The sequence below is a fragment of the Geotrypetes seraphini genome, chromosome 6 (assembly GCF_902459505.1).
Source record: "Geotrypetes seraphini chromosome 6, aGeoSer1.1, whole genome shotgun sequence".
NCBI lineage: Eukaryota > Metazoa > Chordata > Amphibia > Gymnophiona > Dermophiidae > Geotrypetes > Geotrypetes seraphini.
The window spans coordinates 98,997,261-100,040,705 of NC_047089.1; the positions used below are offsets into that span (position 1 = coordinate 98,997,261).

At 44.6% G+C, this 1,043,445-nt stretch overlaps 1 protein-coding gene and 1 pseudogene across 7 annotated transcripts; one reads left to right on the plus strand and one right to left on the minus strand.

Moving 5' to 3' along the window:
• Positions 1–19,714: 19,714 nt before the first annotated feature.
• Positions 19,715–966,369, minus strand: RBM26 (RNA binding motif protein 26). 7 transcript variants are annotated; one of them, XM_033948165.1, is made up of 29 exons: positions 965,748–966,365; positions 924,189–924,307; positions 875,053–875,189; positions 827,216–827,304; positions 792,194–792,411; positions 737,675–737,935; positions 686,281–686,520; positions 662,228–662,368; positions 628,064–628,204; positions 589,460–589,571; positions 535,949–536,108; positions 531,682–531,846; positions 495,766–495,894; positions 495,329–495,364; positions 494,905–494,976; positions 436,496–436,624; positions 428,995–429,069; positions 410,638–410,805; positions 376,369–376,473; positions 264,264–264,473; positions 231,004–231,090; positions 192,103–192,213; positions 167,798–168,898; positions 125,612–125,708; positions 124,608–124,690; positions 90,150–90,259; positions 55,361–55,429; positions 25,053–25,151; positions 19,715–22,328 (listed from the first exon to the last, which is right to left on the minus strand). In XM_033948165.1, exons 1-23 carry the CDS (start codon positions 965,804–965,806, stop codon positions 168,809–168,811), a joined length of 3,054 nt encoding a protein of 1,017 aa, XP_033804056.1. In that variant the 5' UTR covers positions 965,807–966,365; the 3' UTR covers positions 19,715–22,328; positions 25,053–25,151; positions 55,361–55,429; positions 90,150–90,259; positions 124,608–124,690; positions 125,612–125,708; positions 167,798–168,808. The 7 variants fall into 7 exon arrangements, with proteins under 7 accessions (XP_033804056.1, XP_033804055.1, XP_033804060.1 ...); XM_033948164.1 differs by having other exon boundaries at positions 19,715–25,151; XM_033948169.1 differs by lacking the exon at positions 410,638–410,805 and having other exon boundaries at positions 19,715–25,151; positions 965,748–966,369.
• LOC117362902 lies at positions 55,562–56,548 on the plus strand (annotated as a pseudogene).
• Positions 966,370–1,043,445: the final 77,076 nt, after the last annotated feature.

Here is a 1,043,445-nt window from a genome sequence, read left to right on the forward strand (position 1 = left end):
AGAATGAAAGAGAGACACACAGAAAGACAGTGGGCAGGGAGAGAGACAGAAAGACAGACGGGGGCCAGGGAGAGAGACAGAAAGACAGATAGGGGGCCAGGGAGAGAGACAGACAGAAAGACAGACAGGGGGCCAGGGAGAGAGATAGAAAGACAGGGAACCAGGGAGAGAGACAGACAGGGAACCAGGGAGAGAGACATACAGGGGGCCATGGAGAGAGACAGACAGGGGGCCATGGAGAGAGACAGACAGGGGGCCATGGAGAGAGACAGACAGGGGGCCATGGAGAGAGACAGACAGAAAGACAGACATATGGCTGGCCAGGGAGACAGACAGACAGTGGACCAGGGAGAGACAGACATAAAGAAAGACAGACAGACAGTGGGCAGGGAGACAGCCAGAAAGACAGACAGCAGAAGGAAGAGAGAAAGAAAGATAGACAGCGGGAGGGAGAGAGACAGAAAGAAAGAGACAGGGGCAGGGAGACAGAAAGAAAGACAGACATATATTCTAGCACCCGTTAATGTAATGGGCTTAAACACTAGTATGTTATAATTCAATTAAAAACTGAATAAGAATTAAAAAACAAGTACTATAACCAACCTGGTATGTTTTATTTGAATGTGGCCACAAATGTACAGAATTAGACCTGCTTTAAAAGCATCTAAGAAGACACCCAGACTGTCTTTTGAACCACTATTGTTCTGGTTGTGTTGGAGAACTACAGCATAGCATTTCTGTGACCCACTGCAGAGTGCAAGATTGGTTGGCTGGCTGTGTGCCCTCTCTTTCACCTGAGCCAAAAGTACCCTGCTGCTCTGCTTGACCCATATCTCACAAACCTTACAGACCCTAGCCATCCCACATTCCTACCCTTTCTACCCGACACCTGTGTCCCTACCTGACCCCTCCCTTCCATTCCCCTTACTCAACTTGCTCTCTGTTGATGTGCTCTCTGTCTGTCCCATGTGCCAGGAGATGCTGATTGTCTTACCTGTATGTGTGAGGAGATGGGCTGACTGCTATTGCTAATTGTGTATGAGTGCCTGGGGGTCATCTGTCTAGGAGAGGGAAGCACACCGTTTGGTAGGCGGTGGGAGATAGTGGGCTGCACCTGTGGTGGTGGGTCATGGATGCTATAAATGCATTGATGGTGGCTGAAATTCTGCTGCAGGAGGAAGAGAGATCAGGGAGGGCCCCACAGGAGATACCATATGAGAATCTTCAAGACTTGCTCCTGCTTCCTAGACCTCACAGACCAGCAATGTTTAGATAGATACCCCTATTTCAGGCACTCATATGCAGGAATAATCCCATACCCATCCACCTCAAAGTCACTGTTTCCCTGCCATTCCTAGGCACCAGAAGCTTCCAGTCTGTCCTAGCAGCCAATGCAGGACTCACCCAGCCTGCCATCTCAAAGTGCCTCACCCAGTTATTACAAGCCTTCCTCACTCACACCCATGACTTACAAGCCTTCCTCACTCACACCCACGACTTCCCCACCATATCTCAGGCCCTAAAAAGCACAATAGGTCAGTTCTGCAAAGCTGAATAAAATCCAGTAAAAATGCCCACTGCGCACTGGCAGAGCTCTGTTGAGGTACATGTGATGCATCAAAATAGTCCCCAGAATTGGAACGTAGGCATACTGTGCCAGACTCCAGAATGGCCACTGGGTGAGATTTTCTTCAGAAGGCACAGACCCAGGCTGGCTCCCCAGCCCAAGAGGACAGAAAAGAGGCAAAGACTGAAGCTCCCACCCCCTCCCCGGCATGCTACAGCATGTAATTGCTGATCTCGCACTGATCCAGTGCAATCAAAGTCCACATACAATAGATTAGGAGCTGAGGAGTTCATCCCAATTGATTTAGAGTCAAATTGAGGGGGGGGGGGGGGTTTGAGGCAGAAATCAAAGTTAGAAAAAAAGATCATTTTAAAAATCCAAGATGGCCACAGTAATGAATTGGTGCCAAAAATGACAAAAATTTGGGGTCTGGGGGGCCTGAACCCTACCCACAGAAACTGTGAAAAATGAAATTTAAATTGATCCACAAGACATCTCCAAAGTTCCCATAGGAAACAATGGAAGTGCTCAGTCTCTGTAGTATCTTTGTCTGTCACTGTTTTTAAAGCAGCTGATTGGAGAAAAAGGACTTTCTGTCTCAGAAACAGCTCCAAATGCATAGGAATGAAAATCTTTGGACTGCCAGCTGGCCAGAGACCAACTACAACCTCCACCCCCAGGGATCCTCTGCCATGCAGTCGGGGCGGGAAGGGCAGCCTGCGTTTTGAAACCTGGGTGGGTTTCTGTCCAGATACACACAGCCTGCACAGAAACCTGTGACAAGAGTCACCGGCCAGCAGACTTCCTCAGGAAAGGACCACGTGAACTTGAAGAGGGTGGCACACAGCAGGCTAGCTTCACAGATCCACCAGAGTTTCTCTGTGAAGCATCAGTTTGGCTCTGCAGGACTGCATCCTTTTCTCCGACAGGAGACCACAGGAGGGGGGGCTCTCAAGGTACTGAAGTCACCCAAAAAACAACTTTAAATGAAAAAATAAGAAACAGAAGTAAAACAGCAGCAAAAGACTTCTGCTTAGACTTTTTGCAGAAACTAAGGTTGTTTGCTGACTCTCAGCATGTGGGGGGGGGGGGGGGGAATGAGCATGTGTTCAAAAAAGATGTGGATTTCTGCAACACCCGGACTGTGGGTTGGGATTGAACACCTAGCGTATGGAATCCAGAAAGGATGTAAAAGAATGGGAAAAATGATGTGCTGTGATGGTGTCCATCAAATACAGATTATATATATATATATATATATTAATTTTAAAGATGGCGGCCAGTTAAGTCATCAACTGTGCCATCTCCCTTCCTCATTTTTATTTTGAATTTATTTTCAAGTTTTCCTTTTGTTTTTGATCTGATTTGAATTTTTGATCCTAAAAATGTATTTATCTAATTCTTTTCTCATACCCCTCATACGACCATTGGTTCTATGGGCTAACGGCCTTAATGGCCTTGACGGCAGGGGACATTCTTACTACCTTTTTGCAACAGGACTGGAGGTTTTTTTGCAGTATATTCGGATGGTTGTTCCTCTTCCTTCATCTGTTGGTGAAGAGTGAGGTGACGGAGGTCAGCGGTGGGGAGATCGATGTTTGGCCCGCTGAGATGATTCACGTTGGAGGTGCTGGCAAGGATCGGAAGGCGCCTGTGGCTGATGCGTTGAGGATGGGGGTTGCGGATGCCCAGCCGATGCAGCGTGCAGCTGGTGGGCCAGCCCTTTCAGAGGTGGCTCACTGCTGGGTCCTCCTTCTCTACTCGGCCTGTTGCCTGCCTCTGTGGACTTCTTCTTCAGTCACGGGCTGCTTGCCTTCGGCTGCTTCGAGTCTTTTGCTTTTGTGATTATTCTCCAAGCACCTTAGCACAGATTGTGTTCCCTATCTGGGACAGATAGGGAGCTTTTGAGTGCCATACTTCCTCATAGTTTACACAATTTTAATGTTAACAATTCTCTTTGTATTCTTTTGTGCACCGCCATGAACCGAAAGGCATATAAATAAATAATTATATTACAAGAACATAAGAATTGCCACTACTGGGTCAGACCCGTGGTCCATCATGCCCAGCAGTTCACTCCCAAGGCTGCCCTTAAGTGAAAGACCTGTGTCCTAATTGAGTCTGGCCTTATCTGCATATGTTCTGGTTCAGTAGGAAGTTGTCTAACTTTGTCTTAAATCCCTGGAAGGTGTTTTCCCCTGTAACAGCCTCCGGAAGAGCGTTTCAAATTTCTACCACTCTCTGGGTGAAAAAGAACTTCCTTACGTTTGTATGGAATCTGTCCCCTTTTAACTTTAGAGAGTGTCCTCTCATTCTCTCTACCTACTAAGTCTATTCCCTTCATTATCTTGAATGTTTCAGTCATGCCCCCTCTCAGTCTCCTCTTTTCAAGTGAGAAGAAGCTCAGTTTCTCTAGTCTCTCACTGTACGGCAACCCCTCCAGCCCCTTAACCATTTTAGTCGCTCTTCTCTGGACTCTTCTTCATATAAGGCGACCAGTGCTGGATGCAGTATTCCAGGTGGGGGCATACCATGGCCCGGTACAGCGGCATGATAACCTTCTCCGTTCCTCTTCTTAATCATTTCCAGCATTCTTTTTGCCGCCACCGCGTATTGCGGACGGCTTCATTGACTTGTCTACCAGTACTCCCAAGTCTCTTTCCTTGGGGGTTTCTCTGAGTACTGCACCAGACATCCTGTATTCGTGTATAAGATTTTTCCTACCGACATGCATAACTTTATACTTATCCACGTTAAACCTCATTTGCCATATCGCGGTCCATTTCTTGAGCATGTTTGTTATATAAACACATGCTGATTAATGAGGGCACAGAGCACATGCATTATACTTCTTTCTCAAATATAAGGAGTGTTTATTTTCCTATTCATAGCTTCTTCATGATTTATTTTGTCCTGTGCCTTCTCAGTGATGTGAAAGAGATAGGGAAGTATCACATTTTACCTCTTTTGCAATGATGAGATTCTGTGCAATGATCCCAATGTGGTAAAAGTCAACTGGGAAGAAGCTACTTGCAGGGGTAGGGCACGTGGGGAGGCTCATTTAATTAGGGCCTCCTCATATCAGGAGGTTATTGGTCTTACACCGACTTTGATAGTAGAGGGCACTGGGTGACACTCACCTATGGAGGGTACTCCAGATGTGTATCCAGGCTCTTGTTTGGCTAGGTGCCTCTGGTCCTGGAAACAGAGCTCCATGAAGCATTCCATCTCTGCCTTGGTGTAGTTGGGCTCTCTCCTTTCCCCATCACCCCCTCTCACTCACTTTCTGTCACTCACTGAGACACTCTGGGGAGCACTCACTCTCACAATCACACCCTTTCTTACTACATCACTATCACACACACAGGCTCTCTCACATTCAATTTTTTTTTTACACGCTACCACCACTCCTCACACCACTAGAAACTCCTAACACCCACAAAGATCGTGATTCTACTTGCAGAGCTATATATACAGGCAAAGCATATTTGTGAAGCTAGCAGTGACATCAACACATCCAGTAGGATGACCAATGGAACACCTATGATAGATGCCCAGTACGTCATATAATGGATATCTTTCTATGTATATACGTAAAAGCAAAGAGGGTCATATAATCGATAGATTTTGACATTTAGGTTTGTTTGTTCAGCGATTTTCTGGATGTACAGATGCTCCATAATCGATCGCCACATTTCTTATAGACATACTATTGTTTATGGTTGCACGATGTTGGACATCCAGCGTTGTACGTTCCATTTTGGACACTAACAGGAGTTTGATTATGCCCCTCCCTGTTTACAGGGGTGAGAGAAAGAAACAGCTCGAACCAACAAACTCCTGAAATAAACAATAAAAGGGTTAATAATTTTTGTGATAAACGGGGAGCCCTCAGTGCACTAGGTACACATTTTATCACACATGGGTGAGCCCAGGGATGTAACAAAGATAACACCCTTGTGGATGTATGTATGTGACAGCTGGCGCATTAGGGTTTTTGTCCCCATTGTGAGCTGTGCGACTGAGGGTTCCCCGTTTATCACAAAAATGATTAACCCTTTTATTAGTTATTTCAGAAGTTTGTTGGTTCGAGCTGTCTCTTTCTCTCACCCGTTTCAGGGTTAGGGAAGATTTCCTTTTTCCCATTGTTTGGGCCTCTTCCCATCTTTTTGGTTTATTTTCAGATACCTCCATGTTTACACACATCCTAAATAATTCTAGCAAATAATATACACTGTTCAAGATTGCATAAACAGGCAACCACCTCCACAAATCAAACAAACAGTGGAGATGTACCAGGACAGGTATGCTGATTGATTTCAAACCTCTGCTTCATTTATTCAATGACTTGACATGTACATGTTTCAGCTCAAATGGCCTGTATCAGGAGTCTTTTGAATGAAGATCACACTTTGTAGTTTGACAATTAACACATCAGCCTGATAAACTTTGTGTAATATAAATCACTCTTGTCAAGTGTCCAAATATAACACGCTCGCAAAACTTAGTATATTATATTTATATCATCCTAAATAGGTTAACCATTTCAACCAACTGTATTTACATGTATCCTAATTAGCTCCAGCAATAGTATTATACTTGCCTTATTTACTCTTATTCTAGTTACACTCATCCTAATTTACGAGGGTCATTTCATTCGCGTAGTTTTTCAATGACGACATTCAATATGTGCGGGCGAGCATTGTTATGACGAATGAGTGGCCCAGCCAAGAGCAACTGAGGTCAGGTTTTGTGCATTTTTCTAAACATTTTTTACAAAAAATCACAATAATACACTGCTGTGACACTTCTTCCACATGGAACTTTGTGATGATGCCTTCATGATCATAAGCAAAAATCATCATTTGTTTGACTTTTAATTGAGCTAGTCAAAATTTTTTGGTCGTGGGGAAGATGGAGCTCTCCACTCGTTGGACTGTGATTTCAGCTTCGCAAATATGGCTGGAATGTGTTATCTCATGCTCCCTACAGTCCAGACATGAGTCCACCAAAGTAGAAACAACCTATGCATGGACATCGTTTTGTATCTCTGGAAGAGCTTTCTTCCACTATTACCCGAGCCATTCGTTAACTGAACAAAAACGGTGTCTTGGATGGAATAATGAAACTTTCTGGATGTTGGGACTTGGTCACTGCAAAGCAGGGAGACTATATTGAAGGATTGTAAAGAAATACTTGAAAAACAAAAACATGTAAATTAAAAAAAATAGTGTGCATTATTTATGAAATGACCTTCATATTATAGTTCCATATACTATCTTCATCATTGTTGTTAGGTGCTATCGACTCATGCTCAAGTCCTAGTGACTTGATGAATTGCGGATCTAAAAGGAAATCAGTTTTGGGCTAGTCTGGGAAGGTCCTCCAGCATTATCCCCATAGTTGCTTTCAATGTGTCCAGCCATCTGATTGCAGGTCACCCTCTTCACCTGGTTCCTTCGATCTTCCCAAACATGATGTCCTTCTCCAGTGATCTCTCTTCTGATGGTGTGACCAAAATAAGACTTCAAGTGTGCTTCAAGTGACAGAGCCAGTTTGATCTCTTCCAGAATCAATTTGTTAGTTCTTCTGGCAGTCCACAGCATGTAATCTATTCACTAAGAAAACACGACCACATCACCGAGGCATACCTTGACTCACACTAGCTCCCAATTCAAGCAAGAATACTATTTAAATTCTACTGTCTATTTAAATCCATAAATGGTGACAGCCCAGCCTACTTGAACAACCGCCTAATCCAAACTACCACAACCAGACACAGGAGAACCCAGACACCATTCACATACCCTCCAATCAGAGACATCAAACGGAAAAAACTGTATGATGGCCATCTAGCCACACAGCCAGCAAAACTAGACCACCAACTCTCTAATCTACTAATCGCGACCCCAGACTACAAAACTTTCAGAAAAGAAATAAAAACCATGCTATTCAAGAAATCCATGAAGACTAACTAACACCAAATGAAACATTTCAATCCTCTGAAGCAACCCGCTCTACTCTGGAACACCTCTGGACATATCCAGAAATCCTCTTCTGTAATCCACCTTGAACCGCAAGGTAATGGCAGAATAAAAATCACTAATGTAATGTAATGTCTAAAATCTTTCTCCGGTTGAAGTAGTTTGAAGAAATAAAAAAAAACCCCCGAAAATAATGGAAGGTAAACCAATAAGTACAAAAGCAAAAACCTCCCAAAACCCAAGAATAGTAACTGGACAAGGGAGAGAGACAAAAGCAGGAGTGGCTAAACTACACACAGCAATCTATCAATGATACCTATGATATAAGTATATATACGGGAGAGCCCTCAGTCACACAGCCACCCACTAGAAACCCAGTGGTATAGGCTGTCACTTGGCTTACACCCAGAAGAGTGTTAACTGTGAAACATCCCTGGGCTTTACTCCGTATTTTTTACAATAAAGTGCACCCAACAGTGCTAAGTGTGAAAAAAAATATAAATAAATCAAAAAAACACACTTTACCATCCACTACAATTGTCTCTGCCCCTTGTCCAGGGGGCCAAACGTCCAAGTCCAGCAGAGCAACAAAACCAACAGGAAGTACTTAGCTTCTCCGTGGAAACAAACAGCCAGCGAAGATATTTTTCGTCCAACGGGACTCCGTTTCGGGGGTGCACACCCCCTTCTTCAGGAATGGCTGGGCTGCGCTGTGACCATCCAAATCAACCGGCACAGCATAGATTGGACGAAAAATATCTTCGCTGGCTGTTTGTTTCCACGGAGAAGCTAAGTACTTCCTGTTGGTTTTGTTGCTCTGCTGGACTTGGACGTTTGGCCCCCTGGACAAGGGGCAGAGACAATTGTAGTGGATGGTAAAGTGTGTTTTTTTGATTTATTTATATCTTTTTTCACACTTAGCACTGTTGGGTGCACTTTATTGTAAAAAATACGGAGTAAAGCCCGGGGATGTTTCACAGTTAACACTCTTCTGGGTGTAAGCCAAGTGACAGCCTATACCACTGGGTTTCTAGTAGGTGGCTGTGTGACTGAGGGCTCTCCCGTATATATATACTTATATCATAGATATCATTGATAGGTTGCTGGGTGTAGTTTAGCCGCTCCTGCTTTTGTCTCTCTCCCTTGTCCAGTTACTATTCTTGGGGTTTGGGAGGTTTTTGCTTTTGTAAAATCTTTCTCCAGCACCAAAGCTCAAATGAGTCAATCTTCTTTCCGTAGGGTCCAGTTTTCGCATCTGTAACTGACCACTGAGAAAATGAGTAGGTGGACAAGTCCAATCTTCGTTTGGAGTGCAACCTCCTTGCCTTTGAATACTTTGTCATGAGCTTTCGTTGAAGAGCGATCTAGTGCTATTCTGCAGAGTATTCCCCCCTTCTAGTTGCTTGTTTATAAAAAAGCCCAAGAGACTGAAATTCTTTACAACTTCTATTCTATTGCCTTCAAGCTCAAAATCTTCATCATTTTACGTGTTCATGATCTTCGTCTTGTTTATGTTCAGTTCTAATCCCATGTTAAGACTTTTCTCAGTAGATACAGCATGTCTTCTTTGCTGCTGTTTGTGAGTGTTGTATCATCTGCATAGCACAGGTTGTTTATATTTCAGGCACCAACTTTGAAACTAACATTCTCTTCTTCCAAATTTGCTTTTCTGAAGATGGTTTCACCATACAGGTTGAACAGGTGACATGATGCATCTTTCCCTGGCACCATATTTTATAGAAAACCGATCAGAGTTGCCATATTCAGTTCTCACTGCAGCTTCTTGATTTTCATATAGACTATCAGCTGAGTTATGTGTTTGGGTATTCCCATTTGCACTAGAGTTCTCCATAGTTCATTGTGATCCACACAGTCAAAACTTTGCTGTAGTCAATGAAGCAATGGTATAAGGGTTTTTGGTAGTCTTTGCTCTTCTCCTATTTCCATCTAACATTGGTAATGTCTCTTGTTCCTCGACCTTTTCTGAAACCATGTTCTTGCTCAATGTATGATTGAACCTTCATTGCATTATTTTCAGCAATATTTTGCTGGTGTGTGGAATTAATGCAATTGTTCTGTAGTTGTTACAGTCCTTGGCATCACCTTTCTTCGATATAGGTATGAACAATGATCTTCTCCAATTAGTTGGCCATATTTTTTCCTTCCAAATCTGTTGACACAGTTGAGTGTGGGCCATGATAGCACCTTCTGAGCCTTTTATTAATTAAATTGGAATACCACTGATACCAGGTGACTTGTTTTTCGATAAAGCTTTAATCACTGCTAAGACTTCTTTTAAAATATCTGGTTCTTCTTCAGCTTCAGTTTCCAGTTCAATTAACCCAATGTTATCCTCATTGCCTTGTTTGTATAAATTTTCTGTTTATTTTTCCCATCTCTTTTTGATGCTTTTTGGATCATTCAACATCATTTCACTGGAGTCTTTAAGCATCTCCAGTCGAGGTTGGAATTTCTGCTACAATCTCTTAATCTCCTGGAAAAACTAATCATTTTTTTCCATTTACTTGTTCTGGTTCAATTTTCTGACAAATATCCTTGAGATACCGTTCTTTATCTTGCCAAACTTGACGTTGAAACACTTGGTTCATTTGTGATACTTTTTCTCTTTCACCAGATAGTTTTGCTTGTCAAGATCATTCCATTCCCCAATCTTTTCTTCTTTTGTGCTTTGGAATATTTTCAATGTCATATTTTGGGAGGTCTCTAATTATCTTCTTTTTTTGAATCTTCACCATGATCTTGCATGTCAAAAGCTCATGGTCACTTCTACAATCAGCTCCTGGTTTAGTTCTTGTAGTCAAAACTGCATATTTCCATCTCTGTCCTATGAAGTTGTAGTCAATTTGATTTTGATACATGCCATTTAGAAAGATCCATGTGTACTGGTGATAATTGTGGTGTTGGAAATATGTATTCATGATTGAGTTGGTGTGTTTTGCAAAACTGTATTAAGTTATCACCAGCTTCATTTCTTTTTCCTATGCCATGCTTTCTAATCACTGCATCTTCAGATGTACTTCCTACTTTTGCACTGAAGTCTCCCCTAATGATCAGTAGATCTTGTTTCAGCGTTTGATCTATTACATTTTGAAGTTGTTCAAAGAACAATTCTACATCCTCATCTTTTGCGTCTGTTGTCGGAGCATATACTTGGATCAAGGTGACATTGATCGGCTTTCCCTGCAGATGGATTGACATGACTATCACTGATAACACTGTACTTTAGTACCGTCTTTGAACGCTTATTATTGAAGATGAATGCCATGCAATTTTTCCTGTGTGTTTCATGATCAGAGTAGCAGATCCAATGCTCATTTGATTGAAAATGGCTCTGTCCATTTCAGCTCAATGAGCCCTATTAAATTGATTTTTTTCCATTTGATGTTTAACAATTTCCAGTTTTCCTTGATTCATGCTTTCTGTAAAAATCTACTGTGTGTCTACATAGCTTGTCCTCTTATTGTGTTGCAAGCCTGCTATTTTTCCTCTTTGTTGCTTCCTCTCTCTCAGTTCAAAGTTTCAAACTGAAGTAGTTTGAGAATAGGATAGTCTTTATCCCTTTCTTGAATTTTCCAGTGTCCTTTTCTAGCTTTTCCTTCAAGTCATTCCACCATGTTGGGGCCACTACAGAGAACATTCTTGCCCTTGTGCTTTTATATTTGATGTCTTTGAAGGAGGGCATTTGTAGTAGAGACTCTTGAATGCAGGGTACCTGGTGGTGTATGGTTATGTAGCCTGGCTGCAAGATATTGCAGTTCTGAGTCTCACAGGTTATAAGGGTCCCATAGGTTGGAAGCCATCCGGGGATAGGGAAACACTCTCTGTAGCCAAATTTAACTTGCCTTAAGCTACCACTGGGAAAAAAAAGAGATTATGTACTTACCCTGGTAAACTCTTTTCCAGTAAATAGGTAATGCTTTTTAGAAAGTAGGTTAAGGGGAAATAACCCTGTCTGGAATGTCTCACCTATTGCACTGGAAAATAAATTATGTATTCACCCTGGTTAAGCTCTTTTCCATTAGATAGGTAAGACATTCTAGATAGATGGGCAGTGTCCCTATGGCCGCGAGCCATCTGCTGAAGGAATCTCCAGATTTTTTCTCTATCCTCTGCTGTACTGTGCTCTCTAGCTCCACCTACAGTTAGTACCCAAGCAATAAGAGCCACCAAATCAACGTGAAGTAAAGACACCCATGGCAATCAAGTTCAGCAACAACCGTTCTGCTCAGGAATGAAGATTAGAACATTAACTACAAACAGCCAACAAAGGTCACAAAGAAGCTCAGAAACTACCCCCGTAGAAAAAGTAAAATTTATACAGTATTCTTCCAGCTCCCAAGGGCTGACAGGGATTCAAGAAACAACTTGGAGAAGCATAAACAGACTGAGACAGTAAACAGGCGCAGGAAGGATGGGCAGGAGTCTAGAATGTATCACCTATCTACTGGAAAAGAGCTTACCAGGGTAAGTACATAATCTCATTTTCCAGTGCAATAGGTGAAACATTATTTACAGATGGGACGTACAAAAGCAGTCCCCCAAAAGCTAGGATGGGCATATTGCACCGGCTCGTAAGACTGATGACTGAAAGGCAAAGTCCTGTCTTGTTGCCACATCCACTCTATAAAACTTGGCAAACGTATGTAGAAAGGACCACATTGCCACCTTACAAATCTCCTCAGAGGAGACAGCTCTAGCTTTGGACCAAGAAAGCACACTCCTGGTAGAATGCACCTTGACGGAAACAGAAAACTATTTCCCAGAAAGAATATAGGCTGACAAAATGGCCCTACAGATCCATCTGGAAATCGTGGCCTTGGAAGTGGGAGCACCCTACTTAACACAATGAGTCAGAACAAACAGATGGTCAGAGAGACGAAATTCATTAGTTACCTCCAGCTAGCGAAGAAACACTCTGTGCACATCTAGTTTCTTCAAAAGGCGATCTTGCGTTTTGGAACCAATAGGCTGAAAAGCAGGCAAATACACTGATGAACATAGAAAGCTAAAACCACTTTTGGCAGGAAGGAGGGAATTGTAAACAAGGAAATCCCAGTATCTGAGATGCGGAGCTACGTTCCCTTCAAGAGTCTGGAGTTCCGAGACCCGTGGCGCTAAGGTAACAGTGGCCAGAAACATGGTTTTGATTGTCAAGTCCAAGAGGGAAGCATCCTAAACGGAGCCTTGGTAAGGCTAGACAGCACCAGGTTGAGGTCCTAGGGAGGGAATGGCTGCTTGAAAGGCAGTCTGATGCAAAGAGCCCCTTTCATAAATCTGGCGACATCAGGATGAGACGCCAAAAAGGAACAACAATCCCAGGCTCAAAAACAAGAAAGCCCAGCTAACTAGACTTAAAGAGATGGTACAGTGAGATCTTTATCAAGTCCAGCTTGCAGAAAGGTAAGAATCACTGAGATTGGAGCAGAATAATGGTCCACCTGGTCCTGAGCGCACCAATGTTGAAAAGCCTTCCACTTTTTAGTGTAAGCAGAAACTGTGGATGACAGAATAGCCATTGTGTTATAAGGCTGCGTGCTCAATTGCCATGCCATAAGAGCAAAGTGACTCGGGTCCTCCATGCATACCAGACCCTGCATAAGCAGGTCTGGATGGGCGCTCAGCTGAAGGCCACAACCCTTGTGAAGATGCGTCAGATCTGTGCACCCTGGAATGCGAGGCCAATCTAGAGCCATCAGAATGACTTGGCCTGGATGGACCATGATCTGCCGAACGATCCAACCTATCATAGACCAGGGAGGAAAGACATACAGGAGAATCTCCTGAGGCCACGGCTGCACTAGAGCATCGAGACCATGCTTCCGGGCTCAGATCTGTGACTGAAGAAACAATTCGTTTTCTTGTTCTTCACCATGGCCATGGGTTTGGCTCCAGCGCTGCACTATGGTTCAGAAGGCTGCTGTGGACAGGGCTCACTCATCTGGATATGGAGTCTATCTGCTGAGAAAGTCGGCTTGAGTATTGTCGATTCCCACCACATGTGCTGCTGATAGCACATGGAGGTGACGTTCTGTCCACAGAAACAGAAGGCGTGCTTCCTGAGGTAGGTGGGTGCTCTTGGTTCCGCCCTGGCAATTGATATAGGCTACTGCCGTCACATTGTTGGAGAAGACCCTGACTGCTTGGCCCTCCAGAGTCTTCTGCAAGCATCAGAGCCAGCCGAATGGCTCTTAGCTCCAACTGGTTGATTGACCATTTCCACTGAGAGGGTGTCCAATACCCCTGGATGGAATGATTGGAGTGGGCTCCCCAGCCCTGAAGGCTGACATCTGTCATCACCACGATCCAGGAGGCAATCCGCAGTGAGACGCATCTGCAGAGCGACTGCGGGAGAAGCCACCAATTCATGCTGTCTCAAGCCTTCAGAGTCCAGGGAAAACAGGACTGTAAAGTATCTCTGTGCGGAGCCTAGTGAAAGAGCATGACATGCTGGAGAGGACGCAGGTGCACCTTCTCCTATGACACTACATCTATAATGGCCGTCATAGACCCGAGGACCTGAAAATAGGCCCATGCAAAAGGAGCTGGCAACTTCAGAAGGGAAGAAATCTTGGCACACAGTTTAAGTCTGTGCACCTCTGGAAGACAGATATGGCCCACAGCCATGTCAAAAAGAACTTCCAGATATTCCAGCGACTGCGTGGGTGTCCAATTGCTTTTTCTGTAGTTCACGATCCAGCTGTGGTCCTCCAGCACCTGGCTCACATGATCCACTGTGCGCTGACCCTTGGCTGAGGGAGCCCTGATCAGCCAGTCGTCCAAGTAAGGGTGAACCTGAAGACCCATTTTTCGCAGTTAAGATGCTACGAACACCATCACCTTGGTGAAGGTACGAGAAGCTGTTGTCAGCCCAAAGGGCAGGGCAGAGCCAAGAACTGATAATGCTGTTCTAGGACATGAAACCGCAAGAATTTGTGGTGGGCTGGAAAAATCAGAATGTGCAAGTAGGCTTCTATGAGATACAGAGAGGCAAGGAACTCTTTCGGGGCCACCACTGCAATGACCGATCGCATTGTCTCTGTGAGAGCCGCATTCAAGTGCTGAAGTTCCAGAATAGGCCTCCAATCTTTGGAGCCTTTCTTTGACACGATAAAGTATATAGAGTATCTGCCTGAGCCTGAGTTCGGGTGGCACCAGCTCTATAGCTTGAATATCCAGCAAGCGTTGAACAGTGGCTTGAATCTTGAGTGCCATGGGAGAGTCCACAAACCAGTCTGTCAGAGGTTGGGCACATTCCACAGCTTGTAAACTGATCAAATAATGTCCAAGACCCACTGGCCAGATGAAATACAAACACAGGCAGGCAGGAATGCTGAGTCTGCCCCCTATCTGAAGAGGGGCATTTCTCAGCCTGGCATCAATGTGCCTTTTTGGCAGTGGGTGCAGGATAGGAGGAGGAAGGCCGGGGCTGTCTGTAGCCAGCATACCTGGGCCGGGGCCCTGGGAAAATCTCTGCAACGTGGCATTCACATACGATTGGGATCGCCTAGAGCAGGGGTAGGCAATTCTGGTCCTCGAGAGCTGGAGCCAGGTCAGGTTTTCAGGATATCCACGATAAATATGTATAAGATAGATTTGCATCTCAAGGAGGCAGTGCATGCAAATCCATCTCATACATATTCATTGTGGATATCCTGAAAACCTGACCTGGCTCCAGCTCTCGAGGACCGGAATTGCCTACCCCTGGCCTAAAGCTATGAAAATTAGAATGACCAGAACCTCTAGAAGTTCTGGGTCTGCTGTCCTGCAAGGTCTTAGGATGATGGTCCACTACAGAATTCATGAGGTCAAGGCCCTTGCTAAACAATAATTGCCCCTTAAAGGGAAGTCTAGCCAAAGTAGAATCACCAGCCCATTGTCTGATCCAGAGTATCCTGCGGGTAGAAATGGAGAACGCTGACACTTTTGCCAAAACCTGCACAAGGTCATACAATATTCAAGCAAAATAATCTGACCCAGCCAAAAGAAGTTGAGGGGGATCCACAGTCTCTCTCTCCAGTGTGTGCAGTTGACAGGCGCGTGTGACAAAGGACACCACTGAAGCAGCCTTTATGCCTAAAGCAGCTGCATCAAAAAGTCTCTGGAGGATCACATCCACACAACGGACTGCATATTTTTAAGCACCACACCACCTTCACTGGGTAGAGAGGTGTGTTTAGTCACCTGCACAACCAAAGAATCCACCATAGGCTGACCCAGAAGCTGTTGGCACTCCTGTGTCAGAGGATAAAAGCAAGACATGACCTCTGACTATCTTAAGAGCACCTTCCAGAGAATCAAATTGCTCTGAAATCAGAATGCTCATATCAGGGTGCCAGGGAAAAATGGAAGACTGCGAGCACATATCACAAATCTAGGAAGTGTTGGAAGAAGCCGGCTGAGTGAAAAAATTCAATTCCTGCAAAGACTGCAACAAGATCCGGCAAAGCCGCAAACTTAAATAAATGCAGAACTGTGGGATCTTCCCCAGGTGATGCATGTCGGTAACAAAAATCTTATACACGAATACAGGATGTCCGGTGCAGTACTCGGAGAGACCCCCCAGGAAAGAGACTTGGGAGTACTGGTTGACAAGTCGATGAAGCCGTCTGCGCAATGTGTTGCGGCGGCGATGAAAAGGGCGAACAGGATGCTAGGAATGATTAAGAAGGGGGATCATGAACAGATCGGAGAAGGTTATCATGCCGCTGTACCGGGCCATGGTACGCCCCTACCTGGAATACTGCGTCTAGCACTGGTCGTTGTACTTGAGGAAGGACACAGTACTCCTCAAAAGGGTCCAGAGAAGAGCGACTAAAATGGTTAAGGGGCTGGAGGAGTTGTCGTACAGTGAGAGATTAGAGAAACTGGGCCTCTTCTCCTTTGAAAGGAGGAGACAGAGGGGACATGATCGAAACATTCAAGATTATGAATGGAATAGACTTAGTAGATAAAGACAGGTTGTTCACCCTCTCCAAGGTAGGGAGAACGAGAGGGCACTCTCTAAAGTTAAAAGGGGATAGACTCCGTACAAATGTAAGGAAGTTCTTCTTCATCCAGAAAGTGGTGGAAAACTGGAACATTCTTCCAGAGGCTGTTATAGGGGAAAACACCCTCCAGGGATTCAAGACGAAGTTAGACAAGTTCCTGCTGAGCCAGAACATACGCATGTAAGGCTAGACTCAGGGCACTGGTTTCTGACCTAAGGGCAGCCGCGGGAGTGGACTGCTGGGCACGATGGACCACTGGTCTGACCCAGCAGCGGCAATTCTTATGTTCTTAACCCCAGAGGGATCTGCAGATCCAGCACAGTCCCTGATCTCCCATCCTGGAAAGTGCTATGCCTGTAAATAAGTGGTCAGCAAGTTGGTCATCATTATCAGGATCCCTCAGATCAAGATCAGGCAATGCAAAAAAACACGGCTGACTGAGAGGATGTATCCATCGAAGCTACGCCACTAACAGGGGCAACTGAGATGGAGAGGGGCAGAACAGGGGAAGAATGCTGGATTTGAAACTCATTACACAAATGTTTCATAAATTTAGAGAAAGCCTCCGGCTCCTGGAGTGTCGAGTTACCCTTTGATGACTTAACTTTGCGCTTCACGCAGCCAGGCGCACTGAATTAGAAGCTATGCTAACCCATGAAAAAAAGAAGGCCGCCCTACCAGGCTAGCTGAGTGTTTGATCACTTGCTTCGACAGAGGAGAGGCTAAGCTGGAAGCTGCCGCCTCTCTCAGATGTGTGCTCTTGAGGCGCTAAATTTGCGCAATCTTTGCAAGAATTCACATCAGGAGAACCCAAGGACTCCATCCCAATTAGTTTTGAGACAAAAATTGCAGTTTTGGAAAAGCAGGGAGTTTTTGAAAAAAAGATAGCTAAAAATCCAAGATGGCCACTCATTTGACATCCGCGCCCAAATTGCGATATTTTTAATACTTACCAAAGTCAAAAAACAGCGATGTTAGGATTTTTCAGGTAGGAGAACATAGGGGGATATGCAGAAACCTTGAAAACCCCACCTTTCAGACCTCCCCCGATTCACCTCACAGGCTGCGACAGCCTCACTGTGACCTGTCTGTGGAACTATGCTGCAGCCTGCCTCAGCTCTCTTAAAGTAGCTGGATCAAAGAATCACTGTCTCATGGTGGGAATGCTTCTGCAATGCTGATCTTTGGGCTGTCAGTCAGACCCTATGCCTGACTGCACCTCCACCCCTGCAGACTGACAGATGCACACCGGAACAAGCAGAGGTGAGAAGACACAGCCTGCGAGACACCACCGAGTCTCCTAAGGGCGCCTAACAGCCTGTGTTTGACCCCTGCTTAATAGTAGGTGAGACAACTTCAGAGACAGACCTGAGTTCCAAAGAAAATGATGCAGGCTGGCTAACAGCCACTGGGATTGGCCTGTCAGCTACAGGTTGAAGTCTGTGTATTTTCAATATAGGCAAAGCTGAAGAAACGCTCCAAGCACAAGAATCCCCAAAAAAGGACTAAAAACACTGAATAAAATAATAAAGAATGGAGAGCAGAAAAACACACTCCTGCTGGCAAGAATACAGAAGGAAAAAACTGTAGGTGTAGCTAGAGAGCACAGTACAGCAGAGGCATAGAGAAAAAAATCCAGAGTGGATTCCTTCTGCAGATGGCACGTAGTCATGGGGACACTACCTATCTGTCTAGAATGTCTCACCTATTGCACTGGAAAGGCAAGTTTAAAATAAAAATTAAGGTGAAAGAAGGCACAGTGGTTTTCTTGAAAAAAAGAAAAGAAAGTATAATAAAATAAATATATATGGAGGACCAGAAATTAAACAATCTGGCTTCTTTGGCTGAAATTCAATGAAAGTAGTATAAAATGTACAATGGCAGTCTGATTTTTCTGTACTTGTGCTAGATCAGAATATATTTTAGTATGTAGCATTTATTTGCATTTTCTATGATGCTAATTTGTTAGTATTGTTTGCTTAAAGTTTTAATTATTTAGATTATTTCCTGTTCTTGTGCTTATTTCTAATGATGATTTTAATCTATACATCTGTGTTTAGTTAATTTTTATAGGTATTATTACATTTTCTCTCTATTCATATAGACATTTTGGGTTCCTTTTATCAAACTGTGATAGAGCTTTTTTACTGTGGACTGAGGTAAATGCTCTGACACTCAAAGAAACTGAATGTCAGAGCATTTATTTTGCTAGCCCGCAGTAAAAAGCTCTACCATGGTTTGATAAAAGCTGGCATTTATGCTGTTCTTCAATATACTGCATTAGAGGCCCCTTTCATGGTAACGAGTCCTATGCAGCAAATGCAATGCAGTGTAGCCAATGCATTTGCCACACCGGGACTTGCTACCATGGCTTTGTAAAAAGGGCCCTAAATTTCTACTGCTTATTCTCCATTAAAGTCTTATTTACTTATATGCCTATTAAGGGTATGCAATCCAAAATTTTTCATTTTGTTTAGTTCTCCATGTTGTTCAAGAGAAATATCATGTTGGGATTTTTTTTTCCCATTTTGGAGGCAATCTCAGAATCAGTGTACACACAAGTGCAAAGAGTGCACACAATACTTCCCAGTAGCATTTGCATGCATTAGGAAACAGTGCACACACTTAATAAAGAGTGTGTATTATTTCCCACTATCAAGAAATAATGCACATATGTCTCCTGAGAGAGGCAAAATAATCAAAATTTAAGGGTTTCCCCCTCTTATTTCAAAGTAAAAACATAAATCAAATGTGCATCCCTAATGCCTAATAGTTTTCTTCACAATAGCATTGACTGTTTTTGCACAGTAGATACATCAGGTTCACTGGACTATAGTTTTCTTGGATGAATCCCAGATCCCTTTTTAAGAACTGGCATTACATTGATTACCCTTCAGTTCAAAGCTACAGTGGCAGATTTTAATGGTTGGTTACAGATTTCTGCTACTAATGGAAGCAGGACTGCAATTTCATATTTGAGTACCTTTAAAACTCTGGTTAAATACCATCAGGTCTGGTGAATTCCTACTACTTTGTCATTCTGCTCTACAATGTCTTCCAGATTAACAATGATTTGCTTCAGTTTCTCTGAATAGCCTAGAAAGAATGGTTCTGTTTTGGGTATCTCTGCAAAACAAGGGAGACTTTACAAGAAATAACTTTAAAAAAACATTTTATTGGCAGTTTGGAAATATCAAGTCATAACAATGTATATAAAACAACATCATGATCTGACTGGTTATCCACATTGGTATCACTTTAAAAAAAAAAAAAAAGTTGTTACTTAGCTATAGAGAACAGCTGATTTTCTTTATTTTGTATAGCCTACCTTGGATAATTTTAATGCAAAATGTATTTTTAAAATAATGCAGTTCTAAGGTAAAACAACAGTCATATCTTGGAGGGATTTTAGTACTGTTGTTGGTAACCTTAACCCCCACTCGCTAATAAAGTACCCATGTCTGAGAAACTTCCTAACCCCCTACTTGTCTTGTTTGTCTGTTTGATCAGACTGTAAGCTCTACTAAGCATGGACTGTCTCTTGAATGTTTTAATGTACAGTACTGCATATGTCTAGCAGCGCTATAGAAATGATAAAATACTTAGTAGTAGTAACATGAAAACTGTTATTCTTGAACAGTCTTTTGTCTAGATTCATCAGATGAAATTTTTGCTGAGATATATCACTTAACATAACTCATTTGGCACTGGCCAGTTCACTGCTGGTCAGAAAGAAGCTTGAACTGCTTTCTGTAAATTAAGTCTGTTTATAAAATATTTTTGAAAATTGACTACATATAAAATTCTTTACTTATGAGCAGTTTACCAGTGAACATTTTTAAAAACTGTAAGACATCTTTATTAATCTATATGGAATAAGTATTGATGATAGTCTATATAGATAGGTTATTTTTTAAAGTTTAATTTACTTTGGTTTATTTTGTTGACATTACTACCTCATTAAGGCCTTATTTACTAAAGAGTGGTAAGATTTTGCAGTTAACATATATTACTAGCCAACAAATAATAACTGCAGAAAACTCTATATTAACTGTTTGGGACATTCCCTGCAGTTTCCCATGGAATTAACATAGAGAAAAAATTTTTATGCCCATTAAAGAGTCAATGCTATAACTTGGCATTTTAAGATGGTGCTGAGCACCAATTTTATAATGGCACTTAAGTGCACCTATGTTGTTATAAAATACTAGCATACACCCACATTGGCTTGCTAAATGTTAGGCAAGGATATGCATGAGCATGCCTAAATGCACCAAGCACGGCACATAACCTAGTATGTTCTATATGTTGTGTGTTAGATGAAGACCTACCAATGACCAGCCCACGTGTGTGCCCTCCTTGCAGTTATGTGCGCCTTTTTAAAACAGCACTTAGTGTATTTGAACATGTGTCAGTTAATGCTGCACTTATGTAGGACACGGATAAATGTTAACACTTAGTTACAGAATTGACCTTTAAGTGCATGTAGATATTGCATGTAGTTACAGCAATTCAGATGGTTTTAACTATGCTTTATTATCTGCTGCATTAATAGTAACTACCTTCAAGTTAACGGAGGTACATTACCCTTTCATTCTTCACCATGCTCTGTTACCTGTTAATGCAGCATATAACATGCATCAACTGCTAGTGTGGCACTAACATTAACTGATAACGCATGCTTAATGCTTTGGTAACAGCCAAGGTAGTTTAGTAAACTCCTTAGCTTTTGTGTATGGCCTTATCCTGATAAGTAGTGGAGGAGTAGCTTAGTGGTTAGAGAACATAACAACCACCTTACTGGGTCAGCTCAATGGTCCATCAAGCCCAGTAGCCTATTCTCACAGTGGCCAATCCAGGTCTCTAGTACCTGGCCAAAACCCAAGGAATAGCAACATTCCCCGCTACCGATCCTGGGCAAGCAGTGACTTCCCCCATATCTTTCTTAATAACAGACTATAGTGAAGTAGCCTGAAAACCTAGGAGGGGTTTGATTCCGACTGCAGCTCCTTGTGACTCTAGGCAAGTCACTTAACCCTTCATTGCTCCAATTGCAAAATAAGCATCTGTATATGTAAACTGCCTGGACTGTAACTACAGAAGTGGTATATCAAGTTCCATCCCCTTTAAGTACAATTTTTACCTTGGTTACCTAATGGTCCAAGTAATTACTTAGAGACTTATTTCTTCTTATGTGTTTTGAAAAGATTTTATTATTAGGTTTTGCCTCTCTGGCAAGATTTTTCTCAAATTATTCTTTGGTCTGTCTTATCAATGTTTTGCATCTAATTTGCCAGTGCTCATGGTCTTTCCTATTTTCTTAAGACCATTTTTTAAAGGGTGTCCTTAGGGACCAGAGCAAGAAGGAGGTAGAAACAAATGCAGAGTTGTGAGCTCCAATGGCTCATGTTCTTTTGCTTGTAGTGGCTTGGGTCCTGCCTTTCATGGTTAAATAAGTGGATGCTCCAAATGTATCTCACAGCAGTCAGATCTTCAGAGGTAGATGGTCAGCAGCATAGGGATGCTTTTGTGTACCCTCCAGCTAAAGTGGGAATCCCAGTTGGATTGCCTTACATCAGAGAGTTTGTGTCACATGAGAAAGTTGAATTCTCATTCAGCCTGGGGCATTGCAAGAAGGCAAAGAGACAGAATTGAGGTGGAAGCTGAGGAGTCTGAATCCATGATAGTGACAAAAGGCATCTTAGAAGAATTTCTGGTGGTAGGGACTTGTCGGCTGTGGTGTCTCTTCCCCTTCTTGATGGAAGCAAACTGTTGGATGCAAATGAAGGTGTGGTAAGTGGGTTTGTCCCAATATTAACATCTTAAGCTGAAGAAAGAAGTGTGAGCATTAACATAGGGTTTAGTGTAGCTTCAGGTATAACTTTGGAGTCTAGTGATGTGGTCTTAGTAGAGGTAGGAAAGGATACAGTGCAGATGGAAAAGCCCCTATGAGGTTGAACAAATTTATTGGGAATTTTAATTTGTTGAAGACCCAATGGCATTCACAAGAGACACTTGGAATTGATGAAGAATGGTATGAACAAATAAAGTAAGAGTTACCATGAGAGCTTGTAATTCATCTCTTATCAAGGACAAGAGTGTTGTTCACTATAAGATGGCGAACTTGGAGAAACAAAAGCAGTAAATGAACCATTGGTCTCCTCTAATATCTAATCTAATATTCGGTTTATATACTAGGTCATCTCCCACTGGAGCTCGACTCGGTTCACATACGATTAAGACTAGAGTACATAGCAAAAAACATAGGAGAAAGACAAGCTATAATTAAAAAACTAGAGTACCGTACATAGTAAAAGAACATAAAAAAATAACTATAATATTATCATTTCATTGAGACTATAGTTAAAGCATTTAAAAATTGCAAGAACAACAAAGTTTTCAAGGATTTACGAAATAATTGATGCTGGCCAAAGAGCCTAATGGAGTCAAGAAGTTCATTCCAGATCTCTACAAACTTGAAAACAAAAGATCGACTGAGCTTCCCAGCAGATTTAATTCCCTTAAAGGAAGGGAAGGCTAACATATCTTTGTGTATTTCTCAAATGGCAAAGTCTAAAAGTATTCCAACATAAGGGGACAAAAGGATAAAATACCTCCTATGGATATGTGAAAAAAGTTTTTGATGAATTTACATGTCCCAAGGAGGTTGTTCCACCATTATCCTGTGCGTATTACATCAAATCTAGATGAACAGTAAATAAGGAGGTCTAAGAGCTCAGCAGTTGATAGTTTGGACCTAAACTATGTTTTTAGAAAGTTTTGAGTTCTTTATATTTCTCAAGCTACTTCAATTATTAAGGACTGGATCTTAAGATTGTATTTTCATTAGAAAAATGATTTTCTTTTTCAATCAACTGTTTCTCTTAGGTCAGATAGGTGAGATTGAAGGCCTTTTGGCCAAGCATCCACATGTGTTGGCTCTGCAGGCTATTTTTAGACTCAAAATAGTTGCAATCTTTTATTGATGCCAGCATTTCAGCTCCAACCATGCCTGATGCAACACCTTCCACATATCTGATGTTAGTGCTTTGGTATTAGTACCTTTCATTTTTTGGCTTTTCTTTGAAAATTTCCTGAGTTTTCAGAGATCACTTGCTCTTTTGAACTTCGCTGTAAATGTACAGTCTCTTCATCTGCTAACCGCATAGAACTTCCATGGTAATGCGGTATACAAGAATAAAGTTATTATTATTATCCTCGTTTCTCTGCTCCTTTATTGAGGTTAAGTGAACTATTTATGTGTTTTCTTTTCTTGTAGAATGATTTAATGATATAATTATGAAGCAGTTTGTCAACCTTTCTTGAAATGTAGTATTTAAATTATATAAATATAAATGAAAAGAAATGCCATTTTAATTGTAATAGCCTCCTTCAGAAAATCACTTAGCCAAGCTAGTAGTCACTTCGTATTATTTCCAACTTTTTATTTTCTGAACAGGTAGAATACATTTAATTTGGGCATTCAAGAGGTATTTTAAACAATCGCCACAACTGCTTTTTTTTTTAGTTGCCTTCTACTTTGTTTTATTATTGGTTCCTTTTAAAAGTTAAATGCTATTCTATTATTAGTTTCACTACCCTTCCTTATAATTACTAATGCAAAGCAGATCCATCTTGTTATCCCTTGCAGGAGGTCTTGTATTCCACTGTGAACTAGATCTCAAGTAGCTCATCTTCTCACTGGCTCTAGGATCACTGTTAGTAGTCATTTATGGCATCTAGAAATGATACTCATTTCAATGCCCTGAGAAAGTCACCCAGTCAATTTTTTGGTAATAGACATCTCCCATTATTATTAAGTTTCTAATTTTAGTAGCATGTCTAATCTCTGTTAGCATTTCAGTCTGTTTCATCATTCTGGTTTGATGAATTGTAGTACACTTATTTCTTTACATATCAAATTTCTATCCTTAGATTCCAGAATGCAATGCTTCCCATAGAACTATTATCCTACTTGACCTTAATATGTACAAGGCATACAATATTCTGTATCCTCATAACAACTATATTTTGTTTGTTCACTAAGCTTAGCTAGAACACCAGATACTTTGGGGGGGGGGAGGTGTCAAAGAAACTCACAGAAAAGTATAGGACTGGGTTGAGAACTGTTGTCCAATGAAACAATTTGTAATAAGGCAAGTCAGGAACAACACTTCTAATTATGAACTGGAGATGTAAGAATAGTTTGCTGGGAAATTAAGGGGTCCTTTTATCAAGCTGCGGTAGGGGTTTAACACACGTAATACCGTGCGTTAAACTGCCTGCTGCGCTAGCCGCTAACGCCTGCATTGAGAAGGCGTTAGTTTTTTAGCCAGCCGCGGGGGTTAGCGCAGTTAGCGCTTGATGAAATGTCCGACGCGCTAACCCCACTAGCGCGGCTTGATAAAAGGACCCCTAAATATAGTTGGTGATATGCTATTTCTATTTCAACATTTATATGGTAAGTTTTGTAAGGTCACCCCTCAACAATACCTCATGAAGAACCAATCAAATGCAGTGTTTACAGTTATTTTTAACTGCAGAGCAACATTTTGATCAGCAATGTGTCCTTAATTGAAAATATTCGCCCACCTGAAAAGGCAAAAAAGATAAATCAAGAGTGAAATTAATTTTAAAAGAAAAAAAATTCAAAATTCAAAACATAATACATTATTTTGAAATCAAGTAGTGAGAGCATTTCATTTTTTAAAAACATAGATATATAAGGAATCATTAAATAGTGGCTAAACACGTGTCATCTAACATACAGCTCATGGATGACAAAGCATGCTAATGATTTTATCGTGCCCTGTTAGCAAATGACCCCCATAATGCTTAAATCAAGAATTTAATTTTAAATAAATGAAAACACTAACCAACTAGGGATAGACATTTAATGGTAAGCACAAAATTGTGACTCCTGTACTAGTCCATTTGGATATGTGGAAATAAAGGTCAACTACCAAGCTGCAGGTGATTTTTTATTTAATTGGACTAATTTATATCTTTGACAAAGATAAATCTGAAAGCTTGTAAAAAAAATACATGCATTTAGTCCAATAAAATGTTATCACCTGCAACTTGGCTGTTGACCTTTATTTCCACATTTAATGGTGAAAGATTGTGTAAGATAAGAAATAACAGACATAAACAGATGAAGATAATACAACAGGACATAGGCAGCAGAGCACTTTTTTGTTGGGGGAGAGGCAAAAGCTCCGCCCCAGACCCTGCCCCCATAATAGTATTAATTGTAATACAATTTTTCCATTCATTTTTATATATACACACACAATATAATCTTATTAACACCACATAATGGTTAACCACAAAATTAAACTACACAAAGTACAATGTATGCATCTCAACATTCATTCCTACCAGAATACCTGGCCTTGGTCACACATGCAGAACATAGATAACCCCTATGTAAATACAGGACCACAAACTAAAAGTACTAATATACACAAACAAAACCATAAGATGTGATACTCCGCATGCAGTACAACCCCAGAGAAAAAGAAACAAATGCATTTCTTCCTAAACAGTGCAAAATATAGACAGCAGATGTAAATTCTCAAAACTGACATATTTCTATCACTAAATTGAATTGAAAATAAAATAATTTCCCCTACCTTTGTTGTCTGGTGATTCTATTTTTCTAACCATCTTTTTCTAGTCTCTGGCTGCACTTCCTTTTGTCTGTGCTGTTAATAGTGTATCCAGGGACTTCTTATCCATTTGCTGTTTTCGCTCCTTCTTTCTACCCTACATCCATCTTTAAAATTCTACTTTCTTCCATTTTTCTGCTTTTAAAAATCTATCTACTTTTCCATGTCTTCCTTCCCATTCCCATCTATCCATGGGTACTATCTCCTCCCTCTTTCTTCTCCCCAATTTACATCTATCCATAAGAAGTATTTCTTATCTCTTCCCTACCACACACATTGCTGTGCACCATCTCCTCCCTCTCTCTCCTGTGGTCAGACATCTCTGTCTTCCCCCTTCCTAAGGTCTGGCATCTTTCTCCTCTCTTTCCCATAGCCTGGAATCTCTCTCCTTTCCCATGGCCTGGCATCTTTCTCCTTCCTTCCTTCTTCCCGTGGTCTAACATATCTCTCCTTCTCTTCTCTTTTTTCTGTAGTCTGGCATCTCTCTCCTCTCCTCTCCTTCCTGCAGTCTGGCATCTCTCTCCTCTCCTTCCTGCAGTATGGCATATCTTTCTCCCTCCTTCCCTTCTGTGGTCTGGCAACTCTCTCTCCTAAACAATCAAAAACAGGATGAAGAGATCTAGATTTATGTTCAGTCATTCGAGTACTTAAAACAATCAATAGATTTTCCTATATAGATCTTAGAACAAGGACACTGAATAATATAAATGATGAAGGTGGTTTTATAATTTGTGAAATTACGTAAAAAATACTCCTTGCCATCTACTGGATTTTTGAAAGATTTAATTTGTAAACTAAGTTCACAAATGCTGCATGACATACATCAGTAATGTCCTGTTGGCACTGCTTGTCTTAGAAACATAGAAACATAGAAGATGACGGCAGAAAAGGGCCACAGCCCATCAAGTCTGCCCACTCCAACAACCCTACCCCCTACCTCATCATATGTTCTTCCAATGAAGAAGGGCTAAGAATCTCCTTTAAATTTCTTTGGTGGGAAAATGCTATCCTTAGACTGCTGTCTTTAAAAACAATAGACCAATATTTTCTAATGATGTTTGCTATCTCTGTGGCTTGGGCGCAATATTTTACAATACGTTTGAACCATGCCATCTGCTGATCTTTTACCTGGAGAGAATAAAAAATCCTGATTGTAATATTTGGCTCTTCTTTATGCTTTCTTAACAACAGTAGTTGGATAACCCCCGAGAAATGATTTTTTTCTCCATAATCTTTGCTTGTCATTTGAAAGAAGTCAATGAAGAACAACATTCAAAAACTGAGAGAATGGCAAGCTGTTTTTTAACCTAGTTGGATGACACGTTTTGTATGCCAATAGGGTACTTATGTCTGTAGGTTTCATAAAAACTGCAGTAGTGAATACAGATCTTTGTTGCTTGATACATAAATCTAGAAAACTTAATTCCTCAGCTGAGTAACTTAAAGTGAATTTTAAATGTTCATCACATGAGTTAATCTATTGGCTAAAGCAGTGGTCCTCAACCCTGTCTTGGAGGACTACCAGGCCAATCGGATTTTCAGGCTAACCCTAATGAATATGCATGAGAGAGTTTTGCATATAATGTAAGTAACAGGCATGCAAATATGCTCCATGCATATTCATTAGGGCTATCCAGGAAACCCAATTGGCCTGGTGGTCCTCCAGGAGAGGTTTGGGGACCACTGGGCTAAAGGACAACAGTTCTTCCATAAAACAAAAATATAATCTAATCTTTTCCACATATAGATTCTATCATGGAAGGGAGAGTGATTCAACAATTCTCTCTCAAACTTGCCCATGTATAAATTTGCTATTGAGGGGGCGAAGGCAGCCCCCATTGCCACTCCTGCAACTTGAAGATAGTATTGATGATAGTAAAGATAAAATTTTCTTTTAATGCTAAGCAACTCAGTTGCATCAAAAAATCTGTGGGTATCAACATGGGCGTCGCTTTGGCCTCCAAAGTGTCCTCAATAACTTGTAAAGCTATGTCCCAAGGGATTGAGGTATATAAAGATGTTATATCAAAACTTGACAAAATGAAAAGAAACTCTTCCTGAGAGATCTCATTAAAAAGTTAATTAAATATGCAGAGTCTCGTACATAAGATGGAAGCTTTAAAACTTCTTATTGTAGAAAAACATCAACAAAATAAGACAAAGGTTCAAGCAAAGAATTGCGTGAAGACATAACTGGGCTTCCAGGTGGTTTAGTGAATAGTGGGCAAAGTATGTAGTACAGGAGTTGTTGGACCATTTCTGTTTAAAAATCTATTGTGATAATATGTAAAAAATCCTGCATCTAATCCCAACCTCGTGAGTCGTTGAATCTTGGCTTGTAATCTTTTGGTGGAATCCAAAAGTATTTTCTGATAAACAGAAGTGTCCATCAATTGACAAATAATTTCTTCTTCATATGATGTTGTGTCCTGTATCACAATTGTCACTGCTTTGTCTGCCTTCTTGATGATCACAGATGTATCTTCTCTCAACATCTTTAATGCTGCATGATGGTTCTTTGTCAAATTTGAAAATCCTCTTGAAGCTTGCTCAGCAAGAAACGTGATGTCTTTCACCACACATTAAAAATATTCAGGGCTGTGTCTAGAAGATCTGGTGGAACCCAAGAAAAATGGGGTCTAAGTATAGTTCTATCCAAAACATAGCCATCATTAATTGAAAAATGAAGCTTCAATTGTAATGAACGCAAAAACCTTCTCAAAATCGATCATGAATTGAAATAAATCAAAATTAGTTTAAGGAACAAAAGATAATTTCAAAGATAAAAGTTGAAAATCAGCTTCAGAAAGATTTCTTCTAGACAAATTGAACACCATAGATTCTGAAAGGTTATCAGAATTTTTATATGTTACCATTGACTTGGTTGATTTGAGACCTTACTATACAAAGTAGGGTAAATATAGTCAATTACTGATATTCAATTCATTAAAATGCTATACCAAGAATACCATAACATAAAATTAATTAAATATTTAATTTATTGATTTCTTTAATTCAACGATGAAAACAAAAACAAAAACTGTGGATACAGATGTTCTGGAGATAATTTATTAAACACTGACATATAAAACCATGAAAATTGAATTAAAAAAGTACAATGAAAAAGATACAGTGATAAAAATCCATCCGGATCCTTATTGTGCTGCATTTCTTTAATTAAATTCATATCCTAAAAACTAACAAAATTTATAATCCTGTTCATCTCTATTAAATTTCTTTATTTTGTTCTTTTTCACCGATTCCTTAAACTTATTGATATTTTCCAAAAGTGTCTTATGTTGTGGATTCATATTCTTCAATGGGACATTGATTTTTAATTGAGATAATTCATCATCACATTCTGTTCTATGGGACAATTATGTACAAAAAGTTATGACAAAGGTAAAAAGACTTACTGCTCTTCAAGCTACGTGGCTATGGACACTGTCACTTTGTTTCGTTTTTGCTTTTTTCCCTATTTTATTTTTTCATTCAGTTTCCATCTGCTTCTTTTTATTTATTTTTCATCTGTTTCTTTTATTTTTTCATTGTTTCCATCTCTATTGCTGATAGTCTTTTTATTTTTTGCCACTAGCCTCCATGTTTTGACATCACCCTGTCCTCTCTGCATATCATCTTCCTTCACCCTACTTTTTCACTTATTAGCACTTGTTACCAGCGTGCTTTTTTCATTACAATGCTGTTCATTCACACACAGCCACGTAGCATGAAGAGAGGTAAGTCTTTATTTTTTACCTGTCATAGCTTTTTTGTAACATACATTCCTTTATAGAAAAGTAATCATAATCTGTGCTTTTTTAGCCATTGTTCTTTTAAACCGTGTTTTTGATCGCCAGTCACTCGTCATTTTAAAGGTATTTATTTTTTTACGTTCTTTTTTAATGCTCTCAGTATTTTTCTTTAAGTACTCTCAGCCTCCCTACAGCATTTTATCTTCTATATAGTGCTATCTGCCACCTTTTCTTAGATTTTATACAGCGCTTAAATCATGTTGTTCTCTCTTGAAATTTGAATGCATTCTTGGCTTTCTGTGGTCACTTTTTGTTGGATTACCCCTTTTTTCCTAACCCTCTGATTTTTTGCCTTCCAGTATTTATTTCCTTGGAAGTTTAAATGATCAAGTGCTATCTACTGGGTATGTTTTTTTGAAATACAGCTTTCAGTGCTTCAATACTTATTATTTGTATGTTTATATTGTTTTGTGATGTCCTTTTCATTATGTTTTAAACTTGTTTGAACAAAAGATTAGGTTCTTACCTTTGCTATCTTCTTTCTTGTAAATCCACTTTATTCTGAAACCAGTGGGTTTCATGCATCTCTGACCGCCAGGCATTGTAGAAAGCTTCAAATGATTGGAGCCATAACCTCTCCCCTGGTAGAATGAGCTTCTCTCCTGTTTTTACATAAGCTGCAAAAACTGTCGCTCAAATCCATCTCGAAATGGTAGCCCCAAAGGTAGGCTAGCCCCTGTGGTTAGGACCTACCAGACAAATAGGTGGTCTGAGACCCGAAACTCGTTGGTTATCTCCAAAGCACGCTCCAAAAACTTGCACTCATCCAGGGACCGCAGAACTCAGTCCCGGGCCTGAACTGGAAGGAATAAATGCTAGAAGGTGAACTGCCTGATTCATATATAAAACAGAAACCACTTTCGGAGGAAGGAAGAAACCATACTAAAGAGCACTCCGGTAGCAGCAAAACACAATAAGGATCCCAGCAAAAAGGAGCTGAAAGCTCCAAAACTGTCCAAGCTGACATGACAGTCAAGAGGAGTACCGGTTTGAGAGAGAGAGATCCATCACAGACGCCTGTTCCAGAGGCTCACAAGGTGGGCAATCCAGGGAGCGGAGACCAGATGCAGATTGCATGCCAGCCAGGGAGGCGCAAAGGAGGCCTCAGACAAACTGAGTCCCATAGAAAATCATCAGTGCACTTTATTTTTACAGCACAGCTTTTCTGTTGGTTTCGAGTATCAAATTGGCTTGTGGACTTTTGTAAGAATATATGAATCCCATACCATAGAATCAAGAGTTTTTTATATTTGAATTTTTTATCTATTAGATTATTTAAATAATAAAAAATTAATACAAGTGAGATTTTAGAATTATAGGAAGTAATATATTAATAAAAATAAATTTATCTTGGTGGGGCTCAAGCCAGTGATGTTATAAGGAGTATGAGAAAAGATGGTTTCTTTCTCTTGAAGAAATCCCAGAATGGGAAGATTTACTCTATAATCTGAGGCTTGTCCCTGCATATAAAAATTTAAACCTGTACTCTTTAATTGTTTAATGATTTTAGTTTACAGTCGTTTTTGAGTCTTAATGGTTCTCAATATATGTATATTTTTCCATAGAAAATGGATCACATCCAGAGAACCGCAAAAGATCTTCTCAAGACAATAGGGACCAGGCATTTGATACCTGCAATCTGACTCTTTAGGGAAGCCACTGCAAGGCCCTTTTCCAGGCCATCCTGCCAAGAATCCAGCACCCAAAGAACCGAGGGAGAATAATAATCTTCCTGATAGCTAGTGTCCCAAAACCTGGTAGCACCGCCAAACTTCAGCGTAGGACGCCACATTGGCCTTCCATGTGCTGAGAAGCAGCACAACTATCAATAGAACAGCCACGGGCTGACAAGGTTGCACCCTCAAAAGACCAGACGCAAACCCAAAGAGGCCCGGATCCTGCAAAGAGATTGTCCCCTGAGAGAAGGGCCGAGGTTAACAGGACAAATCCAGCCCCGCACCAAGTCGGCATACCATGGGTGTCTTGGCCAATTGGGAACCACAAAGGTCCCGGTTCCCGAGCGCTCTGATATGCGACACATCAGACACCCTAACATAGGCCATGGAGGGAAGGCGTAAAGAAGACCCTCCTGTGGCCAGGACTGCGCCAGAGCATTCAGGCCATCATTATCAGCCACGCCGCAGTCACTATGCACTCTAACACCCTCCTAGAGAGAGACACTGTCTAGGGTCTAGTGTTCTACAACTGAGAAAGACTGCCCGAATGCTGCACACTCCTGCCATGTGCACAGCAGACAGCGCAACCCGGAATCGTTCCATCCAGCGAAAAAGCAACTGGGACTCCCTACGCAAGGAGGGAACTTTCATGCCTCCGTGCTAGCTGATGTAAATCTCCACCCTGGCAAAGTCTGAGGACACTTGGACAGCTCAATGATGGAGACAGGCCTAGAAAGGCAAAAGAGGCAGCCAAATGCCCTCAGTTCCTGGCTAATCAGATCATACTTTCACCAACACCACTTTGCCTTAGTTGTACAACTGATGATACTACCACATCACCAACACCACTTTGCCTTAGTTGTACAACTGATGATACTACCACAATTGGACTACTGCAACTCCATCTACATGGGAATCAACACCACTCTGATTCACAAAATGCAACTCATCCAAAACATCGCTGTCAGACTAATCTTCAACCTGAGAAAATATGACTCGATTACAGACTTCATCCATCAGGCAACTGCACTGGCTACCTATCCAATCACGAATAACCTTCAAAGCTGCATGCATCATTCACCGTATACTTTACGGAAACTCCGCGGCTCCTCTCATCCAATTCTTCTCCAAAGGCATGGTCTACTTTCTGCAGACCATTCAACAGAATACTTCTAAATCTCCCTTCCACAAAAAAATCTGCAATACAAACGTGTTTTCTACTCCATGCTTACCTTTCCAGGCGTAAAAACTTGGAATGACCTTACTGAAATGACCAGGATGGAACCTAACTTCACCATATTCTGGAAGAAACTGAAAACTCATCTATTTGATACTTAAATCACCTGTATCCTCTCCTCCCCCTCCACCCCTCTCCCTACCCACTCCTCCTCTCCTCTTCTCCCACCCCTCCTCCCCTTTCTCCTTCCTCACCCCCCCTTTACCTAGGTATAAGCGACGCAAAAATAAAAGATTAGATTCGATTTGTCAACCCCTTGCATCCCGAGGGCAATCACCGGCCCCGTACTGGAGCAGACCTACTGACTGCTCCCTAGTTGGAGAGACTAGCATCCTTTGACAGAGTCCCCTATTCTGAATCCAGAGCATAAGGCCCCTGGCTAGTGCCATGGGACACAAAAACCACGTCATGCTGCTGCATACCGTCGCCGCCCAACGTTATGGAATCCATTGGGACAACTGAGCCTGCTGCAAGGGACGTAGTCCAGCTCCGACCTATGGAACTCCAATGATTGTCTCCACCACAAGCCTTGGAAATGTTGCTAGACCATTGCGGTCTGATTGGCCAGGAGACTCTGATGAGTGTCTGAATCTTCTCTTGATGCGAAATGGGAGGAACACTTTGTTCTATCCCATGAGAAGGGAACCCCCCAGGTACACCAAATCCTGCAGCGGCAGTTCTTATGTTCTTATGTAGTTCCAGTGACTCCACCGAAGGTTGATCACCCAGTCCAGACGCTTCAGCAAGTGGACCACCTGCAAAACTGCCTGGATTTCCCTCGGCCAGATAGGGATCTCTGAACAACGAATTGTCCAGAAACGTATGGACCAGGACACCCAAACAGCGAAGATGCGCTGCCACTATCACCGTCACCTTAGTGAAGGTCCTGGGCACTATCAACAATCCGAAGATAAGAACTGCAAACTGAAAGAGTTGCTCCAGTACGTGAAATCGCAAAACTTCCTATGCACTGGAAAAATGGGGATAAATAGATACACCTCAATAAGATCCAGGGAGGTCTGCAACTCCCCCGGCGTTAGTGAATCAATGATGGAACGCATCATCTCTATGTGTCAGTGGGGCACCTTCAGTGCCGCATCAACCGTTTTGAGATCCAGGCTCAGTCTCCAAATTCAGAGACTTATATTGGGATGATGAAGCATATTGAGTTTCTCCCTGAGCCCAAGTCACCCTCTGACATGGGCTCAAGGGCCGCAAGATCCAAATGTCTTTGGATGGCGTCTTACACCCAAAGCACCACCTCAGGGCGGTCTGCAGGGGAAACTAGAAAGTACAAGGAAAGGGGATGTGAAAACTCCAAAGTGAGCCCGTCACGCAACACCTCCAAGAACCAGAGGTCTGATGTGACAGTCTCTCATTTTGCCAAGAAAGCAGACAGCTGCTCCCCCCCCCTCAATGCGTGGAAGAGAGCCAAAGGCCAGGCACCAGAACTGTTTTTTTTTTTTGGGGGGGGGGGGCTGCTGGACATCCATTTGAGGACTGCTGACAGCTAGAACCCCTGAAACGGGGTCTGAGGAATGTAGGGCACCTCTGCCCTGAGGAGGGAAGACCATCATACTGGTAAGGACATCCAAATGGACTAAAACCAGAAGGTCCCGAAGCCTTGGTGGGATGTGTCCTGCTCCCGAGCAAAGCCAATGACTTGTGGTCTTGTACACTTGCTAGATCATCCAAAACTTGGCTGAATTGATGCCATCCCTAAAGGGGAAATACGTTCAGGGTGGTTTCAAAGGAGGAATCCCCAGACCACTGCCTCAAAATTGCGCTATGTCCATCATGGCAATTTGTGTGTGTCATCTGTAAGGGAATTGAGACTTAATTATTCACGTGTGACTATGTTTTCCTGCAATATGAAATATGGGCATTAAGGCATCTGTTTTGGTGTAAGCGCTGGTCTCTTATTTTGTTAGTGTTTTTACATGTATCTTATGTATTTTTATTATGTATGTTTACATTGTGAGCCGCTTTGGGAAAAGCGGGTTATAAATAAAATAAAACAAATCAAACTGCCTGATCCACGGCATCTTCTGTGCAGGCATTGAAGAAGCGCCCGGCTTGGTGAAAACTTTCAGAATGTCAGATAAGGCATCAGCCATCCAATCCATCCCGGAGTTGAGAAATTCCAAATCACGCAGCACCTCAGTGACAGGGCATGGTGAAATGTGGAGAGGCATGCCCGTCCAATGAAGGACGAGGCTGGCATCGCTTCAACCCCAGCTGCAGCCGAATCAATAAAGGCGCAGAAGGATGAAATCCATACACCTGTCCTGAACATCTTTCAGGACCACTTCTCCATCAGGAGGAAAAGAAGTGCACATGGTGGCCTGAGTCACAGCTACAGCCACCTTCGGAGAAGCAAAGTGCTAAGTAAAACTGCTTGCCATGGGGCAAATCCTTGCCATGGCCCAACACAAAACAAGGGACCCTCCGGGTTACCCCAAATCTCTGACAGGATATAACCATCGGGGTTATCAAGGGAAGGAGGCAGTAGCGGCCTCTAGATCACTCATGAGACCATTCCTGCTGGACCGGCTGCACCTGCTGCAGTGATCATTCCTGCAGCATTTCTGTGATAAGGTCCTGCAGACGAGCAGGCTTTAGGAATCTGCGTGCTGTGGGATCATCAGCCAGGTCCCGAGACCCATACGGAGCCTGATCACAGAGCTCCACCAAATATTCTACATCAGCAGCTGCTGCCGAACCACCCTATGAAAGCAGAGAGATCAGGAGAACGTCCAACACCATTTGCGCTTCACAGTTCCTGCTGGGAAACCAAGCAAAAGATTCGTCCAAGTAGTGGCAACGTCCCCATTGACGGCTAAAATGTTAGTGGGATGATCACAGGCATGGACTACTTTACAAATATGCCTGAAAGAGCCTACGCACAATTCCCAGGCAAAAGCTGCTCTGTGCTCCTCAGACTTAAGAATACTTGGAGGACTTATAAAGTTTTTCTCTGAAAATGTGCTTGTGTTACGCCAAAATGCTGCCAGCACTCACCCGAGCCTCCAAACGCAATTTTCATGGAAATTGGGGCAGAAGACTCAATGAGGGTCTCCCCTGAGGTGAAAGGCACTGTTTCCGTGCAAATTTAGCCCTCCTCATGGGCCACAGTGCATGAGGAACGTGCAAAACCAACAGCCATTCATCACAAACGAGGCATGAAATCAATACATTCAAACCTGGGAAGGCCATCTGTTAAGTTTGGAGCAAAAATGAAGCTCCTAACTATAAATAATATTGATTTATTCAAATCTGGAAAATCTAAGATGGCTGCCGGCTGCCAATTTTGCAATAAAATCGCCTAGGTAAGGAACAGGAATCACATAAAATGGCGATTTTAGAGGTGTATGTGTGTGTATTGGGGGGTAGGGCATGCAGGGAAACCACCCCAAAAAACCTTTTTAAGACCCCACCCAAATTGCTAAAACAGACTGTCACACTGTTTACTCACTGTTCCATATTGCTGAAGGGAGAAATGCAGGCAATGCTGGAGAAATTTTCACAAAATATCAAATACCCAAAGGGGAATATCACAACAATAGAAATCAAAAAATCCCCAAATACAAATCGAGAAAAGTGGGTAGCACTGCAAAAGGACTACACTACCCTACAAATGAGGGAAATAATGATATACTATAAAAATATATATAGCCTCAGTGCAATAATTAAAGCTACGGTGCTCTGGTATACCAGTGTTCCAGGCTTAACAAATTGAAGCCGGGCTAGATTTCAAGCCCCACTGTGCACCATCATAGGCATACATACGTGCACAAATCATAATAATAGTGTAATATACAAATCAATTAATTAAATTTCATTTAGAAAGCGTGAGAATGCAGTGCTATTAACGTTTCAAGATTAGGGCTCAAACCAGCGAGGTACATAGGACTTATCTGCGGTGACTGCCTGGAAAGTTCATGTCCAGCATTCTTCAAGAGTTCTCTCAATTTCCAAACGAGACATCAATAAAATAGCCAAGTTATTAGCTCTCCCTATCCTCAGCCTGAGAGCAAAAAGGAGAGGCTAAGCCAGATGCTCCCGCCTCTCTTGCACAAGTGATGCAGAACGTGGTGTAAGGATGTTCCTGAGGCATACAATTTGCGCATTCTTGGCATGGATTATTGGAAAAGAGGCCAAGGACTCCCATCCCAATAAGTTCTGAGGCAAAACTTTCATATTTGGAGCTGCAGGAAGCTTTGGAAAAAACGGATAGCTAAAATTCAAGATGGTCGTATATCAGGGTTTTAGCACCAAAAAACGAAAACCAATGAAATTAAAAGCAAAAACTGGCAAAATTAGGATTTTTGGGGAGGGGGACATAGGGGAACAAGCACACACTGAATGAGTCTGGGACTGGTTTTCCTGAGTTTTAAATTAAGTTTTCTCTTTAATAAAATGCTGAATTATGTTTAGTTGCAGACCTAACTTATTTCATGTTCTAGCTTGCCTACACTGGGTGTTTTAGCTGGGCGTTTTAGCTTATGGTTATCTCAGCATACACAATATTGTATTCCGCCCTCCTGGACATGTAACAGAAAGACTGCAGGGCTTAGATAAGTGACCTGCTAGTGTGAGCTTAGGACAAATGATTGTTAAGAAAAGTAACACGCGAGAAGTTCTTTCTAGAATTCAGTTGTATAGCCAGAAAAGTGTATAAAAATCTCTGTATCTTCCTGGTTTTGGGACATCTGAAGTTGCCAGCTTGGGGGCTCAGTGGTCCGCAAATGCTTAATAAAATATACCTGTTGCTTTCTTCAAGTCTCTAAGTTTTGTGGCTGACCAAAGTGACCTTTCAACACCACTGAAAATTGCAAGTTCTGACACCCCCTTATTCACCTCACAGGTTGTTAACAGCCTTACAAACTGTGTGACCTGTGCTGGGAATGTGCTGCAGCCTGCCTCAGCTCTGAATAGTAGCTGGAAATGGAGAAGAAATCACTGCCTCATCCAGAATGACACTGCTGAGCCTCCTATTGATGCCTGACAACCTGAGCTCAAACCCCAAGCTCCAAAAATGCTTCTACAGGCTGGCTAACAGGTACTACAAGGGATTGGCCTGCTAGCTGCAGACCACTGTCTGCTTCTTATCCACGCTGGTAGAGCTGGACCTATAAAGCTCCAAGCACTAAAAAAACTAAAAGAAAATAAAGAAAAAAGCATGCAGAACAGAAACACTTGCATGTAGAAGGGAAAAACTGTAGAAGGCAGTAGAGCTCTCTGTGAAGTAGGAGGGTTAGAGAAAAAATTCAGAGTGGATTCCTTCTACAGATGCTCGCTGCCTGGGGGCGATAACCTGCTTGTCCACAATGAAATACCTATTGCATTGGAAACTGAATTTCATAAAGAAGTGCACAACTTAAAGTGTTGTTTATAGTACTTCTTAAAATTGGTTCATTTAAATATATGTGTCTTTTCCAATTAAGAACCATGTAATTACTTTACCTTAAACAATAAGGATAATTAATAACTATATGATAGTTTTTAAATTATCTAATTTGGGTGGTTGTGCCTCTCCTTTTTTCTTACATAGTAAATTGTAAAAGATAGCATTTAAAGATCACCACAATAAGATCATTGTAAAGTTAACAAACGAGGACATTAAAATGTAATAAATAATATTAAATATATGTGTGACAAGAGAAAGATATCAGAAATACCTTTCATCCACTTATAGCTGGGTTTGGTACAATTAGTCTAATGACAGTTCGTCTAATGGACAATTGGTCTAAAAACTAAATTATCAAGATAAAGATGTAGTCATACATTTGTCGCGTGGCAGATCACTTTTTTAAAGTCAATAATGAGAATACACCATATGCTTTAATCTAATCAAGGCATTAACCTTGGAATCCACTTGGTGCTGTAATACAATAGGTGAAAATTTAGCTGAATGCGATAGCGGTGTAAAGTCACAAAGATGCCGTGAAGATTATAGTTTGTCCATTTATGCACAGAGCGCCTCCTATACTATTCTGGATTTTTTACATGGCATTGCCCACAATTTGTGCTTTTAGAACAACAATGAAACTTTTGTGCCTTCCAATTTTCTCATATTAATTTTCTTCACTCATATATGAATAATAATAATAATCATAATAACTTTATTTTTGTATACCGCAATTACCATAGCAAGTTTCTTTCATAAAGTTGTGTGCCAGTCTTTAATTTCTGTATGTTGCTATAGTTTTTCTTACAAAATACACTGTTTTTTACATCATTATCCTGTCTCCTCTTTTGTTTAGGCCATTTAACCAATCTTTTATACCAACTGACCCATCAGCTATTATATATTTTTGTCTAATTGTCCAACCCCTGAAACATTTTTCTTAAATGAAGCCCACAAAGTTGGGTGCAAATAGCAAGAAAGTTTCCCTTGGAAGTTTTAGACAGTGTTAAGTATTTTTATGGACCAGCTACAATAAACAGATAGATGGTCTTACTTCATTAACATATGAGCATTGTATATCAGTTACTTACTTGTAACAGGTGTTATCAGAGGACAGCAGGCAAATATTCTCAAATGTGGGTGACATTATCCATGGAGCCCAATATGGACAGTGCAAAAAGTGTACTGTTACTTTAAAACTCTTTAGTCTCGAGATTGTCCATACTGTGCATGCACAGATGCTTTCTCCCCTGACATCATAAGAACATAAGAAACGCCCTCACCGGATCAGACCTAGGTCCATCTAGTCCGGTGATCCGCACATGTGGTGGCCCATTTAGGTACTCCTTTTTGGAGACCCGAATTTCCCGTATCCCTCAATATGATTTGCAAGAAGGTATGCATCCAACTTGCGCTTGAAACCCAGAACAGTAGTCTCCGCCACAACCTCCTCCGGAAGAGCATTCCAAGCGCCCAGCACTCGTTGTGCGAAACAGAACTTCCCGACACTTGTCCTGAATCTGCTGCCACTCAGTTTCAGGCTATGACCTCTTGTCCGTTTCACATCCGAAAATGTTAGTAATGCTGCTTCCTGGTCTATTTTATCAAATCCTTTTAATATTTTAAAAGTCTCAATCAAATCCCCTCTCAGTCTTCTCTTCTCGAGGGTGAACAGCCCCAGCTTTCGGAGTCGTTCTTTGTAGCACAAATTTTCCATACCTTTGACTAGTTTCGTGGCTCGCCTCTGCACCCTCTCCAGCAGTTATATCCTTCTTAAGGTATGGAGACCAGTGTTGTACACAGTATTCCAAATGCGGTCTGACCATTGCTCTGTAAAGTGGCATTATGACTTCTCCCGATCTACTCGTGATCCCCTTCTTAATCATGCCTAACATCCTGTTTGCTTTCTTCGCCGCCGCTGCGCATTGAGCCGAAGGCTTTAGGGTTCTGTCAATCAGTACCCCCAAATCCCTTTCCTGTTCGCATTTAGCTAATGTCACCCCAACATCCTATACTCATGTTCTTTGTTTTTCCTTCCTAGATGCATCACCTTGCATTTGTCTATGTTAAAATTCATCTGCCACTTTGTCGCCCACATTTCCAGCTGGTTCAGATCCTTCTGAAGATCCTCGCAGTCACTTAGAGAGCCAACCACCCGACATAGTTTTGTATCATCTGCAAACTTTATTATATCGCATGTTGTTTCCTCTTCTAGGTCATTTATGAAAATGTTGAACAAGATAGGCCCGAGAACCGAGCCCTGGGGTACGCCGCTAGTTACTCTCTCCCATTCCGAGAATTTCCCATTTATGTTAACCCTCTGCATTCTGTTCTCTAGCCATTTACCGATCCATCTGTGGACTTCACCTCCTATTCCATGGTTTAATAGTTTTCTCATAAGCCTTGCATGAGGGACCTTGTCAAATGCTTTCTGGAAGTCCAAGTAAATTATGTCCACTGGATTACCACTATCAATTTGTTTGTTCACCTTCTCAAAGAATTGAAGTAGATTTGTCAAACATGACTTCCCTTTCCTGAAGCCGTGTTGACTAGCCCTAATTAGGTTGTGCTCTTCCAAGTGTTGTACAATGTTGTCTTTAATTAGTGCTTCAATTATTTTCCCAGGAACCGATGTGAGGCTCACAGGTCTGTAGTTTCCTGGTTCACCTCTTGATCCTTTTTTGTAAATTGGAATGACATTTGCTATCCTCCAGTCGTCTGGTATTTGCCCGGTTCTAATTGACATGCTAGCTACGGTTTGTAATAGTTTGCCAATTTCTACCTTAAGTTCCTTTAATACTCTCGGGTGAATTCCATCCGGTCCAGGAGATTTGTCACTTTTCAGTTTGTCAATCTGAAAGTATATCATATCCAACTCCACATTTACTGTTGCGAGGCTTTTCTCTATGCCTCCCGTGAATATCTTCCCTGTGTCTGGCATTGTTGAAGTGTCCTCATTTGTGAAGACAGAGGCAAAGAATGAATTTAACCTATCGGCAACTTGTTTGTCTTCTTTAATTGACCCTTTCCTTCCTTGATCGTCGAGAGGGCCCACTGCCTCTCTTGCTGGTCTCTTTCCTTTTATATACCTAAAAAAGGGCTTGAAGTTTTTGGCCTCTTGCGCTATCTTTTCTTCATAGACTTTTTTGGCTTCTCTTATCACTTTATGACACTTTTTCTGGTCGATTTTGTGACAGTTCCAGGCCTCTATCGTTTTTTCTCGTTTCCATTTTTTAAACGAGTTCCTCTTTTCCCTCACTGCATCCTTCACCTCTTTGGATAACCAAGCTGGTTCTCCTTTGTTCTTTTTTCGCTTTCCTTTGGATATCTTCGGTATGTGAAGATTCTGTGCTTCTGTGATAGTGTTTTTTAGTAGAGACCATGCTTGATCAATTGTTTGGATTTCTGTTTTGCCCTTCTTGAGCCGTTTTCTAACCATGGTTCTCATGCTTTCATAATTCCCTTTTTTGAAGTTAAAGGTCGTGACTTTAGTCTTGAATGGTTTCCCCTTTCCGATGCCAATGGTAAAATTGATCATATTGTGATCACTTGTCCCTAGTGGGGCCGTAACCTCTACATCTGCTGTCCTTCCAGTAATGCCATTTATGACCAAGTCCAGGATTGCTTTTCCTCTTGTCGGTTCTCCCACCATTTGTTCAAGGAAGCAATCTCCCATCGTTTCTAGGAATTTTATTTCCCTGCCGCAAATTGACGTTCCCAATTTCCAGTTTATCCCCGGAAAGTTGAAGTCCCCCATGATCGTTACATTTCCTGATTTACATCTCCGATTAATTTCCTCCATCATTTCTTTGTCTGTTTCCTCAGTCTGTCCCGGGGGTCGATAATAGAGGCCTATTTGTATGTCTGCTTCTTCTTGTCCAGGAATCTTCTTCCAGAGAGACTCTAGTTTATCATTTGCTTCCTTCTCTCCTTCCCTAATAGATTCTATGTCCTCATGTACATACAGGGCAATACCTCCCCCTTTTTGACCAATTCTATCTCTTCTGAATAGTTTATATCCTTGCTATGCTGTGTCCCATTCATTATCTTCATTCCACCATGTTTCTGTTATTCCTATGATATCTAGTTGTTTTCTGTTTACTAGTTCTTCCAGTTCACCCATTTTGTTTCCTAAGCTTCTGGCATTCGTGTACATACATTTAAGTTCTGTTCTTGCTAATTTCTTGGATTTAGTGGTCTTCACATCCTTTTTTGTATCCATTTGATCCTTTTCATTGCCTCTTGTAGTATCATCGTGTTCTTGCCCTATATTTGCACGGATGCTTGAAGTTTCCTCCTCAGAATATCCTGGTGTCCGGGCCATCGACGGTTTGTCGACTGTCGGCTCTCCCCCGATCATTAGTTTAAAGCCTTCTCAATGGACTTCTTCATATTTTCAGCCAGTACTCTCGCTCCCTGTTTGGTGAGGTGTAGGCCGTCCTTTCTATAGTACCTGTTTCTTCCCCAGCTCGTGGAACCATCACTGCAGAAAATAAGCTATGAAGCAAACTAAGGGAAGAGGGAGGGTTGTGAGAATGTCTGCCTGCTGTCCTTGGATAACACCTGTTATAGGTAAATATTTGTACTTTATCCTAGGACAAGTAGGCAGTACATTTTCACATGTGGGACTCTCTAGCTTAACCCAAAGGGTGGAGGAAGTTAGCATCTAATTAGAGAATAAATTTTGCAAAACTGCTTGGCTGAATTGACTGTCTCATCTGGAATGATTTTCTAAATAGTAGTATGATCTGATGTGAAGATATGAACGAGGACCAAGTGGCGGCTTTACAGATGTCAGCAATGGGAGTGTATTGAAGATAAGCTACTGAAGTCACTATTGCTCTGACTTTATGTACTGTGACGCAACCTTCCAGTGTCAGCCTAACCTGAGCATAGCAAAATGTAACACTCTGAGCAAAATGATACACTCTGAGCCATGTAGAGATTGTTCTCTTGGTGATAGGAAGTTCAAATCTGTTTGGATCGAATGAGAGGAAGAGTGGAAGTTCTCTGAGGTTTGGTTCGATCCAGTTAATAAGCAGTTCAATATGTGAAGAGCAGCTTCACCCGGGTGGGAATGTGGCCTTGGAAAGAAGATCAGGGAGAATCATAGACTGGTTCAAATGAAATTCTGAGACAACTGGGAGGAATTTGGGATGAGTGTGAAGAACCACCCTATCGTGGTAGAATGTTGCATATGGTGGTCTGAGACTAGAGCTTGGAGTTCACTGACTTGGTGTACGGAAGTGATGGAGATTAAAAATACTATTTTCTAAGTGAGATGTTTGAGAGATGAAGATACAAGCGGCTCAAAGGGTGGCTTCATCTGCATTGAAAGTATAATACTAAGGTCCCAAGCAACTGAAGGAGGTTTGATTGGTGGTTTGGCATGAAATGGCCCCTTCATGATCTAGACATCTATGGATGTAGAGATAGGGGCTTCTTATCCAGTGTCATATGAAATGCACTAATAGCAATAAGATAAATTCTGACTGAAGTGGTTTTAAGACCAGAGTTGGACTATCGGACTTTTGAACTGGTAGCAGTGTAATTTTTTGAAGAGCTCCTACGAATGGGCGTCCCAACTTGTGCAGCTAAGTACTTGGCTTTTTCTGTGTATTTTTTGTGTGTTTGTGTGGTGTTTTTTGTATTACCACGTTTCTGAACACTGGTTTGTGATGGAGCACTGTGATATTTAAATGCTCTACATACAGATGCAGCACGGGTTTTTCACAAGGTTTGAGTTTTTTCCCATGACTGCCACTGGCTGTAAGAGCCGATGATTGAAGCTTTTCAGCTTGTTAGCTGATAATTGCAGGACTTTGGCTTTGTATGCCTTGCCTTTGTTTCTGAGGCTCATTTTCAACAAGTTCTGTGATTATTTCCAGGAGCTCTAGACAACGCAGTGTTTAAAGGTTTGTGTATGTTACTATTAGTATTATTTTTGACAAAGTATACCTTGAAGGAATTTGTCATAAGTATTTTCTAACAGATGTGCTGTGCTTGCTCTTCAGGTGTGTGTTGTGGAGTTTGTGGGGGTTCCGTGGGAATCACCTCTTGGTCAAACAGAATCAGTGCACTCCCCCTCAGGTCTCAATTTGCCTATCTTCCTCCTCTCACCCCTCGGTCTCTCTCCTCTCTGCTGCAATTCTACAAACTTTGTAGTTGCCAGTAGAGAATGACACGGGGAGCGATCCCCGCAGCGAACCGCTGCGTGGCTGCGGTTTGGCTGCGGGTTATGGTGACCTCATTAGCAAATCGCCGCAGACGCGGGGACAAATCCTTTCACCGCCCGCAAAAACGGTGAATAGATTTGTCCCCGCAGGCCAATGTCCCCCCTTCTAGGAACCGCTATTTACCTGTGTTTCACCGTGTTCGTGACCGGGTGTTAGATGTCTCCGCCATGTTGTCTGTCTCCTCCAACTTTCGATCCAACTCGCACGTTGCCGCATTTACTCTCGATCCAACTTGCATTTGTCAGATCAACCCTTCCTGCCAATAGAACCCGCCCCCCCCCCCCGACGATCGCCGGCAGGAAGGTGCTCAGCCCTTCATGCCGACAGAACCAGCCCTCCCCAACGATCGCGGCAGGAGGGTACCCATCCCCTCCTGCCTACCCCAACAGCCCCCCCGACGATCGCAGCAGGAGGATATCCAACCCCTCCTGCCAGCTCCCCAACAGCCCCCCTATAATCACTGGTAGGAGGGTGCCCAACCCCTCCTGCCGGCCCCCCCAACGGCCCCCTATATCGCCAATAGGAGGGTGCCCAACCCCTCCTGCCGGACCCTCCCCCAACAAACCCCGCCATCCCGAAACATCACCCTTAGTCTTACTTTCCAAGTTGGACCGGACGGCTCCTCGCTCGTCTGGCCAGCAGGCCTGCCTCCGTCCAAATGAGGCGGGCCCGCCCCTCCCCTCCCCTGCCTAACCCACAGGATCCTAGGGCCTGATTGGCCCAAGCACCTAAGGCCCCTCCTATAGCGGGAGTGGCTTTAGGTGCCTAGACCAATCAGGCCCTAGGATCCTGTGGGTTGGGCAGGGTAGGGGCGGGCCCGCCTCATTTGGACGGAGGCAAGCCTGCTGGCCATACGTGTGAGGAGCCGTCCGGTCCAACTTGGAAAGTAAGACTAAGGGGGTTCCGGGGTGGGAGGGTTCGTTGGGGGGGGGTCCAGCAGGAGGGGTTGGGTACCCTTCTGCTGCGATTGTCGGGAGGGCTGTTGGGGGGGGTCTACAGGAATACACAGTCTAGTACCCGAACTCGCAATCTGGGCAACTGCAACTGGGCAACCTGATCCCGAAATCTGAGCAACTGCCTGCTGCCGTCGCGTATTCTGGGACTCCTGCCTTCGTGTATCTGCCGGATACGCGAAGGCAGAAGTCCCGGCATACGCGACGGCAGCAGGCAGTTGCAAATCAGCTGACGCTGGCGCAATCTTGCACACTGGGAAAGAAGAGAATCTCCGGCATCAGCTGACTAGCAACCCCCCATCGTATGGGACACCTGCCTTCGCATATCTGCCGGATACACGAAGACAGGAGTCCCAGCAAAAGATGCAGCTGCAGGAAGTTGCTAGTCAGCTGACGCTGATGCCGGAGCTTCTCTTCCTGCCCAGTGTACACCAGGTACTGCTGGACAAGGGGAGGAGGGGAAGAAGGAAGGGAGAAAGGATACTGTTGGACAGGAGGGAAGGGGTACTGCTGGACAATGGGAACAGGGAAGGGAGAAGGGGTACTGCTGGACAAGGGGGAAGTAGAAGGAAGGGAGAAGAGGTATTGCTGAACCTGGCAGAAAAGGAGGGAAAGGAAAGGTGCTACACACTGGAGGGGAAGGTGAGATGGTGCATGGGGAGAGAGCATGTTGGGTTGTGGGGTGCGAAGGAGGGATACCACAGAGGGAAGAGGCAAGGACAGAGAGAGAAAGTGTGCAGGAGGCAGAAAGTGTTGGACTCATGGAGAGGGCAAGATGGATGGGGAGGACAGAAAGGAGGGAAGGAGAAATGTTACACTGGGGAAGGGGGAGAGCGCAGAGAGTGAAAAGTTGGACTCATGGAGGGAGAGAGAGAGATGCTTGGTTGAGGGAAGGAGGATCAGAGGAGAAGCATACAGGAGGGGTTGGGTGCCCTCCTGTCGTGATCGCTGGGGGGAGGGGAGACTTGCAGCCGTAGCCGCGGTCACTATGCTAATCACGGCAGGGAGATCTTTGCCGCGATTAGGTACAGCGGCCGCGTCTACTTACCATGTAGGCTAACATTGTAAGCATTAAAAGTACATGTCGTGTTTGTTTTTGTATAGTTATTAACTAATATTTAACTAAGTTTTAAAGTTTTAAAGAATGTTTCCTTTATATGTAAATAAAGAAAAGTATATAAAATCGTACCCGTTTGAGGCTTTTATGTATGCAGCGGTGACGGTGACGGGGCGGTGAATGGGGTTGCAGTGGCGGTGACGGGGCGGTGAATGGGGTGGCAGTGGCGGTGACGGGAATGGCGGTGACGGGGCGGTGCAGAGGATGGTGAGACGGGGATGGGGCGGTGACGGGGACCAATTTTTTCACCGTGTCATTCTCTAGTTGCCAGTAACAAAATAAGTCTTCCTCTGATTAACCCCAGAGGTCCTTCTTTATGATGTGACTTTCTTATGATGTGTGAGAGGAGTAGGGAAATGGGAAAGCCTCTGGAAAGCCAGAGAAAGGCCTGGTCTAATAGCTGCCGGCAACCACAAAGTTTCTAGAATCATGGTAGAGAGGAGAGATAGGCTTGAGGGGCGAGAGGAGGAAGGTAGAAAAAGATATTTGACCTGCAGGAGGGAACGGGGTTGGGGAGGATGAAAGACAGTACCACAGAGGAAAATGAGTGAAATGTTGCATATGAAGGGAAGAGGGGAGACATGCTACACATAAAGCAAAAGGAAGAGAAGACAGGAGACAGGCTGAACATAAAGGGAAGGGAACCAGGGAGACATGATACACATGATGGGATGGGAAGAGAAGAAACAGGCTCCACATAAAGGGAAGCAGGGAGACAGGCTACACATGATGGGACAGGAAGAGGAGAGACAGGCTGTACATGAAGAGAGAGGGGAAAAAAGATACATTTGAGAAAGAGGCAGAGAAACTGAAAGCTGAACATGAAAGATTAGTGCCAAACAGACATAGGGCAGGAGGTGAGAAAAGAAACGGCAAATAGAAAAAGTCCCTGGAAACAGAGTTAAGAGCACAGTCAGAGGAAAGCAGAACCAAAGCCTGGGAACAAGATGATTATAATAATAAAATCACTAGATTATATAGGTAGGAAAAATAATTTTATTTTCAATTTAGTGACTGAATTATGTCGGTGTTGCGAATTTACATTTGAAAGGCATTTGGGATGTGAGTGAAAGAAAGAAAGAAGTGTGTGTGTGAGAGAGAGAAAGAAGTGTATGTGTGAGAGAGAGAAGGGCAAGTGGGATATGATGTATTATGTTTAATTGAAACATGGCTTACTGAAGGGGAAGAAGCTTATCTTTCTTACACCTGTCATCCAGGATTCTCCTTTCTCTATAACCATCGCCACCTAAAGCGTGGAGGAGAGTTAGCAATAATTTTTCATGATTCTATAGCAATAGGCACTGAACACTCCCCAGCAAACTCTTCAATTGAATTCCTACAATTCACCTTACAGATTAGACCAAAAGTAGACACACTTCTTCTTTATTTGCCCCACCAATCAATTGTGAAAATCTTACTCAACTACAATCATTTCTTTTTGATTTTGGTTCCTCTACTACAAATCCCTTGATACTTGGTGATTTTAATATCCATTTTGACGATCTTAGCAATATTTACACTAAATAAATTATTTCTCACATTAACCAGCTTGATTTATGTCCACTATTAACAGTTCCAACGCATCAAGCAGGACATACAATTAATATGGCTTTAATTTCTTCTTCTACAACTGGTAATTATCTGACAGGTCCCTGCTTGCTAGTCCCCTGGTCAGATCATTATTTAGTCTCTATTACCTATATAACTTCATTTATTAAAATTCATGCAACACATCAGACCATTAAGTATAGAGATTTTAATAACCTATCTTCAGATTCGATTACCTCAGTTTTTAAATTAAACCTTTCAGACTTAAAGACCAGTTCTTTGGACGATTTCTTATCCCAATGGAATGTATCTACAAAGCTTTTATTAGATGAACTAGCGCCGACTCAAATTAGATCCATCTCAGCACGAAAACATTCGAATCCCTGGTTTACGGCAGAACTTGTTCTTACCAAAAAACAATTTCGGTCTTTAGAACGTAGGTGGAGAAAGGATAAGACCAAGATCAATCTTGAAAAATTTAAAGAACACTCAAGACTGTATAAAGCAAAAATAAATCAGGCAAAAATGAAATACTATTCAAGCCAAACTTTGAAAGCTAAAAACGCCTCTGCACTTTACTCTATATTAAAATCGGTTACCTCTACAACCAAAAAAAAAAATCAAATAGCCAATACCCTGCCCACTGCCAAGGAACTTGCAACTTATTTTACAGACAAGGTTACATCAGGAAAAATCTTACCACGAATCAGCATTCATTACTAGATCAAGACCAAATTGAGCCAGGGTCATTATCCTCAAAATGCTCACAATTTAACCTACCTAATCTTATGGAGATTGAATCCCTTATTAAGACCATTAATACTAAGGGGTTCCCAAGCAGAATCAATTCCCCCTTTCATTCTTAAACGTTATTTTGCAATTTTTGGTCCTTTCATCCTTGCCTTAATTAATGAGAATCTTCAGCAAAGCATTATGCCCAAAGCGTGGAAGGAAACAGTTATTTGTCCCATTATCAAGGATCAAAAAACTAGTTCTGAAGAAAAATCCAATTACAGACCAATCGCAAATATCCCCTTCTTGGCAAAGCTGACTGAGAAGGTGGTATTTAATCAAATATCAGAGTTCATAGAAAAAACTAACATTTTACATCCTAATCAAACAGGCTTTAGACAGCATCACTCTACAGAACATTCATTGATTGGCATGTCTACCTCCATACTTTACTTTCTGGATCATCATAAATCTGTTCTCCTGATTTCTATTGATCTTTCATCTGCTTTTGACACAATTGACCACAACCTTCTTATAGACAGACTGCAGTCTATTGGCATTACAGATCAGGGTCTCTTTTGGTTTAAATCTTACTTTGAAAATCGCTCTTCAATTGTGTCCTTCAACAATACACAACTTCCGAAAGTTTTTCGGCAATGCATGGTATTCCACAAGGGTCCATTCTTTCACCACTTTTGTTTAATATTTTTCTTGCATCCTTGATGACTCTCTGCCAATCCATTGGCTTTAATGTATTTGCTTAAGCAGATGATATTCAGCTTTTACATCCGCTTGATCCCAATAACCCTCTTGAAACAACAGCAATCAATAAGAAACTCGAACAGATTCACCAGTGGCTTGATGCTAACAGATTAGCTCTTAATGTTAAATCAAATGTTATGTTCTTTCCCTAGAAAGATAGCTCTAAACTCATTTTTCCAATCTCTATTAAGGGTACCACTTTACAGTCGATAAGTAGCATTAAGATCTTAGGGGTTATCTTTGATGATAAATTAACCTATCATGATCAAATTAATAACATTGTTAAATCAACTTTTTACAGGCTTCGTCAAATCCGTTCAGTTTCAAAATTTCTATGTCCAAAGTCTCTTAACATATTAATTCATTCCTTAGTTATTTCAAAAATTGATTATTGTAATGCCCTATTCAAAGGAATAGCCCAAAATGAAATCAGACGTCTACAGATCATCCAAAATGCTTCAATTAAATTTATAAATTTATAAATTCTTCTTAAGAAAGCGCACAGGCTCCCAGTCGCACACCGTATAATGTATAAAATAAGTCTGCTTACTTTCAAATCTTTGCTATACAAAACTCCGGTTTTTATTCATAAATTACTGATCCCCTATACCTCAACTAGATTACTGAGGTCTAATGATCAACATTTACTCACTTAAAATTATTAACACATGGCGGCAAGTCATCTTTTCTGTTACAGTCCCTCAAACATGGAATTCCCTCCCTATTTATTTAAGGTAAGAACTCAATTTGGATAAATTTAAGAGCAAATTAAAAAGCTTTCTTTTTAAGGATGCATTTGATAATTAGAAAGCTTGACTAGGAGTTTCATTCCAATTCCATTCTATAACTTCCCTGAAGTACATTGCTCTCTCCCTTCCTATTGTTTTTTTCCCATAACTGTCTTATCTACTATCAACAATTTGTATTTCTTTACCCATTCTTTCCTCTTGTTTTAATATGTCTGTAAGGTTAGTCTTTGATATGTTTTGCAAGGTTTAGTTCTTTCTTTGTTTTGTTGCTCCCTAAAATTTTTGTAATTTTATTGATGTGTACATTGCTTAGAATTTTAATAAGCGATCAATCAAATTTATAATAAAACTTGAAACTTAAAACTTGATTGTGTGTGCGAGAGAGATGGGCATGTGAGATGTGTGTGTGAGAGAGAAAGAAGAGCACATAGAATGTGTGTATGTAAGAGAGAAAGGCAGAGCGGCTGAGGACAAGTGGATTGGTCACTATTTGGAACTTTTGTAGAGGATTTCCTTTTCTCCTGTTATTATAAATAGGCCCCATCTAGTTGACTTTTTTTTCATTTTTACTCAGTTTATAAGAATAACACACCACCTGTCAAGGGGCCAGTTTATATGAGATTGAAGTATAACAGATCATGCCAAGTGTGTCTTGGTTCCGTCTGGTATGACAGTTTACAACCTCACCAGACCTAATATCAACCGGTCACGTCAACAAAATATCTGCACAAGACCTGGCAGACTATTTCCTCAACAAAATCAAATCAGTCCAAGCAGAAGTCGCAAAGTCCACCATCTCAAACAATCACCACCTTAGCACCGCCGAGCACCACACAGACCCTATTGTAGCAGATCAAATCTGGACCGCCTTCACTGAACTTACCAACCACAATACCAAAACACTTGTATCAAAACTCTCTACGCGCAATAGTCCTCTTGACAATTGCTCCACTTACCTACTGTCGGCAATTCCCCCCCCCTCCAAATCATAGCCTGGCTCATTAACCTCCTAAATAGCTCTCTGTACTAAGGCAAATTATCCAAGGAAATGGGCAAAATTGCTCTCACATCCATACCAAAAACTTTAACAGCAGACCTTTCTAAAACTTCAAACTAACGGCCCATCGCTGGCATTCCTATTCTAACAAAAATCCTTGAAACCCAGGTAAGCAAACAACTAGCCTCTCATATTGAGCTACATATTGAACCTTCACCCATCCCAATATGGATTCAGAAAGCAACACAGCACAGAACTCCTTATCACCACCCTAATCACCAAAGTAAAACAACTACTAAGCATCGGCCATCAAACAATACTACTCCAGTTTGATATTTCCCCTGCCTTTGACTCAGCAGAACATCATTTGCTCATAATCAAACTATCTGAAATCGGAATTACAGGAGCTGTGTTAGACTGGTTTACAGACTTTCTACAAAATAGAGAGTACACGGTTAAAAAGGAAAGAGTATTCTCCAACCCCTGGAAAGCATTCTGCAGAGTTCCGCAAGGCTCCCCATTATCCCCCATCCTTTTCAACCTTTTCATGAGCTCACTTGGAAACATTAAATTAGAAGACAAAACCTTACTATCCTACACAGACGACATTCTTCTCCTCATCCCTATTACAAACCAACCAAACATAGATGAGAAAATTTCAAACAACATTGAAAAATTCCAAACCTGGGTAACCACAAACAAATTTAAACTAAATGCCACCAAAACCAAAGCCATCTGTTTACACACCACTTAGCGGAATGCCCCGACAAGCATTAATCTTCAATCCGGTACCACACTCACAGTAGAGAAATCCTCAAAAGTACTTGGCATCATTATGGATGACACAATGGATCCTCAAATCTCCAGCCTCTGGAAAAAGACCATCTTCACTATGCGCCAACTAAGACTTATTAAGCCATACTTCCACCAACATCATTTTGCTCTGATTGTCCAGCTGATGGTGCTACCCTAGCTGGACTATTGCAACTCAGCATACTTGGGGATCAACTACAAACTACAGCTCATTCAGAACACAGCTGTCAGACTTATCTTCAACCTAAAGAAATATGATTCGATCTCAGTCTACCTCAAACAATTACACTGGCTACCAATTTCATCGCGAATATTCTTCAAAACATCATGCATCCTGCACCACATAATCCACAGAAACTCAGCCACTCCTCTCACCCAACTATTCTCAACGGCCTGATCTACCTCCAGGAGACTCAAACAGAACACAGTTGAATCTTTCTTCCACGAAAAATCTCCATCTCCATGCTTACATTCATAGGAGTAAAAACATGGAATAACCTGCCAGAAATTATCCCGAGAGAGGTGGTGGAGAGTAAAACTGCGACTGAGTTCAAAGAAGCGTGGGATGAACACAGAGGATTTAGAATCAGAAAATAATATAAACAATTGAACTAAGGCCAGTACTGGGCAGACTTGCACAGTCTGCGTCTTTATATGGCCATTTGGTGGAAAATGGGCTGGAGTGGCCATTTGGTTTGTGTCTGTATATGGCCATTTGGTGGAGGATGGGCTGGGGAGGGCTTCAATGGCCGGGAGGGTTTAGATGGGATGGAGTAGGTTTTAACGGAGATTTCGGCAGTAGGAACCCAAGCACAGTACCAAGTAGAGCTTTGGATTCTTGCCCAGAAATAGCTAAGAAGAAAAAATTAAAAAAATTAAAATTGAATCAGGTTGGGCAGACTGGATGGACCATTTGGGTCTTTATCTGCCATCATCTACTATGTTACTATGTTAAGTTACTATGTTTAAATGATTAGAAAAGAAACTAAACATGCAACATTCCGGAAAAAATTGAAAACTTTCCTCTATGACAGCTGAACCTACTTGACTTCTCAGAAATGAATCTTTCCACCTCTTTCGCTAGATGAGCTCCTAGACCGGGGGTCGGCAACCTGCGGCTCCAGAGCCGCATGCAGCTCTTTTCCACCTTTGCTGCGGCTCCGGTAGTGTGTCACGCAGGCATGCAGTTACAAGTCCGGCGTCGCGGCGGGAAATAGCCATGCTGAGCAGTGAGCTCAGCACATACACAGATGAAAGCCTTGCTTGCTGATTGGTCCGGCGGCCCCGCCCCGCCGTGCCGCCGGACCAATCAGCAAGCAAGGCTTTCATCTGTGTAGTGCTGAGCTCACTGCTCAGCATGGCTATTTCCCGCCGCGACGCCGGACTTGTAAGGTGCACGCCTGAAAAAGAAATCATCCTGGCCGGGGTCGGGGTCATGCTCCGGAGATCTACAGCCTTCCTATCTCCCTCTCCCTTCTACCTGCTTCCGGCCACATCCCCTGCTCCGCGGCTCTCTTCGGCAACTCAGCAGCAGCGATCGACACAAGCTTCTGACGTCGGGGCCTACCCTCTGCGAGTCCCGCTTGTTTCAACTTCCTTTTTCCACAAAGGCGGGACTCATAGAGGGAAGGCCTCGATGTCGGCAGCTTGTCTTGATCACTGCTGCTGACAAGTTGCTGAAGAGAGCCGCGGAGCAGGGGGGTGTTGCCAGGTGCAGGTAGAAGGGAGAGGGCCAGATGCAGGACTCGTGGGTGAGGGAGGGGAAGAGAGAAAGAAAGAGAGAGGGGAGGGAAACAAAAGGAAATATTTCATACTGGGCTGGGCCGGAGTGGAGGGAGGGTGGAAAGATTCTAGCTACAGGGTGCAGTAACAAAGGAAAAGGGGGGAAAGCTGAAAATGGAGATAGTGACACAAAGAAGAGAAAGGGTAAGCAGGACCTACTGAATAAGGATAGAGATACAGAGGGGACATGAAGAGGAGGTGAAATAGAGACATAGAAGTAATGCTGAAAAAGTGGGGGGGGGGATAAAGACATTGAAAGGGCAAATGGTGAACATGGGGTAAAGACAAGGACAGAGACAAATGAAGATTCTGAAAAAGTGGTGAGATAGGGATATAGTGAGATGGACACAAAGAAGGGTGATGCTGGAAAATAGGTGGAATGGTAATTCTGACAGACACAGAAGGGAAATGCTGGATCAAGGAGAGATGGGGCTCAGGCTGGATGGAATGAGGAGAAATGCCTTGTTGGCCCGGAACTTCCTCTCCTACGTCAGAATTGACGTCAGGGAGCGGAATGCTGGTCAGCGCAACACTTCTGCAGGGAAAGCTTGGGACGGTGGTGGCTTGGGGGCTGTTCCCCGATTGCGGTGGCAGCAAACCGAGTGGCTTGGGGGACGGCACGGAAACAGAAAGAAGGGGGAACAGGGAGACAGAAAGAAAAAGTTGGGGGAGAGAATGAGGTCTGGAGGAGAGGAAACATACAGGAGGCTGAAAGAAAGGAAGAAAGATTGAATGCACAGTCAGAAGAAGAAAGTGCAACCAGAGACTCATGAAATCACCAAATAGCAAAGGTAGGAAAAATGATTTTATTTTCAATTTAGTGATCCTGTATATAGCATTAAGATAAGAAACAATATATGCAGTGTTAGATTTGTTTTATAATGGTTTTGCGGCTCCAAGTTTTTTTTTTCTTTTCGAAAACGGGTCCAAGTGGCTCTTTATGTCTTAAAGGTTGCAGACCCCTGTCCTAGACAAATATGATTTTCTTGCCCCCCTCTTACTCTTCCCCCCTTTCAAGGCCCTTTCTAGTCCCTCCTCCTGATTCCCTTTCAACCCCTCTCTGAATGTTGCCTAGAGCCTGAATAGGTATGTGCGACACACAAATAGAAGATTAGATTAGATCTATATTTGTTTGCCCTACCCTGATTCACTCCTTCTGTTCATCTCATCATATATGATCAAATTATTTTGACCACATCATCCCACTGTTGTCTACAATTAGGTAAATTTGCATGTTTTAAGATCTTCAGTACTGGCTTCATAATTTCACATATTACTAAAGTTAGATTGACAAATGTTTACTTACCAGCCTTTACGTTTTCACTTTTGTGGAGCACAAATTCATCTACTCTTCTCTAGTCACAGAATACTTGTCCTGTTTCCAAAGAAAAATTTAATACAGTTTAGAGAGATGCCGTCATTTCATTAATTTATTCAGTATTCTGAATATATTCTATCAGGAACCATATATATAATATTTTACGGACACATTGTGTAGGGCCATCAGATGTGCTTTATGGAGCAGCCCAAAAACTTAGAGACAGCCTGCTGCATGGTAGTTACCACCTTTCAGAAAATTTTAGGAGGATATATCAGAACCTGCGATCCTATCAACTTCTTATCAACAATAGACTCTTGGACCTGATTCTTGTCCAGGTCTAACAAAATACCTTTTGGTCTCCTTTAAAAGCAAACTCATTGACTATAAAACCAAATCGGTGTGTGAGGTCTCCGAGTTGAAAATACATTGCCATGAATCTAAGTTCCTGTACATCTAGGAGGCCATATATGGTCGATGGGCATGTGATACGGATATTTGCATTCCAGGAGATAATAGCATTCCTTAGTTTGATTGCTTGTCTTTTCTGGCTTTGGAAATTTTATTTTAGAGTTGTTATGGCACTGAAATGCAACTTCCTTGTCTGTCTGCCCAGGGTAAAGTAACACCTTACTGCTCATTATCCATATGTGCCCAAAATCATACTTACATCGGTTGACCCTAAGGTCTCTAATCAAAAGTCTTCTTTTGAATATTAAGATGGGGAATATGATTTTAAGTTTGACCCCTGAAGATCCTGATTTCTTGAGACAGATGGGATTATTCCTAGTAACTCTTTGGCTACATTTGCTTACATTAGAGCTCTCCAAGAACGTGCTCCCCTGCTCATCATGTGAAGTATCTGTGTAGGCCTAATCTTCACTTTGTGTGCCTTAGTGATATGTGTGTCTTGCTCTGAGAATATCTGGAGTATTCACCGGGTGAATGGTCACCTGCTAATGGAATGTGACCAAGATGATAGCAGTAGAGAGGAGAGCGATGAAGAGGCGTCTTTTAGACTCGGTCTTTGCAAATGACCTTCTGAGTTTGTATAAATCCACCTCTGCCTATAACTATGGGACGTAGCCGAATTGGCAGAGAGGTGTTGAACGCAGGGATCAGACTTTGCAGGAACTATGGTTGAATAGTGCTTCAGATGCATTCATTCCGAGATGAATTGGCCCTTAGTGCTGCTCAGGGGCTTCATCTAGCATAAAGAATCCAATTTTTTTTTTTTGGTTTTGGATTCATATTAATTTCATTTTGTTTTTCATTGAAATTCATTGGCAATGAAAAAATGTATTTCTTTATGTTGGATTAATTAATAGTTTTTACATGATTAGAAAGAAATGGATATTAGTTTTGGAAATCTATTAAGTAACATATATATATTTTTATTATTCACTCAAGTAATATATTTCATTAATTAATTTTAAGGTTATTTATACGTGGTTGGTTAATGGATTATACATGATTAGAAAGAAGTTGATATTTATGATAATCTATAAATTAACATATTGTTTTCTTATTATTCACTCAAATAATATATTTTATTATTAATGTCAATATTATTTATTTATTGATTGCTCAAGTAATGTAGCTCATTATTATTATCTTTGGTATTTGAACAATTAGGTTTGTTTTGTTTGGGGAATTTGGTTATTAAGGTCTTTGATATATATTTAAAGATCTTGATTATATTAATAAGATATTTATATAACATGATTAATTAATGTATTATAAAATTGATTTATAATTGTGGTCTGTTGGGGATTTATCTTGATTCATCTGAACTTATATGTGTGGTTCCAAGTTATTTATGTCATTATTTAGGGAGGGGAAGGGTGGGTTGGGTATTAGTAAAGGCTATAATGATAATTGGGGGAGGTGTATTACTCAAGATGAATTGATATGGAAAATGGCGTATAATCATACTTTAATTTTTTATTTATTCTTTGAAATTGAGAAGAGATTTTTAATAATTATTATGTATAATGGAGATTAAAATTTTTTCACTTAACGTTAATGGCCTCAATCATCCAGTAAAAAGGAAAAAAATGCTTACATTCTTGAAAAAACAGAAGGCTGATATATATTTTATCCAAGAGACGCATCTATCAGACATAGAATCAAAGAAACTCGAAGGGGATTGGGTAAAGCACTGTTTTTTTGCCCCTGCAGTTAGGAAAAAAGCGGGAGTTGCCATTTTAATAAATAATAATTGTTCAGCTTCTTTTCAAATGATAGATTTTTTTCCTTTAGGAAGATGGATTAAGGTGGAAATGAGAATGGGAAATAATACCTTGACTTTATTTAATGTATATGCCCCTAATTCGAATCAAAATGATTATTTCAAGAATTTACAACAATTATTACTCCCACTGGCTGCTTCTAATTTAGTGGTAGCTGGAGATTTTAATGCTGTAATGGATCCTATTTTGGATAAAAAACCAAGCAAGAATTTAAAATCATTAGGGCTAGAGAATTTGGTGCAATCTTGTGATTTGAAAGATATATGGCGAATACTTCATTTTAATGATCAGGAATTTTCTTTTTTTTCACAAGTTCATAAGTCTTTTTCAAGAATTGATTATGTTTTGGTTTCAAATTCATAGGTACAGCAGGTGACACAAGCTTCCATTGATCCAATTATTTTGTCGGTTCATGGAGGGGTCTGGATTAAATGTAGGTTGGATAAACAGGAAATAAATAGATCAATTTGGAGATTTGATAATACATTGGTTGCGGATTCAGCTTTTCTTGAAGAGTTTAAGGTAAAGGTATCTGAGTTTTTCCAAATAAATACTTCAGATGATATTAGTACCGAAATATTATAGGATGCTTTCAAAACCACTATGAGAGGTCATATTATTTCCTATTTGGCACATATTAAAAAACAACTTGTTAAACAATTTACTGATTTGGAAAAAAAATTAAATATTTGGAATCTAAATTAGTCGATAAATGGCAGCAAGATACTTTACAAGCTCTTTTAAAGGTAAAAGGGAAATATAATGAGATTTCTTCAAGATTGGCAAGGAAAGATTTGTTTTCCCAGCAAACTTTGTATTATGGAAGTTCTAATAAGGTGAGACTACTTGCAAATTATCTTAAAGCAAAAAAAAAAAAAGAAGAGTAAAAATAATAGCAATAAAAGATGAAAAAGGAAATACACACACTCAGATTAGTAATATTTTAAGTCAATTTCTTGATTTTTATAAAGATTTGTATTCTTCCAAGTCTTATGATGATAAAGTTCAAAATGGTGTGGAATTTTTAAATTTATTAGAGGGTCCAAAACTTCCTGATCATATAAAAAGAAGTTTAGATGAGCCTATATCATTAAAAGAATTAGAAACAGCATTGAAGTCTCTTAGAGTTGGATCCGCTCCAGGTGGGGATGGTTTTACAATGGAATTTTATAAAACATTTCAAAATTCTTTACTACCCCATTTATTAAATTTATATCAGTTTCAACTAAATAAGGGTTGTATTACAGGTACTATGGCAGAATCTTTGACTATTGTCTTGCCAAAGCCAAATAAAGATCCCACTTTGGTCTCAAATTATAGGCCGATATCTTTAATTAATGTGGATGGAAAATTATTAGCTAAAACTTTGGCATTGAGATTGGCTAAGGCTCTCCCTTTCATTGCGAACAGACATTCTTCTAGTAACACTAGATTGGCTTTTCACACATTAAATTTAACTAAAACCATGAATGAACCGGCTTTTGCCATATCTTTAAATGCGGAAAAAGCATTTGATAGAGTGGAATAGAAGTTCATGTATCAGGCATTGGAGTGGTTTGGTATGGGTTCAGGATTTATTCAAATGATTCAAACTTTGTATAGCTCCCCTTTGGCAATATTATATATTAATAATAATTTATCGGATTGTTTTCAATTGCACAGAGGAGTTAGACAGGGTTGTCCACTATCTCCTTTGCTTTTTGATATAGTTTTAGAATCCTTGTTGTTAGCTATTCAACAGGCAAAGGAGATACAGGGTATTCCTCGTAATGATTGGGAGTACAAGTTTTCTGCTTATGCAGATGATATTTTACTATATTTGAGAAATCCAGGTTCCTCCATTCCTTGCCTGTTAGAATTGATAGAAATGTTTGGTAAATTTTCAGGTTACAAAATAAATTGGAATAAATCTGAAATTCTTCCATTCAATGTTCATTGTTTAAGAAGTATGTTTGATTCATTTTCTTTTGTTTGGAAGGAAGATGGATTAAAATATTTAGGAATTTGGATTAAAAATACAGTAGATGATACGGTAAAAGAGAATGAAAAACTTTTGTTAGAAAAGGTTACAGAATTATGTGAACATTGGAATCCATTACATTTATCTTGGTGGGGGAGAGTCCAAACTGTTAAAATGATGATATTGCCTGTGGTTTGTTATCAAATGGGTATGATACCAGTATTTTTTTAGGGGTCTTTCTATAAAAAATTAAATTTGATTATTATCAAATTTATTTGGCTTGGTAAAACTCCTAGAATTGCTTTAGTATCTTTGCAAAAGCCAATTAAGGAGGGTGGGGCGAATTTTCCAAATTTTTATAGGTACCATCAGGCCTATATTTTACGTCAAGGTATGTATTGGGTCCTCCCAGAGCTCATTGAGTACACTCCTGATTGGTTATATTTGGAATGGCGACTCATGTTTCCTCTACATCTTTCTCATGTTCTCAGTATCAAGATGCCCAGATTATACAAAGAAAATAGAATTTTAATGGATACTTGGAAAACCTTACGATTTGTTAGTAACTTAACAGCTATTCCTATTAATAACTCAACTAATCAAACCATATGGCTAAACTCCAAGATTCAAATTGGCGGATTCAAGGTCGTCTGGAAGCATTGGATAATTGCAGGAATTTGAAGTTTAAATGATGTCATCTCTAATGGTAAACTGCTTGATTTTACACATTGCAACATAAATTTGGGCTTCATAAATCACGTTTTCGTTGGTTGCAATTGAAGCAGGCCATTCAGGCAGGGTTCCCTGAATGGAAAACTCTTAATACTCAGTTCAGTATGGAATTTTTATGTTTTCAGGCGGACTTTCTGGATCACCAGGCCGCGCAGTAGTATAAAACTATTAGTGATCTGGTTAAAAAAAAAACCCAAAAAAATGGTCTTAGGGATATTTGGAGTATTGAGATTAAGCATCAGATTTCAGCATTTCAATGGCCACAAATTTGGTCTTGGAGAATGAAATGTACAATGTCAGCGTCTATGAGACAAACTTGTTTTTTTTTGTTACATAGAGCTTTTTGGACCCCAGTTAGATTACAAAAATTAAATAGTTCCTTGTCTAATAGATGCTGGCATTGTAATATGGATGTAGGGACTTTGGATCATCTTTTGTTTTATTGTCCCCATATCTTAACCTTTTGGAACTCAATATGGGATCAAATAAATTGTTTATTGGAAAACCAAGTAGCATTATCTAATCTAATCTAATCCTTAGGTTTGTATACCGCATCATCTCCACGTTCGTAGAGCTCGACGCGGTTTACAGTAGGAGAAATAGGAAGGAACTACAACAGAGGGTTAGAGGAAGAAGTGTGAAGAAAATTTAGAGGACTTGGGGGATGCCAAGATATAAGAGTTTCCTTGATTCCTAAGTTGGAGGGAGACTTACCGTATTTTCACGCAAATAACGCGCACCCGTATAAAACGCGCACACGGGTATAGCGCGCAGAAATCACGATGATATGTACAAAAACTTTGGTATACCGCGCTCACGGGTATACCGCGCATGCTGCCCGACGCTCCTTTCGCCCGCCCTGACTTTCCGACTCTCCGTTCACCCCCCCTGACTTCCGTGCACTGTCCCCCCTTGAAGGTCTGTCCCCATCCTGAAAGCCTGATGCCCCCCCCCCGACGTCCGATACATCCCTCCCCCCGAAGGACCGCCGACTCCCCAACAATATCGGGCCAGGAGGGAGCCCAAATCCTCCTGGCCACGGCGACCCCCTAACCCCACCCCGCACTACATTACGGGCAGGAGGGATCCCAGGCCCTCCTGCCCTCGACGCAAACCCCCCTCCCCCCCAACGACCGCCCCCCCCAAGAACCTCCGACCGCTCCCCCAGCCGACCCGCGACCCCCCTGGCGACCCCCACGACCCCCCCACCCCCCTTCCCCGTACCTTTGGTAGTTGGCCGGACAGACGGGAGCCAAACCCGCCTGTCCGGCAGGCAGCCAACGAAGGAATGAGGCCGGATTGGCCCATCCATCCTAAAGCTCCGCCTACTGGTGGGGCCTAAGGCGCGTGGGCCAATCAGAATAGGCCCTGGAGCCTTAGGTCCCACCTGGGGGCGCGGCCTGAGGCACATGGTCGGGTTGGGCCCATGTGCCTCAGGCCGCGCCCCCAGGTGGGACCTAAGGCTCCAGGGCCTATTCTGATTGGCCCACGCGCCTTAGGCCCCACCAGTAGGCGGAGATTTAGGATGGATGGGCCAATCCGGCCTCATTCCTTCGTTGGCTGCCTGCCGGACAGGCGGGTTTGGCTCCCGTCTGTCCGGCCAACTACCAAAGGTATGGGGAAGGGGGGTGGGGGGGTCGTGGGGGTCGCCAGGGGGATCGCGGGTCGGCTGGGGGGCGGTCGGAGGTTCTTGGGGGGGGGCGGTCGTTGGGGGGGAGGGGGGTTTGCGTCGAGGGCAGGGGGGCCTGGGATCCCTCCTGCCCGTAATGTAGTGCGGGGTGGGGTTAGGGGGTCGCCGTGGCCAGGAGGGTTTGGGCTCCCTTCTGGCCCGATATTGTCGGGAAGTCGGCGGTCCTTCGGGGTGGGGGTGCGAGTGGTCCTGCCGGGGGGGGGGGATGTATCGGACGTCGGGGAGTCGGCCGGGCAAGAGGGCTTGGGCTCCCTCTTGCTCCGATCGTGGATGCGGGTGCGGGTGGGAGCGCGTGCGAGCGGTCGTTCGGGGTGGGGGTGCGAGTGGTCCTGCCGGGGGGGGGGATGTATCGGACGTCGGGGAGTCGGCCGGGCAAGAGGGCTTGGGCTCCCTCTTGCTCCGATCGTGGATGCGGGTGCGGGTGGGAGCGCGTGCGAGCGGTCGTTCGGGGTGGGGGTGCGAGTGGTCCTGCCGGGGGGGGGGGGGGATGTATCGGACGTCGGGGAGTCGGCCGGGCAAGAGGGCTTGGGCTCCCTCTTGCTCCGATCGTGGGTGCGGGTGGGAGCGCGTGCGAGCGGTCGTTCGGGGTGGGGGTGCGAGCGGTCCTGCTGGGGGGGGTGAATCGGGCGTCGGGCGGGGTGGGAACTATGTTTTAAAACTTTTGTATACCGCGCTCACGCATATAACGCGCGAGGGGTATGCGCGGTAGGTAAAAACGCGTATAACGCGCGCGTTATATGCGTGAAAATACGGTACATTTTTTGAGAAAAGCCAGGTTTTCAGATGTTTGCAGAAAACTTGGAGAGAGCTCAAGTTCCGAAGAGGGGAGGTAAGGTTGTTCCAGAGCTCAGTGATTTTGAAGTGGAGGGAGGTCCCTAGCTTTCCTGTGTGGGAAATGCCTTTTAGCGAGGGGAAGGATAGTTTTAATTTGTGGGAGGATCTGGTGGTATTAGGGTTTGAGGAATTCCAAGAAAGAGGGATAAAGGGAGGGAGGATACCATATAGGATTTTGAAAGTTAAGCAGGCACATTTATAGTGGACCCTGGCGATTATCGGAAGCCAGTGGAGCTTGGCCAGGAGTGGGGAGACATGGTCAAATTTACTTTTAGCGAAGATGAGCTTGGCCGCGGCATTCTGAATCCGTTGGAGTCTGTGGAGGTTTTTCTTAGTTAGGCTTAAGTAGATAGAGTTGCAATAGTCCAATCTGGAGAGGATGATGGATTGGACAAGGAGGGTAAAATGTTTTTGATGGAAGCAGGATCTAACTTTCCTCAGCATGTGAAGGCTGAAAAAGCATTTTTTTTACCAAGGATTGGAGGTGGTCATTGAAGGACAATGTGGAATCAATTATTTTATGATACTGTGATATTTGGAATGTCTATGAGAAAAAAGAGTCAGATATCATTGTGTAATAATAAACTTAATGATCATGACTGGAGTTGCCATCCAACATATTACTAATAACTGGAAAGACCATAGTAGGCTTAATTTTAATTTCTGGTGGAACTCGTTATGTCACATATATAGAATGGAAAGATCATTGGCGATACAGGATGGAAAATATAAAAATTTTATTAAAATATGGGAGCCATTAACATATTTTTGTCATGATTAAATGCCATTTTTCTATTAATTATATATCACTTAATGTTGGGTGGGGGGAGGGTTTCAAGTGTAGGGTTTATGATCTTATAATGAACTAGCTGATGCCCCGGCGGTGCACGGGTATTTAATTATAGCAATAACACTGTAAATGGATTCAAATAAAGATACTTTATAGTGGTGAATGAAATTATTGTTTTACAGCTTAATAAAAAGTACAATATTCAAATTATAAGGTGAAATATTTGACAAAATGAATACAATACAACTAATGCAAAACGTGATTATAAACAACATTTTTAGTTTCACCTCCATGAGCAAGAACATATAAATTGTTGGGTGAACCCACCCTTGAGCAAGCAACATAGAGTTGTGGGCCGAGAGACCCCCAGAACATATCACCCCAGGTAGTGAGGGATCTGCATACCAAGTTTCGTTCAAATCGGTCAAGCCGTTTTTGAATTACTGTGAGAAAGGCAGCTTTTTACATTTTTTCCATTGACATGAATGGGTGATATCTGATTTTCTATTTGTAGCCCCGCCCACGTGTGCAGGTGGGCCGTGAGACCCCCAGAACATATCAGCCCAGGTAGTGAGGGACCTGCATACAAAGTTTTGTTCAAATCGGTCAAGCCGTTTTTGAATTACAGTGAGAATGGCAGCTTTTTACATTTTTTCCATTGACATGAATGGGTGAAATCTGATTTTATGTTTGTAGCTCCGCCCACGTGTGCAGGTGGGTCGCGAGACCCCCAGAACATATCATCCCAGGTAGTGAGGGATCTGCATACCAAGTTTCGTTCAAATCGGTCAAGCCGTTTTTGCGTGATCGCGGCACATACACACACACATACATACCTCCGATTTTATATATATAGATAAGGAGCTTTGAGGGAGGGTAGGGGGAGGGTTATATTTCTATTTATAGGATATAATGATAAGTTGTTCAAGTGGTCAAATTAATAGTGTTTATTATGAATTTCTGTACACTTGATGAAAGTTTAAAAATCAATAAAGAATTAAAAAAAAAAAAAAAAAGGAACCATATATATAGAAAAAAAGACCAACTGGTCCAATCAAGCCTACCAACTTCATTCAGCCACAGAGCATGACCAATTTGTAAGACTTTATTTTGTCAGCCGTTTCCACTGTATTGAACAACGTTCTGAGAAGCTAAGTCTGCTAGATCAGGCTTGTCCAACCCATGGCCCGAGGGTCAGAATTTGGCTTGCAACCCCATTTTCTTGCACCGCAGAAGTACCCTGAAACCCTGTGATTGGATCAGTTTCCCCACCGCGCTGATCTAACCAGGAGCTTGAGCTGAGCAGTTGAGGCTGTTCCTGCAGTATCAAGTCTCATGAGACTTGATATCACGAGACTAACTTCAACTTCTGGTGCAGCACAGCTCAGCCTCGTGGTTAAACCAGTTGTGGCAGAGAAGCAAGGATCCCCATTGGAGAATTTCACTGCTGGCAGGGAAACACAGAACCTAAGAAATTCATCTTCCAACGCCAGGGAGGCAGCAATTGGCAGTCAGGTGAGGAGAAGAGAGACAGGATGTAAGCAGGGCAGGGGGTACATATAACAAAGAGAATGGGGGAAGGATAGGGGAGAGAAAATCAGTCTAACACTGGCAAAATGGCAAATGGGGAAACAGAAGTGTATAAAATTTATATACTGATTGTAGGCAAAAAAAAAAAGCTGAGGATGGTGGGAGGGTCATAGGAACTGAAGAAAGCAAGGAGTTTCATTTTGAAACTGCCAATGACATTACTGAGATAGTAGGGAACAGTGGTACAGCCATGGGGGGGGGAGGGGAGCTGGACCTCCCACCTGGGGCACAAGACCCCTCCTAACCTGCACAGCTCTATTTAAATGGATGGTAAGGATGCCAAAGCTTCACCAGCCAAATTATTCATTGCCAAGCCACACTCCTCCTCCTGGCATTGATGCAGTAACCTATAAGTCAGTGGGAGCCTGCAGTCACTGACGAAAGAACTGAACATGCTTGTGTAAGTGGAATCACCCTGCCAATTTCCAGGTTACAACAACAGAGCCAGGAGGAACAGATGGAGTTAGCAGGGAATTTCTTTGGCTGGTAGCAAAAATACTAATTGTAATGCACGAAGGGGGAAGGAATATGTTACTGTCCTCCAGTCCACTCCTGGACCCTCCCCCCAAAAAGAAAATCAGAGGGCTGGCTATACCTTTGCTGGGCAACCTATAGGAGCTAGATGCACAAAAAATGGTCATTAAGACCATGTGGATTGCTGTGGGCTGATTTCTAAATGGTGATTGATGTTCAAACAGCTTCCCATGCAAATTAGTTTTGCGGAGGACAGCCATAATCCCTATTGCTCGTTTAAAAACCAGCTCTCACACATGCGCAGAGCCTATTTGGGGAAGCTTGAACAGCTGAGTGGCAGGTGAAGCCCCAAAGCAGCCTCCTGCAATTCAGCTGTTTGGGGCTTCTTTCTTTTTAATGGCACAGATGTTTTGCATGTGTTACACATGCACAATATCTGTCCCATTTAAAAAAAAAAAAAAAAGGTTGAGCGCCCCCACTCCCTGGAACTAAAATAGAGGTAGGAGGGATACTTCTCCCCCCCAGGTACTGTAATAAAAATCAGCAGGAGGAATGCCCACTCCCACCTGCTACAGGATGCTCCTGGCCCGCTGAACCAACCCCCACACCACCCCATACCTCTACGTGAAGACGACAGCACAAGGGATGCCCAGTCCCCTTTTGCTCGCAGGCCCGCCACTCCAAAATGGTGGGCCTTCCCCTTCCTGGTGCATCCTGGGATGCATAGGGAGGAACCTAAGGCCCTGATTGGCTCAGATGCCTAAGGCCCCTCCCTGTCATTTTTTTCAGGTCTGTATTAGTGGTCTGCTTAAGGCTTTGCAATGTTAGGCCATAAATCTAATGGCTCATTTTAATATTAATGACCTCATTTTAGTAGTAATGAGGTCGCTTGCATGCCAGAGTTAGAGAATTTAAGAACGCATGGAAAATCACATGGTGAGCCATTTTGAACATCATGTCAGCAAATTTGGTCAGTTGCTAAACCAGCCAAACTGGTTTAGTGACCCATCAGTACACATTTGGAGCTTTTAGTGCATCTGGACCTAGGTTAAAATTCCCCAGTCCCAATCGAACCTTACTGGTCTTCAGACCTGGTAGTGGTAAATGGTGCAAGGGAAGCGAGAGAAAGATAGAATAATGCTGCAGACCAGGGGCAGAGAACGGGCACCCAATTAGAAAATATTAAATGGTCAGACAGCAAAGGTAGAACATTTTTTTTAATTATTATTAACTGAGGATGAAGAAATGTGGTAGCAGTGTTAATGTACTTTAAAAGTTAATACATATAAATAAAAGAAACAATGGACTAAGGGCTACTTTAACAAAGGACAAAGTGGTGAATATGCGTGCTGAATATGAAGAAGCCTATGAAAATTGAATTGGCTTCTTTGAAATGCACCACTGAATGGTAATGCTGCTTTGAAAAAGCAATTTTTATGACTAGGTTTTGGAGGTCTGGACAGTAAAGTGTAGTTCTAATCATGCCTGTTCCAACTTGAAGGTGGTTTTGACCTCCGAAATCTAGTTAAAAAAGTAAAAAGTTAGTTTAATTAAAAGGTATCACTTTAATCTTGAGTGCATGTGCACACGTTTTGGCCCTCTGAATGTTACAAAATATAAAATGTGGCCCCCAATAGCAAAAGGGAGTACAAGCCTGAGCTAGATTCTCGTTTTAGTTCATACCCAGTCTCCCTTTTGTCTTCAAATTCATACCATATCCCAAACAACTACCAAAATCAGTATAATAGGTACTTGAACATCCAGCTTCTTAGGTCACCTGTTCTTATAGCACCTTAAATACTTCCTTCACTTGACATGGATTTGTGAGCATTTTACAATTATATTGCTGTTTTCTGTTTTTAAGACACTGCTTTTGTCACGTATTGCATTAAACTGTCTCATTCATCAGCAGGAATAAATTTACCAAATTTCAAGTTTTATCAATTAACTTTTCAAATTTCATAAAATAAATACTGGTACCTAAGTGATCCTAGCATCATTTCTCCTACATAGTTACACTTTGAAAAGTAACTGATGGTCAACATTCCTTTGCATCTTTTATCTTCTATGGATAGATTTAAATACAACAATGGATCTTGTATTTTGAAAGCAACTTCTTGTACCATCAACACCATAATGCATCATCTACATCACAAATGAATGGATATTAAAGATATTTCTCTATGGTATAATTCTAATTTTAACTGTAAAGTGCCATGTAAATTCAGAAAAGATTGGAGTAAATTAAACGTGATCTTTTTCTCAACTGTATGACATCAACAAAAACTGCTATTTCCATTTCAAGTTATCAGGGACAAATATGAATTACATCCTTCACAAATATCAACACGGTCTCTGTTAACTCAATTTTGGACTAATATCCATATTTCCTCTGGGGATTCTACATATCCACATATTACCTCCATTTGTGTTTCTTTATTACAATTAACAAAATCAGCGTTTATTATGTATAAAATCCTTCAGGCTTCTAAAAAGCGGTCTGGGATTGATCATTATTGGAATACGCAGTTGGACGTGCAATTAACCTCTTCAGATTGGAAAAATTTTGGACTAAATCCATTCACCCTCTACCTGCAGCTTTAATACAATCTTCTAACTTTATTTTCCATAATGCTTATTGGACTCCTTCTAAACTTGGAAAACTTTCACAGAAAACACCTGATAAATGCTGGACTTGCAAGAAGTCACATATGATCTTCTTTTGTACTAACTTAACCTACAGTAATACTGGTCTCAAATCTGGGATACTATCTCTAATGTATTTACTATATCTGTTTATAAATTTATTACAATACTATTACAATAACTAATATTGTTATAGGTCACACCTATTCTAGATTATTTGATTTTATGATAGCTTTAGCCTTACATATTATTGGTTTTTATTGGAAAAATAATTTAAGTTTTCAAGTTTTAAGTTTTATTAAAATTTGATAAAACGCTAGTCATGCATTTTAAGCGTTTAACAGTTTAAAAATTAAAATGGGGAAAAATTAACAAACTTATTAATAACAGGACAATATTTACATGGAAACAACATGATAGTAGGGAGAAATACAATTTTAAAAGAAAAGAGAACAATTAAGCTTAAAAACAAGAGGGAAAAGAGAGGGATCATATCAGTGTTGAATATAAATAAAGCAGAATTTGACACGGAAGGACCATAAGATCATTTAGCAATCTTAAGTGTCTTTAAATAAGAAGCTTTTAAGACAGCTCTTAAATTTATCTAGATTTTTCTCGGATCTTAAATATGGTGGTAACGAATTCCATATTGTAGGGGCTATTGTGGCGAATGAAGTTGCCCTATGTGTACTAACGATTTTTAAGGATGGGACATAAAGAAGGTGCTGAGAGGCAGATCGTAAAGTTCTTGGAGGATCATGAGGAATAAGGAATTTATGAATAAAAGAAGGTTCCTTGGAGTCCATAGTTTTAAAGGAGATTAAGGCAATTTTATAAGTAATGCGATGGTGGATTGGTAACCAGTGTGCACTTTTTAGCAAAGGAGTGACATAGTCAAATTTTTTCTTGTTAGTAATAATTTTTATGGTCGTGTTTTGTATTAATTGTAAGCGTTGAATGTATAATCTGAGTTTTGTATCAATTAGTAATGCAGCCACTCATTATGTTTGTTGATGTTTTCTTTTGTATATGTATTGAAAATTTTATAAATAAATGTTAAAAGCAACTTCAGTAAAATGAAACAAAAAAAAAATCTTAAAGATTTATGTCTTCTGCTTGTCTTAGTTGTAGAATGAATTTGTTTAAAACCGCCCTCCTCCAAAAAAAGAGGTAAACACAGAAACACACAAATCCACCTATATAGCAAAGAAAACAAGAACAAGGAGATGACAATGAAATGCCCAAATGATCATAATTTGGGAGGTATAAACTGAGACTCTGAGGCCCTAATGGCAAACAACATTTGGATACAGTGGCTGGGAAATGTTTTGTACCTTTACCATAGTAACATAATAGATGACGGCAGATAAAGACCCGGATGGTCCATCCAGTCTGCCCAACCTGATTCAATTTAAATTTTTTTAAAAAAATTTTTTCTTAGCTATTTCTGGGCAAGAATCCAAAGCTTTACCCAGTACTGTGCTTGGGTTCCAACTGCTGAAATCTTTGATAAGACTTACTCCAGCCCATCTACACCCTCCCAGCCATTGAAGCCCTCCCCTGCCCATCCTCCACCAAACGGCCATACATAGACACAGACCATGCAAGTCTGCCCAGTAACTGGCCTAGTTCAATATTTAATATTATTTTCTGATTATAAATCTTCTGTGTTCATCCCACGCTTCTTTGAACTCAGTCACAGTTTTACTCTCCACCACCTCTCTCGGGAGCGCATTCCAGGCATCCACTACCCTCTCCATAAAGTAGAATTTCCTATCATTGCGCCTGAATCTACCACCCCTCAACCTCAAATTATGTCCTCTGGTTTTACCATTTTCCTTTCTCTGGAAAAGATTTTATTCTACGTTAATACCCTTCAAGTATTTGAACGTCTGAATCATATCTCCCCTGTCTCTCCTTTCCTCTAGGGGATACATATTCAGGGCTTCCAGTCTCTCCTCATACGTCTTCTGGCGCAAGCCTCCTATCATTTTCATCGCCCTCCTCTGGACCGCCTCAAGTCTTCTTACGTCTTTCGCCAGATACGGTCTCCAAAACTGAACACAATACTCCAAGTGGGGCCTCACCAATGACCTGTACAGGGGCATCAACACCTTCTTCCTTCTACTGACTACGCCTCTCTTTATACAGCCCAGCATCCTTCTGGCAGCAGCCACTGCCTTGTCACACTGTTTTTTCGCCTTTACATCTTCGGACACTATAACCCCAAGGTCCCTCTCCCCGTCCGTGCATATCAGCTTCTCTCCTCCCAACATATACGGTTCCTTCCTATTATTAATCCCCAAATGCATTACTCTGCATTTCTTTGCATTGAATTTTAGTTGCCAGGCATTAGACCATTTCTCTAACTTTTGCAGATCCTTTTTCATATTTTCCACTCCCTCTTCGGTGTCTACTCTGTTACAAATCTTGGTATCATCTTCAAAAAGGCACACTTTTCCTTCTAACCCTTCAGCAATGTTACTCACAAACATATTGAACAGGATTGGCCCCAGCACCAAACCCTGAGGGACTCCACTAGTCACCTTTCCTTCCTTCGAGCGACTTCCATTAACCACCACCCTCTGGCATCTGTCCGACAGCCAGTTTCTGACCCAGTTCACCACTTTGGGTCCTAACTTCAGCCCTTCAAGTTTGTTCAACAGCCTCCTATGAGGAACTGTATCAAAGGCTTTGCTGAAATCCAAGTAAATTACATCTAGCATATGTCCTCGATCCAGCTCTCTGGTCACCCAATCAAAAAATTCAATCAGGTTCGTTTGGCACGATTTACCTTTTGTAAAGCCATGCTGCCTCGGATCCTGTAACCCATTAGATTCAAGGAAGTGCACTATCCTTTCTTTCAGCAACACTTCCATTATTTTTCCAACAACTGAAGTGAGGCTCACCGGCCTGTAGTTTCCTGCTTCATCCCTGTGACCAATTTTATGAATAGGGACCACATCCGCTCTCATCCAATCCCCAGGAATCACTCCCATCTCCAGAGATTTGTTGAACAAGTCTTTAATAGGACTCGCCAGAACCTCTCTGAGCTCCCTTAGTATCCTGGGATGGATCCCGTCTGGTCCCATCGCTTTGTCCACCTTCAGTTTTTCAAGTTGCTCATAAACACCCTCCTCCGTGAACGGCGCAGAATCTACTCCATTTTCTCGTGTAACTTTGCCAGACAATCTCGGTCCTTCTCCAGGATTTTCTTCTGTGAACACAGAACAGAAGTATTTGTTTAGCACATTTGCTTTCTCCTCATCACTCTCCACATATTTGTTCCCAGCATCTTTTAGCCTAGCAATTCCATTTTTTATCCTCCTCCTTTCACTAATAAGAACATAAGAAGTTGCCTCCACTGGGTCAGACCGAGGTCCATCTCGCCCAGCGGTCCGCTCCCGCGGCGGCCCATCAGGTCTGCGACCTGTGAAGTGGTTTCTGACCACTTCTGTAACCTACCTCAAGTTATATCTGTACCCCTCTATCCCCTTATCCTCTAGGAACCTATCCAAACCCTCCTTGAACCCCTGTACAGAGTTCTGGCCTATCACATTCTCCGGAAGCGCGTTCCATGTGTCCACCACCCTCTGGGTAAAAAAGAACTTCCTAGCATTTGTTCCAAACCTGTCCCCTTTCAATTTCGCCGAGTGACCCCTAGTGCTGAAAAAATTTTTATCTCCCTTTTTTACATTTTTAGCCATTTGTTCTTCCGCCTGTGCCTTCGCCAAACGTATCTCTCTCTTGGCTTCTTTCAGTTTCACCCTGTAGTCCTTTCTGCTCTCCTCTTCTTGGGTTTTTTTATATTTCATGAACGCCAACTCTTTTGCCTTTATTTTCTCAGCCACTAGGTTGGAGAACCATATCGGCTTCCTTTTTCTCTTGTTTTTATTGATTTTCTTCACATAAAGGTCCATAGCCATTTTTATCGCTCCTTTCAGCTTAGACCACTGTCTTTCCACTTCTCTTATGTCCTCCCATCCTAACAGCTCTTTCTTCAGGTACCTTCCCATTGCATTAAAGTCCGTACGTTTGAAATCTAGGACTTTAAGTATCGTGCGGCCGCTCTCCACTTTAGCCGTTATATCAAACTAAACCGTTTGATGATCGCTACTTCCCAGGTGAGCACCCACTCGATTATATACCCACTCGATTATATACTCCATTCAAGAAGGACACAATATGTAAAGAGAAGCATTTTAAATTGAAATGCAGGAAATACAAGAAAAAGGATGCACTGTGGGTTATCCTAAAGAAAGAAAATGGGTCTTTGTTGTCTAATTTATAGACCTCCAACACAATTAGAACAGTTGGCTAAAGATTTAGTCGAAGATACTCATAACAAGATGAAGGTGTTTCTAGTTGGCAGGGAAATGCATTAAAGCCTGGATTCTCAAACTGGCGCTATTGTCAGCGGTCACAGATCACATATCAATCACGTGACAGTACCGGTTACAGAATCGCATCTCCAGCAAAGGTAGGCAACTGGGTTTTCCAGGCCTCCAGCAAAGTTAGACCAGGGTTTTCCAGGCCTCCAGCAAATATAGGCCAGGGTTTTCCAGGCTTACATTTCCAGCACCTACCTTTGATATGAATCGCACCTCCATAGGTGCTTTAGACCGCCTAATGCCACTTCCAGCATTAGCCATACCTGCAGTGATGTTAGGTGGCCTACAGTACCTAAAGAGATTCTGGCACTGATATAAGCACGGATAGATGCCTTGAAACGCAGTTAAAAACATTGTTTAAACATAATTTTTTACTGAGCTTGAGTACTTACCAGTACCTAAAAAAACAGTGCCGTTTAGAGAATCCAGGCCTAAGCCTATCAGCATACCTTACAAATTTAGGGTCCTTTTACTAAGCTGCGGTAAGCACTAATGTATGCTTATTGCAGTTTAAAATGCACTGCTGTAGGGTATGCTCAGGAATCCCACAGTGGGGTTTTTTCATGTGCTACCCATGCACTGAAATATACTGTAAAATTTATTTATTAGCATAAGGGGCAGAAAGTAGGAACAGCTATTCTAATCAGTTAGCACATGGGCAATGCTGCGCACTGATTAGAGCAGGATTAGCATGTGAGGCCTTATTGCCTGTAAAACAGTGTCGATAGTGCTCATTTGCAAATGAATTAGCATGTGGCTTTAGCATGCAGGAAAGCCTCTCACTGAGGATAGCATAGACCATTTTTTTATACTGCATTTTAATTATCACACATTACAATTTTTTTTCACCTAAAGTTAATATGTGAAACAAACCAAAAAGTACATACAAAAATCAGGCAAAGATCAAATGAATCAACAATTTTTGCCCTTCACACATCTTTACTTGTTGAAGATTTTAACTTGTCATACAGTATATTTCCCTGAAGGATCCTCAAATATCAGAGGACAGAAATCCTAGACTTTCCTTCAACATGTGCTCCTTAGTTAACAGAACCCACATGCTATACTTAGTACTTTTAAACTTAGCTCAAACTACATATATTGAAAATAGCTTCCAACAAAACCTAAAACAGGGGAGAAAATATTCTATTTGAGGTGCCAGAAGTGGTAGACTATACCTGCCCAGGACTGCAGCACTCACCTAACAGCCCGAGTCAGAGCGTCGGGAGCACATCTTTGCAGGCACTTGCGGGGATAGATGCCCTGACGTCACGCGGGTCCTTTCCTTGCCAGTGAAAGGGACGACGCGACTGCACTCCCCTGGAGAAAATATTCTATTTGAGGTGCCAGAAGTGGTGGACTATACCTGCCCAGGACTGCAGCACTCACCTAACAGCCCGTCAGAGCGTCGGGAGCACATCTTTGCAGGCACTTGCGGGGATAGCTGCCCTGACGTCACGCGGGTCCTTTCCTTGCCAGTGCAAGGGACGCTGCGACTGCGGCGCGCGGCCGCAGGGCGTGGCCAAAGGGGCGTGCCCTAAGGGGCCAGCCCCTTGGGAGCCCCTTGGAGACTCTGGGAGACAAGGGAAGCAGCATTAACTGTATGTATTTTTGAATTACTATGGGGAAAAGAAAGGGGAAACCAAAAGTATCAACACCTAATTTGCCTGGTCCCATAGAGAGACACCTTGTTTCAACCAGTGCCCTGGGCCAAAGTCAGGGAGCTGACTCGCTATCAGGGGCGTCTCTTAGTCCCCCTGGAAGAACTCCACCGCCTCCACCAAATGTTCCAGTAGGTTTGGATCCTAATTCAGGTTCCAGTTCTCAACCTGTTGGAGTACCTGTGCAACAGGTGTTGTCCTCATTAATTTATGGGGCCATACCTAAAGCCTTATCATTTCAAGATGAGGCTTTATTTGCAAGAGACTCCCAGGTAGAGCCACAGGAGGTTACGCTTAAAGATTTATGGGAAATAAATACTAGAATGGAGGGGTTATTAAAGTCAGTGGTGACTCAGGATGTAAAATTTTCACAGGAGGTGATTGATAAGTTGGAAAATGTTGATTCTAATTTGAAAATTATGGAAAAATGTATTAGAACAACTGAGTCTCATGTGGTTACATTGCAAGCAGTGACCTCAACAACAGTTAAAGATTCTCATATTACTCATATGAAATTTGAGAAAATGGAAAACATTCAAAGGGCAAAAAATCTACGGTTAGTTAATTTCCCAAGAACTCAATTATTATCCCCAGAAATATTGGTTCGGAAATACTTTAAGGAAACATTGGGTTTAACTGACGCAGAGAATTTGCCCATAACTAATTTATATTATATTCCTCAGAGAAAGAAAATTTCCACAGAATTGGGTGTAGATCAATTGGAACAAATTGATTTTGATTTAACTGGTTTCCTGGAGGATTCTCAAGATAGAATTCAAACTAATCTACCCTATTGATAATATGTGCAAAAGAAATAGATAAATCTTTAATAATGAAAGCTTATTTTCGGAATAAGCAAGTGAAATTTTGTGGAGATAAGGTACTGATTTTTCCAGATGTGGCCCAAGCCACGCAATTGAGAAGAAAAGCTTTTTTAGCTTTGAAATCAAGAGTGTTGGCTTTGGGAGCCACTTTTTATTTAAAATTTCCCTGTAAATGCTTAATTAAATTTAAAGATATTGAATATGTATATTGGGACTTGATTCAGTTGGAACAATTTTTACAACTTAATGAAGTTAGTTAGACATCACGTGAATTAATATTTGGAGTTTAAAGTAAGGATGCACCATTAATGTTTGGTCTTTGATCAAGGATTATATTGATATTGATTGATTTGTTTAGATTATTAGGATATTCTCTCCCAATTATGTAGACTTGAGGAGTTAGTGAGATGTTTTATGTTAGTAGTAGCTATGATTTATTTGTGATCTTCCTTTCTTTATTATTATCTGTATAAATGATAATGATGAAAAACTTGATAAATAAATAAAAAAAAACACAAAAAAAACACCCTAAAACAGGAACATATTTTCATTCTGGACTTTGCTGTTTATAGCACAGCTTTAGCACAAAGTGCTAATGCTTAAACTGTCAAAGTGGTACTTTATTGGCCTGTAAAGGTCATAAAAGCTCTTCTTTTTAAGAAATATCATTTTGAATACACATGTGCTCTTGAAAACAGCAGGTTAATGGTCTCCCTCAAAGCTCACATCTATTATCACTGCTGTTTAAAATGCCTAAAACAAATTTATGAAAGTTCATTTATGCAGATGGTATCTGGTGTGTCTTCCAGGTGCATTTTTACTCAAAACTGATAAGAAACTATGGTAAACTATTACAGCATATGAAGTTTAGCACATCTAAAACAATCTTAAGTGCATTCCATTGTTGTAACACAAGCATGAAGTAAAAAGTTGATATTTTTTCTCAGTAAAGAGCTTTTAAAACATGAGTTAGTCACAATATGTTTTGTTGTGGTACTGGAAAGAGCTTTGACTTGCTACAACCATCTAAAAAAAGTCAGGATTCAAAATAATCTTCTTACAAAAGCTAGCTGGATGTTTTAGGGGAGCAAGGACTTACACTACAAACATTTGTGACTGTACCTTTTTCCCCTCATAATCCATGTATTACACTCCATTCTGGAGTTATTAATTAATTATGAAAAAAGGTAAAAAGCTGAACACAACCGTGCATATTATGTTGGTTATTACTGCTACCTGTGCTTAGCAATATAAAGGGCAATTCTATAAGCTAAGGGGCTCATAATTGAAATGGAAATACGTCTAAAAACCAGCCTAAATCGGGTTGTACAAGTGCTGATAATCGAACCGGGTTTTAGCCGTATTTTAAAATGGCCTAGTCTGAGATCCAAGATGGCGACGGGATAGGTAGCCTGTGCGTTTGCTCCCGATAACCTCCCACAAGCGGTTTATATTTCTGCAGGCAATTTATAATTACCTATTTTTGAGATGCCCAAGAGAAGAGGGAGAAGTGCCGCTGCGGCCTCGCAGCGCTCCGAGAATTCGACGGCGGGCAACATCGAGGAGCTTATCCGGCACATGCAGGAGACGTCAACTCGTTCAGGGCTCCCCCCGCTGGAGACGCTGCAGGAGAACGGCATGCAGCAGGTCTCCTTGGGGCTTGAAACCACCTTCAGCCCTGAAATGCGAGCTCCTCCCCCGCATCCCCGAACAGCCAGTTCCCCGAGGGAGGGGGAGCCTCCGGGAGTTCGAGAGCTCCTTCCTTCAGAGGCAGTGGAGAACAGTCCGGGGGACGGAGATTCGGGTTCCCAGTTTTCTTCTGGGAACCTGAGTATGGAGTTGGAGGCCTCGACATCTGCGGGAGAGGGAATGATCCAGACTGAACAGTTGGTGGAAGACTTGCCAGTGGGTGAGCACAAGAATTTACATTCACATTTACATTTTCAATTTCCTCAGTTAAACAAACCCCAGGAAGTAACTTTGGATGCCCTGTGGGACTTGGTTGCCACTATACCTAAAACTCTAGCGTCTCAGTTAAATCAAGTAGAAGAACGGTTTAATATGTATGATAAGAGTATTTCAGAACTACAGAAAACTTCCACTGATAATAAATTGCAATTAGAAAATCAACAACAGAATATAAACTCTTATAAAGCAGTGCAGGAGGCACTAATTAAAGATAACATAAGTTTAAGAAGAAAACTTGAATCAATTGAAAATTCCTCAAGATCAAATAATCTTAGATTAATCAATTTTCCAAAGATTACAACGGTAACTCCTAGGGAAATGATTATTCGTTATCTAACAGAAATTTTGGAAGTTCCTGAATCTTCGATACCACCTTTCACTCAGGTTTATTATCTTCCTGTTAAAGATATTAAAGAAGAGAAAAATTTACAAGAAGTAAATCAAGAGCCTTTGAATGTGACGGCTTTATTAGAATCCTCTGACAGGGAAGTACCCACTCCGGCAACTTTACTTATTTCAGTGGCTCTTACAATGGATAAAACATGGTTACTGAAGCTATATTTCAAAAATAAACATAAAGAGTTTCTAGGACTGAGAATTCAAATGTTTCCTGACCTGGCCAGAGACACACAGAGGCGGAGAAAAGAATTTTTGATATTGAGACCAGCAATTACTACTCTGGGGGCCACCTTTTTTCTTCGATATCCTTGTAAATGTATAGTGCATTATAAGTTGCATAAATTTGTTTTCTTTGAACCCTCACAACTGACAACATTCCTATCACTGTCAAGGCTGGAGAAAGCGCAAGATGAACAAAATGATAAATGACTTCCTCGCACAGATTTACCTATAACTGTTTTTTCTTATCATTGATGATTGCTTAAACTCCGTTTTTACTTAATCTTGGATTTCAAATGATGAGGACTTGAGTGAGATTTAAGATAAAAACTTTTTTTTTTTCCTTTTATATACCATATATTAAGTTTGAACTATTTTCTTTTTTTATTTCTTGAATTTTGCTTTCTGTACAAGTATATACTTGATTGTTATATTTGAAAAATTCACAAATAAATAAAAAAAAAAAAATGGCCTAGGCCTTCACAGTGCTGCTGAACGACCAGAGCTAAAAGGGGAGTGACAGGAGGAGTATTGAGGGTGGGAATTGGGGGGACATGGGCCGTCCTAGATTTAATCATAATGCATGTATAACAGAAAGTTTTACAACACTGCCTAAACGGAACCTGGATGTTGCGACTTAGGCCATCTAAAATCAGGTCTAAGTCACAAGAAGGTATCCAAAATGACCAGATAAGCACTGCAGACACAAAGTACAGATCCCCCCATACTGCTCCAGTCATCATTGACACCCCCCCAATAAAAATCATAATAACAACTTTACATATCTGCCTCCAGAACATCAGCACCTGGCAGCCTGGCATAGGAAAGCCTAGTAGAGGTGCACAGAGATGGCTTAAGTGGTCTTGGGGGTGGGTTAGTGAACCATGGAGAGGAGGACCCAGGCCCATAAGCCATTCTAATCACTGAATTCATGGTGAAAAATGTGCACCCCCAAAACCATTTTGTACTGCCATATAAGTGGCTCCTGCAGCCATAAGGGCTATTGGGGTGGTAGATAGGTGGGTTTAGTAGATTCTGGGGGTGTTTTGGGGGGCTCATCATGACCTATAAGGGAGCTTTAACGAGATGTTTATGTGGGACCCTTTTTGTTAAGTTCACAGCAGTGCCCTGTAAGGTACCCCACTACTCTGGTGTCATGTCTGGGTGTCCAGTCCATCACTTTTCTGGCCCCTCCCGCATCCAAAAGATATTTTTCTAGGAGTTTGTGATTTGGACAAATTTTTGGACGAAAATGGGGTATAATGGTCTGGACGATCAGACGGCAGGACGTACAGTTGAACGATTAAAAAAAAAAAAAAAAAAAAATGTTGGACGTATTTTTCGAAAAAGGACCTTTTCGCCGTGTCCGACTTTCGACTTAGGTACAAAACAGACTTAGACGTTTCTTTTGATTATGCCCCTCTAGATGTTTACAATTGCATGGCCCTCTGCATGTAAATAGAATCCAAGCAGTTTCACACATAAATGTATACTTATGCAAAGGTGTCAGCAGCATGCTTAAACACTATTCTGTAATGGTGCTTATAAGTGGCTTAGTACATAAATGCAAGTAGGGCATGTACAAGGGTGGGGCTCCCACTTAATACTGTTCAGTTAAATATAGTGAGGACAAATCTACAATAAGTGGATTTCTTGCTAGACCTCAAACACCCAAGGCACTACTTCTAATTCTATTTGTGCCCTTACTGGGGTGGTGTTTCATTATTGGTCTTAGCAAATAGCATGTGCAATAAATATTTTTGTTAATTTTCAACAGGCTCTGCATAAATTATAGAGTGTATACAGTGCTGTAAAAGTGCTCTATAGTGCTGCAAAGGAAAGGCACTTATCTTTGCGCCCGACGGCTATGCCTCCTTAGTTACAAGCACCAACATTTTTAGTTACCAAACCTTCTCTTTGAGCTGAAACCACTATTATTCATAGCACTGCACTCGCCTCTATCGCCTGTCAGCATGTCAACCAGAAATTTTTTTGTAAAACAACCTCTTTAACTCTTTTGTAATCCGCCTTGAACTGCAAGGTAATGGCGGAATAGAAATCCCTAAAGTACGTAATGAAATGTAATCCTCCAGACTTTTGAAGAGAAACTTTTAGTGGACTAATTGAGGAAACAAGAAATAGCTGCATGGTCTGAAATAGAGATGTCGTGTATTTTTGCAGAAGATAGAAAATTTAATATGTCTTTGGATCCCAAAAAGTAGGCAATTCTGGAGTAGGTATTGTGAGTAGAAGAGTAGGTATTGTGAGTATTAGATTCCATCAAGGTAGTAAGAGCAGTTTAGCTGGACAACATGTTGATGTTCTGTTTATATATGGATCATATGGAAAGTTGAAATCACCTGCAACAATTATGTGATCAGAGAACGTATGTGGACTAATAGTATGCAAGTTATGAAAGAAGGTAAGGTCATCCGATTTAGGAGCGTATATGTTGATTAAAGTAAGTTGTTTTCCTTCTATTTTGCCTTTAACATAAGACCATTTTTCTTTTGGGTCAAATTTATGGAACATGAACTGAAAATTAAATGACTTTCTAATCAAAGTAATGACACCATTCTTTTTCCCATCAGCAGGCATGACAAAATAACGTTGTATCCAACCTCCAATCTTTGAACTTCTTCAATATTGAGGTGTGATTCTTGAATGAGACAAATATCTAAATTAAAATGTTTAAATAAAACATAATTTTCTTCCATTTTATAGGATTTATTATGCTCTTAACATTAAGAGAAACCAAACTTAATTTTGTCATTTGTAAAGATTGGTAAAGGTATGGCATTCAGCCTTATCATAGAAGTGTAATATGTTAGTATAATGGAGCATCACAAGCAACAGATCATAAAGATAGAGTAGAGGAATTCATGCTTACAAAACTAAAATCAGTATAATGATGAACCAGAAATGGGATAAGCTTTTTGCATCTCACTAGCCCAGTGCTATAATAATAATAACAATAACAGTTTATATACCGCATGACCGTGAAGTTCTATGCGGTTTAAAATGATTAGAAATGTTACAGATTGAGTGAATAAACAAAGTTACAGATGGAATGAATAAACAAAGTACAGACTTAGCGATTGGTGGTTCTTGCAGTCGTTTGTTAAGGACTAAGATTGAATAGGTTGGTTTCCTAAGTATTTCAGGAATAGATGTGTTTTCAGACGTTTCCTGAATTCTCCATAGGTAGTAGGCACAAGCAATTGTTCAAGGTCTTTACCCCATAATGCTGCTTGATGTGCAAGAAGATGTTGATGACTTTTAAATTTACAACCTCTAACCGGTGGAGAAACGAAGTTCAGGTGTGAGCTTTGCTTGTGTCTGTTGGTTGTGAAAGAGAAAAGGTCTGTTATGTATTTAGGGGCTAAGCCATAGAGTACCTTGAAGCAAAAACAACCAAACTTGAATTTTACACGTGCTTCCATCGGTAGCCAGTGTAAAAGTTGATAGGAAGGTGTCACATGATCAAACTTCTTCAGTCCCACAAAGTAGTCTAACCGCTGTATTTTGAACTAGTTGCAATCTCCGCATGTACTTCGGGGGAGTGCCAAGTAGGCGATGTTACAATAATCGAGTTGTACTAGAATTCGAAATGATGAGGCATCGAAGTAAGCTCTGATGGACTGAAGTTTCCAGAAAGTGTGAAAGATTTTTCTGATCAAGGAGTCTACCTGGTCTTTCATGGTCAGGTTCTGGTCCAGTATTACACCCAATATCTTCATAGTGGGTTGAATGGGATAACTAAGGTTACTGATGCACATTAGTGCTTTAGTGTCGAGTGGGTATGGCGCTGCTATGAAAAATTTTGTTTTCTCCGAGTTTAGTTTTAATCTGAATTCGGTCATCCATTGCTCCATCCGATTTAATATTTCTGTTGCTTTGGGGGTGACTTCTGAGACAGAGTTGGTGAATGGAATAATTATCGTGAAGTCGTCAGCGTAGCTAAATAGTTTTATCCCCAGCTGGGATAGTTGTGCACCCAATGAGGACATGTAAACATTGAAGAGCAAAGGGTATAGTGGTGATCCTTGTGGCACGCCAGATGGATTGCTCCATGTATCTGAGAGATCGTGATTAAAACGGACTTGGTATGTAAGTGATAGAAGGAAACCTCGAAACCAGTTCAGTACTTCTCCTCTGATTCCAATTGCGTTTAGGCATTGTAACAGTTTTCCATGGTCCACCAAGTCAAAGGTGGAACTCATGTCAAATTGCATGATTAGGGCGTTGAGGCCCTTACTGAACAAGTAGCGCAAATTGTCCAGAATGGCCGCAATTACTGTTTCAGTGCTAAATAGAGGCCTAAAACCAGATTGAGTTTCGTACAGGAAAGAGAATTGGTCAAGATATTCCATTAGTTGGGTGTGTACCAATCCTTCTATGATTAGTTGGGTGTGTACCAATCCTTCTATAGAGAAGAAATGTAAAAGTCGTCTTATAAAAATTTAAAAAATGAAAAAATAACTATCAGATCATCTCACCAACATTATCATCCAAGAATTTTTGCAAATCAGTTGGATTTTCAAAGTTTTTTTGTGGTGTTACGATATGTAACCCACATCCTGACAGGGATAGAGTAGCCATATTGAGTGCCAATGTTTTTTTTAATCGAGACCGCATGGATAGGAAAATTTTCCTTTTGTGAGCGATGGTTTTCGACAAATCTGGAATAAATAGTATTTTCTTACCTTCAACAAGTATTGATGGTTTCAGTTTAGCTGTTTATAGAATTTGCAGAACCTGTGGATATCTCATAATTTTCAAGACAATTGGTCTAACAAATTGTAAATTATTACAAGGCCCAGTTGGCACTCTATGCGCTCTTTCAATTTTCAAAGGTGGATCGAATTAGATGCTCAAAATATTTGGTATGAATGTTTGTAAGAAAGAGATGGCATCATTATCTTCAATGTCCTCAGGCATGTCAATAATTCTGATATTATTGCATCTCATTCTATTAGAGATATCTTCAAGGTCGCGTTGTAATGTATCCACTTTATTTAATTGGTGCTACATGTTCATGTGCTGAGTATCATATGCCGAATCTCATTCTTCTAGAAGCTCTATTGTAATAATTGAGATGCCATGTTTCCAGTTTCAGTTTCGATATCTGCAATGGCTGATACATTTTTCTGCATTAGCTCCCTTAGGGCTTGTAAATCATCGGCGATTGAAACCATGTGGTCTGTATTTGCAGGCCTTCTCTGGCATCAGTGATTCGTGGTTGGAGAACTTAGACACAGTGTGAATTGTAAATGTATTATCGGCTTTAGAAGATTTCAAAGACATTCTTGAGGTAGTAACTAAGATAAGATGACCTGTTATAAAGACAGTAAGAAGCTGAATAATACTTTTATTAGTAAGGCTGGTGGAGGAGACCATCAAGTCAAGTGGCCATCTTGTAACTGGTCACGTGATGCCCCCCTCATTTCCTTTTCTTATCTCCAGTTTATTCCATTGCCATTTCATTTCCCTCTTTATAAACTATTAGAAGACACAACTAAATTATTGATTTTGGATTTCCATCCTTTCAAAGCTTAGCTTGTTTATTTTGGGGAAAAATGTAAAAAGATATACCCAGCTAAAAATGAATTTTAGTAATATAAATCTTATTTGTTCAAATCTTTTCCTAGCCCTTTTACCTGACTAAATTTGTATGGGCAAAACTGCTGCCCTGCCAAAAAAATGAATCAGGGTAAGAAGGGGACCAAGTCAAGGTATCCTTTTAGGCCAGGCTTCAAAATTTTGGTATTCAGCACTAATGGCTTAATTTTGGCAGCTACCTCTCAGTTTCCATGTTCTTCTAGCTCTCCATCACCAAATTTAAATATATCCTTCCCTAGTCATGATCTTTCTCTCTTGAAACTCAAAAATTAAGAACCCCACCCCCCCTAGCTCCAGTGCCCATGATCTCATACCCAGCTACCTTCCCTCCCTCTCCATTTCACCTATCATCAAAACTTCTGTCCACTCTTGATGCATATTCCACCCCACCCTGGAGCTCTTAAAAGGCATTCTCATCAAGAATGGTAAAACTCTCTTCCCTCCTGCTAGTTTCATGTCACCAGCTGCTATGAAAGCCAGCACCAGCTACTTTTAGGTGTAGAGGCTAGGATGGAGGCATGATGGTTTGATAAGGGAGGACTTGAAAATTTTTGATTCAAATTCTCTTTATTAAAATAAATCAACAAATCACCACAGTGCAAGTTTCCTTATTCCACTTTACGATCAAATACCGTTCCCAGCTAGAGTATAAAGAAAATGTATGTAACCCCTTACAAAATCTATCTTCGATGACATTGAAATCTGGACTCTTATAACTCCATGTCATCAAATACAAAATTTTGGGCTCTATACTCCAAAAAGATCCCCCCCCCCCTCACCTTTACCCTTTCTCATCTACTATATTTTGTATAAGACAGACTTTCTGGTGGAGATCTTCTGTGAGGAGGTGGAGGACGAGAATCTGATGGTATACATAAGATTCCTCTGCAGATAAATCAAAATAGTCAGAATCTGAATGTTGAGATAAGTCTAAATTGTAGGTTTCAATGTCAGGTCTCAGATTGACAGTATTGAGGTGTCAGGATGGATGCTTAGGCAAACCTCAAGGAGAGCAATAGCATCAAGGTGATCTTGAAGGAGAGCATCTACGAGAATGCCTCAAAGAGTGTAATGAAGAAATATGCTCTTTGGAGGATAAAGTGTCTCCTCTCATATGTGATTTTTGACACTTGGGAGTCCGACAGTGGCCCTTCAATGCAAGGGTAGGCTGATATTTGGACCAGGCTGAGGCTGGATGCACTGAAGTAGGTGTAGAGGCTAGGATGGAGGCATGATGGTTTGCATTGAGTGCGACTGTAGCATCCCAGCCAGCTCCTTCTGCAATAGCTCTCTGAGCAGATCTTGCAGAATTGGCACCGGTACCAATGATATCAAGGGTACAGGAGGTGTAGGTTGCGTCGGGTGTTGGTGAACTCGATATCGAAGCAAGCCTCAGAGTTGACAGCAACTGCAGGGCTGGAGATCTAGTTGTAGGACGTCAATGATTTGAATGCGTTGATGTAGAAGAAGTTTGCAACAATGCTTAAGTCTGCCTGGAAGGGCCTGAGATGTTTGTGCTTCTTAGACTTTCCACAAGGTTCCCCCGAGGGAGGCAACATCGACAATGTAGTGGTTGAATGGGTCACCAATGCCACCAGTGTCAGAGCTGGATGTTGAGCGTTAGCGTCTCCAGCCGTTGTCGATGCATATGAAGTTGACCTGAAAAGTTTCTCATATTACAACTTCCTGGCTTTAAGTTACCTCTTCTGCAGTTGAGCACAGAGATTAAAAGAAATGTCTAAGGGATCAGGACATAGGCACTGGACATGCCAAAGGGCAGAGCTGAAACCAATAATGATTTTCCAGAACATGAAATCTGAGAAACTTCCTGTGGTCTAGGAATATGTAAGTAGGTCTCTCAGATCCAAAAAGGCTAGGAACTTCCGTCTCCAGCAAAAGAACGGAATCATCAGAACCTATCTTTGGTATGATAAAGTATATGGATTATCTGCCTGAGCCCGAGAGCTCAGATAGCACCAGCTCTATGGCCTGAATAATTAGTAACCCTCTCACAGTGACTTGAACCCTTTCCGGATGCCCTGCAGGAGAGTCCACAAACCAATCCATTAGAGGCTGGGCAAATTCCAACTTGTAGCTGAACCAAATGATGTCCAAAACCCAGTGATCAGACAAAACACTCCTGGCTCTCATTGAGAAGGAAAAAACTGCAGGTACAGTTGAGCTCCCAATGAAGGAGGGACACAGAAAAAATCCGGAGTGGATTCCTTCTGCATATGGCTCGCTGCTATGGGGAGATAACCCGTTTGTCTAGAACAGGGGTGTGAAATGTCGGTCCTCGAGGGCCGCAATCCAGCCGGGTTTTCAAGATTTCCCCAATGAATATGCATGAGATCTATTTGCATGCACTGCTTTCATTGTACGCTAATAGATCTCATGCATATTCATTGGGGTAATTCTGAAAACCCAAATGAATTGCGGCCCTCGAGGACCGACGTTTGACACCTCTGGTCTAGAATGACTGAAAGATTAGTTTCTTTTTTTTTAATTCTTTATTTATAAGTTTCAACTTTGATAATCTTTACAAATCAAAAAAGAAAAAATACAATGTAAAATGAAACTAGAACTCCAAATTATTTAAGAAGTATCACCTTATTACACAATATATCTCGGGGAGGTAGCTGAAGATAAACTGAAATAAACATAGGAAATATATCAAGAAGAACTAAAATGGGGACCTGAGTGCACATGAACCAATCTTTACTGAGCTATTGAAAACAGCAAAACTCATATAGAAGGTACTAATTGCTCTCTATCTGAAATTTGATTACCAAGAGAAGTTTGCATATTCGAAATAGCATCCCAAATCGATTCCATTGTGAAGACCCTGGGTGTCTGTAAGGGAACAATCCCCAGAGTTCCCTGCAACTCCCAAAGCATCTGAGCCTGCTTCAGATGTAAGGAAATCTAGATGAGTTTGCTGTAGTCTTCTCGCCGCCGACTGCTCAGATGTTAGTTGCTCCTCCTGCCCTCTCTCAGAGCTGGTCCTCCTACTTCGAGAGGCCAGCAAGAGGGTACCCCAGGCCGGGGCATCCAAAAACGACTCCCCCAATGCACCAGGACAGCTAGGCAGACTTCACTCTTCGGAGGACAGAGTAACACCCTCGAAGGAAGGGTCACACGCCTCAGTTTGCGCATTCTCTCCAGCCAGGGGAAACCTCCGATTGTAGCATCCTTGTGCCGCGGTCAACAAAGGCATCCATCGGGCCCGTTGGCAGAACAGATTTGTCCGGGAAAACCTAAACTTTGGACTTTCTTTTTACCATCCGGCAAGGAAAAATTTTCCATCAACAGCACGGTGGCGTCTCCGCTGAAGCCTCAGGCCGCCATTTTGGGTAAGCTCCTCTCCCCTTCTGAAAGGTTAGTTTCTTATCTTTGCTGATCTTCTTTCTTGTAAATCCACACTTTATTCCGGGACCAATGGGGCTAACTCCGTCTACCCGCCAGGACTTTGTAGAAAGCCTCATATTCTAGAGACTTAAGCTCCACCCTTCTCACCTCAGCACTGTCCACTCAGGAATCAGTCATAAAGGACAAAACAAGAGAGAGACAGGCCCAACAAATAAGTCTAATATGCTCATGTGAAGAAATGCAAAATAGCAACAATTAAACATAATTGAACTAGGCCAGTAAACAAACTGGAACAATAAAAAACAGTGCTATAAGGAGACACAGCCTCCACTATCAGAAGGGGTCGTCCTTACTAGGGATTCCCAAAACTGAGTGCTAAACCCATTCTGATGGCACTCTTATAAAGACTGGTTAAAAAACAGAAATCCAGCTTACCAGTACTGGGAAAGGCAGACAACTGGCGAATCAGCAAAGCATAGGTCAGGTTCCCGGAATAAAGTGTGGCTTTACAAGAAAGAAGATTAGCAAAGGTAAGAACTTAATCTTTCGTTTATGTACAATCCCACTTTATTCCGGGACCAGTGGAACGTAACAGAGCAGTCCCTAAAATTCAGGGTGAGACTGATGAGCTTGCTGCCAAAATGGAAGCACCAAAAGCAGAATCCTGCTTGGCTGCCACATTGATCTTGTAAAACTTGGTGAACGTATGCAAGGAAGACCAGGTAGTGGCCCTGTAAATCTCATCCAGATAAACAGCTAACGACTCTGCCCAAGTGGATGAAACCCCTCTGGTCGAATGAGCCCATACCCCGAAGGGGAACTTCTTTCCAGCTACCACATAGGCCACGAAAGTGGCCCTGCGAATCTACCTGGAAATGTTAACCTTAGAAGCTTACTTCCCTCTGTGGGCAGGACCTGACAAAACAAACAGGTGGTCAGAGAGGCAAAACTCATTGGGGACCTCCAGATAACGCAATAAACTGCTGCACACATCCAAGGACCAAGTTGTGTCTGGAACAACTGCGGGCACAGCCGATGTACTCCCTGGTACCTCCGCAGGAAGGCAAGAAGACAGACCCTGGTCCCTGTGACCAGTATAGAGGCCGGTGGAAGGAAAACAGGCAGAGACTTCTTAACTAAGTATGCCTGATAAAGCATATTCACAAATTTTGGGGGAAAACCATCCTCTGCACCTCAGATTTGGAATGCTGGGAAGATTTGGAATGCTGGGAAGATTTATGAGATTTATTGCTGGAGCTGTGCTTGCATTTCACTGAAACATTGCCAGTGCACTCCCCAGGGACCCCTGATGCCAATTTCACGGGAGTCGGGGCAGAAGGCGCTTGAAGATCTTCCCCATGGGTCAAAGGCACTGCATTTGAGCAAACCTCACCCCCCTTGCGGGCTGCAGCGCACATGGAACAAGGCTGCACATTCAACAGCCATCCACTGCAAATGAGGCATGACTACATCCCATCCTTCCCTGGAGAGGTCATCTATGTGGTTTTCTTTCAAAAATGAAGCTGTCAATTATGAAAAATAACTTTAAAATCAAATCTGGAAAAATCCAAGATGGCCACTGAGGGTCTGTTTTGATTAGCCCGGAAAAACCACAGAGAACCCTCAAAAACAGAGATTTTAGGGGTGGGGGCCTTAGGGCATGCAGGGAAACCACCTAAAACCCCCTTTTTAAAGAACTCCCCCAAATCTCTTATTCAAGCTGTTAGCTTGGTCTCATAGAAACATGTGCTGAAAGCAACACTGCAGCTGGTACTCACTGTGAAATGTGCTGAATGAGAGAAATGGCAGGCAGAGCTGAAACAGCTCACAAGGACATCCTGTGCCACAAGGAACTTGGAGAACTGGATTTCAAGTCTTCTGACTGCTCCCCCAGCCTGATCACAAATGTCTGGTGGAGGAATGCAGTCTGGCTCCGATCCTGGTCGCGCCTCCACTAAATTGCTCAGCTGGCGCTCCACCCAACTAGCAGACAAACCTGGGGGTGAACAAGCTCTCAAGGGAATGGTCCCTGAGCCCCGATCTGATGTGCAGGCTGTCCAGGGGGACTTACTGCCAGGCAGGGAACCCCCCCAGAAGCAGATGTTCTTCAACTGTCTGCGATCTCCCGCAGTCAAGGATGTCTCCGCAGGGAACTTCCACAGCACTAGGGCAAAAACTGTGAACGAAAAATACTGACATATCACAAAAGTAAACATGAGCAGAAAAGATAAGCTCTTACAGTCTGGCTTATGGGAAGAAGGACTGGTGAGCATGCTCAGTGATGAGGCATGAGAGGGAGGGGGTAAAAGCCTCTGAAATTTTGAGGCTTCCTACAGATCCAGGCAGATGGAAGGAAATAACCCACTGGTCCTGGAACAAAGTAGGAATGTAGAAGAACAAACGTATTATAGCTTGGAGATTCTGATAGCATCTTAACAAAGGATTTTGTTTTACCCTCTGGTGCAATCTTAAAAATAGAGGACCACACTAAAGTCCTCGGGATTATTTTTAGATTTCAACTTGTCCTTTGAAAAACAAATTAATATGTTAACAAAATCTTTTTCTTTAAGAGTACATAGCAGAGTGCTGCAGGGATCTGTACTAGGACCGGTGCTATTTAACTTATTTATAAATGATCTGGAAATTGGAATAATGAGTGAGGTAATTAAATTTGCAGATAACACTAAACTGTTAAAAGTTGTTAAAACGCATGCAGATTGTGAAAAATTGTAGGCAGACCTTAAGAAACTAGTTTCTCTGAGAATCTCATTAGAATCTTGGCAAGAGCAGAAGCCAGAAGGCCTTCAGCATGAGCAAGGCCCAGCAGAGATCACCGGCAGGCTCTTTCGGCACCGGCACATTCTGGGGGTTGGTGCTGCGTCCCGGTGCCCGATCGCTGGAGTGTCTAGGTGGACTGGCGGGGGTGATGCCGTTCTCGGGGGTGAGCAAAGCTGGTTCACAGGGGTGGGGGTGGAAGCACACCAGTGGCCTTGGGGGTGGGGGGTCTTTTGGGGATGTGGTGGGGTGGAAGTGAGCCAGTGGTCTCGGGGGTGGGGGTGTCTTTTGGGGATGTGGAACGAATCGCTTGCGTGTCCATTCATTCCTATGGGCAAAGTTGCTTTAATACACAAGCACTTTGGTTTACGAACATGTTTCTGGAACGAATTATGCTTGCAAACCAAGGTTCCAATGTATTTCAGTGTATATAAATTGAAAACATAATCCATAGGTCCCAAAGCCTAAAGGAACACAAACTTTTATGGTAACTTTTCAAGTACATGTTAAATGCTCAATGTTCTTGCAATTTCCAGAACTCCAATTAATTTATACAGCTCTCCAGTCTTATAGATGGTTACCTGTGATTTTTCATGTGTGTCAAAACACCTTCATTCTTGTCTCTATTTGTCTTGCATTCTTCAGAGAACCAATCTTCTATACAGCCTTTTCAAATGCAGACTTCCAACAGCTGTAAACAAAAACATAAAATATCATTTTTGCAAAAGAAGCTATAATATTATCAATTTATTTTTGACTTAAGTGCTTTGAAAAGGTAATATGGCACCAAATGACAATTAAAAAATTTTTTTTGCTGCTTTCATAGAAAGAGCAAATAGGTAAAGAAGTCTTTTATGCATAACATCTCGTCATTTAAACTATACTCTTACTATACAAGAATCTTTATTAGGAGGACTTTTAGTTAGTTCAAAATACGCCAACAGTTGTGGATAATGTCACTAAGGGCTCCTTTTACTAAGGTGTGCTAGCGGTTTTAGTGTGCGCTAAACGCTAACGCCTCCATAGAGCTTGCGTTAGTATTTTTCGCTTAGTGCGTGGTTTGCACGCGCTAAAAACGCTAGCGCACCTTAGTAAAAGGAGCCCTAAGTGGTAAGCAGAGATAATACACATACATATATATCTACAAACATGCGATAATGTGGCTAGAAAACAAAAAAACTTCCATCATTTCTAGATGCAGTTAATATATTAATAAAGTGAGGCAACTGATAAACACAGATGGTACGCTTTCTACAAGGAGTGTTACTGGTACTTCAATGAGCAGGATATGATCAGGCACACAAGTCGGTGATATCTTTCACAAGCCGGTGATATCTTTCACAAAACATCTCTCCAAGCCACCAGGTCTATGTATATGTTCTGAGCATGTAGTCTCCTTAGTTTTGTTTTTCTGCTTTGACAAAGTGTTTTTTTATTAGTTTTTTTATGTTTTCTATTGTTTCTTCTAATTAAAAAAAATTGAACATATTGAAGACCAAGTTGGAGGTTCTGGCCATGCTCTCAAAATGGCACATATTTAACATACACGTCAGAAGCTTTATCTGTATGGGCACAGACAATATATGGGTTGAGTATAAGTTTCAAGTTTATTTAAAATTTCTTATACCGCCTAATCAAGCCTTCTAGGCAGTGTACAAAAAATGCCAAAACAATGCACCGATTAAAATACAATATGAACAAAGACAAACCAAAAGAAATGACAATTTATAAAGACATTGATGAATCGGAACAAAAGTGAAGAAGGGTTGGAACTACAATTGATAGAAAGAAAGAGAACATTCAAGGGAAAGAACAAAAGGAGGGGGAATTAAAGGTTGAAACTAAAGAATGATGCCATGAGCTCAAAAATATTACTTTGACTGACTCTGGAATCATTATGAGATGGAGAAGAGGTTACTGTTTGTGCAGAAAGAAGAGCAAATAACATTTTCTGAATAAAGATTGTCTGAGTCTGCACATTCCAGTAGATATTCTGTTGCCTCTCTACCTCCCTGTGCACGCCCCAAAAGATCAGCTGCAAAGAATTAGCACCACATATCATCTATGTCAGCCTGAGACTCAGTCTTCTACATGGTCACAAAAGGCTGTGTTTAAGAAAGCTTTGAAGATACCTTATAAATTATGGGAAAAGAGCTGTCACCTCAGTGCAGGTGGCCTTCAGGAAGCAGCTTCCATACACAAACAAGTGTATGGCTCTTCTACACTCTCTGAACTACTTAAAAAACCTCAGCAAGACTGCAGAACTGACTCTTTAATACTGCTGCAGAAACTATGGTTGACTCCCATTACAGAACCAACACAAACGACCTCTTGTTCACTAGTCTTAGCACAGACCTCCAAGATTAACATTTCCTGTGAACTGGTCTTCAATCTAGCCTCTGGTGTCTATTCTAGTACAAATCAAAATAGTAAATTAGTCTTCTCCATTTGTTTCACTACCTTTACAGCAAAGCAGCCTCAATTGTTATTATAACAGATATTTAAGGATCTTGCCAAGGGTTAAAGTAAGGATCTTCTGACTTTCCAGTATCAAAAAACTGTTACAATGAAGGCCTCTCAATGCACAACTACTATCCTGGTTCAAAGTGAAATTAATTCCTTACAAGATACTGAACTATATGAAGACATGCTCTATCCTCCTCTTAAATGCAACTGGATATCTCTCACAGTGACCTGGAAGATTACCCAGATCCCATTTCATGAGTCTTCTCTGGAAGAAAAGCATTCTACAGGGAATCCTTCTCACCCATCTTCCGTTTAAAATGAATATCACCAAAAGCATTTTTCCTTCCCAAATTCATTCAGAGCATGTCCAGAGGAGTTCTTTTCTCTTTGCAACAGGGTGCAGGACCTAAATGAGCTATTTTTAGACCTTTAAAGTTCACAAAGATACTAAAGGCCACAATGGCCAGCTGTGTATGTGACCCAACTTGTTATGATTTAGCCTGATTCTAAAAAGTTGGACTTTATATATATAGTACAACCAACTCTCAGATTTGTCCAAGTTCAGTAGTCTCAAAATTCTGTAGTGGTTGAACTGGATTAGAACATAAGAACTGCCATCATCGGATCAGACCTTGGGTCCATCAAGTCCGGTGATCCGCTCACGCGGAGGCCCAGCCAGGTGTAACCTGGCAAAAAACTTAGTCACCTGTAACCCTCTATGCGCCTCCGAGGAGATGTGCATCTAACTTGCCCTTAAATCCTAGAACGGTGGGTTCCGCAGCAATCTCCACCGGGAGAGCGTTCCAGGTGTCCACCACTCGCTGTGTGAAGCAGAACTTCCGGCATTTGTCCAGGGCTTGTCCCCCCTCAGCTTCAGTCCATGACTTCTTCTCCTAGTCACATTTGACATCGTAAATAACTTTTTGTCTTGGTCTATCTTGTCGATTCCTTTTATTATTTTAAAAGTCTCAATCATATCCCCTTGCAGTCTCCTCTTCTCAAGGGAGAACAGTCCCAGTTTTCTAAGCCGTTCTTCGTAGTTCAAGTTCTCCATACCTTTTACCAGCTTCGTTGCTCGCCTCTGCACCCTCTCGAGTAGTTTTATATCCTTCTTTAGATAGGGAGACCAGTGTTGGATACAGTATTCCAAGTGTGGTCTGACTATAGCTCTATAAAGCGGCATTATGACACACTCCGATCTACTCATGATTCCCTTCTTTATCATGCCCAACATTTTATTTGCTTTCTTTGCTGCCGCCGCACATTGAGCTGACGGCTTCAGGGTCCTATCTATCAGTACCCCCAGGTCTTTTTCTCGTTCACTCTTACTCAGAGTTGCACCTGACATGCTGTACTCATGCTCCTTATTCTTTTTGCCCAAATGCATTACTTTGCACTAGAGAGTTGCGCGGGGACAGAAATCCCACCCGTCCCCGCCAAAGTCCCACCCGTCCCCACCCGTCCCCGTGAGGATCCCACCCATCCCCACCCGTCCCCGTGAGGAATCCCTCCGTCCCCACCCGTCCCCGCGAGGAATCCCCTCCGTCCCCACCCGTCCCCGCGAGGAATCCCCTCCGTCCCCGCCCGTCCCTATAAACTTCAGAAATAGTTATTTCATTTAATTATGCTACTGAATTAAAGGCTCTGGTAGAAACCCATTTACAAATAAGCAAAAAGACTTTATTAATTTGAAAATATTAATTGGGAAGAATACATACTTTGCAAACGGGTTCCTACCAGAGCCTCTAATGTTTATAAATTTTTATCAACACAACTAATATACTATTTTATCCTGAAGCAAAATAAAAAAAAAGAAATATAATTCTTTTCCTACCTTTGTTGCCTGGTTTCTGCTTTCCTCATGTTCTCATTCAATTCCTTCCATCCACTGTCTCTCTTCCTTCTGCATCTTCCATTTGCTCTGTTACTGTGCCTCTCCCTTTCTTCCCCCTTCCAAATTGGTCTGGCACCCATCTTCTTCTCTCTGCTCCCCCCATAGTCTGGCATCTGTCTTCTTCCCTGCCAACGTCTTCTCCCTACTCTCTCTTCCCCATTTCCTTTCAGCGTCCTTCTCCCCCCATCTTCCCCATGTCCTGTCAGCGTCCTTCTCCCCCCTCTGTCTTCCCCATGTCCTTTCAGCGTCCTTCTCCCTCTCTGTCTTCCCCATGGCCTTTCAGCGTCCTTCTCCACCCCCCCGTCTTCCCCATGTCCTTTCAGCGTCCTTCTCCACCCCTTTGTCTTCCCCATGTGCTTTCAGCATCCTTCTCCCCCCTTTGTCTTCCACAAGTGCTTTCAGAGTCCTTCCCCCCCCCCGCGCCCTTCCCATGGCCTTTCAGCCCTCACCACCTTTTGACATTTCTTCTGATCATTTTTGTGGCTGTTCCAGGCTTCGGTAGTTCGTTCGCGTTTCCATTTTTTAAAGGAGTTCTTCTTTTCTCTTACACAAAATCGGTAATACTAAAAACAATAGCAGCAACCTCTTCAGACTGGTCAACGATCTTTACAACGATCTTGCACAAACTTACAAGAAGAATCCACCTTAACCGCCAACACACTTGCCGACTTCTTCAACACCAAGATCCAAAAATTAAGAACATTACTACCCGCCAGTCCCAACCCCCTCGAGCTCTTCCCCATCCTCACAGACTTGAATTCATCATACCCAGATCCAGGAGCCAAAGCCGACCTCAGCTGGAAACAATTCGCATTAACCGACTGGCAAACCTTCAATACTTACTACAACAAGTATACACACTCCTATTGCCACCTGGACACATGCCCCCCAAATATCATGAAAACTGCCCCTCTCCCACTTTAAAGCAAAAATGATGACATGGGTTAATCACCTACTATCCACAGGAAACTTCCCGTCTGAGCAAGGTCATATAATGATCACCCCAATTCTAAAAAACACGAAAGAACCACCTAACTCCCCATCTAACTATAGACCGGTCGCCAGCATCCCCCTATTTACCAAAATAGTGGAAGGGATGGTAAAGGCGGAACTTTCCGAATACCTCGAAAAATTCAACATTCTATGTGACAACCAAGCAGGCTTTCGCGCGGACCATAGCACTGAAACCGTCATAGCCTCCCTTCTCGACCACCTCCACACGCTCTTCAGTCAAGGCTCAAGTGCCCTGATCATACAACTCGACCTGAGCAGTGCTTTTGACCTGGTCGACCACACCATTCTCCTTGAATGCCTAGCTCACATTGGCATCTCAGACCAGGTCCTTAACTGGTTTCAGGGTTTCCTACAAAACAGATCATACAAGGTATTCATGAATAACTCTTTCTCTTACTGCTGGGACAACACCTGTGGGGTCCCGCAGGGCTCCCCCCTTTCCCCCATCCTATTCAACGTATACCTAGCCTCCCTAGGTAAACTCTTACACAACCTAAATCTCAAATTCTTTATTTATGCAGACGATATCACAATAGCCATCCCACTAACCAACTATTCACAAGAACTACTTGAACACACTTCAAACATTCTCAACCAGATAGAACTCTGGATGCTTTCATTCAGACTGAAATTAAACCCCGACAAATCAAAATTCTTCCTAGCCTCCCCCAAAGATAAAATCAAGGAAACCACAATTCAACTAAAAGGAAAGACCTTCCCCCTCGATCCGACCATAAAAATTCTGGGAGTCACGCTGGACAAAAACCTATCCCTAGAAAACCATACCGACATCATCGCTAGAAAAAGCTTCTCGGCACTCTGGAAACTTCGCACCATAAAAAAATACTTCAATGACACTGCATTCCGCCTACTCGTACAATCCTCCATCCTCAGCATTCTCGACTACTGCAACATCATCTTCCTTAACGCTACAAAGAAAACTACCAGGAGATTAAAAATAGTCCAAAATACCGCAGTGCACCTCATTTTTGGCCTAAAGAAATGGGAACATGTCACTCCATTCTATCACCAACTGCACTGGCTGCCATTAGAATCTAGAGTTCTCTTTAAATTTGCATGCTTTTGTTACAAATCGGTTAACGGTTCTTCCCCAAGTTACATAAATACCCACTTCAACCTTTACTGCAACAACAGGACAGCACGCAGAATTCAACTGTTCGCCTTCCCCTCGCCAAAACACTGCCTTCTCAGAAGATCCCTCGAAAGAACTTTCGCCTTCCAAGCAGCCAAGTTGAACCCATGGCTAGCCCAGATGATACTCGAGGCCCCCACTTACCTTGCCTTCAGAAAACTACTAAAAACTTACCTATTCAACAAACACGACTCCTATTTAATCCCTTCACCTCACATAACCCCGGCCCCACCCCCAACCCCTTCCTCCCACACCTGATTCCCCCTTGACCCTCTCTCTACTTCCCTTGTCTAGTTCGATCTAAGCCGCAATTTTCAGTTAAACTGTTGTACATCTTCCTTTCATTGCAGACTACTGTAAATTGTCGTAACTTCATTGCTGACTGTTGTAAATTGAAAATTGTTGTAATCTACTGTAAATCTGCTAGTAATTTGTTTGTAAATCTGCTTGTAACATGTTGTAAATAAGCTTGTCAATGCAGATCATTTGTTAATTGTTGTAAACCGCCTAGAACTCGATGGGTATGGCGGTATATAAGAATAAAGTTATTATTATTATTATTATTACAGCATCCTTCACCTCTTTAGTAAGCCATGCCGGTTCTCCCTTGCTTTTATTTTTCCGTCCTTTGGATATCTGCGGAATGTAGAGATTTTGTGCTTCCGTGATAGTATTTTTCAGTAGGGACCATGCCTGATCCATCAATTTAATTGCGTTCGTCCTTTTTCTGAGCTGTTTTTTTTTTTACCATGGCTCTCATATTATCGTATCTTCCTTTTTTAAAGTTGAGGGTTGTGGTTAAGGTTTTGATACGTTTCCCCTTCCCGATGTCGAGTTTAAAGTTGATCAGGTTGTAATCGCTCGTTCCTAGTGGGACCTTGACTTCTACTTCCTTAGTCTGACAAGTAATGCCATTTAGGACCAAGTCCAGGGTGGCATTCCCTCTCGTCGGCTCTGCCACCATTTGATCTAGGAAGCAGTCCCCTATCATTTCCAGGAACTTTATTTCTTTGCCGCAGTTTGAGGTTCCCAGGTTCCAGTCTATCCCTGGAAAGTTAAAGTCTCCCATGATCATTACATTGCTTGTCTTACATCCCTGTTTGATTTCCTCTATCATTTCCGAGTCTGTCTCCTCCGACTATCCTGGGGGTCGATAATAAAGGCCAATTTTTCTGTCTGTTCCATTGTGTCTAGGAATCTTAATCCAGAGGGACTCCAACTTATCATTTCCCTCTGTCTTCATCTCTCTAACAGATTCTATTGCTTCTTGAACATATAGGACAATACCTCCTCCTTTATGCCCGGTTCTGTCCCTTCTGTATAGCTTGTATCCCTGCAGTACTGTATCCCACTCGTTTTCGACATGCCACCATGTTTCTGTTATGCCAATGATTTCTAGTTCGTCGCATCTTGCTATTGTATCTAACTCTCCCATTTTGTTTCTCAAACTCATAGCATTCGTGTACATACATTTAAGTTCTCTTTGTGAACCATTCCTGGGATTTTCGAGCTTTGCAGCCCCTGCTGTGTATTTCGTGGTATTTGTCTGTGCTCCTACGTTGTCTTCGTGCTCTTCTCCCCCTAAGTCTGAGTAGTTGTCCGTAGTTCCTTCTTTGGGGGATTTCGTCGCCCAGGCCATCGACCGGTGGTCGACTGTCGGCTTTCCCCTGACCTTTAATTTAAAGTCTTCTCAATGGCCCTCTTCATGTTACCTGCCAATACTCTTGCTCCTTCTTTGGTGAGGTGTAATCCGTCCTTTCTGTAATAACTACTTCTTCCCCAAAACACTGTCCAGTTGCGCACGAAGTCTAATAAGCCACCTGGGAAATACTCCAGATTGCTAGAACAATTGATAGCTATTTTCTCGGTGAAACAAACTCTTTTTATAGTCAGAGAATAGTGTCTTTGATGCATCTTTTACAGTTTCAGCTTCTGCCATTGCTGCTAAATGACTACCATGGCTACACATTTCAGGACTGTGTGAAGATGTGTATTGTAAACTGGCAGATGCATCCCCACCTCTCGCAAACCCCTTTTATTCTTATTCCCCACTCCCAAGGGATGTAGATACAAAAAAAATCCTTGATAGGACACTAGCCTTTCAGGCAGGCATCTAGAACAACACCCTTGGCGCCCTTCTTCTGATTTGACAAGGTTTTATGATCCTTCGGAACCCTTCCTCCCTCCCTACAATCCCGACGCGCACCCCCGCCTACCTGCGCACCCCCGTGTAATCTCAATGCTGTAATCTCCATGCTCTGTTCACTTATATCGATACCTGCGGTATCCACACTGTATTTCTACTTTACTGTATACCGTCTTGAACTGAAAAGGTATGTCAGGATATAAATAAAGCTATTATTATTATTATCATTTTTTTAGTGACAAAGTTAAAGATCTACATCATCCTCTAGAGCAGGGGTGTCAAACTCAGTGTTCTTCCTAAAAATTTTTTCCAGCCGGGTGGCATGAAAAAGTTGCTGGGTGGGGCGGGATGGGGAAATTTGATGGTGGGGAAAATTAAATGTGCACTATTTTTATTATTTTCCAATGCTCAATATGACTTCCTTTTTTAAGGGTTGACACTTAGGCAGTGTTCCAGTAGCATTTAAACCAACCTTGTAAAAAAGTAATGCAGATCCTCTTATTCCAAATAACTTCTGGCCAGTATCAAACTACTGTACTTGAGAAAGTGGCATTCAGCCAACTTCAAACTCATGTTGAATCAGTTAATGCGTTGCATCACCGGTAATCTGTTTTTTGTTTAAGACATAGCACAGTGTCAGTAGTTCCTGCCTTACGGCTCCTTATACAAAGCTGCAATAGCAATTCTGCCACAACAAATGCACTGAAGCCCATAGGAACTGAATGGACTTTGGTGCATTTGCCATTGGAGAACAGCTACTGTGGCTTTGTAAAAGGGGTCTTTACTGCATGAACTCCATAGTCACCTAGACTAGTGTTTCTCAACTACTTTCAAGTCAAGTAGTCCCTAAGTCTAACAAATACCAACCAAATACCCCGGCCCAAGCTCTGCCCCTTACCCCACCCCCATTTATAATAGTACTAATTGTAATTCAATTTCTTCCATTCATTTTTCATGTACACACAATATAATCTTATTAATCCACAATGGTAACCACAAAATTTAAAAAACACAAAGCACACTGTATGTAGGGAAAATGATAATTATCATTTATATTTGTTTTATTTTTCAAAGAGGTCAAGGCAGATGACTAAAATATGCAATGTCACCTCAGTAACAACTATAGAAAAATAGACAAATATAGTACAAAATATAGACAGCAGATATATATTCTCAAAACTCACACATTTTGATCACTAAATTGAAAATAAAATCATTTTTCCTACCTTTGTTGTCTGTTGATTTCATGAGTCTCTGGTTGTACTTCCTTCTGATTGTGCATCCAATATTTCTTTCTTTCTGCTTCCTGCATGCTTCCTCTCCTCCGGACCTCAATCCCTTACCCAACCAACATCTCTCTGTGTCCATGAGTCCAACTTTCCTTCCTCTCTCCTTCACCTCTATTGGCAACATATCTCCCTTTCTCTCCCTCCTCTGTTATGATCGTGGATCTCTCTGTTCTTCCTCAGGGTCTCCCCCACCCCCATCTCTTCTGTTTGCACCTCCCATAATCCAGCATCTGCCTCATGTCATAGAATGATGGCAAATAAAGACCAAATAGCCCATCCAATCTGCCCTTTGGTCCAGGCTTCTGTCTCTCTGTTGCTTACAAACACCCCCCATCCCCAGCATTTGTTCTTTCTTCCAGGACTTTCTCTGTCTCTCTCTCCATCCTTCCTCCCTCCCTCCTTGGTCCAGAATCATTCTACCTCTTTGTAGTCTCTTTCTCTCTTCCCTCTATACACCCCCAAGTTCACCATCTGCCCCCCTCTCTTCGGCCTCCCCTTTGTTTCAGGTTTCTCCCTCTATCTTCCATCTGCTAACATTTCGAGACCTCCCACCTTTGTTTCAGGTCTTTCTATATCTCTCACTCTCACTGTCTTCCACCTCCCCAGGACCTGGCATATGCATATCTCTCTCCTCGGTTCAGGGTGTTTCCCCTCTCTGCAGTCTCTTTCTCTCCCTTTATACCCCTTTAGTCCAGCATCTGCCCTGCCTTTCCCCTCCCTTTTGGGGTAAGTCTACTTTCCTGCCCCTCCTCAAGGTCCTTTTCTATCTCTCTTTCCTCCTCCTCTCCCCTACCCCCCCCATTTCCAGATCCAGTGTCTCTGAAAAGTTTTTTTAAAAGTTACAGACGAATTCATACGCCATTTCCTCTGTAATATCAACCATAAACCACCCTCCAAACTTGCTCACATTCTTCTTTTTGAAGCTCTCCGAGTGTGGAAACATAACCAATTGTACCACAAAACCACCTTATACTGAGCAACAGACGCTCCTCTGAGCTCTTAACTCCTGCACCGTAGTGTCCAACTTCTTTTCGATTTGAGTCAGGGTTGCCAGATGGCAAACAAATTTACAGCCAAACTTATGGCCAAAAGTAGCCCAACTTGTGTCAGAGTAGCCCAAACAATTGCCGCTGAAAACACCTCTAATTTATCAAACAAATACATCATACAAATACAGACTGTTTATTTATACACTGCACATATCCCAAACAGGCTATAATGATGTACAACAGACCAAAACTCAAATACAAAACACAGGCTATTCTTTTGTTTTTATGCAATTCAAAAAGACATGGGATATACACACAGCATCCCCCATTTGGGAAAAGAATAAAGTATAGTATACTTCCAATCAAAGCAAAACATAACTCACCCTCCCCCCCCCCCCAAAAAAAAAAGGAGCTCATGGGGTGGGAGGAAAGAGGTTATCTGCACAGAGTGAGAGGATAACTTACATGGATTGGCAGATTCAACTCTAGAGAACTTTACAAAACCCACCAAACCGCTGGGGCTGTCCCACAGAATTAAATAAAAGTGTGTGTGTATGGGGGGGGGGGCGGCGGGGACTGACAGTTTCACGCCATAGCTCCTCTTCCTCCTCAATTACCTTCCCCAATTATCTTCCATTCAACCCATCTACATACAAAATAATAAAAAGGTGTGTGTGTGTGGGGGGGGGGGTGAACAGAATTAAATAAAATAAATGCAGGATCCGACTTAGAAGTCAGCTGCCCATCAGTCTGCACTTCATCTTCAGCTCATCTCTCTCCCTTATACCTTCCTATTTTTAGCTTCCCTATGCGGCAAATTTCAACTTTTTTTTTTTTATATAAAACTGGTGGGAGATGGGAAAAAAGACTCTACGAGAAAAATCCCTCCTGGCGAGGCAGTCAGTAACAGTGGGATCTGAATCGCCGGCACATTCTCTCATTACACGAAGGCTGTCACCGCTCAGGGAAGGGAACACAGACTGTACAGTTGGCGGCAGCACGCACACACATACAGTACACACCGCCTCTCACACTGATGAAAGCTACTGGTAAAAAAAAACATAACCCACCGGTTCACCTCCAAACCTCCTCCCTCACTCTCCAGGCTGTCCGCCCCAGGACCTCTTGGGTTGTAAATGAACTGTTTCCAGTTTGCGAGAGTCTGTCCAAAGGTTTTGCTCTCCTCTTTGGCCATGGCGAGCTTGCTAGTGTTGGCGCTCTTCACTTACCGACGGCGGCACGGTTCTTTTTGAAAGTCGAAGCTTCCGCTGCGGTGCCAGAATTTTCATTGGCTCAGCTAGGGCACATTGGACCAATCGCAAACTACCTTTAGTTAGATTGTGAGCCTTCGGGACAGTAAGGGAATTTTCCAAGTACCTTTCTTATTTCTAATCTTAATGTATATTTTCTGTAAACCGCTTAGAACCTAACGGATGTAGCGGTATATAAGAAATAAATTACATTACATTACATTACCTCAGAGTTCTAAGGTTGTTTGTAATTGGCTTATTGTACTGCAGCTGAACCAATGAAAAACCCTCCCTCAGCAATAGGAGGTCCAGAACCAGTCAAAAAGTAGCCCAAAAAACCAGAGAGATTTGTGAGCTCCTGTAATGAGAACCGCTGTAGCCAATACTGTCCCATCAATTAGATTTTGAAGGGTTTCACTATTTAACAAGTGCGGTCCCAGACTGTGTCTGAAATTCACAGCCGGGCACTCACTTAAATTAGCCAGGCGAAGTGTCTGGCTAAAAGTTGCTAGGGAGAACATTGCAAACTCAATCACATTAAGGGGCCGAAATCTAAAACACAGGCTAAGTCACGGGCCAGACCCCATCCCCATAATAGTACTAATTGTAACACCATTTTTTCCATTCATTTTTCATATATACACACACAATATAATCTTATTAACAACACGTAACGGTTAATCACAAAATTAAACAAGCACACTGTATGCTTCTCAACATTCATTCCTACCAGAACACAGAACAAAAACTAAAAGTACTAATATATACAAATGAAACCCTAAGATTCAAGACTCTGCATGCAGTACAACCCCCAGAGAAAAAGAAACAAATGTAAAGGGAGAATGTGGCGCAGTGGTTAAAGCTACAGTCTCAGCACCCCGAGGTTGTGGGTTCAAATCCACGCTGCTCCTTGTGACCCTGGGCAAGTCACTTAATCCCCCCCATTGGCCCAGGTACATTAGATATATTGTGAGCCCACCATGACAGGGAAAACTGCTTGAGTACCTGAATAAAGCATATAAACAGGCTTGGACAGGCAAGCAGGAGGCAGGAAAAGAGAAGGAGAGAAAAGCAGAAAGAGTGAAGAGCAGAGAACAGGAGAGTGGAAGAAGGAGCAACAGAAGGCAGGAGAGAGAAAGCAATGTTACTTACCGTAACAGTTGTTATCCAGGGACAGCAGGCAGCTATTCTCACTAGGGGGTGATGTCATCAGACAGAGCCCCGGTACGGACGTCTCACAAGCACGTGTTGCTTGTAGAAACTTAAAGTTTCTAGATGCCCGCACCGCGCATGCGCCGGTGCCTTCCTGCCCGGAGATCCGGGCGTGTCTCCTCAGTTCAGGTAGCTAGCCTGAGAAGCCAACCCAGGGGAGGTGGGTGGGACGTGAGAATAGCTGCCTGCTGTCCCTGGATAACAACTGTTACGGTAAGTAACATTGCTTTATCCCAGGACAAGCAGGCAGGTATTCTCACTAGTGGGTGACCTCCAAGCTAACCTCAGTGGGATGGAGGGGGAGTTGGCGACTTAAGAGAATAAATTTTTCAATACTGTTTGGCCAAACTGTCCATCCCGTCTGGAGAGAGTATCCAGACAATAATGTGAGGTGAATGTGTGAACCGAGGACCAGGTGGCAGCCTTACAAATTTCCTCGATTGGTGTTGATCTGAGGAATGCTACTGAGGCTGCCATTGCTCTGACCTTATGGGCTGTGACCTTACAAGGAAGTGATAATCCAGCCTGGGCATAGCAGAAAGAGATACAAGCCGCCATCCAATTAGAGATGGTGCGCTTTGATACGGGTCTTCCCAACTTGTTAGGATCGAAGGAGACAAAAAGTTGAGGAGTGGTTCTGTGTGGCTTGGTGCGATCCAGGTAGAAAGCCAAGGCACGTTTACAGTCTAGAGTGTGAAGGGCCGATTCTCCGTGGTGAGAATGGGGCTTAGGGAAGAATACTGGAAGTACAATGGATTGGTTGAGATGAAATTCGGAGACCACCTTAGGCAGGAATTTCGGGTGAGTGCGTAGGACCACCTTGTCATGATGGAATACTGTGAATGGTGGATCCGCCATCAATGCCTGGAGTTCGCTGACTCTGCGAGCGGACGTAAGGGCTACAAGAAAAAGCACTTTCCAGGTGAGGTACTTAAGAGGGGCCCTGTTGAGTGGTTCAAACGGGGGCTTCATGAGACGGGAAAGGACTACATTGAGGTCCCAAACTACTGGGGGTGGTTTGAGAGGAGGGTTAACATGGAAGAGTCCTTTCATAAATCTGGCGACCACCGGATGGGCCGAGAGGGGTTTCCTTTGTAGGGGCTGGTGGAACGCCGCAATAGCGCTCAGGTGGACTCGTATGGAAGTGGACTTGAGCCCAGATTGAGATAGGTGTAGGAGATAGTCCAGCACGGAGGATAAGGAAGCTCGCTGAGGTTCCTTTGACTTAGAAACACACCATGAGGAGAATCTGGTCCATTTCTGGGAGTAGCATTGTCGAGTGGCGGGCTTCCTGGAAGCTTCCAAGACCTCCCTCACTTCTTGTGAGAATTGGTGAGGGGTTACGTTGAGAGGAACCAAGCTGTCAGGTGGAGAGACTGCAGGTTGGGATGAAGTAGTGATCCTTGATGTTGAGTAAGCAGTGAAGGAAACACTGGAAGTGGTACTGGTTCCCTGCTGCTGAGTTGAAGTAGGAGGGAGAACCAAGGTTGTCTGGGCCACCGAGGAGCTATTAGAATCATGGTGGCCCGTTCGAGTTTCAGCTTGACCAGAGTCTTCTGGATCAGCGGGAATGGTGGGAACGCATATAGAAATCGTTTCCCCCAGTTCAGTAGAAAAGCATCTGCCTCGAGGCGATGAGGAGTGTAGATCCTGGAGCAAAACTGAGGCAGTTTGGAGTTGTGGGGAGCCGCAAAGAGGTCTATCTGAGGTGTCCCCCATTGCGTGAAGATTTGGTGAAGGGGGCTGGAATGGAGAGTCCATTCGTGCGGTTGTAGCAGACGGCTTAGTTTGTCTGCTAAGACGTTGTTCTCCCCCTGGATGTATACTGCTCTGAGTAGGGCGTTGTGGCGCACCGCCCAGTCCCAGGCTCGTAGAGCTTCCTGGCAAAGGAGGGCCGAGCCCGTGCCTCCTTGCTTGTTGATATAATACATGGCGGCCTGATTGTCTGTGCGAATGAGGATTACCATGTCGTGGAGTAGATGTTGGAAAGCTTGGAGCGCATTGAAGATGGCTCTGAGTTCCAGTAGATTGATTTGGTGTAGTCTTTCCGCACTGGTCCAGAATCCTTGGGTGCGGAGACCATCCAGGTGGGCCCCCCATGCATAATTCGACGAATCGGTTGTGAGAACTTTCTGATGGGGGGGAGAGTGCATCAGCAAACCTCTGGATAGATTCGAAGAGGTCATCCACCAAAGTAGAGACTGCCGAAGAGCAGGTGTGACTGAGATGTGTTTGGATAGTGGATCGGACGTCTGATTCCACTGTGATGCCAGGGTCCACTGGGGGATCCTGAGGTGGAGTCTGGCAAAGGGTGTCACGTGTACTGTGGAGGCCATATGGCCCAGGAGCACCATCAGTTGTCTCGCCGGTAGAGTTTGGCGAGTAGACACCGCCTGGCAGAGGTGAAGAAGGGACTCCATGCGTTGCAGGGGCAGGAATGCTCGGAGTCGGGTGGTGTCCAGGACCGCTCCGATGAAGGGGAGGGACTGGGTGGGTTGTAGATGAGACTTGGAAAAGTTGATCTCGAAGCCCAAATTTTGGAGGAAGTAGGTTGTAGCCAAGGCCGCCGAAGTGACCTCTGGGGCTGACGGGGCCTTGATGAGCCAGTCGTCGAGGTATGGGAACACCTGTAGACTCCTGTCCCGGAGTGCTGCGGCCACTACCACCAGGCACTTTGTGAAGACTCTGGGGGACGAAGATAGGCCGAATGGTAGCACTCGATACTGTAGGTGCAGATTTCCCACCCGAAATCTGAGGAACTTTCGGGAGGCCGGGTGAATGGGGATGTGAGTGTAGGCCTCCTTGAGATCCAGGGAGCATAACCAGTCGTTCTGCTCGAGGAGGGGGTATAGAGAAGCCAAGGTCAGCATGCGAAACTTCTCTTTGACCAGAAACTTGTTGAGGGCCCGAAGGTCTAAAATGGGTCGCAGGTCGCCCGTTTTCTTCGGGACGAGGAAGTACCGGGAGTAAAACCCTCGGTTCAATTGGTCTGACGGGACCGGCTCGACAGCCCGAAGCTGAAGTAAGGTTTGGACTTCCTGAAGAAGAAGGGCGGTCTGCGTCGAGCTTGAAGGATACTCTCTTGGAGGATGGTCCGGGGGGACCCGGTGGAATTGAAGAGAGTATCCTTCTCTTATGATGGTGAGGACCCATAGGTCCGTGGTTATGGCCTCCCATCGATGGTAAAAAAGATGGAGGCGGCCCCCTATGGGAGAGGCCGAGGTTATGCTCCCGGGAGGGGCGTCAAAAGGGCTGGGGAGCCTTAGGTGCAGCCGGTGGCTGAGGTTTTTGCTGAGACTTCTGGGGAGGTTGTCTCTTCGCAGGCTGTCTCGCAGCAGGCGTTTGTCTGGGCATGTAACGCCGCTGGTAAATCAGGGGTGGCCTGGAAGGTCGAGACTGTTGAGGTTTGGGTTTGGGCCGCAGGATGGATTGAAAAGATTTTTCATGATCCGACAGCTTCTTGGTAACAGTTTCGATAGACTCATCGAACAGGTCAGCTCCAGCACATGGTACGTTGGCGAGTCTGTCCTGGAGGTTGGGATCCATATCGATTGTACGGAGCCATGCCAGGCGACGCATAGCTACCGCGCTTGCGGCGGCGCGTGCCGAGAGTTCGAATGCATCGAAGGAGGATTGCATCAGCTGGAGGCGTAATTGGGAGAGGGAGGCTACCACTTCCTCGAACTCGAATCGAGCTTGGTTGTCTATGAACGGAGTGAACTTGCGGAGCACCGGCAAGAAGAACTCCAGATAGGAAGAGAAAAAGAAATTGTAGTTTAGCACCCGTGACGCCATCATGGAGTTTTGGTAAAATTTTCTACCAAATTTGTCCATCGTTCTCCCCTCTCGGCCCGGCGGTACAGAGGCGTAGACCTGGGAGGGATGAGAGCGTTTAAGGGAGGACTCGACCAGTAGGGATTGGTGGGAGAGTTGAGGGCCCTCAAACCCTTTATGGTGCACGATGCGGTATCGAGCATCGAGTTTGCTGGGGATCGCCGGTATGGAATACGGTGTTTCGAAGCACTGCATGAAGGTCTGGTCCAGTAATTTGTGCAAGGGGAGCCGAAGCGACTCCGTTGGAGGGTTAGGTAAATGCATGGTGTCCAGATACTCTTTGGAGTATCGGGAGCCCGTGTCAAGGGTCACATCCAGATCATCCGCCATTTGTCGGAGGAATGATGAGAAGGACAATTGTTCCGCCAGCGTCGGTCTGTGGGACGGGCTGGAGGAGGAGGAGGCCTCCAGGTCCATGGACATCGGGGAGTGGCAAGGAGAATCGGGCACCGATGTCTCCTCGTACTCCGGGCCCCCCGGAGGGGACACCTCTGATGAGGAGTATCCCCTACGTTGCAGTTTTTTCTGCGGTGACACCTCCGAATGGCGTGAGGAGTGCCAGGATGAGTGTCTCGATCGGTGCCCGTCTCGGTGGCGGGACAGGGATCGGGATCGTCTGTGCATCGCATGGTCTCCCGAGGCCCCCAAGTGGATAGGGCTGGAAGCGGTGGATCGCAACTGGGTTTGCGATGCGGGTTCTTGCGATGCTACCCAAGTCTGGTAAGGAGTACGGAAGAACTCTTCCTGACTATGCCCAGGGCTTCGAGTATCGATCGGAGGTCTGGTCCCATGTTGGCACGGAGGCGTAATGGGTTCTAATGGCGGCATATCGGTAAGCGAGGCTTGCCGCGTGGGCATCGCCGCCCTCCCCCGTTCGTCCTCGTCGGTTGTCGAGGTCGAACGGTGTGGGGGAGGGGGAGGGGGCGGACTGCCCCTTTGGACTGGTACCGGGAGGTCACCCTGTATGGCAGCGATGAGCCCGGGTCCGATGGTCTGCATGAGCTCAACGAATTGAGCTTCCAGCACGGACCGTAGCGAAGCCGATAAGGAGGGATCCGCACCGAAAGGGGGTCCTCCTGCACGGACATCGCGCTCCTTCGAGGCCGAGTGCTTCTGCTTAGTAGCTTTCGGCACTTTGATGACCACTGGTGGCACTGTGGAAGGAAGAGGTACCTGAACCGAGGAGACCGGGGCAGGCACCGACGTCGAGCTCGTGGATGGTGTCGGGGTGAGCGATGCCGGTTTCACCGCACTCGATGCAGGAGGGGTCGATACCGGTTTCGCCCGAACCGGGGAGGTATCAGATGAAGTGGAGGCTGAGGGATCCTTAGCTGCGTCCATCTTGAACATCGATTCCCACAATAGGCAACGCCGCTTGAATGAGCGTGCCGTAAGGGTAGAGCAAGGCCTGCACGATTTCGGGATGTGGTCAGGGCCCAAACACTGCAAACAGCGCCAGTGAGGGTCCGTGAGTGAAATCGCGCGTTGGCACTTGCTGCACTTTTTAAACCCGGTGATTGGCCGGGACATAGGCCGGAAAATCTCCGCCGCGAGGTCGAAGCCAGTGGGCCTGAGCCACGTGGCCGGCCCGTTCGACCCGCCGGAGGAAATAATCTTCTTTTTTTTTTTTTTTTTTTTTTACTGAAAAAGAAAAGTACTGTTAACTGTAATTAAAAGAAAGCGAAAACGCGGACAAGGAAGGCAAATTTAACTGAATTCAGCTAGCGCATGATGAAGTTGAACTTCTCAGCTCCGCGGAAAAGAAAGAACTGAGGAGACACGCCCGGATCTCCGGGCAGGAAGGCACCGGCGCATGCGCGGTGCGGGCATCTAGAAACTTTAAGTTTCTACAAGCAACACGTGCTTGTGAGACGTCCGTACCGGGGCTCTGTCTGATGACATCACCCCCTAGTGAGAATACCTGCCTGCTTGTCCTGGGATAAAGGGGCATTAGTGAGCCACATCGACAGGATCATCGACAGTGTGGAAGAAGATATGGCGGTGATCCATGTGAGGACGAATGTGAGCAACAGGAACTACAACAGGGAAGTACTGAAGGACCAGTTCCGAATGCTAGGAAGGAAGCTGAAGACCAGAACACAGAGGATAGCATTCTCGGAGATCCTGCCGGTACCCAGGGCCGACGAGAAAAGGCAGATGGCGTTGCAAGCAGTCAACACATGGATGCGCTGCTGGTGTGAGGAAGAAGGATTACACTTCATGTGCAACTGGACGACGTTCTGGGGGAAGAGCAAGCTATTCAGGAAGGACAGACTCCACCTCAGCAGAGACGGAATGAGGCTACTTGCAAGCAATATCAAGAGAGAAGTTGAGAAGTTTTTAAACTAGGAAGAAGGGGAAAGCCGACAGTCGACCGAAAGAGAGAGTCGATGGTTCGGGAACTGGTATACCTGGAGGATACCGTGCAGGAACATAAGAGGGGAAGACTCACCACATCACAGGCAAGACAGATCGAAAGGGACACAAGAGGGAAGGAAATGCAAGAAAGGAACAGGCCGCAAAATCACGAACTACACGAACGCAAAGGAGCCTAAGGATAAGATGGGTGAATTAGAATCTATGGTACAAAAGATAATGTGGATGTCAGCATAGCTATTGCTAGCATTCAGCATTTTCAGTTGGCATAACTAATGTCAGCGAAGGCCTATGGGAAATTATATCAATCTGACTCTGGCATGTGAATGCAGATAGACCCTAAGGGCAGGGAGACTGTTTTAAGTAGCCCTGATTAAATCATGATTAGCCAAAAGGTGTTAATGTGTAAATGTCTGATTAAGAGGGTGCTTAGGACAATGGGTCCAGGTGCACAGATAACTAAAGTTAATCAGAAACTATTGTCAGAGACATACTGGAAATACATATATGACTACAGCCTATTTTTCTCCTGTTTACGAAGGAGGGGGGAGATTTAACTTCTATTGAAGCTCAATAGATTCTGGTTTTTAGAATAAGTTTCCAAACCATAAAAGCCCCCTCGCAGCATCACCCCCCTCTCTTGGCTCTTGAACTCTGGTCCTCTCTTGTTTCTCTTGAGCTCTCTTTCTCTGTCTATCTCTCTGTCTATCCTTCTCTTTATCTATGGAACCCGAAGCTTAGACCATCACCCCATCCTCCTTTCTCTCTCTTTCTCTCTCTGGCTCTCCCTAGAACTTCAGACTCTCTGTCTCATTGCCTCTGAACTCTGTAAGGCAGGGAAACTGCTTTGCTCTCTCCTTAATTGTAATGCTTATAAATATTGCTTTCCTGTAAGCCTATTTCTATAATATATTCTTTATGCAATCATTCTGGCTGTGTTTCTTATTTGAGTCTACTTCCTGGTGAATCTTCAGTGAGGGAACTGAACCTGGGACCTGGCGTGTGCAAGGGCGCCTCTAATATAACCCCTCCAACCATACATTGTGGGAGCCCGACTAACAATCCTTACAGTGGACATCATTGGCATTACGGAAACATGGTGGACTGAGGAAAACGTCTGTAACACTGTGCTACCGGGATACAAACTATACCGAAGAGACAGAGTAGCTCAAAAAGGTGGGGGCATTGCCATATACGTCAAAGATGGAATTGAATCTACTGGAGAGAATACGCCACAATAGACAGATAAGTTAGAATCTCTATGGGTCAAAATTATGGGAACAAATGGACTGGAAATGAAGATCGGCATTTACTACCGACCCCCAGGGCAGTCTGAAGTAATTGATGGAGAAATGACGGACTGCAAGGGAGGCAATGCAGTTATCATGGGTGACTTCAACTATCCGGGGATAGACTGGAACCTAGGCATCACCGGCTGCGCTAGGGAGACCAAGTTCCTGGATGCTGTAGGCGATTGCTTCCTGGAACAACTTATCAAGGAAAATACAAGAGGAAATGCAATTCTGGACTTAATTCTAAATGGACTGCGAGGACCAGGACAAGGTGCAGAAGTAGAAGGGACGCTGGAAAACAGTGATAACAACATGATCCGCTTCGACCTGGATGTAGGGGCGAAACATCGGTTCAGAACGACGGCCATGGCATTGAACTTATGAAAAGGGAATTACGAAGGGATGAGACACATGGTGGAGAAGAAGATTAAGAAGAGGATAAGCACTGTAAAAACGCTAGAACAAACTTGGTCCCTTTTTAAGGACACAGTCACCGAGGCGCAAAATCTATATATATCGCGTATCAACAACGGATCCAAAGAACAAGGAACCTGCGTGGCTCACTGTAGAGGTGAAGGAAGCTATCAGAGACAAGAAAACTTTGCTTAAGGAATGGAAAAGGTCAAGAACGGACAAAAACTGGAATATGCACAAACCTCATAAACGCAGGTGCCATAAGGTGGTAAAAGGAGACTACAAGGAAAAAATAGCCAAGGAGGCGAAAAACTTCAAGCTGTTCTTTCAATATATTAAGGGGAAACAACTCGTGAAGGAAGTGGTGGAACCACTGGATGACCATGGAATAAAGGGAGTACTAAAGGAGGACAAAGCACTGAACACATTTTTTTGTATCTGTATTTACCGAAGAGGATATACACAGCATACTGGAACCCATCAGGCTATATGCTGGAAACGAAGACGGGAAACTGATAGGGTTGACGGTCAGTCTAGAAGAGGTATGCAGGCAGATCGATAGGCTTAAGAGCGGTAAATCCCCGGGACCGGATGGCATCCATCCGAGGGTCATCAAGGAACTGAAAGGGACTAAAACTGAACTGCTTCAACTAATAGCCAATCTGTCGATCAAATCGGGAAAGATTCCAGAAGATTGGAAGGTGGCGAATGTTACGCTGATCTTTAAAAAAAGTTTGAGGGGAGATGCAGGAACTACAGACTGGTGAGTCTGACCTCAGTACCGGGAAAGATGGTAGAGGCGCTGATAAAGGACCGCATCATTGATCACCTTGACGGACACGGTCTGATGAGGACCAGCCAGCACGGTTTCAGCAAAGGCAGATCTTGTTTGACGAACTTGCAGCACTTCTTTGAGGAAGTAACAGGAAGATAGACAAGGGCAACCTGGTCGACATTGGATTTTCAGAAGGCGTTTGACAAGGTTCCACACGAATGACTATTTCAGAAAATTGTGAGCCATGGAATCGAGGGTGAAATATAATCATGTGGATTAAAAACTGGCTGGAGCATAGGAAACAGAGAGTGGAGGTAAATGGACAATAATTTGACTTGAGTGGGGTGCCGCAGGGTTGGTGCTTGGACCCGTGCTCTTCAACATCTTTGTAAACGATCTGGACATTGGTACGACGAGTGAGGTGATTAAATTTGCGGACGATACAAAGTTATTCAGAGTAGTGAAGACACAGGGGGATTGCAAAGATCTGCAACGTGACATAATCAAGCTCGAGAAATGGGATCAACATGGCAAATGAGGTTCAACGTGGATAAGTGTAAAGTGATGCATGTCGGTATCAAAAATCTCATACACGAATACAGGATGTCTGAGGCACCAGGAAGCCAGAAGAATGAGCTTTTAAATTATTTTCATTTGCATTGTGCAGTGCCTAAGAAGAACAAAAGCGTGCTGTAAAATAGTGTTCAGACTTCAAAAACAAAACATCACTACAATATAATGTCATTCAGAAAAACATATTAAAAACTTTGCTTAAATATGGCTGGAAGGCAGGTACCTGAATCCTTTGACACACACACCCTGAGAAACAGCATCAAAATGAGGCTACAAAAAGGGCAGCCAGGCTGAGATCATTAACCATGAGGAGTAGACCCGCCTTCCTTACCGTTGTTGATCAGAATGATATGTTGACATCCACTTAGAGTTTGAATACCCCCCCACCCTGACAAGAAAGTAACAAACCAGAGCAGAACCAGCAAAAAGATGACAATGAAAATCAATGATGTGAAAATTACAAAAACGCACACAACTCCGCTTCTTTATTCAAGCCTTCAAAGACTGTAGACAGCAGATCCACCGCTGTTCAATCCCCCTATAGTATTCTGGTCAGATCCCCTCCACAGGGCAATGTTACTGTATCAATTATCAAAAATTTCAAGTCTGATAATTGATGACAGATCCCCCTCCAGTGCTGAACCAGAAGAGCTTCTGTTACTCCCTTACAAATTCTGCTTAGATGTTTGTGTATGTGGGCTCTGATAGGTCTAGTTGTGCAGCCCACATACATCTTTTTGCAGAGGCAAACAACAAGACGGCTGCTACAGTTAAACAATAAGTCGACTCCCGTAGGCCATAGGTGACACCTCTATGGGTAAACACTTGAAATGTTATTGCATGGGCACACACTGTACGACCACTGTGTCTATGCCCCACTTGGGATTCCATAGTTTTGTAATGAGGAACGTACTGGGATCTTGTCACTTGTTCACGAAGGTTGCATTGGTGAGCCATATTCAAGCAAAGTTTTTTATATGTTTTCTGAATGACATTGTATTGTAGTGATGTTTTGTTTTAGAAGTCTGAACACTATTTTACAGCATGTTTTTGTTCTTCTTAGGCACTGCACAATGCAAATGAAAATAATTTAAAAAGCTCATTCTTCCAGCTTCCTGATGTAGTCATAGCAAAATACAGACTGTGTTGGAGCCGTGAATTAATCTCTCAGATAAGTGGTCTACTTTAAAACCTTTGTAGAACCATATGATAGCCTTAACAGTGGAAGCAAGTTTTTGCTTTATTCGAATGTGATATAATTAAAATCAAAGCACTCTCTCAGCGACATCGTATCGCTGTTGTGGTGCCTTGCTGAAGAGCTTATGAGTACATTTAAAACGTAAAGAGCTATAAAGTGAATATGTTGATACTATCTTTGGAAATTAGCCCAGCATTTAAGAGAGGGGTGTTTTGTTATACAACCATCTTTAGCATTAACTTTTAACATTCAACTTTTTTCCATTTTTCTGCTTTCTTCTCAAACTCTATCTACTTTTCCATGTGTATTATTCTCCTCCCTCTCTCTTCTACCCTATTCCCATCTATCCACAAGCATTTCTTTTGATCTCTTCCCTGCTGCACCCATTGCTGTGCACCATCTCCTCCTTCTGTCTCCTCTTCCCCTTCATCCCTATCCCTCTCCCATGGTCAGACATCTCTGTCTTCCCCCATCATATGGTCTGGCATCCTTCTCCTCTCCTTCCAATAGCATGGAATCTCTCTCCTCATCCATGGTCTGTCATCTCTCTCAGAAGAAATCAAAAACAAAGTGGAGAAATGATATTCCTGAGATGTACTTTATTAATATTAAAATAATATTAAAACTTGGTAAACCACATAAAAACCTCTAGGACGCAGTCCGCTGAAAAGCTTTGGACCCAACATGGTCCAAGTTTCGACAGAATGTCTTCTTCAGGGGTCCCTATGAAGTTCTATGGTAAATACATGGATGAAAATGCCAGTCGGAAATAAACTGATCCGTAAAAGCTGTGTGCAGGATATGGGCTCAAAAAGCTTTTCTCTTGGCTTTTTGAGCTCATGTCCTGCACACATCTTTCACTTGGCATTTTGAGCCCATGTCCTGCACATAGCTTTTATGGATCAGTTTATTTCCGACTGGCATTTTTATCCACGTATCTTTGCCATAGGACTTCACAGGGACCCCTGAAGAAGACATTCTATCGAAACACGGACCGTGTTGGGTCCAGGGTCCAAAGTTTTTCAGCGGACTGCATCCTAGAAGGTTTTATGTGGTTTGCCAAGTATTAATATTATTTTAATATTAAGAACATAAGAAGCGCCATCTCCGGAACAGACCCTAGATCCATCAAGTCCGGCGATCCGCACACGCGGTGGCCCCACCAGGTGTACCCTGGCATAGTTTTAGTCCCCATATCGCTCTAAGCTTCTCATAAAGAGAAGTGCATCTAGCTTACCCTTACCCATGTCACTTCATGCCACTCATAAGGAGATGTACATCTAACTTACCCTTAAATCCTACAACGGTGGATTCCGCAATTACCTCTTCTGGGAGAGCATTCCAGGTGTCCACCACTCGTTGCGTGAAGCAGAACTTCCTGATATTTGTCCTGAACTTGTCCCCCCTTAGCTTCAGTCCATGTCCTCTTGTCCGTGCCACATTGGACATTGTAAATAATGTTTTTTCCTGCTCTATTTTGTCGATTCCTTTCAATATTTTGAAAGTCTCGATCATATCCCCTCGCAGTCTCCTTTTCTCAAGGGAGAACAATCCCAGTCTCTTAAGTCTTTCCTCGTCTCTGCACCCTCTCTAGCAGTTTTATATCCTTCTTTAGGTATGGAGACCAATGCTGAACGCAGTATTCCAAGTGCGGTCTGACCATCGCTCTATAAAGCGGCAGTATAACTTTCTCCGATCTACTCGTGATTCCCTTCTTTATCATGCCTAGCATTCTATTTGCGTTCTTCGCTGCCACCGCGCATTACGCCGACGGCTTCAGTGTCCTATCGATTAATACTCCCAGGTCAGTTTTTCCCAGAGTTGCATCTGACATACTATACTTGTGTTCCTTATTTTTTCTGCCTAAGTGCATCACTTTGCATTTTTCCACATTAAACTTCATCTGCCATTTATCTGCCCAATTCTCCAATCGGCTCAAGTCACTCTGGCCCAGCATAGCTTTGTGTCATCTGCAAACTTGATGATCTCACTGGATGTTCCATGCTCTAGGTCATTGATGAAAATATTAAATAAGATGGGCCCAAGTACCGAGCCCTGGGGCACACTGCTAGTCACATTTTCCCAGTCCGAGAACTTCCCATTTATGCCCACTCTCTGTCTTCTGATCTCCAGCCATTTGCCTATCCTTCTTAGTATATCTCCTTCTATTCCATAGCCCTGCAGTTTCCTGAGGAGTCTTACATGTGGAATTTTGTCGAACGACTTCTGAAAATCCAAGTATATAATATCCACTGGTTCTCCATTATCAATTTGTCTGTTCACTGTCTCAAAAAATTGAAGTAGGTTCGTCAAACATGACTTCCCTTTCCTGAACCCATGTTGGCTGGCTTTCATTAGGCCGTGTGTGTCTAGGTGCCGGGTTATGCTATCCTTGATCAGCGCCTCAACCATCTTCTCAGGGACCGACGTGAGACTCACAGGTCTATAGGAAAGGTTTCACGAAATCTACCACATTGACCAAGGTTCTCAAGTTCAAGGACACAAATTTCCAGGACATGGGAGACTTCGTTCACCAGGCGCTACAAACCCAAGCAGATACCGACAGCGTGGAAGAAATGTGGTCAACTTTGAAAACCACCATACAGGAAGCAACAAACCGCTATGTTAAATCAGTAAGCAAACGAAGTAGGAACAACAAGCCACAGTGGTTCTCTATGGAGATCTCAGACCTCATCAAAGAGAAGAAAAAAGCATTCATCTCTTACAAACAATCAGGGACACAGGACTCCAGAGTAGATTATCTGACCAAATCAAGAGCCGTCAAAGCGGCAGTTAGAGAGGCCAAATTCCGCATGGAGGAGTCTCTAGCAAAGAATATCCAGAAGGGAGATAAATCCTTCTTCAGGTATATTAGTGACAGGAAAAAGAACTCAGGCGGGATAGTACGACTCAGAAAACCAGACGGAGACCATGTGGAGACGGACTCGGAAAAGGCCCAACTGTTAAATGAATACTTCTGTTCAGTCTTCACCTGCGAGGTGCCGGGAATCGGCCCTCAACCACATACAAGGATTAAATCAGTAGACCCGTTTAGTAATTTCAAATTTACACCCAGCAGCGTCTACTGCGAGCTGTCAAAAATCAAGGTCAACAAGGCAATGGGGCCTGACAACCTACACCCTAGGGTACTCAGGGAGTTGGGAGATGTCTTGGCGGAACCACTATCCGCGCTCTTTAATCTCTCCCTTAGTACAGGTAACGTCCCGATGGACTGGAAGACGGCTAACGTCATTCCACTACACAAGAAAGGCTCCAGGGTGGATATGGCAAACTACAGACCAGTGAGTCTCACTTCAATAGTGAGCAAACTAATGGAAACCCTAATCAAACACCAAATGGATAGGATCATGGACGAGGAGAATCTGCGGGATCCCCGCCAACATGGATTTACTAAGGGGAGATCGTGCCAATCCAACCTGATCGGCTTCTTTGACTGGGTGACGAGGAAGCTGGATGTTGGTGAGTCCCTGGACATCGTCTATCTGGATTTCAGCAAAGCATTTGATAGCGTGCCACACCGCAGGTTGCTGAACAAGATGAGTTCTTTAGGTTTGGGCGACACTTTAACAAAATGGGTTGGGAACTGGCTTGGAGGTAGGCTTCAGAGGGTGATGGTGAATGGCACTCCCTCCGAGATGTCGGAGGTGATAAGTGGAGTGCCACAGGGCTCCGTCCTAGGCCCGATCTTGTTCAACATCTATATAAGAGATCTGACAGAAGGGCTTCGAGGTAAAATAACATTGTTTGCCGATGATGCCAAACTGTGCAATGTAGTGAGCAAAAGCACAACAGACAAAAAAGCAATGACAGACGATATGGTGCATGACTTACTTCTGCTGGAGCACTGGTCTAGGTCCTGGCAACTCAGTTTCAATGCCAAAAAATGCAAAGTCATGCACCTGGGAAGCCAGAATCCATGCAAGATCTACACCCTAAATGGCGAGATCCTGACAAGAACTGTAGCAGAAAGAGACTTGGGAGTGATTGTCAGGGAAGACATGAAGTCGGCAAACCAAGTGGAGCAAGCTTCATCCAAAGCAAGGCAAATCATAGGTTGCATACGCAGGAGTTTCATCAGCCGTAAACCTGAAGTCATTATGCCACTATATAGATTCATGGTGAGACCGCACCTGGAGTACTGTGTGCAATTCTGGAGGCCGCATTACCGCAAGGATGTGCTGAGACTGGAGTCGGTCCAGAGAATGGCCACCAGGATGGTCTCGGGACTCAGGGAGCTCCCGTACGAGGAGCGGTTGGGGAATTTGCAGCTCTACTCACTCGAGGAGCGTCGAGAGAGGGGAGACATGATCGAGACATTCAAATATCTCACGGGCCGCATCAAGGTGGAAGAAGACATCTTCTTCTTCAAGGGTCCCGCAGCAACAAGGGGGCATTCGTGGAAAATCAGGGGCGGGAAACTGCACAGTGACACCAGGAAGTTCTTCTTCACTGAAAGGGTGGTTGATCGCTGGAATAGTCTTCCACTTCGGGTTATTGAGGCCACCAGTGTGGCGGATTTTAAGGCCAGATGGGATAGACATGTGGGATCTATCCGCAAAGATAGATAGTGAGGATCACTGGGGTGGGCAGACTTGATGGGCCTTGGCCCTTATCTGCCGTCTATTTCTATGTTTCTATGATCTGGCGGTAGATCTGGTCCAAGTCCACTTCTACTGTGGTAAGGCTGTCCTCTGTTACTCCTTTGAACACTTTCTCTGCTTCTGGAATTGTTGCAGTGTCTTTCTTTGAAAAGACAGATGCAAAGAATGAATTTAGTCTGTCTGCGATTTGTTTGTCTTCCTTGATGTACCCTTTCCCTTCCCTGGTTGTCCAGCGGTCCCATTGCCTCTTTTGCGGGTTTTCTCCCTTTCATGAACCTGAAGAAGGGCTTGAAGTTTTTGGCCTCCTGCGCTATTTTCTCCTCATAGTCCTTTTTGGCATCCCTCACTGCCCTGTGACATTTCTTATGATCAGCCTTATGTTTGTTCCAAGTTTCGTTGTTTTTGTGCGTTTCCATGCTTTGAAGGAGTCCTTCTTTTCTTTTATGGCTTCCTTCACCTCTTTAGTAAGCCACGCCGGCTCTCTTTTGCCCTTGGTTTTCTTTGCTTTGGACATCCGCGGAATGTAGAGGCTTTGTGCTTCCGTGATAGTATTTTTCATAAGGGACCATGCCTGTTCTATCATTTTGACTTTGCCTATTCTTTTCTTGATCCGCTGTTCCACCATGGCTCTCATGCTATCATATCTTCCCCTTTTGAAGTTTAAAGTTGTGGTTGAGGTTTTGGTACTTTTCCCCTTCCCGACATCGAGTTTGAAGTTGATCATGTTGTGATCGCTCGTCCCCAGCGGGGACCGTGACTTCTACTTCCTTTGCCAGCCCCGTAATGCCGTTTAGGACCAAGTCTAAGGTGACGTTTCCTCTTGTTGGCTCTCCCACCAATTGTTCCAGGAAGCAGTCCCCTAGCACTTCCAGGAACATTGCCTCCTTGCCACAATTTGAAATTCCAAGGTTCCAGTCTATTCCTGAAAAATTGAAATCCCCCAAGATAATGACATTACCTGTCTTACATTCGTGTTAATTTCCTCTTTCATTTCCAAGTCTGTTTCTTCCACTTGTCCTGGTGGTCGGTAGTAAAGGCCAATCTTTGTGTCAGCACCGTTGTGTCTGAGAATCTTTATCCAGAGGGATTCCAGCTTCTCTTTCTCTTCTATCAGTCTCTCTCACAGATTCTATTTCTTCACGAACATATAGGGCAATACCTCCACCTTTCTGCCCCACTCTATCTCTTCTGTACAGTTTGTATCCCTGAAGTACTGTATCCCATTTGTTTTCGTCATTCCACCAGGTTTCTGTTATGCCAATGATTTCCAGTTCATCGTTCTTTGCTATTGCTTCTAATTCTCCCACTTTGTTTCTCCATATTGTTTATTGTTTCTTCTAGGATTTGTCTGTGGAGATCACTGGGTTACTTCTCTTGTTTTCTGTCATCTATCTCTCCTTCCCTCCCTCTTCCCGCGGTCTAACATCTCTCTCCTCTCTGTGGTCTGGCATCTCTCTCCCCTCCTTCCCTTCCATTCCGTGGTCTGGCATCTCTCTCCCCTCCTTCCCTTCCATTCCGTGGTCTGGCATCTCTCTCTTTCCCATTCCAGTGGTCTGATATCTCTCTCTCCCCCCCCCCATGCATCTCTATCTCACTTCTCTCCCACCACCATGTCCAATAATTCTCTCTCCTTCCCTCTGACAACAATTTTCCTCTTTCTTCATCTCCTCATGTGCACCATCTCTCTTTCCCTCTCTCAGATATTCAATTCTCCCCTTCTATTCCCTCCCTCACCTCAGCATCTCTTTCCCTCACTCTCTCCATTTTTCCATTCTATGGCTCATGCTCTCCTCTCTCCTTCCCTTCATTCTATGTCCCAAGTTCATGCCCCCTCCCTCCTTCCTTTCTTCTATCATTTGTCTGAAGTTTGTGCTCCCTCTTTCTCGAGTCCCAATATGCCCCTCTCTCTCCCTCCATTCTGTGCCTCAACTAGGTGCCTCCCTCCGGCGGGTGCTTACCTTCTGGCCGGCTCCCTCCTCACTGCTGCATTCGTTTCTGTGCACAAAGCCGCGGGTGATGGCTCCCAAGCGCGTCCTGCTTTTGAACTAGAAGCCTTCTCTCTGATGTTGCAATGTCAGAGGGAAGGCTTCGGATGAGGCACGGGACATGTGAGAAGCTACCACCCATGGCTTTGTGCACAAACGACTGCAGAAGTGAGGAGGAGGGAGCTGGCCAGAAGGTAAAACACCTGGAGGCGGTAATGAGGAATACGCTGCATCACACCGCACCGCGGACTGCATAAAACAGCCAGGCGGTCTGGATTCAGTCAGGCGGGCTAGATTCAGCCCTTGGGCCTTGTGTTTGACACCTGTGCTCTATACAAATGAATTCAACGTACTATCTATGGACTTTCTACTACAGAAAGAAGAGTTTCATACCCTTTTCGAGACAACTGCAGCAAGTCCTCTCTCAGTTCTTTCCTAGATCTTGCAAAGAGCAGACAATTGAAGCACACTATAACTGCACAATTAAAGCAGCCCTTTTCTTTTTGACTGTCCTCTCCGATTACACAAATGTAATAGGCAAGGTTTATAATATTCTTTTAGGATAGTTAGAAAGTTTTACTTCGCATATATATATATATCCTAAGGCATTCCACTAATAGACCTCAGCGGTGCTATTGTGTGTACAAGGTTTAAACACACAGATTCTTAGCACCAAAATCGTCATTGGTCTGAAGATTTTATATATATTTTTAAATTCTTAAATTTTTTCACTAAATATTTCTATGAATATACTCCAAATTTCTAAATACTCATCTTTTTTAGTAGCACAGCTTAGGAGATCTTGGCCGACATAGATCTATGTTTCATCTCATATAGGCTGTCTCAAGGCATTTCCCCTTTAGGGTATAAACAAATAGTTAAGTTTAAAAACATTTAGAAAGATCCATAAACATAACAGTATACCCATATGTACATCTATATCTTTCACTCTAAAAGGAGCGACATGTTATGCTATTACTTAGAGAAAAACATTAAAAAGCATTACAAAGTTCACCTTAGTAATATCGGTCCCGCTTGCAATTACTTATGCAAAGAAACATGGCCGCAGTGTTTTTTTATCAGGAGTACGTAATGATGCCATCTTAGCATCTCCAATATGACAGGCAGAGGAAATACTAGTGTGGAGAGGCATTTAAATCAATGTCATCCACTCAATTTCTGCGTTCAGCCCTCTTGGTTTAACAGTATTAAGTATAAAGATCCATTTCTGCTCTTTAAAGTTCAAACACTCCTCATAGTTACCACCCTCACACACAGTACTTATCTGATCAAGAATTCGCCATTTAATATCAGAAATTTTGTGTTTAGCATCACGCCAATGTTGGACAAGAGGAACTTCTAAATTACCTGTATTGTACCTGTATTGATGTGAGATTTATGTTCTGTAAGTCTATTGGATATTTTTCTACTCGTTCTGCCTACATATATAAGTTTGCACGGGCACTGTATTATATATATAACCTGACTACTAATACAGGATGTATCTACAACTGATTTAAATATTCTCCTAGTAGTTGGATCCATCCAGGAAGGACATGTCATAATTTGTTGGCACCACTGGCATTGGCAACAAGGGTCACGCCTAAAAGTCATATTTTCGTCTGAATATTTAATCTCAAATCTATGAGTAGATAGTATGTCTTCTATCGTCCTTCCTCTTTTATAGGATACCATTGGATAGTTCTCAAAACAAGAGATCAGTTGAAGGATCGGCCAGTGGTTCTTTATACTTGCAAACAGACGAATACTCAAAGCTGTAAAGGGAAGAACACAAATCACACATTCCTCATGCACATGAGGAATGAGTGATTTGTGTTCTTCCCTTTACAGCTTTGAATAGTTGTCTGTCTTATGTTCTCGCGCTTCCCTGTCTAACATCTTATAACATCTTATGTTTATAAGTATAAAGAACCACTGGCCGATCCTTCAACTGAGCGCCTATTTTGAGAACTATCCAATGGAATCCTATACAAGAGGAAGGACGATAGAAGAGATACTATCTACTCATAGATTTGAGATTAAATATTCAGATGAAAATACGACTTTTAGGCATGACCCTTGTTGCCAATGCCAGTGGTGCCAACAAACTGACTGGTCCTTCCTGGATGGATCCAACTACTAAGAGAATATTTAAATCAGTTGCAGACACATCCTGTACTAGTAGTCAGGTTATATATATAATACAGGTTATATATATAATACAATGCCCGTGCAAACCTATATATGTAGGCAGAACGAGTAGAAAAATATCCACTAGACTTACAGAACATAAATCTTGCATCAATACAGGTACAATACAGGTAATTTAGAATATGGTGAAACCGCAAATAAAATGGCCTGTTTTTGAAGGAGAGGCAAACACGGCGAAGAAAGTGCTGGGAATCGGCGATCTTCTCTGTAAATGCTTGGAATCAGCGATTTCTCTATGCAAGCTGACATAATTGGGGGGGGGGGGGGAGGAGCCAGCAAACTAATAACCGTGAATAATTGAAACCGTGAATGCTGAAACCACGAATATGGAGGGAGAAGTGTACTCTTATATTTATGGATCTTTCTAAATGGTTTTAAACTAAACTATTTGTTTATACCCTATAGGGGAAATGCCTTGAGACAGCCTTTATGAAGCAAAACACAGGTCTATATTGGCCAAGATCCCCTAAGCTACGCTACTAAAAAAGATGAGTATTTAAATACTGAAGAAATTTTGAGTATATTCATAGAAATATATATTTTGTGAAAAAATAAAAAAATATATACCGTATTTTTCAGTCCATAAGACACACTTTTTTCACCTCCAAAAAGGGGGTGCGTCTTATGGAGCAAAGATGAGCCCCCCCCCCAGTATCTTTTTTAAACACCACCTGCCTGACTTTTTAACACCCCCCCGCCGGCCCTTCCTTTTAAAACACCCACACCCAGCCTTCTTTTTAACACCTTCCCCCCGCAGTACCTTTTTAAGCACCCCTTAAACCTGGTGATCCAGTGGTATATGGGCCAGCAGGAGCGTATTGTCTGCGCTGCTGCTTGGGCCCACCCCGCTTTCAGAATGACTGCATCAATTCTCGTGGGACTCCCTCCTGTCTCAGCCTACCACCAGAGGTGAGGGGGAGGTAGGTTACAGGTCAGGGAAGGGGGGATATGGTGCAGAGCCTAGCAGGGAAGGGGGGAGGGGGACTGGGTGCAGAGCCTAACAGGGAAGGGGGAGACTGGGTGCAGAGCCTAGCAGGGAAGGGGGACAGGATGCAGAGCCTGGCAGGGCAGGGGGACAGGATGCAGAGCCTGGCAGGGCGGGGTGACAGGATGCAGAGCCTGGCAGAGAGAGTGGGGTTGTGTGCAGAGCCTGGCAGGGAGTGATGGAGGCTGGGTGCACAATTTGGTTCAGAATGCTTTTTTCTTTTCCTCCTCTAAATCTGGGGTGCGTCTTATGGAGCGAAAAATACGGCATATAAAATCTTCAGACCAATGACGATTTTGGTGCTAACAATCTTGGTGTTTAAACCTTGTACACACAGTAGCACCGCTGAGGTCTATTAGTAGAATGCCTTAGGATATATATATATTATATATATATCCTAATATATATGTGTGTGTGTGTGTGTGTGTGTGTGAAGTAAAACTCTCTGATTACAGCCAGTTCTCCTATAAAACATTTTATTCTACCCTACATGCAAGGGATTGGATGTAATTCTTTCACGAATGGCAGAAGATCACAACCATTTCCCAAGAGCTCACTCTTGTCAAATCTGGTTACCATTCCAGGTGTATTTCATTTTTGCTAGAAAAACACATAACCAATGTTTCCTCTAAGTTGAGAGGGAGTCCTCCAAATGTATTGCCACCAGTGGAGGGAAATGCTTCAATATTGGGTTTTAAATCGTTAGGGACATGCAGGTTCCTTTCGAGTCCTGCAGAGCTTGCTTATTACTCACAATTAAAAAAGTGATAATGAAACAGCAGCCCCCACTGGCAGGACTGCAGAAGGAGGACTCCCACTCAGGTTAAAGAAAACAGTGCTAATAACTCAGTCTAAAAACCTACCTGCATTGTAAAAAGTTACATTTCTCTTATAAGCTAATACAACACAATATTTTCCAGTCCAGGAAAGAAATCATAAGTTCTAGTCTAAGTATATCCTCATTCCCAAGAGTACTGCCTATTGGGACCTCAATGTGTTCATATAAAAGGAAAAAAATCTAAAATGAATAATATACTTCCCTCCACCATCCCTTATTCAACCAAGGGGATAGTATTTGCTGGATCTCAATGATGCCTATACATACATACCAATTCACCTGAAATGCTGGAAAAATATTCCTTCAAATAATCAAAAATGCAGCAATAAAAATTATATCAAATGCCAAAAAATACAATCACGTTATACCGCTCTTAAAGAAAGCACATAGGATTGCCTATAAGTTAAGTCTGCTAGTACATAAAACAATTAACGTAAAAACACCTGAATTCATTTATAATCTATTAATACCATATACCTATTGCATGCACTTCAATCTACCAATCAGCATTTATTAGCCATACCTTCCTTAACAATTATCGGTATAAGACGGTTGGAAATCTTCTCTGTCACAGGCCCTCAGTTGTGGAATGCTCTGCCACTCGAACTAGGAGAAGAAAAAATACTCAACCATTTCAAAGGGAAACTGAAAAGTCACCTTTTCAAAAATGCCTTCTAGATATAACTTTGGAATTTACCCATCAATCTTTGTTACCCCCCCTTTGTTCTTACCATGAATGTTTTCTTTTAACGATTGTAGTTCTTCCCTGCCTACTCTAATGTTCCTGTACGTTTGGTAAATCCAAAATTATGTTTATGTATTTTAACATTGTTCAGTTTTCATTTCTGTATTTTGCCTAGAAACCTTGGAATAGGCGATTATATCAAATTTTAATAAAACTTGAAACTTTTGTAATCCAAACATTACCAATATGAAGTACTTCCCTTTCAGCTTCTCCTCAGGCCCCAGGGTTTTCATCAAATATCTAGTTAGTTTGTCTACAAACTAACTAGATAGTCTTCTAAGACTACCTTCACAAGTAAGGGAATTTAATCCATCTTTCTTAAAAGACATCCTTCTCTCTCTCTCAGAAATGTTATAATTAATTTCCTCCAAAGCCTAGACTTTCACATCAGCCTTAAGATGTTAACAAGTCAGCTTGCTAAGAAGAGCTCATTCATATGTGCCTTTCTGAATGCGTATAAAAAAACCTTTTGTGACACAAAAGAATTTTGAAGCTCATGCACTGTGTCCAAAGGGTTCAATGTTCTCAAACAATTACAGATACAACCTATCTGCAGCAGGTGCAAGACATATCTGCTCTAGTTCATCTAATGCACTTTTGGTTGCCTCAAATTGTACAGGCCAAAATGGGACTTCAAATTCTAACACATCAACATACTTGTATCTACCTGCTATAGTTTTTGCCTGCCTCCTTTGCGTCAGATCATGTTAGTGGTAGATATCTGAACTCAGCCTTATCAAAGGTGTCCTTTTAGCACTACCAGAACACTTGTGTATACTCACAACAAATGTTTCCAGCATCAGTTGGGGCACCCATCTTGTCTCTCGACTCACAATGAAAGCCTGATCAAAAGCTGACACATTGCTCCACATCAGCTACCTGAAAATCATGGAAACTTTCTTATTCCCTCTGGGTGTTTGCCCACCTTCTTCTGAATCAGTTGGCATTAATTCAAATGAAATCAAATCACAATAGTTTATATCAACTAACAAGGAAATGTGGGTTCCCTTTGACTGTGGCTTGAAACAACATAAATTTGGTTCAACACATAAATTTGAGAGCGTTACGCCTCTTTATCTGAAGTAGCATTGATTGCCAGTGGAGGCATGAATTTGCTTCAAATCATGTTGTCTAATATTTAAAATTGGTCTAGGGATGGTACCACCATATATGGTAGCCTTAGTTACATTTTTGCATACTAAGGGCTCCTTTTACAAAGGCGCGTTAGGGCCTTAATGAGTGGAATAGCGCGCGCTAGCTGCTACCTCCTCCTCTTGAGCAGGCGGTAGTTTTTTGGGTAGCATGCGCTAATCCAATGCGTGCACTAAAAACACTAGCACACCTTTGTAAAAGGAGCCCCAAATATAAAACTCAAATTAAGTTCAGATTACACAGATCAACACATCATTTTCATCAGAATTAATGTTAGATGGGTTTTGTAGTATTTGTCATGCTGATTTCAAATTTGTGTTTAGTTTTTCATTAGAACGTCACATTTTTGTAATGAGGCTAATTATATATAATTATAAACGTTAATTGGGTGATTTATCATGCGTTTATAGGATAAACATATAAGCAGGGTTAACGACAGTTGTCTTTGTTGTTTTATGCTACCGACAGTGATTAATATCAGTCTTTATCCTTGTACTAATCATCCAGATTGTTTATGTTATGTCTGTGGTTCATTCACGATGAAAGCACAATGTCGCCCAATTACCGTAGATCTGAAGAAAGTATACAAATTATACTTTGGCTGTCCACTGGGTGACCAGGATAAGTCTTGGGCTCTAAATATCATCTGTACCAGTTGTTCCAAAGGACTTCATGACTGGCTCAATCGATGAAAGGCAGTGATATCATTTGCAATCCCAATGATATGCAGGGAACCACGAGACCATATTAAAGATTGCTACTTTTGTCTTGTGAACACAAGTGGATTCTCCTAGCTCAGTTCAAGACACAGAATCGGCAAACTAATGCAAGCAAAGGATGTAAAACCAAATTGTATTTTTTGATAATTTTTCTTTGTACTTATCTTTGGCGTTGCATTTCTTGCCAAATGAGAAACAGAATCAGGCCATTGCTTTGTATGACTGGCCTCTCTTCATTCATCCGACGTGGCCTGCGTTTCGCGGGGCAAAATAGCTTTGAACTGAGCTAGGATGTTTTAAATAATAGAGTTCTTACCCTATGAAGAGATGAATTAAAGTTTGGCTAGATTTTTCATAATCAATTGATAGAATGAATTAAATAAAATAAAATAATTTTAGTGAGAGTGAGGGTGGGTTTTTGCCAAAGAGGTGAACAGGAGCAAGTAGATTGTTTCCACAAGATAACCCCCTTTTTTTCGGAGGAAAAAAGCTCCAAATTCTGAGGCTTATAATCCGATTAAAAAAGTTTTTCTTAGTTGTAGTTTCAGTTCTACAGTTACTCTGTGGTTTCCTATATATTAACTATTTAGGTATTTTGAGAACTATATATATTTTAATTCCTGTGTTGTTATATGATGCAGCAGCTGGTCACAATCCAGAATTATCTGATCCTGATGATGTGAATGATGAAGATTCAGAACCAGAGATCTTTACACAAGCTGAGCTTAATGATCTTATTCGTGATCTAAATCTTTCAAAAGAAAAAGCAGAACTTCTTGCTTCAAAGGCTTAAGCAAAAACACTTGCTTGCAAAAGATGCTAATATAACTCATTACAGAATAAAGAATCATAACTTAATAACATTCTTCACTGTAAATGACTCATTGTGCTTTTGTCATGACATCAACGGGCTCAACAGTTTGTCACAAGTGCATTGTCCAAATGAATGGCATCTCTTCATTGATTCTTCACAGAGAAGTTCTTTGAAGGCAGTGTTACTGCACAACGGAAATTCCAAACCAAGTATACCAATTGCCCATTCTGTTCATCTAAAGGAGTCTTGTGAAAATAAGAATTTACTTGAAGCAATCAATTATAAAACATACCAGTGGAACATCTGTGGTGATCTGAAGGTCATTGGCATGCTAATGGGAATGCAAGGAGGATTCACTAAATACTGCTGTTTCCTGTGCTTGTGGGATAAACATGTCGGGCAAATGAGGGATACCTATAACCCAGAGATAAGCAGTGTGAAATTTATGCCATTGGTGGATCCTCATAAAATATTTCTTCCACCTCGTCATATCAAGCTGGAGTTGATGAAGAACCTGATAAAGGCCGTGGGTAAAGCAAACTCACCAGGTTTTCAAGATCTTGTTAAGAAATTTCAAAAAAATCAGTATTGCAAAACTGAAAGAAGGGATACTTATAGGCCCACAGATCAAGTCTGTTATGCAGGATGAAGATTTTAAGCAATCACTCTCAGTAGCTGAGCTTGAATCTTGGGAGGAATTCAAGTGGTAAGTGGAAAACTTTCTGGGCAACCATAAGTCTCCTTCATACAAGAAAGGAGTTCAGAATCTCTTTGACTCATATCAGAAACTTATCTGTTGAATGTCATTAAAAATACATTTTTTGCACTCACATCTTGACTTTTTTTCCGGAAAATCTTGGTATGGTGAAGAGCAAGGAGAATATTTTCACCAGGACATTCAGTTAATTGAGCGTCGCTACCAAGGTTTCTGGAGAGTATGATGGCCGACTACTGCTGGATGTTGTGCTGTGACATTTCAGACACAACTCACAAAAAGAAATCATACTCTAAGTATTTTTGAAGAAATATTGGTTGCTAAGTGACACAGTCCAGTATAATTATGCTATGCTGTGTGCTTATTTGACTTTGGACTGAAGATACTGCAACATTTCTTTAAGTTGATGCTACAATGCTTAAAACCATATATGCTAAAACACTATAAACTAACATAAGTCATAACTTTAAAAGTTTACATGACTGAAAAAAAACTAATAATAGATCTGAAATCAGTGTGAAAAACCGATTTACAAAAACGTGCTGTGTTGTCAGATAATTATGAAAAAAAAAAAAAAATTGTTGCCTTGTGTTACAGGTCTCAAGTTGTAGAGGTGTGAATACCTTGCAGATCTTTAATAAACATTTCTCATATCAAGTAGTAAAAATTTGGAATGGTCTACCTTTTTCTATAATCTCCTTTGATGAGCTATGCATTATTTTGAGTCTATTGAAATGATTTTATTTAGAAAATATGTACTTGGAAATAACATTTAATGAATTGAATATATAATATGGTTTGTTAATCATAGAATTGTTTCTGGAATATAAGAACTTGTTAATGCAATATAATAAAAGTCTATATAATACAGTATATACAGCTCAAAATAATATTTTCTATGTTGTCAGGTAAAATGAATAAATAAATTATGGACATAAAAAACGTGGAGAAAAAAGGCCTCAATTTAATATTATGGGAGTAAAAATAGGATAGCGGAGCATTTGAGTTGCATTAGAACTAAAAAGGAAGAGGCACCGCTAGAAAAGCACTAGTATGAACAACATCATCAAGTGGGGGATTTAAAATTTGTGGGAGGAAATGTGACCCGCAAATTAGTGAATTGTGAACAAAGATTTATTTTTTTATGGAATACAGTATCCCCGATGGGGCTGAATAAAGAAGTGGAATGGCCCTTGCTCTAATAAAAGTCTAGTCCAATCAATTTGAAGTATGTAATGGACAACGCGTCATCTAACGACAGCAGCTGGTGTGCTGTGCAGTATAAGGTTTGCGGCGTCAGTTGGGAGCTTCGCCGTTTGTGGGATCTGTGTTTTGCACCTACCCAGTGTGGAGCTGATTATCATATTTATAATGAATGTGAGTAATTGCAATGTTTCAAATGAATTTTTACATTAGGATGAAATTTTTAAGAAATACTTTTGTTGACACAATATTCCTTGCCATTCTTCCTCCTGAAGATGCAACTGGAGAAAACCATACTGTGTTAAGGAAGATTGCATTATATAGTATACTGAACTTTGAAGATTGCTTCAATGGGTAGAAAATGAATAAATTATATGGAGCAGTTTTTGGTTTTCGATGGATGACTTTGTATTTGAATATTAGAACACAATTGGGGAGCACGCTTAGTTCTTGGAGTATCTTGAATATCGAGAGCAACAGACTAAGTGGGTTATCAGATATTGAAGATAAGTAACCATCCATTTCATCTATATTTGCTTGCTTTTTTTTTTTTAATTATAAAAACATCGGATTTTTGGTAGGCAAGAGGGGTGCTATGATGTTTTAAAGCCTATGCTGTTGAAATCTGTGGATCCTATATTTCAAGTTGTTTGGCTTTCACTGAGCACTTTTAAAACCTTTTTGTTAATTTTGATGTGATATATTTAATTATTAATCCTCTATAGTGAAAAATATAGAAAAAAGACATCAGTCAAAAATGCTAACGAGCCCTTGATATAAAAGGATGTAACTTTCAACTAAAATTGGTAAAAACAACAACAACAACAAAACAAATAAACTTTACATTAATACATTTATAATTTCCAAAATGTTCAAAGTTCAAGTAAAATTCTATTTGAATAGAATTCTATTGGATAGAATTAAGTTTTTAAATATCGGTCTTTCTATCATATTCTATTTTTGCTGATGCTTTGTAGGGATTGCTCCTTGAAACAGCAAGTTGGCAAAACATGATCTTATGTCAGAGCACCGAACAGCTTTGAGATTAACATAAGTGCTTGTCTTAAGATGCTAATTAATAAATACAGTACACTTCCCAAAATTCGTGGGGGTTATGTTTGCGGAGTGACTGCGAATGTTGAAAAACCGCAAATATCGGAAGAATACTGTAATCGGCACTCTTCCTCCTCTTGTCACTGTAGTCATACTCCCCCAAGCTCTCGTGCACGCCAGCCCCTTATGAGTCCCCAGGCAAATGCTGAAAATACCGCGAATGACTGAGGAGGCACCAGGGAAGGGTCTGTCATTAAGATGTCCCGGCCCTCACTGCAGTCAAACTCCCTGAGCTCACGCGCGCCAGCCCCTTACGAGTTCCCAAGTGAATGCTGAAGCGAGGGAAGACCGCAGATTGGGAAAGTGAAGGCTGGCTGTGCGGAACTGGTAAGAGAGCTTTTCCATTGGTCAGTCATTCGCGGTATTTTCTGACCGGAAGAGGCGGTCAGAAAATACAGCAAATGACTGAGTCCGCGAACAACAAATTTGCAGGGGTATACTATAGTAAAAATCGTTTGATTTGGTAGGAGGTGGAAATGCTGACCGATGAGGAGGCTAGCTACTTATGATCCGAACTTGAATGAAATATGATTGTTTGGATGTAATCACTGAGGTCTGTTCTCCCGGTATATAAATTTTTAAATAAATAAATACATAAATAAAAAAACTGCAAGGATTAAAAGAAGATATCTGAGGGACAACTGATTACTACTATTATAAAACTTACAATCCTGTTAAAAAGTGGAGTTTTTTTTATATGGACCACTGCTTATACTTGCACAGTCTATTGGGTTCACAATATTTGTCTATGTGTATGATATTACACCGAGCAATATTCAACTTCTTCGTCCAATTGATATTACAAGAACCCAAGAGATACAAGATATTAACCAAAAACTCAATATGATTTCCTTGTGGCTATATACTAATCATCTCTCATTGAACCCACAAAAATCTAAAGCTTTATTATTCACAAAGGATGATCAATCACTTCCATCCCCACTGATACTTTTGAAAGTTCCCATCCAACTCTCAACAACACTAAAAATTTTTCGCGTCACCTTCGATTCAAAGTTAACTTTTCAAAAACAAATTTTGATAGAATTACAACGTAGTTACTATAAACTTTGTTTTATCCGCTCAATATCTCATCTCTTACTCTCCTCCACACACCAGAGGAGTGTGTGGCGCAGTGGTTGGATCTACAGCCTCAGCACTCTGGGGTTGTGGGTTCAAACCCCGCGCTGCTCCTTGTGACCCTGGGCAAGTCACTTAGTCCTCCATAGCCCCAGGTACGTTAGATAGATTGTGAGCCCACCGGGACAGATAGGGAAAATGCTTGAGTACCTGATTGTTAAACCGCTTAGATAACCTTGATAGGCGGTATATAAAAACCTAATAAACTTGAAACTTGAAACTATTAATATACGTTAATTCTCTAGTAATCAGTACATTGGATTACTGCAATTCATTATACTACGGAGCCAGGCAAAAAGATCTGTATCGTGTTTAACTTGCTCAAAATACTTCAATAAGTTTAATAACAGGAAAAAAGGAATTAGACTATGCCACCCCGCAATTAAAATCGGCACGCTGGCTACCAATAAAACATCATTTGACACAAACTTATACTCTTGGTTTTCAAAACAAGTTACAACCAGTCACCACCATATTTGGATAACTATCTAATACCTTATTCATCAATACATATACTTCATTCTTTACAGCAAAACCTCCTAGTGATTCCATCGATTATGCAAATTGTATAGTCATCCACTAGAGATCATTCCTTCGCAGTCATTGGTCCTCATCTCTGGAACGCTCTTCCAAATCACATTCGAATAGAACACAATCTTGAACTTTTTAAAACATTATTGAAAACTTTCCTGTTTATAGATGCATTTGACCAATGATCTGCAAAATGAAATAAGGAGCCTAATGGAGACCAGTCAGAAATAAGGAGCACAAAATCCATTTTTAACTTTTTAATTCTTTATTTTCTTGCCTTTATTGTAGTTCTACCTTTATTTATATTATTTTAACTATTAGTTCCTATATGTAAACTGCATAGATGTTCTTCCATTGTGGTATGTCAAATTTGGAAACTAGTCACTTAATCCTCCATTGCCCTAGGTAGATTGTGAGCACCCTAAGGACAGAAAAAGCACGTTCATATAATATACTAAATTCTCTCTAATAATTGCTCATGCCCCAGTTTCAGGGCTGGAAAACCCCTTAAGTCTTGCCTCTCAATTTTGATTCCCCCAATAATTGCCTACTCTCGGTATTTGCAGTAAAATGGCACTTCTCTCCTCAATCCTGCAATGAACAGAGCTCTCTTTCCTGTTCTCAAAATAATGGCACTGAGCCGGTGAGGAGCCTTGAGTATGTGTAGAGTCTCAAAAGCTTTGAGTGCACACAAATGCTCAAGGCCCTGCACCGGCATAGCACCATAATCTTGAAAAAAGATGAGAGTATCATAGAGGGTGTAGGAAAGAAATGGTTTTCCTGTATGCAGTTAGCATAGAAGGTTTCTTGATCTGTGCAGCTGTACAAGAAAACACACTGTTTGGGTGAGAGACTCAGGCCTCAGACTTTATTTTTGTTTATTTCTGGGCCTAAGGGGAGGGCAGTAATTGGGATTTGCACTGCACTCCTTCCTGCCCCACCTGACCAGAACAGTTACAGGTGCATGATGCATGTGCGGGCACCTAAGTTCCTGATTCTCTGACTGCTCCTCCCAAATCTCACATTCAGCTGGCATCATAGGAGAATCTGACTGAGCACTCCTTCCTGCCTTTCTGTGAAATCAGTGAGCTTTTTGTTTGCAATATTACATAGTAACATAGTAGATGACGGCAGATAAAGACCCGAATGGTCCATGCAGTCTGCCCAACCTGATTCAATTTAATTTTTTTTCTTCTTAGCTATTTCTGGGCAAGAATCCAAAGCTTTATCCGGTACTGTGCTTGGGTTCCAACTGCCGAAATCTCTGTTAAGACTTACTCCAGCCCATCTACACCCTCCCAGCCATTGAAGCCCTCCCCAGCCCATCCTCCACCAAACGGCCATACACAGACCATGCAAGTCTGCCCAGTACTGGCCTAGTTCAATATTTAATATTATTTTCTGATTCTAAATCTTCTGTGTTCATCCCATGCTTCTTTGAACTCAGTCACAGTTTTACTCTCCAACACCTCTCTCGGGAGCGCATTCCAGGCATCCACTACTCTCTCCGTAAAGTAGAATTTCCTAACATTGCCCCTGAATCTACCACTCCTCAACCTCAAATTATGTCCTCTGGTTTTACCATTTTCCTTTCTCTGGAAAAGATTTTGTTCTACGTTAATACCCTTCATGTATTTGAACGTCTGAATCATATCTCCCCTGTTTCTCCTATCCTCTAGGGTATACATATTCAAGGCTTCCAGTCTCTCCTCATACTGGAAGCCCTGACTATGTATACCCTAGAGGAAAGGAGAACATAAGAACATAAGAAGTTGCCTCCACTGAGTCAGACCAGAGGTCCATCTCGCCCAGCGGTCCGCTCCCGCGGTGGCCCACCAGGTCCGTGACCTGTGAAGTGGTTTTTGTCCACTTTTATAACCTACCTCTAGTTCTATCTGTACCCTTCAATCCCCCTATCCTCTAGGAACCTATCCAAACCTTCCTTGAACCCCTGTAAAGTGCTCTGGCCTATCACCTCCTCCGGAAGCGTGTTCCATGTGTCCACCACCCTTTGGGTAAAAAAGAACTTCCTAGCATTTGTTCTAAACCTGTCCCCTTTCAATTTTACCGAGTGACCCCTAGTGGTTGTGGGTCCCCACAGTTTGAAGAATCTGTCCTTATTCACTTTCTCTATGCTCTTTAGGATTTTGAAGGTTTCTATCATGTCCCCTCTAAATCTCCTCTTTTCCAGGGAGAACAGCCCCAGCATTTTTAAACTGTCAGCGTATGCAAAATTTTCCATACCTCTTATCAGTTTAGTCGCTCTTCTCTGGACTCCCTCGAGTACTGCCATGTCCTTCTTGAGGTACGGCGACCAGTACTGGACACAGTACTCCAGGTGCGGGCGCACCATTGTGCGATACAGCGGCATGATGACTTCCTTCGTCCTAGTTGTGATACCCTTTTTGATGATGCCCAGCATTCTGTTTGCTTTCTTTGAGGCTGTCGCACACTGCGCCGATGGTTTCAATGTTGTGTCCACCATCACCCCCAGGTCTCTTTCAAGGTTGCTCACCCCTAGCAATATTCCCCCCATTTTGTAGCTGAACATCGGGTTCTTTTTCCCTACATGCATGACCTTGCATTTCTCTATGTTAAAACTCATTTGCCACTTTTTTGCCCATTTCTCCAGTCTCGTTAGGTCCCTTTGCAGGTCTTCACAGTCTTCCGTGCTTCTAACCCTGCTGCAGAGTTTGGTGTCATCAGCAAATTTGATAACCTCACATTTCATCCCCGTCTCCAGGTCGTCAATAAATATATTGAACAGGAGAGGTCCCAGCACCGACCCCTGTGGAACTCCGCTGGTGACTCATTGCCAGTCTGAGTATTGGCCCTTTACTCCAACCCTCTGTTTCCTGCCTGCCAACCAGTGTTTGATCCATCGGTAGATATCCCCTTGCACCCCGTGGTTCCACAGCTTTTTAAGTAGCCGTTCATGAGGTACCTTGTCAAAGGCTTTTTGGTAGTCAAGGTAGATGATGTCTATGGATTTCCCCTTATCCATCTGGCTGTTTATTCCCTCAAAGAAGTACAGCAAGTTCGTGAGGCACGACCTTCCCTTGCAGAAGCCATGCTGGCTCGCCTTCAGTTGTCCATTGTTTTCTATGTGTTCGCAGATTGTGTCCTTAACCAGTGCTTCCATCATCTTTCCCGGAACCGAGGTCAAGCTCACAGGCCTGTAGTTTCCTGGGTCACCCCTTGATCCCTTCTTAAAGATGGGCGTGACATTTGCTATTTTCCAGTCCTCTGGGATCTCCCCAGTTTTTAAGGAGAGGTTACATATTTGGCAAAGTGTTTCTGCTATTTCGTTTCTCAGTTCTTTTAGTACCCTTGGGTGGATGCCGTCCAGGCCCGGTGATTTGTCACTCTTCAGTCTGTCTATCTGTTTGAAGACATCCTCTTTGCTTACCTCTAGTTGTACCAGCCTTTCATCATGGTCTCCGGTTATAATTTCCTCGGGTTCTGGGATATTGGTTGTGTCCTCCCTGGTGAAGACTGATGAGAAGAATTTGTTTAACCTGTCAGCTATCTCTTTTTCCTCCTTTATCACTCCTTTCCTGTCTCCGTCGTCCAGTGGTCCCACTTCCTCTCTGGCTGGTTGTTTCCCTTTCACATACCTGAAGAAGGGTTTGAAGTTTCTTGCTTCTCCTGCCAGTCTTTCCTCATATTCTCTCTTCGCTTTCTTGACCTCTCGATGGCATTCTTTCTGGCGTCTTTTGTGCTCTTTCTGGTTTTCCTTTGTTGGTTCCTTTTTCCATTTTCTGAAGGATGATTTCTTGTCACTTATCGCCTTTTTAACTGCATTTGTTATCCACGCTGGGTTTCTAGCTCGATTTTTTTTGCACCCTTTCCTAAACCTTGGGACGTACAGGTCTTGTGCCTCGAGCACTGTGCCTTTAAGCAGTGTCCAGGCTTCCTCTACGGTCTTCATCTTCCCTGAGCTTTTGCTGAGCTTTTTTCCCACCATTTTCCTCATGTCCTCGTAGTTTCCTTATCTGAAGTTGAGTGCTGTCGTTGTGGTTCTTTTCACCTTTGATGTTCCTATGTTCAATTTGTACTGGATCATGTTGTGGTCGCTGTTTCCTAGTGGTGCTAGTACCACCACTTCCTTTGCGGGTCCCTCAAGCCCGTTGAGGATTAGGTCCAGAGTGGCATCCCCTCGCGTTGGTTCCGTGACCAGCTGTTCCATGAAACAGTCTCTCATCGCCTCTAGGAATTTAGTTTCTCTCGTGCAGTTTGAGTGTTCAATGTTCCAGTCTATTCCCGGGTAGTTGAAATCCCCCATAACCACCACCTTTCCACTTTTGCACACCTGCCTCAGTTCGGCCTCCAGGTCCAGGTCGTTTGCTTCTGACTGTCCTGGTGGGTGATAGTACAGTCCCAATTTGATGTCAGCTCCTTCCCCTCCTGTTAGCTTAACCCATAGTGACTCCAGACTGTCCGCCCTTACTGTTGTTTCTGTCCTGGATGAAGGAATGGAGTCCTTTATATACAGCGCTATTCCTCCTCCCTTCTTGTGTGCCCTATCCCTCCTGTAGAGTTTGTACCCTGGCAGGGCCACATCCCAATTGTTGTCCTCAGACCACCATGTCTCTGTGATTCCTATTATGTCTAGGTCATTTGTACTGGCTATAATTTCTAGCTCCCCCATTTTAGTCCTTAGGCTCCTAGCATTTGTGTATAGGCAATTTAAGTCCCGGTTTGTTACCTTTTCTTTTGGATCTCCTCATGAATTGTTGCTCCTGCCGATCTCCTCACGGGCTGCCAGTCCCCGAGCCTCATTTTGTTCACCCTCCTCCTGTAGTGTATCTATCCCTTCCTCTGCCGGATTCTTTGTTCTTGGGTAGCTCTCTGGTTCCGACTGTTTCCTCCTTTTCCTGCTCTTTAGCTCTATTTGCTTCTCGGGTCCCTGTAATGCATCCTTGGGTTTATGTCCAAAAAGTGTCCATTTAGTCTCTAGTCCTCTATCGCCATTTCCTGGTTCAGTATCCTTGTGTGATACTGTGGTCCGATGTGTCGAGGTCAGATCGACTATCGGCTTTCCCCTTGTTATCAGTTTAAAGTCATGTCTATGCAGGTCTGGATGTTGCGTGCCAGCATCCTCATCCCAGCCGTGCTCAAGTGCAGTCCGTCTCTCCTGTAGAGCTTGTTTTTCCCCAGGAAGGTTGTCCAGTTCCGTACAAAGAGGAAACCCTCCTCATCACACCATCGCATCAGCCATCCGTTTGTTGCTTGCAGCTCGATCTGCCTCCTCGCATTTGCCCTCGGTACCGGCAGGATCTCTGAGAAGGCTATCTTTCTTGTCCTCAGCTTCAGTTTCCTTCCCAGGGATCTTAAACTGCTCAGTCAATGTAGTCATGTTGAAATTCCTTCTGCTGACGTCATTTGTTCCGACGTGGATATCACTGCTGCCTCCTCTGTCTCAGCTCCCTCCATGATTCTCTCGATTCTGTAGGAGATGTCCTTTGTCCTTGCCCCTGGGAGACATGTCACTAGGCGATCTGCTCTGCCTCCTGCTATGTGACTGTCCACCTCTCTCAGGATTGAGTCTCCCACTACGATAGCAGATTTCCCTTTTCTCAGCTCCCTCCTGGGTCTCAGGTCTGTGTCGGTGATTTGATCCTCCAATCCTTCCTCCTCCTGTTTGGTTCTTCCGCAAGGTCGTTCTCCTCCGTCTCCTGGTGGGTCCTGTCCTCCATCTGTTGGTTCCCTTCTGAAGAGCGGGTGATCCTGTGTCTCTACCATCCTGCAGGCCTCCTCGATGAATCTCTCGAGCTCTCTGACCTGTTCGTTGATGTGGCTTTCTCTGGTGGTGTCCTCAGTTGGTTCAAATTCCCTCGGTTCCTCTATGGAGCGGAGTCCCTCTAGCTCCTGTACTTTGATCTGAAATCTCCCGACCTCCTTCTTTAGGCTAGCCAGTTCCTGACATCGACTGCATATGTAAGCCTGCCTCCCGGAAGAGAGGTAGTCATACATGTGACATTCAATGCAGTATACTGGAAAGCTTCGCTGGGCTCCTGCTGCCTCCATTTTTCCTTCCTCGTGCCTAAAGTTCCTTGGTGCGTTGGAGTATGCCCGGCGTGTAGCTAGGTGGAGAAGTAGAGAGAGAAAAAAAGAATGAGAAGAAAAGAAAAGGGGAGATATGATTCAGACGTTCAAATACTTGAAGGGTATTAACGTAGAACAAAATCTTTTCCAGAGAAAGGAAAATGGTAAAACCAGAGGACATAATTTTTTGTGTACCTTTTTGACTTGGAGACTCATGGGAACTGAGGGTAAAATAAGAATAGGTGGAATTATGGAAAATTGTGCATTTGTTTTCCCCTGGAGACTGAAGTACTTCCAATAGTAGCCCACTCTAGAGTTCACAAAAAGCAGTTACTTACAGTAACAGGTGTTATCCTGGGACAGAAGGCAGATATTATTACATGTGGGTGACATCATCCAAGGAGCCCCGGTAACGACAGTGGAAAGTGTAGTATCACTTTAAGCTTTAACCTGCCCATACCGCACATGCGCGAGTGCCTTCCTGCCTGACGCCAGCTCACGAGGTCGTCAGTTCTAAGCCAAAGCGAAGAAGCCAATTAGGGGAGGTGGGTGGGTTGTGATAATATCTGTCTGCTGTCTCAGGATAACACCAGTTACGGTAAGTAATTATGCTTTATCCTTAGACAAGTAGGCAGCATAATCTCACATGTGGGACTCCCTAGTTCTAGTAAAGGGATGGAGGGAGAGTTGGGTTCCAAGAACTCAGAAAAATTCAAGTTGCCTTGCAAAAACCATGACCTATCAAAATTATCATGAACAGAAAAAAATTTGACCATATAACCCCTCTCCTTAAAAAAAGTTCACTGGCTACCCATAAGAATTTCTTATAAAATACTATTATTAACTTTCAAAATATTAACAGTTAAAGCCCCAACATTTTTAGAAAGGTATCTTAACCCATACATTCCAACTAGAAGCTTGAGATCAGAGGATAAAAATTTGCTAGTGGTCCCGTCGCTAAGAATTATAAATACAAGACAAGAAACTATCTTTTCAGTCACAGCTTCTAAAATACGGAAAGCGTTACCAGCCTATATTAAAGAAGAAAAATCATTTAATGTTAAAATGCTGGTTATATAAGGATGCCTTTGAGACCTGATTTATGCATGACAATTCTTTGTTTCTTCTTTTTTTCTTTTTAAGGAAAAAAAAGAATCTTTTATCCTCCCATTGTTTAAACCTTTATGAGATTTCTTCATACATATTTCTATCAGTCTTACCCTCCCATTTGTTTTGACCTTTTATGTCCTCTTTCCTATACTTATTGTAGTTCTTCCCGTATCCCTTATGTGCAAGTTTGTAATGTCTTTGTCTCCGTTGTATTTTAAATAATATGGACCCCTGCTTTTAATTGTAAATCGCTCTGAAACTATAATATTATGATTGAATCAAAATTTTAATAAAGCTTGAAACTTGAAAACTTGATCTGAGAGCACAGAGGCAAGGGAAGGAATCTAATGGAAAAAATGAATAGAGGAACTACTTTCTCTACCCAGAGGGAAAAGGAGAATTCTGAGAAAGCTCATACATATGAAGCCTGAGAATAATAAACGACCTCCTAGAGTCAGTTGAATCTAAATATAGATGATGGAGATGCCAAAAAGATTCAAAAACTAAATAAGTGAGGACAACTGGCTAATTCACCTATATGGAGCAGCCGACCCAATGAACAGTTGATAACAAATGAAAAGAAAAAGGAATGTCGTAATCAAACAAAAGCATGATTTTCTTGAAAAAAATTACTTTAGAGGATAAAACATAGGAACTATCCTAGAAAAGCTGATACAATGGAGCATAAAATTAATATGACATTCCGGCTTACTGTGTAGAAAACAACCTCTTGATAAAAAGGATTATTCTGTTACATCTCATGAAGGCTGAAAAAGTAATGAAATACGCCTTAAAACGAGAAAATCAGTCACGGGGAAGTATATTATCAAAACAATATGGTAGCAAGTATGAAATCCCCTCCAAGTTAACAAGGAAAGTGTGAACTGATTTGTTTAATATGTAAAAACCAAAAGTTGGTTTAGTGTTTTTGATGGTTGGGTTTTATTTTTTTTAAGTCTCCTCAAGAAGCGCTTAGTAAGAATAGAAACACTACTAAAGATGGAATTTGAACCCAAGAAAGCATGTTTACAAGGAAAGTAGTTGAACTTTTAAAAACTACTGTCCCCTGGTAATATCTTGGTAATAACTTGGGAATCAAAACAAATAAAATTTTACCCAAGTAAAATAAGGAACAGAGAAATGAGCCATGATAGATGTGGCTCCTAGCATAACATGAGTACCTAAGAAGGTAACAGGAAAACCAAAGTAATAAACCCATGTAACTGAACTCCTGTACCCTCTTAATATAGAAGAGGAAACATGGGAAACCTGAGCTTAGCCATGTATTACCGCCCTAAATTCAAAGAAATTACTCCTGAGCCAGTGGCATCAACTGAAGGTAAGGAGATATTGTACAGTTGAGAGTTACCCAACTAAATTAAAAGAGACAATGTGCCTAAGAGTTAAGGTGCTGAACATAATTTTCTTAGGAAGCCATAGAGATACTTCTAGAACAGTGGTCGCCAACATCAAAAAACACAAGAGGAAATGGAAACCAGAAGAAACCTCAATGTTGCACAGAGAAGTACGCAATGAAGAAGAAACAAAATGAAGAGAACTCAAATTGCTAGAAAAGAAGCGTAATACCAGAGATCCAGCAAGAAACCAACTCAAGACTCAGAATAAAGTCTTTTATGTGGATTTTAAAACTGGAATCCAGAGAAAACGTATGAGAAAAATTTCCCACACTGAAACCCATTGAAGGAACTATGAATAGGAAGAAATGCACACCATGATATTTCCTACCAAAATTTACTGTAGAAGCATAATGGCAGAAAGAATCAAATAGACCAATCACTCTGCTCCTCCATAGCAGCCCTTAACTCTTCCTCTCTAATTAAAAACAAGAAGTACAACAATTCTGCAAGATCATTTAAAAAAATGGTTGTAGCAGATCATCACTTTTTTTTTTTTTTGTAAAGGCCTCCATGTCACTTAAAATGAGTCCAATGGTGAATCATGATTACAGGCTTTCAGTACCACTTGAATGTTCTCATGAGAAATCTATAAAATTGCAAAACAGGAATGAGTCTTACAAAGACGTGATTGTATTAAGTTAGCAGAAACGAATATACTAATGATAAGAGGCAAAAAGGAGGTGACCTAAAAATAGTTTTGAGGTCACATGGTTAGAAGTGTAGGAAGAACAGTAGAAGTGTAACAGGAAGAACAGTAATGCACTGAATAAAGATCAATATAAAGCAAAGGACCTGTGATAAAGGTACGGCTTGATTTCAGTACTAGAACAATCCTCAATGGTATTATATAATGCTATAAAAACTTACATACGTTAAATCGTACCCGAACATATCCATTTTCTCTGTCCAGAGATTGAAAATGAAACTGAAAGACATGAATGTGAGCTGTGTAGATAGAATGCAGAGCAAGAACAGCTCTAGAATTAAAATTTTATCTATTAAGAATTTGGATAGTGCGCATTGATGTTTGAACATATAACCCTCTAACTTTAGACCGTGTTCTGAAATCTTTGGTACAGAGACTTTGTTTGAGATAAACTGGAGTAAATGAAAAAACATGCTAAAAAGGATGTAGTGGCCTTTACCTCCCCTACAGCCACTCCCAAACCTCCGAGTTCCTTTAGAATAGAAAAGGAGATAAAATAAAGGGTGTTGTGGATAATTTCCATTAAACAATAGGAGAAACACATGTAGGGAAAGAAACTTCAAAGTAATTATATGAGTCTCCTGGACAGTACTGTATAAACGTTGATGGTAAAGTGGAAGGCGTGTTTCAGGAAAAACCTGGTTGATCCTGCTTAAAAGATGAAGCAGAGAACCACTCTATTTCAATGGTTAATATAAAGCAGTTACTTACCGTAACAGTAGGCAGATATTCTCTACATGTGGGTGACGTCATCCACGGAGCCCTGTAGCAGACAGCCTTGCAAGCAGACTTGCTTGTAGAACTTTCAAAGAGTTCGCGAGTGCTGCAAGGTGCATGTGTGAGTGCCTTCCTGCCGAACGTAGGGCGTGCGTCTCCTGTGAGGTATCTCAGTTCAGATAGCTAGCTAAGAAGGTGGGTTGTGAGAATATCTGCCTGCAGTCCCTGGATAACAACTGTTACGTTAAGTAACTGTGCTTAATCCCAGGACAAGCAGGCAGCATATTCTCAACATGTGGATGACCTCCAAGCTAACCAGAATGGGATAGTGGGAGTTTGCAATTTAGAAGCATAAATGTTGTAAAACTGACTGGCCAAAATGGCTGTCCCGTCTGGAGAAAGTATCCAGACAATAATGAGAGGTGAAATGTATGAACCGAGGATCAAGTGGCAGCCTTGCAGATTTCTTCAATAGGAGTTGATCTGAGGAAAGCTACAGACACTGCCATAGTTTGAACTTTATGGCCTGTGACTCGACCCTGCAGAGGGAGACCAGCCTGAGTATAGCAAAAAGAGATGCAAGCAGCCATCCAGTTGGAGATGGTTCACTTGGAAACAGGATGCCTCAACTTATTTGGATCGAATGAGATGAAAAGTTGAGGAGCAGTTCTGTGAGGTTGAGTGCATTGCAAGTAGAAAGCTAAAGTACGTTTACAGTCCAGAGTATGAAGCGCTATTTCTCCAGAATGAGAACATAAGAATTGCTGCTGCTGGGTCAGACTAGTGGTCCATCACACCCAGCAGTCCGCTCATGCGGCAGCCCCCAGGTCAAAGACCAGTGTCCTAACCGAGACCAGCCCTACCTGCATTCATTCTGGTTCAGCAAGAACTTGTCCAACCTTGTCTTGAATCCCTGGAGGGTGTTTTCCCTTATAACAGACTTCGGAAGAGCATTCCAGTTCTCTACCACTCTCTTACGTTTGTTTGGAATCTATTCCCTTTTAACTTCAGAGAGTGCCCTCTCATTCTCTCTACCTTGGAGAGGGTGAACAACCTGTCTTTATCTATTAAGTCTATTCCCTTCATTATCTTGAATGTTTCGATCATGTCCCCTCTCAGTCTCCTCTTTTCAAGGAAAAATAGGCCCAGCTTCTCTAATCTCTCACTGTATGGCAACTCCTCCAATCCCTTAACCATTTTAGTCGCTCTTCTCTGGACCCTTTCGAGTAGAACCGTGTCCTTCTTCATGTACAGCAACCAGTGCTGGACACAGTATTCCAGGTGAGGGAGTACCATAGCCCAGTACAGCGGCATGATAACCTTCTCGGATCTGTTCATAATCCCCTTCTTAAATAATTCCTAGCATTCTGTTTGCCCTTTTCGTGGCTTCATCGACTTGTCGACCAGTACTCCCAAGTCTCTTTCCTGGGGGGTTCTCAAAGTACCGCCCCAGACATCTTGCATTCGTGTATGGGATTTTTGATACCGACAAGCATTACCTTACACTTATTCACGTTGAACCTCATTTGCCATGTCACTGCCCTTTCTCGAGCGTGGTTATGTCGTGTTGCAGATCTTCACAATCCCTCTGCGTCTTCACTACTCTGAATAACTTCGTATCGTCCGCAAATTTGATCACCTCACTCGTTGTACCCATTTCCATATCGTTTATGAATATGTTGAAGAGCACGGGTCCAAGCAACGAGCCTGCGGCACCCCACTGGTGACGTTCTTCCAGTCTGAGTATTGTCCCTTTACCCCCACTCTCTGTTTCCTATCTGCTAGCTAGTTTTTAATCCACGTGATTATTTCACCCTCAATTCCATGGCTCGCAATTTTTCCAAAGTAGTCATTCATGCGGAACCTTGTTGAACATCTTCTGAAAATCCAGATATACAATGTCGACCCCTTGTCTATCTGCCTGTTTACTCCCTCGAAGAAGTGCAGCAAGTTCGTCAAGCAAGATCGTCCTTTACTGAAGCCGTGCTGACTGGTCCTCATCAGATTGTGTCCATCAAGGTGATCAGTGATGCGGTCTTTAATCAGCGCCTCTACCATCTTTCCCGGTACCGAGGTCAGACTCGCCGGTCTGTAGTTTCCCGGATCTCCCCTCGAACCTTTTTTGAAGATCAGCGTAACATTCGCCACCTTCAAGTCTTCCGGAATCTTTCCTGATTTGATCGACAGATTGGCTATTAGTTGAAGCAGTTCAGCTATAGTCCCTTTCAGTTCCTTAATGACCCTCGGATGGATGCCATCCGGTCCCATGGGATTTGTCGCTCTTAAGCATATCATTCTGCCTGCATACTTCTTCTAGACTGACTGTCAACCTTGCAGTTTCCCATCTTTGCCTCCAGCATATAGCCTGTCGGGTTCCGGTATGTTGTGTATATCCTCTTTGGTAAATACAAATGCAAAAAATGTGTTCAGTTTATCGGCGATGGCTTTGGAACTAACACTGGAAGGACAATGGATTGATTGAGATGAAATTCCAAAACCACTTTAGGTAAGAATTTTGGATGAGTATGGAGGACCACCTTGTCATGATGAAAAACTGTGAAAGGTGGGTTTGCCACTAGAGCTTGGAGCTCACTGACTCGTCTAGAAGAGGTGAGTGCAATAAGAAAAACTACTTTCCAAGTGAGATATTTAAGATGAGCCGAATCTATTAGTTTGAATAGAGGCTTCATCAAGTGAGTAAGAACAAGATTGAGATCCCAAACCACTGGAGGCGGTTTGAGAGATGGGTTGACATTGAAAAGTCATTTCATAAATCTGGAAACCATAGGATGAGCAGAGAGAGGTTTCCCTTCAATAGGCTGATGAAAAGCAGCAATGGCATATGAGGTGGACTCTTAATAGATGTGGATTTGAGTCCAGAGTGAGATAAGTGTAGCAGGTAATCCAAAATTGAAGACAAGGAGGTAGATTGCGGCTCCTGGTGATGAGTAGTACACCAAGTAGAAAATCTAGTCCATTTCTGCGTGTAACACTGACTAGTGGACGGCTTCCTGGAAACCTCTAGAACAGGGGTGTCCAACCTTTTGGCTTCCCTGGGCCGCATTGGCTGAAAAAAATGTTTCTGGGGCTGCGCAAATGCTGCAGCAAAGACACAGGAGGGAGCCGGCAAGACAGTAAACACCCGGGGGCAGTAGAAGAAAACACTGCATCGCCCTCGACTGGGGCCGCACAAAATACTTCACTGGGCTGCAGGTTGGACAACCCTGCTCTAGAATGTCCTGTACAGAATGAGAGAACTGTAGAATTGCAGTTAGGTTGAGAGGAACCAAGCTGTTAGGTGTAAAGACTGCAGGTTAGGTAGATTGTGAGACCATCGGGACAGACAGGGAAAAATGCTTGAGTACCTGAATAAATGAATGTAAACCGTTCTGAGCTCCCTTGGGAGAAAGGTATAGAAAACTGAATAAGTAAGTATAGGCTCCTGCTGCTGATTTGAAATAGAAGGGAGAATCAAGGTTGTCTGGGCTACCGAGGAGCTATCAGAATCATGGTGGCATGCTCCTTCGAGTTTGACAAGAGTCTTGCGAATCAGAGGGAATGGAGGAAACACATAGAAAAACTGATTCGTCCATACCAGAAGGAAAGCATCTGAATACTGAAAGGATTCGACAAAATGGAGCAGGGAAAGCAGTTATTTACAATGTCCAATGTGACACAGACCAGAGGACATAGACTGAAGCTGAAGGGTGACAGTTCCAGAACGAATATCAGGAAGTTCTGTTTCACGCAGCGAGTGGTGGACACCTGGAATGCTCTACCAGAGGAAGTAATTGCAGAATCCACCGTTCTAGGATTTAAGGGTAAACTAGATGCACATCTCCTTAAGAGTGGCATAGTGATACGGGTAAGGGTAAATTAGATGCACATCTCCCTTGAGAAGCATACAGTGATATGGGGACTAAAACTATGTCAGGGTACACCTGGTGGGGCTCCGCGTGTGCAGATCACCGGACTTGATGGACCCAGGGACTGATCCGGAGATGGCAATTCTTATGTTTTTATGTTCTTATCTGCCTCGAGGAGATGAGGAGAGTATATCCTGGAACAGAACTGAGGCAGTTTGCTGTTGTGGGGAGATGCAAAGAGATCTATCTGAGATGCAAAGAGATCTATCTTGACTTCCAAAAAGCCTTCGACAAGGTGCCACACAAGAGACTGCTTAAAAAGATATGGAACCACGGGGTACAAGGGGAGGTCCACCGATGGATCAAAATCTGGCTGGCAAACAGGAAACAGAGGGTTGGCGTAAAGGGCCACTACTCTGACTGGAAAGAGGTCACGAGCGGAGTTCCGCAGGGGTCAGTGCTGGGACCGCTCCTGTTCAATATCTACATAAACGACCTAGAGGCGGGAACCAAGTGTGAGGTCATTAAATTTGCAGATGACACCAAACTATACAGCAGGGCTCAAACCAGGGAAGACCGCGAAGATCTTCAAAAGGATCTAACACAGCTGGAAAAGTGGGCCGAAAAATGGCAGATGAGCTTCAACGTGGGGAAATGCAAGGTCATGCACGTGGGGAAAAAGAACCCGATGTTCACATACAAAATGGGGGGAACACCACTAGGGGTCAGCAACCTGGAGAGAGACCTGGGAGTGATGGTAGATGCAACACTGAAGGCATCGGCGCAATGCGCCACGGCCTCAAGGAAAGCAAACAGAATGTTGGGTATCATTAAGAAGGGTATTACAACCAGGACGAAAGAAGTCATCATGCCGCTGTATCGTGCAATGGTGCGGCCGCATCTGGAGTACTGCGTCCAGTACTGGTCACCGTACCTCAAGAAAGACATGGCGGTACTTGAGGGAGTACAAAGAAGAGCAACTAGACTGATAAAGGGAATGGAAAATCTCCCATATACCAAAAGATTGAAGCAGTTGGGACTTTTCTCCCTGGAGAAGCGAAGACTTAGAGGAGACATGATAGAAACCTTCAAGATCCTGAAGGGCATAGAAAAAGTAGACAGGGGCAGATTTTTCAAATTAAGGGGCGCCACAAGTACAAGGGGGCACTCGGAGAAATTGAAAGGGGACAGGTTTAGAACAAACATAAGTACATAAGTACATAAGTACATAAGTAGTCGCCTCCGCCGGGGCAGACCAGAGGTCCATCCAGCCCAGCGGTCCGCTCACGCGGCGGCCCATCAGGCATATTGCCTGGTCAGCGGTCCCTGACTAATTTTATTGCCTACCTCTACAGTTATCTCTAAACCTTCCACTGCTCTTATCTGTACCCCTCAATCCCTTTGTCTTCCAGGAACCTATCCAGGTCTTCCTTGAAACCCTGTACTGTGCTATTTCCTATCACGGCCTCCGGAAGGGTGTTCCATGTGTCCACCACCCTCTGTGTGAAAAAGTACTTCCTTGCGTTTGTTTTAAACCTGTCCCCCTTCAATTTCATCGAGTGACCCCTTGTTCTTGTGGTTTCTTTCAAATTGAAAAATCTGTCTTTGTCAACCTTTTCGATGCCCCTCAGGATCTTGAAGGTCTCTATCATATCTCCTCTGAGTCTCCGCTTTTCCAGGGAGAACAACCCCAGCTTCTTCAGTCTGTCAGTGTATGTAAGGTTTTCCATACCCTTAATCAGTTTAGTTGCTCTTCTCTGGACTCCCTCAAGCATTGCCATGTCCTTTTTGAGGTACGGTGACCAGTACTGTACACAGTATTCCAGATGCGGGCGCACCATAGCCCGGTACAGTGGCAGGATGACTTCCTTCGTTCTGGTCGAGATACCCTTCTTAATGATACCTAACATTTGGTTTGCTTTCCTCGAGGCTGTGGCGCATTGTGCCGACGCCTTCAATGTCGTGTCTACCATCACTCCCAAGTCTCTTTCCAGATTACTGACCCCTAGCATTGATCCCCCCATTTTGTAAGTGAACATCGGGTTCCTTCTCCCTATATGCATGACCTTGCATTTCCCAACATTGAAGCTCATTTGCCACTTTTTCGCCCATTCTTCCAATGTCGTAAGATCCCTTTGGAGATTCTCGCAGTCAACCGTGGTTTCAACCTTGCTGAATAGTTTGGTGTCATCTGCAAATTTGATGACCTCGCATTTTGTTCCCTCCTCCAGGTCGTCAATGAATATGTTAAACAGGAGCGGTCCCAGCACCGATCCTTGAGGAACCCCGCTCGTGACCCCTTGCCAGTCCGAGTAATGGCCCTTTACACCAACCCTCTGCTTCCTGTCTGCCAGCCAGTTTTTGATCCATCGGTGGACCTCCCCGTGCACCCCATGGTTCCATAGCTTCCTGAGCAACCGCTCATGTGGTACCTTATCGAAGGCTTTTTGGAAGTCTAGGTAAATTATGTCTATGGGTTCTCCTTTGTCCACCTGGTTGTTTACCCCCTCAAAGAAGTACAACAAGTTTGTGAGGCACGACCTACCCTTGCAGAACCCATGCTGGCTCGACCTTAGCTGTCCATTTTTTTCGATATGGTCACAGATGCTGTCCTTAATCAGTGCCTCCATCATCTTTCCCGGGACCGATGTGAGGCTTACCGGCCTATAGTTTCCCGGGTCGCCCCTCGAACCCTTCTTGAAGATGGGCGTGACATTAGCTATTTTCCAGTCCTCCGGGATCTCTCCAGTTTTTAGGGATAGGTTGCATATTTGCTGAAGTGTCTCTGCTATTTCATTTCTTAATTCCTTGAGCACCCTTGGGTGAATGCTATCTGGACCTGGCGACTTGTCGCTCTTTAGCTTGTCTATCTGCCTGAGGACATCCTCCTGGCTCACCTCTAATTTGACCAGCTTGTTATCTTGATCTCCATTTTCTATTTCCTCTGGTTCCGGAATGTTGGATGTGTCCTCCCTCGTGAAGACCGACGTAAAGAAGTCATTTAACTTGTCAGCTATTTCTTTTTCCTCCCTCACTACTCCCTTTCTATCCCCATCATCCAAGGGCCCCACTTCCTCCCTCGCTGGTTGCTTCCCCTTTACGTACCTGAAGAATGATTTGAAATTTTTTGCCTCTCCCGCTAGTCTCTCTTCATATTCCCTCTTTGCTCTCCTAACCACTCGGTGGCACTCCTTCTGGCTTTCCTTGTGTTCCTTTTGGTTGGCCTGCGTTTGATCCTGTTTCCATTTTTTGAACGATGCTTTCTTGTTACTGATCGCCTTTTTTACAGCTGCCGTTATCCATGCTGGGTTCTTTATTCGATTTTTCTTGCACTCTTTTCTGAACCTGGGGACGTACAGGTTCTGTGCTTCGTGCACCGTACGCTTGAGCAGGGTCCAGGCGCTTTCTACGGACTCTACCTTCCTTGTGCTGCCGTTGAGTTTCTTCCCCACCATTTTCCTCATTGCATCATAATTCCCTTTTCTGAAGTTGAGCGCTGTTGTTGTGGTTCTTTTCACCCTGGATGATCCCAGTTCTAGTCTGCACTGGATCATGTTGTGATCGCTGTTTCCCAGTGGGTCTAATACCGCTACTTCCTTTGCAGGTCCCCCCAGTCCACTGAAGATTAGATCAAGAGTAGCTTCTCCTCGTGTAGGTTCCATGACCAGCTGTTCCAGGAAGCAGTCCCTCGTGGCTTCCAGGAATTTGGTCTCTCTCTCGCAACTTGAGTGCCCGATACTCCAGTCTATCCCAGGGTAGTTGAAGTCTCCCATCACCACCACACTTCCATTTTTGCATACCTGCCGCAGTTCCGTCTCCAGGTCCCGGTCGATTTCTTCCGATTGGCCAGGCGGACGATAGTATAGACCCAATTTGATGTCTGCTCCAGATCCTCCTGGTAGCTTAACCCATATTGATTCCAAGCCTTCCGACCTTACTGCTGTTTCCATTTTGGTTGAGGGTATGGAGTCTTTTATGTATAGCGCTATTCCTCCACCCTTCTTGTGTGTCCTGTCTCTCCTGTAAAGTTTGTACCCTGGTATGACCACATCCCATTTATTATCCTCAGCCCACCACGTTTCTGTGATTCCAATTATGTCCAGGGCTTTTTGACTGGCTATAATTTCCAGCTCTCCCATTTTGGCCCTGAGGCTCCTCGCATTTGTGTAGAGGCAATATAGGTCCTGATTTGTCGCCCGCCCTGCTATTTTCTTTGCATGGCTCGGCGCTCCCACCTGGCTTGCCTTTACTCGGTCATCCACCTCCCGTGGCGTGTCCGTTTTGCCCCCATCCAGTATCTCCTTTTTTGGATGGTCCTCTTGCTCCCATTGTTCTCTTTCAACCATGCCTGTTAGGCTCGTTTGTGCACTGGGCCCCTGCATTGCATCTGTGGGCCTTTTTTCTGAAGATTTCCACTCAGCCCTTTTGTTTAAAAGTTCCCTCCCAGTCCCTTTGTCCAAAAAGTCCCTCTCAGCCCCTTTGTCCAAGAGTTCCCACTCGGGAACGCTAGGAAGTTCTTTTTCACTCAGAGGGTGGTGGATACATGGAACGCGCTTCCAGAGGCTGTTGTAGACAAGAAAACATTAAATGGTTTCAAAGAAGGTTTGGATAGATTCCTAGAAGAAAAAGGGATTGAGGGGTATAGATAGGTATAGACCATTGCTCAGGCAATGGGCCTGATGGGCCGCCGCGGGAGCGGACTGCTGAGCAGGATGGACCTAGGGTCTGCCTCAGCGGAGGCAACTTCTTATGTTCTTATGTTCTTAGGAGTTCCCCACTGAGCAAAAATGTGATGGAGAGGCGAGGAATTGAATGTCCATTCGTGAGGTTGTAAAAGACGACTCAATTTGTCCGCCAGAAAGTTTTGCCACCCTTGGATGTAGACAGCTCACAGGAAGATGTTTTGAAGGATTGCCCAATTCCAGAGCTTTAGATCTTCCTGACAAAGAGGGAGAGATCCCGTTCCTCCCTGCTTGTTGACATAGTACATGGCGATTTGGTTGTATGTTCGAATGAGGATTACCTGGTCGTGAAGAAGGTGCTGAAAAGCTTTGAGAGCAATGAAGATCGCTGAGTTCCAACAGATTGATGTGACACTGACGATCTGTGCTGGACCAGTGGCCTTGAGTACGGAGACCATCGAGATGAGCTCCCCAAACGTAGGTTGAGGAATCTGTCATGAGAACCTTCTGATGAGGGTGTGTGTGAAACATTAAACCTCTGGAAAGATTAGAAGAGAGCATCCACCAGTGGAGAGACTGTCTCAATGAAGGAGTCATTGTATTATGTTGAGAGAATGGGTCGGAAGCTTGCTGCCACTGAGATGCCAGGGTCCACTGAGGAATTCTGAGGTAAAGTCTGGCAAAAGGAGTCACGTGAACTGTAGAGGCCATGTGACCGAGGAGAACCATCATTTGTCTTGCCGAGAGTGACATGGGGGAAGACACTCTTTGACAAAGGTGAATGAGAGTGTCCTGACGTGATTGAGGCAGGAATGCCCTGCGCTGAACAGTGTCCAGTCTGGCTCCATTAAACTGTAGAGTTTGGGAGGGTTGTAACTGGGATTTTGGAAAATTAATTTTGAACCCAAGACTTTGGAGAAACACTATAGTCTGTTGGATCGTTACAATAACCTCCTGTTGAGACGATGCTTTGATGAGCCAATCGTCCAGATATGGAAAGACTTGAAGACCCTACGTCCGTAGGGCTGCAGCCACCACCACCAGGCACTTCGTGAAGACTCTGGGAAATGAGGCAAGGCTGAAAGGAAGGACCCGGTACTGAAGAAGTAGATTCCCCACCCAAAATCTTAGGTATCTGCGAGAGGCTGGATGAATTTGAATATGAGTATAAGCCTCTTTGAGATCTAGAGAGCATAAACAATCACCTTGATCCATCAGGGGATTCAGAGTTGGAAGAGAGAACATCCAAGACTTTTGTTTGACAAGAAATTTGTTGAGAGCTCTGAGGTCCAGGATAGGTCGCAAATCCCCCATCTTCTTTGTGACTAGAAAATAACAGGAATAAAAGCCCGTGTCCCGCTGGGTCATGGGGACCTCCTCAACAGCTCGAAGGCGAAGAGCCTGAGCCTCCTGAAGAAGGAGAAGTTGCGACATGTTGGAAGGAAACTCTCTTGGAGGGAGATCTGGTGGAATTTGAAGAAATTGAAGTGAGTAACCCTCTCGGATGATGGTGAGAAGGTCTGATGTAATCTTCTCCCACTGTTGGTAAAAGTGATGGAGCTGACCTCCTATGGAGAGGAGAGAAGTCTGATGGATGAAGGTGGACGTTAAGCTCAGACGTAGATTGTCAGAAAGACTGGACAGGCTTAGCTGCAGCAGGAGTCTGGGTTTTTTGCTGACGCTGCTGCTGTGGTTGTTTCCTAGGCGGAAGCCTGGAGAAAGCTGGAGTAGATTTCTGTGGTTATCAATGCAGAGGTGGCCTATAAGGCTTAGAAGCTGAAGGTTTAGCCGTAGGTCAAATCAAAGAGGCAAATAACTGCTCATGCTCTGAGAGACACTTAGTGGCAGCCTCAATGGAGCTAGACGATCCTGCAAATTAGGATCCATGTCCACAATGCATAGCCAAGCCAGACGTAGCATTTCCACAGCAAAAGCAGTGACCCGAGATGACATTTCAAATGCATCATAAGTGGCTTGAAGCATGAAGAAACGTATTTGTGAGAGGGTCTGCTGAAGTTGTTGAAATGCAGGCAACTGGTGCTCAGACAGATCAGGAAAGAAGTAGGGTATGGTCTTAATGCAGTACTTCAGGTAAGAGGTGAACATGAAGTTGTAATTGAAGATCCTGTTTGCCATCATGGAATTTTGATATACACGGCATCCAAATTTATTCACTGTGCGTCCCTCTCTGCCTGGAGGGATGGCAGCATAAACCTTGGTGGGATTAGATTTTTTAAGAGATGATTCCACCACTTGAGGACAAGACCTTTAGAGGCACAGCAGACAAAGCCTTCGAGGATGATGGCGACTTGCTCGAGTTCGAGGACTTGGATGACGAGGCTGCCACGGGGGTCTAGGCCAAGGTCTTTTCTGCAGAAGCCTCCACAGGACCAAAGAGCTCCAGGATCTTGGCACAATGCCTACAGAGATTTCGTTTTTTAAGAGTAGCACAGTGAGGGCAGGACTAAGGACAATGTTCAGGCCTCAAGCACTTGATATACCAATGGTGGGGGTCGGTGAGAGAAATCGCCCGATTACACTGGCTACACTTCTTAACCCGGTAAGAGGCCAGGACATAGAAAAAAATACGGCTGCAATGGAATGAGGGCCAGCGGCAGGGCATGAGTCCAAGCCCCGCCGGACGAGAACCGACAGAAGAAAAAATAAAAGGTATTTAAGAGACGCGCCGCACAGTGACTAGAGTAAGAAACAAAGAAAGAAAGCTGCAGTGCGAGAAGGCAACTCAAAAATTGGCAGAGCTGAGAAACAGGTGCTTCTTGGCTCCACGGAAAACTGAGGTACTTCACAAGAGATGCACGACCTACGTTCGGAGGGAAGGCACTCGCGCATGTGCGGTGCAGCACTTGCAAACTCTTTGAAAGTTCTATAAGCAAGTCTGCTTGCGAGGCTGTCCACTACGGGGCTCTGTGGATGATGTCACCCACATGTTGAGAATATGCTGCCTGCTTGTCCTGGGATAATGTCCATTGAAAGTGCATAAACACAAAAGTAAACAGCGCTCTTTTTTTTTTTAAACATGGTAAGGGAACTAAGGCTCTAAACCCATGTTAGATTCTCCCCCTAGTGTTGAAATGTTCAGACAACAGGAAAAAAAACACCTTATAGGCTCTACATCCCTGGTGGATTTCTGAAGTAGTATAGAAAGGCAGATGCAATGTGGATCAATGCCTCGATAGAAAACTGGATTTGGTACCTTGTAGCCCCAAAATGCTATGCTTAGGCAGGACTGGTACTGAACAAAGCAGTCTCTAGAAGCAGATCAAAAAGACTGAGTTGATTTCTGAGATGTAGATGAAGCTTCACAGCATCCCGATGATAAACCATCGATGTCAATGTAGAATCTCGATGTAAAGAAAGGTGTTGATGCTTTGAAGATGATCAAAGTTGTATGGGAAAGACCACCGTCAAAGGGAACAAAACTTCAATGTCTTCTGGACCCAGAATGATGCTCCAAGACTAGTAACGATCCCATCTGTGAAAAACATCAAATTCCCTTCTTATGCGAGTCTGCGAGGCAGAGTCCATAGGAAATTAAAGTCCAGAGACTGTTGGAAATTAAAAAACTAGAGATGGAATGATGCCATGCAGAGCCTTGATGTGAAGAACATCGGTGTTTTACCCCGTTTCCCCGAAAATAAAACCTACCCTGAAAATAAGCCCTAGTTAAGATTGACCCCTGAAGGCAGCCCGACACTCCTGACTCCATCCCTGACACTAGTGCTGCCCGATTTGCCAATTATCTTCCACCCCAGTTCTTCCTCTCCTCTCCCCCATGTGCAGCATCTTTCCTCGCCTCTCAACCATCCCCTTATGCAGCAGCATTTGAAGCCTTCAAAAGCAGCAGCAGCGCTCTGAACAGTCTGCTTCACCGCCTTCCTTGACGGGGCCTTCCCTCTGCTGTGTCACTGATGACATCATCAGTGACATGGCAGAGGGAAGGCCCCGGCGGGGAAGGCAGTAAAGCAGCCAGTTCAGAGCGCTGCTGCTGTTTTTGGAGGCATCAAGAGCTGCTGCATAAGAGGATGGTTGAGAGGCGAGGAAAGATGCTGCACATGGGGGGTGGGGGGGAAGAGAGAGATGATTGTTGTACATGACAAAATATAAGACATTCCCTGAAAATAAGCCCTAGTGCATTTTTTTGGAACACAAATTAATATAAGACCCTGTCTTATTTTCGGGGAAACACGGGTACTGGTGTTCCAATGAACAGAATCAATGATGGCGTCAATACCTTACGTGTTCAGTACCACTCCAATGAAACCAACATTCCCTCAAACTGCAGTTGATGTGATGCTCTGTCAAGAGTAAGGAGGTCATAGTCAATGTAACCGATGCAAAGCAGTGGATAAAATCATCGATCCTGGAACAAATATCCCGCCCCGAATCTGAGCTGAGCGGGAATCAATGGTGCCGAAGGGGGTGAAATTGGAAGACTTCACAGAGGATGCATGACCAGTAAGCAACACAATCTACACAGAAGGATGACACCAGCATTGATGAGAAGTTATTCTTTGTACAAAAACCCTACTCTTCAAAAAACACATAAAACGTATATAACAAAAACAGATCCTCCCAAGCATCACCTACGTTACAATCTACTTCTTAGCAAATCAAAAATGTTCAAACCACTCCTTAAGTATCTCCTAATATCTTGACAATTCTCATGGAATCCATTTTACGCATTCTATATCATCTTGACAATTCTCATGGAATCCACTTTATGTATTCTGTATCATCTTGACAATCGTATGTAATCCGCCTTGAACCGCAAGGTAAAGGCGGAATAGAAATCACTAATGTAATGTAATGTAATAACCCTGGATCTAGGAGAGGTACCCTTGGTTACAGACCGATGTTCTAAAGATGACATCGACGATGACTTGAAGAACGTCGATACTAAGTAGAGTGATGTCTGAGGATAGACTCTGAAGCAGTTCCTAGCACCTTATGAAAACTATGCTCAGGCTACTAGCAACGATGAGGTTGCTGACACGGAAGTAGAGATTAGTCTACAGAAAAAGTAAACCTCCTACAATCTCAAAGCATGCACCGATTCCTGACTGAGTGGGTATCAAAGGTAGCACAGGGTGGAGTTCTACAGATATAGAACAGCATCAAATCTTAAATCAGCATCAATTCCCATCAATGATAAGGAAGCACCATGACCACACAATATTAATGGTATTAAAAGTCCCACAGGCGTTGAAGCGCGAGTGCCTGAAAAGGCGATGCACTTCAGAATGACAACCTTTATCACCCCAAAGGCCATGCATCAAGAGGACTCGAAGCTCAATAAAAGGACTCTGTCCATAAGAACATAAGAACATAAGAACATAAGCAATGCCTCTGCTGGGTCAGACCTGAGGTCCATCATGCCCAGCAGTCCGCTCACGCGGCGGCCCAACAGGTCCAGGACCTGTGCAGTAATCCTCTATTTATACCCCTCTATCCCCTTTTCCAGCAGGAAATTGTCCAATCCTTTCTTAAACCCCTGTACTGTACTCTGCCCTATTACGCCCTCTGGCAGCGCATTCCAGGTGTCCACCACTCGTTGGGTAAAGAAGAACTTCCTAGCATTCGTTTTAAATCTGTCCCCTTTCAACTTTTCCAAGTGTCCTCTTGTTCTTTTATTTTTCGAAAGTTTGAAGAATCTGTCCTTCTCTACTCTCTCTATGCCCTTCATGATCTTATAAGTCTCTATCATATCCCCTCTAAGTCTCCTCTTCTCCAGGGAAAAGAGACCCAGTTTCTCCAATCTCTCAGCGTATGAGAGGTTTTCCATCCCTTTTATCAAGCGTGTCGCTCTCCTCTGAACCCTCTCGAGTAACGCCATATCCTTCCTAAGGTATGGAGACCAATATTGGACGCAGTATTCCAGATGCGGGCGCACCATCGCCCGATACAATGGCAGGATAACTTCTTTTGTCCTTGTTGTAATACCCTTCTTGATTATGCCTAGCATTCTATTTGCTTTCTTAGCGGCTGTTGCGCACTGTGCCGTCGGCTTCATTGTCATGTTCACCATTACCCCCAAGTCCCTTTCTTGGTTGCTCTCATTCAATAATATCCCTCCCATCGTATAGTTGTACCTCGGGTTTCTGTTTCCAACATGCAATACTTTACATTTCTCAACGTTGAACTTCATCTGCCATCTCGCCGCCCATTCCCCCAATTTGTTCAAGTCCCTTTGCAATTCTTCGCATTCCTCTTTAGTCCCAGCTCCACTAAATAGTTTTGTATCGTCCGCAAATTTTATTATCTCACACTTCGTGCCTGTTTCTAGATCATTTATGAATATATTAAATAGCAGCGGCCCTAGCACTGAGCCCTGCGGAACACCACTCGTGGCACTGTTCCCTCTAAGCTGAGCAGGTGTCCTCCAGCTGCATTGCTACCACTAGGGGGTGGAATATTTTCAGTCGCTAAGGACAGGTATGTTCCCTGGAGTCCTGCAGAACTTGCCTGTCCCTCACAATTGAAAAATGTGACAGTAAAACAGCACCCTCTATTGGTGAGACTGTGGGTGGAGGACTCCTGCTCAGCTTAGAGGGAACACTGAGCCATCCAGTCCGAGTAGTGGCCCTTCACCCCTACCCTCTGTTTCCTACCCGCCAACCAGTTTCTGATCCATCTATGTACGTCTCCGTCCACTCCATGGTTCTTCAGTTTCCGGAGTAGACGTTCGTGAGGCACCTTGTCAAAGGCTTTTTGGAAATCAAGGTATATGATGTCTATGGGGTCTCCTCTGTCCATCCGTTTGTTAATTCCTTCGAAGAAGTGCAATAAGTTCGTTAGGCACGATCTCCCCCTGCAGAAACCATGTTGTTTTCAAAAGTTCGTTTCTTTCCAGATGTTCATCGATGTGTTCTTTAATCAGTGCTTCCGTCAGTTTCCCCGGAACCGAGGTCAAACTCACTGGTCTGTAGTTTCCCGGGTCACCTCTTGATCCCTTTTTAAAGATGGGCGTGACATTGGCTATCTTCCAATCCTCCGGGATCATGCCTGTTTTCAAGGATAGGTTGCAAATTTGCTGCAGTAGTTCCGCTATCTCTTCCTTTAATTCCTTCAGAACCCTGGGATGGATTCCGTCCGGACCCGGGGATTTGTCAGTTTTAAGTTTTTCTATCTGCCTGTGTACATCATCAAGGCTCACTTCCATGGATGTTAATTTTTCTGCTTGATTTCCATTGAAGATTTGTTCAGGTTCCGGTATGTTGGTTGTGTCTTCGTTTGTAAATACAGACGAGAAGAACATGTTGAGTCTTTCTGCGACTTCTTTCTCCTCCTTCACCGCTCCCTTCCTGTCTCCTTCGTCCAGCGGTCCTACCTCCTCCCTAGCTGGCTGTTTCCCTTTAACATATCTGAAGAACGGTTTGAAATTTCGTGCCTCCCTGGCTAGCCTCTCTTCATACTCTCTTTTGGCTTTTCGAACCATACGGTGACATTCTTTTTGATACTTCCTGTGCTCCTTCTGGTTCCCTTCAGTTTTGTCCTTTTTCCATTCCCTGAATGAATTTTTCTTATTGCCTATCGCTTCCTTCACTATTTTAGTCATCCATACTGGGTCTTTTGTTCGACCCTTTTTGCACCCCTTTCTGAATCTGGGGATGTGCAGATTTTGTGCCTCGCTCACTGTGTCTTTGAAAAAAGACCAGGCATGTTCTACTGTTTGCCATTTTTTGGAAGTGTTCCTAAGTTTCTTCCTTACCATTTCCCTCATTGCTTCATAGTTTCCTTTCCTGAAGTTGAAAGATGTCGCTATGGTTCTCTTTCCGTTCGGTATGCCTACTTCAACCTTGAACTTGATCATATTATGATCACTGTTTCCCAACGGTCCCACTACTTCCACTTCCTTTGCAGGTCCCCTTAGTCCATTTAGGATTAAATCCAGAGTGGCATTTCCTCTCGTCGGTTCTCTAACAAGCTGCTCCATGAAGCAATCTTGTATAGCCTCCAGGAATTCTGTCTCCCTAGCGCATCTTGAGCTTCCAAGACTCCAGTCTATCCCAGGATAGTTGAAGTCTCCCATAACAACTGTGTAACCACTTTTGCATTCTCGCTTCATCTCGGCATCCATTTCTTTATCGCTATCTCCGGTTTGCCCGGGTGGACGATAGTATAGGCCCATCTTTATTTCATGCCCTTTCCTACCCGGTATTTTAACCCATAGCGATTCCAGTTTGTTGATCATCTCTGCTGTGTCCATTCTTGTCGATTGTATGCTTTCTTTTACGTATAGGGCTATTCCTCCTCCTTTCTGACCTGACCTATCCCGGCGATAGAGCTTGTACCCCGGCAGTGCTGTATCCCATTTGTTTTCCTCATTCCACCACGTTTCAGAGATTCCAATGATGTCTATGTCCTCTGCATTGGCCATGGCTTCTAGCTCCCCCATTTTGTTTCTTAAACTCCTTGCATTAGTATATATGCAGTTTAGATCCTGGCATTTTGTCGTCTTCATTTCTTTTCCCTGTGCTTCAGTCTTTGGTGTCTTCTCTTTTGCTACAATCTTTCTAACCTCCTCTTCTGGGTTAGTTGACTTCTGTAATTTGTCTCTTGTTTCTTCCCTGCCTTTTTTCCCCTCAGTATCTTCATGGGATACCTTCTTCCGAATCATCGACGCTAGGTCGACTGTCGGCTTTCCCCTTTCTCTTAGTTTAAAGCCTGTTCTATTCCTCTCTTGACGTTGTTTGCTAGAAGTCTTGTTCCCGCCACGCTCAGGTGCAGTCCATCTCTTCTGTAGAGCTTGCTCTTTCCCCAGAACGTTGTCCAGTTCCTCACGAAGTGGAACCCTTCTTCCTCACACCATCTCCTCATCCATGCATTTATTGATTGTAGTTCTTCCTGCCTTTTCACATCTGCCCTTGGTACCGGTAGGATCTCTGAGAATGCTATCTTCTGGGTCCTCATCTTCAGTTTCCTTCCTAGAATCTTGAACTGTTCTATCAGCGTGCCTCTTCTGTAGTCTCTCCTGCTGACATCATTCGTCCCGATGTGGATCATTACTGCGGTCTCTTCCGTCTCCGCTCCTTCCAGGACCTTCCCAATTTTGTCCACGATGTCCTTGGTTCTCGCTCCTGGGAGGCAGGTCACCAGTCGATCCTCTCTTCCTCCTGCTATGTGGCTGTCCACATGCCTCAATATCGAGTCTCCCACCAGGATCGCTGACTTTCCCTTCTTCAATTTTCTTATCGGTCTCAGGTCAATGTCCTCGGTGTGCAGCTGGATCGAACAAGGAAATTCGATGCTAATATGCCACTGATGGAAGCATTGATGTCCTCTGATAACAGCCGGTCTCAGTTACTGAAAGTCCGACTCCAGATCTATATGTGGAAATAAACAAGAAAAGAAAACTTTGACATTAATCAATATTGTTTTCCTTCTTCTAATCTATAGCCCCAGAGCCAAATATAGTCAGAGAGGGCAAGCTGGGTTGGCAACTCAACGGAAAAACAAAGATATGTCTTCTTCACTCCGCAGAAAACAAAAAACTGATGACCTCGCGAGCAAGCATCAGGCGGGAAGGCACTCACGCATGCACGGTGTGGGCAGTCTAAAGCTTGTTAAAGCTTAAAGTGATACTACACTTTTCACTGTCCGTACCGGGGCTCCATGGATGATATCACCTACATGTCAGAATATGCTACTTGCTTGTCTAAGAATAAACCATATTTTCTAATAGCAGCCAGACATTTATTAGAGACAATACGGTATGTAACCCACTTTGGCCGTAACATAGAAAGGCAGTATATCACATACCGCTTTATAACAATAATAAATCCACAACCTTTCACCACTTTAAATTTTTGTATTGAAGGGATTATGTTGAAGTTTGAACAAGTATGGTTTTGAAGATTATGGAATTTATTTTGAAATTATAAATGTATTATTGTGGAGGTTTTAACAAAAATCTATGATAGACAAAAGCTACAGCTATATACATTAAGGACTCTTTAGCAATTTCAACTGAGATTTTTTTCTATCTTTTACTTTAAAATGCACAAGCACCAAAAGAAAGCCCTTTAGATCCTAGACACGGGTTCTCAGTTACTATCTTATATGAACAGAAACTATCTGAAAATCAAAACAGCTGCTCATCTCCTCCAACTCCAAAAGATTTGGTGTTCTGGTAGTCAAGGAGATCCTATTTGTTTGTCTGGCTCCCTAAAATCCATTTGTTATAAACAGTCTGGTATTCCTAACCTGTGGTCAAGCCTCATCAAATCAGAGCCAAGGTTGCTACCAAAGAACTCTAAGCCTGCTTCATCAGATGAAGTACCTTCATCAGAACCGCACATTCAATTAAGCCATACTGACTAACCTGTCTTTCTGATATGAGCAACTCAAATTATCAGCTGTTGAAAAGACTTCTTCTGGACAATGAACAAATAATCTATAAAATGGAGTGGCCCCAAGTTTGGGAGTCACCTGCCTGTGTTCCAGATTATATCCTGCTTGTTAACAGCAAACAATATTGCAATTTCTATAGACAGTATGATTAATTTGGCACACAACCTTGTCCACCTCATCAAAATTGTCAATACTCTCATTTGTTGAGACCGTGGAGTAACAGTGACATTGGTAGGCTTAATGTGAATGTTTGTAAAATGCTATAAAGGCTTCTTCTTTAGATTCGCCATGTTGTATGTGTTCTAATTGTAAATTGCTTAGAACCTTTATAGGAACCTTTATAGGCACAGAGCAATCCACAAATTTCAGATTAGATTATTATGGTGTATATATTTTACAAGTTTTATAGCCCGTTACATTAACGGGTGCTAGAATATATATGTGTGTGTGTGTGTGGTTTTATTTCTTTTTCTCTCTTTAGCCGGGTGCTAGAATAGATGTGTGTGTTAGAGAATGACACGGTGACAAAATTCATCACCGTTCCCGTCCCCGCGGATAACCGTGGGAAACCATCTTCATGTCATTCTTTAAGGAAAGAGGGAAGAATCAGAGTATGAATGGCCACAACCACTGACCCACAAGCTTTGCTTTGAAGAATGCTGGTGTAGAAGGACTGAGGTTGAAATAAACATTAGAAAATGACAAGGGATTATTTCCTGCGGTTATCCGCGGGGGACGGGAACGGTGATGAATTTTGTCACCGTGTCATTCTCTAGTGTGTGTCTTTCTTTCTTTCTCTTTCTCCTTGGCCGCTTTCTGTCTCTCTCTTTACTCGGCTGTCCACCATCACCCCTTGCCTGTTCCACCTGTCCAGCAGTAGGCCTTCTCCCTTCCTTTTACCTCCCCCTGTCCAGCAGCACTCCTTACTTTCTCCCCCTGACCCTCTTACCTGCTCCCCCTGTCCTTCTTCCCTGCTCCCCCTGTCCAGCAGCAATTCTTCCCTGCTCCTCTGTTCCTCTTCCCTGCTCCCCCTGTCCAGCAGCACTCCTTACTTTATCCCCCTGACCCTCTTACCTGCTCCCCCTGTCCAGCAGCACTCCTTACTTTCTCCCCCTGTCCTTCTTCCCTGCTCCCCCTGTCCAGCAACAATTCTTCCCTGCTCCCCAGTCCCTCTTACCTGCTCCCTCTGTCCAGCATGCGGCTCCTCTTCTTTAAAACAGCCTACCGGCTGTAAGGAACCTCGCAGGCCGCTCTGAGGCACGGTGACTTTTCGTGTGCAGCACTCTCCACACACTGCTTCGGGGCCGTGTACTGCCCTGATTTACTCTGGCACGTCCCTGATGACATCATCAGAGACGCGGCAGAGCAAATCAGGGCAGTAGAAGGGCCCGAAGCAGCGTGTGGAGAGTGCTGCACACGCTGCTTGAATCGCTTCCCTTCCCGCCCCTTGAGGTGCGCCACAGCTCCTCTCGATCCCCGCCAGCGTCGGAAGCCTTCTCCAACGCTGGTGCGGCTCGTGAGAGGAGCCGACAGGAGAGCAGGATGTCCAGCGCTGGGGTCCAGTGTTTCCGCTGTGGAGGCGATCGTTGGCTGGCTGCGGTCTCGCACTTGCGACACGTATATGGTGACTTAGTATGCGCGCATGCGCATTAAGCTGGCACAGCGCGACAGAACAGGGATCAGGGAACACGCTTTGCAAGTGCGCATGCGCGGGCTACCATTTTATTATTATAGATAATCCACCTAGGTTTAGGTGAGCTATAAATATGTAACATAAATACAGTAAATGTCAAGATCTAGAACTACTGGACAGGGCTGAGGAGAATGCTATATGCAGGAAGGGCTACTAAACTAAACTAAACCTTAGGTTTGTATACCGCATCTTCTCCACGGTCGTAGAGCTCGGCACGGTTTACAGGACTAAGATAAAATGGAACTCCAAAGGATAGTTGTGGGTTGAGAGTAACAGAGAAAAAGGGGGGGTTTGGGTAACAGACAGGGGGGAGGTGTTACATTTTTGAGAAAAGCCAAGTTTTCAGATGTTTTCGGAAAAGTTGTAAGGAGCTCGAATTTCGGAGAGGGGATGTAAGGTTGTTCCAGAGCTCGGTGATTCTAAAGGGGAGGGATGTTCCTAGTTTTCCAGCATGGGATATACCTTTTGTCGAAGGGAAGGACAGTTTTAATTTTTGGGAGGATCTGGTGGAATTAGGATTAAAGGAATTCCAAGATAGTGGAATAACGGGAGGAATAATGCCATGAAGGATCTTGAAAGTTAGGCAGGCACATTTGAAGTGGACCCTGGAGATTATTGGAAGCCAGTGAAGCTTGGACAGAAGTGGTGAGACATGATCAAATTTACTTTTTGCGAAAATAAGCTTAGCCGCAGCATTCTGAATCCACTGGAGTCTGAGGAGGCTTTTCTTAGTTAGGCTTAAGTAAATAGAGCTGCAATAGTCTAATCTGGAGAGGATGATGGATTGTACAAGGACGGCAAAGTGTTTTTGATGGAAACAGGATCTCACTTTCCTCAGCATATGAAGGCTAAAGAAGCATTTTTTTTACCAGGTAGTGGAGGTAGTCATTGAAGGATAGTGAGGAATCCACGATGATGCCCAGAACTTTGCTTGAGAACTCAAGCTGTAGTGAGGGGTCGGAGGACAGTGGAATGGAGGTGGGTAAATGGTCTAATATTGGATCGAGCCAAAGTAGTTTTGTTTTGGACTTGTTTAATTTCATTTGAACAGTGAGGGCCCAGGTTTGGAGGTTCGAAATACATGAGGATATGTTCTCAGAGAGGTTAGTGAGGTTAGAGTCGGTCTCGAGGAGGACAAGGATGTCATCAGCATAAGTGTAAAGTGTTTCAAGGGGGGATAGGTGGAGGAGTTTTAGAGAGGACATATAGATATTGAAAAGAATAGGAGATAGAGGTGAACCTTGTGGGACTCCACATGTCGGTTTCCAAGGGGAGGATGAGGTGCCGTTCATGTAAACGGTGTAAGAATGGGAACGTAAGAATTTTAAGAACCAGTCTAGAACTGTGGAGTTGATGCCTATCTTGGAGAGTTGGAAAACTAGAATATCGTGATGGACAACGTCAAAAGCCGCAGAAAGGTCAAATTGTAGAAGAACAGCAAACTTATTACGAGAATGAAGTTGTTGAACCTTAGAGATTAGTGAGGCCAATAGGGATTCGGTGCTGAAATTGGGTCTGAATCCATATTGGTAAGGAAGGAGAATAGAGAATCTTTCTAAATAGGATGAGAGTTGGGAAGATTTGATAGACTCTAGCATCTTGGTTAGGAGAGGGATATTTGCTATTGGACGATAGCTGGAAGGAGTGGAGGGGTCAAGATCAGATTTTTTCAGTAGTGGGGTCAAAGCAATGTGTCCCATTTCAGAAGAGAATAGGCCCGAAAAAGAGCAGAGTTTATAAGTTTGGTGAGAGATGTGATGGCCTGTGTGGGAATTTTCTCAAATATGTAGGAGGGGAATGGATCCAAGGTACAGTTGCAAGTTTTTAATTTGAGGCAGAGTTTAGAGACCTGCGATTCGGATACGAGCTCAAAGGCAGTCCAAGATCTGTCAGCTGGGATGGGGTTGGAGATAGGTAGTGTAGGGATGGAATCGGTGGGTGCCAGGGCTACACATGCAAAAGACAGACCCAGATTCACTAAAGATAGCGATTCAATCGCTGTTGGCCGATTCCTGGCCGATTTTGAAACAGCGATTGATTCACTATCTTTTTTGCATGCAGATGATTTACACGGAGGTGCAAATCATTTGCATGCAAACTCCCAACTCAATCGCACAGTGAGCGATTGAGTCGGAGAAAGGCCCTGACAGTAGTAATAGGAGAAGCAGCCTCCTGTCACTGCTGTCAGGGCTTGCTTCTGCCAGGGGTTTTTTTTCCCATTTTTTTTTTTTTAAATGGAAGAGATATTTTGCATGTATTACATACACAAAATATCTTGCCCCTCCCAAACAAAAGACTCCACTCTTGCCCAACCCCTCAAAAATGACAGGAGGGATGCCCAATCCATCTTGCCATCAGGACCCCCCCCCCCCAACTTACCCGACACTGTCCTTCCCACCCGTGCGACTATGGCAGGAGGAATGCCAACTCCCTACTGCCATCAGGAATTCCCCCCCCCGAACTTACCTGACGCTGCCACCCCCCTGCACGAATATATAGCAGGAGGGATGCCAACTCCCTCCTGCCATTGGAACCCCCCGCCATCGACCCGTGCCTACTCCCCTCTCTTTAAAAGTCTACATCTCAAGTGATGGGAGTAGGAACTGCAAAGTCCTTCTGCTCCTCCGCCCATCGTGATGCGAGCCTTAGGCCCTGCCCCGGTGCATCATGTGATGCACAGGGAAGGGCCTAAGGTCCTGATGGGCTCAGGAGCCTTGGACTCCTCCCTTGGGAGGGACCTGAGGCACTTGAGCCAATCAGAGTCTTAGGCCCCTCCTTGTATATCAAATGATGCACTAGGGCGGGACCTAAGGCCCGCATTCGCTTCGCGGTGGGCGAAGGAACAAGGGGACTTTACGGTTCCTCCTGCTCCCGTCGCTGGAGATGTAGAGGTATGGGGGAGGTGGTGGGTACGGGTCGATGGTGGTGGTGGGGGTTTCGACAGCACGAGGGAGTTGGCATCCCTCCTGTCATATTCGTGCAGGAGGGGGGGCAGCGTCGGGTAAGTTCGGGAGGAGGCATCCCGATGGCAAGAGGAAGTTAGCATCCCTCCTGCCATATTTGCGTGGCCGAGGAAGGCAGCGTTAGGTGGACCAGCTGGTGGCGGGAGGGAGTGGGCATCCCTCCTGCCACTTCTGGGTCACTGGGGGGGCGCATTTGTCAGGGGGGTGGGGTGGTGTTTTTGACAGTTCTGCTTGCCTTTTATTAATTTTGTTTTAAATGGGGCACATATTTTGCGTGTATAACACACGTAAAATATCTGTGCCATGGAAAAAAATGAATAAAAGACAGGCAGACCTGTCAAAAAACTGGCAGACCTGTCAGTAACACAGTTACCGTAGTAAATAGGGCTATAGGAAATTATTTAATTTATTTTTCATTGTTTAAAATTCATCACAAAGGTACTTTTTGAAGTTTATTTCATCTTTTATAATCAAATTCACCATTCTGTATCTATATCATTTATACAGAAATCTTTAGTTAATCATAAAAACCCTCAGCAAATAAACTAGGAGGAAGGTATATTATACAATGTAAACAAGATTTCAGTTCATAGGACCTCCCATAACATACGTTGTCCCAGGTCGTATTCTGTTCAGTTTCAAATAATCATTTATACCAAAACCTCCTTCCCTTCCCTTAATTAGTTGACTACTGTCTTTATTTGATTTTTGTTATATTACATTATAAAATTTTGTTTCTATAATAATAAATTGATGGAGCTCCTTCCCAATTGATGAGTCTAATGTAATGTCATCAGTTCATTACTATAGTATTTATCAGTCGATTATATATCTATATGTCAAGTAAAAAAATCTTGAATGTATATCAGCAACACTTATCTTTTGACAGCAAACTGCTGATCCAACATTGGTTTATTAGATCGTAACACCGTTACCGATAGGTCTGCAGCAGTCGGGTTTTAAGATAGTAAAACCCGATTCAAAACAGCCAAGCAATTATTAGTGAATCAGTCGCTTGGCTATTTTGCATGGGGTTATACTGATTTGCATGGGTTGCACTGGGTTGGATCGGATGGATAGGAGATTGATCGGGCAGCAGTTTGGTGAATCGGGTCGGTACAGGATCGGAAGGTTTAGTGAATCTAGTCCATAGTTCTGAGCTCTGGAACAGTTGTTTCAGATAGGTGCTAAATGATTACACCACCCACTTGTGCGCCTGATAAATCCAGCCCTCTATGGATAAACAACTTTGCCTTCCCTCCAACCTCAAGAAAACAAATTTCACTGTAATGTGTCCTCAGAATATGCCTTCTCTTGACCATATAAATTTCTGAATTTTAATAGTGCAGTTGGGGTTAGATTTCATTTTCTATATAAATGAGTTTATTAACTTAATGGATAGAACATGCCATTTAAAAGAAAATCTCTCTCAATTTTGTTTATTTTGGGATACTAGAGAAGCCCCATGACTGGACCTGGAATGAGATCCTTGAGCTAGTTATGAGTCTGTAGGGACATCGTACTTTTTCTTGTAAATTCTACTCTTATATCCAAGCTCTCTCTGGTTATGCTTCTTTGCCCCTCAAATTGTGGAGTACTGGGCATCTTATTGCTATTCTTTTTTCTTTAGGGAGTTTGTGATTAATACTTATTTATATTGTTTCCCTTTTTCTCTAGAACAGTGGTTCTTAAATCTGTCCTGGGAGTCTCCCAGCCAGCTGGGTTTTCAAGATATCCCTAATGAATATGCATGAGGTATATAACAGAGAAAACCCAACTTGCTGGGGGTCCTCTAGGACAGGTTTAATAACTACTGCTCTAGAAAGATTTTCTTTGCTGAATTATAATAAAAAAACAAACTTGACAGTAGCATACATGCTTAGCAATGGTTTAACATAGGTTTTTCCAAAAACTTCTCTTGTATGATTACTGAAAAATGTAGTTGCCTAAAAATAACAGCAAACTTGATTTTTTTTTTTTTTTTACAATAGAAAAGAAGATTATACTTACCATGGTTTGAGATATTGCACAATAAATTCACCCATATAACAGGAAAGGTCTTCAATGCCCATTTTCCTCTATAGAGCCAATGTACAAGAAGATAAAAGAACTTCTTTATAAAAGATTTAGTAATTTCAACTAACAAATATAGGTATATTATATACAAAGAAATTAAAAACATTTACTAATACTAAAAAATATTCTCTACATAAGATTTTATAATAGTATAAAACAATCATTAATGTTTCAAGATATTTACGTAAGGACAGTGATACAGCTCTTTTTGTGAACATGAGAGATGGTCATCTGGAATGGTCCTTGCATTTTTTTCTTTTTCTTTTTTTTTCTTTTCTTTTGTTTTCTTTATAAAGAAACTTTTTTTGTTACTGGGATTTTCATTTTTTTTTCTGACCATTCCATTTCTTTATTTTTTTTTTTAACATCTTAAAGTCATGAGGACTTATATGCAATTCAGTTTTACATTGTATCATTAAAATCTATATGTAAAATACATACACAAATCGAATGAAAGGCTAATACATAGTAAAGCCTAAGCATAATGCTATGCATTATAATATATATTTACAGAACTTTGTTTTGGAAATTGCTTAGGACTATATTATCTATGTATGTCTGGAAACATTCAGAAATATTGCAAATGCAAACTCTTATTCCAAATTATGGAATAAAACAAAATTCCAGTCTTTGTTAGAATAATTCTGGTCACTTGCATGTGATCGGTTCATTAAATTATACAGGGAGATAAAGACTTATTTTAACAGCAAGAAGTATGTAATAAAATCATTGCAAATGTGTCTATCATGATGCCTTTAGCAATCATTTACTCAAAATGTGGCACGAGAAGACTTTCCACAGTCTTCATTCCATTCTGAACTCCAATCTTCAATCAGATTTCTTCCACACAGTCTTAATATAATATATGCAAAAGTACATTAGGCAATGCTAATGCAAGATTGGTGGAGTTCTAGCATTTGGAGATCTTTGATCATTGAAAAGAAGTCATCTTCTCCAAGAGCGTGATTCATTTTCCTCTTCTTCTTCATCATCATCTTGCAGCAATGAATCATCCACCAGGGATTCCTCCTGTAACTAATATAAAAATATTTTTTTTATTATTTCTATATAAATCAGAGAAATGATACAGAAAGCAAATATACAAGTCACTTTATAGAACTGTAACAGATTCAGGGGTTTCCCTCAAAATGGGTTCAATTATATCATTGGGAGCTAGAAGTGAACATGTCCCAGAGTGCTCCAAGTTCTACAGCTCTCTGGGAGCCTGATGTAATTCTGCTGTCAGATGGGCAGCACTCAGCCAAGATGAGGGATAAATAGCATAGCAGATGTTAATGAGAGAGATGCTTGAGAGAGATAGGAAGCGTCCCTAGCTATAAGCTGATAGAAACCTTGGGAAGTACTAACTGTCAAGGAGTGGTGATCCAGGAAGAGAGTTCCCATTAAGAGAGAGACTGTCCAGAGGAGATGGTTACTGGTTAGATTATTGGTGACTTGGCTAAGGTAAGCCAAACCCCAGAGATGAATAATACTGACAGTATTTTGGATAAGAAAGCATTTATGTTGTAGTTCCTGAACCTATGAGGAAACAAGCTCAGAACATGAAAATAATAAAAAGTTTGTTTATATGTAGCTGTGTCTGAGTGCTGATCGCTCCTGGCAATCCAAGCCACCCTGCTAAATCAGATCAGCCTGCTACATATGGTGTTTGTACCTGGTTCCTACTGTGGACTTCTTGCTGTGGAGGAGAGTTGCAATCATGGCTGAAGAATAGCCACTGTTAACTAAGGCCATGCATTCAATAGCCAGGCCGTAAGACCAAAGAGGTCTAGATCCTGCAGCGCAATCGTGCCCTGCCTGAGGAGACAAGGATGACATGGAAGCTGAAGCCCCTGTTCTCACTGTAGCTGAACCATGTCAAAATACCACACATGCTGGACGCGACAAGGACCACCGTGTGAGTCACTATCCTTCTCAATATACACCTGATAATGGGCCACGGAAGGAAGACATACAGTAGACCTTCCCTTGGCCAAGGTTAAACCATAGTGTCCAGGCCTTCATTGCTGATCTTGACTGATGAGTCCAATCCACTTTCTTGTTGGCTGCCGATGCCATGAGATAAAATGTGGGGAAATCCCAAAGTTCCATTATGCAGTCGAATGCCCTTTGGGACAGGGACCACTCCCCAGGGGTCGAGTCCGATGACAGATAATCTGCCTGGACATTGTCCACTCCAGCCGTGTGCACTGCTGACAGCACCATAAAGTGCGTCTCTGCCCACCAGAAGAGAAGCTGGGACTCCATGCTCAGGGAGGCAACTCCTGGAACCGCCCCTGGTGATTGACATAATGGATACTGCTGTGGGCTCCAGCTTGAGATCATAGCATCCTGCAGCGGGCACAAATGGGCTCTGGCCCAATGAACCAAATCAATCATTACCACCATGGTCCCCCAGAACCTGGAAATACTGCCAGGCCGTCAGAATCGGGGAGGCCAGGAGGTCCCTGACAATCTGTCGGCCTTTCTCCTGACAAGATACAGGCCAGAACACCTGTGAACCCATGTGAAAGTGAACCCCCAAGTATTCCAGATCTTGCATCGGCTCGAGGTGACTCTTCCTGAAGTTGATCACCTAGCCAAGGCGCTGAAGCACCCGAATGACTTGGTGAACTGCCTGAAGCCCCTAGGACTCCGATAGGGCTCTAATCAACCAGTTGTCCGGATATGGGTGGACCAAAACTCCCAGGGTGCGCAAATGGGCTGCCACCACCCACATCACCTTGGTGAAGGTTCTGAGCATTATCACTAACTTGAAGGGTAGCACAGAAAAATGGTAATGCTGTTGTAGAACATGGAACCGCATGTACTTCATGTGGTCCGGAAATATGGGAATATGAAAATATGCCTCCATCAGAACCAAGGAGGCCAGGAATTCCCCAAGAGCCAAGGCAATCACCGAATGCACAGTCTCCATTCAGAAGCAAGGCACTCTCAGAGCTGCATTGACTGCCTTGAGATCTAGGATCGGACTCCAATCGTCTGAGCCTCTCTTTAGAACAATGAAGTATATCAAGTATCTGCCAGAGGCCAGGTCTTGCTCCAGACTGGGCTCTATGGCTGCAATGTCCTGCAATCTGCCGACCATAGCCTCCAGTCAAGCCACTTTCTCTGGCCTTCCAGTGGGGGAATCCAGAAAATAATCCGCCAAGGGACAATGAAATTCTAGCCAGTAGCCATCCTGGAGGACCTCCAGGACCCAATAGTATGAGGTGATGGTCTGCCATTCCTCCAGGAAAGTCAAGAGCTGCCCCCCCCCCAATCCAAGTGAGAGTGGGCACAGGCCTGGCATCAGAATTGCTTTTTTGCATGCGTTGCCGGATGGCTCCACATGGATGGCTGGCGCCGAGAACCTCCGAACCATAGTCTGGTAGACTGGAACACTGGCCAGAGGAGACTTTCCCCCCTCCCCCGAGTACTGACGGGAATGCCTGAAGGCACGAAAAGAAGGCTGCCCTGAATCCCTCGAGGTTTGAGGCCTGTTGACAGGCAAAGACATGGACTTGTGGTTCTGCACACAAAGCCTAGTTCTAGAGATCTGCAAGGGCCACTACATATCCCGCAGTAGTTGTTCCCGCATGTGTAAGCAGAGGCATTGTCAGGGTACCGGGGTCAACCACAGGCATGGCCGGTGTATTGACCGGACCACCGGGGGGGGGGGAGAGGGGGGGCGGCAAAGAGAGAAGGCCTATGCCCTGGGAAGGAAAGGGTCTCCCACAGCTGGAGAGGATGCTTGCAGAAGGGTGCATTAATTTCTTAGCCAAATAAGCCTGGTACATTATATTAATAAATTCAGGGGAAAACCCCAAATCTTTTGCAGACCCTTTTCAGAAGTGAGATTTTTCTGCCAAATCGTACTTGCCAATCGTGCTGCCAAATCGTGCACTCCATGGGGGCCCCCATCACCATTTTTTCAGGCATATGAGCAGAAACAGGGTAAGACTCCAGCAGAAGTCGAGGGTACCTGGGCCAATCAAATTTTACCTCCCTCCTGCGCTGTAGCACACATGGAACATGGCTGTGCGCCTGACAGCCATCCACCACAAATGGGAAATGAATCCAACGAATCCTGCCCTGGGGAGTCCATCTGAGTGGTTTCTTGCAAAAACGAAACTTGCAGAGGCTAAAAATAACTTTTAAATCAGACCAGAAAAACCCAGGATGGCCACCACTGGTGCTATTTTTAACATAAAATCACCTGGCAAAAGCACAGGAACCCTCCAAAACAGCAATTATGTGATTTTAGGAGTGGAGAGGGCTAGGGCACACTGAGAAACCACCCAAAATCCTTTTTTTACACTCCCCACCCAATCGCTGATTCAAGCTTATAGCCTGTTATTCTGGAAATGCTGCCACAGAAGCTGAATCTGCTTACAGAGAAATCCTCTGCCTTAAGAAGCAGGCAAGCTGGACTGCAACCTTCTGACTGCCCCTCCGGCCCTACATCCATGGCCAGGAACCTCTGCCATACTTGGACATGCTGCACGCACACCTGGTGGAGGAACACAGTCTGGCCCTGATCTCTAAGGACAAACCTGGGGTGAGCAAGCTCCCAAGGGAACAATCCATGAGTCCTGATCTGAATTTCAGGCTGCCAGAGTGTGCACTGCCAGACAGCCAACTCTCTGGAAGCAAACTTTTCAAAAAGTCTGTGATCTCCTGCAGCCAAATGGCCAATCAGGGACTTCCTTTAGAGAGTGCCCTCTTGTTCTCCCTACCTTGGAGAGGGTGAACAATCTGTCTTTATCTGCTAAGTCTATTCCCTTCAGTATTTTGAATGTTTCGATCATGTCCCCTCTCAGTCTCCTCTTTTCAAGGGCGAAGAGGCACAGTTTCTCCAATCTAATCTAATCTAATCTAAACCTTAGGTTTGTATACCGCATCATCTCTACATTCGTAAAGCTCGACACGGTTAACAAGAGTTAGGGTAGAAAGGAATTCCAGTGGAGGGAAGAGGCAAAATGAAGAGAAAATTTAGAGGACTAGAATAACCAGAGAGGGAGGAGGAGTTACATTTTTGAGAATAACCAGATTTTCAGATGTTTACGAAAGAATTGGAGGGAGCTCAGATTCCTAAGAGGGGAGGTAAGGTTGTTCCAGAGCTGAGTGATTCTGAAAGGGAGGGAAGAACCTAGTTTTCCTACAAGTGAAACACCTTTTAGAGAGGGAAAGGAAAGTTTCAGTTTTTGGGTGGATCTGGCAGAATTGGGGTTAGAGGAGTTCCAAGAAAGAGGAATGAAGGGAGGGAGGATACCGTGTAGGATCTTGAAAGTGAGGCAGGCACATTTGAAGTGGACTCTGGAGATAATCGGAAGCCAGTGGAGCTTGGATAAAAGCGGTGAGACGTGGTCGAATTTGCTTTTTGCGAAGATAAGCTTAGCAGCGGTATTCTGAATCCGCTGGAGTCTTTGAAGGTTTTTCTTTGTTAGGCTAAGGTAGATAGAGTTGCAGTAGTCCAGTCTGGAAAGGATGGTGGATTGGACAAGGACGGCAAAGTGTTTTTGATGGAAACAGGATCTCACTTTTCTCAGCATGTGAAGGCTGAAGAAACATTTTTTTATTAGGGAGTTGAGGTGGTCGTTGAAGGAAAGTGTAGAGTCAATGATGACTCCCAGAACTTTACTAGAATATTCAAGATGCAGAGTGGGGCCAGAGGACAGTGGGATGGAGGTGGGCAGTTGGTCCAATTTTGGGCCGAGCCAGAGAAGTTTTGTTTTAGATTCGTTCAGTTTCATCTGCACAGTGTGGGCCCAGGATTGAAGGTTCAAAATACATGAGGATATGTTCGCCGAGAGGTTGATGAGGTTCTGGTCGGTCTCGAGGAGGACAAAGATGTCATCTGCGTAAGTGTAGAGTGTTTCAAGGGGGGAGAGATGGAGGAGTTTAAGGGAGGACATATAAATGTTGAAGAGGATAGGAGAGAGAGGTGAGCCTTGCGGGACTCCACAGATCGGGTTCCAGGGGGAGGAAGAAGTGCCCTTCATGTTGACTATGTAGGAGCGGGAGCGTAAGAACTTCGAGAACCATTCAAGGACTGTGGAGGTTATGCCTATCTCGGTGAGTTGGTAAATTAGAATATCATGATGGACGACATCAAAAGCTGCAGAGAGGTCGAATTGAAGAAGGATGGCGAATTTGTTGCGAGAATGGAGATATTGAACTTTTAAGATTAAGGAGGTCAGAAGGGATTCGGTGCTGAAATTGTGACGGAAGCCGTATTGGTAGGGTTGAAGAATGGTGAATTTCTCAAGGTAGGAAGATAGTTGAGTGGATATGGTGGACTCTAGCATCTTGGTAAGAAGGGGAATGTTAGCTATTGGACGGTAGCTGGATGGTGTAGAGGGGTCAAGCTCAGGTTTTTTCAGTAGTGGGGTTAGGGAAATATGGCCCATTTCTGGGGAGAAGAGACCCGAATGGAGGGCGAAGTTTATGAGAATGGTAAGAGATGAGATGGCCTGAGGGGGAGTGTTCTCGTAGAGGTAGGAGGGGAAAGGATCCAAGGTACAGTTGCAGGATTTCAATTTGAGGCAGAGATTATAGACCAGGGATTCGGAAACAAGTTCGAAGGAAGACCAGGATCTGTCTGCTGGGATAGGATAGGAGTCTGTTGGGATACGGTTGGGGTCAAATGGAATCAGAGATTTGTAGGAGATTGCAGGTGGGAAGGAGCGCCTCAAGGTGGAGACCTTATTGTTGAAGAACTTTGCTAGAGAATCAGCTGAGGGGGAGGAAGGAAGTATGGAGTCATTTTTGGAGGTTAAGGAACGCCAGATGTTAAATAATGTGCTACTCTGACTGTTGGATTTGGAGATTTTGTCACCGTAGAAGTTTTTCCTTGCTTTTTTTAGAACAGTATTATAGATTTTAATGTTGACCCTCCAGGAGAGTCTGTCTGTAGGGGATTTAGATTTTTTCCATTTTCGTTCCAGAGCACGGCATTTCTGTTTCAGTTCTCTGTGGTATGGGAGGTACCAAGGGGCCTTACGGGAGTAGGAAATGGTTTTAGTGGAGAGAGGGGCGAGGGAATGGAAGGTGGACTCGGAGAGGGCGACCAAGTTTTGCCAGTTAGATTCTGGTTCTGCAGGTTTAGAGATGGGGGAAAATTTGTCGAGAAAATTGATCCAGAACAGATTGCTCACTGTACGGCAACTCCTCCAGCCCCTTAAGCATTTTAGTTGCTCTTCTCTGGACCCTTTCGAGTAGAACCATGTCCTTCTTCATGTATGGTGACCAGTGCTGGATGCAGTACTCCAGGTGAGGGCGCAACATGGCCCAGTACAGTGGCATGATAACCTTCTCCGATCTGTTCATGATCCCCTTCTTTATCATTCCTAGCATTTTGTTCGCCCTTTTCGCCGCTGCAAGGGAGGCAACCAGTTATTATAGGTGACTTAAACTATCCGGGGATAGACTGGAACCTAGTCACCTCCAGCTGCGCTAGGGAGACCAAGTTCCTGGATGCTGCAGGTGATTGCTTCCTGGAACAATTTGTCAAGGAACATATGAGAGGAAATGCAATTCTGAACTTAATTCTAAATGGACTGCGAGGACTAGCACAAGGTGTAGAAGTAGAAGGGACGCTGGGAAATAGTGAACACAACATGATCCGCTTTGACCTGGCCACAGGGGCGAAACTTCGGTCCAGTATTTTTTTTGTTTAAAATACTGTGTTTTAGGTGGTATAGAGCCTGTATTTCCGACTTACTAGTTTTTAGCCATTGTGTCTGCAGATTAGGTGGCGAAGGGAGGGGCTCTGATTTACTTCTAAGGTTAACTGCATTATCTTTGGGACAGTGCTGTGAACAAGGCTGCCCTGTGAACTTCAATAAGCTAAGATGCTCTGCATTTCATATTCTGCTCTTTTCACTGGTTTTCAACATTATATCTGCTTAATTTCTCTTCTCCTCCCTGTTTCTTACTTAAAAAAAGACAACAAAAAAGCACAAAAAAATGATCCCTTCTCTTTCCTCTGTTAAATCTTATTTCCTCTTCCTCTTCATAGGAATAAGGGTAAGACTTTATTAACTTTAATTAAATCCTGGTGCCTGTGGCAAAGGGTGACTAAAGTAAGGAAAATTCTGTTATAAATCTTGTGTTTTACGGTAGCCACTGATTTGTTATAGAACCTGTATTTTTGTTTAAAATACTGTGTTTTAGGTGGTATAGAGCCTGTATTTCTGACTTACTAGTTTTTAGCCATTGTGTCTGCTGATTAGGTGGAGAAGGGAGGGGCTCTGATTTACTTCTAAGGTTAACTGCATTATCTTTGGGACAGTGCTGTGAACAAGGCTACCCTGTGAACCTCAATAAGCTAAGTTGCTCTGCATTTCATATTCTGCTCTTTTCACTGGTTTTCAGCATTATATCTGCTTAATTTCTCTTCTCCTTCCTGTTTCTTACTTAAAAAAAACCAAAAAAACACGCAAAAAAATAAACCCTTGTCTTTCCTTTGTTAAATGGTATTTCCTCTTTCCCTTTCCCTTCATAGGAATAAGGGGTAAGACTTATAGCCCCCCAAATCCCAGGGAACCCTTTTCATATATAGAGACCCAAATAATCAGGACTACTCAAATCAAGTCACTTCACAACCAATCAAGATGACCTTTATTCTTTGCAATCACTGTGGTGCTTTAATTCCAAGACATACTATTTGGAGGCTTAAGGCTTGCCCCATCTGTCTTCAACTTGCTAGTATTAAGAAGGATCTCTGCAAACTTAAACAGGAATTGAATAAAATTAAAGCAGCTTTCATCACTCCATAAAATCATACCAACTTACCACCTCTACCTCAAAGAATAAACAGCCCAGGAATAAATGGGTCACAGTACGCTCAGGAAGACTGCGAAATGTAACACAGAAACATCCACCTTCACAAATATTACCTCTACAGAATTCCTTCGCTCCACTAGTGCACTGCGATACTCAAGAAAACAAAAGGGAGGTGGGACTGGAACCAATGAAGATAACTCAAGAGAACAAGCATATCCTAAGTACAAATAAAAAAGCCAAAAATAGAAAACTATTACTGTTGGGGGAATCCATTATCAGAGGCATTAACCTTGGAACACAAGGCGAGGAGACCAAAATAGTGAAATGTCTTCCAGGATCCTCAGCTACCAAGAGTTCCAGGCAAATACTGAATATAATTAAGGAAGAAACTAAGGATTTTAATAATGATATTGTTATCCATCTGGGAACAAATGACCTGGCCAACAACTCCACATTTGCAGAACAGAAAGCATTTCGGTAGCATGGTGAAGGAGTGAAACATTTTGTAAAGACTTTAGATTTTTCTGAAAAACTGCCTGCATATGGAAAGGGAGAGCAAAGAGTGAAAAACACAGAGGACATTAATAAATGGCTCAAAGCCTGGTGTCATCAAGAAGGCTTCAGGTACATAGGAGGATGGGGAAACACATGGAAGGACAAGAAGCTATATTGCACTGATGGGCTACATAATACTACAGCAGGAAAAAGAAACCTTGCAGAGAAATTTAGACAATATTTTTCTAGGTATTTAAACTAGAAGGTGGGGGTGGTGTATGTACGAAGGACAATTATAGAGACAACCCCCGGCAAAAGAAAAGATGTGATAGTAGTAAAGACTGCAACATAAGCAATATCAGCAACTCATTTCTTCGTATTGCAACGGAAAGTGAAACGAAACAAAAATCCATACGAAAAAGGAGATTATCGCTGAAAAATAGCTGGAAAGCAATGACCACAAATGCTCGCAGTCTAAGCAACAAAGCTCATGATCTGCAAGCCCTGATGTTAGAGGCAGATCTAGATATTGTCGCTATCACAGAGACATGGTTCAGTGAATCACATGGATGGGATGCAAACATACCGGGATATAATCTTTTTACGAAGGACAGAGATGGTCAAAAAGGTGGTGGAGTAGCTCTCTATGTAAAGATCAATATCCAAGCGACCAAAATGCAAGGGACCTGGGGAGAGGAAGAAGCGATATGAATTCCTCTGAAAAGAGAAGATGGAACTTCTATCTACATGGGTGTAGTCTACAGACCTCTGACTCAATCGCAGCAAATTGATAAGGATCTGATGGTGGATATGCAAAGGTTTGGAAGGAAAGAGGAGGTTCTGCTGTTGGGAGATTTCAACCTGACGGATGCGGACTGGAATGCTCCATCTGAGGAATCGGAAAGAAGTAGGGAGATTGTGGATGCCTTTCAAGAGGCTCTGCTCAGACAAATGGTGATGGAACCCATAAGGGAAAAAGCAATATTGGATCTGGTCCTCATAAATGGAGAGAGTATCTCTAATGTTCGAGTGGGTGCTCACCTGGGAAGTAGCGATCATCAAACGGTTTGGTTTGATATAACGACTAAAATGGAGAGCGGCCGCACGATACTTAAAGTCCTAGATTTCAAATGTACGGACTTTAATGCAATGGGAGAGTACCTGAAGAAAGAGCTGTTAGGATGGGAGGACATAAGAGAAGTGGAAAGACAGTGGCCTATGCTGAAAGGAGCGATAAAAATGGCTACGGACCTTTATGTGAAGAAAATCAATAAAAACAAGAGAAAAAGGAAGCCGATATGGTTCTCCAACCTAGTGGCTGAGAAAATAAAGGCAAAAGAGTTGGCGTTCGTGAAATATAAAAAACCCAGGAAGAGGAGAGCAGAAAGGACTACAGGGTGAAACTGAAAGAAGCCAAGAGAGAGATACTTCTGGCGAAAGCACAGGCGGAAGAACAAATGGCTAAAAATGTAAAAAAGGGAAACAAAATTTTTTTCAGATATATTAGTGAAAGGAGGAAGATGAAAAATGGAATTGCTAGGCTAAAAGATGCTGGGAACCAATATGTGGAAAGTGATGAGGAGAAAGCAAATGTGCAAAACAAATACTTTTGTTCTGTGTTCACAGAAGAAAATCCTGGAGAAGGACCGAGATTGTCTAGCAAAGTTACATGAGAAAATGGATTAGAACCTGCGCCGTTCACGGAGGAGGGTGTTTATGAGCAACTTGAAAAACTGAAGGTGGACAAAGCGATGGGACCAGACGGGATCCATCCCAGGATACTAAGGGAGCTCAGAGAGATTCTGGCGAATCCTATTAAAGACTTGTTCAACAAATCTCAGGAGAAGGGAGTGATTCCTGGGGATTGGAGGAGAGCGGATGTGGTCCCTATTCATAAAAGTGGTCACAGGGATGAAGCAGGAAACTACAGGCCGGTGAGCCTCACTTCAATTGTTAGTAAAATAATGGAAGTTTTGCTGAAATAAAGGATAGTGTACTTCCTTGAATCTAAAGGGTTACAGGATCCGAGGCAACATGGCTTTACAAAAGGTAAATCGTGCCAAACGAACCTGATTGAATTTTTTGATTGGGTGACCAGAGAGCTGGATTGAGGACATATGCTAGATGTAATTTACTTGGATTTCAGCAAAGCCTTTGATACAGTTCCTCATAGGAGGCTGTTGAACAAACTTGAAGGGCTGAAGTTAGGACCCAAAGTGGTGAACTGGGTCAGAAACTGGCTGTCAGACAGATGCCAGAGGGTGGTGGTTAATGTAAGTCGCTCAAAGGAAGGAAAGGTGAGTAGTGGAGGCCCTCAGGGTTCGGTGCTGGGGCCAATCCTGTTCAATATGTTTGTGAGTGACATTGCTGAAGGGTTAAAAGGAAAAGTGTGCCTTTTTGCAGATGATACCAAGATTTGTAACAGAGTAGACACCGAAGAGGGAGTGGAAAATAAGAAAAAGGATCTGCAAAAGTTAGAGGAATGGTCTATTGCCTGGCAACTAAAATTCAATGCAAAGAAATGCAGAGTAATGCATTTGGGGATTAATAATAGGAAGGAACCGTATATGCTGGGAGGAGAGAAGCTGATATGCATGGATGGGGAGAAGGACCTTGGGGTGATAGTGTCCGAAGATCTAAAGGCGAAAGTGTGACAAGGCAGTGGCTGCTGCCAGAAGCATGCTGGGCTGTATAAAGAGAGGCGTAGTCAGTAGAAGGTGTTGATGCCCCTGTACAGGTCATTGGTAAGGCCCCACTTGGAGTATTGTGTTCAGTTTTGGAGACCGTATCTGGCGAAGGACGTAAGAAGACTTGAGGCGGTCCAGAGGAGGGCGACGAAAATGATAGGAGGCTTGCGCCAGAAGACGTATGAGGAGAGACTGGAAGCCCTGAATATGTATACCCTAGAGGAAAGGAGAGACAGGGGAGATATGATTCAGACGTTCAAATACTTGAAGGGTATTAACGTAGAACAAAATCTTTTCCAGAGAAAGGAAAATGGTAAAACCAGAGGACATAATGTGAGGTTGAGGAGTGGTAGATTCAGGGGCAATGTTAGGAAATTCTACTTTACGGAGAGGGTAGTGGATGCCTGGAATGCGCTCCCGAGAGAGGTGGTGGAGAGTAAAACTGTGACTGAGTTCAAAGAAGCGTGGGATGAACACAGAGGATTTAGAATCAGAAAATAATATTAAATATTGAACTAAGGCCAGTACTGGGCAGACTTGCACGGTCTGTGTCTGTATATGGCCGTTTGGTGGAGGATGGGCTGGGGAGGGCTTCAATGGCTGGGAGGGTGTAGATGGGCTGGAGTAGGTCTTAACAGAGATTTCGGCAGTTGGAACCCAAGTACAGTACAGGGTAAAGCTTTGGATTCTTGCCCAGAAATAGCTAAGAAGAAAAAATTAAAAAATTAAATTTGAATCAGGTTGGGCAGACTAGATGGACCATTCGGGGTTTTATCTGCCGTCATCTACTATGTTACTATGTTACTATGAATGACAGCCACACCACTAAACTTCCGAAAAGGGAAGTAGTTCATGGTGGGGAAGAAGATTAAGAAGAGGATAAGCACTGTAAAAACGCTAGAGTAAGCTTGGTCCCTTTTTAAGGACACAGTCACCGAGGCGCAAAATCTATATATACCGCGTATCAACAAGGGATCCAAGAGGAAAAAGAACAAGGAACCGGCGTGGCTCACTATAGAGGTGAAGGAAGCGATCAGAGACAAGAAAACTTCATTTAAGGAATGGAAAAGGTGAAGAACAGACGAAAACTGGAATAAGCAAAAACAGCATCAACGCAGGTTCCATAAGGCGGTAAAAGGAGCCAAAAGAGACTACGAGGAAAAAATAGCTAATGAGGAGAAAGACTTCAAGCCGTTCTTTCGATATATTAAGGGGAAATGACCCGCGAAGAAAGCGGTGGGACCACTGGATGACCATGGAATAAAGGCAGTGCTAAAAGGAGGACAAAGCAATCACCGACAAACTGAACACATTTTTTACGTCTGTATTTATCGAAGAGGATATACACAGCATACCGGAACCCATCAGGCTATATGCTGGAAACGAAGACGGGAAACTGACAAGGTTGGCGGTCAGTCCAGAAGAGGTATGCAGGCAGATCGATAGGCTTAAGAGCTATACACTTCTCCCTTGTTATTCGCGGGGGATAGGGGCAGAGTCGGACCGCGAATGGTGAAAAACCACGAATATCCGGCTCTGACCCACCCACACCTACCTTCCGCCTTCTCCTGGCATCCCGGCCTTACCTGGTGGTCTAGCTGATTTTTGGGGCAGGAGCGATTTTCCTACGCTCCTGCCCCGTGCAGATAGCCATTGAGAAATGTCTGTGAGGAGTTCCTGTAGACTCTCGAGATCGTTCCTGCCCCGAAAACCAGCTAGACCACCAGGTAAGGCCAGGATGCCAGGGGGAAGACAAAATTATGGAGGGTTTCCCTCCTCCTCACCCCCCCAAAAAAAATTGCGATTATGTGAAGTCGTGAGTAGGGAAACCACGAATGTGGAGGGGGAAATGTAAATCACAGGGATCGGATGGCATCCATCCGAGGGTCATCAACTGAAAGGGACTATAGCTGAACTACTTCAACTAATAGCCAATCTGTCAATCAAATCAGGAAAGATTCCGGAAGACTGAAAGGTGGCAAATGTTACGCTGATCTTCAAAAAAGGTTCAAGGAGGATCCGGGAAACTACAGACCTTGGTACCAGGAAAGATGGTAGAGGCGCTGATAAAGGACCGAATCATTGATCACCTTGACGGACATGGTCTGATGAGGACCAGCCAGCACAGTTTCAGCAAAGGCAGATCTTGTTTGACGAACTTGCTGCACTTCTTCAAGGGAGTAAACAGGCAGATAGACAAGGGCGACTTGGTCGATATTGTATAGGAAACAGAGTGGGGGTAAATGGGCAATACTCAGACTGGAAGAGCGTCACCTGTGGGGTGCCGCAGGGCTCGGTGCTTGGACCCGTGTTCTTCAACATCTTTATAAATGATCTGGACATTGGTATGATGAGTGACGTGATTAAATTTGCAGATGACACAAAGTTATTCAGAGTAGTGAAGACACAGGGGGATTGCAAAGATCTGCAACATGACATAATCAAGCTGGAGAAATGGACATCGACATGGCAAATGAGGTTCAAAGTGGATAAGTGTAAAGTTATGCATGTTGGTAACAAAAATCTAATACACGAATACAGGATGTCCGGGGAGGTAATTGGAGAGACCTCCCAAGAAAGAGATTTGGGAGTTCTGATCGACAAGCCGATGAAGCCGTCCGTGTAATGTGTGGCGACGGCGAAAAGGGCGAACAGAATGCTAGGAATGATTAAGAAGGGGATCACGAACAGATCAGAGAAGGTTATCATGCCACTGTACCAGGCCATGGTACGCCCTCACCTGGAGTACTGTGTCCAGCACTGGTTGCCATACATAAAGAAGGACACGGTACTTCTCGAAAGGGTCCAAAGAAGAGCGACTAAAATGGCTAAGGTGCTAGAGGAGTTGCCGCACAGTGAAAGATTATAGAAACTGGGCCTTTTCTCCCTCGAACAGAGGAGATTGAGAGGGGATATGATTGAAACATTCAAGGTACTGAAGGGAATAGACTTAGTAGATAAGGACAGGTTGTTCACCCTCTCCAAGGTAGGGAGAACGAGAAGGCAATCTCTAAAATTGAAAGGGGATAGATTCCATACGAACGTAAGGAAGTTCTTCTTCACCCAGAGAATGGTAGAAAACTGGAACGGTCTTCTGGAATCTGTCATAGGGAAAAACACCCTCCAGGGATTCTAGACAAAGTTAGACAAGTTCCTGCTGAACCAGAACATATGCAGGTTGGGCTAGTCTCAGTTAGTGTGCTGGTCTTTGACCAGAGAACCGCCACGTGAGCGGATTGCTGGGCACAATGGACCACTGGTCAGACCCAGCAGCGGCAATTCTTATGTTCTTATGTACATAATGACTATCACGTTATTCATCTCATTAAAATAACTGGCTCATACAAAAGTATGTTACCTCTCTTCCAGTAGAAATTGCTTGACCCTCTGGAAGGAAAAATTGCTCATCAAGATAGTAATACCAAGAACATAAGAATAACCTTACTGGGTCAGACGAATGTTCTATCTAGCCCTCACGACAGTCAATCCAGGTCACTAGTAACTGGCAAAAACCCAAATAGTAGGAACATTCCATACTACCGATCCAGGGTAAGCAGTGGCTTCTCCCATGTCTATCTCATTAACAGACTATAGACTTTTCCTACAGGAAATTGGCCAAACCTTTCTTAAAACCAGCTACGTTAACCACTCTTACCACAACTTCTGGCAATGTATTCCAACGTCTGTCTATTTTCTGAGTGAGAAAATATTTCCTCCTATTGGTTTTAAAAGAATTTCCCTGTAATTTCATCAAGTGTCCCCATGTCTTTGTAATTTTTGACAGAGTAAAAAATAAATTCACTTGTACCCATTCTACAACACTCAGAATTTTGCAGACTTCAATCATATCTCCCCTCAGCCGTCTTTTTTCCAAGCCCTAACCTTTTTAGTTCCACTTTATCTTTTTTGAACTAAGGCGACCAGAACTGAATGCAATATTCCAGGTGATGTCACACCATGGATCAATACAGAGGAATAACTTTCTTAGTCTTGTTAACTAAACAATGGTATTTCTGGATTTTCTACTTAGGCTCCCTTTTAGAGAGTTGCGCGGTGACAGAAATCCCACCCGTCCCCGCCAAAGTCCCACCTGTCCCCACCCGTCCCCGCGAGGAATCCCTCCGTCCCCACCCGTCCCCGCGAGGAATCCCCTCCGTCCCCGCCCATCCTCGCGAGGAATCCCCTACGTTCCTGCCCGTCCCTATAAACTACAGAAATAGTTATTTCATTTAATTATGCTACTGAATTAAAAGCTCTCGTAGAAACCCATTTAAAAATAAGCAAAAAGACTTTATTAATTTGGAAATATTAATTGGGAAGAATACATATTTTGTAAATGGGTTTCTACCAGAGCCTCTAATGTTTATAAATTTTTATCAACACAACTAATATACTACTTTAACCTGAAGCAAAAAAAAAAAAAAAATAAGAATTTTTTTCCTACCTTTGTTGCCTGGTTTCTGCTTTCCTCATGTTCCCATTCAATTCCTTCCATCCACTGTCTCTCTTCTCTCTGCGTCTTCCATTTGCTCTGTTACTATGCCTCTTCCTTTCTTCCCCCTCCCAAATTGGTCTGGCACCCATCTTCTTCCCTCCGCTCCACCCATAGTCTGGCATCTCTGTCTTCTTCCCTGCCAGCGTCTTCTCCCCACTCTCTCTTCCCCATTTCCTTTCAGCGTCCTTCTCCCCCCCATCTTCCCCATGTCCTGTCAGCATCCTTCTCCCCCCTCTGCCTTCCACATGTGCTTTCAGTGTCCTTCTCCCCATCTTCCCGATGTCCTTTCAGCGTCCTTCTCCCCCCCGTCTTCCCCATGTCCTTTCAGCGTCCTTCTCTCCCCTCTGTCTTCCCCATGTCCTTTCAGCGTCATTCTCCCGTCTTCCCCGTCCTTTCAGCGTCCTTCTCCCACCCCCGTCTTCCCCATGTGCTTTCAGCATCCTTCTCCACCCCTTTGTCTTCCCCATGTGCTTTCAGCGTCCTTCTCCCCCCTCTGTCTTCAGCATCTTTCTCACCCCCTCCCGTCTTCTCCATGTCCTTTCAACATCCTTCTCCATCCCTTTGTCTTCCCCAGTGCTTTCAGTGGCCTTCTCCCCCCTCAGTTTTACCCATTTCCCTTAAGCGTCTTTTCTTCTCCACTCCACTTTTCCTCCCTTTCTCCCTCCCTGCCCCTTACCTTTGTGGCGCTTCCCCACCGGACTGACAACAGAACAAGCACGGTTGGACAAACCTCCCTGCCCTGGGCCGCGAATCTAAATTACCTTCTTACAGCAGCTGGAGTATTGAAGCTGCTGTAAGAAGGTAATGTAGATTCATGGCTACAGGGCAGAGAGGTTTGTCGGCCGGGCCTGTTGTCGGTCGGTCGGGGAAAGCGCCACAAAGGTAAGGGGACCTGACCGGCTGTGCACACTCCCCCCCATGGCTGCAACCGGGGCGGACCGCCCCCTCCTTTTGGTACGCCATTGCCTTCTCCCTACCTGCCCTGCCGCACTCAGCCGATCAGAAGTCTTCCCAATGTCAGCGCTGACGTCGGAGAAAGGGAGGGCTTTGCTTAAGCCCTCCCTCCGACGTCAACGCTGACATCAGGAAGACTTCCGTTCGGCTGTGTGCTGCGGCAGGGCAGGTAAGGAGAAGGAGACTAGCCTCGCGGCTCGAGTGCCATCCAACCCCGCAGGATCCCCGCGACCTTAGGGGGCGTCCCCACGGGATCCCCTTGACCCAAAGGGGGAACCCGCTGGATCCCCGTGGGTCCCGCGGGATTCCCGTCGTCCCCGTTCCCATGCAGCTCTCTACTCCCTTTTACAAAGGTGATCATTGTGATGGGCTGTAGTAATTGTTCCAAAGCCCAGAGGGATTCAATTGGCATAAGGGCATTTGCTGCACCATTGTAAAAAGCACAGTTACTTACCGTAACAGGTGTTATCCAGGGACAGCAGGCATATATTCTCACATGTGGGTGACGTCATCTACGGAGCCCCAGCGCGGACAGCTTTTCAAGCAAACTTGATTGAAGTTTCAAGTTTGCTACACTGCACCACGCATGTGCATGCCTTCTTGTCCACTAGAGGGCGCATCCCCACCTCGTGGTCCTCAGTTCCATAACCAGCAAAGAAGCCATCCCCGGGGAGGAGGGCGGGTTGTGAGAATATATGCCTGCTGTCCCTGGATAACACCTGTTACGGTAAGTAACTGTGCTTTATCCCAGGACAAGCAGGCATGATATTCTCACATGTGGGTGACCTCCAAGCCAACCAAAAAGGGCAGGTGGGAGGATGGCAATTTAGGAAAACAGGTTACGTAACACCGACTGGCCAAACCGGCCGTCGCTTCTGGACAAAGTGTCCAGACAGTAGTGGGAGGTGAACGTATGAACCGAAGACCAAGTGACAGCTTTACATATGTCCTCCACAGGAGTAGACCGGAGGAAAGCAACAGAAGCTGCCATAGCCCGGACCTTATGCCCCGTGACTCGACCATGAAGCGTGAGACCAGCCTGAGCGTAGCAAAAAGAAATACAAGCAGCCAACCAGTTGGACAAGGTGCGCTTGGAAACAGGATGTCCCAACCGATTAGGATCAAAGGACAAAAACAATTGAGGAACCTTCCGATGAGACTTGGTACGTTGGAGATAAAAGGCCAACGCCCTCTTACAGTCAAGCGTGTGAAGCGCCGCCTCACCAGGATGAGAGTGGGGCTTCGGGAAGAACACCGGAAGAACAATGGACTGATTGAGGTGGAAATCAGACACAACCTTAGGTAAAAATTTCGGATGGGTGCGAAGAACCACCTTGTCATGATGAAACACAGTAAAAGGTGGATCCGCAACCAAAGCCTGCAGCTCACTAATCCGACGAGCGGACGTGAGCGCAAGCAAAAAGACCACCTTCCAAGTGAGAAACTTAAGAAGAGATTTGTCGATAGGCTCAAAAGGAGGCTTCATCAGTTGAGCTAAGACCACATTAAGATCCCAAACTACAGGAGGAGGTTTCAGAGGAGGGTGAACATTCACGAGACCCCTCATGAAACGAGTTACCAGAGGATGAAGAGAAAGAGACCGACCCTCGAGATGCCGATGGAACGCCGCAATGGCACTGAGATGCACCCGAATGGAAGTCGTCTTCAGTCCAGACTTAGACAGATGCAACAAATATTCCAGCACCGAAGAGACTGGAACTGAACTCGGGTCCAGATGGTTCGAGGAACACCAGGATGAAAATCTGGTCCACTTCTGGGAATAACAAAGCCTAGTCGAGACCTTGCGCGAGGCTTCCAAAATCTCCCTCACCGACTGAGAAACCAGAACCGAAGTCAAGGGGAAAGGAACCAAGCGGTCAGATGTAAAGACTGAAGATTGGGATGTAACAGCGAACCCCGACTCTGAGACAGCAGAGAGGGAAAAACAGGCAGAAGTAGAGGTTCCCTGACACTGAGTTGAAGGAGCAGGAAGAACCAGTGCTTTCTGGGCCAACGAGGCGCAATGAGAATCATAGTGGCTCTGGTCGATTTGAGATGTACCAACGTTCTCAAGATCAGAGGAAAAGGAGGGAACGCATAAAGGAACCTCCCCCCCAGTCGAGAAGGAAGGCATCGGCTTCGAGACGGTCCCGGGAGTACATCCGAGAACAATAGAGGGGCAGTTTGTGAGTCTCCAGGAGGCAAACAGATCCACCTGAGGAGTCCCCCAGCGGTCGAAGACCTCGCGTAGAACCCGGGAGTTCAGCGACCACTCGTGCGGCTGAAGAAGACGACTGAGTTTGTCTGCCAGACAGTTCCTCTCTCCCTGAATGTAAACTGCACGCAGGAAGATGTTCTGGGAGACCGCCCATTCCCAAAGGCGCAGGGCTTCCCGGCACAGGGACCAAGAGCCCGTTCCGCCCTGTTTGTTCACATAATACATTGCCACCTGGTTGTCCGTCCGCACGAGGACTACCTGATCGTGTAGCAAGTGGCAGAACGCTCGAGCCGCCAGAAAAATGGCCCGAAGCTCCAACACATTGATGTGACAAAGACGGTCCTCTGCCGACCATAGACCCTGAGTCCGCAGACTGTCGAGATGAGCCCCCCACGCATACTCCGAGGAGTCCGTGGTCAGGACCTTGCGATACGGAGGAACGAGAAAGAGCAAACCCCCGGAAAAATTGGAAGAGTTGGTCCACCAACGGAGCGAGCGTCTCAAAGAAGGAGTCACCGTTATTGGACAAGAGACTGGGTCGCGATCCTGACGCCACTGCGAGGCCAAGGTCCACTGAGGAAGCCTCAGAAGCAAGCGGGCGAACGGAGTAACGTGGACCGTCGATGCCATGTGGCCCAGAAGAACCATCATGCGCTGAGCCGATACTACAGGCATCAGCGAAACCTGGCGACTCAACCGAAGCAGGGCCTCCAACCGAGGGGGGGGGGGGAGGAACGAACGGAGGCGAACCGTGTCCAGCACGGCTCCGATAAAATGAAGGGATTGAGTAGGGCACAACTGAGACTTCGGAAAGTTCACTTCGAACCCCAGACATTGAAGGAAGATGATAGTCTGTCGGGTCGCTGAGATAACTCCCTCCCTGGTCGATGCCTTGATCAGCCAATCGTCCAGGTAGGGAAAGACCTGTAGCCCCCGAGATCGCAGGGCTGCAGCGACTACCACCATACACTTCGTGAAGACTCGAGGGGACGAAGCCAGTCCGAAGGGAAGGACCCGATATTGAAGGTGCAACTCCCCCAACTGAAACCGTAAGAATTTGCGGAAGGCGGGATGCACCGGAACATGAGTATATGCTTCCTTTAAGTCCAGGGAGCACATCCAATCCCCTTCCTCCAAAAGAGGATACAACACCGGAAGCGACAACATACGGAACTTCTCCCGGACCAGGAACTTGTTGAGCTTCCGGAGGTCCAAAATGGGGCGTAAGTCCCCGGTCTTCTTTGGGACCAGAAAGTAACGGGAGTAAAACCCCCGCCCCCGTTGGTCGGGGGGTACAGGTTCCACCGCCCGAAGGCTCAACAAGGCCCTCGCTTCCGCGAGAAGAAGAGGAAGTTGGGCTTGACTGAATGGGTAAGCCCCCGGCGGATGCTCCGGCGGCGTGGCTGAGAAATTGAGCGAGTAGCCCTCGGAGATAATCCGGAGCACCCAAGCATCTGATGTGATCCCGATCCAGGCCGCATAAAAGGCTCGGAGCCGACCCCCGATAGGAAGGGGGTTCGGCGAGAGTGCAGAGGGGGCCCGCCCCCATCCGCACATCATGTCAAAAAGACGGCGCCGGCTTGGACGCCCCCTGCGCCTGGGGATTTTGTTGGCCTCCCCTACCCTGTTGCGGCGGGTGCCAGGGCGGAGGTCTAGAGAAGGCCGGCGTGGACTTCTGCGGGTATCGCCTCGGGGGAGGCCGGAATGGCTTCTGCGGCGGGGCCCGAGGTTTAGGACGGACCAAGGAGGCAAGGGAGCGCTCCTGTTCCGACAGACGTTTGGTCGCCGCCTCCAGGGACTCATCAAATAATTCAGAGCCAACGCAGGGTAGATTGGCCAGACGTTCCTGCAAGTTCGGGTCCATGCCCAGGGTACGTAGCCATGCCAGGCGGCGCATTGCCACTGCAAAGGCGGATACCCTGGAGGCCAGTTCAAATGCGTCGTAAACAGCGTGAAACAGGTACAGACGCAGCTGAGATAAGTTGGACATGAACGTGGCAAAACCCTCCTTGTGGGAATCCGGCATGACCCCTTGATAACGAGGCAAGTCTTTGACCATGCTTCGAAGATAAGAGGAAAACGTAAAGGCATAATTGAGGACTCTGGTAGCCATCAATGAATTGAAATAGAGGCGATGACCAAACTTGTCCAGGGTCCGCCCTTCCCGTCCGGGCGGGACCGCCGCCGAGACCTTAGAGGGCTGCGACTTCTTCAGCGCCGACTCAACGAGCAAGGACTGGTGAGACAGTTGTACTTTCTCGAAGCCCTTACATGGGATGGTCCGGTACTTGGACTCCATCTTAGAAGGCACCACTGTGACTGTAAGAGGGGAGTCCAAATTTCTCAGGAAGGTCTGGTGGAGGACCTTATTGAGAGGCAGACGAGGAGTTTCTCTCGGGGGAGTGGGCAAGTCTTGTTCCTCCAAAAACTCCTTCGTGTACTGGGACCCAGCAAGCAAGTCCAGGTCCAAAGCACGTGCCATATCCTGCACGAATTTTGAGAAGGAAGAGGGCCTGGCCGGCGGGGAAGGAGTTCGCGAAGTCCGTGCCGCCAAGAAAGAGGGGGAAGCCTCGCGGGAATACCGAGGCTCCCTACCAGACCCCGATCCCCAGGAGGCCGTACCGAGCGACCTCGAAGGGGTCGGGGACCGCCTATGCCCCGAGGAGCCCTTGGGGGAAGTCCCCGGGGTATGAGGAACCGAGGCACGTCCCCTCCGTCTCGGCGAGGAGTCTCTCGAACCCCTCCCCACGGGGGACCGGAAAAGCCTCGGATTGTCGAGGCGGAGCTCCGAGACACGCAAGGTCCCACCCCCGGTCGGTGAGGAGTGACCGCGTCTCCGAGGAGAACCCCGAGAACGCTTGGGCTTCCTCGGCCGACGCCTCGCCCGAGGCCGACCCGAGGGCGAGGAGCCCCTGGAGGACCTCGAGGAAGAGGACGTGGAAGAGATCCTCCTAACCCGACGCACCTTGTCCCGAGGCCTGACACTTCTCTCAGGCTGGTCAACCGAGGTCGAGGGCAAGGTCGGGATCGAGGTCAGCAGACCCCCGGGGGCCGAAGCCGAGGGCACCGAGATCGAGGCCGCCGACGCCGGGGCAGTCGAGGCCGGAGCAGTCGAGGCCGAAGCCTGCTGCAGGTGCGCGAGGGCCCCGGACAGCTCCGAGGCAATCAGCGCTCGGAGCAAGTCCTGGAAGACCGGAACCCCCATCATGGCTGGCAGGTCCCAGGCCGAGGGGTGCTCCCTGGAGGGCGACCTCGGTCTCGAGTATTCCCTCGGGGCACTAGACTTCACCACTCGGGGCGGGGCCGACGACCCACCCGCAGTCGAGGAGCCTGAGGATGGCTTCTTCGCCGACCCTGGAGTCGAGGATGGAAGGGAGGACTTACCCGAAGCAGGCTTGGTCGAGGCAGCAGGCTTGGAGGAAGTCGAGGGTCGCGGTGAGGTCGAGGGACCGGAGGCCGAGGTCGAGGCCGGGGCCGAAGCCGAGGCCGACGTCGAGGCCTTCCCCGCCGCGGGGTCCGCAGAGAAGAGCTCCGCCATCCGGGCACGGCGTCGGCGGAGCGCTCTAGTCTGAAAAGTTGAGCACCTATCACAGGACTCCGTAGGATGCTCAGGACCCAAACAAATCAAGCACCACCGGTGAGGATCGGTAATCGAAAGCAACCGATCACACCGGGTGCACTTCTTAAAGCCCGTCAAGGGACGGGACATGAAAGCCAAAAAGACCGGGAACGAACGAAGTCCCGCGGCCGCGGCACCCGGGAGCCCCCGGAGCTGAACCGAAGAAAAATAAAATTTTTTTTTTTTTTTGACGACAAACGACCAACTAAAAAAGAAAACAATAAGAAAAGCACAGCGACCGAGCGAAAAGACTCAGACGCGGTGTCAGAAGGCCAAAAAACACAAGCACAATTTCCACAGGGCTTCTGGCTCCGTGGAAAAAACTGAACTGAGGACCACGAGGTGGGGATGCGCCCTCTAGTGGACAAGAAGGCATGCACATGCGTGGTGCAGTGTAGCAAACTTGAAACTTCAATCAAGTTTGCTTGAAAAGCTGTCCGCGCTGGGGCTCCGTAGATGACGTCACCCACATGTGAGAATATCATGCCTGCTTGTCCTGGGATAATGAAGGTTATTTAAGTTATACTTAAAATGGCATGAGTGGCAAATAGCTCTTATTTTAATTTTTAAAAAAATCATTCATATTTTTCATAATAAACATCAAATTTTTCATATACATGCATCACACCTTATCACATTATTATCACTTTCTTATTAAGTACCTATCGTAAGTACTAAGAATATAAATTTATTTTGCTGTTGTCTTACGCTTGAATGGCAGCTGTCCGAGTGGTACCATAAAACAAGTTTGCCCAACATTTCAGTCACAGAAAGATGACTAAACATTGGTCAATCAAAATTGGACGTGGTACAACCAGGACAGATGCAAGAACCATATGATTACAACTACTCTTTTTGACACATTCTGAAATGTATTTAGCCTCTGTATTTATTGTTTAACAGACAATAGTTACACATGAGAAAATTTTACTCTTATACCAAATGATGATTATTAATGCTCACTTAAAAAAATAAACTTACTTCCTCATCATCTTGTTCAACCTCTTCTGTTTCAACAGATATATTAGCTACTGGTTTATTCCATGCCAGTTTTAAATCCTGTCCTTTGAACCGAGCTCCATGAATAGCGGCCTGAAAAAGATCCATATCCAAATTACTTTTTTTTTTAAAAAAAAAATGGGATTATTTTCAGTAAAAAAGTAATAAAATATAACATAATCTTATCTACACTGAATGCCAGGTATCAAACTGTAAAACTGTTCTTGATGGAAAATGAAATTAGTACACATATTTCCAAGTTATTTATTATGTTATACTGCCCATCTGAGAGGTTTACAAGAGCTAAATCAAAAACATAAATACTTACCTACAGCAGATGTTCTCTATTAACATCAAGACAAATCTTTAAATATAGGGACATCACTAACAGAGCTCAGTACAGGGAGCAGTACCTTGACAACCTTTTCAGAAGCCTTTCGGTAGGCTCACTGTGCATGCACACCTATTCCTGCTTGCCCCTGTGGTACAGGACCTCTTCAGTCTATTACAAGCTAGAGCAAGATTTCTTAACAGTTTTTGGTTCCTGCACCCCTTTAGCAGATCAATGAAACCTTTGTATCCCTTTTCTAAACCACTAGTGATTATTGACAGATATATATGTCACTGTTAGTTGCTAACAGTGGTAACTGCTACTTACAAGTTGCTAAAATTACAGCAGTACAGTTATACAACCAAAAACTGTCGTAATTATCTGCCTTCACTCTTTCTAGATAGTTTCAATCAATTGCCTCAGATAACAAGACCTTTTTCCACATCTCATCTGACCTCATCCTGCACTCCTTGGAAGTGCAAGCATCACTGGTTAAGAATTCCTGAGCTAGAAAAATGCATCTCTTTGGAAAGTATGCGTATGTGTGTCTGTAGGATTTAAGTTCTGTTGTTCTCGAAGAACACGTTCTACATATCTCTCTGAGGACAATGAGACTCCATAGCTACAGGCTACTATCAACAGAAAAAGGAGAAAACTTCACACAACTGGTACCAGAAGACCACAGACACCAATACTTTTGGTAGCAATAGGCGGTATAGAAAGATTAGGTTCTTACCTCGATAATCTTCTTTCTTGTAGGTGGGTTTAGCAGTCCTGAATGCTAGGGTTAAGAATCTGAACCTGCAAGTTGCTTGCAGAATGATATCACTCATCTTTCAACTCCCCCTTTCCCAGTAGCTTGCTCCTACCCTCTCAGTTTGTACAAAAGCAGTCAAGAACCACTGTAATGTAAAACATCACTGAAAGGAGGGCAACAGGGAAAACTCTCCAACACTATACTTCTGTACCGCTCTGAAACAAGTATAACATTATCAAAATTATGTAACGGCACTAAAATTAATGGAGCTCACAGCTACTTGCATGTCCTGCTAAGAAGCAAAAAACTCAGACTTAATATCCCCCCTTTTTTTTTTTTTTTAGCTAAGAGAGAGAAATTCTTCACAGTCAGACATAGACTGAAATTGAGACCAAAGGCAGGCAAAGCCCCCTCATAGGACGGGGCTTCAGGACTACTAGACACATGTACAAGATTATTGAAGTAAGAACCTAATTTTTCTTTCTGGTGCAATGTGTCTAGTAGTCCTGAATGATAGGGACATACCAAAGCAGATCCCTGAGTCTAGGGCAGGACAAATGAGTTTGCCTTTAATACTCATGACCCAAACGTCTGCTCTATGGAACCTGGTAAAGGTATGAAGAGTAGACCATATTGCTGCTACATAAATCTCTATAAGGGAACACAAAAATTGCCATACAGGGATAGACCGAAGGTCTATCAAGCCCAGTATCCTGTTTCCAACAGTGGCCAACCCAGGTCCCAATTACCTAGCTAGATCCTAAGTAATAGAACAGATTTTATGCTGCTTATCCTAGGAATAACCAGTGGATTTCCCTAAGACAGTTCAATAATAGCCTATGGACTTCAGAATGTATAGCTGAAATAGAACTTGAATCTGGGAGACTGCACAAGCCTCTGCCTATGAGGCAGCCACCCCTCTGATGGAGTGTGCCTTCAAAATAATCGGCGGCTGCTTATCATACCTCACATATGCAGAGGAAATGAATACTTACAGTTTTGAGCAATTCCCAGACAGAGGCAAAATGTAGTGTTCCCTTCCAGTTACTTCCCAAAGCAATCGAGCAGCACTGGAACAGAATACAAAGGAGGGGAACGGGAAATGTCCCCGCATACATTACACAATTCTGTTCTGCTCTGTAACTTAGAAACAAGAATTAGAACAATGAACAGGAATTTTTTTTTTTTTCTAAATAACCTTAGAGAACCAACCTGTTGTGTTCAACAAGCATTAACAATAAGGAAGCCAGAGGCTGAAAAATGCATGTACATATACAAGAGTCAGATTTTTGTATGTAGAAAAATGACAGGAGAAGCTCCAGGCCTGGAATCTAGAAGCATCTCAGGAAGAAAAGCAGACAAAACTGTATTTACTGAGGGTGGGTCATATGGATCCAGAGAGGATTAATAAAAATAAGATTAAGAACAGCTTTACTGTCAGACCAATGGTCCATCAAGCCCAGTAGCCCGTTCTCACGGTGGTCAATCCAGGTCACTAGTACCTGGCCAAAACCCAAGGAGTAGCAACATTCCATGCTACCGATCCAGGGCAAGCAGTGGCTTCCCCCATGTCTTTCTCAATAACAGATTATGGACTTTTCCTCCAGGAAATTGTCCAAACCTTTCTTAAAACCAACTACGCTATCTGCTCTTACCACAACCTCTGGAAATACACTCAAGAGCTTAACTATTCTCCGAGTGAAAAAAAATTTCCTCCTATTCGTTTTAAAAGTATTTCCCTGTAACTTCATCGAGTGTCCCCCTAGTCTCTGTAACTTTTGATGGAGTGAAAAATCAATCCATATGTACCCGTTCTACTCCACTCAGGATTTTGTACACTTCAATCAAATCTCCCCTCAGCCGTCTTTTTTCCAAGCTGAAGAGTCCTAACCGTTTTAGTCTTTCCTCATACGAGATGAGGTCCATCCCCTTTATCATCTTGGTTGCTCTTCTTTGAACATTTTCTAGCGCCACTATATCTTTCTTGAGATAAGGAGACCAGAACTGAACGCAGTACTCCAGATGAGGTCGCACCATGGAGCCATACAAGGAAATTATAAAATTCTTAGTCATGTAAACTATCCCTTTTTAAATAATTCCTGGCACCATGTTTGCTTTTTTGGCCACCGCCACACATTGGGCGGAAGGTTTCATCGTTTGTCTACGATGACACCCAGATCCTTTTCTTGGGAGCTAATCGCCAAGGTGGACCCTAGCATCCGGTAATTGTGATTCAGGTTATTCTTTCCAATGTGCATCACTTTGCATTTGTCCATGTTAAATTTCATCTGCCACTTGGACACCCAGTCTTCCAATTTCCTAAGGTCTGCCTTTTAAACTAGGAAGAAGGGGAAAGCCGACAGTCGACCAAGAGAGAGAGTCGATGATTCGGGAACGGGTATACCCAGAGGATACTGTGCAGGAAGATAGTGGGGAAGACTCACCGGATCTCAGGCAAGACAGATCTAAAGAGACACAAGGGGAAAGGAAATGCAATAAAGGAACAGGCCACAAACTCAAGTGTTAAGGAGCCTAAGAAACAAGATCGGTAAATTAGAAGCTGTGGCACAAAATGATAACATTGACATCATCGGCATCACGGAAACATGGTGGACCGAAGAAAACGTCTGGGACACTGTGTTACCGGGATACAAACTATACCGCAGAGACAGAGTGGGTCAAAAAGGTGGGGGTGTTGCCCTATATGTCAAAGAAGGAATCAAATCTATTGGAGAGAACACACCTGAAATGACGAGTAAGTTGGAGTCTCTATGGTCAAAATTCCGGGAGCCAATGGATTGGAAATGAAGATCGGCATTTACTATCGACCCCCAGGGCAGTCCGAAGAAATTGATGGAGAAATGATAGATGAGATCAAACGCAACTGCAGGAGAGGCAACACAGTTATCATGGGGGATTTCAACTATCCGGGAATAGACTGGAACCTAGGTACCTCCGGCTGTGGTAGGGATACCAAGTTCCTGGATGCTGTAGGCGATTGTTTCCTGGAACAACTTGTCAAGGAAAATACAAGAGGAAATGCAATTCTGGACTTGATTCTAAATGGACTATGAGGACAGGCGCAAGATGTAGAAATAGAGGGGATGCTGGGAACCAGTGATCACAATATGATCCGCTTCAACATGGATGCAGGGACAAGACATCGATTCAGAACAACGGCCACAGCACTTAACTTCCGAAAAGGGAATTACGAAGGGATGAGACTCATGGTGGGGAAGAAGATCAAGAAGAGGATAAGCACTGTTAAAACACTAGAGCAGGCATGGTCCCTTTTTAAAGGCACAATCACCGAGGCACAAAATCAATATATACTGCGTATCAATAAGGGATCCAAGAGGAAAAGGAACAAAGAACTGGCGTGGCTCACTGTTGTGGTGAAGGAAGCGATCAGAGAAAAGAAGACTTCATTTAATGAATGGAAAAGGTCAAAAACGGACGAAAACTGGAAAAAGCACAAACAGCATCAACGCAGGTGCCATAAAGCAGTAAAGGGGCCAAAAAAGACTACGAGGCAAAAATAGCCAAGGAGGCAAAAAACTTCAAGCCATTCTTTCGATATATTAAGGGGAAACGACCCGTAAAGGAAGCGATGGGACCGTTGGATGATGATGGAATAAACGGAGTGCTAAAGGAGGACAAAGCAATCGCCGATAAACTGAACACATTTTTTGCTTCTGTGTTTACCAAAGAGGATATACACAACATACCGGAACCCAACAGACTATATTGCTGGAGCTGAAGACGGGAAACTGACAAGGTTGACGGTTAGTCTAGAACAGGGGTGTCCAATGTCAGTCCTCGAGGGCCGCAATCCAGTCGGGTTTTCAGGATTTCCCCAATGAATATGCATGAGATCTATTTGCATGCACTGCTTTCAAAGCATATTCATTGGGGAAATCCTGAAAACCCGACTGGATTGCGGCCCTCGAGGACCGACATTGGACACCCCTGGTCTAGAAGAAGTATGCAGGCAGATTGATAGGCTTAAGAGCGACAAATCCCCGGGACCGGATGGCATCCATCCGAGGGTCATTAAGGAACTGAAAGGGACAATAGCTGAACTACTTCAACTAATAGCCAATCTGTCGATCAAATCGGGAAAGATTCCGGAAGACTGGAAGGTGGCAAATGTTACGCCAATCTTCAAAAAAGGTTCAAGGGGAGATCCGGGAAACTACAGACCGCTGAGTCTGACCTCGGTACCGGGAAAGATGGTAGAGGCGCTGATAAAAGACCGCATCATTGATCACCTGGACGGACACAAACTGATGAGGACCAGTCAGCATGGCTTCAGCAAAGGACAATCTTGCTTGACGAATCTGCTGCACTTCTTCGAGGGAGTCAACAGGCAGATAGACAAGGGTGACCCGGTCGACATTATATATCTGGATTTTCAGAAGGCGTTCGACAAAGATCCGCATGAACGACTTCTTCGGAAAATTGAGAGCCATGGAATAGAGGGTGAACTACTCACGTGGATTAGAAACTGGCTAATGGATAGGAAACAGAGAGTGGGGGTAAATGGACAATACTCGGACTGAAAGAATGTCACCAGTGGAGTGCCGCTGGGCTCGGTGCTTGGACCCGTGCTCTTCAACATATTCATAAATGATCTGGAAACAGATACGATGAGTGAGGTGATTAAATTTGTGGACGATACGAAGTTATTCAGAGTAGTGAAGACGCAGGGGGACTGTGAAGATCTGCAACACGACATAACCATGCTCTAGAAATGGGCAACAACATGGCAAATGAGATTCAACGTGGATAAGTGTAAAGTAATGCATGTTGGTATCAAAAAATCCCATGAATGAATACAGGATGTCGGGGCGGTACTTGGGGAGACTCCCCAGGAAAGGGACTTGGGAGTACTGGTCGACAAGTCGATGAAGCCGTCTGCACAATGTGCGGCGGCGGCGAAAAGGGCGAACAGAATTCTAGGAATGATTAAGAAGGGAATCACGAACAGATCGGAGAAGGTTATCATGCCGCTGTACGGTGCCATGGTACGCCCTCACCTGGAATACTGCGTCCAGCACTGGTCGCCGTACATGAAGAAGGACATGGCACTACTTGAAAGGATCCAGAGAAGAGTAACTAAAATGGTTAAGGGGTTGGAGGAGCTGCTGTACAGTGAGAGATTAGAGAAGCTGGTCCTATTCTCCCTTGAAAAGAGGAGATTGAGAGGGGACATGATCGAAACATTCAAGATATTGAAGGGATTAGATTCAGTAGATAAAGACAGGTTGTTCACCCTCTCCAAGGTAGAGAGGACGAGAGGGCACTCTCTAAAGTTAAAAGGGGATAGATTCCGTACAAACATAAGGAAGTTCTTCTTCACCCAGAGAGTGGTGGAGAGCTGGAATGTTCTTCCAGAGTCTGTTATAAGGGAAAACACCCTCCAGGGATTCAAGACAAGGTTGGACAAGTTCTTGCTGAACCAGAACGAATGCAGGTAGGGCTGGTCTCGGTTAGGGCACAGGTCTTTGACCTGGGGGCCGCCGCGTGAGCGGACTGCTGGGTGCGATGGACAACTGGTCTGACCCAGCAGCGGCAATTCTTATGTTCTTAATTTCCAGATTATTTATAAACTAGTATTTTAGCCCGATACATTATCGGGTGCTAGAATATATATCTGTGTGTCTTTATTTCTGTCTCTCTCCCTCCCTATGTCTGTCTTTCTCCCTGGCCCCCTTTGTCTGTCTGTCTTTCTGTGTCTCTCTCTGTCCCTGTGTCTTTCTTCTTTTCTTTCTATCTATCTGTCTCCTATGCAGCAGCATTTCTCTCCCACCACTTCCCTGTGCAGCAGCCACAGCAGCATTCCCTCCCCCTCCATTTCCCTCTCCCCACACCACTTTCCTGTGCAGCAGCAGCAGCGTTTCCCTACCCCCCCTTTCTCTTCCCTCGGTCTGGCCAGCTCTCTTAGTCCCTTACCGCACCCCCTTCCTTTCCCGCGGTCCCGACAAACCTTCTGATTCCAGCAGCGCCTGCAGCACTCTACACACTGCTGCTTCGGGGCCTTCTACTGCCCAGCAAATCAGGGCAGTAGAAGGCCCCGAAGCAGCGTGTGTAGAGTGCTGCAGACGCTGCTTGAATCGAAAGGTTTCAGGACCCGCAGCCCTTGCCGGACCCAAAGCGAGCTCTGGGGTTTTTTGGGGTTTTTACGCGGTCCCAGCCGGAGCAAGAGGAGAAGCCTGTGAGGCAGGAATTAAAGTCCGTTGGAGGAGGGGAGGAGGGAGGAGAGCAGCTCCTCTCCCTTCCAGCTCCGGTCCGGCCCCTGCTGACATCGCCCTGACCAGTTCACACTCCGAAGCCACGGGAGACGCTGCGCTGTATGGCCTCTTCTTTCTGCTACTGCAAGCGTGGGTTCTGGGGAAGGACGGCAGTGGCAGCAGCAAACTTACAGGAAGGGAGGGAGTACTATATACTGCAACTTACAGCCTTCTCATAAGATCTTCAGATGTGCTTTTTACAGATTTTGTGCTTCTTGGCTTTATCCTATAGACGGCAAGAGCCACCGCGGCTGACAGGCTCCGTGCCGCCACGTGCATGCGCACTCCTACCTGCAGGTCCCTACAGTGCACGGAAAATAGGAGCACGCAGGTGGGAGTGCGCATGCGTGCTTAGGGCTTTATTATATTAGATAAGTAAAATACCAGTCCCAGTACAGACCTCTGTGGCACTCCATTGTTTTGCTCCTTTCCATTGAGAAAATTGACAATTTAACATCTAACCCCCCCCCCCCAATTTTCTATCCGATAACCAATTCCTAATCCACAACTGAACTTTGCCACCTATCCCATGAATCTTTAAATATTCTCAGGAGCCTCTCATGAGGAACTTTATCAAAAGCTTTCTGAAAATCTAGATATACTACATCAGGGGTGTCCAACCCTCGGCCCTCATGCGGCCCAGTGAGGTATTTCGTGCAGCCCCGCTCAAGGGTGATTCAGTGTTTTCCTCTGCCGCCTCCGGGTGTTTACATTCTTGCCAGGTTCCTCCTCCTTCTCAAGTCCTAACACGTCCTTCTCCCTCCCATCTGTGCCGCAAAGCCACGGGCAGAGGCTCCTACATGCCTCCTGGGCCAGGAGATTTGTCAGTTTTTAGCATATCTATCTTTTTGAGTACGTCTTCGAGGCTTACCTCCAAGCACGATAATTTTTCCTCTTGGTCCCCCTTAAAGAATTTTTCCAGTTCCGGCACATTGGATGTGACCTCTTTCGTGAAGACTGACGAGAAGAACGTGATTAATCTGTCCACCACCTCCTTTTCCCTTCCTGTCACCCCTCATTCAGGGGTCCCACCTCCTCCCTTGCCAGTTGTTTCCCTTTCACATATTGAAAGAATGGTTTAAAATTCCGTGCCTTCTTTGCAAGTCTCTCTTCATACTCTCTCTTTGCTATTCTAACCACGCGGTGACATTCTTTTTGATGTTTCCTGTGCTCTTTCCAATTTTCCACGGTTTTATCCTTTTTCCACGTACTGAAGGATTTTTTCTTATCTCCTATCACCTTCTTAACTTTATTGGTTAGCCATGCTGGGTCTTTTGCTCGATTCTTTCTGCACCCTTTTCTAAATCTGGGTATATACCGGTTTTGTGCTTCGCTCAACGTGTCCCTAAATAAGGTCCAGGCTTGGTCCATCGTCCGTGCCTTTCTGGAACTTTTCTTGAGTTTTGTTTTTACCATTTGTCTCATGGCATCATAGTTCCCTTTCCTGAAGTTGAACGTTGTTGCAATGGTTCTCTTCCCCTTTGGCATACTTATTTCCACTTTGAATTGGATCGTGTTGTGATCACTGTTCCCTAATGGTCCCACTACTTCCACTTCTTGGACAGGTACTCTAAGCCCGTTTAGGATTAAATCCAGAATAGCTGTCCCTCTCGTTGGTTCCTTGACAAGCTGTTCCAAGTAGCAGTCCTGTACAGCCTCTAGGAACTCCGATTCCTTTGAACATTTTGAAACTCCATGGCTCCAGTCTATCCCTGGATAGTTGAAATCTCCCATAACTATGGTGCTAGCGTTTCTACTTTCTCGCCTCAACTCGGCTCTCAGTTCTTCACAAAGTGGAAACTCTCTTCTTCGCACCATCTCCTCAACCATGTGTTTATTGCTTGTAGCTCTGTCTGCCTCTTCACGTCTTCCCTTGGTACTGGCAGAATCTCGGAGAATGCTATCTTCTGTGTCCTCAGCTTCAGTTTCCTTCCTAGGATCTTGAACTGTTCAGTTAGTGTAGTCCTGCTGTAATTTCTCCTGTTGACATCATTTGTTCCAAAGTGGATTATCACTGCTGTCTCTTCTGTTTCTGTTCCTTCCAGGATCCTTTCGATTCTGTCGGTGATGTCCTTCGTTCTTGCTCTTGGGAGGCAGGTCACTAGCCGATCTTCTCTCCCTCCTGCTACGTAACTGTCCACTTCTCTCAGGATTGAGTCTCCCACTATGACTGTAGATTTCCCCTTCCTCAGCTTCCTCATTGGTCTCAAGTCTGTATCCTCGGTGTGGTTCAATACTTCTCTTTCAGGGTACCGGCGAGTCATCCCCTCCTCTGCTTGCTCGATTCTTCCATGAGGTCCTTCATCCTTGGTGTCTGTTGGTCCCTGTCTTCCATCTTGTGTGGGCGTAGCTTCCTCGCTCCAGCGCTGCTGATGGTCCTGTTCTTCCACCTTCCTGTAGGTCTCCTCGATGAATCTCTCGAGCTCCTTTACTTGCTCCTCGATGTGGCTCTCTTTTGTGGGGTCTTCAGCTGTCTTGAACGGTTCTTCCGAGATGTGGACTCCCTCCAGCTCCTGAACCCTGCACTGTAGTCAACCGACTTCCTTCTTCAGGCTTTCCAGTTCCTGACACCGACTGCTTACGTACGCCTGCCTTCCCGAGGGGAGGTAGTCGTACATATGACACTCCATGCAGTACACTGGGAAGCTCCTCCGGGTTCCTGCTGCTTCCATTACTCTTTCTTTTCAGTTCACTAGGTGCTCTCTCCTCTTTCTTCTGCATGTGTGCATGCGCTCTCTCCTGTGCTTGGCTCTTTCTTGCCTACTTCATCTGCCGCTTTTTGCTAGTGGGTCAGTTGTCCCCTCTTGGGCCTTTTTCTTGTCCCTGGAACCTGCTGCTTCTTTATCCTTCCCTGTCTTGTGTGCTCTCTTGTGTGTGTGCTCTCCTTATGCGTGTGCTTGCTTGTTCCTTACCTTCCTGCTGTTCTTTGGTGTTCTGGAGTCCTTGGCTGTCTTTACTCGGCCCTTCTCAAAGGTGCTCTCGCTAAGGGGAGCGCCTTCGCCGCACGCCAAACGGATGCGCGCCATTGGCTCTCCCCTTTTTAAGGGAGAGTCTGGGCGCTGACGCCGCTGGTGACACGGTGCGGGTGGGCGGAGCTTACTCTTGCCGCTGCCCGCTGCCGCTAACCCCTTCACCTCCTCTGCCTACCTCTTCTCCTTCTGGTTACCTCTCCTGCTTCCTCCTCTTCAGCCGCTGCTGCTCCAACTTCCCACACGGCTGCTATAGCGTTCGTGCCGCGGTTCCCTCCTTTTAAGGGGGAGTCCGGGCGCTGATGCCGCTGGTGACACGCTGCCCACTGCTACTAACCCCTTCGCCTCCTCTGCCTACCTCTTCTCCTTCTGGCTACCTCTCCTGCTTCCTCTTCTTCAACCGCTGCTGCTCCAACTTCCCACGCGGCTGCTGATGTACTTGGCCTCACTGAAACTGTCAGGTAGATTTCTTGCTAGGAAAGCTACGATGAAGCTGACACCAGCCAGAAATTCCAGATAACCCAGAACACAGTGTAACAGGAAGAAAAAAAATATATAAATTTAAAGCAGAGAAACTGGTGAGGAAGTGCTGAGATCTGCTCAGGGGATGGGCCCATGCACAAAGCCTGTGAGCTGCAGACATGAGGGACAGAGAGTCTGCAGCAGGAAGCTTTGCACAAGGTAGCAACTCGATCATTAAGAGTCCCTGAACTGTTATTGTGAGATACAGGGGAGTAAAGAGATTAAGGCAGCACCAGCAATTGGTGAGGCTGCTGAGTGGAAGTTTCTAGGTTAGAGTTATTATTTTTTGGGCCGCAAAAACCCGGACAGTTGGCCCCACCCTGTTCTACCTCCAGTCCCGCCCTATTGTGCCCCAGCCCCACCCAGTTCTACCTTTGGCTCCTCCACATTCTGCCCCACCCCTTCCCTGTTCAGCCTGCAACCCCACCCCCACAAACCTCTCTTCTTCCCCTATAAGCTCCAGCCACATCTGGAGCATGCGCAGATGTGTGTGATGTTATCCGTGCATTCTCAGATGCCCTCCATATGTGGTTGGAGTTCATTAGGGAGTTCCAAAACCTGTTTGCCTGGTAACCCTATTCTAGGTCTGCTCTGCAGTTTGTCTGTGTGTGGAAGGAATGGCTATTTTTGAAATAATATTTCCTACAGTAATATTTCCCCTGACTGAACGATCCTCCATGTGTGCTGCTGACAACTGATTCAGCATCCCCGCTCTGATCAGGCTCACCATAGCTGTAAGAGAAGTGAATGGGAGAACCAGGAGCACGCATCCCTGCTCATTAGAGTGGGGATGCAGAAGCCGGTGGCTGCTCCCACTGTCAACGGTGCACATGGAGGATCAATCAGTCAGGGTACGTATTACTGCTTTTTTGGGTTCCTTTTCACAGTGTCCCTTTAACAAAGGTTTATTATTAGATATGTACATTACATTACATTACATTACTGGCTTATATTCCGCCTGTACCTTTCAGTTCTAAGCGGATTACATCAGAACGATAACTGGACATTTCCAGGAAGAGAAATACAAATTACAATTAAGGCGTAAGGTCTAAAGCAATTTTGATGAGTAGATTCTAAGAGGGGGAGAGAGGGGAAAAGGAAGGGATTAGGACGTTTGGGTGAATTTCTTGAATAGTAGGGTCTTGATTTCTTTGCGGAAAGCCTTGAGGTCAGTTGATGCTGTCAGTAGGTTGGTGATGGAGGGGTCCAATTTAGCTGCATGTGTTGCAAGTAAGTTGTCATACATCTTTTTGCGTTTAGTTCCTTTAAAAGGGGGGAAGGAGAAAGGGGATTGGGTTCTCCTCTGTCTGGTTGAGAGATTCCTGTTTAGACGGTTGTTTAGGTGGGTGGGTGCTGTTCCGTTTAAGGTTTTGAATAACATACAGTATAGTTTGAATTGAATGCGGGCTTGTATTGGAAGCCAGTGTGAGTCTAGGAAGGCGTTGGTGATGTGGTCAAATTTTCCAAGGGAATAGATCATTCTGAGGGCAGTGTTCTGCACGGTCTGTAGTTGTTTTATTAGGTAGGTAGGACAAGAAAGGTAGAGGATATTGCAGTAATCCAATAGACTTAGGACTAGGTATTGAACTATGAGTCTGAATTGTTCTTTTTCAAAGAATTTTCTGATTTTGCGGAGGTTGCGCATGGTGAAGAAAGCTTTTTGTGTGATTTTGTTGATTTGCACCTGAAGAGTGCAACCTCTGTCTACTGTTACTCCAAGGAGTTTGAGAGTGGGTTGTAGGGGATATTTGGTGGTTTTTATTTCTAGCTCAGTTAAAGAAGAGGTTATGTCCTTTTCAAGCAGTAGAAATTTAGTTTTATCTGGGTTGAGCTTCAGTTTATGTTCTGTCATCCATTTTTCCACTGCTTCTAGAGTTTTTTCCAGGGTGCCTGATTTGGTGGGGTCTTGTGTGTCAAAGGGGAGGAATATGGTGATATCGTCTGCATAGCTGAATGAAGTTACTTTGAGTTTGTCTAACAGGGTACCGAGGGAGGAAATGTAAAGATTGAAGAGCATGGGTGACAGTGGGGAACCTTGGGGTACTCCGCAGGGGTTGGTCCAAGGCTCTGATATAAGATCCTTTGTTTTTACTCTGTATGTTCTTGTTTTAAGGAATCCTTGAAACCAGTTATATACTTCGCCTGAGATCCCTATTGCTTCTAACATCTTCTATATTAGTGATTGCAAATTTGGGACCTGCTAAACCTTTTTATTTGCTCATCAGCTAGAGTTTGTGGGGCCCCAAAAAAATTTTTGTGGCCAATATGGCCCAAGGAAGCCAAAAGATTGGACACCCCTGCACTACATCAACTGGACCTTTATCCACGTTTGTTCACACTTTCAAAGAAGTCAAGCAAATTGGTGAGTCAAGATCTCCCTCGGCTGAACCCATGGTGACTCCATCTCATTAAATCATGTTTGTCTGCGTGTTCCATGATTTTATATTTTATAATTGTTTCCACCATTTTGCTCGGCACCAGTGGCATACCAAGGGGGTGGGGGCAGGCCGCCCCGGGTGCACGCTCCAAGGGGGTGCATAGCCGGCCGGGTCATGAACCTCCCGCGCTGCTCTAAACGGCACCTCAGTGCAGCTGCTATACTTATTCCAGAAAATTCAACAGGGTCTATTACTCCTCCATCCCTATTTACGTTTGTCTTCTGTGGTCAGGCTCCCAGCGCTTCAGCTGTGAACACAGAACAGAAATATTTGTTAAGCAATTCGGCCTTTTCTTTATCAGCTTCTACATATTCCTCCCCTTCACCTTTGAGTTTCACAATGCCACTTTTGCACTTCTTCCTATCACTAATTTATCTAAAAAATGTCTTGTCTCACCGTTTTACCATGTCAGCTATTATTTCTTCCATTTGCATCTTTGCTTTCCTGGCTACATTGTAAGGTTTTGCCCCCCAAATGTAAGGTTTGGAGGGGTAATGTTGAAGCGGCTTTACAATCTGCCAGGTCCCGGGTTCGATACCCTCGTTGAAGATTCAGTAGGCAGTAAAATTAATAACAAAGACAGCTAAGAGTGTTTGCACAAAGAATATATATTGTGCAGAAATAGGCTTACTATTACAGAAAGGCAATCTTTAGAAAGATACATAAGCTTTACTAGGTTAAGAAATGGACAGACAGAAATAGATATAAGCTTTACAAATACAGAGTTGATTCAGAGACTGCTTCTGTGCTCTTGTGAATGAGAGAGAAAAGACAGCTTCCTGAATAGGTGCTGTGAGGACAAAGAAAGGGTGAGAGGTAGAGAAGGAGGATGATGTTCCAGAGAAAGAGGGGGTGTTGCATAGAGGAGGCTTTTATAGGTAGAAACTATTGTATTTCCCAGTATCTTTCTGTTTATAATTTATAAAGTGTTTGAAACAATGGTTAGTTTAATTGATAAGGAAGATGTGATACTTGTAGGCATGGTAGATGGGATTAGTCTCTGGCTTCTTTGTCCCATTCAAGTAGCATATCTTCTTGATAAACAATCCAGTCTGGCTGGATGCTTAATGTATGTGAATTCTGTGCAGGAGCATTTAGGGTCTATCGGCATCAACATTCCAGAGTCAGATCGATATAATGTCCCATAGGCCTCTGCTGACATTGGTTAGGCCAACCGAAAATGTTGATTGCTTGCAATGCTAGGCTGACATAAATGATCAGCCTATCTTAACTTTTCCAGATATTTTTGCCTATCTTCCTCTTTCTGTAATCTTTTGTAGTTTATGAAAGCTAACCTCTTATTCATTACCTTCTCAGCTATTACTTTTGAGAACCAAAGTGGCCTTCTTTTCCTTTTACTTTACTTGCCTCATAAAAAGGTTTGTTGCCCTTACAATCGCTTCTTTAGGTTTTGCCCACCACAGTTCCACTCCTTCCAGACGTTCCCACCCAAACAACAATTCCTTGACATAAACCCCCCTCTGAACAAAGTTATTTTTTTTTTAAGTCTAGAACCTTTGCTTTTGAATGAACCCTCTCTATACCCACTTATACTGCTCAAGATGCCCCTCTTTATAAGCAAGGTCTCGGGCAGCTCCTTCCACAGAGGTTTGTAGAGCAACTACTTGTTCTACTCTGTATACTTTTTCATATTTATTTATCATTTTAATACATCCTAAATACAAGATGTTTAAAGGAAATACAGAAAATATAATACTCTCTTAGTCATAATACAAACTAAGAACTGAAATTTAAACATCCATAATCAACTAATACAGTCCACAACCTGAGAGGCGGAGACAAGATGAAAATAAAAGCCCCCTCGGGAAAGGGGGAATATACAAAAGAAAATAAAGATATTAAGAAATAGAGCAGCAAGTTCTTATCCTATCCAAAATAGTAATGACGCATAATTAACCTGTATCATTCGGGCTGTGTAGAGATTCCTTTACCTTTAAGGAAAAAACCTAATTGGGCAGGTTCAAAGAAAATATATTTACTCCCCTGATAGGAGATAAAGCATTTACAAGGAAATCGCAACTGAAAACTTGCCCCCAAAGCAATCACCTTTGATCTATATAACAGAAATTCTTTCCTCCTAGATTGCGTCCACCTTGAAACATCAGGAAATATATATACCCTTTCCCCCAAATAGGTAATCTGCTTTAAATTGAAATATAATTTCAGCAACATCTCTTTATCTTGAAGAAATATCGAGACCAATAAAGTTGCTCTTCCCTGAATTTCAATATCTGAAGACTGCAGAATAGCGGAAACATCGGTAATTGAGCATTTTCCTCTGCTAAAGCTTTTTCTTTCTGCATTTGTTTTAAATAATAAATTCTTTGTATCGTGGGAAGGCTTGCTTCTGGTACTTTTAAAACATTCAACATAAAGTTCTTAAACAGTTCTTGAGGTGACATAAACTTGGCAACCGGAAAATTAAGAATCCTCAAATTCAAATTCTTCTGCTGGTTTTCCAGGTTTTCGATCTTTCTCAAAATCATCATTTTATCTGTTGTTTGTTTGGTAATTAAATTCTTAGTCTCTGTTGTTACATTTTCTAAATTTTTTTAAGTCCACTTGGTGTTGCTGGGTAATAGACTCTAAGGAGCTTATCCTGGAAGTAGAATTCTGAGTTATAATAACAAAGTTAGAACATACCAGGTGAAGATTCTCAATCGCAGACCAAATAGAGTCCAGGGTAACAGCCTGTGGTTTCACCAACGGTCCAAGGAGGGAGATACCAGCCGACTTTGGTACGGCTCCTGCTCCAGGAATGGAATTCTGGGCTCCTGCAACCTCCCCACCGCTGGCTACCGACGGCTCCTCTCCCCCAGAACGCTGCTTTTCCGACGTCGAGGTCAGCGCGTCTGTTGTGTGTTTCACTTCCGGGTTCGCTTCGGAGAGAGAGCAAGCCTCCCCCCACACACCGGGGGAGCCCTCTAGCCAAGTCTGCTGCTGCGAAGATTCTCTGGGAATGGGAGGGGTGTGCGGTCCTCATGGGCTCAGCGAGAGAGACATCTCGCTGCCCAAGCTGTGGAGTTCCCGCTCCCCAGCAACGGAGACGCCCGATATGGAAGGAGGGACTGTAAATGCTGTTATTACAGTCTGCCTCGGCATCGAGAAGCCCGAGGTAGGTAGAGGGAAAACCCTCGTTTTCCCTCTTCGTTTAGGCATAGAAATAGCGTTTTAAGAGTGAAATGAAGGAAATTTTCTCCTAGAAGAGGGAAGTGCTCCTCTCAGCGTCCTGCTCCAAACGCCATCTTGCCCCTCTCTACTCTGTATACTTTTTCCAGATTTTACAAAGTAGATGTGGCTGCTCATGAGGACACCACTTTTGGGTCCTTTGTCTTGTGAGCAGGCTCTTCTGTCCCTCCCTAGATGTCAGCCATTGCTTTGGTACGTCACCATACATATGGACCCTTAGTGGATGGAACAGAATGAAAGATTAGGTTCTTACCTGCGTAATTGACAAGTTAAAAAGTGATAAGTTGCCTGGACCAGATGGTATGCATCCCAAGGTACTAAAAGAACTCAAACATGAAATTGCTGACCTGCTGTTAGTGATCTGTAACCTGTTAATTGGAGGGCGACCAATGTTATGCCAATACAGTCAAACCTCAGTTTGCGTGAAACCCGGTTTGCGAGTGTTTTGCAAGACGAGCAAAACATTCTCGCAAAACTTGTCTCGCAAACCGTGTGTTGACTTGATTTGCGATCACCCCCCACCCAAGAACCGGAACCGCCCCCCAACACTCGTGCGAACCGGCACCCCCTGCCCAAACAACTTGAAACTTACCCCCCGTCTGACACCGGCACGCAGCCGGTGCCGCTTGAAGAACTTCCTGCCTCTGCCGGGCCTTGAGCATGCATCTGCGCATCTTTTTTTCATGTCCTTTGCTTGACTAATCTGACATCATCAATATGGCCCTAGATGGCAGAAAGCCACTAAAAAAAAATACTAGGAACCCCTGCCTAAACAAAAGCTCCTGTGGCTCAGTGGTTAAAGGCACTTCTTCCATCTTCGACAGGCCATGGGTTCAAATCCCCACAACCCACCTAGTATCTTAAAAGTTTCATTTTGGTCTCATAAGAGAGAATGGATTGTGGACTGTGTCATTTACATTTGCACTATGCCCTTTCCAGAAGGAAATTTATTTTTACCAAGATGTGTTTTGCTTGAGTAATACATCACTAAATATCTTTTTCTATTAGCAGCAAATAGGAGTCCTCTTTAGCCCCAAAAAATAGGTTAGTATGCAATATATATATAAATATTTTTTCATGTGCTTTGTTTAAATAATGGAATATTTTGACCTTAATATCAGCCTGGAGTCCTCTTTAGTCCAAATATAGAAGCTCCATTCATCTATATATGGACACCTCCAGAACTGAAGCCCAAAAGACCTAGTTTTAGAACTGACATGTGGCTTAATGGCTGAGTGTGTGATGCAGTGGTTAGAGCTACAGCCTTAGCACCCTGTTATTGGTTCAAATCCCTCACTGCTCGCTGTAACAGAAGAGAAATTTAAAAAAGGATTAAAAGATAAATAAAAAAAAATAGTGGTGCCAGTATTTTACTGCATACAAATTTAATGAATAACAGCATAAAATTGCCATTCTAATGATGTCATAATACTATAACGTGATAACATTATAGACGTTCTGAAGAAGTCTATATGATGCCTAAAAGGCGATTCTGTAAAGGACGTCTAACTATTTAGAAGCGTCTAGATTTGCTGAGCGCGATTCTTCATAGTATATCTTTGCATTATAGAATTGCGTTCAGCATTTTCAGACATCCTTTACAGAATTTGACCCAGAGTGATTTTCAAAATCTTACTACTCACGTTTAAAGTTAGGCAAAGTAAATTAGTTGGGGAGAGGGGGGGTTGGGTTGGGAGGGAGGGGAATCAGGACTTATTCTTTATCTACCTACTTATGGTATACCAGTTCTCTTGCAAATGTTAGACTACAGGCCTTGTTCATGGCATTTTTCTGAGCTCCTCTTTGTGCTCTTTGCATTGTTTTTGGCGTGTACTTGTTTGATGCTGTTTTTGTTTGGAACTGAATAAAGTTGATTTATAATAAAGAAGTTTTATCCTAATTTGACACACATACATTTTACAGGCTAGATTTGCCATACTTACAGTGCAAGATTTTACAATACATGTTTTCTTTGACACATACTGGTTCTGGTACCAATATACATTTCTTTGTAGGCCATTGGTCACGGGCAAGGGGTTAGGTGAATGGGTATGTTTTTATTGCTTTTCTAAAGTTGAGGAGTCCTTTGAGGGATCTGATCTGCAGGGGCAGTTGATTCCATTGGCTCAGTATAAAGTGGGAGTAGGATCTTCATTTGGTAGTTTGCAGTTGAATGGCACAATCAGGAGGTGTTTTGAGGTGTATTTCATCCTGGGAGCGGAGGGACTGGTTTGGCTTGTAAGGAGGAAGCCATCACATAGCCCAGTGCCATGTCATGCAAGGATTTGAACGTTAGCATCAGGCCCTTGAAGACACAACGTTTGGCTACGGGCAACCAGTGAGCCGACGCTAGGTCCTGGGAGACGGTTACATAAGAACATAAGTAGTGCCTCTGCTTGGTCAGACCGGAGGTCCATCATGCCCAGCAGTCCGCTCAAGCAGCGGCCATCAGGTCCAGGCCCTGTGTAATAGCCCTCTATCTATACCCTTCTATCCCCTTTTCCTTCAGAAAATTGTCCAATCCCTTCTTGAACTCCAATACCATACCTTGTCCTATCACTCCCTCTGGAAGCGCGTTCCAGGTGTCCACCACCCGTTGGGTGAAGAAGAACTTCCTAGTATTGGTTCTGAATCTGTCCCCTTTCAATTTTTCCAAATGCCCTCTCGTTCTTGTAGTTGCGGGCACGAAGGTTTTTTAGAAGCCTGATTGCTGCATTTTGAACACGCTGAAGACATTGTACATTCTTCACCATGAGACTGTTGAATAGCATATTGCAGTAATCCATGTGGGAGAGTATTAAGGCATACAGTAATTGGGCAAAGTCAGACTCTGAAAAGTGGTTATTTTTCGGAGTTGTCGCAGGTAGTAAAATGAGGAAGATACCACCTGAGAGATATGGTTGGAAAGTGACAGGTTGCAGTCAAGGTGTACTCCTAGGCTGCACACTTGGTCTTTTGAAGTTATAGTAATCAACCTCAGTGCAGTGAGGGATGTTCTTTGCTGATCCAAAGGAGTTCTGTCTTGGAGGCTTTTAGTTGTAATTTGTTGATGGACATCCAGTTTTTGATTTCTGTAAGGCAGTTTAGAAGTTTCGTAATCTGGGTGTCTCGGGCTTCTCCTAGCGGTAGGGTACAGTAGGATGTCATCCGCGAAAGAGTAAATCTATGTTTGATATTTGTGGTCTATGTCTAGGACAGGTTTAATGTTAAGCTGCATGAATAGTTGCTATATACACGCGCAATTATTAGTCGCTTGAACTAGGACTCCCTATAAGCCCTCCTAAAGATCCGCCTAGCAACCAAGTATAATTGTTAGATACACATACCTTCCATCTGTTAACCACATGAATAACTGTTAGCCACATTCTTAACTATCAGAGACTGTTAATTGCATGTACAACTGTTAATCACATGTACAACTGTTAACTGCATGAACAACTATTAGTCGCATATATAACTATTAGGCACAAAGTAACTGTTAAGCGCATATATAATTGTTAGATGCATGTACAACAAGTTAGTTGCATATGTTAGTCGAATGTATTAGTAGCATCTGATCAACCACAAGAGTCAACTGCAAGTGACACATTAATCAGTCGCAGGAATATCTATTAGAAACATGCCCAATTATTAGTCGCTACTACCTGGACCTCCTAAGAACTAATCCCACCTGGATCAGCCAGCCAGGTCTCCTTGAGCACCTTCCTCTCCCGGGTCACAAAAAAAAAAAAAAAAAAAATTCTAGGGAAACAAAACCTTCCCCTGCCTCAGGACTTCAGGAATACTCAATCTACCTCCCAATCATGAATCTCCTACTAATCCTACTGATCTACCTAATAAGCGGTAACATCAAAGACGTTCACTCTCTCTACCCTCAATTACAATCCATCCACCATCTTGTTCTATCCGTCCCCTACATCACCAATCTGCAAGAAGACACTACAAATCATATTAATGTAATCTCATATAAAAAAAGACACCACCATACCCTTAAAAAAAGAACAAGGGAAATAAAAACCATAAAAACCACTAACTCAACAGTAAATGCTGCAACCACCTCCATCCCATGTGCATATCTTAATACCAGATCTGTTAGAAACAAGGCATTCCTCATAAATGACTGGATCACCAGCAAACAAATAGCCTGCCTCTTTCTAACTGAAACTTGGTTACTATCTGAAGATGATCCTATTATATCTGATCTTCTACCAAACAATTTCAAAATCCTTACATTAAACCACACAGGAAAAAAAAGGAGGAGGATTAGCCATAATCCTTAAAGAAGGATTCGAGTTCGAACTTCTAGATTCTAAAATGACCGACAACCTAGAAATCCTAGCCTGTAAAATCAATAATACCCAGCTAGAAGAATCCTTATTCAGCATACTATTCTACATCCCGCCTAAAAGCTGGCCCAAAGCCAAAGAAGACCTCTGCGAATTCGTCCTGCACAATTCTATCAGCCCCAACTACAACATCATCACAGGGGACATAAATTTATACCTAGACGAAGAGAACAACACAGACGCAATAGAGCTTAAAAACTTCCTAACTCTACTCAACTACAACATCCCCGTACCCACACAAACTCACGAAAAAGGCCATCATTTAGACCTAGTTGCCATGTCCACAAAGGAAAACCTTGACCCAATCATCTCTCTGACTGAAGGCACCTGGCATCACGACATCTGGTCCGACCACTTCACCTATTATTTTAAGCTGATCTGGTCACACCGAAAATCTAAAACACGTCTGATGATAAAAAAAAGAACATCAAACAAGAGGTTATATTAATCCAGAAGAATACTGGTCAGAATACAAACCGCATACAGTAATAGAGGAAGGAATAGACTTCTGGGACCATTGGAATACAACCAGTACTTCCATCCTAGATAAAATCGCCCCCATACATAAAAGCAAAAGCAACGCAAACAAATACAACAAATGGTTCGACACCGAACTATTAAAAACGAAACAAACAGCTAGGCGACTAGAAAGGATTTGGAATAAAACAGGAGAACTGACAGACCGCAACAAATGGAGAGCCTACATAAAAACCTACAAACAACTGATAAAAGACAAACGCAAAGCATTCTACTCCACCAAAATTAACTTATCATGCAAAGGTTCACAAGGAATCAATACAAAAGAGTTATTCAACATAGTCACAAACCTATTTGACACCACCCGCTACACCACACCTGAGCACAACACGAAGTTACCCACCGCGAAGGACCTAGCTCTATATTTTAATTCCAAAATTAAAAACCTAAAAAATAACTGTATAAGCAATAACGATGTAACAATCATCCCCAGCAACTACCAAATAGCTAACTCACATGACAATGAAATACCTATAGACATGATCTGGAGTTCCTTTCTAGATCCAGAATGGAATACCTACACCAAACTTTACAACAAATACTTTAAATCTCACTGCATCCTAGATACGTGCCCTCCGGAGATTATGAAAGCGGCACCACCAGAATTCAAAATATCACTATTACACTACCTAACCCACAACCTAAAAAATGGGACTTTCCTCACTAACAACGGCCACATAATAATAACCCCATCCCAAAAAATAGAAAAGAATCCTCAGCGCTAATAACAAACTACAGACCAATAGCATCTATCCCATTCATTGTAAAAATCATGGAAGGACTAGTACACACCCAACTAATGGACTACCTTAATCAATTCTCTCTCCTGCATGAAACTCAATCCGGCTTTAGAACTCTATTCAGTACGGAGACAGTAATCGCTGCCATCCTAGACTATCTGCGCCTATTAATTAGTAAGGGCCTCAATGCCCTGATCATGCAATTCGACATGAGCTCTGCATTTGACTTGGTAGACCATGAGAAAATGATGCAATGCTTAGACGCCATAGGTATCAGAGCTGAGGTACTAAACTGGTTTCGTGGCTTCCTCACATCCCGTTCTTACCAGGTACGCTTTAACAACGAACATTCCACCACCTGGAGCAACTCATCCGGAGTGCCACTAGGGTCACCGCTTTCCCCACTGCTTTTCAATATCTACATGTCCTCATTAGGTGTGAAACTAACCCAACTAGGAATAAAACTATTCAGCTACGCAGATGACTTTACGATCATCATCCCATTCGCCAACTCCATCTCGGAAACCATTCCCAAGGCATCCGATGCCATAAATGAGATGGAGAGAAAACCAAAAAAACTCTGTGGAGTGACGATGTTCCTAAATGGACTTTATTTGAAAGTATCAAAGTTCCAAAGGTACACTAAAATCATCCACATAAAATAATTCCATCCACATAAAAGTAAATCATCCACATAAGAGCCTTAAAGGACCTAGTCCGCTAGGGATACAGGACCCAAATGCAAGCAGTGTCTCACTCCCGGTTCACCACACAATTGTTTCCCACGCACATACCTTTATAGGACCCCCTGGGACCCCTGAAGAAGACTTTTTGTCGAAAGCGGACCGTGTTGGGTCCTGTATCCCTAGCGGACTAGGTCCTTTAAGGCTCTTATGTGGATGATTTACTTTTATGTGGATGGAATTATTTTATGTGGATGATTTTAGTGTACCTTTGGAACTTTGATACTTTCAAATAAAGTTCATTTAGGAACATCGTCACTCCACAGAGTTTTTTTGGTTTTCTCTGGATTTTTTTCTTTGTGGATATTTTGGGGTCAATTCCTTTTGTTTATAAATGAGATGGAACAATGGATGACAGATTTCAAGCTCAAGCTCAACCCAGAAAAAACAAAATTCTTGGTTGCCTCCCCTCACCCGCTTGACAATAAAACCCCATTATGCATCAATAAACTCAACTACCCTATTCAGCCCACCATGAAAATACTAGGTGATATTCTAGACCAATGCCTAACAATGAAGGAACAAGTGGATTCCCTATTCAGAAAAGGTTTCCTTACTCTCTGGAAACTCAGAACCATTAAATCATACTTCGATAAGTCAACATTCAGAATCCTAGTGCAATCCCTCATACTGAGTCAGCTTGACTACTGCAACATCGCCTATCTAGCAATCTCACAAAAGAATATGAGACGTCTCCAAATAATGCAAAATGCTGCGGTCAGACTTATCTTTGGGCTGAAGAAATTCGACCATGTGACACCCTACTATCGGCAGCTGCACTGGCTACCAACGGAAGCCCGAGTAAGGTTTAAATTTGCCTGCCTCTGCTTCAAAGTACTATACGGCCTGACCCCCAAGTACATAACGGACCTTTTCGCATTTTCTAATAACAGACTCAAGAGAAACACACACCCAAAACTCATTTCCCCTCCAGTTAGAGGCTGCGAAATGAAAAAACACCACAAACACCTTCTCTCTCACCAAGCAGTCCTATGGGGCAAAGACCTAGACCAATTGCTTTCGCCCACTACATACGGGGAATTCAGGAAATGCCTAAAAACATACCTGTTCCAGAAATACCTAAACAATTGACCCGCTCTCCCTCTCCCTCCCCTCTCCCTATTCCACCTGAACTTACAGCACTGTTATAAATATAATCTGTTATCTTCATCTTATCGTAACTTTACGTTGCTATTTATCCCCAATAGGTCCTGTCGGACATTATCTACTAAAATGTACATATTACATTTTCGCTCAGCAAATTGTATTTCTATACTATTGCCTCCTGAGGTCTCTGATCTCTGTATTTCTTCTGAATATCTACTTATTGTATTTCGCTGAATGTCCAGCACTCTTGATTGTAAATCGGCTAGAAGTCGCAGGATTGTGGCGGTATAGTAGAATAAAGTTATTATTATTATTATTATTATTAATGTAGAGATTGAATAATAGGGGGGATAGCAGAGCCCCCTGCGGAACACCGTATTTGATTGGTTTCAGTTTCGATAGTGTGTCGTTGAGCAGAATGCTTTGGTATCTGTTATTCAGAAAAGAGGAAAATCATTAACATAGTAACATAGTAGATGATGGCAGATAAAGACCCGAATGATCCATGCAGTCTGCCCAACCTGATTCAAATTAAATTTTTAAATTTTTTCTTCTTAGCTCTATCCGGTACTGAGATTGGGTTCCTACTGCCGAAATCTCCATTAAAACCTACTTCAGCCCATCTACACCCTCCCAGCCATTGAAGCCCTCCCCAGCCCATCCTCCACCAAATGGCCATATACAGACACATACCGTGAAAGTCTGCCCAGTGCTGGCCTTAGTTCAATTTTTAATATTATTTTCTGATTCTAGATCCTCTGTGTTCATCCCACGCTTCTTTGAACTCAGTCACAGTTTTACTCTCCACCACCTCTCTCAGGAGCGCATTCCAGGCATCCACCACCCTCTCCGTAAAGTAGAATTTCCTAACATTGCTTTTGAATCTACCACCCCTCAACCTCAAAATATGTCCTCTGGTTTTACCATTTTCCTTTATCTGGAAAAGATTATGTTCTATGTTAATACTCTTCAAGTATTTGAACGTCTGAATCATATCTCCCCTGTCTCTCCTTTCCTCTAGGGTATACATATTCAGGGCTTCCAGTTTCTCCTCATACGTCTTCTGGCGCAAGCCTCCTATCATTTTCGTCGCCCTCCTCTGGACCGCTTCAAGTCTTCTTACATCCTTCGCCAGATACGGTCTCCAAAACTGAAAACAATACTCCAAGTGGAGCCTTACCAATGACCTGTACAGGGGCATCAACACCTTCTTCCTTCTACTGGCTAAGCCTCTCTTTATCCAGCCCAGCATCCTTCTGGTAGCAGCCACTGCCTTGTTTTTTCGCCTTTAGATCTTGGGACACTATCACCTCAAGGTCCCTCTCCCCGTCCGTGCAAATCAGCTTCTCTCCTCCTAGCATATACGGTTCCTTCCGATTATTAATCCCCAAATACATTACTCTGCATTTCTTTGCCTTGAATTTTAGTTGCCAGGCATTAGACCATTCCTCTAACTTTTGCAGATCCTTTTTCATATTTTCCACTCCCTCTTTGGTGTCTACTCTGTTATAAATCTTGGTATCATCTGCAAAAAGGCACACTTTTCCTTCTAACCCTTCAGCAATGTCACTCACAAACATATTGAACAGGAGGAGAAGAAGAGGAGAAGGGGAGCCAAAAGTCACAGCCAGTTTCTAACCCACAGCCAGTTTCTAAGCCAAAAGTCACAGCCAGTTTCTAACCCAGTTCACCACTTTGGGTCCTAACTTCAGCCCTTCAAGTTTGTTCAACAGCCTCCTATGAGGAACTGTATCAAAGGCTTTGCTGAAATCTAAGTAAATTACATCTAGCATATGTCCTCGATCCAGCTCTCTGGTCACCCAATCAAAAAATTCAATCAGGTTCGTTTGGCACGATTTACCTTTTGTAAAGCCATGTTGCCATGGATCCTGTAACCCATTAGATTCAAGGAAGTACACTATCCTTTCTTTCAGCAATACTTCTATTATTTTTCCAACAACTGAAGTTTCCTGCCTCATCCTTGTGACCACTTTTATGAATAGGGACCACATCTGCTCTCCTCCAATCCCCAGGAATCACTCCCGTCTCCAGAGATTTGTTGAACAAGTCTTTAATAGGACTCGCCAGAACCTCTCTGAGCTCCCTTAGTATCCTGGGATGGATCCCGTCTGGTCCCTTCGCTTTGTCCACCTTCAGTTTTTCAAGCTGCTCATAAACACTCTCCTCCGTGAATGGCGCAGAATCTACTCCATTTTCTCTGCCAGACAATCTCGATCCTTCTCCAGGATTTTCTTCTGTGAACACAGAACAGAAGTATTTGTTTAGCACATTTGCTTTTTCCTCACTCTCCACATATCGGTTCCCAGCATCTTTTAGTTTAGCAATTCCATTTTTCATCTTCCTCCTTTCACTAATATATCTTAAAAAAATTTTCTCTCCCTTTTTTACATTTTTAGCCATTTGTTCTTCCGCCCGTGCTTTCGCCAGACGTATCCCTCTCTTGGCTTCTTTCAGTTTCACCCTGTAGTCCTTTCTGCACTCCTCGTCTTGGGTTTGCTTATATTTCACGATTGCCAACTCTTTCGCCTTTATTTTCTCCGCTACTAGTTGGAAAATCTATCGGCTTCCTTTTTCTCTTGTTTTTATTGATTTTCTTCACATAAAGGTCCATAACCATTTTTATTGCTCCTTTCAGCTTAGACCACTGTCTTTCCACTTCTCTTATGTCCTCCCATCCTAACAGCTCTTTCTTCAGGTACTCTCCCATTGCATTAAAGTCCGTACATTTGAAATCTAGGGCTTTAAGTAACGTGCGGCCGCTCTCCACTTTAGCCGTTATATCAAACCAAACCGTTTGATGATCGCTACTTTCCAGGTGAGCACCCACTCGAACATTAGAGATACTTTCTCCATTGTCTCGGATGCCAATTTCAGAGAGCTGCTCAATGAGGAGAGGATGGTTAATAGTGTTAAATGCCGAGCTGATATCCAGCACCAGAACATCATTACCCTTGTCCATGAGTTTCCAGCAGTTGTCGATGATATCGAGAAGGATGGTTTCAGCACTGTGAAATTTCCTGACTCCAGACTGGAAGGCGGACAGGGCGTCCTTGTTTGTCGATGAATGAGTGTAATTGGTTTAACACTGCTTTTTCCAGGATCTTGGAGACGAAGGGTAGGTTGGAGAAAGGTCTAAAGTTGCTGGGCACGTTAGGGTCAAGCGTGGGTTTTTTCAAGATTGGTCTAATGACCGTTGACTTCATTTGCGGGCACTACGCCTGTTGTAGAGAGGTGTTGATGAAAGGAAGAATGTAGTCTACAAAGGAGTCTTTCACCGCCTCTAGGAGGTGTGGTGGACAATGGTCAAGGTAGGAACAGGAAGAGTGAATTGTGTCAAGTATTTTGGTGATGTCATCATGGAAGACAGTTTTGAAGCTAGTTAGGTTCCCAGTGTATCTCAGAATTCAAGTCAAGTGCATTTGTATTGCATTTTAGATCTTATTTGGCATTTTCATCACTTTGGTTTCTTTAGACTGGAATGTGCATAGATCTCATCTTGCCAGAAGTTCTCAAAAATTAAAACTTACATTTCCCTCTCTCAGTGGTAAAAATAGAACCTTCAAGAGATTTAGTCATTCTTTTGCATTTAAATTAACCAAATTCTGGAATTCTTTACCGCTTACATTAAGAAGTTTAGGTTCTTTTGCTTCATTCCGGAAAGCTCCGATAACCTTTTTGTTTGCTAAACATTTTGGAAACTAACTATTCTAGTCTACTTTTCTTGTCAAGTTTATGTATTATGTATTACATTACTGTTAACCGAGTCGAGCTCCTTTTGGTTGATGACCCGGTCTATAAAACTAAGTTTTAGTTTAGTTTAGTTACGAGGGGACCATGTTTGTAGCGTGGCGGAGTCAAGGTGAGACAATATTTTGTCTACTTTGTCAGCAAAGTAGTCAGAGATCATTTCGCTGTTGAGTTCAGTATTAAAGTACTAATTGTCTCCTTGTGATGTATCTTTTTTGTTAGTTTGAAAAGGTTTTTTGATCTATTGGAGGTCTAATAGTTGTTCAGAGTAGTATTTCTTTTTAGCCTCTAGGGTGGCTTTTTTATATTCTTCACGCAGTTCCTACCATTTAGACTCTCACTGTTAAGTCTGGATTTGTACCATCTCCTTTCTGCTTTCCTTAATTCTCTTTTCTTAATTCTTAAGTCATCAGTAAACCAGGAGGAGGAATATTTGTGGGGGTAGTGTTTGGTCTCTTTGACTGGGGCTAGCCCTTCGTATAGTATTATTACCTCAGTGTGCCAGTCCAGGGCAGCTTTGTCAACATATTGAGAATGTGGTTTTGTTTTTCCCACTAGGTTAGAAAGGGTAAGAAAGGCCTGTGGAGAGATTCTCTACGTTGACTGTGTCGTTGTTGTATATCATTACATTACATTAGTGATTTCTATTCCGCCATTACCTTGCGGTTCAAGGCGGATTACATCCAAACTAAAAACAAGAATTACATTTCAACTTTGAAGTAAACGATGAGATAAAATTTTAAGGGATAATTATGGGTATTAGATAATGTTTGATAATTAGAAAAAAATTAGAGTACTAAGGGCTTATAGAGTGTTGGATGTTGGGTTAGGATTGTTGTGCTAGATAGGTTTAACGTGTTTTTTGAAGAGCATGGTTTTAATTTATTTCTTATGTTGAGGTTGCTTCCTGGTTGATGGTTGCTTCGATGTGTAAGTGTGGTTGAATGTGATCAAATGGTGATCAGACCAGGGTACTAGTTGATGGTACAGGCTGTGGTTTGTTTGGTGAGCAAAGTGTCTTTTTGAATAAAGATGAGGCCCATAGAGTTAGTCAGTGAGGGGATCATTTCTTCGAAGTCTAGATCCGACAGTGAAGTGATGAAGTCTGCTGGGGCTCCAGTCTCGTGTAGTAGCTTGTGAAGTTGAAGTTTTCAAGTATGACGATTTGGTTGTAAGTGATGACCAGTTTGCTAATGATTAATAGTAGGTCATCTAAGATGGTCACTGGTGCTCTGTTTATCAAGGCTGGCTCCCCAGGTTCACCCGAAGAGTTGCCCTGAAAATCTGCAGTCTGGCACAGCGGAATCTGTATCCTTTCCCAGAAAGAGGATCCCCAAGAGTAGGGTCTCAGGGCACCAAAGTTTCAGAAAAGCAAACTTAAGGCAGAAAAGAAAAAGAAAACTAAGCAGAGCAGATCAGAACACCTCTGCACAGTTCGCTTGCAGAAAAAAAACTGGAAGGGGACACTGTGCTCCGCCTCTATGTGGGAGATGTTCAAAACTAAGTATTCACAGGAATGGATTGATCACCATATGTATGGACTCCAGTGTGAATGCAACAGAATTACCATTTTAAACCACCTGGAGATCAAGGCCTTGGATGCAAACCTGTCTCTTTTACCATGTTCTGAAATTTGAAACTCATTGGTAATTTCAAGGTAGTAAAGAAGCACTCTCCTGATGTCTAACAAATGCAATATTTTGTCCTTTTCCTTTGACCCCCATAGGCTGAAAGGTGGGCAAACTGACTTCCTGACTGACATGACAAGCAGACTAATTTTAATAGAAAGGAGAGAACTGTGTGTAAGGAAAGCCCTGCTTCCATAATCTTCAGAAATGGCTCCCTGCAAGAGAGAGCTTGTAACTCAAGAGACTTATCTCACTCACGCAATCAGCAGCAAAACACCGTTTTGACCATCAGATATGAGGGAAGCCTCCTGTAAGGGATCATACTGAGTCCTGCTGAAAGCTTATAAAATGGTAGTAAGGTTCCAGTATGGGAATGGTAGACACACTGGAAGGTACAACCTGAAAGCCCCTTGAAAGAATCTTGCCACATCTGGGTGAGAGGCCAGAGCACTCTCTCCCTGAGCTCAAAAGCACGAAAGTCCTGTTATCTGCACTTTGAGCAATCCGATTGACAGGCCCTTCTCAAGTCCCTCTTGCAAAAATTCTAGGACTACCAAGATTGGGGCTTGTAAGGGTTCCGCATCAATCTTAGCACATCACTGTTGGAAAGTCTTCCAGGCCTTGGTATAGACTGCCAAAGTTAAGGGTCTCTTGGCTTTAAGTAGAGTGGAAATGAACATCCTTCCTTACTAGGGTTGCCCATTCAAGAACCATGCCAGAGGACCAAAGAGTTGTGGATTCTCTATGGGGACCGGACACTGTGTCAGGAGATAACATAACATAGCATAAATCTTTATTTATATACAATGAATGCCTTTTTGGTTCAAGGCGGTTTACATAAAAAATGGCTGAGAAGAGTCAGCAAGCTACATTAAAGGAGAAGAAAATTGAGAGACTGAAGGATCGCAGAGAGGGAATTAAGAGGACCTAACCGAGAAGGGAGGTTAATAAATAAGTAAGGGAGTTCATAGAGTAGCAACATGGAGTCGGATCAATGGAGTCAGCAGAGTTTTTCTGGGGATTTAAGGTGTGTCGTTGATTTTGGAGAAGATGTGCATTTTGAGGAGCTTTCTGAAGTACCAAGTTTCCAAGTTTATTATTTCTTTGATATATTAGTTGTTGTTCTTTTTATATATACCGCCTATCGAGATTATCTAAGCGGTTTTACAATCAGGTACTCAAGAATTTTCCGTATCTGTCCTGGTGGGCTCATAAGCTATCTAACGTACCTGAGGCTAAGGAGGGCTGAGTGACTTGCCCAGGGTCACAGAAATAAAAATAGCAATCACATGACAATTAAATAAATGTGGAAGATGGAAGGGGATGGATAGAACATTAGGAGATAAGTCACTTCAAAAGAAGCATTTGGTGTTGAAAAACCTGAATTACCATATTTTTTGCTCCATAAGATACACCTGACCATAAGATGCACCCTAGATTTAGAGGAGGAAAACAAGAAAAAAACATTCTGAACCAAATTCTCCCTGCCAGGCTCTGCACCCAACTTCACACTCCTTGCCAGTCTCTGCACCCTGTCTCCCCTCCATGCCAGGCTCTGTACCCTGTCCCCCCTCCATGCCAGGCTCTATACTCTGTACCCCTTCTGGTGGTCCAGTGGTGGGCAGGGACAGATCAGGCAGGGACAGGGCACAGGGCAGGCAGGCCTGGTGGCAGGCAGGCAGACCTAGTGGCCTAGTAACAGGCAGGCAGGCCTAGTTGCCTAGTGACAGGCAGGGAGGCATAGTGGTAGCCATTCACAGAGCAGTGCAGGCAAGGCAGGCACATGAAAATCTGGCGTCTACCTTTTGTGCCACTCTGATTCTGCTGCAGCTAGTTCAAGAGTCAGCCGGATGGAAGGGCAGGACCACCGGAGGAACTAAAATAAGAAAACGGGGTGGGGGGAGGGGTTTGGGGATTCTCTCCATAAGATACACCCTTATTTTCACTCACTTTTTTGGGGGGTGGGGGGAAGTGTATCTTATGGAGCGAAAAATATGGTAGATATTCCAGCGGGAAGAGAAGGGCTCCAAGATTTTGTAAGCGTCCTTGAATAGAAAAGTTTTGAGTTTTGTCATGAATAATGTAAGGGGAAGATTGTTCCAGTGTGAGGGCGCCATAACGGAGAATTTGGACTTTTTAGTGGTGGTGTAAAAAATTTCTCGAATGCAAGGGACACCTAGTGAATCTTGATAATTTGAGCATAGAGTACGGGTTGCAGCGTAGGGGATTAAATATTTGTCTATAAAGGCTGGTATATGGTGTTATTTGATTTTATAGGTGAGAAGTAGAATTGTGAATGTGATGCAGTGTGGGATTGGAATCCAGTGAGCATCACGTAGAAGGGGAGTGACATGGTCAAATTTTTTTGTGTGGTATATAAGTTTAATGGCTGTGTTTTGTAAGATTTGTAGGATATGGATGTTCTGATCATTTGGTTCCATTTAGGATCAATGGAGGTGGCTTAGTAGGGTAAGAGTCTGTTGATGAATCTCTTGTGGATGTATCCCTTGATTGAGGGGAAGGTGAAGAATGACAGAGGTCGAGTGGATCATCCGGGTCTGGTGAATATGAATTGATCCGCTTGAACCTTTAATCTGAGCCTTTGTCTCTCTGTAGGTGAATTAGGTCCACATACCACGATCTGCAGAGCCAATCAGGCGCCACTAGGACAATCAGCCCTGGATAATATGCAATCCTGCAAATGACTCGACCTAGCAGGGGCCACGTAGAAAACATGTACAAGAGCCCCTTCACCGGTTACGGCTGGACCAACATGTTCAACTCTGTGCTTCCAGGCTTATATATTTGGCTATAAAAGCGATCCACCTTTGTGTTTGCCGCTGAGGCCATGAGGTCTATCAGTGGGCACTCCCACCACAGAATAATGAGCATCTGCCGACTGAGATAGTCAACCTGAACATTATCCACTCTCGCAATGTGTGCAGCTAAGAGAGCCTGCACATGAGTTTCTATCAACTGAAAGAGGAGCAGAGCTCTAAATGTAACAAAGCGCTCCTGGTGCCTCTTTGTCGGTTGATGTAGGCTACCGCTTATTGCATTGTCTGAGAATAGTTTCAAGTTTATTTTAATTTTGATATACATGTCTGAGTACATGTCTGAGCAATATACAATAAAAAAACAAAGGTAGAACATAACAAAAAGGAATACAAATAAAGAGGAGATTGAGAAGGATAAAGTGAGGCAAAATGAAAAATAGAAGAAAGAGGGGAGGAACTACAATGTCATGATAGGAAAGAAAACAAAGGGAAATAACATGAACCACTTTTGTTAAGTTGGGGACCAATGACCCTAAACTGGGTGCTTGTTGCAATGACCCCACATAAATGTAATGGCTGGCATTGGTCGTTAATATCTCCAGGAAAATATACGGAATGGCATGCCCTTTGAGAGGGAAGTGAGACCTGGGGTGTCAGATATGACCAGTTTAAGCAAGAACGCTTCCACGGTCTGTCAGTTCTTCATACATCCCCAATCATCATAATGTAATGCTTTTTATAGAAAAATTTTTTTAAAATGATTTTTTCTTTATCATAGTTATCAGTGCTTCTATCTAAAGTTTTAAAGAACTTATCTTTAAAAGGCTGTGTCTTCAATTCATAATAGGTAATGAAGGAACATATTCCAGCGTTCCATGCAATTCAATACTCCCCTCTGCCAACGCGTTTCGCAGAGCTTTATCAAGGCTAGGGGCACTGCATAATTGAAAGTATCCTAAATGTATTGACAAGCGGCAACTGTAAAAACTGTAAAAACCGCTTGTCATTACATTTATGATACTTTCAATTATGCAGTGCCCCTAGCCTTGATAAAGCTCTGCGAAACGCGTTGGCAGAGGGGAGTATTGAATTGCATGGAACGCTGGACTATGTTCCTTCATTACCTATTATGAATTGAAGACACAGCCTTTTAAAGATAAGTTCTTTAAAACTTTAGATAGAAGCACTGATAACTATGATAAAGAAAAAATCATTAAAAAAAATTTTTTCTATAAAAAGCATTACATTATGATGATTGGGGATGTATGAAGAACTGACAGACCGTGGAAGCGTTCTTGCTTAAACTGGTCATATCTGACACCCCAGGTCTCACTCACCATAAGTGTATTTTGGTTTGTTCACTTTTTGCTTCATACTATACCTTTGAGAGGGAAGCCATCTACAGCCACCACTGCAAGCTGCTCCCTGCATCCAGTGTCCATGGAAGTGGTTGCTGGAGCAAGCGTCTGAAGAGACCAGTGGGATAGGAGAGATTCTTGAAGGGGTCTCTATGTCAGATCTCGCAATATACAACCCACAGATTCAAGAATGATGTGCCTACTGCACTAGAAATTTTTTTGCGGTCTCCAGAATTATAAACAATATTTTAAATGAGCTGTCACCAGAGTATTATACAGGGGCATCATTACCTCCTTTTTCCTATAGGCCATTTCTTTTCCTATGCACTCAAGCATGCTTCTAGCTTTTGCCATCACCTTTTCTACCCGTTTGGTCACCTTAAGATCATCACATACTATCACACCCAAGTCCCGCTCCTCTTTTGTGCACAAAAATTCTTCACTCTCTAAACTGCACCACTCCCTTGGGTTCTTGCACATTTATGACCTTGTGGAAGCATGAAAACAGAATTCAAAATTTATTTTTTTAGACAACCTCAAATATCCTTCATGAGGAGAAAAACAAAGATACTATGTAATTATGCAAGAAATTTCTTAGGAAATAATGCTTAAAGATATCTAAATCTTAACCACTGCGCTAGAAGCTTTCATAATAAAAGTGATGTTTAGGAACAGTAACAACTCATTTCACAATAAGCAGCCCATAATATATTAGTTATTGTATCACAAATCAATTTTATCAAACATCTAACGGAAAAAAAACATGCTTCAATATTACACTTTAGGCATACGAATTATAATGCCTTCCCTCCCCTAACTTCGCACACATCTACCATCCATATGAAAAGATTCAAACATACAAAAAATAAAAATAATCTGTCCTGATTATAACTTGGTTCTTTGGTAAAATTATTCACTTTTTCTAAAAGCTTGATAATTGAAATACCTAACTATGAAATGGGATATCCATACCTTTTTAAGCATTAGATGTAACAAAGTGGTGGGTTAGGAAATATGCTCAAATTAAAGTAACATGAACTAGAATAAATCAGTGTTAGCAACATACCGAAATAACCATCACGGTCACATAAGATTTATAACACAATCTTACAGTACAGCATAATGTGAAATGTAGAAACAATTACATGTTCAATGACATCTGAACATGAATTGTGTGATATTAAAGTCTCCAGGTATAAATTTTAAATCTGTACATATAAATTTATGATAAATTTAAGAGATTCTTCACTTATTAAAATGCAGCTCAGGAATTTTTAGTACACAGTCTCATCACAACATTACCCAGTTCCAATTTTTAGATGTATATATACGTGACATTTACGTTCAGAAACCATTTGTATCTTAATATATTACACTACTTCATAAAAATGTAACATTTTACAGCAAGGGAATCCTCTTCCTTCCAGGCTAACAATGTACAAAGCTATAAAAATGAATTTTATTTTACCTGGAAAAGAATAAAATTAACTCCATTTCTTCAAAACAAACACAGAAGAAAGCTCATACAGTATAATGATACCTAAAATAGTAATTAAACATCTATACTCATTTATTAATAAATGTTTAATATATCAAATTTGAATATTTTTTTTTTTAGTTTCATGACTTGTCTTATCTACTCTCTCTTCTACTTATCAGAAACTTCCTCCTGTCATCCACCACAGGTTGCATTCTGGATGGCTGAAATGTAATTATACCGGGCTATACACTCCTCCCTCAATATTCATGGGGGTTAAGGGCAGAGCCGGCGCGCGAATATTGAAAATTTGCAAATAACTTTTGGGCCAACTCTGACCCACTCCCGCCTTCCCCCCAGCATCCTGGACCTTACCTGGTGGTCTAGCAGTCTTTCGGGGCAGGAGCGATCATCCTACGCTCCTGACCATACAGATCACTCATCTCAAATGGCTGCCGTGAGCTCCCGTAGTCTCTCGGGAACTACGACTACAACGGGACTCAAGGCAGCTATTTTGTATGAGTAATCTGCATGAGGAAGGAGCATAGGAAGATTGCTCCTGCCCTGAAAGACCGCTAGACCATCAGGTAAGGTCCGGGGAGGTCCAAGAGGCAGGAAGGGGTGGTTCCAGTTTTAGGAAATCACGAGTACTCAAAATTGTGAGTCCTAAAACCGCGAATCGGGAGGGAGAAGTGTAATCTGTTCAGAAAAGACAGGGTAGGAAGAAAAGGAGGAGGAGGAGTGCTATATGTTAAAGAACATATTAAAGCCACACAATTGCAGGATCTGCAGGGCAAGGAAGAGGCACTGTGGATCAATTTGGAAAGAGGGATTGGTGAATATATTTACATTGGTGTGATATACAGGCCTCCTTCACAGATGGAAGAAGTAGATAGAGATTTAATAGTAGACATTCAGAATATATCTAAAAAAGGGGAAGACTTACTAATAAGTGATTTTAACATGCCAGATGTTGATTGGGGTATCCCTATTGCAGGGTCTTCTAGAAGTAGGGAGATTCTGAATTCTCTACAAGGAGAACTGTTCCAGCAGTTGGTAATGGAACCCACCCGGGATGGGGGGTCATACTGGACATAGTGCTTACAAATGGTGAAAGTGTTTCTGATGTTACAGTGGGTGATCATCTGACATCCAATGATCAATGTATGGTATGGTTTAATATAAAGATGGGTACAGAGAGGACTCATTCAAAAGCAAAGGTTCTAGACTTTAAAAAACTAACTTTGTTCAGAGGGGGGAACTAACTTTGTTGTATGGGTGGGAACGTCTGGAAGGAGTGGAAATGCGGTGGGCAAAACTGAAAGGAGTGATTGTATGAGGTAAATAAAAGTAAGAGGTAAATAAAAGTAAGAGGAAAAGAAGGCCACTTTGGTTCTCAAAAGTAGTGGCTGAGAAGGAATAAGAGGTTAGTTTTCTTAAACTACAAAAGATCACAGAAAGAGGAAGACAGGCAAAAATATCTGGAAAAGTAAGAGAGGCTTGTCTTGTAGTAAGGAAAGCAAAGATGCAAATGGAATAAAAAAATAGCTGACACGGTAAAACGGGGAGACAAGACATTTTTTTAGATATATTAGTGATAGGAAGAAGTGCAAAAGTGGCATTGTGAAACTCAAAGGTGAAGGGGAAGAATATGTAGAAGCTGCTTAACAGATATGTCTGTTCTGTGCTCACAGCTGAAGCGCTGGAAGCTGGACCGTAGAAGACAAACATGAATAGGGATGGAGGAGTAATAGACCCTGATCGATTTTCAGAGGGTTGTGTTCATGAGGAGGTAGCTAAAATAAAGGTAGACAAAGCAATAGGACCAGAAGGTGTACATCCTAGGGTGCTGAAGGAACTTAGGGAAGTTCTGATAGCTCCGCTGACTGACCTTTTCAACGAGTCTCTAGAGTCAGGAGTAGTACCGGACGACTGGCAAAGGGCAGATGTGGTCCCTCGCCACAAAATAAAGAAGAAGTTGGAAATTACAGGCCGGTAAGTCTGACTTTTGTGGTAAGCAAAGTAATGGAAATGCTTTTAAAACAGAGAATGGCCAAGTTTCTGGAATCCTGTGGATTACAGGACCAGAGGCAACATGGATTTACTAGAAGTAGGTCTTGTCAGACAAATCTGATCAATTTCTTTGACTGGGTGACCAGAGAATTAGATAGAGGATGTGCGCTAGATATGGTGTATTTGAAGTTTAGCAAAGCCTATTACAGTGTCCCACACAGACGTCTAATAAATAAACTGAGTGCCCTCGGAATGGGTCCCAAAGTGACGGGCTGGGTCAAGTACTGGTTGAGTGGAAGGCAATAGAGGTTAGTGATCAATGGAGATCACTCTGAGGAAAGGGATATTACTAGTGGTGTGCCTCAAAGTTCTGTTCTTGGGCCTGTTCTTTTTAACATTTTTATAAACAATATTGCAGAAGGGTTGTCAGGTAAGATTTGCCTCTTTGTGAATGATACCAAAATCTGCAATAGCGTAGACATGCCGGATGGTGTGAATAACATGAAGAAAGACCTGGTAAAGCTTGAAGAATGGTCTGAAATTTGGCAGCTAAAATTTAATGCTAAGAAATGCAAGGACATGCATTTGAGCTGCAAAAACCCGAGGGAACAGTACAATTAGGAAGTGAAGAGCTTATGTGCATGACAGAAGAGCTTGACTTGGGTGTGATTGTATGTGATGATCTTAAGGTGGCCAAACAGGTTGAAAAGGTGACAGCAAAAGCTAGAAGGATGCTAGGTTGCATAAGGAGAGGTATGGCTAGTAGGAAAAAGGAGATATTGATGCCCCTGTATAAGACTTTGGTGAGACCTCATTTAGTATATTGTGTACAATTCTGGAGGCCGCACCTTCAAAAAGACATAAAAATGATGGAGTTGGTCCAGAGGAAGGCTACTAAAATGGTATGTGGTCCTCATCATAAGGCATATGGGGACAGTTTTAAAGATCTCAATCTGTATACTTTGGAGGAAAGGCAGGAGAGGGGAGATATGATAGAGATGTTTAAATACCTAAGTAATGTAAATGCGCATGAGTTGAGTCTCTGTAATTTGAAAGGAAACTTTGCAATGAGAGGGCATAGGATGAAGTTAAGAGGTGATGAGCTCTGGAGTAATCTAAGGAAATACTTTTTTACAAAAAGGGTGGTAGATGCATGGAACCGTCTCCCAGAAGAGGTGGTGGAGACAGAGACTGTGTCTGAATTCAAAAGGGCCTGGGATAGGCATGTGGGATCTCTCGGAGAGAGAAAGAGATAATGGTTACTGCAGATGGGCAGACTAGATGGGCATTTGGCCTTTATCTGTCATCATGTTTCTATGGATTCTAAGATGAGATCAACTTTAAGGAACTTATTCAATAGCAGCAAACTTAGGTACAGAAATGCTGTACCAAGAATCCTGGATATTTTGCTTTTAACCTTTCTTTAAAAATGAATACAACAGATAAGATAAAGCATTTTTTAAAAGACACAGATAATAAAATTGAGATCATAAGACCAGTTTTGTTTAAATTATTTGGGGGTTTTAAAAATTCCTTTACTGTTGTATTCTAACACTACTTAAGCTAATGGAAACACATTGATATGAAATCTAAATAGTTTATAGTTTATTGACATTTGTTATACTGCCTTTGCTAACTTGCAATTCAATGCAATTTACAATACTAATATTACAAAATTAAATCAGAGCAGAAAAGAACTACATAACTTGATAGAAGCATCCATACCACGGTCATTCTCTATAAAAGGAAGAAAACAGGGATGGGGAAATGGAAAACAGCCACATAACAAGGATTTTAACATATTTTATGCTTTAAACTTTGTTTTCTTTAAAATTATGTTAACTAAGTATAAACTAAGTATAAACTTACAGCTTCAGCTTCTGCTCTGGTCTTGAAGGTAATCACTGCATGAAGAGAAGAGTCATCAATCTGGCAATCTTCAATTTCACCAAATTGCTTTATTATGAAAAATAAAAATTATTATTTACTACATATGAACAGTTCTTCATTAAAACACTAATATTCTAAACTGAAGGATATAGATGAAATTCACCAACTTAATCATCTGATAAATGTGGATCAATTATTCTAACATACCCCTTTTTTGCCTTAAACAGATACGAGGCCTACTGAAATTTGGTTTTGGTTATGGCGCTGAAACCAGCCCCAAATCCTTTTTCTGTCCAGTTTTGGTCAAAAGGTTATTTTAATATTTGGCTATGTTTTCAGATTTGGATCTCTGGTGGTCTAGTGGTGTAGTTGGGCAAGAATGATCTCAAAGTTTCTCTTGTACATTCCGGCTCTGCTCTCAAAATGGATGCATTGACTGGGTCACGTTCATGCCTTGACTACACTGATAGGCCACCAGGGATTATAAGGCAGTCTAGAGGTTGGGGGCCACTCTGGGTTCTTTTTTTGTTTTTGGTATTGTACTTCCAAATAATGCAGTTATGATTTCACACAATAATTTATATGGCAAATAAAGTGCTTCAAATAAATGCTTTTCATGCAAAGTTTTAGCAAGAATTTAATCTGCAAATTTGGGATGATAAATTCCTTGGGAATTAGCCTCTCTGTGTCGTTATAAAGTCAGCAGTCCATTCCAAGTGTGGCACAAAGTACTGTGGGTTTAGTTTCAGTTTTCATTGGCTGCAGTCCATGTGTGTTGAGGCTATTTTGTTTGGAAGTAAAATATGGTCTTTCAATATTTAAATTATATTCTAGCATGGATACCATGGGGCTCATAATACAAAAAAAATTTCAATAAGTGGCCTAAATCGGTACTTGGACGATCAAAAAGACAGATCGTCCAAGTACCGATAATCAAAGCTGATTTTAGATGTATCTAAAACCAGCTTAGGTCTTTACCCTGCCTCTGAACGCCTAGAGCGAAAAGGGGCTGTTTTGGAGGAGGGGAAAGGATGGGAGGTGGGCAGGAGGCAGGCCGACCTCGACTTAATCGTCTGGCAGCCTTAACCAAAAAGGTTTGACAGGTTGCCAGGTCAAAACAGGTATAAATTCTGAATAAAGGCCGCAGAGCTGATCGCACTCAGGCAACCTGTCCCCCCTCCTTCCCGCAACGGTAATGATCGCGGCAGAAGAGATGCCTAATCTCTCCTACCGCGTTCTCCCACCCCTGAACCTTGCGATTACCGGCAGGAGGGAGCCCAAGCCCTCCTGCCAGAAAACCTCCCCAAAATCCCCGAACAGCTAACTGTCAGGAGGTAGCCCAAGTACTCCTGCTGGCACCACCCCCAAACAAAACCCCGATTGCAGCAGGAGGGATCCCAAGCCCTCCTGCCGACACCTCCCCCCCCATACCCACGTTCACCAGCAGGAGGGAGCCCAAGCCCTCCTGCCGGAACACAAATGCCCCCCTTCAACTCCCAAATGCGCTTCCCGGACTCCCCCACTAACCTTAACAGATGGCCGGCAGGCAGACCCGCTGTCTTTCAAATGGCCGGCCTGCCTCTTCCCGGTGCATTGTGGAATGCACTGGGGAGGGACCTAAGGCCTGATTAGATCAGGCGTCTAAGCCCCACCCATAGAAGGGGCCTTAGGCAACTGGGCCAATTGCCTAAGGCCCCTCCTATGGGCGAGGCCTTAGGTGCGTGGGCTAATCAGGCCTTAGACCCCTCCCCGGTGCACCCCACAATGCACTGAGAAGGGGTAGGCCAGCCATTTGGAAGATGGCAGGCCTGCCGGACAGACGGAGGATCCGTCCGTCCAGCCATCTGTTAAGGTTAGTGGGGATGGGGGTGCGGGGTGGTCGGGGGCGCATTCGAGGATTCGGGGAGAGGAGGTGTTTGTGTTCCAGCAGGAGGGCTTGGGCTCCCTCCTGCTGGTGAACACAGGTTCGCGAGGGAAGGCTGGCCGGCAGGAGGGCTTGGGATCCCTCCTGCCATGATCAAAGTAGTTCGGGGGGGGAGGGGGGGGGAAGGAGAGGCTTGGGATCCCTCCTGCTGCGACCAGTGTAGTTTGGGGGGTGTTGGAAGGAGGGCTTGGGATCCCTCCTGCCACGATCACTGTTATTCGGGGGTGTATTGGCAGGAGAGCTTGGGCTCCATCCTGCCAATCAGCTCTTCGTTGGAGGGATACCGGCAGGAGGGCTTGGGTTCCCTCCTGCCGGTCAGCTGTTTGGGGAAGTTTTAAGGCAGAAGGGAGCCTGCCGGTAATCATGAGGTTTGGGGGGGGGGGGGGTGGAAATCACAGTAGGACAGATTAGGCATCTCTCCTGCCGCAATCATGGGGGGGTGGACGGTTACAGGATTCTGTAACCGGCGTTATTTATGACACACACCGGTTACATAATCCTGCTTTTAGTCGAAGGACTGGCCCCTCCTTCGCCTAAAAGGTCTGGTTTGGAACATTTGCGACCTGGATGACTTTTTGGTCAGGAATTTGCGAATGAAAATTTTTGGCACAGTTTGGCTCCTTACTGCTCCTGGTAGGTAAGTCAACTGAGGGTACAACTTTACCAGCAGACATGTACCATGAGGTACTTCCAAGATTTGCAATATGAGCTTTTACAGTCAAGTGAAGCTGAAGATTTGACCATCCAAAAAATATGGCTTTATGCATTTATGCAAATTTTCACAGTTTTTCAGATGCATATGGTATTATAAAGTCATGATGAACCTTAAAGCCAGATGTTCATACAGCCACTGTGCTGTGATAGTTGCAAGTCAGAACATGTTCAGAAAAGCTGCATGTATCAGACATACTACTACAGATATACGTACATAAGTACATAAGTAGACGCCTCCGCCGGGGCAGACCAGAGGTCCATCCAGCCCAGCGGTCCGCTCACGTGGCGGCCCATCAGGCATATTGCCTGGTCAACAGTCCCTGACTAATTTTATGCCTACCTCTACACTTATCTCTAAACCTTCCACTGCTCTTATCTGTACCCCTCAATCCCTTTGTCTTCCAGGAACCTATCCAGGTCATCCTTGAAACCCTGTACTGTGCTATTTCTTATCACGGCCTCCGGAAGGGTGTTCCATGTGTCCACCACCCTCTGTGTGAAAAAGAACTTCCTTGCGTTTGTTTTAAACCTGTCCCCCTTCAATTTCATCGAGTGACCCCTTGTTCTTGTGGTTTCTTTCAAATTGAAAAATCTGTCTTTGTCAACCTTTTCGATGCCCCTCAGGATCTTGAAGGTCTCTATCATATCTCCTCTGAGTCTCCGCTTTTCCAGGGAGAACAGTCCCAGCTTCTTCAGTCTGTCAGTGTATGTAAGGTTTTCCATACCCTTAATCAGTTTAGTTGCTCTTCTCTGGACTCCCTCAAGCATTGCCATGTCCTTTTTGAGGTACGGTGACCAGTACTGTACACAGTATTCCAGATGCGGGCGCACCATAGCCCGGTACAGTGGCAGGATGACTTCCTTCGTTCTGGTCGAGATACCCTTCTTAATGATACCTAACATTTGGTTTGCTTTCCTCGAGGCTGTGGCGCATTGTGCCGACGCCTTCAATGTCGTGTCTACCATCACTCCCAAGTCTCTTTCCAGATTACTGACCCCTAGCATTGCTCCCCCCATTTTGTAAGTGAACATCGGGTTCCTTCTCCCTATATGCATGACCTTGCATTTCCCTACATTGAAGCTCATTTGCCACTTTTTCGCCCATTCTTCCAATGTCGTAAGATCCCTTTGGAGATTCTCGCAGTCAACCGTGGTTTCAACCTTGCTGAATAGTTTGGTGTCATCTGCGAATTTGATGACCTCGCATTTTGTTCCCGCCTCCAGGTCGTCAATGAATATGTTAAACAGGAGCGGTCCCAGCACCGATCCTTGAGGAACCCCGCTCGTGACCCCTTGCCAGTCCGAGTAATGGCCCTTTACACCAACCCTCTGCTTCCTGTCTGCCAGCCAGTTTTTGATCCATCGGTGGACCTCCCCGTGCACCCCATGATTCCATAGCTTCCTGAGCAACCGCTCATGTGGTACCTTATCGAAGGCTTTCTGGAAGTCTAGGTAAATTATGTCTATGGGTTCACCTTTGTCCACCTGGTTATTTACCCCCTCAAAGAAGTACAACAAGTTTGTGAGGCACGACCTACCCTTGCAGAACCCATGCTGGCTCGACCTTAGCTGTCCATTTTTTTCGATATGGTCACAGATGCTGTCCTTAATCAGTGCCTCCATCATCTTTCCCGGGACCGATGTGAGGCTTACCGGCCTATAGTTTCCCGGGTCGCCCCTCGAACCCTTCTTGAAGATGGGCGTAACATTAGCTATTTTCCAGTCCTCCGGGATCTCTCCAGTTTTTAGGGATAGGTTGCATATTTGCTGAAGTGTCTCTGCTATTTCATTCCTTAATTCCTTGAGCACCCTTGGGTGAATGCCGTCTGGACCTGGCGACTTGTCGCTCTTTAGCTTGTCTATCTGCCTGAGGACATCCTCCTGGCTCACCTCTAATTGGACCAGCTTGCTATCTTGATCTCCATTTTCTATTTCCTCTGGTTCCGGAATGTTGGATGTGTCCTCCCTCGTGAAGACCGACGTAAAGAAGTCATTTAACTTGTCAGCTATTTCTTTTTCCTCTCTCACTACTCCCTTTCTATCCCCATCATCCAAGGGCCCCACTTCCTCCCTCGCTGGTTGCTTTCCCTTTACGTACCTGAAGAATGATTTGAAATTTTTTGCCTCTCCCGCTAGTCTCTCTTCATATTCCCTCTTTGCTCTCCTAACCACTCGGTGGCACTCCTTCTGGCTTTCCTTGTGTTCCTTTTGGTTGGCCTGCGTTTGGTCCTGTTTCCATTTTTTGAACGATGCTTTCTTGTTACTGATCGCCTTTTTTACAGCTGCCGTTATCCATGCTGGGTTCTTTATTCGATTTTTCTTGCACTCTTTTCTGAACCTGGGGACGTACAGGTTCTGTGCTTCGTGCACCGTACGCTTGAGCAGGGTCCAGGCGCTTTCTACGGACTCTATCTTCCTTGTGCTGCCGTTGAGTTTCTTCCCCACCATTTTCCTCATTGCATCAAAATTCCCTTTTCTGAAGTTGAGCGCTGTTGTTGTGGTTCTTTTCACCCTGGATGATCCCAGTTCTATTCTGCACTGGATCATGTTGTGATCGCTGTTCCCCAGTGGGTCTAATACCGCTACTTCCTTTGCAGGTCCCCCCAGTCCACTGAAGATTAGATCAAGAGTAGCTTCTCCTCGTGTAGGTTCCGTGACCAGCTGTTCCAGGAAGCAGTCCCTCGTGGCTTCCAGGAATTTGGTCTCTCTCTCGCAACTTGAGTGCCCGATACTCCAGTCTATCCCAGGGTAGTTGAAGTCCCCCATCACCACCACACTTCCATTCTTGCATACCTGCCGCAGTTCCGTCTCCAGGTCCCGGTCGATTTCTTCCGATTGGCCAGGCGGACGATAGTATAGACCCAATTTGATGTCTGCTCCAGATCCTCCTGGTAGCTTAACCCATATTGATTCCAAGCCTTCCGACCTTACTGCTGTTTCCATTTTGGTTGAGGGTATGGAGTCTTTTATGTATAGCGCTATTCCTCCACCCTTCTTGTGTGTCCTGTCTCTCCTGTAAAGTTTGTACCCTGGTATGACCACATCCCATTTATTGTCATCAGCCCACCACGTTTCTGTGATTCCAATTATGTCCAGGGCTTTTTGACTGGCTATAATTTCCAGCTCTCCCATTTTGGCCCTGAGGCTCCTCGCATTTGTGTAGAGGCAATATAGGTCCTGATTTGTCGCCCGCCCTGCTGTTTTCTTTCCATGGCTCGGCGCTCCCACCTGGCTTGCCTTTACTCGGTCATCCACCTCCCGTGGCGTGTCCGTTTTGCCCCCATCCAGTATCTCCTTTTTTGGATGGTCCTCTTGCTCCCATTGTTCTCTTTCAACCATGCCTGTTAGATTCGTTTGGGCACTGGGCCCCTGCATTGCATCTGTGGGCCTTTTTTCTGAAGATTTCCACTCAGCCCTTTTGTCTAAAAGTTCCCTCCCAGTCCCTTTGTCCAAAAAGTCCCTCTCAGCCCCTTTGTCCAAGAGTTCCCACTCGGTCCCTTTGCCCAAAAGTGTCCCCTCAGTCCCTTTATCCAAGAAGCCTCTCATAGTCCCTTTGCCCAAGAATTTTCTCTCAGTCCCTTTGTCCAAAAGATCCCACTCAGTCCCAAGCTCTCTTTTGCAATGTCCTTGCTCAGTATCATTTTTTGATACCAATGTCCGGTGTGTCGAGGCCAGATCGACTTCCGGCTTTCCCCTTCTCCTCAGTTTAAAGCTAGGTCTATGGCGTTTTGGATGTTTCTTGCCAGCTGCCTCGTCCCAGCTGTGCTCAGGTGCAGTCCATCTCTCCTGCAGTCCATCTCTCCTGCATTTGAGCTTGCATGCAGTAAGTAGTTTGTGCAAGCCAATACATGTTTTGCCTGTCATCTTGCAAAAGTGCACAGTAAGTACAATGAGCACAGTAAGCACAGTTCAAGACAAGTACTTGTGGCTGGCAAAGCTTGGTTATGAGTTTTCAGATCAATATAGTTCCATTGCACATTCACAATAAAGTGCCAATGACCCTTCAACATAACATAACATGTTTACGCAAGCAAGTAATGCTTATCTTTAAACCATCAATTCTCACCAAAGAAAGGTCAGGTGCAAGATGAAACAGGATAGCTTCTATAGGGTCATTCCATGTCAAGTGATCAGATTCTTGGAAAGTGCCCTGCATGACCATCACGGATTTTGATGAAACTTCATATGCAGAGTCCACCATGTCTCAAACGAACTTTGGTAAAGTTTTAGTTTCGCCTGTGGAATATTTGTGGAGATATAGCCATTTGTTTGACCCCATACCACAATGAAATACAGTACGACAATGACATTCTGACAACTTTGAGACACAATATCTCCCGAGCTGTGTTTCCAAAAAAACTGAAACTTAGCTACCCTGCACAACTTTTTGAGCTCTGTTCATTGCTACCAATAACAATTTTTGCCGAGCACTGATTGAATGCCTGAATTACAGTAAACTTGGCCGAAAAAATTAGTGCTCCAAAAAAAGTCAAAGTTTGACATTACTTAGCTCCCACAATAATTGAGTAATAAATGCGAAATTTGGCGCATAATGTCTCAGTACAACGTTGTTTTCAAAAGTACAATTTCAACCTCCAAGCTCTTTCCATTAGTTTACAAATTAAGTGTAAAGTTGCTAATTTGTGTAAAAAGGCCAAAAATAGGGTATTTTCAGCCTGCTTTTACAGAAAAATACATTTTAGAAACTCTTTCAAATTTTACTTTACGGAGAGGGTGGTAGATGCCTGGAATGCGCTCCCGAGAGAGGTGGTGGAGAGTAAAACTGAGTTCAAAGAAGCGTGGGATGAACACAGAGGATCTAGAATCGGAAAATAATATTAAAAATTGAACTAAGGCCAGTACTGGGCAGACTTGCACGGTCTGTGTCTGTATATGGCCAATTAGTGGAGGAGGAGCTGGGGAGGGCTTCAATGGCTGGGAGGGTGTAGATGGGCTGGAGTAGGTTTTAACGGATATTTCGGCAGTAGGAACCCAAGCACAGTACCGGGTAGAGCTTTGGATTCTTGTCCAGAAATAGCTAAGAAGAAAAAATTGAAATTGAAATCAGGTTGGGCAGACTGGATGGACCATTCAGGTCTTTATCTGCCATCATCTACTATGTTACTATGGAAAGGGAGGGAGGGAGATGCACGGTTGGCAGGAGAGAGGGGGCTGCCGGACCGCACGCTCGTTCACCGAGTGTGCTCACTCCTTTAACTGTGGAGACAAGACCAATCACCGCTCCACAGGGGGGTGAATGGCCTTGTCCCCACACTCGCGGTGACCTTTTTTTGTTACAGTTTCAGCGGGTTACCTGTGGCTAGTCACGGGTAACAACCACCGTGTCATTCTCTAATTTGAATCTGAAAAACAGTGAAAATTTGTATAAATGCATTAAGTCATATTTTTTGGTCATATCTTCAGCTTCACTTGACTGTAAAAGCTCATATTGCAAATCTTTGAAGTTCCTCATGGTACATGTCTGCTGGTAAAGTTGTACCCTCAGCTGAATTACCTACCAGTAGCAGTATGGAGCCAAACTGCCAAAAATTTTCATTTCAGAATTTTTTTGTCTACTTTGCTGACCTATAGAAATGGAAGCACATTCGCAAAAGATTTCAAACTTGGCACAGAAACTTTCCCCAAGATGTTGTAAAAAAACTGCAAAATTTAAGACTTCTAGGTATTTTCCTACTGCCGCAGTACTTAAGCAAAGTTGGCGTTTTAGGTCACACGAAGTATGGGAGTGGATTGATTGCTTTTGTTCAACCACCCCTAGCTCCTAACCAAATTGAGATAGATCTAAAAATTTTTGCATTCTTTCATTTGAGACCTAGACAACACCTGAACAGGGTAACTTACCAAACCCTGCCCTTAGTTGCCCGGGAATAATGATAATTGCACAAATCTTTTCCAATCGGTTATTTTTTATTAGCTTTAACATGATCAACTTTCACACCCCTGTAAAATTTGGTTGGATTTCAAAGGGGTCGAGAGTGGGCGGTTTTCAGTATTGGTCCACTTGACATAGAATGACCCAATTATTAATTTTTCACTATTCAACAGCAAGTTTCCAACTGATTGCAATATGTTATTTTTAAAAAACAACAAACTAAATGGTACAACTAAATTAGCTTACTAGTTTTTAAACCAAGGAAATCTGTTAACTAGTTTAGTTTTTTGGGGCATTCATAGAAAAATAATGAATACTTGATAGAAGCAGTACAAAAATTAGCACAAATACCTAGGGCTCCTTTTACAAAGGCGCGCTACAGGTTTGCTACAGGTTTTAGCATGCGCTAAAATGCCGCATGCACTAGCTGCTACTGCCTCCTTTTAAGCAGGAGGTAATTTTTCAGCTAGTGTGCACTAATCCTGTGCGTACGCTAAAAATGCTAGCACACCTTTTAAAAGGAGCCCCTAGTTTCTTAAAATGTCAGTTTTTTTAAATTTCCTGGCTTTGTTCCTTCCACTCTTTTTTTTATTAGGTTGGATTCTGCATTTCTGTGTGTGCAAATCAAATATCTGTTATAATAAAACAATTAGTTTTGTTTTGTTTGCTCATAATAAAACTATTACCATATTTTTCGCTCCATAAGACACACTTTTTCCACCCCCAAAAAAGGGGTGGAACATAAGAATTACCACTGCTGGGTCAGACCAATGGTCTATCGTGCCCAGCAGTCCGCTCACGCAGCGGACCTTAGGTCAAAGACCAGTGCCCTGACACAAGCCTTACCTGCGTACGTTCTGGTTCAGTAGGAACTTGTCTAACTTTGTCTTGAATCCCTGGAGGGTGTTTTCCCCTATAACTGCCTCCGGAAAAGCATTCCAGTTTTCTACCACTCTCTGGGTGAAGAATCTATCCCCTTTTAACTTTAGAGGGTGCCCTCTCGTTCTTTCTACCTTGGAGAGGGTGAACAACCTATTTTTATGTATTAAGTCTATTCCCTTCATTATCTTGAATGTTTCGATCATGTCCCCTTTCAGTCTCCTCTTTTCAAGGGAGAATAGGCCCAGTTTCTCTAATCTCTCACTGTACAGCAACTCCTCCAACCCCTTAACCATTTTAGTCGCTCTTCTCTGGATCCTTTCAAGTAGTACTGTGTACTCCTTCATGTATGACAACCAGTGTTAGACGCAGTATTCCAGATGGGGGCGAACCATGTCCCAGTACAGCGGCATGATAACCTTCTCAGATCTGTTCATGATCCCCTTCTTAATCATTCCTAGCATTCTGTTTGCCCTTTTAGCAGCCACCGCGCATTGCGCCGACGGCTTCATTGATTTGTCGACCAGTACTCCCAAGTTTTTTTTCTGGGGGGGCTCTCTGAGTACCGCACCGGACATCCTGTATTCATGTATAAGATTTTTGTTACTGATATGCATCACCTTACACTTATTCACGTTAAACCTCATTTGCTAAGTCGCAGCCGATTTCTCAAGTGTGTTTATGTCACGGTGCAGGTCTTCGCAATCCTTCTGAGTCTTCACTACTCGGAATAACTTCGTATCATCTGCATATTTAATCACCTCGCTCATCGTACCATTTTCCAGGCCATTTATAAATATGAAGAGCACAGGTCCATGCACCGAATCCTGCGGCACTCCACTTGTGATGCTTTTCCAGTCCGAGTATTGTCCATTTACCCCCACTCTCTGTTTCCTATCTGCCAACCAGTTTTTAATCCACATGCGTCTTAAGGAGCAAATGTAAAAATCCCCAAAACAAAACCCGTATCTCTTTTTGGCATCCCGGCGGTCCAGCGCGCTTTCCACGCTCCTGCCTTGGTTCCCCTGCTCTCTTCTGGCAGCATCAACTGCACATGAGGCAGGCACGTACTTTTTGCATGCCTGCTTGGTCCCGCACTCCGAATGGCTGCCTGTCAGTTCTTGCGGGACGAGAACTAACAGGCAGCCATTTGGAGTGGAATGCGGGACCAAGCAGGCACACAAAAACCGTGTGCCTGTCTCGTGCACCGCTGTGCCACTGCCGGAAGAGAGCAGGAGAACCAAGGCAGGAGCACGGAAAGTGCACTGGACTGCAAAAAAAGGTACTGGTGTGTGTGTGTGTGGCTGGCTGGCTTGGGACTGGCTGGCGGGGTTGACTGGGGGCTGGCTGGCTGGCTTGGGGGTGGGTTGGCTGGCTGCCTTGGCACTGGCTGGGGGCTGGCTGGCTGCCACCAGCTGTGCCTACCATTAGACGTGCCCACCACTAGACATGCCCTGTTCCAGCCTACTACTAGACCACTAGAGGGAGGATAGGGTACAGAGCACATGATTTGGTTCAGAATTTTTTTTCTTGGTTTTTCCTCCTCTACAGGTGGGTGTGTCTTATGGTCAGGTGCATCTTATGGTGCGAAAAATATGGTAGGCCACAGCAGTAGCATCCATCCTTGTCGTCCTGGAAATTATTTTTGACTGCCTACTCTACCAACACCATCCATCAAATGAACTGATAATTTAAATATGCCCATCAACGAATACAAATTAAAACTGAGTTCTTCTTAGTACTGACACTGGTTGCTGTATCTATCAATTTTAAGGACTTCCCTTTGATTAAACATGCATACACAAATATATACCAAAAGACTAAAATGCCTGCAAGAGGTACATAAAGATCCTATCATCAATATCTGGGACAGGTGGTGGCCTTCACAAGGAATATTGACCAGACGATCCTGAATGTTGGGATCCATATCAATGGTGCGAAGCCAGGCAAGGTGGTGCATCACTACCGAGAAAGCAGTGACCCGCGAGGAAAGTTCAAAGGCATCATAAGATGACTGAATAAGGTGTAACCTGAGTTGTGCCAAAGTAGCAATGACTTGCTGGAACTCTAAAAGCCTGTGTTGACCAAGGTCTTTAGAAAAACCAGGGAGTATATCAATAAAATACTTGAAATAAGTAGTAAAGATAAAATTATAATTTAAAACCCTGGAGGCCATCATCGAATTTTGATAAAGACGACGGTCAAACTTGTCCATGGTCCTGCCCTCTCTACCAGGAGGTATGGTAGCATAGACCCTGGAAGGATGACTCCTCTTTAAGGGAGATTCCACAAGAAGGGACTGATGAAATAGTTGTGAGTTCTTAAAGCCCTTGCAATGTACAGTTCTATACCTAGATTCCAACTTGCCTGGAACAGCAAGGATAGCATAAGGAGTCTCCAGGTTTTGTTTGAAAGTTTGAGAAAGAAGCCTGTTAAGAGGAAGTTTGAGAGACTCCACAGGAGGCTGAGGCAAACTCATTTCCTCTAAATACTCCTTAGAGTACTTAGAACCAGAGTCCAATTTAAAATCCAAGCCTCAGCTATTTGACGGAGGAAGGAGGAAAAGGACAATTGATCTATAAGAGGATGGCCTCGAGAGGAACTTGATGACCTCGAGTGGAAAACAAAGGTGAGGCCTCTCTGGAGTATTGATATTCCAGCGAATAAGCAGAATCGGACGAAGCACTGGGAGAAATGGAGCCCTCAGGTTCTGCTATTGGTGTCTTGGATCGAGGAGTTGGAGGACTCTAAGAGCTTGAAGGCCTGGCCGAGGAAGGATTCTCTCTGGAGGAGGTCCTTCACCTCGATGAGGGCCTCGACCGACGATGAGAGTGCTGCCTGGAAGCAGGTCTTGTGCGAGGTTGAGGAGACTTTGTCCTATGCCTCGAAACGGGCAATGCCTTTTGTGAGGAAATAGGGCTGGAAGCTATAGATCGAAGTCCCATAGACTCTGTGGTCTGGATCGAGATATCTCGAAGCACTCCCAAAGACTCGGCTCCTTGTATGGAGTGTGAGGACTCCAGACGAGACATTCACAAAAACTTTGCTCATTGCATAGAGTGTGTAGATTGAGCTTGAGGCACAGGCAAGGAATCGACCTCTTGTGAGACTGCTGAGTGTCCAGGCTGGACTGTAGGAAGCAGTTGAGGCAGGACTATATTTGGTCAGTAACTGAACAAATTCCCGCTCTAAAATGGTCTGGATAGTAGCTTGCAATTGTGGATCCGAGTTTGAAACTGGACCACTTGCTGAGGCTAAAGGCTCTGAGAATGAAGAGAAAGAATGCTTCGACTTGTAGGAATGATGTTCAGGTAGCTTGAGGACCACAACTGGAACTGTCTGCTGAGGTATCTGACCTTAGGGAAGCTCAGGAGAAGATTTGGTAGATTTACTCGAGGTCGAGGACGTTCCAAACGAGGAAGGTCTGATGAGAGTCGAGGTCGAAGTCGTGGAGGCAGGAGTACATCCCATAGCAGACCTGACCGAATTAAAGGTCGAGGTGGTAGCAGGGGTTTCCATACCGAAAATCTTCTCCACTTAACTCGACGACATTTGAGGGTTCGAGGTTGAAGGGTAGCACAGCGAACGTAAGAATCCGAGCAATGGTCAGGCCCCACACACTAAAGGCACCAGCGATGTGGGTCAGTGAGGGAGATCGCACGCTGGCATGGGCTACACTTCTTGAAGCCCATGACCGGCTGGGACATAGAAGGAAAGATAATCGCCGCAAAGTCGAAGCCTGCAGGCTGAGGGCGTGCGACAGGACCCACCAGTCACTCGACCAAAAAATTAAACTTTTTTTTTTTTTTTAACAATGACCGAAAGAAAAACAGAGTGACACGGTTAAAAGAAAATAAAACATGAGCTGCAGTGAGAGAAGGTACGAAGCAAACTAAGTTCAGCGCAGAGCGTCAAAGATGGACTTCTTGGCTCCGCGGAAAACTGAGAAGATGTGCCCTGTGCTGGGCAGGAAGGCACTCACGCATGTGCGGTGCGGCAGACTCGAAACTTCTGAGTTTCTTCAAACAAGTCTGCTTACGAGGCTGTTCGCATCTAGGCTCCGTGGATGACATCATCCACATGTGAGAATAGGCTGCCTGCTTGTCCTCAGATAATTTATATTTATCCAATTTTAACATCAAGGATGTTTCAACTTTAAAAGAAAACCAACTTGCATAATTTTTCAACACACCTTAAAATAAAACTAGAGTAGACAAGAAACCTAACCAAAAAATGATGAACAAACTGCAACATTAATAAAACACCTCTCATAAGGTTGTAGATCAAATTAAACATCAGAGTCCATGCCCAACCGAGTCATCACCAGAGAAGGGGAACCTATTCAAAATATGGAATTATTTCACAAAAAAATATCACTTCAAAAGCAAAAGAGATTGCCATTGGACTGCCAACAATGCAAATCATGGAACTATCAAAATTACATAGATAACCCTTCATAGAAACACTTTTTTTTTAAAATCACAGTTAAAAGCAGGAATATACTAACCAGGTAGTTCACTAAGGGCCTGATTCTATAAATGTAGCCTAGGTTATACGCCACTAGGCACCGTAATCATAAACACTTAGCAATGCCTAACTAAATTCTGCGTGCAACCCAAATTGACCAAGCTTAACTGGCATGGCAACTGACCACACCACTGATCTTTAATTTTTTAACATTTTTAGAAATCAATTAAAAGTTGAGTGTGGAATTCCACACGGTGCCTAGTAACGTCTAAGTCGAGGCACTCTCCGATGCCTACCTGAAAAGTAGACATGGTTAGAGGCAGAAAATAGGTATAGTAAACAGGTGACCTTAGGCGTGTAAAACCTGGTCTGATATACTGGTGCCTTCCACTAGGATGCCTAAGTCCACTTAGGCGCTGCTAAGCGTGATTTTATAAAGGACGCCAATGTTGATCGACAACTATTCGGACTGGTGCCTAAAACTTAGATACTGTATAGAAAACTAGGCCCTAATTGCTTAAAAAACAAAAGATAATCAAATGAACAGTGACAAAACTACAATGACCATATCACCATGAAAAGAATAGAGCAAAGTTGCTCATCTGTAGTGGGTATGCTCCAATACAGGTAACAATTGTCAAATACAGATCCTCAACGCAAATAATGTTATAATATGTTAAGCACATGAGCAAAAGAGTTTGTGAATAATTAACTACTATATTACAACTAATTTTATAATGGTGTAAGTGAACCCTCAGTGTATAGTCGTAAGCTAAGTGAGCCCAGTAGCTGAAACGGTTACAGCGTCTACTGCTTTCTAAATGCTTAGACTTTGCCAGGGATTATATCAGCCCAATGACACATACCATCATAAGCGTACACTTTGGGGCAAATTCTGTAAAGGACATCTGAAAGTTTGACATCGTGTAGACGTATAGTGGGGAAATGCTGAGTGCAATTCTATAATGCATAGACATACTATAAAGAGCATCGCTCAGCCAGTCTAGATGCATCTAAATAGTTAGAAGTCCTTAACAGAATCGCCTTTTAGGCGTCACATAGATGTCTTCTTAATGTCTATAACGTTATTGCATTTTAGTGTTATGATGTCATTAGAATGGCAATTTTATGCTGTTTTTTATTAATATTGTATGCTATGAAATAGTGGCACCACTATTATTGCATTTTAGTGTTATGATGTCATTAGAATGGCAATTTTATGCTGTTTTTTATTAATATTGTATGCAGTGAAATAGTGGCACCACTATTATATTTTATTTATTTATCTTGTAATCATTTTTTTTTCTCTTCTGTTACAGCAAGCAGTGGGGGATTTGAACCAACGTCATCAGGGTGCTAAGGCTGTAGCTCTAACCACTGCAATACACACTCAGCCATTAAACCATGTATCAATTTTAAAACTAGGTTTTTGCGCTTTAGTAGGGCGCAAGTTTGGTGGACGCACCTTAGGCGTTCAAGAGGCGTCTGAATATATTTATTAATTATTAAAATTTCTATACTATTTTATTCCAAAACGGTTTACAATAAAATTACATACATAAAATATTGAAACAGATCAGAACAGATAAAAGCAAAAACATAAAGATTCAAGCCTTACAAATAGGTCAAATGCTCAAAGAAATGCATCAAAAAATGATTGCGTTTTCAGCAGTTTCCTGAATAAACTCCTATCACCACATTTCCAAATTTGGCCAACAAGGTCATTTCACGGTTTTATTCTTGCACATGAAAAGGTCATAGCATTCGTTTCCACATACTTGGGACTAGCCTTTGTTTTCAACCGTGCTGAATTTTCAGAACGCAATGATCTTGATGGTTGGTAACCAAGCAAACTCTTCAAAAAAATTCAGGAATTGTGCTATATAGAAATTGATGACATAGCATAATTGCTTTATATTGGATTCTAAACACAACTGGTAGCCAATGCAGTTGTCGGAGATATGGGGTAATATGCTCATATCTTGGTGCTCCGGTTATCAATCTGGCTGTGGCGTTCTGGATCACCTGCAATGCCCTGCACCTTATTTTAGTAATTCCCAGGTACAGGTCATTACAGTAGTCCAGCTGCGACAAAATCATTGCTTGTACAACAGCATGAAATTGGAATAAGTGAGGTGATTAAATTTGCTGATGACACTAAACTGTTTAAAGTTGTTAAAATGCATGCAGATTGTAAAGAATTGCAGGCACATCTTAGGAAATTGGAAGACTGGGCATCCAAATGGCAGATGAAATTTAATGTGGACAAATGCATAGTGATGCACATTGGGAAAAATAACCTGAATCACAGTTACTGGATGCTAGGGTCCACCTTGGGGATTAGCGCCCAAGAAAAGGATCTGGGTATCATCGTAGACAATATGATGAAACCTTCCGTCCAATGTGCAGTGGCGGCGGCCAAAAAGGATGCTAGGAATTATTTAAAAAAGGGATGGTTAACAAGACTAAGAATGTTATAATGCCCCTGTATCGCTCCATGGTGCGGCCTCATCTGGAGTATTGCGTTCAATTCTGGTCTCCTTATCTCAAGCAAGATCTAAGGATCCTTTTACTAAGCTGTGTTAGCATTTTTAGCGCATGTAGCATTTTAGCGCGCGCTAAACCCCCGCTATGAGGCTAGAACTAACGCCAGCTCAATGCTGGCGTTAAGGTATAGTGTGGGCGGCAATTTAGCGCATGCTATTCCGTGCGTTAAAGCCCTAACGCGGCTTAGTAAAAGGAGCCCATAGTGACACTAGAAAAGGTAAGGTTCAAAGAACGACCAAGATGATAAAGGGGATGGACTAAAATGATTAGGGCTCTTCAGCTTGGAAGAGAGACGGCTGAGGGGAGATATGATTGAAGTCTACAAAATCCTGAGTGGAGTAGAACGAGTCCAAGTGGATTGATTTTTCACTCCGTCAAAAATTACAAAGACTATGGTGGTATAGAGCCTATATTTCTGGTCACTTCACAACCAATCAAGATGACCTTTATTCTATGCAATCACTGTGGTGCTTTAATTCCAAGACATACTATTTGGAGGCTTAAGGCTTGCCCCATCTGTCTTCAACTTGCCAGTATTAAGGAGGAGCTCTGCAAACTTAAACAGGAATTGAATACAATTAAAGCAGCTTCCATCACTCCACAAAATCATACCAACTTACCACCTCTACCTCAAAGAATAAAACAGCCCAGGAATAAATGGGTCACAGTAGGCTCAGGAAGACTGCGACATATAACACAGAAACATCCACCTTCACTAATATTACCTCTACAGAATTCCTTCGCTCCACTAGTGCACTGCGATACTCAGGAAAACAGAAGGGAGGTGGGACTTGAACCAATGAAGGAAACTCAAGAGAACAAGAGCACCCTAAGTACAAATAAAAAAGCCAAAAACAGAAAACTATTACTGTTGGGGGATTCCATCATCAGAGGCATTAACCTTGGAACACAGGGCGAGGAGACCAAAATAGTGAAATGTCTTCCAGGATCCTCAGCTACCAGGAGTTCCAGGCAAATACTGACTATAATTAAGGAAGAAACTAAGAATTTTAACACTGATGTTGTTTTCCATCTGGGAACAAATGACCTGGCCAACAACTCCACACTTGCAGCACAGAAAGCTTTTCGGGAGCTTGGTGAGGGCGTGAAACCTTTTGTAAAGACTTTAGCTTTTTCTGAAATACTGCCTGCATATGGAAAAGGAGAGCAAAGAGTGAAAAACACAGAGGACTTTAATAGATGGCTCAGAGCCTGGTGTCATCAAGAAGGCTTCAGGTACATTTCCGGAACTTGGAGGCGAGGAGGATGGCAGTTTGAGTGCAGAGCTCCTCTCCCTGGACAATCTGCCTGCTTTTAAATATCAGCAGCAGTGGGAGATCAATTGCTTTTACACCTAAGCAGCAACGGGACCAACCCACCAAAAACCCACAGTCTCAATCCTGCAAAAATATGAGCTCCACCCTCCCTGCAGTCCGCTAGGAAAATCAACTGCTTTTACACCTAAGCAGCAGCAGGACCAGCCACCACTACCAAGAGCCCTTTGCCCCGATCCAGCCAGGCATGTGAGCTCCTCCCTCTGCAGTCCATTGGAGAGATCAATCTACCTACTTTTAAATATCAGCAACAGTGGGAAATCAACTGCTTTTACACCTCAGCAGCAGCGGAACTATCCGCAACTACTAAGAGCCCACAGACCCGATCCAGCCAAGAGTGTGAGCTCCACCTCCCCCTGCAGTCCACTAGGAAGATCAACTGTTTTTTACACCTAAGCAGCAACAGGACCAGCCACCACTACCGAGAGCCCTTTGCCCTGATCCAGCCAGACAAGTAAGCTCTTCCCCCAGCATTCCGTTGGAAAAATCAATATGCTTGCTTTTAAATATCATCAGAAGTAAGAGATCAACTGCTTTTACACCTAGGCAGCACTAAGACCAGCCGCCACTATCGAGAGCTTTTGTCCCAATCCAGCCAGACGTGTATGCTCTTCACCATACAATTTGTTGGAGAGATCAATCTGCCTGCTTTTAAATATCAGCAGCATTGGGAAAACAACTGCTTTTACACCTAAGCAGCAGCGGGTCCATCCGCAACCACCAAGAACCCACAGACCCGAACCTGCCAGGAATGTGAGATCCGCCCCCCCTACAATCCGATAAGAAGATCAACTGTTTTTACACCTAAGCAGCAATAGGACCAGCCGCCACTACCGGGAACCCTTTGCCACGATCCAGCCAGACATATAAGATCTTCCCCCAGCATTCCATTGGATAGATCAATCTACCTGCTTTTAAATATCAGCAGCAGTGGGAGAACAACTGCTTTTACACCTAAGCAGCATTGGGACCAACCGCAACTACCAAGAGCCCATAGACCAGATCATGACAGGAGTGTGAGCTCCACACCTCCTGCAGTCCGCTAGGAAGATCAACTGCTTTAACACCTAAGTAGCAGCAAGACCAGCTGCCTATAATAGGAGCCCTTGCCCTGATCCAGCCAGGCATGTGAGCTCCTCCCCCTATATCCCGTTTAAGAGATCAATCTACCTGCTTTAAATATCAGCAGCAGTAGAAAAACAACTGCTTTTACATACAAGCAGCAGCGAGACCTACCGCAACCACCAAGAACCCACAGACCCGATCCTGCCAGGAGTGTGAACTCCTCCCCCTGCAGTCCATTAGAGAGATCAATCTGCCTGCTTTTAAATATCAGCAGCAGTGGAGATCAACTGCTATTACACCTAAGCAGCAACGAGACCAGCCACAACCACTGAGAGCACACAGACCCGATACTACCAAGAGTGTTAACTATTCCCCCCCTGCAATCCGCTAAGAAGATCGACTGTCGGCTCCGGGCGGCTTTCCCGCAGAGGAGAGAATCCTGCATTCACCGTGGGCCTCATCTGGGGCAGCCTCCTTGGAGCGGCTGGGGCACGGGCAGTGTGTCTGGGAGGGAATGCATGGATGGGAGAACATCTCAGGGGAGGAGACATAGGCATCCTGGGACTGTCGGCCAAGTCTCTTCCCTGAAGAAGCCCTTTCTGGAAACGTCAATCGCTCCTCCTAAACTTACTTGCTCCACTTCATCACTTCATCATGCTTCTATTCTTTTCTCTCCTCTCTTCTACCTTCCAAAGTATTTAGATCAATGCTGTCTTGTTAAAATGTTTATTTTATTTTTATTTTTCCTCTAACTCTACTTTTCACTTCTCTATTACCCTCCAGGTACTTTAGTTAGATTGTGAGCCTTCGGGACAGTAAGGGAATTTTTCAAGTACCTTTCTTATTTCTAATCTTAATGTATATTTTCTGTAAACCGCTTAGAACCTAACGGATGTAGCGGTATATAAGAAATAAATTACATTACAATTACATTACATTACATAGGAGGATGGGGAAATACATGGAAGGACAAGAAGCTATATTGCACTGATGGGCTACATATTACTACAGCAGGAAAAAGAAACCTTGCAGAGAAATTTAGACAATATTTTTCTAGGCATTTAAACTAGAAGGTGGGGGTGGTGTATGTACGAAGGACAATTATAGAGACCACCCCCGGCAAAAGAAAAGATGTGATAGTAGTAAAGGCTGCAACATAAGCAATATCAGCAACTCATTTCTTAGTATTGCAACGGAAAGTGAAACGACACAAAAATCCATACGAAAAAGGAGATTATCGCTGAAAAATAGCTGGAAAGCGATGACCACAAATGCTCGCAGTCTAAGCAACAAAGTTCATGATCTGCAAGCCCTGATATTAGAGGCAGATCTAGATATTGTTGCTATCACAGAGACATGGTTCAGTGAATCACATGGATGGGATGCAAACATACCAGGATATAATCTTTTTAGGAAGGACAGAGATGGTCATAAAGGTGGAGGAGTAGCTCTCTATGTAAAGATCAATATCCAAGCGACCGAAATGCAAGGGACCTGGGGAGAGGAAGAAGCGATATGGATTGCTCTGAAAAGAGAAGATGGAACTTCTATCTACGTGGGTGTAGTCTACAGACCTCCGACTCAATCGCAGCAAATTGATAAGGATCTGATTGTGGATATCCAAAAGTTTGGAAGGAAAGAGGAGGTTCTGCTGTTGGGAGATTTCAACCTGCCGGATGCGGACTGGAATGTTCCGTCTGCGGAATCGGAAAGAAGTAGGGAGATTGTGGATGCCTTTCAAGAGGCTCTGCTCAGACAAATGGTGAAGGAACCCACAAGGGAAAAAGCGATATTGGATCTGGTCCTCACAAATGGAGAGAGTATCTCTAATGTTCGAGTGGGTGCTCACCTGGGTAGTAGCGATCATCAAACGGTTTGGTTTGATATAACGGCTAAAGTGGAGAGCGGCCGCACGATACTTAAAGTCCTAGATTTCAAACGTACGGACTTTAATGTAATGGGAAAGTACCTGAAGAAAGAGCTGTTAGGATGGGAGGACATAAGAGAAGTGGAAAGACAGTGGTCTAAGCTGAAAGGAGCGATAAAAATGGCTACGGACCTTTATGTGAAGAAAATCAATAAAAACAAGAGAAAAAGGAAGCCGATATGGTTCTCCAACCTAGTGGCTGAGAAAATAAAGGCGAAAGAGTTGGCGTTCATGAAATATAAAAAAACCCAAGAAGAGGAGAGCAGAAAGGACTACAGGGTGAAACTGAAAGAAGCCAAGAGAGAGATACGTTTGGCGAAGGCACAGACGGAAGAACAAATGGCTAAAAATGTAAAACAGGGAGATAAAAAATGGAATTGCTAGGCTGAAAGATGCTGGGAACAAATATGTGGAGAGTGATGAGGAGAAAGCAAATGTGCTAAACAAATACTTCTGTTCTGTGTTCACAGAAGAAAATCCTGGAGAAGGACCGAGATTGTCTGGCAAAGTTACACGAGAAAATGGAGTAGATTCTGCGCCGTTCACGGAGGAGGGTGTTTATGAGCAACTTGAAAAACTGAAGGTGGACAAAGCGATGGGACCAGACGGGATCCATCCCAGGATACTAAGGGAGCTCAGAGAGGTTCTGGCGAGTCCTATTAAAGACTTGTTCAACAAATCTCTGGAGACGGGAGTGATTCCTGGGGATTGGAGGAGAGCGGATGTGGTCCCTATTCATAAAAGTGGTCACAGGGATGAAGCAGGAAACTACAGGCCGGTGAGCCTCACTTCAGTTGTTGGAAAAATAATGGAAGTGTTGCTGAAAGAAAGGATAGTGTATTTCCTTGAATCTAATGGGTTACAGGATCCGAGGCAACATGGCTTTACAAAAGGTAAATCGTGCCAAACGAACCTGATTGAATTTTTTGATTGGGTGACCAGAGAGCTGGATCGAGGACATATGCTAGATGTAATTTACTTGGATTTCAGCAAAGCCTTTGATACAGTTCCTCATAAGAGGCTGTTGAACAAACTTGAAGGGCTGAAGTTAGGACCCAAAGTGGTGAACTGGGTCAGAAACTGGCTGTCGGACAGACGCCAGAGGGTGGTGGTTAATGGAAGTCGCTCGAAGGAAGGAAAGGTGACTAGTGGAGTCCCTCAGGGTTCGGTGCTGGGGCCAATCCTGTTCAATATGTATGTAAGTGACATTGCTGAAGGGTTAGAAGGAAAAGTGTGCCTTTTTGCAGATAATACCAAGATTTGTAACAGAGTAGACACCGAAGAGGGAGTGGAAAATATGAAAAAGGATCTGCAAAAGTTAGAGGAATGGTCTAATGCCTGGCAACTAAAATTCAATGCAAAGAAATGCAGAGTAATGCATTTGGGGATTAATAATCGGAAGGAACCGTATATGCTGGGAGGAGAGAAGCTGATATGCACGGACGGGGAGAGGGACCTTGGGGTGATAGTGTCCGAAGATCTAAAGGCGAAAAAACAGTGTGACAAGGCAGTGGCTGCTGCCAGAAGGATTCTGGGCTGTATAAAGAGAGGCGTAGTCAGTAGAAGGAAGAAGGTGTTGATGCCCCTGTACAGGTCATTGGTGAGGCCCCACTTGGAGTATTGTGTTCAGTTTTGGAGACCGTATCTGGCGAAAGACGTAAGAAGACTTGAGGCGGTCCAGAGGAGGGCGTCAAAAATGATAGGAGGCTTGCGCCAGAAGACGTATGAGGAGAGACTGGAAGCCCTGAATATGTATACCCTAGAGGAAAGGAGAGACAGGGGAGATATGATTCAGACGTTCAAATACTTAAAGGGTATTAACGTAGAACAAAATCTTTTCCAGAGAAAGGAAAATGGTAAAACCAGAGGACATAATTTGAGGTTGAGGGGTGGTACATTCAGGGGCAATGTTAGGAAATTCTACTTTAAGGAGAGGGTGGTGGATGCCTGGAATGCGCTCCCGAGAGAGGTGGTGGAGAGTAAAACTGTGACTGAGTTCAAAGAAGTGTGGGATGAACACAGAAGATTTAGAATCAGAAAATAATATTAAAGATTGAACTAGGCCAGTTACTGGGCAGACTTGTACGGTCTGTGTCTGTGCATGGCCGTTTGGAGGAGGATGGGCAGGGGAGGACTTCAATGGTTGGGAGGGTGTAGATAGGCTGGAGTAAGTCTTAACAGAGATTTCGGCAGTTGGAACCCAAGCACAGTACCGGGTAAAGCTTTGGATTCTCGCCCAGAAATAGCTAAGAAGAAAAAAAAAATAATAATAATTTAAATTGAATCAGGTTGGGCAGACTGGATGGACCATTCGGGTCTTTATCTGCCGTCATCTACTATGTTACTATGTTACTATAAGTTACTATGACTAGGGTACACTCGAAGTTACAGGGAAATAATTTTAAAACCAATAGGAGGAAATTTTTTTTGCACTCAGAGAATAGTTAAGCTCTGGAATGCGTTGCCAGAGGATGTGGTAAGAGTGGATAGCGTAGCTGGTTTTAAGAAAGATTTGGACAAATTCCTGGAGGAAAAGTCCATAGTCTGTTATTAAGATTTGGGGGAAGCCTCTGCTTGCCTCGGATCGATAGCATGGAATATTGCTACTCCTTGGGTTTTGGACAGGTACTAGTGACCTGGATTGGCCACCATGAGAACGGGCTACTGGGCTTGATGGACCATTGGTCTGACCCAGTAAGGCTATTCTTATGTTCATTGGTTTTAAATGATACAATAAATGTATCTGTACAAAGCATACTTGCACTGTCTTTAACACTTAATTCATTGTAAGTCTGGGTCCAATTTTACTCGTAGGACTGTCATTGACTCCCTTACCGGTAATACCTCATCCATCACTTTCAATGTTTTTAGCCAATTGAATGGCCAATAGGTTTTTGGTCAATAGGTGAATGGAGCTTTTATTTTGGGGCTATGGACTCCAGGTTGATATTAAGGTCAAAATATGTTTAATAATGTAATGTATTATAAATAATGCATTATTAAACATATTTTGACCTTAATATCAACCTGAAGTCATCTTTAGCCCAAAAAATAAAGCCCTGTTCATCAATTTGTGGACGGCTCTGGCACACCTGAACCCTAAGTCACGTCCACCTAACTCGTGTCTACCCAGCACACACTCAAAAGTAGACCTGGTTTTGCAATGCTTACATTTTAGACGTAAGGTAAATGTGTTAGTGCATTCACCATATTTCGATGTTAATGTATGCCATTACTATGGAAACTTCCTTGACCGTTGACCCAGGCATAGTTTGCTTGCGTTGAAAAACAAAATCAACTTTTTCAGGGGGGCTGAAACATGCTCTAATATAGTTAGTTTGAAAATGTTTCCAGAATATTCTTTTTTGTAAAAGCTGGCTATAAATACCCAATTTTTGACATTTTTTGAAAAAACACAAACTTTAAATTGAAATTATAAAGAAAAAGATTAGGTTATAAGTTGAAATTTGTATATTTGAGAACACTCATGTCACAAAATAACTGACAGAAAACAGAAAAGGGGAGTCCAAAAGTATAACAAAATACAATGACACCCAAAAAGGGGAAACTGCCTCCAGAACTGGAATAAAAATGTATTCTATTGCATAAAATGTAAACAAGACATATGACCCAACACTGACTGTTTTGGCTCTTGCCTGCCTCAGGAGACTTTGCTTCCTTTAAAATAATGAATTCAAACTGTAGTAAAGAATTGTAGTAAGAAATCCAATACAGTGTGTGTGCTCCTCACTCCAACGTTACACTCTCATAAAAATGGCGCTCTTTTATGAGAGTGTAACGGAGTGAGGAGCACAATTTGGATTCATTATTTTAAAGGACGCAAAGACCCCTGAGGCAGGCAAGAGCCAAAACACTGTCAGTGTTGGGTCATACGTCTTGTTTACTTTTTTTTTGCAATAAAATACATTTTTATTCCAGTTTTGGAGGCAGTTTCACAAAATAACTGACAATTTTACAGGGATAGCTTCATTATTACAGGAGCCACAGAAAGCTAAACTTTGAAATTTTTTTGCAGTCTATTTTTTCGACGCACTTTGAGGCTTTTTATCTACGTCAGTTTCAAAAAATAAAAATCCTCTTTAGTTCCATTGAATAGATCGAAAAAAGTTGTATAAGATTGCCAAGTTTCAATGGCCAAGGAAATATTTTGACTCATATTTGCAAAAATTGTGTAGGGATACTGTACATGGTCGTGGTATGGGATCAAAGAGCTATATCTCTACAAGTATTCCACTGGCAGATCTTAAACTTTACCAGAGTTTGTTTGGGTCATGTAAGATTCAGCCTACAAAGTTTCATCAAAATTCATGATAGTGAGGTAGGGCATTTTTTCTAAAATTAGACCACTTGACACGGAATGATCTTTAAGGATGTTATGAATGGGTACTGTTACTGCTTACTTAGGAGGGGGACTCATCCTCAAAAACAGCCAACATCCCAACTCTGAGATTGTCCTCGATCTACAAATCTCCCTCAAAAAACCTATATAAGGAGTTCTTCTGCAGGAGACTTCCTCCTTTCCTGTATGAGAAAGGTCTGAATGGAAGCTAAGGGATCTCTCCTCTGAGAAGTCCTTTAGCTTAATCTCAGATTCTCAGAAGCGATCCAACTTAGACTTTGCAAAATATTCTTCATGGGAAATTTGAGTCTGTGTCTACTGGATGGACGGCTACACTCTGAACAAGAACACCAGCATATGGCTCCTCCTACAATGTGCTGGAAAGAAGCACCGCATCATTCAGTGCCAACTCTGATGTCAACAAATGTTCAACAAGATGAGCCGTGTTGTACCAATCCAGGATGCTTCTTGAGGGCAAGTATCAGTAAAGGTAGAGCTGGTACCAGCATGGAGACTGTGAAGATGCTGGAGCTGAATCAGAGGCAGCGTCCCGGGCTTCAGGGAATCTGGTGCAGTAACACCACTTCTACAGAGGGGTAGAGGACCTCTTGTAACAGACACTTCTTGGAGACCAACGTTGGTGCTTTAGAGCTCTTGGCATTGTGCTTCGAGGAGGACCAATGTTGGTGCTTCTACATCTTCACTCGGAGCCCATAACAACAAAGAAGATTCTATATGAGTCTGTGGTGTCGGATTGGTGTCCGACATCGAAGCAAAGGAAGACCTCCTTGATGTGTCTCCCATCTAGAAGGCATGGGGACAGATGTCCTCGATGCCAATATCAAAGGATAGATTTCTGCATACTGAAAAGCCTCTCACACGGCCTACTTTTTTGGGTTCTCTTCTGCATTTGAGTACAAAGAGAACATTTAGCGGACTTATGAAAGAATGGCAAAATCAACTTGCTCCAGCAATAGAAGACATATCTTTTCAGCTCCTCAAAGTAAGTGAAACTGCAAGTCCTACATAACTTGGGCAGGCAGGAAGGCAATCGCATATGTACAGTGGGAGTTTACCGATGGCTTCTAGAAGTTGCAGAATGCTGGGCAATGTCAACACTGCGGCTCTGTCAAGGATATCAGCCACATGTGAGTATACCATGTCCTCAGAGAATACTGTAGTTGCCCTCTTTTTTCTGAGTCTTTTATAAACTCAAATTATATGAATTGCCGTAGGATTGGACTACTATGAAGTTAACATCCATGCTATTGGATGGAAGGTCTTTCCTTGGTTCTAGTCAATCAGTGCAGGAAATTCTTCACTCAGTCAGAGATTCTATCTAGAGTAACTGCAGGTGAGGAGTCCATATTTGATGAAGCCAGTGTGAGGCAAATGGTATCATCAAGGAGGATCTATCCTGCAACTTTTTTTGAAGTAGAATTGGGGGATAGACATAAAGCAGCACAATAATGCCGAAAGCATCAACTGCCAATTTGTACCAGTTTGGCCTCCTAGATCAGAGTAATGGAAATTTGTTGTTGTTCTTCTATGTAAGAAGATCTATTACTGGTGTGCCCTATGTCTGAGCAATGTCCTCTAACACCTTCCAGGCTTAAGGACCATCAGTTGAGTTTTCCACAATCACACACTGCTTTCTTGGAAGGAATGACGCCAAAGGGTTGTCCAACAGAAATCCAATTCTAGATTTTCATTCTCCTTTCATAGAATATAATAACTTATCCATCCTTGTTTATTTACACAAAGCATGGCCAAATGATTGACTTCAGTCAAGAATCTGTTCCTCAGGAAAGACCTGATAAAGGCTCAGTGCTAAAAATCACGTTTAGTCCCAGGAAACAGATTTGGTATGAACTCTCCTTCTTTGACCATGCCTCTTAAGAGTGAATTATTAATGTCAATTCCTCATGTTCTTTTTGGGTTCATCCATAATCAATACGAACTGAACAGCTGTGCAGCATAAGCTGATAAGAGAGGATATACCATCTGATCCTACTAGAATCTCAGCACTACTTGAAATAGGTGCATGTAGAGGTACACATATAGTATAGTATGACTTAAAATGTGGCTGCACTAAGACCAAGCAACGTCAATGCATTAAGGCTCAAGCAAACTCTTCTTGCAGGACACAATAAAATGTCATAAGCAGCTGACTCAGATAGTTACCTTGACTGCTGCATTTGGCTGCCAAAACTGACAAATCTCCGGGACTGGACAGAATATTGAAAGAATTAAAGGAGGAAATAGCGGAACTACTACAGCAGGTTTGTAATCTATCCCTGAAAACAGGCATGATCCCAGAGGATTGGAAGATAGCTAATGTTACGCCCATCTTTAAAAAAGGATCGAGAGGTGACCCGGGGAACTACAGACCGGTAAGTTTGACTTCGGTTCCGGGGAAGATGGAGGAACAGCTGATAAAAGACAGCATCGATGAGCATCTAGAAAGAAATAAACTAATGTTAACAAGCCAACATGGCTTCTGCAAGGGAAGATCGTGCCTAACAAACTTATTGCACTTCTTCAAAGGAATTAACAAAAGGATGGACAAAGGGGACCCCATAGATATCAGTGTTCTCAGAAATTTTTTCCAGCCGGGTGGCACAGGATGGGGAAATTTGGTGCTATGCAAATTACCCCTCCCTGCTCACAGGGAAGGAGTAGGGCAGGGGTGTCCAAACTTTTAGCTTCCCTGGGCCGCATTAGACGAAAAAAAATTTTCTGGGGCCGCACACTAGCTGATGAGCAAAAAAAAAATGGCCGAGCAGGTCCCAAATTTGCAATCACTAATATAGAAGATGTACGTATCTAATAATAAACCTTCATTTAAAGGGACACTGTGGAGAGGAACCCCAAAAAAGCAGTAATACGTACCCTGACTGAGTGATCCCTCCACGTACACCGCTGACAGTGGGAACAGCCACAGGATTCCGCATCCCCACTCTGATGAGCAGGGATGCACACTCGTGGTTTTCCCAATCACTTCTATTACAGCTACGGTGAGCCTCTTCAGAGGTGAGCCTCATCAGAGCGGGGATCCTGCATCAGCTGTCATTGACGCACGTGGAGGATCGTTCAGTCAGGGTAAATATTTCTGCTTTTTGAGCCTCTCACTTTGAGCTTGGGCTCCCTCAAAATGAACATCTCCCCTGCTGTAGCTAGTAGTGATCCTCAAGCATCACCAATTGACGGCCACTTCCTCCCCCTCCAACTTCCCAAGTTCTGCAGCTGCCCCTGCCCCCCCCCCACACACCTTAGCTTTCATGCATGCTTGAAAGCAGTGGCAGCTTGAGGATATTGCCATTGGCTGCAAAGCTTGGAGATTTTGGGTTGTCAGACTTGAGGAAGATGTCTTCAGGTGGCAGGGCTTGGGGATCCCCAATAGCTCTACTATTTGTAAATTGCACTCAGGCGGGGAGAAACTTTGGTGCCCATCCACTAATTTTGGGCTCCAGTCCCTCCCCTAAATCAGCTGTATATGACTACACCACTGAATACAAAAATAATTGTAATGCACATATCCCAAAGCTAACATATTCCAGTTAATAGATTCAAAATAAAACAATTTTTTCTACCTTGTTGTCTGGATGTTTTGTTTTTCCATCATCTTGGTCCCAGTTTCTCTTTCTCCTTTTTCTCTATCTTCAACTAATTCTCTTTCCAGTGTCTGCTGTCCATTTTTTTCCCCTCTTCTGTCGTTCCATTTTCTTCCAACGTATTGATTTTTTCCCTTTCAGCTTTCTTAACTTTTTCTTTTCTGCCTCTGTCCACTCAAATCTTGCCTTCTTTCTCACCCTTCATCTTTTTAAATGTTCACCTACCTCTCAATTCTCCCTAGCTCTCCCATATCTCATCTCACTCCTTTCCCAGCCTCCTATTCCCTTCTAACTACTCCCCATTACCACATTTATACCACTCACTGCTCTCTCTCATCTTGTCTCCATTTTAACCTCATCCACATGGCTTACCACTTTCAGAATCCCATCTCTCTCTCCGCTGGTCAGGGTATAACTCCATGTCCCTTTCTTTCCATCCCCTTTCTTATCCCAGATCTCATCCCTCTTGCCCTCCCATGGGTCCATCTCTCCTCCTCTATCCCCATGGTCTAACATTTTGCTCCCTCTCTTTTCTGTTTTTCTTCTTCCCTCCCCCTTTGATGCTGAACGATGAGATGGAGGGAATAAAAGAGAGATGCTGCATCTCTCTGCCTTCCATCCACAGGCCTAAAATTTCTTCCTACCTCCCTTCCATCCCTAGATCCAACTTCACTCTTTTCTCTTCCCAACTGTCCCCCACCCCATCTTTCCCCATGGGTGGCATGATAAAGTAGTCGGGTGGGGTGGGGCGGGACAGGGAAATTTGGTGGTTAGAATAGGGTCATTAAATCCAGTGGCGTACCTAGTATATATGACAGTCAGTACTGATCATTTTTTATCAACCCCCTCCTCTATATAAAAAAGTTATTTTTAGTAATAATCCATGAGTCACACAACAAGGGTGCACCTAGGAAAAGGCAGCATCTTAAACACTGCAGTGATCACTAGAACACCAACACACGCATTGTAAAACTAAACAAGCCAGATCTGCACAGTGAATTAATCCTGTACAGTCGATGCTAACAAAAAACCATGTCCTTTTCATACACACAGAACAGATACACCCTTGCCCAATATGGAATAATCAAACTAAAAATAGAAATATGTAGACAAAAGTTAAACTAAACCGCCAAGAAACCAGACTCTGCAACACCACAGAAACAGTGACACATGTCCCCTAATACTGTTCAAAATATAAAGACAGTTGATGTAAATTTGAAAAAACTGATACATAACAATCACTACTTTACAAATGAACAAAAGAAGTAAAACAAATAACGAGAAATAAGAAAATACTATTTTATTGGACTAATCCATTTTTCAATTAGCTTTCAGAGGCCAAATCTTTCTTCAAGACAGTACAGTATACTGCTACTATGGTATCCTGTCCTGACCTGAGGAAAGGGGGTTTAGTCCCCATAAAAACTTTTATCAATAGTAAAGCAACAAAAAAAAATTTCTACCTTTGTCATTTCTGCTTCATCTTCCCTTCACTCTCTTCTTTCTATACAGCCTTTATCACTTCCATGCAACATTTGCCCTCTCTCTTTTCCCCTTCCACCCATCCTCTGCCCTCTCTCTACCCATCCCTTCCATCTACTGTCCACCCTCTCTCTCTTCCATACGGCATGTTCCCTCTTTTTATGTCCTTCAATAAACTGTATATCCTGTGCCTTTTCTCCTTTGTACATGATTCATTTCAGCTTCACCCGGTCTTCATTTTTCTGTCTCCACCCCCTCCTCTATGCTCTGGCATCTCTATCTCATTCCCTTCCCAACCCCCATGCCTTCTCTCTTTGCTCTGGCAGCTCCTTTCCTTCCTTTCCCTGTGGTCTGGCATTTGTCTCCTTAGTTTCCCTTCCCTCCCCCCATGCCCTGACATCTCTCTCCTTTCCTTCCATCCTTCCCCCTGGTTTAGCATTTGTCTCTTCCCCCCCCCCTTTATATGCCCTAACATCTCTCCCTCCCCCCTCCATGGTCTGGTATCTCCTTTCCTTTCCCTCCCATGGCCTTGGAATCTCTCTTTCCTCCCCTCTCCCTTCCCTGGTCTTCCTTCTCCATCCCTCCCTCCTTCCCTCTTTCCCCCCCCCCAACTGGGTGCAGCAGCAGCAGCATTTCTTTTCCCCCCTCCACTTGGCCACACTGCAGCATTTCCCCCCCCCCCCCCCCCGCAGCGTAGCATTCACAATTCGCTTCAGGCTAAGGCAGGGAAGTGAGAAGGGAAGCTTACAACTAGCTGCTCTTGCTTGCTTCGGGCCTTCCTCGCTGCCGGATCCTGCCTTCGCAGAAACAGTAGGCAGGACCCGGCAGCGAGCAAGGCCCGAAGCAAGTAAAAACAGCAAGTTGTAAGCTTCCCTCCTCACTTCGCTATCTCCCGCCGTAGGCTCATGCCCTCGGGGCTCTGCACACTATGCCGGCTTAGCAGTGTGCCCATGCGAAAATGGCAACCCACCGAGGCCAGAAACTCCACGGCTCTATGTTCCTCATACCAGGCGGAGTTGTTCAGGAAATTCAGACTGCCACGCGCCTTTCCCCCACACAAAAGCTCCCCGATGGCGCACACATGCTGCAAACTCTCACGCAGCCCGCGCACATTCTGCACCAGTTGCTCAAGTGGCTCACGTAAGCCTATCTGTCCGCTGGGGTCTCCGATGCGTGCGGTGGCCCGCCGATGAGCGCAATGGTGTGGTGGCCTGCGAGCTGAAAGTGCCCACGTATAAGGAGTCAGCTGTGGAATTGGAGTCAACTGTATTAAAAAGTCAGGCTGAGGCAGGAGTCAAACATTGAACTTCTGACGACTCTTCAGGCTGTGCCGATTCAGCCCGGGGAATCCCCAAACCGGTGAGAGGGTGATTATTTTTGGGGGTTTTTTTTTTAAATGTTTGAGTAGCAGCAGCAGTAGCTGCAGGATTTCCGACTGAGATGACAGCCGGGCAGTCATCTAAATTAGCCGGGCAGAGCGCCCGGCTATAAGGCTCTAGGGAGAACACTGGACATCGTATACTTAGATTTCCAAAAAGCCTTTGACAAGGTATCCCATGAACACCTACTTCAGAAACTGAAGAACCATGGGGTGGAAGGAGACGTACAAAGATGGATCAAGAATTGGTTGGCAGGTAGGAAGCAAAGGGTAGGAGTGAAGGGCCACTACTTGGACTGGCGGAGGGTCACAAGTGGTGTTCCGCAGGGGTCGGTACTTGGACCACTGCTGTTCAATGTATTTATAAATGATCTAGAAACAGGGACGAAGTGCAAGTAATAAAATTCACAGACGACACCAAACTATTTAGTGGGGCTAGGACTAAAGAGGACTGCAAAGATCTTCAAAGGGACATGAACAAACTAGGAGAGTGGGCGACGAGATGGCAGATGAAGTTCAATGTAGAGAAATGTAAAGTCTTGCATGTAGGAAACAGAAACCCGAAGTACAACTATACGATAGGAGGGCTGTTATTGGGTGAGAGTACCCAAGAAAGGGACTTGGGGGTAATAGTGGACAAGACAATGAAGCCTTGTCGGCACAGTGCGCAGCGGCCGCTAAGAAGGTGAATAGAATGCTAGGTATTATCAAGAAAGGTATTACAACCAGAACGAAAGAAGTTATATCCTGCCATTGTATCGGGTGATGGTATGCCCACACCTGGAATACTGCGTCCAATATTGGTCGCCGTACCTTAAGAAGGATATGGCGATACTCGAGAGGGTTCAGAAGAGAGCAACACGTTTTATTAAAGGTATGGAAAATCTGTCATACGCTGAAAGATTGAAGAAACTGGGGCTCTTTTCCCTGGAGAAGCAGAGACTTAGAGGGGACATGATAGAGACTTATAAGATCATGAAGGGCATAGAGAAAGTAGAGAGGGACAGATTCTTCACACTTTTGCAAACTTCAACAACGAGAGGCCATTCGGAAAAATTAAGAGGGGACAGATTTAGAACCAGTGCTAGGAAGTTCTTCTTCACCCAAAGGGTGGTGGACACCTGGAATGCGTTCCCAGAGGGCGTGATAGGACAGAGTACTGTATTGGGGTTCAAGAAGGGATTAGACAATTTCCTGAAGGAAAAGGGGATAAAAGAGTATGGATAGAGGATTACTATACAGGCCTTGGACCTGATGGGCCGCCGCGTGAGCGGACTGCTGGGCATAATGGACCTCTAGTCTGACCCAGCAGAGGCACTACTTATATTCTTAATGCTATGTACAGCAGATTTTTATAATAGCATTTAATGGCCTGCTGCCACAGGTGTTCAAGTCAATCTATATGTTCCCATTCAGTGACTAAGTAAAACATGTTTATAAGGTTATTAGGAGGTACTCTTCAATCGCAGAATAATGCTTTCTAAAATTTTGTTCTCTTTAGTTTTTTTTTTCTATTGTCTTTTCATCATTATGATTGTTATAGTGTTGAAATTTGTAAAACTGTATTTTTATATTGTGCATTAACCAAACATTAACTAAAATAGTCACTGTACTATTTTCAAGGCAAGTCTAAGAGCATATTTTCTTTCACTTACTACAAAATGAGGTAGAAGATCTTCTCGATCACTTTCCATGAATGAAGAGATCTCTAATGCTCTTGGTCGGTGATCTACCACTGCGTGAACAGGGACTCCTCTTCCTCGACCACCTAGACCTCTTCCCCTGCTCCTACCACGCAGCACACCCCGTCCTCTTGCATGACTTCCTCTCCCTCGACCAGGTGAAAGAATACCTCGTTTAGCAGCCTAAAATGACATAGAAAAAAAAAGCATGAAAGTGAAGTTTGTTATAGATGTCTCATATCTCACACTCCTTTACGCACAACCAACTTTGAGGATTTATTAGAAGGGGTATGCATCCCCCACCCGTATTTTTCTTTATTTTTCCTTAATTTCATTTTAGATACATAAAATAAATATGGAAACATAAGACTAATTTATATGTATAAAAATTTACAAGCATAAATGAAACAAAATGAATGTACATCTCTACTTATTAGATCAGTATAAAATATTTGTAAAATAAATAAATTGTATATCCTAAACTTTGTATCATTTTTTTATATGATGACAGGGGTCTCCACAAACAAATTCCATTTGAACTCTAGAAGACAATTTTGGAAAATATTCAGGTTTTGTTTATTTTCAAAGCAGATATATAGCTGCAAAAAATTATTTAACATAGCCATAAAAATCTGTTTTCAGCAAATGGAAAAACCACCACAGATGCTCCAATAACACTGTCTAATGTGCCCAGGCATGCCCCTTTTTGATCAACTCTACTTGAACCATCAAACTTGAAATAATGCTAGAAAAAAATAGAAGTTATTCTGACATGGTTTTTTATTTGGACATTTATCCCACTGTAACAATGAAGCCCAGAGCAGCTTACAATGAACACAGATAAAAATTACAGACCAATATAAAACAGAAATGGAGATTTCCAATTTAGTGTACAATCGACATGGCCGCTTAGATTAGAGCTCCCGCATAACTCCTTGATTTATGCGTATCTTGCTCATAAAACTGCACATCAGCAACTCTTATTCAGTTTTAACAGGCATCCCAATGACATCAGGGAAAGAGAAGAAGATTGTCACCGTATTCATTCCCACCAGTCAGAGGCATGAAATGGCCAAAGCAGGATCTACCTACGCCTCTTAAGATGGCTTCCCTTTGAGAAATCTTGGATGTGCTGGTACCCATAATGATTGAACTACCACAAATTAAACATATGATTCAAGGTAATTCATAGCAAGTTTGCAAACTTAAAGAAGAATTCATGCAATTAAATACCAAAGTACAAGTGTTTGGCGAGCAGCAGAAGCAACTGGAAAATAAAGTATTGACTTTAGAATCTAAAACGCAGAAACACGGTATTCAACTTAAGGACTTCAACTGTATGAAATAAGAACTTGAAGAAGCTAACAACCGTAGCAGAAAGAGCAATTTATGAATATGGGGATTCATAAGAGTCTGGAAGGATCGGACCCCGTTGCTTTAGATCAGTAGTCTCAAACTCGCAGCCTGGGGGCCAAATGCGGCCTGCCAGGTACTATTTTGTTTATCATAATCACAAAAGTAAAATAAAACAGTTTCTTGATCATATGTCTCTTTAGCTATAAATTGCAATATTATTATTAAGACTTAGCCAAAGGAAAAATGTATAAATTATAAAGAGTTTTACCTCATGCAAAATTGTCATTTCTTTAATAAGACATTAACTTTTTTTTTCTGAGGCCCTCCAAGTACAGTACCTACAAATCCAAACTGTGGCCTTGCAAAAGGTTTGAGTTTAAGACCATTGCTTTAGATGATAAATGGCTGCTTAATCTTCTGGGCCTACAGTTCAAGTAACCCTTTGAGGTGGAGAGGGTGCACCGTGTGCTGGGTAGATGCCCTGACTCTTAGAAGCCCCGAAGGCCTTGTCTTCACTTATGTAGCAAAGATTGAAGATCATACTGCCTGATTTCACACCAGCTATGGCCCAATGACATAAACAACTTTTATTTTTCAAAGCACATTTAAAATCGCTTGGTGCACAATACAGTTTATTCGACCCCACCACACTCAGATTGACTTATGTGAATCAAACACACTGCTTTGATGGCCTGGAGCATCTACATAGATTTCTGGAGGATATTGGACATTCAATTTCTTGAACTGAGGTTCATAACAGATTACATGTATATTATGACCATGTACATAGTATTCTGTATTGCTGTTTTGTCATTACACTCTTTTGTAGCATTCTGGCATATATATTTGGTTACCAGTTTGTTGATAGCATTACACTTTATATTTTATTTGGAGCTGGTAAATCCTGTATAAAGCGGGCACTACATGGGAGTGGTCCTATGTGGTGAGCTAGTTCGGATGTGTGTGTGGCAGACAGAGGGGGGTGGGAGTTAGAGAATGACACGGGGACAAATTTGTTCCTGTCCCCGCAAGAACTCAGTTTCCTTGTCCCATTCCTGTGAGTTTTGTTGCTGTCCCTGTCCTTGCCCCATTCCTGTAAGCTCTGCCTTAACCTTGTAAGCCTTGAATACTTATGATTTTAAAGTGTTTGAGGATTGTGCAGATGAAAACGGAATTTGCAAGAATTGGGCAGGGACAGGAAAAGAACTCATCAGGATGGGATGAGACAATGAGTTCCTACGGGGACGTGGAAAAAATTTGTCCCCATGTCGTTCTCTAGTGGGAGTGAATGAGAAAGTGGAGCATATGTATGTGATGCTACTAGAAGCTATGCTTAATATAATACTGGATATAATGGCTAGGAATGTTTCCGACTGTTCTTCCATATGTAATGATGAGTACAGGACATTTGAAAGTGTTTTTATTTAATGTGAATGATATAAACCATCCCTTACTTATGTATCTTAAAAAGGAAAGAGCAGATATATACCTTCTTCAACAAATGCATTTAAATGAGTCTGCTAAATAGACGATGCAATGAGTGAGGGATTGTTTTTTCTCCCAAGCACTTGGCAAAAAATGTGTTGTAGTTATTTTAGTACATGAATCCTCTGTTCTACAAATTATAGACCATAAAGCTGTGTAGGTGAGTGCTTTCAAACACAGTAGTTGGCAGTAGGAAAATTGCTATATTTAATATTTATGCTCCTGGAGCAGCTGAGGACTTTTTTCAAACTCTTACAACCAATGTTGCTGAAATTGGGCTATCAGAAGTCTTAGTGATGAGAGATTACAACTAAATTCTTGACCCCTTTCTGTATTGTAAACCATGCAGTCCCCTCTAGACTATGAGTCAAAGATGCTTACAATTTTAAAGAATCACTGGGTCTAATTAACCCATGGAGACAGTTGCACCCTAAGTAGTTGGATTTTACTTTTGCATCCCAAGTTCATCATTCTTTTTGCATATAAGACTACGCTTTAATTTCTAAATCTTTAGTATACTTTCTTATAGATGCTTACATTGCGCCATTATCATTTCTGATCATACAGGAGTCTCCTTTACATTCCAAGGACTTTTACTTAGAACACCATCTTCTCTGTGGAGACTTACTGCCTCTTTTACAAAACCGCACTAGCGGCTGTTGCGCAACAGCCCCGAAGCCTTTTACATCTCTATGGGCTTTGAGGCTGTTAGCGCAAAGCAGCTGCTAGCGCAGCTTTGTAAAAGAGGCCGTTAATGGTTTCCTGATTGACCCAGATTTTCTACTTCTGATTAAAAAGGCTACTACTGAATATTTTTATTTCATTGAAAATGTACTTCCTGATACGCAGATGATATGGGATGCTTTCAAAGTTACTACATAGGGAGGAGGGGTAATTAGTTATGAAGCCCAAAAAAGTGCTCAAAAGAAAGCATAATAAGAACAATTGGAAGCAGATGTAGCCACTCTGGATGCTTTTTTAAAGAAAAAACTGAATATCATCTTACAACAATTAATTTAAAAATGTTTTGAATATAATACTATTCTAAGTATGGAGGCCAGAACACAAATATGCTTTTATGGATCTTCTAAACATTTTGCAGGGAACTGGGTTAGGAAAATTCTTGCATTTTACCTAAAGGGGGGAAGGAAACGGGAGACTATCCATTCTATCAAAGATAAAAAGGGAGTGATTTTTTTTACAAAATTAGATCATATATCAGCCATGACCTCATTTTCAGCATCTATTCTAATCTAGATCAGCAAATAGCACAACCTCTTGATTCTCTTACCAGGATTCAAGAAATTAAGCAAGCTATATTATTGTTTAAACTGAATAAGACCACAGGGATGGAGAATTCTTTAGAACTTTGCAGGAAAATTTATCTCCCAGATTATTATTTTACTACTACTGTATTTAGAAAGGGTTTGATGAACGGTACAATTACAGAATCACTCACTGCTGTCCTTCCTAAACCTGGCAGAGATCCCCTTGAAGAAACAAATTACAGACCCATTTCTTTAATTAACTTAGATGCAAAAATATACACTCATTGACTCCTGGAACCTCCCTTCTACTCTTAGTCACCTGGATCAGACTGGCTTCCTCCATAATAGATTCTCTTCTAACAATATGAGATTTTTATTTAATGACTCAAGCCAGGAATCTTGATCAACCTTTTTGATATCCTTAGATGTAGAGGTGTTCAATTGAGTGGAATGGCACTTTTTCAGGCAATGCGCTGGTTTGGCTTTAGGGAGACCTTTATTAATATGGTTCAGCTGCTATATTCAAACCCAACTGCTCATTTATATGTTAATAATAAACTCTCTAAACCATATGAGCTATACAGGGGCACAAGGCACTGCCTACTATCCCCTTTATTATTTAACATAGCACCGAGACCCCTGCTTTGTCCCATCGGACAGTCCCAGTCTATACATGGTATATCTGTGAATAGATTTGAGTATAAATTGCATGCGTATGTTGACAATGTCCTTCTACAGTATATTTGCAGCAGCAGAATGAAACTTTACCAGTACTTTCACATATTATAGAAACATTATGTAAATTCTCTGATTATAAAATTAACCGGACTAAATCCAAGCTTATGCCACTTAACATTCACTGCACTAAGGCTTCTGTCTGGGATTTTCTATTTTAATGGAATACTCAAGGTATAAAATACCTTGAAATAATGTTGCTACCTGATTTGGAAAACAAAAAAGGATTATAGATAAAGTTCAGAGTCTGTACACAATGGTCTCTGCTGTGCCTTAGCTGGTGGGGGAGCTTGGAGACTATAAAGATGGTTATTGTACCTTTCATAATGTATAATTTATGCATGATACCTATTTTTTCATCGCAGTTTTATAAGAACATTGAACATTTCCTGAAGTCCTTTCTATGGCAACAGAAAAGACTGAGGATTGTGCTTTGGGATTCTGGAAAAGTTAATTTTCCTCACTTTCTACATTACCATTATGCATTTATACTTTGTCAAGGTATTCTTTGGAAATATGCATCCTCTTCATGAGAGAAAGCATCATGGTTTAAGCCTGGAAGAAACACTTGTATCACCTATGCAACTTCAATATTTAATTAGTAATACTTTACCTAAAAAACTTATGGATAGAGCAGAGCTACTTACCTGTAACAGGTGTTATCCAGGGACAGCAGATAGATATTCTCACAGATGGGTGACATCATACATGGAGCCCCTGTATGGACAGTGCAAAAGCGTACTGTCACTTTAACTTCTTTAAAAGTCTCAAGACCACCCGTACTGTGTATGCGCGAGTGCCTTCCTGCCCGTACCGTGTATGCGCGAGTGCATTCCTGCAGGACCATCAATTCAGTAAAAAAAAAAAAAAAAAAAGCTAAGAATCCAACTAGTGGAGGAGGGAGGGTTGTGATAATATCTGCCTGTTACAGGTAACTAACTCTGCTTTATCCCAGGACAAGCAGGCAGCATATACTCACAGATGGAACTCCTAAGCTACTTCAAAAGGGATGGAGGGAATTTGGCACTTAAACAGAGAATAAATTTTGTAGAACTGCTTGGTTGAATTGATTATCACGTCTGGAGTGAGTCTCCAGACAGTAATGGGATGTGAAAGTATGTATTGAGGACCAGGTGGCTGCTTTACTAATAGGAGTGGAACAGAGAAAAGCAACTGAGGTTGCCATTGCTCTGACTTTGTGTGCTGTGACATGACCTTCCAATAGTAGCTTAGCCCGAGCATAACAGAAGGAGATACATTCTGCCAACCATGTAGAAATTGTTCTTTTGGTAACTAGAGTTCCCAACCTGTTAGGATCAAATGAGCGGGATAGCTGAGTAGATGCTCTATGAGTCTTCGTTCAATCTAGTAATAAGCTAAAGCATGTTTACAGTAGAGAATAACATGGTAACTGTTACCCATGGCTAGCCACAGGTAGCCAGATGTAACCCGCAGAACAGGGAGGAAAAAAACTGGTTGCCGCTGGTACAGGGACAAGGCCATTCACCGCTCAGTGGAATGGTGAATAGCCTTGCTTCCCTTCCCACCCCTCCTGGTCAGCAGCCCTTCTTGTGATCACGACGCTCACTCCTTCCCGATTGCTGGCAGCAAAAAAAAAAAAACATTTGGGCATCTCTTCCCCTCTTCAAGCCATCTACCTCCCTTCCCCTCACCTTCACAGGTGCTTTTCAGAGTTTTGCCTTTCTGAGGTGGCCGGACATGGTAACCGCACTCACAAGTCCAGCATAATTGCCCCAAAGTTTCTCCTTTGATGAGATCCACCCAGGCAGAAACAGGAAGGTGCATCAGAAAAGAAGTTTTGGGGCAGTTGCACGGGACTTGTGAGAGCATTGCCACATCTGGACACCTCGGAAAGAGAAAACTCTGAAAAGCACCAGCAAAGGTGAGGGGAAGGGAGGGAGATGGCCTGATGAGAGGAACAGGTTGAGTGGCACTGAAGGGAAGTGGAGGGGTGGAAGAGAGGAAGTGAGGAGCAGAGAAAGGGGTGCAGATGCTGAAGGGAAGTGGAGAAAAAGGGAGGAGCACACGCTGTATGGAAGTGGGGAGGGGAGAAAAAGGGGAACAGAAGCTGAAGAGAAGTGGGGAGGAGTGAGAGAGGGGAGTAGATGCTGGATGGAAGGGGGGATTGAGAGAAGGAAACAGACACTAAAGGGAAGTGGGGAGGAGAAAGAGGGGAGCAGACACTGAAAATGGATAGAGAGGGAGCAGATACTAGGAGGAAGTGGTGAAATAAAAAGGGAGGCAGATGCTGGATGGGAGGTTAAGCCTATTTTGTCTAGGCAGGTGCCGAGGGATGCAATGTAGAGATTGAAGAGTGTTGGGGATAATAGCGATCCTTGGGGTACGCCACAGGGGTTGGACAATGGTGCTGAGAGAGCAGGTCTAAAGCCTGTGACCATTTATTTTTAAATTAAACTTTATTGATTTTCAAATCTAGAACAGTGCTTTCAAATTATACATACGATTATCATCAGAGATAGCACTTACAATCAAAAATTAATACAAAATAATTATCCCCCCCCCTCCCTCCCTAGTTTAAGAACAAAAAGAAATGCAAAAGAAATGCTTTAAATTATACATGGAATTAAAATCTCAGACAACACTTGTTAAGTATATAACCCCCCCTCCCATCCAATCTAAAAAGGAAAAAATGTATAATTCAACTAATCGGAATGAACAAAATTTGTCAATGGATCCCATGTTAATTTCAACTGCTTATTATGACACGATGTTTCTGAATTAATTTTCTCATATTTATAGTATAAACATAAAAATTTCCACGAAAAGGTAAAATGGAGTCTGTCGCAATTTTTCTAGTTTTTAGTGACCATTTGCATGGCTATCCCAACCATAATCATAAAGAGCCTACTCCTATGCTTATCTAATGAAGGTTTGGTCTGTAATGATGTCCCACATATTACCATTTCATAGGTTAATGGAATCGAGGATTACAGTATCAAATTGATTTGCTCCCATATAGATCTCCAAAAAGTTGAGTATCAAAGGACAATAGAATAATAAATATAGAAACATAGAAGATGATGGCAGAAAAGGGCCACGGCCCAACAAGTCTGCCCACTCTAATGACCCACCCCCTAAATTCTTCCCTGAAGTGATCCCACATGCTTATCCCATTTTCTCTTAAAAGTCCAGCGTGCTGCTGGCCTGAATTACCTGCAGTGGAAGACTATTCCAATGATCAACCAACCTTTCGGTGAAGAAGTACTTCCTGGTGTCACTATGAAATCTCCCACCCCTGAGTTTCAACGGATGTCCTCTTGTCGCCGTAGGTTCTTTAAGAAAAAAGATATCCTCTTCTACCTCAATACGGCCCGTGACATATTTGAACATTTCAATCATGTCTCTTCTCTCTCTACGCTCCTCGAGTGAGTATAGCTGCAACTTACCCAGCCTTTCCTCATACGGGAGATCCTTGAGTCCTGAGACCACCCAGGTGGCCATTCGCTGAACCGACTCCATTCTCTACACATCTTTTAGATAATGCGGGTCTCCAGAATTGTACACAATATTCCAGATGAGGTCTCACCATGGATCTGTACAACGGCATAATAACTTCGGTCTTCCGGCTGACGAAGCTTCTTCGGATATAACCCATCATTTGTCTAGCCTTGGATGAAGCTTTCTCCCTTGATTGGCAGACTTTATGTCTTCGCTAATGATTACTCCCAAGTCCCGTTCTGCTGTAGTTCTTGCTAAGGTCTCACCATTTAGGGTGTAAGTTCTGCATGGATTTCTGTTGCCAAGGTGCATGACCTTACACTTTTTGGCTTTAAAACTTAGTTGCCAAAATGAGGACCAATGTTCCAGTAAGAGTAGGTCCTGCGTCATGCAGTCGGGCACTGTGCTTTTGCCTACTATGTTGCATAGTTTGGCGTCATCGGCGAATAATTTAATTTTCCCTCGAAGTCCTTGAGCCAGGTCCCTTACGAAGATATTAAATAGGATCGGACCCAAGACCGAACCCTGCAGCATTCTACTGATCACTTCTGACGTTTCGGAGAGAGTACCGTTCACCACCACCCTCTGAAGTCTAAGACTGAGCCAGTCTTTTACCCATGCAGTTAACATTTCTCTAATCCCATCAAACTCATCTTGCTCAATAACCTGTGGTGTGGGACACTATCAAAAGCCTTACTGAAGTCCAAGTACACGACGTCCAGGGACTCCCCCATATTCAGCTTTTTCGTTACCCAGTCAAAGAAGCTGATCAGATTGGATTGGCAGGATCTTCCCTTTGTAAATCCATGTTGATGGGGGGTCTCGTAGATTCTCGTCATTCAGGATCGTATCTAATTTGTGTTTGATTAGTGTTTCCATAATTTTGCATACTATTGATGTGAGACTCACCGGTCTGTAGTTTTCAGCCTCCCTCCTGCATCCCTTTTTGTGGAGTGGAATGACGTTAGCTGTTTTCCAGTCCAATAGGACTCTTCTTGTACTCGGGGAAAGATTGAAGAGCGCAGATAACGGTTCCGCTAGGACATAACTCAACTCTCTAAGCACCTTAGGATGTAGTTTGTCAGGTCCCATGGCTTTGTTCACTTTGAGCCTTGAAAGTTCGTAGTAGACGTTGCTGGACGTAAACTCAAAATCTCGAAACGGGTCTTCCGAGCTTTCCCTTGTCTGCAGCTGTGGACCGGATCCCGGCGCCTCGCAGGTAAAGACTGAACAGAAGTATTTATTTAGTAGTTTGGCTTTATCAAAGTCCGATTCTACATAGTTCCCGTCTGGTTTCTTAAATGATCCAGCTTCCCTACGTCAAGATGACAGTGCCAGCATCTATTAAACTTGGAACAGTCCAACTTTTGTAAACGAACAGGGGTCCAAAAACTTCTATGTAACAAATAAAACCATGTTTGTCTCATAGATGTTGACGCTGTATATCTCATTCTCCAAGTCCAAATCCGTGGCCACTGAGTAGCAGAAATCTGCTGCTTAATTACCTTAAAAATTTTATATCATCACTTATTCTATTCTTCCAAATTTTGAATATAATTCTTGTTTTTAGTTTGAATGTAATCCGCTTTGAACCGCAAGGTAATGGCGGAATAGAAATCACTAATGTAATGTAATGCTCCAAATGTCTCAAGCTTGTTTTTGGTTTTTTATTCATATAGTCAGATATTAATTTATACCACTTGACTGCCTGATACCCTAGCAAATCAGTCTGGAAACATAGGCCCAGCAAGCTATACTGAGTTTTTAAATTTCGCCATTCAGGGAACCCTTTCTGAATGGCCTGCTTCAACTGCAACCACTTATAATATGCTTGAGACTTTAAAATATCAAATGATTGCTGCAGTTGTGAAAAAGCAAGCATTTTCCCATTTAAAAACACATACCTGCCTGCAGTCACTGCTTCCATAGGATCTTAGATTCGCCAATTTGAATCATGGAGTTTAACCATAAGGATTGACACATGGATTCTTTTACTGGTATAGAAGTTAAATTATCAATATATTTTAAGGTTTTCCAGGTGGTAAAAAGAATACTATTGTCCTTGTAAATACGGCGTAATTTGATACTCAAAATATGGCTTAACCGTAATGGGAACATAAGTTGCCATTCTAAAATCAGCCAGTCCGGACGATGTTCCAAGACTTCAGGAAGGATCCAATACATACCCTACCATAAAATGAAAGCTTGATGGTATCTATAGAAATTTGGGAAATTTACCCCCCCCCCCCACCCAATTGTGGTTTTTGCAAGGATACTAAAGCAATTCTAGCAGTTTTACCCAGCCAAATACATTTTGTGAGAATTCCATTCAGATTTTTATAAAGGGACCCTTGAAAATAAACAGGCAACATACTCATTTGGTAACAAACTACAGGTAAAAACATCACTTTGACAGTTTGGACTCTCCCCCACCAAGAAAGATGTAATGGGTTCCAATGCTCACACATTTCTTTTTATCATGATGCCTAAATATTTTATACCCTCTTCCTTCCAAAGGAATGTATTAAATATGCCTTTTACACAATACACATTTAACGGAAGAACCTTCGATTCGCTCCAATTTATTTTGTAACCAGAAAATTTGCCAAATCTATCAATCAATTCCAGTAAACGTGGAATGGTAGATTCAGGATTCTTCAAATGAAGCAAGATATCATCTGCATAAGCAGAGATCTTATATTCCCGACCTGCATAAGGAAACCCCTGTATCTCCTTTGCCTGTTGTATAGTCAATAACAAGGGTTCCAAAACAATATCAAAAAGCAAAGGAAATAAGGGACATCCTTGTCTAACTCCCCTCTCCAGACGAAAATGCTCTGAAAAAGTATTATTAATATATAATTTGGCAGAAGGGGAACTATACAAGGTTTGAATCATTTGTATGAATCCAGATCCTATACCAAACCAATCCATTGCTTGGTACATGAAAGTCTATTCTACTCGATCAATTCTAAACTGATGTTTCCAGTGCTGGTTTAGAATGCTATTGTGGATTTAAATTGGCATTGCTTGACACGGGATCTGGAAGCTTACCTAAAGTGTCTCTCAGTGGAGGATTCCGAGGATTGCCATGGTAACTCAGGAGTAATGGAAGATTTGCCATATATGGAATTTGGTTCCATAAGAAAGAATACCACAGAATTGCAGAACTCATGAAAATTTAACTCATCAAAAGCAGCTCAGAGCATAACATGGGACTGGAACAGGGGCTTCTCCATTGAGCTTGAAGCCTCACATACGGCAGAGAATAGGCTGTCTGAAAATGATAATATGAATGGTACAAGGAACTTTGATGAACTTTTTCAGCCTGCACCATTATAAAGTATTGTGGCTTCTTTGCTGCAAGACAGAACAGAGATTCAAAGTCTGTTGCAAAAGCTGCAAGCACCACAGGAGTCTATGTCCAAACTAAATCAGAGCACAGCAGTGCCTAACAACTGCACAGTTTCAGTCTTTAATAGGACTCTTGTAACTGTTGCAACACCAGCACAGAAATAAAGACAATATCCCAGCCGCAATTGTATATCAGCAGCAACTGCAGCACACTAACAAAGGCGCAACTGCAAGAAACACTACTACACCTTATTCAGAAGTACGACAATTTCCTAAATATCATTTATGATGCTTAACGCCTGTGACCCTTTAGAAGCAAGGGACCACTGAGGAATCCTGAGGTGAAGTCTGGCAAAACGAGTCACGTGAACTGTAGAGGTCATGTGACCTAGGAGAACCATCATGTGCCTCGCTAAAAGTGAAGTGAGGGTGAACACTTGGTGACAAAGTTATATGAGTGCATCCTGACGCTTTGAGTTGCACAGTGTCTAGAAGAGATCCAATGAACTGCAGAGTTTGAGAGGGCTGTAGCTGAGATTTGGGGAAGTTGATTTTGAATGCCAAACTTTAGAGGAACCAAACAGTCTGTCGGGTCGCTACAGTAATCCCCTGAAACATTGGATCTTTGATGTGCCAGTCGTCCAGATATGGGAAAACTGAAGACCTTGACTTCGCAAAGCTGCTGCTACCACTATCAGGCATTTGGTAAAAACTCTGGGAGACGAGGCCAGACCTGTATTGTAATGATGAGTTCCCACCCAAAATCTGAGGAACTTGCGAGAGGCTTGGTGAATGGGAATGTGAGTGTAAGCCTCTGAGATCCAGAGAGCATAACCAATCATTGTGATTCAGAAGGGGATTCAAAGACGCTAGAGACAGCATCCAAAATTTTTCTTTGATGAGAAATTTGTTGAGAGCTCTGATTTCCAATATTGGTTGAAGACCTCCCGTATTCTTCAAGAAAAGGAAGTAACGGGAATAAAATCCCGTTTTCTAATTTTCCAGAGGAACTCTCTCAATGGCATTAAGAGTGAGCAGAGCTTGTATTTCTTGGAGAAGAAGAGAGGTCTGCAACAAATTGGAAGGAAACTCTCTTGGTGGGTGATATGATGGAATCTGCAGGAAATGAAGAGAATACCCTTCCCTTATGATTTTTAGCACCCAGAGATCAGAAGTATTGAGTTCCCATCAGTGGTAAAAATGATGCAGGCGACCTCCGATGGGAAGAGAAGACAGAGACAGAGGGATTGACATTATGCTCTTGCTGAGATGGTCAAAAAGGCTGTGTGGGTTTAGATGCAGCTGGTGTCTGAGACTTCTGCTGACGTTGTTGAGGCAGCTTTTTCTGTGGTGGCCTGGAATGGAGCAGGCTTAGGAGGATATTGCCTCTGATACGATGAAGAGGGTTTAAACCCTTGGGAAGCAAAAGGCTTGGCCTTGGGTCTGAGTAACGTGGCAAAAGATTTTTCATGCTCAGATAATCTCTTAGTAGCAGCCTCAATGGACTCTCCAAAAAGCTCATCTCCAAGACACATTCCGTGTCTTGGAGATGAGCTTTTTGGAGAGTCCATTGAGGCTGCCAATCTGTCTTGGCGATTAGGATCCATTTGCAACCACACCAGTAGTCACAGGGCCACTGAAAATGCTGTGACTCATGAGGTCATTTCAAAAGGCATCACACGCCGCTTGTACCATGAATACTTGAAGGTTTGTGAGAGAGTACGATGCATATGTTTAAATTCTGAGACACGATGAGAGGGTAAATATTTGAAGAAAGATGGCATGATTTTAATGCAATACTTCAAATATGAAGACAAAGTTGTAATTCAAAATTCAAATTATCATTGAATTTTGATATAATCTGCACCCAAATTTGTTCATGCTTCTATCTTCACAATCAAGGGGAACCGTAAGCATACACTTTGGAAGGATTAGCCTTCTTTAAAGAAGATTCCACCACTAACGATTGGTGAGAGAGTTGGGGTTTCTCAAACCCTTTACAGTGAACCATTCTATATCGTGATTCCATTTTGCCAGGAACTGCTGTAACCGAGTATGTAGTATCCAGATTTTTTCAAAAAGTATGCTTAAGAATGCCATTCATGGGCAAATTAAGTGACTCCTTAGGAGGATGTGTAAGTTCTAACTCCTCCAGGTACTCCTTAGTATACGTGGAGTCGGATTCCAGGGCAATGTTAAGGTCCTTACTCATTTGGTGCAGGAACTGGGTGAAAGAGAGTGGTTTAGATGTTGGAGAAGTGGAACAAGGTGAACCTTCCACTGGAGAGCCTTCTGCTATCGAGTAAGAAGGTGAGGCCTCATAAGCATATTGAAAATGAATGTCTGAATCCTCAAGCATGTCTGAAGAAGAATAGCATCCCTTCAAGCGTTGTGGCATGGAAGGGATGGGTGATGCATAACGTTTTCTTTTGGCTGAACGTGCAGGAGAAAGATGTTTGGATTTAGACATCCATTTTCCTGTGGAAGATGGAGATGAGTGCTTCGAGAAACTGGACCCCTGTCTCAAAGCCCGCCCCTGTTCTGAGGACTGATGCTTCGATCAAGGAGTCTCATGCCTTGATGAGTGTTTAAGAGTAGAGGATCTGTGCCTCGAAGATCAATGGAGATGCGAGGATGATCTCTGCCTCGATGTTGATTGATGTTTCTCCAATACAGGTGAAGACTGATGCTTCAATGAAGAGTGTTGCTTCGACACTCGATGCCTCGGTATAGTAGATCGCTGCCTTGATTGATGTGAAACGTGGCTTGAGGATGAAGATCGACGTCGAAGTTGCATCGGTGTCCTGGTCTCTGTCATCCAGACTGGACTGGAAATGGAGGAGTCGACGTGGGTTGAAGCTTAGCGAACATGTTGACAAACTCCCGACGAAAGAGAGCATCTCTAACGTCATGCACTGATACCGATAGTGTAAGTGACGGTATCACTGGTGCTGCAGTACACTCCGGGGAGGAGGACATTGATGATGATGATGCTCCTCGAGACTTAGAGGCTAGCCGCATTAAGGGTCTCTGAGTGACTGGCACAAATTGGTTTGATGCCTGAATGGTCTGAGACTTTGTCTGGGAAGCTGAAGGCTTCTTGGCTAGCTTAGCTGACTGAGTTGGTGATATTAACTTGGGCCTCGGGACATCGGAAGATGTCGATGTCTTGCCCGAAGACGATAGCTTGGTCAATGATGCAGGTTTTGTCGATGCTGATGACTTAACCAGAATTCGATCCATAGTTCCAAAGATTTTACTTTGCTGGATTTTCCAGTTTTTTATAGACCTCTTTTGTAAAGTGGCGCAGCGCACAGCACTCCACATAGTGCGAAGAAATTAGATTAATGATATTTATTATACAGTCCATTTCCCTTTGGGTTCATCTTATTTTCTTAAAGTTCAAAAGTATTAATGGGTTCTATTTATGTTTGTGGTCTTAATTATTTATTATTTTTCATATCAATGGTATTTAATTATGTTTATATTTCTAGTTTAACATACATGATTATCACACAATTCATTTGTCATTGATTTCAAAAGTTAAGCGTCAACTTTTTTAAATCTAATTTCATTTGTATCAATTTTATTTGTGTATTAGGATTTTAACATTTTTGGGATCATATGTGAAATATTCATGTACTGACATCATTATACAGTCTTTTTGTCTTATTTTCCTATAGTTGAATAGTATTAATTGGTACTATTTATGTCTGTGGTTTTACTTATTTATCGTTTTACATATTAATAGTATTTAACTATGCTCATATCTTTAGTTTATCAAAGATGTTTATCAAACTATTTACTTGGCATTGGTTTCAAAAGTTAATGTTTCTTTTATTTAATCCTATCTCAAATTATCGCCCTATCGCTAATATTCCATTTTTAGCCAAACTCACAGAAAGATTAGTTTTCGATCAATTATCAGATTTTGTTGAATCAACTAACGTCCTAGATCCAAACCAGACAGGTTTTAGAAAAATCACAATACAGAGTACTCACTGATTGGTCTGACTACAAATATACTTTACCACCTAGACCAGGGGTGTCCAACCTTTTGGTTTCACTGGGCCAAATTGGCCGAAAAAAATGTTTCTGGAGCCGCCCAAACGTGCAAACGCTGCAGTAAGACACAGGAGGGAGACGGCAAGATGATAAACACCCTGGGACAGCAAAGGAAAACACTGCATCACCCTCGACCGGGGCCACACAAAATACTTCACTGGGCCGTATGCGGCCCTTGGGCCGCAGGTTGGACACCCCTGACCTAGACCATCATAACTCCATAATTATCTTCTCCTTGGATTTATCAGCAGCATCTGATACCATCGATCATGCCCTACTTCTCGATAGATTAAAATCCATAGGCGTTTGTGATCAAATACTAGAATGGTTCACCTCTTTCTTGTCTAATCAATTATCCATAGTTAGTTTTAATAACTCGACTTCTAAGCCTTTCATTCTCAATTATGGCATTCCCCAAGGATCCATTTTATCCCCATTATTGTTCAATATTTTTCTATCACCCTTACTAAGTCTATGTCAATCAATAGGCTTTACGACTTACACATATGCTGATGACATTCAACTTTTACATCCCTTAAATCCAGAAAATATCGAGGAAATAATTGAGATCAACAAAAAACTAGAGATAATCAAAGACTGGCTTAATTCCAACATGCTAGCTTTAAATATACAAAAAACAAAAGCTTTACTTTTCCCGTGGAAACAGGGAATAATCTTGAGTATTCCCTTCACCATTAACAACATTCAGCTGGATTTAGTAACATCTTTAAAAATACTTGGTATCATTATTGATGATAAATTCTCCTTTCACGAACACATAAGTAATACCGTTAAATTTTGCTTCTATAGACTACGTATGATTCGCTCAATTTTTAAGTTTCTTGAGCCTAAATCATTAAATATCTTAATACACTCCCTTATTATCGCTAAACTTGATTACTGTAATTCATTACTAATAAACATTGCCCAAAAAGAAAAGAAATGTCTTCAAATAATTCAAAATACAGCCGTTAAACTTATTCATAACGGTAAAAATATGATCACGTTACTTCTCTTTTAATTAACTCACACTGGCTTCTAATCAATCACCGTATCACCTTTAAAATATTACTCTTAGTATTTAAAACTCTTCCACCAACGAACCGCAATTTATTAATAGAATGCTTATTCCTTACAATACACCATGTTTGCTCCATTCTACAGCTCAAAAGCTCTTAATAGTCCCTTCTTTGAAAGTGATCGGAACCAGACGCCATGATATGTTTTCAGTGATGGCCCCCCAACTCTGGAACACTTTACCTCAATATATAAGAGAGGAAAAGGACCTTAGTCATTTTAAAAATAACTTAAAAAGCTTTCTTTTTAAAGATGCTTTTAATCTTTAATTCATATTTAAACAGTGAAGTAGTGGCCCCCGAAATATACACTTTGCCCTCCCTTGTGTTCTTTCCATTCATGGTTCTCTTTTCTTCTTCAAAGCAATAATTTTGTAACTTTATCCCTTCACCCATGTGTATCAATTTTGTCTGTAAGTTTGTCGGTCTAGCCCATTATATGCAAATTTTAAATAGTATGTCCAAATTTATATTTATTTTATTGTAATTCGCTTAGTAAATTTCAAATAAGCGATTCATCAAATTATAATAAAACTTGAAACTTGAAAACTTGGCATTCTAATGATTTGGGATTATATGTGCAATATTTATGTACTGACTTTATTCTTTCTATATTCATATATTTGCATGTAGTTTTCAATTCATCTTGTTCATTTTATATTTTGCTTATAAAAGTATTAATTTATTTCACATGTGTTTTTAATGTTTATATGTCATTTTATTATACTTTAAGTTTCTTTTAGTCCCCTGAGGAAGGCAACATAGTCGCCAAAACTTGGATCCTAGTCGGTACCAAGGACTTGTATTTAGACTTTGGACTAATTTTCAATAAAGTATATGTAATTGTTTTATTTCGAGGCCTGTTGTCTTCTCTTCTTGTTCTTTACCAAAGTCTTATACAGGAGCATCAATCCATCATTTTACCTACTGGCCATACTTCTCCCTATGCACCCTAGCATCCTTCTAGCTTTCGCAGTTACATTTTCATCTGTTTGGCCACCTTAAGATCATCACACCCAAGTCCCGCTCTTCTGTCGTACGCATAAGTTCTTCATCCCCTAAACCAGGGCTGCCCAAGTCCAGTCCTTGAGATCTACTGGCAGGCCAGGTTTTCAGGATATCCACAATGAACATGCATGAGAGAGATTTGCAAACCAAGAAGACAGTGCAGGCAAATCTCTCTCATGCATATTGATTGTGGATATCCTGAAAACCTGGCCTGCCAGTAGATCTCGAGGACCGGACTTGGGCAGCCCTGCCCTAAACTGTACCGTTTACATGAGACCAATGAGCCTGCCACCAGGACCAAAGATCCAAATGTGGAATCCCTCTTGGTCACCACATCTATTCTGTAAAACTTTGTGAATGTATGTAGAGAAGACCTAGAGGTGGCTCTACAAATCTCCTCAGGGGAAACAACTGAAGATTTCCTCCACAAGGAAGCAACTCCTTGTGTGGAGTGGGCTTTCACTGAGATAGGAGGCTGATTTCGAGCTACGATATAGGCAGAAGAAATGGCCATACGAATCCACCTGGAAATCGAAGTGTTCGATGCTGGCTGACCCTTTTGAGCCGTCCAACCAGGACAAATAGATGATTTGACACACAAAACTCATTTGTGACTTCCAAATAACTCAGTAAACGTCTGCACACATCCAGAGGTTTCAACACTTTGTCCTCTTTACTCAAACTTGAGGGAGCGTAGGCTGTCAAATGCACCTCCTGATTAATATAGAAGCTAGAAACCACTTTGGCAAGAAAGAGGGGATAATGCATAAGGTCACCCTAGAGTCCATAATTCTAAGAAAGAGATCTCTACAGGACAAAGCCTGAAGTTTAGACACCCTCCAGGCAGCGGTAATGGTCACCAAATATACTGTCTTTATGGAAAGATCCATCAAAGAAGTTTGGCCCAGTGGTTCATAGGGTGGACTTGCATGTGCCCTGAGAAACAGGTTAAGATTCCAAGTCGGAAACAGCTATCTCAGCAGAGAGCAGAGCCATAATGTGCCTTTTAAAAATCTAACCACATCCAGATGAGCCGCAAGAGAGTGCCCATGGGACAAGAAAAAACAGCTATTTGAACTCTGAGAGCAAACTGCTAGGCCCTTTTCCAGGCCCTTTTGGAGAAAGGAGAGCACCATCAGAATTGACACAGAATCCAGGTCCTCACCCATACAAGTACACTAGGATTCGAAACACTTCCAGGTCTTTATGTAATGGTCGATATCTTTTTACTCTGCAAAATGGTAGTAACTACACCATCCAAGTAGTCATAAGACCAAAGCATTCTGGATGCTGCAGGGCTATTGGGCCCTGCGAGAGCAGATGGGAAGTCAGAGACCCTGATCCAGCTGTAGATGTACCAGATCTGCATACCACTGGTGCCTCAGCCAATCTGACACCTCCAGAATCACCCTTCCTTAGTGAGCCATGATTCTGCACAGCAGACAGCTTATCATGAGCAACAGAGGGAAGGGATAGAGAAGCTGTGCCTTGGGTCATGGTATTCAGACCATCATTCCTGGTTCATGTATTCAGCTGAAAAACCAAGCCACTTTCTTGTTGGAAGCCAACGCCATCAGGATGAACATTGTACGTCCCCCATCTCTTCACTATACAAGTGAAGGCCTTCTGGGAAAGTGACCACTCCCTGGGATCCAGGGTTTGGCGGCTGAGAAAATCTGCTTGTATGTTGTCCACTTCTGCCACGTGCACTGCTGAAAGCACTAGGGGTGCACTCCTTGTATTCCCCCTTGGTGATTGACATAGGCCGCTGCCATGGCACTGTCCGAGAAAATTCGAACCACCTTGGTTCTGTAGTGCACTCTTGAATTTCAGGAGAGCCAGATGAATCGTCTTAAGTTCCAATCGGTTGATTGACCATTTCCTATGGGAAGGAGACCAGTTTCCCTGGACTGGATGTCCTTCACAATGTGCCCCCCCCAGCCGTAAAGGCTGGTGTCTGTCATCAAGATGAACCATGTTGAGATTCGGGAGAAAAGTCTTCTGGAGAGAGAGAGGATTCAATCACAAGGCTGTGACAAACCCCCACTGTCCAGGGAGCCCTTGATGCAGGGGATACCTCTGTTGACACCAACGGGAAAAGAGCACCTCTTGGAACGGTCAAATATGGGCCCTTGCCCAAGGGACTACATCTATGGTCACAACTATCGACCCCAGCATCTGCAAATAATGCCAGATTGTCAGAGTGGGCATGCTCAGAAGAGCTCAGATCTGTTGGTGAAGCTTCTCCTTGCGTGCCTTCAGAAAAAATGTTTTGTTCACACACATGGAGAAATGCATTCCCAAGTACTCCAACTCTTGCGTTAGAATGAGGTGACTCTTTTGAAAATTAATCACTCAGCCCAGTCTCTGCAAGCAACTGGACAACCTGGCAAACTGCTTGGTGTCCCTCTCAGTTTGGGCACTGATGAGCCAATCGTTCAGATACGGATGGACTTGAATGCCTAGACTGCGCAGGTGCATTGTGACTATCACCATCACCTTGGTGAAGGTCTAAGGTGCTGTAGCCAGCCGAAAGGGCAAGGCTGTGAACATAACAAAATCCCATTTATATACCACAAAACTTTACAGTTCTATGCGGTTTAAGAGGTAAAGACAACTGAATAGTCACACTGAAGTATAGAAATCAGTCTTTCAAAAATCTTACAAACAAGTAAGCTTTCAATAGTTTCCTAAAATGTAAATTGGAAGTACAGCCAGCCAATAATCAATGAAATTCTGTATCCCTGCTAGTGGCTTGAAATGACAGCACACGATGAAAAAATATTTTAAATGCACAACCCCTTACAGTTGGAAAGGCAAACAATGCAGGGGTACACAGCAAGCTTCTAGAAATGGAAGTGCTGTTCCAATATGTGGAACCTCAAATAGCCATTTAAAAATATTTTTTGTTTCATCCTGTTATGAGCTTACCGCACCTAAGGAAGCAAATAAACAAAACTCTTCATTTCAAGCAAGACTATTTCTATGCTCTCCTAAGAAAGCTTTGACCAGTGCAGACTAGATTACTCCAGATATTTCAGGTCAAGCTCACAGGTCGATGTGCTGAAGTCTGATGACCACACTAAAATCTCATACACTCATGTTCAGCATTGAAATCTCCAATCCAGAAATTGCCACCTATGGATCAGAAATGTGGTTGGGTTTCAGTCATGAGGCAATATCTGTTTCAGCAGCCGTGGCCCCTATTTTTTTTATCAGCCGATGGTATCTTCATTCTTTCTTCACTGCACTTCACTCCAGCTGGGCAGGAAGCAGAGCATGGGAAGAGTCTCTTAAAGTGGGCAAAAGATAGGGTACAATTACAAGATTCAAAATAGAATTAAAATACATACAAGCTTTTCTAAAAGTTGCATCCAGTAAAACACATAGTTCTGTCAAAAGGCCTATCACTGTCTTGTCATTGCACATACTTAGCAATATTTCCAGTAATACACATAAAACAGTACTTCATAAGTGCTAAAGATTAAAACTCTAAATCAGCAACAATAATAATAACTTTATTCTTCTAAAACCGCCATAGTCAAAAGACTTCTAGGCGGTTCACATTTGAAGAAGGCTGGACAATCAGCGAATTACAGGATGCAAGAAGTGAGGGTTACATAATAAATAGGTAGAGGACAGCAAATTACATCGAAAGTCCATAGTTGCAAGAAAAACAAAACAAACTGTAAAGCTTTAAGGTCTAGTCTAATAAATTTTACTCTGCCATTGTAGGCCGGTGATCTGGTGGCAACAGTCAATCAGTCCTTTTGTGGTAGCCAATGAAGAGCAAGTTCTAGTGAGGTATGCTGATCCATGTTATGCCCCAATACTCAGCTATGGACATTCTTTGCCAGGTTTCATGCCTGAGTGCCTTCCTGCCCGACGCAAGCTCGCGAGGTCATTAGTTTTATGCCCAAGCCAACTAGGAGAGGTGGGTGGATTATGAGAATATCTGCCTACTGTCCTAGGTAACACCCGTTATGGTAAGTAACTGTGTTTTATCCTTAGATATTCTCACATGTAGGATTCCCTAGCTCCAATAAAAGGGATGGAGGAAGAGTTGGGTTCCAAGAACCCAGAAAAATCCAAGTTGACTTGTAAAAAACTGAGATCAAATGTCTGATGTGAGATCACGGAGACAAGGGAAGGAACCTAATGGACAAAATGAAGAAAGGAACTCCTTGTTTTATGAGAGGTAAACGGAGAATTCAGAGAAACCCCAGAAGCATGGTCTAGCATTCTGAAATGGTCTTGGCCTGAGGAACCTCCAGAATATTGGCAATATCGCCTGGAAGTATGAAAGATACCACATCCTTATCCCCTAGAGAACCGAGGCCTGCTGTCTGGTAAGGATTTCGGTTTTCAGCCCTATACACTGGCCATAAGGTTATCCAGACCTTTACCAAAAAGTTAACTGCCCCTTAAATGGCAGCTTACTTAGGATCATCTTGGAAGAATAATCACCTGACCATTGTCTAATCCATATTCTGCGTGTGGAAACAGAGTAAGCTCACAACAAGAAATAGAGCTTGCTCACAACTCTGAAAATATCATACAGGGTATCAGTCACATAATCCACTCCAGTAATCAAAATGGTAGATTCTTGTCCACAATAGTGTCCAGATCGTGTTACAACTTAGTAACAGGCTCTAGCGACAAAGGACATTGCCATGGCCACTTTCAAACCAGAGGCTATGGAGTCAAAAAACTGTTTGAGTACAAACTCTATTCTGCGCTCTTGGGTGTCCAACACCACACCGTCTTCACTGGGAAGTGATGGGCACTTGGTAACTTGCACCATCAAAGAATCCACCGCTGAGGGAACAAAAAGTTGGTTAAATATAGCAGCCATTGGAGAGAGCTTAGTCATGGCCTTTGCCACCAGCAGGGGACCTTCCAGCACTTCCCAGTGATTCATAAGCATCTTTGTGATGTCTAGATTCTCTGAAAAGCACAATGAACAGCACAAACGGCCTCCAGGTGATGGTGATTAATGTATATTTTATTGAGAAAGACCTGATTCGGGCAATGTTTCGGCGTATCCACCTGAGTCGGGGGGGGGTTTGTTTTAAAAATGTAATGACACATATCGTACATATAATGACAGATACCATACATATAAAACATGCAAAATAATTGTTCACCCTCTCCAAGGTAGGGAGAACGAGACGGCACTCTCTTAAGTTGAAAGGGGATAGATTCCGTACAAACGTAAGGAAGTTCTTCACCCAGAGAGTGGTAGAAAACTGGAGCGCTCTTCTGGAGTCTGTTATAGGGGAAAACACCCTCCAGGGATTCAAGACAAAGTTGGACAAGTTCCTTCTAAAATGGAATGTACACAAGTGAGACTGGACTCATTTAGAGCATTGGTCTTTGACCTGGGAGCTGATGCGTGAGCGGACTGCTGGGCACGATGGACCACTGGTCTGACCCAGCAGCAGCAATTCTTATGTTCTTATGTAAATTAAATTATTATAAACCATGCATGAAACACAAACATATCAGGACAAAAGATACTATAAAAATAAATATAAATACTGTAAAAAGTCCTATGGGAGATGGGTGTGTTTCCATTTGAAGTGATGAATACTATTTATATATGTGAATGACTGATGTAAGCATTGACACCAATGGAATTATCACCAAAAGTGAAGCTGGACACCATACATAAACATGAGAAATCTCACCTATATTTCAACATTATACTTTTTTTTTTTTCCATGTTTTATATGTATGGTATCTCTCATGATTCATCTGTATTCTGATTTTATAGTTATATTTTTAAAACAGACATCTGACGAAAGCGGATGGGCTGAAACATTGCCCGTGTTGGGTCTTTCCCAATAAAATATAGGTTGATCACCATCACCTGGAGGCCCTTTGTGCTGTTTCCTCTGCTCTTTTGTTTTGTGTTCTGTCTCCCTCTTCATTTTGTTTTCTAGATTCTCTGGAAAACAGAAGGATTGCGGTTTAGAGCTGCTCATAAGGGAGCACTGTGCTTCAGATGCCTGAGGAGTCTCCAACTCCTGGAGAGATTCCAAAATCAACCTTATTAGCGCTGACAGCTTGAATAGTCTGCGGACAGTGGGGTCCTCCCCAAGATCTGGAGTGTCCCCCTGATCTGAGTCCTGAAGCCCTTTGGCTGCAGCATCATTACCCATTGTAGAAGTTCCTGTCAGGGAAAGCAATGGCATAAAAATGGAATCCTAATCATCCGAGTCATTCGTAGGTAGACTGACTGCATGTGGCACTTTTGCTGAGAATTTACGCTCTTGTGGGGGTGAATCCCCGGCACTAAAAGGGCTGTAATACCAGATGGATTCATGGGGCCCTTGTTAATCAGATAGGTCTGAAACACCATATTAATAAATTTGGGGGAACCCATGAGGACCCTGTGGTCCCAGCTTAGAACCTTTGCAGGATTTTGCAGATGAATTGCAGTTGTGCTTTCGCTAGGGATGCGCATGCGCTGCCCCCTGGCTCAAATTTGGACTTTTGTGACTTCCCTCAGGTAGACTGGAACTTAGGAAACCCTTCCCCAAGAAAACATGGATGACTAAAGTAGAGGCTCCCCACCCCTCACGTGCCACATGGCACTTGGAGCACAAATGCTCCTCAGATTTCCATCCACCGTAAATAGAGCATAAATCCAAATTATCCTGCCCTGAGGTGTCCATCCCACCTGTTTTTTTTAGCACAAACAAGGCATTTTGAGGAAGAAATAAGTTTTTTATTTTAAATTGGGAAATCTAAGATGGCCGCCCTGTGAGCAATTTTAGAGCCAAAATCAGCAGGGAAGTCACACCAAAAAAAAAAGGCAATTTTAGGATTTTTCAGGTTAGGGGGAGGGGACCTAGGACTAACCTGAAACAACTCAAAACGTGATTTTGGAGACCCCCTAAATTGATCATTCAAGCTGTCAGCCTGTTACTGTGTGTGTTGGGAGCTGCAAGAAAGAAGCTGAAACAATTTACAGGGAGATCCTCTGTCTTAACAAGCATGGAAATTGGACTGTCTCTTCTGAATGCCTCTCGGGCCCGATGTCCATGCATGCAAGTTTCACGTTTTTATTGGTATTTAATGGATCGCTTATTTAATTTACTAAGCGATGTACAATTTAATAAATCAAAACAGACAAACAGGGAGTGCTGACGAACAAAATAACCTCAAAGTTATTGGGTAAAACTTATGTGAGTCGTGAGGAAAGGGGGGAAAAGTTACAATTCTGTGACAGAGAAGAAGAAAAACAGTGATGGGAGGATGCAAACTGGGAGGGGGAGGGGAGGAATGCAGTGGGCCCCAACCCTGGATAAACTACCACGGAGCCTGCACTCAATCCTACTAGCGGACAAACCTGGGGCGAGCTATGCCCCCAAGAGAATGGTCCCTGAGCTCCCGATCTGTGAATGCAAGCTGTCCAAGAGGTGCACTGCAAAGCAGTCCAACTCCCTGGAAGCAGACTCTCTGCCTCAGAGTCTGCGGTTTCCCAAAACCAGAGCTGTCTCAAGGAGATTCTCTGCAGCATGAAAATAATTCATGCAAATTAGCAGAAAAAGAACTGAATTTAACGTAAAATAAACAAAGCAGATTAAGACAAGCTCCTACTGCCTCACTTGTAGGAAGACAATTGAGGAACTGGAAGGCAATTCAGAGGTAAGAGAGAAGGAGCAAATGCAAATGAAGCTTCCTACAACAGTTCTCATGAGAAGGGATTGACTACCCGAGGGTTCAAGATAAGAGTGAGGTTGTGCAAGAAATTGTGAGGTAATTCTGAAATTGGCTCCTTTAAACATTTGCTATGACAATGTACACATGTCAAATCATACTGGATCTCCATATGGGATACCATATGTTCCATATTAATTAACAAAATACCATTTTAATCTAAAATGGAACTCTAAACATTTATTTATCCATCACATACAAATAAATATAATATATTGTTGAGATATACTCGTTCACCTTCTGCTTTTCCTACTCCTAACCAACAGAAAAACAGAAGGGTATCATACATCCTCTATCCCAACCTTATCAGAATCCTACAGGCTCCCTCTACCTACCAGAAAACTATACTCTCACAGAAACTTGATAGATTGCTCCTCATTCAACCATATCAGCATACCTACCAGCTGGGGAAAAAGACCACCCCCAAAACCAAGAACATCAGACCAAAACTATCATCCACAAACCAAAAAAAAATCTCCTCCAGCCAAACTGCACACCCTCTCCTCAAACATTCAACACCACATTATCCTGTGCATATATGAACATCAGATCAATAAGCACAAAAGCAGACCTTATTAAGGACTGGATAGTTAAAAAACAACTAAGCTGCTTATTCCTATCCGAAACCTGGCTAACCTCGGACTCCGATCCCACCATCACAGAATTCTGCCCAATGGGTTACAAAATAGAATTGGTCTGCAGAGAAAAAAAACGTGGCGGAGGTCTAGCCATCATACTCAAAAACAACATCAATATAAAGACCCTAGACAAACATTCCACCCCCCACCTAGACCTCCTAGCCTGTCAACTATCTGACAAATCTCTCATAGGAACACTAACATGCATCCTTTGTTACTCAACACCAGGAAAATGGAATGATAACAAACAAGCTCTCGAAGAATTTATCTACCAGAATTCCCTAACATCACCTCATAACCTACTCCTAGGAGACATAAACCTCCATCTAGAAGATCACACCTCTAAACAAGTAACAAATTTACTCTCATACCTCAAAGCACTGAACTACCAGATCCTCAACCCCCAACCCACACACGAAAAAGGCCACCAACTAGATGTCGCTGCTTACATGACCCAACACCCTCACAAACCTGAAATCCATATCTCAAATGGGGCCTGGCACCCCTCCCTCTGGTCAGATCACTACAAATACACCTTTAAAATCAACTGGCCTCAACACAATAACAAGCTACCTCCACCCAAAACTTCCTTCAAAGCACACCAAAAAATCGAAGCCTCCACATTCTGGGACAAAGCAGACCCCGTTATCACCAATATAGCCCCCAACGAATTCATACCCCAATGGCGAGCCATAAGCGAAACCATCCTGAATGAGCTAGCCCCAGAAAAATCAAAATTCAAAATCTGCAGACCATCAGATAAATGGTTCGACTCCGAACTTCACCAATCAAAAAAAGCTCTGCAGACAACTAGAAAGAGAATGGAAAAAAAATAAGAGCTTAGAACACACCAAAACAGCATGGAGAAACCAAATTAACCAATACAAGACCAAACTCAAGGAAAAACGGAAAGCCTATTACTCCAAATTGATAGGCACAAAAACCCCAACCACAAAAAAGCTATTCAATCTAGTAAAGAACCTCACTGACAACAAACCTTACCTAGCTACTCAAGGAACCTACCCACCGACAGCCATCCAACTAGCAGACCATTTCAAAAACAAGATCACCAATATCAGAACCGCATTCATCAATACACACACCCATCTCGAAAAGATAACAACAACCCCCTCAACAGGTGAAGCCATCGTAGCAGACAGAAGCTGGTCCAACTTCCCAATCCTACTTTGGTCGGATATAAACAGACTCTACAATAAATACAGCCATGCTTCCAGCGACCTAAATAATTGCCCCACCTACCTGTTATCAAACGCTTCCACCACTTTCAAAGCCAACTTTATGCTATGGATTCAAACCACATTGACAGAAGGCCAATTCCCTCAGGACCTAGGTGAGATCTTAATCACCCCAATCATGAAAGATCACAAAGGCCCAATAGATAGCCCCTCCAACTACAGACCTATCGCTTCTATACCGATATACGTTAAAATAATAGAAGGCCTAGTTGCACAATACCTCACCAACTATCTGGAAAAACACAACCTTCTTCACCCCTCACAATCAGGATTTCGAACCAACCACAGCACAGAAACATTACTTGTCTCACTACTAGATACAGCCCGGCAACACATCAGTAAAGGAAAAAAGATGATGTTAATTCAACTTGACCTCTCTGCAGCATTTGACCTAGTTGACCACTCCTTATTACTACAGATACTTGACGCCATAGGGATCTCAGGCAAGGTCCACAATTGGTTTCAAGGATTCCTCAAATCAAGAACCTATAGGGTAAAATCCAATGATATCAAATCAGAACCATGGTCCAATCCCTGCGGAGTTCCACAAGGATCACCTCTCTCACCTATGCTCTTCAACCTCTTTATTTCCTCCCTAGGAGCCACTTTAGACAACCTAAATGTCACATCCTTCAGTTACGCAGACAATATCACCATACTCCTCCCCTTCGACCCATCAGAGACCACCACCACAATAAAGCTAGAAACAACCCTAGATACAGTGGAAAAATGGATGATGGACCACAAACTGAAACTAAACTCAGAAAAAACAAAATTCCTTTTGCTCGAAAAAGCCAAAACTCCTACCATCACAGAACTGAAAATCAAAAATACCAAATACCCAATACAACCCAAACTCAAACTCCTAGGAGTAACGATAGACAGATGCTGCACAATGCAATCCCAAATCAACAAGACAACCCAGAAAGCTTTCCTAACTATGAGAAATCTACGTAAAGTCAGAAATTGTTTCAATCCAGCACAATTCAGACTAATTACCCAATCCCTAGTCTTAGGTTTACTGGACTATTGCAACTCCCTCTATCTACCTTGTCCTGCCATGATGATAAAACAACTTCAGACCATACAAAACACCGCCCTCAGACTGATCTACTCCCTGGAATTCAATTCAAATTCTACTGCCTATTATTCAAAGCGTTAAATGGCTCTTCCCCCTCCTACCTAAACAACCGCTTAAACCAGATCTTCACCTCAAGACACAGAAGAACCCCGAACCCTTTTGCCTTCCCCCCACTCAAAGGCACACAGCGCAAAAAAATGTTTGACAACCTTCTGGCAACACAAGCAGCAAAACTCGACCATTCCATCTCTAACCTGCTGATGACAACGGGCGACCTCAAAACATTCCGAAGAGAAATCAAAACCCTGCTTTTCAAAAAAATCATCCAAATATCTTAACCCCTCTTCACCTACCTCCAGATAATTCTCCCCTATAAAATCATCCCCAAATCACCTACCAAGTAAACAGATCCCAGAAATGTATTGTAATCTTACCTACTCCAAATGTAATCTATTTGTTTATATCACACAGTTCTGCACTGTCAATTTGCTATCCAACTTGTAAATCCCCTCGGAATCTTTCCAGCTATATCTCCTCTGTTGTTAAAAAAAAAAAAAAAAATAAGTGTATCTTCACTGGAAAATGTCCAGTCAAATCTTTTGTAATCCGTCTTGAACTGCAAGGTATAAGCGGAATAGAAATCCATAATGTAATGTAATGTAATGTAATATACCTCATTATAAGTTTCACAATGGAATCCTTGCTATTGTTTGCTTGTTCTTTTTATCAATTCAACATATTTTTCAGAATCTGCATCATATATTGAAAGCTAAACACTACTGTATTGAACTATATAAACAAAGATTTTTAAAAAGCTATAACAATTTAGGTGTGTACTATCAAATATCTGAGGGACATCTTTTTCTGCACAAAAACCATATTCTTTCCTCAACAAAAGCGAAGAAAGCAAACTTTAACCACAGATGCTATCCATTTAGAATCCATATCAATGCCCAGGGACCAAACATGATCCTTACCCCTTATTTTTACTCCCTGCAAATGACTTGGTTGTTCCAATTGTATCAAGGGCTTCTGTAGCTAGAAAACTTCTTTTCTGTCCACATTTTTAGGCAACTTATTAACATTCAGCAATTATTTCATATCTCATAAGGAAGCATTCAGTTTAGAGAACTGCAAGAAAAATATGAAACCTCACTGGTATATACAAATTATCCCAAAGTATAATAATAAAGCTATAGGAAAAGCCCTCAGACCTTTGCCATGGCACTTATCACTGTGCATACAACCCTTTTCTTATATCACCTAATATTGTTCTGTCCTGATTTAGCTTCCTGTCATGGCTAAATAGTGCAGATAGTTAAACCTTAGTATTCCCAACGCCCACGCAGGCAAGTCCTTATTTTTTGAAATATATTTTATCGAGCCAATAAAGTAGATTTACTCACAATCGGTGAATCTCCTAGATGTTGCAGCTGGAGAAGATGTAGATTTGAAGAATGAAGGGAGGGCGGAGATGAGTTTTAAGTTAGGCAGAAAGGTGCTCCAAATGCTGAGCGATTCTTGCATGTGGCTGGGTAGCTTAAGGTGAAAACACTGGTGTTTTGCTGGGGATGCAGTCATGTGCTTAAGATGGAGCCATACGTGTAACTGGGGTTGAGACAAAAGAATCCCAGGTAGTACCCAGACAGCAGGGGAGGGAGACCAATAGGGACAGAGCTTGGCAACAGGTAACAGAGCGAGGTTGTACCTTTGCAGACCCATCAGAGTAAGGGTTGTAAAATTGGCCAGGATGTACTTCAATAAGACAAAGACCCAAGCTTAGATGAGAGGAAAAGGGAGGGGGGTCTGAGGAAAAAGACCACTAGAAACAAAAGCTTGTACAGTAAACATGGGTGGCTGCAGTACGTAAGAAACTACATTACACATAATGCCTTTCTCACACTTACTGCAGCATAACGTCCCATGGAGAGAGGGAATATTTTAAACACATTTTAAACTAGTACAGAGACAGAACAAATATCACCCTCTATATTTCTAACTAAACCCAACTGCGGTACTTAAAAGTACAGGTTTCTGATCTATCTGATAGAGTACAAATAGTCTTAGGTTGCATGTTTTGCTAATGTCACATGAGGAACCCATTTTCCAACCAGAGCCCTCCGTAAAACACACATTACATATCTTTTACATATCCAATGTAGAAATAATCATTAATTCATACATCTGCATCACTCAAAGCCTTCTTCTTTATCCAGAAGAAACTATAATAGAGCATCTGTAACCCATAGGGCATCTTACATAACCTCACTCATCCCTCTGCTTACCCATAAAATTTGTGTATATACCCATAAAAGTGTGTGTGTGTGTGTGTGTGTGTGTGTATATATATATATATATATTTTTTTTTTTTCATAAATTGTCTCTTCAGGTACTTTAGTTAGATTGTGAGCCTTTGGGACAGTTAGGGAATTTCCAAGTACCTATCTTATTTATTTTTATTTATTGTATCTTTTAATGCATTCATTTTTGTAAACCGCTTAGAAACCTCACGGTTATTAGCGGTATATAAGAATTAAATTAAATTTTATATATATATATATATATATATATACATACATACACACACACACAATCACTACTACTATATAATAAAATTCAATACCGGCACCCCTCCTTCCAAATCCCAGCAGCAAACTCTCTGATAACAAATATGTCTCTGTACAAATGTCTTTATTATTATTACTTCTCTCAACTAATTACATCATAAGCACAGTACACACATAGATAGATGGACATGCAATTATTTCCATTTGAAAGTTCACAAATGCTAAAGCATTTCACATTTGCATCAATTGCCTACTGATCAAAACAGATGGAGGACCAGAAATTTTATAGACCATCCAAACACAATAAACAACCTTATTACAAATCCATTAACAAATCAAACAACCTGCAGCTCAAAAAGCACCATTAGAATTTTGTACTTGATTTTTCCATTTGTTCATTTCAATTTTTCAGCTCCTTAAAAACCAATATGGAAGAAAAGGATTAATGAAATGGAACATCTTTGCTGAGGTACATGCCAAAGACATCAATAAGGTGATTTTGGAGTTGCATGTTACAATGTGACCTCTCAACCCATCTCACTAGTTGGATAAAATCTATAAAGGGAAGAATTATTCATTTCTTCATATATTTGATGTAATGCTCATTACTAACTGGATTAATGCCAGACATCTTGAAGCTGAAAGTATGCATCCAATATTTAAAAATCCAAAACTAGATTTACACCTTTCCCATATTGTCCAATTCCGAGCTTACCTTTTCTAGCAAAATTAACTGCATATATTAAGACACAGGATTACATCAACTCCCATGAGCTATTAGATGCCCAAAGGAATGGATTCTATAGATACCATGGGTTTGAAAAACTAAAGACTTCAATATCCAATTCCCTGATAAAGAGTACTAAGAATAAAAGGGGTTTATCCTCATTCTTATGTATGTAGCTGTGACATTTGACTGTTAACCACTCGCTGTTTGTTAGGTTGAAATCAGTTGGGATATCTGCAATGCAGTGGTTTGCCTCATATTTAACAAACAGCAAGGAAAAGTGGAACATATCTATCTAGTTGGCATGTTTTGACACAAGGAAAGTTATAAGATCTGTCCTATCAGCAATGTTGCTTAATCTCTACCTAGGCCCATTAAGTTGTCATTTTAGAAGGACTATTAGTATTTGAGATACAGTATGCATAAGTATGGCAAACAGAGAGGATAAGGAAAGATTAAGTTTTTATTTAAATAATCTTCTTTCTAGTAGACAGAAACTCCATTCCTGAACATGTGGGTAGTCAACCCCTTCTTGTAAGAACTCTTGTAGGGAGCTTCATTAGTATTCTTTTGCTCTGCCTCCCATCCATTGAGGCTGTCCTCCAATTTCTCAATTCATATCAATGTAGATGGTCAGCCCTGGAGAGGAAATAGAATAGGGAGGGATATGGGTGACTCATATCATTAAACATATACAGACATGTCAAAACTCTGGTCCCCAGACAATTACAAATTTGCACTTAAGCTGGCCCGCTGGCAGGCATTTTTTTTCCCCAATCAGATACCACTCCTGCATCAGCTGTAGGTTCATGTGGCTTCCTGGCCGTACATTAAAGCAGCCTGCAGAGGATCGCTGGTCAGCTGTAACGATCCTAGCAGGCTGTCGTCGCCTCTGCAGCATGTTCCCTCTGCTGCGGTCCCGTACATCAGAGGAGGGGTGGGACCGCGGCAGAGAGAACGTGCTGCAGAGGCTATGACAGCCTGCTAAGATTATTACAGCCAACCAGCGATCCTCTGCAGGCTGCTTTAATGTGAGACCAGGAATCCGGGATGGAGGGAGGGAAGGAACAGAGGGCCAAAAGGAAAGATGACAGACCTCTAGGGGAGGGAAGGGAAACGGAAGGGAAGAAGAAAGGAGACCCTGGCAAGCGAGTTATCAGAAGACTACCAGAGCTTGGGACCACAACATGATATTAATAATGACCAGACCACAAAAGGTAGAAAAAATAATTTTATTTTCTGTTTTGTGATTATAATATGTCAGATTTGAAATGTGTATCCTGCCAGATCTGGTGTTACAGCAGGCATAAACTAGGACCTAAAAGAGAGAGGAAAAGTCCTTTTTATTTATTTTGTTTACATCACAGAGCCAGGTGGGGTTGGAGATGTTGTAAAACTATACTTCTACTAAGACTAAGGGGTCCTTTTATTAAGGTGCGCATTTAGGCCCTGATTCTCCAAAAGTGCGTCCCGATTTTAGGCAGCTGTAGACGTCCTGCAGCTGTCTAATCAGCCAATCGGGATGCACGTTTTTTTAAAAAAAATGCTCCCCAGGCAGGCCGCCCGGGAGAGGCGTCCTATTCATAATCGGCCTATACTAAACGCCGATTCTGTAACCGGCATCTTTAGAGAATCGGGTTAAATTAGACGCGGCCGCTATAGTTATGGCAGCAAGGGATCTCCCTGCTGCAATATGTATAGCGGCCGCGGTTGTTGCGGCCGCCTGTCCCATCACCGACAGGAGAATGCCTAACTCCTCCTGTCGGAACCCCGAGCCCCCTCACCCCCAAACTCATAATCGTCAACAGGAGGATGCCCAACTCCTCCTGTCGGAACCCCAGACCCCCCTCCCCCCCAAACTCGTAATCGCCGACAGGAGGATGCCCAACTCCTCCTGTCGGAACCCCGGAACCCCCTCCCCCCCCCAAACTCGTAATCGCCGACAGGAGAATGCCCAACTCCTCCTGTCGGAACCCCCTCCCCCCCAAACTCGTAATCACCGACAGGACGTCTACAGCTGCCTAAAATCGGGACGCACTTTTGGAGAATCAGGGCCTTAGCGCGCGCTAAATCAGTTAACGTACATTAATAAAAGGACCCCTAAGTATCTTAATAAAAAATTCAGCCCGTGACTTAGCCTATGTTTTAGATTTTGCCCCTTATGTGATTGAGTTTGACACCCCTGATATACAGTAACAGATAAACAAACTGAACCATTTGCAATACATAACAAGGTGAAAACAAACAAGGCATCAACTTCAGCATAACCTGCACTAAGTGCAGAAGATTTTATAGATACCCCCCTAACTTCTTCAACGTCATCTATTGTTGTCAAGGCTGGACAAAGGAAAGAAACAAGATATCCGGATTCCACAGCACCTCTGAGGCAGTAAGTAGGCAAATGAACATCATACAGGGTGGACTTCAGGAATGGAGTGTCTGTCTACTAGAAATAAGAACCTAATCTTTCCTTCTAGAGCACAGGTGTCAAAGTCGGTCCTCGAGGGCCAGAATCCAGTCGGGTTTTCAGGATTTCCCCAATGAATCTGCATGAGATCTATTTGCATGCACTGCTTTCAATGCATATTCATTGGGGAAATCCAGAAAACCCGACTGGATTCCGGCCCTCGAGGAGGGACTTTGACACCCCTGTTCTAGAGTGACAGACATTCCATTCCTGAATGTGTGGGAGATATCAAAGCAGTCTACTGAGTTTAGGGTAGGACAGATGAGACTGTGGACAGAACTGAATGCAGTCCACCAAGTCCACCCTGTAAAATTTTGTGAACGTATGGAGAGAAGGCCAAGAGGAAGCTCTACAGATTTCTTCTGCGGACATTGCCGAAGATTCCTCCCATGAGGAAGCTACGTTTCTGGTAGAGAGTACATTTATGATATAGGCAGACATGTTTCATTACCAATACAGACTGAAAAAATGGCCATACAGATCCATCTCATAATGATCATTTTCGAGGCTGGTAATGGGCAACTCCAGCCAATATGAACAGATGATCTGACAATCGAAATTTGTTCGCAACCTCTAGATACCGCAGCAAGAGTCTGCGTACATCTAACAATTTCAATACCTGATCACTCTTTCTCTATCCCAAAGGAATGAAGGCAGGTAAGCAGACAATGGGGAAGCTGGAAACCACTATTGGTAAGAAAGATGGGACTGTGAGTAGGACCATGCCAAAATCCAAAATTCTGAGAAATGGATCTCTGCAGGACAAATTCTGAAGTTCCGACACTTGCCGAGTGGAGGTAATCGCTACCAAAAACACCATCTTGATGGTGAGGTCCATCAGGGAAGCTTGCTAAAGAGGTTAGCCAGCACTTGAAGGATAAAACTAAGATTTCACATTGGAAAAGGCTGCCACACTGGAAGATGGAAGCGTAACGCGCCCTTTAAAAACCTGGCCACATCTGAATGTGCGGTTATGTGATCTTATGAATCCTAGGCTCAAAACAGGAGAGTTCTGCAATCTGAACTTTCAGGGATCCAATGCAAAGCCTTTTTCAGACCTTTCTGAAGGAAGGCAAGTACCACAGAGATCTGTGCTGAGCTTGGGTCTTCACTCCTCTAAGAGCACCAAGTTTGGAAGCATTTCCAGGCATTTGCATATGCTGCTATAGTCGCCTTCTTCCTACATCTTGGAAGAGTGGAGACCACTCCATCCAAATTGCCTTTCTGCGCTAGCACTGTGTGCTCAAGAGCCATGCCGTAAGACGAATGCGTTCTGGATCCTGAAGGGCAATTGGACCCTGTGTGAGCAGCCAGGAATGACAAGGAAGTTTGAGACTTTGATCCCTTTGACAAAGGTTGCATCAAGGCTCGTTTCTTCGACTGAAGATCCAAACCACCTTCTTGTTGGCTGTCGATGCCATCAGATCAAATGTTGGGTGCCACCACTGATTCACAATGCTGGTGAAGGCTTCCTGAGACAGTGACCACTCTCCAGGATCCAGGGTCTTCTGGCTGAGGAAATCCGCTTGCAAATTGTCCACTCCTGCCACATGCACTGACAAGCGTGCCCATTGAAGTAGCATCTGGGATTCCAAGCGTAAAGCAGCGCTTTTGCTGCTCCCCTTATGATTGGCTTAGGCTACCACTGTTGCTTTGCTCTGCGATGCACTTATGAATTCCTGAAGCACTAGGTAGATGGCTCGAAGTTCCAAGTGGTTAATCAACCACTTCTTTTGGGAAGGAGACCAATGTCCCTGAACTAGACACCCCTCACAATATGCCTCCCAGTCAAATAGGCTGCCATCAGAGTCACCCATGAATTGGTGTGAAGGGGAGCTCCTCTCGTGAGAGACTGGTGTTTCAACCCACAGGCTAGACTGTGACAAGCTTCTGCTGTCCAAGGCAGCAGCTGGTGAAGCGCATCCCTCTGCAAGCACCATTGGGAGAGGACCACATCCTGGAGTGGACACAAGTGTTCCCTTGTCCAAGAGACTGCATCCATGGTCGCAACCACTGATCCCATTACCTGCAAATAATGCCAGGCTGTCGGAGAAGACTCACACCAAAACTCCTATATCTGATGCCGAAGCTTCTCTCTGTGGCTTTCCAGGAGGAACACAGGTTTTCCCTTGTGTTGAATCAGACTCCTAAATATTCTAATACCTGCATTGGCTCCAGGTGGCTTTTCCAAAAGTTGACGACTATGGCAGGATCAGAATCCCCCCCCCCCTCAAGCAGGGTAAGGCCCAGACTCCCACCACATGCACACTGTCCAGCTCTCCAAAGAGTGCCGATGGAGTTATTCAGGATTTTCAACATAAATAGTCTCTTACCCTTTCTAGTTCCAAAAACTAAAAACTGTTTAATCTTCCATCACATTATCTTCACAAAAGGGAAAAAGAAAAGCTTGTACAAAATATAATCCTTCACCTTTCATATGGTCAATCCCTTTACTCAGTCTAGGGCACAAACTTATTATACTAAAAGTTCAGGATTGTATTTCTCAGCAAACCAAAAATGTGGCAAACAGTTCTATACCAAAGGCTGCCATTTTGCCTCAGTTCTTGCAGCCATCCACAACAGGAACCTTGGTCCATTCCTATTTTGCCAGCAAGCAGGGCTAAGCAGCCCTCCTGCTCTCATGTTTCTTTTCCAGTGCTTTACAGCAATAGCAGAGCACTGGTCACATACTTCTTCACCATAATTTGGCTTGAACCTCTGAACAATCTTCACAATACTGCCCTGACTCTAGCTAGGGCCAGTATGTAGGGAACTCTAGCCTTCCTTATACAGAACATATAATCTTGTACCAGTGAGTTCCCAAATGTTTAGCAACTCAGGAAAAAGACAAGCTTCGGGCTCTAAAGCAGTTTTAGTTTTATCCCAGCCCTTAAACATGACACCAAACTCCAGCTGTGCCAGGATTCACATTCACCATTTCCCAAAGCATTACACACTCCTGTCCAAACATTCTTTCAAACCCAATTTCAATTCCTTAATTAACAGAATCATTTTATCTAACCCACAAATAGTTAGGTTTCTTGTTTAATCAATTCAATCAATCATGTCTTCATCAGGCACACCTTGCTCTTGTTTCAAAACTGCACTCCATATCAAAGTGTGGGAGATTTTATAGATACCCTCTAAATTCTTTAATGTAGTAGTCTTGTCAAGGATGGACAACAGAAAGAAACAAGATGTCCAAATTGCCAGGCCTTATTGAGGCAGTAAACAGGCAAATTAACAGCTACATGGCGGGCTTCAGGAATAGTATCTGTCTATCAAAAAAAGAGATTATGTTTCTACTACTACTAATTATTTATATAGCGCTACCAGATGCACGCAGTGCTGCACAGAGTCACAAAGAAGAAGAAAACAATCCCTGCTCGAAAGAGATTACAATCTAAACAGCTAAGACAAACAGGATGTCATGGATACAGTTAAGAGGAACGCTTAATCAGCTGGCTGGGTTGGAGAGCAGAGGAGTAGGGTTAAGGATTGAAGGCTATATCAAAAAGTGGGTTTTCAGTCTGCTTTTAAACAAAGGAAGGGACTTGACGGACAAACTTGGGTAATTTATTCCAGGGAAGCTAGATAAAAGGAACAAAGTCTGGAATTGGGAATGGAGGAAAGGGTAAAGCTAAGAGCAGCTTATCTTAGGAATGGAGTTATCTGGGAGGTGTATAAGGAAAGAGAAGTGAGGAGAGATTCTGTTCTAGAATGTTGCCTGAGTAAGACCTGGGCTTCAGTGTGTCTCTCTTATATTTTATTTAGTTTTATTTAGTTGGTTTCTGCTTTATTTTGTCCCTTTCATCTACTTTATTCATAGTTTTACAGGGTTCTGCACTTTTTTCTTTTAATTTTCATTCGGGCGAGTCAGAAAATATCTTGGATAGGAGGAGTTTGACAGTTATAGAATCACTGCATAACATGTCTACTAACCTAAAGGCTTGGAACAGTTCATTTTCAGCAGAGGCCCTTCCTACTTGCATGTGGTGACTGGAGATCGCTGAGGGGAGATCGTTGCTGGAGGCAGGACCAGTGGAGGCATGGTTGATCGCTGCTGGTGGTTGCCTAGGATAGGGCGGTGTCTGCTCTCTCATTGGGGAGGGGCTGGTGGTGTCTCCGGATCCGTGGAGTGGGACCATGCTGTGGACTCCTCCTCCCGGTTGTCCGATGGAGTCAGAGTGCTGTATTCTTTGCCCATTAGCATCCGCCGCCCACTGAAAGCAGTGCAGCCCAGCGCTGGATTGTTCTATCTCTGTGCATCTTCTGCCTGGAAGCAATGAGTCAGGGCTGCAGCAGCTGGAAAGCCCGAGCTGATATCTGTCCCATCTGGACTTTTGCCATTGGGATTATTTAAAATATGCTGAAGCAACAGAGCTGCTTCAGGAAATTGGACTTCTGCCTGACTTATTTGATTTTGGTTTTCAATTTTTTTCTTCCAGTTTATGAATTTTAAATTTTATTCCTATTCTTTTTATTAACTGAATTCTATTGTTTAACAGTTCCTCCTTTCTGTTCTTTTTTACATATTACTTTAATTCATTTAGATATTATTTACATAGATGATGCTCCTATCTGTACATAAGAACATAAGAAATGCCTCCACTGGGTCAGACCAGAGGTCCATCGTGCCCAGCAGTCCGCCCACGCGGTGGCCCAACAGGTCTAGGACCTGTGCAGTAGCCCTCTATCTATACCCCTCTATCCCTTTTTCCAGTAGGAAATTGTCCAATCCTTTCTTGAACCCCTGCACCGTACTCTGCCCTATTACGCCCTCTGGAAACGCATTCCAGATGTCCACAACACGCTGGGTAAAGAAAAACTTCCTAGCATTCGTTTTGAATCTGTCCCCTTTCAGCTTTTCCGAATGCCCTCTTGTTCTTTTATGTTCTGAAAGTTTGAAGAATCTGTCCCTCTCTACTCTCTCTATGCCCTTCATTATCTTGTAGGTTTCTATCATGTCCCCTCTAAGTCTCCACTTTTCCAGGGAGAAGAGCCCCAGTCTCTCTAATCTTTCAGTATATGAAAGGTCTTCCATTCCTTTAATCATTCGTGTCGCTCTCCTCTGAACCCTCTCAAGTATTGCCATATCCTTCTTAAGATACGGTGACCAATACTGGACACAGTACTCCAGGTGCGGGCGCACCATTGCCCGATACAACGGCAGGATGACTTCTTTTGTTCTGGTTGTAATACCCTTCTTGATAATACCCAACATTCTGTTTGCCTTCTTTGAGGCTGCTGCGCATTGTGCCGTTGACTTCATTGTTGTGTCCACCAGTACGCCTAAGTCCCTTTCAAGGCTACTTCCCTCTAATACTAATCCCCTCATTTGGTAGCTGAACATCCGGTTCTTTTTCCCTATATGCATGACCTTGCATTTCTCTACATTGAAGTTCATCTGCCATTTATTCGCCCACTCCTCCAGTTTGTTTAGGTCCCTTTGTAGTTCCTCACACTCTTCGGCAGTTGTAACCCTGCTACAGAGTTTGGTGTCATCCGCATATTTTATAACTTCACATTTCGTCCCCGTTTCCAGGTCATTAATAAATACATTGAAAAGCTGTGGTCCGAGTACTGACCCCTGCGGAACTCCGCTCATGACCCTCATCCAGCCCGAGTAGTGACCTTTCACTCCAACCCTCTGCCTTCTGCCTGCCAACCAGTGTTTGACCCATCTGTGTACGTCCCCTTCCACCCCGTGATTCCACAGCTTCCTAAGTAGCCGCTCATGGGGTACCTTGTCAAAGGCCTTTTGGAAGTCGAGGTAAATGATGTCTACGGGTTCGCCTTGGTCCAAAGTTAGGAATTTCTATGAAATATTCTACATACTTCTCTCCTCTCCACTCCTTCCTGCCCTCCATAGTTCTCCCTACCCTCTTCTAACCCTTCCTCTGTAATGTCACCTAGAGCTTGTATAGGTATATGTGCGACGCACAAATGGAAGAAATAAAATAAGAGATATTGAGGGGCAGCAGAATGAACACACTTGTAGGTCAGCAATAAGATCTTGAACTGAATACGGTGACAGATAGGGAGCAAGTGAAGTGACTTAAGGAGAGGGATGACATGAGCATAGCAAGGTTGGTAGAAGATGAGTCGTGCAGCAGAATTTTCCACAGATTGCAAGAGGGAGAGGCGACACTGCAGGATACCAGTTAGAAGTAGATTGCAGTAATCTAAGTGTGAGGTTACGACAGCATGGACAAGGGTCTGGGTAGTGTGCTCAGAGAGGAAAGGGTAAATTTTGATGATATTAAAGAGACAGAAGTGGCAGGTCTTAGCAGCTTGTTGGATGTGTGTAGAAAATGAGAGGTCAGAATCGAAGACCGCTCCAAGGTTGCGAGATTGATAATATCTTTTCCAGTAGAAAGGCAAAACATTCAAGACAAGTGGGTTATTTTCCAATAGCCACGTGACATATGCAGAAGGAATCCACTCCAGATTTTTTATGTAACCCAACTGTACTTCACTGGGAGCTGTAGAATCAAATCTCCCCGCTCCCGCCTTTCCTCCAAAGTATACAGATTGAGATCTTTAAGTCTGTTCCCAAACGCCTTTATCATGAAGACTACACAGCCTTTTAGAACCGACTCCATCCTTTTTATATCTTTTTGAAGGTGCGGCCTCCAGAATTGTACTCAATATTCTAAATGAGGTCTCACCAAAAGTCTTATACCTCCTTTTTCCTACTGGCCATACCTCTACCTATGCAATCTAGCATAGGTTTCGCCGTCACCTTTTCAACCTGTTTGGCCACCTTAAGATCATCACATACTATCACACTTAATTCCTGCTCTTCTGTCGTACACATAAGTTCTTCACCCCCTAAACTGTACCATTCCCTCTGGTTTCTGCAGCACAAATGCATGACCTTGCATTTCTTAGAATTAAATTTTTGCTGCCAAATTTCAGATCATTCTTCAAGCTTCAGCAGGTCTTTCTTCATGTTATTCACACCATCCGGCGTGTCTATCTATTGCAAATTTTGGTATCATCCGCAAAGAGGCAAATCTTACCTGACAACCCTTCAGCAATATCATTTTTAAAAATGTTACAAAGAACAGGCTCAAGAACAGAACTTTGAGACACACCACTGGTAACATCCCTTTCCTCAGAGCGATCTCCATTGATCACTACCCTCTGTCACCTTCCACTCAACCATTTCCTGACCCAGCCTGTCACTTTGGGACCCATCCCGAGGGCACTCAGTTTATTTATTAGATGTATGTGTGGAACATTGTTAAAGGATTTGCTAAAATCTAAATACACCACATCTAGCGCGCATCCTCTATCCAATTCTCTGGTCATCCAGTCATAGAAATTGATCAGATTTGTCTGACAAGATCTACCTCTAGTGAATACATGTTGCCTCCAGTCCTGTAATCCATAGGATTCAAGAAACTTGACTATTCTCTATTTTAAAAGTGCTTCCATTAATTTGCTTACCACAGAAGTCAGACTTACCGGCCTCTAATTCCCTACTTCTCCCTTACTTCCACTTTTGTGGAGAGGGACCCCATCTGTCCTTCTCCAGTCCTCCGGTACTACTCCTGATTCTAGAGACTCATTGAAAAGGTCAGTCAGCAGGGCTACCAGAACTTCCCTAAGTTCCTTCAGCACCCTCGGATGTACATCATCCGGCCCCATCATTTTGTCTACCTTTATTTTAGCCAGCTCCTCACGAACACAACCCTCTGAAAATCGATCGGGGTCTATTACTACTCCATCCTTATTCACGTTTGTCTTCTGCGGTCCCGCTCCCGGCGCTTCAGCCGTGAACACAGTACAGAAATATTTATTAAGCAATTAGGTCTTTTCTTTATCAGCTTCAACATATTCTTCCCCTTCGAGTTTCACAATGCCACTTTTGCACTTCTTCCTATCACTAATATATCTAAAAAATGTCTTGTCTCCCTGTTTTACCACATCAGCTATTTTTTTCTTCCATTTGCATTTTTGCTTTTCTGACTACAAGACCAGCCTCTCTTAATTTTTCCAGATATTTTTGCCTGTCTTCCTCTTTCTGCTATCTTTTGTAGTTTCTGAAAGCTAACCTCTTATTCCTTACTTTCTCAGCTGCTACTTTCAAGAACCAAAGCGGCCTTCTTTTCCCTCTTACTTTTACTGACTTGTCTCACAAAAAGGTTTGTCGCCCTTACAATTGCTCTTTTCAGTTTTGCCCACTGTATTTCCACTCCTTCCCGATGTTCCCATCCAGACAATAATTCCTTGAAGTAAACCACCATCCAAACATAGTTAGTTTTTTTAAGTCTGGAACCTTTGCTTTTGAATGAGTCCTCTCTATATCCATCTTAATATTAAACCGTACCATGTAGTGATCACTGGATGGCAGATGATCACCCACTGTAACATCAGAAACATTTTCCCCGTTTGTAAGCACTAAGTCCAGTATGGCCCCATTCCGCGTGGGTTTCATTACCAACTGCTGGAACAGTTCTCCTTATAGAGAATCCAGGATCTCCCTACTTCTAGAAGACCCTGCAATAGGGATACCGCAATCAACATCCAGCATGTTAAAATCACCTATTAGCAAGACTTCCCCTTTTTTAGATATATTCTGAATGTCTACTATTAAATCTCTATCTACTTCTTCCGTATTTGAAGGAGGCCAGTATATATTCACCATTCCCTCTTTCCAAATTGATCCACAGTGCCTCTTCCTTGCCCTGCAGATCCTGCAATTGTGTGACTTTAATATGATCTTTAACATATAACGCTACTCCCCCTCCTTTCCTTCCTACCCTGGTCTTTCCTGAACAGATTATAGCCTGGTATAACTATCCAGTCATGCTCTCTGTGAACCAGGTCTCTGTGATCTTCTTCTTCTTCCATCACAGCTTCTAGATCCAGAATCTTGTTTCCCATCCATCAGAGGTTAGGTAAATTCCAATTTGTAGCTTGACCAAATAATGTCCAGAACCCACTGGTCGGACAAAATGTGCTCCCAGGCCAGAAGTCTACCCCCTATTGGAAGAGGGGCATCCCTCAGCCTGGCGTCATTAAGCCTTCTTTGCAGAGGGCGCAGACCGGGAGGCGGAGGGATGGGTGTGCCAGGGTCCCGAGAACTGCTGCATGTAGACCTGGGAAAATCTTTGAGACGTGGCACTAGAATATGGGTGGGAACGCCTGGAGCCACAAAAATTAGAGTGCTCTGAACTTCTAGAAGATTGGGGTCTCAGGCAGGGTGCTAGGGCGACAATGCACCACCGAATTCATGAGATTGTCCTTTGCCAAACAATAATTGCCCTTTAAAGGGAAGCATAGCCAGAGTAGCTTTGGAGGTGGACTTACCAGCCCATTGATGAATCCAGAGCATTCCGTGAGCAGAAATCAAATTTGCTGAGACTTTACCCAGGACCCGCATAAGAGTTGAAATTTTATATTCAAACTGGATTTGAAGATTTCTGATGTTTATTGACCATTTTTAAGAGGGTTGTTTTTTTAACAACTGAATTATATATGTTTAACATTTTATGCTTGTTATTATGGAAACCGTATAGGTAATATACGGTATAAAAAATTTTAAATAAAATATAAAGGCATCAGCAACATAATCCCCCCTCCACCAACTACAAGCAATTGAGGAGGGGGCTCCACAGCCTCATTCTTCAAGGTGTGTAGACGAGCCAGACAAGTGTGTGTAACAAAGGACACTGCCGAAGCAGCCCTTATGCCTAAAGCCACTGCCTCAAAGAGCCTCCTGAGGATCACATCCATCTGGCAGTCCTGCATGTCCCTAAGCACCACACCACCCTCACTAGGAAGGGAGGTGCACTTAGTCACCTGTGCTATCAAAGAGTCCACCTTAGGCTGACCAAGAAGCTACTGGCTTCCTGCGCCATAGGATAGAGATGAGACATGGCATTCACAACCTTAAGAGCACCCTCTGGAGAGTCCCCCTGCTCCAAGATCAGAATGCTCATATCAGAATGTCAGGGACAGGAGGAAGACTGTGAGCAGCACACACCACATAGCCACGAAGAGGAAGTGGACGGAGCCAGCTGAGTGACTAAATTCAACTCCTGCATAAACTCCAAAATGAGGTCTGGAAAAGCCTCAGACTTAAATAAACGCAGAACCGTGAGATCGTCCCCTGGTTCTAAAGCTTCCAAGGGATTCGAAGATCCAGCATACAATCCCGGACCTCCAGGCATGGGAAGTACAGCGTCTGAAAACAAGGGGTCAGCAAGCTGGTCATCATCATAAGTATCCCCCAGGTCAAGGTCAGCCTGCCCATGAACAGCAGCTGTCTGTGATGAGGTCATGCCTAAAGAAGCAATCTGGCAAAGGACAAATCCGAGGTGGAGCGGGAATGTGCAGGCGAAGAACAGCTGCTCTGAAATGCATTCCACAGATAATTCATGAAATCTGTGAAGGCCTCCCTGGGGCACAGAGTCACCCCTTGATGACTTTACCTTCTGTTTTTTGGGCTTTAGAAGGTCCACGTCCTTTCACATGGAACGTTCAGCCCTGCCGAGCCTTAAAAAGAGATCAGGCTGCTCCAACAGAGCTAGCCGTGCGTTTTGTCATCTGCTTTGTCAGGGGAGGCTAGGATTTGTGCTGCCACCTCTCCCAGCTGCACTATGCGGCACATGGCATTCGGACGTTCCTGAGGCACTAAATTTGTGCAATCCTGGCAAGAATTCACAAGAGGAGAGCCCAAGGACTCCATCCCAACATGTTTTAAAGCAAAATTTGCAAACTTAGAAGAGCAAGGAGCTTTAAAAAAAAAATAATCGCTTAAAATCTAAGGTGGCCAACGCTAAGAAATTCACGTCAAAATCACAATTTTTTTCATATATAGCAAGCCACAAAAATTGCAATTTTAGCATTTTTCAGGTGGCGGAACACAGGGGTACATGCAGAAACCTTCAAAACTGCCAAATTCAGATACACAATCCTAACCCCACCCCTGCACCTCACAGGCTGTGACAGCCTTAATCACTGTGACCTGTGCTGAAAATGTGCTACAGCCTGCCTCATCCCTCTTAAAGTAGCTGGAATCAGATGTTGGTAATGCTCAGGAAAGGGCGGAGGTGGAAAAATGCAGCTGTCAGCTTGCGAAATATCACTGAGTCTGCTAGGTATGCCTAACAGCCTGCACTTGAACCCCTGTTCGGCAGTAGAAAGGAAAAAGCAGGCATGGCCCCAAGCTCCTAAGAAACCAATGCAGGCTGGCTAACAGGTACTACCAGGGATCGACTTATCAGCTGAACACCAGACTGCATGTTCTCAATGCAGGCAGAGCTGAAGAATTGTTCCAAGCACAACAGAAACAGGCATGCAGGCATGCATGCATAAAGGAAAAATTGCAAGTAGTGCTAGAGCTCCCAAAGAAGAGGAGGAGAATCAAAGAAAAAAAATCCACAGTGGATTCCTTCAGCATATGGCACGCAGCCATTGGAAGATAAGTCAATGGTCTAGAAAGTCATCCTTATCTAATCTAGTCTTCAGTTTATATACCGGGTCATCTCCCGTCGGAGCTCAACTCGGTTTACAAGTGGTCAAAGAACAGAATACACACAGGCCATGGCACATATGCCAAATGGCTGCGAATCCGGCAGCCATCCACCGCAAAGATGGCATGAATCTGTGCCATCCTGTCCTAAGGAGGCCATTTGTGAAGTTTGGAGTGCAAACGAAGCTCCTAAGTCCAAAAAAACGTTTTAAAGAAAATCCAAGATGGCCACCGCCTAAAACAGCCCAGGAAAAAAATCACAATTTTTTGATTTTACAGGTGGTGGGGGGGGAGGGGCCAGGGTACAATTACTTACCATAACAGGTGCTATCCAGGGTAAGCAGGCAGATATTCTCAGTCATGGGTGATGTCACCGACGGAGCCCCAGTATGGACCACTTCACAAGTGCATCGCCACTTTAAATCTTTAGAAAATTCGCTACAGCCTGCACCGAGCATATGCGAGTGCCTTCCCACCCAATGTAAGCACGCAGTCCCTCAGTTAAGATAAGCCAGCTAAGAAGCCAACCCCGGGAGGTCGGTGGGTTGTGAGAATATCTGCCTGCTGTCCATGGATAATAACTGTTACAGTAAGTAACTGCTTTATTCCAGGACAAGCAGGCAGCATATTATCACACATGAGTGACCTCCAAGCTAATCAGAATGGGATGGTGGAAGTGTTGGCCTTCAAGAAAATAAGTTTTGTAATACTGACTGGCCGAAGTGCCCACCCCATCTGGAGAAAGACTCCAGACAATAATGTGAAGTGATGTATGAAGTGAGGACCAAGTAGCAGCTTTCCTCAATATTTATTTTATTTATTTCAATTTTTATCCCGTTCTCCTAGTAGCTCAGAACAGCTTACAAGCAAGCATTCACAGTGGAGTATATTTGGACAGGTCAAAGATTATACAGTAGTTCAAGTATAGGGATTATACAGCAAATTAAGTACAGGTTAAGAATGGACTATACAGCAGTTTAAGTACAGGTTAAGAAAGGACTATACAGTAATTTAAGTAGGGGTTCAGGAATAGGGGGAGTTTAAGGGTGGATTGCAGTTGTCATTTTAGTTGAAGAGGAGGGTCTTTACCGATTTCCAGAAGGTCATCAATGAGTTCTATGATCTGAGTTGCGGGGGGGGGGGGGGGGGGGGGAGTTGGTTCCAGAGTTGGGGGATGAAGTGGCTATAGGAGCGTTTGAGAGCGGTTTCTGACAGGAGAGACCTTCCTGGGGGGATGAAAAGGCATTTCTCCATTTCCAAGCGGAAGGGGCAGGTGGGGATGTACAGGGTTAGTTTGGACTCTATGTGGGCTGGAGTGGAGGCGTAAATTCTTTGGTGTGCTATTACCAGGGCCTTGAATGTGCAGTGTTGGTTAATTAGAAGCCAGTGCTCTTTGCGGAGGGCTGGGGAAATGGAGTCATGGTAGTTGAGGCTGTGCAAGAGGCAGATTGCTGCATTTTGTACCCGCTGGAGGCGCTTGAGATCTTTTTTGGCTACTCCATTAAATAGGGAGTTGCAGTAATCCATCCTGGAGAGGACATAGGCGTAGAGGAGTTGGGCCAGGTAAGGTGTGGAGATGTAGGGTTTGATCCTTCTCAGTTGGCGGAGGTAGTAGAAGGAGGTGGAGACTATTTGAGAAATGTGGGTAGACAGGGACAGGTGGCCATCTAATGTTACTCCTAGGCTGCGTATCTGATCTGCTGCTGTTAATAAGGTGGAGTCCCATGATAGTGTTGGGCATGTGAATTTGGTGCTTTTTTTCCTGATCCATAAAAGTTCTGTCTTGGAGGCGCTCAGCTGTAGTTTGTTGTTAGTTATCCAGGTTTTCATTTCGGAGAGGCAGTGTTGGAGGATGGCGATTTGGGATGATCGATTTTCGCCTAGTGGAAGGAGCAGTTGGATGTCATCGGCGTAGGAGTGGATTTTAATGTTGTATTTCTGGGCTATATCAATGACAGGTCTGATGTAGAAATTAAATAGGAGGGGGGATAGAAGGGCGCCTTGGGGAACACCGTATTTGATAGGCTTAGAGTTAGATTTGTGCGGCCCTAGTAGGACAGTTTGGGTTCTTTGGTGAAGGAAGGAGGTGAACCACTAGAGGGCAGAGTCCTTGATTCCAAGGTCATAGAGTCTTGATAGGAGGAGGTAGTGGTCAACCATATCAAAAGCAGTGCTGAGGTCAAGTAGGACTAGTAGGCCAAGTATCGACCAGCTGTCATCAATGATATCCAGGAGTACCGACTCTGTGCTGTGGTCTGTTAAGAAGCCAGATTGTGCAGGGGACAGGGTAGCTTGTTCTTCAATGAAAGGGTGTAATCGGCGGACCACTATTCATTCTAGGAGTTTGGAGACAAATGGGAGGTTGGAGACTGGGCAGTAGTTGCCGGGTTCGTTAGGGTCGAGGGTGGGTTTGATAATAGCTGACTTCCAGCTGAGAGGTACTGCGCCCATGGAGAGGGAAGAGTTAATGATGGGGGATGATAGATTCTGCTATGGCGTCTTCTGTGGATAGTAGGAGGCTGGATGGAAAGGGGTCGAGGATGGTGCTGGAGGGCTTGAGTTCTCTCAGGGTTTTGAGAACCTCAACTTGGGTGGCCAGATGAAGTTGGGTGAAAGTGGTAGAGGATGGAGTATTTGGGTTAGGTTGGGGGTGTGCTGATGGGGGGTTGGTGCTGCTGGTGGTGTCAAGATTATTGCGAATGGTTTGTACCTTGGACTGGAAGAAGTCTCAGAAAGTCTCACTATCATGTTCTGTTGGGTTGTTGTGGCTTGTTCCTTGGGCGTTGGTGAAGAGTTGGTTTGTGAGGGCAAACAGTTTTTTGGATCTAGCTGGGACTATCTGTAGGATAGTAGGTTTTCTTTGCTTCTAGGATGGCAGCTTTGTAGGTAACCGATGTATTTTCCCAGTGAGCTTTGGTTTCTAAATTTGGATGTTTGATTCAGTTTCTTTCTGCTTTCATCAGTGATCTTTTTATGGATCTGAGGTCACTGGTATACCAGGGAGTAGATGTTTTGCTATGGTTATTCGTGTTGTTTTTGTCTGAGCGAGGCTGTTATAGAGGGATTGGATGTTAGAGTGCCAAGTGGAGGCTGCTAGGTCGATGGAATGGTGATGTTGGGAGCCGGTTTTGTTTAGATTGCAAATGCCTACGGCCATGACTGAAGGGTTGACTGAATTAGGGAGTTGACGTTGGGTGGGTGAAAGGGATAGGGTCTTTCCGTGGGGCTAGGGTAGTTTCATATGGGAGTTGGAATTCAATGAGGTGGTGGTCTGACCATGGGACAGGTGTTAAGGTGCAGATTGTTTGTTGAGGCCCTGCAGTCGGGTCTCTTAGGGTGAAGATTAAGTCTAAGATGTTGCCTGCTGAGTGAGTAGGGGAGGTTACAGCTTAGTGGAATCCTAGGTCGGAGAGGAAGTTGTCGCTCTGTCCTGAGGTGTTGGGGTAGTCTGGGAAGTTGAAGTCTCCCAGGATGGTCACGTGTTTGTGGGAGATGGATAATTCGGTGATGAATTCGAGGAGGGACTCTAAGGCTTCTGCTAGGGAGTTGGGGGCTCTGTAAAGTAGTATGAGGGTGATTTCACAAATATTAGCATTCGTACTACCAAGCATTTCCTTCCTCGGAAACTGTGATAGGCACAGAGTTTACATTTAAGCAATTATCAGCACTTCCCATTCATTAAATCGAAAGGAAATTCAAATAGTTTTTCTTCCTTTGCTTACCCCCAGGCAGGACTGGGATACATTTGTTCTCTCTGTTGCATACCTTTGGTGAAGACACTTAGAGCTTTCCCACAGACAGGAGACTTCTTTGATTTCTAACTACAGAGAAAGTCTACACAGCTACTTCCAGCTTTGGCTGCAAACAGGAGGCAGGAAACCAAAGCCGTAGGCAGCTTGTCATTTGAACACATCATCTACTTTCCCTTTCTCAGAGTGTGCTGCTCCTGCAAGACTGCAGGATTGGAGGACTCGGGCTCAGCTGACTGACAAGAGACAATTAATCAGGAATCGGAGAAATGGGCTGGCAACCTTCTGCTCAGCTTGCAGGTTTTTGTGCCTGCATCGATGTCCCTGCTATACAAGGTACTGGAAAGCAGTGTGAAAAAAAGTTACAGCATGGTCTTTGTATTTTTGGAATTTCATTATAAGAACATAAGAAGTTGCCTCCGTTGGGGCAGACCAGAGGTCCATCCTGCCCAGCGGTCTGCTCCCGCGGCGGCCCATCAGGCCCACTGCCTGAACAGTGGTCTCTGACTAATTTTATAATTTACCTCTAATCCTGTCCCTATAACCTTACCTCTACTCCTATCTGTACCCCTCAATCCCTTTGTCCTCTAGGTACCTATCCAGACCTTCTTTGAAGCCCTGTAGCGTACTTCTGCCTATCACATCCTCCGGCAGCGCGTTCCATGTATCCACCACCCTCTGGGTGAAAAAGAATTTCCTGGCGTTTGTTCTAAACCTTTCCCCTTTCAATTTCTCCGAGTGCCCCCTTGTACTTGTGGTTCCCCTTAGTTTGAAAAATCTGTCCCTGTCCACTTTTTCTATGCCCTTCATGATCTTGAAGGTTTCTATCATGTCTCCCCTGAGTCATCGCATTTCCAGGGAGAAAAGCCCCAGCTTTTTCAGTCTGTCAGTATATGAGAGGTCCCCCATACCCTTTATTAGCTTAGTTGCTCTTCTCTGGACTCTCTCAAGTACCTCCATGTCTTTCTTGAGGTACGGCGACCAGTACTGGACACAGTACTCCAGGTGCGGGCACACCATCGCACGATACAGTGGCAGGATGACTTCCTTCGTCCTGGTTGTGATACCTTTCTTAATGATACCCAACATTTTGTTCGCTTTCCTTGAGGCTGTGGCGCACTGCGCCGACGCCTTCAATGTTGTGTCTACCATCACTCCCAGGTCTCTTTCAAGGTTGCTCACCCCTAACGGTGATCCCCCATCTTGTAAGCGAACATCGGGTTCTTTTTCCCAATATGCATGACCTTGCATTTTCCTATGTTGAAGCTCATTTGCCACTTTTTGGCCCACTCTTCCAGCGTTGTCAGATCTTTATGGAGGTCTTCGCAGTCCTCCATGGTTACGACCCTGCTGTATAGTTTAGTGTCATCCGCAAATTTAATAACCTCACATTTTGTTCCCGCCTCCGGGTCGTTAATAAATATATCGAACAGGAGCAGTCCCAGCACCGACCCCTGTGGACTCCGCTCGTGACCCTTTGCCAATCTGAGTAATGGCCCTTTACTCCAACCCTCTGTTTCCTGTCCACCAGCCAGTTTTTGATCCATCGGTGGACCTTCCCTTGCACCCCGTGGTTCCATAGCTTCCTTAGCAGTCTTTCGTGTGGTACCTTGTTAAAGGCTTTTTGGAAGTCGAGATAAATGATGTCTATGGATTCCCCTCTATCCACCTGGCTGTTCATCCCCTCAAAGAAGTATAATAAGTTTGTGAGGCATGACCTGCCCTTGCAGAAGCCATGTTGGCTCGACTTTAGCTGCCCATTTTTTTCGATGTGTTCCCAAATGCTGTCTTTAATCAGCGTTTCCATCATCTTTCCCAGGACCGAGGTCAAGCTCAAGGGCCTGTAGTTTCCTGGGTCTCCCCTTGAGCCTTTCTTGAAGATGGGCATGACATTTGCTATTTTCCAGTCCTCTGGGATCTCTCCAGTTTTTAGGGATAGGTTGCATATTTGTCTAAGTGGCTCAGCTATTTAGTTCCTTGAGTACCCTTGGGTGAATGCCGTCCGGACCTGGCGATTTGTCGCACTTTAGCCTGTCTATCTGCCTGAGGACATCCATCTTGCTCACCTCTAGTTGGACCAGATTTTCATCCTGATCTCCTTTTCCGATCTCCTCGGGTTCCGGAATGTTGGTTGTGTCCTCCATTGTGAAAACTAACGTAAAGAACTCGTTTAACCTGTCCGCTATCTCCTTTTCCTCTTTTACCACTCCCTTTCTGTCTCCATCATCCAAGGGTCCTACTTCCTCCCTAGCTGGTTGCTTCCCCTTGACATAGCTGAAGAATGATTTGAAGTTTGTTGCTTCCCCTGCCAGTCTTTCTTCATATTCTCTTTTTGCTTTCCTAACCACTCGGTGACACTTCTTTTGGTGTCTTTTATGCTCCTTTTGGTTGTCTTCTGTCCGGTCCTTTTTCCATTTTTTGAATAATGCCTTCTTATCGCTTATTGCCTTTTTCACTGCATTTGTTATCCACACTGGGTTTTTTGTTCTATTTTTCTTGCACCCTTTCCTGAGCTTGGGGACGCACAGGTTCTGTGCTTCGTGCACCGTGCCCTTGAGTAGGGTCCAGGCCTTTTCTACGGACTCTATCTTCCTTGCGGTATCAATGAGTTTCTTTTCCACCATTTTCCTCATGGCATCATAATTCCCTTTTTTGAAGTTGAGTGCTGTCGTTGTGGTTCTTTTCACCTTTGATGGTCCAATTTCTAGCCTGTACTGGATCGTGTTGTGATCGCTGTTTCCTAGTGAGGCTAGTACCGCCACCTCCTTAGCGGGTCCCCCTAGTCCATTGAAAATTAGGTCAAGAGTGACATCTCCCCGTGTTGGTTCCGTGACCAGCTGTTCCATGAAACAGTCCCTCGTGACTTCCATGAATTTGGTCTCCCTCGTACAGTTTGAGTGCCCGATACTCCAGTCTATTCCCGGGTAGTTGAAGTCCCCCATCACCACCATGCTTCCGTTTTTGCATAAATGCCTCAGTTCGGCCTCCAGGTCCTGGTCGATTTCTTCCGATTGTCCGATATGTCTGTTGATTCCAAGTCATCCTGGTTGAAGGTATGGAATCTTTTATATATAGCACTATTCCTCCACGCTTTTTGTGTGACCTATCTCTCCTGTAGAGTTTGAACCCTGGTAAGGCCACATCCCATTTATTGTCTTCAGTCCACCACGTTTCTGTGACTCCGATTATGTCTAGGCCCTTTTTGCAGGCTAATACTTCCAGCTCTCCCATTTTAGCCCCTAGCGTTAGTGTACAAGCAATGTAAGTCCCGGTTGTTCGCCTTTCTTGCTGGTTTTCCTCGTGGTTTGGCACTCCTGGCGTCCCCCTCGTAAGTTGCTAGTCCCCAAGCCTCGTCTTGGTCATCCTCCTCCTGTGGTGTATCTGTTTCCTCCTCAGCCTGTTTCCCCATTTTTGATTGTCCCTCTGGGATCCGTTGTTCTCTTTTAGTCCTGCTTACCAAAGACATTTATGCCCTAGACTCTTGCGATCTATCCTTAGGTCCTTTTTCAAAAAATTCCAACTCAGTCCTGAGCCCACTTTTACAGTACCCTTGTTCAATGTCCTTGGCCCTGGTCCTCTGCATTGCGTCCTTAGGTCCTTTTCCCAAAAATTCCCACTCAGCCCCAATCCCTTTTTTACAATGTCCTTGCTCAATGTCCCTGGCCCTAGGCCCCTGTATTGCTTCCTTAGGTCCTTTTTCCAAAAATTCCCACTCAGAACCATGCCCTCTTTTACAATGTCCATGCCCTCTTGTACAATGTCCTTGCTCAGTATCCTTTTTTGATACATTTGTCCGATGTGTCAGATTGACTGTTGGCTTTCCCCCCTTCCTTAGTTTAAAGCCAAGTCTATGATGCTCTGGACGTTGCTTGCCAGCATCCTCGTCCCAGTCGTGCTCAGGTGCAGCCCGTCTGTCCTGTAGAGTTTATTCTTTTCCAAGAAAGTTGTCCAGTTCCGAACAAAAAGGAAACCCTCCTCCTCGCACCATCTCCTGAGCCAGCCATTTATTGCTTGTAGTTCACTCTGCCTCCATGTGTCCGCTCTCGGTACTGGCAGGATCTCCGAGAAGGCTATCTTGCATGCCCTCAGTTTCAGTTTCCTCCCCAAGATCCTGAACTGATCAGTTAGTGCAGTCCTGTTGTAGTCCCTCCTGCTGATGTCATTGGTTCCAACATGGATTACTACAGCTGTCTCCTCTGTCTCAGCCCCTTCCAGGATCCTTCGTTCTTGCCCCAGGGAGACATGTCACTAGTTGGTCCTCTCTCCCTCCGGCTATGTGACTGTCCACTCCTCTCAGGATTGAGTCTCCTACTACGATGGCAGATCTCCCCTTCCTCAACTGTCTCTCCGGTCTCAGGTCTGTGTCAGTGGTGCAGTCACCTAGTCCTTCTTCCGGGTTCTGTTGGGTCTCCTCCTCATCTGCCTGCCCAGTTTCCCCGCCAGGCTCTACTTCCATGGTGTCTGGTGGATTTTGTCGTCCGACTGTTAATTCTCTCCTGATGAGCTGGTTGTCCTGTGCCTCCACCATCCTGCAAGCCTCCTCGATGAACTTCTCGAGCTCTCTGACTTGTTCCGTGATGTGGTCCTCTCTGGTGGTGTCTTCATTTTCCCAGCACTGCTCCTCTATGGTGCACAGTCCCTCCAGTTCCTGTACTCAAATCTGCAGTCTCCCGACCTCCTTCTTCAGGCTATCCAGTTCCTGACATCGACTGCATATGTATGCCCGCCTCCCGGAGGGGAGGTAGTCATACATATGATATTCGATGCAGTAAACTGGGTAGCTCCGCTGGGTTCCTGTAGCCTCCATTTCTTTCTCCTTGCTCCTATGGTCCCTCGGTGGTTGAGAGTGGTTGAGAGCTAGCTGAAAGAGTAGAGAGAGAGAGAGAGAAGAAAGAGTAGCTGAAAGAGAAGAGAGAGAAGAATGAGAAGAGAAGGAAAGTACTTTTTTTTTTTATACGGTTAAAGTTAGGTTTTTTTTTAGAAATTAGGTTTGCTGCTGGGCTGCCTGGGCTCCTTTTCAAGGCTCCTTCGCAAAGGCGCTCTCGCTAAGGCGAGCGCCTTTGCCGCTCGCCTTCGCCGTGCGCCGAACGGCTGGGCGCCATTGGCTACCTTTCTCTTAAAGGGGAGCCCGGGCCGATGCGACCTGTGACGCGTGGGGGTGGGCGGAGCTAGCTCTTGCCGCGACCCCGATCTGCCTGCCTGCTGTTTAGTCCTCCTCCCCTCTACTTTTTCGGCTTCCTCCCTCTCCTCTGGATCTAAAAGAGAAAAAAAGAAGAAAACCTGCAAGAGAGAAACGCCGCCGCAGTCCGCCTCGTGCCCCGGCTCCCTTTCTCTTAAAGGGGAGCCCGGGCCGATGCGACCTGTGACGCGTGGGGGTGGGCGGAGCTAGCTCTCGCCATGACCTCGATCCGCCTGCCTGCTGTTTAGTCCTCCTCCCCTCTACTTTTTCGGCTTCCTCCCTCTCCTCTGGATCTAAAAGAGAAAAAAAGAAGAAAACCTGCAAGAGAGAAACACCGCCGCAGTCCGCCTCGTGCCCCGGCTCCCTTTCTCTTAAAGGGGAGCCTGGGCGGAGTCCTATTATATATTATAGTAACTCTAATGTGGAAGCTAAGGACTATCAAAAAATACTTTGACACAACATCCTTTAGATTACTGGTGCAATCGCTGATCCTATCCACCCTAGATTACTGCAACATCGCCTACCTGGGCATCCCCCCAAAAAAGTACAAAAATTAAGATTAGTGCAAAATACTGCAGTTCGCTTGATCTTCGGACTGAAGAAAAAAAGACCACATCAGCCCCTATTATAAAAAATTACACTGGTTACCAATGGAGGCGCGAATACTGTTCAAATTTGTATGCATCTGTTACAAACAAGTCTGGGGCCTAGCACCTTCCTACTTGCAAGCACACTTCACTTTACACAACCAGAAACAAAAGCATCTTTGCATACCCAAAGACCACAGACTGCAAATACAAATCCTTCCTAGACAGAACCTTCATGTTCCAAGCAAACAAACAGTAATCCTGGCTGGGAAACCACATAAATAAAGCCGGACAGACCTACAACACATTCCGAAAATCAATTAAAACCGCTCTATTTGACAAATTCCTTGCCTAATTAGATGACCTCTCTCAGATATTCTTTCCCCTTACACCCCCAATGTATTATGTAACTTCTTTCTCTCTTGTATTCCTTCACTATGCTTCCCTAATTATTATGTAACTTCTTCCTCTCACACTGTGTAATTCGCTGATTGTCCAGCCTTCTTTCTATGTAAACCGCCTAGAAGTCAATCTGACTATGGCGGTATAGAAAAATAAAGTTATTATTATTATTATTATTTTGTGTTTGTGGCCTATGGTGAAGGCTAGAGCCTCTAGGGTGGGAATGTTGATAGAGCTTATCAGTTTTGGTGTAGTGGTGGTCTTGATGATGGTGGTCACTTCACCTCCTTTCCCAGAGGTGCGTGAGCAGGTTAGTGCCTGGTAGCCTGGAGGACATAATTCGCCTAGTGCAATCCCATCTTTGTCTTGGAGCCAGGTTTCAGTGATCATGAGGGCGTCCCAAGTGTTGTCACAGATGAGGTCATGGAGGAGGATGGTCTTGTTGTTAACTGATCTTGCATTGATGAGTGCAAATTTGAGAGTATTGATGGTGGGGGCTGGTGGGGAGGGTAGGATGAGGTTGGCAACATTTCTGGTACTGTTGTTTTTGAGGTGGTAGGCGAGATCACCCTGTCTGCCTTGGCCTGTGATGATGGAGATAGTGAGGTATAGTGTTGTGAGGAGGGTTAGGGATGTAGTGGGAAGGGGTGGCCTGGAATGTTGGAGGCATGTTATGTGTGGTAGTGGTGCGGGAGGATAGAGATGGTGTTGAGGCTTGTCTAGCAGTGCAGTAGCCTTGCGGAAGACGTCCTTGAGAAGGCAGCGCTACAAGGTCACTTGGGGGGGTGGAGTTGGTCTCCCACGTCTACCCTGCTGAAAGGAGTTGGGTTTTTGGGGTTTTTGTTTTTTTTCAAAGATGAGGCGGCTCAGCAAGGGCTGTTTGGGGCGGTATTGGTCTCCCATGCCTAGCCAACTCCTTCCCTTGCAGCAGCTGGAGCCGAGTGAAGAGTTGGGGCAGCTCCCGATAGCATTGGAGCTGCCCTGCCGAAGAGGTTGTTTTTTTGAAGACGAACAGGTCAGCAAGGGCTGTTGGGGGCGGAGATGGTCTCCAACGCCGAGCCAACTCCTTCCCTTGCGGCGGCTGGAATAGATCTGAGGAAAGCAACAGAAGCTGCCATAGTTCGGACTTTGTGAACTGCGACATGACTCTCCTGTTGCAGACCAGTCTGAGCATAGCAGAACGATATACAGGCAGCTACCCAGTTAGAAATTGTTCTCTTGGAAACGGGATGCCCCCAGATTGTTAGGATCAAAGGAGATGAAGAGAAGTACAGTGTAACAGGCTAAAGCATGTTTACAGTCCAGAATGTGTAACGCTGTTTCTCCTGCATGAGAATGAGGCTTAGGGAAAAAAACTGGAAGAACAATCGACTGACTGAGATGAAATTCTGTCACAACTTTTAGAAGAAACCGGATGGGTGCCCAGAACCACTTTATCATAGTGAAAAACTGTGAAGGGTGGGTCTGCCACCAACGCTTGTAATTCACTGACTCTTTTGACAGAAGTGAGTGAAATAAGAAAAACAACTTTCCAGGTGAGAAACTTGAGATAAGCATTGGCCATTGGAGGCTTCATTAATCTGGAAAGAACCACATTAAGGTACCAAACAACAGGAGGAGGTTTGAAAGGGTTTCACATTGAAAAGTCTTTTCATGAACCTGGAAACCAGAGGATGAGCCGTTAAGAGGCTTTCCCTCAACTGACAGGTGAAAAGCTGAGATGGACTCTAATAGATGTAGATTTGAGTCCAGAGTCAGACAGATGAAGAAGGTAATCCAACAGCAGATTACTGACAAGGAAGTTGGAGCATGATGATGAAGGAGACACCAGGAGGAAAACCTAGTCCATTTTTGTTAATAACATTGTTGAGTGGCTGGTTTCCTGGATGCATCAATAATATTGCGGACCGGCTGAGAGAAATGTAGTTCAGATGGATTCAGCCCGAAAGAAACCACGCTGTCAGGTGTAGCGGATTGCAGGATGGGATGCAGAAGAGATCCTTGATGCTGAATAAGCAGAGTAGAAAAAATCTGAAGAGGTATTGGCTCCCTAGAGCTGAGTTGAAGTAGAAGAGAGAACCAATGCTGCCTGGGCCATTGAGAAGCTATGAGGAATCATGGTGGCTGACTCTCGTTTGAGTTTGAACAGAGTCTTTAATATGAGAGGAATGGGCGGAAATGCATAAAGAAACATGTTCGTCCAATCCAGAAGAAAGGCATCTGCTTCCAGACGGTGAGGTGAGTATAGTCTGGAGTAGAGAATGACACAGGGGAAAAATTTGTCCTTGTCACCACCCCATTCCCGCGACCACTGTCCCTGCCCCATCCCCGCAACCACTGTCCCCGCCCCCGAAGCATCCATACAAGTCTCAGAATTGCAATATTTAGCTTATGCCTTCCTTATACATCAAAGTTCTGGCTGCTGAACTGGAGAAAGAGATGTTCAGCTGGCAGGGCTTTGTTTATAAATTTTTATCAACACAACTAATATACTACTTTATCCTAAAGCAAGAAATAAATAAATAAATAGAAATTTTGTTTTCTATTTTTGTTATCTGGTTACTGCTTTCCTCATCTTCTCATTCAATCCCTTCCATCCGCTGTCTGTCTTCTCTCTGCATCTTCCAATTGCTCTGTTACTGTGCTTCTTCCTTCACCCCCCCCCCCCAATTGGTCTGGCACCCATCTTCTTCCCTTCCAGCGTCTTCTTCCCACTTTCTGTTCCCCATTTCCCTCCAGCGTCTTCTCCCCACTCTCTGTTCCCCATTTCCCTTCAGTGTCTTCTCCCCATTCTCTGTTCCACATTTCCCTTCAGCGTCTTCTCCCCATCTGTCTTCCCCATTTCCCTTCAGCGTCTTCTCCCTACTCTGTCTTCCCCAATTTTCTTCAGTGCTTTCTCCTTACTCTGATCTTCCACCTTTCCCTTCAGCGTCTGTTCAACCCCACCCCCCTTCAGCACCCCTCAGTGGTTAGAGCATCTCCCTCCCTCCCCCTTATCTTCGCGGCACGTTAGTGTAATTTGTGTAGGCCGCCGGAACCTACCTGAAGTTGCGTGCGTCTGCTTCTCCTCTGACACAACTTCCGATTGCATCAGAGAAGAAACTTCCACCCACAGACGCACACAACTTCAGGCAGGCTCCGAAGGCATGCACAAATTACACTAACACGCTGCAAAGGTAAGGGGGGGGGGGAGAGGGAGATAGATACGGCCGGTAGGTAGGTGACCACGTGCGTTCCCTCCCTTAACTGCGGAGACAAGACCATTCACCACTCCATTCTCCCCATACCCACAGTGAGCACTTTTTCCCTCTACCGTTTCGGTGGGTAACAGCCACCATGTCATTCTCTAGTGTGGAGCAAAACTGGGGCAACTTGTGATTGTGGGGAGTCACAAATAAGTCTACTTGTGGAGTGGCCCACTGAACAAAGATGGGACGGAGAGCTGCAGAGCTGATAGTCAATTCGTGAGGTTGAAGAATTCTGCAGAGGTTGTCTGCTAGGGAATTTTTCTCCCCTTGAATGTAGACAGCCTTTAAGAAAATGTTGCGAGCTGTCACCCAAAGCCAAATTTTCTGGGCTTCCTGACATAACAGAAGAGAGTCTTTACCCTCCTTGCTTGTTTATGAAGTACATTGCTACTTGATTGTCCATGCGAAGGAGGAGGCCTTAAGGGCTCAGTAGATGTTGTAAAGCTTTGAGAGCATAATACATCGCTCTGAGCTCAAGTAAATTGATGTGAAAGTTGCGCTCTCTGGCGGACCAATGACCTTGAGTTTGAAGGATGTCCAGATACGCTCCCCCAGGCATAAGGAGATGTGTCCATCATTATTACTTTGTGATAAGGGGGCAAGTGAAAAAGGAGACCTCTGGATAGCTTGGAGGAGGTCATCCACCAATGTAGCGACTGCTGAAGAGATGTCACAGAAATATGTTGTGAGAGACAATCCATCACTTGAGACCACTGAGAAGCAAGGGTCCACTGAGGAATAAGAAGATGCAGTCTTGCTAGTGGTGTCACATGCACTGTGGAAGCCATGTGGCCTAAAAGCACCATCATGAGCCTTACAGAGATAGTTTTGATTTTAAACATCTGTTGACAGAGACAAAGGAGAGCATTCAGGCGATCTGGAGGAAGAAATGCCCTCATTTGAGCAGTGTCCAGTATTGCCCCAATGAACTGAAGACGTTGAGTCGGATGGAGGTTCGATTTGGGGAAATTGATTTTGAAATCTAAGGCCTGAAGGAAGGATATGATGTGAGACACTGCTAGAGATACCTAGAGGTGAAGAAGCTCTGATCAACCAGTCATCCAGGAAAGGGAATACCTGAAGACCTTGAGATCGGAGAGCTGAAGCCATTACAATCAAGCACTTCGTGAAGACCCTTGTAGAAGATGCCAGGCCAAACGGAAGGACCTTGTACTGGTACTGGAGCTGATTCACTTGAAAGTAAAGGTATTTGCAGGAAGCCAGGTGAATTGGTATATAAATAGAGGCTTCCTTGAGATCAAGAGAGCATAGCCAGTCGTTCCGATCCAGAAGTAGATAAAGAAGGGCGAGGGAGAGCATTCAAAATTTCTCCTCGACTAGAAATTTGTTGAGATCTCCAAGATCCAGAATGGGTTGCAGTCCTCCCGTCTTCTTTGAGATTAAAAAATAATGGGAGTAGAATCCCTGATGTTGCTGGAAGAGAAGCATTTCTTCAATGGCATTCAGGAGAAGACGGGAATGAACCTCCTGAAGGAGAGAGGACTGTGCAGGGTCTGAAACAGACTCTCTTGGAGAATAATCCAGTGGCAGAGTGTGAAAATGAAGTGTAACCCTGATGAATGATGGAGAGAACCCAGAGATCTCTGGTGATGAGCTCCCAATGACTGATATAAAGTTGAGGGCGCTCCCCTATCAGCTGAGGTAAAGGTTGAAGAAAGGGAACTGTGGCTATGCTTCTGAGGAACACGTCAAAAAGGCTGCGTAGATTTTTGTTGAGCAGCTGGCTGTTTAGGCTGTTGATGTGGTTGCTGCTTTTGCTTCCTAGGTTGTGGATGAGCAGGAGGAGTAGCCTTAGCAGTGAATCTGTGTTGGTAAGAAGGAAGCTTGAAAGGACAAGAAGCCTGGGGCATTTTCTTGGGTTTGACCAAAGTGTCCCAACGGGTCTCATGAGCTGAGAGCTTCTGGGTGGTAGTGTCCATGGATGGTGCAACAAATTCATCTCCTAGACACGGAGTGTTGGCTATCTGATCCTGGTGGTTGACATCCAGTTTGGAGACACAAAGCCACGCCAGACGCCTCATAGCCACCAACAAGGCTGCAGCCCACAAGGTGAGCTCAAACGTGTCCTAGGTAGTTCGAACAATACACTTGTGTAGTTGGAAAACTGTAGAAATGAGATTTTGCAAAGACTGGGTCTTGCGTGCTAGAATGTATTTCTGATAAGCTGAAAACTGTTTGATCAGATATTTCAAGTAGAAGGAAAAGTGAAAATTATAATTTCCAGATCGGTTTGCTAACATTGCATTTTGGTAAAGCCGTTTACTGAACTTCTCCATAGCTCTACCTTCTCTGTCAGATAGACTGACGTATACAAACTAGCTCCTGAAGACTTCTTCAAGGTGGATTCCACTACCAGCGACTCATGTAGAAACTGGTGTTTATCAAACCAGGAACTGGAACCACTCTGTATAAAGACTACAACTTTTTTGGAGCCACTGGAATGGAGAGAGGAGTCTCTAAATTTTTGTAGAAAGTCTCCCTCAAGATGACTTGGAGCGGCAGCTTCAACATTTCTTTAGGAGGTTGATCGTAATCTAAAGCCTCCAAGAACTGCTTAGAATGCTAAGAGTCTGCCTCCAAAGGGATGGAAAGTTCTTCTGACATCTGACGGAGAAATTTTGAGAAGGAAGATCGTTCCGAAATGAAGACGGCTCCCTGAGGAGAACGATGAGGTGAATCTAAAGCAGAAGAATCATCATCATCAGTGGAGAGTGGTTCCTGGTCAGAGTCTCCAAACAAGTCTGAATCCTGGATGGAATGAGGACGATGCCTGAGACTCGGTGTCGAAGCCTCGAGATGTTTTGTCTTACGAAAGGACTTCCTTGACCTTGTCAGAGTAACCTCTTTGGACATTTAAGTTGAGTACGACTCCCATGTCGATGGTCTCCACACCGGTGGAGTATCCATTAAAGGTGTGGTCGGTGTCGAGAGCTGCTCAGACTGGCCCCGCATCAGGAGAGTCGGTGTCCACAGAGGCATAAGATGCATCACTGCCAACAGTTGGAAATGCTCACCCAGTTCCTCCTGAAGCAAATTGCCAATCTTTTGCTTAAGGGAGAGCACCGGTATCATTGCCTTTCTGCCGGTACCACTGGTGCTGTGTTTCAATCCGGTGAGGATGATGCCGATGTCGAGGCACTCACCAAGATCGAGACCGGGCGCTTAAGGGACTTTTTCAGGGTCGATCTGATTTGGCTTGATGCCATTTTGACCTGAGTCCCAGAGGAGGTAGGGGAAAGCTTCTTAGCCGGCTTACCTACAGAGACAGTATGGTGCAACACTGGCGGCAGCTCAGATATTTCTGCCGATGCCAGTGTCGGCATGGTTGGTGTTGGCGTGATCGGAAGCGATGTTGACTCCCCCTCCATGGCGATACTGAAAAGTTTGTGCTGTTGTAGAAGGCGATTCTTTAGAGTCCTTTTCTGAAGAGAAGAGCAGTGCATGCAGGTTTCAGGGCGGTAATAAGGCCCCAAACACTGGAGACACCAGTGATGTGGGTCAATCACCGAGATGGGCTGAGCACAGCGACTGCACTTTTTAAAACCCGTTAGAGGGCATGACATCTACGGGAACACTGCGTTGGCGAAATCAAAGCCAGTGGCCAAGGCTGTCGAAAAGGCACTGCCAACTCAAAACACTATTTTTTTTTTGACAATCGCAAAAGAAACGACAAATAAAGGAAAAACAAGTGGAAGAATAACCTGAATCACTGTTACCAGATGTTAGGGGGGATTAGTGCCCAAGAAAAGGATGTGGGTATCATTGTAGACAATACAGTGAAATCCTCTGCCCAATGTGCAGCGGCAGCCAAAAAAGCAAATAGGATGCTAGGAATTTTTAAAAAAAGGAATGGTTAACAAGATTGAGATTGTTATAATGACCCTGTATCGCTCCATGTTGCGACCTCATCTGGAGTATTGCATTCAATTCTGGTCTCCTTATCTCAAGAACGATATAGTAGCATTAGAAAAGGTTCAAACAAGAGCAACCAAGATGGTAAAGGGCATGGAACTCCTCTCGTACGAGGAAAGATAAAAACTGTTAGGGCTCTTCAGCCTGGAAAAGAGACAGCTGAGGGGAGATATGATTGAAGTCTACAAAATCTTGAGTGGAGTAGAACGGGTACGAGTGGATCAATTTTTCACACCGTCAAAAATTACAAAGACTAGGGGACACTCGAAGTTACAGGGAAATACTTTTAAACCCAATTGAAGGAAAAAAAATTTTCACTCAGAGAACAGTTAAGCTCTGGAACGCATTGCCAGAAGATGTGGTAAGAGCGGGTAGTGTAGCTGGTTTTAAGAAAGGTTTGAACAAGTTCCTGGAGGAAAAGTCCATAGTGTGTTATTGAGAAAGACACGGGGGAAGTCACTGATTGCCCTGTATCGGTAGCATGGAATATTGCTACTCCTTGGGTTTTGGCCAGGTACTAGTGACCTGGATTAGCCACCATGAAAACGAGCTACTGGGCTTGATGGACCATTGGTCTGACCCAGTAAGGCTATTCTTATGTTTTTAAGTGACTAGAAGTCACAGAGCACAAGAGCAGGAAGGCAAGGAAATAAGTTTCAATGGCCGTTGAAAAACGCCATCTTCTTAGCTCCACGGAAACTAAGAATCTGAGGGACTGTGAGCCTACGTCAGGCGGGAAGGAACTCGCGCAAGAGCAATGTGGGCTATCGCAAACTTTATAAAGACTTAAAGTGGCGATGCACTTTTGAAGTGGTCCATACCAGGGCTCCATCAGTGACGTCACCCATGTGTGAGAATATGCTGCCTGCTTATCCTGGGATAAACCCGATTCCAAGACCTCCCTAAATCGCCAAACTCGTGGGCACACAGACACCACAGAGACATGTACTGCAATAGAAATCAATGGCAAGCCAGCTAAACACAGAGCAATGAGATCAGTATCTCAGGAGCTGAGAAACTGGATTTCAGGTCTTCTGACCGCCTCACCTTCCCAGTCACCCCAGATAGTGACTACCAGGACCTCTCAGGAAATTTAGGGAAGATACACAGTCCGGTTACGATCCCAGCGTACCTCCACGAAACCAAACAGCCTTCGCTCTATGCCTTAGTGGACGAACCCAGGGAGAGAGGGCTCCCAATCTTGGAGGCTCGATCTGATCCGCAGGTTGTCTAGAGGGCTTACTGTAGTTTTGCTAACAGAGAACTCCCCAGAAGCAGACAATATTAGAGCAAAAGTCTGCAATCTCCTGCCAAAGGATATCCTCACAGGAAAAATCCACAGCAATAGGTGAAGACCTGCGCCAAAGAACAAATTGAAGTGACTAGAAAGTGAAAATAAATCATGAGCAGAAGAGACAAGACCCCTGCAGCAAAGCTGCAGGAACTACTGGAATTCCAGGGGTGAGTCCTGGGATTTGACAATAGAGGGAGGGGCTAGGGGCTGGAATTGGATTGCGAGTCCCTGCAGCTCAAGGCTGAAAGAGATAAATAACCCTATGGTGAAGCTTCCAGAGGTTATTGTACAAGAAAGTGGCATTGTGAAACTCAAAAGGTGAAGGGGAGGAATATGTTGAAGCTGATAAAGAAAAGGCTGAATTGCTTAACAAATATTTCTGTTCTGTGTTCACGGCTGAAGCGCCAGGAGTGGGACCACAGAAGACAAACATGAATAGGGATGCAGGAGTAAGAGACTGATCGATTTTCAGAGGGTTGTGTTTCTGAGGAGCTAGCTGAAATAAAGGTAGACAAAGCGATGGGGCCGGATGGTGTACATCCGAGGGTTATGAAGGAACTTAGGGAAGTTCTGGTAGCTCCACTGACTGACCTTTTCAATGAGTCTCTAGATCCGGGAGTGGTACTAGTAACATAGTAGATGAAGGCAGATAAAGACCCAAATGATCCATCCAGTCTGCCCAACCTGATTCAATTTAAATTTTTTAATTTTTTTTCTTAGCTATTTCTGGGCAAGAATCCAAAGCTTTATCCTGTACTGTGCTTGGGTTCCAACTGCCGAAATCTCTGTTAAGACTTACTTCATCCCATCTACACCCTCCAAGCCATTGAAGCCCACCCCAGCCCATCCTCCACCAAACGGCCAAATACAGACACAGACCATGCAAGTCTGCCCAGTACTGGCCTTAGTTCAATATTTAATATTATTTTCTGATTCTAAATCCTCAGTGTTCATCCCACGCTTCTTTGAACTCAGTCACAGTTTTACTCTCCACCACCTCTCTCGGGAGCACATTCCAGGCATCCACTACACTCTCCATAAAGTAGAATTTCCTAACATTGCCCCTGAATCTACTACCCCTGAACCTCAAATTATGTCCTCTGATTTTATCATTTTCCTTTCTCTGGAAAAGATTTTGTTCTACGTTAATACCCTTCAAGTATTTGAACGTCTGAATCATATCTCCCCTGTCTCTCCTTTCCTCTAGGGTATACATATTCAGGGCTTCCAGTCTCTCCTCATACGTCTTCTGGCGCAAGCCTCCTATCATTTTCGTCGCCCTCCTCTGGACCGCCTCAAGTCTTCTTACGTCCTTCGCCAGATACGGTCTCCAAAACTGAACACAATACTCCAAGTGGGGCCTTACCAATGACCTGTACAGGGGCATCAACACCTTCTTCCTTCTACTGACTACACCTCTCTTTATACAGCCCAGCATCCTTCTGGCAGCAGCCACTGCCTTGTCACACTGTTTTTTCGCCTTTAGATCTTCGGACACTATCACCCCAAGGTCCCTCTCCCCGTCCGTGCATATCAGATTCTCTCCTCCCAGCATATACGGTTCCTTCCTATTATTAATCCCCAAATGCATTACTCTGCATTTCTTTGCATTGAATTTTAGTTGCCAGGCATTAGCCCATTCCTCTAACTTTTGCAGATCCTTTTTCATATTTTCCACTCCCTCTTCGGTGTCTACTCTGTTACAAATCTTGGTATCATCTGCAACTAAAAGACTGGAGAAAGGTGGATGTGGGACCTCTCCACAAAAGTGGAAGTAAGGTAGAAGTAGGGAATTACGGGCCGTTAAGTCTGACTTCTGTGGTAAGCAAATTAATGGAAATGCTTTTAAAACAGAGAATGGTCAAATTTTTGGAATCCTGTGGATTACAGGATCGGAGGCAGCATGGATTCAATAGAGGTAGGTCTTGTCAGACAAATCTGATCAATTTCTTTGACTGGGTGATCAGAGAATTGGATAGAGGATATGCACTAGATGTAGTGCATTTAGATTTTAGCAAAGCCTTTGACAGTGTTCCACACAGAAGTCTAATAAATAAACTGAGTGCCCTTGGTAAGGGTCAAGAACTGGTTGAGTGTAAGGTGACGAAGGCTAATGATCAATGGAGATTGCTCTGAAGAAAGGGATGTTACCAGTGGTGTGCCTCAAGGTTCTGTTCTAGGGCCTGTTCTTTTTAACATTTTTATAAATGATATTGTCGGATAAGATTTGCCTCTTTGCAGATGATACCAAAATCTGCAATAGATTAGACACGCCGGATGGTGTGAATAACATGAAGAAAGACCTGGTGAAGCTTGAAGAATGGTCTGAAATTTGGCAGCTAAAATTTAATGCTAAGAAATGCAAGGTCATGCATTTGGGCTGCAAAAACCAGAGGGAATGGTAAAGTTTAGGGGTTGTAGAACTTATGTGCATGATGGAAGAGCGGGACTTGGGTATGACTGTATGCGATGATCTTAAGGTGGCCAAACAGGTTGAAAAGGTGATGGCTGAAAGCTAAAAGGATGCTAAGTTGCAAAGGGAGAAGTATGGCTAGTAGGAAAAAGGAGGTATTGATGCCTCTGTATAAGACTTTGGTGAGACCTCATTTAGAATATTGTGTACCATTCTGGAGGCCACACCTTCAAAAAGATATAAAAAGGATGGAGTCTTTCCATAGGAAGGCTACTAAAATGGTATGTGGCATATGGGGACAGACTTAAAGATCTCAATCTGTATGTACTTTGGAGGAAAGGCGGGAGAGGGGAGATATGATAGACGTTTAAACACCTACGTAATGTAAATGTGCATGAGTTGAGTCTCTTTCATTTAAAATTAAATTCTACAATGAGAGGGCATAGGATGAAGTTAAGAGGTGGTAAGCTCCGGATTAATCTAAGGAAATACTTTTTTACAGAAAGGGTGGTAGATGCATGGAACAGTCTCCCAGAAGAGATGGTGGAGACAAAGACTGTGTCTAAATTCAAGAGATCCTGGGATAGGTATGTGTGATCTCTGAAAGAGAGAAATAGATAATGGTTACTGTGGATGAGCAGACTAGATAGGCTATTTGGCCTTATCTGTCATCATGTTTCTATGTTATTGGACTAACTTAATGTAGTTTATGATTAGCTTTAAAACTTGGCTATCTGGTAAGTACCTTAAGTATTAGAAAGTGTACTGCTTTGTTTTATACTAATCACTGGATTGTATAATTTGCTTGTGTAATTTTTATAGATTTATTTCTTACTGTAAACTATTTTGAGTCCCATGGTAATGGTAAATTAAACATATCACAATTTCAAAGAGAGACTGAGATCCTTCTGAGAATGGAACTGCTAAAACAAGATAAAAAGAACAGATATAGCATATTATAGTTTTTTTTCCTTAAACTGGATACTTGAAATTCGTATGACCCTGAGGACCTTGGATGCCTTGTTGATATTCAGTGTGGATTCCTGAGGTTAGAATTATAGTGGAAGGAACCATGTGAACAGTGTTATGAAACCACAGAACTTTGGTTTTGTCCGTGTTTAGTTTGAGTTTGTTGGATGCGGCTCAAGTCTATATTTTGTCTATTCCATTTGATATTTTTAGCATTGTATCATAAGGAGTCATGATTAATTGGATGAGTAGAAGAATTTCATCTGCATATGAGAATATGCATTCATTATTGTTGAATTTGATATGGCCTAGTGAGCTCATGAAACGGTTATAGAGGATCGGGGATAATGATGATCCTTGCAGTATGTCATAGAACACTTGCCAGTTTTTTTGAAAACGCTTCATCTTTGAAAACAAGGTATTGCCTGTTTTGTAGGAAGTATTTGAACCAGTTCAGCACGGTTCCTACAATGCCTATTTTGTTGAGTTTGGCTTGTAATAGTTGGTGATCGACCAAATCAAAGGCGGAGGACATGTCAAATTGGAGGAGAATCGCCTAGCGGCCAATACTCAAGTATTGCTTGATTTTGATTGTTTAGGTCAATAAAAAGACCTCTGTGCTATGATCTGAGCGGAATCTAAATTGAGTGAGATGGAGCCAAACACTGCAATTATGACTTGACACTTGTTACACATTTTGGTGCTAAGGACCTGTGTCTGTGTTGCAAATTTGTCATTTCAACTAGAGAATGACACAGTGGCTGTTACCCGCGGCTAACCACAGCGAGGGGAAAGGGTGGTGGGGAGAAGGCGCTGGAAGGGAAATGGGGAAGACAAGAGTGGGCAGAAGACGCTGGAAGGGAAATGGGGAAGACAAGAGTGGGGAGAAGACAGAGATGCCAGACTATGGGGGGAGTGGAGGGAAGAAGATGGGTGCCAGACCAATTGGGGGGAGGGGGAGGGGAGAGGCACAGTAACAAAGCAAATGGACAGCCAGTGGATGGAAGGAACTGAATGAGAAGATGAGGAAAGCAGAAACCAGACAACAAAGGTAGAAAAAAAATTTATATTTATTTCCTTTTTTGCTTTAGGATAAAGTAGTATATTAGTTGTGTTGATAAAAATTTATAAACAAAGCCCTGCCAGCTGAACATCTCTTTCTCTAGTTTAGCAGCCAGAACTTTGATTTATAAGGAAGGAATAAGCTAAATACTGCAGTACTGAGGCTCGTATGGATGCTGCAGGGACGGGGCAGTGAAGGGGATGGTGGTCCGGTGATGGGGCAGTGATGGGGACAGAATTTTTCCCTGTGTCATTCTCTAATTTTAGCATATATCAGGGCACTTTTGAAAGAGCTGCTGGTTTGGCATAGATGTACCATCACTTAATCTTTCAACATCTTGGCACTATTGTTTGATGCTGCCCGAGTTTGGTGGCCCCTGTTGCTTTTGGTTATGGACCACTGATCTTTGCTGTGGCATTTTTGGCTCATTGGTTCAAAGCCCTAGGGTCTTTTTAGACTTTAAACTTTGCTTCCACTTGCTTGGGCCATCCCATATATCAGTGGTCTCAAATGTGCAGCCTCCCAAAGTCCTCCAGTGTAGCCCTCAAACAGTTAGCTGAAATACTCTTCAAATCCACTAAATGTTATTAATTTCAATCTAGCCTACTTGATATAGTAACTGCAAATAATCTCTTAAGTGTGGTTACTTGGGTGTCCCATTTATTGAATTTGCTACTGATGGAATCCAAAATAAAGTGAGTTTTTAAAACATATCCTTGAAGTATTGTAGAATTAATGGAAGATTAGGCTGTTAACTGGATAATCTTTCTGTTAATACACACAGGAGTCTGTACTTGAGGAGAACATCCTCTGGTCGCGAACTGTTGCAGAAGAATGTCAATCACATCTTTCAGCTCCTTCTCTTTTACCAATTTATGGAAAGAGCAGAGTTGTAAAGTTAAGATCCTCTTTGACTTTCTTGTACTTCATTATGCAAACTTGATCCAAAATAAGTTTTCAAAGCTTCTACAACTACTAATCTCTCTTGGAAGGCATACTATACTCATTTGAATTTACATAAATTTTATGCACAACGGTGGTGTTATATCAATAAACTGATAATAGTTCATGCTGTGACCCAAAAATATTTACAAGGCAATACGAGAAGTAAGAGTACCCAGTTAATAAACAAACTAGCCTTTCATTTTAAAATTGGGTATTCTTCCTTTCTTTTTCCCTAGTCTTGCCAACTAGAACAGTTTTATTCTAAGCATCTATATTTACATGCTGGAGCATTTAGGCTTTTCTTTAAACAGTCCTTTAATATATTAATATTAGGCATGACAAAAGACCAGTATGAAAACAATTTTGGAGGCAAAGGATAAATTTTAGTTTAGCATATCAACAAAATTGGTTGACATTTAAAATCTTCATGGAGATCTATACTGTAATTAGTGAAAAACAAATCAAACAGCACTAAATCTATATCAATCTATTGAGACAGTGATCATCTCAAAGATGCAATTGACATTCAGGCATTTTGTGATTGTCTCATCCTAATCAGTGCAGCTCCTGCCAGTTGACCATAAATAAAACTTTTACAATAAGCTGGGATCTTCCCCTCTTCTTGGGACCTAAAGATCTATGACATTGTTTTTATTTTAATTTTTCAAGCTTGTGTGACAATTTTAGCAAAACCTTTTCTTTTTCAGAGAAATCTACTTACTTTACACTTAATTTGATACCTCAATCACACGTCTATGACAGCGGAAAGTATCCACATAAATACGAGTCAAATATTAACATATTTTCTAGGAGTGTGGTAATTATCTCATAAAGGACTTCATTCAATAAAAATTTCTTTCATGAATACAGAATGGAAAAACCTTGAAAAGGCCAAGAGTTTCTTTGTATATGACCATAGCACCACCTCTAGGGAAAAAAAGGGAATGCACAGCTTCCTTCAAAGCCTTAAATTACTTTAAATGTTATACTAACATTAACAGGCACATCAAAGAGAATCCCTCTGTTCTTTTCATTGGTAATATCTAAGCCCTCATAAGATATCAGTTTTTCAGCAAACAATAATGAAATCCTGTAAACCATCTTGTATACAGTATTTTGCCTTTAAAGCTCCCGGGCAAACATGCAACAAAATTATTATTACATGTTAACAATAATATTGTCCCCTAAATTCTTTAAAGAATGAAATAATATTTGTTATAATGGTGTTTATTTTAAACTTTTTAGAGACAAGATATCCATAACCTTCAGGATTGTATAAACCATCTGATTTTTTAAATAAACTTTGAAAACCGTAAGCTGGACCTTGTGGTTCAGGCGGGTTATTCCACGTCAAGTGATCAAGGGCTCCCTGCATGACCATCACGGATTTTGATAAAACTTTATGCACAAAGTCCCACATGTATCAAACGAACTTTGGTAAAGTTTTAGTTTCGCCTGTGGAATATTCGTGGAGATATAGCCATTTGTTTGATCCCATACTGCAATGACATACAGTACGACAGTGACATTCTGACAACTTTGAGACACAATATCTCACGAGCTATGTTTCCAAAAAAACTGAAACTTAGCTACCCTGCACAACTTTTGGAGCTCTATTCAGTGCTACCAATAATAATTTTTGTCGAGCACTGAGTGAATGGCTGAATTACAGTAAACTTGGCCGAAAAAATTAGTGCTCCAAAAAAAGTCAAAGTTTGACATTACTTAGCTCCCACAATAATTGAGTAATAAATGCGAAATTTGGCGCATGTCTCAGTACAACGTTGTTTTCAAAAGTACAATTTCAACCTCCAAGCTCTTTCCATTAATTTACAAATTAAGTGTAAAGTTGCTAATTTGTGTACAAAGGCCAAAAATAGGGTATTTTCAGCCTGCTTTTACAGAAAAATGCCTTTCAGAAACTCTTTCAAATCAGTCTCATTAGAAAGAAAATGTAATGTCAAACTTTGACTTTTTTGGAGCACTAATTTTTTCGGCCAAGTTTACTGTAATTCAGGCATTCAATCAGTGCTCAGCAAAAATTGTTATTGGTAGCAATGAACAGAGCTCAAAAAGTTGTGCAGGGTAGCTAAGTTTCAGTTTTTTTGGAAACACAGCTCGGGAGATATTGTGTCTCAAAGTTGTCAGAATGTCATTGTCGTACTGTATTTCATTGTGGTATGGGGTCAAACAAATGGCTATATCTCCACAAATATTCCACAGGCGAAACTAAAACTTTACCAAAGTTCGTTTGAGACATGGTGGACTCTGCATATGAAGTTTCATCAAAATCCGTGATGGTCATGCAGGGCACTTTCCAAGAATCTGATCACTTGACATGGAATGACCCAGGCTGTAATGCTTGGTGTTACAGGCAAGAGATCCAGGTTCAGACAAGAGAATGACAGAGGGGGTAAATTTTTCCCTGTCCCTGCGGGAATTCATTTTCCCGTCCCATCCCCGCAAGTTCTTTTCCTGTCCCTGCCCCATTCCTGCAAGCACTGTCCTCATCTGCACAAGCCTAAAACACTTTAAAATCATAAGTGTTCAAGGCTTGTGCAGTTAAGACAGAGCTTACAGGAATGGGACAGGGACAGCGACAAAACTCACAGGTATGGGGAAACTGAATTCCTGCGGGGACGGGAAAAATATGTCCCAGTGCCATTCTCTATTCAGACCACTGTCTTAGTAGAGTTGGTCGGGTCTTGGCATAACTCAGAAGTAATATATCTGACCAAAAGAAGGGAAAGCTACTGTTAGTGGCAGCAACTACTCATCTAGCAATGGAAATGAAAGTATGTACCCCGAAAACAGTGTGCAGTCAGTATTGTGGTTAGAAATTGAGGTGGTACCTTAAGGGCTTAACCTTCCTAAAAAAGAAAGAGGAAACAGAAACTGCTAAATTTAATAGAAGGGAAAGGGAGAGGAAAGACAAAAATCCCATCACAACATTTATCTTTCATGTAGTTTGTCACAGCAAAACACACTATTCAATAATGAAAAAACTGCAGAGATATTCTCTCCCATCATAATGCCTATGTGACTGAAGCACATGTACAAAATTTGTGTTTTCCTTTAACTGTTCAATTTAAAGGGGATTACAGGTATACAGGTTTTTTCATGGACAGTGGGATCAATCAGATATCAGATATATGAATGGTTCGAGATCCATCACTGAAGTGTATGGCACCAGGATAGAACAGCTCTCCCAGAGCTCAGAACTAGTGTATAGTTTTGAGTACATGTCGCCCTTGGATCAAGGACAGCAGTATCCTCAGTCATTTTCACAGTTCAAGATGGAATGCAACTCTTTGGAAGGTTAAGACAAGTTGTGTGCCTGATTAAATCAAGTTATATAACAAACACTCTAAATCATACTGTATCCTGGACTCATGTCCCCCAGAAATTATGAAAGCAGCTTCATTAGACTTTAAACTATCTCTATTGAATTATCTAACCAATAACCTAAACAATGGAAAATTCCTCACTAATAATGGTCATATTATAATAACCCCAATCCGAAAAAATCATAAAGAATCGTCAACATCAGTAACCAACTATAGACCGGTAGCATCTATTCCACTTATGGTAAAAATCATGGAAGGATTGGTACACACCCAACTGATGGAATATCTCGACCAATTCTCTCTTCTGCACGAAACTGAATCTGGTTTTAGGCCTCTGTTTAGCACTGAAACAGTAATTGCAGCTATCCTGGACAATTTGCGTTACTTGTTTAGTAAGGGCCTCAACGCCCTAATCATGCAAATTGACATGAGCTCTGACTTGGTGGACCTTGGAAAACTGTTATAATGCCTAGATGCAATTGGAATCAGAGGAAAGGTACTGAATTGGTTTTAAGGTTTCCTTATATCATGCACCTACCAAGTCTGTTTTAATCATGATCTCTCTGACATATGGAGCAATCTATCGGGCGTGCCACAGGGATCACCATTATCCCCTTTGTTCTTCAATGTTTACATGTCCTCATTAGGTGCGCAATTGTCCCAGCTGGGGATAAAACTATTTAGCTACGCTGACGACTTCACGATAATTATCCCATTCACTAACTCTGTCTCAGAAGTCACCCCCAAAGCAACAGAAGTACTAAATCGGATGGAGCAATGGATGACTGAATTCAGACTAAAACTAAACTCAGAGAAAACAAAATTTTTCATAGCATCGCCACACCCACTTGACACTAAAGCATCAATGTGCATCAACAACCTTAGTTATCCCATTCAACCCACTATGAAGGTATTGGGAGTAACACTGGACCAGAGCCTGACCATGAAAGACCAGGTAGACTCCTTGATTAGAAAAATCTTTCTCACCCTCTGGAAGCTTCGGTCCATCAGAGTTTACTTTGACGTCTCATCATTTCGAATTCTGGTACAATCCCTTATATTGAGTCAACTCGATTATTGTAACATCGCCTACTTGGCACTCCCCCAGAAGAATATGCGGCGATTGCAACTGATACAAAATGCAGTGGTTAGACTACTTTGTGGACTGAAAAAGTTTGATCATGTAACACCTTCCTATCGACTTCTACACTGGCTGCCGATGGAGGCACATGTGAAATTCAAGTTTGGTTGTTTTTGCTTCAAGGTACTTTATGGCTTAGCCCCTAAATATATAACAGACCTTTTCTCTTTCACAACCAACAGACATAGGCGAAGCTCACACCCAAACTTTGTTTCTCCACTGGTTAGAGGTTGTAAACTTAAAAGTCATCACCAACATCTTTTCTCACATCAAGCAGCACTATGGGGTAAAGATCTAGAACAATTACTCATGCCTACTACTTATAGGGAATTCAGGAAACGCCTAAAAACACATCTGTTTCTGAAATACTTAGGAAACCAACCTATACAATCTTAGTCATCAACAAACGATCTCAAGAACTGTTAATCACTAAGTCTGTACCTTGTTTATTCCACTCAATCTGTAACATCTTTAATCGTTGTAAACCGCATAGAACTTCACGGTCCCGCAGTATATAAATTGTTATTATTATTAAATATGCCATTCTATAATGGAAATCAGATGTACACTTTTCTTCATAGCAACGGTTCTCAACCTTTTTTCAGTAGGCACACACCTAATGGACAATGCTCGAATATTTATTTATTTAATCTGTTTTCAATCCCGTTCTCCCCAACGATACGTGATATACTTCATACATGACCCACACAGACCTTTAGTCTGATGCAGTGTGGTAATTCTTAGAAATTAAGGGCTCCTTTTACTAAGGTACGCTAGCGTGATTAGCGCACGCTAACCACACACTAAACAAAAAATACTAACGCAAGCTCTATGGAGGCATTAGCATTTAATGCGTGCTGTATTCTAGCGCATGCTAAAACCGCTAGCGCACCTTAGTAAAAGGAGCCCTAAATGTAAATATGCCCTCCATCCACAACAACAGATATATATGATAAGTAGCACATTTTCTCCACAGAAGCTATCATATTAAAAAAATTATATATTTATTTATTTTTCTGATTCTCATGCTATCTTGAGTAACAGCAATATAAATCTCTCCACTATTGAATTTGCACCGTTTCAATACCTTTTGGGCTCATACGCAGTATATAAATACTACTACTATAACCAGGCATAGTGTGAAATACAAAACTTGAAAAACCCTAACATACATATATCAAACCTACTATACAATAAAACAACTAAAGAGGAAAGGAAATAATATATGAACTATCTATCAACAAAACTCTCCCAATGTCATCAAAAAGTAAGCTAGAAAGGACCTATTAATTTACCTACATTCATTATGCTCATCATAATGCAGACAGAACTAAAAAGAAACTTAAAACAATAAAATGAAGGAAAAAGCCTCAGCGTATCACCTCCATCAATAAATTTTAGCAAAATTTATGGGCATTAACTTCATAGGCATAAAAATTCCAAACAAATAATTCACATTTAGCTCTCCACAATACAGAAATTACAGGGCAAAAAAATCATTAGGAACAAAAACGTAACTTTTCTTTTTTAACCGACGACTCAGTCCCACAGACAGTAACCAGCATTTTGCTGAACTGCTGCTTCAGGGATTACAGGGACCAATCTTAATCACTGTATTCATTGAACAAGAAAAAGATAAACCACCACCTTCCTAATAATTTTCACTTTTGAATAAGCCCTCTCCACACCCATCTTAATATTAAGCCACAACAATATAGACAAAATACTCCACAAAAAAAGTCAACAAAGACAATACAAAAAAATGTCGAACAGATATATGGAATCGTTCAAAATTAAGAACATAAGAATTGCCGCTGCTGGGTCAGACTAGTGGTCCATCGTGCCCAGCAGTCCGCTCCCGCGGCAGCCCCTAGGTCAAACACCAGTGCCCTAAGTGAGATCAGCCCTACCTGCGTACATTCTGGTTCAGCAGGAACTTGTCTAACTTTGTCTTCAATCCCTGGAGGGTGATTTCCCCTATAACAGCCTACAGAAGAGCGTTCCAGTTTTCCACCACTCTCTGGGTGAAGAAGAATTTCCTTATGTTTGTACAGAATATATCCCCTTTTAACTTCAAAGAGTGCCCTCTCATTCTCCCTACCTTGGAGAGGGTGAACAACCTGTCTTTATCTACTAAGTCTATTCCCTTCAGTATCTTGAATGTTTCGATCATGTTCCCTCTCAGTCTCCTCTTTTCAAGGGAGAAGAGGCCCAGTTTCTCTAATCTCTCGCTGTACGGCAACTTCTCCAGCCCCTTAACCATTTTAGTTGCTCTTCTCTGGACCCTTTCGAGTAGTACCGTGTCCTTCTTCATGTACGGTGACCAGTGCTGGACGCAGTATTCCAGGTGAGGGCGTACCATGGCCCGGTACAACGACATGATAACCTTTTCCGATCTATTCGTGATCCCCTTCTTAATTTTATTTATTTATTCTCTATACCGTTCTCCCAGGGGAGCTCAGAACGGTTTACATGCATTTATTCAGGTACTCAAGCAGTTTTCCCTCTCTGTCCCGGCGGGCTCACAATCTATCTAACGTACCTGGGGTAATGGGGGTATTAAGTGACTTGCCCTTGGTCACAAGGAGCAGCATGGGTTTGAACCCACAACCTCAGGGTGCTGAGGCTATAGCTTTAACCATTGTGCCACACTCTCCCATTCCTAGCATCCCATTCTCCCTTTTCACCGCTGCCGCACATTGCGCGAATGGCTTCATCGACCTGTCGACCAGCACTCCCAAGTCTCTTTCCTGGGGATCTCTCCAAGTAACGCCCCGGACATCCTGTATTCGTGTATAAGATTTTTGTTACCAACATGCATTACCTTACACTTATCAACGTTGAACCTAATTTGCCAATATGTACAAATATATTGACTGATTCAATATCGCTGAACTGCTTAGTTGTTACCATACAGATACTCATATATGAGTAGTGGAGAGACCTCAGCAATTTTCAGCCCAAACTCATTATAGAGCCAATCTACTCCATTGGACTTCTTATAATCATCGGTCAAAACTCCTCAACCATGAATAAATATGTGCTTGTATATCTATTTTTAATCATTAATTTATCCAAAAAACTGGAAACTTAGCTGTGAAAAGTGGGTTCAATCTCTAATTCCGGATCGCAATGGGACCCGTTTCGTACGGCTTCTTCAGGAGATTGAAAAATAATTTTTTTCTCTAGCCATGTTCTGCTTTTTGCATGCATAAACGTGCTCAATACATTCATCCATTTATCGGACACCAGCCTTCCTAGAATACTGCATCATTATTGAAAGAAGTATTCCAGGAAGGCTGGTGAAGCGGATGAATATATTGAGAACGTTTATGCACGCAAAAAGCAGAACGTGGCTAGAGAAATAATTATTTTCCAATCTCCTGAAGAAGCCATGCAAAACGGGTCCCGTTGAGAATCGGAATTAGATTAAGAACATAATATAACATAAGAACATAAGCAGTGCCTCTGCCGGGTCAGACCAGAGGTCCATCCTGCCCAGCAGTCCGCCCCCGCAGCGGCCCAACAGGTCATGACCTGCCTTAATCACCAGAAGGGGTCCCCTTGCCCCCTAGGTTTCTCATCGAAGTCCTATCTTCCCATCAATGTCCTAACCCTCCGGCCTTGCACCTGCACGACCTGGTAAGCTGTCTATACTTATGCAACACCCCAGCACCTCCCTCAGTATCCCACGATCCCATTTTCCCTCAGGAATCTGCCCAATCCCTGTTTGAATCCCTGTACTGTACTCTGCCGGATCACTTCCTCCGGGAGCGCATTCCATTTGTCCACGACCCTTTGGGTGAAGAAAAACTTCCTTGCATTTGATTTGAACCTATCTCCCTTCAGTTTCTCTGAGTGCCCCCCTCGTACCTGTCGTCCCTTTTAGTCTGAAGAACCTGTCCCTGTCCACCCTCTCTATGCCCCTAAGTATTCTGAAGGTCTCTATCATATCCCCCCTGAGCCTCCTCTTTTCCAGAGAGAAGAGCCCCAGTTTATCCAGCCTCTCAGCATATGGGCAGTTTTCCAGCCCTCTTACCAGTTTCGTTGCCCTCCTTTGGACTCTCTCAAGAACTGCCATGTCCTTCTTGAGGTGCGGCGACCAATATTGAACGCAGTATTCCAGATGTGGGCGCACCATCGCTCGATACAGCGGCATGATGACTTCCCGCGTCCTGGTTGATATGCCCCTCTTGATGATGCCCAGCATCCTGTTGGCTTTCTTCGAGGCTGCTGCACACTGTGAGGATGGTTTCATGGATGGATCCACTAGCACACCCAAGTCTCTCTCAAGTCCGGTGTCTTCCAGCAATCTCCCCCCCATTTTATACTCGAACAACGGGTTCTTTTTCCCTATGTGCATGACCTTGCATTTATCTACGTTAAAGCGCATTTGCCATTTGTTTGCCCAGTCCTCCAGCTTATCGAGGTCCCTTTGCAGTTCCTCACACTCCTCCCTGGTCCTAACTCTGGCGCAGAGCTTGGTATCGTCTGCAAATTTTATAACCTCACACTTTGCCTCCGTTTCCAGGTCATTGATAAATATGTTGAAGAGTAGTGGCCCCAGCACCGATCCCTGCGGCACACCGCTCGTGACTCCCCGCCAGTCAGAATATTGGCCCTTTACTCCGACCCTCTGTAGTCTACCTGACAGCCAGTGCTTGATCCATCTGTGTACATCCCCGCCCACCCCGTGGTTCCACAGCTTCCTAAGCAGCCTTTCATGTGGCACCTTGTCAAAGGCCTTTTGAAAATCGAGGTAAATGATGTCTATGGGTTCTCCTTTGTCCACCTGACTGCTTATTCCCTCAAAGAAGTACAGAAGGTTTGTCAGGCACGACCTTCCCTTACAGAATCCGTGCTGGCTTGTCCGCAGTAGGCCATTTTTCTCAATGTGCTCGCAAATGCTGTCCTTGATCATTGCTTCCACCATCTTCCCTATAACTGAAGTCAGGCTCACCGGCCTGTAGTTCCCGGGGTCACCTCTCGATCCCTTCTTAAAGATAGGTGTGACATTCGCCAGTTTCCAGTCCTCTGGTACCTCTCCAGTTTTCAAGGATAGGTTGCAAACATGCTGGATTGCGCCCGCTATTTCCTGACTTAGTTCCTTTAGAACCCTTGGGTGGATCACGTCCGGTCCCGGTGATTTGCCGCTTTTCAGTCTGTCAATCTGCTTGAGGACATCCTCCCGACTTACCTCTATATGCCCCAATCTTTTGGCCTGCTCCCCACTCATGAGCTCCTCTGAGTCCGGTATATTGGACGTGTCCTCGCTCGTGAAGACCGACGAGAAGAACGTGTTCAACCTCTCAGGTACCTCTTTATTCTCCTTAATCATTCCCTTCCTATCCCCATCGTCCAATGGCCCCACCTCCTCTCTCACTGGTTGCTTCCCCTTTACGTAACTGAAGAATGCCTTGAAGTTTTTCGCCTCCCTGGCCAGCCCCTCCTCGTATTTCCCTTTTGCTTTTCTAATCTCTCGGTGGCATTCCTTTTGGCATTTCCTGTGCTCCTGGTGATTTTCCTCCGTTGGATCCCTTTTCCATTTCCGGAAGGACACTTTCTTGTCACTGATTACCTTCTTTACTTCATGTGTCATCCAAACCGGGTCTTTTGACCGCTTGTTCTTGCGGCCTTTCCTGAAACTGGGGATGTACAGTTTTTGCGCTTCCTGCAGTGTGTCCCTGAGAAGGGTCCAGGCGCTCCCTACAGTCTCCATCCTAAAGCCGTTCCTGAGCTTCCTCCCCACCCTTTTCCTCATAGCAACATAGTTCCCTTTCCTGAAGTTGAGCGCAGTCGTTGCGGTCCTCCCCACTATGGGTGACCCCCTTTCTAATGTGAATCTGATCACGTTGTGATCACTGTTGCCTAGTGTTCCTCCCACTTCTACCCCTCTTGCAGGCCCCCCTAATCCGTTAAGGATGAGGTCAAGAGTAGCATCCCCTCGCGTCGGTTCCTTGACTAGTTGCTCCATGAAGCAGTCCCTCACAGCTTCTACGAATCCTGCTTCCCTCGTGGAGTTGGAGTGTCCCGTACTCCAGTCTATCCCCGGGTAGTTGAAGTCACCCATCACTGTTACACTTCCAGTCCTGCATTCCTGTCTCAGTTCTGCTTCCAAGTCTTGTCCTATTGTTTCTGATGCACCAGGCGGGCGATAATACAGCCCCAGCTTTATGTCTGCACTCTTCTTTCCCGGCAATTTGACCCATAGCGATTCTAGCTCCTCTGCCTTTGTTGCCGTATCGATCCCAATCGAGTAAATATAGTCCTTTATATACAGCGCTATGCCTCCCCCCTTCTTGTGGGTCCTGTCCCTCCTGTAGAGCTTGTACCCTGGCAGCGCCACATCCCATTGATTTTCCTCTGTCCACCAGGTTTCTGTAATTCCTATTATATCCAGGTCCTCCCCCTTGGCCATGACTTCCAGTTCACCCATCTTAGCCATGAGGCTTCTTGCATTTGCGTATAAGCACTGTAGATCCCGGTGTTTGTCCTCCACCTCTGCCTTTACCTGGGCCGCCTTCCCTTGGGTCTCGGGCCGTTTTCCCGCTCCCGGTGCCTCTGCTGTGCCCTCCGCCTTTACCCTCGCAACTCTCTTCCTCCCCATGTCCCCTCCACCCCACCTCCCCGCTTTTCCCCGGGGAGTACCAGCCTCCTCCTGTGCTATCGTCCCCTGGGCCTTGGTTTGTTCCCCCTTGCCTTGTGTCTCCCCTTTGCCCTGTGGCTCCACCTTATTGCCTTCTGTTTGCACCCTGGTGCCATCTTGTCCTCCTGAATCCCCTGTTTTCCCATTCCCCTTAGACTTCTCCCAGCAAGTTGCTGTTACCTGGTGTTTCCCTCGCTGTCTGATCGCGAGTTCCATCGGACCCCCGTCCTCCTCCCTGCAGTCAGCCCATTCAGCATCTTTTCTTGATACTGCTGTCCGAAGCGTCATCAGGTCAGCTGTCGGCTTTCCCCCTCTCTGTAGTTTAAAGCCCTCTCGATCTCCTTCTTTACGTTGGCTGCTAGTATTCTTGTTCCCGCTGTGCTCAGGTGCAGGCCATCCCGCCTGTAGAGCTTGCTCTTTCCCCAGAAGGACGACCAGTTCCTCACAAAGTGGAAGCCCTCCTCCTTGCACCACCTCCTCAGCCACGCATTCACCTCCTGAAGCTCGGCCTGCCTCCTTGCATCTGCCCTCGGGACCGGCAGGATCTCCGAGAATGCTATCCTCTGTGACCTCCGTTTCAGCTTCCTTCCCAGGACCCTGAACTGGTCTGTTAGCGCAGGCATGCTGAAATTCCTCCGGCTCACATCATTTGTTCCGACGTGGACAATTACTGCTGTCTCCTCCGTTTCTGCTCCGTCCAAGATCCTCTCGATTCTGTCGGCAATGTCCTTTGTCCTGGCCCCAGGGAGACATGTCACCAGCCGGTCCTCTCGACCTCCGGCTACGTGACTGTCCACCTCCCTCAGGATCGAGTCTCCCACAACAATTGCAGTCTTTCCCTTCCTTAAGAGCCTCCTCTGCCTCAGGTCCGTGTCCATGGTGAATCTGGGCGCTCCTCCCTCGGGGTCCTTGGCCTCCTCTGCCCTCCTGGCATCTCCACTGGCCTCTCCACTAGGTCCATTCTCCGGTGGGTCCTGGCTCTCGTCTGATGACACCTGTCTGAGTTGCTGCTGGTTCTGCTCCTCGACCCTCCTGTAGCTCTCCTCGATGAATCTCTCAAGGTCCCTCACCTGATCTTCAATGGAGCTGTTTCTGTCTGGATCCTCAGACGCCTGGCATGGCTCCTCTGAAGCGTGCAGCCCCTCCAGGTCCTGAACCCTGGCCTGCAATCTCGCGACCTCATACTTCAGGCCTTCCAGCTCCCGGCATCGACCGCATATGTACTCCCGCCTTCCCGAGGGGAGGTAGTCGTACATATGGCACCCCATGCAGTATACTGGAAAGCTCTGGTGTATTCCGGCTGCCTCCATTTCCATCTTATCCGCTCCGCTCTCCGGTCTCCCTCAGCTCTCTGCTCTGCTCCTTTGGTCCGTCTATTTGCTCTCCGCTCTCTCGTCTGCCTGTTCTGCTCTCTCCTCTCTGCTCTCTCCTCTGGCTCTCACCACTCTGGTCTCCTCTGATCTGTTGGTGTCCTCACTCCCTCGCTCTCCCTCCGCCTGCTGCTGCTGTGTCCTCTCTCCCTCTGCCTGGTGCTGCTGTGTCCCCTCTCCCACTCTCACTCTCCGCCTGCTGCTGCTGTGTCCTCTCTCCCTCTGCCTGCTGCTGCTGTGTCCCCTCTCCCACTCTCACTCTCCACCTGCTGCTGCTGTGTCCTCTCTCCCTCTGCCTGCTGCTGCTGTGACCTCTCACCCACACTCACTCTCTGCCTCTGGTTGTGTGTTCACCTCACACCCACACTCACTCTCTGCCTCTGGTTTGTGTGCTGACCTTGGTGTAGTGCCCTGGCCCTTCGCAAAGGCGCGCCGAACGGCCGCGCGCCGTTGGCTCCGCCCCTTTTAAGGCGGAGCTCCGAGGTCCGACATCGGAGGGGTGGGCGGAGCTACCTCTCGCCGCTACCCCTCGCTCTGCACTCTCCCTGTGCCCTCCTGGCTCTCCTCCTCTCCTAACCCCTGCCTTCCAAGTCTCTCTCTTGCCTCTCTCCCTCTGTGGCTGCTTGCAGGCAAGCTGGACTGTTTGGCGTTGGCTCCGCCCCTTTTAAGGCAGAGCTCCGAGGTCCGACGTCGGAGGGGTGGGCGGAGCTACCTCTCGCCGCTACCCCTCGCTCTGCACTCTCCCTGTGCCCTCCTGGCTCTCCTCCTCTCCTAACCCCTGCCTTCCAAGTCTCTCTCTTGCCTCTCTCCCTCTGCTTTCCACAGTTAAGTTTCCAGTTTCTTGTTTTTTGGATAAATTAATGATTAAAAATAGATATATAAGCAGATATTTTATATTTATTCATGGAGGTGGTGGTTTGACCAATGATTATAAGAAGTCCTATGGAGTAGATTAGCTCTATGAGTTTGTGCTAAAAATTGCTGAGGTCTCTCCACTCCTCATATATGAGTATCTGCATGTAACAACTAAGCAGTTCTGTGATATTGAATCAGTCAATATATTTGTACATATTGAATGAATGAATATAATTTTGAACGATTCCATATATCTGCTCCGCATTTGTTGTATTGTCTTCATTAATATTAACTACCAGTTTGCAACTACCACAAAACAGGAATGGATAGAAACCTCAAAATGGTGAATAACAAATGCACAAAAAAAGGTTTCCACACACAACTATAATTAACTAAACAAGAGGAAAAGACCTCAGATGCCTGCACCACGTGGAATATGAATTCACTAAGTGGTCAAAAGCAGGACAGGATCTGAATCATTGGTCAAAAACCTCTTGTGACTGATTGAAAAAACTATTTGAATCTCATGCGTTATGTACTTAAACACTTTTAACAACAATCAGTTTCTTAAATGCACTTATCTTAACTGTTGATAAGAGTCCGACGGGACCCGTTTCGCCAAGATTTTGGCTTCGTCTGAGGTGGGAGGGTTGTGAGACTATTTGCCTACTGACCTCGGATAACACCTGTTACAGGTTAACTGTGCTTTATCCTAGGAAATGCAGGCAGCATATTCTAACAGGCAGGACTCCCTAACTTTGAGGATCAAGGTTGGAGGGAAGTTGGCATTTATCGTAAGTGTAGTATAAATTTTATATTACTGCTTAGCTGAACAGACTATCTTGTCTAGAAAGATTTTCCAAACAGTAATGGGATGAGAAGGTATGAACCGAGGACAAGGCGGCTGCATTACATATACCTTCAATAGGAGTAAAATGAAGGTGAAGTATGGAAGTGACCATTGTTCTAACCTTATCTGCAGTAATACAAGCCTCAAGCTTCAGCCCAGCCCAAGCATAGCAAAAGTCCACCAGACAAATTGAAATGGTTCTCTTGGTGACGGACACTCCAAGTCTATTAGGATCGAATGACAGGAAGAGCCGATTAAAAGTCCTGAGAGGCTTAGTGTGATTTAAGCAAAAAGCTAGAGCACATTTGTAGTCCAATGTGTGGAGCGCCGTCTCTCCAGGATGAGAATGTAGACCTAGAATGAAGACAGAAGAACTATAACTTGGCACAGATGAAATTCCAATATGACATTTGCGAGGAATTTTGGAAGTGTGTGAAGAACAACTATGCCATGATAGAACATTGTTTAAGTTGGGTCTGACACAAGTACTTAAGAACATAAGCAGTGCCTCTGCTGGGTCAGACCAGAGGTCCATCGTGCCCAGCAGTCTGCTCACGCAGCGGCCCATCAGATCCAGGACCTGTATAGTAACCCTCTATCTATACCCTGCTATACCCTTTTCCTTCAGAAAATTGTCCAATCTCTTCTTGAACTTCAATACTGTACCCTGTCCTATCATGCCCTCTGTAAGCGCATTCCAGGTGTTCACCACCCATTGGGTGAAGAAGAACTTCCTGGCATTGGTTCTGAAACTGATCCCTTTTAATTTTTCTGAATGCCCTCTCGTTTCTGTAGTTTTCGAAAGTTTAAAGAATCTGTCCCTCTCCACTTTCTCTATGCCCTTCATGATCTTGTAAGTCTCTATCATATCCCTTCTAAGTCTCCGCTTCTCCAGGGAAAAGAGCCCCAGTTTCTCCAATCTTTCAGCGTATGAAAAGTTTTCCATACCTTTTATCAAACGTGTCGCTCTCTTCTGAACCCTCTCGAGTATCGCATTTAGGTACGGCGACCAATATTGGCTGCAGTACTCCAGATGCGGGCACACTATCGCCCGATACAACAGCAGGATAGCTTCTTTCGTTCTGGTTGCAATACCCTTCTTGATTATACCTAGCATTCTATTTGCTTTCTTAGCGGTCGCTGCACACTGTGCTGACGGCTTCATTGTCTTGTCCACTATTACCCCCAAGTCCCTTTCTTGGGTACTCTCACTCAATAACAGCCCTCCCATCGTATAGCTGTACCTCGGGTTTCTGTTTCCTACGTGCAAGACTTTACATTTCTCTACATTAAACTTCATCTGCCATTTCGTTGCACACTCCCCTAGTTTGTTCAAGTCCCTTTGTAAATCTTTGCAGTCTTCTTTAGTCCAAGCCCCATTAAATAGTTTGGTGTCATCTGCGAATTTTATTACTTCGCAATTCGTCCCTGTTTCTAGATCATTTATAAATACATTGAATAGCACCAACCCCTGCGGAACACCACTCGTGACCCTCCTCCAGTCCGAGTTTATTCCTTTCTAGATGCTCCTCGATGCTATCTTTTATCAGCGTTTCCGCCATTTTCCCCGGAACCGAGGTCAGACTTACCGGTCTGTAGTTCCCCGGGTCACCTCTTGATCCCTTTTTAAAGATGGGCGTAACATTGGCTATCTTCCAATCGTCCTGGATCACGCCTGTTTTCAGGGATAGATTACAGATTTGCTGTAGTAGTTTAGCTATTTCCTCCTTTAGTTCTTTCAGTACCCTAGGGTGGATTCCATCCGGGCCCAGTGATTTGTCAGATTTTAATTTTTCTATCTGCCTGTGTACGTCTAAGGCTTACTTCCATGGATGTTAATTTTTTTGCTTGGTCTCCTTTGAAGATTTGTTCAGGTTCCGGTATGTTGGATGGTCCTCTTTTGTAAATACTGACGAAAAGAACATGTTTAGTCTTTCCGCCATTTCTTTCTCCTCCTTCACCACTCCCTTCCTATCTCCATCATCCAGCAGTCCCACCTCCTCCCTAGCCGGCTGCTTCCCTTTAACATATCTGAAGAACGGTTTGAAATTTCGTGCTTTCCTGACTAGCCTCTCTTCATATTCTCTTTTTGTTTTTCTAACCACGAGGTGACATTCTTTTTGATACTTCCTGTGTTCTTTCCAGTTCTCCTCGGTTTTGCCCTTTTTCCATTTCTTGAATGAATTCTTCTTATCACCTATCGCTTTCTTCACTTCTTTAGTTATCCACGCCGAGTCTTTTGTTTGGCTCTTTTTGCACCCTTTTCTGAATCTGGGGATATACAGATTTTGCGCCTCGCTCACCGTGTCCTTGAATAAAGACCAGGCTTGCTCTACAGTCTGCCATTTCTTTGAGCTGTTTCTAAGTTTCTTCCTTACCATTACCCTCATCGCTTCGTAGTTTCCTTTCTTGAAGTTAAAAGTTGTCACTGTGGTTCTCTTTCCCTTCGGTATTCCTACTTCAACTTTGAACTTGATCATATTGTGATCGCTGTTTGCCAATGGTCCCACTACTTCCACTTCCTTTACAGGTCCCTCTTAGCCCAAGCTGATCCATGAAGCAATCCTGTACAGCCTCCAGGAATCCGGTCTCCCTATAGAATTTCCATGACTCCAGTCTATCCCGGGATAGTTGAAGTCTCCCATAATAATCGTGTTACCGCTTTTGCATTCTCGTTTCATCTCGGCTTCCATTTCTTCATCGGTAGCTTCGGTTTGCCCAGGTGGACGATAGTACAGGCCCATCTTTATCTCGGACCCTTTCCTTCCCGGTATTTTAACCCATAGCGATTCCAATTTGTTGGTCGTCACTGCTGTGTCAACTATGGTCAAGTGTATGCTTTCTTTTATGTATAGAGCTATTCCTCCTCCTTTCTGACCTGGCCTATCCTCGCGATAGAGGTTGTAACCCGGCAGTGCTATGTCCCATTTGTTTTCTTCATTCTACCATGTTTCGGAGATCCCATTGATGTCTAGGTTCTCAGTTTTGGCCATGACTTCTAATTCTCCCATTTTGTTCCTTAGGCTCCTTGCATTAGTATATATGCAATTTAAGTCCTGGTATTTTTTTGTCTTTGTTTCCTTTCCCTGTGCTTTGATCTTTATTTTCTTCTCCTGTGCTACAATCCTCTTATCCTCCTTTTCTGGATCAGTCAACTCCTGTGTTTTGCCCGTTGTTTCTTCCCAGCATTTTTCGCACTTAGTATCTTCACGGGATACCTTCTTCCGAATCGTCAACACTTGGTCGACTGTCGGCTTTCCCCTTCTTCTTAGTTTAAAGCCTGTTCTATTCCTCTCCTGACGTTGTTTGCTAGAAGTCTAGTTTCCGGCGCGCTCAGGTGCAGTCCATCTCTCCTGAAGAGCTTGCTCTTGCCCCAAAACGTTGTCCAGTTCCTCACGAAGTAGAACCCCTCTTCCTCACACCATCTCCTCATCCATGCATTTATTGATTGTAGTTCCGTCTGCCTCTTCACATCTGCCCTCGATACTGGTAGAATCTCTGAAAATGCTATCTTCTGAGTCCTTATCTTCAACTTCCTTCCCTTGAAGCTCACTGACTTGGTGTGCAGATGTGATGCAGAATAGAAATAGACAAAAAAAAGTGGGACGATCAAGATGTTCCTGTAGGGGTCTTTATTGTCAGTAACATAAAAACATTCAGCAACTCAACACTGCAAGCATTTTAGTACTCAGGGTACCTTCCTCAGGAGTCTTGAAATTTGTTGTTTAAGAACCAAATACTTGTGTTTTAAAGGATCAAACTTGGTGAAGCCCCCTCCAAAAATGAGCCAGAGAATTTCATAGGAGGGGTAATGTTTTTTTCAAAATGTACCTTAAAACATAAATGTTTGATTCTTAAACAACAAATTTCAAGACTCCTGAGGAAGGGACACTGAGTACTGGGATGTAGTTATACTATTCAGGAAAGACAGGGTCGGAGGAGGCATTGTGGATCAATTTGGAAAGAGGGACTAGTAAATATATTTAAACTGGTGTGATATACAGGCCTCCTTCACAAACGGAAGAAGTGGACAGAGATTTAACAGAAGACATTCAGAATATATGGCAGGGGAATACAAGCAACTGGAAAGAAATGGACATAGGGGTACCGCAGGGATCAACCATATCACCCATGCCATCTTCATCCAACCGCTGGGAAATTTCATCAGAAAACTGGGGTGGGATTGCTACATCTACGTGGACAACATCCAACTGATCATTCCGCTAAAGAAGCAAAACGTGAAAACTAAACAAATGGATGGCTCCAAACAAATGGACTAGTAGCTAACAAGGAGAAAACAGAACTATTATTAATTAACAAATGGGAGGAAATAGCCCAAGATGCCAATTAACAATGAATGGCAATACCATAAAATCTTCCATGGATGGCGTGAAAAACCTAGGGGTATGGTTGAATCCAAGCCTAGACATGACAATACAAATCAAACACATCGTGAAAAATGCATATAGCAAACTCTACTGGGTCAGAGGACTTAAACCCTACCTTAACCGCCAAGCAATGTCCAATGTAATAGTAACCCTGGTACACTAAATTTTTGACTACTGCAATGCAATCCTACTGGGCGTCCCAAAATACAAGATTAAACAGATTGAAATGGTACAAAATGCAGCACCAAGATTTCTGCTGGGAAAATCAAGGCACATGAATGCCACTCTGCTACTGAAAGAACTACAGTAGCTCCTGATTGAAAGCAGGGGGAAATTCAAGATCCTTCTGCTGATGCACAAAATCATTAATTTCTCTGAACTACAATATCTAGCAGCCAGACTGCATAGGTACACACCACCACGAGCACTACACGAGCCAAAATCACCTGCTGGAAATTCCCTCCTTTAGAGACATCAAATACAAAAGCGTCAGGAAAAGAATGTTCCAAGGTGATAGAATGCCCTACCAAAGGAACTAAATCTAGAAAAAAATACCAGAAAGTTTAAGAAAGGGATAAAGACCATCCTCTTCATAGACTACTTAGCCAATAAAATGACATTGAGGAGACAGTTGGCTAGTCCCCCCTCCCCCAATCAGGAACTCAATAGGAAGAACATGTAAGGATAAATAAACTAAGGGTTAAAGCCCAGAAAACTAGACTCTGAGGAATATAATAACACAATTCAGATACATGTATATAGACTATATTTAGTTGAATAGGCCAAACTCCTTAGGAGGTGTGTAAATATAGTGTACTTAGCTGCAATAGTAAACCTAATATTAGATGTGTAGGACAATTGATTTGGTATAAATATATGTAAATAAGTAGGATGATCGATGTGCAGATAACATAAGTAGGATAATTGATTACGCCATGATGATTCCAGTCTTAACTCTGTATTGTAATACTGCTACAGAAGCCCCTGTAACTCTGTATAGAGCTCATGTATGGTAACATTTCGCAGAAGCTCTTTGTAACTCTGTATTGTAACACCTCTACAGAAGCTCATGTATTGTAACACCTTTTACAGAAGCTCATGCAAACCACTCTGAATTGACTCCCCAGTCATTAGTAGCGGTATAGAAGCTCACAATAAACAATATCTAAAAAAGGGGAATTTTTACTAATAGGTAATTTTAACATGCCGGATATGGATTGGGGTATCCCTGTTGCACATTTTTCTAGAAGTAGGGAGATCCTGAATCCTCTACACAGAAAACTGTTCTAACAGTTGGCAATGAAATAGGGCCATACTGGACTTAGTGATTACAAATAGGGAAAGTGTTTCTGATGTTACAGTGGGTGATCATTTAGCATCCAGTGATCACTGGATGGTACGGTTTAATATTAAGATGGGCATGGGCTCATTCAAAAGTAAAGATACTAGACTTTGTTCAGATGGGGGATTACTTCAAGGAATTGTTGTCTGGATGGGAACATCTGGAAGAATAGAAATGCAGTAGGCAAAACTAAAAGGAGTTATTGTAAAGGTGACAAATCTTTTTGTGAGGCAAGTAAGTAAAACTAAGAGGAAAAGAAGGCCGCTTTAGTTCTCAAAAGTAGTAGCTGAGAAGATAAGAAATAAAAGGTTAGCTTTCATAAACTACAAAAGATCGCAGAAAGAGAAAGACAGGCAAAAAAATCTGGAAAAGTTAAGAGAGGCTGGTCGTGTAGTCAGGAAAGCAAAGTTACAAATGGGAGAAAAAATAGCTGACACGGTACTATGGGGAGACAAGACATTTTTTAGAAATATTAGTGACAGAAAGAAGTGCAAAACTGGCATTGTGAGACACTTTTCAACTTGTCAATTTGGCTTAGTACATCTTCCAGATTCACCGAGATTTCTTTTAGTTCCTCTGCCTCATCACCCTTGAAAACCATTTCCGGTTCAGGTAGATCTCTTATATCTTCCATAAAGACCAAAGCAAAGAATTCATTTAGTCTCTCCACTACCCTAAGCACCGCTTTTGCTCCTTGATCATCCAATGGTCCCACGGATTTCCTCACAGCTTTTCTGCTTCTGATGTACTTTTAAAAATTGTTATGAATTTTACCTCTTTTGCAAGTTTCTCTTGATATTCCTTATCAATGCTTTGCATCTAACTTACCAGTGCTTATGTCTCTTATTTTCTTCATTCGGATCCTTTTTCCATTCTTTAAAGGATGTTTTTTTTTGGCTCTAATAGCCTCTTTCACTTCACCATTTAACCACGCCAGCTCTACTTTCCTCTTCTTTCCACTTTTGCTGATACTTGGAATTCATCTGGTCTGGGCTTCCACGATGGTATCTTTAAATAACATCCACACCTGGTTTACAGTACTAACCTTTGCAATTGATCCTTTTAGCTTCTTTTTAACCATTTTCCCCATTTTATCATAGTCGTCTTTCAAAAATTAAATACCTCTACAGTAGATTTTTTATTTTACGACTTCACTCCTGGTATCATAGAAACATAGAAACATAGAAATAGACGGCAGATAAGGGCCCACGGCCCATCTAGTCTGCCCACCTTAATGTCCCTCTCCTACCTTTGCCCTGTGAATAGATCCCATGTGCCGATCCCATTTGGCCTTAAAATCAGGCACGCTGCTGGCCTCAATCACCTGTAGTGGAAGACTATTCCAGCGATCAACCACTCTTTCAGTGAAAAAGAATTTCCTGGTGTCACCTAGTAGTTTCCCGCCCCTGATTTTCAACGGATGACCTCTTGTTGTCGTGGGACCCTTGAAAAAGAAGATATCTTCCTCCGCCTCGATGCGGCCCGTAAGATACTTGAACGTCTCGATCATGTCCCCCCTCTCTCTGCGCTCCTCGAGCGAGTATAGCTGTAATTTGTCAAGCCGTTTTTCGTATGGTAGATCCTTGAGTCCCGAGACCATCCGGGTGGCCATTCTTTGCACCGACTCCAGTCTCAACACATCCTTGCGATAATGCGGCCTCCAGAATTGCACACAGTATTCCAGGTGGGGCCTCACCATGGATCTATACAATGGCATAATGACTTCCGCCTTACGACTGACGAAACCCCTTCGTATGCAGCCCATGATTTGTCTTGCCTTGGACGAAGCCTGCTCCACTTGATTGGTAGACTTCATGTCCTCACTGACGATTACCCCCAAGTCTCGTTCTGCTACCGTTTTTGCTAGGATCTCGCCATTAAGGGTATAAGACTTGCATGGATTCTGGCTGCCCAGGTGCATAACTTTGCATTTTTTGGCATTGAAGTTGAGTTGCCATGTCCTAGACCATCGCTCCAGTAGGAGTAGGTCGTGCATCATGTTGTCGGGCACTGAATCTTCGTCTGTTGTGCATTTGCCCACTACATTACTCAGTTTGGCGTCATCGGCGAATAATGTTATTTTACCTCGAAGCCCTTCTGCCAAGTCTCTTATAAAGATGTTGAATAGGATTGGGCCCAAGACTGAGCCCTGTGGTACTCCACTAATCACCTCCGTCATTTCGGAGGGGGTGCCGTTCACCACCACCCTTTGGAGCCTACCTCCAAGCCAGCTCCCAACCCATTTCGTCAATGTGTTACCTAATCCTATAGAACTCATCTTGCTCAGTAACCTGCGGTGTGGTACGCTATCGAATGCTTTGCTAAAGTCCAGGTACACGATGTCCAGGGACTCCCCTATATCCAGCTTCCCCGTTACCCAGTCAAAGAAGCTGATCAGGTTGGATTGGCAGGATCTCCCCTTAGTAAATCCATGTTGTCGGGGATCCCGTAGATTCTCCTCATCCAGGATCTTATCTAATTGGTGTTTGATTAGAGTTTCCATTAGTTTGCTCACTATCGATGTTAGACTCACTGGTCTGTAGTTTGCTGTCTCCATCTTTGAGCCTTTCTTGTGGAGTGGAATGACGTTAGCCGTCCTCCAGTCCAACGGGACGCTGCCTGTACTAAGGGAGAGGTTGAAGAGCGCGGACAGTGGCTCCGCCAAGACATCACTCAGCTCCCTAAGCACCCTGGGGTGCAGGTTGTCCGGCCCCATTGCTTTGTTAACCTTGAGCTTTGAAAGCTCACCGTAGACACTGCTGGGCGTAAACTCAAAGTTACTAAACGGGTCAACTGAGCCAACCCTTGTCTGTAGCTGAGGGCCGAGCCCTGGCGCTTCTCGGGTGAAGACTGAGCAGAAGTATTCATTTAATAGTTGGGCTTTTTCCGAATCCTTTTCCACATAGTCTCCGTCTGGTTTCCTAAGACGTACAATCCCGCCTGAGTTTTTTCTTCTATCACTGATATACCTGAAGAAGGATTAATCTCCCTTCTGGATGTTCTTTGCTAGAGACTCCTCCATGAGGAATTTAGCCTCCCTGACTGCTGTTTTGACGGCTTTTGATTTGGCCAGGTAGTCTGCTCTAGAGTCCTGCTTCCCTGATTGTTTGTAAGAGATGAATGCTTTTTTCTTCTCCTTGATCAGGTCTGAGATCTCCACAGTAAACCACTGTGGCTTATTGTTCCTTCGCCGTTTACTTACTGATTTTACATAGCGGTTTGTTGCTTCTTGTATGGTTGCTTTCAAAGTCAACCACATGTCTTCCACGTTATCGGTTTCTTCTTGGCTTTGTAGCGCCTGGTGAACGAAGTCTCCCATTTCTTTGAAATTTGTGTCCTTGAATTTGAGGACTTTGGTTAGTGTAGTAGATTTAGTGAAACCTTTCCTGATATTGAACCATACCATGTTGTGGTCACTGGAGGCCAATGTGTCGCCCACCGAGACCTCTGTGACACTTTCTCCATTGGTAAGTATCAGGTCCAGTATTGCCTGATCCCTTGTCGGTTCCAACACCAGTTGCCTGAGGCTTGCTCCTTTCATAGAGTTTAATAGCCTCCTGCTGCTGCCGGAAGCAGAGGTAAGTGTAACCCAATCCACATCAGGCATGTTGAAGTCACCTAGCAATACTGTGTCCCCACGCAAGGTGATATTTTCTATATCTTCGATTATTTCCATATCCAGGTCATCCTGTTGTCTTGGGGGTCTGTAAATTACGCCAAGATACAAGCATTTGTCCTTCCCTCTGGCCAAATTAACCCAAAGGGATTCCCCAGTATACTGGACATCAGGTCAAATTTGATCACATTATGATCATTATTTCCCAGCAGAGCCAACACAGTTAACTTCTGTACTATACCTTGCAATTCCACTAAGGACCAAATCTAAAATAGATCCCCCTCTTGTCAGTTCCCGGACCAGATGATCCAAGAAGCAGTCATTTATAATGTATAGGAATTTTACCTCCCTAGCACTCCCCGATGTAACATTTAACCAGTCAATGTTGGAGTAATTGAAATCATTTACACACACTTACGTACCCTCTCCTTTATTTTTTAGGAATTGAAATCACCCATAATTATTCTGTTGCCCAATTCTCTAGCTGTCCTAATCTCTGAAAACATTTCTTCATCTGTCTGCTCATTTTGTCCCAGGGCATGGTAGTATAAACCTACCTTTATATTCTTTCTCTTCACACATGGAATTTCAATCCATATGAATTTCACACTGCTATCTATGTCATGCAGAATGTTTATTTGATTTGATTCAATTCCCTCTTTAACAAAGAGTGGAATCCCACCCCCCATCCAATTTGATTCACTCTATCCAGGTAATATAGTGTCTCATTAATTGTTCTCCTTCCACGAGGACTCTAAGATGACTATTATATCTACCTCATAATTAAGTGCTATATAAGCCAACTTTCTTTATTTTTTTTTAGGCTTCTACCTTAGCTAATCTTATTACTTGTAAATCCACACTTTATTCCGTGTCCAGTGGGTTATTTCTGTCTACATGCTAGGACTTTGTAGGAATCCTCAAACTTCAGAGACTTAAATCCATTCTACTCTTACCTCATCACTGCCCCTATTAGCATTACCGTATTTTCGCGGATATAACGCGCACCCGTGTAAAACGCGCACACGGGTATAGCGCGCAGAAACCACACTTGTATGTACGGAAACTTTTGTATACAGCGCTCATGGGTATACCGCGCATGCTGCCCGACTCTCCTCTGGCCACCCCGACTCTCCTTTCGCCCTCCCCAACTCTCCTCTGGTTGCCCCGACTCACCGTTCACCCGCCCTGACTTTCCGTGCGCTGTCCCGACCCGGAGTTTTCTCAGCAGAATTTCCCAGACCACCTCTTCCTCTCAACACATTGACACGCTAGTGGGTTTATTTTAGCTTTTTCACTCCCTTCGGTCTGCCTGTCCCCCTTGAAGTCCTGTCCCCCCTTGAAGTCCTGTCCCCCCTTGAAGGTCTGCCTGTCCCCCTTGAAGGTCTGCCTGTCCCCCTTGAAGTCCTGTCCCCCCTTGAAGGTCTGCCTGTCCCCCTTGAAGGTCTGCCTGTCCCCCTTGAAGGTCTGCCTGTCCCCCCTTGAAGTCCTGTCCCCCCTTGAAGGTCTGTCCCCATCCTGAAAGCCTGATGCCCCCCCTCGACGTCCGATTCTTCTCCCCCCTCGGCAGGACCACTCGCACCCCCACCCCGAAGGACCGCCGACTCCCCGACAATATCGGGCCAGGAGGGAGCCCAAATCCTCCTGGCCACGGCGACCCCCTAACCCCACCCCGCACTACATTATGGGCAGGAGGGATCCCAGGCCCTCCTGCCCTCGACGCAAACCCCCCTCCCCCCCAACGACCGCCCCCCCAAGAACCTCCGACCGCCCCCCCAGCCGACCCGCGATCCCCCTGGCGACCCCCACGACCCCCCCACCCCCCTTCCCCGTACCTTTGGTAGTTGGCCGGACAGACGGGAGCCAAACCCACCTGTCCGGCAGGCAGCCAACGAAGGAATGAGGCCGGATTGGCCCATCCATCCTAAAGCTCCGCCTACTGGTGGGGCCTAAGGCGCGTGGGCCAATCAGAATAGGCCCTGGAGCCTTAGGTCCCACCTGGGGGCGTGGCCTGAGGCACATGGTCGGGTTGGGCCCATGTGCCTCAGGCCGCGCCCCCAGGTGGGACCTAAGGCTCCAGGGCCTATTCTGATTGGCCCACGCGCCTTAGGCCCCACCAGTAGGCGGAGCTTTAGGATGGATGGGCCAATCCGGCCTCATTCCTTCGTTGGCTGCCTGCCGGACAGGCGGGTTTGGCTCCCGTCTGTCCGGCCAACTACCAAAGGTACGGGGAAGGGGGGTGGGGGGGTCGGGGGGGTCGCTAGGGGGATCGCGGGTCGGCTGGGGGGGCGGTCGGAGGTTCTTGGGGGGGGCGGTCGTTGGGGGGAGGGGGGTTTGCGTCGAGGGCAGGAGGGCCTAGGATCCCTCCTGCCCGTAATGTAGTGCGAGGTGGGGGTAGGGGGTCGCCGTGGCCAGGAGGGTTTGGGCTCCCTCCTGGCCCGATATTGTCGGGGAGTCGGCGGTCCTTCGGGGTGGGGGTGCGAGCGGTGGGGGTGCGAGCGTCCTTCCGGATGATGAATCGGGTGTCGGGCGGGGTGTGAAATATGTTAAAAAAAATTTGTATACCGCGCTCAGGCATATAACGCGCGAAGGGTATGCGCGGTACGTAAAAACGCATATAACGCGCGCGTTATATCCGCGAAAATACGGTAGTTAGTTTTAAAGCAGCCAGGAACATCTGTAGAGGATAAAAGAAAGAGAGAGGGAAATGGGGAAACTCCTGGGCAAGTAAATCAATTCTGCTCATATCAACAAATGCAAAACAGCAACAATAAAAAGCGAGAGAACAGGTCAGGAAACATTAAAAGCTGAACGACAAACAGTGCTATAGGGAGACACAACTTGCAATGTCAGAAGGGGGCACCTAAACCTGGGACCCCCTCCAAAACTAGATGCAAAACCTATTCTGATGCACTTTAATAAACAGAAATCAGCTTACCAGACAATCGGTGAATCAGCAAGGTATGAGGCAGGTTCCTGGAATAAAGTGTGGTGTTACAAGAAAGAAGATTAGCAAAGGTAAGAATCTAATCTTTCATTCTTGTACAATTCCACTTTATTCTGGGACCAGTGGGACATAACAGAGGAGACCTGAAAAATCAGGGTGGGACTGATGAGCCCACTGCCAAAACAAAGGCACCAAAAACAGAATCCTGCTTGGCCGCCACATCGTTCCTGTAAAACTTGGTGAGCATATGCAAAGAGGACAAAGTAACGGCCCTGCATATCTCATCCAGAGAATCAGCCGATGAGTCTGCCCAAGAGGACAAAACACCTCTGGTAGAATGAGCCTTTATCGTGAGGGTGGGGGCTTCTTTCTGGCCGTCACGTAAACTATGGAAATGGCCATAAGGATCCACCTGGAAATGGTAGCCTTGAACCTGGCCTACCCTTGTGGGCAGGACCTGCCAGAACAAACAGATGGCCAGAGAGGCGAAACTCGTTGGTGATCTAAAGATACCACAACAAGATTCTGCACATGTCCAAGGACTGCAAAATCTGGTCCTGCTCCATCGAGCCAAAGGAAGCAAAAGCAGGAAGTCGGACTTTCTGATTCACATGGAAAGTGGAAACCACTTTCGGAACAAAAGAAGAAACAATGTGCAGCATCACAACAGAATCCGTAAAACAAAGAAAAGCCTGAAGCGCTGAAACCCTACGAGTTGAGGTAATAGCCACTAGGAAGACCTTCTTGATCATGAGATTCTTAACGGTCACCTGCTTCAGAGGCTCATATGGCAGATATGCCAGAGAGTGAAGAACCAGGTTGAAATTCCAAGTCGGACATGGAAGGTTCAACTGAGACATAAGTTGCCGACAGTTTCATAGGAAATGGGCCACATCCAGATGAGCCGCCAATGAGCCCCTCAGAGGAGTATGGCCCATCACAAAAGACCAGCAATCTGCACCTGGAGTGAAGCTACTGCTAGTCCCTTTTTCAGGTCATCCTGCAGAAACTCCAGGACATGGGGAATCAATAGAACAGACTGGTCCACTTGTCTCAGGGCGCAGCAGGCCTAGTAACACTTCCAAGCCTTTAAATGGGCTGCCACTATGGATTTCCGTTTACTGTGAAGCAACGTGGCAATCATAGCCGAAGAATAGCCCCGGCTAGGCAAGGCTGCGAGCTCAAGAGCTATGCTGTAAGAACATAGTGGTCTGTATCCTGCATCAAAATCGGACCCTTTGTGAGAAGGCGGAAATGACAAAGTAACCAGAGCCCCCAATCCTGCTGGAGCTGAACCATGTCGGCATATCGTCTCGTCCAATTAGATGTGGCCAGAATCACCAGATCTTTGTGGGCCGGTATCTGTCAACAGATGCCCTATCATGGGCCAGAGAGGAAAGATATATAGGATTCCTTCCTGTGGACAGAGCTGAACCAAAGTGTCGAGGCCTTCGCTGCCGGCTTCACAACAGTGACTGAAGAACATCTGCTTTCTTCTTGGTCGTAGTTGCCATGAGATTGAATGTGGGACAGCCCCCACTGATCTACTACGCAATCGAATGATCTTTGAGACAGAGCCTGACAATTGAGAAAATCTGCTTCAACGTTTTTCACTCCTGCCACTTGCGCCGCTGACAGCATTACAAGGTGCCTCTCTGCCCACCAGAAGAGAAGCTGAGTCACCATGCTCAGGGAAAGAATCCTCATGCCCCCCTGCTGATTGACATATGTCACTGCCATGGCATTGTCCGAAAGTACACGGACTGCTCGATGGACGGAGACAATCCTCAAAGTTCCAGGTGATTGATCGACCACTTGCGCTCTGAGAGAGTTCACTGGCCCTGAACAGAGATGGTCATATACACCGCTCCGCAGCCTTTGAGTCTCGCATCCATAGACAGAACCACCCAATACAAGATCTGAAGGGGAAGGCCCCTGGATAGCGAAAGGGGTCGCAATTGCCATTCAAAACTGTTCTGCGCCACAGTCATCCAGGGCAGGCGTGCATGTAATGGGTCCCACTGGGGATTCCAGAGCAAAAGCAGAGCATCCTACAGAGGACGCAGACGTGCTCTTGCCCAAGGGATCACATCGATTGTTGCCACCATGGTCCCCAGAACCAGGAGGTACTGCCATGGCACTGGGACTGGAGTGGCCAGATGGCCCCTGATAACCCGTCATAGCTTCTCCTGATGGGACACAGGCAGGAACACTCTGTTCTGTCCTGTGAAAATTGAACTCCCAGGTATTCCAAATCCTGCGTCAGCTTGAGGTGACTCTTCCTGAAGTTGATTACCCAGTCCAGGTGCTGCAACAACCTGATGAACAGCCTGATGCTCCTCGGACTATGAAGGAGCTCTCATCAACCAGTTGTCCAGATATAAGTTTCAAGTTTATTAAAATTTGATATCCCGCTTATCAAATTTATATGCAGCGTACAAATGTAAAATGATTAAAATGTAGGGTAACATACAAAACTCATTAACAGGGTGCGTAGATGGTCCACCACTATCACTTTGGTGAAGGTCCTGGTACTCTGGTGCGAGTTCTATGGCCACAATGCCGAATAATCTGTGGATTGTGGCCTGTATCCGAGCTGCCTTCTCAGGACAGCCTGTTTGGGAATTCAGAAAATATTCAGTCAGAGGACAGAGAAACTCCAGTTTGTAGCTATCCCTGAGAACCTCCAAGAACCAGCGGTCAAAAGTAATGGCCTTCCATGCCGCCAGATAGGCCAACAACCTCCCCCTGATGCGCGGGGGAGGAGACACCAGCCTGGCGTCAGAACTATTTCCTTGCAGAAGCCGCCGGACAACTCCTCTTTGACAGCTGACATTGAGACCCACCAATCTGCGGTCTGGCAGACAGGGCCAGATTAATGGGTAGGTCCAGTAGACATATGCCTAGGGCTTGAAGTTGTCAGGGAGGCACACTGAAGAAACAGAGTACTCAGGTTTTTGGGGGGTTTTCGGCAATGCAGGCCCCCCAGGAAAGATCATCAGTGCTGGGTCTGGGCTCCCCCAGGAGATCGAAAACACCAGGCCTCCCCCCCCTACGGGAGATCATCAACGCCAGGCCCAGCATCAATGGCAACGCGTCCGGAATAAGTGATGTCAGAGGAGGGTGGACCTGTAGACAGAGGGAGTTGCTGCAAGGTCCAACGATGACTGTTCAGGGAAGAAGTGACGTTGGACAGGGTGAACCAGCAGTCATCGTGGGACCTTGCAGCAACTCCCTGTGTCTGCTGGTCCACCTCCTCTGTCACTTACTTCCTGAGCAGAGACGGAAGCTGAAGTCATCGCAGGACCTTGCTTTACGGCATTGGTTTGGAGGGAAAGAAAGGGGCCAGGGTGGTATAGAAGGGTGGTGGAGGGAGATAAAGGGGGCAGATGCTGATGGAAGTGGAGGGGGAGGGAAATGGGAGAGAGACATAAGGCGGAAGGATACTGGAAAAATTGAGTAAGAGGGAAAGAAAGGAGGCAGATGCTGATGGAAGTGGGGGGAAGGGAGAGGAAAGAGTGAAATGCCAGACCATGGATGTGTGGAAGAGGGAAGGAAAGGAGAGGAGAGTGATGCCAGAGCACTGGAGGAGAGAAGGGAAGATGGATGCCACACCAATGGGGGGGGAGAAAGAAATGGAAGGGAGAGGCAGACAATTTCTGGAAGAGGCATAGAAAGAGAGCAGATGCCATATGGAAGAGGCAGAGGGCAGATAGTGGATGGAAGGAAGAGAATAATAAGATGAGGAAAGCAGAAACCCACACAACAAAAGTAGAAAAAAATTTATATTTGTTTTATTTATTTATTTTTGCTTTAGGATAAAGTATTATTGCAGCTGTGTTGATAATTGTTTATTAATAGAAAATGGAAATAAGGTGATCCTGTTTATTGAACTAATTTTAATACATTTTTTACTAATTCAGAGACCATAACTCCTTTCCTCAGGTCAGGACAGGGATACTGTAACAGTAGTATAGTTTACTGACAAAAAGAAAGAGATTTTAACCTCTGAAAGCTAAGTGAAAAATGTATTTGTCCAATAAAATGACGGGCACTAAATTTTCTTGCTCCATGCCTCCTACCCATATGCAAAATATAAATTGGTAAACTTCCCAAAGCCATGCCAGCTGAAGATCTCTTCCTCTAGGAAGGAAGGGGAGATTTGTTCAGAGATGTTTGGAGGTTGCATAGAAGAAAAACTGTACACTGGCACTGGTATGGTAATTACATTACATTAGTGATTTTTATTCCATTACCTTGCGGTTCAAGGCGGATTACAGAAGAGGATTTCTGGACATATCCAGAGGTGTTACAGAGTAGATCGGGTTGCTTTAGAGGATTGAAATGTTTCATTCGGTGTTAGTTAGTCTTCATAGATTTCTTGAATAACAAGGTTTTTATTTCTTTTTTGAAAGTTTTGTAGTCTGGGGTCGTGATTAGTAGATTGGAGAGTTGGTGGTCTAGTTTTGCTGCCTGTGTGGCTAGAAAGCCATCGTACAGTTTTTTCCGTTTCATAAGAACATAAGAATTGCCACTGCTGAGTCAGACCAGTGGTCCATCATGCCCAGCAGTCCGCTCACGCGGCGGCCCTTTGGTCTAAAATCAGCACCCTAACTGAGACTAGCCCTACCAGCGCATGTTCTTGTTCAGTAGAAACTTGTCTAACTTCGGGTATGTGAATGGTGTCTGGGTTCTCTGTGTCTGGTTGTGGTAGTTTGGATTAGGCGGTTGTTCAAGTAGGCTGGGCTGTCACCATTTATGGATTTAAATAGTGGTCAGTAGAATTTAAATAGTGTTCTTGCTTGAATTGGGAGCCAGTGTAAGTCAAGGTATGCCTCGGTGATGTGGTCATGTTTTCTTAGTGAATAGATTAGTCTCAGGGCTGTTTTGTATTGTTTGTAGTTGTTTTATCATTGCTGCGGGGCAGGGGAGACAGAAGATGTTGCAGTAGTCAAGGAGACCAAGGACTAGGGACTGGACCATGAGCTGGAATTGTTTTCTGTCAAATAATTTTTAAACTTGCCTTAGGTTTCTCATGACCTCAAATGATTTCTGTATTGTTTTGTTGATTTGTGGTTGCATGATGCAGCATCTGTCTATCGTCATTCCCAGAAGTTTTAGAGTGGGTTAAATGGGGTATGTGATTCAGTTTATTACTAGGTTTGTTATGGTTGGGGTTTTAATTTTTTCGAGAAGTATGAATTTAATTTTGGCTGGGTTCAGTTTTAGTTTGTGGTCTCTTTCATCCATGTTGCCACTGTCTCTAGAGTTGTGTAGTATGTCTGTCATGGTGGGCGTTGGTTGATCAAAAGGAAGGAGAATGGTGATGTCGTCTGCATAGCTATAGAAGGTTAAGCCTATTTTGTCTAGGCAGCAGCCGAGGGATGCAATGTAGAGATTGAAGAGTGTTGGGGATAATGGCGATCCTTGGGTACGTCACAGGGGTTGGACCATGGTTCTGATTTTTCATTGTTTGTCTTTACTTTGTAGGTCCTGGATTGTAGGAATCCTTAAAACCATGTGTGTACTTTGCCTGTGATTCCTATTGTATGTAGTATTTGTAGCAGGATGTCGTGGTCTACCAGGTCAAATGCTGCAGTGAGATCTAGTTGTATAATCAGCATTTTCTTGCCTTTGTTGAGGTGTTGTCTAGTTATGTCCAGAAGAGAGCCTAGTAGTGTCTCAGTGCTGAAGTTGGTTCTGAATCCAGACTGTGTAGGATGGAGCAAGTTGTGGTAGCTGGTGAGGAGTTTAGCTATGAGGCCTTCCATTAACTTGACATATAGTGGAATTGAGGCTATGTAGTTGGATGGTTGATCTGTTGCTCCTTTCAGGTCTTTTAAGATCGGGGTGACAATGATTTCGGAGAGGTCTTGGGGGAAAAGGCCATCTGTGAGCATGGTTTGTATCCATTGTATGAGGAGAGTGCGGAATTTTAGGATGGAGGTTTTTAATAGATATGGAGGACATTGGTTGAGGTTGTAAGCTGCGTGGCTGTATTTTTTATAGAGTTTGTTAAGGTCGGACCATTGTACTGTGGAGAAGTGGGACCAGGTTCTATCTGCTGCAGCTGAATCTTTTTCTGTGGGGGCATTATGATCTCTTCTAAGTGGGTTGGGGTTCCTGCAAAGTTTGTCCTGGCAGTTGTAATTTTGTTTTTAAAGTATTCAGCTAAAAGGGTGGCGTGAAGGGGGAGGGTTGTCGTTTTTGGCTTGGTAGGGTTTTGTGTCTGTGAGTTCTTTTAGTAACTGGAATAGTTTTTTGTGTCCATGGCTTCTATGCCTATTTGGTTTGTGTAGTATGTCTTTCTTTTTTCTTTTAGTTTTAGTTTGTATTGTTGGTTTAGTTTTTCCATGCTGCTCTTGTGTGCTCTTGGTTACTTTTTCTCCATTTTATTTCTAGTCATCTGCATTGTCTTTTGAGTAGGAGTAGTTCGTTGTCGAACCATTTGTCTGATCGTCTGCTGATTCTGGTTTTTGTTTGTATTGGGGCTAGCTCGACTAGGGTAGTTGCACCATTGTGATATGAAGTCTTTGAGGTCACATTCTTGAACTGTAGCGTCTGTTTTGTTCCAGAATTTGGAGGGGTCGATATATCTATGTGATTTGTAGGTTAAGCTTTGGGATTTTAGTTTGGTTTTGCCTTAGGCCCAGTTAATATTGAAGGTGTATGTGTAATGGTCTGAACAGATGGATCTGGACCATTTTCCATTTCAGGTTTTAATCTCTGGTAGAATGGGTTGTTGGGTCATGAAGGCTGCAATATCAAGCAGGCGACCTTTCTCGTGTGTGGTTTGTGGGTCTAAGATCTTGCAGGTTAAGACTTTGAGGTAAGATAGTAGGTTTTCTACGTGCTTAGAGGTTTGGTCTTCAAGATGGAGGTTTAAATTTCCTAGGATTAGGTTGTAAGTTGCCGTTAGTGAGTTTCGGTATATAAAATCTTTGAATTCTGGTCTTGCTGTGTTCCAATTCCCTGGTGTTATATAGCAGAGCATGCAGGTTATGGATCCTTTTAGTGTGGTGCATGAAAGTTGGCAGGCTAGTAGATCTATGTATGGGGTGGACGTTTTGTCTATAATGTTTAAGTTTAGGGAGTTTTTGAGTAAGATGGCTAGACCTCCTCCTCTTTTTTTTTCCCCTGCAGACCACTGTTATTTTGTATCCCTTCGGGCAAACTTCCATTATCCTGGGGTCTCGGTCTGAGGTTAGCCAGGTTTCAGTGAGGAAGAGGCTTATATACTGCACCTTCTCTGTAACAGTAGAGCTCAGCACGGTTTACATGAAATTAGAAAGGAAAACAGATACAATATGGATTTGAAATAGTATGGAGAGGAGCGGAATGTACAACTTTGAAAATAGCCAAGTTTTCAGATGTTTTCAAAATGGTTGGAAAGAGCCCAGATCGCATAGTTGAATAGGAAAATTATTTCACAGCTCAGTAATTTTGAAAAGTAGAGACTTCCCTAATTTGCCAATGTAGGTAACGCCTTTCAACGTAGGAAAGGACAATTTAAATTTTTGAGTAGATCTGGTAATGTCACATGTTACAGAATTCCAAGATAGGGGAATTAAAGGAGGAAGGATGCCATGTAAGATCTTAAATGTTAAGCAGGTACATTTAAAATAAACTCTGGAAGGGGGCGTGAGAATCACTACAAAGCGGTGTGAAGAACTGACGATTGCAGGCGCTTTCTATTGAACACTTTACCTTTTGCTACCGTCTTGATGCTGATAAGGTCCGTACCTTTGCCGGCCTTTTCTTTAACACCCATCCAGCAAAACGTCGACTGCTTCTTCACGGCTCTGCCGACGGCTACTCAAGTTCCCGGAGGAAGTGACCCGGCTTTGGGGGAAGGCAGTGGAGAGCCTTTTCCCCTTTCAGGGATCGAAAAATCTTTATCCCCTCCGGGTCCATCTACCCCCGTGTGTCCAGCTTCTGCCGGGGCTCAGATGCGGGAGATCTTCAATCCCGGAAGGGAATTAACGGGGCTTCCTGGCGAGGGCACTGAGCCAGTAATCGCAGGATAGCTGAAGAAATTAACACCAGTACCAACAGAGAGAGAGGGAACTAATCTTTCTCCCACAGAGGCATCTTTAGGTGACATTTGGTTGCTCCTACAACGGCTGGAGTCTGCTATGGCCAAAACCACTGAGGAGGTAAGACATTAACTCTAAGATTGATACTCTTATTAAAACTATTGACTCAGTTAAAATGGATTTTTCAAACCAAACCGATGCAGGATGATATACAGCAGCTGCAATTGTTTATAATAGCAACAATCAAAGATAATTCCTCTATACATAAAAAATTAGAACAAATTGAAAATTATAATAGGAGATTAAATCTTCGCATTTTGAACTTCCCAATTTTACCTGGAATTCCGCCTATAGATCTTGTACTTGTGTGCCTAGGAGCCCTCGACGAATTAATCCTGCCCTGCTTGCAGATGAAGAGTACCGTTGTACCGTGGAAGAGTGCAAGTACGGACGAGAGCACCTGAATGGACAAAACCCTGAAAGGGGATCTAGTCACAGTTAGCAAATTGGGCCTGTGATCCTGCATACTAGCCATAAGGTCATCCAGACCCTGGCTGAACAGCAGCTGTCCCTTAAAGGGTAATTGGCTCAAGGTCGAATCGCTAGACCACTGCCGGATCCAGAGCATTCTGCGAGCTGAAATAGAATAGGCGGAAATCTTAGCAAAGACATTCAATATGTCATTCAAGGCATCATCCTTATAATCAACTCACAAGATAATAAAATCCAAGTCACAAAGCACCACAGTGTTCGTATCATGGCATAACTTGGAATGGCATGCCCGCCAAGAAAGTAGAGGCCAACACCGTCTTAACACCAGCGGACGCCAAATCAAACAGACGCTTAAGAACAAAATCCACATATCAGTCCTGAACATCCTTCAGGACCACTCACCCGTCATTGTGGAGAGAAATGCACTTGGTGACCTGCGGGGAAGCAAAGCGCTTGCTAAAGGCATCCACCATGGGTTAAAGCCTTGCCATGGCATGAGCACATTTCAAGGGACCCTCAGGAGTCTCCCAGATGTCCGTATGAATCTGTACAAGGTCCGGATGATCAGGAAAAAAAGTGGATGGTAGCCTCTGGTCACTCATGAGGGAATATTCTGCAGTGACAGGCTGCTCAGACTGCAGCTTTAATTTCTGAAGAGAATCAGAGATCAAATCCACAAGATGTGCATGCTTGAAAAATCTGTGCACAGTGGGATCCTCTCTCAAATCAGGGGCTCCGCACTGATCCAGATCCTGGAGATACACCAGATCTGCCATCTCTGTTGCTGCAAAAGTGCCACCCTACGAAAGCAGAGGCAAGAAACACGTATCTGCCAGAACTGTGGGCACTACTGGCTTACCAGTTGGCACCCCGGAGGGGAGGCAAGAGAAAAGAACCTGGTTCACAGGAGCAAGGGTCCCTGTGACTGGCACGGAGGACAACTAAAAGGAGACAGATAATTTTTAGCCAACTATGCTTGATACAGCATATTAACAAAATCTGGGGAAACCCCATCCTCTGAGGTGGGAGCCGATCTCTGCGTACCAGATTTGGACTATTAGGAGGCTTTATAAGCTTTATCTCTAGAGAGGCCCTTGCACTTTGCCGTAGAATCGCCTGCACACTCCCCAACGGCCCCCCCCCCCCCCACACACACACACTATTTTCTCAACAGTGGGAACAGAAGGCGCTAGAAGATCACCTTGACGGACACAATCTGATGAGGACCAGCCAGCACAGTTTCAGCAAAGGAAGATCTTGCTTGACAAACATGCTGCACTTCTTCGAGGGAGTAAACAGGCGGATAGACAAGGGTGGCCCAGTCGACATTGTATATCTGGATTTTCAGGTGTTCGACAAGGATCGACATGAACAACTACCTCGGAAAATTGCGAGTCAAGGAATCAAGGGTGAAATACTCACGTGGATTAAAAACTGGCTGGCGGATAGGAAACAGAGAGTGGGAGTAAATGGACAATACTCGGACTGGAAGAGCATCACCAGTGAGGTACCGCAGGGCTCGGTGCTCTTCAACATCTTTATAAACGATCTGGAAATTGGTACGAATGAGGTGATTAAATTTGCAGACGATATGAAGTTATTCAGAGTAGTGAAGACAAAGGGGGGTTGCGAGAATCTGCAACAGGACATAACCACGCTTGAGAAATGGGCAGCGACATGGCAAATGAAGTTCAACATGGATAAGTGTAAGGTGATGCATGTCGGCAACAAAAATATCATACACGAATACAGGATGTCCGGGGTGGTACTTAGAAAGACCCCCCCAAGAAAAAGACTTGGGAGTACTTGTCAACAAGTCGAAGAAGCCATCCGCGCAATGCACAGTGGTGGCGAAAAGGGCGAACAAAATGCTAGGAATGATTAAGAAGGAGATCATGAACAGATCAGAGAAGGTTATCATGCCATTGTACCAGGCCATGGTGCGCCCTCACCTGAAATACTGCACCCAGCACTGATTGCCGTACATGAAGAGGACTCAAATGGGTCCAGAGAAGAGCGACTAAAATGGTTAAGGGGCTGAAGGAGTTTCCGTACAATGAGAGATTAGAGAAACTGGGCCTCTTCTCCCTTGAAAAGAGGAGAAGGAGAGGGGACATGATTGAAACATTCAAGATACTGAAGGGAATAGACAGGTTGTTCACCCTCTCCAGGGTAGGGAGAATGAGAGGGCACTCTCTAATTTTGAAGAGGGATAGATTCTGTACAAACGTAAGGAAGTTCTTCTTGACCCAGAGAGTGGTGGAAAATTGGAATGCTCTTCTGGAGTCTGTTGTAGGAGAAAACACCCTCCAGGGATTCAAGACAAAGTTAGACAAGTTCCTGCTGAACTGGAAAGTACATAGGTGAGGCTTGACTCATTTAGAGCACTGGTCTTTGACCTAAGGGCTGCAGCATGAGCGAACTGCTGGGCATGATGGACCACTGGTCTGATCCAGCAGCGGAAATTCTTATGTTCTTAAGACCCTCCTTGAAGGTCTAAGACATCAAATCTGGGCAAGCTTCGCAGGGGGCCACAGTGCACATGGAACACAACGGACACAGTGCACATGGAACACGACGGCACATCTGACAGACATCTGGGAGGCCTTCTTTGTGGTTTTCTTTCAAAAAATGAAGCTGGCAATTGCAAAAAATACCTAAATTCAAATGGGAAAAATCCAAGATGGCCACTGTGGCTACCGATTTTAACTAAAGATAACCGGGAAAACCACAAGAACCCTCAAAAATCGTTGATTTTAAGATTTTAGGTGTTGGGGATAGGGTAGGTTAGTGTACGCAGTGATCCCACCTAAAAAACCCTTTTAAAGGCCTCCCAAAATAGCTGATTGTACTCACAGAAACATGCTGACATGAAAACAGCGCAGACAAATCTGAATTATCCCACAGCGAGATCCTCTGCCTCAAATTGCTGAAAAGCTGGACTTTGAATCTTCTGACTGCCCAACCGGCCTGACGTCCATGGCCAGGTACCTACGCCACCCTCAGACACACTGCGCAGCACACTTGATGGAGGAACACAGTCTGGCTCTGATCCCGAGCGCATCTCCATGGAACTACACACCCTGCGCTCGACCCACTAGCGGACAAACCTGGAGTGAGCATGCTCCCAAGGGAATTGTCCCTGAGCCCAAATCTGATGTACAGGCTGTCCAGAAGACTTACTAACAAGCAGGGACCCTTCAGAAGCAGTCTTTTCCCAAAGGTCTGCCATCTCCTGCAGTTGGAGCTGTCCCAGCAGGGAACCTCTGTAGCACGAGGGTGAAACTGTGAACGCAAAGACTGAAAATACACTAAATAAAAAAAGACAAGCTCTTACAATCTTGCTTGTAGGAAGGAAAACTGATGCACACAGGGACAGTGATGAGGTAAGAGAGGAAGGAATTTAAGTCTTGAAGTTTGAGGCTTCCTACAAAGTGGACGGAAATAATCCATTGTTTCCAGAATAACACACCTATTGCACTAAAAATAGGATTATAGAGGTGGGGGACCTCATAGGGAGCCCCAGATACCTTTAAAACTGCACTTTGAAAACTTCCCTGATGTCTCCCATGGTAGACCATCAAAAGCTCGGACAATGGCGCACTGACAATACTGGGTCAACATTTGAGCGCAGGAGAAATGTGCGCTGCCACTTCTGCCACTTTGAGGCCTTTCGTTTTCTGCTGTGAGGGGGGTTGGGGTTGAGGGGGAAACCCCCGACTACAGTTAGAATTGCTTGCGTACCTGTTGGGAGGGGGAACCCCCCCAGTACAGTGAAAATTCCCGTTCTCCTTCCCGTTTTTGGTCTTCGGGAGTTTTCAGTGTAGTGGGTAGGGGTTCCTCCACACACACTTCCAACTTAACGGGAGCACGAGCACTTCTAAGTGTACTGGGGATTCCCCCAATACCTCCCCCTTAGAGCGCAAAAGGGAAGGCCTCAAAGCGGCGATGCACAATTGGCCAGCATGCACATATTGGCAAGGGATTGTCGGCACGCCATTGTCCTCTGCGTTTTTTACGTGTCATTGTCTCCAATATACAGTAATACAGTGTACTCACAGAACAGGAAAGTTGCTGCCTGCATCAGCTCTCATTGCAACTGAAATATGGAGAAGATTTCTACCTCTCAGAAGCCTGAAGTTCTGGGGGCTTATCTCTTTGGGCTGCCTTTTACAAAGACCTCATGAGTTTGGAACCCTCAACCCCATTAGCTTCTTACCGGGCTCCCTTACTAGCTTAACCCGCAATCCTTACTAGCTCCTTAGCATCTTCTTTGGAGGGGGGAGGAGTTTGCAGCCAGCACTTGTGGCAGTCCTTTGGACCAACATAGGGTCACGCAGCCTGCACTCAACTGCCTGAAAAATTTCAGGGCAAGCAATGCTTCCAGGGGAACCCTCCCCAATTTGTCCCAGTTATTGCAGGCCAGCCAGGCAGGTGTCCTAAAAGGATTGTCCCCCCCTTTCACCCTCTGAGCCAGAGACTGTATCTTCTCCAAGGCCGAACTGAGATCTTGGGAACCTCTGTAGCAGCAGGAAGCCTCAAAATTGGATTAAAAACCCCAAAAGAATAAAACAAATGCAGAGTATAAAGAAGACACCTTTTCAACTTGCTTGCAGAAGGAAAAACTGAGGAGATAGTGATTAAAAAGATGACGAGTTGAAAAATATAAATGATGCCTCCTGCAATCCTCGTAAGTAAATGGAAAGTACCCACTAGTCAAGATTCCTCCTGTCCCTCTTGCACTGAAAAAATATATTATTTCAAAATTTAAAATGGATCAAAGAGGAATCTAATGCTTGATAATAATGCAGTTTGTTGAAAGTCTATCTTTGAAAACAACTACATTCTGATGGTCCACAAAAAAATAGTTATAAGAACATAAGAATAGCCTTACTGGGTCAGACCAAAGACCAGTATCCAATTCTTACGGTGGCCAATCTAGGTCCCAAGTACCTGGCCAAAACTCAAAAAGTAGCAATATTCCATCCTATTGATCCACGGCAAACAGTGGCTTTCCCCATGTCTCTCTCAATAACAGACTATGGATTTTTCCTCCAGAAAATTGTTTAACCCCTTCTTAAAACCAGCTATGCTATCTACTTTTACACAACCTCTGGCAATGTGTTCCAGAGCTTAACTATTCTCTGAGTGAAAAAATTTCCTCCTATTAGTTTTAAAAGAATTTCCATGTAACTTCATCGAGTGTCCCCTAGTCACTGTAATTTTTGAAGGAGTGAAAAATCGATCCACTTGTACCCGTTCTACTACACTCAGGATTTTGTAGACTTCAATCATATCTCCCCTCAGTCATCTCTTTTCCAAGCTGAAGAGCACTAACCATTTTAGACTTTCTTCATACGAGAGCAGTTCCATGCCTTTTACCATCTTGGTCGCTCTTGTTTGAACCTGTTCTAGCGCCACTATATCTTTCTTGAGATAAGGATACCAGAATTGAGCACAATAGTCCAGATGATGTCGCACCATGGAGCGATACAGGGGCATTATAACATTCTTTGTCTTGTTAACCATCCTTTTTTAATAATTCCTAGCATTCTATTTGTTTTTTTTTGGCTGCCGCCACACATTGGGCTGAAGATTTCATTATTTGTCTACGATGACATCCAGATCCTATTCTTGGGCACTAATCCCAAAGGTGGACCCTAGCATCCGGTAACTGTGATTCAGGTTATTTTTCCCAATGTTCATCACTTTGCATTTGTTCACATTAAACTTCATTTGTCATTTGGACGCTCAGTCTTCCAATTTCCTAAGGTCTGCCTGCAATTTTTCACAATCCGCAATGCGTTTTAACAACTTTGAACAGTTTAGAATCATCTGCAAATTTAATCACTCGTTCCAATTTCCAGATCATTTATAAATAAGTTAAATAGCAGTGGTCCCAGTACAGACTCCTGCGGCACTCCACTGTTTAATCTCCTCCATTCAGAAAAATGACCATTTACCCCTACCCTGTTTTCTATCCGAAAACCTATTCCTAATCCACAACTGAACTTTGCCTCCTATCTCATGACTCTTTAATTTTCTCAGGAGCCTCTCGTGAGGAACTTTATCAAAATTTTCTGAAAATCTAGATACACTATATCAACCAGCTCACCTTTATCTACAAGTTTATTCACACCTTCAAAGAAGTCAAGCAAATTTGTGAGGCAAGATCTTTTTTGGCTGAACCCATGCTGACTCTGTCTCATTAAATCATGTTTGTCTACGTGTTCCACAATTTTATTTTTTATAATCGTTTCTACCATTTTGCCCGGCACTGAAGTGAGGTTTACCGGTCTGTAAATCATGTGAATATCAAAAGACAGTACATACTGCAGGTGCAGCACACCTACCATAAATTTGAGATACATCCAAATGACAGACACTCTCTTTATGAAGCTATAGTCCTCCTTAAGATCCAGTGAACACAGCCAGTTAAGAGTGAAGAAAAGATACTCAAGAAATTAACTTTTATTGATGAATTTAAGTTTCAGGTGGCCCAAGAAGATCCCAAATCCTCATTTCCAGTGAGCAGTTTTGAGCTCTTTTTATTGATAGCATTCCATGCTTTAATTTCTTTACCTTAGTAGCATCGCTTCTAATGAAAAGATTACATCTTCAGAGAAAAAAATATATTCTAATATCTCTGGAGGGGTTAAATCAGCACATTAACAGTAAGTGAGGAGGTCAGAATCAGTGACGATCCCTTATTATATCCATTACTCTTTTGATATTATCTCTGAAGAAACTGTCCTTGCCTTTCTTGTGTATCTTTGCTAAAGTCTGAAGCTTCAGAAACTTTTGATGTTTTGAAATGGTGTTAAAAAGTCTTCCCAATGAGATGTTTCTCACACATTTATCTTTTTCCATAAAATGTGAAATTAATTTTGTCTTACATATCAAGGATGGAGAATGATCATCAAAACTGCTAATTTAGATAATACCTGGGGAGGGCAGTGCTGAACCTTGGCATCAACTAAGACACATTGGTTAATGAGTTCCCAATACTTGAAGCTTGACAATAATAGTGTATTGAGCATGTATGAGAGACAGAGAGGGAGAAATCGGACCAGGGAAGAATGTAAGAGGATGGAGAAAAAGATTGCCCAAAAAGTAGAGCAAAAGACAGGGTGATGAAAAGCACAAAGGCTGGTGTTAAAGGAGGGAGAAAGAATAGAGGTTTGCAGTGTATCCTTGCTAAGGATGATGAGCGTGAACGAGCAAAAATGTGACTGCTAGGAATGATAAGATTACACAACCTGAAAATATTTAATGTACTGTATACAGTATATTGGAATTTACCTAAAAATGAGTCTAAAATGTAATTTTGCAATGTGAAAAATATGCACATAATTTTTAGTACGCTCTCAAAAATACCTACATAATTAGCTTGAAAACAAACACCTAAACATACCCTTGCAAAGTCCTTTTTATTCAGAAGTACTAAATATAACGTATATGGTACAAAAGAAGAGCATCCTACTTACTTCAAGCTGTAACTCTGTGTACTTTCGTCTGAGTTCAGCAACATCTTCACCAGCTTGAATCTTCTTATATAAATCTAATTCAGTATCTAGTAATTCTTTCTGCATCTAAGATGTAATCAAAGAAAATTAAACAACAGGGACTTCAATTTTTTAACAGATAAAATATAGAATACTACTTCTAAGTGTTTAACATTCTATTGTTTTAACACAAATTAGCTGATCATGAATACAAAGTGAACGCCCCCTCCAGAAATAAATGAGTACTATTTCTATAATGGATCTAGATTTTAGAATTATTACTCACCTTTTCCAGATTCAAGCTTAAAGTATATTACAATCAGGTACATAAGTTATTTCCCTATTAATGTAGGCTAACAATCTAGGTTTAACATACTGCATTATTTCACACTCAGCTCCAAATATTCTTTCAGTCCCATGGTCCGATCACAATTTTATTTCTATTAATTTTTACTTTACAGAACCTTTTACCCCAACTACTCACTTTGAATTCAAAACAGTTTCATTCAGGGACTTTTCCAAACTAGAGAATTCCGATATTACACCATACTTCAGCCCATCCATAAACATTCAAAAATTTAACACTATTGAAGAACAACTTCAATATTGGAACTTGACTTTAGAATCCATTGTAAATTCCAAAGTACCAATAATCACCAAAAGAATATCCACACGAAAATCTATAAACCCCTGGTATTCTAAAGAATTATCTCAAATAAAAACACAACTTCGTGCCTCAGAAAGGAAATGGCACTCTTCTAAAACTTCTATTAACCTTCAAAGATTTAAAGATAATGCTATTTATTATAAAGACAAAATTATCCAGGCAAAAAAATCTTATTACAATAATAAGATTCAAAAATCAAGAAACACCTCGGTCCTATTTAACATTTTAAAATCTTTTAACCCAGATAAAAAAAAGAATACATCAAATCAAAAACCAACTCTAACAGCTCAAGATCTAGCTGATTATTTTTGCAATAAGATCGCAAAGATTAGACAAAATTTCAAAAATAATAATAATACAACAATTTCACCTGTACTAGAAAATCCAATCACAAATATTTCCATACCAATAGCCAAATGTACAAACCTCAGATTACCAACCTTGGAGGACCTAGAAAGACATCTTAAGTCAATTAATTTAAAAGGATCTTCTTTGGAACTTTTTCCGCCGTGCTACTTAAAGAAATTCTTTCATTATGTCGGCCCTTTTATTCTATCCCTTATTCAAAATAGTTTTTCTTCTGTCACTGTTCCTATTTCATGGAAAACCTCAATCATTACACCAATTATAAAAAATATGAAAACTAGCCAAGGCGACTTATCCAATTACCGTCCTATTTCTAATCTACCATTCCTAATGAAACTCTCTGAAAAACTCGTCTTTGAACAACTTACAGATTTCATCGAATCCACGAATGCTCTACATCCTAACCAAACTGGTTTCCGAAAAAATCACAGCACGGAACATTCTATGATTGGACTTGTAACAAATATTCATTACTATCTCGACAACCACAAATCTGTAGCTCTTTTCTCTTTAGATCTATCAGCGGCATTCGATACAATTGATCACGAACTCCTTCTTAACCGTATGCATTCACTAGGTATAGAAGGTCAAATTCTTGATTGGTTGACTTCATTCCTATCCGACCGTACCTCTAGAGTAAAATTTAACGAAGCTTTTTCTGCAAACTTCACTTTATCATATGGAGTACCACAAGGGTCAATTCTATCCCCTCTTTTATTTAATATTTTTTTATCCCCTCTTATTACTATTGCACAGTCACTGGGTTTTACAGCTTTCTCTTATGCAGACGACATTCAACTCATGCACCCCCTTAACCCAGAAAATGCTGAAGAAATAAAAATCATCAACGACAAATTAGAACTAATAAAAAACTGGCTAAACAATAATAAGCTATCTTTGAATACTCACAAAACAAAAACAATGCTTTTCACTTGGAAAGGAAACATAACCTTAAAAACTCCATTCATATTAAACGACTCTCCACTTGAATCTGTACCCCAAATGAAAATTCTCGGAGTAATAATTGACACGGATCTCTCATTTCATTATCATATCAGCGAAACGGTTAAATCTTGTTTTTTTAGACTACGGCTCCTGCGTTCAATTTCCACCTTTTTAGACCCTAAATCTATCAACATTCTGGTTCATTCGCTAATTATCTCAAAATTAGATTACTGTAATTCTCTCTTAATAAACATAACACAGAAAGAAAGAAGACGATTACAAATTATCCAAAACACCGCAATTAAATTAATTCACAAAGCAAAAAAATATGACCATGTGACCCCTTTATTTATCAAATCTCACTGGCTTCCAATCTCTCATCGAATCACTTTTAAAACCTTATTCCTAGTTTATAAAACATTAATCACAAATGAACCCCAATTTATATCAAAAATGATTGTCTCATATAACCCTTCTAGATCTCTAAGATCATCCTCATCTAATCAGCTTTCAGTCCCTTCATTAAGAATAATCGGCACTAGACGTAATGATATGTTCTCAGTGGTGGCCCCCTCATTGTGGAACTCCCTCCCAAATTTTATTAAAAACGAAAAAGATCTTATCTCTTTTAAAAGATTGTTAAAAACTTATTTATTTCAAGATGCATTTGCATTTGATTTATGGTATGACCTATCTTAGATTTTTATTTCTCTCTAATATTTTCTCTCCTCATCCCATTTATACCTATTGTATGTTCCATTTTATGTAAATTCTAACAGACAATGCAATTGTAACTTTCCCCTTCCTTCCTACCTATTCATGTTTGTCCAAATTGTTTTGTCAATTGTATAACTTATATAAACTATATGTATTACCACAATCTGTTGGTTTTTAAATTGTACATCGCTTAGATATTTTTATAAGCGATACATCAAATGTAAATAAACTTGAAACTTGAAAGATGAAGTGACTAGCGTAAGATTACAGAGAGTATATGTAAATAGTGAGAGGCAGGATCTGAACCCATGTCTTTTTTTTTACCACTAAGCTACATAAAAACGTAAGAATTGCCGCTGCTGGGTCAGACCAGTGGTCCATCGTGCCGTGCCCAGAAGTCCGTTCAAGCGGTGGCCCCTAGGTGAAAGACCAGTGCTCTAAATGAGTCCAGCCTCACCTGCGTACTTTCCAATTGAGCAGAAACTTGTCCAGCTTTGTCTTGAATCCCTTGAGGGTGTTTTCCCCTACGACAGACTCTGGGAAAGTGTTCCAGTTTTCTACCACTCTCTGGGTGAAGAAGAACTTCCTTATGTTTGTACGGAATTTATCCCCTTTCAATTTTAGAGAGTGCCCTCTCATTCTCCCTACCTTGGAGAGGGTGAACAACCTGTCTATATCTACTATGTCTATTCCCTTCAGTATCTTGAATGTTTCGATCAAATCCCCTCTCAATCTTCTCTTTTCGAGAGAGAAGCCCAGTTTCTCTAATCTTTCATTGTACGGCAACTCCTCCAGCCCCTTAACCATTTTAGTCGCTCTTCTCTGGACCCTTTCGAGTAGTACCGTGTCCTTCTTCATGTGCGGTGACCAGTGCTGGAAGCAGTACTCCAGGTGATGGTGTACAATGGCCCTGTACAGCGGCATGATAACCTTCTACGATCTGTTCATGATCCCCTTCTTAATCATTCCTAGCATTCTGTTTGCCCTTTTAAACCACCGCCGCACATTGCGCGGATGGCTGCATCGACTTGTCGATTGGAACTGCCAAATCTCATTCCCAGGAGGTCTCTCCAAGCACCGCCCCGGACATCCTGTATTCATGCATGAGATTTTTGTTACCGACATGCATCACTTTACACTTATCCACGTTGAAGCTCATCTGCCATGTCCATGCCCATTCCTCGAGCCTGATTATGTCACATTGCAGATCTTCGCAATGCCCCTATGTCTTCACTACTCTGAATAACTTTGTATCGTCTGCAAATTTAATCATCTCACTCGTCGTACCAATGTCCAGATCGTTTATAAAGATGTTGAAGAGCACGGGTCCAAGCACCGAGCCCTGCGGCACCCCACTGGTGATGCTCTTCAAGTCCGAGTATTGTCCATTTACCCCCCCCCCCCACTCTCTTGTTTCCTATGCCAGTTTTTAATCCACGTGAATATTTCACCCTTGATTCCATGGCTCGCAATTTTCTGAATTAGTCGTTCATGCAGAACCTTAACAAATACCTTTTGAAAATCCAGATATACAATGTCAACTGGGTCGCCCTTGTCTATCTGCCTGTTTATTCCCTCGAAGAAGTTTAGCAAGTTTGTCAAACAAGTTCTGCCTTTGCTGAAACCGTGCTGGCTGGTCCTTATCAGCCCGTATCTGTCAAGGTGATCAATGATGCGGTCCTTTATGAGCGCCTCTACCATCTTTCCCGGTACCAAGATCAGACTCACCGGTCTGTAGTTTCCCGGGTCACCCCTCGAACCTTTTTTGAAGATCGGCGTAACATTCACCTCCTTCCAGTCCTCTGGAATCTTTCTCGATTTGATCGACAGGTTGGCTACTAGTTGAAGCAGTTCTGCTATAGTCCCTTTCAGTTCCCTGATGACCCTCGGATGGATGCCATCCGGTCCCGGGGATTTATCGCTCTTAAGCCTATCTATCTGCATACCTCTTCTAGACTGACCGTCAATCCTGTCAGTATCCCGTCTTCGTTTCCAGCATATAGCCTGATGGGTTCCGGTATGTTGTGCATATCCTCTTCGGTAAATACAGATGCAAAAAATGTGTTCAGTTTGTCGGCGATTGCTTTGTCCTCCTTTAGCACTCCCTTTATTCCATGGTCATCCAACGGTCCCACCGCTTCCCTGGCGAGTCGTTTCCCTTTAATATATCGAAAGAACAGCTTGAAGTTTTTTGCCTCATTGGCTATTTTTTCCTCGTAGTCTCTTTTGGCCCCTTTTACCGCCTTATGGCACTTGCATTGATGTTGTTTGTGCTTATTCCAGTTTTCATCCGTTCTTGACCTTTTCCAATCCTTAAACAAAGTTTTCTTGTCTCTGATTGCTTCCTTCACCTCAATAGTGAGCCACACCAGTTCCTTGGTTTTTTTTCTTCTTAGATCATTCGTTGATATGCGATATATATAGATTTTGTGCCTCGGTGACGGTGTCATTAAAAAGGGACCAAGCTTGCTCTTGCGTTTTTATAGTGTTTATCCTCTTCTTAATCTTCTTCTCCACCATGAGTCATCCCTTCATAATTCCCTTTTCGGAAGTTCAGTGCCGTGGCCGTTGTTCAGGACCGTTGTTTCACCCCTGCGTCCAGGTTGAAGCGGATCATGTTGGGATCGCCGTTTCCCAGCGTCCCTTCTACTTATACACCTTGTGCCGGTCCTCACAGTCCATTTAGAATAAGTCCAGAATTGCATTTCCTCTTGTATTTTCCTTGACTAGTTGTTCCAGGAAGCAGTCGCCTACAGCATCCAGGAACTTGGCCTCCCTAGCGCAGCCGGAGGTGCCTAGGTTCCAGTCTATCCCCGGATAGTTGAAGTCCCCCATGATAACTGCGTTGCCTCCTTTGCAGTTGCGTTTAATCTCGTATGTCATTTCTCTATCAATTACTTTGGATTGCCCTGGGGGTCGGTAGAAGATGCCGATCTTAGTTTCCAGTCCATTTGTTCCCAGAATTTTGATCCATAGGAACTCTAACTTATCTGTCAGTTGTGGCGTGTTTTCTCCAGTAGATTCAAGTCCCTCTTTGACGTATATAGCAATGCCCCCACCTTTTTCAGCCATTCTGTCTGTGCGGTATACTTTGTATTCTGGTAGCAGTGTCACAGATGTTTTCCTCAGTCCACCATGTTTCCATGAGGCCGATGATGTCAACGTTATCTTTTTGTGCCACAGCTTCTAAACCACCTATCTTATTCCTAAGGCTCCTTGCGTTCGTGTACATACACTTGAGTTTGCGGCCTGTTCTTTTCTTGCATTTCCTTCCCTCTTGTGTCCCTTTTGGTCTGTATTGCCTGTGATCCGTTGAGTCTTCCCCTCTATCTTCCTGCACGGTATCCGGGTATACCGGTTCCCGAACCATCGACTCTCTCGGTCGACTGTCGACTTTCCCCTTCTTCCTAGTTTCAAAATTTCTCAACTTTTCTCTTGATGTTGCTTGCAAATAGCCTCGTTCCGTCTCTACTGAGGTGGAGTCTGTCATTCTTGAATAGCTTGTTAGTCCCCCAGAACGTCGTCCAGTTGTGCACGAAGTGGAATCCTTCTTCCTCACACTACCGCCGCATCCACACGTTGACTGCTTGCAGCTCCATCTGCTTCTTCTCGTTGGCCCTGGGTACCGGCAGGATCTCTGAGAATGCTATCCTCTGCATTCTGGTTTTCAGCTTCCTTCCTAGCACCCGGAACTGGTTCTTCAATACTTCTCTTTTGTAGTTCCTGTTGTTCACGTTGTTCGTCTCCACATGGATCACCACCGCCGTATCTTCTTCTTCCACACTGTCGATGATCCTGTTGATGCAGCTCACTATGTCTTCTACCTTGGCTCCCAGTATACAGGTCATCAGCCAATCCAGTCTTCCTCCCACTATGTGGCTGTCGACTTGTCTGATGATGGAGTCCCCCACGACGATTGCTGTCCTCTCTATCTTCTCTTGATTCTCCAGCCGCAGGGCCGTGGTCCCTGGAGTACATCCTCCTCCCCTTACTATTATTCAAACAGCAACCTAAATAGCCAAAAATACAACTTCCATTAGACAAGGTTCTTATCAGTGATTTAAAACTAACTAAACATTAGGTTCTTACATTTGCTAATCTTTTTTCTTGTAAATCTATAATCTATTCCTGGATAAGTAGGTTATGCATCCCATGTCACAAGACTGCTTGTAGGAAGCCTCATTTATATAATTTTTTCAGCCCCTTCCCTATTACCTCAGGACTGCCCTCAAGTTTCCAGTTTGTGCAAAAGCAGTCAGTCACGCCTTTAGAGGACATAGTCAAAAGTGAGGGGTACAGGAGGTGGAGCTTACCCAAAATGACGGTCTGAGGTATCTACGGAGACGTCGTCGTCCTTGTGGTGAAGGTTTCCTTATGTGATATGGTGAAGAGGAAGTCAAAAATACGGGTGTTTCCAGTTGAGGCAGCGGCACCATTTGGCCCAATGGATGTCTTCCTTGATTGCGGCTCACAAATCCCACAACCAGAGATTGCCATGGCTGGAGAGAGCGTGCAAGCTGAGACGCGGGACTTCTCCTTCGAGGCTGCCACCTTATTTCCGGATGAGCGGAGTTCGCCTAGCTGCACCATTGCGATGGAGGAGTCGGTTCCCGACGTGCCGGCTCAGGATGCCCTCTTGCTGTCCTCTCTGAGTGGGAGGACTGACTCTGGAAGGGGGAAGGAGGAGTTTTCAAGATCTCAGCAAGTGGTGATGAGATCACAGCAAGCTCAAGCAGCTTCTTCAAGCACTTTGGAGGCTACAGGTACTCTGGGAGCCCAAGAAGTCTCTTTGATAACTGAGGTGGTTACTGGTACTGTGAGAACTGCAGGGAATTTTGGAACTGAGATTGTTCCCTTACAAAGGCCCAAGGTAATTACTATGGAATCCATATGGGAGGCCATATCAAATATGCAAACTTCACTGGGGAACCAAATTCAACATTTATCCCCACGCTGTAGTACTGTTCTCTCAGAAAATTTGGAACTTAAAAAACTTTAAATTCGGCAGATCAGGCAGAGGAGCCATCTTGCAGCCGTTGCTGCTTGAGGACAGCCCTCGCGACCCCGGACCAACCCGACGGGACATCTCGTCGCAGCGGCTGCCTGCCCTGCTTTAGCCAGCCGCGCCGACGCTGCTCTTGCTGCTGGGCCGGGCGTGCGAGCTTGCTCCGCCCCCAGCCCCTGCCGGGAAACTTTAAATTCGGCGGATCATGCAGAGGAGCCATCTTGCAGCCGTTGCTGCTTGAGGACAGCCCTCGCGACCCCGGACCAACCCGACGGGACATCTCGTCACAGCGGCTGCCTGCCCTGCTTTAGCCAGCCACGCCGACGCTGCTCTTGCTGCTGGGCCGGGCGTGCGAGCTTGCTCCACCCCCCAGCCCCTGCCGGGAAACTTTAAATTCGGCGGATCAGGCAGAGGAGCCATCTTGCAGCCGTTGCTGCTTGAGGACAGCCCTCGCGACCCCGGACCAACCCGAAGGGACATCTCATCGTAGAGGCTGCCTGCCCTGCTTTAGCCAGCCACGCCGACGCTGCTCTTGCTGCTGGGCCGGGCGTGCGAGCTTGCTCCGCCCCCCAGCCCCTGCCGGAAAACTTTAAATTCGATGGCTCAACGACGCAGCCGTTCGGCGCACCGGCTAAGGCGCACGGCAAAGGCGCGTGCGCCTTAGCTCGCGCCTTTGCGAAGCGGCTGAGTGAAGCACAAACAATCCAACTTATAATTCAACCGCAAGAACTGATTCTTTAAGACTTCACAACAAACGAGGAAACCTCCTACAGACAACAAATTAACCGCCTCAATCTAGACCAACATCATTAAGAGGTGTGGCTTGACTACCGCGGGGACCACAAACATGAAATAACTACTCCTCTTCACCCGCACTCGAAACTGATTAAAAAGTGCTTATTTTTGGAAAAAAAAAACAAAAACTTCGCGATTTCGCCAGAATATAACTTCATGAGTCCCTATGTCGCCTTCAAAATCGGCAAAAAACGAAACTGTTCCACCTGCGTCGATCGGAGGGAAGAAGCTGAAATCTGATCTGAACACGCCAGAGAAAATGGCGCCGAAGAACGATGAGGCTTCATTAGACCTGCTCCTGAAAGAAATAAGATCAAATCGGAGCATAATTCAGGAGCAGGTTGATGAAATCAAACTTTTAAGGGGTGAGATTGAGGCAATTAATTCCCAATTTGTGGATGTCTGACATCGTTTGGACGCCCTAGAGGAAAAAACATCTGTCATATCTTCACTACAAGAAACGGTAACTAAACATGACAAACTTATCACTACTTTACAAAGAAGCTTTGAAGACCTTTCTAATCGCAGCAGAAGATCCAATTTAAGGATCATTGGACTGCCTGAATCATCGGAAGGATCTGATATGGTATCCTTTCTTTCTACTTTCTTGCCTGCTACCCTGGGACTTGTCTTTTCACCTCCTCTAGAAATAGAGCGTGCTCACCGTGTGCCGTCTCACCTTTCTTCATATGCCTCCTCTCCCAGGCCCATAGTGGCTAAACTGCTCAGATTTCAGCAAGCGCTCCAAATTCTAACAGCGGCTAAATCTAAATCTCAAATGCTACACCAAGGCAGGAAGTTTTTCATTGTTCCAGATCTAGCTAAAACTACAGCATTAAAGAGAAAAGCATTTCTCTCCCACCGACAGGAACTTAAAAACATCAGAGCCAAATATGGTCTTATGTACCCAGCCAGGATGAAAGTAACTTACAATAATTGCACTACATCATACACTGATCCCGAGGAACTGGCTGCATTCCTGGATTCTTTGAAAATGCACTGACACGCTAAATTCTTGATATCTTGGTTTGCCTTTGTGTTTTCTTGTTATAACCTGTATGAATGTATATTTCATTGTTTTTAGTGAATAAGCACACCACTATTAAATTTCTTAAATTGAATGAGTGTGGAATTAAATAAGTTATTCCATATGAATTGTTTCTCCGTGCTCACAGGAGCACCCTTAAACTGTATTATCTTATACATAATAGTAAGGTCTCTCTATTTTCTGACATCGCAATATGCTGTCACTAATAATATACTTGCTCTTATTCTTATGCTTTCTTTCTTTCTTTCTCTTCCTTCTGGCAGTAGTGTCTACCTGATATCCTGGTTTTACTATTTGCTATTTCCTTATAAAGGTGATGCTTACTATGTCTTACCATCGTATACAATAGACTATGGCTGATTTACATATTATTTCTTTTAATGTGAATGGTTTGAACCATCCTATTAAAAGGAAGAAGATAGCTAATTATATATCAAATAAACATCCCGATGTGATCTATTTACAGGAAACCCATCTCCCACCTGCTGCCGCTTCTAAATTTGATTTGAAGGGATATTCCACTCATTTGTATTCCCCTGCGACTCAGAGGAAGAAAAATGGGATATCAATACTTTTCAATGATAAACTATCCCCTATTATTCACTTTGTTAAAACAGACTCCGATGGAAGGTGGTGTCTGGTACATGCTGCGTTGCACTCTGTGGATTTTATGTTCCTTAACATTTACGCTCCTGTTTTAGATCATCCGGATTTTTTCAAGGATCTTCAGCTGACATTAGTTGAATATGACGCTTGTTCTCTAATATTGGGCGGAGATTTTAATCAAATTCAAGATATCTATATAGATCGATCATCCTCTTGCAGACCCTCTTGCAGACCTTTTGCAGCTCTGCATGCTTTAAAAGAATCCTTTTCTCTTGAAGATCCATGGCGTTTACTGTATCCCAAAGGTAGAGAATATTCACACTTTTCACCACCACATAATACCTACTCGAGAATTGATTTCTTCCTTCTCTCCTCCTCTCTTATTCAAGACGTGACAAATACTTTCATACGCCCAATAACTCTTACAGACCATGCAGCTATTTCATTACATTTATCCATTTCTGCCCCATGTAAAGAATCTCCCTCTTGGCGACTTAACAATACTTTGCTTTGAGATGAGGCAATAGTGGAAAAAATCAAATCTTTTACTATGGAATTTTTTGAAATTAACACCAAAGATCCAGAAATTTGTCCTTCTATTGTTTGGGAAGCTTACAAAGCTTCTCTCAGAGGTGAACTGATCAAACTTGCTTCCTGGAAAAAAAAACAATCCATCCAAAAAGAAAAAGAACTGGAAACCTGTATTAAAAATTTAGAACTACAACATATGTCCACCCATTTACAAGATCCATCCATGTTCCAACGTATTCAAAACTTAAAATATGAATACAATACTCTAATCTCATGTACGGCCCGACGTGACATTTTCATTTCCAACTCTGGTCATTACATGGGAGATAATCTTATGGGTCGCCCTTTGGCTAGATATCTCAAAACTAAATCAAAACGCTTGCACATCTCAGCTGTTCAAGATTCATCAGGACAATTAGTTAGAACCAGATCTCTGATTTCTTCCCAATTTGAAAAGTTTTACACTACCCTATATCAATCTGAGTTTTCAGCCTCTGAAACGGATTTAGATTTGTTTCTATCCTCATTAGCTCATCCGACTATATCAGAATCTATTAAAGCAAAACTGGATGCTCCTATAACTACATCTGAGATTGAAAATGCTATAACCTCTCTACCCAATGGAAAAGCTCCGGGCCCTGATGGCTTTACTAATGAGTTTTTCAAATGCTTTCGAACCCTATTGACTCCTCAACTCCTTACATATTATGATTTCCTTCACTCCACTCCGGACAAGCAATTTAATTTCGCTGAGGCCACGATTGTAGTTATTCCCAAGCCAGACAAAGATGCTACTCTGGTTAAAAATTTTCGTCCTATCTCTCTTCTTAATTTGGACTACAAAATTATGGCTAAATTACTTGCACTAAGACTCACCACAGTGATCCCATCTCTTGTACATGGAGATCAAACGGGATTCATCAAATATAGATATATAGGGGATAATCTTTGTTTATTTCACCATATCAATGCTCACGCTAAATCAATGTCGGATCCTGTGATTGGTCTAGCCATTGATGCCGAGAAGGCCTTTGACCGAGTGGAATGGCCTTTCTTATTCCGAGTACTGAAATGGTACAACTTTGGTTCTTTCTTTACAGACTGGATAGAAACATTATACAGACAACCCACGGCTCGTATCCGGATTAACAACTCTCTCTCTAATAGATTTTCCCTCCATAGAGGTACCCGTCAAGGCTGTCCCCTTTCACCACTATTATTTGATTTAGCATTGGAACCTCTATTGGTAGCTATCCGACAATGTTCCCTAATTAAAAGGTATTCCCTCGTCCAGTCGAGAGATTAAACTAGCAGCTTACGCTGACGATGTTCTTCTCTTTCTCAAGGATCCTCTTGTCTCTTTACCTCATTTTATCCACATCGTCTCTCAATACTCTCAAATATCTGGATATTCTGTTAATTGGGAGAAATCGGAGATCTTTCCACTAAATGATCACATTTCCTTCTCAGATCTAGTTCATTTTCCTTTTCCATGGTCACAGGGAGCTGTAAAATATTTGGGGATTTTAATACATAAAAACCCATTACTTGTTCAGGATCTCAATATATCTAAAATCAAAAACTTGGTTTCAAGTACTACATCTCGTTGGTCCCCGCTTTATCTGTCCTGGTGTGGTAGAATAGCCTCCATTAAAATGACCTTAGCCCCACAAATTAATTATATTCTATCCATGCTTCCCCTTCTCTGCCATAAACCGCTCTTCCATTGGCTTAATATGAAAATTTCTGAATTTATTTGGAACAAGAAAAAACCTCGTATCGCTCTTGCCAAGCTGAAGGCCTCTAAAATTAAAGGTGGCTTAAATTTACCTGATTTTTATTATTATTACATCGCATCCTTAGCCAAATACGGAGCTCACTGGATTGTTGACACTTATCCACAAGATAAACCAGCATGGTTTGAAATGGAATGCTTTTTATGTGCACCACTACACATTTCTTGCTTCCTTACAGTGTCGATACCTAGACACTTGAGAAAGTATTCTTTGCTGAGTGCAACGCAACATGCTTTTCAACTATTAGACGCAGCGGTTGAGATCTCTGTTGCTGAAGGCCCACTCATGTCCCTTTGGAATAATTCTAAAATTCAAAATAAGGGTAGATCCCTTTCATGGAAGAAGTGGCAGCGGGCGGGTGTGTGGTTTGTTCATCAATTGATTTCCTCTACTTCATTTATCCCATTTGATACTTTTTGTTCTGTAAACTCACTCTCATCCTCTGTATATCCTCAATAGCTTATGCTTACTGGAATATTATCTAATGTGCAAATGCGCCCTGACTTTATGACCTCTCAACAAACTATTCGTCACTGGTCTACTTTGGCTTTACTGAAAGGTAAGGCGATATCTCTTTTTTATAGTATCTTAAGAGATCATACCTTCACCTTCACACCTCAATCCATGAACCATTGGGGCTCTATTCTAAAGACCACGCTTTCTGAAATAGATTGGGAACTCTTCTGGTCATCTACAAATCGTCCTCTATTATCCTCAAGAGTTTCGCAATCGATGTTCTTTGTTATGTGGAATGCAGTATGGACTCCATTTCGAATGTGGAAAGCGAAACTGAAACAAGATCCTACCTGTTGGAACTGTTTGAAAGAGCCTGGAACTCTTGATCACATGCTTCTTCACTGCACTATGGTTCATTCCTTTTGGATTCGTATCTGGGACACCATAAAATCTATTACCAAATGTTCAGAAGCTATTTCCATAGATATTATAATCCTTCGTTCTCAACACCCTTGTTTTGCATTATCTAACTGTCCTCCTAAACTTATTGACACCATGTTTGTGACAGCTCTTATGCACATTTTGAAAAATTGGAAGTCACCCGCACTATTAGACTACACCTTCTGGTGGAACTCCTTGAGCATGTACCACAAATTTGAATCATATGCATATGAAAAGAATATGATATCCTGTTATTCTACAAATTTGATGCAAAATAAATCACCTTGGTCATTCTTAGATTCATATGTTCATTCTGCCTTGTAGACACTTTTGCCTCTCTCTCTTTTTCTCTCTCTCTTTCTTCATCTCTCTTTTTTCTTTTTACTTCATCCTCTTTGCTTCTCTATCCTCTCTATTTCTTTTCTTAGCAGTTTCAAATACTCTGAATTCTTCTTACTAATCTATTATATGCAAATGACTGCAATTATGATTTCTTTTGTTCTAAATCACTATTTCTTATTCAATTTTTATGTATTTGAACTGCTTTCTGTATATTACTTATAATATTCAATAAAATTATTGAACTCAAAAAAAAAAATAAAGTATCAAGTCTGGAGAATAAAACTTGTGACATTGAGACCAAAATAAAAACATTGGAAGTACAAGCTCTGACTTGGGTCAAGGACAGTGCTAGTTTGCACTTTAAACAGGAAATGTTAGAAAACTCTGTTAGGAAATGTAATCTCCGGATTATTAATTTTCCGAAAGTTCAACCTATAACTGCCCTAGCTATGTTTAAAAGATATTTGTCTGAAATTATGAAGGTACCAGAAACCTCGTAACTACCTCTCTCAAAAATATATTACCTGCCAACGAGAGCTAAATCTCAAATTCCAAATCCAAACCAGCAGAATTTATTTGCGGATAGTTTGAATTTGACACAATTTCTTGAGAGGTCCGATACTGAGATTCAGGTCCCTGTTACATTAATAGTACAGTTTGCAATTGATTCAGATAGGGATTGGATGCTTAAGATGTTTTTTAAGCATAAAGATGTTCCATTTTTTGACTAATATAATAAGAATGTACCCTGATGTATCGCGTTCGACCCAGAGAAGAAGAAAGCAGTTTCTTATATTGAGACCTCAGGCTGTACAGTTAGGGGCAACCTTTGTCCTAAGATATCCCATGACATTTGGAGGTAATAGATATGTGTTTTATGATCCACAGCAGTTATCTAAGTTTATTTCTGATAGAGAGACTTCATGAGCTTCTCTGTTCTCAAGCTAGCTCAAAAAGAATTGTTTATGAGCAGTCAGATCACCTCTTTAGTTTGCCTGATACTTAGTTTCTTGGTTGCCTTATTTCAGTTTTTTCTTCAGTTTCGTCTCCAAAATTGTGGACTAACAATACATTGCTATCCTTTAAGCAATTTGGAATGTTACTTTAATTTAAGTTTACATAGTATGTTTTCCTTTATTGACTTGTAATTATTGTCAATTGTTAAAATTATTGTTGTTATGTGTTTTATATGATAATGGAATATTTGGGAAGGAGGGTTGGGGTAGGGGAGGGGATAAAAATTTATGAAATGTGTTAATGATTGTTTATAAGTGATGTATTTATTGTTTATGTGAATAAATATATTTTAATACTTAATGTAATCTTGAAAATGAATAAAGAATTTAAAAATAAAATTGTTAAAATTATAAATAAAGTTTTAAAAAAAAGTGAGGGCTACAGAGAAACTCACAAACAAATAAGTCTAATCTGGTCATAACATAAAATATCATAACATATATAAATCAACAGAAACAAGTTATTAAACAATATAAACCTGAAATAAACTGTGCTATAAGGAGAGACAGCCTTCACAACAGAGGGGGGTGCTACAGCTAGGGACCCCTACAACAAAGTACATAAAATATTTGAATGGTACTCTTAGATAGGCTGATCAATAAACCATGTCCAGTTCACCAGTATTTATTAAGGCAGACAATCGGCGAATCAGGAACTCCCAGGGTGGGTTCCAGGAATAGATTGCAAATTTATAAAAAGGAAGCTTAACAAAGGTAATAATCTAAGCTTTCGTTCTTGTACAATTCTGCTCTATTCTTGGACAAGTGGGACATAACAGAGCAGTCCCATAGAGTGGAACTGATGAGCCTGCTGCCAAAATGGAAGAACCAAAAGCAGCATCTTGCTTGGCCACCACATCGATCCTGTAAAACTTGGTTAAAGTATGCAAAGAGGACCAGGTAGCAGCTCTGCAAATCTCAAAGAGATCGCCGATGACGCTGCCCAAGAAAAGGAAATGCCTCTAGTAGAATGAGCCTGCACAGAAAGAGAGGGCTTTTTACCGGCTGTGAGGTAAGCAGATAAAATAGCCATATGGAATCATCTTAAAATGGTGGCTTTCAAAGTTGGCCTGCTCTTACAGGCAGAACCTACCAGTACGAACAGGTGGTCGGAAACCCGAAACTCCTTCGCGACCTCGAAGTATAACAACAAAAGCCTGTGCACATCCAGAGGGAACAAAGGCATGAAGTCAGACTTGCTGGTTGATGTAGAAGCTCGAGACTACCTTTGGAAGAAAGGAAGGAACAGTGCGCATTAACATGCTGGAATCTGGAATCATAAGAAAGGATCATGGCAGGATAAAGCCTGAAGCACGGAAACCCTGCAGGCTGAAGTAATGGCCACTAAGAAAACTGCCTTGCCAGTGAGATCCATTAAGGATGCCCACTCCTAGGCGAGTGATCGCAGAACAAGATTGGGATTCCATGTCAAACAGGGTAGTCGAAGCAGGGGCTGAAGTCTCCACGTGCCCCACAGAAACCAGACATCGTCTGGATGAGTGGCCAAAGAGCTTCTCAGAGGCTTAGGACCCAAACAAGAGAGACCAGAGATCTGAACTTTCAGGGAGCTGACAGCCAGCCCTTTTTCTAGACCATCTAGAACAGTGATGGCTATCCTTTTTGAGCCCGAGTGCCCAAACTGCCGCACAAAACCAAAGAATTTCCTCAAAGTGCCAGCACATCAATTAAACCTTAATAACAAGATTTTAGTATCTAAAAACTCTTTATTACATTACATTACATTAGTGATTTTTATTCCGCTTGTACCTTGCGGTTCAAAGCGGATTACATAAGAAGAGAACTGGACATTTCCAGGATGGTACATGACAATAGAGAATACAGTTTGAGGATTGAGACTTAATGACAGAATGATAGTAAAGACTTAATAACATCGGAAGATGTTTTGGACGGCAGTGTTTTGGTTTCTTGAGGGAAGGGGTGAGGGAGGTTATGTAGATTGTATATATTTTTTGAACAGCAGTGTTTTGATTTCTTTACGGAATGTCTTGAGGTCTGATGTTGTGGTTAACAATTTGGTGATGGAAGGTTCGAGTTTTGCAGCATGTGTTGCCAGGAGGCTATCATAAAGCTTTTTGCGGTGAGTACCCTTGAGTGGTGGGTATGTGAATGATGTCAGTGTTCTTCTTGTTCTGGTTGGAAGGTTACGGTTTAGGCGGTCATTTAGGTAGGTGGGTGCAGTACCGTTAATTACTTTGAAGAGTAGACAGTATAGTTTGAATTGAATTCTGGCTCGAATCGGTAGCCAGTGTGAGTCTAGGTAGGCATTGGTGATGTGGTCAAATTTTCCGAGTGAGTAAATTAGTCTAAGGGCTGTGTTCTGAACGGTTTGAAGTTTTTTGATCATGTTTGTGGGGCATGGGAGATAAAGGATATTGCAGTAGTCCACGAGACCTAGTACCAGGGATTGTACAATTATCCTGTAGTGTTCTTTGTCAAAGAATTTCCTTATTTTTCTTAAGTTGCGCATTGTGAAGAATGCTTTTTGGGTAGTTTTGTTGATCTGGGTCTGCATAGTGCAGCATCTGTCTATCAGCACTCCCAAGATTCTGAGTGAGGTCTGGATTGGGTATTTGGTTGCTTTAATTTCTAGGTCTGTTATGGATGGGTTTTTGTCCGTTTCTAGCATTAGGAATTTGGTTTTGTCCGAGTTTAGTTTCAGTTTGTGGTTTGTCATCCATTTTTCTACTTCATCCAGAATTATTTCCAGGTGTCCTGTTGAGGTGTGATCTTGGATTTCAAAAGGGAGGATAATAGTTATGTCATCTGCGTAGCTGAATGATGTTACATTTAGGTTGTCTAGAGTGGTGCCGAGGGAGGAGATGAAGAGATTGAATAGAATGGGCGATAGTGGTGACCCCTGCCTGAACTATGTAACATCATTTTTAAAGGTTGGAATCTTTGTATTGTCAGAGAATCAATTTGATTCACAATCCTTTGGTTTTCATTTCAATTTATTGGCAATTTATAATGTTTTAATGATTTCATTCATGGGCCGAATACACACATACTTTTCTCTGTCACCGCACTCTTTGACCAAAAGATTTGTAAGCCTGCAACCACGTCAAGGTAGACTCTTTCAGCAGCTCCCCTCCCTCCCCCTTACCTTTGTGGCCAAGTCAAAATGATCTACCAACAATAAGATTTAAAAAACACAAAGCACGCTGTACGCAGAGAAAATGTTAATTATCATTTATATTCCGCGGGTTTTCAAAGAGGTCAAGGCAGATGACTTTATGCAATGTCACCTCAGTAACAACTATACAAAAATAGACAAATATTCCCCCTCCCTTTTTACTAAACCGCGATAGCGGTTTTTAGCGCAGGGACCTGCGCTGAATGCCCCTGCTCTTGAAGCTCATAGGCTCCCTGCGCTAAAAAACGCTATTGCGGTTTAGTAAAAGGGGGCCATAGTGCAAAATATAGACAGCATATATAAATTCTCAAAACGGAAACATTTTGATCACTAAATTGAAAATAAAATCATTTTCCTACCTTTGGTAATTTCATCAGTCTCTGGTTGCACTTTATTCTTCTGACTGTGCATCCAATATTTCTTCCCTTTTTTCAGCCTCCTGTATACTTTCTCTCCTCCAGACCTCATTCCCTCCCCAAACTTTTTCTTTGTTTCACCCTGCCCCTTCTTTCTTTTTCTCTCTCTCCATACCCCCTTTCATTCTGTATATCTGTCTTTCTCTCTCTCTCCGTGCCCCATTTTTCTTTGTTTCACCCAGCCCTCTTTCTTTTTTTTTTTTTTTGGCTCCCTGTCCCCCCCTTTCTTTCTTTCTCCTTGCCCTCCCCTATGCCACCACCATTGGGAAAATGCTGCCACCGCCACTGGGGAAAAGGCTGCCACTGCCGCTATCGGGAACAGGCCGGCGCCGAGTTCGCCCTGCTTCTCTTCCCCTCGGGGCCGACCAACTCTCGCCACTCGACGTCAATTCTAACATCGGAGAGGACGTTCTGGGCCAGCCAGGCAGCGATTGGCTGGCCCAGAACGTCCTCTCCGACATCAGAATTGACGCGGGTGGCGAGAGTTGGTCGGCCCCACAGGGAAAAGCAGGGAGAACTTGGCACCGGCCTGTTCCCAATGGCGGCGGTGGCACTCAAGTGGTTAAAGAGACGCAGTTTGCCAGCCTAGGGAGAACACTGGAGGGTGGCCAGCTGTGCACCCCCTTGGGGCGTAAAACAGGGGCAGACCGCCCCCACTCCCACCTTGGTATGCCACTGTCTGTACCTCACTCCCTCCCTATGACCAAAAATTATTTCTTCTATTCCCCGTGTACACAACCATCTCTTTCCCTCCCTTCCTCTCTCCCAAGTCCTTGCCTTCTGTGTCCAAAAACACATTCCCTCCCCCACCTCAGCATCTCTTTCCCTCCCTTCCTCTCTCCCAAGTCCATGCCTTGTGTCCAAAAACACATTCCCTCCCCCACCTCAGCATCTATTTCCCTCCCTTCCTCTCTCCCAAGTCCATGCCTTGTATCCAAAAACCCATTCCCTCCCCCACCTCAGCATCTATTTCCCTCCCTTCCTCTCTCCCAAGTCCATGCCTTCTGTGTCCAAAAACCCATTCCCTCCCCCACCTCAGCATCTCTTTCCCTCCCTTCCTCTCTCCCAAGTCCATGCCTTCTGTGTGCAAAAACCAATTCCCTCCCCCACCTCAGCATATCTTTCCCTCCTTTCCTCTCTCCCAAGTTCATGCTTTCTGTGTCCAAAAACCCATTCCATCCCCCACCTCAGCATCTCTTTCCCTCCCTTCCTCTCTCCCAAGTTCATGCTTTCTGTGTCCAAAAACCCATTCCATCCCCCACCTCAGCATCTCTTTCCCTCCCTTCCTCTCTCCCAAGTTCATGCCTTCTGTGTCCAAAAACCCATTCCCTCCCCCACCTCAGCATCTCTTTCCCTCCCTTCCTCTCTCCCAAGTCCATGCCTTCTGTGTGCAAAAACCCATTCCCTCCCCCACCTCAGCATCTCTTTCCCTCCTTTCCTCTCTCCCAAGTTCATGCTTTCTGTGTCCAAAAACCCATTCCCTCCCCCACCTCAGCATCTCTTTCCCTCCCTTCCTTTCTCCCAAGTTCATGTCTTGTGTCCAAAACGCACTCCCTCCCCCTTTTGTCTCCCAGCCCATCTTATCAACTTTCTCAGCAAAATGTAGCTCGAGCCGCGTAGGCTTGTCTTCTATTTCCTGCCTGTCCCGCCGCGCACACATAGCCGATCGGAAATCTTCCCCGACGTCAGCGCTGCAAAAACCCATTCCCTCCCCCACCTCAGCATCTCTTTCCCTCTTTTCCTCTCTCCCAAGTTCATGCTTTCTGTGTCCAAAAACCCATTCCATCCTCCACCTCAGCATCTCTTTCCCTCCCTTCCTCTCTCCCAAGTCCATGCCTTCTGTGTCCAAAAACCCATTCCCTCCCCCACCTCAGCATCTCTTTCCCTCCCTTCCTTTCTCCCAAGTTCATGTCTTGTGTCCAAAACGCACTCCCTCCCCCTTTTGTCTCCCAGCCCATCTTATCAACTTTCTCAGCAAAATGTAGCTCGAGCCGCGTAGGCTTGTCTTCTATTTCCTGCCTGTCCCGCCGCGCACACATAGCCGATCGGAAATCTTCCCCGACGTCAGCGCTGACGTCGGGGAAGATTTCCGATCGGCTGTGTGAGCGGCAGGGCAGTCGGAGTAGAAGACGAGCCTCGCGGCTCGAGTTATATTTAACCCCGCGGGTCCCCCATCGTCCCCGTTCAGCTCTCTCTCCTGTGCACCCCCTGGTAGTACTGCCCTGATGGCGGCCCTGCGCGTGCCAGCTGCAAGGCCTTCGCGTGCCACAGGTTCGCCATCGCTGATCTAGAAGGACCACAAGTATCCAAGGTACTGATGGCACCGACGGATCCTTGTACTTCTGGATGCACCATGCTTAAAAACATGTCCAAGTCTTCACATAGGTCGCCACAGTTGACTTCTTTTTGCTGCACAAAAGCATAGCTATCACGCCTTAAGAATAACCTCTGCAGCTCAATAGCCAGACCATAAGCCCAAAGCGGTACGGATCCTGGAGCGCAATCGAACCCTGCTTAAAAAGACAAGGATGGCAGAGAAGCCAGAGCCCTTGATCCAGCTGCAGCCGAACAAGGTTGGCATACCATGGTCACCTTGGTCAGTAAGGCGCCATGAGAACCACCCAACCTCTGTGCACCATAATCCATCTCAACAGATGGCCTATCATCGACCATGGAGAGAAGATATAAAGATGACCCTCCATCGGCAAGGGCTGTACCAGCACATCCAGGTCTTCGCTTCCTGGCTCGTGATGGCGGCTGAACAATCAAACCACCTTCTTGTTGACTGCCGAAGCCATGAGGTTGAACAAACCTACTATTTCACTATGCACCTGAATTCTCTCTAGGACAGGGACCAATCTCCAGGATCCAGTCTTGACGATTGAGATAATCCGCCTGGATATTGTCCACCCCTGCTACATGCTCTGCTGAAATCACTACGAGATGATTTTCTGCCCATCAAAAGAGAAGCATAGCAACATAATAGATGAAGGCATATAAAAACCCGAATGGTCCATCCAGTCTGTCCAATCTGATTCAATTTAAATTTTTTTTCTTCTTCATAGCTATTTCTGGGCAAGAATCCAAAGCTCTGCCCAGTACGGTGCTTAGGTTCCAACTACTGAAGTCCAGCAAAGCTCACTTCAGCCCATGTATACCATCCCAGCTATTGAAGCCCTCCTCATCTCATCCTTCACCAAACGGCCATATACAGACACAGACCGTGCAAGTCTGCCCAGTACTGGCCTTAGTTCATCAATATTTACTATTATTTTCTGATTCTAGATCCTCTGTGTTCATCCCACGCTTTTTTGAATTCTGTCACCGTTTTCCTCTCCACCACCTCTCTCGGGAGAGTATTCCAGGCATCCACCACCCACCACCCTCTCCGTAAAGAAGAATTTCCTTACATTGCTTTTGAGTCTACCACCTCTCAACCTCAAATTATGTCCTCTGGTTTTTATCATTTTCCTTTCTATGGAAAATATTTTGTTCTACATTAATACCTTTCAAGTACTTGAACATCTGAATCATATCTCCCCCCCTGTCCCTCCTTTCCTCTAGGGTATACACTCCTCATATGTCTTTTGAAGCAAACCTCCTATCATTTTCATCGCCCTCCTCTTCCTATGTCCTACGGTCTCCAAAACTGAACACAATACTCCAACTGGGGCCTCACCAACAGGGGCATCAACACCTTCATTCTTCTACTGGTTACGCCTCTTTATACAGCCCAGCATCCCTCTGGCAGCAGCCACTGCTTTGTCACACTGTTTCTTCACCTTTAGATCTTCAGACACTATCACCCCAGGGTCCCTCTCCCCATCCATGCTTATCAGCCTCTCACCTCCCAGAACATACGGTTCCTTCCGATTATTAATCCCCAAATGCATTACTCTGCATTTCTTTGCATTGAATTTTAGTTGCCAGATATTAGACTATTCCACTAACTTTTGCAGATCCTTTTTCATGTTTTCCACTCCCTCCTCGGTGTCTACTCTGTTACAAATCTTGGTATCATCCGCAAAAAGACAAACCTTTCCTTCTATTTGCAAAAAGGGGAACCTTTCCTTCTATCCCTTCAGCAATGTCCTTGCGCAATGTCCTTGGTGTGCCCCTGGTGATTGACATAAGCCACAGCTTATGTAGCTGTCTAAGAAGACCTGCACCATCTGATTTCGGAGAGGATGCTTGAGTGTAGAAGAGCCAGTCAAATCACCTGAAGCTTCAGGCAATTGATTGACCATTTTCTCTCGGAGGGGGACCACCATCTTGAATAAAGAGAACTCTAACCGAACAGGCTGGCATTTGTCATCAGCATCACCAATTCGGAGATCCAGAGGGGAAGACCCCGGGATAAAGATGGAGGATGCAACCACTAGGCTAGATTTCTCAGAGCCTCCGCTGTCCAAGAGAGCCAGGCATGCAACAGATCTTGCTGTGGATTCCAACGTTAAAAAAGCACGTCCTGAAGACGGCAGATGGGTCCTTGCCCAAGGGACTACATCTTTGATTGCAACTATGGATCCCAAAACCTGCCAGGCTGTCATAATCAAAGTCTCAAGAAAGACCCGTATCAGATGGAGCAGCTTCTTCTGGCGCGAAACGGACAGAAACACCTTGTTCTGTCCTGTGGAGAAGCGAACACCCAGGTATTCCAAGTCCTGCATTGGTTCTAGGTCGCTCATTCAAAAGTTGATCACCAAGCCCAGGAGTTGAAGCAGCTGAACAACCTGTTGAACCGCCTGACACCCCTCAGACTCTAACTGAGCTGTGATGAGCCAATCGTCCGGGTATGGGTGGATCTGAATTCCGAGTTTTCGCAGATGTGCTGCCACTACCACTATCACCTTGGTGAAGGTCCTGAGTGCTGTTGCCAACTTGAAGGGCAAGGCTGCAAACTGGAACTGCTGCTGCAGAACATGAAACCTCAGATATTTCCTGTGCTGTGGAAATGATGGGGATATGATGATAGGCCTCCGTCAAGTCCAGAGAAGTTAGAAATTCCCCCGGAGCCACCAAGGCGATCACTGATAGCATTGTTTCCATCCTGAAACAGGGTACTTTGTGGGCCGAATTGACCGCTTTGTGTTTCAGAATCGGTCTGCAGTCCTGTGAGCCTCTCTTTGGGATAATGAAGTATATCGAGCATCTACCTGAGCCCGAGTTGTGTTCTGGAATGGGTTCTATAGCAGCAATACCCAGCAACCTATGGACTGTTGCATCCACCTGTACTGCCTTTTCTGGTCTCTCAGTCAGGAAGTCCAGAAATAGCTCTGATAGGGGATGATAAAACTCAAGTTTGTAGCCATCCTGAAGAATATCCAAGACCCAGTGGTTGAAGGTGATGGCCAACCATTCTTCCAGAAAGGACACCCTCCGATCTTCGGAGGAACAGTCGGGGGGCTGGTGTCAGAGCTGTTTCTTAGGGGTAGAAGCCAAGTGGCTCCTCAACAACTCTGGGTGCAAGGAACCACCAAACTGCTGTTTGGCTGACTGAATAGATCACTGCCCTGAGAGGCCTCCATAGTACTGATGAAATTGTCTGAAGGGATTAATACTAGAATGCCCTGGACCTCGAGAGGACCAGGAACTACTGTCTGGCAAGGACTTGGGGTTACGGTCTTGCACACTAGCCATGAGGTCATCTAGACCTTTTCTGAACAGCAACTGACCTCTGAAAGGTAATTTACTCAGTGTTGCCTTAGATGATGAGTCATTGGATGATTGCCGGATCCACAACATCCTACACACTGAAATGGAGTACACCAACAGCTTGCACACCACTTGGAAGAGATAATTCAAAGCATCTGCCACATAATCCACACCTAAAATTAAAATGGGAAGATTTTGAATCACTACAGTGTCAGGATCATGGAATGGTTTGGAATTTATTTATTTATTTAGCTTTCTATCCTGTCCTCCCAGAAGCTCAGAATGGGTTACAATAAAACATTCATAATTAGAGAATGACACAGGGAAAAAATCTGTCCCCGTCACTGCACCGTCCCCGGCCCACCATCCTCTGCACCGACCCGTCACCGCCGTTCCCTTCACCGCCCCGTCACCGTCACCCCTTTCACTGCCCCGTCACCGCCACTGCCATCCAATTCACCGCCCCGTCACCGTCCCCGCAGCATCCATATAAGCCTCAGTACTGCAAAACACCATGAAGACAGAAGAGAATCCTGCCACCACTACTACTACTACTGCACTGAGAATCTGTTTCAGTGCCTCTGCCCTGTAGTAAAAACAGAACATAAAATAAATCAATTGACTTGTCCTCCCTTGCAATGACGTGTCCCCCATGTTCACCTATAGCTCGAATCAGATCATTTGTGCACACTAAAAATGCAGGTGGATTTGGAACGTGAGCGCAGGCAGGCAGCGATACAAAAACAGCAGATACCCGACCAATTGCAGTGTTCCGCCATCTCCCTCCATCCATCTATCTCACCTTAGATGTAGAGTATGCCGGCTTTCTTTTTCGCCCAGCTGCATGTGCGGGTGCTCATTTGTTCAATATTCACCTCTGATGCAACCGGAAACAGGAAGTTGTAAGAAAGGAGAAGATTGATCAACTTGAGCAGCCGCGCAAGCGCGGCTTTTTGAACGCGTGCGGCTGGGCGAAAAAGAAAGCCGGCATACTCTACAACAGTATTTTTCAACCTTTTTACACCCGTGAACCGGCAGAAATAAAAGAATTATTTTGTGGACCGGCAAACTACTAGGACTAAAATTTTAAAACCCTGTTTCCGCCCCATCTCCGCAAGCTCGGTCACCTCAGTAACTATAGAAAAATAGACAAATATAGTGCAAAATATAGTCAGCAGATATAACTTCTCAAAACTGACACATTTTGATCACTAAATTGAAAATAAAATCATTTTTCCTACCTTTGCTGTCTGGTGATTGATTTCATGAGTCTCTGGTTGCGTTTCCTTCTGTTTGTGTATCCTTTCTTTCATTTCTTTCTGCACTCAGGCCCAAGAATTGTCCCTTTCTATTCCCTCCCTCTTTCCTTCCTATGTCCTTAGTGTCCCCAGTGCCTCCTTCCCATGTCCTTAGTGCCCCTTCCTGTCTTTAGTGCCCCCAGTGCCTCCTCCCCATGTCTTTAGTGCCCCAGTGCTTTCTTCCCATGTCCTTAGTGCCCCTTCCTGTCTTTAGTGCCCCCAGTGCCTCCTTCCCATGTTCTTAGTGCCCCTTCCTGTCTTTAGTGCCCCCAGTGCCTCCTTCCCATGTTCTTAGTGCCCCTTCCTGTCTTTAGTGCCCCCAGTGCCTCCTCCCCATGTCTTTAGTGCCCCAGTGCCTCCTTCCATCAAAGAGAAGAAAAAAGCATTCATCTCTTACAAACAGTCAGGGACACAGGACTCTAGAGTACAATATCTGGCCAAGTCAAGAGCCGTCAAAGCAGCAGTTAGGGAGGCCAAATTCCGCATGGAGGAGTCTCTAGCAAAGAACATCCAGAAAGGGGATAAATCTTTCTTCAGATATATCAGTGACAGAAATAAGAACTCGGGCGGGATAGTACGTCTCAGAAAACCAGATGGAGACTATGTGGAGACGGACTCGGATAAAGCCCAACTGTTAAATAAATACTTCTGCTCAGTCTTCACCCGCGAAACGCCGGGAATCGGCCCTCAGCTACAAACAAGGGTTAAATCAGTTGACTCATTTAGTAATTTCAAGTTTACACCCAGCAGCGTCTACTGCGAGCTGTCAAAAATCAAGGTCAACAAGGCAATGGGGCCTGACAACCTACACCCTAGGGTGCTCAGGGAGTTGGGTGATGTCTTGGCGGAACCGCTATCCGCGCTCTTCAATCTCTCCCTTAGTACAGGTAACGTCCCGATGGACTGGAAGACGGCTAACGTCATTCCACTCCACAAGAAAGGCTCCAGGATGGAGATGGCAAATTACAGACCAGTGAACCTCACATCAATAGTGAGCAAACTAATGGAAACTCTAATCAAACGCCAATTGGATAGGATCATGAACGAGGAGAATCTACAGGATCCCCGCCAACATGGATTTACTAAAGGGAGATCCTGCCAATCCAACCTGATCAGCTTCTTTGACTGGGTGACGAGGAAGCTGGATGCTGGCGAGTCCCTGGACATCGTCTACCTGGATTTCAGCAAAGCATTTGACAGCGTACCTCACCGTAGGTTGCTGAGCAAGATGAGTTCTTTAGGATTGGGTGACACATTGACCAAATGGGTTGGAAACTGGCTTGGAGGTAGGCTTCAGAGGGTAGTGGTGAATGGCACCCCCTCCGAAATGTCAGAGGTGATAAGTGGAGTGCCACAGGGCTCCGTCCTGGGCCCGATCTTGTTCAACATCTATATAAGAGACTTGACAGAAGGGCTCCGAGGTAAAATAACATTATTCGCCAATGATGCCAAACTAAGCAATGTAGTGAGCAAAAGCACAACAGACAAAAATTCAATGGCAGACGATATGATGCATGACCTACTTCTACTGGAGCGCTGGTCTAGGTCCTGGCAACTCAGTTTCAATGCCAAAAAATGCAAAGTCATGCATCTGGGGAGCCGAAATCCATGCAAGGTTTACACCCTAAATGGCGATATCCTGACAAGAACTGAAGCAGAAAGAGACTTAGGGGTGATTGTCAGGGAAGACATGAAATCTGCAAACCAAGTGGAGCAAGCTTCATCCAAAGCAAGGCAAATCATAGGTTGCATACGCAGGAGTTTCGTCAGCCGTAAACCGGAAGTCATTATGCCACTGTATAGATCCATGGTGAGACCGCACCTGGAGTACTGTGTGCAATTCTGGAGGCCGCATTACCGCAAGGATGTGCTGAGATTGGAATCGGTCCAGAGAATGGCCACCAGGATGGTCTCGGGACTCAAGGAGCTCCCATACGAGGAGCGGTTAGGGAAGTTGCAGCTCTACTCACTTGAGGAACGTAGAGAGAGGGGAGATATGATCGAGACATTCAAGTATCTCACGGGACGCATCAAGGTGGAGGAAGATATCTTCTTTTTCAAGGGTCCCGCGGCAACAAGGGGGCATCCGTGGAAAATCAGAGGCGGGAAACTGCACAGTGACACTAGGAAGTTCTTCTTCACTGAAAGGGTGGTTGATCGCTGGAATAGTCTTCCACTCCAGGTTATTGAGGCCTGCAGCGTGCCAGATTTTAAGGCCAGATGGGATAGACATGTGGGATCTATCCGCAAAAATAAATAAGGTGGGTCATTAGAGTGGGCAGATTTGATGGGCCGTGGCCCTTATCTGCCGTCTATTTCTATGTTTCTCATGTCCTTAGTGCCCCTTCCTGTCTTTTGTGCCCCCAGTGCCTCCTTCCCATGTCTTTAGTGCCCCTAGTGCCTCCTTCCTATGTCCCTCTCACTGCCTTCTACACTTTGTCCCACCCCCACCCCCGAATCCTGCCTGCCTACCTTTCTCCCTCCCTAGCCAAAGCCAGCCTGCTGCCTCCCTGCCGCTCAAAAAAAAAAAAAAAAAAGCCTCCTTCCTTTTCCCCTGCTCTTACCGCCATGCTCATGCTGCAGCTACTAAAGCCGACAGGAAGTCTTTCCGACTCAATTCTGAAGTCGGAGAGGACGTTCTGGGCCAGCCAGGTAGCGATTGGCTGGCCCAGAACGTCCTCTCCGACGTCAGAATTGACGTTGGAAAGACTTCCTGTTGGCTTTAGTAGCTGTAGTATGAGCATGGCAGTAAGAGCAGGGGAAAAGGAAGGAGGCTTTCTTTTTTTTTTTTGCGCGGACCGGAAGAAATTTAACCGGCGGTAAGGAGGAGGGAGGGAGATGGCGGGGACCGCGCGATCCTTGATTGCCTCACTGCGGGGACAAGTCCATTCACCGCTCCACGGGGCGGTGAATGGCCTTGTCCCCATCCCGCAGAGGCCAATATTTTTTCTTCCCCGTTTCGGCAGGCTATCCGCGGCTAAACGCGGCTAGCCGCGGGTAACCCGCCACCGCATCATTCTCTATTCATAATGTAAGATAAGGACACGAGTTGTTACAAATAGACAATACAAGGGGAGTCTGACTGCTTTCTGCATTTTAGCAGAAGAAGAAGGTCTTCACTGTCTTTCGCAATAACAGACAATGGACTTTTCCTCCAGGAAATTGTTCAAATCTTTCTTTAAACCAGCTACACTATCCGCTCTTACCACAACCTCTGGTAATGCGTTCCAGAGCTTAACTATTCTCTGAGTGAAAAAATATTTCCACCTATTGGTTTTAAAAGTATTTCCCTGTAACTTTAGGTAGGGTAGGAATGGCTATGGGGGGAAGGAGGAATTTAATGAGATGGTGGTCTGACCATGGGACCAGTGTGGTGGTACAGGTCAGTCCCTGGGGCTCTGTGGTTGGGTCTCTGTGTAGGAAAACTAAGTCTAGGTTGTTGCCTCCCGAGTGTGTAGGGGTGGAGACAGCTTGATGGAATCCTAAGTCTGTTAAGGATGATAAGAAGTGTAGGGGTGTTTCCTTGTTTACACCTGAAGGTTAGGCCTCTCTGACATCATAAAGCCTGAACCATTGTCTGTAAGAAATCATTCCAGCCTGAACCATCTTTTGCAAGAGGAGAAAAGAAGGAATCATCTTTGCTGCCTGCCAGGTGCATTTTGGACTTGTTTACAAGAACTCTGTGTTTCTCCAGTCAAGGACATCTGCCCGGCTCAGCTCCTGAGAAAGTTGTAGGAGGAATTAGCTTCCATGATCGGTATGTGTCTCTCTTATCTACTGAGGCACATCTCTGAAGGCTGGTACACGAAGATACAGAATTGCCACTAATTGGTGAGACTGTTAATTGGGATTGTTTCTGGATTGGCCCTGAGAGGTCATCTGACTAGAACCAGATAGAAGGTGAGGACTTATAATTAGTCGGTGCTAGGTTGCGAAGAAGCTCGAATCTTAGCGCTGTGCTCACTACACGCATACTTTCTATAATAATTAAGACCTGAAAAGTACCTCTTGTGATTAGCTCTCTTTCAGGGAGTGAAGTAACAGGACTTTTATCCAAACCTGGTTTTCATATCACTTAAGGAACTATTGCTGAAAGACTTTACAGCTCACTGCAGTAAATTACGGACTCTTACTGACCAGAAGGAATTCTACCACGTGCTATGCCAAGGGATGAAGCAGGAAACTACAGGCCGGTGAGCCTCACTTCAATTGTTGGAAAAATAATGGAAGTGTTGCTGAAAGAAAGGATAGTGTACTTCCTTGGAATCTAATGGGTTACAGGATCCGAGGCAACATTCATTTTCTCCGTTACTGCACCTCAGCTATGGAACGCCCTTCCAATTTATTTAAGGGAAGAGCAGAATCTTGAGAAATTCAAAAGTAACTTAAAAACATTTCTCTTTAAAGACGATTTTGATAATTAACGAAACTCACCGTAGCTCAGATTATTTTATTGTACTATAGTATACTGTTTTTTTTTTTGTTACTCATTTTGTATTTTCCCTTTTTTGTTCTACTTTTCTATAATGATTTTGTATTTCATCTCCCCCCCTTCCTTGTGTATATAAGTTTGTAATGGTAATTTTTTAATTTTGTATGTTATTATGTATTGTTCTGTCATGTATTGTTTCCCAGAAATTGTAATTTTAATTTGTTCATCGCTTTGAAATATGATTAAGCGATTAATCAAAACAATTATTAAACTTGAAACTTGGCTTTACAAAAGGTAAATCGTGCCAAACGAACCTGATTGAATTTTTTGATTGGGTGACGAGAGAGCTGGATCGAGGACATATGCTAGATGTAATTTACTTAGATTTCAGCAAAGCCTTTGATACAGTTCCTCATAGGAGGCTGTTGAACAAATTTGAAGGGCTGAAGTTAGGACCCAAAGTGGTGAACTGGGTTAGAAACTGGCTGTCGGACAGATGCCAGAGGGTGGTGATTAATGGAAGTCGCTCGGAGGAAGGAAAGGTGAGTAGTGGAGTCCCTCAGGGCTCGGTGCTGGGGCCAATCCTGTTCAATATGTTTGTGAGTGACATTGCTGAAGGGTTAGAAGGAAAAGTGTGCCTTTTTGCAGATGATACCAAGATTTGTAACAGAGTAGACACCGAAGAGGGAGTGGAAAATATGAAAAAGGATCTGCAAAAGTTAGAGGAATGGTCTAATGCCTGGCAACTAAAATTCAATGCAAAGAAATGCAGAGTAATGCATTTGGGGATTAATAATCGGAAGGAACCGTATATGCTAGGAGGAGAGAAGCTGATATGCACGGATGGGGAGAGGGACCTTGAGGTGATAATGTCCGAAGATCTAAAGGCGAAAAAACAGTGTGAAAAGGGAGTGGCTGCTGCCAGAAGGATGCTGGGCTGTATAAAGAGAGGCGTAGCCAGTAGAAGGAAGAAGATGTTGATGCCCCTGTACAGGTCATTGGTAAGGCCCCACTTGGAGTATTGTGTTCAGTTTTAGAGACCATATCTGGCGAAGGACGTAAGAAGACTTGAAGCGGTCCAGAGGAGGGCGACGAAAATGATAGGAGGCTTGCGCCAGAAGACGTATGAGGAGAGACTGGAAGCCCTGAATATATATATCCTAGAGGAAAGGAGAGACAGGGGAGATATGATTCAGACGTTCAAATACTTGAAGGGTATTAACGTAGAACATAATCTTTTCCAGAGAAAGGAAAATGGTAAAACCATAGGACATAATTTGAGGTTGAGGGGTAGTAGATTCAAAGGCAATGTTAGGAAATTCTACTTTACGGAGGGTAGTGGATGCTAGCTGATGTGGGGGGAGAGAATGTTACCTAGTGGAGCTATTGTTGGGGCTGTGTGGCAGTAGTGACTGAATGGCTTGGTCCCTTCAGTCCACATGAAGGGCCCTTTGGCATGGCCCTTCGGAGGGGCCTGCCTGATTCCTGCTCTTTAAACAAGAGCTCCGGTGATGTCAGGGGTGGGCAAGGCCTCTCTCCAGAAAGCGGCAGGACGGCAGGAAATCTCGATGGCTGCTAGGCTCCCTCTGCAATGGCAATGAGCAGGGCTCCTTTTGCAATGGAGGTGAGCTGGGCTTCTTTGGAGGTCCGGCGAATTAGGAAAGGCCTGCCTGGGTCCTGCTCTTTAAACAAGAGCTCGAGTGACGTCGAGGGTGGGCAGGGTCTCTCTACAGTGATGCGGCAAGGAGTCCTGATGGCTGCAGGGATCCCTCTGCAATGGCAGTGAGCTGGGCTCCTTCAGTGGTCCGGCAGATGAGAAGAGAGGCCTGCCTGGATTAGAATGACAATCTCTGGCCACAAATAAAGTAGCCGCTGCTTTGACTGCAGGGTCAAAGTGTCATTTGAGGACAAAATCAACCTTACAGTCCTGTGTGTCTTTCAGCACAAACTCCGCCCCCCTAATTAGGGAAAGAAGTCTAGGAATCCATTTTTGAGGACACAAAACGCTGATTAAAAGCATCCACAATAGGGTAGAACTTAGACATGGCTGTAGCAAATCTCAGAGGACCCTCCTGCGCCTCCCAGAGATCCGTGAACATCTTGACAATATCAGGAAAGGATGAAGACTGCAGCTTCATGCTACTCATAACAGACCATTCTGGTACAGCTGCCTGCTCAATCTCCAATTTCAACTCCTGGAGGAATTCAGAAATTAGACCGTCCAAAGCCGAGGGCTTGAAGAATCTCCGCTCCATGGAGTCCTCACCCAGAACCAGAACCTTTCCTGGATCCAGATCTTGGAGATACACAAGCAATGTGACATCCCCCGCAGTGGTAGCACCAGCCTGAGTAAATAATGGTATCGTCAAGTCATCTTGGTCAAGTTTCAATTTTCTTTATTTTTTATATACCATTTATCATACAGGTATCTAAACGGTTTACAATAATATGCTGGCGAAACATCCCTGGACAGCTTGGGGAGACTGGACTTAAGACCTGTGACTTCAGGGGGTGCATCCTTAGCCAACATGGATGCCAGAGGAAGTGCAGAGGGTGCCTTTTCTTGGCTAAATAAGAGGACCCCCCAAAATCAGCAAACTCTGTGACTCACAGACACCACAAAGACATGTGCTGCAATGCATTTCAATGGCAGCCAGCAATACACAGTGCAAGCATAGGGAGTTCATTACCTCCATGGAACCACAGCAACCTGCACTCTACCCCTTTGCGAACGAACCAAGAGAGAGATGGCTCCCAAACCTGGAGACCCGTTTCAATCTGCAGCCTGTCCAGAGGGTTTACTGCAGTTTCAGGCTTACAGAGCACCCTCCGGAGGCAGACAAAATTTAAAATGTCTGCGATCTCCCAAAGGATCACTTGCACAGAGTTGATCCGCAGCACGTGGGCAAACCCGTGAAAAAAAATCAAAAAAGGACTAGGAAGTGAAAACAAATCACGAGCAGAATTAACTGAGATGAAACCAAGCAGTGAAGCTGCAGGAACTAACTGAGCAAGACAGGAAGCTCCCAGGCAGGTAGCCCAAAGGGGAGGGATATCTTTTAGTTGCCCTGCAGCTGAAGCTAGTAGAGATACAAGATCCCATCTGTTCAGCTTCCAGAGAGATTGTACAAGAATAAGCCTGATATAGCATGTTAATAAATTCCAGGGAAAACCACTTGTCCAGGGCAGCAGGTGCCTCCTTGGACCTCTTTTTAGAACTTTTGGAGGATTTTTGTGTCTTAAGACACTAAATTCCAGGGACCAATTTCAACTTCTTAGGCTGGGTCGAGGGAACCTGGGCTGACTAAATCTTGCCCCCCTACTTTGCCACAGAACACGACTGCTCATTAGTCATCCACCGCAAACAGGGCATGAATCCGTAGTATCCTTCCCTGAGGAGTCCATCTGAGTTGTTTTCTTTCAAAAATGAAGCTTGTAGAGGCAAAAAATATCTTTAAATTTAAATCAGGAAAATCCAAGATGGCGCCACTGCAATTTTAGGATTTTAGGGGTGGGGCAGACTAGGACTAATTTAGAACCCCTCCCCCCAAAAAATTGCTGTAACAGGCTGTCAAGCCCTATACTCATTGTGTCATGCTGTGCTGAAAGCTGAAGTAAGAGAAGCTGAAATAGCTTACGGCAGTGGTCTCAAACTTGCGGCCTGGGGGCCACATGCAGCCCGCCAGGTACTATTTTGAGGCCCTTGGTATGTTTATCATAATCACAAAAGTAAAATAAAACAGTTTCTTGATCATATGTCTCTTTAGCTATAAATGACAATATTATTATTAAGATTTGGCCAAAAGGAAAGATTTATAAACTATGAAGAGTTTTACCTCATGCAAAATTGTCATTTCTTTAATGAGACATTAACTATTTTTTCTGAGGCCCTCCAAGTACCTACAAATCCAAAATTTGGCCCTGCAAAGGGTTTGAGTTTGAGACCACTGGCTTACGGGGAGATTCTCTGCCTTGCAAACTGGACTGCTGGTCTTCTGACTGCCTCCTCATTGGACCAAGTCAAATGGCCAGGGATCTCTGCCACCCAAGGAACACAACACACACACGACTTGGAGGAGGAACGCAGTCGGCTCCAATCCCGGGAACACCTCCACAGAGCCATGCAGACTGCGCTCAAACCCACTAGCAAATGAACTGGGATGAGCTAGCTCCAAAGAAACCATCCCTGAGCCCTGATCTGAAGTGTAGGCTATCCAACCCCCTAGAAGCAGACTTTATTCACAAAGTTTGCAATCTACTGCAGCCAGAGCTGTCCCCACTGGGAACCTCTGCAGCATAAAAATGCAAATCGAATAAAAATACTGATTTTATGGGAAAATTAAACATGAGCAGAAAAGACTAGCTTCTACTGTCTCATTTGTAGGAAAGCAACTGGAAGCCTGAAGGCAGTCCTGAAGTAAGAGGGGAGGGGCTGAAAAAGTTATATAAATGAGGCTTCCTACAAGCAGTGTTGCAACATGGGATGCATAATCCACTTGCCAGGAATAGAGCGTGATTGTATAAGAAATGAATTTATTTCATAAAAGAAGAAATTAATGATATACCTGAGCTTTAGTTTTCAAGCTTTTAGACAGACCACCACCTGAAGAAATTGCTTTCAATTCATCCTTTAATTTAGTAATGCTGTTAGCCAACGTTTCCAAAGTCTTCATGATGTCAGCTTTGTCTTCAGATTTAATTGATTTGTTTTTCTCCAACTTGGATATAAGGATCTAAATATGACAAAAGTTGATTTTTTTTAAAGTGTAAAAATGGGTGAACAAGCATGCATGCAACTTTAAGGAAGACGTTAAAAACTGTACAACAAATGTTACAATTGTGTAGAGAAATGCCCTTGGTCATCGTGTATGTTTCATTGAATCCCAAAGTAAAGAGAAGCTGCCATAATCTCTACAGTGTCTCTCAAACTATTTTAGCTCTGGCACACTAAACGAAGCAAATGTTTTTTGTGGCACACCAAATGGAGCAAATGTTTTTCGCAACATATTAGAATTAAAATTATAATATTGTAAAACCAACTAAAATTAAATTTGAGAGTTCTTTAAAGTTCTTTAAGTTATGTATAAGTAATTGTAACAACGGTGAAACTAAAGTAGATAGAATTGCTAATCAATGCAATGGATGTGCTTGTTTTTGAGTGGAAATTGACTCAAAACAGAGCTCGATAGTCGACAAGAAAACACGCATTTTGTCATCCACCATCTGCAGTTGTTCTCTTTATTTCATTTTAATTTGTCAGAGTTGAAAATCCAAGTTCACAAAGTTAAGAAAATCCAAACGGTAACAAAGCCTTGATTGCTTTGTTGCTCAAGTTAGGATAACTGCTGCATTAAAAAAAAAAAAAAATTACTTGTCTGGGCAGTTGTATCCTTACACGCACAGATGCTCATAACATTGAGACTCTTGCATACGCGGCATACATGTCATCTATTCCAGTGTATTTATGAAGGAAATTTTTAAAAATAGAGTAAAATTCCAGAATCTCTTTGGGGCACACCACTGTGCTGTGGCACACAATTTGAGAGACATTGGTGTATGGTATAAACAAACACAACTTGGAAATATTCAGCAGTTGCAATATTTTTTTTAATAATGGATATAACGGTACAAAAAAAGAAAAAGAAAACATGTACATTTAACATGGATATCCAGATAATCAGTAATGTTGAATACATTAATAAGAGTGTTACCATCACCAGCTATGTCTATAATGCCAGTATTCAGCCACTATAGGCAAAGCTATACTATTTACATTTATAACAGCTTTTTTCCTAAATCTTTCCCATATCGGTATAGATAGGCATTCTGTACTAGTTCCACACCAGCAATCCTATAGTGCAGGGGTGTCCACACTTTTTTGGCTTGTGAGCTACTTTTAAAATGACCAAATCAAAATGATCTACCAACAATAAAATTTAAAAAAACACAAAGCACACTGTACGCAGAGAAAATGTTAATCATCATTTATATTTGGGGTTTTTTTTTTTTTGAATAGGTCAAGTTAGATGACTAAATTATGCAAAGTCACCTCAGTAACTTAAGAACATAAGCAGTGCTCTGCTGGGTCAGACCAGGGGTCCATCCTGCCCAGCACTCCGCTCACGAAGCGGCCCATCAGGTCCAGGACTGTATAGTGATCTCTATCTATACCCTTCTATCCCTTTTTTCTTCAGGAATTCATCCAATCCCTTCTTGAACCCTGATACCGTACCCTGTCCTATCACACCCTCTGGAAGCGCATTCCAGGTATCCACCACCCTTTGGGTGAAGAAGAACTACCTAGCATTGGTTCTGAATCTGTCCCCTCTTAATTTTTCCGTATGCCCTCTCATTCTTGTAGTTTCTGAAAGTTTGAAGAATCTGTCCCTCTCCACTTTCTCTATGTCCTTCAACATGTTATTCCATGCTGTTTAGTATAATAATGTTTGCATTGTATTGACATTACCCCCTCCGCTTTTACTAAACTGCAACAGCGGTTTTTAGCACAGGGAGCAGCACTGAATGCTCCACGCTGCTCCCAATGCTCATAGGCTCCCTGCGCTAAAAACTGCTATCACGGTTTAGTATAAGGGGGCCCTAGTGTAAAATATAGACAGAAGATATAAATTTGGACACATTTTGATCACTAAATTTAAAATAAAATCATCATTTTTCCTACCTTTGCTGTCTGGTGATTTCATGAGTCTCTGGTTGCACTTCCTTCTTCTAACTGTAAATCCAAGATTTCTTTCTTTCTGCCTCCTGCATGCTTCCTCTCCTCCAGACCTCATTCCATTCCCCAACCAACATCTCTCTCTGTCCCTCCATGAGTCCAACTTTTTCTTCCTCTCTCCTTGTCCCCCTCCTCTTTCTTTCTCTCCCTACTCCCCTTTCTTTCTTTCTGTCTGTCTTTCTCTCTCCCGGCCCCCCCCCCCCAAAAAAAAAGGGACCACCGCCGATTTGTCCCTGCTTCCCCTACACCAGGCCAGGTGTGTATAAGCGCTGGGCCCACAGCCTTCCCCCCCCCCTCCCCAGACGTCAATTCTGACGTCAGAGAGGAAGTTCCGGGCCAGCCACGGAAGAATTGTTAATTAGGTCTTGAAAACAGATTTTATCAGCATAACTGACCTCCTGTGTGTTTGTGTACTGCCCAGGTAGTGTGTTGAAATCATAATTTTATCAGCCTAACTTCCCTCCTGTCCTTTTAGCAGTCTAACTTCCCTCCTGTGTGTTTGTGAATTGTGTTTTGTGTATTTCCTCCTGTGTGTTTTGTGTGAAGTGCCCAACCTCATAGTTTTATCAGCCTAACTTTCCTCCTGTGTGTCTGTGAACTGTGTGTTTTGTGTGAAGTGCCCAATCTCATGCTTTTATCAGCTAAACTTTCCTCCTGTCTTTATCCTCAGGTTGAGTGTTCAAATCTTTGTGTTCTAAGCCATTCAGCTTCAACAGGTCAAAGTCAGCGGCAGCCACTGCTACAGGCTGTCTGCCTCTTCTTGCCCGGCAGAAACAGGAAATTTTAACAGTGGTAAAGACTTCCGGTTTACCGGCAGGTAGCCTTTAGCAATGGCTGCCTCTGACCCTGACCCATTTTAGATGGCTGGAGAAAGTGAAAAGAGGGAGGTGCAGGGACAGTAGGGCCCAGCCTGCTTCCCTGAAGTTCTCTGCTGCTGGGCAGGCAAGGGTTGGGTTCCCAGGCCCACCCATTGCTATCCCTTTGTCTCCCCTTCCTCTGCTCTGCCTGCCATCCCTCCTTCCGATCCTGCCATCCATCTCTCCCCTCACCTGTCACCCATGTCTCCCACCTATAACACCCCCCCCTGTGGTGCAATCCCAATGGCGAGCCCTACTCTTTCCTGACCCTGCTGCTGCTAGAATGCTGCCGGTCTGAAGAATTTCAAAATGGCTGTTGAGACGTCATAAGGCAGCCATTTTGAACATCTTCAAACCAGCGGTGTTCTAGCAGCAGCAGGGTCAGGAAAGAGTTGGGCTCTTTTCTGCTCCATAATAAGCCACTAGACCACCAGGAATGATAAGGTATAGCATGGGGGGGGTGGAGGATTAGCGTTGAAAGAGAATGCCTTGGGTACACATTACAACAGCTGTGTTCTACCTAGGGCCTTTTAGCCAAGCGGTCCGCCCGGGTAATTTAGATGACCGCCCAGCTATCATTCGCTCCTGAATTCTGCTGCTGCCGCCACTACTCAACATTTTAAAAAAAACGGCTTGGAGAACTTATGCTCCAGGGTTCTAACGTGTACGCGCCGGCTTCCCTTCTCTTCCCACTGAAACCGGAAGTTATATCTGGTGGGGGGAAGAGAAGGGAAGCCGGCACGCACATGTTAGAGCCCCGAAGCATGCGTTCGAGGGCTAAGACGGGAGACAGGTCAGTGAAGCTTACCATTTGCTCTTCTTGCTGCCGGGTCCGGTCTACTTTCTGTTTCCGCGAAGGCAGGACCTGGCAGCATTTCTCCCAATAGATCGATCTTGGGCCGATCAGTATTTCTCTCCCCGACGTCAATTCTGCCGTTGGAGAGCAAGTTCTGGCCAGCGGAACTTCCTCTCCGACGGCAGAATTGACGTCGGGGAGAGGAATGCTGGTCGGCCTAAAGCAGGGAGTGTTTGGGGCGGCGGCTTCAGGGCCTGTTATCCGATGGCAGTGGCAGTGGCTTGGGGGAGGGCAGGGAGGGAGAAAGAAAGAAAGAGGGCAGGCAGGGAGACAGAAGGAAAGAAGAGAAACAGAAAAAAAGAAAGGGGGCATGAAGAGAGAAAGAAAGAGAGGGCAGGGAGAGAGGAAGAAAATGTTGGGGGGGAATGAGGTCAGGAGGAGAGGAAGCATACAGGCTGAAAGAAGAGGAGAAAGATTGGATGCACAGTCAGAAGAAGAAAAGTGCACCCAGACTCATGAAATCACCAGACAAGGTAGGAAAAATTATTTTATTTTAAATTTAGTGATCAAAATGTGTCTGAATTTATATCTGCTGTCTATATTTTACACTATGGTCCCCTTTTACTAAACCGCAATAGAGGTTTTTTGCGCAGGGAGCCTATGAGCATCGAGAGCAGGGCTGGGCATTTAGCGCAGCTCCCTGCGCTAAAAACTGCTATCGTGGTTTAGTAAAAAGAGAGGGGGGGAATTTGTCTATTTTTGTATGGTTGTTAGTGAGGTGACAGTGCATAGAATCATCTGCTTTGATCTCTTTGAAAAAACCCTGGTAAAAGAATGATAATTAACATTTTCTCTGGGTACAGTGTGCTTTGTGGGTTTTTTTAAATTTTATTGCTGGTAGATCATTTTGACTTGGTCTTTTAAAAGTAGCTCGCAAGAACAAAAAGCGAGGGCACCCCTGCTCTAGAACATCGCTCCTTAGTTTTATCAAGTGGTGCAGTGAGGGGCCAGCACTTTACATCTTATCTCCTCATGTACAGCACGGTTCTTTATTCTAAGCAGCTCTGGCACTAACAGTACTATGGGTGCCTTATGCTACTTTCACTACCACTTGCAGTCAGGTTTGGCATGTTATCATGGTTTTGGTTTTTTATTTAGTTTTTCATCAGTATTTTCATTTATTTATTAAAGCAGCATTTTTTAACAGCCCGATGCCCCTCCCCTATCAGTGTGCATTCAATCCACTGCCGCCACTTTTTTGGCACCTCTTTCCACAGATCAAATATCATAGCCCCTCTGTCGCGTGTTCACACTTATTCTGCTTATGAGTTTATCTCATCAGTGCAGACACCTTTTCGGTAAGTCCATTTTACTCTCCCTTTTTTACTTTCCCAAGTGCTGTGGTTTTATTCCTTGGTTTTAATAGAAGCTCATTTGAACAATAATTTAGATCTTTCCCAGGTTTCACTTTTCATGTACCCGGTCGGCTTGTCTTTGAGCTACTATCGGCTTATGTTTTCAAGATACACTCTGTATTATCATTTGTTCATTTCCCATACGTTTACTTTTGCCCTGTTTAGGTCTATATAGTCTAGGCATACTGTTTGTAACCAGCCATCATTTTAAGTATGTATATGCCCTATTTTAGGGGAGGGGGCGTTAAATTATTTTAGCATGTTATTTCATTAATTCTGAGTTGGGTGTTACAATATGTTGTTCTTGGTTTTTAGTTTACACATTATTTAATCTTTTCTATGACATGTTCACATCGCAATTTTACTCAAAAGTATAAATAGGTATCCATATTCAAGTTTCATCACAGTGCTTTGGTTTTGGATCCAGTATTTGTCACTTCCGTCCACCAGGTCTGGCTATCTGTTACCGTCTCATATTTTAAAGACTCACTTGTTATAATTAGCGGTGATCCAAACTTCTCTTCATAATGGACATGTCTGATTTTAGCATTTGGATTTTAGTACTATGTGTTTGGTCTTTTCTGGTTTCCTTTCTATAGTCTGCTTTTCGTCTGGAGTCTTTTGAGTTTAGAATTACATTTTATGACATATTTTTGTGGTTATAATTGTATGACATGTCTAAATCGGTCAAGTTATCCATTCTTTTTATTATTTTGTCCCCTCATACAGTGGGAGACCGCCCCGGGTGCCAGCCCTAGGGGGAACACAGCCGGCTGGATCCAGAACCTTCCAAGCTGCTCTAAATGGCACCTGCACCTCATCATGGCTGCTGCACTTATTCCGAAGCAGAGTCGGCAGCCGCACTAAAGTGCAGGAAGGTCCCGCGATGACTGCATTTGCCGCCTCTTCCTCCAGAAGACGTAAGTGACGGCGGAAGGGGTGGACCAGCAGCTACAGTCATTGCGGAACCTTGCTGCAACTCCCTGCGTCTGCTAGCCCACCCCCTTCAACGTCACTTACATCTTCCAGAGGCAGAGACAACAGAAGCAGTCATCATGGGACCTTGCTGGTTTGGAGGGAGAGAGGAGCATAAAAGGGTGGTGGAGGGAGAAAAAGGAGGTCAGGGTGGTATGGAAGGGTGGTGGAGGGAGAGAAAGGGGGCAGATGCTGATGGAATTGGTGTGCAGGGAAAGGAGAGAGAGACATAAGGGGGAAGGATACTGGATGGAATTGGGTTGGAGGGAAAGAAAGGGGGCAGATGCTGATGGAAGTGGGGGGAAGGGAGAGGAGAGAGTGAAATGCCAGACCATGGGGGTGTGGGAGAGGGAATGGAAGAAGAGGAGAGAGATACCAGACCATTGGAGGAGGGAAGGGAAGAAGATGGATGCCAGAATAATAGGGGTGAAGGGAGAGATGGAAGGGGAATACAAGGAGAGAAGATGCCATATAGAAGGGGCAGAGAGAGGGTAGAAAGTGGATGAAAGGAAGAGAGTGACAAGACTATGAGGAAAGCAGAAACCAGAGAAGACAATGTAGAAAAAAATTCTATTTATTTATTTTTTTGCTTTAGGGGAGATGCATTGCTCTTTCTGTGGTGTTGCATTGTATGCAGAGTCCAGCTTCTTGGTGCTTCAATTTAACCTTTGTCTACGTTTTTCTATTTTATCCCCCCTTTTACAAAACTGTAGAGCGTTTTTTTAGCACTGGCCATGGTGTAATTGCTCAGAATTCTATGAGAATCTGAACTGTTACCACCATGGCTAAAAACCACATTACAGTTTTGTAAAAGGGAGAGGGGTTAGTTTGTGATTACATATTTCATACTAGGCGAAAGTGTTTTCTGTGTTCAAAAGACATGGTTTTCAGTTAGGATTGACTGTGTAGGATTGATCTGTACTAGTCTGGTTTATTTAGTTTTACAATGGGTGTACCTATGTACTGCTCACTGCAATATGTAAGATGCTGCCTTTTCCTAGGTACACTCTTGTGTGATGTGTGGATTGTTACTAAATATCAAACAGATGGGGGTGTCAAAAAATGATGGACCTCGGGTGTCACATATGCTAGGTACGTCACTGCCTTCATAGTTTATATCTAATCCACAAGTCTGCTTTCAGGACCTACAGGGTATGTATCCCTCTGATTCATGACAATTTCACTTCTCATGTTATCTTATCCATTCTTTTTATTATACAACTGCCCAGATAAGCATCATTCTTTGACGTGACTGGACCTTGAAAAGCAACAGCATCAGTGTTCTCCCCAGAAATTTTTTCCAGCCATGAAAAACATTTCCTGCATTTAGTGTGCCGGAGTTAAAAAAGTTTAAGAGAAGCTTCTCTATACCATTTGAAAGAGGGCAAATATCTAATTATTCACTTCTAGAATTGGATACTTCTTAAATTTAATAAAAAATATTATGGAACAAGTGTCAAACCTTAAGAAAGGCAGTCATACTGAGCATTGGAAAATAACTAATAATAATTAACTAATGCAAATAGTACACATTTAGGGCTCCTTTTACTAAGCTGCAATAGCGGTTTTACCGCACGCTTAGCTCGCGCAGAATTGCCGCACGTGCTAGACGCTAACGTCAGCATTGAGCTGGCGTTAGTTCTAGCCGTGTAGCGCAGCAATTCTGCACGCGCTAAAAATGCTATTGCAGCTTAGTAAAAGGAGCCCTTAATTTTCCCCACCATCAAATTTCCCCGTCCCGCCTCACCCGGCTACTTTTTCATGCCATCCAGCTGGAAAAAATTTCTGGGAAGAACACTGCAACAGTATTAATGTGGCAGCAGCTCCCATTCCCACGGCACTATCATGGAACCGTTACCACGGTAATACTGGGCAAAATGGCAACGGGCTCCTGTTACTGTAAGAATTACCATGATAACCATGGAATTTCTATGGTACTGGTCACCGTGTCATTCTCTACACAGTAGAACCCACAAAATAATAATAAGAACCAAAGAAGCAGCCGCGTGGCAGGAGAGGGCGGCAGCGGACTTGGACCAGGAAGAGGAGAGGTAGCCAGGAGAGGAAGAGGGCAACGGCGAGGAACGGGCAGCGGCAAGAGTTAACTCCGCCCACCCGCGTCACCAGCCACGTCACCACCCGAGTCATCGCCCGGACTCCCCCTTAAGAGAAGGGGGGCCACAGCGTGAAGAAGAACCAAAGAAGCAGCCGCGTGGCAGGAGAGGGCAGCGGCAGCAGACTTGGACCAGGAAGAAGAGCGGTAGCCGGGAGAGGAAGAGGGCAGTGGCGAGGAACGGGCAGCGGCGAGAATTAGCTTCGCCCATCCACGTCACCAGCCGCGTCACCACCCGAGTCAGCACCCGGACTCCCCCTTAAGAGAAGGGGGGGTCGCGGCGCGAAGAAGAACCAAAAATGCAGCCGCATGGCAGGAGAGGGCAGCGGCAGCGGACTTGGACCAGGAAGAGGAGAGGTAGCCGGGAGAGGAAGAGGGCAGCGGCGAGGAACAGGCAGCGGCGAGAGTTAGCTCCGCCCACCCGCGTCACCACCCTAGTCAGCGCCCGGTCTCCCGCTTAAGAGGGGGGGGCCAACGGCCCACGGCCGTTCGGCGTGCGACGAAAACCAGCGGCAAAGGCGCTCGCCTTAGCAAGAGCGCCTTTGCGAAGGGCCTTGAGAAGGGTCGAGCAAAGACAGCCAAGGACTCCAGAACACCAGGTAAGGAAGAAGCGAGCACGCATGTAAGGAGCGCGCACACACAAGAAGAAAACACACAATAAGACACACACAAGACAGGAAAGGATAAAGAAGCAGCAGGCTCCGGGGACAAGAAAGAGGCCCAAGGGAGGATAACAGACCCACCAAGACAAAAAGCGGCAGAAGAAGTAGACAGGAAAGAGCCAAGCACAGGAGAGAGCACAGCGCCCGCCCACATAAGGACATAAGACAAGGGGGAGAGCATCTAGTGGACTGCGAAGAAAGAGAAATGGAAGCAGCAGGAACCCGGAGGAGCTTCCCAGTGTACTGCACGGAGTGTCATATGTATGACTACCTTCCCTCGGGAAGGCAGGCATACATATGCAGTCGGTGTCAGGAACTGGAAAGCCTGAAGAAGGAAGTTGGTCGACTACAGTGCAAGGTTCAAGAGCTGGAGGGGCTCCACATCTCGGAAGCACCATTCAAGACAACTGAAGACCCCGCAAGAGAAAGCCACATCGAGGAGCAAGTAAGGGAGCTCGAAAGGTTCATCGAGGAGGCCTACAGGTAGGTAGAAGAGCAGGATCATCAGCAGCACTGGAGCGAGGAAGCTACGTCTACACGAGATGGAGGACAGGGGCCAACAAATGGAAGACAGGAACCAACAGATGCCAAAGATGAAGGACCACATGGAAGATTCGAGCAACCAGAGAGGGCGAAGACTGTCGGGAGAGAAATCCTGAACCACACCGAGGATACAGACTTGAAACCAGTGAGGAAGCTGAAGAAGGGGAAATCTGCAGTCGTCGTGGGAGACTCAATCCTGAGAGAAATGGACAGTCACGTAGCAGGAGGGAGAGAAGATCGGCTAGTGACCTGTCTCCCAGGAGCAAGAACGAAGGACATCACCGACAGAATCGAGAGGATCCTGGATGGCGCAGAAACAGAAGAGACAGCAGTGATAATCCACGTGGGAACAAATGATGTCAACAGGAGAAATTACAGCAGGACTACGCTAACTGAACAGTTCAAGAGCCTAGGAAGGAAACTGAAGCTGAGGACACAGAAGATAGCATTCTCAGAGATTCTGCCAGTACCGAGGGCAGACGTGAAGAGGCAGACCGAGCTACAAGCAATAAACGCATGGTTGAGGAGATGGTGCGAAGAAGAAGGAATCCTTTTTGTGAGGAACTGGACAACTTTTGGGGGGAAGAACAAGCTCTTCAGGAGGGGCGGACTACACCTGAGCAAGGCAGAAACGAGGCTGCTAGCAAACAACGTCAAGAGAGGAATTGAACAGGCTTTAAACTGAGAAGAAGGGGAAAGCCGACAGTCGACCTGACGTCGACGGTTCGGACAAGAGTATCCAAAGAAGATACTGAACGGGAAAAATGCTGGGAACAAGCAAGAGACGAACAACAGAAACTGTTGACCAACAAGAGGGGTAAACAGATAAAATTAGAGGAACAGGAGAGATCGGGAAATCAGGTTGCAGACGAAAAAGATGCACCAAAAAATGAGGAAGAAAGGAACAGAAATCAGGGACTGGCATCCCAAATAGGGGATGGCAAGAGGAGCAAAACACATGTAAAACCAGCAGAGAAAAGAAAAGACCGGGACTTAAATTGCTTGTACGCAAATGCAAGGAGCCTAAAGTCCAAAATGGGAGAATTAGAAGTCATAGCCAAAAAAGAAGACCTAGACATCATTGGAATCATGGAAACATGGTGGAACGAGGATAACCAATGGGACGTAGTACTGCCAGGGTACAAACTCTATAGAAGAGACAGGACACACAAGAAGGGTGGAGGAATAGCACTATACATAAAAGACACCATTCTCTCGTCCGGAGTGGATATAGAACCAAAGGCGAAAGGATTGGAGTCATTATGGGTTAAATTACCGGGAAAAAATAGCCTTGACATAAGATTGGGTCTATACTATCGTCCACCTGGACAAACAACAAAGATCTGGCAGCAGAATTGAGGTGGAAAGGCAACAACAGGAACGTGACAGTAATGGGAGATTTTAACTACCCCGGGATAAACTGGAATACTGGAAACTCGAACTGTGCGAGGGAAACAGAATTCTTAGAGGCTGTGAGGGACTGCTTTATGGATCAGCTTGTCAAGGAACCAACAAGAGGAAATGCCACTCTTGACCTAATCCTCAACGGAATAGGGGGACCTGCAAAAGAAGTGGAAGTAGTAGGAACACTAGGAAACAGCGATCACAACATGATCCAGTACAAATTAGGAGTAGGTACAGCAAAAAGGAAGAGAACCACAGTGACAACGTTCAACTTTAAGAAAGGGAACTATGATGCTATGAGAGCAATGGTAAGGAAAAAACTCAGAAACTGCTCAAGGAAAACAGAAACTGTAGAGCAAGCCTGGTCTCTATTCAAGGGCACAGTGAAAGAAGCACAACATATGTACATCCCCAGATTTAGAAAAGGGTGCAAAAAAAACCTAACAAAAGACCCCGCATAGATAAACAATGAGGTGAAGAAAGCGATAGGAGACAAGAAAAAATCATTCCGGAAATGGAAAAAGGACCAAACTGGGGAAAACTGGAAGGAACACAGGAAACGCCAAAGAGAATGTCATCAAGTGGTTAGGAGAGCGAAAAGAGAATACGAAGAGAGGCTGGGCAGGGAGGCAAAAAACTTCAAATCATTCTTCAGATATGTTAAAGGGAAGCAATCGGCGAGGGAGGAAGTAGGACCGTTGGATGATGGAGACAGAAAGGGAGTGATAAAGGAGGAAAAAGAGGTAGCCGACAGGTTAAACAAATTATTCTCGTCAGTCTTTACAAGCGAAGACACATCCAGTGTACCAGAACGTGATCTTCCATGGTGATCAAGAAGAAAAACTGTCAACAATAGAGGTGAGCCATGAGGTTGTCCTCCAACAGATAGATTGAAAAGCGACAAATCACCAGGCCCGGACGGAATCCACCCTAGGGTACTAAAAGAACTAAGAAATGAGATAGCGGGAATACTCCGAGTTTGCAACCTATCCTTGAAAACTGGAGAGATCCTGGAGGACTGGAAGATAGCAAATGTTACACCTATCTTTAAAAAGGGGTCAAGAGGAGACCCGGGAAACTATAGGCCGGTAAATTTGACATCGGTTCCAGGCAAGATGGTAGAAGCACTGATAAAGGACAGCATCTGTGAGCACATCGAAAAAAATGGGCTGATGAAAGCGAGCCAACATGGCTTCTGCAAGGGAAGATCATGCCAAACAAACTTACTGCACTTCTTTGGGGGGGTAAACAGCCAGTTGGACAAAGGGGAACCCGTAGACATCATTTACCTCGACTTCCAAAAGGCCTTTGACAAGGTACCCCATGAGCGGCTACTTAGGAAGCTGTGGAACCACGGGGTGGAAGGGGACGTACACAGATGTGTCAAACACTGGTTGGCAGGCAGAAGACAGAGGGTTGGAGTGAAGGGTCACTACTCGGGCTGGAGGAAGGTCACGAGCGGAGTTCCGCAGGGGTCTGTACTCGGACCGCTGCTGTTCAATGTATTTATTAATGACCTGGAAACGGGGACGAAATGTGAAGTTATAAAATTTGCGGATGACACTAAACTCTGTAGAAGGGTTAGAACTATGGAAGAGTGTGAGGACCTACAAAGGGACCTAAACAAACTGGAAGAGTGGGCGAATAAATGGCAGATGAACTTCAATGTAGGGAAATGCAAGGTCATGCATATAGGGAAAAAGAACCCGATGTTCAGCTACCAAATGGGGGGATTAGTATTAGAGGGAAGTAACCTTGAAAGAGATTTGGGTGTACTGGTGGACACAACAATGAAGTCAACGGCACAATGCGCAGCAGCCGCGAAGAAGGCAAATAGAATGTTGGGTATTATTAAGAAGGGTATTACGACCAGAACAAAAGAAGTCATCCTGCCGTTGTATCGGGCAATGGTGCGCCCACACCTGGAGTACTGTGTTCAGTATTGGTCACCGTACCTTAAGAAGGATATGGCAATACTTGAGAGGGTCCAGAGGAGAGCGACACGAATTATTAAGGGCATGGAAAACCTTTCATACACTGAAAGATTGGAGAGACTGGGGCTCTTCTCCCTGGAAAAGCGGAGACCCAGAGGAGACATGATAGAGACCTACAAGATCATGAAGGGCATAGAGAAAGTAATAATAATAATAATAATAACAGTTTATGTACCGCAATACCATTAAGTTCTATGCGGTTTACAGAAGATTAGTGGGGTACAAGTTGAGTTGATAGATTCTTCAAACTTTCAAAACATATAAGAACAAGAGGGCATTCGGAAAAATTGAAAGGGGACAGATTTAAAACAAATGCTAGGAAGTTTTTCTTTACCCAGCGTGTGGTGGACACCTGGAATGCATTTCCAGAGGACGTAATAGGACAGACGGTACTGGAGTTCAAGAAAGGATTGGTTAATTTCCTGCTGGAAAAAGGGATAGAGGGGTATAGATAGGGGGCTACTGCGCAGGTCCTGGACCTGTTGGGCCGCCGCGTGAGCGGACTGCTGGGCACGATGGACCTCGGGTCTGACCCAGTGGAGGCATTGTTTATGTTCTTATGTAACTTTATTCTTCTATTCTGCCATAGTCGTGAGACTTCTAGGCGGTTTAAATTGAAGACAGCTGGACAGTCAGCGAGATACAATATGCAGAGATAAGAGAAATACAGCATGCAGAAACTTAAAAAGGCAGCAAAATACAATATACAGATTGTTAACAGATATTAGAAATATCAGACATGTTTGCAATATTAGAAATGGATTTAGTGTTTTGTGTAGATACTTTTTAGGTGATATTTCTGTCGAATAAGGCAGTTTTTATGGCTTTTCTAAAGGTGTCATAGGTCAGTCTTGCTCCATTAATGTACTTGTCTAGCCAGTGTTGTTTGTTTGCTTGGTACATAAAAGTTCTATCCAGAAAGGATTTGTATTTGCAGCCAGTAATGCTTGGGTATGCAAATAGATTGCTATTTCTGGTTTGTGTTGTAGGGCTGTATAGTACGAAGTGAGGTAGCAGGTAGGTAGGAGCTAGTTCCCAGACCAGCCTGAAACATATGCAAGAGAACTTGAATATTATTCGCGCCTCCATTGGCAGCCAGTGAAGTAGTCTGTAGTAGGGGCTGACATGGTCGCTTTTTTACAGTCCAAATATCAAGCAGACCGCTGTGTTTTCAACAATTCTAAGTTTCCTCAAAGTTTTTTTGGGTATACCCATATAAACGATATTACAATAGTCCAGTGTAGAAAGCACTAGCGATTGCACTAGTAGTCTAAATGATAATGGGTCAAAGTATTTTTTGATGGTCTTTAACTTCCATAATGTCAGGAAACACTTTTTTACCACTATGTTCGTGTGTTCAACCATTGTCAAATGTGTGTCTAATGTGACTCCCAATATTTTTATTGTTTTAGTAATTGGGTAGTCGCGATCTTTTACACGTAACGTTGTTTTGGTAATTTTGTCTGTTGGGCTTGCAAGGAAGACTTTTGTTTTTTCTGTGTTTAGTTTCAGTTTGAAGTTTATTGTCCACTGTTCTATTTTGGTCATAATCTGAGAAATGTATTCCGAGGTCTCGTTTGTTATGCTGTTCATTGGGATTAAAATGGAAATGTCATCTGCATATATGTAGTAGTTTAGGTTTAGCTTTTTCAGGAAGTATTCTAAGCATGATATGTAGATGTTGAATAGGGTGGGTGATAGTGGTGAACCTTGTGGTACACCCGAGGGGTTTTTCCAGGTGTTTGAGTATGTCCCACCGATAAACACCCGATAAGATCTCTTTGTTACGAAACCCTGTATCCAGTTACTTACTCTTCCCGTAATTCCTATTCCATCTAGGCAGCGTAGCATTATTTTGTGATCAACAAGATCAAAAGCGCTGCTGAAGTCTAGTTGTAAGATCAGAGCACTTGTACCTTAGCTGAATAAGCTTTATAGGTGATTAAGGATCGAGGCTAGGACTGTCTCCGTGCTATAACCCTTTCTGAATCCTGATTGGTGTTCATTGAGTATGTTAAATTTGTCTAGATAGTCCACTAACTCTAAGTTGACCAGTCCTTCGAGCAGCTTGGTGAATAAGGGGATGCTTGCTATCGGTCTGTAGTTGGTTTTCAGGGTTAGTGAGTTTTTTTGGTCTTTTGGGATGGGTGTGATTAGTATATGTCCCATTTCCTCGTGGAATGTTCCTTCAATGAGAATGGTTATTATCCAGTTAAACAAATCCTTTTTAAAATCTAGTGTAGCTGCTTTCAAGATTTTGGAAGGACAAACGTCCAGTAGGCAGTTTGATTTAGTATATTTATTGAATAGGGTTAGAAAATGGTGCCAGGTTGGAGGTTCAAAATGGTTCCAGAGCATGTCTACTCTGGTTTCTTTTTCGTGGGGTTCAAATTGGAAGTCGAAGTTGGGTGTGGGTGATGGTATGGTCGCTCTTACGTCTACGATTTTATTGTTGAAAAAGGTGGCAAGGGTTTCTGTCGAGGGCATACATTCATTATCCTGTGGCATGATTTGGGTGTTGTCTGTTAATCTGTTTACCAATTTGAACAGTTCTTTGCTATTTGTTTTGGGTGTCCCTATTTTTTGTACGTAGTGTATTGTTCGCTTTTCTCTAATCAGATTTTTGTAGTTTTTCATCTTTTGTTTCTAGTGTATTTTGTCTTCTTCTTTGTTTGTTTTTTGCCAGGTTCTTTCTAGTTTTCTCAGTTCCTGTTTTAGAGTTAGTAATTCAGAGTCGTACCATTCATTTAGTTCCCTTTCTTTTTTTCTGTATGTTTGGAATGGTGCTATTTGGTCTAAACACTTCTTTGCTAAACTTTGCCCATTTGTTTGGGAAGTTTTGTATTTCCTCTGTTTTGGGTTGTAATTTGTAGTGGGTCCAGAATTCTATTGGGTTTAAAGTTCCTCTTCTGGTAATTGTGGTTGGTTTTGGGTTTTTTCTTCTATATTTTTGTTGGGGTGATTTTTTTTGCCAATAAAGATCAAAATTACAAATGTAGTGATCTGACCAGATGCATTTTTTCCAGACCCCTATGCTATGTTGGATCTTTGGGTCAGGGGTTTCTTTTTGCGAAAAGGTAACTATGTCTAGTTGGTGGCCTTTTTCTTGTGTTTTCTCTGGTTTTGGTATTGAGAAACCGAGAGTTGTTAAGAAAGTGTTAATTTGGTTTATCCACTTGCTCTAGGTGAACGTTCATGTCGCTCAGTAGTAGGTTATATGTTCCTTATAGGGTGTTAATGGTGAGGTATTCGAAGAACTCTTCTCTAGTACTAGACCATTTTTGGGGGGGATGTAAAATAGTGTCACGGTTAATGCCCCTTCCAGCTGGGTGTTGGTAACCTTACAAGTTAATATTTCCAGGTCTTTTGTGGTTTTTGAGACTATTTTGCTATAGACAAAGGATTCTTTTAAAATTATCGTTATACCACCCCCTTTTTTCCAGTTTCTAGAAAGTGGTATTATTTTGTAACCCTGGGGTAGCATTTCTTTCATAATCGGATCTGTGTCTGAAACCATGTTTCAGTCAGGAATAGGAGATCGGGGTTCGTTTGCGCCAGCCAATCGTGCAGTATTTGAGCTTTGTTTCTTACTGAACGGGTGTTTAGGTAATATCCCTTGAAATTACCAAATTTAGTTGGGGTGGGTGTACTAGATCATTCTAATTTTTTCAATTTTCTTTCCTTGATCTTGCTACTATGGTGTTTTAAAGAGTTGCGAGCTCTGTTTACCACGGGTATTTGTAGTGGGCTTAGCTTTGAAAATTCATATAGAAATTGATGTGGGCCAGTTGGTTTACTCGTCTTAGTTGGCCTGTGCCAGGAAAAGTGAATAGGGATTGGTTTGGGGTTTTTTTCGTCGTTACATCAGCTTCTATAACATTTTAAATACACAATCCCCAGTAACAGTAGGAATTTGTTTTAAAGTTGCCTTTTTTTTTTTCTTTCTGTGAGCATGCAATATTATAATATCAGTTGCAACATTATCATATCAGTTGTAACAGTTTTAATAGTGGGTGCAATGTAATAATGGGTGCAATATAATAATATCAGTTGAAGTGGTTATAATAGGTTGTTATACTTATCAAAGTATTTGGAGTCAATCGGGATTGTCTCTTCTCAGATCTTCGCTTCACAAAGGCGCTCACAAAGGCGCACGCGCCTTTGCTGTGCGCCTTCGCCGGTGCACCAAACGGCGGTACGCTGTTGCTGAGTTTCATTTTAAGGAGAAAGCCCCCGCTGGTTTCGGGGGGAGGAGCGGACTGGCTCTCGCTCCCCGCTGGATCGGGCTCCCACCTCCCCTCGGCTTGCCTGCTCACCGGTTCTCTGTGCAGTAATGGCGGTGCGCCATTGGTGAGTTTCAATTTAAGGAGAAAGCCCCCAATGGTTTCGGGGGAGGGGCGGAATAATTCTCACTCCCTGCTGGATCAGGCTCCCACCTCCCCTTGGCCTGCCTGCTCACTGGTTCTCTGTACAGGAACGGAGGTGCGCCGTTGGTGAGTTTCAATTTAAGGAGAAAGCCCCTGCTGGTTTCGGGGGAGGGGCGGACTGGCTCTCGCTCCCTACTGGATTGGGCTCCCACCTCCCCTCGGCCTGCCTGCTTGCCAGCTCTCTGTGCAGGAAAAGATACTAGAGCTTTACTGAAAAAGCAAAGCTTTTTTATTTTCATCAATGTGGACTCCATTGATTGACTTCATCTAGAGGTAAACATAACATAAGAATTGCCACTGCTGGGTCAGACCAGTGGTCCATCGTGCCCAGCAGTCCGCTCACGCGGTGGCCCTCTGGTCAAAGACCAGTGCCCTGAGACTAGCCCTACCTGCGTACATTCTGGATCAGCAGGAACTTGTCGAGCTTGGTCTTGAATCCCTGGAGGGTGTTCTCCCCTATGACAGACTCCAGAAGAGCGTTCCAATTTTCTACCACTTTCTGGGTGAAGAAGAACTTCCTTACATTAGTATGGAATCTATCCTATTTCAATTTTAGAGAGTGCCCTCTCGTTCTCCCTACCTTGGAGAGAGTGAACAACCTGTCTTTTTCTACCAAGTCTATTCCCTTCAGTACCTTGAATGTTTCAATCATGTCCCCTCTCAATCCCCTGCTTGTTCTCTGAGAAAAGCTGTTAATCCATGCCAATTGTTACAGATTAGCCCATTATTCAGCTCATTTTAGTTGGATTGAAACTTTCAGTGATGTTATGCTAAGCATGCATTATCCAACTTGTTTAATTTTGTTTTTGCTTGCTTTATTTTTGCTTTTCTCAATTTCAGACATCTAGGTAACCTGACTTCTGGAATATTTTACGACCTGTGGTTATTACATTAAGATGGAGTAACATACTGTCAAGCTCTGGTTATTCATGATTTTCAATACAGTATTTTCCAGATAGTGATTTACTGTTAGAATTTTGAAATCTTTTTTACTCTATTTCACCTTTTGTGTTTCAATGTGCTTTTCTAATATTTCCTGCTTCTTTTTTCTCACATCTTGCTGCAGTCTTAGGGCTTCCTGTAGGGAGAAAAAAATGGATTAAAAATGGATTTAAGATGACTTTTATAGCTTAATAGAATTATTACATAAAGCTAATGCATTAAGCAATTAAAAGGGATAAATTTACAAGTTAAACTTGAGATTTGAGGGTTAAATAAAAAGTAATGCCTTTACAACTTTTGTTTAAACTAAAAATACTGTAATAAATAAATAAATAAAAAGAACAAAAATAATGCTTGAAACTTACTCCCTCTTTAACAAAATTGCAAGAGCAGTTTCAAGCGCGGGGAGCCGCGCTGAATGGCCCGCACTGCTCCAGACGCTCATAGGAACCCAGTCCACTAGACCACCAGGCTTTGGAGTAAGAGGGGGAGCTTTGCAGTGGTAGAACAGGGACTATCACTGGGGGGCTCGGGCTGGGAGAATCGGTGGGAGGGTAGAATCAGGGGGGTGTTACTTACGTAAGGAAGCCCCTGATCTCCCTGCTTCCAATTGGTGCTGTTCAACTGTGGCAGTACATAATAAGAAAATAAGGAAATAACCGCTAAGACAACAAAAAAGATAAGTACAGTTTTCACTGCCACATGAATTAATTTAAAAATATAAGGCTTTGATAGCAGTTCTGGTTCTGGGCTTACAGTTTTGGGAATTGCGTGAAACACACCATCTTAATGATTTTGAAATATTGAAATATGAAGTCATGAAAAAATAGCTTTTTTAAGAAAATAAGGAAAAGTGATAAATTAAATAAAAGTTTTTATTATTAATAAAGAAATAATTTTGAATAATATATTAGGTAGTAGGGGGAAATAGAGCCTGTGATGTGAGAAGAGCAAGTGAACGTTTGTTCACAGAACAACCCTTAGGTGGTGAATTAGCTTTAAAGTCTGAAGCTCTGTCCCCAGGAGGAATTCTTCAATTCACTTTTCTGTTATGTTAAATCCACATGGGTTTCTTGGATGCTAGTATTGGAACAAGATGGAGCCATAACGTAACAGGGTCCTGAAAATAAGCTAAAAGTGACACTAATATATTTGTAGCTTGAAGTTAGGAGAAATCATGTGATTATAACCATGTGGTTGCAGCCTACAGGAATGTATTGTTTAATAAATGAGAAAGTTTCTGGAAGACATATTTGCAATAGAAGAGAACATGTCAGGTCAGCGTGACCTCAGTAAGCATGTTGTCTACTTTCTTCTATTACTGACAGAGGTGAGACAATAGCATGTGATGAGTTAAGTCAATGTTGCTAAGGAAAGCACTACCGAAGTAAAATTAACAGAACATAAGAACATAAGAAATGCCTCTGCTGGGTCAGACCCTAGGTCCATCGTTCCCAGCAGTCCGCTCACGCGGTGTCCCAGCAGGTCCAGGACCTGTGCAGTAATCTATCTATACCCCTCTATCCTCTTTTCCAGTAGGAATTTGTCTAATCCTTTCTTGAACCCCAGTACCGTACTCTGCCCAATCACGTCCTCTGGAAGCGCATTCCAGGTGTCCACCACACGTTGGGTAAAAAAGAACTTCCTAGTATTTGTTTTGAATCTGTCTCCTATCAACTTTTCCGAGTGCCCTCTTGTTCTTTTATTATTCGAAAGTTTGAAGAATCTGTCCCTCTCTACTCTCTCTATGTCCTTCATGATCTTATAAGTCTCTCCAATCTCTCAGCATATGACAGGTTTTCCATCCCTTTTATCAGACGCGTCGCTCTCCTCTGAACTCTTTCGACTAACGCCATATCCTTCTTAAGATACGGCGACCAATATTGGACGCAGTACTCCAAATGCGGGCGCACCATTGCCCGATACAACGGCAGGATAACCTCTTTCGTTCTGGCTGTAATACCCTTTTTGATTATACCAAGCATTCTATTCGCTCTCTTAGCGGCCGCTGCACACTGTGCCGTCGGCTTCATTGTCATGTCCACCAATACCCCCAAGTCCCTTTCCTGGGTACTCTTATTCAATAATATCCCTCCCATTGTATAGTTGTACCTCGAGTTTCTGCTCCCCACATGTAATACCTTACATTTCTCAATGTTGAACTTCATCTGCCATCTCGTCACCCAATCTTCTAGTTTGTTCAAGTCCCTTTGCAATTCTTCACATTCCTCTGTAGTCCGAGCTCCATTAAATAGTTTAGTGTCGTCCGCAAATTTTATTATCTCGCACTTCGTCCCTGTTTCTAGACCATTTATGAAGATATTAAATAGTAGCGGCCCGAGCACCGAGCCCTGCGGGACACCACTCGTGACCCTCCTCCAGTCGGAGTAGTGGCCCTTCACTCCTACCCTTTGTTTTCTACCCTCCAACCAGTTTCTGATCCATCTATGTATGTCTCCTTCCACCCCATGGTTCTTTAGTTTCCGGAGTAGGCGTTCATGGGGCACCTTGTCAAAGGCTTTTTGGAAATCTAGATATATGATGTCAATGGGGTCTCCTTTGTCCATCTGTTTGTTAATCCCTTCAAAGAAGTGCAATAAGTTTGTTTGGCACGATCGTCCCTTGCAGAAACCATGCTGGCTGGCTATCAGAAGTTCGTGCTTTTCAAAATGTTGATCAATGCTTTCTTTTATCAGTGCTTCTGCCATTTTCCCAGAAACTGAAGTCAGGCTCACTGGCCTGTAGTTTCCCGGATCACCTCTTGATCCCTTTTTAAAGATGGGCGTAACGTTGGCTATATTCCAATCCTCCGGGATCTCGCCTGTTTTCAGGGATAAGTTGCAAATTTGCTGCAGTAGTTCCGCTATCTCCTCCTTTAATTTCTTCAGAACCCTTGGATGTATGCCATCTGGACCCGGGGATTTGTCAGTTTTTAGTTTTTCTATCTGCCTGCGAACGTCCTCAATGCTCACTTCTATGAATGTTAATTTTTCTGCTTGACTTCCGTTGAAGAATTGCTCAGAAAACCATGTGACTTGCATAAAACCAACAGAATATTGTTGAAGTTTAAAGTTTGTAAATAGATTGTAATTGGACAATGTACCAACTACATATGTTTAATAATTAATTAATTCCTGTCATTATTTCCAATAAAATGGCTAGTCGCCTATATTTGAGAAGCCTTTCTGACGTCCCATTATTTTGGAGGATGCAGAAACGCTTCTCAAAGCTTTGACTATTAGCTACACTTGAGTGTGGAATCATTTGATCTCCTCTGAGATAGAATTAAGAACTGAGGAATATATGGAAGATTTGTGGGGGCATGTATGTAGCCTGTCCACATAGGTAGGTAGACCAAAAAAAAAACCTCTCTATTGCCCTCCATGCAGCATCTTTCCCTTCATCCCCCTCCATTATCTATGTCCAACATTTCTCCCTCTCTCTTCTCCACTCATGTCTCCCTCCCCTCCACCATATGCAGGATTTCTCCCTCTCACCGCTTTCTACATATTTTGTATCCCTCACTTCCTCTCCTCCACCCTATCTCCAACAATTCTTTCTCTTTCCTCTGTTCTCTTTACTCCCCATGTGCAGCAGCTTTCATCCCTCCTATTACCCAGTGCAGCTTTTCATCCATCCATCCCATCCACCTGTGCAGCAACTTTCCTACCTCCTATACCCCTGTGCAGCAAACACCCAACCCATCGACTCCCCCTTCCCCCAGAGCAGCAGCGGTGATAGTGGCTGGCGGGAAAAGGCAGTGCTCCAAACAGGCAGCTTCTGACCTGACCTGTTAGGGCTTCCTTCTACTGCATCATCAGTGATGCAGAAAAGGGAAGCCCTAGCAGAGCAGACCAGAAGTGCCTGTTTGGAGAGCTGCCTTTTCCTGCCAGCCACCATCACTGCTGCTGCTGCTTTAAGAGACCCAGAGGAAAGTCAGGATTCATTGAATCGGTGACTCTGATTTTCCTACAAAGCAAATCGATTCACCAAAGTGAATCGGTGAATCAATTCAAATAAGTGAATCAGGCAGCACTACTTGGGACCTGGGTTGGCTGTTGGAAATAGAATACTAGGCTTGATGGACTTTCAGTCTGTCCAGTAAAAATCAAAAGGTGCGATTTCTAAACTTTTGTTCCCCCTACACACAAAACGGGGAGAAAAAACTACTATATTTTTCACTCTATATGACGCACCGGACCATAACACACACACACCTGTAGAGAAGGAAAACCCAGGAAAAAAAAATTTACGCTGCCCTGCCCTGTAACCCCTCTGGTGGTCTAGTGGTAGGCCGGGACAGGGTCTTATAGAGCAAAAAAAAAAAAAAATCGGTAAGCAGTGTAGGCACCCCTCCCCCTCATAGACAGCAGAGGAACTCCCGCCCCCCTCCCCGTAGGCCGCACAGGTAACCCCCATAAGCAGCACAGGCACAACCCCCCCCCATGGGCAGCACAAGCACAACACCCCCCATAGGCAGCACAGGCACAAACCCCCCTGGTATCTTTCTTTTAAGTCCCCTTTCCGTGCTCCTGTCTCCCTCGCTGGAGGACTCTTCTTCGGTTCGAGGCTGGGCACAGTGGCGCAGAAGGCAGGCGCATGCTTTTCGCGTTCCTGCCTGGTCCAGCACCGCTCCCCGATTGGCTACAGTCAATTCTACGGGGGGGGGGGGGTATTCACTCCATAAGATGCACCCTTATTTCCATCCCTTTTTGGGGGGTGGAAAAAGTGTGTCTTATGGAGCAAAAAACACGGTAAGTCAAACAGGCTCAGAAACAGGTGTTAACCATGAAGACTAACATCTCTAATTATATAAAGTAGTTTTTATTAAACCAGAATGCAAATACATAAGATACAGAAATCAAAATTTTGTTAAGCCACAATACAACTCCAATCCCCTAACCCCCCAAACCTCCCTCCCGGGCAGCAGCAGCGGTAGCAAACAGTCCCAAATAAGAACACTGTCAAAATAGGAGCAGTAAACAAATCATACATCCCAAAGTTGTCGTTGGACATAAGAAGTAAAGGTCAAACTAAAAGAATACCAGCATTGACGGAATAACCGACCTTTTTTAGCAGTCAGGTCCACAATGGCCTTTCGTTCCAGTAACATTTGCTGCAACATTAATGCTCTCCACTGCTGAATAGAAGGTGGTTGAGGTGAGAGCCACTGTAAAAGAATACATTTCCTGCCCATTAGCACAGTTTTCCTAATGAAGATCGCACAACCTGGTCGAGGTGGATGAAAACGGATCTGTAGAGTGAAAAGAAAACTGGGATGCATCCTCCAAGAACAACCCCAAAGCCGAGCCACCGTAGACACCAATCGTAACCAGAAGGCAGACACCAAGGGGCAAGTCCAAAACATGTGTCCAAAAGATGCCATAGGCTGCGCACATTTTCCACAGCAATGTCCCGTACTGATCCCCATTACCTGAGCTCTCTTGGGTGGATAAAAGGCTCGCAGCAAGAACTTGTAATTTCGCTCCTTCTCCACTTAGGATAGTGTAGCTGCATTCCCCAGGCGAATGCCCCTACGGATCATATCATCAGAGATAGGCACCTGAAGATCAGCCGACCATTTCTGGGCTAGGGTAATAAAGTCCAGGTCACCAGAAAGCTCCTGTAGGAACTTATGATAAAATTTCAACGGTATAGGTTCTTGTGCTGTAAGACAAAGAGCTTCCTGTAAACTGTTTTGAACATCCTCTCTCAATGTCACGGAAGTCAAGGTCTGCAAATAATGCTGAAGTTGTCGGTAAGCAAACCAATCCACAGGGGAGAGATGGAACTGTGTCTGTAGTTCAGCAAAAGAGGCAGGAAGACCCGTATGAAGGATCACTTGAGACACATAGTGAAGACCCACAGAGGTCCAACGCCGGAAGACTGCTGACTCCAAGCCAGGTAAGAAATCTCCGTTACCAGCAATGGGGAGATAAGGTGTTCCACAGGGGGAAATCTTCAACATCTTGCACAACAGTTTCCAAGCCTTACGCATTACAGGTAAGAAGGGGTGTGATTGTAACAGTGGCAAGTCCGGCAAGTGGCGAGCATGTAAGAGGTAGCTAAAATGGTAAGGCCTAAAAGAAAAACATTCAATCTCAGGCAATGAAAAACATGCAGTATTACAAAACCAGTCATGGATATGCCGTAATTGACATGCAAGGTTAAATCTAGATACACTCAGAAGACCCAACCCCCCCTGAGCTTTTGGTAACATCAACTTAGATAACGCTATCCAAGCCTGTTTCCCCTGCCACAGGTATGCAGAAAGATGGGAGTTGTGTTGTGATAAGTGTGTGTGTGTTAACATAATAGGCAACATTTGCAATACATAGAGCCATTTTGGTAATATCATCATATTATAGAGAGCAATTCGGCCAGAAAGGGACAGGGGAAATTTCCGCCAATTGTGAAGGGTGGTCGCTGTACGACGGAGTAAGGGCGAAACATTAGCAAAGTAAAGCCTATCCAAATTCTGAGGGATAACCACCCCTAAATACGTCAATTGTGAAGGGGCCCACTGTAAAGAAAACTCTCCCTGTCAGGACTGATGCACCTCAGGCGAAGTTGGCATTGCCAAGGACTTCTGCTTATTAAGAACTAAACCTGAGTAAAGATGAAATTCATCCAGGAATTCCAAAGCTCGAGGTAACGAACGTTGGGGATTACCCAAAGTAAGCAGAAGATCGTCTGCAAATGCCAACACCCGCAGCTGAGAAGAACCCTCTGGCAGCTTTATGCCTAAAATTTAATAGCTTCATGATGACCACCCGCAGGCGCTTTTCCAGACCAGGGTGGGGGCCCAGGCGGTGTGCCCGTTCAATGCGTAGGGGCCCCATGGAAGGAGGAAGCGATAACTCCTCCCGCAGCCATCGCTCCAGCACCTCTAATAAGCAGCGGTCTGATATCGTCTCTGGAATGCCCAGCAAGCGCGGGTTCGAGCGTCTGGAGCGATTTTCCAAGTCATCCAGCTTTTCAGCCTGTGCCCGAACCTGCGCCTGCAACGTGCTAAGATCAGCACCCCGAGCTGTGGTGGTATCCTCCAATGTGGAGACCCGCTGTTCCAATTCGGTCATGCGAGCCGCCGCAGCCGCCAGCAGGGTCTCAATATTCGATATTTGCGCCGTTAGCGATTCTAATTTAGGCCCCAGTACCTGAGCAAGCGCCTCCTTTATGTCACTCAGCGCGGTCTCTGTAAGGTGCGAGCTCGCCGCCATCTTGTTCTCACTAGGCCGCACTCGCTCCCGATCTTTACGCGCTGATTTCGCCTGCATGTGCTCCCGTGATCGTGTAATGTATCTGTCCATGCAAGTAGAAAGACCCGATAGACGGCAGATCCACGAGAGAGGGGGGAAAAACGTCGGTAATTGCCAAAAGTATGCAGGGTAGCCCCGGAGCAAGCGAAGAGACGTCCTCACGCACTCATGACATCACGTGACCTCCCTCCTAACATCTCTAATTAAATCAACTGTTCATTCTTTATGAGTAAGAGAGAACATCTATTCTGTTGATGTAAAAATGAACACAAGAAAATAGCTAATATAAGTTTAGCAGTTTACCTGCTTTTTTTTCTGAGCCTCACTGGTATCCAACAGAGAAGCTGATACCATAGGTAAAGATTTCTGTAATGCCTTTAAAGCAGCAGGGTTGTACACTGTTTTTGTCAGTCCAGTAGAAGTGGATAACACCTATAAGAATGAAACCAGAAACAAGTTTGTTTTTCTGAGAACTTAAGACTTGATACCAAGCTAATAAGGAGCCAGATTTTATAAAGGTTTTCCTGCTAATACAACTTTAACAATATACAGTGGAACCTCAGTTTACGAGCAAACCGGTTTGCAAGTGTTTTGCAAGACGAGCAAAACACTCCCGCAAACCTTAACTCGCAAAACGAGCACTGTCCCGCTAAACGAGCACCCCCCTCCTCCGCTCGAACCAGTATCGCACCCCCGCCCATGAACGCTCCCCCCTCCGCGAGAACCGCATTGCACCCCTGTGCTGGAAGCAGCATCTGCCTACCCGCCCACCCAAACAAGCTCCTTACCCCATCTGCTGTGTGTCGGGGCCATTTAAGGAAAGATCACACCTATTGCCTGGGCTGGGCCTTGAGCATATGCAGATGTTCAAGGCCCAGCCCAACCAAAAGGCGGGATCTTTCCTTAAATGGCACCGGCATGCAGCAGATGGGGGTAAGGAGCTTATTTGGGTGGGTGGGCGGATGCCGCATCCAGTACGGGGGTGTGATGCGGTTCTCGCTGGGAGGGGCATTCAAGGGCGGGGGGTGCGATGCCGGTTTGAGCGGGGAGGGGGGTGATGGAGCAGCGCCAGTAGCCTGGGGGGGGGGGGAAGGAGGAGGTGGAACGAATCAAAGAGAGTTTCCCTTACTTCCTTATGGGGAAACTCGCTTTGATATATGAACAATTTGGTTTAAGCATGCTTCTAGAACGAATTATGCTCATAAACCAAGGTTCCACTATATGTATATTCATATAAAAATCTAAGAATTATGGCATCAAAATCAAAACGTAACTTTAGTGCTGTTGGAATTCTGCCTTGTTGTGTGCACAGGAACAACTGTATGCAATATTATCTAATAATAAATAAGAATTGGCTAAGCGATCCTTATCCCTGAAAAATTATATGAAAAATTAACAAAATATAATATAAGAAAATAACTAAGCAAATGGTCACTTATATAAATTGTCAGTATAAGTAATAAATAAGAAATAATGACACTAAAGGACATCAGTATGAGCCTTAAATGGATAACATTTTTTTTCTTCTCCTTTTAGCACTTTTTCACTTTAGCACTTCTGGTCACTTTACAAGGACTCAATGATGTATGAGACGATTCTCATTAGGACTGAGGTTCTGGTGCTAGTCACCTATGAGAAATAGCCTGAGCCTATACACCGTATGTTATCCATTTAAGGCTCATACTGATGTCCTTTAGTGTCATGTGTCATTATTTCTTATTTATTACTTATACTGACAATTTATATAAGTGACCATTTGCTTAGTTATTTTCTTATATTATATTTTGTTAGTTTTTCATATAATTTTTCAGGGATAAGGATCGCTTAGCCAATTCTTATTTATTATTGTATTGGACAGTATTGGCTATTCTAGTCTTTCTGGGTTGCAAATTCTTTTTGCTGTTTTGCAATATTATCTAAACAGGTCACTGAAGCAGAATAATTGCTTCGGAAAAGGAAGTATGCAAAAGAAAAACATTTTAAAACTACAATTGTAGAAAGGTAAAATGTGTTGAATTAAACTAATCAAACAAAGGAAACCTTGAAACGAGGGGGCACAAGATGAAAATTAAAGGGGACAGAATAAGGAGTCACTTAAAGACTGCTAGGGAGGTAAAACTGCTAGATGTAATAAATGACTGCTTCCTGGAGAAACTGGTCCATGAATCAAAAAGAGGGGTACCTACAGTATTTTAGACTGAGTCCTTAGTGTAATGCAGGGCATAGTATGAGAGGTAACTACTATGATGGCTGTTTTGGAGTAAGATCATACAGAAATCTTCATAAGAGCGACTACGATAAAATGAGGAAAATGGTTAAAAAGAAGCTAAAACGATCAGCAGCCAAAAGGCATGGACTTTATTTTTTTTTAAAACAACACATTGTGGAACTCCAGACCAGATGTATGCCACATATTAACAAAGGTGGAAAGAAGAGAAAACAACAGCCTGCACAGTTAAAAGGGGAAGTGAAAGAGTCTATTAGAGCCAAAAGACTCTGAATAGAAAAAAGGATCCAAATGAAGAAAATAAGAATCAACATAAGCACTGGCAGGTTAGATGCAAAGCACTGATAAAGAAGATTATAAAAGAATATGAAGAGAAACTTACCAAAGAGGCAAAAACTCATAACACCTTTTCAGGTATATCAGAAGCAGAAAGCCTGTGAAGGAATTTTTGGGGTCGCTGGATGATAATGAACAAAAGGGGCATTGAGGGAGGATGAGGCAATAGCGGAGAGACTGATTGAATTCTTTGTATCAATCTTTATGAAGGAATGTGTAAATGGTCTATCTGAACCATAAATGGTTTTCAAGGGCAATGTTGTGGAGAAACTGAAAAAAAATTTAGGGAACCTGGAACTGAGCCAAATCGGCATGTTAAAGAGGGTGAAATACTCACATGGATTAAAAACTGGCTGGCGGATAGGAAACAGAGAGTGGGGGTGGGGGAGGGTAAATGGACAATACTTGGACTGGAAAAGTGTCACCAGTGGAGTGCCACAGGGTTCGGTGCTTGGACCCGTGCTCTTCAACATATTTATAAACAATCTGGAAATTGGTACGACGAGTGAGGTGATTAAATTTGCAGACGATACTAAATTATTCAGAGTAATGAAGACACAGGAGGATTGCGAAGATCTGCAACTTGACATAAACACGCTCGAGAAATGGGCCGCAACATGGCAAATGAGGTTCAATGTGGATAAGTATAAGGTGATGCATGTCGTTAACAAAAATCTTATACATGAATACAGGATGTCCAGGGCGGTACCTGGAGAGACCCCCCAAGAAAGAGACTTGGGAGTACTGGATGACAAGTCGATGAAGCCGTCCGCGCAATGTGCAGCAGCAGCGAAAAGGGCGAACAGAATGCTAGGAATGATAAAAAAGGGGATCACGAACAGATCGAAGAAGGTTATCATGCCGCTGTACCGGGCCATGGTGCGCCCTCACCTGGAGTATTGCATCCAGCACTGGTCATGAAGAAAGAAACGGTACTACTCGAAAGGTTCCAGAGAAGAGCGACTAAAATGGTTAAGGGGCTGGAGGAGTTGCTGTACAGTGAGAGATTAGAGAAACTGGGCCTCTTCTCCCTTGAAAAGAGGAGACTGAGAGAGGACATGATGGAAACATTCAAGATAATGAAGAGAATACACTTAATAGATAAAGATAGGTTGTTCACCCTCTCCAAACGTATGGAAGTTCTTCACCCACAGAGTGAAGGAAAATGGGAACGCTCTTCCGGAGGCTGTTATAGGGGAAAACACCCTCCAGGGATTCAAGACAAAGTTAGATAAGTTCCTGCTGAACCGGAATGTACACAGGTAGAGCTGGTCTCAGATAGGGCACTGGTCTTTGACCTAGGAGCCGCTGCAGGAGCGGACTGCTGGGCATGATGGACTACTGGTCTAACCCAGCAGCAGCATTTCTTATATTCTTATAAATCACCTGGACCACATGGTGTACATCTCAGGGTACTGAAAGAACTTAAACATGAATTTGCTGATCTACCGTTAGTAATCTGTAACCTATCGCTAAAATTATCCATAGCACCTGAAAACTGGAAGGTGACTAATGTTATGCTAATGTTTACAAAGTGTTCCAGAGGTAATCCAAGAAATTACAGACCGGTAAGCCTGTCTTCAGTGCCAAGCAAAATAGTATAAATTATTATAAAAAATAAAATTTCAGAACATTTAGAAAATGGGACAGAGACAGCAAGATTTCAGCCAAAGGAAGTCTTGTTTCACCAATTTGCTGCAAGTCTTTGAAGGTATGAATAAACTTGTGTATAAAGGAGAACCAGTTGACATAGTATATTCTAGAATGTTGACTGAGTGTCTCTCTCTTATATTTTTAAGTTTTTAGTTATATTTTATTTTCTTTGTTGGTTTCCAGTTTTATTTTGTTCCTTTCATATACCTTATTCATAGTTTTACAGGGTTCTGCACTTTTTTCTTTTAATTTTCACTCGGGCGAGTCTGAAAACATCTTGGAAAGGAGTTTGACAGTTATAGAAGTCGCAGCATAACTGTCTACAAACCTAAAGGCCTAGAATGGTGCATTTTCAGCAGAGGCCCTTCCTGCGTCCTTCCTTCCTTCTCCCCCGATTCAGTAGGGGATAACGGTGAGCACAAGTAGACGCCGGGGCCGCACCGAAACCAGCGGCAGGCAGCAGAAGCAGTGCGGGGACTTAAGAGCACAGCTCCGCCCCTCCCCCGATCCAGCAGGGGATAACGATGAGCATAAGGAGCCGCACCGAAAAGAGCGGCAGGCAGCAGAAGCAGTGGCGGGGACTTAAGAGCACAGCTCTGCCCCTCCCCCGATCCAGCAGGGGCTAACGGTTAAGCACGAGAAGAAGCTGGGGCCGCACCGAAACTAGCGGCAGACAGCAGACTCAGCAGCAGGGACTTAATGAGCACAGCTCCTCCCCTCCCCCGATCCATCAGGGGATAACGGTGAGCACAAGGAGACGCCGGGGCCACACAGAAACCAGCGGCAGGCAGCAGAAGCAGTGGCAGAGACTTAAGAGCACAGCTCCGCCCCTCCCTCGATCCAGCAGGATTCTAAACCATACTAGATATCGGATCTGAGAATGGTGGCAGTTAACCGTTTAATGCAGCTGATGCACCGAGATGATAGTGGCGGTTGTCTGGCTGTTGCAGAGGTCATCTGATCCAAATGACATGCCTGCATTTTAGCATTGCATTGACTCTGATCCAAATGACTAGCCTGCATTTTGGCACTCATTACTACTTCCTAGGAAACCTCATGGCTGAAATATTGTGTGTTGGCTAGGCTGCATACGTCAGGGCTTAAGGAGCATACCAGCTTTCGCTCCTTGGCATATCATCTTTATGAACTTCTAACATCAGATCCTATTGTCTGACTGGAATTTACTTTATTTCATTTATTTTTATTTATTATTTTCTCAGGTACTTTAGCTAGATTGTGAGCCTTCGGGACAGCTAGGGAAATCCAAAGTACCATTTTTATTTATTTTATTTTAATGTATCTTTAATCTATCTTCATTGTAAACCGCTTTGAACCTCACGGTATAGCGGTATATAAGAAATAAAATCAATCAATCAAATCATATCTAGAATTTCAGAGACTCCTGAGAAAATTAAGGAATCATGGGATAGAAGGCAACGTCCTGTTGTGGATTAGGAATTGGTTATTGGACAGAAAAGAGAGGGCAGGTTTAATGAACATTTTTTCTCAACGGAGGAGGGTGAATAGTGGAATAAGAACATAAGAATAGCCTTATTGGGTCAGATCAATGGTCCATCAAGCCCAGTAGCCCGTTCTCACGGTGGCCAATTCAGGTCACTAGTACTTGGCCAAAACCCAGAGTAGCAATATTCCATGCTACTGACGCAGGGCAAGTAGTGGCTTCCCCCGTGTCTTTCTCAATAACTAACTATGGACTTTTCCTCCAGGAAATTATCCAAACCTTTCTTAAAACCAACTATACTTACCACAACCTCTGGCAATGCGTTCCACAGGTATCTATATTGGGACCAAAGCTATTTAACCGCTTAGTTATAGGCGGTTAAGAAATTTTAGAAATAAATAAATACATATAAATAATCTGGAAATTGGAACAAGTGAGGTGATTAAGTCTGCAGATGAAATAAAACTGTTCAAAGCTGTTACAACACATGCAGACTGTGAAAATCTGCAGGAAGACCTTAGGAAATTGGAAGACTGGGCAAACGCAGAGTGATGCACATTGGGAAGAATAATCCAAATCATAGTTACCAGATGCTAGGGTCCATCTTAGGGCTCAGTACCCATAAAAATATCCAAGTGTTATCATAGACAATGCATAGAAACCTTCTACCCAATGTGTGGCAGCAGCCAAAAAAAACCAAATTAGGAATTATTAGAAAAAGAATGGTAAATAAGAATATAGTCAAACCTCGGTTTACAAGTGCACCAGTTTGCGAGTGTTTTGCAAGACGAGCAAAACGTTTGCAAAATCGGCACCTCGGAAAGCGAGTTTGACTCGATTTACGAGAGCCACCCTCGCGATCCGGCATCCCCCCGCTCGCGTTGTCCCTCCCCACGATCCTACATCCCCTCCCCCCCCCCCGAGCACCGAAACAACATCCCTTACCCCGATTGGGCACCGGCACCAGCACCAACGCACAGGACATGCCAGTGCCGGTGCCCGAAGATCCTCCCTCTTCTGTGCTGGGCTGTACTGGGCCTTGAGCATTTGCGCATGCTCAAGGCCTTCTTCTGATCTCGCTCTCTCAGATTCCAAATTTCAGAGAGAGTGAGACCAGAAGGCCTTGAGCATGTGCAAATGCTCAAGGCTCAGTCCAGCCCAGCACAGGCAAGAAGAAGGATCTCTGATGCATCACCCAGCCCAGCACAGAAGGGGGAGGATCTTTGGGCACCGGCATGTCCTGTGCATTGGTGCTGGTGCCCAATCGCGATAAGGGATGCCAGTTCACAGGGGGGGGGATGTCAGATCGCAGGGGTATGGAGCAGCGCCAGTGGCCTCAAGGGGGGGAATGGAGCAGCGCCGGTAGCCTTGGGTGGGGGGGGGGAGGAGGAGGTGGAACTAATCAAAGCGAGTTTCCCCGAGAAATTTGGTTTACGAGCATACTTCTGGAACAAATTATGCTCGTAAACCAAGGTTCCACTGTATTATAATGCTTCTGTACCATTTCACGATGAGGCCTCACCTTCAGCATTGTATCCAATTCTTGTCACCACATCCCAAAAAAGATATAGCAGAATTTGAAAAAGTTCATAGAATAGCAACCAAATATTCTAACTTTCTTCTTAGGTTTATGTTGTCTTTAACTAATATTTCAGAAATTTGTTTAAATACTTTCATTTCTTGCTGAAGATTCATAACAGATTTATTTTTAGAGTCGTCAGTTTTAGCCCTCAAGATCTTAATATTTTTCTGCTGGAGAACTTTTCCTGTAATAATAATCTTAGGTTGATTAATTTCCCCAGGGTTATGGTAGTAATGCCTAGGGATATGGTGAAACGCTATATGAAAGAAATATTGGAAATTCCTGATGAAACACTATTACCTTTGACTCAAGTCTATCATTTGACTTCTAAAGGAGATGGAGTTACACAAGAAAATGATGAACAGCCACTCAATATATCTACAATATTGGAACTTTCTGAAAGGGAAATGGCAACAGCTGCTAAGCTTCTTCTCTCTGTAGCCCTTACACCAGATAAAAACTGGTTGCTTAGGCTTTTCTTTAGAAACAAACAAAAGGAATTCCTTGGGTTTAAAATCTTATTGTTTCCAAATAAAGCACGTGATACACAAAAGCGTAGGAGAGAATTTTTGCTTTTAAAACCAGGAGTTATTGCTCTGGGAGGTGACATTTTTTCTTCTTCATCCTTGCAAATGCGTGATACATTATTTTGAGAAAATATGTTTTCTTTGAACCTTGCCAACTGACAACCTTCCTGTCAATATCACGCCTTGAAGGGGGGAAAATATGAGTGCCATTTACGATTTTGGATTATCCATGTTTAGTTAATCAGTCCTTTGTTTTCTTTTTGATTTAGGCTTCTTATTAGGATAAATTCGCTAATGCTACACCTTGGATCTTTATTTGAGGACTTGAGCTGAATTTAAGTAAAGTTTTTCATTATTGTGAATTATATTTTACCTTAATTTACCTATATTAACCTTTTCTATTTCTAAGGTGTTATCCTGATTTGATTACTTGTTTTATCTTTAGCTTTCTGTACAAGTGGATACTTGATATGTATTTGAAAAATGATAAATAAATTAATAATAAAAAGATAATAACAACCAAGAATGATAAAGGGGATGGAACTCCTCTCACATGAGGTAAGACTCATGTTAGGGTTCATCAGCAAAGAGACAGCTGAGAGAAGATATGATTAAAGTCTACAAAATCCTGAGTAGTATAAAACAGGTACAAGTGAATCAATTTTTTACTCCATGGGGACACTCAAAGTTACAGGGAAATATTTTTTCACTCATAGATTAGTTAAGCTCTGAAACTCGTTGCCAGAGGATGTGGCATAGCTGGGTTTAAGAAAGATTTGTGCAAGTTTCTAAAGGAAACGTCCATAGTCTGCTATTGCTACTATTTGGGTTTTTTGCCAGCTACTTGTGGCCTGAATTGGTTACTGTGGGAACAGAATACTGGCCTACATGGACCATTGGTCTGACCTAGTATGACTATTCTTATGTTCTTATGTAAATAAACACTTTTTCACAGAAAGGGTGGTGAATTCATGGAACAGCCTTCCCTGTGGAGGTGGTCGGGATGAAAACTGTATCTGATTTCAAGAAAGCATGGACAAGTACATAGGATCTCTAAGGGAGAAGAATGAATAGCAGATGGCACAGATGGGCAAACTGGATAGGCCACATGGCCTTTATCTGTCTTCATTTTTCTGCATCTCTGTAAACATTATATTACATTACATTAGTGATTTTATTCTGGGAAAATGAATGCAACCCAAAGAGTCACTGACCCCAATTATTACATGGTGGCACTGATACATCCTCAGAGTAAATGAAATTACCTTGTTATAACACACACAAAATACTGAAATTTTTACAGTCCAAGGCAGCTTGCCTCCCTAGCTCTTTGTGATGGTACACAGTAGTGCTGCCCGATTCACGATTTGAATCGATTCACCGATTCAAATCAGGTGAATCAATTTGAATTGGTTCGTTTTTGTAAAAAAACCGGACTCACCAATTCAGCCCCGATTAAAGTTCATTCTTTTTTCAGTCGAGGGTGCTGAGAATCGACAGGGAGGGCTGAGAATCGGCAGGTGGGGCTGAGAATCGGCAGGTGGGGCTGAGAATTGGTAGGTGGGGCTGAGAATCGGCTAGGGGGCTGGTGAGTCTTGGGGCTGGGGATGGAAGCTGAAATCGGCAGGGGGGTTGGGGATGGAAGCTGAGAATCTGCAGGGGGGACTGGTGAGTCTTGGGGCTGGAGATGGAAGCTGGGAATTGGCAGGGGGAATGGTGAGTCTTGGGGGCTGGGGATGGAAGCTGAGAATCAGCACAGGGGCTGGTGAGTCTTGGGGGCTGAGGATGGAAGCTGAAATCGGCAGGGGGCTGGGGTTGGAAGCTGAGAATCAGCAGCGGGCGCTGGTGAGTCTTGGGGGCTGGGGATGGAAGCTGAAATCGGCAGGGAGGCTGGGGATGGAAGCTGAGAATCAGCAGGGGGCTGGTGAGTCTTGGGGCTGGGGATGGAAGCTGAGAATCTGCAGGGGGGGCTGGTGAGTCTTGGGGCTGGAGATGGAAGCTGGGAATTGGCAGGAGGAATGGTGAGTCTTGGGGGCTGGGGATGGAAGCTGAGAATCAGCACGGGGGCTGGTGAGTCTTGGGGGCTGGGGATGAAAGCTGGGAATCGGCAGGGGGGATGGTGAATCTTGGAGGCTGGGGATGGAAGCTGAGAATCATTTCTGTAGGTTATCAGAAATTTGCTTAATTATCTACTCACACAGAAAAGCAGTAAAAGTCAATAAGTTCTCTGAGTGGGAACAATCTGTTTGATCTTGCACTCATGTGATTGACCAATTGTATAGCACTGTTTAATTTATCACATTGATTAATTTGAGCACACCTGAGGTGTGCAGGCAGAGGGTGATTAACATGTGCCTTCTTGTGTAAAGCGCTGGAAAATTCTCCCCCCTCGCTTACCTCTCACGCTGAGAACACCCTGAGATGTTGAATTGTTGATGAGCCAGTCGTCCAAGTATGGGAATACCTGGAGACCTTGGCTGCGCAGAGCTGCTGCCACTACTACCTGGCACTAGATGAAAAGTCTGGAAGATAATCTAGGCCAAAAAGCAGCACTCTGTACTGAAAATGATGATTTCCCACCCAAAATCTGAGGAGCTCGTAAGAGGCTGGACGAATAGAAATGTGTAAGCTTCTTTGAGATCAAGAGAGCATAACCAATCAATTTGATCCAGAAAAGGATACAATGATGCTAAAGACAGCATTCGAAATTAATCTCTGACAAGAAATTTGTTGAGAGTTCAGAGATCCAGGATAGGTCGCAGATCCCCCGTTTTCTTCAGACAAGGAAGTAACGGGAGTAAAACCCTGTGCTCTGCCTTAAGAGGGAAACATCTTTGGGAAAATGGAGGAGGTGTATAACCCTTAGCTGTGGAAGGCTTCAGTTTTGATCTGACGATGGAGACCAATGACTTCTTATGCTCAGACAAGTGCTATGTAATTGCCTCAATAAAGTCATCAAACAACTCATTGCCTTGGCATGGGATGTTGGCCAGTCGATTTTGTAGATTCAGGTCCATATCTACAGTATGGAGCCAGGCGAGACGGCGCATCGCCACCGAGAAAGCAGTGGCCCAGGACATCTCAAAAGCATCATATGCAGCCTGGACCATATGTATACGAAATTGTCCCAGAGTGGAATGCATAAGCTGGAACTCTGTCAGGTGATGCTCTGGAAGGTACTTGAAAAAAGTGAGCATAGCAATGACCCAATATTTGAGATATGATGTAAAGACAAAGTTGTAATTTAAAATTCTATTTGTCATCGTAGAATTTTGATACAGGCATCGACCAAATTTATCCATGGCCCTTCCCTCTCAGCCAGGTGGGACTGTGACATAGACATTGGCCAGATTGGTTGTTTTCAAGGAAGACCCAATATGAAGAGATTTATGGGATAGTTGAGACTTTTCAAATTCCTTACAGTGAATCATTTGATATCGAGATTCCAGTTTTGCTGGCAGAGCAGGAACGGAATATGGTATAGCAAGATTTCTTTTGAAAGTTTGAGTGAGAATGCCATTCATGGGTAATTTTAATGAATCTTTAGGATAAGGTATACCCAGTTTTTCCAAATATTCCTTAGAGTAATGTTGAATCAGACTGCAAAGTGATGTTAAGATGTTTACTCATTTGGCATAAAAATTGAGTAAAGGACACCGAAGCAGAAGAGGGGAGATCCTGTTGAGTCAAAGGCAACCGGGAACCCGTCAAAGTACCTATCATGGCAGAGAAAGAGGGTGAAGCCTCTGTGGAATATTGATACCTGAGATCTGAATCCATAGGCAAAAAAGAACCAGCCGATGATGAAAAATCGCAGGAGTAGGCCTGAACTGACGAGAATGGTTCTGCTGTAGATTTCCTCGAGAAGGAAGGTAGCTGCCTTGAGGATTGTCTATGCCTCGAGAAACAAGGTCTATCATGAGAAGAGGACCTGGGCCTCGATATATACCTTGACAGATGGTGTGGAGATGAACTGTGCCTCGGAAAATGAGGTAGTTATCTCGAATCCAGTCTTGATGAGGAATGTCGAGGAGTCCTTATGCATAGAGGTAGGGCTGGAAGTTGGAGATCGAAGTTGAGACACTGATAAGGACTTGGCTCCTTGTGCTGATGTATCTTGAGACACTGATAAGGACTTGGCTCCTTGTGCTGATGTATCTCGAGACACTCGCAAAGACTCAACTCCTTGCATAGAGTGTGTAGATTGATCTCGAAGCACTCTGAAGGACTCGACTCCTTGTATAGAGTGTATTGTCTTTTCTGGAGGCACTCTCAAGGACTCGACTCCTTCTATAAGAACATAAGAACATAAGCAGTGCCTCCGCCGGGTCAGACCATAGGTCCATCTAGCCCAGCAGTCCGCTCCCGCGGCGGCCCAAACAGGTCATGACCTGTCTAAATCATCAGAAGGGGCCCCCATGCCACCTTGGTTTCCTGATGAGTCCTATCTTCCCATCGAAGTCCTAGCCCTCCGGTCTTGCACATGCACGACCTGGTTGGGTTTCTATACTTTCTCAGTATCCCACGATCCCTTTATCCCCCAGGAATCTGTCCAGTCTCTATAGTGTGTGTTGTTTCTTCTTGAGGCACTCTCAAGGACTCGACTCTTTGTATTACTGCTGAATGCTCAGGCAGGACACAGGGTCAAGGCAGGAGTTAATTTGGCAAGCATGCTATCAAACTCCTGATGTAGTATAACTTCCAACATACTCTGCAAAGCCAACACCGAGACCACTAGAGCTGGCACAATTAGTGTGGCTATGGACTCCGAGGAAGACAACCTCCAGGAAGAGTGTTGCCTCGATTTCGAGACACATGTCCTGAAGATCCTCAGACCCACCGGTTCTAGAGGTGACATGTCCGTAGGGGTTGGCTTAGCAATAGTACCTGATGGAGACACCAAGGATAATGGCGCCCCAGGGGAAGAGTTAGCTGAGCCCCCCAAAGACTTCCCCATTCAGGAAGGTTTGATCAAGGTCGAGGTTGAAGATTTTGACCCCGGAGAAAACTTTGCTAGAGTCGAGGACAAAGAATGGGATTCAAGGCCTTAGACAAAGGCTGATCCATTACCTTGAAGATTATTTGAATCTGGACTCGACGACGTCAAGTGTAGCACAGCGGGTGCCCAACTCCAAACATGATAAGGCTAATACTTCGTGTACCCTGTGACCAGCCGGGACATGGAATGAAACACGGCCGCGGCAAAGTCAAAGCCCGCAGGCTGAAACCGCGAGTAGGCCCCGCCGTGATACCAAGAAAATAATAATAATAATAACTTTATTTTTCTATACCGCCTTAGTCAGTCTACTTCTAAGCGGTTCACATCAAGAGAAGGCTGGACATTCAGCGAATTACAAATGCATGAGGGGAATGTTACAGGAGAAAAGGGTTGTAGGAGAGGGAAAGTAAGAGGGGGGTAGGAATTGCCTGACCCAATGCCCAATGCCTGATACAATAGGACGACCAGGCGGAGCTGTTAAACTCTTATGGATTTTTGGAACAAAATATATGACAGGTATAGTTGGATGATCATGCCTTAAAAATGAAATTCTGTCTGTGATGACATCACTCTCCAATGCTTGTAATAGAACATGGTAAATGATTTCAGAGATTTCCACAGTAGGATCACTGAGCAAAGGTGTATAAAATTGCGTGTCCTCTAGTTGATGCCTGGCTTCAGTGACATATGCAACAGTGTCCATAACCACTATGCCCCCGCCCTTATCGGCGGAACATATCACAATACTGGTATCCTTTGATAATTCATGAACAGCCTGTATCAATTGAGTGGATATGTTGCGTTTAATGCGCCCAGGAGTAGCTTCCAGTCTCTCAATATCCTGTTCTATGAGAGTTTGAAAAACCTGCAAATGTGGATCCAAATTGCCAGGAGGATTCCATGTGGAAGGTCTATACAAACCCGATGGGGCTTGTATGTCCCCACCATGATTATGAAAAAATAAAGTCAGGTTACATTTTCTCACCAGCTTGTATATACTAATCCGAGTGTCTAAAGGGTTATAACTTGCAAAAGGCACAAAAGACAACCCCTTGGATAATATAGTTAAAATAAGAAAACAAAACAAAAAAATTTTTTTAAAGAAAATGAAACGTGCAATAAACACAGCAACCCTGAAAGAAAAAAACATGAGCTGCGGTGAGAGAAGGCATGAGTAGAACTAAGACTAGCGCAGTGTCAAAATGAGGACTTCTCGGCTTCATGGAAAACTGAGAACTGAGGAGACACATGCCCTACGTTGGGCGGGAGGGCAGTCGCAAACTTTCTAAAAGTTTTACAAGCAAGTTTGCTTGCGAGGATATCCGCATCTGGGCTCCTTGCATGATGTCACCCACATGTGAGAATATGCTGCCTGCTTGTCCTGGGATAACTATGGGGAGGAGGCTATGGAAAATAATCTGTATGAATGTGAGGAAATTTGATGGGGGAGAAGTAACAGGAGAAGGAAATGGAAAGTATCTGAAAGAGGAAAAGGAAATAGTAAAAAACAACAACAGAGGAGCAATAAATAGGAGGAGACAGGTGAAAAGAACCCTGTTTGGAGAGAGGAAGTAGGAAGGGGTGGAAGTTAAGAGCTAAAAAAGCAAAAAGACGAGAGGCTTCAGGAAAGGGAAATCATGTTTGACAAATTTACTACAATTCTTTGAGAAAGTAAACAAACAGATAGATAATGGAGAACCAGTGGATATAATTTACTTGGACTTTCAGAAAGCGTTTGACAAAGTCCCTCATGCAAGACTTATGAAGAAATTACTAAGCCATGGAATAGGAGGGGAAGTACACAGATGGATTGGCAAATGGCTTGAAAACAAAAGGCAAAGGGTTAGCATAAATGGGAATTTCTCGGACTGGGAGAAAGTGACTAGCGGCGTCCCCCAGGGCTCGGTTCTTGGGCCTATCTTGTTCAATATTTTTATAAACGACCTGGAAGAGGAGATAACATGCAATATAATAAAGTTTGCAGATGATACAAAACTATGTCGGGCGGTTGGCTCTCTAGGGGACTGCGAGGACCTCCAGAAAGATCTGAACCAGCTGGAAACGTGGGCAATAAAGTGGCAAATGAACTTTAATGTAAACAAATGCAAGGTGATGCATTTAGGGAAGAAAAACAAGGAACATGAGTACAGGATGTTGGGGGTGAAGTTAGCAAAATGCGAACAGGAAAGGGACTTGGTGGTACTGATTGACAGTACCCTAAAACCTTCGGCACAATGTGCGGCGGCGGCGAAGAAAGCGAGCAGGATGTTGGGCATAATTAAAAAGGGGAATACGAGTAGATCAGAAAATGTCATAATGCCACTTTATAGAACAACTAGCTGATGCCCCGGCGTTGCACGGGTATTTAATTATAGCAATAACACTGTAAATGGATTTAAATAAAGATACTTTATAGTGGTGAATGAAATAATTTTGTTACAGCTTTATAAAAAGTAAAATATTCAAAGTATAATGTGAAATATTTGACAAAATGAATACAATTCAACTAACACAAAAATTGATTATAAACAACATTTTTAGTTTCACCTCCAGGAGCAAGAACATATACATTCTTGGGTGAACCCACCCTTCCCACGTGTGCAGGTGGGCCGCGAGATCCCCAGAACATATCACCCCAGGTAGTGAGGGATCTGCATACCAAGTTTCGTTCAAATCGGTCCCACAGCTTCTTACATTTTTTCCATTGACTTTCATGGGTGAAATCTGATTTTCTGTTTGTAGCTCCGCCCACGTGTACAGGTGGGCCGCAAGACCCCCAGAACATATCACCCCAGGTAGTGAGGGATCTGCATACCAAGTTTCGTTCAAATCGGTCACACAGCTTTGTACATTTTTTCCAATGACTTGAATGGGTGAAATCTGATTTTCTGTTTGTAGCTCCGCCCACATGTGCAGGTGGGCCGCAAAACCCCCAGAACATATCACCCCAGGTAGTGAGGGATCTGCATACCAAATTTCGTTCAAATCGGTCCCACAGCTTCTTACATTTTTTCCATTGACTTGAATGGGCGAAATCTGATTTTCTGATTGTAGCTCCGCCCACGTGTGCAGGTGGGTCGCGAGACCCCCAGAACATATCACTCCCGGTAGTGAGGGATCTGCATACCAATTTTCGTTCAAATCGGTCCCACAGCTTTTTACATTTTTTCCATTGGCTTGAATGGGTGAAATCTGATTTTCTGTTTGTAGCTCCGCCCACGTGTGCAGGAGGGCCGCGAGACCCCCAGAACATATCACCCCAGGTAGTGAGGGATCTGTATACCAAGTTTCGTTCAAATCGGTCAAGCCGTTTGTGAATTACTGTGAGAATGGCAGCTTTTTACATTTTTTCCATTGACATGAAGGGGTGAAATCTGATTTTCTGTTTGTAGCTCCGCCCACGTGTGCAGGTGGGCCACGAGACCCCCAGAACATATCACCCCAGGTAGTGAGGGATCTGCATACCAAGTTTCGTCCAAATTGGTCACAGTGAGAATCGCAGCTTTTTACATTTTTTCCATTGACATGAATGGGTGAAATCTGATGTTCTGTTTGTAGCTCCGCCCATGTGTGCAGGTGGGCCGCGAGACCCCCAGAACATATCACCCCAGGTAGTTGGAATTACTGTGAGAATGGCAGTTTTTTACATTTTTTCCATTGACATGAATGGGTGAAATCTGATTTTCTGTTTGTAGCTCCGCCCATGTGTGCAGGTGGGCCGCGAGACACCCAGAACATATCACCCCAGATAGTGAGGGATCAGCATACCAAGTTTAGTTCAAATCGGTCCCACAGCTTTTTACATTTTTCCCATTGACTTGAATGGGTGAAATCTGAAGTTATGTTTGTAGCTCCGCCCACGTGTGCAGTTGGGCCACGAGACCCCCAGAACATATCATCCCGGGTAGTGAGGGATACGCATACCAAGTTTCGTTCAAATCGGGCAAGCCAGTTTTGCGGAGGCAGTTTTTACATTTTTTCCATTGACATGAATGGGTGAAATCTGATTTTCTGTTTATAGCTCCGCCCAGGTGTGCAGGTTGGCCGCGATACCCCCAGAACATATCACCCCAGGTAGTGAGGGATCTGCATACCAAGTTTAGTTCAAATCGGGCAAGCCGTTTTTGCGTTGGCAGCTGTTTTACATTTTTTCCATTGACATGAATGGGTGAAATCTGATTTTATGTTTGTAGCTCCGCCCACATGTGCAGGTGGGCTGTGAGACCCCCAGAACATATCACCCCAGGTAGTGAGGGATCCGCATACCAAGTTTCGTTCAAATCGGGCAAGCCGGTTTTGCGGAGGCAGTTTTTACATTTTTTCCATTGACATGAATGGGTGAAATCTGATTTTCTGTTTGTAGCTCCGCCCAGGTGTGCAGGTTGGCCGCGATACCCCCAGAACATATCACCCCAGGTAGTGAGGGATCTGCATACCAAGTTTCGTTCAAATCGAGCAAGCCGTTTTTGCGTTGGCAGCTGTTTTACATTTTTTCCATTGACATGAATGGGTGAAATCAGATTTTATGTTTGTAGCTCCGCCCACATGTGCAGGTGGGCCGTGAGACCCCCAGAACATATCACCCCAGGTAGTGAGGGATCGGCATACCAAGTTTCGTTCAAATCGGGCAAGCCGTTTTTGCGTTGGCAGCTCTTTACATTTTTTCCATTGACATGAATGGGAGAAATCCGATTATCTGTTTGTAGCTCCGCCCACGTGTGCAGGTGGGCCGCGAGACCCCCAGAACATATCATCCCGGGTAGTGAGGGATCTGCATACCAAGTTTCGTTCAAATCGGTCAAGCCGTTTTTGCATGATCGCGGCACATACATACATACATCCGATTTTATATATATAGATGGTCAGACCGCACTTGGAGTACTGTGTCCAATACTGGTCTCCATACCTTATAAAGGATATAACTCTGCTGGAGAGAGTGCAGAGGCGAGCCACGAAACTTATCAAAGGAATGGAACATTTGACCTACAAAGATAGACTCAGGAGGCTGGGACTGTTTACCCTTGAGAAGAGAAGACTGAGAGGGGATTTGATAGAGACCTTTAAAATATTAAAAGGATTTGATAAAATAGACCAGGAGGCACCATTGCTGAAATATTCAGAGGTGACACGGACAAGAGGTCATAGCCTGAAACTGAGTGGCAGCAGGTTTCGGACAAACGTCAGGAAATTCTGTTTCACACAGCGTGTGGTGGGTGCTTGGAATGCGCTCCCGGAGGAGGTTGTGGAGGAGACTACTGTACTGGGATTCAAGAGAAAGTTGGATACACACCTTCTTGCATATCATATTGAGGGATACGGTAAATCCGGGTCTCCAAAAAGGAGTACCTAAATGGGCCACCGTGTGTGCAGATCACCGGACAGGATGGACCTCGGTCTGATCCGGTGAGGGCGTTTCTTATGTTCTTAGGAGGATAATGATGCACCATTCAATTTTTTACCACCTATTTTGTTAAATTCTTGGATCTTCCTATGTGTATTCATTCATTAACCAAATTCCAAGAGATTTTGGGGACTGCAGTACTCAGTACCTTTCTTTTAAAACAAAACAAAATAAAAAAGAAACGGTACTGTTTGGATTTAAGTTTTTATGTATGAATGAAATGTTTTTAGAATGAAAAAATGAGGTCATTTGTCACCCTATTCTTGATTACACAGGTCATAGGACACAGTCTTGAAAAACACGACTATCCTTATCAAAAAGCAAAGCAGTAGACCTGGAAAACTATATACTTGCCTTTCAATAAATATAAATGGTAGAGTAGAGGCAGGGAAAGAGATAGGTCAATGTTTAATCCTCTATAAATTCAAAAGTTCCAGTGGGGCAGTTGACCAACATAGCAGCGACTCCTTGAACTCCCAACAGAATCTCTCCCACTTTCTGTCTATGTTATAAGAAGATGCTATTTAGTTTATTTATTTCTTTATATTTCTATCCCACTCTCCCGGGAGCTCAGAATGGGTTGCAATTGACATTCACAGTAAAGCTACAGGACAAAAAAATTATAGGCATTCGAAGAAGAGACAGATGAGGGGATGTACAGAGAGAAGGGGAGAGGAAGCAAGGGAAGGGAGGAGGGAAGAGGAGGGCAGAGATAGGAGAGCGGTAGGGGAACAAGACGTTAGAGGAAGGGACGAAAGGAAAAGGAGAGGCAGGAGAGTAGAGAGGGACAGATTCTTCAAACTTTCGAAAAATAAAAGAACAAGAGGGCATTCGGAAAAGTTGAAAGGGGACAAATTCAAAACGAATGCTAAGAAGTTCTTCTTTACCCAACATGTGGTGGACATCTGGAAAGCGCTCCCAGAGGGCGTAATAGGGCAGAGTACGGTACTGGGGTTAAAGAAAGGATTGGACAATTTCCTGCTGGAAAAGGGGATAGAGGGGTATAGATAGAGGATTACTGCACAGGTCCTGGACCTGTTGGGCCGCCACGTGAGCAGACTGCTGGGCACGATGGACCTCAGGTCTGATCCAGCGGAGGCATTGCTTATGTTCTTATGAGAGAGGAGAAAGAAAGGGGAACCAGGAGGAGGTAGTCCATTAGCACTGTTCAATTAAAGAGCTAGGTCTTCAGTGTTTTCTGAAAGGTCATCAGCAAGTCTTGTGATCTTATCTGGGCAATTGGTTCCAAAGACAGGGGATGAAGTGGCTGTATGAGCGTTTATGAGCTGTTTCCATTTGGAGTGATCTTCCTGGAGGGATGTATAGTCATTTCTCTGCTTGAGAACGGAGTGGGTGGGCGGGCTGGAGTGTATTGAGGGAGTTTGTTTGATGTAGGCAGGGGTGATCAGGTGGAATCTCTTGTAGGCCATAACAAGGGCTTTGAATACACAGCGTTTGTTAACTGGACGCCAGTGTTCTGCACAAAGGGCTAGGGAGATGGGGTTGTGGTAATCCATGTTGTGTAGGAGGCGGATCGTAGAGTTCTGGACTCGCTAGAGGCGCTTGAGTTCTTTTGACGGTGATTCCCTTGAAGATGGAGTTACAATAGTCCATTCTGAAGAGTACACAGGCGTAGAGGAGTTGGGCTAGGTCAGGTTTAGTGATATATGGTTTGATCCTTTTTAGCCGACGCAGATAGTAGAAGGAGATAGAAACATAGAAGATGACGGCAGAAAAGGGCTATAGCCCATCAAGTCTGCCCATCAAGTCTGTGAGAGGGACAGGTGGCCATCCAGTACCACCCCAAGGCTGCGCACTTAGACTTTTGCTGACAAGAGTGTGGAATCCCAAGATAGCATTGGGCAGGTGAAATTAGTGTTCTTCTCTCTGATCCATAGAAGTTCAGTTTTGGCAGCATTCATCTGGAGTTTGTTGTCTGTCATCCAATTCTTCATGTCGGTGATGCAGTGTTGAAGGTTGGTGAGTTGGGTAGATCAGTCTTTACCTAGCGGGAGGAGAAGCTGAATGTCGTCCACATAGGAGTGGGTTTTAATGTTGTATTTCCTTCCCCCTCACTGTGCTTCAAATCTTTAATAACTGCTGGAGAAGCACTGTGGATGTCCCCCAATCAGTGCCTGAAGTGGTGACTGGAGATTTAGTGAGGTTTAGCATGGTTCTTTTGGCGTTGTGCAGAAGAGTTATCAGCTCTGATCCTGGTGTCACGCAAAATGCCACTATCCAACAATAAATTGCTCCCCAATAATAAAGTGCTCAGCTGCAAAGAGGAGGCAGAGTGCTTCAAGCAAGTTAAACCCCTGAGGACAGATGTGAGGACCTGATTGTGCGGCAGTGGAAGCAGCTAAGCCAACTCCCTGAGACGCATTCTTCTTTCCTCTTCTTTCAAAATAGCAGTTGGGTGTACTGAGGATTGCAGGTACATTTGGGGAGAAATCCTTTTTTTGGTACCATGGTGTAATTCAGCCTCGTAGAGGTTGCAGGGCTGTTTTATTTTGCTTTTCCCAATGACAGTTGTGTGTGTGTGTGTGTCTGTTTCTACTCTTTTTAATGATTGGGTACTCCTAAATAGCTTTCTTTTTTTTTTCTATAGTGGGGGATCACAATCCTTAACCACTTGACACCAATAATCCCAGATGGAGGAAATGACTTTTAGCAGCATGGTAACATTAAAATATTCAAACCTACAGAAAGGCCAGTAAGTCACTTTGGAAAGATAAAGACAAGTCTAAAACGTCTTGATTCCATACCAATGTTGGCAAAAAATACAGCAGATGCTTCAATTGCAGTGGAACAGGCTACTGATTACAAATTACAACAATTTTTTGAAATACTTGAAAGTTATGAGCTCGGAACTAGATGAGTGCCAAAGGCAAACAAGTTAAAGGATGATCAACACATATACCAGGAAACTCAGGCCAAGACGGCAAAACAACTGCAGGCCTTAGAGCAAAAAATGGACAACCTTGAAAACAGATCAAAGAGGAACAATTTGAGACTGGTGGCATTGCCAGAATCAATAGGTGAGGAGGAATTACAGTTTTCTTTAAAGTATGGATTCCACTCTCACTTCAACTTGGCCAACAGCATAGTCTCTTCAAACTGAAAAAGCACACAGTTGGGCTAAGAAACTGGAGGGCTCCTGACCAAGAATAGTGATTTTTAAAATTCACAATTTTGCACATACCATACATACACAAATATAAGACAATCTTCATATAAGTCGAGGTACCCTTCCCCCCCCCCCCAAAAAAAAAAAAAAAAAAAAAAAAAAAAGGGTGACTCAAGGATAAGCCGGGGAGGAGCCCCCCTCACTCCCTGCCTTTCCAGGCTCTCCACCCTTTCCCACTCCCTCCCTGCCCTCCACCCTGTCCACTCTCCCTGCCCTGCCAGGCTCTCCACCTGTCTCCCTTCCCTCCCTGCCAATCTTTGCACACTGTCCCACCTCCCTACCCTGTACCCTGTTCACCCTCTCTCCCGATGTCTTGCAGGCCTCCACCAAGCCTGTCGTTTGACCTTTTAGTCCACTGGTAGGCTGGGATAGGAGGGATCCTTCTCATCTCCTGTCCTGGTCGACTCTGACAATGTTTTTATCTCCCTCCCTTCCTGTGTACCTTTTGAATCCCTGATGGTCCAGCGGAGTACCAGGCAGGAGCGAGCTTTCTGTGCTCCTGTCCCATGCTGAGCATCTCCCTGAATGGCTGCCTCTTGAGTTCTCATGGCCCAGCGGTGTACCAGCCACAAGCAAACTTTTTGCACTTCTGCCCAGCCCTGAGCCGCTCCCTGAATGGCTGCCACCAGTTCTTACAAGTCCTGTGAGAACTGGTGGAAGCCATTCAGCGAGCGGCTCAGATCTGGGCAGGAATGCAAAAAGCACACTTCTGCCCAGTACATCGCTGGACCGCAAGAAGTTGCAGCTGCCATTTAGAGGGGGCATGGGGCAGGAGTGTGGAAAACTTGCTCCTGCCTGGTACACTAGGACTACCAGGGATTCAAAATGGTACGTGGGGGAGGTAGGAGGGAGGTAAAAAAAATTGTCAGTCGGTCAGGACAGGAGGGATCCCTCCCGTCTCGGTCCAGCAGGTAATATGGCAGGCCCGGCAAAGGCCTGCAACAAGTCTGGGAGGGGGGCAGGTGGGTGCTGAACCATATATAAGACGAGACCCCCATTTTTGAGTCATCTTATATTTGAGTAGATACGGTAAACAAGTCATTTTGTAAGCAGGGAAAAAATGGAATATAATAACCATAAGTTCTGTTTTCAAGATTACTCATCATCAGTGTCAGCAAAAAAGGAAAGAATTTAGCCCCAGCTATAGTGCTCTCTTTAACAATAAAGTGAAATTTGCTCTGTTATATCCAGCGAAAATGAAGATCTCTTATGCAGGCAAACACTGCTTTTTGAACAGTTATCAGAAGTGCAAGGCTTCTTGAAACAACTTTGAAGAGTCCAACAAAACACCTGATAGCCAGACATCTTTTTTATTAGTGTCTTGGCATTTGAGATTGCTCCTTTTCTTGTGTCATCACTTGTGATACCTATGCACAATTCTTAGTAACGTGATTTCCCCCCCCCCCCCTTTTTTTGTTTTTGGCAGGTGGAGGAGATGGGAGTTCATGGAAGTCACAAGGACTGTGTTCTAAAGGTGGCTGCCATAGAGCCTAGTACTTGAAGGTAGTGCCACGTAGATGGAGCTGGCTTGGCCATCATATCTGTTATCTGAGTGCAAAGCTTCTCTCTGCATGCCTCTGGAAGATAGACCCAGCCTTCAGCCATGTAGAATAGTACTCCCAGGTATTCCAGGGATTGGGACAGAACCAGTTGGCACTCTAGAAAATTTACTATTCAGCACAGGCTCTTTAAGACCTGGATCATTTGAACCACTGCTTGTTCCCTTTCCAATAACGACAGAGCTCTGATCAGCCAGACGTTCAAATATACCGTAGACTCTCAGTTAACCAGCACCCATGGGGATTTAATGTAGTTTCTGGTTGCTTGAGAATTAATATTAAAAAACAGCCTAATTAATACTATACCACATACTATACCAAACCATAAACCAGGGGTCTCAAAGTCCCTCCTTGAGGGATGAATCCAGTTGGGTTTTCAGGATTTCCCCTATGAATATGCAGGAGATCTATGCGCATGCGCTGCTTTCAATGCATATTCATTGATGAAATCCTGAAAACCAGACTGGATTGCGACCCTCAAGGAGGGACTTTGAGATCCCTGCCATAAACTGTCAGGAGATGATTTAGAGAGCCTGTTCCAGCAATTTGAGAGTTTGAAGAAAGATGGAGCACATCATGTGAGATAAATGAATTAAGTTTTCATTCTCTGGAGCAGAGCTCATGTGAACTGCTGCAGTAGCAGTTTCACAGATCCCACCCTATTTTTACACCTTTGTGGCTATCATACTTTCAAATTTATTACTGTGGACTCCAAATGAAAAAGATAAACTTAATATATACTGAAGAAGAATAGAGTGATTGATTTTCTATTTTTGTTATGTGAAGTTTTTTCACAGACCTATGATGACATGGGTTCCAAAGGATGCCTTGTATGTCCAAGAGCCAAAATATTGAGATCTTTTTTTCTCCACTTTACCTTTATTATTTATTATTGTTTTCAGTTTTGATTGATTGATTGGTGGTCCCATCAATACTTAACACAGGACATCTCTTCATTTTGGGTATAGTGGTACGTCTGTGTCTATAAAGGTTTGGTGTTATACCATAAACTGTTGCAGACAAACTACTGGACATGTGGTAGGCAAAGCGTCGGTGTGGCATATTTCTATGATTTTTTTTGCTGGTTGCATGAGTTCCATTTAACAGTCTAATGTAGATGCACTTGCAACCCTGCCCTGCACAGATAAAGGAACAATATAAACTATCAAAGTATTCAGATGATATTTTGATGATAATTTGGTGTTTGTTGCTCAAGATAGAATTTCTGCTCTGTTATAAACCTATTTCAGGATACAAATCAATGTTTCAAATCAGCACTTTTGCCTATGAACAAGAATACACAGAGATATTCTTGCCATATATCCATTTCATTGGTGGAAAGGTATATTAATGTATCAGAGAATTTGGTTTAAGAGAACAGAGAAAACAATGATCAGAAGCATGGAATGTCTTCTCTAAAGATATCATAATCTCCACTGTACTTAAGTGGGGCAGGCTAGAAGCCATTAAAATATCCCATTCACAAGTTTATCATCAAACATTAATTCCTTTTAAGGTTTGGTACTCTCCAATTTCAAGAACTAACCAGGGATAGTAAACTTATTTGATTGGTGCTAGAAAAATTAATGATGACTCCCCTTTTGATACAATTAGCATCTAGGATGCACGTTCCTCAAAACTTTGAGGAGGAGCTGGTATTATGGGCTATTTCATAAACTTTTTAAGTACTAAAACTAATGATCGATGACCCAGACAACTATTCTAGTAAGATATCATTTTGGAACAACCTCAGAATTAAAATTATTAGTTCAGTAGATTGGGAGAACTGGCCAAAGGTATGGTATTTAGAAGATGTGGCAACTTTTTATAAAGGGAAAATAATTCCATTTTAAGATCTGAAAGATCAATTTGGACTCCCAGTGAAATTCTGGCTTAAATGAGTATAATTAAAATCTAGCATCATGGTAAGTCAAGTCAACGGAGTAATACCACATGAGAATGGGGAACGGAAAATACGTTCATTTTCATGTGAGAAGCCAAAAGCATCCTCCAATTACTATATTGAAGAGGTGGGTACTAAAGGCAGGCAAAGAAACAAGATTAGTAAAGGTAAGAACCTAATCTTTTGTTTTTGTACAATCCCTCTTTATTCCGGGACCAAAAAACATCAGGGTGGTACCGATGAGCTCTTTGCCAACACCGAGGCACTGAAAGCAGCATCCTACTTGGCCGCCACATCAATCCGGTAAAACTTGGTAAAGGTGTGCAAGGAAGACCATGTAGAAACCCTGCTGATCTCCTCCGACGAAACCGCCAAAGACTGCTCAAGAAGAGAATAACCTTCTGGTAGAATGAGCCCAAACACCGAGTGTGGGCTTTTTCCCTGCTGCTACATAGGCAGCAGAGATGGCTGCATGGATCCATCTGGAAATGGTAGCTTTAGAGGCAGGCCTACCCTTACGGGCTTGGACCTGCGAGGACAAACAAATGGTCCGAGAGGCAAAACTCGTTGGTGACCTCCAAATACCGCAGCAAAAGCCGGCGTACATCCAGGGACCACAGAACCCAGTCATGGGCCTTGGAACCTGAAGGAACGAACACCGGAAGTCGCACTTCCCGATTCACATGGAAGACAGAAACCACTTTAGGAAGAAAAGAAGGAACCGTCTGAAAAAGAACCGCGAAAGCTGTGATACACAAGAAAGGATCCCGGCAAAAAAGAGCTTGAAGCTCCCAAACTCTTCGGATAGACATAACTGCTACCAGGAATACCGTTTTACTTGACAGATCCATCAAGGAAGCCTGCTCAAGTGGTTCATAGGGCGGATGAGCCAGGGAGTGGAGAACCAGATTAAGATTCCACATCAGACAAGGGAGGTGCAAGGGAGGCCTCAGCCAAACCTCTCCCCTCAGGAAATGGACCATGTCCGGATGAGTCGCTAAAGAACCTCTGAGCACAACAGGTCTCAAACAGGACAGACCTGCAATCTGAACCCTTGAGTGAAGCCACGGCAAAGTCCTTTTTCAGGCCATCCTGCAGAAATTCCAGTACCCGAGGAAGTGAAGGAGAAGAGGGATCCTCTGACGACTGGAACACCAAGCCTGGTAACACCTTCAAGCTTTTGCATAGGCCGCCACTATGGACTTCCTTTTGTTATGTAGTAACATAGCAATCACTGCAGTCGAATAGCTCCAGGCTGTCAAGGCCGCATGCTCAAGAGCCATGCCGTAAGACCAAAGCAGTCTGGATCCTGCAGAGCAATCAGCCCCTGTGTAAGAAGACGAGGGTTACAGGGCAAACGGAGTCCCCGACCCTGCTGGAGCAGAACTAGATCGGCATACCACGGCCTTCTCGACTTATCAGGGGTCACCAAGATCACCAGCCCCCCCATGCTCTGCTATGTGACATAATTACAAGAACATCCATTGGCCAAGACTATACCAAAGCATCCAGGCAAGTGCTACTGGCCTTGCGCTGACAACTGTAAAATCGATCAGCCTTCCTGTTCGTCACGGTCACTATAAAGTTGAACACTGGCCGCCCCCAACGGCGCACTATGCACTCTAATGCTCTCCAGGAAAGAACACGCCCCGGGATCCAGGGACAGCGCTACCAGGTGCCTTTCCATCCAGCAAAATAGCAACTGAGTCTCCACACTCAGTGAGGGGCTCCTCATGCCCCCTTGTTGGTTGATGTAAACTACTGCCGTGGCATTGTCCGAGAAAACCCGGGCAGCTCGCTGATGGAGACACCCCTGGAAATGCAGTAGAGCTAGATGGATCACCCTTAGCTCCAGGCAACTGATCGACAACTTGTGCTCTGAGGGCACCCACCAGCCCTGTACCAGGGCAGTCATACAGACTGCTCCCCAGCCGGAGAGACTCGCGACTGTGGACAGAATCACCCAGTCTGAAATCAGGAGCGGCAGAGCCCTGGACAGCATCAGGGGACTCAACCACCACTGCATGCTGCTGCGCGCCACCATCGTCCAGGGCAGAGAAACATGGGTCCCATTGCGGATTTTAGTGGAACAACGCCTCCTACAGAGGATGTAGTTGGGCCCTGGCCCAAGTGAATCATTGCAACCATGGGCCTCAGACCCAGAATGGCCAACAGGTCTCTGATGATCTTTTGAATCTTCTCTTGACAGGATACTTGCGAGGAAGAAGGATTCCACTTCGTGAGGAACTGGACGACGTTCTGGGGCAAGAGCAAGCTCTACAGGAGAGATGGATTGTACCTGTGCACGGAGGAAACTAGACTTCTAGCAAACAACGTCAAGAGAGGAATAGAACAGGCTTTAAACTAAGAAGAAGGGGAAAGCCGACAGTCGACCAAGCGTCGATGATTCGGAAGAAGGTATCCCGTGAAGATACTGAGGGGAAAAAAGGCTGGGAAGAAACAAGGGACAAATTACAGGAGTCGACTAACCAAGAAGAGGAGGTTAGAAAGATTGTAGCGAAAGAGAAGAATCTAAAGACCAAAGCACAGGGAAAGGAAATAAAGGCAGCAAAATTCCAGGAGCTAAATTGCATATATACTAATGCAAGGAGCCTAAGAAACAAAATGGGGGAATTAGAAGCCATGATCATTGCGGAGGACATAGACATCATTGGAATCTCTGAAACATGGTGGAATGAGGAAAGCAAATGGGATACAGCACTGCCGGGGTACAAGCTCTATCGCCAGGACAGGTCAGGACAGAAAGGCAGTGGAATAGCACTATACATAAAAGAAAGCATACAATCGACAAGAAAAGACACAGCAGAGACGGCCAACAAGCTAGAATCGCTATGGGTGAAAATACCAGGAAGGAAAGGGCCTGAAATAAAGATAGGCCTATACTATCGTCCACCCGGACAAACCGGAGATATCGATGAAGAAATGGAAGTCGAGATGAAGTGAGAATGCAAAGGCGGTAACACGGTTATTATGGGAGACTTCAACTACCCTGGGATAGACTGGAGTCTTGGAAGCTCAAGATGCGATAGGGACACAGAATTTCTGGAGGCTGTACAAGATTGCTTCATGGAACAGCTTGTTAGAGAACCAACAAGAGGAAATGCCACTCTGGATCTAATCCTAAATGGGCTAAGGGGACCTGCAAAGGAAGTGGAAGTAGTGGGACCGTTGGGAAACAGCGATCATAATATGATCAAGTTCAAGGTGGAAGTAGGAATACTGAAAGGAAAGAGAACCATAGCGACAACTTTTAACTTCAGGAAGGGAAACTACGAAGCAATGAGGGGAATGGTAAAGAAGAAACTTAGGAGCACTTCCCAAAAATGGCAGACGGTAGAACATGCCTGGTCCTTTTTCAAGGACACGGTGAGAGAGGCACAAAATCTGTATATCCCCAGATTCAGAAAAGGGTGCAACAAGAGTCGAATAAAAGACCCGGCGTGGATAACTAAAATAGTGAAGGAAGCGATAGGCAATAAGAAAAATTCATTCAGAAAATGGAAAAGGGACAAAACTGAGGGAAACTGGAAAGAGCACAGGAGTATCAAAAAGAATGTCACCGTGTGGTTCGAAAAGCCAAAAGAGAGTATGAAGAGAGACTAGCCAGGGAAGCACGAAATTTCAAACCGTTCTTTAGATATGTTAAAGGGAAACAGCCGGCTAGGGAGGAGGTGGGACCGCTGGACAACGGAGACAGGAAGGGAGCGGTGAAGGAAGAGAAAGAGGTCGCAGAAAGACTTAACACGTTCTTTTCGTCTGTATTTACAAGCGAAGACACAACCAAAATACCGGAACCTGAACAAATCTTCAATGGCAATCAAGCACAAAAGTTAGCATCCATAGAAGTGAGCCTTGATGATGTGCGCAGACAGATAGAAAAACAAAAAACTGACAAAACCCCGGGTCCGGATGGAATCCATCCAAGGGTGCTGAAAGAACTAAAAGAGGAAATAGCGGAACTACTACAGCAAATTTGCAACCTATCTCTGAAAACAGGTATGATCCCGGAGGATTGGAAGATAGCCAACGTTACGCCCATCTTTAAAAAGGGATCAAGAGGTGACCTGGGAAACTACAGACCGGTGAGTCTGACCTCTGTTCCGGGAAAATGGCGGAAGCACTGATAAAAGAAAAAAAAAAATCGATGAACATTTTGAAAAACACGAACTTCTGATAACCAGCCAACATGGTTTCTGCAGGGGGAGATCGTGCCTGACCAACTTATTGCACTTCTTCGAGGGAATTAACAAACAGATGGACAGAGGAGACCCCATAGACATCATATACCTAGATTTCCAGAAAGCCTTTGACAAGGTGCCTCATGAACGTCTACTCCGGAAACTGAAGAACCATGGGGTGGATGGAGACGTGCATAGATGGATCAGAAACTGGTTAGTGGGTAGGAAACAGAGGGTAGGGGTGAAGGGCTACTACTCAGACTGGAGGAAAGTCACGAGTGGTGTTCCACAGGGTTCGGTGCTCGGGCCGCTGCTATTTAATATTTTCATAAATAATCTAGAAGCAGGAACGAAGAGTGAGATAATAAAATTTGTGGACGACACCAAACTATTTAGTGGAGCTCGGACAAAGGAGGACTGCGAAAAATTGCAAAGGGACTTGGACAAATTAGGGGAATGGGCAGAGAGATGGCAGATGAAGTTCAATGTTGAGAAGTGTAAAGTATTACATGTGGGAATCAGAAACCTGAGGTACAGCTATACGATGGGAAGGATGTTATTGAATGAGAGTACCCAAGAAAGGGACTTGGGGGTAATGGTGGACATGAAAATGAAGCCGACAGCACAGTGTGCAGCGGCCGCTAAGAGAGCGAATAGAATGCTAGGTATAATCAAGAAGGGTATTACAACAAGAACGAAAGAAGTTATCCTGCCGCTGTAACGGGCAATGGTGCGTCCGCATCTTGAGTACTGCGTCCAGTATTGGTCACCATACCTTAAGAAGGATATGGCGTTACTCGAGAGAGTTCAGAGGAGAGTGACACGACTGATTAAGGGGACGGAAAGCCTTTCATACGCTGAGAGATTGGAGAAACTGGGTCTCTTTTCCCTGGAGAAGAGAAGACTTAGAGGGGATATGATAGAGACTTACAAGATCATGAAGGGCATAGAGAGAGTAGAGAAGGACAGATTCTTCAAACTTTCAGAAAATAAAAAAACAAGAGGGCATTCGGAAAAGTTGAAAGGAGACAGATTCAAAACAAATGCTAGGAAGTTCTTCTTTACCCAACATGTGGTGGACACCTGGAATGCACTTCCAGAGGATGTTATAGGGCAGCGTACGGTACTGGGGTTTAAGAAAGGATTGGACAATTTCCTGCTGGAAAAGGGGATAGAGGGGTATAGATAGAGAATTACTGCACAGGTCCTGGACCTGGTGGGCCGCCGCGTGAGCGGACTGCTGGGCGCGATGGACCTCAGGTCTGACCCAGCGGAGGCATTTCTTATGTTCTTATGTTCTTAACACCTTGTTCTGAGCCGTGTGAAAATGGACCCCCAAGTACTCCAAATCCTGGGTAGGATCCAAGTGGCTCTTTTTGCAGGTTGATCATCCAGACCAAACGCTTGAACAAATGAACCACATGCTGCACCACCTGGGTCCTCTCCAACAGGGAGGGAGCTCTGATCAGCCAATCATCCAGATACGGATGGACCAGGACACCCTGGGAGCGCAGATGGGCTACTACCATTATTCTTGGTAAAGGTCCTGGATGCCGTCACCAGGCTGAATGGAAGAGCCACAAATTGAAAATGTTGAACCGAAGGAACTTCCTGTGCCCCAGAAAAATGTGGATATGAAAATACACCTCTGTTAGTTCAAGAGAGGTCAGAAATTCCCCCGACGCCACTGAAGCAATGATGGAACACACAGTTGCCATGTGGAAGCGGGGCACCTTCAGTACCAAATTGACTGCCTTGAGGTACAGAATTGGTCTCCAATATTCAGAGCCTTTCTTTGGAACGATGAAGTATATCAAGTATCTTCCAGAGCCCAAGTCAGACTCAATGGCCGTAATATCCAGCAGCCTGCGGATCCTGGCCTGCACCCTGAGCGCCTTCTCAGGGTGCCCCACTGGGGAATCCAGAAAGAATTCTGACAGAGGTTGGAAAAACTCCAATTTGAGTCTGTTATGGAGGACCCAGCAGTCCGAAGTTACTGTCTCCCATTCCTCAAGAAAGGCTGACTGCTGCCCTCCGATGCAGGAGAGAGGGGTAAGAGGCTTGGCATCAGAACTGTTTCTTCGAGGGAGCTGCCAGCCATCTATTTGAGGACTGCTGAAGACCAGATCCCCCAAATCGCTGACTGGAGGATGATGAGTACCTCTGACCTAAGGCCGGAGAACTAGAGTACTGGCACGGGCATCAAAAGGGATGAAAATTAGGACACCCCAAACTCCTGGCAGGGCGAGACCTGTTCCCTGGCAAAGCTTTGGGTTTACGGTCCTCAACACTTGCCATAAGGACATTGAGACCTTGGCCGAACAGAAGCTGTCCCTTAAAGGGCAACTTACTCAGAGTGGCCTTAGAGGAGGAGTCTCCGGACCACTGTTCTCTACTAGTTAAAAGGCTAACAAAAAGCACATTCAAAGAGATAAGTTTTTGAAAAGAGTTTGAAAGCAATAATATGATGATTCCAGACGTAAACTAGATGTTAAAGAGTTCCATAAGGCTGGAGCTATTGAAAATAATTCTGAATTTCTAGTTCTCTCCCATTTTGTTTTTGAGGGGTTTGGGATGACTAATCTATTGTCCCGTAAAGATCGACGAACCCTTGATAGGGAATATGGAATAATTAACGATGCCACATAATCAGGAATAACTGTGTGTAAGGTTTTATACATCAAAGTTAGCTTAGTGAATTGTATCTGCGAATGGACCGGTAACCAATGTATCTGTTTCCGTGCATTGTTAAGCAGTCTGCCGTATTTTGTAATGTCTGAAGACATTTCAATTGCATTACAGTAATCTAATTTTGAGTTTATAAACGCATAAAAAAGATTTAATACTGATTCCTTATCAACAAGATTACGAATCGTTTTAAGTCTCCATAGGGCATAAAAGCTAGATTTAACAATAGCTGATATTTGCGAGACAAACAATAACTGGGAATCAATAATTATTCAAAGATAATGAAGCGACTTTACCTGAATCTGTGTATTCCAAAATGTAGGGACCAATGATGGAATTGATTTTTTACCTGTTATCCAACAAGTAGTAGTTTTTTCAGAATTAAGGACCACATAATGACCTGATAGCCACAATGATATCTTTGAAAGGCAGTTTTGCAAACAAGAAAGATCCAAAGAGGTTGATGAAGTGTAGAAACCCAACAATATATCGTCAGCATAAGAAAAAATATCTGACATTACAAGATTGAATAAATACTAACGGACTAAGAAATACTTTAAACAAGAGGTGAGAGTACTGATCCTTGTGGGACACACTTCAATGTATCAGTAGATGATCAATCTTCAGCTTGCTCTACGTAAAATGAATGATTTGATAGAAATGATGTAAACCAGTCTAATACTGTATCTGAAACAACCAAATTTTTAAGTTGATTCAAAAACAATGACTGATCAATTTGATCAAATACTGAAGAGAGGTCTAATGAAACAAGCAATGCTATTTGACCTGAGTCAAGGTGACTGTGTAGCTCACTAAACAATGCTGTCACTATTGTTTCCGTATCATGCCCTATTCTAAAACCTGATTGCCTAGAATGAAGAGCATTAACAGACTCAACATGATTTTGCAGTTGATCAAAAACTATTTTTTCCAAACGTTTTGCAAGAAAAGGTAAATTTGAGACTGGCCGAAAATTATTTAAACAGGAAGGATCTGCTTTCAGCTTCTTTAAACAAGGTTTAACAACAGCTTCTTTCAGTCCTGAAGGAACAATACCAGATTGTAAACTCTGAGATATAATCAAATGGATAATAGGTAACAGTGCCAACTTTGGTAACTTCAACCATTGTGAAGAAATTGGATCCAGAGAACTTGCAGTAGCATGAATGTTATTTAGAATCTTCCTAACTGACTCCATAGAAGAAATGTTAAAAGAGGACCATGTTGATCCTAATGTCTGATTTGTTAAATGCATAGAAGAATCTAAAGAATCAGCAGGGTATGAAAAGTTTTGAGACTTCCTACAAAGTCCTGGCGGGTGGACAGAAATAACTCATTGGCCAGGGAAAAAGTGGAATTGTACTAGAAGCTCCAATTCTGCTGAATCCTAACAGAGTTGGTCTTTTTTTTTTTTTTTTTTTTTCTTCTTCTTTCAAAATAACTACGTACAATTCAAGAAATTCTTGAAACAGCAAAATAAGTAGTTTCTAGTAATAAGGTGAAAAAATCTCCACGAAACTAGATGAAAAAATTAATCATAAACTATTTATTATACAGGTTCCCAAATATAGGAGGAGCAAGACATCAAACAAACAAGTAAATTTCACTTCCATGGCATCTAGCTTCTATCCCCCTTCTTTCTCTCAGTAACCAGCACTTTCTTCCTTCCTCACCTTTCAACACCTCTCCCCTAACACACACAGGGTGTCCAGCATTTCTCTCCTTCCCTTTCAAGCATAATTTGAAGTGTCTTCTTTTAAAGATGTTTATTTGGTACATGTACATTCTTAGGCATTCGCAAAGGCCAATCCCCAGCACACTGAAATACAGTTCTCATTTCACTTTGTAATGTAATGTAATGTAATTTATTTCTTATATACCGCTACATCCGTTAGGTTCTAAGCGGTTTGAAGAAAATATACATTAAGATTATAAATGAGAAGTAAGAAGGTACTTAAAAAATTCCCTTACTGTCCCGAAGGCTTTGTGTGGAATAAGATATACTGAAGCTTAGGAAACAGTTAAAAATAATTTTATTTGTTAAGAAATTTGGTAATGAAGGTTGAGGTAACTTTTTTGGCTGACTGATTATTATCTACTCAATTTGTTTTACAGGATTAGAGCCTATTGTACAGTTTTGGTTCAGTGTTGTTATTATGAAGTATGTGATTAAGTATGTGTTTGACGCAATTGATTTCTAAAGCTCACCTCTCACCTAAGATATTTAGATACAGTCATGTGAAAAAATTAGGACACCCCATGAAATATTAAGATATGTTCACATATAGATGTCAAATCTTTTTCTGGAAAAGAAAGTGATGTAATTGCAGGTAAACAACAAAGATTTCCTTGATTTACTCATGAAACAAAAGATTCACAAAAATGTGTATTCTAAAAGAATAAATTAGGATACCCCCAAATATCCTCCCACTTAAAGTGTATCAAATCAGGTGTATATGATTAGAATATCGTTACTCAGCATTTTGAAGGATGTTTGCCCCACTTAAACCTCATTTAGTCTGGTGTGCTCATGACTGCTGAAGTGAGAGTGAACACCAAAAGAGCTGTCTGAGGCCTTCAGAAAGAAGATTGTAGCAGCTTATAAGTTTGGTAAGAGATTAAAAAAAGATCTCAAAAGAATCTGACATTAACCGTTCCACGTTCCAGAAAATAGTGTACAAGTGGAGGACTTTCTAAACAAATGCCAACATGCACAGGTCTGGCTGTCCAAGAAAGTTGACCCCCAGAGCAGACCGTAAGATGCTAAAAAAAAGTCTCCATAAACCCTAAAATGTCATCATGGGACCTACAGCAGGCTCTTGCTACTGTTGATGTGAAAGTGCATGCCTCTACAATCAGAAATAGACTACACAAATTTAACTTTCATGGGAGGTGTGCACGGAGGAAACCATTGCCAGAGAGAATGTAGACCAGGAGTGCCCAATATGTCGATCGCGATCGACCGGTAGATCGGGAAGGCAACGTGAGTCGATCATGGAACCCATCCCGTGATAGACTCGTGTTGCTGTCCCGATCAGCCTACCTCTCCCCGACGTCAAATACGATGACGCCGGGCATCCACTTTAGTCTGTTTTTTGTAATTTCGGTATGGGGGGGGAGGGGCGGTGGTGGCGGCAGCAGCCTGAAAAATAAATCATCCTGGTTAGGGTCGGTGTCATGCTCCAGAGCTTCTACCTCTTCCAGCAGCCTTCCTATCTGGCCCTCTCCCTTCTACCTGCATCCAGCCACACCCCCTGCTCCACGGCTCTCTTCGGCAACTCGTCAGCAGCAGCGATCGACACAAGCTTCTGACGTCGGGGCCTACTCTCTGCAAGTACTGCTTGTTTCAACTTCCTTTTTCCACAAAGGCGGGACTCGCAGAGGGAAGGCCTCGATGTCGGCAGCCTGTCTTGATCACCATTGCTGATGAGTTGCTGAAGAGGGCCACAGGGCAGTGTGTGTGGCTGTATGCAGGTGGAAGGGAGAGGGCCAGATGCAGGACTCGTGGGTGAGGGAGGAGAAGAGAGAGAGAAAGAGAGGGGAGGGAAAGAAAAGGAAATATTTCATATTGGGCTGGGCTGGAGTGGAAGGAGGGTAGAAAGATTCTGGCTACAGGGTGCAGTAACAAAGGAAAAAGGGGGAAGCTGAAAATGGAGATAGTGACTCAAAGAAGAGAAAGGGTAAGCAGGACCTACTGAATAAGAATAGAGATACAGAGGGGACATGAAGAGGAGGTGAAATAGAGACATAGAAGTAATGCTGAAAAAGGGGTGGGAGATAAAGACATTGAAAAGGCAAATGGTGAACATGGGGTAAAGACAAGGACAGAGACAAATGAAGATTCTGAAAAAGTGGTGAGATAGGGATATAGGTGAGATGGACACAAAGAAGGATGATGCTGGAAAATAGGTGGAATGGTAATTCTGACAGACACAGAAGGGAAATGCTGGATCAAGGAGAGATGGGGCTCAGGCTGGATGGAATGGGGAGAACTGCCTGGTTGGCCCGGAACTTCCTCTCCTACGTCAGAATTGACGTCGGGGAGTGGAATGCTGGTCAGCACGACGCTTCTGCAGGGAGAGCTTGGGACTGTTCTCCAATGGTGGCAGCGGCAAACCGAGTGGCTTGGGGGAGGGGAGGGAAGAAAGAAAGAAAGAAAGGGGCAGGCAGGGAGACAGAAAGAAGGGAGGACAGGGAGACAGAAAGAAAGAGAGGCAAGGAGACAGAAAGAAAAAGTTGGAGGGAGAGAATGAGGTCTGGAGGAGAGGAAACATACAGGAGGATGAAAGAAGGGAAGAAAGATTGGATGCAGTCAGAAGAAGAAAGAGCAACCAGAGACTCATGAAATCACCAAACAACAAAGGTAGGAAAAATGATTTTATTTTCAATTTAGTGATCAAAATGTGTCCGTTTTGAGAATTTATATCTGCTGTCTATATTTTGCACTATGGCTCCCTTTTACTAAACCGCAATAGCATTTTTTAGCATAGGGAGCCTATGAGCATTGAGAGCAGCGCGGGGCATTCAGCGCAACTCCCTGTGCTAAAAACTGCTATCACGGTTTAGTAAAAAGGGAAGGGGTATATTTGTCTATTTTTGTATGGTTGTTACTGAGGTGACATTGCAAAGAGTCATCTGCCTTGACCTCTTTGAAAAAAAACCCAGAATATGAATGATAATTAACATTTTCTCTGCTTTTCAGTGTGCTTTGTGGTTTTTTTAAAATTTAATTGTTGGTAGATCATTTTGACTTTGTCATTTTAAAAGTGGCTCGCAAGCCCAAAAAGTGTGGGCACCCCTGATGTAGACAACAACAGGACTTCTAGAATAGTGTTCAATGGAGAAATGAGTCTAAAATGTGGACACCAGAAAAGAGGACATGTTTGGCATACACCAAATACAGCATTCCAGGAAAAGAACCTCATACTAACTGTGAAGCATGGAGGTGGAAGTGTCATGGTTTGGGGAGGTTTTGCTGCAGCTGGACCTGGCCACCTCACCATCATAGAATCCACCATGAATTCTACCATGTATCAGAAGGCACTTGAGGAACATGTGAGACCATCTGTAAGAAAATTAAAGCTGAAGCAGAATTGGATCCTGCAACACGTCAATGACCCAAAACATACGCACACAATTGGGATGGGGGGTTGGGGTGGGAGGGGTGGTAGGAGGGGATTGGGGGGTTATGTTCTGCTTTGGACTGTTTTGTCTCGTACTGAAGAATCCCAGTATGACTTTTGGCGGGGTGGGAGGATGCGATTGTCTGGGTTGTTGATTGCCTTGTTCATGGTTCTGTATCTTTTTGTATTTTCTCAATAAACTTTTTTTAGGGAAAAAAAAAACCATACCAGTAAATCCACCAACGACTGGCTGAAAACTAAGAAATGGAGAGTCCTGGAGTGGTCGAGTCAAAGCCCTGGATCTTAATCCCATTGAGATGCTGTGGGGTGATTTGAAATGGGCTGTACATGCAAGAAACCCCTCAAACATCTCACAGCTGAAAGAATTCTGCATTGAGGAGTGGGCCACACTTTCCGCAGACCGATGTCAGAGACTGGTAGATGGCTACAAGAAGCATCTCATTTCAATTATTTCAGCTATTAGGGTGTTGGGTGTCCTAATTTATTCCTCAGTTAAAATACACATTTTTGTGGATATTTTTTGTTTCATGAGTAAATCAAGGAAAAGTTTTGTTGTTTACCTGCAATTACATCACTTTCTTTTCCAGAGATAAATTAAAAAAATAAAAAGATTTGACATCGATATGTGAACATTTCTTAAGAAAGAACTGAATATTTCATGGGGTGTCCTAATTTTTTCACATAACTGTAAAAGAGTATAACTAAAATAAAGAAGAACAAGTTAACTTAATAGGGTGGGTTTTTTCCCCCAAAATAAGATCAAGAATCTAGAGTCTTTAAGAAAATCAGAGTAAAAAAGTCAGAAAAACAAGATGTGTTTCTGATTATAAAAGATTATTAATCTGACACTTCGAGCCTTACCTTGGCGTCATCCTGGACCGAAGCCTGACGTTTGAAGATCACACTAATGCTCAAGTCAAAAAATGCTTTCTCACTCTATGGAAACTTCATAACATTAAGCAATACTTCGATTTCTTTTCCTTTCGACTGCTGGTTCAATCCCTGATCTTAAGTACCTTAGACTACTGCAATATTATATACTTGGGATCTCTCAAAAAAAAAAATCAAATGACTGAGTCTTCCAAAATTCTGCAGTCCATCTCATTTATGGCCTTAAGAAATCAGACCATGTAAGCCCATATTACAAAAACTACATTGGCTGCCTGTGGAAGCAAGGGTCATTTTTAAGTTTGCTTGCCTTTGCTTCAAAACCATGACAGGTTCATCCCCAACCTATCTGTCTCACCAATTCGAATTCCCAGGCACAACTAATACACGCAGAACCTACTTGTTCACTTTTCCATACCTAAAGGGCTGTACCTACAAGAGATATCTTGATAGAACACTATCATTTCAAGCAGGCAAATGGAACAAATGTTTAACCAACTTCATCTCAAACGCACTTTCGTACCACATGTTTAGAAAGTCAATAAAAACCTATCTCTTTGACAAATTTCTCTGACCCCACTTCAACCTGATGTACTTCCAGATAAACCTGACTAAACTTAACATGCCAATGTAAATTTGAAAGTTCTCTGTAATGTCGCTGTCTGTATACAGTCTCTTCCGTTGTAAACCGCTTAGAACTGTTTATGGTATGGCGGTATATAAAAATAAAGTTATTATTATTACCTAAACCTAAATCGGTTCTTTACTAATATTTTAGAAGTTCTACTCCTTTTCACCCCACCTATAAAAAGGCATGGGAAATGGATTTGGGGTATATTTTTATGGATAAGGAGTGGTCCCAGATATGCATTGAAGTTGGTAAGGCCTCCTCCTATGTTCTTATTCAGAAAAATGCATACAAAGTGTTCACTAGGTGGTACTTTACACCTGCACACTTGCACAAGACGTATCCTGGGGCCTCTGATACCTGTTAGCGTTGTGGGAGGAAGACTGGTACATTTTTGCATATTTGGTAGGAATGTACATTATTGAAACCCTTTTGAAAATGGTGTGTGTGTGTAGGGGGGGTATCTCAGTTGTTGCAGATTCTTCTTTTACTCCACAGGGTTGTTTGTTGGGACTTTATAATGTGTGTCCACATACTTGTCAGACTAAGCTACTTTGATGGGGATTGGCAGCGGCTAAATGCCTGATTGCTAATCATTGGCGACAGGCAGAATCGCCTTCCTTACTGGACTGGAAACTGAAGATTCAGGCTGTGAGTTCCATGGAACTTTCAACAGCGAAGAGTCATGGCTATTATGTTTCTCACACCTGGACTTGGTCTCTGATTATGGATAAAGTGAATTCGCTGAATTACGTTTACCTGGGGGGGGGAGTGATGGGAGAGTTGAGAAGGTAGGGTGGCTTCCTGAAAAAACAACAGGGGGCTACTCGTAGGAGTGGTATTGTTATGTAAGGTTTTGGGGTAAGCTGTTGTGGGCTGTTGGGGCTTGGATACCAGGGCACCGGCGGTGCTCAATGCTTTTTGATTTGCATTGTTTAGACCAGTGGTTCCCAAACCTGTCCTGGAGGATCCCTAACCAGTCAGGTTTTCAAGATATCCCTAATGAATATGCATGAGAGAGATTTGCATACCTGTCACTTCCATTATATGCAAATCTCTCTCATGCATATTCATTAGGGATATCTTGAAAACCTGACTGGCTGGGGGTCCCCCAGGACAGGTTTGGGAACCACTGGTTTAGACTGTTATTGTTTTGTAACTTCCTTGTGTATTTTATGTTGTACTGATATCTCTTTCTTTTTGCACTGTTATGTACTTTTCTAAAACTTTAATAAAATATTTAAAATACAAATACAAGATTATTAATCTGTACATTCCAAAAAGTAATAATATGGACATCAAACTGAATTGCCAGGAATCCTAAATTCAAGGCAAATAACAGTCACACTATTAAAGCATAGTTCCAGTGACCTGAAGATAAGCAATAAGCAATGAATACAGTGCATAGTGAAGAACATCTTAGCTTTCAAGGAGGGAGTATCAAAATTTTTGCTGATTTACTAAACTACATAGCAAATAAGAAAAAATGTTTTTTAATCTCAAACTCAAATTCTAAGAGAGAAATTGGTAAAATATAGATAAAGATGTCCTTTTGCACTGATATTTAATTATAATGGAAATCTTTATTATAGGCTGAAAGCTAATGTATGCATCTAAGACAATTAACAGTGGGTGCAAGCAGAAACAATTATCATTCATGAGCGCTGCAGAACAGAAAATTAAATTTTTAGATCATCATGAATGGAAGAGAGACATCATAAAGGGAGAGAGAGTGTGTCTGCAAACCAAATACTGTGCACAATATTTTACAAGTGCATGGTCACAAAGAGCTGGTAAGAATCTATGCCAGAGACAGGCATAGCTTTCTGAAACACCTTTTCCCCAAATACTTCAATGTTTGTTGTCTCTCTCCCTGGAGGCACCAAACAGCAATCCATTTCTGTAGTATAAAAATTCCTTAAAGGCTGTGTCCATAGAGTTGAGGAGGGAACTTCCACTGAAATGATCAGAAACATTATAGAACCCAATATCAACCATGTGTGTATGTGAGGAAAGTTCACTGGAAATTAACCAACAATTGATCCTAGATTGTGAGGCATGCACAGGGCAAATGGGTGTAATGCAAACTGTGTCTTTGAACTTCTGGCCCTTTTGAAAATGGATTGGACCACCATGGGATGCTGAAAAAGCTGTTTATGGAATCCAGTCTTTTGATCTAAGTATGAGTTAACCTTTTTGTTAAGAGGTATTACAGATGTGGTGATTCACATGCTCACCTGAACATCCTTGAGGATTCTATGGACAGGAACTATTACTGTTTTCTTGGAGGAAGGGGCAGGGAGGGTGTTCAAGGAATTGGATGACAATTTTCTGCCTTGAGTTCCTCCTCTGCCTCTAACTTAAAAACAACAGACTTAGCCAATAACTTTTTTAAATCAACAAGTGTTTCTCAGATGACAATTTATCCTCTCAAGTGCTGGCGATTGGTCTGATAAGCCTTTTGAGGCCTTCTCTTCAAAAAAATCAAAATTTCAGGAACACTTAGTCTGACCCTGAAAAATGCTCCATTGGAAAAATCTAGGTATCAGAAGAACATCAGTATATCAGTAATTTCCAATGTTTCCATTGAGCTACCTCCCTCGATTCACTGGAAGGTCTTGGTGTCAATCTCTCTCTTGCAGGCAAGCATATGAGTCTCAAAAAACAGTTGGATCATTCCTTGCATCAATGCAGTCAACAAAGCCACACCATTTTGTCAACCAAAGAAGAATTCCATCCACTCATCAAATCTCATGAGTTACTGCTCAAAAGCTACCACCAACAAAGGTATGGGAAGTAGCCCAGTAAATCTGACTTGCATATGCTTGATCTAGGTTCTGTGAAAGTTGTTACACCATTTCCCATGTCAGGGGCACTTCAAGGATACCAGTGACCTCACTGATGGTTAACATCAAAGATAAATGTTGCACTTTCGATAGTGATGCATCTCCTGCATCTGATGCAGTTCTGGAACCCATGGAGACTGATACTTCTGATGCTATCAAAGTGAAAAGATGTAGACTGAGGTGGTCCTGCCTAACAGTGGCCAGCAAAATGATGCAGATATGCAGTGAGATGGCTCCAAAAGTTTATTGTGCATGCTACCATGCAATGAGGACTTCTACTCTGTTTGCTTTGGGAGAGATATGTTTAAAAGATAAATACAATACCACAAAAATACTGCTTTAGAGTTATATAGAAATTCTTACTTTAAAAGATTAGTAAAGCACTCTCCAATCTTTCTGCAGCCGTGACCCAAATCCATGCAGTTGCAGAAAGCTGAACAATTCACCCAGGCTGCGACACCAATTGCAAGTTTTGGTTGGGGATGCAACCCACAGTTTGGGAAGTTATCCTTTATAACTTATAAATTAATACAGCATGTGAAGAAAATCAACACAGCTATTATCCATGATAAACAGAGATTATGTACTTACCCTAGTAAGCTCTCTTCTAGTAGATAGGTGAGACATTCTAGACCAGGGGGTCTCAAAGTCCCTCCTTGAGGACCGCAATCCAGTCGGGTTTTCAGGATTTCCCCAATGAATATGCATGAGATCTATGTGCATGCACTTCTTTTAATGCATATTCATTGGAGAAATCCTGGATTGCAGCCCTCAAGGAGATCCCTGTAGACAGATAGGTAGTGTCCCCATGACTGCATACCTTCTGCAGAAGGAATCCACTCCAAATTTTTCCTTTTGTCTCTGCTGTACTTCCCAGGGCTTTTTGCTCCACCTGCAGTTAGTACTCAAGCACTGAGAGCCACCAAATAAATGTTAAGTTGAGATACCTGTAGTAACAGACTCAGAAACAACTATTCTGCTCAAAAACTAAAATCAAACAGTAATGTTATATGCCAACAAAGGCCTCAAAGGAATTCAGAAGCTACTCCCATATAAAATGGAAACCTATATAAAGTATATTTCTCAGCTTCAAAGGGCTGATAGGCATCCAAGAATCAGCTTGGAGAAGCATAAACAGATTAAGAGTAGGCAGGAGCATGAAGGACAGGACAGGAATCTAGAATGTCTCACCAATCTATTGGAAAAGAGATTACCAGGGTAAGTACATAATCTCTTTTTCCAGTGCAATAGGTGAGACATTCTATACCAGTGTATTGCAAACTGTGTGCCTTCTGAGATTTTAAGTGTGCCACGGCAATGTAAGAGAGGTTCCGGCACCTGTGTCAGTTGACTTGATCCTACTACCGCGTATGTCGGGACTGACTTTTATGGTAACGTATCTGCTGGGACTCCTGCCTTCCTCATCTTTTCTACGCACCCCTGGACCAGCAGTGGCAGCTCTGTGTGCTTTTAACTTTGCCACACTGCTGCCACTAGCAGTAGTTTAGCTGTGTTTCATCAGGCAGCTTTGGGGCCTTTGCTAGGCCGACCCGCATCGTATCATTGAAGCAGCCTGGCCTAGCAAAGGCCCCGAGGCTGCCTGATGAAACCGCGGCTAGCAGCAACTGTGTGGTGAAGTTAATATTACACAGTGAGCTGCCACTAGGCAAGAGAGAGTAGAGTTCCCAAGTTTTATTAAAAGTTTGATTAATCGCCTAAACAAAGTTTCAAGGCGATGAATTTAAAAAAAAAAACAAAAACCAACCAATAGGTTTAGTTTTTGCTATTTACCAAGGACAACACTTACAGACTTACAGAACAGAGACAAGAGACTTACTGATATAATGGGTATAAAGGGGAAGAACTACAATATAAAAAATAGGAAAGAACGTAAATGGGAAAACCAAAAGGAAGGGGAGCAAATAGTGTCCAAAATTCTGCTAAAAAAAGAATTAAAAATTACTAGTCCTATGACGTCCTGAAAAGGACACTCAAGCATTAAATGCATACCTGAATAAAAAAGTTTTTAATTTAGATTTGACCGATCCAATGATGGTTCTTCTCTTAGATCCAGGGGAGCGGCATTCCAAAAGGACGAAGCAGTTACTGGGAAGATAGATGTGTGAAATGTATATTGTGGCCGGGTGTGGCCGATTGGACGTGTCCAGGGGCCAATACCCTAAGCCACACAGACCTCGGCCGAGCGAAAGCAAGGTATAGGTAGCTGGGAAGAACTGCATTAAAGTTCAAAAATAGTGCAAAACCCCTGGGTGCCACAAAATAAATCTTTATTTCACACCAGACTTGGTGCATTTAACTCAAGTTAGTAGCAATTCATAAATGAGTTCCAAAAATACAAGCAAACAATAGACCTTGCACAAAATACAAACAAAAACAATCCATTTGTTTCCTTTATTTGGTTTGTTGCCATCCACTGGCTTTTATTTCAGCCTTTTAATGGCCTTCTCTGAGGCTTGCAGGCCTGCCACACTGGGCTAGGTAGGCCCTTCCCAGCCCAGCCACTGTTTTCTACCTGGCCTGTTCAAACAGATTCTGCTATGACTTCTTGTTAGTCCTTTCACTGGGGAAAAATCCACCAAAATCCCCTGTAGATTTTGGTGTACAAAATATCCAAACCAAGATCCCACTAGATTTTGAATAAAGAGTTCCCCAATGTCCTGTGGCCAGCAGTGCTTTAGTGCTTTAAGTAACCTATTTTCAAGCACTGCCCCAAACAGCATAACAGAAAAACAAAATTCAGTCCTTCTTGGATTTAGGCTGTGCAGTTTTTCCCTGCAAGTTCCATGCTACAAGTGGGGAAAAAAAACTCTCAGCCAGAGGCTTTAAATAATACAGCCTGGCTTATATGGAATCATTCACCAACAATTTTCTCTTGATAAACTCCAAACTTTTCCTACTGTGCCTCAGCCCCACTCCATTAATTCAGGGTCAGTAGCGTATGAAAAATCCTCATTCATTTCTTCCATACTCTGAGCTTCATTAATTTCAATATCATTTTCATTTATGAATGAGTCCTCAACAAATCCTCCCAATCCTGAGGTCTTACCTGCCCCTCTGGAGTATAAGGCTCTGGTGCACTTCTGTTTCCTGGCAGAGAAGGTCTGGTTCCTTTCTCTCTCCCCGTTGGGTTCCTCCTGTGTGGCTCAGTCTGTGGCTGCCTGCAACTAGGAACCCCACCCTTTTCTCTCTAAATGGCTAACTGCCTGTGATGGAGTGCAGGTGTGCCCTTAGTTCTGGCTAATTCTGAGCTCAGGTGCTTGTTGAGCTGGCTCAAACTAGTTCTGAATTTGCTAGGCACTGGAGCGGTTCCAGTCCTGGCTTTAGGAATTCTCTGCCCTTGGCCTGATGGGATTTGAAGTCCTGTTGCTTTTCACTTGATGCTTAGAAAAAGGTAAACAGGCATGAGGAGTCCCTACCTCCTTCTGTGCACTGTTTTGCAAAGGCATTTTCTTTCTTGGCAGTGCCCTAGGAGGAATTTTAGGTTTATCTACTGTTTTCTCCTAGGACAATTCCATACTTGGCTCATCAGTTCTGGGACACTGCAAGGATTCCTTTGCCTTCACAGGGGGTTCCCTGTGACAATATATATGGTTAAGAGAGGGAACTGATAAAAGGTGAGTTGAAGATGAACATAGGGCTCGTCAAGGATTGTAGGGGATCAGAAGTCTATTTATGAATTTGGGACAGTTAGTGGTACACATTTTGAATGTCAAAAGAAGAATTTTATATATTATCCTGTGTCCGATTGGTAACCAGTGTGCCTTTTTCAATAATGGGGTAACATGATCATATTTTTTTGAGTTGGTGATGATTATTGAAGTGCTTTGAATGATTTGGAGGTGACGGTATTGCTGGACAGGGAAGGGGAGAAGGAGTACTGCTGAACATGGGGAGCAGGGAAGGGAGAACTGGTACTGCTGGACAGAGGGGAGGAGGGAGGGGAGAAGGGGTACAAGGAAGTGAGAAGAGGTGCTGCTGGACCTGGCAGAAAGGAAAGGTGCTACACAGTGAAGGGGAGGGTGAGATGGTGCATGGGGAGAGAGCATGTTGGGTTGGGAGGTGGGAAGGAGGGAAGCCACTCGAGGGAAGAGGCAAGGAGAGAGAGAGAGAAAGTGTGCAGGAGGGAGAAAGTGTTGGACTCATGGAGAGGGAGAGATGGATGAGGACAGAAAGGAGGGAAGGAGAAATCTTACTCTCTGGGGACAGGGGAGAGGGCAGAGAGTGAAAGGTTGGACTCATGGAGGGAGAGAGTTAAAGATGTTGGTTGGGGGAGGGAAGGAAGACCAGAGGAGAAGCATGCAGGAGGAAGAGAGAAAAAAAATGTTGGACTGGTGGAAAGGAGGGAGAAATATTGGACTGGGAGGGGGGCCAGAAAGGAGGAAGGAAAAGAGAAATGTTACACGGGGGGTGGGGGGGGAGGGAAGAGAGATGACTAAAGGAAAGGAAAAAATATCAGACCAGGGAATGGAAGGGAAGGAGAGGAGTCTGGTAGCACTATAGAAATAATAATAATAGTAGTAGTAGAGAGAGATGCCAGATTATTGGAAGAAGAGGAGAGAGATGTCAGACAACTGGGGTGGAAGGAGAGAGATGTCAGACCACTGGGTGGAAAGGAGAAAAATGTCAGACTACTGGGGGGAAGGAGAGCGATATCGGATCCACTAGGGTGAAAAAAGGGAAGGAAGGATATGTCAGACTATGGAAATAGGGAGGGATGTACAAAAGCAGTCCCTAAACAGCTAGGGAGGGCTTGCTGTACTGCCCTGTAAGACCGAGGACCCAAAGGCAGAGTCCTGTCTCATAGCCACAGCCACTCTGTAAAACTTGGTAAATGTGTGTAGGGAAGACCATGTTGCCGTCCTGCAAATTTACTTAGTGGAGACAGCTATAGCTTTGACCCATGAAGAACCACACTCCTGGTAGAATGTGCATTGACGGAAACAGGAGTCTGTTTCCCAGAAAGAATATATGTAGGCTGACAAAATGGCCCTACAAATCCATCTGGAAATTGTGGGCTTGAAGCCGGAAGTGGCCTGCTTAACTGAATGGGTCAGCACAAAGAGATGGTTGGAGAGACAAAACTCATTAGTGACCTCCAGAGAATGTAGCAGCACTCTGTGTACATCCAGTTTCTTCAGTAGGCAATCCTGTATCTGGAAACCAATAGGCTGAAAGGCAGACTTCTTGATTAACAAGGAAAGTCTAAACCACCTTCAGGAGGAAGGAAGCAACTGTCCGTAGAGAAACCCCAGTCTCTGAGATACGAAATAATGGATCTCTGCAAGAAAGAGCCTGTAGTTCCGACACACGCTGTGCCAAAGTAATGGCAACAAAAAAATGGTCTTAAGCATCAAGTACAAGAGGGAAACATCTTGAAAGAGCTCAAAGGGAACCTTGGTAAGGCTAGACAGCACCAGATTAAGGTCACAGGAAAGGAACGGTTGCTTAACTGGCGCTCTTACATGAAGAGGCCCCTTCAGAAACCTAGTGATATCAAGATTAGATGTCAACAAGGACCGATGATCTCGGGATCTAAAACAAGAGAGTCCAGTTACCTGAACCTGAAGAGATGCCACAGTGAGGCCCTTGTCCAGGCCAGCCTGAAGAAAGATGACAATCACCAATATCGGAACCAAGGAAGGGTCCATCTGGTCCTGAGCGCACCAATGTTGGAAGGTCTTCCATGCCATGCTTTAGGGTAAGGAGAAACAGTGGACAACTTTTTAGACTTTAGAAGAGTATCAATAACCACAGCAGAATATCCTTTATGATCTAATGCTGCGCGTTCAAGAGCCTTACCGTAATAGCACAGAGACCCAGGTCGCCCATGCAAACCAGACCCCACGTAAGCAGGTCAAGGTGGGCACTCAGCCAAATATTTTGACCCTTCCACAAACGCTTCAGATCTGCAAACCATGGTATGTGAGGCCAATCTGGAGCAACCAGAATGATGTGATCTGGATGGACCGCGATCCGACAAATGACCTAGCTTATCATTAGCCAAGGAGGAAAGACATAAAGGAGAATCTCCCGAGTCCATGGCTGCACTAGAGAGTCAAGCCCCATGATTCCAGGCTCAGATCTTCGATAGAAGCAGAAATCTACTTTCTCGTTTCTTGCCATGGCCATGAGGTTGAAGTGGGGCCGAATCCAGCGCTGCACTATGGCTCGGAACGCCGCTCCAGACAGGGCCCATTAACCTAGATCAAGAGCCTCACTGCTGAAGAAGTCTGCTAGAAACACTGTCGACTCCCACTATATGCACTATCGTTAGTGCTTGGATGTAACGTTCCACCCCAAAAAATATAAGAATAGCCTTACTGGGTCAAATCAATGGTCCATCATGCCCAGTAGCCCATTCTCACAATGGCCAATACCCAAAGAGCAGCAACATTGCATGCTACTGATTCAGGGCAAGCAGTGGCTTTCCCCATATCTTTCTTAATAACAGACTATGGGCTTTTCCTCCAGGAAATTGTCCAAAACTTTCAAAAACCCAGATACGCTATCAGCTCTTACCACAGCTTACTATTCTCTGAGTGAAAAAATATTTCCTCCTATTGGTTTTAAAAATATTTCCCTGTAACTTTATTCAGTGTCCCCTAGTCTTTGTAATTTTTGATGCAGTGAAAAATTGATCCACTTGTACCTGTTCTATTCCAATCAGGATTTTGTAGACTTCAATCATATCTCCCCTCATCCGTCTCTTTTCCAAGCTGAAGAGACCTAACCTTTTTAGTCTTTCCTCATATGAGAGGAGTTCCACCCAGTTATCATCTTGGTCGCTCTTCTTTGAATCTTTTCTAGCGCCACTATATCTTTCTTGATAAGGAGACCAGAATTGAATGCTATACTCCAGGTGAGGTCACACCAAGGAGCGATACAAAGGCATTATAACAGTCTTGTTAACCATCCCTAGCATCTTGTTTGCTTTTTTAGCCACCATGGAACATTAAGAACATAAGAACATAAGCATTGCCTCTGCCGGGTCAGACCAGGGGTCCATCGCGCCCGGCAGTCCGCTCCCGCGGCGGCCCTCCAGGTCCATGACCTGAAAATGTTCCCTACCTAACCTAAAAAGTCCATACCCTATTTGCTCAGTGTCCTGTGAGGTAAACCTCTATCTGTACCCCGTTATTCCCTTCGCTTCCAGGAAGTCATCAGTCCCTTTTTGAACCCCAGAATTGTACTCTGGCTTATCACCTCTCCGGGAAGCGCGTTCCAGGTGTCTACCACCCGTTGAGTGAAGAAGAACTTTCTTGCATTCGTTTTGAATCTGTCTCCTCTCAGTTTTTCTGAGTGACCTCTTGGGAGGAAGGTTTCATTGCATCGTCTACAATGACACCCAGATCCTTTTCTTGGGCGCTAACCCCCAAGGTAACTCTGATTTGGGTTATTCTTCCCAATGTGTATCACTCTGTATTTGTCCACATTAAATTTCATCTGCCAATTTCCTAGGGTTGCCTGCAATTTTTCACAATCTGCATGAGTTTAAACAACTTTGAACAGTTTAGTGGAATCTGCAAATTTAATCACTTACTCATCGTTCCAAATTCCAGATCATTTATAAATAAGTTACCAATCCCTTCAGCAGTCTACTGTTTACTCTCCTAGAGAAAAATGACCATTTAAACCTACCCTCTCTTTTCTATCCAATAATCAATTCCTAATCCACAACTAAACTTTGGCACCTATCCCATGACTTTAATTTTCTCAGGAGTATCTCATGAGGAACTTTGTCAAAAGTGTTCTGCAAATCTAAATACACTACATCAATTGCCTCACCTTTATCCACAAATTTATTCATACCTTCAAACAAGTCAAGTAAATTGGTGAGGCACGATCTCCCTCAGCTGAGCCCATGCTGACTATCTCATTAAATCATGTTCTTCCACGTATTCCACACTTTTATTTTTTGTAATCTTTCCACCATTTTGCCCAGTACTGAAGTCAGGCTTACCGGTCTGTAATTTCACGTATCTCCCCTGCAACTCATTTTAAAAATCTGCGTAACATTGGCCACCCTCCAATCTTCAGGTACTAAAGACAATTTTAGTGACAGGTTACAGATCACTAACAGCAGGTCAGCAATTTCATGTTTGAGTTCCTTTGGTACCCTGGGACATATACCATCCGGTCCAGGTGATTTATCACTTTTTAACTTGTCGATTTAGTACATCTTCCAGATTCACCGAAATTTCTTTCAGTTCCTCCGATTCACCCCCCTTAAAACTATTTCCAGTTCAGGTAGATCTTTTATATCTTATTCCGTAAAGACTGAAGCACAGAATTCATCCAGTCTTTCCGCTATAGCTTTATCCTCCTAGCGCACCTTTTACTCCTTGATCATCCAAAGGTCCCATGGATTCCCTCACAAGTTTTCTGCTTCTGATGTACCTAAAAAAATTGTTATGAGTTTTTGCCTCTTTTGCAAGTTTCTCTTCATGTTCTTTCTTAGATTTCTTTATCAGTGCTTTGCAACTAACTTGCCAGTGCTCGCGTCTCTTATTTTCTTCATTTGGATCCTTTTTCCATTCTTTAAAGGATGCTTTTTTTTGGCTCTAATAACCTCTTTCACTTCACCTTTTAAACAAAGCGGCTCTCATTTCTTCTTCTTTCTACCTTTGCTGATATGTGGAATACATCTGGTCTGGGCTTCCATGATGGTTTTTTAAACAACATCCATGCTGGGTTTACAGTCCTAACCTTTGCAACTGATCCTTTTAGCATCCTTTTAACCATTTTCCACAGACAGGTGCTCTTAGTCCCTCCCTGGCAATCGACATAGGCTACTGCCGCCAAATTTTAATAAGAACATAAGAATTGCCTATACTGGGTCAGACCAGTGGTCCATCGCGCCCAGCAGATCGCTCACGCGATTGCCCCCAGGTCAAAGACCAGTGCACTAAAATGAGTCCAGCCTCACCTGTGTACGTCCTAGCTTAGCAGGAACTTGTCCAGCTTAGTCTTAAAACCCTGGAGGGTGTTTTCCCCTACAACAGACTCTGGAAGAGCGATCCAGCTCTCCACCACTCTCTGGGTGAAGAAGAACATCCTTACATTTCTACGGAATCTATCTCCTTTCAACTTTAGAGAGTGCCCTCTCACTCTCCGTACCTTGGAGAGTGTGAACAGTCTGTCTTTATCTACTAAGTCTATTCCCTTCAGTATTTTGAATGTTTTGATCATGCCTCCTCTCAGTCTCCTCTTTTCAAGGGAGAAGAGGCCCGGTTTCTCCAACCTCTCACTGTACGGCAACTCCTCCAGCCCCTTGACCATTTTAGTTGCTCTTCTCTAGACCCTTTCGAGTAGTACTGTGTCTTTCTTCATGTATGGCAACCAGTGCTGGACGCAGTACTCCAGGTGAGGGCGCACCATGGCCCAGTACAGCGGCATGATAACCTTCTTCGAACTGTTCGTGATCCCCATTCTTTATCATTCCTAGCATTCTGTTCGCCTTTTTTGTCGCCGCAGCACATTGTGCAGACAGCTTCATCGACTTGTCGATCAGAACTCCCAACTCTCTTTCCTGGGAGGTCTCTGCAAGTACCGCACCAGATATCCTGTATTCGTGCATGAGATTTTTGTTACCGACAAACATCACTTTGCACTTATCCACATTGAACCTCATTTGCCATGTCACTGCCCATTTCTCAAGCTTGATTATGTCACTTAGTAGATCTTCACAATTCCCCTGTCTCTTCACTACTCTGAATAACTTCGTACCGTCAGCAAACTTAATCACCTCATTTGTCGTATCAATGTCCAGATGGTTTTAAAGATGTTGAAGAGCACGGGTCCAAGCACCGAGCCCTGTGGCACCCTGCTGGCGACACTCTTCCAGTCTGAGTATTGTCCATTTACCCCCACTATCTGCTTCCTATGCTCCAGCAAGTTTTTAATCCACGTGAGTTTTTCACCCTCGATTCCATGGCTTGCAATTTTCCAAATTAGTCATTCATGTGGAACCTTGACGAACGCCTTCTGAAAATCCAGATATACAATGTCGACCTTGTTGCCCTTGTCTATCTGCCTGTTTACTCCCTCAAAGAAGTGCAGCAAGTTCGTCAGCAAGATCTGCCTTTGCTGAAACCATGCTGGCTAGTCCTCATTAAACCATGTCCGCTAAGGTGATCAATGATGCGGTCCTTTATCAGCATCTCTACCATCTTTCCCGGTACCGAGGTCAGACTCACCGGTCTGTAGTTTCCCAGATCTCCCCTCGAACCTTTTTTGAAGATCGGCGTAACATTCGCCAACTTCCAGTCTTCCAGAATCTTTCCCAATTTGATCAACAGATTGGCAATTAGTTGAAGCAGTTTAGCTATAGTCCCTTTCAGTTTCAGAGAAGACCCTCCAGAGTCTTCTGCAATTGCCTCAGAGGTAGTCGAATGGTTCTCAGCTCTAACCGGTTGATTGACCATTTCCTCTGAGAGGACGTCCAACATCCCTGAACAGGACAAAGATTGCAGGGAATTATTGTGGAATATATTGCAACATAGACATTTTGAATTATAGCAAGACTATAATGAAAACAGATGCATTTTTAGCACATTCTTAAATTGAAGATAGATTCAAAGAGTGATTGTCTTTGATGCATTGGTCCTCAATTAAACAGCACTGTGGACTTTTGTTACTTATGGGTGAAATTGGTCAGAAGATTTAGCTTGGTCCGCACAAAGGACCCTTTGGCATGGCCCGCTGACAGTGGAGGCCCACCTGACATGCAGCCTTTTAAGCATTGCTTAATCATGCCCAGGAGGTAGTAGGTGGGACCTCAGTTTAGCTGAGAATTCTCAGGTGGAGAGAGGAGGGACAATCAGCTGACTCCCTTCATCCTCTCTCTGCTAGAATCAGAATGACCGGTGGTTTCTGTTCAAACAGAGTTCACAAAGGCCTGCTCAATCTTCGGAACCTTTTCTTTGGCACAATAAAGTACAGTATTTAAGCCCAAGTGTTTGGGCGGCACCGGCTCTGTAGCTTGAATATCCAGCAAGTGCTGAACGGTGGCTTGAAACTTGAGCTCTTTACAAAAATCCACAAACCAATCCACAACACCAGGCAAATTCCAGCTTATAGCATGATCAAATAATGTTCGAAACCCACTGGTTGGAAGAAATGTGAATCCAGGCGGGAAAAAATACTGAGAGTCTGCCCCCTATATGTAGGGGAGCATCCCTCAGTCTGGCGTCATTGTGCCTTTTTGGCAGAGGGTACAAAATGGGAAGTGGAAGACTAGGATCACCGGTATTGTAGGGGTGTTTCCTTATTCACACCTGAAGGTTAGGCCTCTCTGACATCACCAAGCCTGATCCAATGTCTGCAAGAAATCATTCCAGCCTGAACCTAGCAAGAAGAGAAAGAAGAATACATCTTTGCTGTTTCTGCCTGATGCATTCTGGGTATGTACCAGAATTGTATTCTAGTCAAGGACATCCATCTATGCCTTCATGCTTAGCCTGTGTGAATCTTGGAGGAGGAGTTGCTCCTGTGTTTCTTATCTAACGAAGGCGCCTCTGTCTCCCAGATTGTACGAGACTCTATACAGAAAGGCTATTCATCTAAGTTCTGTTTCTGGATTGGTCCGGAGAGGTCATCGGACGAGATCCAAGTGAAAAGGTGCTAATTATAATTTAGTCTGTGTTAGGATGTGGGTGAACTCGCATCTTATCATAGGTGTTCTCCATGCACTTCTTTTATAATAATTAAGACCTGAGAAGTTACCTCTTGTGATTAGCTCTCTTCCAGGAAGTGAAGGAACAGGACTTTTATCCAGACCTTGTTTTCATATCACATACAGGAAAACTTTGCTGCAAACATAAGTTACAGCTTCTCCAGTGGCTGACAAACTCTTGTTCCCCGGTACCAAAAGAATTCTTATCTTCAGTGCTGAGTAGAAGACGTCTTCCCTTTCACCTGATATTGTGCCAAGGCCTAATTGGATGGTGAGAATACGGAATTCTATTATCTTATCAGTTGGGGTTAGATAAATGAATCCTATTGTGGTTCGGGATAAGGAGAAGTGAAGCTACTCTTGGTAATAACCTGTAATAGTTGCTGCTAATCAGGAATTATTATTATAAGGAATTATTTAGAGTGTAAGAATTAGTTTTACTTATTTATCTAGCAAGTGTGTTCTGATAATTGTGTACTAAATTTCATATATGTAATCGGATATTTTGTGAATATTTAGTTATTGCTGCTGGCTTTTGAATTATATTTTTCTATTTTTATAAATAAAAGTATTTCTCATTAGCCTGGTCTGGTGTAAGTAGGCAAAGATAGCTGAACCTGGATGAGACCTTTATGTGAAGAAAATCAATAAAAACAAGAGAAAAAGGAAGCCGATATGGTTCTCCAACCTAGTGGCTGAGAAAATAAAGGCAAAAGAGTTGGTGTTCATGAAATATAAAAAAACCCAAGAAGAGGAGAGCAGAAAGGACTACAGGGTGAAACTGAAAGAAGCCAAGAGAGATACGTTTGGCGAAGGCACAGGCGGAAGAACAAATAGCTAAAAATGTAAAAAAGGGAGATAAAAAATTTTTCAGATATATTAGTGAAAGGAGGAAGATAAAAAATGGAATTGCTAGGCTAAAAGATGCTGGGAACCAATATGTGGAAAGTGATGAGGAGAAAGCAAATGTGCTAAACAAAAATTTCTGTTCTGTGTTCACAGAAGAAAATCCTGGAGAAGGACTGAGATTGTCTGGCAAAGTTACACGAGAAAATGGAGTAGATTCTGCGCCGTTCACGGAGGAGGGTGTTTATGAGCAACTTGAAAAACTGAAGGTGGACAAAGCGATGGGACCAGACAGGATCCATCCCAGGATACTAAGGGAGCTCAGAGAGGTTCTGGCAAGTCCTATTAAAGACTTGTTCAACAAATCTCTGGAGACGGGAGTGATTCCTGGGGATTGGAGGAGAGTGGATGTGGTCCCTATTCATAAAAGTGGTCACAGGGATGAAGCAGGAAACTACAGGCCGGTGAGCCTCACTTCAGTTGTTGAAAAAATAATGGAAGTGTTGCTGAAAGAAAGGATAGTGTAATTCCTTGAATCTAATGGGTTACAGGATCCGAGGCAACATGGCTTGGTAAATCGTGCCAAACGAACCTGATTGAATTTTTTGATTGGGTGACCAGAGAGCTGGATCGAGGACATATGCTAGATGTAATTTACTTGGATTTCAGCAAAGCCTTTGATACAGTTCCTCATAGGAGGCTGTTGAACAAACTTGAAGGGCTGAAGTTAGGACCCAAAGTGGTGAACTGGGTCAGAAACTGGCTGTCGGACAGACGCCAGAGGGTGGTGGTTAATGGAAGTCGCTCGAAGGAAGGAAAGGTGACTAGTGGAGTCCCTCAGGGTTCGGTGCTGGGACCAATCCTGTTCAATATGTTTGTGAGTGACATTGCTGAAGGGTTAGAAGGAAAAGTGTGCCTTTTTGCAGATGATACCAAGATTTGTAACAGAGTAGACACCGAAGAGGGAGTGGAAAATATGAAAAAGGATCTGCAAAAGTTAGAGGAATGGTCTAATGCCTGGCAACTAAAATTCAATGCAAAGAAATGCAGAGTAATGCATTTGGGGATTAATAATAGGAAGGAACCGTATATGCTGGGAGGAGAGAAGCCGATATGCACGGACGGGGAGAGGGACCTTGGGGTTATAGTGTCTGAAGATCTAAAGGCGAAAAAACAGTGTGACAAGGCAGTGGCTGCTGCCAGAAGGATGCTGGGCTGTATAAAGAGAGGCGTAGTCAGTAAAAGGAAGGTGTTGATGTCCCTGTACAGGTCATTGGTAAGGCCTCACTTGGAGTATTGTGCTCAGTTTTGGAGACCGTATCTGGCGAAAGACGTAAGAAGACTTGAGGGGGTCCAGAGGAGGGCGACGAAAATGATAGGAGGCTTGCACCAGAAGACGTATGAGGAGAGACTGGAAGCCCTGAATATGTATACCCTAAAGGAAAGGAGAGACAGGGGAGATATGATTCAGACGTTCAAATACTTGAAGGGTATTAATGTAGAACAAAATCTTTTCCAGAAAAAGGAAAATGGTAAAACCAGAGGACATAATTTGAGGTTGAGGGATGGTAGATTCAGGGGCAATGTTAGGAAATTCTACTTTACGGAGAGGGTAGTGGATGCCTGGAATGCGCTCCCGAGAGAGGTGGTGGAGAGTAAAACTGTGACTGAGTTCAAAGAAGCGTGGGATGAACACAGAATATTTAGAATCAGAAAATAATATTAAATATTGAACTAGGCCAGTACTGGGCAGACTTGCACGGTCTGTGTATGGCCGTTTGGTGGAGGATGGGCTAGGGAGGGCTTCAATGGCTGGGAGGGTGTAGATGGGCTGGAGTAAGTCTTAACAGAGATTTTGGCAATTGGAACCCAAGCACAGTACCGGATAAAGCTTTGGATTCTTGCCCAGAAATAGCTAAGAAGAAAAAAAATTTAAATTAAATCAGGTTGGGCAGACTGGATGGACCATTTAGGTCTTTATCTGCCGTCATCTACTATGTATGTTACTATGAGATATTATGGTCTTCCCTAGAAACTAACAGGCACGTATTTATTTATGTAACTGATTAGTGGACCATAAATCTTTCTACAGTTGGCAGCATACTGTTATCGGGTGCCCTGAGGAAAATCTTTGTGACATGGTACTTGCAGATGGGCGGGATCACCAGGAGCCACAAAAATTAGAGTAACCAGAACCTCTAGCGGTCCTGTGCCTACTATCAGGCAGAGTCTTAGGGCAACAGTCCACAACAGAAGCCATAAAGTTGTTCAGGCCTTTGCCAAACATTAACTGCCCCTTAAAGTAGCCTTGGAAGTAGAATCACCAGCCCATTGTCTGATCCAGAGCATTCTGTGAGCAGAGATGGAGTACGCTGACAATTTTACCAAAACTCACATAAGGTCATACAATACATTAGCAATACAATCTGTCCCAGCCAAAAGAAGTTGAGGAGGAAGATCTACAGCCTTATTCTCCAGGGTGCACAATTGAGAGAAACAGGTGCATGTGACAAAGGATGTCATCAAAGCAGCTTTGATGCCTAAAGCAGTTGTGTCAAAGAGATTCCAGAGGACCACATCCACATGGTAGTCATGCATATCTTTTAGCACCATACCTTCACTGGATAGAGATGTGCATTTAGTTGCCTGCACAACCAAAGAATCTAGCCTGGGCTGACCCAGAAGCTGCCGATACTCCTATGCCAGAGGATACAAGATTAACATGATTCTGGCTATTTTAAGAGCCCCTTCTGGTGAATCAAACTGCTCTGGGACCAGAACGCTCATATTCGGGTACCAGGGAAAGGTAGCAGACTGCGAGCGCACACCACAAAGCCAGCCAGGGGGAAGACGTGGACGAAGCTGGCTGAATGACTAAATTCAACTCCTGCAAAGATTGAAAAATAAAATCCGGCAAAGCCAGAGACTTGAATAAACGCAGAACCATGGGATCATCCCCAGGTTCCAAAAGCCTCAGATCCGGCACACAGTCACTGATTTCCAATCCCAGGAAGTGCTGCGCCTATAAATAAGAGGTCAGCAAGCTGGTCATCCTCATCAGGATCCCCCAGATCAGAATCAGGCATCACAAGAACAGTGGCTGGTTGAGCTGAGGATGTGTCCAAAGGAGCAACTCCACTGACAGATGCCTCAGAAGCGGATTGGAACTGCAAGGGGGAGAACGCTGACTTTGAAACTTGTCCCACAAATATTTCATAAAGTCCAAGAAAGTGTCTGGCTCCTGGGGCGTAGAGTCACTTTTTGACGACTTAACTTTGCATCTCTTAGGTTGCAGAGGGTCTGTAGCCAAACACATGGAACTAGCAGCCATGCCAAGCCCCAAATGTAAAGAAGGCCACTCCACAGGGCTAGCCGAGCATTTAGTCGCCTGCTTCAGCAGGGGAGAGACTAAGCTTGATGCATGAACACTCTGAAAACGCTAAAATTGTGCAATCCTGGCAAGAATCCACTTGAGGAATATCCAAGGACTCCAGCCCAACAAATTTTGAGGCAAAAATTTCAAATTTGGAGAAGCAGGGAGCTTTTGAAAAAATAAATAGCTAAAAAATCCAAGATGGTCGCCATCAAGAAATTCATGCCAAAACTGCAATATTTTTTATACTTACCAAAGTTGAAAACCAGCAATTTTAGGATTTTTCAGGTGGAGGAACACAGGGGGATATGCAGAAATCTTGAAAACCCCACTTTTCAAACCTCCCCACGATTCATCTCACAGGCTGAAACAGCCTGTACTCACTGTGACCTGTTTGTGGATCTGTGCTGCAGCCTGCCTTAGCTCACCAACAGTAGCCGGATGAGAGAATCACTGCCTCAAGCTGGGAATGCCTCTGCAAAGTTGATCTTTGGGCTGCCAGTCAGACCCTAAGCCTGACTGCACCTCCATTCTTGCGGACCAACGGATGCGGATCAGGGCAGGCGGAGGAGAGAAAACACAGCCAGAACCCTACGAGACATCGCCGAGTCTCCTAAGAGAGCCCAAAAGCCTGTACTCGATTCCTGTTTAACAGCAGGCGACACTACTTTAGAGATGGCCCTGTCTGGAAAGGAAACTATGCAGGCTGTGTGTTCTCAAAGCAGTCAGAGCTGAAAAAATGCTCCGAGCACCAGAAACCCCAAAAAAGGGATGAAAAATACACTGAATAAAATAATGAATTGTGGAGAGCAGAACAAACACTCCTGCAGGCACATGTGCAGAAAGGAAGAACTGCAGGTGGAGCTAAGGAACCTAGTGAAGTATAGCAAAGGCAAAAGGAAAAATCCAGAGTGGATTCCTTCTGCAGATGGCATACGGCCATGGGGATACTATCCATCTGTCTAGAATGTCTCACTTATTGCACTAGAAAATTAGTTTCTGTCTCTTATTGTATTTCATGCTCCCAGAGTTTTAAGTACCATATCTCACCATCTGAAGCATTTAAGAGCAACACAGGAGCCAAATAGATGCTGAGACTACATAATTTCATAGTGAAACACACAAACAACCAGATCATGTGGGAATATTTTTGTTTGAAATAGTATCTAAGCAGGGTCAACTGCATGTTGTATAGATAAGATGATTATTTCAGTGTATTTAGAAAAGAGGATGAAAATAATACTTGAAAAATAATTAAAATGTCTAACAGATATTTGAATAGCAATACAAATGTAGATGACAGATTAAAGAGATTGCATTAATTTTAAAAGATAAAATTATTGACCCTGACACATTTAAAATAAAAGTACCAAATTTTTAATGAATAAATTATAACATATCAGTTTTGAAAGGAATTTAAGCCTGCATGCTTATATCTGAGTGTCAACCATTTGGACATGATTCTAAGATGTAATAAGCTGATATGTAAGGTAAAAAAAATAAAACAATGTAAGCAGCAAAAAGACAGCAAAAATTGAAGATAAATTTAAATGATGCAATTTTTCTTACTTTTTCAGTTGTTGCAGTAGCAGGTTTAGACACAAAACCCAATCTTTCCTTCACAGATAGTTTAGTTACACTCTAAAAATAAGTCATATAAGAAATAAATGGTTCTCCAACTTGATGCAGAACTGTATGATGAAGAAAAATTCAAGCTTTCATACATGCATGTTCTGTACATAACTCAGAAGTTAAAACACAATTATATTGAACTGCATACATGTTCACATTGCCTCAGGTAATACTTAGTTTACCAGCTGAGGTATAAATTATGATAATCACAGAAAGGAGCTGTGACAAAGAGTACAAGACTTCAGGCTATAAGGTATATCCCACTTATTGTCAAAACAAAAGCTAGGCTGGAACATATTTCTTTGCAGTGCTAATATATTTTTTCCAAAACTCTAAAGATATACTGTACATACTTTCTTACCACAAAGGCAGAATGTGGCTCCAGTCTATTTTTCATCTAATACAATAGAATTTGAGAGATTCAAACTGTTAGATTTCAGAGGGACAAATCTATAAGGCTGAAATGTTTTATACATTAACATTATTGCATGCCTTAATAGTAGTCATAAGTTTTATAGGACAAATATATGTCATTAAATCTTAGTTCTCCCAGGTGAGTCCATCCCTTGTTTTACAGTAAAACCACAGCTATTTAGGATCTAATGATTAGGTCAACAACATTTATGAGAATAATTCTAATTTACACTTATATTATCAAGTACATATGATTTTGATGCTAGACTGACATCCCAAAAACTGATCCATTAATAAAATTTGTTTCAAACTTCCATCTTCTAAATTACTTTTGCAAAACAAACGAGACATAAAACTCTATAATTATAAATGTAATATAAATACCTGAGCAACCTCTGAATTGGAATTATGAGTCCCTGTAGGGTCAATATTAGATGAAGGTACTGGCCCTAATCGCTCCTTCACAGATTGCTTCACCACAGCTAATGTAGGTTGCGCAGTAGGCTGTGAAATCTTGAATAAAATAAAATAAAATGGCTTACTACTACTAGTACTACTTTTTATAGTTTCTGTATCATTACATTAGTGATTTCTAGGTGGATTACATAAGAATTGTTATGATAATAAGAAGAACATTGTTAGGATATTAAAAAGTATTTAATAGTTTGAACATTTTCTAATTTGCTGAGGAGTAGTTGGTAATTACTGGAGGAGTTCGGAATATGTTTGGTTGTGTTATATTGGTTTTATGTATTTTTTGAACAGTAGGGTTTTTGTTTCTTTTTTGAAGGTTTTGTAGTCAGTGGTCAAAGTGAGCAGATTGGTGAGTTGTCGGTCCAGTTTCGCTGCTCTGGTGGCCCGTAGGTTATCATACATTTTTCTTTGTTTCACCTTTTTGGTTGGCGGGTGTATGAATATTGTGTGGGTTCTCCTGTGTCTGTTTGAGGTAGATTGAGTTAGGTCAACTGTTCCAGTAGGTAGGGCTGTCTCCGTTTATAGCTTTGAAAAGAAGGCAGTGGAATTTGAAGTGTATTCTGGTTTGTATTGGGAGCCAATGTGAGTCGTGGTATGCTTCTGTGATGTGGTCATATATCACTGCTAGACAACAAGTAGCACTGTACATAAACATATACGAGACAGAGCTTGAAATCTATTCAAAACTAATAGGAGAAATAAGTGATTACAGAGTTACATTTATTATGGAAATGATTAAAACATGATATTCAACAAGTGAATAAGGGGTCAAGAGTTAAAAGCAGCCTTAAAAAGTTGGATTTTAGACTGGATTTGAATAGAGCCAGACAAGAAAGCAAAGTTATTTATATATAGAAGATGTTTTCCAAGAACAGCAGGACATATGTTTTCACATGTGGATGATGTCATCAAGTGAGTATGGCACTATGCTGCCCCATATTCCTTTCTCTTCAACTTTTTCCCAAGACTGACCATGCATATGGCTAATACCTGTCCAACTCACAAAGTGTCCGTAGGTGGATATAAAGCATAGAAAATTCAACTCTTAGGGAAATATGTGAGAATATCTGTCCTGCTGTCCTTAGAGAACACCTGCTAAAGGTGAGTACAGGCAGTCCCAGGTTAAGAACAAGTTCTGGTTTTTTAAGCCATTTTAAAGTTGAATTTGTATGTAACTCAGATTATGTACAGTACAAAGTCTATAAAAACATTAAACATTAAAGAAACAGTCCTCAAAATAAAGTACTGTAGTTTAAATAGAAAGAAGATAGAAGGTTTACACTTATGTTCTTCATCAGTCCGACAGTTCCCTCTCTACCACCACCACATCCAACATTTCTCCCTCTCATCTCTCTTCTCCATACATCTGTACCTCATGTCTCTCCCACCACCATGTCCAATATTTCTCTCCCCTCCACTCAACAATTCACCTCTTTCTTCATTTCCCCATGTGCACCATCTCTTTCTCTCAGACACCCATGTCCAACAATTCTCCCTTTCTATTCCCTCCCCAACTCAGATCCCTCATTCCCTCCATTCTTCCATCCTATCTCCCATGTTCATGCTCCCCTCCCTCCCTCGTGTCCCCAAGTTCATGCTCTCTCCCTTTCTTCGTTCCTTCCATCCTTTGTCCGAAGTTTGTGCTCCCTCTCTTCCTTCTATATATCAACGCAACCCTGCTTTTCCCTTCCAATGCCTCCCTTCTTGTCCAAACGTGCCCTTCTCTCCGTTCTACGTCCAAAATTCGAGCCTCCTTCCATCCCATGGGTGTTTACCTCCTCTGGCCAGCTGCCTCCTCCCAGCCACACTTTTCTTCATAAAGCCACGGTTCCTGCTCGTAGCCAGCGGCTGACCCAGAAGCATTCACTCTGATGTCAAGAGGGAAGGATTCCTGGTCAGCCGAATGCAGGACCCCGGTTCATAAGTACGAGTCTGACATAAGTCGGACATTTTTAACCCGGGGACTGCTTGTAACTTTGCCTTCCCAGGGACAAGCAAGATTATTCTGCCCCCAAATTCATGGAAACAGTTTGTTTGTGTTTAAGTTTATATTAAGCACTGCCTAATGCAGATTCTAGTACCTATGACTTTAAACAGGATAAGACTACAGAATGATGTAATTGTAGTTCTCTTTGAGATAGGCATTGCCAGACCACAGGGACAACTCTGCATATTTTGGGATGCTTTCTACTGGTCTCAAGGTTTCTATCATACTGGGCTCTACTCCTCTCTGCTTTGAGAAATCTGCGGCTGGCACTCTATGATCCAGTCAAATAAATGTTGAAGATAGCATTGTGTCTTACAAAAAAGATACTTACCTATAGAAGATATTCTCCGAGGACAGCAGGAATATAGTCTCACATGTGGGTGATGTCATTCACAGAACCCAGTACAGACACTACCAAATGTACTGTTACTTTTAGACATTGCCCATACATTCCAGTGCCTTCCTGCCTGATGTCGGCTTGCAGTACACCTTCGTTCAGTAACAAAGCTAAGAAGTCAATTAGGGGATGTGGCCGAGTTGTGAGAATATATGCCTCCTTCCTGTCCTCAAAAAACATCTGCTACAGGTATTTTTGCTTTCTCTGAAGACAAGGATGCATTATATTCTCACATGTGAGATTCCCAAACTGCCAGGATCATGGCCCTGGAGAAGGATAATGGATATATAAACATGAGCCTGGCGAAACCCAAAAGAGTTGCAGGGAAAGTTGGTGATCAGGAAGTAAAATTATTCTGCAGAACCGCTTGTCCCAATAGAACAGATACTTACCGTAACAGGTGTTATCCAGGGACAGTAGGCAAATATTCTCAACATATGGGTGACATCATCCATGAAGCTCCGATGCAGACAGCCTCGCAAGCAAACTTGCTTGTAGAACTTTAGAAAGTTTGGGACTGCCGCACAGCGCATGCACCTTCCCGCCCGACGTAGGGCACATGTCTCCTCAGGGTCTCTTCAGTTCAGATAGCTAGCTAAAAAGCCAACCAGGGGAGGTGGGTGGGCTGTGAGAATCTGCCTGATGTCCCTGGATAACACCTGTTACGGTAAGTAACTGTGCTTTATCCAAGGACAAGTAGGCAGCATATTCTCAACATATGGGTGACCTCCAAGCTAACCAGAATGGGATGGTGGGAGTGTTGGTAATTCAGGAGAATAAATTTTGTAATACTGCCTGGCCAAAGTGGCCATTCCGTCTGGGAAAAAAAAATCCAGACAATAATGAGAGGTGAATGCATGAACCGAGAACCAAGTAGCAGCTTTGCAGATTTCCTCAATAGGAGTAGATCTAAGGAAAGCTACAGATGCCACCATGGCACTAACTTTATGGGCTGTGACTCAATCCTCTATATGCAGTCCAACCTGAGCATAGCAGAAAGAGATGCAAAAAGCCAACCAGTTGGAGATGGTTCTCTTGGAAACTGGATGTCCCAACTTGTTTGTATCAAAGGAGACAAAAAGTTGAGGAGATCTCTGTGGCTTAGTCCTTTGCAAGTAGAAAGCCAAAGCACGCTTACAGTCCAGAGTATGAAGAGCTGTTTCTCCAGGAAGAGAATGAGGCTTTGGAAAAAAACACTGGAAGAACAATGGATTGATTGAGATGAAATTCTGAAATCACTTTACATTACATTAGTGATTTCTATTTCGCCAATACCCTGAGGTTCAAGGCGGATTACAAAAGAAGTTATCTGGACATTTCCAGAGGAATTGAAGAGAAGAGCGAGTTGTTTCAGAGAATTGGGAAGAGTCTTGCAGCATTAAGTTTGTCTTCAAGGATTTCTTGAATAGCATTGTTTTTATTTATTTTCTGAATGATTTGTAGTCTGGGGTCATTATCAGTAAATTGGAGAGTTGGTGGTCCAGTTTTGCTGCTTGTGTGGCTAGAAAGCCATCGTACAGTTTTTTTCGTTTGACGTCTCTGATCGGGGGATGAGTGAACGGTTTGTGGGTTCTCCTATGTATGGTTGAGGTAGTTTGGATTAGGCGGTTGTTAAGGTAGGCTGGGCTGTCTCCGTTTATGGATGAGTACGGAGGACCACCTTGTCATGATGGAATACTTTGAAAGGTGGGTCCGCTACTAAAGCTTGTAGCTCACTGACTCTGCGAGCAGACATGAGAGCAATGAGGAAAACCACTTTCCCAGTGAGATATTTTAGATGAGCCGAAGACATTGGTTCAAATGGAGGCATCATCAACTGAGCAAGAACCACATTGAGATCCCAAACTACTGGAGGCGGTTTGAGAGGAGGTTTGACACTGAAAAGTCCTTTCATAAATCCGGAAACCACAGGTTATACAGATAGTGATTTCCCTTCTAGTGGCTGATGAAAATCTGCAATTGCACTGAGATGGACTCGAATGGATGTTGATTTGAGGCCTGATTGAGATAAATAAACAGGTAATACAGAACTGAAGACAAGGAGGTAGATTGAGGCTCCTTGTGATGAAGAGCGCACCAAGCAGAAAACCTAGTCCATTTCTGATTGTAACATTGCCTAGTGGTAGGCTTCCTGGAAGCCTCTAAAATGTCCTTGACAGATTGAAAAAACTGTAGATTGGCAGTTATGTTGAAAGGTACCAAGCTGTCAAGGTGCAGAGACTGCAGGTTGGGATGAAGTAGAGAACCCTGACTCTGTGTAAGTAGAGATGGAAAAACTGGTAGAAGTAGTGGCTACCTGCTGCTGAGCTGAAGTAGAATGGAGAACCAAAGTTCTATGGGCCACTGAGGAACTATGAGAATCACGGTGGCATGTTCGTATTTGAGTTTAACGAGTGTCTTGAGAATGAGAGGGAATGGAGGAAACACATATAGGAATCTGCAAATCCATTCCAGAAGAAAAGCATCTGCCTCCAGGAGATGAGGAGAGTACATCCAGGAGCAAAACTGAGGCAGTTTGATGTTGTGGGGAGACGCAAAGAGATCTATCTGAGGAGTTCACCACTGAAAAAAATGTGATGGAAAGGTGGCAAATTGAGTGTCCATTTGTGAGGCTGTAGAAGAAGACTCAATTTGTCTGCTAAAAAGTTTTTCTATCCTTGAATATAGAAGGCTTTCAGAAAGATGTAGTGATGAATTGCCCAATTCTAAACCTCCTGAGTCTCCTGGCAAAGAGAAAGAGATCCTGTTCCTCCCTGCTTGTTGACATAGTACATGGCGACTTGATTCTCTGAACAAATGAGGACTACTTGATCGTGAAGATGCTGAAAAGCTTTGAGAGCATTGAAATTCACTCTGAGTTCCAACAGATTTATGTGACACTGACGATCTGTGATGGACCAATGCCCTTGAGTAAGGAGACCATCAAGATGAGCCCCCCCAAGCGTAGGTTGAGGAATCTGTCATGAAGACCTTCTGATGTGAGGGCATTTGAAACAGCAAACCTCTGGAGAGATTAGAAGAGTATCCACCAGTGAAGAGACTGTCTCAATGAAGGAGTCACTGCAATGTGCTGAGAGAGTGGGTCTAAAGCCTGAGCCCACTGAGATGCTAGGGTCCAGTGAGGAATTCTGAGGTGAAGTCTGGCAAAAGGAGTCACGTGATCTGGAGAGGTCATGTGACCTAGCAGAACCATCATGTGTCTCACTGAGAGTGAAGTGAGGGATGACACTTGTTGGCAAAGCTGAATGAGAGCATCCTGACATTTTAGAGGAAGAAATGCTCTGAGTTGAACAGTGTCCAGTACTGTTTCAATGAACTGTAGAGTCTGAGAGGGCTGTAGCTGGGATTTTGGAAAGTTTATTTCGAACCCCAAACTTGGGACGCTATAATAACCCCCTGAGATGTTGAATCTTTGATGAGCCAGTCGTCCAGGTACAGGAAAACCTGAAGATCATGGCTGCGCAGAGCAGCAGCTACTACCACCAGGCACTTGGTGAAAACTCTGGGAGATGATGCCAGGCTGAAAGGTAGCACTCTGTATTGAAAATGATGAGCTCCCACCCGAAATCTGAGAACTTTGTGAGAGGCTGGATGAATGGGAATGTGAGTGCAAGCCTCTTTGAGATCCAGAGAGCGTAATCAATCATTGTGATCTAGAAGGGGATACAAGGATGCTAGAGACAACATCCAAAATTTTTCTCTGACAATAAATTTGTTGGGAGCGCTGAGATTCAAGATAGGTTGGAGATCCTCCATCTTCTTTGGGACAAGGAAGTAAGGGGAGTAAAATCCCATGCTCTGCTGTTCCGGAGGAACTGTCTCGATGGCTCGGAGACGAAGTAGAGCTTGAGCTTCCTGAAGAAGAAGTGTGGTCTGCGACGGATTGGATGGATACTCTATTGGGGGAAGATATGGTTGAACCTGGATGAAGTGAAGAGAGTAACCTTCACTGATGATTGTTAGGACCCAGAGGTCAGATTTAATTAGTTCCCATCATTGGTAAAAATGATGGAGACGACCCCCAATGGGGAGGGGAGAGGACAGAGGTAGAACGATTGAGGTTATGCTCTGTGTTAGATGGTCAAAAAGACCAAGAGGCCTTGGGTGCAGCAGGGGTTTGAGGTTTATTCTGCCACTGCTGTTTCTTAGGAGGCAGTCTAGAATTAAATACTGGCTTTTGAGGAAAACGCCTCTGGTAAGATGGAGGAGGTCTATAACCCTTAGCGGTGGAAGGCTTTGGCTTTGGCCTGATTATGAAAGCAAACGACTTCTCATGCTCAGATAAAAGCTCTGTAGCTGCCTCAATAGAGTCATCAAACAACTCACTGTCCTGGAATGGGATGTTGGCCAGTCGATCTTGTAGATTCGGGGCCATATCTACAGTGTGGAGCCAGGCCAGATGGCGCATAGCCACCGAGAACGCAGTGACTCTAGAGGACATTTCAAACGCATCATATGCAGCTTGAACCATATGTATGCGAAGTTGACCCAGAGTGTGATGCATGTGTTGAAACTCTGGAAATCGATGTTGAGGGAGATACTTGAAAAAACAATGCATGGCGTTGACCAAATGCTTCAGATAAGAAGTAAAAACAAAGTTAAAGTTCAAAATTTGGTTTGTCATCATCGAATTTTGATACAGCCGACGACCAAACTTGTCCATAGTCCTGCCCTCTCGGCCAGGAGGGATGGTGACATAAACTTTGGCAGGATTGGTTCTTTTTAAAGAAGACTCCACGAGAAGAAACTGATGGGATAATTGAGACTTCTCAAATCCTTTACAATGGACCATCTTATATCGAGATTCCATTTTTGCTGGCACAGCAAGAATGGAATATGGTGTTATCAAGATTTCTTTTGAAAGTTTGAGAAAGAATGCCATTCATGGGTAATTTGAGAGAATCCCTAGGAGGATGAGACATACCCAGTTCTTCCAAATATTCCTTAGAGTATTTTGAGTCAGTTTTCAAAGTGATGTTAAGATCCTTACTCATTTGGCATAGAAATTTTGATCTGAAGAGGTATGACCTCATTGAGGAGAAGGTGAATGAGAGCCCCTCAAGGTACCTTTCACAGCAGATAATGAAGGTGGAGCCTCTCTGGAGTATTAATACCTGAGATCTGAATTCATAGGCAAAGATGAAGATGAACACCCACTTCTGGAATGTGAAGACAACCTCGCAGAAGAACTGGTGAGGCTCTGCAACAGATCTCCTTGACAAAGGAGTTGGTAGTCTTGAAGTCTCGATACCTCGATAAACAAGACCTGTCTCGATAAGAACACCTGGGCCTCAATGAAAGCCTCGACAAATGATGTGGACACGAATCACGGTCCTGTTATAGAGTCGGATCCAGCCTTGAAGATGAATGTCAAGGAGTCCTCGTCCTATGCCTCAAAAAGGGCAACGCCTTATGTGAAGAAGTAGGGCAGGAAGTCGTAGAATAACGTTGAGATCTTGAAAAAGACTCAGCTCCTTGTGTAGAGGTATCTCGAGGCATTCTTAAGGACTCAACTCCTTGTTTAGAGTGTGTAGAATGATCTTGAGGCACTCTCAAGGACTCAACTCCTTGCATAGAGTGTGTAGATTGAACTCGAGGCACTCTCAAGGACTCGACTCCTTGTATTACTGCTGAGTGCTCAGGCTGGACTGCAGGAAGCAGGAGTAAATTTGGCAAGCATGTTACCAAACTCCTGATGCAGAATAGTTTCCACCATATTCTGCAAAGCTGGCACCAAGACCACTGGATCCGGTACAATTGGTGTGGCTATGGACTCCTAGGAAGGCGGGAGTGCGGAAAGCTTGGTCTTGACCACCGTGCTCCTGACTGGAAATAGTATGGAGCCGTCGAGGAGATGAAATTAGAATTAAAAAAGGAACGGGGTTTTTAAAATAGGTACAGGAGGGATATGATTAAAAAGGTACAGGACCACCAGGCTGTTTGAAAAAGGGATGGCGGGGCAGGTTTGTTTTAAAAAGGTGGACCTAAAGATCACGTGATGCACTGAGCCAAGGCAGAAGCAGGCTGCCTGAGCTCCCGGGTCCCGAGTCCTGAAGCGCCCCTGTTATTAGCCTTTGGAGGTGAGCCGGGAGACAGTGCTTGCTGTGCACAATATATGGACAGATTTCTGTCCTCTCCTGCGTCGCCAATGTCCACCAGCACGGCGCTGACAAAATGGCGCCGGTCACCTCCACAGCCGCGTTCAGCAAATAGCGCTGGAGGCGCTGACGGCCCTTACTCAAGCAGTAACAGTGGCAATGCAGCCCAGCATAGAAAAACTTTCTGAACAGCTCCAAAAGCTTGAAAATCTACTTATGGAGACTACTAGCTGCACCACAGCGCTGGAGATTCGGGTTTCCAGCGTCGAGGATACACAGCAGGCACATGACACCATGTTACAGGAACTGCAGGCTCTGACTCAAAAACAAGCAGAAAGACTGGATGATCTTGAAAATAGATCCAGAAGATCTAACTTACGTTTCTTGGGGATTCCGGAAACAGTACCCGGTCCTAAGCTCCTGCAGGTGCTGGAGGCCTGGCTGACCAGTTCCTTTCCCTTGAAGGAGGGCCTGGGGCCTATTCAACTGGAGAGAGCACACCGGCTAGGCCGAGAACAAGCAAGAGAGGCGAGGCCTCGCATGGTAATAGCCAAACTTTTAAACTATAACCATAAAGTGGAAATCTTGCGCAAATATAAACAACTTCGGGAGACTTTAGCATTTGAGGAGTCTGAGGTGTGCATTTTCCAGGACTACTCTGTGGCCCTAAAGGAGCGCAGGAAGCAATTCTACCCACTTTGCTCTTCTTTGGCTGAAAAAAAAATACGTTTTCTCTTTTTATATCCAGCCACTTTGAAAATTTACCATCAGGGACGCTGGCAGGTATTTGAGGCCGCGGCTGAGGCGGCCCTTTATGTGAACAATCAGGTGTTGCCCCAGTTGGACCTTACATGAAAGAGCACATGGTGTGCTTCCTTGTTTGTCACATGCTCCTGTGTGCCTGTGGCATTGTGGATGCACCGGGATCTCCTGGTTTGGGGGAAGCCTGGATCTCAGATAATATGGCTGTTACTTGCTATTCTGGTTTAAGTTTGTTTACAATTTTGTGTTTTTTCCTGTTCTAGTTCAGAAATTGATATACTGTATATTTGAGCTCATCCTAACGTTCATTTGCTCTGCAGACTGCTCTTATGACTATTGTATTTACTGTATGGGAACTCGGGGCCTGGAGTGGCATTGTTTTCTGATCATTCACACCTTTGGGACCGCCTAGGGCGAACCTGAGGCTGTGACCACAACCATGCAATTGGGGAGAAGGTTGGGAAGGGGGGGGGGGTTGGGGTTCCAGGGGGGGGAGTCCTTGGCCTACGTGGTTGCTGCTGGTATTCTTTCAATTATTGGGAAGGGTGGGATCAGACCCTGCTGCGAGACTCCTGCACCTGACATTTACCATGGTACTGGTGCTGCTCGGGCAGGTCCTGAGCGTCATGTGGCTGCCCTGGGTATGGCTGGGAACCCGGGGTGGATTTTTTCCGCACTTAGCATTTTATATGTTTGTACTAGCCCCTTTTATACCTGCTGGCTAACACTTTGAGAATAGTATCCTGGAATGTTTCGGGCATTACCTCTCCCATAAAACGAACAAAAATTTTAACACAGCTCAAACGACATAAGGTCGACATAGCCTGTCTGCAAGAAACCCGACTTACAGACTTGGAACATCAGAAATTGAGGAGGTCCTGGGTAGCCGCAGTGCATGCAGCATCTTCAACTCATAAGCGGGCAGGGGTGGCGATACTGATTAGTAAGACATTGCCTTACACTGCGAAAGTAGTAGCCTCGGACCCACAGGGCCGCTACCACTTGCTGCAGTTGTCAGTAGGCACATATTCCTTTTACTTGATGAATGTATATGTACCTAATACCTATGACCATTCCTTCTTTGAGGGTCTAACTGCCATGCTTCTTGGGCGGGTTACTGATCCGGTATACACTGCAGGGGATTTCAATCAGGTGTTTGACCCGACTTGTGATTGTTCTCAGCCGAGACCTGGTGCGAGTATATCTCATACCAGAGGCCTGCCCTATCTTTGCGCCACTTTAGATCTGGTGGACCCGTGGAGAATTCTCCATACCACTGAACGGGATTACACACACCGCTACAGAGCACATAACACACAATCTAAGATAGATTACATCCTTACCACGCGCAGAGCATTTCTAAATGTGGATGCAGTGGTAATAGGCCCGGCGGTGATTTCAGATCACGCAATGATCTGGCTAGATGTGAATGTGGGCTTCGGTTTACGCGGACCTGTACGTTGGCGCTTCCCTAGTTATCTATTTTCTGATGACCATTTCAAAACATACCTAACGACTAAATGGGGTGAATTCCTAGACTTTAATGGTCAGCATAGCAATGATCCGACACTGTTTTGGAGCACGGCTAAGGTGGTGCTCAGAGGAGATTGTATAGCTTATGTAATAGCGCGTAATCACCGTTTGTCCCGGGGAATACTGCGGTTGGAAAAAGAACTAGCAAGCGCTAAGTGTCAGTATACCCTGTTCCCGACCCGCCACGCTAGGGAACACTTAGCTTCCGTGGAAACGACCCTCAACTCCTATATACATGAGTGCACGGTGAAAATGCTCTTGTATCAAAAATTTTGCTACCATCGCTATGGAAATCGGGCAGGGAAGTTATTAGCCCGCTTGACTTCCCAGGTGCGGGGTCACTGTTATGTTTTGGGATTGAGGGATAGTATGGGCCAATTTCAACACACTACTGAACACATTGCACAAATTTTTCAGTCCCACTTCGGGAAGATATATGGGCGCCGGGACTCAGGAGCTGAACCCCTTATTAAGGATTATTTCACGGATTCCGGTTTACAGCCGCTCTCTGACTCGGATGTTAGGTTTCTTAATGCACCCATCACCCCTAAAGAACTACATAAAGCTATTCACAATCAACAAAATTTTTCGGCTCCAGGGCCGGATGGCTTTACGGCAGAATTTTATAAACTGCTCTCAGGGCAGCTTAGTCCTTTTTTAAGGGACTATTACTCCCAGGTAATCCAGGATGAACATTTCCCAGGAGAAGCGAATGAGGCTTTAATCACATTGATATTGAAGCCTGGCAAAGACAGTTCTGCTCCCGAGTCCTATCGCCCAATTTATTTGCTGAATATAGACATCAAAATTCTGTCCAAAATCTTAGCTGATAGATTAGCGACCCTTCTCCCCGATGTGATTGCATCCACACAAGTTGGCTTTGTACAAGGTAGACAAGCAGTACACAACGTACGTAAAGCATTGATAGCCTTAGCGCACACGCAATTCCATCACACTCCTATGCTTCTACTCAGTTTGGATGCGGCACAGGCGTTCGACCAGGTCAATTGGACGTATCTCTTTGAAGTGCTAAATTGTATGGGGATATCTGGCTGGTTCGCCTCGGCATTACGCACTTTATATTCCACTCCAACAGCAAGACTACTTGTCAATGACATTATTACTGACCCAATACCTATTGAGAGGGGAACTCGACAGGGCTGTCCCCTGTCACCCCTCTTATTTCTATTGTACCTCAAACCCTTTCTTCGCACAGTGTCTCAGGACCCCGACATAGTGGGTGTGGACTTCGGGACTCATTCACTCAAAGTGTTGGCCTTTGCAGATGACCTATTATTTTTGCTAACTGACCCCGCTCACTCTGTTCGATATTTATTGCAAGCGCTTGACGAATTCAAATTTTATTCGGGATTTACGTTGAACTACCAGAAATCTATGGCCCCATGACACTACAACAGACATGGAGTGGTCACTTCCCATTTACGTGGGCTCAGACTTCAATTCGCTATTTGGGGTACAGATCCCCCGAGACCTTACGACCCTGTACTCCAGCAATATCACCCCATTGCTTCAAGACACCTCACAACATCTACAGAATTGGTCCACTTTTCCCTTATCGGTGGCAGGCCGGGTAGCCCTTTTTAATATGGTGCTCTTTCCCAAATGGTTATATCGCTTTCAGGTTTTACCTCTGCTACTGTCCCATGCCCATAACATTCATTTAACGAAAAAGCTACAGCGTTTTCTATGGGGTGGTAAGCGACCACGTATGCCCTTGCTACGGATGTGTCTGCCCAGGGATAGGGGGGGCTATGGTTTATTAAATGTACGTTGGTATGCTATGGCTTGTCAGATGAAACATATTAATGATTGGTTTAGAGGAACATCTGATTTTTCTGCTACACCACTGGAGTTATCTTTGCTGGCTCCGTTCCATGTGAGCTATTTTCTACACATGGCGGATCCGAGGATGCGTCCTTTGGTGTCTCATTACCCCATTTTTACGCCGGCCAGAAGGACATGGAGATGGGTCTGTAAAACAGCCAAATTGTCTTCTAGGGTGTCTTTATATTTGCCTATACTGGGCAATGGAGCTTTCCAGCCGGGCATGCAAAATGCCACCTTTCTTAGGTGGCAAGCACAAGGTCTACAATATCTTTTTCACCTGTTTTCGGAGGAGGGGAGCCTGGTCACATTTGCCGAGCTGCAACGAACTTTTGACCTACAGGCTAATGATCTCTTCGCCTATTACCAGATCCGTCACTATGTTCAGTCCATCCCAGTGGCTGCCCTTACTGAAGTCTGCAGGGAGGCGCTTTCGGAACTCTTCAGCCTTTCAGCCCAACAGAGGATTCCTCTACGATTTCATATTGTGGGGATCCGGGATTGCCAACCAAGTACGAATCTGGATATATTAGCAACTGCGTGGGCTGAGGACTTGCATTGCCAGTTGACTGCTCAACAGTTACAACGGGTCCTGAAGAACATTCAGAAGGTGTCACCCAATATTACTCACTGGGAAATGCAACTGAAAATTGTTCTTAGACTTTACATTCCACCGGAACGTGCAGCCCGGATGGGGATTACTGCGTCACATTCTTGCTTGAAATGCAATCAGGCTCACGCATCTTTGAGTCGCATGTTTTGGGCCTGCCCCGCAATCCAACAGTTTTGGATACATCTTGGCCTATATACCACATCGCTTTGGGGAAGGCGATGGCTTCCGCAACCGAGGGCGTTATTTGGATTTTATAATATAGCCTCGCCCAAACCAGGGGAATGTCAGCATTTATCTCCAGAGCCCTTTTGACGGGAAAAAAAGCAATCCTCACCAACTGGCTCTCCCGTGATCCCCCATCATATGCACAATGGAGATCCCTAATGATAGTGCACGCAACACTGGAGAGACGCATGGTGGGAGACTTGACTCTTGGCCCGGGTTGCAAATTTTGTCAGGTGTGGGAGCACTTCTGGCAGGACCTCACACCGCGTGCTCGCAGTAGACTTTTGAATCTTTAAGATTTTATTCCCACTCTCAGCTGTTGGACTGGCCATGGATTCTTGGGGAGGGGGGATGGGAGGGGAACTGATTATATTGTTGAAAATGTTATTTCCTGAATGGTACTACTGTTTGTATTTGCTTCTTACTGCTGGAATAATAAAAATTATTTAAACATTAAAAAAAAAAAAGGTGGACCTGCAGCAGCAGCGGGCGGACAGTGTTCAAAAAGGTGGTGTGGCTGCACGGGGAGGGGGGGAATTTGTGCAACTGTACGGGGGTACAAATTTTGTATCTTCGCTTCATAAGATGCACCGAGATTTCCACCCACTTTTGAGTGGGAAAAAAGTATGTCTTATGGAGCGAAATATACGGTATCCACCAGCCATGAAGAGATAGTTCTCTTGGTAAAAGGAACACTGAGTCTGTTTAGATTGAAAGACACAAATAGCTGGGAGGAAGTTCTATGAGGTTTAGTTCGGTCTAGGTAGTAAGCTAGAGCACATTTGCAGTTCAAGGTGTGAAGTGCTGCTTCTTAGTACTATGGACTGGTTGAGATGAAATTCGAAGAAAACTTTAGACAGAAATTTTGGATGACTTAGGAGCACTACTCTGTCATAGTAGAATCTTGTGCTTCAAAAGGTTCACTCACATGGCATGAAGATGTGAGGGTTATGAGGAAAACAACTTTCCAAGTGAGAAGTTTGAGGGAGCAAGTTGTGAGTGGTTCAAAAAGAGTCTTAATAAGCACAGAAAGTACCTGCATTAAGATCCCAGACAACAAGTGGAGGCTTGATACATGGCTTAGTATGGTAAAGTCCATTCATAAATTTGAAAACTAAAGGATGAACAGATAGAGGTTTCTTGTCCAGGGGAAAGTGAAACACACTGATAGCACTGAGATGTACTTAAACCAAATTTGTTTTGAGACCAGAGTCTGAAGTGAAGAAGGTAGTTTAGGACGGATGGAAATGAATATGTGACTGGCTGAAAAGAATGCATTATACACCTGGAAGAAAATCTCATCCATTTGAAGCAGTAGCAGCACTGAGTGTAAGGTTTCTTAGACGCTTCTATGATTGAAAAAACTGCAGCCAAGAGGCAAAAGGCATTTACTTGGTCAGTGAAAGATACCACACTGTTAGTGTTAACGAGTGAAGGTTGGGATGGAAGAGGGATCTCTGGTTCTGATTCAGGAGTGCCAGGAATGGCTGGAGCTTGCACAGTTACTTAAATAAGAGTTTCAGGAGGAGTAGGGAGAAAAGGTTGATGTAGTCAACAAGGTGCCCCAATCTTGGTGAAGTTTGAGTTGAGTTTTCCCATTGAGAGGAAATGCATTGGGGAATCTTTCCCTCCAATGAATGAGAAGGCATCAAATATCAGATGACTAGTGTGTTAAGAGTCCGGAGCTGAATAGCAAAAGCTTGTTGTTGTGGGAAGAAGTGAAGAGATCTACGTCCAGTGTTCTCCAGTTGGAGAAAATCTTTCATAAAACTGATGTGCTGTGACATTCATGGAGTTGAAAAAATCTGCTTAATTTATCTGCTAATACATTCTGCTTTCTCATTAGGCAAATTGCTCTGAGAAATATGTTGTGAGCAGTCGCCCAAGTTCAAATCTGTATTGCTTCCATGCAGAGTGGATGAGACCCTGTACCACCTTGGCTGTTCAGATAGTAACATAGTAACATAGTAGATGATGGCAGATAAAGACCCTAATGATCCATCCAATCTGCCCAACCTGATTCAATTTATTTATTTTTTCTTCTTCTTAGCTATTTCTGGGCAAGGATCCAAAGCTCTGCCAGGTACTGTGCTTAGGTTCCAACTACTGAAGTCTGATGCAAACTGGAACAAACTTTCAGCTATGACCAGCGTCAGCAGAAGGCTACTAACCTCTATATGGGGAGCACGACTCAAATAGATGATATTGGAGCCCACCAGGGATCAGGCGATTTTGGACCTGATACTCACCAATGGAGATAGTGTCACAGAGGTTTCGGTAGGTGATGCGTTGGCCTCCAGCGACCACAACATGGTGTGGTTTCACCTCAGAAAGGGATTCACTAGGTCAAACACATCAACAAAGGTCCTTAACTTTAAGGGCACTAACTTCAAGAGCATGGGAGATTTTGTCTATGAGGCACTGCAAAATCAGGACACAACAGATAGTGGGGAGGTACTGTGGTCAGCTCTGAAATCTACCCTGCAGGAAGCAACCAACCTCTATATAAAAACCGTGAGTAAACGACAGAGAAATAACAAACCCCAGTGGTTCTCCACGGAGATCTCGGAACTTGTAAAACAGAAGAAAAGAGCATTTGTATCCTACAAACAATCACAATGACTAGAAACCAAAGAAGCCTATCTGGTGAAATCTAGAAATGTTAAAACAGCAGTCAGAGATGCCAAACTCCGGATGGAAGACAATTTAGCTAAGAATATTAAAAAGGGGGATAAATCCTTTTTCAGGTATGCTAGTGACAGAAAAAGGAACACAGACGGGATAGTGCGCCTAATGAAACCCGACCGTAACTATGTAGAATCGGACTTCGATAAAGCCGAACTACTAAATGAATACTTCTGCTCAGTTTTTACCTGTGAGACACTGGGATCCGGTCCACAGCTGCAAACAAGGGAGAACTCAGAAGACCCGTTCCGGAATTTTGAATTTACCATCAGCAGCGTCTACCAAGAACTATCAAGGCTTAAAGTGAACAAAGCCATGGGACTGGATAAACTGCACCCCAGAGTGCTTAGGGAATTGAGAGATGTCCTGGCGGAGCCATTAGTCGCGCTATTCAATCTTTCCCTAAGCACGGGAAAAGTCCCACTGGACTGGAAAACAGCTAATGTCATTCCGCTCCACAAAAAGGGTTGCAGATCAGAGACTGCATATTACAGACCGGTAAGTCTTACATCCATAGTGTGTAAACTTATGGAAATGTTGATTAGACACAAATTAGATATGATTCTGAACGACGAAAGGCTGAGGGATCCCACCAGCATGGATTTACAAAGGGAAAGTCCTGCCAATCCATTACATTAGGGACTTCTATTCCGCCTATACCTTGCAGTTCAAGGCGGATTACAAAAGAGCTAACTGGACATTTCCAGTGAAGTTACAACAGTTTTGATTTTTTTGTGGAGGGGTTTGGTTACAAGGGAGGAGAGGTACCTGGTTTAATTCCGGAAGAACTTGCAAATTGGATATTAAATTGACTGTACGTTACTGTGTGATATAACAAATAGATTACAGTTAGAGTACAAATAAGATTACGTTATATTTTAGGGATCTGAATACTTGGTTGGTGTTTTGGGGAGGAAGAGATTATTTAAGTGGAGGTTTTGGGGGAGAATTTATCTAGGAGGAGGGGGAAGGGTTGGGTTAAGATATCTGGATAAATTTTTGAAAAGTAGGGTTTTGATTTCTTTTCAAAAAGTTTTGAAGCCGCCCGTTGCCATCAACAGGTTGGAGATGGAGTGGTTAAGTTTTGCTGCTTGCGTCGCCAGAAGGTTATCAAACATCTTTTTGCGCTGAGTGCCCTTGAGTGGAGGGAAGGCAAAAGGGTTTGGAGTTCTTCTTTGTCTTGAGGTGAGGATCTGGTGTAGGCGGTTGTTTAGAGAGGGGGGGGGGCGGAGCTGTTTAATGCTTTGAATAATAGACAGTAGAATTTGAATTGAATTCGTGCTTGCATAGGTAGCCAGTGAGAGTCTAGGAAGGCAATTGTAATATGATCATATTTTCTCAGGGAGTAGATCAGTCTGAGGGCAGTGTTTTGTATAGTCTGAAGTTGTTTTATCATGTTGGCAGGACAAGGTAGATAGAGGGAATTGCAATAGTCCAGTAGACCTAAGACTATTGATTGGACAATTAGCCTGAATTGTGCTGGGTCGAAGAATTTTCTTATTTTATGTAGATTTATCATAATTAAAAAAGCTTTCTGGGATGTTTTATTGCTTTGGGACTGCATTGTGCAGCATCTGTCTATCGTTACTCCTAGGAGTTTGAGTTCGGGCTGTATTGGGTATTTGGTGTTTTTAATTTTCAGTTCTGTAATGGTGGGAGTTTTGGCCTTTTCGAGCAGAAGGAATTTTGTTTTATCTGAGTTTAGTTTCAGTTTGTGGTCTACCATCCATTTTTCCACTGCATCTAGGGTTATTTCCAGTTTTGCTGTAGTGGTGGGCTCTGATGGGTCGAAGGGGAGGAGTATGGTGATGTTGTCTGCGTAGCTGAAGGATGTAACATTTAAGTTATCTAAAGTGGCTCCAAGGGAGGAAATAAAGAGGTTGAAGAGCGTAGGTGAAAGAGGTGATCCTTGTGGAACTCCGCATGGGTTGGACCATGGTTCTGATTTGATATTATTGGACTTTACCCTGTAGGATCTTGCTTTGAGGAATCCTTGGAACCAATTGTAGACCTTGCCTGAGATCCCAATGGCGTCAAGTATCTGTAGTAGAATGGAGTGGTCGACCAGGTCAAATGCTGCGGAGAGATCAAGTTGGATTAGCATCATCTTTTTGCCTTTGCTAATTTGCTGTCGAGCTGTGTCTAGTAGTCTTATAAGTAGTGTTTCTGTTCCTGATTGTGAGGGGTGAAGTAGGTTATGGTCTTCCAGGTAGTTGGTAAGGTATTGTGCAACCAGACCTTCTTTGACTGGGTAACGAAAAAGCTAGATAAGGGAGAGTCCCTGGATGTCTTGTATTTGGACTTCAGTAAGGCTTTTGATGGTGTCCCACACCGTAGATTATTGAACAAGATGAGTTTGTTGGGACTAGGAGAAACATTGACTGCATGGGTTAAAGACTGGCTCAGTGGCAGACTTCAAAGGGTGGTGGTAAATGGTACTCCCTCCGAAACATCGTAAGTGATCAATGGAGTGCTGCAGGGCTCGGTCTTGGGTCCAATCCTATTTAATATCTTCGTACGGGACCTGCCTCAGGGACTTCGAGGTAAAATTACATTATTTGCCAATGACGCTAAACTATGCAACATAGTGGGCGGAGTTATCGGGCCCAACACTATGACACAGGACCTACTTTTACTGGAGCAATGGTCTACTACTTGGCAACTGAGTTTTAATGCCAAAAAGTGTAAGGTTATTCACCTTGGTAGCGGAAACCCATGCAGAACTTACACTCTGAATGGCGAGACCTTAACAAGAACTGTTGCACAACGGGACTTGGGAGTAATCATTAGTGAAGATATGAAGACTGCCAATCATGTGGAGAAAGCTTCATCCAAGGCTAGACAATTGCTGGGTTGCATCCGAAGAAGTTTTGTCAGCCGAAAGCCTGAAGTGGTAATGCCGCTGTAGAGGTCCATGGTGAGACCTCATCTGAGTATTGTGTTCAATTTTGGAGGCCACATTATCAAAAGGATGTGCTGAGAATAGAGTCGGTTCAGCGAATGGCAACTAGGATGGTCTCAGGACTCAAGGATCTCCCATATGAAGAACGTCTAGGTAAGTTGCAGCTATACAGCTAGCAGAGAGAGGGGAGACATGATAGAGACGTTCAAATATGTTACTGGCCATATTGAGATGGAAAAAGACATCTTTTTCCTTACAGGACCTACAGTGACAAGAGGGCATCCATTAAAAATCAAGGGTGGGAGATTTCGTGGTAACATTAGGAAGTATTTCGATGTCGAGATGGTGTCCTTTTTCATGTGTGGTTTGAGGGTCTAGTATTTTGTATGTTAAGGCCTTGAGGTATGATAGTAAGATTTCTACTTGTTTGCAGGATTGGTTTTCGAGGTGAATGTTGAGGTCTCCTAGGATTAAGTTGTAGGTTGTTGTTAGTGAGTTTCGGTATATAAAATCCTCAAATTCTGGTTTTGCTGTGTTCCAGTTTCCTGGTGTTATGAAACAGAGCATGCATGTTAGTGTTCTTTTGAGTGATGAGCTTGAAAGTTGACAGGCTATTAAATCCATGTATGGGGTGGTTGTTTTGTCTTGAATTTTTAGGTTTATGGTGTTTCTGGCTATGATGGCAATTCCCCCTCCACATATTGAGAAAAGTGAGATTCTGCTTCTACCAACAACATTTTGCTGTCCTTGTACAATCAATCATTCTTTCCAGGCTGGACTATTGTAACTTCATCTATCTAAGTCTAAGTAAGAAAAGTCTTCAAAGACTTAAGCAGATCTAGAATACTACGGCTAGGTTGATCTTCGCAAAATGCAAATTTGATGTTTCCCCGCTTCTGTCAAAACTTCAGTGGCTTCCAGTAATTTCTACTGCTTCTGTCAAAACTTCACTGGCTACCAGTAATTTCTAGGGTTCACTTTAAATATACCTGCCTAACATTCAAGATCTTGCATGGCATTCTTTCTCCTCTAATTCCACTATCTTGGAATTCTGCGAGACCTGATACTACCAGATCCATCCACAAACTTAAACTATCTTTCCCCTCGTTAAAAGGCGTTATCTATGCTGGAAAATTAGGGAAATCTCTTTTCTTCAAAATCACTGAGCTTTGGAATTACCTTCCTGCCCTGCTGCGGAATCTGGGCTCCTTCCAATTATTCCAAAAGCATCTGAAAACTTGGCTATTCTCAAAAATGTAAATCTCGCTACCTTCTTTATAATCACTAATTCTTATTATGCTTTTTCATCATTATATTAAAGTTCCTGTAAACCATGGCGAGCTCTATCTTTATAGAAAGAATGCGGTATATAAACTTAAGGTTTAGTTTGGGACTACAGGATTCTGAAGTGAAGATGTGCAACTAGGGTGGCATGTACTGTTGATGCCATGTGCCCCAGAAGGCACAGCATCTGAAGTACAGTTATGTGTGGAACATAAGAATTGCCACTGCTGAGTCAGACCAGTGGTCCATCATGCCCAGCAGTCCGCTCACGCAGCAGCCCTCTGGTCTAAGATCAGCACCCTAACTGAGACTTAGCCCTACCAGCGCACGTTCTTGGAAGGGTGGAGACTGTTTGATACAGGTGAATTATATTGTCAACTCTCTGCTGTGGTAGAAAAGCTCGACCTTGAGTAGTGTCTAAGAGAGCTCCTAAAAGCTCTACCATATGAGATAGGCGTAGATGTGAATTCTGGTAGTTGATGGCAAACCCTAGCAGTTCCATAAAATGAACTGTTGAGTTTACGGCATGCTGAACTGTTTGCTATGATGAAGCCTTGATTGACCAGTCATTCAAATAGGGAAACATGTGAAATCCCCACGTGTGAACGGCTGCTGTCACTACCACTAGGCTTTTCAAGAAGACATGAGGGGGCCAAAGAAGTCCAAAGGGCAAGACTTTGTATTGGAAGTGTCAAGATCCAATGCAAAAGTGAAGATACTTTCTATAAGGAGGTAGAATGGAAATATGAGTGTAGAAAGCTACTCTCCCTTTTCCAGTAGAGTAGAAGGGTATCCATAGAGAGCATGCAAAACTGATCTTTCAGCAAGCATCTGTTCAAGCTCCGGAGGTCTAGTATATGTCAGAGGCCTATGCAGAGGAACAGGGTCTATTGCATTTACTGGAGATGGGCCAAGAATTCTTGTTGAAGGAGGGTCTTCTAGAGAGAGTTGAAAAGAAATACTTTTGGTGGGTGGTTTAGAGGATTTTTGAGCAAGCGCAAAGTGTAGCCCTGGGCAACAACTCAAAGTACACACTGATCTGCTGTTATAAAAATCCAGCTTTGGTCATAATGAATCAATCTGCCTCCGGAGAGAATGCAAGCAAGAGTCAGGGAAGTGTTAGCAATGCTCTCTAATAATAATAATAATAATAATAACAACAGTTTATATACCGCAGGACCGTGAAGTTCTATGCGGTTTACAATAATTAGAAGATGTTACAGATTGAATGGATTTAACAATGTTCTGCCGGTTAACACGGATTGAAAGATGCTACAAGTTGAGTGGATTTAACAAAGTTATAAACTAGTGATTAACAACTCTAGAGAACAGTTATTGTGGGATGAGGTTAGTTGCCTAAGTATTTTAGGAACAGATATGTTTTTAGGCGTTTCCTAAATTCCCCATAAATAGTAGACGTAAACAATTGTTCTAGATCTTTACCCCATAATGCTGCCTGATGCGAGAGGAGATGTTGATGATGTCTTTTGAATTTACATCCTCTAACCCAGTGGTCTCAAACTCAAACCCTTTGCGAGGCCACATTTTGGATTTGTAGGTACTTGGAGGGCCGCAGAAAAAAATAGTTAATGTCTTATTAAAGAAATGACAATTTTGCATGAAGTTAAACTCTTTATAGTTTATAAAACTTTCCTTTAACAGTTTTATCTTATGCAAAATTGTCATTTCTTTAATAAGACATTAACTATTTTTTTCTGCGGCCCTCCAAGTACTCTATTTTTTCTGCAGCACTCACATTTAAAGTTTAATATCTTTTCTTTCTCAAAACTGGCACATTTTTATTACTAAATTGAAAATAAAATAATTTTCCTACCTTTGTTTGGTAATTTCATCAGTCTCTGGTTGCACTTTATTCTTCTGACTGTGCATCCAATATTTCTTCTCTTCTTTCAGCCTCCTGTATGCTTCCTCTCCTCCAGACCTCATTCCCTCCCCCAACTTTTTCTTTCTTTTTCTATGTCTGTCTTTCTCTGATTCCTTGTCCCATTTTTTGCTTTGTTTCTGGCTCCTTGTCCCCCCCCCCCCCTTCTTTCTTTTTCCCTTCTGGCTCCCTGTCCCCCCCCCTTCTTTCTTTTTTCCTTCTGGCTCCCTGCCCCCCCTTCTTTCTTTCTTCCTTCCTTCCTGCCCTCCCCCATGCCACCGCTGCCGGGGAATAGGCTGCTGCTGCTGGCGCCATCGGGAACAGGCCGAGATCTCCACGGGGCCGACCAACTCTCGCCGCCCGACGTCAATTCTAACGTCGGAAAGTTCGTTCCGGGCAGCCAGGCAGCGATTGGCTAGCCAGAACGTCCTCTCAACGTCAGAATTGAGGTCGGGCGGCGAGAGAAGCAGGGAGATCAAGAGCAAGGTGCCGGCGGTGAGAAGGGAAGGGAAGCAGTTGAGCACCCCTGCTCTAGACGAGCCGCACTCTAGGAAGAACAGTGGAGGGTAACCAGTTGTGCGGACCGCCCCCCCCCCTTGGTACGCCACTGGAGCAGCAGCGTGTCTGGCTGGCTCATTCCATTCAAAGCCGCGGGTGGCGGCTCCTTGCGAGATCCGTGCCTGCGTCTGAAGCCTCTCTGATGTTGTGATGTCAGATAGGCTTCCGATGCAGGAGCGAATAGTGCAAGGAGCCGCCAACCCGCGGCTTTGAACGGAACGAACCGGCCAGACCCGCTGCTGCTCCAAAAGGAAGGGAATGATCCAGTACAGACCGCGGGCCGCAAAAAAAACTTGGAGAGCCACATGTGGCCCGCGGGCCGCGTGTTTGAGACCGCTGCTCTAACCGGAGGGGAAACAAAATTTGAATGTGAACTTCTCTTATGTCTGTTGGCTGAGAAAGAAAAAAGGTCAGTTATGTATTTAGGGGCTAAACCGAATAGTATCTTGTAACAGAAACAACCAAACTTGAACTTCACACGTGCCTCCATCGGTAGCCAATGCAGAAGTCGGTAGTAAGGTGTAACATAGTCGAACTTCTTCAGCCCGAGGATCAGTTTGATCGCTGTATTTTGCACTAATTGTAGTCACCATGTATTCTTCAGGGAAATTACCAAGTAGGCGATGTTACAGTAATCAAGTTGACTTAGTATGAGGGATTGTACCAGAATTCTGAATGATGACACATCAAAATATGCTCTAATGGACCGAAGCTTTCAGAGAGTGAAAAAACCCTTTCTGATTATGGAGTCCACCTGGTCTTTCATAGTTAGGCTCTAGTCCAGTGTTACACCCAGTATCTTCATAGTAGATTGAATAGGATAACTGAGTTTATTGATGCATAGTGATGTTTTGGTATCAAACAGATGTGGCAAAGCTATAAAAAATTTTGTTTTTTCTGTGTTAAGTTTCAATTTGAATTCTGTCATCCATTGCTCCATCAAATTTAGTACTTCTGTTGCTTTGAGAGTGATTTCCGAGAGAGAGTTAGTGAATGGGATAATGATCGTGAAGTCATCTGCGTAGCTAAATAATTTTAACCCCAGCTGGGACAATTGCGCACCTAATGAAGACATGTAGACATTGAAAAGCAATGGGGATAGTGGTAACCCTTGCTGCACACGCCAGATGGATTGCTCCAGGTAACAGAAAGATCGTAATTGAAACATACTTGATAGGTGCGAAACATAAGGAAACCTTGAAACCAGTCTAGCACCTCTTCTCTGATACCAATTGCATCTAAGCATTGTAGCAGTTTCCCATGGTCTACTAAGTCAAACGCAGAGCTCATATCGAATTGCATGATCAGGGCGTTAAGTCCCTTACTGAACAGGAGGCGTAAGTTATCCAAGATAGCCGCAATTACTGTCTCGGTGCTGAACAAAGGTCTAAAATCAGATTGAGTTTCATGTAAGAGAGAGAATTGATTGAGATATTCCCATTAACTGGGTATGTACCAATCCTTCCACGAGTTTTACAATAAATGGAATTGATAAGAACATAACATAAGAACATAAGCAGTGCCTCCGCCGGGTCAGACCATAGGTCCATCCTGCCCGGCAGTCCGCTCCCGCGGCGGCCCAAACAGGTCACGACCTGTCTGCATCACCAGAAGGGGCTCCCTTGCCACCTTGGTTTCTCATTTAAGTCCTATCTTCCCATCGTAGTCCTAACCCTCCGGTCTTGCACATGCACGACCTGTTGGGTTTCTATACTTATTACCTGGTTAGCTTTCTATACCTGTGTTACATCCCAGCACCTCTCTCAGTATCCCACGATCCCTTTATCCCTCAGGAATCCGTCCAATCCCTGTTTGAATCCCTGTACCGTACTCTGCCTGATCACTTCCTCCGGTAGCGCATTCCATGTGTCCACGACCCTTTGGGTGAAAAAAAACTTCCTTGCATTTGTTTTGAACCTATCTCCCTTCAGTTTCTCCGAATGCCCCCTTGTACTTGTTGTCCCCTTCAGTCTGAAGAATCTGTCCCTATCCACCCTCTCTATGCCCCTCATGATCTTGAAGGTCTCTATCATATCTCCCCTGAGCCTCCATTTTTTGCAGAGAGAAGAGCCCCAGCCTATCCAATCTCTCGGCGTATGGGCAGTGTTCCAGCCCCTTTACCAATTTCGTTGCTCTCCTTTGGACTCTCTCAAGTACCGCCATGTCCTTCTTGAGGTGCGGCGACCAATACTGAACGCAGTATTCCAGATGTGGACGCACCATCGCTCGATACAATGGCATGATGACTTCCCGCGTCCTGGTTGTTATGCCCCTCTTTATGATGCCCAGCATCCTGTTGGCTTTTTCGAGGCTGCTGCGCACTGTGCAGATGGCTTCAGTGATGCATCCACCAGCACACCCAAGTCTCTCTCAAGTCTGCTGTCTCCCAACAATGCCCCCCCCAATTTGTAGTTGAACAACGGGTTCTTTTTCCCTATATGCATGACCTTGCATTTTTCCACGTTAAAGCGCATTTGCCATTTGTTTGCCCAGTCTTCCAGCTTGTCCAGGTCCCTTTGCAGGTCCTCACACTCCTCCCTGGACCTAACTCTACCGCACAGTTTGGTATCGTCTGCAAATTTTATAACCTCGCACTTTGCCTCCTTTTCCAGGTCATTGATAAATATGTTGAAGAGTAACGGCCCCAGCACCGATCCCTGTGGCACCCTGCCAGTCAGAATATTGGCCCTTCACTCCGACCCTTTGCAGTCTACCCGACAACCAGTGCTTGATCCATCTGTGCACATCCCCTCCCACCCCGTGGTTCCACAGCTTCCTAAGCAGCCTTTCGTGTGGCACCTTGTCGAAAGCCTTTTGAAAATCGAGGTAAATGATGTCTATAGGTTCCCCATTGTCCACCCGACTGCTTATTCCCTCGAAGAAGTACAGAAGGTTCGTTAAGCATGACCTTCCCTTACAGAATCCATGCTGGCTTGTTCTCAGTAGGCCATTTCTCTCGATGTGCTCGCAAATACTGTCCTTGATCATAGCTTCCACCATCTTCCCTGTAATTGAAGTCAGGCTCACCGGCCTGTAGTTCCCGGGGTCACCCCTCGATCCCTTCTTGAAGATAGGTGTGACATTCGCCAATTTCCAGTCCTCTGGTACCTCTCCAGTTTTCAAGGATAGGTTGCAAACATGCTGGATTGTGCCCGCTATTTCTTGTCTTAGTTCCTTCAGAACCCTTGGGTGGATCCCGTCCGGGCCCGGCGATTTGCCGTATTTTAACCTGTCTATCTGTTTGAGGACATCCTCCTTACTTACCTCTATGTGTTCCAATTTTTCAGCCTGTTCCCCGCTCATGAGTTCCTCTGAGTCCGGTATATTAGATGTGTCTTCTCTCGTGAAAACCGACGAGAAGAACGTGTTCAACCTCTCAGCTACCTGTTTATCCTCCTTAATCACTCCCTTCCTATCCCCATCGTCCAACGGCCCCACCTCCTCTCTTGCTGGTCGCTTCCCCTTTACGTAACTGAAGAATGCCTTGAAGTTTTTCGCCTCCCTGGCCAGCCCCTCTTCGTATTTCCCTTTTGCTTTTCTAACCTCTCGGTGGCATTCCTTTTGGCATTTCCTGTGCGCCTGGTGATTTTCCTCCGTTGGGTCCTTTTTCCATCGCCGGAAGGATACTTTTTTGTCATTTATTGCCCTCTTTACTTCTGTTGAGATCCAAACCGGGTCCTTTGACCGCTTGTTCTTGCCGCCTTTTCTGAAACTGGGGACGTACTTTCTTTGTGCTTCCTGCAGGGTGTCCCTGAATAGGGTCCAGGTGCTTCCTACAGTCTCCATCCTAAGGATGTTTCTGAGCTTCCTCCCCACCATTTCCCTCATAGCAACATAGTTCCCTTTCCTGAAATTGAGCGCAGTCGTTGCGGTCCTCCTTCCTGTGGGTGTCCCCCTTTCTAATGTGAATCTGATCGCGTTGTGGTCACTGTTGCCTAGTGATCCTCCCACTTCTACCCCTCTTGCAGGCCCCCCTAATCCGTTTAGGATGAGGTCAAGAGTAGCACTCCCTCGCGTCGGTTCCCTGACTAGTTGCTCCATGAAGCAGTCCCTCACAGCTTCTACAAATCCTGTTTCCCTAGTGCAGTTGGAGTGACCCATACTCCAGTCAATCCCTGGGTAGTTGAAGTCCCCCATCACTGTTACACTTCCAGTCCTGCATTCTTGTCTCAGTTCAGCTTCCAAGTCGTGTCCGACTCCTTCCGGTGTACCAGGTGGGCGATAGTATAGTCCCAGTTTTATGTCTGCACCCTTGTTTCCCGGCAATTGCTACTGGTCTGTAGTTGGTGACTAGTGCTTAAGATTCTTTGCTATTTTTTGGAATAGGGGTTATAATTATGTGGCCATTGTTAGTGAGGAATTTTAAATTTTTTAGATTATCGGTTAAATAATTCAGCAACGATAGTTTAAAGTCTAATGGAGCTGCTTTCATAATTTCTGGGGGACATGAGTCCAAAACACAGTATGATTTTGAATACTTGTTATATAATTTGATATAGTTATTCCATTCTAAATCTTGAAAGAAACTCCAAATCATGTCAGCTAGAATAGCATTTCCTTGTATATTGGCTATTTGATGTTCATATGTGTCATTTGTCTAACAGTTGATTCTTAAGTTTTTAATTTTTGAATCGAAATGCTGTGCTAAATCATTTGCTGAAGGTAGTTTGATATTATGCACGAGTTGAGTGTGGTATATTGTGTTAAATAAATCCATAACCAGGTTGAACAGCTCTTTTGTATTGATACTTTTTGATCAGTTGTTTATAGATTTTTATGTTGGATCTCCAATTGTTCCGGTCTGTCAGTTTTCCTGTTTTTTTTCCAAATTCTTTCTAGTCTTCTGACTAGTTGTTTCATTTGTTATATTTATTCGAGCAGCTTTTGTTGTTTCGTTTAGGGGCAATTTTATCTAAAATGGATGTGCTAGTTTTCATCCAGTGATCACAAAAATCGACCTCTTCTCCTATCTCCGCTTGTAGTTCATATTGTGACCAATATTCCTCTGGATTGATAGGACCCCTTGTGAGATACATTGCGTTATTAATTTATTTGTAGTTTGTGGCTGTTTTCTGCTTCGTTATTTGTTGACATGGCTGAATATTGTACCTTGTCCTTTGTATTCCTATTTCAGTTTGGTTTGCCCTGTAAGCACTTACTCTCTGTCTTAATAAACATGATATTATAAAAAAAAAAAAATTTAGCTGCCAAATTTCAGACATGAAAGATACTTTGTATAAAAATTGGGAGAGACAATGTACAGAAGTCAAACGTGTCCAGGATTTGACAGAAGTCAACTTCAACACCATTCATTAGTTGTAGAATCTGCCCTTAAGCGTTCATGCAGCTTACGATCTTACGCTTCTGTTTTGGGCAGAGAAGCTAGAGCCTTGAACTCTTTTGGCAAATACAATGTCAAGTCATTTATGCTTTTTATGAGGGGTGTTCAATAATTTATCTACCTAGGTAGGAAAGAAGAGTTTTCAAAAAGTTTTTATTTTTCAATATAGTCCTCTGATAGCGCCATACACTTCATCCACTTTTCATGTAATGACTTTAACCCCTTTGAAAATAATTGTTTGACCTTCAAACCAGGATGTTACAGCTTCCTTAACGTCTTCATCACTTGAAACTTCTGTCCACGGAGAGATTTCTTCAAAACTCGGAACAGGAAATAATCTGAGCCAGGTCAGGACTGTAGGGTGGATGGTTCAGCTTCTGAAACCAACATTTTTGAATGGCAGCCTGTGATTGTCGTGAAGAAATAGCATGCCTGCTGTGAATTTTGTCTTTTCTCCTTGATTGACTCCCGCATTATGTTGGCATAACTCTCCCCAGTTATTGTTGTCTTGTGTGGCATGAACTCCAAAAGGAAAAGTCCTTCATTATCCTAGAAGACAATTGCGTGACTTGTGCTTCCACTGCATTGACTCCATTTTATACTCAGAATCTCTGTGATAGACCCAAGTGTCATCTCCAGTTACCAAACGATGGAAAAAAAATTTACTTTGTCTTCACAGAGCATCTCCAAGTTATCCTGAGAGCACTGGAGCCTTGTGGCCTTCTAACATGGCGTTAGCATTCTTGGAACCCATTTTATACTAACATTGGACATGCCCAGCTTTTTATGGAAAATAACTGTAACTGCCGATGTGCCCATTTCTTGAGCTATTCAGGAAACCTTAATTCATCTGTCTGACAAAATTAAATTCTTAACTTGCACATTTCTGTGGAAGTTGCTTCCAAAGACCATCCAGTGTGGGGGTCATCTTCACTGGACTCTTTACCACACTTGAACTGCTTGCTCAAAAACTTTACTTTGTAGGATGATGAGGCAGACTCACCATAAACTGAAGTCATGCATTCATGGATCTCCTTTGGCTTTTTCCCTTTTTTGTGAGAAATATCACTGAACAGTGCTCCAAATCTAGCTGTTTCTTACTTGATTTGCATCCTGTCTTTTGGAATGTTAGACTCACACTGAGCTGCAACTGTGCATGAGTAACCTTGAGACATATCACAACATGCACAGACTTGTTTCAAAATGCTTGTTACAGTCTTTCATACTCAGGTAGATAAATTATTGAACACCCCTCATAACAGAATAAAGGACTATCAATTTTACATGCCCATTTACTTCAAATCTTATTAAAACAATTGTCAGAATTTGAGGAACTTCTACCTCCAGACAAGTTTTAATAACTAAGAACTTGTTTATTGCTAGTATGAACATGACTAGAGCAGCTTTCAGTGCCTTTGATGCTTCTTCCAGAATGTCTGTAGTAGCAATTGCAATACGCCCTTTAACCTGGCTAAGAGTCTCTGACATGCCTTTCTAATGTGTCTTGCAAGGGAGATGATCTTTTTCGAGTAAAATAATTGAAGAAGCTGCAGATAAAATTACCCTATGACAACTTTATCTAAACCACAAACCTTTCAATCTTCTTCATTGTCTAGATATCCTGCCTCCTCCAGACGTTCCTATTATTACATCATATGAAGATACAGATTTCAGCTGCTGCCTTCATCTTCTAGGCCTACTTCTCAGTGACTTTGTGCAAGACAATAAAGGACACAGAAAGCATAATCTCAATCCAAGCATCAGTTGTCCTTTTGACTCCACCTCACCAAATCCCCAAATGAGCTGGCATACACCCTCCAAACCGGGGGTAACAGCTCCCCATGCATACACATACATACTCACACACACAGGCATAACCCATTCTCCATTCATACTAAATATGGTTCTCCTGAATACCGATGGGACCTCAGGGTGACAACGGGCAAAGAGCAGCAGGAGCAGAGAAAGGTATGGACAATAAAAAGTGACAGCAGGAAGAGCTTAACCATAGTAGAGAAAAGTAGCGTAGAAGTAACAGGTCAGGAGATAGCGGACCATGCAAAACAAATTTCTGAGAAGACACATCCATACCATGCTGTCCAGGACTTGCACATCCCCCAATAATAAGGCTGGTCCTTTCCAGGGCAAAACACAGTTAAGCAAGTCCTGTAAGCAACAGCATGCAGGTTCCCAAAAGTGCAATTTCTGACAATCGAAAAAGGAGTGCAGGAAAGTCCCCCATAGAAGTTTACATTTAGTACAGGTACTATCAGGCCAGAGGCCCATGGCATGCCCCAAAGAACGGGTAATGTATGCCCTATGTAAGATTTTAAACTGTGTCTCCTGCAAAGACACTGCTTTAATATGGGAGTAGAGCATCTGAAAAACCAGCTGCAAGTCATGTGGTGAGACCCCCAGCCCCAGTTCAGCGGACCACTCCCTGGCCAAGAAAGTTAAGCTCCCCTTCCCCCGATAATCCCTGCCCTCCACATACCAGGTAGAGATCCTATTAGAAAAAGCTGTAGTGGAAAGAAATATCAGGTCTAATTTGCCATATACCCAGCGGTCCTCATGGGTCCGATGCAGAGAATGATAATAATGCTGAATCTGGGTGTGCGTGTAGGAATAAGTAATGGGTAAGTGCCAAGCAATTTGCATTTGCTCAAGGGAAGGGAAAAGGAGCCCCCTCCCCCTAGTTGCAAGACATGACTCAATGTCGTATCCCGGGCCTTGCAACCTGGAAGCCCCACCAGCCCACACAAGCCCGGTGCAAAATCAGGGTTACAAAGGAGGGACAAAAAAGGTGATACTTTGAGCAGCCGATCCTGTTGAACTTGCCACCACCGCAAAGCCTTCCAAAAAGGCAGTAAGAACGGAAAAGAGCAGGCAGTAAGCCCCCCACAGCCCCCTCCCCTCCCATGAATAAAAGAAGAAAAAGAGCCAGGCAGGCAACAAGCATGTAAGAGGTTCGAAGGGGAGTAACGCCGAGAGGACACCAAGTGCTCAAGTATCATAAGAACATAAGCAATGCCTCTGCTGGGTCAAACCTGAGGTCCATCATGCCCAGCAGTCCGCTCACGCGGCGGCCCAACAGGTCCAGGACCTGTACAGTAATCCTCTATTTATACCCTTCCATTCCCTTTTCCAGCAGGAAACTGTCCAATCCTTTCTTAAACCCCAGTACCGTACTCTGCCCTATTACGTTCTCTGGAAGCGCATTCCAGGTGTCCACCACACGTTGGGTAAAGAAGAACTTCCTACCATTTGTTTTGAATCTGTCCCCTTTCAACTTTTCCGGATGCCCTCTTGTTCTTTTATTATTTGACAGTTTGAAGAACCTTTCCTTCTCTACTCTCTCCATGCCCTTCATGATCTTATAAGTCTCTATCATATCCCCTCTAAGTCTCCTCTTCTCCAGGGAAAAGAGACCCAGTTTCTCCAATCTCTCAGCGTATGGAAGGTTTTCCATCCCTTTTATCAGACGTGTCGCTCTCCTCTGAACCCTCTCGAGTATCGCCATATCCTTCTTAAGGTACGGCGACCAATACTGGACGCAGTATTCCAGATGCGGGCGCACCATCACCCGATACAACGGCAGGATAACTTTTTTTGTCCTGGTTGTAATAACCTTCTTGATTATACCTAGCATTCTATTCGCTTTCTTAGCGGCCGCTGCACACTGTGCCATCGGCTTCATTGTGATGTCCACCATTACCCCCAAGTCCCTTTCCTGGGTACTCTCATTCAATAACATTCCTCCCATCGTATAGTTGTACCTCGGGTTTCTGCTTCCCACATGCAGTACTTTACATTTCACAGCGTTGAACTTCATCTGCCATCTCATCGCCCATTCCCCTAGTTTGTTCAGGTCCCTTTGCAATTCTTCGCAGTCCTCTTTAGTCCGAGCTCCACTAAATAGTTTGGTGTCGTCTGCAAATTTTATTATCTCACACGTATCCATCTGAGGAGTGCTGCAACATTGTAAAGTTAAAGGTCTGGGAGACTGAGGTCCCCTCGTTCTTTGCTTTGGGACAATTTCAAGAAACTGATGCGGGCCACCCCAAATAAAAGTTCTAATGACTGACTGGTAAACTCTCATCTGTACGGGTAAGCCAAACTGGGATAGTTTGAAGGGGATAAAATAATTTTGGAAACAATACCATTTTAAAAAGTGCAACTCTGCCCATCAAGGAGAGAGGAAGAGAACACCACTTGTGGCAGAGGGTCTTAATTTTTCCTATGGTAGCAGTAATATTGGCGGTATATAGTTTACCAAGGTCTGTGTACAGCACAATACCCAAATATTTCAATTTCCCAGGGACAACACCAATGCCAAGGTTGTCAGACCACTGCGCCGTAGTAGCGGATCCAAGCAAAAGGGCTTCCGTTTTGTTGAAGCTGATTCTGAGACTAGAGAATTTGCAATACAATGTGATGATGGACATAAGGGAGGAAATATTCCGGTCAGCATGCCAAACATACAAAAGCATGTCATCTGCAAACATGCTGATACGATATTCCTGAGAACCCACCCGTAAGCCTTCCAAGCCCTGGTCTTGACGGATGAGGATCGCCAGAGGTTCCAGAGATAAAAGAAACAACAGCAGGGAGAGTGGGCATCCCTGTCTCGTACCGCGGCCCAATGGGAATGGGCTAGAAACACCCCCATTTACCAAGAGCTGAGAGTGGGGGTTATGACATCGGTTCCGGGCAAGATGGTAGAAGCACTGATAAAGGATAGCATCGGTGAGCACATCGAAAAAAATGGGCTGAGGCTTCTGCAAGGGAAAATCGTGCCAAACAAACTTCCTGCACTTCTTTGAGGGGGTAAACAACCAGTTGGACCAAGGCGAACCCGTAGACATCATTTACCTCGACTTCCAAAAGGCCTTTGACAAGGTACCCCATAAGCGGCTACTTAGGAAGCTGTGGAATCACGGGGTGAAAGGGGACGTACACAGATGGCAGATTTGGGTGGGCCTAGGGAGGTCTGTGGTTGGGGTACTCAGTTGATATTTGTTAGACTTAGGGGGTACTTAGTTTGAAGTAGTTGAGTAACTCTGCTGTAGGCAATCAGCTGGCGCCAGTGCCTCTCCTCTCCAGCTGCCTCTCCTCTTTGGCCCTCTTCCCTGCTGGTACCCCCTACTGGCATCTCAGGTCTCATCTGGAGGGCCTCTGCACATGCGTGGACATCAACGTGATGATGTCACGCATATGCGTGATGTCATCACGGCAAAGTCCACGCACTTCTGGGTGCATCAAGCTGTGGCCACAAACTTTAGTGTGCCCCGGCTCGAGAAAGTTTGAGAGACACTGGTGTAAATGGATGGTGTTTTTTAAAAAATTGCATTAATTTACTGACTGTTTAGCTGGCTGTTTTAGTCAAATCTGATTGGTCTTTTAATTCATGTGAGGACAAGAGTTATTTTATTTTATTCCTTCGTTTAATTTCAATCTCCTCTTGCGCCTCCAAAATTGTGTCGATGTAAGGAGTTTTAGAGTTACAGCAATCAATAGTATGAAAAATCTGAGTGGGAAATCCTTTCATATTGCTACTACAAAAAGTTTTTTAATGACAGGCATTTTTTAATTTGATTCCATCTATGTTTGTACCTTTCTACACATCCATCTGAATAGCTGTGACAGGATATTGCATGCTGCTTTTGTGCATCCAAGGTTTTTTATGCTTTCACATCGGTAAATTTTTGGATCCTGCTCTTACATCAGTTTTTATCTTCGCTTTTAGTTGTTTTTTTTGTTTTTTTTTTTTAAATGCCATTTTATTGAGTCACTCATCGTTGAATCAGATATTGTTTGCATATTATACTTCGTATTCGTGGTGGATGCGGGCAGACCATGGTGCGAATATGGAAAAAATGCAAATAACTTGTTATTCGCAGTTTTTAGAAAAAGTCTTCATTTTCATTATTGAAACCACAAATAACTTTTCAACTGTTATTCGCGTTTTTTTAAATAAGCCACTATTACTACTATTGGATTAGGCAAGCAGCAATTTCTGGGCTGGAGCAGCAAGCAGCAATTTCTGGGCTTGGATTAGAAAGCAGCGATTTCTGGGCTGCGAGCAGCGATTTCTGGGCTTGGATTAGGCAAGCATGTTGGGAAGAAGCCTTTCTCACTATGGATGCTGGGAAGCAGCGTTTTTCTCAGTGCACACTGGGAAGCATGGAAGCAGCAAATTTGTGGGAGAAAGCATGGATGCAGCAATTTTCAGAGTGAATGTTAAGTGATAAACTTTTATTGGTACAGTAAAACGAAAAAGAACTTTAATGATGATGTAATTTTGGGGGGCGGAGTCAGTAGCAGAGAAATCGCAAATAAGCAAATCCGCAGATACGGAACCCGCGAATACGGAGGGAGAAGCGTATAAGGTATGTTGCAATTTTGTTTCTCATTTTTTTTATCATTAATTTGTCCTTTTTACTTCAATTGTCAAATATTGACTAAATACTCTTTACGCATGCACTTTTTATGTATAGAGGACATTCATAGAAAGTAGTCTACATTGAGGAAAAGGTATGATCCATACCCTACTTATATAATATATTTCATTTCATGAGTTTTGATAATTGGTGCAATCATCTATTCTGCAACTAAGAATGCTAGTTACTTTCATATGTTGTAACGTATTTATCTTAAATCATTATTTATTTTAAGAAGTTTTTAGGATTAAAATTATATAAGTTTTGCTTTTCATTTTTGTTTTTCATAATGTACACAAATATGGTGTTTTGATTGAGTATGCTTATATTTCAGTAATATCTGTAGTTTTATTAATGCTCTTTCATTGGTTATGTAATCATCATTTATTATAAAGCGTTCTTGTTAATTATAATGCTGAAAAAAAATTTTGGTTTATTATATATATATGTCATACACAATAATGTTGCAATCACATTATGTATCTACATTCTAAAAAGTGATGTGGTCTTCACAAATAGGTTTCTTTGTAACAATATTTGTCTTTTATCATTTAATCATTATACAATAGTTTATGATATTGCCAAAGGATATGTGTTTCATCTTTCCTCTTTTTCTTTTTTGGTTTCACTATTATTTTGGTTTCATTCTTGCCCCCTATTCTTTGGGTTTAATCTTTTTTTGTGGGGGGGTTTCTTCCTTTTCATCCCCCCTTCACCCCAACCTATTTCCCCTTCCCCCCTTCCCCCTTTTTTCTTCTTTTTCTCATTCTCTTTTTTTCTTCCTTTTTTTCCCTCTTATTTGGTTTCACAATCTTCAAGATACAAGATATGTGCTTTGACATATTGATTTTATACTTTTTATATATAGAAGTTTTAAAGTTTGGATTGGTATATGTTTAATATAATGGTATCATGTTTTTTGGGGGTTTTATAAAAATGATGTCTCATGATTTATATGCTTTATTATATATTCTTTTAACTTTGTAGTCATATATATGGTTTTTATGTTTTTAATCATTTTATTTTAGACCCCTGAGGCAGGCCTCATGGCCAAAACACGTACGTGTCTTGAGTGAATAAAAAGATTGAGCACCACAGGTCTCCTCCTTTGTTTTTCTTTGCTTTACCTTGAGGAGGTAAGATCTCCTGTTTGGGTATGTCTGCAATTTAACTATTCATTTTAAATACATGGGAGTATATATATTTTCTAATAGTCGACTTGAAAATATTTGCAATAATAAACATGCATTTTCTAATGTTATAACAAATATTACCTTTTGAGCTGCAGGTTGCATTTGTTGAGCACTGCCTTCTCGATGCCAATACACTTTAATAAAGCGATTGTTTAATACTGCCTCTGTGCTTGAAATAGCTTTTTTTGCTTCCTCGTGTGTTGCATACTGGATAAGTCCCCCTTCTGGATCACCATTATAGGCAACCTAAACATCAGATACATATCTTTTAAATTGCAATAGTTGTTTAACATAAAAAGCATAATATATTTAAAGTTTCCAAGTTCTTGGGGCTATATAAGATCTTAACTTTCTTTTCTATATAGCATTATCAAAAAATCTACATTTACACAGCAAATAAAAATAGTAATTTTATCAATGTTTCTCAAAATAAAACCAGAAATATATACTATTCCTCCTATTAATATTTTACTGTATCAAAATGCACAAAATATCACATTTTTCTTTTATATGACTGATCCCTATTCAAAACAAACCTAAAGTAGAAATTCTTGGTTATGCCATTACTTAAAGTGTTATACAACAGTGGCTATTTTAAGCAGCTTAGAGGCTTATTTGCAATTTACACATGTAAATATAGGTATTTACATATAAAATCCCATATCAAAACTTGATATTTGCATATGAAATCCATGGATGTAGATATTTCAAGAGTCTGTGGGTTGGGCACGGTTTGATTGAGGTATTGACCAGACTAAAATCTATTTCCGAAGGGAAATACACTATTATATTTGGGGAAAAAATATCACAGAATTTACACCTGTTCAAAAGCATATATGGTTTACGGACAAGTGGGCCAATGCTATTCACACTCGAGATGATTGGCCCAGTTGTCTGTAAGTCCAATAGTAATGGACCATTAAATTACATATCAAATCTCTGAAATTCATTGGGTTTTAGCTTAGTCCACTTGTCCATAGGTAAATAGACAAGTGGACTACTTGATGCAAAACGAAAACTAGCTTCAGACAAAGAAGCCTGGAAAATACAGTCAAATGTCTACAAACAAGCAATATCAAGTGCCAAAGAAAAATACTACTCCCAGCTCATCATGCCCTTCCCCAATCGATCCAGAGGCATCTTTGCCCTAACCAGAAACGTCTTCTCAAAAGCCCAAGGGTCGACTCACAGTTTGAACCTAGGGGTGAAACACAGAAACACGATGGCAGATAAAGGCCAAATGGCCCATCCGCAGTAACCAATATCTCTTCCAGGCTTTCTTGAATTCAGACACAGTCTCTCTCAACTATCTGGGAGACTGATCCATGTATCTACCACCTTTTCTGTAAAAAAGTATTTCCTTAGCTTACTTTCTCTTAACCACCTCTTCCGAGAGACTGTTCCATGCATCTACCACCTTTTCTGTAAAAAAAATATTTCCTTAGATTACGCCTGAGTTTATCACCTCTTAACTTCATCCTATGCTCTCTCATTCCAGAGCTTCCTTTCCTACTCATATGCATTCACATCACATAAGTATTTAAAGTCTCTATCATATCTCCCATCTCCCGCCTATCCTCCAAAGTACACAGATTGAGATCTTTAAGTCTGTTCCCATACGCCTCAACTTATTGTTAATGACCAATTACTCAACATGGAAACTATCTCCTTATTACACCATGTACCTGCCATTTCTAAACTAAAACTTAACCCTATATACCGGGTCTCCAACCAAAGAAAGCTCGCTGCAGTTAACAATAAATAAAAAAAAATAAAGTAAACTGAAATACAAGAGAGTTAGTTTTCAAAATGTTTAGCGAATAAAAAAGTTTTTAGAAGTTTACAGAAGAGTTGGAAGGAACTGGGACACCTCAAAATTAGAGGAGTTCATTCCATAATTGGGAAAATTTAAACACCAGAGAGCTGCTAAAATTCTTAACTCCTTGAATTCCTTTGCTAGAAGGAAGAGAAAGTTTAAATCGATGAATGTCTCGCATATGAAAATCTATAAACATTCCATAGCAGAGGAACAAGAGGAGCAAAAATACCATGTAAAATCTTAAAAATAATACATAAACACTTAAACTCCTCTTCTCAAGGTTCCTATACCTATCAGAACTTTTCTAACTTTACCTACCTTTTATTGGGAAATAAAAAAGCCTCCATAATTTATAAACAATTACAAAATGATACTGTCCAATATAACATTTGTATAGAACAATCATGGGAGATGGAACTTGACATATTCTCCTCAAGGAATCAATTGGGAGGTCTTTTGGTCCAAACCTGCTTGCCCAACAATGTCAGCTTCAATCTCCCAATCCACTTTCTTTGTCATGCATAAAGCATATTGGACCCCAATAAAATTGCTCGCTACCTTAAAAAAGGACCTAATTCTATTTATGCTTATCATGTCATAAAGCTTCAGGATCGCTTTCTCATATAATATTTTACTGTCCAAATGTATTACTGTACTGAAAGTTCATTTGGAAAAAGATTTGTCTGATTTTATCTCTGGTGACTCCTCCATCCATTACTTACAAAACTATTATTTTGCAGTCTTCAAATCCAGATATCTAAATTGAATATGCCAAACTTTTTAATATTATGTTGGCTTTAGCTCTTCATTTAATTGTCTATCATTGGAAAAATAATTCACAGCTTAACTATATGGAATGATGGAACCATCTTTGTACAATTAGAAATTATGAGAAAGCTACAGTCATTAAAAATAAATCAAACCCTAGCTTTTCCAACATCTGGGCACCTTTAGACCTTTATTGTAAAGACATTTAAACTATTTATACCAGATATAGGCTTTGTGATCTATAACTTTATATTCCTTCTTTACACAGCATTATAAATATTGTATCTTTCTGTTATTGTTCATTATTTGGACTGTTACTGTTTTATCTAATGTTTTTATATTTTGAAAATATCAATAAAGATATTTGGGAAAAAAAAAAATATATATATATATATTAGTGAAGACCACTGATTTAGAGCATTCCAGATTGCTCTCAGATTTTCTTGAGCAGACCAGAAACCTTGCATGTGGAGTCATCTACAGCAGAGGTTTTCAACAGTGCTACGCATACCCCAGGGGGTATGCACACCATTATCAGGGGATGCACAGCACTGTAAGTCTCCTTCTGCCATTGTATATTTTATCACCATCTTCTCTCACCAACCCTCCTGGACTAGAAACAGCAGCTCATTGTGCTCTTAACTTCCTCACACAGCTGCCACTAGCATTACTTTATTGATTCAATCAGGCAGCCTCATGGCCTTTGTTAGTGGCCAGCCTCCTCCAATGATGCAACTTCCTCTTTCCAAGGAGGCGGCCAACTTAGCAAAGGTCCCAAGGCTGCCTGATGGAGACGCTCTCCAGGCCCCGACCCTTTAACCTCCCTACTTGTCCTGGGCTAAACTAATCTTATGTCCCTTACATTTATCAAACAACAAATGAATTGAACTAGTAAAAAATTACCCATTTTCAAACCAATAACTTCAAAATAAGTTCAAGAATAACTTTTGGTCAGACCATCAGTCATGTAGCCCTTCAAAGCTTTCACTTTGAAGCATAGGCTACAATATTCTTCATGGATCTGTTATTTCAAAATAATTAGATACATAAATTTCTTACTTGAAATTTATATACCTAGTTATTTAAAAATACCCATATCTATGAAGAATGTTATAGAATGTAACGTGAAAGCTCTGAAGGGCTACATGACTGATAGTCTGAAAAAATTATTAAGATTATTTTGAAGTTTTTGGTTTAAGTGTGGGTAAATTTGTATTAATTTGGCTATTATTTTGCCTTGTTCTAAGAAATTAATTCTTGCCAGAATAAGTTTATTAGGCATAGGAGCTACAATTAATCTACTACCAGAGGCTAGACCCCTGCTGATAAAAATTCCCAGTTATGATGCTTCTATCTTCCTAATTGGTTTAAAAATCTATACATCACAGATTGAGCTGGTGGGGGAGGGAGTTGAGGAATCAAACAATAATAGACAGGTTTTATCTTCCCTACTACTTAAATTATGCGTTCATTTAAAAGGAAGTGATCATTTTGAGCCCAAAATAGCTGTTCTTGCCAAGTTTTATGACAATCTTTCCCACTAGGTAAAGACTCACAACTAAAGCATTTCACAATCATCTCTTTTGTCCTATCATTATTACCTTGAATTTCACTATTCCTCTTAGTACTTTCAGCTGATGACTTATGAGTGCATAATATCATACTTAAAATGTACTTTAATCAATCAGAAACTACCATATTTCATAACCTTAAGTAAATCAGAATAAATATCTGCAAGAGTTGTTATTATGCAATTCTTACCTGCAAATTCACCAAGGTACCAAATCTGCTGAAGTGTTCATTAAGTTTGCTAATGTTATTTAGTTCTGGAGGGATTCTTCTCAATTCAAGTTTGGTATTTTCATTTCCAAATGGAACCTTCTTCTGGAAGCCTGGACTATTAGTTCTGTTAAAATTTTGCCTGTACAATAAGATCACAGTTTACAGACATTTACAACTTTCCTATATGCTAGCTTATTTTCTTTTCACAATTATTTGGATATATTTTAACTGATAGCTTACCATAATTTTATTAGAAGAAAGTTTAGCAGTTTATTCTCAAAATATATTCCTGCCCATCTACCCTGATCTCAAACCCTAGTTTAAGTATTAGAACCTCAAAAGGAACAAAATGATCCTCATTAATGTCATCAAGATCTGAGTTTTATTTTGGAAGTATATAGTCAGTGCAGAAACACTATGACATCATTACCTAGTCAAACAATTTGTTCTATGAGAAAGAGAGCTCAACTTGAAAACTTAAAGGCTCAGTGGCAATTTATCATGCTGTTAAGCATGAAATCAGCTGGGGATATTGTAAAGAAAGCCTCCATAGAAGAAAGGCTCCAAGACATAGTACAATAGTGACAAATTAAGATTAAGGGGCATGGCACACCAGTTTCTGGAAGAAGCCATAGTCTACAGACCTTAGACAGGGAGAGAGAGTAACTTTGATCTGTTTCAAGTGAAGGTCCATAGTGCCATAGCTCTAGTAGATGGCCAGTTCTGAATGAGATAGGTCCATAGTGCCATAGCTCTAGTAGATGGCCAGTTCTGAATGAGATAGGTCCATAGTGCCATAGCTCTAGTAGATGGCCAGTTCTGAATGAGATAGCAACCAAAAAGAATAAAAGTCTTATTCTTTTAAGAAAAAAAAAAAAAAGGGCTTAAGACCATGATCCATGCCAATGTGTTCTGGAATCTATAGGACAAGTAAATATTTAGGTTTTACTAAACATAAGCAACCAAAATAAGATACTAAGGGCCTGTTTTACAAAGTCGTGCTAGTGGCTGCTGCGTAGCAACAGCCCCGAAGCCCTTTAAATCACTATGGGCTTTGGGGCCGTTACCGCAGAAGCCCGCGCTAAACGGCTTCATAAGAGGCCCTAAGAAAATTTGAAAAAAGAAAATAAGAACAAAAAAATGTTTATTACAAATGAAAAAAAAAGAACCACAACACACTTTCTATCTTCCCTATTGGATATGCTTACAAACTATGAACATTTTCTTAGCCTCCAGCAGCTGTCAAGTAGATTTAAAAAAATATTCCTATACCAGGTTAATGAAATTGTAGGACAAATTACTTACTTATAAGGTACATTGTTTTTATTTTAAGTGTGTGTTTTCTCAAGAAAAGAGTGAAACCAATGTTCACAATCCCTCTTATTTTTCTTTGCCAGATACCTCTCACAGAAATACTAACATTCTCTTCCCTAATTTTAACTTCATCTTCAATTTTCTGATAACTGGCACTTTAAAAAGTAAAATTTTTCATGTAAATCACAGTATTTCTCACTTAATAACTTTCAGCACTCTTCTCTTGGGTATCAGGACAATATTGATGTGTTGGATAACCTCAGACACTCCCGCTTTGGCACAGTGGAGGGCACGCCTTATACAACTTTTGCAGATGCAACGGTGGAGAACAACCAATATAGACAACCCTACAGTTCACTTGGGAACTAATTTGGAACTCATTAACATCAACTGCTCAAAGTAGATTACCGTATTTTCACGCATATAACGCGCGCGTTATACGCGTTTTTACCTACCGCGCATACCCCTCGCGCGTTATACGCGTGAGCGCGGTATACAAAAAATTTTTTACATAGTTCCCACCCCGCCCGACGCCCGATTCACCCCCCCAGCAGGACCGCTCGCACCCCCACCCCGAACGACCGCTCGCACGCGCTCCCACTCGCACCCGCATCCACGATCGGAGCAAGAGGGAGCCCAAGCCCTCTTGCCCGGCCGACTCCCCAACTCCCCGACAATATCGGGCCAGGAGGGAGCCCAAACCCTCCTGGCCACGGCGACCCCCTACCCCCACCCCGCGCTACATTACGGGCAGGAGGGATCTCAGGCCCTCCTGCCCTCGACGCAAACCCCCCTCCCTCCAACGACCGCCCCCCCCCCAAGAACCTCCGACCGCCCCCCCAGCCGACCCGCGACCCCCCTGGCCGACCCCCACGACACCCCCACCCCCCTTCCCCGTACCTTTGGTAGTTGGCCGGACAGACGGGAGCCAAACCCGCCTGTCCGGCAGGCAGCCAACGACGGAATGAGGCCGGATTGGCCCATCCGTCCCAAAGCTCCGCCTACTGGTGGGGCCTAAGGCGCGTGGGCCAATCAGAATAGGCCCTGGAGCCTTAGGTCCCACCTGGGGGCGCGGCCTGAGGCACATGGGCCCAACCCGACCAGTGCACGGAAAGTCAGGGAGGGTGAACGGAGAGTCGGGACAGCGCACGGAGAGTCGGGGCAGTGCACAGAAAGTCAGGGAGGGTGAACGGAGAGTCGGGACAGCGCACGGAGAGGCGGGGCAGTGCACGGAAAGTCAGGGAGGGTGAACGGATAGTCGGGACAGCGCACGGAGAGTCGGGGAGGGCGAAAGGAGAGTCGGGGTGGCCAGAGGAGAGTCGGGGCGGGCGAAAGGACAGTCGGGCTGCATGTGCGGTATACCCGTGAGCGCGGTATACAAAAGTTTTTGTACATAAAATCGTGGTTTCTATGCGCTATACCCGTGTGCGCGTTTTACACGGGTGCGCGTTATCTGCGTGAAAATACGGTACTCAACTTGTGACCAGTTTATATTATCTTTTTTAGAGAAAGCTTGAACTTTTTATTGGATACCATAGGTAGGGAGGGGGATAGGGAGTGGGAGAAAACATAAAATGTGATTGTACAATGTGATTATTGTTTCTAACTGTACTATTTCCATATCTGGTTATTTGCATTGATTTCAATAAAATATATATATTTTTAAAACCTTTCAGCACTATGCCCACACCTTCATTAACTTGACAAATACTATTAGAATATGTAAAAACATCACCGAGTTGAGTAATTCACTCAAGGTATGTACAATTATAATAAAATGCATCATATAAATCATACAAATGCATAAAGCACATAAAATAAATATAATTCAACAGGGAGAAATTATCTCACTGCATTAATTACCTTCATTCAGTTTTATATTCATTAATAATTCATGGTTCCTCAGCGGGCCACCACATACTCGATTACTCTCATAGTACGAGGCTTTATGCTCACCCTCCTCATTGGAGCCAATTTATTTTATAATTTTATACTTATTTGCAATATTATAGGTGTGTTATTCACAACTGCGGATACTTAGCTTTAAGCTGTTGGCTTGTTAGCAAGACGCTGTGCTTGGGAGTTTTTACGAAAACACCAACATGTTTCGCCCGTGTATATTAGTGGGCTTTCTCAAGGTTCCAACTCCCTGTAAGATATAAAATGCAAGTCTAAATTATGCTAATCCACCTTCCCAGCTTATTAAAGCGCTGTTGCCAAGTATAATTATCCAAAACGTGTTTAAATCATTCTTACCGCTCATAGACATTCGGCCGCCAAAGCGCCTAAGCGAAATGGCGGACCGGCTTAAAATCACATGATTTATAGGCTCCCTCCCCCCCGTACGTCACTGTCCACCATTTTGTGAGCAGTGACGTCAGGGGTTGGAGTCAATTCTTTTATAATTGGGTACATTGAATCTCTATGAGACAAGGGGAGACCTCAAGACCTAACCCGATATAAAATCCTGGCTTGTGTTAAATGAGGGAAGCCCACTCTAACTCGTTGTTAAGTCCGTATGGAGCTACTGAGTTTAAGCGGTAAATCCACCGCTGCTCAAGCACGTTAAGCCTCTGTTCCCAATCCCCTTTTAGTTCGTTCACTTCCATATGGTCTATAACTCTCCATTTTAATTGGTGGATTCCGTGGTCTTTATCAATACAATGCTGGACTATCGGAGCTTGTATAGCTAATGTTGTAATCCGCGATTTATGTTCGTTAAGACGAACATTAATCGCTCTCTTGGTACGCCCAACGTACACTAAATTGCAAGGGCATACAATCACATAGATGACTCGAAGAGACTTACAATTGGTATTAGTCCTAGCATTGATTACGTACCCCGACTGAGGGTCAGTCCATTGGGGGCCCTCCAGTGTCAAATGGCACCATTGACACTGTTGGCATTTTTCATGGCCCTTGATCTTACTAGGGTCCATTCTCACCCTTTCAGATTTGAGGAGTACTTGACCAATGGTCCTACCCCGGCGGTGGGAAAACAGGGGGAGTTCTGTAAAGATTTCATGTAAACTCAGTATAGGCCAAAATTGTTTGATGTAGGAGATTAATACTCCTGATGCTGCAGAGTAGGGCAGCACACAAACGAGACGATCTTCCTCTTTATCCCTAGGTTTTTCTTGCAATAAAAGATCTCTCTGGGCATACCTAGCCCTAAGATAAGCTTGTCTAACAGCTTTTCTAGGGTACCCCCTTACTAGAAATCTTCCCTCCAGATCTTTGGCGACCCTTTTGAATTCAATTAAGGTCGAACATACCCTTCGTATTCTCAGATATTGACTGATCGGTAAGTTATATCTAAGATGGTATGGATGGTAACTATTGAAATGAAGAAGAGTATTCCTCGCTACACCTTTTCTATATAGGGTGGAATATATCCCTGTATCATCCTTATTAATAAGGATGTCAAGAAATTCAATTGTAGTTTTGCTGTGGTGAGCAACAAATTGAAGATGTGGATTTAAGGTGTTAATCCATATGCAAAACTTCTCCAAATCTTGTTCCGACCCATCCCATAATATAAAAATGTCATCCAAAAATCTTTTCCAGACCTGGATGGACTGGAAAAATATCGAAGGGTATATGAATTCGGTCTCAAACTTCCCTACGTATAGGGTGGCTATAGATGGGGCCACTGTTACTCCCATTGCAACCCCCTCTGTCTGCTGATATGTAATGCCCTTATACTCAAAGAAACTGTTTTTAAGAATCCATTCAGCTAATCTTAAGAGAAAAGAGTTGGAAATTCTCTGATGTTCAGTTCTATTCTCTATGGTGTCTTTAATAATAGAGAGAGCTTCATTCTGGGGGATCTTTGTATATAAAGACACTACATCGAGAGTAACAAGAATTGATCCGTTATGGGGAGCTATTTCCTGGAGGGTCCTCAGAAAATGTGAGGAGTCTTTCAAGTAAGATTGTACCTTTGCTGCTTCTGTCCTTAGGAATACATCTAGAAATTTCGAGAGTGGTTCTAGTAAGCTGGTTCTAGTATTTACTATGGGTCTCCCAGGTGGCCTAATGATGCTTTTATGTATTTTCGGCACAAAGCGGATAGTCGGGGTTCTAGGATGTTTTTCCAAGAGAAACTGGTACTCTTTGGTGGTAATGTGGCCTTGCTCATAATACTGGGTAATAAATGAAAAAATTTCTTTCATTAATGGGCCTGTCGGATCTTGTGAGAGGACCTTATAAGCTGTCTTATCCTGTAATTGCCTATCTGCTTCTTCCTGATAATTTTGAAGATCTTGAACCACTATTGCCCCTCCCTTGTCCGCTTTGGTGATAATGATGTTATCCATATCCCGAAGTTGGTGGAGTGCTTGATATTGTTGGTAAGTAAGGTTATATTGCATGTCAGAGGATTTAAACCTTCTTTCATATTTAGTTAGCCCATCCAGTACTAGTTCTTTAAATGTATGTAGTGCTGGGTCTAACTGTCCCGGAGGTATCCACTTGGATTCTTTTTTAACGATGGACAACTCTTCATGGTCGGAAATAACCGTCTGTGTTTGGAAAAATAACCTGATGTTTAGTTTCCTTATAAATTTATGGAAAGCTATCTTAAGAGTGAAGAAATCTGGTCTTTCCTGGATCACATAACCCAAACCCAACTGGAGCACAGAGTTTTGGCTTGATGTTAGTGTCGTGGAAGATAGATTAATTACTAAAGATGTTATTTCATCCTCGTTGTTCTGCCCCGAGTTTGGCCCCTTCCTCTGTTTCTGGTCTTTGTATTTGGGGCTCTGATGAATTGTTGTTGAGGTTCTTCCCCCGACGTCTTCGAGACCGAAGTCTCTCCTGAATCACCACTCAGTGCTTCAGAATCAGTTGAGGATGCATCAAATGCTATTTTCTTTTTAGTTTTGATTTGTGTTGGAATATTTCTTTTGTTCCAGGTATAGACCTTTCCTGTGGTGTAATCCCTTTCATCACGTTTCCATTTTTTTATTTTAGTTTGTTTGACTGAATCGCGTAGGTCTTGTAGCATCACATCAAGTTCTTTTCGTTTGTTGTCATATTCCTCCTTCTCCATTTTCCTCTGCAGTTCTTGTTCCATATCAACACACTTCACCTTCAAGTCATGTTCGATCACTGTCGTGGTCTCCACCAACAGGATCATCAAGTCTCGGGAACATCTGTTTAAAATAGCGGTCCACTTATCCATGAAAGACTTATCCATGCCCATCAACATGGGTTCTTTAAGGATCCGTAATCCTCGAGGTATCATAGCACTCTTTAGGTATTGAACAAGAGTGCTCCCATGTAACTCCGCCCTTATTAGTCTCTTTTGTGTAGATTCCCATTCTTGCCAGCGAGTTAGAGTGGGCTTCCCTCATTTAACACAAGCCAGGATTTTATATCGGGTTAGGTCTTGAGGTCTCCCCTTGTCTCATAGAGATTCAATGTACCCAATTATAAAAGAATTGACTCCAACCCCTGACGTCACTGCTTACAAAATGGTGGACAGTGACGTACGGGGGGGAGGGAGCCTATAAATCATGTGATTTTAAGCCGGTCCGCCATTTCGCTTAGGCGCTTTGGCGGCCGAATGTCTATGAGCGGTAAGAATGATTTAAACACGTTTTGGATAATTATACTTGGCAACAGTGCTTTAATAAGCTGGGAAGGTGGATTAGCATAATTTAGACTTGCATTTTATATCTTACAGGGAGTTGGAACCTTGAGAAAGCCCACTAATATACACGGGCGAAACATGTTGGTGTTTTCGTAAAAACTCCCAAGCACAGCGTCTTGCTAACAAGCCAACAGCTTAAAGCTAAGTATCCGCAGTAGTGAATAACACACCTATAATATTGCAAATAAGTATAAAATTATAAAATAAATTGGCTCCAATGAGGAGGGTGAGCATAAAGCCACGTACTATGAGAGTAATCGAGTATGTGGTGGCCCGCTGAGGAACCATGAATTATTAATGAATATAAAACTGAATGAAGGTAATTAATGCAGTGAGATAATTTCTCCCTGTTGAATTATATTTGTACATCAGCGTCACTTTGCATTCAAATTGATTTAAATATAGTGCCGAAGTTTACATTTAAAGCACAAAATAGCACATAAAAATAAAGAAAAACAAACTGCAAAACAATAAGGTCATCAATGGTGAGCATTTTGATGATCACAACTGGCGTTATTCATGGATATTCAATTCTAGGCCACGTCCAGGCTTTAGCACGGAATAAACAATTTATGTGGAGCCGGTTAAAACATAGTTGAACTTAAGCGGCTATGGATTATCACATAGAGATAGGATTATATTTATGCAGTCCCCTTTAAGCAGTTATCCTAGCTAGTTAAGTTCTGTATCTCATAACTTAATTGGCCAACTGCTGACTCTACCCTTAGAATGTCCCCAAAATAGCCTGTTTTCACAAGGGTCAGTGGCTGCTTCTGGCAGGTTAAATGCTTTTAAAATCGACCAGTAAATATTTACTTCTCTATCTATTCCTTTTTTATGTGAATGATATATTTAATTAAAGAAAATTATAACCCACACTATCTAAAAATTCAAGACGGGGTACAAAAAGCACCGTTACTTACCGTAACAGGTGTTATCCAAGGACAGCAGGCATATATTCTCACATGTGGGTAACGTCATCCACGGAGCCCCGATGCGAGCAGCCTCACAAACAGACTTGCTTGTAGAACATTAGAAAGTTTGCGACTGCCGCACCGCACATACGCAAGTGCCTTACCGCCCAACCAAGGGGGCGTCTCCTCAGTTCAGATAGCTAAGAAGCCAACCAGGGGAGGTGGGTGAGTTGTGAGAATATCTACCTGCTGTCCCTAGATAGCACCTGTTACAATAACCGTGCTTTAACCCAGGACAAGCAGGCAGCATATTCTCAACATATGGATGACTTCCAAGCTAACCAGAATGAGATGATGGGAGTGTTGGCAATTTAGGAGAATAAATTTTGTAAAACTGCCTGTCCAAAATGGCCATCCCGTCTGGAAAAGGAATCCAGACAATGAAGATATGAACTGATGACCAAGTGGCAGCATTGCAGATTTCCTCAATAGGAGTAGATATAAAGAAAGCTACTGACGCCGCCATGGCTCTGACTTTATGGGCTGTGACTCGACTCTGTAGATGCAGTTCAGCCTGAGCATAGCAGAAAGAAATGCAAGCAGCTAACCAATTGGAGATGGTGCACTTGGAAATCAGATGTCCCAACTTGTTTGGATCAAAGGAGACAAAAAGTTGAGGAGCAGATCTGTGTGGCTTAGTTCTTTGCAAGTAGAAAGCCAAAGCTCCATGAAAAACTGAGAAGATGCTGAGGAGACGTGCCCTAGGTTGGATGGGAAGGCACTCATGTATGCGCGGTGCGGCAATTGTGAACTTTCTAAAGTTCTACAAGCAAGTCTGCTTGCGAGGCTGTCCGCATCGGGGCTCCGTGGATGACGTCACCCACATGTGAGAATATGCTGCCTGTTTGTCCTGGGATAAAGCACAGTTACTTACCGTAACAGGTGTTATCCAGGGACAGCAGGCATATATTCTCACATGTGAGTGACGTCATCTATGGAGCCCCAGCGCGGACAGCTTTTCAAGCAAACTTGATTGAAGTTTCAAGTTTGCTATGCTGCACCACGCATGTGCATGCCTTCTTGCCCACTTGAGGGCGCATCCCCACCTCGTGGTCCTCAGTTCCATAGTCAGCAAAGAAGCCATCCCCGGGGAGGAGGGCGGGTTGTGAGAATATATGCCTGCTGTCCCTGGATAACACCTGTTACGGTAAGTAACTGTGCTTTATCCCAGGATAAGCAGGCATGATATTCTCACATGTGGGTGACCTCCAAGCCAACCAAAAAAGGGCAGGTGGGAGGATGGCAATTTAGGAAAACAGGTTACGTAAAACCGACTGGCCAAACCGGCCGTCGCTTCTGGACAACGAATCCAGACAGTAATGGGAGGTGAAAGTATGAACCGAAGACCAAGTGGCAGCCTTGCAGATATCCTCCACCGGAGTAGACCGGAGGAACGCCACAGAAGCTGCCATCGCTCGGACCTTATGTCCCGTGACCCGACCATGAAGCTCGAGACCAGCCTGAGCGTAGCAAAAAGAAATACAAGCAGCCAACCAGTTGGACAAGGTGCGCTTGGAAACAGGACGTCCCAACCGATTAGGATCAAAGGACAAAAATAATTGAGCAACCTTCCAATGAGACTTGGTGCGTTGAAGATAAAAAGCCAACGCTCTCTTACAGTCAAGCGTGTGAAGCGCCGCTTCCCCAGGATGAGAGTGGGGCTTCGGAAAAAACACCGGAAGAACAATGGACTGATTGAGATGGAAATCAGACACAACCTTAGGTAAAAATTTAGGATGGGTGCGAAGAACCACCTTGTCATGATGGAACACAGTAAAGGGCGGGTCCGCAACCAAAGCCTGCAGCTCGCTAATCTGACGAGCGGACGTGAGCGCAAGCAAGAAGATCACCTTCCAAGTGAGAAACTTAAGAAGAGATTTGTCAATAGGCTCGAAGGGAGGCTTCATCAGTTGAGCCAAAACCACATTAAGATCCCAAACTACAGGAGGAGGTTTCAGAGGAGGATTAACATTCACTAGACCCCTCATGAAACGAATCACCAGAGGATGAAGAGAGAGAAATCGACCCTCGAGATGCCAATGGAAAGCAGCAATAGCACTGAGATGCATCCTAATGGAAGTCGTCTTCAGTCCAGACTTGGACAAATGCAATAAATATTCCAGAACCGAAGACAACGGAATCGAACTCGGATCCAAATGGTTCGAGGAACACCAGGAAGAAAATCTGGTCCACTTCTGGGAATAACAAAGCCTAGTCGAGACCTTGCGCGAGGCCTCCAGAACCTCGCTCACAGACTGAGAAACCTGTGAAGTCAAGGGGAAAGGAACCAAGCCGTCAGATGTAAAGACTGAAGATTGGGATGCAACAGCGAACCCCGACTCTGAGACAGCAGAGAGGGAAAAACAGGCAGAAGCAGAGGCTCCCTGACACTGAGTTGAAGGAGCAGGGAGAACCAGTGCTGACGAGGCGCAATGAGAATCATAGTGGCTCCGGACGACTTGAGATGAACCAACGTCCTCAAGATAAGAGGGAAAGGAGGAAACGCATAAAGGAACCTCCCTCCCCAGTCGAGAAGAAAGGCATCGGCCTCGAGACGGTCTGGGGAGTACATCCGAGAACAATAGAGGGGCAGTTTGTGAGTCTCCGGGGAGGCAAACAGATCCACCTGAGGAGTCCCCCAGCGGTCGAAGACCTCGTGCAGAACTCGGGAGTTTAGCGACCACTCGTGCGGCTGGAGAAGACGACTGAGTTTGTCGGCCAGACAATTCTTCTCTCCCTGAATGTAAACTGCACGCAGGAAGATGTTCTGGGAAACCGCCCATTCCCAAAGGCGCAGGGCTTCCCGGCACAGGGACCAAGAGCCCGTTCCCCCTTGTTTGTTCACATAATACATGGCCACCTGGTTGTCCGTCTGCACGAGGACTATCTGATCGTGTAGCAGGTGGCAGAATGCTCTAGCAGCCAGAAAAATGGCACGAAGCTCCAACACATTGATGTGACAAAGACGGTCCACCGCTTACCATAGACCTTGAGTCCGCAGACCGTCGAGATGAGCCCCCCACGCGTACTCCGAAGAGTCCGTGGTCAGGACCTTGCGATGCGGAGGGACGAGAAAGAGCAAATCCCGGAAAGATTGGAAGAGTTGGTCCACCAACGGAGCGAGCGTCTCAAGGACGGAGTCACTGTTATAGGGGAGGAGACTGGGTCCCGATCCTGATGCCACTGGGAGGCCAAGGTCCACTGAGGAAGCCTCAGGTGCAAACGGGCGAATGGAGTGACATGGACCATCGATGCCATGTGGCCTAGCAGAACCATCAGGCGCTGTGCCGAAACTGAGGGCAGCAGCGAAACCTGGCGACTCAATCGAAGCAGGGCCTCCAACCGTGGCGCGGGGAGGAACGAACGGAGGCGAACCGTGTCCAGCACGGCCCCGATAAACTGAAGGGATTGAGCCGGGCACAACTGAGACTTGGGGAAGTTCACTTCGAATCCCAGACGTTGAAGGAAGGTGATAGTCTGTTGGGTCGCTGAAATAACACCTTCCTTGGAGGACGTCTTGATCAGCCAATCGTCCAGGTAGGGAAAGACCTGCAGCCCCCGAGATCTCAGGGCTGCTGCGACCACCACCATACACTTCGTGAAGACTCGAGGGGACGAAGCCAGCCCAAAGGGGAGGACCCGATACTGGAGATGCAACCCCCCCACCTGAAACCTGAGGAACTTGCGGAAGGCGGGATGCACCGGAACATGAGTATATGCCTCCTTCAGGTCCAGGGAGCACATCCAGTCCCCCGACTCTAACAGAGGGTACAGGACTGGAAGGGACAACATACGGAACTTCTCCCGAACAAGGAACTTGTTGAGCCTCCGGAGGTCCAGAATGGGGCGCAAGTCCCCTGTCTTCTTCGGGACCAAAAAGTAACGGGAGTAAAACCCCCGTCCCCTTTGGTTCGGGGGCACCGGCTCCACCACCCGAAGGCTCAACAAGGACCTGGCTTCTGACAGGAGAAGAGGAAGCTGGTCTCGACAGCCCAGAGAAGCCCCCGGCAGATGATCTGGCGGCGTGGCTAAGAAGTTTAGCGAGTAACCCTCGGAGATGATCCGGAGCACCCAAGCGTCCGACGTGATCCCGGCCCAGGCTGGAAGAAAGGCCTGCAATCGGCCCCTGATGGGAAGGGGGTCATTCGACAGAGCGGAGGGGGCCCGCTCCCATCCACGCATCACGTCAAAAAGACGGAGCCGGTTTAGACGCCCCTTGCGCCTGAGGCTTTGGTTGGGACTCTCTGCCCTGCGGAGAGGGACGCCGGGGCGGAGGCCTCGAGAAAGCCGGCGTCGATTTCTGCGGGTATCACCGCGGAGGAGGTCTAAACGGCTTCTGCGGCGGGGCCCGGGGTTTAGGACGGACCAATGAGGCGATAGAGCGCTCATGTTCAGACAAGCATTTGGTCGCCGCCTCCAAGGACTCATCGAACAACTCTGAGCCAACACATGGAAGATTGGCCAGATGTTCTTGCAAGTTCGGGTCCATATCCAGGGTACGGAGCCATGCGAGGCGGCGCATCGCCACCGCAAAGGCGGATACACGAGAGGCCAACTCAAACGCGTCGTAAACTGCATGAAAAAGGTAGAGACGCAGCTGAGACAAATTGGCCATAAAGGTACCAAAATCCCCCTTATGGGAATCTGGCATGACCCCATAATACCGGGGCAACGCCTTCACCATCTGCCTTAAATAGGACGAGAAGGTGAATGTGTAATTAAGGACCCTGGCAGCCATCATTGAATTGGAATAGAGGCGACGACCAAACTTGTCCAGGGTCCGTCCCTCCCGCCCGGGGGGGACTGCAGCAGAGACCCTAGAAGGCTGGGACTTCTTCAACGCCGACTCCACCAGTAACGACTGGTGGGACAGCTGTGCTTTATCGAAGCCCTTGCAAGGGACTGTGCGGTACTTAGACTCCATCTTCGATGGAACCGCTGTGACTGTAAGAGGAGAGTCCAAGTTCCTCAGGAAGGTCTGGTGGAGAACCTTATTGAGAGGGAGCCGAGGAGTCTCTCTGGGGGGAGAGGGCAAATCCTGCTCCTCCAAAAATTCCTTTGTGTATTGAGAACCTGACCTCAGATCAAGGTCCAAAGCCCTCCCCATATCAAGCACAAATCTAGAAAAGGAGGAGGGCTTCGAAGGCGGAGAGGGAGATCGAGAAGTCCGCGTCGCCAAGAAGGAAGGAGAAGCCTCACGGGAGTAACGAGGTTCCTTACCCGTGCCAGACCCCGAACCCCAAGAAGCCGCACCGAGCGACCTCGACGGAGTCGGGGACCGCCCATGCCCCGAGGAACCCCTGCGGGAAGTCCCCGGGGTATGGGACACCGAGACACGCCCCTTCCGTCTCGGCGAAGAGTCCCTCGAACACTCAACCTCGGAGGAACGGAAAAGCCTCGGATTATCGAGGCGGAGCTCGGAGAACCGCAGAGTCTCCACCCCGGTCGGCGAGGAGCAACCACGTCGTCGAGGAGAGGCCCGTTGACGTTTGGGCTTCCTCGACCGACGCTTCACCCGAGGCCGACCCAAGGGCGAGGAGCCCCGGGAGGACCTCGAAGAGGAAGAGATCCTCCGAACCCTCCGCGCCTTGTCCCGAGGCCGCACGCTCCGCTCAGGCTGGTCAACCGAGGTCGAGGGCAAGGTCGGGGCCGAGGCCGCAGCCCCCCCGGGGGCCGAAGTCGAGGGTACCGAGACCGAGGCAGCCGAAGCCGGGGCAGACGAGGCCGAAGTTGGCTGGAGGTGCACGAGGGCACCGGACAGCTCCGAGGCAATGAGCGCACGGAGTAAGTCCTGGAAGACCGGAACCCCATCATAGCCGACAGATCCTGGGCCGGCGGGTGCTCCCTCGAGGGCGACCTAGGTCTCGAGTATTCCCGCGGGGCACCCGACTTCGATGCTCGGGGCGGAGCCGAGGACCCACCCGCCCCCGTCGATGAGCCCGAGGATGGCTTTTTCGAGGCTGGAACAGAAGAAGGAAGTGAGGACTTACCCTTCGTCGACTTCGGGGTCGAGGACACAGGCTTCGACGAAGCGGGCTCTCGGGGCGAGGTCGAGGGAGTCGAGGCCGAGGTCAAGGCCGGGGCCGACGTCGAGGCCTTCCCCACCGCGGGGTCCACAGCAAAGAGCTCCGCCATACGAGCGCGACGGCGACGGAGAGCCCTCGGCTGAAAAGTAGAGCACCGAGTGCAGGAGTCGGTCGGGTGCTCAGGACCCAGACAAAGTAAGCACCACCGGTGGGGATCGGTGATCGAAAGGAGCCGATCGCACCGGGAGCACTTTTTAAAGCCCGTCAAGGGACGGGACATGGACACAAAAAACGGCCGGGAACGAACGAGGTCCCGCGGCCACCGGGAGCCCCCGGAGCCGAACGGAAAATCTTTTTTTTTTTTTTAAAGACGAAAACTGATACACAAACAAATAAAAAAACAAATTAAGCACAGCGACCGAGAAAGAAACACTCAGCCGCGGTGTCAGAAGGCAAAATCGAAGAGAGCACAAATTCCACAGGGCTTCTGGCTCCGCGGAAAAAACTGAACTGAGGACCACAAGGTGGGGATGCGCCCTCTAGTGGGCAAGAAGGCATGCACATGCGTGGTGCAGCATAGCAAACTTGAAACTTCAATCAAGTTTGCTTGAAAAGCTGTCCGCGCTGGGGCTCCGTAGATGATGTCACCCACATGTGAGAATATCATGCCTGCTTGTCCTGGGATAATAAAATATACACAATAGTAAAACATACCATAAATAAAACAATTCACAATACTATATAAACATTGACACCCTCCCCCAAAATAAAAAAACAACCTACACACACTTTTACAAAAATGTAGTGCACTTTTCAATGCCTATCACTAATATATCTAAAAAATGTCTTCTCCCAGTTTTACCGTCAGCTATTTTTTTTCTTCCATTTGTATCCTTCCTTTCCTGCCTACACAACCAGCCTCTCTTAGCTTATCCAGATATTTTTGTCTGTCTTTCTCTTCCTGTGATCTTTTGTAGTTTATGAAAGCTAACTCCTTATTCCTTACCTTCTCAGCTATTACTTTTGAGAACCAAAGCAGCTTTCCTTTTCTCTTACTTTTACTTACTTGCCACACAAAAAGGTTTATCACTCTTACAATTACTCCTTTCAGTTTTGCTCACTGCATTTCTACTTCTTTCAGACGTAATCCCCCATCCGAACAAAGTTAGTTTTTTTTAAAGTCTAGACCTTTGCTTTTGAATAAGCCCTCTCTATACCCACCTTAATATTAAACTGTACCATGTAGTGATGACTGGATGCCAGATGATCACCCACTATAACACTTTTCCCGTTTGTAAGCACTAAGTCCAGTATGACCCCTTCCCGAGTGGGTTCCATTACCAACTGCTGGAACAGTTCTCCTTGTAGAGAATGCAGGATCTCCCTACTTGTAGAAGACCTTGCAATAGGGATACCCCAATCAACATCTGGCATGTTAAAATCACCTATTAATAAAACTTCCCCTTTTTTAGATATATTCTGAATGTCTACTATTAAATCTCTGTCCACTTTTTCAATCTATGAAGGAGGCCTATATATCACACCAATGTAAATATATTCATCATTCCCTCTTTCCAAATTGATCCACAGTGCCTTTTCCTTGCTATGCAGATCCTGCAATTGTGTGGCTTTAATATGATCTTTAACATATAATGCTACTCTTCTTCCTTTTCTTCCTATAAGTTTCAAGTTTATTTCAAATTTACTTTACCAACCACTCGAACCTTCTGGGCAGTGTACAAAATACCTTAATATTATACCAATTAAAAAAATAATTTAGGCTAAAACAGACCAGGGGGAGAAGAAAAAAAAAATCACAAAATGATTTAGACACGGACGAACAGGACCAAAAGGGAAGAAGGGATTGGAAATTACAATTGATGGAAAAAGAGAAAACACTTAAAGGGAAGAACAAAAGGTTGGGGAAACAGAATGGAAACATTACTTAAAAATAAATCTAAGTTGTCCTGAAAAGGACAGTTTAGGTTACAAAGGCATCTCGGAAAAGGAATGTTTTTAACATGACCTTGAATTTGATCAATGTTGTATTTTCCCGCAAGTAGTTGGGTATGCTGTTCCAGAGAAAAGGTGCATTAACAGAAAAGCACAGTTACTTACCGTAACAGGTGTTATCCAGGGACAGCAGGCATATATTCTCACATGTGGGTGACGTCATCTACGGAGCCCCAGCGCGGACAGCTTTTCAAGCAAACTTGATTGAAGTTTCAAGTTTGCTACACTGCACCACGCATGTGCATGCCTTCTTGCCCACTAGAGGGCACATCCCCACCTCGTGGTCCTCAGTTCCATAACCAGCAAAGAAGCCATCCCCGGGGAGGAGGGCGGGTTGTGAGAATATATGCCTGCTGTCCCTGGATAACACCTGTTACGGTAAGTAACTGTGCTTTATCCCAGGACAAGCAGGCATGATATTCTCACATGTGGGTGACCTCCAAGCCAACCAAAAAAAAAGGGCAGGTGGGAGGATGGCAATTTAAGAAAACAGGTTACGTAACACCGACTGGCCAAACCGGCCGTCACTTCTGGACAAAGTGTCCAGACAGTAGTGGGAGGTGAACGTATGAACCGAAGACCAAGTGGCAGCTTTACATATGTCCTCCACAGGAGTAGACCGGAGGAAAGCAACAGAAGCTGCCATAGCCCGGACCTTATGCCCCGTGACTCGACCATGGAGCGTGAGGCCAGCCTGAGCGTAGCAAAAAGAAATACAAGCAGCCAACCAGTTGGACAAGGTGCGCTTGGAAACAGGATGTCCCAACCGATTAGGATCAAAGGACAAAAACAATTGAGGATCCTTCCGATGAGACTTGGTATGTTGGAGATAAAAGGCCAACGCCCTCTTACACTCAAGCGTGTGAAGCAACGCCTCACCAGGATGAGACTGGGGCTTCGGGAAGAACACCGGAAGAACAATGGACTGATTGAGGTGGAAATCAGACACAACCTTAGGTAAAAATTTCGGATGGGTGCGAAGAACCACCTTGTCATGATGAAACACAGTAAAAGGTGGAGCCGCAACCAAAGCCTGCAGCTCACTAATCCGACGAGCGGATGTGAGCGCAAGCAAAAAGACCACCTTCCAAGTGAGAAACTTAAGATGAGATTTGTCGATAGGCTCTAAAGGAGGCTTCATCAGTTGAGCTAATACCACATTAAGATCCCAAACTACAGGAGGAGGTTTCAGAGGAGGATGAACATTCACGAGACCCCTCATGAAACGAGTTACCAGAGGATGAAGAGAAAGAGACCGACCCTCGATATGCCGATGGAACGCCGCAATGGCACTGAGATGCACCCGAATGGAAGTCGTCTTCAGCCCACACTTAGACAGATGCAACAAATATTCCAGCACCGAAGACACTGGAACCGAACTCGGGTCCAGATGGTTCGAGGAGCACCAGGATGAAAATCTGGTCCACTTCTGGGAATAACAAAGCCTAGTCGAGAGCTTGCGCGAGGCTTCCAAAATCTCCCTCACCGACTGAGAAACAGGAACCGAAGTCAAGGGGAAAGGAACCAAGCGGTCAGATGTAAAGACTGAAGATTGGGATGTAACAGCGAACCCCGACTCTGAGACAGCAGAGAGGGAAAAACAGGCAGAAGCAGAGGTTCCCTTACACTGAGTTGAAGGAGCAGGGAGAACCAGTGCTGTCTGGGCCAACGAGGCGCAATGAGAATCATAGTGGCCCTGGTCGATTTGAGATGTACCAACGTTCTCAAGATCAGAGGAAAAGGAGGGAACGCATAAAGGAACCTCCCCCGCAGTCGAGAAGGAAGGCATCGGCCTTGAGACGGTCCCGGGAGTACATCTGAGAACAATAGAGGGGCAGTTTGTGAGTCTCCGGGGAGGCAAACAGATCCACCTGAGGAGTCCCCCAGCGGTCGAAGACCTCGCGTAGAACCCGGGAGTTCAGCGACCACTCGTGCGGCTGGAGAAGACGACTGAGTTTGTCTGCCAGACAGTTCCTCTCTCCCTGAATGTAAACCGCACGCAGGAATATGTTCTGGGAGACCGCCCATTCCCAAAGGCGCAGGGCTTCCTGGCACAAAGATCAAGAGCCCGTTCCGCCCTGTTTGTTCACATAATACATTGCCACCTGGTTGCCCTTCCGCACGAGGACTAGCTGATCGTGTAGCAAGTGGCAGAACGCTCGAGCCGCCAGAAAAATGGCCCGAAGCTCCAACACATTGATGTGACAAAGACGGTCCTCTGCCGACCATAGACCCTGAGTCCGCAGACCGTCGAGGTGAGCCCCCCACGCGTACTCCGAGGAGTCCATGGTCAGGACCTTGCGATGCGGAGGAATGAGAAAGAGCAAACCCCCGGAAAGATTGGAAGAGTTGGTCCACCAACGGAGCGAGCGTCTCAAAGAAGGAGTCACCGTTATTGGACGAGATACTGGATCGCGATCCTGACGCCACTGCGAGGCCAAGGTCCACTGAGGAAGCCTCAGATGCAAGCGGGCGAACGGAGTAACGTGGACCGTCGATGCCATGTGGCCCAGAAGAACCATCATGCGCTGAGCCGATACTACAGGCATCAGCGAGACCTGGCGACTCAATCGAAGTAGGGCCTCCAACCGAGGAGGGGGGAGGAACGAACGAAGGCGAACCGTGTCCAGCACGGCTCCATTAAACTGAAGGGATTGAGTCGGGCACAAATGAGAATTGGGAAAGTTCACTTCGAACCCCAGACGTTGAAGGAAGATGATAGTCTGTCGGGTCGCTGAGATAACCCCCTCCCTGGTCGACGCTTTGATCAGCCAATCGTCCAGGTAGGGAAAGACCTGGAGCCCCCGAGATCTCAGGGCTGCAGCGACCACCACCATACACTTCGTGAAGACTCGAGGGGACGAAGCCAGTCCGAAGGGGAGGACCCGGTATTGAAGGTGCAACTCCCCCACTTGAAACCGTAAGAATTTGCGGAAGGCGGGATGCACCGGAACATGAGTATATGCTTCCTTTAAGTCTAGGGAGCACATCCAATCCCCTTCCTCCAAAAGAGGATACAACACCGGAAGCGACAACATACGGAACTTCTCCCGGACTAGGAACTTGTTGAGCTTCTGGAGGTCCAAAATGGGGCGTAAGTCCCCTGTCTTCTTTGGGACCAAAAAGTAACGGGAGTAAAACCCCCGCCCCCGTTGGTCGGGGGGTACAGGTTCCACCGCCCGAAGGCTCAACAAGGCCCTCGCTTCCGCGAGAAGAAGGGGAAGTTGGGTTTGGCTGAATGGGGAAGCAGCCGGCGGATGTTCCGGCGGCGTGATCAAGAAATTGAGCGAGTAGCCCTTGGAGATAATCCGGAGCACCCAAGCATCTGATGTGATCCCGGTCCAGGCCGCAGAAAAGGCTCGGAGTCGACCCCCTATAGGAAGGGGGATCGGCGAGAGCGCGGAGGGGGCCCGCCCCCATCCGCTCTTCCCGTCAAAAGGACGGCGCCGGCTTGGGCGTCACCTGCGCCTGAGGTTTTTGTTGGCCTCCCCTACCCCGCTGCGGCGGGCGGCGGGGCGGAGGCCTAGAGAAGGCCGGCGTTGACTTCTGGGGGTATCGCTCGGGGGAGGCCGAAAGGGCTTCTGCGGCGGGGCCCGAGGTTTAGGACGGACCAAGGAGGCAAGAGAGCGCTCCTGTTCCGACAGACGTTTGGTCGCCGCCTCCAGGGACTCATCAAATAACTCAGAGCCAACACAGGGTAGATTGGCCAGACGTTCCTGCAAGTTCGGGTCCATGTCCAGGGTACGTAGCCAAGCCAGCCGGCGCATCGCCACGGCAAAGGCGGATACCCTGGAGGCCAGTTCAAATGCGTCGTAGACAGCGTGAAACAGGTATAGACGCAGCTGAGATAAGTTGGACATGAACGTGGCAAAACCCTCCTTGTGGGAATCCGGCATAACCCCTTGATAACGGGGCAAGTCTTTGACCATGCCTCGAAGATAAGAGGAGAATGTAAAGGCATAATTAAGGACCCTGGTAGCATCAATGAGTTGGAATAGAGGCGACGACCAAACTTGTCCAGAGTCCGCCCCTCCCGTCCTGGCGGGACCGCCGCCGAAACCTTAGCGGGCTGCGACTTTTTCAGCGCCGACTCCACCAGCAACGACTGGTGAGACAGGGGGAGTGTGTGGCGCAGTGGTTAAAGCTACAGCCTCAGCACCCTGGGGTTATGGGTTCAAACCCACGCTGCTCCTTGTGATCCTGGGCAAGTCACTTAATCCCCCCATTGCCCCAGGTACATTAGGTAGATTGTGAGCCTGCCGGGACAGACAGGGAAAAATGCTTGAGTACCTGAATAAATTCATGTAAACCGTTCTGAACTCCCCTGGGAGAACGGTATAGAAAAAATTGAATAAAAAAAAAAATAAAAAAAAATTATCGAAGCCCTTCCATGGTATGGTTCGGTAATTTGACTCCATCTTAGAAAGCACCGCTGTGACTGTAAGAGGGGAGTCCAAATTTCTCAGGAAGGTCTGGTGGAGGACCTTATTGAGAGGCAGGCGAGGAGTTTCTCTCGGGGGAGTGGGCAGGTCTTGTTCCTCCAAAAACTCCTTCGTATACTGAGACCCAGCAAGCAAGTCCAGGTCCAAGGCCCGCGCCATATCCTGCACAAATTTTGAAAAGGAAGAGGGCCTCGCTGGCGGGGAAGGAGTACGCGAGGTCCGAGCCGCCAAGAAAGAGGGGGAGGCCTCGTGGGAATACCGAGGCTCCCTACCAGACCCCGATCCCCAGGAGGCCGTGCCGAGGGACCTCGAAGGGGTCGGGGACCGCCTATGCCCCGAGGAGCCCTTTGGAGAAGTCCCCGGGGTATGAGGAACCGAGGTCCTTCCCCTGCGCCTCGGCGAGGAGTCTCTAGAACCCCTTCCCCCAGGGGTGCGGAAGAGCCTCGGATTGTCGAGGCGGAGCTCCGAGACACGCAATGCCTGACCCCCGGTCGGCGAGGAGCGACCGCGTCTCCGAGGGGAAGCGCGAGACCGCTTAGGTTTCCTCGGCCGACGCCTCGTCCGAGGCCGACCCGAGGGCGAAGAGCCCCAGGAGGACCTCGAGGAAGAGGACGTGGAAGAGATCCTCCGAACCCGACGCACCTTGTCCCGAGGCCTGACACTCCTCTCAGGCTGGTCAACCGAGGTCGAGGTCGAGGGCAAGGTCGGGGTCGAGGACGGTCGACCCCCGGGGGGCCGAAGCCGAAGGCACCGAGACCGAGGCCGCCGACGCCGGGGCAGTCGAGGCCGGAGCAGTCGAGGCCGAAGCCTGCTGCAGGTGCGCGAGGGCCCCGGACAGCTCCGAGGCAATCAGCGCTCGGAGCAAGTCCTGGAAGACCGGAACCCCCATCATGGCAGGCAGGTCCGGGGCCGAGGAGTGCTCCCTGGAGGGCGACCTCGGTCTCGAGTATTCCCTCGGGGCACTGGGCTTTGCAACTCGGGGCGGGGCAGAGGACGACCCACCCGCAGTCGAGGAGCCTGAGGATGGCTTCTTCGCTGACCCTGGAGTCGAGGAAGGAAGAGAGGACTTACCCAAAGCAGGCTTGGTCGAGGCAGCAGGCTTGGAGGAAGTCGAGGGTCGAGGCGAGGTCGGGGGACCGGAGGCTGAGGTCGAGGCCGAGGCCAACGTCGAGGACTTCCCCGCCGCGGGGTCCGCAGAGAAGAGCTCCGCCATCCGGGCACGGCGTCGGCAGAGAGCTCTAGACTGAAAAGTTGAGCACCTATCACAGGAATCGGTAGGATGCTCAGGACCCAAACACACCAAGCACCACCAGTGAGGATCGGTAATTGAGAGCAACCGATCGCACCGGGTGCACTTTTTAAAGCCCGTCAAGGGACGGGACATGGACACAAAACCCGGCCAGGAACGAACGAGGTCCCGCGGCCGCGGCTACTGGGAGCCCCCGGAGCCGAACCAAAATACTTATTTTTTTTTTTTCCGACGAAAACTAATAGAAAAGAGAGAAAGAAAAGCAAATTAAGCACAGGGACTGTGAAATAACGCACAGCCACGGTGTCAGAAGGCTAAATTCGAAGAGCACAATTTCCACAGGGCTTCTGGCTCCGCGGAAAAAACTGAACTGAGGACCACGAGGTGGGGATGCGCCCTCTAGTGGGCAAGAAGGCATGCACATGCGTGGTGCAGTGTAGCAAACTTGAAATTTCAATCAAGTTTGCTTGAAAAGCTGTCCGCGCTGGGGCTCCGTAGATGACGTCACCCACATGTGAGAATATCATGCCTGCTTGTCCTGGGATAAAAATTGTATTCTTCATAGTACTGATCTGTTTCAATGAGGGAACGATAAGAAGATTTTGTGCAGTGGATCGTAGAGACCTAACTTGAGTATGAGGGATAAGCAAATTATTAATAAATTCTGGCTGGCTATTTGCTTTCATTTTAAAGGTTAGGAGTAAAATTTTGTAAGTTATCCTATGGTCTATAGGCAACCAATGAGCTTTATGAAAAAGAGGCGTAATATGATCATATCTTTTTGCGTTAAATAAGATTTTTATTGCAGTATTTTGAACCATTTGGAGCCTTTTTATTTCTTTTTTTTGTAGTGCCCTTGAGAAGGGCATTGCAGTAACCCAAACAAGAGATAACCAGTGAATGGATTAAAATGGATTCAGGGACGCGGGCTTTAACAATTTTGCTAGGGCTTTGATCATGTGTAACCGATAAAAGCAACATTGGACCACCGTGCTAATATGTTGGTGATAAGTAAGTTTGCCATCAAGTATGACTCCTAGTAATTTTAGAGAAGGAACAGCTTTGATAGGGAGATTTTTGAGCTTAAGGGGAGATAATAATGAAAGGCCATCTTTGAAAGGAAAAATCATTAGTTTTGATTTGTTTATATTCACGAAGACCATAAGTGCATCGAGCCAAGAATTAATCTTTTCAAGTTTGTCGTTGATAATGATAATTTCATTCGGGTTTTTTAAAATCTATTGGAATTGGGCATCGTCCGCATAGGCAAATGTTGTGAAACCAATGGATTGGCCTAGCGTTAGTAAAGGCACTAAAAAGATATTAAAAAGCATAGGGGATAGAATTGAACCTTGCGGTATACCATAATCTGTTGTGTAAGAATCCGAGCTGTAAAGAAAGAAGAGAACCAGTCTAGAATTTGATCTGTAATGCCAAATGTCTTTCCTGAATAGATTATTGCCCGGTATAACTACATCCTAATCATGATTCTCTGTGTGTGTATCCAGGCAGGAAAAAACATTGAGAGCTGGCTCCCTATCCACAGAGGGACATCGACCTTCTGGCTTTCTGGAGGACGGTGCATAATGGGAGGTGGAAGGCTAGGAATGCCTGTAGCCCTCATAGCATCGTCTGGAGAATTGTGAAAATCTCTGTGACGTAGCAAACACATACAGTCTGAAGCGCCATGAAAATTAGAATGACCAGAACCCCAAGAGGGTTTGTGTCCACTATCAGGCATGGGCTTAGGGCAATGGTCCATCACAGAATCCATGGGATCATCCAGGCCTTTGCCAAGAACAAGTGCCTCTTAAGAGGCAACCTAGCTAATATTGCCTTTAAAGTCAGCACTAAATTGTCATCGAGGTCTATCAGAGCCAGAAACGAACTACAAGTGGCACGGACCTCAGATTTTTAAGGACATGCTGTTTTAGATCCGTGAGGTCCATCAGGTCCGCGTTTTGCCCCTTCCCCTCATCACCAGAGGATGAAGTCAATGCTCCCACTAAGGCCTGAAAGGATGCTTGAAAATTTATTTTGTGTGAGCATGCTCAAATGCTCAAAGCCTAGTCCAGCCCGGCGCAGGAAGAAGGAGGATCTCTCCTGCACCGCACCGCCCAGCTCAGCCCAAACCAACCCAAATCAACGAGGGAGGATCTTCGGGCACTGGCACATCCTGTGCATTGGTGCTGGTGCCGGTGCCCAATCGGGTAAGACATGTTTTGCGGTGCTGGGGGGGATGTAGGATCACGGGGGAGGGAGGGTGATGTGAGTGGGGGGGAGGATGCCGGTTCACAGGGGGGATGCCGATCGGATTGAAAAAAAAAGTTGTAAAACGCGCTCACACGTATAACACGCACGGTTATGCACGGTTTGTAAAATCGTGTATAATGTGCGCGTTATATGCGTGAAAATACGGTACTCTTATTGAGATGTAGTCTTACCCCTGGTATAAGCTACCATCAGAAATTGTTTCAGAGGGGGGTATAGATCCAGGACATGCCAGTACTTCCTGATGATCTAAATAAATTGTCCTGCTGTTGGAGAATATGGGATAACACATACTAGACTATCCTGAGCATTCTCCTCCTCCCCTTCTCTTTCATATAATAAGAGTTCACGCTGTGCAAAGCGTGCTCTCAAAAATGCCAATCTAATGGACTTCTTAGGGTAACCCTAAGAAGCGTTTTCGACAACGGGGTTACCCTAAGAAGTGGGGATGGAAGGTAATATGGAACAAGTTTTAAACTTTAAAGAGCAGGGTTGGATTCACCGATTGGGTACGGTGGCTCCAAATGGCCTAAATTCTGAGGTCGAATGGGCCACATTGATCTTGTTCCTCTATGGGGGAGGGGCGTTAGTCACTGGAGGAAGTACTATAAAAAGATCTCTTAAGTGAGCCGCCCCCATCTTGCAAAAAACTTTGAGTAAGATGGTGGACACAATTGCTCTGGTAAGCACTGACGGGGGTTAGTGTGATAAGGTGGAAGGTATTAGGAGTTTGGGTTGAGTTTGTTTAGTATGATATAAAGCATTAAGAACATAAGAACATAAGAAGTTGCCTCCACTGGGTCAGACCGAGGTCCATCTTGCCCAGCGGTCCGCTCCCGCGGTGGCCCATCAGGTCCGTGACCTGTGAAGTGGTTTCTGCCTATTTCTATAAGCTACCTCTAGTTTCTGCCTATTTCTATAAACTACCTCTAGTTATATCTGTACCCCTCTATCTCCTTATCCTCCAGGAACCTATCCAAACCCTCCTTGAACCCCTGTACAGAGTTCTGGCCTATCACATTCTCTGGAAGCGCGTTCCATGTGTCCACCACCCTCTGGGTAAAAAAGAACTTCCTAGCATTTGTTTTAAACCTGTCCCCTTTCAGTTTCTCTGAGTGACCCCTAGTGCTTGTGGCTCCCCACAGTTTGAAAAATCTGTCCTTATTCACTTTCTCTATGCCCTTAAGGATTTTGAAGGTTTCTATCATGTCCCCTCTAAGTCTCCTCTTCTCCAGGGAGAACAGCCCCAGCATTTTTAACCTGTCAGCGTATGAAAAATTTTCCATACCATTTATTAGTTTAGTCGCCCTCCTCTGCACTCCCTCGAGTATCGCCATGTCCTTCTTGAGGTACGGCGACCAGTATTGAACACAGTACTCCAGGTGCGGGCGCACCATTGCGCGATACAGCGGCATGATGACTTCCTTCGTCCTGGTTGTAATACCTTTTTTGATGATGCCCAGCATTCTGTTTGCTTTCTTTGAGGCTGTCGCACATTGCGCCGATGGTTTCAGTGATGTGTCGACCATCACCCCCAGGTCCCTTTCAAGGTTACTCACCCCTAGCAGTGTTCCCCCCATTTTGTAGCTGAACATCGGGTTCTTTTTCCCTACATGCATGACCTTGCATTTTTCTACGTTAAAACTCATTTGCCACTTTTTTGCCCAGTCTTCCAGTTTCGTTAGGTCCCTTTGCAGGTCTTCACAGTCTTCCGTGTTTCTAACCCTGCTGCAGAGTTTGGTGTCATCAGCAAATTTGATAACCTCACATTTTGTCCCTGCCTCCAGATCATTAATAAATATGTTGAACAGTAGAGGTCCCAGCACTGACCCTTGTGGAACTCCGCTCGTGACCCATTGCCAGTCAGAGTATTGGCCTTTTACTCCAACCCTCTGCTTCCTGCCAGCCAACCAGTGTTTGATCCATCGGTAGATATCCCCTTGCACCCCGTGGTACCACAGCTTTTTAAGTAGCCGTTCATGAGGTACCTTGTCGAAGGCTTTTTGGAAGTCAAGGTAAATGATGTCTATGGATTCCCCCTTATCCATCTGGCTGTTTATTCCCTCAAAGAAGTACAGCAAGTTCGTGAGGCATGACCTTCCCTTGCAGAAGCCATGTTGGCTCGCCTTCAGTTGTCCATGGTTTTCTATGTATTCGCATATTGTGTCCTTTACCATTGCTTCCATCATCTTCCCTGGAACCGAGGTCAAGCTCACAGGCCTGTAGTTTCCCGGGTTACCCCTTGATCCCTTCTTAAAGATGGGCGTGACATTCGCTATTTTCCAGTCCTCTGGGATCTCCCCTGTTTTTAGGGAGAGGTTACATATTTGGCGAAGTGTCTCTGCTATTTCGTTTCTCAGTTCTTTTAGTACCCTTGGGTGGATGCCGTCCGGGCCTGGTGATTTGTCGCTCTTTAGTCTGTCTATCTGTCTGAGGACATCCTCTTTGCTCACCTCTAGTTTTACCAACCTTTCATCTTGTTCTCCGTTTATAATCTCCTCGGGTTCCGGAATATTGGTTGTGTCCTCTCTGGTGAAGACTGACGAGAAGAATTTGTTTAACCTGTCAGCTATCTCTTTTTCCTCCTGTATCGCTCCTTTCCTGTCTCCGTCATCCAGTGGTCCCACTTCCTCTCTGGCTGGTTGTCTCCCTTTCACATACCTGAAGAAGGGTTTGAAGTTTCTTGCTTCTCCTGCCAGTCTTTCCTCATATTCTCTCTTTGCTTTCCTGACCTCTCGATGACATTCTTTCTGGTGTCTTTTGTGCTCTTCCTGGTTTTCCCTTGTTGGTTCCTTTTTCCATTTCTTGAAGGATGATTTCTTGTCGCTTATAGCCTTTTTAACTGCAGTTGTTATCCATGCTGGGTTTTTAGTTCGATTTTTTTTGCACCCTTTCCTAAACTTTGGGACGTACAGGTCTTTTAATATTTCACAGGGGGATCCTTGATAAAGCAAATTGTTGCCAAACATGTCGGATCATGTAACCCAGTAGCATGATAAGCTAAGTATATAACTTATTTTAACATTTTTAAATAAAATAATCTCAAGGAAACTTCTAAAAAGAGCACGGTGGGTTAAAAAGTTTTTTAAAAAGTTTACTTGAGGGGGCGTGGCTTGAAGTGCAACAAGATGGACGGGTGATCAAGAAGCTCTCTAACCCAGGCATACACATTTGGTAATATTGACTTCCAGATGGCTGTTTTTTACATTTTCGCTGGTGATCCTTAAAAATAAGAGATGGCATCGTGAAAACAATTAATGATTAATGTCATTCCCTGAGACATTCGTTGGTGAAGAGCTGTGGTAGATGAAACAGCTAACAGAACAGCGCTTCTCCAGAAGGAAATAGTGGGAAAACAAACAAACAAACAAAAGCTACTGCTGACAGCTTCTCAGATTAATCAAAACAATTAATTAATAAACTTGATAGTAGGAGAAAATCTAATTCAGGAAGTGTAATCTAGCCTGCCTAGTGAGCTGGTAAAGTTATAACTAACTAAACGGAAGCTGCAGCAGAGGCTATAGCGGACTGAAAAACTTATCTCCTGAGGGGGACGAAGAAAGAATAAATTTTTTTCAAAAGTCAGTTTTTGAAGAGATTTAACCAAATACATTACATTACATTAGTGATTTCTATTCCGCCTGTGCCTTGCGGTTCTAAGCGGATTACAAATTAGAAGAGATCTGGACATTACCGAGAGAATTACATAACAATGATTCATGTAAATTACATGATACGGTAGAGAATTACAAATTAGAAGATATCTGGATTTTTCCGATAGAATTACATAGCAAAGATTCAAGTAATTACAGGATACAGTGGAGAATAACAATATATTCGGGTAACAGAAGAAAATTACCTAACATTGAAGGAAGAAGTTTATTGGATACAGATGGTAGATGCTTATTTAGGAATCTGAATATTTTTGATAGGTATGGTTCGAGGAGTTGACTAATGTGTTATTCACGGGGGAGAAAGCATGTGCGATTGGGGAGGAGATTAGTAAGTAGCGACGTGTTTTTTGAATAGAAATGTTTTGATTTCTTTTCGAAACACTTTAATGTCTGTAGTTTTGATCATCAGTTTGGTGATGGTGGGGTCAATTTTCGCTGCCTGTGTCGCTAGAAGGCTGTCGTAAAGTTTCTTACGTCGGGTACCATTATGAGGGGGGAAGGTGAATAGGTTCTGAGTTCTCCTTGATCTGGGTGAGCGGTAGCGATATAGGCGGTTGTTTAGGTAACTGGGGGCAGTACCATGGGTTACTTTAAATAGTAGACAATAGAATTTGAATTGAGTTTTTGCTTTTATCGGAAGCCAGTGAAAGTCTACATAGGCGGGGGTGATGTGGTCAAATTTGCTAAGAGAGTAGATGAGTCTGATGGCTGTGTTCTGAACAGTCTGTAGTTGTTTTATCATGTTGTTTGGGCATGGTAGGTAGAGGCTGTTGCAGTAATCTAAGGTACTAAGTGTGAGGGATTGTACAATGATCTTGTAGTGTTCTTTGGTAAAGAATTTTCTTATTTTTCTTAGGTTTCGCATGGTGAAGAATGCTTTTTGTATGATTTTGTGGATTTGTGTCTGCATTGTGCAGCATCTGTCTAATTGTATTCCCAGAATTTTGAGAGTGCTCTGTATTGGATATTTGATTGCGTTTATTTCCAGTTCTGTTAGGGATGGTTTTTGTTCCTTCTCTAGTAGTAGGAATTTGGTTTTCTCTACATTCAGTTTCAGCTTATGGTTCATCATCCATTTTTCTACAGTTTCCAGTGTTGTTTTCAGGCGTCCATTGGAGATGGGGTCTTGGATGTCGAAGGGGAGGAGGATAGTTATGTCATCCGCGTAGCTGAAAGATGTTATATTTAGGGCGTCTAGGGCTGTGCCTAAGGAAGCTATGAAGAGGTTGAATAGTATGGGCGATAGAGGGGATCCTTGTGGTACTCCGCAGGGGCTTGTCCAAGGGTCGGATAAAAGATCTTTTGACTTAACTCTGTATGATCTTGTTTTAAGGAATCCTTGGAACCAGTTGTGAACTTTACCTGATATTCCTATGGCATCTAGTATCTGGAGTAGTATGGGATGGTCTACTAAGTCGAATGCTGCTGAAAGATCAAGTTGGATGATTAGTAACTTGTTTCCTTTGCTGAGGTGCTGTTCGGCTATATCTAGTAAAGATACCAGTAGTGTTTCTGTGCTGTGATTAGCTCTGAATCCAGATTGAATTGGATGCAGAATGTGGTGGTCTTCTAGGTAATTGGAGAGATATTGTGCTACTAGACCCTCTATGAGTTTGACGTATAGTGGGATAGAAGCGATTGGTCTATAATTTGTTGGGTTGTCTATTGGGCCTTTGGGGTCTTTTAGTATGGGAGTGATTATGATTTTGCCAAGTTCCGGAGGGAACTGACCTTCCCTGAGGGTGGTTTGCAACCATAGCGTGAGACAAGCTATGAATTTAGTGGACGCTGTAGCTAGTAGATAAGGAGGACAGTTGTTCAAATCACAAGAAGATTTGCTGTATTTTTTGTACAGCCGGTCAAGGTTTGACCATTGTGTCATTGGGAAGTTGGTCCAGATCCTATCTGCTGAGATGGCTTCGTCTATTGTGGGTTTTATTAGTATCTCTTCTATAATGTTTTGAGAGTTGTTGAATGTGGATCTGATTGTGATGATTTTATGTTTGAAGTGGTCCGCTAGTTGAGAAGCTGTTGGAGTCTGGGTTCCTTGGGTGGCGAGGAAGGGTTTGGTATCAGTGAGGTTTTTTACAATGCTGAAAAGTTTTTGGTGTCCGGTTTTTCGGTGCCAATGAGTTTGGAGTAGTAGTCTTTTCTGATGGTCTGCATATTTTGTTTTTTGTTTTTAGTGGTGCTAGTTTGTTCAAAGTGGATTCACTTGTGGAACGCCAGGTGTTTATGAATTCTTTGGGGTTGTTTAAATCTATTGCTGGGTCTACTGTGTCCCAGAATGTGGTAGGTTCGATTTTCTGTCTGGACTTGAAGCTTGTTATGCGTGGAGTAGGTTTGATGTTATTATGCACCCAGTTGATAGTGAAGGTGTACTTGTAGTGGTCAGACCATAAGGTAGGATGCCATGAGCCATTGGTGATGTGGATGTTTTGTGTGTTGAGGTTGGGAGATGTGTAAGCGGCAATATCAAGTTGATGGCCCTTTTCATGCGTGGGTTCGGGATTGAGTATCTGGTAAGATAGGGTGTTGAGGAATGAAAGAATATCCGCTACTTGTTTGGAAGTGTGGTCTTCTAAGTGGAGATTAATGTCTCCTAGGATCAGGTTATGTGTGGAAGAGAGGGAATTCTGGAAGATAAATTCTTCGAGTTCTTGTTTAGAGGTGTTCCATTTTCCTGGTGTGACATAGCAGAGAAGGCAGTTCAGAGTTCCTGTGAGAGAGTTGTCAGAGAGTTGGCAGGCTAGAAGGTCTAGGTGAGGGGTGGAGTGCTTGGTTAGGACTTTAATGTTGAGGTTGTTTTTTACAATGATTGCTAGACCTCCACCTCTTCTGTTTTCTCTGCATACTAGCTCTAGTTTGCATCCGTTTGGGCAGAATTCAGTAATGTGAGGGTCTGAGTCGGAAGTGAGCCAGGTTTCGGCTAGGAAGAGGCAGCCTAAATTATCTTTGATCAGCCAGTCTTTGATTAGTTCTATCTTTGGGCTGATAGATCGTATATTCATATATGCGCATGCTATTGATGTGAATTTTGTGGGAGAGTGAGAAGTGAGTGTATTGATAAGTGTTCTAGATGGTGTTTGAAGTTTTTGTGAGCTTGCCTTAGTTTTTGTTGGTGGTCTTTTTCCCCAGATTGTGGGAATGTTTTCGTGGTTGGATGATATAATAATAATAATAATTTTATTCTTATATACCGCCATACCCAGCGAGTTCTAGGCGGTTTACATCAATTAGATTAGGATCTGCATAGACAGGCAGATTTACAAATATTTATCAGAATTACAGCTTTAATCGAACTAGACAGAGGATGTGGAAAGTAGGGAAAAAGGGATGGCCTCATGAGGGAGGCGAAGGGGGGAGGCGGGGGGGGGGGGACAATTTGGGTCTTGTTTGCTGAATAGGTAGGTTTTAAGTAATTTTCTAAAGCCGAGGTAAGTGGGGGCCTCAAGTATCATTTGGGCTAGCCATGGGTTCAGCTTAGCTGCTTGGAAGGCAAAAGTTTTGTCCAGGAATCTTTTGAGGTGACAAAGTTTGAGCGAAGGGAAGGCGAACAGCTGAATACGACGGGATTTCTTGTTGGTGCGATAGAGGTTGAAGTGGGGGTTGATATAACTTGGTAAAGAACCATTTGCAGCCTTGTAACAGAAGCATGCAAATTTAAAAAGGACTCTAGACTCAAATGGCAGCCAGTGAAGTTGGTGGTAGAAAGGGGTGACGTGTTCCCATTTCTTTAGGCCAAAGATGAGGCGCACGGCGGTATTTTGGATAATTTTTAGTCTCCTGGTTGTTTTCTTCGTGGCGTTAAGGTAAATGATGTTGCAATAATCTAGAATGCTGAGGATGGAGGATTGTACAAGAAGGCGGAAAGAAGTGTCATTGAAGTATTTTTTTTATGGTGCGAAGTTTCCAAAGTACAGCGAAGCTTTTCCGGACGATGAGGTCAGTGTGATTTTCTAAGGAAAGGTTTTTGTCCAGCGTGACTCCCAGGATTTTTAAGGTTGGTTCGAGGGGGAAGGTCATTCCTTTCAGTTGAATTGTAACTTCCTTGATTTTGTCATTGGGGGTGGCTAGGAAGAATTTTGATTTGTCGGGGTTTAGTTTCAGTCTGAATGATAGCATCCAGCGTTCAATCTGGTTGAGAATGTTTGTAATGTGGTCGAGTATTTCTTGTGAGAAATTGGTTAGTGGGATGGATATTGTGATGTCGTCTGCATAAATGAAGAATTTGAGCTTGAGGTTATGAAGGTTACCTAGGGAGGCCAGGTAGATGTTGAATAGGATGGGGGATAGGGGGGAGCCCTGCGGGACCCCGCAGGTGTTGTCCCAGCTATAAGAGAAAGAGTTGTTCTTGCATACCTTGTAGGATCTGTTTCTTAGGAACCCCTGAAACCAGTTAAGGACCTGGTCTGAAATGCCAATGTGAGCCAGGCATTCAAGGAGAATGGTGTGGTCTACCAGGTCAAAAGCGCTGCTCAGGTCAAGTTGTATGATCAAGGCACTTGAGCCCTGACTAAAGAGTGTGTGGAGGTGGTCGAGAAGGGAGGCTAAGATGGTTTCAGTGCTGTGGTCCGTGCGAAAGCCTGATTGATAGTTGCTTAGAATGTTAAATTTTTCTAGGTATGCAGAGAGTTCCGCCTTTACCAGCCCCTCCGCTATTTTGGTGAATAAGGGGATACTGGCGATCGGTCTATAATTAGATGGGGAATTAGGTGGTTCTTTTGCATTTTTTATAGTAGGGGTGATCATAATATGACCTTGCTCAGATGGGAAGTTTCCTGAGGATAATAGGTAATTAACCCATGTCATCATTTTTGCTTTGAAGTGGGAGGGGGGTGCAGTTTTCATGATATTTGGTGGGCATGTGTCCAATTTGCAATGGGAGTGTGTATATTTGTTGTAGTATGTATTGAAGGTTTGCCAGTCGATTACTGCAAATTGTTTCCAACTAAGGTCTACTCTGGCTCCTAGGTCTGGGTTTGATAAATACATGTCTGGGAAAATGGGGAACAGCTCGAGGGGATTGGGCCTGGTGGGTAGTGTTAATCTTAATTTTTGAATCTTGGTGTTGAAGAAGTCAGCAAGGGAGTTGGCAGTTAAGGTGGATTCTTCGTGTATGTTTGTGAAGGTCTCTAAGTTATATAGGTCATTAACCAGTTTGAAGAAATTACTGCTATTGGTTTTTATGTTTCCGATTTTGAGGGAGTAGAAATTTTTTCTTTTTTCATTAGTGAGGATTTTGTAATTTTTTAGTTTTAGTCTCCAGGCCAATCTGTGTTCTGGGGATCCGGATTTTTGCCATAGTCTTTCAGCTTTTCTGAGATCTTTCTTGCATAGCAGCAATTCAGGGTCGAACCAGCCTTCTTGGTTGGAGGTTCTAGTTCTGCGGGTTTTTGGGGGGGCAATCTCGTTTAGTATGTTAGTACTAGTCTGGATCCAGGAGGTCATGAGTTGTTCCGTTTCTTCGGTTGGATTGGTGTTAATTTCGAAGTGGGACCAGAATTCCGTTGGGTCAATCTTTCCTCTGGTAGTGTGGGTTTTGATGGATCTTGTTTTGCTGCTTTTCAGGGGTTTGTGTTGGCATCCAATGGAGAAGGTACATAGACGGTGGTCAGACCAAAGGGAGTCTGACCAGTTGCCTTGTTTCCAATAAAATGTGGGGTTGGTCTGTTCCTTGGAGGAGAGAGTCACCAGATCTAACTGATGACCTCCTTGGTGGGTTGTGACAGGGGGGTGTTTGTCATAGCCTAGTTGGGAGAGCAGTGACCAAAGATCAGCGATTTCTGGTTGGTCCGTTTTTTCAAGGTGTAAGTTGATGTCCCCGCATAGTAGGTTATAGGGGCTTGTTAGAGAGTTGGTTAGGAGGGACAAGGTTCTGGGGGTTTGGAATTTCCTATTGGGTTGAACCAGTCTGTGTGTTGTTGTGAGGATAGGTATAGAATGTGTGTGGTATCCTGCTGTTTTCCATTTATCTATGAGTAGGGAGAGCAGTAGTAGGACTAGGATGAGTTTAAGTGTGAGTGTTGCCATTTTTTTGTGCGTGGATAGGGGTGTTAGTTCTGGAGTTCTTTGCTCTGTTGGTGTTAGCTGTCTTTTTGGAGGGCCTATGCCTATAAGTAGGGTTCGTGTAGGAATTTTGAGTAAGTTGTGTGAGTGGGTGTTGGGACTTGTTCTTGGTGCTCATAGATGTTTAAACAGGATAGTGCAAGATGTCTATCAACAATTAAGTATAACAAGGTATACCAAGGTATACCAACTATTAAGTATAACAAGGTATACCAACAATTAAGTATAACAAGGTATACAAACAATTATGTCTAACAAGGTACAACAACTAGTTAGTAGTGGGTAAAGCTAAATGATTACTTGTTCTTGGAGGGGGTTAGGCTTTTCTCACTCACCACTCTGTTGGAAGAGATTCAATTATCGATTCAGCTATAGTTCGGACTGGATTTTTGTTTTTATACCACTGTTTTGTTAGCTTCAGAACCCTACGGTCGTCACTGCAGGCGCTTCACAAAGGCGCGCACTAAGGCGCATCGGCGCGCCGTTGGCACTTCAATCTTTTATATGTTCCCTCGCGGCCAGAGAGAGGGGCGGAGCAGAGCTCCCATGCTGTCCTCTCCTCGGGAACGCGCTGGTCTTGCCGCCTCCTGCTGGTGGCCAAAAGGGGGCCCGAACAAGAGGCTTCAATCTTTTATATGTTCCCTCCCGGCCAGGGAGAGGGGCGGAGCAGAGCTCCCACGCTGTCCTCTCCTCGGGAACGCGCTGGTCTCGCCGTCTCCCTCTGGTGGTCAAAAGGGCCAAAATAGTTACTGTTTGATAGAAATCTTCCAGTAGAGCCTGATTTAAGTACTTTTACAACTGGTTATGGAACAAAGTTAACTGTCAAGGTAAATACATGCTGGGATCAAGGAACTAATTGACATTTATAGCTGGTGCCACGGTGTTTAAGGAAACAAATCACTATCAATATCTTTTACAGTTCCTGTTTCTTATTTACTTGTTCCCGATTGGATTTGAGGCTTGAAAGGAGGTGGTTTTATCAAGCCAGGAAGAATCAGAGTGGCAGTATTAGGAATAAATGCAAAACAAACAATGGTTTTGACAGTTTAAAGTTTAAAGCTTGAGCAGAATCCTGCACTGCACTGCTGGACAAGTGCCAAATTTAATCACCATCTTCAGGGGGCGTGGCTTTCGAGGACTGCCTAATGGACATGTAACTAAATAGCTCCGTCTACTCAGGAAACTTTTTATAGATTTTCAGTCGTGGATATCAAGTTTCAAAACAAAAAACTAACCTTCTGTAGTAACTATGGCTGCTTCTAAACAAACTAATATAGAAGAAGCGTTTTTGGGTGGAAAATCAAAGAGAAGCAAGCAAGATCTTTCAACTCCGTCCAGAGTACCGTTGCCTGAAGATTCACTGGATAAAACAAGTATAAGAGAGGATTTAAAGAATATCCAGGCATTATTACAGTGCAATGCAGAAAAGCTTTCCAAGGTAATTGAAGAGGTAACAAGCTTATCTCAAAAAATGGATGTCATCACTTTAAGGATGGATAATGTGGAAAATAGATTGGAAAAAACAGAGACAGCTGTTATAACGTATCATAAAACATGCTTAAAAAGTCAGAAAATACAACAGGAGTTCACTGCACAACTTGAAAATCTTGAGAACCGGGCAAGAAGACGAAATATAAGACTCTTAGGTTTACCAGAAAATGTTGAGAGGAAAAATCCGGTAGCATTTATAGAAATGCTTATTCCAAAATTAATACCACTGACATCTAAATTTCCTTTCAATTCCTATAAAGAGAAATACTGGATTTAATGGTCCAAGACCTTTAATTTTCTGTGTATTGCGCTATCAGCAAGCATTTGAAATTCTTCAAGCCGCTAAGCAAAATAAAAATTTGAACTATAAGGCTGCAAAAATCCTGTTGGTACCGGACTTTGCAAAGAAAACTGCAGATACCAGGAAGCAGTTTCTTCAATTAAGACCTCAGCTTAAACAACTAGGGGCTCAATATGGTCTTTTTTACCCAGCTGTTATTACATTACATTACAGATTTCTATTCCGCCATTACCTTTCGGTTCAAAGCGGATTACAAAAAGAGTTATGGAAGAAGGGTTACAACGTTAGATCAGAGAAGGTTTCCAAGAGAGGGAAAAGTAGGATCTGGGGTTAGGGAGGGGATGGTAAGAGGGGGGTTAAGCTTTATCATGGTATTAAGCTTTATTAAGGGATTTTTTGAAGAGTATAGTTTTTATTTCCTTTCTGAACATCTTGTAGTCTGGGATTGTTGTCAATAGGTTGGAGACTTGGTTGTCTATCTTCGCTGCCTTATGCGGGTAACCTATCAAAATAAATCTTTACATTTTCAAGATCCAATAAAGTTAAAAGAATTCATATCACAGCAAGCTATGCCAATGGAATGAGAATTCTTATTTAATTTAAAAGTACAACATGATGGACCTGTTGATGCGTTTTCAATGAAAAGGCTTTATTAATACTGACTTTGTTGTTTTGAACATATCGGACTTTGAAATGGCTGGGTCTTAATAAATGGAGATGATTTGTCTTTAAAAAAATGTTCGCTGAAGAAGAAAGGGTTAAATTTTTTACAGTTTAACTGCTAAACTTTAAAATGGAGTCTTCATATGTGGCTATCTGATTGATCAATTTCCTTTGATCCCGCCTCAATGTATATTTCCGATGAGGACGTCACTTAGCACGATACAACTGAATATATTATTTTAATCGGATGAGCAACGGTGGCTTCGAAGAGTTCAATCCGGATGTGCATGAACTGGTTTTGTACTGCTTTCTGGATGTTGGGAGAGAAGAGTCGGTGGAGTTGGTCCTGCGAGTGATCGGATGTTTCAGATCTGGGCGCTGAGGCAGATGAAACATGGCGCATTGATAAAGGAATAAGATGGAACGATTCAGTGGAAGTGCGTGCCAACCTGAGTTACGACGCCATAATGATGCAGTACGAGGAAGGGACGTAACAGTTGCTTTGTGCTGTATGCCTTGACTTTAAGAGGTGTTTCCTTTTTCTACATAACTGAAAGTTTTGTGAATCTTTATTTTTTATTAATTTATTACCTTGGTTTCAACTTTGGGTGAGGTTTCTTTAACCCTTTTCTGAACATTAGCTGAATGAGTTTGGAGACATGATGTTAATTGAGATATAACATAACTTGTCCTGATATTTTATTCTTGAATTTTGTCTTTTTAGTCATCTTTTAGTTGATTTAAAGGACTCAAATTTCAACAAATGGTTACACAAATACTTTATTTTAATTACATTAAGGTAATATATAGTACTAAAATAAACTAAAATTACATTTTTATATTATTTACAATCCATTTCTTGAGTTCACATATAAAAAAAGAATGTTGCATTTACAATAAGTACCTGAAGAAAGTAAAGTGCATTGTTTGAAGTTTCTTTAATTTCTAACAAATTGATCTGAATTAATTGTTTCTTCTTAATTTATGAACATAATTTCTATATCATTTAGGGTTGGTAAATGACATTAGATGAAATACATAATAGAAGTTTTTTGGTAAAAGTAAATAATTTAATTTGATGATTGTTATAAAAGTAATGTTTGATCTTTTTATATATAATTATTCTGTGGAATTCTCAAATTTTATATTAAAGTTGGGAATGATAGGAACTTGCTTTTAGAAGGACATAATTGGTTATTAACTTATTAAATACTTTTATTTGATTTATAATTATATGTTATAATTAATTGAAAGGTCTTTGATTTAATTAATGAAATAATATTTAAAGATTATAATTTATATGATGGTTTTATATTCTACCCTGATCTGTTTAGATATAAGGTATGTAATAGGTTAGGATACTTATCTAGTAAACTATTTTGTCAATTAAGTTAATTCAATTAGCTGTCACCATTGAAAATGACGAAAATCTTTCATTTTTTTAGTATAATTATTTATATGTGCCTGGGGGGAGTTTTTTGGGTGCTAAGTCCTGATAAGCGCTTTCAAGTATTCGTATCATTTAGTGGTTTGGGGGGAGGGTAAGCGAATAGGGGTTGGGTGGGGAGAAATATGGATGTGTATGAAAATGGTGTCTATTTATATTAAATTTAATATCTATTATATTTAATAATAAATATCTATGTTTGATCAAGTGTCTGAGATTTGGAATCTATAATGGAGATTAAAATTTTCTCATTAAACGTCAATTGCCTTAATCATCAAATAAGAAAAAAATGCTTGCCTTTTTAAAACAGCAAAATGTTGACATATATTACATACAGGAGACACACCTATCATTGGTGGAGTCAAAAAAGCTCAAAGGGGTTTGGGTAAAACAAAGTTTCTTTACCCCTGCAGTTGGCAAAAAAGCAGGAGTTGCTATACTAGCAAATAAAAAATGTACAGCTAATTTTAAATTAATTGATTTTGATCCCTTGGGAAGGTGGGTACATGTGGAAATGAGCATGGGAAATAATACCCTGGAATTGTTTAATGTGTATGCCCCAAATACTAATCAAATTGAATTTTTTAATAAATTACAACAGTTCTTACTTCCATTGGCTGCTTCTAATTTAGTAGTGGCAGGAGATTTCAATGCTGTTATGGATACAATAATGGACAAAAAACCAAGTAGGATTATGAAGTCGTTAGGATTAGATAATTTGGTGAATTCTTGTGATTTAAAAGATATATGGCAGATATTTCATTTTGATGATCGGGAATTTTCCTTTTGCTCACAAGTTCATAAATCCTTTTCAAGAATAGATTATATTTTTGTCTCGAATCAAATGGTACAACAAGTAACAAAAGCTGCCATAGATTCTATCATTTTATCTGATCATGGTGGAGTATGGATTGAATTTCAATTTGATGAGCAAGATAATAGTAGGTCTGTATAGAGATTCGATAATACATTGATTGCGGATTCAAATTTCCTTGAAGAATTTAACTTAAAAATGATGGAATTTTTTCAATTTAATATTTCAGAAGATATTACCATAGAAACTTTATGGGATGCATTTAAGGCTACCATGAGAGGTAATATTATTTCATATTCAGCTTATATTAGAAAACAAATTAAAAAACAATTTTCTAATTTGGAAAAAGAAATTAAACATTTGGAAGCTAAATTAATTGACAAATGGGAGCAAAGTACCCTACAGGCTTTATTAAAAGCAAAAGGTAAATATAACGAGATATCTTCAAAATTGGTAAGGAAAGATTTGTTTTCTCATCAAACTTTGTATTATGGAAACTCAAATAAGGCGGGAAGACTATTGGCAAATTATCTTAAAGCAAAGAAAAGAAGAACAAAAATTATTGCTATAAAGGATGAGAAAGGAGATACACATACTAGAATTGGAAATATTTTAAATCATAGAAACATAGAAATAGACGGCAGATAAGGGCCACGGCCCATCTAGTCTGCCCACCCTAATGACCCTCCCCTACTTAACTCTGTGAAGAGATCTCACGTGACGATTCCAATCAATTTCTAAAATTTTATAAAGACCTATATTCTTCTGAGCCTTATGATGATAAAGAAAAAGATGGTTTAGAATTTTTGAATCTAATTGTTGGGCCGAAAATTCCTGAGCACATAAAAAAAAAGTTTAGATGAGCCTATATCATTAAAAGAAATAGAAATAGCATTGAAGTCTCTTAGAGTTGGATCCACTCCAGGTGGTGATGGTTTTACTGTTGAATTTTACAAATCATTTCAAAATACACTATTTATTAAATTTATATCAGTATCAACTAACTAAAGGTTGTATCACAGGTACTATGGCAGAATCATTAACAATCATTTTACCAAAGCCAAATAAAGATTCAACTTTGGCTTCAAACTACAGGCCTATTTCACTAATTAATGTAGATGGAAAACTTTTAGCTAAAACATTGGCTTTACAGTTGGCTAAGGCTCTCTCTTTTATTATTGATATGCACCAAACTGGATTCGTTGCAAAGAGGCATTCCTCTAGTAATACCAGGTTGGCTTTTCATATGTTAAATTTAACAAAAGCCATGAATGAACCAGCTTTCTCGGTGTCCTTAGATGCAGAGAAAGCTTTTGATCGGGTGGAATGGACCTTTATGTATCAAGCTCTAGAATGGTTTGGTATAGGTTCTGGATTTATACAAATGATTCAATCATTGTATAACTCCCCAACTGCAAGATTGTATATTAATAATAATTTATCAGAGTGTTTTAACTTGCGGAGGGGGGTTAGGCAAGGCTGTCCATTATCTCCTTTGCTTTTTGATATTGTATTAGAACTCTTGTTATTAGCTATTCAACAAGCAAAGGGGATACAGGGTATTCTTCGTACAGACTGGGAATACAAAGTCTCTGCCTATGCAGATGATATTATACTGCTTTATTTGAGGAATCCAGAAACTTCCATTCCATGCTTGCAAATTTGGAAAATTTTCAGGATATAAAATCAATTGGAGTAAATCTGAAATTCTGCCACTTAATGTGCACTGTACTAAAGGTCTATTTGACTCATTTTCCTTTATATGGAAAGAAAATGGATTAAAATATTTAGGTATTTGGATTAAAAATACACTTGATGACACGGTAAAAGAGAATGAAAAACTTTTATTAAAAAAAGTAACAGAAATGTGTGAGCAATGGAATCCTTTGCATCTTTCTTGGTAGGGGAGAGTTTAAAATATTAAAATGATGATATTGCCTGTGGTTTGTTACCAAATGAGTATGATACCAGTTTTTTTTCATGGGACCTTTTATAAAAAGTTAAATGGTATTCTTACAAAATGTATTTGGCTGGGTAAAAGGCCTAGAATTGCTTTAGTATCTACAAAAATCAATTAGGGAGGGTGGGGTAGATTTCCCAAATTTTTATAGGTATCATCAAGCCTATTTTCTACGCCAGGGTATGTATTGGGTCCTCCCAGAGCTCATGGAAAATGCCCCAGATTGGTGACTCATGTTCCCTTTACATTTATGTCATGTTCTCAGTATTAAGATGCCTAGATTATATAAAGATAATAGAATATTAATGGACATGTGGAAAACATTCAGATATGTCAGTAATTTAACACCTAACCCAATACTAAAATCAACAAATCAATCTATATGGCTTAACTCCAAGATTCAAATTGGCAGATTTAAAGTCGTCTGGAAGCATTGGATTATTGCAGGCATACGGGTTTTAAACGATGTTATTTTAAATGATAAACTGCTTGATTTTTCACAGTTGCAGCAAAAATATGGTCTTAATAAAACACAAAGTTTTAAATGGTTGCAACTGAAGCAGGCTATTCAGGAGGGGGTTCCCTGAATGGAAGAATCTTAATCAATATAGTCTGGAATTCTTGTGCTTTCAGGCGGACTTCTTGACAACAAAACCTCACTATGCATCAACGAACTCAATTACCCTATTCAGCCCACCTTAAAGATACTAGGGGGTAACCCTGGATCAATGCCTAACCATGAAAGACCAGGTGGACTCCGTAATCAGGAAGGGTTTTTTCACTCTCTGAAAACTCAGATCCATTAAATCTTATTTCAATACGTCAGCATTCAGAATCCTAGTGCAATCCCTCGTCCTAAGTCAACTTGACTACTGCAACATAGCCTATTTAGCAATCTCCCAAAAGAATATACAACGTCTTCAAATGATGCAAAATGCTGCAGTTAGACTTATCTTCGGGCTGAAGAAATTCGATCACGTGACACCTTATTACCGACAATTGCACTGGCTGCCGACGGAAGCACGTGTAAAGTTTAAATTTGCCTGCCTCTGCTTCAAAGTACTATATGGACTAGCCCCCAAATACATAATTGACCTTTTCTCCTTTTCCACCAACAAACATAAGAGAAGCACACATTCAAACTTCTTTTCCCCTCCAATTAAAGGTTGCAAACTGAAAAAACACCATGATTACCTTCTCTCACACCAAGCAGCCTTATGGGGTAAAGACCTAGATCAACTGCTTTAGCCCACTACCTACGAGGAATTTAGGAAGCGCCTAAAAACACACCTGTTCCTGAAATACCTAAACAACTGACCTGCTCTTCCCTCTCTCCTCAATAACGGTCCTCCCGACCTCTTACCCTTTCCCTCTCTCCCCTCTTAAGTCCGCATAGAACTCTTGGTTCTGTGATATATACAAATTGTTATTATCATATCGTAATTTTCGCTGTACTTTCAGAATTGCACATAGAACTCTTGGTTCTGCGACATATATAAATTGTTATTATCGTAATTTTCGCTGTACTTTTTGAATTGCATGGCTTTCTCCTAACAGGCCCACTTGGAAATTTCTTCCAATCTGTATACCTTATACTCTCGCTCAGCAAATTGTATATCTATAATTTTGCTTCCTAAATGTTTCTGCACTCTGTATTTCCTCTATCTGCAGATTGTAACTCGCTGAATGTCCAGCTCTCTTGATTGTAAACAGCCTAAAAGTTGCAAGATTGTGGCGGTATAGAAGAATAAAGTTATTATTATTATTCTTGGGACACGAAGCCGCACAGTGGTATAAATTGATAACAGGATTTATAAATAAAAAACCAAAGACTGGCCTCAAAGATATTTGGAGCATTGAGATTAAGCATCAAATTTCTGCATCTCAATGGCCACGAATTTGGTCTTGGAGGATGAGGTGTACAGTGTCTGCATCTATGAGACAAACTTGGTTCTTTGTGTTGCATAGAGCATTTTGGACCCCAGTTCGATTACAAAAGTTAGACAGCTCTAAAACTAATAGATGCTGCATTGTAAACTTGAAGCAGGGACTCTAGATCATTTATTATTCTATTGTCCCTTTATCATGGCCTTTTGGAAATCAATTTGGTCCCAAATTAATTGTTTATTAGAGAATCATGTAGCATTATCATATGATACGATTCTATTCGGTACATCAATGAGAAGAAAAAGTCAGATTTCATCAAACAACAATAAACTTTTTTTTTTTTTTTTTTGATTCTTTATTTAATTTTATAGTTTGACATAATAAACAGTCAATTCAAAGAAATATTCCAATACCAGTCTCAACCATTGTTAACATAATAATCAAAAGGGAAAATTAAATGGGAAAAAAAAGATAAACAAAACAATAGTATAGTACAATAGGAAAAATTTTCCCTTAAAATTCTAAGTATACTGGATTGGAAAAATTAGACCTCAATAAAGGGGGAGAAAGCTACTTTTGCTGAATTTTCAATCAAACATTACTAAGAAAATACAGATGGTATTGAGTAGAGGCAAGGAACCTAATTAAACTAAGCGGGTTGTAACTACAATTCTCTCAGGAATATTAAATTTGCTCTTTTGCAGAAATAAATTTTATTAACTGCTGAGGTTCAAAATAAACATGTCTATTCCCCTGATAGACCATCACACATTTACAGGGGTATCTGAGTACGAACGTAGCACCCAACTGTATGACCGTCGGTCTCAAAATGAGAAACTGTTTTCTTCTCTTTTGGGTCAACCTTGACACATCAGGATACATTCTCACAGTTTTTGTCATAAATGGTATGTCCTTAAACTTAAAAAACATCTTAAGCATCCATTCTCTGTCAGAGTCTATAGCAAACTGTACTAGCAGCGTCGCAGTTGCCGGTGGCTCATTATCCGACCTCTCGAGGAAATTTGTTAGGTCCAAACTATCAGCAGACAAATTCGGCTGACCTGGTTCCTGACCAAGAGTCCTAGTTGGCAAATAATATATTTTAGTGAGAGGTGGATATGAAGTTTCGGGCACTTTCAAAATCTCTTTCAGGCTCTTCTCTCTGGAGAAAAGGAGGCTCAGGGGAGATATGATAGAGACCTTCAAGATCATGAGGGGCATAGAGAGGGTGGATAGGGACAGATTTTTCAGACTGAAGGGGACAACAAGTACGAGGGGGCATTCGGAGAAACTGAAGGGAGATAGGTTCAAAACAAATGCAAGGAAGTTTTTTTTCACCCAAAGGGTCGTGGACACTTGGAATGCGCTACTGGAGGAAGTGATCAGGCAGAGTACGGTACAAGGATTCAAACAGGGATTGGATGGATTCCTGAGGGATAAAGGGATCGTGGGATACTGAGGGAGGAGCTGGGATGTAACACAAGTATAGGAAGTTAACCAGGTAATGAGTATAAACCAACCTGGTCATGCATGTGCAAGACCGGAGGGCTAGGACTTCGATAGGAAGGCAGGACTTAAATGAGAAACCAAGGTGGCAAGGGAGCCCCTTCTGATGATTCAGACAAGTCTTGACCTGTTTTTGGGCCACCGCGGGAGCGGACTGCTGGGCAGGATGGACCTGTGGTCTGACCCGGCAGAGGCACTGCTTATGTTCTTATTTCTTAAACATATCTTGTGGAGAAATAGTTGAAAGTTTTGGAAAATTTATAATCCGAAGATTATATCTTCTGGTCATGTTTTCCAGCATTTCAACTTTAAAATTAAGATTTCCACTATCCCTGACCCACACCGAGGCCTGGGACTCCACAGATTTTATTCTGGTCTCATGTCCATCCACTTTTGTTTCCACACTAGTCTATTTTTCAGTTCCATATTTTCAGAAACAACAGTTGTATATCTTGTGGTAAATTGTTGCATTTGAGATCCTAAAGAGAGTTGTAAAGTAGATATTGCTTCCCATAATGTTTCCATAGTGAAAACTTTGGGCCTCTGCATAGGAATTAGTTCAGACCCCTGACCCTCTGTTGCAAATAAGTTACCTGAAGCCTCAGCTGGAGATACATTCAATTTCAAGAAATCCTGAGGAATTTGCAGTTCCAATTTCTCCAAGTGCTCAGATGATCCATTTGGCTTCCCTTCTCCGCCCACCAAGACGTTCCCCGATCTCGGTTGCGCTTGTGAGGGAACACCCTGGGGCGCTCCAACCTCCATCTGCTGGTCTAATGCCCCCGGGCGACTCGGAGGACTCCGCTCCTCCGGAGACAACGATGTTGCTTCGAGGAGAGATCTGACGCCTCAGCCTGCGCGTCTCTCCCTGCCGAAGAAAACTCCGGTTGACTCATTCCAGCCCCACGCTGGAGGAAAGCATCCATCGGGCCCGCAGCTGCCACCGAAGATTCCTCCGGGAAAACCCGGAGCTTAGACTTTCGTTTAACCATCAGGTAAAAACTAACAGCACAGAGCCTTCGTGAGTGCTCAACGCCAGCTACTCGCGTTGTTTATGACAGGGGTTGCCATTCAAAATATCACAAGTAATTGGAAAAACTGCAGTAGATTAAATTATACCTTCTGGTGGAATTCGTTATGTCACATTTATAAAATGGAAAGCATAATTGCTATTCAAAAAGGGTATTATAATAAATTTAAAAAGATCTGGGGGCCATTGATGACTTACTGTAATGAGTAGACACCATTTTCTATTGAAAGTATATTTGCAAATGGAGGGAGGAGGGTGAATTAAAGTTTTACTATAGGTTTAATCAATAGTAAAGAATATTTATATTTGTATATTTTTGATTGAATGCTAAAGGAAAGGGTGGGTGGGAAGGGAATAAATTTACTTATTTGATGTTATACTAGAAATAAATTCAAGTGATGTATTTAATTTTAAATGTTTTATTATTTGTACACTTGTAAGATTAAAAAATGAATAAAGAATTTAAAAAAAAGTTTACTTAAATAATTGAAAAAAAAGAATGTGAGCCAATGAGGAATGAAAACACTGGTATTCCCACCGATATTGAACACTACTAAGGGTGGAGGAGGTGTACCTGAGGCCACATTTTGTTACATTTGAAATATATGAGAGTATGTTTAACAATTTGTAATTCTATGGAGGGGAACGCTGGATATTTTGGAGGTTGGGTAAAGTATTGGAGAGTTGAGTTATATGATTCCCAACCATAAATGAAACAGATTTAAATAGTGCCATCTTTAATGTGAGTGCTATTTAAGATGGACACTAGCCCCAGCTGCATGGTCTGGCACAGATAGTTATAGCTAATCAGAAACTATTGCCAGACTGATATTGGAAATTAACAGCAACTCCGGTCTCCAGTCGCTCTGCCCCACACACCATATTTACCATTATTTCAAACAGTTTACAAAAGATAGAGGTACTTAACACCAATAGATTCTATTTTTAAAACAAGTCTCAAACTTATAAATATGAGGTGAAATCCTTTCACTCTCTCTCTGGAACCTGGACCACCTCCCTTCTCTCTTTCCTCTGGGCTCTGGCTCATATCCTTGTCTAATCACAGATACAGCCTCTCATTTACCCAGACACACATTAATGCAGATAAACTGTCCTTACCCTTTCACACACACACACCAGCAGTCTATTTGAAAAGCTTATTTCTATTTCTTTCTGAACATTTGTAACCCAGTATACGCTTGATATCTCTCTAAACATTGCTTTTCTGTAATATTAAGCCTATTTATGCACATTATATTCTTTATACAATCAATCTTGGCTGTCCTTGTCACTAATTTCACTTCCTACTGAACCAGGACTTTGTAGGAAGCCTAAAACTTTAGAGACTTAAACCTCTCCACCTCATACCTTAACACAGTGCAAGTTCCTCAGTCAGTCTTAAAGCAGCCAGGAACTTCTGTAGAGGATAACAAGAGAGAAGGGAACGGGGAAACTCCCCGGCAAGTAAATCAATTCTGCTCTTATCAACAAATGAAAAACAAGAGAAAAGGTTATGAAACATTGGAAACCTGAACGGCAAAAGAGTGCTATAGGGAGAGACAGCCCACACTGTCAGAAGGGGATGCCTGAACCAGGGAGCCACCCAAACTAAGTGCTAAACCCATTCTGATGGCACTCTTATAAAGGCTAGTCGGAAAACAGAAATCCAGCTTACCAGTACTTGCAAACGCAGATTATTGGTGAATCACCAAGGTATAGGGTGGGTTCCCGGAATGAAGTGTGGATTTCACAAGAAAGAAGATTAGCAAAGGTTAAGAACCTAATCTTTCGTTTTTGCACAATCTCACTTTATTTCGGGACCAGTGGGACGTAACAGAGCAGTCACGAAAAATAGTTTATATAATACATTGCAATTTGATTGTCCATGTGGACCAGGAGGACATACTGCCAGCTTTTGATTTCCGTAGTGTGGTGCAAGCATTAATCCTGAGTAGAGTGGATTATTGTAATTCACTTTACTTGGGAGTTGCTAAAGGGAAGATGAAGGCATTCCAAATATTAATTAACTCTGTCACAAGATTAATCACAGGGGTTTCAAGGATGTCACATATAACTCCAGTGTTTAAACAATTACATTGGTTGCCTATACAGCAAAGAGTGCACTTTAAGATTATTTCAATCATTCATCAGACCTTGTATCATGCTTTCCCGAAGGTATAATAAGAGTTTTTTGAAATTTACTAACCCAGAAGATATCTAAGATCAGAAAATAGTATGAAATTGAGTCTGGAGGGTAAGATGTCAATTATGCATATAAGGATTAGATCAACAATGATGTCTCTCTGACAGGTGTCAAACTTTGGAATGCCCTGCCCAGTATTTTGCAATTTTTTGCTAGGAGGATTAATTAAGAAAATGTTGAAAACACAATTGTTCGCTAATGTCTTCCTATGTTAATACTTTCTATGGTAATCCCTCTTTATGTGCTTTACTGTGTTTCTGAACTCTTAAGATTTATTTCTCAAGAATATTTTGAGATGAATTTGCCCATTATTGTTTTACTGTTTTCTATTGCTGAAACTTGACCTTATAATGTCTGCTTATGTTTTACTGGAATTTTGTGATCCTGTTTGTTTGCTTGTACCACATTTGTAGTGATTATAGGGTCCACAAGATGATGTGAATTTAACTTGTAAACTACATAGCTAATATGCGGTATATCAATTTTTAAATAAATAAATAATTGGATATATTGTACTGGAAAGTCTTCAGAGCATTGCAAATTGATCTGAATTCCAAGAGGTTTATGTGGACCTTCTATTCTTGCTTAGACCAGTGACTTTGCGTCCGGAGACCGTCCAGGTGAGTTCCCCAAGCATACATATACGAGTATGTGGTAAGGATCTTCTGATGTGGAGGTGTTTGAAACAGCAGCCCTTTGGAAAGATTTGACAAATTCATCCACCACTAAAGAAACTGACGCAGCAATGTGACAATAATTTTCTGTAAAAATGAAATAAAGTTTGAGACCATTGAGACGCCAGGGACCACTCAGCTGCTCTGAGATGAAGTCTCGCAAAGGGGGTAACGGACTGTAGATGTCATATAACATAATAGTCTCATCATTTATTTGGCTGAGATAGACGGAAGATGGTATACTTGATTGCAAAGTTGAATCACATAGTCCTGCCTTTGTTGAGGTAGAACGCCCTGAGTTGAATGGTATCGAACAGGGCTCCAATAATCTGTAGAGTTTGAGAGAGTTGAAGTTGGGACTTTGGAAAGTTTACTTCGAACCCTTAGTGCTGAAGGGATAGGATTGAGACTGTGTTGCTGAGCGTACTCCCTGAGGAGAGATGTCTTATGAGCCAGTCGTCAAGATAGGGGAAACTTGAAACCCCTGATCTCCTAAAGCTCCTGCCAATACTACAAGGCATTTGGTGAACACTATTGGAGAGGAGGCCAAGCCAAAGGGCAGAACTTTGTATTGAAAGTGTTGATGGGCAATTTGAAATTGCAGAAACTTTCTGTGGAAAAGATGAATTCGAATTTGGGTATAAGCCTCTTTTAGATCTAGAGAGCACAGCCAATCATTTTGAACTAATAATGGGTATAGAGTTCCTAGAGATAGCATTCAAAACTTTTCTCCGATTAGGAACTTGTTGAGGACTTGGAGGTTGAGAATTGTATGTAGACCTCCCGTCTGAAGCACAGACTCTATTTCCAGAAGAAGAAGCGATGTCTGCAGCGGGTTGAAAGAGGACTCTATTGGAGGATGATTTGCAGGTAAGGTGACAAAATGAAGAGAGTATCCCTCTTTGATGACTTTGAGAACCCACAGGTCAGTTGTTATTAGAGTCCAACGTTGATAGTAGATTTGTAGATGATCTATGATTGGATGAGGAAGAGGTTGAGATAGGGGAACAGCAGCTATACTCTCGAGAAGCATGTCAAAAAGACTGAGTAGGCTTTTAGAAGCTGCCGCCTGAGCTTTCAGAGACAGCTGTTGCTTCTGCTTCTTTTGTGGCAGCGGTAAACAGAAGGCTTAGTAGTATATTGCCATTGATATGAATAAGAAGCTTGGCCACCTGTCTTGAAATCGAAGACTTAGTCTTAGTTCTGACCAAAGCATTCTAACTCGTTTCATGCAGAGTTAATATTTGTGTGGCTGCCTCGATGGACTCGCTAAAAAGCAAATCCCCTAAGAATGGAATATTGGCTAATCTGTCCTGAAGATCAATATCCATATTAGAAACTCTTAGCCAAGCCAAATTTCTCATAGCTACTGACATAGCCAATGCCCTAGATGACATCTCAAAAGAATCATAGGCTGACCTTGCTATATATTGTTTAGACTGAAAGAATACCCATAATCTATTGATATTGCGCAAAGTGCTGTGAAGGAATATACTGGTCAAAGCTAGGCAATTGTTTTACCAGTTGTTTTAAATCAGTGTTCTTCAACCGCTGGTCCATGGACTGGTGCTGGTCCGCAGAAATTTCCTGCCTATCCACAGGGCTGGCACGTGCTTCGGGCCCCAGACAGTGCTCTTCAGCCACCGGTCCACAGTGCGATCAATGTGGCGATGTCTTCGGGCCGGCTCCCTCTTCCTCAGTGCTGCAGTGCACAAAGCCGTGGGCAGAGGCTCCTAACCGTGTATTGCGCCTGAAACGTAAGCCTTCTCTCTGACATTGTAACGTTAGAGGGAAGGTTTCCAGATGAGGCATGGGATGCAATGGTGTTACAATTAGTACTATTATGGAGGAGGGGTCTGGGGGTGGAGATGGGCGGGGTCTGGCTCACGACTTAGCCCAGTGTCCTTCAACTGCCGGTCCGTGGACCTGTGCCGGTCCACAAAATAATTATTTTATTTCTGCCGGTCCATAGATGTCAAAAGGTTGAAGAACACTGTTTTTAAATAACAGGAAATATAGAAACTGTAATTAAGAATTCTGTTCGATAGCATGGAATTCTGCTAAAGGTGCTGTCAAATTTGTCCATAGTACAGCTTTCATGCCCTGGAGGTGCCGAAGTATAATCCTTTGCATTGGAAGATTTCTTAAGGGTTGATTCCACCACTAAAGATTAATGTTGAAGCTGTTGTTTATCAAACCCTGGACAATCAAACCCTGCCCATTCTACAGGGAATAAACTTCTCTCAGAGCTACTGTGATAGTTAAAGGCGTTTCCCAATTTTTGAAGTCTCTCTTTAAGAATGCTATGTAACAGTACGTTCTTTGGGAGGTTCATCATAATCCAAGGCCTCCAAGTACTTCCACACTGTGACCAATATCAGCTTCCAATTTAACAGTTAGGTCTTTGCCTAGCTGCCTAATGTATCAAGTAAAAGAAAGTTTTTCTGCAGGAGATTTTCTTCCAGGAGGCATTTTTTGTGGTGACTGTTCCAAAGGAATGCCATAAGACTCAGGTGTAGATAAAGTAGGTGAACAGTCTGAGTCAGAACATAAATCTGAATCATGTAGAAAGCTTGGAAACACTGCATCGAGGAGAATGTTGTCTACGAGATTTTTGACTTCTTCGGTACCGATCTGATGAGGGTGAAGAAGAGGACCGATGACTCTCTTACTTCGAAGTGTGAGATCGATACATTGAGCAGCAATGATATCTTGAAGTCGAACACCCTGAAGAAGAGTGTCGATGTTTCAATGAGGAGCGTCAGTGAGACAAGCAAGAACATTGGTGTGAAAATCGATGTCTAGAAGGTGAATGTCGTCGAAAAGGGGAACAATGGTGTCTCACAGGAGATCCCTGAGGAGTTCAATGCTCTAATGGATAGCTGACAGCAGTACCTTGAGGCTTTGTAATGCTATGCTCAAACAGGGCCAGAACCAAGGGAGTTGATGCTAGCACCGGCATGCAGTGCAGTTTAAATATATTACCAAGCTCTCTCTGGAAGAACTCTTCAAGTTTCTCCCTAAAATAAGGCACCGATACTGATGGCCCAACAGCTGGTACCACCGGTGCAGCAGGTAGTCTCGGAGTTGGTGACCTCGATGAGGATACACACCATGTAGGAGAGACAACCTGCGAAGCTAGAGAGCGGTGGCATCGTTGTTTGATCTGCATCAAGGGATTCGATGCTGTAGAGACCTGTGAAACTTGTTGGAAGCGAGTGTCTTCTTAGATGGCTTCCCCAATGCTGGAATCTCTTGTTATGTCGATGTCGAAGCTGAAGATTTGGCGATATCCATGGGAGTGCCAAACAAATGCTCCTGCTGAGCATGATGGACTTTAAGAGAGCGAGACTTTAAAGTTGAGCAGCGATAACAAGTCTCAGTTTTGTGTTCAGGGCATAACCATTGCAGATACCAATTATGAGGGTCTGCAACAGAAATAGACAGCTGACACATGCCACACTTTTTAAAACCCATCAACAATTTCAACATAGAAGGAAAAACTACTTCAGCAAGACTGAACTCAATTGTCGCTGAATTTGACAAGATAAAAGAAAAGAAAATTATTCTCCCTTCCCTCATTGTTTCTGAAAAAATAAAGAACTCTTAGAAATTAATTTCAGGCTCAGATGTTGGAACTTAGTTTTCCTAAGATTTTTGCAAGTTTTGGGGGGGGGTTTCATTCTAGTAATCAAGGATCTCAATTATTATGTGGACTTGAGATGCATTAGCTTATGTGTTTTCTTTCTAGATATAGATTGTATTATTTGTTTTAAGCTAATACTTTCTTTTCTGTACATGACTAATTCTTGATACTGTATGTTTAAAATTGATAAATAATAAAGAATTTTAAAAAAAGACTATTACGTGAAAGCTGGAAAGCACACTTAGGCTGAACAGAGTGCAGCCAAACAGTACATCTTCACTCCATGGAAAACGAAGAACTGAGGTACCACGAACCTCAGAGGACAGGAAGGCAGTCGCGCATGTGCAGTGCAGGCAATCACGAAGTTTCTAAAAACTTAAAGTGACAGTTCACTTGTCAAAAGGTCCGATTCTGGCTCTGTGGATGATGTCACCCATATGTGAGAATATGCTGCCTGCTTGTCCTAGGATAAACAACCCCATGCAGATGCAGCATTCCCCTTTTTGTTCTTGTTCCTATGCTCCCTTCTATGCCTACTATCTCTCCTCTTTGTTGTATATATCTATGTGTCCAGCTTATCCCCTCTCTTACACCAATGTGTCTAGCTTATCCCCTCTCTTACACCAATGTGTCTCTCACACTCTTTCTTTCCTCCCACCCTCCACTATGTTCAATATTTCACTCACTCTTCCTTCATCCCCTTGGTTCAACTTTTCTCTTTCCCTTTCCTTATCTCTCTTTCTCCCTACAGGGCCTGCACCTCTCTCCCTTCTCTCTAGAACTCTTCTCATGGGTACAACATTTCTATACTCTCCCTTCAGAACCTAGGTGTGGGTCTGGCACCTTTACCTTCCCTTCAGCTCCACTCCAACGACCACAGGGGCCCAGCACCTGTTTTCTCTTCCTCCTAATCCCCAGACCAGATCCAGCAACTGCTCCCTTCCCTTCAGCTCCAGCTAGTCAAGTAGCCCAAACAACTCCCTCCCCTCTTCAAGGGTGCAGCAGCAGCCCCCTCGCAAGTCCACAGCCCCTTCCCTCCTTATCGCAGGTTCAACAACCCCCCCCACCCTCGCTCTTGATGGCCTGCGGCAAAACAAACAAAACAACAAACCTGCAACTCTCCTAGATCGGCTGCTTTGCGTCTCCTGGGGCAGGCCTACCAGCCTATTAGAAGCTTCCTGCAGAAATGGTTGCTCCGGCCAGAAGTTACATCAGAAGGAGGGACTCAGCGGCAAGAAGGTTCTATTTGAAGCAGCCTTACATGCAGGAAGCTTCTAACAGGCTGGTAAGCCAACCCTGGGAGGTGCGCAGGGGCTGACTCAGGAGAGTCGCAGGTTTGTTGGATTTTCCATGGGGTGTTATGCCGCCTGCCATCAGGAGGGAGAGAGGGTGCGAGAGTGGGGTGCTGTTAGAACTATGATAGGGAGGGAGCTGCTGCTGCATCGGCAATCGCAAAATGAGGATGATGGACGCACAATCGTGAGGTGGGCTACAGACCAGGAGGGGTTGGGAGGCAACTAGCAGCAGATACTTTACTGCGGGGACAAGGCCATTCACCACTCTACAGGGCAGTGAATGGCTTTGTCCCCGTACCCATGGAAACCAGTCTTTTTTAAACTCCATTCCTGCGGGTTACCTGCGGGTTAACTGCCACCGTGTCATTCTCTAGACAGAAATAACTCACTGGTCCCAGAATAAAATGGAATTGTACAAGAAGGGGAAATATATTTAAAAGTATTGTCACTACAAATGAATGTCTACTGCAATACCAGTTAAACATAATTTTCCACTTTTTTAAAAAGATATATCATAAGCATGATATTTACATGTGTTCAATATCTACCTCTCCTATCTTATAGCAGGTATCAACAAAGCAAACCAAGAAAATTTACCCAAAAAATGCCACAGGAAAATCCAAGCACAAAGGAATCGCTGATGTGGAATCGATGATCTTGATTCTATAATCAGTTTATTAAAAAGTCACATTAAACATCCATACCACCACATTCCTACTATGTATTATTGGATTATTTTATTGAACTGCACCATTTATTGTGAAGATGTTCAGGTATCAACAGACCATTCAAGTAGAAGACAGCCAGAATTATATCTAAAGAATTGTTTGATTGATATCAAATTCAGAAAATAAATCCCCAAAATGTGTACATTTATCCACTTACTTGTCAAACCAAGCCTTCTTTGGAGGTGCTCCAGTTTCCCCAGATCCAATTGATCTTTGCCGTGATTCTGAATCCACAACTATCCTCACACTGTTATTGTTAGATGGTTTTTCTGTATAAAATAATTTGATTTCAATAAAATAATTGTCTGCTTTTCAAGAATTAAAGGCAAAGGGTGGTTACTTTTTTATAAAATATTATTTGTACATGGACTTGTATTTTTTATTCAAAGGACAAAAAAATTCAATCATCTGCTAATTAGTGATGAGAGTTTTTCAGGGCTAAGCAGCTAAGCACCTTTCCTATGCTTCCATTCTCATTGCATCCTACACTAGGTGCCTCCAAAACCTCTTTTCTTATCTGATTACTTCTCCACTGCCTGAGAGATTAGCTCATGGGCAGAGTGGCTAGAAAACAGATATCTCAGCTCTTGCTACTTTTAAATGGCAGCTACAAATTCAAAGAACACAGAGGCTATTGCATTAGATTCCTCTCCACCCATGCAGGCTATGTAAATGGGGGAATCCACCTCCCGCTCAGTTCTTAATTTAAAAATGATTAAGGAAGATGACACAAAATGAATATTTTTAAATGTTTTTCTATACAAAACTTTTATAGTCATATATATATATACACACACATATACAATCATGTGGAAAAAATTAGGACACTCCATGAAATATTAAGTTCTTTCTTAAAAAATGTTTACATATCAGTGTTAAATCTATTTTTTTATTTATCTCTGGAAAAGAAAGTGACTTAATTGCAGGTAAACAACAAAATGTTTCCTTGATTTACTCATGAAACAAAAGATATCCACAAAAAAGCACAGTTACTTACTGTAACAGGTGTTATCCAGGGACAGCAGGCAGATATTCTTAACTGATGGGTGACGGCACCGACAGAGCCCCGGTATGGACAATTTTAGAGTGATTGCACTCTAAGAACTTAGAAAGTTCTAGACAGTCCGCACCGCGCATGCGCGAGTGCCTTCCCGCCCGACAGAGGCGCGCAGTCCCCAGTTAAGATAAGCCAGCTAAGAAGCCAACCCGGGGAGGTGGGAAGAATATCTGTCTGCTGTCCCTGGATAACATCTGTTACGGTAAGTAACTGTGCTTTATCCCAGGACAAGCAGGCAGCATATTCTTAACTGATGGGTGACCTCCAAGCTAACAAGAGGGATGAAGGGAAGGTTGGCCATTATGAAAATAAATTTTGTAAAACAGATTGGCCGAAATGTCCATCCTGTCTGGAGAATGCATCCAGACAGTAATGAGAAGTGAAAGTGTGAACTGAGGACCAAGTAGCAGCCTTGCAGATTTCCTCAATAGGTGTTGTAAACCGCCTCAAACTACTATGGCTTTGGCGGTATATAAGAAATAAAATTATTATTATTTTATTATTATTAGATCTGAGGAAAGCTACAGACGCTGCCATAGCTCTAACCTTATGGGCCGTGACAGAACTTTCCAGTGCCAGTCCGGTCTGAGCGTAACAGAACGAAATGCAGGCAGCAAGCCAGTTGGAAAGCGTTCGTTTAGAAACAGGATGACCCAGCCTATTAGGATCAAAAGAGAGAAAAAGCTGGAGAGACGATCTGTGAGTTTTGGTGCGCTCCAAGTAGTAAGCCAAAGCACGCTTACAGTCCAAAGTATGCAAAGCCTGTTCTCCGGGATGAGAATGAGGTTTAGAGAAGAACACAGGCAAAACAATGGACTGGTTAAGGTGAAAGTCAGAGACAACTTTAGGCAAGAACTTTGGATGAGTACGGAGAACCACCTTGTCATGATGAAAAACAGTGAAAGGTGGGTCAGCCATTAGGGCATGTAACTAACTGACCTCCTGGCAGAGGTGAGAGCAATAAGGAAGACTACTTTCCAAGTGAGAAATTTGAGATGAGCTGTGGCCAATGGTTCAAATGGAGGCTTCATTAAAGAAGAAAGGACAACATTAAGATCCCAGATGACAGGAGGAGGCTTAAGAGGTGGTTTCACATTGAAAAGACCCCGCATGAATCTGGAAACCAAAGGATGAGCAGTGAGAGGTTTTCCGTGGACTGGCTCATGAAAAGCAGTAATTGCACTGAGGTGGACTCTGATAGAAGTAGACTTGAGACCGGAGTCAGACAAAGAGAGCAAATAGTCCAACACCTGTTCTACTGCCAGTGAAGTTGGATTATGATGATGAAGAAGACACCAGGAAGAGAACTGAGTCCACTTCTGTTGATAACATTTGAGAATGGCCGGCTTCCTGGATGCATCCAGAATATGACGAACAGGCTGAGAGAGAGATATTTGAGCGGAACTCAACCCGAGAGAAACCAAGCTGTCAGGTGTAGAGATGACAGGTTGGGATGTAGAAGGGATTGCTGATGCTGACTAAGTAGAGTAGGAAACACTGGTAGAAGTATGGGCTCTCTGGAACTGAGCTGAAGAAGAAGGGAGAACCAATGTTGCCTGGGCCACCGTGGAGCAATGAAAATCATGGTGGCTTTCTCTCTCTTGAGTTTGAATAGAGTCCTCAACTTCAAAAAAGGGAATTATGATGCCATGAGGAAAATGGTGGGAAAGAAACTCAACAACACCGCAAGGAAGATGGAGTCTGTAGAAAAAGCCTGGACCCTACTTAAGGACACGGTGCACGAAGCACAGACCCTGTGCGTCCCCAAGTTGAGGAAAGGGTGCAAGAAGAATAGAACTAAAAACCCAGTGTGGATAACAAATGCAGTGAAAAAGGCGATAAATGACAAGAAGGCATCTTTCAAAAAATGGAAAAAGGATCGATCAGAGGACAACCAAAAGGAATGTCACCGAGTGGTTAGGAAAGCAAAAAGAGAATATGAAGAGAGACGGGCAGGGGAAGCAACAAACTTCAAATCATTCTTCAGGTACGTCAAGGGGAAGCAACCGGCAAAGGAGGAAGTGGGACCCTTGGATGATGGAGACAGAAAGGGAGTGGTAAAAGAGGAAAAGGAGATAGCTGACAGGTTAAACGAGTTCTTCACGTCAGTCTTCACGAGAGAGGACACAACCAACATTCCGGAATGACCTGGAGGCAGGAACAAAATGTGAGGTTATTAAATTTGCGGATGACACTAAACTATACAGCAGGGTCAAACCCATGGAGGACTGCGAAGATCTCCAAAAAGATCTGACAACGCTGGAAGAGTGGGCCAAAAAGTGGCAAATGAGCTTCAACATAGGGAAATGCAAGGTCATGCATGTAGGGCAAAAGAACCCGATGTTCACTTACAAAATGGGGGGATCACCGCTAGGGGTGAGTAACCTTGAAAGAGACCTGGGAGTGATGGTAGACACATCATTGAAGGCATCAGCGCAGTGCGCCACAGCCTCAAGGAAGGCGAACAGAATGTTGGGCATCATTAAGAAGGGTATCACGACCAGGACGAAGGAAGTAATCCTGCCACTGTATCATGCAATGGTGCGCCCGCACCTGGAATACTGTGTCCAGTACTGGTCGCCGTACCTCAAGAAGGACATGGCGGTACTTGAGAGAGTCCAGAGAAGAGCAACTAAGCTAATAAAGGGTATGGAAGACGCCTCATGTACCGACAGACTGAAGAAGTTGGGGCTTTTCTCCCTGGAAAAGCGGAGACTTAGAGGAGACATGATAGAAACCCTTCAAGATCATGAAGGGCATAGAAAGAGTGGACAGGGACAGATTTTTCAAATTACGGGGAACCACAAGCACAAGGGGGCACTCGGAGAAATTGAAAGGGGAAAGGTTTAGAACAAACGCCAGGAAGTTCTTTTTCACTCAGAGGGTGGTGGATACATGGAACGCGCTACCGGAGGATGTGATAAGCAGAAGCACACTACAGGGCTTCAAAGAGGGTCTGGACAGGTACCTGGAGGACAAAGGGATTGAGGGGTACAGATAGTAGTAGAAGTAGGTAATAGGGATAGGATTAGAGGATTAGAGACAGTTACAAAATTAGTCATGGACACTGTTCAGGCAATTAGACCTGATGGGCCGCCGCGGGAGCAGACCGCTGGGCAGGATGGACCTCTGGTCTGACTCAGCGGAGGCAACTTCTTATGTTCTTATGTAGAGGCAGAGGCGGAAAGGCATAAAGAAACCGATCCGTCCAATTGAGGAGAAACACATCTGCTGCCAGACGATGAGGGGAGTAGAGTCTGGAACAAAATTGGGGCAGTTGATGGTTGTGAGGAGCCGCAAAGAGGTCCACCTGAGGAGTGCCCCATTGAGCAAAGATGGACTGAAGAGTGACAGGATTGAGGGTCCATTCGTGAGGTTGAAGAATTCTGCTGAGGTTGTCTGCCAATGAATTCTGTTTGCCTTGAATATAGACAGCCTTCAGGAACAGACTGCGAGCTGACGCCCAAGACCAAATCCGTTGAGCCTCCTGACATAACAGAAGAGAGCCCGTCCCACCTTGCTTGTTGATGCAGTACAGGGTGACTTGGTTGTCTGTGCACAGAAAAAGAACCTGGGGACAGAGAGGATGCTGAAACACCTTGAGAGCATAAAACATCGCCCGGAGTTCCAGGAAATTGATGTGATGTTGACGTTCTTGGACCGTCCAAAGACCCTGAGTTTGGAGATGGTCCATGTGCACTCCCCAGGCATACGGGGAAGCATCCTTGGTGATGATCATGTGATGAGGAGGCAGATGGAACAGAAGACCTCTGGAAAGACTGGATGAATTCAACCACCATTGCAGAGACTGCCAAAGAGACGATGTCACATATGTGTGTCGTGAACAAGGATCTGTCGCTTGGGACCATTGAGTGGCAAGGGTCCACTGAGGAGTACGCAGGTGGAGACGTGCGAAGGGGGTTACATGAACTGTCGAGGCCATGTGGCCCAAGAGAACCATCATCTCTCTGGCAGAAATGGTGCATTGTAGGAGCACTTGATGACAGAGCCGTAGAAGGGTCTGAAGACAGTTGGATAGAAGAAACGCTCTCATGAGATTGGTGTCCAGGACCGCTCCAATGAATTGTAGTTGTTGAGTGGGAATGAGATGCGACTTCGGGTAATTGATCTTGAAACCCTGAAGATGAAGAAAAGAGATGGTCTGGGTTGTGGCTTGAACCTCTAGCTGAGATGAAGGAGCTTTGATCAACTAGTCATCCAGATAAGGAAAAACCTGGAGACTGTGAGATCTCAGAAAGGCAACCACCACTATGAGGCATTTGGTGAATACCCTGGGAGGCGAGGCTAAGCTGAAGGGTAGTACCTTGTATTGATAAAGCACAGTTACTTACCGTAACAGGTGTTATCCAGGGACAGCAGGCAGATATTCTTGACTGATGGGTGACGGCACCGACGGAGCCCCGGTACGGACACTTTTAGAGTGATTGCACTCTAAGAACTTGGAAAGTTCTAGAGGCCGCACCGCGCATGCGCGAGTGCCTTCCCGCCCGACACAGGCGCGCGGTCCCCAGTTATGATAAGCCAGCTAAGAAGCCAACCCAGGGAGGTGGGTGGGACGCAAGAATATCTGCCTGCTGTCCCTGGATAACACCTGTTACGGTAAGTAACTGTGCTTTATCCCAGGACAAGCAGGCAGCATATTCTTGACTGATGGGTGACCTCCAAGCTAACAAAAAGAGGGATGGAGGGAAGGTTGGCCATTAGGAAAACAAATTTTGCAAAACAGATTGGCCGAAGTGTCCATCTCGTCTGGAGAATGCATCCAGACAATAATGAGATGTAAAAGTATGAACTGAGGACCAAGTGGCAGCTTTGCAGATTTCCTCAATAGGAGTGGAACGGAGGAAAGCTACAGATGCTGCCATAGCTCGGACCCTATGGGCCGTGACAGAACCTTCCAGTGTCAGTCCGGTCTGAGCATAACAGAATGAAATGCACGCTGCCAGCCAATTAGACAACGTACGTTTAGAAACAGGATGTCCCAATTTATTCGGATCACAGGACAGAAAGAGTTGGGGAGATGATCTGTGGGGCTTAGTACGGTCTAAATAGTAAGCCAGAGCCCGCTTACAGTCCAAAGTATGCAGAGCCTGTTCTCCAGAATGCGAGTGAGGTTTCGGAAAGAAGACAGGCAGAACAATGGACTGGTTGAGATGGAATTCAGAGACAACCTTAGGGAGAAACTTTGGATGTGTACGCAGAACCACCTTGTCATGATGGAAGACTGTAAAAGGTGGATCCGCAACTAGTGCATGTAGCTCACTGACCCTCCTGGCAGAGGTGAGAGCAATAAGGAAAAGTACCTTCCAAGTGAGAAATTTGAAAGAGGCGGTAGCCAAAGGTTCAAATGGAGGCTTCATTAAGGCGGAAAGAACCACATTGAGATCCCAGATAACAGGAGGGGCTTTAAGAGGTGGTTTCACATTAAAAAGACCCCGCATGAACCTGGACACCAAGGGATGAGCTGAGAGGAGTTTTCCATGGACTGGCTCATGAAAAGCCGCAATAGCACTGAGGTGGACTCTGACTGAAGTAGACTTGAGACCAGAGTCAGATAAAGAAAGAAGATAATCCAACAAGGTCTCCACTGCAAGGGAAGTGGGATCATGATGATGGAGAAGACACCAGGAAGAAAAACGTTTCCACTTCTGATGGTAACAGTGCAGAGTGGCCGGTTTCCTGGAGGCATCCAGAATTGAACGAACAGGCTGGGACAAAAGAGTATCATGAGAAGTCAGGCCGAGAGAAACCAAGCTGTCAGGTGCAGAGACTGGAGGTTGGGATGTAGAAGGGTCTCCTGATGCTGTGTAAGCAGAGAAGGAAACAGTGGAAGAAGAAAAGGTTCTCTGGAACTGAGTTGAAGTAGAAGGGAGAACCAATGTTGTCTGGGCCACCTCGGAGCAATCAGAATCATGGTGGCTCGTTCCCTCTTGAGCTTGAACAAGGTTCTTAACATGAGAGGCAGAGGAGGGAAAGCGTACAGGAACCGATTGGACCAATCGAGGAGAAATGCATCTGCTGCCAGACGGTGAGGAGAGGAGTCTGGAGCAGAATAGGGGCAGCTGGTGATTGAGAGGAGCTGCAAAAAGGTCTATCTGAGGAGTGCCCCACTGAGCGAAGATGGACTGCAGAGTGAAAGGATCGAGTGTCCACTCGTGAGGCTGGAGAACTCTGCTGAGCTTGTCCGCCAAGGAATTCTGTTCTCCCTGAATGTAGATAGCTTTCAGGAATAGATGGTGATCTGTGGCCCAAGCCCAAATCTTCTGGGCTTCCTGGCACAAGCTGCGAGAGCCCGTCCCTCCCTGCTTGTTGATGTAGTACATTGCAACTTGATTGTCTGTGCATAGCAGGAGGACTTGAGGAAAGAGAAGATGTTGGAAGGCCTTGAGGGCATAAAACATCGCTCTGAGTTCGAGGAAATTGATATGATATTTCATCTCCTGGGCCGTCCAAAGTCCTTGAGTTTGGAACTCGTTCAAATGAGCTCCCCAGGCATAAGGGGAGGCGTCGGTGGTGATGACAAGTTGATGAGGAGGTAGATGGAACAGAAGACCTCTGGATAGATTTGAGGATGTCAACCACCATTGTAGAGACTGACGAAGAGATGATGTTACAGATATGTGACGTGAGCAAGGATCCATCGCTTGGGACCACTGGGTAGCTAGGGTCCATTGAGGAGTGCGCAGGTGCAGACGGGCAAGTGGTGTGACATGAACTGTGGAGGCCATGTGACCCAAGAGTATCATCATTTGCTTGGCAGAGATGGAACGTTGTGGAAGCACCTGCTGACATAGAGATTGAAGCGTTTGAAGACGGTTGGATGGCAGAAACGCTCTCATGAGGACTGTGTCTAAGATTGCTCCAATGAATTGAAGTCTCTGCGTGGGGATGAGATGAGATTTGGGTAGATTGATCTCGAACCCCAGCAAACGTAGAAATAGGATGGTCTGGTTGGTGGCCTGAAGAACTGTCTGAGATGAATTGGCCTTTATCAACCAATCGTCCAGGTAAGGAAACACCTGAAGGTGGTGGGAATGTAGAAAAGCAGCCACCACAATCAGACATTTGGTGAACACTCTTGGAGAGGAGGCTAGGCCGAAGGGTAGCACCTTGTACTGGTAATGACAATGATTGATCATTAAGCGTAGGTACTGTCTGGAGGCCAGATTGATTGGTATGTGAGTGTATGCTTCTTTGAGATCGAGGGAACATAGCCAGTCGCCTTGATTGAGAAGAGGGTAAAGAGTGGCTAAAGAGAGCATCCTGAACTTCTCTTTGACTAAGCATTTGTTGAGATCGCGAAGATCTAGGATAGGTCTGAGATCTCCTGTTTTTTGGGGGACTAGGAAATAACGGGAGTAGAAACCCTGCCCCTTTTGCTCCGGAGGAACTTCCTCTATGGCGTTCAGAAGGAGGAGGGATTGAACTTCCTGAAGGAGCAGGGAAGACTGGGGAGTGTGCAAAGCAGACTCTTTTGGTAGACTTGTGACTGGGAGGGTTTGAAAGTTGAGAGAGTAGCCGTGGTGGATGATGTTGAGGACCCATTGGTCCGAAGTGATAACTTCCCACCGGCTGAGGAACAAAGAAAGACGACCTCCTATGGGTTGAGGTAGGAGTGGTGAAGGTTGGATGCTGGCTATGCCCTGGAGAATCAAGTCAAAAGGGCTGAGTCGGTTTTTGTTGCGGAGGCTGCTTGACAGGTTGCTGCTGCTGCTGTCTAGGTGTTTGCCTCTGCTGCTGCCGCTGCCGCCTAGGTTGTTGAGGAGCAGACTGTAAGGGACGAGCCACATAACGGCGTTGGTAAGCCGATTGCTGTCTGAAAGGACGTGCTGGTGGAGGCTTCTTCTTGGTTTTAAGAAGGGTATCCCAGAGTGTTTCATGAGCGGAGAGCTTTTGGGTAGTTGAGTCCATGGATTCTCCAAACAGCTCATCCCCTAAACATGGTGCATTAGCTAACCGGTCTTGATGGTTAACATCAAGTTCGGATACCCTTAACCAGGCTAAGCGGCGCATGGCCACAGACATAGCCGTTGCTCTAGAGGTAAGTTCAAAGGTATCGTATATAGATCTTACCATAAATTTTCTGAGCTGAAAAAGAGAAGAAGAGCATTGGTGAAAGGCCAAACGTTTCCTCTCAGGCAGGTACTGCTCAAAGGAAGCCATGGTGGTAAGGAGATGCTTTAAATAAAAAGAGAAATGAAAAGCATAGTTGCCAGATCGATTAGCGAGCATCGCATTCTGATAGAGACGCTTACCAAATTTGTCCATGGCTTTGCCTTCTCTACCAGGAGGGACAGAAGCATACACACTAGCTCCTGAGGACTTTTTAAGTGTGGATTCCACCAGGAGAGACTCATGTGGGAGCTGGGGTTTATCGAATCCTGGAATGGGGATAACCTTATACAGGTAATCCAATTTGCGGGGAGCTCCCGGGACAGTGAGAGGAGTCTCTAAATTTTTGTAAAAAGTCTCCCTCAAGATGTCATGAAGAGGGAGTTTCAGAAATTCCTTTGGAGGCTGGTCAAAATCAAGAGCATCTAGAAAGGCTTTAGATTTCTTAGACTCAGCCTCCAAAGGAATGGACAGAGATTCACACATGTCTTTTAAAAAGGAAGAAAAAGACGTGGAATCATGTTTGGAGGAAGGGTCAGGAATATCAGGCTCATCCTCCCCCGAAGAACACTCACCTTCTGAAAGAAAAGGCTCTTCGGAATCACCCCACAGATCAGGGTCTCGAATATGGGAACTACGGTCCCGAGACTCAGGGGTGGATGGTTCCAGGTGTTGGGACTTGCGTACCGACTTACCCGACCTCATCGAAGCGGTACCGGGAGATGTTACCGGTTGCATCGGAGCCGAGGTCTGTACCGACTGGTGTTGAGTTGTCGGCTCCGGTGCAAGGATTGGCATCGACACCGATGAGGCCGAGTGTAGCGGTACCGAAAGAGAGGAAGTAGATAATATAGGTCGTTCCACTCTCGGTACCGGCGGCTCAGTCGAGACCGGCACCGGAAGGTTCGGTGTCAGGATAGCTGGAAGGAGTTGTTGGAGCTGCTCCTTTAGCTGTACCTGTAAGATGGCCGCAATGCGATCATCAAGGGAGGGCACCGGTACCGCCTTTTTCTTTTGCGGTACCTGCGGTGCCGCTCTACACCCCGGAGATGAGGAGCCCGATGTCGAGGGACTCACCTCAATAGGGGCAGAGCGCTTCCGCTGGCGCCTCACGGTCGGCAGGACTGGACTCGCTGCAATGGAGACCGGAGGGCGTTCCAGCAGGGAAGGCTTCTTAGCTGGCTTACCTGGGTGCTGCGACGCCGGCACGGTGTCGCGCGGCGTCGACGAGGAGGGTGCCGACTGGGTAGGAGCCGATGCCGGTGCCGATGTCGCGGGGTCGGACATCTCGGTACCAAAAAGTAAGCGCTGTTGTATCTGGCGATTTTTCAATGTTCGTTTTTTCAGTGTGGCACAGCGGGTGCAGGTGGAAGCCTGATGCTCTGGACCCAGGCACTGTAAGCACCAGTTGTGTGGGTCCGTAAGGGAGATAGGCCGTGCACACCGCTGGCACTTCTTGAACCCTGGCTGAGGGGGCATGAACGGAAAGACGGCTTCTGCCAAATCGAAGGCCGAGGCCTCGATGGTGGCAGTAGGCCCCGCCGGGGCAGACCGAAAAACAAAAAATAACTCGATGAAGAGTAAATTTTTTTTTTTTTTTTTAAACAACACAAAAGAAAAGAATAAAAGGGCAAAAAGACCCGAAAAAGTATTCGCGAGCGGGAAGGCGTAAGAAAAAAATTTTCAACAGCCGTTGAAAAAGCGACTTCTTAGCTCCGCGGAAACTAAGAAACTGGGGACCGCGCGCCTGTGTCGGGCGGGAAGGCACTCGCGCATGCGCGGTGCGGCCTCTAGAACTTTCCAAGTTCTTAGAGTGCAATCACTCTAAAAGTGTCCGTACCGGGGCTCCGTCGGTGCAGTCACCCATCAGTCAAGAATATGCTGCCTGCTTGTCCTGGGATAATGACTGCGATGGATTAGAAATCTGAGGTACCGCCTGGAATTCAGATGGATAGGAATGTGAGTGTATGCCTCTTTGAGATCCAGGGAGCATAGCCAGTCGCCCTGATTGAGAAGAGGGTAAAGTGTGGCCAGGGAGAGCATTCTGAACTTCTCCTTGACCAAACACTTGTTGAGGTCCCTGAGATCCAAGATGGATCTCAGATCTCCGGTCTTTTTGGGAACCAGAAAGTACCGGGAGTAAAAACCCTGCCCCCTCTGATCTAGAGGAACTTCCTCTATAGCATTCAGAAGGAGAAGGGATTGAACCTCCCGTAACAGTAGGGAGGATTGGGATGTGTTTAAAGCAGACTCTTTTGGAGGACTGTCTGGTGGAAGAGTCTGAAAATTGAGAGAGTAACTGTGGCGAATGATGGATAGAACCCACTGGTCTGAAGTGATGAGTTCCCAACGGTTGAGGAAAATCTGACGACGTCCCCCTATAGGCTGATGAAGAGGAGATGAAGGGGGAAGACTGGCTATGTCCTGGAGAAGCATATCAAATAGGCTGAGCAGCTTTAGGCGGAGCAACTGGCTTCACAGGCTGCTTTTGTTGCTAATGAACGTGCTGTTGTTGTTGTTGACGTGGCCTCCGAGGTTCTTTATGAGGAGGTTGGAGAGGACGAGCAATATGATGTCTTTAATATGAAGACTGTTGTCAAAAAGGGCGAGTAGGTGGAGGTTTCTTTTTGGTCTTCAATAAAGTATCCCACCTGGTCTCATGAGCCGATAATTTCTGAGTGGTGGTATCTAGAGATTCTCCAAATAATTCATCACCCAGGCAAGGTGCATTTGCTAGACGGTCCTGATGGTTGACATCCAGTTCTGAGACCCGAAGGAGTATATTGCTGGAAGTATATATTTTACGTTCCGTTAGATACTTTTGAAGTGTAGAAACCTGCTGAATCAAATTCTTCAGGTAGAAAGAAAAGTGAAAGGCATAATTACCTGCTTGTCCTGGGATAATGTATATTCTGAGGAATAAATTAGGACACCCTACACCCTAATAGCTAGTGTTACCCCCTTTGGCTGAAATAACTGACTAAACTGATCAGTGATATAGTCCAGAGGCAGAATGAAAAATCTGGAGTAGATTCCTTCTGCAGCCATGCGGACTGTGTAGAACTTTCTAAGTTCTTAGAGTGCAATCATTCTAAAATTGTCCGTACCGGGGCTCCGTCGGTGCCGTCACCCATCAGTTAAGAATATGCTGCCTGCTTGTCCTGGGATAATGTATATTCTGAGGAATAAATTAGGACACCCTACACCCTAATAGCTAGTGTTACCCCCATTGGCTGAAATAACTGACTAAACTGATCAGTGATATAGTCCAGAGGCAGAATGAAAAATCTGGAGTAGATTCCTTCTGCAGCCATGCGGTTAAAGGGAAATAACCCTACTGTCTGAATGTCTCACCTATTGCACTGGAAAATTAATTTTAACAATGTTGTATTCCTCTGATATTATGAAACCTTTGCTGTTACAATTCTATCAGCAATTATCTCCTGTAATAAAAGCCTTAGCGCACATGCGCACTACAAACTCCGTGTGTCCGCGATCCATGACTCCATGCCACGCATGCGCAGTGCCTGCATCAGCTGATTTCCTGCCCCGATCTCCGACACCGGCTGACTTTCTGCCTTTTGACGACGCTGCTGGGACGCCTCTTCTTCTCACCCCCCAGAACAGCAGCGGCAGCAACCGCAGGGCATTTGCTAGGCCGGCCCACTTCAATAATGCAAGGCAGGCCGGCATAGCAAAAGCCCCGAGGCTGCCCGGGCTAGCAAATGCTGGACAGGGGGAGCAAGGAAGGGAGAAGGGGTATTACTGGAAAGGGGGGAGCAGGGAAGAGGTGCTGATAGACAGGGGGGAGGAAAAAGGAAAGAAGAAGGGCTACTGCTGGACAGGGGGAGCAGGGAAGGGATGTTGCTGGACAGCAGGGAGGTAAAAGGAAGGGAGAAGGGCTACTGCTGGACAGGGGGGGAGCAAGGAAGGCTTGCTGCTGGACAGGAGGGAGATAAAAGGAAGGGAGAAGGGCTACTGCTGGACATGGGGAGAGACACAAAGAAAGACAGACAGGGAGTAGGGAGAGAGACAGAAATAAGGAAACACAAACAGATAGGGGACCAGGGAGAGAGACAGAAAGAAAGACAGACAGGGGGCAGGGAGAGTAACAAAGAAAGAGACATACAGGGGGCCAGGGAGTGAGACAGAAAGAAACAAAGACAGACAGACAGGGGGCCAGGGAGTGAGACAGATAGAAAGGGGACAGGGAGAGAGAAAGAAAGACAGACAGACATACAGAAAGAAAGAGAAAGAAAAAAATGCCTAAACTACACATCTATTCTAGCACCCGTTAATGTAACTAGTATAACATATTAAGTATATTTACATTAACTAATCAGGTGTCTTATAAAATAGAGAAATCTTACTACAACTTTTGAGTTATATGACCTAATGGTAATAAAAGTCCTGCTTCCTCTAGTTAATACTCTGGTTTTGATAGTAAATTGCCACATTAATTATAGCAAGTGAAAGCGGTGCCTGCCTACAAAACAAACACCTGCCACATGTAAATCACAGACAGGCGTTGCTTCTAGAATCGCGATGAGCAGGGACCCTAGGCATCAGAAAAGCACAGTTACTTACCGTAACAGATGTTATCCAGGGACAGCAGGCAGCTATTCTCACATATGGGTGACGTCATCGATGGAGCCCGGATGCGGATGCCTCACAAGCACACTTCCTTGAAGAAACTCGAAGTATCGAGTCACCCGCACCACGCATTTGCGAGTGCCTTCCCACACAGCGCAGGGCGTGTCTCCTCAGTTCAGATAGCTAACAGAGAAGCCAACCAGGGAAGGTGGGTGGGTTGTGAGAATAGCTGCCTGCTGTCCCTGGATAACACCTGTTACGGTAACTGTGCTTTATCCCAGCACAAGCAGGCAGGTATTCTCACATATGGGTGACCTCCAAACTAACCAGAATGGGATGGTGGGAGTGTTGGCAATTTAGGAAAATAAATGTTGTAATACTGTTGGGCCAAACTGTCCATCCCGTCTGGAGAAAGTATCCAGACAATAGTGAGAAGTGAAGGTATGAACCGAGGACCAAGTAGCAGCTTTACAAATTTCCTCAATAGGTGTAGATCTGAGGAAAGCTACTGAAGCTGCCATAGCTCTGACCTTATGGGCTGTGACTTTACTGTGAAGGGATAATCCAGCCTGGGCAGAGCAGAATGAGATACAAGCCACCATCCAATTGGAGATGGTACGCTTAGAAATAGGATGGCCCAACTTATTTGGATCGAAGGAAACAAAAAGTTGAGGAGCAGTTCTGTGTGGTTTGGTGCGTTCCAAGTAGAAGGCCAAAGAACGTTTACACTCCAGAGTATGAAGAGCTGATTCTCCAAGGTGAGAATGAGGCTTTGGAAAAAACACTGGAAGAACAATAGATTGGTTGAGATGAAATTCTGAGACTACTTTAGGGAGGAATTTCGGATGAGTACAAAGAACCATTTTGTCATGATGGAACACCGTGAATGGTGGGTCAGCAACTAAAGCTTGCAGCTCACTGACTCTTCGGGCAGAAGTGAGGGCAATGAGAAACACCACTTTATAAGTGAGATACTTCAGATGAGCCTTATCAATTGGTTCAAATGAAGGCTTCATTAGTTGAGTAAGGACAAGATTGAGGTTCCAAACCACAGGAGGCGGTTTGAGAGGAGATTTGACCTTGAAGAGTCCTTTCATTAATTTGGAAACCACTGGATGAGCAGAGAGGGGTTTCCCTTCAATAGGCTGATGGAAAGCCGCAATTTCACTGAGATGGACTCGGATAGATGTAGACTTGAGGACAGAAATGGATAAGTGCAAAAGGTAGTCCAAAACAGAAGATAAGAAGGAAAGCAGAGGTTCCTTATGATGAGAAAAACACCACGTAGAAAATCTAGTCCACTTTTGGTGATAGCATTGTCGAGTGGTAGGCTTCTTAGATACTTCTAAAACATCTCTTACAGATTGAGAAAACTGAAGAAAAGTTATGTTGAAAGGTACCAGGCTGTCAGGTGTAGAGACTGCAGGTTGGGATGAAGCAGAGATCCTTGACTCTGTGTAAGCAGGGAAGGAAAAACCGGTAGAAGGTAGGGCTCCCTGCTGCTGAGTTGAAGTATAAGGGAGTACCAAGGTTGTCTTGGCCACCGAGGAGCAATTAGAATCATGGTGGCATGATCGTTCTTCAACTTGACCAGAGTTTTGAGAATGAGAGGTAATGGAGGGAATGCATAAAGGAAAAGTTTTGACCATTCCAGAAGAAAAGCATCTGCCTCGAGGCGATGAGGAGAGTATATTCTGGAGCAGAACTGAGGCAGTTTAAAGTTGTGGGGAGCTGCAAAGAGGTCTATCTGAGGCATTCCCCATTGTGAGAAAATGTGATGAAGAGGGGCGGAATGGAGTGTCCATTCTTGAGGTTGCAGGAAATGACTCAAGTTGTCCGCTAAGCAATTCTTTGCCCCTTGGATGTAGGCAACTTTGAGGAAGGTGTTGTGGCGGATTGCCCAGTCCCAAACTTCCAGAGCTTCTTGACATAGGGAGGCAGATCCCATTCCTCCCTGTTTGTTGACATAATACATGGCGACATGGTTGTCCGTCCTGATGAGGACTATCTGGTCGTGAAGATGTTGAAAAGCGTTGAGAGCCTTGAAAATCGCTCTGAGTTCTAACAAGATTGATGCAATATTGACGATCCGTACTGGTCCAATGGCCTTGTGTATGGAGACCATCGAGATGAGCGCCCTAAGCATAGCTCGAAGAGTCTGTCGTGAGGACCTTCTGATGAGGGGGGCGTTTGAAAAAGCAAGCCTCTGGATAAATTGGAAGAGAGCATCCATCAACGGAGAGACTTCTTCAATGATGGAGTGACTGAAATGTGTCGAGAGGGAGGGTCGCAAACTTGCGTCCATTGAGATGCCAGGGTCCACTGAGGAATTCTGAGGTGAAGTCTGGCAAAAGGAGTCACGTGTACTGTAGAGGCCATGTGACCTAGAAGAACCATCATGTCTCGTTGAGATGGAAGATCGGGAAGACACCGTTTGACAGAGTTGAAGAAAAGCTTCCAGTCGTTCTTGTGGAAGGAATGCCCTGAGTTGGATAGTGTCCAGAACAACTCCAATGAATTGTAGAGTCTGTGAGGGTTGAAGCTTAGATTTGGGAAAATTGATCTGAAATCCTAAACTTTATAGGAACCAGGTATTCTGTCGGGTCGCTACAATAACCCCTTGAGACGTGGAGTCTTTGATGAGCCAGTCGTCGAGGTAAGGAAATACCTGAAGACCATGATTCCTTAGAGCTGCTGCTATCACTACCAGGCACTTGGTGAACACTCTGGGAGATGAGGCCAGGCCGAATGGTAGTACTCTGTATTGATAATGCAGATTCCCCATACGATATCTGAGGTATTGACGGGAGGCTGGATGAATGGGTATATGAGTGTAGGCCTCCTTGAGATCCAGAGAGCATAACCAGTCGTTCTGCTCGATGAGGGGATAAAGGGATGCCAGGGACAACATTCAAAATTTTTCTTTGACTAGAAATTTGTTGAGAACCCTGAGATCCAGAATGGGTCGCAGATCGCCCATCTTCTTCGGAACAAGGAAGTGTCTTCTTTGGAACAAGGAAGTAACGGGAGTAAAACCCCCTGTTCTGCTGTTCCAAGGGAACTGGTTCGATGGCATAGAGACGAAGCAGAGCTTGAGCTTACTGAAGAAGAAGGGCGGTCTGGGAAGGATTGGAAGGATACTCTCTTGGAGGAAGCTCTGGTGGAACCTGAGTGAAGTGAAGAGAGTATCCTTCCCTGATGATGGGAAGGACCCAGAGGTCGGATGTAATTGATGTCCATCGGTGGTAAAAATGATGGAGATGACCTTCTATAGGGGGAAAATGAGACAGAGACAGACGGTGGAGGTTATGCTCTGTTGTAAACAGTCAAAAAGGCTGAGAAGCCTTAGGTGCAGCAGAAGGTTGAGGTTTCCGTTGCTTCGGATGTTGCTGTTTCTTAAGAGTAGGGCGAGTATAAGGAGTCGGCTCTGGAGCAAAACGCCATTGATTGATAAGCGCAGGGCGTGCAGGTTTGGCAGGAGCTGGCTTTGGCTTAGGTCTGACAATAGAAGCAAAGGATTTTTCATAGTCAGACAATTTCTTGGTGGCTGCCTCGATAGATTCATCAAAGAGGTCATTGCCCTCACAAGGAATATCAGCTAAGCGGTCTTGAAGATTAGGGTCCATGTCAATGGTATGAAGCCAGGGAAGACGACGCATAGCTATGGAGCAAGCAGCTGCTCTGGCAGACAACTCAAAGGCATCATAAGATGACTGGAGGTGATGCAAACGGAGTTGAGACAAAGAAGCAAGGACTTCTTGAAATTCAAAGTGCATTTGAGTATCCAAATAATTCAAAAACTTTGGTAGTAAAGAAATAAGGAATTCAAAATAAGTGATGAATTGAAAATTATAGTTGAGGATTTTGGAGGACATCATAGCATTTTGATAGATGTGACATCCAAATTTGTCCATAGTTTTCCCTTCCCTTACAGGAGGAACGGTGGCATAAACCTTGGAAGGATGGGACCTCTTTAAGGAGGACTCGACAAGCAGGGATTGATGAGATAACTGTGAGTTGTTAAACCCTTTGCGATGCACAGTTTTATACCTCGAGTCCAATTTGCCTGGAACAGCTGGTATGGAAAAAGGTGTCTCCGTGTATCGACCAAAAGTCTGATTCAAAAGCTTATGAAGAGGAAGCTTAAGTGACTACGCCGGAGGTTGAGGAAGATGCATGACTTCGAGATACTCCTTAGAGTATTTAGAGCCAGTGTCTAATTGAAGATCCAAGTCTACAGCCATCTAATGAAGGAAAGATGAGAAAGATAGCTGATCCGCCAATGCTTTGCCTCGAGAAGGACTCTAGGACATCGAGGCAGCTTGGGTTGAAGATGAAGCCTCGGCAGGAAAAAAGGCATCGAAGGAACATGGTGACTTGGACGAGGAAATCGAAACCGGGATATCCTCGAGGTCCGGCATTGGAGACCTCAAACGAGGAGTCGGTGGTCTAGTCGAAGTTGGGGTAGATCGAGACTTATTTGAAGAAGGTCGTTCTTTAGAAGAACTATGCCTGGAAGGATGCCTCGATGAAGGCCTCGATCGTCGATGAGAACTTTGCCTGGAAGCAGATCTCGAGGATCGAGGAGACTTCGCCTCGGAGACGGAAGCAGCCGATGCTATCAAAGAATGGATAGGACTGGAGGCTGTAGATCAAAGCTCCAGAAGAGTGATGGAGGAACCTCGATGCACTCCCAAAGACTCTACTCCTTGTATAGAGTGTGAGGATTCCTGTCGAGGCACTTGCAAAGAATCTGCTCCTTGTTTCACGTGCTTGGATACCAGACCAGACACTCGCAGAGACTCTGCTCCCTGCAAAGTGTGGGTAAGCTCAGACTGATGTAAAGGAAGCGGCTCGACCTTGCGGGAGTCTGTTGAATGCCCAGGCTGGATAAGAGGAAGCAGTTTGGGTCCAATATTTGTAAGGAACTGAATAAACTGCTTCTCTAACATAGTCTGGAAAGAAGCCGGCATTGATGGATCCATGTCTGAAACCGGACCACCTGCCTTGGCTGGAGGTTCCTTCCAGGTAGTGTGAGTGTGCACTTTAATCACTACCGGTGGAACCGACTGCTGAACTGTCTGACCTGAGGAAACAGGGAAAGATAGAGCAGATGTCGTCGAAGAAAGAGCCGCTGCAAACGATGAAGGTCTAATGAGGCTCAAGGTGGAAGCAGTAGAAGCAGGAGGAGCCTCGGTAGGAGTCAAGGCTGAAGTAGCCTTCGAAGTCGAGGGATCAGTAGAAGACTCCATCCCGAAGAGCTGGTCCACCAAGGTACAACGACGATTGAAAGCACAAGGCTAAAGAGTTTGACAAGGCAGGCACAACCTAGGATGATGATTCGGCCCAAGACACTTGAGGCAGCGACGATGTGGGTCCGTAAGAGATATAGTGCGCTGACATTTGCCACACTTCTTGAAGCCCATAACAGACCGGAGCATAGAAGAAAAAATAGCTGCCGCAAGATCAAAGCCCTTGGGCTGCGGCCGGGCGGCCTGTCCTGGAAAACGAACGGAATAAATTTTTTTTTTTTTTTTTTTTTTAAAGAAAGAAATAAAATAAAATAAAAGAAGAACAGCTATTCGTGAGAAAAAGAAGTACAAACCGCGGTTCAAAGAAGACACTAAGTAACAAAGTTCACGCAGAGAGTCAAAGACGGACTTCTCGGCTCCGCAGAAAACTGAGGAGACGCGCCCTGCACTGGGCGGGAAGGCACTCGAGCATGCGCGGTGCGGACGACTCAAAACTTCAAGTTTCTTCAAGTAAGTCTGCTTGTGAGGCGTCCACATCCGGGCTCCGTCGATGACGTCACCCATATGTGAGAATACCTGCCTGCTTTTCTTGGGATAATGTAGGCTAGGATTTAATAGGCCTACATTTCCGGTGCCTTGGATCTTGTCAGAATTGTGGCCAGCGGTGCACAGTGATGACAAGTCCGGCGCTGCCCCTAAATATGGCCACAAATCTCCAGTTCTTTGCGGTTGCCTGTCAGTTCCATCATATTAATGACTGGTTCCAGAACCTCTCTAAATCCTCATTTACAGCGGCAGAAATCACTATATTACGTCCTTATCATTTTAGTACTTTACTTCATGCATTTCTAAAACACTTTTGGCACCTCACGCATGTCATTCCAGTATACTTGGCTATGAGAGGAGCTTGTCGGTGGTTTTGCACTTTCCTAAAATTCTGTCCTGAACTCTCGTCCTTGCTTCTTATCTGTGGTAATCCTAATTTTGAACCAGGGAGGACATCTAAGACATTTCAAACCTGGGCGGCTCAGGGTATACTCTACATATTTCATGTACTGGAGATGGATGGATCACTTAAGCCCTTTCAAGGCCTCTGACAGTTATGCATATTGGCAGCTGCGACATTACATTCACACTTCTGCCACATTCTACCTGGACATCACAGTTTCTTGAACAATTTAAAGAGATTCTTTGCCTGGAGGCCCAAATCGATATACCTTTACATTTTTATCATCGTGATTTACTGGACTTGCATCTGGAATATGATTACATGGGGCTCAGGGCTCACTGGTTCGTTGACCTGGGGATGATGCTCCCTGAAGGTAAAATCAAACAGTATCTCCGTATGAAGTCCCATCTGAATTTGCCAATCTCCCTCTGGGAAATTGGATATGAGATGGCAATGTGACTTTATATTTCACCCGTTTGGGCTCAAAAAATGGCCATTCGCCAGGACTCTGCTTGTCCAAAGTGTCTTTGTTCCAATGCTACTCTAGGCCACATGCTATATTCTTGTCCTCATATAACTCGATTTTGGAGGAGGATTTTAGAACATATTTCAGATCTCTGGTGAGTGCGATGTCTCCTTAACTCCATTATTACTTTTTTCTAGGTGCCTAGTCATAACCCCAGTACCCAGGGGTCTGCGAGACTTTTTGAAAATCTCTCTTTTGTTGGGTGTGAAATCTATTTTGTTGTATTGGTTAGACTCTGAATCCCCTACACTGGCTCAGTGAAGGGTGCTGCATATACACCATCTCCAAATGGAGCAACTGTGAATCCCTGACTTGGATACTCCTGAAGGGCGAAAATTGCATATACATGTGGGAACCATTTTACAATTCTCTAACTCCTGTTTCCCGGAGTAGACTGTTGAACTTGTGACTATCCAGTTGGCGACTGTTTCTGATCAGTTTTTCTTCATTGGAGCTATCATGTACTTTGAGGGCGGGGGGGAGGGGGAGGGAGAAAATTTGAAAAGCCGCGTTGGCTTATGTGTATTCATGATGGTTACTATGCTGTGCTTGCTATGGTATTCTCTTTCTTGTGCTGTGATATTTTTCAATAAAGTATGGTAAAAACAAAAACGAAAAGATCTCAGTGGCTGTGTAGTAGCAGCTATTTTTTCTTTTTAACATGAGTTTAATTGGGTTTTAATGGCACAACAAATTATCACACTACTTAAACTTATGTTAGGTGCTGGAAGGTGCTTAAAATAAGACTGCTTATTTGTGAATCTGGGCCTAAGTGCCCATAATAACAGAACCACTAACAAAGTAAACAGTACATGACAAAGAGAAAGAAAATTGGATAGAATAGATTGCCTAACAGTAGGTTATAAAATTCTTTGTGCATTTGTCAGCACTGAATTTTATGTGGTCCTTCATCATAAGGCGTATGAGGACAGACTTAAAGATAAGAACATAAGCAGTGCCTCTGCCGGGTCAGACCACAGGTCCATCCTGCCCAGCAGTCCGCTCCCGCGGTGGCCCAAAAACAGGTCAAGACTTGTCTGAATCATCAGAAGGGGCTCCCTTGCCACCTTGGTTTCTCATTTAAGTCCTGCCTTCCTATCGAAGTCCTAGCCCTCCGGTCTTGCACATGCACGACCAGGTTGGTTTATACTCATTACCTGGTTAACTTCCTATACTTGTGTTACATTCCAGCTCCTCCCTCAGTATCCCACGATCCCTTTATCCCTCAGGAATCCATCCAATCCCTGTTTGAATCCTTGTACCGTACTCTGCCTGATCACTTCCTCCGGTAGCGCATTCCAAGTGTCCACGACCCTTTGGGTGAAAAAAAACTTCCTTGCATTTGTTTTGAACCTATCTCCCTTCAGTTTCTCCAAATGCCCCCTCGTACTTGTTGTCCCCTTCAGTCTGAAGAATCTGTCCCTATCCACCCTCTCTATGCCCCTCATGATCTTGAAGGTCTCTATCATATCTCCCCTGAGCCTCCTTTTCTCCAGAGAGAAGAGCCCCAGCCTATCCAGCCTCTCGGCGTATGAGCAGTGTTCCAGCCCTCTTACCATTTTCGTTGCTCTCCTTTGGACTCTCTCAAGTACCGCCATGTCCTTCTTGAGGTGCGGCGACCAATACTGAATGCAGTATTCCAGATGTGGACGCACCATCGCTCGATACAATGGCATGATGACTTCCCGTGTTCTGGTTGCTATGCCCTTCTTTATGATGCCCAGCATCCTGTTAGCTTTTTTCGAGGCTGCTGCGCACTGTGCAGATGGCTTCAGTGATGCATCCACCAGCACACCCAAGTCTCTCTCGAGTCTGCTGTCTCCCAACAATACCCCCCCTAATTTGTAGTTGAACAACGGGTTCTTTTTCCCTATATGCATGACCTTGCATTTGTCCACGTTGAAGCGCATTTGCCATTTGTTTGCCCAGTCTTCCAGCTTGTCCAGGTCCCTTTGTAGGTCCTCACACTCCTCCCTGGTCCTAACTCTGCCGCACAGTTTGGTATCGTCTGCAAATTTTATAACCTCACACTTTGCCTCCTTTTCCAGGTCATTGATGAATATGTTAAAGAGTAAAGGCCCCAGCACCGATCCCTGTGGCACACCGTTCGTGACTCCCCGCCAGTCAGAATATTGACCCTTTACTCCAACCCTCTGCAGTCTACCCGACAGCCAGTGCTTGATCCATCAGTGCACATCCCCTCCCACCCCGTGGTTCCACAGCTTCTTAAGTAGCCTTTCATGTGGCACCTTGTCGAAAGCCTTTTGAAAGTCGAGGTAAATGATGTCTATGGGCTCCCCATTGTCCACCCGACTGCTTATTCCCTCAAAGAAGTACAGAAGGTTCGTTAGGCACGACCTTCCCTTACAGAATCCGTGCTGGCTTGTTCTCAGTAGGCCATTCCTCTCGATGTGCTCGCAAATGCCGTCCTTGATCATAGCTTCCACCATCTTCCCTATAATTGAAGTCAGGCTCACCGGCCTGTAGTTCCCGGGGTCACCCCTCGATCCCTTCTTGAAGATGGGTGTGACATTTGCCAATTTCCAGTCCTCTGGCACCTCACCAGTTTTCAAGGATAGGTTGCAAACATGTTGGATTGTGCCCGCTATTTCCTGTCTTAGTTCCTTCAGAACCCTTGGGTGGATCCCGTCCGGGCCCGGTGATTTGCCGCATTTTAACCTGTCTATCTGTTGGAGGACATCCTCCCTACTTACCTCTATGTGCTCTAATTTTTCAGCCTGTTCCCCACTCATGAGCTCCTCTGAGTCTGGTATATTAGATGTGTTTTCACTCGTGAAAACCGACGAGAAGAACGTGTTCAATCTCTCAGCTACCTCTTTATCCTCCTCAATCACTCCCTTCCTGTCCCCATCGTCCAACGGCCCTACCTCCTCTCTCGCTGGTCGCTTCCCCTTAATGTAACTGAAGAATGCCTTGAAGTTTTTCGCCTCCTTGGCCAGCCCCTCTTCGTATTTCCCTTTTGCTTCCCGGTGGCATTCCTTTTGGCATTTCCTGTGCGCCTGGTGATTTTCCTCTGTTGGGTCCTTTTTCCATCTCTGGAAAGATACTTTTTTGTCCTTTATCGCCCTCTTTACTTCTATTGACATCCAAACCGGGTCCTTTGATCGCTTGTTCTTGCAGCCTTTCCTGAAATTGGGGACGTACATTCTCTGTGCTTCCTGAAGGGTGTTCCTGAATAGGGTCCAGGCGCTTCCCACAGTCACCATCCCAAAGATGTTTCTGAGCTTCCTCCCCACCATTTCCCTCATAGCAACGTAGTTCCCTTTCTTGAAGTTCAGCGCAGTTGTTGCGGTCCTCCTAACTATGGGTGTCCCTCTTTCTAATGTGAATCTGATCGTGTTGTGATCACTGTTGCCTAGTGGTCCTCCCACTTCTACCCCTCTTGCAGGCCCCCCTAATCCGTTTAGGATGAGGTCAAGAGCAGTGTTCCCTCTAAGCGGGCGGGTGTTGTGAGCAAACTTTTTTCACCGTGAGCCAAAAATATCGGGCGCCAGCAAGTTATGAGCCAACTCGCCCGATTCTCCTCTCGCCGCCCTGCCATCTGCCGTACGCCTCTTCCGATTGTGCGCTGTGACGAGAAACGTGTGCGCTGCGATGTAATATTTTGTGCGCCAGCGCAGCTTAGCGGGAACACTGGTTCAAATGGTTTTATTTATTTCCCCAAATTTATTTTTGTTATACGCATTGAAAATATTTGATATTGCGTTTAAATCAAAATCTCAATAAACTTGAAACGAGTGCCCGTGAGATTGTGGGAGGGTTAAATACTCAAAACTTAGAAGTTTTTGCTACGCCAGCTTTCTGGTATCTTTACATACAGTGGCGTACCTAGCATATGTAACATCCGGGGCCCATCATTTTTTGGCACCCCCCCCATCTGTAAGAAAAACATGATTTTTAGTAACAAACCACACGTCACACATGAGTACCTAGGAAAAGGCAGCATCTTACATATTGCAGTGAGCAGTACATCAATACACCCATTGTAAAACTAAACAAGCCAGACCAGCACAGATCAATCCTACACCGTCAATCCTAACAGAAAACACACAGAACACAGAAAACACCTTCGCCTAGTAAGGAATATGTAATCACAAACTAACCCCTCCCTCTTTTACAAAACTGTAGTGTGGATTTTAGCTACGGAGGTAACAGCTCTGATGCTCATAAAATTCTGAGCATCAGAGCTGCTACCACCAAGGCTGGTGCTAAAAACGCTTCACAGTTTTGTAAAAGGGGGGATAAAATAAAAATACATAGACAAAGGTTAAATTGAACCAGCAAGAAGCTGGACTCTGCATACAATGCTTCACAGAAACAGTGACACATGTCTCCTAAAGCAATAAATAAATAGAAATTTTTTTCTACCTTTGTCTTCTGTGGTTTCTCCTTTCCTCATCTTCTTGTAACTCTCTTCCTTCCATCCACTGTCTGCCGTCTCTCTTCCCCTATATGGCATCTTCTCTCCTTCTATGCCCCTTCCAGAAACTGTATGCCTCCCCCTTCCATCTCTCCTTTCACCCCATTGGTCTGGCATCTCTCTCCTCGCCTTCCCTCTCCCACACCTCTCCTCATAGTCTGGTATCTCCCCTTCCCTGATTCTCTGGCATCTCTCTCCTTTCCTTTTCTTCCATCTTTCGCTCCCCCTCCATGCTCTCACATCTCCCCCTTCCTTTTCCCTTAGACTGGCATACCTTCCTCCTACGCTCCAAGCCCTGGCATCTCCTTTAATTCCCTCCCTCATCTTCCTTCTCCCTCCAGCTGGGTACCGCAACACTCTTCCCTGCAGCTCTGCACTTCCCCACAATTGCCATGCTTCGGTTCCTCTTCTTCCTTCCTTCCTCCCCCCCCCCCCCCGCGGGACCCTGCGGCACCATCAACTCTTACTCCCTCTAATGTCGGCCCTGCAGCTCCAGACTTCCTCGCACCTTCTCCCCTCCCCCTTTGGATCGCTATTATTTTAAATGTTATAGCCGCGGAGCTGTATCCATCAGTGGAGATGTCTAACCTCGGCCTGCCCCGGAACTCTTACTGCAACAGTGACTTCCTGTTCCTGCCTAGACGGGCGGCTGCTGCAGTAAGAGTTCCGGGGCAGGCCGAGGTTAGACATCTCCACTGATGGATACAGCTCCGCGGCTATAACATTTAAAATAATAGCGATCCAAAGGGGGAGGGGAGAAGGTGCGAGGAAGTCTGGAGCTGCAGGGCCGACATTAGAGGGAGTAAGAGTTGATGGTGCCGCAGGGTCCCGCGGGGGGGGGGGGGAGGAAGGAAGGAAGAAGAGGAACCGAAGCATGGCAATTGTGGGGAAGTGCAGAGCTGCAGGAGCTGTTATAGCCGCGGAGCTGTATCCATCAGTGGAGATGTCTAACCTCGGCCTGCCCCGGAACTCTTACTGCAGCAGCCGCCCGTCTAGGCAGGAACAGGAAGTCACTGTTGCAGTAAGAGTTCCGGGGCAGGCCGAGGTTAGACATCTCCACTGATGGATACAGCTCCGCGGCTATAACATTTAAAATAATAGCGATCCAAAGGGGGAGGGGAGAAGGTGCGAGGAAGTCTGGAGCTGCAGGGCCGACATTAGAGGGAGTAAGAGTTGATGGTGCCGCAGGGTCCCGCGGGGGGGGAGGAAGGAAGGAAGAAGAGGAACCGAAGCATGGCAATTGTGGGGAAGTGCAATCCCCCCAATGCGTCCCCTTACCTTACCTCCCCTTACCTTTGCGACGCGTGTGTGCGCTGTGAAGAGAAACTTGTGCGCTGCGATGTATTATTTTGTGCGCGAGCGCAGGCCAGCACAGCTTAGCGGGAACACTGGTCAAGAGTAGTACCCCCTCGCGTCGGTTCTTTGACTAGTTGCTCCATGAAGCAGTCCTTCACAGCTTCTACAAATCCTGTCTCCCTAGTGCATTTGGAGTGACCCGTACTCCAGTCTATCCCTGGGTTGTTGAAGTCCCCCATCACTGTTACACTTCCAGTCCTGCACTCCTGTCTCAATTCCGCTTCCAAGTCGTGTCCAACTCCCTCTGGCGTACCAGGTGGTCGATAGTACAGCCCCAATTTTATGCCCGCACCTTTGTTTCCCGGTAATTTGACCCATAGCGATTCCAGCCCCTCTGCCTTCGTTGCCATATCCATCCCGACCGAGTGGATAGAGTCCTTTATATATAGTGCTATGCCTCCCCCCTTTTTGTGGGTCCTGTCCTTCCTATAGAGCTTGTACCCCGGCAGCGCTACATCCCATTGATTTTCCTCTGTCCACCAGGTTTCTACAATTCCAATTATATCTAGGTCCTCCCCCTTGGCGACGACTTCTAGTTCACCCATCTTGGCCGTGAGGCTTCTTGCATTTGCGTATAAGCACCGCAGGTCCCGTCGTTTTTCTTCCACCTCTGCATTTACCTGGGCCACTTGCCCTTGGATTTCTGGCAGTTTTCCCGCTCTCTGTGTTTCTGCTTTACCCTCAGCCTTTACCCTCTTAGCTTTCAGCTTCCCCACATTCCTGCCACCCCACTTTCCCGCTTTTCCTCTGGGATTTCTAGCCCTACCGGCCCCCTCCTGTGCTGTCATCCCTTGAGCCTCTGTTTGATCCCCCTTGCCTTGTGGTACCTCTATATTACCCTCGGCTTTCGCCCTTATGCCACCCAGTCCCCCTGTGTCCCCATGCCCCTTAGTCTTCTCCCAGCAAGCTCCCTTTACCTGATGTTTCCTCGCTGTCTGATTTGTAGATCTTCCGGTCCCTCTGTTTCCTCCCTGCAGTCAGCCCGTTCAGCATCTGTTCTGGATGCTGTTGTCCGAAGCGTCAACATCAGATCAGCTGTCGGCTTTCCCCCTCTCTTCAGTTTAAAGCCCTCTCGATCTCCTTCCTCAAATTGGTTGCCAGTAGTCTGGTTCCCGCTGTGCTCAGGTGCAGGCCGTCCCGCCGGTAGAGCTTGCTCTTTCCCCAGAAGGACGTCCAGTTCCTCACAAAGCGGAAGCCCTCCTCCTGGCACCATCTCCTCAACCATGCATTCACAGCTTGGAGGTCTGCCTGCCTCTTTGCATCTGCTCTCGATACAGGCAGGATCTCCGAGAATGCTATCCTCCGTGTGCTCCGCTTCAGCTTTCGTCCCAGGACCCTGAACTGGTCAGTCAGTGTGTCCATGCTGAAGTTCCTCCGCTCACATCGTTTGTTCCGACGTGGATTATTACCGCAGTCTCCTCTGTCTCTGCTCCGTCCAGGATCCTCTCGATCCTATCAGTGATGTCTCGTGTCTTGGCCCCTGGGAGACAAGTCATAGTAACATAGTAACACAGTAACATAGTAGATGACGGCAGATAAAGACCCGAATGGTCCATCCAGTCTGCCCAACCTGATTCAATTTAAATTTTTTTTTTTTCTTCTTAGCTATTTCTGGGCGAGAATCCAAAGCTTTACCCGGTATTGTGCTTGGGTTCCAACTGCCGAAATCTCTGTTAAGACTTACTCCAGCCCATCTACACCCTCCCAGCCATTGAAGTCCTCCCCTGCCCATCCTCCTCCAAACGGCCATGCACAGACACAGACCGTACAAGTCTGCCCAGTAACTGGCCTAGTTCAATCTTTAATATTATTTTCTGATTCTAAATCTTCTGTGTTCATCCCACGCTTCTTTGAACTCAGTCACAGTTTTACTCTCCACCACCTCTCTCGGGAGCGCATTCCAGGCATCCACCACCCTCTCCGTAAAGTAGAATTTCCTAACATTACCCCTGAATCTACCACCCCTCAACCTCAAATTATGTCCTCTGGTTTTACAATTTTCCTTTCTCTGGAAAAGATTTTGTTCTACGTTAATACCCTTTAAGTATTTGAACGTCTGAATCATATCTCCCCTGTCTCTCCTTTCCTCTAGGGTATACATATTCAGGGCTTCCAGTCTCTCCTCATACGTCTTCTGGCGCAAGCCTCCTATCATTTTCGTCGCCCTCCTCTGGACCGCCTCAAGTCTTCTTACGTCTTTCGCCAGATACGGTCTCCAAAACTGAACACAATACTCCAAGTGGGGCCTCACCAATGACCTGTACAGGGGCATCAACACCTTCTTCCTTCTACTGACTACGCCTTTCTTTATACAGCCCAGAATCCTTCTGGCAGCAGACACTGCCTTGTCACACTGTTTTTTCACCTTTAGATCTTCGGACACTATCACCCCAAGGTCCCTCTCCCCGTCCGTGCATATCAGCTTCTCTCCTCCCAGCATATACGGTTCTTTCCTATTATTAATCCCCAAATGCATTACTCTGCATTTCTTTGCATTGAATTTTAGTTGCCAGGCATTAGACCATTCCTCTAACTTTTGCAGATCCTTTTTCATATTTTCCACTCCCTCTTCGGTGTCTACTCTGTTACAAATCTTGGTACCATCTGCAAAAAGGCACACTTTTCCTTCTAACCCTTCAGCAATGTCACTTACATACATATTGAACAGGATTGGCCCCAGCACCGAACCCTGAGGGACTCCACTAGTCACCTTTCCTTCCTTCGAGCGACTTCCATTAACCACCACCCTCTGGCGTCTGTCCGACAGCCAGTTTCTGACCCAGTTCACCACTTTGGGTCCTAACTTCAGCCCTTCAAGTTTGTTCAACAGCCTCTTATGAGGAACTGTATCAAAGGCTTTGCTGAAATCCAAGTAAATTACATCTAGCATATGTCCTCGATCCAGCTCTCTGGTCACCCAATCAAAAAATTCAATCAGGTTCGTTTGGCACGATTTACCTTTTGTAAAGCCATGTTGCCTCGGATCCTGTAACCCATTAGATTCAAGGAAATACACTATCCTTTCTTTCAGCAACACTTCCATTATTTTTCCAACAACTGAAGTAAGGCTCACCGGTCTGTAGTTTCCTGCTTCATCCCTGTGACCACTTTTATGAATAGGGACCACATCCGCTCTCCTCCAATCCCCAGGAATCACTCCCGTCTCCAGAGATTTGTTGAACAAGTCTTTAATAGGACTCGCCAGAACCTCTCTGAGCTCCCTTAGTATCCTGGGATGGATCCCGTCTGGTCCCATCGCTTAGTCCACCTTCAGTTTTTCAAGTTGCTCATAAACACCCTCCTCCGTGAACGGCGCAGAATCTACTCCATTTTCTCGTGTAACTTTGCCAGACAATCTCGGTCCTTCTCCAGGATTTTCTTCTGTGAACACAGAACAGAAGTATTTGTTTAGCACATTTGCTTTCTCCTCATCACTCTCCACATATTTGTTCCCAGCATCTTTTAGCCTAGCAATTCCATTTTTTATCTTCCTCCTTTCACTAATATATCTGAAAAAATTTTTATCTCCCTGTTTTACATTTTTAGCCATTTGTTCTTCCACCTGTGCCTTCGCCAAACGTATCTCTCTCTTGGCTTCTTTCAGTTTCACCCTGTAGTCCTTTCTGCTCACTAGTTGGTCCTCCCTTCCTCCAGCTACGTGACTGTCTACCTCTCTCAAGATCGAGTCTACCACCACAATAGCAGACTTCCCTTTCCTCAGCAACCTCCTCTGCCTCAGGTCCGTGTCCTTGGTGTAGTGTGGTGTCTCTCCCTCGGGGTCCTGGTGAGTCGCGGTCTCCTCCTCTTGCGTTGTCCCTCCGCTAGGTCCTTCCCCGGTATCGCCTTGTGGATCCTGGGTCTCGTCTACCGACATCCGTCTGTGCTGCTACTGATCCCGTTCCTCCACCGTCCTATAGGCTTCCTCAATGAATCTCTCGAGGTCCCTCACCTGGTCCACAATGGGGCCTGCTCCGTCTGTGTTCTGGGTAGACCAGCTCGTCTCCTCTGTGGTGCGCAGTTCCTCCAGTCCCTCTAGCTCCTGGACCCTGACCCTCAATCTGCCGACCTCCATCCTCAGGCTTTCCAGTTCCTGACACCGACTGCATATGTACTCCCGCCTTCCCAAAGGGAGGTAGTCGTACATATTGCACTCTGTGCAGTATACCGGAAAGTACCTCTGGGATCCTGGGTCCTCCATCGCTCTTGTGAAGTGCTGGTGTGCTCCTGCTGTGGGTAAGAGAGAGAGAAAGAGAGAAAGGAAAAAGAGAAAAGAAGAGAAATGTGAATTACTTGGCGTTTCTGGCTCCCTCGCAAGGCTCCTTCGCAAAGGCGCTCTCGCTAAGGCGAGCGCCTTTGCCGCTCGCCTTCGCCGCGTGCCGAACGGCTGGGCGCCGTTGGCTCCCTTCTTCTTAAAGGGGAGCCCGGGCGCCGACGCAACCTGTGACGCGGTGGGGGTGGGCGGAGCTACCTCTCGCCGCGACCCCGGTTCCTCCTGCCTGCTCTGCCTTCCTCCCCTGGCTACCTCCTCGTGGCTTCCTCTTCCTGCCCTCCGCCGCTGAAAAACACAAGGCAAAAAAGAAGAAAGGACACTGCAACAGGTCTGCTTCGTGCCCTGGCTTCCCTTCTTAAAGGGGAGCCCGGGCGCCGACGCGACCTGTGACGCGGTGGGGGTGGGCGGAGCTACCTCTCGCCGCGACCCTGGTTCCTCCTGCCTGCTCTGCCTTCCTCCCCTGGCTACCTCCTCGTGGCTTCCTCCTCCTGCTCTCCGCCACTGAAAAACACAAGGCAAAAAAGAAGAAAGGACACTGCAACAGGTCTGCTTCGTGCCCCGGCTTCCCTTCTTAAAGGGGAGCCCGGGCGCCGACGCGACCTGTGACGCGGTGGGGGTGGGCGGAGCTACCTCTCGCCGCGACCCCGGTTCCTCCTGCCTGCTCTGCCTTCCTCCCCTGGCTACCTCCTCGTGGCTTCCTCCTCCTGCCCTCCGCCGCTGAAAAACACAAGGCAAAAAAGAAGAAAGATCTCAATCTGTATACTTTGGAGGAAAGGCAGGAGAGGGGAGATATGATAGAGACGTTTAAATACCTACGTAATGCAAATGCGCATGAGTTGAGTCTCTTTAATTTGAAAGGAAACTACAATGAGAGGGCATAATGGAAGTGTTGCTGAAAGAAAGGATAGCGTACTTCCTTGAATCTAATGGGTTACAGGATCTGAGGCAACATGGCTTTACAAAAGGTAAATCGTGCAAAAAAAGAACCTGATTGAATTTTTTTGATTGGGTGACGAGAGAGCTGGATCGAGGACATATGCTAGATGTAATTTACTTAGATTTCAGCAAAGCCTTTGATACAGTTCCACATAGGAGGGCTGTTGAACAAACTTGAGGGGCTTAAGTTAGGACCCAAAGTGGTGAACTAGGTTAGAAACTGGCTGTCGGACAGACGCCAGAGGGTGGTGGTTAATGGAAGTCGCTCGGAGGAAGGAAAGGTGAGTAGTGGAGACCCTCAGGGTTTGGTGCTGGGGCCAATCCTGTTCAATATGTTTGTGAGTGACATTGCTGAAGGGTTAGAAGGAAAAGTGTGCCTTTTTGCAGATGATACCAAGATTTGTAACAGAGTAGACACCGAAGAGGGAGTGGAAAATATGAAAAAGGATCTGCAAAAGTTAGCGGAATGGACTAATGCCTGGCAACTAAAATTCAATGCAAAGAAATGCAGAGTAATGCATTTGGGGATTAATAATCGGAAGGAACCGTATATGCTGGGAGGAGAGAAGCTGATATGCACGGACGGGGAGAGGGACCTTGGGGTGATAGTGTCCGAAGATCTAAAGGCGAAAAAACAGTGTGACAAGGCAGTGGCTGCTGCCAGAGGGATGCTGGGCTGTATAAAGAGAGGCGTAGCCAATAGAAGGAAGAAGGTGTTGATGCCCCTGTACAGGTCATTGGTAAGGCTCCACTTGGAGTATTGTGTTCAGTTTTGGAGACCGTATCTGGCGAAAGACATAAGAAGACTTGAAGCAGTCCAGAGGAGGGCAACGAAAATTATAGGAGGCTTGCGCCAGAAGATGTATGAGAGACTGGAAGCCCTGAATATGTATATCCTAGAGGAAAGAAGAGACAGGGGAGATATGATTCAGACGTTCAAATACTTGAAGGGTATTAACGTAGAACAATCTTTTCCAGAGAAAGAAAAATGGTAAAACCAGAGGACATAATTGAGGTTGAGGGGTAGTAGATTCATAAGCAATGTTAGGAAATTCAACTTTATGGAGAGGGTGGTGGATGCCTGGAATGTGCTCCCTAGAGAGGTGGTGGAGAGTAAAACTGTGACTGAGTTCAAAGAAGCGTGGGATGAACACAGAGGATCTAGAATCAGAAAATAATATTAAAAATTGAACTAAGGCCAGTACTGGGCAGACTTGCACGGTCTGTGTCTGTATATGGCCATTTGGTGGAGGATGGGCTGGGGAGGGCTTCAATGGGCGAGAGGGTGTAGTTGGGCTGGAGTAGGTTTTTAACTGAGAATTCGCCAGTAGGAACCCAAGCACAGTACCGGGTAGAACTTTGGATTCTTGCCCAGAAATAGCTAAGAAGAAAAAAATTAAAAAATTTAAATTGAATCAGGTTAGGCAGACTTGATGGACCATTTGGGTCTTTATCTGCCGTCATATACTATGTTACTATGAAGTGATAGGCTCCAGAGTAATCTAAGGAAATACTTTCTTACAGAAAGGGTAGTAGATGCATGGAACAGTCTCCCAGAAGAGGTGGTGAAGACAGAGACTGTGTCTGAATTCAAAAGGGCTTAGGATAGCCAAGAGGGATGAACTGGGGTAGCTGCGGACGGCTTCGGGCTTTGGACTGCAGGTTGTTTTGGGCTGCAGGCTGCTTCAGGCTTCCCAACACCAGACACACCTACGTGTAAAGGAGGAGAAACCTAGAAGAAAAAAATTTTGAACCAAATTTTTTTTTTTTCCTCCTCTACAAGTGGGTGTGTCTTATGGTCCGAAAAATACGGTACATTATCATAAGCATCCTTAAATAGTTTCATAGTTTATTAAAAATTTGATTAAACGCTAAACATAAAGTTCAAAGCGTTGTACATTAAAATAATACTTAAAACTGAAGGGGGAACATCAAAAGACAGACAAAATCTAACAAGGATCAAACACAACATAGGGTCAGATAGAAAACAGGAGGAGAGGAGGGAAAACTACAATTTTTGAAGATAAAGAAACAAAAAAGGAGAAAACATGAAGGAAGGAAAGGAGAGATAAAAAGATAAAATATCAGAATGGTTAAATTACTCATAGGCGTCCTTAAAAAGGTAGCATTTTAAACTGCCCTTAAATTTATATTTTGTTCCGCTCTGATATGTGATGGGAGGAAAGAACATCCTGGGACGACGCCTGGCTCATTTGCTCCAGAAGGCTTTAAACTAGGTAAGCTGGGGGAGGGGACCCACTCTAACTCAAGTTGGGTAAGTAACCCAGAGGTAAGTAACCGCGCAAATACTAATGGGGACAGAGGGAGGGAGGAAGGTAGAGCGAGAGACTCGGACTTATTATCTGAGGTAAGCATTCAAGTTGGTAGAGAGGGAATCAGAGGGGGAGATGGAGACTCCATCTTGGGGCCAAGAGGGATAAAAAAATCGCATGGACAGGGGGTCAGAGGGGAGAAGTCTCACGGCCACTGATGGTGACAGAGGCAATAGTAAGAATGACAAAGGCAAAATTGAAGGCATGATGGAAGGGGGAAACGGCAAGAATGAAGGGGACGTTGAAGGAGATAAAGGTAATAGCAAGAATGACAAAGGCAAAATCAAAGGCAAGAATGAAGGGGATGAAGGCAAAATTGAAGGCAAGATTGAGGGGGAGAAAGGCAAGAAGGAAGGGGACAAACTATCTCAGTCAGAAAAAACTTCGTGCAAAAAGATAGAATGGACAGCCATGTATGCTAACGCCCGTAACTTGGGCAACAAAATACTGGAACTGGAAACAGAAATGAGAAACGCCGACCTTGATGTAGTGGCGATAACAGAAACGTGGTTCTCAGAGTCCCACAGATGGGATATGGTTATACCAGGCTATAACCTACTCCGTCGAGACAGAGAGGGCAAATCAGGCGGAGAAGTAGCTCTGTATATTAAAGATGACATCAAAGTCACTAAAATCAAAGACATCAAGTATACGGGAGAATCCCTCTGTGTGAACCTTGCCAGGGGCAATAACAAATGCCTATATCTTGGTGTTGTATACAGACCACCAAGACAAAAGGAGGATGCAGACGATGAACTAATGGATGACATTGAGACCATCACACTGCGTGGAGATCCAGTGCTGGTGGGAGACTTTAATATGCCCGATGTGAACTGGAACAAACCTTGCATTACAACCAGCGGCAGCAAGAGGCTACTTGCCTCCATGCAAGGAGCACACCTCTAGCAGATGGTACTGGAACCCACCAGGGACCAGGCAATCCTGGACCTGTTGCTCACCAACGGAGACAGTGTCACAAAGGTATCGATGGGGGACACCTTGGCATCCAGCGACTACAACATGGTTTGGTTCCACCTCAAGATAGGATCCACTAGGCCAAGCACATCAACTAAGGTCCTAAATTTTAAAGGAACTAACTTTCAGGGCATGGGGGACTACGTCTACAGAGTGCTGCAGAACCAAAACACAATAAACAATGTAGAGGAACTATGGTCGACTCTGAAATCTACCCTGCAAGGAGCAACCAACATATACATCAAAACCCAGAACAAATGACGCAGAAAAAATAGACCACAGTGGTTCTCCGCGGAGATCTCCAAACTAGTAAGACAAAAGAAAAAAGCTTTCGTGAACTACAAACTATCACAACGACCGGAAGCTAAAGAAACCTATCTGGCCAATTCCAGAAAAGTTAAAATTACAGTCAGAGAAGCCAAACTCCGAATGGAAGAAAACATAGCTAAGCAGGTAAAGAAAGGAGAGAAAGCCTTTTTTAAATATGTTAGCAACAGGAAGAAGAACACAAGCGGTATTGGGCGCCTAAAGAAAATTGATGGCAACTTTACAGATTCGGACGCAGACAAAGCAGAACTACTCAACAATTACTTCTGTTTAGTCTTCACCTGCGAAGCACCAGGATCCGGTCCTCAGTTACAAGTAAAGGGGAATTTGGAGGACCCTTTCCGGGACATGAAATTTACTGCGAATGAGGTCTACCAAGAATTATCAAAATTAAATCACACCGACCTCATCGTCCGGAAAAGCTTCGCTGTACTTTGGAAACTTCGCACCATAAAAAAATACTTCAATGACACTTCTTTCCGCTTTCTTGTACAATCCTCCATCCTCAGCATTCTAGATTATTGCAACATCATATACCTTAACGCCACAAAGAAAACAACCAGGAGACTAAAAATTATCCAAAATACCGCCGTGCGCCTCATCTTTGGCCTAAAGAAATGGGAACACGTCACCCCTTTCTACCACCAACTTCACTGGCTGCCATTCGAGTCTAGAGTCCTTTTTAAATTTGCATGCTTCTGTTACAAGGCTGTAAATGGTTCTTCACCAAGTTATATCAACCCCCACTTCAACCTCTATCGCACCAACAAGAAATCCCGTCGTATTCAGCTGTTCGCCTTCCCTTCGCTCAAACTTTGTCACCTCAAAAGATTCCTGGACAAAACTTTCGCCTTCCAAGCAGCTAAGCTGAACTCATGGCTAGCCCAAATGATACTTGAGGCCCCCACTTACCTCGGCTTACTTTCCACATCCTCTGTCTAGTTCGATTAAAGCTGTAATTCTGATAAATATTTGTAAATCTGCCTGTCTATGCAGATCCTAATCTAATTGATGTAAACTGCCTAGAACTCGCTGGGTATGGCGGTATATTAGAATAAAATTATTATTATTATTATTATTAAAAGTAAACAAAGCTATGGGCCTGGACGATCTACACCCTAGAGTACTTCGAGAACTGAGTGATGTCCTGGAAGAACCGTTAGCGAGGGAAAAGTTCCCCTGGACTGGAAAACTACCAATGTTATCTCACTCCACAAAAAGGGATGCAGATCAGAGGCTGAAAACTATAGACCTGTGAGTCTCACATCAATAGTGAGTAAACTCATGGAGAAGTTGATCAAGAACAGATTGGACACATTTCTGGATGATGAAAGATTAAGGGATCCCCACCAGCATGGCTTTACAAAGGGAAGGCCTTGTCAATCCAACTTGATAAACTTCTTTGACTGGGTAACAAAAAAAACTGGATGAGGGTGAGTCCCTGGATATCGTGTATTTAGACTTTAGCAAGGCTTTTAATAGTGTTCCACACCGTAGATTATTGAACAAGATGAACTCGTTAGGACTATGAAAAACACTGACAGCATAGGTACAGGAGTGGCTCAGCGGCAGACTCCAAAGAGTAATGGTGAACTGTATTCCCTCAAAAATGTCAAAAGTGACCAGTGGTGTCCCACAGGGTTTGGTCTTGGGCCCGATGCTATTCAATATCTTTGTTCGGGATCTAACTCAGTGACTTCGAAGCAAAATTACATTATTTGCTGATGATGCTAAACTATGCAACATTGTGGGCAGAGCAATAGAACCTGATAACGCGACCAGGCCCAGCACTATGGAACAGGACCTGCTTATGTTGGAACAATGGTCAAGTACTTGGCAGCTAAACTTTAATGCCAAAAAATGTAAAGTAATGCACCTTGGGAGCAGAAACCAATGCAGAACATACACCTTGAACGGTGAAATCTTAGCAAGAACCACTTCAGAAAGGGACTTGGGAGTTCTCATCCAGGAAGATATGAAAGCTGCCAACCAGGTGGAGAAAGCTTCAGCAAAGGCAAGACAAATGCTGGGTTGCATCAGAAGGAGCTTTATCAGCCAAAAGCCTGAAGTCATACTATCGTTGTATAGATCCATGGTGAGACCTCACCTGGAGTATTGTGTCCAGTTTTGGAGGCCACATTATCAAAAGGATGTGAAGAGAATGGAGTCGATCCAGAGAATGGCCACTAGGATAGTCTCAGGACTTAAGGACATCCCATATTAAGAACATCTGACCAGATTGCGCTTATATTCTCTCGAGGAGCGCAGAGAAAGGGGGGACATGATAGAGACATTCAAATACATCACGGGTCGCATTGAAGTGGAGGAAGAAATTTTTTTTTTTACGGGTCCCACTGCAACAAGAGGGCATCCGCTAAAACTTAAGGGGGAAGATTTCATGGTGACACCAAGAAGTACTTCTTCTCCGAGCGGGTGATTGATCGATGGAATAAACTTCCACGGCAGGTGGTCGAGGCTAGTAGCATGGTCGACTTCAAAAATCGATGGGACAAACAGGTGGGGGTGCTACAGGGTTATGCCTAAAAGATGGGTAATCCAGAGAGGGAGGGGTTTTGAGTGGCAGACTATACAATGGGAGGGATATTATTGAATAAGAGTACCCAGGAAAGGGACTTCGGGGTATTGGTGGACATGACAATGAAGCCGACGGCACAGTGTGCAGCGGCCGCTAAGAGAGCGAATAGAATGCTTGGTATAATCAAAAAGGGTATTACAGCCAGAACGAAAGAAGTTATCCTGCCGTTGTATCGGGCGATGGTGCGCCCGCATTTGGAGTACTGCGTCCAATATTGGTCGCCGTACCTTAAGAAGGATATGGCGATAGTCGAGAGGGTTCAGAGGAGAGCAACACGTCTGATAAAAGGTATGGAAAACCTGTCATATGCTGAGAGATTGGAGAAGTTGGGTCTATTTTCCCTGGAGAAGAGAAGACTTAGAGGGGATATGATAGAGACCTATAAGATCATGAAGGGCATAGAGAGAGTAGAGAGGGACAGATTCTTCAAACTTTCGAAAAATAAAAGAACAAGAGGGCACGCAGAAAAGTTGATAGGAGACAGATTCAAAACAAATACTAGGAAGTTCTTTTTTACCCAACGTGTGGTGGACACCTGGAATGCGCTTCCAGAGGACGTAATTGGGCAGAGTACAGTACTGGGGTTCAAGAAAGGATTAGACAAATTCCTACTGGAAAAGGGGATAGAGGGGTATAGATAGAAGATTACTGCACAGGTCCTGGACCTGTTGGGTCACCGCGTGAGCGGACTGCTGGGCACGATGGACCTCGGGTCTGACCCAGCAGAGGCATTTCTTATGTTGGGCCGCCGGCCCTCTTCTGCCGTCATGTTTCTATGGGATCTCTCGGAGAAAGAAATAATGGTTAATGCGGATGTGCAGACTAGATGGGCCATTTGGCCTTTATCTGCCATCATGTTTCTAAGCGCTTATATTTCTGAACATATTTAAAAAAGGTACTGTAAGGTATGCAGAAAAAAAAGGATGTTTATGAGTCAATCACATTAGTTAAATTAGTAAAGAGAACTGGAAAAAAGATAAATTATCACAACCAAGTAAAAGCAATCTTATTCATTACCTCTTGGGAGTAAATCCATATCTCCTGATGTAAGTCCTATCAGGTTGGACCTCTGGGCATGAACTCTATGCCTATATAAAGGCCTTGAAGTATTTGTTATACTTGGAGCTTCTGGATTATAGCCATCTGTGTCATACGTTTCTAACAGTAAAAAATAACAAATAAAAAAGTAAGCTGAATGATTGTGCATCATGGGGAAAACAAGAATACAGAAATAAGCTTCTTTTATTACAAAACATCAGCATTTTTATTTAAGACACTCCAATAAGGTTTATGGTAAGGTAAATGAGGGTGGGGCCCAGAACCCAAGACAGACAGACCCACATGGCAATTGCAGACAAAGAAAAAATAGCATTTATTAAAACTGTAGGACACGTGGGAGAAAAAGGCAACATAAAACTAATCCATAATACAATAATATACAGTGAAACCTTGATTTACGAGCATAATTCGTTCCAGAAGCATGCTCCTAAACCAAAATACTCGTATATCAAAGCGAGTTTCCCCATAGGAAATAATGGAAACTCGCTTGATATGTAAACACCCCCCCCCAACCAGCACCCCCACCCAAACAACTTGAAACTTACCCCCCGTCTGGCACCGGCACGCAATCCACAGGACGTGTTGGTGCCGCTTTAAGAACTTCCTGCCTCTGCCGGGCCTTGAGCATGCATCTGCGCATGCTCAAGGCCTTCTCATTCAGCAAGAGGGAGAATGAGAAGGCCTTAAGCATGCTAAGATGCATGCTCAAGGCCCGGCAGAGGCAGGAAGTTTTTCAAGAGGCATCGGCACGTCCTGTGGGCTGCGTGCCGGTGCCAGACTGGGGATAAGTTTCAAGTTGTTCAGGCGGGGGGGGGTGCCAGTTTGCGCGGGGTGGGGGGGGAGGTTCGAGCGGGGGGGAGAGATGCCGGTTCTCGGGGGGAAAAGATGCCGGTTCTCAGGGGGGGAGGGGGTGCTCGCACATCAAGTCAACACTCGGTTTGCGAGACAAGTTTTGCGAAAATGTTTTGCTCGTCTTGCAAAACACTCGCAAACCGGGTTAGTTGCAAACCGAGGTTTGATTGTATACTGTATTTTTCGCTCCATAAGACATACCTAACCATAAGACGCACCCTAGATTTAGAGGAGGAAAACGAGAAAAAAAAAACATTCTGAACCAAATTCTCTCTGCCAGGCTCTGTACTCTGTCGTCGAACCCCCCCCCCCCCCCTCGGTGGTCTAGTGATAGGCTGGCACAGGGTGGGCAAGCCTAGTGGCCTAGTGATAGGCAGGCAGGCCTAATGCCCACCCCCACCCCCCGGTACCTTTTTAAAGTGGCGGTGGTCCAGCGCAGTCTCCTGCTGGACGGCTGTCTCTTTGCAGAGTGATGCACAACACCTGGTCCCACGCCGCTCTGTGATTGGCTTTGATTGGGTGGTTTAACGGCAGCGGCACACAGGTACCTTCCCCGCCCCCACCCCTCCAGCATTAGTAATTTTTGCACGTACGTGCACCCGCACGCACTGAGAGGGAACCGGCAGTGGCTATGAGCGCATAGGACACTCAGAAGTTAAAGGTAGCCGACCTGCAGACCAAGCTCCAGCGTTGTGGCCTAGACTGCCGCGGGCTGAAGGCCAAGTTCACACAGTGGCTGCAGGAAGCACTGGATGCTAAATTGTTAGCGGGAGATTCTGGCGAGGAGGAGACAACAGGACTAGGTGGAGAGCCGATGAACGACAAGCTGGGTGACAAGAATCACAGCACGGCGGAGGAGGAGGATGACAGAGAGCCAGCGTTTTGTCTAGAGGAAGAAGGCCAGGAGCTGGAGCAGATCGTGTAGAAGCTCTGAATTCAGAAAAGGGCACAGAGGACAGGAAATCAGAGCAGGCTGCAGGGGAGTGTGAGCCAAATGGAGAGACGAGAGAGAGGAAACCAAAGGACTGGACACAATCCCCTGCTAAGCTCAAGGCTTGTCTGACACAACCCCTGGGGCAGCGTGATCCGGGCATGAATGGTGGGCAGGAAGCAGAGAACTGGCCCAGAGAGGAGGCACAGTGAGGAAGAGAAAGATGCAGAGGAGATAAGCATTAAGAACATAAGAACATAAGCAGTGCCTTTGCCGGGTCAGACCACAGGTCCATCCCGCCCAGCAGTCCGCCCCCGCGGCGGCCCAACAGGTCATGACCTGCCTGAATCACCAGAAAGAGCCCCCTTGCCCCCTAGGTATCTCATCGAAGTCCTATCTTCCCATCAAAGTCCTAACCCTCCGGCCTTTCACCTACACGACCTGGTGAGCTGTCTATACTTATGCAACACCCCAGCACCTCCCTCAGTACCCCACGATCCACTTATCCCTCAGGAATCCGTCCAATCCCTGTTTGAATCCCTGTACTGTACTCTGCTGGATCACTTCCTCCGGGAGCGCATTCCATGTGTCCATGACCCTTTGTGTGTCGCTATGCAAAGAGGCAGCCATCCAGCAGGAGATCGCGCTGGACCACCGCCATTTAAAAAAGGTACTGGGGGGGGCTGCGGATGGCTTCGGGCTTTGGACTGCAGGTTGTTTTGGGCTGCAGGCTGCTTCAGGCTTCCCAGCACCAAACCCCCAGACACACCAAATTTTTTTTTCTTGATTTTTCCTCCTCTACAGGTGGGTGTGTCTTATGGTCCGAAAAATGCGGTACATCATCATAAGCATCCTTAAATAGTTTCATAGTTTATTAAAAATGTGATTAGACGCTAAACATAAAATTCAAAGTGTTGTACATTAAAATAATATTTAAAACTGAAGGGGGAACATCAAAAGACAGACAAGATCTAACAAGGATCAAACACAATATAGGGTCAGATAGAAAACAGGAGGAGAGGAGGGAGAACTACAATTTTTGAAGATAAAGAAACAAAAAAGGAGAAAACATGAGGGAAGGAAAGGAGAGATAAAAAGATAAAATATCAGAATGGTTAAATTACTCATAGGAGTCTTTAAAAAGGTAGCATTTTAAACTGCCCTTAAATTTATATTTTGTTCCGCTCTGATGTGTGATGGGAGGGAGTTCCAGATCGTAGGAGCCGTGACAGCGACAATAGAGGCTCGGCGGGTACCAATAATTTTTAAAGAAGGGACGTAGAGTGTCTGTTGAGAGGCAGATCTTAGAGTTCTACGAGGCTCATATGGAATCAGAAGTCTATTAATGAATGCAGGCTCAATGGTCTTTTGAGATTTGAAAGTTAAGAGAGCAATTTTATACATAATCCGATGAGGAATGGGTAACCAATGTGCCTTCTTTAGCAGGGGAGTGATATGATCATATTTTTTTTAAATTCATGATGATTTTAATGGCCGTGTTTTGAATCTATTGAAGACATGTGATATCCTTTTGACATAACCCTTTCTATAGTGAATTACAATAATCGATTTTTGAAATAACAAAGGAATTGATCAGAATATTGAGACAAAGAGTATCTAAAAGCAGAACTAAAGACCTTATAATTCTGAGTTTGAAAAAACAGTTCTTAACAAGGGCACTGATTTGGGGAAAATAGATTAGTTTGTTATCAATAATGAATGATACTCAAGATTTTAATTGAGGAAAATGATTCGATTGGAGTATTTTGAACAGACAGAGGTGCTGGAAGTTGAAGGTCATCTTTCCATGGGAAAAGAGCACAGCTTGTTTTTGTGATACTAAGAGAAAGAATATTGGTGTTTAACCAATCTCTGATTTTTTTCTAATTTAGAATTGATAGAAATGTCATTAAGATTAGGGGATCAATGGTGTAGAGAATTTGAAGTAGAGAGTTGCGCGGGGACAGAAATCCCACCCGTCCCCGTGAGGAATCCCACCCGTCCCCGCGAGGAATCCCCTCCGTCCCCACCCGTCCCCTCGAGGAATCCCCTCCGTCCCTGCCCGTCCATATAAACTTCAGAAATAGTTATTTCATTTAATTATGCTACTGAATTAAAGGCTCTGGTAGAAACCCATTTACAAATAAGCAAAAAGACTTTATTAATTTGAAAATATTAATTGGGAAGAATACATACTTTGCAAATGGGTTTCTACCAGAGCCTCTAATGTTTATAAATTTTTATCGTTTCAATTTTTTGTTTATGTGTTGTCAGCTTTGTTTTTGGTATACATGACCTGGATGTTTCCCTACTAATAACTAGATTTTACAAAACGTATTTTTCATATATTTATTAACCATTTTGTTTTGACCTTAATAAATTGCTAGTTGTATAAATTTTTATCAACACAACTAATATACTACTTTATCCTGAAGCAAAATTAAAAAAAAGAAATATAATTCTTTTCCTACCTTTGTTGCCTGGTTTCTGCTTTCCTCATGTTCTCATTCAATTCCTTCCATCCACTGTCTCTCTTCCTTCTGCATCTTCCATTTGCTCTGTTACTGTGCCTCTCCCTTTCTTCCCCCTTCCAAATTGGTCTGGCACCCATCTTCTTCTCTCCGCTCCCCCCATAGTCTGGCATCTGTCTTCTTCCCTGCCAGCGTCTTCTCCCTACTCTCTCGTCCCCATTTCCTTTCAGCGTCCTTCTCCCCCCATCTTCCCCATGTCCTGTAAGCGTCCTTCTCCCCCCTCTGTCTTCCACATGTGCTTTCAGTGTCCTTCTCCCCCCTCTGCTTCCCCATGTCCTTTCAGCGTCCTTCTCCACCCCCCCCCCGTCTTCCCCATGTCCTTTCAGCATCCTTCTCCACCCCTTTGTCTTCCCCATGTGCTTTCAGCATCCTTCTCCCCCCTCTGTCTTCCACAAGTGCTTTCAGAGTCCTTCCCCCCCCGCCCTTCCCATGGCCTTTCAGCGTCCTTCTCCACCCCTTTGTCTTCCCCATGTCCTTTCAGCGTCCTTCTCCACCCCTTTGTCTTCCCCATGTGCTTTCAGCATCCTTCTCCCCCCTCTGTCTTCCACAAGTGCTTTCAGAGTCCTTCCCCCCCCGCCCTTCCCATGGCCTTTCAGCGTCCTTCTCCACCCCTTTGTATTCCCCATGTGCTTTCAGCGTCCTTCTCCCTCCTCTGTCTTCAAGTGCTTTCAGAGTCCTTCCCCCCCTCCTCCCGTCTTCCCCATGGCCTTTCAGCGTCCTTCTCCCCACTCCTTCTCTACCGCCCCGGGTGCAGCACAGCCGGCCAGGTCCCCTTACTTTTGTGGCACTTCCCCAACCGACTGACAACAGCCCCGGTCTGACAAACCTCCCTGCCCTTAACTGCGAATCTAAATTACCTTATTACAGCTGCTGTAAGAAGATAATTTAGATTTGCGGCTACAGGGCAGGGAGGATTGTCGGACCGGGGCTGTTGTCGGTCGGTCGGTCGAGGAAGTGCCACAAAAGTAAGGGGACCTGGCCGGCTGTGCTGCAACCGGGGCGGGGTGTGGCGGAGCGGGGTGTGGCGGGGCGGACCGCCCCCTCCCTTGGTAGCGACTCGAACCGCGAGGCTACTCTCCTCCTTACCTGCACTGCCTGCAGCACAGAGCCAAACGGAAGTCTTCCCGACGTCAGCGCTGACGTCGGAGGGAGGGAGGGCTTTGTTTAAGCTGACGTCGGGAAGACTTCCGTTCGGCTCTGTGCTGCAAGCAGAGAAGGTAGGGAGAAGAGCCGCGCGACTGAGTACATCCAGCCCCGCAGGAACCCCGCGACCCTCGGAGGCGTCCCCACGGGATCCCCGCGACCCTAGGGGGCGTCCCCACGGGATCCCCGCGACCCTAGGGGCGTCCCCACGGGATCCCCGTGACCCAAAGGGGGAACCCGCGGGATGCCCGCGGGTCCCGCGGGATTCCCGTCGTCCCCGTTCCCGTGCAGCTCTCTAATTTGAAGGTCATCGGCATAGGCAAAAACTGAGAAGCCGATTGACTGACAGAGGTTAATAGCGGAGTGAGATAGATATTAAAGATTAATGGAGATAAAATAGACCCTAGCGGAATGCTGAAGTTATTTTGAAAAGGGGAGGAAATGGAGTTATTGAAATGTACCATAGAGGTCCTGCAAGAGAAGGAGGATCTGAACCATTCAAGAAATTAGTCAGTGATATCAATAGAGGCCAGTCTTTGGTAAAAGCTGGTGATCTATGGAAATCGAATGCCACTGCAAGGTCCAAAGAAATAAGAATAGGAATGTTTTAGATTTGTTTTGAATTGATCAGTGTATGTCTCTTCCCGAAGGTGCAGGGGTAGAAAGTTCCAAAGTGTAGGGGCAATGAATGAGAAAATACTCTTTCTGGTGGTATCATAAAAGAGATGGCGTAGAGAAGGGATATTTAGGAGATGTTGGTTACTGGATCGAAGGGTCCTATAAGAGTAGTATGGAATGAATAATCTATCAATAAATCCTGGGGGAGGGGGTGTCATTATTGTTTTGAATGTAAGCAGTAAGATTTTGTAAGTGATTCTATGGGTAATTGGTAACCAGTGGGATTTTATTAGGAGTTGAGTAACATGGTCAAACTTTTTTGCTTTGTGTGTTTTGGATGATTTGTAACCTAAAGTTCTTTTTGGGTTATTCCTTGATATAAGGAATTACAGTAATCGAGTTGAGAGATCACAAGGAAGTGCAATAGAATGTTGAGTGATGAGGGTTCTAATGGGTTAGTGACTCATCTGATCATTCTTAGTTTGTAGAAACTTTTTCTAATCACTGAGCTTATCTGTTGGTGGAAAGAATTTATCAACAATCATAACTCCAAGTATTTTAACTGAGGTAATAATAATTGTATTCTTATACTAGCATTTATTAACAGATGCTAGAATAGATTTGTGTGTCTGTCTTTCTTTCTTTCCTTTCTCTCTGCTTGGCCGCTTTCTGTCTGTCTTTCTTTCTGTCTCTCTCTTTCCTCAGCTGTCCACCACCACCCCTTGCCTGCTCCCCCTGTTCAGCAGTAGCCCTTCTCCCTTCCTTTTACCTTCCCCGTGTTCTGCAGCACCCCTTCCTTGCTCCCCCTGTCCAGCAGCAGCCATTCCCATTCCTTTTACCTCCCCCCTGTCTAGAAGCACCTCTTCCCTGTTCCCCCTGTCCAACAGTAGGCCTTCTCACTTCCTTTTACCTCCCCCCCTGTCTAACAGCACCTCTTCCCTGTTCCCCCTATCCAGCAGTAGGTTTTCTTCCTTCCTTTTATCTCCCCCGTCTAGCAGCACCTCTTCCCTGTTCCCCCTGTCCAGCAATAGGCCTTCTCCCTTCCTTTTACTTCCCCCCTGTCCACTAGTACCTCTTCCCTGCTCCCCCTGTCCAGCAGCACCCCTTACCTGCTCCCTCTGTCCAGCATTTGGCTTCCTGGTCGTTCGTGTCTGCTCTCCTCTTCAAAAAAGCCTACTGAGGATCACGGCCAGCTGTAGCAAACCTTGTAAGCGCTATGTACCTCGGTAGCACGTTCCCTCTGACGCGATCTGGTGCGTCAGAGGGAACATGCTATTGAGGTGCAGAGCGGCCTCGAGGTTCGCAACAGCCAGACGCTATCTTCAGTAGGCTTTTTTGAAAAAGAGGGCAGACAGAAAAGCCGCTTCGGTGGACTGGATGGAAGACTGCCGCTCGATGCCTGGAGGAGCTGGAGAGCAGGGAAGTCGGCGCTTTACAATTTCTCTGCCAGTAGCGCACATGCGCACTCTTGCCTGCCACAGACATACGGATCATGGATCACGCAGGTAGGAGTGCGCATGTGCACTTAGCGTTTTATTATTATAGATACCGCCTAGAGAAGTGAAAGGGAGTTGATTTGAAATAAAGGGGGGTAACTAAATTTTTTTGTTATTCCACGAAAAGATCATCCCATTTGACTTGGAGGGGTTTAAAAATAGCATATTAGTGATAAGCCATTGACTGATTTTCTCAAGTTTGGCATTAATGTTCTGAATATCTATGGGTCATTTGGATCGATTGAGTGCATTAGTTGGATATCATCAGCAAAGCTATAAACCGTGAAGTCAATTGCACAACAGCAATTACCAGAGAAGTGCAAATATTAAAGAGAAGAAAGAATAGATCCTTGAGGGTAACATTCCCCAACCTCTTGTTTCTTTACCTGTCCCTTTTTATTTGTTTTTGAAGTGTATTTAAGCAATTTTTTTTCTCCTCCCTTTTTCAAATGTATTATTTTATTACAATCAGTACTAATTGTCTTGTTTTCTGATTTATATCTTAAACTAAATTTTAGCCAAATGTAAATCGTATTGGACTTGGATTTTGCGATCAAATCAAACATATTAAATAAACTTGAAACATAGTCTAGTGTAAAGATGTCTGATGATGATTGTTCGATAACCACTTTGGAAGTTCAGTTGGAGAAAAAAGAGGAAAACCTCTCAAAAGCTGTCTCTGATAGTCCCAAGGATGTTAATCGAGAAAGGGAAAAAATAGCTTGGCACTAAAGTTGCTGCCATCATAATGCCGCTCTGATGAAACCTCCTGGAGGAGGTCAGGCTGAAGGGTAGAACTGTGTATTAAAATTGTTGGTGGTTCATCTGCCAATGCAGTTGTAGGTCACAAAGGTCAGGTGAACAAAGACTGAACATCTAGAACTTCTGATGCTAACAGAAAGGTTGAGGAAGAGGCAAAGAGAAATCTACTAGGCTTGTCAGAGGCAGATGAAAAGGACTGAGCATATTAGAAGGAACTGCAATGTGAATTTTCTGAGGCTGCTGCTAAATTTACTGGTTTTACAGCAAGACCAAATGCAGAGATCCGCGGAAGAAGATGCTGCTGGAAACAGCTGATGAGGGTCTGAAGGAACATGGCTGTGAATTTAAGCAAGCTAAGTTGATTTTGATATTATTCTGCTGCTATGCTATGCTGAATGTTTGGGGACATACTGCCTGCATTTCTTACTGAAGCTAATGAAAAATGTTTGCTATCAATTGAAGAATCATTTCAAAAACTATATGACTAAAATTAGCAGAAGCTTGGGAGTTTTTTTGCCCATGAAGCTCAATTGAGGCCTTTTTCTCCCAACATAGGGATTGTTACTGATCAGTTATTAGTTTGAGAGTGTTAGGTAATTTGAGAAACTTACTCTTTCTCCAATATATATTGTGATAATTGAAATCACCCATTATTATACCATTGCCCAATTCTCCAGCTTTCCTAAACTCGGAAAACATTTCTTCATCTGTCTGCTCATTTTGTCCCGGGGGACAGTAGTATAACCCTACCTTTATATTCCTTCCCTTCACACAAATAATTTCTATCCATAAGAATTCTCAACCTTTTCAAGCCAAGCACCCCCTAAGCCTAACAAAAACCAAACGAGTACCCCCGCCCAGCTTTCCTAATCTCGGAAAACATTTCTTCATCTGTCTGCTCATTTTGTCCCGGGGGACAATAGAATAACCCTACCTTTATATTAGAGAATGACACAGTGGCGGTTTACCCGCGGCCACCGCGTTTAGCCGCGGGTGACCCACCGAAACGGGGAACGAAAACTAGCAGTCGCTGCGGCGACGGGGACAAGGCTATTCACCGCCCCGTGGAGTGATGAATGGTCTTGTCCCGCAGTGAGGCATGAAGGATCGCGCGGTCCCCGCAGCCCACACCCGCCTGCCCAATCGATCCTAGTGATTAGCCAGCTCTCTCCCTTCTCCTCACCTTAGTTTGTAGGTTTTCTTTTTCGGCGACCCGCACGCTAACAGAGAGCTGCGCACCCGCTGCTGCTCAGTTTCGATCTGCTCTGACGCAACCGGAAACAGGAAGTTGCAGCAGAGAAGATTGAACACTGAGCAGCCGCGCGTGCGCGGCTCTTTGGGAAAGCGTGCAGGTTGCCGAAAAAGAAAACCTACAAACTAAGGTGAGGAGAAGGGAGAGAGCTGGCTAAACACTAGGATCAATTGGGCAGGCGGGTGGTGGCTGCGGGGACCGTGCGATCGCTCGTGTTCCCGGCTCAAACTGGAAGGAGGGAGTGAAAGGGAAAAGGATTCTGGGTCAAGAGGATGAAGACGGAAAGAAAAACCCACAGCAGGAAAGAAAGGGAAGGACAGGCAGGTGAGCCAGATGCTAGAAGCAGGGGGGGAGGGAAGAAAGAGGGAAAAAAGCTAGATGGGGTTAAAAAGAAGAGACACACTGGTATGGAAGAGGAAGATAGGGGAAATCTGGACACAGGAAGGTAACAGAAAGAGGGGAAATTATGTGCATGGGGCATAGGGACAGAGACATAAAGGGGACATGCCATGGGGATGGTATATGGACACAGGGGGGGAGGGGCAATGGCAGATACATAGGGGTGATATTAGAAATGGGGAAAATAGGAGCACAGAAGCGAGATGGTTTGTGGGGATGGGACAGGGACCGAGCTCGCAGGCTCCAGTGACTTGCACAAATTACATTGTAACGTGCCATGAAAATAAGAGGGAGGAAGGTAGATAGATAGGCCACGCGAGAGGAGCTGAAGGGTAGTAGAAAGGAACAGATGGTAAAGGAGGGAAGGAAGGGTGGTGGTGGAAAGGAATAGGACAGACATTGAAGGAGGGTGGAGAGGAACAGACCCCGAAGGAAAATGTGAAAGACAGTGGGAAGAAGACAGATGCCAGACTATGGGGGAGCAGAGGGAAGAAGATGGGTGCTAGACCAATTTGGGGGGGGATGAAGGGAGAGGCACAGTAACAGCAAATGGAAGACGCAGAGAGAAGACACACAGTGGATGGAAGGAATTGAATGAGAAGATATGGAAAGCAGAAACCAGACAACAAAGGTAGAAAAAAAAATTATATTTATTTATTTATTTTTTACTTTAGGATAAAATAGTATATTAATTGTGTTGATAAAAATTTATAAACAAAGCCCTGCCAGCTGAACATCTCTTTCTCTAGTTCAGCAGCAGGAACTTTGATTTATAAGAAAGGAATAAGCTAAATATTACAGTACTAAGGCTTATATGGATGCAGCGGGGACGGTGACGGGGCGGTGAATGGGATGGCAGTGGCGGTGACGGGGCGGTGAAAGGGATGGCGGTGACGGTGACGGGGCGGTGCAGAGGATGGTGGGCCGGGGACAGGGCGGTGACGGGGACAGATTTTTTCCCCGTGTCATTCTCTACTTTATATTCCTTCCCTTCACACAAGGAATTTCTTATTTTTTTTTTTTTTTTTTTGGCAATCCAAAGCGAATTTTATTTTGTCAGCAGCATAAATGAAAGAGTCATCATGAAGTAAGTGAGGCAGTACAAGGAATTTCTATCCATAAGAATTCTCAACCTTTTCAAGCCAAGCACCCCCTAAGCCTAACAAAAAACAACCGATTACCCCCGCCCAAGCTCCACTGCTGACTCCCACCCCCTAATAATAGTACTAATTGTAATGCAATTTCTTCCATCCATTTTTCATATACACACAATATAATCTTATTAATGTAATGTAATGTAATTTATTTCTTATATACCGCTATATCCGTTAGGTTCTAAGCGGTTTTCAGAAAATATACATTAAAATTATAAGTATGAAAGGTACTTAGAAGTTCCCTAACTGTCCCGAAGGCTCACAATCTAACTAAAGTACCAAGAGAGCTGTAAGGGAGTGAAAAGTAAGAAAAGAGAAAAGATGAAAAAATAAACAATCTAACTGAACATTAATACATAATGGTAACCACAAAATTAAAAAAAAAACACAAAGCATACTGTACGCACAGAAAATGTTAATTATCATTTATATTTGGGGGGTTTTCAAAGAGGTCAAGGCAGATGACTTTAAAATATGCAATGTCACCTCAGTAACAACTACAGAAAAATAGACAAATATAGTGCAAAATATAGAAAGCAGATATAAATTCTTAAAACGAACACATTTTGATCACTAAATCGAAAATAAAATCTTTTTTCCTACCCTTTGTTGTCTAGTGATTTCATGAGTCTCTGGTTGCACTTCCTTCTGACTGTGCATCCAATATTTCTTTATTTCTTTCTGCCTCCTGTATGCTTCCTCTCCTCCAGACCTCATTTCATTCCCCAACCAATATCTCTCTCTGTCTCTCCGAGTCTAACTTTTTCTTCCTCTCTCCCTGTCTCCTTGCCCCATCCCCAAAACCAACCCTGCCACCAGTGTCTCCATTCCCACCCCCGTACCACCGCAGCAACATGGACAGACCAGGCGTGCACAGCGATTACACACAGTCAGCCCACAAGTCTTCCCCCAACGCCAATTCTGATGTCGGTGAGAAGATTCCTGTCCAGCCAGGCAGTGGTTGGCTGACCTGGAACCTTCTGTCCGATGTCAGAATTGGTGTTGGGGGAAGACTTGTGGGCTGGCCATGTGCAGTCACTGTTGCTGCGGCGGCGCATGGGGTTGGGAATGAAGCATGTCAGGTGGCAGTCGGCTTCGGGGGTGGAGCAGGGAGGAATCAGCGGCGGTGGTTTCAGCGGGGGGAGGGGGTGCAGGCAGGGAAAGATCCCAGGAAATGGCCAGCCCATGTACCCCAACAGGCGGCCCATATACTCTCTGAGGTGCGCATACCGCAGGTTGAGAACCACTGATCTATGCCAGTCAGAATGTTTATTTTATTGGATTCAATTCTCTCTTTAACATATAGCACAACCCCTCTCTAATTTGATCTATTCTATCCTTGTAATATAATTTGTACCCAGGTAATACAGTGTCCCACTGATTGTCCTACTTCCACCAAGTCTCCAAGATGCCTATTATATCTACCTCATCATTCAGTGCTATATACTCTAACTCTTATTTTATTTTTTAGGCTTCTAGCATTTGTACACAGATACTTCAAATTGTGTTTTTTTCCTTTTAACTACAGGCTGCTGAGAAGAAAGGGAAAATTTGAGTCTTTTACTCTACCTTATTCTTAAACCCTCCTAGCTTTTTTTCACCATTGTTGGAACCTCTCTATTGGGACTCCCTAAATATCCTGTTTCAATAGTATCCTCCAAGGATACCTCATACTGAGCCATCTGCTCCCGGGCGACTGTCGACTTTCCCCCACATCTCAGTTTAAAAGCTGCTCTCCCTCATTTTTAAATGTTAGCTACAGCACTCTAGTTCCATCCCGGTTTGGAGCCCATCCTTTTGGAACAAGCCCACCCCCTTTCCCAGAAGGTTGCCAAGTTTCTAAGAAATCTAAATCCCCCATCCCTGCACCATCGTGTCAACATAAGAACATAAGAATAGCCTTACTGGGTCAGACCCATGATCCATCAAGCCCGGTAGCCCATTCTCACGGTGGCTAATCCAGGTCACTAGTACCTGGCCTAAACCCAAGGTGTAGCAATATTCCATGCTACCAATACAGGGCAAGCAATGACTTCCCCCATGTCTTTCTCAGTAACAGACTATGGACTTTTCCTCCAGGAACTTGTCCAAGCCTTTTTTAAAACCAGCTATACTAGCCGCTCTTACCATATCCTCTGGCAACGTGTTCCAGAGCTTAACTATTCTCTGAGTGAAAAAAAATTTCCTCCTATTGGTTTTAAAAGTATTTCTCTGTAACTTCATTGAGACTTCAGAGCTCTACCTGCCTCTTGGGTCCTGCGCGTGGAACTGGGAGCATTTCTGAAAATGCTACCCTGGAGGATCTGGATTTCAGCTTTCTACCTAAAAGCCTAAATTTGGCTTCCAGAACCTCCCTCCCACATTTTTCCTATGTCATTGGTACCAAGACAGCCGGCTCCTCCCCAGCATTATCTAAAATCCTATCTATGTTCGCCTGCATAAATTTTGATAAGGGTGACAAAGTTATTAATGTACTAGGGTTGTGTAGATTTGAACCTATGACCTTTGGAAGAGAGAAGCAGTGCCTTTAACTACTGAGCCACAGGTGTTTCCCTGCAAGAATGTATGTGGATCCAAAGATCAGATGGAATCTGCCTGTTACGCAAAAATAAATTGAAGCACTGTTCCAAACTTGTAGGAACCCAGCAAGTAAGAGTTTGAAACTTAAAGCAGAACTGTGCTGAGTTTGTCATATATCCAGGAAAGAAAAGATCTATTGAAGAAGATCTAGTGCTGGGAAGAAATTCCTTGTAAAGACAGTTCTAAAAGAATGCTGGAAGAGTCGAAGAGTCAGTCATAGGTAAAGCCAAAGCAAAGCCTGAATGAAAGTTAAAAAGTTCAGTCTTTGAGTAAAAAAAAGATGCAATAGAGAAGAGTGTGTTAATGAGAAGAACCAGAAGGTCGATATCTGGTCGATAGGAAGTGCCCAGAAAATCCACAAGTAAAAGCTCTGATCGATAGCTAACCCTAGTACTTAAGAGGCATTGTGGTGAAAATAGCTGCAGGCTGGTACCAAGGGGAAGTATGCTAGCCTCAGTATGTTGTACCAAACTTCCTTCTGTAAGACTCATGTAGGCTTGTCCTGAAACATGTACCGGTATCAGTAAGTGAATATTCGGTACCATCAATGCAAAAGGCTGTCTCGATGTACATAGAAAACTGAAGAAACAGTGGTGTCGTTGAGTGGTCTGCATCAAATAACTGGATGGCACCTTGAAGTATGCACCGGTTCTAATGGCTGAACAGGCGATACCCTCGGTGCAGCAGGTTGACTCAGAATGGATTACTTCAATAAGGATACATACTGAAGAGGAAAGTCAACCTGTGAAGCTGGAATGCAATGGCATTGAAGTATGGTCTGCATGAAGACTCGATGCTAGTAAGACCTTTAACACCTTGAAGCATGCACCAGTACTAAAGGCTCCAAAGCCAGTACCATTGGTGCAGCAGGTTGTCCCGGAATGGCTAACCTCGATGCACACCATAACGGAGAGACGACCTGTGAAGCTGGGGAGTGGCAACGTCGATAAGCGGTCTGCATCGACTTACTCAGTGCTGTAGAGACCTGCAATGCTTATTAAAAGATGAAGTATGCACCCATACTATAGGCTTGACAGCCAGTACCATCGGTGCAGATGGTTGTCCTGGAATGGTCAACCTTGATGCACACCATGAAGGAGAGATAACATGCGAAGCTGGGGATCAATGGCGTTGATGTGTGGTCTGCATTGACTGACTCGATGTTGTATTATAAGCTCAACAGCCAGTACCAACCATGCATCAGGTTGTCTCGGAATGGTTGAACTCGATGCATACCATGAAGGACAGACAACCCGCGAAGCTGGGTTGCGATGTGTGGTCTGCATCGACAGACTTGAAGAAGTAGAGACCTGAAGTATGCACCAATACTATGGGCTCAACAGCTGGTACCATCGGTGCAGCAGATTGTCTCGGTATGGGTGATCTCGATGAGGATGCACACCGTGAAGGAGAGACAACCAGCAAAACTAGGGAGCACTAGCGGCGGCATTTGGTCTGCATCGAGGGACTCAATGCTACAGAGACCTATGATGCTTGTTGGGAAGCGGATGGCCTCTTCGCTGACTTCAAGAATGCTGGAACTGTCCATGCTCATGCCGAAGAACTGTTCTTGACAGAAAAAAAGGGGTGTGGAAGAACCAAATTATTTTAAAGAAATAATTTAAAGAAGTGTTACAGAAGAATGCCGCACATACTTTAGATTGCAAATATGCTCTAGCATACTACTTGGATCAGACTAAACCTCATAGAAATTATTCCCAACAATTAGTGGCCTTCAATCTTAACAGTCTCGGAACACTTGTTACCAAGAGATCTCTCTCTACTTGGCTAGCAGACTTTATCTCCTTTACATATACTCAGGCTAGGCTAATGCTACAGGGCCGTGTCACAGCCCACAAAGTAAGGGCTGTGGCAGCTTCAGTGGCACATTTCTACTCTACATCTATTGAGGACATATGCAGAGTTGCCACGGTCTTCAATTCATACCTTCAGTTTACACTACTGTTTAGAGCAGTTGTTCCCAACTTTTGCTTGCCTTACAAAAAGGTTTGCTATCTTTACAATAACTCCTTCCAGACATTCCCATCTACATAACAATTTCTTGACAAAATCCCACATCTGAACAAAATTAGCTTTATCCCACTTCTGAACAAAGTTAGCTTTTTTAAAGTCATTCTAGAACCTTTACTTTTGAATAAGCTCTTTCTATATCCATCTTAATATACTGTAAAGCACAGTTCTTCAACTGCCGGTCCGCGGACCGGTGTCGGTCCGCAGAAAATTTCTGCCGGTTCGCACAGGGCCAGCGAGCTCCAGTCGGCAGTTAAATTTCCTGCCGACTGCGGTTCCTCCTGACTAATGTTCCTCCCAGCCTCAGGCGATCAAGACAGGCTGCCAACGTCGGGGCTTTCCCTCTCTGAGTCTCGCCTGTTAGGAAACAGGAAGTTGAAACAAAATAGGCGGGACTCAGAGAGTGAAGGTCCCGATGTCGGCAGCCTGTCTTGATCGCCACCCCTGCCGAGTTGCTGAAGAGGGCCGCGGGGAAGTCGCAAGTAGAATGGAGAGAGCTGCAGATACAGGTGTAGGTGGAGGGAGATGGTCAGCGTGTGCGAGCAAGATCCTGGGGAGCCTTCACAGTGGCTGTCTCCCCTCCCACCAGCTCTCCTACTTGCCAGGGCAGTGATTTATCGGCAACTTCCTGCAGGCAAGTACTGAGAGCTGCTGGAAAGGGAGGAAGCCACTGTAGGAGGCTGAGAAGCTGCTGGATAAAGGGAGAGTTGTTACTGGACTTGGAGAGAATTAGAAGGAGAGATGCTGCTGGGAGGGGAGTAGGGAAAGGGATGGGAAGAGAGTTAATGTTGGATAGAGGGAGGAGGGAAGGGAGAAGAAGGAGAGATGCTGCTGGAAGGGGAGGAGGGAAAGGGATGGGAAGAGAGTTAATGTTGGATAGAGGGAAGAGGGAAGGGAGAAGAAGGAGAGATGCTGCTGGGAGGGGAGGAGGGAAAGGGATGGGAAGAGAGTTAATGTTGGATAGAGGTAGGAGGGAAGGGAGAAGGGAAAAAAAGGAAGGAGGGAAGGGAAGGGAGAAAGAAAAAAGGAAGGAAACAGCTGGCAGGGAGATTACAGGAGGGGAAGGGGGTCAGGGTGGAATGGAGAGATCAGATGAGGGAAAGGGGAGAGAGAGGAATGAGAAAGTAGAGAGACATTGATGCTGAAAATAGGGTCAGCAGAGAAATGAGAGAGGGATAAAGATGCTAGATCTGGTGTAGGAGAGATAAAAATGAAGAAGGCAGTGAAGCTGGAATGAATGATGTAAAAGGGAGAGAGGAGGAACAGGCTGGATGGACAGGGACGAGGGGCATAGAAAGAAGTCAGATACATATGGAAGGGGGAGAGGGCAGACATTGGATGGAACGGGCAGATGCTGGAAGGAAAAGAGTGAAAAGAAGATGAAAGCTGAAACCAGAGACAACAAAAGGTAGAAAAAAATAATTTTATTTCTATTTTGTCATTAGAATATATCAGATTTGAAATATATATCCTGCTAGAGACATAACTGGGGACTGCAGTATTCTGTTAGCATGATATTTCTATGTAGCATTCTATAATAACTTGGCTTGTTCAGTTTTCTTGATAGTAGAGGGGATATATGTGAAGGGGAGGGGAGACAGGGGTTTTGTTGGTCCGTGCTCTGTATATTTGTATTTATAAAATCACAATTGTTCAGAATATTGTTTCTTTTTATACTTTCAATATAAATACGTTCAATATAAAATCATAATTGCGGCTTGTGCAGATGGGATCAGATGGTTTGCGGGGACCGAGCTCGCAGAGATGGGGCGTAAACGGGGTTTTTAAATTTTAGGCCTAGTAGTTTGCCGGTCCACAAAATAATTATTTTATTTCTGCCGGTCCACGGGTGTAAAAAGGTTGAAGAACACTGCTGTAAAGCATTGTAAATACTAAAGGCTAGATTCACTAAGCCCACTGATCAAGTCTCGACCACTTAGTGACCCGAACCCAATATACTAACCTGCCTCTCGATCTGATTCCGAACCGCGCATGCAAATGAGGGGAAGGACATCCAAAAATAGGGAAGGCAGCGATTCACAAAAACAAGTAAGCAACTCTGACTGGGCTGGCCGATCACAAAAGAAGCGACTGGTGAGGACCAGTTGCTCATGTCCTTGCCGACTGTTCTGCAGCCCTGAAATCACTTCACATAACACCCTGCTCGCTGCCTCTCTGCTCTGCAGCCGTGAAATCTACTTCCTCCAAAGCAACCTCCAAGCACAGTGGACACCGCTACCCAGGGGATGCTGCCTGCTCCGGTGTATAGGGAGTAACATCGTCAGGTGACGAGCACGGCTGGAGACAGCAGCAGCGGAAATAGTAGCCAGGAAAGCAGGGGGTGGGAGAGACACGTTTGGTTCCAGGTTCCCATGAATCCACACTGTGACAGTGACCCTGAGCAGCATAGTGGGGATCCTTTATTCAGTGCCCTGGAGGTCCCTGTTACTGCCTTTAAGCAGAGATTAAGCCTGGAAATGCCCCAGAGCATAAAATTACAACTCCCAGAATTCCCTAGGTTTATTCCTCTCCCTTTAAGAGGTAGTATTTAGAACCCATGTTAAAAGGTAGATGGTTCCTTTAAGATTCTGCCTGAATTAGCAGAGAGGGTGGGGCAGGGTAATACAAGGCCCTTTATCTCTGATAGCTTGCCAAGTAGGGGGGGAGCCCAGAGAAAGGAGAAGCTGAAGAAGCAGCAGGGAACCCTTGAAGGCTCTCCCACACCAGCTGGTTGATTGGGAAAGGGAGGACGTCAGTCCAGAGTCAGAGATTCCTGCAGAGAAAAGTTGCCAGACGCCACCATGCAGTGGGAAAGTAGCTCACCCTTGGAACCAGAGGGCGAGGACGACATGGAGCTGTAGTCACAGCACGGCAGGTGGGAAGTTTCTTACTTTAAAAGTTATTACAGTTTGTTTTCTGAGTGTGCTGTGCAAGCACCTGGGAACAGGAAGAAAAGAAAGCCTGTTTTGCCTTTTTGTTTTGTTTGGAATTTTTGCTTGGGAATTGTATGGCCCAGAGAAGTGGCTAAAAACCAGAAACTGGACTTTAAAACTGAAATATCTGCAGGACTGGAACTCAGGTGGGTTCCAGGGAAAAGGGAAAAGTTTTGTTTGTTTGTTTTTTTTCCCCTCTGTGGTCAGAACTGCTTATCCCAGGACTGTTCTGTAAAAGATTATAACATTGCAGAGGGGGAGTAATCTTTCTGTTTTGTTTCTGCTTTATTTTTGTTTTCCTGGAGAGTAGGACAAGACAGTAAGCCCAGGGCGGAGCTGCTGCTGTGGAACAGTGTGAGGAAAAAAAAAGATTGTTTTTTAAAAAATTTTTGGAGAAAAGATTGTAATGTTGCCAGAGCATGGAAAAATGTGTTCTAATCTCAACTGTTGAGAACTTTACTGAACAAGAGTTATTTTTGTGAATTACTGGATTTTTGGCCATCTGACATGAACTGAGTTTAATGAAAGCACCTGAATTAAACTGAGAAGTTTTTTTTGAAAACTTTGTGTGGTGAACTTTTTTTTTTTTTTTTTTTTTGCATACAGCTAAGAGAACAGAGCCAGAGCACATCAGTGAATGTGGGAGCCACGGGCAGGTTACAGGTCACATACATCAGTTCGTTGTGGCAGAGATTCTCATGAGATCGAGTCTCATGAGAATCTCAGAGAGGGTGAGATCCAGAAAGCCTTGAGCATGCGCAGATGCTAAAGGCCCAGCAGCAGCCCAGCAGAAAACTGGCAGCAGGCACTTTCTAACACCGGCGGCGCATGGGTAAGGGCAGGGCCGGTCAATGGCAGGGGGAGGAGAGGAGGCGATTGCGAAGGGAGCAGCGACGGTGGCCTCGGAGGGAGCAATATTGCCGGTTCCCGGGGTCGGGTCGGTTCGGGTGGGGGCTGGCAAATCGAGTCAATGCTCGGTTTGCGAGTTACAGTTTGCTCAAGTGTTTTGCTTGTCTTGCAAAACACTCGCAAACCGCATTACTCGTAAACCGAGGTTTGACTGTATTCTGAATTAAATCTCTGTCCACTTCTTCCGTCTGTGAAGGAGGCCGGTATATCACACCATTGTAAATATATTAATAATTGCCTTTTCTAAATTGATCCACAGTGCCTCTTCCTTGACCTGCAGATCCTGCAATTGTGTGGCTTTAAAATGATCTTGTTTGAAATAGCTCTGGCGGTGCAGTGTTAAAACTTCATGGTTGTAAAGATAGATAAACAGACAACTTATCTCTCTTATTAGTTTGACACCATTGTTATGGTGTCTTTGTATGACGTGGTTTGCTTTCCTGTTATCATTTCCAGTTGTGATGTCAGTGCACCAGGAAAGTTAAATTCATGCTAAGATTGTGGTCGGCCACCTTAAAATGCATGGAGATGCAGTTATTGTGTTCCACTTGAAAGGTACATTTCCTTTTATTTGCCTGGACTATGCGGATCAAATATGGAGTTTTTACAATAAATCCAATACCGTTGTTCATTTTCCAAACATTGATAAGTTGTATCACACCCTGAGGCAGCAGAATTGTGAAATGCTGGCCACCAATGGTGTGCTGATCTTCTTTGAGAATAAGTTGTCTGTTTATCTATATTTACAACATGAAGTTTTAACACTGCATCGCACACAGCTTTTTCAAACAACATTGGAGATTTTTTATGCCAGTGAGGTTATTACCCCAAACACCTAGAACCACTTTTATGAGGAGGAAGGGGCTAGGCTCTGAGGCTTTTTCCTCCTCTGAGATTTTTGCTTAAGCCTGTGTGGTTGTATTAAAACTGTTTATTGCTTCATTTTCTTAGTACACCTAGCACTGTTCATGTGGAAGAGTTATTTATTGATATTATTGGATTTTCACTATACTTGTGTCACTAAGGTTTAATATGATCTTTAACATATAACAGTACTCCCACTCCTTTTCTTTCTACTCTATCTTTTCTGAACAGATTATAGCCCGGTATAACTAAATCACAGTCATGGCTCTCCGTGAACCACGTCTCCATGATCGCCACTATATCCAATGCATCTTCTTCCATCACAGCTTCTAGAATCCAGAATCTTGTTTCCCATACTTCAAGCATTAGTATATACTGCTATCCAGACACTGTCCCCTTTACCCATCCATGTAGAGCAGGGGTCTCAAAGTCCCTCCTTGAGGGCCGCAATTCAGTCGGGTTTTCAGGACTTCCCCAATGAATAAGCATGAGATCTATGTGCATGCACTGCTTTCAATGCATATTCATTGGGGAAATCCTGAAAACCTGACTGGATTGTGGCCCTCAAGGAGGGACTTTGATATCCATGATGTAGAGGTATTCAGTGATTTACTTACCTGAGGGCTTATACTCACCTGTGGGCTTTGATCACCATACCCCATCGTTTCTAGTTTAAAGCCTTCTTCACTAGATTAGCCAATCTGCTGCCAAAGACACTTCTTCCCTCTTTTGATAGATGTACAGTTTACCATCCATGCTTAGCAGCCCTTGAAATATCATCCCATGGTCCAGGAAGCCAAAATGTTCTAAACAACACCATCCAGGTAGCCACGCATTCATCTTCAGGATGTGAGATTCTCTGCCCTGGCCTTTAACCTCAACAGTGAGGACTGACGAGAATACACCTGCGTACTTTCTCTCTCAGAGTCACAAAGTCACTTTTGATATGTTTGCAGGGGTACCTGGCAGTATCATTAAGTGCTAATGTGAATGAGCAGTATTGGATAATAGTAATCAGACTTGATGAGTTTCAGCAAGCTCTCCGTAACATCTTGGATTTTGGCACCAGGCAGATAGCATACCTCCCGGGACATCATGTCTGGTCTGCAGATGAACACTTCTGTAACCTTCGAAAGGTCCTTCCTCTCCCTGGGATGCTCTCATTTCCTCCAATTCCAGGACAGCATACCGTTTTTTTAGTTCAAGGGTGGGTGGAGTTATAGTACCAGTCTTACAGGGTTCTGTAATCTGAGTCCAGCTGTCTTCCCTCAACACAGCCTCTTCTTCCCCACTGCTGAAAATCTTTGACATCTCATGAACCATTTCATCGATGTACCTCTCATTTTCATGTATGGCTTCTCAGTCTTGCCACCTCCTCTCTCAGTTCCTTTAATTCCTTCATGAGGGATTCAAGCTGAAGACACATGGAACTACTCCCTCTGTCTGGGTAACATTTTCTGTCTGCACAGAGACAAAAGCTGTAACCTGAGCAGCAGCTTTGGTGACATGATATTTCCAAGTCATACTGTGGTTGCAGAAGTACTTACATCTGGAAGAAAAAAGAAAGAGCAGAAACATCCCACCAAAGCAATGCCCTATTCCTGGTTGGCTGAACAGCCTTTAAATAAAAAAAACCTCCACCTTGGGGTGGGCAAGAGGGAATTAATACCAAACAGAGACTTTCTTCAATAGCTATTTGTGCCTAAATCTGATCTTATGCCCTGAAATGCAACCTAAAATACTGATCTAGACTAAAACACTGTTTTATATGAAACCCTAACAGAGACTCTAAAGGCTACACTATTGCTTAACTGATTTTGATGCGCTATAAAAGAGAACTACAATGAAATAACCTACTGAAACCCAAGTTTACCTTTCCCATGTTTGAATGCCAGAAGGCAAGATATTCCAAAGGATGTTTCTTCTCCTTAGCAGAGCAGATCCACCCTCAGAGTCTCTACAACCTCTCTCGTAGAACCAGGCTTACTGAGGATTAGGCACTAGGCCAGTATTCCTCCCTTCAAGGGTCACCTGTGGAGTCTGATCTCTAAGAAAGTCCTCAGAGTAGAGTATCAGCACTGCGTTGACCACAATGCACGATGCCACCGATGCAGTGTTGATGCAGATTGTCCAGATATCTATACCAAGCTCACAGGAAGTTGAGCATTAGGTTCTGAATCCCCAGCCATGTTTGATGCTGACAGTACCAAAATGTTTTTCAAATTTAAGTTTGCAGGCTATCAGTGACCTCCTTTGCATACAGAAACAGAGGACACAGTCAATGTCCCAATATTCAGGATCTAGGCACTGGACACACCAATCATACAGATCGGAGTCTCAGAAAGTCCTACTGAATGAAGAGCATTTCTTGAAGCTGTTTTATACCAATTTGGACATGGAAGTGAAAATAGCCGATACAAAGTCAAAGGGCTTAATAGCTCGGGGAGCTCAAGAAAGAAGCAACCTAAAAAGGGTTAATGCTTGAGCAGTAGTGGCTTGTGGCCAATAGGGGGTGATGTCTATGCGACGGTAATGGAATAGACGTCAGGACATGATAGTGCAGTATTTTATGGAATTTTTCTATAAAAGAGCCTGTTTTTCGTATGATTCTGGGTAACTCTAGTTAGATACAAGCATATGTGTTAGTTAAGGCCACACCCAATAGAAGCGTACGAAAAATTGGTGAATAAAAATCTGAATATGGATGTAGCCAAGGCCAGAAAAACACACTACACATTAATATTAAGGAAAAGCATAATAATATTATTTTTATGTACTTTGCTATTAAGCTGGATCATGGAGGAAATCAGGATATACATGGACTCCATTTTGTTCTCTGTCTTTCTGTATCTTCTGCTTGGTTTTTACTCCATTTTGTGTTCAGCCTATATCCCTGTCTTTGTTCAGGTTTCCCGCTTCTAGCATCGTGGTTCTAATTGATACCAGATGTGCCTCAGGCTGCTTAGGAAAAGTATATCAGATTTCATATTCTAAACTGAGATATAATATGCATTAAGAATGAATGAAAATACATGGTCTGAATGTATGGATATGGGGCCCCTGAATGTGTGGTATGAATGATTTGTCAAAGAAGGGGTACTAAAAATGAAATGGTTTATAAAAACACTAAGGAAAAATCCTAAAGCAGCATCTGGAAATGAGTATCAGTGAAATTTGAAGCTGTCAGCTCAGGGAGAGGGGGAAACAGCCCCTCCTTCTCTTCCAGGATGGAGCTGAGAACATTTCAGCAGCTTGCTTGATACATAGACAATGTCTCAGAAATAAGGTTTGAGAAGGACAAAAAGAATATTGAATATGTTATAAAATGTTAATGTATATTCAGAAATGAATGTAAACAAACAAATATGATTTCTGAAACTTTTAAACATGTAGAGGAATTTTCTTTGTCTAACTTTGAAGACCACCTCTGTTAGTTTTGATTGGCCCACACGGCCAATGATGTCATACTGGACTAAAGGTATATATTGGGGAGCTTTGAAGTATCGAGTTGAGCTCTTTATCAGAAGGCCAGCATTTTGGCAACTATAACGACCTCCCGCTAATGCACCTAGTCTTTTGAGTTTCATGATGGAAAAATAAAACAATAAATAAAAATTATACTTTGGTGAACCTTGCGTTATGCGTTCATTTTCCATATTTTTGTTATTTTTCACACCTTGAGTGGAAGCTAGCAGCTTAATTGGCAACTGCAGCTCTATGAGTGCGCTGGCGTCCAATACCTATGCTCATGCTCCAAGGTGGATAGAAGGCTTGAGGTGGACTGAAAGCCAAAACCTAAAAAGTTGTTAAAAATAAACCAAAGTTGGTAGACCTAGAGAAACTTGACAAAAATAAAGAATGATAATAAAAACAAATAATGATGAAAAGGTATAGTGCACTGGGGAGAACAAAGCTTCTCAGCTCCATGGAAAACAAAGCTTCTCAGCTCCTGCAAAATTGGGCGATACGTGTGGAATGGGCACTGTCTTAAAATTTAAAGTAACAGTACACTTGATGTGTGTCAGTACTGGGTTCCATGGATGATGTCACCCACATTTGCGATTATTATATCCGCTTGTACTTGAAGAAAGGCAAAGAGCTCTCTTCTTCTAAGATAAGCTGCCACTACAGTTAGGACTTTTGTGAATACTCTGGGAGCAGAGGAAAGTCCAAATAGAAGGACCCTGTATTGGAAATGGAGATCTGGAATATGAATCAAAGGTATTTCCAAAGAGCTGGGTGAATTGGGATGTTAAGAGTGTTTCAAATCTAGGCTTCTCACCCAAGAATTGTGATGAGTGAGAGGCATAACTGTTTGCAGAGAGTGCATTCTGAATTTTTTCTTTTTGACAAACCTATTGAGATGTCCAAGACCTCCCGATTTCTTCGGAAGCAGAAAATAATGGGAATAAAAGCCATGAAATCTGTAGCATGGTTCTATATTGCCTGGGCTGATATAATAGAGATAGAATTTCTTCATATAGAATGGTAGAATGATGGGTTGTTGTCTTGTCAAGAATAGGATGGAATGGGAGAGGAATGTGTGTGAAATTTATTTTGTAACCGTATGTCACCTTTTTCCAAGCCTTGGTGAAAAAAAAAACTAAGATGACACCCCTGGTCAAAAACTAGGGGTGGATTTGGACAGCAAAGCATTGAAAGATGAAATCTTTCATTCTCGTGGTCTAGATCTCTGAAATGATAGTTGTTGGGAGGATCTAGGATGCTGTCAAGAATAAGGTTGAAATCTTTTATATGAAGGTTGATTCTGGTAATTTTTTTTTTTGATAAGTGGATGAAAACCAGTGTTAAGAAGAGGAGGATGTCTCTGAAGTAGAGTTAGAGAATTCCTTAAATGTGGAGCAATCCACCGTAACTTAAGAACATAAAATAATTGCTATACTGGGACAGAACAAAGGTCCATCAAGTCCAGTATCCTATTTCCAACAGTAGTCATTCCAGGTCCCAAGATCCCAAGGAGTAAAACAGATTTTATGCTGCTTATCCTAGGAATAAGCAATGGATTTCCCCGTCATCTCAATAATATCCAAGCCTTTCTTAAACCCCGCTTAGCTAACTGATTTCACCAAATTCTCCGGCAACGAATTCCAGAGTTTAATTACACGTTGTGTGAAGAAATATTTTCTCCGGTTTGTTTTAAATCTACTACAGTGGTACCTTGGATTACGAGCATAATCCGTTCCAGGAGCATGCTCGTAATCCAAAATGCTCATTTATCAAAGCGAGTTTCCCCATAGGAAATAATGGAAACTCGCTTTGATACGCTAAGAAATGTAAGGTCATGCATCTTGGTACTAGAAATCCATGCAGAACTTATACCTTGAATGGAGAAACACTGGCTAAGACTTCGGAAGAACGGGACTTAGGAGTAATCATCAGTGCAGACATGAAGGCTGCCAAACAAGTTGAGAAGGCCTCATCTAAGGCAAGGCAAATGATGGGATGCATCAAAAGAAGTTTCATTAGCCGCAAACCTGAAGTCATAATGCCACTCTACAGAATCATGGTGAGACCTCACCTGGAATACTGTGTGCAATTCTGGAGGCCACATTACCGTAAAGATGTGCTTCGGGCTGAGTCGGTCCAGCGGATGGCCACTAGGATGGTCTCCAGACTCAAGGGTCTCTCATACGAAGAAAGACTGGGCAAGTTGCAGCTCTACACTCTAGAGGAGCGTAGGGAAAGGGGTGACATGATTGAGACGTTTAAGTACATCACAGGTCGTGTCGAAGTGGAAAACGACTTATTTTTTCCCAAGGGACCCTCGGTCACAAGGGGGCATCCGCTCAAACTCAGAGGAGGGAAATTTAATGGCGACACCAGGAAGTATTTTTTCACAGAAAGGGTGGTAGATCACTGGAACAGACTTCCAGTGCAGGTGGTCGAGGCCACCAATGTGCTCGACTTTAAGAATAAATGGGACATCCACGTGGGATCCCTACGAGAGCTAAGAAACTAGGTCATCAGCATTCAGACCTAATGGGGTGGGAAAGTGGGGTGGGCAGACTTGATGGGCTGTGGCCCTTTTCTGCCATCATCTTTCTATGTTTCTATGTTCTCCCCCCCCCCCCCCCCCCACCGTGATCGGGCACACCCCCGCCGCTTCTTACAGTCATCTGGGCACTGGCACCGGCATGTCCTGTGCTTGGTGCCGGTGCCCGAAGATCGTCCTCCTCTTCTGCTGGGCCTTGAGCATCTGCGCATGCCCAGATGACTTTAAGAAGCGGCGGGGGGGGGGGGGGTGCCCAATCGCGGCGGGGGGGTTGCCCGATCGCGGAGGGGGAGGTGCCGGATCGTGGTGGGGGGTGCCGGATCGCGGGGGGAATGCTCATAAATCGAGCCACACTCGGTTTCCGAGGCGCCAATTTTGCAAATGTTTTGCTCATCTTACAAAACACTCGCAAACCGGTGCACTCGTAAACCGAGGTACCACTAATCTAATCTAATCTAATCTAAACCTTAAGTTTATATACCGCATCATCTCCATGAGAATGGAGCTCGACACGGTTTACAAGAACTTAAAATAGTGGGTAGAGAAGAAGAAAAAGGATTACATGAACTTATGTGTAGAAGGGGGGAGAGAAAGGGGGGAAGGATAGAGCTACAATTTGCTGAAAAGCCAGGTTTTCAGTTGTTTGCGGAATAACTGAAGGGAGCTCAGGCTCCACAGCGGGGTGGTGAGGTCGTTCCAAAGACCTGTGATTTTGAAGAGAAGGGATTTTCCCAGTTTGCCTGAATAGTGGATGCCGCGTGGAGAGGGGAAGGCTAGTTTAAGCCTTTGGGCAGTTCTGGAGGAGTCGGGACTGGAGGAGTTGAAAGACAGTGGGATAAGAGGAGGCAGGATTCCGTGAATGATCTTGAAAGATAAGCTTATATCTGATCTGAAGGATTACCTTCCAAAGCCAATCCAACCATGCTCTAATTAGTCCAATAAAAAAGGTGTCGCTTGGATTCTTTTTATTCTATTTTATTTCTACATATTATCTTATACCACTGTACTTAGTAGCTTCATCACATGTCCCCTGATCCTAGTATTTTTGGAAAGAGTGATCAAGTGATTCACATCTGCATCCTTGACTTTATCTTCAAAGAGATTGTCTCCCAGCCACAGGCCATGTGTCAGTCAAACATGTAAATCATCTCTTAGGCTAGAGGCCTGCAACTGAACTATTCATCTAACTGCGATAGATATAGCCCCTAAGCGTGAAGTGGTATCAAAGATCATAAGTATTCATTATTAGATAGAAAATGTTTTTTGTTCCAATGAAGTGGAGTGCAGGAATTGCCTAGAGGTTGGAGTTGTTGACTCAGCACCCTAAGGTTGCAGGTTCAATCCCAGCACCACCCCTTATGACCTTAGGCAAGTCACTTAACCCTCCACTGCCCCAAGTATCATAGTTAGATTATGAGCCCACAGAGATAGATAGGGAAATTACTTAAGAGTACCTATTTAATATTCAATGTATTGTAAACCACCTTGATATGCGCAGAGGAAAGGTGGTATGTCAAATAAAGATACCGTATTTTTTGCTCCATAAGACGCACTTTTTCTACCCCCAAAAAGGGTGTGGAAAAGTGGGTGCATCTTATGGAGCGAATACACCTTCCCCCCTCCCCCCGGTACCTCTTTAAAAGTTGCGGTGCTCTCCTGCCAGCCGACTGTCTTTGGATGCAGAGCAGAGCGGTGCGATGCAGGTGCGTGACCTTTGCGCTTCCTGCCGGGTCACGTGCCGCTCAGTGATTGGCTGAGGTCAGTTCTCATTCTCATTGTGACAATTCAAGTCACAAGTACCTGGCAAAAACCCAAATAGTAACTATGTCCTTGCTACCGATCCCAGGGCAAGCACTGGTTTTCCGCATGTCTGTCTCATTAGCAGATTATGAACTTTTCCTCTAGGAACTTGTTCAAGCCTATTTTAAACCCATCCACATTAACCACTGTTACCAAATCCTTTGGCATAACAAGTTTCAAGTTTTATTAAGGTTTGTTGTACACGCAATGTCAAATACTTCAATGTGCAGAACATTTTTAAAATAGGGGACAGAAACAGTTTTATACAATTAAATACCAAGTATATACGTACAAATAAATAACTGGTACAGAAGGTGAGGGGGATGAACTACAATCTTTAAAGAAAGAGAAGAAACATTTAGGGAAAAACACATATGGTAGGTAACAAAAGAAAAAAAAAAGAGGTATAAAAGCAGAAATAAGCATAGAAAAAAGGAAAATAAATTTGCGACCTATGCGTAGGTCTAATTAGGATCTAAGAGATTTAATGATTGGTAAGTTATACTATCTATATCTCAAATGCATCCTTATACAGGAAACTTTTAAACTATTCTCCGAGTGAAAAATAATTTCCTCCTTTATGAAGTGGGCTGCTGTGATAGGTGCTTCAAATTACTCATATTTATAGTCTTTTTTGAGAGCAGTTGAAGTGTGTTGGTAAGTTGTACCTTAAGCTGTGGAGTGGATTCCCAGGAAAGCGTAAATGAATTGTGTCGAAGCCATCTGCGAGACTGGCTGAGAGTGCACCAAGTTTGCGGTTGGCGTCAAATAAATTGTTTATGCTTAATGAACTGCTCCCTCTTTAGGAGATTTTCTCTTCTGAGCTGTAGAAATATTAGCATTGTGAGCCAGAGTATGTGAAACAGTCCCCTGAGGAGCAAGCTCAGTGGTGCCCACAGGATTAACAGAAGTTGAAGCAGTTCCTAAAAGTAAGCCTGTAGGTACCAGAATTTGACCCTTTGGGTCAGCACTGTTCTGTTCCATCTTTGAAGACATAAGGGTACAGAATGCAGAAAAAAAAAGAACTGACAAGCAGGATAAAATTCTCAGATCAGGAAGGTGATTTCCGTATCCTATTGATTGCTGCAGCTGTTTCAACAAGCTAGGGACAGCACGTACAGACAGGCAGCCTGCAGAGAAGGTTACCAAGTGTGTCTAAATAATCATATACAACATAGCTTCCTCCTGCAGAAAAATCTAATAGGGGATTCCTCCCCTTCCTCAGAGAAAGGGGAGGAATCTGGGAAAAAAAAGACTGCATAGGGAACTCACCTTTCCATGGAAAGCTCAGACTGGAGATTGAAGCACCTTCCAGAACCCACTAGCCACTCTAGGATGCTTATCTAGTCAGCTGCTCTGTTGTGAGTACCATCCGAGGACCTCCTTCCCTGCTTCTCACCTCCCTCAGGTAGGGCGGGAGCCTACAATTGTGCCAGGTACTCCCATACACACATGGGTCTCTCAGGGCAATTGTAAAAGTAGAACATGCCACCCAGCTAACCAAATACTGAGTACGATTCACCAACAAGAGTCATGTAGTTTGGTTCCAAACTGGTCATTGTTCTCACCCAAGAAATCTCCATGGGAACATATGCTGCTGAAAATGGAATCCTCTCCAACTCTTGATACACAGAAGTACCTCAAAGGTGCAAGCAGCCACCTCTCATAACATCTCCCAAGTACATTTAGGGTACAAGGAGCCTGCTGCATTGCTATTTTTCCAGCTTCCATAGACTCTACAACACTCACCCTGTTTTCAGGCATGACCTCCTCTCACTCCTGAACTGGTATGCACCCAATAACAACTGCCACCAAGATTCCTTGCACTTCAAACTCAGATTTCTTTTGAGCTGTCTCTGCCTCCCCTAGAATAGCTCACCTTTACAGATAATTACTTTTTTTTTAAACTACTATTATTAAGAATCTAAAACTTGAAATTCTAGTTTTATACAGATAAAGCCTTAGGGTTTCAGGCCTTGAGTAGCAATAATTTTTAAAGGACCATAAAATGATAGTTCAACTACCAGGAGGACCAGACCAAACTCAAAAATTCAGATCCAACCACTACCCTGGAAATAAGAGAACTTACCAATATCTAGATTATGTTTCTCTACCTTTTCCCTACACCTGTGTCTCTCATTTCCCTTCCCTTCTAGTCATCCCCCACGCCATGTTTTTACTACCGCTACCAAAAATAAATACTTGATCCAGTGGTGTAGGGCAGTGTTCTTCAACTGCCAATCTATGGACTGGTGCCGGTCCGCAAAAATCTCCCGCCGGTCCGCAAAGGACCAGCGTCCCCCACAAGCACCGAGTTAAAAAGGTGGCTCACTGCAAACACCTCGTGGACCACCCAGGCAAAAACACCAGTGCAGCTGTTCTCCAACACCTCCAGGCAGTGCCAGGGCCGCTAATGGGGAGCTCGTACGAACCTGGTGCAGTGGCCGATGGACAACTCTGGTTCAAAGGCCACTGGAGAGCTGGAGGCGTGCGAAGTGGGCGCCACATGGCGAGTCCGCTGACTGTGCTGCCCGAAGGCATCCGCTGTGCATGCACAGAAAGCCACCGCTTCCCCAGCCAGCGCTCTCCTCTCGGTCCTCCCTGGAAGGAGCAGAAGGTCCCCCCGCTCCCAGACCCAGCCAAAAGGAATGAATGTCCCACTGCTGCAACACGCGGCACGGAACCGGAGCAGCAAGACAGAGCGCGAGACGTGACCTCCCAAGCCCCAGGTAGGCTGAGGAGAAGCCTCCTAATAGGAAAAGTCACCCCCCCCCCCCTTGGCAGTCCAGTAGCGATACCCGAGCCCACACTAGCACTCCTGAACCGCCGGTCCGCAAAACAATTCCTCCATTTCTGCCAGTCCATAGGTACAAAAAGATGAAAAAACACTGGTGTAGGGGACAGGGGGATGTTTCGCTCCATTGCCATCTTAGAACATAGAAACATGATGGCAGATAAAGGCCAAATGACCCATCCAGTCTGCCCATCCACAGTAACCATTATCTCTTCCTCTCTAAGAGATCCCACGTGCCTATCCCATACTTTCTTGGTGGGGGCACTGGCACCTCTCTGCCCCATTCCACACTCATGCACTTCCTTCCTCTTTAAATCTTTGCCAGCATAACTTCTCATGCCTGCTGCTTGTCCCAGCCTGGCTCCCCTCTGAAATCACTTCTGGGTTGCAGGGCCAGGAAGTGACATCAGAGGGAAAGTAAACACCAGCAAGAGCAGTAGGCCAGAGAAGCTGCTTGCACTGGTGAAGATTTAACAAAGTACAGGAGGGAGGGGGTGCAAGTGTGGCATGGAGGGCAGGGGAGGAGCGGGGAGATGGGGCAGAGAGGAGGACGTGGGGAGGGCACCTCCTATCCTTGCTTTGCTACTGGCTTGATCTCCCCTCTACCCACATTGCCTGAACATTTACTGCTTTTCTTCCTTCTCCATCCCTCCACTGATGACTCTAAGTCAAACTCACCACCACAACTATCCCTCCCTTATCTAGTACCTTCTCTTCCATTCTTAGCCTCTTCTGACTTCTTTGTTATCTACTTCTGAAACTTTCCCCCTTTTTACCAGTCTCTTGCTCTGCTCATTTTTCTTCCATATCTTCCCCTCTTCTCTTTCTCACATTTTCACCCTTACCATTCAACTCATTTCTTGCCATCTTTTCTAAATACCTAGGTTTGTTATCAAACCATATTATCAAATTTCATCAAGTTAAGGGCAAATAGTGCACTACTACTGTAAAAAACATTCTTTCATTCAACATATTTGTCAATGCCCATGACCCTATTCAGAAAACGCTGATGTTTAGGTATTAAGTATTCAAACTTCATTCCTTTCACCTCAATTCCCCTTAAGAGGGGTGCTGAAAAGTTCTCAGCCCAACCAAGAAGAGAATGACATGGAACTAAGAAACGTACAAGTTATTCCACATATTCACCTTTAAGTTCAACACATTTGGCACATTGTGTCTGAAGTTTCTGTAACCCTGCTCTGCTGCTGCAATCGCCTTCGAATCACTCAAAAACTGATGCCCTTTAAAGCACTTTTTAAGGTTTGGAAACAGAAAATAGTCAAATGGAGCATGATCTGGTGAGTAGGGTGGATGGTCTATGCACTGAAACCCCAACTGCATCAAAACATCCACCGTTGTGCCAGTCTAGTGAACAAGAGCATTGTCTTGCAAAAAGAGAACTCCTTTCTGCAGCTTCCCTCTCCTTTTTTCTTTCAATGCCACCTTTAATTGGCACAAGTTACAGTAGTAGTCTGCATCAACTGTTTGGCCCCATGGAAAATAGTCATTACAACACCTTCATGATCCCAAAACACTGTGGCAATGATCTTTCCTGCTGATTTTTGAGTCTTGAATTTCCTTGGCCTTGGAGAACCTGAGTGCCGCTATTGTATGTACTGTTGTTTTGTCTCAAGATCATAGTGGTATAACGATGTTTCACCAACAGTAACTAATTGTTACAAAAAGTTGGCACCAGCTCGCTAAATGTTGCAGAATCAACTTGGAAGTGTCCATTCAATATTGTTTCTCATCAGCTTTCAAACATTTGAATAACCATCTGACTAACAGCTTCTGCAAACCCAACAGTTCTTGGATTATACACCAAACACATTCCCTGAATATCTGTAGTGTCTCAGCAACTATTTTAACTGATATTCGCCGATCTACCAAAATCAGGTCATGGACATAGAGTCAACTATTTCAGAAGTTATTTATTTATTCATTCATTCAATTTTCTATACCATTCTCCCAGGGGAGCTCAGAACAATTTACATGAATTTATTCAGGTACTCAAGCATTTTTTCCTGTCTGTCCCAGCGGGCTCACAATCTATCTAAAATACCTGGGGCAATGGGGGGATTAAGTGGCTTGCCCAGGGTCACAAAGAGCAGAGTGGGTTTGAACCCACAACCTCAGGGTGCTGAGGCTATAGCTTTAACCACTGCGCCATACACCATTTGAAGCCTCCCAGACTTTGCTGCATCTTCAGTCTTGAAATTTCCACACTGCACACCACTTCTTCACTGTGAAGTATGATGGGCATTTGTCATTCAATGTTTGCATCATACATTCGTGGATTTCCTTTAGAATTTTCTTCTGTAGAAATAGGAACTTCATGACAGCTCAGAGTTCCATACTTTTCATTGTCAAAACACAGCATTACGATTCTGAAAATTGGCACTTTGCAAAATAAAACAACACTCTTTTCAGCTACAGTGGCATATTAATGCTCAGAATTTAGAAGTTGGATGGGCTGATAACATTTCAGCACATCCTCGTATGAATATACTATTTGAATCTGTGTCATGCCCCTTGTTCAAAAATAGGCTAAAAGCCCACCTATTCAAGATTAACTTCAACACATAACCCTCTTACTCTGCTCATCACCCTAGCCAGCAATTTAACCATCACTCGCTAACTAACTCCTACTATAGCATCCTGATTGTCTGTCTTGACTGATTAGATTGTGAGCTCATTCAAGCAGGGACTGTCTCCTTCATGACTATGTACAGCGCTGCGTATTTCTGGTAGCGCTCTAGAAATAATAGTAGTAGTAGTAATTTAATGAACAAAACTGTTAGCATAAAACCCAAAACTAATAACACAGACGCACAGCAGAAAAAACGACATCTTTTCAATTCACTTGCAGAAGGAGGAGCTGAAAAAGTAGATGCCTTCTGCAATCCTTGTGGGTGAAGGGAAGAAATCTATTTGTCAAGACTACTGTACCCTTTGCACTAGACATTACATTAGAAAGAGAAAGTCTGATGGTTTACATATTAAACAGATGATGCTGCCAAATTAGTAGTAATTTTTGATCCAAAAGTTTGATTTGTATACCTGCAGTAAAGAGAGGTGGTGGTGGTCCAGGAGGAGGGTGATGAATACCTGAAGTTACCACAGTAGGAACAGAGCTGGTTGCTGAATTTGGGGGTGCATCCATTCCAGAGGGCTGTAAAGGTGGAAGTGGAGGTGGTGGTCCTACGAAAAGCATAAAACAAAAGGTTCAAGTTTTGAAATGCCACAAAAGTTACATTTTCTTAACAAGACACTGCCATGATAAATGAAACTAGAAATACCAATATTTCAAGAGCAGTTTCTCAACATATGGTACACGAGCCACTTGTTGGGAGTACACGGCACTGCACAGTTCTTCCACCCCCTTCCTCTTTAATGGATGCCGCTGCCACCGGGAATATCATGTCCTCCTTACTGCCCTCCAGCTGCATGCCCCCCTCTACCAACCCAGAAGGCTTCCCTCCGATGTCAGAGCTGACATCATAGGGAAGGCTTCCAGGTCAGCGGGGGATTCCAGTTACCTCCTTCCAGGTAGAATGCTCCTTCCTGCCTTCAGCAGCACTTGATGCAGGAACACAGACAGCGGCTCTTGCACCTTGCATGTGGATGACCTGCAAGCCATTCTCCAACGTTGAGAACTGATATCAGAGGGAAGGCATGTGGGTTAACTACATGCAGCGTGTAAGAACTGCTACCCAAATCCCTGCAACAAGTACCTCTAAAGGCAGGAAGGGCAACCCAGCTGGATGGCCCTGAAGGATGCGAGCGAGCGAGTTGTAACAAGTAAGGGAAAGAGGGGACATGATTGTGGGAGAAAGGGGGGACAGCGTGTTGGGACAGGGGGGGCAAAAATTTGGGACTAAGGCTGAAAGGCATGGAGGGAGGCACAAACTTGGGACACAGAAGGAAGGGGGGCATAAACATGGGACACAAAGGGAGAAAGGGGGCACTAACTTGGGACATAGGAGAGCATGAGTATGTGAGTAAGAGGGAAAGAGATGGTGCACATGGGGAAAGGAAGAAAGGAGAATTGTTGGGCACAGACAGAGAGAGAGGAGTGAGGTAGAGATGCATGGAGAAATATGGGATATGGTGGTGGAGAGGAAACAGAGGGAAAGACTGAAGGGGATGCAAGGGGGAAGAATGTTGGACATAGTGATGGAGGGAGAGATGTGGCATGGTGCTGGAGAGGGATGACAGAAAGAGAAATGGGCATAGGGCTGGTGGTCAGTGGTGAAAAATGTTGCACATGATCCAGGGGATGAGCGAAGGAGAAATGCTGGATGTGGCAGTAGAGCAAGTAGGAGAGATGCACCCTGGATCTCTCTCTCTCCACTCCATTTGCAGCAAGGGAAGGCAGAGAAAAAGGCAGATGGACAATGAGAGAGAGGGGGAGACATGTTGCCAATAGGGGTGTGAGAGAGAGGAAGAAAAATTGGACTCGTGGAGAAACAGAGAGAATGTTGGTTGGGGGAAGGGAATGAGGTCCAAAGGAGAGTAAGCATACAGGAGGCAGAAAGAAAGAAATATTGGATGCAGAGTCAGAAGGAAATGCAACCAGAGATTCATGAAATCACCAAAGGTAGGAAAAATGATTTTATTTTCAATTTAGTGATCAAAATGTGTCAGTTTTGAGAATTTATATCTGCTGTCTATATTTTGTACTATATGTCTATTTTTCTATAGTTATTATTGAGGTGACATTGCATATTTTAAAGTCATCAGCCTTGACCTCTCTGGAAAAAAAAAATATATATATATATAAATAATTAACATTTTCTCTGTGTACAGTGTGCTTGGTGTTTTTTAATTTTGTGGTTACCATTATGTATTAATATGATTATATTGGGTGTATATTACATTACATTAAATTAATGACTTCTATTCCGCCCGTACCTTGCAGTTCTGGGCGGATTACAAAAGAAACTAGCTGCACATTTCCAGGAAAATTACAATTTAGGGTTTTGGATTACAAAAAGATGACTGGACAGTTCCAGAAAATTTACAGTTTGGGGAGCTGTTTACATGGTTGAGACTTTGAGGAGAAAGAATTACGGAGAGGGAGAGACTTTGAGGGGGAATTTGTAAGGAAGGAGGAGAACAGGGGGTAGAGTTAAAACATCTGGATAAATTTTTTGACTAGCAGGGTTTTAATTTCTTTTTGAAATGATTTGAAGTCGCTTCGTTGTTAATAGCAAGTTGGAGATGGTGTGGTCAAGTTTTGCTGCTTGCGTCGCTAGTAGGTTGTCAAACATCTTGCGCTGAGTGCCTTTGAATGGGGGGAAGGTAAATGGGGTCAGGGTTCTCCTTTGTCTAGTAGTGAGGTTTTGATTTAGGCGGTTGTTTAGGTAAGTGGGGGCAGTGCCATTTATTGCTTTGAATAATAGACAGTATAATTTGAATTGAATTCGTACTTGTATTGGTAACCAGTGTGAGTCTAGGTAGGCAGTGGTGATGTGGTCAAATTTACTTAGCGAGTAGATCAATCTGAGAGCTGTGTTTTGTACTGTCTGCAATTGTTTTATCAAGTTTGCAGGGCATGGTAGATAGAGGATGTTGCAATAGTCCACTATACCTAGGACTAGGAATTGGACTATGAGCCTATATTGTTCTTTGTTGAAAAATTCAATTTTTGGTAAATTGCGCATGATTAAAAATGCTTTCTGGGTAGTATATGAAAAATGAATGGAAGAAATTGCATTACAATTAGTATTATGGGGGTGTGGTCAGGAGCAGGTCTGGGGCAGAGCTGCAGCAGAGCTTGGGTGGGGGATACTCAGTTGATATTTGTTAGACTTATGGGGAGTACTTGGCTTGAAGAAGTTGAGAAACACTGTTCCAGAGTACTTATTCATGTCTATTTGTTTACGTCAATCTTTCAGATAATACATTCTTTATTTTAGGGGCATGATAAGCTGAAACTGATATCCATTTCTGGCTCAGTATACAAAGGTCAAACTGAAGCAAATTTAGTTGCAGCTCCTCAGAAACAAACTCAGCAAAAAGAGAAAATTCTTATGCTACCATCAACATACATGTGCTGCTGTATCACAGTTTTAAGCAAATGTCAGTCATTTTCATACATACCTTTATGAACGCCCCTCTCTATTTAAGCATGATACAAAGAAAAAAGTTTCATTCTAAAGCAAAAGCAAGAAACTAATTGCCGTCTTTGTCAGTTTTGCTATTTACACCAAAATGTTTTACAAAAGGTAAGAAGCATAAAAAAATTAATTCTGCTCATATCAACAAATGTAAAACAGCAACAATGAAAAACGAAAGAACAGGTAACAAAACACGAGAAACCTGAATGTTAAAGCAATGCTATAGAGAGACACAGTCTGCACTGTCAGAAGAGGTACCTGAACAAGGACACCTCCTCTCCCTCCCCCCAAACTAAGTGCTAAAATCCATTCTGATGGCACTCATATAAAGGCTAATTAGAAAACAGAAATCCAGCTTACCAGTACTTGTAAAGGCAGACAATCGGTGAATCAGCAAGGAATAGGGTGGGCTCCCAGAATAAAGTGTGGATTTACAAGAAAGAAGATTAGCAAAGGTAAGAAATTAATCTTTCGTTCTTGTACAATCCCACTTTATTTCGGGACCAGTGGGACGTAACAGAGTAGTCCCAAAAACTCAGGGTGGGAATGATAAGCCCGCTGCCAAAACAAAGGCACCAAACATTGGCCGCCACATTGATCCTGTAGAACTTGGCGAACCAAGTAGAGGACCAAGTAGAGGCCCTGCAAATCTCATCCAGAGAAGCAGCCAACGACTTTGCTCAAGAGGATGAAACACCTCTGGTTGAGTGAGCCCATACCGTGAGGAGGGGCTTCTTTTTAGCCACCATGTAAACTGTGGAAATGGCCATGCAAATCTACCTGGAAATGATAGCCTTAGAAGTTGGCCTACCTTTGCGGGCAGGGCCGCCAGAACAAACAAGTGGTCAGAGAGGCAAAACTCGCTGGTTACCTCCAGGTACCGGAATAAAATGTTGCACATCTCTAAGGACTGTAACACCCAGTACTGCTCCCTCGAGCCAGAGGAAGCAAAAGCAGGAAGACGGACTTCCAGATTCACCTGGAAAGTGGAAACTACTTTCGGAAAAAAGGAAGAAACAGTACAAAGCATCACAGTGGAATTCGTAATATGCAGAAAAGGAACCCTGCAGAAAAGAGCCTGAAGCTCTGAAACTCTGCGGGCTAAGGCAATAACCACTATGAAGTCTATCTTGATTGTGAGATCCATCAAAGATGCCTGATTCAGAAGCTCATATGGCAGACGAGCCAGAGAGTGAAGAATCAGATTAAGATTCCAGGTTGAATAGGGAAGGCGCAATGGAGGCCAAAGTCACAGAGTGCCTCACAGAAAATGAGCTACATATGGATAAGCTGCCAATGAGCCCCTCAGAGCTGCCATCCTGAAGAAACTCTAGGACCCGAGGAATCAAAGGCAGAGACCTGTCTCAGGGAGCACCAGGACTGGTAATACCTTCAAGCCTTCGCATAGGCCGCTACTATGGACTTCCTTTTACTGTGAAGCAATGTGGCAATCACAACCAAAGACCAGCCCCGGCTAGTTACGGCCACATGCACAAGAGCCATGACAAAAGACGAAAGCAGTCCAGATCCCACATCGCAATCGGACCCTTTGTGATGTAAAAATAACAAGGTATTTAGAGTCACCGATCCTGCTGGAGCCAAACCAAGTAGGCATACCAAAGCCACTTTAGCTAATCGGGTGCAAAAAGAATAAACAGACCTTTGTGGCCACTATTCGTCTCAATAGACGTCCTATCATTGGCTATGGGAGAAAGACATAGAAGAAACCTTCCCATGGCCAGGGCTAAACCAGAGCATTCAGGCCAATGCTGTCGGTCTCTCAATGCCAATTGATGAACTGAATCGGCTTTCTTGTTGGCCACAATCACAAAGAGGTCTACTGAGGGGCACCCCCACTGATCCACTACAGAAACAAAAACATGATGGCACATAAAGGCCAAATGACCAATCCTGTCTACCCATCCACAGTAACAATTATCTCTTCCTCTCTCTAAGAGATCCAAGTCTCTAGGACTATCCCACATTTTCTTGATTTCAGACACAGTCCCTCTTCTCCACTACCTCTTCTGGGAGACTATTCCAAGCATCAGCACCCTTTCTGTAAAAAAAGTATTTCCTTACATTACTCTTGAGCCTATCACCTCTTAACTTCATCCTATACCCTCTCAAATAAATGAGGCTCGACTCATATGCATTTATATCACGTAGGTATTTAAATGTCTCTATCATATCTCCCATTCTCCCGCCTTTCCTCCAAAGTATACAGATTGAGATTTTAAGTCTGCCCCATACGCCTTATGATGAACACCATGCATCATTTTAGTAGCTTTCCTCTGGACCAACTCCATCCTTTTTGAAGGTGTGGCCTCCAGAATGGTACACAATATTTCTTATGTAATCCGCCTATATATCTTGTAACTTCATAACAATTCTTATGTAATCTGCTTTGAACTGCAAGATAATGGCGGAATAGAAATCATTAATGTAATGTAATATTATAAATGAGGTCTCACCGGAGTCTTATACAGGGGCACCAATACCTCCTTTTTCCTACTGGCCATAACTCTCCCTTTGCACCCTAGCATCCTTCTAGCTTTCACTGTCAGCTTTTCAACCTGTTTGGCTATCTTAAGATTATCACATACAATCACATCCAAATCCCACTCTTCTGTTGTGTACATAAGTTCTTCACCCCTATACTGTACCATTCCTTCGGGATTTTGCAGCCAAAATGCATAACCTTGCATTTCTTAGCATTAAATTTTAGCTGCCAAATTTCAGACCATTCTTCAAGCTTCACCAGGTCTTTCTTCATGTTATTCACACCATCCTGTGAGTCAACTCTATTGCAGATTTTGGTATTATCCGCAAAGAGGCAAATCTTACCCGACAGCCCTACTGCAATATTGTTTACAAAAATGTTACAAAGAATAGGCCCAAGAACATCCTTTTCCTCAGAGCGATCTCCATTGATCACTACCCTCTGTCGCTTTCCACTCAAACAGTTCTTGACCCAGCCCATCACTTTGGGACCCATCCCAAAAGCACTCAGTTTATTTATTGGACGTCTGTGTGGAACACTGTCAAAGGCTGTGCTAAAATATAAATACACCACATCTACCGCACTCCCTCTATCCAATTCTCTGGTCACCCAGTCAAAGAAATTGATCAGATTTGTCTCACCAGACACACCTCTAGTGAATCTATGTTGCCCCTGGTCCTGTATTCCACAGGATTCCAGAAACTTCACCTTTATTTATTTTGAAAGCGTTTCCATTTATTTGCTTACCACAGAAGTCAGACTTACTAGCCTGTAATTCCCTACTTACTGGCCTGTAATTCCCTACTTCTTTCTTATTTCCACTTTTGTGGAAAGGGACCACATCCGCCCATCTTCAGTCCTTTGGTACCACTCTCAGCTCTAGAGACTCATTGAAAAGGTCAGTCAGCGGAGCCACCAAAACTTCCATAAATTCCTTCAACACCCTCGGATGTACACCATGCATCTCCATCACTTTGTCTACCTTTATTTTAGCTAGCTCCTCACGAACACAATCCTCTGAAAATCGATCAGGGTCTACTAATCCTCCATCCCTATTCATGTTTGTCTTCTATGGTCCCGTTCCTGGCGCTTCAGCTGTGAACACAGAACAGAAATATTTCTTAAGCAACTTAGCCTTTTCTGTATCAGTCTCTACATATTTCTCTCCTTTAACTTTGAGTCTCACAATGCCACTTTTGTAATTCTTCCTATCACTGACATATGTAAAAAATGTTTTGTCTCCCCATTTTACCATGTCAGCTATTTTTTCTTCCATTTGTATCTTTGCTTTCCTAACTTCTCAACCAGCCTTTCTTTCGATACCATTGATAATAGCTTATTACTATCCCGTCTTCATGAAATAGGCATAACAGGTCAAGTCATGGACTGGTTCACCTCTTACTTTTCAGATAGATCATCCAAGGTTATTTTTAACGATACATCATCCGAGCCTTCTTCCACAAAATATGGAATTCCACAAGGCTCGATCCTGTCACCGCTACTTTTTAACATCTTTTTGTCCCCTCTTCTGACTATAGGTCAATCCATCGGCTTCACCACATTTGCTTATGCCGATGATGTGCAATTAGTTCATCCTATTGACCTTAATAACATCGAGGATGTTGTTTCCATCAACCACAAACTTGAAAAAATCAAATTATAGTTAGATTCAAATAGGTTGTCCCTCAACATCAATAAATCTAAACTAATGATTTTTCCCTTTAAAGAAAGAATAACTTCAGGCTCCCTTGAAATTTGAATCCCTCCCAATTAAAATTGTACCCACTCTAAAGCTACAAGGAGTCACCTTTGACTGCAAATTCTCTTATCACAACCATATTAGCACGGTGGTCCAGAAATGTTTCCACCGCCTTAGAATGATACGATCCTTTTCCAAACTATTAGACTCACCATCTTTGAATACACTAATCCATTCTTTGGTAATTTCTTGTATAGATTATTATAATGCCCTCTATAAGGGCATTGTTAAAAAGGAAATAAGACGCCTTCGGATAGTACAAAATACTGCTATCAAGATCATTTATGGCACAAAGAAATATAACCATGTTTCTCCTCTTTTAATCAATGCACATTGGCTACCCGTCGAACATAGAATTAGTTATAAAATTCTGCTATTAACTTTTACAACTCGCTCAAATAATCAACCAGAGTTTGATAGACTCCTAATTCCCTATTATCCCACTAAATCTCTTCGTTCCACATCACAAAATCTTCTCGTTGTACCATCATTAAAACTAATTAATATGTTGAGATTTAATAACTTTGCTGTCACTGCACCCTCTCTTTAGAATTTGCTGCCTAATCATTTATGGATCAAATCCATGACAAAGCAATTCAAAGCAAAACTAAAAACATTCTTATCTGAAGACGCTTTTGGCTAAAACTGTCCTTCTTAGGACTAAATCAACTACAGCCTCTACCCTTACCTATTGTTTCTTCCCTAAGTGTGCCTTTTCTTAAATATTGTAGTTCCATCCTTCTTTCCCAATTGTGTGCAGTTCTTATATATGTTTTTGTACATGTCTACTAACCCAACATGGTTTTGTATAATATTTTAACTCTAATTATTTTGTTCCTTTAAAGATATTTCTTTTTATTATTGTTGTACACCGCCTAGAAATTTGAATAAGCAATATAAAATTTTTTTTAATAAACTTGAAACTTAAACTTTTAATAAACTTTTTTTAATAAACTTGAACTTTTCCAGATATTTTTGCCTGCCTTCATCTTTCTGAAATATTTTGTAGTTTATGAAAGCTAACCTCTTATTCTTTATCTTTTTAGCTACTACCAAAGCGGCCTTCTTTTCCTCTTACTTACATGCCTCAAAAAAAGGTTTGTCTCTCTTATAATTACTCCTTTCAGTTTTCCCACAGCATTTCCACTCCTTCCAGATGTTCCCATCCAGACAATTCCTTGGCATAATCCCCCATCTGCTCAAAGTTACTTTTTTAAAGGTCTAGAACCTTTGTTTTTGAATGAGCTCTCTCTATACCCATCTTAATATTAAACCCTATCAATTTCTTTGACTGGGTGACCAGAAAATTGGATAGAGGATATGCGCTAGATGTGGTGTATTTAGACTTTAGCAAAGCCTTTGACAGTATTCCACACAGACGTCTAATAAATAAACTGAGTGCCATTGGGATGGGTCCCAAAGTGACAGGATGGATGAAGATCTGGTTGAATGGATGTTACCAGTGGTGTTCCTCAAGGGCCTGTTCTTTTTAACATTTTTATAAATGATATTGCTGAAGGGTTGTCGGGTAAGATTTGCCTCTTTGCAGATGATACCAAAATCTGCAATAGAGTAGACACGCCAGATAGTGTGAACAATATGAAGAAAGACCTAGCGAAGCTTGAAAAATTGTCTGAAATTTGGCAGCTAAACTTTAATACTAAAAAATGCAAGGTCATGCAATTCGGCTGCAAAATACAGACGGAACGGTACAGTTTAAGGGGGCCTGGGATAGGCACGTTGGATCTCTCGGAGAGAGAAAGAGATAATGGTTACTGTGGATGGGCAGACTAGATGGGTCATTTGGCCTTTATCTGCCGTCATGTTTCTATGTACCATGCAGTTATTACTAGATGCTAGATGATCACCCATCAGAAACACTTTCTTCATTTGTAAGCACTAAGTCCAGTATGTTCTCACTAAGGTAGAACGATGGACTACACAATTCAGACTAAAACTAAACCCAGAAAAAAACAAGCTTTTCCTGGCAAGTCCTAACCACAAGCTAACGAATACCTCTTTGAAATTAAACGGGTTAATTTACTCAATCAATTCTACCATCAAAATCCTTGCAGTCATCCTTGACTGGTGCCTGACTTTTGAAGACCATATTAATGCTCAGGTTAAAAAATGTTTTTGCACCCTCTGGAAACTTCGTACCATCAAACACTATTTTGACTTCCTCTCTTTTCGACTGCTGGTTCAATCTCTAATCTTAAGCACCTTAGATTACTACAATATCATATACTTGGGATCCTTTAAGAAAATCATCAAACGATTGAGAATCATTCAGAATACTGCTGTCCGCCTCATTTATGGTCTCAAAAAGTCAGATCATGTAAGCCCGTATTACAGAAAACTACACTGGTTGCCGATGGAGGCAAGGGTCATCTTCAAGTCTGCCTGCCTCTGCTTCAAAACCATAACAGGTTCATCCCCAATATACCTGACGCACCATTTTGAATTTCCAGGCACCACTTGCACACGTAATGCCTATCTGTTTGCCTTCCCCTCCCTGAAGGGCTGTATCTACAAGAGATTCCTTGATAGATCACTGCCATTCCATTCAAATTCATCCTCCTACCAATCCTTCAGGAAATCAATTAAAACCTACCTCTTTGATAAATTTCTCTGACTTCTTCCTGCCTCATTGTATCTCTGAAATGCTTCCGGATATACCTAACTACTCTTGGCTTACTAATGTAATTTTAAAGTTTTTTCTGCAACATCGCTGTCTGTGTACAGTCTCTTCTTCTGTAAACCACTCTGAACTGCTTGTGATATTCAGGTATACAAAATAAAGTTGTTGTTATTATTATTATGATCCCTTCCCTAATGGGTTCCATTACCAACTGCTGGAACAGTTCTTCTTGTAGAGAATCTAGGATCTCCCTACTTCTAGAAGGCCCCGCAATAGGGATACCCCATTCAACATCTGGCATGTTAAAATCACCTATTAGTAAAACTCCACCTTTTTTAGATATACAGTGGCAAATCGGCACCTCGGAAACCGAGCGTGCCTCGATTTGCGAGCGGCACCCCTGCGATCCGGCACCCCCCCCCCCCCCCCCCGCTTCTTACTGTCATCTGGGCCTGGGCACCGGCACCGGCATGTCCTGTGCGTTGGTGCCGGTGCCTGAAGATCGGCCTCCTCTTCTTGCTGGGCCTTGAGCATCTGCGCATGCTCAAGGCCTGCGAGTTCACGCTCTCTCTGAGATTCTCGGAAAGAATGTGAACTCACAGGCCTTGAGCATGCGCAGATGCTCAAGGCCCAGCAAGAAGAGGAGGCTGATCTTCGGGCACTGGCACCAACGCACAGGACATGCCGGTGCCGATGCCCAGGCCCAGATGACAGTAAGAAGCGGCGGGGGGGATGCCGAATCGCGGAGGGGGGTACCGAATCGCGGGGGGTGGGTGCCGGATTGCAGGGGGGGCCTTTGGGGGGAGCAATACCGGTTCTTGGGGGGGGGGGATAGAGCAGCGCCGCTGGCCTCGGGGGATAGGAACCAATCAAGCGAGTTTCCATTACTGTCTATGGGGAAACTCGCTTTGATATACAAGTATTTTGATTTACAAGTGTCAGCCTAGAGGCCTCTGGGAGATTATATCAATCTGACCCTGGCATGGGAAGACAGATAGACCCTTAGTGCAGGGAAACTGTTTTAAGTAGCCCTGATTGATATATTTTAAGTTTCAAGTAGCCCTGCTTGAATCATGGCTAGCTAAAAGGTGTTAATGTCTGATTAAGAGGGTGCTTTGGACAATGGTGCACAGATCAAGCCAGAGACTTAATCCCATCACCATGCTTACAGGTATCTCACCCTCCTTAGCAATTAAATTAACCATTGTTTCAAACAGTTTACAAATTCTAAACAGAAAGATACTGGGGCATACAGGTTTCTATATTGAGCCAAGGTATAAAAGCCTGCTCTCTGCAACACACAGCTCTCTCTCTTTTTCTATGGAGCTATCAGGAGAGGGGTCTTCACTACCTCTCTCTCTTTCTATCTAACTACCTCTTGGCTCTTTGCTTGGCACTCTGGTTCTGTCTTGGCTCCCCCTCTCTCGGTCTATCCTTCCCTTTATCTATGGAACACGAAGCTTCCTAGAACTACAAGCTTCTATGTCCCTCTTTACCTCTGACCTCTGTAAGGCAGTGAGACTGCTTGCTCTCTGCTTAAGTGTAATGCTCTCTGCTTAATTGTAATGCTTATAAATATTACTTTTCTGTAAGACTATTTCTATAATATATTCTTTATATAATCACCCCTGGCTGTGCTTCTTATTTGATACTATCCCTAATGAAACTTCTGTGAAGGAACTGAACCTGGGACCTGGCGTTTGTCAGTACGCCTTTCACTTAACCCCTACCACCTAATATTGTGGGGGCCACTTTCAAACTGACATTTTGGGGGCTCTGTCTCGGTCCTTCCTGATGATTTCCTTTGGGTAAGTAGAATTTAAGTTTTTTTTATGCACTGTGCAATAGGATTATGTATAGACAGAGTGATATAGAAATCAAAAGTCCTTGGAAAACCCTTAGATTGATTGTACGTTAGACTGGATGACACACTGTTGAAAAGTTCCAGTAATATTGTGGGGTTTTATACTTGGTGAGATTTTATTTCAATTTTTGATTGATAGACAGAGTGAGATAGAAATCAAAAGTCCTTTTGGAACCCTTAAATTGTTTTAGACTGGATGACACAATTGTGAAAAGTTTCAGTAATATTTTGGGTTTTATATTTGGTGAGATTTTACTATCAAAAGTCTTTGTAGTTTACCTGTGCCAGTTTGCATTGTATGATTTGCTATTATATGCTTGCTAGGGTGTTGCATGTAAGAATATTTGAGCTGCTCTGAAGAAAAGCAGGGTTCAAAGTGAAAACAGTCACTCAATTAAGACATGCCACATCTGTACTAATAACTTTTACTTTTGTTACCTTGTGCTTTTAATTCTATTTCTTGTCAGTCTCTGCCCTGGTGAAAGGCCCAGTGCACACTGGACTGGAACTGGCAGCTGACACCTCTGCTCTTCTATATTTTATCCTGCTAAACTTCTGCCTGTAAATTTCAGATAGTAACCAGTGTGGGCAAGTGTGGGCATAAGTGTATTATTTATGCCAATGACTCTTGCCTAACACGCTTTACCTCGCTTTTCTACCTACTCAAAGGCTACACACAGACAGGGACATTTAGAAGCCCATTCTCTCTGCCCACGAACCAAGGCAGACTTCTGCAGCCTCAAATATGAACCCTTTTGATTTTCAAGAACTCACAGATATTGTACACAAATATTTTGACAAGAAAGGGGGTCCATATGAGGGTAATTTTCCAGAACACACATGGCACGATATTCAGAAACAAATGGTTTCTCATTCTCAGGAGTTTAGAAAGAAAACAGATAAACGCAAATGCCTTTTCATTCAGGGCTTATGTAGAGGACTTATTAGCCTAAGACAAGATAATACTGACTTGAACACTCAGTGCCATCAGCTGTCCAAAGACTTAGATGAGGCACAAATTAATATATCCATGCTAAGAACCCAAATTGTTCAGGCCACAAATACCTTTTTAACTGTAAATGAACAATTAGAAGAGGCCAAGGCAGAATTAAAGTATTTAAAGTCAAAATGTGCCTCACAGGGACAGGCTAATGCTGTCTCCTTACAGATTCTGCCATCTGCACCTGTGCCACCATCACCATATAATCCATGTAGTCAGAAAACCATTTTTGTAGCAGGTCAGAGAAAGGGTAAACTAGCTACAGATGTAGAACAGGAAGAAGACCCGACAAACGAAAGTGAGGAAAATTCATTACCAGGCCAGAGCAATACCAATAGTACCCCTATAAGTGACACAGCTCCAGTAACTGTAGTGCTGCAGGGACATATGAAAGATAGTGACATTGAAAGAATAGTGGAGAAAGTGGGCCCTATGCCTTTTAACATAAATGAATGGTGCAAATGGGCTATTGACATACTGATTCACTGGGGTCTAGGGAAATACAAAAGGAACAATGCAGATTTTGATAAGCTTATGCACCTAGCCCTGGGTCCACATTATTATAAATTTGGATCTCTTGTTCATCCATACCAATTTGTAAAGATGGGCATCGAAAAACTCTTTTGCTGCACCTCTTTGCAAGTACTTAGAACTCTTTCACCCCTGCCAAGTGATACACCAGAGCAGTTTGCATATAGAGTGTGGGTAATCAACGCGGTACTTAACGAACATGAACATTGGCCCACTTCCTCAGATTATGGCCAGAGAGAACATAAAGAATTCCTATTAGAATTATTATCTCCCGAGATTACTAAACACCTTCTGTTGTTCTCGGAGAACCCTAAAACTACGCCTTTTGACACTTTACTGCTCAGGATTGGGTCTGTGTGGAAGACCCAGCCAGCTCAAATTATTTCAGTATCAGAAGCTAGAAGGTGGCGTGCTGAGGGAGCACCCCAATACAAGAAAACACCACACACAGGAAATAGAGGGCATGGCAGAGGTAGTTACAGCAATTCCTCCACTTACATTCCTTTCCATGAGCTCAGAGCACAGACAGAAGCATTAGAGAAAGAGAAAAGGAAATGGGAACAGGATCGTCACACAATGCAGATAGAATTGGACAGAGTAAAAAGTGATTTGACAGCCAGGAAAAACAGTGCTAGTCCATAGGGATGTCCTGACTCTCTGTGTCCGAATGCCAAGGTGACTCAGGCCTTCACAGCTCAGCCAGACTTCTTTCACTTACCTGTGGACTCACTTTTGGAGACGCAGGATAAGGGAAAGATGTCAGACTCAGAATTCAGCTTGAGGTATGTTGCACCTTTGATTTTGGACACTTCCGATAGCCCCAATGTTAATACTACCATAGAGGGTCAGGATAAATTAACGTTAATTGATACAGGGGCTAGATTCAGTTTCACAGATAGAGCGCCTCCTACTGGAGATCAGAAAAACGTGGAAATTTGTGAGATTCAGGGTCTAAATGACAAAGCTTCAAAGTGTGTGTCTATCCCACAAAAGGAACAAATGAAAGATATTGTAGAAACTACTGCCAGCACGAGTGAGAATACAGGCAAAGAAATAGTTGAGGTGACTGGTCTTGCATTAGGTACAGGAATTCTAAATGCTTCTAAACCTTTGGTTCACAAGGTTATTCCTGTGCAGTTAGCCACACAATGCTGCCTGCCAGTGCAGAAGCATGATCATAGTGTAACTCACTCAGAGGCTGTAGATCTTTCAGTTTGGGCACAAGATTGGGGGAAAAGGTACACAGAAATTTTGTTTGAGGGCAAAGATCCTGCACCACAAACACAGCAACCAGTACTTCCTCCAGCAAATGAACTGGTGCCTAAGATGGAGGAGAGAGGTCTGAGTGGACCTATCTCTTTAGCATGTGGCTCTCCAACTGGGTCATTTGCTAATTCAGAGGGCTCTGTTAGGCTCACTATACACTCTCAGGCCCTAACTAAGACTTCAAAGCCCGTAGTACCAGTGGCAGCCTCTCACTCTGAAATGACTGTGACATTTAACCCTAAATGTGCATTTTTCTCTGTCCTAGACATGACTAATGATTTTCGGAATTTGCCCCTTGCCTCTGAATGCCAGGACACAACAGTGCAGACAAAAGAAAACAAATCTAGCCTGCACCTGACTTCTGCACCGCAGTGCCCATTCCTCCGAGTCCAGTGGGACCCAGGTGGCAGACATGTGGTCCAGGTCGGCCTGAATGGAACATGGACAAAGTTTGCTCTAAGTGACCTTGAGGTTGCTGCTAATTTAAAATGTTTTTTTCTTTTTCCTAGCAGCAGTTCGGATATAGCCATCCCAGACCAATTTTGGCACAAAGATATTTCTAGTGTTTTCCAAGGTTCCTCTTTATCACTGCAGAGATAAAGATGTTCCAAAGAAGATATTAGCTTTATGCCTTTTCTGAATATGAGATGGTTATGATATGCATTATTTGTACGACTCAGGGGTTCATCTTTGCTGTGTTTTTCTATAACAATGTGTTTATTTGCAGAGTTAAATTCAGCTCTGAACACTTGACAGATGGAAGAATAATGCCGACGCCTCAAAATTTGTGTTTTATGTTGTCTGTGCTATGTGGTCTGTCTTTTGTCTATTTGTTTTAGTTTAGGGGGTACCCCAGGATACATAACATTGGCCATTTCTAGAGCTCTTTTCCCCAATTTTTTTTTTTTTTTTTTAACGAGCCCAATTGCGCAATGTTCTTTTTTCCCTAAATGTAGCTTAGTTAGGGGTTATATTTTTAAGAAAAGGTTTTATTCTATATCTACACCATGTTTATTCTATGCTCCTCATTAGATTCAGTACACATTTCTGACATAATTTTTTTATATATACATTCAGTACAGAATTATGGTTTCTCTGAATTGCCATAAGTTATATGCAGCACACAAAAACATATCTTTTTGGAATGTCTGCTTAAGAACCTTAATTACCTGATTATTGTCTGTCTTTTGCCATAACTATAACAAGTAAATGCATTAATATTGTTACATGTTGCCACATTCAGTACAGGCAACTAGTCTCTCCCTCTCTCTCTATATATATATTTATACATTCAGTACAGGCAACCTGGTTTCTCTCTCTCTACATTCAGTACAGGCAACATGTTTTCTCTTCCATTTTCTATCTCTTATTTGGATCACACTGGAGTACAGCTGCTGAATGATATCGGGACTCTTTTCAAATCCCTCCCGGTATGCACAGACATCATTTCATCTCAAGGGCAAACACCACCAGTTTCCAGTGACTTGACAGATCCTGTGCAAACATCAGATCCTGTGCAAACATCCTTTCATTTCAAGTGTGAACCTCATCAGTTTAAAGAGACTGCCGGTTCCTGCTGGACTAATTCATCTTCATGCACCCTGACTGCAAAGACTTTTCCACACATGCTGTACACAATGTTTCCTGTTCATCGGATATAGCCACCTTCCTAAGAACGCTTTGCTGTACAATTCCTCCTATTTAACCTATTCTATGGACATTCCAGACTTTATTTCTTATGCTGTACATCCACTACCTCTTGGAATGGGGAATGAGACATTCCACAAGCTGCTGAACTTTACTGAACTTCATACTTACATTGAACAACTTAAGAAAACTTCCAAAGAAGTGATTCATACTACAAGACGCTCATGTCTCAGTTTGGGAACTTTTCTTTGGGTATTCGCCCACTGCAAACCACGTATTTAATGTTTTAATTCACCCTATCATTATCTTAATTATTGTACAAATTTTGTTATGTATTATTATGCTTTTTCTTTGCTGTAAAGTGAAACACATGTACATTTCTTTACAACGCTTATCATACAAGCTTCCTTCTAACTTTTAAGGCAGTTATACATGTATTTCCAGTATCTTTTCTGACACTTGCTAATTTGGTCCTAATTTGGTTTTAATTTGGCATGGCCTATTGCATTACCATTACCAGGGTCAGATATAATATTATCCCATATCCCATACTTAGATACTCTCTCTTATGACATCTTGGTACCTTTATACCTGAACCTCCTGAAAAAGCTTCATCCATTATGCACCGTTCACTCACTCAACGACGGGTAAGATATAGGCATACTGGGATCCCCGCCCAGATTATGGCCTATACGACCTAAGACAGAGGTTTGAACTCGTAATGGGAACTGTTTACAACCTATCTTCATAGCTTGGAGATTCTGCAAGACAGGGGACGTACTGTTGGAGGTAAGCGAGGGTACCACAAGCTTGCCCTCATTTCAAAGAATAAAAATAAAAATAAAAAAATTATGGGAGATGTCAGCCTAGAGGCCTCTGGGAGATTATATCAATCTGACCCTGGCATGGGAAGACAGATAGACCCTTAGTGCAGGGAAACTGTTTTAAGTAGCCCTGATTGATATATTTTAAGTTTCAAGTAGCCCTGCTTGAATCATGGCTAGCTAAAAGGTGTTAATGTCTGATTAAGAGGGTGCTTAGGACAATGGTGCACAGATCAAGCCAGAGACTTAATCCCATCACCATGCTTACAGGTATCTCACCCTCCTTAGCAATTAAATTAACCATTGTTTCAAACAGTTTACAAATTCTAAACAGAAAGATACTGGGGCATACAGGTTTCTATATTGAGCCAAGGTATAAAAGCCTGCTCTCTGCAACACACAGCTCTCTCTCTTTTTCTATGGAGCTATCAGGAGAGGGGTCTTCACTACCTCTCTCTCTTTCTATCTAACTACCTCTTGGCTCTTTGCTTGGCACTCTGGTTCTGTCTTGGCTCCCCCTCTCTCGGTCTATCCTTCCCTTTATCTATGGAACACGAAGCTTCCTAGAACTACAAGCTTCTATGTCCCTCTTTACCTCTGACCTCTGTAAGGCAGTGAGACTGCTTGCTCTCTGCTTAAGTGTAATGCTCTCTGCTTAATTGTAATGCTTATAAATATTACTTTTCTGTAAGACTATTTCTATAATATATTCTTTATATAATCACCCCTGGCTGTGCTTCTTATTTGATTCTATCCCTAATGAAACTTCTGTGAAGGAACTGAACCTGGGACCTGGCGTTTGTCAGTACGCCTTTCACTTAACCCCTACCACCTAATATTGTGGGGGCCACTTTCAAACTGACAACAAGCATGCTTCTGAAACGAATTATGCTCGTAAACCAATGTACCACTGTATTCTGAATGTCTACTATTAAATCTCTGTCCACTTCTTCCATCTGTGAAGGAGGCCTGTATATCACACCAATGTAAATATATTCACCATTCCCTCTTTCCAAATTGATCCACAGTGCCTCTTCCTTGCCCTGCAGATCCTGCAATTGTGTGGCTTTAATATGATCTTTGTATACACCAAAAACTTCAACAGGACAGAGAACCCACGGGTATAAAACAGTACAAAAGGAAGTGGGAAAGGACAATGAACACTCCACTAAAGATCACTTATGTAAAACCAATTTGTTTATTTCCTAAAAGGACACAAGCAGAATTGTGGACCCGACACAGAACTGTGTTTCGGCGTTTGAGGAACACCTACATCAGGGGTCACTGTGGCGTATATGTTCAAAGATGACAGGTCTGGGATAAAACAAAGCTCGGTCCAACTAACATGCCAGAGTAACCAAAATCACTAAAAAGCTATGGAAGCATTTTCAAAAATGCTTCCATAGCTTTTCAGTGATTTATTCATTTTTCTATACTGTTCCCCTAGGAGAGTTCAGAACGGTTTACATGAATTTATTCAGGTACTTTTAAGCATTTTTTCCTGTCTGTCCCAGCGGACTCACAATCTATCTAATGTACCTGGGGCAATGGGGGGATTAAGTGACTTGCCAGGGTCACAAGGAGCAGCATGGGTTTGAACCCACAATCCCAGGGTGCTGAGGCTGTAGATTTAACCTCTGTGCCACATTCTCCCCATTGCTCAGAAGGGAACTGCCAACTACCACTGCCTTATGCTTCCTAGTGGACACTCTTTGGGACAGGGACCACTCTCTAGGTTCTAGCGCCTGACGATTGCAAAAGTCTGCTTAAACGTTGTCCACTCCTGCCAAGTGTACTGCTGAAAGTGCCACAAAATGCATCTCTGCTCACCAGAAAAGAAGCTGAGCCTCCACGCTCAGAGAGGGGCTCCTTGTACCCCCATGCCACATGACATAAGCCACTGCCTTGGCATTATGCAAGAAGACATCGGCTTGATGACTGAGACGACTCTCGAAGCAGAGAAGAGCTAGTTGAATTACCCAAATCTCCAGATGATTGATCAACCACTGGCCCTGAACAGGGATGGTCATACATACCATTCCCCAGTCTTTTAGACAGAATCACCTAATCCAAGATCCGGAGGGGAAGGCCCCTGAAAAGCGAGAGGTGTCGCAACCACCAAGACTGTTCCGTACCACAGTCGTCCAGGGAAAGGGTGCATGTAACGGGTCCTACTGGAATTCCAGCGCGAAAGCAGAGCATCCTGCAGCGGATACAGCTGGGCTCGGGCCCAAGAGACCACATTGATCGTTGCTACCATGATACCCAGAACCTGAAGATAATGCCATGCTGTCGGAACCAGAGGCTAGAAGATCCCTGACAACCTGTCAAAGCTTCTCCTGATGGAATAAAGGCGGAACTTGAGGATCCAAGATGGTGGCAGCATTAATTTGGCGTCTCTGAATTGCACCTGTTGCTGGATCACCTTGACGCACACAATCTGATGAGGACCAGCCAGCACGGCTTCAGCAAAGGAAGATCTTGCTCGACATACTTGCTGCACTTCTTTGAGGGAGAAAACAGGCAGATAGACAAGGGTGACCCGGTCAACATTGTATATCTGGATTTTCAGAAGGCGTTCGACAAGGTCCCGTATGAACGACTACTTCGAAAAATTGCAAACCATGGAATCGAGGGTGAAATACTCACGTGGATTAAAACCTGGCTAGCGGATAGGAAACAGAATGGGGGTAAATAGACAATACTCGGACTGGAAAAGCATCATGAGTGGAGTGCCGCAGGGTTCGGTGCTTGGATCCGTGCTCTTCAACATATTTACAAACAACCTTGAAATTGGTACGACGAGCGAGGTAATTAAATTTGCAGACGATACAAAGTTATTCAGAGTAGTGAAGACACAGAAGGATTGCGAAGACCTGCAACATGACATAAACACTCTCAAGAAATGGGCCGTGACATGGCAAATGATGTTTAACATGGATAAGTGTAAGGTGATGCATGTCGGTAACAAAAATCTTATAAACAAATACAGGATGTCTGGTGCAATACTCGGAGAAACCCCCCCAGGAAAGAGACTTGGGAGTACTTGTCGACAAGTCAATGAAGCCGTCTGCGCAATGTGCGGCGGCGAAAAGGGCAAACAGAATGCTAGGAATGATTAAGAAGGGGATCACAAACAGATCGGAGAAGGTTATCATGCCACTGTATTGGGCCATGGTACGCCCCCACATGGAATACTGCGTCCAGCACTCATCGCCGTACATGAAGAAGGACACAGTACTACTCGAAAGGGTCCAGAGAAGAGCGACTAAAATGGTCAAGGGGCTGGAGCAGTTGCCGTACAGTGAAGGGCTGGAGCAGTTGCCGTACAGTGAGAGAGTAGAGAAACTGGGCCTCTTCTCCCTTGAAAAGAGGAGACTGAGAGGGGATATGATCGAAACATTCAAGATAATGAAGGGAACAGACTTAGTAGATAAAGACAGGTTGTTCATCCTCTCCAAGGAAGAGAGAACGAGAGGACACTCTCTAAAGTTAAAAAGGGATAGATTCCGTACAAACGTAAGGAAGTTCTTCCTCACCCAGAGAGTGGTAGAAAACCGGAACGTTCTTCCAGAGGCTGTTATAGGTGAAAACACCCTTCAGGGATTGAAGACAAAGTTAGATAAGTTCCTGATGAACCAGAATGTACGCAGGTAAGGCTAGTCTCAGTTAAAGCACTGGTCTTTAACCTAAGGGCTGCCGTGGGAGCGGCCTGCTGGGCACGATGGACCACTGGTCTGACCCACCAGCGGCAATTCTTATGTTCTTATTTCCTAAGTTTTTCCCTGCAGAGTGGTAATTATGCCATATACCAAATACAAGGGAAATGTTCCAGACGATTCCCTTGTGGCTCGAACATCTACTTGAGACTCTGACCACCATCGGGATAGAGACCGCTATAAAAGTCTCAGGTAACGGTGTGCCCCTGGTACTACCTCCAGAGATGCCTACATGACCTCCAGAGATACCAAAATAGAGCTGAGAACTTGAACATAATCCCAAACTTTCGACCGTAGAAGAAGAGAGGGAATCAGAGAATGTCTGGGGCAATTTAGGACCCAACCCACAGATAGGAGAAGAGAGAACACCCTTCGGGTTACCTGCAGACCCTCCTAACCAGAGGACGCCCGACTCAATCAAATCCCCCAAGTGTGAGTGCCCCCAAATTCAATGTCTCCAAAGGAAAGCCGTCACTACCACTATCACATTGGAATATTTATTTATTTATTCAATTTTCTATACCGTTCTGCCAGGGGAGCTCAGAACGGTTTACAAGTGGAGATGCGGCAAGGCCAAAAGACCAAGCGCAAAAGTGAAAATACTGTCATAGAACACCCAACCAATGATAGCGCCGAAGCGGCGGTCTGATGAGAATGCACAAGTACATTTCCTTGAGAATAAGCATCATGAAGTAAACGGACTAACATCCCTGACCCATTTACTCTGGAGGAGCAGGGACTACTACCTCTAATTCCAAAAGGAAACAAGGGTGCTTCACACTGACTCTGCCTTGTCTGCCCCTGAACCCAGGAAACCCAAGAAAAATCTGTGACGGGAGAGGAGAATTCCAACTTGGAACTGTTTTGAATAACCTCTAACACCCACTGATCTGATGATCTCTGGGCCCATTCCACCAGGAAGGAAGACAACTGCCCCCCCCCCTCCCCATTAGAATTGATGGAGGAAGCCAGGACCCCGAACCTGTGGGTCATGTGCAGCTTAGGAGGCAGCCGCTTTTGGAGGGATGAAAATAACTACAATATCGGCTCAGAAAGGTATGACCCTGAAGCGGTTACTGGGAGAAGGAGACTTAAAAGGAACTCTTAGATGCGACTTCCAGCAACATTGAGATTTGGAATCCCCAAAATCCCAAACAAATTTCTCCAATTCCTCTCTAAATAACCAGCAACTCTCAAAAGGTAGCTGTACCACATGGAGTTTTGAAGCAGCATCCGCCGCCCAGTGGCAAAGTCTCCACGATCTCCCAGAGACCATCAGAAGAGGCATTTGATTAGTCGGCTCACGAATGACAGCATATAAGGCAACTACCAGATATGTCATCCCCATCTGCAATCTACTGAATCCACTGAAGACAAGCAAGAGCCGCATACAAACTACACACGGCAGCCTATAAAGTCAAAGTTGCAACCGCAAACAACAATTTCAAAGAGGACTCCAGCTACCTATCCTGAGTGTCCTTCAATGTCACCCCTCCCTCCACAGGCAAAGTGGTATACTCGGTAACTGCAGCCACCTGAGCATTCACCTTAGGAAGCTGAAAGGTATCCCATTTGTCCTGAGCTACTGTATACAACTGGCCCATTGCTTCCACCACCCAGAGATCCACCTCTGGCATGGACCACTGAGCCGAACTAGCTCCCGCCTGACACAGAGGACCAGAGATACCTCAGGAGGCTTTTAAGTACCAGCTATGAGAGGGTTTGTAGCCACTGAAGACTGCGTTCCAGCTATAGGAATAATAAGCCTTTGTAAAATCACTGTAAAGCCTTAAAAAAAAAAAAAAAAAAAAGCTCAACTCCTCTCTATAGAATAGCTCCTCCACCAGGACCTTCCCTAAAGCCAGCTCCTGCAAATGCATCACTTCCAAGGACCCAGAAAAAGAAAGGAGAGAAAATCTGCCTCTGCAAGGGGTTTGCTCTCTGCTGAGGACACCACCCTGCGCCACATAGTCCCCAGCCGACAATGCTTAGGTCCAGAGCCATTAAGGTAGCTGAGGCCTGAGTCCATGCATCCCCAAGACTGCAGAGAGGCTGAGAAGGATGGCCATCACAGAGCATCAACTCTACGTGTAACTCAGGCACTAAGTTAGGAGAAAAAGGCAAAGACAAATTAGTATACTGCAAGTATGTGATGCTTCCTGCACCTCTGCTGACTTCCAACACGCCAAAAGGTCAACCTTTGCATCAGCAAGTCAACACATGGAGCGAAAGGAATAAAAGAACACGAGGCAAGGACCATATGTACGCACTGCAGCTGTGTGGGAACACGATGCCCTCTCTGGCACCAAAACGGAAACCACAACCAGCAGAGATCTGCGAAAATAAAAGGAGCCGCTGTGAGGAAATGATCACATGCACGCACTTCATCTGCATGGGAAAACGGCACATTCTCTGGCGCCCAAATGATACCTCAATGGTCCCAACATTGCAGCCCGTAGGAGTTTGCCTCAGTCCACAGCGCAAACATTGCACAACTGACTGCCACAAAGAAAAAAATGCCCCGAAGCACAAAAAGCGCAGCTAAAATAACCCCCGACAGCAATAAACTTTAAAATGAAAACACACACACTCACCCATTCGACGAATGCAGGATTGGGAATAGTGGTAGTTGCAGCTGTTAATGGAATGACAAAACAGCACTCCCTTACCCAAGATTGGTCTTTTTTTTTTTTTTTTTTTTTACAAGGGAAAGAAGAAATCATGCAGAGACACAGCAAACCCCTGGGTCAACAGGGGGAGGGTGGGAAAGGGACTGGGGAGGCCTAGGTGTAACCCCTAAAGCCAGCACTGCTCAGCCAGATACCCCAAACTCAACTGAAGAAACAACAGGAGTTAATAGCATTTTTCCATCGATGAAGCCAGGAGCTAGAAGAACGGCATCCATCCAGCCTGCTGGAGATAGAGCATACTGATTATCCAGTAGAAGTTCCATCCAAGAGGAGCACCTGCAAATCAGTTCTCTAACTCCACCTGCTAGTAGATGTGTGCCATCTCACTAGTCTCTGGATTCATCTGCTGCTGCTGCTAAGGAACTGTTATTTTACATTGACTGCAGTTGCTCTTTGCTGGTCCTCATAAATAATGAAGGGCCAGCACTGAAGATAAGATTTTAAAAGGATTATATTATGTTTCCAAAAATATGTACTCATATTCTTTATCTTTTTATGACCAAAGATGAACTAAAAATAAAAAAATAGTAAAGGTTGGTTACTTTACCTGTCACAGGAGGAAGACTGGGTGGCAAAGGTCCTGGAGGTGGCACAGGTGGTCTAAGATTCACAGGTGGAGGAGTCAAAATAGGTGGAGGGGGAGGGATCCCAGGTGGTGGTGGTCCTTCAACAACCGGGGGTTGTCCAGGAAAGGGAAGAATGCCAGGAAGATTCACATCTTCTACAACTACAGGGTCACTTCCGTGATCAAATGGACACAGATCACCTCTCATACAGAATCCCTGCTCTGGAGAAAAAAAAAATACAGTTAAACATTACACAATTTAAACACTAGATATTTAAAACTGTAACACATATCAGTTAAGAGTTTTTGATTTTCCAAGTAACTGAGGGGAACATTTCTGTCCAAGCAAACTACATCTAATAAAAAAAGAAGGGATATGGATAAATCTCACTATATGGTTACAACCACAGCATTTGTTGTACCCACCTCTCCCAAAGGTGCCAAAAAATGGTATGGCCTATGATCAGTATCAGAATGATGTAAAGATGCACAAAACTCGCACAAAAAAAAGAAGAAACAGATTCAGACAACATAAATGTAGTTGATCCGTATAAACAAAAACAAAACAATGAAAAGACCAAAAAAACCTCTAAAAAATTAGATCCCATTAAACTCTGGCAGTCTTCATAAAAAGCACAGTTACTTACCATAACAGGTGTTATCCAGGGACAGCAGGCAGATATTCTTAACGCATGGGTGACGTCACCGACGGAGCCCCAGTACGGACATTTTTCACTAGAAAGTTCTAGTTGGCCGTACCGCGCATGCGCGAGTGCCTTCCCGCCCGACAGAGGAGTGCGTGGTCCCCAGTTAAGATAAGCCAGCTAAGAAGCCAACCCGGGGAGGAGGGTGGGTCGTAAGAATATCTGCCTGCTGTCCCTGGATAACACCTGTTACGGTAAGTAACTGTGCTTTATCCCAGGACAAGCAGGCAGCATATTCTTAACACATGGGTGACCTCCAAGCTAACAGAGAGGGAGGAGGGATGGTTGGCCATTAGGAAAATAAATTGTGTAATACAGATTGGCCGAAGTGCCCATCCCGTCTGGAGAAGGTATCCAGACAGTAGTGAGTAGTGAATGTGTGAACTGAGGACCAAGTGGCAGCCTTGCAGATTTCCTCGATGGGCGTGGAACGGAGGAAAGCCACAGAAGCAGCCATAGCTCTGACCCTGTGGGCCGTGACAGCACCTTCCAGTGAGAGACTGGCCCGAGCATAACAGAACGCAATGCAGGCAGCAAGCCAGTTGGAAAGCGTCCGTTTGGAGACAGGACGACCTAGACGGTTAGGGTCGAAGGACAAAAGGAGCTGAGGAGATGAGCGGTGAACCCTGGTACGGTCAAGGTAGTAAGCAAGGGCACGCTTACAGTCCAGCGTGTGCAAGGCCTGTTCCCCAGGATGAGAATGGGGCTTAGGGAAAAAGACAGGCAACACAATGGACTGGTTGAGGTGAAATTCCGAGACCACCTTGGGAAGGAATTTAGGATGGGTACGCAGAACCACCTTGTCATGGTGAAAAACAGTGAAAGGTGGGTCGGCAACCAGTGCATGCAGCTCACTAACCCTCCTGGCAGAGGTGATGGCAATGAGGAAAAGCACCTTCCATGTAAGAAATTTGAGTGAAGTTGTGGCAAGAGGCTCAAAACGGAGGTTTCATGAGTGCTGATAAAACCACATTCAGGTCCCAGACGACTGGAGGAGGCTTCAGAGGTGGTTTGACATTGAAGAGGCCTCTCATGAACCGGGAAACCAGGGGATGAGCCGTAAGAGGTTTTACGAGGATAGGCTCATGGAACGCAGTGATGGCACTGAGGTGGACTCTGATTGAGGTAGACTTGAGGCCAGCGTCGGAGAGAGAGAGCAAATAGTCCAGTACGGTTTCCACCGCCAATGAGGTGGGATCGTGATGATGAAGCAGACACCAAGAGGAGAACCGGGTCCACTTCTGATGGTAACACTGGAGGGTGGCCGGTTTCCTTGAGGCATCCAGAATACGACGGACAGGCTGAGATAGATTCTCTGGAGAGGTCAGCCCAAGAGAAACCACGCTGTCAGGTGGAGCGAGGACAGATTGGGATGCAGTAGAGACTGATGCTGCTGTGTAAGAAGAGTAGGAAACACAGGAAGAGGAATGGGCTCCCTGGAGCTGAGCTGGAGTAGGAGGGAGAACCAGTTTTGGCGAGGCCACCGAGGGGCGATGAGAATCATGGTGGCTTTGTCCCTGCGGAGTTTGAATAACGTCCGCAACATCAGAGGCAGTGGAGGAAAGGCAAAGAGGAACCGATCCGTCCAGTCGAGCAGGAATGCATCCGGGGCCAGACGATGAGGAGAGAAGAGTCTGGAACAGAACTGGGGCAGCTGATGGTTGTGAGGAGCTGCAAAGAGGTCCACCTGAGGGGTGCCCCACTGAGCAAAGATGGAGCGGAGTGTGGGGGGATCCAGAGTCCACTCGTGAGGTTGAAGGATGCGGCTGAGATTGTCGGCCAGGGAGTTCTGTTCGTCCTGGATATAGACGGCCTTGAGGAAGAGACTGCGGGCCGTGGCCCAGGTCCAGATGCGGATGGCCTCCTGACAGAGGAGGGGAGATCCGGTGCCGCCTTGCTTGTTTATGTAGTACATGGCGACTTGGTTGTCTGTGCACAGGAGAAGAACCTGAGGGTAGAGAAGGTGCTGGAAGGCCTTGAGGGCATAGAACATGGCTCTCAGTTCCAGGAAATTGATGTGACGTTGACGCTCCTGAGGGGTCCAGAGTCCCTGAGTGCGAAGTTCTCCCAGGTGAGCTCCCCATGCATAGGGGGAGGCATCTGTGGTTATGATCATGGAGTGAGGGGGTAGATGAAAGAGTAGACCCCTGGAAAGATTGGATGAGTTCAACCACCATTGAAGAGATTGCTGAAGAGACGATGTCACAGAGATGGGATGAGAAAGAGGATCGGTGGTCTGTGACCATTGGTTGGCTAGAGTCCATTGAGGTGTCCTGAGGTGGAGTCGCGCCAGAGGAAGCACATGGACCGTCGAGGCCATGTGGCCCAGGAGGACCATCATCTGCCGAGCTGGAATGGAGTGATAAAGGAGCACCTGGCGGCAGAGGTGGAGCAGGGTCCGTTGGCGGTCGGAGGGGAGAAACGCCCTCATGAGAGTGGTGTCGAGAACGGCTCCAATGAACTGAAGTCGCTGTGTGGGAAGCAGATGCGACTTGGGGTAGTTGATCTCGAACCCCAGGAGATGGAGGAAGGAGATGGTGTACTGAGTGGCTTGTAGCACAAGTGGAGACATAGGTGCTTTTACCAACCAATCGTCCAAGTAGGGGAACACCTGGAGGTTGTGAGACCTGAGAAAGGCCGCCACCACAATAAGGCACTTGGTGAACACCCTGGGCGATGATGCGAGGCCAAAGGGCAGCACCTTGTACTGATAGTGGCGGTGCTGTATCTGAAATTGGAGGTAGCGACGTGAATTCAGATGAATTGGAATGTGAGTGTAGGCCTCTTTGAGGTCCAGGGAACATAGCCAGTCGTGTTGAGAGAGAAGAGGATAAAGCGTGGCCAGGGAGAGCATTCTGAACTTTTCCTTGACCAGACACTTGTTGAGGATGGGACGAAGGTCTCCTGTCTTCTTGGGAACCAGGAAGTAGCGGGAGTAGAATCCCTGACCCCTTTGTTCTGTGGGAACCTCTTCGATGGCATTGAGGAGAAGGAGGGATTGGACCTCCCTTAGGAGGAGAAGGGACTGGGAGGAGTGGGACTCAGACTCTATAGGAGGGTTGTCTGGTGGAAGAGTCTGGAAGTTGAGAGAGTAGCCGTGGCGGATGATGTTGAGGACCCACAGGTCTGATGTGATGACCTCCCAACGGTTGAGGAAGAGTTGGAGACGTCCTCCGATTGGCTGAGGAAGAGGTAATGATGGTGGAAGACTGGCTATGCCCTGGAGAAAGGAGTCAAAAGGGCTGAGATGGTTTTGACGGAGGAAGAGGCTTGGCAGGTTGGTGAGATTGAGAGCGAGCCTGACTGTGTTGTTGTTGACGAGGTCTGCGAGGCTGCTGTTGGGGCGGGTTGAGAGGCCTGGCTGAGAACCTGCGCTGGTAAGAGGACTGTGGTCTATAAGGACGAGCAGGTGGAGACTTCTTTTTAGGTTTTACCAGAGTGTCCCATCTGGTCTCATGTGCTGAGAGCTTCTGGGTGGTCGAATCCAGGGACTCCCCAAAAAGTTCGTCCCCAAGACAGGGTGCGTTAGCTAGGCGGTCTTGGTGGTTGATGTCAAGATCAGATACCTTCAACCAGGCCAGACGTCGCATGGCAACAGCTATGGCAGACCCTCGGGAGGTCAGCTCAAATGAATCATAAATAGAGCACACCATGAATTTCCGCAGTTGAAGGAGGCTGGAAATTTGTTGTTGAAAGAGTGGAACTTTGCGTTCAGGGATGTATTTTTGTAGGGCGGATAGTTGTTGTACGAGATACAGTGGTGCCTCACACAACGAACTTAATTCGTTCCAGGAGCAAGTTTGTTATGCGAAAAGTTCGTTATGTGAAACGCGTTAAGCGCAGTGACTAATGACTGCCTGCAGTGCCTGCGCGGAAGGATTCAATACATCGGCAGCGATCGTGGAAGCTCGGGCGACTTCGTTGTGTGAAACGAAGTTCGTTGTATGAATCAAGACATGAAGTTCGTTGTGTGCAGCGTTCGCTGTGCGAGGCGTTCGTTATGCGAGGCACCACTGTACTTCATATAAAATGAGAAGTGAAATGTGTAATTATTCGCCCTATTGGCTAGCATGGCATTTTGATAAAGGCGTTTGCCAAACTTATCCATTGTTTTGCCTTCTCTGCCAGGAGGGGTGGAGGCATAAACACTGGAGCCCTGAGTTTTCTTTAATGTAGACTCAACTAGGAGAGACTAATGGGACAATTGAGGTTTGTCAAAACCCGGAATTGGGATGACCCTGTATAGGCTGTCAAGCTTACGAGGAGCTCCGGGGACAGTGAGTGGATTTTCCCAATTTTTATAAAAAATTTCCCGCAGTATGTCATGGACGGGTAACTTGAGGAACTCTTTGGGAGGTTGTTCAAAGTCTAAGGCATCCAGAAAGGCCTGGGACTTTTTGGAGTCGGACTCTAAAGGAATAGAAAGAGCCGCCGACATCTCCCTGAGGAATTTGGTGAAAGAGGATTGCTCAGGCTTGGAAGTGGTATCGGGCACTGAGGGTTCCTCGTCTGTGGATGATGCGTCCTCCTCGGTACCGGGTGGGGATTCTTCCCATAAGTCCGGGTCCCTGATATCAGTGTGCGCACGCCGAGATGTGAGGGGGCATGAAGGGAAACACGGCCTCCACAAAATCAAAGTTGGAGGCTTGTATGATGGCAACAGGCCCCGCCGGGGCCGGCCTGAAAAATAAAGAAAAAACAAAGTTTTTTTTTCTTGTTTTTTTTTTTACTATTTAGAACGGAAAAGAAACCCGAAGGGAAAAAGAGAAAAAACAAGAAAATAATGCGAGCGGGAAGGCAAAAAGGAAGTTTTCAACGGCCGTTGAAACCACATGCGTCTTCTTCGCTCCGCGGAAACGAAGAAACTGGGGACCACGCACTCCTCCGTCGGGCGGGAAGGCACTCGCGCATGCGCGGTGCGGCCAACTAGAACTTTCTAGTGAAAAATGTCCGTACCGGGGCTCCGTCGGTGACGTCACCCATGCGTTAAGAATATGCTGCCTGCTTGTCCTGGGATAAAATAGTAATACATCAACATTTCAGGAATTAAATGTTTGACTGTCTATAAAACTGTCTGTCCATTTAGAGTTAGATGGTCAAGTACGGTACAAGAAGCCCAAAACAAACAAGTTCAATCTAATTTATTATTAAATTCACCAAACATTTTGTACATGATCCTGACATATATTACTCTTGGCAGAATTCTGCCCAAAGTTTTTGAAAATTCTGACCACAATATTTCAAAATGTTGCAGTTTATTTGTAGTGTTTTACATAGAATTCTCCTATCCTGCAGTCTGAAATTCCTTCCTGCCTTTTCCTCTCTCATGTACTAACCTCCTCAGTCACCCTCTCTCATACCAATTGCAGTTCTGTCTTCCTCTAAATCCCACCCCTCTTCTCACTTGCTCCCTGAATCCCCTACTGGGCTCCCATAGTCTGACATCTCTTTATCCCCATCTCCACTGGCTAAGAAACTCTTCCTCCCTCCCACCCCATTTCTTGTCTTGGTCACTCTTTCTTCCTCCCCCCAACCCCCCTTTGCATGTCCAGCATCCATGTCCCCTCAACCCACTCACCATCTCTCTTGCTTGCACCTTGAATCCCTTCCCCACTCCCCATTGTCTGGCTTCTCTCTCTCTCTGCTCTCTTTCTTTATGCATATCTTCCTTCTCACCACCCTTTCTGGCCTGGGTTTCCTCCTCATCCCCATTCCCCTCTACTTACTGGCCTATCATCCATGTCCCCTCCCCTCATCTCCCTGCAAGTTTAGCATCCATGTTCCTCCTCCCTCTCCCACTTGAAGTCCATAATCCATGTCCCCTCCCCTCCCCCCAACCCTACTTGAAATCCAGGATCCATGTCCTCTCCCCCTCATACATTTCCCCTCCCCTACATGGGTCTGGCCTCTTTCTGACTGACCCCCCCCCATTCTGTGAAATCCAACATACCAGCAGGCCTCCTAAAGTAGCAGTAGTGGTGGCAGCTGACCGGCAAAAGTAGAACAGCCAGCTTGCAGAAAACTCCAGCGGGGCCTTACCTATTCCGTGTCATCCATCTACAGGAAAAGATGCATCAGAGGGAAGGCCCTGGCAGAGCCTGGCCACAAGCTGCCTGTTCATCTCTGCCTCTGCCAGTCATCTCCACCAGTCATCTCATGCCACTGCTGCTTCTTTGGGAGGCCTGTAGGCATGTCAGATCTCACGGCGAGGGGGGGTCGATCGGAGGGAGAGAGGCCAGACCCACATGGGGAAGGAGGGGAGAACAGAGGCAGAACAAAAAATTTGTGCAGAATTTTGTACAGCATGTGCAGAATGCTGTGCTGCACAGAATTTCATCAAGAGTAATATACAATACTACTCTAAGCCCATTACATTAACAGGTGCTAGAATAGATGTGTGTCTCTCTCTTTCTTTCTCTCTCTCCTTGGACGCTGTCTTTCTTTCTTTCTGTCTCTCTCTTTCCTCGGCTGTCCACCACCACCCTTTCTTGCCTGCTCCCCCTGTCCAGCAGTAGCCCTTCTCCCTTCCTTTTACCTCCTTCGTGTCCAGCAGCAGCCCTTCTCCCTTCCTTTTACCTCTCCCCCTGTCCAGCAGCACCCCTTCCTTGCTCCCCCTGTCCAGTAGTACCTCTTCTCCTTTCCCTGCTCCCCCTGTCCAGCATCCGCTAGCCTGGGCAGCCTTGGAGCTTTTGCTAGGCCAGCCCACCTCGCATTATCGAAGTGGGCTGGCCTAGCAAATGCTCCGCGGCTGCAAGATGAAACCGCGGCTGCTGCGTTTGCTGGTCCGAGGGTGAGAAGAGGCAGCGGTAGCACAGGAAGTCAGCCGGCATCGGAGATTGGGGCAGAAGGCAGGCAGTGCGCATGTTCGGCATGGAAGCACACATCGCAGCGGCAGGGATCACGGCATCGTAAGTGCGCTTGCGCGCTTAGGGTTTTATTATAGAGGATACTGTATATGGCTGCTCAGCAATCTATGGGCCAGTCTAAGCACAGCTGAAAAATGTCTTTCAGACCAGAAATACATGCAAAAAAAAAACAAAAACCCCTGATACAATACTTAGTTTCTCAGAATAACCTAACCCACAACTTAAATCAATAATAATAAAACCCTAAGCGCGCATGCGCACTTCTGCCTCCGTGATCCCTGCCTCCGTGGCAGTGTTCGACACATTCAGCGGTTTGTATGCGATGGACCCTTTTCCTTTTGGTTTAGTTTTGGCGTGTGGCAGCAGCGGTGTAACGGAGATGGGGGTTTGAAGTGGCGGTAGGCCAGACGGTAGGTAGCAGCAGTGAGGGCCGGTACGGGAGGGAGGGGCAGGCTTCGGCGCTGGAGGGAGGCAGTCAGGCTGGCTTTAGCGTGGCAGATAAGGAGGGAGGTAGGCTGGCTAGCTTCAGGGGAGGGGAGTGGGACAAAGGCTGGAAGTCAGTGAGGGGGGGACATAGGAAGAAGCACTGGGGACACTAAGGACATGGGAAGGGGCTCTGAGGACATAGGAAGGGGGCACTGGGGGCACTAAGGACATGGGAAGGGGCACTAAGGACATGGGAAGGAGGCACTGGGGGCACTAAGGATAGGAAGGGGCACTAAGGACATAGGAAAGAGGCACTGGGGGCACTAAGGACATGTTCAGAGTGGTCAGAGTGGACATGTTTAGAGTGGTCAGAGTGGACATGTTTTGGGATCACTTTAAGATGCTAAATTGGCACCAATTTTTAAATTTGTTCAACAAATATGCTAAATCAAATTGTTTACTGGATGAATGTCCCTCGATGATTATGAAAACAGCAACACTTGATTTTAAAGTAGATCTATTTAATTGGATATCTGTTGCACTGGCCAAGGGACTATTTTATGATGAAATGGGACATTTTGATTACACCTATCCCCAAAGATCAGAAGGTATCAATTCAATTACTCTGAAATCCAATTATAGGCCAATAGCGAGTATTCCTTTATTTTCCAAACTTTTGGAAGGTTTGGTTAATTTAGAGTTAGTGAATTACTTAGATAAATTCAATATCCTTAATGAACATCAGTCAGGATTTAGGAAAGGTTTCAGTACAGAGACAGTTTTAGCCTCAATCCTTGACTACCTTCATGGTCTTTTCAGTAAAAATATTAGTGCCTTGATTCTGCAATTGGATTTTAGTAGTGCTTTTGATTTGGTAGATCATGAAATATTGTTGAGATGCTTGGATACGATAGGGATTTCTGGAAGAGTTAGGAACTGGTTTCAAGGTTTCTTTTTTTTTTTTAGTTCAATCATTTTTATTAATATTTTTGTTACAAAATATGACAGTGACCACATAGCTATGATATAACCCAGCAGATTGTGTATACAATCGGTCAGTGATATAGCTTCAAATACAGAAAATAAAGAGATAACAGAACAAAACGGTTCGTAGACAAAACCGCGGAAGACAAAGGCACGCGCCGACAACTGAGCGCAAGATGGAGGTGCGCGCCGAAGAAAATGACAGTTTTTAGGGGCTCCGACGGGGGGTTTTGTTGGGGAGCCCCCCACTTTACTTAATACAGATCGTGGCGGCGTTATGGGTGATTTGGGGGGTTGTAACCCCCCTCATTATACTGTAAACTTAACTTTTTCCCTGTTTTTAGGGAAAAAGTGAAGTTTTCAGTAAAATGTGGGGGGTTACAACCCCCCAAACCCCCCACAACGCCCCCCACAATGCGGCGCGATCTGTATAAAGTAAAGTGGAGGGTTCCCCCACACACACCCCCGTCGGAACCCCTAAAAACAGTTATTTTCTTCGGCACGCGCCTCCGCGCTGCGCTCAGTTGTCGGCGCACGCCTTTGTCTTCCGCGGTTTTGACCTGACACCGAACAAAACATAACCCAACTAACAAACTGATCAGCTGTGTGTACAGATCATTAATGTTCACATGAGATTAAGAGAATATAAGACCACTAAAGAGTATCACTGAGAGTTATGATAAGGTCTATAGAATTATAGAGACTAAGAAGATGAAACAAGAAATCAGGCCATGAGTTCAGGGGTTCTGGCTCACCAGGACAGCACACGGTAAACCAATTGCCCCATCGCACAACAATGGTGCCCACAGTTTTGTAAACTTCCGAAGCGAATTATTGCGTTCAGCAGCAACTCTTTCATACCTAGCATACAAACAAACAGTATTCCACCACTCATTATATGAGACATTAGAGAAATCTTTCCAATTGGATAAAATGATGCGAGTAGTGATTAGTAAAAGTAATTGTATTAAGTGGGACATCTCTGAAATAACTGATTCACGCATGAAATGTATGGTAGAAATCAGGTACGAATATGTGAATGGAACATTACTACCCATCAAAGAGCAGTGTTCTCCCTAGGGCCTTTTAGCCGGGCGATCCGCCCAGCTAATTTAGATGAGCGCCCGGCTATCATCCGCTCGTGAATTCTGCTGCTGCCCGCTGCTCAACATTAAAAAACAAAAGAAAACAAATAAAAACCGCTTGGAGATTTCACGCCTTAGCCCGTAGCAAACTTATGCTCCAGGGCTCTAACGTGTGCGTGCCGGCTTCCCTTCTCTTCCCTCCGAAACCGGAAGTTATGTCCGGGGGGGGGGGGGGGGGAAGAGAAGGGAAGCCGACACGCACACGTTAAAGCCCCAGAGCATGCGTTCGCTACGGGCTAAGGCGGCACTAGCCTGCAATTTGTATTTGGTGTGTGAATGCGATGGGCGGCTCCCGTTCCCGATCAGGAAGACGGGCCTCGGGAGGTAAAAAATTGCTTTGGGGAAATGCAGCGCCAGCATGCTTCCTGCCTTCCTGCTGCCGCTGTTATTTTCTATTCTCTATACCTTGGACTAGCAGCAGCACTGCTCTCTCCTAATAAAGAAAGTAACCCCCTCCCCCCCAAAAAAAAAACAGGCGATTTTCAAACCCTCCCCGTAACACTAGCCTGCAATTTATATTTTGTGGGTGTATGCACTGGGCGGCTCCCATTCCCAATCAGGAAGACGGGCCTTGGGAGGTAAAAAATTGCTTTGGGGAAATGCAGCGCCGGCATGCTTCCTGCCTTCCTGCTGCCGCTGTTATTTTCTACCTTGGACTAGCAGCAGCATTGCTCTCTCCTAATAAAGAAAGTAACCCCCCCCCCTCCCCGAAAAAAACAGGCGATTTTCAAACCCTCCCCGTAACACTAGCCTGCAATTTATATTTTGTGGGTGTATGCGCTGGGCAGCTCCCATTCCAGATCAGGAAGACGAGCCTGGGGAGGTAGAAAATTGCTTTGGGGAAACTTGTTTCAAGGTAAAAGAATGTAAAAACGTCACTTATCAACTCGAGGCTACTTCTGTAAAGGAAATTAAATGTTTCCAGTGGATTTGGATCGCCTCTCCTTGGCACTTTTACTTTGGCGTGCGCTTCCCCCCTCCCCCCCCATGATATAGTTTTTCTTCATGTCTTGAGAGGCCAAACGTTTTTCACCCGCCCTGGCTTTCTTGCGTTTACCTGCTTGTGAAGTAAATCTTAAAAGTAGTGCCCCTTGCTTTCCCAGGCAGGGGAAAAAGTTAAAAACCAATGATGTGGAACTGTTTGTATGTTCATTTTCAGTCCCTTAGTACAGAGGTGCCCAACACGTGATATGTAGCGCCAGCAAGCTTCCCGCCTTCTTGCTGCCACTGTTATTTTCTATTCTCTATACCCTGGACTAGTAGCAGCACCGCTCTCTTCTTATTGTAATTTGCCTGACAGCTGCAGTAGTGTTATCGAATCGATTCCCTTCTGCAGCCTCGGGGATTTTGCTAGGCCGCTCCACCTCCAATGATGTAACTTCCTTCTTCCTCGGAGGCCCCGAGGCTGCTGGAGGAAATTTACTCGCTAAAGCTATGGCAGCAGTCAGGCAAGTTACAATAGAGCCTGTTAATCAGGAGGGGGGAGTGGTGCCAATGGACCTGAGAAATAAGAGGGAGGGGTGCTGATAGAAGGAGATGAAAAGAGGAGAGGAGGGAGTGGTGCTGCTAGACCTGGGAGGTGAATGGGTAAGGGAAGGGAGAGGAGCCCTGCTAGTCAGAGAGGAGAGGTGTTGCTGGCCCTGGGGGTGGAAAGGAGAGGTGCTGCAGCTAGACAGTGGGGGAAACGGAAGTAGAGGGAAGGGAGAGGTGCTGTTGGAGCTGAGTGGTGGAGGGAGGTAAGAGGGAGAGGTGCTGCTGGATTGGGAACAGAAGAGAGTGCTGCTGGACTTAAAATGGAAGAGGGAAAGCGGCAGCAGGACTGAGGGGAGAGCAGTAGAGGAGGAGAGTGGATAGGGGATAGGTTTATTACTTATTTTGAATTCCTCATTTCTCTCTTAACAAAGTTCTTGACTTATTTGGATACTCAAAAGTACTTTGAATTTCAAGAAGTCCTTGCTTCTTTATCTCAACTCTGATTGCATCTCCTCCAGTCATTTTATGATGCCTTCGAGTTGTCTGCCCGAGCAGCTGCTTGCTCTGTAGCTATGCGTTGCCTTTCCTGGCTTCGTACCATTGACATGGACCCTAATCTTCAAGACCGTTTGGCTAATATTCCTTGTGAAGGCAATGACCTCTTCGATGAATCCATCGAGGCAGCCACCAAGAAATTGTCTGACCATGAAAAATTATTTGCTTCTATTGTCAGACCTAAGCCAAAGCCAGCTCATGCCAAACCTGCACGCCCTGCTCCTTTCTATCAGCGGTGTTTTGCTCCGAGGACGGCTCCTTATAATCGCCCTCCTCTTAAGAAACAGCAGCCTCAGAAGCAACAAAAACCTCAACCTTCTGCTGCACCTAAGGTTAGAGGAGGAGGAGAGTGAGAGGGAACGGGGAAGAGAAATGCTGCTGCTGCACCCAACTGAAGAGAGACAGGGAAGGAAAGAGAAGAAAGACCAGGAAGGGAGAGGAGAGAAAAGAGAGATGCCAAAACCATGGGAAGGAGGGAAAGGAAAGGCGATACTAGACTATGGAGGGAGAGATGTCAGGGCATGGGGGGAGGAGGGAGATGCCAGACCAGGGGAAAGGAAGGAGGGAGGTTGAGAAAGGAAGAAGAGGAGATGCCAGATAATGAAGGGGGAAAGGAGAGAGATGCTAGGGCAAGGAGGAGGGAAGGGAAACTAAGAAGACAAATGTCAGACCAGAGGGAAAGGAAGGAGAGGAGGTGCCAGAGCAGAGAGGGAGAGATAGGAGAGGAGAGAGATGCCAGAGCATGGGGGGGAGGAAAGGGAAGGAGATAGAGATGCCAGACCATGGGGTGGAATGGGCAGGAAAGAAGGAAAGTAGAAGAGAGAGATGCCAGAGCATAGGGGAGGGAGTGGAGACAGAAAAATGGAGAGGGGATGAAGCTGAAATGAATCATGTATAAAAGAGAGAAAGGGCACAGGATATACAGTTTATTGAAGGGACATAAAAAGAGGGAAGATGCTGTATGGAAGAGAGAGGGCGGACACTAGATGGAAAGGGCAGAGAGAGGGTGGACATTGGATGGAAGGGGCAGAGAAAGGGTGGACAGTAGATGGAAGGGGTAGAGAGAGCAGAGGCTGGGTGGAAGGGACAAAGATAGAGGGCAGATGTTGCATCAAAGGGAGAGAGGACAAACACTGTATAGAAAGAAAAGAGCGAAGAGAAGATGATTAAAGCAGAAACTACAAAAGGTAGAAAGAGATATTTTTTTGTTGCTTTACATAGAATCAAGTAGTATTATAACTGTATTGATAAAACTTTATAAACAGGAAATGGAAATAAGGCTATTTCTTTTGGACTAAACCCCTTTCCTCAGGTCAGGACAGGATATCATAACAGCTGCATACTGTACTGTCTTGAAGAAAGTTTTGGCCTCTGAAAGCTAACTGAAAAATGGATTAGTCCAATAAAATTGTATTTTCTTATTTCTTGTTATTTGTTTTATTTCTATTTGGTTTTTAAAGTGGTGATTGTTATGTATCAGTTTTTTTCAAATTTACATCTACTGTCTTTATATTTTGTACAGTATTAGGGGACATTTGTCACTGTTTCTGTGGTGTTGCATTAATTTAACTTTTGTCTACATATTTCTATTTTTAATTTGTGATTATTCCATATTGGGTGAGGGTGTTTCTCTGTTCTGTGTGTATGAAAAGGACATGGTTTTCTGTTAGCACTGACTGTACAAAATCAATTGACTGTGCAGGATCTGACTGTATGTTGGTGCTCTAGTGCAGTGTTCTTCAACCACTAGTCTGTGGAACGGTGCCAGTCCGCAGAAATTTTCTGCCAGTCCGCAGGGCCGGCACCTTCATCGGGCCCAAGACAGTGTTTTGCAGAGATCAACGCAGCGTCTTCGGGCTGGCTCCCTGGGTGCTACAGTGCACAAAGCCGTGGGAAAAGGTTCCTACCCACATCCTACACCTCAACTAGAAGCCTTCTCTCTTGTCATATACTAGGTACACCACTGGATTTAATGACCCTATTCTAACCACCAAATTTCCCTGTCCCACCCCACCCGGCTACTTTTTCATACCACCCGGCTGGAAAAAAATTCTGGGGAGAACACTGAAAGAGGTTATGTGATACCAAATCTTGTCCCAAAAGTCCTTCAACAAAGGGCACTCAAAAATATATGTTTCAAACTAAACTAAACTAAGCCTTAAGTTTATATACCGCATCATCTCCACGGAAGTGGAGCTCGACACGGTTTACAAAGCATAAAAATATAGGAAGAGAGAGGAGAAGGATTTACAAAAGCATGTAAAAAGAGGGATGTAAACAGGAGAAGAGATGTTATATGCTAGAGAAAAGCCAGGTTTTCAGTTGTTTAAAGATCCCAAAGCTAGTTTGCAGGACCAGCAAAGGCCCTCCCCTTTTATATGCTGTAATTTTGATAGTTTTTGTGGCGTCCAATACGCTCTGTATAGTAAAAAAATAGTAAGATTGGTTTAAAGCAGCTAAGCTAGTAATTTTATACAATATCGTCCATATATCTTCCCAATCATCTACCTCCAGGACAGAATCTAACTCTCCATGCCAAATATTCATCAACTTATCTGGAAGATGTATTTTATGAAGTCTTAAGACTTTATACCAATTTGCAGCCTCTTTTTTATGAAAGGCAATTTTACTACAAAGGGGCAAGAGGTCTGGAACTATCCATGATCTATCCTTTGAGTGTATAAGGTTGTGAAGTGTGTGCTTGAGTTGCAACCATTGGAAAAAGCCTGAAGGCGGCAGTTTATACAGAGAGCACAATTTATCATAGGGTATCCAATTATTCTCGTCATAAATATGATGTAGAGACCAAATACCAGAAGATGTCCAAGTTTTCCAATTTACGACATGGTGTTGTATTTTAATGTCAGGGTTGAACCATAAAGGTAAATACATAGATCTATTCCATTTGGTATTCAAAAGATCTTCTACATTTTGAATAGCTAGTTTATAGGAATCTAAGACATAATCCTTAGTCTGTAACCTCCCAGCAGTCGATACAAAAGGCAAATATGACAATTTTGTCCACCCATATAATTCCTGGTCTAGCTCCATCCAGGGTGCAAGGTACTTAGTTTGGTCAGAGTGAAGTATCAACCGTGAACCCTGCCTGAGAAGGAAAGCATAATGATAATCCCTAAACTTAGGAAAATTCACCCCTCCATTTTTACATGACTGTTTCAATTTACATAACGCTATTCTGGGGGTTTTGTCATTCCATAGAAACTTAGTCAATATTTGGTCAATTTTATTGTAAAATGTTTTTGGAAAAAGAATTGGGAACATATTTAGAGGATACAGGATTTTAGGCATGATTACCATTTTAATCGACTCTAGTCTCCCCCACCATGTAAGATTCAATGGCGACCATCTCTTTGTCAATCTAGTGATGTTATCTATAATATCAGTGGATATAAATGTTATGGTGTCTTCAATTGTATTCCCGAAATGCAGTCCTAAATACTTTAATTTGTCATTGGTCCAGCGAAAATTGTAGTCCACCATATCATTTTTAGTAACAAATTTATTGAGAGGCATTAATTCTGTTTTCGAAGTATTCAATTTAGAACTAGAAGATTTGGAATAGGCTAATATAATCTCCAGCAACTCCGGCCCTGAATGCAAAATATGGGTTTCAAGGTTTCTTGACAAAAAGATCATATTGAGTGGTTTGTGACGGTAATTATTTTCATTCTTGGAGTAATCCATCTGGGGTACTTCAGGGCTCCTCGCTGTCACCCACGTTGTTCAATATTTATATTTCATCCTTAGGACATCTTTTGCAAAGTTTGAATTTAAACTTTTATATATATATGCAGATGACACTTCCATTTTAATTCCCTTAAATCATTTTACTACTGACATTTTACAACAAATATCTCATATCATGACTGTGATAGAGCAGTGGACAACTAATTTTAAATTGAAACTTAATACAGAAAATACTAAACTTTTTTTGGCTAGCCCAAATGATAAAATAACTAAACCATTACTTCACTTGAATGGCTATGACTACCCGATTTTAAACTCTATAAAAATATTGGGAGTCGCATTACATTGCCATCTAACCATGACAGAACATACGGATTCAATGATTAAAAAAATGCTTTTTTGCACTATAGACATTAAAGACCATAAAAAATTATTTTGATCCGTTATCCTTTAGACTACTGGTGCAAGCTTTGGTTTTATCTATACTGGATTATTGCAATATTGTCCATTTGGGTGCTCCAAAGAAAGTATCGAGAAAATTGAGAATAGTACAGAATACGGCTGTTCGACTAAAATCTGGATTGAAGAAACATGACCATATCAGTCCTTACTATTGTTTGCTGCATTGGCTGCCGGTGGAGGCGCGAGTACTATTCAAATTTTCTTGTATCTGTTTTATGTTGATTTGGGGATTGGCCCCAACTTATATTTTATCTCATTTTGTGTTGTATAGTCCTATAAGGAAAACTAGGAATTTACATTTATTTGCTTATCCAAAAATTACTGGTTGCAGATACAAGATTTTTTGGGATAAGACTCTCGCATTTCAAGCAGGTAAACAGCAATTTTGGCTGGGTAAATACATTGGTGAAGCTATGTTGTCTTATGGTGCATTTCATAAAGAAATTAAGTTAGCGCTGTTTGACAAATTTATTTCTTAAATGTGAGTACTATTGTTAGCAAAACTCTATTTTGAGTATATCTAAGTAACTGTTGTATTAACTGTTGTAGTTTTAATTATTTGTATTTCGCTGATTGTCCAGCCTTCTTCCGTGTAAACCGCCTAGAAATCGTTTGGTTATGGCGGTATAGAAGAATAAAGTTATGTTACATGTTATGGGAAGGAGGCACTGGGAGCACTAAGGACATGGGAAGGAGGCACTGGGAGCACTAAGGAGATAGAGATAGGAAGGAGGCACTGGGGGCACTAAGGACATAGGAAGGAGGCACTGGGGGTACTAAGGACATGGGAAGGGGCACTAAGGACATAGGAAGGAGGCACTGGGGCACTCAGGACATGGGAAGGGACACTAAGGACATGGAAAGGAAGCACTGGGGCACTAAGGACATAGAAGGGGCACTAAGGACATAGGAAGGAGGCTCTGTGGAGGAGCCGGCCCGGTGTCTCTGAACACTGCAAACTGCAGGTTCAGGAACTTTGTGGCACCCTACACTTAAGTTTCCATGAAGACAATGTCTCGCTCTTTAGATATACCTCATAGGATCGCAGCGATAGGAATTTACTAAACCAATTCAAAATTGCTTGGTTTAAACCTATATCTGATAAAGCACATTTACTTACCGTAACAGGTGTTATCCAGGGACAGCAGGCAGCTATTCTCACATATGGGTGACGTCATCGATGGAGCCCCAATGCGGAAGCCTCGCAAGCAGACTTGCTTGTAGAAACTAGAAGTTTCGAGTCAGTCGCACCGCGCATGCGCGAGTGTCTTTCCGCCCAGCAAAGGGCGCATCTCCTCAGTTCAGATAGCTAGCAGAGAAGCCAACCAGGGGAGGTGGGTGGGTTGTGAGAATAGCTGCCTGCTGTCCCTAAATAACACCTGTTACGGTAAGTAACTGTGCTTTATCCCAGGACAAGCAGGCAGCCTATTTTCACATATGGGTGACCTCCAAGCTAACCAGAATGGGATGGTGGGAGTGTTGGCAAATTAGGAGAATAAATTTTGTAATACTGTCTTGCCAAAATGGCCATCCAGTCTGGAGAAAACATCCAGACAATAGTGAGAAGTGAAAGTATGAACCGAGGACCAAGTAGCAGCCTTGCAAATTACCTCAATAGGTGTAGATCTGAGGAAAACTACTGAAGCAGCCATTGCTCTGACCTTATGGACTGTGACTCTACTATGTTGGGGTAATCCAGCCTGGGCATAGCAGAAGGAGATACAAGCAGCCATCCAGTTGGAGATGATACGCTTAGAGATAGGATGTCCCAACTTATTTGGATCAAAGGAGACAAAAAGTTGAGGAGCAGTTCTGTGTGGTTTGGTACGTTCCAAATAGAAGGCCAAAGCACACTTACAGTCAAGAGTATGAAGAGCTGATTCTCCAAGATGAGAATGAGGCTTTAGAAAGAACACTGGAAGAATAATGGATTGGTTGAAATGAAATTCCAAAACCACTTTAGGTAGGAATTTAGGATGAGTACGGAGAACCACCTAGTCATGATGGAACACAGTGAAAGGTGGATCAGCAACTAAAGTTTGCAGCTCACTGACTCTTTGAGGCGAAGTGAGGGCAATGAAAAACATCACTTTCCAAGTAAGATACTTCAGATAAGCCGTAGACATTGGTTCAAATGGAGGCTTCATCAATTGAGTAAGAACAACATTGAGGTCCCAAACCACTGGAGGTGGTTTGAGAGGAGGTTTGACATTGAAAAGTCCTTTCATGAATCTGGAAACCAACGGATGAGCAGAAAGGGGATTTCCTTCAATAGGCTGATGGAAAGCAGCAATTGCACTGAGATGGACTCGGATCGATGTAGACATGAGGCCAGAGGTGGATAAGTGCAAAAGGTATTCTAAAACAGAAGATAAGGAGGAATGTTGAGGCTCCTTATCGTGAAAAAAACACCACGTAGAAAATCTAGTCCATTTTTGGTGATAGCATTGTCTAGTGGTAGGTTTCCTAGAAGCCTCTAAAACGTCTCGCACAGATTGAGAAAACTGAAGAGGAGTTATGTTGAGAGGTACCAAGCTGTCAGGTGTAGAGACTGCAGGCTGGGATGAAGCAGAGATCCCTGACTCTGCGTAACCAGAGAAGGAAAAACTGGTAGAAGGTATGGCTCCCTGCTGCTGAGTTGAAGTAGAAGGGAGTACCAAGGTTGTCTCGGCCACCGAGGAGCAATCAGAATCATGGTGGCATGATCATTCTTCAACTTGACCAGAGTCTTAAGAATGAGAGGGAATAGAGGGAATGCATAGAGGAAGAGATTAGTCCATTCCAAAAGAAAAGCGTCTGCCTTGAGGCGATGAGGAGAGTGTATCTTGGAGCAGAACTGAGGCAGTTTGTAGTTGTGGGGAGCTGCAAAGAGGTCTATCTGGGGCGTTCCCCACTGTGCAAAGATTTGATGAAGAGGCGAGGAATGGAGTGTCCATTCGTGAGGTTGCAGAAGATGACTCAAGTTGCCAAGCAATTCTTCGCCCTTTGGATGTAGACAGCTTTGAGGAAGGTGTTGTGGCAGATTGCCCAGTCCCAAACCTTCAGAGCTTCTTGATAAAGGGAGGCAGATCCCGTCCCTCCCTGTTTGTTGACATAATACATGGCGACTTGGTTGTCCGTCCGAATGAGGACTACCTGGTCGTGAAGAAGATGTTGAAAAGCGTTGAGAGGATAGCTCTGAGTTCCAACAGATTGATATGACACTGACGATCCGTACTGGTCCAGTGGCCTTGTGTACGGAGACCATCGAGATGAGCGCCCCAAGTTTAGGTAGAAGAATCTGTCGTGAGGACCTTCTGATGGGGGGGCGTTTGAAAAAGCAAGCCTCTGGAAAGATTGGAAGAGAGCATCCATTAGCGGAGAGACTGTCTCAATGAAGGAGTGACTGCAATGTGTTGAAAAAGTGGGTTGCAAACTAGAGGTCTGCACGGGAACGGGTATCGAGGGAATCCCACGGGTCCCGCGGGAATCCCCCCTAACCCAAGGGACTCTCACAGGGACCCCCTTCTGTCCCACGGGGACCCCCCTCTAGCCAACGGGACTCCCACGGGGATGGAACGCTTTGGAAGCAGGGTTTGTCCATATAATAGACACATCAGCCTTAGTAAAAGAGGGGGTTTATAAGTTAATTACCTGAACAGAAAACAAAAAAAGGGTTTCACCAAAGAGATTCTACAAGGAAAACAGAAGCGAAAACACAAAAGAAACTGTGGAATTGATGATCCTGTCAGAAGTAATTGCTGCTTTTTATGGGGACGGGTGGGGATGGAGGTAATTCCTTGCGGGAATGGGTGGGATTTCTGTCCCCACACAACTCTATATTGCAAACCTGAGTTCACTGAGATGCCAGGGTCCACTGAGAAATTCAGAGGTGAAGTCGGAGTCACGTGTACTGTGGAGGCCATGTGACCCAGGAGTACCATCATGTGTTTCGCTGATATGAAGGAGCGGGAAGACACTGTATGACAGAGTTGAAAGAGGATTTCCAGACTTTGTTGCGGAAGGAATGCTCTGAGTTGGATAGTATCCAGAACAGCTCTGATGAATTGTAGATTCTGAGAGGGTTGAAGTTGGGATTTGGGAAAGTTGATTTTGAATCCCAAACTCTGTAGGAACCACGTAGTCCGTTGGGTCGCTACAATAACCCCTTGAGATGTTGAATCTTTGATGAGCCAGTCGTCCAAGTAGGGAAATATCTGAAGACCATGCTTTCTGAGAGCTGTGGCTACCACTACCAGGCACTTGGTGAACACTCTGGGAGATGAAGAACACTGTATTGATAATGCAAATTCCCCACCCGAAATCTGAGATATTGGCGGTAGGCTAGACGAATGGGAATATGAGCATAAGCCTCCTTGAGATCCAGAGAGCATAACCAGTCGTTCTGATCTAGGAGGGGATAAAGGGATGCCAGGGATAACATGCAAAATTTTTTTTTGACTAAAAATTTGTTGAGAGCCCTGAGATCCAGAACGGGTCGCAGATTGTCCATCTTCTTCGGAACAAGGAAGTAACGGGAGTAAAACCCCCTATTCTGCTGTTCCAAAAGAACTGGTTCGATGGCACGGAGAAGAAGCAGAGCTTGAGCTTCCTGAAAAAGAAGGGCGGTCTGGGATGGACTGGAAGGATACTCTCTTGAAGGAAGCTCTGGTGGCACCTGAGTGAAATGAAGAGAGTATCCTTCCCTGATGATTGACAGCACCCAGAGGTCAGATGTGATTGTCTCCCATCGGTGATAAAAATGATGGAGACGACCTCCAATAGGGGGAAGATAGTTCAGAGATAGAACTGTGGAGGTTATGCTCTGTTTTAAACAGTCAAAAATGCTGCGTACCCTTAGGTGCAGCAGAAGGTTGAGATTTCTGTTGCTTCTGATTCTGCTGTTTCTTGGGAGGAGGGCAAGTGTAAGGAGCCGCTCTCGGAGCAAAATGCCTCTGGTAAATAGGAGGAGGGCGTGCAGGTTAGGCAGGCACTGGCTTTGGCTTAGGTCTGACAATAGAAGCAAAGGATTTTTCATGCTCAGACAATTTATTGGTGGCTGCCTCAATAGATTCATCGAAGAGGTCATTGCCTGCACAAAGAATATTAGCCAAGCTGTCCTGAAGATTAGGATCCGTGTCAATGGTACAAAGCCAGGCAAGGTGGCGTATTGCTACAGAACAAGCAGCTGCCCTGGCAGACAACTCAAAGGCATCATAAGAAGACTGAAGTAGATGTAATCTGAGTTGTGATAGAGAAGCTATGACTTCTTGAAATTCAAAGTGCTTTTGAGTATCTAAATAACTGAGAAATTTATGCAAAAGAGCAAAGAGTAACTTAAAATAAGTGATAAAATGGAAATTATAATTAAGGACTTTAGAGGACATCATGGCATTTTGATATATGCGACGTCCAAATTTGTCCATAGTTTTCCCTTCCAGGAGGAATGATAGCATAAACTTTGGAAGGATGGGACCTTTTCAAGGATGACTCCACAAGTAGGGTTGGTGAGATAACTGTGAATTCTCAAATCCCTTGCAATGGAGAGTTTTACATCTGGAGTCTAATTTGCCTGGAACAGCTTGAATTGCATAAGGAGTCTCCAAGCATCTGATAAAGTCTGAGACAAAAGCTTGTGAAGAGGAAGCTTAAGTGACTCTGTCGGAAGTTGAGGAAGATGCATGATTCGAGATACTCCTTAGAGTATTTGGAACCAGCATCCAATTGAAGGTCCAAGTCAATAGCCATCTGACGAAGAAAAGAGGAGAAAGATAGCTGATCCGCCAATGCCTTGCATCGAGAAGGATAGGAGGTCGTCAAGGCATTGGTGTCAAGGGTTGAAGATGAAGCTTCGACAGGAAAAAAGGCATCAAAGGAATAGGGAGACTTGGACAAACCAATAGAAACCGCTGAGTCCTCGAGGTATGAAAGTGGAAACCTCGATAGAGGAGTCGGTGGTCTAGTAGAACTGAAGGTGTAGATCGAGGCTTAGTTGAAGAAGGACGCTCTTTGGAAAAAGAGCTATGCTTGGAGGAAGGCCTCGATCGTCGGTGAGAATGGTGCTTGGAAGCAGATCTCGAAGATCGAGGAGACTTTGCCCCGGAGATGGAAGCAGTCGATACCACCAAGGAATGGATAGGGCTGGAAGCTGTGTATCAAAGCTCCAGAGGCTTGATGGAGGAACCTTGATGCACTCCCAAAGTCTCTGCTCCTTGTATGGAGTGTGAGGATTCCTGTCGAGGCACTTGCAAAGAATCTGCTCCTTGCTTCACGTGCTTAGATGCCAGACCAGACACTCACAGAGACTCAGCTCCCTGCAAAGAGTGTGTAGGCTCAGACTGAGGCACAGGAAGAGGCTTGACCTCGCGGGAGTCTGCTGAATGCCCAGGCTGGATTAGAGTAATAAGCTTCGGTCCCATATTAGTGAGGAACTGAATTAATTGCTTCTCCAACATGGTCTGTAAAGAAGCCAGCAAGGATGGATCTGCGTCTTAAACCGGACCACCTGCTTTGGCTGGAGGTTCCACAGAGGCAGTGGAAATGTGCTTCAACTTGGAAGTCTTAGTCACCTTAAGCACCACCGCTGGAACTTTCTCCTGAGCTATCTGACCTGAGGATACAGGGTAAGATACAGGAGATGTCATCGAGGAAAGAGCCGCTGCAAACAAAAAAGGTCAGATGAGGCTCGAGGTCGAAGCAGGAGGACCCTCGGTCGAAGGTGAGACCGAATTTGGCTTCGGAGTCGAGGAAGTGGTTGAATCCATCCTGAAGAGCTTCTACACTGAAAGTAGACGACTTTTAAGGGCTCGAGGATGAAGAATAGCACAGCGCTCGCACGACTTCGGGTGATGGTCTGGCCCAAGGCACTTGAAGCACCTACTGTGTGGGTCCGTGAAAGAAATCGCACGTTGACACTGGCTACACTTCTTGAAGCCTGTTGCTGGCCGGGACATAGGAGGAAAAACAGCCGCTGCAAAGTCGAAGCCTTTGGGCTGCGGCCGAGCGGCCTGCCCCGGCTGCCAAATGGAAGAAATATATATATATTTTTTTTTAACTATAAATAAAAGAAATACAGCGATTTGTGAAGAAAAAGAACACAAACCACGGTGAGAGAAGGCACGAAGTAAGTAAGTTGAACGCAGAGAGTCAAAGATGGACTTCTCGGCTCTGCGGAAAACTGAGAAGATGCGCCCTGTGCTGGGCGGGAAGGCACTTGCGCATACACGGTGCGGCTGACTCGAAACTTCTAGTTTCTACAAGCAAGTCTGCTTGCGAGGCTTCCGCATCAGGGCTCCGTCAATGATGTCACCCATATGTGAGAACAGGCTGCCTGCTTGTCCTGGATTAACATACAAATCAAGATAACATGATGGACAACATCGAAAGCAGCTGACAAATCAAATTGCAACAACACTTCATATTTATTTTACGTCTGTAATTTCGGAATCTTTGAAAATAATGACAGTAGGAGGGTTTCTGTGCTAAAATTTGGTCTGAACCCATGTTGGAATGTTAATAAAATGAAGAATTTATCCAAATAGTTGGAGAGTTGGCTAGAAATTTTTTTTCCATCAATTTTGTCAACAAGGGTATATTCGCGATTGGGCGATAATGGGAGGAAACCAAGGGGTCCAGATCGGCACTTTTTCAGGTCTCAGGATTATATTACCCATATTCAACGAGAAATGGCTATTGCCAAGGAAATGATTTAATAATAAAGGTCAACCATGTGATAGCCTGGGGGGGGATTATCCCTAAAAAGGTAAGATGGGAAAGGATCTAATTTACAACTACACTTTTTCAATTTTTCATATAGTTTTACAACTTGAGATTCCAGAAACTGGGTCGACGACATTCTAAAAGCAATCCACTGGGGCTTCTATTAGCCCATTAGAGCCTTAAAAAAAATCATCAGGGTTTATAGCAGGAAATGTATCCCTAATGAGTCATCGCGGGACTTTGCAGTAACTCCCCACTCGCCTGCCTCCCCCGAGTCCGAACTGCTTCGCTCCTTCGAGGTTCTGGGGCATAAGGGGGAGGGAGGAGGGAGGGCCGACAGAGTCTCAGCTCCTTTCACTCTCTCTCCTGCCTCCAATCTCAGAGACAGGAGCCCCAGGCTCGGAGGGCCTGCAGCGTGTGAAGAAGGAGAGCAAACACTCTTTCTCTCTGGCTTCGGAGGAGGGAGGACCGTGCTATGGAGATGTTGGACTCCCCACTGAAGAAGAGGGGCTTCCGTTTGGCAGGGAAGTGGAGGGAGCTCTCAGAGCATTGGTATTCAGTGCTGGCTGCTCTTGCAGCAGGAGGAATCCTGATCAGCTCCTCAGTATGCAGGTCTCAGCACAGCTCCTCACACCACGAATGGGCGGTGGGGAAGGGAGGGAAGGGGTAGGCCGGTGCAAACAGCATTCAGACAATTCCCGGAGAGAGAGGGCAGTGGAGGAAGAAAGGTGAGGGTGGGGGTTAAGGTTAGATAGAGATGGGGGGAGGGAGAAATTGGTAGGGAGAGAGAAGAAAGAAAGAGTATGCGGGTTGGGGCTAGATGGAAAAGAGGGGAGGGAGAGGTGAGGGTCAGAGATGAACAGGGTGTGAGAGTGGAGCACAATTCCAAAATAAAGGGAGAGCAAATAAAATGCAAGAGCGAAGAGGGGTGACATGAGAAAGAAGGGGAAGGGTCATCCATTCCCAGAGTAAAGGAGGGCAAGACCTGTAGCTTATATCCCGCTCCCAGAGGAAGAAGTAAGAGTAAATTTAACAAGGGAAGATAGCGGGGCCCCATGCTGGCATTAGGGGGGGAAAGTAGGAGGTGCAGACCTAGGCAGTGCCAGAAAGAGGGTGGTAAGGAGCCTCTGGACCACGTAAGCAAAGGGGCGAGGTAAGAAAAAATATGGGGAGCTTTGTACGAACACAAGAGCTGGAGGAAGCGGCAAAGTACAATTCAAGTCCCGCTTTAACTTAGTGAGAACATGGCAGAAAGAGAAAAGAAATCAGTGAAGCTCCCTTTGAATGAAGGCACTGCTTCATCTTTCTAATAAATTTAAGGCTATTGGAATCCCACTGGCACAGCACTTCTGAGGAAGCTCACACTGCCATATTCACTCAAGGGCTCACATTTTTTAAATATTTGAAATGTTGCTTCTTTATTGGGCAAAACGCCATTTCTTATGAAAATAATCCTAATTGGGGTACATAGAACCAAAAACAAGAACACTGTAATGCTGGAGCATGATGTGAGTGAGCAAGAAAAGATTAATCAAAGAACTAGGGACAGCCCCTGCTTATTTCTGGTGCTAAAATAGCATGGATTCTTGCTACTTGTCATCGGGATTGGCTACTGCTAGGAAACACGATAGTAGGCTTGAGTCCTTTGATCTGACCTAGTATGTGACCCAATTGGGGAAAGAGAGGGAAGGAGGGAGAAGGAAGACAAGGGAACGGAGAGGAGAAAGAGATGCCAAGACTATGGGAGGGAGGGGAAGGAAAAGAGATACCAAACCATGGAGGGAGAGAGAAGGGAAGGAGATATATGACAGACCTAGGAGGAGGAAAGGAGGAAAGAGGCAGATACCAGATCTGAGGGGAGGAAAGGAGGAGAGAGCTATGCTAAAATCTACTGGAAGGGAGGAAGAGATGGAAGGGAAGAAAACAGATGCCACACCATGGGGGGAGGGGCGGACAGAAGCAGATGGATACCACACCAATGGGGGAAGGGAGAGATGGAAGGGAGATACAGACAGTTTCTGGAAGAGGCATAGAAAGAGAGCAATTTATGTCATATAGAAGAGGCAGAGAGAGGGCAGACAGTGGATGGAAGGAAGAGAAGGATGAGAAGCTGAGGAAAGCAGACAACAAATGTAGAAATGTATTTATTTATTTTTGTTTTAGGATAAAGTATTTTTGTAGTTGTGTTGATAATCATTTATTAATAGAAAATGGAAATAAGGTGATCCTGTTTATTGGACCAATTTTAACACTTTTTTTTTTTTTTTACTAATTCAGAGACCATAACTCCTTTCCTCAGGTCAGGACAGGGATACTGTAACAGCAGTATAGTTTACTGACCTGAAGAAAGAGGTTTTAACCTCTGAAAGCTAATTGAGAAATGTATTAGTCCAATAAAATGACAGGCACTAAATTTTCTTCCTATCATGCCCCTTGCTTCCTACCCAAATGCAAAAATATAAATTGGTGGACTTCCCAAAGCCCTGCCAAATGAAGATCTTTTCCTCTAGGAAATCGCAGACTGTAGAGTAAGCCTGGTCTTTATTCAATGACACCGTGAGCGAGGCGCAAAAAGCACAGTTACTTACCGTAACAGGTGTTATCCAGGGACAGCAGGCATATATTCTCACATGTGGGTGACGTCATCTACGGAGCCCCAGCGCGGACAGCTTTTCAAGCAAACTTGATTGAAGTTTCAAGTTTGCACACTGCACCACGCATGTGCTAGCCTTCCTGCCCACTAGAGGGCGCATCCCCACCTCGTGGTCCTCAGTTCCATATCAAGCAAAGAAGCCATCCCCGGGGAGGTGGGCGGGTTGTGAGAATATATGCCTGCTGTCCCTGGATAACACCTGTTACGGTAAGTAACTGTGCTTTATCCCAGGACAAGCAGGCATGATATTCTCACATGTGGGTGACCTCCAAGCCAACCAAAAAAGGGCAGGTGGGAGGATGGCAATTCAGGAAAACAGGTTACGTAACACTGACTGGCCAAACCGGCCGTCGCTTCTGGACAAAGTGTCCAGACAGTAGTGGGAGGTGAACGTATGAACCGAAGACCAAGTGGCAGCTTTACATATGTCCTCCACCGGAGTAGACCGGAGGAAAGCAACAGAAGCTGCCATAGCCCGGACCTTATGCCCCGTGACTCGACCATGGAGCGTGAGACCAGCCTGAGCGTAGCAAAAAGAAATACAAGCAGCCAACCAGTTGGACAAGGTGCGCTTGGAAACAGGATGTCCCAACCGATTAGGATCAAAGGACAAAAACAATTGAGGAACCTTCCGATGAGACTTGGTACGTTGGAGATAAAAGGCCAACCCCCTCTTACAGTCAAGCGTGTGAAGCGCCGCCTCACCAGGATGAGAGTGGGGCTTCGGGAAGAACACCGGAAGAACAATGGACTGATTGAGGTGGAAATCAGACACAACCTTAGGCAAAAATTTAGGATGGGTGCGAAGAACCACCTTGTCATGATGAAACACAGTAAAAGGTGGATCCGCACCCAAAGCCTGCAGCTCGCTAATCCGACGAGCGGATGGGAGCGCAATCAAAAAGACCACTTTCCAAGTGAGAAACTTAAGATGAGATTTGTCGAGAGGCTCAAAAGGAGGCCTCATCATTTGAGCTAAGACCACATTAAGATCCCAAACTACAGGAGGAGGTTTCAGAGGAGGATGGACATTCACGAGACCCCTCATGAAATGAGTTACCAGAGGATGAAGAGAGAGAGATCGACCCTCGAGATGCCGATGGAACGCCGCAATGGCACTGAGATGCACCCGAATGGAAGTCGTCTTCAGTCCAGACTTAGACAGATGCAACAAATATTCCAGCACCGAAGACACGGGAACTGAACTCGGATCCAGATGGTTCGAGGAACACCAGGATGAAAATCTGGTCCACTTCTGGGAATAACAAAGCCGAGTCGAGACCTTGCGCGAGGCTTCCAAAATCTCCCTCACCGACTGAGAAACAGGAACCGAAGTCAAGGGGAAAGGAACCAAGCGGTCAGATGTAAAGACTGAAGATTGGGATGTAACAGCGAACCCCGACTCTGAGACAACAGAGAGGGAAAGACAGGCAGAAGCAGAGGTTCCCTGACACTGAGTTGAAGAAGCAGGGAGAACCAGTGCTGTCTGGGCCAACGAGGCGCAATGAGAATCATAGTGGCTCTGGTCGATTTGAGATGTACCAGCGTTCTCAAGATCAGAGGAAAAGGAGGGAACGCATAAAGGAACCTCCCCCCCCAGTCGAGAAGGAAGGCATCGGCCTCGAGACGGTCCCGGGAGTACATCCGAGAACAGTAGAGGGGTAGTTTGTGAGTCTCCGGGGAGGCAAACAGATCCACCTGAGGAGTCCCCCAGCGGTCGAAGACCTCGCGTAGAACCCGGGAGTTCAGCGACCACTCGTGCGGCTGGAGAAGACGACTGAGTTTGTCTGCCAGACAGTTCCTCTCTCCCTGAATGTAAACCGCACGCAGGCATATGTTCTGGGAGACTGCCCATTCCCAAAGGCGCATGGCTTCCTGGCACAGAGACCAAGAGCCCGTCCCCCCTTGCTTGTTTACATAATACATTGCCACCTGGTTGTCCGTCCGCACGAGCACTACTTGATCGTGCAGTAGGTGGCAGAAAGCTCGAGCAGCCAGAAAAATGGCACGAAGCTCCAACACATTGATGTGACAAAGACGGTCCTCGGCCGACCATAGACCCTGCGTTCGCAGACCGTCGAGATGTGCCCCCCACGCGTACTCCGAGGAGTCCGTGGTCAGGACCTTGCGACACGGAGGAACGAGAAACAGCAAACCCCCTGAAAGACTGGAAGAGTTGGTCCACCAACGGAGCGAGCGTCTCAAAGAAGGAGTCACTGTTATCGGACAAGAGACTGGGTCGCGATCCTGCCGCCATTGAGAGGCCAGAGTCCACTGAGGAAGCCTCAGATGCAAGCGGGCGAAGGGAGTGACGTGGACCGTCGATGCCATGTGGCCCAGAAGAATCATCATACGCTGAGCCGACACCACAGATCGCTTCAAAACTTGGCGACCTAACCGAAGCAAGGCCTCCCGCCGAGGAGGGGGGAGGAAAGAGCGGAGGCGAACCGTGTCCAGCACGGCTCCGATAAACTGGAGAGACTGAGACGGGCACAACTGAGACTTGGGAAAGTTCACTTCGAACCCTAGACGTTGAAGTAAGATGATAGTCTGTTGGGTCACTAAGATAACTCCCTCCTTGGTCGGGGCCTTGATCAGCCAATCGTCCAGGTAGGGAAAGACCTGTAGCCCCCGAGAGCGCAGGGCCGCCGCGACTACCACCATACACTTTGTGAATACCCGAGGGGACGACGCCAGACCAAAGGGAAGGACCCGATACTGAAGGTGCAAATCTCCCACTTGGAACCGTAAGAACTTGCGGAAAGCGGGATGCACCGGAACATGGGTATATGCTTCCTTCAAGTCCAGGGAGCACATCCAATCCCCTTCCTCCAACAGGGGGTACAAAACCGGAAGCGATAACATACGGAACTTCTCCCAGACCAGGAACTTGTTGAGCTTCCGGAGGTCCAAAATGGGGCGTAAATCCCCGGTCTTTTTCGGGACCAAAAAGTAACGGGAGTAAAAACCCCGACCCCTCTGGTCGAGAGGGACAAGCTCCACTGCCCGTAGGCTCAACAAGGCCCTGGCCTCGACCAGGAGAAGGGCCAACTGGCTCCGATTGGACGGGCACGCGTTGGGTGGCATGTCTGGAGGCTGCGCTAAGAAGTTGAGCGAATAGCCCTCGGAGATGGTCCGGAGCACCCATGCGTCGGATGTAATCTCCGTCCAAGCCCCGTAAAAGGACCTGAGTCGACCCCCGATGGGGAGGGGGTCCGGTGATACTGCGGAGGGGGCCCGCCCCCAACCGCACATCCCGTCAAAAGGACGGCGCCGGCTTGGACGCTCCCTGCGCCGGGGGTTTAGACTGACCTCCCCTACCCTGTTGGGGTGGGCGTCGGGGCGGAGGTCTCGAGAAGGCCGGCGTAGATTTCTGCGGGTATCTTCTCGGGGGTGGCCGAAAAGGTTTTTGCGGCGGGGCCCTAGACTTAGGGTGGACCAGGGAGGCAAGAGAGCGCTCCTGCTCCGACAGACGTTTGGTCGCCACCTCCAAGGAGTCGTCAAACAACTCAGAACCCACGCAGGGCAAATTCGCCAAACGCTCCTGCACATTGGGGTCCATCTCGAGGGTATGGAGCCACGCCAGCCGGCGCATAGCCACCGCACAGGCCGATACCCTCGAGGCGAGTTCAAAGGCGTCGTACACAGCATGGAATAGGTACAGGCGCAGTTGAGAGAGATTTGACATAAAGGTGACAAACCGTTCCCTATGGGAATCCGGTATGACGTCCCGATAACTGGGGAGGTCCTTCACCATGTTACGCAAGTACGAAGAAAATGCAAAGGCGTAATTTAAGACCCTCGTCGCCATCAGAGAGTTGGCGTAGAGGCGACGACCAAATTTGTCGAGGGTCCGCCCTTCCCTCCCAGGCGGGACCGCTGCAGACACCCTGGAAGGTTGCATCCTCTTGAGCGCCGACTCCACCAGGAGGGATTGGTGAGAGAGTTGTGCCCTCTCGAACCCCTTAGGAGGAATGGTCCGGTATTTCGACTCCATCTTGGACGGCACCACCGCGACCGTAAGAGGGGCTTCCAAATTTCTGAGAAAGGTCTGATGAAGGACCTTATTTAGCGGAAGGCGAGGGGATTCCCTTGGGGGAGTAGGAAGATCCTGCTCCTCTAAAAACTCTTTGGTGTAATGGGAACCTGCCAACAAGTCCAAGCCCAAAGCCCCCGCCATATCCTGCACAAACCTGGAGAATGACGAAGGTCTGGCAGGCGGAGAAGGAGACCGAGATCTCCCCGCCGAGCAGAAGGGGGAGGCCTCGCGGGAATACCTCGGCTCTCTACCCGACCCCGATCCCCACGAGGCTCGCTCCCGGGACCTCGAGGGGGTCGGGGACCGATCATGCCTGAAGGAACCCTTGGGGGAACCCCCCGGGGTACGAGGTATCGAGGCCCGTCCCTTCCGCCCCGGCGAGGAGGCACGGGAACTCTCTCCGACAGGGGAGCGAAAAAGACTAGGGTTATCCAGGCGGAGCTCCGAGACCTATAAGGTCTCGCCCCCGAGCGGCGACGAGCGACCGCGCCTCCGAGGCGAGGCCCGAGATCGCTTGGCCTTCCTCGGACGGCGCCTCGCCCAAGGCCTGCCCGAAGGCGAGGAGCCTCGCGAGGACCTCGAGGAAGAAGTGGACGAGAGCCTCTGCACCCGGCGCATCCTGTCACGGGTCCGCATGCTACGCTCAGGTTGGACCACCGATGCCGGGTCCGAGGGCAAAGCCGGGGTCGAGGTAGTACGAGCCTCGGGGGCCGAAGCCCCAGTACCCGAGACCGAGGTCGCCAACTGCGGGGCAGCCGAGACCGATGCAGTCGAGGCCGAAGCCTGCTGCAGGTGCTCAATGGCCCCGGACAGCTCCGAGGCGATCAAAGCCCAGAGCAAGTCCTGGAAAGCCGGGATCCCCATCCCAGGCGGTAGCACCGGGACCGGTCGATGCTCCTCAGAGGGCGACCTCGGTCTTGAGTATTCCCTCGGGGCAATCGATTTGGACACCTTGGGCTGGGCGGAGGCAGACCCTCCCGCCGTCGAGGAGCCCGAGGATGGCTTCTTGGTCGATCCCGGAGCTGAGGAGGGAAGTGAAGACTTACCCGAGGCAGGCTTGGACAAGGCAACAGGCTTCGATGGGACCGAAGGCCGAGGCGAAGTCGAGGGGCCCGAGCCCGAGGCTGAGGTCGAGGCCGAGGTCAAGGCCGGGGCCGAAGCCGAGGCCGAACTCGAGGCCTTCCCGGCCGGGGAATCAACGGCGAAAAGTTTCGCCATGCGGGCCCTGCGGCGTTTGAGAGCCCTTTTCTGAAAGGTGGCACACTGGGAACAAGAGTCAGTCGGGTGCTGAGGGCCCAAGCACCGCAAACAGCACCGGTGAGGATCTGTAATAGACAAGAGTCGGTCGCACCGACTGCACTTTTTAAAGCCCGTCACAGGACGGGACATGGGCCCAAAAAGCGGCCGGGAACAGACGAGGTCCCACGGCCACGGCTACTGGAAGCCCCCGGAGCGACGGAGAAAAATAAAACATTTTTTTTTTTTCCCGACGATAACTGAAAGAACAAAACAAAAGAACAAGGAAAAACGCAGCGACCGCGTCGAAAACAGGACACAGCCGCGGCGACAGAAGGCAATTTGAAGAGCACAATTTTCCACAGGGCTTCTGGCTCCGCGGATGAAATTGAACTGAGGACCACGAGGTGGGGATGCGCCCTCTAGTGGGCAGGAAGGCTAGCACATGCGTGGTGCAGTGTGCAAACTTGAAACTTCAATCAAGTTTGCTTGAAAAGCTGTCCGCGCTGGGACTCCGTAGATGACGTCACCCACATGTGAGAATATCATGCCTGCTTGTCCTGGGATAATCTATATATCCCCAGAATTAGAAAAGGATGCAAAAAGAGTCGAACAAAAGACCTGGCGTGGATAACTAAAGAACTGAAGAAAGCGATAGGAGATAAGAAGAATTCATTCCGGAAATGGAAAAAGGACAAAACCGAGGAAAACTGGAAAGAGCACAGGAAGCATCAAAAAGAATGTCACCGCGTGGTTAGAAGAGCAAAAAGAGAATATGAAGAGAGGCTAGCCAGGGAAGCATGAAATTTCAAACCGTTCTTCAGATGTGTTAAAGGGAAGCAGCCGGCAAGGGAGGAGGTGGGACCGCTGGATGACGGAGATAGGAAAGGAGTGGTGAAGGAGGAAAAAGAAGTGGCGGATAGACTAAACATGTTCTTTTCTTCAGTATTTACAAAAGAGGACGCATCCAACGTGCCGGAACCTGAAAAAATCTTCATGGGAGATCAAGCAGAAAAATTAACATCCATAGAGGTAAGCCTTGAAGACGTACATAAACAGATAGATAGATTAAAAACTGACAAATCTCCGGGTCCGGACGGAATCCACCCTATGGTATTGAAAGAACTAAGGGAGGAAATAGCAGAACTATTACAGCAGGTTTGTAATCTATCCCTGAAAACAGGTGTGATCCCAAATGTTAGCAAATGTTACGCCCATCTTTAAAAAAGGATCGAGAGGTGACCCGGGGACCTACAGACCGGTAAGTTTCACTTCAGTTCCAGGGAAGATGGCGGAAGCGCTGATAGAAGACAGCATAGATGAGCATCTAGAAAGGAATAAACTGATGAAAACAAGCCAACATGGCTTCTGCAAGGGAAGATCATGTCTAACAAACTTATTGCACTCCTTTAAAGGAATTAACAAATGAATGGACAAAGGGGACCCCTTAGACATCATATACTTAGATTTTCAAAAAGCCTTTGACAAGGTACCCCATGAACGCCTACTATGGAAACTAAAGAACCATGGGGTGGAAGGAGACGTACATAGATGGATCAAAAATTGGTTGGCAGGTAGAAAGTAAAGGGTAGGAGTGAAGGGCCACTACTCTGACTGGAGGAGGGTCACGAGTGGTGTTCCGCAGGAGTTGGTACTTGAACCGCTGCTGTTCAATGTATTTATAAACGATCTAGAAACAGGGGCGAAGTAATAAAATTTGCAGACGACACCAAACTATTTAGTGGAGTTGGGACTAAAGAGGACTGTGAGGATTTACAAAGGGACCTGAACAAACTAGAAGAGTGGGCGACGAGATGGCAGATGAAGTTTAATGTAGAGAAATGTAAAGTCTTCCATGTAGGAAACAGAAACCTGAAGTACAGCTATACGATGGGCTGGTAATGGGTGAAAGTACCCTAGAAAAGGACTTGCGGGTAATAGTGGACAAGACAATGAAGCCGTCGGCACAGTGCGCAGCGGCCTCTAAGAAGGTGAATAGAATGCTAGGTATTATCAAGAAAGGTATTACAACCAGAACGAAGGAAGTTATCCTGCCGTTGTATTGGGCGATGATGCGCTCGCATCTGGAGTACTGCATCCAATATTGATCGCCGTACCTTAAGAAGGATATGGCGATACTCGAGAGGGTTCAGAAAAGAGAGACGCGATTGATAAAAGGTATGGAAAACCTTTCATATGCTGAAAGATTAAAGAAACTGGGGCTCTTTTCCCTGGAAAAGCGGAGGCTTAGAGGGGACATGATAAGAGACTTACAAGATCATGAAGGGCATAGAGAAAGTGGAGAGGGACAGATTCTTCAAACTTTCGAAAACTACAAGAACGAGAGGGCATTCAGAAAAATTAAGAGGGGACAGATTCAGAACCAATGCTAGGAAGTTCTTCTTCACCCAGAGGGTGGTGGACACCTGGAATGTGCTTCCGGAGGGTGTGATAGGACAGAGTATGGTACTGGGGTTCAAGAAGGGATTAGATGATTTCCTGAAGGAAAAGGGGATAGAAGAGTATAGATGGAGGATTACTATACATGCTGATGGGCCGCCGCGTGAGCGGACTGCTGAGCATGATGGACCTCTGGTCTGACCCAGCAGAGGCACTGCTTATGTTCAGAGATGGTTGGAGGTTGCATAGAAGAAAAATTGTACACTGGCACTGGTATGGTAATCTTTGCTGTTTGTTTTGAATTTTAAAATAAAAGAAATAAAGTGGAAATAAAGAAGCAAATAAGAAAAAGGGGGCAGGGCATGGTGGGGGCGGGTATGGGTGAGGCAGGGGGGGGCCCAGTGGACTTGTGTGCCTAGGGGCCCTCGACGAATTAATCCAGCTCCGGGGAGAACTGCTAGCCAGAAGAAGCAGTGCAGCCATGAAAAAAATTGTCAAGTAGGTTTAACAGCAGCCTTTGCACACTACTTTGAATCAGAAGTTTGGTTTCATTTTCATTGTAATTATGTTTTCTTTTCCTTCTTCCTCCTCCTCTTCTGAAGGGGCTCTATGAGCGAATGAGGAGGAGAGATGTTGACTCTTCCACAAATTGATAAGGGGAAATCCTCATGCAAGCTCAGGGAAGTCTAGATTCTAGACCAGGGTTACCCACACTTTTTTGGTGTACGAGCTACTTTTAAAATGACCAAGTCAAAATAATCTTCCAAAAATAAAATTTAAAAAAACACAAAAGTACACTGTACACAGAGAAAATGTTAATTATAATTTATATCTGGGGTTTTGTTGTTGGGGTTTTTTCCAAAGAGGTCAAGACAGATGACTTTAAAATATGCAATGTCACCTCAATAACAACTATACAAAAATAGACAAATATGGGGGCGTGGTTTAGCTAGGCATGTGAATGGGCGTGTCTGGGTGAGCTCCCGCAGGGCCTACTAACATTTTTACAGTAAAATTTGTTTTTGCATTCTTATTCTGCCATTGTCTCTGCTTTTATCGCTGATAAAGTGATGGCACTATTTAAAAAGCAGCGTATAGATGCGGCTTTCACTGCCTTGCAGACTGCTAAGCGTTCGAAACCGGACCCTAGTGCTCAGCTGACCCCAATGATGTTGGGGAATTTGCCACAATTAAAGAAATGCTGAAGGACAATCGGCAAGCTTTACAAGATCGGCAGGCTGGAGTTCAATCGCAAACAGAGCAGATGCAGGCGCTCTGCCAGAAAATGGAGTCTCTGGATGCTCGCACCACAAGGTTGGAAACTAAAGCCGCCATTACTGATTCGCAAGTGAAACTGATTTCCCGTCTTCAGTTGGAGGTGGAGGATTTGGCAAATCAAAGTCGCAGAATAACCTGCGGATTTTGGGGATTCCAGAATCTGCTGAGGCTGATGACCCGATCCAGTTTTGTGTTAAATTTATACCTGAACTGCTTAATCTTTGCTTTGATCCACCAATGGAGATTGAACAGGCCCATCGGGTTCCGTCAAATCGCCTACGTAATTATAGATATCTGCAGCCTATGGTGTTAAAGCTTCTCCGGTATCAACAGGTCTTGGCTGTTTTGAAAAACGGCACCCTTGAAATGGCAGGAGCACACTATCTTGATTCTACCTGATTTGGCTAAATCTACTACATTTCGGCATAAGCAATTCTTGGCAATGAGGCTAGAACTCAAACGTCTGAAGGCATAATATGGGCTTTTCTATCCAGCCCGTATGCGGGTCACTTTGAATAATGTCACCAAGAATTTTGATTACTCTGTGGATGTACAAGAATATCTACAGCAACAGGGCCTCTCAGATATGGAAAAGCAAGTCTCTGCTCCATCTTGACTGTTTGAACACTTTTTCTGATTTTTCTCACTGACTTATACCGGATGGTATTTCTGTTACCTGTGATGGTACAGTGGTACCTTGGTTTACAAGCATAATTCATTCCAGAAGCATACTCGTAAACCAAATTACTCGTATTATCAAAGCGAGTTTCCCCATAGAAAGTAAGGGAAACTCGCTTGATTTGTTCCCCCCCCCCTGAGGCCAGTGGCACTGCTCTACCCCCCAAGAACTGGCATTGCTCTCCCCCACTCACGAAGGCCCCACCCTGCGATCCGGCACCCCCCTACGCAATCCGGCACTCCCCCGCTCACGTCACCGCCCCCCCGCCGCGATCTGACATCCTCCCCGTACCCATCACCCTGCATCTGGCACCCCCCTGCGATCCGGCACCCCCCCGTTCACGTCGCCGCCACCACCCCCCCCCCCCCCGCCGCGATCTGACATCCTCCTCGTACCCATCACCCACCCGAACACATTACTTATCCCCCATCTGGCACTCGGCACCGGTACCAACGCACATGACATGCCAGTGCCGGTGCCCGAAGATCTGTCCTGTTTGCTGGGCCTTGAGCATCTGCGCATGCTCAAGCCTTACTTCCTGCTCAACTCGGAGAGAGCAGGAACTAAGGCCTTGAGCATGCGCAGATGCTTAAGGCCCAGCTAACAGATCTTCGGGCACCGGCACCGGCATGTCCTGTGCGTTGTTGCCGGGTGCCAGATGGGGGGTAAGTGATGTGTTCGGGTGGGTGATGGGTACGGGGTGGATGCCAGATCGCGGGGGGGGGGGGGGGGGGCGACGTGAGCAGGGGTTGCCGGATCGCGTGGGGGGAGGCGCTCGTACATCGAGGCAAGCTCGGTCTACAAGGTGCTGATTTTGCAAATGTTTTGCTCGTTTTGCAAAACACTCGCAAACCGGTGCACTCGTAAACCGAGGTACCACTGTATTTTTTTTTGGGGGGGGATGGTATTCTTTAGCTGCTATTTGGATCTTGTTCTTATTTTTTTCTTTCCCTTTTGGGATACTGTGCCACATGTACTGGTTACTATTTTTTTCTACTCATCTATAGTTTTTGGTATATTTAGCTGACGCTTTTGTGTTTAGGCTTCTGTGGGGATTTCCCAGATCCCTGATCATGTCGGCTTCACTTCCCTTACAAGTTCTCTGTTTTTGAGTTTGCTGGATGTGGTTTGCAAACCCGTTTGTTTGTGGTACCTGGAATTTTTATCTTGGTGTTTTTTTTCTGTTACTATTCAAATTTGTGCTTTTTTTTTTTTTTTTTACTTTGTTTGACCTTTATCTTTTACACTGGTATGCTTATGTAAATCTCTGTGAGCCTTCTTTCTCAATTTACTATGTCAAGGGATAAGGATTTTCATTGTGTTTCTCCTAATGTGAATGGTCTCAACAATGTGATCAAGCGTAAGAAAATTCTCACTTATTTAAAGTCTTTTCACCCTTCTCTAGCTATGATTCAAGAAACTTATTTAAGTGTTATTGAATCTGTTAAATTACAGAGGGATTGGATTGGCCAATGCCTCTATGCCCCTGCTGTGGGGAAGCGGGGTGGTGTAGCTATATTGATCCACAAAAATTCCTCAATTACTGTTCTCCATCATAAGGCCAATCCTCAGGGTAGATGGGTTGTTGCCTAACTTTTATATCAGGGTAATAGGCTTAATTTGGTTTCCCTATACGCTCCTAATAAAGAAGATCCACAATTCTTTAAAGATTTGTTTAATTTGCCTGAATTAGTTAGTGATATTCCTTTATTAATTGGTGGAGATTTTAACATTCATATTGATCCCTATTTGGATAAGTCTAATTCTGGAAGGTTTTCCAAATCTGTATCTAGAGATACTTTGGTTTCTCTTATGAGTGATTTAGGGATATTGTTGATCCCTGGCGCCTTCTCAAACCAACTGGCAGGGATTACTGTATTTTCACGCATATAACGCGTGCGTTATACACGATTTTTACAAACCGTGCGCGTTATACGTGTGAGCGTGTTTTATAACTTTTTTTTTTCAATCCGATCCGGCATCCCCCCTGCGAACCGGCATCCCCCCCCGCTCGCATCACCCCCCCATCCCCCGCGATCCTACATCCCCCCAGCACCGCAAAACATCTCTTACCCGATTGGGCACCGGCACCGGCACCAGCACCAATGCACAGGATGTGCCAGTGACAGTGCCCGAAGATCCTCCCTCGTTGGGTTGGGCTGGGCTGGGCGGTGCGGTGCGAGAGAGATCTTCCTTCTTCCTGCGCCGGGCTGGACTAGGCTTTGAGCATTTGCGCATGCGGGCTGGACTAGGCTTTGAGCATTTGCGCATGCTCAAAGCCTTCTGGTCTCGCTCTCTCCGAGATTATCTCGGAGAGAGCGAGACCAGAAGGCTTTGAGCATGCGCAAATGCTCAAAGCCTAGTCCAGCCCGGCGCAGGAAAAAGGAGGATCTCTCTCGCACCGCCCAGCCCAGCCCAACCCAATGAGGGAGAATCTTCGGGCACTGGCACATCCTGTGCATTGGTGCTGGTGCCGGTGCCCAATCGGGTAAGAGATGTTTTGCGGTGCTGGGGGGGAAGTAGGATCGCGGGGGAGGGGAGGGTGACACGAGCGGGGGGGGGGGAAGGATGCCGGTTCGCAGGGGGAATGCCGGATTCGAATGAAAAAAAAAATGCTCCCTCGGGTAAGCGAGCGGGGGGGAGGATGCCGGTTCGGAGTAGGCGGGAGGAGGTTTTAGCATGCGTGGCATACGCGTGTGCGCGCTATATTAAATTTTTTTTACATAATTTTGTGTTCCCCACATGCTATACCCGTGTGCACGTTTTACACGGGTGCGCGGTATATGGGTGAAAATACGGTACACCTGTTTTTCTGCGGCTCATGCCTCTTACTCTAGGATTGATTTTTTTTCTTTTGTCTAAAATCTTAGTCTCCAAGTTGTCTTCTACTAAGATCCATCCAATTTTGGTTTCTGATCATGCTGCTGTTAGTTTAACCTTGCATAATGATTTGTCCATACATCATTCTCCTCGATGGCGGTTTAATTCCTCCTTATTATTGGATCCTAGTTTTGTTACTGCTGTTGAAACATTTCTGGGGATTATTATTCTTTTAACACTTTGAATGATACCTCTTTACAAGTACAGTGGGACGCCATGAAGGCTGCTCTTCATGGCTTTATTATACACTATGTTGCTAAAAGTAATAAAATAGAATTGGTTCTGAGATTCCAATAAGAATCTCATCTTAAAGTTCTTGAACTGCAACATGCAGCCTCTCAGGCTCCTGAACTGTACACTGAGATATTAAAGCTTAAATATTCTTATAATACTAAGTGTTCAGAAGCATCTGCCGCTTTTGTGTTCAAGGCCTCTGCTAAATATTATGCTGAAAGGAACCGATCTGGGAGACTTTTGGCTTCTTTTCTTAAATCCAAGCAACAAAAGCAACATATTGCTGGAATTAAATCACCACCAGGGGATATGTATCATTCTGCAGGCAGAGGAAGGTGGAAGAAGGCTTCCATTTTGTCCCTCCTTCCTCAGCCCGACTCTGCAGCACAGCATCGACATCGGGCCTGACTCCGCCCACCCAGTTCTCTCTTCTTCTGACCTGTTGTTCAGGGCTAACAAACCACCGTTCCTGCTCTTCTGCAGGTAGAGGAAGGTGGAAGAAGGCTTCCATTTTGTTCCCTCCTTCCTCAGCCCGACTCTGCAGCACAGCATCGACATCGGGCCTGACTCTGCCCACCCAGCTCTCTCTTCTTCTACCTTGTGTTCAGGGCCAACAGACCACCATTCCTGCTCTTCTGCAGGACTTAAGCTTCTCTTCCTTTCTGCCTTACCAGAAGCAATTTAGTTGATAAGTGTTCTTTAGTTTTATCACACCAAAAGCAATTTAGTTGCTACGTGTTCTTTAAGTTTTATCTTACCAGTTTCAATGTCGCCTGCAGGACTTAAGCTTCTCTTCCTTTCTGCCTTACCAGAAGCAATTAAGTTGCTAAGTGTTCTTTAGTTTTATCATACCAAAAGCAATTTAGTTGCTACGTGTTCTTCAAGTTTTATCTTACCAGTTTCAATGTCTTACCATCTGCCTTTACCATCTGGACTAGGCCACACAGACAGGACCTTTAGACGATAAGTATTCCTCCTCCTTTCCTTCTTTTGTTAGACTGTTTTGTCATCTCTATTATAACTTTAGTCAATAACCCAATCTGTTTACGGTAAGATCTGTATCATGGCCTGCCCTAATTCTCAACTGTGCTTACTACTATTCCTACTCTACTTGATAAGCTTCAGAATCTGCTTAATCAACTCACTTAACCCCGCCCCTATCCCAGTCCTTTGCTCCACATTTCGTGCAGTAAAGACCAAAACCTCTACAATCTCTCACCGCGCATTATATGATTACACAGAGGCACTGACGTCGGGAAGACTTCCATTCGGATCTGTGCTGCAGGCAGGGCAGGAAAGGAGAAGAAGAGTAGCCTCGAGGCTCGAGTGGCGTACCAAGGGAGGGGGCGGTCCGCCCCAGGTGCAGCACAGCCGGCCAGGTCCCCTTACTTTTGTGGCGCTTCCCCGACCGACAACAGCCCCGGTCCGACAAACCTCCCTGCCCTGTAGCCGCGAATCTAAATTACCTTCTTACAGCAGCTGTAAGAAGGTAAAGCCCTTTTTGCTCGGGGCTTTAACTATGCTTCTGGATCAATTTTCTTTGATTTCAGGATACAAAGTTAATAAGGATAAGTCTGATCTTTTGCCGCTTAATGTTTATTGTGTACAAAAGGACTGTGCTTCCTATTCTTTCCATTGGACGCCTGTTCAACTTAAATAATTAGGCATTCTTTTCTCTTCTTCTTTTGATTCTATTATTTCTCTTAATCGGCGTCGGGTTCTTGACTTGGTCGATCGTCAAGTTCAACAGTGGTCTCCCCTATACCTTACTTGGTGGGGTCTTCTGGAGACAATCAAAATGATGCTGCTTCCACTTATTAATTATACATCTATGATGCTTTCCAGCTTTTTGGATCATGCTTATTATAGGCTCTTGGAGCCTAAACTTTCTCATTTTTTGTGGCACTCTAAACCGCCTAAAATTGCCAAACGTCATTTATAACGTAGTAAGCATTTTGGTGGAGTTAAATTTCCAAATTTATATCAATATCATCTTGCTTTTATGCTCCGCCATACCTGGCATTGGGTTCAGACTCCTGATACTCTCCTTGCTCCTAATTGGATTGAGATTGAGCACCAATTGCTTCTCCCTTTTTCTTTTTTTTCTGTGCTTAGTGCTACCTTACCTTCTCAGATTCTATTACATCCTATTCTACGAGACTCCACTCGGTCTCTCTTAGAGTTGGATGCTTTGTTTAAAGTTCGTATTAGAGACACTCTTTTTCAATCTCTCTGGTATAACTCCTCTTTTCGTATTGCTCCTGCCAGTATTTTTTTGCTCTCTTGGAGTAGTAGAGGTATTCTTACGCTTGATCAACTCTGGGATACTCAGATTCTCTCCTTTACAGTTTTGCAGATAGATTTCAGTTTTCAGACTGTGAATTTTTTCATTGGCTTCAGTTACAACAATGTTTAACTAAGAATAAGTTTCAGTTATTGTCTGTGTTGCCTCGTATCTGCAGATATTTTTCTGCATTAGTAGATCCTCGTCATCTCTCTTCTAAAATATATCATCATCTTCATACTGCTATGGACTCTCCTTTATCAGCGTTACATTCTGTGTGGGAACAGTATCTACAGATGCAGCTGACGACGTCTCAATGGTCTACCTTCTGGTCTACTTCCCTGATGTCTGTCCGTCCAAGCAAGTTGACCCCCAGTGCAGACCGCAAGATGCTAAAAGAAGTCTCCAAAAACCCTAAAATGTCATCATGGGACCTAACAGCAGGCTTTTGCTACAATCAGAAAGAAACTGCACAAATTTAACTTGCATGGGAGGTGTGCAAGGAGGAAACCTTTGCTCTCTAAGAGAAGCATCAAGGCCAGACTGAAGTTTGCCAGTGAGAACGTAAACAAATATCAGGACTTCTGGAATAGTGTTCTATGGACAGATCGAGTCTAAAATTGAATTATTTGGACACCAGAAAAGAAGACATGTTTGACATCCACCAAATACAGTATTTCAGGAAAAGAAGCTCATACCAACTGTGAAGCATGGAGGTGGAAGTATGCGAAACTGGACCCTGCAATGTCTACCAAGAACTGTCAAAACTAAAGGTTAACAAAGCTATGGGCCTGGATAATCTACACCCCAGAGTGCTTTGAGAATTGAGGAATGTCCTGGCAGAGCCGTTAGCCGAGATTTTCAATCTTTCCTTTAGCAAGGGAAGAGTTCCCTTGGACCGGAAAATTGCCAACGTTATTCCACTTCACAAAAAGGGATGTAAGTCAGAGGCTGGGAACTACAGACCGGTAAGTCTCACATCAATAGTGTGTAAACTAATGGAAACAATGATCAAAAACAGATTAGATAGGTTTCTGGATGAGGAAAAATTAAGGGACCCCCCACCAATATGGCTTCACGAAGGGTAGGTCCTGTCAATCCTACCTGATAGGGTTCTTTGACTGGGTAACAAAAAACCTGGACGGGGGTGGGGGGAGTCCCTTGACATCGTGTACTTGGACTTCAGTAAAGCTTTTGATAGTATTCCACACCGCTGGTTATTGAACAAAATGAACACGATGGGACTAGGAGAAACGCTGACTGCATGGGTAGAGGATTTGCTCAGCGGCAGACTTCAAAGGGTGATGGTAAACGGTACTCTCTCAGAAACGTCAAGAGTCACCAGTGGAGTACCGCATGGCTCGGTCTTGGGACCGATGCTATTTAACATCTTTGTAACAGATCTGACTCAAGGACTTCGAGGCAAAATTGTGGTATTTGCCGACGACACTAAACTGTGTAACATTGTTGGCCGGGCAACAGAACCTAACTGCGCAACCGTGCAAAACACTATGGAACAAGACCTACTTTTACTAGAACAATGGACCAGTACTTGGTAACTAAATTTCAATGCCAAAAAATGTAAAGTGATGCATCTCGGTAGAACTGAAGCAGAAAGGGACTTGGGAGTAATCATCCGTGTAGACATGAAGGCTGCAAATCAGGTGGAGAAAGCCTCAGCAAAGGCTAGACAAATGCTTGGCTGCATCAGAAGAAGCTTTATCAGCAGAAAGCCCGAAGTTATAATGCCGTTATACAGATCCATGGTGAGACCGCACCTGGAGTACTGCATCCAGTTTGGAGGCCACACTACCAAAAGGATGTGAATAGAATTGAGTCAGTTCAGAGAATGGCCACAAGGATGGTCTCAGGACTCAAAAATCTTCCATATGAAGATCGTCTGAGCAGGCTGCGCTTATACTCGCTTGAGGAGGAGGAGGAAATCTTTACTCTTACGGGTCCCACGGTGACAAGAGGACATCCGCTAAGACTTAGGGGAGGGAGATTTCATGGGGACACCAGGAAATACTTCTTTACTGAGAGGGTGATTGATAGATGGAATGGTCTTCCACGTCAGGTAGTCGAGGCCAATAGCATGCTAGACTTCAAGAGAAGATGGGGCAAGCAGATGGGGTCGCTACAGAGGTATAATAGAGGATAGTTTCTCGAGGGTGGGAGGGATCTTGATTGGGCAGACTTGTTGGGCTGCCGGCCCTTTTCTGCCGTCATATTCTATGTTTCTATGTAATGACCCAAAACATATCAGTAAATCCTCCAAGGACTAGCTGAAAACTAAGAAATGTAGAGTCCTTGAGTGGCCGAGTAAAATCCCTGATCTTAATCCTACATAGATGCTGTGGGGTGATTTGAAAACAACCTAAATTCATACAATGTGTCAGCAACATAATCTGACCCAGCCAAAAAAGGTTGAGGAGGAGGATCCACAGCCTCACTTATCAGCGTGTGCTGTCGAGAGGGATAGACACATATGACAAAAGATGCCGCCGAAGCAGCTTTTATGCCTAAAGCAGCTGCATCGAAGAATCTCTTGAGGACCACATCTACAAGATGGTCCTGCACATCTATAAGCAACATACCACCTTCACTGTGTGGAGAGGTGCGCTTAGTCACCTGTGCAACCAAAGAATCCACCATAGGCTAACCCAGAAGCTGCTGGCACTCTTGTGCCAGAGGATACAAGTGAGACATGGCTCTTGCTATCATAAGAACACCTTCCAGAGAGTCATACTGCTTTGATCTTAAACGCTCATATCAGGATGCCAGGGAAAGGTAGCAGATGGCGAACGCACAACACAAAGCCAGGAGAAAGAAGTGGACGGAGCCAGCTGAATGACTAAAATCAACTCCTGCAAAGAATCAGAAATAAGATCTGGCAAAACCGCAGACTTAAATAAAGGCAGAACCATGGGATCGTCCCCAGGTTCCAAAACCCCCGAGGGATCCGCATATCTGGCACACAGTTCCTGCACCCCATCCCGGAAAGTGCTGTTCCTGTAAATAAGGGTTCAGCTAGCTGGTCATCAACATAAGAATCGTCCCGATCAGGATCAGGCAGTGCAAGAACAGGGGCTGACTTAGATGAGGACATGCACATAGAAGCAACGCCAATAAGAGATTAATTGGAGGTGGAGCGGGATAGCGCAGGGGAAGAATGCCAGCTTTGAAACTCCTTCCACAAATGTTTCATAAACTCTGAGAAAGCTTCCAGCTCCAGAGGGTCTGCAGCCAGGTGCACAGAACTAGCAGTGGTGCCAAGCACCAAAAAATAAAGAAGGCCGCCCCACCAGGATAGCCAAGTGTTTTGTCACTTGCTTAATCATGGGAGAGGATAAGAATGGCACAGCTATCTTTCCCAGCTACACCACACGGCACAAGGTGCAAGGATGCTCTTGAGGCACTAGATCTGCGTAATCTTGGCAAAAATTCACATTAGGAGAGCCCAAGGAATTCCATCCCAACAAGTTTTGAGGCAAAAACTGCAGTCTTGGAGAAGCAGGGAGGTTTAGAAAAAAAGATTGCTAAATATCCAAGATGGATACTGCTAAGAAATTTGTGCCAAAATCACAATATTTTTCACATTAAACAAAGCACAAAAATGGCGATTTTAGACTGGCTGACAGGTTCCAGGGATTGGCCTGACAGCTGCAGACCGAAGGTAGAGCTGAATTATTGTTCCGAGAACAAGAAACCCTGAAAAAGGGACAATAAAATAAACACTAAATAAAATAATAAAATGGAGAGCAGAACAAATACACTCCTGCTGTAGAAAGAAAAAACTGTAGGTGGAGCTAATGAGTCCGGTGAAGTACAGAGAAAAAAATCCAGAGTGGATTCATTCTGCAGAAGGCACGCGCCCATGGGGACACACCCACTTGTCTGCTGAACCAGAATATACGCAGGTAAAGCTAGACTCAGGGCACTGGTCTTTGACCTAAGGACTGCCGCAAAGAGGGACCTAAACAGGAAAGCCCCACAATCTGGACACAGAGAGAAAAGACCATCATACCCTTCCTGAGGCCATCCAGTAGGAAGTCCAGAACATGAGCCACAGTACGACGGGGTCCACCTAAACCCCCGCACACCAAGCCTGAAAGCACCTCAACGCTTTTGCATAGGCCGATACAGTTGATTTCCGCTTGCTCTGAAGGAGTGTGGCGATAACCGCAGAAGAATAACCCCTGGCCGTCAATGCCGCTCACTCAAGCGACAAGCTGTAAGACAAAGCGGTCCGGATCTTGAAGTGCAATCAGGCCCTGCATGAGCAACCTCCGATGGCAAGGAAGATGCAGACCCCTCTCCGAGCTCAACCTCACAAGGTCTGCTTATCAAGGTCTTCTGGGCCAGTCCAGAGCCACAAGGATCACTAGAGCCCTGTGAGAGGACACCCGGCGCAGCACATGCCCTATCATGGGCCACGGGGAAAGACGTATAGAAATTCCCCTTCGGGTCAAGGTTGAACCAGAGTGTCGAGTCCTTCGCTGCCGACCTCCAGTCAGCGGCTGAAGAATCTGTATACCTTCCTGTTCTTTGATGAAGCCATCAGATCAAATATGGGACGACCCCCAGCGGCGCACTAAGGCATCGAACGCCAGCCCGGACAGGGACCATTCTCCCTATTCCAGAGTCTGACGACTAAGAAAGTCTGCCTGAACGTTGTCTACGCCAGCCACATGAGCCACAGACAAAGCCAAGAGATGACGCTTCACCCAAGTAAAGAGCATCTGAGCCTCCATGCCCAGTATGGGACTCCTCGTGCCCCCGTGACAGTTGACATAGACAACTGCCGTTGCATTGTCTGAGAACACACGGACAGCCTTTCAGTGGACATTCCCTTAAAATCTTAGCAGAGCTAATCGAATCGCTCACAGCTCCAGTTGATTGATCGACCATCTGCTTCCCCTCGGCGTCCAGCAGCCCTGGACCGGGGCAGAAAAGCAAATTGCTCCCCATCTGGAGAGACTCGCGTCCATAGTCAGGGTCACTCAGTCCACGTCCCGTAGAGGGAGCCCCTTGTTCAGAGTGACCAGGTTCAACCACCACATCATACTGCTGTGCGCTGCTGCCAACCAAGGCAGCTTCTCCCCCAGCGCATCTCTCCGGGGATTCCACCGCGTCAGAAGGGAGAACTGAAGAGATCAAAGGTGAGCTCTCGCCCACAGAATCACATCTATGGTCGCCACCATAAGACCCAACACCTGCAGGTACTGCCAGGTCATCGGTGCTGGGACCGCTAGCTTGTGCCGAATCGCATACCTGAGTTTGAGTTTTCTGGATTCTGGAAGAAATACCCGGTTCAGACCTGTATGGAACCAGATTCCCAGGTTCTTCAAGTCCTGGGTTGGCTCGAGGCGACTCTTCTTCAGATTGATCACCCATCCGAGACATTCCAGCAACGAGACCACTTGGCAAACCGCCAAGTGGCCCTGCGCCAGCAAGGGAGCTCTGATCAGCCAGTCGTCGAGGTACGGATGCACAAGCACACCCAGAGATCGCAGATGGGCAGCCACCACCATCATGATCTTGGTAAAAGATCTGGGCGCCAATGCCAAACCGAAAGGGAGCACCGCAAACTGGAAATGCCTCCCGAGAACATGAAACCTTAGGAACCTCCGATGATCTGAGAATATCGGGATGTGGAGATGCCCTTCCATGAGATCCAAGGAAGCCAAAAACTCCCCGGATGCCACTGCTGCTATGACATAATGCACCGTTTCCATCTGGAAACACGGAACTCGCAAGAATGTGTTCCCTGCTTTCAGGTCCAAATTGGTCTGCAATCGTCGGAGTCCTTCTTTGGCATGATGAAGTAAATCGAGTATCTCCCAGAGCCCAAGTCATCCCTTGGGATCGGCTCTACGGCCTCAGTTCCAATAACCGGCGCACCACAGCACACACCTTGCTGGCCCTGTGCGGATTTCCCTTGGGAGAAGACAGGAAGAAGTCTGCCGCCAGCAGGAAGAACTGCAGTTGAAAACCGTCCCTGAATACCTCTAGGACCCACTGGTCCAAGTATATCTTTAGCCATTCTGGAAGGAAGGCCAAAATCCACCCCCACCCCCAATTGGGGGCAGCATCGCCAAAGACCTGGCGTCATAATTTTCTCTTGGTAGGGACAGAAGGTCGAGAGTTGGAAGGCTGTTGACGCGCTGCACCTCCAAAGCAAGGTCTGTAGGATGCTCCGAAACACTGTCCGGCCACAGAGGGTCTGGCGTACTGTGAGGTTCTCCGGTAGGGACAAAAATTCGGCTGACCCATCTCCCTGGTTGGATGAGGTCTAGAGCCAGGAAGTGCCTTAGGTTTACGGTCCTGCACACTTGACATTAGGTCATCCTAACCCTGGCCAAATAAGAGCAAACCTTTGAGGGTAATTTGCTCAGCATAGTCTTGGATGAAGAATCAACTATCATTGGCGAATCCATAACATTCTCCTAGCAGAAACTGAATAAGCTCCCAGCTTAGCAAAAACTTTCAAAATACTATAGTATGTGTCTGCCAAATAATTCACTCCAGAAACCAGGAAGTCGAGATCCCGAAGGACAACCTCCCTCAGGATCCTGAAGAAATTTGATATGATATGCCCGGGCCACAAAGGAATTGGCCACTGCAGTTCACACTCCCATTCTAGCGGAATCAGAAAGACGCTTCATGACAAAATCTAGTCTTCAGTCCTAGACATCCTTCAGGACAACCCCTCCATTCGAGGGCATAGAGGTATGTTTAGTGACCTGAGCCACCGCCGAATCCACCCTCGGTGGGACTAGACGCTTGGAAAATTCCAAAGCCATAAGATACAATTTATCCATGGTCCTAGCGCACTTCAGGGGACCCTCCGGGGCCTCCCAAACTTCCAAGAGCATTTCTGCCAAATCCGCGTGATCCAGAAATGCAGCGGAAAGTGGGGGCTTAGAACTCATGACAGAACACTCTGTCTGAACCGATGAGTCTGAATCAAGATCAGGAAGGCGATTGGACTTAAAGAGCCTGCCCACCATCTGATCCTCTCCAAGATTGCGGAAATCAGTATTCTGGGAATCCCCGAGATCTGTTAGGCTAGCCACCTCAGTGGAACCCACCAAACAGCTGTGCGACAGCAACGGCATATAAATTGACACATGCACCGAGGCAATAGAGGGAAGTTGCCGCTGGCTTTCAGGCGGACCAGCAAGGGAGCAGATTGACATGTTGGAATCCAAAGGCTGCCCAGACTGCCGTACCGGAGTCTGAGAGGGAGACACAGGCATAGCTCGCTTTCTCATGAAAGCCTGATACATCAAATCCACAAATTCCGGCGGAAAATAATTCACGGCAGCCAGAACCGATCTGCGGGATTCAGAGTTGGAATGTTTTGAAGACTTATGAGACTTTTCCCCGGAACTGAGCTTACGTTTCACGGAAGCGCCCTCCTCGCTCAAATTTGGCGTCCCGGACACTATAATCATGTCTCCGGCAGAATCGAAGGAAAGCAGGGCCACCCCGGAGGATAGTGTGGGATACACGCACAGTTCATGCCCCTCTTAGGCGGTGGCGTACGTGATACACAGCTGCGAATCCGTCAGCCATCCGCCACATTTACGGCATGAATCCATGCCATCCTGTTCAGAGGTGGCCATCTGTGAAGTTTGAAGCAAAAACAAAGCTTCTAAGACCAAAAAATATGCTTTTAAAAACTTTAAAGGAAATCCAAGATGGTCCCCGTGGGTGCCAATTTTGCCTAAAAAGCACTCGTTAAAAACGCAGGAAAACACAAAAAACAGCAATTTTAAAATTTTACAGATATGGGGGGGACCAGGGCATGTAGGGAAACCACCCCAAACCCTGATTTGAGCACCCCCAAAAATCGGCAAACTCTGTGACTCATACATACCACAGAGACATGTGCTGCAATGAAAGTCTATTGCAGCCTGCAATACACAGTATAAGCAAGATCAGTATCTCAGGAGCTGATTAAACTGGATTTTTCAGGTCTTCTGACCGCCTCACCTTCCCTGTCACCTCAGATCACGACCACCAGGACCCCTCAGGGAAATTAGGGAAGACACGCGGTATGGTTCCGATCCCGGCGTACCTCCACAGAACTGCAGCAGCCTGCGCTCTATCCCTTTGTTGCCAAACCAGGGGAGAAATGGCTCCCGATCCTGAAGACTCGTCCAATCTGCAGGCTGTCCAGAGGGCTTACTGCAGTTTAAGCTTACAGAGCACCCTCCAGAAACAGACAAAATGTAAAATGTCTGCAATCTCCCGCCAAAGGATCACTTGCACAGAGTTGATCCGCAGCACGTGGGCAAACCCGCAAAATAAATTTTAAAAAAGACTAGGAACTGAAAACAAATCACGAGCAGAATAGACCGATTTCAACCATGCAGAGAAGCTGCAGGTACAAAACTGAGCATGACAGGAAACTTACAGGGGAGGGATCAAGTTTTAGTAGCCCTGCAGCAGAAGCTACCAGACATACAAAAACCCACGAGTTCAGCCTCCAGAGGGATTGTACAAGAAGCAAGGCTTATGCAATCAAGATTGTCTGGGTGTGTTTGACAAGGTGTTAGGAAGAACAACAGAATCTAGATAAGGAGTATGTGGCACAGTGGTTAGAGCTACAGCCTCAGCACCCTGGTTGTAGGTTCAAATCCCATGCTGCTCCTTGTGTCCCTGGGTAAGTCACTTAAGAACATAAGAATTGCCGCTGCTGTGCCAGACCAGTGGTCCATCGTGCCCAGTAGTCCACTCACCAGTGTCCTATTTGAGTCTAGCCTTACAAGCGTACGTTCTGGTTCAGCAGGAACTTGTCTAACCTTGTCATGAATCCCTGGAGGGATTTTTCCCCTATATCAGCCTCTGGAAGAGCGTTCCAGATTTCTACTACTCTCTGGGTGAAGAAGAACTTCCTTATGTTTGTACAGAATCTATCCCCTTTTAACTTTAGTGAGTGCCTTCTCGTTCTCTCCACCTTGGAGAGGGTGAACAATCTCTCTTTCTCTAAGTCTATTCCCTTCATTATCTTGAATGTTTCGATCATGTCCCTATTGCCCCAGGTACATTAGGTAGAGTATGAGCTTGCCGGGACAGATAGGGAAAAATGCTTGAGTACCTGACTGTAAACCACTTAGACTATAAGTGGTATATAAATACTAAAATAAATAAATAAAAATAAAGTCACATTATTTCCCAGATCCAAATGCAACTTCATTTCCCAATAATGTTTTGGTTGACATCCATTCTTTGCATCGTGTCCTCTATAAACAGAATACCATAACATATCCCTGCTCTTTTTTATTCTACTATACTTTAGTATTGTCATACATTCATTAGAGTTAACAGGCCCTTTTTCCTGCTCCAGAGAATAGGTGTTAAATGTGTGTCCTAACCGAATAATTTCCACACTAAAGTTTTACACATCAGGGGGCTATTTGGGAGGAGATAAGAAAGAGCTAGGGGAATCCACATATTCTACATACAATTATACTATATAACCTTTTGATTTTCCATAAGACCCAATGGATTTTCAAAACATGTCAAGTGGACATGAGGGTTTTAACAGAAGTATTCCATATAGCAGGCTCCTGTGCAGAACTTCTAGCTGTTCTGAAATAACTAACTTCAACACAGAACTGAAGAGCACAATGACTACTGCTTTCAAGTTCCAAGACTTACCATCATAGTCTCTGCAACGTTTCTTTGGTGGTGGTGGTCGTCCATAAGAACTGTGGTCCACCTGGTCTTCATGGAATTCAGACCAGTTTTCAGTAGTACTGTTACCATGATGTGATGGAGCAATAACTGTAATAGTGCTACTCAGTGTAGGTACAGGATAATGGGAAGATGCAATATTTGACACAGAAGATGCTGCAGTGTAACTGTTTTCTAAAGGATCAGCTCTGTCCAAATCATACTTTGACTTTCCAGAATCCCTTTCTGAAATAAAATAAAAAAAAGAAGAAATCATCGGATACGTTCTATTTCTGTTAAACTACATATACATGTATAAACTTATTAATATTCTAGTGTTTCTAAGATTAAAGGAAGCTTCTCAGAAAATCAGCTTTAAGACTGAAAAGGAATCACAAGGCACCAAAGTTTGGAACTCATGCATGCATGCTCAAGCCATCTGTGCTCATAAAACTTGGACAAGTCCCTGGTGAACAAGAAGCAATGTGGAAAAAAGTTCAGCATAGTTCAGCATAAATCAGGGTTGTCCAACCTTTTGGCTTTCCTGGGCCACATTGGTTGAAAAAAAAATTTTCTGGGGCCGCACAAATGCTGCAGCAAGATAGAGGAGGGAGCCGGCAAGACGGTAAACACCCGGGGGCAGCAGAGGAAAACACTGCATCGCCCTCGACCAGGGCTGCACAAAATACTTCACGGGGCCACATGCGGCCCTTGGGCCGCAGGTTGGACACCCCTAGTTCAAATCTTTATGTTATTTATTAATCTGAGCAGCAATGTTATACCATTGTTTTGTGAAAGATATCAAAGCAATTTACAAAAACTAGTTAATCAGCAGGCTATAAACGTAAAATAGGAAGGATGAGAACAAAGTACAATTTAAAAGTAGGGCTGCACGTCAATCATGATTAACATGTTAATCATAAATTGCAATTAATAATTAATCATTTGCTGCCCATCTCTGCCTGTCCCCTACCCTCACAGGCCTACCCACAGCTTGATTTCAGGTTCCCCACCCCCATCCTCGGTAACGAACGGGAGATATGCTGGACTGCATGAAGGGGAGGAGAAAATAGGGAGATGCCAAGGGGGAATTGGAGGGAGCGGAGAAAGAAAGAAAGAAGAGCTGATCTTGGAGGGGGGATTGGGAGAGAGGAAAGAAAGAAATATAATGAACCTGGGGGTGTGAGAAAGGAAGGTATTGGGTCTTTTATCAGTGGCATAGCCATGGGGAGAAAGGAAGTCTTGGAGACCTGGGCATTCCACTTTGAACTCAGGCCCCCTCCAAAGCTGTAGAATCTGTTCAATGGCTGAACCCCCACCAGCCAAAGATATGCACTGCCTGAGTCGCTCCCTTCCTCCTCGTACTGCCTCAAGAGTGAGGAAGTCAGCAGCATGCCTACAACAACCAACACTTGCAGAACCCAAGCATACCCAGTTTGTGCATGAACTGAGCTAGGAAAGTGCTGGCATCAGCAGATAGAGGCAACTCACTGATTTCCTCGCTCCTGAGATAGTACACAGAAAGGGCCATTTTGGCAGTGGATTTCTTTAACTAGAGGAGGTTCAGCATCCCCCACCAGCAAAGGTATGATGCCTAATGTCGGGGTGGGAGGGAGAGGAAATGCATGCTCCCCCAGTCAACCCCAGGGTCTCCCTCTATGAATTGTTGGCTATTCCCAACCTTTTATCACTTGATTACAATTTTTATTCAAAATGCAGCCTTATCTACAAGGTTTTAAATTTTTCAAATGATAATTGAAGCGACCAGGTCCCAATTTGTATTAGCCTCATTCTGCTGTCCTCACTACATATGCATCTTTAGAAAGAAAACACACACACACACAAACGCACATGCAAATATCCAAAGTGATGTCTCCTTTATTCAGAGTACTGCATACATATTTATAGTATTTCATATGGGTCAGTTTTTTCAGCATATGACTGTAGGAAAGACCACATTTGGTAACAGGATACATAAAAGCAGCTAGAAAGAGGTAGCAAACATAAGAGGAGGGGGTTAGTGGGAAGTTTCCATAACCATAGCACATAATACTGTCTTTTTGTCTAAGTTAAGGGCAAATGTTTCTTTCTTAGCAAACCTTAGCAAAACTAATTAGCTTACAGAACAAAATGAGGACATAGAGCTCAGAACACAAAGAGAACCTTCTAACTTTTTAGCAAAATGAAAACTGTTTCAGCAGTTCCTTTTTTTATATGCTACACAAGCAGGAATAGAAAAATTTACAAGGAATATATGTGCCTTTTCAATAATCATTACATTTCATTCATTTATTTATTTATTCAGTTTTCTATACCATTATCCCAGGGCAGCTCAGAAACAGTTTACATGAATTTGTTCAGGTACTTAAGCATAGTATGACATCTCTTTACTCATATTTAATTTTTAATTTTGACACAACTTTCCCAAAAAGTCTGTCTTCTTTTCCACTCCTAAGCCATTTCCAGGATTTTAACCCATACATGAACTTCTGCTGACTTAAACTCTTTCAAACACCTTCTTTTTCTGCATTTTTCTATTTCCTGTCCATCCAAGTTCTTTAATATTATTCTACTATGCTCGCTCCTTCTCTTTCCTTTTATATAACTCTGCCAATTGCGGTGTTGTGCAATAGCATGTTAGCTGCATCCAGCTTTCATTGTTTCACATTTCAACTATTGCTGTTTCATATTTATAAAATAAACATACAGAATTCCACCAAAATAGAAAATTAACTTTTTTTTGTTCAAACATTTTTATTGACAAAACATGTCATACAAGAGACAGCAGAATGCAACAATATATACCAAGAGCAAGTGCAAAGTGAAGATGGACCTGTAACACATGGCCCCCTTCATATGCATCCCAACAGCAGAATCAAAACAAAGAGACATGACTGCCATGTTAACTTTATATAATAACTCTCCCCCTCCCCCTTTATACACCAAAGGATTGGAAATAGCTTTAAGGTGTCAAAATCAGAATAACATGTCAAATCATTGAGTATCAAACTTCTGGCTCCATGTGCTAAAGAACAAAGATATGGAAATTGCAATTGCAGGAAGGCTCACCTATACTTTACAGACAGACAGGCTTCCATAGCCTCAAATAACAACAACCTATGGAACTGGTTTCGACACTGCCAGAATCCAGGTGGCGAATCTTGTGACCAACACTGCAGTAAACATTTATGGCCTACCATACAAGCCTTCTGGAAAAGCAAATTTCATCCCTTTCCATAAATACCACAGCCAGCAGTTCTCCCAAACAGAACCCTCCGCGGGGACAAAGAAACATGGGTACCCCCATAGCCTTCTTAAATAGCATATTTGATTCCAAAAGGATTTAATCATAGGGCAACTCCATAAAAAGTGGGAAAAAGTATTGGTTTCTTGGGAACACTTTTTGCATAAGTAAGTCGTGGTTGACCCCAAATGATAGGTCTGTATCTTTGTAAAGTATACTCTATGTAAGATCCTATAGGTGCATTCTCTCCATAAAGAACTAGTGATGAATGTGAGTATACGTACAATTGCCTGATGAATATGAAGTTCCCGTATAGGCACTTCCAACTCCTCTTCCCATCGATTTAGGGCAGTGTTTTTCAACCTTTTTACACCTATGGACCAGCAGAAATAAAAGAATTATTCTGTGGACCGGCATCGGTCCGTGGACCGGCGGTTGAAGAACACTGGGCTAAGTCGTGGGCCAGACCCCACCCATCTCTACCCAATCTCTACCCCAGACCCCGCCCCCATAATAGTACTACCGTGTTTCCCCGATGGTAAGACACTGTCTTATATTTTTTGGAAGGCCAAAATATGCTCTAGGGCTTATTTTCGGGGGGATGCCTTATTTACCCTTTCATGTCCCCTCTGTATCTCTATCCTTATTCAGTAGGTCCTGCTTACCCTTTCTCTTCTTTGTGTCACTATCTCCATTTTCAGCTTTCCCCCCCTTTTCCTTTGTTACTGCACCCTGTAGCTAGAATCTTTCCACCCTCCCTCCACTCCGGCCCAGCCCAGTATGAAATATTTCCTTTTGTTTCCCTCCCCTCTCTCTTTCTCTCTCTCTTCTGCTCCCTCACCCACGAGTCCTGCATCTGGCCCTCTCCCTTCTACCTGCACCTGGCAACACCCCCCTGCTCCGCGGCTCTCTTCAGCAACTTGTCAGCAGCGGTGATCAAGACAAGCTACCGACATCGAGGCCTTCCCTCTACGAGTCCCGCCTTTGTGGAAAAAGGAAGTTGAAACAAGCGGGACTCGCAGAGGGTAGGCCCCGACGTCAGAAGCTTGTGTCGATCGCTGCTGCTGAGTTGCCGAAGAGAGCCGCGGAGCAGGGGATGTGGCCGGAAGCAGGTAGAAGGGAGAGGGAGATAAGAAGGCTGTAGATCTCCGGAGCATGACACCGACCCCGGCCAGGATGATTTCTTTTTCAGGCGTGCATCTTACAAGTCCGGCGTCGCGGCGGGAAATAGCCATGCTGAGCAGTGAGCTCAGCACTAGACAGATGAAAGCCTTGCTTGCTGATTGGTCCGGCGGCATGGCCGCCGGACCAATCAGCAAGCAAGGCTTTCATCTGTGTACGTGCTGAGCTCACTGCTCAGCATGGCTATTTCCCGCCGCGACGCCGGACTTGTAAGTTGCATGCCTGCGTGACACACTACCGGAGCCACAGCAAAGGTGGAAAAGAGCCGCATGCGGCTCTGGAGCCGCGGGTTGCCGACCCCCGCGGTAGACGGAGGGACCACACGGAGTCACCCACTGTACCACCCGATTCGGGTAAGCGCAGGTATCGGTGGGTGGCTTATTTGCGGGGGGGGGTGCCTTATTTTACAATTTTTTCTAAAAAGGGGGGGCTGTCTTATTTGATGGCCCTGCCTTATCATCGGGGAAACACGGTAATTGCACCTTGCACTTCCAGTGCCTCATCTGGAAGCCTTCCCTCTGGCGTTGCAAAGTCAGAGAGAAGGCTTCCGGTTCAGGCACAGGATGCCCGTGGCTTTGTGCACTGAATCAGTTAGGAAGAGGGAGCTGGCTCGAAGATAACGCCGCATCGATCGCACCGTGGACTGGCGGTTGAAGAACACTGTTTTGAGCCTGATGCACGTGCTGGTCCTGTGGACCAGCAGGAAATTTCTGTGGACCGGCACTGGTCCATGGACTGGTGGTTGAAGAACACTGATTTAGGGGGCATTATGCTCCATATAATTTTGTGTAAATGAGAGACAGACAATGGGATCCCAGTAGTCTCCGCAAACAGTTCCTGTAACCTCTTAAGGACCCCAAAAGAGAAGCCAGAAGCCCACAAAGCTGCCACTTAGTGTGTCAACTGAATATAGCCATAATAAGCTCCCGGCTCCTCTGCTACAGTATCCAGAATCACAGGGTAAGACAAAAGCACACCCCCCTCATCCAGGACCTTAGCCAAAAAAGTTATCTCAAGAGTGCCCCAACTCTTAAAGACCCTCAAATTCAATCCCGGTGGAAATTCTAAATTCCTGTAAAGGCAGCACGTCTGTGGCTCTAGGGTTATAATGTAACATCTTTATTAACTTGCGCCAGGCTAATCTCAAAGGTCTCACCAACATGCTAGTACGTGCTATAAGAGGTAGCTTAAAGGGGTGTGCATGTAGCAAATAGGTTGGCTGATACGGGTGAAAAAGTGACTGTTCACAAAGTAATGGGGTAAAAGCATCATCTCTAAATATTCAGTCCCTAAGATGCTGGAGTAGGCAGGCCCAGTTATAGGATCGCAGGTCAGGCAGCCCCTTACCCATTCATACCAGGGCCCAACAATCTCTCAAACTGAATTTTTGGCATTTTTGCCAACCCTACAATGTTTAGTGATCTCACGCCGGAGACACCTCCAGTCTCCATTACTCAATCACAAGGGGAACAGTAGAATGTATAGCCATTTAGAGAACAAGATCATTCGGAAAAGGGCAATACATCCTCATAGAGACTACGGGAACTGGCAGCCATTTTTGGATGAGTGATCTGCACAAGGCAGGAGCATAGGAAGATCGCTCCTGCACCGAAGACCGCTAGACCACCAGGTAAGGTCTGGGATGCTGGGGGGGGGAGGGGCAGGGGGGGTCAGAGTCAGCCCAAAAGTTATTCGCAAATTTTCAATATTTGTGGGCCGGCTCTACCCTAACCCCCACAAATATTGATGGAGGAGTGTACTGAATATCACATCTAAGTTTTCCCATTTAAGTAGTGCCTATGGTTTGGTTCTGTCCTGTATTATCTTTTTGTGCCTGTTTAATCTAACTTTCTTTACTCATCATGTTTCTTAGCAGAGGCCATTCTTTTAATTGGATCCTGATAGATAGACCCAAGGTCGGATTTTTGTCCCATCAGTTGGATTTTTGTCCATCAGATAGCTGTTTATTTTGCCCCAAAATTATCATGCTAGACCTCGTAGAACTGTCCTTAGGTAATGTGCATCTAGCTCCTCCTAATTATTCTTTAGCCCTGTATTTTCTCTCTCTCTCATATTCACTGTGAGGACCTTATTTCTCTATGCCTGTGTATGTCCTTGGGCCAGACACCAAGGGAAATCTCTCCTTCCTATCCTTGCTTATTTCTACTTTATATACTGATAGGAATATTTCTTTCCAGTCTGCTCTAAGTATGCCAAACTTTTATTTGTGCAACTTTCTCAGATGTTTTGGAATTGTCCTCCTACTGTGAGTGTGTGACACACTTTACTTCCTGTCTGCCTTTACTGTCTGCTCTGCAGATTTTGAGATAAAGGCATTCTTTCAGACTTTTCTCCGCTTTCTGAGACTTGTATAAGCATCTCTCACCCTGTACTTTGTGATGGTACTATAGTGATAATACATAAATTGGGTTATATGAGAGAAGAGATATAGGGGGTTATTGTCTAAACAAAAAAAAAAAAAAACAAGAACTTTTACTGAGAATCTATTACAAGTGAGGTAAAAGACAGAGAGAGGAAATGTATTAATGGGAAATGTGACTTATAGCAAGACACTAATACAATGTTAATGTGTTTAACAAGAGCAATTGGGGTACTGTACCATGGTTACTATATCCTTAAAAAACAATTTTTGTCATATGTGTTTGGGGCGTACAGATTACATAGTACTTGTTCTACTCCATTAACTTTAACTATGATGTAACTCTCCAAAGGATCTATGTGAGTACTCGATTGTTCCTGTAAACCTTGTGATACTCAGATTATGCCAGCTAGCTATGTCCCTCCAGAAGCATACACTGAGCAGCCTGATACTCATTCTTTTTCTGAGTTTAAAACACCTTTTAAGCAGGCTGTAGATCTACCAGCAGCTACCACCAGAGTAAGCAGACACACAACACTGACATCACCTCTCAAGAGCATGGCCTCTACACACGTGGGGGAAGGGACTAACTTAATTAGAGAGTTCCCTACACCCGATAGTGAGTGACATGCCTTTAGGTGGATGAATAGGCAAACTATACTTTTTGAACAGAAAAAGGCTAAAGAAAGGGAGATGAACAGGCTGGAGGGGCTGAGAGCTCTGGATGGAATAGAGTTGCCTCAAGCCATGGAACTAGGGCTGCCTGAGCAGATGCATCCTCAGATTGGAGCTCAGAGTGAGCAACTTATGCACATTGAGCCAGCTGGAGTATCTGATAAAATGGAGGTTTGTTGCTCTACTAGAGCCAGCCAACAGCCATGAGAAACTAGAGAGCCTTTGCAAGCTGTTTAGGTTGTGGGACTATTTTTAAAGCACTGTTAAAGCTGGTAACCCCGGTGCAAAATCTACAGGATTTACAGAGGCAGAGAAAATTTTTCTCTTGGTTTTTTTTTTTTTGTGCTGTTCTGTTTTCCTCTGCGAGTGTGTGAGTGGGGGTGAGGCACTGGCTGCCTGTTTGCAGCAGGAAGAGTGAGGAAACTCTGCTTTGCTTCAGTGGTGGGTTTAAGTGAGATATTTAGAGTCACTCTTCACCAGCAGTTAAACTGCTGGCAACCAGTGTCCTAACACTAGAACAAGCTAGGCAAATTGCCATATAAGCCTATCTCATATCAAAGAGGAATTGATTATTGTACTGTTAAGAACAGTTACTTACCATAACAGGTTTTATCCAGGGACAGCAGGCAGATATTCTCACACATGGGTGACATCACCAAAGGAGCCCCAGTACGAGCACTTGAAAAGTGAATCGCAACTTTAAGGTTAGAAAGTTTCGATCAGCCCAAACCACACATGCGCGAATGCCTTCCAGCCCAGAGGCATGCGGTCCCTTTAATTAAGATAAGCCAGCTAAGAAGCCAAGAAGGGGAGGTTGGAGGTTTGTGAGAATACCATATTTTTCGCTCCGTAAGACACACTTTTTCCACCCCCAAAAAGGGGATGGAAATAAGGGTGCGTCTTAAGGGGCGAATGTTAAAAAAAAACAACAAACAAGACCCATACCTCCTTTTGGTGTCCTGGCAGTCCAGCGCGCTTTCCGTGCTCCTGCCTGGGATCCGCTGCTCTCTTCCGGCAGTGGCACAAGAGACAGGCGCGCACTTTTTCCATGCCTGCTTGGTCCCTTCCCTGAGCTCCGAATGGCTGCCTGTCAGTTCTTGCGGGATGAGAACTGACAGGCACCCATTCAGAGCGCAGGGAGGGACCAAGCAGGTACGCAAAAAGTGTACGCCTGCCTCCTGCACCGCTGTGCTGCTGACGCTGCCAGAAGAAAGTAGCAGAACCCAGGCAGGAGTGCAGAAAGCGCGCTGGACCGCCAGGATGCCAAAAAAAGGTACCGGGGGAGAGCCTGCCTGCGCCTTTGGGCTGGCTGGCTTGGGACTAGCTTGCCGGGTTAAACTGGGCCTGGCTGGCTGGGTTGACTGGGGGTTGGCTGGTTACTTTTGGGCTGGCTGGCTGGCTTGGGGTGGGTTGGCTGGTTGCCTTTGGGCTAGCTGGCTTGGGACTGGCTAGCTGGCTTAGGGATGGCTGGCTGGCTTGGGATTGGCTATCTGGCTTGGGGTGGGTAGGCTGGTTGCCTTTGGACTGGCTGGCTGGGGACTGACTGGCTGGCCGGATTGACTGGGGGCTGGCTGGCTTGGGGGTGGGTTGGCGGGTTGGCTGGCTGCCGTGGGGCTGGCTGGGGGTTTGGCAGCTGGCTGGCTAGCTGCCACTAGACGTGCCTACCATTAATTTCAAGTTTAAGTTTCCAAGTTTATTAAAAAAAATTTTAGACTGCTTATTTGAGTTTCTAAGCGGTTGACAATGTAAAATTACATAAAAATGAGTTATAAAATAACAATAAAACACGAAAATGGGGGATATAGACTAACGTCCTAACATACAGACCGCTTTGATCAAAAACATACAAAATGAAACAATAGGATAGTGGGAGAGAACTACAATTCATATAGGAAAGGTGAAACATTAAAGGATAAAACAATAGGTTAGGATAGAAATGACAATTGATTAAAATTTAAAAAAATAATTTTTTAAACTTTGCCCTTAAAAGGACAGTTATTAACCAAAGGCGTCTTAGAACAAAAATGTCTTTAGTTTGATTTAAATTGTTTTATATTGGATTCATAGCGCAGGTGGTTAGGCAGTGAATTCCATAGAATGAGAGCAGTGACCGCAAAGTTGTTGGAACGCAGTGTATTTATCAATTTTAAAGAGGGTATGACTAAAAGATTCTGAGAAGTTGAGCAGAGAGATCTTGATGTATTATGCGGAATTAGAAGTCTGTTAATAAAATCCGGTTGATTATTTATTTTTGTTGTAAATGTTAAAAGTAGAATTTTATAGCTAATTCTATGTTCCACTGGTAACCAGTGAGCATTGAACAGAAGGGGAGAAACGTGATCGTATTTTTTTGCGCCACAGATGATCTTGAAAGCCGTATTTTGCAAGATTTGAAGCTGTCTAATTTCCTTTTTTGTGATGCCCTTGTAAAGGGCATTGCAGTAATCTATATAAGAAATTACCAAAGAGTGAATTAGTGTGTTAAGGTGAGCCGGTTAGACGTGTCCACCACTAGATGTGCCCTGTCCCAGCCTACTACTAGACTACCAAAGGGGAGGACAAAGCACAGCACACACCATTTGGTTCAGAATTTTTTTTCTTCATTTTTCTTCCTCTAGAGGTGGGTGCGTCTTATGGTCTGGTGCATCTTATGGAGCGAAAAATACGGTATCTGCTTGCTGTCCCTGGATAACACCTGTTACGGTAACTGTGCTTTATCCCAGAACAAGCAGGCAGCATATTCTCACACACAGGTCGTGACCTGTTTGGGCCGCCGCGGGAGCGGACTGCCGGGCAGGATGGACCTATGGTCTGACCCGGCGGAGGCACTGCTTATGTTCTTATGGGTGACCTCCAAGCTAACTAAAATGGGATGGAGGGAGAGTTGGCCTTTAAGAAAACAAATTTTGCAAAACTGACTGACCGAAGTGCCCATCCCGTGGGGAAAAATTTCCAGACAGTAATGTGAAGTGAAGGTATGAACTGAGGACTAGTTGGCAGTTTTTCAGATTTCTTCAATAGGAGTAGATCTAAGGAAAGTGACAGAAAGCACAGTTACTAACCGTAATAGTTGTTATCCAGGGACAGTAGGCAGATATTCTCACATATGGGTGACGTCACCGACGGAGCCCCACAGTGGACAGCCTCAAAAGCAGACTTGCTTGAAGATCTTTATAAGAGCTTCCGAGTGCTGCACTGCATATGCGCGTGTGCCTTCCCGCCCGAACTATGGGGCGCATCTCCTGTGAGGATCCTCAGTTCAGATACCTAGCCAAGAAGCCAACCAGGGGAGGTGGGAGGGTCGTGAGAATATCTGCCTGCTGTCCCTGGATAACAACTGTTACGGTAAATAACTGTGCTTTATCCCAGGACAAGCAAGCAGCATATTCTCACACATGGGTGACCTCCAAGCTAAGTATAAAGGGACGGAGGGAGAATTAGCAATTTATGAAAAAAGATTTTGCAAAACTGATTGGCCAAAATGGCCATCCCTTCTGTAGAAAGTATCCAGACAGTAATGAGAGGTGAAAGTATGAACCGAGGACCAAGTGGCAGCCTTGCAGATTTCCTCAATAGGAGTTGATCTGAGGAAAGCTACAGATTCTGCCATCGCTTGAACTTTATGGCTCGTGACTCAACCCTGCAGAGGAAGACCAGCCTGAGCATAGCAGAAAGAGATGCAAGCAGCCATCCAGTTGGAGATGGTTCGCTTCGAGATAGGACGTCCCAACTTATTTGGATCAAAGGAGGCAAAAAGTTGAGGAGTTGTTCTGTGAGGTTGAGTGCATTGTAGGTAGAAAGCCAAGGCACGTTTGCAGTCCAAAGTATGAAGCGCCACTTCTCCAGGATGAGAATGAGGCTTTGGAAAAAATACTGGCAGAACAATAGATTGATTGAGATGTAATTCTGAACAACTTTAGGTAAGAATTTTGGATGAGTACAGAGGACCACCTTGTCATGGTGGAAAACTGTGAAAGGTGGGTCCGCAGCCAAAGCTTGTAACTCACTGACTCGTCGAGCAGATGTGAGAGCAATCAGGAACACAGCCTTCCAAGTGAGATACTTGAGGTGAGCTTTATCAATTGGTTCAAATGGAGGTTTCATCAGTTGAGCTAAAACAACATTGAGATCCCAGACCACTGGAGGCAGTCTAAGTGGCAGATGAACATTAAAGAGACCTTTCATAAATCGGGAAACCATGTGCAGAGAGAGGTTTCCCATCAAGAGGCTGATGAAAAGCAGCAATCGCACTGAGATGGACTCAAATAGATGTAGACTGAAGTCCAGATTGCGATAAGTGAAGTAAATAATCCAAAACAGAAGCCAAGGAGGTAGACGTTGGCTCTAACTGACGGGTAGAACACCAGGTAGAAAATCTAGTCCACTTCTGGCCGTAACACTGGCGAGTGGACGGCTTTCTGGAAGCTACTAAAATATCTTGTACAGACTGAGAGAACTGGAAAGAGTCGTTTAGGTTGAAAGGAACCAAGCTGTTAAGTGTAGCGACTGCAGGTTGGGATGGAGTAAGGAACCCTGACTCTGAGTAAGCAGAGAGGGAAAAACTGGTAGAAGCAGAAGCTCCCTGATGCTGAGTTGAAGTAGAAGGGAGTACCACGGTTGTCTGGGCCACCGAGGAGCTACGAGAATCATGGTTGCACGTGTTGACTTGAAGTTGACAAGAGTCCTGAGAATCAGCGGAAACGGAGGGAAGGCATAAAGAAACTGATCCCTCCAGTCCAGGAGTAAAGCATCTGCCTCCAGACGCTGAGGGGAGTATATCCGGGAGCAAAATTGAGGCAGCTTGTAGTTCAGGGACGCAAAGAGATCTATCTACAGGGTCCCCCAGCGAACAAATACTTGACGAAGTGTGGGAGAATTGAGTGTCCACTCGTGAGGTTGTAGAAGGCAACTCAAGTTGTCCGCCAGACAGTTGTGTTGACCTTGAATGTAGACAGCTCTGAGAAAGATGTTGCGATGAATCGCCCAAGACCACATCTTCAGAGCCTCCTGGCACAGGGAATGAGAACCCGTTCCTCCTTGTTTGTTGACATAGTACATGGCCACCTGATTGTCCATCTGCACGAGAACCACAATGTCGTGAAGAAGGTGTTGAAAAGCTTTGAGAGCATTGAAAATCGCTCTGAGTTCCAACAGATTGATATGGCAACGACTGTCCTGCGAAGTCCACAGACCCTGTGTACGAAGGCCGTCGACATGGGCTCCCCAAACGTAAGTGGATGAGTCCGTGGTGAGTACTTTCTGATGAAGCAGAGTGTGGAACTGCAAACCTTGGAAAGATTGGAAAAGAGCATCCACCAGTGGAGAGACTGCTTCAACAAAGGAGTTACTGTAATCTGTTGAGAAGGCGGGTCGATCGCCTGTTGCCACTGGGTTGCCAGAGTCCACTGAGGAATACGAAGGTGAAGTCTGGCAAAAGGAGTCATGTGAACTGTAGAAGCCATGTGGCCGAGTAGAATCATCATTTGCCTTGCAGAAATAGATGGAAGACGATACACCTGATGACAAAGGCGAATGAGGGTATCTGGACGTGATGGAGGTAGAAACGCTCTGAGGCGGACAGTATCCAGGGTGGCCCCAATGAATTGGAGAATTTGAGATGGGGTCAACTGGGATTTTGGGAAGTTGATTTCGAAGCCCAGACTTTGGAGGAATAGAATAGTCTGTTGGGCCGCTGCAATAACCTCTTGTTGAGAGGGGGCTTTGATTAGCCAGTTGTCAAGGTATGGAAAAACTTGAAGACCTTGAGTGCGTAGAGCTGCACCACCACCACCAGGCATTTTGTGAAGACTCTGGGGGAAGAGGTGAGTCCGAAAGGAAGGACTCTGTATTGTAGATGAAGATCTCCACCTGGAATCTGAGATATTTGCGAGAGGCTGGGTGAATGGGGATATGGGTATAAGCCTCTTTGAGATCCAGCGAGCACATCCAATCTCCCTGAGCAATAAGAGCATCCGAAACTTCTCTTTGACCAGGAATTTGTTGAGAGCTCTGAGGTCCAGAATGGATCGCAGATCTCCCGTCTTCTTTGGAACCAGAAAGTAATGGGAGTAGAACCCCAAGTTCCGCTGAGAAAGAGGAATCTCCTCGACAGCTCAAAGGCGAAGAAGAGCCTTAGCTTCCTGAAGAAGAGGAATTTGCGACCGATTGGAAGGACACTCTCTTGGAGGGTGATCTGGAGGTACTTGAAGGAAATGAAGAGAGTATCCCTCTCGCAGAATGGTGAGAACCCAGAGGTCGGATGTGATCATTTCCCACTGATGGTAAAAATGGGAAAGACGACCTCCTATGGGCAGAAGAGAATTCCGAAGCAGGGAGGTTGGAATGCTCAAGCTGGGAATGTCAAAAAGACTGAGCTGGCTTGATGGCAGCAGGAGTTTGAGACTTCTGTTGACGTTGCTGCTGCTGCGGATGACGAGGTGGAGGCCTGGAAAAAGCAGGAGTCATTTTCTGAGGGTAACGACGTTGTGTCTGTTTGTATGCCCGAGCTGGAGGTGTCATGGGCTTCGGTCGAATGAGAGAAGCAAAAGAGCGCTCATGTTCCGAGAGACGCTTAGTAGCCGCTTCAATGGAATCATCAAATAATTCATTATCCTGACAAGGTAAGTTGGCCAATCAATCTTGAAGATTGGGATCCATGTCAACAATACGTAGCCAAGCCAGTCTACGCATGGCTACAGCAAAGGCAGATACTCGAGATGATAATTCAAAAGCATCATAGGAAGCCTGTAGCATGAAGAGTCTCAACTCAGAAAGAGTCTTGAGGATTTGCTTAAACTCCGGAAGACGTGCTTTGGAATTGTCAGGATAAAAGGAAGGTAACAATTTCAAAAAATGGTTGAAATAGGTAGTAAAAGTGTAATTATAATTAAGAATCCTATTGGCCATCATCGAGTTTTGGTATAAACGACGGCCAAACTTGTCCATGGTGCGACCCTCCCTGCCTGGAGGTACTGCAGCATAAAGCTTGGAAGGATGAGCCTTTTTCAAAGATGATTTCACCACCAGGGACTGATTGGATAATTGAGATTTTTCAAATCCCTTGCAGGGAACAGTATGGTATCTGGATTCAAATTTGGATGGAATAGCCGCAATAGAATAGGGAGTTTCCATATTCCGTATGAAAGTTTGTTTAAGGACTGGAGTCATAGGTAATCTCAAAGTCACTTTGGGAGGATGAGAAAGTTCCATGTCCGCCAAGTATTCTGGAGTATACTTAGAATCAGAATGAAGATCCAGTTTGAGGGCCTGTCCCATATCAAAAACAAACTTAGCAAAAGAAGAAGATTTCGAGGTGGAGGACTCATCTGGAGAAGGAATATATGACCTTGGAGCCACAGAATAGGAGGGAGATGCTTCTCTAGAGTATTGAGACAAAGGTTCAGACTCGAGACGCATGGTAATTGAAGAAGCTGCACTATTTACCTGAGGTGGAGTCATCGAATGTTTGCGCTTCAGACTCCTCACTGGTGATGTTCCCAGAGTTCAAGGCACAGAAAGCAATGTTACTTACCATAACAGTTGTTATCCAGGGACAGCAGGCAGCTATTCTCACTAATGGGTGACGTGATCCAACGGAGCCCTGATGTGGACGCTTCTTTGAAGAAAAACTCGAAGTTTCGAGTTGCCCGCACCGCACATGCGCGAGTGCCTTCCCGCCCAGACCAGCGCGTCTCCTCAGTTCAGATAGCTAGCAGAGAAGCCAACCCAGGGGAGGTGGGTGGGACGTGAGAATAGCTGCCTGCTGTCCCTGGATAACAACTGTTACGGTAAGTAACATTGCTTTATCCCAGGACAAGCAGGCAGGTATTCTCACTAATGGGTGACCTCCAAGCTAACCATAGTGGGATGGTGGGAGAGTTGGCGCTTAGGAGAATAAATTTTGTAATACTGTTTGGCCATCCCGTCTGGAGAAGGTATCCAGGCAATAGTGAGAGGTGAAGGTATGAACCGAGGACCAAGTGGCAGCTTTACAAATCTCCTCAATCGGTGTCGATCTGAGGAACGCTACAGAAGCTGCCATAGCTCTGAACTTATGGGCTGTGATATTTTTGTCAAGGGGCAATCCAGCCTGGGCATAGCAGAATGAGATGCAAGCCGCCATCCAGTTGGAGATGGTGCGTTTGGAAACAGGGCGTCCCAACTTGTTCGGGTCGAAGGAGATGAAAAGTTGAGGAGCAGTTCTGTGAGGTTTGGTGCGTTCTAGGTAGAAAGCCAAAGCACACTTACAGTCCAGCGTATGAAGAGCGGATTCTCCAGAGTGAAAGTGTGGCTTCGGGAAGAATACTGGCAGAACGATGGATTGGTTAAGATGGAATTCTGAGACAACTTTCGGGAGAAATTTCGGATGGGTGTGGAGAACCACCTTGTCATGATGGAAGACTGTAAAAGGTGGGTCCGCAACCAGGGCTTGGAGCTCACTGACTCGTCGAGCAGAAGTGAGGCCAATGAGAAACACCACCTTCCAAGTGAGATACTTCAGGTGGGCCTTGTGAAGAGGTTCAAATGGAGGTTTCAGAAGCTGTGAAAGAACAACATTGAGGTCCCAAACCACTGGAGGCGGTTTGAGGGGAGGGTTGACATGGAAAAGTCCTTTCATGAATCTGGAAACCACAGGATGGGCGGAGAGGGGTTTCCCTTGAAGAGGCTGGTGGAAAGCAGCAATTGCACTGAGGTGAACTCGTATGGAGGACGATTTGAGGCCAGACTGAGACAGGTGCAAAAGATAGTCCAGAACTGAAGACAAGGAGGAATGTTGAGGCTCCTGGCACTGAGAAACACACCAAACAGAGAATCTAGTCCATTTTTGGTGGTAGCATTGTCTGGTAGAAGGCTTCCTTGAAGCTTCCAAGACATCCCTCACAGGTTGGGAAAACTGCAGAGGGGTTACGTTGAGAGGAACCAAGCTGTCAGGTGTAGAGACTGCAGGTTGGGGTGAAGGAGAGATCCCTGATGCTGCGTAAGCAGAGATGGAAAAACTGGTAGAGGGTATGGCTCCCTGCTGCTGAGTTGAAGTAGAAGGAAGTACCAAGGTTGTCTGGGCCACCGTGGAGCAATCAGGAAAATGGTGGCCTGGTCTGACTTCAGTTTGACCAGTCTTTTGAATGAGAGGAAATGGAGGAAATGCATAGAGAAAGCGATTTGTCCAGTCCAGGAGGAATGCATCTGCCTCGATGCGCTGAGGAGTGTAGATCCTGGAGCAGAAGTGAGGCAGTTTGAAGTTGTGGGGGGCTGCAAAGAGGTCTATCTGAGGCGTTCCCCACAGGGAGAAGATGTGATGAAGAGGCGCGTGAGGTTGTAGGAGACGGCTCAAGTTGTCTGCTAAGGAATTGTCCGCCCCTGAATGTAGACCGCTCTGAGGAAGGTGTTGTTGCGAGTCGCCCAATCCCACACTTTCAGAGCTTCCTGGCAGAGGGAGGCTGATCCCGTTCCTCCCTGCTTGTTCACATAGTACATGGCGACCTGGTTGTCTGTGCGAATGATGACAACCTGGTCGTGAAGGAGATGTTGGAAGGTCTGGAAAGCGTTGAAGATAGCCCTGAGTTCCAGGAGATTGATGTGGCACTGGCGATCCGTGCTGGTCCAGTGACCCTGGATGCGGAGGCCGTCCAGATGAGCCCCCAAGCATAAGTCGACGAGTTGATCGTGAGGACTTTCTGATGGCGGGGGGTTTGAAACAACAAGCCTCTGGAGAGATTGGAGGATAGCATCCACCAGCGAAGAGACTGTTGCAGAGCAGGAGTGACCTGGATGTGTTGAGTCAGAGGGTCGGACGTCTGAGACCACTGAAACGCCAAGGTCCACTAAGGCGTCCTGAGGTGAAGTCTGGCAAACGGCGTCACATGTACTGTAGAGGCCATGTGGCCTAGCAGGACCATCATCTGCTTTGCCGAGATGGACGAGAGGGCGAGAGGACACTGAATGGCAGAGGTGAAGAAGAGCCTCCATGCGTGGGGGAGGGAGGAACACTCGGAGTTGGGTAGTATCCAGGATCGCCCCGATGAAGGGGAGAGTCTGGGAGGGCTGTAAGTGGGATTTTGGGAAGTTTATCTCGAATCCCAGATGTTGTAGTAACCAAATTGTCTTCTGAGTCGAGAGGGCGACTCCCTGAGACGTGGAATCCTTGATGAGCCAGTCGTCCAGGTAAGTGAACACCAGGAGGCCGTGGTTCCTGAGTGCTGCGGCTACCACTACCAGGCACTTGGTGAAGACTCTGGGGGATGAGGCCAGGCCGAAGGGAAGCACTCGGTATTGAAGATGGAGATGTCCCACCCGGAATCTGAGGAATCGGCGTGAGGCCGGATGAATAGGGATGTGAGTGGAGGCCTCCTTCAGATCCAGAGAGCATAACCAGTCGTTCTGCTCGATGAGGGGATACAGGGATGCCAAGGTCAACATGCAAAACTTTTCTTTGACCAGAAACTTGTTGAGCACCCTGAGGTCCAAAATGGGTCACAGATCGCCCGTCTTCTTCGGAACAAGGTAGTACTGGGAGTAAAACCGCTTGTTCAGTTGGTCCCGAGGGACCGGCTCAACAGTGCCGAGCTGCAGCAGGGCCTGGGCTTCCCGAAGAAGAAGGGTGGTCTGTGTCAAGTTGGAAGGATACTCTCTTGGAGGATGTTCCGGAGGAACCTGGTGGAATTGAAGGGAGTATCCCTCCTTGACGATGGAGAGGACCCAGAGGTCGGTAGTGATGGTCGTCCATCGATGGAAAAAATGGAGGAGGCGACCTCCTTAGGAGGGGTTGCTGAAACAGGTAGAGCGACAGAGGTTATGCTCTCTTTGAGACAGTTAAAAGGGCTGAGGAGCCTTAGGAACAGCAGATGGTTGAGGCTTTTGCTGATGTTTCTGAGGATGCTGCCTCTTCGCAGGCTGTCGGATGGTGGGAGCCTGCTTCAGGGGGTAGCGCCGCTGGTAGATCAGCGGCGGGCGTGATTGACGAGGAGGAGCAGCCTGGGCTTCGGACGCAGGATGGACTGGAATGACTTCTCATAGTCCGAGAGCTTCTTGGTTACCACCTCGATGGACTCATCAAAGAGGTCGGAGCCAGCGCATGGAACATTGGCAAGCCTGTCCTGGATGTTTGGGTCCATGTCGATTGTCCTCAGCCACGCCAGCCGGCGTATCGCCACCGAACATGCTGTAGCCCGAGCCGCAAGCTCGAAGGCATCATAGGAGGACTGCATAAGCTGTACCCAGAGCTGGGATAACGAAGCCAGTGCCTCCTGGTACTCGAATTGTGCCTTGGGATCCACGTAGGGCATGAACTTCTGGAGTACGGACAAAAGGAACTCCAAATATGTTGTGAAGTGGAAGTTATAATTCAGGACTCTCAAGGCCATCATGGAGTTCTGGTAAACTCTCCTGCCGAATCGGTCCATGGTCTTTCCCTCTCTACCAGGTGGGACGGAGGCGTAGACCTGGGAGGGGTGGGACCGCTTCAGTGAGGACTCCACTAGCAGGGATTGGTGGGAGAGCTGAGATCCGTCGAATCCCTTCCGATGAACAGTGCGGTATCTGGTGTCCAACTTACCCGGCATCGCGTGGATCGAATAAGGTGTCTCGAGGCACCGTGCAAAGGTTTAGTCCAGTAGCTTGTGTAAGGGAAGCTTTAGGGACTCTGCCGGTGGTTGAGGGAGGCGTATAGTCTCCAGGTATTCTTTCGAGAATTTGGACCCCGTATCTAGAGGGATGTCCATGTCATCAGCCATCTGTCGAAGGAACGAGGAGAAGGACAGTTGGTCGGCTGTTGCAGGGCCTCGAGACGGGCTCGAAGAGGTTGAGGCCTCCGGATCCATTGGGGACAGGGATCGAGACGGTGAGAGAGATCCCATTGTGTCCTCGAGCTCTGGCATCAGTGGAGGAGTAGTGGAGGTATGCTTGCTTCCGATGAGGTGAGGCCTGCCTGGAAGAGTGCCTCGAGGAGTGCCTCGATCGGTGATGCGGACTGTGTCGAGAGGTCGGCCTCAATGGGCGAGGCGAGTAGGTCTTCGCTGAGGCCCCCAGGTAATGGATGGGGCTGGAAGCGGTTGATCGAAGCAGGGGTGGTTGCCGTAAAGGCTCGAACCCCGTCGGGGTGATCGGTTCCAATGGAGGCATTCGCAAAGACTCTGCTCCTTGCATCAATGGAATCGGCTCCAACGGAGGCACTCGCAAAGACTCTGCTCCTTGCATCAAGTGAATCAGCTCCAACGGAGGCACTCACAAAGACTCTGCTCCTTGCATCGAGTGTATCGGTTCTAATGGAGGCATGGGCAAAGACTCTGCTCCTTGCGATGCATGCATTGTTGCCAGACCAGACAATCGCAGAGACTCTGCTCCCTGTTGAGAGTATGTTCCCGCTGAGGCACTGGAGGGGGCTCGACCTCGCGGGAGGCCTCCATATGCCCAGTCTGGATTTGGGAAAGAAGGTGAGGCCCCATCGTGGTAAAGAGCTCGATGAATTGCTTCTGTAGCATGGTCTGGAATGAGGCCGGCAAAGATGGATTCGCATCTGAAATGGGACCACCTGCGCGGGCCTCGCGCTCCCTTGGAGCACTGTGTGAGTGCTTGGACTTCGAGGTCTTGGGCACTTTCAACACTACTGGGGGAATGGGCTGCTGAGCTACCTGACCTGAGGAGGTTGAGGAAGGCATCGCAGCAGGCACCGGAGTCTGAGCCGGGACAAACGAGGCGGGCCTGATGAGACTCGGCGCCGCAGTGGTGGTAGGCTGTGGAGTTGCGGATGATGTCGAAGGTGAAGGTCCCTTCGAGGTTGAGGACTCCATGAACAGCGATTCCCACAAAACGCAACGGCACTTGAAGGCACATGCGGTGAGTGTGGAACAAGGCCAGCACGATTTTGGGAGATGTTCAGGCCCGAGACACCGAATACAGTGTCGATGAGGGTCCGTTAGCGAAATCGCGCACTGGCACTTGGCACATTTTTTAAAACCGGTGATAGGCCAGGACATAGGCCGAAAAAGCTCCGCCGCAAGATCGAAGCCACGGGGCTGCGGCCACATGGCCTGCCCGGTCGAACGGAACGAAGAAATTTTTTTTTTTTTAACAATAAAACCTGACGAAAATCGGCGATTAAGATCAAATAAAACCAAAACCGCGGACATAGAAGGCACAAGGGAAGAAAACTTTGCGCAGAGAGTTGAAGACGGACTTCTCGGCTACGCAGAAAAGAACTGAGGAGACGCGCCCTGGTCTGGACGGGAAGGCACTTGCGCATGCGTGGTGCGGGCAACTCGAAACTTCGAGTTTTTCTTCCAAGAAGCGTCTGCATCAGGGCTCCGTTGGATCACGTCACCCATTAGTGAGAATACCTGCCTGCTTGTCCTGGGATAATGTGTCGAAGCAGGAGGAGAAGAGTCCCGTACCGTTGGCTTCGATGGAGGAGTCCTTGATTTTGAGAAACTCCGAGTCGAGGCCTCTCAGGATCGAGACTTGTGTTTCGCTATGGAAGAACGAGACACAGATGCCTCGGTATCCATAGAGGGAGAATAGCACACAGATGCCTCTGTACAAAGTTTCGAAGAAAAATGTCTCGAATGCCTCGAGCGATGCTTCGGGCGAGGCGGGAGAGACATCGATGGAGGCTCAGGCAAAGAGTCACTGGAAGAGAGTCGCTTCGGCTTACAAAAGCTGCCTCGAGGCACTACCACTGGAGGATCAGATTGATGCTCAGGCTGGTCCCTAGGAAGCAGGGTCGAGGACGGAAGAAGTTGAGCCACTATCGAGGAAATCTGTGTGGTTAAGATGGTCTTCAACATGTCCTTGAACATCGGCACTGAGACAACGGGATCCGGTCTTGTAGGTGCAACAATCTGCTCCAAAGAGGGCGACCTCGAAGATGAGTATTCCCTACTCTTGGAGGAACGCTTAGGAGGAGGTCTCAAGGAGGATTCTGGTGGCTTCTTAGGCACAGTACCTGAAAGAGAGACAGGAGACTTACCCAGCGAGGACATCTTCACCTGAGGCACCATCGAGGCCTTCAAGACCGAAGTCGAGGCCTTAACAGGAATGATAGCCGGGGTCGAGATCGAGGCCTTCGAGACCGAAGCTACAGCCAAAGCCGAGGTCGAGGCCTTCGAGACCGAGGCAGCTGTCGAAGTCAAGGGCGAGGCCTTCGAGATTGAGGCCGCAATGAAAGACGGGGTCTTTGAAACCGAGTCCGACCCCGGGGCCGAGGTCGAGACCTTGTCAGGGCTTTGCTCCATGCCACCAAAAATTTGTTTGAACTGGTCGCACCGACGAAAGGCCCTAGACTGAAGAGTCCAACAGCAGGAACAATCTTCAGGAGAATGAGAAGGCCCCAAACAACGCAAACACCGAGAATGAGGGTCGGTGATGGAAATTGTCTTTTTACACTGGCGACAGCGTTTAAACCCGGTAAGGGACTGGGACATAGAAAAAATAAAGTCCATGTCGAACGATGCGAGCGATTGGGCCTTGGCCCAAAGCCCACTGAACGGATGAAAAAAGAAGAAAAGTATTTTATTGATTTCTTTTTTTTTTTTTTATTTTGTTAAAGAAGAAAATAAATGCACAGCGACTGAAAAATAAAACAAAAATCAGCCGCGGTGAGAGAAGGCAACGAAGTTTGCTGCAGAGCGAAGATTAAGAGGACTTCTTGGCTCCGTGGAAAAGGTTGAACTGAGGATCCTCACAGGAGATGCGCCCCCTAGTTCGGGCGGGAAGGCACATGCGCATGCACGGTGCAGCACTCGGAAGCTCTTATAAAGATCTTCAAGCAAGTCTGCTTTCGAGGCTGTCCGCTGCGGGGCTCCGTCGGTGACATCACCCATGTGTGATAATATGCTGCCTGCTTGTCCTGGGATAAACTGCCATAGCTTGGACTATGTGAGCAGTGACACGACTTTCCAGAGGCAGTCCGGTCTGAGTATAGCAGAATGAGATACAGGCAGCCAACCAGTTGGAAACTGTCCTTCTGGTTACAGGATGACCCAACTTGTTAGGATCAAATGAGATGAAGAGTTGGGGAGATGTTCTATGAGGCTTTGTCCAATCGATGCGTTTACAGTCCAAAGTGTGTAGCGCCATTTCTCATGGATGAGAATGAGGCTTAGGGGAAAAAAAAATGGAACAACAATGGACTGACTGAGATGAAAGTCCGTAACCACTTTTGATAAAAACTTAGGATGCATGCGCAAAACTACTTTATCATGGTGAAAAACTATGAAAGGTGGATCGGCGACCAACGCCTGTAACTCACTGACTCTCCTGGCAGAAGTGAGTGAAATGAGAAAAACAACTTTCCAGGTAAGAAACTTAAAATGAGCTGTTGCCATTGGTTCAAATAGTGGTTTCATCAACCTGGAAAGCATCACATTAAGGTCCCAGACAACAGGCGGAGGCTTGAGAGGTGGTTTAACATTGAAAAGCCCTTTCATGAATCTGGAGAACAACGGATGAGCAGTGAGGGGCATTCCTTCAACTGGTATGTGAAAAGCTGTAATAGAGCTGAGATGGACTCAGCTAGATGTAGATTTAAGACCAGAATCAGAGAGATGGCAGAGATAATCCAACACCAATAACACTGACAAGGAAGCTGGATCATGATGATGACGGAGACACCAGAAAGACACCAGAGTGGACACCAGAGTCCACTTTTGTTGATAACACTGTTGAGTGGCCGGCTTTCTGGAAGCATCATTAATACTGCGTACAGGCTGAGAACGATATAATGATGTCAGCCTGAGAGATACCAAGCTGTCAGGTGTAACGATTGCAGATTGGGATGAAGAAGAGCGCCTTGATTCTGTGTAAGCAGAGTAGGAAATATTGGAAGAGGTATGGGCTCCTTGGTGCTGAATTGAAGCAGAAGGGAGTACCAATGTTTTGGGGGCCAACGAGGAGCTATGAGTATCATGGTGGCTAAGTCCTGTTTGAGTTTGAAAAGAGTTTTCAGGATGAGAAGAGTGGGAGGAAACGCATAAAGGAACATGTGCGCCCAATCCAGAAGAAACACATCTGCTTCCTGGCAGTGAGATGAGCAGAAATGGGGCAATTTGTAGTTGTGAGGAGCTGCAAATAAGTCATAGAAACATAGAAACATAGAAAGATGATGGCAGAAAAGGGCTACAGCCCATCAAGTCTGCCCACTCTACTGACCCACCCCATTAAGTCTGAGTGCTGATGACTTAGTTCCTTTGCTTGACCCTCGTAGGGATCCCACGTGGATGTCCCATCTATTATAGAAACATAGAAACAAGTCCACCTGAGGAGTGCCCCATTGTGCGAAGACGGACTGAAGGGTTGTTGAATTGAGTGTCCATTTGTGAGGCTGGATACATCTGCAGAGGTTGTCCGCCAAGGAATTCTGTTCGCCCTGAATGTAGACTGCTCTCAGAAAAAGATTGTGTGTGGTCACCCAAAGCCAAATATTTTGAGCCAAATGACAAAGGGGAAGAGAGCCCATGCCTCCTTGGTTGTTGATATAGTACATTGCTACTTGATTGTGCATGTGAAGGAGGACATGATCGCTCAGAATATGCTGGAAAGCTTTCAGTGCATAAAAAAAACATAGAAACATAGAAAAAAGCAGCAGAAAAGGGCTATAGCCCACCAAGTCTGCCCATTCCAAGTATCCCCTCCCCTGAATTTACTCCTTTAAAGATCCCACGTGAGTATCCCATTTTCTCTTAAAATCCATCACGCTGCTGGCCTTTATAACCTGGAGTGGAAGTCTGTTCCAATGATCCACTACACTTTCGGTGAAGAAGTACTTCCTGGAATTGCCATGAAACTTCCCTCACCTGATCTTCAGCGGATGCCCTCTGGTGGTCGAGGGTCTTCTGACTCGATGCGTCCCGTGATGTACTTATATGTTTCAATCATATCTTCCCGTTCTCTTCTTTCCTCAAGTGAGTACAGCCACAATTTTTTTAATCTTTCTTCATACGTGAGATCACTCTGAGCTCTAGCATCCACCAGTGAAGCGACTGTAGAAGAGATGAGATCACAGAGATATGCTGTGAGAGTGGATCGGTCGCCTGAGACCACTGAGAAGCGAGAGACCACTGAGGAGTGCGAAGATGTAATCTGGAAAGTGGTGTGACATGAACTGTGGAGGCCATGTTGCCTAGGAGAACCATCATGCTTCTCGCAGAAATTGTTTGCAGCTGAAACATCTGGAGACGTTGAGTCGGTAGTAGGTTGGACTTTGGGAAATTGATTTCGAAGCCCAAGGTTTAAAGGAAAGAAATGGTGTGAGTCGTCGCCAGAGCCACCTCCTGAGACGATGAAGCCTTGATCAACCAGTCGTCCAGATAAGGAAACACCTGGAGACCTTGGGATCAAAGGGCTTCGTGAAGACTCTGGGAGAAGATGCCAGACCAAATGAAAGAACTTTGTACTGGTAGTGACGACAACTGATTTGAAATCAAAGGTATCTCCTGGAAGCTGGATGAATTGGAATATGTGTGTAGGCTTCCTTGAGGTCCAAATAGCATAGCCATTCGTTCTGAGCCAATAGGAGATAAAGTAGGGCGATAGAGCATTCAAAACTTCTCTTTGACAAGCTATTTGTTAAAAAGGAGATTATCGCTGAAAAATAGCTGGAAAGCAATGACCACAAATGCTCACAGTCTAAGCAACAAAGTTCATGATCTGCAAGCCCTGATGTTAGAGGCAGATCTAGATATTGTCGCTATCACAGAGACATGGTTCAGTGAATAACATGGATGGGTTGCAAACATACTGGGATATAATCTTTTTAGGAAGGACAGAGATGGTCAAAAAGATGGAGAAGTAGCTCTCTATGTAAAGATCAATATCCAAGCAACCGATATGCAAGGGACCTGGGGAGAGGAAGAAGCGATATGGATTGCTCTGAAAAGAGAAGATGGAACTTCTATCTACGTGAGTGTAGTCTACAGACCTCCGACTCAATTGCAGCAAATTGATAAAGATCTGATTGTGGATATCCAAAAGTTTGGAAGGAAAGTGGAGGTTCTACTATTGGGAGATTTCAACCTGCTGGATGCGGACTGGAATGTTCCGTCTGCGGAATCGGAAAGAAGTAGGGAGATTGTGGATGCCTTTCAAGAGGCTCTGCTCAGACAAATGGTGACGGAACCCACAAGGGAAAAAGCGATATTGGATCTGGTCCTCACAAATGGAGAGAGTATCTCTAATGTTCGAGTGGGTGCTCACCTGGGAAGTAGCGATCATCAAATGGTTTGGTTTGATATGACAGCTAAAGTGGAGAGCGGCCGTACGATACTTAAAGTCCTAGATTTCAAACGTACGGATTTTAATGCAATGGGAGAGTACCTGAAGAAAGAGCTGTTAGGATGGGAGGACATAAGAGAAGTGGAAAAACAGTGGTCTAAGCTGAAAGGAGCGATAAAAATGGCTACAGACCTTTATGTGAAGAAAATCAATAAAAACAAGAAAAAAAGGAAGCCGATATGGTTCTCCAACCTAGTGACTGAGAAAATAAAGGCAAAAGAGTTGGTGTTCATGAAATATAAAAATACCCAAGAAGAGGAGAGCATAAAGGACAACAGGGTGAAACTGAAAGAAACCAAGAGAGAGATACGTTTGGCGAAAGAACAAATGGCTAAAAATGTAAAAAAGGGAAACAAAAATTTTTTCAGATATATTAGTGAAAGGAGGAAGATGAAAAATGGAATTGCTAGGCTAAAAGATGCTGGGAACCAATATGTGGAGAGTGATGAGGAAAAAGCAAATGTGCTAAACAAATACTTCTGTTCTGTGTTCACAGAAGAAAATCCTGGAGGACCGAGATTGTCTGGCAAAGTTACACGAGAAAATGGAGTAGATTCTGCGCCGTTCACGGAGGAGGGTGTTTATGAGCAACTTGAAAAACTGAAGGTGGACAAAGCGATGGGACCAGACGGGATCCATCCCAGGAAACTAAGGGAGCTCAGAGAGGTTCTGGCGAGTCCTATTAAAGACTTGTTCAACAAATCTCTGGAGATGGGAGTGATTCCTGGGGACTGGAGGAGAGCGGATGTGGTCCCTATTCATAAAAGTAGTCACAGGGATGAAGCAGGAAACTACAGGCCGGTGAGCCTCACTTCAGTTGTTGGAAAAATAATGGAAGTGTTGCTGAAAGAAAGGATAGTGTACTCCCTTGAATCTAATGGGTTACAGGATCCGAGGCAACATGGCTTTACAAAAGGTAAATCATGCCAAACGAACCTGATTGAATTTTTTGATTGGGTGACCAGAGAGCTGGATCGAGGACATATGCTAGATGTAATTTACTTGGATTTCAGCAAAGCCTTTGATACAGTTCCTCATAGGAGGCTGTTGAACAAACTTGAAGGGCTGAAGTTAGAACCCAAAGTGGTGAACTGGGTCAGAAACTGGCTGTCGGACAGACGCCAGAGGGTGGTGGTTAATGGAAGTCGCTCGAAGGAAGGAAAGGTGACTAGTGGAGTCCCTCAGGGTTTGGTGCTGGGACCAATCCTGTTCAATATGTTTGTGAGTGACATTGCTGAAGGGTTAGAAGGAAAAGTGTGCCTTTTTGCAGATGATACCAAGATTTGTAACAGAGTAGACACCGAAGAGGGAATGGAAAATATGAAAAAGGATCTGCAAAAATTAGAAGATTGGTCTAATGCCTGGCAACTAAAATTGCAGAGAAATGCAGAGTAATGCATTTGGGGATTAATAATAGGAAGGAATCGTATATGCTGGGAGGAGAGAAGCTGATATGCACGGACGGGAAGAGGGACCTTGGGGTGATAGTGTCCGAAGATCTAAAGGCGAAAAAACAGTGTGACAAGGCAGTGGCTGCTGCCAGAAGAATGCTGGACTGTATAAAGAGAGGCGTAGTCAGTAGAAGGAAGAAGGTGTTGATGCCCCTGCACAGGTCATTGGTAAGGCCCCACTTGGAGTATTGTGTTCAGTTTTGGAGACCGTTTCTGGCAAAGGACGTAAGAAGACTTGAGGTGGTCCAGAGGAGGGCGACAAAAATGATAGGAGGCTTACGCCAGAAGACGTATGAGGAGAGACTGGAAGCCCTGAAAATGTATACCCTAGAGAAAAGGAGAGATATGATTCAGACGTTCAAATACTTGAAGGGTATTAACGTAGAACAAAATCTTTTACAGAGAAAGGAAAATGGTAAAACCAGAGGACATAATTTGAGTTTGAGGGGTGGTAGATTCAGGGGCAATGTTAGGAAATTCTACTTTACGGAGAGGGTAGTGGATGCCTGGAATGCGCTCCCGAGAGAGGTGGTGGAGAGTAAAACTGTGACTGAGGTCAAAGAAGCATGGGATGAACACAGAGGATTTAGAGTCAGAAAATAATATTAAATATTGAACTAAGGCCAGTACTGGGTAGACTTGCACAGTCTGTGTCTGTATATGGCCGTTTGGTGGAGGATGGGCTGGGGAGGGCTTCAATGGCTGGGAGGGTGTAGATGGGCTGGAGTAAGTCTTAACAGATTTCGGCAGTTGGAACCCAAGCACAGGTCAGTGTAAAGCTTTGGATTCTTGCCCAGAAATAGCTAAGAAGAAAAAATTAAAAAATTTAAATTGAATCAGGATGGGCAGACTGGATGGACCATTTGGGTCTTTATCTGCCATCATCTACTATGTTACTACGTTTTAGTTCGGAGATCCAGAATGGGTCATAGTCCTCCAGTCTTTTTGGGAACTAAGAAGTATCAGGAGTAAAATCCTTGATCCTGTTGAAAGGGAGGAACTTTCTTGATGGCACTGAGGAGAAGGAGGGATTGAACTTCCTGGAAAAGAAGAGAGGTCTGCGTTGAATTTAAAGCAGACTCTCTTGGAGGATGGTACAGAGGGAGGGTGTGAAAATGAAGGATTTACCCTTGACAAATGATGTTGAGGAACCAACGATCAAATGTAATGAGCTCCCAGCGATTGATATAAATCTGAAGACGCCCCTCTATCGGCTGAGGTAGAGAAATTAGCAGAGGAATGTCAGCTATGCTCTGAAGGAGCACGTCAAAAAGGTTGTGCAGGTTTTTGAGGAGAAGCCAGTTGTTTAGGTTGTAGACATGGTTGTTGAGGATATGGGACACATACTGATTACTCCTATCCCTAAAAATCAAAAAGCTTCAACAGCACTAACAACCAATTACAGACCCATAGCAAGCACTCCCCTTTTCACAAAGCTACAGGAAGGATTGGTCAACCTACAACTAACAGACTACATAGACAAATTTAACACTCTCAGTGAACACCAATCAGGCTTCAGGAAAGGCTACAGTACAGAAACTGTCATAGCTTCCATACTAAACCACCTCTATGATCTTTTCAGCAAAGGCAAAAGTGCACTGATTTTGCAACTAGACCTTAGCAGTGCGTTCGACCTAGTAGACCACAAAATCATGCTACTGTGCCTTGACGCAATAGGAATCTCGGTAAAGGTAATGAAATGGTTCCAAGAATTCCTAACAAACAGATCCTACCGAGTAACCAGCAATGGAAATCACTCCAACTCATGGAAAAACCCTTCAGGGGTACCTCAAGGCTCCCCTCTATCACCCACATTATTCAACATCTACCTCGCATCCTTAGGTCACCTACTACAAAAACTAAACCTAAAGCACTACATATACGCAGACGATATAACCATCCTAATCCCCATAACTGACATCACAAATGAAACTATAGATAAACTCTCACATACTATGATAGAAATCGAAAAATGGACCACCAGCTTCAAACTAAAACTAAACACAGAGAAAAGCCCCAATGACAAAATAACGAAAACATCGTTAAAAATAAACGACCACGAATACCCAATCTCCAAAATCATAAAAATACTGGGTATCACTCTAGATACTCACCTAACCATGGCTGACCACACAAACCTACTGGTGAAGAAATGCTTTTACACGATGTGGAAGCTAAGGACTATTAAAAAATACTTTGACACAACATCCTTTAGATTACTGGTACAATTGCTGATCCTATAAGAACATAAGAAACGCCTTCACCGGATCAGACCAAGGTCCATCTAGACCGGTGATCCGCACACGCGGAGGCCCATTTAGGTGCTCCTTGTTGGAGACCCGGATTTCCCGTATCCCTCAATATGATTTGCAAGAAGGTGTGCATCCAACTTGCGTTTGAAACCCAGAACAGTATTCTCTGCCAGCACCTCCTCTGGGAGAGCATTCCAAGCGCCCACCACTCTTTGTGTGAAACAGAACTTCCTGACATTTGTCCTGAACCTGCTGCCATTCAGTTTCAGGCTATGACCTCTTGTCCGTGTCACATCTGAAAATGTCAGTAATGCTGCTTCCTGGTCAATTTGGTCAAATCCTTTTAATATTTTAAAAGTCTCTATCAGATCCCCACGCAGTCTTCTCTTTTCAAGGGTGAACAGTCCCAGTTTTCCGAGGCGTTCCTTGAAGCTTAAATTCTCCATGCCTTTGACTAGTTTCGTGGCTCGCCTCTGTACCCTCTCCAACAGAATTTTATCCTTCATAAGGTATGGACACAGTATTCTAAGTGTGGTCTGACCATTGTTCTGTAAAGTGGCATTATAATATCTTCTGACCTACTCGTGATCCCTTTCTTAATCATACCTAACATCCTATTTGCTTTCTTCGCCGCCGCCGCACATTGAGCCGACGGCTTTAGGGTTCTGTCTATCAGAACCCCCAAATCCCTTTTTTGTTCGCATTTGGCTAATGTCACTCCTGACATCTTGTAATCATGTTCTTTGTTTTTCTTTCCCAGATGCATCACCTTGCATTTGTCTATGTTAAAATTCATCTGCCACTTTATTGCCCACTTTTCCAGCTGATTTAGATCCTTTTGAAGATCCTCACAGTCCCTTTGAGAGCCAACCGCCCGACATAGTTTTGTATCATCTGCAAACTTGATTATATTGCTTTATGTTTCCTCTTCCAGGTCATTTATAAAAATATTGAACAAGATGGGCCCAAGAACCGAGCCCTGGGGCACGCCGCTAGTCACCTTTTCCCAGTCCGAGAATTTCCCATTTATGGTTACCCTCTGCGTTCTGTTCTCTAGCCAATTTCCGATCCATCCGTGCACTTTTCCTCCTATTCCATGACTTAGTAGTTTACTCATAAGCCTTGCGTGCGGAACCTTGTCAAACGCTTTTTGGAAGTCCAAGTAAATTATGTCCACTGGATCTCCACTATCTATTTGCTTGTTCACCTTCTCAAAGAATTGAAGTAAATTTGTCAAACATGACCTCCCTTTCCTGAAGCCGTGTTGACTAGCTCTCATTATGTTGTGCTTTTCCAAGTGTTGTACAATGCTATCTTTAATTAGTGCTTCGATTATCTTCTCAGGAACCGATGTGAGACTCACCGGTCTGTAGTTTCCTGGTTCACCTCTTGATCCTTTTTTGAAAATTGGGATGACATTTGCTATCCTCCAGTCGTCTGGTATTTGCCCGGTCCTAATTGACATGTTAGCTACGGATTGTAATGGTTCCCCAATTTCTATCTTAAGTTCCTTTAATACTCTCGGGTGAATCCCGTCCGGTCCAGGGGATTTATCACTTTTTAGTTTGTCAATCTGAAAGTAAATCATGTCCAGCTCCACATTTATTGTTGTTAGGCTCTCCTCTATGCCTCCGGTGAATACCCTTCCCAGTGTCTGGCATTATTGTAGTGTCCTCGTTTGTGAAGACAGAGGCAAAGAATGAATTTAACCTATCGGCAACCTGTTTGTCTTCTTTGATTGATCCTATCCTTCCTTGATCATTGAGAGGGCCCACTGTTTCTCTTGCTGGTTTCTTTCCTTTTATATATCTAAAAAAGGGCTTAAAGTTTTTGTTTTCTTGCGCTATCTTTTCTTCATAGACCTTTTTGGCTTCTCTTACCGCTTTATGACACTTTTTCTGGTCGATTTTGTGACAGTTCCAGGCCTCCGTCGTTTTTTCCCGCTTCCATTTTTTAAACGAGTTCCTCTTTTCCCTTACTGCAACCTTCACCTCTTTGGATAACCAAGTTGGTTCACCTATGCTCTTTTTTCGCCTTCCTTTGGATGTCTTCGGTATGTAAAGATTCTGTACTTCAATGATGGTGTTTTTCAGTAGAGACCATGCTTGATCAACTGATTTGATTTCTGCTTTGCCCTTCTTGAGCCGTTTTCTAATCATGGTTCTCATGCTGTCGTAATTCCCTTTTTTGAAGTTAAAGGTTGTGGCTTTAGTCTTGATTGGTTTCCCCTTTCCGATGCCAATGGTAAAATTGATCATATTGTGATCACTTGTCCCCAGCGGGGCCGTAACCTCTACATCTGCTGTCCTTCCAGTAATGCCATTTATAACCAAGTCCAGGATTGCGTTTCCTCTTGTCGGTTCTCCCACCATTTGTTCAAGGAAGCAATCTCCTATCATCTCCAGGAATTTAGTCTCCCTGCCGCAGATTGACGTTCCCAGTTTCCAGTCTATCCTCAGATAGTTGAAGTCCCCCATGATCGTTACATTTCCTGATTTACATCCACTGTTAATTTCCTCCATCATTTCTTTGTCTGTTTCTTCAGTCTGTCCCGGTGGTCGATAATAGAGGCCAATTTGTATATCTGATTCTTTTTGTCCAGGAATCTTTATCCATTCATTAGATATTTTATTTTTAACCGAAACATGGTTATCTGAAGGAGAAGAAGCATATCTCTCATTTGCTTGCCCCAATGGATTCTCTTTTTGTTTTAACCATCGTTTTAAGAAAAAAGGTGGAGGACTGGCAGTAATATTTAAGGATCTATTAATAACTCAAATAGACAAATCTACAGGTTTCTCGCCTATTGAATATTTGCAAATTACCATTCAATCAAAACCCAAAATAGATGTTTTATTAATCTACCTACCTCCTCCAATAAACTCAGATAATATTACCATTCTTCAATCTTTACTTTTTGAATTTGGGAGTTCTTCATCAAATCCATGGATCTTGGGAGATTTCAATATTCATTTAGATGAACAAAATAACAGTTTTACTAAAACCATTTTTTCCTTCATTAACCAACTTGATCTTTGTTCTTTAATAACCCAGCCAACTCACCAAGCAGGTCATACTATTGATACAGTTTTAATTCCATTATCGGAAAAGAATAATTTCACGATTAATCATTGTCTTCCAGTTCCATGGTCGGATCATTATCTGATTTCGCTAACCTTTGAAAATCCAAATATAGGAAATAAAGTCAAACAAAAAATAATTGCCGTCAGGAATTTTAATGAACTTTCTAGAGAAGCGTTACAAACTACATTTGATTTAGACTTTTCTGAATCAACTACTGAGACAATAGACGATTTATCTAATATGTGGAATAAGGCCATTCAATCCACTTTAAATACATTAATTCCAATACAAAATAAAATCATCTCAGCTCGTAAAATCTGTAACCCATGGTTTTCCACAGAACTTCTACTTCTAAAAAAACAACTAAGATCTCGAGAACGTATATGGAGGAAGGATAAAACTCATTTAAATTTAGTTACATATAAGGAATATTCTGAACTTTATAAAAAAAAAATAAATCAAACCAAAATGAAATACTATTCCGAAAAAATATTTAAGGCTAAAAACCCTTCTATTCTTTATTCAATCCTCAATAATATATCTCCAAGCAGAAATAAACATCTTGACTCAAATACTGTAATTCCAACAGCTCAAGAAATTGCTGATTATTTCACTGATAAAATTATCAACATTAAGAAATCATTTAAAAACTCACTGCTTCCAACTGATTTAGATCAAAGTCATCAAGATTTACTATCTTCAAAATGTTCAAAATTTAAAATACCAAGCCTAAAGGAGATTGAACTTATTCTAAAAACTCTGAACATCAAGGGTTCCAAAGCTGATCAAATACCACCTCTAATTCTTAAACAATATTTTGACATCTTTGGACCTAAGATTCTCGTACTAGTTACAGAAAGTTTAAACCAACACAGAGTGCCATTAGACTGGAAAAAATCATATATTCGACCAATTATGAAAACAAAAAATATTAGTCCAACTGATCTAACTAATTTCAGACCTATTTCAAACATTCCATTTTTGGCAAAGTTAACTGAAAAAATTGTCTTCAACCAAATTTCAGAGTTTATAGAACAAACCAATGTGTTACATCCAAATCAAACAGGTTTTAGACAGCACCATAGTACGGAACACTCTCTTATTGGTATGACAACTTCTATTCAATACTTCTTAGATCATCATCAATCGGTGCTATTAACCTCGCTTGATCTTTCAGCAGCGTTTGATACGATTGATCACCAATTACTCCTTGAAAGACTTCATTCTGTAGGGATTACAGATGAAGTTCTAGCTTGGTTTACATCATACTTTAAGGATCGCACATCCACAGTTATTTTCAATGAATCCTCATCCTCACCCTCACATATTACACATGGAGTTCCTCAGGGATCTATTCTCTCACCTTTGCTTTTTAATATTTTTTTGGCTCCACTACTGACACTATGCCAATCCATTGGATTTCATGTTTTTGCCTATGCCGATGATATACAATTATTGCACCCATTAGTTAAGAACAACATAAAAGAAATTTCGGCTATTAATGAAAAACTAGAGCAAGTGCATCATTGGCTAGACAAAAACAGATTAGCTCTTAATATTAAAAAAACTAATGTCATGATTTTTCCCTGGAAGGATAGTTTTTCTCTTATTACTCCTATTTCAATTTCAAACGTCCCTCTACAATTAGTTAAAAATATAAAAATTTTAGGAGTAATCTTTGATAACAAACTTAACTTTCACGATCATATCAGTAGCATTGTGAAAACTACCTTTTACAGATTGCGGAAAATTCGTTCAATTTCTAAATTTCTCTGTCCTAAAGCACTAAATATACTTATTCATTCTCTGGTGATATCTAAAATCGATTATTGTAATTCCCTATTTAAAGGAATTGCTTTACAAGAAATAAAACGACTACAAATCATTCAGAATGCATCAATTAAATTAATAACGAAATCCAAAAAGTTTGATCATGTAACACCACTCCTTAAAAAGGCTCACTGGCTTCCTGTTATGCACAGAATTACGCATAAATTATGTACAATTATTTTTAAAACTTTATATAATAAGACCCCAGCATTTTTATTTAGATTACTTATCCCTTATTCTGCAAAGAGAACCTTGAGATCTAGCGAACAAAATCTTTTATCTATTCCTTCTCTAAAAATTATCAATACAAGGAGACAATTTATCTTCTCTTGTACGGCACCGCAAACATGGAACGCCCTCCCTATGTTTTTACGGGAGGAGAAAGAGTTTGTAAAATTTAAAAACGAATTAAAAACTTTCCTTTTTAGAGATGCATTTGCAAGTTAATCTTTTATTTTATTGCTTTGCTTATTTTATTCCCCTAAATGTCTTATTACCCTTTTGTATTTCCCTTTGATGTCTCCTCTTTACTTTACAAATTGTATTTCATCCCTCCTTACCTTGTGTTAAACAATGTTAATTTTTAGTATAATAAGTTTATTTATTAATTGTATGGACTGTGTTGTTACCTAAGCTATGTAGCTTTTTAAATGTTCACCGCTTAGAAACTTTGTCTAAAGCGGTTAATCAAGCCATCTAATAAACTTGAAACTTGAAAACTTAAACTTGAAACTCTAGTTTACCATTAGCTTCCATCTCCCCTTCTCTAACAGACTCTATTTCCTCCTGGACATACAGGGCAATGCCTCCCCCTTTTTGCCCAATCCTATCTCTTCTGTATAGTTTATATCCTTGCAATGCCGTGTCCCATTCGTTTTCTTCATTCCACCATGTTTCTGTTATTCCTATGATGTCCAGTTGTTTACTCCTTGCTAGTTCTTCCAGTTCGCCCATTTTGTTTCTTAAGCTTCTGGCATTTGTGTACATACATTTAAAATCTGTTCGTGATAATTTCCTGGATTTAGTGGTTCTCACATCCCTTTTTGTATCCATTTGATCTTTTTCGTTTTCATTGCCTCCTGTAGTTTCATCTTGTTCTTCCCCTATATCTGTGTGGTTGTTTGAAGTTTCCTCTTCATGATATCCTGGTGTCCGGTCCATCGACTGGTTGTCGACTGTCGGCTCTCCCCTGATCTTTAGTTTAAAGCCTTCTCAATGAACTTCTTCATGTTCTCAGCTAGGACTCTCGCTCCCTGTTTGGTGAGGTGTAGACCGTCCTTTCTAAAGTACCTACTTCTTCCCCAGAATGTTGCCCAGTTTCGCACGAAGTCGAAACCCTCTTCTTCACACCATTGCCTCATCCAGGCGTTAACCTCTCTCAGTTCATCCTGTCGCATTACGTCCGCTCTCGGCACCGGGAGGATTTCCGAGAAAGCCACCTTCACATCTCTGACCTTCAATTTCCTTCCGAGTGAACGGAGCTGGTCCTTCATTACTTCCCTATCGTATTTCCGTCCGCTAATATCATTGGTTCCCACGAGGATAAGTACGGCGGTATCCTTTCCTCCTGCTCCGTCTATGATCCTGGAGATCCTGCTGGCCACATCCCTCACTCTTGCACCGGATTACTGCAACATCGCCTACCTGGGTATCCCCAAAAAAACAGTACAAAAATTAAGATTAGTGCAAAACACTGCAGTTCGCTTGATCTTCGGACTGAAGAAAAAAGACCACATCAACCCCTATTACAAAAAATTACACTGGCTACCAATGGAGGTGCGAATACTGTTCAAATTTGCATGTATCTGTTACAAACAAGTCTGCACAACCCCACACGTACAACCAGAAACAAAAACATCTTTGCATACCCAAAGATCACAGGCTGCAAATACAAATCCTTCCTAGACAGAACCTTCATGTTCCAAGCAAACAGACAGTAATCCAGGTTGGGAAACCACATAAATAAAGCCAGATAGACCTACAACACATTCCGAAAATCAATTAAAACCGCTCAATTTGACAAATTCCTTGCCTAATCAAATTACCTCTCTCAGATATTCTTTCCCCTTATAACCCCAATGTATTATGTAATTTCTTTCTCTCATGTATTCCTTCCCTATGCTTCCCTAATTATTATGTAACTTCCTTCTTCTTACATTGTGTAATTCGCTGATTGTCCAGAACTTCTTTCTATGTGAACCGCCTAGAAGTCAGTTTGACTATGGCGGTATAGAAAAATAAAGTTATTATTATTATTATTATTATTATTACGAGGCTGGGGAGGTGCAGGAAGGGTAGACTTGGCAGTATATCTACACTGGTAAGAAGAAGCATGCTTAAAAGGCCAAGCAGGTGGAGGCTTCTTTTTGGGCTTAACCAGCACATCCTATCTGGTTTCGTGAGCTGACAGCTTTTGGGTGGCAGTGGCAGTGGAGGCTCCAAACAGCTCATCACCAAGGCATGGAGTATTGGCCAGACGGTCTTGGTGGTTAACATTAAAGTCTGAAATGCGTAACCATGCCAGATGTCTCATCGCCACCAACTTAGCTGCTGCTCGAGATGAGAGTTTGAAAGTGTCATAAACTGATCTCACCATGTACTTTCAAAGTTGTAGAGAAGTAGATACCAGAGAATGAAATATGTTGGCTTTATGTGAAGGTAACAGGAAAAGAAAAAGGTATAATTGGATGCCCTGTTTGTCAACATTGAACTTTGGTACAGGTGTCTGCCAAATTTGTCCATTGTCCTATCCTCTCTACCAGGAGGACCGGACGCATACACACTTGCCCCAGATGATTTCTTTAATGCTCGAGTCCTGCGTTGAGGTTGTCTGCATCAGTGGAGTAGCAGTCAGAGGAGTGGTCGGTGCCGTGAGCAACTCAGACCAGATCAGCTCCTGTTAAAAGGTGAGCTGGTGCCAAGAGATTAAAGTGCTCTCCTAATTCCTCCCGAAGCAGGTTGTCAATCTTCTGTCAGTATCATTTGCTTATTTTTAGCCAGTACGGATGGCTTGTCAACACGGTCCGGAGATGATGAGGCCAAAGAAGAGCCACTCACCAATATCGGAGCCGTGTGCTTGTGGGACCTACGTGAGGTCGGCAGGACTTGATTTCCTGCAGCTTGGACCTGCATCCCGGAAGGGGTTACCTAGTAACATGGTGAATTGCGACACCGGAGTCAAAGTTGGTGGATCCACAGCAGTTGGTCGGCATGGACGGTGCTGAAGATGAAATAAGCTCCACTTCCATTGCGGCGCCGAAAAGCTGTTTTTGCTGACGTAACCTGTTCTTGAGAGTGCGCTTCTGGAGGGAAGAGCAATGAGAGCAGGATTTGGGATGGTGCTCGAGCCCTGGGCATTGCAGGCACCAGCGGTGAGGGTCGGTGACAGAAATGGCCCAAGCACAGTGACCACACTTTTTGAAACCCGTCAGCGGGTGAGACATGGATGGGAAGACCGCTGTAGAAAAATCAAGCTCAATGGCGAAAAGAGTCCAAAAGGCCCCGCTGGGCCAAAAGCCCGCAATGGCAAAGAAAAAAGGGGATTTTTAAAAAAAATTTTATATGAAAGAAAATAAAGAAAAAGTGTGACATAATGAAGTCACAATCCGTGACAGTGGGAAGGCAAGTGTTGAGAAGTGCGTCTTTCTAGCTTCGTGGAAACTAGAAAACTGAAGGGATCGCGCTCCTCTGTCGGGCAGGAAGGCATTCGCGCATGCGCGGTGCGGGCTGATCGTGAACTTTCTAAACTTAAAGTTGCAATTCACTTTTCAAGTGTCCCTACCAGGACTCCGTCGGTGACGTCACCCATGTGTGAGAATATGCTGACTGCTTGTCCTGGGATAACCTATGAAACTGTTCAGCTTATGAACTGCAGGCTCACTAGAGCCTAGAACTGCCCTAAACTTTCCAAGGGAACTGTTCCTGACTATCCCTATGAGGCCCAAATTGACTCCATAGGCTATTAAATTCTGTCATAGGTTTCCCCACAAACCATCGCCCTAAGGGGCCTATGACAACCTTTATGAAACAATATAATAACGCCAGCTTTCCTAGAGACAACAGGGGATTCTATAAAGTCACTCACCCACCAGGTGCAAAGTTTGCTACAGCTGTTAGGTGGGTTTCCTGTAACACTGCAATGGAGGCTTGGTGCCAGTTCAAACTTTGAAGGATTTTAGACCGCTTCATAGGCAATGAAATACCACCAAGATTCCAGGAAAATGCCTTAAGTGTCTTAGACCCTTTAGTCTCAACTAGTAACATAGAAATTCTGTGCTTCAGAATAATCAGAACATATGGAGACTGTCCCAGCCACCAGTCCCCAGTCCTGTATGTCAAGAGTCAGAAATAACAAACACCTCCAAAACAATACAAGATGCAGGCAAAGCCACTTCCAGTCCTGAAACCCACCCTCCCATCTCTACCCAACTAAACCTCTTCTCCCCAACCTTCCACTCCAGGACTATAGCCAAAATATTGGCCCAAGTCCAACCATGTCCCCCACCCCCCACAACCAACCCAAAAGAAAACTTTACAGCTTAGTTAGGACACATCAGCAAAAACTGAGTTAAGAGCTGAAGCACAGTGGACAACCGCCCCAGGCTTCCCATAAAAAAGTCTATACTGCAGCTGGTCCCTAACTTGAGAATAGAATGATATACGCTTTTGTCATCAAGAAAACCTCAGACAAACCTACTGTCGAGGCAAATTTCATTTTTTTTTTTTTTTAAATGCAGTTGAATCCAACAGAATAGTTGTAGCATAGTCAAGTTATTAATAGTTAATGCCTGAGCACTGCATGGCCAAGGTACCGGTATAAACATACCACCAGACAGAACTCTAACTCAGCTCCTGTCTACCAGATCAGGAACATAGCACAGAATGGTAGTCAATTTTTAAAGAACCAGAGTTACATGAGACCCTTGGCTATCACCATTGTGATCAAGTTCAATTCCCAAAAGCCGGAAAAAGCCAATTTAATAGTACCAAATATTCCAAACAAAAATTTTAAGGCAAGGCCATATACTTAGATTGTTTTCACTTGCCTTCAGATGTGTACCACCATATCGGGACAGGATGTATCGTCATACATTGTATAACAGTAGTAGTATAGTATGAAGATCCAATAACCCAGATAGGCAAAAGTTTTTAATCCAATCAAGAAGTGTCCCCATCTGGCAATATAATGATGAAGATTCAGAAGTGTTGTGCTTCAGAGCATTTTGTGAAAAAGTGAGGGCAACTCTCATGTGTGATGATCTGCAGTTTAGCCGAGAAAAGCAATGCAAACAAAATCTTTGCTGTGGCTACGCGTGAGCATAAAGGCGCAAATTCACGCTGCATTGTGGTAATTTTGCTGGAATAATCTTGGAAGCAAAATACCCATTGCAATTGATATTCCAAAGCGCCCCTCCACTTGCATAGAGCCTTTAAAATTATATATAGGACCGAAAGCCAATACTTCTCATACACCCATCCCAGTTTTTCCCTCATTAAAGGTAAAGTAGGTGCAATGGCACTCCACAAGTAGAGAGCCACAGTCAGCCTAGCTGTTGTGAACGCCAGCCAAGCCAACCTATCCTGAGTATCATCGACTCCTCCCAAGCAGCGCTACCTCCACCCTTGCCACTAAGGGTACCTGGAGTAACTTCCCCACAAAACAAAATACTTGCTCCTTCAATCCTTGAGCAGCTCCACCACATGTGGAAAAAAATTCCCCGCTGTCCACACCCTCTCCAGCACAGATCAGTGCTGGCAGTAGACATTTTACTCAAAATAACCAGGGTCATATACCATGCACCAAACGCTTAGAGCATTTTCCACCAAGACTGGTGCCACCGCTATGTGATGGATCCGGAATGTGATCCTTTCCCATTCAGCCTCCTCAAACACCCTCCCAAGATCCTGTTCCCAGGCCAGTAAATAAGAAGGTTTCCCTCCCCGATCTCAATGCCCCAGTATATACAACAGAGAGATACAGCCTCGTTCTACTGGAGTCCCTAACATCTGCTCAAATTTAGAGCTCTGACAGACAACAGGATCAACCCAATGAGCTCTCATTACATAATTGTTCACTTGCTGGTAAGGGAAAAGATCCCTAGAGTCCAGCTGATATAAAGTCCGAAGCTCAAGAAATGATCGAATGGAATCCCCCTCTTAAGAATTGGCCAAAGTACTGCAACCCTTTCTGACCCCACCTTTTAAAAATCTCCCCTTCACTGCCTGGTATAAAATCAGGTGCATAAGGGAGGAAGTGATGTCACATCACTGAATGGCTGCTTGAGCTGAGAGCTCCGTTGGGGCCGAGGAGTTAATCGTGCTAAATAGTCTTTCCAGTTGCACATTTGCTGAGTTGTGGTGCATTTTTATCCCTCCAATAATGGGAGCAAAAATGAACCTTGATAAATATTGCTTTCCTGCAGGGGAGATGAATCGGACAGATGGAGCAGGAGGTGGGCCGTCGACGAGTAAGAAAAAAAATGGCTCCATTGCTTTTGGAGGCCGAGGACGATGAGACCTATGCCGAATCCCTGGGAGAGGCAGAAATTACTCCGCAGATCATGCGGTCTTGGTTTCGAGATCTTAAAGCGAAGATGGTCAGGGCCGCAAAGATTTGAAAACAACCATAGCCAAAATTCGCTCAGAGGTAATCGAGCTGGGCGGCAGGGTGGCGGCCACGGAGGAGCATGTTTCGGGGCTCACCCAGGATTTAACAGCAGTTCGTGTGGCTATGGACCTGAATGATTCTACGGTGCAAGCATTATAAAATAAGGTGGAGGATTTGGAGAATTGTTCACACTGCTGTAATCTACGTTTTAAAGAAGTGCCTGAAGGAAAGGAATATAAGGACTGTGTCACACTGGTGCAAGACATATGTGTAGCTTTATTATCAGAGTCGGGGAGTTCCCCACTGGAGCGGTCTGTAATAGTTCGGGCTCACCGAAGTCTGGGGCCAGCACAGAGCGCCGGGCCCGAGGATATTATAGCCTGTTTTGCGGATTTTACTTTCAAAGAAACAGTGTTGCAAGCTGCACAACACAAACAGGACTTCAAGTGAAATAATATTGCAGTGGGAATATTCCAAGACTTGGCTTGGGCCACCTTGAAGAAGCGCAGTAATTTCAAGGTTAATCTAGAAAGGTCCAAGAAGTTGAAGAGGTCTTGGCAGCACTGAAGGAACTGGGTTGCAAGAATATACCTGAAACAATGGCACCGGCATCCAAGATGGCAGAGAAGATATCCACAGGACTGTGGACCACATTGACCCGTTCCAATACCAAACAGATGCGATCTAATACCTGATCTGCTCTGCTTGAAGGTCCTTGGTTCCTGTATCTTGCTGGTGGTGGTGCCAGATGTGGCCACTTTGGACTGGTGCCTGGCGACAAGCCTGGTGGAGAGTTCTCTCGTAACCAGTTGTTCACTGTGTTTCATGTTTTCTACCCAGTTTTAGCAATGCTGTCTGTTGGGGGAACTGGGTTATATGGTTGGTAAAAGCTTGAGGTTGGTTGTGTTGGGAGGGGGAGAGCTGTGAGGAGGGTGGGAAGGCAGACAGTTGGGGCTTTGGTTGCCTTTTGGGGCGGATTTCACTTCTTTTTTTTTTTCAAATTCTTTATTCATTTTTCATCTTACATCAATTACACAATATTACATCATTTAAAACTTTTACACATTGCTTGAATTTCTTTCTAATGTCATCGTAAATACATAAATTTATTCCCTCCGCAACCCACCCTTCCCACAAAAATTTCAATCAAAAATATCATATAAATATTGTATTCTTATCTATTGATTAAACCTTTAATAGAACTTTATATCATCCTCCCTCCCCCTATGTATAAATATACTGTCAGTGGAAAATGATGTCTAATCATTACAATAATTTGTCAATGGCCCCCAAATCTGGCACAACCAATTTCACCAGAATGTATAGCTAAGATTATTGTAATTTTTCCAGTTACTGGTGATATGTTGCATGGCGACCCCTGTCATAATCAATAGAAGTTTATTATTGCTTGATGAAATTTGACTTTTTGTTCTCATTGATATATCAAACAGAATTGTATCATATGATAATACTACATGGTTTTCTAATAAACAATTTATTTGAGACCAAATTGATTTCCAAAAGGCCATGATACAGGGACAATAAAATATTAAATGATCTAGGGTCCCTGCTTCGAGATTACAATGCCAGCATCTATTGGACTTAGAGCTATCTAACTTTTGTAATCGAACTGGGGTCCAAAGTGCTCTTTGTAACAAAAAGAACCAAGTTTGTCTCATAGATGCGGACACTGTGCATCTCGTTCTCCAAGACCAAATTCGTGGCCACTGAGACGCAGAAATTTGATGCTTAATCTTAATGCTCCAAATGACTCTAAGTCCAGTCCTTGGTTTTTTATTCATATATCCAGATATCAATTTATACCACTGTGCAGCTTGGTGTCCCAAGAAATCTGCCTGAAAGCATAAGAACTCCAGACTATACTGATTATTGAGATTTTTCCATTCAGGGAACCCCTCCTGAATAGCCTGCTTCAGTTGCAACCATCTAAAACTTTGTGATTTATTAAGACCATATTTATGTTGCAACTGTGAAAAATCAAGCAATTTACCATTTGAAATAACATCATTTAAAGTCCGTATACCTGCAATAATCCAATACTTCCAAACGATTTTAAATCCGCCAATTTGAATCTTGGAGTTTATCCATATAGATTGATTTGTTGATTTATTTATTGGGTTAGGTGTTAAATTACTAACATATCGCAATGTTTCCATCAATATTCTGTTCTCTTTATATTTCCTAGGCATCTTGATACTGAGAACATGAGATAAATTTAGAGGAAACAAAGAGTCGCCATTCCAAATACAACCAATCCGGGGTATTTTCCACGAGCTCTGGAAGGACCCAATACATACCCTGGCGTAAAATATAGGCTTGATGATACCTATAAAAGTTTGGAAAATTTACTCCACCCTCCGCAATTGGTTTTTGTAAAGATACTAAAGCAATTCTAGGCATTTACCCAGCCAAACAAATTTTGTAAGAATACCATTTAGCTTTTTATAAAAGGACCCTTGAAAAAAAACTGGTATCATACTCATTTGATAATAAACCACAGGCAATATCATAATTTTAATAGTTTGGACTCTCCCCCACCAAGAAAGATGTAAGGGATTCCATTGTTCACACATTTCTGTTACTTTTTTTTAATAAAAATTTTTCATTCTCTTTCATTGTGTCTTCAAGTGTATTTTTTATTCTAATACCTAAATACTTTAATCCATCTTCTTTCCATACAAATGAGAATGAATCAAATAAGCCTTTAGTACAATGCACATTAAGTGGAAGAATTTCTGACTTACTCCAATTTATCTTATATCCTGAAAATTTTCCAAATTTCTCTATCAACTCTAGCAAGCATGGAATGGCAGTTTCTGGATTTCTCAAATAAAGCAGTATATCATCTGCATATGCAGAAACTTTATATTCCCAATCTGTACGGGGAATACCCTGTATCCCCTTTGCTTGTTGAATGGCTAATACAATATCAAAAAGCAAAGGAGATAATGGACAGCCTTGTCTAACCCCCCTCTGCAAATTAAAATGCTCTGATAAATTATTATTAATATATAATCTTGCAGCAGGGGAGCTATACAACGTCTGAATCATTTGTATAAATCCCGGACCTATACCAAACCAATCTAATGCTTGATACATAAAAGTCCACTCAACCCGATCAAAGGCTTTCTCCGCATCTAAAGAGACAGAGAAAGCCGGATCTTTCATGGTTTTTGTTAAATTTAACATATGAAAAGCCAATCTGGTATTATTAGAGGAATGTCTCTTAGCAACAAATCCCGTTTGGTGCATATCAATAATAAAAGGGAGAGCCTTAGCTAAGCGTAAAGCCAATATCTTAGCTAGAATTTTACCATCAATATTGATTAGCGAGATAGGCCTGTAGTTTGAAACTAAAGTGGGGGTCTCTGTTGGCTTTGGCAAAACGATTGTTAATGATTCTGCCATAGTACCTGTAATACAACCTTTAGTTAGTTGGTACTGATATAAATTTAATAAATGAGGTAATAGGGTAATTTGAAATGATTTATAAAACTCTACTGTGAAACCATCACCACCTGGAGCGGATTCAACTCTAAGAGATTTCAACGCTGTTTCTAATTCTTTTAGTGAAATAGGCTCTTCCAAACTTCTTTTTATATGTTCAGGAACCTTCAGTCCAATAATTAGATTCAAAAATTCTAAACCATCTTTTTTCCTATCTTCATAAGGTTCAGAAGAATATAGGTCTTTATAAAAATTTAGAAATTGACTTAAGATATTTCCATTTGAGTATGTGTAACTCCTTTCTCATCCTTTATTGCAAAAATTTTTGTCCTTCTTTGCTTTAAGATAATTTGCCAATAATCTTCCCGCCTTATTTGAACTTCCATAATACAGAGTTTGTTGGGAAAACAAATCTTTCCTTATAATCTCTCCAAACTAGATTACTGCAACGCCATCTACTTAAATCTATCAAAAAAAAGTATTTTAAGACTCCAGCTAATCCAGAATACTGCAGCCAAACTGATCTTCTCAAAACGTAAGTCTGACCATGCCTCCCCACTCCTTGCCAAACTTCATTGGCTCCCAATAATCTCCAGAATCCATTTCAAATGTTCCTGCCTGGCTTTCAAGATCATTCATGGAATCCTGCCTCCTCTTATCCCACTGTCTTTCAACTCCTCCAGTCCCGACTCCTCCAGAACTGCCCAAAGGCTTAAACTAGCCTTCCCCTCTCCACGCGGCATCCACTATTCAGGCAAACTGGGAAAATCCCTTCTCTTCAAAATCACAGGTCTTTGGAACAACCTCACCACCCCGCTGCGGAACCTGAGCTTCCTTCAGTTATTCCGCAAACAACTGAAAACCTGGCTTTTCAGCAAATTGTAGCTCTATCCTTCCCCCCTTTCTCTCCCCCCTTCTACACATAAGTTCATGTAATCCTTTTTCTTCTTCTCTACCCACTATTTTAAGTTCTTGTAAACCGTGTCGAGCTCCATTCTCATGGAGATGATGCGGTATATAAACTTAAGGTTTAGATTAGATTAGATTATAAATTTTGAAGATATCTCATTATATTTTACTTTTGCTTTTAATAAAGCCTGTACAGTACTTTGCTCTCATTTATACACTAATTTAGTTTCCAAATGTTTAATTTCTTTCTCCAAATCAGAAAATTGTTTTTTAAGTTGTTTTCTGATATATGTCGAATATGAAATAATATTTCCTCTCATGGTAGCCTTAAATGCATCCCATATTGTTTCTATGGTAATTTCTTCTGGAGTATTAATTTGAAAAAATTCAATCATTTTTAATTTAAATTCTTCAAGGAAATTTGAATCCGCAATCAATGTATTATCGAATCTCCATACAGACCTGCGATAATCTTGCTCATCTAACTTAAGTTCGACCCATACACCACGATGATCAGACAAAATGATAGGATCTATGGAGGCTTTTGTCACTTGTACTATTAGATTTGAGACAAAAATATAATCTATTCTTGAAAAGGATTTATGAACTGCATGCAAAGTGATGTGCCTTAGGTCACAAGTGGTGTGAGGGGGAAAATTTGAATCCCAGCTTTCTTGTATCTCAACCCATTGCCCTACAACTCCACAGCTAACCAGGGTTGGAGGGAGAAGGTGTCTTTCTCTGATGCTGCTGTCACTCAATCTCTCTCCTGTTAAAACTTCCAAATGAAGCACAATTTTTCCAACCCCACTCATCTTCTCTCAACATGAACTATTGTAGTCATATCCACACAGCACTTCCACAATAGTCTTATGCACCATGTAGCTCTGACTCTCTGAGTTACATGGTAAAAGTATAGCATAGCACATCTAAAACTGTGGTTGTTGTTCCTAGTATGGCACTACCAACATACAACAGGAGAGGGCTGGTGAACTGAAGAAAGTAGGGGTAAAGACAGGTCAGTGAGATACATATATGGATGAGGGAGAAAGAGCTATAAGAGGGATCCAGTGTGCCGTGGGGTACAAACCGGAGTGAGAGATAATAAGTAGAGGAAACAAGCCAAAGTGAGAAAGAATTGCCTACTACCTTATGGTTAGGGCTTCAGAATTTTTTCCAGTGATATTACTAAAGCATCCCGCAAAGCCTAACACAGGCTCAACTTTCAGTGGCAAAGCAGGAACCCAATCACATCCTAAAGCTATCCTTCAGGGTGAGTTCTGGACTGGTCTAGTAGGACTCAAATAAAAGAAATCATCAGGTGAGAGTAAATTTCACCATCCTTATTATCCTGATAGATCAGTACAGACTAGTGGGATGTATCAAGCCTTATCCTTTAAGATAGCCCTGTCAAAACTACTGTCCCAGACATTGACATTATAATGTAGCCAGCCTACTAATGACTCTGGAATCACTGCTCTAGCTTCCACCAAATAAATCAATTAAGCTCTTGCTGAATGAACACAGAAACCTTGCAGAAGTACTTTCTGATTGAGAAAATGTGTGTTAAGTGCCATCAATTCATGTTTGAACCTTAGCGACAATGAATTACAGATCTAAAAAGAAATTGGTTTTGTGCAGTCCAGTAAGGTTCTCCAGTGTCCTCCCCATGGTTGTTTTCAACATGTCCAGCCATCTGATTGCAGGTCGCCCTCTTCACCTGGTTCCGTCAATCTTCCCAAGCGTGATGTCTTTTTCCAGTGATCTCTCTCTTCTCACAGTATGACCAAACTAAAACAATTGTAACTTCATTATTTGGGCTTCGAGTGACATAGCCAGTTTTATCTCTTCCAGAATCGATTTTTTAGTTCTTCTGGCGGTCTATGACATACACAAAATCCTACTCCAGCACCAAAACTCAAATAAGTCAATCTTGTTTCTGTCTTGTTTCCATAGTGTCCAGCTTTCGTATTAATTCACCACTGAGAAAATGAGTACATGGACAAGTCTGATCTTTCTTTGGAGTGTTATTCCCTTGCCTCTGAATACTTTGTCGAGAGCCATCATTGAAGAGAGACCAAGTACGATTCTGCAGAGTATTTCTTATCCCAGGACAAGCAGGCAGCATATTCTCTACATGTGGGTGACATCACCGATGGAGCACCCTAGCGGACGTTTTCGCAAGCAGACTTGCTTGAAGACCTTCAAGCTTGCAATTGGCCTGCGCATGTGCGCGAGCCCCTCCTGCCCGGTCTAGGGCATGCGTCTCCTCAGCATGTCCTCAGTTCTCTGTTTTCCGCGGAGCCAGAAACACTGCTCCCTTGATTCGCGCGTTATCGTTGTCCCTCTTGCACCGTGGCTTGTTTAGTTTAATTTGAGTCGCTGTGCTCACATTCGTGGTTTTATTTTTTCTTTTTCAGTTCATAATCTTTTTGACCAGGTTCCGGGTCTTACTCTGGCTGCCTGGCCTCGCAGGGCTGCAGCCGTCTTTTTTCTTATGTCCTGGCCTCGTTCCGGGTTTAAAAACTGTACTAAGTGCAACCGGGTTATCTCCATCACTGACCCTCAACGTTGGTGTGTGGAGTGCCTGGGTGCAGAGCACCGTGCGGAGTCGTGCCCTCATTGTGCGACTTTGCAACCACGGGCTCTTCATAGGAGGGTGGCCAAGATTCTCCAACTCTTTGGCCCATGAATCCTGCGGGACAAGCCTCGAGCTCGGCCTCGGCACCATCGGTGGTGAGCCATCTGGTCCCGACTTCGACGCCTCTGACCTTGGTCTCGACCCAGCCTCGGTCTGACCAGCCTGAGCGTCCCCTTGTTTCTCGAGGCTCTGCCCGCAAGACTCACCGGATTCCCTCGAGCGATTCTTCATCCCCCGAGTCACCTGTAACTTTTCAGGGATCCAGGCCAGGGGGCCGTTTTTCCCCAGCTACTTTGTCGAGGTTTGCTCCTCCTAAAAAGCCCCGGTCTTCTCCGCCCCTTCGGGGCAGGTCTCCGACCGTGAAACCTTCTAGACACACGCTTGTCCTCGAGTTGTACTCTAGATTGTGTTCCCCATCGAGGCAGCTACCAGCCTCTAAGGGGTCTTCTTTGAAACCGGTGGAGGACTTTTCCTTTACCCAGTCTTCCCCGAGGTGTCGCCAGCTAATTCCTCGGACCCCGGGTCTTCCTGGCCCACCTAGCACGGGGTTGTTCCTCGATGCCCCCCAGACACTTTAGTAGAGCCTCTTCAGTCTCCCATTCGCGGGACTCCGAGGCCTCGGCTTACAACTCGAGGGAAATTTCTCCCTCTTTCTCGCCTGCCCCAAGATCTCGCTCAGGGTCTCCTCAGGAGGATGAGTCTTCTTCTCGAAACTCCTCCTTTACTCGTTTCATCTCTGATATGGGTAGAGCCTTAAAACTGGACCTCCAATCTGAGTCTGGAGGAGATGGGTGTTGATCGTCCACCCCGCGAGGTGTTGTGCTTGCCACTGCACCAGGTTCTCCGGCAAACCTTTCTCCGGAAACTGGAGACTGCACATGTGGTCACGGCCATTCCCTCCAAGTTGGAGTCCCGTTATCGGATGATTCCGGTTAAGGGGTTTGAAAGTTCTCAGCATTCTCATCAGTCCTTGGTGGTTGAGTCTTCCTTGAAGAAGTCCAACCCCTCTAAGGTTTACGCTGCCGTCCCTACAGGCCGGGAGGGCCATACGATGGACAAGTTTGGTCGCCGTCTTTACCAAAACTCAATGATGGCGAATTGTATCCTTAACTATAACTTTATCTTCACGTCCTACCTCCGGTTCTGTGTGAACGCCCTCCGCTCGTTCCAGGAGGACTTGCCGGATTCTCAGCGTCAGGAGTTTCGTCTCCTCGAGGAGACCCTCTCCCAGCTCCGCCTCTATATGTTTCAGGTGGCCTACGACGCCTTCAAGTTGTCCTCGAGGGTCACGGCCTTTGCGGTTGCAATGCGTCGCCTCGCTTGGCTCCGCATTGTGAATATGGATACGAATCTACAGGATCATCTTGCCAATCTCCCGTGTGGGGGTCATGAGCTCTTCAATGATTCCATCGAAGCGGCCACCAAGCGCCTTTCGGACCATGAACGGTCCTTCGCTTCTCTGGTGAATCATAAACCGAAGGCCCCTCCAATTCGGCAATATAAAATTCCTTTCCGGAGGTATCCGCAGAAATCTATGCCTGCCTTCTCTTGGCCTCCTTCGAAACGGCCGCTGCAGCAGCGTCAAACTAAGACCCAGCCGCCGGCCCCGGCGAAACCTGGGCCGTCCTTTTGACAATTCCGGTCTGAGCCTTCGGGCTCCCTTCCTCCTGGATCCTTCCCCCCCTCCCCATCGGGGGTCATCTCCACCATTTCTATGCCCAGTGGGAAAGTCTTACCACCGACGGTTGGGTGCTTTCTATCATCCGGGACGGGTACTCCCTTCACTTCAGTCACATACCCCCGGACCTACCTCCAAGAGTTTCCTTCTGCTCGGTCTCAGCTGCCTCTCCTTTTGCAGGAAGCTCAGGCCCTTCTTTGCCTTCGGGCGGTCGAGGAGGTTCCCCCGGACCAGTGGAACACCGGATTTTATTCCCGGTACTTTCTGGTGCCCAAGAAGACAGGGGATCTGCGTCCGATCCTGGACCTCCGTGCTCTGAACAAGTTTCTGGTCAGGGAACGGTTCCAAATGCTCACTCTTCCTACTTTGTACCCCCTCTTGGACAAGGGGGACTGGCTATGCTCTCTGGACCTCAAGGAGGCGTATACGCATATTCCGATACATCCGGCCTCTCGCCGGTATCTGAGATTCTGGGTGGGGGATCTCCATTTCCAGTATGGTGTTCTTCCCTTCGGCCTGGCGGCCTCTCCGAGGGTCTTAACAAAATGTCTAGTTGTTGTAGCTGCGGCCCTGCGTCTCCACGGCCTGCAGGTGTTTTCTTACCTCGATGACTGGTTGATGAAAGCGTCCTCTCGCCACGAAGTTCTGCGAGCGACGAATCAAACCATCTTGCTCCTTCAGAGCCTCGGCTTCGAAATGAACTTCCCCAAGTCTCAGCTCTGTCCATCCCAGTCTCTGGAATTTATTGGAGCGGTCCTGGACACAGCTCATCTCCGCTCCTTTCTGCCTCGGCGGGAGGCCCTTGTTCGATTATGCCAGAGGGTGATCCATCTTCCCTCAGTCCCGGCTCGACTCATGATGGTGCTCCTCGGTCACATGGCCTCCATGGTGCACGTGACTACTTTTGCCAGACTTCACCTCTGTATTCCGCAATGGACTCTGGCATCTCAATGAAACCAGGATCGGGACCCTGTCTCTCGACTCATTGTCGTGACTCCTTTGTTGAGGCAGTCTCTTCGTTGGTGGATGCTCTCTTCCAATCTTTCCAGAGGTTTTCTGTTTCATGCTCCTCCTCCGCAGAAGGTCCTCACGACGGACTCGTCGGCCTAAGCTTGGGGGGGGCTCATCTTAACGGTCTTTGCACTCAGAGTCTTTGGTCCAGTGCCGACTACCTTTGTCACATCAATCTGCTGGAGCTTCGAGCGATCTTCCTCGCCCTGAAAGCCTTTTGTCACCTGCTTTGCGACCGAGTGGTGTTGGTCCGCACGGACAACCAGGTCGCCATGTATTATATCAACAAACAGGGGGGTACGGGGTCCCGATCACTGTGCCAGGAGGCGATGCGGCTCTGGAATTTGGCCATCCGCCGCAACATATTCCTTCAAGCGGTCTACATTCAGGGCCAGCACAATGTCTGGCGGACAATTTGAGTCATCTTCTACAGCCTCACGAGTGGTCCATCCATTCCTTGACTCTGCATCAAGTATTTGCTCGCTAGGGGACTCCGGACTGTTCACATCCCCCCAAAATCACAAGTTGCCCCGCTTCTGCTCCAGGGTTTACACCCCACTCAGACTCGAGGCGGATGATTTTCTGCTGGATTGGACGAACCTATTTCTGTATGCATTCCCTCCATTCCCTCTGATTCTGAAGACTCTCGTCAGGCTCAAGTCCACGCGTGCCACCATGATTCTGATAGCACCTCGGTGGCCCCGACAGCCGTGGTTCTCTCTTCTGTCGCAACTCAGTTCCAGGGAGCCTCTTCTTCTGCCTGTTTTTCCTTCTCTGCTTACGCAGAGTCGGGGTTCTCTTTTTCATCTCTGAACTCAACGGCTTGGTTCCTCGAGACTTAATGCCCTCTTTCCAGTTCTCTCAGCTGTACTGGATGTCCTGGAGGCGTCTCGGAAGGCGTTCACTCGCCAATGTTACCATCAGAAGTGGACCCGCTTTTCTTCCTGGTGTGCTACTCGACAGCAGGAGCCACTGTCTGCCTCCTTATCTGCTGTCCTGGATTATCTGTTACACTTGTCTGGCGCTGGACTCAAATCCTTTTCGGTTCGAATCCACCTTAGTGCCATTGCTGCTTTTCATCAGCCGATTGACGGGAAGCCTCTCTCTGTTCATCCTGTGGTTCATCCCAATTCATGAAAAAATTTTTCCACGTTCATCCGCCCCTTAAACCTCCTCCGGTGGTTTGGGATCTTAATGTGGTCCTTACTCGCTTGATGAAACCCCCATTCGAGCCGCTAGCGCGGGCTCACTTGATGTTTCTTACTTGGAAGGTTATGTTTCTTATTGCTCTCACTTCTGCCCGTCGTGTCAGTGAGCTTCAAGCCTTGGTTGCGGACCCACCTTTCACTGTCTTCCATCATGATAAGGTGGGTTCTCCGTGCCCATCCTAAGTTCTTGCCTAAGGTTGTTTCTGAGTTTCACATTAACCAATCCATTGTTCTTCCTGTGTTTTTCCGAAGCCCCATTCTCACCCTGGAGAAGTGGCTCTGCATTCTCTTGATTGTAAGCATGCGCTGGCCTTCTACTTGAAGCACACTGCTCCGCATTGTTCTGCTCCCCAGCTCTTTCTCTCTTTCGACCCTAATCGTTTGGGTCGCTCTGTTTCTAAGCGGACCATTTCTAACTGGTTGGCCGCTTGTATCTCCATTTGTTACACTCAGGTTCGTCTCTCCCTGCCATGTCGAGTCACAGGCCACAAGGTCAGAGCGATGGCGGCGTCAGTTGCTTTCCTCCGCTCGACTCCACTTGAGGAAATCTGTAAGGTTGCAACTTGGTCCTCGGTTTATACATTTACCTCGCACTACTGTCTGGATACTTTCTACAGGCGTGATGGCCATTTTGGCCAGTCCGTTTTGCAAAATCTGTTTTCCTAAATTGCCAACTCTCCCTCCATCCCATTCTGGTTAGCTTGGAGGTCTCCCACATGTAGAGAATATGCTGCCTGCTTGTCCTTGGATAAAGCACAGTTACTTACCGTAACAGGTGTTATCCCGGGATAGCAGATATTCTCACAACCCATCCACCTCCTCGTGGTTGGCTTCTTTGCTAGCTATCTGAATTGAGGACATGCTGAGGAGACGCATGCCCTAGACCGGGTGGGAGGGGCACACGTGCATGCACGGGCCAATCGCAAGCTTGAAGGTCTTCAAGCAAGTCTGCTTTCGAAAACGTCCGCTAGGGGGCTCCGTCAGTGACGTCACCCACGTGTAGAGAATATCCGCCTGCTGTCCCTGAATAACACCTGTTATGGTAAGTAACTGTGCTTTCCCTGATAATTGCTTCTTTGTTTATGAATTGAATTACTCATAATTCAATTGAAATACTCTATTCTATTGCCTTCAAGCTCAAAATCTTCATCATTTTCCGTGTTCATGATCTTCATCTTATATTCATTTCTAATCCCATGTTATTACACTCAGCTTTAAACAAACAAAAAAAGGTAAAGGGTAAATTTATTAGCATAAAAAGTCCTAGTATGTTTACTTGCAGCCTTTGTTGTATTATTTTCAGCAATATTTTGCTGGCATGCGGAATGCAATTGTTCTGTAGTTGTTACAGTCGGTATAAGTATGAATGGTGATCTTCTCCAATCAGTTGGTCATGTTTTTTTTTTCCTTCCAAATCTGTTGATACAGTCAAATGAGGGCCATGATAGCACCTTCTGAGTCTTTGATTAATTCAATTGGAATACCATTGATTCCAGATGACTTGTTTTTCGATAAAGCTTTAATTGCTGCTATGACTTTTCTTTTAAACTCCAAGCATTAGAAAAAATTCTTCATGGTGAAGAACCATTCTGAATGTCCCAAAAGCACCTGTCAGGTTTATAGTACAGGCAGACCTGGGTTAAGAATGAGTTACATTGTTTAAACCGTTCTTAAGTTGAATTTGTATGTAACTCAGATCTTGATTCTCTCCACAAAGCCGTGGGCAGCATTTCCTACATGCTGCCCCGGAAGGCTTCCCTCTGAGCATGTAGTAGTGGAAAATTTTCATTTTCCCTCCCAGTCAGATCCTACTATTCTTCCCACCTTCTCCACCTCCTTGAGGCCTCTCTTGCATCCCTTTCCACCCATCCCACTGTTCCTTCTCAACCACATTCAACATTTCTCCCTCTCAACTCTCTTCACTATGCATCTCTACTTCACTCCTCTCTCACCACCATGTCCAATAATTCTCTCTCCCTCCCTATGCCCAACAATTCTCTTTTTTCATTTCCCCATGTGCACCATCTCATTTTCCCTCTCACCCAGACACTCATGCCCAAGAATTCTCCCTTTCTATTCTCTCCCCCACCTCAGCATCTCTTTCCCTCACTTCCTCCATTCTTCCATCCTATGTCCCAAGTTCATACTCCTCTCCCTCCCTCTATTGTGTCCCAAGTTCATGCCCCCTCCCCTCCTTCCTTCCATCCTTTGTCCAAAGTTTGTGCTCCCTTCCTTCCTTCTGTGTCCCAACGTGCCTCCTCTCATATTCCAAAGTGCCCCAAGTTCATGCCTCCCTCCTGTTCTGGCTAGCTCCCTCCTCCTCTTTCCTTTCAGCCGCACATCAGAAGGAAGGATTCCGGGTCAGCCAAGAGCTGCTTATAGGAGCCATTGCCCACGGCTTTGTATAGAGAAACAAGTGTGCCTGGAAAGAAGGAGGAAAAGGGAGCCAGCCAGAACAGGTAAACACTCGCAGACGGGAGGCACGAACTAGGGACACAGAATAGGAGAGAGATAGGCACATTAGGATCCGGAAGGGAGAAGCAGGAACCCTGTTTGTAACTACAAATCCAAAATGTCTGACGTTCATAATCCGGGGACTGCTTGTTACTGCACTTGTAATTACCTCTACTTCTTGTTCGGCTTCTACTTCTGCTTCTGTCTCTATCCCTATCCCTCAGCCTCTCTTTGCTCCAACTTCGGCTCCGACTCCGACTCCTGCTGTAACTTCGGCTCCGACCTCGCCTCCTATTGTACCGGTCTCTGTAGGAATCTCTCCTAGGTGGGTTTCGGTCATAATCTCGCTTCCGTGAACGATCATCTTTCTTTCTGTCATCACGGTTCCTAAATAAAAACGAAAAATCAAGTCACTGAAAATGCACCATACTTTGACTACTGCCACCAAATATTTCTTTTTAACCAAATGCAATCTACACAAAGGGTTGAATTAACACAAGTCCTGAAACATTTTTTAATATGAAATAATGCACTCATCCATGTAAAGTAGTGTACATCTCTCACATTTACTGAGCCATTTGATCCAAGGATAAGAATTCAGATTGTAAACTCTTAAAAAAAGAGTTCCTAGGAAACTTAAAAATATGTATAGCAGAACAGATTCACAGATGGATGCGACTATGCAGTGAAGGAAGAACTGCACTTTTTTCTTAGGAACCAGGATGCTGTCTTAGGTACTGAGGCCAAGAACACAAAACTGTGTGTACAGGTTTCCATTTAAGAAACAGTTAAAAACTCAAGTTATTTGTTAATGCATTTTTGTCATTTATTAGTTGGCATTTGAAGAACAGAATCTGTTTGCTATTGTATTCCTGCGCTTTATTAGTTGACACTTGAAGAGAAGAAATTGTTAATTATGTAGATTTTATGATCTAGTTTGTCTTTTATGTATGCTTTTTATTGATGTAAACTGTTTAGTTTTTTTGCAAACAGTATTAAAAAGTTTTAAATAAATAAAATGGAACAAGATTCCTACAGTACATTGTCACTGGTTCTGCCAAGGCAATGTTATTCATGCTATTTTTTTGTAATTTTAGCCCCAAATCCTGGGAAAACATTCCAGATATTTTTAAAAGTATGCTTCTTTCCAAGGGCTCTCTATTCCCTATCCAGTCAAACTCACCTACAATTTGTTCCTCTATCCATAATTATATTTCCCAAGGAAACACTTTAATAGCTTGCATCTTCTGTACTCAAGTCACTTTTTTCCTGATTCAAGCATGAGCTATAGAAAGAAAATGTGCTGGCAGGCAGAGTCAATGGAAGATTAGGTTTATATCTTTGATAATCTTCTGTTACACCCTGGAGGATTCCATACACCAGGTATTCAATCGCAACCCGCAATCCGGGTGTTGCAGAAATCTACATCTTTTCTGAACACATGCTGCACTCCCCCTAGTGTGAGAATCAGTAAACAACCTTAGTTTAGTCCCAAAGTCAAGCACATACCAGCGAATTCAGGACAAGGGGGTACAGGGAAGAATCCCCATCAACATAAGTAATTCACAAACTGGTTTGCTCTGCAAAATATTAACAAGTAATAAACAGGTACAAAGGCAACTCAGAAAAACATTGAGGAACAATGTAGAACCAACCTGCCGTGTGCAATGAGCACCCCGAGAAAGGCCTTCAGTAACGAGCATACTCACAGAAAACTCCCCACAGGATCCGGCAACTGGCTGGAAAATGTTCAAGCCTATAAGGAGAATAACCGAGGCAAAAAGGAGCAGGCTATATAAACAATTGAATGTACACAGAAGGGCGGGTCATATGGAATCCTCCACGGACTAATAGAAAGAAGATTATCAAAGGTATAAACCTAATGTTCCATTCTGTTACATCCCTTCTGGATTCCATATGCTAGGTGATGTACCAAAGCCACTGCACCGCGGAGAACCAGCTTTTGATCCATACTGTTTTGGAAGATGCTCCTGAGTTTGCCCCTTACGAAGGACATGAAACGGGGCTCTGTAGGGCAATCAGCTGGCACTCCGCATGGAAAAACAAAACAGCGATTTGCAGATAAGTTCCTGTTTTTCAGCCATTTTATTAAAGGTTTAAAATTTACCAGGCTTTATAGAAACATAGAAAAAAGCAGCAGAAAAGGGCTATAGCCCACCAAGTCTGCCCATTCCAAGTATCTCCTCCCCTGAATTTACTCCCTTAAAGATCCCACGTGAGTATCCCATTTTCTCTTAAAATCCGTCACGCTGCTGGCCTTTATCACCTGGAGTGGGAGTCTGTTCCAATGATCCACTACTCTTTCGGTGAAGAAGTACTTTCACCAATGTCATTTAAAAGTGTTGTTGAATTGTTGATTGATTTATTTGAATCCTATTTAAATTCAATTCTCCACACTATATAGACACCAGGGTTTTGGGCGATTTATAACAATTCTTGCATTAATTTATAGCTTAAAGAGAAAAAATAAAAAAGCAATTTTTAAAAAAAATTTTGCACTATGAATTATAGATTTTTAGATTAGCCCACAGAGTGTTTTAAAATGATGTGAGTAGGTAATGTTTGCCAAGCACGTTTGTGCATTTGGCGGTGTTGAACCCTGGTGAACTCAGACAAAATCTTTCACACGAGTTCCCACCTACTGATTAAAACTCTGTTTGCAACATCCAAACAAACACTTGACATAAGGGGTTGTTAGCTCGAAACCCTTCAGGTGTCTGAAGAATAGAGAGCTGGTCTGGTTTTTGAAGTCCAAAGCCATGGTAACCAGAAAGGGACAGAAGAGCCTGCCCTCAAAACCAAGGTCCCGAAAACGGCATCAGAACTTGCCGCCACATCCACTCGATAAAACTGGGTAAAAAAATGAAGCAATGACCAAGTAGCCACCGTACAAATTTCATTAGGATAAAATGTGTGAGATTCCGCCCATGACGCAGCCACACTTCTCGTTGAGTGCACTTTAAGCAAGCTCGGTGGCTGCTTGCCACAGCTGATGTAAGTCACGGAAATGGCCATTCAAATCCATCAAGCGATCGAGAACTTAGTCTCCGGCCTACCATGGCGAGGCGCAGGAGTGAGAACAAAAAAGTGATCAGATAGCCTGGACTCATTAGTCTTTTCCAAATAATGGAGCAAAAACCCTCCTGACATCCAATTTGCATAAGATCTGATCTTTCCATTCTGAACCAGTTGGTTGAAATGCAGGCAACCTAATCTCCTGGTTGACATGAAAAGCCAAGACCACTTTCGGCAAGAAAGAAGGTACAGTAAGGAGAAAAACTCTCACCTCCGAAATACGGAGAAAGGGTTCCCTGTACAAAAGAGCCTGACACTCCAAAATAGTCTGCATCAAAACTAAGGCGACAAAAGAAACGGTCTTGATTGTAAGGTCCAAAAGAGAAAAATCCTTTGGGGGTTTGAATGGAGCCTCACCAAGGCCCTGCAAAATGATGTTAAGATTCCATGAAGGGAAAGGAAAATACAAGGGAGAATGCAGACGAAGCCCCCCCCCCCCCCATATGAACCTGGTCACATCCAGATGAGCAGTAAGTGAACAGGAACCCTTGCCCATTCTCCCGGGTACAGAATCTGTCAGCTGAGGAAATCTGCCTGAACGATATCGATGCTGGCCACATGAGCCGCTGAGAGCGACAGGAGGTGAGCCTCCGCCCACTGAAAGAGCATGCGAGCTTCTTAGCTCAAGCAAGCGCTTCTCGTGTCCCCTTGACAATTGATGCATGCCACTGTCATGGCATTGTCGAAGACAAGAAACGCTTTTCTTCCAGAAGGGGCTAGAGAGTGAGTAGTGCCAGCCAAATCACCTGAAGCTCCAGACGATTGATCGACAAACATTTCTGACGATGAGTTCACTGCCCCTGAATGGATCACTCCCCCCAGTGAGCCCCCCAACTCGACAGGCTAGCATCTGTCATAAGAGTCATCCACTCTGATATATGAAGAAGCCTGCCCTGAAGAAAAGCCTCTCCCTGAAGAAACGAGTTCAGATTGCTGCGAGCTGGCTCCGCCAGGGGAGCAGCATCAGAAGGGAATGATGCTCCGGAGACCACCGAGAGAGACGGGATTCTTGTAAAGGGTACATGTGAGCTCGGGCCCAGGGAACCACCTCCAAAGAGGCCACCATGGACATCAAAACCTGAAGATATAGTCAGGCTGTGGGAGCCGGTAGTCCAGAAGAGTTCTGATCTGCTGCTGAAGTTTCTGTCTGCATGCCTTGGGAAGAAAAACCCGACAGTTCTTGGTATAAAACAAGGAGCCCCAGATACTCCAATGTCTGGGAGGGCGTCAAAGTGCTCTTTTTGAAGTTGACAATCCACCCCAACATCTGCAACTGAGATACTACCGTTTCCACCGCACTCTCACACTCCGAACAAAATGGAGCTCGAATCAATCAGTCGTCCAGGTAAGGATGAACCTGAATCCACTGCTGGCAGAGAAATGCCACCACAACTACCATCACCTTGGTGAAAATGTGGGGTGCCATTGCGAGGCCGAAGATGAACTGGAAATGTTGTTGCAGAACAAGGAAACGCAGAAACCTTTGATGCTCCAGGTATATTGGAATATGGAGTTAAGTCTCTATGAGATCCAAGGATGCCAGAAACTCTCCTAGAGAGACAGCTGCTATGACCGTGCGCACAGTTTATGTCTGAAAATAGGGAACCTTCAAGAAGAAGTTTACCGACTTGAGATCCAGAATGGGCCTCCAGTCTTTAGAGCCATTCTTTGGCACGATGAAATATAAGGAGTATCTGACTAAGCCTGATTCTTGTTCTGCAACAGGTTCTATCACTGCAATGTCCAGCAGACGTTGCATGGTAGCGCAGACTCAGACTTCTTTTTCCAGCCGACACACCAGAGAATCCAGAAAGAGCTCCGGAGGCAGGCAAAAGAAGTCTATCTTGTGCCCCTTCTAAATGATGTCCAGGACCCATTGATCCAATGAGTCCACTCCCTCCAATTCAAGGAAGCTCTGACAGACTGGCGTCATTGGGTCTTCTGAGGAGTAGCCGCTGCTCGGGAGCTAGAGGCCTGAGGCCGCCTGGAAGGAGGTATTGATGCCCCTATATAGGACATTGGTGAGACCGCATTTAGAATAGGAGTAATCAAAGGAAATACTTTTTTACAGAAAGGGTGGTAGATGCATGGAACAATCTCCCGGAAGAGGTGATGGAGACAGAGGCTATGTCTTAATTCAAGAAGCCCGGGATAGATACGTGGGTTCTCTTAGAGAGAGGAAGAGATAATGGTTACTGTGGATGGGCCAACTGGATGGGCCATTTGGCCTATATTTGACATTATGTTTCTATGTTTCCATGAACTGGAATTGTTGAATCGAGGGCAGAAGCCCTATGAGTATCTCTGAGAAGAAGAGCTTGCTGAGTCCTGACGAAACCTGCGGGAGGAACAAAAATTACTACAATCCCCACCCGCTGGCCAACAAGACATATTCACAGGGAGAAGATTTAGGACAGTGTTCAGCCGCACTGGTCATAAGGTCATCCAGGCCTTTACCAAAAAGGAGCTGGCCCTTGAAAGGAAATTTGCTCAGAGTAGCCTTAGAGGAGGTGTCCCCTGTCCAATTACGGATCCAAAGAGTCCAATGCGTAGACACTGCATAGACACTGCATAAGCTGAGACCTTGCCAAGAATTCAAAAGAGATCATAAAGAGCATCCACTACATAATCCACTACATTATCCACCCCATCCATGATTAGTGGTGGACAAGAAGGAAGTTCTGCAGAGTCCTCGCAATCTGGAATGACAGGCATGCGGCGTAAAGGACATACTTATTCATTTATTATCTGAGATAGGACTTGATTAGAGAGTATTAAATTGATTCAAAGGCTTTCTAACTTTACGATCTTATCAGGTTTATGTTGACAGAAAACCATCTTTTGTTTGGAGATCAGTATGCAGAGTGCCACAGGGCTCCCCTTTATCCCCTCTCCTCTTCAATGTTTATAAGACTACTTTAAGAAAACTTAAGTTAATGAAATTAGAAACAATCTTTACATAAGATGATGATATTTTTATATGGCTAATTTTATTTGGCTTATTTTTATATTGCTAATTTATTTTTATATGGCTAATTTATCAACAAACATTTCAAGTATCTCTAGGCTTCAAGATTGGGCCCTATCTATTCGAATGAAATTAAATACTACGAAAACTAAATTATTATGGTTTGGCCCTGAAATAGATCTCTTACCTTCTTCAGTGAATTTGATGACCGGTGAATCATTAAAAATTGAACATTCTTCAAAGATCTTGGGGGGTTTTCTGGACTCTACCCTTTCATATCACTGTTAGAATAATCTATCTAAGAAGTGTTTTTTTAGCCTCCATATGTTAAGGAGGGTTCGTCATTTGCTCCATCAGCAGCATTTTGCCATACTGGTATAGGCTATAATATTAGCACAATTAGATTACTGTAACTCTCTTTGAATAGGTTACAGTTAATTCAGAATACTATGCCATGTTGATTTTTGAAAAGAAGAAATATGATCATATGTGTCCTCTTCTTGAAGCACTTCACTGACTTCCATTTTATTGTAGAGTTCAATTTAAATGTGCAACTATAACATTTAAAATTTTACATGGAATTTTTATACCCCTGGTAAACATCACTTTGAATTCCTCGCGGGCCTTAAAATCTAGCACATCTCAGATTTACAAACTGTCTTTTCCTTCCTTTAGAAGATCAAAAGTTACCAGTTACATCTCTCAATCCTTTCCATACTTATTTGTATCTATTTGGAATAAGCTTCCTGTTAAAATTAGAATATCTTTGTCCCTTCAAATTTTTAGAAAATAATTAAAAACACAACTTTTTTTACATTCTGAAAGTCATTAAACTCAATTGTATACTTTAGTTTGTAAGGTGGACTTGATTGGTCTCATATATGGAAGATGTATTAGTTGTTAGTTATTTCATCTTTAACCTTACTGTGAACCAAGTCGAGCTTTTGAATTGGAAGTTGACACGGTATACAAATCTAAGAATTAGATTAGATTAGAAGCGGCTACCACCGCCTTCAGCCCCAAAGTCACCACTTCAAAAATCTTTTTCAACATAATGTCCATTCTATGATCCTGAGAATCCCGAAGCATCACACCCCATCACTAGGGAGGGCTGTACGACTGATCACATGTACCGCAGTGGAATCCACTTTAGGCTGTTCTAAACCCTGCTAAACTTCAGGCACCAATGGATAAAGTTTCAACATAGCTTTAGAAGACCGCAAAGAGCTGTCTGGAAAGTCCCATTGTGCATGAAGCACTCCAAGAAGCTGCAGATGAGCAACAAAAAAGGAAACAGCACCTTATAATGGTCCAGGACCGAGGACTGAGAAGTGGAAGGAGGAGGATCCAGCTTAAACTCTTTGAAAATATCATCAATGAGAAAGGAAACAGAACTATGCTGAATGAGCCTGTGAACCATAGGGTCATCCCCAAATCCAGACTGGCAGGGCAACCAAGGCGACTAATCTCAGCAATGGTATCAGCCGGATCTAAATCAGAAGTGGTATCAAGAGACCACAGAGACATCACATCTGAATGGAAACTAATACAATTGAGGTCCACCATGGCCAGACAAGATAGCTCCTGAACAGGAAGCTTCACCACTGGCGTAACAGGCCTAGATGACTTCCTGCTGCGCTGAACATGCTGGGTCCGTAGAAAAAAACTTTCCATGGAAGCTGAATAAATTCTGGTGAAAGGTCACAGCCTGCGTCCATGTCAGGGAGCTGTTGAGATATGCGCTCCACTACAAAAGTCCCCAGACTCGGACGCCGGCGTTTTGCGCTAGAAGCCAGTAGAACCGCTGGATGAAATTCTTTCCCGAAGTCACAGACCAAGGTCGGCTCCCCAGCCCGTGAGACCGCGAAGGAGGCCAAATCCAAAGTTCCTGTACTACCCCCCACCTTGTGTACTATGGCATACGGTACATGGACACTGATCCAGCGCCAATCCGGTGCAATCATAGCACAAATTCAAGAGATTAGATGTTGGGGAGTCCATCCCAAATGATTTTTAATCAAATTGAGGGGTTTTGAGGCAAAAAAGCACAGTTACTTACCGTAACAGGTGTTATCCAGGGACAGCAGGCAGCTATTCTCACATCCGACGGAGCCCCGATTCGGACGCCTCACAAGCTTACTTGCTTGAAGAAACTAGAAGTTTCGAGTCGTCCATATCACGCATGCTCGAGTGCCTTCCTGCCCAGCACAGGGAGCGTCTCCTCAGTTCAGTTAGCTAGCAGAGAAGCCAACCAGGGGAGGTGGGTGGTTTGTGAGAATAGCTGCCTGCTGTCCCTGGATAACACCTGTTATGTTAAGTAACTGTGCTTTATCCCAGGACAAGCAGGCAGGTATTTTCACATATGGGTGACCTCCAAGCTAATCAGAATGTGATGGTGGGAGTGATGGCAACTTAGGAGAATACATTTTGTAATACTGTTTAGCCAAACTGTCCATCCTGTCTGGAGAAAGTATCCAAACAATAGTGAGAAGTGAAGGTATGAACTGAAGACCAAGTAGCAGCCTTGAAAATTTCCTCAATAGGTGTAGATCTGAGGAAAGCTACTGAAGCTGCCATTGCTCTGACTTTATGGGATGTGACTTTACTGTGAAAGGGTAATCCAGCCTGGGCATAGCAGAAAGAGATACAAGCCTCCATCCAGTTGGAGATGGTACGCTTAAAAATAGGATGTCCCAATTTATTTGGATCGAAGGAGACAAAAAGTTGAGGAGCAGATCTGTATGGTTTGGTGCGTTCCAAGTAGAAGGCCAAAGCACGTTTACGTCCAGAGTATGAAGAGAGGATTCTCCAGGGTGAGAATGAGGCTTTGGAAAAAACACTAGAAATACAATAGATTGGTTGAGATGAAATTCTGAGACCACTTTAGGTAGGAATTTCGGAAGAGTACGAAGAACCATCTTATCATGATGGAACACAGTGAATGGCGGGTCAGTAACTAAAGCTTGCAGCTCACTGACTCATCGAGCAGAAGTGAGGGCAATGAGAAATACCACTTTCCAAGTGAGATACTTCAGATGAGCCTTATCAATTGGTTCAAATGGAGGCTTATGAGTTGAGAAAGGGCAACATTGAGGTCCCAAACCACAGGAGGCGGTTTGAGAGGAGGCTTGACACTGAAAAGTCCTTTCATGAATCTGGAAACCACTGGTTGAGCAGAGGGGTTTCCCTTCAATAGGCTGATGAAAAGCCGCAATTGCACTGAGATGGACTCATATAGATGTAGTCTTGAGACCAGAATTGGATAAGTGCAAAACATAGTCCAAAACAGAAGATAAGGAGGAATGCTGAGGCTCCTTATTATGAGAAAAACACATTGTAGAAAATCTAGTCCATTTTTGGTGATAGCATTGTCTAGTTGTAAGCTTTCTAGAAGCTTCTAAAATGTCTCTTACAGATTGAGAAAACTGAAGAGGGGTTCTGTTGAGAGGTACCAGGCTGTCAGGTGTAGAGACTGCAGGTTGGGATGAAGCAGAGATCCCTGACTCTGTGTAAGCAGAGAAGGAAAAACTGGTAGAAGGTTTGGCTCCCTGATGCTGAGTTGAAGTACAAGGGAGTACCAGGGTTGTCTCGGCCACTGAGGAGCGATTAGAATCATGGTGGCATGATCGTTCTTCAATTTGACCAGAGTCTTGAGAATGAGAGGGAATGCAGGAAAAGCGTAGAGGAAAAGATTTGTCCATCCCAGAAGAAAAGCATCTGCCTTGAGGCGGTGAGGAGAGTATATCCTGGAGCAGAACTGAGGCAGTTTGTAGTTGTGGGGAGCTGCAAAGAGGTCTATCTGAGGCGTTCCCCACTGTGAAAAAATTTGATGAAGAGACGAGGAATGGAGAGTCCATTCGTAAGGTTGCAGGAGACGACTCAAGTTGTCCGCCAAGCAATTCTGTGCCCCTTGAATGTAGACAGCTTTGAGGAAGGTGTTGTGACGGATTGCCCTGTCCCAAACTTCCAGAGCTTCTTGACAAAGGGAGGCAAATCCTGTCCTTCCCTGTTTGTTGACATAATACATGGCAACTTGGTTGTCTGTGCGAATGAGGACTACTGTGTCGTGAAGCAGATGTTGAAAAGCATGGAGAGCTTTGAGGATCGCTCCGAGTTCCAACTGATTGATGTGACACTGACATCTGTACTGGTCCAGAGGCCTTAAGTACGGAGACCATCGATATGAGCGCCCCAAGCGTAGGTGGAAGAGTCTGTCGTGAGGACCTTCTGATGGGGGGGCGTTTGAAAAAGCAAACCTCTGGAAAGATTGGAAGAGAGCATCCACAACGGAGAGACTGCTTCAAAGAAGGAGTGACTATGATGTGTCGAGAAAGAGGATTGCAAACTTGCGTCCATTGAGATGCCAGGGTCCACTGAGTAATTCTGAAGTGAAGTCTGGCCAAAGGAGTCACGTGTACTGTGGAGGCCATGTGACCCAGAAGTACCATCATGTGTCTCGCTGAGATGGAAGAGCAGGAAGACACTGTTTGACAGAGTTGAAGAAGAGCTTCCAGACGTTGTTGCGGAAGAAATGCTCTGAGTAGGACAGTGTCCAGTAAAGTTCCAATGAATTGTAGATTCTGTGAGGGCTGAAGGTGAGATTTGGGAAAGTTGATTTCGAATCCCAAACTTTGTAGGAACCAGATAGTCCGTTGGGTCGCTACAATAACCCCTTGAGCTGTGGAATCTTTGATTAGCCAGTCGTCGAGGTAGGGAAATACCCGAAGACCATGATTCCGTAGAGCTGCTGCTACCACTACCAGACACTTGGTGAACACTCTGGGAGACGAGGTCAGGCCGAAGGGTAGAACTCTGTATTGGTAATGCAGATTCCCCACCCGAAATCTGAAGTTTTGACGGGAGGCCGGATGGATGGGAATATGAGTGTAGGCCTCCTTGAGATCCAGAGAGCATAACCAGTCGTTCTGCTCGAGAAGGGGATAAAGAGATGCCAGGGACAACATGCAAAATTTTTCTTTGACTAGAAATTTGTTGAGAGCCCTGAGATCCAGAATAGGTCGCAGATCGCCCGTCTTCTTCGGAAGAAGGAAGTAACGGGAGTAAAAGCCCCTGTTCTGCTGTTCCAAAGGAACTGGTTCGATGGCATGGAGATGAAGCAGAGCTTGTGCTTCTTGAAGAAGAAGGGCGGTCTGGGATGGATTGGAAGGATACTCTTGGAGGAATCTCTGGTGGAACCTGAGTGAAATGGAGAGAGTATCCTTCCCTGATGATGGTAAGCACCCAGAGGTCGGATGTAATTATCGTCCATCGGTTGTAAAAATTATGGAGACGATCTCCTATAGGGGGAAAAGGAGACAGAGACAGAATGGTGGAGGTTATGCTCTGTTGTAAACAGTCAAAAGGCTGAGGAGCCTTAGGTACAGCATAAGGTTGGGATTTCTGTTGCTTCTGAAGTTGCTGTTTTTTCAGAGGAGGGCAAGTATAAGGAGCTGGCTTTGGAGCAAAATGCCTTTGATAGATAACAGCAGGGCATGCAGGCTTGGCAGGAGCTGGCTTTGGTTTGGGTCTGACGATTGAAGCAAATTATTTTTCATGGTCAGATAATTTCTTGGTGGCTGCCTCGATGGATTCATCAAAGAGGTCATTGCCTTGACCAGGAATGTTAGCCAGGCGGTCTTGAAGGTTAGGGTCCATGTCAATGGTACGAAGCCATGCAAGACAACGCATAGCTACAGAGCAAGCAGCCACTCGGGCAGATAACTCAAAGGCATCGTAAGATGATTGCAGGAGATGGAGATGTAATTGAGAAAAAGAAGCAATGACTTCTTGAAACTCAAAATGCATATGGTTATCCATATAAGCCAAAAACTTTGGTAGAAGAGAAAGAAGAAATTCAAAATAAGTGATGAAATAAAAATTATAATTGAGGACTTTAGAGGACATCATAGCATTCTGGTAGATGCAACGTCCAAATTTGTCCATAGTTTTTCCCTCCCTTCCAGGAGGAACTGTGGCATAGACCTTGGAAGGATGGGATCTCTTCAAGGAAGATTCAACTAGCAGGGATTGATGAGATAACTGTGAGTTGTCAAATCCCTTGCGATGCACCATCTTATACCTCGAGTTCAATTTTCCTGGAACTGCTGGTATGGAAAAGGGGGTCTCCATGCATCGAGCAAAAGTCTGGTTCAAAAGCTTATGAAGCGGAAGCTTGAGACATTCTGCCGGAGGCTGAGGATGACGCATGACATCGAGATATTCCTTAGAATATTTGGAGCCAGTATCTAATTGTACATCCAAGTCTACAGCTATCTGTCGCAGGAAAGACGAGAAAGATAGCTGATCTGGCAATGCCTTGTCTTGAGAAGGACTCAAGGACGTCGAGGCAGCATGTGTTGAAGAAGAAGCTTCAGCATGGAAAAAAGCCTCATAGGAACCCAGTGACTTGGACGAGGCAATCGAGACTGGAATATCCTCGAGGTCCCGAATGAGGAGTAGGTGGTCTGGTCAAGGTTGGAGTATAGTGAGGCTTTGAGGAAGATGGTTTATCCTGCGAAGAATGATGCATGGATGAATGCCTCTATGAAGGCCTCGAACGGTGGTGAGAACTGTGTCTAGAACCAGATCTCGAGGACCAAGGAGATTTTGCCTCGGAGACGGAAGCAGCCGATGCCAATGTATGAATAGGGCTAGAGGCTGTAGATCGAAGCTCCAGAGCCTTGGAGGAGGAACCTCGATGCACTCACAAAGACTCTGCTCTTTGCTGAGAGTGTAGGGCTTCCTGTCGATGCACTCACAAAGAATCTACTCCTTGCTTTTCATGCTTGGATGGCAGACCAGACACTCGCAGAGACTCTGCTCCCTGCAAAGAGTGTGATTCCGACAGGGACATAGGAAGCGGCTCGACCTCGCGGGAGTCTGCTGAATGCCTAGGCAGGATAATAGGAAGCAGTTTAGGACCCATAATAGTAAGGTACTGAAGAAACTACTAAGTCGAAACACACTCACACTGCCTCGAAGGAACCTCCTGGCAAGGCAGGTGGTTCGGTTTCAGACGCGGATCCCACCTTGCCGGCTTCTTTCCAGACCATATTAGAGAAGCAGCTCTTCCCAAGCCCGTTAAATAAACTTTCCATAAAAAGCTGACAAAACGGAAAAGCTTTGCACCAGAGGTCCCAAGGACCCCTGGAGAATTAGGGCCTCCTCTACCACCATATGCTTGTATTTTACCCCCTCATTGCGTGTTACCTTTGAGCAGAATCTCTTCCCCACAGACCATTCTTTCTAGGGATTTTGTTGTTCCAAGACCCTGGAGGAATGGTTAGAGGCTCAGCCCGAAGCTCCCACCCCCTTCTTCTTACAGCACGTGGAACACAACTGCTCCTCATCCAGTAAATCTGTACAAAGAAGGAATTGGGACTAGATTGACATAGGGCTTCCATTACAGATGATCCCTAGGCAAAACAGGGGCTATGAGGCAGAAAAAAAGCACTTTGAAAAAAATTTATTATTTTTTTTTTTTTGGTTTGTTGGGGGTTTTTTTGCTAAAAATCCAAGATGGCCGCTGCCAAAAAAAAGTGTGACAAAAACAGCCTGTGGGAACTCAACTGAAAAATAAAAAATGTCATAAAAGGGGTTTTGGAGGTGAGGGATCCAATTCCTCAGAAAGCCTTGAATATGACTTTTTCCCTGTGAATGCAAACTTTACCCAAGCGCTTAACATGAAGGCCACTGGCCACAGACTGATCCCCCAGGGAGATAGCACTGAATAAATAAGGTTCAAATAACCAGGTGCCGAATCATCCAGAAAAACTGCCTGAGCAAAATGTATTTGTTTGTAACAAAGTGCAAGTATTCACACATAGAACCTAAATACTGATAATGAAAAATAAGCAAAGCTTATACAGGGAAAAAAGCAAAGCTTATACAGGAAAAAATATTTCTAAAGATTATTATTAATAGTGGTAAACAAACATGCAGCATTTTCAGGATAAGGCCACCATCTAAATTTGGGCTTGTTCAATTATCATCTTATTCCAAGGCCATGTTTTTAGATTTTGTTTTTTCTTGGATTGTTATTCATGTTCTTTGTTCCATTGTCTATTATGGTCAGGACAAACTTTTTTATACAGATATCTCTTAATGACACACTAACCAGTTGGTCTAGAAATGTTAAGATAATGGATGCTAAACTAACTTAAGAGTACCTGCTTAATAGTGTGGTCCAAACAATTAACACATTTCGTTTATCCACAAGGCTAATTTTATTCCTTTATATAAAAACTAGTGTTTAAGCCCGTTACATTAACGGGTGCTAGAACAGACTGCTGGCACTGTGATTTTTTGCAGTGTGGAGAGGATTAGATGAATTCTGGCAAAATAATGTGAGGCGCTCAAGAGGTTTTGATTTTTTGGTGGTTTTTTAATGTTGCTGTTCCCTGCTCAGCGGTTTTGTAGCAGTGTGCAAGCATTTGATTGTTGTAGGGAGGCACGGACGCAGCAATTACATTTTTCCGTTAATATTATTGTGCGCTCAGATGCTTCCCTGCTCGGCAGTTCTATTGTACTGCGCATGCGTTTTAATGTGGCACAAAAGCATGAAGGCACAGAGATTCAATTGTAGTGTGCATGCGCTAACTAAGGTATTATTATTATTTCGTTTTAAATTCTTTATTTATTTTTACACTTTCAATAAGTGAAAATAGTAAAGAATACATTTTATACATAAAACAGCACTTAATATTCTTACATGACTTATAAAGAGTTATAACCCTCCCCCCTACCCCACATTATCCATCAAGTTATCCATTAGTTATCAAAGTTTATAAGTAATCTATATGAAATATAACTTATCCACATATTAAACATTTATAAACCTTAAGAAACTGTTACATAATCCTTCCCCCCCCCCCTCTCAATCTCACAAGGAAGATAAGAATTCATGTAAAAACTTTATTCTCACCCTCCCCTTTCCCTGGATATGCAAATTAATACATCAATAAAAATCCAACTACAGTGATTCTAAATCCATAGGCCCCATATTAATTTGAAATTTTTTGTGTTCCCTAAGAACATAAGAAAAACCTTCACCGGATCAGACCGAGGTCCATCCAGTCCGGTGATCCGCACACGCGGCGGCCCCTTTAGGTACTCCCGAATGGAGACCCAGATATACCGTAGCCCTCAATATGATTTGCAAGAAGGTGTGCATCCAACTTGCGCTTGAATCCCAGAACAGTAATCTCTGTCACAACATCCTCCGGGAGAGCATTCCAAATTCCCACCACGCGCTGTGTGAAAAAGTACTTCCTGATATCCGTCCTGAACCTGCTGCCACTCAGTTTCAGTCTATGGCCTCTTGTCCATGTCACATCTGAAAAAGTTAGTAACGCTGCTTCTTGGTCTATTTTATCAAAACCTTTTATTATTTTAAAAGTCTCTATTAAATCCCCTCTCAGTCTTCTCTGTTCGAGGGTAAATAGTCCCAATTTCCTAAGGCGTTCTTTGTAGCTCAAATTCTCCAATCCCTTGACAAATTTCGTGGCTCGCCTCTGTACCCTCTCCAGCAGAGTTATATCTTTCTTGAGGTATGGAGATCAGTGTTGTACACAGTATTCCAATTGCGGTCTGACCATTGCTCTATAAAGTGGCATTATTACATCTTCCGATCTACTCGTGATCCCCTTCTTAATCATGCCCAACATCCTATTTGCTTTCTTCGCCGCTGCCGCACATTGAGCCGAAGGCTTTAGGTTTCTGTCAATCAGTACCCCCAAATCCCTTTCTTGTTCTCAATTTGCTAATGTCGCCCCCAACATCTTATACTCGTGTTCTATGTTTTTTTTCCCTAGATGCATCACCTTGCATTTGTTTATGTTAAAATTCATCTGCCACTTAGTTGTCCACGCTTCTAGCTTGTTCAGATCCTTCTGGAGTTCCTCGCAGTCCCTTTGAGAGTCAACCGCACGACATAGTTTTGTATCGTCTGCAAACTTTATTATATTACAAGTTGTTCCCTCTTCCAGATCATTTATAAAAATATTGAACAAGATCAGCATTCCTTTTCTCTAATTTATAAATTAAACATAATTTGCCAAAATGTAAAGTTAAGTCGATCCCAATTTTTCCAATTTTGTGTGATTATCATTGATGAAAAACACACAAAATTTTACATAAAAAAAGTTTAGGGGTCGCCCCACTTCGCTGTTTTTTTTTTTTTTTAAACTATAGGCTTAACAATATATTGTAATTATTTTGCAACTGACTATTAATCAACAATCTATGATATAAGAGCTGCCTTTGATGCAGAAGGAAAATTCTTTCAGAGGTTGGCCACTATTCAAAGAACAAATTGCTTCAGTTCTTCATCTTTTGCCACAGTATTGTTATATTTTTCAACGAGGCTTATCCCTCGTTGTGCTGCATCATTAACAGTCAGTCAATTTGGATGCCCGATTCAAAAGTTCCTTGAAAACTGGATCGTCAGTCCGTTCTGTGGGATGTTTCTTCAGTAATATTTTTGCTTTTGCTGATCCTTCTTCACTCAAGACATCAAAAAAATGACTGTGTTCTTTTTGTTACAAGACTTTCAAAGGTCACAGGTTCCATTTCATCTGTACACATGAGACATAAGAACATAAGAATAGCTTTACTGGATCAGACCAATGGTCCATCAAGCCCAGTAGCCCGTTTTCATGGTTGCCAATACAGGTCACTAGTACCTGGTCAAAACCCAAGGAATAGAAAAATTCCATGCTACCGATCCAGGGCAAGCAGTGGCTTCCCCCATGTCTCTCTCAATAACAGACTATGGACTTTTCCTCCAGGAAATTGTCCAAACCTTTCTAAAACCAGCTACGCTATCCAGTCTTACAACCTCTGGAAACGCGTTCCAGAGCTTAACTATTCACTGAGTGAAAAATAATTTCCTCCTATTGGTTTTAAAAGTATTTCCCTGTACTTCATCAAGTGTTCCCTAGTCTTTGTAATTTTTGACGGAGCAAAAAATCAATTCACTTGTACCCGTTTAACTCCACTCAGGATTATGTAGACTTCAATCAGCCATCTCTTTTCCAAGCTGAAGAGCCCTAACCGTTTTAGTCTTTCCTCATATGAGAGGAGTTCCATCCCAGTTATCATCTTGGTCGCTCTTCTTTGAACCTTTTCAAGCGCCACTATAACTCTATTCCAGTCCAGATTTTCAGGCCCAATGGGATATTCCCGTTGAGCTATTTTATAAAGAAAACAGTTGTGTAGTATGATTTGTTCACAGAGAGTGGGTTTGGTAATATGTTATTTAAATCAGTGTGATATAAATATATTTATTATGTGGTAATAAAATATAAAAAATGATAAGTGCAATAGAAAGCTTCTTAAAGTTAGTAGGTATTTACTATATCTTTCTTGAGTTAAGGAGACCAGAATTGAATGCAATACTCCAGATGAGGTTGCACCATGGAGCAATACAAGGGCATATAGCATTCTTAGTTTTGTTAACCATCCCTTTTTTAATAATTCCCAGCATCCTGTTTGCTTTCTTGGCTGCTGCCGCATTGGGCAGAAGGTTTCATCGTATTGTCTACGATGATAACCAGATTTATCATGGGCGTTAATCCCCCAAGATGGACCCTAGCATCCAGTAACTGTGATTCAGGTTTTTCTTTCCAATGTGCATCACTTTGCATTTGTCCACATTAAATTTCATTTGCCATTTGGACGCCCAGTCTTCCAATTTCCTAAGGTCCGCCTGCAATTTTTCACAATCCACATGCATTTTAACAACTTTGAACAGTTTACTGTCATCGGCAACTTTAATCGCCTCACTTGTCGTTCCAATTTCCAGATCATTTACAAATAAGTTAAATAGCATTGGTCCCAGTACAGACCCCTGCAGCACTCCACTGTTTACTCTCCTCCATTGAGAAAAACGACCATTTAATCCTACCCTCTGTTTTCTGATAACCAATTCCTAATCCACAACTGAACTTTGTCTCCTATCCCATGACTCTTTAATTTTCTCAGGAGCCTCTAGTGGGGAACTTTATCTAAATTTTCTGAAAATCTAGATACACTATATCAACCAGCTTACCTTTATCTACATGTTTATTCACACTTTCAAAGAAGCCAAGCAAATTTGTGAGGTAAGATCTTCCTCGGCTGAACCCATGTTGACTCTGTCTCATTAAATCATGTTTGTCTACGTGTTCCACAATTTTATTTTTTATAATTGTTTCTACCATTTTGCCCGGCACTGAAGTGAGGTTTACCGGTCTGTAAATCATGTGAACACCTTCCACAAATCTGAGATACATCCAAATGACAGACGCTCTCTTTATAAAGCTGTGTAGACCTCCTTAAGATCCATTGAAAACAGCCAATTAAGATTGAAGAAAAGATACTCAAGAAATTAACTTTTATTGAGGAATTTAAGTTTCAGGTGATCCAGGAAGAACCCAAATCCTCATTCCAGTGAGCAGTTTTGAGCTCTCATGAGGAACTTTAGCAAATGCTTTCTGAAAATCTAGATACACTATATCAACTGGCTCACCTCTATCCACATGTTTATTCACACCTTCAAAGTAGTCAAGTAAATTTGTGAGGCAAGATCTCCCTCGGCTGAACCCATGCTGACTCCGTCTCATTAAATCGTGTTTGTCTACGTGTTCCACAATTTTATTTTTTATAATTGTTTCTATCATTTTGCCCGGCACTGAAGTGAGGCTTACCAGTCTGTAATTTCCCAGATCTCTCCTGGAGCCCTTTTAAAAAATTGGCGTAACACTGGCCACTCTCCAATCTTCAGGTACTACAGACGATTTTAGCGACAGATTACAGATCACTAACATCAGGCCAGCAATTTCATGTTTGAGTTCTTTAAGTATCCTGGGAAGTATTCCATCCGGTCCAGGTGATTTATCACTTTTTAACTTATCGATTTGGCTTAGTACATCTTCCAGATTCACTGAGATTTCTTTCACTTCCTCTGCATCATCACCCTTGAAAACCATTTCCGGTTCAGGTAGATCTCTTACATCTTCTTCCATAAAGACAGAAGCAAAGAATTCATTCAGTCTTTCCGCTATGGCCTGAGCACCCCTTTTGCTCCTTGATCATCCAATGGTCCTATAGATTCCCTCACAGGTTTTCTGCTTCTGATGTACCTAAAAAAAATAGTTGAGTTTTTGCCTCTTTTGCAAGTTTCTTTTCATATTTTTTCTTAGCTATCTTTATCAATGCTTTGCATCTAACTTGCCAGTGCTTGTGTTTCTTCTTATTTTCTTCATTTGGATCCTTTTTACATTTTTTAAAGGATGTTTTTAAGGCTCTAATAGCCTCTTTCACATCACTTTTAACCACACTGGCTCTCGTTTCCTCTTTGCTGATACGTGGAATATATCTAGTCTGGGTTTCCACAATGGTATTTTAGTAACATCCAATCCTGGTTTACAGTCCTAACCTTTGCAACTGATCCTTTTAGCTTCTTTTTAACCATTTTCCTCATTTTATCATAGTCGCCCTTTCTAAAATTAAAAATGAATTTGAAATGAATAAAATTTGAAATGAATAAAAATACTAATTTTTTTTTTTTTTTTTTTAAACCCCAACAGTTTTATTGGTTTTGCAATCGATCCCTGACCCAAACCCGATTCACCAAACTGCTGCCAATCAAATAATCTACCCGATCCGATCCACCTATGCAAATGAGGGGAAATGGCATGCAAAAATAGGAAGCCATCAATTCTACAGTAATTTATTTTGCGATGTTACTCCCGGTATCAGCTCAAATTTAATCACGTTATGATCACTGTTTCCCAGCGTACCCAACACAGTTAACTCATTTACTATGTCTTGCATTCCACTAAGGAACAAATCTAAAATAGCACCCCCTCTTGTCAGTTCCCGGACCAGTTGCTCCAAGAAGCAGTTATTTATGACATCTAGAAATTGTACCTCCCTAGCATTCCCCGATGTAACATTTAACCAGTCAATGTTGGGGTAATTGAAATTACTATAATTTTCCTAACTTAACCACAATATATCTGAAGGATAAGGCAAAAACCCTGACAATCACTCCTGCAGTATCATTGGAAACCCAAAAATTGGGTGAAAAAAAGGCCTGTTATACTTCATATGGCCGTAAAAAAAACTCAGTCAGAAATGTTTGATTATTTTTACTTTTAAGTTCTCCAAAGCTGCTCATAACTTAGCGCTAGAGTTTAGACTTATCATTCAAAAATGCAGCATCAAAAAACAGAAACCAACACTTAGGGCTCCTTTTATCAAGCCGCGCTAGCAGTTTAACACACGTAATAGCACGCGTTAAACCGCTGGCCATTACCGCCTCCTCTTGAGCAGGCGGTAGTTTTTGGCCAGCGCGTGATGATATGTCACGTGCATTAACCCCGCTAGTGTGGCTTGATAAAAGGAGCCCTTAGCTTGTTCTTTAATTTGGTCTGTTCGTTAGTGCTTTCCTGCACAAGGCAACTTCAGCAGCGTTTCCAACAGCCAAGGAGCTGGTCTAAGCAATCAGCAGAGATCCAACAGGGTCATCCCCATTTCGTCCACCGGCTTCTTCAGGAATCTCCTGCAAGCTCCATTCCAATCTTGGGCACCATATCGCCAGAGCAAAAGCAAAATTAAAAAAAAAAAATAAAAAAACCACCCAAACACAGCAGCAAATGTAGCTTCAGAGTGGCACTAAGATCCACTCTCTCCTGGGCGGAAATACGATCTTCAGTCACAGCCCCATCCCTTCTCAACACTAAGCCAATATTAACTTCCCTCTGCCATATGGAACGAATTTAAAAAAGTTTCTTTAAAGATCTTCTTATTACAGCTTCGTCACCAAGTCCTCATCAAAGAACCATCATATATCCACCGCTGCTCCTTCTGCAGCAAGCAGCGCCGCCAATCACTGTGGGGTGGTGATTCCCCAACTCTCTCTAGAACCAGGCATCTCAGAACATTAAAGGTGTGCCGAAACTGTAAACGATGCCCCACTAGGGTTCCTCCATCTTGCGGGTATTTAAACAGCAACTGTGCTCTAACAATCTTTTCCTCAACTTGCGGGAAGTCTGTCTCATATACACCATCTTACAGGGACACCAGATCACTCCCTCTGTATTGCATGAGGTTTTCACTGTTAGTTTATACACCTTTCCTGTCTGAGGATTATACTTTTCCTTTAGTTTGCCAGTTTAAAACTTCTTGGATTTAAATGGAGGACTTGAGCTAATTTTACCATTATAATTACTCTTTTTTGTTTGTTTGTTTAAATCTTGATAAAGCATGGATTTACTATGCCTTGGCTTTGTAAATTTGTTTGGTTTAATTTGCTTTCTGTACAAGTTGTACTTGATACTATATTTGAAATGAATAAAAATACTAATTTTTTTTTTTTTTTTTTTTTAAACCCCAACAGTTTTATTGGTTTTGCAATCGATCCCTGACCTAAACCCGATTCACCAAACTGCTGCCAATCAAATAATCTACCCGATCCGATCCACCTATGCAAATGAGGGGAAATGGCATGCAAAAATAGGAAGCCATCAATTCAATAAGCAGAAGAAACACCAATTGGGTTTGCCAATCAGAAAGTAAGTGACTGCTGGGACAAAGTCGCTTACTATCCTTGCCGACTCTCCTGCCCTCTTCCACCCTTACAACCAAACTGTAAAATATCTTTAAAACCACAAGCTTTCAATGCACTTTTTGCAGAATATATAAAAAAGGAAATATTCCTTTTTTTATATATTCTGCAAAAAGCACATTGCGAGCCTGTGGTTTTAACCTAACAAAAGTGCCCCTCAAAAATATCCCCCCCCCCCCGATGCCCGCCGTCGTCACCCCTACCAAATTATGGCAGGAGGGATTTCCATTTCCTCCTGCCATTGGAAAAAAAACAAAACCAAACTTCCCCGACGCTGCGCAACCTCCTCCCCCTCCCGCGCGCAAATTAATAAGGCAGGAGGGATGCCAACTCCTTCCTGCCATCACAAACCCCCCACCGCCATCAGCCGTGCCAGTTCCGGCCTACCCCCCTCCCTGCACCTTTAAAAAGTTGGGAGCAAAAGGGGTGCTCAGTCCCTCCTGCTCTAGGCCTCTAACAATGATGAACTGCGGCCTTAGACCCCACCCTGGTGCATCATGTGATGCATGGGGAGGGGCTTAAGGCCCTGATTGGCTCAGGCGCCTCGGACTCTTCCCTTGATAGGGGCATGGGGCGCCTCAGCCAATCAGGAACTTCCTTAGGGAGGAATCTAAGGAAGTCCATGATGGGGAATCAGATTGCTCTTTCTGTAGGTCACAATTCATACCAGGTCCTACAGCACCTAGATCACTTGATACACCGCACGCCCACCCTCGATCAAAGAGGGAGCTCTAATCAGTCATCCAAGTAAGTGTGTACCTGCAGACCGAATTTCTGTAAGTAAACTGCCACGACCACCATCACCTTGGTGAAGGTACAAGGCGTTGTTGCCAGCCCAAAGGGCAGAACTGAGAACTGGTAATGATGTTCTAATACAAGAAACTGCAAGATGAGGGGCCAGAAATATCAGAATGTGCAAGTAAGCTTCTGTGAGATCCAGAGAGGCAAGGAACTCTCCTAGAGCCACTGCTGCAATGATCAAACGATCATCTCCATGTAAAAGCGTGGAACTTTGAGAGCCACATTCATGTGCTGAATATCCAGAATAGGCTTCCAATCTTCAGAGCCTCTCTTTGGCATGATAAAGTATATAGAGTTTCTGCATGAGCCCGAGAGGTCGGGTGGCGCTAGTTCCACAGCTTGAATATCCATCAAATGTTGAATACTACTACTACTGCTACTACTACTACTAGAAGCCCCTTGTTCGGTTAACGTGCGGGAGAGTCCACAATCCAATCTGTCAGAGGCAGGGCAAATTCCAGCTTGTAGCACAACCAAACAATGTCCAACCTACTGGTCAGAAATGCTGAGAGTCTTCCCCCTATCTGAAGTGGAGCATCCCTCAACCTGGTGTCATTGCGTCTTATTGGCAGAGGGTGCAGGACGAGAGGCGGAGGGCTAGGATTGTCTGTAGCCAGTATACTGGTACCGGGAGCCCTGGGAAAATCTCTGCAACATGGCACTCGCATGCATGTGGGATCGCCAGGAGCCCCAAAAATTAAAGCGATAAAAATCTCTAGAGGTCAAAGGTCTGCTATCAGGCAGAGTCTTAAGGCAACAATCCACCACAGAATTTATGAGGTCGTCAAGACCCTTGCCAAACAAAGTCTAGCCAAAGTAGTCTTGGAAGTAGATTCGCCAGCCCACTGTCTGATGTAGAGCATCCTGCAGACAGAAATGGAGTACGGCGACACTTTTACCAAAACCCACATAAGGTCATACAATGTGTCAGCAACATGATCTGATCCAGCCAGCGTGCACAGCCTAGAGAGACAGGCACGTGTGTTTCAAAGGACACCATTGACGCAGACTTTATGCCTAAAGCAGCTGCATTAAAAAGTCTCCAGAGGACCACATCCACACGGCAGTCCAGCATATCCTTAAGCACCACACCACCTTCACTGGGTAGAGAGGTGCGCTTAGTCATCTGTGCAACCAAATAATCCACCATAGGCTGACCCAGAGATGCTAACACTCCTGTGCCAGAAGATACAAGTAAGACATGACTCTTACTAACTTAAGAGGACCTTCCAGAGAGTCATACCACTTTGAGATTAGAACGCTCATATCAGGGTGCCAGGGGAAGGTAGCAGACTGCTAGCAGACACCACAAAGCCAAGAGGAAGGGGACGGTGCCAGTTGAGTAACTAAATTCAACTCCTGTAAAAACTCTGAACTAAGATCTGACAAAGCCACAGACTTAAATAAATACAAAACTGTGGGATCGGCGAGAATTAGCTCCGCCTACCCTCAACGTCGGCCATCAAAGCTCCCCCTTAAAAGGGGAGGGGCCAATGACCGGAGCACATTGCAAGGCAAGCAGGAGAAAGCAGAGGAAAGAGAGGATTTAGAAGGACAAAAGAAAGGGAGGCAAACCGAAGCTGAGAAGGGGAGAGAAGAGGCAGGAGACTAAGGGGATCGGCGAGCGTTAGCTCCGCCCACCCCCGACGTTGGCCATCGAAGCTCCCCCTTAAAAGGGGAGGGACCAACGGTGCACAGCCGTTCGGCGCGCAGCGAATGCCCTTAGCGAAGGGCCTCAAGAAGGGCAGAGTCAATACATCAAGGAAGGGCATCAAGGTAAGAAAAACAATAACACAGCAAAAAATCAATTAGAACATAAAAGCAAAACAAAGCAGACACAGAGGGCACTTACACACGTGACATCAGCAGGTCACACGTAAACTGTTAACTGTTATCTTAAAGTAGGAGAGTCAGCCAACACAGAACACCACAATACTCAACACTAGACAGACGTGACAAATTAGGAGTGAATACAGAGCAAAACACACAACAAAAGGAGTAAAGAATTAGCAAGCAGCAGACACAGAAGAACAGACACACTCACACAGGTATAAAAGAACCAGTGAAATAAAAGAGTACTTCGGAAAAACGTAAACAACAATGGAAGCAGAGGAAAACCAGAAGATGAGCTTTCCAGTGTTCTGCACAGACTGTCATATGTATTACTACCTCCACTTGGGGAGACAGTCATATGTATGTGGTCGGTGTCAGGAGCAGAAAAGCTTGAAGAAGGAAGTAAAGCGACTAGAGGGCAAGATACAGGAGCTAGAAGGACTTTACACTATGGAGGACCCAATCAGAACAGCTGAAGACTTCATGAACGAGAGACACATTGAGTAGGAAGTCAGGGAACTCGAGAAATTCATTGAGGATGCCTACAGGAGGAGGATGGAAGAGAACAAACTTCAAATGAAAGATGAAGATACACCAACACCAACATGGAAGGGAGAACAAGAAACAGATGGCCACAAAGAAGACGCCCACAGAGAAACACCGCACGAGGGGGAGAAAATGGCTAGTCGATGCCCAGAAGAAACAGCAAAGCACACCGAGGACATAGAAGAAGCAGCAAAGTACTCCAAGGACATTGACCTGAAACCAAAGCGAAAATTAAAGAAGGGAAAGTCAGCGATCCTAGTGGGAGACTTGATCCTGAGGCATGTGGACAGCCACATAGCAGGAGGGAGAGAGGAACAACTAGTAACCTGCCTCTCAGGAGCAAGAACCAAGAACATCATGGACAAAATTAGAAAGATCCTGGAAGGAGCGGAGAAGGAAGAGACCACAGCAATGATCCACATCGGGACGAATGATGTCAGCAGCAGAGACTACAGAAGTAGCACACTGATAGAACAGTTCAAGATTCTGGGAAGGAAGTTGAAGATGAGGACTCAGAAGATAGCGTTCTCAGAGATACTACCGGTACCGAGGGCAGATGTGAAAAGGCAGGAGGAACTACAATCAATAAATGCATGGATGAGGAGTTTCAACTTCGTGAGGAGCTGGACAACATTCTGGGACAAGAGCAAGCTCTACAGGAGAGATGGACCGCACCTGAGCACAGCGGGAACTAGACTTCTAGCAAACGTCATGAGGAAGGGGAAAGCCGACAGTTGACCAAGCGTCGACGATTTGAAAGAAGGTATCCCGTGAAGATACTAAGGGGGAAAAAGGCTGGGAAGAAACAACGGGCAAATTACAGGAGTTGACTAACCCAGAAGAGGAGGTTAGAAGGATTGTAGCACAAGAGAAGAAACTAAAGATCGAAGCACAGGGAAAGGAAATGAAGACAAGAAAATACCAGAATCTAAATTGCTTATATAACAATGCAAGGAGCCTAAGAAACAAAATGGGGGAATTGGAAGCCATGGCCAATGCAGAGGACATAGACATCATTGGAGTCTCTTAAACATGGTGGAATGAAGAAAACAAATGGGATACAGCACTGCCGGGGTACAAGCTCTATCGCCAGGATAGGTCAGGACAGAAACGAGGTGGAATAGCCATATACATAAAAGAAAGCATACAATTGACAAGAGTGGACACAGCATTGACAATCAACAATCTGGAATCGCTATGGGTTAAAATACCGGGAAGGAAAGGGCCTCAAATAAAAATGGGCCTCTACTATCGTCCACCCGGGCAAACTGGAGATATCGATGAAGAAATGGAAGCTGAGATAAAGCGAGAATGCAAAAGCGGTAACAGTTATTATGGGAGACTTTAACTATCCCAGGATAGACTGGAGTCTTGGAAGCTTAAAATGCGCTAGGGAGACAGAATTCCTGGAGGCTACACAACATTGCTTCATGGAGCAGCTTGTTAGAGAACCGACGAGAGGAAATGCCACTCTGGATCTAATCCTAAATGGGTTAAGGGGACGTGAAAGTAGTGGGACCGTTGGAAAACAGCGATCATAATATGATCAAGTTCAAGATTGAGGTAGGAATACCGAAAGGAAAGAGAACCATAGCGACAACTTTCAACTTCAAGAAAGGAAACTATGAAGCAATGAGGGAAATGGTAAGGAAGAAACTTAGGAATACTTCCAAGAAATGGCAGACAGTAGAACATGCCTGGTCTTTTTTCAAGGACACAGTGAGCGAGGCGCAAAATCTGCATATCCCCAGATTCAGAAAGGGGTGCAAAAAGAGTCGAACAAAAGACTCAGCGTGGATAACTAAAGTAGTGAAGGAAGTGATAGGCAATAAGAAAAATTCATTCAGGAAATGGAAAAAGGACAAAACTGAGGAGAACTGGAAAGAGCACAGGAAGTATCAAAAAGAATGTCACTGTATGGTTCAAAAAGCCAAAAGAGAGTATGAAGAGAGGCTAGCCAGGGAAGCACAAAATTTCAAACTGTTCTTTAGATATGTTAAAGGGAAGCAGCCGGCTAGGGAAGAGGTGGGACCGCTGGACAACGGAGACAGGAAGGGAGTGGTGAAGGAGGAGGAAGGGAGTAGCAGAAAGACTTAACATGTTCTTTTCGTCTGTATTTACAAATGAAGACACATCCAACATACTGGAACCTGAGCAAATCTTCAATGGAGATCAAGCAGAAAAATTAACATCCATGGAAGTGAGCCTTGAAAACGTACACAGGCAGATAGAAAAATTAAAAACTGACAAATCCCCAGGTCCGGATGGAATCCACCCAAGGGTTCTGAAGGAACTAAAGGAGGAAATAGCGGAACTACTGCAGCAAATCTGCAATCTATCCCTGAAAACAGGCGTGATACCGGAGGATTGGAAGATAGCCAATGTTACGCCCTACTTTAAAAAGGGATCAAGAGGTGACCCGGGAAACGACAGACCGGTGAGTCTGACCTCGGTTCCGGAAAAAATGACAGAAGCACTGATAAAAGACAACATTGATGAACATTTTGAAAGAAACAAACTTCTGATAACCAGCCAACATGGATTCTGCAAGGGGAGATCATGCCTAACGAACTTATTGCACTTCTTCACAGGAATTAACAGATGGATGGACAGAGGAGACCCCATAGACATCATATATCTAGATTTCCAAAAAAGCCTTTGACAAGGTACCCCATGAACACCTACCTCGGAAACTGAAGAACCATGGGGTGGAAGGAGACGTACATAAATGGATCAGAAATTGGTTGGCGGGTAGGAAACAAAGGGTAGGAGTGAAGGGCCACTACTCGGACTAGAGAAGGGTCACGAGTGGTGTTCCGCAGGGCTCGGTGCTCAGACCGCTGCTATTTAAAAGATTTATAAATGATCTAGAAACAGGGACGAAGTGCGAGATAATAAAATTTGCGGACGACACCAAACTATTTAGTGGAGCTTGGACTAAAGAGGACTGCGAAGAATTACAAAGGGACTTGAACAAACAGGGGGAATGGGCGACGAGATGGCAGATGAAGTTCAATGTTGAGAAATGTAAAGTACTACATGTGTGAAGCAGAAACCAAAGGTACAGCTAAACAATGGGAGGGATGTTATTGAATGAGAGTACCCAAGAAAGGGACTTGGGAGTAATGGTGGACATGACAATGAAGCCAATGGCACAGTGTGCAGCAGCCGCTAAGAGGGCGAATAGAATGCTAGGTATAATCAAGAAGGGTATTACAACCAGAACGAAAGAAGTTATCCTCCCTTTGTATCGGGCGATGATGCGTCTGCATCTGGAGTACTGCGTCCAATATTGGTCGCCGTACCTTAAGAAGGATATGGCGATACTCGAGAGGGTTCAGAGGAGAGCGACATGTTTGATAAAAGGTATGGAAAACCTTTCATACGCTGAGAGATTGGAGAAACTGGGATTATTTTCCCTGGAGAAGAGAAGACTTAGAGGGGATATGATAGAGACTTACAAGATCATGAAAAGCATAGAGAGAGTGGAGAGGGACAGATTCTTCAAACTTTCAGAAAATAAAAGAACAAGAGGGCATTCAGAAAAGTTGAAAGGGGACAGATTCAAAATGAATGCTAGAAAGTTTTTCTTTAGCCAACGTGTGGTGGACACCTGGAATGCGCTTCCAGAGGATGTAATAGGGCAGAGTTCAAGAAAGGATTGAACAATTTCATATTGGAAAAGGGGATAGAGGGGTATAGATAGAGGATTACCACACAGGTCCTGGACCTGTTGGGCCGCCGCGTGAGCAGACTGCTGGGCACGATGGATCTCAGGTCTGACCCAGCGGAGGCATTGCTTATGTTCTTATGTATCGCCCACTCCCAAATCTTCAGAGCTTCCTGGCAGAGAGACAGGGAACCTGTACCTTCTTGTTTGTTGACACAATACATGGCCACTTGGTTGTCTGTCCAAACAAGGACCACGTGGTTGCGAAGCAGATGATGAAAAGCTTTGAGAGCATTGAAATTGGCTCAGAGCTCCAACAGATTGATGTGACAAAGATAATCCGTGCTGGACAATGGTCTTGAGTACGGAGACTGTCAAGATGGGCCCCCCAAGCGTAAGCAGAAAAGTCTGTCATTAGGATCTTCTGCGGAGGGGGGGTGTGAAACAGCAAACCTCTGGAAAGATTGGAAGAGAGCAACCACCAGAAGAGAGGCCGTCTCAACAAAGGAGTCACTGTAATGCGTTGAAAGACCGGATCCCGATCCTGCCGCCACTGGGACACCAGGGTCCACTGAGGAACTCTGAGGTGAAGTCTGGCAAAAGGAGTCACGTGAACTGTTGAGGCCATGTGCCCCAGCATGATCATCATGTGCCTTGCGGAAACTGTCAAAAGAACCGACACCCGTTGGCTAAGGCAAATGAAAGCATCCTGATCTGGTTGAGGTAGGAAAGCCCTGAGCTGAAGCGTGTCCAGGAGGGTTCCGATGAACTGTAGAGTTTGAGAGGGACACAACTGTGACTTGGGAAAATTTATTTTGAATCCCAGACTTTGGAGGAACATAATAGTCCGTCAGGTCGCTACAATAACCTCCTGTTGAGACGATGCCTTAATCAGCCAGTCGTCGATGTATGGAAACACCTGAAGGCCCTGTGTCTGCAGGGCTGCGGCCACCATGATGCACTTCGTGAAGACCCTTGGGGATGAGGCGAATCCAAAAGGGAGAACTCTGTACTGTAGGTGGAGATTCCCCACCCGAAATCTCAGAAATCTGCAAGAGGCTGGATGAATCGGGATGCGAGTATAAGCCTCTTTGAGATCCAGCGAGCATAACCAATCCCCTTTGTCCATCAGAGGGTACAATGTGGGGAGAGAGAGCATCTGAAGAAACACGACATCTTTAGCTCATCCAAAACACTGCAATAAAACTTATATATAAACTAGGGAAATATGACCACGTCACTCCTCTTTTGAAAGAAGCACATTGGCTATCCATTACACATCGTAACACTTACAAAACTCTTATGTTGCTCTTTAAAATCAAATCTTCCCATCAACCATCCTTTCTTGAAAAACTTCTTATTCCATTTTGCCCATCACGGACCCTTCGATCTGCTGACCAAAATTTACTATCTGTTCCATCTATAAAGGAATTCTTCTATACTAGGAAAACCAATTTTTCTGTAGTAGCTCCTACTTTATGGAACGCCCTGCCATCCCAACTTCGTCAGGAAAAACTCATTGATAAATGCAAGACTAATCTGAAAACCTTCTTATTTCAAGACGCATTTTATTACTCATGATTCTTCCTTCATCATTCACCTAACCGCTTTAAAGAAGCGCCCTCCCTCCCTCTGTTCCTTCCCTCCCCCCTCCCTCTCACATTCAAACCTTTTTTTTTTTTCCATCACTATAATGTAACTTTTCCCCCTCCTCTCTTGTTAACCTCACTTTTATGTCTGTCATTGTCAAATGTCCTTAATGTTCACTTCCCCCATTATTATTTTTTTTTATTAATTTTATAATCTATAAATATAATTTTACCTTGATTTTAACTTTTATTGTAAACCGGCTAGATACTTGTTGATGGTCGGTATATTAAAAATCAATAAACTTGAAACTTTTCTTTGACAAAGAATTTGTTGAGGGCTCTCAGATCCAGAATAGGACGCAAGTCCCCGGTCTTCTTGGGGACCAGAAAATAATGGGAATAAAAACCTGTGTCCCATTGGCTCAAAGTAATCTCCTCTACAGCTCGGAGGCGAAGCAGAGCCTGGACCTCCTGAAGAAGAAGGGGAAGTTGCGACCTGTTGGAAGGAAACTCTCTTGGAGGAAGATCTGGTGGTACTTGCAGGAATTGAAGTGAGTACCCCTCCCAAATGATGGAGAGAACCCAGAGGTCTGATGTAATCACCTCCCACTGATGATAAAAGTGATGGAGACGACCTCCTATGAGCAGGAGAGAAGGCTGATGGACTTAGAGGTATGTTATGCTCTGACTGGGATTGTCAAAAAGACGACGTTGGTTTAGCCGCAGCAGGAGTCTGAGGTTTTTGGGCATGCTGCTGCTGCTACTGACATTTGGGCAGCAGATGGGAAAAAGCGGGAGTAGACTTCTGAGGGTAGCACCGTGGAGATAGCTTAGCAGAAAGAGCCTTCGCCTTAGGCCGCACCAGAGAGGCAAAGGACCTCTCTGCTCCGAAAGACGTTTAGTAGCCGCCTCGATAGAATCATCAAACAGCTCATTCCCCAAACAAGGGAGACTGGCTAGACGATCTTGCAAGTTGGGATCCATATCCACGATGCGCAGCCAAGCCAAGCAGTGCATGGCCACTGCAAAAGCCATAACCCTAGAGGACAACTCAAAGGAATCATGTGGTTCTTCAGCATACTAGGAACTACAAGAACAAGAGGACATCCGGAGAAATTGAAAGGGGACAGGTTTAGAACCAATGTTAGGAAATTCTTCTTCACACAGAGGGTGGTAGATACCTAGAATGCGCTTCCGGAGGGTGTAATAGGTCAGACTACATTATGGGGTTTCAAAGAGGGATTAGATAAATTCCTGAAGGATAAGAGGATTGAAGGTTACAGATAAAGGAAAAAGAAAGGGTATAGATAAAAAAGAAAAGGGGTTTGAAGGATATAAAGGATTAGGGAAGAACAGGTTCTAGACAAAAGATCACTTTACAGGTCATGGACCTGATGGGCCGCCACGGGAGTGGACCGCTGGGCGCGATGGACCTCTGGTCTGACCCAGCGGAGGCAAATTCTTACGTTCTTATATGTGGCTTGGAGCATAAAGAGACTAATCCTGAAGCTGTTGAAAAGCCGGCAGGCAATGGGCAGCCAAATCAGAATGGAAAGACGGCATGTTTTTAATGCAGTGTTTGAAATATGACGTAAAGTTGAAATTATAATTGAGGACCCTATTCGCCATCATTGAGTTTTGGTAAAGGTGACAGCCAAACTTGTCCATGGTACGTCCCTCCCTGCCCGGAGGGACAGCAGCATAGACCTTGGATGGGTGAGATTTCTATAAAGAAGATTCCACAACCAAGGATTGGTGGGACAGCTGTGCTTTCTCAAACCCCTTCCAAAGGACCGTCCAATAGCGAGATTCCATCTTGGAAAGGATGACTGGAATGGCATAAAGGGTCTCTACATTCCTGATGAATGTTTGTTTTAAGACAGGATTCAGGGGGAGACGCAAGGATTCCCTGGGTGGATGAGGGAGATCCATCTCAGCCAAATACTCAGGGGAGATCCAGCTGAAGAGCCTTACCCATATCAAAAACGAACTTGGTAAAAAAGGAGGAGGTCTTAGAAGATGAAGTCCCTTCAGGAGGCGAAGAGGATCTAGACCTTGGAGTAGAGAGTTGTGCGGGGACAGAAATCCCACCCGTCCCCGCCAAAGTCCCACCCGTCCCCGTGAGGAATCCCACCCGTCCCCACGAGGAATCCCCCGTCCCCACCCGTCCCCGTGAGGAATCCCCTCCATCGCCACCCGTCCCCGCGAGGAATCCCCTCTGTCCCCACCTGTCCCTATAAACTACAGAAATAGTTATTTCATTTAATTATGCTACTGAATTAAAGTCTCTGATAGAAACCCATTTACAAATAAGCAAAATTTGGAAATATTAATTGGGAAGAATACATACTTTGTAAACGGGTTTCTACCAGAGCCTCTAATGTTTATAAATTTTTATCAACACAACTAATATATTACTTTATCCTAAAGCAAAAAAAAAAAAAAAAATTGAATTTTTTTTCCTACCTTTGTTGCCTGGTTTCTGCTTTCCTCATGTTCTCATTCAATTCCTTCCATCCACTGTCTCTCTTCTCTCTGCATCTTCCATTTGCTCTGTTACTGTGCCTCCCTTTCTCCCCCCTTCCAAATTGGTCTGGCACCCATCTTCTTCCCTCCGCTCCCCCCATAGTCTGGCATCTCTGTCTTCTTCCCTGCCAGCGTCTTCTCCCCACTCTCTCTTCCCCATTTCCTTTCAGCGTCCTTCTCCCTCCCCCCGTCTTCCCCATGTCCTGTCAGCGTCCTTCTCCCCCTCTGTCTTCCCCATGTGCTTTCAGTGTCCTTCTCCCCCCTCTGTCTTCCCCATGTCCTTTCAGCGTCCTTCTCCCCCCGTCTTCCCCATGTCCTTTCAGCGTCCTTCTCCCCCCCCATCTTCCCCATGTCCTTTCAGCGTCCTTCTCCAACCCTTTGTCTTCCCCATGTGCTTTCAGCGTCCTTCTCCACCCCTTTGTCTTCCCCATGTCCTTTCAGCGTCCTTCTCCCCCCATCTTACCCGTGTCCTTTCAGCGTTCTTCTCCACTTCTTTGTCTTCCCCAGTGTTTTCAGCGTCCTTCTCCCCCCTCAGTTTTACCTTAAGCGTCTTTTCCTCTCCACTCCACCTTTCCTCCCTTTCTGCTTCCCTGCCCCTTATCTTTGTGGCACTTACCCGCCCGACTGACAACAGAACAGGCCTGGTCCAACAAACCTCCCTGCCCTGTAGCCACAAATCTAAATTACCTTCTTACAGCAGCTGGAGTATTGAAGCTGCTGTAAGAAAGTAATTTAGATTCGCGGCTATAGGGCAGGGAGGTTTGACGGACCAAGCCTGTTGTCGGTCGGTCGGGAGACCTGGCAGGCTGTGCTGCATCCGGGGCGGACCGCCTCCCGCCTTGTACCACTGCCTTTTCCCTGCCTGCCCTGCCGCAGCACACGAACGGAAGTCTTCACGATGTCAGCGCTGACGTCGGAGGGAGGGAGGGCTTTGCTTAAGCCCTCCCTCCGACGTCAGCGCTGACATCAGGAAGACTTCCGTTCGGCTGTGTGCAGGACAGGTAGGGAGACGAGCCTCGCGGCTGAATACATCCAGCCCCGCAGGAACCCCGCGACCCTCGGAGGCGTCCCCATGGGATCCCCGCGACCCTAGGGGGCATCCCCACGGGATCCCCGTGACCCGAAGGGGGATTCCCGTCGTCCCCGTTCAGCTCTCTACCTTGGAGCAGCCAAAAAGGAAGGAAAAGCCCCTCTAGAATATTGAGCAGGCATATCCGTATCCAGCAACAGAGACACAGAAGAGGCTCTACTATGCGACAGTGGAAGAGTCAGAGAGTGCCTACATTTAAGCAGCCTCAAAGGAGAAGACCCAGAAGTCCTCGGAGAAACGGAAAGAAGGAACTCTCCCAAACGGTCTCGAGGAGGGGGTTCTCAACCTCGACATGCCTCAATGCGGAGAGATAGGAGGCGAGGGAGGCAGCAGAGGTCGAGACCCATGCCCAGGCTGCACAGAGGCCTCGACGGACATCGAAAAACGAGGTACTGGAGACCGTCCCCTCCGTGGAGGGGACACCTTAGGCTTCTTAGAAGGCAAATGCCTTGAGGATGAGGCAAGCTTGGAATGGTGCCTCGATCGAGGTTTAAAGGATGGTGACTCAGGCCTGGAAGGATGAAGGAAGAGTCACTGGAAGACAATTGTCGAGACCTGCAAAGCTTGTCTTGAGGAGCTCAGGCTAGCTCGCAGGAAGCAGTGTCGAGGCAGGGGCAAGCTGGGCAAAGACCGACATAATTGTGTAGTCAGGATGGCCTTCAGCATATCCTCAAACATGGGCACCGAGACCAATGAATCTGGTTGGACAGGTGCAGCGCACACAGTGCGCTCCAATGAGGGCGACCACGAGGAAGAGTATTCCCTATGTTTGGAGGAAGGTCTCGTAGAGGCTGGCACAACTGCACTCGTTGCCTGGATTACCTGAGACTCAGTGGGAGGCTTCTTAGGTTGCGTACCTGTGTTTATTTGTGTTTATAAAATGACAATTGTACAGAATATTGTTTCTTTTTATACTTTAATAAAACAAGTTCAATATAAAATCATAACTATTCGAGCCTTGTGTGGATGGGATCAGATGGCTTACGGGGGACGGGGCGGAGAAGGGGACTGAGCTCGTGGGGACACGGCGGGGACCGAGCTCGCAGGGGACAGACAACGACAAATATTTTCTCCGTGTCATTCTCTACTCTCCAATAGAAAAGAACAGGGCCACTTTTGAGGAAAACTAATTTTTCTGTAAATTCCAATCCAATTTGGCCCATATACCCGATGAATATTTTCCGTTTTCCCAAACACCAAATTTGATTTCATTCCATTATTTTCAGAGTTGTTTTGCTCCCAGATAGACAGATCAGGCATTTTCGATCCATTATTTACGATTTCCTTCCAATATTTCAGTGAATTAAAGAGAACAACCATGGATCCCCATGTACTGTTAAGGGCAACATTTTGAAGACTCCCATCACTATCTACAATTCCAGAAGCCACACAGCTTTATAAAATATGTATCAATATTTTTATACAAATTAAGTGGAATCTAATCTGACTACTTCTACATTACCTGTTTTCTCTGTACCGAGAGCTAGACAGTGGAGGACTGTGATTCAATCTTCTGGAAAACTTTTTTTCACGTTCCTCCTCCTTAGTTACCTTCAACAAGAGTGGATTTACAACATTTGGAATTAACAGGAAAATTGTACATTTAACACTACTCTTTAAGAGACTCTGAAATTATGTCTAACTTAAAAAGCAAGGTAGATAACACAGTTCTCTAATTTAGCCCTTCTAGCTCTATACCATATTGCATAATTATAAACCACAAACTGAAACCATTTTGTGTTTTATAGCTCCAGGATGGGACATTAGTTCTCTGATTTTCAAAATCCTGCAAATTATTGCCTATTTGCTAATACTTAACGAAAAAACTAGAAGTGTGTGAAAGACTAAGAAAGATTAGGTTCTTACCTCAATAATCTTCTTTCTTGTAGATGTGTCTAATAGTCCTGAACACTAGGGTCTTGTATCTGAACTAGCAAGTTGATTGCACAAAACCGTTAAGCTTTCCAACTCCACCTCCTTCCCAGGGAGCTGCACCTGCCCCATCAGTTTGTACAGAAGTAATCAAGTAGCATCATAATAAAAGGCATAACAGAAAAGAGGAAAACAGGGAAAAATCTGACACAACAACGTTGTTCTGCTCTGTAATAAACATAAGAAATAACTTAACATCCAAATATGTACAACTAGCACAAATTATGTATAGAGCTCATAGCTACTCACATGACCTGCAAAGACTTAAACCAGAGTGTAATGGTCATGATGAATTATCTATATATTATCTTGCTTTATTTTAACCTCTCAGGGCTAAATGCTTAAAACTTTGCGGTAAAATCCAATGGGCCATTGTCGCAGCAATTTCAAAAGGTGAGTGATTCTCCAAAAACCTAGCATACAAATGAGGTTGACTGAGTAGCAAAGATTCACTAAATTTACATGTACCAATTGCTGGTGATAGCAAAGGGCATATGCGCAGAATAAATACAAAATTAGAAAAACAAACAAATTGAAGATTGGCAGATCCCACTGCTGAAGTCAAGCATCCCTTCCACATGGCAGTGAGAGAGATGCCCACTCCCTCCAATCGCCAAGCTATGCACTCCCAACACACACGTGCTTCCGAGGACCTCCATCTCCATCTCCCTTACCTTTTTTATAATGGCTGGCTGGAGGGATACCTACTCTCTCCAGCCAACAGGCCCATCTCTTCAAAATGGCGGGCATTCCCCTCCCTGATGCATCCTGGGACGCGCCGAAGGGACCTAAGACTCTGATTGGCCCAGGTTGTTTAACTTCCCTCTGGAGATGAACTAGGTCCATATATCTTGGTCTGCAAGGCTAATCAGGCACCACTAGGCCTATCATGCCAAGATGGATCACATTTCTACGAATGGCTAGACCGAACAAGGGCCATGGTGGAAACACATACAAGAGCTCGTTCTCCGGCCACGGTTGGACTAACATGTACAACCTCTTGTTTCTGAGCTTGGGTCTTTGGCTGTAAAAATGAGGCGTCATAGTGTTTACCGCAGAGGTCATCAGATCCCTATGTGGAGGCCCCACTGCCAAACTATGGCATTGAATGCCTGTAGAGACTAGTTCCACAGAACAAGAGTCTGCCGATTGAGAAAGCTGGAATGCACATTTTCATCCCTGCCACTTACATGACCGAGAGAACCAGCAACTGAGCCTCTGCCCACTGCAAGTTGAGCTTTTAGATGCAACAAGGTGTTTCTGGTGTCTCCTTGCCTGTTGACATATGCTACCACTGTTGCATTGTCCAAGGAATCTGACTGCCTTGCCCTCCAGAGATTTCTTTAGTACCTGAAGCACTAGACGAATGGCTCTGAGTTTCAGGCGATTTATGGACTACTTGTGCTGAGCCAGTCCAACATCTCTAGACTGGGTGTCCATTGCATTGACCCTCCTCCCCAACTATAAAAGCTGATCTGTATACAGGCATATTTGTTGCGTTTATTTGTTACCACCTTTTTATGGGACTGCTGAGGAAGACAGTGGTGATTGAAACACAGATCATGTCGGGTCCCATATTGCTATAAGTGGTTTATCTGTATGCAACAATTTGTTTATTTGTTCATAATAAATTTTGCCTGCATCTTGTACACCTGTCTGCATAAGAACATAAGAATAGCCTTACTGGGTTAGACCAATGGTCCATCAAGCCCAGTAGCCTGTTCTCATGGTGGTCAATCCAGGTCACTAGTACCTGGTCAAAATGCAAGGAATAGCAATATTCCATGCTACCGATCCAGGGCAAGCAGTGGCTTTCCCCAGACTATGGACTTTTCCTCCAGGAACTTGTCCAAGCCTTTCTTAAAACCGGCTACACTATCCACTCTTACCACATCCTCTGGCAATGCGTTGCAGAGCTTAAATATTCTCTGAATGAAAAAATAATTTCCTCCTATTGGTTTTAAAAGTATTTCCCTGTAACTTCTTTTCTTTGTCCTATGTATTATACAGTGGTACCTCGGCTGGCAAGTGCACCGGTTTGCGAGTGTTTTGCAAAACGAGCAAAACATTTGCAAAATTGGCACCTCGGAAACCAAGCGTGCCTCGATTTACGAGCGCCCCCCCCCCCCCCCCGCGATCCAGCACCACCCGCTCACGTCGCACCCTCCCCCCCCCCGCCGCGAACCGGAATCCCCCAGGCACCCACCCACCCGATCACATTCCTTACCCCCATTTGGCACTGGCATCAACGCACAGAACATGCCAGTGCCCGAAGATCTGCCTTCTTTGTGCCGGGCCTTGAACATCTGCACATGCTCTAGGCCTTCGGGTTCCCGTTCTCTCCGAGATTCTCGGATCTCTGAAAATCTCGGAGAGAACAGGAACCCGAAGACCTTGATCATGTGCAGATGCTTAAGACCCAGGACAAAGAAGAAGGCAGATCTTCGGGCACCGGCATGTCCTGTGCATTGGTGTCAGTACCGGTTCCAAATGGGGGTAAGAAATGTGATCGGGTGAGTGGGTGCCTGGGGGATGCCAGATCGCAGGGGGGGTGCGATGCGAGCAGGGGGGTGCTGGATCGCGGGGGGGGGCACCACGAGCGGGGGGATGGTGGATCAAGCGGGGGGGGGGGAAACGAGTGTGGGGATGGCGGATCACTCAGGGGGTCTTCATGAGCGGGGGGAGCAATGCTGGTTCTTGGGGGGGGGGGGTAGAGCAGCGCCGCTGGCCTCCAGGTGTGGGGGTGGGTGGAAACGAATCAAGCGAGTTTCCCTTAGTTCCTATGGGAAACTCGCTTTGATATATGAGTATTTTGGTTTACGAGCATGCTTCTGGAACGAATTATGCTCGTAAACCAAGGTTCCACTGTATATGTGAATCATTACACAAGTCTGTGACTAAAAAGCTGTTTGATTATTTTCATCTAATTTCTATATATTTTGGTGTGCTGAAAACAAATAAAATATTGAAAAAACTCCTAGACATCATGATTTGCCACAAAATGCAAAACTGTCTTCAATTTATCAATTTTTTTATATTATGGGTTTTTAACCAGATTTAAAGTCCAAATTACTATTAATTTAAGATATAAAATGCCAAAAAAACCTTAAAGGGGTTGTCCGAGTTAGATAAAAAAAATATAGCATTGTAAATCTGATGGTCAGCAATATATACATAAGCTAAGCAAATTTTAGGGAAAAAAATTATATTTCCTCATTTCCCTAGTTCTCTTCTGGCCCTTTGTTGTTATTTGCAGGTAAACAATCTCTGCCCCTCCCCCCGCTGCAAAGGGGGTGAATACAAGTGCTGCTCTGAGTGATATGTCTGACTACTGGGATACTCAGCAGCATGCTGTATGTGTAAGCTCAGCCCTGAGTCTGTGCTTTTAATGGTAGAAGGGGTTAATCTTTCCAGAAGAATCCAACGGGAGGGAGACTCAGGGCAGATAGCAGCAGCTCCAGTCAGTGCAGGGGTGTGTGGCCAGCATTGTGACGACTCGTATAAAGACAAAGAGCTGCTCTCTGCTGCAGTCCACACTTGTGCACAAATCATCATCAGGTTCTTGGTTCTAGGCTGTTAACACTTTTTTAATCGCAGTTCGTGTTAGCTCATCATTCTTCAACCGTTATGTTATGGCTCCGTGAAAGTGTATTAATTCGTCAGACAGTTTCTGTTTCATCTGTGGTGAATATACAGTGTTCAAGCAACAGCAGAATATTACAGACTTTGTGAAAAAAGTATACTTCGCATACTTTGGACTAAAAATTGGAGATCAAGATAAAGTTTGAGCGCCTCATAAAGTGTGCAAACAGTGTGTTGAGGACTTCTGAAACTGGTTCAAGGGTAAGAAAAAATCTTTCCATTATAGGATTACCTATGGTATGGCGAGAGCAAAAGAACCATAGTGACGACTGTTACTTTTATTCATGCGATGTGAAAGGGTTTAATTCCAAATGGAAGCATTCCATTTCATACCCAAATCTTCACTCAGCAATTTGTCCCATCCCCCATGGCACAGCTATACCAGTACCCAAGTCCCCTGCTACCTTGGAAGAGATACCTAGCTCCAATGAAGGTGAAGTCATACCTGAACCAGATGAATCAAATTCTTACTTTGAAGATGATACAAGACCAAAATTGTTTTCTCGGGAGGAGATGAATGATTTGGTAAGAGACTTGAATCTTCCCAAAGATGCCACTGAGTTACTCGATCAAGGCTGAAAAGCAGGAATTTATTGTTGCCAGGAGTGTCATCTTCATGGTTCAGACATCATGAAATGGAGTTCGTTCCTTACTTCGCCCAGGAAGACAAGTTGGTTTATTGAATCGATGTCAAAGGTCTGATGGGTCAAATTAAAATCCAATATGATTCAAAGCAATGGCGCCTTTTTATAGATTCTTCAAAAAGAAGTCTCAAAGCAGTTTTACTCCACAATGGTGTTTTTTACACCATACCTGTAGGTTATTCCGTACACTTGAAGGAAACCTACGAGAACTTGGAATTGGTTCTTCGTAAACTTAAATATGAAGATCATGGTTGGCAAGTGTGTGGGGACTTGAAGGTCTTGTGCATGCTGTTCGGGCAACAAGCTGGGTATACCAAATACCCTTGTTTTCTGTGTCTATGGGACAGTTGAGAGCGACAAAATCACTGGACCAAGAAGAGTTGGCAGCCAAGGGTGCTAACAGTCGGTGAAAAAAATGTCCTCCAAGAAACTTTGATACCTTCCCATAAAGTTCTACCACCTCTCCACATAAAATTGGGATTGATGAAGCAATTCGTAAAATCACTTCAAGAGATGGAGAATGCTTCAAATACTTGGTCACCAAGTTTCCAGGCCTGTCAGAGGCAAAATTGAAAGAAGGTGTGTTCGTCGGACCAGACATTAGAAGGTTTATAGTTGATCAAGAGTTTGTCAATACCATGACGGATCCTCAGAAAGAAGGGTGGATTGCATTTAAAGAAGTCGTACAGAAATTTTTAGGCAATAACAAAGATCCTCACTACAAAAAGATTGTCAGACGAATGCTGAAAGCATTTCAAGCTTTAGGTTGCCTGATGAGTTTGAAAGTGCATTTCCTCCAGTCCCACCTTGACTACTTTCCTGAAAATTTGGGAGCTGTGAGTGAGGAACAAGATGAACGATTCCATCAAGACATTAAAGAGATGGAAAGGAGATACCAGGGAAAATGGAGCATTACAATGATGGCAGACTACTGTTGGATGCTTCAGAGAGACATTCCAGATGCTACTCACAAGCGTAAATGCACCAAGAGGAGCCTCACAGGGAAGAAGAATTGAGTTTAGTGTGTGTAGGTGAGTTCCTTTCAGTTCAAAAAAGGATTTTCATGAAAAAAATTGTAATAAAACTTTAATTTTAGAAGTCTATTTCCATTTATTTTGAGATATTGCCTTATTTAACATAGTTACCTAAATTGTCAGGAAACGTGATGTCCTATGACAAAATAGAGGTCATTTTCGGATTCAGCGCACCAAAAAACATAAAGATTACGTGGAATAACCAAAACAGCTCTTGAAGAAATTTTTTTTGCAGACCTGTGTTATTGAAGCAAAGTGGGACTCTCTCCAGTAAGATTGTTACATTTCAGTTGAGACATCTCCATTGCACAAATAAACTTTGTGTGAGCCTTTCTGATGCAAGATTATTTTTGTCATTAAATGACTTTTAATAAACATTTTTGATTGGATATATATAATAGTATTTGGCAATTATTAAATTTGAAGCATTTGTTTAAACAGGATAATAGTGATCCTGTTTACACACCATGGGAGCCAACCTCTATAGTAGTTCCAAAATCTGCTTCAGTCTGCATAGCTCTGGAAGAAACACTTATCCCAAGGCCATGTTAAACCAGACTTCCAGGTACTCCAGGCACTGAGTTGGTTCCAGATGACTCTTCTTGAAGCTGACTATCCAGCCCAAGCTCTGGAGGAGTTGCAAAACATTTGAAATCACAAGCTTGCCTTCCTCCTTGTACGGAGCTCTGATGAGCCAATCAACCAAATAAGGGTACACCTGAATCCAAGGGCCTTGCGGAGGTGCACTGCTACCACCACCATCACACCTTAGTAAAGGTGTGAGGTGCCATGCCCAGGCTGAAAGGGAGTGCGGAGAACTGAAAATGCTGCTCCAGTACATGAAATCACAAGTACTTCCTGTGGGACAGGAAAATGGAATGTCACAATAGGCCTCCATCAGGTCAAGGGAGGAAAGAAATTTCCCTGGAGCCACTACCACTATGACCGACCAAACGGTCTACATATGAAATGTGGTATCTTCAGAGTCGCATTGATCGACTTGAGGTCTAGAATCGGTCTGCAGTCATCTGAGCCATTCTTTAGCACAATGAAGCATATGGAGTATCTGCCTGAACCCAAGTTTGCGTCAGGGACTGGCCAGCAGCTTTTTCACTGTAGCTTGAATATTGAGGGCTCTTTCCAGCCAGCCAGCGACGTTACAAAGCGGTCTGACAGGGGAGTACAGAACTCCATTTTGTACTCCTCCCAGATTATGTCTAGAACCCAGCAGTCTGTGCCAATCTGAGACCAGACCAGCCAACCAGATCAACCAAACCAAAAGGCCAACAGTCTTTGTGCTTTCTTAGTGGGTAGTGAGCAGTGAGAGCGCAAGGTTTGCTGTCTCCTGTCCCTACTGAATCTCTGACATGATCCCTGAAAGGGTCTTTGTGTCATCTGGCCTCCCAAATATATACAAAATCTTTGGAAGTCTCGAAAATTGTCCCGATCTGAACTCCGGGTCATCCAGGGTCTGCTCTCTGGTAAAGACATTGGGTGACAGTCCGTCACACTGGCCATCAAGACATCTAGGCCCTTGGCAAAGAGGATTTGCCCCTGAAATGGAAGCCTGCTTAGCGTGGCTTTAGAGGTAGTATCTCCCGAACATTGTCTGATCCACAGCATTCGTTGGGCAGAAATAGCATAGGCTAAGACCTTGCTCATAACTCTGATAAAATCATACAGAGAATCAGCAATATAATTCACCCCAGAAAGGAACTTTTGAGGATCTTCCCCATCTATCAGGTCAAAGGTCCAAGACAGACGAGTGTGACAAGCGCTGCGACAAAAGAAGACGCGACTGCCACTTTAATGCCTAGGAACAAAAGCTTCAAATTGAGGCTTAAGGAGCGTCCACTTTGTGGCCCTGAGGATCCTTTAACATCACTGATAAAGTGGACTTCCTCCTCAAGCGTCAATTTGAAGCTTTGGTCCTAGGGATTAAGTCAGCAGTCACGTCTTCCTGTGTGGAACATACTTGTCACACTCGCCTGTCTTGAGCTTTTGACCTGCTAGAAGGGGAAGATCTTCAAGAACTCCTCTATGGAGTGATTTAAATTGCTGATGCCAATTGGACCGAGGTCAGACTGAACCTCAACCATCGGAAAACTGCACCATGAAAAGGAGGAGAGGACCACGCAGCTGACCCACTGTTAGTCCCGGCCAAGCCAGGAAGGAGCCCATGCATGCAGCCTATGCTCAAGCTGCTGACCAAATAAAGAATGCGAGCAGCTATGCAGGGGATGGCCCCTGAGCTCTAAAAAATTCCAGCAGCAGGCTGGCTAGTTAGGTGTCCCCGAGGAAATGATCCTGCTAGCAGCAGACTTCCACTGTGCAAGTCTGTGTCTTCTCCGAGACAGAGGTCAAACAAAGTGGGAATCTCCAGGCACCAATCCTCTAAATAACATTTAGCAAAAATACCTGAAAATAATAAGACTGCTGAGCAGATCAAAAACACTTCAGAACAGCTTGCTTGCAGAAAACAAAATGAGGGGGTAGGAGCAGCTCACTGGGAAGGTGGAGTTGGAAAACATGATTGACAAGCAGCTTGCTAGTTCAGATACAAGACCACTAGACACATTGCACTAGAAAGGGGTTTTACTTCACTACAGCTGCAGTTGTCTTGCTAGGCAGCAGGAAGCGATAGACAGATATGGGAGGAACTACCTGTCCCAGAATGCACTGAGCTTTACAGTGCTGAGACTCATTAAGGAAGCAATTCAACCTTGCTGAGTCAGAGGGGCGGGACTCAAGCAGGAAGAAGGATATATGCCTACCTTAGAGGGATTCAGAGGTCCCGGGAAAGAGGATTCTCCGAGAGAGAGATTTCCAGTTCCCCTAACCGTGGGCCAAAGCAGAGTGACTGGGTTTTGCATGGCTGAATTAAGCCATTGATATACTGAAGGATGGACTCTTATTCCAGCTTTGGCTATAGCTATACCCTGTGCTGGGTGGACTATGTTAAACTTGTGTGTGAGGAAAATGTGAACTTTGTGAGATAACAAGACAGAAAAATAAAGCACTTTTTTGTTTATCTAAAAAGGGTGTCTTGGCTGTGTGTACACAGCCCTCTTTTTGCAATCCTACTTAGCCTGTCACATACGGTGTTTCTGCCTGGCTCTTAGCATCTGCTGCAAAAAAGCAGGACTCAGGTGCTTCAGGATTTGGGACCTCTACCCAGAAGTAGAGAATATGTTTTCAAAAGGCTAAAAAGAGCAAGATGGAAAACACAACAGCTAGTCAGTGCTAGACAAGCAGGATTTTTTTTCTGTGAGCTTAGAAAGAGTGAAAGTCTCCAGAGGGCTAAGCAGAATTAAGTAAGTTGCTGATTGCACCAAGGAGGCATGTAGCTTGTTGCTGAGAGCAGAGCAACAAAGAAACTCCAAGATGGGAATCTGGGAGCTATAATGGCAAGAAGCCTAGTTAGCCTTGCAGCAAAATCCTCTGAAGGTGGAGGATTACCAGCTCTGGTAGGGGGGGTACAGAGAAGGACTCACCTGGGTTAATCAAGAAGGCACCAGAAAAAAGGTAGTCTCCAAGAGGAAGCAAGCTCGGTGACCGGCTAAAAGTAACTGGGAGGCAAAATGTTAAGTGCCCTGGCGGGGGGGGGGGGGGGGGCAAAGGCCATAAGGCCCAAGGAGTTAAGTACCCTGGAGCCAGTAGTCCGCCAGGAGACAGACAAAAGGGTATGCCTACAGAGAAGAGAAGCCTCAGGAAAAATTTACTCAGAATCCTAAAGCCTTAGCCCAAAAGGATCAGCAGGTTACCAGAATGAAAAATCAGATGACCCTCATGGGAGCCTCTCTGGAAAAGCTGACAACAGAGCTAAAAGTGATGAGATGGACAGAGTGATGAGATACAGGAGCTCTGAGAGAAGAGGGCAGTGCTAGAAAGAGCACTATACAGACGCTGTATGACCAGTTGGCCTAAAGCCGAGCACAGCTGACCCAGATGAAAATCTCTAGGTAGAAGACTTTGAAGGAGTTGCAGTATATGGTTACTCAACACAAGAAGGATGTTTAGACAAGAGTTTGGTTGGAGAACCAGCATCAAGAAATCCAAAAGAGAATGACTAAGAAAAGGCTAGTACAAAGAGCCCAGGTTCTGGCCCAAACTCAAGACATGTCTCTGCAGGTGAAAGACTTACAGAGACGACTGGATAAAGAAAGTTAAGGAGGCCATGGTGGGAGCCTTACAGATTGCCAGCAGAGCACTGAAGTAGGTGCAATAGTAGCAGCAAAAGTCAGAGGCTAGGACTGGGCATCATGAAGCACTAACTCAGTGGCGAACCATGTGTGAACCAAGTAAACAATCGAGAACTGAAGGACCACAGTGGATAGAGAGAAGCATATCCTGTTCTCAGAAAGACGGCCAATCCACTAACACAAATTCTGGAAAGCCGTCACCAATAAGTCTGATGTGTTAAGTAAGTTGCTGCAGGACAATATGAAAGTCACCACGGGGCTGTTAATGGAAGATTAGGTTCTTACATTTGTTAATTTTCTTTCTGTTAATCTTCTCTGAAGTCCGTACAAATGATGTTCAATCCAAACCCACGAACCGGGTCTTGCAGAAGTTTGAGCCTCACAATTTCCAGCACCTCCCACATTGGCAATGGAGTACAGTGCTCCCTTAAGTTTTGTCCAGAACCAATCGATTACTACTGGAATAAAACACAAAGAAGGAATATGGGGAACTTCCCTACTGACATCATACAGTTCTGTTTTGCTCTGCAGCTTATAAGAAAACAATTAGTAAATAAATATGAAAACATGCAAAAAAACACAGCAGCAATAACAACCAACCTGCTGTGTGCAACAGACACTAACATCAAAGGAGCCAGTGGCTGAATAATACACTTACATATACAGGACAATCTTATACATGGCCATCTGGCGGAAAGGAGAAGAATTACAAGACTGGAAAAGAGAAATATCCGAGGTAGAAAAGCAGGTATTATCAAGGAAACAGAGGGTGCGACGTACGGACTCCAGAGAAGATTAACAGAAAGAAGATTAACAAAGGTAAGAACCTAATCTTCCATTGTTACATCTCCTCTGGAGTCCATACGTATGGTGACATACCAGAGCAATAGGCAATGTCTAGGGTAGGACAGAAGAGCCTGCTTACAATAAAGAGGCCCCAAAGGCGGTACCCTCACTAGGCACCACATCCACTCTATAAAACCTCGTAAAGATATAAAGACAAGACCAAGTAGCCAAATACAAATTTCAGCTGGAGAAACTGAGACTCAGCCCATGAAGCAGTTACACTCCTAGTTCAGTGCACCTTGAGAGAAGCCAGACGCTGCTTTCCAAAGGTGATGTATGTTGATCAGATGGCAATACAAACACATCTGGAAATAGAGGAAAAAGCACAGTTACTTACCGTAACAAGTATTATCCAGGGACAGCAGGCAGCTATTCTCACATATGGGTAACGTCATAGACGGAGCCCGGATGCGGACGCCTCACAAGAAGACTTGCTTGAAGAAACTCGATGTTTCGAGTCGCCCACATCGCGCATGCGCGAGTGCCTTCCCGCCCAGCACAGGGCACGTCTCCTCAGTTCAGATAGCTAGCAGAGAAGCCAACCAGGGGAGGTGGGTGGGTTGTGAGAATAGCTGCCTGCTGTCCCTGGATAACACCTGTTACGATAAGTAACTGTGCTTTATCCCAGGACAAGTAGGCAGGTATTCTCATATATGGGTAACCTCCAAGCTAACCAGAATGGGATGGCGGGAGTGTTGGCAATTTAGGAGAATAAATGTTGTAATACTGTTTGGCCAAACTGTCCATCCCATCTGGAGAAAGTATCCAGACAATAGTGAGAAGTGAAGGTATGAACCGAGGACCAAGTAGCAGCCTTGCAAATTTCCTCAATAGGTGTAGATCTGAGGAAAGCTACTGAAGCTGCCATTGCTCTGACTTTATGGGATTTGACTTTACTGTGAAGGGGTAATCCAGCCTGGGCATAGCCACCATCCAGTTAGTACGCTTAGAAATAGTATGGCCCACCTAATTTGGATCGAAGGAAACAAAAAGTTGAGGAGCAGTTCTGTGTGGTTTGGTGCGTTCCAAGTAGAAGGTCAAAGCACGTTTACAGTCCAGAGTATGAAGAGCTGATTCTCCAGGGTGAGAATGAGGCATTGGAAAAAACACTGGAAGTACGATGGATTGGTTGAGATGAAATTCTGAGACCACATTAGGTAGGAATTTCGGATGAGTATGAAGAACAACTTTGTCATGATGGAACACAGTGAATGATGGATCAGTAACTAAACCTTGCAGCTCACTGACTCGTTGAGCCGAAGTAAGGGCGATGAGAAACACCACTTTCCAAGTGAGATACTTCAGATGAGCCTTATCAATTGGTTCAAATAGAGGCTTCATGAGTTGAGTAAGGACAACATTGAGGTCCCAAACCACAGGAGGCGGTTTGAGAGGAGGTTTGGCATTGAAAAGTCCTTTCATGAATCTGGAAACCACCGGATGAGCAGAGAGGGGTTTCCCTTCAATAGGCTGAGGAAAAGTCGCAATTGCACTGAGATGGACTCGTATAGATACAGACTTGAGGCCAGAATTGGATAAGTGCAAAAGATAGTCCAAAACAGAAGATAAGAAGGAATGCTGAGGCTCCTTATGATGAGAAAAACACCATGTAGAAAATCTAGTCAATTCTTGATGATAGCATTGTCTAGTTGTAAGCTTTCTAGAAGCTTCTAAAATGTCTCTTACAGATTGAGAAAACTGAAGAGGGGTTATGTTGAGAGGTACCAGGCTGTCAGGTGTAGAGACTGCAGGTTGGGATGAAGCAGAGATCCTTGACTCTGTGTAAGCAGAGAAGGAAAACCAGGTAGAAGGTATGGCTCCCTGCTGCTGATTTGAAGTAGAAGGGAGTACAAGGGTTGTCTCGGACACCGAGGAGTGATTAGAATCATGGTGGCATGATCGTTCTTCAATTTGACCGGAGTCTTGAGAATGAGAGGGAATGGAGGAAATGCGTAGAGGAAAAGATTTGTCCATTCCAGAAGAAAAGCATCTGCCTCGAGGCAGTGAGGAGAGTACCGTATTTTCACGTAGATAACGCGCACCCATGTAAAACGCGCACACGGGTATAGTGCGCGAAAAACACACATTTATGTACAGAAATTTTTATATACCGCGCACACCCGTATACCGCGCATGCTGCCCAACTCTCCTTTCGCCCACCCCGACTCTCCTCTGGCCACCCCGACTCTCCTTTCGCCCGCCCCAACTCTCCTCTCCCCCTTGAAGTCCTGTCCCCACCCCGACGTCCGATTCAACCCCCCCCCCCCCACCGCAGGACCACTCGCATCCCCACCCCGAAGGACCGCTCGCACACACCCGCACCCCCACCACGAAGAACCGCTCGCACGCACTCCCACCTGCAACCCCACAGCCTCCCGACCCCCCCCATCATGTAGAAGATCCTACCGGTGTCCTGCTGCTTCCTCTTGGCGGTCCCAACTCCCGGACACGATCGGGGCAAGAGGGAGCTCAAGTCCTCTTGCTCCCCGACTCCCCGACACGATCGGGGCAAAAGGGAGCCCAAGCCCTCTTGCCCCGCCAACTCCCCAACTCCCCGACAATATCGGGCCAGGAGGGAGCCCAAACCCTCCTGGCCACGGCGACCCCCTACCCCCACCCCGCACTACATTACGGGCAGGAAGGATCCCAGGCCCTTCTGCCCTTGACGCAAACCCCCCCTCCCCCCAACGACCCCCCCCCCCAAGAACCTCCGACCGCCCCCCAGCCGACCCGCGACCCCCCTGGCCGACCCCCACGACACCCCCACCCCCCTTCCCCGTACCTTTGTGTAGTTGGCCGGACAGACGGGAGACAAACCCATCTGTCCGGCAGGCAGCCAACGACGGAATAAGGCCGGATTGGCCCATCCATCCCAAAGCTCTGCCTACTGGTGGGGCCTAAGGCGCCTGGGCCAATCAGAATAGGCCCGGGAGCCTTAGGTCCCTCCAGGGGGCGGGGCCTTGGGCACATGGTCGGTTTGGGCCCATGTGCCTCAGGCCCCGCCCCCAGGTGGGACCTAAGGCTCCCGTGCCTATTCTGATTGGCCCAGGCGCCTTAGGCTCCACCAGTAGGCGGAGCTTTGGGACGGATGGGCCAATCTGGCCTCATTCCGTTGTTGGCTGCCTGCCGGACAGGCGAGTTTGACTCCCGTCTGTCCGACCAACTACACAAAGGTACGGGGAAGGGGGGTGGGGGGTGTCGTGGGGGTCGGCCAGGGGGGTCGTGGGTCGGCTGGGGGAGCGGTCGAAGGTTTTTGTGGGGGGGGCGGTCATTGGGGGGAGGGGGGTTTGCGTCGAGGGCAGGAGGGCCTGGGATCCCTCCTGCCCGTAATGTAGTGCATGTTTGCTGACATAGTACATAGCGACTTGGTTGTCCGTCCGAACAAGAACTACTGTGTCATGAAGCAGATATTGAAAAGCATGGAGAGCTTTGAGAATTGCTCTGAGTTCCAACTGATTTATATGACACTGACGATCTGTACTGGTCCAGAGGCCTTGAGTACGGAGACCATCGAGATGAGCGCCTCCAGCGTAGGTCGAAGAGTCTGTCGTGAGGACCTTCTGATGAGGATGCGTTTGAAAAAGCAAGCCTCTGGAAAGATTGGAAGAGAGTATCCACCAACGGAGAGACTTCTTCAAGGAATGAGGGACTGAAATGTGTCGAGAAGGAGGGTCGCAAACTTGCGTCCATTGAGATGCAAGGGTCCACTGAGGAATTCTGAGGTGAAGTCTGGCAAAAGGAGTCACGTGTACTGTGGAGGCCATGTTACCCAGAAGCACCATCATGTGTCTCGCTGAGATGGAAGAGCGGGAAGACACTGTACGACAAGAATTGAAGAGCTTCCAGACGTTGTTGTGGAAGGAATGCTCCGAGTTGGACAGTGTCCAGAACAGCTCCAATGAATTGTAGATTCTGTGAGGGCTGAAGTTGGGATTTGGGAAAGTTGATTTCGAATCCCAAACTTTGTAGGAACCAGGTAGTCCGTTGGGTCGCTACAATAACCCCTTGAGATGTGGAATCTTTGATAAGCCAGTCGTCGAGGTAGGGAAATACCTGAAAACCATGATTCCTCAGAGCTGCCGCTACCACTACCAAGCACTTGAGGAATACTCTGGGAGACGAGGCCAGGCCGGAGTAGTACTCTGCATTGATAATGCAGATTCCCCACCCGAAATCTAAGGTATTGACGGGAGGCCGGATGAATGGGGATATGAGTGTAGACCTCCTTGAGATCCAGAGAGCATAACCAGTCGTTCTGCTCGAGAAGGGGATAAAGAGATGACAGGGAAAACATGCAAAATTTTTCTTTGACTAGAAATTTGTTGAGACCCCTGAGATCCAGAATGGGTCGCAGATCGCCCGTCTTCTTTGGAAGAAGGAAGTAACGGGAGTAAAACTCCCTGTTCTGCTGTTCCAAGGGAACTGGTTCGATGGCATGGAGATGAAGCAGAGCTTGAGCTTCCTGAAGAAGGGCGGTTTGGGATGAATTGGAAGGATACTCTCTTGGAGAAAGCTGTAGTGGAACCTGAGTGAAATGAAGAGAGTATCCTTCCCTGATGATGGTAAGCACCCAGAAGTCGGATGTAATTATCGTCCATCGGTTGTAAAAATGATGGAGACTACCTCCTATAGGGGGAAAAGGAGACAGAGACAGAACGGTGGAGGTTATGCTCTGTTGTAAACAGTCAAAAAGGCTGGGAAGCCTTAGGTGCAGGAGAAGTTTGGGGTTTCTGTTGCTTCTGAGTTTGTTTTTTCAGAGGAGGCTTTGGAGCAAAACGCCTTTGATAGATAAGAGCAGGGCGTGCAGGCTTGGCAGGAGCTGGCTTTGGTTTAGGTCTGACTATAGAAGCAATTGATTTTTCATGGTCAGATAATTTCTTGGTGGCTGCCTCAATGGATTCATCAAAGAGGTCGTTGCCCTCACAAGGAATGTTAGCTAAGCGGTCTTGAAGGTTAGAGTCCATGTCAATGGTACGAAGCCAGGCAAGACGACGCATAGCTACAGAGCAAGCAGCCGCTCGGGCAGACAACTCGAAGGCATCGTAAGATGATTGGAGGAGATGCAGACGTAATTGAGTGAAAGAAGCAATGACTTCCTGAAACTCAAAATGCATTTGGTTATCCAAATAAGCCAAAAACTTTGGTAGAAGAGAAAGAAGAAATTCAAAGTAAGTGATGAAATAAAAATTATAATTGAGGACTTTAGAGGACATCATAGCATTCTGGTAGATGCGACGTCCGAATCTGTCTATAGTTTTCCCCTCCCTTCCAGGAGGAACTGTGGCATTAACCTTGGAACGATGGGACCTCTTTAAGGAGGATTCAACAAGCAGGGATTGATGAGATAACTGTGATTTGTCAAACCCTTTGCGATGTACAGTTTTATATCTAGAGTCCAATTTTCTTGGAACAGCTGGTATGGAAAAAGGTGTTTCCATGCATCGACCAAAAGTTTGATTCAAAAGCTTATGAAGTGGAAGCTTAAGACACTCTGCCGGAGGTTGAGGAAGATGCATGACTTCTAGATACTCCTTAGAATACTTGGAGCCAGTATCCAATTGAATATCCAAGTCTACAGCCATCTGTCGCAGGAAAGACGAGAAAGATAGCTGATCTGCCAATGCTTTGCCTCGAGAAGGACTCGAGGACGTCGAGGCAGCCTGTGTTGAAGAAGAAGCTTCGGCAGGGAAAAAGGCATCAACGGAACCTGGTGACTTGGACGAGGCAATCGAGACTGGAACATCCTTGAGGTCCGGCATCGGAGACCTCGAACAAGGAGTCGGTGGTCTGGTCGAGGTTAGAGTAGATCGAGGCTTCGAGGAAGATGGTCTGTCATGAGAAGAAGAACAATGCCTGGAAAGATGCCTCGATGAAGGCCTCGAATGTCAGTGAGAACTGTGTCTGGAACCAGATCTTGAGGATCGAGGAGATTTTGCCTCAGAGACGTAGGTAGCCGATGCCGATGTATGAATAGGACTACAGGCTGTAGATCAAAGCTCCAGAGGCTTGGTGGAGGAACCTCGATGCACTCTCAAAGACTCTGCTCCTTGTTTAGAGTGTGAGGATTCTCGTCGAGGCACTCGCAAAGAATCTGCTCCTTGCTTTTCGTGCTTGGATGGCAGACCAGACACTCGCAGAGTCTGCTCCCTGCAAAGAGTGTGTAAGTTCAGACTGAGGCAAAGGAAGTGGCTCGACCTTGCAGGAGTCTGCTGAATGCCCAGGCTGGATAAGAGGAAGCAGTTTGGGTCCCATGTTAGTAAGGAACTGAATAAACTGCTTCTCTAACATGGTCTGGAAAGAAGCCATCAAGGATGGATCCGCGTCTGAAACTGGACCACCTGCTTTGGCTGGAGGTTCCTTCGAGGTAGTGCAAGTGTGTTTCGACTTAGGAGTCTTGGACACTTTAATCACCACCAGGGGAACTGACTGCTGAGCTATCTGACCTGAGGAAACGGGGGAAGATACAGCAGATGACGTCGAAACAAGAGCCGCTGCAAACGACAAAGGTCTAATGAAGCTCGGGGTGGAAGCAGTAGGCGCAGGAGCCTCGGTGGAAGTCGAGGCCGAACATGCCTTCGAAGTCGAGGGATCAGTAGGAGACTCCATCTCAAAAAGCTTGTCCACCAAAATGCAACGACGCTTAAAAGCACGAGGCTGAAGTGTTTGGCAAGCAGGCACCACCTAGGATGATGTTTCGGCCCAAGGCACTTGAGGCAGCGTCCGTGAGGGTCCGTAAGAGAGATCGCGCGCTGACACTTGCTACACCTCTTGAAGCCCGTAGCAGGCCGGGACATAGACGGAAAAATAGCCGCCGTAAAGTCGAAGCCCTCGGGCTGCAGCCGAGCGGCCTATCCCGGAAAACGAACGGAAGAAGAAAATTTTTTTTTTTTTTTTTAAACTAAAATAAAAGAAATAAAATAAAACAGTGATTCGTAAAGAAAAAAACACAAACCGCAGTTGTAGAGAAGGCACAAAGTGAACAAAGTTAAACGCAGAGAGTCAAAGACAGACTTCTCGGCTCCGCAGAAAACTGAGAACTGAGGAGACGCGCCCTGTGCTGGGCGAGAAGGCACTCGCGCATGCGTGATGCGGACGACTCAAAATTTCGAGTTTCTTCAAACAAGTCTGCTTGTGAGGCGTCCGCATCCAGGCTCCGTCGATGACGTCACCCATATGTGAGAATACCTGCCTGCTTGTCCTGGGATAATCACTGGTACTTTCTAATTAGTGAAGTAAGACTCTTCGCACATACAGTTTCTGTAATATCTTATCCTGCTTATCCGACCCCATGGATTGAAAATCAGGCAGACAAACCTTCTGGTTGACCTGGAAATAACTTTCGGAAGGAAAGATGGAACAAGAAGGGTTACTCCTGCCTCCGTGATCCTGAGAAAGGGCTCTCTACAAGAGTGAACTTGCAGCTCTGAAATGCATCTTGACGAGACGATCACCACTAGGAAAACTGCCTTGGCTGTAAGATCCAAAAGATATGAGCCTTGAAACGAGCTTTAGTAAGGTCCTTCAAAACAGTGTTAAGGTTCCATATTGGAAAAAAAAATGACGCTGTGCTGGCCTTAAACGAAACACACCTCTTAGAAATCTAGTCACATCCGGATGAGCTGTAAGTGAAACAGAACCATTTGTGCTCTGAAGCATGAGAGGCCTACCACTTGTACCTTGAGGGAAGCCACTGCCAGGCCTGTCTCCAGACCAGCTTGCAGAAAGGCAAAGACCACTGGAATGGGAGTACGAAGCAGCTCCACCTGGTCTCTGTCACACCATTGTTGAAGTGCCTTCCAAGCCTTGGCCACCATGGGCCAAGGTGAGAAGACACAGGAAATCCTGGCTTAGCCAGGGCTGAACTATTAGGTCCAAACCTAAGCTTTCTGGCTCTACTCTTCGACTGAAGAAGCACATAATTTTTAAGTTTATGGCAGAAGCCATAAAGTCCATTAACCGTTTGCCCCAAGACACACAATGAGCTGGAACACCTTTTGAGAGAGGGAGAGGGACCACTCCCCTGGGTCCAGGACTTGTCAACTGAGAAAGTATGCTTGAACATTTTCTACTCTAGTCACGTGAGCAGTGGAGAACACCTGAAGGTGCACTTCCACTCACCGGAAGAGCATTTGTGCTTCCAGATACAAGGGAGCATTTCTGGAGCCCCCTGTCAGTTCACATGTTACCGCTGTTGCGTTGTCGGAAAACACTAGTACCGCTTTTACCTCCAGGGCCTTTTCCAGAGTACGTAACACTAGCCTGATGATTCAAAGCTTTGGACGATTGATAAACCACCCATTTTGATGGTGAGTCCACTGGTCCTGGATGGAGCAGTCTCCATAATGGGATCGCAAGCCAAAAAAGCTGGCATCAGTCATGAAAGTCACCCACTCCACAATTAAGAGAGGCATTGCCTTCGACAAGGAATCTCTTTGAAACCATGAGCGTAAGATGCTCCTTGCTTTCCCTGACCATGGGAGCTGCATCTGAAAAAAATGACGCTGAAGGTAGTGCCAGGCTGTGGGGGACAGAAGTGCTAAAAGATCCAAGATTTGTTTCTGGAGCTTCTATTTGTGTCTCTCAGGAAGAAAAATGTGGATCTAGGCCATGTCAAACTGAATACCCAGATATTCCAAGATCTGAGTTGGTTTTAGCTAGCTCTTCCTGAAGTTGACAATCCAGCCCATCCTTTGCAGGAGAGCCTGCTCGCATTCCGGCTTAGACGGAGCTCTGATGAGCCAATTGTCTAGACAGGGGTGTACTTGGACCCCCATTTTTCAGAGATGAGCAGCCACTACCATCATTACTTTGGTGAAAGTACAGGGAACTCTCATCAATCCAAAGGGACATGAAAACTCAGATATTTCCTGTCCTAGGAAGATGGGAATATGAAGATAGGCTTCTGTTAAATCTAGAGATGCCAAGAATTCTCCTGGAGCCACCGCCACAATGATCAATCAGGCTGTTTCCCTGCAGAAATGTGGAATTTTCAGAAATGTATTGACTGCCTTGAGATCAAGGATGGGCCTCCAGTCATCTGTGCCTTTCTTGGGCACGATGAAATATAAAGAGTATCTGCCTCAGCCAAATTCGTCATCAGGGACTGCTTCTGTGGCATGAATGTCCAAGAGCTGCTGAAGCATGACTTGGATCCTGGCCTCTTTTTCCAGCCTCTCAGCTAGAGAATCTAGAAACAAATCAGGAGGGGGATGAAAGAACTCTATCTTGAGCCCTCTCATATGATGTCCAGGATCCAGTTGTTCAAAGTAATCTGTTCTCACGCTCTCTAAAACACCAACCACCCCCCACCCCCAATCTGTGGAGATACGGTTCCAAGTTTAGCGTCATTTCGACTTTTTAGAGAAAGGGTTGACATAAGACTCAGAGGTCTGTTGGCATCCGAGATTGTTATAGGGCTGTCTGTACCCTTGGAAAGATCACTACACAGAGGACCTTGAGTTATTTGGGCAAGACCAGCTGGAGATACAAAAATTACTTCAACTCCCCCCCAGGTGGGAAAGGGAGGACTGCTATTTGGCAGCAATTCAGGGTGGCAATCTGCTACATTGTCCATGAGTTCATTTAGGCCTTTGCCAAAAAGCACCTACCCTTTGAAGGGTAGTCTGCTTACGGTTGCTTTAGAAGCTGAGTCACTGGCCAATTGTCTGATCCAGAGCATCCTGCGAGCAGAGATCGCTTATGCCGAGACTTTTTCCAGGACTCTGATGAGGTCATACAAGGCATCCGCCACATAATCCACCCCTTCCAGCACCAACTGGGGACAGGTGTCATCCTCCATCTTGGCCCATGCAGCAAATGAGGTTGCTGCTGCTGCTGCATTGATACCCAAAGGTAACACCTCAAACTGCTTCTTTAAGACCTCAAACTGCTTCTTTAAGACCTCAGATAAGTAAATCACTGAACGCCTCTACACGGATGGAAAAAGGGGGCAATGTCTGGAAAGCAGTATATTCACTAATGCTCGAAGTATGGGAAACAAGATTCTGGATCTAGAACCTTTGATGGAAGATAATGAGTTAGATATAGTGATGATCACGGAGACATATTTCATGGAGAACTATGTAGTTATACCGGGCTATAATCTGTTCAGGAAAGACAGGGTAGGAAGAGAAGGAGAGGGCATACCCTCATATGTTAAAGATCATATTAAAGCCACACAATTGCAAGATCTGCAGGGCAAGGAAGAGTAACTGTGGATCAATTTGGAAAAATGGAATGGTAAATATATTCACATTGGTGTGATATACAGGCCTCCTTCACAGATGAAGGAAGTGGACAGAGATATATTAGCAGACTTTCAGCATATATCTAAAAAAGGGGAAGTTTTACTAATAGGTGATTTTAACATGCCAGATATTGATTGGAGAAGTAGGGAGATCCTGGATTCTCTACAAGAACTATTCCAGCAGTTGGTAATTGAACCCACGCAGGATAGGGTCATACTGGACTTAGTGCTTACAAATAGGGAAAGTATTTCTGATGTTATAGTGGGTTATCCATCTGGCATCCAGTGATCACTGCATGGTACAGTTTAATATTAAGATGGATATAGAGAGGGCTCATTCAAAAGCAAAGGTTCAAGACTTTAAAAACACTAACTTTGTTCGGATGGGGGATTACACCAATGAATTGTTGTCTGGATGGGAATGTCTGGAAGGAGTCAAAATGCAATGGGAAAAACTGAAAGGTGTAATTGTAAGGGCAACAGACTTTTTTGTAAGGCAAGTAAGTAAAAGTAAGAGGAAAAGAAGGCCATTTTAGTTCTCAAAAGTAGTAGCTGGCTGTCAAGGCTGCACGCTCAATAGCCATGCCATAAGACCAAGCGGTCCGGATCCTGCAGAACAATTGGACCTTGAGTGAGAAGACGAGGGTAGCAGGGAAGCTGGAGACCTTGATCGTGTCAGAGCCACACTAGATTGGCATACCAGGGTCTCCTTAGCCAATCTGATGCCACCAAGATCCATCTGGCATCCAGTGATCACTGCATGGTACAGAACGCAGAACGCGACCTATCATGGGCCATGGCAGAAAAGCGTAGAGGAGATCACCCCGAGGCCAAGGTTGCACCAGAGCATTCAGCCCCTTGCTGCCAGCCTCCCAACGGCTGTAAAATCTGTTCTTAGCGGTTGCCATGAGGTTGAACATTGGACTCCACCAATGAACTATGCACTCGAAAGCTCTCCGGGATCCAGAGTCTGTTGACTGAGAAAATCCGCTTGAATGTTTTCTACGCCCTCCATGTGTGCTGCAGACAAAGCTACTAGTTGCTTTTCCACCCAGGAAAAGAGTAGCCAAGCTTCAAGGCCTAGAAGAGGACTCCTGGTGCCTCCCTGTTTGTTGACATAGGCCACCGCCATTGCACTGTCCGAAAAAGACAGCTCGACGATGGAGATACTTCTGGAAATGCAGCAAGGCTAGGTGTATCGCCCTCAGTTCCAGACAATTAATCGACCACCTGCTCTCGGAGGGGCCCTGGACCAGCGCAGACATACAGACTGCTTCCCAACCGGAGAGACTCATGCCTGTGGAAAGAGTTACCCAGTCCGAGACCCTCAGTGGTAGACCTCTGGATAGGATCACAATGTTCAACCACCACTGCATGCTGCTACATGCCGCTGCCGTCCAAAACAGCGGCATTGTTAACGAGTCCTATTGCGGGCTCCACCGGGACAGCAGCGACTCCTGGAGGGGACGCAGCTGAGCCCTGGCCCATGGAACCACATCGATCATCGCTACCATGAGACCTGGGACCTAAAGATATTGCCAGGCCGTCAGAACTGGAACCGATAACATTACTTGAATGGTTTGTTGGATCTTCATTCTCCGAGACCCCAGAAGGCATACCTGGTTCCTGGCCATGTGAAACCGAACTCCCAGATATTCCCAAGTCCTGCGTTGGTTCGAGGTGGCTCTTTCTCAGGTTGATCATCCAGCCCAGGCGTTGCAGCAAATGGACCACTAGCTGCACTGCCCAGTTCCCCTCTGCCAGGGAGGGAGCCCTAATCAGCCAGTCATCCAGGTATGGATGGACTAGGATACCCCAGGTGGACGTGAGCTGTAACCACCACCATGATCTTGATGAAGATCATGGGCGTCGTTGCCAGGCCGAAGGGAAGAACCGCAAACTGGAAGTATTGACCCAGAACATGGAAACGCTGAAATTTCCTGTGACCTAGAAAGATGGGGATATGAAGATACGCCTTCGTGAGATCCAGGGAGGTCAAAAACTGCCATGGTGCCACTATAACCAATCTTAGTTTCCATTCAGAAGCGCGGGACTTTCAGTGCTGCATGGACCGCTTTCAAATCCAGAATCGGCCTCCAATCTTCAGAGCCTTTCTTTGGAATGATGAAGTATATCGAGTATCTCCCCAAACCTAAGTTGTCCTTTGGCATGGGTTTGATAGCCACAACATCCAGCAGTCTGTGAACCGTGGATTGCACCCGAAACGCTTTTTTGCGGGGTGCCCTGCAGGTGAATCCAGAAAGAAATCCGACAGAGGTTGGTAAAACTCCAGTTTGAGCCCGTCGCATAGGTCCTCTAGTTCCCAATGGTCTAAGGTCACCGTCTCCCACTCTGCCAAAAAAGACGAGAGACGCCCTCTGATTTAGGGGAGAGGGGCCAAAGGCCTGGCGTCAGAAATGCTTTATCGTGGGAGTGGAAGGACATCTGTTTGAGGACTGCTGATGGGCAGGGCCCCCAAAGTGGGGTCTGGACGAAGAATTGATTCTTTGACCCGATGTCTGGGGATCAGCGTACTGATGATGGCGCCTGAAGGGATGAAAATTAGGACGCCCTGCACCCCGGGCGGGGCGAGGCTTGTTGCCTGGCAGAACTTTAGGCTTACAGTCCTACACACTAGCCATAAGGTCATCCAGCCCCTGGCCAAACAAGAGAAGGCCTTTAAAGGGCAATCTGCTCAGAGTGGTCTTAGAGGAAGAATCCCCAGACCACTGTTGCATCCACAGCATTCTTCTGGCAGACATGGAATAAGCTCCCAGCTTGGCAAAAACCTTCATCGTGTCATAAAGGAGTTCTTTTCTGATGTGTGATTAAATTTTAATAATTCTATAAAAAGAATAAAAAGTACAAATGGTGCCATGGGGTACAGTCTCACCATGGCTCTAGCACCTTTCAAGGGACCCTCCGGGTCATCCCAAACTTCTGAAAGAATCCAGACTAGATCCGGATTATTAGGAAAGGAGGCGGAGCGCGGTCTTTGATCACTCATCAAGTAACATTCCGCCTGGGCAGACTGATCCCACTGCAGGTTTAATTCCTGCAGGGATTCCAAACATAGAGAATGACACTGTGGCTGTTACCCGCAGGTAGCTGCGGGTAACCCGCCGAAACGGTGAGAGAAAAAGTCGTCGTCGCCGCAAGTACAGGAACCAGGCCATCCACTGCCCCATGGAGCAGTGAATGGCCTTGTCTCCGCAGTTGGCGAAGGACGTAAGAAGACTTGAAGCGGCCCAGAGGAGGACGACAAAAATGATAGGAGGCTTGTGCCAGAAGACGTATGAGAAACTGGAAGCCCTGAATATGTATACCCTAGAGGAAAGGAAGGACAGGGGAGATATGATTCAGACGTTCAAATACTTGAAGTGTATTAACGTAGAAAATCTTTTCCAGAGAAAGGAAAATGGTAAAACCAGAGGACATAATTTGAGGTTGAGGGGTGGTAGATTCAAAGGCAATGTTAGGAAATTCTACTTTACGGAGAGGGTGGTGGATGCCTGGAATATGCTGCCAAGAGAGGTGATGGAGAGGAAAACGGTGACTGAGTTCAAAGAAGCGTGGGATGAACACAGAGGATCTAGAATCAGAAAATAATATTAAATATTGAACTAAGGCCAGTACTGGGCAGACTTGCACAGTCTGTGTCTGTATATGGCCGTTTGGGGGAGGATGGGCTAGAGAGGGCTTCAATGGCTGGGAGCGTGTAGATGGGCTGGATTAGGTTTTGACAGAGATTTTGGCAGTTGGAACCCAAGCACAGTACCGGGTAGAACTTTGGATTCTTGCCCAGAAATAGCTAAGAAGAAAAAAATTAAAAAATTTAAATTGAATCAGGTTGGGCAGACTGGATGGAACATTCACGTCTTTATCTGCCATCATCTACTATGTTACTATGAAACATGAGCAGTTACCAATCAGGCCTCTCCCTCCCCTTACTGTGGAGATTTTCAGGGTTTTTTCATCTCCCAGCTGCCTGAGCTGGCTTTGATCAAGTTGCATGTGGCTGCCGAAACTTCTCTGACGCAACCGGAAACAGAAGTTGTGTCAGAGAAGAAGTTTTGGCAGCCACACGTGACTTGATGAAAGCCGGCTAGGGCAGTCGGGAAACAAAAAAAACCCAGAAAATTGCCAAGGTAAGGTGAGAGGAAAGTCCAAAGTCTGCGATCTCCCGCCGAAACGATGTTCCCGCCGGGTATTTCCATAGCACAAGGGCAAAACCTGCGAAAAAGATCAAATTAATATACTAAAATTTAAGAAATGAAACACGAGCAGAAGAGATGAGATCCTACAGTTTGGCCTGTAGGAATACAAAACTGGGGTTTCAGGGCGCATGCTCCAGGAGATGTACTCAGTGGGAGCGGATGAATTTTGGTTAATTGGCTGCCCAAGATGAATAACTTCCAGCAGTCTAAAATAAAGAGGGATTGCACAAGAAAATGGTTACTGTGGGCAGACTCGATGAGCCATTTTGGCCTTTTTCTAACATCATGTTTCTATACCCATCCTGCGGACCCTGTAAATCCTTTAGCATCACTCTTCCTTCGCTAGAGAAGGCTCTGCGCCTGGTGACTTGAACCACTGCAAAGTCTACCTTCAGCTGATCAAACAGTTGATGAAACTATGGGGCCACGGGATAAAGTCTGGACATAGCTTTCACCAACTTTAAAGAGCCTTTAGGGATCTCCCACTGCTCTGTGCCAGAGCAGTGATATCCAGGTGTACTGGAAAAAAGGAGGTCTGAGTATTGGAGCAGCTCATGACTGTACAACTGAGAAGTGGAAGACTACTTCAGGTTTCAATTCCTTGGCTGCATCTGCAATAAAATGGTGGACCAAAACCAACTTAAATAGCCGGCGTATGGATGGGTCATCACGCTGATCAAGGGCAACAAATGAATCCTGCTTGACGGGGTCAAAAATGGAATTAGAGTCATCCAGGACTGAGTCAGTGCCCTGAGATACAAGAGATATGGAATCTGACTTACAACTCAGCCAATCTGGATCTGAGTGGTCTTTGGTAGTGGGAACCGGACTACTGGAAATGAAGACTCTCTGAAAACACTGTGATGGGCTGTCTGCAGAGTATGGCCCCGGTCAGTTAAAAACACTCTCCACATGAAATGGACAAATTCTGGGCTAAACCCTTGCACAAGGTAAATAACCAACACGAGAGACTTCTGGTGAGGCTTCTTGGGATTCACAGACTCCACGCCCAAGCGCTTCACGCCCTCACCAGTTTCAGATGGTGGGCAGACTTTTTTCCCCATCTCCCAGACCCAGGATGGTTCTGCAATCTTGGAAGCATGGATGGGGCTAAGCCCAAAGCTCCTGCCCCCTCCACATGCATGTCATGGCATGCGATACATGGACGCTTCTCCGTCGGCAATCCGGCACAACTGACAAATGAATTCATGTTAGCACATGCTGAGGAGTCCATCCCTATCAATTTTTTTTATAAATTGAGGAGTTTGGGGGCAGATAAAAGCTTTAGTAAAAAAGATAATTTAAAATCCAAGATGGCGGCCACCAAAAAAACTGTGGCAAAAAGTGCCGTAGAGACTTAATTTAAAAACGAAAAACTTGAAAATGGTTTTAGAGGTGAGACCTGAACTCTACCCTTGGAAACCTTAAAAAATGGCTTTTTCAGACCACTCCCCCCCTCCGCTTCAAAAAGGAAATAATGGTGTTGTTACTCGCAGTTATGTGGAATGCCTGCCTGTCAGATTTTCCCTGCAGCGCAAGTGAATGGAAAGGACTTTCTGCCTTAGGAACTTCTCTAAAGTACTTCAATCCTTGAATCTTTGGGTTACCAGTCGGAATGATCCCAACTGAGACTTCCACCCCCACAGAACCCTGAGCACAACAGGGGTGGGAAATACATAACTAGAACCCTGATTCACCGAGGGTTCTTATTCAAGGTACTTTCAGCCTGTGCATAAGCATCTGAAAAAAATTCAGTAGGCAAGTTGGCTCCCAGGGGAACAGAGCCCGAGCTCTGAAGTAGTACACAACAGGCTGGCTCCACAGGTCTACCTGAAGGTTTGCCCTGTGAAGTTGCAGTCTGGCCCTGTAGAACCTGCGTCCTTTCCCAGGTAGTGATCCCCTAAATAAGGGGTCTTAGAACATCAAAGCCACCCCAAAAAAAGAACTTTCGACAAAGAAAACAAAAATAAGCAGAGCAGATCAGAAACACCTCTGCACAGTTCACTTGAAGAATGACAATGTGGGCTATGCTGAAAGCTGCGAGGATCACACTTCTGAAAGACCTGGTTCGAGGGTTTCGACTGAACACCATACGTACGGACTCCAAAGGAGATGTAACAAAACGGACATTACAGTGAAGTTCTCAGTGAATGGGAACCACATAAGCTTCATGTTGGTGGTTCACCCAGAGCCAGATTAAAAGAGACAGAGGGATAACCTAAACTTGGCACTGATTCAAGAGGGCCAGAATTTGGAACCCCGAAAGCTAAGGATACAGGTGGAACTGGAAGCATCAGGTAATGTGGAGTGCAACCTGAATAACACTGGAGTGTTGTAAGGCAATGTTTCTCAACACGCAGAACGCGTACCCTTGGGGGTACGTGGGCCACCGCGATGGGGAATCCCTCCTTGCCTCCCTCCCTGCCTGTCTGCCTGCTGCACCACCCCTCACCCCCGAAGCCGACCCTGTTACTTTGTTGGAACCAGACTGGCATCCTCTTCCCCCAACAGCTCTCCATGCAAGAATGCAGGCAGCAACTTACACGCTGCGTAGCTGACCAGGAACCTTCTCTCCAATGTCAGAATTGAAGTCAGAGGGAAGGCTTGTGGGCCAGCCAAGTGCAGCATGTGAATCGCTGCATGCACCGTCCCTGCAGAGTTGCTGCTGGGGGAGGATGGAGCAAGTCCATCTTCAACAAAGTAACAGGGTCGGCTTCAGGGGTGGTGTGGAAGGCGGGCAGAAAGGCAGGCAGGGAGGGATCCTCAGAAGCGGCTTCAGCAGGAGGTGGGTTGGCTTGGCTTCAGGGGAGGGAGGTGCAAGTAGGCGGGGAAAGCAGGGATCCCCCATGTGCAACTTAATTTTGGAACAAAGCTGGAAGGCAGTGAGGGGGGAAGAAGCATAAACTCAACACAGAAGGAAGGGAAGGGGCATAAACATGGGACACAGAAGGGAGGGAATTAATGGGCATGAGTGTGTGAGTGAGAGAGTGGTGCACAAGGGGAAAGGAAGGAAAAATTATGTTCTTACCTGTTAATTTTCTTTCCCTTAGACGCAGCAGATGAATCCAGAGACCAATGGGATAGCCCACATCTACCAGCAGGCGGAGATAAAGAAACTGATTAACAGGTGGTCCTATTGGCTGGCACTCCTGCTGTCTCATCAGTATAGCTCCTTTCCCAAGCACACGTAACCCGCAATAGGCATAGCATGTAAAAAACTTCTTTCCCAGAACAAATCGCAAAAGGCAATGATACAGAATACCACTATCAACCACAACCAACCGCAAAAGTTGCACAAGAAAAAAACAACAAACAAGACCAGAAAGGGTGGGGCTCTGGATTCATCTGCTGCGTCTAAGGGAAAGAAAATTAACAGGTAAGAACATAATTTTTCCTTCCCTAGCAACAGCAGCAGATGAATCCAGAGACCAATGGGATGTAGCAAAGCAATCCTCAATCTGGGTGGGTAGCAAACGCCGCCTCCGCAACAACCAAAGCACTAAACACATCTACCGCATCTGTCCCCACATCCAACCAGAAATGCTGAGAAACAACACTCTCGGAAGACCAAGTAGCCGCGAGACAAAACTCCTCCAAGGAAAAAACCTCTGGACCGAGTCCAAGAAGTGGCCATCGCACTGGCGGAATTGTCATGAAGTTCGTTCGCCAATCGCTTTCCTGCCATCAAGTAAGCAGAATGTCCTCCTGGACCCATCGAGCAATGGCAGCTTTGGACGCCACCAGAAAATCGAGGCGTCCCGTGAATAATACAAAAACAGGTGATCTAAACAACCAAAAGGCATTAGAAACCTTGCTCTCGAAGAAAGCTATGCACTATCAAAAAAATGCAATGAATAAAAGCACGACTCCCTATTTTTCTCCTCCCAGGAAGAAGGAAGGAAAAGTGAGCTTGTCATAAAAGAAAGGATGACACCCCCTAGAAAGAATTGTGGTACCGACTGAACTGATACCCCAGATAATGGAAATCAGAAATAAGAATCCCCGCTGAACAAGGCCTGCAACCCGGAAAACTGCAGAGCCGAAACCAAAGCCACAAGAAACCCCGTGGTCAACGGCACAAGGAGGAAATGACGCCTACGGGAAACTGCGAAGAAGTACCGGAAGATTGAACTCCAGACAGGGCTTTTAAGAGGTGTACAAATATACCATGCTCCGTTTAGGAACGGAACTACATGAAGCTGAGAAGTAATCGAAGAGCAATATACCTAGCCCCGGTAAGCAGCTAAGAATAACACTTGAAGTTGAAGGGAATGGAACGCTAAGCCCTTGGCAATACCCCTGTGCCAAAAAGCAACTATGTAAGGGTGCAAAGTTGAGAAGTATCCAAAAGGAAGCAGAATCCACAGGTGAAGACGTCTGTAGCGCCAGGATAAGAGAAGAAACAACCCGCAGCGCATAACCCTTACACATCAGTCAGGACTTCTCAAAAGCAAGGTCGTAATATCAAAGTAGTACGAATATCCATGTCGATCGGACCCTAGGTGAGCAAATCCGGAGATACCAGGAAACGTCATAGTCCAGCTGTCGAAAGAGTCATCCGATCCGCATAGCAAGGATGGTGTAGCCAAGCCAGAATTCTACAAATACAGTGTCCGGAAAGCAAGACAATCCAAGCCATCATCAGCCAGGGGAAAACACTGAAAAAGAGAAACCAGAGGTGAGAAAGAAGCCACGCCATTTCCCCCCTCTAACTCTCACTCCCTAGGTGCTAGGAAGTATTGAATCGTGAGATGAGACCAAGAGGTCTAGTACCAGGAGATCTCACGTCCATAAAAAGAGCTGGAACGCCTGAGCCAAAATTCCCAATATCCAGGACGTAGAAGATTTCACTATCACTAACGTGCACACTTGCTAGAGCGTACACAGGCTGAACACTGTAACATACAAGAAATGGGTCATGGTCAGATTGCACGGAGAGAAAGTCTATCCAAACTCTCTTCTTGACCCCTAAAATGATCTGCCAACAGAAGAGGAAGATGAGGGTCTACCCATCGAAGTAGAATAACAACTGTACCCGGCAATGGAGTACAGCACCTACTGCCCAAGCTGTAGAGAAATACCCCCATCAAAATACCGACTGAAAGGCCCTCCGCGGCATTCCGGAAGAAGGGTCTGAAGCTCCAGAAAGGTAGCCTGACCACGCTCAAGAGTAGAAGAATGAACAAGTACGGAGTCGACCCTGAAGACCTGACTCCTGGAGCTGAGGATGGAAGGCACCGAGTCCCCCCAACCCAACAGCCCGGGATGTATGGGGCCATGAGCTAGTCCAGCAAAGACCGAGACATGCCTTTTAAAAGAGAAATCTCGCCGAGCCACCAAAACATACAGAGCAATGCATGAGAAGCCTATCAATGAATCGGAGCCCTGAGAAACAGGGCACCACCAGAACAAGGGCGACTGCTGTAGCGTTATAATGGGAAAGCAAGCCGAAGTTCCCAGTGCGGTCAACAAGAGAATTCCATACTCTGAGTCATGGAGACCAAAGAAGCCTGCAAACCTGAGACTGTGACCCATCGCCCAAGTTTCTGGGAATAACACATGTCTCTCCCATAGGAACAAAAAAAACATCTCCTTGACATACCTATAAATAGTACAGAAGAAAAGAGCGCTGTGCAAATTTCGAAGATTCACGTCCAAAGAACTGAGGAAAGAAATCACCCTGTTCGTGTCAGTCAAATGGCCCGACTGAAAGACGTCTGAATCCAGCATTCAGTCAAGAAGAAATTAGGTGAATCACCTGGTAGTGCCAAAACAGTACCTCTGGCCACATTTGCTAAAATTTTCTTGAACTTTGGATAGGAGAAATGGCACATGCCAAAATCGAAAGCGCTGCCCAACGAGAGACAAGCAACTAACTGCCAAGGTATTGAATCCATGATTGCCACCCCCCCATATAATATCATTAAATTGATGCTGTCTATCCCGCCAATACCTCTCAGTCTAGGCGGATTACAACAAGATGGTGCCTCGGCACTGCCATGGAGAATACATGGGTAAAAGAGGTATGTGGCGGGATCAGGGAGGGTCAATCAGGAATTGCTAGATCAATTTAACAAATGACAGGAAGAGAAACCGGAAAAGCATTCATCCGGGACACCGCTGCAATGACAGGTTGTCCAGAGTGAGGCGCTATCAATCCAATGGAGATATATCGGACACAATATATACCAGCAAGGCCACTAGACCATCCCAATTAGGGGCCAGATTGGAAAAGAGAGACTGCACGCCGCTTGGATACAGAAAGAATCGGAGCGGAGTAGCCTTCACCATGAAATAGGGGAACACCGGAAAGGCCTGTGCAATAGCGGAGGAACATGAAAAGCACAGGAAAGGAAGAAAGGTATTCCCCTTACCATAAGCGGATAAGTTCCGCCAGGGCACCTAGCACTGCCGCCCCAAAACTGAGTTCAGTGCCCCTCAGCGAAGGACATGTACCTGGCAGGCAGAAAGAGAAAACACCCTGTCCAAAATACACTGCAGGGATGATGCAAACTGACAAACAGCCCTGTCTCCCCTCTCAGAGAGCCGTTCATCACATGGCTACAGGGAACGACCCCGCGCATAACAATGCGAAGAGGGGAAAAAAGAAATAGGGGAGCTGATTAACCTATGTCAGGAAAGACGATAGCCGCACAAGGCTGTTGAGCATCCCGAAAAACACAGGACCCTGTGTTGATCCAGATACAAACAAAACCTAGTCCTGCCCGCTTGAAAAATGAAGGTGCCACCAGGTAACCCCACATTACTAAGAGCGCGTAGCCCCAACAGGAAACTCAGCACACCAGTACAAGGCGGTTTATTGTTATGTTATTTTGTTCTTTTTTTTTTTTTTGTAAATTCTATATCCCTTGTATTATCAGCAGTAAGTGTACAAAATCACTTAAACTCTCCAGCAATATAATAGACATACATATGACAAGGAAATATTGAAATAGCACCACCTGATACCAGCAGCGCGACCCCAAGGCGCAAATAAGAGGCAACAGCCAACAGGCAGAACTCTTACCATACCGGGACCCCGGGATGCAGGAGGAGAGATCCGAACCAAGACCGGGTATCCCTCCCCCGCCGCTGACCGTCCCAGCGGCAAAGCACCTCCTGCTGAGCCAGCGCCGTGACAAGCTGTAACCAAGGGGCCAATTGCCGAACGGACTCCCTCTCCAGCGCCCTCAGGCAAGGCAGGATGGCTCCCAGACCCCAAAGAAGCACTTCGGGAGAGAGTCCCACCGCCGCGTGAACAGCAACTGTACCTGCAACTCCCGACATAGTCAAGACCAGAACCGGGAGACTGGGGAGGTGCAGAGATAAGGCCGCAGCTGAAAACAGGCGCCAATAACGCAGTGGCTCCGCCGCCAGCGTTGTAACAGAAGCGCGAGCCACCCGCTCGCTGATAGGCACTGACTCCACAAGCACGACTCACTCGGCGGCTTGAACACCGCCGCGGCACCCATTGCACACAGGACAGCCCCAGCGAACAGACCGCAAAAGTCAGGTCTCTCCCGCCCACGCACAAAAAAAAGCTCGCGCCTCCCGCGCGCGGGAAAACACCGATTTGAACAACAGTGCCCAAGACACCAAACAGAAGACCTGAACTGAAAAAAGCACACATTGCAAATGAAAAACTCCCCATACTACACAGTGTTCACTGCCCTAACAAGGCATAGAAGATGAGGAAAGCTAGTTGGAAGGCACGCAACCGCACAGCTGCAGGTACTCCAGAACAAGCACAAAACCAACACAAATCCGTAGGTCCAAGACAACCGCAAAACAATATAACCCGCAGGGCAACGCAACAAAGGGATACTCACAACCAGGCTTACAGGACTGACAGACACCGGCAGAGCACCCCTGAGAATGCATAACTGCAAATAGCAAATGGTCTCTTCCTTTTTTTTTTTTTTCAAGGGAAAGAAGAAAAATTAGAGACCCAGCTAATCCCTCTATCACTGGAGGGAGGGTGAGGCAGGGACAAGGGGGGGCCCAAGTGTAACCTCTAAAGCTGGCACCGTCCAGCCGGACACCCCTGTCTCACTGAAGAGGGAAACCTCAACAGGAGAAATATAATTGCTGCCTCACTGAAGAGCAAACCTCAACAGGAGAAAATATTTATCCAGCCACAGCCAGAATCCAGGAGCTAGTGGAACAGTGACTTTCCCCTGCTGAGAGATAGAGCATACTGATGAGACAGGAGGAGTGCCAGCCAATAGGACCACCTGTTAATCAGTTTCTCTATCTCCGCCTGCTGGTAGATGTGGGCTATCCCATTGGTCTCTGGATTCATCTGCTGCTGTTGCTAGGGAAGAAAGGAAAATTGGGCATAGAGAGAGAGGAGTGAGGTAGAGATGCATGGGGAATAGAAGGGTGAGAGGGAGAAATGTTGGATATGGTGGTGGATAGGGCAGATTTAAGGGGATACAAGGGTGAGGAATGTTGAACATAGTGATGGATAGTGCTGTCCGATTCAGGAAAAAAAAATTTAGATTCAATTCAGCCTACTGAATTGGTTTTTCAATTCGATTTGATTTTCCTGCCCAATTGGGTGCTTTTTTCAAACATCCTGGTGGGTTTATTTTATAGCCTCTTCACCCCCTTTGCCTTCTCCTAACCACACTGGCGCTGTGGTGTAAACAAAATAAACAAACAAAAAAGACTTTTCCTCTCTCTCTTAAATCCTAGCTCACATTGGCGGTCTAACACCAGCTCTAGCAGGATACACGTTTCAAATCTGACATTTGCAATCACAAAAGGGAAAATAAAATTAGTTTTTCTACCTTTTGTTGACTGGTCATTCAAATCTTGTTGGTCCCAGGCTCTGGTTGTCTTCTGATAACTTGCTTGCCAGGGGCTGCTTCTTTCTCCGTTCTAACCATCCATCTGCCAACTCTGTCCTCCCCTTCCATTTCCCTTCCCTCCCCCAGAGGTCTGGCATCTTTCTTTTTTTTCATCTCCATCCATAGATCCATCTTTTCTAACTACCCTTTCATCCAGCATCTCTCTCTCCTTCCCCACCACCCCAGGGTCCACCATCTCTCCCTTTTTTTTTCCAACTACCCTCCTATCCAGTATCTCTATCCCCCCTCCACACCATCCCTTGTGTCCAACTTCTCTCCCTTTCTATTCCTTCCTTCCCTAAATCCCATTGTCCATCATCTCACTTCCTCTCCTCTATTTTCAGACCCATTATTTCTTCCCCTCAAAGTCTGGCATATGCACGTCTTTTTGAATCCCCCCTTCCCTCCCCCCCTCCCTCCATATACTTCTACACCAGGGCCCCCCTCCCCTGGTCTATCCCCCCTTGAAGGCCTGCACCTCCCTGTAAAGGCCTGTACCCCCCTCAAAGGCCTACATCCCCCCGAAGACCTGCCTGCCTGCCTGTCCCCCCTGAAGGCCTGTCCCCCCCACCTTTGAAGGCTTGCATCCCCCCAGAAGGCCTGCCTGCCTGTCTCCCCCCTTTGAAGGCCTGCATCCCCCCCGAAGGCCTGCCTGTCCCCCCTGAAGACCTATCCCCCCCTTTGAAGGCCTGCAACCCCCGAAGGCCTGCCTGTCTGTTCCCCCTGAAGGCCTGTTCCCCCCCTTTGAAGGCCTGCATCCCCCCCAAAGTCCTGCCTGCCTGTCCCCCCCTTTGAAGGCCTGCATCTCCCCTAAAGGCCTGCCTGCCTTTCCCCCCCTTTGAAGGCCTGCATCCCCGCAAAGGATGTCTGCCTGTCCTCCCCCCCTTTGAAGGCCTGACTATCTCCTCTGAAGGCCTGTACCCCCCCCCCCCCCGAAGGACTACACCTTCCCTCCAGAAGGAATTGCCTGCTGTCCCCCCTGGCCTCCAGAATCAATCTCCCTAACTTCAGTAGTCTGCAATAAGATCGCTGGCGCTAGCGATCTTTGCAAGCTGCTGAACGGCTTCGGAGCGTCTTCTCTCTGCCATGGTCCTGCCCCTTCTCTGATGTCAGAGAAGGGGCGGGACCGCGGCAGAGAGAAGACGCTCCGAAGCCGTTCAGCAGCTTGCAAAGATCACTAGTGCCAGCGATCTTATTGCAGGCTGCTGAAGTTAGGGAGATTGATTCTGGAGGCCAGGGGGAAGATGGAGAACACAGCAGAGGGTAAGCCACTTCCCGACTGACCCTCCCCACTCGCCCTCTAAAGCAGGAGCGGCAGGCCAGCAAAAGGTAGCGCTGCCGCTCCTGCTTTAGAGGGCAAGTGGGGAGGGTCAGTCAATGAATCGGGAGGCCGATTTTTTGGCGAGATAAATCGATTCAAATCGATTCACCCGAAATGAATCGGTGAATCGATTTGAATCGTGAATCGGGCAGCAATAGTGATGGAGGAAGAAATGCAGCATTGTGCTGGAGAGAGGGACAGAAGGAGAAAAGGGCATGGGGCTGGTAAGCAGTGGTGAAAAACTGCTGCACATGATCCGGAGGATGAGCAAGGGAGAAATGTTGGCTGTGGCAGTAGAGTGGGTGGGAAAGATGCCTGGATCTCTCAATACAGATGGACAGTGAGAGAGAGAGAGGCAGACATATTGCCAATAGGGGTGGAGGAGAGAGGAAGAAAAGTTGGACTTATGGAGGGACAGAAAGAGAGAGATGTTGGTTGAGGAAGGGAATGGAGACCGGAGGAGAGGAAGTGTGAAGGAGGCAGAAAGAAAGAAATATTGGATGCACAGTCAGAAGGAAATGCAACCAGAGACTCATGAAATCACCAGACAACAAAAGTAGAAAAAATAATTTTATTTTCAATTTAGTGATCAAAATGTGTCAAACCCTTCTTCAGGTATGTGAAAGGGAAACAACCAGCCAGAGAGGAAGTGGGACCACTGGACGACGGAGACAGGAAAGGAGCGATAAAGGAGGAAAAAGAGATAGCTGACAGGTTAAACAAATTCTTCTTGTCAGTCTTCACCAGAGAGGACACATCCAATATCCCAGAACCAGAGGTGATTATAAAAGGAGAACACGACGAAAGGCTGGTACAACTAGAGGTAAGCAAAGAGGATGTCCTCAGACAAATAGACAGACTGAAGAGCGACAAATCACCGGGCCGGACGGCATCCACCCAAGGGTGCTAAAAGAACTAAGAAACGAAATAGCAGAGACACTTCGCCAAATATGTAACCTCTCCTTAAAAACTGGGGAGATCCCAGAGGACTGGAAAATAGCAAATGTCACGCCCATCTTTAAGAAGGGATCAAGGGGTGACCCGGGAAACTACAGGCCTGTGAGTTTGACCTCGGTTCCGGGAAAGATGATGAAAGCACTGGTTAAGGACACAATCTGCGAACACATAGAAAACAATGGACAACTGAAGGCGAGCCAGCATGGCTTCTGCAAGGGAAGGTCGTGTCTCACGAACTTGCTGTACTTCTTTGAGGGAATAAACAGCCAGATGGATAAGGGGGAATCCATAGACATCATTTACTTTGACTTCCAAAAAGCCTTTGACAAGGTACCTCACGAGCGGCTACTTAAAAAGCTGTGGAACCACGGGGTGCAAGGGGATATCTATCGATGGATCAAACACTGGTTGGCAGGCAGGAAACAGAGGGTTGGAGTAAAGGGCCAATACTCAGACTGGCAATGGGTCACGAGCGGAGTTCCACAGGGGTCGGTGTTGGGACCTCTACTGTTCAATATATTTATTAACGATCTGGAGACGGGGTCAAAATGTGAGGTTATCAAATTTGCTGATGACACCAAACTCTACAGCAGGGTTAGAAACACGGAAGACTGTGAAGACCTGTAAAGGGACCTAACGAGACTGGAAGACTGGACAAAAAAGTGGCAAATGAATTTTAACGTAGAGAAATGCAAGGTCATGCATGTAGGGAAAAAGAACCTGATGTTTATTTATTTATTTAGATTTTTATCCCGTTCTCCCAGTAGCTCAGAACGGTCTACAGGTAAACATACACGATGGAGAGTAATTAGACAAATAAGAAGTACTATAGGTTAAGTGTTTGGACATACAGGACTGCGAAGTAGTTAAATACAGGGAGTATACAGCAAATTAAGAGAAGAGTTTAAGTATAAGTAGTTTAGTTTAGTATCAGTCGTTTAGTTTGGTATGAGTAGTTTAGTTTAGTACAAGTTTTTTGAGTTTAGATACAATTTATCCGAGTACAGACTAAGAGAGGACTGTACCGAAATTTAGGGAGAAGTTAGACAGGGGAGGGAAGAGAGAGGGGGGTTTAAGGGGGGTGTGGACTGAGGGTGACCTTTAATTGAAGAGGAGGGTCTTTACCATTTTACGGAATGTCAATAATGAGTTCTGTTGTCTGAGTTGAGGGGGGAGTTGGTTCCAGAGATGTGGAATGAAGTGGCTGTAGGTTTGTTTGCGGGCAGTTTCTGAGAGGAGGGACCTTCCAGGGGGAATGCGTAGGCGTATTTCCGATTTTGAGCGGAGGGTGCGAGTGGGTGTGTAGATGGGAAGCTTGGATTTTATGTAGGAGGGGGTGGTGGTATAAATTATTTTGTGGGCTATTGCTAGGGCCTTGAAAGCACAGCGCTGGCTAATTGGGAGCCAGTGTTCAGCGCGGAGTGCCGGGGAGACAGGATCATGGTAGTTGAGGTTGTGTAGGAGGCGGATAGCTGTATTTTGGACCTGTTGGAGGCGTTTGAGATTATTTTTGGTTAGGCCAGCTACAAAATGGGGGGAACACTGCTAGGGGTGAGTAACCTTGAAAGGGACCTGGGGGTGATGGTCGACACATCACTGAAACCATCGGCGCAGTGTGCGACAGCCTCAAAGAAAGCAAACAGAATGCTGGGCATCATCAAAAAGGGTATCACGACCAGGACAAAGGAGGTCATCATGCCGCTGTATCGCGCAATGGTGCGCCCGCACCTAGAGTACTGTGTTCAATACTGGTCGCCATACCTCAAGAAGGACATGGCGGTACTCGAGGGAGTGCAGAGGAGAGCGACTAAACTGATAAGAGGTATGGAAAATTTTTCATACGCTGACAGGTTAAAAATGCTGGGGCTGTTCTCCCTGGAGAAGAGGAGACTTAGAGGGGACATGATAGAAACCTTCAAAATCCTAAAGGGCATAGAGAAAGTAAATAAGGACAGATTCTTCAAACTGTGGGGAGCCACAAGCATAAGGGGTCACTCAGAGAAATTGAAAGGGGACAGGTTTAGAACAAATGCTAGGAAGTTCTTTTTTACCCAGAGGGTGGTGGACACATGGAACGCGCTTCCGGAGGATGTGATAGGCCAGAACTCGGTACAGGGGTTCAAGGAAGGTTTGGATAGGTTCCTGGAGGATATGGGGATAGAGGGGTACAGATAGAACTTGAGGTAGGTTATAGAAGTGGTCAGAAACCACTCCACAGGTCGCAGACCTGATGGGCCACCGTGGGAGCGGACCGCTGGGCGAGATGGACCTCTGGTCTGACCCAGTGGAGGCAACTTCTTATGTTCTTATGTTCTGTGAATTATATCTGCTATCTTTGGCTCTATATTTGTCTATTTTTCTATAGTTAATATTGATTGCGTATTTTAAAGTCATCTGTCTTGACTTTTTGAAAAAAGAACCCAAAAGCACAGTTACTTACCGTAACAGGTGTTATTCAGGGACAGCAGGCAGATATTCTCAACATATGGGTGATGTCAACCACAGAGCCCCGATGCAGACAGCGTCACAAGCACATTTGCTTAAAGAACTTTTAGGAAGTTCGCAACTGCCGCACCATACATGCGCGAGTGCCTTCCCGCCCTACGTAGGGCGCGCGTCTCCTCAGTTCAGATAGCTAACTAAGAAGCCAACCAGGGGAGGTGGGTGGTTTCTGACAATATCTACCTGCTGTCCTTGGATAACACCTGTTACGGTAAGTAACTGTGCTTTATCCCAGGACAAGCAGGCAGCATATTCTCAACATATGGGTGACCTCCAAGCTAACCAGAATGGGATGGTGGGAGTGTTGGTAATTAAGGAGAATAAATTTTGTAATACAAAGAATCCAGACAATAATGAGAGGTGAATGTATGAACCAAGGACCAAGTGGTAGCTTTGCAGATTTCCTCAATAGGAGTAGATCTAAGGAAAGCTACAGATGCCGCCATGGCTCTAACTTTATGGGCTGTGACTCAACCCTCTAGATGCAGTCCAGCCTGAGCATAGCGGAATGAGATGGAAGCAGCCACCCAGTTGGAGATGGTTCATTTTGACACTGGATTTTTCAACTTATTTGGATCGAAAGAGATAAAGAGTTGAGGAGAAGATCTTTGTGGCTTAGTCCTTTGCAAATAGAAAGCCAAAGCACGTTTGCAGTCCAAAGTATAAAGATCTGTGTCTCCAGGGTGAGATTGAGGCTTTGGAAAAAACACTGGAAGTACAATGGATTAATTTAGATGAAATTCTGAAACAATTTTTGGTAAGAATTTAGGATGAGTACGGAGGACCACCTTGTCATGAAGGAATAATGTGAAAAGAGGGTCCGCTACTAATGCTTGTAGCTCACTGACTCTGCGAGCAGATGTGAGAACAATGAGGAAGGCCACTTTCCAAGTTAGATATTTTAGATGAGCCGAAGACATTGGTTCAAATGGAGGCTTCAACTGAGCAAGAACCATACTGAGATCCCAAACTACCGGAGGCGGTTTTAGAGGTTTGACATTTAAAAGTCCTTTCATAAATCTGGAAACCACAGGATGAGCAGAGGGGTTCCCCTATAATGACTGATGGAAAGCAGCAATTGCACTGAGATAGACTCTAATGGATGTTGATTTGAGGCCTAAATGACATAAGTGAAACAGGTAATTCAAAATTGAAGACAAAGAGGTAGACTGAGGCTACTTGTGATGAAGAGCGCACCAAGCAGAAAACTGAGTTCATTTCTGGTTGTAACATTGTCTAGTGATAGGTTTTCTGGAAGCTTTTAAATGTCTGCCACAGACTGAGAGAACTGTAGGTTGGCAGTTACGTTGAAAGGTACCAAGCTGTCAAGTGTAGAGACTGCAGGTTGGAATGAAAAAGAGAACCCTGACTCTGTAAGCAGAGACGCAAAAACTGGTAGAAGTAGAGGCTCCCTGCTGCTGAGTTAAAATAGAAGGGAGAACAAAGGTTGTCTGAGCTACCAAGGGGCTATCAGAATCATGGTGGCATGTTTGCGTTTGAGTTTGACAAGTTTCTTGAGAAATAGAGGGAATGGAGGAAATGCATACAGAAATTGGTTTGTCCATTCCAGAAGAAAGGCATCCTCCTCCAGGCAGTGAGGAGAATATATCCTGGAGCAAAACTGAGGCAGTTTGTTATTGTGGGGTTGACACAAAGAGATCTATTTGAGGAGTTCCCAATTGAGAAAAAATGTGATGGAGAGGCGATGAATTTAGTACCCATTCCTGAGGCTGTAGAAGACAACTCAATTTGTCCGCCAGAAATTTTTCTCTCCTTCAATGTAGATGGCTTTCAGAAAGATGTTGTGAAAAATGGCCCAATTACAAACCATCTGAGCTTCTATGTAAAGGGGAAGGGATCCTGTTCCTCCCTGCTTGTTGACATAGTACATGGCTACTTGATTGTCTGTAAGAATGAGGACTACTTAATTGTGAAGAAGATGCTAAAAAGCTTTGAGAGCATTGGAAATCGCTCAGAGTTCCAACAGATTTATGTGACACTGACAATCTGTGATGGACCAATGCCCTTGAGTATGGAGACCATTGAGATGAGCCTGCCAAGCGTAGGTTGAGCAATCTGTCGTGAGGACCTTCTGCTGAGGGGGCGTTCGAAACAGTAAACCTCTGGAGATATTGGAAGAAAGCATCCATCAGTGGAGAGACTGTTTGAACGAAGGAGTCAGTGTAATGTGCTGAGAGAGAGGATCGGAAGCCTGCGCCCATTGAGAAGCCAGGGTCCACTGAGTAATTCTGAGGTGAAGTCTTGCAAAAGGAATCACGTGAACTGTAGAGGCCATGTGACCTAGAGAACCATCATGTGTCTCGCTGAGAGTGAAGTGAGGGGCAACACTTTGTGACAAAGTTGTACGAGTATTCTGACGTTGTTGAGGAAGGAATGCTCTGAGTTACAGTGTCCAGTATTGCTCCAATGAACTGTAGAGTTTGAGAGGGCTGTAGCTGGGATTTAGGAAAGTTTATTTTGAACCCCTAACTTTGGAGGATCCAAATAGTCCGTTGGGTCGTTACAATAATCCCCTGATATGTTGAATCTTTGATGAGCCAATCATTCAGGTACAGGAAAACCTGAAGACCATGGTTGACCAGAGCTGCTGCTACTACCACTAGGCACTTGGTGAAAACTCTGGGAGATGATGCTAGGCCGAAAGGTAGCACTCTGTATTGAAAATGATGATTTCCCACCTGAAATCTGAGAAACTTGCAGAAGGCGGGATGAATGGGAATGTGAGTGTAAGCCTCTTTGAGATCCAGAGAGCATAATCAATCGTCGTGATTCAGAAGGGGATATAAGGATGCTAGAGACAGTATCCAAAATTTTTCTTCGACAAGAAATTTGTTGAGAACTCTGAGGTCAAATATAGGTGGATCTCCCGTCTTCTTCGGGACAAGGAAGTAATGGGAGTAAAACCCCGTGCTCTGCTGTTCCAAAGGAATTTCCTTGATGGCACGGAGACGAAGCAGAGCTTGAGCTTCCTGATGAAGGGTGAGCTGTGACAAACTGGAAGGACACTCTCTTGGGTGGGGGGGGGGGAGAAGATCTGGTGGAATCTGAAGAAAATGAAGAGAGTAACCCTCCCTGATTATTGTGAGGACCCAGAGGCAGATGTAATCAGTTCCCATCGTTGATAAAAATGATGGAGACGACCTCCGATGGGAAGAGGGGAAGACAGAGACAGAAAGATTGCTCTGTATTAGATGGTCAAAAAGGCTGAGTAGACTTAGGCGCAGCAGGAGTCTGAGGTTTACGCTGCCGTTGCTGTTGTTGCTGCTACTTCTTAGGAGGCTGCCTTGAATAGGGTGCTGACTTCTGAAGATAACGCCTCTGATAAGATGGAGAAGGTCTATAACTCTTAGCGGTGGAAGGCTTCGGCTTAACTATAGAGGCAAACGATTTCTCATGCTCAGGCAAGTGCTTTGTGGCTGCCTCAATGGAGTCATCAAACAACTCATTAACCTGACATGGGATGTTGGCCAGTCAATCTTGCAAGTTTGGTCCATGTCCACAGTTCTTAACCAGGCTAGACGACACATGGTCACCGAAAATGGAGTAACTCTGGAGGACATTTCAAAAGCATCATATGCAGCCTGAACCATATGCACGCAAAGTTGACCTGGAGTAGAATGCATATGCTGGAACTCTGATAGCCGATGTTTTGGGAGATACTTGAAAAAAGTAGGCATAGCGTTGACCCAATACTTGAGATAAGATGTGAAGACAAAATTATAGTTTAAAATCCAATTTCTCATCATAGAATTTTGATACAGCCGACGGCCAAACTTGTCCATGGTCGTTCCCTCTTGGCCAGGAAGGACTGTGCCATAAACTTTGGTAGGATTGGTTCTTTTTAAAGAAGAGACCAAGAGAAGAAATTGATGGGATAGTTGAGACTTCTCAAATCCTTTGCAATGAACCATCTTATATCGAGATTCTAGCTTTGCCAGCACAGCAGGAATTGAGTATGGTGTATCTAGATTCCTCTTGAAAGTTTGACAAAGATTGCCATTCATCAGTAATTTTAAAGAATCCCTAGAAGGATTAGGCATACCAGTTCTTCTAAATACTCAAGAGTATTTTTAATCAGACTCCAAGACAATGTTGAGATCTTTACTCATTTGACACAGGAATTTAGTAAAAGACAAAGGGTCCGAAGAGAGATGACCCTGTTGAGGTGAAGATGAATGAGACCCCCTTAAAGTTCCTCTTACTACAGAGAAAGGTGAAGCCTCTCTGGAATATTGGTAGTGAAGATCTGAATCCATAGGTAAAGACATGGAGGAATGTCCACTTCTGGAAAGAACAGGAGAAGCAGAACATTGTTTTTTTTTATGAACATGCTGGTGAAGAAAATCTTGCAGGAGAAGAACTTGACTGTCAAGAATGCTGTTGAATATGAGATTCTACAATCCATTTCCTTGACAAGGGAGTTGGAGGCCTCGAAGAATCTTGATGCCTCGATGATGAACGAGGTCTACCTCGAGAAGAAGACCTGGGTTGAGACGAATGTCTGGACAGATGGTGTGGAGATGAACTATGCCTTGGAGAACGAGGCATTGATCGAGTCAAATCCAGCCTCGATGAGGAGTGGCGAGGTGTCCTCGTCCTGTGCCTCGAAGAAGGCAATGCCTCATGTTGTAGGGTAGGACTGGAGGTTGAAGATTGAGGTCGAGACACTTTCAAGGACTCGTCTCTTTGTATAGTGTTCAGATTCACCTCGAGGCACTCTCAAGGACTTGACTCCTTATGATACTGCTGAGTGCTCAGGCTGGACTGCAGGAAGTAGGGTCGAGGCAGGAGTTAATTTGGCAAGCATATTACCAAACTCCTGATGCAGAATAGCCTCCAACATGTTCTGCAAAACCAGCACTGAGACCACTGGAGCTGGTACAATTGGTGCGGCTATAGATTCCGAGGAAGATGATCTCGAGGACAAATGCTTCATCGACTTGGATACACACTTCTTGGAAAACCTCAAAGCAATGGATTCTATAGAGCTTGCTATTGGAGTGTGTTGTGACTTGTGACTCCTGAAGGGTTGGCTTCAATAGCTTACCTGAGGGAGACACTGAGGAGAGCGGCCCTTCCAGGGACGATTTTGCCTATTTCCCCGAAAATGAAGACTTCTTCATCGAGGGAGGCTTCAGCGAGGCCAAGGTCGAAGCTTTAAGTCCTGTAGAAGACTTTGGCACAGTCAAGATCAAGGTCAAGGTTGGAATCAAGGGTTTTGGAGGAAGATCCATGGCCCCGAAAATTTTTTCTATCTGAACTCGACGGCATTTAAGGGCTCGATTTGAAGTGTAGCACAGCGAGAGCACGACTCCAGACAATAGTCAGGTCCTAAATACTGAACACACCACTTATGTGGGTGAGTGATAGAGATCGCGCGTTGACACCGGCTACACTTCTTGAAGTTTCAAGTTTAATTAAAATTTCTTATACTGGCTAATCAGCCTTCTAGGCGGTGTACAAAATCATAAAAGCATGCAAATTTAAGAAAACAGGGGACGACAAAGACTTTTGGAGACATAAAACCATAACGAGTGGAAACAAGAGGATAATGGGCAAGAACTACCATTTTAAAGATAAAAGATAATTTAGGGGAAAACAGTAGGAGGGGAAATAGAAATAAAATCATTCTAGATCGCCCATAAAAGGGTAGTTAAATCTCAAAGGCATCAATGAAAAGAAATGTCTTTAGCTTTGTCTTGAATTGATTAAGAATTGATTCTTCACGTAAATAAGCTGGGATACTGTTCCAAAGAGAAGGAGCAGTCACGGAAAAACTGGAAGATCGCATTGTGTTTATGTGCTTTAGTGACAGAACAGAGTGAAGGCTTTGAGCTGATGATCAAAGGGTCTTAGAAGGGTTATGTGGGATAAGAAGATTATTAATGAATTCTGGTTGGTTATTTTGTCGGATTTTGAAAGTTAACAGAAGTGTTTTATAGGTAATTCTGTCTTCTACTGGTAACCAGTAAGCTTTATGTAAAAGGGGAGTAACATGGTCATGTTTTTTTGCATTAAGTATGATTTTTACTGCAGTATTCTGTACTATCTGAAGTCTTCTAATTTTTTTTCTTATGCCTTTGTAAAGGGCATTGCAATAATCTATACAAGAGATCACAAGGGAGTGAATCAAAATGTTCAAAGAGGCTGGTTCTAGCAATTTAGATAGGGCTCTGATCATGCGCAGCCGGTAAAAGCAACACTGGACCACTGTACTAATATGAAGGTGATAATTGAATTTGCTATCAAAGGTGACTCCAAGTAATTTTAATGAAGATACAATGTTGATAGATAGGGTTTTGAGTTATAAGGGAACCTGTAAGGAAAGTTCTTCTTTGATAGGAAATATCATCAATTTGGACTTTTTAATATTCAAAGAAAGCATGTTAGAATCAAGTCAAGAGTTGACTTTTTCCAATTTTTGGTTTATGAGTATTGCTTCATTTGGGTTATTTAGGTCTATTGGATGAACTAGTTGGACATCGTTCGCATAAGCGAACATCGTAAAACCAATGGATTGCCCTAATGTTAGGAGGGGCTAGGAAGATATTGAATAGCAGAGGAGATAATATTGATCCCTGTGGGATCCCATATTCAGTCGTGAATGAATCTGAGGATGTTCCATTAAAGACTATCTTGGCAGACCATTCAGAAAAAAAAGACGAAACCAGTCCAAGACCTGGTCTAATTTACCAATTTCACTCAGATGTAAAAGAAGGAGCTTGTGATCTATCGTGTCGAATGCTGCAGAAAGATCTAGGGAGATAAGAAGAACCGACTGATGGTGGTCGAGGTGATACAGTATTTTTGTGGTTAACCCAATGAGAGAAAGTCCAGTGGAGTGATGTTGACGGAATCCGGTTTGGTTGGGGTGAAGAACTTTGGTTTGTTCGGTGAAATCAGATATTTGGCGAAAAAATATTTTCTCCGTAAGCTTTGCCAAGAGTGGGATGATCGCTATGGGTCGGTAATTTGATACTTCGTGTAAACTGGGTTTGTAGTCCTTGATTATTGGGTAAATGATTGACTTTTTCCATATGTTGGGTAATGTTCCTGAGGTTAGACTAGTACAGACTAAGTTTAAGATGTCGGGACCAAAGAGCAAGAAAAAGCATTTCAGAAAGAATGGAGGAATATTTTCTGATATGGGAGCCTTTCGAGTTTAGTGAATTGAGACAACGCTGGATGTCCTGGAGAGTGGGTAGAGTAAATCTCGAGCATTTGGAAAGAGAAAGGTTTGATTTGGGGGTAACAAATTTTGTGCTGACAATGTTTTCTTGTGAGATTGAGCCTCTAATAGCTTGAATTTTGTTGATAAGGTGGGAGGCAATAGCTTGAGCTGAAGGTAATTGGGCAGTTGAATTTGGTTCAATCTTCTGTGTGGTTAATGATTTTGCTATTGCATATAATGCATGGCAATGGAATGGAAATGGCCGTGGCTAAATCGAGGCCCGCAGGCTGAGGCCACAGAACAGGCCCCACTGTGACATGGCCAAAAAAATTTTGTAAACTCTTTTTTTTTTTAAACACGCACACCACAGAGACTGTGAAAACAATAAACAAACACAAGCCATGGCGATGAGAATGCACGTAAAGAACTAATTCTCACACAGAGCCTTGAAACGAGGGCTTCTCAGCTCCGTGGAAAACTTAGAGCTGAGGAGACGCACACCCTATGTCAGGCGGGAAGGCACTTGCGCATGCGCGGTGCGGCAGTCGCAAACTTTCTAAAAGTTCTTCAAGCAAGTCTGCTTGTGAAGCTGTCCGCTCCGGGGCTCCGTGGTTGACGTCACCCATATGTTGAGAATATGCTGCCTGCTTGTCCTGGGATAATATAAATAATTAACATTTTCTCTGTGTACAGTGTGACTTGTGTTTTTTTAATTTTGTGGTTACCATTACGTATTAATAAGATTATATTGTGTGTATATGAAAAACGAATGGAAGAAATCGCATTACAATTAGTACTATTATTATGGGGGTGGGGTCAGGGGCAGAGCTTGGGCAGGGGTACTTGGTTGGTATTTGTTAGGCTTAGGGGTACTTGGCTTGAAGAAGTTGAGAAACACTGTTGTAAGGAACTGAAGTATGGAGTGTGGGCCATCAGAGAGACGGGCAAGTAGCAGTTCCTCGACACAGAGAGAGGGCAGCCAGAGTTGACACTGGGCCTTCCAGTTGTGGAAAGAATCTAGGAGTGTCAAGAATTAGAGGAAGCAGCTCCCAAGTGGATGTTGAACAGTCCAACCCAAAGATTGTAAGGCCATTGGTGTAACAGGGCCCAGTGGCTGCTGGGCTTATTCTGCTCTGTTCATGTGGGTATGTTTGCAATATGGAATGTGCCGGATGGTGATGTGGTTGTGGCCCTGGGGTTGGATAGGAGGTTCCTAGTAGTGATTAAGACCCTAGGTGTCCTAGGGGAATCTTGCCCTCTACCCATGGGATGGGACACAGGCAGGGAGAAGGATATATGCCTAGCTTAGAGTGATTCAGAGAGAGGTCCCAGGAGAAGAGGATTCTCCAAGAGAGAGGATCCAAAGAGGGAGAAAGAGATTTCCAGTTTCCCTAGTCATGGGCTGAAGCAGAGCCATGAGAAGCAAACTGAAGTAGAATGACTGTTTCTTCCATGGCAGAGGTAAGCCATTGATATAATGAAGTGTAGACTCTTATTTTAGCTCTGGCTATAGCTATACCCTGTGTTGGGTGGACTATGTTAAACTTGCATGTAACACCTGTGAGATAACAGTAGACTGAAAAATAAAGCACTTCTTTTGTTCATCTGAAATGGGTGTCTCGGCTATGTGTGTACAGACCTCTCTTTGCAATCCTACCTAGCCTGTCACAAAATGGTATTGATATTTTAATCAAAAATTAGTCAATTCATACCTCTTCCTTTTTTATCTCTTTTTCTTGTTGTTGAAGGAAGTCTAACTTTAAGCTTCCTGAAGGTGGCAGCTCTGGCTGAGGTAAGTAGCTCTTTGTATTCATAGCATCAAAAAGTTTGTCTACAAATGTCTGTGTCTCTAAAAATAAAGGGAAATACAATTAAAATTATGACACATTGAAAAACACAAAATATGTATGTTAACTTCAAATGCCTCACTATTAACTCAAACAGAAGCCATGGTGGTAGGGTACTCTGCTCAGTGATAAACCAGCCCAATCAAAACAAGGTCTCCAAAACAGACACTGTCTCTATTTTTTCTTTTATTTGGACAACAGGTGATAGAACATTAGGACAAGGGACTCTGAAGCAGAACCTCTGAATCTGAGCTTAGAAGAAAATATTAACTGATATAAATGTTCAGACATCTCTGCAAGTAAACAATTAATATCATGTGCCAGGAGGAGATGCATGATTAGCTGCATTCTTCACATATATGTACCAGCCCTGCACAATAACAGCAAATCTAAGTCCATGATAGGGTCAGTCCACTTTGTCTTTAAGGTCTGGATCAATCATAAAATACCAGCAAGGCTGCACCTAATTTCACCAGACAAATTACAAAACTGTCTATAGACACAAACCCCTATATAAATATGGAATTTCCTTGATACCAGCCAATTGAAGAAGATCACCAGTCTCAAGTAAAGGGAACGTGCCATTCAGGAAAAGGCCTCAGCCAAGAAAGGGCACAGAAATCTCACTCTAGTAAGAAAAGGTGAGAGGACTTCCAGAGTCAGAAAGATCTGCATTGCTTGGAAACTTGGGGAAAGATAAATTTAAAGTTAAATATATAAGCTCAAAGACATTATTTTAAGTACTGGCTGTGCCCAAGTTAAAGACGTGGTTGCGGCTTCATTTGATTTCACTGAGCAGTATTTTCAGTGGCAAAGACTCCAACACTTTTCCTGCAGCAGATTCAGGAATGATGCATGGCACATTAAGAACAGTATGTGGTTGCACATGCTGTACCTTAGAGCAGTGTTCATCAACCGCCGGTCCGTGGACCGGTGCCGGTCCGCAGAAATTTCCTGCCGGTCCACAGGGCCGGCACATGCATCGGGCCCCAGGCAGTGCTCTTCAGCCGCCGGTCCATGGTGCGATGGATGCGGCGTTTTCTTCAGGCCGGCTCCCTCTTCCTCAGTGCTGCAGTGCACAGAGCCGTGGGCAGAGGCTCCTATGCGCATCCTGTGCCTGAACCAGAAACCTTTTCTCTGACATCGCAATGTCAGAGGGAAGGCTTCCATATGAGGTACGGGACGTGCGAGGAGCCGCTGCCCACGGCTTTGAGCAATGCAGTACTGAGGAAGAGGGAGCCGGCCTGAAGATAACACGGGGGGAGGGGGACAGGCTAGAAGGCAAGGCACAGCAAGGAGGGAGGGAGACATCGGTAGGGAGAATAATTTTATTTTTTAATTTAGTGATTGATTTACATGTGCTGTCTGTTCAGGAAGAAATGCATGTTTCTCTTCCTCTGGGGTTGTACTGCATGCAGAGTCTTGCACCTTAGAGTTTGTTTGTATATATTAGTACTTTTAGTTTTTGGTCCCGTATTTGCATGAGGTTATCTGGGTTCTGGAGGAATGAATACTGAGAAGCATACAGTGTGTTTAGTGTAGTTTGTGTAGTTTGTGTTGTTAATACGATTATATTGTGTGTACATATATATGACAAATGAATGGAAAAAGTGGTGTTACAATTAGTACTATTATGGGGGCAGGGTCTGCAGGCAGAAATTGGGTAGAGATGGGAGGGGTCTAGCCTACGATTTAGCCCAGTGTTCTTCAACTGCCGGTCCACAAAATAATTACAGTGGTACCTTGGATTAAGAGCATAATCCGTTCCAGGAGCATGCTCGTAATCCAAAATGCTTGTTTATCAAAGCGAGTTTCCCCATAGGAAATAATGGAAACTCGCTTTGATAGGTTCCCCCCCTCCAGGCCAGCAGCGCTGCTCCCCCACCCACGAGAACCGGCACCCTCCCCCCCGCGATCCACAACCCCCCTGCCGCCATTGGGCACCCCCCCCCCGCCGCGACCTGAGGTCCCCCCAACCCACCCGAACCCTCTTCTTACTTTTCTGTAGCCTACGCAGCGGCACCGGCATCAGCATGTCCTGTGCGCGGTGCCGGTGCCTGAAGATCTGCTTCCTGTGCTGGGCCTGAGAGTTCACGTCAAACGTGAACTCTCACGTCGAACATGAACTCTAAGGCCTAACACATGAAGCAGATCTTCAGGCACCGGCACGCAATGGACATGCTGATGCTGGTGCCGCTGCGGAGGCTACAGAAAAGTAAGAAGAGGGTTCGGGTGGGTTGGGGGGACCTCAGGTCGCGGCGGGGGGGGCCTGATGGCGGCAGGGGGGTGCTGGATCGTGGGGGGAGGCGCTCGCAAATCGAAGCACGCTCAGTTTCCGAGGCGCCGATTTTGCGAATGTTTTGCTCGTCTTGCAAAACACTCGCAAACCGGTGCACTCGTAAACTGAGGTACCACTGTATTTTATTTCCGCCGGTCCATAGGTGTCAAAAGGTTGAAGAGCACTGCCTTAGAGGAAACACTGGTAGGGACAGCTGACCCTTTTCTCAGCTGGGAGCAGAGGTAAGCAGCAAGAACCTTAAAATCTACAAGTTCTGAGATACATACAAATCCGCCAAGAACAGCTTTAAAAATGTAACTTATTCTTTTTTTTTAGTTCCAATCTGTTTATTATTATAAAATCACACAGAAACAGAAAACATACATCAACTTGTACAGTTCACAAAAGTCATGGTGAAACTGAAGTACAATATAGCAAACAAATCAGATATTCAAAAGCAAAATATAATATACATATTGAAAGTATCATAAAGATTGAATATAAACATCAATGGGAGCCCAAAGAGATTGGGTCGATAGTTTCTGTCGTTGTGGCATTTTTTCAGCTGCATATTGTTCAAATCTTTTATATAGGCATAAGGAATTCCACCAAAAGGTGAAATTTAGACGAGACGCCGACTTCCAATTTTGAAGGACATGTTGAATACCTACTGAAATCATAATGTCAATCAGCTTGTCTTTGCATAGACTGGATTTAAAGCAGGGATGAAGAGAGCACTTAATAATAATATCAAAGGAGAGATCAGTAGTACATTTAGTAATATGACATATAAAGGACCAAATCTGCTTCCAAAAAGGTTTAATAAGAGGACATGAGAATAACATGTGACTAAGCGATCCTTGCGATTGTAAGCAATGCCAGCAATTATCATCAGTAGAGAGGTTTGCTTTCTTCTTTTTATATGGAGTCCATATCGCTCTCCACATTACAAATAGAAGTGATTGAGACATACTAGCTCAGTGTTCTCCCCAGCGCTTTTCAGCCGGGCGCTCCACCCAGCAAATTTACATTACCGCCCGGCTGTCATCTGCCGAATCCTGCTGCCACCACTGCTTAACGTGCAGCCTGAAGAGCCGCCAAAAGACTCCCGCCTGACTTTAAACAAAACAAAACCCAGCAAGCAACTCAAACCCGGCTTCCCTCCGAAACCGGAAGTTACGTCGGGGGGGGGGGGGGGGGGGGGTAGGGAAGAGAAGCCGGCACGGATCATTAGAGCCCTAGAGCATGTGGGAGATAGGCAAGCCACGGAGGGAAGCTTACTTGCTCTTGCTTACTTCGAGCCTTTCTCGCTGTCGGGTCCTGCCTACTTTCTGTTTCCGCAAAGGCAGGACCCGGCAACGAGAAAGGCCCGAAGTAAGCAAGAGCAGCAAGTTGTAAGCTTCCCTCTGTTGCTGACCTTTGGGAGATAGGCCAGTGACGAAGGGAAACTTGCAACTTGCCTTTGTCTGTAGCGAATCTGCCGGGTGTGTGAGACGGAGGGGGGGGGGGTGAATGGGAGGAGAAATGCTGCTGTACCCAATTAAGAGGGGATGGGGGAAGAGAAATGCTGGTGCTTCTGCTGTACCCAATTGGGGGGGTTTAAGAGAAACGCTGATGATGATGCTGCTGTACCCAATAGGGGGAGGGGGAAGAGTCATGCTGCTGCACCCAATTAGGGGGGGAGGGGGAAGAGAAATGTTGCTTCTGCTGTACCAAATTGGGGGGGAGGAAAGAGAAATGCTGATGATACTACTGTACCCAATGGTGGGAGGGGAAGAGAAATGCTGCTGCACCCAATTGGGGAAAGAGAGGGAAGGAGGAAGAAGGAAGATCAGGAAAAGGAGGAAAGAGATGCAAAGACCATGGGAGGGAGGGAAAGGAGATACCATAACATGAAGTGGAAAGGAGAGATGTCAGGGCATATGGGGGGGGGAGCAGGGCCAGATTAAAGGATGGGCACAGGCCTAGGGCCTGAAATGGTCAGGGGGGACCCGTCAGTGCTGTGCTTTGGGGCCTCACCCTTGCTGGATTCGCTGGCAGCAGCAGCAGCCTCATCATCATCCCAGGTGCCCCCCCAAACCCAATCCGACCCTCCTATCTCTCTCTCCTTCCCTCATCAGTGACATGCCAGAGGGAATCACGGCAGGAGAAAGCCCTGAAGCAGCCTGCTTAGAGTAGAGCAGTGCTGTTTAAAGTCTCATGATGGGAGGGAGGGAGAGATAGGAGGTTGTGGGGGGGGGAGAGTAGCAGTGCCCTGGGTGCTCGGCCTGGCGTCATGAACTTCTTCGGCTAGCAACAGTATTTACAATTCACTGCTGTTGCCAGCTTCAGGCCTTCCTCTCTGCCGGGTCCTGCCTACTTCTGTTTCTATGAAGGCAGGACCCGACAGAGAAGAAGGCCCGAAGCTGGCAACAGCATCGAATTGTGAATGCTGCTGCCTGAAGAAGTTCATGATGCCAGGCCTTGGGTAACAGAAGGAGCAAAGGGAGCAGAGGGGGAGAGACTTGCTGCACCCAACTGGAGGGAGAAAGAAGATGAGGGAGGGAATGAAACGAGATGCCAGGAATTGGAGGGAAGGAGGAAAGTATGCCAGACCAAGGGAAAAGAAAGGGGGAAAGGAAGGAGAAGATGTCAGAGCACGGAGGGGGAGGGAGAGATGGAAGAAAAGGAAAGAAGTGAGATGCCAGAGAATCAGGGAAGGAAAGATACCAGACTGTGGGGTGTGAAAGAAAGAAAGAAGAAGAGAGAGTTGCCAGAGCATAGGGGACGGGGTGTTGACAGAGAGAGAAAAATGGAGAGGTGGCAGAGCTGAAATCAATCATGTACAAAGGAGAAGAGAAGGGGCATAGGACAGACAGTTTATTGAAGGAGCATAAAAAGAGGGAAGATGCCATATGGAACGGGGAGAGGGCGGACAGTGGATGGAAGGGGCTGATGCTGCATGGAAGACAGAGCGGACAGATGCTGGCTAGAAAGAAGAGTGAAGACAAGATGATTAAAGCAGAAACGACAAAAGGTAGAAAAATTTTTTTTGGTTGCTTTACATAGAATCAAGTAGTATTGTATCTATTGATTAAAGTTTATAAATAGGAAATGGAAATAAGGCAGTTTTTTGGGGACTAAACCCCTTTCCTCAGGTCAGGACAGGATACCATAACAGCAGGGGTGTCTAAATGGTTGAGCGTGATCGACCAGTAGATTGCAAAGGCAATGTGAGTCGATCGCGTTGCCTTGGCAATCTTTTTCTTCCTGCCTCCCTGAGCCAGGCCAGACGCATACAAGCGCCGGACTCACAAGACTTCACCTCCGACATCAATTCTGACATCAGAGAGGAAGTTCTGGGCCAGCCAATCGTTGCCTGGCTGGCCTGGAACTTCCTCTCCGACATAAGAAATGACATCAGAGGTGAAGTCTTGTGAGTCCGGCGCTTTTACATTCCTGGTCTGGCTCGTGGAAGCAGGGAGAAATCGGCATGGTGGTTTAGGGGGTAGGGAAATAATCGGGAAAGTGGAGAAATTGGCACGATGGCTTGAGGGGGCAGGGGGAGAGAGAAAGAAAGAGAGACAGAAAGAAAAGGGGAGGGGCAGAAAGAAAAAAAATATTGGATTTATAGTCAGAAGAAGGAAGTGCAAACAGAGACTCATGAAATCACCAGACAAAAAGATAGGAAAAATGATTTTGTTTTCAGTTTAGTGATCAAAATGTGTCTGTTTTAAGAATTTATATCTGCTGTCTATATTTTGCACTATGGCCTCCTTTTACTAAACCGTAATAGCGGTTTTTAGTGCAGGGAGCCTATGAGCATCGAGAGCAGCACAGGGCATTCAGTGCATCTCCCTGCTCTAAAATCCAGTATTGCGATTTAGTAAAAAGGGAGGGGGTATATTTGTCTATTTTTGTATAGTTGTTCCTCAGGTGACATTGCATAGAATCATCTGCCTTGACCTCTTTGAAAACCCGCGGAATATAAATGATAATTAACATTTTCTCTGCGTACAGTGTGCTTTGTGTTTTTTTAAAAAATTTATTGTTGGTAGATCATTTTGACTTGGTCATTTTAAAAGTAGCTCACAAGCCCAAAAAGTGTGGGCACCACTGCTGTAGAGCCATTTCTTGTATGACTGGATGAGCTATATTTATCTTTTTTTTTTAGTTGTTTAAATTCTTGCAGAAATAAATGGCTAGATTGAACCTAATGACTTCATTAATGCCTTTCCCTTTTTTAAACCTCTATATCATTTGAAAGAGGGCAAATACTTCTTAAATTTAGTAAAAATACTCTGGCACAAGTGTCAAACCTTAAAAAAGGAAGTCATATTGAGCATTGGAAAATAATAATAAGAATTAACTAATAAAAATAGTATATATTTAGGGCTCCTTTTACTAAGTTACGATAGTGGTTTTAGTGTGTGCTTAGCGCGCGGAGGAATTGCCATGCGCGCTAGATGCTAACGCCAGCATTGAGTTGGCGCTAGTTTTCCCACGTAGCGCAGGGGTTTGCGCGCGCTAAAAATGCTAGCGCACCTTAGTAAAAGAGGGGGTTAATTTTCCCCACCACCAAATTTCCCCATCCCGCCCCACCCGGCTACTTTTTCATGCCACCCGGCTGGAAAAAATTTCTAGGGAGAACACTGTAGCTGATAATAAGGGTCTGTTAATTTTTGACCATAATCTACACCATTCCATATCAGTCAACACTCCATCTAAATCTTTGGACCATTTGTCAACAATGGCCGGGGATGATTTATAATAGAAATCTCTTAAGATCTTATAATAAAATGACATCGCTTTTCCTATATCTATAGTCGTAGTACTCCATATATAGATGGACGAGGTATCAGATAAGTGTATATTGGATAGAAGAGAGGATAGAGTTGACCATTGATGTTTCTTAGTTGAGAGAGATGGAAAGGATTCACAGAATTTGGAAAAGGGCAATAACTCAGATCCATTAAAAAGGGACCAAACTTGCCACACAGTCTGCATCTTTCCATTTCTTCCAGTTCAAACATCGTTTGTTTAGTTTCAATGACATATTGTTCCAGCGGGTCATATCCATGTGGGAAAAGATGGAATGTACTGCTACCTTATCAAATGCTCGAAGTGCAGAATGAGTCGCTGGGAAGAGAGGGAAATTCTTGAGACATTTATGCATAGTCATAGTAGGAAGAGCATATATAGGAATTGGTTTACTAATGGAAACTTCCAAGTTTAACCAAGAAGGGATTACAAAAGGATCATCTGACGCTCTATATGTTATCCAGTAGGAACCATATTTGGCTAAGGAGGCTAAATGATATTTATAAAAATCAGGAAAATTTATCCCCCCTAGGGATTTTGCTGCTCTCAATTTGCTGAGCACTATTTTAGGTCTTTTATGCTGCCATATAAAATAAGTTAATTGACTGTCTATCCATTTGTACAATTGTGGTTTACATAAGCTTGGAAGCATGATGAGTTTAAATAGAATTTGAGGGGATAGAGTCATTTTGATTGCGGAAATACGACCCCACCAAGTAATATATAGTGGAGACCATTGTGATAAGGTACTATTTATCATTTCTTTCAATTTAGTGATATTGAAGTCCATAACAACTTGAGGGTCTTTATGCACATATACACCAAGATATTTTATAGGCGAAGTGGACCATGAGAATGAAAAATTTTGTATGTCAGAGTATGAAGCATAGTCATTAAGTGGAAAGATGACTGATTTGCTCCAATTTACTTTATATCCTGAGAAAGACGAGTATATTTCCGTCAGGGGGATGGGTGCAAACAGAGAATCTTGAGGATTTTTAAGAAAAAGCATAATGTCGTCAGCATATGCTGCTGTTTTAACGTCTTGGGGTGTTGAAGGTATTCCTTGTATGGAAGGCGATTGTCTAATTGCAGATATCAAGGGTTCTAACGAAAGATTAAAAAGGAGAGGTGAAAGAGGGCAGCCTTGCCTTGTTCCCCTATGTAAAGTAATTGGATTAGAGAGTGAGTTATTGATTAAAATTCTAGAGTGTGGTTTCCAGTATAATGCGCGTATCCATGAAATCTTCACCAAAATGAAACCACTTAAGAACCTGTAGTAGGAACTGCCATTCGACCCTATCGAATGCCTTTTCAGCGTCTATTGCAAGTCCTACCACAGGTTCAGCTAATACTTTTGCACAACCCGAGATATTGTGAAAAATGCGTAAATTGTCTCCTATATAGCGTTGTTTGATAAAGCCTACTTGGTCAGGAGCTATGAGTAGATGTATAACTTTATTTATTCTGTTACCTAAAATTTTCGCAAGTATTTTATAATCCGAATTAAGTAAAGATATTGGTCTATAATTGCCCACTTTAGTGGGATCCCTATCTGGTTTAGGGAATATTATTATGTTGGCTTCCATGAAGTTATGTTGTAAATCGGGATGTGAATGTATATAATTGAAATATTTCAGTAAGTGGGGGCTGAGTTGTGTGGATAGGACTTTATAAAATTCACTAGTAATGCCATCCGGGTCTGGAGATTTATTAGATGGAAGTGTTCGGATAGTGGATTGATTTCCTGCACGGTTATCTGACTCTCTAGTTCCTCTTTGAGATGGGATGGCAAAGTTGGATGAGCAATTGTATTTAAGTACCATATTTTCACGCATATAACGCGCGCGTTATACACGATTTTACAAACCATGAATAACCTTGCGCGTTATATGCGTGAGCGCGCTATATAAAATTTTTTTTACATAGTTCCCACCCCGCCCGACGCCCGATTCATCATCCGGAAGGACCGCTCACACCCCCACCGCTCGCACTCCCACCCCGATGGACCGCTCGCACTCCCACCCGAAGAACCGCTCGCACCCCCACAGCCTCCCCCCCCCTCATGGAGAAGCTGTCTACCTTGTTTCCGGATGCCAGTGAGCCCAGCTGCTTCCTCTGCCGGCGGTCCTGCCCCTTCTCTGAGCCTTGCTGCGCTGCTTCCTCTTCCGGCGGTCCCGCCCTTTCTCTGATGTCATAACTGAGGCTTGTGCAGATGGGATCAGATGGTTTGTGGGGACCGAGCTTGCAGAGATGGGGCGAAAATGTGTTTTTTTTATTTCGGTCTTAGTAATTTGCCGGTCCACAAAATAATTATTTTATTTCTGCCGGTCCACGGGTGTAAAAAGGTTGAAGAACACTGATTTAGATCACTGAGAGGAATGTTGTCGCTGTAAGTAGCCTGCCGCCTCAGAGAGCACTCAGCGCGTCTGGTTGCCATGTCGGACAAGCCCCGCCCCCCAAAAATGTAACTAATTCTTAACCTGGGGACTGTCTGTACTCTGCCATAGCTCTGACCCTGTGGGCCGTGACAGCACCTTCCAGTGAGAGACCGGTCCGAGCATAACAGAACGCAATACAGGCAGCAAGCCAGTTGGAAAGCGTCCGTTTAAAGACAGGACGACCTGGACGGTTAGGATCGAAGGTCAGAAAGAGCTGAGGGGACGAGCGGTGAGCTCTGGTACGGTCAAGGTAGTATGCAAGGGCACGCTTACAATCCAGCGTGTGCAACGCCTGTTTCCCAGGATGAGAATGGGGTTTAGGGAAAAAGACAGGCAACACAATGGACTGGTTGAGGTGAAAAGCCGAGACCACCTTGGGAAGGAATTTAGGATGGGTACGCAGAACCACCTTGTCATGGTGAAAAACAGTGAACGGTGAATCGGCGACCAGTGCGTGCATCTCACTAACCCTCCTGGCAGAGGTGATGGCAATGAGGAAAAGCACCTTCCATGTTAGAAGTTTGAGCAAAGTGAGGGCTGATAAAACCACATTCAGGTCCCAGACGACAGGAGGAGGCTTCAGAGGTGGTTTGACATTGAAGAGGCCTCTCATGAACTGGGAAACCAGTGGATGAGCCGTGAGAGGTTTTCCGAGGATAGGCTCATGAAACGCAGTGATGGCACTGAGGTGGACTCTGATTGAGGTAGACTTGAGGCCAGCGTCGGACAGAGAGAGCAAATAGTCCAGTACAGTTTCCACCGCTAATGAGGTGGGATCGTGATGATGCAGTAGACACCAAGAGGAGAACCGGGTCGACTTCTGATGGTAACATTGGAGGGTGGCCGGTTTCCTGGAGGCATCCAAAATGCGACGGACAGGCTGAGACAGATTCTCTGGAGAGGTCAGCCCAAGAGAAACCAAGCTGTCAGGTGGAGCGAGGACCGGTTGGGATGTAGTAGAGACTGATGCTGCTGTGTAAGTAGAGTAGGAAACACAGGAAGAGGCATGGGCTCCCTGGAGCTGAGCTGGAGCAGGAGGGAGAACCAGTGTTGGCGAGGCCACCAAGGAGCGATGAGAATCATGGTGGCTCTGTCCCTGCGGAGTTTGAATAACGTCCGCAACATCAGAGGCAGTGGAGGAAAGGCATAGAGGAACCGATCCGTCCAGTCGAGCAGGAATGCATCTGGGGCCAGACGATGAGGAGAATAGAGTCTGGAGCAGAACTGGGGCAGCTGATGGTTGTGAGGAGCTGCAAAGAGGTCCACCTGAGGAGTGCCCCAGAGAGTGAAGATGGAGTGGAGTGTGGGAGGATCCAAGGTCCACTCGTGAGGTTGAAGGATGTGGCTGAGATTGTCGGCCAGGGAGTTCTGTTCGCCCTGGATATAGACGGCCTTGAGGAAGAGACTGCGGGCCGTGGCCCAGGTCCAGATGCGGATGGCCTCCTGACAGAGGAGGGGAGATCCGGTGCCGCCTTGCTTGTTTATGTAATACATGGCGACTTGGTTATCTGTGCACAGGAGAAGAACCTGAGGGTAGAGAAGGTGCTGGAAGGCCTTGAGAGCATAGAACATGGCTCTCAGTTCCAGGAAATTGATGTGATGTAGACGCTCTTGAGGAGTCCAGAGACCCTGGGTGCGCAGATCTCCCAGGTGAGCTCCCCACGCATAGGGGGAGGCATCCGTGGTGATGATCCTGGAGTGAGGGGGCAGATGAAAGAGGAGACCCCTGGAAAGATTTGAGGAGTTCAACCACCATTGAAGAGATTGCTGAAGAGACGATGTCACAGAGATGGGATGAGAAAGAGGATCAGTGGTCTGTGACCATTGGTTGGCCAGAGTCCATTGAGGCGTCCGGAGGTGGAGTCGTGCCAGAGGAAGCACATGGACCGTCGAGGCCATGTGGCCCAGGAGGATCATCATATGCCGAGCTGGAATAGAGCGACAAAGGAGCACCTGACGGCAGAGATGGAGCAGGGTCCGTTGGCGGTCGGAGGGAAGAAACGCCCTCATCAGAGTGGTGTCGAGAACTGCTCCAATGAACTGAAGTCGCTGTGTGGGAAGCAGATGCGACTTGGGGTAGTTGATCTCGAATCCCAGGAGATGGAGGAAAGAGATGGTGTGTTGAGTGGCTTGTAGCACAAGCGGAGACGTAGGTGCTTTCACCAACCAATCGTCCAAGTAGGGGAATACCTGGAGGTTGAGAGACCTGAGGAAGGCCGCCACCACAATAAGGCACTTGGTGAACACCCTGGGCGATGATGCGAGGCCAAAGGGTAGCACTTTGTACTGATAGTGGCGGTGTTGTACCTGAAATCGGAGGTAGCGACGTGAAGTCAGATGGATTGGAATGTGAGTGTAGGCCTCTTTGAGGTCTAGGGAACATAGCCAGTTGAGAGAGAAGAGGGTAAAGCGTGGCCAGGGAGAGCATCCTGAACTTTTCCTTGACCAGACACTTGTTGAGGTCCCTGAGATCGAGGATGGGACGGAGGTCTCCCGTCTTCTTGAGTACCAGGAAGTAGCGGGAGTAGAATCCCTGACCCCGTTGGTCTGGGGGAACTTCTTCGATGGCATTGAGAAGAAGGAGGGATTGGATCTCCCTCAGGAGGAGTGGAGTTTGGGAGGAATGAGAAGCAGACTCTACGGGAGGATTGTCTGGTGGAAGAGTCTGGAAGTTGAGGGAGTAGCAGTGGCGGATGATGTTGAGTACCCACTGGTCTGATGTGATGACCTCCCAACGGTTGAGAAAAATTGTGAGGCGGCCTCCGATAGGTTGAGGAAGAGGCACCGATGATTGGAGACTGGCTATGCTCTGGAGAAAAGAGTCAAAAGGGCTGAGATGGTTTTGACTGCGGGAGAGGCTTGGCCGGTTGGTGAGACTGTGAACGTGCTTGAGATTGGTGCTGCTGACGTGGTCGGCGAGGCTGTTGATGCTGAGGTGGGTTGAGGGGTCTGGCCGAAAACCTGCGTTGGTAGGAAGACTGCTGTTTGTAGGGGCGAGCAGGTGGAGTCTTCTTTTTGGGTTTGATCAGGGTATCCCACCTGGTCTCGTGTGCCGAGAGTTTCTGGGTAGCTGAGTCCAGGGACTCCCCAAAGAGTTCATCACCAAGACAAGGTGCGTTGGCTAGGCGGTCCTGGTGATTGATATCAAGGTCAGAAACCCTCAGCCAGGCCAAGCGCCTCATGGCGACAGCCATGGCAGAGGCTCGAGAGGTCAGTTCAAAAGAGTCATAAATGGATCTCACCATAAATTTCCGGAGTTGGAGTAAGCTGGAAATTTGCTGTTGAAAAATCGGGATCTTACGCTCAGGGATGTACTTTTGGATGGAGGAGAGTTGTTGCACCAAATGCTTCAGATAGAAGGAGAAGTGGAAGGTGTAATTATTAGCTCTGTTGGTAAGCATGGAATTTTGATAAAGGCGCTTGCCAAATTTATCCATCGTTCTGCCTTCTCTGCCAGGAGGTGTGGAGGCATAGACACTTGAACCCTGGGTTTTCTTTAAGGTGGACTCCACAAGAAGGGATTCATGGGGCAGTTGAGGTTTATCGAACCCCGGGATAGGAATGACCCTGTACAAACTATCTAGTTTTCGAGGGGCATCCGGTACCGTGAGGGGGTTCTCCCAATTCTTGTAAAAAGTTTCCCGTAAGATGTCGTGTACGGGTAACTTTAAAAATTCCTTGGGAGGTTGTTCGAAGTCCAGGGCGTCAAGGAAAGCCTGGGATTTCTTAGAGTCGGACTCTAAAAGGATAGATAGAGCTACCGACATTTCCCTTAGAAGTTTTGTGAATGAGGACTGTTCAGGTTTGGAACTGGTATCGACCATCGAGGGTTCCTCGTCTGTTGATGAAGCCTCATCATCGGTACCGGGTGGGGATTCTTCCCATAAGTCCGGGTCCCTGACGTCGGTGTGCACGGGGCGGGACGGTGGTGCGGACGGCTCAGTGTGGCGAGTCTTAGAGAGAGATTTGCCAGAGCGCATCGAGACGGTACCGGGGGAAGAAGACCGGTGCCGGTCCTGGTCACGGGGGGACTGTTGTCGGTCTCGATGTCGGGGAGGGTCTGCATCAGAGCGGGGTTGCACCGGAGGATGAAGTGGTTCAGCCGCGAGTACCGGCATGGAGGTGTTCAACGGTACCGATGGTGTCGACACCGGTGGTATGGTGCGAGGCTCGGGCCAGTCCGGTACCGGAAGGAGCAGGGCCAATATTGCGGGCAACAAGTGCTGGAGTTGCTGTTGAAGTTGTTCCTGCAATTGACTATGGAGTATGGCCGCAATGCGGTCGTCCAGAGGAGGCACCGGTACCGCTTTTTTCTTTTTCGGTACCTTAGATGCCGCTCCATGCCCCGGCGATGAGGAGGCCGATGACGAGGCACTCACCGAGATCGGGGCGGAGCGTTTGCGGGGTCGGCGTGATGCCGGGAGGACCGGCGTCGCCGGTGTGGCAGGAGGGCGCTCAAGGGAAGTGGAAGGCTTCTTAGCCGGCTTACCTGGTGCCAGCGACCCCGAGGATGGATCAGGCGGCATCGAAGTAGTCGGTGCCGACTTTTGTGGTGCCGATGACGGCGCGGCCGATTCCATGGCAGACCCGGTACCGAACAGGATGTTCTGTTGGATCTGTCTATTTTTTTAAAGTACATTTTTTAAGAGTAGCACAGCGGGTGCAGGTGTCAGCCCGATGCTCTGGACCCAGGCACTGTAGGCACCAATTGTGCGGGTCAGTGAGAGAGATCGGGCGTGCACACCGCTGGCACTTCTTAAAGCCCGGCTGAGGGGGCATGAAGGGAAACACGGCCTCCGCAAAATCAAAACCGGAGGCCTGTATGGTGGCAACAGGCCCCGCCGGGGCCGGCCTGAAAAATAAAAGAAAATAAAGTTTTTTGTTGTTTTTTTTACAAAAAAATAACGAAAAAGAAACCCGAAGGGAAAAAGAACAAAAAAGGAAGAATTTCGCGAGCGGGAAGGCAAAATCTGAAATTTCAACGGCCGTTGAAACACATGCGTCGTCTTTGCTCCGCGGAAATGAAGAAACTGGGGACCACGCTCTCCTCCGTCGGGCGGGAAGGCACTCGCGCATGCGCGGTGCGGCCAACTAGAACTTTCTAGTTAAAAAGGTCCGTACCGGGGCTCCGTCGGTGACGTCACCTATGCGTTAAGAATATGCTGCCTGCTTGTCCTGGGATAAATAATGTTACTTTACCCTGAAGCCCTCGTGTCAAGTCCCTTATGAATATGTTAAAAAGGAGTGGACCCAGGACTGAGCCCTGCGGGACTCCGCTGGTCACTTCCGATGTTTCAGAGAAGGTGCCGTTGACCACCACCCTTTGAAGTCTACCACTCAGCCAATCTTTGACCCAAGAAGTTAGTGTCTCACCTATCCCCATTGATTTCATCTTACTTAAAAGCCTGCGGTGTGAGACACTGTCAAAAGCTTTACTAAAATCCAAGTACACTATGTCCAGAGACTCCCCGGAGTCCAGCTTCATAGTTACCCAATCAAAGAAGCTGATGAGATTCGATTGGCACGACCTGCCCCTAGTGAATCCATGTTGTTTGGGATCCCTCAGATTCCCCTCCTCCAAGATCATGTCTAACTTGCGTTTAATTAGTGTTTCCATGAGTTTACACACTATCGATGTGAGACTCACTGGTCTGTAATTTGCAGCCTCTGCTCTGCAACCCTTTTTGTGCAGAGGAACGACGTTAGCCGTTTTCCAGTCCAGTGGGACTCTCCCCATCCGTAGGGAAAGATTGAAGAGCATGGCTAATGGCTCTGCCAGGACTCCGCACAGCTCTCTGAGCACTCTTGGGTGCACTTTGTCTGGTCCCATGGCTTTGCTCACCTTGAGTCTTGCCAGTTCGCTGTAAACGTCAGCTGGTGTGAACTCAAAGTTCTGAAATGGGTCTTCCACGCTTGGTTTTGCTGCCAGCTGAGGTCCGTGTCCAGGTGCCTCGCAGATAAAGACTGAGCAGAAGTATTCATTCAGTAGATTGGCTTTGTCGGAGTCCGCTTCTGCATAATTACCATCCAGGGTTCTAAGGCGTACTATTCCGCTGGTGTTCTTTTTCCTATCGTTAATGTACCTAAAGAAGGATTTGTCCCCTTTTTTAATGTTCTTTGCTAGGTTTTCTTCCACTTGTAGTTTGGCCTCCCTAACTGCTGCTTTGACCGCTGCAGACCTGGTCCTGTATTGACTGTTAGCTTCTCCTTTCCCCGTATGTTTGTATGAAAGAAATGCTCTTTTTTTCTCCTTGATGAGGTGCGAGATTTCATCCGTGAACCATTGAGGTTTCTTGTTTCTTTGTTGTTTATTTACCGATTTTATGTAACGGACAGTTGCCTCCTGTAGGATCAGTTTCAGGGTTGACCACATAGCTTCCGCATTATCAGTTTCCTCCTGATCCTGTAGTGTTTGCTGGACGAAGTCTCCCATGCGTGCGAAGTCCGTGCCCCGGAATTTGAGTACCCTCGTTTTTGTTTGTGATTTAGGGAAACCTTTCCTAAGGTTGAACCATACCATGTTATGGTCACTGGAGGCTAGCGTTTCTCCCACCGAGACCTCCGAGATGCTTTCCCCGTTAGTAAGAACCAGGTCTAGGATGGCCTGGGCCCTAGTGGGCTCATGTACCATTTGTTTAAGCCGTACTCCCTTCATGGACGTTAATATCCTCTTGCTCCCACAAGTTGTTGCTGAGAGAGTATTCCAGTCTACATCAGGCATGTTGAAGTCCCCTAACAGAACAGCGTCCCCCCGTAAAGTGATATTTTCAATGTCTTCAATTAATTCTGCATCCTTGTCCTCCGATTGTCTTGGAGGTCTGTATACCACACCAAGGTATAAACATTTTTCTCTGCCTCTGGCCAAGTTTACCCAGATGGATTCCCCGGTGTACTTGACATCGGTGATCCTGGTTGTTTTGATGTTTTCTTTGATGTAAAATGCAACTCCCCCTCCTAACTTACCCTCTCTGTCTTGGCGGAGCAGGTTGTACCCTGGTATGGTTATATCCCACCCATGAGAGTCTGTGAACCATGTTTCAGATATTGCCACCACGTCTAGGTCTGCATCCACTATTTCTGTTTCCAGTTCTAGAAATTTATTCCCTAAACTCGAATATATACTCGAATATAAACTGGGATTTTGGGGCCAAAAAATTGCCCCAAAAATGGGGGTCCCGGTTTATATTCGAGCCAATACACCCCCCCCCCCCCCCCTTCCGAAATTATTGCAGGCCGCCACCACCGCAACAAGGCATTGCACCCTGCTGTTTCCTCTGCCGTGGTCCTGCCCTTCCTTTGACATCAGAGGCAGGATCGTGGCAGAGGAAACAGCTCCGAAGACCTATAGCAGTTTGCAGAGATAGCTAGCACCAGCGATCTTCTCTGCAGGCTGCTGCTAGTAAGTAAATGGTGCATGGGAGGCAAAGGGGAACACGCAGGTCTTCGGGTGGGGGGGGTTGCGCAGTCCTTCAGGGGGGTGCAGTCTTTCGGGGGAGGGACAGGCCTTCAGGGGGGACAGGCAGGTCTTCAGGGGTGGGATGCAGGCCTTCAGGAAGGACAGGCCTTCGGGGGGGGTGCAGGCCTTCAGGGATGGTGGCACAGGCCTTCAGGGGAGACAGGCAGGCCTTTAGAGGTGGAGGCGCAGGCCTTCAGGGGTGGGATGCAGGGCTTCAGGAAAAGAAAGAGAGATATGGTGGACCCTGGGGTGGTGGGAAAGGAGGGAGAAATGCTGGATGAAAGGGTAGTTGAGAAAAGGTGGATCTGCTGATGGAGACGAAAAAAAGGAAAGATGCCAGACCTCTGGGGGAGGGAAGGGAAACGGAAGGGGAGGACAGAGATAGAAGATTGATGGTTAGCATGGAGAAAGAAGAAAGAAGGAGACCCTGGCAAGCAATTTATCAGAAGACAACCAAAGCCAAGGACCAACAAGATTTGAATAATGACCAGACAACAATAGGTATAATTTTATTTTCTGTTTTGTGATTACGTCAGTTTTGAAATGTGTATCTTGCCAGAGCTGGCGTTAGACCACAAATGTGAGCTAGGATTTAACAGAGAGAGGAAAAGTATTTTTTGTTTGTCTATTTTGTTTACACCACAGCGCCAGTGTGATTAAAAGAAGGCAAAGGGGGTGAAGAGGCTATAAAAGGGGAGAAGAGGCTATAAAATAAACCCATCAGGATGTTTGTAAAAAATAAAAAAAACACCCAATTGGGCAGGAAAATTAAATCGAATCAAAAAAATTGATTCAATAGGCTGAATTGAATCGAATCGAAATTTTTTTTCCTGAATTGGGCAGCACTAGTACAGAGGAAGATCTCCAGGAACATAAACAATTTCTGAACTGGTCTGCTCTGTAAAACATGAAACAAATAATAAACAGGCACAAAGGAAACCCAGAAAAACTTTGAGAAACAATGTAGAACTTAACCTGCTGTGTGAAACGCGCACCCAAATGAGGCAGCAATCAGTGAAGCATACTCACAGAAGTGGAAAACTCCCCACAGGATCCGGCAACTGGCTGGAAAATCTTCAAGCCTGCAACAAGAACAGAGGCAGAAAGAAGCAGGCTATTCCAAACAACTGAGCATACACAGAGAGGACAGGTTGTATGGAATCCTATAGGGACTAACAGAAAGAAGATTATCGAAGGTTAAAAACCTAATCTTCCATTCTGTTATGTCCCTTCTGAATTCCATATGCTAGATGACATACCAAAGCAATGATAGCATCTAGGGAGGGACAGAAGAGCCTGCCCATGACACCGTGATCCCAAAAACGGCATCCAAGTGAGCCACCATATCCACTTGGTAAAACCAGGAAAGATATAAAGATAGGACCAAGTAGCCGCCCAGCATATTTCAACTGGATGAACTGTGCAAGACTGCTAGTAGAATGGACCCTAAGAGAAACTGGCAGCTGCTTGCCATGGGCAAGGTAAGATGCGGAAAATGGCCAGTCGAACCCATTGAGCAATAGAGGACTTGAACACTGGCTGACCATGGCAAGGTACAGCAGTCAGGACAAAGAGGTGATCAGACAGCCAGAAATCATTAGTCCTCTCCAAATAGTGGAGCAAGACTCTATCCAACTTACGCAAGATCTGATCCTGTTGCTCCAAGCTTGAGGAAAGAAATGCAGGCAAACGAACCTCCTGGTTGACATGGAAGGCAGAAACCACCTTCGATAGAAAGGAAGGTACAATATGGAAAACAACTCCTACATTCGGAATACAGAGAAAGGGTTCCCTGCGTGAAAGAGCCTGAAGCACCAAAATATGCTGTGCCGAGACAATGGCAACCAGAAGGACAGTCTTGATCATAAGATCCAGAAGACTAGCTGCCAGCAGTGGCTTGAATGGGGCATCCCCAAAGTCCTGAAAAATGATGTTAAGATTCCACGAAGGGAAAGATGATGCAAGGGAGGCCACAAACAAACCGCTCCTCTCATAAATATGGGGACATCTGGATGAGCAGTAAACAAACTAGAGCCTCTGTTTGCTCGGAAGCACGAAAAACCTTCACCCTGAACTTCAAGGGACTCCACTGTGAAACCCTTCTCTAGGCCTGCCAGAAGAAAAGCTAGGGGTACCAAAATGGGAGCCCTCTCAGGTTCTATCTTGTCCATAGCACACCACTGTGGAAAGCCTACCAGGCTTTGGCATAGAAGCCATAGTAGAGGGCGTCTATAATTGCAACTGTCAAGTTGACTACATCTGAAGAGCCATGCCATAGGCACCGGACCCAGACTGAGAACGCAGCGACAAAGAGGGAGTTGGAGCCTCCTGTCTCACTGAAGTTGGACAAGATGTGCATACCTCAAACAACGAAGCCAGTCCGGGGTAACTAGAATCATTGAGGACGGCATCAACTGGCTCTTCTGGAAGTTGACAATCCAATCTAAACCCTGTAGCAGAGACACTACCGTCTCCACCACAGTTTTGCACTACTGTTGAAATAGAGCCTGGATCAACCAATCAGCCAAGCAAAGAGGAAGCAAGACATCCTGCCAGGGGAGCCACACAACTACTATCACTTTTGTGAAAACATGGGGTGTAGTCATTGAGACCAAAGGGCAAACTGCTGGGATGTCGAAGAGATGTTGCAAAGTAGTGCAAACCTTTGATACTTTTCCAGCTGAACTGCCGGTGAACCCAGAAACAAATTCGGGGGCAGGCAAAAGAAATCCTTCTTGTGCCCCTCCCTAATGATGCCCAGCATACATTTATCTGAGGACATGCAAGTCCACTCCAAGTAAAACTGAGCTAAACGGCCCTCTGAAGGGTTGTTTAGGAGCGTTAGTTGCCTGGGATCCGGATGTTGGAAGACAGCTGGAATAGGAAGTGTTGTCACAGGTACTGGATCCCTGATAATATCTCTGGGAAGAAGAGCCCGAGGATCTCCGCTGAAAACATCAGGAGGGATGAAAATTACCGTATTTTTTTGCTTAATAAGACGCACTTTTTTTCCGCCCAAAATTGGGTGGAAATTTCAGTGCATCTTATGAAACGAAGGTAACTTTTTTAAACACACCCCCCCACTCACCTTGGTGTACCTTTTTAACATGACCCACTCGTTGGGGGTACGCGGGCTGACTGCTGCTGCTCCCCGCCACTACACTCCGCTGGCCGCCGCAACTCAAAGAAGGGAAGGGCCAGTGTGCAGCGATTGCACGTCACCAGCCCACAAGCCTTCTCCCAACATCAGAACTGACGTCAGTTCTGAGGTCGGGCGAAGGTTTATGGGCCGGCGACATGCAATCACTGCACACAGGCCCTAACCTTCCCTTCTTTGAGTTGTAGCGCAGCAGCAGCGGACCAGAGCCAGAGGAAGAGGAATCCGCGGAGGGTAGGCAGGTTTTAGCATGCAGGGAGGGAGGAAGGCAGTTTCCGGCGCAGTGGCAGCAGACCGGGGCCAGAGGAAGAGGAATCAGCGGAGGGTAGGCAGGTTTCAGTGCGCAGGGGGGGGAGAAGGCAGTTTACGGCGCAGCAGGGAGGACGAAAAACAAAGGCTGGAAGGCAGTGAGGGCAAGGAGGCATGAACTCGGGACATGGGAGGGAGGGAGAACGAAGGACAAAGGCTAGAAGGCAGTGAGGGGGCACAAACTCAGGACATCGGAGGGAGGGAATAGAAAGGAACAATTCTTGGGCCTGAGTGAAGAAAGAAAGGAAGGAGACTCATGAAATCACCAGACAACAAAAGTAGGAAAAATTATTTTATTTTCAATTTAGTGATCAAAATGTGTCAGTTTTGATCATTTATATCTGCTGTGTATATTATGGGTATATGAAAAATGAAATAAACAGCATGGCAGGGAAGGAGAGACAGGGTGCAGAGCCTGGTATATATTGGTTCAGAATATTTTTTTTTCTGGTTTTCCTACTCTAAATCTAGGGTGCATCTTATAAAGCGAAAAATACAGTACTACCATTCCCTCCCAAAGCCGAGCAAAACTTGTTCACAGAGAGAGACATAGGGCGGTGATCAGCAACATTGGTCTTGAGGTCATCTGCCAAGAGGCCATGAGACCTGTCCTAAAGAAAAGCTGACTCTTGAAGGAAGTCTGTTGAATGTGGCCTTGGAGGAAGCATCTGCAGAACCAAAGAGACTGGCATGCAGTGGGACTTTCCCTGAAAAAAATCGGAAAAAGTTCCATTTTCTCTATAATGGAGGGTTTCAACCCCCCAAATCCCCCTCCCCCCCCCAACAGCAGCGCAAACTCTATACAGTAAAGTGGGAGGGTTCCCCACTCACGCCCTGCTTCAGAGCTCTTTAAAACTAAGTTTTCCCGCGGCGCGCTTCTTTCTTGCGCTGAATTGACAGTGCTCAATTGTCAGCGTGCAACTGAATATGAACCACTGTGTCTTCTGTGTCCGCCTGGTTGTGTGTCCTATGTGCCTGCTTTGTCCTCTGTGCCTGCCTGGCTGTGTGTCCTCAGCGCCTGCTGTGTCCTCTGTGTCTGCTGTGTCCTATGTGCCTGTTGTGCCCCCTGTGTCTTCCTGGTTGTATGCCTCTTTACCTGGTTGTGTGCCTCTGTACCTGCTGGGTCTGCCTAGTTGTGTGTCTTTGTACCTACTGGGTCTGCCTAGTTGTGTGTCTTTGTACCTGCTTTGTCCGCCTGATAGAATGTTCTCTGCGTCTGCTGTGGACTCCAAGTTTCAAGTTTCAAGTTTATTTGGATTTGATTAATCGCTTTATCTTAATTCAAAGCGATGTACAACTCAAAATTACAAGTTAAAAGTAATACAGATTAAGAGTGTGGACAAAACAAACAAAACATTTTTGACAGTACCAGAAACAATTACGGTAAGGGAGGGATAGAAGTTACATTTTCATAAAAAGGTGGGTAAAACATTTAGGGAAAGTACATAAGGGAAGGAAGAGAGCATAATCTTGAAGTTATTTTATAGTAAAATTATTGTTGACTTATAAAGGCGTCAATAAATAAAAAAGATTTCAGGTTACTTTTAAATTTTCCTAGGTTAGATTCTTGTCTTAAATAATAAGGTAAAGAATTCCAGGTTTGGGGTGCGGTAACAGAGAAAATATATTGACGTCGTGTGTTTATAATTTTGAGAGATGGAATTGTTAACAAATGTTGATCAGTGGATCTAAGAGTCCTATTTGTTATGTAAGGGATTAGAAGATTATAAATAAAGGCCGGAGTTTTAAAAGATAAAGATTTGAAAGTAAGAAGGCTAAGTTTATAGATGATTCTATGAGCAACAGGAAGCCAATGAGCTTCCTTAAGAAGTGGAGTTACGTGATCAAATTTTTTTGCTTTGAAAATGAGCTTAACAGCGGTATTTTGTATAATTTGTAAGCGTTTAATTTCCTTTTGGGCTATGCCTTTGAACAAAGCGTTACAGTAATCTATTTTTGAGATAATGAATGAGTGGATGAGAATATTGAGGGATTTATTATTGAGAAACTGAGCAACAGATCGAATTTGGCGAAGTCTAAAAAAAGATGATGTTATAATATAGCTAATATAATATAGCTAATATGCTCATCTTTAGTGGTGGCTCATCCCTTCTCAAGGCCCTTCAGAAGGGCGCTCTCGCTAAGGCGAGCGCCTTTAACGCTCACCTTCGACGCGTGCCGAACGTCTGAGCGTCGTTGGCCCCTCCCCTTTTAAGCGGGAGCTCCGGGTCCGCTGCAGGTGACATCAGGGGGTGGGCAGAGCTACCTCTCGCCGCAGCCCCTCACCCTCTGCCTCCTCTCCTGTTCCTTCCCTTCTGCCTTCTCAGTGCGTGTCTCCTCTTCTCTCCCTTCCTCCTCGCTCCTCAGCCTGACTTCTTCTGCCTGCCCCAATCTTGAGACAAGCTGGATCTGCGAGCCGTTGGCCCCTCCCCTTTTAAGGGGGAGCTCCAGGTCTGCTGCGAGTGACATCAGGGGGCAGATTCCGTACAAACGTAAGGAAGTTCTTCTTCACCCAGAGAGTGGTGGAAAACTGGACCACTCTTCCAGAGTCTGTTGTAGGGGAAATCACCCTCCAGGGTTTCAAAACTATGCTGGACAAGTTCCTGCTAAACTGGGATGTACACAGGTGAGCAGGACTCACTTAGAGCACTGGTCTTTGACCTGGGGGCCGCCCTGTGAGCGGACTGCCGGGCAGGATGGACCACTGGTCTGACCCAGCAGCGGAAATTCTTATGTTCTTATTTTCTCTATCTCCTTTTTAAATGTTGATGCCAGCAGCCTGGTTTCACCCTGGTTAAGGTGGAGTCCATCTTTGTGAAACAAGCTACCCTTTCCCCAGTATGTCACTCAGTTCCTAACAAACCTAAAACCCTCCACCCTGCACCATCACTTCATCCATGAATTGAGAATCCAGAGCTCTGCCTCTCTTTTGGGACCAAAGAAAAAACTGCAGTGGTAATGTACAGGACACCAAGTCTTTATTCATAAAAAAACATAAAACAGTTTGGGTTTTCTTTGTTCTCCGTTTTGTTACCTTACTGCAATTCAGTTGGATTTTCTGTCTGTTGTTGTCTTTTGGGACCTCCACGTACAACAAGGAACACTTCTGAAAATGCTAAGCAGAGCACATCAGAAACACTTCTGCAAAGCTCACTTGTAGATGAAAAACTGGGACACTGTGCTCCACCTCTATATGTGAGGTGCTCAAATCTGTATTTTCACTTCTGCAAGTCTAGTTCACGGGAACAGATAGATCACCTTATGTACGGACTCCGGAGGAAATTTAATAGAAAGTTGTCGTAGTATCTGTGCATTTTCTGATTTTATCTGCAGCTTCTTCAATTTTTTCCACAAGCAGATCATAAAGTTCAAGTTTCAAGTTTATTAAAATTTGATGACATGCAAATCATAATTCTAAGCGTTTTACAATATAAAATATAAAAAAGGGAGGACATTTAACATACTCATTATTGACTGAGACATATGACATATGACATACTTGATAACAGGAGGAAAGTGGGAGAAATACAAATTAAAAGAAAAGGAAACAAATAAAACAAATAACAGAAAAAACAGAAGGATGGGGAAGAAAGCCTTTAAAGGGAGATGATATAAAAGGGATCAATTCAGTTATCGACTAGGGAATATTGGAAAGGTGTTCTTGAACTGGTTTCCAGGTCCAATACTCGAAGCCAAGCTAGTCTACGCTCAGCTGCATCATGGGAAGAAAGGGCAGTATGGTATTGCCTGCATAAGGGTGGGAGATAATGAAGAGAATAGACTTAGTAGATAAAGACAGGTTGTTCACCCTCTCCAAGGTAAGGAGAACGAGAGGGCACTCTCTAAAGTTAAAAGGGGATAGATTCTGTACAAACGTAAGGCAGTTCTTCTTCACCCAGAGAGTGGTGGAAAATTGAAACGCTCTTACGGAGACTGTTATAGTGGAAAACACCCTCCAGGGATTCAAGACAAAGTTAGACAAGTTCCTGCTAAACCAGCAGGTAAGGCTAGACTCAGTTAGAGCACTGGTCTTTGACCTAAGGGCCGCTGCGGGAGGGGACTAGTGGACATGATGGACCACTGGTCTGACCCAGCAGTGGCAATTCTTATGTTCTTATGAAGTCCCTGAATGCTCTGGAGCAGTGATGCTTTGGAGACATGGAGAGTGATCAACAAGGTGTTCACACTTGTCTTGCGCAGATGATGCCAGCAAACTGCCAGCACTATGCCTAGAGAAGAAAATAAATATGTTCCCTAGCCTTTTTGTGTGTCTGGTCCCTCTATGTTCGATACACGAGCCCTCTATGTTCGAGTCATAGACAATGAGGACGTAGAGTACTTTTGCTGATACAGTACCGAATCCAATGCCTGGCACTCTTGATGCAGCATTGGTGCACCCAATGCTAATACCGATTCCACAGGTGGAAAAATATTTAGAGGACTTGAGCCGAGCCCAAACATTTACCTTTTCTGGTTCCTTGTAATGGCTTTGTTTCTTCTGTGATATTTGTTTCATTAATTTACTTTTCCTTGCTATTCTCTACCTAGAAATATTTCCTTCCCCACCTTTACATATGCCCCCCAACATCTCCTCCCCTCCCATGTATAGTCCAGGAGTAGTCATCCAGAATTAAAATGATGGATATAAAGTTATTAGAAGTATGAGTTCAAAGGTTCACACAAAAAACTCTTTGGATAATTCACATGTTGGTCCAAAGTATCCCCATAAGAAGAAAATCTGACTTTTTCTGAACCAATACATCCACTATTCTCAGATAGATATGGTGATTATTTTAACAGAAGAATATTTACTCAAGGTCTTCAGCTTGTTCTGAGATTGGGGCAGGCAGAGGAGGAGAGGGCTGAGGAGAGACGCAGAAGGCAAGAAAGAGGAGACACGTGGAGGCAGAAGGGAAAGAGCAGGAGAGGAGCCAGAGAGTGAGGGGCTGAGGCGAGAGTTAGCTCCGCCCACCCCCTGACATCACCTGCAGCAGACCCGGAGCTCCCTCTTAAAAGGGGAGGGGCTAAGGATCGCAGATCAGCTTGTCTTCAGCTTGTTCTGAGATCGGGGCAGGCAGAGGAGGAAAGGGCTGAGGAGAGAAGCAGAAGGCAGTAAAGAGGAGACGTGGAGGCAGAAGGGAAAGAGCAGGAGAGGAGCCAGAGGGTGAGGGGCTGAGGCGAGAGTTAGCTCCGCCCACCCCCTGACATCACCGGCAGCAGACATGGAGCTCCCCCTTAAAAGGGGCGGGGCTAAGGATCGCAGATCAGCTCAGCTTGTTCTGAGATCGGGGCAGGCAGAGGAAGAGAGGGCTGAGGAGAGAAGCAGAAGGCAGGAAAGAAGAGACACGTGGAGGCAGAAGGGAAAGAGCAGGAGAAGAGCCAGAGGGTGAGGGGCTGAGGCGAGAGTTAGCTCCGCCCACCCCTGACATCACCGGCAGCAGACCCGGAGCTACCGGCGCACAGCCGTTTGGCGCACGGCAAAGGCGCTCGCCTTAGCGAAGGAGCCTTGAGAAGGAGCCAGGAGCCCAGGCAGCCAAGCAGCAAATTCTAACTTCTGAAAAATAAACCACAGGTATTTTTCTTCTCTTCTCTCTCTACTCTTTGAGCTAGCTGCACGCCGGGCACCACTCCCACACACCGAGGGACTATAGGAACGAGAAAAGAGAAATGGAGGCAGTAGGAACCCAGCAGAGCTTCCCAGTATACTGCACCGAGTGTCATATGTATGACTACCTCCCCTCCGGGAGGCAGGCATACATATGGCATACATATTCAGTCGATGCCAGGAACTGGATAGCCTGAAGAAGGAGGTCGGGAGACTGCAGGTCAGGGTCCAGGAGCTGGAGGCACTCCGCACCGCAGAGGAACCGTGCTGGGCAACTGAGGATACCACCAGAGAAAGCCACATCAAGGAGCAAGTTAGAGAGCTCGGAGATTCATCGAGGAGGCCTGCAGGATGGTGGAGGCACAGGATCATCAGCAATTCGGAAGGGAACCAACAGATGGAGGACAGAATCCACCAGACGCCAGGGGAGAAGGACCTTGCAGAGGAAACGAGCAGGCAGAGGAGGCAGAGACCCATCAGAACCCGGAGGGTGGACTAGCGGACCGCGTCACTGATATAGACCCGAGACCAAAGAGGAAGCTGAAGAAGGGGAAATCTGCAATCGTAGTGGGAGACTCAATCCTGAGAGAAGTGGACAGTCACATAGCAGGAGGGAGAGAAGACCGACTAGTGACATGTCTCCCGGGGGCAAGAACGAAGGACATCACCGACAGAATTGAGAGAATCCTGGAAGGAGCTGAGACGGAGGAGACAGCAGTGATAATCCACGTTGGAACCAATGACGTCAGCAGAAGGAACTACAACAGGACTGCACTAACTGAGCAGTTCAAGATCCTGGGGAGTAACTGAGCAGTTCAAGATCCTGGGGAGGAAACTGAAGCTGAGGACAAGGAAGATAGCTTTCTCAGAGATCCTGCCAGTACCGAGGGCAGATGCAAGGAGGCAGACCGAGCTGCAAGCAATAAACGGTTGGCTGAGGAGATGGTGCGAAGAGGAAGGTTTCCACTTTGTACGGAACTGGACAACTTTTTTGGGGAAAAACAAGCTCTACAGGAAGGACGGTCTGCACCTGAGTACGGCTGGAATGAGGATGCTGGCACACAACATCCAGAACGGCATAGACATGGCTTTAAACTGAGGAGAAGGGGAAAGTCGATAGTCGATCTGACATCGACACATCGGACAAGAGTATGAAACAAGGATACTGAGCCGGGAACATGTAAAAGAGGTCTCGAGACTGAGTGGGAATTTTTGGAAAAAGGACCCAAAGATGCAATACAAGGGCCCAAGGAACAAATAAAACTAAAGAGTAGGAAGAAGAGAGAACAGCAGGAGCCAGAGGGACATCCAAAAATGGGGAAGCAGGCTGAGGACGAGATAGACACACCACAGGAGGAGGATGAGGACGAAACAGACATACCCACAGGACATAGACATAGACATACCCACAGGAGGAGGATGAACGAAATGAGGCTCGGGGACTGGCAGCCCATGAGGGGGTCGACAGGAGCACCAAACCAAGAGGAAAACCAACAGGGAAGGTAAACAACCGGGACTTAAATTGCCTATACACTAATGCAAGGAGCCTAAGAACCAAAATGGGAGAGTTAGAAGTCATAGCCAGTAAGGAGGACCTAGACATAATTGGAGTCACAGAAACATGGTGGTCCGAGAACAACAATTGAGATGAGGTCATACCAGAGTACAAGCTCTATAGGAGAGACAGGACATACAAGAAGGGTGGAGGAATAGCGCTATATATAAAGGACTCCATTCCTTCAACCAGGATGGAAACAACAGTAAGGGCGGACGGCTTGGAATCACTATGGGTTAAGCTACCAGGAGGAAATGGAGCAGACATAAAATTGGGACTGTACTATCGCCCGCCAGGACAATCAGAAGCAAATGACCAGGACCTGGAGGCTGAATTGAGGCAGGTATGCAAAAGCGGAAGTGTTGTGGTGATGGGGGATTTCCACTACCCTGGAATAGACTGGAGTATAGGACACTCAAACTGCACAAGGGAAACAAAATTCCTGGGGGCTATGAGGGACTGTTTCATGGAACTGGTCACGGAACCAACACGAGGAGATGCCACTCTCGACCTAATCCTCAACGGGCTAGGGGGACCCGCAAAGGAGGTGGTAGTACTAGCGCCACTAGGAAACAGCGATCACAACATGATCCAGTGCAAGCTAGCAATAGGAACATCAAAGGTGAAAAGAACCACAACGACAGCACTCAATTTCAGAAAAGGGAATTACAAGGCCATGAGGAAAATGGTGGGAAAGAAACTCAGCAGCAGCTCAGGGAAGATGGAGACCGTAGAAAAAGCCTGGTCCCTACTCAAGGACACGGTGGACAAAGCACAGAACCTGTACGTTCCCAGGTTTAGGAAAGGGTGCAAAAAGAATCAAACAAAAAACCCCGTGTGGATAACAAATGCAGTGAAAAAGGCGATAAGGGACAAGAAAACATCGTTCAGAAAATGGAAAAACCAAGGACAACCAGAAGGAGCACAAAAGACACCAGAAGGAATGTCACCGAGTGGTTAGGAAAGCAAAAAGAGAATATGAAGAGAGACTGGCGGGGGAAGCAAGAAACTTCAAACCATTCTTCAGGTACGTGAAGGGGAAGCAACCGGCCAGGGAGGAAGTGGGACCATTGGATGATGGAGACAAGAAGGGAGTGGTAAAGGAGGAAAAAGAGATAGCTGACAGGTTAAACAAGTTCTTCTTGTCAATCTTCACAAGAGAGGACACATCCAATATTCCAGAACCCTAGGAGATCATAAGTGGGGATCAGGATGAAAAGCTGGTCCAACTAGAGGTAAGCCAAGAGGATGTCCTCCGACAGATAGACAGACTGAAGAGTGACAAATCACCAGGTCCGGACGGCATCCACCCAAGGGTACTAAAAGAACTGAGAAACGAAATAGCAGAACACTTCGCCAAATATGTAACCTATCCTTAAAAACTGGGGAGATCCCGGAGGACTGGAAAATAGCAAATGTCATGCCCATCTTTAAGAAGGGATCAATGGGTGACCCGGGAAACTACAGGCCTGTGAGCTTGACCTCGGTTCCGGGAAAGATGATGGAAGCACTGGTTAAGGACAGCATCTGCGAACACATAGAAAACAATGGACAGCTGAAGGCGAGCCAGCACGGCTTCTGCAAGGGAAGGTCGTGTCTCACGAACTTACTGTACTTCTTTGAGGGAATAAACAGCCAGATGGATAAAGGGGAATCCATAGACATCATTTACCTTGACTTCCAAAAAGCCTTCGACAAGGTACCCCACGAACGGCTGCTTAAGAAGCTGTGGCACCACGGGGTGCAAGGGGATGTCCACCGATGGATCAAACACTGGCTGGTAGGCAGGAAACAGAGGGTTGGAGTAAAGGGCCATTACTCAGACTGGCAATGGGTCATGAGCAAAGTTCCACAGGGGTCGGTGCTGGGACTGCTCCTGTTCAATATATTTATTAACAACCTGGAGGCGGGAACAAAATGTGAGGTTATTAAATTTGCAGATGACACCAAACTCTGCAGCAGGGTTAGAACCGCGGAAGACTGCGAAGACCTGCAAAGGGACCTAACGAAGCTGGAAGAGTGGGCAAAAAAGTGGCTGATGAGCTTTAACATAGAGAACTGCAAGGTCATGCATGTAGGGATAGAAAACTGCAAGGTCATGCATGTAGGGAGAAAGAACCCGATGTTCAACTACAAAATGGGGGGATCATTGCTAGGGTTAAGCAACCTTGAAAGAGACCTGGGGGTGATGGTGGACACAACATTGAAAGCATCAGCACAGTGTGCGATAGCCGCAAAGAAAGCGAACAGAATGTTGGGTATCATTAAAAAGGGTATCACGACCAGGACGAAGGAAGTCATCCTGCCGCTGTATCGTGCAATGGTGCGCCCACATCTGGAGTACTGTGTCCAGTACTGGTCGCTGTATCTCAAGAAGGACATGGTAGTACTTGAGGGAGTCCAGAGAAGAGCAACTAAACTGATAAAAGGTATGGAAAACTTTTCATACGCTGACAAGCTAAAAATGCTGGGACTATTCTCCCTGGAAAAGCGAAGACTTAGAGGAGACATGATAGAAACCTTCAAAATCCTGAAGGGCATAGAGAAGGTAGACAGGGACAGATTCTTCAGACTGTGGGGAAGTACAAGTACAAGGGGGCACTAGGAGAAATTGAAAGGGGATAGGTTTAGAACAAACGCTAGGAAGCTCTTTTTTACCCAGAGGGTGGTGGACACATGGAACGCGCTTCCGGAGGTTGTGATAAGCCAGAGCACAGTACAGGGTTTCAAGGAAGGTTTAGATAGATTCCTAAAGGATAAGGGGATTGAGGGGTACAGATAGAAGTAGAGGTAGGTTATAGGAATAGTCAGGGACCACTTCACAGGTCATAGGCCTGATGGGCCGCTGCGGGAGCAGACCGCTGGGCTGACCCAGTGGAGGCAACTTCTTATGTTCTTATGGGTATCACACAACAGATCTGTATTTCTAGTTCAAATATATGTCACTTCTTTTCACAAAAAAGATATTATGTATTTACCCTGGTGGGCTCTTTTCCAGTGACAGGTGAGATATTCTAGACAGTAGGGTTATTTCCCTACAGACGTGTACTGCTGCAGAAGGAATCCACTCCGGATTTTTAACTCTGCCTCTAGTCTACTTCACTGGGCTCTCTAGCTCCACCTTTAGCTACTACCCAAGCACGTAGAGCCTCCCAATACACGTGAAGTAGAAGCACCTGTAACAACAGGCTTAAACAAACTGTTTGGCTCAAAGTAAATAGACAGTATCATTAACCGCCAACAATAGCTTCAAAGGAGCTCAGAAACTACTTCCTAATAAAATTTATATATATATATAATATACAAATTATTCCCAGCCCACATGGTTAACAGACATCCAAGAGTCAACTTGGAGAAGCATAAAACAGATTGAAACAGTAGACAGGCGCAGAAAGAACTGGGCAGTAGTCTAGAATATCTCACGTATCTACTGGAAAAGAGCTTACCAGGACATCTCTTTTTCCAGTGCAAAAGGAGAGACATTCTAGACAGTAGGGATGCATAAAATCAGTCCCCCAAAAAACTAGGTTGGGCTTGCTGTGCTGACTCTTAAGACCGAGGACCCATGCCATGTCCACTCTGTAGAACTTGGCAAACGTGTGAAGACCATGTTGCCGCTCTGCAAATCTGCTCAGGAGAGACAGATCTAGCTTCGGCCCACAAAGAAGCCACATTTTTTATATAATGCACCTTGATGGAAACAAAAGACTGCTTCCATGAAAGAATGTAGGCTGATGAAATGGCCCTATGGTTAAATGAATGAGTCAGCACAAACAAATGGTCAGAGACGAAATTCATGGGAGACCTCCTGAGAACACAGAAGAACTCTGCGCACATCCTGTCGGTTAAAAGGCAGGCTAACACACTTCCTGATTGACATGGAAAACTAAAATTACCTTCGGCAGGAAGGAAGGAACCAACAGAGTGAAAAACCCCGCCTCCAAAATATGGAGGAAAGGGTCCCTACAAGACAAAGCCTGCAATGTCAACACACGAAACACCAAAGAAACAGTGACCAGAAAAACAGTCTTGAGCATCAAGTCCAAGAGGAAAACATCTCGAAGAGGCTCAAAAGGAGCCTTGAGAAGGTTAGACTACACCAAGTTAAGGTCCCAGGAAGGGAAATGAAGCTGAACTAGCAGTCGGATACGAATAGCCCCCATCAAGAATCCAGCAACATCATAATGAAACGCCAAGGAAAACCAACACTCCCGGGATCTAAACAGGAGAGCCTGGCCACTTGGACCTTAAGAGAACTACAGCAAGGCCTTTAGTTGACCCAGTCTGAAGAAAGGTGAGAATTAGTAAGATAAGAGCTGAATTAGGGTCCACCTGGTCCTGGGCACACCAATGTTGGAAGGCATTCCACATCTTAGCGTAAGCCAACATTGTTGATGACTTCTTAGACTTAAGAAGAATATCAACAACCAGGGCAGAATATCCTTTATGATCCAAGACTGTGCTCAATAGCCATGCTGTAAGAGCAGAGAGACCCAGATCTTCAATAGAGACTGGACCCTGTAAGAAGGTCCGGAGAGGCACTCAGTCAAAGGCTGCAACCTCTGTGCAGACGCATCAGAATGATGAGGCCCGGATGAGCCGCGGGCCTCCGAATGACCCGAACGATCATTGGCCATGGAGGAAATACATCCAGGAGAATATTCTGAGACCACGGCTGCACCACAGCATCGAGTCCCACTCAGCTGGGCTTGTATCTTTGACTGAAAAAGTGATTTGCTTTCTTGTTTCTTGTCGTGGCCATGAGATTGAAGTGAGGCTATCCCCAGTGCCCCACAATTGTTGGAATGCCTTTGGGGATAGGATCCATTCGCCCAAATCCAGAGTCTGTCTACTGAGGAAGTCAGCCTGAACATTGTCTACCACCACCACGTGAGCTGCTGGCAGTGTCAGGAGATGATGCTTCACCAAATGAAAGAGAAGACGGGCTTCCTGAGCCAGAGGAGTACTCTTGGACCCTCCCTGGCAATTAATGTAGGCTACTGCCGTCGCATTACTGGAGAAGACCCTGACCACTTGGCCCGCCAGAGTTTTCTGCAATCTCATCAGAGCTAGCCGAATGGCCCTGAGCTCTAACTGGTTGACGGACCACTTTAAGTGAGAGGGCGTACAACTCCCTTGAACAGGAGAGCAATTGCAATGGGTTCCCCAGTCCCAAAGGTTGACATCGGACAGCAACACAATCCAGAAGGCAATGTGTATGTCCCCCACTGAGCGATTGTGGGAGAAGTCATCAGTCCATTCTTGCTCGGCCTTCAGCGTCCAAGGTAGATAGCCTTGCAAGGCATCCCTGTGCCAAGTCTAGCATGCAGAAGAGGATACTTGTGCGCCCTTGCCCAAGAAACCACATCTGGTGGGGCAACCATGGATCCCAGAAATTGAAGATAAACTAATGCCGACAGTCGGCCACTCTAGAAGGGGAGAAACCTGGGCACACAGGTCCCGCCAGTAGGTTACTGGTAGATAAGATGTGATCTGCAGTTGAGTAGAAGAGAATTACAGGTATTCCAGTGATTATGTGATTGTCAGTTGTCTTTTTTTTTTTTTCATGTAACTCGCCACAAAAATCATCACCTTGGTGCAGATCTGGGGTGCTGTCACCAGCCCAACAGGCAGAGCTGATAGTTGATAACACTGTTCCAGAACAAGAAACCACAAAAGGTTGCAGTGGGCCGGAATAAAGTAAATGTGCAAATATGCTTCCATGAGAGCCAGAGAGGCAAGAAACTTCCCTGAGGTCACTACTGCAATGACTGAAACCACAGCCTCCATTTGAAAGCGTGGAACCTTGAGAGCCGTATTCACGAGCTGAAAATCTTCTGAGCCTTTATGGGCATGAGAAATTAAGTAGAGTATCTGCCTGAGCCCGAGGGTTTGGGCGACCCCGACTCTAGAGCTATCTTGAATATCCTGGCAACGCAGAACGGTGGCTGGAATCTTGAGCATCGTAACAGGGAGACCTATAAGAGATTCCAGGAACCAATCTAACAGAGGCCGGGCAAATTCTTCTTGTAGGGGATGTGCACAGATGGATCAAGCACTGGTTGTCGGGTAGACTGCAGAGGGTCGGAGTGAAGGGCCAATATTCTGACTGACGGGGAATCACAAGCGGTGTGCCACAGGGATCGGTGCTGGGGCCGTTACTCTTCAACATATTTATCAATGACCTGGAAAAGGAGGCAAAGTGCGAGGTTATAAAATTTGCAGACGATACCAAACTGTGCGGCAGAGTTAGGTCCAGGGAGGAGTGTGAGGACCTGCAAAGGGACCTGGACAAGCTTGAAGACTGGGCAAACAAATGGCAAATGCGCTTTAACGTGGAAAAATGCAAGGTCATGCATATAGGGAAAAAGAACCCGTTGTTCAACTACAAATTGGGGGGGGCATTGTTGGGAGACAGCAGACTTGAGAGAGACTTGGGTGTGCTGGTGGATGCATCACTGAAGCCATCTGCACAGTGCGCAGCAGCCTCGAAAAAAGCCAACAGGATGCTGGGCATCATAAAGAGGGGCATAACAACCAGGACGCGGGAAGTCATCATGCCATTGTATCGAGCGATGGTGCGTCCACATCTGGAATACTGCGTTCAGTATTGGTCGCCGCACCTCAAGAAGGACATGGCGGTACTTGAGAGAGTCCAAAGGAGAGCAACGAAACTGGTAAAAGGGCTGGAACACTGCCCATACGCCGAGAGGTTGGATAGGCTGAGGCTCTTCTCTCTGGAAAAAAGGAGGCTCAGGGGAGATATGATAGAGACCTTCAAGATCATGAGGGGCATAGAGAGGGTGGATAGGGACAGATTCTTCAGACTGAAGGGGACAACAAGTACGAGGGGGCATTCGGAGAAACTGAAGGGAGATAGGTTCAAAACAAATGCAAGGAAGTTTTTTTTTACCCAAAGGGTCGTGGACACTTGGAATGCGCTACCGGAGGAAGTGATCAGGCAGAGTACGGTACAGGGATTCAAACAGGGATTGGACGGATTCCTGAGGGATAAAGGGATCGTGGGATACTGAGGGAGGAGCTGGGATGTAACACAAGTATAGAAAGCTAACCAGGTAATAAGTATAGAAACCCAACCAGGTCGTGCATGTGCAAGACCGGAGGGTTAGGACTTCGATGGGAAGATAGGACTTCAATGAGAAAACAAGGTGGCAAGGGAGCCCCTTCTGGTGATTCAGACAGGTTGTGACCTGTTTGGGCCGCCGCGGGAGCAGACTGCCGGGCAGGATGGACCTATGGTCTGACCCGGCAGAGGCACTGCTTATGTTCTTATGTTCTAAGCCCAACCGAAGAAAATCCAAGACTCACTTGTCGGACTTAATATGCATCTAAGCGGAAAAACAGACTTAAAACCAGCCCCCTATCTGGAGAAGAGCATCTCTCTGCCTACCGCCATTTTGCCTCTTTAGCATGGGGCGCAGAACTGGAGAAGAAAGATAGGGAACGCCTATAGCCATTATACAGTCATCGGTATTTCTGTGAAGAAATCTGTGTTGTGGCACCTGCATACGGTCAGATCGCTGTGAGTCACGAAATTAGAATGACCAGAAAGCACAGTTACTTACCATAACAGGTGTTATCCAGGGACATCAGGCAGATATTCTCTACATGTGGGTGACGTCTCCGACGGAGCCCCCTAGTAGACGTTTTCGCAAGCAGACTTGCTGTAAAACCTTCAAGCTTGCATTGGCCCGCGCATGCCCCTCCCGCCCGGTCTAGGGCATGCGTCTCCTCAGCGTGTCCTCAGTTCAGATAGCTAGCAAAGAAGCCAACCACGGGGAGGTGGGTGTGTTGCGAGAATATCTGCCTGCTGTCCTGAATAACACCTGTTACGGTAAGTAACTGTGCTTTATCCCAGGACAAGCAGGCAGCATATTCTCTACATGTGGGAGACCTCCAAGCTAACCAGAATGGGATGGAGGGATAGTTTAGAACAGATTTTGCAAAACAGACTGGTCAAAATGGCCACCACGCCTGGAGAAAGTATCCAGACAGTAGTGTGAGTAAATGTATGAATCAAGGACCAAGTGGCAGCCTTACAGATTTCCTCAAGTGGAGTCGAGCAGAGGAAAGCAACCGACGTCACCATTGCTCTGACCTTATGGCCTTGACTTGACCCGGCAGGGAGAGACCAGCCTGAACGTAACAAAAGGAGATACAAACGGCCAACCAGTTAGAAATGGTCCGCTTAGAAACAGAGCGAAAGAGAGAAAGAGCTGGGGAGCAGAACGATGCGGAACAGTACGCTTCAAGTAGAAAGGCCAGCGCACACTTACAATCAAGAGAATGCAGAGTCACTTCTCCAGGGTGAGAATGGGGCTTCGGAAAAAACACAGGAAGAACAATGGATTGGTTAATGTGAAACTCAGAAACAACCTTAGGCAAGAACTTAGGATGGGTAAGGAGAACCACCTTATCATGATGGAAGACAGTGAAAGGTGGGTCCGCAACCAAGGCTTGAAGCTCACTGACACGACGGGCAGAAGTGAGAGCAATAAGAAACACAACCTTCCAAGTAGGAAACTTCAAGTGAGCCCGCGCTAGCGGCTCGAATGCGGGTTTCATCAAGCAAGTAAGGACCACGTTAAGATCCCAAACCACAGGAGGAGGATTAAGGGGCGGATGAACGTGGAAAAGGCCTTTCATGAATCGAGAAACCACAGGATGAACAGAGATAGGCTTCTCGTCAATCGGCTGATGAAAAGCAGCAATGGCACTAAGGTGGACCCGAACTGAAGAGGACTTGAGTCCAGCGCCAGACAAGTGTAACAAATAATCCAGGACAGCAGATAAGGAGGCAGACAGTGGCTCCTGCTGTCGAGTAGCACACCAGAAAGAAAAGCTGGTCCACTTCTGATGGTAACACTGGCGACTGGACTCCTTCCGAGACGCCTCCAGGATATCCAGCACAGGCTGAGAGAACTGGAACGAGGGCATTAAGTCTCAAGGTACCAAGCCGTTAAGTGCAGAGACTGAAGGTTGGAATGAAGAAGAGAACCCCGACTCTGCATAAGCAGAAAAGGAAAACCAGGCAGAAGAAGAGGCTCCCTGGAACTGAGTTGTGACAGAAGGGAGAACCACGGCTGTCGGGGCCACCGAGGGGCTATCAGAATCATGGTGGCATGCGTGGACTTGAGCCTGACGAGAGTCTTCAGAATCAGAGGGAATGGAGGGAACGCATACAGAAACAGGTTCATCCAATCTAGCAGAAAAGCATTTGCCTCGAGTCTGAGCGGGGTGTAAACCCTGGAGCAGAAGCGGGACAACTTGTGATTGTGAGGGGGATGCGAACAGGTCATCGTCCGGAGTCCCCTAGCGAGCAAATACTTGACGCAGAGTCAAGGAATGGATAGACCACTCGTGAGGCTATAGAAGACGACTCAATTTGTCCGCCAGACAATTGTGATGGCCCTGAATGTAGACCGCTTGAAGGAATATGTTGCGGCGGATGGCCCAATCCCAGAGCCGCATCACCTCCTGGCACAGTGATCGGGACCCCGTACCCCCCTTTTTCTTAACATAGTAACATAGTAGATGACGGCAGATAAAGACCCGAATGGTCCATCCAGTCTGCCCAACCTGATTCAATTTAAATTTTTTAATTTTTTCTTCTTAGCTATTTCTGGGCAAGAATCTAAAGCTTTACCCGGTACTGTGCTTGGGTTCCAACTGCCGAAATCTCTGTTAAGACTTACTCCAGCCCATCTACATCCTCCCAGCCATTGAAGCCCTCCCAGCCCATCCTCCACCAAACGGCCATATACCGACACAGACCGTGCAAGTCTGCTCAGTACTGGCCTTAGTTCAATATTTAATATTATTTTCTGATTCTAAATCCTCTGTGTTCATCCCACGCTTCTTTGAACTCAATCACAGTTTTACTCTCCACCACCTCTCTCGGGAGCGCATTCCAGATATCCACTACCCTCTCCGTAAAGTAGAATTTCCTAACATTGCCCCTGAATCTACCACCCCTCAACCTCAAATTATGTCCTCTAGTTTTACCATTTTCCTTTCTCTGGAAAAGATTTTGTTCTACGTTAATACCCTTCAAGTATTTGAACATCTGAATCATATCTCCCCTGTCTCTCATTTCCTCTAGGGTATACATATTCAGGGCTTCCAGTCTCTCCTCATACGTCTTCTGGCGTAAGCCTCCTATCATTTTCATCGCCCTCCTCTGGACCGCCTCATCTTCTTACGTCCTTCGCCAGATACAGTCTCCAAAACTGAACACAATACTCCAAGTGGGGCCTTACCAATGACCTGTACAGGGGCATCAGCACCTTCTTCCTTCTACTGACTACGCCTCTCTTTATACAGCCCAGCATCCTTCTGGCAGCAGCCACTGCCTTGTCACACTGTTTTTTCGCCTTTAGATCTTCGGACACTATCACCGTCCGTACATATCAGCTTCTCTCCTCCTAGCATATACGGTTCCTTCCTATTATTAATCCCCAAATGCATTACTCTGCATTTCTTTGCATTGAATTTTAGTTGTCAGGCATTAAACCATTCCTCTAACTTTTGCAGACCCTTTTTCATATTTTCCACTCCCTCTTCGGTGTCTACTCTGTTACAAATCTTGGTATCATCTGCAAAAAGGCACATTTTTCCTTCTAACCCTTCAGCAATGTCACTCACAAACATATTGAACAGGATTGGCCCCAGCACCGAACCCTGAGGGACTCCACTACTCACCTTTCTTTCCTTCGAGCGACTTCCATTAACCACCACCTTCTGGCGTCTGTCCGACAGCCAGTTTCTGATCCAGTTCACCACTTTGGGTCCTAACTTCAGCCCTTCAAGTTTGTTCAACAACCTCCTAAGAGGAACTGTATCAAAGGCTTTGCTGAAATCAAAGTAAATTCTTGATATAATACATGGCGACATGGTTGTCCGTGCGGACCAGCACCACTCGGTCGCGAAGCAGGTGACAAAAGGCTTTTAGGGCAAGGAAGATCGCTCGAAGCTCCAGTAGATTGATGTGATAAAGGTGGTTGGCACTGGACCAAAGACCCTGAGTGCAAAGACCGTCCAGATGAGCACCCAAAGCATAAGCCGACGAGTCCGTCGTGAGGACCTTCTGTGGAGGAGGAGCATGAAACAGAAAACCCCTGGAAAGATTGGAAGAGAGGATCCACCAACAGAGAGACTGCCTCAACAAAGGAGTCATGACAATGTCGAGAGACGGGATCCCGATCCTGGTTCCATTGGGATGCCAGAATCCATTGAGGAATACGGAGGAGAAGTCTGGAAAAAGGAGTCACGTGAACCGTGGAGGCCATCATGAACCGAGGAGGACTATCATGAGCCGAGCCGGGACCGAGGGCAGATGAGTCTCCCTCCGGCATAATCAAACAAGGGCCTCCTGTCGAGGCCGAGGCAGAAAAGGAGCGGAGACGAGCCGTGTCCAGGACCGCTCCGATAAATTCCAGAGACTGGGACAGACAGAGCTGAGACTTGGGGAAGTTCATGTTGACGCCAAGGCTCTGAAGGAGCAAGATGGTTTGAGTCGTCACTCGCAGAACTTCGTGACGAGAGGATGTCGAGGTAGGGAAACACCTGCAGGCCGCAGAGATGCAGGGCCTGAGCTACCATAACTAGACATTTCGTGAAGACCCTTGGAGAGGCCGCCAGGCCGAAGGGAAGAACACGATACTGGAGATGGAGATCCCCCACCCGGAATCTCAGATACCGGCGAGAGGCCGGGTGTATCGGGATGTGCATATACGCCTCCTTGAGGACCAGAGAGCACAGCCAGTCCCCCTTGTCCAAGAAGTGGTACATTGTAGGAAGAGTGAGCATTCGGAACTGTTCCCTGACCAGAAACTTGTTCAGAGCACGGAGGTCCAGGATCGGACGCAGATCCCCTGTCTTCTTGGGCACCAGAAAGTTCCACTGGTCCGGGAGAACCTCCTCAACTGCCCGACGGCGAAGAAGGGCCTGAGCTTCCTGCAAAAGGAGAGGCAGCTGAGACCAAGCAGAAGAAAACTCTCTTGGAAGTAGGTCCGGGGGTACATGACTGAAGTGAAGGGAGTACCCGTCCCGGATGATAGAAAGCACCCAACTGTCGGTGGTAAGATTTTCCCACTGGGCATAGAAATGGTGGAGACGATCCCCGATGGGGAGGGGGGAAGGCTCCAGGAGGAAGGGAGCCCGAAGGCTCGGACCAGAATTGTCAAAAGGACGGCCCAGGTTTCGCCGGAGCGGCCGCTGGGTCTTAGTTTGACACTGCTGCTGCTGCTGCGGCCGTTTCAAAGGAGGCCGAGAGAAGGCAGGCGTAGATTTTTGCGGTTACCTCCGGAGAGTAATTTTCTATTGCCGAGCCGGAGGGGCCTTTGGTTTAAGTTTCACCAGAGAGGCAAAGGACCATTCATGGTCCGAGAGGCGCTTGGTGGCCGCTTCGATGGAATCATCGAAGAGCTCATGACCCACACACGGGAGATTGGCAAGACGATCCTGTAGATTCGGATCCATATCCACAATGCAGAGCCAAGCGAGGCGATGCATGGCAACCGCAAAGGCCGTGACCCTCGAGGACAACTGAAGGCGTCGTAGGCCACCTGAAACATATAGAGGAGGAGCTGGGAGAGGAAGACGAAACTCCTGATGCCATGAATCCGGCACGTCCTCCCGGAACGAGCAGAGGACGTCCATACAGAACCGGAGGTAGGACGTGAAGATAAAGTTATAGTTAAGGACACGATTCGCCATCATTGAATTTTGGTAAAGACGGCGACCAAACTTGTCCATCGTACGGCCCTCCCGGTCTGGAGGGACGGCAGCGTAAACCTTAGAGGGGTTGGACTTCTTCAAGGAAGATTCAACCACCAAGGACTGATGAGAAAGCTGAGAATTTTCAAACCCCTTAACCGGAATCGTCCAGTAAAGAGATTCCAACTTGGTGGGAATGGCCCTTACCGCATATGGGGTCTCCAGGTTCCAGAGAAAGGTTTGCCGGACTAAAGCAGTCAAGAAGGCAGTCAGAGAGGCCAAGCTCCGAATAGAGGAGAATCTAGCGCGGAACATTAAGAAAGGGGATAAATCCTTCTTTAGGTATATTAGTGACAGGAAAAGAAACAAAGATGGGATAGAACGACTCAGGAAATCGGACGGGAATTATGCAGAATCGGATTCCACTAAGGCCGAGCTACTAAATGAATACTTCTGCTCGGTTTTCACCTGTGAGGCACCGGGATCCGGTCCACTTTTACAGACAAGGGAAAGCCAGAAAGACCCGTTTCAAGACTTCAAGTTTACGCCCAGTAGCGTCTACTGCGAACTTTCAAGACTCAAAGTGAACAAAGCCATGGGACCAGACAACCTACACCCCAGGGTGCTCAGAGAGTTGAGTGAAGTCCTGGCGGAACCATTGTCTGTACTCTTCAATCTCTCCCTAAGCACGGGAAGAGTCCCCTTGGACTGGAAAACAGCTAACGTTATTCCACTCCACAAAAAGGGCTGCAGGACAGAGACGGCAAATTACAGACCGGTGAGTCTCACATCCATAGTATGCAAGCTTATGGAAACACTGATCAAACAGAAACTTGATACAATACTGGATGAAGAAAATCTACATGATCCCCATCAGCATGGATTTACCAAGGGCAGGTCCTGCCAATCAAATCTGATTAGCTTCTTCGACTGGGTAACAAGACAACTGGATGCCGGGGAGTCCCTGGACTTAGTGTATTTGGACTTCAGCAAAGCTTTTGATAGCGTCCCACACCGCAGGTTATTGAACAAGTTGAAATCGCTGGGATTAGGAGAAACACTAGCTGCATGGGTTAAAGATTGGCTGAGCGGTAGAATTCAGAGGGTGATGGTAAATGGTACCCCATCCAGAACATCGGATGTGACCAGTGGAGTGCCACAAGGCTCGGTCTTAGGTCCAATCCTATTCAACATATTCATAAGTGATATGACCCAAGGGCTCAGAGGAAAAATATCATTGTTCGCCGATGACGCCAAACTGTGCAACATAGTAGGTAAAAGCACTATGCCTGACAGTATGACGCAGGACCTACTACTATTAGAACAATGGTCATCGACTTGGCAGCTCAACTTCAATGCTAAAAAATGCAAAGTGATGCACCTGGGTAAAAGAAATCTGTGCAGGACTTACACGTTAAATGGTGAGACCTTAGTTAGGACCACGGAAGAACGGGATTTAGGAGTAATCATTAGTGAAAATCAAGTGGAAAAGGCTTCCTCCAAGGCAAGGCAAATGATGGGTTGTATCCGTAGAGGTTTTATCAGCAGGATGCCAGAGGTCATAATGCCACTGTACAGGTCCATGGTGAGACCTCATTTGGAATATTGTGTTCAATTCTGGAGACCACATTACCAGAAAGATGTGCTGAGAGTTGAGTCAGTTCAGCGGATGGCCACCAGGATGGTCTCGGGGCTCAAGGATCTTCCGTATGAAGTAAGGCTGAATAAATTGCAGCTGTACTCACTTGAAGAACGAAGAGAGAGAGGAGACATAATTGAGACATTTAAATATATCATGGGTCGTATCGAGGTGGAAGAGGATATCTTTCGTCTTATGGGACCTTCGTCCACCAGAGGGCATCCGCTGAAAATCAGGGGAGGGAAATTTCATGGGGACTCCAGAAAGTATTTCTTCACTGAGAGGGTGGTCGATCATTGGAATGAACTCCCACGGCAGGTGATTGAGGCCAACAGCGTGGCAGATTTCAAAAATAAATGGGATATTCATGTGGGATCTCTAATGAGGTAAGGGCAGGAGGTTGGGGGAAGGGTCACTGGAGTGGGCAGACTTGATGGGCTTTGGCCCTTTTCTGCCGTCATTTTTCTATGTTTCTATGTAACACCTCGCAGGGCGGACGATCAACACCCATCTCCTCCAGATATTCCCGTGTATAACGGGACTCAGACCGGAGGTCCAGTTTCAAGGCCCTATCCATGTCAGAGATGAAACAAGTAAAGGAGGAGTTTCGAGATGAAGACTCATCCTCCTGAGGAGACCCCAAGTGAGACCTGGGGGCATCCGAGAAACAGGGAGAAATTTATCTCGAATAGTAAGCCGGGGCCTCGGAGTCCCAGAAATGGGAGACTGAAGAGGCTCTACTAAAGTGTCTGGGGAGCGTCGAGGAATGACCCCATGCTAGGTGGGCCGGGGAAGACCCCGGGGTCTGAGGAATTAGCTGGCGACGCCTCGGGGAAGACTGGGTAAAGGAAAAGTCCTCCACCGGTTTCGAAGAAGACCCCTTAGAAGCTGGTAGCTGCCTTGATGGGGAACACAACCCAGAGTCCAACTCGAGGACAAGCATGTGTCTAGAAGGTTTTGTGATCGGAGACCTGCCCCGAAGGGGCGGAGAAGAAGGGGCTTTTTTGGAGGAGCAAACCTCGACAAAGTAGCTGGGGAAAAACAGCCCCATGGCCTGGATCCCCGAAAAGTTACAGGTGACTTGGGGGATGAAGAATCGCTCGAGGGAACCCGGCGAGTCTTGCGGACAGAGCCTCGAGAAACGAGGGGACGCTCAGGCTGGTCAGACCGAGGCTGGGTCGAGACCGAGGTCAGAAGCGTCGAAGTCAGGACCAGTTGGCTCACTCCTGAGGAAAGCTGTGTGGTAAGAATAGCCTTAAGCATGTTCTCGAACATAGCACCGAGACCAAGGATGGTTGGGTCTTAGGAGCAGTAGTGCGCTCCTTCGGTGGAGACCTCAAGGAAGAGTATTCCCTATGTGAGGAGGCATGCTTAGAGTGATGTCTCGAAGATGCCGACGAGGCGGCACTGACATAAGACACCGAGGTAAGCTTCTTCACCGGCACACCTGAGGAGGAAAGAGGAGACTTACCCGAGGCCGGAGCCTTCGAGGCCGACGGGGACTTCGAGGCCGAAGCACCAACAAGGGCGCCGAGGCCAAGCTCGAGGCCTGTCCCACAGGATCCATGGGGCCAAAGAGTTGGAGAATCTTGGCCACCCTCCTACGAAGAGCCCATGGTTACAAAGTCGTACAACGGGGGCATGACTCCGCGCAGTGCTCTGCACCCAGGCACTCCACACACCAACGATGAGGGTCGGTGATGGAGATAACCCGGTTGCACTTAGTATAGTTTTTAGACCCGGAACGAGGCCAGGACATAAGAAAAAAGACGGCTGTGGCCCCGCGAGGCCAGGCGGCCAGAGTAAGACCGGGAACCCGGTCAAAAAGATTACGAACTGAAAAAACAAAAAGAAAAAAAAAACCACCACAGATGTAAGCACAGCGACTCAAATTAAACTAACTAAACAAGCCGCGGTGCAAGAGGGACAACGATAATGCGCGAAGCAAGGGAGCAGTGCTTCTGGCTCCGCGGAAAACAGAGAACTGAGGACATGCTGAGGAGAATCATGCCTAAGACCAGGTGGGAGGGGCCCGCGCTTGCGCGGGCCAATCGCAAGCTTGAAAGTCTTCAAGGAAGTCTGCTTGCGAAAACATCCACTAGGGGGCTCCGTCAGTGACGTCACCCACATGTAGAGAATATGCTACCTGCTTGTCCTGGGATAACCCCAGGAGAGTCTGGGTCTGCTATAAGGCAGAATCTTAGGGTGACAGTCCATTCAAGAATCTATGAGTTCATCCAAAATAACTGCTCCTGCAAAAACAATCCAGGGTCAGGCAGCACAAGAACTGTGACCAGGTGACGCAAGGCCATATCTCCAAAGGAGCAACGCCTCTGAGAGACGCCATGGAGGCAGAATGATACTGTGCAGAGGAAGAACACTGGTTCTCAGATTCAGACCATAAAAATTTCAAAAGTCAGAAGAAAATGTTCAGCTCCTGCGGCCTAGTGGCACCCTTAGATGACTAAAATTTGTGTTTCTTAGGCAGTGAAGAATTGGCAGCCTGGCAAACAGAATTACCAGGCTTGCCAAGCCCTGAAAATCATGAAGGCTACCCCGCTGAGCTAGCTAAGCAATTGGTTACCTGGATGCTATGGTCCCCCCCTCCCCCCTGGAAGCGCCACAGGGCACAAGGCGCAATAACACCCTAAACATGGGAAATTTACATAATCCTGGCAAGAATACACATGAGGAGAGCCTAAGGACTTGAGCCTAGCAAGTTTCTAGGTAAAATTTGCCTCACTTGCAGTTTTGAAGAAGCAGGAAGGCTTAGGAAAAAAAAAAAAATCACTACACCGTTAACATAAACGGTACCTCATCCCCTCCCTGGAAGCCGATATGTGGAGTCCCGAAAGGCTCACCCCTCTCTCCTATCCTTTTCAATATTTACATGTCCTCTTTGAAACTCCTTTATATATCCCCCCTGGAAACTCTCTACACCTATGCTGACGATATCCTCATCCTCCTTGAGACCGACTCAAACCACACTAACCTTGCTGAGAATATACCCGCATGTATAATGAACCTTCATTCCTGGGCACATTCTGTACAAATGAAACTGAACAGTCCAAAACAAAACTACTTTGGCTCGGCCCAATATTAGGTCTTTTACCCACCTCCATCCCATTATCTTCCGGCTCCACTCTTCAGCTTGAGTTTTCAAGCAAAGTCCTTAGCATCATCATAGACTCCTCTCTCTCCTTCAATGACCACATAGTAACATAGTAGATGACGGCAGATAAAGACCCGAATGGTCCATCCAGTCTGCCCAACCTGATTCAATTTAAATTTTTTTTTTTTTTTTTCTTCTTAGCTATTTCTGGGCAAGAATCCAAAGCTTTACCCGGTACTGTGCTTGGGTTCCAACTGCCGAAATCTCTGTTAAGACTTACTCCAGCCCATCTACACCCTCCCAGCCATTGAAGCCCTCCCCTGCCCATCCTCCTCCAAACGGCCATGCACAGACACAGACCGTACAAGTCTGCCCAGTAACTGGCCTAGTTCAATCTTTAATATTATTTTCTGATTCTAAATCTTCTGTGTTCATCGCACGCTTCTTTGAACTCAGTCACAGTTTTACTCTCCACCACCTCTCTCGGGAGCGCATTCCAGGCATCCACCACCCTCTCCGTAAAGTAGAATTTCCTAACATTGCCCCTGAATCTACCACCCCTCAACCTCAAATTATGTCCTCTGGTTTTACCATTTTCCTTTCTCTGAAAAAGATTTTGTTCTACGTTAATACCCTTTAAGTATTTGAACGTCTGAATCATATCTCCCCTGTCTCTCCTTTCCTCTAGGGTATACATATTCAGGGCTTCCAGTCTCTCCTCATACGTCTTCTGGCGCAAGCCTCCTATCATTTTCGTCTGGACCGCCTCAAGTCTTCTTACGTCTTTCGCCAGATACGGTCTCCAAAACTGAACACAATACTCCAAGTGGGGCCTCACCAATGACCTGTACAGGGGCATCAACACCTTCTTCCTTCTACTGACTACGCTTCTCTTTATACAGCCCAGAATCCTTCTGGCAGCAGCCACTGCCTTGTCACACTGTTTTTTCGCCTTTAGATCTTCGGACACTATCACCCCAAGGTCCCTCTCCCCGTCCGTGCATATCAGCTTCTCTCCTCCCAGCATATACGGTTCCTTCCTATTATTAATCCCCAAATGCATTACTCTGCATTTCTTTGCATTGAATTTTAGTTGCCAGGCATTAGACCATTCCTCTAACTTTTGCAGATCCTTTTTCATATTTTCCACTCCCTCTTCGGTGTCTACTCTGTTACAAATCTTGGTATCATCACCTCAACTTCTTGGTAAAAAAATGCTTCTTTAGTCTTCATATGCTGAGGAAAGTGAGATAGTACTTTCATTATTCTCACTTCGTCGTCCTTGTTCAATCCACCATCCTCTCTAGACTGGATTATTGCAACTCCATCTATTTAAGCCTAACTAAAAATAAACTCCATAGACTTCAGCTAATCCAGAACGCCGCAGACAAGCTTATTTTCGCTAAAGGCAAGTTCGACCACGTCTCCCCACTCTTGTCCAAACTTCACTGGCTCCCAGTTCACTCCAGAGTCCTTTTTAAATGTGCCTGTTTAGCTTTCAAGATCCTACATGGCATCCTCCCTCCCGTTATCCCACTCTTTTGTAACTCCTCTAACCTTAATTCCACTAGATCCTCCCAAAAACTGAAACTATCATTCCCCTCTGCAAAAGGTATATCCCGCGTAGGAAAACTAGGAACATCCCTCCCCTTTAGAACCACAGAACTCTGGAACAACCTCACATCCCCGCTCAGAATTTCAAGCTCCCTTCAATCACTCCGCAAACACCTGAAAACTTGGTTCTTTTCAAAAATCTAACACCTCCTGCTCTTTGGTACCCTGTCCCTCTTTATCTTCCTAGCTCCTTTCCTATAACCCTTCATTGTAGCTCCTTTTCAATCTAATCCTGTACACCGTGCTGAGCTCTACGCTTGTGGAGATGGCGCGGTATACAAACCTAAGGTTTAGTTTAGTTTAGTTTAAAAATCCAAGATGGCCACCGTCAAGAAATTATCAATAAAATTGCAATATTTTTCACACTTCCCAAACTATAAAAATGGCAATTTTAGGATTTTTCAGGAGGGGGAACATCCAGAAACCCTCAAAACACCACTTTCAGCCTGTGTACTCACTGTGACCTGAGAGAAGCTGTGCAGTAACCTGCTTTCAGCTTTCTTACAGTAGCTAGATGAGAAATTTCACTGTCAGAATGCTAGGAATGGTAATGGAAAGCTGTTGTTCAGGCTGTCAATCAGACTCCTATGTCCGACTACACCTCCACCCTTGCAGACCACCGGATGTGCACTAGGACAGGTGGAATTAAGAAGATGCAGCCAGCACTCTACGAGACCCCACCGAGCCTCCTAAGGTGCCTAACAGCCTACATTCGATCCCTGATTAACAGGTGGTAAGACCACCTCAGGGATGGCTGGCTAACAGGTATCCCAGTGGGATTGGCCTGTCAGCTACAGACTGAAGTCTGTGAATTCTCAAGCAGGTTGAGCTTCAAATTCACTCCAAGCACTAAATTACCCATAAATGGGATGAAATTACATTGAATAATAAAATGGAGAAAGCAGAACAAACTCTCCTGCAGGCACATATGCAGAAGGAAAGAACTGAAGGTGGAGCTAGAGAGCCAAGTGAAGAGGAAAGAGTGAGAAATTCAGAGTGGATTCCTTCTGCAGCAGAATGTGGCTTTAGGGAAATAACCCTAGTGTCTAGAACAGGGGTGCCCAAAAGGTCGATCGTGATCAATCGGTAGATCGCGAAGGCAACGCAGGTCGATCGTGTTGCCTTCGCATTCTACTTGCTTCCCCACACAGAAGCGTCGGGCCGACTAGATTTCCTCTCCCCGACATCAATTGTTGCCTGGCTGGCCCGGAACTTCCTCTCCAACTTCAGAAATGACATCGGGGAGAGGAATCTGGTCGGCCCGATGCTTCTGTGTGGGGAAGCAGGGAGAGCTTGGGGCGGCAGCGGTTTGGAGGCCTGTTCCCCGATGGCGGTGGCAGTGGCTTGGGAGCAGGCAGGGAGACAGAAAGAAGGGGGGCATGGAGAGAGAAAAAAAAGAAAGAAAAAAGGGGAGGGGCAGGGAGAGAGGAAGAAAAAGTTGGCGGAGGGAATGAGGTCTGGAAGCATACAGCATGCTGAAAGAAGGGAAGAAATATTGGATGCACAGTCAGAAGAAGAAAGTGCAACAGACTCATGAAATCACCAGACAACAAAGGTAGGAAAAATGATTTTATTTTCAATTTAGTGATCAAAATGTGTCCGTTTTGAGAATTTATATCTGCTGTCTATATTTTGCCCTATGGCCCCCTTTTACTAAACCACAATAGCAGTTTTTAGCGCAGGGAGCCTATGAACATCGAGAGTAGCACAGGGCATTCAGCGCAGCTCCCTGCGCTAAAAACCGCTATCGCGGTTTACTAAAAAGGGAAGGGGTATATTTGCCTATTTTTGTATAGTTGTTACTAAGGTGATATTGCATAAAGTCATCTGCCTTGACCTCTTTGAAAACCCGCGGAATGTAAATGATAATTAACATTTTCTCTGCGTACAGTGTATTTTGTGTTTTTTAAAATTTTATTGTTGGTAGATCATTTTGACTTGATCATTTTAAAGTAGCTCGCAAGCCCAAAAAGTGTGGGCACCTCTGGTCTAGAATGTCTCATCTATTGCACTGGAATAGGTATTGTGACTATAACTTTCCTGTTGCTCTGCAATCTAGACAGGTGATGTGCTAACATGTCTGAAGTGGATAAAAGTACCCATCACTCAGCTTTCCATTTTCCTAAGGTGGTAAGGGTGATACAAGAACTGAACAGATAGTTGCCATTTTAACAATTACTGGCAAAACAATTAAATGAGATGCAAGGTCAAGTGCATCCCAAATGGTCTCACTATCATAAGAAAGCTTCCTCATAATAGAAAAAGGCTCGCCAACTACTGTATAAGCAATTCCTTACCTTTCTGGAGAAATACATCCAATTGATCAATACACAATGCTTTCAGTTCTTTCTCACTTTTATCCTTCTTCACCAAGGCAAGAACATATTTTGCAAGGGCTGATGGATCTGCATCACAGCTGTGAAGAAGACAAACGTAACTTTAATCATGCTGTCAGAAAGATACATCTATAATAAAGAACCTGGGTGCAAGGGACTGTTTGCCAGTAGCAATCGTAACATAATAAAATTTTATATAATCACTGAATGTTGAAAATTGAGGAAATGTACAGTGGTTACATTTAATTTATAAAAGAAGAAATTTATTCTTACCTGCTAATTAAATTTCCTTGAGTCCTGCTAAAGCAGTAACATAGTAGATGAGAGCAGATAAAGATCGACTGTACATTCCATCCAGCCTAACAAGATAAAACTCATAGCAAAAGGTACAATGTGATACTACATATGCATATTTGATCTTGATTTGTTTTTGCCATTTTCATGGCACAAACCGTAGAAGTGTGCCCACCACTGCTCTTGTTCTCCAACTACTGAACATAAGAACATAAGCATTGCCTCTGCCGAATCAGACCATAGGTCCATCACGCCCAGCAGTCCGCTCCCGTGGCGGCCCCCCCAGGTCAAGGACCTGTAGTGATCTATCACCCAAGGGCGTTTTGTATTGTATAGTAACCCTCTAATTATACCCCTGGATCCCCTTTCCCTTCAGGAACTCGTCCAATCCCTTTTTGAAACTCGTACTCTGCTCAACCACCTCCTCTGGAAGCGCATTCCAGGTGTCCACCACCCTCTGGGTGAAGAAGAACTTCCTAGCATTTGTTCTAAATCTATCTCCCCTCAATTTTTTTGAGTGCCCTCTAGTTTTTGCTGCCCCCGCCAGTCTGAAGAATCTGTCTCTCTCTACCTTCACCATGCCCTTCATGATCTTATAAGTTTCTATCATATCCCCTCTAAGCACATGATCTTATAGGTTTCTATCATATCCCCTCTAAGTACTGAAGCTATCATCAAAGCCTCATACAAGATCATCCAAATCTGTCTAACTCAGAGCACAGATCATAGAAGTCTGCCCAGCAGTTGCTTTGCTTCCCAATTGCTGGAGCTGCCATCTAAGTACCATTAGGGTTGTTTTGTTCTATTCTTTCCATGTAGGATTCCTTTGTGTTTCTCTCATACATTTTTATATTCTGCTACAGTTTTCATCTCCACTATCTCCTGTCAAGTTCAGTCAAGTTTCTTGTGCCATATAATCAGCAGCTGAAGGCAGAGAAAGTAGTTACTTATCGAAACAGGTGTTATCCAGGGACAGCAGGCAGATATTATCACATATGGATGACGTCATCGAAAGAGCCCCGGTAGGGACAGCTTTAAAAGTGCATTGCCACTTTAAGGAACCTGAGAAAGTTTGTGAATTGCCCGAACCATGCATGCGCGAGTGCCTTCCCACCCAACGCCGCATGCAGCTCTTCAGTTCCGTAAGCAAGCTAAGAAGACAACCAGGGGAGGTAGGTGGATTGTGAGCAAATCTGCCTACTGTCCCTGGATAACACCTGTAAATAACTGTGCTTTATCCCAGGACAAGCAGGCAGCATATTCTCACAAGTAGGAACTCCCTAGCTTACTAGAATGGGATGGAGGACGTGTTGGTATTAGGAAAATAAATTCTGCATTACTGCTTGGCCGAAGTGACCATCCCATCTCGAATAAGATTCTAGACAGTAGTGTGATGTGAATGTATGAACTGAGGACCAAGTAGCAGCTTTACAGATTTCATCAATAGGAGCATAGGAAAGCAACTGAAGCTGCCATAGCTCCGACTGTGGGCTGTGACTCGACTCTCTAGTTGGAGCCTAGCCTGAGCGTAACAGAAGGCGATACAAGCCGCCAACACCAACTATGTAGAAATCATTCTCTTGGATACAGGATGTCCCAACTTGTTAGGATCAAAGGAGACAAAAAGTTGAGGAGAAGTTATATGTTACTGAGTTCTCTGCAGTCCAGAGTGTAAAGCATCATCTCTTCAGGATGAGAACAAGGCTTAGGGAAAAACACTGGAAGTACAATAGATTGATTGATATGAAATTCAGTGTCGACTTTAGGAAAGAACCCTGAATGGGTGCAAAGCACTATCTTGTCATGGTGGAACATTGTGAAGGGTGGGTTTGCCACCAGTGCTTGAAGTTCATTTACTCTTCTAGCAGAAGTAAGGGAGACTTTCCAAATGAGGTATTTGAGATGAGCCGTAGACATTGGTTCAAAAGGAGGCTTCATTAGTCTAGCAAGAACCACATTAAGATCCCAAACCACTGGAGGTGGTTTGACATTGAAACCACCAGAGGATGAGCAGTAAGAGGTTTTCCATCAACTGGTCTATGAAAAGCGTTGATAGCACCGAGACAAAATATAATCTAAGTGGTCTTGAGGCCTGAATTGGATAAATGTAGAAGGTAATACAATACTGAAAATACAGAGGTGGATTTAGTATCATGATGATGAAGAGTACACCATGTGGAAAACCGTTTGCATTTCTGCTGATAATGCTGTTGCGTAGGCAGTTTTCTTGATGCTTCTACGATAAGTCTGACAGGCTGGGAAAGACGAAGGTCAGGCAATGTCAGCCCGAGAGGTACCAAGCTGTCAGGTGTAATGACTGAAGATTGGGATGCAGAAAAGATCTGTGAGAAGAGATGGAAAAATCTCAAAAGGGATTGGTTCCTTGATACTGGCACAATCAATGTCCACATTCAATAGATTAGGGGCTGGGGAGTCCATCCCAATCGATTTTGAGTTCCCATAGGAAATAATGGAGGTATTCACAGTCTCTGCAGTACCATGTCTGTCAGCGATAGTGCTGCCCGATTCAGGGGAAAAAAATTTGATTCGATTCGTCCCATTGAATCGATTTTTCGATTCGATTCGATTTTCCTGCCCAATTGGGTGTTTTTTTCCAAACATCCTGGTGGGTTTATTTTATAGACTCTTCACCCCCTTTGCCTTCTCCTAACCACACTGGCGCTGTGGTGTAAACAAAATAAACAAACAAAAAAGACTTTTTCTCTCTCTATTAAATCCTAGCTCATGTTTGCGGTCTATCATCAGCTCTGGCAGGATACACGTTTCAAATATGACATTGTAATCACAAAACAGAAAATAAAATTAGTTTTTCTACCTTTTGTTGTCTGGTCATTGTTCAGATCTTGTTGGTCCCCCGCTCTGGTTGTCTTCTGATAACTTGCTTGCCAGGGTCTGCTTCTTTCTTCTTTTTCCGTGCTATCCATCCATCTGCCATCTCTGTCCTCCCCTTCCGTTTCCCTTCCCTCCCCCGGAGGTCTGGTATCTTTCCTTTTTTTGTTTCCATCAAAAGATCCACCTTTTCTCAACTACTTTTTCATCCAGCATCTCTCCCTCCTTCTCCACCACCCCAGGGTCCACCATCTTTCCCTTTCTTTTCCCAACTACCCTCTTATCCAGTATCTCTATCTCCCCTCCACACCATCCTTTGTGTCCAACTTCTCTCCCTTTCTGTTCCTTCCCTCCCTAAATCCAATTGTCCACCATCTCTCTCCCCCTCCTCTGTTTTTAGACCTATTATTTCTTCCCCCCCCCAAGTTTGGCATATGCATAAATCTTTGAGCCCCCCTCCCTCCGTGTAATTCTACACCAGGGCCACCCCTGAAGGCCTGCCCCCACCCCTGAAGCCCTGCCTGTCCCCCCTTGAAGGCCTGTGCTACCATCCCTGAAGGTCTGCCCTCCCTTGTAGGCCTGCACCCCCCTGCCCAGGCTATCCCACCATGCCCTGCCCGCATGTACCCATTTTCTTATTTACTTCTTTTCCCCTTCTTGCTTCTCTACTTCTCCTCTTCACTGTTCTCTTTCTTTCCCTTTCTCCCACCAGACCTTTTTCTCTGCTCACTCCATCCCTCTCTCCAAATACTCTTTATCCTCCTTCCAACCCTATATTTCTCTCCCTGTCTCCTTTCTCATTCCAATCTTTCATTCAGTACTTTTTCACTCCTTGCCTCCTTCCCCTCAGCTCTCCTCTCAGGCTGCCTACACTTGATCTCTGTTCTTTATGGGTTGGTTGTTTTTTTGTGTTTTTTTTAAATCGTGCAGCAGTCTGATGGCAGCAGAAGAAATGCTGTGCTGCAGTGGGTCCAGTCATGGCCTCCCTTCCTCCCCCCGAAGCCTGCCTACCTTCCCCCAAGCTGAACTGCCACCGATTCGGCCTCCCATCACTCACCCGCTACCCGCAGCCGCTGCTAGCAGAATCCGTTTAGCACCCCCCCCCCCCCCGGCTGCTGCCGCAACTCCAAAAGGGCCAGGCGCGTGCAGCGATTGCACCCGCCGGTCCATAAGCCTTCCCCCGACATCTATTCTGACAGAGAGAAGGCTTATAGGCCGGCGGCGTGCAATCGCTGCACACGCCTGGCCCTTTTGGAGCAGCAGCGAGCGGAATTAAATTGAGCCGGCGGGCGGGTCACAAGCAGGCAAGCAGCAACACAGAAACACCACTGCCGCTTGCACTCATCGTAGAAGGCATCGGGCCCACCCTTTAATCCTGCCCTGGATGCACGGGAGGCTAGGGGAGAAGCCGGAAACCAGCACTTCCCGACTGACCCTCACCCCTCACCCTCTAAAGCAGCGGCCGGCCAGCAAGAGGCAGCGCTGCCGCTCCTGCTTTAGGGGGCGATGGGGGGAGGGTCAGTAAGCGAATTGGGAGGCCAATTTTTTTTTGTTTTGAATCGATTCACCCGAAGTGAATCGGTGAATCGATTCGAATCGTAAATCAGGCAGCACTAGTCAGCGATATTAACAACAGCTGAATGGAGAAAAAGGACTTTCTGCCTCAGAAACATCTCCAAATGACCAGAGTGGAAGATCTTTAGACTGCCAGCCAGCCGAACACCGACTATGACTCCCACCCCATGGATCCTCGTCCATGCGGTCAGGGGTAGGGAAAAGCAGCCTGCGCCTTGAAACCCAGGTTGGTTTCGCTCCAGATGCCTACAGCCTGTGCTTGAAACCTGTGACAAGGCCAGCAGATTCCCAGGGAAAGAAACCCCTAATCTATAAATTGTGTCACACAGCAGGTTGGCTCCACAGATCCACCAGAGCTACTCTGTGAAGCTGCAGTCCGGCACTGCAGAACTGCATCCTTTCCTCCAACAGGGGACCACCGGGAAAGGAATGCACTGAAGCCACCGAAAAACGAACTTTAAGCGAAAAAATAAGAAATAGAAGCAGAGTAACTTCAAAAGACTTCTGCACAGATTGCTTACAGAAAGTGAAACTAGATTTGTTTACCAGCTCTCAAGCTAAGGGAGGGTGGAGCATGTGCTCAGAAAGTTATGGATTTCTGCAATACTCGGACTGTAGGTTGGGAATGAACACCCAGAGCAGGGGTGCCCAATACATTGATCGCGATTGACCGGTAGATTGGGAAGGCAACACGAGTCGATCGCAGAGCCTATCCCGGACCTTTCAAGATCGCCTTCTCAACCAAGTAATACTGATCCAGAAAATCAAGTAGCCATGTATTATGTAAACAAACAGGGTCTCGCCTGCTCTGCTGAGAAGAAAAACAAATCTGGAATTGGGCAATTCCTCTCAACATTTTTCTCAAGACTGTGTACCTAGCAAGCAAACAAAACACTCTGGCAGTGAGCAGATTCCTTCAACTTCACTTGTTGTCACTCAGGTCAACTGTATTACATCAGATCTTCTTACTCTGGAGAACCCCACAAATAGAGATCTCTTTCGTATCTCCCAGAAATCACAAACTTCCATACTTCTGTTCCAGACTATCCTCTCCTCATTTTCTGGAGACAAATGCTTTTCTCCTAGAATGGACGAACAAGTTTCTCTATGTATCCCTTCCAATTCCTCTAACAGGAAAGACTCTGTTCAAACTGTGGCAGGAGTCAGTCACCATGATCCTCATAGCTCTAAGGTGGCCAAGACAACCCTTGTTTCCCCTTCAACTCAGTGTAAGGAAACCCGTTACACTGAAATTTTTCCAACTTGCTGACTCAGAACAAAGAGTTCCTATTCTCTAACACTCACAGCCTGGTACCACTCTCTCAACGGATAGATGAATTCTCTCTCTCGGCTCTTGTTTCAGCAATAATAGATGTTTCCAGAAAACCGTCCACTCAATGCTGTTTCAAGTGGGCTTGTTTCCCTCTTTGCGTCACCAACATGCATTACTTCCGAACACATATCCTCTGGCATCAGTTCTGGATTATCTATTACATCTCTCCAACTCTGGTCTAAAACCAGTTTCAGTAAGAGTACATCTCAGTGCTATCAATGCTTTTCATATATCTTTGAACAATAAACTTCTGGCTACACACCCATTGGTTTCCAAGTTAATGAAAGGTCCACTTCATTCCAAACCTCCAATCAAACCTCCTCCAGTTGCTTGAGACCTCAATATTGTACTCTCCACTCTGAGGAAGCCTCCATTTCAACCACTTGCATCTTCGTCTCTCAAGCACCTCACTTAGAAGTTAATTTTCTTAATCTGCATCACTTCTGCAAGCCAAGATAGTGAACTTCAAGCAAGTCTCAGATCCGCTCTATACAACATTCTATCACAAAAGAGTTGTCCTTCATACTCATCCCAAATTCTTACCAAAAGTAGTCTTGGAATTTCATCTCAACCAGTCTATAGTTCTGTCTTCTTCCCAAGACCACATTCTCATCCTGGTAAAGCTACACTCCACACATTGGGAATCTGAAACATGCTCTAATAGTTAGTTTGAAAATATTTCCCAGGTATTCTTTTTTTTGTAAACGCTGGTTAAAAATACCCAATTTTTGACATTTTTTTAAAAAACACAAACTTTACATTAAAAGCAACAATATTAGCTAATAAAGCTGAAATTGTATATTTGAGAACGTCATGTCACAAAATAACAGACAAAATTTGACGGGGATAGCTTCATAATTACAGGAGCCACAGAAAGCTGAACCTTTTGAGCACGGTCCATTTTTTTCGGCCCACTTTGAGACTTTTTACATACCTCAGTTTCATTAAAATTCATGTTGGCGATGTAGGGATATTTGAATCTGAAAAACAGTGAAAATTTGAATAAATGCATGAAGCCATATTTTTTGGATGGTCATATCTTTAGCTTCACTTGACTGTAAAAGCTTATATTGCAAATCTTAGAAGTACCTCATGGTACATGTCTGCTGATAAAGTTTTACTCTCAGCTGACTTACCTACCCAACAGCAGTATGGAGCCAAACTGGCAAAAATTTTCATTCGTGACTTTTTTTGCCTACTTTGCTGACCTGTAGAAATGGGAGCATGTTCACAAAAGATCTCAAACTTGGCACAGAAACTTGCCCCAAGGTGTTGTACCAAACTGCAAAATTTCAGACTCCTAGGCAGTTTCCTTCTGCCGCAATGCTTAAGCAAAGTTGGCGTTTTAGGTCACACGAGGCATGGGAGTGATCAATTGCTTTTGTTCAACCATCCCTAGCTCCTGACCAAATTGAGATAGATCTCAAAAAATTTTGCAGAGTTTCATTTGAGACCCTAGACAACACCCCTGTAAAATTTGGTTGGATTTCAAGGGGGGCCAAGCATGGGCGGTTTTCAGTATTGGTCCACTTGACATGGAATGACCCCTAAGTAAGGGTGAACCTGGAAACCCATCTTTCGCAAGCCATCACGACCACCATCACCATGGTGAAGTCTGGGGCACCGTCACCAGCCCAAAAGACAGAGCCGAGAATTGGTAATTCTGTACCAGAACATGAAACTGCAAAAATTTGTAGTGGGCTGAAAAAATGAGATCCAATGAGGCAAGAAACTCTCCTGGGGCCCCTGCTGCAATGACCAAAGCACAGTCTCCATGCAAAAGTGTGGAACCTTGAGAGCCGCATTCAAAATCCAGAATAGACCTCCAATCTTCGGAGCCCTACTTTGGCACAATAAAGTATATAGAGCATCCGCCTGAGCCCGAGTGGGCGAGCAACACCAGCTCTGTAGCTTGAATACCAAGCAAGCTCTGAACAATGACTTGAACCTTCAGCACTTTGGCAACTTGAAGGAGAGTCTACGAACCAAGCTGTCAGAGGCCAGGTAAATTCCAGCTTATAGCCCAACTGAATAATGTCTTAAGACCCACTGGTCAGGTGTAATGGGAAGAAATGCTGAGAAATGGTCCTCTATATGAACAGGGACCTGTAGCCACCATACCATCATCAGGAGCCCTGTAAAAATCTCTGCAACGTGGCACCTGCATACGGTTGAGATCGCTGTGAGCCATGAAAATTAGAACAACCAAAACCCCAGGGGGGTCTGGGCCTCCTATGAGGCAGAGTCTTAGGGCAATGGCCAACACAAAATCCATGAGGTCGTCCAGACCTTTGCCGAACAATAAACTGCCCCTTAAAAGGCAGTCTAGCCAAAGTAGTCTTGGAAGTTGAATCACCAGCCCACTGTCTGATCCAGAGCATTCTGCAGGTAGAAATGGAATACTCTGACACCTTTGTCAAAACTTGCATTAGGTCATACAATGCATCAGCCATATAATCTGTCCCAGCCAAAGCAAGGTGAAAAGGGGGATCCACCGCCTCACTCTCCAGTGTGCGTAGTCAAAAGAGGCAGGTGCGTGGGACAAAAGACATCACCGAAGCAGCTTTGATGCCTAATGCAGCTGCATCAAAGAGTTTCTGGGGACCACACAGCGGTCCAGCATATCCTTAAGCACCTTAACTGGGTAGAGACAAAAGCTGCTGACACACCTGTGCCAGGGGATACAAGCGTTGACATAGCTCTAGCAATTTTAGGAGCACCCTCCAGAGAGTCAAACTGCTCCAAGACCAGAATGCTCATATCAGGGTGCCAGGGAAAAGTAGCAGACTCTGAGCACACATCACAAAGCCAGGAGGAAGAAGTGGACAGAGCCAGCTGAGTGACTAAGTTCAACTCCTGCAAGGAATCAGAAATAAGGTCCGGCAGTGCTGCAAATTGAAATAAGCGCAGGACAGTGAAATCATCCTCATGATCCAAGACCCCAGAGGGATCCACAGATCCAACACACAGCCCCTGATCTCCTGCTCTGGAAAGCACTGTATCTGCAAACAAGGCATCAGCAAGTGAAGCATCTGCATCAGGGTCCCCCAGAATAGGGTCAGACAGTGCCAAAGCAGCAGTAGGCTGAGGTGAGGATGTGCCCAACGGTTCAATGCCACTAAGAGACACTGCAGAGGTGGATTGGCACTGCTCAGGGGGAGAATATCTGTACTGAGACTCAGACCACCAAAAATTCATAAAGTTAGGAAAAGCGTTTGGCTCCTGGGGCATAGTCATCCTGAAATGACTTAAATTTGTGTTTCTAAGGCAGTGGAGGGTAGTGCTGCCCGATTCAGGAAAAAAATTTTTGATTCAATTCGATTCAGCCTACTGAATTGGTTTTTCAATTCGATTCGATTTTCCTGCTCAATTGGGTGTTTTTTCAAACATTCTGGTGGGTTTATTTTATAGCCTCTTCACCCCCTTTGCCTTCTCCTAACCACACTGGCGCTGTGGTGTAAACAAAATAAACAAACAAAAAGACTTTTCCTCTCTCTCCTAAATCCTAGCTCAAATTTGCGGTCTAACACCAGCTATGGCAGGATACACGTTTCAAATCTGACATATTGTAATCACAAAAGAGAAAATAAAATTAGTTTTTCTACCTTTTGTTGTCTGGTCATTATTCAAATCTTGTTGGTTCCAGGCTCTGGTTGTCTTCTCTTAACTTGCTTGCCAAGGTCTAATTCTTTCTTCTTTCTCCGTTCTAACCATCCATCTTCCATCTCTGTCCTCCCCTTCTATTTCCCTCCACCCCCCCCCCACCCCCCCTGGCGATTTTAGGATTTTTCAGGAGGGAGAACTAGAAATTCTCAAAACCTCACTTTTCCAACCTCCTCCGATTCATCTCACAGGCTGTCAAGCTTGTACTCACTGTGACCTGACCTAAGATCTGTGCTGTAGTCTGCCTCAGTTCTCTCATAGTAGCTGGATGAGAAAATTCACTGCCAAAGTGCTGGGAATGCTTCTGCTAAGCTGATCTTTGGGCTGCCAGTTAGACTCCTATGCCTGACTATATCTCCACTCCAGCGAGACGGGTAGAGGCAAGAAGACGCAGCCAGCACCCTGCAAGACACTGCCGAGTCTTAACAGGAGATGTCCACTTCAGGGATGGCCCTGAGCGCCAAAGAAAACTATGCAGGCTGGCTAATAGGTACCTAGTGGGATCGGCCTGTCAGCTATAGACCGAAATCTGTGTGTTCTTAAGCAGGCAGAGCTGTGAAATAGCTCCAAGCACCAGAATTCCTGAAAAGGAGATGAAAATACACCGAATAAAATAATAAAATGGGGAAAGCAGAACAAACACTCCTGCAGGCAGGCAGAAGGAAAGAACTGTAGGTGGAGCTAAAGAGCCCAGTGAAGTACAACAGAGACAGAGTGAAAAATCCGGAATGGATGCCTTCTGCGGCACACGGCTCTGGGGATACAACCCAGCTGTCAATAATGTCTCACCTATTGCACTGGAAATAGGAATTAAGGAATTTTTCACAGAGGGAAAAACAAAACAAACATGGATACTTTACAAGTGAGTAGTAGTTAAAGAGTTAAAAGCACCCTCAAAAAAGTAAGCTTTTAGCCTAGATTTGAGCACTGTGGTCATCTATGGTTACCTTTTATTTGATATACGGTATTGCCTCTCCTCCGCTGATATCAAAGTAATTTATAATACATTAAATAGTAAGCAGGTACTCTAAAGCACAGTTACTTACCGTAACAGGTGTTATCCAGGGACAGCAGGCATATATTCTCACATGTGGGTGACGTCATCTACGGAGCCCCAGCGCGGACAGCTTTTCAAGCAAACTTGATTGAAGTTTCAAGTTTGCTACACTGCACCACGCATGTGCATGCCTTCTTGCCCACTAGAGGGCGCATCCCCACCTCGTGGTCCTCAGTTCCATAACCAGCAAAGAAGCCATCCCCGGGGAGGAGGGCGGGTTGTGAGAATATATGCCTGCTGTCCCTGGATAACACCTGTTACGGTAAGTAACTGTGCTTTATCCCAGGACAAGCAGGCATGATATTCTCACATGTGGGTTACCTCCAAGCCAACCAAAAAGGGCAGGTGGGAGGATGGCAATTTAGGAAAACAGGTTACGTAACACCGACTGGCCAAACCGGCCGTCGCTTCTGGACAAAGTGTCCAGACAGTAGTGGGAGGTGAACGTATGAACCGAAGACCAAGTGGCAGCTTTACATATGTCCTCCACAGGAGTAGACCGGAGGAAAGCAACAGAAGCTGCCATCGCTCGGACCTTATGCCCCGTGACTCGACCATGGAGCGTGAGGCCAGCCTGAGCGTAGCAAAAAGAAATACAAGCAGCTAGCCAGTTGGACAAGGTGCGCTTGGAAATAGGATGTCCCAGCCGATTAGGATCAAAGGACAAAAACAATTGAGGAACCTTCCGATGAGACTTGGTACGTTGGAGATAAAAAGCCAACGCCCTCTTACAGTCCAGCGTGTGAAGCGCCGCCTCACCAGGATGAGAGTGGGGCTTCGGAAAGAACACCGGAAGAACAATAGACTGATTGAGGTGGAAATCAGACACAACCTTAGGTAGAAATTTAGGATGGGTGCGAAGAACCACCTTGTCATGATGGAATACAGTAAAGGGCGGGTCCGCAACCAAAGCCTGTAGCTCACTAATCCAACGAGCAGACGTGAGCGCAAGTAAAAAGACCACCTTCCAAGTGAGAAACTTAAGAAGAGACTTGTCAATCGGCTCAAAAGGAGGTTTCATCAGCTGAGCCAAGACTACATTAAGATACAAAGCTACAGGAGGAGGTTTCAGAGGAGGGTTAATATTGACTAAACCCCTCATGAAGCGAACCACCAGAGGATGAAGAGAGAGAGAACGTCCCTCCAAATGCCGATGGAAAGCAGCAATAGCACTGAGATGCACCCGGATGGAAGTTGTCTTCAGCCCAGACTCAGACAAATGCAACAAATATTCCAGAACCGAGGACACCGGAACCAAACATGGATCCAGATGGTGCGAGGTACACCAGGACGAAAATCTGGTCCACTTCTGGGAATAACAAAGCCGAGTCGAGGCCTTGCGCGAGGCTTCCAACACCTCCCTGACCGCCGAAGTCAGGGGGAAAGGAACCACGCCGTCAGATGTAGTGACTGAAGATTGGGATGCAACAGCGAACCCCGACTCTGAGACAGCAGAGAGGGAAACACAGGCAGAAGTAGAGGCTCCCTGACACTGAGTTGAAGGAGCAGGGAGAACCAGTGCTGACGAGGCCAACGAGGCGCGATGAGAATCATAATGGCTCCGGACGACTTGAGGTGAACCAACGTCCTCAAGATCAGAGGAAAAGGAGGAAACGCATAAAGGAATCTCCCTCCCCAGTCGAGAAGGAATCTGCCTCGAGACGGTCCAGGGAGTAAATTCGTGAACAATAGAGGGGCAGTTTGTGAGTCTCCGGGGAGGCAAACAGATCCACCTGAGGCGTTCCCCAGCGGTCGAAGACCTCGCGCAGAACTCAGGAGTTTAGCGACCACTCGTGCGGCTGGAGAAGACGACTGAGTTTGTCGGCCAGACAATTCTTCTCTCCCTGAATGTAAACCGCCCGCAGGAAGATGTTCTGGGAAGTCGCCCATTCCCAAAAGCGCAAGGCCTCCTGGCACAGGGACCAGGAGCCCGTTCCCCCTTGCTTGTTTACATAATACATTGCCACTTGGTTGTCCGTCCGTACCAGGACCACCTGATTGCGCAGCAGATGACCGAACGCCCGAGCTGCCAGAAAGATGGCACGAAGCTCCAACACATTGATGTGACACAGACGGTCCTCCGCCGACCATAGCGCTTGAGTCCGCAGACCATCGAGGTGAGCCCCCAACGCATACTCCGAAGAGTCCGTGGTCAGGACCTTGTGATGTGGAGGGACGAGAAAGAGCAAACCCCCGGAAAGATTGGAAGAGTTGGTCCACCAACGGAGCGATCGACTCAAGGAAGGAGTGACCGCTATAGGGAGGGAGAGCGGGTCTCGATCCTGACGCCACTGGGAGGCCAAGGTCCACTGAGGAATTCTCAGATGCAATCTGGCAAACGGCGTGACATGAACTGTCGAAGCCATGTGGCCGAGTAGAATCATCAGCCTGTGCGCAGAGACGGAGCGCTGCCGCAGAATCTGGCGGGCCAGGCGAAGCAGAGCCTCCAGTCTCGACGAGGGAAGGAACGCACGAAGGCGAACCGTGTCCAGCACGACCCCGATAAACTGAAGGGATTGAGCCAGGCACAACTGCGACTTGGGAAAATTTACCTCGAACCCCAGACGTTGGAGAAAACTGATAGTCTGTCGGGTCGCTGAGATAACCCCCTCCCGGGACAAAGTCTTGATCAGCCAATCGTCCAGGTAGGGGAAGACCTGCAGTCCCTGAGATCTTAGGGCAGCCGCGACCACCACCATACACTTTGTAAAGACCCGAGGAGACGAGGCCAGCCCGAAGGGAAGGACGCGATATTGGAGGTGCAACTCCCCCACCTGGAACCGTAAGTACTGGCGGAAGGCGGGATGCACTGGAACATGAGTATATGCTTCCTTCAGGTCCAGGGAGCACATCCAGTCCCCCGATTCTAACAGAGGGTACAGGACTGGAAGGGACAACATACGGAACTTCTCCCGGACCAGGAACTTGTTGAGCCTCCTGAGGTCCAGAATGGGGCGTAAGTCCCCTGTCTTCTTCGGGACCAAAAAGTAACGGGAGTAAAAACCCCGTCCCCTTTGGTTCGGGGGCACGGGCTCCACCGCCCGAAGGCTCAACAAGGACCTGGCTTCCGCCAGGAGAATAGGAAGCAGGTGTCGACAGCCAGGAGAAGCCCCCGGCGGATGTTCTGGCGGCATGGCTAAGAAGTTTAGCGAGTAACCCTCGGAGATGATCCGGAGCACCCAAGCGTCCGACGTGATCTCGGCCCAGGCTGGAAGAAAGGCCTGCAATCGGCCCCCGATAGGAAGGGGGTCTTTTGACAGTGCGGAGGGGGCCCGCCCCAACCGCGCATCACGTCAAAAAGACGGAGCGGGTTTAGACGCTCCTTGCGCTAGAGGCTTTGGTTGGGACGCCCTGCCCTGCTGCTGGGGACGTCGGGGCGGTGGCCTGGAGAAGGCCGGCGTCGACTTCTGCGGGTACCGCCACGGAGGGGGTCTAAACGGCTTCTGTGGCGGAGCCCGGGGTTTGGGACGGACCAACGAGGCAATAGAGCGCTCGTGTTCAGACAAACGCTTGGTCGCCGCCTCCAAGGATTTGTCAAACAGCTCTAAGCCAACACATGGAAGATTGGCCAGACGTTCTTGCAAATTCAGGTCCATATCCAGGGTACGGAGCCATGCCAGGCAGCGCATGGCCACCGCGAAGGCGGACACGCGAGAGGCGAGCTCAAATGCGTCATACACAGCATGGAAGAGGTAGAGACGCAGTTGGGACAAATTGGACATAAAAGCCCCAAAATCCTCTTTATGGGAATCCAGCATGACTCCATAATACCTCGGCAACGACTTCATCATCTGTCTCAAATAAGACGAGAAGGTGAATGCGTAATTTAGGACCCTGGTCGCCATCAAAGAGTTGGAATAGAGGCGACGACCAAACTTGTCCAAGGTCCGTCCCTCCCGTCCGGGGGGAACCGCCGCAGAGACCCTGGAAGGCTGCGACTTCTTCAAAGCCGACTCCACCAGTAGGGACTGGTGGGACAGCTGTGCCTTATCAAAGCCCTTGCACGGAACAGTGCGATACTTGAACTCCATCTTAGAAGGCACCGCTGTGACTGTAAGAGGGGAGTCAAGGTTCCTCAAAAAGGTCTGGCTAAGAACCTTATTAAGAGGGAGCCGAGGCGTCTCTCTGGGGGGAGAGGGTAAATCCTGCTCCTCCAAAAACTCCTTGGTGTACTGTGATCCTGCTCCCAGATCAAGGTCCAAAGCCCTTCCCATATCTAGAACGAATCTAGAGAAAGAGGAGGGCTTTGAAGATGGAGATCGAGACGAGCGCCTCGCCAAGAAGGAAGGAGAAGCCTCGCGTGAGTAACGAGGTTCCCTTCCCGTGCCAGACCCCGAACCCCAAGAAGCCGCACCGAGCGATCTAGGCGGGGTCGGGGACCGCCCATGCCCCGAGGAACCCCTTCGGGAAGTCCCCGGGATATGAGGCACCGAGGCACGCCCCTTTCATCTTGGCGAAGAGTCCCTCGAGCACTCAACCTCAGACGAACGGAACAGCCTCTGATTATCGAGGCGTAGTTCGGAGACCCACAGGGTCTCCGCCCCGGTCGGCGAGTTGCGACCGCGGCGTCGAGGAGAAGCCCGTTGGCGTTTGGGCTTCCTCGATCGACGCTTCGCCCGAGGCCGACCCGAGGGCGAGGAACCCCGGGAGGACCTCGACGAGGACGAAGAGGAAGAGATCCTCCGAACTCGCCGCACCTTGTCCCGAGGCCGCACACTCCGCTCAGGCTGGTCCGCCGAGGTCGAGGGCAAGGTCGGGGCCGAGGCCGAAACCCCCCCCGGGCCCGAAGTCGAGGGCACCGAGACCGAGGTCACCGACGCCGGGGCAGCCAAGGCCGAAGCCTGCTGAAGGTGCGTGAGGGCCCCGGACAGCTCCGAGGCGATGAGAGCCCGGAGCAAGTCCTGGAAGACGGGTACCCCCATCATAGCCGGCAGATCTGGGGCCGTCGGGTGCTCCCTCGAGGGCGGCCTCGGTACCGAGTATTCCCGTGGGGCACCCGACTTCGGCTCTCGGGGTGGGGCCGAGGACGACCCACCCGCCCCCGCCGAGGAACTCGAGGATGGCTTCTTCGAGGCTGAAAATGAAGAAGGAAGTGAGGACTTACCCTTTGCCGACTTCGGAGTCGAAGACACCGGCTTCGAAGTCGAGGGCTCCCGGGGCGAGGACGAAGGAGTCGAAGCCAAGGTCAAGGCCGGGGCCGAAGCCGAGGCCGACGTCGAGGCCTTCCCCGCCACGGGGTCCACTGCAAAGAGCTCCGCCATACGAGCCTGACGGCGGCGGAGAGCTCTCCTCTGAAAAGTGGAGCACCGGGAACAAGTGTCGGTGGGGTGCTCAGGGCCCAGACAACGCAAGCACCACCGGTGAGGATCGGTAATAGAAAGGAGCCGATCGCACCGGGTGCACTTTTTGAAGCCCGTCACAGGACGTGACATGGGCCCAAAAACCGGCCGGGAACAAGCGAGGTCCCGCGGCCGCGGCTACCGGGAGCCCCCGGAGCCGAACGAAAAAGGTAAAATTATGGTCTTACCTGTTAATTTTCTTTCCTTTAGAAGCAGCAGATGAATCCAGACTAGTGGGTATAGCTCACATCGACCAGCAGGTGGAGATAGAGAACTGATTAACAGTTGGCCTTAAAGCCTGGTGTTCCTCTTGTTACTTCAGTTATGCCTTTTGCCCAAGCAGCCCGAAAGGAGCATGAGCATCCACAAAACTTCATTCCAGTAGAAAATGTGCCCCTAAATAATACAATTACCAACCATATCCCAACTGAAACCATAAACAAACACCCTACACACATACAGTGCACTTGGGGAGGGGCTCTGGATTCATCTGCTGCTTCTAAAGGAAAGAAAATTAACAGGTAAGACCATAATTTTACCTTCCATAGCAAAGCAGCAGATGAATCCAGACTAGTGGGATGTAGCAAAGCAAACTCAAACTGGGTGGGACGCCAATGCCGCCTCCGCCAGTACCGCAGTGCCAAAACTTGCCTCCGCACTGGCTGCTACGTCTAAGCGATAATGCTTCGAAAAGGTATTACCCGACGACCAAGTGGCCGCTCGGCCAATTTCCTCCAAAGACATCCCCCCGGACTCCGCCCAAGACGTAGCCAATGCCCGAGTGGAATGAGCATGAAGGTGCTCCGGTACTTTCTTACCTGTCAACACATAAGCCGAAGCAATCGTCTCCTTGACCCAACGCGCACTGGACGCTTTAGACGCCGCCATCCCCTTGTTCTTACCCGCAAACAATACAAAGAGATGGTCCGACCTACGAAAATCATTCGTCACCCCCAAATAATGGAGAAGCATACGCCGCACATCCAGTCGACGCAAAGACAAAAATCGTTTACCCCAATCCTCCTTCCGGAAGGACGGGAGGAATACACTCTGGTTCACATGAAATGAAGAAATCACCTTAGGCAGGAAGGACGGCACCGGCCGCACTGACACCCCCGTCTCAGAAAAACGTAAAAAGGGTTCTCTGCAAGAAAGCGCCTGAAGCTCCGATACTCGCCTCGCCGAAGCCATTGCCACCAAGAACACTGTTTTCAGCGTGACATCCTTCAAAGTGGCCGCTGACAGGGGTTCAAAAGGTGCCCCCTGCAACCTCCCCAGGACGAGTTTAAGATTCCAGGAAGGACAAATTCGCCTTACCGGCGGGCGGATATGGTGAACCCCTTTGAGGAAACGGACCACGTCCGGCTGCGACGCCAGCGACGCGCCAGCCACCCGGCCCCTGTAACAGGCAAGGGCCGCCACCTGAACCCTTAAAGAGTTATAGGCTAATCCTTTCTCTACGCCTTCCTGCAGAAAGGCAAGAATAGCCGCCAGAGATGCATGGAAGGGCGCGATTCCCTGTCGACCGCACCAAGCATCAAAAATCTTCCAGACTCTCGCATAGGAGGTCGAAGTCGAAATCTTCTTAGCTTTAAGAAGCGTGGCAATCACCTGCTCCGAATAGCCCTTCTTCTTTAGCCTTGACCGCTCAAGAGCCAGGCCGTAAGACCAAAGCGGGCCGGATCTTCCATCCAGATTGGGCCCTGAGTTAGTAAGTCCGGAGTTACCTGGAACGTCACCCGATCGCCTACTGAAAGCTGAACGAGATCTGCGTACCACGGTCGACGCGGCCAATCCGGAGCCACCAGGATCACCCTGCCGTGAAAGAGAGCGATGCGTTGTAATACCCGCCCTATCATGGGCCAAGGCGGGAACACATACAGAAGGGAATTTGGAGGCCATGGGAGGGCCAACACGTCCACCCCCTCCGAGCCCTTCTCCGTGCGCCTGCTGAAGAAGCGAGGCAACTTCGCATTGCGGGATGAAGCCATGAGATCCAACTCTGGCAACCCCCACCGACGGACTAGCAGGTCGAACGCTCGAGCCGACAATTCCCACTCGCCCGGATCTAGAAGATTTCTGCTGAGGAAGTCCGCTTGCACGTTTTCGTGACCTGCAATGTATGCCGCCGACAGAAGCGGAACATGCCCTTCTGCCCACTGAAACAATTTCCTTGCCTCTTCGGCCAACTGCGGACTCCGAGTGCCCCCCTGACGATTGACATATGCGACCGCCGTGACACTGTCCGAAAAGATTCTGGTCGGCCTGTCCTGAATCAGGGACTGAAAAGCCCTCAGCGCCAATCTGATCGCTTTTAACTCCAACAAATTGATGGGCCACTGTGCTTCCTCTAAGGAACACACTCCCTGCACCGACGCTTGCAGGCACTGGGCCCCCCAGCCCCTCAGACTGGCATCCGTCGTCACCACCACCCACTCCGGTGTGGCTAACGGCATGCCCCGCCACAGGTGCAACTCGTGTAGCCACCATTGCATGCTGCGAGCCGCCCGAGGACTCCATCGGAGACGCACATTGTAGTCCAGAGAAGCTGGGGACCAGCGAGAGAGAAGCGACTGTTGTAAGGGTCTCATGTGGCCCCGAGCCCAGGGGACCACCTCCAGAGTCGCTACCATGGAGCCCAAAACCTGCACATAATCCCAAACCCGAGGTCTGGGCGACCCGAGAAGTAGGCGAATCTGAGCCTGCAATTTCTCTCCCCGGTCTCGGGGTAGAAATACTCTCCCCAGAGCAGTGTCGAATCTGACCCCCAGATGTACCAAAGACTGCGACGGGGACAGAAAACTCTTGGGAAAATTGACGATCCACCCTAACGACTGAAGGAGAGATATTACCCTCTGAGTAACCGACAAACTCTCCTGTCTGGACGAGGCGCGGATCAGCCAGTCGTCTAAGTAGGGGTGTACCCGAATCCCTTCCTTGCGAAGAGAGGCTGCTACCACGACCATGACCTTGGAAAAGGTGCGGGGAGCCGTCGCCAGGCCAAAGGGCATTGCCCGAAACTGATAGTGCTGGCCAAGAATCGCAAACCTTAGATACCGCTGATGCGGAGGCCAGATCGGGATATGTAGGTACGCCTCCTTGAGATCTAGGGACGTGAGGAACTCTCCCGGTCGAACTGCCGCAATGACCGAGCGTACCGTCTCCATCCGGAAATGGCGAACACTGAGAAATCTGTTGACCACTTTGAGGTCCAGCACCGGTCTGAACGACCCCCCCTTCTTTGGAACAATGAAGTAAAGGGAATATATCCCGCGGCCTACCTCTTCCGGGGGTACCGGTACCACCGCCCCCAGATCGAGCAGCCCCTGAAGAGTCATGCGGACCGCCTCTCCCTTGGCCGCCCCATGGCACGGGGACACCAAGAAAGAATCTTCGACGGGAGAGGCGAACTCCAACTTGTACCCTTCTCGAACAATGTCCAACACCCACTGATCCGACGTGATTGTGGCCCACTCCGCCCGGAACGCCGAAAGCCGGCCCCCTAAGGGAAGGGCGGAGGGAGCCAAGCCACCGTCATTGCGGAGTGCGACTTGGTGGGGTACGTGTTGGCTGACCTGAAGAGGGTTTCGTCGTACGAAAGGAACTCCTCTGCTGAAACCTAGGCCTCGACGCAGAGAAAGAACCACATGCTGATCTGAAGACTGGTTTACCAGGCCTGGACCGCCTCACATCTCTGAAGCGCGGTCTAGACGAGGAGGACCTCACCGGGGGCCTAGCCCTATCCTCCGGTAGACGCTGTGTTTTGGTATCCCCAAAATCTTTCACCAATTTCTCTAAGTCCTCTCCAAATAATAAACCTCCTTTAAAAGGGAGTCTCACCAGCCTAAGCTTGGATGCAGCATCTGCTGCCCAATGTCGGAGCCATAAGGATCTGCGCGATACCACTGACAGAGACATCTGTTTCGCCAATGCTCGAATAATGTCATATAAGGAGTCTGCCAAATAGGCCAAGCCTGACTCCAAATCAGCCAGTTCCGAAGGGACAGAACCCCCGGACTCCATTAAATTATCGGTCATCCATTGTGACCACTGCAAACATGCCCTCGCCGCATACGAGCTGCAAATAGCGGCCTGTAAGGTAACCGCCGCCACTTCAAAGGACATTTTTAGTGAAGATTCAATCTTCCTATCCTGCGCATCCTTTAGTGTCACCCCCCCTTCCACCGGCAAGGTAGTCTTTTTCGTTACCGCTGCCACCAAAGCGTCCACCCTAGGTAACCTAAACTTTTCAAGTTCGGTCGGGTCAACCGGATACAGGAGCCGCATGGCCTTTGCCACTCGTAAACTGGCCTCCGGCGTATCCCATTGCGCCGAGATCAGCTCCTGCATGGCTTCATGCACCGGAAAGGACCTAGGTGGCTTACGCGTACCTGCCATCAGGGGGTTACCCGACACCTTAGCATCCTCCTGAGAGATATTTAAACCCTGCAAAGCCTTGGAAATCAAGGATGCCAGCTCCTCTCTATGAAACAGCCGGAGCGCGGAAGGATCATCAACTTCCCTGCCCGGGGGATCCTCTACCTCCCAATCTAAGACCTCCCCTTCCTCTAATGATTCAGGAAGGGAGAAAGGTGAAAAGGGAAGATGACCTTCAGCGTCCACGGTCGCGAGTCTGCGTTTCTTCGCCCCCTGCGACCGCCCAGGCGACAGTACAGGACCCGCAGACGGGCCGGCCTTAGCCCCGGTTAAACCCGTGGAGGTGGAAGGCCCCGGGAGGGACGGACAGGTCGCCTGCACCGACTGGGCCGACTGCGAGCCCTGTAGCAGAAATGCTTGGTGCAATAACATAACCAATTCCGGGGAGAAGGAACTCACCCCCAGTAAAGTTGAACCAGCCTGATCAATGCTAGGGCGCGCAGCCGCGCTGTCCCCTAGCGACCCCGGCTCCCCGACCTCCGCTGACCTCCCCTCAGCCGCGGAAGAGACTTGCAGTCCCCCCGAGTCACCCTCGAGGCCCGGGGACGTAGACCGTGCCTCACTGACACGGGAGATGGCTAATTCACCCTCTTGCAGGAAGGCATTTTCTGCCGGTGTGTCCCCACACCCTGCAGAGCAGAAGCCTGACAGTGCTCTGCGCTTCCCACAGCGCGAGCACCGCTGAGCCGCCACTGCTGCCATCGCTAAAACCGGCGCTTCAAAAAAACTTTTTTTTTTTTTTTTTTTTTTTCACACGCACGCGCCCCACGCCGCCGACCGCTGACTCCGCCCCCCCCCCCGCGACCGCCGGAACGAACACGAACGACCGACTGACTAAAGAGGAGGCAGACAGCAAACACAGTAACTCACCAACCGGTCCCCGTTCTAACTGCAGTCGGGTTACAGCTGGTAATCGCACTGCAAGCCACACAGCATGGCTCAGCACAAGCAGGAAGACGCTGTTTTTTTTTTTTTTTTTTTTTTTTTTTAGTACTGGAATGAAGAACTCCAAGACGAACTTCCTGCAGTGGCCCAAGAACCCACTCAAACCAATGGAGGGGAGGGTGGAGAAGGGACCTGGGAGGGCCCAGGTGTAGCTCCCAAAGCCGGCACCGCTCAGCCAGGCACCCCTGTCCTACTGAAGAGACCGAGTCTCAACAGAGGAAGCCACAGGAACACCACCAAACCGGCCCCAGCCAGAATCCAGGAGCTAGTAGAGTAAGCTCCATTCCTGCTGGGAGATAGAGCAAAACTGAAGTAACAAGAGGAACACCAGGCTTTAAGGCCAACTGTTAATCAGTTCTCTATCTCCACCTGCTGGTCGATGTGAGCTATACCCACTAGTCTGGATTCATCTGCTGCTTTGCTATGGAAGTGTTGTTTTTTTTCGACGAAAACTGAAAGAAATAAAAGGAACAAAAGAGAGAAACACAGCGACAGAGTCAAAAAAGAGACACAGCCGCGGTGACAAAAGGCAAAACTAAGAGCACAATTTCCACAGGGCTTCTGGCTCCGCGGAAGAGAATGAACTGAGGACCATGAGGTGGGGATGCGCCCTCTAGTGGGCAAGAAGGCATGCACATGCGTGGTGCAGTGTAGCAAACTTGAAACTTCAATCAAATTTGCTTGAAAAGCTGTCCGCGCTGGGGCTCCGTAGATGACGTCACCCACATGTGAGAATATCATGCCTGCTTGTCCTGGGATAATTATGGTTAACATTCATTTTCTTAACATTTCTAGACCAACTGGTTAGTGTTTATAAGAAGTTTCCATTAGGAGATACCTAATTTAAAAAGCTTGGCCTCAACATAACAGACAACAGCATTCAAAAAGAACATGAAAAACAATCCAGGGAAAATACAAAAAACAAAAACATGGCCCCTGGAATAAGATGATAATGGAACAAGGTCAAATTCCCTATCCTTCTAATTCAGAGAGCACTCAAAGTAGACATTAAGATCACCAAATACACAAAAGTTTGAAAATCAAGAGGTTACCTCAGAGATGGTTAGAAAAATCTTGTCCCAGTCTCCAAGTTAACTATGGAAGACAATACATCAAATGAATATGAAATGCAGGGACAATAGCAAACTGTACTCTAATGGTGCCTATATAGTGAAAAGAAAGTACACTAACAAAAGCACATTTCTAATCAATCAAACATTCAGCGATCCAACCTACACCTGATTCAATAACATCTGAGAAACTGAAGCAGGTGAAGGGGCAGGAATTGCATTCCAAAAAGAGAGTTCTTAGGCCTAGATTCACTAAACTCACCTTTCTGATCCATGGGCGATCTGTGGCTGAGTCTTGTAGGGTAACCGATTCACTACTAAAGAGTCCCCATGTAAATGATCTAATTGGATGCACGCCCACAAGCGATCACACGGATCACTGTAAGAGCGATAGAAACGCATGTGCAGAGTAACTTCTTGGTTATTGAAGCAATTTACTCATGCACTAACTCTTCACCCTACATAGTTAGTGGGCGGGGTTTATTCACAGACGTCATTGGCGGACATCTAATGCACCGCCCGCAAAGCATTGTTGTCATAAAAAATGCAATATAAACAACCGCAGAAGAGAGATATCTCTTCTCTTCGGAGGTTTTGTTGCAAGCTGTTAAAGATGTGACCGGAGCTGCCTTCCTACTTTTTTTTTTTTAATATTTATTAATTTTCTAATATTAACAGTGCAACACACAGGTATAAGAACATATAAGTCAAAGAAAGCACATTCAACTTACAGATATTCAAAATCAATCATTTTATCCCTCCGACCCACCCATCGATTAATCATAAGAACATAAGAAACGCCTTCACTGGATCAGACCAAGGTCCATCTAGTCCGGCAATCCGCACACGCGGAGCCCCATTTAGGTGCTCCTTTTTGGAGATCCGGTTTTCCCGTATCCCTCAATATGATCTGCAAGAAGGTGTGCATCCAACATGCGTTTGAAACCCAGCACAGTATTTTCTGCCACCACCTCCTCCGGGAGAGCATTCCAAGCGCCCACCACTCTTTGTGTGAAACAGAACTTCCTGACATTTGTCCTGAACCTGCTGCCATTCCATTTTAGGCTATGACCTCTTGTCCGCGTCACATCTGAAAATGTCAGTAATGCTGCTTCTTGGTCAATTTGATCAAATCCCTTTAATATTTTAAAAGTCTCTATTAGATCCCCACGCAGTCTTCTTTTTTCGAGGGTGAACAGTCCCAGTTTTCCGAGGCGTTCCATGTAGCTTAAATTCTCCATGCCTTTGACTAGTTTCGTGGCTCGCCTCTGTACCCTCTCCAACAGAATTTTATCCTTCTTAAGGTATGGAGACCAGTGTTGGACACAGTATTCTAAGTGTGGTCTGACCATTGTTCTGTAAAGTGGCATTATAACATCTTCCGACCTACTCGTGATCCCCTTCTTAATCATGCCTAACATCCTATTTGCTTTCTTCGCCGCCGCCACACATTGAGCCGATGGTTTTAGGGTTCTGTCTATCAGCACCCCCAAATCCCTTTCTTGTTCGCATTTGGCTAATGTCACCCCCGACATCTTGTATTCATGTTTTTTGTTTTTCTTTCCCAGATGCATCACCTTGCATTTGTCTATGTTAAAACTCATCTGCCACTTTATCAATAACACAAATGTATTTCCCTAGCAACAGCAGCAGATGAATCCAGAGACCAATGGGATAGCTCACATCTACCAGCAGGCGGAGATAGAGAAACTGATTAACAGGTGGTCCTATTGGCTGGCACTCCTCCTGTCTCATCAGTAATCTCTATCTCCCAGCAGGAAAAGGTCGCTATTCAACTAGCTCCTGAATTCTGGCTGTGGCTGGAACTTTATTTTCTCCTGTTGAGGTTTCTCTTCAGTGAGACTGCCACTCTGTTTCTCCTGTTGAGATTTCTCTTCAGTGAGACAGCCATTCTGTTTCTCCTGTGGAGATTTTCTCTTCAGTGAGCTGGCAGTGCTATTTCTCCTGTTGAGATTTTCTCTTCAGTGAGACAGGGGTGTCCGGCTGAACGGTGCCGGCTTTAGAGGTTACACTTGGGCCCCCCCTTGTCCCTGCCTCACCCTCCCTCCATTGCTAGAGGGTCTGACTGGGTCTCAATTTTTTTTTTCTTCTTTCCCTTCTCTGTGTAAAAAAAAAAAAAAAAAGAGACCACAGTTGTTACATTCTGCCATGCTTTTGCTGCAAACTGGCTTAAACCGGCCCTAACAACAAGCTGTGAGTATGTCTGGCTTTTACAGTTGTTTGAACTTCAGGTTCTGTTTGGGAGTCTTAGTACTGTGGGTTCGGTCATCATACATTTAAGGTATGGATATTTTATTGAGGCTAAGTTTTATGACTAGAAATCCATGGAGGGAGCCGGGACTTCCCGCCCTTTGCATGCACGCGCTTTGTTTCCTTGTTGGTTACAGCGCAGCAGTAGCGATGCGATTTCATGCTCGTACTTGTTCTCATTGTTGGGTTTCAGTGCAGCAGTAGTCCTGTTTATTCTGAGGCTCTCTTTCATCAGTGTTTGTCACGGCCATGTGCAACTGATTGTGCAGGTGCCGGTTTATAGCAGCGCGCATGAGATGGGATATGTTTTTTCCGGCGCTGTGGGCCGTTGTTCTGGTTATTCCCCGAGTCTGATTTTCTTTCTATGCAAGCCGCTGCAGGGTAAATTTTGCGGGGCTCGAATCCGACTATGTTTCTAGGAGCGTTGATGCAGCGGCCACGTGTCAGCGAGAATCGGGCGTGCGCATGGGTCTCCGGCGATGGCAGGAGAGCTGCAGCATTTCGGTAGTTTGTTTCCAGCTGACTTTGGTCAGGGTATGCCGAGGCTTCTCTCCTTTCCGGTTCAGACAAGTTGTATGTGTTTCACAAGCTTTGGGACAAGCTTGGGCAGCTTTATATGTCTATGTCTGTGTTCCTGCTGTACTCCCTTGAAGGAAGCTGCTTGTTTAATCGGACTCTGGGGTTAGCACTCAAGGGGTTTACCAGAGAGTCTCTGACCTGTGCTAGGTCACCCAGTCTCGGTTTGTCTCCAGACTGGGGCGACATACGGCAACTCACGGCACAGTGAGATCAGCAGTAAGATAGTGCCCTGTATTTCACACAGGTATCTCATTGTCTCTCTTGGGGTCCCTGCAGATTGAGCCTTTATCTGTTGGTAACTGTCCTTATTTGGGCCTCTGTGCTGAGCTGCATGTGTCTAGTAGTGGCACAGGATATTTATGCCTAAAGGTAGTACAAGCAGTTTCCAAGTTCGGGCTGTCTCTATGGGCATAATGACACTGCGCATATTCCTGCGGCCAGGACTCTCTTTCTCTATTTCTGAGGGGGCCTGGACTTCAGATTTCCATGCTTATCACGCTGGTTTCTCCTGTCACCATTTTCTCATGGCACATGCTAGACGGGCCCCCTGACCAGACAGAAAGGGCTGTTCAGCTCCTTTTAACCAGGAGCCAGTTACCTATTCTATTAAACCCACGGAGGATCACGCACTATGTGGCTGTTAGCCTCATCCCTGAAGCTCTCATTAACGATGTGAGCTTTGTCTGATACCTGTAAGGATGCTGTTGTTTTCCACGGGGTGGTAGATGCAGCATCTTGATTGAGTCTAGTACGTATTCACTTTAAAGGACATACGTATTTCGCTCATGTTGCATGGGGTTAGTACTGTTTTCATGGTTCCAGTATATTCCTCTTTACATTGTGAACCTTGATTTTTCCTAGGAGAATCTTCTTGCAGATCCTACAGTCTCATTCTGCCATTCCCTGACCTTCTGCACTTCATTCTGAGGGGATCTTGACTTCTTCCAATGACTCTTCAGGCTTTCTCATGAGGGAGAAGACACTATAATGTCAGGTCAGAGGGCTGTGAAGATTTTTCAGGATGCTTGCATCTTTGCATTCTCCTCAGGTTTTCCAGTTCGTTCTTGGAGTCTCTATGTTTTGTGTTTCCCTTTTCAGTGTTACTGGTCCTCAGGATGGTTCTTGTAGTTCTTCGGGAACTAAGGGATGTTGTTCCACTTACTACATGGTGCCCGAGATAGGGGGCATTGGGCAGGCTGGATCCCATTCTGCTGAATTAGTTTCTCGGGGTTACACATTTCTGCAGACAACCTGGGAGTATATTTACATTTTCTCTATGGACTCCGAATCGGCACTTGGTTTGCCTGCCTCTCTTGGAGCGGCACTTTCGGTTTTGGCACATGCCATTTTGCCTACCCAAGGCTTCACGAACGTTTTAGGTGATGTGGGCGGTGGTACCGTTTTGGCACTACCAGGCGATTCATCTAATTTCTTCTTGACTGCCTGCTTGATTCGGATGACTTCCAGTCGGGCCATTTGACTGACACGAAAAGGGTGATATCTTTTCCTCAGTTCTTTACACGTGCATCTTTGATTTGCACAGCACTCTTTTCTCCTGTACTATTTATAGGTATATCGGGGTGATGTTTTAATTCATATAGGAGAGACATGTGTTTCTTTCCGGAGACTTGGGCGTGGGGTCTCGGTCTCAGATTGGTATTCTTCTTCGCTTACCATGACCAAGAGTATGGGATTCTGTACAGTTTCTGGGATCCATATTGCTGACTCCACTGGGGACTTCGGCTTGCTTTCCCCTTCTTACGCTACAGTGGTCGCTTTTGTTCCGGTGGTTCCCGGTATCTCAGGGCACCAATTTTTTGGTATGCTCCTCCTGCATCACTCTGTATGATTTGGTGGCTCAGCGCTATTTCTCTTTTCAAGGCATGCCTCGGTCTTTGCTGGACTATCTCATGACCACCGACCATCCCGGGCTGTCGGGTTGGGGGGCTCCGTGGCTTCCATCCTCAGCTCCTGGAGTCTGGTCTTCAGAGGCGACTCAGTACTTGTTCATTCTTCTGCTCTTGAGCAGGGTCAGGCTACCTTTCTGGAGCTTCAGATCATTCTTCCGGATTGCCGATGAGGGTCCTTTTGGTCAGTATTAGGATGGGGGAATTTCTCTACTGCTTGGGCAGTAAGTGTTGTACTCATTGGCAGGTGAAGTTGTTCTGCTTCAATGGATGGACTCTCATCTTCGTCTTCTGTTGGCAGATCCTTTTATGGATCAGGATAAGAGTTTGGATAGACTTTCTCTCCGCGGAATCTGAGCATGGCCCATTTCTTGTATGTTACAGTGTACAGCGCTGTGTACGCTCTGGAAAGTGTGCATGTTAGTAATAGTGTAATCTGCATCCTGGATATTGAGATTTGTGGCTCAAGCGTTCTAGCTCTTTTTATGGAAGTGAGATCTGCTTGACCTAGACCTCATGGCCTCGTCTCTCAATTCTAAGCTTCCTAGCTTCTTCGGCGGGCCCAGGGAGTGGGAGTTAGAGGGGGTAGCTGCATGGCTCCTTTCTCGCTTCTGCCTTCTCTTTTTCAGTGTTTTCTGCTGGCTGATGATGGCTTGGATTTGCCAACTCGAGCTCGCTTTCCAGGCACAGTATTTGTAGAATCTCTGGATTGGCGGCGCCATCCTTACTTTGCGGATTTGATGAGTCTTTCGACAGCCGGACTAAGAAGTTTCCTGGTATCTCTGGCTTTGCTCGCCTAGGGTCCGTTCAACATGGATATTTGTACTACTTTAGTATTACGACCTAGTTTTTTGAAAAATCTTGGCTGACGTGTAAGGATTATGCGAAGCAGGTTGTTTCTTCTCTTATCCAGGTGCTACGGACGTCTTCTCCTGTGGCTTCTGCTTCCTTTTGGAGGTTTTTCCTTTCTTGGGTGCTTCTTAACATTTGAACCACTCCAGAGTTCCTTTTTGGCACAGGTGCATTGCCGAGGGCTTAGCGTTCAATTCCCTTCAGCTTCTAGTGCCATTCTTAGCTTGTTACAAGGGCTAGGTATATTGCTCTTCACTTACTTCTCAGCTTCATGTAGTTCAGGTCCTAAACAGAGTGTGGTATATTCATGCGCCTCTTAGAAAGCCCGGTTTGGAGTACAATCTTCACGTACTTCTTCTCAGTATACCGAAGGCTTCATTTCATCCTTGTCCTTTGGGACTCTAAAGGGCTGTGCCATTGAACATAGGGTTTCTTGTGGCCATGGCTTCAGCTCTGCAGTTTTCTATGTTGCAGGCCTTGTTCAACGGGGATTCCTATTTCTGATTTCCGAAATATGGGGTATCAGTTCGGATGGTATCATTATTTCTTTCTAGGGGGGTGTCATCCTTTCTTTTATGTCATGCTCACTTTTCCTTCCTTCTTCCTGGGAGGGGAAATTGGGAACAGTGCTTTTATTCACTGCATTTTTTGATATGTACGTAGCGTTCTCTGTGAGCTCGGTTTCTTACTACTTTTAGTTGTTTATATCTCCTTTTTGCATTCTTCAAGGGACGCCTCAAACGTTTGATGGCGTCCGAAGCCTCCATCGCTCAATGGGTCCAGGAGGACATTCTTTATGCTTGCTTGCTGGCAGGGAAGCGGTTGGCGAAAGAACTTCATGACCATTCCGCTGGAGCGATGGCTACTTCTTGGGCTCGGCCCAGAGGTTTTTTCCTTGGAGGAGATTTGTCTTGCGGCTCTTTAGTCTTCCGAGCGTGCTTTCTCTCCCCATTTCTGCTTGGATGTGGGGGCGCATGCGGTAGGAGCGTTTTGTGCTTCGGTTGTTGCGGAGGCGGCATTTGCTTCCCACCCAGTTTGAGGATTGCTTTGCTACATCCCATTGGTCTCTGGATTCATCTGCTGCTGTTGCTAGGGAAAGAAAAATTATGTTCTTATCTGTTAATTTTCTTTCCCTTAGACGCAGCAGATGAATCCAGAGCCCCACCCTTTCTGGATATTGTCTCTCGGTTTTTTCTTTTGCAACTCGCAGTTTGTTATTATGGCAGGTTGTTTTCTGTATTATTGCATTTTGAGATTTATTATGGGAAAGAAGTTTTTTACATGCTATGCTTATTGCTGGTTACGTGTGCTTGGGCAAGGAGCTAAACTGATGAGACAGGAGGAGTGCCAGCCAATAGGACCACCTGTTAATCAGTTTCTCTATCTCCGCCTGCTGGTAGATGTGAGCTATCCCATTGGTCTCTGGATTCATCTGCTGCATCTAAGGGAAAGAAAATTAACAGGTAAGAACATAATTTTTCCATACTCTTTCAACAATCTACACTTATTTAAAATAATACAATAGTACAATCCCAACCCCTCCCTCCCTCCCACCCTAGATGTGTAAGGAAATGGCACAGAAATTAAAGACAAGAAACAACTACAGAGAAGTAATAAAAGATGTCAATGGGCTCCAAACCAATTTAAATACATTACTATGCCCCAGCATTTCAGCATTCATTTTTTCATACCTATAACTGGAGCATAGGTTCACCCACCAAAAAGTAAAATTGAGGGGGATCCCAATTCTTCCAATTACGTGTTATCTGCGTGGCTATCCCAGTCATAATTAGGAAGACGGCATTTATAACGATCCATGGTGGGCTTAATATGTAATAATGCTCCACATATGACGACTTCATAAGTCAATGGAATTGATGACTCAAGTATAACATTAATCTGTCCCCATATTGACTTCCAAAAGTTGAGTATTAAAGGACAATAAAATAACAGATGATCCAATATCCCAATGTCTATATGACAGTGCCAGCATCTATTAGATTTAGAACTGTCTAACTTTTGTAACCTAACAGGCGTCCAAAAAGATCTATGTAACAAGAAAAAAACAAGTTTGTCTCATAGATGCTGACGCTGTACATCTCATCCTCTAAAGTCCAAATTTGTGGCCATTGAGACACAGAAATATACAGCTTTATCGCAATGCTCCAAACGTCTCTACGACATTTGGGATTTTTATTCAAGAATTCAGATATTACCATATTTTTCACTCCATTAGATGCACTTTTTCCCCCAAAAAAGCAGGAGGAAATTAGGGTGCGTCTTATGAAGCGAATACCCAAAGCGCGCGCCCCCCCCCCCCCCACGGTCACCTATTTTTAGTGCGGCTGCCCTACCACGCTGAAAGCAGCGCTCTCAGCTGGCTAGCATAGTAACATAATAGATGACGGCAGATAAAGACCCGAATGGTCCATCCAGTCTGCCCAACCTGATTCAATTTAAATTTTTTTATTTTTTCTTCTTAGCTATTTCTGGGCAAGAATCCAAAGCTTTACTCGGTACTGTGCTTGGGTTCCAACTGCCGAAATCTCTGTTAAGACTTACTCCAGCCCATCTACACCCTCCCAGCCATTGAAGCCCTCCCCTGCCCATCCTCCTCCAAACGGCCATGCACAGACACAGACCGTACAAGTCTGCCCAGTAACTGGCCTAGTTCAATCTTTAATATTATTTTCTGATTCTAAATCTTCTGTGTTCATCCCACGCTTCTTTGTACTCAGTCACAGTTTTACTCTCCACCACCTCTCTCGGGAGCGCATTCCAGGCATCCACTACCCTCTCTGTAAAGTAGAATTTCCTAACATTGCCCCTGAATCTACCACCCCTCAACCTCAAATTATGTCCTCTGGTTTTACCATTTTCCTTTCTCTGGAAAAGATTTTGTTCTACGTTAATACCCTTTAAGTATTTGAACGTCTGAATCATATCTCCCCTGTCTCTCCTTTCCTCTAGGGTATACATATTCAGGGCTTCCAGTCTCTCCTCATACGTCTTCTGGCGCAAGCCTCCTATCATTTTCGTCACCCTCCTCTGGACCGCCTCAAGTCTTCTTACGTCTTTCGCCAGATACGGTCTCCAAAACTGAACACAATACTCCAAATGGGGCCTCACCAATGACCTGTACAGGGGCATCAACACCTTCTTCCTTCTACTGACTACACCTCTCTTTATACAGCCCAGAATCCTTCTGGCAGCAGCCACTGCCTTGTCACACTGCTTTTTCGCCTTTAGATCTTCGGACACTATCACCCCAAGGTCCCTCTCCCCGTACATGCATATCAGCTTCTCTCCTCCCAGCATATACGGTTCCTTCCTATTATTAATCCCCAAATGCACTACTCTGCATTTCTTTGCATTGAATTTTAGTTGCCAGGCATTAGACCATTCCTCTAACTTTTGCAGATCCTTTTTCATATTTTCCACTCTCTCTTCGGTGTCTACTCTGTTACAAATCTTGGTATCATCTGCAAAAAGGCACACTTTTCCTTCTAACCCTTCAGCAATGTCACTCACAAACATATTGAACAGGATTGGCCCCAGCACTGAACCCTGAGGGACTCCACTACTTACCTTTCCTTCCTTCGAGCGACTTCCATTAACCACCACCCTCTGGCGTCTGTCCGACAGCCAGTTTTTGACCCAGTTCACCACTTTGGGTCCTAACTTCAGCCCTTCAAGTTTGTTCAACAGCCTCCTATGAGGAACTGTATCAAAGGCTTTGCTGGCCCTCTTCCAATTCCCCGCGGCCCCCTGCGCGTACCTTTTTTTTTTTTTTTTACTTCTGTTCGCGGCAAGTCTGGCTGCCTGGTTCCCGCCTCTTCCTGCCAGAACTACTGGCTGATGCCGCTGCCTCCCATTCTCTCGCGGCATAGCAGCACACCAGGTTGCCTGCTGGTCCTGCACCACTTCCCATGAGAACTCAGTTCTCGCGGGAAGCGGCACAGGACCAGGCAGGCAACCTGCTGCGCCGCTATGCCACGAGAGAATGGGAAGCAGCAGTGTCAGGCAGGAAGAGGCGGGAATCAGGCAGTCAGCCAGCCTTGCTGCGAACAGAAGTAAAAAAAAACAAACAAAAAAAAGGTATGTACGGGGGGGCCGCGGGGAGTTGGAAGAAGGCCAGGGCCTGCCTGTTGCCTGCCTGGGGGGTGAGGAGGAAGAGGTCGGGGCCTGCCTGCTGCCTGTCTGAAGGGTAGGGAGGGAGGAGGGAAAGGCCGGGGTCTGCCTGCCCTCCCTACCAAATTAAAAATAGGGAGGAAGGAAGGAGAGGCTGGGGCTTTCCTGCTGCCTGCCTGGGGGAGGTCTGCTTTCCTACCTATCGGCCCGCCCTGTCCCATCCCTACCTGCCCTGTGCCCTGTCCTGGCCTACCACTAGACCACCAGAGGGGGGACAGGGTACAGAGCCTGGCAGGGAGGGGGAACAGGGTACAGAGCTTGGCAAGAAGTGTGGGGTTGGGTGCAGAGCCTGGCAGGGAGAATTTGGTTCAGAATGTTTTTTTTCTCGGTTTCCTCCTCTAAATTTAGGGTGTGTCTTATGGTCAGGTGCGTCTAATGGAGTGAAAAATATGGTAGTGTATACCAATGTTTTTCAACCTTTTTTGGGCAAAGGCACACTTGTTTCATGAAAAAAATCACGAGGCACACCACCATTAGAAAATGTTAAAAAATTTAACTCTGTGCCTATATTGACTATATATAAAGTAATTCTCTTGAATAGGAATCAAATAAACACAAAGAAAGTATTTTATAATTACTTTATTATGAAATATTAAGTAAACAGAATAGTGAAAAATTATAAAATACTTTATTCAGTGCGAAACCTGGGCCTGTTTGGCTGAACACAAAGCTGATATTCTGGCTGGAATCGAAGAAAGACACACATGTAGCTCTTCGTCAACAGCTCTCAGTCTCTCTCTGTATTTGGTTTTTATAGCATACAAAAATAGACAAATATACCCTCCATCCTTTTTATTAAACCACAATAGCAGTTTTTAGCGCAGGGAGCTGCGCTGAATGCCCAGCGCTGCTCTTGACACTCATAGGCTCCCTGCGCTAAAAACCACTATTGCGGTTTAGTAAAAGGTGACCATATTGTAAAATATAGACAGCAGATATAAATTCAGAACTGTGCATAGTAAGTGAAGGGAAGTTTTCATCTCTGGGAATTTACCCAGTTAACTATTAAGTTATTTGGGCAAATTCCTTTGAAAACTGTGGTAATACTGCCTCCACTTTGCTAAATTTAAAATAAAATCATTTTTCCTACCTTGTCTGGTGATTTCTGGTTGCACTTTCTTCTTCTGACTGTGCATCCAATCTTTCTTCCCTTCTATCAGCCTGTATGCTTTCTCTCCTCCACACCTCATTCCCTTCCCCAACTTTTTCTTCCTCTCTCCCTGACCTTTCTTTCTTTTTTTCTGTTTCTCTTCTTTCCTTCTGTTTCCCTGCCTGCCCCCTTTCTTTCTTTCTCCCTGCCGTTCCCCAAGCCACTGCCACTGCCGCTGCCATCGGGGAACAGGACCCACCAATGGATAACAGGCCCCAAAGCCGACACCGACGCATGCTCTCCCTGACGTCAATTTTGCAATCGGAGAGGAAGTTCCGCCCAGCCAGGCAGCGATTGGCTGGCCCGAACTTCCTCTCCGACTGCAGAATTGACGTCGGGGAGAAGAAGACTTATCGGCTCGATAGATTAGATCGCCAAGACAAAGTGAGTCCTGGGTGATCGACTCACTTTGCCTTGGCGAGCTACTGGCGCCCCTGCCTCGGGCCCCCTGTCAGCTCCAGGCCCCTGAATGCAGGACTGGTAGTACTGCCCTGATGGCGGCCCTGCGGCACACCAGGCAACATCTCAGCGGTTGAAAAACACTGGTGTATACCACCAGCCTGCCTGATGCCCTAACGAATCTGTCTGGAAGCATAGGACCTGCAAGCTGTAATAATTTTTTAGATTTTGCAAATCAGGGAACCTCTTTTGAATGGCATGCTTCAACTTCAACCACTTATAATTTTGAGACTTTGAAATACTGAATGATTGTTGCAGTAGTGAAAAATCAAGCATTTTCCCATTTAATAAAACATCATCTAATGTACGTATGCCTGCCTACATGCAGTGCCTCCAGAAGACCCCAGACTTGCCAATTTGAATCTTGGAGTTTAGCAATAAGGATTGATAAGTGGATTTCTCTAATGGAACATCTGTTAATCACTAATAATAAAACCCTAAGCGCACATGCGTATTCCTATCTGCATGATCCGTGCTCTGTAACTCCGTGGCTTTGCATGCGCTGTAGAAGGAGTCAGCGGTGGTTTCTTCTGGGCATGAGGCACCTTAAAGCAGGGACGCAAGGAAGTGACTCCCCCCCCCTCCTGCCCTCACTCTGTCTAACAGCAGTGTCAAACTCGCAGCCCCCCAGGTACTGTTCTGCAGCCCGCAGTCTAGCGGCCTTCCCTTACCCTTGCCAATGTTATTTTTAAGTTCAAAGCTGCTGCCGAGGCTCTTATCAAGAGCCGCACCTGCGTCGGAAGCCTCTCTGATGTCACGTCAGAGAGAAGGCTTCCGACGCAGGCGCGGATCGTGAGAGGAGCCGCCGCAGCAGCTTTAAACTCAAAAATAACTTCGCCAAGGGTAAGGGAGCAGGCCAGAAATGCTGTAGCACAGGAAAGTGGAGTGGGGGAGAGGGAAATGCTGCTGCTACACAGGGAAATGGAGGGATAGGGAATGCTGCTGCACAGGGAAGTGGAGGGGAGGGAAATGCTGCTGCTGCACAGGGAAGAGGGTGGAGGGAAATGCTGCTGCACAGGGAAATGAAGGGGGAGGAAATGCTTCTGCACAGGGAAGTTGGGTGGTGGGAGGGAAATGCTGCTGTTGCACAGGGAAATGGAGGAATGCTGCTGCACAGGGAAGTGGGGGAGGGAAATGCGCTGCTGCACAGGGAAGGGGGGAGGGAAATACTGCTGCACAGGGAAATGGAAGGGGAGGGAATTCTGCTGCACAGGGAAATGGAGGGGGAGGGAATGCTGCTGCTGCACAGGGAAGTGGGGGGGAGGGAAATGCTGCTGCTGCACAGGGAAGTGGAGGGAGAGGGGGGCCAGGGAGCGAACTTGCTTTGCTTTGGGAGGAGGGGTGTGCTGGGGGGCAGGGAGCAATTTGGTTTGCTTTGTGGGGGGAGACAGAAGGAGGCCATGGAGAAAGACAAAGAAAGGCAGGCAGGCAGGGGGCCACGGAGAGAGAGAGACAGAAAGACAGGCAGGCAGTGCATGAGAACGAAAGACAGTGGGCAGGGAGAGAGACATTAAGACAGACAGGGGGCCAGGGAGAGAGAAAGACAGACAGTGGGAGGGAGAGAGAGAGAAAGAAAGATAGACAGCGGGAGGGAGAAAGGAAGAAAGAGACAGGGGCAGGGAGAGAGACAGACAGACAAAGGGAGGGAGACAGACAGACAGACAGAAACACAGACAGACAGCGGGAGGAAGAGAGACAGAAACACAGACAGACAAAGGGTGCCAGGGAGAGAGAGAGACAGAAAGAAAGGCAGACAGCGGGAGGGAGAGAGACAGAAAGAAAAGAAGAAAGAGACAGGGGCAGGGAGACAGACAGAAAGAAAGACAGACAAATATTCTACCACCCATTAATGTAACAGGCTTAAACACTAGTTTATTAATAAATTTCAAGGTTTTACAGGTGTCAAATTGAATAATATTGTCCTTAACATTTCTGGGTAATTTGATACTCAACACATGAAACAATCGCAATGGGGACATAAGTTGCCACTCTAAATACAACCAATTTGGGAGATGATCCATGAGCTTGGGGAGGACCTAATACATACCCTGATGCAGTATATAGGCCTGATGGTACCTATAAAAGTTAGGAAAATTTACCCCACCCGCCGCAATTGGTTTTTGTAAAGATACTAAAGCCAATTCTCACAGTTTTACCCAGCCAAATAAATTTGGTAAGAATGCTATTCAACTTCTTGTAAAAGGACCCCTGAAAAAACACTGGCAACATACCCATTTGATAGCAAACCAAAGGCAAAATCATCATCTTAACTGTTTGAACTCTCCCCCACAAAGACAGATGTAAAGGGTTCCATTGCTCACACATTTCTGTAACCTTCAGCAATAAAGATTTTTCATTTACTCTCATTGTCTCTTCCAATGTTTTTTGTATCCAAATACCTAAATATTTTATACCCTCTTCCTTCCAAAGGAAGGGGAATGAATCAAATAATCCTTTATTTATTTATTCATTTTTTTAGCCAGTCCACCCAAAGGAGCCCAGAACGAGTTACAAAGTACTTCCATAATAATCCAGACAGAGTAGGGATAGAAACATAGAGTATGACGGCAGAAAAGGGCCGATGACCCAACAAGTCAGATACATAGGGGAGATATTAGGAATGGGGAAAATAGGAGCACAGAAGCGAGATGGTTTGTGGGGATGGGAAAGGGACTGAGCTTGCAGGCTCCAGTGGCTTGCACAAATTACATTGTAACATGCCACAAAAATAAGAGGGAGGAAGGTAGATAGATAGGCCACACGAGAGGAGCTGAAGGGTGGTAGAAAGGAACAGATGGTAAAGGAGGGAGGGAAGGGTGGTGGTGGAAAGGAATAGAACAGACATTGAAGGAGGGTGGAGAGGAACAGACCCTGAAGGGAAATGTGGAAGACAGAGTGGGGAGAAGATGCTGGAAGGGAAGAAGACAGATGCCAGACTATGGGGGAGCGGAGGGAAGAAGATGGGTGCTAGACCAATTGGGGGGGGTGAAGGGAGAGGCACAGTAACAGCAAATGGAAGACGCAGAGAGAAGACACACAGTGGATGGAAGGAATTGAATAAGAAGATGTGGAAAGCAGAAACCAGACAACAAAGGTATTAAAAAAAAAAATTATATTTATTTATTTATTTTTTGCTTTAGGATAAAATAGTATATTAGTTGTGTTGATAAAAATGTATAAAAAAAAGCCCTGCCAGCTGAACATCTTTTTATCTAGTTCAGCAGCAGGAACTTTGATTTATAAGAAAGGCATGGCTGTCCATAGCCAAAATTGTGTCTTCAGGGGCCCGATGCCAGCGTTCAAATCCTTACACGATATGGTGCCGGGCTATGACAACCAAGCTTCCTCTGTACCTAACAGGTCCTCAACCACAAACTACGAATGATCTGATCATTAGCCAACTTTCTAGATCCATCTTTTCTCAATATCTTAATTCATTCACTTGTCTTATGTAATCTCAAAACTCAATTATTGCAACGCTCTGTACATTGGGATATTTCAAAAAGAAATCAAACGTCTCCAACTAATCCAAAATACAGCGATTAAAATTATCATCAAATCCAAGAAATACAATCACGTTTCTCCGTTACTTAAAAATGCCCACTAGCTCCCTAGTCATCATAGAATCACTTTCAAAACTGCATTGCTTACGTTTAAAACACTTAAATCCAGAGAACCGGTTTTCATTGACAAGCTACTTATACCTCATACTCCACTTAGATCTCTCAGATCATCCTCCCAAAACTTACTTTTCGTGCCTACTCTTAAAACATTTGGTACTTGACGCGCTACCTGCTTCGCCGTTAACAGCTCCCCTCACTTGGAATACTCTCCCCTCTTACATTAGAGAGGAAACAAGCCTAGACAAATTTAAAGGGGCTCTCAAAACGTTTTTATATAGAGATGCCTTTGATCAATGATCTAATTTCCTATTTGCTTGCATTCTCCATTCTTTGATAATAACTAAATTGCTTGAATAAAACCCCTACCTTCTTCTTTGTTTTAATCTTTATTTGTTCTCTCCTCTTTACTATACTTTATTGTAGTTCACCCATAGTCCTTCTCTGTCATATTAGTCTGTTTTGTCTTGTATTTGTCTATATGGGCTATTTTTGCTTCACCCCCTTATTTTAAATACTTTGTATAATTGCTTAGTATCACGATAAGCGATATATCAAATAAACATTAAACTTGATACATGAAATATCCCCTGGTTGTGCCCTTCAACTGCAAACCACTAAACAACGTTCCTACTCCCATTTCATACCAAGCCACTGGAATCAACTTCCCCCACCCCCCAGATTAGATCCCTTGAAGGACTCCTCAACTTTAGGAAAGCAATAAAAACATACCTCCTCACCTAACTCTCTCTCCCCCCTCCCATGACTGATAGATTACCAAGACATGTACCAAGGATACATATTGATACAACATCCTCAATGTGTCATGTTAGAATAAAAAATTATATTTAAAAGAAAGAGAAATGATAAATAATTATCCTTATTACAAAACATCTGTGATTCTCTCTGGTAAACCCTACAAAAAGTGGGAAATCCTGTAGAAAAGTGGGACCTAGATGAAAATAGTAAACTGAAGAAAACATGTCAATGTAGATACAATAAATCTGAAAATTTAGATAATATCACCTTGACAGACATGGGCTGATGAGGACCAGTCAGCACAGTTTTAGCAAAGGCAGATCGTGTTTGACGAACTTGCTGCACTTCTTTGAGGGAGTAAACAGGCAGACAGACAAGGGAGACCTGATCGACATTGTATATCTGGATTTTCAGAAGGCATCTGACAAGGTTCCGCATGAATGACTACTTCGGAAAATTGCGAGCCATGGAATCGAGGGTGAAATACTCACATGGATTAAAAACTGGCTGGAGCATAAGAAACAGAGAGTGGGGGGGTAAATGGACAATACTCGGACTGGATGAGCATCACCAGTGGGGTGCCGCAGGGCTCGGTGCTTGGACCCATGCTCTTCAACATCTTTATAAAAGATCTGGACATTGGTACAACGAGTGAGGTGATTAAATTTGCGGACAATATGAAGTTATTCAGAGTAGTGAAGACGCAAGGGGATTGCGAAGATCTGCAACAAAAATCTCATGCACGAATACAGGATGTCCAGGGCAGTACTTGGAGAGACCTCCCAGGAACTAGACTTAGGAGTTCTGATTGACAAGTCGATGAAGCTGTCCGCGCAATGTGCGGCAGCAGCGAACAGAATGCTAGGAATGATAAAGAAGGAGATCACGAACAGATTGGAGAAGGTTATCATGCCGTTATCATGGTGCGCCCTCACCTGGAGTACTGCGTCCATTACTGGTCGCCGTACATGAAGAAGGACATGGTACTACTCGAAAGGGTCCAGAGAAGAGCGGCTAAGATGGTTAAGGGGCTGGAGGAGTTGCCATACAGCGAAAGATTAGAGAAACTGGGCCTCTTCTTCCTCGAACAGAGATTGAGAGGGGACATGATCAAAACATTCAAGGTACTGAAGGGAATAGACTTGGTAGATAAGGACAGGTTGTTCACCCTCTCCAAGGTAAGGAGAACGAAAGGGAACTCTCTAAAATTGAAAGGGATAGATTCCGTACAAACATAAGGAAGTTCTTCTTCACCCAGAGAGTGGTAGAAAACTGGAACGCTCTTCCGGAGTCTGTCATAGGGGAGAACACCCTCCAGGGATTCAAGACAAAGTTAGACAAGTTCCTGCTGAACCAGAACGTACGCAGGTAGGGCTAGTATCAGTTAGGGCATTAGTCTTTGATCAGAGGGCCGTCGCTTGAGCAGAATGCCGGGCATGATGGACCACCGGTCTGACCCAGCAGCAGCAATTCTTATGTTCTTATGTTTTTATTTACTTCATTTTCTTTCTCATCCTACCTACAGCGCTCAGAATGGGTTACAAGCTAACAAATACAATATACAGTTACAGTAAAAGTTTTTATCCTAACTTGATACAAACTAGGGATCTGAAACCAATATACATAATTTACAGTTTACAGGTTAAATTTGTGATAGTTATAGTGCAAGACTTTTCAATACAAGTTGTTATACTTATATAAGAAAACAAACCATACAGTATTAATATGCTTGTATGATTTTTAAATGTATTTATTTATTCAATTTTCTATACCGTTCTCCCAGGAGAACTCAGAACAATCTATTTAATGTACCTGGGGCAATGGGGGGATTAAGTGACTTGCCCTGGGTCATAAGGAGCAGTGTGGGTTTGAACTCAAAACCCCAGAGTGCTGAGGCTGTAGCTTTAACCACTGCGCCACACTCTCCCCTACACTAAAAGGTTTATGCATTACTTCTATAATTACTAAAGCTTCTATTGATTTTTGTGCTATTTTTCAGTTTTAATGTTAACAGAAATGTAAATATACTCAAATATTCCTGTTCTTTGTCCTTTTCTCAGCTTGCATTTTTATTTATTTATTCAGTTTTCTATACCATTCTCTCAAGGGACTTCAGAAAGGTTTATATGAATTTGTTCAGGCACTCAAGTATGGCATGGCACCTCAATTCCTCTCACATTTAAAAAAAAAAAATTTCCACAACTTTTCCTAAAAGTCTGTCTTCTTTTCTTAAGCTATTTCCAGGATTTTAACTTCTCCTGACCTAAACTCTTTCAAACACCTTCTTTTTCTGCATTTTTTTTCTATCTTCTGTCCATCCAACAAGTTCTTTAATATTGTTCTACTATGTTCGCGCCTTCTCTTTTGATATAACTGCCAACTGTGGTGCTGTGCAATAGCATTTTAGCTGGATCCTGTTAGGGTGAAGAGTTCAAAATGACAGAGCCAGGAAGAGGAGCAGATAATAGCTAAGCCACAACACAGCTAACAAGGCCAGGCAAGTTCTGATAGCTCAAATGGTTAATTTCAGCAAGACTTTTTAACATATTGTTACCTAACTCCTCAGTATTCCTACTCACAACAGAACTGTCAAAGTCTCCATTATTCTGTATATATTAAAAACAAAATGTTATCACCTAAGAGATTTTTTGTGTGTGGAGGGGAATGGAGATTAAGGCTTGTTAGTAAATGCATTTTTAAAAATAAAAAAGCAAAGTAAGGAGCTGGTTAAAAGCAGTAGGAACAGCCTTGTATATTATACGAGCTGTTAGAACACTTCCCCACCACCAACAAACCTATCTTCACTTCAAAGAGTAATACTAAACAAAACAAGGGATTTTATCAAACATAGGAGCCAGCTCTGTGGATGCCTGAGCACCCCCAATTTTTAACAAACTTTCTGTGTCCATCCAGGAAGAGGCCATTTCCATTGGGTTTAACACCCCCAATAATTTTGAAAAAATGGCTATGTAATCAATATGAAGTAGGACTAATAAATTAACCAAACTGCTTTTTTTTTTTTTCAAAAGTCTCACGTTCCTTATTTGAGTTTTTCGGGAACTTTCTGGCCTTTCAGTTATGGTGGTGCCAAAAGTTTATAATAACCAAAATAAAGTCTCCAAGGACTTGAACCAAACAGGGGCCCGCCCCTACCCCACAATCCACTTACATGGGCTCCAGCGTTTTGGACAGCCAATTCTTGAGCGCCTCAAAGTTCTCAATGATCATCCTGAAGTTGCCACGGTTATGGCCACTCTCGACTCTGTAGTCGGGCGGCGAGGGAGGCGGAGAAGGCAGCCGCTGCTCCCGGAATCCACTGTTGTTGCCGTTGCCGCCACCGCCTCCTCCCCGGCCTAGGCGCGCAGCGAGGGGAGCGGGGCCCGGCGACGGATGCAGCAGTAGTGGCGGCTCAGGGGGGCGGTGATAGCGGCGACGCCGGCGGCGGTTCCCCCCGCGCGGGGAGTCTCCGGGTAGGTTCAGGGTTGCGCGGGTGTGAGTTCAATGCCCCGAGAAAAGAGATACCGGTGGTGCAGCCGGATACCGTGGGACAGTGAGAGGAACAAGCCCCGTGAGCAATCGTGGAAGGGACAGGCAAGCGAAGTATGGAGAATGCGAAAAAAAATGTTTGAACGTCAAAACTTAACGTTCAAATACTCTGATTCTGAGTTTAAGGATTTTTTTTTTCCTTTTTTCCCCTCAATTGCTCCCTCCCCTAGAGTCGCTGTATACACCACGTAAAAATGGCAGCCATCAACTCTCGAGAGGTTTAGTCCTAATGCTCGCGAGAGGTTGGAAGACGGTCGGGGATTGGATGGAAGGAAGGACGACGATAGGATGTGCAGAGATATGAGCGGAAGTTCATTGACAGACTCTCTTGGGGTCAGTCGGCTTCCGTCTCATGGAAACGATAATTGACCGGATTAGGATACGGAACAGCATCCGGTGTGATGTTTGCGTGATTTCGTTATGACGGTTATAAGTTGGTTGGTTGAATGCCTGACTTTTTTGTTGTTAAGGAATGAATTTCTGTGTATATTTATTTAAACTGTTTTAGTTTTATTGTAATTTTTTTATTTAGGTTTTGTCTGAGGGTTGTTTTGGGGTTTTTTTGCATGAGCTTTGTAGGTATTCTAAAATAGTGCGACTCGCTTGGTGCAATCTATTTCAATACATTACTCCATATTTACGAAGAGTATTTTGGCTCTGGGCATATTTTAAGGTATTAAAATGTTCATTTAAAGTTTGGGAGGTGTGAGAAATGAAATAAGAAATAACAGATTATTAATAAATTAATGATGTTAATTGTTGCAGAGTGTAATAAACTATACATTCCAGTAGAGTGAATTTGTTTAATATTGTGTGTATAAGCATTGTTGAATCAGGAGAAGGGAGGGGGGCATTCCTGGGATAGTATTTGATACTTTATGAACACAATGCCTACAGTCAAAAGAGCATGGAATCTGATTGCTCAGCATAACTAACCATTGTTCAAGTAACTGGCCTGAGTAGTAACATAAGGGGGGGAGGAGCATGTGAGGAGAGCAGCAAGTACCCAAATATGGGCAACTGTAAATAGGGTTAGAAGTCTGGGGAATAAAAGTAATGGGAGAAGTGATTAGGGGTGGAGACTGGAAGTAGTCAAGAAAGTATCTGGTACATAGTAGATAACAGCAGATAAAGACCCGAATAGTCCATCCAGTCTGCCCAACGTGATTCAATCTAAAAATTTGTTGGGTTTATTTGTTGTTTTTTTTCTTCTTCTTCTTCTTCTTAGTTACTTCTGGGCAAGAATCCAAAGCTCTGTCCAGTACTGTTTTTAGGTTCCAACTACTGAAGTCTCTGTCAAAGCTCACTCCAGTCCATCTACAGCAGTCTCAAACACACGGCCCGCATGTGGCTCTCCAGGTTTTATTTGCGGCCCGCGGTCTGAAGGCCTTTTGGAGCAGCAGCCGGCTCGTTCGCTCAAAGCCGCGGGTTGGCAGCTCCTTGCGCTATCCACTCCTGCATCAGAAGCCACTGCATCAGATGTCACAACATCAGAGAGGCTTCAGACGCAGGCGCGGATCTCGCAAGGAGCCGCCACCCGCGGCTTTGAACGAACGAGCCAGCCAGACACGCTGCTGCTCCAGTGGCGTACCAAGGGCCCCGGTCCACTGTTCTCTTCCCTGCAGGGCCGACCAACTCTGGCGGCCCGACGTCAATTCTGACGTCGAGAGGACGTTCTGGCTAGCCAGTCACTGCCTGGCTGCCCGGAACGTCCTTTCCGACGTTAGAATTGACATCGGGCAGCGAGAGTTGGTCGGCCCCGTGCAGTAGAGAAGCAGGGAGATGGCCTGTTCCCGATAGCGGCAGCAGCAGCCTATTCCGTGGCGGCAGTGGCATGGGGGAGGGCAGGAAGGAAGAAAGAAAGAAGGTGGGGTGGGGACAGGGAGCCAGAAAAATAAGCAAAAAATGGGGCACGGAGGAAGGAAGAAAGAAGGAGGGGGGACAGGGAACTAGAAACAAAGCAAAAAATGGGGCACGGAATCAGAGAAAGAAATAAAAAGTTGGGGGAGGGAATGAGATCTGGAGGAGAGGAAGCATACAGGAGGCTGAAAGAAGGGAAGAAGTATTGGATGCACAGTCAGAAGAATAAAGTGCAACCAGAGACTGATGAAATTACCAAACAAAGGTAGGAAAATGATTTTATTTTCAATTTAGTGATTGAAATGTGCCAGTTTTGAGAAAGAAAAGATATTGAACTTTAAATGTGAGTGCTGCAGAAAAAAATAGAGTACTTGGAGGGCCGCAGAAAAAATAGTTAATGTCTTATTAAAGAAATGACAATTTTGCATGAGGTAAAACTCTTTATAGTTTATATATCTTTCCTTTTAACTGTTAAAGGAAAGTTTTATAAACTATAAAGAGTTTTATCTCATGCAAAATTGTCATTTCTTTAATAAGGCATTAACTATTTTTTCTGCGGCCTTCCAAGTACCTACAAATCCAAAATGTGGCCCCACAAAGGGTTTGAGTTTGAGACCACTGATCTACACCCTCCCAGCCATTAAAGCCCTCCCCAGCCCATCCTCTACCAAATGGCCATGTACAGACACAGACCGTGCAAGTCTGCCCAGTACTGGGCAGTTATTCAATATTTGCTATTATTTTCTGATTCTAGATCTTCTGTGTTCATCCCACGCTTTTTTGGACTCTGTCACCGTTTTCATCTCCAAACAATAATAAAGTGAAAAAGATTAACTAAAAACAGTAAGATCCACACAAGGTTAATCAACTGGAGATGAATTACTTAATTAATGAAGGAAAGAATCTCAGAATTGCCACTCCAAGGATCATAATAATATCATCCAAAATGGAATTGAGGGGTGGGTATCTTTCATTCATCCAAAACCTTTGTGTATTAAAGGACTTTCTTTGTCAAATTGCTTAATTTAATAAATTATTACTACTCAAAACATTATCTAACTACTTCTTTTTTGTTAAGTTCTTTTTTTTTTTTTTACAAATTTTTGTCTTTTTCTTATTGTGTGCATATTACACCAGAGAAAACACACTTTTTTTCTTTTTTGGTCATAACCAAAATTAATGGTTCTAGATATTTAGGCCCTGATTCTACAAAGTGCGTTCCGATTTTAGGCAGCTGTAGGCGTCCTACAGCTGTCTAATCAGCCAATCGGGATGCACGTTTTTTAAATAAATGCTCCCCAGGCAGGCCGCCTATATTGAAGGCGCCTCCAGGAGCCTAGGGAGGCCCTCAAGACGCCTAAGCTCGCCTAAGGGCCTTAGGCGGGCCTTAGGCTAATCTAGGCGGCCCTACGCGTCTCCCTAGTAGAGGAAGAGACTGAAAAGGATTAGGTCCCAATTCCTGCCCCATACTTTCTCTGTCTCTGTCATTTGGAAGCCAGGTACCTGGGGACATATCTCAAAGACCAGAAATCATCCTTCAAAACATGTTCAATTTTATTGTGAGCTTTACATCTTTTATATCATTCTAAATGAATCAGAGTTGTCAGCATGTGACGTAAACACAAACCATATATGGACACAGGTCACATGAAACTTTAAAGAAATCAGCATTTTTTCTATCTCAAGACTGGAGTCCAAAAGGTCAGAAGAGCCTTGGCCAGCAAAGCCTCTTAACTAAAGCTGTTTGCAAATACGGCTTATAAAAACAATTGAAGTCACTTTACAACAAGATAACACACATCTTATCAAACATCAGAGAAGGAAAAACAAACAGGGTCTGGTTTTCTTACAGCTTCAAAACATATAGCCTAAGGAAAACTACCAAGGTACATGATACTGATACATGTCCCTTCAGAGACGCTTACAATGTAGGCCAACAAAATGCTGGTCTACATTGTAAGTAGACGCAGCCGCTATACTTATTGCGGCAAGGGATCTCTCTGCCGTTATAAGTATAGCGGGCCACGGCCGCCTGTCCAATTGCCGGCAGGAGGGTGCCCAAACCCTCCTGCCAGAAGATGCCCCCCCCCTGACACTACCAATCGCTGGAAGGAGGGTGCCCAATCCCTCCTGCCCGAAGACGCACCCCCTCCGCACCCTTCCCTCCCCCGTGCTAACAGCCCCCAAACCTCCACCCCACCAAACTAACCTTTTCTTTTGGCCAGACAGGTCTTGCCCGTCCAGCCGGCAGGCCCGCCTCGTCGAAATGAGGCGGGCCCGCCCCTTTCCAGCCCATCCCGCCGAAGCCTAAGGCCTGATTGGCCCAGGCTCTAGAAGCCTGGACCAATCAGGCCTTAGGCATAGCGGATCCGCCCATCCCCACTTAATCTAAGGCCTTAGACTTAGTGGGGATGGGCGGACCCGCTATGCCTTAGGTCTGATTGGTCCAGGTTTCTAGAGCCTGGGCCAATCAGGCCTTAGGCTTCGGCGGGAAGGGGCGGCCCCGCCTCATTTCGACGAGGCGGGCCTGCCGGCTGGACGGGCAAGATCCGTCTGGCCAAAAGAAAAGGTTAGTTTGGTGGGGTGGAGGTTTGGGGCTGTTAGCGCGGGGGGGGGAGGGTGCGGAGGGGGTGCGTCTTCGGGCAGGAGGGATTGGGCATCCTCCTGCCAGCGATCGGTAGTGTCGGGGGGGTGGCATCTTCTGCCAGGAGGGTTTGGGCATCCTCCTGCCAGCGATCGGTAGTGTCGGGGGGGGGGGTTATCTTCTGGCAGGAGGGTTTGGGCATCCTCCTTCCGGCAATCGGACAGGCGGCCGTGGCCCGCTATACTTATAGCGGCAGAGAGATCCCTTGCTGCGATAAGTGTAGCGGGCCATGTCTAATCTAACCCGATTCTCTAACCAGCGTCTGTAACATGGACGCCGGTTACAGAATCGGGGTTTAGTGTAGGCCCGATTCTGAATAGGACACCTCTCCCGGGCGTCCTATACAGAATCAGGGCCTTAGTGCTACAGTTCAATGCTGGAAATATATAGCAGCGACTTGAATTTTAAAGATAAATATCTTTAGTGATATAGAAACACAACCAACATTAGTGGTTGTATATATAAACACATCTTTGGTTTAAACTTCTGTGTCAAACGGCACTATGAAAAGCTGCCGCTATAGCCCCACTCACTATATATCCAACGGGGACCCATTTCGCCGCTAGCACGCGGCTTCAGGGTTTACAGATTGGGCTAAAACTAAAGACAGAAAAGATGGTATTAGAAAATAAATATCTAAATTCCAGCTCGCAAAAATACTTACTTTTAGCATTAACACATCACACATTGTACCACAGAAGTGTGTTTAGAAAATGGCGCTTAAAATAGTCTGAACGCCAACACATGTGCATTGAGATAGATGACGTAGTTATCTTCTCATTGGTTTAAATATTAGTTTAAATGTTGGTTTAAATGTTCCCTCACTCATCTGGCAACAGTACACCTCTGTTAATCATTCGGATTTTAAAAATTAAAGAAAAACTGACCAATCCAATAATGTATTAAGGCCATACGGATTCAAAGTATGGATCCACCTTAGTTCTTTTTGTTTAAGTCTTTTTGCCCTGTCACCTCCTCTCAGCGATTTCAGTTCATGGTCAATCACTAGGCAGGGTAGATCTTGAAATTTATGTTGGAATGAGGCGCAATGACTTCTGAACTTCGATTCCGCTTTAGATTTGACTTGTGTTCACACATTCTCATCTTCAGATCTCTCGTAGACATGCCCATATATAACAAATTGCAGGGACAGATGATAACATAAATAATGAAAGTGGACCTGCAGTTCGTGAAAAAATTTAAATCATATTGTTTGTTATTAGATGGATTAGTGAAAATCTTTGTTTGAATTGTGATCTCACAGATACTACAGGAAAGGCATTTAAAATGACCCTTTACACTATTTTCAAATGTTTTCTTAAATTTTATTATGGAAGGACATAGAATTTCTTTCAAGTTGGAATTACAAGAAAACGCTATTCTAAGTCTTTTGTTTTCAAAGACCGGATGTAAATTCACAATTTCCCAATTTCTCCTAATAATCTGTGCTACAGAATGGCTTTTAGAGAAATATCATATTACATGTTTCAACATTATCTTCAAACTTATTTGATCTTTGTTCATCCAAAAGATGTTCTCTATTAATATATTTGGCGCGGCATCTGGCTTTATTCATCATGTGATTGGGGTATCCTCTCAATAAAAATTTCTCTTGTAGCTTTCTAGATTGTGACCTAAATTTGTTGATTTCTGAACAGTTTCTTCTGATCCTTACCATTTGAGAAAATGGTAAGCTTTCCTTTAGTTTCTTCAGATGGCAACTATCATATTTAAGGATTATGTTCTTATCAGTATTTTTTGTAAAAACTTTAGTGATAAAAGTTTTATCAACTTGACTTATGTCCACATCCAAAAAATGTATAGATGTTCACGATGACATCATGAAAAATTGAATATTTTTATTGCATGAATTAAGCCATGTTAGAAAAGATGTAAGTTCACATTCATTCCCTTTCCATAATAAAAAAAAAAAACCATCATCAATGTATCTGTGCCATGAATAGATTTTATGGCCAAAGGGAGAATTTTCAATCCATTCAATTTGGCAATGGATGGAGCAAATGTAGCTCCCATTGCTACACCGGAGAGTTGTAGGAAAAGATATTTTCCAAAAATGAAGAAATTCTCCTTCAAAGCTAATCTGGTTAATTTTAGCAAAAACTCCAGAGGGATCAGAAAAGGTCTTGGGGAAGAAAATAAAGCTTCTTTCACAATTTGTATCGCTGAATCTTGGGGGATAACTGTATAGAGAGACGTGACGTCTAGCATTACCATTATAAATGGAAAATCATCCACTGGAACAGATGTCAATATTCTTGGAAAATGAGCAGTGTCTTTGATATATGTGCTGCTTAGCATTATGATGTCCTTCAAAATGAAATCAACAAACTTACTTAATGGTTCGAGGAGTGAATTACGGGAGGAAATTATTGGACAGTCTGGGGGAGCATCAAGGTTCTTGTGAATCTTAGGTAGAAAATATAGTACAGGAACAATGGGATTTGAAGTAAAGAGAAATCTAGCATCTTTTTTAGTCAAAAATCCTTCTTGTGATCCTTCTTTGATTAATTTTTTGATAGTTCTCTGTAATCTTTTGGTGGGATCCAATTTAATCTGTTTATATACTGTTTCATCACTCAATTGTTTAAAGGCTTCCTTCATGTAGTCTTTATTTAGTACAACTACTGCACCGCCCTTATCGGCTTTCCTTAAAATAATGTTTTCATCATTGGCTAAATCTCTCATTGCTTTCCTTTGTTCTTTGTTTAGGCTGTTAAAGCCTTTTTGGTCTTCAAGACGTGCAATTTGTATATTTTCTACCTAAGATTCACAAGAACCTTGATGCTCCCCCAGGCCGTCCAATAATTTCCTCCCATAATTCACTTCTCGAACCATTAAGTAAGTTTGTTGATATCTTTTTGAAGGACATCTCTGTGGTTTTCCTAGGCCATTTTTAGTCAAAACAGGGCCTCAGTGGCCATTTTGGATTTTTCCAGATTTGATTTCAAAGTTATTTTTCATACTTGCCAGCTTCATTTTTGAAAGAAAACCATATGACTCCCCAGGGCAAGATGGGATGGATTCATTCGCAGTGGATGGCTGTCAGTTGTGCAGCCTTGTTTAATGTGCACTGTGGTCCGCAAGGAGGGGTGAGATTTGCTCGAATGCGGTGCCTTTGACCTCCAGGAAGGATCTTCAAGTGCCTTATGCCCTGACTCCTGCAAAATTGACATCTGGAGTCCCTGGGGAGTGCGCTGGCGGCGTTGTGGTAAACCGTAAGCACGGCTCCAGCAAAAAACCTCATAAATCTTCCAAACATTCCAAATCTGAGGTGCAGAAGTGGGTTCCTGCCACAGAGGATGGTTTTCCCCTGGAATTTGTGCAAATGCTTTATCAGGCATACTTAGTTAAAAAGTCCCTGCCTGTTTCCCTTCTACCAGCTTCTGTGCCAGTCATAGGGACCCCATCTTTCTTCTAGTCTTCCTGTGAGTGTGCCAAATACTCCATTCCTCTGCTTTCACAAGGCAGCTCTGCAGTGGCCATGGACATGACGAATTTGGCGGATCTCCAGGATCCGGGCCAGTGCGGAGCTTGTGATTTGGGGTAGAACCCCACTTTGTGCAGGTTCTTCAGACCCGCACACCTTGTGGATTTAATCTCTGATTCTCTGCAGGAATTGAAGTTACAGATGGAATAGCCATTCTCTGCTGAATGTTCCCTTATGAGTGATCAGAGGCCACAATCTGCCTCTTCCTGATCATCCTGATGTTGTCTGGATACTTACAGATATCTGTGAGACTTCTGAGGGTCCCTTGAAATGTGCTCGAGCCATGGCGGATGGCTTTAACAAGCCCTTTATGTCTCCAAAGGTGGATTCTTCAGTGGCGCATATCACCAAGCGCACATCTCTTCCTAGCGATTGGGGGGATGTGATCCTGAAGGATGTCCAGGACCAAGACGTGGATTTTATCCTTAAGCGTCTGTTTGATTCGGCTGTGGCTTGAGTCAAAGCAGAGATGGCCTCTTCTTTCGTGGCTTGGGCATGCTACTCCAAGCTGTGTCTTGATCCTGACACTGGTGCTTCGGGATTTGGATTTTCTCATCTCCGGCATGGATTACAAGGCTAATGCCCTCTACGACATCTTGAACATTTTCGCCAAGCATGGCGTCTATTCTGTTTTGGCTTGCAGGATGCTCTGGATCCAGCAATGGTCTGGTGATTCATCTTCTAAAGCTACTTTAAGCCAGTTGCCCTTCAAGGATCAGCTCCTGTTCGGTAAAGGTCTGGGTGACCTTGTGGCAGTGTTCAAGATCATAAACCCAAGGCATTACCTGGGAGCAGGTCCTGCCCTTCTGGCCATTCAAATTTTCTTTCCTAAAATACCTCTCTTAAATACTCTTTTCTTAAATATAACTTTGTCAAGGAGACATGGCAGTTAAAGTCCTCTTCCTTGTCTTTAGTCTACTTTTAGTATGTCAATACTCGCAAAGAGGAAGGAGCCTCAGATCCCTGTGTGTTGTGAAATATGTTAACTGAACAACCGCACTGGAAAGGGAAAAATCCTCACTGGCTCCATCCCCCTCCTGCCTGGTAGAGTTTGTTCAATGCTAACTCACACTTCAAGTGTACTTCTTCAAGTTTTTTTAGAACCAAAAGCATAAAGGTAATGCAAAGAACTTAGCTCAGGCAGGGTGACTTAATCAGGTTGAACTGCAGGCATATTAATTCAAATTTTTATCCCTTTTGGCGTTCTCGCCCGTACCCGGGCCCTTCCACAGGGTTTCTAATCATCTGCCAGACCGTACTTTGGCAGATCTCACCGTCAGCAGTCTGCGGCAAGTCGACCAGCGGCTGCTGCCAACAAACAGTTCTGATGCCAGGCCGCTGACTACTCTTCCACATCGGGGAGCGGTTTTCGGCCTTTCTGGTGGAATGGGAGGCCATTACCTTCGACCGCTGGGTTCTGGAGGTTTTCCGAGATGGTTTCAAGTTGGAGTTTCTCTGTCTTCTGACCAAGTATTTTCTGGATTCCCCTGCTAGCCGCCCCGAGAAGGTGATTCGGATGCAGGCCACAGTCCGCAGACTTTTGGATATTGTGGCCATAGAACCCGTGCCAGAGCAAGGATACGATTGGAGAACAATGCAGCCCTGAAAGTTCCTCGATTCCACATGGAGACGGTGTGCTCGGTGATTGCATCAGTGACGCCTGTAAAGTTTGTTAGTGTAGCCCCCACAATATTAGGTGGTAGGGGTTAAGTGAGAGGCGCCCTTACAAACGCCAGGTCCCAGGTTCAGTTCCCTCACGGAAGATTCACCAGGAAGTAGAATCAAAAAGGCACAGCCAGAGGTGATTGCATAAAGAATATATTATAGAAATAGGCTTACAGAAAATTAATATTTCTAAGCATTACAATTAATGAGAGAGCAACGCAGTTTCCCTGCCTTACAGAGTTCAGAGGAAAAGAGAGACATAGAAGCCTGAAGTTCCAGGGAAAGGCAGAGAGAGAGAAAAGGGGGATAGGGTGATAGTCCAAGCTTCGTGTTCCATAGATAAAGAGAAGGATAGACAGAGAAAGAGAGAGCTCAAGAAAAACAAGAGAGGACCAGAGTGCCAAGAGCCAAGAGATAGAGATTTTGTGTGTTGCAGAGAGGAGGCTTTTATAGCTTGGAATCTTATTCTGAATATAGAAAACTATTGAGCTTCAATAGAAGTTAAATCTCCCCCTCCTTAGTAAACTTGTGCTAGACAGCCGAAGAATAGGCTATGGTCAAATGTAATTTCCAGTATGCCTCTGACAATAGTTTCTGATTAACTTTAGTTATCTGTGCACCTGGACCCATTGTCCTAAGCACCCTCTTAATCAGACATTAACACCTTTTAGCTAATCATGATTTAATCAGGGCTACTTAAAACAGTCTTTTTGGGTTATATGAAACAGTCTACTAACACTCAGGGTCCATCTGCATTCACATGCCAAAGTCAGATTGATATAATTTTCCATAGGCCTTTGCTGACATAAGTAATGCCAACTGAAAATGCTGAATGCTAGCGATAGCTATGCTGACATCTCCCATACTTTTTTTATTTTTATTCTTTGAAATGAGGGTAAGCTTGTGGTACCCTTCTATAAACAGCCAGTCTGCATTTCGCAGATGCCTCGCTTACCTCCAACAGCACGTCCCCTGTCCTGCAGAATCTCCAAGCTAAGAAGATAAACAGTTCCCATTATGAGTTCAAACCTCTGTCTTAGGTTGTATAGTCCGTCATCTGGGCGGCGACCCCAGTATGCTTATATCTTACCCGTCGTTGAGCGATTGAACGGTGCATAAGGGATGCAGGAAACTTTTTCAGGAGGTTTAGGCATAAAAGGTACCAAGATGTCATGAGAGAGTATGGGATATGGGATAATATTATATCTGACCCTGGTAATGCAATGCAATATATAGGCCATGCCAAATTAAAACCAAATTGGAACCAAATTAGTCAAATTAGCAAGTGTCAGAGAAGACACTGGAAATACATGTATAACTGCCTTAAAAGTTAGAAGGAACTTTGTATAATATGCGTTGTAAAGAAATGTACATGTGTTTCACTTTACAGCAAAGGAAAATCATAATAATACATAGCAACATTTGTACAATAATTAAGATAATGAGAGGATGAATTAAAACATTAAATACGTGGTTTGCAGTGGGCGAATACCCAAAGAAAAGTTCCCAAACTGAGACATGAGCGTCTCGTAGCAAATTTTCTACAGTTTGTGCAATCTGTCCATTTTCAAAAGTGATAGTATGATTCACTTCTTTGGAGGTTTTCTTAAGTTGTTCAATGTAGACATGGATTTCAGTAAAGTTCAGCAGCTTTTGAAATATCTCGTTGCCCATACCAAGAGGTAGTGGATGTACAGCATATGAAATAAAGTCTGGAATGTCCATAGAATCATTAGTTACCAGAGGTGTGGAGTAGGTTGTCCCATTAATGGTGATGGAGGACAGAGGTGAATGACTACACCAGGTATTGTTCAGTAAATAGGTTGAACTGTACAGCAAAGCGTTCTTAGGAAGGTGGCTGTCATGAATCCGGGGATCCAATGAACAGGAAACATTTTGTGGAAAGAATAGGTGAAAACAAAAATGTCCAGCTCCAAGGTAGTACAACGTGTGTGAAGAAGTAGAGGAGTAGGAGATCTTTGTGGATAGGGAGCAGGAGGATGAATTAGTCCAGCAGGAAGTGACAGTCTCTTTAAACTGATGAGGTTCACACTTGAAATGAAATGGTGTCTGCACACAGAGTGAGGGATCCATTGGCTTAAATGAAGTCCAGGGATCATCCAGCGGTAGTATCCATGTGATGCGATCCAAAGGATATAAAAGCATATTATCAAGCTGCACACCAATATTAACTACAGGATAAATAACTGTGTGGTGTCCTGACCATGGGATCAAAGTAAAGATAGAGCAGCGGTCTCAAACATGCGGGCCGCATGTGGCTCTCCAGGTTCTATTTGCGGCCCGCGGTCTGGAGGCCATCATTCTCTTCCTTTTGGAGCAGCAGCCGGCTCATTCGCTCAAATCCGCGGGTTGGCGGCTCCTTGCGCTATCCACTCCTGCATCGGAAGCCTCTCTGATGTCACAACATCAGAGAGGCTTCAGACGTAGGCACGGATCTCGCAAGGAGCCGCCACCCGCGGCTTTGAACGAACGAGCCGGCCAGACACGCTGCTGCTCCAGTGGCATACCAAGGGGGAGGCGGTCCACTGTTCTCTTCCCTGCAGGGCCGACCAACTCTGGCGGCCCAACGTCAATTCTGACGAGAGGATGTTCTGGCTAGCCAATCGCTGTCTGGCTGCCCGGAATGTCCTTTCCGACGTTAGAATTGACATCGGACAGCGAGAGTTGGTCGGCCCCGTGCAGAAGAGAAGCAGGGAGATGGCCTGTTCCCGATAACGGCAGCAGCAGCAGCCTATTCCGCGGCAGCTGTGGCATGGGGGAAGGCAGGAAAGAAGGAAGAAATAAGGTGGGGTGGGGACAGGGAGCCAGAAAAAAAAGCAAAAAATGGGGCACGGAGGTAGGAAGGAAGAAAGAAGGAGGGAGGACAGGGAACCAGAAACAAAGCAAAAAATGGGGCACGGAATCAGAGAAAGAAAGAAAAAGTTGGGGGAGGGAATGAGGTCTGGAGGAGAGGAAGCATACAGGAGGCTGAAAGAAGGGAAGAAGTATTGGATGCACAGTCAGAAGAATAAAATGCAACCAGAGACTGATGAAATTACCAAAGGTAGGAAAATGATTTTATTTTCAATTTAGTGATTGAAATGTGCCAGTTTTGAGAAAGAAAAGATATTGAACTTTAAATGTGAGTGCTGCAGAAAAAAATAGAGTACTTGGAGGGCCGCAGAAAAAAATAGTTAATGTCTTATTAAAGAAATGACAATTTTGCATGAGGTAAAACTCTTTATAGTTTATATATCTTTCCTTTTAACTGTTAAAAGAAAGTTTTATAAACTATAAAGAGTTTTACCTCATGCAAAATTGTCATTTCTTTAATAAGGCATTAACTATTTTTTCTGCGGCCCTCCAAGTACCTACAAATCCAAAATGTGGCCCCGCAAAGGGTTTGAGTTTGAGACCACTGAGATAGAGCATCCTTGTGGTGTATAGATTGGAACCCTCACTGTCTACCAATCAGGTGCGCTATAGCAAAATCAAGTACTTTGGTACTAGCCATCTGGAGCAGAGACAGGGGCCAGTGGCCTAACTTAGCTGTGATTAGAATTTCTTTTAGGATAGTAATAAGCTCGATCTGTACTTAATCACAGGCCATAGCCCTGGAAATATTTTTTCCCAACCTATATTCCTCATGTGCTAAGGTCACAATTTTATGTTCTATAATGGGTGAAATAAGAGCAAATGTGTCAACAATTACATTGGATAATTTAGAGGAAGCTTCATTAATAATATGCTGTGAGGTGAATCCATCAGAAGCATGTTGAGAGGTGGATCCCATCTTATTGCGTAGTACCTCTATATCAATTGTATTAAGAGCACCTAGTGCAGTTCCTGTGCCACCTAGAATAGTGTCCAATAATTCACGTTTATTTCTATGTTGCGTGGTTTGGGCTGTACCTGACTGCATGTCAAACCAAGTATTCAGCATATGTATGTGGTTAGCAACAAATTGCGAGCAATTTGGGTATCTATGATTAACTAAAAACAATTTTGGAAATAAATGCCAAGTAAGGAAATGGTATTCTACATCATATAAAACATCATGTGGTGCATCATATTTAACCTGAAAGGGCTTTCCTTCCTGAAACATATTGATATCAGAAAGGTAGAGTACAGGAGGGGCTGAGATGGGAGGAGGGGGGATAGTAGGAAAGCAAGATACATCAAAAAAGAAAGACGTCTCAGTAATGTGTTGTTGGTTATTCTGGACCCATGTATACGGAATCTTCCAGTTACCGCTATCCTGACAGGAGATATTATACAGAATAAAGGCAGGGGGCCCTAGAAAGTACTTCTCTGGGGGTGCTTTTAGTTCCTGTGTTCTTTCTAAAGAAGTGGGGACAGGAGGTGCCCACTTTACTTGGGTGATATTTACTGAGTAGAACACTGGCTTGTCCTGTACAGAACAAAAACTTAATATGACAAGGTCGGTTCCTTCAAGAAAAGGTGGGGGTATTTCTTGATAGCGATATACCCCATCTGTGGATTTTGCCCAACCGATTGTGCATATTCGAATGATAGTTCCTGTAATGATACTTGGGTAAAGGAGAGCATATACAAGAATAAAAGGGAACCGTGCCATCCTAAAACTAACTCTAAATTTAAACAAATTAACTAGTACTTACTACTGGAAAAATGCAATAAGCAAAATAATTTCTACTACGTATTTACATAACTATTGTACTCCTGTTCTATAGATAGGGCTCATCAACTATGCAGCAGGAGTGAATAATATAGTTACCAATCTCTTGTGACTTTTCCTCATCCAATGCAGCTGTCCGTGCTGTCTTCAAAGCAGCTGTCCGTGCTGTCTTCATGTGAAATCTGAAAACAGAGACTGATAAATACATTACCCATATGGTTTCAACTGAGTGATGTGTTTCCAGCATTGCTGGTTGTTAGGCATTAGAATTTGGTAAAGGCTTGGGCCTAGGGTATCTGTTATTAAATGTGGTCCATCCCATTTTGCTGTCCCAAAGGGAAGGTTAGGTCTGGGGTTCAAGAGCATGACTTTGCTCCCGACCTTGAGGGGCCTTAGGTCAGAACCTTTTGCATATATTTCCTTTAAATAATCCCTAGACTTTTCTGTGTTAGCCAGCACAGTAGTCTGTATTTCTTTCAGATGTTCTTGCAGGGATTTCATCCATTCATTAGCCAGAATTACTGTCTGGTCCTCTGGAAGGAAAGGACACATGTGACAAACCCAGCACCAGCACTAGTTTTGCCCTAATAGGATCCGGTGCAGAAGAGCTGACCAGATTGATTCTGGCGCTCAACTTGAGGCTGACCTCCCTTGCCCCTATGATAAGAGCAATAGTGATCCGGAGCAGAGGCAGGCAGACTGGCAACAGCAGCCTCCAGTCTATAATGTAGCTAGAAAAGCCACAGAGAAACTGGCTGCACCTAGAAAACCCAGGCAGGGAAAGGCTGCCTTAGAACCAAACCCCATCCCCCTCTACAGGCTGAAGGGGATTGGCTCTGAGCTGTTTAAAAGCAGGCTGAGACAAGCAGGAGGAGAAGGAGGAGGGGCGAGTGACCAGGGTGAGTCACTCCCACAGCCCAAGGCGAGGCAGGAGCCGTGGAGCCAAGCAGCAGAGACAACAGTTCCAGATTGGCCCATGCAGGAGGTGGAAGAAATCCTCCCCACCTCAAACTTCCAGATTGTGTGGAAAGCATGGAGGTACAAGTTGCTGGTCCTATGTTAGAGAGCCAGACAGAATGTATGGACATTGAATGAAGGAAGTGAGTAACTGGGAAACAATTAGTGTTTTGTGTTTTTTTTTTCTCTTTTTCTTGTGCTTTCCTTCTGTGCAAGACAAGCCTGAAGAATGTGCTATGTGTTTGGGCTTTATAATGATTTTTGGTTTAAGGATTATACTTACCTGAATTCTAACTATTGGATTTACTTAAAGCCAAGTTTGAGAACAAGAAACTAAAGGTGGAATATTTAAGTTTATGTTTGATCTTTGGAAATCCTGCTGTGGCTCCCGTTCCTGAGAAGCTAATTAGCTTATCTCCCTCAGCTGTTTGTTTTTGCCTTCACGAGGTAGCTGAAGAAAAGCTGAGCTGTTTGCAAGGCTGTGCTGTAGCTTATTGCCTAAGGAGGTATTCAATATTGTTTATAGCAAGGGTTTATTCTAAACTTTACATGACTGCTGAAATCTTCTGTTGCATGCCTCTAACCATTATTGCTGGGAGAAAATTTGAATTGTGTGTGAACACCATTATAAGGCATTCCTGAATCAGAGTACAAGATCTCATGAAAAACCAACTACATGAGATTGCGTTTTTTTTTTTGTATATCTTTATTTTTGCAATTGACTTTATTTGGAATGAAATGCAAAAGTGACTTTGTTTTATGTTTCATCTTTTTGACCACTGTGTCAGAATAAACATCCTATTCTTACTTGAAGAACGTGGTTTGACTAGTGGTATTTTGGGAAACCCTTACTTACCTTGTCTCTCCCAGGCCTAGGCAGTTGCCTAGGGCCAAATGAAAAGTCCTGAAGATACCCTGGTTAGAGGGAACACGCCAGAATCCCGGTGTTTGTCACACGATAGCTCTGTGCTGAAGATTGTGACAAACAACAGATTTTCCCACCGTGGCATTGGCCTTTCCATTAAGGCTTCATAAGGTGCAAAACCTGTGGACTTATAAACATTAGCTCTGATACGCATAAGGACCAAAGGGAGTACCTGATCCCAGTTTTTTCCAGTCAGATTCAGCATAGGGCTGAGATGGGCCTTAATGGTCTGGTTCATTCTTTCTACCTGCCCTGCTGCCTGGGGGTGGTATGGGATGTGTAAATTGCTGTTCAATGCCTAGAAACTCAAACAATTCTTTGATAAGCTGGGAAACAAAAGCAGGGCCATTGTCGGAGTCAATGGTTTTTGGGATTCCCCATCTTGCAAAAAATTGCATAGTTAGAATTTCCGCTGTGGTCCTGGCTGTCTGATCTGGTACTGGGAATGCTTCTACCCAATGTGAAAATGAATCAACCACAGTCAGTAAAAATCTGTTTTTCCTAGCAGTTAAGGGAAGAGGACCCACATGATTTATCTGCACTCTCTCAAATGGACCACGTGGCGGTGCTCTCATCAACTGTCCCGTTTTCTTTTTGGGCTGTCTCCCAAAGGAGGCACAGATGATACAGGAGGAAATATGATCCTGTATGTCATGTTTCATTTCTGGCCACCATACCAACATATCCAAGATAGACAGCATTTCATCCTCTTTGGGGTGTTCCATGGGACCTGCACCATGAACCCAATGCATCCAGTCTTTACCTTGAGGTCTGGGGATAGCTATAACTAAGCCTGCCTCCCTTTTCACATATAGAATGTCTTTCTGAATAGTGAGTGTGATAAAGGGTGTGTGCTGGTATATGTTATCAGAGGTATCTTGTATTAACTTCCTCAGATTGGAGAGTTCAGGGTCCTTTTTCTGCAGAGCTATGAAATAGTCTGGAGGTACCACATGATCGTAATCTGTGGAACAGGTAGCAATGGCTACCATACGAGTCTGTTCATACCAGGGCCATACGGGGCCCACATGACATGCTTCTTTGGCTAGCGAGTCAGCTAGTGTGTTGCCCTTTACCAAAGGACCTTTCTTTCTGTGAGATTTCACTTTAATTAAGTGTACTCTCTGAAACATCTCATTCAATTCCTGTGCCATAGCCCACAATGATGAATGTTTTACAGGTGAACCGTCAGTTGATTTAAAGTTATTAACTAGCCACCACAGCAACAATGCAACAGCACTTCTAAAAACATAATCAGAGTCTAAAATAATCTTCATTTCTGAGTGGGATTCATGGTATTGCTGCAGACATGCTACAAACGCAGCCAGTTCACAGTACTGTGCCGAAGCAGAACCACATGAATACTGTCTCTGCAGAATCACTTGGTTAGCAGGGTCTAGTTGTAACATTGCAAAAGCTGCTAATCGCCTGCCTCCCTCACACTGGCTACTGCCATCAATATATACTGTAGGAAGAAAAAGGAGATATTTTGTCCACTATTAGTTCTTTAAAGATCATGTGATTAGGGGCACTGGGGGAGGACTGACACTCATGTGGTTGCCCATCCAGTAGGATTCCTGCAACCTGTACATTAGGCTGTTTCAGAAGTTCAAACTTTACATTCTGTGCCTGCAACATCAGGGTCCACTGGACTATTCTCTCTGTTCTAATCTTGCTGAATACTAACTTCCCCTCCACAATGAATTTAAGTGGGTTATGGTGGCTACATATGTATGTAGTTTGAGCCCCAATGATGTAGGTAAATTTCTGCATGGCAGCATATGCAGCCAGTGTATGCTTTTCACAGAGACCCATTTTGAGTTCTGGAGAAGTGATAATTCTGGAAAAGAAAGCAATTGGACGATCCATTGCACCTAGGCGCTGTGTTAATGCTGCACCTACACTATTCTCCCCAACAACAGGATAAAGAAAAAAAATTTGTGTGTGATCTGGGTTGGCAAGGACAGGAGCTGAGGTTAAAATGTGCTTAAGCTTGGTGACAGCATCTGTATGCTCCTCTTCCCACACATAGTCTTTACTTTTCAGCAGGGAGTAGAGTGGGGCTGCTACCTCAGCATAATTATGTATGAATTCACGGCAGAACCCTGTGAGCCCTAGAAATGACTGGAGTGATTTCTGATCTGTAGGAAGTGGCAAGTTCTGTATCAGTTCTACCCTCTGAGAATCCACAGACTTACCATCCTGGCCAATGGATACTCCCAGAAAGGAGACTTGTGGTTTGCATAGCTGAGCCTTGGTAGGATTAACTTTAAGGCCAGCTTCTAAGAGAGCTGTTAGAACCTCCCTTACATGTGCCCAATGTGTAGATTCATTCTCAGACTGAATTAAAATGTCATAAACATATTGTATCACATTTTCTCGGCATGATATGCGTGCCAGGACATTGTACATATATTTATGAAAAATTGCTGGTGAATTTTTATATCCCTGGGGTAGAACTGTCCATGTATATTGTTTATTCAGCCATTGAAATGCTGTTTTGTACTGGCATTCAGTGGCCAAGGGCAGACTCCAAAAGCCATTAGAAATGTCCAAGACAGAGAAAAATTTGCATTTGGGGTTCAATTTAGAAATCATTTCAGGGTAAGAGGCAACCACCGGTGCTACGGATTTGGAGACCTGATTTAGGGCCCGGAAGTCTATAGTAAGCCTGAATGAGCCCCCTGGTTTGACCACTGGCCATGCTGGAGAATTGCAGGTGGAAGAGATAGGTCTGATCAGACCCCTCTCCTCTAGTACCTGTACAATCTGAGTTTCTTGTTCTATGGCTTGATGAGGTACTGGATATTGCTTTTGTGGTGGGGGGTCCTCACCCTCTAACAGAATTTCAGTTTGCATTCTCCCACAATCTAGTTTGTCTTGTGCCCAAACTGGAATATCTGCCACCTCTGAGGGAATTCCACTAAGGTCATGTAGCTGAGCTGCTTTAGTGCACTGAGTAGCTAATTGCATGGGAATGACCTCATGAACTAAAATTTTAGAAGCATTTGGGCTTCCTGTACCTTGCCACAATGTAAGGTTACCCATATCGACAACCAGGTCTAACTGGTTGAGGACATCAATTCCCAGTATTTCTTTGTCTGTACTCACTATAGTGGGGGCAGTAATTTCTAAAATGTCCTGGCTCTGTTCATTTTGAACCGGGATGCCCCATTTCACAGGGATAGCAACACATTTTGAAGCTGTGTCATTTATACCCTGAATCTCATACATTTCTACATTTTTCTGATCTCCAATAGGAGGTGCTCTGTTTGTAAAACTGATTCCAGCCCCTGTATCAATCAAAGTTAATTTATCCTGACCCTCTATGGTAGTATTAACATTGGGGCGGCCACAAGTGTCCAAAATCAAAGGTGCCACATACCTCAAGCTGAATTCTGAGTCTGACTTCTTTCCCTTATCCTGCATCTCCAAAAGTGAGTCCACAGGTAAGTGAAAGGAGTCTGGCTGGGCTGTGAAGGCCTGAGTCACCTTGGCATTCGGACACAGAGAGTCAGAACATCCCTATGGACTAGCACTGTTTTTCCTAGCTGTTAAATCACTTTTTACTCTGTCCAATTCTATCTGTATTGTGTGACGATCCTGTTCCCATTTAATTTTCTCTTTTTCTAATCTTTCCTTTTGGTCTTAGAGTTCATGGAAAGGAATGTAAGTGGAGGAGTTTCTGTAACTACATCTGCCATGCCCTCTATTTCCTGTGTGGTGTTTTATTGTATTGGGGTGCTCCCTCAGCACGCCACCTTCTAGCTTCTGAGACTGAAATAATTTGAGCTGGCTGGGTCTTCCACACAGACCCAATCCTGAGCAGTAAAGTGTCAAAAGGCGTAGTTTTAGGGTCCTCCGAGAACAACAGAAGGTGTTTAATAATCTCGAGAGATAATAATTCTAATAGGAATTCTTTATGTTCTCTCTGACCATAATCTGAAGAAATGGGCCAGTGTTCATTCTCTTTAAGTACAGCATGTATTACCCACACTCTATATGCAAACTGCTCTAGTGTATCAGTTGGCAGGGGTGAAAGAGTTCTAAGTACTTGCAAAGAGGTGCAGCGAAATAGTTGTTCGATGCCCATCTTTAAAAATTGGTATGGATGAAGAAGAGATCCAAATTTATAATAATGTGGACCCAGGGCTAGGTGCATAAGCTTATCAAAATCTGCATTGTTCCTTTTGTATTTCCCTAGACCCCAGTGAATCAGTATGTCAGTAGCCCATTTGCACCATTCATTTATGTTAAAAGGCACAGGACCCACTTTCTCCACTATTATTTTAATGTCACTATCTTTCATATGTCCCTGCAGTACTACTGTTACTGGAGCTGTGTCACTTATAGGGGTACTATTGGTATTGCTCTGGCCTGGTAATGAATTTTCCTCACTTTCGTTTGTCGATTCTTCTTGTTCTACATCTGTAGCTAGTTTACCTTTTCGTTGGCCTACTACAAAAACAGTGTTTTGTTTTTCAATAAACTGACTGCATGGATTATAGGGTGAATGATAGGGTGAATGTTGCACTGGTGCAGACAGCAGAATCTGTGAGGAGACAGCATGAACCTGTCCCTGTGAGGCACATTTTGACTTTAAATACTTTAATTCTGCCTTGGCCTCTTCTAATTGTTCATTTACAGTTAAAAAGGAATTTGTAGCTTGAACAATTTGGGTTCTTAGCATGGATATATTAATTTGTGCCTCATCTAAGTCTTTGGACAGCTGATGGCACTGAGTGTTCAAGTCAGTATTTTCTTGTCTTATGCTACGAAGTCCTCTACATAGCCCCTGAATAAAAAGGCATTTTTGTTTATTTGTTTTCTTTCTAAACTCCTGAGAATGAGAAACCATTTGTTTCTGAATATCGTGCCATGTGTTTTCTGGAAAATTACCCTCATATGGACCCCCTTTCTTGTCAAAATATTTGTGTACAATATCTGTGAGTTCTTGAAAATCAAAAGGGTTCATATTTGAGGCTGCAATCTGCCTTGGTACATGGGCCTTGCTCATATATTTATATGGCCTTCTAAATGTCCCTGTCTGTGTGTAGCCTTTGAGATTGAAATGCTCCCACTGATGAAGGAGGGAGACTTTAGTTAATAGGTAGAAAATCGAGGTAAAGAGTGTTAGGCAAGAGTCATTGGCATAAATAATACACTTATGCCCACACTTGCCCACACTGGTTACTACCTGAAATTTACAGGCAGAAGTTTAGCAGGAAAAAATATAAGAAGTCTGTTAGAAGAGCAGAGGTGTCAGCTGCCAGTTCCAGTCCAGTGTGCACTGGGCCTTTCACCAGGGCAGAGACTGATAAGAAATAGAATTAAAAGCACAAGGTAAAAAAGTAAAAGTTATTAGTACAGATGTGGCGTGTCTTAATTGAGTGACTGTTTTCACTTTGAACCCTGCTTTTCTTCAGAGCAGCTCAAATATTCTTAAATGCAATACCCTAGCAAGCTTATAATAGCAAATCATACAATGCAAACTGGCACAGGTAACACTACAAAGCCTTTTGATAGTAAAATCTCACCAAATATAAAACCCAAAATATTACTGAAACTTTTCACAAGTGTGTCATCCAGTCTAAAACAATTTAAGGGTTCCAGAAGGTCTTTTGATTTCTATCTCACTTTGTCTATCAATCAAAAATACAAAGTCTATTGATAAGTAAAATCTCACCAAGTATAAAACCCAAAATATTACTGGAACTTTTCACCAGTGTGTCATCCAGTCTAACGTACAATCAATCTAAGGGTTTTCCAAGGTCTTTTGATTTCTATCTCACTCTGTCTATACTGCACAAGGTCTTTTGAATGGAAAATACCATCTCTCATCTTGTCTTAGGCAGCTAATAATCATATTGCATAGTGCATACAAGGAGAAAAAAAAAATTGAATTCTATTTACCCAAATGAAATCAGGAAGGACTGAGACGAGTCCCCAAAATGCAAGGTTTGTTAGTGTGGCCCCCACAATATTAGGTGGTAGGGGTTAAGTGAGAGGCGCCCTTACAAACGCCAGGTCCCAGGTTCAGTTCCCTCACGGAAGATTCACCAGGAGTAGAATCCAATAGAGAATGACACGGGGAAAAAATTTGTCCCCGTCACCGGCCGACTATCCTCTGCACCGCCCCGTCACCGCCATTCCCTTCACCGCCCCGTCACCGCCACCGCCATCCCTTTCACCGCCCCGTCACCATCACCGCAGCATGCATAAAAGCCTCAAACAGGTATGATTTTATATACTTATCTTTATTAACGTATAAAGGAAACATTCTTTACAACTTTACAACTTAGTTAACTATACAAAAACAAAACACAACCTGTACTTTTAATTGTCCTTATTTTTTAACCCGTAGATGAACAACAAATCATCCACAATCTCTGGATTCAGTCTAGTTCTCCTTTCTTCCACAGTCCTTCCTGCAATAGAGAATACCCTCTCTGAAGATGTGCTGGTAGCTGGAATGCACAGTATCCCTCGTGCAACTTTTGCTAATTTTGGCCAGCATTCTTGTTTATTTCTCCAAAATCTTAAAACATCAGCATCACTACTGTATATAATATTAATTCATTATGGTAACCACAAAATTAAAAGAAACACAAAGCACACTGTATGCAGAGAAAATATTAATTAATATTTGTTTCAAAGAGGTCAAGACAGATGACTAAAATATGCAATGTCACTTCAGAAACAGCTATAGAAAAATAGACAAATATAATGCAAAATATAGATAACTGATATAAATTCTCAAAACTGACACATTTGATCACTAAATTTAAAATAGTCATTTTTCATACAATTTTTCTATCACTAATCTTCCCCCACCCCATATATATTCCGCAGGTTTTCAAAGAGATCAAGGCAGATGATTTTATGCAATGTCACATCAGGAACAACTATACAAAAATAGACAAATATACCCCCCCTCCCCTTTTACTAAATCGCAATAGCGGTTTTTAGCGCAGGGAGATGCGCTGAATGCCCTGCACTGCTTTCAATGCTCTTAGGCTCCCTGTGCTAAAAACCGCTATTGCGATTTAGTAAAAGGGGGCCATTGTGCAAAATATAGACAGCAGATATAAATTCTCAAAACAGACACATTTTGATCACTAAACTGAAAATAAAATCATTTCTCCCACAAGTGGACATGCTCTATGGCTGCTTTAACTGTAAGGCGCCTGAATCTAAGGCTATATTCTACCATTCTGTAATGGAACCTGGGAGCCCATTCACTGCTATAGAATAGGCGTTCCCTGTACAGTCTCAGGGTGCCTACGAGGAAGAACCCACTTGGAAAATTGCCCCTTATTTTTTAAGGATTATAAAAATAGAAGCAATAATATGAAAAACAAAACCCAGCCTTAAAACAGGCTGAATTAATTTGTGAACCATTATTTAAAGGATACTCAGAAAAAAGATTGTTTTCCCTTAACTTAAATGAAATAAACATATTCCTATCCATCATTTGACTATAGCTAAGGGCAAAAGAACCTCATAGAGCTGCAATGAAATAGAAAAGTGATTTTGTTTTACTGTAATCTCTGCATTAAGTAGATTTGCACACCCCAAGCTCCTTAAATCTTGATGCACTTCTAGCTTTTCCTGTATCAGACTTTGCAAGGTTAATAAATGGAGCATTCTTCTGCCTGCCAGTTAAAGGATGAAAAAAAAAGAAGCCTATAAAGTTCAAATCACAGCTTGACTAAACTCGAACTTTTTTGATTTCATTCTTCCTGGCTGACCACAATAAACACCAAGGTTGGGGGAAGGGGTAAAACGCGGACCTGACGGACCTCGCGGATCTAAACCTGTACCGCCTTAAAAATCTGAGGTCTGTGTTGGTCCGTGTCCGTGGCGAGAGCAAGCAGAATCAGGTCCGACGTCCGTGCGTTTTTTTTTCCTCAAATGGTATACCACTACACTTGCTGCTTTTACTTGCTTCGGGCCTTCCTCGTTGCCGGGACCTGCCTACTTTCTGTTTCCGCGAAGGCAGGACCCGGCAGCGAGGAAGGCCCGAAGCAAGTAAAAGCAGCAAGTTGTAAGCTTCCATCTGGGGCTCTGTTGTGTGCGTGCTGGCTTCCCTTCTCTTCCCTCCGAAACCAGAAGTAGCGTCCCGGGGGGGGGGAGGGGGGAAGAGAAGGGAAGCCGGCACGCACACGATAGAGCCCCGGCCCGGAGGGAAGCTTACAACTTGCTGCTTTTACTTGCTTCGGGCCTTCCTTGCTGCCGGGTCCTGCCTTCGCGGAAACAGAAAGTAGGCAGGATCCGGCAACGAGGAAGGCCCAAAGCAAGTAAAAGCATGCTGGCAAAAAAAGGCAGGCATCAAACAAAATTTTCGGCGGCAAGTTAGCCCGGGAAGGAGCATCGGCGGCATGGGTGGTCATCTAAATCAGCCGGGGAGAACACTTACTTGTACCTGACGAAGTGAAACGAGTGAATCCAAGCAAGGCAGCGACTGCAAACAAAATTCAAATCCTGGGCTCGGCTCCGAAATCCAATCGCTACTGCTGTACTACAACCCATTAAATATCAGGTGTGGCAGTAGCAATTGGTCCTCTTCTTTGAGCAAAAAGAACTGACCAATGAAGAGCCTGTATATTAGGGGGCGGAGTCAATGCGGCAACGTGCAAGTTGGGTTGAGGAGACAGACCACGCGGAGACAAACATGGCCGCCGGAAAAAATCTGACACCCGGTCCCGAACCAAAGACTCACGGTGAAGACAAGGTAAATAGCGGTACATAGAAGGGGGTACATTTGCCTGCGGGGACAAATCTTTTCACCGTTTTTGCGGGCGGTGAAAACTTTTGTCCCCGTGTCTGCGGCGATTTGGCTATGGAGTCAACATAGCCCGCAGCCAAACCGCAGCCACGCCGCGGCTCCCTGCGGGGATCGCTCCCCGTGTCATTCTCTAGAATCCAATAAGAAACACAGCCAGAGGTGATTGCATAAAGAATATATTATAGAAATAGGCTTACAGAAAAGCAATATTTATAAGCATTACAATTAATGAGAGAGCAACGCAGTGTCCCTGCCTTACAGAGTTCAGAGGAAAAGAGAGACATAGAAGCCTGAATTTCCAGGGAAAGGCAGAGAGAGAGAGAAAAGGGAGATAGGGTGATGGTCCAAGCTTCGTGTTCTATAGATAAAGAGAAGGATAGACATAGAAAGAGAGAGCTCAAGAGAAACAAGAGAGGACCAGAGTGCCAAGAGCCAAGAGATAGAGATTTTGTGTGTTGCAGAGAGGAGGCTTTTATAGCTTGGAATCTTATTCTGAATATAGAAAATTATTGAGCTTCAATAGAAGTTAAATCTCCCCCTCCTTAGTAAACTTGTGCTAGATAGCCGAAGAATAGGCTATAGTCAAATGTAATTTCCAGTATGCCTCTGACAATAGTTTCTGATTAACTTTAGTTATCTGTGCACCTGGACCCTTTGTCCTAAGCACCCTCTTAATCAGACATTAACACCTTTTAGCTAATCATGATTTAATCAGGGCTACTTAAAACAGTCTTTTTGGGTTATATGAAACAGTCTACTAACACTCAGGGTCCATCTGCATTCACATGCCAAAGTCAGATTGATATAATTTCCCATAGGCCTTTGCACACATAAGTAATGCCAACTGAAAATGCTGAATGCTAGCAATAGCTATGCTGACAATGCCGTGGGAGTTTCTAGCCTCCCTGGATCTGACAGAGGTAGATCTCCACATTGCCATTTTCCCGGACCACCAGAAGTACCTGCGATTCCATATTCTGGGGTGACATTTCCAGTTTGCGTCACTACCCATTGGGGTGGCAACAGCACCCCAGACCTTCACCAAAGAGATGGTGCACTCCATAGGTGTCCTTATTCACCCATATCTGGACGACTGGTTGATCAGAGCACCCTCTCTGCCCGAGGGGCATCAAGCTGTCTTATCAGGTGGTACTGTTGCTGCAATGTCCGGGTTGGGTGACCAACTTAAGAAAAAGTCATCTCGAGCCCACCCAGGATTTGGAGTATATGGGAGTTCGGTTTCACATAGGTCCGAACAAAGTGTCTTTGCCCATGTCCCGTCAGGTTATCGGGGACCTTCTGGCCACTCCAACCCTAATGGCTTGGCAGTATCTCCAGGTTCTGGGGACCATGATGGCATCGATCGATGTGGTTCCTTGAGCTAGAGCCCACCTGCGTCCAATGCCGGATGCCCAGCTTTCACACTGGAATCCACAACGGGACCCTAGACAGTGGTGGTTCGCAACAGTCTAGCATGGTGGCTGCATCCTCTCTCATTGTCCCAGTGTCTTCTGCTCCGAATCTCGGACTGGGTGATTTTGTGAACAGATTAGAGTCTGAAAGGATGGGGAGCTGTGTGTATGTCTGTCCCTGTTCAGGGCCAATGGGCGCCCTCAGAGCGCAAGTGGTCAGTTAATCACCTGGAACTTCGGGACATTCAGCTGGTCCTTCTCTTCGAGAGTCGTCTCCATCGTCGAGCCATCCGTGTGTTCTCAGACAATGCCACGGTGGTAGCTTCCATCAATCGTCGGGAGCACGAAGAGTCTCTTTCTGAGTGTGGAGGCTCAGCTGCTCGTTTGGTGGGTGGAGAGATGCCTCGTGGTGCTGTCTGTGGCGCACGTGGTTGGAGTGGACAATGTCCAAGCAGACTTTCTCAGTCATCAGATGCTGGACCCCAGAGAGTGGTCACTCTTTTAAAGAGCATTCGTTTGCATAGTGGATCATTGGGGGTGTCCCAAGTTCAACCTCATAGCGACAGCGGTAACAAGAAAGCCGATCAGCAAGAAAGTTGTCAGCAAGAGGCCGGAAGTGAAGGCCTGGACGCTTTGGTTCAGCCCTGGCCCCAGGAGGGTCTTCTTTGCATCTTCGTGGCCCATGATGGGCATCTGTAGAGATGTACATCGGCCCATGAGGGTCTGATGATTCTGGTGGCACCCAATTAGCCGAGGGTGCTGTGGTATGCCAACTTGGTTTGGCTCCAGAAGATTTGGAGGCTCGGGCTCCCTTGTCATTCTTGCCTTCTCACACAGGGTCTGATTGCGATGCAAGATCCGGACTGCTTTGGTTTTACAGCATGGCTCTTGAGTGTGCACAGCCTTTATTAGCCAGGGCTATTCTTCAGCGGTAATTACCATGTTGCTTCACAGTAAGCAGGTGTCAACAGTGGTGGCCTATGTGAAGGCTTGGAGATGTTACTGTGCCCTGAGGCAGGTGGACCCTTCTTTTCCATTGATTCCTTGAGTCCTGGAGTTTCTGCAAGATGGCCTGAAGAAAGGTCTAGCAGTAGCTTTGCTCCAGATACAGATTGCTGGGATTTTGTGTATGGGCCCTCCTTTCCTGAGGGGCTCATTGACAGTCTATGCAGATTCATTTTATGTGGTGTGACAAACCTAGCTCTCCTACTAGCTTTGGCACAGGATTGAGTAGAAGGAATAGCAAACCCCTGTGCAGGAGAGCTGACCAGGTTAGCTCTGCTGAGTATAGTAGCGCTGACCTCCCTTGCACTAGTAATGATGAGCTAGACAGAGACTGCCAAGTAGAGCTCAGGCCAGCTGTAGTACACTCTGCCAAGCCTGCTTTTAGCTCACCTAAATCTTCAGAAGCTAAAAGTCTAGATTTCCCAGAAAGGCAGAGAACCAGTAGGAAGCTGACACGAGAGAAGTCACAGCTGCAGAGGGAGCTTTCTCCCTTCCCCCTCTTCAGATCAGGGAGAGGTGACTTGGAGCCAGTTAAAATGAGGCAACTCAGAACCATAGAGGAAGAGGAACAAAGGGGGCTGCAAGGAGAGCCTCAGAGGCAGCAAGGCTTGCCTCCCCAGCTGAATTCTAACGAGACGGGCAAAGATTGGGAAATGGTGGACATTTCAGATGGGCCTGAGACTACAGCTAAGAGGCAGCTAGAAGGCTGGGAGCCCATGGACATTGGTGTGCCGGTTATTCCTTGAGGGAGACTGGATGCAATGGACACTTAAAAAGCAACTACAACAGCCAAGCTAATTTTCTTTTACTGTACGTTCCTCCTCCTTTAAACTCCAACAAACTTTCTTTACTTCAAGATACTTTATTCGATTTCTTATCCGCCTCTAACATTCCTTTTATCCTTGGAGATTTTAATATCCACTTTGATGACTCCTCTAATTATATCACACAAGATTTACTTAACGTTCTTACCCCTCTTAATATCCATCCGCAAATAACAGTCCCTACACACATAGCAAATCACACCTTAGATATGATCTTTATGCCAACTTCTCAAAAGTCTAACTTCTCTGATTTGATGGTCACACCTATCCCATGGTCTGATCATCACTTTATAACTTTTAAATTCAATGTGTCTAAAACCATTCTCACAGATACTCCACTCAAAACCAAATCTATTGTTTATAGAGAATTTAAAAATTTGGAAAATATAGATATTACTTCCTTTCTTGATCCCGATATCTTAACTACTTACTCTGATTCAATCACAAGCCAAATAGTAGCTTGGAATTCATCTCTGACATCTCTTTTAGATACAATATCTCCATCAATTTCAAAAACCATTTTTCCTTGCAAAATTAATAACCCTTGGTATAGTGCAGAATTACGATTGATCAAACAGCAATTGCGCTCATCTGAAAGAAAATGGCGACATAATAAGACACCAGACAATCAATACAAATATAGGGAAATAGCTTCAACATACAAAACTAAAATTAATCTTGCAAAAAAGTCCTATTTCTCTAAAAAAATTGAAACAGCAAAAAATTCCTCCGTTCTCTATAACATTTTAAAATCAATGGACCCCATAAATAAATCTCAACATTCTCAGCGAACATCCTCCCTTAAAGCTCAAGAACTAGCCGACTCTTTCATCCTTAAGATAAACAATATTCGCAATACTTTTGCCCAAGCTACATCTACTATCTCCTCTAATGCCGACCAACCAAATCTTATACCGACCGCAAAATGTTCAAATTTTACAATCCCCTCACTTCATGATGTTGAATCCCTTTTTTCCCAAGTAAATACAAAAAGTTCTCGTTCAGAATTAATTCCGCCTTTTTATTTGAAAAAATACTTTTCACATTTTGGCCCTTTTATTTTGTCCATTATTCAAAACAGTCTTTGTACTTCCACAGTTCCATCTCAATGGAAGTTCGCATCAATTACTCCTATTATTAAAAATCACAAAATTAGTATTAACGAGTTATCAAATTACCGACCGATTGCGAATGTTACATTTCTGGCCAAACTTACCGAAAAATTAATATTTAACCAGCTGTCAGATTTCTTTGAAAAAACTAATGCTCTACACCCACACCAAACTGGATTTAGAAAAAATCATAGTACGGAATATTCATTAATAGGTTTAACCACTAACATCCAATACTATCTCGACCACCATAAATCGGTTATTCTCTTTTCTTTAGATATATCCGCTGCCTTCGACACCATCGATCATGACTTACTCCTAAATAGATTAGAAGAAAAAGGAATATGCGGCAAAGTCTTAGATTGGTTTAAATCTTATCTTAACAACCGCACCTCATCTGTGAGATTTAACAACGAAGATTCCACTATTTTTTCATCTACATTCGGCATCCCTCAAGGATCCATCCTCTCTCCACTATTATTTAATATTTTTTTATCGCCACTATTGGAAATCTGTCAGGCCATAGGTTTCATTCCATTCTCCTATGCTGACGACATTCAATTACTTCACCCTTTGAATCCCGAAAGTAGTACAGACATCACCACTATAAATCATAAATTAGAACAAGTATATAATTGGTTGAATTCGAATAAATTAGCATTAAACATCAATAAGACAAAATCCATTTTATTTAATTGGAAAAAAGACATCTTTCTCACAAACCCATTCCTCCTCCATAACATACCTATCAGTATGGAATCTTCAATTAAAATTCTGGGGGTAATATTCGACGAAAACCTCTCTTACCACGAACATGTTTCTTCTATCGTCAAAAACTGTTTCTTTAAACTACGTCAGATTAGAGCCATTGCCAAATTCCTTTATCCTTCTTCTTTAAAAATCCTGATACATTCATTTATCATCGCAAAAATTGATTACTGTAATGCTCTATTCTTAAACATTACCCAAAAAGAAAAAAGGAGACTCCAAATTGTCCAAAATACCGCAATAAAACTTATCTATAACAGTAAAAAATTTGATCACGTATCACCTTTATTGATAGACGCACATTGGTTACCTGTTAGCCACAGAATCCTGTATAAATTGATGTTCCTAATTTTTAAGACCCTCAAATCCAGTGAACCACTATTCATATCTAAATCATTGATCCCATACAATCCCCAGAGATCTTTACGTTCATCTGAGTTAAATTTATTATCAGTCCCTTCATTAAAAGTTATCGGAACTCGAAGAGCGGACATCTTCACTGTTGCAGGTCCAAAATGGTGGAACTCTCTTCCCCAATACATTAGAATAGAACAAGATATTTTAACCTTTAAAAAACTATTAAAATCTTATTTGTTTAGGGATGCCTATGACCTTTAAGAATTTTAAATTATTTATTCTGTTTTAATTGATATTCACAAAAGTGCTTTGTAATTTTTACCCTACCTTTTGTTTTTTCCTCTTTCCCATTCCCTAATTGTAACTTCACCCCCTTTCCTTCTTGTCATGTTAGTTATTATTGGATTATTAAGTTTAAACCTATTTTATTATATTATGTACATCGCTTAGTATATCTGTAATAGGCGATTTATCAAGACCTAAATAAACTTGAAACTTGAAACTTGAAACTTGACACAAGCTGAGAAAGGTTGAAAGTGTTTTTGCTAATTTTATTTCTTACCTTTTTGCCTGAAAGTTGTGAGACTAAGTTTGTTTGTATGCTGAATTGTTTGAGCTTCCCAGAGCTAGGCTCTGAAGAACTCAAGTACCTGAACTGTTGCCTTGGACTGAGTAACATTTCAAACTATGCAGCGTTTGTGTTCTTCCCTCTCAGCTCAGCTGGAGGCTAATTAGCTGGAGGAGCTCCGTTTGAGTGAGTTCCCTATCTGCAGGCATTCTGTGAGAGAGCTTGAAGGTTAGCAGTTTCCTTTTTGGTTTTGTAAAACTTTATTTTCCATCCTGCAAGTATTTTGTTTGCTTCTCTTTCCTGGTGAGGGAGTAATGCTGGTACTATCCTAATCTCATAGGGCTGGTGAAGAGGACTGAGATAGAAAGACTAAACAGTCCAGCCAAAGTCTTGTATGATTTTTGTGTTTTGAATTAGAGCCAGGCTGTTTATGAAGCCAGTGTGTCCAGGTTGGCCCAGAGCTCTATGTTTTGGTTCTTATGCAAAATGTATTGAAAAGTACTACAATCTGCTAATAATATTAGGGTAGTTTGACCAGAGATCAAAAATAAAAGTACACCTTTATTTTTGGACATTTCCTTGGTGTGTGCGCTTTTCCTTGCCTATTACACTGTGGTCATTTATCTGACAATATTCACCCTAGGCTGGGGCCTAGGTGGAAGCCTGAAGGGTTCCTTAGTTGGAAGGAACACGCTGGGAGCAGTATCGGCCGCAGAGGGCCTGGCTCGCTGCGCTTATCAGAAGCCGTGGTTGTGACAGTAGGGAGGAATGCAGCTCAGACCTCCCTTTCAAGACTGCTCTGTTATGTCCCACTGGTCCCGAAATAAAGTGGGACTGTACAAGAACAAAAGATTAGGTTTTTATCTCTGCTAATCTTCTTTCTTGTAAATCCACACTTTTTCCGGAAATCCGCCCTATACTTGCTGATTCGCCAATTGTCTGCCTTTAGAAATACTGGTAAGCTGCGTTTCTGTCCAGTTTTTAGTAGAGTGCCATCAGAATTGGATTAGCACTCAGTTTGGGGGGGTCCCAAGTTAGGGTGTCCTCTTCTGTCAGTGAATTTTGTGTCTACTTCTAGCACTGTTATTGTCATTCAGGTTACTGATGTTTATTTCTGAGCAGAATATATTTACTTGTCAGGGAGTGTCCCCGTACCCCTCTCTCTCTTGTTCTTATCCTCTACAGATGTTCCTGGCTGCTTTCAGACTGGCTAGTGAGCATGCTCGAGGGGGAGGAGGTATGTAACGGAGTGGGAAAAAAGCCTCTGAAGTTTTGAGGCTTTTTACAGATCATGGTGGGTGGAGGGAAATAACTGGTCCCGGAATAAGGTGTGGATTTACAAGAAGGAAGATTAGCAGAGGTAAGAACCTAATCTTTCGTGCTTCCATATGCATATACACATGCATAAGTAAATTATATTTAGTTGTGACAGCCAATGCAGCATGAAATGATTTCAGCTAAGATTTATCGTAGAAATCCTTTGTTCTACTGAGCTAAACAGTTTATTATGTTCATCCAACTTTTGAACAGTCTCTTCTGAAATTTGGACAGTCTAAATAAATTATCTTAGTCTCAATTTTACGTAAAATCCTTTTTTATTAAACAACACTGCAAAAACAACACCAGCAGAAAATCATGTTTACAAGTTAGGGCAAACTCCATGGAGGACTGTGTTCTGATGTCCTCCATGGTCACAAACAATATTCCTCCCATCCCCACAGAACCCCCCCTCCAAACCCCCCACCCCATCTGAGAGAATTACCATACACAGACAGCGTAATGATATCAAACAGGTAAAGCAGAGTACCATTGTAACCTATTCAAAACATGGCTACGACTTAGTGGTGACAAAATGTCCAAATAGGGAATCCAGGTGTCTACAAAGGCTTTACTGTGGCGGCAAGAAGAAGAAGCCAGCCGAGCCTCCCAGTCCATTAGTTCATGTAACCTATTTCTCCAGAACCAAAAGGTAGGCGGCTCAGTTAAAAGCCAACAACACAAGATACATTTCTTTCCCAAAATAAAACATTTACAGAGGAACAATTTTTCAGAGGACGAATACCCTGAAAGCAGAGAGAAATGTGCAAAAAGCGTAGAAAACACTGAGACAGGTACAGACACCTGAAGAAGGTCCTGCAAAAATGAAGCTAGCACTGACCAAAAGGCCTGAGTCCCCGGACAACCTCAAATACCACGAAAATAAGAGTTGACCCCGACAGAACACCTCCCACAAAGTTGAGTGTCCACACAGCCCATATAATAGGCCTGATACTGAGAACCGTAGGCTCGCAAAACAGTGTGAAAATGACATTCCCTTAGGTCTGCATTATAGACAAGACTGGCGGTGAGTTTCAGCACTCTCAACAGAAATCCCTCCCCCAGGGCCCTGTCCAAGTCCTGCTGCCAGGCCTCCGAAACCCCCTGGAATACCCTGGGCGGGCCAAGGGTCCAAAGCTGTTGGTGAAAATAGGAGATCGAGACCCTAGTGTCAGGGTCTGCCACCAAAAAGGTACAGAAACGGGTCCCAAAATAACCTCATAGGGACCCCTTTGGAAGGGAACCGACATAATGTCAGAGCTGACAGTAGGCAAAGAAAAAAACAGATCCCGGAACCCCCCGAGCAAGCAAGTTCTCCCCCGCCCAAATGGCCCCATCCTGCTGTAGAACATGCTGTAAAAGGTCTACACCCTGGGCCCTCCAGCCACTAAAACCAGACGGGCCTACCCCCGGAGGGAAAGCCAAATTCCCCACCAGGGGCAAGAGGACACTGGCGAAAGGATCCTGGCTCCACAACCGAAGTATCTAGTGCCATGTCCCTCTCAACAGTCGAAACAGGATACTGCGCCTGCATACCCCGGCAACCGCGACAAAAGGACATAGTAACATAGTAACATAGTAGATGACGGCAGATAAAGACCAGAATGGTCCATCCAGTCTGCCCAACCTGATTCAATTTAAAATTTTTTTATTTTATTTTTTTAAATTTTTTCTTCTTAGCTATTTCTGGGCAAGAATCCAAAGCTTTACCCGGTACTGTGCTTGGGTTCCAACTGCCGAAATCTCTGTTAAGACTTACTTCAGCCCATCTACACCTTCCCAGCCATTGAAGCCCTCCCCTGCCCATCCTCCACCAAACGACCATACACAGACCGTGCAAGTCTGCCCAGTAACTGGCCTACTTCAATATTTAATATTATTTTCTGATTCTAAATCTTCTGTGTTCATCCCACGCTTCTTTGAACTCAGTCACAGTTTTACTCTCCACCACCTCTCTCGGGAGCGCATTCCAGGCATCCACCACCCTCTCCGTAAAGTAGAACTTCCTAATACTGCCCCTGAATCTACCACCCCTCAACCTCAAATTATGTCCTCTGGTTTTACCATTTTCCTTTCTCTGGAAAATATTTTGTTCTACGTTAATACCCTTCAAGTATTTGAACGTCTGAATCATATCTCCCCTGTCGTCTCTCCTTTCCTCTAGGGTATACGTATTTAGGGCTTCCAATCTCTCCTCATACGTCTTCTGGCGCAAGCCTCCTATCATTTTCGTCGCCCTCCTCTGGACCGCCTCAAGTCTTCTTACGTCTTTCACCAGATACGGTCTCCAAAACTGAACACAATACTCCAAGTGGGGCCTCACCAATGACCTGTACATGGGCATCAACACCTTCTTCCTTCTACTGACTACACCTCTCTTTATACAGCCCAGCATCCTTCTGGCAGCAGCCACTGCCTTGTCACACTGTTTTTTCGCCTTTAGATCTTCGGACACTATAACCCCAAGGTCCCTCTCCCCGTCCGTGCATATCAGCTTCTCTCCTCCCAGCATATACGGTTCCTTCCTATTATTAATCCCCAAATGCATTACTCTGCATTTCTTTGCATTGAATTTTAGTTGCCAGGCATTAGACCATTCCTCTAACTTTTGCAGATCCTTTTTCATATTTTCCACTCCCTCTTCGGTGTCTACTCTGTTACAAATCTTGGTATCATCTGCAAAAAGGCACACTTTTCCTTCTAACCCATCAGCAATGTCACTCACAAACATATTGAACAGGATTGGCCCCAGCACCAAACCCTGAGGGACTCCACTAGTCACCTTTCCTTCCTTCGAGCGACTTCCATTAACTACCACCCTCTGGCGTCTGTCCGACAGCCAGTTTCTGACCCAGTTCACCACTTTGGGTCCTAACTTCAGCCCTTCAAGTTTGTTCAACAGCCTCTTATGAGGAACTGTATCAAAGGCTTTGCTGAAATCCAAGTAAATTACATCAAGGTGCGATGCAGAAGATAAAGGAGGTGAAGAGGGTAGTAATAATCCCGCTCCAAAGAAAGATCAGTATAAAAGGAGGTGCCCAGCACCAAGTCCACCACATGATGTAACAAACAAGCCTGATTATACAATCGGACATCAGACACCCTAAGACCTCCCTCAGAAGTCGGACCAACAAGCAAAGACCAGCGCAACTTAGGCTTCCTTCCCCCCCCCCCAACAGAACCGAGATAGCATAGAGTAGAGGGTCCGGATATTCTTCTGCAAAAGATACAAGGGAAAAATCTGGAGCACATAAAGCCACTTGGGGAAGACAATCATTTGGAACAGATGGATCCTACCAGTCAACGATAGCAGGAGATCCTGCCATTTAACCAGTGAAAGCTTAGTATCCGAAAAGAGCTTATCGACATTAATGCAATATAGTTAAGTGAGATCCATAGTGAGCCAGATCCCCAGGTACCAAAAGGAAGAGTCCGCCCAACGTAACGGAAAACCGCCCCACCAATGCCGCTTAAGGAGAGTCGAGGAAGCCAGTGCCTCCAACTTAGCCAAATTCAAGGTAAAGCCCGAAAAATCCCCATATTCACATATACTGTCCAGCAGGGTGGGCAGTGACTGCTGAGGATCAGTCAAGAACACCAGAAGATCATCCGCAAAAGCCATCAATTTAAAATGAGAGGCCCCCAGGGCCAGTCCCCGTATATCAGGATTAGATTGGATTTCCCGAAGCATAGGATTGAGGGAAAGCACAAACAGCATCGGCGACAACGGGCAACCCTGCCTGGTACCACATCGGATCCGAAAAGAACCCGAGGGGTTCCCATTAACAAGAACCCGTGCCTCCGGATCAATGTACAATGCCCGGATCGCGTTAAGAAAAAGGGACCTATGCCATATTTCTCCAGCACCGCAAAATGGTAGCCCCACCGCACCCTGTCAAAAGCCTTCTCTGCATCAAAGCTGATAAGCCCTCTCCAAAGCCAACAAAATACGCCTAATGTTCTTAGCCACTGGACGGTCTTGGACAAAGCCCACCTGAGACTCAGAAATCACCGACGGTAGCACCCAAGCCAGACGAGTTGCAAGAATCTTTGCAATAAGCTTAGTCTTGTAATTCAACAAAGAGATGGGTCTATAAGAATCAGGAAAGTGGAGGTCCTTACCAGGCTTCAGCAAAACAATAATTTGAGCCAAATTCTGATAACGGGGAAGAAAGCCCTTGGCCACACTTAATTGTAAACGTCCGCCAACACTGGAGCAATATCCTCCACCAGAAGTTTATAGAACTCACTTCGAAACCCGTCCGGGTCTGGTGCCTTTCCCAAAGGGTTAATCCGTATAGCCTCTCCACCTCTTCAGCAGCAAATGGGCGCTCCAAAGCTTCGGAATCTTTGAGAGACAAACAAGGCAAATCCACACTGTCCAGGTACACCCGCCCATCCAGAACGGCTGGTCATGGGTCGGTGTATAAATCTTCAAAAAAAGAACGCAACAGTTCGCAAATCTCCACAGGGCGATGGTGCAACCCCCGTAAGCTTCGCATAGCACTGTAATGGCTTCCCGTCCACGATGCGCCTTCACCATACGCGCCAGCAGTTGACTACTCTTATTAGCAAAGTGAAACAATTGAAACTGATAGTAAGCCCTCGACTACATCGCACCTTGATGTAACAACTCGTTCAATTCCTGCTGTACTTCCAAAAGTTGTGTCCAAAGCAGGGGAGAGGGCTGCCGACCATACTAACAACGTAATCCAGTAGTTCTACGTTCCAAAGCCAAAACAGCCTGGTGCCGCATTTTCGTCAGCTGCGCCACATAGGAGATGATCACTCCCCGCAACACCACCTTAGCTGTCTCCCAATAAAGGATGGGATCGTCCCTATGTCGCTGGTTATCATGTTTAAAGTTATCCCACTTTTGAAGCAGAAACTCCTGGAAATGAGCATCACAGAAGAGATAATATGGAAACCGCCACCCCTGCGGACTATTCCAGGATTCACCCCATGACCAGCGTAGTCCCACCCAAGCATGGTCAGATATTTCAATAGGACCCATTTCCACCTCCAGCACCCGAGGCACTAAAGCATGCGAGATAAGAATCAAATCAATACGGGAGAGGGTCCCAAGGGCCCTAGATAAGTGAGAATAGTCCCTCTACAGAGGGTGCAATGCCCACCAAACATCCAGCAACCCCAACCCGGATTCCAAAATTCGAGCCCCTGTACAAAGCTTAGCAGCTTCCCTGCCCGTGGAAGCAGAACAATCCAAGCACGGGTCGGAGACTTCATTGAAATCCCGTCCCAAGAAGCAGAGGAATGTCACCAAATTGCAAAAGTTGATTGTGAAGTCCCCGAAAAAACCGAGCAGGAGGATTGTTAGGCGCATAAACATCGCATAACAAAAGAGGCTAATTATGGAGCGTAACCAACGTAATAAGATAACGACCATTAGGATCGCGGAGCACTTGATGAGATTGAAAAGAAAGTCCCTCCTGAATCAGGATAATTGCCCCACCTTTCCCGCCTCCCAAGTGTGCCCCAACCCACCAGGTACAGAGCTTAGCATGTTCCGCCGAGGACAACTGGGTCTCCTGCAAAAAGGCAATAGAGATTTTAGAACAATTCAAGCATTTTATGGGGGAATGAATACCCCCACATTACACGAGGTTAATGTGTACTCCAGAACAGGACAATCAGAGGAAAAAAACCCCAAAAGATACCTCCCATAGGGTACCAGAGGGGTGTCCCAGCCTCCACCCCTCCAGCTCCAACCATGGGCCCCCGAACAGCCCCCAAAGATACCTCCACTGCCTGCATAAGTCGACCTACCCTCCTCCCCCCCCACATGAAGCCCCTTCCCTCTACCCCAACTAGAATGCATCCGTAATACCCAGCCCCCCTCCCATTCCCAAGCCCCAAAGAACCCCCGCTCCCCCCTCCTTCGCACAACCCCACCCCTACCTCCCCCACCCTAAGCCCAGGACACCTCCAAACAGGCGTCACTTCCAGGAACCTTTTTACACCCTCCACGGGAATCCCTCAAGAAGACCCCACCAATAGGATTAAGCCCCAGTCCGCAACAAAGCAGCCCCAAGGCCAAAGAGAGGAGAAAGAAGAAGAGGTAAGAAGGGCACCCCCAGAGCTCAACAAAGAAGGTCAAAGCACAGGGTAAGGAAAGAAAGCACCCCCCACCCCCATGAGCACTCAACAAACATTCAAACCCCCCCCTACCATATAAACATACCCCAAAGTGACCATACTGAAAGTTCAAGGAGAGCAAGAGACTAGCGGACCCCACAAGGGAGGCACAACAAGCCCCAGGCTTAGGTACCAAATGAGGCCCCCTCAACAGAGTCCAAAAGGAATAGTCGGTCAGGCCCTCTGTACAACTGTGCTCCAATGTCCTCCACCACCCCTCACTCAGGGCCTTCCGGGAACTGCTCCAATATGAAACGTTGTGCCGCCTCCAAGGTGTCAAAATGATGGGCCCAGCCCTGATGAACCACTCTTAAACGGGTCGGGTACTGCAAGGAAAAAGTGATGTGGCATTGGATGAGCTGAGTACACAGGGGCGAGAACCAGCAGCGAGCCTGGGAGACTTCCGCCGAATAGTCCTGAAAGCAGAGGATAGCACGATTCTCATACAGTAACTTCTTTCCCTGCCGTAACGCTCTCAGGATCTCCACCTTATGCCGATAATTAAGAAGGCGGCAGATGACCGCCCTCGGGCGATCCGCAGCCTCCCGGCGCGGCCCCAAGCAATGAGCCCTCTCGATCTTCAAGGGTCCCAGGATCCGTGGATACTTCAATTCAAATCAATTTCCTGCGTTCAGTGGATCCACACATCTTGGAGCTATGGTACAACAACGTTCCAGAGGGGGGTCCCACAGGCCGTGAGATTGTCAGCGTTCCCAAGGAACAAATATCTGACATTGTTCTCCAGGCTGACCATTTGGAGATTGTTCTGAAGTTTACGTTCCCTGTGCCGGAACCACCTCAAGAGACCGTCCAAGAACCCAGCTCATCTGTTTCCAGTTCTCTGACTTCTCATCCTCATCTACTGATTGTACTTCACCAGGATGATACTGACTTGTCTGTTGATGTCCACCTGCACGGCTCTGTCCCGGTTCAAGCTCAACTGTTACTACGTAGTGACATCTCCATGATCAGTGAATCCTTTTTCCGTCAACTTCAGCGAACCACATCTGCTCCGTTTGTTAGGCACCACTCTACTTACCTACCTATACCAGGTCAGGGTGTCAAGCCTCTCATTGGGGTTTGTAGCCTTTCGCTTACTCTGGGTTCTAAGACTTTCGTTCATCACTTTTCTGTGGTGAGAGGCCTACATACATCTTTGTGTTTGGGATCAGATTGTCTTGTTTGCCTAGGAGTCTACTTTGATTTGGTGAACTGTGTGCTTTGGAGCAGATTACAAGGCACCCCGGTAGAAGGCGTGGATGATCTGAAGGCTGGACAACCTCTTCCTCAAGTTTGTGAAGTGGTCTGTGCTGAAGACGTCAAGATTCTGGTCTTGTGCAGGATTTTGCCCTGCCCCTTCGTTTGGCCCATGGTCAACGCATGCTCAATGATATTGTTTTTTTCAACCCAAATCCCTCTTTTCTCGAGCATGGCCTTTCTTTAGGTGCTTTACCTTGTCTTGAAGTACCTAACTCTTCTTTCCATGTGTTGTTGATTGTCCTACTTTCTGCTGGAGAACCTCTGGGTTTTCTTGTGGGTGAATCTTTTCCTGATGTTGAGGTAACTTTGCCTATCATTGGCAGTTTGTCTTCCATTGTCGACCCCTGCCAAGGGGGGAACATACCGGACCGTATTCTTACCTCACCTAAAGGACTCATTTCACTGGACTTCCTCTGGCCATATGATGCATCGACATCCCATGTAACAGTGGAGAATGACTGTTTGATATTATCCAGGAAGTTAGCTCTGTCTGACCAATCCAAAGTGGTGAATGCCATTGAATCTTCATCTCTGCAAGAACAGATTGAAGACCAAGTGGAAATCTCCTCCAACCAACCTTTTTCTGAGTTTGATGCCATGGTAAAGGAACAAGTGGACCTAGCTGATGCATGCTCTTCTGAAGAAGAAAAGGCTCAGTTAGCACAGTTGTTGTACAAGTATCGAGACCTGTTTGCAGTGGATTCTTATGACAATGGCCTGACTAACCTACATGTGACAAAGATTCCTACGGATCAACAGAGTAAGCCCATCTTCGTGCATCAGTATAAGATTCCTTTGGCCTCCTATGAGTCCGTGCAAGACATACTTGATACCCTGGAAGCTAGGGGTATCATTAGGCCTTGTAACAGTACATATAACTCACCCTTGTGGCCAATCCTGAAGAAGAATAACAGTTGGAGAATTGCCTTGGACTACCGACAGCTAAACAAGCGGATACCCTTGTCTAGAACTTGACTACCATCAAAGGAGCTAAGTATTTTACCAGCTTGGATTAGCGTCTGGATTTTGGGCAGTCCCTGTACATCCACCGGATCAATACAAACTAGCATTTACCTTTGGGAAGAAACAGTACACTTGGAATAGAACACCTTTTGGTTTTCTGAACTCTCCTGCAGAGTTCAACATATTTCTCCATAAAGCACTTCCAGATGCCAAAGCTCGAGGAACTCTGGTCTATGTGGATGACATCTTGATCAAGAGTCCCACCTTTCAGAAACACCTGGAAGAGGTAGAACAAGTGTTCCAACAATTGCAGAATGCAGGAGCTAAATTGACCCTTGCCAAAGGTCAATGGTGCCGAACATCTCTGAACTACCTAGGGTATGAAATTTCCTCTGAAGGTCTTCGACCACAGAAGAAAAGGATACAGGCCCTACAACAGTTGAGGAGACCTACCAATCTGACGGAACTTTGTTCCTTCTTGGGGATATGCAACTATTCTCGACAGTTCATAGATCAGTATGCAGAGATCTCTAGACCTTTAGTCACCTTACTGAAGAAGGATGTACCTTGGACTTGGGGTCCTGAACAGGAAGATGCTATGCAAGAGATGAAAGATCAGCTTAGTCACTTTCCTTGTCTTGCCTACTGTAAGGTTTGAAGCGGCCCCCACAAAGTGAGGTTAAGGATTGTTGTGGCCCCCACAATATTAGGTTGTAGGGGTTATGTTAGGCGCCCTTACAAACGCCAGGTCCTGGGTTCAATACCGTCACCAAAGATTCACCAGGAAGTAGACTCAAATAAGAAGCACGGCCAGAGGTGATTGCATAAAGAATATATTATAGAAATAGGCTTACAGAAAAGTAAGATTCATAAAAGTTACACTTAAACATTAAAATTAAGGAGAGAGCAAAGCAGTTTCCCTGCCTTACAGAGTCCAGAGGAAAAGAGAGACAGAGAAGCATGAAGTTCTAGGGAGAGCCAGAGAGAGAAAGGGGGATGGGGTGATGGTCTAAGCTTTGGGTTCCAGAGATAAAGAGAAGGATAGACAGAGAGATAGAGAAAGAGATAGATTCATGTGTGTTGCAGAGAGGAGGCTTTTATAGCTTGGAATCTTATTCTGAATATAGAAATTATTGTATTTCCCAGTATCTTTCTGTTTAGAATTTGTAAACTGTTTGAAACAATGGTTAGTTTAATTGATAAGGAGGGTGTGATACTTGCAAGCATGGTAGATGGGATTAGTCTCTAGCTTCTTTGTCCCATTCAAGCAGCCTATCTTCTTGATAAACAATCCAGTCTGGCTGGATGATTAATGTATGTGCAGTGGCGTACCAAGGTGGGGGCAGTCCGCCCCAGGTGCAGCCTTAGGGGGGGTGCACAGCCGGCCAGGTCCGGAAAATGGTCCATCGCCAAGGCAAAGTGAGTCGATTGTGGAGCCCATCCCGGGCTCCGTGATAGACTCGCTTTGCCTTAGCGATCGACCATTTTCCGGACCTGGCCGTCTGTGCACCCCCCCTAAGGCTGCCGTCGGACAGGAAGTTCGGGCCAGCCAATCGCTGCCTGTCTGGGCGGAACTTCCTCTCCGTCTGCCCGATGCTGGGAAGCAGAGAGAGCTTGGGGCAGCCGCGGCGGCGGCTTTGGGACCTGTTTCCCGATGGTGGCAGCAGCGGCTTGGTGGAGGGCAGGGAGAAAGAAAGAAAGGGGGCAGGCAGGGAGACAGAAGGGAAACATAAAAAAGAAAGGGGGCATGAAGAGAGAAAAAAGAAAGGGAGGTAGGGAGAGGAAGAAAAAGTTGGGGGAGGGAATGAGGTCTGAAGGAGAGGAAGCATACAGGCTGAAAGAAGGGAAGAAAGATTGGATGCACAGTCAGAAGAAGAAAGTGCAACCAGAGACTCATGAAATCACCAGACAAGGTAGGAAAAATGATTTTATTTTCAATTTAGTGATCAAAATGTGTCTGAATTTATATCTGCTTTCTATATAGTAACATAGTAGATGATGGCAGATAAAGACCCGAATGGTCCATCCAGTCTACCCAACCTGATTCAATTTAATTTTTTTTTTATTTTTTCTTCTTAGCTATTTCTGGGCAAGAATCCAAAGCTTTACCCGGTACTGTACTTGGGTTCCAACTGCCGAAATCTCTGTTAAGACTTACTTCAGCCCATCTACACCCTCCTAGCCATTGAAGCCCTCCCTTGCCCATCCTCCACCAAACGGCCATACACAGACACAGACTGTGCAAGTCTGCCCAGTAACTGGCCTACTTCAATATTTAATATTATTTTCTGATTCTAAATCTTCTGTGTTCATCCCACGCTTCTTTGAACTCAGTCACAGTTTTACTCTCCACCACCTCTCTCGGGAGCGCATTCCAGGCATCCACCACCCTCTCCGTAAAGTAGAACTTCCTAACACTGCCCCTGAATCTACCACCCCTCAACCTCAAATTATGTCCTCTGGTTTTACCATTTTCCTTTCTCTGGAAAAGATTTTGTTCTACGTTAATACCCTTCAAGTATTTGAACGTCTGAATCATATCTCCCCTGTCGTCTCTCCTTTCCTCTAGGGCAGTGATGGCTAACCTTTTTGAGCCCGAGTGCCCAAACTGCCGCACAAAACCAAATAATTTCCTCAAAGTGCCAGCACGTCAATTAAACCTTAATAACAAGATTTTAGTATCTAAAAACTCTTTATAAAGTTGCCTGAACTATGTAACATCATTTTTAAAGGTTGGAATCTTTGTATTGTCAGAGAATCAATTTGATTCACAATCCTTTGGTTTTCATTTCAATTTATTGGCAATTTATAATGTTTTAATGATTTCATTCATGGGCCGAATACACACATACTTTTCTCTGTCGCCGCACTCTTTGACCAAAAGATTTGTAAGCCTGCAACCACGTCAAGGTAGACTCTTTCAGCAGCTCCCCTCCCTCCCCCTTACCTTTGTGGCCAAGTCAAAATGGTCTACCAACAATAAAATTTTAAAAACACAAAGCACGCTGTACGCAGAGAAAATGTTAATTATCATTTATATTCCGCGGGTTTTCAAAGAGGTCAAGGCAGATGACTTTATGCAATGTCACCTCAGTAACAACTATACAAAAATAGACAAATATTCCCCCTCCCTTTTTACTAAACCGCGATAGCGGTTTTTAGCGCAGGGACCTGCGCTGAATTCCCCACACTGCTCTTGAAGCTCATAGGCTCACTGCGCTAAAAAACGCTATTGCGGTTTAGTAAAAGGGGGCCATAGTGCAAAATATAGACAGCATATATAAATTCTCAAAACGGACACATTTTGATCACTAAATTGAAAATAAAATCATTTTCCTACCTTTGGTAATTTCATCAGTCTCTGGTTGCACTTTATTTTTCTGACTGTGCATCCAATATTTCTTCCCTTTTTTCAGTCTCCTGTATGCTTTCTCTCCTCCAGACCTCATTCCCTCCCCAAACTTTTTCTTTGTTTCACCCTGCCCCCTTCTTTCTTTTTCTCTCTCTCCATACCCCCTTTCATTCTGTATGTCTGTCTTTCTCTCTCTCTCCGTGCCCCATTTTTCTTTGTTTCACCCAGCCCTCTTTCTTTTTTTTTTTTTTTGGCTCCCTATCCCCCCTTTCTTTCTTTCTCCTTGCCCTCCCCTATGCCATCACCATTGGGAAAATGCTGTCACCGCCACTGGGGAATAGGCTGCCACTGCCGCTATCGGGAACAGGCCGGCGCCGAGTTCGCCCTGCTTCTTTTCCCCACGGGGCCGACCAACTCTCGCCACTCGACGTCAATTCTAACATCAGAGAGGACGTTCTGGGCCAGCCAGGCAGCGATTGGCTGGCCCAGAACGTCCTCTCCGACATCAGAATTGACACGGGTGGCGAGAGTTGGTCGGCCCCACAGGGAAAAGCAGGGAGAACTTGGCACCGGCCTGTTCCCAATGGCGGCGGTGGCACTCAAGTGGCTAAAGAGACGCAGTTTGCCAGCCTAGGGAGAACACTGGAGGGTGGCCAGCTGTGCACTCCCTTGGGGCGTAAAACCGGGGCAGACCGCCCCCACCCCCACCTTGGTATGCCACTGTCTGTACCTCACTCCCTCCCTATGACCAAAAATTATCCTTTCTTCTATTCCCCGTGTACACAACCATCACTTTCCCTCCCTTCCTCTCTCCCAAGTCCTTGCCTTCTGTGTCCAAAAACACATTCCCTCCCCCACCTCAGCATCTATTTCCCTCCCTTCCTCTCTCCCAAGTTCATGCCTTGTGTCCAAAAACCCATTCCCTCCCCCACCTCAGCATCTATTTCCCTCCCTTCCTCTCTCCCGTCCATGCCTTTTGTGTCCAAAAACCCATTCCCTCCCCCACCTCAGCATCTCTTTCCCTCCCTTCCTCTCTCCCAAGTCCATGCCTTCTGTGTACAAAAACCCATTCCCTCCCCCACCTCAGCATCTCTTTCCCTCCTTTCCTCTCTCCCAAGTTCATGCTTTCTGTGTCCAAAAACCCATTCCATCCCCCACCTCAGCATCTCTTTCCCTCCCTTCCTCTCTCCCAAGTCCATGCCTTCTGTGTACAAAAACCCATTCCCTCCCCCACCTCAGCATCTCTTTCCCTCCTTTCCTCTCTCCCAAGTTCATGCTTTCTGTGTCCAAAAACCCATTCCATCCCCCACCTCAGCATCTCTTTCCCTCCCTTCCTCTCTCCCAAGTTCATGCCTTCTGTGTCCAAAAACCCATTCCCTCCCCCACCTCAGCATCTCTTTCCCTCCCTTCCTCTCTCCCAAGTCCATGCCTTCTGTGTGCAAAAACCCATTCCCTTCCCCACCTCAGCATCTCTTTCCCTCCTTTCCTCTCTCACAAGTTCATGCTTTCTGTGTCCAAAAACCCATTCCATCCCCCATCTCAGCATCTCTTTCCCTCCCTTCCTCTCTCCCAAGTTCATGCCTTCTGTGTCCAAAAACCCATTCCCTCCCCCACCTCAGCATCTCTTTCCCTCCCTTCCTTTCTCCCAAGTTCACGCCTTGTGTCCAAAACGCACTCCCTCCCCCTTTTGTGTTCCCCGTTTGTCTCCCAGCCCATCTTAGCAACTTTCTCAGCAAAATGTAGCTCGAGCCGCGTAGGCTTGTCTTCTATTTCCTGCCTGTCCCGCCGCGCACACATAGCCGATCGGAAATCTTCCCCGACTTCAGTGCTGACGTCGGGGAAGATTTCCGATCGGCTGTGTGAGCGGCAGGGCAGTCGGAGTAGAAGACGAGCTTCACGGCTCGAGTTATATTTAACCCCGCGGGTCCCCCATCGTCCCCGTTCAGCTCTCTCTCCTGTGCACCCCCTGGTAGTACTGCCCTGATGGCGGCCCTGCGCGTGCCAGCTGTAAGGCCTTCGCGTGCCACAGTTGGCACGCGTGCCATAGGTTCGCCATCACTGCTCTAGTGTATACATATTCAGGGCTTCCAATCTCTCCTCATACGTCTTCTGGCGCAAGCCTCCTATCATTTTCGTCGCCCTCCTCTGGACCGCCTCAAGTCTTCTTACGTCTTTCGCCAGATACGGTCTCCAAAACTGAACACAATACTCCAAGTGGGGCCTCACCAATGACCTGTACAGGGGCATCAACACCTTCTTCCTTCTACTGACTACGCCTCTCTTTATACATCCCAGCATCCTTCTGGCAGCAGCCACTGCCTTGTCACACTGTTTTTTCGCCTTTAGAACTTCGGACACTGTAACCCCAAGGTCCCTCTCCCCGTCCGTGCATATCAGCTTCTCTCCTCCCAGCATATACGGTTCCTTCCTATTATTAATCCCCAAATGCATTACTCTGCATTTCTTTGCATTGAATTTTAGTTGCCAGGCATTAGACCATTCCTCTAACTTTTGCAGATCCTTTTTCATATTTTCCACTCCCTCTTCGGTGTCTACTCTGTTACAAATCTTGGTATCATCTGCAAAAAGGCACACTTTTCCTTCTAACCCTTCAGCAATGTCACTCACAAACATATTGAACAGGATTGGCCCCAGCACCGAACCCTGACGGACTCCACTAGTCACCTTTCCTTCCTTCGAGCGACTTCCATTAACCACCACCCTCTGGCGTCTGTCCGACAGCCAGTTTCTGACCCAGTTCACCACTTTGGGTCCTAACTTCAGCCCTTCAAGTTTGTTCAACAGCCTCCTATGAGGAACTGTATCAAAGGCTTTGCTGAAATCCAAGTAAATTACATCTAGCATATGTCCTCGATCTAGCTCTCTGGTCACCCAATCAAAAAATTCAATCAGGTTCGTTTGGCATGATTTACCTTTTGTAAAGCCATGTTGTCTTGGATCCTGTAACCCATTAGATTCAAGGAAGTACACTATCCTTTTTTTCAGCAACACTTCCATTATTTTTCCAACAACTGAAGTGAGGCTCACCGGCCTGTAGTTTCCTGCTTCATCCCTGTGACCACTTTTATGAATAGGGACCACATCCGCTCTCCTCCAATCCCCAGGAATCACTCCCGTCTTCAGAGATTTGTTGAACAAGTCTTTAATAGGACTCGCCAGAACCTCTCTGAGCTCCCTTAGTATCCTGGGATGGATCCCGTCTGGTCCCATCGCTTTGTCCACCTTCAGTTTTTCAAGTTGCTCATAAACACCCTCCTCCGTGAACGGCGCAGAATCTACTCCATTTTCTCGTGTATCTTTGCCAGACAATCTCAGTCCTTCTCCAGGATTTTCTTCTGTGAACACAGAACAGAAGTATTTGTTTAGCACATTTGCTTTCTCCTCATCACTCTCCACATATTTGTTCCCAGCATCTTTTAGCCTAGCAATTCTATTTTTTATCTTCCTCCTTTCACTAATATATCTGAAAAAATTTTTATCTCCCTTTTTTACATTTTTAGTCATTTGTTCTTCCGCCTGTGCCTTCGCCAAACGTATCTCTCTCTTGGCTTCTTTCAATTTCATCCTGTAGTCCTTTCTGCTCTCCTCTTCTTGGGTATTTTTATATTTCATGAACGCCAACTCTTTCGCCTTTATTTTCTCAGCCACTAGGTTGGAGAACCATATCGGCTTCCTTTTTCTCTTGTTTATATTGATTTTCTTCACATAAAGGTCCGTAGCCATTTTTATCGCTCCTTTCAGCTTAGACCACTGTCTTTCCACTTCTCTTATGTCCTCCCATCCTAACAGCTCTTTCTTCAGGTACTTTCCCATTGCATTAAAGTCCGTACGTTTGAAATCTAGGACTTTAAGTATCGTGTGGCCGCTCTCCACTTTAGCCGTTATATCAAACCAAACCGTTTGATGATCGCTACTTCCCAGGTGAGCACCCACTCGAACATTAGAGATACTCTCTCCATTTGTGAGGACCAGATCCAATATTGCTTTTTCCCTTGTGGGTTCCGTCATCATTTGTCTGAGCAGAGCCTCGTGAAAGGCATCCACAATCTCCCTACTTCTTTCCGATTCCGCAGACGGAACATTCCAGTCCGCATCCGGCAGGTTGAAATTTCCCAACAGCAGAACCTCCTCTTTCCTTCCAAACTTTTGGATATGCACAATCAGATCCTTATCAATTTGCTGCGATTGTGTCGGAGGTCTGTAGACTACACCCACGTAGATAGAAGTCCCATCTTCTCTTTTCAGAGCAATCCATATCGCTTCTTCCTCTCCCCAGGTCCCTTGCATTTCGGTCGCTTGGATATTGATCTTTACATAGAGAGCTACTCCGCCACCTTTATGACCATCTCTGTCCTTCCTAAAAAGATTATATCCCGGTATGTTTGCATCCCATCCATGTGATTCACTGAACCATGTCTCTGTGATAGCAACAATATCTAGATCTGCCTCTAACATCAGGGCTTGCAGATCATGAACTTTGTTGCTTAGACTGTGAGCATTTGTGGTCATCGCTTTCCAGCTATTTTTCAGCGATAATCTCATTTTTCGTATGGATTTTTGTGTCGTTTCACTTTCCGTTGCAATACTAAGAAATGAGTTGCTGATATTGCTTATGTTGCAGCCTTTACTACTATCACATCTTTTCTTTTGCTGGGGGTGGTCTCTATAATTGTCCTTCGTACATACACCACCCCCACCTTCTTGTTTAAATGCCTAGAAAAATATTGTCTAAATTTCTCTGCAAGGTTTCTTTTTCCTGCTGTAGTAATATGTAGCCCATCAGTGAAATATAGCTTCTTGTCCTTCTATGTATTTCCCCATCCTCCTATGTACCTGAAGCCTTCTTGATGACACCAGGCTCTGAGCCATCTATTAAAGTCCTCTCCCTTTCCATATGCAGGCAGTATTTCAGAAAAAGCTAAAGTCTTTACATAAGGTTTCACGCCCTCACCAAGCTCCCGAAAAGCTTTCTGTGCTGCAAGTGTGGAGTTGTTGGCCAGGACATTTGTTCCCAGATGGATAACAACATCAGTGTTAAAATCCCTAGTTTCTTCCTTAATTATAGTCAGTATTTGCCTGGAACTCCTGGTAGCTGAGGATCCTGGAAGACATTTCACTATTTTGGTCTCCTCACCCTGTGTTCCAAGGTTATTGCCTCTGATGATGGAATTCCCCAACAGTAATAGTTTTCTGTTTTTGGCTTTTTTATTTTTACTTAGGGTGCGCTTTGTTCTCTTGAGTTACCTTCATTGGTTCCAGTCCCACCTCCCTTCTGTTTTCCTGAGTATCACAGTGCACTAGTGGATCGACGGAATTCTGTAGAGGTAATATTAGTGAAGGTGGATGTTTCTGTGTTACATGTCGCAGTCTTCCTGAGCCTACTGTGACCCATTTATTCCTGGGCTGTTTTATTCTTTGAGGTAGAGGTGGTAAGTTGGTATGATTTTGTGGAGTGATGGAAGCTGCTTTAATTGTATTCAATTCCTGTTTAAGTTTGCAGAGCTCCTCCTTAATACTGGCAAGTTGAAGACAGATGGGGCAAGCCTTAGGCCTCCAAATAGTATGTCTTGGAATTAAAGCACCACAGTGATTGCATAGAATAAAGGTCATCTTGATTGGTTGTGAAGTCCTGATTAATGGGTCTCTATATATGAATAGTGGTCCCTGGGGTTGGTGGGACTATAAGTCCTATGAAGGGAAAGGGAAAGAGGAAATAAGATTTAACAGAGGAAAGAGAAGGGTTTATTTTTTTGTGCTTTTTTTTTTTTTTAGTAAGAAACAGGGATGAGAAGAGAAATTAAGCAGATAGAATGCTGAAAACCAGTGAAAAGAGCAGAATATGAAATGCAGAGCAACTTATCTTATTGAAGTTCCAGGGCAGCCTTGTTCACAGCAATGCACTATAGCCCCCTTTTACTAAACCGCAATAGCGGTATTTAGTGCAGGGAGCCTATGAGTGTCCAGATCAGCGCTGGACATTCAGCGCAGCTTCCTGCACTAAAAACTGCTATTGTGGTTTAGTAAAAAGGGAGGGGGGTATATTTGTCTATTTTTGTATAGTTGTTACTGAGGTGACAGTGCATAGAGTCATCTGCCTTGACCTCTTTGAAAAAAACCCAGAATAGGACTGATAATTAACATTTTCTCAGCGTACAGTGTGCTTTGTGTTTTTTTTTTAATTTTATTATTGGTAGATCATTTTGACTTGGTCATTTAACAGCTCTGATGCTCATAGAATTCTGAGCATCAGAGCTGCTACCATCACGGCTGACTCTAAAAAACGCTCCACAGTTTTGTAAAAGGGGGGATAAAATAGAAATACATAGACAAAGGTTCAATTGAACCAGCAAGAAGCTAGACTCTGCATAAAATGCAACACCACAGAAACAGTGACATATGTCTCCTAAAGCAATACATAAATAGAAAATTTTTGTTCTACCTTTGTCTTCTCTGGTTTCTGCTTTTCTCATCTTCTTGTTACTGTCTTCCTTCCATCCACTGTCTGCCATCTCTCTGCCCCTCCCTATATGGCATCTTCTCTCCTTCTATGCCCCTTCCAGAAACTGTATGCTTCCCCCTTCCATCTCTCCTCTAGACCCCCCCCCTTTGGTCTGGCATCCATCATCTTCCCTCTGTTCCCTCATGGTCTGGCATATTTCTCCTTTCATCTCTCTTTCCCTCCCCCCTGTGGTTTTTAGCATCTCTTTCTTCTCATTTCCTCCGCTCAGATATGATATCTCTGTCTCCTTCCCCGTTCTCTGGCATCTCTTTCTCCTCTCTCTCTTCCCTTTCCTTCTCTGGTCTTCCTTCTTTATTTTCTGCCTCCATTTAAATTAAACTCTTTCTTACTATGCAGTCCTCATTTTTCCTCTTTTCACTATGTCTACCCACAGCATGCCACCCCTTTCCTTCACCCCTCCACTATCTCTATCTTCTTCCCCCATCCAGCATATGTCATTTTTCTTTATCCCTCCTTCCATCCAGTATGTGTTCTCTTTCTCCACTTCCATTCAGCATTTGCTCTCCCTTCTCCCCACTTCCATCATCTGACCTCTTCTCTCTCCTTTTTCTACCCACTTCCATCATCTGCCCCCTTCTCTCAATCTCTCCATCCACCACAGGCCCATCTTTCTCCCTTCCTCACCTTTCCAATTTTGGCAACAAGATGTGCAACGCAACCCCCCCCCCCCCCCCGGACAACAGGCCCGGTGCGACAAACCTCCCTGCCCTGTGGCCAGCGATGTCTAAACTGCCTTCTTACAGCAGCCGGAGCGTTGTAGTTGCATATGGCTGCCGTAAAGGTCATCTCTGATGCAACTTCCGATTGTGTCAGAGATGACCTTTATGGCAGCCACACGCAGCTTCAACGCTCTAGCTCAGGGGTGCCCACACTTTTTGGGCTTGCGAGCTACTTTTAAAATGACGAAGACAAAAAGATCTACCGTCTGCGGAATCGGAAAGAAGTAGGGAGATTGTGGATGCCTTTCACGAGGCTCTGCTCAGACAAATGGTGACGGAACCCACAAGGGAAAAAGCAATATTGGATCTGGTCCTCACAAATAGAGAGAGTATCTCTAATGTTCAAGTGGGTGCTCACCTGGGTAGTAGCGATCATCAAACGGTTTGGTTTGATATAACGGCTAAAGTGGAGAGCGGCCGCACGATACTTAAAGTCCTAGATTTCAAACGTACGGACTTTAATGCAATGGGAAAGTACCTGAAGGAAGAGCTGTTAGGATGGGAGGACATAAGAGAAGTGGAAAGACAGTGATCTAAGCTGAAAGGAGCGATAAAAATGGCTACGGACCTTTATGTGAAGAAAATCAATAAAAACAAGAGAAAAAGGAAGCCGATATGGTTCTCCAACCTAGTGGCTGAGAAAATAAAGGCGAAAGAGTTGGCGTTCATGAAATATAAAAAAACCCAAGAAGAGGAGAGCAGAAAGGACTACAGGGTGAAACTGAAAGAAGCCAAGAGAGAGATACATTTGGCGAAGGCACAGGCGGAAGAACAAATGGCTAAAAATGTAAAACAGGGAGATAAAAATTTATTCAGATATATTAGTGAAAGGAGGAAGATAAAAAATGGAATTGCTAGGCTGAAAGATGCTGGGAACAAATATGTGGAGAGTGATGAGGAGAAAGCAAATGTGCTAAACAAATACTTCTGTTCTGTGTTCACAGAAGAAAATCCTGGAGAAGGACCGAGATTGTCTGGCAAAGTTACACGAGAAAATGGAGTAGATTCTGCGCCGTTCACGGAGGAGGGTGTTTATGAGCAACTTGAAAAACTGAAGGTGGGCAAAGCGATGGGACCAGACGGGGTCCATCCCAGGATACTAAGGGAGCTCAGAGAGGTTCTGGCGAGTCCTATTAAAAGACTTGTTCAACAAATCTCTGGAGACGGGAGTGATTCCTGGGGATTGGAGGAGAGCGGATGTGGTCCCTATTCATAAAAGTGGTCACAGGGATGAAGCAGGAAACTACAGGCCGGTGAGCCTCACTTCAGTTATTGGAAAAATAATGGAAGTGTTGCTGAAAGAAAGGATAATGTATTTCCTTGAATCTAATGGGTTACAGGATCCGAGGCAACATGGCTTTACAAAAGGTAAATCGTGCCAAACGAACCTGATTGAATTTTTTGATTGGGTGACCAGAGACCTGGATCGAGGACATATGCTAGATGTAATTTACTTGGATTTCAGCAAAGCCTTTGATACAGTTCCTCATAAGAGGCTGTTGAACAAACTTGAAGGGCTGAAGTTAGGACCCAAAGTGGTGAACTGGGTCAGAAACTGGCTGTCGGACAGACGCCAGAGGGTGGTGGTTAATGGAAGTCGCTCGAAGGAAGGAAAGGTGACTAGTGGAGTCCCTCAGGGTTTGGTGCTGGAGCCAATCCTGTTCAATATGTTTGTGAGTGACATTGCTGATGGGTTAGAAGGAAAAGTGTGCCTTTTTGCAGATGATACCAAGATTTGTAACAGAGTAGACACCGAAGAGGGAGTGGAAAATATGAAAAAGGATCTGCAAAAGTTAGAGGAATGGTCTAATGCCTGGCAACTAAAATTCAATGCAAAGAAATGCAGAGTAATGCATTTGGGGATTAATAATAGGAAGGAACCGTATATGCTGGGAGGAGAGAAGCTAATATGCACGGACGGGGAGAGGGACCTTGGGGTCATAGTGTCCGAAGATCTAAAGGCGAAAAAACAGTGTGACAAGGCAGTGGCTGCTGCCAGAAGGATTCTGGGCTGTATAAAGAGAGGCGTAGTCAGTAGAAGGAAGAAGGTGTTGATGCCCCTGTACAGGTCATTGGTGAGGCCCCACTTGGAGTATTGTGTTCAGTTTTGGAGACCGTATCTGGCGAAAGACGTAAGAAGACTTGAGGCGGTCCAGAGGAGGGCGACGAAAATGATAGGAGGCTTGCGCCAGAAGACGTATGAGGAGAGACTGGAAGCCCTGAATATGTATACCCTAGAGGAAAGGAGAGACAGGGGAGATATGATTCAGACATTCAAATACTTGAAGGGTATTAATGTAGAACAAAATCTTTTCCAGAGAAAGGAAAATGGTAAAACCAGAGGACATAATTTGAGGTTGAGGGGTGGTAGATTCAGGGGCAATGTTAGGAAATTCTACTTTACGGAGAGGGTAGTGGATGCCTGGAATGCGCTCCCGAGAGAGGTGGTGGAGAGTAAAACTGTGACTGAGTTCAAAGAAGCGTGGGATGAACACAGAAGATTTAGAATCAGAAAATAATATTAAAGATTGAACTAGGCCAGTTACTGGGCAGACTTGTACGGTCTGTGTCTGTGCATGGCCGTTTGGAGGAGGATGGGCAGGGGAGGACTTCAATGGCTGGGAGGGTGTAGATGGGCTGGAGTAAGTCTTAACAGAGATTTCGGCAGTTGGAACCCAAGCACAGTACCGGGTAAAGCTTTGGATTCTCGCCCAGAAATAGCTAAGAAGAAAAAAAAATAAAATAATAATTTAAATTGAATCAGGTTGGGCAGACTGGATGGACCATTCGGGTCTTTATCTGCCGTCATCTACTATGTTACTATGTTACTATCTACTACCAACAATAAAATTTTAAAAAAAACACAAAGCACACTGTATGCTGAGAAAATGTTAATTATCATTCCTATTCTGGGAGGTTTTCAAAGAGATCAAGGCAGATGACTCTATGCACTGTCACCTCAGTAACAATCATACAAAAATAGACAAATATACCCCCTCCCTTTTTACTAAACCACAATAGCAGTTTTTAGCGCAGGAAGCTGTGCTGAATGCCCAGGGCTGCTCTCGACGCTCATAGGCCACCCTGTGCTAAAATCCTCTATTGCGATTTAGTAAAATGGGGCAATAGTGCAAAATATAGACAGCAGATATAAATTCAGACACATTTTGATCACTAAATTGAAAATAAAATAATTTTTCCTACCTTGTTGTCTGGTGATTTCATGAGTCTCTGGTTGCACTTTCTTCTGATTGTGCATCCAATCTTTCTTCCTTTCTTTCAGCCTGTATGCTTCCTTTCTTCCTGACCTCATTCCCCCCCTCCCCCCAACTTTTTCTTCCTCTCTCCCTGCCCTCTCTTTCTTTCTCTTTTCATGCCCCCTTTCTTTTTTTCTGTTTCCCTTCTGTCTCCCTGCCTGCCCCCTTTCTTTCTTTCTCCCTGCCCTCCACCAAGCCACTGCTGCCATCATCGGGGAACAGGTCCAAAGCTGTCACCGCGGCTGCCCCAAGTTCTCTCTGCTTCCCAGCGTCAGGCGACCAGCATTCTTCTCCCCGACGTCAATTCTGCCGTCAGAGAGGAAGTTCTGCCCATCCAGGCAGCGATTGGCTGGCCCAAACTTCCTCTCCGATGGCAGCCTTAAGGGGGTGCACAGCCGGCTGTGCACCCCCCCTAAGGTTGCACCCGGGGCAGGCTGCACCCGGGGCGGACCTCCCCCCCCCGCCCCTCCCTTGGTACGCCACTGCTAGGTTCCAATCTATCCCCGGATAATTTAAGTTACTCATGATAACTGTGTTGCCTCTCTTGCATTCGTGTTTAATCTCGTCCGCCGTTTCTCCATCAGTCTCTTAGGACTGCCCTGGAGGTAGTAGATGCTGATCTTCATATCCGTTCAATGTGTTCCGGGTATTTTGGCCCATTACCTTAATGTTTATTTCCGATGTGTTCTCTCTGGTAGACTCAATTCCCTCTTATGTATAGGGCAGTACCCCCACCTTTTTGTCCTACAGTGTCCCAGATGTCCTCATTCCACCATGATTCCGTGATGCCGATGATGTCTAGGTTATTTTTTTGTGCCATAGCTTACAATTCCCCCATTTTATTCCTTAGGCTCCTTGTGTTTGTGTACATACATTTAAGTTTGCGGCCTGTTACTTTCTTGCACTTCCTTCCTCCTTCTGTCTCCCTCACTTCCATCCCTTTCGATCCATCGGGATTTCTATCTTGCCTATGATCCAGTGAGTCTTCCTCTGGGTATACCGTTTCCCGAACCATCGACTCTTGGTCGACTGTCGGATTTCCCTTTCTTAGTTTAAAAACTTCTCAATTTATCACTTGATGTTGCTTGCTAGTAGTCTCGTTCCATCTCCGCTGAGGTGGAGTCCATCCTTCCTGTATAGCTTGCTCTTCCCCCAGAACATCATCCAATTGCACATGAAGTGGAATCCTTCTTCCTCACACCAGCGCCTCATCCATGCGTTGACTGCTTGCAGTTCTGTCTGCCTCTTTCTGTTAGCCCTGGCTATTGGCAAGATCTCCGAAAACGCCTGGCGTTCTGGTCTTCAGCTTCCTTCCTAGCATCTGGAACTGACAAGTAGGAATATTGTGATAGTAATGAGGCGGTCAAGATGCAGTCAACTTTCATCTTTGGAGTTTATACTGATGTTAGTCTACTCTATAACAAGACATTTGTTTTGGATACAAAGCTGGTGTACAATTTGGTGACACTGTTCATTGAGGTTTCCAGCATACATGGGAGAAACTGTCTTTGTTTATACAATACATGTTTGCATAAGGACAACTGAGGGGTATATCTCAGGTGTAAAGTCTAGTTCTACCTGGATAGTATATGAATGTGGTTGTGTACATAAAAATACAGTTCCTGTTGAAACCATGTGGCCCAGAAAAATCTCTTTTTTATTTCAATGTCTGCTGACTCTTCTTTATTTCTTCTTCAATGTATATAAAAGTGATGATCCTTTCTTATTGAAAAAATACTTTTTACTAGAGTCATGTCCACCAGAGCTTCTATAAATTCCAAAAGAGATGACAAGCTCAAGAGGGGTGTGGGGTAACTTTTGACAACCACCACTAAAACCCCTCTCATGTAAATTCAAATCTATAAATCAGCTTTGGAATGTGAAAAATCTTCTTTCCACGGATAATTATCTCAAAATTAATTCAATCCTGATTAATGGAGCGAAAAAGCCTCAAATCCCCGTATGCTGCAAGTACTTAAACTGAGCAGACATACTAGAAAGGGTAGCTACTTCATTGGCTCAAAAACCTCTAGTCCTGACCAATTAATATATGTTTTTTAAGCAGCATAAATCACTATACTATACTATAAATACTTTACTCCTTATGTTTGCTGTGCATGTTCTGTTTAAAATGACAACCACATTGTAAAAACTTTTCTTGCTCAGGACTCTGATGTTGTGATGTTCTCATTCTGTGCTGTCTTCCTGGTCCCTCCTTGCCAATGATAGCTAGCTATGTTTCCACTATGGCAGGGACAAAGTAACTAAGGAGTCAGAAAAACAATTTGAAATATAAACAAGAGAGACTGACTCTATTATGTTAGCACAACCCAAGAGCAGGACCTGCTATGCAAAAATATGGCTCAGAAAAATGTAACTCTAAAGAGGGAGAAGCAACCCCCTCTTAAGACAAGAGTTTTATCTTTTAATCATTGCTCAATAAATGCAAAGGCAAGTCCCACTTAAGGGTGTGAGTTGTAAAAAACTGAATGAATATCTTAATGTGTATATTCAAAAAACTTCTAAATGATTTCAAATCTTGCATTCGGGTTGACACTAGACACTTTTGCAATCAAAAACGTTGAAAAATAAAGGTACTTATCAGGGTCCCGACGCGGCCCCGTTTCAGTATCTGCCTCAGGAGACCCCGTCTGATAACTGCTAGAAAGGGTAACAACCATGAAAAAATTCCAAAAAGTGTCGTTCTAGAAATGAAACATCTCTGTGCAACAGAGAGGAGTCAAAAACTAGGGTTCACCTTTTGTGGAGGAGGAGGTAATTGGCTGCTGTTGCTTTTGCTCCCTTTAGCATTGCCTCTGCTGGTAGGGGACACTGCATGTTCATGGTTTATAACGGTAGGACAGCCATTTTGTCTAGTTGTCATAACGTGTTGAGGTGTTTTGGTGTTGACGATATTTATTTTTTTCCATTTTTTTATACCGTTCTCCCAGGGGAGTTCAGAACGGTTTACATGCATTTATTCAGGTACTCAAGCAGTTTTTCCCTCTCTGTCCCGGTGGGCTCACAATCTATCTAATGTACCTGGTTGGTGTGATGCCATCTTGATGATGAAGGTTTTACCAGTCCATTTGAGGAGAGGGTCTGGAGAGTTGTACAATGTTTTTTAATTGTATCTACTGTTTCTCTCACTTTGTCTCCAAAGAGGTTCTCCCATGAACAAGGTGCATTGACAATTCATTTGTGGGTGTCCTCACATATGCCCATGGCTCATAACCATGCCAGCCATCTGACTGCTATGGCAACTCCTGCTGTGCAGGTGGACATCTCAAATGCATCAAAGGCCACTCTGATCATATGCTTTCTGCATTTTTCCATGTCGAGCAGGATGGGGGCTAAGCAGGCTTTTCCATCTGGGTGTAGGGAAGCTAGGGCTTCTTCCACTTTCCTTAGCAGCATATCGTTGTACTGAATGAAGTGGAAGAGGTGGGTATTAATCCTTGCATTAAGCATGGACCTGTGGTAAACCTATTTTGCTGTGGCATCTAGGGTCTTGTGTTCTTTTCCTGGATGGTCGTTGGCATGTGGGAGAATGTTCTTGGCTTTTTTGAGGGCCCCACAATGATGGATTGGTGTGGAAGCCGTGGTTTGTGGTTTGTCAAAGCCCGGTGCAGTCTCTTAGAAATGGCAGGGCCGGATAGTGGGGTTTGCTAGATCTTGTTGCAGCAGTCCAGCAGCAGCTTGTGGGCTGGCATTGCGGTTATAGACTTAGGTGTGTTTGTTTTGTTTTTTTTAATTTGTTTGTATTTTTCACAAATTGTTTAACAACAATCTAAAGAAATTAACAATTGAAAAAGAAAATAATTACAATAAATTATATAATAATTCCACATATATGACTAATCAGAGTCCACATAATGAAGAGAGAGAGTCCATCACCTCCAAGGGAAGTTGGATCTAAAAGAAAAAACTCATACAAATTACAGAGTGCGGTTGGATTTAACCATCTGCCTGGGTGAAGGACTCCATGGGAGAGTCTGGAGCTCTAGACGCCGTCTTACCCTCTAGAAAAAAATTTAATTGATCAGGGTCATAAAATATATATCTAACATTCTGATAGGTAAGACAGCATTTACAGGGGAAACGTAACTGAAAGGTTGCTCCCATACTCAAAGTTAACTGACGATAGGCCAGGAATTTCTTCCGTCTGGCTTGTGTCAATTTGGATACATCAGGAAATATTGATACTTTGGAATCATGAAATTCCGCATTCTCAGTCCTATAGAATAGACGAAGAACTGCCTCTTTATCCTGAAGAAAAACAAAAGTTACCAATAAAGTTGCTCTAACAGTTATTTCTTCTTGAATTGATGTTTCCAGCATACCAGTGAGATCCAAGTCTCCTGGTATAGTCTCTTTGCCTTTGTCTTCTTTGGTAATGTTCAAATAGTATAGCTTTTGAAGCGGTGGCATATTATTTTCAGGAAATTTCAACACTAATTGTAGGAAGGAATTAAATGAGTCTCTTGGAGCTTGAAATTTGGATACCGGAAAATTCAACAATCTGAGATTTAAATTTCTATTTGCATTTTCCAAATTTTCCATTTTTCTAACCAGCAAAGAGTTTTCCTTCAAATGTAAATTCATAGAAGCCTTAGCTTCTGACATTGATTTTTCCAGGTTGTCCATTCTATTGGACTGCTTTTGGAGTTTCTCTTCCAAAGTTTTAACTTGCAAATTAGTACTCTGTATTGAAGAAAAAAATTGGGAGCATACCTTATGTATTGACTCAAGTCCACTCCAGATTGCTTCCATGTCGATAACTTCAGGTCTTACTAGAGGAGGGGGCAAAGATATTCCGGGGATTACCCCAATAGCTCGCTGCTCCTCTGTCCCTGCTTCCTCGCAGGTAACTGCTCCTCCATTCTCCATTGTCGACTGCAAAAGAGTCGGTAAGCCGTGGAATACTTCCGGGGTCAGGGATGAGTTCAGCAGCGTCAACGGAGAATTCATATATGGCACCTCCTGCACTGCCGACGGCGTCCTCGACATCCTCCCAGGACGCGGAGGAGCTCCAGGACCCATAGGGCTAAGCGAAACCTTGCTCTCCAAGACCGAGGTCTGCCCACCTCTGTCAACGGATATGCCCAATCCAGCCGGTGTGGCATACGCTGTAATTGCCACCTGTCTCATCAATGAAGTGCCAGATGAGGCTGGAAGAACGTCTCTCTGTTTGCCTCTGCACTTAGGCATAATAAAAGTAAGAAAATTTTAGTTAAAGTAGAAATTGCCAAAACAGAGCAGGAGCAGCTTTCAGACGTGACTCACTCCGTCGCCATCTTGGATTCCCCCATACTTAGGTGTGTTTAAGTATTTGAGCAGGCCTAGTGTCTCATTTGTCATGTCTCCCTCCTGGATAGGAGCACGTGCCAGTTTAGTAGCCATCTTCTGGAGGAATCTTGGGTAAGTGAAGTCCTCCAGAGGAGGATTTGGCTGGTTTGCTGCCGGTGCAGGCTCTGTGCCTATGTCTGGTGCCTCCAGGGGTGATGGTGTGGTGGGTTTTCCATGGGTGAATCATAGCCATGCAGGTAGGGTTTGCTGTCCTGGTTTGAGTGGTAGTTGTCTGTGGCCAGTGATGCAATGGGGTTATCCTTGCATGCAGTCGTGATGATGTTGGTGGCTGTTGCCTTGGGTCTGCATTTTTTGATTCGCTTTGTGGTTGCATTCTTTGTCCAGAGAGATGTTGTATGATGAATTTGCTGAAAAGGTCGAAGAGCTGCTGGTGCTCAACGGTAGGATTGGCCTACTGGAGTAGCTGGAAAGAGAGAGCCAAGGTGGTTGCTTGTTTCTGAACCCCTGGCTATTGAGGTTTGTCCCCACGCTTGGACTGGTGGTCAGGTGCTTTTCTTTTCCTGCATTGTACTGGTGAAGAAGAAGAAGAGGTGGAGAATAAAGAGGTTGTCCGATAGCGTTTCTGTCTTCCTTCTTTGTGGGGAGTGGTCCCTTGATTTGGGTCCCTGCTGTGTGTGTAGTTTTTAAAGTGGTGGAGTTTGTGTGGAGTTTCATGTTTTTCTTGCATGGTTCTTTAGTTGGGTTCTGCAGGGAGTGCAGTTGGTTCTTGCAGACTCTTGGATACATCTTCATCACTGGGGACAGGCGGCTGTGAGGTGAGCTTCTCTGAGGCAGCAGATATACACTTCGTGTGGATCTGTGGAGCTCACTTTCCTTTTGCAGTTTGGGCATTTTTATGAAACCTGGTTTCATTGTGCTCTTCTCAGTTTATCTTCTCCTGGTCTGTGTGGTCGGACATCTTCTTTTTCTAAGTATTTTCTTCTTCTTTCTTGTAGTGGAGAGCAGTGATCCGGCTATTGGGCAGGATGGATAGACTAAACTGGGGAGAGAGAGAGAGCTAGTACTAGTGCTGGCCAGTTCACTGATTCAAATTGATTCACTTTGGTGAATCAATTTGTTTCCTTAAAAAATCAGACTCACCAATTCAGTGAGTCCTGAGTCTCCTCTGTGTCTCCTAAAGCAGCAGCAGCGGTGAACAGGCTGCTCTTAGCCTGCCTGTCGAGGCCTTCCCAATGCTGCATCACTGACGATGTCACTGATGATGCAACAAAGAGAAGCCCTAACAGGCAAGCCGCGAACAGCCTGTTCACTGCTGCTGCTTTAGGAGGCCCAAAAGTTGAGGTCTCACGTGTGTGTGGGGGGGGGGGGGGGGGGGGGGGGATGGGAAGGAGAGATGGAAAACTACTGCACAGGGAGATAGGAGAGAAGAATGGAATTCCCTTTTCCCACGCAGAATCTCACTGCGCCAGCTGTGACAGCATCGAATCTCGCTGTGTCACAGTATCAGCAGTACTTCCCACACAATGCCTGTCGCTGACCTGGAAGTCTTTCCATGGCAGAGGGGAGACTTCCGATTTAGCAGCAGGCAGCATGTGAGAGTCACTGCCGATACCGCAACCAGAAGACGCAAACCTTGGAGTACAGGAGAGGAGGGGAAGGAAAGCTGGTAGCACAGGGGGAGGGAAGAGATAAGAGCAAGGAAAGCTGATGGCACGGAGGGAGGGAGGGAGGGAGGGAAGGGGTGAAAGGAACTTCAGGAAGGCAAGCTGGTGGCACAGGGGGAGGGAAGAGGTAAGAGGAAGGAAAGTTGGTGGCAAAGGGGGAGGTGGAGAGGAAGGAAAGATGGTGACACATGGGGAAGATAGGGGACATGCATCGTGAGGGGAGAAGATGAAATTGCACATAATGGAGGAGAGGAAGGGATAGATGGTGCATGGAGAGGCATAGAGAGATTTGACTTAGGGCACAAGGAAAGGAGAGAGAGAGGTGTTGGACATGGAGGTAGATGAGAGGGAGAGAGATACACAGGAGGTGGAAGGGGAGAAGGAGGGAGATGTAAGAGTAGAATGGAGTGATGGAGAGATGCCTGGAAATGTGAGTGAGGGAAGAGACTGGGAGAATGCTGCAGGGAAAAGATAGGGAGATGTCAGGCTACAAGGGAGGGGAGGAGATGCAGGGCTATAAGGGTGGAGGAAGGAAGATGCTGAGATGAAGAACCCTGAGGGGGAGAAGAGGGTGGCAAAGAAATAGATGAGAAGATAGATATAATAGAGGGTAGAAATATGGAAATAGAGGTACATTGAAGTTGAAAGGGAATGGAGAGCTGAGGAAGGAATGAGATGGGGAATGGGAGAGAAGATGGAAATTTGATAGGTAGATCAAAAGTGGAAAAGAGGAGAAGGGTAAGAAAGAGACAGAAAAGAATTAAAAAGGAATTATCAATATGTCTGAGGCAGATGTAGTGAAGGAATAGACAGGAGAGAGTAGAAAAGACAAATGGATAGCAGCCACTTGAAGGAGAATTAGCAAATGAGAGGAAAGCAGCAAAAAGAAACTGGAACCAACATGATAGAAAAATAAAGCATTGAGACAACAAAGGTAGAAGAAAAATATTGTATTTTAACTGTTTAAATGGAATCTAATATAATAAAATGCTAGGCGCGCATGCGCACTCCTACCTGCGTGTTGCCTGATCTGTATGTCCGTAGAGGAAGGAGTGCGCCTGCGTGCCTGCCTACAATTGCCCCACACTCACGGGGGGGGGGGGGATGACTGTTGTTTCTTAAGGTATAATTCCGTCCGTCGGAAGCATAGGGAGCGGCTGTCTCTTAGGGTACCATAGAAGCTGTGGGGGGAGAGGCGGCCGTCTCTTGGAACATGACAGAGCCGGGGGGGGGGAAGTGGCTGTCTAATGGAGCCTATCGGAAGTTAAGAGAATCGGCTGCCTCTTACATTATAAGGGGGGGGGGTGTCTTGAGGCCTATGCGCTGCGCTGGTGCCTGGCTAAGCCTCGGCTTCTCCTGCCCTTAGCCTCGCCTCTCCTTACCTGATTTCTCGATTTTGCCGGACATCTCGGGGCCGGGTTGGAGGCTGCAGCAGCCACCGCTCTGCAATTCCATGCGCCACGAGGCCCAGCCCGCCGCCGCCCGCCCAGGTCTCGCTCGCTGAGTGACGGAGCCGTGGCCCTGCTCGGAGCCTGGCCGCAGCCCGGGTCACAGTGCCACCCTGCAGCCGCTAGCGGGAGCGCCGCAGCTCCACGCGCACAGGGAGAGACGTGTTCCTAAAGACACCGACACAGCTCTCTACACAGTGAGTATGCACTGCTACATGGGCATCACATCCACCTTTCTCAGGATACAAAACCCCCAAATTTATACAGCCAAGTCTAAAGCCCATTCATATAGGGAAGTAGGGTGGGGGGGGAAATGCTGCTGCACAAGGACATGGAGGGGGAGGGAATGCTGCTGTGGCTGCTGCACAGGGAAGTGGGGGGAAAGAAAGACAGACAGCGGGAGGAAGACAGACAGAAAGAAAAGAAGAAAGACACAGGGCAGGGAGAGACACAGAAAGACAGACAGATAAAGAGGGCCAGGGAGACAGACAGAAACAAAGACAGCGGGAGGGAGTTAGAGACAGAAATAAAGAAAGACAGACAGACATATATTCTAGCACCCGTTAATGTAACGGGCTAAAATACTAATATGAATAATAATTACCAAAATATTGCTTAAACTTTGACAAATAAACTTGCAGAATTTTAAATTTTCTTGCACTGAATTCTCCCAGAAGTAAACAAAGAGGGAGAAATCTTGCATATGGTGAAGGGGAGAGAGACATGCATGGATAAGAGAGATAGAGAAAGTTGGGTATTGGGTGGAGGGCAGGGAGAGATGGTGCATGGGTAGAGAGAAAGAAATGTTGCACATGATAATAGAGGGGAGGAAGAGAGAGATGTTGCATGGAGGGGAATAGAGAGGTTTGACCCAGAGCACAAGGCAGAGAGAGAAAGAGATGGTGGATAGTGGGAAAGAAACAGAAAAGTTGGATATGGCAGTTGAAGGGAAGGTACAAAGATGAATGATGAGCATGGGGAAAGAAGAAAATGTCAAATGTGCAGGAGATCCTGGTGAGCGAGTTAACAGAAGACAAACAGAAACCAGAGCCTGGGATCAACATGATTTGAATAATAAGATAACCAGACAACAAAAGGTAGAAAAAATAATTTTATTTTCTATTTTGTGATTACAACATGCCAGATTTGAAATGTGTAACCTGCCAAAGCTGGTGTTAATGAGTGTGAGCTAGGACCTAACAGAGAGGAAAAGCATTTTTTGTTTTATTTACACCACAGCACCGGCATGGGGTTGGAGAGGGCAAAGGGGGTGGGGTGGGGTGGGTGAAGAGGCTACAAAAATAAGCCTGCCTGGCTATCTAAAAAAAAATCACCCGATTGGGCAAGAAAAGTGAATCAAACTGAATTGAAAAATCAATTCAATAGGCTGAATCAAATTGAAAAATTCACAGAAGAAAATCCTGGAGAAGGACCAAGATTGTCTGGCAAAGTAACACAACAAAATGGAGTAGATTCTGTGCCGTTCACAAAGGAGAGTGTTTATGAGCAACTTGAAAAACTGAAAGTGGACAAAGCGATGGGACCAGACAGGATCCATCCCAGGATACTGAGGGAGCTCAGAGAGGTTCTGGCGGGTCCTATTAAAGACTTGTTCAACAAATCTCTGGAGATGGGAGTGGTTCCCGGGGATTGGAGGAGAGCGGATGTGGTCCCTATTCACAAAAGTGGTTACAGGGATGGTGGGAAATTACAGGCCAGTGAGTCTCACTTCAGTTGTTGGAAAAATAACGGAAGTGTTGCTGAAAGAAAGGATAGTGTACTTACTTGAATCTAATGGGTTACAGGATCTGAGGCAACAAGGCTTTACAAAAGATAAATTGTGCCAAATGAACCTGATTGAATTTTTTGATTTCAGCAAAGCCTTTGATACGGTTCTTCATAGTAGGCTTTTGAACAAACTTGAAGGACTGAAGTTAGGACCCAAAGTGGTGAACTTGGTTAGAAACTGGCTGTCGGACAGATGCCAGAGGGTGGTGGTTAATGGAAGTCACTCAGAGGAAGGAAAAGTGAGTAGTGGAGTCCCTCAGGGTTCGGTGCTGGAGCTGATCCTGTTCAATATGTTTATGAGTGACATTGCTAAAGGGTTAGAAGGAAAAGTGTGCTTTTTGCAGATGTTACCAAGATTTGTAACAGAGTAGACACCGAAGAGGTAGTGGAAAATATGAAAAAGGATCTTCAAAAGTTAGAGGAATGGTCTAATGCCTAGCAACTAAAATTCAATGCAAAGAAATGCAGAGTAATGCATTTGGGGATTAATAATCGGAAGGAACCGTATATACTGGGAGGTGAGAAGCTGATAGAAACACAGAAACATAGAAAACATAGAAGATGACGGCAGAAAAGGGCTACAGCCCATCACTCTGCCTACCCACCCCCTGTCTATGCCCTAATGACCCAATTTCCTTATCTTGACTCTCGTAGGGATCCCACATGGGTATCCCATTTATTCATAAAGTCTGGCACGCTGTCTGCCTCGATCACCTGCACTGGAAGCTTGTTCCAATGATCAACCACTCTCTCTGTGAAGAAATACTTTCTGGTGTTGCCATGAAATTTTCCGCCCCTGAGTTTGAGCGGGTGCCCTCTTGTGGCCAAGGGTCCCTTGAGAAAGAAAATATCATCTTCCACTTCTATACGTCCCGTGAGGTACTTAAATGTTTCGATCATGTCTCCCCTCTCCCTACGTTCCTCGAGAGTGTAGAGCTGCAATTTGTTCAGTCTCTCTTCGTACGAGAGACCCTTGAGCCCCGAGATCATCCTGGTGGCCGTCCGCTGAACCGATTCAATTCTGCGCACATCTTTACTGTAATGTGGCCTCCAGAATTGCACACAGTACTCCAGATGAGGTCTCACCATGGCCCTGTACAAACGGCATTATGACTTCAGGCTTTCGGCCGACAAAACTTCTATTGATACAACCCAATATCTGCCTTGCCTTAGATGAAGCCTTCTCCACTTGATTGGCAGTTTTCATGTCTGCACTGATGATTACTCCTAAATCTTGTTCTGCTGAAGTCCTAGTTAAAGTTTCTCCATTCAAGAAGTACGTCCTGCATGGATTTCCGCTTCCGAGGTGCATGACCTTACATTTCTTAGCATTGAAGCCTAGCTGCCAGGTTGAGGACTAACTTTCCAATGTAAGCAGGTCCTGCGCCATATAATTCTGTAAACTGCATTTACTTACTATATTACATAGTTTGGCGTCATCGGCGAATAGTGTTATTTTACCTTGAAGCCCTTGAGTCGGATCCCCTATGAATATGTTGAAAAGAAGTGGACCCAGGACCGAGCCCTGCGGCACTCCACTGGTCATCTCCGATGTTTTAGAGAGGGTACCATTAACCACCACCCTCTGAAGTCTGCCACTCAGCCAGTCATTGACTCATGCAGTTAGTGTCTCTCCTAACCCCATCAATTCCATCTTGCTTAGCAGCCTGCGGTGTGGGACACTGTCAAAAGCTTTACTGAAGTCCAGGTACACGACGTCCAAAGACTCTCCCAAGTCCATCTTTCTTGTTACCCAGTCAAAGAAGCTGATGAGATTGGATTGGCAGGACCTACCCTTTTTATGCAGAGGAACGACATTAGCTAATTTCCAGTCCAGGGGAACTTTCCCCTTACTTAGGGAGAGATTGAATCGCTCAGCCAACGGTTTTGCCAGGACATCGCTCAATTCTCTGAGCACTCTTGGGTGCAAATTGTCTGGTCCCATGGCTTTGTTCACCTTGAGTCTTGCCTGTTCACTGTAAACTTCACCTGGTGTGAACTCAAAATTCTGAAACGGGTCTTCTGTGCTTTGTGTTGCCTTCAACTGCGGACCGTGTCCCGGTGCCTCACAGGTGAAGACTGAGCAGAAGTATTCATTCAGTAGTTCGGCTTTATCGGAATCTGCTTCCACATAACTTCCGTCCGGTCTTCTAAGGCGTACTATCCTGCCTGTGTTCCTTTTTCTGTCACTAATATACCTCAAGAAGGATTTGTCCCCCTTTTTAATGTTTTTTGCCAGAATTTCTTCCACTCGAAGTTTTGCCTCCCTAATTGCCATTTTGACCGCTGTAGACCTGGTCCTATATTCTACCTTTGCCTCTCGTTTCTCTGTGCACTTGTAGGAGAGAAACGCTTTTTTTTCCTCCTTAATGAGGTGTGAGATCTCTGCGGTGAACCATTGGGGTTTATTGTTTCTTTGTCGTTTATTTACTAATTTTATGAAGCGGCTAGTTGCTTCATGTATGGTTGATTTCAGTGTTAACCACTTAGCTTCTACATCATCGGTCTCCGCTTGGTCGTGCAGCGTCCGATGGACGAAATCTCCCATGCGTGCGAAGTCTGTGCCCTGGAAATTGAGTACCTTTGTTTTCGTGTTTGATCTAGGGAAGCCTTTCCTAAGGTTGAACCATACTATGTTGTGGTCGCTGGAGGCTAGCATATCTCCTACTGAGACCTCTGAGATTCTTTCCCCATTGGTGAGTACCAGGTCGAGGATCGCCTGGGCCCTAGTGGGCTCTGTTACCATTTGTTTGAGACGTGCTCCCTTTATGGAGGTTAAGAGCCTCCTGCTACCGCTGGTTGTCGCTGAAAATGAGTTCCAGTCTGCATCAGGCATATTGAAGTCCCCTAGCAGTACAGCTTCTCCTCGTAGAGTGATATTCTCTATGTCTTCAATTAATTCTGCGTCCATGTCTTCCAGTTGTCTTGGGGGTCTGTATACCACACCTAGATACAGGCATTTTTCTCTGCCTCTTGCCAGGTTTACCCAGAGGGACTCCCCGGTGTACTTGACATCTATGATCCTAGTGGTTTTGATGTCCTCTTTAATGTATAGAGCTACCCCCCCCTCCTAACCTGCCCTCTCTGTCCTGACGAAGTAGATTGTAGCCCGGTATAGCCATATCCCACCCATGTGAGTCCGTGAACCAAGTTTCAGATATTGCCACCACATCTAGGTCGGCATTCCTTATTTCAGCCTCTAATTCTAGAATTTTGTTACCTAAACTGTGTGAATTGACATACATGGCCCTCCATATCTTGTGTTTGCTAAGTCCCTGTGAGGCATATCCTACCCGAGTCAGTGTGACTCCTAAAGAACTGTTTGCAATGTGGGTACTTACCTTGGACATGGAAGCGGAGTTTCGACTCACCTCATCAGGATAATTCCTTTCTGCACTAATATGTGAATGGGTACCCTCCCCCGACTTACCTAGTTTAAAGCCCTGTGAAGCAGGCAGGCTAGTCGGTGTCCGAAGACCTTCTTACCCCTACTGGTCAGATGGAGTCCGTCTGGTCCCTGAAGTCCTTGTAGCGCTTCCCCATGGTTTAGGAATCCGAAGTTCATATCCCGGCACCATCCCTGTAGCCACTCGTTCGTCCTCAGGATACGTTCATCTCTGGCTCTTCCCTTACCTCTAACTGGGAGGATCGATGAGAAAACCACCTGCGCTCCTGTCCACTTCAGCCTCTCACCCAGTGCTCCAAAGTCTCTGGTGATGGTCTCCGGTGTGTTCCTGGCAGTGTCGTTGGTTCCTATGTGGACAAGAAGCATAGGAAAGTGGTCTCGGGGCATGAGTAGTCTATCCAGACTGGCGGTGACATCTCATATCCTGGCTCCAGGCAGACAGCAGACCTCCCTAGATTGCATATCCGGTCTGCAAATTGGTCCCTCGGTGCCCCTCAGCATGGAATCCCCGATGACTATTACTCTGCGCTTCTTGATATGCACGGATGGGGAGAGGGACCTTGGGGTGATAGTGTCCATAGATCTAAAGGTGAAAAAACAGTGTGACAAGTCGGTGGCTGCTTCCAGAAGGATGCTGGGCTGTATGAAGAGAGGCGTAGCCAGTAGAAGGAAGAAAGTGTTGATGCCCCTGTACAGGTCTTGGTGAGGCTCCACTTGGAGTATTGTGTTCAGTTTTGGAGACCATATCTGGCGAAGGATGTAAGAAGACTTAAAGCGGTCCAGAGGAGGGTGATGAAAATGATAGGAGGCTTATGCCAGAAGACATATGAGGAGAGACTGGAAGCCCTGAATATGTATACCCTAAAGGAAAGGAGGGACAGGGGAGATATGATTCAGATGTTCAAATACTTGAATGGTATTAACGTAGAACAAAATCTTTTTCAGAGAAAGGAAAATGGTAAAACCAGAGGACATAATTTGAGGTTGAGGGGTGATAGATTCAAGAGCAATGTTAGGAAATTCTACTTTACGGAGAGGTGGTGGATGCCTGGAATGCGCTCCCGAGAGAGGTGGTGGAGAGTAAAACAGTGACTGAGTTCAAAGAAGCGTGGGATGAACACAGAGGATCTTGCTCAGAAATAGCTAAGAAGAAAAAATTTAAATTGAATCAGGTTGGGCAGACTGGATGGACCATTCGGGTCTTTATCTGCCGTCATCTACTATGTTACTATTTGGACAGTACTAGCTAACACGAGCCTATATAGGGCCACCTGCACATGCTCAGAAGAGGCTCCCCAAAAGCCTTCCTCTGAGCTCTGGGAGAGTGTATCTGAATTGGGAGCGTTGGATGATGTCACCAACGTGTAGCTGATTCATTCTTGTCCATGCAGAAACTATATTATGCTTTTTGTCTTTGCAGAAAAGGAAAGACACCAGAAGAATGAGAAGGCAAAGATGGGAAACAAAATACAGAGAATGGGCAGAGTGAGGGGATGAAGAGAAGCAGTGTACCTGCTGTTGAAGCTGTATGAAAGAAAAGAGAAGGCATTCTGTGACAGGTGACTGCAGTAGACACACTGTCAGTGGCATAGTCAGACATACAATTCTGGGTGATCCTGAGCCAAAAGTGGGAAGGCAAAAAGGGGGTCTTTTACTAAGGTGCACTAGTCGAATTAGTACGTGCTAAATATTAGCACGCCCATTATATTCTATGGACGTATTAGCATTTAGAGCACGCTAAATCGGCTAGTGCGCCTTGGTTAAAGACCCTCTCCCAATTTCCCTATTTACCCCTCCTAACTCAAAATATCCTACCTATACTCGTCCATTCTCCTCTCGCTCCCTTTCTGCTCTTACATACTCATGCTCTTGCTTCTCCTTGCACACATTTTTCCACTCCACTTACTCTTCTCCATAATTCTCTTATCTTTCTCTGTATCCGCCTTCTTGTTCTCTCCACATAGGGTTACCAGATTTTTTAAATAAAAAGGAGGACGCTTGGCCATGCCCAATTCTGCCCCCAGTTACAGCCCATTCCGCCTCTGTCCCCTCCCTGTCCTGCCCCTGGCCTGCCTCATTCCACCCCCAGTCATGCTCCCACACAAACCTTCATCGTCTTCCCTGAGCTCAGGGCCATGTCTAGAAGACTTCTAAGCATGTATAGATACACATGCTCTAAGGCCCCCACAGACATACCCTGAGTCCAGGTTTTCCATACCCGGACAAAATTCTGGGTTTTGGAAATCTGACTGGGCACCCAGACAATCCTCTAAAAAGAGGGCTTGTCAGGGTTAGCAGATGCCCAGGAAAACCCGATCTCCACACCTCACTCCCTTTTCTTTCTACTTCTGCCCCTTCCTATCTTTCAGCTCTTTTGCTTTTCTTCTCATATCTCACCATTCCCCTTCCTCTATCCTCTTGTTTTTTCATCTCTTTTCTCTCCACCTTCTCTCCCCATTTCTTTCCTCCCACCCTCTCCTTTAAAATCCAGCATAGTATTGGAAGATTGGAGGGTGGCCAACATGATGCTAATTTTTTAAAAAAAGATTCTAGAGGTGATCTGGGACATTATAGACCGGTGACTCTGATGTTGGTGCCGGGCAAAGTGGTAGAGGCTATTATAAAGAACAATTGAGTTGTAGTTTATTCAAAGTGTCTTAACAACAATAAAAGCTAAAAACATTTGCAGTTTTGCACGGTTTTAGGTTTTCTAGATTTTGTCCACATTTTTCAAAGACTGCATTATTACATCTTGGTATGTAATTTGTACCCCTTTCATCCTTCTCTTCACTATCTTTACTCCTTTTTATATAACTTCCTCACAAATTCACAATTCACATTAATATCATCAATTCAAAACTCCCTTACATGGACACCAATGGGTCCTCATTTGCACTTTAACCCTGTTGTGGTTATGCCTCTTTACCAAATACATGGAACACGGTTCTTTCTTTCCTTTCACTGTTGTTTGCAACTCATATTTATTTATTAATTTGAAATATTTATTTATTTATTCATTTGAAATATTCATACACAATTAGCATACATTTTCTGTAATTCATACCCTAGGATCCCTAAAGATGGCGTGTTTAGCCAAAACACAGCCTGAATTGGGTCCTCTGATGATTAATGTGGATAGAGATTTTATTGTGTGTTTAACTTTTATTGTTCTTGTTAAGACACTTTGAATAAACTACAACACAAAGTAAGTGAACATTGAGTTTCCACAGTCTCGTTTGTTTGGTTTTGTAGACTTCAATCATATTCTCCTCAGCCGTCTCTTTTCCAAGCTGAAGAGCCCTAACCTTTTCAGTCTTTCCTCAAATGAGAGGAGTTCCATTCCCTTTAACATCTTGGTCGCTCTTTGATCCTTTTCTAGCTCCACTATATCTTTATTGAGATAAGGAGACTAAAACTGAACGCAGTACTCCAGATGAGGTCACACCATAGAGCGATGCAGGGGCATTATAACATTCTTAGTCTTGTTAACCAATCCTTTTTTAATAATTCCTAGCATCCTGTTTGCTTTTTTGGTTGCCGCCACACATTTGGATGGAAGGTTTCATCGTATTGTCTACAATGACACTCAGATCCTTTTCTTGAGCGCTTACCCCCAATGTAACTGTGATTCGGGTTATTCTTCCCAAAGTGCATCACTTTACATTTGTCTACATTAAATTTCATCTGCCACTTGGACACCCAGTCTTCCAATTTCCTAAGGTCTGCCTCCAATTTTTTATACTCCTCATGCATTTTAACAACTTTGAACAGTTTAGTGTCATCTGCAAATTTAATCACCTCACTCATTGTTCCAATTTCCAGATCATTTATAAATAAGTTAAATAGCACTGGTCCATGTACAGATGCCTGCAGCACTCCACTGTTTATTTTCTTCCATTAAGAAAAATGACCACTTACACTACCCTCTGTTTACTATTTGATAACCAATTCCTAATCCACAACTGAACTTTGCCACCTATCCCTTGACTCTTTAATTTTCTCAGGAGCCTCTCATGAGGAACTTTATCAAAAGCTTTCTGAAAATCTAGATACACTACATCAACCGGCTCACCTTTATCCACATGTTTATTCGCACCTTCAAAGAAGTCAAGCAAATTGGTGAGGCAAGATATCCCTCATGCTGACTCTGTCTCATTAAATCATGTTATCTATATGTTCCACAATTTTATTTTTTTATAATTGTTTTCACCATTTTGCCCGGCACTGAAGTCAGGCTTATTGGTCTGTAATTTCCCGGATCTCCCCTGGAGTCCTTTTTAAAAATTGGCGTAACGTTAGCCACCCTCTAGTCTTCAGGTACTACAGACAATTTTAGTGACAGGTTACAGATCACTAACAGCAGGTCAACAATTTCATGTTTAAGTTCTTTTAGTACCCTAGGATGTATACCATCCGGTCCAGGTGATTTATCACTTTTTAACTTGTCGATTTGGCTTAGTACATCTTCCAGATTCATGAGATTTCTTTCCGTTCCTCCACATTAACACCCTTGGAAAACCATTTCTGGTTCAGTTAGATCTCTTACATCTTCTTCTATAAAGACCGAAGCAAAGAATTTATTCAGTCTCTCCACTATGGCCTTATGCTCCCTGAGCACCCCTTTTGTGCCTTGATCATCTTTTGCAAGTTTTTCTTTATATTCTTTCATAGCTATCTTTATCAATACTTTGCATCTAACTTGCCAGTACTTGTATCTCTTCTTATTTTCTTCGGATCCTTTTTCCATTCTTTAAAGGATGTTTTATTGGCTTTAATAGCCTCTTTCACTTCACATTTTAACCACGCTGCTCTCATTTCCTCTTCTTTCCATTCTTTCCAAAAATACTAGGACTAGGGATCATGCGATTAAGGTATAATCTAAGTAGTAGATTTAAAACAAACTGGTAAAGATATTTCTTTAAACAACGTGTAATTCAACTCTGGAATTTGTTGCCAGAAAATGTGGTGAAATCATTTAGCTTAGCAGGGTTTAAAAAAGGTTTGGATAATTTTCTAAAAGAAAAGCCAATAGACCATTATTGAGATGGCTTGCGAAAATCCACTTTTTCCTAGAATAAGAAGCATGAAATCTGTTTTACTACTTGGGACCTTAGTTGGTTACTGTTGGAAACAGGATAATGGGTTTGATAGACCTTTCGTCTGTCCAAGTATGGCAATTCTTATGTTCTTAACTCTTACTATGAAAAGTCAGCATTGAAAATGTAGAACTTTAATACATCTCCAGTTTAGAAAATAGAACAAAGCTTCTCCATCTTCCTACACAGAACCTGCATTTAACATTACCCCTTAATCTAGTATCTACCCCCATGTGGTCCCACTTCTCCTCTCCTTTCTGTCCACCTTCCATCTGGCATCTCTCGGTCTTGACCCAGCCCTCCTTGCTCTATTATCTCCCCACCTTCAAACCTTTTTTCTCCAGTGGCCGCAAATGTAAATGATGAATAGCAGCACAGTAGCCTGAAGAGCTTTGTACACTACAAGATTGCTTGTTTCAGTCCTACCCCCTCTGACATGCATTTCCTGCTGCAGAAGGGGAAGTACCAGCAGAGCCTTGCAGAGTGCACGAGCACAAGTCTTCTTAGACTACTGTGCTGCGATTCATCAATGATGGTTGTGACTGCTAAGACAATAAGGGATTTGGAGGGGGAAGGGGCTGGGGGAGATTGTGGAGCATTAAGAGCTGGGTTAAGATGGAGAAATACCTGACAGGTGAGCAGAGAGGACAGAGAGGTGGAGAAGGAAGGGATACATTTCTTTACTTACATCTTGTAGTGTTTTGCCCACCTTTGGCTACATCTCTGCTGCTTGTACATAAGCCAACTGGCCCCTTTGGAGGAGAGAACCTCTGAAGTGAATCGTACCCCTCTGGAGTTTTAATATTGACTGCTTTGACCTTTTTTAAAAACAAGGCAGTATAGTAAGTCTGAATAATCATAACTTACCCTTGTCCTCTAGTGCCTATTTCTTCTGATTGGTCTGGAACAGGGATTCACTTGGTTTCCATTAATGTGAATGGACTGGAGGAATCCCTGTTGGATTATCTATGATGTTTATGTGAATTCAGACTTACTATTCTACTTTTTCCTAAAAAAAACAACACAAAAAACCCAAGTTAAAAGCAGTGTACAATATCAGAATTGAGGGATACCACTTTAGTAAGAGAAGAGATGAGTTCTGATCTCCATGTTTATCCTTAGGACCAATCAGGACAGGAATAGAGGCTGCTGTTAGTTTGTTTTATATCTTCTTTTTTTTTCCCCATTATTACAAAACAGATTGAAAATTATTTACTAAATCTTCCAAGTGAGTTGCAGCAAAGATGATACTTTCAAAGTTCCACTGAAATGTTCCCTCTGCAATTTCTCCAAAGAGAGCTCAAGAGGGGTCTGATTCACTTCAAAGGTTACTTTCTCCAAAGGGGCCTTGGCTAACTCCTGATGCTTGATGACAGCACAAGCAACAGAGGTGTAGCCACAGGTAGGCCTGGGTTGGCAGAGGCCAACCCAAACAATGCAAGATGTAAGCATTTAAATTTCTTCCTTTCTCCTCCATCTCCATTTCTGTCATCTCCTCTCACCTTCTGTCGGGCATCTCTCCATCTGGATCTAGCCCTCCATGCTCCACCATCTCCCCCAAGACCCTCCCCCCTCCAAACCCCTTATTCTCCTAGCAGCCAGAACCATCAGTGATAAACTGCAGCACAGTGGCCTGAGGAACCTTGCACTCATGCTCTCTGCAAGGTTCTGCTGGTCCTTTCTCCTCTGCAGCATCCTGGTTGCGGGACCAGGAAGTAATATCAGAAGGAGAGCTGAGGCTGGTGTGAGCAGCAGCTAGGAGATGCTGCTTGCTGCTGCCAAAGATTTAGAAAAGATACGCAAGTGGGAGCACACCAGGAAGAGGTATGTGGGGGGACAGAACGGGGAAGAAGTACAGGGGGCACACTAGGAAGAGGGGGGGGCGTGCATGCAATAGGGAAGAGAGTGTGGGGGTGCAAAGCTGAGTGATGCCTGGCACCTCCTTCCCTTGCTACACCGCTGCGCCTGCTGTTATAAGGGTAATTGGTGTAGTGTACAGTTGGATCCAGTAGGTTTTGGGTGGGTAAAAGCTTTGATCCTGCAGGGAACACCCCTCCCCAAAACACAGCTTCCCAGCTCTTGGCTCCATCCCTCCCTCCATGTGTCTGGTGGCTCCAGCCCACCCATCCTCACTTGTGGATCTGGCTGTTCTAGCCCACCCCTTGCTCACGGGTATGGCGGCTCCAGTTGTCTTCCCTCCCTCCCTGCTTCTGGGTAGGGCCAAAGGTCGAAATTTGGGAAGCCCACTACTAGCCTGTGCCATCTTCAGCTTCCAGCAGGCTTAGGGCTTTCTCTAGCCAGGGGGCAGTTGCCCTAATTGATCTCCTTTGCCTAACACCATCCCTGGCATGTGTGATCTTTATATTTTGCACTGTATAGGAGGAAATGGTTCTTTCTATTTCTTTTGGTGTTGTACTACATGTTTATCATTTTTAGTCAGCTATTATGTATTTGACATTTGTGTTCTGTGTGTGTGACCAAGGTATTCTGTTAGGATGAATTTTCTAAGTAGTATTCAGTTTTCCTGATAGTGGAGGGGATATTGTGAGGGGAGACAGGTTTTTCTATATTTGTGATTTATAAAATGACAGTTATACAGAATATTGTTTCTTTTTATACTTTCATAAAATTATTTCAATATAAAATCATAACTATTCAAGGCTTGTGTGTATGGGATCAGACAGAGTTTGTGGAGACGGGGACAGAGTGGACAGGGACAAATTTTTTCCCTGCATCATTGTCTAGTAGGGACTACTTGCAAGTGTGTGGTACAGAATGAGGGGGGTCTTGTATAAATTTGCTGACCCTATCCATTTAGAAAAATTTATTGTGGATAAATTTCAAAGTTAAGGAAAGGAGGAATGATCAGAATTAAGTTATTTTTGATAGGTTTATAATGAGGATATGTATAGAATTATAGTGTATATACATAGAACTAATGTAAGATGAATGTAGATATAGGGTAAATATAGCATTCTAAAATGCACATATTTAGGGTGAAGATAGTATGTAAATACTGTATACTCAGTAAAGGATATGTAAAAACCGACGTTCGTTTCGTGGCCTGTAACCACGACCACGGTGGTTGAAAGTAGAAGTTAGGATCTGCGTACTGATAGCCTGGATTTGGTGCTAAGGCCCTGAAGCAGTGGTTACCGGCCACGAAATGATCGTCGGTTTTTACCATTAATCATTCTCAGCTATTTTTTGCTCCCACCTGCTAACTTTAAACTTGTGCAAAAGTTTTTTGCCTATGATGCTTTGGTGGAAGAGTATGGGTACATCTCTCCATTTGTCTGAGGCTTTTCTTTCGCTTAAGTAATAAGCTAGCTTTCTTGGCTTGTGTGGTGCTTTTGTTTTGGAGTGATATTTATCTGAATGTTTATATATGTTCCAGCATAACTGTAAAACGCATGGACAGATTTTAACCAAACTTAATAAACATATCAATTATTATCTGGGAAAAAATACTGTGGGGGTGGGAAGGGGTGACATGTAAAGAATCATCAAAAAAAGACAGATATTGCTTTGACCAATGGTGTGAAGCTTGGGGAATGATGTCACACAGTCAGAATGATGTCACAGTCAACAGTATATAAGGAAGTACAGCTGAGGTGTGGTGAAACTGAAACTTTGTGTGATGTTAATCCTCAAGTGAATATTCCTCAAGTCAATATAAACCAAAACCCATGGGAATTTATATCCGGACAACGCTGCGAACAACTTCAACTAGAGGTATGGGGGAAGGCAAGGGAGCGCAAACATTGAGGGAAGGAATGTGGCAGAGAGGAGAGGTGCCAGCTTCGGGAATCATGTCACACAGTCATTTAACAGTATATAAGGAAGTGCAGGTGTGGTGTAGTATGGTGAAGCCTAAACAGAAAGTGAAAACTGAAAATTTGTGTGATGTTAATCCTCAAATGAATGCTCCTCAATGGAATTTATATCTGGGCAACGTCGGGTGATCAGCTAGTAAACAATAAAGATCCTCTTA

Excerpts from the sequence above, each read along its gene's own strand:
- RBM26 (XM_033948166.1), bottom strand. The coding sequence starts at position 965,806 with ATGATCATTGAGAACTTTGAGGCGCTCAAGAATTGGCTGTCCAAAACG. Across the intron at positions 827,305-875,052 it reads AAGAGATAAAAAAGGAAGAG|GTAACTAAGGAGGAGGAACG; the intron begins GTATGAATTGAC and ends CTCTTGTTGAAG. Across the intron at positions 494,977-495,328 it reads AGCCACATTCTGCCTTTGTG|AGTGTAACTAAACTATCTGT; the intron begins GTAAGAAAGTAT and ends ACTTATTTTTAG.